This window comes from Bufo bufo, chromosome 1 (assembly GCF_905171765.1).
Source record: "Bufo bufo chromosome 1, aBufBuf1.1, whole genome shotgun sequence".
Lineage (NCBI taxonomy): Eukaryota > Metazoa > Chordata > Amphibia > Anura > Bufonidae > Bufo > Bufo bufo.
The window spans coordinates 298,336,898-299,435,805 of record NC_053389.1 but is presented as its reverse complement, the minus strand read 5'-3'; the positions used below and the strand labels follow the sequence as shown (position 1 = coordinate 299,435,805).

Genomic DNA, 1,098,908 nt, shown 5'->3' with positions numbered 1-1,098,908 from the left:
ATACTTTGGTGAGCGGCGGGGCCCGGTGTATGAGTACAGTGACTGCACCGGGCCCCGCCCCTAGTTACGGACTCCAGCCCCTCCTCTCTCCCGGCTCATACAGCGCAGTGAATATCGGCGTATAACACGCATACATGATTTGCCCCCTATTTTCAGGGGGAAAAAGTGCGTGTTATACGCCGATAAATACGGTAGTTTATTTTGTGTAGAGATAATGCAAATAACGAATGGCATAGTGTAATAACTCCATGCTTCATAGATAAAAAAAAATTCATGGTCATTATCAAAGGAATGTATATTATGATATAGAGAGTTTTTCCGGTAGTAAAATTTTGGTGGCCTATCCTCAGGCAATTTATTTCACATTCTTAGGCCAATGACTTCACATTCATTGACCTAGGTGCAGCTCATTTCTATTAGAGTGAATGAGCTCGAGCTGCAATATCAAGCACAGCCACTATATAACGCATGGCGCAGTGCTTGGTATACTGCTGCCACCCTTTCAAACAGCTGATCGGTGGGTGTCTGACTAATATTTATCATCAATATTTTTGAGCATCTAGATTAGTCATCAGTATTGTACTCTTGGAAAAACCCTTTTTAGCTGGACGAATTGAGTGTTCTCTGAAAACCATAGAGAGCTTGGATAGACCTTTTATACAAAGTATAAACTAGCGTATCAAATGTAGCATGGTGATTATTATCTTTATGATTGAGAGTACATATAGCAATAATACCCTTTTATACAGGGCCAAGCTATTTCATAATGGAGAAGGAACTATGCCGATAAGAGCTTTGAACCTAAAGGAATGTTGACAGTACTTTTGGAAATTTCAATCGGACAAGACATAAAATTGTTTGGGGCCTCACTGGCAGAATGATTAGTCACAGGAACCTACACCCAAAAGTTTTCCTGAAGAAGTGACCATTTGCTTTTTGTTTTCTCCCAGTGATTTGCCTAGTACATTTGATGACTGCTCACATGATTTTGACTTGCCGAAAACAAAGCCGTCAATTTTGTATTTTCTTACGTTTTCTTGAATAATGATGGGTTGTCCATGCACTGTTGCGGGCTTCAGAAAAATAATTTCAATTTTGGCCACAACACATCGTGTATCGCTGCCGCAGTAGGAGTACTTTTTTTTTTCTTTTCTTTTTTTTTTTTTTTATAGCAATTTCCATGCACTGAGCGGTCTTGATCACATGCAGTCGATTGGCACCTGTAATATAAGTTAGCGGTTATGCTGCGTACAAAAGTATTTTTGAATATGGGCATAATATTTTTGTTTTGTTGGTCAACCTTTTGATGTTTGTCTTGTCAGTGTTTCTGCCTGTAGCTCCACTCATTTCAGTCCTTTTCTCCTAATTTTATGCACCAATACACTTAGCAATAACTTATTTTTGTAGGGGGTGGGCTTGGTTCCTAAGCAGAATGGGGCAGGGAATAGTTATCACTGTGGAACATAAAGTGCTTGCTAGTGCTGCGGGACCATAGGTAAAAATTACCCGCTAATTAGTAAGTAAGTGGTAACAATACAAGCAGTTCTGTATTTCTCCTCTGAGTTCACTTCCTCTGTAAATAATCGTTTACAGTTTTATATAAAAAAATTTAAAAGATTTAGATCCTGACTGTATTTTTTAACTTTTTTAATAGATTTTAAAAGAAACTGTAATTCTTTATATATATATTTTTTTTTTCCCAGTGTCTAGGGGGTTGTATGTAACTTTTTTCTCCCCTTGCTTGTAAATGGAGATGACTTTCTAAACATTGGCCTTTTTTCTTTTTCAAAATGTGTTAAAACAGTACTTTATTCTTGTACTACAAATACCATGGCTTACTGAAAAGAGAAAATCCACATATGTTCTGCCATTCAAAAAAAATAAAGTATTTTGCTAGAGTATTTCAATGACGTTGTGTTTTTATTTGATAAAGAAAGTTCAGTCAAATCGAATTCTTCAAAAACTTTTTCAAACTCAACATGTTATAAAATGTATATTAAAAATGACACTTTATTAATAAGTGAAATTCAAATGTAACTGATGAAGCTCTGCACCAGTCCGCCAAAACTATTCATCTCATATCAAAATTAAAATGTATTGCTCTGATCACATGGGCATTGTCACTGGTCTTGCACAAACAGCAGCACGACCTCAGATGCAATATACAGCCAAGTCCCTGCTGCAACCACTGAGATCAGGAAAAACGCTCATCCTGGCAGTTTAACCACTTACATGCCATGGCAAATGGTATTTAAACTGTTTGCCAGAGGGAGTATGTGCTCTCTGTCCATTAGCACCCAGTGTTGCAGCTTGGGGGCTTAACAGGCCATCACTACTAGCTTATAAAATAATGCCACAGGCTTAAATGGTTGCTTGTCAGTGGAAGGGTTGATTTACATAACTATGATCGGAAATTGTGTGCGTGTGTCAACCACAGCTCCCCTGTCCCGAACTGACTGTATCATAGTAACTTTTGATTGCAATAGAGTCACGATCTGATAAAATAGTATAATTTAGTCCGTTTGGGTCAGAAGAGCTGTGGTCGGCCCAGAGGATCCAGGACCATGTTTGCCGAGCCAACCACAGTTATGTGAATCAGCCCTTATAATGACAGACTATAATGCTTTGATATACTATGTATTCCAAATCATCTTTCCAGTGATCACTGCTTTATGTCCCCTGTATGGCGGAGAAAAAAAATGTATAGTTATAAAAATCTTAAGAACTGTAAGCTATTAGTGTTTGGATCTACATACGGTCCAAACACCGGAAAAAGCCAGCTCAAAAAACTATGGGAGTATGGAGGCATGCAGTCACAGGAGTTTGGAGTTGACAAACATATATAAAGTACATGTGCTAGAAAAGCCGAGCTCAGCTTCAGCCCTGAGGGCAGCATTGTGTTGAACTAGGGGACACAGCGCCACATGGGGATTGGGGAGGAATCTGGAAACTGAATGTGTATCGGAGGATAGGTGTTGACGTCCATAAAAGGTGGACTCGCACTGCTAGTATATAGTTTAAAAGCAAGGAGCGATAGAGGTTTTATTGTTTGTATACTTGTGATTTTATTAAATATATGATTGTTTTATGATAAATTCCATTAAAACTTCAGGAAATCATATGTAACCTAAAAGTTACAAAGCCAATAACTCCCCCCAGAAAAAAGCCCTCCTATGGTTAAATGACTTATAAATAAAATAATTTGGGCTTTACAGTGCAGCAACACAAATTGATGTTTATCCATAAAACCTACATTTATTAGGCAAATGTACTGAAATCTTAGAAACCATATGCATCATTTTTTTTTCTTTTTATAAACCCTGTACCCAGAAATGGGTAAAAAAATAAATAAAAAAAAATACATTTATATGTAACCCAAAATGGCACCATTAAAAAAATAAAATACTTCCATCAGAAAGTAAGCCTTCATACAGCTACATAGACAATCCTTTCTATGGCTATTGAAATGTAACAATGAAAAATAAATGATCTGGGTACTTAAAGGGGCTGTTTGTTTTTCTATATTGATGTCTTGTACTCAAGATAGGTCATCAGTATAAGATTGGTGGTGGTCTGATTCCCGGCATCTTCACTGATCAGCTGTTTGAGGAGAACACAGCGCTTGCCGTTTATCTGCTTGCCATTGCAGTGGCAAAAGATGTGATTACAGCTTTTTCCTCCCACTCACTTGAATGAGGCGGAGTGTAACTACAACTGATCCTTCCAATTTAAGTGAATGGGACAGAGTTGCTGTAACTTAACAGTGAAGAGAACGGAGCTCTGGGTTCTCTTCAAACAGCTGATCAGCAGGGGTGCTGGGAGTGTGACCCCCACTAATCTGAAGTTATCAATATCAGAAACCAGACAACCCCTCTAAGGTTCCTAATAGGAAAGTAGAGTAGAAGGGGTAAACCGGCTGTATGACAGCTGTTACATGGCCATTTTCAGTGTTTTCATTGCGGATTCTCATGATTGGCACATATTGTTGGGGCAAAACCTCCACCTCTATGATTGTACGGATTCCAAATTGTTTTGTTTGAGCGCTCAGAGATCTGACACAGACACACTGCTGAATCGAAATTTCTCTTTTATCCCAAAAAAGCATACATTTTTATAACACAGATCAACACAGAGAAATCTGGCACACCACCAAAGGGGTGGAAATCGAAAGTAATGATTTAATTCAGGATTCCTAAAAAAGGCAATACTTCTGTACCATACTAACAAAATTCTACTAATTAAAAAGCTTCTGCAGCTTCTTCTGTCAAAGTTGACGTCCTTCAGCAGTACCTCCCAAACTCAGAAGGAACATAATTCTCTCTTCTATGTCAAATTCTGATAAGGAAGTGAGAGGGGGCTGCTTACCTTGGCCTTGCAGCTAGGAACATTTGATTTATATACACAGAGAATCCCTACGTCCTGGCAGCTGGCTAATTAATTTTTTCACATATGCACAAGATGGAGGACATGTTTTATACAAAATGGATTCTCATCCCTCACACACATGCAACACAAAAGGCCATAAGGAGTACTCTAGCATCCATGACCATGGGTGTGATTAAGGTGAAACTCCACTTCCATCCTCTTTAACACTACCCTAACACATTATACCACCAAGGAGTTATGACAAATCCACAAACAATGCTGCCACAATATGTTAGTACAGGTGACGGAACGTCCCGACTTGGCTTTCTGCGACTGCTGTGCCCTCTACATTTGGATTGACAGGACCAGGCAGTGAAAACCTGATCATGCCTGGCCTTGTCAACTAAAGTGGAGAGGGTGCAAAGCCTCTAGGTATAACAGCAACACCCCAATTGCCTCTAGAGGCTCATTTGCATACAGTTGCAAGAAAAAGTATGTGAACCCTTTGGAATGATATGGATTTCTGCACAAATTGGTCATAAAATGTGATCTGATCGTCATCTAAGTCACAACAATAGACGATCGCAGTCTGCTTAAACTAATAACACACACAGAATTAAATGTTACCATGTTTTTATTGAACACACCATGTAAACATTCACAGTGCAGGTGGAAAAAGTTTTAATAACTGGTTGAACCTCTATTTGGCAGCAATAACTTCAACCAAACGTTTTCTGTAGTTGCAGATCAGACGTGCACAACGGTCAGGAGTAATTCTTGACCATTCCTCTTTACAGAACTGTTTCAGTTCAGCAATATTCTTGGGATGTCTGGTGTGAATCTCTTTCTTGAGGTCATGCCACATCATCTCAATCGGGTTGAGGTCTGGACTCTGATTGGGCAACTCCAGAAGGCATATTTTCTTCTGTTTAAGCCATTCTGTTGATTTACTTCTATGCTTTGGGTCGTTGTCCTGTTGCAACACCCATCTTCTGTTGAGCTTCAGCTGGTGGACAGATGGCCTTAAGTTCTCCTGCAAAATGTCTCAATAAACTTGGGAATTCATTTTTCCTTTGTTGATCGCAATCCGCCCAGGCCCTGACTCAGCAAAGCAGCCCCAAACCATGATGCCCCCACCACCATACTTCACAGTTGGGATGAGGTTTTGATGTTGGTGTGCTGTGCCTCTTTGTCTCCATACATAGTGTTGTGTTTTTCTTCCAAACAACTCAACTTTGGTTTCATCTGTCCACAGAATAATTTGCCAGTACTGCTGTGGAACATCCAGGTGCTCTTGTGAAAACTGTAAACGTGCAGCAATGTTTTTTTTAGTACAGCAGTGGCTTCCTCTATGGTATCCTCCCATGAAATCCATTCTTGTTTAGTGTTTTATGTATCGTAGATTCACTAACAGGGATGTTAGCATATGCCAGAGACTTTTGTAAGTCTTTAGCTGACACTCTAGGATTCTTCTTCACCTCTTTTAGCAGTCTGCGCTGTGCTCTTGCAGTCATCTTTACAGGACGGCCACTCCTTGGGATAGTAGCAGCAGTGCTGAACTTTCTCCATTTATAGACAATTTGTCTTACCATGGACTGATGAACAGCAAGGCTTTTGGAGATACTTTTTATAAGCCTTTCCATCTTTATGCAAGTCAACAATTCTTAATCGTAGGTCTTCTGAGAGCTCTTTTGTGCGAGGCATCATTCACATCAGGCAATGCTTCTTGTGAAAAGCAAACACAGAACTGGAATCTGTGTCTGTCTGGCTGTCAGCCTGGAATCTGTGCCTGGCAGGCTGGCTACTTTTTGGTATTTGCCTGGTTGCCCTGATGTCCCTAGGGAGCCGTTTGCTTCTGTGTTTATGCTTGCTGGAATGACGGCTCTTGCTGTCTCCTTCTGCTGCAGAGTTTATCTAGTGTGTTGATCAGCGGAAAGCTCCACAGGGCCGACTGCTTCTACGGCTGTGTCTGCATGAGGGACTGCTATTGGTGGCCGGTTTCTGCATGGCTGGTGTCTTCTGTTGCCATGTCTAAATAGTGGACCACTCGTGCAGCAGTGTCTTGATCAATGAACTTTGATCAGCAGTCTCCATTACTATTGAAAGGGCTCATAGAGCGCTGTGTCAACGCCCCAGAGAATCTGACCCACCTAGGGACATTATATGCCGATTCCTGAACTTTTAAAGGGGTTGTCCGGGATTGGGGACTTTGGTTGAATTGTTTTACAAGGACATAAATATCTCCTACATGACAGTCCTACCTTTCCCATACTTTTCTGATGCCCCGGGTCCCTTCTGCAGAGCGAAGCCGCTTCTTCCGCTTCGCAGGGAGCCCGGTGACGTCACCATCAGCCGCAGGCATTATGCAGAGCGCTCGGCAATAGATCACACTAAGCCACTCCCCTCCAGTCCGGTGACGTCACCGGGCAGGGCGTGTTGTTCACAATGAAGGAAGGAGGCAAGGGAACTATGCTAATTAGCATAGTAAACTCCTCCAATGCAGGCAAATGGGGCGGCAGGCTGGAGATAGAAGCAATACTCTGAGGACTGAGCCAGGAGGAGTTTAGGGGCGTTACTAAGGGAGGGGGGGGAGAAATGTGCGGCAGGAGGCTGAATATGATTCATGGGGGGCAGATGCATGGAGGACATGGCGATGTGCGGCTGGAGGCGGAATAACAATGAGGGGGCGGAGTCACGGCGGAGAAGAGTCGTCTGAAAGCACGTGATGCCGCGCTGCGCTGGGACCCACAGTGCAGAGCGGCAGGAAGTTAGACAAAAATAAACAGAGATGTAAACAGTGCGTGGTGGACCGTCGGAGCCGTGTAGAAATGGCGAAAAGAACTTAAAACATATGGGGGGGACCTAGAATCACCTGTTAACAGTGAGTACACTTGGAAAAAAAAAAAAACTTTGATCCCGGACAACCCCTTTAAGACAAGGAGATGATTCTGGCAGCTGCTAGATCAGTAGATAATATTATGCTGGGCAAGGACGCATATATTGATATACCAAGACCTTTCCCCCCCATACCTTACAGAAGAGAAGAGCTCTTAGACCGCTCACAAGCCTCCTTACTGAGAAAAAGATTCTGTACCGATGGACCTTTCCCTTCTGCTAGCATTTACTAGCTCAGGCAAACGCGTGTTTATAGCTTCATATGCGGATCTCCCTGTTGCCTATGCAGCTTTGGACATTCCACCTCTAGAGATAGGAAATTGGGATAGAGTCTCCGATATGTCAGCTTTACATGCCCTCCCTAATTTTCAACCTTGGGAACAAGTGGCTGCTCCTAAACAACAGCGGACCAAGTGGAAGAATGACACCTTGGCTCCAAAAAAGTCTTCATGGCCTCTGACACTTGAATCTCCGGGCCCTAAACTATGGGCTAAATGTTTTTCTTTTTTAGGGGCCCTTATAGGGTCTTTATATTTCGCCTCCCTAGACCTGCAGGTCTATAAGGTTGATAACCTTCTTTTCCCCCTCACTAAGAAGGTCCTTGCAGACCTACACGCTATATATTGTCTGGTTAATGTACCGTTTTGTTACACTTTCTCTTCATGTTAAGGTTCAATATGTTACTAAGCATGTGATGTATAGGATACTGTCTTTGTGGCATTTAGCCTGGTGGTCCTGGGGGGTGCTTCCCTCTCGAGGCAGAACCGGTCGCTCCTCTTAAATCTGGTGTCAACCCAATGGTAGATATAAGAATTATTTCTTATAATGTTAAAGGACCGAGGTCCCCCTCCAAGAGATGCCAAATTTTCTCTCTATTGAGAAGGCAAAATAGCTCTATTGTTTTCCTTCAGGAAACTCATTTTAAACATGTTCACTACCCCAACACGAATCAAACTTCCTGGTTTCTGTCCCTTCTCTCACTAGTAGAAAGTCATAGGGAGGGTACTCTCATCTTAGCTGGGGACCTCAATGTAGCCCTTAACCCCATATTGGATACTTTCTCAAAAAAATCATCTTTCTCTTCTAAGGCTATTAAGGCAATCCAAGTCAAGTTGTTTAGTCTAGGACTGCTTGATGTGTGGCCATGTCTTAACCCAGATTCAATTGACTTCTCTTTCTATTCAGCAGCAAACAACTCATACAGCAGGATAGACTACATCTTTGTGTCAAAGGAACATCTGCAGTTCTGCTCCTCCTCCTGGATTGGTGACCTGACACTCTCCGATCACTCACCTATCTTTTGCGCCATTCGATCAACTGGGTCTGGTAGGAGTACATGTTGAAGATTCAATGAGTTGGTGTTGGGTAATGTAAAACATAAACAACAAATTGCTTCCTATTTGGAAGAATACTTTTCTATCAATAATACCTCTGACATTTCCCCCCAAGTTCTTTGGGACGTTCACAAAGTTTCGATAAGAGGGAAGTTAAAGAGGACCTTTCATCGGTCCAAACATTGTGAACTAAGTATCATAACATATACATCCGTTCTCCAGAAACTCCCACTATGTTCATTGCATTAAATCACCACAGGGTTCTTAATTATTTAGAGCAGAGGAAATTGCGGAACAGTTTAGACTTTTTTAAAAGTCTCTATATAATCTTCCCCCCTCAGAACTACCAGATCCCCTCTTGGGGAGAGGCCAACATTAGCTCATTCTTAGACACCTTAGCTCTCCCATCTTTATCATCTGAGCAACGCAATACTTTAACTAAACCCTTTACAATGAAGGAACTATCTCTTGCAGTTAAAACATCACCAATGGGAAAATGCCCCAGCCCAGATGGCTTACCCCTATCTTATTACTCCGCCTTCAAAAGCATACTTCTACCATTTCTTCTCCCAGTCTGCAACCTTACTATGCAGAACCAACCAGTCTCTGCGCACATGACTAGAGCCACCATAACGATCATCCCCAAGGAGGGTAAAGATCTCGCCCTCTGTTCCAATTATTGCCCTATCTCCCTTTTAAACACTGATCTTAAATTACTAGCTAAAATGCTATCATCTAGACTCCAATCCCTTTTGCCTGAGTTAATTCATCCAAATCAGGTGGGCTTTGTTAAGGGACGTGAAGGAAAGGATAATGCCACCAAAGTCCTAAACGCCTTATATTATACCTCCAGCAAAGCTATTCCTTTGGTCCTGCTTGGTACAGATGCCGAAAAGTCCTTTAATCGCGTAGACTGGACCTACATTAGACTTACATTGTCTAAGTTTATGATACCAGAGTCTTCTATTAATGCTGTGTTTGCTATGTACTACAACTCTTCGGCGCTCGTATCGGTTAATGGAGTTATGTCAAATTAGGTTCTTTTATTAAAAATGGAACAAGGCATGGATGCCCACTCTAACCTCTTTGTTTTAGTTATGGAGACCCTGCTTCAGGCTCTCGGGCAAAAGAAAGATTGGGGGACTCCCAGTAGAGGGCCAGGACACCAAGTTATCTGCATTTGCATATGATCTTTTGATCCTCCCAACAAATCCCAATACGCCTCTTCCCATTATCCTGTCTACTCTTGACCTTTTTGGTTCCCTGTCCAATTTTAAGATTAATCCCTCAAAATCTCAGGTGCTTCATTTTGGCCTCTCCCCCTCGACACACTCCGCCCTACAAACAAACTCCCCTTTTGATTGGAGCCCCTAACAACTGACATATTTAGGCTTAAAGCTATCCCCTTACCTCTCTGATTTATATAGGCTAAATTACTTACCACTGTTGAAATACATGGTTGCCCAGCTTGACTCATTGAACTTACCTTATTTATCCTGGTTTGGCAGGAAATATATTCTTATGTCCTGACCCAGACTTACTTGTTGCAAACCCTGCCTATCAAGATTCCCAGGTCTTTTTTCTGCTCCTTGAATAAACATACAGAGATTTATTTGGCAGGGAAAGCGGCCGCGGATCTCCTTTTGACACACTAACCAAGCCTAAATGTAGGGGCCGTATAGGTCTACCGGACCCTGAAATGTATATGAGGGCCATACATCTTGCTAGAGTAGTAGATTGGATCAGAAACCCCTCTTATAAACTGTGGCTCAAACTTGAAAATACCTTCTTCCCAACTTCTATGAGGGCTCTCCTACTGACAGGCGTGACCCTTCCACTACCCAACACTATACGAAATCCTATGATTCAAAACACTCTACAAGTTTGGAAATGGTTTTTGGATGGTTGAGGGGTGATAACACCTTCCCCTCTCTTGCTCTTGAAAGATGTCTTAGCCTTATCTGCTAGAGAACTGAGGGAGAGCTGCCCGGTCTCTCTCAGATCCTCTTCTACAACTTTGGCAAAGATGCTTGACCAAGATGGTTGTATTTTATCTGATTTTGCTGTCCAATCACAATTCAAGATACCCATCGCCAATGTTCCCCCTTCTGAGCTTCTTTAGATCAAAGTCACTTAGTCTCCTACTAGGAACACAACTCCAGAAGGAGTTTAATTGGTTTGAGAAAATGATAGGAGGACCAGCCTACCCCCTTGAAAATTATATTGACTATTTACAAGAGTCTCAAATCTCCATCCCTCGATGTTAAACCTTCTGTTATTGGTTTATGGGAGAAAGATTTTAAACGCCAATTGCCCCCCAGTGAAATAAAAAAAAAAATTGTTACTCCTCATAAAATCTCTCGATGTTTCCGCATACAGGAAAATGGGTATAAAGTTCTGGCTCGCTGGTATAAGACTCCTGACAAGACCTCCCTTTTCACACCCAACGCTTCTGATAAATGTTGGAGATGCCAAACGGAAAAAGGCACCTTTTTTCATATATGGTGGTCCTGCACAATAATTAAAGACTGGCGGTCTAAAAAATTTAGGGTAAGACGGCCTCGAAGAGTTCACTAGCCAGATAGCTTAGGTCATTTTTTTCTCTGGCTTACATATCTTCTGGAATCACAGCTAAGACAGTAGCCCATCAGAGGGTCAGTATGCCAAGGCAGTATAAAGTCATTTATAGAGTATTCACAGAGTACCACCCTAATTAAAATGTAGCCTTTATTCAAAGCGCTAAAATTACCCAACACAAAATATGCAAAACAAAAAAGAAATATTAAATAAACAGAGGCTGTGTAAATCCAGCAGTCATTCGCATTCCACAATACGGGATAGGGCAGATTTCTAGGCAGGATGGTGATGGTCTGATGGGGGACCTTACCCTGATTCTCACCCTATGCTATTGATCCCTGCCTATAGAATGGAATGGCCGCCCCGATGGGGGCGATCCTGTATTCAGGAACCTCTTACAAGCACTCGGATGGCCCTGAAGACAGATATGCAAGGCACCTAAATAAGGTGCCCTAAGGTGTGTCTATTAGATACCCTACTATAAATAAGAAAAATAATAAATACTATGTACATCAAAATAGATGCTGAATTCCTCAGAGTAAAAAAGTGCTGAATACATCAAGTTGAGTCATTGCTCAATACATAATGATAAATAGATGCTCAGTACAATTTCTGCAATATCGAATTGTATCCTGATTAACACAAAAAACCTTCAGTTTGCAAAGGTCATAGCAATTAATTTATAGGTCCCTTTATCCCAACATGTTTCCCCCAGTGTGTAACTTGGGCTCATCAGGGGACATAGATGCAGTATTTAGATAGGCATCAGAGGTATTATTTCCCAAATGACCCAACCTGGTGTCCAACAATTTTTTGTAACACCAGTTCATCATAGGTAAAAGATAGATGTTGATATTCATTCAGCAAAGGCAATAGTGAGAATGTAGAGAAACTTTTTCTACTTGCGCAGTCTACCTTTTGGGAGGGGAGGGCTAATGTTTCTATTGTGCAAACCTGTTAGGCTGCCACGTGGTCTTCGCCTTCTACCTCACCGTCACTATGGGCTCCAGCTAAATTCTGCCTCTGTTCATCTGTCGGTAAGAAGTTCTGCAAGTGGTGCCCCCCCCAGTAAGGAAGGGGTTTTCTTCTCTGTAAATCCTCTTGCTCTCGTGGGGGCAGGGAAAAATGATGATTACACTTACTGGTAATCAGATTTTCCATTTTTTTTTTTAGATGAACTAACCTGGGCCGGAGTTGCTCTCATGCTCTGTAAACCACTAAGGTTGGAGAGAGGCTCCACGTTTTTATTCTGCAGGTTTCCTGTCCCTGGGGGTGGATCCTCTCTGTGGTCCTGTCGTGGGGTCTGGAAAATCAGATTACCTGTAAGTGTAATCATAATTTTCAACAATACTGGCACATAGGACCAACACCAATGCCTTAAAGAGGACCTTTCACCGATTCTTACCATATGAACTAAGTATACAGACATGTGGAGCGGCGCCCGGGGATCTCTCTGCACTTACTATTATCCCCGGGCGCCGCTCCGTTCTCCTGCTATGCCCTCCGGTATCTCCGTTCCCTAAGTTATGGTAGGCGGAGTCTGCCCTAGCGCTGGCCAATCGCATTGCAGAGCTCACAGCCTGGGAGAAAATAACCTCCCAGGCTGTGAGCTCTGCGTTGCGATTGGCCAGCGCTAGGGCAGACTCCGCCTACCATAACTTAGGGACTGGTATCTCCGCCTACTATAACTTAGTGAGCGGAGATACCGGAGGGCATAGCAGGAGAACGGAGCGGCGCCCGGGGATAATAGTAAGTGCAGTGGGATGCCCGGGCGCCGCTCTACATATCTGTATAGTTAGTTCATAGGGTAAGAATCGGTGAAAGGTCCTCTTTAAGCTGTCAAACGCACATTCAACAGGTCAGCCAGTTTCATAGGTACAAATCTCCTGATAGATGTCGTTTAGAGAGTGTAGGTACATTTAGAGCAGCAAGGAACGACATTAAATTTTAACATTTAATATACAAAAGGTTACATTGCTAAAAGGTTAAAAAAAAAAACATACAGATACGTAAACAATACAGAAATAAAAGGGCTAAAATAATTAATTGCATACCAGTTAGTTCAATGAGGGATCCAGGCTGGCAGAACAGCTGAAATTTAACCAGACCTACAACTAGGTGTATCCCAGGATCTATCATGTGGCTTACAGTATGAAATTTTTAAAGGGTTTTAGCCTACCCCCTTCACCCTCCACATAGTCATTTGGCAGGAGGCTGGCTAATAGGCAAAAAATGGAAGCTTGTATAGTGTAATTTTAATTTGAGCCAAAACTCTCTGAGAAAGCGATTGTGACCGGCAAGTTTTACAGGATATTTTTACCAACCCAGGCAAAACAAACATGTATGAATGATAATTCTGATGGAAAATATTATATGTAAACCAATAAGGCTAGGGCTACACTATGACATGTGTCACGTGACATTTTTTAAATAATGATAGTCAATGGTGTTGCACTGTGACACGCTGCGACACGATAATCGCAAAAAATTTATGCAAGTTAGATTTTTGTGCGACTGCCTTGTTGCAGTCGCAGTGCGACACCATTGACTATAATTATTATATAATTATTGTTGCATGACATATGTCTCCGTGAAGCCTTAGCCTAAGAGACCAGCCATGGTGGACTTTCAGGAACATTGGTATAAAAGGCATTATGGATACCCTAAACTGTGGACAGACTGAAACACTGAGACCAGAGTTATCCCTTTTGTAGTTGCTTGCCCAGACATCTAGTCTGGGTCGCAAACATAAGATGTGTGGACTGTAAGATCCTCTAAGTTATCCACCACCTTCTATTTTTTGCTGTATTGCTAACTGTTTTGTTTACTGTTCATTTTGCTAACATTCTAATTGGCCTAATTCAGCTATGTTGCTGCAAAATATACAGTACATATTCCCTGTTTTAATTTGGTTTTATTAATATCATATTTCTTTATAACAATCTTTTATTTTTAGGTTGTGTTAGTCATGTTTGCATCCTCAGCACCAGCATTTTAAAGAATTTCCAGGAGTGAGGCTATTGTTCGCATTTCCCAACAACATTCACACTGTACTGCTGCTCCCAAATAAGGGCTCATGCACACGACCGTGATCGGCCCAGGAAACACTGTCTGTGTGTCTCTAGGATCGGATCCGGGGCAAAAACAGTTTCCCTGAACTCACCAGATCATAGTAATTTATGATGCAATCAGTACAAGAGATCCATGATTAGATATGAACTGCCTCATAAAACAGTATGAACAAGCCACTTTTAATCCCTTAAGGACCCTCGCTGTACATGATTGGGCGGGTGCAGGAGCTGCGCCTGCCCGATCAGCGGCACAAACCCGGCAGTCACTGAGAGCCGGGCCCCTGCTGCATACGCTGGCATCGGTGAAAACACAGATGCCGGCGTATTAACCCCTTGTATGCCATGGTCAAAGCTGCCAAAAAAAAGGAAAAATAAGTGTAAAAAAAATATATAATTTTAAATTCCTAAAATATAACACACAAAATTATGAAAGAAAAGAAAACCAGACATATTGGGTATTGTCGCGTCCGTAACGACCAACTCTACAAAAATATCACATGATCCACCCCCCCCACCTGAATGCTATAGAAATAATTAAATAAAAACTGTGCTAAAATAATCATATTTTTGTCACCTTACATCACAAAAAGTGCAACACAAATCCTTTAAAATACTACCAATCGGCAATCAAACCGTCACCTCGTCTCGCAAAAAATTAGCCCCTACAAAAATCTGGCAAAAAAATTAAAAAAAACTATGGCGCTCAGAATATGGAGACACTAAAACATGATTTATTTTTTTTTGGTTCGTTTTAAAAATGCTTTTATTGTGTGAAAGTGAAAAAAATAAAAAAGTAGACACATTAGGTATCGCCATGTACGCAACCACCAGGTCTATTAAAATATCACATGAACTAACCCCTCAGATGAACACCGTTTAAAAAAATTAAAACCGTGACAAAAAAGCTATTTTTTTGTCACCTTACATCACAAAAAGTGAAATACCAAGCCATCAAAAAGTCATACGCACCCGAAAATATTACCAATCAAACCATCACCTCATCCCGCAAAAAAAGGAGCCCTTACAAAAATTGGGCAAAAAATAAAAAAAACTATGGCTCTCAGAATATGGAGACACTAAAACATGATTTTTTTTTGTTTCAAAAGTGCATTTCTTGTGTAAAACTTAAATAAAAAAAAAGATACATATGAGGTATTGCCGTGCCTGTTTTATGGGGTTCGCTCACCTTCAGGAACCTCACATCCAATGTTTCATACGGTCTGCTCAGCTGTAGGCCCTCACTACAATGTTTTATGGGGTTTGCTTACCTTCAGGCCCTCACCTCCAATGTTTCCAAGATGCATTCAGACATGGTCCCCCTGCTGTTCCTGATCGATTTCATAGGTGTTTCCATCACCTTTCAGACCTTTTCCGATCAACGAGGCACCCTCCCCTCATCCCAGCAGGTGGTGCATGGTCGCCTCCCATTGACTTCCATTATACTCGGGTGCTCGGCCGAGCGCACGAATATCGCGATGTGTTCGGACTGAACACGCGAACACTTTGGTCCTCGCTCATCACTAATCGTTAAGCTCCTTGTTAGAGAACAGCAAGTTTATCATGTAGAGTAAGTTAATACAAGCCACTTACTGTGATTGTTCATATTGCTTCCTCTGCTGACTGGATTCATTTTTCCATCACATTATACACTGCTCGTTTCCATGGTTACTGACCTCCCTGCAATCCATCCGTGGTGGTCATGCTTTCACAATATAGGAAAAAACACAAACTTATATGAGCTCCCATGGTCCCGGCCACCAGGGAGGCTGACACTTTTTTGAATAGCGTGCAAGCACGACCACCACTGATAGATTGCAGGGTGGTCTGTAAGCATGGAAACGAGCAGTGTATAATGTGATGGAAAAATTAATTCAGCCAGCAGAGGAAGCAATATGGACAATGACAGTACATTAGTAAGTGGCTTGTATTAACTTTTTCTACATGATGCCACTTACTGAAGTGAGACAACCCCTTTAACTTAAAATTTTGTTGCAAAACCTTTTCAGTTTTGAGGCAATCACTAAAATCAAGCAATTTCTGTAACTCTCATTGAAACTTCTGCTTCTGTCCACAGGTATTTTGGCCAATTTAATGAGCAAACTGTCCCAGCTGTCTCAGGTTTGAGGGGTGCTTTCTCTAGACTGTATGTTTCAGCTCTTATCACAGATCTTCAATAGGATTTACGTCAGGGCTCATAGAAGGCCACTTCAGAATAGTTCAATGCTTTCCTCTTAGCCATTTTTAGCTGTGCTTTGGGACATAATCCTGTTGGCGACAGAGACCCAGCTTTCTGACACTGAGCAGAACATTTCGCTCCAGAATGCTTTGATAGTCTTGATATTTCATGTACCCTGCACAGATTCAAGACACCCTGTGTCAGATGCAGCAAAGTAGCTTCAAAATAATAACCAAGCCTCCTCTAAGTTTCACAGTAGTGTGGGGATTCGCTCTGGTAGACAGGATAAGCGGACGCAGTATAGAGGCACCAACCAGTTCTTAAATCAAACAGTTCAGTGTTTATTCACACTCTTGGCAAGTTCATAAACAAAAAGTCACATTCAACACAGTCACCTTTTGGTTTTGGTGTTAATTTACACCCAGCTGGCAGTTCTGCCTCAGATTCTATGAACAGACTTTAGGTGGCCTGTTTCCCCCTCACACTGATCTGACCTCCAAGCCCAGCACAAGCCTCAGATCCCAATATAGAGATCCTTTCTGCTGAACCCAGCTGTCTTTTAAAGGTAGCTAGGTGTTGTCAAAACCTGGACCGGCACATGAGTCCAGTCCGGTGTTTGACCCCCTGGCCGCTAATTAGTCTAGCAGCACACACTGGGAGGAAAATACCTGCCTCCCCATACAACTCCCTTTACTGTGTCACATACATGCCAAACAGTGCACCCGGGACAGGGCATCCACGTTTCCCTGCAACCGGCCTGCTCTGTGTTCTACCAAGAACTTAAAGTTCCTGGGCATTTCTCTCTTTGGCCTGGCTCATCCACTTGAGAGGGGAGTGGTCGGAACTCTAGTGCCTACTTGATAGCCAGGCACTCTCTCCACTATACTGTCCCTGGTCTCGGCTGGGGTGAGCTTGCAGCTTAGGAAGACAACGGGATGCTCCTCCCCTTTGACTTCCTGAGACAGTACAGCACCAAGGCCTACTTCGGAGACATCCGTTTGTACCACGAACTCCCTCTTGAAGTCGGGCATCACCAAAACCGGTGACCCACACAGGGCCAACTTAAAAGCAGAAAAAGCCGCTTCCGCCCGATCATCCCAGCGAACCATCACTGATTTTCGTCCCTTCAAGAGTTCTGTCAAAGGTGTGGCTAGAGTAGCAAAGTGGGGGACAAACCTCATGTAATAGCCGACCATTCCCAGGAATTACTTTACTTGCCTAGTGGTGACAGGTCGGGGCCAGTTCCGTATTGCTTCTATTTTGTTAAATTGGGGTTTGATGAGTCCGCGTCCAATGACATATCCTAGGTATTTAGTCTCCTCTAACCCTATCGCACATTTTTTGGGGTTAGCGGTTAGTCCAGCCTTCCGAAGAGAGTCCACTATGGCCTGCACGTTCGGCAGGTGACTCTCCCAGTCGTTACTATGAATTACAATATCGTCCAGGTAAGCCGAGGTGTACCTACGATGGGGACGAAGTACAATGTCCATTAATGGTTGAAACGAGGTGGGGGCACCATGAAGGCCAAAGGGTAACACCTTATACTGATACAGCTCCTCAGGGGTCGTGAAGGCAGTTCTTTCTTTGGCAACCTCCGTTAAGGGCACTTGCCAGAACCCTTTGGTGAGGTCCAAAACCGAGAAATACCTTGCCTGTCCTAACCGCTCGATTAGCTCATCCACCCGGGGCATGGGATACTCTTCAAATTTAGAAATCTCATTTAATTTATGAAAATCATTACAGAATCGTAATGTCCTGTCTGGCTTGGGTATTAGAACTATTGGGCTGGCCCAGTCACATTTTGACTCCTCGATGACATCCAGCCTCAGCATTAGCTGCACTGCCTCAGAGATGGCTTTTCGCCGAGCCTCGGGCACGCAGTACGACTTTAACCGGACTTTTGCCGGGGGCTTGTTGACAATATCATGCTGGATTATGGAAGTGCGTCCAGGGAGTTCTGAGAACACATCCGTGTTCCGACTAATGAACTCCCTGGCTTCCTGAGCCTGTTTAGAGGAGAGGCGATCAGAAATTCTTATTGTGGCAACTGCTTCCCCTGCAGCAGACAGAGGGGACAAAACTTCTTCCCCTAGACAAACCGACCACAGTCTGTTCTCAGCGCAGGTCTCCCTATCCTTCCAAGGTTTTAGTTGATTAACATGGTAGACCTGGTCCGGCTTTCGCCGCCCTGGCTGGTGTACCTTTGTAATTTACATCTCCAATTTTCTCTTACCTCGTAGGGCCCCTGCCACCTAGCCAAGAACTTACTGTCCACTGTTTGTACCAGAACGAAGACCTGATCACCCAGGTTAAAGCTCCAGACTCGAGCCTGCCAGTTATAGATTCGACTCTGGGCTCGCTGAGCCGCCTCTATATGTTCCCGGACCAGAGGCAACACAGTCTCTATCCGTTGTTGCCATCTGGGTGACGTATTTAATAACACTTTTATACGGAGTGGGCTGTTGTATCCATGCCTCCTTGGCTACGTCCAACAGCCCGCGAGGATATCTGCCATATAGCAGTTCGAAGGGCGAGAACCCAGTAGAGGTCTGGGGCAACTCTCGTACTGCGAACATGAGATAGGGCAGGAGGGGGTCCCAGTTCCATCTTTGGACACTACTCTTTTTAACATATTTTTAAGGTTTGGTTCAACCTTTCTACCAGCCCATCCATTTGCAGATGGCAGACGGACGTCCGTAACTGTTTTATGTGCAGCAACTTGCACAATTCCCTCATGACCTTGGACATGAACGTGTCCCTTGGTCCATCAAAACCTCTTTGGGTAGTCCTATGTGGGAAAACATCCTGATTAACTCTTTATCTATGAGTTTGGCCAATGTATGCCGCAGTGGCACTGCCTCCGGGTACCGGGTAGCGTAGTCTAGGATGACTAGAATGTATTAGTACCCTCTAGTGGACTTTGGTACAGGTCCTATGAGATTCATAGCGATTCTTTCAAACGGGATCTCGATGATCGGGAGAGGTACTAAGGGACTACGGAAATGGGGTTGGGGGCTAGTTATCTGGCAGGTCGGGCAAGACTTACAAAACTCTTCCACCTCTCTAAACACACTTAAACACACTAGGCCAGTAAAACCGCTGTAGTATATGGTTCTGTGTTTTCTGCAATCCCAGATGACCCCCCAGAACATGTTGGTGCGCTAGATCTAGTACCAGTTTGCGATAAGCCTTGGGCACCACCAACTGTTCCACATTCTCCCCCCATAGTTGGTTGACACGATACAGCAAATCATGGAGAATCACAAAACGTGGAACTCGGGCCCCCGGTTGTTGTGGTTCTCCATTGATCATTAACATATTCTCCCAGACTCGGGACAATGTCGGGTCCCTGTGTTGTGCTGTACCAAAATTATCACCGGAGAGATTCAAGTCTGACAATTCAGGGCCCAGCGGCAAGTCCTCCACCTGCCCAACCATCACATTCAACGGGGTTGTTACCCCCTCATCCACCGAAGTGGCAGACACCTTCGGCCTCAGTTTCCCAGTGTTCTGGCCTCCCACTTGAGGAAGGCCAATCCTCTGGGGTTATCCCTGACTCTTGGGGACCGGTAAGTCTCATAGTTGGCCACAGTTCGGGGAAGTCTCTTCCTATTATTAGTTCATAGTGAGATTTGTGGCGATGGCCACTTCATGAATCCTCCTGCTGGCAACCATAGTTAAAGACACCAGAGTGGTGGGGCAGTCTTTTGAGTCACCATGTATGCACATTACCTTGACTTTCCAGCCAGTAAACTCAGCGGGTCTGTCGGGTATTTATTTCATATAAGATATGAATTCATAAAAATTATGATTTCATATTTTTATGAAATATGAAAAATTAAAAATTTAATTGGCGGACATATAAATGCCAGTTCTTTTATTGACGAGATCTAAAGTTAATTTGTGCAGATAATGAAACAAGGTGCAATTAATTATATAAAATATAATTTATTACAAATAAATACATGCAGTAAAAATGACATACAAATGAATACAAGGATAATATCAAAATTGACCACAAGATGATGCTCCACCGTTTTACGCCGGGCTCACTTAATTTAGTACACCAAATACAATAGAATACTACTCTTTTCTTTTATCAAATGATTACCGATTAGTATACTGGTTATCAAAATATTATAATGTAACAATTTAATTGACATTCCTTAGAAACTTCTGCCCATCTACCACTTGATGGCACTGTTGTATCATATAACAATTTTAAATATTTTAAGAATTAACACATATATATATATATATATATATATATATATATATATATATATATTGTTTTATTACCACTTAATAAACTCTGATCTCTTCCACCTTAAATAAATTAGGAGGGACTCTTTCTGACACTTTGCTCAGACTGACTGGCGGTATCAGAAGTTTCCCTAATCCCTGAATTTATGGGGCAGATAAGGGTATAATGGTTCTTCTGGTTTGTGTATCTTAACTGTCTCAGCTATTGAGTAATGATGTTTGAAATAACATCAGCTCCTCTAAAATAAACCCTATTTAAGAAATTTCAACTTAAACACTCCATATCCCCTAGAATATATCCTCTCAGTGAGATACAGACACATAAAGATACATTAATATTTGGTTATAATACATCAATATTGCATAGTATATATGAATCATTAACAAGTTCAAACGCTAAAACGCTAAATAAATGCACACAGGAATATATATATATATCTATATGTATGTGAATATATGAATAGATATCTGTTCCACACCAGATGTGTTTTATGGACGTCTCTTATCAGATCATGGTTTAGCCATGAAACACCCATTGTTCCTCAGACAGACAAGTTTAGAGAAACCTGTGTAGATAAATCCATGTCTCTAAACAATCATACGAAGTATAATGCTCCCTATATATTTACTTTTAACACATTGAACTTGCCATGAACCCATCTTGGTTTTTTCCAGGTTCATGCTGATCACATGCTGTTAAAGGCAATGATCATCCATATTGAATATAATATCATCAGATACATTGTACACTTATGAAAATGCACAACAGGTCGCACCAGGGTAGCCCTTACCAGGGTCATCAGACTCCCTGAGTCCAGCAGAGCCACCGCTGGAATGTCTCCCACTTCCACTTGGCACAGGTGATTATTATCTAGAGACTCCCTGGTACCTGATGCACACAGCTTCCTGGCATATAGCCACCGACGGTAGCCATAGTTAGTGTCCATGGGCTCAACCCTATGGGGACAGTCGGCCCTTAAGTGACCAGGCTCATGACACTGCTAACAGATCACCGGAGCCAGGTCTGCAGTGGGTACATACCGGGTGGGCTTTTTTTTGCTCCAGTCTGCGGTGGGGATTGTCAGGGTTTAACTGCCCCCTTGTCAAAAGGGCCCCCCTTTAGTTTCCTGGTATCCTCCTAATGTTCAACCATGTCCACCATCTTAAGGGCAGGAGACACCTGGCCAATCCAATGCTGAAGAGGGTATGACAATGCCTTCCAGAACATATTAGCTAAAATACGGTCTAGCATAGCAGTGGGACTCAGTACGTCCAGTTGTAGCCATTTTTGCAAAAGGTGGAATAAAACATAATACTGGAGTCTCGCGGGCTCAGCCGGGTTAAACTCCCACTGGTGCACCCTCTGGGCCCGGACCAAGACATTCACCTCCAGCTTCACTAGGATCTCACCCTTGACTTTCTGGTAATCGGCCGTTTGCTCGTCTGGCAAGTTGAAATACACCTGCTGGGACTCGGATGCCAGGAACGGAGCGACGACCTCAGCCGACTGATCTCGGGGTAGATTCTTCCTTACGGACACTTTCTCGAATACTGCCAGGTAAGTTTCGACGTCATCCATGGGTGCCATCTTGGGGATCGCCGTACGAACCGCTTTCCGGGCATAGTGAACACTCGGGGATGCTCCTGCTGTCTGTAGGGCCATTACGTGTTGCAGCAGCTGGTTTGTTTCCTGCTGCTGCTTATTAGCCTCCTGCTGTTGCAGGTTAGCCTCCAAGAGGGCTTTCATTACAGCTTCCATTTTGCAGAGTAACATGGTTTAAAATTTAGCTGATTTAATCCAGGACATACATTCGTGCCCAAAGAAAAAATAAATAAAAATATTTCGGCTTTTTTACGCCAGCCTCACTGAGATTACCCGCATCCTCCACCAACTGTGAGGATTCTCTCTGGTAGACAGGATAAGCGGACGCAGTATAGAGGCACCAACCAGTTCTTAAATCAAACAGTTCAGTGTTTATTCACACTCTTGGCAAGTTCATAAACAAAAAGTCACATTCAACACAAAAAGTCACCTTTTGGTTTTGGTGTTAGTTTACACCCAGCTGGCAGTTCTGCCTCAAAGAGTCTATGAACAGACTTTAGGTGGCCTGTTTCCCCTCACACTGGTCTCAGACCTCCAAGCCCAGCACAAGCCTCAGATCCCAATACAGAGATCCTTTCTGCTGAACCCAGCTGTCTTTTAAAGGCAGCTAGGTGTTGTCAAAACCTGGACCGGCACATGAGTCCAGTCCGGTGTTTGACCCCACCTGGCCACTAGTTAGTCCAGCAGCACACACTGAGAGGAAAATACCTGCCTCCCCATACAACTCCCTTTACTGTGTCATAGTGGGTACAATGTTCTTTTATTTGTATGCTTTATTTTTGTATCTGTATACATAGAGCTGATGTGACTTGCCAAAAAGCTCCAGTTTTCTCTCATCAGTCCAAAGGATATTCTCCCAGAAGCTTTGTGGCTTGTCAAAATGTATTTTGACAAATTCCGGTCTCGTTTTTTATGATTTGCTTTCAACAGTGGTTTCCTCTGTATCGCCACTATCCATGACTTCTCCTCTCACAATCTCTTAACTTGCTGCCCTCATAAAAACTTGGCTTAAACATTCTGACACTGCTTCCCCTGCCACTCTATTCTACACTTTTCCCATACCCCCAGACCTGATGACATGCTTGGTGGAGGGGTAGGCATACTACTTTCTCCACAGTGCACGTTTCAGGTCATTCCTCCTGTACGCTCTCTGACATTCCACACTTTTGAGGTCCACATGATTGGACTCTTCCACCCATTCCCCCTACGAGTTGCTGTTGTCTATCATCCCCCAGATTCCCCCCAACATTTCCGGGATCATTTTGCTGCCTGGTTTCCTCATTTGCTATTATCCAAATCAAATTCAACAATCTTATTATGGGTGATATTAATATGCCCATTTACAATCTCCCCATCAGCCTCTCACTTTCTTTCTATAACCTTCTCTCTTGGCCTCTCACAACATTCTTCCTCTGCCATGCACAAAGACTGCAATATGTTTGATCTAGTCTTCTTCCGCCTTTGCTCAGTCTCTGACTTTATTAACTCCCCCTTCCTGCTTTTTGAACACCATCTTCTTTCCTTTACTAGAAAGATCTCTCACTCTTCTCATGATATTCCTACCTTTCACATATACAGAAATCTACGTACATGCCATTAACTCCCAGAAACTCATTAACATGCTACAGTTATGTCTTATCCCAATCTCTTCCCTCTCCTGCCTGGAATGGGCTGCAAATCATAACAACCATACTCACAAAACCACCTTGGATGAAGCAGTTCCAATTACAATCTGACCTTTCCCACACAGAACACAGCAACCCTGGCACACACCAGAAACATATTTTCTTTAGCGGTGCACTAGATGTGCAGAATACTTATGGAGAAAATCACAAATATCTGCAGATTTCTTACATTATAAATTTATGCTTAAAACGTACAACTCGGCCCTCCACATTACAAAACTATTTCACCGCTCTAATTTCCTCACTCTCAAATAACCCAAAACGAGTCTTTAATACTTTTCACTCCCTTCTAGGTCTTAAAGTGCATCTGCCCATCACTGACCTCTGTGCTGAACACCTGGCCACTTACTTCAGAGACAATATTGGTAACATCCGTCAGGAAAAAAAATCTCCCAGTCCTCAACCAGCTTCAATCCTCCTACCTCACACAATTCCTTATGTTCCCTCTCCTCTTTTGACCCCATGATGGAAAAAGTCATCTACAGGCTTCTCAACTCTTCTCGACCCATGACCTGCAGCAGTGATTCTATTTGCTCACATCTCCTCCAGTCCCTCTCCCTTGCTGTCATTACTCGCCTAAGTGCAATATTTAACCTTTCTCTTCTGGTGTCTTTCCCTTCTCTTTCAAATATCCTGATATAACCACACTACTAAAAAAAACATCTCTTAACCCGACCTGTGCTGCTAACTACGACCAGTTTTTAGCCTCCACTTCATCTTCAAACTCCTGGAACATCTTGTCTACTCTCGCTTAAAGCTTCTTTTCTGCAAAGACCCCTTACACCTTATCTGTCTACAGAAACTGCGCTTACCAAAGTGTCTAACAGCAAAAATAAATAGCAACTATTCTCTACTGATTCTTCTGGATATCTCTGCAGTGTTTGATACAGTTGACCACCATCTCCTCCTCACCATGCTCCACTCAATTGACCTTAAGAACACCGCTCTATCCTTGTTTACTTTCTAGCTCTCTAGCCGCTCCTTTAATATATCATTTGCTGGCTTTACTTCTTCTCCTCATTCTTTTGATGTTGGAGTTTCTCAGGGTTCAGTCCTAGGTTCTCTACTCATCTCACTACACACCCCCAATCAGGCAGACTTGGTTTTCAGTACTAACTCTATGCTGATGACACCCAACTATACACTTCATTCCCTGACATCACTCCTGCTTTACTGAAAAACACCAGTGATTGTCTGGCAGCTGTCTCTATCACCATGCCCACCCTCCATCTGAAAGTGAACCTCTCTAAAACTGAACTTCTTGTCTTTCCTCCATCTACTAATCCACATAGACATGATATTTCGGTCTGGTTCTATCATAACTCTGTGTAGCAGGCCTACTGTCTTGGGGTCATGTTTGACATAGATCTTACCATTGTTCCCCATATTCAATAACTTAAACGTTCTTGTCATCTGCACCTGGAAACGGCCAAAACTCTTGTTGTTGCTTAGATTTATTCTCTTTTTGACTACTATAACTCTTTCCCCTTCAGCCTAACTTAAATGCAACAACCAGGCTCATTTATCTCTCCATCCGATACAGTGATGCTTCTAGCCTATGCCAGGCACCTCACTGATTGCCCATCCACTACAGAATATAGTTCAAACTCCTCACCCACACCTACAAAGCTCTCCACTGTCCTGCACCTCTGTACATATCCTCCATTATCTCTGTTTAGTACCCTAATTGTTCTCTATGTTCTGCCACTGATCTAAGATTAATATCCTCCATAATTCGAACCTCTCACACACATCTTCAAGACTTTTCTCAAGCCCCATCCACTCTCTGAAATGCTCTGCCCCAGACAATCTGGTTAATGCCTAACTTCCTTACCTTCAAACATGCCTTAAAAACACATCTTCTGAGGCAGGCTTATCATGTTCCTTAAACTGACTCCTTCCCATTTACCGCCTTCCTTCCCCAACCATTATTCTTCAGAACTGAACACCATCTTCATACAGTCATCCCCACAACCAAAGCACTAGCTCATGCAGCTGAGCCTGCACCACTACTTTTAGTACAAAGATGGCTGAACTACCAACCATCAACCAACTTTACCTTTTGTGTCACCCCCACTTCCTTAAAGATTGTACGCTCTTGTGAGCGGGGCCCTCCCTCTTAGTGTATCAGTTGTATATCAGCTTGTAAGTTTGTGATGTCTTTTTTTTTTTTTTTGTACATGAACCCTCTGAAGTGTAAAGCTCTGCAGTATATGTTGGCGCTATATACTGTAAATTAAAGATTATTATATTATTATTGTTCTTTCCTCCTCTGTTATCTTCCATTAAGTCCACTTTGGCTAAGACAGCAACGGATGGTGGGATCTGACAATGATTTACTTTGACATGGCAGTGTACCTCTAATCTCTTGTTCTGGGCTCTTTGGTTACCATTCGCACTATCTGTCTCTTCAAATAGTCATCAATATTGATCTTTTGGCCACATCCAGGGAGGTTGGTTACAGTCCCTTGGACCTAAACTTCTGAATAATAGGTGTAACTGTAGTAAAAGGAATATCAAGCTGTTTGGAAATTATCTTATAGCCTTCACCTTTAACATATCTGTCTACAATTTTCTTTCTAATCTCCTGAGACAACTCTTTCTTTGGTCCATGTTCAGTGTGGTACCCACCATGATACCAAACAGCACAGTGACTACTTTTATCCCTTCAAAAAGGCAGACTGACTGATTACAAGTTTGAAGACACTCGTGATGCTAATTATAGGACACACTTTAATTTAACATGTCCCTATGATCAAATTATTTTTAATCTTTTCTAGGGGTACAATAATTTTTGTCCAGGCTACTTTCATTAATTTGTTTCTTAAAATTATTCTGGTGAACCACAATTGAAAAGTAATGTCTGATTTTCAGCTATGGGTTCTATAAAATGAAATTACCGGTAAATATAGTTATTTTTTTTCTGATAACACCATGTGTGTTTAAACACAGGGGCGTAGCTAAAGGCTCATGGGCCCTGGTGCAAGAGTTCAGCTTGGGCCCCACCCCTTCACTCAGCGCTGGTGCACCTAGCTTTTCTGCTGCCCGAGGCAAAAATTGAAACAGCCCCCCCATGCCAAATTCTCAACCTAACCCCTTCCGTCCAGTCCTACTGTTAAAGGGGTAGTCCGCTTTTTACTAAAGATGACCTATCCTCAGGATAGGTCATCAATATCAGATCAGCCGGGGTCCTTCGGCACCCTCGATGATCAGTTCATATGAGAGCTGCTTTCTCTGCTCTGTTCACCTGCTCGCGGTAGCATTTGCAGTGATGAGCAGGTAAACAGAGCAGAGAAGACAGCGCTCATATGAAAAAAATAAACTGACAACCCCTTTAAAGACATACTTGGAAAACATTACATACAGCGCCACATATGTACCTCTTACATCCAGTGACTTCTCTTCTCTGATGTAGACATTCTCTTTCCTCTTCTCCTGTCAGACCAGACTGTCATGGTGACTGCTTTCAGCTGCTCCTAGTCTCTGCAGAGTTTAACAGACATCTTACTTTCCTACTTTTCCATCATCCTCCCACCTTCTCAACACTCCATTCTTCCACCACCAATACTGTGTCCACTGTGCTCCCCAATACTTTTCTGCAGAAATAGTCCCCCTGAAAATACTGGTACCACACAGATGCGTCAGTACAAAAACACCCCTTTATATTGTGCGCTAGTACAAATAAATACCCCCTTCCTTTCAGATCAGACCCCCATATAAAACCCTAAATGAGATCTCCCCATCTCAGACCAAACTCCCTTTAGACCTCTATGTCAGACTCCATATAATATCCCAGTTTTAGACCTCAGATCAGACCCCCATTAGACCTCCAGACCTCCATATCAGACCTCAGACCAGACCTCCAGAGCCCTATTACTCCACAGACTAGACCTCCAGACCCCCACTAGACCACTCCAGACCCCCCAGTGAGACCACTCCAGACCCCCCAGTGAGACCACTCCAGACCCCCCAGTGAGACCACTCCAGACCCCCAGTGAGACCACTCCAGACCCCCAGTGAGACCACTCCAGACCCCCAGTGAGACCTCCAGCCCCCCCCCAGTAGAACTCCATATCAGACCTCTGATCAGACTGTAAAATAATAAAGTAACTTACCTCTCCTACCTCTCTTCTCACGACACAGCTAGGACACAGCAGCGCGGGCCCTTAAAAGAGTGAGCAGGAGGAGGGGTAAGTACTGTACAGCACTCACAGCGCTTCTCCCCCCCCCCCCCCCCCCTCCTGCAGACTAGTGAGCGTTTCAATTATGTAAGCACTCACTAGTATTCCCTTTACAGGATGCATCTTATAAAGGGAAAAGCACAGTACCACTGGCAAGGAGGGCCCGGTCACAACTGCGACCGCTGCGACCCCTATAGTTACGCGTGTTTAAACTCCATCTGCCCCTAAAAAGGGACAATTTTTGGAATGTTAATTTGTTTTATTTTTTTTAAAACTGTTTTTATTACATTTTCAATAAGAAGAACAAGCAATCTTGTCACAGCAGTACATATTAACGTCTATCCCTGGTGAAACCAAGGTGTCTAAAAGCACTCACGATCTTTCAGTGAAGGACAATCTATCGTGGTGTATTCCATAGAAACATATACATAGCATGGCTCAATGCACCGTCTCAAAAACAAGAAAAGTAAAACAAAAAGGAAAATGCTCAGATTTCCCTGCCCCCCCCCCCTCTGTTATTAAGCCAATGAAACGTGCTCTTCACCTATCAACACCAGTTCCTGAAACCAAGTGGTCAAAAAGAAACACATGTATTGCTCTATGGATATGTAGTGGTAAGATACTAATAAAGATTTCCCACACCTGGAAGAAGTGTTTCTTTCTTTTCCTTCTGTTGTGAGGCCTCAACCCAATCCATGTGCATAATGTACGAAAGTTTCTTCAGGAAGAGTTGAAAAGGGGGGATTATGGGGTTCAACCAGGTCTGCAATATTGCTTTGGTGGCTGCTGCTGCCACAAAATGCAGCAGTTTCCGCATCCTGGGGAACAAGTGTATATTTCCGCATCCAGGTAGCCGAACAAAGCCCAAAGCGGGTCGGGGGAGTAAAATTAGTTAAGTGTGTGTTAGTAAGGCCTCATGCACACGGTCGTTGTTTTGGCTGCTCGGATGCAGACCCATTCACTTCAATGGGGCCGCAAAAGATGCGGACAGTACTCCGTGTGCTGTCCGCATCCGTTGCTCCGTTCCATGGCCCCGCAAAAAAAATATAACATGTCCTATTCTTGTCCGCGCTTTGTGGACAAGAATAGGCAGTTATATTAAAGGCTGTCCATGCCGTTCCGCAAATTGCGGAACGCGCACGGACACCATCCGTGTTTTGCGGACCGCAAAACACACAACGGTCTTGTGCATGTAGCCTAAAAGTGGTGATTTTGTCCCAGAATTCTCTAATCCTTGGACAATCTCACAAGCAGTGATATAAACCTGCGTCTGGAGTCCCACACTTAAAACAGCACAAGGAGTCGTATATACCCATTTTGTATCCTCTTCTCTGGGTTAAATAATATCTGTGACAGATTTGTAAGACCATTTCCACATAGCGTATTGAGGGCAGGTGTTTATGGGAGAGCGCCAGCGCTTTAAGTATTATTGATGGGGTGTCCTGTGTTACCTCTTGTTTCCATTTAGTTAAGGAAGTCTTGAGTTTCGGCGTAGTCAATTGTTATATGTAGGAACTTGTAGTTAGCTGAGATTTGTCATTTCACCCCATTGGAGCCTAAGTACCACTCTCTCAGGTGTGAATTCCTTTGATTGTCTAGCATAGAAGAAATTACCTTAGTAATATAACTCTTAGCCTGCATGTATGGAAAGAAGGGGAAAGCAATACTCGCTATGGAGTTCTTGTAACGTTTTAACCAATTTAGATTGCGTGTTTATGAGTATTGGTTATGCATTGTGCTTGCCAGTGGCTAAAGAGAGAGTGTGAAGACCCATTTTGGAAGGAGGGATTCAATACTAGTGTTAAATGTGTAGAGAATGAAGGGTGCATTGTAAAGAAACTCAGCAATTTACACAAAGCTCGCCATGTTGTCATGAAAAGAGGGTTATCTTTTATCCTTTTGGGAGTTCACAGTGCGGGGTGTGCAATAGGTTTGGCAATGCTATGTGCGGTGAGAAGGATCGGTCTATAGTTACTGTAGTGTATCGCGATGAGGAGTGAAGCCAGCCCCGTACTACTCTCTTCAAGGCCGAGATGTTATATATTCCAATGTTAGGAAAATTAAGGCCCCCATTCAGTTTAGGTTGTTGCAGTAGGTACCAACTATTTTTGGGCGTCTCCCGTTCCAGATAAATTTTCTATATAGGTACTTTATATGTTTTTCGTCTTTGGGCTTAAGGTATATACAGTTGCAAGAAAAAGTATGTGAACCCTTTGGAATGATATGGATTTCTGCACAAATTGGTCATAAAATGTGATCTGATCTTCACCTATTTGGACTAGGACCTTTCCTTTTTTATGGAAGGGCGCAGCCATAACATATTTGGGGGTCTCTATAACAAAAAGCCCATCCCAATTATATAGCCATAACATAAGACCTTATCTCTCTTTTTTGGAGTCTACACAGTCTGGAAACATTTCTCACTATCCTATGTGGGACGAGCAAACCTATTAAAAATGAATGAGTTCCCCAGGCTTCTATATATACTCCAAATGTTACCTACAGTTGCAAGAAAGTATGTGAACCCTTTGGAATTTTTGGGATTTTTGCACAAATTGGCCATAAAATGTGATCTGATCTTCATCTAAGTCACAACAATAGACAATCACAGTCTGCTTAAACTAATAACACACAAAGAATTAAATGTTACCATGTTTATATTGAACACACCATGTAAACATTCACAGTGCAGGTGGAAAAAGTATGTGAACTTTTGGATTTAATAACTGGTTGAACCTCCTTTGGCAGCAATAACTTCAGCCAAAAGTTTCCTGTAGTTGCAGATCAGACGTGCACAACGGTCAGGAGTAATTCTTGGCCATTCCTCTTTACAGAACTGTTTCAGTTCAGCAATATTCTTGGGATGTCTGGTGTGAATCACTTTCTTGAGATCATGCCACAGCATCTCAATCGGGTTGAGGTCATGCGTATTTTCTTCTGTTTAAGCCATTCTGTTGTTGATTTACTTATATGCTTTGGGTCGTTGTCCTGTTGCAACACCCATCTTCTGTTGAGCTTCAGCTGGTGGACAGATGGCCTTAAGTTCTCCTGCAAAATGTCTCGATAAACTTGGGAATTCATTTTTCCTTCGATGATAGCAATCCGTCCAGGCCCTGACGCAGCAAAGCAGCCCCAAACCATGATGCCCCCACCACCATACTTCACAGTTGGGATGAGGTTTTGATGTTGGTGTGCTGTGCCTCTTTTTCTCCACACATAGTGTTGTGTGTTTCTTCCAAACAACTCAACTTCGGTTTCATCTGTCCACAGAATATTTTGCCAGTACTGCTGTGGAACATCCAGGTGCTCTTGTGCAAACTGTAAACGTGCAGTTTTTGGACAGTAGTGGCTTCCTCTGTGGTATCCTCCCATGAAATACATTCTTGTTTAGTGTTTTACGTATCATAGATTCGCTAACAGGGATGTTATATATGCCAGAGACTTTTGTAAGTCTTTAGCTGACACTCTAGGATTCTTCTTCACCTCATTGAGCAGTCTGCGTTGTGCTCTTGCAGTTATCTTTACTTGATGGCCACTCCTAGGGAGAGTAGCAGCAGTGCTGAACTTTCTCCATTTATAGACCATTTGTCTTACCATGGACTGATGAACAGCAAGGCTTTTGGAGATACTTTTATAACCCTTTCCATCTTTATGCAAGTCAACAATTCTTAATCGTAGGTCTTCTGAGAGCTCTTTTGTGCGAGACATTATTTACATCAGGCAATGCTTCAGGAAACGCAAACCCAGAACTGGTGTGTGGTCTTTATAGGGCAGGGCAGCTGTAACCAACACCTCCAATCTTCTCTCATTGATTGGACTCCAGTTGGCTGACACCTCACTCCAATTAGCTCTTGGAGATGTCATTAGTGGGGTTCACATACTTTTTCCACCTGCACTGTGAATGTTTACATGGTGTGTTCAATAAAAACATGGTAACATTTAATTCTTTGTGTGTTATTAGTTTAAGCAGACTGTGATTGTCTATTGTTGTGACTTAGATGAAGATCAGATCACATTTTATGGCCAATTTGTGCAGAAATCCATATCATTCCAAAGGGTTCACATACTTTTTCTTGCAACTGTAGGTAACATTTAGTAACATAGTACATAAGGCTGAAAAAAGACATTTGTCCATCCAGTTCGGCGTGTCATCCTGCAAGTTGATCCAGAGGAAGGCAAAAAAGTATATATAGAAGCCTGGGGAACATATTCATTTTTAATAGGTTTGCTCGTCCCACATAGGATAGTGAGAAATGTTTCCAGACTGTGAAGACTCCAAAAAAGAGAGATAAGGTCCTATGTTATGGCTATATAATTGGGATGGGCTTTTTGTTATAGAGACCCCCAAATATGTTATGGCTGCGCCCTTCCACAAAAAAGGTCCTAGTCCAAATAGGTATTTTAGGTCCCCTCAAAAGCAATGCCTACGTTTTATCTCAATTAAAGGAATATCCGGATAGGGATCCAATATCTTGAAGTTCGGCTAGCAGTGTCTCGAGAGAGTTCTTAAGATCAGAGAACATCAACAGAACATTGTCTACAAATGCTGCTGCTCTGATTTCACAGTTACCTATTCTCACTCCTCAAAAGCTATCTGTTTTATGGAGGTGGTACAGGAGTGGGTCCAAGGACAGGTTAAATTGGATTGGGGAGAGAGGGCATCCCTGCCTCGTGCCGCTGGTCCGAACATCTTGAGTTTCCCCCATTGATGATTATGGTAGTTATTACATCGGTGTACAGGTTGTAAATAAAATGTCTGAACCCAGTTCCTAAACCGCATGTGGCTAGGGTTGTGTGGAGGAGCCATGAGACCTTGTTGAATGCTTTTTCAGCAACCAGACTAAAGAGAAGTGCTTGGGGTTGCGAGGGATCCTAGGCTACAATTGTGGTTGCCACAGCTCGCCGAACATTACTGCCCTAGGTTAAAGGGGTTGTCCGGGTTCAGAGCTGAACCCAGACATATCCCCATTTTCACCCAGGCAGCCCCACTGACTTGAGCATCGGAGCAGTTCATGCACAGATGCTCTCCTTTGCCCTGCGCTGAATCGCGCAGGGCAAGGCATTTTCTGGAGTTCCGATGACTAATCGGGCTCGCTTTAGGGCTGCCAGGAGGAGGCTTCCTCCCAGCAGTGAGACCGGTGATGTCACCGGCACTGATGGGCGGGCTTTAGCGCTGCCCTAACCTGTAAAACGGCTAGGGCAGCGCTAATGCCCGCCCATCAGAGCTGGTGATGTCACCAAATTTGACTCCGCCCAGCAGTGTGTTATTGCAAATAAAAGAGCATCAGAGCATGAAATCATCAGGGGGGCTGCCTGGGTGAAATTATGGGTATGTCTGGGTTCAGCTCTGAACCTGGACAACCCGATTAAGCCCAATTGGGTAGGGTGGATCAGGTTGGTTTTAATTTTGGCTAGGAATTTATATAGTCTTGATTCATTAGGGTAATTGGCCTATAGGATTATGGTAGGTCGCAATCTTTATTAGGCTTAGGAATCACAATCACCATAGACTCTGTGAAACCGTCCATGCCCTCCCTATATACCAGGTTGTACAGGGTTGTTAAAATGGGTATCGCCTCCAGCGATAACATTTTATAGTATTCCGCTGTTAGACCATCTGGTCCCAGTGTTTTACGGTTATTGGATCCAGAGATGACGTCTTTAACCTCCTCCTCTGTTATATCTGAGTCCAATAGAGCACATTGTTCCTCAGATAGAGAGGGCATGTACAGGGAGTCCAGGAAAGATTGCATTCTCTCCTGGTTTGTAGGGGAGGCTCTATATAGATCTTCGTAGTAGTTAAAGAAAATTTCCGTAATTTCATCAGTTGTGGAATATAAGTGGCCTGTTTATGGACATTTGATACAGGTAATTGGTTTATTACTTTTGAAGGGTTTGGTAAGGGAGGCAAGTAAGGTTACCACCCTGGTTCGCCAGCGAAAGTACTTGTTCTGCGTACAGCGAGTGAACCAGTGTGCTTGTCCCTGAATAAATGTGCCCAATGTTTATTTTGCGTCTAAAAACGCTTGTCGTGTGAGGGCTTCTGCAAGTGCGTGTTGGGCCGACAAAAGGCCAGAGTGCAGCAAGTCAAAGCGTTCTCTAGTCTGTTTTCTTTTATGCGCTACATAAGCCATTACATGACCGCGCATAACTGCCTTGGAGGCCACCCATAACAGTGGAGTGTCATTTAGATGCACACAGTTGTGATACAGATAATTAGTCCAATGGACTTTAAGATATGTCCCCAAGTCCTCTGATTCTAATAGATATGTGGGGAGGCGGGAACGTGTTTGCGGTTCTAGAGCTTGGATTTTGACTGTGACTGGGGCGTAGTCTAATATTGCTATAGGATGTAAAGTAACATACACCAAATTATCCAATAGGGTTATGGAGGCAAGGATTAAATCTATGCCTTTAGAGTAGCAGCTGTATTCACAAGTATCATTATGTATTGTTCTCCATGTGTCGCATAGGTGTAGTCTTTCCATGGGCTGTATCACTGCATGAGAAGCTGGGGATTGTTGTGTTCTAGCATAGGATCTGTCTAATTGTGGGTCAAGCGTGGTGTTGAAATCTCCTGCTAGTATAAGTTTTTGTGTTACGTGGTTGGTGAGAGTCTCCAATATTTTAGTGAAGAAGGTGGAGTCTGTAAAGTTAGGTGCATATATGTTTAGTAAAGTATATAGTATTTGTTCTAGCAAAACATCTATGAGGAGGTAACGCCCTGCAGGACCTGCTAATGAGTCCTATATCTCGTAGCACAGGCCTTTCTTGAACAATGTCACTACTCCTCTAGATTTAGAAGTATGCGAAGCCACTAAGCACTCAGAGATCCGAGGAGCTTTAAGAGTGGACTGCGAGGAGTTTATTCCCCCAGACCACAATACACGGTTGTTGGCCAAATAATATTCTGGCGTCCGCTGGGTCTTTGAAGAGGTGACTGCGACCTTCATGTTGCACTGGTAGTTTAGCTGGATATAGTAACTGGAAGTGTATATTTTGGTCATGCAAGTAACTACATATGCCTACAAAGGATTTGTGCTTCTGTGCCACCATAACAGAAAAGTCCTGGAAAAGGAGTATTTTATGTCCATCTACCATGAGTTGATGTTGGTTGCGGTACACTTGCAGAATCCTCTCCTTCGTGGCCAGTATATTTAGTAATAGTCGGCCTAGGGCGGCCTCCCCCTTGATCTCTAGGTGGTCCTATTCGATGTGCCCTCTATATCTTCCTAGGATCCGCTGGCAGATCAAGGTTCAGGGCCTGCAGGATTTTGACTGCCAGGAAAGACATCAGGGCTTCACCTGTTACTGACTCTGGGATTCCCACAAACTTCGAATTATTTCGCCAGTCTCGGTTTTCCACATCCTCAAGTTTCTCTCAAAGCAGCGTCTCATTGGCCATTACCATCTCCATGTTCGCTTCCCCGGTGAACATTCTATTTTCCAGTTCCGTAATCTTTTGTGCATTGGAGGTAATGGATGTTGTGTAAAACGTCCAATCTTTTGTCAAAAAGTGGTAACAGCCGGGACACCTCTTGCGCCACTGCCGTGGCTTGCAGGTTGTCTAAAGACTACGGAGGTGGTGGACTGTGTGGAGGCAAGAGGTTTGGAGGTGTGATGTCATAACTCCGGTGAGGGCAGGGGTGAGTCCGCTGGTTTGTCTGCTCGGGTAGCAGAGGGTGCATGTTTGTTCTTCATTGTGGCTTTTTGTTGAGATTTAGACATTTGGGATCTGGTTGTGTAACACCCCAGAGTTGTGTTACGAAACTCTTTTACCCCGCTACAATCTCTTAAGAGCATTTATATTGTCATCTAATTTAATTTCACATAACATCCTCACAAATGTGCATTGAAAGCCTTGTTACATGTATATTGTTGTCATTTTCCATGTTCACCAGCAGGTGGCAGCAATGTGTTAGCAAGGACTTAAAGAGGACCTTTCACCTAAAAAAAAAATTCAAACTAAGACCATAGCTTTACTTACATGCCCCCATGATTTCTTGATCGTTCTTTTTCTTTTCATACTGGGCCCCCGTTTGTCCGCTATGCTCCCCGGAATAATTCCCGCCGTTTATGTTAATGAGCTAGCCTCAAATGGGCTGGCTTTAAAAGTTCTTCTCGGCGTGCCTTTACATCTTCTCCCTGGCACGGAGCGCATCCAATCAGCTCGCTCCGCTCTTAGCCAGGGAGAAGACGCTCCAGTTCTCGCGAGACTTCAGAGAACTGGAGCGATTTCGTCTATCCGGAGCCGGCGTCAGCTTGCATTCCTTTTTTGAGCATCGCAGACGGCAGCAGCAGCACCCGGATCCCGTAGGTAAGTTTGTCAAACACCCCTAGACAACGAGCAAAGTTGTTCATATGTACCCCCCTAGACAAACGAGCATGATGGGGGTTGTCCTCCCTCCCCTATGACAACGAGCATGATGGGGGGGGGGATTCACCCCCCCACCCTATGTCAATAATAATGATGGGGGTGATCCCCCCCCCCACCCTATGGCAATACTAATGATGGGGGTGATCCCCCCCCCTATGGCAATAATAATGATGGGGGTTATCCCCCCTCCCCTATGACAACGAGCATGATGGGGGGGATTCACCCCCCCCACCCTATGGCAATAATAATGATGGGGGTGATCCCCCCCGACCCTATGGCAATACTAATGATGGGGGTGATCCCCCCCCCCCCATGGCAATAATAATGATGGGGGTTATCCCCCCTCCCCTATGGCAATAATAATGATGGGGGTGATCCCCCCTCCCCTATGGCAATAATAATGATGGGGGTGATTCCCCCCCCCCCCTATGGCAATAATAATGATGGGGGTTATCCCCCCTCCCCTATGGCAATAATAATGATGGGGGTGATCCCCCCCCACCCTATGGCAATACTAATGATGTGGGTGATCCCCCCCCTATGGCAATAATAATGATGGGGGTTATCCCCCCTCCCTTATGACAACGAGCATGATGGGGGGGATTCACCCCCCCACCCTATGGCAATAATAATGATGGGGGTGATCCCCCCCCACCCTATGGCAATAATAATGATGGGGGTGATCCCCCCCCACCCTATGGCAATACTAATGATGGGGGTGATCCCCCCCCTATGGCAATAATAATGATGGGGGTTATCCCCCCTCCCCTATGGCAATAATAATGATGGGGGTGATCCCCCCCCCACCCTATGGCAATACTAATGATGTGGGTGATCCCCCCCCCTATGGCAATAATAATGATGGGGGTTATCCCCCCTCCCCTATGACAATGAGCATGATGGGGGGGATTCACCCCCCCACCCTATGGCAATAATAATGATGGGGGTGACCCCCCCCCCACCCTATGGCAATACTAATGATGGGGGTGATCCCCCCCCTATGGCAATAATAATGATGGGGGTTATCCCCCCTTCCCTATGGCAATAATAATGATGGGGGTGATCCCCCCTCCCCTATGGCAATAATAATGATGGGGGTGATTCCCCCCCCCCACCCTATCGCAATAATAATGATGGGGGTTATCCCCCCTCCCCTATGGCAATAATAATGATGGGGGTGATCCCCCCTCCCCTATGGCAATAATAATGATAGGGGTGATCCCCTCCCCTATGGCAATAATAATGATGGGGGTTATCCCCCCCCTCCCCTATGACAACGAGCATGATGTGGCTGTTCCCCCCCCCCATGGCAATAATAATGATGGGGGTGATCCCCCCCCACCCTATGGCAATACTAATGATGGGGGTGATCCCCCCCTATGGCAATAATAATGATGGGGGTTATCCCCCCTCCCCTATGGCAATAATAATGATGGGGTGATCCCCCCTCCCCTATGGCAATAATAATGATGGGGGTGATCCCCCCCCTATGGCAATACTAACGATGGGGGTGATCCCCCCCTATGGCAATAATAATGATGGGGGTTATCCCCCCTCCCCTATGGCAATAATAATGATGGGGGTGATCCCCCCCCCACCCTATGGCAATACTAATGATGTGGGTGATCCCCCCCCTATGGCAATAATAATGATGGGGGTTATCCCCCCTCCCCTATGACAACGAGCATGATGGGGGGGATTCACCCCCCCACCCTATGGCAATAATAATGATGGGGGTGATCCCCCCCCCACCCTATGGCAATACTAATGATGGGGGTGATCCCCCCCCCTATGGCAATAATAATGATGGGGGTTATCCCCCCTCCCCTATGGCAATAATAATTATGGGGGTGATCCCCCCCACCCCATGGCAATAATAATGATTGGGGTGATCCCCCCCCACCCTATGGCAATACTAATGATGGGGGTGATCCCCCCCCCTATGGCAATAATAATGATGGGGGTGATCCCCCCCCACCCTATGGCAATAATATTGATGGGGGTGATCCCCTCCCCACCCCTATGGCAATAATAATGATGGGGGTGATCCCCCCCCCCACCCTATGGCAATAATATTGATGGGGGTTATCCTTACTCTCCGCCACTGTTTTGTTGATGGTCATAATATATATATCGAACAGTAGAGGCATTGCCCAAAATAGCACCCCCATCCACCATCTCATTATAACTGTTACTCACACCTTATTACATGGAATTATGTACCCTTCAAATGAATACCATGAATACTATTTTAATTATCAAAATCTCAAATTTTTTATTTTGTTAAAACAGGTATAAGAATGGATAGTGACTCGCATCAAGTATCATCGAGTGCGTCAACAACAAGAGCTGAAAAAGTAAAAAACTTATTACATTTGCATTTTAATTTTGACTAGAATTTATTTGATAATTCTGATTATTTTTTTTTGTCATGTCTAGTTGGAATGGATAAAAAAGTGTCTCCAAGAAAAATATGGTTGCCCTGACAATTCAGAACCCTGTTTTCCTGAAAACCCCACTAGACCCTCAAACTCGGAGGACAACGTTGAAATTGAAGAGTCAGACTACAGACTTGGAAATAAGCTATGGTGTACTTGTAACAATTGTGAACCAATGCCAATGCCAGTCGAATCAATATGCTGCCAAGAAGTCTCAAATATTGAACCTTATTTAGAAGAAATGGGATGTATAATCGAACATGACTACTTTCATCAATTCTGTCAAGATCGAGGAAAAGTGGAGGTGTCGATGAGGTCAATAGGTCAAGTGTTGCATCCACCCCCGGACAAAGATTTGAACAGGTTAGTAAATGTTTGTAAAGGATGGTTCAACAGATTATTGAATTGATTCAGAAACCTGAATTTGGCTTTTCAGTTTCTATTCAATTCTATGTAAACCTGATAATTTGTTTAAAAATAAAATTTTAAAGTATTTACTATTTCATTATAGGTTACTCAGAAAAACAGCTTATCGTGGGTTCACATCGTGGATACATGGCTATCTTGGCGTGGCCAAAAGAAGACCAATTCCTTCTTGTGCTGTTTCCGTCATAAGAAAAGTTTTCCCTGACCCAGAGCAGGATTATTGTGGGTTTCTGATGTTTAGAGAAGAGCCAGCGGAGTATCTTGCCATGGAGTAGATAAAGGGCATCTGTCATCATAATTGAACCTATTACAGTGGCTGACCTGTTACGTGTATACTGGTTCCTTGATTTTTTTATTTGTCCAAAATTCACCAACAAATTATGTTGTAGTACACGCAAATGAGACTCTATTTGCAACATTTGGGTAGTCGTTAGACCTCTGCTCTCATCATGGATGCGGAACGGGACACCTTGGAAGCACTACCTTACTGGTTCAGGGGGGTTTCGTCCTATACTTGCAGCGGATAGATTTACTTTAATGGATCCGCCCGTATGACAATGGGGCACACACGTACTTATAAACTAGGACTAACAGCGACGACCATGTTTCTTATAGAGATTTTTTTCTGTGTCTATTTTCCCTTTTTCTCCCAAAAAATACTAAATAAATCTTATTTTATGACAATAAACTAACTTTTACTTGAATATTGTTATTTATTATATAATAACACTTGAACACGATTGTCGAAAGATAATGAAACAGCATAAAACATGTCACCATTGTTACAAAGTATTTACTATACAAATAAATACATTTCATAAAATTATTTTTAAAATGAAAACTTGGGCTCTTTCAAATGAACGTTTGGTTCTTCACGCTCGCCTATTTTCAGATACACAAAACACGGATGCTGCCTGTGTGCCTTTCACTATTGGCTGAAGGCTCAGCCCATAATGAACAGACATATTCTTGTACTCAAAACTGCCAAGAAGAGGACAAGTTGCATTATTTTTGAAGGGACTCGTAACAGAGACGGATGCTGACAGCACATGTAGTGCTGTCGGTATCTTTCACTGACCCATTAAAACGATTCTTTTGGATATACAGACCGTCTACATAAGCAAGTAAAAGGCCTGTAAACAGAACCATAAAAACATTCTTTTTAAAGAGACCTAAGTCATACTACCTGTATACACTTGTGCATCCAAACAAAATTTAAAATAAAAATTTAGAACTATATATAAATATATATATATATTTTTTTTTAACAAGGCCTCCTCCATATCCCCTCATAGCCTTGACCAATCCTCACACAATTTTTTTGGACATTCACATATAAATTTTATTTTTTTAAAAGAAAATACTTTCCCTTCCAAATATATATATTTATATAAATCTGTCCAAAAACTTATTAGATATTTATATATAATTTATTTTGCAAATATTACTTGATATATACCAGGGATGTCAAACTCGTGGCCCTCCAGCTGTTGCAAAACTACAACTCCCATCTTGCCTGGGCATACTACAGCTATCAGGGAATGATGAGAGTTGGAGTTTTGTAACATCTGGAGGGCCATGAGTTTGAGATCCATGATTTATACATATCATACAAAAAATTTTTAGTTCCTGACATGGTTACAGCAAATGTAAGTTGTAAAAAAAGCATCAGAGGTCTCTGCAAGGTTGGGGCTCTTCACACTGCTGTGCGCTCACATGTTGTCCGCTGTCTTGAGTCCAGGTGGTGTCAAGAATGGGGTGGTACTGGTTCTCCACCTGAGTGAGAAAAGTACTGGTAAGGCATTGGATGGAGAGGTAAAGAAGCAGACACAAACCGGACCTCAACGGGATAGTCAAATAACTACCACCTACCGTGGAGACGCTGATACAAATCACACTCCACGGCTAGAGAGCTTTCCTACCATGCGCCGGCTGTCCACCTGTCCAAAAAAGTCTGGAAAGGTCAAGAAAAAATATATACTTATTAATAAACGCAAATGAAGCATCAGAGGTCTCGGCAAGGTTGTGGCTCTTCACACTGCTGTGCGCTCACATGTTGTCCGCTGTCTTGAGTCCAGGTCGTGTCAAGAATGGGTTGGTACTGGTTCTCCACCTGAGTGAGAAAAGTACTGGTAAGGCATTGGATGGAGAGGTAAAGAAGCAGACACAAACCGGACCTCAACGGGATAGTCAAATAACTACCACCTACCGTGGAGACGCTGATACAAATCACACTCCACGGCTAGAGAGCTTTCCTACCACGCGCCGGCTGTCCACCTGTCCAAAAAAGTCTGGAAAGGTCAAGAAAAAATATATACTTATTAATAAACGCAAATGAAGCATCAGAGGTCTCGGCAAGGTTGTGGCTCTTCACACTGCTGTGCGCTCACATGTTGTCCGCTGTCTTGAGTCCAGGTCGTGTCAAGAATGGGTTGGTACTGGTTCTCCACCTGAGTGAGAAAAGTACTGGTAAGGCATTGGATGGAGAGGTAAAGAAGCAGACACAAACCGGACCTCAACGGGATAGTCAAATAACTACCACCTACCGTGGAGACGCTGATACAAATCACACTCCACGGCTAGAGAGCTTTCCTACCACGCGCCGGCTGTCCACCTGTCCAAAAAAGTCTGAAAAAAAAAATACATTGAAAGGTACAAGCATTTTCAATTTCAAGTGTTTGTGGCACTTTACGATTCACAAATCGCTTTTTATCAAAAACCACTCTGTAAAGTACATGAAGTGTAAAATATAGATTTTCCAGATCTAGAAAATAGAAAAATACAATAATACTTACCTTATAAATTCTTGCTGTCGAGTTGATACCGCATATCCTCTACTTCATTGTTGAGCTGCACATATAAAATAACTTTTCAAATAGTAAAAATTAATAACAAGAATAACTAGTAAACGTAACTAAACCGGAAAGTAACGGATGAGCTAAACAAAATTTTGGAACTTTTTGAATAATTTTCGGTTTTTATGGATTTTAAATTATTTATTTTTTGCCAAATCTAGACCAATGTTGACGTACAATATCAGCTTTTTTTGGGCGCTTAACATTTGCTATGTTAGGCGGAAGATCGGGTGTTCGACTGTTCCATTCAGGAGTTATGTCTCCCAAGGCTATTTTCAAACAGTCGACTAAAATATTCTCGACATGTTGTACACTCATCGGTTCATAGACGTTTTTCACCGTCCAGCGTTTTTTTCCCTTTGGCAGAATTAATTTTGTTCGTTTGGTACCGATGGGTGCGGAGACTGATGTTGGTACATGAACAACAGCTTGATCTCTTCCTATATTATTATTATGTGCCAGGATGGCTAGTTTTGTTCGTGCTTCCATGCCGTCAATACCAAAATGTATCCTTTTAGTACGATATTTTAATACTAGACTATGGAAGGCTTCTAATGGTCCCGTGTGGCAATTACGGATCAAGTGGGGAACATCACTGTTAAACTGTTTATTTCGAACAATCTCTTCTAATCTGTGAAAAGCATTGCTTTCCTTTTTTTAACCATAAAACAGAACTGTTTGGAATTTCTAATTCTGCATGGGAACATTTTTTATAGTGTTCTCCATCCTCCCACTCATGCTTGTTGACTATGTGATAGAGAACAGAATTCCAACGTTCCCTGAAGAAAAGTTTGTTGTGATCACAAGTTTTCACGGTCCACCAGAAATGGTTTACAATTTTATCAATCCATGGTTTGAGTTCCTGTCCAGCTCTTCCGTTACTTGCCTTTATCAACTTTTTCTTTATTGACTTTGCGTAATGCCAAATGTCAAACTGATGATCTATGTCAGGGTACAACTCACGCATCACCTTTTGTATACTGACATGTCGATCAGAGACAAAGACACAAACGTCAAAGCCATTGGTAATCACTCTTTCCATAACGGTTTTAAAACCGAACTTCTCCATTGCAACCGAAGAATTGCACTGGCTGCGATGAACAACTTCAAAATCGATAATTTTTTCAGTATACAGTTCCATAACAGTATAAATACAATATTTAGCTGAGTGACCAGGACTATCACATTGGCCATCTCCAGCTAAACACATTGGAAAAGTATGCATTTCTTCTTGAAATTTTCTCTTTTGTTGCTGCCAGGCAATATCGATTGCAGGGAAAATAAATCTTGTTTGATATCTATAGAAGGTTGTCTCTGAAAATGTTGTCAAACCAAAAATATTAAACAACTCGTCCACCTTTTGAAAGTTTAGTCCACTGCACAAGATTGATGCTGCCAAAAGGACATTCCCACTCCAAAAACGACCAATTTTTGGTTGGGTATTCCATAATAAAGACTGGTGCCCTTTCCTGCAACTCCCGCGAACTATTAAAGCACTACCCTGTCTTTGTTTGGAAAATGAATTGACGGTCAGATTGCAACCTTCGGGATACTGACACTTCACCTGCCGTAAGAGGATATCTAGGCAACTTTGGTTAATTATGAATTTAGGTTCATTAACCATGTCTTCAACATGTTGTTCATGAAAGGAAGATTCATTATCAGTTTCATCAAAGGACTGTAATGCTAACAAATCAGAGGAACAGTGGCTAACCATCAAAGGGTCGTACGAAGTATCCCTACAATCAAGAACTTCGCCTCCGTCTACATGAGAAGTAGTGTACTCATTATCTGACTCATCCATTTCAGCTGTCAATGGAAATATTCCACTAACATTATCATCATCACGGTTACCCACCTGTTCTTGTTGCACCAAGTTGTGGTCATTTTTCCCACAAATTTGAGAAAGAATATTACCAAATGGAATTATATTTTTAGGTTGATTTACAGTAGTGGAACACTCCGGCAAAGGTGTAGATTCTATAACTATATTGGTAAACGGACGTACAGGGGACTGTTCTTCCGTAAGCACAACATTTCGGTCAATACCAATAAGTACAGAATTGGTCAGATCAAAATCTGTCTGAGTGCAAGCATCCATGAATTTGGTAGTTGGAATTTCAACATTGTCTGTAACAAGTTAAATTTCATGGTATGAAACCGAAGAAGTTTGACCACTAGACTCTAAAGTTACAGATGATTCAGATGATAATGCTCTGTTGTCTAATTGTGGTTCTGAAACTTTTGCTTTAGTCGTTTTTGTTTTAGGCACTTTTCGCTCAAAATCTGATAAATTTTCAAATATGGTTGGCTTTGCACTGTCACAAAGTGCACGGCCACCAACATTGACAATGAAATTATTAGGAGCAAAATGTAAAGAGCATAATCTATACTTATTATATCTTTTTTGCTTTAATACCAAAATTTCTTCTGCTAGATAATTAACATTCTCAATATCAGAAGGCATTAGCAGTGACAACCATTCTATAATTCTATCCTTACTGTATGGAAAGCTATGTAATTTTATTTCATTGCCATTGACCATTCGCCCTGGGACAAATTTGCAGTTTTTGACCCAACACGTTGAAGGCATTTTGCAAATTCCTGTGAAAAAAAAAAAAGGGATTAGTAAATACATTCTGAGTGCGTACATAATGAAAATTAAATGTTAACTTACCATGTATGTAGTCCGTAAAAATAAACTTGGTATCGTCAAAACGTAGAACTTTTAAAAGATGTATTCCAACGGGGAATAAACTTTGTGCGCAAACAAATTGGGATAATCTTCTTTTTTCCATTGTCGATTCTTTAAAGGAATATTTTTCCGTTCGCTTCTTGTTCAATACTTACCTAATGTATTTACTTACCATCATTCGTGTTAAAAAGTATAAACACAAAGAACAGTTTAACAGTTGAACCGCCAAATAAACTTTTGAAACCATGGATAGGGTTTCCGAACTCCAAAACTTTACGGAACATGTTTCTTCTTCCAGCGAGGAACGTTGGATTGAAACTTACCGGTCTGGTTGTAAAACGCAAATCCTTACCAAAAAAATTAGAAATATTAAAAATGAATGAAGAATAATGAGTATATGGGTTTCTATTATTATCATTACTATTTTTTTCTTACTATAACCGAAAAAGTATTTTTGTATTATAATTACCTTTTTCAAATGGTTTAAATTTTGAAAATATGAATAGATTACTAACAGTGTTGAGATCCTAAAAAAACAAACAAAAAAAAACGATGATACTTGATGCGTCACTATACATTCTTATACCTGTTTTATGGATCTATTTTGATGATTAAAAAAAATGCATTTATGTTATTCATTTGCAGGGTACATAATTCAATGTAATAAGGTGTGAGTAACAGTAGTAATGCGATGGTGGATGGGGGTGCTATTTCGGGCAATGCCTCTACTGTCCGATATATATTATGACCGTCAACAGTGGCGTAGAGTAATGTCCACAACTTATGATTGGAAGAGGGCGGGTGGTTGTGAAGCGTATATTTCAATAAATTTGTCCAAAAATGGCTACTATGAATGTACTATGAATGGCTAATATGTTTTTTTTCACAAAATACTTGCAGTGGTAAAACCTGAGGCAGCAGTAATGTGACAGAGGCTAAAGTGATGATTACAAGCTGGTAAACACAGCTTGGAGTGAAGATTTCAAAGACACCAGAAGTAAAGAGATTCCTCCATCAACAAGCAGTTGGAACAGCTTGTCTGGGTGTCTGAAAATAGCTTTTAAAAGCAGGAGGGTAAACCATGGCAGATTATGATAACAGGTGGGGCCACAGGGCTTATTTTATACAAAAAAAAAAAAAAAGGACTTGGGGTCCCCCCTAGTTTTCATAACCAGCCAAGGGGCTGTGTGTTGACATTATCAGGGTGAGAAGGTCCATGGTTTTTGGCGCCTTTTCAGACTATTAATAACAGCTCACAGCCACCACAAGAGCAAAACCATAAAATAAAATTGTTTCACACTTGGCGGCAACCTGGCTCTTCACAGGACCACTTGGGCTTTGGGTACCGGGATAATTGTCTTTGGGTTTTACTTTTGGCACAGTTATGACACTATACTACACGCTGGCTGACAATAAGACCCGGTAAAAGTTATGGTAGCGTCTGGACAGAAGCAGCCATTACTACCAATGCAAGTACTGTAGAGCAAGAATACAAGTAGCCATCTCTAAAACAAGTTTATTGAAACAAAGTAAAGTAAGACCCTGTTGACCATTTTAATGAGTTAATTTTTAAATTTACTATTTTCTGCTCTTCCTCCGCTCAGATGAAGTCCAAGGAATAATCCTAAAATAAAAAAAAATAAAAAAATCAGTGGATCAACATATGGATCCACATATGGTCATACGGGAAGACAGTTTTTGGGAATTCACAGACTAGAATGGGTTTCGTAATGTCCCAGACTAAGAAAAATTAGTCTAAATGGCTTCCTCCATGCAGTGCTATAAGAGCAGGGTGGGGGGGTTTGTATAACCCCCATCATGCTCGTTGTCATCGGGGAGGGGGGATCACCCCCATCAATATTATTGCCATAGGGTGGGGGGGGATCACCCCCATGATTATTATTGCCATAGGGTGGGGGGGTGAATCCCCCCCATCATGCTCGTTGTCATAGGGGAGGGGGGATAACCCCCATCATTATTATTGCCATAGGGGGGGGGGGATCACCCACATCATTAGTATTGCCATAGGGTGGGGGGGTGAATCCCCCCCATCATGCTCGTTGTCATAGGGGAGGGGGGATAACCCCCATCATTATTATTGCCATAGGGGGGGGGGATCACCCCCATCATTAGTATTGCCATAGGGTGGGGGGGGGGATCACCCCCATCATTATTATTGCCATAGGGTGGGGGGGTGAATCCCCCCCATCATGCTCGTTGTCATAGGGGAGGGGGGATAACCCCCATCATTATTATTGCCATAGGGGGGGGATCACCCCCATCATTATTATTGCCATAGGGGAGGGGGGATAACCCCCATCATTATTATTGCCATAGGGGGGGGGGATTCAACCCCATCATTAGTATTGCCATAGGGTGTGGGGGGGGATCACCCCCATCATTATTATTGCCATAGGGGGGATCACCCCCATCATTAGTATTGCCATAGGGTGGGGGGGGATCACCCCCATCATTATTATTGCTATAGGGTGGGGGGGTGAATCCCCCCCATCATGCTCGTTGTCATAGGGGAGGGGGGATAACCCCCATCATTATTATTGCCATAGGGGGGGATCACCCCCATCATTAGTATTGCCATAGGGTGGGGGGGGATCACCCCCATCATTATTATTGCCATAGGGGAGAGGGGATAACCCCCATCATTATTATTGCCATAGGGGGGGGATCACCCCCATCATTAGTATTGCCATAGGGTGGGGGGGATCACCCCCATCATTATTATTGCTATAGGGTGGGGGGGTGAATCCCCCCCATCATGCTCGTTGTCATAGGGGAGGGGGGATAACCCCCATCATTATTATTGCCATAGGGGGGGATCACCCCCATCATTAGTATTGCCATAGGGTGGGGGGGATCACCCCCATCATTATTATTGCCATAGGGGAGGGGGGATAACCCCCATCATTATTATTGCCATAGGGGGGGGATCACCCCCATCATTAGTATTGCCATAGGGTGGGGGGGTGAATCCCCCCCATCATGCTCGTTGTCATAGGGGAGGGGGGATAACCCCCATCATTATTATTGCCATAGGGGGGGGATCACCCCCATCATTAGTATTGCCATAGGGTGGGGGGGGATCACCCCCATCATTATTATTGCCATAGGGGAGGGGGGATAACCCCCATCATTATTATTGCGATAGGGTGGGGGGGGGGAATCACCCCCATCATTATTATTGCCATAGGGGAGGGGGGATCACCCCCATCATTATTATTGCCATAGGGAAGGGGGGATAACCCCCATCATTATTATTGCCATAGGGGGGATCACCCCCATCATTAGTATTGCCATAGGGTGGGGGGGGGATCACCCCCATCATTATTATTGCCATAGGGTGGGGGGGTGAATCCCCCCCATCATGCTCATTGTCATAGGGGAGGGGGGATAACCCCCATCATTATTATTGCCATAGGGGGGGGATCACCCACATCATTAGTATTGCCATAGGGTGGGGGGGGGGAATCACCCCCATCATTATTATTGCCATAGGGGAGGGGGGATAACCCCCATCATTATTATTGCCATAGGGGGGGGATCACCCCCATCATTAGTATTGCCATAGGGTGGGGGGGATCACCCCCATCATTATTATTGCCATAGGGGAGGGGGGATAACCCCCATCATTATTATTGCCATAGGGGGGGGGATCACCCCCATCATTAGTATTGCCATAGGGTGGGGGGGGATCACCCCCATCATTATTATTGCTATAGGGTGGGGGGGTGAATCCCCCCATCATGCTCGTTGTCATAGGGGAGGGGGGATAACCCCCATCATTATTATTGCCATAGGGGGGATCACCCCCATCATTAGTATTGCCATAGGGTGGGGGGGATCACCCCCATCATTATTATTGCCATAGGGGAGGGGGGATAACCCCCATCATTATTATTGCCATAGGGGGGGGATCACCCCCATCATTAGTATTGCCATAGGGTGGGGGGGTGAATCCCCCCCATCATGCTCGTTGTCATAGGGGAGGGGGGATAACCCCCATCATTATTATTGCCATAGGGGGGGGATCACCCCCATCATTAGTATTGCCATAGGGTGGGGGGGATCACCCCCATCATTATTATTGCCATAGGGGAGGGGGGATAACCCCCATCATTATTATTGCGATAGGGTGGGGGGGGGGGGGGAATCACCCCCATCATTATTATTGCCATAGGGGAGGGGGGATCACCCCCATCATTATTATTGCCATAGGGAAGGGGGGATAACCCCCATCATTATTATTGCCATAGGGGGGGGATCACCCCCATCATTAGTATTGCCATAGGGTGGGGGGGGGGGGGGGGGTCACCCCCATCATTATTATTGCCATAGGGTGGGGGGGTGAATCCCCCCCATCATGCTCATTGTCATAGGGGAGGGGGGATAACCCCCATCATTATTATTGCCATAGGGGGGGGGGGATCACCCACATCATTAGTATTGCCATAGGGTGGGGGGGGATCACCCCCATCATTATTATTGCCATAGGGGAGGGGGGATAACCCCCATCATTATTATTGCCATAGGGGGGGGGATCACCCCCATCATTAGTATTGCCATAGGGTGGGGGGGGATCACCCCCATCATTATTATTGCCATAGGGTGGGGGGGTGAATCCCCCCCATCATGCTCGTTGTCATAGGGGAGGGGGGATAACCCCCATCATTATTATTGCCATAGGGGGGGATCACCCACATCATTAGTATTGCCATAGGGTGGGGGGGGGATCACCCCCATCATTATTATTTCCATAGGCGAAGGGGGATAACCCCCATCATTATTATTGCCATAGGGGGGGGGAATCACCGCCATCATTATTATTGCCATAGGGGAGGGGGGATCACCCCCATCATTATTATTGCCATAGGGGAGGGGGGATAACCCCCATCATTATTATTGCCATAGGGGGGGGGGGATCACCCCCATCATTAGTATTGCCATAGGGTGGGGGGGGGATCACCCCCATCATTATTATTGACATAGGGTGGGGGGGTGAATCCCCCCCATCATGCTCGTTGTCATAGGGGAGGGGGGATAACCCCCATCATTATTATTGCCATAGGGGGGGATCACCCCCATCATTAGTATTGCCATAGGGTGGGGGGATCACCCCCATCATTATTATTGACATAGGGTGGGGGGGTGAATCCCCCCCATCATGCTCGTTGTCATAGGGGAGGGGGGATAACCCCCATCATGCTCGTTTGTCTAGGGGGGTACATATGAACAACTTTGCTCGTTGTCTAGGGGTGTTTGACAAACTTACCTACGGGATCCGGGTGCTGCTGCTGCCGTCTGCGATGCTCAAAAAAGGAATGCAAGCTGACGCCGGCTCCGGATAGACGAAATCGCTCCAGTTCTCTGAAGTCTCGCGAGAACTGGAGCGTCTTCTCCCTGGCTAAGAGCGGAGCGAGCTGATTGGATGCGCTCCGTGCCAGGGAGAAGATGTAAAGGCACGCCGAGAAGAACTTTTAAAGCCAGCCCATTTGAGGCTAGCTCATTAACATAAACGGCGGGAATTATTCCGGGGAGCATAGCGGACAAACGGGGGCCCAGTATGAAAAGAAAAAGAACGATCAAGAAATCATGGGGGCATGTAAGTAAAGCTATGGTCTTAGTTTGAATTTTTTTTTTAGGTGAAAGGTCCTCTTTAAGTCAGTTTAGTGTTTCTGAACTGGAATAGTACATTCCAGTTTAGCTCCCCCTCTGTGAGCAGAAGTGGGCTATGCCCACATCCTGCCTCATGGGGAGGGAAGGAAGTTAAGTTAGTGTGTCAGCCACCCCTGCTTGGGGAAGGCTGTGCGTGTAGGAGCTCCCAGATATAGGGATCCAAAGCCAGGATCTTGTCTCGGCTGAGACATTGATCATCATCCCCAGCCTGAGCCTTGCAGCCTCAGCTGGAAGAAGCAAGCAGAAAGTTACAGACAACTCCAATTCCAGGAAGAACCATACTCTGTGAAGCTAACTGTGAGTCAAAGTCCAGAAACCCAGGAGAAGCCATATTCCTCCTCAGATAGTCAGTCCCCAGACAGCAGAAGATAGAAAGTGCAGAAACCAAATTCCTGCCACAGTTTAGAGCTAACAAGAAGACGTCCTTTTCCTGCAAAGCTCCAGGTACATGATAGAGCAGAAGATATATTCCTGCCACACATTGCCAATACCTGCTGGGACCAAAGACGAATGCTGTATCTTGCTTGGATGAAAGTTACTATCAGTAAAGACAAGTTTGAACTTTACCGAAGATCTGGATCTCAATTTCTGCTGCAAATCCCTCTATTACTCCTACTAGCACTACACTCAATTTATTGCAAGTGAGCCAGGATCCAGGAGTCCAGCCGTACTCAGGTAGGAGACACGGTTGACACTATTACCACTACCATACAGAGACATTACACCACTCTGGCATTCCTAACCTGGGGCGTGAGTTAGAACATCTTAAAGGGCCCTGCGACCGTACCCTGCGACCGTACCCTGCGCAAGCTGCAATTGGCGTCACGAACAAAACTATAGACTATTATACCCATATCCTGACCAGTGGCGTAGGGATCGCCATAGCAGTGGCTATGGGGCCCTACACCACTGGGGGCCCGTCCGGGCTGCCTTCTGTTGATTATTATTATTATATTTTTTATTTACATACACACTACACACAGGCAGCCAGGCCCAGGCCCTACACTAGTGTAGTGGGCGGGGCGCGGGCGGTCCGCTGCTCGGGCCTGGCTGGGGAGTAGTCAGGACTGGAGCAGGGCGCACGCAGGGCCGGGCCGACACAGTGGCTGGGGAGGCTCCAGCCAGGCCACTGAGTAATTCAGAAGATCCGATGGTATATTCTAACCCCCAGGCGTTCCCATGGTGACGGGGACGCTTGCCTGGGGGTTAGAATATACCATCGGATCTAAGTTTTCACGAGCTCAGTGAGATCGTAAAAACTCAAATCCAATGGTATATTCTAACCCCCAGGCGTTCCCATGGTGACAGGGACACTTGCCTGGGGGTTAGAATATAAAGGGCCACGCCGCTGAAAGCAGTATATTTATAAACTAATCAGTAACTACTTTAACTTTAATCATTGCTCATTGCTGATCTTTTTACTTGGATTATTTGGATATCTTACTCTGTCTTAGCTCCGGTAACAGCAGGCAGTGTGGGCGGGCGGCGCTCACTCACTGACGTCACGCGCCTGCTCCTCCCACTAGGCGGCGCAGGCGCGAGACGTCAGTGAGTGAGCGCCGCCCGCCCACACAGCTTGCTGTTACCGGAGCTAAGACAGAGTAAGATATCCAAATAATCCAAGTAAAAAGATCAGCAATGAGCAATGATTAAAGTTAAAGTAGTTACTGATTAGTTTATAAATATACTGCTTTCAGCGGCGTGATGGGGGTGATCCCCCCTATTTTGTGTAGCTGTCTTTGTGGCTGAGGTCCCATATGGTATTTGTACATTTCTGTGTCAAGACAGAGGGGGCCAGGGTAGTTTAAGCAAGGGAGGGGGGCGTCAGAAAGCTGGTTGGTTACATAGGGGAGCTGATGTCACCCAATTTATGATGTTTGCAACATATGTCCGCAGTTTGGTTTCATAGAAAATACACAGCAGTATGAAGCCATTGCACAAGTGGGGGTTGGAGATATCTATCTGTATTGCGTGGAGTACTGTGCTTTCAGGGGTTATGTTTTTTTTAACACTCAAGCTGCACAGGGTCAGTCAGGAACAGAAGGACATCAGTAATAATTGTTGTTTCAGTCCTGTGAGGCAAGTTATACACAGCTCCAGTCTTCCCTCCAAACTCACAAGCCACAACATGGCGTCTCCCAATGTCTATATTTGTCAGTGTTAGCGTTATTTACTATTGCTATCAATGCATTAAAGAGCTTAAAAGGGGAGGAAGGGGGGTGAAGGGGGGGATTTTGCAAAAAATAAAATAAAAGAAGAGATTAAAAATATGAGTCCTAGGAGACATCAATTTTCATAGCAATTAGAGCACTTTTGATTCAGGTAGAATCAATCCAGACCCGAACAATTTGGCAACTTCGGGCCCTAAAGGAATTTCAAGAAATTTGGTTTAAATATTGAACAAAATTTGAATTGTTTTATTTGTAAGGGTTTACAACAGGGGCAGACACAGACAGCAGAGAAGGGGAAGGGGGGGGGCATATATCGGGGCATATATCTGGGCATAGTTATTGTGAAGTTGGTACCATGTTCGAAAAATTATATTTTATTATATGCAAACAGGGGCGTTACCATTACTCCTAGAGGCTCCGCTCTCTCTGTAATTGCCGCTCCCTCTGCACTTTGACATGGCCCAGTGTGATTACATTTTCACTGCCAGGCCCTGTCAAAGTAGAAAGTAGACGTTACAATACTGTGGGAGTACTAGGGACTTGAATGTCTCAACCAACTTACTTTCCCCAATAGCTCCCTTGTCAGTACTACCATTTTTTCTCAACCCAAAAAATAGAGGTTATCATGAATCTTGGTCTCATCTCTCTAATATTAGAATCCTAGAATTAGGGAAAGCTTCAGACATGTCTGAATTCCTCCAGAATATTTTAGTACATGTCCCTAAACATATAAGGTCAGACCTCGTCGATTTAGATATTAGTATCACTTGTAGAAAATTCAAGAAACTTTATACTAAACTACCAGACCAAACATGGGTAGAAAATTGTACCTTAATGCCCTCTTCCCATTCCAAGATGTTGTCTCATCTATACTCCCAATTAATTTTAGGCCTCTCCACTACTAGACCATATTTTCTTCGGATATGGGAAAAGGAACTTAAAATATCCCTGTCAGAGGAGGATACCAATTTTATACTTAGACATTCACATGGGTTTTCTAAATGTGTTCGCATACAAGAAAACTCGTATAAGATTCTTTCTCGATGGTACAGGACTCCGAGCTTTCTTCATAGCATTAAACTAGCCCCTACGGATGAGTGTTGGAGGTGTATGAGTGAATCAGGAACTGAGTCTCACATTTGGTGGATGTGTAATAAAATCAAGGTGTTCTGGAAGAGTGTTGAAGACACTATTAAGAAAATTTGTAAGAAAAACATAACCCTCACACCGGAACTTGTTCTGCTGTGGAAACCACAAAAAGACTTCAAACCTAAAGCTAACTGCCTAATTACACACCTAATTGCAGCCGCTAAATATATTGTACCCACCAGATGGCGAGATTCAGAACCTCCTACTTTGGGTGAGTGGATAGACAAAGTTCACCAAATTTGCCTTATGGAGGAATTGGTGGGATGGGATAGAGGATGCAGAGGAGCTTTTTTGGCAACGTGGCAACCTTGGTTAGACTTCTATAAAATAGAAACACAAACATAAGGTGGTAATCAAGAAACTATGTTGATTTCTGATTTACTAAATTACTCTCTTACATCTATGTGTCACCACTTCCATTGATATACATATGTAGACACCAGGAATATAATAATCTCTGTATTTGAAGCTCACTTTATAATCACCCATTTTGCACAAACTTGTTAATAATGACAGCCCGTAACATCTTGAAATATATGTCTCCCTAGCTACCAACAAGATAGACCCTGACAATATATGATGACCCTGTTCTTGTTTGTTCTGTTTTTATTTGTTACTTATATATATTTTATATTTTACTACTTTTCTTTCTACCTACTACGATGCACTACTCTCATGAGGTCAGGTTACAAACAACCCATCATAAAAGAAGAATTCCTTCTTTAGATGCTCATTTATCTTTTACATCTAATTATCAAAGAACATGGCGTATAGTTACATACACAAAGTTCACTGACTATTCCTTAGATAAACAATTATTATGTATCTTAAAATGCTTAGAAAAAAGTGTAATTTTGTTCAAATACCTTGGAAATGTAATATGTACCATATTTGTTACTCCTCATGCATCATTTTGTACCAACTCTGTATCTAATTGAGAGTACATGTATCAATGTTTTCTTTGATTATATAAAATTCTCTCATAATAAAGAATTTACAAAAAAAAAAAAGTAGAAAGTAGACAGCAGAGGGCCCCTGTGCAAGGAATGTACCTGTCCCCCCCCCCCCCCCCCCCCCCAAAAAAAAACCTCAAATAAAAAACATCTTATTAATATGGGTCAATACGTTTACAGTATGTATATATATTTTTTCATACTAGGTCACGCCTCTAACTCTGAATAAAGCATAACTATACACAACTAGTCCCCTTAATGCCCCTACATAGTAATGGTTCTCCCTGGTACCTGCACATAGTAGTATTGTCCACATTGTGCCCCCTTCACAGGAGCTATGCCCAGATGTGCCCCCTACACAGTAGTTATGCCGAGAGATGCCCACTTCACAGCAGTTATGCCCAGATATGTGTCCCCTTCACAGCACTTATGCCAGATATGCACCCCTTCACTCAGTTATGCCCAGATCTGTGCGCATTTCACAGTAGTTATGCCCAGAGATCCCCTCTTCACAGCAGTTATGTCCGGATATGTGCCCTCTTTAAAGTAGTTATGCCGAGAGATGACCACTTCACAGCAGTTATGCCCAGATATGTGCCCCTTCAAAGCACTTATGCCAGATATGTGCCGTCTTCACAGCAGTTATGCCCAGATATGCACCCCTTCACTCAGTTATGCCCAGATCTGTGTGCATTTCACAGTAGTTATGTCCAGAGATGTGCCCCTTCACAGTAGCTATGCCCAGATATGTGCTCCCTTCACAGTAGTTATGCCCAGATGTGCCCCTTCACAGTAGCTATGCCAAGATATGTCCCCCCCCCCTTCACAGTAGCTATGCCCAGATATGTGCCCTCTTCACAGTAGCTATGCCAGAAATTTTCCCCCTTTACAGTAGTTATGCCCAGATATGTGCCCCTCACAGTAGTTCTCTCCAGATATGTGCCCCCTTCACAGTAGCAGTGTGATGTCTAACACTACATTGTTCTCCTGCTGTGGAGCCAGGGCCATATTTAGATTTGATGCTGCCCTATGCACTTTAGTGCTGGCTCCCCCCCCCACCCATTTTTTTATATAGGTGACAGTAAAATTCTCCCTAGGCCTTCAGCTATGCCTCAAGACTCCCTCATACACTTACACAATTAAAGGGCTAACCTGTTCCATGTGTGCTTGGCAGGTAAAGGCATCTGTGTCGGTCCCATGTTTATATATACCCGCATTGCTGAGAAAATTATATTTTATTATATGCAAACAGGGGTGTTACAATTACTCCTAGAGGCTCTGCTCTCTCTGTAACTGCCGCGCCCTCTGCACTTTAAAGGGATTCTGTCATCAGATTTAACCCCTCTAACATAAACATATGCTCATGTCCAGACTAATAATAAGAATCCTAAGCTGGCCTTATTAAACCTCACTGTGGCTCTATTTGCCCAAAAAACAGGTTTTTATAACCTGTCAATCACTTACTTAAGGTGCTCAAGGGGAGGACCGTTAATACAGGGAGCCCGGCCGCACCCCTCGCCATCTGGTGCCCAGCGCCGCCTTCCCAGTCTTCAACGACAAAATGAGGTTCCTAGAGGTTCATTTGCATAAATTAAAACATCATTTTTCTCAGCAATGTAGGCACATATGAACATGGGACCAACACAGATGCCTTCAGCTGCCAAGTGCACATGTGACAGGTCAGCCAGTTTCATAGGTTCAAAACTTCTGACAGATGCCCTTTAAAGCAGTTCAGCTCTGAACCCGGACATATCCCATTCTCCCCCCACTCAGCTCCCATGTTCTCCCTTGTCCTGCGTGTAAAGCGTAGGGCAAGGGCTGTTTTGTTTACGCCCTAGCAGTGTTCCCAGTGACATTACCGGCACTGATGGGTGGCTTTACAGGCTAAGGCAGCGCTAAAGCCCGTCCATTAGTGCCGTTGACGTCACTGGGCTCACTGCTAGGCGGAAGCCCCCCACCACCACCATAGTACCCCTACAGTGCCCTCAGTACTAATAAGGTACCCCTAGTAGAAATAAGGCCAATCTATAAGGCACCCCTATGGAGTAGTAATGCCCGCCACCACTGCCCACAGTATTTATAATGTTCCCTGCAGTGCCCCCTGTAATTATAATACCTACTGCCATACCCCCTGGAGTTCTCTGTAGTGCCCCCATAAATTATAAAGCCTGTCCTCTCCCTCCAGTCTTCTATACATTACAATCCTATGTACATTTCATCACTCATCTCCCTCCAGTCTTCTATCTGCAAAGAAAAGGGGGGTTAGTCAGCACCTCCCAATGCGCAGGTGCACGCTGCCATGGCTGAAAACAGAGAAAAAAAGGGGGAATGCAGCAGCACCCTGCAAATCAGATAAAGTACAATAATGCCATAGTCACAAAAAATATTATAGTGCTAATGCTACGATTATTTCTAAAGTGAGATGCTTGGCAAATGCATTTTGTACAAAATCATCTGAGCCCGTCTGCCGGACGTCAAGGCGATCTCTGTAAGACGGATCCTAACACTAAACTTTACCTGTTATGCGCCATAATGGCCGCCATAAAGTTCAGGAAGCGTTGGATCCTCCAGTCTTCTATGCCATGCAGTCCCATGCAAATAACACCAGTCCTCTCCCACCAGTCTTTTATATGATACGGTCCCATGTAAATAACATCTCTTCCTTACAGTCTTCTATAACATACAGTCCCATGTAAATAACCTAAATTCCCTCCTTCAGCCCCTCCAACACATAGTCCCATGTAAATAACATTACTCCAGTCCTCTATAATATCCAGTCCCATGTAAATAACACCAATCATCTCCCCTCAATCTCCTGTAACAGTCCCATGTAACTACCACCCCTCCCCTTCCTTCAGCCCTTATAACATACAGTCCCAGTTAAATAACATGTTTCTCTCCCACTAAGCAGGGACGCAGTATAATGGGGAGAACCACATCTCCCAGCATTTCTCTGGCACTTACATTCATTTCATGGTATCACAGTTCTCCACTGCTGAGCGCTGTCTTTTTCTGCACTGGTCATATGATGGTGACCTCATCACAGGTCCTACCACCACTTCCAGTGTTGAAAAGGTCACATGACTATGATGTCATTGCAGGTCCTTCAGCTATGGAGGATAGGCAGAACCAGAATCAGATTCACAGGAAGTCCTAATTAGTCGTCGTCGGCCCCCCCCCCCCCCCCCACCCCAAGGTGATCAGGTTACCCTGGCAGAGGAAGGGAGGGAAAATAATAATAAAATAAATTAAAAAAACAAACACCTTAGCTGGCACTGGGAAGGTTCCCCTCCTCTCCATCTCTGGGCCCCTGTACAGCTGAACCAGGTGCACAGGTGATATGTCAGCCCCTGGATTACAATATGGTGCTCGTATTAGTATATACTGCAACTTCTACCCCTGTTCTAATGTTTTTTTTGTTTTGGTCGGTTATAAACGATCAATTTACGGATTTGATTAAAAATATGAGTCCAAGATACCAATTTTCTTAACAATTGTCGCACTTTTGATTCTTCTCGATTTCCATTCCCCATTGAGGTAGCATTTTTATGTGCCTATTAATAGACTAATAGACAAGACATAGAGACATGGGAGATCATCTAAATATGAGCACCCTGAGTGCAATTATAACAAGATCATAACTATGAGGGCCAAGACACTGAATTTAATTAGATCATGTTCTTGTTAGGTAATATAAAAATATGCCATGTGAAACGGATATATGCCTACAAATATAGAATTTTAAACTAAAATTGCCAGGTAGTGTAGGTTTTTGAAGTGTTTTAAAAATGTTTTAGTTACTAGGACATTATGACTCGTTTAGGGCAATATTTGATGTATAAGACTGTTATTATGATGTTTAATTTATTTAACTATATTCATATTTTTGCACTACTCCCTTGGGAGTACAGCAGCAAGAGGAGAAGTTTGGGGAAGGATTTTAAAGGGGTTGTCCGCTTTTTACTATTGATGACCAACACCTGCACCGATCAGCTGTACTCATACAATGCTGCCTTTTCTTCTCTGTTTACCTGCTCACCGCTGCAATTGCAGTGGTGAGCAGGTGTAATTACAAGTATAGCATCCCTATTCATGGGACGGCTCTGTCTGTCCAAGTGAATATTTCAGACCCATCCTATAGAAGTGAATGGGGATACCAAACTTGTAATTACACTGCTCACTGCAATTGCTGTGGCGAGAAGGTAAACAGCCTGCTGGGAGTCAGACCCCCGCCAATCTGATTATTGATGACCTGTCCTGACTGATCATCAATAATCTGCCGGGATTGGTGAAAATTCCAGTGTCAGAGGATTTACCCTTTAGATGTCGTGGTCCACGCTGACTGCAGCATCTAAGGGGTTTACAGAAGAAGGGGGCTCACTCTCTCAACCAATCATGCCAATGTTTGCCATAGCAGATGGAAGTCTTACAAAGGCTCCCAGGCCTGCCAGCTATAGAAACCTATGATGCCCAGCCCTACAAGAACGCCCCCCCCCCCCCCCGTGCCCATAACAACCTCCTCTATAAAAAATATTAAATGATCTACCATATCAGGTGAATGCCATACAAAAATAAACACTTAACTATGCCAGGACATCATTTATTTTTAGGTCCCACGCCTCCCCAAAAACAAAATATCAAGTGATCCAAAAATGTGGTACCGATGAAAACATGAACTCATCCCACAAACAATGAGACCTCACACAAGACCACTGCAAAAAAATAATAATAATATGGCTCTCATAACATTTAGACACAAACAAAATTTTTCTCAAAAATCCTTTAATTGTGTAAAAGTGGAAAAAAAACTATATAAAATGGGTATCTCTGTGATTGTACTGAACAGCAGAATAAAGTTAATGTGTCATTTTTCCCTCTCAGGGTGTACGCCACAATATCAAACCAAAAGCAAATGGCAGAATTGCTGCCTTTTTATCCAGCTTCCCTAAGAGCAAAATAAAAAGTGATCAAAAAGTTGTATGTACCTTAAAATAGTACCAATGATGATGGAAAATCATCTGGCAAAAAATAAGCCCCCACATAGCTTCGTCTAGAGAAAAATAAAAAATAAATATGGTTGTAAGAAAATAGCTGCACTGGTACCTCAGAGGCTGTTTGAAAGCAACATGGCACCTGTAAACTATTCCATCAAAATATGCATTTCAAAAGCCAAAAGATAGTCTTTTCCTTCTGAACCCTGCAGTGCACCCAAACAGCAGTTTGCATCCACATTTATGGCATTTCCATACCCAGTAGAACGCGCCTAACAATTTAAAGGACATAGGGAGTCTCAAATGGCACAAGCTGGACACAGCATTTTTTATGCCATATCTGTAGAAAACGTGCAATTTTCATTTTGCACCATCCCCTGCTCATTTATTTCTGCAAATTACCTGTGGGGTCAAAATGCTCACTCCACACCTTGGTAAATAACTTGAGTGGTGTAGCTTCGAAAATGGGGTCACATATTAGGGTTTGTTAGTGTACCAGTACCTCAGGATCTCTGCAAATGTGATGTAGCAGACAAAATCAATTCCAGAAAAATCTGCACTCCAAAATCCAAATGGGGTTCCTTCCCTTCTGAGTCCTACCATGTGACCATACAGCAGCTTACTTCCACATGTATGGCATTTATGTACCCAGTAGAACCTACCTGCGAATTCAGGATATGTGGTGCGAGTGTTAGCTGGCATCAGCTGGGCATAGCATATTTGGCACTGAAATGCCATCTGTGGACAAATTGCAGTTTTAATTTTGCATGGTCCATTGCAGAATTTCTGCAAAATACCCATAGCATCAAAATTATCACACAATGCCATAATACTTAGAGGGGTGGATTTTCCAAAGTGGGGTTACATCTCAGGGGTTCCATTAATTATTTCACCCCAAAGCCTCTACAGTTGTCAGCACAAGCAGTGTAAGGCTACTTTCGGCTACGTTTGTAAGGCTACGTTTGAAGGTGCTCACAAGCGGCCCCGAACGCATCCGTACTGCCCCAATGCATTCTGAGTGGATGCGGATCCGCTCAGAATGCATCAGTCTGGCAGCGTTCAGCCTCCGCTCCGCTTAGCAAGCGGACACCTGAACGCTGCTTGCAGCGTTCGGGTGTCCGCCTGGCCGTGCGGAGGCAAACGGATCCGTCCAGACTTACAATGTAAGTCAATGGGGACGGATCCGTTTGAATTTGACACTATATGGCTCAATTTTCAAACGTATCTGTCCCCCATTGACTTTCAATTTTAAAGTCTGGACGGATCCGTCTGAAGCTACTTTCAGACTTAGAATTTTTTCTACAATATAATGCAGACGGATCCATTCTGAACGGATCCAAAGTCTGCATTATATGAGCGGATCCGTCTGGGCAGACCCCAGACGGATCCGCTCTGAACGCTAGTGTGAAAGTAGCCTAAATCACCACATTAGGGCTCAAATGCACATAGACATCTTTTAATCCTTAACCTTGATGTATGTCTAGGCAAAGAATAGAGCTACACATAGGGTGTTTCTGAAGCCAGGAAACACAGTAGAGGGTTTACTTTTCACATATACAGTGCTGCCCATAATTATTCATACCCCTGGCAAATTTTGACTAAAAGTTACTTTTATTCAACCAGCGAGAAATTTTTTGACTGGAAATGACATAGGTGTCTCCCAAAAGATAATAAGACGATGTACAAGAGGCATTATTGTGGGAAAAAAAAACTTTCTCAGCTTTTATTTACATTTGAGCAAAAAGTGTCCAGTCCAAAATTATTCATACCCTTCTCAATAATCAATAGAAAAGCCTTTATTGGCTATTACAGCAATCAAACGCTTCCTATAATTGCCGACCAGCTTTTTGCATGTCTCCACAGGTATTTTTGCCCATTCATCTTTAGCAATGAGCTCCAAATCTTTCAGGTTGGAGGGTCTTCTTGCCATCACTCTGATCTTTAGCTCCCACCACAGATTCTCAATTGGATTCAAGTCTGGACTCTGGCTGGGCCACTCCAAAACATTAATGTTGTTGTCTGCTAAACATTTCTTCACCACTTTTGCTGTGTGTTTTGGGTCATTGTCATGCTGAAAGGTCCACTGGTGCCCAAGGTCAAGTTTCTCTGCAGACTGCCTGATGTCGTTGAGAATCCTCATGTAGTGCTCTTTTTTCATGGTGCCGTTTACTGTGATTAGGTTCCCTGGTCGATTGGCTGAAAAACACCTCCAAAGCATTAGGTTCCCACCACCATGTTTGACAGTGGGGATGGTGTTCTTTGGGTTGAAGGCTTCTCCTTTTTTACGCCAAATGAAGGAAACATCATTGTGACCAAACAATTAAATTTTTGTTTCATCTGACCATAACACAGAAGACCAGAAGTCGTCTTCTTTGTCCAGATGAGCTTTTGCAAAGGCCAAGCGAGCTTTTGTGTTCCTTATCTGGAGAAGTGGCGTCCTCCTTGGTCTGCATCCGTGAAACCCAGCAGTGTGCAGTGTCCGTTGGATTGTCTACCTTGAGACATTGCCACCAGCAGAGCCCAGATTCACCAGGATGGCCTTGGTGGTGATCCTTGGATTCTTTTTCACCTCTCTAACTATCCTCCTGGCCAGCACAGGTGTCACTTTTGGCTTCCGACCACGTTCTCTGAGATTTTCCACAGTGCGGAACATCTTGTATTTTTTAATAATACTTTGCACTGTAGCCACTGGAACTTGAAAACATTTAGAAATGGCCTTGTAGTCCTTTCCTGACTTGTGAGCAGCCACAATGCGCAGCCGCAGGTCCTCACTGAGCTCCTTTGTCTTAGCCATGACTGTCCACAAACCAACTGCAGAGAGCTGCTGTTTTTCACCTGTTCAGTTGATTAAAACAGCTGTTCCCAATTAATCAGGGTAATTAGGATGCTTTAGAACAGCTTGGACTATTTAGAATGGTATAGAACAGGCATCCTGAAACTGCGGCCCTCCAGCTGTTGTAAAACTACAACTCCCACAATGCCCTGCTGTAGGCTGATACCTGTAGGCTGTTCGGGCATGCTGGGAGTTGTAGTTTTGCAACAGCTGGAGGGCCGTAGTTTGAGGATGCCTGGTATAGAACTTTAGATTTTCCCACAGACTGTGACAGTTTGTGAAGGGTATGAATGATTTTGGACTGGACACTTTTTGCTCAAATGTAAATAAAAGCTGAGAAATTTTTTTTTTCCCACAATAATGCCTCTTGTACATCATCTTATTATCTTTTGGGAGACACCTATGTCACTTCCCTTTAAAAAATTACTTGCTGGTTGAATAAAAGTAACTAAGTCAAAATTGAAAAGTATGAATAATTATGGGCAGCACTGTACACATGCTGAGCACAACATATTCGGCACTGAAATGCAGGGCTCGTGTAAAATTAAGCATTTGAGGCTAAATTTACATATAAATAAAATAAAATGTAATAAATTCTATGAAACACCTGCAAGGTAAATCCAATCACTATACTCCTAGGTGAATCTCTTGAGGAGTGTAGTTTATAAAATGGAGTCACTTTTTGAGGTTATATGCAGGAGCTCTGCAAATGTGACAGCAACTAAGAACCATTTTAGTTAAATATGCCCCCCAAAAGCCAAATGACGCTCCTTCCATTCTGAACCCTGTTGTGTGTCCTTATTGCAGTATGACTACATATGGGGTGTTGCCATATTAAGGAGAAAATAGGTACCAAATTATGGGGGTTCTTTTTCTCCTGAAAATCTTGGGCTAAAGCAAAATTTTCTGGGGAAAATTATAATTTTTCATTACCCAGTGTTAATAAATTCTATTAAACATTTGTGGGGACATACTGCTCACTACACGCCTAAATACATTCCTTGAGGGTGTAGTTTCCAAAAAAAGGGTCACTTTGAGATTTCTACTGTACAGGTACCCCAGGACCTCTGCAAATGCCATGAGCCCCATCTACGGTAGATAAATTCACCTCTAGGGGGTATGCTACAACAGAAATCATGCAAGTGGGACAGAGGATCAACTCATTAGATAAAACTACATTACTGTACTTATACAAAAGGATAAAAAGAAAGAGAATAAAAAAATGAATAAGGCAATCTTACGATCCACTTACGATTCATATGCTGCGTTGGTTAAAAAAAAAACTGTTTTGAAATATTAAAACATTTTGTCACAAGATACAAAATTTGGCTCCCTTTTAACCACCTCAGCCCCCCTAGCTTAAACACCCTTAATGACCAGGCCACTTTTTACACTTCTGCACTACACTACTTTCACCGTTTATTGCTCGGTCATGCAACTTACCAACCAAATGAATTTTACCTCCTTTTCTTCTCACTAATAGAGCTTTCATTTGGTGGTATTTAATTGCTGCTGACATTTTAACTTTTTTGGTTATTAGACGAAATTTAACGAGATTTTTGCAAAAAAATGACATTTTTCTCTTTCAGTTGTAAATTTTTTTTAAAAAAACGACATCTATATATAAATGTATTGTTCTACATGTCTTTGATAAAAAAAAATGTTTGGGTAAAAAAAAAAATGGTTTGGGTAAAAGTTATAGCGTTTACAAACTATGGTACAAAAATGTAAATTTCCGGTTTTTGAAGCAGCTCTGACTTTCTGAGCACCTGTCATGTTTCCTGAGGTTCTACAATGCCCAGACAGTAAAAAAAAAAACCCACAAATGACCCCATTTCGGAAAGTAGACACCCTAAGGTATTCGCTGATGGGCATAGTGAGTTCATACAACTTTTTATTTTTTGTCACGTTAGCGGAAAATGATGATTTATTTTTATTTATTTTTTCCTTACAAAGTCTCATATTCCACTAACTTGTGACAAAAAATAAAAACTTCCATGAACTCACTATGCCCATCACGAAATACCTGGGGGTGTCTTCTTTCCAAAATGGGGTCACTTGTGGGGTAGTTATACTGCCCTGGCCTTTTAGGGGCCCTAATGTATAAAAAGTAGTTTGAAATCAATATGTGTAAAAAATGCCCTGTGAAATCCCAAAGGTGCTCTTTGGAATGTGGGCCCATTTGCCCACCTAGGCTGCAAAAAAGTGTCACACATCTGGTATCGCCGTACTCAGGAGAAGTTGGGCAATGTGTTTTGGGGTGTCATTTTACATATACCCATGCTGGGTGAGAGAAATATCTCGGTCAAATGCCAACTTTGTATAAAAAAAATGGGAAAAGTTGTCTTTTGCCGAGATATTTCTCTCACCCAGCATGGGTATATGTAAAATTACACCCCAAAACACATTGCCCAACTTCTCCTGAGTACGGCGATACCAGATGTGTGACACTTTTTTGCAGCCTAGGTGGGCAAATGGGCCCACATTCCAAAGAGCACCTTTCGGATTTCACAGGGCATTTTTTACACATTTTGATTTCAAACTACTTCTCACATATTAGGGCCCCTAGAATGGCAGGTCAGTATAACTACCCCGCAAGTGACCCCATTTTGGAAAGAAGACACTCCAAGGTATTTCTTGATGGGCATAGTGAGTTCATGGAAGTTTTTATTTTTTGTCACAAGTTAGTGGAATATGAGACTTTGTAAGGAAAAAAATAAATTAAAAATCATCATTTTCCGCTAACTTGTGACCAAAAAAAAAAATTCTAGGAACTCGCCATGCACCTCACGGAATACCTTGGGGTGTCTTCTTTCCAAAATGGGGTCCCTTGTGGGGTAGTTATACTGCCCTGGCCTTTTAGGGGCCCTAATGTGTGAGAAGTAGTTTGAAATCAAAATGTGTAAAAAATGCCCTGTGAAATCCGAAAGGTGCTCTTTGGAATGTGGGCCCATTTGCCCACCTAGGCTGAAAAAAAGTGTCACACATCTGGTATATACAAAGTTGGCATTTGACCAAGATATTTATCTCACCCAGCATGGGTATATGTAAAATGACACCCCAAAACACATTCCCCAACTTCTCCTGAGTACAGCGATACCACATGTGTGACACTTTTTTGCGGCCTAGATGCGCAAAGGGGCCCACATTCCTTTTATGAGGGCTTTTTTAGACATTTGGATTCCAGACTTCTTCTCACGCTTTAGGGCCCCTAAAATGCCAGGGCAGTATAAATACCCCACATGTGACCCCATTTTGGAAAGAAGACACCCCAAGGTATTCAATGAGGGGCATGGCGAGTTCATAGAATTTTTTTTGCCACAAGTTAGCGGAAATTGATTTTTTTTTGTTTTTTTTCTCACAAAGTCTCCCTTTCCGCTAACTTGGGACAAGAATTTCAATCTTTCATGGACTCAATATGCCCCTCAGCGAATACCTTGGGGTGTCTTCTTTCCAAAATGGGGTCATTTGTGGGGTGTTTGCACTGCCCTGGCATTTTGAGGGTCTCCACAATCATTACATGTATGGCCAGCATTAGGAGTTTCTGCTATTCTCCTTAAATTGAGCATACGGGTAATAAAAAAAAAATTTCCGTTCAGCCTCTGGGCTGAAAGAAAAAATGAACAGCACAGATTTCTTCATTTGCATCGATCAATGTGGATGAAAAAATCTCTGCCCAAAAAAAAAAAGGAGGGGAAAGGCGTCTGCCAGGACATAGGAGCTCCGCCCAACATCCATACCCACTTAGCTCGTATGCCCTGGCAAACCCGATTTCTCCATTCACATCAATCGATGTGGATGAATAAATCATTGCCAGGATTTTTTTATTTTTTTTATATATACAAAGTGTTTGCCAAAGCATATGAACACCGCCGCCCCCTCAGCTCATATGCCTCGGCAAACGTATCTTTTACTGCAGAGGAGAAATCTCGTCTTGCAGCGCCGCATACACCGACTTTTGTGTAATCTGACAGCAGCGCAATGCTTCTGTCAGAATGCACATCAGTGCTGCAGCTAGTCGATCGGTTGGTCCACCTGGAAGGACAAACCTCTCCTTCCCTATGGGACAATGTGCAAAGCGCAAATTGCCCAAAGATGTGGCGAAGTACATTATGCACTTTGTCCCAGGTGAAAGGAGAGGCTTGCAGCAGCTGTGAGTGAAAGGGCCCTAATAGCCCTGTGTGCCTGTCCTGTGAGATGCAATCCCTATGCTAAGTGTACCTGTGTGTGGTACTTCCGGAAACACTCCCCTAAGCATAGGGCAGGGTGGTCAGGGCAGTCAGGACAGAAATAGCGGGTGTCACGCCTTATTCCACTCCTGCTACAGACACGACATCTTTTTCGGGGTGACGGTTGGGTTGAGGTACCAGCAATGACATTGGGGAAATGTCGCTCGTGTAGACGGCTCACTACACTGGTGGTTGGGGCCACGGAACCTCCTGGATACAGGAGGTTCGTGATGATCTCTTCCTGAAATTTGAGGAAGGATCCTGTTCTCCCAGCCTTACTGTAGAGAACAAAACTATTGTACATCGCCAATTGAATCAAATATACAGACACCTTCTTATACCAGCGTCTGGTGCGTCGGGAAACTAAATAAGGAGCCAACATCTGGTCATTGAAGTCCACCCCTCCCATGAGCGCATTATAGTCGTGGACTGAGAGGGGCTTTTCAATGACACTGGTTGCCCGTTCTATTTGTATTGTCGTGTCTGCGTGAATGGAGGAGAGCATGTAAACGTCACGCTTGTCTCTCCATTTCACCGCGAGCAGTTCTTCGTTACACAAGGCAGCCCTCTCCCCCCTTGCAAGACGGGTGGTAACGAGCCGTTGGGGGAAGCCCCGGCGACTAGGTCGCACGGTGCCACAGCAGCCAATCTGTTCTAGGAACAAAGGCCTGAAGAGGGGCACACTTGTGTAAAAATTGTCCACATAAAGATGGTACCCCTTGCCAAATAAGGGTGACACCAAGTCCCAGACTGTCTTCCCACTGCTCCTCAGGTAGTCAGGGCAACCGACCGGCTCCAGGGTCTGATCTTTACCCTCATAGATCCGAAATTTGTGGGTATAGCCTGTGGCCCTTTCACAGAGCTTATACAATTTGACCCCATACCGGCGCGCTTGCTTGGGATGTATTGTTTTAAGCCAAGGCGCCCGGTAAAACGTATAAGGGACTCGTCTACGCAGATGTTTTGCTCAGGGGTATACAAATCTGCAAATTTGTTGTTGAAGTGGTCTATGAGGGGCCGAATTTTGTGGAGCCGGTCAAAAGCTGGGTGGCCTCTGGGACGGGAGGTGGTGTTGTCGCTAAAGTGCAGGAAACGCAGGATGGCCTCAAATCGTGCCCTGGACATAGCAGCAGAGAACATGGGCATGTGATGAATTGGGTTTGTGGACCAATATGACCGCAATTCATGCTTTTTGGTTAGACCCATGTTGAGGAGAAGGCCCAGAAATTTTTTTAATTCGGAAACTTGGACTGGTTTCCACCGGAAAGGCTGGGAATAATAGCTTCCCGGGTTGGCGGCTATAAATTGAGTGGCATACCGATTTGTTTCTGCCACAACTAAGTCCAAGAGCTCCGCAGTCAAGAACAGCTCAAAAGATCCCAGTGCCGAACCGATCTGAGCTGTCTCAACCCGAACTCCAGACTGGGCGGTGAAAGGGGGAACTACAGGTGCGGCTGAAGTTGGTGACTGCCAATCAGGGTTTGCCAGCACCTCAGGGGCTCTACGGGCCTGTCTGTGCGGTGGCTGCGACGGGGTAACTATTGCACGTGCCACCGTACCAGCTTCAACTGCCCTTCTGGTGCTCGCCACTTCACCATGTTGTACGGCAGTGCTGGTACTAGGTCCAGGGAGGGCTGCGCTGCTGGTGTATGCCTCACCACGTAATCCGACAGCGCCAGCCCCACTCTGCTGCCCTTGAAGCGGATCCTGCGCAACCTGTGGTCTAGCAACAAGGGGCCGGGTACGCCTGGTGCTATCAGGGACCTCAACCTCCTCGTCCGAACTTTGGGTCAGACTGCCACTGCTTTCTACAGGTTCATATTCTGACCCGCTAGATTCGTCAGATGAGGGTTCCCATTCCTCATCCGACTGGGTCAGAAGCCTGTAGGCATCTTCAGAAGAATACCCCCTGTTTGACATTTGGACTACTAAATTTAGGGGTATTCCCTGAGACTACCCAAGAAAAAAAGCAAGCCTGTCTTACAAATGGGAGGCTAGCGAAGTACCGGAGGCCGCTGCGATTGATAAAAAATATCAAAACTGATTTTTTTTTATCGCCGCAGCGCTTGTAAAGTGATTGTGCAGTGATCAAAAAAAATATATATATTTTTGTCACTGCGGCGGGGCGGGCGTGGGTGAACGCACGTGTGGGCGACCGATCAGGCCTGATCGGGCAAACACTGCGTTTTGGGTGGAGGGCGAACTAAGGTGACACTAATACTATTATAGATCTGACTGTGATCAGTTTTGATCACTTACAGATACTATAAAAGTACAAATGCTGATCAGCGAATCAGTGACTGCGGTGGGCTGGGCGCTAAACGATCGCTAACTACCTAACCAAGGGGCCTAAACTATCCTAAAACCAGTCAATACCAGTGGGAAAAAAAAGTGACCGTTTACACTGATCACTTTTTTCCCTTTCACTAGTGATTGACAGGGGTGATCAAGGGGTTAATTGGGGTGATGGGGGGTGATCTGGGGCTAAGTGAAGTGTTTGGTGTGTACTCACTGTGATGTCTGCTCCTCTGCTGGAACCAACTGGACCAAAAGGACCAGGTATTAGATGGCTTGTGATTTGTTTTTTTGAAAATCATCAATCTGCCAGCGACGATCATTGGCTGGCAGGTTGATGACGAACTTGTCCTGTAACTTTTGCCGGCCCGCGATGCGCATGTGCGAGCCGGCTTTGAGCGAAATCTTGCGTCTCGCGAGATGATGCGTATATGCGTGACTCTGCCTGCAGCTGCCGCCTCCGGAACGCGATCCTGCGTTAGGCGGTCCGGAGGCGGTTAAGGGTGCCTTGACATTCGGCAGATTTTGTAGTGGAAAATTCCACCTCTGAAAATCAGTTCCATTCACCTTAATGGGACTTGCAGAAATCCATATGCTTTCTGCCCCATTCAAATGAATGGAACTGATTTTTAGTCGCAAAAGTTTCTGCTATAAAATCTGCCGTGTGTAGAAGGCACCCTTAGGCCTCTTGCACACAACCGTATGCCCTTCGAGACATACGGTCCATAAGCAGGCCATATGTCCCGGAGCGGCATTGATCATGCGCACAGGAGCACACAGCATCATAAATCACAATGATGCTGTGCACGTCGGGCTGCCCGCGGGACTATTTTCTCCCATATGTGTCATCCTTTGTATGGATCAAAGATAAATATACAGTTTTTATTACACGTGACAGCAGAATGGTGTCTACATGTTAACCACCTCAGCCCCCAGTGCTTAAACACCCTGAAAGACCAGGCCACTTTTTACACTTCTGACCTACACTACTTTCACCGTTTATTGCTCGGTCATGCAACTTACCACCCAAATGAATTTTACCTCCTTTTCTTCTCACTAATAGAGCTTTCATTTGGTGGTATTTCTTTGCTGCTGACATTTTTACTTTTTTTGTTATTAATCGAAATTTAACGTTTTTTTTTGCAAAAAAATGACATTTTTCAGTTGTAAAATTTTGCAAAAAAAACGACATCCATATATAAATTTTGCTCTAAATTTATTGTTATACATGTCTTTGTTAAAAAAAAAATGGTTTGGATAAAAGTTATAGCGTTTACAAACTATGGTACAAAAATGTGAATTTCCGCTTTTTGAAGCAGCTCTGACTTTCTGAGCACCTGTCATGTTTCCTGAGGTTCTACAATGCCCAGACAGTACAAACACCCCACAAATGACCCCATTTCGGAAAGTAGACACCCTAAGGTATTCGCTGATGGGCATAGTAAGTTCATAGAACTTTTTATTTTTTGTCACAAGTTAGCGGAAAATGATGATTTTTTTATTTATTTATTTTTTCTTACAAAGTCTCATATTCCACTAACTTGTGACAAAAAATAAAAAGTTCTATGAACTCACTATGCCCATCAGTGAATACCTTGGGGTGTCTTCTTTCCAAAATGGGGTCACTTGTGGGGTAGTTATACTGCCCTGGCATTCTAGGGGCCCAAATGTGTGGTAAGGAGTTTGAAATCAAATTCTGTAAAAAATGTCTGGTGAAATTCGAAAGGTGCTCTTTGGAATGTGGGCCCCTTTGCCCACCTAGGCTGTAAAAAAGTGTCACACATGTGGTATCTCCGTATTCAGGAGAAGTTGGGGAATGTGTTTTGGGGTGTCATTTTACATATACCCATGCTGGGTGAGATAAATATCTTGGTCAAATGCCAACTTTGTATAAAAAAAATGGGAAAAGTTGTCTTTTGCCAATATATTTCTCTCACCCAGCATGGGTATATGTAAAATGACACCCCAAAACACATTGCCCAACTTCTCCTGAGTACGGCGATACCAGATGTGTGACACTTTTTTGCAGCCTAGATGCGCAAAGGGGCCCACATTCCTTTTATGAGGGCATTTTTAGACATTTGGATCCCAGACTTCTTCTCACGCTTTAGGGCCCCTAAAATGCCAGGGCAGTATAAATACCCCACATGTGACCCCATTTTGGAAAGAAGACACCCCAAGGTATTCAATGAGGGGCATGGCGAGTTCATAGAAATTTTTTTTTTTTGGCACAAGTTAGCGGAAATTGATTTTATTTATTTTTTTCTCACAAAGTCTCCCTTTCCGCTAACTTGGGACAAAAATTTCAATCTTTCATGGACTCAATATGCCCCTCATGGAATACCTTGGGGTGTCTTCTTTCCAAAATGGGGTCACATGTGGGGTATTTATACTGCCCTGGCATTCTAGGGGCCCTAAAGCGTGAGAAGAAGTCTGGAATATAAATGTCTAAAAATTTTTACGCATTTGGATTCCGTGAGGGGTAGGGTGAGTGCATGTGAGATTTTATTTTTTGTCACAAGTTAGTGGAATATGAGACTTTGTAAGGAAAAAAAAAATATATAATAAATCATCATTTTCCACTAACTTGTGACAAAAAATAAAAAATTCTAGGAACTCGCCATGCCCCTCACGGAATACTTGGGGTGTCTTCTTTCCAAAATGGGGTCACTTGTGGGGTAGTTATACTGCCCTGGCATTTTCCAGGGGCCCTAATGTGTGGTAAGTAGGTAAATGACCTGTGAAATCCGAAAGGTGCTCTTTGGAATGTGGGCCCCTTTGCCCACCTAGGCTGTAAAAAAGTGCCACACATGTGGTATCGCCGTACTCAGGAGAAGTTGGGGAATGTGTTTTGGGGTGTCATTTTACATATACCCATGCTGGGTGAGATAAATATCTTGGTCAAATGCCAACTTTGTATAAAAAAATGGGAAAAGTTGTCTTTTGCCAATATATTTCTCTCACCCAGCATGGGTGTATGTAAAATGACACCCCAAAACACATTGCCCAACTTCTCCTGAGTACGGCGATACCAGATGTGTGACACTTTTTTGCAGCCTAGATGCGCAAAGGGGCCCACATTCCTTTTATGAGGGCATTTTTAGACATTTGGATCCCAGACTTCTTCTCACGCTTTAGGGCCCCTAAAATGCCAGGGCAGTATAAATACCCCACATGTGACCCCATTTTGGAAAGAAGACACCCCAAGGTATTCAATGAGGGGCATGGCGAGTTCATAGAAATTTATTTTTTTTGGCACAAGTTAGCGGAAATTGATTTTATTTATTTTTTTCTCACAAAGTCTCCCTTTCCGCTAACTTGGGACAAAAATTTCAATCTTTCATGGACTCAATATGCCCCTCACGGAATACCTTGGGGTGTCTTCTTTCCAAAATGGGGTCACATGTGGGGTATTTATACTGCCCTGGCATTCTAGGGGCCCTAAAGCGTGAGAAGAAGTCTGGAATATAAATGTCTAAAAATTTTTACGCATTTGGATTCCGTGAGGGTTAGGGTGAGTTCATGTGAGATTTTATTTTTTGACACAAGTTAGTGGAATATGAGACTTTGTAAGAAAAAAAAAAAAATTTCCGCTAACTTGGGCCAAAAAAATGTCTGAATGGAGCCTTACAGGGGGGGGGGGATCAATGACAGGGGGGTGATCAATGACAGGGGGGTTATCAGGGAGTCTATATGGGGTGATCACCCCCCTGTCATTGATCACCCCCCTATAAGGCTCCATTCAGATGTCCGTATGTGTTTTGCGGATCCGATCCATGTTTCCGTGGATCCGTAAAAATCATGCGGACATCTGAATGGAGCTTTACAGGGGGGTGATCAATGACAGGGGGGTGATCAATGACAGGGGGGTGATCAGGGAGTCTATATGGGGTGATCACCACAGTCATTGATCACGCCCCTGTAAGGCTCCATTCAGACGTCCGTATGCGTTTTGCGGATCCGATCAGTCTATCAGTGGATCCGTAAAAATCATGCGGACATCTGAATGGAGCTTTACAGGGGGGTAATTAATGACAGGGGGGTGATCAGGGAGTCTATATGGGGTGATCACCACAGTCATTGATCACGCCCCTGTAAGGCTCCATTCAGACGTCCGTATGCGTTTTGCGGATCCGATCCATCTATCAGTGGATCCGTAAAAATCATGCGGACATCTGAATGGAGTTTTACAGGGGGGTGATCAATGACAGGGGGGTGATCAGGGAGTCTATATGGGGTGATCAGGGGTGATCAAGGGTGAATAAGGGGTTAATAAGTGACAGGGGGGGTGTAGTGTAGTGGTGCTTGGTGCAACATATTACTGAGCTATCTGTGTCCTCTGGTGGTCGATCCAAACAAAGGGGACCACCAGAGGACCAGGTAGCAGGTATATTAGACGCTGTTATCAAAACAGCGTCTAATATACCTGTTAGGGGTTAAAAAAATCACATCTCCAGCCTGCCAGCGAACGATCGCCGCTGGCAGGCTGGAGATCCACTCGCTTACCTTCCGATCCTGTGAGCGCGCGCGCCTGTGTGCGCGCGTTCACAGGAAATCTCGCGTCTCGCGAGAGGACGCACCGGCGCGTCCACCCAGAACAACAGGACCGCCGCAAAGACGCAATCCTGCGTACGGCGGTCCTGGGGTGGTTAAAGTGCCCATGTGGGAAAGTGTACGTGGGGCAGACAACTAGACCAGTAAAGATCAAATTAAATTGTTCTGCCATTAGGACTTTTGCGACAAAAAAAACCTGAAAACTGAAATTGTAAAGCAGGAACTAGGTTTAATAAAAAGAACTTTGGGGAAATATACGGTGGTCAGACATATCTTTGAAGAACAATATATGTGAGCTGGGCAGACAACAAATTCATCTTTTACAACGAGCCGTTTACTGGATAGTAAAACTTGACTCAATAAGCCCGAAAGGGTTAAATGAATGTTGCAACTTCAATGTCTTTTTGTAGATACTGGTTGTTATGGGAGATATTTAATTGGCTTTGTATTAATTTTTGTGATTGGGGAAACAGGTGGAATAAGAGTAGAGCATTTAAACTCTGGTAGCGACTTAACATTCATGCTTGACAAAGGGGGCGGACCCCCAAAATGTAGCTGCTACATGTTCGATTGGCGCTGTGTGCGCAGAACCTCAATGTAAACCATTTAGCACAATGGACTATATGTAAAGTATGGACTATTTCTTAAAAGATGTGCTCATCTTAGGAAATAATGAATGTATGCACAAATAGGGCCATTTATCAAACTGGTGTAAAGTAGAACTGGCTTAGTTGCCCATAGCAATCAATCAGATTCCACCTTTCATTTTTGACAACTCCTTTGGAAAATGAAGGGTGGGATCTGATTGGTTGGGCAACTAAGCCAGTTCTACTTTACACCAGTTTGATAAATGACCCCAAAAGTTTTTTTTGGATAAAGCATTCAATAGAATATACGGTCAGGTCCATAAATATTGGGACATCGAGCCAATTCTAAATTTTTTGTCTCTATACACCACCACAAATGGATTTGAAATGAAACGAACAAGATGTGCTTTAACTGCAGACTGCCAGCTTTAATCTGAAGGTATTTACATCCAAATCAGGTGAACTGTGTAGGAATTACAACAGTTTGCATATGTGCCTCCCACTTGTTAAGGGACCAAAAGTAATGGGACAATTGTTTAAGTTATTTGTGATTGCCTCTATACTGTGTCCGCTAGCCTGTCTATCAGAGCAAGGCAGGCCTGAAGGCCAGAAAGTTTTTTCAGTTTTTTTTCTGGGCACAAGTGCATGTCCTTTATTAAGCCGGCAAGGTTACGACCCGTGTCCCCGGATAAAATGGAGGCGGTCGTGAAAGCCCTCGTGGAGGCTAACTTGCAGCAGCTGGAGGCTAACAAGCAGCAGCAGGAAGCTAACCAGCTGCTATTGCAACATGTAATAGCGTTGCAAGCGGCCGGAGCATCCCAGAACGTCCATGATGCCCAGAAAGCTGTCCGTGCGCCGATCCCTAAGATGTCCCCCTCGTATGACGTAGAGACCTATTTGGCGATGTTCGAAAAGGGGGCCATGAGGGAGAAACTACCCCGAGACCAGTGGGCTGAGTTCGTTGCTCTGTTCCTGACGTCTGGACAGCAGCAAGTGTTTTTTGATCTCCCCGATGATCAAGCGGCCGACTACCCCACCGTAAAAGGGGAGATCCTGGCGAGACTGGGGGTGAATGTATTGGTTCGGGCTCAGCGGGTGGAAATTTAACTCGGCTGAACCCGCCAGTCCACAAAATTATGACCTGCTGCAGCCTGACATATTGACTCCCACTACTATGCTGGACCGTCTGTTGGCGGATGCGTTTTGGAGGGCTTTGCCATACCCTCTCCAGCACTGGATAAGCTAGGTGTCTCTTGGTAATGCCATAGAGATGGTCGACCTGGTGGAGCGCTACAAGGCCACCAGAAATCTACAGGGGGGTTCTTTTGGAAGGGGGCCAATCAAACCCTGGAAATCTCCACCCCAGACCCAGTGGCCGGTGCCAGCCAAACCCTGGTAAGAGCTGCCCTGGTGCAGCCCGTCTAGTATACTGTCTGAAAGGTCGGCATTGTGTGCATTCATGGGGACTTAAAGGATTATCCCACCGCCCTGGTCTCTATATCAACGGTGGCCTGCAGGTAGACTCATGAGATGGCTGTCACCACAAAATTACCGTATGAACTAATAATTGGGAGAGACTACCCCGGTTTCCCGACACTATGGCCGGACATGAAAGTTACCGATGCCCGTGAGACAGATGTGACCCTAACAGAGTGGCCCGGCTCAGGGGGGAGACCAGAACCCTGCGAACCTGAGTCCGAAGGGCCAGCGGTAGGGGTGACCGCCACTTTGGTGGAAGAAGGGGAGACAACCCCGCTAAGTGTGATGGTGGGAGACAGAGGTCGCGCTACATTTTTTCTGGAAGAGTAAAAAATACTCCTCTTACCATTTTTGAGGAGTATTTTCAGCCGATGAGGAGTACGAAAATTACAGTAATTCAAATAGTTAATACTCTAGAACTGTCTTCCATGCATAAATAGCAAATTTAGAAATTTTTTAATTTAGCTGAGGTCACTGTTGGGCTGAGGTGGTCGGTACCACTAAGGACACTGTTGGGCTGAGGGGTCGGTACCACTAAGGACACTGTTGTGCTGAGGGGTGGGCACCACTGAGGTCACTGTTGCGCTGAGGGGTCGGCACCACTGAGGTTACTGTTGCGCTGAGGGGGTCGGCACCACTGAGGTCACTGTTGCTCTGAGGGGGTCGGCACCACTGAGGTCACTGTTGCTCTGAGGGGGTCGGCACCACTGAGGTCACTGTTGCTCTGAGGGGGTCGGCACCACTGAGGTCACTGTTGCTCTGAGGGGGTCGGCACCACTGAGGTCACTGTTGCTCTGAGGGGGTTGGCACCACTGAGGTCACTGTTGCGCTGAGGGGGTCGGCACCACTGAGGTCACTGTTGCGCTGAGGGGGTCGGCACCACTGAGGACACTGTTGCGCTGAGGGGGTCGGTACCACTGAGGTCACTGTTGCGCTGAGGGGGGTCGGCACCACTGAGGTCACTGTTGGGCTGAGGGGGTCGGTACCACTGAGGTCACTGTTGTGCTGAGGGGGTCGGTACCACTAAGGACACTGTTATGCTGAGGGGGTCGGCACCACTGAGGTCACTGTTGTGCTGAGGGGGTCGGCACCACTCAGGTCACTGTTGCGCTGAGGGGGTCGGTACCACTGAGGTCACTGTTGCGCTGAGGGGGTCGGCACTACTGAAATCACTGTTGCGCTGAGGGGGTCGGCACTACTGAAATCACTGTTGCTCTGAGGGGTCGGCACTACTAAGGACACTGTTGCTCTGAGGGGTCGGCACCACTGAGGTCACTGTTGCGCTGAAGGGTCGGTACCACTGAGGTGACTGTTGCAGTGATTTTATGAGGTTTAAAGGGTTTGTCCTAAGATCGATATTTAAAGAGGACCCCGCACCTCTCTGGATTTCTCTGTTTTGGAAACTACTTGCACCCTTCATGTAATAACAATCCTGGAGCATCTATTCTTATGACTTTATGTTGCACCATTCCTCTTATTTCTGCTATTAGTTATGAATGACTTGCTAGCAGTTTGCAGTGAAGGTCCAGATGGGCGTGTTACTGCACAGCCTGATATTTAATCAGTGCTGTCAACTGGTAACCCCCCGCTGGACCTTTATTGCAGACTACTCGCAATTTGTTCATAAGTTCTAGTAGGAATAATCGAGGAATGGTACAATATAGAGTCACAAGAATTGATTCCCCAGAATTGTTATTGCATGGGAAATGCAAGTCGTTACTAAAACAGACATGTCCCCTTCAAGAACATGATCGCTGGGGGCCCCACCTTGGTTACCATGTTCTAGTGTTCTCTGGGTCAAGTATGGATAGGTAAATAGTGTTGATCTTGGGACAATCCCTTAAATATTTGCTGCTGTTTCTGTGCCGCTGGTCACTGGGGTTTGCCATCCATCACGTGGCCATTGCTGCCCACCAAAGTTACGTCCTTGTAGATGAGCTCTCAGGTGAGTATGTCGGTGCCACTGGGGCTGTTGGTAGACTCTGAAGAGACCTGAGGCGCTGGCAGAGCAGGACACAGGCACAATGGATGGTGGTGCCAAGGGCACAAGCGAAAGACCCGGGCACATACCTCTGGTGCCAGGTGCTCGCACCGCCACAGTCACATGTTGTGGATCTGGATGATGACATCATGCAGTGATAACCACCAGGCTCGCCTGTAGATCTAGGGAGCAGCAACATTCGGCACTCCAGCTGCTGTGAAGCTACAACACCCAGCATGCACACTTGCTCAGTTGTTCTTGTAACTCCTAAAGAAGTGAAAGGAGGATACTGGGAGTTGTAGTTTCAGCACAGCTGGAGTGGCGGAGGTTGCTGATCCCTGATCTAGAGGCTGTCATTTTGTGTTATGCTTGATCTTGCTATAAAGAGGAGTTTGTCTTCCATGACCCATTGCATCTCATGCCACTAGATAATGCCACATAATTGCCACCACCGCTGTGGTTATTGGATTATACAGAGGGACTGTATGTCCTGGAGGCTGTAAATGGCCAAATGCAGTCCTTGTAGCACCATGTGCCGCCATGCGGCGCTGCATTACAGAAGAAATCCTTATAGCACACAATATCCCTAGTTCAGCGTCTGATGGAACATGCTGCAATGAATTATCTTTGATGGATTCATAGGAAAGCTGACGGGTTACATAGAGGTCTACAGGTGACAGGTCTGTCAGTTATGGAGGTTGTATGGAGGTCTCTTGTTGGCATGTCCAGCGCTGAGACCCCCGCTGACTTCTATAAGCAGGAGTCTGAAGCGCTCAGCCACTTTTCCTCACTGCTGAGCGCAGTAGTGAAGACGGTCGCCTAGACCTTCTATTGAGGCTGTCTTCAGTACCGCACTCAGCAGGGAGGAGAGACGGCGCTCGGCGGAGGCTTCACACTCATCATTATAGAGAAAAACAAGGCGCTCAAATCCGGGACCCCCACTAAATTTCACAGCAAGGCCACTTACCCCGTCAGTGAGGATCGCGCGCCTCCTTCCTCACTTCAGAGTGGTGTGCCATAAGCTCCGGCAGCCGCTCAAACTGACCAATAACAAAGCTCATCACTGTAAGGACCTTGTTATTGGTTGTTTCAGGCAGCAGCAGCATCACTGCGCTGCCTGTGCCGTTCACAGCGCTCACTGCGCTGATGAATAGCAGGGAAAAGTCTAAGGCGTATCGGTATGCCTTAGACTTTTTCCAGGGAGTAAAATGGCCTGAACAGGCGTCTATGACGCTTGTACAGGCGTTATTGCGACCTCTGGTGGGAGACATGGAGGACTTGCCGCCAGGTCCGGAGCTAGCTGACCTCAATGTCTCCGGGGATAATTTTGGTACTGCACAACATCGGGACCCAACCCTATCCGAGCCTGGGAAAATGTATTAATAATAGATGGGGAACCACAACAATCGGTGGCAGAGTCTGTGTAAACCAGCTGCGAGGTGAATCCATTGAACAGTTGGTGGTGCCCCAGGCTTATCGCAAACTCGTGTTAGAGTTAGATAAACCTACAGCGGAACAAAAGAGTCCTAAACAAAAATTTGAATACATTTTATTGAATACATAAATATAAAACCATTTAGATAACAAAACACACACAAAATGTGTGATACCTCCCGGCAGACAGAGTATGCATGAGCTAATCAATACAAAGTGAGCACATATGAGGAGAGCCTGCAAAGGTCTGAATACTACACAGTTTGTAAAGTGCTAAGTGCAATAAGCATGCAACCTACAAGAGAAGGAACCAATCAAAGGTCTATAATGGCACTCACACAAAGTATATGTATAGCAATGAACATGAGGTGGACACATACAAAAAAAAACTACATATATCTACAGTCAGGTCCATAAATATTGGGACATCGACACAATGCTAACATTTTTGGCTCTATACACCACCACAATGGATTTGAAATGAAACGAACAAGATATTCTTTAACTTCAGACTGTCAGCTTAAATTTGAGGGAATTTACATCCAAATCAGGTGAACGGTGTAGGAATTACAACAGTTTGCATATGTGCCTCCCACTTGTTAAGGGACCAAAAGTAATTGGACATAATAATAATCATAAATCTAACTTTCACTTTTTAACCCTTTGCAGTCAATTACAGCCTGAAGTCTGGAATGCATAGACATCACCAGATGCTGGGTTTCATCCCTGGTGATGCTCTGCCAGGCCTCTACTGCAACTGTCTTCAGTTCCTGCTTGTTCTTGGGGCATTTTCCCTTCAGTTTTGTCTTCAGCAAGTGAAATGCATGTTCATTCGGATTCAGGTCAGGTGATTGACTAACATTCCACTTTTTCCCCTTAAAAAACTCTTTGGTTGCTTTTGCAGTATGCTTTGGGTCATTGTCCATCTGCACTGTGAAGCGCCGTCCAATGAGTTCTAAAGCATTTGGCTGAATATGAGCAGATAATATTGCTCAAAACACTTCAGAGTTCATCCTGCTGTTTTTGTCAGCAGTCACATCATCAATAAATAAAAGAGAACCAGTTCCATTGGCAGCCATACATGCCCACGCCATGACACTACCACCACCATGCTTCACTGATGAGGTGGTATGCTTAGGATCATGAGCAGTTCCTTTCCTTCTCCATACCCTTCTCTTCCCATCACTCTGGTACAAGTTGATCTTGGTCTCATCTATCCATAGGATGTTGTTCCAGAACTGTGAAGGCTTTTTTAGATGTCGTTTGGCAAACTCTAATCTGGCCTTCCTGTTTTTGAGGCTCACCAATGGTTTACATCTTGTGGTGAACCCTCTGTATTCACTCTGGTTACCGTATTTTTTGCCCTATAAGACGCACCGACCCATAAGACGCACCTAGGTTTTTGAGGAGGAAAATAAGAAAAAAAATATTTTTAACCAAAAGGTGTGCTTTTGGTGGGTTTGAACTAATGTCTGTGCATGGAAACTATTATGGGGGATCTGTGGATGATGCACTGTTATGGGGTGGGGGATTTGTGGATGGCACTGTTATGTGGGGGATCTGTGGATGGCACTGTTATGGGGGGGGAGCTGTGGATGGCACTGTTATGGGGGGGAGCTGTGGATGGCATTATGATGGGGGGGGTCTGTGGATGGCATTATGATGGTGGGGGGATCTGTGGATGGCATTATGATGGTGGGGGGATCTGTGGATGGCATGATGGTGGGGGGGAATCTGTGGATGGCATTATGATGGTGGGGGGATCTGTGGATGGCATTATGATGGGGGGATCTGTGGATGGCACTGTTATGGGGTAGTGGATCTGTGGATGACACTGCTATATGTGTCATCCACAGATCCCCCCATAACAGTCCCATCCACAGATCCCCCCCATCATAATGCCATCCACAGACCCCCCCATCATAATGCCATCCACAGACCCCCCCCACCATCATAATGCCATCCACAGATCGCCCCCCCCCACCATCATAATGCCATCCACAGATCCCCCCCACCATCATAATGCCATCCACAGCTCCCCCCACACTTTTGGGGGGGAAAAAGTGCGTCTTATGGGGCAAAAAATATGGTAAGTCTTCTCTTGATTGCTGACTTTGACACACATACACCTACCTCCTGGAGAGTGTTCTTGATCTGGCCAACTGTTGTGAAGGGTGTTTTCTTCACCAGGGATAGAATTCTTCATTTATCCACCACAGTTGTTTTCTGTGGTCTTCTGGGTCTCTTTGTGTTGCTGAACTCACCGGTGCGTTCCTTCTTTTTAAGAATGTTCCATACAGTTGTTTTGGCCACGCCTAATGTTTTTGCTATCTCTCTGATGTTTTTTTTTTTGTTTTTTTTTAGCCTAATAATGGCTTGCTTCACTGATGGTGACAGCTCTTTGGATCATATCTTGAGAGTTGACAGCAACACATTCCAAATGCAAATAACACACTTGAAATGAACTCTGGACCTTTTATCTGCTCATTGAAATTGGGATAATGAGGGAATAACACACAGCTGGCCATGAAACAGCTGAGAAGCCAATTGTCCCATTACCTTTGGTCCCTTAACAAGTGGGAGGCACATATGAAAACTCCATTGTGGTGGTGTATAGAGCCAAAAATGTTAGAATTGTGTCGATGTCCCAATATTTATGGACCTGACTGTATGTACTAGACAGTTTGTAAAGTGCCAAGTGCAGCAAATATATAGCCTACAGAAGACAGAGGCTAATCAAGATTTTATAATAGCGCCCACATTAAATAAAACATATGCACATACTGTGATTATAGCTTACCCATAATAATGCTGTCACCACCAGGAGGACCACACTCCCCAATGCGCGTTTCGGCGGAAACACCTTCTTCTGGGGGTCTGGTTCTCCCCAGTGGCGAAAGCCATTTAAACAATAACCCACCAATCGAAAGCCAATATCTAAATTAATGATGACTCGTTACCAGTGTGTAACACTCCGAGTTCATGAGGCTGCATAGTTTATAGATGTAAGGCACAAAGGAGGGGCCGAACGCCACATTGCGTGATGGCCAGTCACAAGGACAAATGTCCGCACCCGTGTGCCCGTCATAAGCAGAAGGAGGAGAGGTCGGGCGCCGTACCACGTGATGGCCAGTCACGTGGGTCAGCGCACGCACCTCCCGTTGCTTGGAGACATTGCAACATTACGTCATGTGGGTGGAGACGCCGCCCGGCCACATGATGGCCAGTCACGTGACACGCAGCGCGCCCCAGCCACAGAGTGCATGAAAAAAAGCATAGTTAAAACAAAACATAATCCCAAAGGGGAATGAAAATGCTGGCTGTACCAGTTTAATAAATGAAATAGGTGGTAGGTGCTAACAAAAAAGGGAGGATCACATAAGTGGATGAGAAAAAGTGAGGATATGTGATCCCCCCTTTTTTGTTTTGCTTTAACTATGCTTTTTTCATGCACTCTGTGGCTGGGGCGCTATTATAAAATCTTGATTAGCCTCTGTCTTCTGTAGGCAATAAAAACATGGTAACATTTAATTCTTTGAGTGTTATTAGTTTAAGCAGACTGTGATTGGATATTGTTGTGACTTAGATGAAGATCAGATCACATTTTATTACCAATTAGTGCAGAAATCCATATCATTCCAAAGGGTTCACATACTTTTTCTTGCAACTGTATATGAGGTTTGTTCCCAATTTTGCTACAGTCGCTGCACCATTGACAGGCCTTTTGAAGGGACGCAAATCAGTGACAGTTCAGTGGAATGAGCAGGCGGAAAAGAGAGTGCCTGGCCATCTAGTGGGCACTCGAGTCTCTCCGCTATTATCTGTTGGGGAGAAAGTTCTGTCTGGTGACCGACTACTCCCCTCTCAGTTTTTGCGGCTTGAATGCGGACCCATTCACTTAAATGGGGCCGCAAAAGATGCGGACAACACTCCGTGTGCTGTTTGCATCAGTTGGTCCGCAAAAAAAAATATAACCTGTCCTATTCTTGTCCGTTTGGCGGACAAGAATAGGCAGTTATATTAATGGCTGTCCGCGCCATTCCACAAATTGCAGAACTCACATGAACGCCATCCGTGTTTTGCGGACCGCAAAACGCACAACGGTCGTGTGCATGTAGCCTTAAAGTAACATTTGTCCTCTGTGTTGATTGTGTCACGAAGTTTGCAAGTCAAGATTGTTCAGTGTATAAATCAAGAAATGAGGTGGAAATTTATCAACACTGATGTAAAAGAAAATAGGCTTAGTCGCCCATGGCAACTAATCACATTCGACCTTTCATTTTCCATAGGAGCTCGAAAAAAAGAAAGGTGAAATCTGATTGGTTGCTAGGGGAGACTACGCCCGTTTTCTTTTATACCAGTTTTGCTAAATGTCCCCCTGAGTCTTCCTTTCTCTACACTGTGGATTGTGGTGGCTCGCACAATGCACTTGTCCGCATCTTTTGCGGCCCCATTGAAGTGAACGGGTCCGCACCCGAGCCGCAAAAACGGTCGTGTGCATGAGGCCTAACAGTGCACAAATTTGTGATCTAGTTGAACTAATGGATGTGAGGAACATTTTGGAACCCCTACAAAGTGCATGAGCATCAGGAAGCATGATAGCATGGGAGAGAAAACATACAAGCAAATAGTGGACATTTTACACAATAATGTGGGTATAATATTAACACATTAGCAATCTTGACACACTTGCCTGAACTCAGAATATATTCTTGAGCTGGGAGTTTGAATCATTTTGCCATCACAGAGAAGAAGTAAGCAAAAGGCTGCATTTAACATTACTAGTCTTAAGCTGTAACTATAGAAATGTATAACATTTGTAATAGGCACAGGGCCGGCGCCACCAGTAAGGCGAACTAGGCAGTCGCCTAGGGCGCCATTTAGCAGGGGGCGCCCGTTGCGGCTTAAAAAAAAAAAAAACGTTGGTTAGAATTTAAGTTCGGGTAGCCGGCCGGCGGCGCCCCTCATGCTGCGCCGCGCCGCCTGAGCAGCTGAGGGTGAGCGCTTTGCCGCTCTAAGGCTGGGTTCACACTTGAGCGTTTTACAGCGCGTTCAAACGCGCTGTAAAACGCTCAACACATGAAAACCAATGCTTCCCTATGGCCCTGGTTCTCACTTGAGCGTTTTACAGCGCTGAAAAACGCGCTGTAAAACGCCCTACGCTCAAACAAGTACTTGAGCTTCTTTGGGGCGTTTTGACGCGCGTTTGTGGCCATAGGACATTGCAGTCAATCATACAAACGCGCGTCAAACGCGCGTTTACTATTGCAAAAAACGCGCATCAAAAACGCGCGTCAAAAACGCGCGTTAAACGCGCATATAAAAGACGCTCAGGTCTGAACCCAGCCTAAAGAATCTCCGGCCGGGCCGCCTCCGGCTGCCGGCTCACAGTCACTGCTGTAGTCTGAGTCTGACTCCTACTAGTGAGTAGTGAGTCAGTAACTAACTGCGGTCTGCGAGGCTGCGCCTGCTGTGCACAGTGCTAGCTTACCTGGCTCTGGCTGGCTGCTGAGGGTGGAACGGAGGCGGAGCTCTGCCGCCCTCCCAGGCTCCCTGAATGATCTTGAATCGATCTGGACTGTCTGAACCCCCTGACCCCTTCCACCCTTGAGCACGTCACGTGACACAGAGAGAGAGAGGGGTGGAGGCGGAGCGAAGGAGGGAGAGAAGGCTGCACACTGAGCAGCAGCCCAGCAGCCACCAGCAATTTTCCTCCCCGACCCCAGTGCGGCAGCAGCGGCGGCAGTGCCTAAATTGCCTTCTCCTAAAGTCCTAGACAGTTCTTCTGGGACAGAACAGAACAGAAGTGGGCTCCAGTCCAGACCATCCTACCTGGATTGGAGTGCAGCAGGACAGGTGCAGCTGCTTTCTTCTTCCCAAGGATGGACGGACCCCAGGGCGACATTGGTGAATTACTACCTACCGTGTGTTTGTCTCCAGGAGGACCAGTCCCCAGAGCCAGACTGCAGGTGAGACCAGCTCATCTTATTGTCCTGGACTGGTGGGGGGGAAATGGCCGTGCGTCTTATAAAGCGGATTGCGGATACTTCGCTGGCCGCTATGCTGCACAGCGCGGCCAGCGAAGTATCAGTGTGGAGGGAGGAGGCGGGGGACACTCATGGCGGGGCCCGGTGCAGTGATTCTACTCTAATACACCAGGCCCCGCAACTGTTAAGTACATTCAATCCGAATGGGTCTGCAATTACTGTACTGTACTTACTGTAGTACCTTATGTATAGCATTAAGATGGCGCTGACCGTCAGCTCCCTCGATCATGCACCGCCTGCTGCAGTTCCCTCATGCGCCGCCTGCCCGTCTGCCTGTTCATTCATAAAGTGAGATAAGCAGGCAGGCGGCGCACGAGGAAAGAGCTGCGGCAGGCGGCGCATGACCGAGGGAGCTGCTGGTCTGCGCCGTCTTAATGCTATACATAAGGTACTACAGTAAGTACAGTACAGTAATTGCGGATTGAATGTACTTAACAGCTGCGGCGGGGCCCGGTGTATTAGAGTAGAGTCACTGCACCGGGCCCCACCATGAGTGTCTCCGCCTCCTCCCTCCACACTGATGCATCTGATGGGGGATCTGTAGATGACACTTATGGGGATCTGTGGATGACATAAGTGTCATCCACAGATCCTCCCATAACAGTGCGTCATCCACAGATCCCCACCATAACAGTGCGTCATCCACAGATCCTCCCATAACAGTGCGTCATCCACAGATCCCCTCCCATAACAGTGCGTCATCCACAGATCTTCTCCCCATAACAGTGCGCCATCCACAGATCCCCTCCCCATAACAGTGCGTCATCCACAGATCCTCCCATAACAGTGCGTCATCCACAGATCCTCCCATAACAGTGCGTCATCCACAGATCCTCCCATAACAGTGCGTCATCCACAGATCCTCCCATAACAGTGCGTCATCCACAGATCCTCCCATAACAGTGCGTCATCCACAGATCCTCCCATAACAGTGCGTCATCCACAGATCCTCCCATAACAGTGCGTCATCCACAGATCCTCCCATAACAGTGCGTCATCCACAGATCCTCCCATAACAGTGCGTCATCCACAGATCCTCCCATAACAGTGCGTCATCCACAGATCCCCACCATAACAGTGCGTCATCCACAGATCCTCCCATAACAGTGCGTCATCCACAGATCCCCACCATAACAGTGCGTCATCCACAGATCCTCCCATAACAGTGCGTCATCCACAGATCCCCTCCCATAACAGTGCGTCATCCACAGATCCCCTCCCCATAACAGTGCGTCATCCACAGATCCTGCCATAACAGTGCGTCATCCACAGATCCCCCCCATAACAGTGCGTCATCCACAGATCCCCCCCATAACAGTGCGTCATCCACAGATCCCCCCCATAACAGTGCGTCATCCACAGATCTCAGTGAAGCCGTGGGGGTGGGGCGGGGGTGCACCAGCGCAGCAGACCAGAGAGACAGTCTGACTGAGACTGTCTGTCACACTGACAGTGACAATGACAGTCTGACACCGCTGTGCTGTCTGTGTCTGTCTCTCTGGTGGTCTGACTGAGTGACTAACTGCGTCTGCTGTGCTAGCTTACCTGGCTGGCTGCTGAGGGTGGAGCGGAGGCGGAGCTCTGCCGCCCTCCTGGACCCTGAATGATCTTGATCTGGACTGAACCCCCTGACCCCTCCCTGACTCCTCCCACCCTTGAGGACGTCACGTGAACATATGTGATGTCATGATATGGGCAGATCATCTGATAAGGGGGAGGGGGGGCAGCAATTTTTATCTTGCCTAGGGCGGCAAAAATCCTTGCACCGGCCCTGAATAGGCAGACATATTTTATATGCAATGTACATGTGATAGTGGCCTGTGCAACAAGCACCACTAACCTTATTTGCAGTGCAGATGCCAGTGGCAACACACACAGATCCATATTGTTGTGTCCGTTGTATAGTAGAGGTGATGCTTCATCTAACGCTGAAGTGAATACAAAATGAGCACCATGGCCATTATACAGTGCACAAACGTGTGCTTAGGGTGCGTCATTTGTGTATATTTGCACTGGCATGTAGGAAAAAACATTGCTCAATGGGGACAGTAATTGGAGTAGTCCCAGGCATGTCAAATTAAGGCCTCTTTCACACGGGCGTGTGCGCCCCGTGGTCGTGCTGTGGCTCGCAAAATGCGGGCCGCGATGCACGAGCACAGTCCATGGGGCAGCTGCATCGGATAGCGGAGCCCATTCATTGAATGGGTCCGCGATCCGGCCGTTCCGCAAAAAGATAGGCCATGTTCTATCTTTTTGCGGAACGGAAGTACAGGACGAAACCCCACGGAAACACTCCGTAGTGCTTCCGTAGGGTTCCGTGCTTCAGTTCTGCACCATTCCGCATCTCCAGATTTGCGGACCCATTGAAGTGAATGGGTCCCCATCCGTGATGCGGAATGCCCACGGAACGGCACCTGTTTATTGCGGATCCGCAAATGCGGTCCGCAATACGGCAACGGGCCGCGCACGCCCGTGTGAAAGAGGCCTAAGGCTATGTCAGAAATAACTATGGCTTGTAAAGAAGCTTTATTTTCTCCATGTTGCATGCCGTTGTCCTGCTGATCATGCGTTGGTTGCTGAAAAGGACATTTTGGGCCTACATGTATTAAAAAAACAAAAAAGGGTCTACAGTGGTTAGCAGAGCCAGTGTGGATTCCAAATACTATTTTACAGAATGACATACAAAGCAAAGTAACAGAAAAAAGATGTGTCAGTCTAATAGAAAAATAATCATTTTGCATTTGTTTGCATAGTAACAAACAGATGACTTCAGTTTAACTATAACTGACAAGCATCATACAGCAGGGAGGACATGATGTAAAGATTGCAAGCAAAAAAATATATCAGGTGAGCAATGTTAACAGTTGTGAAAAAACACACAATGCTTACATGCTCATGCACTTGGGGAACATGAATCAGGATGCATCACATTATGCAGTGCATGTGCCCAATGTGAAGTGCCTGTGCAGGAAACAAAGGTGTGCTGGCCTCAGCTACATCTGCACAGTGCATAATGTAGTGAACGCCAACAGTCATACACTTTTTTTAATCATGACATTATATGTCACAAAGTAAAACATTAACATGTCGGACTATTAGAGTGCATGCACACAGCATGTATTACACGCAGATGTTCGACAGAAAAATACAGTACCAGCTACCGTAAGGAGGTGACATTTTCAAAGTCTCGTGTATACGGTGCGGAAATTGATCTGCAGAGCGGATATTGTAATTGTTTGTGCAGATTTTCAGTACAGATTTCTTCCTTTGCAATGCGAAGGGTGAGATATGGGGTAAATCTGTGTCAAAAATGCAAGCAATCACATCTGATCTAGTAAAACGCAGGAACAATCGCACGATAATCTGCATTAACTACACTGCTGTGTGCATATAACCCTAACATTTTGTACACGACATGCACACAAACATAATAACGTCATGGTGGCTTGCAGATGTAAATACTTTTGCTAGGATAAATGTGGGATATTGACAGTAAGGCTACTTTCACACTGGATTCCGGTAAGCAGTTCGGTTGCTGGAACTGCCTTCCAGATCCGGGAATCCTTGTGCAAACAGAGATAATTTGTTTCTGGAGATGTCTGACAAATGCATTGAAACACCGGATCCGTCTCTCCGGTGTCATCCAGAAAAACGGATCCGGTATTTATTTTTTCACATTTTTAAAGGTCTGTGCATTCGTCAATGAGGCAATTTTCTGAACACTTGGTACCGGATCCGGCATTAATACATTTCAATGGAAATTAATGCCGAATCCGGCATTCCAGCAAGTGTTCCGGAATTTTGGCCGGAGAAAATACCACAGCATGCTGCGGTATTTTCTCCGGCCAAATACCGTAAAAGGGACGTAACGGAAGACATCCTGATGCATACTGAACAGATTGCTTTCCATTAAGAATGCATTAGGATAAAACTGAAGCGTTTTTTTCCGGTATTGAGCCCCTATGATGGAACTCAATACCAGAAAACGCTAGTGTGAAAGTAGCCTTAGATGTGTAATAAATATATTTGCAGAGTATAAATGTCTATATAACAAGGAAACACGTGTATAAGGCCAGCTTCATACATATAATCAGTGATGGTCAGTTCGCAGTGTTCGCCAGCAAACACATGCGGGCTGCAATCTTTAGTAAGGTAGACTCACCCGTCTAGCGATGCACAGGTAAGCCCTTGCCTGTGCCTGTGCCGGGGGCCGGTCTGAAATCAAATGCAGTCACCGGGAGCAGGCAGTTCCAAGAACAGCCCGATGAAGGCCCCGGCGGCTGTTCTCGGAACTGCCTGCTCCCGGTGACTGCATTTGATTTCAGACCGGCTCCCGACACAGGCACAGGTAAGGGCTTAGAAATGATTGTTCATATTCATCTGGCGCATCACTGATGACAACTAGAGATGAGTAAATTTCATATTTTGAAATTCGTTCACAGTTCGTTTGTTGGTAAAAGGTGAATTGCGTTAGGGATTCCGTTACCACAGACCATAACGCAATTCTATGATGGAAGGCATAACGGAATGCTTAGGATGGAACTCTATGCCGGAAAAGAAAAACGCTAGTGTGAAAGTACCCTTAGAAATCAATGAAACTAAAGTGGTTATAATTATTAAGGGTACTTTCACACTAGCGTTTTTCTTTTCCGGCATAGAGTTCCATCCTAGGATATACCTTACAAGAAATGATCAGTTTTATCCCCCATGCATTCTAAATGGAGAGCAATCCATTGAGGATGCATCAGGATGTCTTCAGTTCAGTCTTTTTGACTGATCAGGACAGAGATAAAACCGCAGCATGCTATGGTTTTATCTCCTGCCAAAAAACTGAACACTTGCCTGAATGTCTGATCCGGCATTTTTTTCCCCATAGGAATGTATTAGTGCCAGATCCAGCATTCAAAATACCGGAATGTCGGATCCGTCCTTCCGGATGACACCGGAAAGACGGATCCGGAATTTCAATGCATTTGTAAGATGGATCAAGATCCTGATCAATCTTACAAATGCCATCAGCTGTCATACGTTTTGACGGATCCGACAGGCAGTTTCGGCACCGGAACTGCCTGCCGGATCACTCTGCCGCAAGTGTGAAGGTACCCTAAAGGGGTTGTCTGGACATACCCATATTTTCACCCAGGCAGCCCCCCTGACAAGAGCATCGGAGCATTTCATGCTCTCCTTTGCCCTGCGCTGAATCCGGTGATGTACCGCGCTCTCTTTAGGGTTGCCAGGTGGAGGCTTCCGCCCAGCAGTGAGCCTGGTGATGTCACCAACACTGATGGGCTGGCTTTAGCGCTGCCCTAGCCTGTAAAATGGCTAGGGCAGTGCTAAAGCCAGCCTATTAGAGCCGGTGATGTCACCGAACACACTGCTGGGCGGAAGCCTCCACCCGGCAGTGTGTAATTGTAAATAAAAAAGCCCTTGCCATGCGCAGGATGCGTGATCCTGCGCAGTGCAAGGGGGAGCGTTGGAGCATAAAATGCTCCGATGCTAACATCAGAGGGCTGCCTGGACGAAAATATGGGTATGTCCGGGATTAGTTCTGAACCCGGACAACCCCTTTAACGAAAAGTCTGCAAAGTAATTTGAGATACATTTGCAAATTTGCACATCTTGCAACTTCAGAACAAGACAAAAATGTCTGTTTGTACCAGGTCGAAGCTGATATAATTTGTGCCAGGTATCTGTGACTAGAAATGTCCTAAACATAGACAAAATATGGGTATATGGATACAGTGTCTAGCAAGGATCAAACAGAAATGTGGAACACATATCAGCACATACCTTCATAGTAAGGCCTCATGCACACGACCGTTGTGTGCATTCGCGGCCGTTGTTCCGTTTTCCGTTTTTTTTTTTCGCGGACCCATTGACTTTCAATGGGTCCGTGGAAAAATCGGAAAATGCACCGTTTTGCAGCTGCATCCGTGATCCGTGTTTCCTGTCCGTCAAAAAAATATGACCTGTCCTATTTTTTTGACGGACAACGGTTCACGGACCCATTCAAGTCAATGTGTCCGTGAAAAAACACGGATGCACACAAGATTGCCATCCGCATCCGTCATCCTTGTCCGTAGGCTACTTTCACACAGACGGATCCGCTGATCTGTCTGCATAAAAGCTTTTTAGATCTGATTTTTCACTTCGTGAAAACTCAGATCCGACAGTATATTCTAACACAGAGGCGTTCCCATGGTGATGGGGACGCTTCAGGTTAGAATATACTAAAAGAACTGTGTACATGACTGCCCCCTGGTGGCCAGTGTGTTAAATACAAGGGAGGGAGGAAGGGGGGCCGGCCACACTGGCCACCAATGTGTTAAATACAAGGGAGGGAGGGGGGGCCGGCCGCACTGGCCACCAATGAGTTAAATACAGGGGAGGGAGGGGGGCCGCACTGGCCACCAATGAGTTAAATACAGGGGGGGAGGGAGGGGGCAGTCATGTACACAGTTCTTTTAGTATATTCTAACCTGAACCGTCCCCATCACCATGGGAACGCCTCTGTGTTAGAATATACTGTCGGATCTGAGTTTCACGATCTAACTCAAATCCGATGGTATATTCTAACATAGAGGCGTTCCCATGGTGATGGGGACGCTTCAAGTTAAAATATACCATCGGATTGGAGAAAACTCGGATCCGATGGTATAATAGGGACTCCTGACTTTACATTGAAAGTCAATGGGGACGGATCCGTTTGCAATTGCACCATATTGTGTAAACGTCAAACGGATCCGTCCCCATTGACTTGCATTATAAGTCAGGACGGATCCGTTTGGGTCCGCACGGCCAGGCGGACACCAAAACGACTTTTTTTTCATGTCCGTGGATCCTATAAAAATCAAGACCCACGGACGAAAAAACGGTCACGGATCATGGAACAACGGAAATCCGTTTTGCGGACCGCAAAAAAAAACGGTCGTGTGCATGATGCCTAATCCAAATGACTTTTCAGAGAAATTTATGCTTTTATGATCAGCCGTGTGGTTGGGAAGTATTATAATCTGGAGATGTGTGGTAAAACACACTATAATGCCTAAAACGCTGTAAAAAATACTGATGATGTCAGGCATATTTTGGGCCCAAAATGCCAGGAAAAAAAAACTGTGAAGGAGCCCTTATTGTTTTGTCTTTTTTTTTATTTTTATGAAATATCTGATGGTATACAATCTCTAAACTACAATGGCAGACAGAGCATAGTTCTCACTGTTCTTACTTGTGTCATTAGTCACAGTAGTATTTGGCTGTAATCACATGTGCTGTTTTTGTGGCTACCAGTCTTTCTTTTTTGTTTTTATTAAGATTCACTTCTGGCCTTGGCTCAAAAAACTGCATCAAAAGTTGTCAAATATTTCTCAGGGTGGAGTTGTCAGTCTATTTTTATTTCTCCTCCTTCCTATTTAGTCTGTATAATTCGCGTGAGCAAATCGTTCTGCATCCAGATATAAGCAACCACAAAGCAGCAAGAGTTTTTTTTATCTTTCCTTCATAGCACTAAGAAAGTACTAGCACTACACACAGACCTTGTAAGAACTGCTTGCCTACCCTGCAATGGATACATTAAGGTAAGAACCATAAACCTATATAATAAACTGGATGTGATATAAATGCACTACACACCGACGGAGGTTCTTCTAAAACTGGTCACATCTCAATCAGATAGAAGGTGTCATAATTTTTAATGCAGTGTTGGTCCTCAGAGTGTTTTTTGGTATCTTTCTTTTCTTTCTTTTTTTTAATTGAATTTTAAGTAGCTGCAGAGACATTACAGTGCCCTGCAACAAAGTTTATGTGACCAGCACAATGGGAGAACATACAGTACAGACCAAAAGTTTGGACACACCTTCTCATTCAAAGAGTTTTCTTTATTTTCATGACTATGAAGGCATCAAAACTATGAATTAACACATGTGGAATTATATACATAACAAACAAGTGTGAAACAACTGAAAATATGTCATATTCTAGGTTCTTCAAAGTAGCCACCTTTTGCTTTGATTACTGCTTTGCACACTCTTGGCATTCTCTTGATGAGCTTCAAGAGGTAGTCCCCTGAAATGGTCTTCCAACAGTCTTGAAGGAGTTCCCAGAGATGCTTAGCACTTGTTGGCCCTTTTGCCTTCACTCTGCGGTCCAGCTTACCCCAAACCATCTCGATTGGGTTCAGGTCCGGTGACTGTGGAGGCCAGGTCATCTGGCGCAGCACCCCATCACTCTCCTTCATGGTCAAATAGCCCTTACTTTCAAAGTTTTCCCAATTTTTCGGCTGACTGACTGACCTTCATTTCTTAAAGTAATGATGGCCACTCGTTTTTCTTTACTTAGCTGCTTTTTTCTTGCCATAATACTAATTCTAACAGTCTATTCAGTAGGACTATCAGCTGTGTATCCACCTGACTTCTCCTCAACGCAACTGATGGTCCCACACCCATTTATAAGGCAAGAAATCCCACTTATTAAACCTGACAGGGCACACCTGTGAAGTGAAAACCATTTCAGGGGACTACCTCTTGAAGCTCATCAAGAGAATGCCAAGAGTGTGCAAAGCAGTAATCAAAGCAAAAGGTGGCTACTTTGAAGAACCTAGAATATGACATATTTTCAGTTGTTTCACACTTGTTTATTATGTATATAATTCCACATGTGTTAATTCATAGTTTTGATGTCTTCAGTGGGAATCTACAATTTTCATAGTCATGAAAATAAAGAAAACTCTTTGAATGAGAAGGTGTGTCCAAACTTTTGGTCTGTACTGTATACACTGACAATAAAGTAAATGTGAAAATTTAGAGCAGTTGGACAATCCCATTTTTTTAGAAGGGCAAACTAACAGTAAGTTGATCACGCACAAATCCCGTGCTGGGTCCTACAGCTGTAATCAGTTGTAAGGCGTGTTGGCATCTGGTGGCAAACTCAATTTTTCATCAGTACCACCACAGGTGTAAATGAGAATTACATTGTGCTTGCTGAAATCAATAAGCGGTCTGTCTTAGGTATCCTTTATACAGAGGTCTGAATATACACTGCTCAAAAAAATAAAGGGAACACAAAAATAACACATCCTAGATCTGAATTCATTAAATATTCTTCTGAAATACTTTGTTCTTTCATAGTTGAATGTGCTGACGACAAAATCACACAAAAAAAAAAAATGGAAATCATATCACCCTCATGGAGTCTGTTTCTGACCGTTTGAGCAGACACATGCACATTTGTGGTTTGAGGTCATTTTGCAGCGCTCTGGCAATGCTCCTCCTGTTCCTCCTTGCACAAAGGTGGAGGTAGCGGTCCTGCTGCTGGGTTGTTGCCCTCCTACGGCCTCCTCCACGTCTCCTGATGTACTGGCCTGTCTCCTGGTAGCGCCTCCATGCTCTGGACACTACGCTGACAGACACAGCAAACCTCCTTGCCACAGCTCGCATTGATGTGCCATCCTGGATAAGCTGCACTACCTGAGCCACTTGTGTGGGTTGTAGACTCCGTCTCATGCTACCACTAGAGTGAAAGCACCGCCAGCATTCAAAAGTGACCAAAACATCAGCCAGGAAGCATAGGAACTGAGAAGTGGTCTGTGGTCACCACCTGCAGAACCACTCCTTTATTAGGGGTGTCTTGCTAATTGACTATAATTTCCACCTGTTGTCTATCCCATTTGCACAACAGCATGTGAAATTGATTGTCACTCAGTGTTGCTTCCTAAGTGGACAGTTTGATTTCACAGAAGTGTGATTGACTTGGAGTTACATTGTGTTGTTTAAGTGTTCCCTTTATTTTTTTGAGCAGTGTATTAAGGTAAACTCTCCTGACATATCAGTTTTAGTAGCTGCTTGCATCCCTCTTGTAAAAATAATTATAGGGCATCTACTCTTATGACTTTTTGTGCTATTCCTTTATTATTCCTGCTTGACACTGGTAGCAGTGATTGGATAATATCTGACTGTGCAGTGGCATACCCACAATTGGTAAAACCCATCTGGACAATAAGGCTGGGTTCACACGGGTGTTGCTGGAAAAGGTGCGGGTGCGTTGCGGGAACATGCGCGATTTTTCCGCGCGAGTGCAAAACATTGTAATGCGTTTTGCACGCGCGTGAGAAAAATCGGCATGTTTGGTACCCAAACCCGAACTTCTTCACAGAAGTTCGGGTTTGGGATCGGGGTTGTGTAGATTGTATTATTTTCCCTTATAACATGGTTATAAGGGAAAATAATAGCATTCTTATACAGAATGCATGGTACAATAGCGCTGGAGGGGTTAAAAAAAAAAAAAAAAAAAAAATTGAACTCACCTTAATCCACTTGCTCGCGCAGCCGGCATCTCTTCTGTCTTCTTCTTTGGTGTGTACAGGAAAAGGACCTGTGGTGACGTCACTCCGGTCATCACATGGTCCATCACATGATCCATCACCATGGTAAAAGATCATGTGATGGACCATGTGATGACCGGAGTGATGCCACCACAGGTCCTTTTCCTGTACACAGCAAAGAAGAAGACAAAAGAGATGCCGGCTGCGTGTGCAAGTGGATTAAGGTGAGTTAAATTATTATTTATTTATTTTTTAACCCCTCCAGTGCTATTGTACTATGCATTCTGTATTAAGAATGCTATTATTTTCCCTTATAACCATGTTATAAGGGAAAATAATAATGATCGGGTCTCCATCCCGATCGTCTCCTAGCAACCCTGTGTGAAAATCGCACTGCATCCGCACTTGTTTGCGGATGCTTGCGATTTTCACTCAGCCCCATTCACTTCTATGAGGCCTGAGTTGCGTGATAAACGCACAATATAGAGCACGCTGCGATTTTCACGCAACGCATAAGTGATGCGTGAAAATCACAGCTCATGTGCACAGCCCCATAGAAATGAATGGGTCCGGATTTAGTGCGGGTGCAATGCAACCGCGTGGAAATCTCGGCCGTGTGAACTCAGCCTAATTATTATTATTATTAATAATATTAATATTAATCTATTATTAACCCCTTCAGGAACCTGCCATTTTTCACCTTAAGGACCAGGCCATTTTTAGCAAATCTGACATGTCACTTTATGTGGTGATAACTTTAAAATGCTTTTACTTATCCAGGCTATTCTGAGAATGTTTTCTCATCATCATATAGTACTTCATGATAGTCATAAATTTGACTCAATATATTTCACCTTATTCACCTAAATTTACCAAAAGTTTGGAAAGAATTCGCAAATTTCCAAATTTCAATTTCTCTCCTTTTATAATAGATAGTAATATCTCTAAAAATAGTTATTACTTTACATTCCCCATAAGTCTACTTCATGTTTGGATCATTTTGAAAATGACATTTTATTTTATTGGGACGTTAGAAGTTTAGAAGCAAATCTTAAAATTTTAAAGAAAATTTCCAAAACCCAATTTTTTCAGGACCAGTTCAGCTATGAAGTCACTTTCTGGGGCTTACATATTAGAAACTACACCCCTCAAGCTATTCAAAACTGATGTTAACCCTTTAGGTGCCCTGCAAATATTTAAGGAAAATGGAAATTAAATTTAAAAATTTCTCATTTTTTAGCAGATTTTAAATTTTTATCTATTTTTTCTGCAACACATCAAGGGTTAACAGCCAAACAAAACTCAAAATCTATTACCCTGAATGTGGAGCTTACAGAAACACCCCATGTGTGCTCAAAAACTGATGTATGGACTTCAAAGTGGAAGGAGCACCATATGGCTTTTGGAGAGCAAATTTAGCTGGAATGCTAATTGGGCGCTATGTCGCATATGAAGATACCCTGAGGTGGCCCTACAGTGGAAACCCGCAAAAATTGACCCCATTCCGGAAACTACACCCCTCAAGGAATATTTCAAGGTGTGTAGTGAGCACTTTGACCCACCAGGCATTTCACAGCATTAGGAAACACTTGCAATTTTTTCCCAGAAAAAGTTGCTTTACACCCACATTTTTCACTTTCACAAGGGGTAACAGGACAAAATACACCCCACATTTTGTTCCCTATTTCCCCCCGAATATGTAAACACCCTATATGTGCTCAAAAACTGATGAATGGGCACACAGCAGGCTTCAGAGTGGAAGGAGCACCATATGGCTTTTGGAGAGCAAATTTTGATGGAATGGTAATTGGGAGATATGTCGCATATGAAGACACCCTTGAGGTGGCCCTACAGTGGAAACCCCCAAAATGTGACCTTATTCTGGAAACTAGCAGCAGGGCTCTAGAGTCAAACAGCAAAATATGGATTTTGCTGACCTGAATTGGCAGACATTGATTTTAGGTGACTGTAAAATTGTTCTAATCACGTGGCTAAATGGTACTTGCGCTGCTGGTCCCCAAAAGTGAAGTGGGTATGTTCACACAATGGTACAATGCGATAGTGGTGGAACCGCACTGCTCCTCAATCAAATGGAACGTTATCCTTTACTGCAGTTAAGCAGATTGTCAGACCCAAGATGTGGACACTTCCAGCGTCCACTTGGAGCAAAACCCCTACGGGTTCCTCTGCAAAGTGTCAAGCATCACACAATAGTGATTTACCTTCGATGCATTCAAAGCCAAGTTTTTTATTATACGCACAAACATATTAAAATTGAGGGCAGAAACCGCACCATGTGAACCTGTGTATGTTTATCTTTTTTTTTTATTATCGGAATGGAACTATGCACTAAGTGCATACGTAGGTTTGGAGCTTTTTTATACTCAATCTCGGGGCGATCAGGGATTTCTTTCCCTAATATAGGGTAATTTTTCAAAATTTACCAATTTTTTCTAATAGCATTTTTTTAAAACCCTACATCTGTGTTGAACTATGTCATGAATGTAAAACGAAAATCTCTTTCTCCTTTCTTTTTCTCTTCTAATTCAACTACAACTCTCCTGTTTTCAAGTTTTCATGCACCCTTTTAACTCTTCCTCTTCATGCCCTTTTTCTACAAATCTTTCTTAACTTGACTTTGCATCCTGTAGTCCGCTACATCAGTGCAGTTCCGCGATACTCTTTTGAACTGACCCAGCCAGGGGTCATAATGGCAACTAGTTTTATCAATATACGCATTCACATCTGTTTCTTTAAAGTGCATCTTCGTTTTAAAATTCTTGCCATCCAGAAATATACATAGATCTAGAAAGTTAATTGAGGAATTGCTAATACTACTAGTAAAATGTAAGGTCCACCTATTTTCATTCAAACCAGCTATAAATTCCTCTAAGCCCTTTCTTTCCCCAACCTAGATTAGCAGACAATCATCAATAAATCTCTTCCAAAGAGTGAGCTCTCCCCCTGGCAATTTTTTGCATAAGAAAGGACAAATATTTTCCTCCTATAGAAAGTTAAGAAGTGATCCCACCAATGAATATAAAAAGAAACTGGATACACTGCTTAAAGATGGTTATGACAAGGGTGTTCTAAATAAGAAAGAATTTAAATACTTAACAATATCATGTTTGGATCATTTTGAAAATGACATTTTATTTTATTGGGATGTTAGAAGTTTAGAAGCAAATCTTAAAATTTTAAAGAAAATTTCCAAAACCCAATTTTTTCAGGACCAGTTCAGCTATGAAGTCACTTTCTGGGGCTTACATATTAGAAACTACACCCCTCAAGCTATTCAAAACTGATGTTAACCCTTTAGGTGCCCTGCAAATATTTAAGGAAAATGGAAATTAAATTTAAAAATTTCTCATTTTTTAGCAGATTTTAAATTTTTATCTATTTTTTCTGCAACACATCAAGGGTTAACAGCCAAACAAAACTCAAAATCTATTACCCTGAATGTGGAGCTTACAGAAACACCCCATGTGTGCTCAAAAACTGATGTATGGACTTCAAAGTGGAAGGAGCACCATATGGCTTTTGGAGAGCAAATTTAGCTGGAATGCTAATTGGGAGCTATGTCGCATATGAAGATACCCTGAGGTGGCCCTACAGTGGAAACCCGCAAAAATTGACCCCATTCCGGAAACTACACCCCTCAAGGAATATTTCAAGGTGTGTAGTGAGCACTTTGACCCACCAGGCATTTCACAGCATTAGGAAACACTTGCAATTTTTTCCCAGAAAAAGTTGCTTTACACCCACATTTTTCACTTTCACAAGGGGTAACAGGACAAAATACACCCCACATTTTGTTCCCTATTTCCCCCCGAATATGTAAACACCCTATATGTGCTCAAAAACTGATGAATGGGCACACAGCAGGCTTCAGAGTGGAAGGAGCACCATATGGCTTTTGGAGAGCAAATTTTGATGGAATGGTAATTGGGAGATATGTCGCATATGAAGACACCCTTGAGGTGGCCCTACAGTGGAAACCCCCAAAATGTGACCTTATTCTGGAAACTAGCAGCAGGGCTCTAGAGTCAAACAGCAAAATATGGATTTTGCTGACCTGAATTGGCAGACATTGATTTTAGGTGACTGTAAAATTGTTCTAATCACGTGGCTAAATGGTACTTGCGCTGCTGGTCCCCAAAAGTGAAGTGGGTATGTTCACACAATGGTACAATGCGATAGTGGTGGAACCGCACTGCTCCTCAATCAAATGGAACGTTATCCTTTACTGCAGTTAAGCAGATTGTCAGACCCAAGATGTGGACACTTCCAGCGTCCACTTGGAGCAAAACCCCTACGGGTTCCTCTGCAAAGTGTCAAGCATCACACAATAGTGATTTACCTTCGATGCATTCAAAGCCAAGTTTTTTATTATACGCACAAACATATTAAAATTGCTAGCATCTCTTAAAAACAACTTTTCATCACAGCCCGACCCGGGTTTTGCACACGGTTTCATCAGGGGCGAAATCTAACATTGATAGGAATGGAAGCTATTTAACTTATCCCCCTACCCCAATTAACATGGCTAGTAAAATTACGTCATGTTCAACAAACAGCACACCTGCAGAACAAACAACTAAAATAGCCCCTAAAACATTTCCCACTTCCCATATAACATATCTTATATAATATCTACATCACATACAAAATTGGAATCTTCTCTCCAAATCCTCATCATTATTCACCCACTTATATTATAAAAAGCTCCTTTTAATACCTATCCTTTTCGCTATAGTAGAACCCAGTTCTCCATTCATCACTTTGTCACATGTTTCTTTTAACCAATTACAGTGCATGTTCTCTCCCCATTCATTATTTCAAATCATGTTTCAGTCCACCAATAGAAGACCAGCTTCCCACGTCATTCTGTCTCTGGCCACTCCCAACTACTCACTAATTACTCACATTCAGACACAGCACCACCAGCAAGTATATGTGTTCAAAATAACGTCAAGCATGGTTTTAAGTCAAACTCTATATTCATCCCATTAGGTTGCAGAGTATTTAGCTTATAGATCCACTTGACCTCGTGCCTGTTGATTTTCACTACAGGGTCGCCTCCTCGCCAATGGTTTTTAACTAGTTCAACCCCCATAAATTTTAGACCCCTTAGATTTTTCTCATGGTGCTGTTTAAAATGCAATGAGACGCTGTGCGTAACCAAACCTTTTTTTATATTTCTTATATGCTCCTGTATCCTTACTTTCAGTTTTCTCAATCTCCTTCCCACATATTGGAGGCCACAGGGCCACTCCAGTACATATATAACACCCTCATTGGCACAGGACAGATCTCCTTTTACTTTAAAATCCTGCCCATTTACTGTCGACTTTAAAGTCTCAACATGCTTTGACCTATTTTCGGAAATTCTATTCTTGCATCCAGGGCAGAAACCGCACCATGTGAACCTGTGTATGTTTATCTTTTTTTTTTATTATCGGAATGGAACTATGCACTAAGTGCATACGTAGGTTTGGAGCTTTTTTATACTCAATCTCGGGGCGATCAGGGATTTCTTTCCCTAATATAGGGTAATTTTTCAAAATTTACCAATTTTTTCTAATAGCATTTTTTTAAAACCCTACATCTGTGTTGAACTATGTCATGAATGTAAAACGAAAATCTCTTTCTCCTTTCTTTTTCTCTTCTAATTCAACTACAACTCTCCTGTTTTCAAGTTTTCATGCACCCTTTTAACTCTTCCTCTTCATGCCCTTTTTCTACAAATCTTTCTTAACTTGACTTTGCATCCTGTAGTCCGCTACATCAGTGCAGTTCCGCGATACTCTTTTGAACTGACCCAGCCAGGGGTCATAATGGCAACTAGTTTTATCAATATACGCATTCACATCTGTTTCTTTAAAGTGCATCTTCGTTTTAAAATTCTTGCCATCCAGAAATATACATAGATCTAGAAAGTTAATTGAGGAATTGCTAATACTACTAGTAAAATGTAAGGTCCACCTATTTTCATTCAAACCAGCTATAAATTCCTCTAAGCCCTTTCTTTCCCCAACCTAGATTAGCAGACAATCATCAATAAATCTCTTCCAAAGAGTGAGCTCTCCCCCTGGCAATTTTTTGCATAAGAAAGGACAAATATTTTCCTCCTATAGAAAGTTAAGAAGTGATCCCACCAATGAATATAAAAAGAAACTGGATACACTGCTTAAAGATGGTTATGACAAGGGTGTTCTAAATAAGAAAGAATTTAAATACTTAACAATAAAATTTCCAGTGACCCCGGTTATTTACCATTTACCAAAAATTCATAAATGCCTCATAAAACCTCCCGGCAGGCCTATAGTTTCGGGGAAAAGCTCCTTAACCAGCTGAATAACTGAGTACATTGACTTCTATCTGCAGGGATATGTCATGGAAATTCCATCGTACTTAAAGGATACCAGTAGTCAGGGGCTTTCCTAGGTCAAAACATTCAGGGCCTGGGCCCCTGATGTTTTGTCCCAGGCCCCAAATGTCCTGCCTGCCTGTTAGATATAACTGTATTGCCGTCCTCAGGACAGCAATACAATTGAATCTAATGCACTGCAAGAGCTGAAGGACCTGTGATGACATCACAGGTCATGTGATCAGTTCTAAATGCAGTAGCTGAAGAGAACCTGGGATGATATCACCATCACGTGACCAGTGCACGAGAGGATGGCTCAGCAGTGAAGAGAAGCCCTGGGAATCGGCTGAGGTGAGGTCTGCTACATGAGGAGAGGTAAGTGAAGATTACTCAGTGTGAGAGGCAGAGCAATGTTTGGAGTTGTAGTTATTTAACTGGGACTGTATGTTAGGGCGGAGGCGAGGGAAGTTATATACATGGGACAGTGAGGTGGAGTTATGTTAATTACATGGGACTGAAATTTTGAAGTGGATGGGGTAGGGTGATGTTATCTTCATGAAACTGTATGTTGAGGGGTAATGTTATTTATATGGGACTGCATGTTGAAGGCAGCTGTGGGAGGGAGTGATATTATTTACATGGGATTGAATGTTAAGGGGTAATCTTATTTACATGGGACTGCATGTTGGAGGTGGCTGGGGAGGGGGTGGTTTTATTTACATGGGACTGTATGTTGAAGGTGTCTGGGGGAGGGAGTGATGTTATTTATATGGGACTGAATATTGAGGAGGTGATGGTATTTACATGGGACTGTATGTTGAAGGCAGCTGGGAAGGGAGTGATGTTATTTACATGAGACTGTATATTGGAAGGGGCAGGAGAGATGGTGTAATGTTATTTACATGGGACTGTATTTTAGAGGGGGCAGTAGATAGAGAGGGATGTTATTTACATGGGAATGTATATTGGAGGGGGCTGGAGAGATGGTGTGATGGTATTTATATGGGACTCTATGGTGGAGGGAGGGAAATAGTGTTATTTACATGGGACTGAATGGCGGAGGAGCTGAGGAATTATAATTTCTAAAGGACACTAAACGGAAGAATATAACTGCAGGTGGCATTATAAATATTGGGGGCTCTTCAGGGTGAGCATTATAACAGTAGAGGGCGATATAAATACTGGGGGCAGATGATGACAGAGAAGATCTACATCAGAGGAGATGTCACCTGGGAGGCCCTGGATGTGAGAGGTATGTTCTGCTGTATAGCAAGTACAGTAAAATGTCTTAAGTGCTAGTGTTTGCAGGGGGGAGGTGGGGTGCAGTTGTTCAACTTAGAGAATTGGGCCATATGCATTGGTGCTTGGGCCCGTCTCTTTTGAGACCCTAGCAACGCCCCTGCCAGTAGTGTATTAGAACTTATAAAAAATGTAGGTCCCTGCCAAGAAGATACATGGTTGGCCACTGTAGATGTTACGTCATTGTATACAGTCATTCCAAAAACTTTGGGTTTAAAATCCATAGAGGACAAGCTTGGGAGGGATCCACTGATGTCGGATGTACAAGGGGAATTTATTTTGAAATGTGTTGATTTTTGTTTTGATCACAACTATTTTTGGTTTGATCATTTTTACTTACAGTGCACAGGGGCGGCGATGGGAGCAAAATTCGCCCCCAGTTTCGCCAATCTATTTATGGGGTCATGGGAGGAGGAAAATATTAGTCCTTTCTTATACAAAAAATTGCCGGGGGGAGAGCTCACTCTTTGGAAGAGATTTATTGATGATTGTCTGGGTTGGGGAAAGAAAGGGCTTAGAGGAATTTATAGCTGGTTTGAATGAAAATAGGTGGAACTTACATTTTACTCGTAGTATTAGCAATTCCTCAATTAACTTTCTAGATCTATGTATATTTCTGGATGGCAAGAATTTTAAAACGAAGACGCACTTTAAAGAAACAGATGTGAATGCGTATATTGATAAAACTAGTTGCCATTATGACCCCTGGCTGGGTCAGTTTAAAAGAGTATCGCGGAACTGCACTGATGTAGCGGACTACAGGATGCAAAATCAAGTTAAGAAAGATTTGTAAAAAAAGGGCATGAAGAGGAAGAGTTAAAAGGGTGCATGAAAACTGTTGAAAACAAGAGATTTTCGTTTTACATTCATGACATAGTTCAACACAGATGTAGGGTTTTTAAAAAATGCTATTACAAAAATTGGTCAATTTTGAAAAATTACCCTATATTAGGGAAAGAAATCCCTGATTGCCCCGAGATTGAGTATAAAAAAGCTCCAAACCTACGTATGCACTTAGTGCATAGTTCCATTCCAATAATAAAATAAAAAATAAACATACACAGGTTCACATGGTGCGGTTTCTGCCTTGGATGCAAGAATAGAATTTCCGCAAATGGGTCAAAGCATGTTGAGACTTTAAAGTTGACAGTAAATGGGCAGGATTTTAAGGTCTGTCCTGTGCCAATGGGGATGTTTTATATGTATTGGAGTGGCCCTGTGGCCTCCAATATGTGGGAAGAAGATTGAGAAAACTGAAAGTAAGGATACAGGAGCATATAAGAAATATAAAAAGAGGTTTGGTTACGCACAGCATCTCATTGCATTTTAAACAGCACCATGAGAAAAATCTGAGGGGTCTAAAATTTATAGGTCGAGTGGATCTATAAGCTGAATACTCTGCAACCTAATGGGATGAATATAGAGTTTGACTTAAAACCATGCTTTACATAATTTTGAACACATATGCTTGCTGGTGGTGCTGTGTCTGAATGTGAGTAATTAGTGAATAGTCAGGAGTGGCCAGAGACAGAATGACGTGGGAAGCTGGTCTTTTATTGGTGGACTGAAACATGATTTGAAATAATGAATGGGGAGAGGACATGCACTGTAATTGGTTAAAAGAAACATGTGACAAAGTGATGAATGGAGAACTGGGTTCTACTATAGCGAAAAGGATAGGTATTAAAAGGAGCTTTTTATAATATAAGTGGGTGAATAATGATGAGGATTTGGAGAGAAGATTCCAATGTTTTATGTGATGTAGATATTATATAAGATATGTTATATGGGAAGTGGGAAATGTTTTAGGGGCCATTTTAGTTGTTTTTTCTGGAGGTGTGCTGTTTGTTGAACATGACGTAATTTTCCTAGCCATGTGAATTGGGGTAGGGGGATAAGTTAAATAGCTTCCATTCCTATCAATGTTAGATTTCGCCCCTGACGTAGCCGTGTGCAAAACCCGGGTCGGGCTGTGATGAAAAGTTGTTTTTAAGAGATGCTGGCAAATTTAATATTTTTGAGTATAATAAAATCTTGGATTTAAATGCATCGAAGGTACCTCACTATTGTGTGATCCTTGACACTTTGCAGAGGAACCCGTAGGGGTTTTGTTCCAAGTGGAAGTGTCGACATCTTGGGTCTGACCATCTAAATAACTGCAGTAAAGGATAACGTTCCATTTGATTGAGGAGCAGCGCGGTTCCATCACTATCGCATTGATTTTAGGTGCCATGTTGCATTTAAAAGATTCCTGAGGTCCCCAGAAATTAAAAACCACAAGAAGTCATCCCATTTTGGAAAGAGCACCCCCATACGAATATTTTAAGGTGGAAATGGCACTTTTGACCTAACAGTTGTCTCACAGAAAAGAATATGTAGTGGTTGTTGGAAGGTGGACTAAATCAGATATATTAAGTGGAAATATTACAGAGAGCATGAAGGATGAAATAAAATCTCCATGGATGAGTGGTAGATTTTAAAACACTCCTGCATGCACAGGCCAGGTTTTTCAGGGCAGTTTTGCAGTGGAAAATGGTGTCTTTCCTTATCCCCCTTTTGGAACACACCCTGCATCTTTTTTGGGTCCTTCACTTCCTTGCTGTCTGGGGGACTTGACCTGGAAAATGTTGCCCTGGTACGACACGGCCACCATGACTTCCAAAAGTATTGGGACCCTCCCCGGTCTGGGTTTGAAAAATTAGGGCCTTGATAACCACCTCTTGGAACTGAAGGAAATTTCCTGTGTGGCCTGCAGATTGAAATAGCACGTATGCATTGCACATTGCCATGTGTACAATGTGTACAGTCAGCTTTTCGTGCCACACTTTCATTTTTCGTGTGGCACTGTAGGGCTTCAGAAGTTGATCTGAAAGATTCACCCCTCCCATGTGCCTGTTGTAGTCCAGGATACAAACTGGCTTGGGGGTAGTGGTTGTGGTACCTCATACAGGAGCAGGGGAGCTGGCGTTAGTGTGAATGGTGGTGAGTACAAGGATGTCCCTCTTGTTCTTGTACCACCAGCATGTTCTCATGGAGGAGAGCCCTGCTTTCACCCTTTCTAAGGTACTGGCGAAATCTAGTCCTGCCTTTGAAGAGTAATAGGGAGAAATCTACACAGACATTTTTATCTGGGTTGAACACCTCAGCAAACTTGGTGTCAAAGTGGTCAATTACAGGCCTAACTTTGAACAGACGGTCAAATGTCGGGTCATTTTGGGGTGGGCACTGTGAATAGTTTTTTTTACAACGCAAGGCACAAGGAAAGGTATGGAGTGGGCTCGGCATGCATGTTGGTACCTGCATCTCTTGTAATGGAGGTCATTTTGGCACGAAAAATGGTAAAAGGCAGAGTGGACCCAGCATGCATGTGGATCCAACACTTCCTGAACTTTATGGCGGCCATTATGGCGCATAACAGGTAGTATTTAGTGTTAGGACCCGTCTTACAGAGATCGCCTTGACGTTCGGCAGACGGGCTCAAATGGTTTTGTACAAAATGTATTTGCCAAGCATCTCACTTTATAAATAAGCATAGCATTAGCACTATAATATTTTTTGTGACTATGGCATTATTGTACTTTATCTGGTTTGCAGGGTGCTGCTGCATTGTCTTTTTTTCTCTGTTTTCAGCCATGGCAGCGTGCACCTGCGCATTGAGAGGTGCTGACTAACCCCCTTTTCTTTGCATATATATATATATAGGCAACCTTGTTAATCGTCATGATTTTCCTGTATAAATCGTTGGTTGTTATGATAAAAAATGTCAGTTAAATATATCATATAGGAGACACACACAGTGATATTTGAGAAGTGAAATGAAGTTTATTGGATTTACAGAAAGTGTGCTATAATTGTTTAAACAAAATTAGGCAGGTGCATAAATTTGGGCACTGTTGTCATTTTATTGATTCCAAAACCTTTAGAACTAATTATTGGAACTCAAATTGGCTTGGTAAGCTCAGTGACCCCTGACCTACATACACAGGTGAATCCAAATATGAGAAAGAGTATTTAAGGGGGTCAATTGTAAGTTTCCCTCCTCTTTTAATTTTCTCTGAAGAGTAGCAACATGGGGGTCTCAAAACAACTCTCAAATGACCTGAAGACAAAGATTGTTCACCATCATGGTTTAGGGGAAGGATACATAAAGCTGTCTCAGAGATTTCAGCTGTCTGTTTCCACAGTTAGGAACATATTGAGGAAATGGAAGACCACAGGCTCAGTTCAAGTTAAGGCTCGAAGTGGCAGACCAAGAAAAATCTCGGATAGACAGAAGCGACGAATGGTGAGAACAGTCAGAGTCAACCCACAGACCAGCACCAAAGACCTACAACATCATCTTGCTGCAGATGGAGTCACTGTGCATCGTTCAACCATTCGGTGCACTTTACACAAGGAGATGCTGTATGCGAGAGTGATGCAGAGGAAGCCTTTTCTCCGCCCACAGCACAAAAAGTGCTGCTTGAGGTGGGCTAAAGCACATTTGGACAAGCCAGCTTCATTTTGGAATAAGGTGCTGTGGACTGATGAAACTAAAATTTAGTTATTTGGCCATAACAAGGGGCGTTATGCATGGAGGAAAAAGAACACAGCATTCCAAGAAAAACACCTGCTACCTACAGTAAAATATGGTGGTGGTTCCATCATGCTGTGGGGCTGTGTGGCCAGTGCAGGGACTGGGAATCTTGTCAAAGTTGAGGGACGCATGGATTCCACTCAGTATCAGCAGATTCTGGAGACCAATGTCCAGGAATCAGTGACAAAGCTGAAGCTGCGCCGGGGCTGGATCTTTCAACAAGACAACGACCCTAAACACTGCTCAAAATCCACTAAGGCATTTATGCAGAGGAACAAGTACAACGTTCTGGAATGGCCATCTCAGTCCCCAGACCTGAATATAATTGAAAATCTGTGGTGTGACTTAAAGAGAGCTGTCCATGCTCGGAAGCCATCAAACCTGAATGAACTAAAGATGTTTTGTAGGGGGGGGGGGGCGTGGCCGGAAGCTGATATGAGAGGACGCATGTAGAGAAGCTCCGAGCCTAAATCCCTAACTTCTACTTTATCCTGACACTTATCTGCCGCAAAAATTACCTCCAAAACCAGCAGGAGGTCGGGGAAGTCCCGCAGTATAAGCATGTCCCAAAACAAAGCGCAGTCCGCTGCAGAACGACTCCGGGAGTTTGCCCGCGTGGAAGACCAAGATGGCGCGGGCTCACGATCCTCACCAGTAGCAGAGGTAGCGGAAGAACCTGCGCATGTGGGAGCAGAGCAAGCGGCCGCCGAACCATCCCTTAAACAAGTCACTGAACAGTTACTGCACGCAATATCTACCTGCCGCACATCGATGGTAGGAAAGCTGGAGGAAGTGAAGGTGGACATAGGCCTACTCCGCCACGACATGCAGGCTATCCGGGATCGTGTAAAAGAGGCTGAGACCAGGATCTCTGATGTGGAAGATCACTTACAGCCGATCCCCACGAAAGTACAGGAGCTGGAGCAGAAAGTCAGCTTTTGGCAACAAAAGTGTGACGATTATTAAAACCGTACACGCCGTAATAACTTACGGATAATTGGAATGCCTGAAAAAACTGAGGGCAATAATCCGTGCGAGTTCGTCACTACATGGCTACGCAGCTCCTTTCCAGAGGCGTCTTTCTCAGCAGCGTTTATTATAGAACGCGCACACCGAGTACCCGCCAAACCCTTTCCACCGGGGAATCCACCGAGACCACTGCTAGCAAGACTTCTAAACTCGATGGATAGAGATCATGTGCTACAGATGGCACGTACCAGGCGAGAACTCAAGTATGAAAACAGCACCATCATGATTTTCCCGGACTTCTCATCTGAATTGCAGAAACGGAGGGCGACGTTTAGCACAGTGAAAAGGAGGCTGAGAGAGAAGAATCTGCCTTACTCCATGGTATATCCGGCCCGCTTAAGAGTAGTGGATGGGGAAGTGAGCCGTTTTTCCAATAACCCTGAGGAAGCCACTGACTGGCTGGATGGAAGGGGAAGAAATGCAGGGGCTCCAAGATTAAGATGTGGACAACTAAGTCTTACTGACGGCATGGCAAGGAGAGCCGGGGACTTGAGTATATTACCTGCGGTAAAGTTATACAGGGAGTGCAGAATTATTAGGCAAGTTGTATTTTTGAGGATTAATTTTATTATTGAACAACAACCATGTTCTCAATGAACCCAAAAAACTCATTAATATCAAAGCTGAATATTTTTGGAAGTAGTTTTTAGTTTGTTTTTAGTTTTAGCTATTTTAGGGGGATATCTGTGTGTGCAGGTGACTATTACTGTGCATAATTATTAGGCAACTTAACAAAAAACAAATATATACCCATTTCAATTATTTATTTTTACCAGTGAAACCAATATAACATCTCAACATTCACAAATATACATTTCTGACATTCAAAAACAAAACAAAAACTAATCAGTGACCAATATAGCCACCTTTCTTTGCAAGGACACTCAAAAGCCTGCCATCCATGGATTCTGTCAGTGTTTTGATCTGTTCACCATCAACATTGCGTGCAGCAGCAACCACAGCCTCCCAGACACTGTTTAGAGAGGTGTACTGTTTTCCCTCCTTGTAAATCTCACATTTGATGATGGACCACAGGTTCTCCATGGGGTTCAGATCAGGTGAACAAGGAGGCCATGTCATTAGATTTTGTTCTTTTATACCCTTTCTTGCCAGCCACGCTGTGGAGTACTTGGACGCGTGTGATGGAGCATTGTCCTGCATGAAAATCATGTTTTTCTTGAAGGATGCAGACTTCTTCCTGTACCACTGCTTGAAGAAGGTGTCTTCCAGAAACTGGCAGTAGGACTGGGAGTTGAGCTTGACTCCATCCTCAACCCGAAAAGGCCCCACAAGCTCATCTTTGATGATACCAGCCCAAACCAGTACTCCACCTCCACCTTGCTGGCGTCTGAGTCGGACTGGAGCTCTCTGCCCTTTACCAATCCAGCCACGGGCCCATCCATCTGGCCCATCAAGACTCACTCTCATTTCATCAGTCCATAAAACCTTAGAAAAATCAGTCTTGAGATATTTCTTGGCCCAGTCTTGACGTGTGTCTTGTTCAGTGGTGGTCGTCTTTCAGCCTTTCTTACCTTGGCCATGTCTCTGAGTATTGCACACCTTGTGCTTTTGGGCACTCCAGTGATGTTGCAGCTCTGAAATATGGCCAAACTGGTGGCAAGTGGCATCTTGGCAGCTGCACGCTTGACTTTTCTCAGTTCATGGGCAGTTATTTTGCGCCTTGGTTTTTCCACACGCTTCTTGCGACCCTGTTGACTATTTTGAATGAAACGCTTGATTGTTCGATGATCACGCTTCAGAAGCTTTGCAATTTTAAGAGTGCTGCATCCCTCTGCAAGATATCTCACTATTTTTGACTTTTCTGAGCCTGTCAAGTCCTTCTTTTGACCCATTTTGCCAAAGGAAAGGAAGTTGCCTAATAATTATGCACACCTGATATAGGGTGTTGATGTCATTAGACCACACCACTTCTCATTACAGAGATGCACATCACCTAATATGCTTAATTGGTAGTAGGCTTTCGAGCCTATACAGCTTGGAGTAAGACAACATGCATAAAGAGGATGATGTGGTCAAAATACTCATTTGCCTAATAATTCTGCACGCAGTATATATGAATGTATAGTCAGCCTAATGGAAGTTAAGCCATTTCTAGGTCCTGTCATAGTATTTCTCCTGTTACTATCCACATCCATGATCATATCTGAACAAGATCAGAAAAATGTGATGGGAAGAGAATGGAACGAATAGACCTGTTAATTTATATGTTATAATAAGTATTCAGAGCAGGATGAGAAAAACCGGATAGGTGTAAAATCCCAGACGGTCTAGTTATCCAAGACCTGAACCGGCTCTCCGTTAGAAGTTGGGGAAGGAGCTTTTGTTTAGGTTACGGTTTTCCCTCATATCAGTTATAAGATCTTTAGTGCAACTGGTAAATCACCAAATGCACACCCCGTTTATTTGCAGTGCCACCTAACAAAAGTGGTATATGAGCCGAGAGTGCAGTGTATGCTCCTCAGTTACACCATGCGAGCACTCACAGTTTATGTCAGGAGAAGCCTGACAGTTCAAATATTATATGTTATGTGCTGTATCAATCATAATGTAGTAAAGGGAGAGAGACGAGAGATAAATGAGGTCCTTGAAGCCAAATCATCATGTCAGAACTTCGTATAATGTCTTGGAATGTAAGGGGACTGGGAACAGCAAGGAAACGCGCCATGGTATTTTCGGCTGTCAGGAATTTCAATCCTCATATTCTCTGCTTGCAGGAGACTCACTTGACAGCCGGGAATACTAGGCGGTTGCAAAAACCTTGTGTCCAATGGGCACAACATTCATGCCATACGACTCTGTCCAGAGGGGTATCATTAATGGTGCATAAATCTCTTAGATGGGAACTGGAACAATGTCAGATAGATTCGGCAGGGAGATATGTGTTTGTAGCGGCATATATTAATTGTACGTTATATGTAATTCTGGGTATATACATTCCACCGCCTTTCTCCATGCAGGTGATACAACAAGCTGTGAGTTTCGCAGCCTCTTATCCATCAGCCCGTATAGTAAGTCTCGGAGACTTTAACATGACTTTAGATAGGGAACTGGATAGGCATCATCAGGTGGAGACTGTGGATAATCGGCTTCATAATAAAACGTCTCTTGCAGCACTATTAGAGGAGGTAGGTTGGTTGGATATGTGGCGCCTTAAATACCCTGACGTTAGGCAGTATTCATGTCATTCAGCCAGTCACAATACGCTATCGCGAATAGATTATGCCCTGGGTAACTTACACATGTGCTCTTTAACATATAATATAGAGTATGGGTCTAGAGGTGTATCCGATCACGCACCAGTGCAACTAAAGCTGATACTGGATGGGGGTGTGATCAGACGCTCAGCACGGATTAATCCCTTTTGGTTGACCCTGTTTGGACCGTCTGATCGCATTCCCGATCAACTAGCGGTTTTTATGGAAGGCCATGAAGAAGAAACAAATAATACGTTGCTATGGGAAACTATGAAGGCATATCTCAGAGGCTGCCTGCGATCCTCTATATCATATATTAAAAAAACAGCAGCTAGACAGGAGGAAGGATTAGCAAAAGAGTGCTCAAGATTGGAAGCAGCATATATAGCTGATCACAGTGACGTAAATAGAGAGTCTTGGCTGACAACAGGAAGGCAATATTTAACCTTACTTAAAGAGAAAGCTCAAAGGAAAATGTTCTTTACCAAACAAATGTACTTTGAAATGGGAAATCAATCTAGTAAGCTTTTGGCCCACATAGTTAAACAAAATCAGGCTTCCCTTGCGGTGCTGCGAGTAAAAGCGATAGATGGACGGATACTTTCTGATCCGGAATCTATAGCGAACAGATTTCAAGAGTATTACAGAGATCTGTATGAATCCAGGGCTAACTATGAGATAGAAGATATCATGCAATATCTCGAGGATTTGGAATTCCCTACTCTGTCGCAAGAGGCGGTGGAGAGTCTGGAAGCTCCTATAACTGCCCTAGAGCTACAGGAATCTATAGCACAGTGAGGCTACTTTCACACCTGCGTTCGGAGCGGATCCGCCTGGTGTCTGCACAGACGGATCCACTCCTATAATGCAAACTATGGGATCCGTTCAGAACGGATCCGTCTGCATTATCTTTCAGAAAAAATTCTAAGTCTGAAAGTTAGTCAGATGGATCCGTCCAGACTTTGCATTGAAAGTCAATGGGGGACGGATCCGTTTGAAAATTGCACCATATTGTGTCAACTTCAAACGGATCCGTCCCCATTGACTTACATTGTAAGTCTGGACGGATCCGTTTGGCTCCGCACGGCCAGGCGGACACCCGAACGCTGCAAGCTGCGTTCGGGTGTCCGCCTGCTGAGCGGAACGGAGGTCAAGCGGAGCCAGACTGAGGCATTCTGAGCGGATCCGCATCCACTCAGAATGCATTGGGGCCGTACGGATCAGTTCGGGGCCGCTTGTGAGAGCCATCAAACGGAACTCACAAGCGGAACCCCGAACGCAAGTGTGAAAGTAGCCTTAGCTAGGGGGAAAGCTTCAGGTCCTGATGGACTTCCCCTGGAGGTTTATATTAAGTATGCTTCCCATATTAATCCGTTGCTGCTGCGTATGTATAGAGATGCATTTAAGAATGGATGTTTTCCACCGTCATTATACGATGCAACTATTGTAATACTTTTGAAACCAGGGAAGGACGCGGATGAATGTGGATCATATCGTCCGATATCCTTATTGAATATAGATTATAAGATTATAGCAAAGATCTTAGCCATACGACTTGGTAAAGTAGCCTGCACCTTGGTGCATTCAGATCAATCCGGATTCTTACCAGGCAGGTCCACCACTGATAATATTAGGAGGGTGCAAGTGGTGACCCAGATTGGGCTCCAGAGGCAGGAGGAATGGGCCTTAGCGTCTTTAGATACAGCAAAGGCATTCGACTCTGTTGAGTGGCCCTATTTATTTCAAATTCTTAAGAAATTTGGTTTCGGCCCTAGATATTTAAAGTGGGTGGAAATGCTATATAAGCATCCAAGGGCGGACATATTGGTGAATGGGATGCTCTCAGAAAAGTTTAGATTGGGGCGAGGTACCAGGCAGGGGTGTCCTCTGTCACCATTATTGTTCGCCTTAGCTATAGAGCCATTGGCTATACGAATAAGGGCAGACTCACAATTCCATGGTACCCGAGTAGGGGAGCAAGAAGATAGAGTAGGTCTATACGCTGATGACATGGTGCTCTTCATGTCACAGACGGAGTCCACACTCCCTAGGGAAATTGCTATAATAGAACAATTTAGCCAGTTTTCTGGACTAAGAATAAATTGGTCCAAATCGACCCTGTGCCCACTGTACCAGATGGATGATAACGTTGCCCGAGGGGAATTACCCATTGTAAATAGCTATAAATATCTAGGTATATACATAACAAAGGATGTCACATCCTATCACGACCTAAATATTCAGCCACTTATAACATATTGTAAAGAAAAGTGCAGGGTGTGGCAGGGATTGCCTCTATCAGTCTCTGGGAGAATAAATCTGATAAAACTGATCATATTACCGAAGTGTCTGTATATTCTACAGCATGCTCCATATTTAATCCCAAAAGCAATTTTTCTGAAAATTAACTCCTTGCTTTCACCCTTTATCTGGGGAGCTAACAGACCCAAGTTGTCAATAGGGAATCTAACCCGTTTTAAAAAAGGAGGTACCGTATTTTTCGCTTTATAAGACGCACCTGATGATAAGACGCACCTAGGTTTTTGAGGAGGAAAATAAGGGAAAAATTTTTTTTAACCAAAAGGTGTGCTTTTGGTGGGTTTTGAACTATTGGTGGTCTGTGGATGACACTATTATAGGGGATCTGTGGGTGACACTGTTATGGAGGGGATCTGTATATGACACACTTATGGGGGATCTGTGGATGACACTGTTATGGGGGATCTGTGGATGACACTGTTATGGGGGATCTGTGGATGACACACTTATAGGGGGGATCTGTGGATGACACACTTATGGGGGGGATCTGTGGATGACACACTTATGGGGGATCTGTGGATGACACTGTTATAGGGGATCTGTGGATGACACACTGTTATGAGCGATCTGTGGATGACACTTATGTGATTATAACACCCATCATCCTAAAGAATACACTGATGTACTGTACATTGGTGTATTCTCAAGCATGAGGGGAGTTATAGTCAGATTAAATATAAACACTATCCAGGGACTGTTCTGTAATTGGCATGTGTTTATATTAAATATGACTATAACCCTCTCATCCATAGGAATCCACTCATATACTGCAGTACATGGGTGGATTCCTATGGATGAGGGGGATTATAGTCATATTTAATATAAACACATGCCAATTACAGAACAGTCCCTGGGCAGTGTTTATATTAAATACTATAACCCCCCTCATCCATAGGAATCCACTCATACACTGCAGTACATGGGGGGTGTATGAGCAGAGAGCAGCAGGGCTGGCAGGCACAATAACAGAGGAGCTGGAGCACACAGTGTGACAGGCATCCAGCTCATAGACGAGAAGACCGGGACTCTGGAGCTCAGGTCAGTGCCGGGGTCCCCCGGCAGCAGCTGGAGGGGACAGGGAGGAGAAGATTATACATACTGGAGCTGCAGGCTCCGGTCCTGGGTGCGCGCGCGGGCTGGCAGTCGAAGGAGGGGACAAGGGGAAAAATTTTCACTTACAGGAACAGAGGACTCCTGTGCCGGCTGCGTACCGGATGTGCGGGCTGGCGGCTGGAGGAGGGGACAGGGGGAAAAATTTTCACTTACGGGAACAGAGGACTCCTGTGCCGGCTGCGCACCGGACGTGCGGGCTGGCGGCTGGAGGAGGGGACAGGGGGAAAACACTTTTACTTACTGGAGCTGTGGGCTCCCGTCCCGGGCGCTGGCGGCAGTGGAGCATAAGTGAAGCTGCCAGCCTGCGGTCTTGTTAAGGAAGCGCGGGCTGGCAGCAGAAGACTTCAGTGAAGCCGCCAGCCCACCCAACAGTTTAATGGCCACCTAATTTGCATCGCATTCGTTTTATAAGACGCAGTGACTTTTTCCCTCCAATTTGGAGGGAAAAAAAGTGCGTCTTATAAAACGAAAAATACGGTATGTCCTTGCCAGACATTCACTTGTACTACCTCGCAGGGCAATTGAGGAATATCAAGTCATGGTTATATCCGGAAGGTTCTCTCTGTAGACAGGAGAAACAGTTAGCCGAGTACCTGGGTCTCACTAACCTATAGCCGGTTCTAGAACAACCGAAATTGTTCCCACGCAAATTATTACCAATTCATAGAGTGGCAGTCCAGGTATGGACAGCTTGCAAGCAGTTACATAATATGGAAACGGATCTATTGGAAACCCCGGTTTGGGATAACCCCATGTTCCCTGATTTGTTGACACTACAGGACAAGACATTCTGGATGGAGCATGGGGTCATCACACTGGGAAACCTCTATAATAATAATGTTTTCAATGATTTTGAATCCATGAGTCGTAAATATGAGCTGCCGAGACAGGCATTTTATAGATACCTACAGTTGAGACACGCCCTACAGACACATTATCGGAACACCCCAGTCCTCTTTTCCAATGATTGGCATTGTACGCTCTCAAGGACCACGAGGCTTCATATCAGCACTATACACTCACCTCTTAGATGTCAAGCTGAAAGGTACCCCGATGCTAGCGTTAGATAAATGGAAAGCTTTGATTCCTGACTTATCCAACGAAGATATAGAGGACGTGCTGGAATCCCCCACACTAGTGTCACCGGCCATAAATAATAAATTTATTCAAGTATGTATAATACACCAAAGTTACTTAACTCCGTCCAGACTATTTAAGATAGGCAGACGTGCTCACTCCGAATGTCATAGATGCACGTCAGAGGGAGCTGATTTCTGGCACCTCATCTGGGCATGTCCAGTTTTACAATCATTCTGGGGTGAGGTTATAAATTTGCTTTCAGATCTCATAGACAACACACTCCCACTAAATCCGAAAACTTGCATATTTGGAATATTGGATGAAGTTGTATATTCTCACCACACTAGGATATTTTTGAGAGAGACATTATTTTTAGCGCGCAAGGCAATAGCCATGAGGTGGATGGGTGACAGGGCACCTACCCTAACGCAATGGAAACAACTGGTTAACACTGTCATACCATATGAAAACATAGTGTACAAGAATAGAGGCTGCTCATCCAAATTTCAAAAAGTGTGGGGGACATGGTGTGCGTCTTCTAGGACTGCTTAATCTGCTAGAAGATTAACTGAGGCTCTAAATGCAGAACAAGTTGGATAGAAGTAAAAACCTTTGCAGGTGAAAAACATTAGGTACAGGTGAAAGCAATAGATTCTATGAGGGGTGTAAACACTAGAAGGCTTTATTCAGACATGCAAATACCTCTTGCCTAGATAAGAAAACGCAAAAGATTGGATACAGCATAAATGTTTATTTTTTATTTTGAAAAGTCATGTAACTTTTATGTAATTGCCAAAATTACTGATGTACATTATGCCATAGAATGTGTACAATGATTGTCATCATAATTGGCTTTGTGTGTTCAATAAAAAGAATAAAAAAAAAAAAAGATGTTTTGTAAAGAGGAATGGTCAAAAATACCTTCAACCAGAATCCAGACTCTCATTGGAACCTACAGGAAGCGTTTAGAGGCTGTAATTTCTGCAAAAGGAGGATCTACTAAATATTGATTTCATTTCTTTTTTGTGGTGCCCAAATTTATGCACCTGCCTAATTTTGTTTAAACAATTATAGCACACTTTCTGTAAATCCAATAAACTTCATTTCACTTCTCAAATATCACTGTGTGTGTCTCCTATATGATATATTTAACTGACATTTTTTATCGTAACAACCAAAGATTTATACAGGAAAATCATGACTATTAACAAGGTTGCCCAAACTTTCGCATCCCACTGTATATATATATATATATATATATATACAGTACAGACCAAAAGTTTGGACACACCTCATTCAAAGAGTTTTCTTTATTTTCATGACTATGAAGGCATCAAAACTATGAATTAACACATGTGGAATTATATACATAACAAACAAGTGTGAAACAACTGAAAATATGTCATATTCTAGGTTCTTCAAAGTAGCCACCTTTTGCTTTGATTACTGCTTTGCACACTCTTGGCATTCTCTTGATGAGCTTCAAGAGGTAGTCCCCTGAAATGGTCTTCCAACAGTCTTGAAGGAGTTCCCAGAGATGCTTAGCACTTGTTTGCCCTTTTGCCTTCACTCTGCGGTCCAGCTCACCCCAAACCATCTCGATTGGGTTCAGGTCCGGTGACTGTGGAGGCCAGGTCATCTGGCGCAGCACCCCATCACTCTCCTTCATGGTCAAATAGCCCTTACTTTCAAAGTTTTCCCAATTTTTCGGCTGACTGACTGACCTTCATTTCTTAAAGTAATGATGGCCACTCGTTTTTCTTTACTTAGCTACTTTTTTCTTGCCATAATACAAATTCTAACAGTCTATTCAGTAGGACTATCAGCTGTGTATCCACCTGACTTCTCCTCAACGCAACTGATGGTCCCAACCCCATTTATAAGGCAAGAAATCCCACTTATTAAACCTGACAGGACACACCTGTGAAGTGAAAACCATTTCAGGGGACTACCTCTTGAAGCTCATCAAGAGAATGTCAAGAGTGTGCAAAGCAGTAATCAAAGCAAAAGGTGGCTACTTTGAAGAACCTAAAATATGACATATTTTCAGTTGTTTCACACTTGTTTGTTATGTATATAATTCCACATGTGTTAATTCATAGTTTTGATGCCTTCAGTGTGAATCTACAATTTTCATAGTCATGAAAATAAAGAAAACTCTTTGAATGAGAAGGTGTGTCCAAACTTTTGGTATGTACTGTATATATATATATATATATATATATATATATATAAAACTAGGGCTGAAACGATTCATCAATGTAATCAAGGCAAAAAAATATTTTAAATCACATGACCACGGAGCGTGAGTGAAGAGAAGCCTCTCACTCGCCACTCTGTAGCCTCCCGTCCTCAAGGGCCAGGGCCTTATGTGCACACATCGTCAGCACGCTGGCTGATGCTGCGTGCGACGTCAGGTCCCTCCCAGTGCATGCTGGGAAGAAGACGCAGTCTGTTTCCTGCGGACTCCATGTCAGGGCACTGCCAGTGCCAGGAAAGATAAGTATAAAGTTAGCGAGGGGGGGGGGGGGGGGCGGGGTGTTTGGGGGGGCACCTGTGATTTAAACTGAGCTGATGGCGCTGGAGGAAATGGATGATCATCATGGCAATGGCATGGAGGGGCTGGGGGATGGGACATGTATGGCATAGAAGGGCTGATGGAGCTGGGTGGGGGACATGGCATGGAGGGGCTGATCTAATGGCACTGGTGGAGTGGGGGACATGGTGGATGGCATGGAGGCACTGGGGGAGTGGGGGAAATGGTGGATGGCATGGAGGCACTGGGGGAGGGGGACATGGCAATGGATGGCATGGAGGGGTAGATGGCACTGGGGGAGTTGGGGATATGACATGGAGGCAGGGGCTGATCTGATGGCACTGGGGGAGTGGGGGACATGACATGGAGGGGCTGATCTGATGGGAGTGGGGGCATGGTGGATGGCATGGAGGCTCTGGGGAAGGGGGACATGGCAATGGATGGCACTAGGGGAGTTGGGGACATGGCATGGATGCAGGGGCTGATCTGATGGCACTGGGGGAGTGGGAGACATGGCAATTGGGCTGGCAATGGATGGCATGGAGGGGCTGCTGATGGCACTGGGGGAGTGGGGAACATGGCATGGAGGGGCTGATCTGATGGCACTAGGGGAGAGGTCAACTGGTTTAGCAACCAATCAGATTCCACCTTTCATTTTTCAGAGCTCCTTTGGAAAATGAAAGGTGGAATCTGATTGGTTGCTATTAAAGGGTAAGGCAATGTTTATGTCTTTCTACTTTGTTTACTTGAATTTTTTTTTTTTGTAATTTTGCATTTTTTATTTGAATTTTGCTTTTAAAAGTAATTTGATCATCTTATTTAGGTTTCTTTAACAGCTTAGGCCATGTTCACACTGCAGTGTGAACACTGGGACTCTGATCATCTGGCGACTGGACGGAGTCCGGCCCAAAAAATGCTATGTCACTGTGCAGCATTTTTTGTCTGGAATGGATCCCCATTACAGTCAATAGGCATCCAGCTATGACAGATGCAATCAGTGAACTCCGGCAGTCTGTTCCTCCACCGAACATAGCCTTAGATACACATTCTGGCAGAAGAACGGCCTGCTGTAGTATACCATATCTGGTATAGCCGGATACAACCAGCTATATGCTCTCATTGACTATAATGTGGTCCAAGGCCATCTGGCCATGTGCCGGCATACATGCTGGGTATCATCCAAAGCGTTTTGTTTTTTTGTCCTGCCAAAACCCAGCTTGAATGCTGTAACAAGGCCGGACCCCATTACAGTCAATCACTGCAGCAGCCGGCAGTATCTAGCTATACCTGATATGGTACATTCTGGCTGTTCTTCTGAAAGAATGTACAGTGGATATAAAAAGTCTACACACCCCTGTTAAAATGTCAGGTTTTCTGTGCTCTAAAAAAATGCGACAAAGATAAATAATTTCAGAACTTTTTCCACCTTTAATGTGACCTATACCACTCAATTAAAAACAAACTGAAATCTTTTAGGTGGAGGGAAGAAAAAAATAACTAAAATGATGTGGTTGCATAACTGGGGATGTGTCTGTGTTCAGAATTAAGCAATCACATTCAAAATCATGTTAAATAGGAGTCAGCATACACCTGCCATCATTTAAAGTGCCTCTGATTAACCCCAAATAAAGTTCAGCTACTCTAGTTGGTCTTTCCTGAAATTTTCTTAGTCGCATCCCACAGCAAAAGCCATGGTCCACAGAGAGCTTCCAAAACCTCAGAGGGATCTCATTGTTAAAAGGTATCAGTCAGGAGAATGGTACAAAAGAATTCCCAAGGCATTAAATATACCATGGAACACAGTGAAGACAGTCATCATCAAGTGGAGAAAATATGGCACAACAGTGACATTACCAAGAACTGGACGTCCACAATTGATGAAAAGACGAGAAGAAAACTGGTCTGGGAGGCTACCAAAAGGCCTACAGCAACATTAAAGGAGCTGCATGAATATCTGGCAAGTACTGGCTGTGTGGTACATGTGACAACAATCTCCCATATTCTTCATATGTCTGGGCTATGGGGTAGAGTGGCAAGACGAAAGCCTTTTCTTACGAAGAAAAACATCCAAGCCAGGCTACATTTTGCAAAAAAAATCTGAAGTCTCCCAAAAGTATGTGGGAAAAGGTGTTATGGTCTGATGAAACCAAGGTTGAACTTTTTGTCCATAATTCCAAAAGATATGTTTGACGCAAAAACAACACTGCACATCACCAAAAGAACACCATACCCACAGTGAAGCACGGTGGTGGCAGCATCATGCTTTGGGGCTGTTTTTCTTCAGCTGGAACTGGGGCCTTAGTTAAGCTAGAGGGAATTATGAACAGTTCCAAATACCAGTCAATATTGGCACAAAACCTTCAGGCTTCTGCTAGAAAGCTGAACATGAAGAGGAGCTTCATCTTTCAGCATGACAACGAGCCAAAGCATACTGTCACCGCCAGTTCTGTGAGAAGGTCTGGCAGACGTTCTTCTCTACCTCTTGTATGATGTTCTTTGTTTTGGTTTCACTTTCTCATCTCCTTTCCTTCTGCCAGGTGTCACTTATTTAGACTAATCGTCTTCCTTTATATTCCCTCCCATACTGCCTCACTTTGCGGTTTATACTACTTCCTGAATGAAGTGTTCACTGCTGGAGGCTGCTTCTGCTGTTTGCTCAGATAAGTCCTTTACTTTATTGTGTTTCCTTGCTGGCTTGATTCTAGGTGACCCTGACTCCGTCTGTATTAAGTGCAGGGAGCCGGTGGTCGTGTCCCCTCACTATTATAGGGTTTTCAGGTGTCACACAGACTTAGGTACATGGGCATGCAATCGTCTACCATTGAGACCCTTGCATGTGCATAGCAGTCAGGGAGAGCTCTTAGGGTTTTATAGGGCTCACCTATAAGCTCCTTAGTTTGGGATCAAGCCAGTCGCTCATTTATTCATAAGTTCCAGCTATCTGCAAACTTCACCCGTGACATAAACCGCCATAACCGTCTTAAGCATGGATCCGGTTTCAGCCTTGATTGACCGCATGCAAGGTCTTTCGCTGGAGGTAGCAGATCTCCGTAAAACTGTGTCTCAGTTTCAGGTGACCGGTTCTGCTGGCGTTCATGGAGTTTGTTCCGAGCCTAAGATCTCGCTTCCGGATACGTTCTCCGGGGGTAGTGAGAATTTTGTTTGCTTTAGAGAGGCTTGCAAACTCCATTTTTGCCTACTTCCCCATTCCTCTGGTGATGAGGAGCAGAGGGTGGGGATCATCATCTCACTGCTCAGGGATAATGCTCAGTCTTGGGCCTTTTCGCTGCCGGTGGGGGAACGGCCCTATATATGATGACCCGGATCGTATTGCTCTGGCTGAATCTAAACTGCGTTTTTTATCCCAGAGTAAACACTCCGCAGAGATATATTGTTCTGAATTTCGGAGATGGGCAGCTGATACTGGTTGGAATGATGTTGCACTCCGAAGTCAATTTTGCCATGGTCTTTCGGAAAGATTGAAAGATGCATTCGCTCTTCATGAGAAACCAGCGTCGTTAGAGTCAGCCATGTCTCTAGCTGTTCGTATTGACAGGCGTCTTAGAGAGAGAGAGGAGACTACTTTTTCCTGTCATATTCAGCCCAAGGACAGTGGGGCTGTCTCATTCAGTGCGCAGGGGTCTCAGTCTGTCTCAATCCCCTCTGAGGAGGAGGCCATGCAGCTGGGTTTGCTTGCATCTGATAGTAGAGGATTCAGCTCTCAGAGGAGGGTTTGTTTCTGTTTTGAGGGTATAAATCATTTAGCGAATGTTTGCCCCTCTAGGAGATTCATGAAGTTTTCTGAGGGTAATAAAAAAAAAAAAAAAAAACTCTAAAACCTTTCCATTTGCTACTATTGGCAATTTTGATGCGGAAATTGAATGTTTGCCATTTGCTTGTAGTTCCCATTTTCTCCTACCTGCCAGGGTGGCGCTAGACAGCAAGAACATTGTTTGTGAGATTTTTGTAGATAGTGGAGCAGCTGTCAATCTCATTGATAATCAATTTGCAACAACGCATGGTTTCCAGGTATGCACTTTGGAAAAGGATATACCTGTTTTTGCTATCGATTCCGCTCCACTTTCTCAAAGATTGTTAAAGGTCATAGTTCACAATATCCGTTTGACTGTGGGTGACGCTCATGTTGAGGATATGTCATGTTTCCTCTTAAGCGGATTACCTACTCCTCTAGTGTTGGGGCTACCCTGGCTCACTAAACATAACCCCACCATTGATTGGCAAGCAAGGCAAATAAATGGTTGGAGTGAGTTTTGCAGAGGCAATTGCCTCACGGCATCTCTTTCAGAGGTTTCTACCAAGACTGTGCCATCTTTTCTCTCGAAATATTCGGATGTGTTTTCGGAGAGTGGTGTCCAGGAGTTGCCCCCTCACCGGGAGTACGACTGCCCTAATAATCTCATCCCAGGCGCCAAGCTGCCAAAATCACGACTATACAGGCTGGGCCATTTATATGGATACACCTTAATAAAATGGGAATGGTTGGTGATATTAACTTCCTGTTTGTGGCACATTAGTATATGTGAGGGGGAAAACTTTTCAAGATGGGTGGTGACCATGGCGGCTATTTTGAAGTTGGCCATTTTGAATCCAACTTTTGTTTTTTCAATAGGAAGAGGGTCATGTGACACATCAAACTTATTGGGAAATTATATATTAATATATATGTGTATATCCCATCTATTTTATAATAAGAAGTAAAAGTTAAGTATTAAACAATCCAGATCACTAATTTCCGATTTCCATGATTCATGTGAGTGATTATATATGAAAATCCATTTTCTCTGATTTATTGTAACAATTTATGGTATGGCGGGTTTCTTGACATGTGGCTTCAATACTGACTCCTGGCTGGATGAGGCAAAAGAGGTCTTTTCAGAGAAAGTATATGTGCAAAAACAATTTACTCCTTCATTTAAAACAGCCTTTAAAGACCTAAATAAATTATACAAGGATCATATTTCCAGCTGGTGGGAGGTCCAGAGCTTGGAGAACTATATAAAACATGGTATAGTTCCACGTGGTCTGAGGATTTCGCTAGTCCCGGTCCCTAAACAAAGAAGTACAGGATTTTATTCCCGGTGGGAGCAGCTTGCCACCTCTAGCTCACTGCAATTCATGAAATTACTTCTGGAGGAGGAAAAAACCTCCCTAGCGGGCCTAGGTGACAAGCTGAAAAACCAAATTGAAGTAACAAAGTCCTTTTCCTCGGATCCGGACTTTACAAATAAAGAGAAACTACTTCAGACCACGGTTGAAAAATACCAATTCTATTTACGCGAAAGAAAACACCGACAGTTTAATCGAGATCTATCGGAGTTCAAAGAGAACAAAGCATATTGTGTTCTTACTGAGAGGGCAACTAGTAAAGATATCGTCTCTGAGTTGTCAACCCCAAGACTGACATCTCGGATAGTGACCGGGAACAGACTAGCAGGCCGAATCGCGGCAAATTCAAAAATACTCAGAGGAGAGGTAGAGGACGAGGAGGCAGAGGTAGGGGCTACCCCACAGGTCACCCGTCTGATTTTTTAGAACAGACCAACCCATACCCACTGAGAAATCGACCGAATACTCAGGGAGGGGCGGCCCAGAGATAATTAATCTATCTAATCGTCCCCTTACAACAACAGAAATGACAGTCCTCAGTAAGGGGCTTACCTTTGTCCCGACACATCGCTTTGACATTTTTGGATGGGTCAAGGACCTCCATCTTTTTATCCGCAAGTTGCGTTGGCACAAATTCCATCTTAATGCGGATAAGCGAAGCTGTCGGGACCTAGGTATCCCCCCTGATATGCTTGAAGACGTTAAATTGCTTTATGGTTTGTCTGACACTCCCAGCGAGAATCAAGGAGAGGGCCCTTTCACCTCCCTGAGGAATAGTAGTAAGAAGATGCCACCGGCAGCTGAAGTTTCGTGCCTAGACGTCTTCTTGCAGCTGGTCTGCAGGGACTTTGCAAATATTCGACCCTCCTCCCCAAGCCGCAATTACTCGGTGGAGGAATGGGATGCTATACAGTCCCTGAAGCGAGATCCCAGTGTTACCATTAAACCCCCCGATAAGGGTGGCAACACTGTGATTCTCAACACCCCGGACTATGTCAATATATGCCAGCAACTACTTAATGATAGAAGCAACTATATTGTGCTTACACATAATCCCACAGTGGCTTTTTTGGGAGAACTAAAGGGAATTCTGACTGAGGCGAAGGGAGAAAAAATTATTTCAGAGGAGGAATTTGAATTCCTTTGCCCACGGAACCCGACTGTGGCGACATTTTATAGTCTCTAAAAAATCCACAAAGGGGCCAGTCCTGTCAAAGGACGCCCAATAGTCTCTGGGATTAATACTTTGTGCCAGAACGCTGGCATATATACAGACCGTATTCTAATGCCTTTTGTTTTATGTCTACCATCTTATATTCGCGATAGCATGGACCTCTTACGGAAGATTGATGATGTCATTACCGAGGACAATAGCATCCTGGGTAGTATAGATGTCGAGGCCCTATACTCCTCTATCCCCCATGAGGCGGGTCTCAAGGCGGTTGAATACTATCTCAACACAAGAGGTACTCAGTATAGGGCACACAACCAATTTGTGCTTAGATTGCTGAGATTCCTGTTGACACACAATTTTTTACTTTTTAACACCAGGATCTACCACCAGCTCAGGGGCACTGCGATGGGATGTTCCTGTGCGCCGTCCTACGCCAACCTGCTCCTGGGCTGGTGGGAGGCAACTATGGTCTTTGGTGACACGATGTCGTCATGTACCGGGCCCATACTGGGCGCGGTACATAGACGACATCTTTGTCATATGGAATGACACGAAGGAATCCTTCTCTGAATTTGTCCTTGGACTTAATACTAATGCTGTGGGACTACGCTTCACATCTGAAGCTAATCGAGATAATTTGGCATTTTTGGATATCAAGATATCCAGAGGCGCTTCAAATGAGCTTGGTACTATGATTTATAGGAAGCCCACTTCGACGAACTCTGTACTGCACTGGGACAGTGGCCATCCCTTTTCTCAGAAAAGAAGAATACCAAAAAGTCAATATTTGCGCCTCAGACGCAACTGTTCCAGCAAGTCAGAGTTCGTCGACCAAGCTAAAGTCCTACAAAATCGGTTCCTCGATAGAGGATATCCCAATGAGGTCCTCAAACCGGCATATCGAACCGCACTGTCAGCAAAGCGGTCCGATCTCCTAGTACCTAAAATTAAGAAGGAGGAGACGGAGAAGAAGATCCATCTCATCGCGACTTTTGACGATGCGTCAGGACAAATTAGGGACATTCTTCGAAAACACTGGCCCGTCCTACTGATGGATCCTGAAATCAATAAGACCATTTTCAGTTATCCACAAATCACTTTTAGAAGAGGGAGTAGTCTAAAAGACATGCTGGTACACAGCCACTACACCCCGGCCACCCAAGCAGCGACATGGTAGGACCGTAAGATCAATGGCTGTTATAGGTGTAGTGGCTGTGTGGCCTGCAAGATTTTACAAAGCAGCAAGACTTTCTTTAGTTCAAACCTACAGAAGTCCTTTACCATCGAGGATTTTATCAATTGCCGCACACGCGGTGTGATCTATAAGATCACATGCGTGTGCAGACATGAATATGTTGGAAAGACCAAAAGAGAGCTGCGCAGGCGCCTTGGAGAGCACCTGGGTGATATCACGAATGAACGCGATACGCCAGTGGCTCGACATGTGAATGACAACCATGGTGGAGACTCAAATTGTATTCGAGCTATAGGCATCGACAAAATCCCACCACCGATACGTGGTGGTGATTGGGACCGCCTCCTACTACAGCGGGAAGCACGCTGGACTTTCCAACTAGACACGGTATCCCCTAGAGGCCTGAATGAACATCTCCACTTTGGCTGCTTCCTATAATGTCAATCCAAATGAAGATTTTGTCCTTCTTGAAAATATAATAAAATAAATCCCCAACGTCTTCTCATTCTGCCTTTTTTATTTGGCAGAATGGGCTATACCTCATGTAGTGCCTACTACCTGTTTTGTGTCATTTTTGTTAGCCATTGCCGGGAAATTGAAATATCAAAACCGCAAAAAATACCATTAACTAACTAATATATGCCCATATCAGGGTTGTCATGTGCATCTGTTGGACATATGTCCCGTTGCCCACAGATGCACTTGTATACGGTGCTTATACATCAATATGCCTGTATGTACGGACCAAATGTATATCTATATTGTGTCCGTATTTCTGTTTTATATAGATCCACAGTGTATATCTGACACAATATGTACATATCTATATGGTGTACACTGTGGATTTCTTTTCTTTTTTGTATGTCATCTATGGCAGTATAAAAACAATGATGCCTAGTAAAGTAACAGCGCATCCTAGGATGCAGCATAAATAGTGGAGGCAAGGCGCCTGCACAGTGTTTCTTTTTAGCCATAGCGCAGGCACAAATACCGCCCCACGGAAGCTGCACCTTGGACCCTGGTAACCATTTCACGCATGCGCGGCCTAGACGTTCTGCACCCACTCACGTGATCACATCACGTCATTACATCGCGCGATGCGCTGATGCTAATGCACATGCGCCGTTTTCACATGGTGTGGGGGAGTGACGTATGCAATGATCGCGCAATGTGAGGGCAGACGTCATCACTGGCCGCCGCCATACTGGGCAACGGCTGACGTCATCATGACGCGCGTCGTGCGGACATGCCGACGCGATGCTTTAAAAGAGAAGGTGCACTCCTGTAAAGACCAGGTAACATTTATGCCTGCGGCCTCAATCTGCGTACCGCAAGAAGGGAGGGGGTCCTTTCATCTGCTCCCCTTTCCTGTTTGTTGTGCACCCATCTGTGCACTTCATTCCACCTGAGAGCCACTGCTCTCGGTGGCCCTTTTTTGCATTTGCTGCTGATTACATCACCTTCAGCGAATGATTTACATCTCCTGGCCCATTCTATATATATTCCCCTGATGAGAGGAGGATTTTTTTCTTTGCCTCAGAAACGTGCATGTAGGGATACTTTCAGGGCCATACAGGGACCGCAATTCCAGGGTTAGGTTCCGGATGGGGGCCCAACTAGTGGGATACCCCGTGGTTAGACCTAAGGGCTATTGTAGGGCTTCGAGGGTCAACTAGGGACATTAAGGAACATCTCCCTGTGATCCCCTTTACAGTGTGCTGACCCCCGAACCGCTGAAGTGGACCACCCTGACCAGAAACATCGAAACAGGAGGTGTCCGGAGTATCCACTATCTGTAGGGTAGGACACCTGGTTTTTCAAGTGGTGCCGCCGTGCACCTTATGTTGTGGGTGTAATTGTGTATACCGTGTCGCACGGCTACCCTTTGCACTCATACCATTATATGTTTTCTGTTGTTTTGTTGTGTGTCGTTGTGCATTATTGTTTATGTTGTGAAATACCTGTCCGCATTATATGTTTGCCATCAGTGTATAAGGTGTTGGCAAATACCAATGCGGTCACCTTAACTATTGTGTGGCTTAGGTACTAACACACATCTGTTCTTGTTACCTCCAGTGTCCCACATTTTTGAACAAGTGTGGACACAGCTGTTACCGTTTTCACACAGCCCCTCCCATTTTCGGGGAATTGGAAAACGGTATTGTGTATTCAGCTTTTTTATGCCCAAATGGTGTCGGCATATATCGATTATTGCCGTCACGTACTATTGATTGGGTATCAGTGTATACCAGCACTTGTTACCTCCTGTGTCTGACACTATCTGAATAAGTGTGGACACAGTGTTACCGTTTTCAATAAGCACCCCCCCCCTGATTGTGGGACATTGAAAACAGCTTTGTGTATTCAGCTTATTTCTATTTTGAGGGATATATCCCATCTATTTTATAATAAGAAGTAAAAGTTAAGTATTAAACAATCCAGATCACTAATTTCCGATTTCCATGATTCATGTGAGTGATTATATATGAAAATCCATTTTCTCTGATTGATGAAACACAATCGCAACATTAATCAGTGTGTTTCAGGACACTGCACAACCACATGCAACACTGCCACCATATATCATTACGGCCGGCGGAACACCCAGGTTACAGATACACAGCACTCACAGGTGTTCTAGCATATGACAAATCTGTGGAACAGTGGCCTTCAACTGTAACTCAGCAAAGCAGTACATAGAAGGTGTGGGTACGTTTAGAGCAGCAAGGAATAACTTATTTATTTTAAGACTTAATATATAAAAAGGTACAGAGCTGAACGGTTACAAAAAGAATCGCGTGTGTTTTGCAGTATGCAATTGTTAACCGACTCCCTTTCACCCTCCTTTTAGTCAGGTGACAGGAGGCTGGTTAATTAGAAGCAAAAAGTGGGAGGTTGTATGGCATAATTTTAATTTGAGCCAAACCTTTTTGTATCTCTAAAAGATAATATGACAAACATGTTTTCCAAGATATTTTTACCGACACAGGCATACTAGACACAAATATCAAATATTAATCCTTTGAACCAATATGTAATTCGGTAGGTTTCCTAAGGCAAAAAATCCCAAGGTAAGTATGAATCATCTATTTAGAAAGGCAGGCTGCAGGAACTTGCTAAAAACTCATTATTCCCGGCGAACCCTTTTAACCCCCTAACAGTTTTACCCGAGTTCTGCTTGGGCTTTGAGAAAAGGACTTAACAGTTCAGCTGAAGTAGAGCTGGAGCAGCATGGTGAGGGAGGAAGGCTGATTTAGCTGCTCATATCTCAGGACTGGTAGCAGCTAGAGATATAGGCCTTGATATGATCTTGTTTGAAAGCTGGCATTTCAGGGATCTAAAGCAGTGAACCCTGCTGTTACTTTCACTTTCAGATGCATTCACTGCCAATCTGATTTCTAACAGCTATATATTCCAATATAGTGGGGATAATGCAGCTTTCAAACAAGACCAGGAACCTATCTCTAACTGTTACCAATCCAGAGATATGGACAGTTAAAGCAGCCCTCCCCTCTTCAGTCTGGAGAAGGAAGGAGGGGCAGTTGGGGAGATGACAGCCTGTAGGAGGAAAGAAAAAATAATTCTGGGGCACATTTATTAAGACCAGGGTTTTAGACGCCGCTCTTAACCGCTTCCCGACCGCCTAACGCAGGGATGCGTCCTGCGGGCGGTCGGTTTGTTCCTCCTTGACACATCGGCGCGTCAGAGACGCGAGATTTCCTGTGAACGCTCGCACACAGGAGTGCGCGTTCACAGGATCGGGAGGTAAACGAGCTGATCTACAGCCTGTAAGGCTGATCACCCCCCTGTAAGGCTCCATTCAGACGTCATTACGGATCCGCAAAACACATACGGACGTCTGAATGGAGCCTTACAGAGGGGTGATCAATAACAGGAGGGTGATCACCCCATATAGACTCCCTGATCACCCCCCTGTCATTGATCACCTCCCTGTAAGGCTCCATTCAGACGTCCGTATGTGTTTTGCGGATCCGCAAAACACATACGGACGTCTGAATGGAGCCTTACAGGGGGGTGATCAATGACAGGGGGGTGATCACCCCATATAGACTCCCTGATCACCCCCCTGTCATTGATCACCCCCCTGTAAGGCTCCAGGATCCGCAAAACACATACGGACTTCTGAATGGAGCCTTACAGGGGGGTGATCAATGACAGGGGGGTGATCACCCCATATAGACTCCCTGATCACCCCCCTGTCATTGATCACCCCCCTATAAGGCTCCACGGATCCGCAAAACACGGACACCGGCAATGTGCTTTCCGCATTTTGCGGATCCGCACATTGCCAGAACTATATAGAAAATGCCTTTTCTTGTCCGCAATTGCGGACAAGAATAGGACATGTTCTATAGGCTCTACAAAAAACGCAGTGTTCGCCCGATCAGGCCTGATCTTGTGCGCACACTTGCGTTCAGTCCGCCCCACCGCAGTGCCAGAATAATTTTTTTTCTGATCACTGAAAAAACACCGTAAAATCGCTGTGGCGCTATAAAGATCACTTTTGAGAGGCATGGTGAGTTCATAGAAGATTTTTTTTTTTTGGCACAAGTTAGCAGAATTCTTTTTAGTTTTTTAGTTTTTTCTTACAAAGTCTCATATTCCACTAACTTGTGACAAAAAAAAAATCTCACATGAACTTACCATACCCCTCACGGAATTTTTTAGACATTTATATTCCAGACTTCTTCTCACGCTTTAGGGCCCCTAAAATGCCAGGGCAGTATAAATACCCCACATGTGACCCCATTTTGGAAAGAAGACACCCCAAGGTATTTCGTGAGGGGCATGGCGAGTTCATGTAAAATTTTATTTTTTGTCACAAGTTAGTGGAATATGAGACTTTGTAAGAGGAAAAAAATAAAAAATAAATAATTTTCCGCTAACTTGTGCCAAAAAAAAAATATTCTAGGAACTCGCCATGCCACTCACGGAATACCTTGGGGTGTCTTCTTTCCAAAATGGGTTCACTTGTGGGGTATTTATACTGCCCTGGTATTTTAGGGGCCCTAAAGCATGAGAAGTAGTTTGGAATCCAAATGCGTAAAAAATGCCCTGTGAAATCCTAAAAGTACTCATTGGAATTTGGACCCCTTTGCGCACCTAGGCTGCAAAAAAGTGTCACACATGTGGTATCGCCATACTCAGGAGAAGTAGGGCAATGTGTTTTGGGGTGTATTTTTACATATACCCATACTGTGTGTGAGAAATATCTCTGTAAATGACAACTTTTTATTATTCTTTATACAAAGTTGTCAATTTACAGAGATATTTCTCTCACCCAGCATGGGTATATGTAAAAATACACCCCAAAACACATTGCCCTACTTCTCCTGAGTACGGCGATACCACATGTGTGACACTTTTTTGCAGCCTAGGTGTATAAAGGGGCCGAAAGTCCAACGAGTACCTTTAGGCTTTACAGGGTTGCTCACAATTTAGCCCCACCCAAAATGCCAGAACAGTAAACACACCCCACAAATGACCCCATTTCAGAAAGTAGACACCCCAAGGTATTCGCTGAGGGGCATATTGAGTCCATGAAAGATTGAACTTTTTGTCACAAGTTAGCGGAAAGGGAGACTTTGTGAGAAAAAACAAAAAAAATCAATTTCCGCTAACTTGTGCTAAAAAAAAACAACTTCTATGAACTCGCCATGCCCCTCACGGAATACCTTGGGGTGTCTTCTTTCCAAAATGGAAACTTGTGGGGGTATTTATACTGCCCTGGCATTTTAGGGGCCCTAAAGCGTGAGAAGAAGTCTGGAATCCAAATGCCTAAAAATGCCCTCCTAAAAGGTACTCATTGGAATTTGGGCCCCTTTGCGCACCTAGGCTGCAAAAAAGTGTCACACATGTGGTATCGCCGTACTCAGGAGAAGTAGGGCAATGTGTTTTGGGGTGTATTTTTACATATACCCATGCTGGGTGAGAGAAATTTCTCTGTAAAATTAAACTTTGTATAAAAAAATGGGAAAAGTTGTCTTTTACAGAGATATTTATCTCACCCAGCATAGGTATATGTAAAAAGACACCCCAAAACACATTGCCCTACTTCTCCTACGGCGATACCACATGTGTGACACTTTTTTGCAGCCTAGGTGTGCAAAGGGGCCCAAATTCCAAAGAGTATCTTTACGATTTCACAGGGCTTTTTTTAAGCATTTGGATTCCAGACTTCTTCTCACGCTTTAGGGCCCCTAAAATGCCAGGGCAGTATAAATACCCCACAAGTGACCCCATTTTGGAAAGAAGACACCCCAAGGTATTCTGTGAGGGGTATGGTGAGTTCATGTAAAATTTTATTTTTTGTCACAAGTTAGTGGAATATGAGACTTTGTAAGAAAAGAAAAAAAATATATCATTTTCCGCTAACTTGTGCCAAAAAACTAAATATTCTAGGAACTCGCCATTCCCCTCACGGAATACCTTGGGGTGTCTTCTTTCCAAAATGGGGTCACTTGTGGGGTATTTCTACTGCCCTGGCATTTTAGGGGCCCTAAAGCATGAGAAGTAGTTTGGAATCCAAATGCGTAGAAAATGCCCTGTGAAATCGTAAAGATACTAATTGGAATTTGGGCCCCTTTGCGCACCTAGGCTGCAAAAAAGTGTCACACATGTGGTATCGCCGTACTCAGGAGAAGTAGGGCAATGTGTTTTGGGGTCTCTTTTTACATATACCCATGCTGGGTGAGAGAAATATCTCTGTAAAATGACAACTTTGTATAAAAAAAATGGGAAAAGTTCTCTTTTACAGAGATATTTATCTTACCCAGCATGGGTATATGTAAAAAGACACCCCAAAATACATTGCCCTACTTCTCCTGAGTACAGGGATACCACATGTGTGACACTTTTTTGCAGCCTAGGTGTGCAAAGGGGCCCAAATTCCAAAGAGTATCTTTACGATTTCACAGGGCTTTTTTTAAGCATTTGGATTCCAAACTACTTCTCACGCTTTAGGTCCCCTAAAATGCCAGGGCAGTATAAATACCCCACAAGTGACCCCATTTTGGAAAGAAGACACCCCAAGGTATTCCATGAGGGGTATGGTGAGTTCATGTAAAATTGTATTTTTTGTCACAAGTTAGTGGAATATGAGACTTTGTAAGAAAAAAGAAAATCTTTTTCCGCTAACTTGTGACAAAAAATAAAAACTTCCATGAACTCATTATGCCCATCAGCGAATACCTTAGGGTGTCTACTTTCCGAAATGGGGTCATTTGTGGGGTGTTTCTACTGTCTGGGCATTGTAGAACCTCAGGAAACATGACAGGTGCTCAGAAAGTCAGAGCTGCTTCAAAATGCGGAAATTCACATTTTTGTACCATAGTTTGTAAACGCTATAACTTTTGCGCAAACCAATGAATTTACACTTATTGCATTTTTTTTTATCAAAGACATGTAGAACAATAAATTTGGAGAAAAATTTATATAGAAATGTAGTTTTGTTTGAAAAATTTTACAACAGCAAGTGAAAAATTTCATTTTTTTGCAAACATTTCGGTCAATTTCGATTAATAACAAAAAAAGTAAAAATGTCAGCAGCAATGAAATACCACCAAATGAAAGCTCTATTAGTGAGAAGAAAAGGAGGTAAAATTCATTTGGGTGGTAAGTTGTATGACCGAGCAATAAACCGTGAAAGTAGTGTAGTGCAGAATTGTAAAAAGTGGTCTGGTCATTAAGGGGGTTTAAGCTAGGGGAGCTGAGGTGGTTAATAAAGCCCCATAGCTGGCAGAGGATGTGTCAAAATGATGAAGAGGCGCAGGCCTCTCCATAACGCCAGCGCATCCAGCACCAGTTCTAAATGTAAGACAACTTCCTAGAAAATGATAAATGAGATGGGCTTGCTAGCCCATCCCCTTCCCTGCCCACAACTTTAGACCTGGCGTGAGCGGAGAAAAGTCACAGATAGCGGCGCAACTAACTATTGCGCCACCATCTGCTTCTGAAATACACCTAATATAGGCATATTTCAGTATAGAAAATGACCCCCTTTATATATATACCATCTATAAATGTCTCCATTTTATAAACTACACCCCTAAAATTATTCAAACCTGATTTTACAAACTTTGTTAACTCCCAGCATGCATACTTGCTCTGCTCTTCTCAGAAGTCTCATATAAATAAATGGAGCATGCTGGAAATTGTAGTTTCACAACAGCTGGAGTGCCGCAGGTTGCCCACCTGTGACCTAAAGGGTTAACAAAGTTTATGCCGCAGGTTGTTCACCCCTCAATATGTTGTGGTGACTGCTGTATGTTCACATAGCAGAGCTCAAAAGGGAAACAGTGCTTTAATGGTTTTTGGAGGGCAGATTTTGCTGGAAAGGTTTTCGGGCACTATGTCACATTTGAAGACCTTCTGAGGCAACCCTACAGTGGAAACCTGTAAAAGTAACTCCATTTTGGAAAATACACTCCCAAAGGAACTTTTCAAGGGGTGTCCTGAGTAGATGGACCCAACAAGTGTGTCATAGAATTTAGAAACACTTGACTGTGAAAATGAAAAATTATATATTTTTTTTTTACAAGAAAATGTCCCTTTATGTCCAAGATTTTCATTTTCACAAGTTGGTAACAGAAGCAAAAGCACCCCACAATATGTTACCCATTTTCTCCTGAATACAGCAACACCCCATATCTGGTCATAAACTGCTGTATAGGGAAACCACAGGTTCCATGTCACATTGTAGAGACTCTGAGGTACCCCTACAGTGGAAACCCAAAAAAACAAACACATTTTAGAAACTACACCCCCAAATAATTTTTAAAGGGGTGTAGTGAGCACCTTGGTCCAACAGGCATTTCATAGAATTTAGAAACCCTTGGTTATGAAAATGAAAAATTATTATTTTATTTTTTTACAAGAAAATGTCGCTTTAGGCCCAAGTTTTTCAGGGATAACCAGAGAAAATCACCTTACAACTTGTTACACATTTTCTCCATAATTCAGCAACACCCCTTTTGTGGTCAAAAAGTGCTGTATGGACACACAGCAGGGCTCAGAAGAGAAAGAGTACCATATGCATATACACTCACCTAAAGAATTATTAGGAACACCATACTAATACGGTGTTGGACCCCCTTTTGCCTTCAGAACTGCCTTAATTCTACGTGGCATTGATTCAACAAGGTGCTGATAGCGTTCTTTAGAAATGTTGGCCCATATTGATAGGATAGCATCTTGCAGTTGATGGAGATTTGAGGGATGCACATCCAGGGCACGAAGCTCCCGTTCCACCACATCCCAAAGATGCTCTATTGGGTTGAGATCTGGTGACTGTGGGGGCCATTTTAGTACAGTGAACTCATTGTCATGTTCAAGAAACCAATTTGAAATGATTCGAACTTTGTGACATGGTGCATTATCCTGCTGGAAGTAGCCATCAAAGGATGGGTACATGGTGGTCATGAAGGGATGGACATGGTCAGAAACAATGCTCAGGTAGCCCGCTCAGGTAGCCCGTGGCATTTAAACGATGCCCAATTGGTACTAAGGGGCCTAAAGTGTGCCCATAAAACATCCCCCACACCATTACACCACCACCACCAGCCTGCACAGTGGTAACAAGGCATGATGGATACATGTTCTCATTCTGTTTACGCCAAATTCGGACTCTACCATTTCAATGTCTCAACAGAAATCGAGACTCATCAGACTAGGCAACATTTTTCCAGTCTTCAACATTCCAATTTTGGTGAGCTCGTGCAAATTGTAGCCTCTTTTACCTATTTGTAGTGGAGATGAGTGGCACCCAGTGGGGTCTTCTGCTGTTGTAGCCCATCCGCCTCAAGGTTGTGCGTGTTGTGGCTTCACAAATGCTTTGCTGCATACCTCGGTTGTAACGAGTGGTTATTTCAGTCAACGTTGCTCTTCTATCAGCTTGAATCAGTCGGTCCATTCTCCTCTGACCTCTAGCATCAACAAGGCATTTTCGCCCACAGGACTGCCGCATACTGGATGTTTTTCCCTTGAAAATCCCAGTAACTGAGCAGATTGTGAAATACTCAGACCGGCCCATCTGGCACCAACAACCATGCCGCGCTCAAAATTGCTTAAATCACCTTTCTTTCCCATTCTGACATTCAGTTTGGAGTTCAGGAGATTGTCTTGACCAGGACCACACCCCTAAATGCATTGAAGCAACTGCCATGTGATTGGTAGACTAGATAATTGCATTAATGAGAAATAGAACAGGTGTTCCTAATAATTCTTTAGGTGAGTGTACAAGCTGTGCACTGACTACTTTACATTGTATCAAAGTGTCATATCTTTAGTGTTGTCCCATGAAAAGGTATAATACAATATTCACAAAAATGTGAGGGGTGTACTCACTTTTGTAAGATACTGTATATATCACACCAAAACAACCCCATTAAGTTGAATGGAATGAATTTACAGTTGCAGAAATTTTCTACAACAAAACATGCTGTGTGTGAAAGCACCCTAAAGAATCAGAAAGTTCTTTATTCAGCACTTAGAGCTTCCCATGGATCAACAGAAATTTAAAACATCATAGGGGTTAGTGATTTAATGCTGTATGTTTTGTTGGAGTACTGCAGGTCTGTGTGTTGCATCCAGAATACAGACAGTTAAATATTTGAACAATACACCCATCTGAGGCCTAATCAACGTTATTTGCATGAAGATCTCTACTGTAGTTCTGATTATTATTACTCAGGTAGTAGTAAGTAGTGCAAAAAAGTTCTACATTGTGCTTCATTGAGGTTCTGAGCTGAGCTATCAATATTTTATTGATTACTTCCAGACAAGGCAAACTGGCTGTACCACCACATCATCAATAAAGTCTAAACAGATTTTGATTCAGAGAGATAGACCCTAATGACAAGTGATTATCTCCGAAGACAGCTGCAATTTTTTTTTTCTCCAGGACCTTTGGGGCACACTATGTTATCAGAGCCTGGACCCACCAGAGGATCATCAGATACTCTGCTGGACCATTCTAATGCTGCTTCCAGACAGGGCAAGGCACAGGCAGCACAGAGCCCATGCAAGAACAGCATAAGGGCCCTTTGCTCTTGAATAGCTTAGCATACAACACCTCCTTTATAGGTCTATAATAATCCACCAGTAAATGTGAGTTATGAATTTCCTTAGCTCAGTTCCTGACATGCTAATGTAGTGCCCTGGAGCAGGGAATACTTTGACATTTGGACATTTGTGAACATTTGCCTATTTCCCCTATGCAAAGTTGAAACTTCTTACTTTATTTCTCTTGAATGGGTTAACATACTGTTTATTAATGTGTAACTGCATTTTATATGTTGTGATATATATCCTGTTAATTTGCAATGTATTTGCCAGGCTCTGTGGAAAGCGTTAATGAATACTGAGAGACTGTTAGGATTTTGAATGAGAAGCTAGTAATTTTCCACAGCTGCCATAGAGTTTAAAGAAGAGCATGTTTTGGAAGGAAAAACCCAGACTTGTTTACCACCAAAACCAGACAGATTGACCTTCTGAATGTCTGGTTTAGATCTGTTGTTATGTCTGGAAACTTGTTTTTGTCTGAGAAAAAACTGCTGTGTCATTGCCATTGAGTATCACTGAAGCTCTAATGTATGCCTATGAGAGACGGAAAGTGTTACAATGTATCTGTTTGTGCTGAGATTCTCCACTCCACCCCTTCCAGTCTAGCTAGAAATTGTATATAAGGTGAGCAGTCAGAGCCCCGAGTGTTCTGCATTTAGGCACCAGTGCTTGGAGGGGAAACTCATGCCAGTCAGCATAGGTGAACAGAAAAAGACGCTGAGATGGGGACACTGAGCCACAGACCATGAGTCACTAGTAGTGTTGAGCGAACTTCTGTTTTAAGTTCGGCGTCTAAAGTTCGGCTTCCAGTTAGCGGAGAATCCCGATATGGATTCCGAATTCCGTTGTGGTCCGTGGTAGCGGAATCAATAATCGTCCATTATTGATTCCGATACCACGGACCACAATGGAATTCGGAATCCATATCGGGATTCTCCGCTAACCGGAAGCCGAACTTTAGACGCCGAACTTAAAACAGAAGTTCGCTCAACACTAGTCACTAGCCCTATGACCAAGTAGCCACCCGGACTACTGAGCAACAGACCGCGGGCCTCCAGCCTTTGACCAGGGTACCAGCCTTCTGAGAGAGAGAGAGAGAGCAAAGGCTAGCTCAGGCCTTTCCTTAGCATGAAAGCCTTCTTCTGCCAGAAAGGAGACTGGAGAAGCCAGCCCTATGCCTCGCCTATATTTTTTTGCACCTGAATTCCTCCAGTAAAAAAGCACACTAGTTTACTGCAGACCAGGGGCATTGGTAGGTTAAAACATTTGGGGCCTGGGCCCCTGATGTTTTGTCCATCTTTAGGACAGCAATACAATTGAATCTAATGCACTGGAAGAGCTGAAGGACCTGTGATGACATCACAGGTCATGTGACCAGTAAAACAGGCAGTGGTTGAGAAGGACCTGCGATGATGTCACCATCATGTGACCAGTGCAGGAGAGGAGGGCCGTCAAGAGGAGAAGACCTGTGGAAAGAAGCTGTGGTGTCTGCTACATGATGAGAGGTAAGTGAAGGGAGAGGCAGAGCAATGCTGGGAGTTATGGTTATTTCGCTAGGACTGTATGTTAGGGCTGAAGGGAGGGATGTTATTTACATGGGACTGTAGCTTAGAGGTGGCTGGGGAGGTGGTGATGTTATTTACATGGGAATGCATGTTGATGGCGTCTGTGGGAGGGAGTGATGTTACTTACATGGGACTAAATGTTGAAGGGGCTGGGGCAGGGTGATGTTTTTTACATGGGACTGTATGTTCAAGGCAGCTGTGGGAGGGGGTGATGTTATTTATATGGGACAGTATGTTGGAGGCGGCTGTGGGAGGGAGTTATGTTATTTACATGGGACGGTATTTCGGAGGGGGCTGGGGGAGGCAGTGATGTTATTTATATGGGACTGTATTTCAGAGGGGGCTGGGGGAGGCAGTGATGTTATTTACATGGGTCTGTATGTCGGAGGGGGCTGGGGGAGGCAGTGATGTTATTTACATGGGACTGTATGTTGATGGCAGCTGTGGGAGGGAGTGATGTTTACATGGGATTGCATGCTGGAGGCAGCTGGGAGGGGTGATATTATTTACATGCGACTGTATTTTGGAGGGAGCTGTAGATAGAGAGGGATGTTATTTACATGGGACTGTATATTGGAGGGGCCTGGATTGATGGTGTGATGTTATTTACATAGGACTCTATGTCGGAGGGAGGGAAATAGTGTTATTTACATGGAACTATATATTGGAGGGGAGTGATATTTCCATGGGACTGTATTTTTTTTGGGGGGGGGCAGGAGAGATAGTGTGATGTTACTGTATTTACATTGGACTGTATGGTGGATGGAGGAATATAACTACAGGGGGCACTGCAGGGGTCATTATAAATACTGGGGGCACTTCAGGGTGAGCATTATAACAGTAGGGGGCAGTATAAATACTGGGGGCAGTGAAGGGGTATTGTAAATCCAGGGGACATTAAGCGTTCTTATTACTACTGGGGGCTCTATAGGAGGGACATATAGATCCGCCTTATTTATACTCAGAGCACTATAGGGGGCCTTATTACTACTAAGGGGTCTGTAGAGAGCTTTATTACCAATGGGGGAACAATAGGGGGGCCTTATTTCTACTGGGAGCTCTTTGAGGGTATTATTAATACTGGGGGCTATTCTACTCATGGAGGCACTCTTGGGGAGCATTATTACTGTTTGGGGCACTGTTGGAGGCAGTATTACTAATGAGGGCATTCTAGAAGGGAATTACTAATGGTGGGACAATGAGGAGCACTAGTATTATGGGAGCAGTAATTTTTCTTCAGGATAGTATTTGGGGGTATTGGGTAGCACAGTGAGCATCATGATAATACTGTGGGGACTCCAGGTTGGGGGATGATGATAGAAATGTGAGTAACCTAAGATGCCTGTGTGTCACACTCTGCAGAGATGAGGAGGCTGAGAGAAGTGTCCAGACCAAATGGAGAAGATGATGACAGAGAAGATCTACATTGGAGGAGACGTCACCTGGGAGGACCTGGGAGGAACTGGATGTGACAGGTATGTGCTGCTGTATAGAAAGTACAGGAAAGTGCTGGGGGAGGGTTGATATAGAGAACTGGGCCATATTCATTGGGGCTTGGGCCCCGGATCTTTTGAGGCCCTAGCAACGCTCCCGGTTGCTGACCGTGACAATATGGACTTATTTCCCATTGGGGTGCACCACGGCTTACCATCCCTTCTGGAAAGCAGCAACATGTGGGTGACACCTCGACGGTGTCTGGCAGTCTTAATATAGCGTTGGGGCTACCCAAATCCCGGCCACTGCACTAAGAGGGAGTAAGAAGCTGCTTTTTAAGGTGGCAGTGGCCCCTTACTTACTGGGCCCTGTACAGCTGCACATCTGGTATGTCCTCTACAGGGATAAAGGGCTTGTGTCACTGTATAGTTAAAGTGTATTTATTTGACTTTTATAATTGAATCTTGAAAAAAGAGGAAGTCACATATCAGATATTCCATGTAAAGCAGCGAAGTACTGCATTCTGATATTCATATTACTTTTACATGTACACAGACGTTTTAATATTCTGGAGGCTTTGGTCTTGTGATGTTTTTCTTCTCAGAACTTGCAAGTCTCAAACTAGTACCGTATCTTCAGAGCGAGGTGATTCCTGCAACATGCAAGACCAAGTGTCTCAGCTTGCTTTTGTCACCATAGCTGCAGTCATGGAACAAGGTAATCATATTTCTCTTTCAGAAAATGCCCATATCTTTACACTGCTGCCTTTATGTGCATGCATTGGACAGGTAACAACACCCTCTGGTGCATTTACTGTAGGTCTACAGGCTGAACTGTGATACCCTATAGTTGGCAAAGTATAGAAGATAAAATATACAGTATATTATGACGTTAAATGCCACCAATGGCCAACAGACATGATGCTTTCCTCACATATTAAAAAAAAAGGTTCTACAAAGGCATAGTCTTATATGGGTGTACAGTTTATACGAGCTTTATGACTAGTGCATTATTGACATATACTGCAATAGAGAAAATCCAGTGTACAATACACAGAGACTGTCCCAATCTGCTCCACTTTTTTTTTATTTTTATACAGCATATTTCTCCATGCAAGTCATATGGGCACGCAGAAAGTACAAGATCTCACCTCCAAACACAACAGGTCATCCAAGATTTGATAGAATTTTTCGGGCACAGTAAGTTTGTAGAATCTATTACATATTTGTATAGGAACTAACTTGAAAATTGTACATACTGTATATGAGAGTATATGCCGCTGATCATAAGACTGATGGTAGGATAATCATTTTTAGCCTGTGACAGTAAAACTGAGAGCTTAGTGCCGCTACCGGATGACCTCCATCACCAAAAAATGTCACTACTTTATTATAAATATATTCCCAAATACCTTTCATTAGTTATAATGGCAATCAAATGTTTGAAAATGGTGGCTCACTCAAGACGGAATCAGAGAATAGGTGCTGCTAACCCGTGAGAGGGACACCCACCCTCTAGTCAAAAAACAGCTATGAAATAAAGAAGGGTGAGCACTCAACAAAGGCGTTTGGAAACTGAGAGTTGAAAACTAAAAGTTTAATTAAACACTAAAATATTTAAGAAGGATAAAATAGTAATATACTAGATGAAGGATAAATTCGCATACAGATTAGTATATAACATATAAGATTTGTGGTCAAATTCATATATAAACAATTCGCATCCAATCACACTTCACATGAATGTGCACAAATGTGCTGGTGGCCCATACACTAAGCAGTCTTTTAGTGGTATATAGGGCAATGTCCTGAATCAATAGTCCTGTTCAGTTGTCTCTTATACTGATTGATGCTGAATAATGAATTAATACTTCTCCGGTGATATCAATCGATATCATATAACGCTATGCGTTTGCTGGTCTCCCAGTGTATGGTGCCGGTCGTGCCGGTATTGAGACAGATTAGGGCGAATAACACAGGTAGTTTGGTCTTACCTTCCTCGTGTCTGGCCCAAACTTTCTTCTCATCTAGCGAGAGTGGCGCAGAATACAATCGGCAAAGTTCTGCGTACTGCTTCACAGACTCACCGACTTCTCGTGGGAGTTGGAACTCTCTTCCGGGTTAGTCCGTTCACGTGACTTGTATCCAACGCAACAGGTACAGCAAAGTTCTCAGTCTTTTCCAAGTTATAGGGTTTCTCGCATGGCCATGCAAGTTTATTGCGGAGATGTTTGCTTCTTTATTACTGCGATCCAGCCCAGACGCGTTTCGGGAGCTCTGCTTCCCTTCATCAGTGGTATCGCTACTGTGGCAATCTCCGCCTTTTATACCCACAGTCTAGATCAAAACTGTGGATACCTGGAATCCACTGGACCATAAATACTCTGTTGCGGTTAGCATGCGTTTTATGTGCGTTTTATTAGCTCTATATGCGTTTTTATGTAATATAGATTACTTATCTCATTCTAGAGCTGTTGAATGAAGGAGAAGATAATCCAAGATTGCAGAGATGGGATATTCACAATCTTGGTTTATTTCACATTTTTTTCTTTTTTTCTTTTTTCCAATATGCAATAATTTGTATGAGAAATACAGATATAAATTCATATCCAATATATCCTTTAGTATAAAACATGGAGTAAGTTATTTTTAATAATATAAATATAAGTGTAAATGAATAAAAGATATAAAATATAGAATATAAAATATATAATATAGAAATTTAAAATATACATAGTTAATAATCAGTAAGATCAAGCATATTATTATAAATGGAACACATAATGGGTACTGTTTGATAACAGATATACGGCAATTTACAACAAGGTTATAAGGCATGATCTGATGTTTTATAGAAATCCTTTTCATAAAAATCTTTTTCATAAAAATACTAACATAGGATACTTTCATAATAATGACTTGCAGGGGAATTTTTAGTATAATAATCTATTCGACACCTGCCGCAGAGATCCTCACAAGAGGTTTCACCTGAAAATGATTTGCTTATCTTTTCTTTGGATTTTAGTGAACACTAATGTATGGATAGAGTCTGCCCTAAGGTCTGGGCACCCTGATCCGAGTACATGACATAGTGCCATTAACGACCTGGCTATGGCATCAAAGTCGGATACCTGGCTACCTCCCTACAAAAATCCAAATATCTCTAGCTCGGCATTCAAGCCATTAGGTAACATACAGCCAAATTCATAAATACGGCGCGGCTCAATTTTTGACATCTGCTTGATGTAGTTGCCCCCACGCCAATGTTTATCTACCCTCTCCAATGCCATGAATATCAGGCCAGTTGGATCTTTGTTATGTACTTCCATATAATGTTTTGATAGACAGTGTTTTTCATAGCCCTTCTTTATGTTGGCTATGTGTTCAGATAGTCTTGTTTTTAGTGGGCGTTTTGTTCTGCCTATATACTGTCTATTACATGGGCATTGGAGAAGGTAGATAACTCCAATGGTATTGCATGTCAAACAGTCTTTAATATTCCACTTGTAGGTGTTTTGGGTAGAAGAGACTGCTGTTATTTTTCTTGGCGTGGGATTAATTTTACATGCTGCACATTTACCGCATTTGTAAAATCCCTTGAGGTTCATCCACGTACCTAGAATAGGGTTTTGGTTACCTATGGTAGGTTTCGGTGTTTTAGTTGATGGGGCTATTTTTATACCCAAATTGGGTGCCTTTGTAAATGCAACCAACGGACTGACAGGTAGGAGGTGGCCTATCTTTTTGTCGCTTAAGATATGATGCCAGTGATTTTTCACAATTTTTTGAACTCTCTTGTATTGCTCATTAAATGGAAGAACCAATCTAGTTTTTATAACTTCAGAATTTGATTTGTTTCTGTAATGATTTCTTTAATATGAGACAATCTTGTCTATCCAGTTTCCTAGTTTTTTCTAAGGCTAGGTCTATAACTTTTTCGGGGTATTTCTTCCCTAGGAACTGGGACTTCATCTTCAATGCTTCTAACTCAAAATCTTGGTCTTGTGTGCAATTCCTTCTGATTCTGCGAAACTGGCCGAATGGGACATTTATCAGCCAGTTTGGCAGATGACAGCTTGAAAATTGTATAAAACTATTCTTGGATACTGGTTTAGAGAAAGTATTACAAATATATTTGGTCCCTTCTTTTCTTATTTTTAAATCTTACAGTCCACAAGTAAGAGAACACATCCCATACTCACAGAGAAATCACAGGGATCCCAGGAGACATTATCACCAAGAGCACATAGAAGAATCACAAATAAAACAAAAAAGACAAGAAGAAGTAAAAGGAAGAGACAGGCAACACAGGAGACACTAGGGGAAGATAACACAACAATAATAAATTTAAGCACAGTCAATCTCACTAACTCCCAAACGGAATTACTAGAAAAGGGTCTGAAGTTTGCACCAACTGAGAAACTGGACAAATTTTCTGTGTATATTGGTATACAGAAATATATAAGAAATTTGTGCCTAAAAAAACATTTTATGAAAAACCCAATAGGGAGGGTTGAAGAGAACACCCAAACAGATAAAATTTTACCTAAAACTTTGCCTAAAATTTTGCTTAAAAATAAATCAACAATGTTTCCCAGAAACGAAATCAGTATGGAAATGGCTGCGTTTCAGAGAAATGTAGAAACAGATATACGCAAGTTGAAAATAGGACCCTCTGGGAAGAGTAATCTCACCAGACAAGAGTTCAGTGCTATCAAACAGCTACAGAAAAATGAAGGGATCACCATACGCCCCGCAGATAAAGGGGGCACTGTTGTTATTTTAAATACGGCCGACTATAATAAAGAATGCTTGAGACAACTAATGGAGGTCGAGACCTATACAAAATTAACAAAAGATCCACTAGAGGAGTTTGATGCGGAACTTAAAATATTATGTAGGAGGGGTATGGAGTCTCGGGTGATATCTCAACAAGAACACGACTATATCTTGGGGACACAGAGGAGGTTACCTATCTTCTACTGTCTCCCCAAGATCCACAAATCCCTAGAAGACCCGCCGGGCCGACCCATAGTCTCGGGTATAGGATCCATTTCATCAAATTTATCGAAATACATTGACGTACAAATTCAACCAACTGTCAAAAAGACGATGTCCTATATAAAAGACACGACACATATCATTCAGATATTGGAGGACTTGGAGGCAGAGCCGGGGTGGATCATGGGTACACTAGATGTACAGTCGCTGTATACAGTGATTAGCCATAAGCAAGGAATGTCAGCGGTAAAGAACCAACTAATGAGGGAAGGTATTCTGGGACAACCCCATATAGAATTTATAATAGAGGGTATCAAATACATCCTTACCCATAACTACTTTTACTTTGAAAAAGACTATTATTTACAGAAATGTGGGACCGCCATGGGGACCAGATTCGCCCCAAGCTATGCTAATCTATTCTTGGCAGATTGGGAACAACATCATATAATGCCAAGGCTGGGGGCGGATCTGGCCCTATGGCGCCGTTTCATCGATGACATCATTTTTATTTGGAAAGGAAGGAGTGCAGATTTACAGGCATTCCTTAAAGAAATTAATCAGAATAAACTGAATCTCAAGTTTACTTCGAAGATGTCAGATGAAACAGAATTTCTGGATTTAAAAATAAGAAAAGAAGGGACCAAATATATTTGTAATACTTTCTCTAAACCAGTATCCAAGAATAGTTTTATACAATTTTCAAGCTGTCATCTGCCAAACTGGCTGATAAATGTCCCATTCGGCCAGTTTCGCAGAATCAGAAGGAATTGCACACAAGACCAAGATTTTGAGTTAGAAGCATTGAAGATGAAGTCCCAGTTCCTAGGGAAGAAATACCCCGAAAAAGTTATAGACCTAGCCTTAGAAAAAACTAGGAAACTGGATAGACAAGATTGTCTCATATTAAAGAAATCATTAACAGAAACAAATCAAAATTCTGAAGTTATAAAAACTAGATTGGTTCTTCCATTTAATGAGCAATACAAGAGAGTTCAAAAAATTGTGAAAAATCACTGGCATCATATCTTAAGCGACAAAAAGATAGGCCACCTCCTACCTGTCAGTCCGTTGGTTGCATTTACAAAGGCACCCAATTTGGGTATAAAAATAGCCCCATCAACTAAAACACCGAAACCTACCATAGGTAACCAAAACACTATTCTAGGTACGTGGATGAACCTCAAGGGATTTTACAAATGCGGTAAATGTGCAGCATGTAAAATTAATCCCACGCCAAGAAAAATAACAGCAGTCTCTTCTACCCAAAACACCTACAAGTGGAATATTAAAGACTGTTTGACATGCAATACCATTGGAGTTATCTACCTTCTCCAATGCCCATGTAATAGACAGTATATAGGCAGAACAAAACGCCCACTAAAAACAAGACTATCTGAACACATAGCCAACATAAAGAAGGGCTATGAAAAACACTGTCTATCAAAACATTATATGGAAGTACATAACAAAGATCCAACTGGCCTGATATTTATGGCATTGGAGAGGGTAGATAAACATTGGCGTGGGGGCAACTACATCAAGCAGATGTCAAAAATTGAGCCGCGCCGTATTTATGAATTTGGCTGTATGTTACCTGTTGGCTTGAATGCCGAGCTAGAGATATTTGGATTTTTGTAGGGAGGTAGCCAGGTATCCGACTTTGATGCCATAGCCAGGTCGTTAATGGCACTATGTCATGTACTCGGATCAGGGTGCCCAGACCTTAGGGCAGACTCTATCCATACATTAGTGTTCACTAAAATCCAAAGAAAAGATAAGCAAATCATTTTCAGGTGAAACCTCTTGTGAGGATCTCTGCGGCAGGTGTCGAATAGATTATTATACAAAAAATTCCCCTGCAAGTCATTATTATGATAGTATCCTATGTTAGTATTTTTATGAAAAAGATTTTTATGAAAAGGATTTCTATAAAACATCAGATCATGCCTTATAACCTTGTTGTAAATTGCCGTATATCTGTTATCAAACAGTACCCATTATGTGTTCCATTTATAATAATATGCTTGATCTTACTGATTATTAACTATGTATATTTTAAATTTCTATATTATATATTTTATATTCTATATTTTATATCTTTTATTCATTTACACTTATATTTATATTATTAAAAATAACTTACTCCATGTTTTATACTAAAGGATATATTGGATATGAATTTATATCTGTATTTCTCATACAAATTATTGCATATTGGAAAAAAGAAAAAAAGAAAAAAAATGTGAAATAAACCCAGATTGTGAATATCCCATCTCTGCAATCTTGGATTATCTTCTCCTTCATTCAACAGCTCTAGAATGAGATAAGTAATCTATATTACATAAAAACGCATATAGAGCTAATAAAACGCACATAAAACGCATGCTAACCGCAACAGAGTATTTATGGTCCAGTGAATTCCAGGTATCCACAGTTTTGATCTAGACTGTGGGTATAAAAGGCGGAGATTGCCACAGTAGCGATACCACCGATGAAGGGAAGCAGAGCTCCCGAAACGCGTCTGGGCTGGATCGCAGTAATAAAGAAGCAAACATCTCCGCAATAAACTTGCATGGCCATGCGAGAAACCCTATAACTTGGAAAAGACTGAGAACTTTGCTGTACCTGTTGCGTTGGATACAAGTCACGTGAACGGACTAACCCGGAAGAGAGTTCCAACTCCCGCGAGAAGTCGGTGAGTCTGTGAAGCAGTACGCAGAACTTTGCCGATTGTATTCTGCGCCACTCTCGCTAGATGAGAAGAAAGTTTGGGCCAGACACGAGGAAGGTACGACCAAACTACCTGTGTTATTCGCCCCAATCTGTCTCAATACCGGCACGACCGGCACCATACACTGGGAGACCAGCAAACGCATAGCGTTATATGATATCGATTGATATCACCGGAGAAGTATTAATTCATTATTCAGCATCAATCAGTATAAGAGACAACTGAACAGGACTATTGATTCAGGACATTGCCCTATATACCACTAAAAGACTGCTTAGTGTATGGGCCACCAGCACATTTGTGCACATTCATGTGAAGTGTGATTGGATGCGAATTGTTTATATATGAATTTGACCACAAATCTTATATGTTATATACTAATCTGTATGCGAATTTATCCTTCATCTAGTATATTACTATCTTATCCTTCTTAAATATTTTAGTGTTTAATTAAACTTTTAGTTTTCAACTCTCAGTTTCCAAACGCCTTTGTTGAGTGCTCACCCTTCTTTATTTCATAGCTGTTATTAGTTATAATGGCTCGTTTTGTCTAGGGAGCAATCATCAGTGGAAATAAAATAGCCGCTGTCCTATTAGTACATACAAAACCTGTCCTAATCACACAGGAGGACAAGTTACTTCAGAACACTGAGCTGAAGAGCTGCCTCATCCTCCACTCTCTTCTACTTGTCAGGAATTATGATGCTTAATACAGATGATAAGATCTTCAGCTGTATCTCTGTGGAAATGGAGTTCTTGAGGAGACATGATGTACAGAGTGGACGGTCAGGACAGACTGTGGTAATGGAGACTGAATTCAAGTGCTGCTGCTCATGAGCCACATACCACCTTCCTCTCTGTACTTCTGCTTTCTCCGACACAGATTCAGCTGAATATTTATCAGCTGTATTCAGGATCATAATTCCTGTCAAGCAGAGCAGGGAGGAGGATGATGCAGCTTTTTAGCTCGGTGTTCTGAAGTAACTTGTCCTGCTGTGTGATTAGGACAGGTTTTGTGTGTACTAATAGGACAGTGGCCCTTTTATTTCCCCTGAAGATTGCTCCCCAGGCAAAACGAGCCATTATAACTAATGAAAGGTATGTGGGAATATACTTTTAATAAAGTAATATTTCAATATTTTCTGTAATTTTACTTTCTTAATTTTGGAGAACACCTTTAACTAGCATGTTCCCAGTACATTGTGTTTAACCCACTGATGTTACATTTACTGAGCATCTTTCACTGCTATGGTGTTTGATCTGGAAATATTGCAGCTGCCATTCATGTCCATCAGAACCATGAACGCAGAGTGGCCAATAATGTCTTTATGGCACAGTGTGTGACTGCTAGGTTTGACAGAGTTGGATATAAAAAGCGACAAGCATAAGACCACTGGCACTGGGGATTTAAAGATAAGTAGGGGTCAATTTATTTTATGCCATAAACAGCTGTCAGATTATTATTATCTTTTTTTTAAGATAGAAAGCCTTTATGCTAACTGTTCTAGCTTTTAACCTAGGGTTGTTAAAGGAAATACAAAAATATCTAAAGAGGAAGAGTTGGTTTTCCGCACTGATTAAAACTACAAATTAGTACCAGATATGTCAGTGGCCAATAACTGACATCCATCGTTAATAAATTATAGCTTATCAGAATATATATCGAATAACTGAAGTTAGATTTTTTTTTTTGTTTCACAGTCAGTGTCCTAAACATGACCAAACTGTGAGCTATCAGCTATACAATATAGTGGATGAGTCCTTAACAAGTGTGTTTGGAAAGGAATCTGATGCACAGTAAAGCATAATGGGCTCAGAATTTTCCTAATAAGATCTTGAAGAGATTTTCCACAACCAGCAAATACATTTAATGAATGCTGTGGCAGAGAGTTCCACAGTCTTACTGCTCTTACAGTAAAGAACCCCCTATCTATTATGAAGGTGAATCCTTTTTTCCTGTGGATGTACAGGAGTCCCCTTGTTATGGCTACAGTCCTAGGTATAAATTGGTCACTGAAAAGATCTCTAAACTAAACGTACATCAATGTACGTAGTTATTAGGTCAATTTTTTTTTATAAACTAACTTTCTGGGTCAGTCATCCGTCCCATTTTACTTATTTGTGCCTTTGAGATGATTAAAAGATTTTGTGTCTCTCACCCAGCAAGCTCCCCCCCCCCCCTCCTCTCTCCATACACATTGATGTTAAAATCAGAAAGGAGCAAAGCTGCCTGATAAAAGCAGGTAGAAAGTGTTTTTCTTTAACAATTTATACTACTCTCAAAAAGTTAGGGATATTTGGCTTGTGGGTGAAATTTCAGGATGAACCTAAAATACACTGTGACCTCTACAGGTGAACTTAATGTGACCTTCTCTGAACTTTTGAATGCACATGTCCAATTGTTCAATGTTTCAGTACTTTTTGCTCAACTTGCTGTTCTCTAACAAGGAGCTTAACGGCAAAATTCACAACAGGTGTTTGATCCATGAATCGCCCAATAAATTTCCTGGTTCAATTAGAACTGGTATTTAAACAGTCCTCCCCATCATGTTGTTCACATTTTCAATCACGAGACCAAGATGTCACCTAACAATTGATCAACAGTACTTTGCCATTGCGAGGCTTCAAGCAGGACATTCTCAGACAGAAGTGGCTACTGAGCTAAGATTGTCAAAGAGTATCATCAGCAGGTTGCAACAGAGATAGAGAGAGCCTGGAAGAGTCACAGAAAGGCATAGAAGTGGACGTCCATGGCCACATCCCACACTGATGACCGCTTTGTTGTGAACAATGCTTTGCGGAGCCAGATGATGAATGACACATACTCCAGGCACATTTAAGGGGGGGTGAGATGAACGTCAGACCATTCTAAACCCTTTACATCAGCATGGTCTGCGTGCTAGACGACTTGCAAGGGTACACGACCACAGGCGTCATCATCTTGCATGGGCCAGGGAGCATCTACGCTGAACGAGGGACCAGTGGGCCTCAGTGCAATTCACTGATGAAAGTCGATTCACCTGAGCAGAAATGACGGGCACCAACGATGTTGGAAATGTCAAGAATAGCGCCGTGCATCAGCCACAGTTTGACTTTGGTGGTGGTGTTACATTGTGGGCAGGTGTGTCTAGTCAATACAGAACTGCCCTAGACTTTGTGAATGGTACAGTGACAAGCCCATACTACTTGAGTAACATTATTAAACCAGTCATTGTTCCTCTGCATGAACAACACAGGCCTAATTTCATCTTCATGGACAATAATGCGCCAGCTCATCGAGAAAGCATAATTAGGGAACAGCTGCTGGAGACTGGCGTACCTCAAAAAGAGTGACCTGCACTTTCTCCAGACCTAAATCCCATTCACATTGACCTGAGGGCTGCCCTTCAGGAAGAGTGGGATGCTATGCCTCAGCAGACAATAATTCGACTTGTGAACAGCATGAGACGTTGTTGTCAAGCTGTAATTGATGCTCAAGGCCACATGACAAGTTTCTGAGACATTGACATTTTTTGTGGGGGTATACCCACTACTGTTGTTGGCTTTTGTTTCAATAAATTGTTTGAGATGAGGAAATCACCATTGCATGCTTCTACTTTATCACTGTAGAGTGAACTTTTTACATTTTCCATAAATTTCACACAAAAGCCAAATATCTCTAACATTTTGTGAGTAGTGTATGCAATGGACAGGTTCAGCGTTTGGGGTATCCCTTGCCCCTTAGGAGGTTTCTACGAAATATGTCGCTCTTATAGAGCAAGTGAACGTGAGGCCATCTGCGATCAAGCAGCAGAAGCACAAGGCTCCCTTTGTAGATGATAATGTTGGTACCCAGGGGTAGGATTGCCAGGGTGGTGTAGAAGTGGCCACAATATCCCTGAAGATGTGTTGCACGTGTCACGGTGCTCCTTACCTGTATACAGTTGGAAACCAGACGTGGCCATCCAAAGCAGTGCAAAAGGGTAGTTAACTTTGATTGTGTAGAAATAAAGTTCAGTCCAGACTTGGTTGTATTGAAGTTCAACAGTTGCTTTACAAAACAGTAAGTATAGATAGTCATAAAGATATTTCCAGTGTCCTTCTGAAGAAAGTACAAAAACATCAAACAAAATTAAGGGTCCTAAAATAATTTTGTTTGATGTTTTTGTACTTTCAACAGTTGCTTTACTTTGCATAAATGATCATCCAAACTTGTCTCGGTTCCCAACAGGTTTTAGCAGGACTTTGGCAGGCAAACAACTTCTGCAAAGCAAACCTCTCTCTGTGGAACTACAGGTGAAACTCGAAAAAATTAGAATATCGTGCAAAAGTCCATTTATTTCAGTTATGCAAATTAAAAGGAAATGCATTAATTCAGCCTAATATTTGAATTTTGTGAAAAGGTTCAATATTCTAGGCTCAAAGTGTCACACTCTAGTCAGCTAATTGGTCCATACCCCCTGAGCAAAGGGGACCTCAAAATTGTGACTTTGGGGTTTCATAAGCTGTAAGCCATAATCATCCAAATTATAACAAATAAAGGCTTGAAATATCTCGCTTTGCATGTAATTAATCTATCTCATATATTAGTTTCACATTTTAAGTTGCATTACTGAAATAAATGAACTTTGCACGATATTCAAATTTTTCGAGTTTCATCTGTATAGTGTACTCACTTAGCTCTGCTATGTCAGCAATATTAAATAGGAATTCTTTCCTTTCTGCTTGTTGCTGTTGTTCTAAGTCTGTCTCTCACTGTGATCCTAGGAAATTCTTGTCCTGGCTGGCTTTTAGGGAGAGCTCAGTCCCTCAGGGACGAGCGTCTGCCGTTTCGTACCTACAGCATTGAGTAAAGGAACCAACTGGTTCTTACAAGAACGTACTTTCTCCTCGGAGGAGAGTGTCTAAGAGAGCTGGAAAGCCAGGTTCCACCCTCTGTAAAGTAGCACTGCCAAGTCTGCTGCCACCCGCTGGGGAACCAGGTTATTGCATGAACAATACAAATGCATAGGAAGAAATGCACACTACATGGAGGACCTGGAATAAAGACATAAGATGAAATGGTTATTGCATATACAGACAGAAGCAGGGTGTAGGAGTGGTAATGCCACTTGGGGGCGTTACATGTATATTACAAAATTTCTTATACATGATGGAAAAATAGTGAGATTCCTCAGTGGTTGATACATTTTAATTGCTAACTGAAAAGATGACTAAAGTTTCTTATATTCACCTGTACTCTTAATTTCTGTTAAGTCGTTTTATAACTAGTGGTACTTTAAACATTGCTGGTTGGTTAGGGCAGGCATACTCAACCTGCGGCCCTCCAGCTGTTGCAAAACTACAACTCCCATCATGCCCTAATAACTGTAGGCTGTCCAGGCATGCTGGGAGAGGCCGCAGGTTGGGAATCCCTGGGCTAGGGCAATGCATTATGTGAAAATTTCAATTCATTCTCTATGGGGAGAAAAAGTTGCAAGAAAATTCCAACCCTGAAATAAAAGCTTATCTTGAAATGTAACACTTATGGGCTATCCTTATCTGATCAGTGTGGATCTAAAGCCTGTATTGTAATACTGCCGCTGATTGCGCGATCATCGGACAATACAAATCTTTTGACATGTTAAAAAATTATTGTTTACAGGTGGCAGCTTGTGGTGTCTAATAACCGCCTGCCACCGGCAAACCACTAGACAGCATGGGGACAAGCGATTGTACCTCCCCAGGCTGCAGAGGAGATTGCTGCATGTAATAGCAGCGGTTTCCTCAGCTAGCGAGCAGGCGATTGCCGGGAGGGAACGTTTTCCTCCCAACAATCATCTGCCACATCAGGCTGTGTAATACAGCCTTAATTCCTTGCAACCCCACCAATCAGCTGAATGAAGGGGTGGGATTCTCCAATGAGTGTCGCAGCCCCCTTCATTGTTTTTCAGGCACAGGGCACTAAATTTGGCTGTGGTTGTGACTAGTACTACAGCTTAGTTGCTTTCAAGGGAAAGGGAGCGAGCTGCATTACCAGGCACAACAACAACCAAATGTACAGCAATGTGACTGGATAGATCATGAAGAGACCACAGCACACGCTGAAATGTCACAGCCCCTTAATTCTGCTGATATGCAGGGAATCATAATACTAAGCAAATAATCTAGGGATAGGCTATTTATATTACAGTCCTGGAAATCTCTTGTAGGAGCTGTATATTGTCTTGCCATGACTATAGATAATGTAAGCTAATTGGATTAGTTGTAAACTTCACAAAAATTCCAAGCTAATTCAAAGTTTTGGTGCTTCAATTCAGAAGAGTCATGCAAAGCAGCACCTGCGATTTTACATTTCAAATTCTGTACACTAGTGAAACAAGGCAGGGAAGATGAATATGGAGGATCGCATGATCCTCAGCCAATCAGGAGGGAGGATATTGGTTGGTCTATCAGGCTCTATGTTAGCTCCCAAGCTGAGGCGCCAATCTGAGCTCAGCCAATGATCTTATAGGACATGTCTGTGACCAGGGCCGTTCCTAGGGGCGGGCCGGGCGGCCGCCCGGGGCACTGTCAGAAGGGGGGCGCCGGCAGGGGCGCCCTCTTGTCTCTCTGCCGTGCGCCCTGGCTCCCTCCCTCTGAGATCTCGCCTGCACTGCGACCTGCGCCGAGTGCCGAGTCCTCTCACTCTTCAGACAGTGCCCGTACGTACTACCGAGTCCAGTCACTCAGCTCTGGTACGTGCGGGCGGCACTTACTGACGTCACGCGCCTGCTCCTCCCACTAGGCGGCGCAGACGCGTGACGTACAGTGAGTGAGTGAGCGCCGCATTGCCTGCCTGTTACCGCCCTGAGCCCCTGAGCAGTGCTGATGCTGAAAAGAAGCCTGCTGTGAGGCGAGTGATGGTCGGGGGGGGGGGGCATTAATTACAATGGGGGGCAGGGGCCACCGTGGGAGACATGAAAATGGGGGCCACTGTCACTGTGGGGGACATTAAGTTTAATAAGGATCACTATGGACATTATTTAGAATGGAGGCTGCTGTGGGTGTCATTATAACTGTATAATGTCTGATAGGCCTAGTCCTGAGCTGAGTTATATTACCCTGTCCATGCCCTGTATAATAATGTACCCATCCCTGATACCCCTTAGTTATATTACCCCGCTGGGGTAATATAACTAAGGGGTATCAGGGTACATTATTATACAGGGCAGGGTAATATAACTCAGGACTAGGCATATCAGACATTATACAGTTATAATGACACCCACAGCAGCCTCCATTCTAAATAATGTCCATAGTGATCCTTATTAAAAATAATGTCCCCCCACAGGCAGGCTCTGCGGGCGGCGGTGCTCACCTCACTCACTGTACGTCACGACCTCTATCACATAGTCAGTATTTGGTTAGTTTTTTTCATCAGTATTTCATCAGTATTGCTAAGGCCAAAAAAAACAGGAGTGGGTTCAAAACAGAGCTGACACTTGCTGGGAATAGTTGCATATCTTCTATGTTTTGGACCCACTCCTGCTTTTGGTTTCCAAATCATGAGCAAATCCTGATGCAAAATACTGACCGTGTGATAGAGAGCTTATGGATGCTCCAAAGACAGGATCCGTTGTGTTTTTCATTTTTCAGTTCAGAAGAAGGGTAAATTAATTGGTGATGTTAACAAGGCCAAACAGGGACACTAGTGGTCCTGTCACAGAGTGGTGAGGATGGCAACAGCATGTGGAGTCAATATAGTTGCCGAGTCACAGAGTGGTGAGGGTGGCAACAGCATGAGGAGTCAATATAGTGGCCCTGTCACAGAGTGGTGAGGGTGGTAACAGCATGAGGAGTCAACATAGTGGCCCTGTCACAGAGTGGTGAGGGTGGTAACAGCATGAGGAGTCAACATAGTGGCACAGTCACAGAGTGCAGAGTGTGGCAACAGCATGAGGAGTCATCATAGTGGCCCTGTCACAGAGTGGGGGGGTGTGGGGCAACAGCAGTGAAAGTAACAGCACAAGAAGGTGGGTGGCAGTAGCAGAAGATGGCAGCAGAGACAGCAGGTGTGTGGCATTAGGCGGATGGCAGCATCAGAATATTGGCTAAAGCATGTGGCCAGAAGTAACGGGCCATTTTTCACAATGTTTTGGTGTGGCACCCAGAATGATCTAGTCTGAGGCATGTGGCACTGGCATGTGTAAATCCTGGCTGATCCATTTCTAAGTCATCTTTACAAAGGTTAGTCTCTCAACATTTGGTGTTGAAAGGTGAGTTCTCTTTGAGGTAACTATGCCCCCCACCGCATTAAACACCAACTCTGATGCCACACTACTGGCCAAGCATGAAAGCTTGTCCAGGGCAAACTTGTCCAGTTGCAGTCACAGATCAAGTTTGGCTGACTAGTAGTCCAGGGAATCTTGGGTAGCAGGTTATACTCCAAGTATGCCATCACCTGCTGGTCCAGGTTCTGCTCCATGTCCTGCTGCTGGTGGGTGGTTTCTTAAGTAGGCGGTTGAAGAAAAGTGCTCATTAGAGACTCCAGACTTAAGTTGCTGGCGATGGTGACGACTAGGCAGGATGATGAGGCTTTTATAGGGCTGTGACATCACATGAACTGGCTACCTGCTGATTGGCTGGCTACATGGCATTATGGGTCATCCCTCCTTCCAGGGCTTCTTATTTTCACTTTGTAACATGTGCAGCAGCCATCTTAGAAAAAATCAGATTCAATACCACGAATAGCCAGGAAATTCAAATTTGTGATGAGTCAAATTTTTCCTAAAATTCTTTATTCTTCATTGACTTCATTAACTTTGATTCGCTTAACACTAGTCCTGGCCATATCCAGGAGAATGTGTGTGCCTTTCAGATGTTCTTATGTGGCTTAGAATGGCCTCCTGGACATGCAGCAACAGAACAGTTTGCCTTTGAAAATCTACAACATTCCAACTCGCTGGAAGTCTACCTTGCATATGCTGAAGCATCTTTATGAGCAGAATAAAGCAGTCAACAATTATATTATGCATGAGACCACCTCAGCAGGTAGCATGAGCTGATTAGCTACCCCTGCGCTGAAGCAGGGGTAGCTAATCAGGCACAAATGTCACGTACTTAGGCCCTACCAGATTTGTGAGTAGATACAATGGCATCAACAATGTCATCCACCTGATATTTATATTAGAGCAAATGCTTACGCTGATGCAACAACAGACAGCAGAAGAACAATACCTTCAACATCTTGTTTGCACCCTGTAGCTGATGAGGACATGTATGGACAAGGGAGCAAAGATGAGGAGCTACAACTGCAGAAGGAGGAGAAGTTGCATGGGCACATGGAGTTTTCCCAGGCACAGCTAGGGGATGAGGCTAACACTCATAATGACAAATGAGCTTCTGATGATGACGATGATACTGGCGATGACCAAACACTGCTGCTTTTTGGTTACCTTGCCTCACAAAAAACGAAATATAGAGCAATTAAAAATCATATGTACCTCAAAACAGTACCAATAAAACTGGCACCTTATCCCCTAGTTTCTCAAATGGGGTCACATTTTGGGAGTTTCTACTGTAAGGGTGCATCAGGGGGCTTTAAATTGGACATGGCATCTAAAAACCAGTTCAGCAAAATCTGCCTTCCAGGGGTCATTTATGGGGGGGTTTCCACTTTATAAGCCCCACAAAGTGACTTCAGAACTGAACTAGTCCTTAAAAAAGTTGACTTGCTTCAAAAATTTTAAACCTTCTAACATCCTACAAAAAAAAATTACATTACCAAAATGATGCCCACATAAAATAGATATATGGGGAATGTTAATTAATGATTATTTTATGAGGCATCATTATCTGTCTTAAAAGCAGAGATAAATTTTTGTTAACTTTTGGATTTTTAAATAAAGAAAGGCAAAACATATTGACTCAAAAGAGAAAGACGAGAGAAAAATTCAAATCCTAGGATACCTCAGAGTGTCATACACAAATCATCAGGCCAATTGGAGCAATTTTGATGAGGTTCAATTTATTCATACCATAACTGAATTTTCCAACTAATTCATTAAATCGGACCTAAAATGAATTTCAAGAAATTCGCTCATCTCTAGCCATGACTTTTAGACATCATGTAGTCAAAATCTGAGAAAGTAGAGTAGCTTCATCAGAAATGTGTTTGAAGCTTCAAGCCTTGTGTTTCCCAATGATCTCATTATTCTTTCCATAGATTAAACTGCTCAGAATATTTCCCGTTGTTCCTCTCTGCTTTGTGGGTAGCAGGAATATTTTTCCACCAGGGTAAGTCAAATTTCATTTTATGAACATTACACGTCTTATTACTAGTTTCAGCAGCTTTGATTTTTTTTTACTACAGATTATGTCACATAGCTTGTCACAGCTATGGTAGGTCACAATCATGCAAAAAACGAACACGTTATGATGCACACCCTAGTCCCTCATCTAAATACCTTGGTTCCCAGCACACATACCAAACCAGCAAGACCGCTGTTAAAAGCACAATAACATACAGAGGTATTCTGCTCTATAAATAAATATGTTATACTGTACAATGATCCTTAATCAGGTCATCAGGCAGAAAGAGAAGTTATTGCTGCTTGTGTGCCTGCCCAGGTGAAACATTTGCATGGCAGATACTAGGCTTCTGTGTCCAAAGATACACAGTGGAAGGATGGGGAGAAGGTACTGTCTCTCATTGAACAGACTCTGGTCTGTGTAGATTTATTTTTAGGCAATGCTTCATGGGAAAAGGTATACAAATTCGCTTATATCAGCCAAACCAGAGACCCATCTGTAGACATCACTTTTTCAGGTCTCTTGAAGATATAGAACACACAGTAGGCTACTGACAGTGTGCATAAGATGTGTTAGATACAGCTCAGTCCATTACATACAATCTAACAGGCAGCAGAAAACAGTCCATCTGTAGACCGCACTGTCTTGGAGTTCTTGACCCTCATCAGTACACAGCAAGGTACTGGCTAGCTGAATGAGATGCCTTAGGCTACATTCACACGTCAGTGAAAAACAGCCACCACATGGCCGTTTTTAGAAACGATTGAATTCACATGACCATTTTTTTAACGGCTGTTAAACATGGCCAGGCGGCCAGCAAATGAATGCATAAAAGGTTGAAAAAGGCCACGAAAATCTGACAGTGTGTCCATTTTTCATGGCAATTTTTTTTTACTGTTCCGGGGTGAAGTGGGGGGGGGGGGGGGGTGTTTAGTGCTGGGGCTACTGTCTCTAATTGAAGAGACTTATTGGTGCACCACTTCAGTACCTTGCTCAGTACTGATGAGGGGCACGAACCCTAAGACAGTGCTGTCTACAGATGGGTCTCCTATCTGGAAGCAGATCAGGATTACAGCTGCTCCATTTTAAGCCTTCATTACATTTAGGCCCCTTTCACAAGGGCAGTGAGGTGAACGCATTGCACCCGCACTGAATCCGGACCCATTCACTTCAATGGGGCTGCGCAGATGAGCAGTGATTTTCACGCATCACTTGTGCGTTGCGTGAAAAATTGCAGCATGTTCTATATTCTGCATTTTTCACGCAACGTAGGCCCCATAGAAATGAATGGGGCTGCGTGAAAATCGCATAGCATCCGCAAGCAAGTGTGGATGCAATGCGATTTTCACGCATGGTTGCTAGGAGATGATGTTAGTAAATTGATTAAAGTCAATTTACTGTATTATTTTCCCTTATAACATGGTTATAAAGGAAAAGAAAATAATTCTTAATACAGAATGCTTAGTAAAATGTTGCTTGAGGGGTTAAAAAATAAAAACAATTAACTCACCTCATCCACTTGATCGCGCATCCGGCATCATCTTCTTTCTTCTTCTTTAAGGACCTGCAAAAGGACCTTTGATGACGTAATCGCGCTTACCACGTGGTGAGCGCGGTGACGTCAGCACAGGTCCTGCTGAATGAAGATAGAAGGATCTTCTATCTTCATTCAGCAGGACCTGCACTGACGGCATCGCGCTCACCACGTGGTGAGTGCAATTACGTCATCAAAGATCCTTTTGCAGGTCTTGAAAGATGAAGAAAGAAGACGATGCCGGCTGCGCGATCAAGTGGATGAGGTGAGATAATTGTTTTTATTTTTTAACCCATCCATCCCTATTTTACTAAGCATTCTGTATTACGACTGCTATTCTTTTCCTTTATAACCATGTTATAAGGGAAAATAATAACATCTACACAACACCGACCCCAAACCCGAACTTCAGTGAAGAAGTTCGGGTCTGGGCAGCACATTCAGTTTTTTATCACGCGCGTGCAAAACTCATTGCACCCGCGCGGTAAAAACTGAACAACGCAACGCAATCGCAGTCACAACTGACTGAAATTGTGTGCGCAATCGCGCGGGTTCCCCGCAATGCACCCGGGACGCATCTGGAGCAAATCCGGGACGTCCGTCTGAAAGAGGCCTTACTATTTCACTTCTTTAAAGGGACTCTATCACTAGTTTAAGGGTGTCCTAAGGGTAACATAAACTAGTGACCGAGCTCCTTAGCAAAATGCTGGGTTTCTTTAACCCCTTAAGGACACATGACGTATCGGTACGGCATGTTTCCCGAGTCCTTAAGGACACATGACGTACCGGTACGTCATGTGTTTTTCCGATCACTGCCGCCCGGCCGGCTATGATCGGAACAAGGTGCCGCCTCAAATCATTGAGCAGGCACCTCGGCTAAATGCGCGGGGGGGTCCCGTGACCCCCCCCATGTCGGCGATCGCAACAAACCGCAGGTCAATTCAGACCTGCGGTTTGTTGCGCTTTCTGCAGTTTCTGATCCCCGCGGTCCCTGACGATCCCCCGCCCGCCTCTCCTTGAATAATCGTTGGTGTACAGTGGGTATACCAGGGTGTCAGCACATTGCTGACACCATGGTATAAACAGCTGACATCTGTGATGCGATGTCAGCCGTTTAACCCTTTCCATACCGCGGTCCGTACGGACCGCTGTATGGAAAAGGTTAACAGCTCAGGGAGCTCCCTCCCTCTCCCATCGGGGGGGGCTGCTGTGCCTTTGCAGCCCCCCGATGGAGAGGGAGAGAGCCCCCCTCCTTACCCTTCTGCGCAGTTCTGGCCACTACTGAGCAGACAGGGAAGGTTCCCATGGCAACAGGACGCCGTCTCAGGCATCCTGCTGTCCATGGTGCTGAACAGATCTGTGCTAAAGGCATAGATTTGTTCAGACAAAGTGTAAGTAAAATACAGTACAAAACACTATAGGGTGTACTGTACTGTATTATACAGACCTCAGACCCACTGGATCTTCAAGAACCAAGTGGGTCTGGGTCAAAAGAAAAGTTAAAAAAAGTGAAAAAAAAAGTAAAAATCAAAAAAAATGTATCACTGATTAAAAATGAAAAAAATAAAATTCCCTACACATGCTTGGTATCGCCACGTCCGTAACGACCTGATCTATAAAACGGTCATGTTACTTTACCCGAACGGTGAACGCCATAAAAAATAAAAATAAAAAACTATGATGAAATTGAAATTTTGCCCACCTTACTTCCCAAAAAAGGTAATAAAAGTGATCAAAAAAGTCGCATGTATGCCAAAATTGTAACAATCAAACCGTCATCTCATCCCGCAAAAATCATACCCTACCCAAGATAATCGCCAAAAAACTGAAAAAAACTATGGAAACATGATTGAAACAAATGAAATCATTGTGTAAAACTTACATAAATAAAAAAAAGTATACATATTAGGTATCGCTACGTCCGTATCGATCGGTTCTATAAAAATATCACATGACCGAACCCCTCAGGTGACCACCGTAAAAAAATAAAATAAAAACGGTGTAAAAAAAGCCATTTTTTGTCATCTTATGTCACAAAAAGTGTAATAGCAAGCGATCAAAAAATCATATGCACCCCAAAATAGTGCCAATCAAACCATCATCTCATCCCGCAAAAAATGAGACCCTACTTAAGATAATCGCTCAAAAACTGAAAAAACTATGGCTCTTAGATTATGGAGACACTAAAACTGTAAAACTTACTTAAACTTTGTGTAAAACTTACATAAATAAAAAAAATTGTATACATTTTAGGTATCGCCGTGGCCGTGACAACCTGCTCTATAAAATTACCACATGATCTAACCTGTCAGATGAATGTTGTAAATAACAAAAAAAAAAAACGGTGCCAAAAAAGCTATTTCTTGGTACCTTGCCGCACAAAAAGTGTAATATAGAGCAACCAAAAATCATATGTACCCTAAACTAGTACCAACAAAACTGCCACCCTATCCCGTAGTTTCTAAAATGGGGTCACTTTTTTGGAGTTTCTACTCTAGGGGTGCATCAGGGGGGCTTCAAATTGGACATGGTGTCAAAAAAACAGTCCAGCAAAATCTGCCTTCCAAAAACCGTATGGCATTCCTTTCCTTCTGCGCCCTGCGGTGTGCCCGTACAGCAGTTTACGACCACATATGGGGTGTTTCTGTAAACTACAGAATCAGGGCCATAAATAATGAGTTTTGTTTGGCTGTTAACCCTTGCTTTGTAACTGGAAAAAAAATATTAAAATGGAAAATCTGCCAAAAAAGTGAAATTTTGAAATTGTATCTCTATTTTCTATTAAATCTTGTGCAACACCTAAAGGGTTAACAAAGTTTGTAAAATCAGTTTTAAATACCTTGAGGGGTGTAGTTTCTTAGATGGGGTCACTTTTATGGAGTTTCTACTCTAGGGGTGCATCAGGGGGGCTTCAAATGGGACATGGTGTCAAAAAACCAGTTCAGCAAAATCTGCTTTCCAAAAACCAAACGGCGCACATTTCACTCTACGCCCCGCTGTGTGGCCGTACAGTAGTTTACGGCCACATATGGGGTGTTTCTGTAAACGGCAGAGTCAGGGCAATAAAGATACAGTCTTGTTTGGCTGTTAACCTTTGCTTTGTTAGTGGAAAAAAAGGGTTAAAATGGAAAATTAGGCAAAAAAATGGAATTCTCTAATTTCATCCCCATTTGCCACTAACTGTTGTGCAACACCTAAAGGGTTAACGACGTTTGTAAAATCAGTTTTGAATACCTTGAGGGGTGTAGTTTATAGAATGGGGTGGTTTCTATTATGTAAGCCTCGCAAAGTGACTTCAGACCTCAACTGGTCCCTAAAAATTGGGTTTTTGTAAATTTCTGAAAAATTTCAAGATTTGCTTCTAAACTTCTAAGCCTTGTAACATCCCCAAAAAATTAAATATCATTCCCAAAATAATTCAAACATGAAGTAGACATATGGGAAATGTAAAGTCATCACAATTTTTGGGGGTATTACTATGTATTACAGAAGTAGAGAAACTGAAACTTTGAAATTTGCTAATTTTCCCCAGAATGGCCTGGATAAGTCAAAGCGTTTTAAAGTTATCACCACTTAAAGTGACACTGGTCAGATTTTCAAAAAATGGCCTGGTCCTTAAGGTGAAATAAGTCTGTGTCCTTAAGGGGTTAATTGACCAACCCATTTTGCTAAAATCTTGTATTGAACAACATTAGCACATGCCGATGAGTCCTGAATATTCATGAGCTCCTGGCTTTCCCCACCCATCTTCTGCTGATTCAGTTGGAAAATAAATGTCAATCGGTGGCAGGAGCGGCGGGGAGAGCCAGAAACTCATGAATATCAGGACTCATCTGCATGCGCAGGAGCTTTGGGAAAGGAGCAGATTTTGTCATCTCAATACATTCAGTTACCTTAAGAATCCAACAAGGGCGTAGCTAAAGGGGAAACTGGGGAAAGCGGCTTTGGGGCCCAAGCTCAACAGTATTATACAATGAATTATATACAGCGACGTGTCATACTGTATATACGTGTAGTAAACAGACGGAGCGGCTGCCGGGCCTGGGGCCTGTTCTGTGAGAGCCAAAGGAGTGGGGGTTGAATGGGAGGTGGGGGTTGCAAAGAAATTGCCAGGGGGAGGGTGCTCGTTCAAAAATATGCTGTGGGGCCCTGTTATTTCTAGTTACACCACTGGAATTCAAATGTATCCTCAGATAATAACAAATATAATAATAATAAAATACAATTCTAGAAGCAGCATTGTGCTAAAAACATTTTTAACAGACATATTTTTGAAGAGGATACTTACAGTTTGACCAAGCACAAAGCCATGTTATGGCTCTATGGTATGGAGCTATAATAGGGCTCTGATACAGTATTGGATCGCCACTGTACATTCATTTCATATGGAATCGCACAGTGTTTTTATTCTGTTGTATTCCATACGAATTGGACTCCATCTCAACTCTGTATGCACACAACTCCCTAATACTAAGTGAAACAAATAAGTTGTGAAGTTTTAAAAGTAGATTGCTTCCTCATTGGGTAAAGAGAACAGGAAATGTGGATGCATGATATAATACTTTAGCTGATATAATATAATATGTGTCGTATAATATGTGTCAAACAGTGTGTCACCCTCTATAAGTCATTGGGGAGAGCCAGTGCAAAGTATGCCTCTCACTCTGGAGGACACTGCACAGCCAAGCTGTACATAGCTATCCTTGGACTGGAACTAACACTTCCCTGTTCAATAATTACTAATTGCGGGGGTCCCAGCAGTTGGACTCTGTAAACAACTCACCATCAAGGGAACTGTCTCAGAAAGCCGCCATGTTGAGATATGGTTGATGTGTTTCCAAGGTTTGGTGCGGATTACAAATGTCTGACAGTACGAATCTTGCGCATGGAAAGATTCTAGTGGACTTTAGTGAATTCCGCAAGAGGTGAAATTTGCATCCAAATTTCCATGCATCAATAGTGTAGGATATTAGGATATTGTAAATGCTGGATAAAAAAGTACATGTAACATATTGAAAGCCCCATTGTGGACAATTAATGATGAAAGGGTAAAAGCTCAATATCATTTTACTTTGTTTTTTAATCGACAAGGCAGATCTCTCTGTCAGAATCTGAAAAGGAAATCAATTTCAAAATGAATCTGAAGGTTACAGACATTCTTGAGAGTTCAACTGCCATCTAGTGGTGAATAAGGGATATTGCATTTATTGCTATGTATGTATTCTGGTACTGGGGTTCATGGTCAGACTGTTTGAAGGGGTTGTCCAGGATGTTACAAGTGATGGCCTCACGGTATGCAATTAATATCTGATTCCCTGCATCCCCGCCAATCAGCTGTTTTCCACTAGCTCTGGTAGCAAAACTGCACAGCGCCATCTACTGTGTAGTGGAAGGAGCTGGTTACTGCAGCTCTGGTCCCATTGAAGTGAATGTAAGCAGTGCTGCAATAACCAGCAACGTCCACTGGACAGTGGATGGAGCTGTGTAGTTCTGGCACTGGAGCTATTGCGGAACAGCTGATTGGCAGGGGTAAACAAAGGAACGGAACAGATAGTGATGGCCCATTAAAGCCTCATAATAAGCAACCCCTTTAAGGCCACATGCAGTGTTTTATGTGGATTTTGCTGCATTTCCACAATGAGTGCATGGCAATGCATGTTTTACATGCAGATTTTGTTGTGGATTTGCTCCAGATTTTATTGCTTTGCAAAGAGTAAAATTCACAAAAATAATTGATATGTTGTGGATTTCAATATCCTCACCATGAAATGCAAATCTTATCTGCTTAGCTGGAATTGTAATATGCAGTGGATTTACTACACACAAATTGATGCTGCATAATACACACCTTGTGTATCTGTATCATAGTGGTGCTTAGTAGCAGTCTGGTGCCAACTGCACTGTAGCAAGATAGTCCATGCAGAACTTGCTCACCGCTCCCCCTCTTCCTATACAGATCAATCAGCTCATCAAAGAACATATTAATTGAATTGTAGTCATTACTGTATACCCTCCAACAACGCCCCCCTCCCGACATACACCGCAGTGCCCTCGTAAGTGACATCTGGTCTTCCCACAGATACCAGTGCCGGGAACCTCATTTTAATAATGTCTTTCACGGGAAGTGGTAAAAGAGGAACTGGCCAGTTCAGGCGCACGGCATCTGTAAAAATAGATACAATCGGAGGCTCTCTCAACATAAACTAAGGGGGTCATTTATCAATCTGCAGCGCAACAGTTAGGTGCACCACTATCTGCGACTTAGCCCCGCTGACGCCAGGTCTAAAATTGTGGGCGGGACGGCCCACGCCACAGTTTTCTACACCTGTTTTAGGCGTAGAGAAAGCTCTAAATGTAAGACAGCTAGGAAGCCGTGTTCAACACATAATAGAACTGTCGGGACCCCACAGACTATTGACTATCATGTTTGGTTTCCGTTCAGGACACTTTTTTTTTGGTTGCTGCTCATTTTTGGCAGAGGTCCTGAACAAGACTTCTAAGGCAGATGTAAACACAGCCTTAGCCCTCTTGCACACGACCGTATGCCCTCCGAGACATACGGTCTGTGAGCTCATAGATTACAATGATGCTGTGCACGTCGGGCCGCCCACGGCGCTATTGTCTCACACTCATTTGATCTTATGAGTGCTGTGTAATCTATGATGCTGTGTGCTCCCGTGCGCATGATCAATGCCGCTGCGGGACATATGGCCCGCTCACGGACCGTATATCTCGGAGGGCATACGATCGTGTGCAAGAGGCCTTAGGGATAAATTGACCAATCTATTTATGCCAGTTTTCTAGCATAAGCCGCATTTGTGCAAAAATGTAACAAGAAAAGTGAGCGGACTTAGCGGGAGGGGCGTGGCCTCCACAAACCAGAAATTTGCATAAATTATGGCCCAAAAACAAGTAAAATACATGCTAGACATACTAAAAAGTGCATTTTATTCCAGCATACTTTGGATTATGAAACGCTGATCTTAGTAAATTCCCCATATACAGGGAGTGCAGAATTATTAGGCAAGTTGTATTTTTGAGGATTAATTTTATTATTGAACAACAACCATGTTCTCAATGAACCCAAAAAACTCACTAATATCAAAGCTGAATATTTTTGGAAGTAGTTTTTAGTTTGTTTTTAGTTTTAGCTATTTTAGGGGGATATCTGTGTGTGCAGGTGACTATTACTGTGCATAATTATTAGGCAACTTAACAAAAAACAAATATATACCCATTTCAATTATTTATTTTTACCAGTGAAACCAATATAACATCTCAACATTCACAAATATACATTTCTGACATTCAAAAACAAAACAAAAACAAATCAGTGACCAATATATCCACCTTTCTTTGCAAGGACACTCAAAGGCCTGTTATCCATGGATTCTGTCAGTGTTTTGATCTGTTCACCATCAACATTGCGTGCAGCAGCAACCACAGCCTCCCAGACACTTTTCAGAGAGGTGTACTGTTTTCCCTCCTTGTAAATCTCACATTTGATGATGGACCACAGGTTCTCAATGGGGTTCAGATCAGGCGAACAAGGAGGCCATGTCATTAGATTTTCTTCTTTTATACCCTTTTTTGCCAGCCACGCTGTGGAGTACTTGGACGCGTGTGATGGAGCATTGTCCTGCATGAAAATCATGTTTTTCTTGAAGGATGCAGACTTCTTCCTGTACCACTGCTTGAAAAAGGTGTCTTCCAGAAACTGGCAGTAGGACTGGGAGTTGAGCTTGACTCCATCCTCAACCCGAAAAGGCCCCACAAGCTCATCTTTGATGATACCAGCCCAAACCAGTACTCCACCTCCACCTTGCTGGCATCTGAGTCGGACTGGAGCTCTCTGCCCTTTACCAATCCAGCCACGGGCCCATCCATCTGGCCCATCAAGACTCACTCTCATTTCATCAGTCCATAAAACCTTAGAAAAATCAGTCTTGAGATATTTCTTGGCCCAGTCTTGACGTTTCAGCTTGTGTGTCTTGTTCAGTGGTGGTCGTCTTTCAGCCTTTCTTACCTTGGCCATGTCTCTGACTATTGCACACCTTGTGCTTTTGAGCACTCCAGTGATGTTGCAGCTCTGAAATATGGCCAAACTGGTGGCAAGTGGCATCTTGGCAGCTGCACGCTTGACTTTTCTCAGTTTATGGGCAGTTATTTTGCGCCTTGGTTTTTCCACACGCTTCTTGCGACCCTGTTGACTATTTTGAATGAAACGCTTGATTGTTCGATGATCACGCTTCAGAAGCTTTGCAATTTTAAGAGTGCTGCATCCCTCTGCAAGATATCTCACTATTTTTGACTTTTCTGACCCTGTCAAGTCCTTCTTTTGACCCATTTTGCCAAAGGAAAGGAAGTTGCCTAATAATTATGCACACCTAATATAGGGTGTTGATGTCATTAGACCACACCCCTTCTCATTACAGAGATGCACATCACCTAATATGCTTAATTGGTAGTAGGCTTTCGAGCCTATACAGCTTGGAGTAAGACAACATGCATAAAGAGGATGATGTGGTCAAAATACTCATTTGCCTAATAATTCTGCACGCAGTGTAGTGCTTGACAGCTTCTGTTTTTGCATTGTCCAGGATTTGCTGCTCTCTGCGGTCTACTCTATTTATACGCTCGCTACAAATACTTCCATGGTTATGCAGAATCTGCCCTGGGAAGGTAAGTGTATATATGCTCGGAAGAAGAGTATATACAATATAATGTAACTGTATGTAACCCAGGGAGACAGCAACCATATGCACTCCAGCTTCACAATCTCTTGGCTGGCCTGCCAATATTTTACGTTCTCCATTAAGGCTTCTTGCACACGAACGTTGTGAATCCGTTCCGTGCATTGGGGACCGCAATTTGCGGTCCCCAATGCAGGGGCAACGTCCGTGTGGCGGCCGGGACGAATCGAGACCTATTCAACTTGAATGGGTCCGTGATCCGTCCGCACTGCAAAAAAATAGAACAAGTTCTATTTTTTGCAGTGCAGAGGCATGGACAGAAACACCACGGAAGCACTCTGTAGTGCTTCCGCAGAGTTCAGATTCGTGCTTCTGTTCCGCATCTCCGTGATTGCAGACCCATTCAAGTCAATGGGTCCACATCCGTGATGCGGAATGCACACAAGCCAGTGCCCGTGTATTTCAGTGCCAGTGCCCGTGTATGGGGGCATATCGCTAGAATATACCCCCCATTGTCTGATGGAACCCGCACCTACAACGAGAACAAAGCGAGGAGCGCTGTGGCTAGAGGACCCCGGGAAATCCCGGGGTCCGTCCACCACCAAGCGCTGCTCCCATAGAAGTGAATAGGAGCGCACCGCCCATGCTCCCATTTATTTCTATGGGGCAGACGGCAATAGCCGAGCCAGCGCTCGGCTATTTTAGGCGGCCCCGTAGAAATGAAAGGAGGGCGGCTGCGCATGCCCAGTGCACCCTCCGTTCATTTTCCCACTCCGTTCTCATTGTAGGTGCGGGTCCCAGCGGTGGGGCCCGCACCTATCAGACAATAGGGGCATATCCTAGCGATATGCCCCCATTGTCTGGGATGGGAAAACCCCTTTAAGTCACATCTAGACACTTTTTTTTAAAAAATCCTAGCAAACCCAGTAAGGCATAAAAACAAATAATAAATGGGGTGCGCAGCCTGTATGCCATTTCTTGTGGTATAGGTTGAGCCGGAATTCTGTCGCATTTTGCTTCGTAAATCTCCCCTATTGTACAAGAGTGAAGTAGAGGAACTGAAGTCCAATGAGGTTGCTACTATGATTTTCCTTTCGAAAAATGAGAGTTGGAATCTGGTTCTGTGAGCTACTCTCAACTTGAATGTGCCATCATAGAAATGAATGTGACTTAGCCTTAAAGGGGTTGTCTAGGATTATAAAAACATGCATTTTTTTTTCCAAATACAGCACCCCTCCTATCCACAGGTTTTGTGTGGTATTGCAGCTCAGTCCCATTCACTTCAGCTGAGCTGCAATACCAGACACAACCCATGGACAGGAGTGGTGCTGTTTCTGAGAGAAAGCAGACATGTTTTTCTAATATTAGACAACCCCTTTAATCTATAACACTCTGAAGCATGTCCATACACACCTAGATTTGAAATCTCAATGACCCGAGTTAGACTTCAGTAAACGGAATGTTTTATATGAGCATGACATGGAAATGGAGCAGTTCACCTTTAAAACACAACAGTCAGCTGCTCTTCTCTCTTTACAGGTTAAGACCAATGTACATCAGCTCAAGCGTCCTCTGGCTTCTCACTGGATTCTCTCTTCTCGGCCTGCTGGACTTTTTCTTACATTCCTACTGCAGTGTCAGTATTAGGACAAGCATAACCTGGTTACTGCTTTAAGAGGACCCATCATCTCTCCTGATATATTTCAGTAACTACTTGTGTTCATCATGAAATAACAAGTCTGGAGTTTTCCTTGATACTTTTCATTGCTCCTCTGTTATTCCTCCTGAAAATGTATAAACAAACTGACATCTGAGTGTTACCATTCACCACCACAGGTTTGTCTCCTTTCACAGTCATACAATGTCTGATTGGAAAAAGTCAGATTGTGCAGGGATACATTCTCACTTGGTAACATCCAGTTGTCATTTTATTCATACATTTTTAGGAGGAGGAACAGAAGAATAGCACAATGCAGAGGTCTAAAAAAAAGACTCCAAAACTGATATTTTATGGGGAATACAAGTATATGTTATATAAGTATTTGTTAAAACAGACATGCCTAGAGTGGTGACAGATTTATCTTGCAATATAGTATATGCAGTATGTAGTATAGACTTGTATTTGACTTTTTGAACACAACTTTACTGTTAACACATTTACATAATATGCGCCACATGGAAATATTGTATTAACATCACATTCTGATGTCACAACCTAATAAATATACAGAGATATCCTCATCTTTTCCTATCTTTAGAACAAAGCCCGCAAAGTGAAGGACGGAGCTTCACACATGCACAACCGCCCTCCGTTCATTCCTATGGGAGTGCTGAAAATTGCCAAGCGCTGGCTTGGCTATTTCCATTAGCCTCATAGAAGTGAATGGAGGGCGGCTGCGCATGCGTGGTGTGCCCTCCTTCACTTTGCGGGCTTTGTTCTAAAGATAGCTGATTATGTAGGAAGAGAGGAGGTTATCTTGGTGCGTATCCTATTCATTTCAATGGGACAGCTGAAAATAGGTGAGCGCGCCGCTCGGCTATTTTCGGTGCTCCCATAGGAATGAATGGTGGGCGGCAGCGCATGCGCGGTGCGCCCCCCTTGACTTTGTGGGCTCTGTTCTAAAGAGGTGGGGCCCGCACCTGTCAGACATTGGGAGCATATCCTAGCGATATGTCCCAAATGTCTGAGGTGAGACAACCCCTTTAAGTGAAGATACACATTAAGAAAAATTGGTCTACATTTGTTCCACCCTATCAAAGTGACATTCTTGTCTATAAGGGTGGGTTTACATCACGTTTTGGCAATCCATTTCACGTATATGTTAGGAAAAAAAAATGGGATGCAAAACGTAGCACACTATGTTTCTCCATTCCTGCAAAGTCTGGTAAAAAAATATATACGCAAGGAGGCAAGTCACGGCCTTCTATTGGCTGCACCACTCCCACCCTCATCGACGGGAAAAAGTCCAGCACATGCTACACTGATAAATTTGGCTCGTCTTTTGATTGTCTAGTCATTTTACACTGTTTAAATATTAGACAGAATGAATAAATCTGCCCCCTATTCTTCAATAGGAGGATACTGCTGTAATGCAGCTTCGGGATGAGTGTGATCAATACCTTCTGCATGTGTGTGACCTTTAACAGTTGCCTTATGTGAACCTGACAAGGAAGAAGATTTAACTGAAAGTTATACTTTTTATATTAATGATTTTAACCTTTAGACTTGTTATATTGATGACATTTTAATTTACTAGCAACTAATATATTTATCAAGAGTTTCCAGCGGAGAATATATATTTCTACATTAGCTTTAACCTGCATTATTATCTAAAATACTTAGCCAAACATATTGCACACCATATACACCCTTTAAAGGGGTTTTCTGAGACTTTACTACTGATGACTACAGATGAGCAAATTTCTTGAAAATTCGATTCGGCTGATTCGGCAAATTTCACAAAAAAATTTGCTTTGTAACTAATTACTTCGCCACGAAGCGCATTCTTCTGTAAGTAGCGGGTGCAATGACAGGGGCCTGCGATAGCGTCGCCCCCGACATTGTACCCCTCAGATGCCGCGTTCATACATGATCGCGGCATCTGAGTGTACAAACAGTGTGAAATTAACATAAAAAAAAAATTTGCATCAAACTTACCGCGTCCATTTGTGCGAGACGGGCTGGCCACCACCATCCTGCTTGAAGATCTCGGCCGAAATCACGTACGGCCCGAGATTACGTCATCATGCCATTCTTCGCGCGCAAATGGACGCTGTAAATTTGAATTTCAGGATTAATCGATTCGCTGACACGAAGCACGAGGAAATTCGGCTTCTAGGCGAATCGAATAATTCCTGAAATTCGGATCAAATTCCACTTCGTGGGATTCGATTCGCTCATCTCTACTGATGACCTATCAGGTCATCGTATCTGATTGGTGGGGGTCTGACACCCTGGACCCCCCACGATCAGCTGTATGAGAAGGCAGCGGCGCTCAAAGTAGCGCTGCAGCGTTCTCCAGCTTTTCCTAGGCCAGCTGTGTCCCATCCAAGTAAACAGGGCTGATATCAAGCCCAGCCGCTATATAATGTACAGTGCTGTGCTTGGTGCTCACAGGAGCGCTGGTGCCTTCTCAAACAGCTGATCATCTGGGGTCCTGAGTGTTGCACCCCCACTGATCAGATTCTGATGGCCTATCCAGAGGATAGGTCATCAGTATATGAATCTTGAAAAACCCTTTTAAGTACAGAGCTGTCCTTCAAGCATGGGGTACATCTGCTTTTACAATCATTTTTGTATTGCTCTAATGAATCTAGAATGAAGTAATAAATAACTTTGTAATTAGACTTATTTTCTTATCTACTTTTTTGTTTAGAGTTTATTAAGATGGTCTGATATTGATGATCTATCCTAAGTAAGAGAACCCCTTGTTAGTGGTCTAGATTGATGAATGGCTTAATTTTAAAGTCACTCATGGTCTAGAGCAGGCCCTCCAGCTGTTGTAAAACTACAACTCCCACCATGTCCTGCTGTAGGCTGTCCAGGCGTGCTGGGAGTTGTAGTTTTGCAACAGCTGGAGGGCCACAGATTGGGCATCCCTGCTCGAGATGTTAAAGATCTGATGTCTGTCTCCAAGCTCTAGTGATGTTCTGATGTAACAGGAAGATTAATTTCACTCTTTACTACAGTTAATCCAACAAGGCGGCCAGAATAGTGCCAAAATGGCATGTGAATTTCCTACAGCCACTGCCATTTTGTTGTCGAGATCATTGGGGGTCACAGCAGTTGGATGCTAATGACCAGACATTTATGGCATATCCTATCAATATGCCTTCTGTGACTTCTGTGAGATAAACTCTTTAACCATCTTAGGCTAAGTTAACATCACGTATTATGCCTCTGTTTGACGTATATGTAAAAAAAAAGGATACAAAAATACAGCACACCACATTCTTGTATCCTGCATAGTCCGGTAAAAAAAAGTATACTTTTTTTTTTTTAAATGGAGCTGTATGGTGAACGGATGCCACTGTATAGCATCAGTCTGAGGCATCCGTTTAACGTATACGTTAAACGGATGGGAAAAACGTGATGTGAACCCACCCTTACCTTCAAGTATTTCTCTTTAGTGCACCCATCCTCAAACTGCGGCCCTCCAGCTGTTGCAAAACTACAACTCCCAGCATGCCCAAACAGCCTACAGGTATCAGCTTACAGCAGGGAATTGTGGGAGTTGTAGTTTTACAACAGCTGGAGGGCCGCAGTTTGAGGATGCCTGCTTTAGTCACTACTACCAAACAAGAATAAGTGACAACATTTTCTCAAATCCAGATAGTAACAGTGCACAATTAATTTTATTTTTAGAGATGTATTCAAGAAATCAATAAAAAATACAAATGACGACAATTGTTTTATAACATATCCCAGTGTATAGAACAGAGAAAGTGGGACTTTATGGCAATTTTATTAAACAGTAGGCAAGAAAAATATTTGAATGGTTCAGAAAATAAAAGCGATTCTGGAAAAATGCACAGATCAAAATATACAGAAACATTTACTCAAGAGTAGGAATAGATTTTTTTTTGTTGCAGAAATTGAGTAATAATGGAACAAAAAAAATCTGCCAACTGCTACAGTAGTATTTTTGTCCCATGAACATTCCTCTAGAAGAACTGAGAAATAATAGATCCGATCATGGAACTACTTTGGGCTACTTGATGTCTTCTAGTAGCAGGGTAAATACTGTCATGTTGTATGGATACACACTGTACAATGTCCCCTCAAGCAGCTACTACACAGTCGAGTCACATTATTATGACCACTAGCTAATATCCAGAGTAACTGTGGTGTGCAGCACAGACAGCAGCTAGACAGTCTGGGAATGACTCAAAAAGGTCCTGGTAGCTTGTCACCGGTATCTGGAGCTATACTGACTGCAGTGCATCCCACAGCTGCTGGAGGGTGCATGGGGAAGGATCCATAGAGTGAACACGACGATCAAAGTGGTCCCACAGATGTTCAATAGTGTTCAATTCTGGGGAATTAGGAGGCCAGGGTAGTACTTGGAAGTCTGGTCATGCTCATCCAACCAATGTCGAACATTTCTAGCCATGTGGCATGTTACATTGTCTTTCTGGAAGATTCCATCTGCTCCAGGGAATACAATCAGCATGTATGGGTGTACTTGATCTGCAAGGATGGATTAATACCCTAACCAGCTGAGAATGACTTCCACATGGATGAGTGGGCCCAGAAAATGCTACAAAAACATTCCCAGACCATAATGCTGCCACCACCAGCTTGTGTTCTTCCAGCAACGGTTGCAGGGTATTTGTTCCCTGATGTTTCTCCACTGACACGCCAACATCCATTCATTCGATGAAGCATAAAATATGACTTGTCGGAGAAGGCAACTTTTTGCCAATCAGTAGTGGTCTAATTCCTATAACTTCATTACCAGAGATGTAGTGACCATCTGTTTGCTTCAGAGCGCCACATACAGTAGGGTTCACTGAACTATTTTTTTAGACACACGTTTGGAAGCCTACTGGTTCATTTTGGCAGTGAGCTGCTTCACTGTAGCGTGTCTGTATGACCTCCTGCCCCACCTACGTAGCTGATGTTCACTTCTCATACCAATGGCACATGGTGCTCCACAGTTTTCATGTTGCTTATTCGCAATGGTGCCATTTGTCCACTCACGATACACTTTCACCACAGCAGCGCGTGAACAGTTCTCAAACTGCGCAGTTCTGGAACTACTGCTACTCTTGCCCCAAAAGCCAATAATCATCCCTTTTTGCAACTCTGATAAATCCCCCCCTGACAGCAATGATGGCTATGTGTGTGCAGACAAACTATTGCACACCTTATATACCCACCAAACCTAATTCATGAGCTGCTGACCTCAAAAGTAGTAAGTGGTCATAATAATGTGACTCTATTGTGCATATTCTGTTGCTTGTGACTTGTACAGGTCATTGCACATTTACTGGATTCCCTAAAGATGGTGACCTCCAACATATGGCTCTTCAGTTGCTGCAAAACTACAATTCTCATTGCATGCCAAAGCTGGAGACCTGGATGCTGGAAACCCCCTGCCTTAAAGGTCATGACGACATGTGCAACCTATTGTTTTATTGTTACAGTGCATCTAAAATGAAATCTATGCAAATCCGGATTAATTTCTTCCTCTATTGTGTGTTTACAGCCCTATACAGACCTATGTGTCTCCATGGTAACCGAGTAAAAGCTCTGTAGTCTTAGTCTGCAGTCATAGTATCTTACATTTGTCCTTTACTTCTTACACTTGACTGGTTAGCAAGAAGTAAGGCATTGATGGAAAAGAATATGGGAGTAGGACGCTACACAGACTATTCATAGTATGTTACCAATGAGATGAACAAATATGCATAGGAGCTGTTGACACCAAATTATACCAAATATTTAGTCAAGACCTTCCTTAATTTCTAATTGTAGATGCACTGGATAAAGCCTTGTATATTTTTGTCTACTTTGTAGCATTGACAACAAGGCATTGCCCTTGGATGCCCTTTATACAGAATTCTCCTTACCATTATAGGCAAAGCAACCACACTTATGGATCACCATAGTCCATATGGAACTACCTGGATAGTGGGCATTCAAGAGAGACCAGGTTCCTCCCTTTACATGCAAATGTAAAAGCAGGTAAAAGATACAACTCCTGAGAGTATTTCTGATATACCTTGTTAAATGTAATTTTACATTTAATTGACATGAGCACAATCTCTAAATGAGAAACAAAAAAAGTAGTCAACAAAGGTTATATTAAAAAAAACAAATTAAACTCTGAAAGAGCCCAACAGGCATGAGCCTGAATCCAACAAATGAGCTGGTAATAGAGAAATTAGGCGATATGTAGTATGTGTATACAGTATACCCCCTCTCAATCCATCGGCACATGAGTACACATCGACACGTACATCCAATGCAGAAAGCAATGCTTTGGTGTCCATCGTTTACTAATATTGTGCTTTCCGTGGAGGACAACTGATTTAGAAAATTCCCCCTCAAAGACTGGGTAAAAGTTGGCCAATAGCAAAGGCTTCATTTGGTCTCTGATCACCATTAGTGGACGTGGTGAAAATCGGCCTGACTGAAGACAGATTCCTCATGAGCAGCGGAGCATTCTCGGAGTCCCGATTGATTGGGCATCACATTAGCACTTCTCCAGTTGCACTTGTAGGGTAATATGGAAAATGTATCTGCTTCTGTCCAAGACTGACCTTGAGCAGCACTCCCATGATAGCGGAGCTACAAGGGAGGAATGAGGGCAGAGCAGCACAAACAGTTCAAGGGGCCTAATTAATTGACCTCTTGGTCCGTTGATCAGTCAGCTTTTTTAATAAATATCTATTTAGAGGGGAAAAAAACAAAATAGACAATGGACATTTAGTCAGTGACAATAATATTAAAGGGGTTGTCCCAAGAAAAATCCAGCACCCAGATTTGAATACTTTTGCAATTGCATGCAATTAAAAATTTAGTATAGCCACTGAGTTATTTAAAGGGATTCTGTCATGAGATTTTACCCCTATAACCTAAACATATGCTCATGTCCGGAGTAATAATAATAATCCTAAGCTAGCATTATTAAACTTCACTGTGGCTCTATTTGCACAAAAAACAGGTTTTTATAACCTGTCAATCACTCACTTAAGGTGCCCAAGGGAAGGTCCGTTAATACAGGGTGCCCGGCGTCGCCTTCCTAGCTCAGCGCCGCCTCCGCAATCCTACCCGTCCCTCTGCCAGATCCCGCTCCTGCGCATTAGGCTCAGCCTGATGCGCCGCGGACTCCTGGCAGCGGCTTCGTTGAGCGAAGTGCGCATGCGCATCAGGCCGGCTGAGCTAGGGAAGGCAGCGCTGGGCAAGGGGTGCGGCCGGGCACCCTGTATTAACGGACCTCCCCTTGGGCACCTTAAGTGAGTGATTCACAGGTTATAAAAACCTGTTTTTTGTGCAAATAGAGCCACAGTGAAGTTTAATAATGCCAGCTTAGGATTCTTATTATTACTCCGGACATGAGCATATGTTTAGGTTATAGGGGTAAAATCTCATGACAGAATCCCTTTAATAAAATCTATCTGTATAGCACCACCTGCTGTTTATCATTTTAATTATGTCTCCTTTATGATGCAGCTCTCTCCCTGTAATGGTTACAGCTTCTAAAATAATATCTGGCTGCTGGCACTTGAAGAGTGGAAGTTAGCATGTGCGTCCACGTCAGTGATGTTACTGAGGTGGGACGCACATGCTAAGTCGCACCCTTTAAGTGCTTGGCAGCAGGCAGATATTATTTTAGAAGCTGTAACCGTTATAAAGAGAGATTTATCATAAAGGACACACCCCCTGACAAAGGACATACCACCCCTGAGCTGACGGCCTGAAATATATCTAACAGAGCAATTAGAGCAATGAATGGTTGGAGCTCTGGATCCACCAGTACAGGACTGGTTGTAGCTTAGTTAGAAATAGATTGTCATGTACTATATGATGTCTGATTTTCAATTTTTACATTAATCTTGGTATAATATGGGAGAGGAAGTGGCATGAGGAAACATCACAGCCTGCTTTTGTAACCTCACCCCCATACAGCCAGATGGGGATGCAGGAACTTTTCTTCAGGTTATCACCTTTCTTATCAATTACATATGTGCTTTTCAGATTGTCTGATTTTTTTCTCCTATAGGAGTGGGATAATCAGGTACACATCTAATCACCCCCTGCACCTAATTAGGACATTTGCCAACTCTGCAACTCAAATGTTTACTGACACATGGATCATACGAATGTGTGTATGTAGACAAAAACATCATTGGCATGTGCAAATTCTGCACCTGGGACTGAATTAAGTTTGACAAAGTATACACTGCTAAACTGGTGCTTGGTCAATGGTCACACAACCAAAGTGATGCACCGTTTTTTTTGGGTTCTGCAGCAGAGTATATGTTGAGGCAGGTTGCCACTATTGCATGGTAACAGTCATAGAGATACTGTTATTCCAAGCCCCTTCAACTTGAACCCATATTTCAGCCAAAGTTGTTGGCTGCTGTACATTGAGATTGGATGGGGTCATGGATCTCCAGACATTCTTGATGGGGGAGAGATCTGATGTTAAAGCTGACTGGGGAGGCTGCTGGATACCCTGAAGAATATTTTGTGTTGCGCCGAGGCAAAAAAAGGCAGTAGGACTGGTTCCATGATGTCCTGGACACAGGAGGATGGTCAATGTCCCCTCCATGAACACTAGATAGAAATGGCCATGGTAGCTTATGGTGCCCGACACCTGGTGTTGATCCTGGGGTCTCTGCACTATGCATTTTACTTATTTTATTTTACTCACTTATGTATAGCGCTGACACATTCCACAGCGCTTTACAGACAGTGTCATCACACTGTCCCCAATGAGGCTCACAATCTCAATTTCCTATCAGTATGGAGTGTGGGAGGAACCGGAGTACCCAGAGGAAACAAACTCCATGCAGATGTTGTCCTTGGTCGGATTCGAACCTAGAACATGATGGTAGCAGGTGTCTTCCTGCCCTCCAGCAAACGGTAGTGTTCAGTGATAAAAGCAGGTCCTGCCTTGGTACTAATGATGGCCACATCAAAAGCCTCACCCAAACAGAGCATCTGCATGACCATTACCATGCCAGAGTGGCAGACTATATCACAGCAAGGGTAGATTCCACCCAGTATTAATGTGACCCTTCCTCAACATATACCCTGCTGCAGAACCGTGGGGGCCTGGCACCCCCGCCAATCAGCTGTTTGAAGAGGCCCCAATGCGCGGGTGAGCACTGCGGCCTCCTCACACCTTGACAAGCACAGTGCCATACATTGAATAGTACTGTGTTTGTTACTGCAGCTCAGGCCCCTTCACTTGAATGGGATTGAGTGAAAGAAAAGTTTCTGTATCCCTGTCTGGCTGTAGGGGGAAAAGGGTACAATAGCAGGCTGTGATGTTTCTTCATGCCACTTCTAGCTTCTCCCCTCCCTAGGCCATGTGACTGATGAATGTGACATCACTGGCCTAGGAAGAGGCGCAGTGCTCATCAAGTGCCGCTGCCTCTTCAAACTGCTGATCGGAGGGGGTGCCAGTAATTGGAACCCCACAGATCAGATATTGATGATGTATCCTGAAGATAAGAACTTTTATTGTCTACTTTTAGGGAAAAAAATTCCTGGCCATGTGATGAAAACACAAAGCAACAACGTATTACACAGCTCTGATAAAATAGCACATGGAGATCTTGAAGGCAGTAAGAAGCTAAGATCTTGCAGAGATCTTCAGGGTAACTGTGATCAGGTTAAGTTATTTGGAGCAGCGGCTGAGTATGCCTGATAACAAGGCATACAACTGTAAGGAGCATACGTAAACAGCCAAGTGTGCTCAAAGGATCCAAAGTTCTACAATCAGTGATGGTTGGAGCCTACCTATCATGTCCATATGTGATAAATTTTGGTTACTGGTTGGGAAAACCCCTTATTTTAGAATAGAATATCATCATCAAATTTTTCAGAAAAAAATGAGAAAATTTGAAAACATTACAAAGAAACCACATGCTACACTTTATAAAATTGTCTTTCATGCATGTAAACGGTCTTCTCCCCTGCTCCACATACCTCACTTAAAATGACCCACACTGGAGAATCTGTCTGAATAGAGAGACGCAGCGCCTCTAGTGGCCCAAAAGAAGAATCCACTTCTCCTTCAGCTATGCCCTTATTGAATGATCCTAGAGAGATGAAGCAAGGATCAAAAGAAAAGTCAATAAATAGAATATAACAGTACAACTGTGTATTAATTTACTATATAAATCAATGATGATGCAGTAAGGCCTGAAAACATAAAGGGGCACATTTATTAAGACCAGCGTTTTAGACGCTGGTCTTATTAAAGCCCTGCACTGGCCGTGGATCGCCGGTGGGCGCAGGCTTCTACATAACTTTGGCACATCCACCGCCGCTTCTAAATGTAAGAGCTTCCGAGCAGTCTTACATTTAGACCACTTTGTACGCCTAAAACAGGCATAGAAAATGGTAAATGAGATGGACCTGCTGGTCCGTCCCCTTCCCCGCCTACTCCCTTTTAAGACTTGATGGGGACATTTACTAAGTATGTTGTACTAGAATTATAGCGTAAAATGCACCAAAAAGAACGGCATTTTGATTTGCGCCAAATATATCAACTGTTTTCTCCAGAATTTTTACCATAAAGAATGCATCAAGACAGAACTGAATTATAAATGTCAAAGTGGGCGGGGCTATCAAATTGCCGCATATTACACCTAATTTATCATCCTCTTATTGGCAGAGATGGCTGAAATTGTTGCGTATTGTGTAAAAAGTCACATTTATGGCAGAAAGATGCGCCTTTTTGTCAAAGAAAAGAAAAGCAACTTCTGGTGGGAACAAGTGATAGGTAAGTAATAAATCAGGAGGCATTTATTTTTATCTAATATAAATGAGCTAAACAACAGGGTTTTGTCAGTAAATTGACATAAAAAAAAGGTCGCAATTTACCAGTGGAAATGTGCTACGAAAGTCGCAAGTGTGGTCTGGCAGGGTTGGCTGAAATGGCGCATTTCTGTTTAAAAAAGTTGAATTTTTGTGCTATTACAGTTAAAATGTCGTAAATCAAAAGAAATAGGCGAAAAATCAAGTTTATATTTAAAAAGGCACATTTTAAAAGTGGTATGTGCCTTTTGATATATAAGGTCAAACAAATCACAACTTTTGATTTGTAATGTCAGTATTTTTTTGCCGCCAATAATGCCATTATTGATAAATGTCCCCCGATGTGTCTCATAGGACCTTTGCGCCGCAATTATTTTAGAATAGAATACCATCATTACATTTTTCTGATAAACTGAGAAAATTTGAAAACAATACAAAGAAACAGCATGCTACACTTTATAAAATTTTCTTTCATGCATGTAAACGGTCTTCTCCCCTGCTCTACATACCTCACTTAAAGGGCTTCTGTCACCCCACTAAACTGTTTTTTTTTTTCTTTTTTGTGTACTTATAATCCCTATACTGCGATTTATCCATACATAATGTGATTAATCATTTTGGTTCAGTAGATTCTGCTAAAAACGTACTTTTATAATATGTAAATTACCTGTCTACCAGCAAGTAGGGCGGCTACTTGCTGGTAGCAGCCGCATCCTCCTTTCATAATGACGCCCCCTCCGCATGTTGATTGACAGGGCCAGCGAACGGGATCTTTCTCTGCTGGCCCTGTTTGCATTCAAAATCTGGCGCCTGCGCCGTACCTGTCTTCAGTTGGCGCAGGCGCACTGAGAAGAGGACTCTTGCTCGGCCGCTCCTTCCTCAATGCGCCTGCGCCGGGTGTAGATGTGACGTTATCGGCGCAGGCGCATTGAGAATGGAGCGGCCGAGCGAGAGTCCGCCTCTCAGTGCGCCTGTGCCGATTGAATACCTTCGCGGCGCAGGCTGTGTAGGAGGAGCTTGCAAGCCCGGGAATCGACCTGTAAGCTCCTCCTACACAGCCCAGCAAGTGCTATGTGTGTGTGAACAGGTAGGAACAAGAGTTAGGGACCACTCATGAGACAACCTTGATGCGGTGAGTGGCTTACTATGCTTTGGCCAAAATATAAACCAATGTCTCATCCAGCATGGAGGGCAGAGTGCTGGATGTAGTGTGCGATCACATTTGCATTTTCCGTTTGTATATGTATTTCGCCATAGTGATGTGCACCTACAGGCAGGTTGTGCTGACCCAACCCCTTATTTTTTTCTTTGTAGTATATATTGGAGGCGTGGCGATCTCCTTGGAGTCATTGCACACCTGACCAGTTAATCTGTCCTTGAGGCTGGTTTTAAAGTCAGTATAAAACTGAGTCTGCTTGTATAGAACCTACCATTAGCCATCTGGCTCCAGGAGAAGTATATGGTGGGTTCAGCATGCATGTTGGTACTTGCATCCCTGGATCCGATGAAAGCTGTAATGGCACTGGACGGGGTTACAAGCAAAGTGTACTTGGCTTGCATGCTGACCTGCATTCCCTGGATTTTATGTGGCTGTCATGGCCCATGAACAGGTAGGAACAAGAGTTAGGGACCACTCATGAGACAACCTTGACGCGGTGAGTGGCTTACTATGCTTTGGCCAAAATATAAACCAATGTCTCATCCAGCATGGAGGGCAGAGTGCTGGATGTAGTGTGCGATCACATTTGCATTTTCCGTTTGTATATGTATTTCGCCATAGTGATGTGCACCTACAGGCAGGTTGTGCTGACCCAACCCCTTATTTTTTTCTTTGTAGTATATATTGGAGGCGTGGCGATCTCCTTGGAGTCATTGCACACCTGACCAGTTAATCTGTCCTTGAGGCTGGTTTTAAAGTCAGTATAAAACTGAGTCTGCTTGTATAGAACCTACCATTAGCCATCTGGCTCCAGGAGAAGTATATGGTGGGTTCAGCATGCATGTTGGTACTTGCATCCCTGGATCCGATGAAAGCTGTAATGGCACCGGACGGGGTTACAAGCAAAGTGTACTTGGCTTGCATGCTGACCTGCATTCCCTGGATTTTATGTGGCTGTCATGGCCCATGAACAGGTAGGAACAAGAGTTAGGGACCACTCATGAGACAACCTTGACGCGGTGAGTGGCTTACTATGCTTTGGCCAAAATATAAACTAATGTCTCATCCAGCATGGAGGGCAGAGTGCTGGATGTAGTGTGCGATCACATTTGCATTTTCCGTGTGTTCTTACTCTATTTATTGTATTATATCTGTATATTATAGTATCTTTCCATTTATCTTTTCCAAATACTTGAGTAACTTCAAGTGATTTTCAACAATATCAGATCGGTTGGGGTTTGAACCTTGGTATCCCTTCCAAACAGTTGTTTGAAAGGGCTGCAGCACTTCCACAAGCCCTGCAGTCTGTTCATTGCTTAGATAAGGCCCTCTACACTTGCATGCCCTCTACTCAGTAGCAGTGGTACCGGATATTGAAGCTTTGTCCTATTTATGTGAATAATACCAGGCACTAGTGCTACTAAGTAAACTGCGTACAAGTAGACCGACTGAGGTAAACAAGGAGGTCACACTCTTCGTACGAGTGCTGTGGCCCACCTCAAACAACTGATAGCTGGGGGTGCTGAAAGTCCATCCCCACCGATCTATTGCCAAAATATAGAAGGCAACATACATTGCCAACCATGTCAAATAAAGTGAGTTAATCCAGTAGCTGCAACGATCTATTGATGGCCTACGCCCTATCCTGAGAAACCTTGAAAACCCTTTGAATTACATACTACTATGGATTTAACTGCAACCTCCACTCCTCCCCACACAAGATATATAACAATTGTTAGAAATTGGAAGTATAATTCTTCTAGCAATAAGTCTACGCGAAATGTTGAGCTTTTTTTTTTCACATTTACATTTTTTATTATTTTTATTGGCTTTGGATAACCTAATGAAGAAGTTTTTAACCCCAGTGAAAATCTGCAAATGCTCAATTCATTCCATGATCAGTTGACTGCCCTCATCTGAACAAGAAGAAAAAAGAAACATGGGATTTGTCAGAAAACACCACGACAGGGGTGATAAGCTCTTGATGTTTGCATAAACAGTGACATGAGGATTTTCATTTTTGTGCATAAATCCCTATTGGCACAGGATATGGATAAGCAAGAGATACTGTATAAATGCAATTAATAGTAATGCTTCTATCTCTTGAAATTAAATAAAGTTTTATTTTAGATGGGATCTAAATATATAAATTTGCATTTAGCAATTAAAAAGGGTAGACTGATGTTTTCAGGATGAAATGGTGTAAAGAAAGCCTTTGTAAATGTGTAGGAATGCCACTCCCTACTGAAATAAACACGCACGTTGATAGGGAGGGTTGGGGTCTTCAGTGGACAGCCATCTTATGTGCATGACCACCATCACACAACAGTGTTACTCTATAGCTAGATTTCCATGAAGTGGCTGAAACTCTGTCAACCCATTGCAGCCAACGGCCGCACTAATTTGAGATTAAAGAGCAACAAATCTTTTAAACAACTTTATTTTAAAAAGTTGCAAATGTCCTAAAAATTATTTTTCTAATTTACTTTGTTAATGGATTTTGCCTTTATACTAAAGAAATAGGCAGCTGAACTTCAGCTCTCTTAAGCGCTTTAGAATGAGTACATTTGTACACTGCTGACACAGTGTACGTGTTTTCGGATTCCCCCGTACTGTGAAATGTGCCCCCTGATCTTGACTAGGATTTAGCTGAGCAGAGCAGACTCCTACCCGAGCCCACTCCCCTCAGCTGAAAGCTCTAATAATGTGCTATTCAGAGCTCTCAAGTGAGCGGAGCAGGCTTAGACAGGAGAGGATTTAGCCAAGATCAGGGGGCACGGGCGGGAGCATTGATGGTGTACTGACTCTAAAGCGCTTAGGACAAGACAAGTTCAGCTGCCTATTTCTTTAGTAAAAACCCAAAATCCATTCATAAAGTATATTAGAAAAAAAAAGTTGTTTAAAAGTTTGGTTACTCTTTAATACCTCTGTTAACTCCCAAATTTGTGCAGTCATTGGCTGCCTTTGGTGGCTGGAGTTTCGGCTACCTTGTGGATACCCAGCCTACTGGTGGCACACAGGCCTCTGGGGTTACATGGTTTGCCCTGACAATTAAATAAGGCCTAATTGATCAGAGTCAGGCACTAATGCCCATAGAAGCATCCCAGTCACATTTTATATGACTGTTTTGGATACTGGTTTCTGGCTTTCCATACTTATTTGGCTCTTTGTGCATATCAGAAATAATTTAAGGGAATTTGCGGATATTTGGTTGGGCACAGAAAGGCAACAGTCGTCCAGTCTGCATCTGTGGTCAGCATCGCAGCACATAAATGTAAGAGCTGAAGACAACAGCATGACATCAGTTCCCTCATCCCCCGCACACAGATATGACACGTCACCTATTTGAAAGTATCCATCCGGTGTACGATGGTATTTAGAAGGTTTACCCCGTCCTTCATGTAAAGCTTCTTTGTCTGACTGAAGGCTCTGCAAGAAACACAAAAGTTATCTCTGTTAGACATTTCAAGGTGAAGTTGTAGTACATTGTGACAGAAGAAATCTCACATAATTGTCCGCTTTCTTTCAGAAACAATGCAGCAATTATCCATGTGTTGTGTCTAGTATTGCAGCTCTCTTCAATGAAGTGAATGGGGTACACTTGCATAGTACGTTACTGTACCTGTGGACGGGTGTGGGCTGTTTTTGGTAAAGCAACTCTGTTTTTGGTAAAGCATCAGGTGAGAAGACTCAAAACTAAATTCTAACCATTTTTTGGTAAACAAGAGCAATTAAAATAGTAATTATGAACACAATTTAGTATATTTAAAGGGAGTCTGTCATCTCCCTGAAGTGCTATTAGGAGCAGTAGTACATGATTAGTACTAAACGTATACTCCCACCTCCCATTCTCATGCAAAAAAGCTCTAAAAGGAAGATTCTTTAAAATATAACACGCTGACTATCTATATCTGCCACTAGAGGGCGCTTAAAGGGGTTGGCCACTTCTTAGCAATATTTCCTAAATCCTCCTAAACTGTATGACACTATTAACTGAAAGGGTCTATTTTTTTTTTAACCTTAATGACTGGTGAGAAGGCCTTTGGCTGCTCATCCATGGCCCATGTAAATGGAGCCCAGCCACAGTCACCCTCCCCATGGAAATCCAGATGGCAGTGGTGATGTGAGATCTCTTACTTGGAGTTCCAGCACCTGTGCAGAAAAAGATACAGCCTGGGACAGTCATGGTGACAGGCCTGTGCTATAAGCAATGCGCCACACAGACCTTTCGCTTACCAGTAGGAGGAGCGCCCGGCCGGTCACAGCGAAGGTAAGTATAATGCTTCTAAAATTGCTAAGTAACCATGGCAACCAGGACTGCAGTAGCGTTCTGGTTGCCATGGTTACCGATCGGAGTCCCAGCGATTAAACTGGGACTCCGATCGGAACTCTCTGCTGCCACCAATGATGGGGGGGGGGGGGATTTTAATTAGGAGGGGAAGGGAGGGGGGCCCACTGGCCACCAATGAATGTACAGTAATACAGGGGAGGGAGGGGGGGGGCCCACTGGCCACCAATGAATGTACAGTAATACAGGGGAGGGAGGGGGGCCCACTGGCCACCAATGAATGTACAGTAATACAGGGGAGGGAGGGGGGGCCGCACTGGCCACCAATAAATTTAAAACTGGGGAGGGAGGACGGTGTGCCCCCTCCTGCCTGGCAGCACCTGATCTCTTACAGGGGGCTATGATACGCACAATTAACCCCTCAGGTGCGGCACCTGAGGGGTTAATTGTGCGGATCACAGCCCCCTGTAAGAGATTGGGTGCTGCCAGGCAGCAGGGGGCAGTCATGTACACAGTTCGTAGTATATTCTAACTTGAAGCGTCCCCATCACTATGGGAACGCCTCTGTTTTAGAATATACTGTCGGATATGAGTTTTCACGATCTAACTCAAATCCGATGGTATATTCTAACATAGAGGCGTTCCCATGGTGATGGGGACGCTTCAAGTTAAAATATACCATCGGATTGGAGAAAACTCAGATCCGATGGTATAATAGGGACTCCCGACTTTACATTGAAAGTCAATGGGGGATGGATCCGTTTGCAATTGCACCATATTGTGTCAACGTCAAACGGATCCGTCCCCATTGACTTGCATTGTAAATCAGGACGGATCCGTTTGGCTCCGCACGGCCAGACGGACACCAAAACGACTTTTTCCCTTATGTCCGTGGATCCTCCAAAAATCAAGGAAGACCCACGGAAGAAAAAACGGACACGGATCACGAACCTACGGACCCCGTTTTTGCGGACCGCAAAAAAACCCGGTTGTGTGCATGAGGCCTTAGACTGATCCATGCTTCCAAGTGCTTTCAGGAGGGCTGGACTGGTGCTGTTTATTACGTTAGTGAAATCAATAACAGAATGCAGTAAATTCACTCTAGTGGCGACTGCAGGCAGCCAACATATTATCTTTAAAAGCTATGTCCACATCCAGGGGCAGTTTTTTTATGATTGCATTTTACTCATTTTGGTTTAAAAATAAACTGCGTGCAGAATAATTAGGCAAATTAGTATTTTGACCACATCATCCTCTTTATGCATGTTGTCTTACTCCAAGCTGTATAGGCTCGAAAGCCTACTACCAATTAAGCATATTAGGTGATGTGCATCTCTGTAATGAGAAGGGGTGTGGTCTAATGACATCAACACCCTATATTAGGTGTGCATAATTATTAGGCAAAATGGGTCAAAAGAAGGACTTGACAGGCTCAGAAAAGTCAAAAATAGTGAGATATCTTGCAGAGGGATGCAGCACTCTTAAAATTGCAAAGCTTCTGAAGCGTGATCATCGAACAATCAAGCGTTTCATTCAAAATAGTCAACAGGGTCGCAAGAAGCGTGTGGAAAAACCAAGGCGCAAAATAACTGCCCATGAACTGAGAAAAGTCAAGCGTGCAGCTGCCAAGATGCCACTTGCCACCAGTTTGGCCATATTTCAGAGCTGCAACATCACTGGAGTGCCCAAAAGCACAAGGTGTGCAATACTCAGAGACATGGCCAAGGTAAGAAAGGCTGAAAGACGACCACCACTGAACAAGACACACGTCAAGACTGGGCCAAGAAATATCTCAAGACTGATTTTTCTAAGGTTTTATGGACTGATGAAATGAGAGTGAGTCTTGATGGGCCAGATGGATGGGCCCGTGGCTGGATTGGTAAAGGGCAGAGAGCTCCAGTCCGACTCAGACGCCAGCAAGGTGGAGGTGGAGTACTGGAAAAACATGATTTTCATGCAGGACAATGCTCCATCACACGCGTCCAAGTACTCCACAGCGTGGCTGGCAAGAAAGGGTATAAAAGAAGAAAATCTAATGACATGGCCTCCTTGTTCACCTGATCTGAACCCCATTGAGAACCTGTGGTCCATCATCAAATGTGAGATTTACAAGGAGGGAAAACAGTACACCTCTCTGAACAGTGTCTGGGAGGCTGTGGTTGCTGCTGCACGCAATGTTGATGGTGAACAGATCAAAACACTGACAGAATCCATGGATGGCAGGCTTTTGAGTGTCCTTGCAAAGAAAGGTGGCTATATTGGTCACTGATTTGTTTTTGTTTTGTTTTTGAATGTCAGAAATGTATATTTGTGAATGTTGAGATGTTATATTGGTTTCACTGGTAAAAATAAATAATTGAAATGCGTATATATTTGTTTTTTGTTAAGTTGCCTAATAATTATGCACAGTAATAGTCACCTGCACACACAGATATCCCCCTAAAATAGCTAAAACTAAAAACAAACTAAAAACTACTTCCAAAAATATTCAGCTTTGATATTAATGAGTTTTTTGGGTTCATTGAGAACATGGTTGTTGTTCAATAATAAAATTAATCCTCAAAAATACAACTTGCCTAATAATTCTGCACTCCCTATAATGTTTCAGTTGGTCTTTATTAAAAATATTTTGCCGTTCTGTTACACAGGGTTAACTGTTTTTCTAACTGTGTAAATCCTACTTTAACTTTCTGGGTCATCTAATAAACCTTATCTCTAAATTACTAAAAGGTCAAACACTTATTTAAGCCAAATTCTTAATAGTAAGATAAGATTTTAGCTATAATTATTGTTCAGGAGGTCAGAGATCAGAAATACAGTCAGCTGAGCTACCTGATAGAAAACAGTAAAAATACAGATCCTGCTACTAGAGAATCTCAAGGCTGTACAGAGAAAGGGGCTCAAAATTTTTAATAAAGACCAAATTAAAAAAATGGTTTTAGCTAAAAATGAGTGCAATGCATAAATAAAAATTGCCCCAAAGGTGTACAGTAGCTTGAAATGCTTCTACAATACATTTTGGACCTACAAACATCATAATTGATGAAGATGAAGATTCCTGTTAAAAGGAACCTGTCGGCTACAAAATATACCATAAACTGCCATCATTACCTTACAGAAGTTGTCATCATGTTTCTAAAGATTTTTTTTATCTTAGATGTTCAATACGCATGAGTACTGAAAAAGGACTTTTTTTCCCCCGTGCAGGCCGAATGTAAATGACGTTCTTGAAGTCAAGCGGGCAGCGTTTTTTCCGCTCGAATTCAAGCTTGCCTCGTCCTCTTCCTGTTTCTTTGATTTGACTGCCAGACCTTGGTATACTTTCAGGTGCAATTCCAACCTCAGATCTCGCGCATGCACCATTTGAATGCATTTCCGGCACTTCCGCATTGATCCCTGCTGCAGTGTACTTCACTTCGGAGGGTCATTGCACAGGCCATTCACAGCGCAGGCTCACTCACAGCTCACCGCGGAGCATCAACTTGTGCGACATTTGATGGTGGAATTGCACCTGAGAGTGTGTTAGTCTGTGGGGGAATAAAAGTCCTTTTTCAGCGATCATGCACATCGAAAATCTAAGACAAAAACATCTTTAGAAACATGACATCTTTAAGGTAATGCTTGTGGTGCATGGTGCATTTTGTAGCTGACAGGTTCCCTTTTAGGCCTCATGCACACGACCGTTTTTTTCAGGTCCGCATCCAAGCCTCAGTTTTTGCGGCACGGGTGCGGACCCATTCACTCCGTTCCGTGGCCCCGCAAAAAAAAAATATAGCATGTCCTATTCTTGTCCGTTTTGCGGACAAGATTAGGCATTTCTAGAATGGGCCGCCCGTTCCGGGTGGCTTCCGTTTTTTGAGGATCCGAGGTCGTGTGCATGAGGCCTTAGGTAGCCAGGAGGCACCTGCCTAGACTAAATAACTCACATATTGGTCCTTAAATGCATGAGTCACAATGAAATATACACTAAAATAGGAAATGTTTGTTGAAATTCAGTGGAAAGGTTAAAATAGGAACACAGTCAATTTACAGTCCATTATCAGCAACTAACTAGAAGTGGAAAGTATGGTTGAATTTAGTGGTATTATTGTGGTTTACAATTGAAACTGGTTGCTTAAGATGCCAGTTCAACCTACAAAACAGATTCTAATTAGTAGCGATGAATGTTATAACAATTTCCCAAAAAGTTTTAAGTGCACAGGAGATATTTTCACTCTGATGCCACTAGATGGCACTAATGTCTCATATATATGCGATAATAAGCCATTCAAAGCTAAAAGTATAGAAAAAGAAAAAAAAACGCTCATGAAATGTAACACAAAGGCCAATTTATCTGTATATTATAGATCTTCAGATAAGTTCAGTCGGCTGCAAAACAAGATATATCTTAGTGCATTTTTTTTATTACTATTCTTTATATGCGCCAGGCAGAGCACAGGAAGCTGTTAACTTGAAAATACTGCCATGTAAACTGCAAAGACAGGCAATTCATTTCTTCACCTACAAGAGATTTACAATTGAAATTATAGCAAACAAAAATATTGGTGTATGTTTTATTGAGCCGTCTGTGCCTCAGAGATCTGAGACTGTGGTGAGCACTGATGTGCAAAGCATTCCTTATTCTAAATTATCGTACTGGCATCCTATAATGATTTATCCCCAGTATACACCACTATGGAATTTCCTGGTTTTCTATAGTGATTTATACCCAGTATACACCACTATGATATTTACTGACTTCCTATAATGATTTATCCCCAGTATACACCACTATGGTATTTACTGACTTCCTATAATGATTTATCCCCAGTATACACCACTATGGTATTTACTGACTTCCTATAGTGATTTATCCCCAGTATACATCACTATGATATTTACTGACTTCCTATAGTGATTTATCCCCAGTATACACCACTATGGTATTTACTGACTTCCTATAATGATTTATCCCCAGTATACACCACTATGATATTTACTGACTTCCTATAGTGATTTATCCCCAGTATACACCACTATGATATTTACTGACTTCCTATAGTGATTTATCCCCAGTATACACCACTATGGTATTTACTGACTTCCTATAATGATTTATCCCCAGTATACACCACTATGATATTTACTGACTTCCTATAGTGATTTATCCCCAGTATACACCACTATGGTATTTACTGACTTCCTATAATGATTTATCCCCAGTATACACCACTATGATATTTACTGACTTCCTATAGTGATTTATCCCCAGTATACACCACTATGATATTTACTGACTTCGTATAGTGATTTATCCCCAGTATACAGCACTATAGTATTTACTGACTTCCTATAGTGATTTATCCCCCGTATACAGCACTATGGTATTTACTGACTTCCTATAGTGATTTATCCCCAGTATACACCACTATGGTATTTACTGACTTCCTATAGTGATTTATCCCCCGTATACAGCACTATGGTATTTACTGACTTCCTATAGTGATTTATCCCCAGTATACACCACTATGGTATTTACTGACTTCCTATAGTGATTTATCCCCAGTATACACCACTATGGTATTTACTGACTTCCTATAGTGATTTATCCCCCGTAGACAGCACTATGGTATTTACTGACTTCCTATAGTGATTTATCCCCAGTATACACCACTATGATATTTACTGACTTCCTATAGTGATTTATCCCCAGTATACAGCACTATGGTATTTACTGACTTCCTATAATGATTTATCCCCAGTATACATTACTATGATATTTACTGACTTCCTATAATGATTTATCCCCAGTATACACCACTATGATATTTACTGACTTCCTATAGTGATTTATCCCCAGTATACACCACTATGGTATTTACTGACTTCCTATAATGATTTATCCCCAGTATACACCACTATGGTATTTACTGACTTCCTATAATGATTTATCCCCAGTATACACCACTATGGTATTTACTGACTTCCTATAATGATTTATCCCCAGTATACACCACTATGGTATTTACTGACTTCCTATAATGATTTATCCCCAGTATACACCACTATGGTATTTACTGACTTCCTATAATGATTTATCCCCAGTATACACCACTATGGTATTTACTGACTTCCTATAATGATTTATCCCCAGTATACACCACTATGATATTTACTGACTTCCTATAGTGATTTATCCCCAGTATACACCACTATGATAATTACTGACTTCCTATAGTGATTTATCCCAAATATACACCACTATGATAATTACTGGATTCCTCTAGAAATTTACCTCTGGTATACACTGCTATGGTATTTACTGGATTCCTCTAATGATTTATTATGGCACACACCACTATATTTACAGGCTTCCTCTTTAATTTACTCAAGTATGCAGCTAGCTCATAAGCGCTCTCTCGTGGTGACATGTTATGTTTTAAAATTATGTCTATGCAGGGGATTTGGTGGTCTGTATCAGAAAAATGAAGCTCCGACTACTATACAGGTGAAACTCGAAAAATTTAAATATTGTTCAAAGTTCATTTATTTCAGTAATGCAACTTAAAAGGTTTATGATTATGGCTTACAGCTTATGAAACCCCAAAGTCTCAATCTCAGGTCCCCTTTGCTCAGGGGGTATGGATTAATTAGCTGACTAGAGTGTGACACTTTGAACCTAGAATATTGAACCTTTTCACAAAATTCTAATTTTAACCACCTCCGGACCGCCTAACGCAGGATCGCGTTCCGGAGGTGGCAGCCCTGCGCAGAGTCACGCATATATGCGTCATCTCGCGATGGCCGAGATTTCCTGTGAACGCGCGCACACAGGCGCGCGCGCTCACAGGAACGGAAGGTAAGAGAGTTGATCTCCAGCCTGCCAGCGGCGATCGTTCGCTGGCAGGCTGGAGATGTGTTTTTTTTAACCCCTAACAGGTATATTAGACGCTGTTTTGATAACAGCGTCTAATATACCTGCTACCTGGTCCTCTGGTGGTCCCCTTTGTTTGGATCGACCACCAGAGGACACAGGTAGCTCAGTAAAGTAGCACCAAGCACCACTACACTACACTACACCCCCCCCCCCCGTCACTTATTAACCCCTTATTAGCCCCTGAACACCCCTGATCACCCCATATAGACTCCCTGATCACCCCCCCTGTCATTGATTACCCCCCTGTCATTGATTACCCCCCTGTCATTGATCAACCCCCTGTAAAGCTCCATTCAGACGTCCGCATGATTTTTACGGATCCACTGATAGATGGATCGGATCCGCAAAACGCATCCGGACGTCTGAATGAAGCCTTACAGGGGCATGATCAATGACTGTGGTGATCACCCCATATAGACTCCCTGATCACACCCCTGTCATTGATCACCCCCCTGTAAAGCTCCATTCAGATGTCCGCATGATTTTTACGGATGCACTGATAGATGGATCGGATCCGCAAAACGCATCCGGACGTCTGAATGAAGCCTTACAGGGGCATGATCAATGACTGTGGTTATCACCCCATATAGACTCCCTGATCACCCCCCTGTCATTGATTACCCCCCCTGTAAAAGCTCCATTCAGACGTCCGCATGATTTTTACGGATCCACTGATAGATGGATCGGATCCGCAAAACGCATCCGGACGTCTGAATGAAGCCTTACAGGGGCATGATCAATGACTGTGGTTATCACCCCATATAGACTCCCTGATCACACCCCTGTCATTGATCACCCCCCTGTAAAGCTCCATTCAGATGTCCGCATGATTTTTACGGATGCACTGATAGATGGATCGGATCCGCAAAACGCATCCGGACGTCTGAATGAAGCCTTACAGGGGCATGATCAATGACTGTGGTTATCACCCCATATAGACTCCCTGATCACCCCCCTGTCATTGATTACCCCCCTGTCATTGATTACCCCCCTGTAAAGCTCCATTCAGACGTCCGCATGATTTTTACGGATCCACTGATAGATGGATCGGATCCGCAAAACGCATCCGGACGTCTGAATGAAGCCTTACAGGGGCATGATCAATGACTGTGGTGATCACCCCATATAGACTCCCTGATCACCCCCCTGTCATTGATTACCCCCCTGTAAAGCTCCATTCAGATGTCCGCATGATTTTTACGGATGCACTGATAGATGGATCGGATCCGCAAAACGCATCCGGACGTCTGAATGAAGCCTTACAGGGGCATGATCAATGACTGTGGTTATCACCCCATATAGACTCCCTGATCACACCCCTGTCATTGATCACCCCCCTGTAAAGCTCCATTCAGATGTCCGCATGATTTTTACGGATGCACTGATAGATGGATCAGATCCGCAAAACGCATCCGGACGTCTGAATGAAGCCTTACAGGGGCATGATTAATGACTGTGGTTATCACCCCATATAGACTCCCTGATCACCCCCCTGTCATTGATTACCCCCCTGTCATTGATTACCCCCCTGTAAAGCTCCATTCAGACGTCCGCATGATTTTTACGGATCCACTGATAGATGGATCGGATCCGCAAAACGCATCCGGACGTCTGAATGAAGCCTTACAGGGGCATGATCAATGACTGTGGTGATCACCCCATATAGACTCCCTGATCACCCCCCTGTCATTGATTACCCCCCTGTAAAGCTCCATTCAGATGTCCGCATGATTTTTACGGATGCACTGATAGATGGATCGGATCCGCAAAACGCATCCGGACGTCTGAATGAAGCCTTACAGGGGCATGATCAATGACTGTGGTTATCACCCCATATAGACTCCCTGATCACCCCCCTGTCATTGATTACCCCCCTGTAAAGCTCCATTCAGATGTCCGCATGATGTTTACGGATGCACTGATAGATGGATCGGATCCGCAAAACGCATCCGGACGTCTGAATGAAGCCTTACAGGGGCATGATCAATGACTGTGGTTATCACCCCATATAGACTCCCTGATCACCCCCCTGTCATTGATCACCCCCCCTGTCATTGATTACCCCCCTGTAAAGCTCCATTCAGATGTCCGCATGATTTTTACGGATGCACTGATAGATGGATCGGATCCGCAAAACGCATACGGACGTCTGAATGAAGCCTTACACGGGCGTGATCAATGACTGTGGTTATCACCCCATATAGACTCCCTGATCACCCCCCTGTCATTGATCACCCCCCTGTCATTGATCACCCCCCTGTCATTGATCACCCTCTGTAAGGCTCCATTCAGACATTTTTTTGGCCCAAGTTAGCGGAATTATAATTTTTTTTTCTTACAAAGTCTCATATTCCACTAACTTGTGTCAAAAAATAAAATCTCACATGAACTCACCATACCCCTCACGGAATCCAAATGCGTAAAATTTTTTAGACATTTATATTCCAGACTTCTTCTCACGCTTTAGGGCCCCTAGAATGCCAGGGCAGTATAAATACCCCACATGTGACCCCATTTCGGAAAGAAGACACCCCCAGGTATTCCGTGAGGGGCATATTGAGTCCATGAAAGATTGAAATTTTTGTCCCAAGTTAGCGGAACGGGAGACTTTGTGAGAAAAAAATTAAAAATATCAATTTCCGCTAACTTGTGCCAAAAAATTTTTTTTTCTATGAACTCGCCATGCCCCTCATTGAATACCTTGGGGTGTCTTCTTTCCAAAATGGGGTCACATGTGGGGTATTTATACTGCCCTGGCATTCTAGGGGCCCCAAAGCGTGAGAAGAAGTCTGGTATCCAAATGTCTAAAAATGCCCTCCTAAAAGGAATTTGGGCACCTTTGCGCATCTAGGCTGCAAAAAAGTGTCACACATCTGGTATCGCCGTACTCAGGAGAAGTTGGGGAATGTGTTTTGGGGTGTCATTTTACATATACCCATGCTGGGTGAGAGAAATATCTTGGTCAAATGCCAACTTTGTATAAAAAAATGGGAAAAGTTGTCTTTTGCCAAGATATTTCTCTCACCCAGCAAGGGTATATGTAAAATGACACCCCAAAACACATTCCCCAACTTCTCCTGAATACGGCGATGCCACATGTGTGACACTTTTTTGCAGCCTAGGTGGGCAAAGGGGCCCATATTCCAAAGAGCACCTTTAGGATTTCACAGGTCATTTACCTACTTACCACACATTAGGGCCCCTGGAAAATGCCAGGGCAGTATAACTACCCCACAAGTGACCCCATTTTGGAAAGAAGACACCCCAAGGTATTCCGTGAGGGGCATGGCGAGTTCCTAGAATTTTTTATTTTTTGTCACAAGTTAGTGGAAAATGCTGATTTTCTTTTTTTTTTTTTTTTCATACAAAGTCTCATATTCCACTAACTTGTGACAAAAAATAAAAACTTCCATGAACTCACTATGCCCATCAGCGAATACCTTGGGGTCTCTTCTTTCCAAAATGGGGTCACTTGTGGGGTAGTTATACTGCCCTGGCATTCTAGGGGCCCAAATGTGTGGTAAGGAGTTTGAAATCAAATTCTGTAAAAAATGACCTGTGAAATCTGAAAGGTGCTCTTTGGAATATGGGCCCCTTTGCCCACCTAGGCTGCAAAAAAGTGTCACACATCTGGTATCTCCGTACTCAGGAGAAGTTGGGGAATGTGTTTTGGGGTGTCATTTTACATATACCCATGCTGGGTGAGAGAAATATCTTGGCAAAAGACAACTTTTCCCATTTTTTTATACAAAGTTGGCATTTGACCAAGATATTTATCTCACCCAGCATGGGTATATGTAAAAAGACACCCCAAAACACATTCCTCAACTTCTCCTGAATACAGAGATACCAGATGTGTGACACTTTTTTGCAGCCTAGGTGAGCAAAGGGGCCCATATTCCAAAGAGCACCTTTCGGATTTCACTCGTCATTTTTTACAGAATTTGATTTCAAACTCCTTACCACACATTTTGGCCCCTAGAATGCCAGGGCAGTATAACTACCCCACAAGTGACCCCATTTTGGAAAGAAGAGACCCCAAGGTATTCACTGATTGGCATAGTGAGTTCATAGAACTTTTTATTTTTTGTCACAAGTTAGTGGAATATGAGACTTTGTAAGAAAAAAAAAAAAAAAAATCATCATTTTCCGCTAACTTGTGACAAAAAATAAAAAGTTCTATGAACTCACTATGCCCATCAGCGAATACCTTAGGGTGTGTACTTTCCTAAATGGGGTCATTTGTGGGGTGTTTGTACTGTCTGGGCATTGTAGAACCTCAGGAAACATGACAGGTGCTCAGAAAGTCAGAGCTGCTTCAAAAAGCGGAAATTCACATTTTTGTACCATAGTTTGTAAACGCTATAACTTTTACCCAAACCATTTTTTTTTTACCCAAACATTTTTTTTTTATCAAAGACATGTAGAACAATAAATTTAGAGCAAAATTTATATATGGATGTAGTTTTTTTTGCAAAATTTTACAACTGAAAGTGAAAAATGTCATTTTTTTGCAAAAAAATCGTTAAATTTCGATTAATAACAAAAAAAGTAAAAATGTCAGCAGCAATGAAATACCACCAAATGAAAGCTCTATTAGTGAGAAGAAAAGGAGGTAAAATTCATTTGGGTGGTAAGTTGCATGACCGAGCAATAAATGGTGAAAGTAGTGTAGGTCAGAAGTGTAAAAAGTGGCCTGGTCTTTCAGGGTGTTTAAGCACTGGGGGCTGAAGTGGTTAAGCTGCATTAATGCAATTCCTTTTAAGTTGCATTACTGAAATAAATGAACTTTTGCACAATATTGTAATTTTTCGAGTTTCACCTGTACAGATATATTAAAGGGGTTTTCCGAGATTTTGATACCGATGACCTATCCTCAGGATAGGTCATCAGTATCTGATTGGTGGGGGGTCTGAAACCTGGAACCCCCTCCAATCAGCTGTTTTGAGAAGGCACAGGTGCTTCTATGAGAACCGCAGCCTTCTCTGTACTTACCAAGCACAAGTGTTGTATATTGTATAGCAGCTGTGCTTGGTATCACACTCAGCCCCATTCACTTCAATAGTGCCTTCTCAAACAGCTGATCGGCAGGGGTTCTGGGTGTCGGACCCCCACCGATCAGATACTGATGACCTATCCTGAGGATGGGTCATCAGTTTCAAAATCTCAGAAAACCCCTTTAAAATGTAAAAGAACAAAATGATATGTTGAAGATTCACATTAAGTTTTATAACTATTTAAATAATCTTGTCAACAACAATTGCAAGCAAAAATTAGCTAAAGCTCTGATGAACACAAAATTCTACGGGAAAGGATATCACACAAATCTGAAGTGATTACATAAATCCTATCTACAATAAGCCAAGCTTCATTTTCCAGATGCTGGCTGACCTCCAAACCTCAACACTTGAAGAATGCATTTCCCCACATTAGGCGCGTGTTCTCCGGAACATCTATACAGGAAGTTGTACTTCCAGTAGATTTCTATGAGAGAAAGAGTCTTTTTCAGCATAGACCTTTCACCGATCTGGCTAACTTTACATGGAATTTTAGTTTTTCTACTTTTTCAAGTTCCTTCCGCAGTACAGCTACTTATCACTCACCAAACAGGCCCTTGAGCAAGACAACCAAAGTTGAGATACAGGGATTTTCCAGCACTAGAACATAGTTATGTAGTACAGAAAATGAAAAAACATACAGCACCCTTCAAAGAAACAATAAGGTCAAACAATGGTGCACACCCCTGCAGGAGCTTAGTCCAGCACTCCTTGGTAAGTCCAAAATTAGAGAACGGGAACCAGCACCACCAAAGCAATAGTGAAAAAACGTGTACCTTTTAATCTATATTGTAGCAATCCATATACATGCAAATAGTTATGGAGTATGATTGAAAAAAGAGTGGACTGAACTCGTGTGAAAATAGCTTTAGGGTTGCGGCCACACAGTGCTGGAATTCTACAGCTCAGAATTTGTCATATGTCCTGTGTGGACCTTTACTGGTTTTGAGAATTATGTGACCTCCAAGAAACACACAAAGTAGAGGACATTATTATGAATGAGTAGAATATAGAATATGTGTATGGCTGTAATAAGCCACTGATTATATGATTTGAATACACAATATATAATAAAAGGTGGAGCCCTATCTGTGTTAGTTAGTGTGTCCAAGATGTAGCTCTCCAGTCGGTGAATATCAGTTCATGATAGACAGGAAAGCTTTGTGATGGTCGCAGTTTACCAGACGTTCCTTTTTTGGGGTTATCTTGTTTTTACTATAAGGATCTGGTCTTATTTCATAGCAGTGAGGGGAAGGGACTAATTGATCAGAAGCTCTACTGGTGCTAAAAACTAATCATGGGGATCCCAGTGGTGTGACATCCCCATGGCAAGCAAGATGTAGAGGGTTGTCCAAAGTTGAGAAATCGCTTTAGGGTCCATTATGTGTAATTAAGTTTAGAACAAATTTCAGTGATGAAAATTCCAACCAATGCTCATTCCCGATAACTGACCCATGTACATGTGACAGAAATGCGTTCATTCAGTAGTCTCAATTTTCATTTTGCACCGAACATCGTAGTTTGTCGGCATCATATCACCGTTCATCCCCATACGAAGGGGAGGACTGCTGCATGTGAATGCAAATGAATGAGCAGGCAGTGATTGGTGCCGAATGGTTTGTTCCTAATCATTGCCCTGTGCATCGGCCCATATAAATGTGCCCTTAAAGGAGTTGCCCAAGATTTCACAAGTATAGGTCATCACAATCTGCTTGGTGCATAACCCTGCGTCAGCTTTCCTGCAGCTGCATTGTTGCTGGAACTACACAGCTCTAACACTGTGTAGTGGAATGAGCTGGTTACTGTAGCACTGCCCCCACTGAAGTAAATGGGAGCACCACTGCACTAACCATCTACTATAACCAGTTGGGATGGCTCATCCTGTGGTTAGGTCATCACTTGTAATGGGGTGGACAACGCTCACAGGATAGCCGCTAATTATCATGGCCTCTGTTTTAGCTTGTTAGAGCATTTAGCTGGCCGTACACATTAAAAAGTTGTCAGAGGTGTCTGGCAGCAGGTTTCGCGGGTTTCTCCCCTCACTTTGTTCATGACACATGTATGGAAAGCTGAGTGTGTGTAGGGGTTAGGAGAGAGAAATGTCAGCCAAAACGAGAATTTGCGCATGACCAGCATTCAAGTGAACGTGTCACACAAAATGCACTATAATCTGCAGGCAGCATGTTAAAGAGCAGGAGGAGCTGAGTAGATTGATATATAGTTTGATAGGAAAATATTCAGTAAAACTTGCAATTTATTCATTTAAATCTATTTTCTTCCTGTGAATTGTAAGTGAGCTGTCTTATCAGTGATTGATAACACCAGAGGTGTACGTCATGGCAGCATTTTGACGTACTAATACATCATGGTGATCGGGCGGGCACCGGAGCGGTGAGCGCCCGATCACTGCTGTATCCGCCGGCATCGCTGTACAAGCCGATGCCGGCGGATTAACCCTTTCTATGCCGCGATCAGCGCTGACCGCGGCATAGAAGGGATAGGCGTCGAGTGAGGGAGCCCATCAGGTCCCAGCCACTGCTCACCCGATGGGTGAGAAGGCAGCCCGATGCCGTGCAGAGGCTGCCCAATGCCTTGCACGGCATCGGGACCTGCCTTCTACGGGTGCCCAGGAGATCCAGCCTCAGGCTGGGTCTCCTAGGCAACCTGTTAGTGTATTACTCAGTGTAATACACTAACAGGCAATGCATTACAATACAGATGTATTGTAATGCATTGCAGAGGGGATCAGACCCCTAAAAGTACAGAAAAGAAATATAAAAAAAAAGAGTTTTTAATTTAAAAAAAAAAAAAGTTTCAAGTAAAAAAAGAAATAAAACTTTCCCCTGATTTTATATTAAAAAAAAGAAAAAAAAAGAAAACACACACATATTAGGTATCTCCGCGTCCAGAACAACCGGCTCTATAAATATATCACATGATAGACCCCGTCTGATAAACACTGTAAAAAAATAAAAATAAAAACTGTTTAAAAAAAGCCATTTTTGTAACCTTACATCACAAAAAGTGCAACACTAAGCGATCAAAAAGGCATATGCCCCCCAAAATGGTACCAATAAAACAGTCACCTCATCCCGCAAAAAAAGAGCCCCTACCTAAAACAATCACCCCAAAAATTATAAAAACGATGCCTCTCAGACAATGGAGACACTAAAACATCATTTTTTTTGTTTCAAAAATGCTATTATTGTGTAAAACTTAAATAAATAAGAACAAGTATACATATTAGGTATTGCCATGTCCGTAACAACCTGCCCTATAAAAATATCATGTGACCTAACCCCTCAGGTAAATGCTGTAAAAATAAATAAATAAAAACGGTGCCAAAACAACCAATTTTTGGGTCACCTTGCCTCATAAAGTGAAATAATGAATTATCAAAAAATTATATGTACGGTACTCAAAAATGGTACCAATAAAAACATCAACTCTTCCTACAAAAAACGATTGGCAGAAAAATAAAAAACATATGGGGTTTAGAAAATGGAGACACAAAAACAATTTTTTTTCTCAAAAATGCTTTATTATTCAAAACTGAAACAAACAAATAAAGTAGACAAATTTGATATCACCGCGTCTGTAACAACCTGCTCTATAAAAATAGCGCATGATCTAACCTGTCAGATGAACATTGTAAAAAATAAAAACAGTGCCAAAACAGCCATTTTTAGGTTACCTTGCCTCACAAAAAACGTAATATAGAGCGATTAAAAATCATATGTACCCCAAAATAGTACCAATAAAAGCAGTCCAGCAAAATCTGCCTTTCAAAAAACATGCGGCAGTCCTTTCCTTCTGCGCCCTGCCGTGCGCCCTTACATCAGTTTACGACCACATGTGGGGTGTTTCTGTAAACCTCAGAATCAGGGTAATAAATGTTGAGTTTTGTTTGGCTGTTAACCCTCCATGTGTTAAAGAAAAAAATGGATTAATATGGAAAATCTACCAAAAAAGTGAAATTTAGAAATTAAAAATTCTTGTGGAACACGTAAAGGGTTAACAAAGTTTGTAAAATCTGTTTTGAGTAACTTGAGGGGTGTAGTTTCTACAATAGGGTCATTTATGGGGGGTTTCTATTATGTAAGCCCTCCAAAATGACTTCAGACCTGAACTGGTCCTTAAAAAGTGGGTTTTGGAAATTTTCTTAAATTTTTTTAGAATTGCTTCTAAAATTCTAAGCCTTCTAACGTCCCCAAAAAATAAAATTACATTTACAAAATGATGGCAACATAAAGTAGACATATGGGGAATGTTAAGTAATAAATATTTTATGAGGTATCGCTTTCTGTTTTAAAAGCAGAGAAATTGAAATTTAGAAAATTGCAAATTTTTCAACATTTGGGGTAAATTTGGGATTTTTTCATAAATAAAAGGTGAAATATATTTACTCAAATTTATGACTGTCATGAAGTACAATGTGTCACGAGAAAACTGTCTCAGAATGGCTTGGATAAGTAAAAGTGTTCCAAAGTTATTACCACATAAAGTGACACATGTCAGACTTGCAAAAAATGGCCTGGGCAGGAAGGTAAAAACTGGCCCAGGGTAGAAAGCGTTAAAGGGGTTGTCTTACTTCTCTTCTGCTCGTATCCAGGGGTTATGGCCACCACTGCAGCACAAATACGAGGTGGACGGGACAGGAGCTGCTGCGCATGCGTACCTATGTGCACTCCCATTGTCCTAGTCACCAGAGAGGCTGGTGGATTCCAGGGTGGTCATAATCCCTGGAAATTAGCAGAGTATAATGTAATGGAAAAGATAAAATATTGATAATCACAATACATTAATAAGTGCCTTGTATTCACTTTCTCTACATGATAAATGGCATTTGCTAAAGCGAGACAACCCCTTTAAGTTCAGAAGGAGCAGACATATAAATTTAAAAATTACTGTAAATGTAAAAAAAATTGCAATCATGCAAAAGTCCATTTATTTCAGTAATGCAAATTAAAAGGAATTGCATTAATGCAGCTTAAAATTAGAATTTTGTGAAAAGGTTCAATATTCTAGGCTCAAAGTGTCACACTCTAGTCAGCTAATTGGTCCATACCCCCTGAGCAAAGGGGACCTCAAAATTGTGACTTTGGGGTTTCATAAGCTGTAAGCCATAATCATCCAAATTATAACAAATAAAGGCTTGAAATATCTCGCTTTGCATGTAATGAGTCTATCTCATATATTAGTTTCACCTTTTAAGTTGCATTACTGAAATAAATTAACTTTGCACGATTTTCAAATTTTCACCTGTATATAAATCTGTTCAGCTTTTTCTGCTCTACAATACACTACATGCAGATTGGATTGCCTTTTGTGGTGACATGTTCTTTTTAAGGTCCTTTAACATGGGCCTTCTGACCAGGCATCAAGAACAAAGTTTGTTGTCAATACTTGCCTAATTATGAGTGGAGCAATCACTTGTTCCCATACAGATTCATTGTTTCTGGGCAGCAGATCCCGGTTTACACAGCACAATCTGCTGCCCAGGAACAATGATTTTGGGTGCAGCATCAATGATGCTTTTGCCCAATGAATGAACATTAGCTTATTTATCGGGTGATTGGTGACACTTTTACACTGGGAAATGAGCATTTGTAGAAATATTCCTTCCTGATAATCAGCCTAAGTAAAAGTCCCTCTAGACAATGATCTGATGTTTTAGGAGAAATAAGTCATAAATATATTGCACATGTCAACATTTGCTGCATCAACTCAATACAAATACAGTGATCCAAGATACAAGATACAATGGCCTCAGGATACAATATTTTCAACATACAATGGTCTTTTCTGACCCATCGTAAGCTGAAACCAGACTCAACATACAATGTCTTAGAGCCAGACCAATCAAGGACACTTCTCTGGTAAAATAGCTGTATTTGCTGGTTAGAAGCCATTCCTGACTTGTTTTATCTGTGTTAATTATTCGCTTATTTTTCTTAAAACCAAATTTTCTCTTATCTTGGATGCAGTGGCGTACATAGAGAAATAAGGACCCCGTAGCAAGAGTCAAACCAGGCCCCCCACACAGGACAGAAGGGTTTCCGCCTAAACCCCTTTCAATAACCCTTGGGCCATTTTTCCACTGCCTCATTTGCTAAAAGTTGTTCCTTTAGAGCAGGGGTGCTCAACCTGCGGCCCTCTAGCTGTTGTAAAACTACAATTGCCACCATGCCCTGCTGTAGGCTGATAGCTGTAGGCAGTCTGGGCATGCTGGGAGTTGTAGTTTTGCAACAGCTCGAGAGCCGCAGGTTGGCCAACCCTGCTTTAGAGGGTAGAGTCCTGACCAAGTTTTCACCTCCAGTAGAAGAGATAATCCCAACTAAGACTGGCCCGCCTCTTGCCCTGGGCCCCATAGCAGTCGCATGGTCTACTGCTATGGTAGTTACGCTCCTGCTTGGATGACATTTTGGGGCTTTGGAACTGATTACTCAACCTACAATGGTTTCAACATACAATGTTCGTCCTGGAACCAAATAATATTGTATCTTGAAGGACCACTGTACATAATCCCAATTCCCAAACTTTTATCCATGCCATACACTCATTTACCATGGTCACTTACATCAAAAGGCAGGATCTCCACGGTGGTGTTATAAAGCTTATCTTCAGGGTGCTCGATGTTCCCACTTCGGAAAAAATACCTATAGGAAAAAAATAAAATTAAGATTCAACTTATCAAGTCAAAGACAGCTGAAGGTCGATATGATAACATGCAATTATTTCTTGTAGTTTAATTAACTCATATCTTAGGGAGGAGGAGAAGCTGCATCCGCAGCCAGCACTGTTAAAAGAAAAAAGGTTCTGAATGATCCATACCTTCTTATTTTTTGCAGAAAATTGTTATATCAGAGAATCTCTTCCTTCATTTCCACAGCTTTAACTTGGGTCATAATAAATTGTGTATTAAAATGTATATTAAATGCATACGATATATAGAAATACGACATGAATTTATTACCAGTCTGCTGCGGACAATGCATTTTTGTCCTCATGGGATAAGCTGAAGGGTCTCCTTTAGGATAAGTCGTTATCTGCTGAGGAACCTGGTAGCAGTGCCTGTTCACATTGAAATCAATGGGCCTTGCAATGCATGGCCACAGTGAATTCTCCAGACCTTAGAGATGCTTTTATAGATGCTTTGGCTAAAAGATAAAGGTCATGAATGGATGACCCAGAATGCCCTAAAGAGGTATTTGAAAATGCTGTTTCTAAACCAGACAACCTTTAGTCTGTATTACAAATAGTGAAAGGGGTTGGATAGTGGAGAACTATTGGATCAGTGAGCATGCTACCATTGGGACCCCCACCAATCATGAAAATAGTGACCCCGTATCCTGTAAAACACTCCCCCCTCCTCCCCCCCGGTTCCATGGGAGTGTGGGCGATAGCCAAGGGCTGTACCCAAGAACTCCCATAGAAATTAATGGAGCAGCAGCACGCACGCATGCCCGACCGGCCGCTTTTTTCATTTCGGGGGCTCCACGGGGTACAGAGTCCCTGTTCTTGTAATTGGTGGGGGTCTCAGTGGTAGGACCACCACCAACCTAATAGTTATCCTTTATCCTGTAGATAGGGGATAACTTCACATAACCAGACTACCTCTTTAAAGTGGCCTCAAGTCATAGCTTTACGTTAATTATTATATTGGGGAGCTGCAGTAGTTCCTAACGCTATAAAATGGCATTACATCCTATACAAGTGGGAGACAATTAAGCCACCTGTATTTGCTGAATGGAGTTGGAAGGGAGGCTGTCACACAACAGTCTCTCTGCTCACACTATGTACGGCATGTATCACAAAGTGTCTGTTCATCCAGTATAAGCGCTACGGACCTCTATACAGGAAAGCCCAGCTTGCTGCTCTTTCCTGTACAGTAAAAAAAAAAAAGTATACCTAATCAGATCACCTGCAGGGAGGCCATGAGGACACACCTTGTCCTCCATCAAGTAAATTGATATGTTTAACATGGTGTCCACAGCCTATTATATACTCTGTTTTTCAATTACTTAAAGGGGATGCCAGTGTTATTCAAAAAAGTATTATCAGGCAGGAATGATCATAAAATATTACAAAAACATACTCACCCATTTCACACCTGCCACTTCCAGTGCCGCCATTCTGATCCTCCTCATCTCTGCAGCCATGCCATCATCTTCTTGGCTGCAGGAAAGAAGTACCTGTATGCCCCAGACACCACTGCAGCCAATTAATGGTCTCAACAGTATATGACACATGACCACTGAGGCCAGTAACTGGTTGCAGTAGTCACAAGGAATACGGATGTAGCAGGGTTAACACACATGCTTTATGACACATGTTATCTAAACTAAATGTATTAAGCAATTGCTTTTCAATGGCTTTTGTTTCACGATAACGCAATGAGTTAAGAAATTTGAGTTAAGAGTGTGTGTTACCCCTGCTACATCTGTATATGGATATATCCTTGCTGCAGCCAAACAACGCCTAGCAAGGGGCATCGGAGTGGTGGTACTGGGGGCGGCAGTGGGTAAAATAGGTAAGCATATCTTATTAAATTTTTCTATGACCATTACTGCCTGGAGAGACTTTATTTATAGACTTTATTCAATAGACTTTATTTATAGACTTTATTCAATAGATGAAAACTTGTAAAGACCATGTTCTGCTCATAGCTACAAAGTATCAATGGATCATTCAGATGGAAACACTGCAGCAAAGACCCAGCTATGATAAATATGTAATAGATCCCTATTGATCTTTCAGCCTCTAGATTTTAAAAAAATCCATTCACCAAAAGCAAGCAGACATATACATACATACGTATATTAGAAAGTTGAACAGCTTTTCATTATATAAATCATTAAAGGGGTTGTCCATTCTTGTGTAAATAAAGCTTACACTCCTGTAATATACATTTACTTCATATGTATATTATATGTGCCCTATACATTCCAGTATGAAGCGTGAGCCTCTTGGGACCATTGCCTCTTGTTAAATGGGTTGTCTCACTTCAGCAAATGCCATTTATCATGTAGAGAAAGTTAATACAAGGCTCTTACTAATGTATTGTGATTGGCCATATTGCCTCCTTTGCGCTTGATTAATTTTTCTATCACATTATACACTGCTCGTTTCCATGGTTACTTGTGCTTGAAGTGCTTGAAGTGGGCCGGAACGCGCGGTACTGAGCCACTTCCAAAAATTGCCCTGGAGAGTACCAGCACCTCTCCGTGCGCCCAGTACGTGGGTTTCCGGTACCGGAGCGCAGGGCCGGCCTTTGGGGTGTGCGGGCTGTGCGGCCGCACAGGGCGCCATAGTAACAGGGGCGCTGGGCGGCCGACAGCTCGCAATGTAATATGCGGCAGGCGAGGCTGAACTTGTGTTCTCCCTCGGGGCGCCCCCTCCATCTAGCCCTCCCCTGTCTGACCTGATTCGTTCCTCCTCCCCTGTCTGACCTGCCTGCTGCCCCCGCCGCTGCCAATAAGAAGAGAGACGGGAGGAGGAGGGGAGGGGCTGTGGCCACTGCGCCACCAATGAAGATAACTGACCTGAATACAAAAACAGGAGGCGGGTGCTGGAATCAAATAGCCGACAGCCAACCTCTGTGACAGGGAGCTGCGATCAGCTGCAGTTGAGTTAACCCTTCAGGTGCGGTACTGGAGGAGTTAATTGTAGCTGATCGCAGCTCCCTGTCACAGAGGTCGGGTGCCGGCTATTTGATTCCAGCACCCGCCTCCTGTTTTTGTATAAGAAACGTTTGTGGCACAGTGCGCCCCCCCCCCCCCCCAACACCCCAGTATAAGAAACGTTGGTAGGCAGTGCGCCCCCACCCCCCCCCTCAGTATAAGAAACGTTTGTGGCACAGTGCGCCCCCCCCCCCCAACACCCCAGTATAAGAAACGTTGGTAGGCAGTGCGCTTTCCCCCCCAAACACCCCAGTATAAGAAACATTGGTGGCTCAGTGGGAAGTGCCAGTGAGGGTTAAAAAATAATAAAAAATTTTTAACTCACCTCCTCCAGATGATCGCGTAGCTGCCGTTCTCCTGTTTTCTTCAAGACCTGTGGTGACGTCACTGAGCTCATCACATGACCCATTACCATGGTGATGGATCATGTGATGCTAACAGTGATGTCACCACAGGTCCTTTGACAGGTCATGAAGAAAGAACAGAAGACGATCAATTGGAGGAGGTGAGTTAATTATTATTTATATTTTTTAACCCTCATTGGCACTGCCCACTGCGCCACCAATGATTATTATATTGAGGGGGGGCCCACTGCGCCACCAATGATTATTATATTGAGGGGGGGGCGCACTGCGCCACCAATGTTTATTATATTGAGGGGGGGCCCACTGCGCCACCAATGTTTATTATATTGAGGGGGGGCGCACTGCGCCACCAATGTTTATTATACTGGGGTGATGGGGGGGCGCACTGCGCCACCAATGTTTATTATACTGGGGTGTTGGGGGGGCGCACTGCGCCACCAATGTTTATTATACTGGGGTGATGGGGGGGCGCACTGCGCCACCAATGTTTATTATACTGGGGTGTTCGGGGGGCGCACTGCGCCACCAATGTTTATTATATTGGGGGGGGCGCACTGCGCCAATGTTTATTATATTGGGGGGGGCGCACTGCGCCACCAATGTTTATTATACTGGGGTGTTGGGGGGGCGCACTGCGCCACCAATGTTTATTATACTGGAGTGTTGGGAGGGGCGCACTGCGCCACCAATGTTTATTATACTGGAGTGTTGGGGGGGCGCACTGCGCCACCAATGTTTATTATACTGGGGTGTTGGGGGGGCGCACTGCGCCACCAATGTTTATTATACTGGGGTGTTGGGGGGGCGCACTGCGCCACCAATGTTTATTATACTGGAGTGTTGGGAGGGGCGCACTGCGCCACCAATGTTTATTATATTGGGGGGGCGCACTGCGCACAATGACGGGTTAGGGAAATTTCACAGCAGAGTGCGCATGCGCTGGGAGCCTCGCCGGCGGTTAGGGTAGGGAAAAATTATGGGCCAGTGCACAGGTGCGGTGATCGGATGGATGTTCTCAGCAGGACACCGGCCGACACTGCGCATGCGCTGGGAGCCTCACCAGCGGTTAGGGTAGGGAAAAAGCACTGACCCGTACATAATTTTTCCCTTCCCTAACCGCTGGTGAGGCTCCCGGTGCATGCGCAGTGTCGGCCGGTGTCCAGCTGAGAACATCCATCCGATCACTGCGCCTGCGCACTGGCCCATAGTTTTTCCCTACCCTAACCGCCGGCGAGACTCCTGGCGCATGCGCACTCTGCTGTGAAACTTCCCTAACCTGTCATTGTGCGCCTGCGCGGCGCTGCACACCTCCTCACGTCATGTCCGGTGCGACCGGAAGTGACGAAGGTAGGGAAATCTCACGAAGTAGGGAAGTATAACATTACACCGGCCTTTGGGGTGTGCGGGCTGGTAACTACTTGGTTGGATAGTCAGCCAGCCTATGCCATGATGCCAGCAACAAGCAGTGTTTTTTTGTTTTTTTTTGGGGGGGGGGGGGCGCCACAAGGTTAGCTCGCACAGGGCGCCTGGACACCTAAGGCCGGCCCTGCCGGAGCGCAGCGGAGAGCTGGCAGTATCTCCTCCCTAATGTCGTTGGCTGGGCAGCTAGTGGAGGGGGGCGGGTCGTTGCAGAGTACGGCTCAGGCTGGCGCAGGCAGGGAGTTGACCTCACGTTAGGTGACGTCAACTCCTTCCCGCGCGCCTGTGACTGAGGAGCGATCAGTGCGGCGACCAGTGACTGGTCCTCCTTGGAGTCAGGAGTCGGACGGTGCAGCAAAGAACATCGACTTTGCTTTGGAATCCAACTTCTGAAGAGTACTGGTGAGTGACAGGCACCCCCCCTCCCCCCACACACATTAGTTCCTCTCTGTACCAGTACCCCCCCCCCCCCTGGCAGGGGGGTACTGGTACAGAGAGGAATTAATGTGTGTGATGAGGGGGGGGGGGGGGGGGGTCTGAGGTGCAGGGGGGTACTGGTACAGAGGGGAACGAATGTGCGGTGGTGGGGGGGGGGGGGTACTGGTACATAGAGGAACTAATATATATGTGTCTGATGGGTGGGTCTGATGTGTAGGGGGCCCCTGCACATCAGACCCCCCCATCACACACATATATATTAGTTCCTCTATGTACCAGGACCCCCCCCCACCACCGCACATTCGTTCCTCTCTGTACCAGTACCCCCCTGCACATCAGACCCCCCCCCCCCTCATCACACACATTAGTTCCTCTCTTTACCAGTACCCCCCCCCCCCCCACCACCACCACACATTAGTGCCTCTCTGTACCAGTACCCCTCTGCACATCAGACCCCCCATCACACACATATATATTAGTTCCTCTATGTACCAGTACCCCCCCCCCCCCACCACCGCACATTCGTTCCTCTCTGAACCAGTACCCCCCTGCACATCAGACCCCCCCCTCATCACACACACACACACATTAATTCCTCTCTGTACCAGTACCCCCCTGGCAGGGGGGTACTGGTACAGAGAGGAATTAATGTGTGTGTGTGTGATGAGTGGGGGGGGGGGGTCTGATGTGCAGGGGGGTACTGGTACAGAGAGGAACGAATGTGCGGTGGTGGGGGGGGGTACTGTACTGGTACATAGAGGAACTAATATATATGTGTGTGATGGGGGGGTCTGATGTGCAGGGGGGGGGAGCACCGGCGCCTAATAGAGTACCGGCACCTCTTTTGGCCCACTTAAAGCACTGGTTACGACCACCCTGTAATCCAGCAGTGGTGGCCGTACTTGCACACTAAAGGAAAAAGCAGTGTCCTCTCTGGTGGTCGGGACCATAGGAGTGCATATAAGCACGTGTGCGCAGCAGCTGACGTCCCTGCCACCTTGAATTTGTGCTGCAGCAGTGGCCGTCACCCATGGAAATAAGCATGTATAATGTAATGGAAAAATGAATCAAGCCAGCAAAGGAAGCAATATGGACAATCACAATACATTAGTAAGTGCCTTGCATTAACTTGTATTAACATGTCTACATGATAAATTCTCTTTGCTGAAGTGAGACAACCCCTTTAAGAGTCCACAGTTCGGTCTTATATTACTTTTGCCAAATTTAAGCAGTGCAATTTTTTGCTGCATTTTATCAACAGTGGTGTGTTGCTAGAACGATACAATGTGATTAGGCTTCTATTCAGGCAGACTCTTTAAAAGCAGCTTTATCTAAATTCTTCCTCGGGTGCTCAAAAGAGAAGCACCAGTAAAGATAGATAAATACTGTAAAAGCTAGGCAAATATTTGCAGAGTGCTGAGTGGTATCAAGACGAGGAGACAAAATGAAGACTTCACTGATGCAATTTGAAACACTTAGGGCCCATGTACACGACCGTTGTTGTTTTGCTGTCTGTTTTTCACAGATCCGTTGTTCCGTAACTGATTTTTTTTTTTCTCTGATTTAAGTCCTCTTTTGTTCCGTTATTCCACAATACATATCAGTATGGTTTCCGTATGCGATCCGTTTTTTGCTGATCGGAAACAGTAATTTATTATTCACCAAACACATGAGCAATATGAGCTGGGCATAGCATTTCTACAGTATGGATCCGCAAAATACGGATGAAATACGGATGTGTTCCGTGTGCATTCCGTATTTTTTGCGGACCCATTGACTTGAATGGGGATTCGGACCGTGATTTGCGGACCATAATAGAACATGCACTACTTTTTTGCAGAACGGAAATACGGAAATGGAATGCACACAGAGTACCTTCCATTGTTTTTGTGGACCCATTGAAGTGAATAGTTCCGCATACGGTCCGCAAAAAAAAAAGGAACGGAAGCGGAAAGAAAATACGTTCGTGTGCATGAGCCCTTACAGAAAGCTTGACACCTGGAAAACTTATTTCATGAATGTACACATAGAGAAAAATGTATCATTTCATATCAGTTTTGCTTAAAGGGGTTGCCCCATGACAAGAACTTATTCGCCACTCCATCAACTCTATGGGGCTGCCTGAGATAGCAGAATACAAGCGCTCAGCTATCTCCAACAGCTCCACATAGCTGAATGGAGCAGGGGCCATGTGTATCTACAGCTCCACTGAAATAGGAAAAAGGGCCCCAGCCATCGGACTCCCATCGATCAGACACTAATCCCTTATCCTGTGGATAGGAGATACGTTTTTGACATGGGACAACCCCTTTAAGTGTGCATTTGTGTACTTCCTGCAAATTTATCAAAGGGTGCAAGTGTTTTTTTGTATTTGTCGCATCTTTGAACCTAACAATTTGGGGGTCATTTATCAAACTGGTGTAAAGTAGAACTGGCTTAGTTGCCAATAGCAACCAATCAGATTCCACCTTTTATTTTTGACAGCTCCTTTGGAAAATGAAAGGTGGAATCTGGTTGCTATGGGTAACTTTACACCAGTTTGATAAATCTCCCCCTTTGTCTAGAAATACTTATACAGTTTTTTTACTCCATAAGTCTGCAGTAAAACTAATTAATGTAGCTAACCATCACCACATCCCCACCGACTTTACAAAACTGGAGTGAGTAGTGTCACAATGTTTGCACAAGTAAGCCCAAAAAGTCACAGCAGCCCTATTCTGAGACTTTTTAAAGACAGAATTCTGCAGTGCCTTGAATTCCCCCATTAGTATATTATTCAGGTTACGTTACATTTACAGTTACATTTTAATCAGATATTTAGAAATACGTATTCATTAGGGGTTCCACTCCTGTTCACCCATTTAGAAGCTTCTCCTCATAGGCCTGTCTTGTTTCTTCACCCATATTGTTGACCAAAAGTGACACTAATCATAGCCCTCACTAAACAAGTCTTCCGACTCCAACCTAGAGTCATACAAGCGTAACATTTCTTTGAAGTTTCTACCTTAAAGGGGTAATGGGCCCAAAGGTGATCTTCCAATATTTCAACATTTAACAAAATTGCACTGATGGAAGTCATGAGCTGAAATCTCCATCAATTTCCAAAATAAGAGAATAAATAAGGGAGGTTCCCTTCTATTCTGGAAATCAGTGGTGGACTCAACCAACATGGGCTAACCACATGTATCTATAACATTTAAGCTGAATACAATGCTTTGTCAAATGTGTGGCTTTAGTACAATACTACACTAATTATGACTGCATGGGCTGACTCCATAAACATAACAGGAAGAATTGAGAAATACCAAAGGTAATGAAAATTTTGGTCATACAGCAAGAGAACTTCCAAAGTGATTTGCTATTCACAGACCTTTCCACCCGTAAAGGTTTGAAGAACCTAAAGCGTACAAAGTCTCCTGCAGTTGGTGTGAATGCCCAAAAGAAATCTTCTCTCAGGTAAGCCTTCTCCAAGGTGAAATGTTGGTACGTTTTTAAGCTGGTGCTGACTTCAGCGGCAGGATTCACATGTTCTTTGCGGAGAGCTTGTTTACCAAAGTCTTTGTCCTGAATGAAAGAAAAGACTACAAACTATCAATCTCACATGGTATACCGAAATGCGGTGACCAGTTATAACAATGAATAGAAAAGATTGAGATGCTAATTAGCCTGTGCTCAAAATAAGGACAGGTCATGTATAAGCAGTGTATGAGTAAGACTCTTTTTACAAAGTTAATGCCTGGCCATAATAAGCACACATCCACGATAACAAAATGAGTTTCAGTCCCGTGTAAAAGATGTCATCGATTGGCAACGTCCCTTTACGCTAGTTCCTGATAATCGGCCCATGTAATTGCCTGATGAACGAGCAAACACTCGTTCATCAGGTGAAAGTATTGTTGATGCCGGCATCTAAATCATCATTTCTAGGCAGCATGAAGTACTGCGTAAATCAATCTGCTGTCCAGAAACAAAGAATCAGTATGGGGACAAGCAATTGCAGTAGTGATTGCTGGTCCCCATACAACAGAGGTGATTGTTGCATATAGATGCAGGTTTCACTCCACTGACAAGCATTAAATTATTGGGAATGAATGCTCTGTTGGCTCATGAAAATGGTCCTTCAGCAGACTGCTGCCATATTTACATGGGCCAGTGATCGAGAATGTGTGTTCTTATGAAGGTCCTTTAGACATATCATTTTCAAAGCAATAGAATAAAAGGACTGTTTACTGTGTGTGCAGATATGCTAGTAGAGAATTCTGAGTTACTAGAGGGGGGTCCCATTCAAGACCTTTATCTATTAGCCAAAACAGAGAGCCAATACTGGTAATGTTTTTTGTCAGGAGGACATGGCATAGCAATGCAGTACACAGAAAATTCACTGGGATCAATGGAAACTATGTCATACTTATATTTCCCTGTAGGGGCACTGCTGTGGAATTATATAGTTGCTGGCAGATCTACCCTCTGATTACAGTTGACTGCTGGGATTCCCAGCATTAGGACAACTTGTAATCAACTTATTAGAGGACACTTCTAACAAAAACAATAGCCCAGACCGGACAAGCCCTTTAATACATGTTACAATAATTAGCTTCAAGATAATAAGAATGGCACCAAACACTAATGATGTATATGGATTAAAACATGAGACCCTATAAATGCCTCTTCCAATAGTTTATTTAGGGCTCCATAAAGAAAAAAACCTAAACCACACAGTAAGAACCCTCCACATCAAACATCAAAGTGGCTTAAAATGTACAAGAAAATGAACTGAATGACACTGGTGGAAACAGCTGCACATTACTAAATGCTTCTACATTCCACAAGTGGCTTTCAGGTTTAAAACTAGAACTCATGGAAAAACCCATTGGTTGCTGCTAATTCATTTATAGTATACAGAAAACATCACCTGTCCATGAGCCCTATGAAAGGATAAGGATGTCATAACAGCATACCTCACTCTGGCAAACTTAGGCTATTGGCATATATCATGGATGGTCATTCATTTGTAGAAACTGCTCCTGAGGGAATGTCTAGCAGTCCAGGACTTACACCTGCTAATTGTCTAAATGTTATTTCAGTGTAAGATAGTAGCTATCATATTAAAAGGAGTTGTTGATGATGATGAGACAACCCCTTTCAGGCTATGGACAACATTGACATGGAAAAAATTAATTCTGCTCAAATGTGTGGTTAGCGTGAGACTGCAATCTTTATACCTTAGTTTACTTTCAGACCTCCTGATATTCAGTTTGCAACATGCTCCTAGTGTCAGACCCTTCTCATCTGGGCAAGTCCCTCCCAATAACAGATGGCAGATGTGAGGTGTGTGTCCCCAGGATGCTACTGTCTTCCCTATGCAGACTGCATTGTGTGTGCTTTCTTCTATCTAATGCCTGTGTGAGCTAGTAGATCCTCTCCCCAAATCGAATGTGTACAACCTCCTGCTGCTCTCTAACACTGAGAGAAGGGAAGGGGAGAGCAGAGAGAGCATCATAAACAGAAACAGTTCTCTGACAGATTAATGTCAGATTCGGCAGATAGGTGAAAGACACTCTGCAGAAGCAAAATGGTAGATTTTTTTTATTAAGACCCTTTAGAAAGTTGCTCTCTTTTGCATTTAGCAAATAAACAATACAAACATGTCAGTGCAAAGGTTTCCGTAGCCTTAAAGTCTACTTTTATTTTGTACTAGAAAAATGACGAACACTATCCAAATTGCTATAGGTGACACCACTGTCTTTCTACTGTTAGTATATTGTGACGGCAGCTGTCTATGACATAGTCACATCGGGGCTCCCATAAATAGCATCTTTATTCCGGTGAGTGTGCCTAAACGAACTTTCGATTCCATGCAGTCCTGCAAGGCACAATTTTTCCACAGCTATATTTCTGGTAATTCAATGTGACGGGAACTGCAGCGCAGCTCTCTCACTATATACTGTACCATAACCTTACAAATAGAAACCTGTTACCACAAAATGAAGTGCAATCTGCAGGCAGCATGTCATGGAGCAGACATAGCTGTGCAGATTGCTATATAGTTTTGTTGGAAAAAAATTCTGTAAAACTTTTAAGGTATACATTTATAACTCTGTTTTTCTGAGTTATACATGGGGGGGGGTCAGAACTTTTGTGTATAAAAAGAGTCCATCATATAAGGCCTATACAGGTATATAAATAGGAACATTAAGAGAAGCCATTTTGGTCTGATTTTGTCTTATTCAAGAGGGTAATATAAGTTCAAACCCTCGTGAACTTAGAATCACTAACTCGAGATTAGACTTGTGTAAAGACTTTTGTTTATAAAACTTAGGAGGGTTTGCATAGTCTGCTCTTGTGTGAGAAGAAATTTAGACAGGTCTAATAAAATGTATTTACCCAGATAAAACACAGAAGTAGAAATGTGTGAGTTTTAAGTTAGTTGAAATGAACAGAAAGAGACTAATTTTATTTTGGGTTTTTATATTAATCAATGTATGAGTGGATTTTGATTTTTATACCATCGATTTAAATATGTGTGTTTTATATAACTAAGAGTGTGGTAATTATAGATGTATTCATTTTAAGGTTAGAATTGAGGTAGAAATTCCTATGTAATTTCAGAATGTCTCCCAGAGAACAGTGTAAGTTAATGATCACTTTCCCTGAAGATTTCTTGAAAGGAGAAAGGTGATCATAAACAAGCCCTGTCTTTTTACCAAACAATGACCACGAGTGTTGTAGTTTGTGTTTGGAATTAATTAGGTTTAGTCAGAGATTTAGAAAGAGACTAGATGTTTGACAAAAGATAAACTTCATTGTCTCTTTCAGGTCTCTTAAAGTTCTGTCTGAAACCTTAGTTAAAATTTATCCCTTCTTCAAATTAATGAGAAAATATACAGAAAATATCTATAATTGCCAAGACTTTTATATGGAGCCTTAGTGCCACCTAGTGTTAGGATAAAATTAAGGCTTAAATTTTGAAATCACTAGGGGAGGTCCTATTAGTTATAAAGTGATGTCACTAAGTAAATGATCAGAACAGGCCAGTCCCATTTTAGATGGGATAAAAAGATGGTATGGGCCGACAGATGGAGGATCTTCTTGAATCAGCTTTGGATGGTTATCTTGAAGAAAACATCTTGAAACATCTTGAGACCTGAAGACATCTTGATCCATCGGATCCAGCAACTTGACCACCTTTTCAGCCATTGGAGGCAGCCATCTTAGAACCATTGAAACTGATTTCTGCTAGCTGACATTTTGGTATAGTATAACCTTACCTATATTTTATAGGATAATTAATTAATATAATATATATCTAGTAAAGTTTATAGTGGCTCACCCTTCAGTCAGCTAAGGCAGGTGCTCAAACTAAGGTGTGGTTCACCCTGACCACAATGTGAAGTTTGAGAATTTTAGTACAATATAGTGAGCACTCAATATCTGCTGCTATGCGTCAGGTTCAGTTTATATATTATTTATTATGTCACACTACAGCATATTTTGTACAAGATTAAAACAATATAAAACAATATAAATCAATATATTGGTAAAATACCGCTTATTACAAATCATTAAGAAGTATCACTGCTGAATATCAATATGAGTCATTATTATATACCAATAAAATTCAGACTTGTTAAGAATATAAATATATAAATATAGAGAATCCCTATTATTACTTTGTGTGCGCTGCGCCTGTATTGCGCTACGAAGTCTCAGTCTTATATCTGTGCTGAGAGGAATGGCTCACAGTTCCAGGCGGTATCTTCGTGAGTTTACTATTCAATATTACTCACTTTTTGGGGTCCAGCTTGTGTGTATCAGTCCGTGGTGGCGTCCCACCACAGGTTAGTGCACTCACCGGATTCCTTTATAGCACTGTAGGCTAGCTTCCACTTGCTCCACTCTGCAGTCTCGTTATGGTAGATGAAATACCTGCTTTCAATTGACTCCTATACGCCCCACGTGTAGTCGGCGTCCTGTATTTCACCAACAATCCACGAGGCTAGGGCGTCAGGGAGTCCTCGCTTGTAGATATGTTCGAGGCTCCTATGTTTGAGTCGAGAGTCTTGTTAATTACCGTCTATGCGGTTATGTCCATAACTCTGCGTACTGCTGATTCCGGTGTAGTGAAGTGTGTCCTTCAGTGTATGGATCCCGTCCTGCTATACGCGTTTCAAGGTCTCTGACCTCTTCCTCAGTAGCTGGTCTCAGCAGCTACTGAGGAAGAGGTCAGAGACCTTAAAACGCGTATAGCAGGACGGGATCCATACACTGAAGGACACACTTCACTACACCGGAATCAGCAGTACGCAGAGTTATGGACATAACCGCATAGACGGTAATTAACAAGACTCTCGACTCAAACATAGGAGCCTCGAACATATCTACAAGCGAGGACTCCCTGACGCCCTAGCCTCGTGGATTGTTGGTGAAATACAGGACGCCGACTACACGTGGGGCGTATAGGAGTCAATTGAAAGCAGGTATTTCATCTACCATAACGAGACTGCAGAGTGGAGCAAGTGGAAGCTAGCCTACAGTGCTATAAAGGAATCCGGTGAGTGCACTAACCTGTGGTGGGACGCCACCACGGACTGATACACACAAGCTGGACCCCAAAAAGTGAGTAATATTGAATAGTAAACTCACGAAGATACCGCCTGGAACTGTGAGCCATTCCTCTCAGCACAGATATAAGACTGAGACTTCGTAGCGCAATACAGGCGCAGCGCACACAAAGTAATAATAGGGATTCTCTATATTTATATATTTATATTCTTAACAAGTCTGAATTTTATTGGTATATAATAATGACTCATATTGATATTCAGCAGTGATACTTCTTAATGATTTGTAATAAGCGGTATTTTACCAATATATTGATTTATATTGTTTTATATTGTTTTAATCTTGTACAAAATATGCTGTAGTGTGACATAATAAATAATATACAAACTGAACCTGACGCATAGCAGCAGATATTGAGTGCTCACTATATTGTACTAAAATAATATATATCTATATATATTCAATTAACCATACTTTGTGTATAGTATCTGTTTTGGAATAAGATTGGGTGTACCTGCAGCATCATCCTAAAACTTGATCCAATTCAGGGAGATTTATATGTACTGTTGGAAACACGGTATCATCTCCAAAGAACTGAATTCAGTTATAGGCCGGTATGGTTATTATGTATATATATTTGTATCAATAAAAGAGGAAATCTGAATTAGACCAGATTTGGATTTAATTAGACATTTGTCGCCTGAGAGAAATCAGGTATCAAGTTGATTTAAAATATAATTGAAGGGTATTGTCATAATAAGGCATAGTAGTGGATATATATACAGTTGCAAGAAAAAGTATGTGAACCCTTTGGAATTATGTGGATTTCTGCACAAATTGGTCATAAAATGTGATCTGATCTTCATCTAAGTCACAACAATAGACAATCACAGTCTGCTTAAACTAATAACACACAAAGAATTAAATGTTACCATTTTTTATTGAACACACCATGTAAACATTCACAGTGCAGGTGGAAAAAGTATGTGAACCCTTGGATTTAATAACTGGTTGAACCTCCTTTGGCAGCAATAACTTCAACCAAACGTTTCCTGTAGTTGCAGATCAGATGTGCACCACGGTCAGGAGTAATTCTTGACCATTCCTCTTTACAAAACTGTTTCAGTTCAGCAATATTCTTGGGATCTCTGGTGTGAATCGCTTTCTTGAGGTCATGCCACAGCATCTCAATCGGGTTGAGGTCAGGACTCTGACTGGGCCACTCCAGAAGGCGTATTTTCTTCTGTTTTAGCCATTCTATTGTTTATTTACTTCTATGCTTTGGGTCGTTGCCCTGTTGCAACACCCATCTTCTGTTGAGCTTCAGCTGGTGGACAGATGGCCTTAAGTTCTCCTGCAAAATGTCTTGATAAACTTGGGAAATCATTTTTCCTTTGATGATAGCAATCCGTCCAGGCCCTGACGCAGCAAAGCAGCCCCAAACCATGATGCCCCCACCACCATACTTTACAGTTGGTATGAGGTTTTGATGTTGGTGTGCTGTGCCACTTTTTCTCCACACATAGTGCTGTGTGTTTCTTCCAAACAACTCAACTTTGGTTTCATCTGTCCACAGAATATTTTGCCAGTACTGCTGTGGACATCCAGGTGCCTTTTTGCAAACTGTAAACGTGCAGTAATGTTTTTTTTGTACAGCAGTGGCTACCTCTGTGGTATCTTCCCATTAAATCCATTCCTGTCTAGTGTTTTACGTATCGTAGATTCGCTAACAGGGATGTTAGCATATGCCAGAGACTTTTGTAAGTCTTTAGCTGACACTCTAGGATTCTTCTTCAACTCACTGAGAAGTCTGCGCTGTGCTCTTTACAGGACGGCCACTCCTAGGGAGAGTAGCAGCAGTGCTGAACTTTCTCCATTTATAGACAATTTATCTTACCATGGACTGATGAACAGCAAGGCTTTTGGAGATACTTTTATAACCCTTTCCAGCTTTATGCAAGTCAACAATTCTTAATCGTAGGTCTTCTGAGAGCTCTTTTGTGTGAGGCATCATTCACATCAGGCAATGCTTCTTGCGAAAAGAAAACCCAGAACTGGTGTGTGTTTTTTATAGGGCAGGGCAGCTGTAACCAACACCTCCAATCTCATCTCATTGATTGGATTCCAGTTGGCTGACACCTCACTCCCATTAGCTCTTGGAGATGTCATTAGTCTAGGGGTTCACATACTTTTTCCACCTGCACTGTGAATGTTTACATGGTGTGTTCAATAAAAAACATGGTAACATTTAATTATTTGTGTGTTATTAGTTTAAGCAGACTGTGATTGTCTATTGTTGTGACTTAGATGAAGATCAGATCACATTTTATGACCAATTTGTGCAGAAATCCATATCATTCCAAAGGGTTTACATACTTTTTCTTGCAACTGTATATATATATATATTTTATATTACTTTTACTTTCTTAAAAATTTGCATATCATTGATTGAATTTCATTTGTCACCAATTTTTCTTATATATTAATTTGCACTGTATTTAATATATATATATGTATTTAATAAATATATATATTTTGATTTTCCACCGCCTTCTTTTTGTCATCTAACTTAGCGCAGATCGTTTTAGCTTGGTATTTATGATAATAGATTAGAATCTCCTTCATTACAGATTCTAATCTATTTACATAAATAATATAGACTGTTAATCGGAGACAGCATAAATATTCCGACATAATTGGAGGTCCCGCCGAGATCTGCCTAGTTGACACAAAAATATGGGGTGCAAAATATATATTTGATAAGGTTATTGTGGTACTTGTAGTGCAAAAAGTAGAAAATGTCTGAAGGCAATGGTGAGGCAAGCAAGGCCTTGAAGGCTGGTGCAGAGGCAAAGCCTGATATGCATAACAAAGAAAGGCAAGCAATAATAAAAGATCAAGTATTACTGCATATTCAAGATAGATTAGATATCAAAGAGGATTTAAAAGTTTTGGGGGCTATTCTGGAAGGGACAGTAACAGGATATCCTGATGATATTTGGGCTAAGGGATCCAGGTTTGCTGAGTATATCTGTAGCATTGCTCAAGCTAAACACAAAAAGGATAAGGATACGATGATCCTTCAATCTTGGCCTGAATTCATACTTAATATGGTGGATTTGGTGATCTCTGTAATGGGGACACCCCTTTGCTCGGTTTTCCTTCCTTTGAGGGATATCTGGCTTTCACTGTGTTGAAGACCCATAACTGGGGCTCCACGGTTATTTTTCATATCACTGAATTCATACTTGTGATTTGTGAATTTGCAAAACGATTAGAAAAGGCAAAATATCAAAATGATCAGCAGGTTGATGAGATAGAACAGTTCCAGAAATAAATAAGTGTAATTGAAGTTAAGGCCGCCACAGTTTCTGGTGAATTAGCATAATTGTCTGCTAAATTATCAAAATATGAAAACAGAGATAGTCAGAATACTGAGATGATCAAAACTCTGGAAAGAGATTTGGATCGAGTCTCTAGAGAATTGGCAGGATGTCAACAATTAAAATCAGAATTAGAAAAATAATGCGAGAAGTTGTGTAATGAAAAAAATTACAGAACGTGATAGATAACTGTAATGTATCATATCTGCCGTATAAACAGGAAAAGTCTGCCAGTAAAGTAAAGGTTAGACATTTAATATGGAAATCAGATGCAGAAAGTGAATATGGTAGCCCCTCTGAAGGAGAAGAACTAATGTCTCTGAGAGAACATTCTCTTCCTAAATTAAAATCATATCACTCCCTAGGTCATCCAAAAGTTTGTCACAGAAAGCCTATCAGCCTATAATTGATACCACCAAAGTAAACAAGTTTTTAAAAGAAACTGTGGGTCAATTTACTAAAAAGGAATCACCCTCCATAATCAATAATCTAGAAACCTATGAAGAGGCAATGAAAACATTACATTTAGAAAAGGATAGACAGAAAATTGAATTTATTACCTGGGTATTTGAGCCAAAACACCGGTATTTCATTAATTCCCTCAGAGATATGGGCAAAGATACCTGGTCAGAAATAGTGTCAGAGATTAAAACTGAGTTTGACCCCTATAAGTCAGCTACTGCTGCAAGGAGGGCCCTGTTTACACTGAAGTGCAGGCCAAATCAAAGTCCCAGGGAATTTTTGTCATCCTTAAAAATGCTTAGAGTTTATCTGAAAAAGATACCAATTTTGAAAGTCGTGAATTTATCCAGATGTTTTATGATGCTTTGCCTAATAAAATAAAATTTATTTTGGCTAGGGATTACCATCCCAGAAAAACTCTGGATTGGTTGCTAACAGAGAGTACAACTCTGTATGCGGCGCTACAAAATAACGATGAGTCTCCAGATAGGAGATTTAAAAAAATCCAATGAGGAAATAGCTGGAACTCACAGAAAAAGAGATCAGGGAAAATTTGAGAGCCCCAAAAGGAGTTATGCTGACGTGGTAAAAAGCTCTAGGCCTTCCCAGACAAATAGAATTCAGCCTAGGCCAGAGGATAATAAGGGGCCTAGTGTTCAAGAAAGCCCATACAAAAAGGATCAGTTTAGAAATAGGCGGTTCCCTCCTTCCAAAGATACCAGAGAAATTATTACAGGAGATTCTAACGTGGGGCCGGGAAGGATTCCAGATGGTTCGGAGTCAGATGGTTCTGGGAGATCTCAATCATCCCGATTCCAAAAGCAATCTCCAAAAGGTAATGGGGAATAAGAGAGTTAACTTATATGATCGAATGGATCAAATACAAAGCCAGTTTGGAGTGATGATGCAGTGGATGGAAGAGTTGTCCAAGGCATTTTCTGTTAACCCTAAAAATCCTTTTTTAGGAGCAGCTCCTCCTGTAGAGAATCCTCCACAATTATAAATGGGGGAAGCAGTTATGTCCAATGTTGCAAATGCTAAAGACTTAAGTGTGTGTAATAATGGGAACTAACACAAATGTCTTCCCCATGAAAATAATTTAACCCTTCCAAAGCCACATGGCAAGGGGAAGGGGAGACATGTTTGTTCTGTTTTAAAGCCCACCAACTCTTCAGCTGTGCAGATGACGACATGCAATACTGCTAATAAAAGGAATAAGGAGGAGTCAAGGGTAAGTATGACTGCGGGGCGGAAAACAATTTCCCTTTTCATTCCAAATATCTTTGTTCCTTACAGGAAATAGAACACCGATATTATATGAAAGTGGAATTATTTGATAATTTCCCACCAATAATAGCCTTGATGGATACAGGTAGCCAAGCAACTTTATTATCTCTAAAGTACTTCCAACACTTACAGGATGTATCTTCTGAGAGGTATAAGTTAAAATGTTTTAATGCTAACCTGGTAAGTATCTCAGGCAACGCCCTCAAGGTTTCAGGTAAGGCTTGGCTGGATTTTAAAGTAGGAAATAAAGTAATCAGCCATCCCACATTGATCATGGATATCCCCATTGATCGATTGATTATTGGCATTGACTTCCTCAAAAGATTAAGCCCTGTTATTGATTTTGTTAATAAGGTTATATGGTCTTAAGTAAGGATGCCCATCAATTATGAACAGTCACAATCCTATCACAGTCGGCGTAGCTGCCATGTCATAGAAAAAAAGCCGGATTCCATTGAGGAACATTTCAGAAATAGCCAAGTCCCTGATGTCTCTTTCCTGCAAACAACCCCGAATTCCACTGTAGGTGGACAGGAGGATAATACCATATGTGTAGCTCCTGAACGAGTGAAAGATGTCTGTTCCAGAAACTACTGACCCTACTGGGTTCAATGGTCATAAACAATTCTTAGTGGGGATTGAAAAGGTGGATGATGAGGTGTTCTTCCCAGTACTGGTTAATGACCTAGGAAGAACTAAAAGGGCTAAATTAGATTTACGCCATGAAAACAGTTATATTACTAGGGTTCTATTACATCAATTGGCCAATCCCAAGGTAATTAGGTATCCAAACCCTAAGGATAATTGGGTCCATAACTTGGATATAAAGCTGCCGTTAGTGCTCATGGCTATTAGAGCCACTCCAAGTGCTGCAACCAAGATGTCACTTTTTGAGTTGATGACGGGAAGAAGAATGATACTTTCGCAACATCTGTTGTATCGTACATCAGATCATAACCTGATCAATGCAGCCACAACACATCAGTATGTGGAGGACCTTCATAAGGATCTTCAACATGCGTTAGCTTTTGCGTAGAAGAACCTTGAGAAAGCAGCTGTAAGTAATAAGACTTATTATGATTTGAAAACTACCACGAAGGAGCATGAGGTAGGAGACAGAGTGTATCTCTACAATTTTGCCCTAGATTGGGTAAAAGAGAAGAAGTTCTTCCATCCTGGAAAGGGCCTTATGACATCATTAATAAAATATCACCTGTTGTCTATAGGTGAAAATTAATGCAAATGGTGGTTTCATAGAGAAATGGGTCCATGTGAATCAATTGCGGTGTGTCACCCGAGGTCACAACTGAAAATCAAGAAAGTGATGCTGAAAAAGAGAATAAATAAGGGTAGTGTTATTGTGATTTCTCTCAGTTCACAGATGTTCCAATTTTGTATTTCCTTACAAAGTATTTTAAATGATAAACCTAGGAAACTGTAAGTATAAATGGATAAGAATATATATATTTATACTCTTGAGTTCTTTTATAGAAAAGAGAAGTAATTGGCGGCACCAGACGTGATTCTGGCGACAATGATGACAAAAAAGATACAGAAATCGTGCGGATGTTGTTGATCCAAGATGTCCAGTTCAAGACAGAACTAATCATCAACCCGAATCTATCAGTAGTTTTTCAGATGTCCCAGGATTGTGAATGATGGCAAAGAATATTTTACTTCACAGAATCTTTGCGAAGTTGGATCCAAAGACATTCATTGGAGGAAAACTACCGGATATCTCATTTTAACGTAGAAAGGTACCGAATTGGGTACATTGTGCATTGGGAACAGAGTTTACGACAATAATGGGCTTGATCCGTGTCAAATGTTGCTCATAACCTGCATGCCAAAGCCACAGGACACAGGATTTCTGTGATACTATACTTTCAAAGATCTAAAACATTTGATACAGAGAAAAGACTCGGGTGAAGAATTGATGGACAAAATTCTGGAAAAAGACAATATAGTTTCTTTTCTTCATTAAAATTACTATAGGAAAGACATATCTATTTCAACAAAAAAATAGATATTTTGACTGACATAAAAAATCTTCTAGCTTTTAACGGTTATGTCCAGTACCGACTGGATTAACGGAAGAAAAGGTGGGGGGGGGGGGATTTGTCAGAACTTTTGAGTATAAAAAAGAGTCCATCATATAAGGCCTATATAGGTTTATGAATAGGAACATAAGAGAAGCCATTTTGGTCAGATTTTGTCTTATTCAAGAGGGTAATATTAAGTTCAAACCCTTGTTGTGTGTTTTATATACCGTAATTAAGAGTGTGGTAATTATAGATATATTCATTTAAGGTTAGAATAAATTGAGGTAGAAATTCCTATGTACTTTCAGAATGTCTCCCAGAGAATAGTGTAAGTTAATGATCCTCTTTACCTGAAGATTTCTTGAATAGATAAATGTGGACACAGGTGATCATAAACAAACCCCTGTCTTTTTACCAAACAAAGACACGAGTGTTTGTAGTTTGTGTTTGGAATGAATTAGGTTTAGTCTGAGATTTAGAAAGAGACTAGATGTTGACAAAAAGATAGAACTTCATTGTCTCTTTCAGGTCTCTTCAAGGTTCCTGTCCTGAAACCTAGTTAAAGTTTATCCCTTCTTCAAATTAATAAGAAAATATACAGAAAATAGCTATAATTGCCAAGACTTTTATATGGAGCCTTGGTGCCACCTAGTGTTAGGATAAAATTAAGGCTTAAATTGTGAAATCACTAGGAGAGGTCCTATTAGTTATACAGTGATGTCCACTAAGTAAACGATCAAACCAGGCCAGTCCCATTTTACATGGGGATAAAAAGATGGTATGGGCTGACAGAGGTAGGATCTTCTTGAATCAGCTTGGGATGGTCATCTTGAAGAAAACATCTTGAGACCTGAAGACATCTTGATCCATCGGATCCAGCCACTTGACCACCTTTTCAGCCATTGGAGGCAGCCATCTTAGAACCATTGAAACTGATTTCTGCTAGCTGACATTTTGGTATAGTATAACCATACATATATTTTATAGGATAATTAATAAATGTAATTTTATTATATATATTCAATTAACCATACTTTGTGTATAGTATCTGTTTTGGAATGAGATTGGGGTGTACCTGCAGCATCATCCTAAAACTTGATCCAATTCAGGGAGATTTATATGTACTGTTGGAAACACGGCATCATCTCCAAAGAACTGAATTCAGTTCTAGGCCGGTATAGTTAATTATGTATATATATTTGTATCAATAAAAGAGGAAATCTGAATTAGACCAGATTTGGATTTAATCAGACATTTGTCGGCTGGGAGAAATCAGGTATCAAATTGATTTAAAATATAATTGAAATGCATCCGTATGTCTTCCGTTTCCGTTCCGTTTTTTGCTGAACCATCTATTGAAAATGTTATGCCCAGCCCAATTTTATCTATGTAATTGCTGTATACTGTATATGCCATACGGAAAAACGGAACGGAAAAACGGAACAACGGATACATGAAAAACGGACTGCAAAACACTGAAAAAGCCATACGGTCATGTGCAATAGGCCTAAGGGCAACAGCAATTAAGACTTCTGTCAATCCAAATCTTTACATTAATTAACATAAAGTTGCCTCAATATATATATATATATATATATATATATATAAAAAAAAAACACATATGTAATTCTTCATACCTTTAATTTCTGTATTTTTCCTGCTAGAGAAGAATGGGTCCCTACATGTTGGAATAGAGAGGGTTTGAACGAATCCTGAGGTTGGCCTTTTGTCTATCGCAGTGCTTCTGAAAATGAAGACGAGTCATTATTAGAAGGTGTCGGTGCTTTCGTCCTGGTCAGATAATACGAACGTTTAAAGAAAGCAAGCATACTGGTTATCACCATCCCTCCACATTATTCAGCGTTACAGACACTACATCACATATGGCACAATGAAAAGATGGAAAGTTTTACACATAATTAGCAGAAGTTGAAGGTGATAATTTACTTTATATCACATATTGGTCTTGCTGAGATTTATTAACAGGAATCTCACTGGAGTCGGTTTTGTCATTTAGACTGTAATTTCAAGTTAAACAGCAGAGCAGAGTAGGATTACAATACAAATTTATCTTGTGTTTTTTAATCAGTGGAAAAAGATTTTTGGATTAAGGCTCTTTTTACAGGCCGATAATTATCAGGTGAATGAATGTTCCAATGCCCATCCCCATAGACTTTGCAGACATACTGATTGCTCTGTTTAAACAGTGCTCATTACCGACAGGAAATCTGCCCATAAAAGAATCCTTAGGATTATTTATTATTTTACAGTAAAATTTTCCCCCCAAGAAAACACTATAGAAAGATAGAAATACTTTCCTCTTTGTAACCTACTAAATATAAAAATAACATACGGTACACAATACAGTTCAGGCATAGCCTCCAATATGGATGTTACTGGTGTCATTTCTGGTCATCAGTTACTGTAAAAAGAGCAGCTCTGGATCAAAAAATGAAATACTATGCATATCTACAGAATTGGCATGGTTTAGTGTTTTTCGAGGAAGTAAAGATACAGTATATAAGTATTAGGATCAGAAGAGCAAGTAATCACTATTTTATTGGTTATTTGTGACCTATGGACAGGTCATTTGGAAGATGTGTTTAAAGTGGTTTTCCGTCATTTTAATGCTGATGACCTATCCTCTGGATAGGTCATCAATATATAAATCGGTGGAGGTCCAATACCCGGGACTCCCGCCGATCAGCTGTTTGTGAAGGCAGCAGTGCTCGCAGTAGTGCCACAGCCTTCTCCAGCTTTTCCTAGGCCAGCGACGACACGTTCATAGGTCATGTGGCCTGGGCACAGTTCAGTCCCATAGAAGTGAATGGGGCTGAGCTGCAATAACAAGCACAGTCGCTATACGGTGCTTGGTAAGCTGAGAGAAGAGAGCGGCGCTCACAGGAGCGTCGGTGCCTTCTCAAAACAGCTGATCAGCGGGGGTCCCGGCTGTCAGATCCCACTAATCGGGTACTGATGACCTATGCATAGCATAGGTCATCAGTATTAAAATGTCAGATAATCCTTTTAACTACAAAAGTGATAGGATGAAACATTAGCTCTCTTATGCTATTACAATGCCGAGAACATGGGTCTAGATGCACAGGGTAATGCAGTGTGTTTCTACAGATGATTTATTCTCATATTATTATGTGTGCTAAGAAAATTAGCTACTTTTGTTACATTGCTGCTTTGAATATAAACACAAACGGTATCGATAGACATGAAGTAGGAATAATAAACACATGTACATCATGTTTAGTAGACGGATTACAAATGTAAATAAGAAAATGCAATATACAAATAAAAATAGTATTGTTGAAATGACATGCTCCAACATCAGAGTAAACATTGCCGCTCCAACTCTAGTAACTAATCATCAAAATCACTCCACACTATTCTACCATTAAACACTATTAAACATCTTAAATATAAAATCTTTGTAGTCTTTTTGGGTATGTCAATGCCATCTTTTCACAAATTACATAAAGGTTACACCGTCTGTTCCTTCTGCTTTCTCAGGAAAACCCACTGTCCTTATATTAATCCGGTGTGACCTGTCTTCTATCAGTACCACTGCACAAAGAAACAATTCTTCCTCTATCCTGTTTAAAGTCATCTGTACTTCAGATTAAGATGTCATCCTTAGAAAAGCAAGGGTTAAAGGGTTTTCCAAGATGTTAATACTGATGACCGATCCTCTGGATAGGTAATCAGTTTCTGATTGGTGGAGGTCCGACAACCCGCTGATCGCTGTTCAACAAGGCATCGCCGCTCGTAGTAGCTCCGTGGCCTTCTCTCAGCTTTTCCTAGGGCAGTTCATTGGTCATGTGGCCTAGGCGCAGCTCAGCCCCATTGAAGTGAATGGGGCAGAGCGCAGTACCAAGCACAGCCGCTATACAATGTATGTAAGTTGCCTCAGACAGTTGATCGGCAAGGGTCCCAGGTGTCAGACGCCACCGATCAGATACTAATGACCCATCCAGAGGCTAGGTCTTCAGTATTAAAATCTCAGAAAACCCTTTTAAGGATAACCTGGTATATAATGGTAATAATATCCTGATTATTCTGAGGACACTCAAATAGTGACGGCCAAGTTTAATTTAATTAAAAAGAAACTCAGAGAAAAGAATATTCAAGGGTTTTTTCTGGAATTTAATATTGATGACCTATCCTCCGGATAGGTCATCGATATCAGATTGGGCAGCAGGGTTCCGACTCCCGGCTCCCCTGCCAATCAGCTGGTTGAAGAGAAGGCCATGCTCCGTGCAAGCACAGCCTTCCTTTCATTGTTTACCTGCTTATCGTTGACATCGCAACCGTGACAGTTGTAATTACAAGCTGTCCCGTTCAACTCTATGGGACGACTTGTTCCTATACACTTGAATACTACAGAGCCATCCCATAGAAGTGAATGGGACAGCTTGTTGACAATGCAATGTCGACAGACCACAGCCTTCCCTTCAACCAGCTGACCAGCGGGGGTGCCGGGTATCAGACCCCCACCGATCTAATACTGATGACCTATCCTGAGGATAGCTCATCAATGTTAAAATCCCGGAAACCTCTTGAAATACAGTACATGTTGTTATTCCCTGCCAAAATATGTATAATCTACCAGGAGTCTTAATTTTTTATGGATCCTAAGGAGACTGTGAACTGGTCTATACCGTATTTTTCGCCGTATAAGACGCACTTTTTCCCCCCGAAAAAGTGGGGGGAAATAGCAGTGCGTCTTATACGGCGAATGCTGCTGATTTTGCCAAATTTTCAATGATACACCCGCTGCGATGCCGCACGGCGGGTGTATCAGCTGTGAGGGAGGAGGGGCTGGGGGCCGGCATCTGCCAGCGCCTGTCCTCCCGGCCTGCCTCCTCCCTCCTCTCTGCTACCGCTACCGAGCGCTTGTAGTTGTAAGTAATACACATTATGTGATTATATACATAACAATTTACTATTAGAGATACGATTATACAGTGAGCGGGGCCCGTGTAGTAGAATACAGTCACTGCACGGGCCCCGCTGTCATTATAAAAGCAGTATGCCGGCCCCAGGGACACTTATGAGGGGATCTGTGGATGACACATAGCATAAGATGCTATATATGTGTCATCCACAGATCCCCCCCATAACTGTCATACACAGATCCTCATAACAGTGCCATCCAGAGAGCCCAATAACAGCCACCCACAGATCCCCCATAAGAGTCACCCACAGATCCCCCATAAAGTGTCACCCACAGATCCCCCATAAGTGGTCACCCACAGATCCCCCCATAAGTGTCACCCACAGATCTCCCATAAGTGCACCCACAGATCCCCCATAACAGTGCCATCCACAGACCACAATTAGTTCAAAACCACCAAAAGCACACCTTTTGGTTCAAAATATTTTTTTTCTTATTTTCCTCCTCAAAAACCTAGTGCGTCTTATAGGGCGAAAAATACGGGTAATTACCTGTGGAGGACCTTGATTCTTTTTGAACATGGGCACCACGTTTGCCTTGCGCCAATCACTTGGCACTGTACTAGTACCCAGAGAATCTTTACAAATTATAAACAGGGGCACAGCAATGACTGAACTGAGCTCTTTAACCACCTCCGGACCGCCTAACGCAGGATTGCGTTCCGGAGGTGGCAGCGCTGCGCAGAGTCACGCATATACGCGTCATCTCGCGAGACGCGAGATTTCGCTCCAAGCCGGCCCGCGCATGCGCATCGCGGGCCGGCAAAATTCAAAGAACAAGTTCGTCACCAGCCTGCCAGCAACGATCATTGGCTGGCAGGCTGGCGATTTTCAAAAAATCCAATCCAAAGTCATATAACAGATCATATTAGTAAATATGATCTGTTATATGGCTTGTCTGCTCCTGTGCTGGTCCTTTTCGTCGGTTGGATCCAGCACAGGAGCAGACTGAACTGTGAGTACACCAACACTACACCTTAGCCCCAGATCACCCAATTAACCCTTTGATCACCCCTTTGATCGCCCCTGTCAATCACTAGTGAAAGGAAAAAAAGTGATCAGTGTAAACTGTCACTTTTTTTTTTTCACTGGTATTGGCTGTTAGGTTTTAGGGATAGTTTAGGCCCCTTGGTTAGGTAGTTAGCGTCAGTTAGCGCCCACCCCACCACACCGCAGTCACTTTTATTCGCTGTTTAGCGTATCGCTAATCAGCATTTGTACTTTTATAGTATCTGTAAGTGATCAAAACTGATCACGGTCAGATCTATAATAGTATTAGTGTCACCTTAGCTCGCCCTCCACCCAAAACGCAGTGTTTGCCCGATCAGGCCTGATCGGTCGCCCACACGTGCGTTCACACCCGACGCCCGCCCCACCGCAGTGACAAAAAATTATTATTTTTTGATCACTGCACATTCATTTTACAACGCACTGCGGCGATAAAAAAAATCAGTTTTGATATTTTTTATCAACCGCAGCAGCCTCCGGTACTTCGCTAGCCTCCCCTTTGTAAGACAGGTTTGCTTTTTTTTCTTGGGTAGTCTCAGGGAATACCCCTAAATTTAGTAGTCCAAAATGTCAAACAGGGGGGTATTCTTCTGAAGAGGCCTACAGGATTCTGACCCAGTCGGATGAGGATGGGAACCCTCATCTGACGAATCTAGCGGGTCAGAATATGAACCTGTGGAAAGCAGTGGCTCTCTGACCCAAGTTCGGACAGGGAGGTGGAGGTCCCTGGCAGCACCAGGCGGTACCCGCCCCCATGTCGCTAGACCACACGGTTACGCAGGATCCGCTTCAAGAGCAGCAGAGTGGGGCTGTCGCTGCCGATCACGTGTGGTGAGGCATACACCAAGCAGCGCAGCCCTTCCTGGACCTAGTACCAGCACTGCCGTACAACCTGGTGAAGTAGCGAGCACCAGAAGGGCAGTTGAAGCTGGTACGGTGGCACGTGCAATAGTTACCCCGTCGCAGCCACCGCAAAGACGGGCCCGTAGAGCCCCTAGAGTCCCTGAGGTGCTGGCAAATCCTGATTGGCAGTCACCAACTTCAGCCGCACCAGTAGTTCCCCCTTTCACCGCCCAGTCTGGAGTTCGGGTTGAGACGGCTCAAATCGGTTCGGCCCTGGGATTTTTTGAGCTGTTCTTGACTGCGGAGCTCTTGGACTTAGTCGTGGCAGAGACCAACCAGTATGCCACACAATTTATAACCGCTAACCCGGGAAGCTATTATGCCCAGCCTTTCCGGTGGAAACCAGTCCAAGTTTCCGAGCTTAAAATTTTTTTGGGCCTTCTCCTCAACATGGGCCTGACAAAAAAGCATGAATTGCGGTCATATTGGTCAACGCACCCAATTCATCACATGCCCATGTTCTCTGCTGCTATGTCCAGGACACGATTTGAGACCATCCTACGTTTTCTGCATTTTAGCGACAATACCACCTCCCGTCCCAGAGGCCACCCTGCTTTTGACCGGCTCCACAAAATTCGGCCCCTCATAGACCATTTCAACCTGAAATTTGCAGATTTGTATACCCCTGAGCAAAACATCTGCGTAGACGAGTCCCTAATACATTTTACCGGGCGCCTTGGCTTCAAACAATACATCCCAAGCAAGCGTGCCCGGTATGGGGTCAAATTGTATAAGCTCTGTGAAAGGGCCACAGGCTATACCCACAAATTTCGGATCTATGAGGGAAAAGATCAGACCCTGGAGCCGGTCGGTTGCCCTGACTACCTGGGGAGCAGTGGGAAGACAGTCTGGGACTTGGTGTCACCCTTATTCGGCAAGGGGTACCATCTTTATGTGGACAATTTCTACACAAGTGTGGCCCTCTTTAGGCATTTGTTTCTAGAACGGATTTGCGCCTGTGGCACCATGCGAACTAGTCGCGTGGGCTTCCCCCAACGCTTGTAACCACCCGTCTTGCAAGGGGGCAGAGGGCTGCCTTGTGTAACGAAGAACTGCTCGCGGTGAAATGGAGAGGACAAGCGTGACGTTTACACATGCTCTCCTCCATTCACGCAGGACACGACAATCCAAATTGAGCGAGCAACCCGTGTCATTGAAAAGCCCCTCTGTGTCAACGACTATAATGCGCTCATGGGAGGGGTGGACTTCAATGACCAGATGTTGTCTCCGTATTTAGTTTCCCGCAGAACCAGACGCTGGTATAAGAAGGTGTCTGTATATTTAATTCAATTGGCGCTCTACAATAGTTTGTTCTCTACAGTAGGCTGGAGAACAGGATCCTTCCTCAAATTCCAGGAAGAGATCATCGAGAACCTCCTTTACCCAGGAGGTTCCGTGGCCCCATCCACCAGTGTAGTTAGCCGTCTACACGAGCGACATTTCCCCAGTGTCGTTCCTGGTACCTCAACCCAACCGTCACCCCGAAAAAGATGTCGTGTCTGTAGCAGGAGTGGAATAAGGCGTGACACCCGCTATTTCTGTCCTGACTGTGCTGACCTACCCCTGCCCTATGCTATGGAGAGTGTTTCCGGAAGTACCACACACAGGTACACTTAGCATAGGGATCACATCTCACCAGGACAGGCACACAGGGCTATTAGGGGCCCATTCACTCACAGCTGCTGCAAACCTCTCCTTTCACCTGGGATAAAGTGCATAATGTACTTCGCCACATCTTTGGGCGATTTGCGCTTGCACATTGTCCCATGGGGAAGGAGAGGTTTGTTCTATAAAAGGTAAAAAAAACTAAACAAAAAAAAAAATACCGGTAAGTAAAAAAGTTAAATGTTCAGTTAAAAAAGTTTAAAAAAAGTTTCTATGTTCTGTTCAACAGTTAATAAAGTTATTGCTTTGCGGCCTGGTTTTTTCTTTTTTGTTTTGTTTTTTTTACCTTTCAGGTGGACCAACCGATCGACTAGCTGCAGCACTGATGTGCATTCGGACAGAAGCATTGCGCTGCTGTCAGATTACACGCAAGTCGGTGTATGCGGCGCTGCAAGACGAGATTTCTCCTCTGCAGTAAAAGATACGTTTGCCGAGGCATATGAGCTGAGGAGGTGGCGGTGTTCATATACTTTGGCAAACACTTTGTATATATAAAAAAAAAAATCCCGGCAATGATTTATTCATCCACATCGATTGATGTGAATGGAGAAATCTGGTTTGCCAGGGCATACGAGCTGAAGTGGGTATGGATGTTGGGCGGAGCTCCTATGTCCTGGCAGACGCCTTTCCCCTCCTTTTTCTTTTTTTGGCAGAGATTTTTTCATCCACATTGATCGATGCGAATGAAGAAATCTGTGCCGTTCATTTTTTTCTTTCAGCCCAGAGGCTGAACGAAAAAAAAAAATCTCATTACCCGTATGCTCAATATAAGGAGAATAGCAGAAACTCCTAATGCTGGGCATACATGTAATGATTGCGGAGACCCTCAAATGCCAGGGCAGTACAAACACCCCACAAATAACACCATTTTGGAAAGAAGACACCCCAAGGTATTCGCTGAGGGGCATATTGAGTCCATGAAAGATTGAAATTTTTGTCCCAAGTTAGCGGAAAGGGAGACTTTGTGAGAACAAAATCAAAAAAATCAATTTCCGCTAACTTGTGCCAAATTTTTTTTTTTTCAATGAACTCGCCATGCCCCTCATTGAATACCTTGGGGTGTCTTCTTTCCAAAATGGGGTCACATGTGGGGTATTTATACTGCCCTGGCATTTTAGGGGCCCCAAAGCGTGAGAAGAAGTCTGGTATCCAAATGTCTAAAAATGCCCTCCTAAAAGGAATTTGGGCACCTTTGCCCACCTAGGCTGCAAAAAAGTGTCACACATGTGGTATCTCCGTATTCAGCAGAAGTTGGGGAATATGTTTTGGGGTGTCATTTTACATATACCCATGCTGGGTGAGATAAATATCTTGGTCAAATGCCAACTTTGTATAAAAAAAATGGGAAAAGTTGTCTTTTGCCAAGATATTTCTCTCACCCAGCATGGGTATATGTAAAAAGACACCCCAAAACACATTCCCCACCTTCTCCTGAGTACGGAGATACCAGATGTGTGACACTTTTTTGCAGCCTAGGTGGGCAAAGGGGCCCACATTCCAAAGAGCACCTTTCGGATTTCACAGGTCATTTACCTACTTACCAGACATTAGGGCCCCTGGAAAATGCCAGGGCAGTATAACTACCCCACAAGTGACCCCATTTTGGAAAGAAGACACCCCAAGGTATTCCGTGAGGGGCATGGCAAGTTCCTAGAATTTTTTATTTTTTGTCACAAGTTAGTGGAAAATTATGATTTTTTTTTTTTTTTTTTTTTCATACAAAGTCTCATATTCCACTAACTTGTGACAAAAAATAAAAATTTCCATGAACTCACTATGCCTATCAGCGAATACCTTGGGGTCTCTTCTTTCCAAAATGGGGTCACTTGTGGGGTAGTTATACTGCCCTGGCATTCTAGGGGCCCAAATGTGTGGTAAGGAGTTTGAAATCAAATTCAGTAAAAAATGACCTATGAAATCCAAAAGGTGCTCTTTGGAATGTGGGCCCCTTTGCCCACCTAGGCTGCAAAAAAGTGTCACACATCTGGGATCCCCGTACTCAGGAGAAGTTGAGGAATGTGTTTTGGGGTGTCTTTTTACATATACCCATGCTGGGTGAGATAAATATCTTGGTCAAATGCCAACTTTGTATAAAAAAATGGGAAAAGTTGTCTTTTGCCAAGATATTTCTCTCACCCAGCATGGGTATATGTAAAATGACACCCCAAAACACATTCCCCACCTTCTCCTGAGTACGGAGATACCAGATGTGTGACACTTTTTTGCAGCCTAGGTGGGCAAAGGGGCCCATATTCCAAAGAGCACCTTTCGGATTTGACAGGTCATTTTTTTCAGAATTTGATTTCAAACTCCTTACCACACATTTGGGCCCCTAGAATGCCAGGGCAGTATAACTACCCCACAAGTGACCCCATTTTGGAAAGAAGACACCCCAAGGTATTCCGTGAGGGGCATGGCAAGTTCCTAGAATTTTTTATTTTTTGTCACAAGTTAGTGGAAAATGATGATTTTTTTTTTTTTTTTTTTTCATACAAAGTCTCATATTCCACTAACTTGTGACAAAAAATAAAAATTTCCATGAACTCACTATGCCCATCAGCGAATACCTTGGGGTGTCTTCTTTCCAAAATGGGGTCACTTGTGGGGTAGTTATACTGCCCTGGCATTCTAGGGGCCCAAATGTGTGGTAAGGAGTTTGAAATCAAATTCTGAAAAAAATGACCTGTCAAATCCGAAAGGTGCTCTTTGGAATATGGGCCCCTTTGCCCACCTAGGCTGCAAAAAAGTGTCACACATCTGGTATCTCCGTACTCAGGAGAAGGTGGGGAATGTGTTTTGGGGTGTCATTTTACATATACCCATGCTGGGTGAGAGAAATATCTTGGCAAAAGACAACTTTTCCCATTTTTTTATACAAAGTTGGCATTTGACCAAGATATTTATCTCACCCAGCATGGGTATATGTAAAAAGACACCCCAAAACACATTCCTCAACTTCTCCTGAGTACGGGGATACCAGATGTGTGACACTTTTTTGCAGCCTAGGTGGGCAAAGGGGCCCACATTCCAAAGAGCACCTTTTGGATTTCATAGGTCATTTTTTACTGAATTTGATTTCAAACTCCTTACCACACATTTGGGCCCCTAGAATGCCAGGGCAGTATAACTACCCCACAAGTGACCCCATTTTGGAAAGAAGAGACCCCAAGGTATTCGCTGATGGGCATAGTGAGTTCATGGAAGTTTTTATTTTTTGTCACAAGTTAGTGGAATATGAGACTTTGTATGAAAAAAAAAAAAAAAAATAAAATCATAATTTTCCACTAACTTGTGACAAAAAATAAAAAATTCTAGGAACTCGCCATGCCCCTCACGGAATACCTTGGGGTGTCTTCTTTCCAAAATGGGGTCACTTGTGGGGTAGTTATACTGCCCTGTCATTCTAGGGGCCCAAATGTGTGGTAAGGAGTTTGAAATCAAATTCTGAAAAAAATGACCTGTCAAATCCGAAAGGTGCTCTTTGGAATATGGGCCCCTTTGCCCACCTAGGCTGCAAAAAAGTGTCACACATCTGGTATCTCCGTACTCAGGAGAAGGTGGGGAATGTGTTTTGGGGTGTCATTTTATATATACCCATGCTGGGTGAGATAAATATCTTGGTCAAATGCCAACTTTGTATAAAAAAATGGGAAAAGTTGTCTTTTGCCAAGATATTTCTCTCACCCAGCATGGGTATATATAAAATGACACCCCAAAACACATTCCCCACCTTCTCCTGAGTACGGAGATACCAGATGTGTGACACTTTTTTGCAGCCTAGGTGGGCAAAGGGGCCCATATTCCAAAGAGCACCTTTCGGATTTGACAGGTCATTTTTTTCAGAATTTGATTTCAAACTCCTTACCACACATTTGGGCCCCTAGAATGCCAGGGCAGTATAACTACCCCACAAGTGACCCCATTTTGGAAAGAAGAGACCCCAAGGTATTTCGTTATGGGCATAGTGAGTTCATAGAAGTTTTTATTTTTTGTCACAAGTTAGTGGAATATGAGACTTTGTAAGAAAAAAAAAAAAAAATCATCATTTTCCGCTAACTTGTGACAAAAAATAAAAAGTTCTATGAACTCACTATGCCCATCAGCGAATACCTTAGGGTGTGTACTTTCCGAAATGGGGTCATTTGTGGGGTGTTTGTACTGTCTGGCCATTGTAGATCCTCAGGAAACATGACAGGTGCTCAGAAAGTCAGAGCTGCTTCAAAAAGCGGAAATTCACATTTTTGTACCATAGTTTGTAAACGCTATAACTTTTACCCAAACCATTTTTTTTTTACCCAAACATTTTTTTTTTATCAAAGACATGTAGAACTATAAATTTAGAGCAAAATTTCTATATGGATCTCGTTTTTTTTGCAAAATTTTACAACTGAAAGTGAAAAATGTCATTTTTTTGCAAAAAAATCGTTAAATTTCGATTAATAACAAAAAAAGTAAAAATGTCAGCAGCAATGAAATACCACCAAATGAAAGCTCTATTAGTGAGAAGAAAAGGAGGTAAAATTCATTTGGGTGGTAAGTTGCATGACCGAGCAATAAACGGTGAAAGTAGTGTAGGTCAGAAGTGTAAAAAGTGGCCTGGTCTTTCAGGGTGTTTAAGCACTGGGGGCTGAGGTGGTTAAACACTCTTGGGTGTTATCCATCTGGACCCAGAGCCTTGTTCACATTTACCCTATTTAACTTAGCTTGGACCATATCTACAGTTAGCCAATTGAGTATATCACTGGATGTACTAACAGCCCCGGCGCCACAGATATCAGCTCCTTTCTCTTCTTTTGTATATACAGAGCTAAAAAAAACATTTAGTAACTCTGCCTTTTCCTTATCTTCAGTGACAACCCCAATCTTTACCATTATTTAGGGAAACTACGTGCTCAGACCTAGGTTTTTTAGCATTTATATATTTAAAGAATTTTTGGGGATTCTTTTGCCACCTGCTGTTTGTTTTGTATTTTTCCTTATTTTATCTCCTTTTTAAAGATTTTATTAAGCCCTTTGTACTCTTCAAACGCTACAGCTGACCCCTCAGATTTGTATTTTTTAAATGCTCTTCCCCAGTCCCACCCAGCAATCTGTCAATCCGATCCGCAATATGCCGAACCCGAGCACCCGGCAGACAAAAACACTGTTCGGCATTCACTGTCTCGGCGACAGATGACCCTGTCTGTCCGCCTAATAATCGAGTCCCCTACCACCAGCATCTGCCTGACCTTTGCTGCACATCCTTCCTGCAGCGGTCATCCTCCTGGTTGCTAGGAGAAACGCACTGCTGCAGTGTTCTGGCCCTGGGCTTTCATCCCTAATATCAGCCAAACAGGCATATTTGCTAGGGCGTGCCAGCTCAGGACTAGCCTCCCTGGCACTTTTCCCTCTACCCCTTCTTCCTACATTAACCCAACTGCTCACCTGATAGTCCTGATCTTGCCCTCCTCCTCCCACCTCGATTTCACTGACCCCAGTCAGTGCCTGCACGGTGAGGTCTAAGCCTGTCTTCAGGTTTGCAATGCCTCTAAGTATTTCAAGCTGCTTATTTAGATCCAAGATCTGGGCTTCCAAATATGCAGAATGATTGCATCTAGTGCAATTGTATTCACCCTCGAAAGGCTCTTCAAGGCACGCATATATTGCACAGGACACACACTTTGTGGCATTGTCCATGGAGCACATATTTAAATGGGGATGAACAGTAAAGTAGGAAAACAGTAAATATGAGTTAGAATTAGACCTTGTCTGCTGTAGTTGGAGGACTAGTTAGAATTAAAGGATAACTGTCGTATTATTATTTTTTGGAGTATTGGATTGTGGTGATTACTATCTCCTTGGTGGCCCAATTTCAACTTTTCACTGTGTATTCAATTACCCCTTAATTCCACGTTTTTGTTCCCTGTACTGCCTACTTTTACCTGTGCTTAAAATAGGGTTGCTAGGCATGGTCTGTCTATCTGTTGATAGACGGAGCACGCAGCGTGCAGGCTCACATTACTGACAGCCAGGGACTGTAAGTAAATGATTAAAGCCAGGTCCTCCCCAGCAGCTGATAACAGTGCCTGGGCTGTGTGCACCTCTCCCTGTCCCTGCGCTTGGCAGACGCTCCCTCACTCAGCAGAGCTGGAGAATGCAGAGTGGAAGCAGCGCAGAGCAGGGAAGGGAGATCTGCCATCTGCTCAGTGTATAAATGAAAGCAACATGTGGTAAGAGGACCCCTTTGTGCTGCAGGAGATTAACCCTTTAGGGGGGAGGGCTCTGGTTACTGACACTTTTGGGGGGCTATTGTTACTGGCTAGTGAGGGCAGGCGGGATTAGCCTCAGGGTGAGGGCAGTGGAGGCCATCTTAACTGAATAGTGAAATTGCAGTTTTATGCAGACTGGTTGCTAAGGGCTGAATCTTATTAAATATGGGGTCAGTCAGTCTAATAGTAACTGATTCTGGAATATCATGTTATTAGTAACTACATATATGAAAATTTTAATTAGGGTCTAAATGTGACAGTTATCCTTTAAGCCAACACACTTCTATCAAACCTTAGTTTCTTGCTCCTTGTCTTAAACTCCAGTTCTTATAAACTCCACTTATTCACAAGCTCACTTAGTACAGGAAGCCCAGGTAGAGTTTGGGGCCCAAAGCAGACTCTTTCCCGTATAGCCAAGCCCCTGTTAGGACCCCTAGGTGAATTCATAAACTCTGGTTCTTTTAACTCCACTTAATCAGCAGCCACTTGGTACAGCAAGCCTCATGTAGAGCAAGCTCTGGGAGAGTTCAGTGGTTGAATTTATATCATCTGGAAGCACCAGCCACTCCTAACCAAGCAGAGAAAAAATGGATTTAAATGGCAGTACTAAAATGCAAGTGATCAGAAAGTGATCAGATGAAACTATAATCCCATCACATCCCCCTCCCCAGACATTCTGTCTGCACCACACCACAGGGGTCCAGCTGCTAAAATAGCTCCAGACATGGGACAAATAGCTCCCTGGCCAAAATGTCATTGTCCTGAGCTCTTTCAGAGTACAATGGGAGATAACAAAGGGGGGGGGGGGGGGGGGGTGCTGACAGTCTTTTGATAAGTTACAGAGTATAACATAATTACACATATCCAACACCAATACACATTTAACTCAAACTGATGACCATGTCATCACATAGCTCCCCCAAATTTAACCCCTTAGGGACCTGGCTCATTTTCACCTTAAGGACCAGGTCAATTTTTGCAAATCTGACCAATGTCACTTTATGTGGTGATAACTTTAACCACCTCCGGACCGCCTAACGCAGATTCGCGTTCCGGAGGTGGCAGCGCTGCGCACAGTCACGCATATACGCGTCATCTCGCGAGACGCGAGATTTCGCTCCAAGCCGGCCCGCGCATGCGCATCGCGGGCCGGCAAAAGTTAAAGAACAAGTTCGTCACCAGCCTGCCAGCAACGATCATTGGCTGGCAGGCTGGCGATTTTTAAAAAATCCAATCACAAGCCATATAACAGATCATATTAGTAAATATGATCTGTTATATGGCTTCTCTGCTCCTGTGCTGGTCCTTTTCGTCGGTTGGATCCAGCACAGGAGCAGACTGAACTGTGAGTAGCACCAACACTACACCTTAGCCCCAGATCACCCCCCTGCACCCCAATTAACCCTTTGATCACCCCTTTGATCGCCCCTGTCAATCACCAGTGAAAGGAAAAAAAGTGATCAGTGTAAACTGTCACTTTTTTTTTTTCACTAGTATTGGCTGTTAGGTTTTAGGGATAGTTTAGGCCCCTTGGTTAGGTAGTTAGCGTCAGTTAGCGCCCACCCCACCGCACCGCAGTCACTTTTATTCGCTGAATAGCGTATCGCTAATCAGCATTTGTACTTTTATAGTATCTGTAAGTGATCAAAACTGATCACGGTCAGATCTATAATAGTATTAGTGTCACTTTAGTTCGCCCTCCACCCAAAACGCAGTGTTTGCCCGATCAGGCCTGATCGGTCGCCCACACGTGCGTTCACCCACGCCCGCCCCACCGCAGTGACAAAAAATATATATTTTTTGATCACTGCACATTCATTTTACACGCACTGCGGCGATAAAAAAATCAGTTTTGATATTTTTTATCAACCGCAGCGGCCTCCGGTACTTCGCTAGCCTCCCCTTTGTAAGACAGGTTTGCTTTTTTTCTTGGGTAGTCTCAGGGAATACCCCTAAATTTAGTAGTCCAAAATGTCAAACAGGGGGTATTCTTCTGAAGAGGCCTACAGGATTCTGACCCAGTCGGATGAGGAGTGGGAACCCTCATCTGATGAATCTAGCGGGTCAGAATATGAACCTGTGGAAAGCAGTGGCTCTCTGACCCAAAGTTCGGACGAGGAGGTGGAGGTCCCTGGCAGCACCAGGCGTACCCGGCCCCATGTCGCTAGACCACAGGTTATGCAGGATCCGCTTCAAGAGCAGCAGAGTGGGGCTGTCGCTGCCGGATCACGTGGTGAGGCATACACCAGCAGCGCAGCCCTCCCTGGACCTAGTACCAGCACTGCCGTACAACATGGTGACGTGGCGAGCACCAGAAGGGCAGTTGAAGCTGGTACGGTGGCACGTGCACTAGTTACCCCGTCGCAGCCACCGCAAAGACAGGCCCGTAGAGCCCCTAGAATCCCTGAGGTGCTGGCAAACCCTGATTGGCAGTCACCAACTTCAGCCGCACCTGTAGTTCCCCCTTTCACCGCCCAGTCTGGAGTTCGGGTTGAGACGGCTCAAATCGGTTCGGCCCTGGGATTTTTTGAGCTGTTCTTGACTGCGGAGCTCTTGGACTTAGTCGTGGCAGAGACCAACCAGTATGCCACACAATTTATATCCGCCAACCCGGGAAGCTTTTATGCCCAGCCTTTCCGGTGGAAACCAGTCCAAGTTTCCGAAATTAAATTTTTTTTGGGCCTTCTCCTCAACATGGGCCTGACTAAAAAGCATGAATTGCGGTCATATTGGTCAACGCACCCGATTCATCACATGCCCATGTTCTCTGCTGCTATGTCCAGGGCACGATTTGAGGCCATCCTCCGTTTCCTGCATTTTAGCGACAACACCACCTCCCGTCCCAGAGGCCACCCAGCTTTTGACCGGCTCCACAAAATTCGGCCCCTCATAGACCATTTCAACCAGAAATTTGCAGATTTGTATACCCCCGAGCAAAACATCTGCGTAGACGAGTCCCTAATACATTTTACCGGGCGCCTTGGCTTCAAACAGTACATCCCAAGCAAGCGTGCCCGGTATGGGGTCAAATTGTATAAGCTCTGTGAAAGGGCCACAGGCTATACCCACAAATTTCGTGTCTATGAGGGAAAAGATCAGACCCTGGAGCCGGTCGGTTGCCCTGACTACCTGGGGAGCAGTGGGAAGACAGTCTGGGACTTGGTGTCACCCTTATTCGGCAAGGGGTACCATCTTTATGTGGACAATTTTTACACAAGTGTGGCCCTCTTTAGGCATTTGTTTCTAGAACGGATTTGCGCCTGTGGCACCGCGCGAACTAGTCGCGTGGGCTTCCCCCAACGGCTTGTAACCACCCGTCTTGCAAGGGGGGAGAGGGCTGCCTTGTGTAACGAAGAACTGCTCGCGGTGAAATGGAGAGACAAGCGTGACGTTTACATGCTCTCCTCCATTCACGCAGACACGACAATCCAAATTGAGCGAGCAACCCGTGTCATTGAAAAGCCCCTCTGTGTCCACGACTATAATGCGCTCATGGGAGGGGTGGACTTCAATGACCAGATGTTGTCTCCGTATTTAGTTTCCCGCAGAACCAGACGCTGGTATAAGAAGGTGTCTGTATATTTAATTCAATTGGCGCTGTACAATAGTTTTGTTCTCTACAGTAAGGCTGGGAGAACACGATCTTTCCTCAAATTCCAGGAAGAGATCATCGAGAACCTCCTTTACCCAGGAGGTTCCGTGGCCCCATCCCCCAGTGTAGTTAGCCGTCTACACGAGCGACATTTCCCCAGTGTCGTTCCTGGTACCTCAACCCAACCGTCACCCCGAAAAAGATGTCGTGTCTGTAGCAGGAGTGGAATAAGGCGTGACACCCGCTATTTCTGTCCTGACTGTGCTGACCACCCTGCCCTATGCTATGGAGAGTGTTTCCGGAAGTACCACACACAGGTACACCTAGCATAGGGATTGCATCTCACAGGACAGGCACACAGGGCTATTAGGGCCCTTTTACTCTCAGCTGCTGCAAACCTCTCCTTTCACCTGGGATAAAGTGCATAACGTACTTCGCCACATCTTTGGGCGATTTGCGCTTTGCACATTGTCCCATGGGGAAGGAGAGGTTTGTTCTATAAAGGTAAAAAAAACTAAACAAAAAAAAAATTACCGGTAAGTAAAAAAGTTAAAAAAGTTAATATGTTCTGTTCTAAAGTTAATAAAGTTATTGCTTTGCGGCCTGGTTTTTTCTTTTTTGTTTTGTTTTTTTTACCTTCCAGGTGGACCAACCGATCGACCAGCTGCAGCACTGATGTGCATTCGGACAGAAGCATTGTGCTGCTGTCAGATTACACGCAAGTCGGTGTATGCGGCGCTGCAAGACGAGATTTCTCCTCTGCAGTAAAAGATACGTTTGCCGAGGCATATGAGCTGAGGAGGTGGCGGTGTTCATATACTTTGGCAAACACTTTGTATATATAAAAAAAAAAATCCCGGCAATGATTTATTCATCCACATCGATTGATGTGAATGGAGAAATCTGGTTTGCCAGGGCATACGAGCTGAAGTGGGTATGGATGTTGGGCGGAGCTCCTATGTCCTGGCAGACGCCTTTCCCCTCCTTTTTCTTTTTTTGGCAGAGATTTTTTCATCCACATTGATCGATGCGAATGAAGAAATCTGTGCCGTTCATTTTTTTCTTTCAGCCCAGAGGCTGAACGGAAAAAAAAAATCTCATTACCCGTATGCTCAATATAAGGAGAATAGCAGAAACTCCTAATGCTGGGCATACATGTAATGATTGCGGAGACCCTCAAATGCCAGGGCAGTACAAACACCCCACAAATAACACCATTTTGGAAAGAAGACACCCCAAGGTATTCGCTGAGGGGCATATTGAGTCCATGAAAGATTGAAATTTTTGTCCCAAGTTAGCGGAAAGGGAGACTTTGTGAGAACAAAATCCAAAAAATCTATTTCCGCTAACTTGTGCCAAAATGTTTTTTTTTCAATGAACTCGCCATGCCCCTCATTGAATACCTTGGGGTGTCTTCTTTCCAAAATGGGGTCACATGTGGGGTATTTATACTGCCCTGGCATTTTAGGGGCCCCAAAGCGTGAGAAGAAGTCTGGTATCCAAATGTCTAAAAATGCCCTCCTAAAAGGAATTTGGGCCCCTTTGCCCACCTAGGCTGCAAAAAAGTGTCACACATGTGGTATCTCCGTATTCAGCAGAAGTTGGGGAATATGTTTTGGGGTGTCATTTTACATATACCCATGCTGGGTGAGATAAATATCTTGGTCAAATGCCAACTTTGTATAAAAAAAATGGGAAAAGTTGTCTTTTGCCAAGATATTTCTCTCACCCAGCATGGGTATATGTAAAATGACACCCCAAAACACATTCCTTACCTTCTCCTGAGTACGGAGATACCAGATGTGTGACACTTTTTTGCAGCCTAGCTGGGCAAAGGGGCCCACATTCCAAAGAGCACCTTTCAGATTTCACAGGTCATTTACCTACTTACCAGACATTAGGGCCCCTGGAAAATGCCAGGGCAGTATAACTGCCCCACAAGTGACCCCATTTTGGAAAGAAGACACCCCAAGGTATTCCGTGAGGGGCATGGCAAGTTCCTAGAATTTTTTATTTTTTGTCACAAGTTAGTGGAAAATGATGATTTTTTTTTTTTTTTCATACAAAGTCTCCTATTCTACTAACTTGTGACAAAAAAAAAAAATTTCCATGAACTCACTATGCCCATCAGCGAATACCTTGGGGTCACTTGTGGGGTAGATATACTGCCCTGGCATTCTAGGGGCCCAAATGTGTGGTAAGGAGTTTGAAATCAAATTCAGTAAAAAATGACCTGTGAAATCCGAAAGGTGCTCTTTGGAATATGGGCCCCTTTGCCCACCTAGGCTGCAAAAAAGTGTCACACATCTGGTATCTCCGTACTCAGGAGAAGGTGGGGAATGTGTTTTGGGGTGTCATTTTATATATACCCATGCTGGGTGAGAGAAATATCTTGGCAAAAGACAACTTTTCCCATTTTTTTATACAAAGTTGTCATTTGACCAAGATATTTATCTCACCCAGCATGGGTATATGTAAAAAGACACCCCAAAACACATTCCTCAACTTCTTCTGAGTACGGGGATACCAGATGTGTGACACTTTTTTGCAGCCTAGGTGGGCAAAGGGGCCCACATTCCAAAGAGCACCTTTTGGATTTCATAGGTCATTTTTTACTGAATTTGATTTCAAACTCCTTACCACACATTTGGGCCCCTAGAATGCCAGGGCAGTATAACTACCCCACAAGTGACCCCATTTTGGAAAGAAGAGACCCCAAGGTATTCGCTGATGGGCATAGTGAGTTCATGGAAGTTTTTATTTTTTGTCACAAGTTAGTGGAATATGAGACTTTGTATGAAAAAAAAATAAAAAAAAAAATCATCATTTTCCACTAACTTGTGACAAAAAATAAAAAATTCTAGGAACTCGCCATGCCCCTCACGGAATAGCTTGGGGTGTCTTCTTTCCAAAATGGGGTCACTTGTGGGGTAGTTATACTGCCCTGGCATTCTAGGGGCCCAAATGTGTGGTAAGGAGTTAGAAATCAAATTCTGTAAAAAATGATGAGTGAAATCCGAAAGGTGCTCTTTGGAATATGGGCCCCTTTGCCCACCTAGGCTGCAAAAAAGTGTCACACATCTGGTATCTCCGTACTCAGGAGAAGGTGGGGAATGTGTTTTGGGGTGTCATTTTTTTTTTTTTTTAAAGACAATTTTTATTTTCATTGAAAGGATGTAACATCAAGTACAAAGAATACAGAGAACAAAGCACAGCATGACTGTTACATATTATTTTCCATAAAGCATACATTAACACCTGATTAGGCAGTTTAGAGATACGTAACAGAATGACCCCAAGAGACAAGTTCCTCCTAAGGCGTTTCCCCCCCCCTCCCACCAAAAACCTAAACCCCCACCCTCCCATCCTCCCAACCCCAAATCAAAACCAATTAACTTTCTTTTCTCTTTTTTGTCCTGCCAGAACAATTGCCAAGCTTCATGCCAAACAAGGGCCAACAATATCATGTCGACATATGGGCAAATTCTCTATCATTGTGCCAAGCGACCTAGCGTCCCTTTCAATTGCTCCTCTAAATACCACTTTGTAAGTGTAAAAGGTTTCATAATATCATCAATCTCGGAATTAGTAAAGAACTGGATTAGAAAACCTCTCCATTTCCTAAGAAACTTGCCTCCCTTCCCTTCCTTATGTCTTATTACATCTCCTCGTTCTAAAGCTAACAGTTCTTTAAGACTAGCTATAATGTCATCCCTAGAAGGGACCAGAGGCTGAAGCCAGCGTTGCAAAATGCTCCTCTTGGTAACCATGCAAAGTGCATGGAAGAGAGTAGGCAGTCTACGCTCCACAGGGACCCCATCCTTTAGTTCCTCCCAATAATGAAACAAAAAGATCATCGGGCTTAACGGGACCTTCAGGTTCCAGCTATCCTTTGAGAGCTGGGCTACCTGGGACCACAGGCTTTGAATTTGAGGGCAGGACCATAAACCATGATATAGATCAGTGTGCATCACTTTACACTTTGGACAACTAGTGATCCTGTCCGGTTTGTCAGGCGCCGCCGGGAGATTGAAAGCATATATGGCATTGTGCATTATCCTGAACTGTGTGTCCCTCCAGGTTTCATTTATGACCGAGTTCCTTAACGCCCACCATCCTTTTAAGATCTTATCTCCTGCCTCACCATCCTCTAAGATACGCTCCCATGGACGAAAAGCCAGTTGTGGCAGTCCGTCTCCCATTATCTCCCGAAGTTGGGAATATAAGAGAGAAATGGATTGTGGGCCAGTGCCCTTTAGTACTATCTTATCAAACTCATTTTTAGTTCTTTCCTTAGCGACATCCTTCAACCTCTCTGCGAGAAATTTACTGACTTGGGTGTATTGGATAGTTTGAAAGGGATTCAGATGAAAGATGTCTCTAACTTCCTGGCACGACAACCACCTATTCTCAGTCTTATGCAACAAATGCTGGGCCGTTAATATTCCCTTCTGCTTCCATTCCTTAAATAAGGCATTACTCCTACCCTGCTCAAATTCCGGATGTCCCCACAAGGGCAAATATTTTGAAACCCTCTGGCAGAGTCGCAGATTCTTCCTAATGCTACGCCATGCTGCCCAAGTGTGACGGAAGATTATCGAATTACGCAAGTGCATGGGGAGGGCTCTCAATGCCGTGTGTAACAAGGTGCAAGGATCCCAAGGTGCACAAAGATCCTTTTCTAGGTCATAATCCGAATGGAAACTCGTGTGACGTAGCCAATCTACAATATGCCTAAGAAGACACGCATGATTATACGTCCTAACATCAGGCACATTCAGACCTCCTTTAATTTTGAGGGCCATCAGCTTCCTCAGGCTTATTCTTGGCCTCCTACCCCTCCATATAAAACATGTCACTTCGCTTTGGAATCTATTGACATCCACGTGTTTGATCATCAAGGGCAGTGTTTGGAGAGGGTAAAGAAGCCTGGAGAAGCTGATCATTTTGACCAAATGAATTCTGCCCAGTAGGGGCAAGGGTAAATTTTGCCATTTGCGCAGCTCCGAGGTCACCTTGTTTAGTAGAGGGGTGTAGTTCAGACCATATAAGGAGTCCGCTCTGGGGCCTATCTTAATTCCTAAGTATGTAACGTGATCCTTGGCTACCTGTATCCCATCTATTTCACCCCTCGAGCTTAATCTTGTCCCCCCCCTCCCTATCTGTAAAAGGGCACATTTGTTTTTATTTAATTTGAAGCCTGAGAGCTGACCAAAATCTGCTATGGTACTCAATACCTTCTGTAAGTCAGAAATGGGGTTCTCCATGAACAAGAGTATGTCATCCGCAAAGAAAATAGCTTTTAGTTCAGCGTTCCCTATTTTAATACCCTCAAATATCCCTCCCGAGTTCAGGAGACGAACCAGTGGCTCCACCGCCAAGTCGAATAATAAAGGGGACAGGGGACATCCCTGTCTGGTTCCCCTATGTAAACTAAAAGGGTCGGAAAGAAAACCTTGCATGCCTATCCTGGCCATAGGAGTTGCGTACAGCTGAGATAGATACTCCCTGAAGGATCCTCTTACCCCAAATTTGTCCAACACCCTCCATAACCACTCCCAGTGAATTTTATCGAAAGCTTTCTCAGCGTCCAGGGTGATTATGGAGGGTGCCGATCCACCTCCCTGCCTTCTACCCACCTCGTCCAAAACCGCCAAGACTCTACGCATGTTGGTGACCGCCGAGCGATTTCTAATAAAACCAACCTGGTGTGGGCTGATCAAACTCGGGAGGATACAGGCTAGTCTATTGGCCATAAGCTTCGACAAGATCTTAACATCTTGGTTGATGAGAGATATCGGTCTGTACGAAGCTGGGTCTTCTGCTGGTTTTCCTTCCTTAGGGAGCATACGTATATGTGCCATATTCATTTGAGCGGATAATCTACCCCCCTGCAAGAGGACATTACCTAATTTAGATAATACAGGTGATAGTTGAGCTTTAAGGGCCTTATAGAAGTCACCCGAGTAACCGTCAGGTCCCGGTGCCTTGTTCCCTGGGAGTTGCGCAATCGTATGTAGAATTTCCTCTTCCGTGATGGGCTTATTAAGTTGAGTCAGGTCCTCCTGTGAGATCAATGGAAGATTTAGACCCTCCAGTAGACTAGGGCCTGTCGCTACAGTGTCAAGTGGTCTACTATATAATTCAGAGTAGAAACTTCTAAAAATTTTTAAAATGTCAGGGGGATGGGACCTTAATTTACCTGCGGCATCTCTTAAATGGGTAATTGGGGCTGTTTGTCTGCGCCCTTTGGCCAAATTAGCCAGTAGCCTACCCGCCTTATTCCCGAACTTATGCAGTTCTAATTCCCACCTAGCTTTATGGAAACTCTCTTTTCTTTTTGCCCAGAGCTCAAAATCCTCCCTGGCTGCCACCCATTTACCTTTGTACTCTGAAGTTGGAGATTGCATAAAAGCCCTATAGCAAACCTGAACTTCCTGACTACACTTAATGAACTGCGCCTTCGTAGCTCTCTTGAGACCTGTTATGTAAGCTATTAATCTTCCCCTTATAACGGATTTGCCTGCTTCCCAGAATAGCAATGGATCAGATTCATGTTCCTGATTAAGCGTGCTGTACTCTAACCACCAGCCCCGTAGTAATTCTACAAAGGTTTCGTCATCTGCTAAAAAAGATGGAAATTTCCAGATATGCTCTGTTCCTCTTGGTTCCCTATCCGCCAATGTCAACACCACTGGCGAGTGGTCAGAAATCACCAAATTTTCAATAGCCACCTCACTAATCCTGGAGAGCAGTTCTGGTTTGGTGAACCAGTAGTCTATACGGGACCAAGAATTCTGTGCATGGGAGAAGTGGGTGAAGTCCCGTTCATCCGGATGTGATATCCGCCATGCATCCACCACCGCAATGTCTTCAGCAAGGGAGTGCAATACCCCTCTTCTCCCATGCACCTTCCCCCCCACCAGATCTGACTGTCTGCGGTCCTCGCTTTCCACCATAGTGGCATTAAAGTCTCCTCCCATCAAAATGTTACCCACAGGATCCGCTAAAATCTTGTCCCTCAATGAGGCAAAGAAACGACCCTGCATTACATTGGGTGCATATACGTTATATAGGTTAAGACTCCCGCTCCCATCTTTCAAAGTTAGAACCAACACCCTACCTTCATCATCTGCTACATGGCTCTGGATCCTGTGCACCAAATTCTTATGAACTAAAGTAACTACACCCGCTTTACCCTGTATAGCCGGAGAGCCATAAACCCCTCCCACCCACAACCTTGACATTCTCATGAAATCTTCCTCCAGGAGATGCGTTTCCTGCAGGAACGCAACATCAGCACCTAAGCGCTTCAGATGGCGCAGCACCATAATGCGTTTCTGCGGGGAGCGCAGGCCCTTGACATTCCAAGTTATACACTTAATCATTCCCCCACCATTTTAGAAGGTATTTCCCCCCGCTGGCATGTGCAAGAACCCTGAGAAGTGGCAGGACAGAACTATCAAAACTGAAACATAAAATAAGAACATACAATAACATTCCTGAAAAGCCTGCTAAGGCAAAGGCAAGTGAACTTAACAACACATCTTGGACTTCACTTTTTTCTGGTATCATGTCACATTACCACAAACTTCCCCCTAGATAGCTGACTTCGGAGGATTAAACTATCAGAGCAAACAGCCCCTCTTCATTTTCTTCTCTCCCCCTTTTTATGGAGGCGTCCATGTGTGAAGCATAACGTCTCTCATTTTCGCTGCTTCCGCTGGCTATTAGACGCAAACTGCTGAACCTCTCCCTTCCTTTGCGCCTTGTCACGAAAAGTCCCTTGCGAATCAGACTGCGGACTCTGTGAATTCCTTCTCCCCCTATCCGCCGGCTCCTCAGGTATTGAGACATAGGGGCCTTGAGAAAAAAAAGCCGTAGCATCCGATGCATTGTTAAAGGTTCTATATTCTCCGTCTGCACATTTCACCTTTAAGACTGCCGGATATAATGGGGTGTCATTTTATATATACCCATGCTGGGTGAGAGAAATATCTTGGCAAAAGACAACTTTTCCCATTTTTTTATACAAAGTTGTCATTTGACCAAGATATTTATCTCACCCAGCATGGGTATATGTAAAAAGACACCCCAAAACACATTCCTCAACTTCTCCTGAGTACGGGGATACCAGATGTGTGACACTTTTTTGCAGCCTAGGTGGGCAAAGGGGCCCATATTCCAAAGAGCACCTTTCGGATTTCACAGGTCATTTTTTACTGAATTTGATTTCAAACTCTTTACCACACATTTGGGCCCCTAGAATGCCAGGGCAGTATAACTACCCCACAAGTGACCCCATTTTGGAAAGAAGAGACCCCAAGGTATTCGCTGATGGGCATAGTGAGTTCATAGAACTTTTTATTTTTTGTCACAAGTTAGTGGAATAGGAGACTTTGTAAGAAAAAAAAAAAAAAAAAAAAAAAAATCATCATTTTCCGCTAACTTGTGACAAAAAATAAAAAGTTCTATGAACTCACTATGCCCATCAGCGAATACCTTAGGGTGTGTACTTTCAGAAATGGGGTCATTTGTGGGGTGTTTGTACTGTCTGGGCATTGTAGAACCTCAGGAAACATGACAGGTGCTCAGAAAGTCAGAGCTGCTTCAAAAAGCGGAAATTCACATTTTTGTACCATAGTTTGTAAACGCTATAACTTTTACCCAAACCATTTTTTTTTTACCCAAACATTTTTTTTTTATCAAAGACATGTAGAACAATAAATTTAGAGCAAAATTTATATATGGATGTCGTTTTTTTTGCAAAATTTTACAACTGAAAGTGAAAAATGTCATTTTTTTGCAAAAAAATCGTTAAATTTCGATTAATAACAAAAAAAGTAAAAATGTCAGCAGCAATGAAATACCACCAAATGAAAGCTCTATTAGTGAGAAGAAAAGGAGGTAAAATTCATTTGGGTGGTAAGTTGCATGACCGAGCAATAAACGGTGAAAGTAGTGTAGGTCAGAAGTGTAAAAAGTGGCCTGGTCTTTCAGGGTGTTTAAGCACTGGGGGCTGAGGTGGTTAAAATGCTTTGACTTATCCAGGCCATTCTGAGATTGTTTTTTCGTCACATATTGTACTTCGTGACATTGGTAAAATGGAGTCAAAAAAGTTTATTTTTATATATAAAAAAATACAAAATTTACCCCAAATTTGGAAAAATTTGAAAATTTTTGCATTTCAATTTTTCTAATTCTATAATAGTAATACCTCCAAAAATAGTTATTACTTTACATTCCCCATATGTCTACTTCATGTTTGGATCATTTTGGGAATGATATTAATTTTTTTGGGGATGTTACAAGGCTTAGAAGTTTAGAAGCAAATCTTGAAATCTTTCAGAAATTTTCAAAAACCCACTTTTTAAGGACCAATTCAGTTCTGATGTCACTTTGTGAGGCTTACATAATAGAAACCACCAAAAAATGACCCCATTTTAGAAACTACACCCCTCAAGGTATTCAAAACTGATTTTACAAACGTCGTAAACCCTTTAGGTGTTCCACAAGAATTAATAAAAAATAGAGATACAATTTCAAAATTTTACTTTTGTGGCAGATTTTCCTTTTAATTTTTTTTTTCCAGTTACAAAGCAAGGGTTAACAGCCAAACAAAACTCAATATTTATGGCCCTGATTCTGTAGTTTACAGAAACATATGTGGTCGTAAAATGCTGTACGGGCACACGGCAGGGCACAGAAGGAAAGGAATGCCATACGGTTTTTGGAAGGCAGATTTTGCTGGACTGGTTTTTTGACACCATGTCCCATTTGAAGCCCCCCTGATGCACCCCTAGAGTAGAAACTCCAAAAAAGTGACCCCATTTTAGAAACTACGGGATAGGGTGGCAGTTTTGTTGGTACTAGTTTAGGGTACATATGATTTTTGGTTGCTCTATATTACACTTTTTGTGAGGCAAGGTAACAAGAAATAGCTGTTTCGGCCCTTTTTTTTTTTTTTTTTACAACATTCATCTGACAGGTTAGAGCATGTGGTATTTTTATAGAGCAGGTTGTCACAGACACGGCAATACCGAAAATACGTATACAATTTTTTTATTTATGTAAGTTTTACACAATGATTTCATTTTTGAAACAAAAAAAATCATGTTTTAGTGTTTCCATAGTCTGAGAGCCATAGTTTTTTCAGTTTTTGGGCGATTATCTTGGGTAGGGTATGATTTTTGCGGGATGAGATGACGGTTTGATTGGAACTATTTTGGGGTGCGTATGATTTTTTGATCGCTTGCTATTACACTTTTTGTGATGTAAGGTGACAAACAATAGCTTTTTTACACAGTTTTTATTTATTTATTTTTTACGGTGTTTATCTGAGGGGTTAGGTCATGTGATATTTTTATAGAGCAGGTTATTACGGACGCGGAGATACCTAATATGTATACTTTTTTAAAATTTACTAAAGTGTTACACAATAACAGCTTTTTTAAAACAAAAAAAATGATGTTTTAGTGTCTCCATATTCTGAGCCATAGTTTTTTATTTTTTGGGCGATTGTCTTGGGTAGGGGCTCATTTTTTGTGGGATGAGGTGACGGTTATATTGGTACTATTTTGGTGGGCATACGCCTTTTTGATCGCTTACTGTTGTACTTTTTCTGATGTAAGGTGACAAATTTTTTTTTATTTAGCACAGTTTTTTTTTTTTTTTTTTACAGTGTTCATCTGAGGGGTTAGGTCATGTGATATGTTTATAAAGCCGGTCGATACAGATGCGGCGATACCTAATATGTCAACGTATTTGGGGGAAATGACGTTTTATTTTTATTTTTTTACTTCAAACTTTTCATTTTTGGGGGGGAAAACTTTATTTTTTCAACTTTTTTTCACTTTATTTTTTGTCCCACTTTTGGGGGTCTGATCTCCTTTACAATGCATTCCAATACTTCTGTATTGGAATGCATTGGCTGTATGAGTAATACAGTGTGTATTACTCATACAGCTTCTGGCCTGTGAGATCCAGGGGGGCTGGATCTCACAGGCTCATCACCGGAAGGCAAACGCCGAATGCCTTCCATGCCATCGGGTCCCCCTACAGACGCACAGGGACCGATGGCACCGCCGCTGCAACCTACATTAAAAGCCCAAACTGCAGGTTGCACTCGCCGACACGGGGGTCACGGCACCCCCCGCGCATTGACCCAAGGGCCTGCTCAATGATTTGAGCAGGCACCTTGTTCCGATCATCGCCCGCCATATCCATAAGTTACCAGGACATCAGGGCGTACCTGTACCCCCTGTGGCCTAAAACAGGTTAAGGAATGGAAGAAGACCCGGTGAGACCCCTCTACAGGTCTTACTTGGGGATGTCATGTTAGTCACCCTTCTAGTTCTGTTTGGCGAGATAGTCCAACAGCATTCGCATTGCGTTTCCAAGGCCGGTATTAGATTGAGAAAGTGAATGGCTGTAGGAATAGGCTCCACTGCAACAGCCGTCCATGTGCCCCGGACACCCGGTTCAACCAAACAAGGGGGATCTGCAAACTCCTAGGTCCGTAGTCGCTAGAAAGGAGGCTGGCCCTCAGGCTTCTCCAGCAGCCCCAGTGACGGTTCAGTCCATCACATTATGTTGGAATATGAGAAGCCTGGCTGGCTAATAGGGTTAGATGGATGGCCAAATGTCAGGTAGTTAAGTCCCATATTCCTACAATGTATATATTTTTTTATTGGAGACTAATTTGGTTAAGGAAAGAATAGGATTTTTATCTAGAAAGTGGGTTGGCAAGAAATTTCATGTAGTATATTCTAATTATTCAAGAGGTGTCAGTATTTTAATACATGGGTGTCCCTTTGTTGTGATATATTAGAAAAAGGGGGGGGGGGGGGGGGTATGAGAAGGAGAGATTTATATTTTTCTCCAGTTAAAGAGGATGAACTTTTCTTGCTATCTGTCCTTACTGAATTGGGTAACTTTATGATGGATAAAGAAGTTCCATCGTTTGGTATGGGAGATTTTAATAATTTTATTAATTAAAAAATAGACTGAGCCTCAATGGTAATCTGCCAGATAGGGCTGAAACCCTGTTAGGGTACTTTCACACTAGCGTTTTTCTTTTCCGGCGCTGAGTTCCGTCCTAGGGGCTCAAATCCGGAAAAGAACTGATCAGTTTTATCCTAATGCATTCTGAATGGAGAGTAATCCGTTCAGGATGCATCAGGATGTCTTCAGTTCAGTCTTTTTGACTGATCAGGCGTTTTTCAGAAAACCGTAGCAGGTTGTATTTTTACCTCCGGCCAAAAATCCTGAACACTTTGACTGAACGCCGGATCCGGCCTTTTTCCCATTCACTTGCATTAACGCCGGATCCGGCGCCGTGTGTTCCGTCAAACCGGATCCGACTTTTGCATGTTAAACCCGAAAAATGTGAAAAAAAAGTTAAAGTCCATAAATGGCGGATCCGTTTTTTCCAATGCATTTTTTCATTGTGATCAAAATCCTGATCAGGATTCAAATGTAATCCGTTTTCACACGTTTTTCCGGATCCGGCGGGCAGTTCCGGTGTCGGAATTGAACGCCGGATTCAAACAACGCTAGTGTGAAAGTAGCCTTAACTACCTTATTTTTCGCTCAATAAGATGCACCTGACCATAGGCCATAGGTTTGGTTGTGGAGGAGGAAAATAAGAAAAAAAATGTTTTTCATCAGACCTCAGATCAGACCCCCAATCTTCATTAGACCTCAAATCAAATCCCCAAAATTCATTGAACCCCCAATCCTCATCAGATCTCAGATAAGACCTCCAATCTTCATCAGACTCTCAAATCAGACCCCCAATCCTCATAAGACTCCCAATCTTCATCAGAACTCAGATCTGATATAAAATAAATAAATTACTTCTTCTGCTTTGGATTTCACCAGCACTCGGAAGATCCAGTTCTCTACCTGCAGCGCTGTACTGTGACCTGACATCGCACGTTGTACACAGTCAGGACACAGCATGGCACAGACAGAAGGCCAGGGAACGGTGTGCTCCCCAATGCTACTGTATACTAATGAGCGCAATGCCATTTTCTCCCGCTTTTGTGGAAAAAAGAACATCTTATGGAGCAAAAAATACGGCACAGTTGTAAGGGAAATAGGACTGACTTGTTTCCATTCCATTAGTACATCACAATTTATATGAGCCAAGGTCCATATCAGATCATACACCTCTTTTGTTGATTTTTAAAATAAGTGACAAAAATAGCAGGTGTTTGGCAATTTAGACTTAACCCATATTGGTTAGTGTTAATTTCGGATCATGAAGAGATTAGGAATCAACTGCAAGAATTTATTCTTATAAATACAGGAACAGCCTCATACGTGATAAGTATGGTACATTCTTAAGGCATCTGCAAGAGGATTATTTAGGGAGCAGATTATGTATATTAGAAATCAATTTTGTAAAGAAGAAGAGGAAAGGAGATAAGTGCAGGCAGCAGAGTCTTACTTTTTATTCAAGAGAGATGCTGTATCAAAGTGGAATATGGCTCAGAATGACTATGAACAAATTCAGTTATGTAAGGCACCAAAAAAGTTTTTTTTCTCTAATTGCAAGTATTTTATAGAAGGGGGAAAGCCTGGAAAATTCCTTGCAAATATGATAAAATGAAAGGAGGAAAAGAAGGATATATATCATACCTCTCAATGAACAAAGAGGGACACATGGTGTGGCAAAGCGCACAGCGGCAATTTTTTTCCGCAGTAATATGCCCAGTTATGTGCCCCCTCGCGGAATTATGCCCAGCTGTTCCCACAGTAATATGCCCGGTTATGTTCCCCCATTAATATGCCCAGCTGTGCCCCAGTAATATGCCCTGTTATGTGCCCCCAGTAATATGCCCAGCTGTGCCCCCAGTAATATGCCCTGTTATGTGCCCCCAGTAATATGCCCAGCTGTGCCTCAGTAATATGAATCTGAGACGGTTGGGAGGTATGATATATATGTCATAAAAGATAAAACGAGAAAAATATTTAATAACCATACTGATATAGAGAATTCTGATCTATGGCTGATGAGAGCAAAGAGCGAATGTTAATTCCTCATCTAAGACTTTATCTGGCAGGCCAACTCCAGTTTTTGATCAATTGGAAAAGATTTCATTATTTGGTCATTTTTGTAAATAATAGTGTTGGCCAAAAGGGGAGATATTCAAGCTTTTGAAATCATGCCAGTTGGACACAGTTGGATTAAGAAAATATCCAATAGTTAAACTAATAATAACAATGTGGGATAAAATATGATCTATATTTAGAGTTAATAGGGCACTTTGGTGTACACCTCTGCTTTCTAACTCTAAATTAGCAGAAATAAACAGGGAGAAGTCAGGGTTTCGTATAGAGAATGGCTGAAATTAATAGGGCATTTTGCTCACAAAGAAAACTATTTAAGTCACTGGGTTTGCATCATAGCAAAGTGAACAGGTTACAATTTCAATATATTCAGGTATGTCCAAAAAAAACTTTTAGAGTTAAAGGAGTTAATTAATTTGAGAAGGTCTAAAAAGTTTATTAAAAAGGAGACCAACTGTCCGAAATGCAGGAGGGAAAAAAGCAGAATTTAGTCATTTATATTGGAAATGTAGATTCTGGGGTCAAGTTCTACCGCACCCTCTCCACTCTGATTGACAGGGCCAGGCAGCATAAATGTGATCACGCCTGCCTGACCCTGTAAATCGAAATGCAGAGGGCATGGCAGTTGTAGAGAGAGCAGGCCCGCTAGGTGTAATGACAATGCACTCGTTGCTCCTAGAGGCTCATTTGCAGATATTAAAACATCATTTTTCTCAGCTGTGCAGAATCATATGAAGATGGGACCAACACATATGTATTCAGCTGTCAAGCGCATACGTAACAGGTCAGCAAGTTTCATAGGTACAAATCTGCTGTCAGATGGCTTTTAAAGTGTTTTTTTTTTATTCTGTAATAATTGTATTTTGTGTAATGAATTGAAGTATTTAATAAAGTGAAAAAATACTCTGTCCGGGAGTAGGCAGAGTTGTGGAAATATCTGAGCGGCCTGCACTCCACTGTTTCTATAACTCCCATCGCAATAAAATTTTAAGGGGTTCTACAGTTATTTTAAACTGATGATCTATCCTCTGGATAGATCATCAGCATCTGATCAGCGGGGGTCCGAAACCCGGGACCCCTGCCGAACAGCTGTTTGAGAAGGCAGCGGCGCTCCAGCAGCGCCGCAGCCTTCTCGCTGTTTTCCGCAGGCCCAGTGACGTCACAACTAGTATCAATGGCCTGGGCAGGGCTAAGCTCTGTTCACTTGAATGGAGCTTAGCCCCGCCCAGGCCAGTGATACTAGTCGTGACGTCACTGGGCCTGTGGTAAACAGCGAGAAGTCCGCGGCGCTGCTGGAGCACCGATGCCTTCTCAAACAGCTGATCGGCAGGGGTCCGACACCCGGGATAGATCATTAGTTTAAAATAACTGCAGAACCGCTTTAACAATGAACAATCTTTTGGGTGTTTGAATAATAGTCTGAAAAATTATCTTTCTTTGAAAGGATACTCCAAAAAATATCTTTCGTCCATCACTCAATGTCCCTGAACGTGTATGACCAATTTGATCTGTGTGCTCTCCGCATCCGTTTGTCTATTACACAAAGAGATAGAACATGTCCTATACTTGTCTGGAAAATGCAGACCACGGATCCACTGAAGTCAATGCGCCTGCAACATGGATCACATCCATATTTTGCGGTTCCATGATTTGCAGACGGCAAAATGGATACGAACTTGTGCATGGGGCCTTATTTAATATTTATGCAGTTCACCCCGATCAACATTTTACTAAAAGGATGCCCTTGGGCAATTTAAAGGGAATGTGTCATCAGAAAATGACCTATTAAATCGCATTTTTATGTTTAACATATTGTTGAAGACATTTTGGTGATGTTATTTTTTATTTTCCATGTTGATATCTATATTTAAACAAAAGCCATAAAATCCTACAGTTTTCCTGCTGGCCAATAAGCCTAATAATAGGCGTCACTTCTTGGACTGTACAGATCACTTTACTGCAGTTATCTGCTTATCTGTCATTCTAAATCTGCCTGTAATGATAAGGAGATATCACCTCTTTGCAGAGATAAGACAGGACCCACCATTCCCAATAGGTGATTGTCACACACAATGGCATATGCCTAGGGATGGAGAATCTCAAGCTGTGAAAAGAGTTCTTTACTGGAAGAGTTGTATGGTTGTGGACAAAATATCTCCCAAAGAAAATGGGTTGAGCAGAAACAGTAGATTACATGTTTGGACGCTTTCGTGAAACGACAACACAGAGGTCTGCTAAAATTTATAAGAGCACAAGTCCAGTCTGATCAGCACTTCAGTAAAAAAAAAGAAACTTCCCCTTTATCACAGGAAGAAATACCTTTCCTACCTCTGAATCAACCAGCGCTAACTAGGACTCATTAGTTTTGGACTGTCACCCATCCAAACCATGTAACTCTGTATACACAAATAAGAAAATCCCTGACTGGCGCAGCTTCCCTTCGCAAAATCACCTGGAGGTAGGAAAGGTTGCTGGTGGCCATTTTAAATCATTCTCAGAGAACCTCCTTAAAGAGGACCTGTCACCACTCCTGACATGTCTGTTTTAGTAACTACTTCCACATGTAATATCACTGCTGGAGCATCTATTCTTATGTCTCTTTGTTGTCCCATTCCTTTATTATTTCTACTAGAAGTTATGAATAAATTGGTAGCAGTCTGCAGTAAGGGTGCAGAGGGGAGGTGCACAGTTGGGGGTGTGTACCTGACACCAGCAGCACTGATTGTACAGAGTCAGACACACCCGCTACTGGTAACACCCAGCAATACTTTTACTGCAAACTGCTGGCAATTGATTTGTGAATGTCAGAAAAAGATCTCCATACCTTGGGTCTACGGTTCATATAAACCAGGGATGGCCATCCTGCGGCTCTCCAGCTGTTGCAAAACTACAACTCCCAGAATGCAAAGACTGCCTACAGCTATCAGACTACAGCAAGGCATGGTGGGAATTGTAGTTTTATAACAGCTGGAGAGCCGTAGGTTGGCCAACCCTGATATAAACCAATGATTTTGTTCACCAGTGGCATAGGAAAAAAAAAAAGGACTACTGTAACTTGTCCTTGCAACTGCAACCCAGAACAGAGTGACCTCCAGGCTGTTCCACCATCTGATTTGCGATGCCTCTAGAGAAAGGTTACTAAAGTTGTTGGGCCTGTCATGTAATTCAGTGTTATGACTATTAGGTTAACAGTTTGAAGGGAAAATCACTGAGTATTGTCCAAATGCAACTTTACTTTCTCTGCATACAGCCCATTATGGGAATGGGGATCTGGAATACCCCTTTAATAATATAGCTAGCCCTGCTGTACACACAATATATTGTCGCTTATTATGCATTCACCACAATAAAGAGCAGAAAAATGAAATGACCATAAGAGTGCTGTGAATAATTTGCGTTCTATTCGCTTGCAGGAAGAGCAGCTCTGGGAGCTGACAAATAAGCTGATCATATTAAAATTCACTTAGTGGTCTTTTTATAAAGTTCTACAATAAATGCGATATTCACAAACCTGAACATCCAATCACTGCTATTGGGAGTTATTCTTTCATGCAGTGTTAATTATCTCCAAATGTGCTTTAAATAATTACCATTATCATTATGGGAGATGCTTGGGCATGGAGATAGGTGGAATAAGTGTTTAACCCCTGGCAAGTCAGTCTGGAAATGAAGGAATAATGCTGCTCCTCTTTATTACCCCCAGATAACTATACTCTGTTCTTATCTTAAATCATACTGGAGTTAAAAAAAAAAAAAAAAAAGTTTGCAGAATGGCTGTGCTTCTTTGTACAATCATAACTGTGAAGGAATATGTGTTTTTTGAAGCTTCCCTAATGTCTATTTCAGCCATATTACCCCCCGTTTCAGCTGCACAGCTAGATGCATGTCTCTCCCTTCTCTGGAATCTGCCAGCACTGTACTGCAGTAACCCACTATGTTTGTTTTCAGAGCCGGAGCTCACAGAACAGATAAGGAGGGAGAAATCCCACTTACAGACACACAGGAGGCTCCTGTGAACTCAGAAGCAGTGTAGAAGCAGGTTTTTTTTGTGATCAGGCTCGGGGTCTCAGCTAGCTCTGACACCCCCCATTTCTCTGCCATCCTCTGTCTCTCTGTTACTAGGGCTGCATCTTTCCTGGCAACATGTAGTGGACTATAAATTAGGTGACAGCTTTTTTCAGGTGGATGCAGGCACTATCAGTTTTTTAAGTTCCCAGTCTGCTCTTGGCTGCTAAAATGTGTAGAAAAAAAAGTTAATTTTTTATTTTTTTCTGCACAGTGCAATTTATGAGCACTTGATACTAGCGGATGGGTATCCTGTCACGCTTTCCTGTATGATGAATGTTTTTTTCACATGATGAAATTATGAATTATGAATTTTTTGTACATACAATGCACTGTGAGCGTACACGCTGACTAGTGAATTTCTTACTGTTCCTATTGGAAAAACTGCTAATATCCATTTCTGACCTGGAAAGGTAGTGATTGTATCTTCAACGCCAGTGTTAGACTGTGCCCGCACAGATGGGCAGGGGACTGACAGATGCCGGCTTTACAGATCAAAAAGAAACAGTCATGAGCAGCATTATTAATCCTGCCTCTCTAGTCATACCGTTAGCGTGGATGCCTAAAAAATATTTGCCCTAGGCACAAAAGCTAGAAACAAACATTTAAATGAAAAACTTAATAGCAATATCTCTAGGGAAGAAGGCAGAACACACAATGCAAAATCCAATGAGATGCCTGACCCGCCTGACCCCTGTGCCGCATCCGATATGCCAAAGGGAAGTAACACGGAAAAAAAGATTCTCATCACAAATCCTCCTCGCGGAACCTTGTGGATTATTGACTGTAAACTGCTTTCACATAAAATCAGCAAGACTTATTGCCAAGTAGTAAAACACAATTTTACAGCGGGTTCTCATGAGCACAGGCCGAGAAAATTGAGGTGACAGAAATATGTAGGGGACAGCATGCAGCAGTAATCTAGCACGAACAGTGAGAATACTTACTGAAGGTGACACAAGTCCTTACTCTAATCAATTACCCAATATTAATTGCTCGGTTAAAGGAGTTATACCATGACTGATATAAAAATAAAAATCTGACATATAGTACATGACAATCTACATGACAAAGCTAGAACCAGCCTGTACCCTACATAGATAGATCCAAAGCTACACCAATCAATGCTTCAATTACTCTTCCAGATTCTCTTCAGGCTGGCAGCTCAGAGGGGAGTGCCCTTTCTGCTGCAGTTCTCTGCCTCCCTGCTCATGCACACGACCATATGTATTTTGTGGTCCGCAAAACAAGGATCCGCAAAAAAAAAAAAAAACGGGTGACATCCGTGTTGCATCCGTTTTTTTGCACATCCATTGTAACAATGCTGGTCCTTGTCCGCAAAACGGAGGACAATAATAGAACATGTTCTATAGGAGATGCAGACATGGAATGCACACAGAGTCATTTCCATTTTTTTTTTGCTGACACATTGAAGTGAATGGTTCCGCATATGGACTTTAAAAAAAAACAGAACAGAGACGGAAGAAAAATACATTTCCATGCATGAGCCCCAACTGTTACAGCTGGTGGCAGTTAGAGGATGGAACTGAGCAAATGCAACCATTTCAGTAGGTGGATGTGCACTTTATTATGCAGATTAATAAGCAGGAGGTGCGATTATAATGAAGTAAATCTAAAAAGTGCAGTATTTCTGCAACAAAAGTAAATTACAAAAATACATAGCTTTTCATTCAGACATATATTAAAATTTTATGGTGGCACAACCCCTTTAATGATAACCCTCAATTTGGTGTTGGATAAATGTATGGCCATTACTACCTCGTGGGGTAGGCATTCCAAAGTCTGACTAGCTGTAAAGATCCCCTTCCTGCACTGATGTTACAGAACTATTTCTCCACATGTCACATTATACTGAAAAGACTTTAAATATTTTCAGGACATATTTTCAATTTGTGGCAACTTGGAGAAGCAGAATAAAAAGTTTCACTCTACTGGAAAGCCTCCAGCTTTTACTACTTTGATGTACATAGCATAGAAAAATGTAACTTCAAATGTAGTGAAATATGGGATAGAGGGAACCATACGCATCCTTCTGATGTTGAAAAACACAGCCTATAAATTGTATCTTGGCTGAGGGTTCCCAAACACCCCCTCCAAAGATGGATTCTCTGACACATGACTTCTTTGAAAATCTGTTAGGCTACATTCACAATGGCCGTGTGACAACCGTTTTTAACGTCTGTTTCCAGAACAATGGCAGCCTATGGGTCTATTTACACGCCAGTTTTTTAATGAACCCTGAAAAATGACCATCAAAATAAGACATGTCCCATTTTTCAGCTTTCACGGCCTGACAGCCACATACAATTGAAGGAGACGGTTTTTAGTGGCCGTTTTTCAGAAAGCCATCAGTGAAAAAAAACGTCTTTGATAAATGTAACTTATATTTAATTGTTCAGCATTGTTGTGAAGGACTCAAACTGGTAGAATGACATCTACAAGACAGGTCAAGCCTACAGACTTGCAAGGTATCCAATTTAACATACAAAAAATATGTACACGTTTTATCTACCTTTCCGTTGTTATTGCCCCCCTTTATCTAAAATAAAAAGTCTTGAATAATAATCTTACATATCTACAGCTTTTACGCATGTCTCTCCATGGTAACAGACAACAAACCAATATTGCGTAGTCTGTTTCTACATTCATACTCGTTTTCATCTGCACTGTATGTTATTATGAAGCAGCGTACACATGGGAGGGGAATATAGATGATCACATTGACATTGTAATGTATATCACATCATCCTGCTACTTTTATAACATCAGAGAACCAGGATTCAGAGGTCAATGGTGGTGGTGGTTGTAGAGGTAAATATAAAGGGTCAGGTATATCATATTGTTAGTTTTATATATGGGGCATTCTTACAAGCAGGTTTTTTATGCAAGAACTGTACTAATATCCATAAACTGGATATTACATAACCTGCCAGAAGAGGGCACTCAAAGACTTTGAAAAGGGAAATTCCCATCTTAAAGGGGTTGTGCTGTGCAAAAATATTGATGACCTATCCTCAGGGCTTTAACTCTTGGAGTCCCTGCTGAACAGCTGTTTGAAGGGGTCGCAGCGCTGCTTTCTCTTCAAAATTATCTGTGGCCATCTCATGTGCAGTATAGTTACAACTGCTCATCCCATTATCTTGAATGGGTCTAGCAGCTGTAATTCCAACGCGCCTCGTCTACAAGTGAGACAACGAGCACGGAATATTGAAGCAGAAGTAGTGCCTGCACAAGTACCCTTTAAACAGCTGATAGCAGGGGTTCTGGGGGTTTGAACCCTACTCATCTGATATTGATGACCCATCCTGAGGGTAGGTCATCAATATCTCTGCACTGCACAACGCCTTTAAGTTCTATGTGTATATGCAAATATTTTTCTTTTTTTTATCCCCTTTGTGATAGTTAGGAGATTGTCATTGTGGTCTACCCCATTTTCCTAAAGATGCTAATTTTTCATTTCCTGGGGGTACGGCTAGCATCGATGTAATACCGCTTGTACAACCCCTATGAGTTTGGGCAGGTTCACTGGAGTGTGCGTTGCTCAGAGCATGCGCAGTAGTTCCTGGCCCAGTTTCCTGTATCCCCAGAATACAAGTAAATAGGAAGGCTATCCTAAGACCTTTCCTTTTCTGCTCATAGTTAGGCCTCCCCTCTACCCTGTGCAATACAAGTAAATAGGACAGCTCCCATATGACCAGTAACATTAGAGAGGTCCCTATAGTGCTGAACTGGAACATTCTCTGCGTGCACATAAAAAGTTATCACAGGGCCACTTTCGTACTGCCTATGAAAATTTTTATAAGCCAGGGAAAGAAGGGCAGGCAACATGGGGATTCCTGGTAGAATATAGGAATAGATTGAAGACACTCTATAAGTGTATTTTACCATACATATCTGAGGTGGAGAAAAAATAAAGGGGGTGAGATGGGAAGAACCCACTAAATTTAGACAAATCTACATGGCATACTGTGTAACAACCATACTGGTGTAAGGAGCCCTTAGGAAGTTTGCTTAAACTAGATTATATGGCTTCGCCTAGCAGAAAAGCCCTGATGGTGAGTTGTCTTCAGCCCCTATGGCGATAAAAATAATAACCAAGTACAAGTATAAAAATGAATTTTAATTAGTGTTATCAGAGGGTTGGAGAAAATACTCTCCTAAGACAGGACGGACATATTTTACATAAAATATTTCTCCTAACAGAAAGCAGGCAGTATGACGGCACAGTAGTCTCAGTGCTGCCTAATTAAAGTCATATATTTTTGGTGAATAGAGCAAGCTATAGGAAGCTGAAAGTAATGAGATACCCAGCATCACTTCATTATTGTAAGTGCTCATTATGATCGAGGGGAAGGGGGGAGATGCTGAGAATGAAAGAAACAAGCACGATACAGAGGTAGCGACAGGATTTATTGTATGCACACCAGCTCTTGCTGACGCATGTTTAATAGGCTGCGAGGAGAATGAATGAGAAGGTACTAAGAAATAGTGATGGACGACCATCGGCCGGGACAAGTCGCGAAGGCGCGTTCGCGATCAAATGTTCACAAACGATGCGTTCGCTGCGGACCCCATTCACTTTAATGGCAGGCGAACCTGAAAAACCTTCAGGTCATATTTTCAGCAAACACTTACTATAAGTACAGAAATAGTCCCACAACATGGACAGTGATATACCAGAGGGGGATTATTGGCAAAAATTGCGACCAAAAATATGTATTTTAATCAGGGGCCATTTTTATGCGTCTTAAAGGGAAACTCTCAAAAATGTGACCTGCTGGAGTCTAGAATACTTTTATTTCCTATCGGTTTGATGTATACAAATGTGCAGCACTCCACTTTTTTGTATCCTGAAGAGTCCATTAAAAAAATGCATACGTTATCGTAAAAACATTTTCTACCATGGAACTGTATGGTGAACGGATGCCACTGTACGGCATCAGTCTGAGGCATATGTTAACGCATACATTTTTGGTATGCATTAAATGGATGGCAAAAATAGGACGTGAACCCAGCCCTAGTGTCAGAATAAGCACCAGTACACAGCGGAGTAGCGTGGCAGAGAGGGGAGGACGCCATGTACTGACAGGGCGCTTGCTGGTCCTGGTGGTCAGGGATGAGGACTGGGTTTCACAAGGATCATTTTCTACTGGGAAATACAAGGCACAGTATAATACACTAGAATCTATATAATATAAAGATATTATCCCTACCCCCAAATAATAATACAATTAGGTGGTCATTTATTATATAGAAAGAAGTCTATGTTATTTATTGCGTATTTCTGACACAGATTGTGGCGCAAAAGGTCCTTAGCACCGTAATCTGCATATTTTTCCTGCTCATGCCAGATCTAAAAAAGGATGGCGTGGGCATGGAAAGGGAAACAGTTATGGCCATCCAGATATTGGATACCACCACCATACATTGACTGGATAACATCTCTGTACAGTGACTGGATAACACCGCCATACCGTGACTGGATAAAAGGCTATAAGAAGGCACAGTACAGGGAATGACTAGGGGCACTGCACAGGATGTGGTAAGAGGGCACAATGCAGGGTATAAGGGGGCACAGTCACATGACCCTGTGACATTAAAAGGTCCTTATGGTGAATGCGGTTCATACGCCACCATAATGAGAGGCAGGATTGAGACAGGGGTGTGATTATGTGGCTAGAGATAAAAAATGTAACCGTCGGTCAGTACTGGCCCCAAAAATTAGGCAATAGGCATTCACGTGACAGCAAAGAACTTTGGATTCTGTGGCTGGAGGTACATTAGGCGGTCACAGGATAACAATGTAACTGTCGGCCAGTACAGGCCCCAAAAATTAGCCAATAGGCATTCACCTGACAGCCAAGAACTTTGTAGGATTCTGTGGCTGGAGGTACATTAGGCGGTCACAGGATAAAAATGTAACTGTCGGCCAGTACAGGCCCCAAAAATTAGCCAAGAGGCATTCACCCGACAGCAAAGAACTTTTGATTCTGTGGCTGGAGGTACATTAGGCGGTCACAGGATAAAAAAAATGAATGTAGTCCAGTACAAATACATGTCAAATACATATGTTTGAAATAACAAAAAATTGGATTAAAAACATGGCTAACAAAATCCCCCCTCTTGAATAAACTCCAAATGATAAAAGGTGAAATTCAATTACACGTAGTCATCACAGGTGTTGAATTCCTCCAAGATCCATGCCTCATTAATTTTTATTGGTCACGATCCCCCCTGCTGCGCTAAACGTCCTTTCTGACAGGACACTTGACGAGGGGCAAGCAAAGAGTTCCATGGCAAATTGTGCCAGCTCTGGCCACAGGTCAAGCCTGCACACTAAGTAGTCAAGGGGTTCCTCACTTCTCAGAGCGTCCACATCGGCCATTAACCCGATGTAGTCGGACACCTGTTGGTCTACTATGCGTTCCCTGAGGCTGGACCGCAGGGTGGCTGTCGATGGGTTGGCTGCAAGAATGATCTCATATCCAAAGTGACCAACACGTCCTCAAACCGCCCTCTTTTTGCAGGCGCAGTGGGATTGGTACCCGCACCTGTTTCGCTGTGGGTGGAAATTACTCTGCCAGTGCCCGCAACAGCAGAATGCAGCATCTCTCGCAGCAAGGCCTGAAAATGCTGTATTCTGACAACCCTTTGTGATGCTGGTAAGATGTCCGCCATTTTGTGTTTGTACCGGGGGTCTAAGTACGTTGCCAGCCAGTACAGGTCCTTGACCTTTCTGCTTTTTATACGGGGTTCCCTCTTGAAACACTGGAGCATGAAGGCCCCCATTTGAACTAAATTGGATGCGTTGGAGCACCTTGGCTCCTGCTCATCGCGCAGGGGAATGTTGTCCTCGGTCTCCTCCCCCCAGCCACGGACAACACCAGGGATCCTGAAAAGTTTAAAGCCTGCTCTTCTTGCTCCTCCTCCTCCTCTCCCCAGCCACCATCCTCCTCTGACTCCTCTTCAGACTCCTGCTGACTTGTCTCAGATGGAGTAGCCCGCCCTGGGAATTCATTCAGCATTGTGACTTCCTCATATTCCAGCTCCTGCTCCTCGATGGCTTGATCAATGACATGACGCAATGCACGCTCCAGAAAGAAGGCGTAAGGTACGATGTCACTGATGGCGCCCTGGCTGCGACTGACCAGTTTGGTGATCTCATCAAATGGCCTCAGAAGTCTGCATGCGTCGCGCATGAGCAGCCACTGGCAACGAACGGTATTTGGCAACGAATCGCTGCACGACTAGGTTCAGGACGTGTGCCATGCACGGCACATGTGTCATTTTGCCCTATTTCAGCGGAAGAGGAGGTAGCAGTGGAAAAGGAGGAGTCAGCCAAGGAGGAGACGGAGGATGGAGTAGGAGGAGGAAAAGAAGAGGCAGGTCTGTATGCAATCCGTGGCGGTAACACCAAATCCACATGGCTGCCACGGGTTACATGCTTGACGGCCGTCAGAAGGTTCACCCAGTGGGCAGTAAAAGCTAAGTACCTTCCCTGCCCATGTTTGCTAGACCACGTGTCTGTGGTCAGATGTATCTTGGTACCAACACTGTGTGCCAGAGATATATTAACTTGCCGATGAAAGTGGCCATATAGTTCAGGGATGCCCTTCTGGGAGAAATATTTCTTTCTGGGGACCTTCCATTGCGGTGTGCCAAAAGCGAAAATTTTTTAAAGGCCTCTGAGTCCACCAATTTATATGGCAGTAGTTGGCAGGCTAGCAGTTCCGACAAGCCAGGGGTCAGCTAATGGGCAAGAGGATTATCCAGCGTCATCATTTTTTTACTCTCAAACATTTGGGCCACGGAAGCCTGCATTGTGCCAGATGAACGCGACGACGGCACGGTGGAAGGTGGAGTGGAGGACAAATTGGAGGAGAGAGGAGAAGGAGAAGAGGCAGGACGTGGAGCGCCGGGAGTGTGGCTTTGTGGGTTCTGACGGCATTGCTCCCACTGGGCTCGGTGATGGGAGGCCAGGTTCCTTCTTAAGGCGGTCCTCCCTAGGTGAGTGTTGGGCTTACCGCGACTTATGCGTTGACAGCACAGGCTGCAGATGGCAACACTATTGTCAGCAGCTGACACATTAAAAAAAGCCCATACTGCGGAGCCATGTGCCGGCGTCCTGGGAGAGCAAAATGTGACCGCGCATGGTGGATGGCTCGCTCCAGATACATTTGCAGTCTTCTTTTTGCCTCCTGTGCACTGCGAGCTCTGCCTGCTTCTCCTCCCTATCTGCTGCTCCGTCTCTCCCTCTGAACTCTCCTCCTCTTCCTCTCTTGTGGGCACCCACGTGACGGTCATTATCGTAACCTTCATCACCACTGACATTAGAGATCTCAAAGTAGGCAGCAACAGCTGGGACCACCCTCCTTAGGCTGATCTGGGTAATGTCGTCAGACAGCTGGGTCGCGGCCGTTGCTACCTCCTCTTCCTCATCCGATGCCAAAAATGGCTGCGCATTTGTAAGGTCAGGGAAAGGAAGGGAAAATAATTCCTCTGACTCGAGTGGAGGGGCTATGGTGGTGGTGGTGGTGGTGATGGTCACGGCGTCTTTAGGGGTGCACACAGCAGAGAGTGAGGAGGGTGCAGATACAGAGGATGAGGAGGGTGCAGAAGCGACTCTAGTGTGCCCTTTGAAGTTATCGCACGCACCTTCTCCAACTTCCCACTTAGGCTCCGGTCTGGTGCACCTGCCCGGCCCCTACCATCCCTGCGGAACAGTCTGCCTCTTCCTCTGCCTGTTATTTTCTAAATGACCCTCTGCCTAAGTCCGTACATAAGAGCAATATTTGTGGAAGAAGGTATATCGGAGCCCTCAATCAGTATTTGGTGGAAACCGGTATATAGCAATAGCACCCCTCAATCAGTATTTTGTGGAAGAAAGTATATGGCACCCCTCAATCAGTATTTGGCGAAAACAGGTATATAGCACCCCTCAATCAGTATTTGGCGAAAACAGGTATATAGCACCCCTCAATCAGGATTTTGTGGAAGAAGGTATATAGCACCCCTCAATCAGGATTTGGCAGAAACTGGTATATAGCACCCCTCAATCAGTATTTGTCGGAAACAGGTATATAGCACCCCTCAATCAGTATTTTTCGGAAACAGGTATATAGCACCCCTCAATCAGGATTTTGTGGAAGAAGGTATATGGCACCCCTCAATCATTATTTGGCGGAAACAGGTATATGGCACCCCTCAATCAGTATTTTGTGGAAGCAGGTGTATCGGAGACCTCAATCAGTATTTGGTGGACGAAGGTATATAGTAATAGCACCCCTCAATCAGTATTTTGTGGAAGAAGGTATATGGCACTCCTCAATCAGTATTTGGCAGAAACTGGTATATAGCACCCCTCAATCAGGATTTTGTGGAAGAAGGTAAATCGCAGCCCTCAAGCAGTTTATTTTGGGGCAACAGGTATATCACACACCCGTTGCAATTAGTTATTCCAATAGCATTTGTCCAGTATTGCAGCAGAACCGCACACAACTGCTGCACAATTCAAATAAACTATAATATAATTTCTATGTTAGAAAGTATATTCGAAGTATATCACACCCCTCTATATTACACCTATCGATAGCACACCTATACCAATCCTTAAAAGGACTTTTGTGGCCCTATTAGCTAGCATTTGGTGTCCTTAACTGTCCCTGCTCCAAAATGCAACCTCTCCCTACACTGGCAAAACACATAATGTAAAATGGCTGGTTCTGTTAGAGGGTTGGGGGGGTGTCTATGTGCTGAAACGTCTCAATTGGCTGTCCTGTCCCACCTAATGGATGTGTCATGGGTCAAAGTTCAGCGCTATGCAAAAAAATATGGCGCATGTTGGCAATTAGCTAGCATATATATCAAGTATCACCCACCAAAATCGAGCTTGCAAATCAACTTACAGCTCAGTATTTAGCCAGTTAGATGATAGCAAGAGTAGAATGGCCAACCGGAGAGTACCAAAGCAGGCGCTCAGTGGGGCTCAATTGTGGATCCCACTCAGAGCTGTCAATGGAGTGGTATTATATTGGAAGGTTTAGCTGATCAAGGGCTGAGCATCTTGAAGTAACTGGCCCCACTGTCCAGTGCAGTGATGTCACTATTCCTCCTACCTGGGCCTAGGTCGTGTTCAGTCCAGTTCTGGAAAGAAGCATACTTTAGAAAACATTTATTTTGGGATGCTTTCTAGGTTTGTATTTTTTACTAAGAAATTACAGAAAGTAGATAAATTCTAATCACAGATGGTGAAGTAGTTCGCCACTTCAATCATATGAGAAAAAAGCTGCTTCTAGTTATTTAATGTATCTTGATGTTTTATAGGTTGCAGACTCCCTAAAAGGGATCACAACCTTCTACAATCATAATCTTTTTATTCATCCGAATATTTTCTTTGTCTACTCAATATAGTAACTAAGAAAAAAAAAAATAAATGCACTGGAGACAGATAGCGGGTGGTGAGATCTAAATGCTGGTATGAAATGACTTCACCATGCCACAAATGTCACTTTGTTATTTCCACCCAGTGAAGGATGACACTTATCCTTGTACAACAGAACATTAGTTGGTATAATGCAGTAAGGATTCTAGGAAGCGGTCCTGAGTGGTCCGAGATAACAGTAGGCAATGCAACAAGCAAGCGTTCCTCACAAGGGAGCACTTCCATACGTCTACTCAGAGCCCCTTGAGCATGGTGGATTTGACTTTAATTTTTCTTTTTCTAACTGTACTTGAAAACTCATCATTTCTCTTAAATACCATTTCCCAGATCTGCTCCTTTATCATGTAATTCCTTCAGCCAGACATCTCCCTTGGTGTTTTGACTTAATGATTTTTTTTTCATAAGGCTACATACTGGTGTTAGTAAGGGCATGGCAGAGCCAGATACTAAGGCTTTGACTAAGGAAAAAGTGAAAGAAATAGACTGGGTACACGGACAATTGTTAAGAAATACTAAAGTTGTCTCTATGTTCTGATTTGCACTGAAGCTAAAAAGACACTTGTGGCTTTAAGGGGAACCTGTCACATTGAACATGGTGTCTGAGCTGCAGGTAGCATGTTATAGAGCAGGAGGAGCGGAGCAGATTGATATATAGTTTTATTGGAAAAGATTCAGTATACCTTGTCATTTATACTTAGAATATTTATTCAAATACCTGCTGATTCTGGGCTTTGAAGTCAAGGAAGTGGTCCGATCAGGGACTGACAGTCTTCCCTCTATGACAGTATGTATGTGTTGTGACGGGGGAATGGTCTGGGAAAACACGCATTTTCCTCCCAGCGTGTGCTGCTGGGCTGATTTGCAGCCAGGTAAGGTCAAATACCGGACTGGATTTTAATTGCCGGTCCAGGTTTTTGGCAGCACCTAGCTGTCCTTAACCCCTTAAAATCTGACATGTGTCACTTTATGTGGTGATAACTTTAAAACACTTTTACTTATCCAAGCCATTCTGAGATTGTTTTCTCGTCACATATTGTACTTCATGACACTGGTAAATTTGAATCAAAATATTTCCTTTTTATTTATAAAAAAATACAAAATGTACAAAAAATTTGGAAATATTCACAACTTTCCACATTTCAATTTCTCTGCTTTTAAAACAGATAGTGATACCTCATATAATAGTTATTACTTTACATTTCCCGTATGTCTACTTCACGTTTGGATCATTTTGTGAATGCCATTTTAGTTTTTGGGGATGTTAGAAGGCTTCGAAGTTTAGAAGCAAATCTTGAAATTTTTCAGAAAATTTCCAAAACCCACTTTTTAAGGACCAGTTCAGGTTTGAAGTCACTTTGTGAGGCTCACATAATAGAAACCACCCAAAAATGACCCCATTTTAGAAACTACACCCCTCAAGGTATTAAAAACAGATTTTACAAATGTTTGTAACCCTTTAGGTGTTCCACAATAATTAATTGAATTTCACTTTTTTGGGCAGATTTTCCATTTTAATAATTTTTTTCTGCTAACAAAGCAAGGGTTAACAGCCAAACAAAACTTAATATTTATTGCCCTGATTCTGTAGTTTACAGAAACACACCATATGTGGTGGTAAACTGCTGTACAGGCACACGGCAGGCCGCAGAAGGAAAGGAACGCCGTATGGTTATTGGAGGGCCGATTTCACTGGGATAATTTTAACTTGCCATGTCACATTTGAAAATCCCTTGATGCACCCCTAGAGTAGAAACTCCAAAAAAGTGACCCCATTTTGGAAACTACGGGATAAGGTGGTGGTTTTGTTGGTACTATTTTAGGGTACCGATGATTTTTGGTTGCTCTATATTACACTTTTTGTGAGGCAAGGTAACAAAAAAATAGCTGTTCATCTGACAGGTTACATCATGAGCTATTTTTATAGAGCAGGTTGTTACGGAAGTGACAATACCAAATATGACCTTTTTTTTGGTTGTTTCAGTTTTACATTCTGAAAGCCACAGTTTTTTATTTTTTTTGGGGCGACTGTCTTATGTATCATTTTTGCGGGATGAGGTGACGGTTTGATTGGCACTATTTTGGGGGTGCGTATGACTTTTTAATTGCTTGCTATTACACTTTTTGTGATGTAAGGTGACAAAATGGCTTTTTGACACCATTTATATAAAAATAATATTTATGGTGTTCACCTGAGGCATTAAATCATGTGATATTTTTATAGAGCAGGTCGTTACGGACGTGGCAATACCTAATATGTATACTTTTTTTTATTTAAGTTTTACACAATAACAGCATTTTTGAAACAAAAATAAATCATATTTTGGCGTCTCCATATTCTGAGAACCATTTTTTTTTTTTTTTTTGGGCAATTGCCGTAGGGGCTCTTTTTTTGCTGGATGAGATGACGGTTTGATTGGTACAATTTTGGGGTGCTTATGTCTTTTTGATCGCTTGGTATTACACTTTTTGTGATCTAAGGTGACAAAAAAATTGCTTTTTTTACACCTTTTTTTTATGTTGTTCACCTGAGGGGTTAGGTCATGTGATATTTTTATAGACCAGGTCGTTACGGACGTGACAATTTCTAATATGTATACTTTTTTTTATTTATTTAAGTTTTACACAATAATATCTTTTTTGAAAAAAACAAAAAAATCATGTTTTAGTGTCTCCAGAGTCTGAGAGCCCAATTTTTTTTTTTTTTTTGAGAGATTGTCTTAGGTAGGGTATCATTTTTGTGGGATGAGGTGACGGTTAGATTGGTACTATTTTGGGGTGCATATGACTTTTTGATCTCTTGCTATTACACTTTTTGTGATGTAAGGTGACAAAATGGCTTTTTGACACCGTTTTATTTTTTTTACGGTGTTCACCTGAGGGGTTAAATCATTTGATGTTTTTATAGAGAAGGTTTTCATGGACGTGGTGATACCTAATATGAATACTTTTTATTTTTTTATTTAAGTTTTATACACTAATATTTTTGAAACAAAAACAATTCATGTTTTAGTGTCTCAATAGTCTGAGAGCCAGAGTTTTTTTAATTTTTTGGGCAATTGGCTTAGGTAGGGTATCATTTTTGCGGGATAAGATGACGGATTGATTGGTAAATTTATGGGGTGTGTATGACTTTGGTCGCTTGCTATTACTATAATTTTTTTTACATTTAACACAAAAAAGCATTTTCGAAACAAAAAAAATCTTGTTTTAGTGTCTCCATAAGAGAGCCATAGTTTTTTTTTATTTTTTGGGCGATTGTCCACTGTGCATGTACGACGGAATGCGTTCTGACTCAGCATCCCCTGCCGTACATGCACAGCAATAAGGGGTTAAATAGGCAGCTGGGCTAAGCAGCAGGATCTCTGTGCTGAGATCTGAGGCTTGGTGCCAGGTTGGAGGGCTGAGACCCATGGGCCGAGGAAACAGGCCCCTTAAAGCCTTCCGTGGACTGATGGAGGCAGAACTGACATCAAGGTGACTTGTCTTATATGAACTTTCCAATTTGCGTGAAGTAACACTAAAATGTACTTTCCATTGTGTGTGAAGTAAACACCAAGACTGCAAAGTAACGCATTGCTTTGTGCATTTGGCTCGAGTGTGAATAAACACTGAAGTTTTGCGTTGAGAACTTGTCTTTTGCCTCTGTACTGCGTCCGCTTACCATATCTAGCAGAGCAAAACCCCACTGTGTATACAGAGATAACTGTCAATCACTGATAGGACCGCCTCCTTGACTTCACAGCCCAGAATGAGCAGAGATCAAAATGTATAAATTACAAGTTATACTGAATCTTTTCCCATAAAATCTGCTCACGCGCTACTGTTCTCTATACCAGCTTGCCTGCAGACTGCAGTAACATTTACCTTTAAAACCCTACGCTTGGGTATATTTATGAAATGAATCTGAAAGTTATAGAAAATTAGAAAATTTGTAGTGGTTCAATTTTTAGAATTTTTTTTAAAAATCAGAATAGGTCACAAATTAGTTAATAACTAATATTTGCCATATGTCTATTTTACATTGGCATCATTTCTTAATTGACATTAAAAAAAATTTAAGACATGGCTTTTTTAACAGCAATTTTCCAAATTTTCAAGAAATGTTACAAAACCGATCTTTTTGGGAGCCAATTCAGTTGAAGGGACTTTTAAATATATACACTGCTCAAAAAAATAAAGGGAACACATAAATAACACATCCTAGATCTGAATTAATTTTAATATTCTTCTGAATACTTTGTTCTTTACATAGTTGAATGTGCTGACAACAAAATCACACAAAAATAAAAAAATGGAAATCAAATTTTTTAACCCATGGAGGTCTGGATTTGGAGTCACACTCAAATTAAAGTGGAAAAAAACACACTACAGGCTGATCCAACTTTGATTTACTGTCCAAAAGAACAAGGTCAAAATTAGTCTCAGTAGTGTGTGGAGGCCTCCACGTTGCCTGTAGACCTCCCTACAACGCCTGTGCATAGCTCCTGATGAGGTGGCGTACGGTCCTTCCTGAGGGATCTCCTCCCAGACCAGGACTAAAGCATTTGCAACTCCTGGACAGTCTGTGGTGCAACGTGACGTTGGTGGATAGAGCGAGACATGATGTCCCAGATGTGCTCATTGGATTCAGGTCTAGGGGACGGGCGGGCCAGTCCATAGCATCAATGCCTTCGTCTTGCATGAACTGCTGACACACATCCAGCCACATGAGGTCTAGCATTGTCTTGCATTAGGAGGAACCCAGGGCCAACCGCACCAGCATATGGTCTCACAAGGGGGTCCTGAGGATCTCATCTCGGTACCTAATGGCAGTCAGGCTACCTCTGGCGAGCACATGGAGGCTGTGACGGCCCTCCAAAGAAATGCCACCCCACACCATTACTGACCCAATGCCAAACCGGTCATGCTGGAGGATGTTGCAGGCAGCAGAACGTTCTCCACGCGTCTCCAGACTCTGTCAAGTCCTGTCACATGTGCTCAGTGTGAACCTGCTTTCATCTGTGAAGAGCACAGGGCCCCAGTGGCGAATTTGCAATCTTGGTGTTCTCTGGCAAATGCCAAACTTCCTGCACGGTGTTGGGCTGTAAGCACAACCCCCACCTGGGACGTCGGGCCCTCATATCAACCCTCATGGAGTCTGTTTCTGACCGTTTGAGCAGACACATGCACATTTGTGGCCTGCTGGAGGTCATTTTGCAGGGCTCTGGCAGTGCTCCTCCTGTTCCTCCTTGCACAAAGGCGGAGGTAGCGGTCCTGCTGCTGGGTTGTTGCCCTCCTAACGGCCTCCTCCACGTCTCCTGATGTACTGGCCTGTCTCCTGGTAGCGCCTTCCATGCTCTGGACTCTACGCTGACAGACACAGCAAACCTTCTTGCCACAGCTCGCATTGATTGTGCCATCCTGGATAAGCTGCACTACCTGAGCCACTTGTGTGGGTTGTAGACTCCGTCTCATGCTACCACTAGAGTGAAAGCACCGCCAGCATTCAAAAGTGACCAAAACATCAGCCAGGAAGCATAGGAACTGAGACGTGGTCTGTGGTTACCACCTGCAGAACCACTCCTTTATTGGGGGTGTCTTGCTAATTGCCTATAATTTCCACCTGTTGTCTATCCCATTTGCACAACAGCATGTGAAATTGATTGTCACTCAGTGTTGCTTCCTAAGTGGACAGTTTGATTTCACAGAAGTGTGATTGACTTGGAGTTACATTGTGTTGTTTAAGTGTTCCCTTTATTTTTTTGAGCAGTGTATTAGGAATCCCTCATGAATTTACAACCTTTAAACAACTGCACCTCTTAAAGTATTCAAAACAGCATTTAGGAAGTTTGTCATCCCTTTAGTTGCTTCACAGAAATTAAAGCAAAATGGAGATTAAATTTAAACATTTCATCTTCTCTTGTAAATTTTTAATGCTAATCAATTTATTCTGCAACACAGACAGTGTTATCAGTGTAGTAATTTACCCAAACACAGGTCTCAGAAATGAAGAAGCACCTTATGGGTTTTGAAATTTAGTTTTTACTCGGATGGTTTTACCCTTTTCAAGACCGGGTGATTTTCCGTTTTTTTTGTTTTCATTTTTTACTCCCAGCCCTCCCAAAGCCATACCTTTTTTATTTTTTATTCACATGGCCGTATAAGGGCTTGATTTTGCAGAACAACAGGCTCTACTTTTTATACAATGCAGTGGGAAGCAGGAAAAAAAATTCAAATGGGATGAAATTGGAAAAAAATGCAATCCTGCAACAGTTTTTTTGGTTTTCTTTTTATGGACTAGTTACTTTTATTCTCCAGGCCAGTACGAATCTGGCGATACCACATATACCGGTATATATTGTTTCTTGTGTTTTTTATTTAAAAAAAAGTAAAAACCTTGAAAACATTTTTTGTTTTCTTTTAGTCACTATATTCTGGGTGCATTCTACTTTTTGATAATTTTTTATCAAATTTTTGTGGGAGGAGATGGATAAATAAGATGCATATTGGATAAATAATTATATATTTGAATAGAACGAGCATTTTTGCATGCGTCGATAACCCAATGTGTACTTTTTTTTTTTTAATGTTTTTTATTTTTATTTTAGGGAAAGGGGGTGATTGGAATTTTTATATATTTTTTTAACTTTTTTTAAATAAAAAAAAAAAGGTTTATACTTTTTTTTATAGTTCCCATAGAGAACTATAACAAACAATCATTGGAATGCTATTCTCATAGACTCTAATGCATTAGCATTGGAATCAATGGGGATTTTACTGTGCAGCAGCCTCCTGTCACACAGGATGACAGGTGTGCCGCTAACGAGCTCCGGCTCTCCCAACCTCCGCTGGGGGAAGCCGGAGGACACCCAGAAGCGCACGCTGCCAGGTTTTCACATGCTTAGATGCCGTGGTCAGGCTTGACCATGGCATCTGAAGCTTTATATTTTCAGTAATGCTGGTCACGAACATTAACCACAGGTGCTTGTTGTATGAAACAGCAGGCACCCTGCAGCTATAACGCCTGCTCCGCTCGAGAGTGCCAGACCGCCGATGTAATTTTACGTTGGGTGGTCGAGAAGGGGTTAATGCACCGTTTCATGTTTGCAGAGGCCCTGAGCTGCCAAAACATAAGAAACAACCCACAAATGACTCTGCTTTGTAAACTACATCCCTGAAGGAATCCTTCTAGGGGTGTAGTGGCCTTGTTGAAATCCCAGGTGCTTCACAGAATTCATTAACATTGGGCATGAAAATTACCCTTTTCTATAGTACAAAAATGCCAGACATTGTAAACTACGGGGCTCAAAAAGAAGAAGGCACCATTTGGCTTTTGAAGCACAGATTTAGCTGCAATGGATTTTGGGTCTCATGTCGTATTTTCAACATCCCTGAGATACCAGAATAGTGGAAACCCCAAGAAAGGAATTTCCTAGCTTGGAAACTAAACCCTCGTATAATTCAACTAGGGTTGTAGTGAAGGTTTTGACCACCAAAGTGTTTCATAGAGTTTATAAACATTGAACAATGAAAATTAACAATTACATTTATAACAGTATGCTGCTATAGCTTCAAATTGTGTGGTCATAAACAGCAGTTTGGGAACATGGAGGGAAAGAGCACTATTTGAATTTTCTAACATGGATTTTGAGTAAATGATTTTTTACGGGCCATAGCTTTTTATTTTTCGGTTAACTTACTGTAGCTGTGCTGGGGGTTGTTATTTTGCAGAATGACCTTTTTTTTACAAGTAACATTTTGGGATACATATGACTTTTTGGTTGCTTTTTATAAAAAATTTTTGGGGTGGGCAAATGAAAAATAGCAATTCTGCCAATATTTTATATTTTTATCAAAATTAGGTCAGCTCACTAACTGGTAAGTAAGGGCTCTTTCACACTTGCGTTATTGTCTTCCGGCATAGAGTTCCGTCGTCGGGACTCTATGCCGGAAGAATACTGATCAGGATTATCCTAATGCATTCTGAATGGAGAGTAATCCGTTCAGGATGCATCAGGATGTCTTCAGTTCCGGTACGGAACGTTTTTTGGCCGGAGAAAATACCGCAGCATGCTGCGCTTTTTGCTCCGGCCAAAAATCCTGAAGACTTGCCGCAAGGCCGGATCCGGGATCAATGCCCATTGAAAGGCATTGATCCGGATCCGGCCTTAAGCTAAACGTCGTTTCGGCGCATTGCCGGAGCCGACATTTAGCTTTTTCAGAGTGGTTACCATGGCTGCCGGGACGCTAAAGTCCTGACAGCCATGGTAAGTGTAGCGGGGAGCAGGGGAGCAGCATACTTACCGTCCGTGCGGCTCCCCGGGCGCTCCAGAGTGACGTCAGGGCGCCCCAAGCTCATGGATCATGTAATCACATGGATCACGTCATCCATGCGCATGGGGCGCTCTGACGTCATTCTGGAGCGCCCGGGGAGCCGCACGGACTGTAAGTATACCGCTCCCCCCGCTCCCCGCTCCTACTATGGCAACCAGGACTTTAATAGCGTCCTGGGTGCCATAGTAACACTGAAAGCATTTGGAAGACGGTTCCGTCTTCAAATGCTTTCAGTACACTTGCGTTGTTACGGATCCGGCAGGCACCTCCGGCAACGGAAGTGCATGCCGGATCCCAACAACGCAAGTGTGAAAGAGGCCTAAACCCAGACTGGTCATGAGTTCTCACTAACCCTGGGTATCCAATTCCAGCCAAAACATGTAATTCAATATGTATAATCTGTAACAATCAGTGTGTTTGGAACCACCTTGTTAACCAACTGGTTTGACTTTGGGCTAAACCCTGGCAGTCCCCTAGTATTCACACCCTAAACCCTATACAGGGATCTGGACTTCGCTGCAGGGCAGCGTCCAGGCCCCTACCTCCTGTGGTTTACAGCTGACCCACAGGGGCTGAGACACTGTGTGAAGCACCAAGGAATCAGGCAAAACTCAAAGTCACTAACAGATCAAGTGCAAATCTGATAAACAACCCAAAGGGCAGGGCAGGCAGCACAGGGTCAGTACAGTGATCAGGCATGGATCAGGTCAGGTGGCAGACAATTAGGATCCGGAAATAACGCAAAACTCGATAAAGAAGATTATAGCACCGTTGCAGGATCAAGCAAGCTAGTAAACTTATTGCTTAAGCAGTGAGTGAGACAAACAGCACAGTGTATATAGAAGAGCTGATTAACATTAGAAGCAGCTGCAAACAGAACCAAAGGGGGGTTAACACTTGCAATATTGCAGAATGAGATGAGGTTTAATGAAGAATATCTGTAATAGACACACAAGAAACAGGTGCCCGGACCCAATGCCAGATCAATGAAACATCGACAGACACAGGGTGAGTGGAGCAGCACCTGTACCTGCCCAAAGCAGTGTGGCAGTGGGGCAGTGGGAGACACGGGCCGCCAATGTAACATTACTCCCCTTATGATCTCTTTTTGTGTCTGGAGATTTGCAGAAACTTCTTCAATAAGATAGGAGCATTAATATTTCAGCAGGCTCCCAGAACAGAAGAGCAAACTTGAAAGTTGGCACCTTTAGGTGAATATTTTTGAAGATAATCCGACCCTGTCTTTAGGAGAAAATTGTGGAGGGGCTCTTTGTCTCTTATCCACAAATTTTTCATGGATGCTGAAGCCTGAGTCAGGGAAGCCATGGTCTCCTGCCAGATATGTAAAAAAAATTGTGACCATCTGCGACAGGCAAATCGGTGGATAAATTAATAGGTATAGACAGACAAGGGTGATGTCCATGAACAATAAAGAATGGTGATTTATTAGAAGACTTGCTGGAGTGATTGTTGTGGCAGAACTCAGACCAAGGGAGCAGGGATGCCCAGTCATCTTGTTTCATGGAGACGCACGGTGGCTCAGTGGCTAGCACTGGTGCCTAGCAGCACTGGGGTCCTAGGTTCGAATCCGACCATGGACAACATCTGCATGGCATTTGTTTGTTCTCCCCGTGTTTGCGTGGGTTTCCTCCCACACTCCAAAGACATACTGATAGGGAACTTAGATTGTGAGCCCCATTAGGGACAGTTGGATACTAATGTCTGTAAAGCGCTGCAGAATATAGTACCGCTATATAAGTGCATACAATAAATAAATAAATCTGACTCTTCCCACTTGCCCATTGAATTGAGGATGGTAAACAGAGGAGAAGTCCTGGTTAACCTCTAACAATCTATAATGGAAACTCTAGAACTTTGTACTTTCCTGTCACAAACAATACGTAAAGGAAGACTGGGCAGACAAAGGATGAGCTCAATAAACAAATGTGAAAATTATATGGCGGAAGGCACTCCAGGCAAGGGGATAAAATGTGCCATTTTTGAGAACCGATCCACCATCACCCAAATTACCGGGCATACAAAGTAGGGATGTAGATTAGTTATAAAGTCAATCCCAATGTGATGCAATGGAGACCTCTGTCTGGAAGACTTATTCTTAGCGCATTTCACACAGGAAGCAACAAAATCCTGAATATCCTGTTAAAGAGTCGAATACCATTAGATCCTGGAGAATTCAAATGCTTATTATATCTTTTTAGCAATGTGAGGGTTTCTTCAAAACATTACTGATTTCCATAACATTTCACACAGAGAAGTGCAACCTCTCACTCTTCCTCTCCGTACTTAGTTTGACAGAGTCTTTATTGAAGAATGATTTTCAGGACAGCTAACACTATAAAACACAGCAGCAAAAAAGCATATATAATAGTGACCCCAAAAAAGAGAATGGGCTGATAACAGAAATTCTGGATCATCAGAAACAGCCGAATGTGCACACGCCATATTTTCCATTGACTGATTCCTTGGTCTATGATTATATATTATATGGTATTGTACTTGCAATTTCAGATGGGTTCTTTATACAAAATGAGTTATATACGTGAAGACTTTATAAAAAAGAGAATTAACCATTAAGCCTGTGTTGAGAGAGAAACTGTAATGTTGTGTTGCATCTCATACATTGGGAGCCTATCGATAGGATGTGCCCCAATTTCTCATAGGTGCAGGTCCCACCTCTGGGAACCCCACCTATTTTTTAGAATGGAGACTGTAAAGAGAAGGAGGCCACACTGCGCTTGTGCGGCCACCCTCCATTTACTTCTATGGGACAGCCGAATATAGCTGAGTGGTGGCTCAACTATTTCTGCCAGCCCCATAGAAATGAATGGAACGGTGGCCATTCTTTGTGGTGCGCTCTCCATTCATTTCAATGGGACTGTCAAAAATAGCCGAGCGTGCTGCTCCTTTAGGAGTGAAAGGAGGGTTGCCGTGCATGCGCAATACAGCCTCCTTTACTTTGCAGGTCTCACCTCTGTATACATAAATAGCTATCAATCACTGATAGTTGTACACAGGGGATGCGTTATCAGTGATTGATAGCTATGTCTACATACTTACACAGAGAATGCTATCAATCACTGATAACACCTCCCCCGTGTACAACTATCAGTGACTGACAGTTATCTCTGTATACACACTTACACAGAGAATGCGGTCAGTCAATGATAGTTGTACACAGGGGATGTGTTATCAGTGAATGATAGCATTCCCTGTGTAAGTGTGTATACAGAGATAGCTGTCAGTCACTGATAAATGTACATGGGGAAGGTGTTATCAGTGATTGATATTATTCTCTGTGTAAGTGTGTATACAGAGATAGCTGTCAGTCATTCATAGTTGTACACATCAGAGGTGATATCAGTGATTGATAGCATTCCCTGTGAAAGTGTGCATACAGAGATAGCGGTCCTTCAGTAATAGTTGTACACGGTGGAAGGTGTTATCAGTGATTGATAGCATTCTGTGTGTAAGGCTCTAAGACACGTCCGCAAATGGGTCCGCATTCGTTCCGCAATTTTGCGGAACAGGTGCAGACCCATTCATTTTCTATGGGGACGGAATGGATGCAGACAGCACACAGTGTGCTGTCCGCATTTGCGGAGCGCGGCCCCGATCTTCGGGTCCGCAGCTCCGCAAAAGATAGAACATGTCCTATTCTTGTCTGCAGCTTGCTAGGCATTTCTATAGGGGTGCCGGGCAGGTGTGTTGCGGGTTCGCAACACACCACGGACGTGTGAATGGAGCCTAAGTATGTATACATAGATAGCTGTCAGTTACTGATAGTTGTACACGGGGGAGGTGTTATCAGGGATTGATAGCATTCTCTGTATAACGGCTCATACACAGAACCGTAGGTATTTTGCTTTCCGCAAAAAATACGTCTGTGTGCATTCCGTATTTTGAGGAACGGAACAGCCGGCCCCTAATATAACAGTAATATCCTTGTCCGTAATGTGGACCATAATAGGCCTTTTTTTTTCTCGGAACGGACATATGGAAACGGAATGCACGCGGAATAAGGCCTCATCCACACGACCGTTGTTTTGGTCCGCATCCGAGCCGCAGTATTTGCGGCTTGGATGCGGACCCATTCGCTTCAATTGGGCTGCAAAAGATTGCTCCGTTCCGTGGTCCGCAAAAAAAATATAACCTGTCCTATTCTTGTCCATTTTGCGGACAAGAATAGGCTGTCATATTAATGGCTGTCCGCACCGTTCCGCAAATTGCGGAACGCACATGGACACAATCTGTGTTTTGCGGATCCGCAATTTGCGGACCGCAAAACACACAACGGTCGTGTGCATGAGGCTTAACTTCAGTTTTTTTTGTGGACCCATTGAAATAAATGGTTCCGTATAAAGAATGGACACGGAAAGAAAATACATTCGTGTTCATGAGCCATAAGTGTGTGTACAAATAGCTGTCAGTCATTCATAGTTGTACATGGAGGAGGTGTTATCAGTGATTGATAGCATTCTCTGTGTAAGTGTGTATACAGAGATAGCTGTCAGTCACTGATAGCTGTACACAGGGGAGATGTTAACAGTGATTGATAGCATTCTCTGTGTAAGTGCCTACACATAGATATCTGTCAGTCAGTGATAGTTGTACATGGGCCCTATTCTCTTCAATATATTTATTAATGATCTTGTAGAAGGCTTGCACAGTAAAATATAAATTTTTGCAGATGACACTAAACTGTGTAAATTAATTAACACGGAAGAGGACAGTATACTACTACAGAGGGATCTGGATAGATTGGAGGCTTGGGCAGAGAAGTGGCAGATGAGGTTTAACACTGGCCAATGTAAGATTATGCATATAGGAAGGAATAATGCAAATCACCCTTACATACTAAATGGTAAAACACTGGGTAACACTGACATGGAAAAGGACCTAGGAATTTTAGTGAACAGCAAACTAAACTGTAAAAACCAGTGTCAGGCAGCTGCTGCCAAGGCCAATAAGATAATGAGTTGCATCAAAAGGGGCGGCATAAATGCCCGTGATGAGAACATAGTCCTACCACTTTACAAATCACTAGTCAGACCACATATGCAGTACTGTGTACAGTTCTGGGCTCCTATGAACAAGGCAGAAATAGCAGAGCTGGAGAGGGTTCAGAGGAGGGCAACTAAAGTAATAAGTTCCAGCTAAATCAATTTACATAAATGAATAAATGGGGTGAAAAGAGTATACATCTAAGTTCCAGCAGAAGAATAACCCCTAAAATCAAAATTTTAATGATATACGTTAAAAAAAAAAGATCCCACATGGGCCTCCTATACCAAAACAAAAAAATTACATACAGGATAATTGACTGATAGTTAACATCCAGAAACTAAGTGATATACCTGGGTTATGGGGAGAATTTATCCCTATGTCTGCCCCTATCCTAAAACCTCCGCCCAGAGGAGACTCCTGATGGTGGAGACCCCCTGTCCACGTTCCTAGACTATTGTCCCTAAATTGTCCCTACAGGGATGGGTACAAAAAATATTCTGGAGTGCCCCAGGTATGAGGTAAGGATAAGGAGGTACCTATGGTACAGCGATTCACTGAATGTTACTGGATGTTAAAGACAAGGTACAAACAGACAAAAAGAGTCAGGGTTGATATAGTGGTCAAGCACCTAACAAAAAACAAAGTGCAAATATAGATAGTCAGGGTTGGCAATATAGTCAAAACACCTGAATTAACCTCATAGTCAGGGTTGGCAATATAGTCAAAACACCTGAATTAACCTCATAGTCAGGGTTGGCAATATAGTCAAAACACCTGAATTAACCTCGAGGCGTTTCCCCCTAGTCAGTGCTATGGGCTCATCAGGAGGTAAAATATTAAAGACACTAGCGGTCTATACAATGCTGATGTAACACAATATATACTGGATCATAGCCAGGTTACATAACCAGATCATCGCTCTACATACAATTTATACAGGGGGTGCCGTTCTAAGACCAATCCACATATAGCGTGGCACCATTCCAGACCAGCCACAAACCACAGATATCATGTGCGGCTATAATCTAGGTGCTGTGGTCCAAATCCAGGAGGCCAGATAAAGGTGTATTCCACGTCAGTTAGAAGATATAGTACACCCCAGTTAGAAGATATAGTACACCAGATAGCGTTCCCGTCGTCCTACTGTGAAAGAGTCTTGATAAGACCCACAGTCCTGAAGGCCTCCCTTCGTTTAGAGCTCCCCCTGGTAGGAATAAATTCTCCCCATACCCCAGGTATATCACTTAGTTTCTGGATGTTAACTATCAGTCAATTATCCTGTATGTAATTTTTTTGTTTTGGTATAGGAGGCCCATGTGGGATCTTTTTTTTTTAACGTATATCATTAAAATTGTGATTTTAGGGGTTATTCTTCTGCTGGAACTTACAACTAAAGTAATAACTGGAATGGGGGGACTACAGTACCCTGAAAGATTATCAACATTAGGGTTATTCACTTTAGAAAAAAGACAACTAAGGCCTCTTTCACACTTGCGTTGTCCGGATCCGGCGTGTACTTCACTTGCCGGAATTACACGCCGGATCCGGAAAAACGCAAGTGTACTGAAAGCATTTGAAGACGGAGCCGTCTTCAAAATGCTTTCAGTGTTAATATGGCACCCAGGACGCTATTAAAGTCCTGGTTGCCATAGTAGGAGCAGGAAGCGGGGGAGCGGTATACTTACAGTCCACGCGGCTCCCGGGGCGCTCCAGAATGACGTCAGAGCGACCCATGCGCATCGATGACGTGCCATGCGATCACGTGATCCATGCGCTTGGGGCGCCCTGACGTCACTCTGGAGCGCCCCGGGAGCCGCACGGACGGTAAGTATGCTGCTCCCCCGCTCCCCGCTACACTTTACCATGGCTGCCAGGACTTTAGCGTCCCGGCAGCCATGGTAACCATTCAGAAAAAGCTAAACGTCGGATCCGGCAATGCGCCGAAACGACGTTTAGCTTAAGGCCGGATCCGGATCAATGCCTTTCAATGGGCATTAATTCCGGATCCGGCCTTGCGGCAAGTCTTCAGGATTTTTGGCCGGAGCAAAAAGCGCAGCATGCTGCGGTATTTTCTCCGGCCAAAAAACGTTCCGTTCCGGAACTGAAGACATCCTGATGCATCCTGAACGGATTTCACTCCATTCAGAATGCATTAGGATAAAACTGATCAGGATTCTTCCGGCATAGAGCCCCGACGACGGAACTCTATGCCAGAAGACAAGAACGCAAGTGTGAAAGAGCCCTAAGGGGAGATCTAATAACTATGTATAAATATATCAGGGGTCAGTACAGAGATCTCTCCCATCATCTACTTATCCCCAGGACTGTGACTGTGACAAGGGGACATCCTATGCAACTGGAGGAAAGAAGGTTTCTACACAAACATAGAAGAGGATTCTTTAGGGTAAGAGCAGTGAGACTATAGAACTCTCTGCCTGAGGAGGTGGTGATGGTGAGTTCACTAAAAGAGTTCAAGAAGGGCCTGGATGTATTTCTGGAGTGTAATAATATTACAGGCTATATCTACTAGAGAGGGGTCGTTGATGCCTGATTGGCGTCGGGAAGGAATTTTTCCCCCTTAAGTGTGGAAAATTGGCTTCTACATCACAAGTTTTTTTTTTTGCCTTCCTCTGGATCAACTTGCAGGATAACAGACAAATGTCTTTTTTCAGCCTTATATACTATGTTACTATGGGGAAGTGTTATCAGTGATTGATAGCATTCTCTGTGTAAGTGTGTATACACAGACAGCTGTCAGTCAGTGATAGTTGTACTTGGAGGAGGTGTTATCACTGATTGATAGCATTCTCTGTATAAATGTATATACATAAATAGCTGTCAGTCACTCATAGTTGTACTTGGAGGAGGTGTTATCAGTCATTGATAGCATTCCCTGTGTAGATATGCATACATAGCTGTCAGTCACTAATAGTTGTACACAGGGGAAGTGTTATCAGTGATTGATAGCATTCTCTGTGTAAATGTATATACATAGATAGCTGTCAGTCCCTAATAGTTGTACTTGGAGGAGGTGTTATCAGTGATTGATAGCATTCTCTGTATATGTGTGTATACATAGATAGCAGTCAGTCCCTAATAGTTGTACTTGGAGGAGGTATTATCAGTGATTGATAGCATTCTCTGTATATGTGTGTATACATAGATAGCTGTCAGTCACAGATAGATGTACACTGGGGAGGTGTTATCAGTGATTGATAGCATTCTCTGTGTAAGTGTGTATAGATAGATAGCTGTGAGTCACTGATAGTTGTACAAAGGGGAGATGTTATCAGTTATTGATAGCATTCTCTGTGTAAGTATGTATACATAGATAGCTGTCAGTTAGTGATAGTTTTACACAGGGGAGTTGTTATCAGTGACTGATATCGTTCTCTGTGTAAGTGTGCATACAGAAATTGCTGTCAGTTACGGATAGTTGTACACGGGAGTAGTCCTAAGTATATATATATATATATATATATATATATATATATATATATATATACACATATATATACAGTGGGATGCGAAAGTTTGGGCAACCTTGTTAATCGTCATGATTTTCCTGTATAAATCGTTGGTTGTTACGATAAAAAATGTCAGTTAAATATATCATATAGGAGACACACACAGTGATATTTGAGAAGTGAAATGAAGTTTATTGGATTTACAGAAAGTGTGCTATAATTGTTTAAAGAAAATTAGGCAGGTGCATAAATTTGGGCACCACAAAAAAGAAATGAAATCAATATTTAGTAGATCCTTCTTTTGCAGAAATTACAGCCTCTAAACGCTTCCTGTAGGTTCCAATGAGAGTCTGGATTCTGGTTGAAGGTATTTTGGACCATTCCTCTTTACAAAACATCTTTAGTTCATTCAGGTTTGATGGCTTCCGAGCATGGACAGCTCTCTTTAAGTCGCACCATAGATTTTCAATTATATTCAGGTCTGGGGACTGAGATGGCCATTCCAGAACGTTGTACTTGTTCCTCTGCATAAATGCCTTAGTGGATTTTGAGCAGTGTTTAGGGTCGTTGTCTTGTTGAAAGATCCAGCCCCGGCGCAGCTTCAGCTTTGTCACTGATTCCTGGACATTGGTCTCCAGAATCTGCTGATACTGAGTGGAATCCATGCGTCCCTCAACTTTGACAAGATTCCCAGTCCCTGCACTGGCCACACAGCCCCAGAGCATGATGGAACCACCACTATATTTTACTGTAGGTAGCAGGTGTTTTTCTTGGAATGCTGTGTTCTTTTTCCTCCATGCATAAAGCCCCTTGTTGGCCAAATAACTCAAATTTAGTTTCATCAGTCCACAGCACCTTATTCCAAAATGAAGCTGGCTTCTCCAAATGTGCTTTAGCCCACCTCAAGCGGCACTTTTTGTGCTGTGGGCGGAGAAAAGGCTTCCTCTGCATCACTCTCGCATACAGCATCTCCTAGTGTAAAGTGTGCTGAATGGTTGAACGATGCACAGTGACTAAATCTGCAGCAAGATGATGTTGTAGGTCTTTGGTGCTGGTCTGTGGGTTGACTCTGACTGTTCTCACCATTCATCGCTTCTGTCTATCCGAGATTTTTCTTGGTCTGCCACTTCGAGCCTTAACTTGAACTGAGCCTGTGGTCTTCCATTTCCTCAATATGTTCCTAACTGTGGAAACAGACAGCTGAAATCTCTGAGACAGCTTTATGTATCCTTCCCCTAAACCATGATGGTGAACAATCTTTGTCTTCAGGTCTTTTGAAAGTTGTTTTGAGACCCCTATGTTGCTACTCTTCAGAGAAAATTAAAAGAGGAGGGAAACTTACAATTGACCCCCTTAAATACTCTTTCTCATAATTGGATTCACCTGTGTATGTAGGTCAGGGGTCACTGAGCTTACCATGCCAATTTGAGTTCCAGTAATTAGTTCTAAAGGTTTTGGAATCAATAAAATGACAACAGTGCCCAAATGTATGCACCTGCCTAATTTTCTTTAAACAATTATAGCACACTTTCTGTAAATCCAATAAACTTCATTTCACTTCTCAAATATCACTGTGTGTGTCTCCTATATGATATATTTAACTGACATTTTTTATTGTAACAATCAAAGATTTATACAGGAAAATCATGACGATTAACAAGGTTGCCCAAACTTTCGCATCCCACTGTATATATATATATATATATATATATACAGTACAGACCAAAAATTTGGACACACCTTCTCATTCAAAGAGTTTTCTTTATTTTCATGACTATGAAGGCATCAAAACTATAAATTAACACATGTGGAATTATATACATAACAAACAAGTGTGAAACAACTGAAAATATGTCATATTCTAGGTTCTTCAAAGTAGCCACCTTTTGCTTTGATTACTGCTTTGCACACTCTTGGCATTCTCTTGATGAGCTTCAAGAGGTAGTCCCCTGAAATGGTCTTCCAACAGTCTTTAAGGAGTTCCCAGAGATGCTTAGCACTTGTTGGCCCTTTTGCCTTCACTCTGCGGTCCAGCTCACCCCAAACCATCTCGATTGGGTTCAGGTCCGGTGACTGTGGAGGCCAGGTCATCTGGCGCAGCACCCCATCACTCTCCTTCATGGTCAAATAGCCCTTACTTTCAAAGTTTTCCCAATTTTTCGGCTGACTGACTGACCTTCATTTCTTAAAGTAATGATAGCCACTCGTTTTTCTTTACTTAGCTGCTTTTTTCTTGCCATAATACAAATTCTAACAGTCTATTCAGTAGGAAGCTGTGTATCCACCTGACTTCTCCTCAACGCAACTGATGGTCCCAACCCCATTTATAAGGCAAGAAATCCCACTTATTAAACCTGACAGGGCACACCTGTGAAGTGAAAACCATTTCAGGGGACTACCTCTTGAAGCTCATCAAGAGAATGCCAAGAGTGTGCAAAGCAGTAATCAAAGCAAAAGGTGGTTACTTTGAAGAACCTAGAATATGACATATTTTCAGTTGTTTCACACTTGTTTGTTATGTATATAATTCCACACGTGTTAATTCATAGTGTTGATGCCTTCAGTGTGAATCCACAATTTTCATAGTCATGAAAATAAAGAAAACTCTTTGAATGAGAAGGTGTGTCCAAACTTTGGGTCTGTACTGTATATATATATATATATATATATATATATACACACACACACACACACACACACACACACAGAGAGTATATGAAAGTGATATATTGGCTTAAGCAGCTCTTTAAATTCCCCATGCTATCATGTTTTACTTGGTGGCAATTCTGTTGTAACATCTGGCAGGATTGACAGGCATGCAGCCAGCAATATAGAATTGGACATGGTTCATAAATAAATTATTTATTTCATGTATGTTTCTACATCTTCCTCCAGTAGTTGCAGGCAGCATAATTAGAAAACGCAAAAACAAAGATAGAAAAAATTCAAGTATTTGTGTATTCTCATCTACAAAAATACAGCAACATTATTCACCCCTTCGGATAAAATGTCACCACAGACAGCCAGTGCATTGACACTATTAATAGATCTTGCTATACATATCACCCATTTACCACTGAGTGCCAGGGATGCAAGTAACTGCATGTCACAAAAAACAGGTGTAGAAAAATCACTATGTGGTGAGCGTGGTGACGTCATCGCAAGTCCTTTTGCAGGTCCTGCAGAAAGAAGAAAGATGAGGATACTGGCAGTGCCATAAAGTGGGTGAGGATCTGTCTTAAGAATGCTATTATTTTCTGTTATAACCATGTTATAACCGCGTCACCATTTCCACGGGTTCGCTCATCCTTAGTGGAGAGTGGCTAACACTGCACTCCACCATAAAAACATCAGTCCTTCCTCCATACTTTGTAGAGTGTAAGCCCTCACGGGCAGGGCCCTCTCTTCTTCTGTACCAGTTTGTAACTCATCTTGTTCATGCTTAGTGCAATTGTCTGTATTATGTATGTGCCCCCCTTATCATATGTACAGCGCCATGGAACGAATGGCACTTTAATAATAAATAATAATACTAACAGCCAAACATGGTGTTGGTAGTGGTCAGCTATGTTAATGAATTTCACTCCAGATTTATCATTGAGACTTTTATTAAAAGTTGCAATCTCACTCCAGTAGCATGGTGAAGTATTAAAACTAGAGTAGCTTTTCTAGACAAAAGTGTTAAGTTTAAGAATAAGACAAATTTATCAAAAAAACAGGTGACGCTTGATAAATGTGGCATAAAGTAGGCCAATGCCGACTCAAGCAAAACTTACTTCAAATATTCCTCTCATGATTAATCTCCCCCCAAAAAGTTGTGGAGTGTCAAAATGAAAGTTGTGAATAGAATCCCATTGAGATGCTGTGCCAAACCTGAAACAGTTCTCAAAAACATGCTCAAAAACCCTCCAATGTAGCCAAATCCAAACAATACTACAATGAAGACTGGGACACCATTCCTCCACCACAATGTAGAAGATCCAGTGCAAGTCTTCACAAACATTTGACTGTAGTTGTGACTGTCAAGGGTGGCACAACCAGTTATTAGCTTTAGGAAGGCAATTACTTTTTCACATGGGTAATATAGGTTCTGAATTAATCATTATCTTCAATAAATGGAATGATTGTTTAAAAACTGTATTTTGTGCTTACCAGTGTTGTCTCGAACGTAACTTAAAATTAGTTGGATGATCTGAAACACTTTAATGTGACACATTGGCAAAGAATTGAGATGAAATTGAGTGAGGGGCAAATACATTTTCACAGCACTGCAGGGAGACATTTTTGTTATTTTAAGACAAATCCAGGTAATCCAGACATGTTCATCATAGGGAAATATCTTTTATATATTTCTGTAAAACACAGCTCCACATTATTTTCCCATACCCTGGTGATGTATTATGTATAAATGACATTTTCGATTTGAAATGCAGAGAGCGCATGAGCAACCCTCCAAAGAGGTGATTCTTACAAGCACCACACTGGCAATCTTGCATTACTTACGGCATCCTTCTCTGGATTGCACACTTTCACCCACAGGATGTGGTCCAGCAGCCAGTCGATAGGCTTGTCTTTGTAAAACATGAGGATAAACTCGACAATCAGGCTGAGGTCCAGAGACTTGAAGAGCTTTCCTGAACGGAATGAAAGAAAATTGTGTTTACTCAGACTTCTTTTCAACGCGCTTCATAAAAATACTTTCAAAATATCAAATTTGAAATCCTATGGAGGTGACGTTTTGATGAAGCTTTCTGAGCAGATTGATGTTTAAGGCTTAATAACAGCAATCAAACGAAAGAGATGGATCGATCGGGATACAAACATACAGTGTGTGTAATTCTAGACATTCATAGTTGGCAAACAAAAGCGGGCAGAAGCATGTATGTACCTTGCTGCTATTAACAATGGCAATTCTGAATGTTACTGACTGAATATATGTTAAAAGCAAAACCAAATCCAAACAATATTGTGTGAAAACTTTACTGCTTGCCAGCTGCCCACTGACTTTAAACAAACATGCGGCGGTCCGCAGCTGCACCCTTATTGGCAAAGGGGGGAATTTATCATGAGGGGACTTTATGCCAAATTTATCAAATGTCACATGTTGTTTCCAGGATATTAATATTGATGAGCTATCCTCAGGATAGGTCATCAATATCAGATTTGCAGGGGTCCGACACCCAGCTGGTTGAAGAGAAGGCCACGCTCTGTGCAAGCGCTGCCTTCCCTTCATTGTTTACCTGCTCGCCATCGACATTGCAGCAGTGACCAGTGTAATTACAAGCCGCCCCATTTACTTCAATTGGATGGCTCGTTTCTATTCAAGTGTATAGGAACGAGTCGTGACATAGAGGTAAATGGGATGGCTGCTTGTACTTACACCTGTCACTGCTGCGATGTCAACGGCGAGAAGGTAAATAATAAAGGGAAGGCAGCGCTCGCACAAAGCACAGCCTTCTATCCAACCAGCTGACACCCAGCATCCCCGCCGATCTGATATCCTGGGGATACATCATCAACATTAAAATCCCAGAAAAAATCCCAGAAAAAAATACCTAAATTGCATCCGTCAGGAAATTAGATACAAATAATTGACATATTAATAAACTGTTACAGATATTCAAATTGGCCACGGACACTGAGTGATGGAGAAAATATATTTTTTGGAGTGTCCTTTCAAAGAAAGATCATTTTTAAGACTATTATTCAAACACACAAAAGATTGTTCATTGTTAAATTTCATGGCTATGGGAGTTATGATGGAAACAGTGGAGTGCAGGCCGCTCAGATGTTTCCACAACTCTGCCTACTCCCGGACAGAGAATTTTTATATTTTTTTCACTTTATTAAATACTCATTACACAAAATAAAATTATTAGAGAATAAAAATAAATAAATAATAAAAAAAAACACTTTAAAGGGCATCTGTCAGCAGACTTGTACCTATGAAACTGGCTGACCTGTTAGGCTGGGTTCACATGGGCGAGATTTCCGTAAGGTGAAGGCATTGCACCTGCTCTGAATCCTGACCCATTCATTTCTATGGGGCTGTGCAGATGAGCGGTGATTTTCAATCATCACTTGTGCGTTGCGTGAAAATCGCAGCATGCTCTATATTGTGCGTTTTTCACGCAACGCAGGCCCCATAGAAGTGAATAGGGCTGCGTGAAAATCGCAAGCATCCGCAAGCAAGTGCGGATGCGGTGCGATTTTCACGCATGGTTGCTAAGATGAAAGTCTATTCAACTGTATTATTTTATACATGGTTATAAGGGAAAATAATAGCATTCTTTCATACAGAATGCTTAGTAAAAGTTCAATTGAGGGTTAAAAAATAAAAAAATTATTAACTCACCACCTCCAATTGATCGCGTAGCTGCCGGTCTCCTGTTCTTTCTTCAAGACCTGTCAAAGAACCTGTGATGACGTCACTAAGCTCATCACATGATACATCACATGATCCATCACCATGGTGATGGATCATGTGATGAGCTCAGTGACGTCATCACAGGTCCTTTGACAGGTCCTGAAGAAAGAACAGGAGACCGGCAGCTATGCGATCAATTGGAGGAGGTGAGTTAATTTTTATTTTTATTTTTTAACGCTCAATTGAACTTCTACTAAGCATTCTGTATTAAAGAATGCTATTATTTTCCCTTATAACCATGTTATAAGGGAAAATAATAACATCTACACAACCTTGAACCCAAACCTGAACTTCAGTGAAGAAGTTCGGGTCTGGGTACCACTTTCAGTTTTTTATCACGCGCGTGCAAAACGCATTGCACCCGTGCGATAAAAACGGAGAAACGGAACGCAATCGCAGTCAAAACTGACTGCAATTGCGTACCTACTCGCGTGGGTTTGCTGCAATGCACCCGGGACACATCCGGAGCCAAAACGTGACGCCCGTGTGAACCCAGCCTTAGATGTGCACTTGGCAGCTGAAGACATCTGTGTTGGTCTCATCTTCATATGTGTCTGCACTGCTGGGAAAAAAGATTTTTTAATATCTGCAAATGAGGCTCTTGGAGCAACAGGGGTGTTGCCATTACACCTAGAAGCTCTGCTCTCTCTGCAACTGCTCCTAGAGGCTCATTTGCATATAGTAAAACATCATTTTTCTTAGCAGTGCAGGCACATATGAACATGGGACCAACACAGCTGTATTCAGCTGCCAAGCGCACATGTAACAGGCCAGCCAGTTTCATAGGTACAAATCTGCCGACAAATGCCCTTTAAGCCACTTTTGTCTAGAAAGCTACTCCAGGTATTCTATTCCACCCTCCTGCTGGATAGAGACTGCAACTTTTTTGTGAATAAAAAAAAAAAAGTCTCAGTGACAAATCTGGAGGTCATAACAACACCCATATTCCTAACCATAAAAAAAAACAGAAAACACTACATTTTTAATTTGTGAGACACAGAAAGTCACAAAAGTCCAATTTTACAACTTTTTGAAGCCAGAATTCTGGAGTGAAGTCATGATAAATCTCTCTCTCTCTATATATATATATATATACATACATACACACACACACACACACACACAAACACAGGCTGCTCAATGATGTTTGCACAAAGGTCAAACATTTGCAGACTTCATAATACTAGGGAGGTAAGCCTAATATTGCCAGTGCTTTATTGAGGAGCCTCCTTGGCCATCAATCAGCTGGAGTGGCAGCTCACAAATGATATGACCCTGATGAAGAGTCTTGCGAATAGACACTTTAAATTTGGAAAGAGATAAATGACCAATAAATGCTGACAAAGAGACAACAAATGACTTAAAATTCTAATCATTTATAATTTATTATTACAGCCTGTAGGAAAAGATGGAGTACAACCCCTTCTGAAGAGATGCATACAGAGCCTCCCCTGTGTTTATGGTCTTACTACCCTGCCTTATCTGGGCCTTAAAACACTATAATGGAGTTGCTAGCAACCTGCTCACTCTCTGATGATAGTGAGATGACTCTGATAATTCTGTTCCAGTCTACATAGCTATACTGACAGGTGAACTACTGTAGGGATATGGCTATTGTGTGTCCTCTACCAGTCAGTGTGAAAACTATATAAAATTCCAAGATTTTTATATTGATAGTCACATAAAAACGATATACCAAAAATTTTTAAAGAAAAATATAATTAGAATATGTAATCAATGTACAACTCGCAGCATATGACCACGCAGCGCAGTTGTGAATGCAGACCGAATGAACAATCCAGTTCTCTTTGGTTTAAAGGGGTTGTCCAGGCTTTTACTATTGATAACCTATCCTCAGGATAGGTCATCAACATCAAATTGGCGGGATTCTGACACCTGCCCCCCCCCCCTCGCCGTTCAGCTGTATGAGGAGATGGCACGCGCAGTGCGCACGTGACGTCTCCCGTCTCTGTTCCTACTCACGGCTGCTGTCTATGGCAAAGCAGCAGCGAACAGGAAGAGAGAAGGGAGGCACTGAGGACAGGTCATCAATAGTAAAGCCTGGACATCCCCTTTAACAGGAGCCCACATTGCGGCCTGTACCGCTGCACCGTACTTAACCTCAGTGCAGCCACATTGCAATTGCATCTTGTGGTTGTACCCTAAAACTGAATGGGAGGAAGAGGGCCCTTACACATTACCCTTAAGCAATGTATTTTATCAAATTATCACATGTCGTGCAGTCTCGGACCCGAAGGCCATTACCATGTGGAATAGAGATACCGCTACATTTCCGGAATTATTTTATCATTTGTTTGACAGTGGATTCATAAATCTCAGTTTTACATTATCATTATTTTACAACATTTCGGTACACTGGCAGCAGTAAAGACCTTACACAGATCTTTTTGCTACTGAGTAATGCTAATAATATGGAATGTGATATGCTTTCATTGGTGAAAAATAGAGAAGTTGTCACTACGGACAGATAAAACAGTATAATTTGTGAGCATGGTGAATCTCATGAATGCCTGATCAAGCTGCAGAAATAAACTGAGGCTAAACTAAAAAAGTGACATAGACATCATATATTAAAGTACCCACCATTCCAAAAGTGCATACAAAAAATATTAATACTCTTTACTATACAGTAAATCCTGTACATCAAAAAGAGAGGAATCTGTCACAAGGACTGAATACTACAATATATGGTTGTTTCAATAGAAATATGATAGTGGCTGCTTTTTATTACTAGACAACCAACCCGAAGTGCTGTCCATAGGCCAGAAAGTAGGCACTGCACGTAAACAAAATGTCCCACAAGTAACTGACAATAAACGCCAGGGACCAAATGTAGGCACTTACCAACCCACAGAACGCTTGAAACAGGAAGGGTTTTAAAAGGGTGATCCCAGAGGCGGGACCCACATCTATCGGACATGTATGGGATATCCTGTGAGTATGCCATAACTGTGTAAGGTGGGAATACCCCTTTATATGGAACCAAATGCCTTAGTGAACCAACTAGGTTTATCAAAAATGCTAAAAGAGGATTTTCTGGCTGTATAGTGTAGCATAGAGTCTAGACTATTAAATAATAACGTAAAGGCTCTTGTGAATGCCTTGTATATACCTGTTTTATCTCACGTGCCATTTATGGATTGTCTGCCATGTTGATTCCTTTTCCCCCACTGATATGTTTCTCATAATGAAGCCTACATTTCCATTAATGTCTTTGCAGAGACATAGAGGACAGAGTCTCATCACACTGCACATTTTTGACGCATTTTAGTAACATAGTAACATAGTACATAAGGCCGAAAAAAGACATTTGTCCATCCAGTTCGGCCTGTCATCCTGTAAGTTGATCCAGAGGAAGGCAAAAAAAAAAAACCCTGTGAGGTAAAAGCCAATTTTCCCCACTGTAGGGGAATAAAAAATTCCTTCCCGACTCCAATCAGGCAATCAGAATAACTCCCTGGATCAACGACCCCTCTCTAGTAGCTATAGCCTGTAATATTATTACACTCCAGAAATACATCCAGTCCCCTCTTGAATTCCTTTATTGTACTCACCATCACCACCTCCTCAGGCAGAGAGTTCCATAGTCTCACTGCTCTTACCGTAAAGAATCCTCTTCTATGTTTGTGTACAAACCTTCTTTCCTCCAGACGCAGAGGATGTCCCCTCGTCACAGTCCTGGGGATAAATAGATGACGTGAGAGTTCTCTGTACTGACCCTTGATATATTTATACATAGTAATTAGATCTCCCCTCAGTCGTCTATTTTCTAAAGTGAATAACCCTAATTTTGATAATCTTTCAGGGTACTGTAGTTGCCCCATTCCAGTTATTACTTTAGTTGCCCTCCTCTGGACCCTCTCCAGCTCTGCTATGTCTGCCTTGTTCACTGGAGCCCAGAACTGTACACAGTACTCCATGTGTGGTCTGACTAATGATTTGTAAAGTAGTAGGAATATGTTCTCATCACGGGCATCTATGCCCCTTTTGATGCAACCCATTATCTTATTGGCCTTGGCAGCAGCTGCCTGACACTGGTTTTTGCAGCTTAGTTTGCCGTTTATTAAAATTCCTAGATCCTTTTCCATGTCAGTGTTACCGAGTGTTTTACCATTTAGTATGTACGGATGACTTGCATTATTCCTTCCCATGTGCATAACTTTACATTTGTCAGTGTTAAACCTCATCTGCCACTTATCTGCCCAAGCCTCCAGTCTATCCAGATCGCTCTGTAGTAGTATACTGTCCTCTTCAGTGTTAATTACTTTACACAGTTTAGTGTCATCTGCGAAAATTGATACTTTACTATGCAAGCCTTCTACAAGATCATTAATAAATATATTGAAGAGAATAGGGCCCAATACTGACCCCTGAGGTACTCCACTAGTGACAGTGACCCAATCTGAGTGTGTACCGTTAATAACTACCCTCTGTTTTCTGTCATTGAGCCAGTTACTTACCCACCTACAGACGTTTTCTCCCAGTCCGAGCATTCTCATTTTATATACTAACCTTTTATGTGGTACAGTGTCAAATGCTTTGGAGAAGTCCAGATATACGACATCCATTGATTCGCCGCTGTCAAGTCTAGAACTTACCTCCTCATAGAAACTCATTAAATTAGTTTGGCATGACTGCTCCCTCATGAAGCCATGCTGATATGGCGTTATTTGCTTATTTCCATTGAGATGCTATAACATAGAAAACCTTCAAACAGTTTACCCACAACAGATGTTAAACTTACCGGCCTATAGTTTCCAGGCTCTGTTTTTGGACCCTTTTTGAATATTGGCACTACATTTGCCATGCGCCAATCCTGTGGAGCATTCCCTGTCAGTATAGAGTCTGCAAATATCAGAAATAAGGGTCTGGCTATGACATTACTTAATTCCTTTAGGATACGGGGCTGTATGCCATCCGGTCCTGGCGATTTGTCTATTTTAATCTTTTTAAGTCGCTGTTGTACTTCTTCCTGGGTCAGACAGGACACTTTTAATGGGGAATTTATTTTTACATTCAGCATTTCATCTGACAGTTTATTTTTCCTCAGTGAATACACTGGAGAAAAAAATATTTAACAGCTTTGCTTTCTCCTCGTCGCTCTCTGCGACTCCCCCCCTCATTAATCTTTAAAGGGCCGACACTTTCAGATTTATACTTTTTAACATTTATATAATTGAAGAACATTTTAGGGTTAGTTTTACTCTCTTTGGCAATTAATCTCTCGGTCTCTACTTTGGCCGCTTTTATTTGTTTTTTACATGTTCTATTTTTTTCCTTATAGTTTTTCAGTGCTTCCGTGCTACCCTCCTGTTTTAGTGATTTATATGCTTTCTTTTTGTCATTTATTGCTTTCTTTAAAGTTCTGTTTATCCACATTGGTTTCTTTTTGTTCCTTAACCTTTTATTCCCATACGGTATGTACCTCTCACAATGAGATTTTAGGATGTTTTTAAAGATATCCCATTTTGTGGCTGTATTTTTATTTTTGAGGACCTTGTCCCAGTTAGTTAGGCCTATGGCCTCTCTTAGTTGGCAAAATTTCATTTTTTTGAAGTTTGGTATTTTTGTTCCTGCCTGTAGAAACGCTCTTTTGAATGATAATTGGAAGGTTATTACTTTATGGTCACTATTTCCCAGGTGTCCCCCAACCTGCACATCTGTTGTTCTGTCAGGTCTATTGGTTAATACTAAGTCCAGTATGGCCGTCCCTCTAGTCGGGTCCTGAACCAGTTGGGAGAGGTAATTGTCTTTGGTTATTGCCAAGAACCTGTTTCCTTTATGAGATATACAAGTTTCAGTTTCCCAGTCTATATCTGGGTAGTTGAAGTCCCCCATAATAACCACCTCATTATGATTTGCTGCCTTGTCTATCTCATTTAGTAGTAGATTTTCTGTGGACTCTGGTATATTAGGCGGTTTATAGTAAACTCCTATTAGTAATTTACTATTGTTTTTAGCTCCATGTATCTCTACCCACAGTGACTCCACATGTTCATGTCCCTCACTTATATCTTCACAGAGTGTCGGCTTTAAACAGGACTTTACATAAAGGCAGACCCCTCCCCCCTTTACACGCATAAAAAGTGTCATAAACCGCATTTTAACACCCTCTCATTAACCTGAGTAGGAGCGTTTAAAAAAGAAGCAGCATGCTCAATCTTAGGGCAGAATCAGCGCAGATTTTCCCATTCAAATTAACGGGAAGCAGAAAAACATGCATCATTTGTGATGTGCACATACGCGTGTTTTTCCATGCATTTTTTTCACATGTAAACAAGCCAAAAGATGCGCCAAAAATGCTTGTGGGAAAAGTACTATAGGATTTAATAAAGTTTTGAATACGTTTTAAAAAAGGGGAGTGGGCAATTCTGGATATGTTTACTAAAGTTTTCATTAAAAGGTGCGATTACTGTAGCTCATAGTGAACATACAGATGTTATATGTTATCTAAAATGGCTCCAGGGATGAAAAAGAATGGTGGAGTTTCTATGGTTGGCATAGAAACCAACCTGTGGAGTCTAAAAAAAAATATAAAAAAATCTTCCCGAAAAATGCTTTACTTAAAACGGGTCAAAATTTTTTTAGACACTCGCTCGTCTGAAAGGGGCCTAACTCACACAGCACAGCAATGTCTTAGTGCATCCTATGTGATTTAGCTTCTGCCTATCTGCTCTGCCTTTTGCTTGTATTACATTTCTCTTTGTCAGCTTTTACCAGAAGGAGGCAGAGGTGAGCAATGTGACACTGTATCTAATATAATACACTGGAGACTCTGCACACAGCACACACAGATAGCAGAGACAGTCAATGTAAGTCATGGGATTTTATAAATCTCTGTCACTAATCACTGTATGGACCGGGCAATGTTCTTACAAACATTTGTTCCCTATCATTGCTGCGTGTGAACATGCCCATTAATCAGCTGCCAAATGAGCATATGGTCCTTTGATGGCAATTGCTGTTATGCAGTGAGTATGGACCCACAGTGTCACTTGAACAGTTTTGGCTTGGGGCTCTCTCCCAAGGGCTTTATCCAAGTTGCTCCCTAGTATCCACCATTTAACCCCTTAACAGAGATCTGGACTTTGCCGCAGGGGAACCACCAGGCCGCTACTTCTCAGGATAGTCTCTGTTCAAATGACTCCTGACCCACAGGGGTCAAGAGACACTGATGAGCAACACCAAGAGATCAGGAAAAACCATAGTCAGTGATAGGCTGAGATCAGGGCAGGCAGAGTACATGCAATCTGATAAAACAGTCCGAAATTAGGGAAGGCAGCTCAAAGTCTACACAGAGATGAGTCTCAAATCAAGACATGCAACGAAGGGTTAAAAGGAAACAGGCAAAAGACGGTACACAGACAAACTAATAAGAAAAGTGCACCTTTGCGGAAACCAACAATCTGGAATCTACTGCTCCATCACCTTCCCACAGGGGAATGTCTTAAATACCCTAAGGTGGCCAGTCAAAGGCTAGTGAAGATTAGGGTGCGCACGCTGGCCCTTTAATAGCCTGAGAGAATGCTCATGCATGCCTTACAAGCACAGCGAGGGAAGCCCAGCTGGCAAGAAGCAGGCTGCAGCCTGCACTGAGGGCCAGAGCTACTTCAGCGGCCGGGCCCGCCATGAAGAAGGAGAGAGGGACTGCCATTGTAGCAATCACATCTTTCATGCAGGCTTGAAAATCATGTACCAGGGAATGTTCTGCCTATAAAAAATAAATAAACTGAACGAACGATTGCTCGTCCTCATACACCTTGAATGCCATCAGTGATTTAAATGAACCTTAAAACAAGCACCAACTCTCGGCTGTACTGTCAATTGGCACTCGTTATATGCAGGAAACTGGTACGTGTAACAGGACATTTAGCTATTACATCTTCACTAGCATACTATGCATAGGGAGGACATACAAGGAAACATGGAGAGTGGAGCTGGATGGGGACGGGAAGTGTCTGACAGATGCCCCTGAACAACTTGATAAATTATGTAGTCTTGTAGTTCACAGGAAGTCAGTCACACAGGAAAGACTGACCTCCTGTCTACACAAGAGAGCAAGTTCTGAACTAGCAGACGCTGCCAATAATTAAAAGGTTCAAAATGTCTGGATGCTACTGAGCTGGGATAAAATAAAAGACACGGCTGGAATACTGCTCGTTACTTAGAAGTTTTATACCCAAAGTTTTATATTGATAGTCACATAAAAACGATATACCAAAAATTTTTAAAGAAAAATATAATTAGAATATGTAATCAATGTACAACTCGCAGCATATGACCACGCAGCGCAGTTGTGAATGCAGACCGAATGAACAATCCAGTTCTCTTTGGTTTAAAGGGGTTGTCCAGGCTTTTACTATTGATAACCTATCCTCAGGATAGGTCATCAACATCAAATTGGCGGGATTCTGACACCTGCCCCCCCCCCCCTCGCCGTTCAGCTGTATGAGGAGATGGCACGCGCAGTGCGCACGTGACGTCTCCCGTCTCTGTTCCTACTCACGGCTGCTGTCTATGGCAAAGCAGCAGCGAACAGGAAGAGAGAAGGGAGGCACTGAGGACAGGTCATCAATAGTAAAGCCTGGACATCCCCTTTAACAGGAGCCCACATTGCGGCCTGTACCGCTGCACCGTACTTAACCTCAGTGCAGCCACATTGCAATTGCATCTTGTGGTTGTACCCTAAAACTGAATGGGAGGAAGAGGGCCCTTACACATTACCCTTAAGCAATGTATTTTATCAAATTATCACATGTCGTGCAGTCTCGGACCCGAAGGCCATTACCATGTGGAATAGAGATACCGCTACATTTCCGGAATTATTTTATCATTTGTTTGACAGTGGATTCATAAATCTCAGTTTTACATTATCATTATTTTACAACATTTCGGTACACTGGCAGCAGTAAAGACCTTACACAGATCTTTTTGCTACTGAGTAATGCTAATAATATGGAATGTGATATGCTTTCATTGGTGAAAAATAGAGAAGTTGTCACTACGGACAGATAAAACAGTATAATTTGTGAGCATGGTGAATCTCATGAATGCCTGATCAAGCTGCAGAAATAAACTGAGGCTAAACTAAAAAAGTGACATAGACATCATATATTAAAGTACCCACCATTCCAAAAGTGCATACAAAAAATATTAATACTCTTTACTATACAGTAAATCCTGTACATCAAAAAGAGAGGAATCTGTCACAAGGACTGAATACTACAATATATGGTTGTTTCAATAGAAATATGATAGTGGCTGCTTTTTATTACTAGACAACCAACCCGAAGTGCTGTCCATAGGCCAGAAAGTAGGCACTGCACGTAAACAAAATGTCCCACAAGTAACTGACAATAAACGCCAGGGACCAAATGTAGGCACTTACCAACCCACAGAACGCTTGAAACAGGAAGGGTTTTAAAAGGGTGATCCCAGAGGCGGGACCCACATCTATCGGACATGTATGGGATATCCTGTGAGTATGCCATAACTGTGTAAGGTGGGAATACCCCTTTATATGGAACCAAATGCCTTAGTGAACCAACTAGGTTTATCAAAAATGCTAAAAGAGGATTTTCTGGCTGTATAGTGTAGCATAGAGTCTAGACTATTAAATAATAACGTAAAGGCTCTTGTGAATGCCTTGTATATACCTGTTTTATCTCACGTGCCATTTATGGATTGTCTGCCATGTTGATTCCTTTTCCCCCACTGATATGTTTCTCATAATGAAGCCTACATTTCCATTAATGTCTTTGCAGAGACATAGAGGACAGAGTCTCATCACACTGCACATTTTTGACGCATTTTAGTAACATAGTAACATAGTACATAAGGCCGAAAAAAGACATTTGTCCATCCAGTTCGGCCTGTCATCCTGTAAGTTGATCCAGAGGAAGGCAACAAAAAAAAACCCTGTGAGGTAAAAGCCAATTTTCCCCACTGTAGGGGAATAAAAAATTCCTTCCCGACTCCAATCAGGCAATCAGAATAACTCCCTGGATCAACGACCCCTCTCTAGTAGCTATAGCCTGTAATATTATTACACTCCAGAAATACATCCAGTCCCCTCTTGAATTCCTTTATTGTACTCACCATCACCACCTCCTCAGGCAGAGAGTTCCATAGTCTCACTGCTCTTACCGTAAAGAATCCTCTTCTATGTTTGTGTACAAACCTTCTTTCCTCCAGACGCAGAGGATGTCCCCTCGTCACAGTCCTGGGGATAAATAGATGACGTGAGAGTTCTCTGTACTGACCCTTGATATATTTATACATAGTAATTAGATCTCCCCTCAGTCGTCTATTTTCTAAAGTGAATAACCCTAATTTTGATAATCTTTCAGGGTACTGTAGTTGCCCCATTCCAGTTATTACTTTAGTTGCCCTCCTCTGGACCCTCTCCAGCTCTGCTATGTCTGCCTTGTTCACTGGAGCCCAGAACTGTACACAGTACTCCATGTGTGGTCTGACTAATGATTTGTAAAGTAGTAGGAATATGTTCTCATCACGGGCATCTATGCCCCTTTTGATGCAACCCATTATCTTATTGGCCTTGGCAGCAGCTGCCTGACACTGGTTTTTGCAGCTTAGTTTGCCGTTTATTAAAATTCCTAGATCCTTTTCCATGTCAGTGTTACCGAGTGTTTTACCATTTAGTATGTACGGATGACTTGCATTATTCCTTCCCATGTGCATAACTTTACATTTGTCAGTGTTAAACCTCATCTGCCACTTATCTGCCCAAGCCTCCAGTCTATCCAGATCGCTCTGTAGTAGTATACTGTCCTCTTCAGTGTTAATTACTTTACACAGTTTAGTGTCATCTGCGAAAATTGATACTTTACTATGCAAGCCTTCTACAAGATCATTAATAAATATATTGAAGAGAATAGGGCCCAATACTGACCCCTGAGGTACTCCACTAGTGACAGTGACCCAATCTGAGTGTGTACCGTTAATAACTACCCTCTGTTTTCTGTCATTGAGCCAGTTACTTACCCACCTACAGACGTTTTCTCCCAGTCCGAGCATTCTCATTTTATATACTAACCTTTTATGTGGTACAGTGTCAAATGCTTTGGAGAAGTCCAGATATACGACATCCATTGATTCGCCGCTGTCAAGTCTAGAACTTACCTCCTCATAGAAACTCATTAAATTAGTTTGGCATGACTGCTCCCTCATGAAGCCATGCTGATATGGCGTTATTTGCTTATTTCCATTGAGATGCTATAACATAGAAAACCTTCAAACAGTTTACCCACAACAGATGTTAAACTTACCGGCCTATAGTTTCCAGGCTCTGTTTTTGGACCCTTTTTGAATATTGGCACTACATTTGCCATGCGCCAATCCTGTGGAGCATTCCCTGTCAGTATAGAGTCTGCAAATATCAGAAATAAGGGTCTGGCTATGACATTACTTAATTCCTTTAGGATACGGGGCTGTATGCCATCCGGTCCTGGCGATTTGTCTATTTTAATCTTTTTAAGTCGCTGTTGTACTTCTTCCTGGGTCAGACAGGACACTTTTAATGGGGAATTTATTTTTACATTCAGCATTTCATCTGACAGTTTATTTTTCCTCAGTGAATACACTGGAGAAAAAAATATTTAACAGCTTTGCTTTCTCCTCGTCGCTCTCTGCGACTCCCCCCCTCATTAATCTTTAAAGGGCCGACACTTTCAGATTTATACTTTTTAACATTTATATAATTGAAGAACATTTTAGGGTTAGTTTTACTCTCTTTGGCAATTAATCTCTCGGTCTCTACTTTGGCCGCTTTTATTTGTTTTTTACATGTTCTATTTTTTTCCTTATAGTTTTTCAGTGCTTCCGTGCTACCCTCCTGTTTTAGTGATTTATATGCTTTCTTTTTGTCATTTATTGCTTTCTTTAAAGTTCTGTTTATCCACATTGGTTTCTTTTTGTTCCTTAACCTTTTATTCCCATACGGTATGTACCTCTCACAATGAGATTTTAGGATGTTTTTAAAGATATCCCATTTTGTGGCTGTATTTTTATTTTTGAGGACCTTGTCCCAGTTAGTTAGGCCTATGGCCTCTCTTAGTTGGCAAAATTTCATTTTTTTGAAGTTTGGTATTTTTGTTCCTGCCTGTAGAAACGCTCTTTTGAATGATAATTGGAAGGTTATTACTTTATGGTCACTATTTCCCAGGTGTCCCCCAACCTGCACATCTGTTGTTCTGTCAGGTCTATTGGTTAATACTAAGTCCAGTATGGCCGTCCCTCTAGTCGGGTCCTGAACCAGTTGGGAGAGGTAATTGTCTTTGGTTATTGCCAAGAACCTGTTTCCTTTATGAGATATACAAGTTTCAGTTTCCCAGTCTATATCTGGGTAGTTGAAGTCCCCCATAATAACCACCTCATTATGATTTGCTGCCTTGTCTATCTCATTTAGTAGTAGATTTTCTGTGGACTCTGGTATATTAGGCGGTTTATAGTAAACTCCTATTAGTAATTTACTATTGTTTTTAGCTCCATGTATCTCTACCCACAGTGACTCCACATGTTCATGTCCCTCACTTATATCTTCACAGAGTGTCGGCTTTAAACAGGACTTTACATAAAGGCAGACCCCTCCCCCCTTTACACGCATAAAAAGTGTCATAAACCGCATTTTAACACCCTCTCATTAACCTGAGTAGGAGCGTTTAAAAAAGAAGCAGCATGCTCAATCTTAGGGCAGAATCAGCGCAGATTTTCCCATTCAAATTAACGGGAAGCAGAAAAACATGCATCATTTGTGATGTGCACATACGCGTGTTTTTCCATGCATTTTTTTCACATGTAAACAAGCCAAAAGATGCGCCAAAAATGCTTGTGGGAAAAGTACTATAGGATTTAATAAAGTTTTGAATACGTTTTAAAAAAGGGGAGTGGGCAATTCTGGATATGTTTACTAAAGTTTTCATTAAAAGGTGCGATTACTGTAGCTCATAGTGAACATACAGATGTTATATGTTATCTAAAATGGCTCCAGGGATGAAAAAGAATGGTGGAGTTTCTATGGTTGGCATAGAAACCAACCTGTGGAGTCTAAAAAAAAATATAAAAAAATCTTCCCGAAAAATGCTTTACTTAAAACGGGTCAAAATTTTTTTAGACACTCGCTCGTCTGAAAGGGGCCTAACTCACACAGCACAGCAATGTCTTAGTGCATCCTATGTGATTTAGCTTCTGCCTATCTGCTCTGCCTTTTGCTTGTATTACATTTCTCTTTGTCAGCTTTTACCAGAAGGAGGCAGAGGTGAGCAATGTGACACTGTATCTAATATAATACACTGGAGACTCTGCACACAGCACACACAGATAGCAGAGACAGTCAATGTAAGTCATGGGATTTTATAAATCTCTGTCACTAATCACTGTATGGACCGGGCAATGTTCTTACAAACATTTGTTCCCTATCATTGCTGCGTGTGAACATGCCCATTAATCAGCTGCCAAATGAGCATATGGTCCTTTGATGGCAATTGCTGTTATGCAGTGAGTATGGACCCACAGTGTCACTTGAACAGTTTTGGCTTGGGGCTCTCTCCCAAGGGCTTTATCCAAGTTGCTCCCTAGTATCCACCATTTAACCCCTTAACAGAGATCTGGACTTTGCCGCAGGGGAACCACCAGGCCGCTACTTCTCAGGATAGTCTCTGTTCAAATGACTCCTGACCCACAGGGGTCAAGAGACACTGATGAGCAACACCAAGAGATCAGGAAAAACCATAGTCAGTGATAGGCTGAGATCAGGGCAGGCAGAGTACATGCAATCTGATAAAACAGTCCGAAATTAGGGAAGGCAGCTCAAAGTCTACACAGAGATGAGTCTCAAATCAAGACATGCAACGAAGGGTTAAAAGGAAACAGGCAAAAGACGGTACACAGACAAACTAATAAGAAAAGTGCACCTTTGCGGAAACCAACAATCTGGAATCTACTGCTCCATCACCTTCCCACAGGGGAATGTCTTAAATACCCTAAGGTGGCCAGTCAAAGGCTAGTGAAGATTAGGGTGCGCACGCTGGCCCTTTAATAGCCTGAGAGAATGCTCATGCATGCCTTACAAGCACAGCGAGGGAAGCCCAGCTGGCAAGAAGCAGGCTGCAGCCTGCACTGAGGGCCAGAGCTACTTCAGCGGCCGGGCCCGCCATGAAGAAGGAGAGAGGGACTGCCATTGTAGCAATCACATCTTTCATGCAGGCTTGAAAATCATGTACCAGGGAATGTTCTGCCTATAAAAAATAAATAAACTGAACGAACGATTGCTCGTCCTCATACACCTTGAATGCCATCAGTGATTTAAATGAACCTTAAAACAAGCACCAACTCTCGGCTGTACTGTCAATTGGCACTCGTTATATGCAGGAAACTGGTACGTGTAACAGGACATTTAGCTATTACATCTTCACTAGCATACTATGCATAGGGAGGACATACAAGGAAACATGGAGAGTGGAGCTGGATGGGGACGGGAAGTGTCTGACAGATGCCCCTGAACAACTTGATAAATTATGTAGTCTTGTAGTTCACAGGAAGTCAGTCACACAGGAAAGACTGACCTCCTGTCTACACAAGAGAGCAAGTTCTGAACTAGCAGACGCTGCCAATAATTAAAAGGTTCAAAATGTCTGGATGCTACTGAGCTGGGATAAAATAAAAGACACGGCTGGAATACTGCTCGTTACTTAGAAGTTTTATACCCAAAGTTTTATATTGATAGTCACATAAAAACGATATACCAAAAATTTTTAAAGAAAAATATAATTAGAATATGTAATCAATGTACAACTCGCAGCATATGACCACGCAGCGCAGTTGTGAATGCAGACCGAATGAACAATCCAGTTCTCTTTGGTTTAAAGGGGTTGTCCAGGCTTTTACTATTGATAACCTATCCTCAGGATAGGTCATCAACATCAAATTGGCGGGATTCTGACACCTGCCCCCCCCCCCTCGCCGTTCAGCTGTATGAGGAGATGGCACGCGCAGTGCGCACGTGACGTCTCCCGTCTCTGTTCCTACTCACGGCTGCTGTCTATGGCAAAGCAGCAGCGAACAGGAAGAGAGAAGGGAGGCACTGAGGACAGGTCATCAATAGTAAAGCCTGGACATCCCCTTTAACAGGAGCCCACATTGCGGCCTGTACCGCTGCACCGTACTTAACCTCAGTGCAGCCACATTGCAATTGCATCTTGTGGTTGTACCCTAAAACTGAATGGGAGGAAGAGGGCCCTTACACATTACCCTTAAGCAATGTATTTTATCAAATTATCACATGTCGTGCAGTCTCGGACCCGAAGGCCATTACCATGTGGAATAGAGATACCGCTACATTTCCGGAATTATTTTATCATTTGTTTGACAGTGGATTCATAAATCTCAGTTTTACATTATCATTATTTTACAACATTTCGGTACACTGGCAGCAGTAAAGACCTTACACAGATCTTTTTGCTACTGAGTAATGCTAATAATATGGAATGTGATATGCTTTCATTGGTGAAAAATAGAGAAGTTGTCACTACGGACAGATAAAACAGTATAATTTGTGAGCATGGTGAATCTCATGAATGCCTGATCAAGCTGCAGAAATAAACTGAGGCTAAACTAAAAAAGTGACATAGACATCATATATTAAAGTACCCACCATTCCAAAAGTGCATACAAAAAATATTAATACTCTTTACTATACAGTAAATCCTGTACATCAAAAAGAGAGGAATCTGTCACAAGGACTGAATACTACAATATATGGTTGTTTCAATAGAAATATGATAGTGGCTGCTTTTTATTACTAGACAACCAACCCGAAGTGCTGTCCATAGGCCAGAAAGTAGGCACTGCACGTAAACAAAATGTCCCACAAGTAACTGACAATAAACGCCAGGGACCAAATGTAGGCACTTACCAACCCACAGAACGCTTGAAACAGGAAGGGTTTTAAAAGGGTGATCCCAGAGGCGGGACCCACATCTATCGGACATGTATGGGATATCCTGTGAGTATGCCATAACTGTGTAAGGTGGGAATACCCCTTTATATGGAACCAAATGCCTTAGTGAACCAACTAGGTTTATCAAAAATGCTAAAAGAGGATTTTCTGGCTGTATAGTGTAGCATAGAGTCTAGACTATTAAATAATAACGTAAAGGCTCTTGTGAATGCCTTGTATATACCTGTTTTATCTCACGTGCCATTTATGGATTGTCTGCCATGTTGATTCCTTTTCCCCCACTGATATGTTTCTCATAATGAAGCCTACATTTCCATTAATGTCTTTGCAGAGACATAGAGGACAGAGTCTCATCACACTGCACATTTTTGACGCATTTTAGTAACATAGTAACATAGTACATAAGGCCGAAAAAAGACATTTGTCCATCCAGTTCGGCCTGTCATCCTGTAAGTTGATCCAGAGGAAGGCAACAAAAAAAAACCCTGTGAGGTAAAAGCCAATTTTCCCCACTGTAGGGGAATAAAAAATTCCTTCCCGACTCCAATCAGGCAATCAGAATAACTCCCTGGATCAACGACCCCTCTCTAGTAGCTATAGCCTGTAATATTATTACACTCCAGAAATACATCCAGTCCCCTCTTGAATTCCTTTATTGTACTCACCATCACCACCTCCTCAGGCAGAGAGTTCCATAGTCTCACTGCTCTTACCGTAAAGAATCCTCTTCTATGTTTGTGTACAAACCTTCTTTCCTCCAGACGCAGAGGATGTCCCCTCGTCACAGTCCTGGGGATAAATAGATGACGTGAGAGTTCTCTGTACTGACCCTTGATATATTTATACATAGTAATTAGATCTCCCCTCAGTCGTCTATTTTCTAAAGTGAATAACCCTAATTTTGATAATCTTTCAGGGTACTGTAGTTGCCCCATTCCAGTTATTACTTTAGTTGCCCTCCTCTGGACCCTCTCCAGCTCTGCTATGTCTGCCTTGTTCACTGGAGCCCAGAACTGTACACAGTACTCCATGTGTGGTCTGACTAATGATTTGTAAAGTAGTAGGAATATGTTCTCATCACGGGCATCTATGCCCCTTTTGATGCAACCCATTATCTTATTGGCCTTGGCAGCAGCTGCCTGACACTGGTTTTTGCAGCTTAGTTTGCCGTTTATTAAAATTCCTAGATCCTTTTCCATGTCAGTGTTACCGAGTGTTTTACCATTTAGTATGTACGGATGACTTGCATTATTCCTTCCCATGTGCATAACTTTACATTTGTCAGTGTTAAACCTCATCTGCCACTTATCTGCCCAAGCCTCCAGTCTATCCAGATCGCTCTGTAGTAGTATACTGTCCTCTTCAGTGTTAATTACTTTACACAGTTTAGTGTCATCTGCGAAAATTGATACTTTACTATGCAAGCCTTCTACAAGATCATTAATAAATATATTGAAGAGAATAGGGCCCAATACTGACCCCTGAGGTACTCCACTAGTGACAGTGACCCAATCTGAGTGTGTACCGTTAATAACTACCCTCTGTTTTCTGTCATTGAGCCAGTTACTTACCCACCTACAGACGTTTTCTCCCAGTCCGAGCATTCTCATTTTATATACTAACCTTTTATGTGGTACAGTGTCAAATGCTTTGGAGAAGTCCAGATATACGACATCCATTGATTCGCCGCTGTCAAGTCTAGAACTTACCTCCTCATAGAAACTCATTAAATTAGTTTGGCATGACTGCTCCCTCATGAAGCCATGCTGATATGGCGTTATTTGCTTATTTCCATTGAGATGCTATAACATAGAAAACCTTCAAACAGTTTACCCACAACAGATGTTAAACTTACCGGCCTATAGTTTCCAGGCTCTGTTTTTGGACCCTTTTTGAATATTGGCACTACATTTGCCATGCGCCAATCCTGTGGAGCATTCCCTGTCAGTATAGAGTCTGCAAATATCAGAAATAAGGGTCTGGCTATGACATTACTTAATTCCTTTAGGATACGGGGCTGTATGCCATCCGGTCCTGGCGATTTGTCTATTTTAATCTTTTTAAGTCGCTGTTGTACTTCTTCCTGGGTCAGACAGGACACTTTTAATGGGGAATTTATTTTTACATTCAGCATTTCATCTGACAGTTTATTTTTCCTCAGTGAATACACTGGAGAAAAAAATATTTAACAGCTTTGCTTTCTCCTCGTCGCTCTCTGCGACTCCCCCCCTCATTAATCTTTAAAGGGCCGACACTTTCAGATTTATACTTTTTAACATTTATATAATTGAAGAACATTTTAGGGTTAGTTTTACTCTCTTTGGCAATTAATCTCTCGGTCTCTACTTTGGCCGCTTTTATTTGTTTTTTACATGTTCTATTTTTTTCCTTATAGTTTTTCAGTGCTTCCGTGCTACCCTCCTGTTTTAGTGATTTATATGCTTTCTTTTTGTCATTTATTGCTTTCTTTAAAGTTCTGTTTATCCACATTGGTTTCTTTTTGTTCCTTAACCTTTTATTCCCATACGGTATGTACCTCTCACAATGAGATTTTAGGATGTTTTTAAAGATATCCCATTTTGTGGCTGTATTTTTATTTTTGAGGACCTTGTCCCAGTTAGTTAGGCCTATGGCCTCTCTTAGTTGGCAAAATTTCATTTTTTTGAAGTTTGGTATTTTTGTTCCTGCCTGTAGAAACGCTCTTTTGAATGATAATTGGAAGGTTATTACTTTATGGTCACTATTTCCCAGGTGTCCCCCAACCTGCACATCTGTTGTTCTGTCAGGTCTATTGGTTAATACTAAGTCCAGTATGGCCGTCCCTCTAGTCGGGTCCTGAACCAGTTGGGAGAGGTAATTGTCTTTGGTTATTGCCAAGAACCTGTTTCCTTTATGAGATATACAAGTTTCAGTTTCCCAGTCTATATCTGGGTAGTTGAAGTCCCCCATAATAACCACCTCATTATGATTTGCTGCCTTGTCTATCTCATTTAGTAGTAGATTTTCTGTGGACTCTGGTATATTAGGCGGTTTATAGTAAACTCCTATTAGTAATTTACTATTGTTTTTAGCTCCATGTATCTCTACCCACAGTGACTCCACATGTTCATGTCCCTCACTTATATCTTCACAGAGTGTCGGCTTTAAACAGGACTTTACATAAAGGCAGACCCCTCCCCCCTTTACACGCATAAAAAGTGTCATAAACCGCATTTTAACACCCTCTCATTAACCTGAGTAGGAGCGTTTAAAAAAGAAGCAGCATGCTCAATCTTAGGGCAGAATCAGCGCAGATTTTCCCATTCAAATTAACGGGAAGCAGAAAAACATGCATCATTTGTGATGTGCACATACGCGTGTTTTTCCATGCATTTTTTTCACATGTAAACAAGCCAAAAGATGCGCCAAAAATGCTTGTGGGAAAAGTACTATAGGATTTAATAAAGTTTTGAATACGTTTTAAAAAAGGGGAGTGGGCAATTCTGGATATGTTTACTAAAGTTTTCATTAAAAGGTGCGATTACTGTAGCTCATAGTGAACATACAGATGTTATATGTTATCTAAAATGGCTCCAGGGATGAAAAAGAATGGTGGAGTTTCTATGGTTGGCATAGAAACCAACCTGTGGAGTCTAAAAAAAAATATAAAAAAATCTTCCCGAAAAATGCTTTACTTAAAACGGGTCAAAATTTTTTTAGACACTCGCTCGTCTGAAAGGGGCCTAACTCACACAGCACAGCAATGTCTTAGTGCATCCTATGTGATTTAGCTTCTGCCTATCTGCTCTGCCTTTTGCTTGTATTACATTTCTCTTTGTCAGCTTTTACCAGAAGGAGGCAGAGGTGAGCAATGTGACACTGTATCTAATATAATACACTGGAGACTCTGCACACAGCACACACAGATAGCAGAGACAGTCAATGTAAGTCATGGGATTTTATAAATCTCTGTCACTAATCACTGTATGGACCGGGCAATGTTCTTACAAACATTTGTTCCCTATCATTGCTGCGTGTGAACATGCCCATTAATCAGCTGCCAAATGAGCATATGGTCCTTTGATGGCAATTGCTGTTATGCAGTGAGTATGGACCCACAGTGTCACTTGAACAGTTTTGGCTTGGGGCTCTCTCCCAAGGGCTTTATCCAAGTTGCTCCCTAGTATCCACCATTTAACCCCTTAACAGAGATCTGGACTTTGCCGCAGGGGAACCACCAGGCCGCTACTTCTCAGGATAGTCTCTGTTCAAATGACTCCTGACCCACAGGGGTCAAGAGACACTGATGAGCAACACCAAGAGATCAGGAAAAACCATAGTCAGTGATAGGCTGAGATCAGGGCAGGCAGAGTACATGCAATCTGATAAAACAGTCCGAAATTAGGGAAGGCAGCTCAAAGTCTACACAGAGATGAGTCTCAAATCAAGACATGCAACGAAGGGTTAAAAGGAAACAGGCAAAAGACGGTACACAGACAAACTAATAAGAAAAGTGCACCTTTGCGGAAACCAACAATCTGGAATCTACTGCTCCATCACCTTCCCACAGGGGAATGTCTTAAATACCCTAAGGTGGCCAGTCAAAGGCTAGTGAAGATTAGGGTGCGCACGCTGGCCCTTTAATAGCCTGAGAGAATGCTCATGCATGCCTTACAAGCACAGCGAGGGAAGCCCAGCTGGCAAGAAGCAGGCTGCAGCCTGCACTGAGGGCCAGAGCTACTTCAGCGGCCGGGCCCGCCATGAAGAAGGAGAGAGGGACTGCCATTGTAGCAATCACATCTTTCATGCAGGCTTGAAAATCATGTACCAGGGAATGTTCTGCCTATAAAAAATAAATAAACTGAACGAACGATTGCTCGTCCTCATACACCTTGAATGCCATCAGTGATTTAAATGAACCTTAAAACAAGCACCAACTCTCGGCTGTACTGTCAATTGGCACTCGTTATATGCAGGAAACTGGTACGTGTAACAGGACATTTAGCTATTACATCTTCACTAGCATACTATGCATAGGGAGGACATACAAGGAAACATGGAGAGTGGAGCTGGATGGGGACGGGAAGTGTCTGACAGATGCCCCTGAACAACTTGATAAATTATGTAGTCTTGTAGTTCACAGGAAGTCAGTCACACAGGAAAGACTGACCTCCTGTCTACACAAGAGAGCAAGTTCTGAACTAGCAGACGCTGCCAATAATTAAAAGGTTCAAAATGTCTGGATGCTACTGAGCTGGGATAAAATAAAAGACACGGCTGGAATACTGCTCGTTACTTAGAAGTTTTATACCCAAAATAATTTGTTGGAGTGCTTCTTTAATGGGGTACATTACAAATTGCCCATGCTTGTTATACTGACATTCTCAGCACATATTGTACACTGTATAGGACATGTTACTCTTATAAGGGTAATGCTAAACTATCATTTTATTCATTCATATATCATTTTATGGGAAATTCTAAGTTTACTAAAAAAAAAAACAGCATGCCAGGAGAGCTGACGGGTCGGCTTTAATATTTTAAGATCCAACTATAGCTACTTTAACACCGGCGTTTTGGCTTTCCGTTTGTGAGATCCGTTCAGAGATCTCACAAGTGGTCCAAAACGGATCAGTTTTGCCCTAATGCATTCTGAATGGAAAAGGATCCGCTCAGAATGCATCAGTTTGCCTCCGACCAGTCTCCGTTCCGCTTTGGAGGCGGACACCATAATGCTGCATGCGTTCTGAAGAAACTGAGCCAAACGGATCCGTTCTGTCACACAATGTAAGTCAATGGGGACGGATCTGTTTTCTCTGACACGATCTGGCACAATAGAAAACGGATCCGTCCTCCATTGACTTTCATTGGTGTTCAAGACGGATCCGTCTTGGCTATGTTAAAGATAATACAAACGGATCCGTTCAGATGCAGACGGTTGTATTATCTGAACGGATCCGTCTGTGCAGCTCCATGACGGATCCGCACCAAACGCGAGTGTGAAAGTAGCCTAATTGGTTTAATAGCCATTTCAAACTTGCAACATATTACTTGTTTAATGTAGTTTTTCTATACCACCAGGGATCTCCCCAAATCATTATGGAAACTGCACATAGGATGTAAGCAAACCATCTTAATCCCTTAATGATATGTTTTCATTACAGAGTAACTACTGACATACAGTACTTAAGATTAATAACCTATCATCGGTCAGAAAACAATATATTTCATTCCCAAGGTTAACTACTGCAAAGGGAAGTCAACAAATCTGCATTACGGAATGTAATTCAATCGCGCAGAATATCTCCACAGTGAAATCTGTAACACGTATTGCTGTGCCATAAATTGCACACCACACCTAAACAATAGATTATTCTGAAAAGGCAAAAAAAAAATTCTGACCTACTTCTGATAATATGTTTTCACGTAGCGGAATAAAACATTATTCACATTATTATTATCCTCCGTCAAGAAAAAAAACTGTAACAAAACCCAGACTTGTATTACTGGGGGTCTCAGGGGACTTGGTATACTATGCATATCAATGTGGTTTCCGCACTGTAATATCACAGATGAAAAAAGACCTCTTCAACCTTTACTTCGCATTCCACGCACATGAACACAGAAAAAAGTTACTTAATGAAAAGCGCAGTGTGATTAATGATGGAAAGTAGCAGGTCAACTAAACAGACAGCACTTTGTAGTAAATTTTTCAATATGTGGGTGGCAAGAAGCCAGCAGCAACTCATTATCTCAGCAAAATATTTTTTTTTAATGAGCCTGGAACCAGAAATGCTTTGTACACGGTTTCCTTGTGAGGTTAGCACAAGACGCACACATTTATCAGCTATTCACCTTTTCTAGACGCTTGTCAAGGTCGTCAGGTAATTTTTTCATTTGTCTTAGAACTAAAATAAGCCTTAAATGATTATCTGTAAAATCTAATATAATGCAGATAACACATGGAAAGACATTTAGTTATTCTGATACTGAGACACAAGACATTACATATTCTGAGACGCCAATGACACCTGCTTTCCTGCACTTTTCAAGCAGTCCTGGGATATATTAATTGCATCCAAGACAATCCGCAGGAGGGGATCACAGAAGGCCCAGTGTCCCACATGGCCTCACAGCTAACAGATTGTGTTTTAGAACAAGACAAGGCATCTGCTAAAAGACTTCGGTCTTATATCGGCCTCTTATCTCAATGCCCCGGTGGGTTGTAGTGGCCAGAGTGTCTTAATTACACAAATCAGAAGGCAAGAATAACCTATCCGGCCACCTGTCCTCATCTGGTCACTGACAGAATGTCTCTTCCCACTTACTTTCAAGATACAAGAAAAACTTATGACTGGTAAACCCTATGAAGATAGCCATGAGGATATTAGCGGGAACAATTTTGAGGCTTTAATGTGTACTTTTTAAGGACTTTGACCAAAATGATCATGGTACGCCATTGGTTTTCCAATAAATAGTTCCCATTTCCAAGGATACTACTGTAATGTTCTATTCAGAACATGCTTTTGGCCCACCTCAGGTGTTTACGTACCAAAAATATATATACAAACCTAGGCCCTGTTCACACAGCGGATTTTGCAAAAGCACAATCTGCAGTGTGTCCCACAGCAGGACCCCCTTATATTTCTGTTGCAGTCTGAGTGTGAATGCCACAGACGTACACGTTGTTTAGCCCCAATGAAAGCATTGATTATTAAAGAGGACCTTTCATGGTTTTTATTTATTCTAGATAAATACCTTTCCTACGCCCCGCTGTGCCCCCCTGTAGTTTTCCCGCTCAGTATGTTAATACTGAGCATCGGTACAGGAAGGAGGAGACGCCAGGGTTTCTCAATGGGCGTCTCCTCCTCCCTGGCTGTAGCGTGGTCCATTCACGGGAGAAGGAGACACCCCCTGAGAAACCCTGGCATCTCCTCCTCCCTGTACGGATGCTCAGTATTAACATACTGAGCGGGAAAACTACAGAGGGGCACAGCGGGGCGTAGGAGTGATATTTAAAAAAAATAGGCAGGGTGGCAGCATCAGCCTCCCGCAAGGGTATTTATCTAGAATAAATAAAAACCATGAAAGGTCCTCTTTAAAGACGCACATAAAAGTTTACTTAGTAGATGAGTTTCTTATCTGCTAGATCTGCCCCAATAACTGTACGTGTTATTATTGTGACGTGGAAACAACTCAGCCACAAAGAGGTAGACCATACTAACTCACAAAGCAGGTCTCCCGAGTGCTGAAGTGCATGGTGCCTTGTACACAATCTATCAGGGCTGATGCCCAAAGAGAGCTACCTACTGGAATACATAATGCCTACTGTAAAACCCAGTAAAGGGCTATTTTTCAGGGTTTGGGCTGAGAAGGGAACTGGGAGAGCCCCTTCACATATGGCCGTTGATACGTCTCAATTTCCCTCTGCAGGAATGCCAGAGGAGAACTGAACTGCCAGAACTAATCCCATAGCTTTTTATGGGATTACTCATAATCATCCGACACATCAGTTGTGATGCAGGATGTCAAATAACGCCAAACAGAAAAATGCTGTATGCTGGGTTTTTCTTTCTGGAGGTATCAGTCTATGGACGCTGTGCCGGGGCTCTAAATACACATATATCAGATGTGTCTGACTCGCTACAAAAACAAGTGTCCAGAAACAACTAACATATGTGCCTAGCCTGAATGCTCCAGCATACAAAGACACTTTAGAAAACCGTGGCTTCCAATTTTGTGGCATTAGTTTCAAGAGTGAGCTTCTGTCCTAACATGGCTATGTCCCTTGCACAAAGCAAGCCTCATAAAGAGTGTAGAGCACTGAAGAGTTTCCCAGTACTCAGTAAAGGATAATACAGAGCATACAGAACAGATACAACTTATCAGTTAATTTGCATTATTTTGTGCTTGATATTTCAATTACTTACATAACTAGTACAGCAGTAAACACTTCATTAAGCAATGATACTTGGCACATAAAGGTCTCCAAAGCTGCCATTTGGCCCTCAATAATATCTGTGGCTGTAAACTGCCTAGAAGCCAAAAGCTGAAAATGACAAAGAGAAATAACTAAAAAGTTACTCCTCACTTAATAAGCAAATACACCCTATAAAATGCTTGCATGCACAGAATTACCCCTTAAAGGGGTTGTGTCACAAAACATATTCAACATTTTTCAAACCAGCACCTGGATCTCAATACTTTTGTAATTGCATGTAATTAAAATTTTTGTATAGCCAGTTAGCTATTCAATAAAATGTATTCGTATAGCGCCGCCTGCTGTTTGTGCTATTTCTTGTTTATTGTCCGTCTCACTGAGGTGGTCAAACGTGCTCAGTTTAAGGGTACTTTCACACTTGCGTTGTTCGATTCCGGCAGGCAGTTCCGTTGCCTGAACTGCCTGCCTGATCAGGCAAACTGTATGCAAATGTATGTCATTTTTTCTGACTGATCAGGCATTTTTCAGACTGATCAGGATACTGATCAGTCTGAAAAATGCCTCATCAGGCAGAGAAATGCATTGCAATACCGGATCCGTTTTTCTGGTGTGATCAGGAAAAACGGATCAGGTATTTATTTTTTTCTCATTTTTAGAGGTCTGCGCATAGTTCTGTTTAGACACAGCATGAAATTGTTAGGAATTCGTTCACGCTTCGGTTACTGGTAAAAGGTGAATTGCGTTATGGATTCCGTTACCAAGAACCACAACGCAATTCTATGACGGGATGCATAACGGAATGCCTTTAGAGGCATTCCGTTATTCTTTCCGTCATAATAGAAGTTTATGGGCTGCGTAACGGATCCGGCCCGTTTCTGTTATGCAGGGGAGTCCTCTCCTGCATAACGGAAACGGGACTGATCTGTTTTGCAGCCCATAGACTTCTATTAGGATGGAATGAATAATGGAATGCCTCTAAAGGCATTCCGTTATGCATCCCGTCATAGAATTGCGTTGTGGTTCTTGGTAACGGAATCCATAACGCAATTCACCTTTTACCAGTAAACAAGGCGTGAACGAATTTCACAACCTGAAATTCGCTCATCTCTAGTGCCATTCCTAACAATTTCATGCCATGTTTAGAGAGAAGCAGGAATCGGATTGCAGTGCTGACCCGCGCACCATCGGCACAGCAACAGGGGATTAGGGAGGTGAGTTTATTTTTTTTTTATCATTTCACGGCCATCTTTTTTTTCTACTGGAATATCCTTTTATGGTGAAAGAATCAGAGTCGTAAAGTAACTATAGGCGTGCAATACCTTCAGCCACAATCTACTACATAAGAAAAAGTACTACAAATGGTAAATAACGGTTGGGGCATCCCTGGTGCATATTTTCTGTCAAGCTGCAATACTCCTCTATTTGAGTTACCACAAAAATTACAGTTGACTACAATTGCACAATTGACAGCTGCTCTCCAATAGTAGTTACTGAGGAATGAAGCGCAGCTTAGTCTACTTTCACACTGCGTTTTGGTTCCCGTTTGTGAGATCCGTTCAGGGCTCTCACAAGCGGTCCAAAACTGATTCGTTTTGCCCTAATGCATTCTGAATGGATAAGGATCCGCTCAGAATGGATCAGTTTGCCTCCGTTCCGCTCTGGAGGTGGAACACCAAAACACTGCAGCGTTTTGGTGTTCGCCTGACGATGCGGAGGCAAATGGATCCGTCCTGACACACAATGTAAGTCAATGGGGACGGATCAGTTTTCTATGACACAATAGAAAACTGATCCGCCCCCCATTGACTTTAAATGGTGTTCAAGATGGATCAGTTTTGGCTATGTTACAGATAATACAAATGGATAGGTTCTAAACAGATGCATGCGGTTGTATTATCTGAACGGAAGCGTTTGTGCAGATCCATGACGGATCCGCACCAAACGCGAGTGTGAAAGTAGCCTTAGGGTACTTTCACACTAGCATTTTTCTTTTCCGGCATTCAGTTCCATCCTAGGGGCTCAATACCGGGAAAAAACTGATCAGTTTTATCCTAATGCATTCTGAATGGAGAGCATTCCGTTCAGTATGCATCAGGATGCATCAGTTCAGTCCCTCTTCCGTTTTTTGGCCGGAGAAAATACCGCAGCATGCTGCAGTTTTCTCTCCGGCAAAAAATCCTGAACACTTGCTGAAATGCCGGATCCGGCATTAATTTCCATTGAAATGCATTATTGCCGAATCCGGCCCTAAGTGTTCCGGCAAAACGAATCCGTTCTTCCGGTCCGCGCATGCGCAGACCTTTAAATCTGCAAAAAAAAATAATACAGGATCCGTTTTTACAGATGACACCGGAGAGAAAGATCCGGTATTTCAATGCATTAGTCAGATGGATCCGTCTGACAAATGCCATCCGTTTGCGTCCGGATTGCCGGATCTGGCAGGCAGTTCCGGCGACGGAACTGCTTGCCGGAATCCTCTGCCGCAAGTGTGAAAGTACCCTTAGAACAAAGAAAGATGTGCCATTTGGACACTTAAAGGCTACATACACCTACATTTTTTTATGATTGCATTGTACTCAGTTTGAACTCAAAATATTTTTTTTCAAATGGTCTTTATTAAAAGCGATGAACCATTTTCCCTGCACAGATCTGAGTTTATCTACTAGCACGATCTGTATTTTCTCTCTGCTCTGTCAGGCTTCTTATCTCTTATCTCGGACACTCACTCCAAATAACTGTTTATGACCTTTTTAGTAATTTAGAGAGAAGGTTTTTAGATTAGGCACAATGTGAAAGTACCATTCACACAGCTAGAAAAACAATTAACGCTTTGTGACAGAACGGCTCAATATTTTTAATAAAGACAAATTGAAAACATGATTTTTAGCACAAAATGAGAAAATGCAATCATAAAAAAAATTGTCCCTGAAGGTGTAATTTTTTTTTTACAATGGAAATCAATGGTGAACAGATGCCACTGTATGGCATCCATCTGAGGCATCCTTTAATGTATACTTTTTTGTATGAACCCAGCCTAAGTGTTTACAATACTAGGGGAACTCTAAGGTTAGTAGTAGAGATGAGCGAATTTCTCAAAAAGTTAGATTCAGCTGATTTGCCGAATTTTACAAAAACATTTGCTTTGTGACGAATTACTTCGTGACGAAGCGCATTTTTTTGTAAGTAGCGGGTGCAATGACAGGGAGCTGCGATAGCACAGCCCTGTCACTGTACCCCTCAGATGCTGCGTTCATACAAGATTGCGGCATCGGAGTGTAAAATTAACAATAATTATTTTTTTTAATTAAACTTATTGCCTTTATTTGCTTGCGACAGGCCGGCCACTGCCATCTTGCTTGAAGATCTCGGCCGAAATCACGAAATCAAGATTACGTCATCACGCCGGCTGGTGTGGTGACGTATGACATCAACACGCTGGCCGGCATCATGATGTAATCTCGCAAGGCACGGGGTTTCGGCCGAGATCTTCAAGCAAGATGGAGGCTGGCGGCCCGTCGCAAGCAAATGGAGGAGGTAAGTTAGAATTTTTTTGTTTTTTATACTATTTCAGGTTAAATCGATTCGCTGACACGAAGAACGAGGAAATTCGGCTTCTAGGCAAATCAAACTTATCCTGATAGATATTCGGATCGAATTCCACTTCCTGGGATTCGATTCGCTCATCTCTAGTTAGTAGGCCAAAACTGAAAGAGGACCTGACACTACTCCTGACATGTGTAATAGTACTATTACTAGTAGGTACTAGTCGGAACCCAGGTGCTTTTGTCCCATCACTACTGCTCAGGACCTCTCTATAATATCATACATGGTGCTTTTGTGTGATTCTAAGTGAGTGAGAGAACATTAGGGAGCAGAAAATGCTCATGTATACACTCATGTATAGTACTTCAGATGTCATGGTCGATAGTGGTCTCAGCATCTAGGAGATTTTAGAGAGGGAGAAGGCCCCTTCTGTCCTCCAAGCGAAGCACCCGCACAAAAATGCCATACCAAACTGCCTGTCCTGTGGCAGGGTTTAATAGGCAGGCAGTAAAAATCACATATACTATATCCTATACTATTGCATGCTATGGTAATAAGCGATCAGAGGATTGCATATTCAAGGCTCCTAAGGGGACTAAAAAGTAAAGTAAAAAAATATTTTTAAGAATATTAAAAATAAAACAAATTCCAATCACCTTCCTTTTGTAATTTTATATAAAAAATAAAAAAAACACAATAATCTGAAAATGTGCATACTGTTAAAAAAAATAAAAATAATTATCTTGTGCAGTGAATGCCGTAATGGCAAAAAATAAAAATGCGCGTTTGGCCGTTTTTGGTCACCTTGCCTCCGAACAAAAACTAAATACAAAGTGATCAAAAAGTTGTACATATGCCAAAACGGTACAAAAAACAACAACTTGGCCTGCAAAAAGCAAGACCTCAAACAGCAGAATATGTCAATGCAAAACAACGTTTTTTTTTTTTTTTTTTAAGTAGTATAACAAAAGAAAAACTACATAAATTTGGTATCACCATAATTCTGCCATCCCACAGAATATGGCTGTGATTAAAATTTTAGCACACAGTGAACGCCATAAAAACTAAAATAAAAAAACCATGGTGGAACTACCTCCCAAAAAACTGAATACAAAGTGATCAAAAAGTTGTATGTATGCCAAAATGGTAGCAAAAGAACAACTTGCCCTGCAAAAAACAAGACCTCAAACAGCTCTGTAAGACAAAAATATAAAAAAGTTATGGGTGTCAGAATATGGTGAAGCAAAGCAAATCTTTATCTAATGTTTTTATTTTTTTTAGTGAACACCGTAGATACAAAACCCACAAATCATGGTGAAACTTACTTTTTAAGGAGTTTTTTTTTAATCATTTTTCAACACAAGACACAACATATACAACTTGCCCCACAAAAAAATCTAAAGTCATCATAAGGCTATGTGAATGGAAAAGTAAAGAAGTGATGGCTCTTGGAAGGTGGGGAAGAAAAATGAAGAAAATGAAAATGCAAAAATAAAAAATATGTGCTAGAAGTTTATTATAAAGGTACAACTGTGTGTTACCAATTTGAGGAGGGGGGGGGGGGGGAGAGGGTGTTGTTGGGGGACAACCCGCCCAACTGGTAACACCCAGATGGATCTTTATTTATAAACTTCTTGCAAAAATAATAGAAGACGGCACAACACAGAGTTATAAAAGATGCTCCAGAATTATTATAGCATGGAGAATACAAGTACTTACTAAAGCAAACATGGCTGGAAAAGTCTCTCAGCCCACAAAAAACAAACCTACATTTGGCTACACTGATGAAAAAACAAAAAAACTTCTTAAAATGCAGCATATTAAAAAGTATTATTTTTACCATGAGATGTGCCACTATTGTGAAAAAGGAGTCAAACATAAAAATATAGATATTTGTTATTACTGGAATTGTACAGAGACATAGCATAAAAGTTAGTTATGCCGTATGGTGAACGGTGAAAATGACATTTTTGCTTTTTTTTATTCATTCTCCCGATAAACAATTAATATAAGGCTACTTTCACACTAGCGTTTTTGCTGGATCTGGCAGGGTTCAGCAAAAACGCTTCAGTTCGGATAATACAACAGTCTGCATCCGTTATGAACGGATCCAATTGCATTATCTTTAACATTCCCAAGACGGATCCGTCATGAACACCACTGAAGTCAATGGGGGACGGATCAGTTTTCTATTGTGTCAGAGAAAACGGATCCGTCCCTATTGACTTGCATTGTGTGCCAGGACGGATCCGTCTTCCTCCACATCCCAGGATAGAAAGCAAACCACAGCATGCTGCGGTTTTCTCTCCGGCATGAGAACAGAATGGAATGCATTTTGCCGCATTGCGTTTCGTTCAGTTCAGTTTTGTCCCCATTGACAATAAATGGGGATAAAACTGAAGCGTTTTTTTTTTTTTCGGTATTGGGACCCTATGACGGATCTCAATACTGGAAAATATTAACGCTAGAGTGAAAGTAGCCTAAGTCAATCATTTAGTTATATGTACCCCAACATTGGACCATAGGATCATGCAACTCATCCTGCTATCATTTCAGCCATGTGAAATACTTCATTTACTGCTACATTGAAAACCATATTAATCTTTTTACCCGACAAGCATACAGCATACTGTCTTCTTACAGCAGCCCAAAAAATCTTTGGCATTGGTCTTCCTCTCTGAAATAATGTTTTCATTGGTTGAGCTGGTATTACAGTTGCGCCTCCATAATTCCCTGCCCACAGTGCTCCCGCGCAGAGTAAACTGTCGCCATTTCTTAATCTAACAGTTAGCGTCATGACAGTCTCGCCATTCAATTATCCGCTGAGCTGCATCTCCATTTGAAAACTTCATGTGCTGGATGGCTTTCTGAAATTCCCTGTTTATATACAAACGCTCTGAAGCTTTAAATGCCTTTTGTTTCGCAGCGTGACTGTGTTTGTATTTTACAGAAGCATTCAGCATATGAGAGACATTAAAATATAGAGGCACGGAGAGATCAGAGGGGATTAAACAAATCCATAAATCCATCAGAGCTTAGACAGCCTGTGACGGTGTTGTCAGCGAGAACATCATAAATCAGAGCCACGCAGGTAACCCATAATAGGCTCCCTTGTGGCAGCTCTAGAAATATTCTGCAGTATAAGAGGAGCCTTATTGCTTAAAGACTTGGTAAAGATCTGCAGAAGATAATAACAGACTACTACATCAACACCCCAACAACTTCCCCATCATGTAAACATGAGCAGTAAAGCATGCATCAGCTTTCGGGAATCTTGCTCAAATATTAGGGAATTTCACATTGAGAAATATTATATATATAAAATTACAGGCAATGTATGAAATGTCTGTGTTATTTCAGTCTTTTATATACTTTGCCTAGGCATTGTGCATAATGCCTAGCCTACACAATATACAGAATAGCAAGTACTCTTCAGGCAAAGTATGAAATGTTAACAATTAAAGGGATTCTGTCATCAAGATTTTCGATATGGAGCTGTTCATATCATCCTCTCAGCCTCCATTATCTAAATCTACTGGTCAGCGCCTAAAATGATAATATAGTGTAAAATCCAAATAAATTCAAAAATGTAGACATATTAGGTATCGTCGCGTCCGTACATGGATGCAGTCATACACGCACTCTTCTCATATATGGACGCAGTCATACACGCACTCTCCACGTACATGGATGCAGTCATACACACACTCTCCACATACATGGACGCACTCTCCACATACATGGATGCAGTCATACACGCATTCTCCACATACATGGACACACTGATACACACGCTCAACATATACATGGATGCACTCTCCACATACATGGACGCACTCATACACACACTCTCCACATACATGGATGCACTCATACACACACTCTCCACATACATGGACGCACTCCTACATGCGCTCACCATATACATAGATTCACTCATATACACACTCGCCACATACATGGACGCACTCATACACACACACTCAACATATACATAGATGCACTCATACACACACTCTCCACAGACATGGATGCACTCATACACACACTCTCCACATACATGGACGCACACATATGCAATTCACATATACACTGCGTGCAGAATTATTAGGCAAATGAGTATTTTGACCACATCATCCTCTTTATGCATGTTGTCTTACTCCAAGCTGTATAGGCTCGAAAGCCTACTACCAATTAAGCATATTAGGTGATGTGCATCTCTGTAATGAGAAGGGGTGTGGTCTAATGACATCAACACCCTATATTAGGTGTGCATAATTATTAGGCAACTTCCTTTCCTTTGGCAAAATGGGTCAAAAGAAGGACTTGACAGGCTCAGAAAAGTCAAAAATAGTGAGATATCTTGCAGAGGGATGCAGCACTCTTAAAATTGCAAAGCTTCTGAAGCGTGATCATCGAACAATCAAGCGTTTCATTCAAAATAGTCAACAGGGTCGCAAGAAGCGTGTGGAAAAACCAAGGCGCAAAATAACTGCCCATGAACTGAGAAAAGTCAAGCGTGCAGCTGCCAAGATGCCACTTGCCACCAGTTTGGCCATATTTCAGAGCTGCAACATCACTGGAGTGCCCAAAAGCACAAGGTGTGCAATACTCAGAGACATGGCCAAGGTAAGAAAGGCTGAAAGACGACCACCACTGAACAAGACACACAAGCTGAAACGTCAAGACTGGGCCAAGAAATATCTCAAGACTGATTTTTCTAAGGTTTTATGGACTGATGAAATGAGAGTGAGTCTTGATGGGCCCGTGGCTGGATTGGTAAAGGGCAGAGAGCTCCAGTCCGACTCAGACGCCAGCAAGGTGGAGGTGGAGTACTGGTTTGGGCTAGTATCATCAAAGATGAGCTTGTGGGGCCTTTTCGGGTTGAGGATGGAGTCAAGCTCAACTCCCAGTCCTACTGCCAGTTTCTGGAAGACACCTTCTTCAAGCAGTGGTACAGAAAGAAGTCTGCATCCTTCAAGAAAAACATGATTTTCATGCAGGACAATGCTCCATCACACGCGTCCAAGTACTCCACAGCGTGGCTGGCAAGAAAGGGTATAAAAGAAGAAAATCTAATGACATGGCCTCCTTGTTCACCTGATCTGAACCCCATTGAGAACCTGTGGTCCATCATCAAATGTGAGATTTACAAGGAGGGAAAACAGTACACCTCTCTGAACAGTGTCTGGGAGGCTGTGGTTGCTGCTGCACGCAATGTTGATGGTGAACAGATCAAAACACTGACAGAATCCATGGATGGCAGGCTTTTGAGTGTCCTTGCAAAGAAAGGTGGCTATATTGGTCACTGATTTGTTTTCGTTTTGTTTTTGAATGTCAGAAATGTATATTTGTGAATGTTGAGATGTTATATTAGTTTCACTGGTAAAAATAAATAATTGAAATGGGTATATATTTGTTTTTTGTTAAGTTGCCTAATAATTATGCACAGTAATAGTCACCTGCACACACAGATATCCCCCTAAAATAGCTAAAACTAAAAACAAACTAAAAACTACTTCCAAAAATATTCAGCTTCGATATTAATGAGTTTTTTGGGTTCATTGAGAACATGGTTGTTGTTCAATAATAAAATTAATCCTCAAAAATACAACTTGCCTAATAATTCTGCACTCCCTGTATAGACACCCAGCTTTCCTGCTGTGCCTCTCCCCCATACTCTAATGCCTCTGCACATGTGCCATGCAGGATAGCAGAGAAGCTGGATGACATCTCATGATATAATTCACCCAGCTTTTCTACTGTACTGCAGGTCACATGTGCACAGTCTGGGAAAGCTGAATATAACCGCAGTTCCACTGCTACTCACATCACTGGCGCAGTTGTGGCAATGCAACTAATGTTCAGCATGCTGGGCAGGGAAGGTTCAGGCTGCAGGAATCGCGGGTAGGAAAGGGGCGGGGCTATTCTAGCTCCACCCACATCAGACCGTCCTGATGCTGGTCACCATCCATCATCAGAACTGGAGAGGGAGAGGCGGAGCAATGTCACTGATGTTAGGTCAGTGACAGAGGTGCAAGTGCAGGACTCTGGACACGCTGCAGGAGAAGTCAGCTGCTCTGACAGGGGCCCAGGGTTACTAAGTACAGTGACTGCTCCCGGGCCACTTCTGAGCTCGGGCCCCGAAGCAGCTGCTTCCCCTGCTTCCCTGATAGCTACGCCACTGGAAGGGGGAGATCAGTAAGCGGCAGTAAGAGAGACACTAGCATGATTCGGCAACTAATAGTTATTGTTATATCTCACTCAAGTGCTTTATTCACATCTATACTGCTCAGTACTTTAAACTATAAAATTGCCTATATTCTGCTTTTGAGTTATTCTGAGAGAGCGTTAGGGAGCAAAATCTACTGTCTCCTTGTTAGACTATGAGGAGACATAATCACAACTTGTCTACACCCACTAGTTCATAAACAACTGAGAGTTGGAGATATATTATGCAGAGGAGGGAAATGGCTAAACAATGCCAGATACAAGTCATATAATGGTCAGATATACAGTTATTACTCATGTATACACACAAGGCAGCTCATTCTGAATAGTCATCTTAAAAGACAGGGGTGCTTTAAATCTAATACTTCTGTCTTGAGAGGTTACTCTACCCTAGTTACTGCAGCAGGATTACAAAAGTTTTGTCTTCTTTTTAAAATGTCACAGTTGATAAATCTGGCTTACTGTAAATAAGCTCAGCAGGCTAGGTGCATCCACTTCCCCATACACTTTTTTAAAATTAGAGTTAGGGCTCTTTTACACGAGCAGATCCCGTGAGGGTAATCCGCTGCGTGAAAATGAGCCAAGCCCCATTCCGGACAGCAGAGACACTGAGCATTAACATGATGGATAAGTATCTTTGCCTCTCTGTGATCTTCTACAAAATCACAGTGAGATAAAGTTGTCACTGTGATTTTGTAGCAAAAAGATCACAGAGAGGCACGAAGCATTATCAATCATGCTAATGCTCCGTGTCCCTGCTGTCCGGAATGGGGCTTCGCTCTCTTTCACGCAGCAGATTACCCACACGGGTTCTGCTAGTGTGAAACAGCCCTTAGTGGTGTAAAAATGTTAAATGTCACAAAATGTTTTTTGCGCAAATAAGCCAGAAAAGTGGAAAAGTGCTATTTTCTGACTTTTTGAAGCCAGAATTCTATATGTGTATGTACAAATAAACTAGTGCATTATTAAACTCAGACCACAAATATATCACACAACACAATCCAATATGAGTCAACCTATGATAATTTAAATAATTAATTTAATTATCATATATGCAAACAGAAGATTACAATTCCCAACTGGGCCCAACCATATTTATACACTATCATAATTAGAGATGAGCATATCTGCTAATTTCACAAACCACTTGACATTATAATACTACAGTTTTGGTATACTATGTGCAAACAATACATCATCTGTCAACATGACCTGACCAATGGACATAACCATAATACAAGTTCATTATACACTATACAAACAACACTACACCTTTCAGCATGACCTAACCACTGAACATAACCATAATACAAGTGTATAATAATACATAGAGACAAAACTAAACACTTCTCAACATGACGTGATCACTATACATAACCATAATACAAGTCTATTATACTCTATCCAAACAACACTACACATCTAAACATGACCTGATCACTGGACATCAGGGATGGATTAAGTGTATTATAATCCCCAGGCTGTTTACCTAACTTTGGCCCCCTCCATCCATTTGCCCAAGGTCACCCCCCGTTTCGCATTCCTCCCCATATTTTAATTTTTTTTTGGTAAATATTTAAAAAAATTAACTATACCACATATATGGTATAACACCCAGTTCCTCACAGTATATACTATAACACCCCACCTCCTCAAAGTATATAGTATAACACTCCCAGCTCCACACAGTATATAGTATAACAGCCCCACACAGTATATACACCTCCAGCCCCACACAGTACATAGCATAACACCCCAAGCCCCTCATAGTACATAATGTAACAGCCAGGGCCCTCATAGTATATAACACCCTACAGTATGCAGTATACAGTATAACACACCACGGTTGGTAGTATATAGTATAACACCACACAATAGGAAGTATATAGTATAATATCCCCTAGTACACAGCATATAGTATAACATCCCACAGTATGAAGTGTATAGTATAACACCCCACAGAAGGCAGTCTATAGCATAACACCCCACAATATGCAGTATATAGTATAACACCACACAGTAGGCAGCATATAGAATAACACCCCACAGTAGGCAGTATATAGAATAACACCACACAGTAGGCAGTATATAGTATAATATCTCCCAGTACACAGTATATAGTATAACAACCAACAGTATGAAGTGTATAGTAGAACACCTCACAGCAGGCAGTCTATAGTATAACACCCCACAGTAGGCAGTATATAGAATAACACCCCACAGTATGCAGTATATAGTATAACACCCCACAGTAGGCAGTATATAGTGTAACACCCAGCAGAAGGCAGTCTGTAGTGTAACACCACACAGTATCCAGTATATAGTAAGCCTCTGCCACCCACCGCTATGCTATAACGTGCAGTCCTTCAGAACATTCATAACAGAGACAGCCTAGGTCAGACTAAGTCAGGGTAGTAGTCTAGACTCACACTCAACAACTCACTTCTGCCATCATTCCCGCTCTCTATGCTCTGCTTGCCTCATAGCTTGCTTGGGCAGCTATCGGCCCTTCTGAAGTATAGAGCCCTGGGAAGCAGCCAAAACCGGTCATATTATGATCCGTCATCGATGGACATAACCATTATACAATTGTATAATACTCCATACAGACAACACTACATTTCTCAACATGACATGATCACCAGACATAACCATAATACAAGTCTATTATACTCTATCCAAACAACACTACACATCTAAACATGACCTGATCAATGGGCATGATCCCCATTTAATCTTTTTACATAACGTTTATTGTCAGGCACAGGGAAAGACAAAAGAAAATACAGCCCAATAATTCTAAATGTGTACTAAGAATGGCTCAGGAATAAATCATAGAAATCTTCAAGAAAAAAATATCAAAAACCTGAGCAGAGCTTAGAGATTAATTTGTAGCTCCTTCACGGCAATGATTTGTGCTGTATGTATAGTTCATGAATAGTAACAGCCATCAAATGAGCTCCAAAAAGCTGTTTACATTACCTGGAGTACACTTCAGATCTTGGCCCAATAACACTTGTCTAATTAACACAGTAACATTGATAAGCCTATTAGTAATACTCACAAAGTTTACATATATACATAACAAACTGGTGCTTAGGCTTAGTTTATGTATCCACAAGACTCTCCTAAAGCCTGTCATAGCATGGGCTGTTCAACATAAAGTGTACTTAGGGGGCTTTAACGGGCAAAATTTTCCTTCCATTGTTCTCAATAGGGGCCCTTAGTTTTATGGCCATGACAAGAAAGAACATGTACTTTCTTGCTGCAATCAGGGCCGCATTAATAGCAGCAAGTCACCCACTGAAAAATCCACTTTAAAAAAACACTGTGTGAAAGTCCCCTGACTCATAGCTCCAGTGAACAGAGGGGGGTGGCATGTTTCTCTCCATTCACTTCGGTGGAATTTTCAAAAATAGACGAACATGCTTGTTCTTGCACAATCACCGAACTTGCACAATCACCTTTGATTCTCAGCAGCCACAAGCTTGGGGTTGACGAACCCATTTTTTAGATAGGTGCGGGTCCCAGAGGAGGAGCCTATGGGATGTGCAATAAATGTCATAGGAGGGTAATAATTTAAGGCTCATTTACTCAAGGTGGTGATAGGACAAAAGATGGTTCTTGATCATTGCTCCCCGTGAGCAGGTCTGCCAATCTGCCACTGATCACATCTTCCATACAGGCATCAAAATCATTGTTTGTTGGCAGCATACTCTCTAAACAAACTAGAGGTGCAATTTATCATCCCCTCTGTGGCTGAAAACTGGGGTCAAAAAGCCGGAAAGTCTGTTGCACACTAACGTTTTGGTGGTTTTAGGCACCGCTCACTGTCACATTACCATAATTATAATCTACGGCAGGAAGCTGGCATGGATTACAGCGGGATTCTACACCCGCTCCCTTGCTGGTGAAGATCTCTACTTTGGAGCATGGCTCTGCACAGATGCGTCACAAACATTAAAGGGAATCTTTTACCAAGATTTTGTGTATAGAGCTGAGGACATTGGTTGCTAGATGGCCGCAATACCTAGTCCCCATAGCTCTGTGTGCTTTTATTGTGTAAAAAAACGATTTGATACATATGCAAATTAACCTGAGATGAGTCCTGTCCCTGAGATGAGACCAGCGTGAAGGAGCCCAGCACCGCCCCGCATCCTCATTATCTCCTCCTTGCTCCTCGACATCAGAAAGCTACAGCGCCGTAATCTCGTGATGCGCAAGCTAGCGCATGTGCAGTGTCGACATAGTGTTCCTTCCCTGTGCTGGCATCAGCCAGAAAGATTACAGCGCTCTAGCTTTCTGACGTCGGGGAGCAAGGAGGAGATTATGAGGATGCGGGGCGGTGCTGGACTCATCTCAGGGACAGGACTCATCGAAGGTTAATTTACATAAGTATCAAATCTGATTTTTTACACAATAAAAAGCACACAGAGCTATAGGGACTGGATATTGCGGATGTGCTAGCAGCCATCTAGCAACCCATGTCTTCAGCTCTATACACAAAATCCTGGTGACAGGTTCCCTTTAAGAGGTGAGCACTAGTGTTGAGCGAACTTCTGTTTTAAGTTCGGCGTCTAAAGTTCGGCTTCCGGTTAGCGGAGAATCCCGATATGGATTCCGAATTCCGTTGTGGTCCGTGGTAGCGGAATCAATAATCGGCCATTATTGATTCCGCTACCACGGACCACAACGGAATTCGGAATCCATATCGGGATTCTCCGCTAACCGGAAGCCGAACTTTAGACGCCGAACTTAAAACAGAAGTTCGCTCAACACTAGTGAGCACCTATTAATAATTGTTTCGCTTCTGATGCAAGTGGAGGTGAAAGTGTTAACCAGCATCAAAAAAGGGAACGTCTGCACACAGTACATAAAAGCGGCTTCACCTATACAAATATCAGCACATGCAATTCTTATAGATCAAAGCTTTGGCGAGCTATCAGCTGAGCGGTGCTGTTGGCAATAAACAGGTTAACTCATATTCTCTTTTGGAAGAGCTGCAACATGCTTGCTTTTAAGCATGCAAATACCCACAATTCAGGTGCAAATATACACCAACTGCACTCATTAGCGGGAAGCAAGTCGCGAAAGGACACCGAACCCGCAGAGCACCCACAAAGGACAAATTAGTGTCACTCATAACAAGTAGCAAGTTAAATTTATGCAAGAGAGGTTTATATAAGTCATAAAAGCTGAGGTTACAAGAATCAGAATCCTGTTTTCTTTCACATCCTCATCTCCCACAGACCAATGCATCCGACTGTGTTGGCTGCCATGGCAACAGAAGAGGCAAAATTGGGGCCTGGTATAAATGCAAGCCTTCACCAAGCGGCTGCATACGTTGCTGTGTTATTAGACCTTAAAGGTCTCATAAAGGGGTATACATTTACAAACACTTCAATTTTACCTTGCCCTACTTTACAAATCACCTGACACTGTAAAAAAGATCTGCCACTCATGTGCTGTGTTCCTGCACTGTGCATGTTATTTAAGGACTAAATACAGGGCTAAAAGTGACAAATAGAGGAATCCAAGTAGTCTGTCGAGTGGAAAGTCACATATGCTTTTTCTCCCTCCCTCTGTATACTAGCCGAATAATGAAAAGAGATGTAATAGTTAAAAATATATTATAAGTATCATCATCAGTGGCAGTATACAATGTGGAACAAATTAGGGATAAAAGCATAATAAGCAAGTAACACACACTATATATATATATATATATATATATATATATATATATATATATATATATATATATAGTACAGACCAAAAGTTTGGACACACCTTCTCATTCAAAGAGTTTTCTTTATTTTCATGACTATGAAAGCATCAAAACTATGAATTAACACATGTGGAATTATATACATAACAAACAAGTGTGAAACAACTGAAAATATGTCATATTCTAGGTTCTTCAAAGTAGCCACCTTTTGCTTTGATTACTGCTTTGCACACTCTTGGCATTCTCTTGATGAGCTTCAAGAGGTAGTCCCCTGAAATGGTCTTCCAACAGTCTTGAAGGAGTTCCCAGAGATGCTTAGCACTTGTTGCCCTTTTGCCTTCACTCTGCGGTCCAGCTCACCCCAAACCATCTCGATTGGGTTCAGGTCCGGTGACTGTGGAGGCCAGGTCATCTGGCGCAGCACCCCATTACTCTCCTTCATGGTCAAATAGCCCTTACTTTCAAAGTTTTCCCAATTTTTCGGCTGACTGACTGACCTTCATTTCTTAAAGTAATGATGGCCACTCGTTTTTCTTTACTTAGCTGCTTTTTTCTTGCCATAATACAAATTCTAACAGTCTATTCAGTAGGACTATCGGCTGTGTATCCACCTGACTTCTCCTCAACGCAACTGATGGTCCCAACCCCATTTATAAGGCAAGAAATCCCACTTATTAAACCTGACAGGGCACACCTGTGAAGTGAAAACCATTTCAGGGGACTACCTCTTGAAGCTCATCAAGAGAATGCCAAGAGTGTGCAAAGCAGTAATCAAAGCAAAAGGTGGCTACTTTGAAGAACCTAGAATATGACATATTTTCTGTTGTTTCACACTTGTTTGTTATGTATATAATTCCACATGTGTTAATTCATAGTTTTGATGCCTTCAGTGTGAATCTACAATTTTCATAGTCATGAAAATAAAGAAAACTCTTTGAATGAGAAGGTGTGTCCAAACTTTTGGTCTGTACTGTATATATATATATATATATATATACACAGTGGATATAAAAAGTCTACACACCCCTGTTAAAATGTCAGGTTTCTGTGATGTAAAAAAATTAGACAAAGATAAATCATTTCAGAGCTTTTTCCACCTTTAATGTGACCTATAAACTGTACAACTCAATTGAAAAACAAACTGAAATCTTTTAGGTAGAGGGAAGAAAAAATATAACCATAAAATAATATGGTTGTATAAGTGTGTACACCCTTAAACTAATACTTTGTTGAAGCACCTTTTGATTATATTACAGCACTCAGTCTTTTTTGGTATGGATCTATCAGCATGACACATTTTGACTTGGCAAGATTTGCCCACTCTTCTTTGCAAAAAAACTCCAAATCTGTCAGATTGCGAGGGCATCTCCTATGCACAGCCCTCTTTAAATCACTCCACATATTTTCAATCGGATTCAGGTCTGGGCTCTGGCTGGGCCATTCCAAAACTTTAATCTTCTTCTGGTGAAGCCATTCCTTTGTTGATTTGGATGTATGTTTGGGTCGTTGTCATGCTGAAAGATGAAGTTCCTGTCACGATGCACTCTGCACTTGGTTCCAGGAGGCGGAGACGGCCGAGGCGCACCCGGCTTCGCCCGTTCCCGTGGGAACCACACTGGGGCCGAGTGCCAAGCTGATCACTCTGCGCTCGGCTGTATTGGAACTCAGGAGTCATGTGACGCTGGCAACGTCACATGACTCCACTAGCGCCCTATTTAAACAGGCAATCTACTGACCACAGATTGCCTGTTATTGAGGTCCTTCCTGCGAGTTACTCACCTGGTTTGTGTTCCTGCTTGGCATCCGATTTTCCGTCCATCTCATCCTTTGGTCTTGGCGTTCCCTCCTGGTTTTGACTTCGGCTTGTCCTGACGATTCTCTGCCTGCTCCTCCGGTACCTTTCTGCTCTCTTGGTTATTGACACGGCTTGTTTGACTTTTCTGTTACTTGTGTTGCTTGTCTTCCCTGCACTATCCTAGCTAAGGGTTTGTCGACCAGTTGTCCCTTGTCGCTAGGACTTGCGAGGCAAGTAGGAAGGGACAGGGGTGCGGGTGGAGTTCAGTGGTCACTACCCCACCCCCTGTGTGTGTGACAGTTCCTCTTCATGTTCAGCTTTCTAGCAGAAGCCTGAAGGTTTTGTGCCAATATTGACTGGTATTTGGAACTGCTCATAATTCCCTTTAGCTTAACTAAGGCCTCAGTTCCAGCTGAAGAAAAACAGCCCCAAAGCATGATGCTGCCACCACCATGCTTCACTGTGGGTATGGTGTTCTTTTGGTGATGTGCATTGTTGTTTTTGCGCCAAACATATCTTTTGGAATTATGGCCAAAAAGTTCAACCTTGGTTTCATCAGACCATAACACCTTTTCCCACATGCTTTTGGGAGACTTCAGATGTGTTTTAGCAAAATATAGCCTGGCTTGGATGTTTTTTGTCGTAAGAAAAGGCTTTCGTCTTGCCACTCTACCCCATAGCCCAGACATAAGAAGAATACGGGAGATTGTTGTCAAATGTACCACACAGCCAGTACTTGCCAGATATTCCTGCAGCTTCTTTAATGTTGCTGTAGGCCTCTTGGTAGCCTCCCAGACCAGTTTTCTTCTCGTCTTTTCATCAATTTTGGAGGGACGTCCAGTTCTTGGTAATATCACTGTGCCATATTTTCTCCACTTGATGATGACTGTCTTCACTGTGTTCCATGGTATATCTAATGCCTTGGAAATGCTTTTGTATGCTTCTCCTGACTAATATCTTTTAACAATAAGATCCCTCTGAAGCTTTGGAAGCCCTCTGTGGACCATGGCTTTTGCTGTGGGATGCGACTAAGAAAATTTCAGGAAAGACCAACTAGAGCAGCTGAACTTTATTTAGGGTTAATCAAAGGCACTTTAAATGATTCTGGCTCCGATAGTCTGCTGGCGGTGTCAGGAGCCGGGCCATGTAAGAGCTGACTGTCCCCATCAGGTGGAACCCATGGATACTAACTATGGCTACCGTCAGTCGCTATATGCCAGGAAGCTGTGTGCAGCAGGTACCCCAAAAACTCTAGTGTCCCTAGTAAGGGCTCCCCTGGTATAGTCAGCGGAGTATACTGGCCGGAAAGTCGGGGTTATGTGCATCCATGGAGACTTAAAAGACTATCCCACTGCCCTGGTGTCTCTAACCAAAGGGGCTGGCAGGTGAACTCACGAAGTGGCAGTTGTCCCAAATTTACACTACAAACTTATAATAGGGAGAAACTACCTGGGCTTCCCGGCACTGTGGCCCGCTACGAGAGTGACTGATACCCATGAGACAGGGGTAACCTAGCAGAGTGGCCCGGCTCAGAGGGGAGACCAGAACCCTGGGAACCTGAGACCGAAGGGCCAGCGGTAGGGGCGACCGCCACTTCGGTGGAAGAGGGGGAGACAACCCCACTAAGTGGATGAGCCAGGCCAAAGACAGGTTTTTGTCTCTGCAGAACTCTAAGTTCTCAGTAGAACACAGAGCAGGCCGGTTGCAGGGAAATGTGGATGCCCTGTCCCGGGTGCATTGTCTGGCATGTATCCACCCCTTCAGGGTTGAACAAAGGGGGGGGGGGGGTATGTGACACAGTGAGGGGTTGTGTCTGGCAAGGCAGGTATTTTCCTCCCAGCATGTGCGGTTGGGCTGGTTTCCAGCCAGGTTAGGTCAAATACCAGACCGGAGTTAAAGTGCCGGTCCGGTTTTTGGCAGCATCTGGCTGTCCTTAAATAGGCAGCTGGGCTCAGCAGAGATGTCTCTGTTTTTGGGATCTGAGGCTTTGTGCCGTGCTGGAGGGTTAAGAGCTGCTGGGGAAACAGGCCCCCTAAAGCCTGCTGTGGACTACTGGAGGCAGAACTGCCAGTAAGGTGACTTGTGTTATATGAACTTTCCATTGTGTGTGAATTAACACCAAGACTAAAAAGTTACATGCTGTTTTGTGCAATTGCCTCACTGACATTTGCATTAAGAACTTGCATTTTGCCTCTGTACTGCGCCTGCTTACCCTATCTACCAGAGCGAAACCCCACAATATATATATATATATATATATATATATATATATATATAGTGGTAATGTGTACAGTATAAGTGCTGGGAGGCGTGTATATCCCACCCAGATACCTCAGCTGGGTGAGATAACTGAAATCCAGAAAGCTGCAGTGGTTTCAGCAAAGTGTAGATTGCTGAGACAGTTTTGTCTAGATGTTGTTCTGGGCTGGATTTCATGTGGACTGGGGGATAGGTTTGGTAGTGGGATCTGCCAGTCCACAACCTTCCACTACATGTGTCTTTTGTCGGAGGTGATTACCGGTAAGGCCTGCTGCTGTAATCAAGGAAGGATAAAACCACCTCTGTGTATGTCTTGGATGGCGAAAAGCAGAGGAAGCCTGAGAGGCTCTGTGTGGTCTCAGCCAGGAGGGCTGAGGGGCCACAAGGCTTTGTAAAGCCTGACGTTTGGGGGCCCAGCGACGCCTACGGAAAGAGGGTCGCAAGGTCAGAGTCGGGAGGACTGCTGGACCATCTCCCCCCAAGGGTGCTGGTGTGGTCACAGCCTGGAGACTGCTGGACCGTATATATGGCCGAGGATGTCGGATCTAATCCCGTGTGTGAACGGCGCTCCATAGGTGAGGTAGAGATAACATGTATAATAGGTAGAGCCTAGATGGGCAGCGTTTATTTTTTCGATGTTTATGTGTGTGATGGTGCTAAAGTGCTCAAATAAAGCACCTTTTGGACTTGAACCCTGTTGTCAGAGGAGAAGTCTGTGATTGTGATCCCTTACAAAATATATATATATATATATATATATATATATACACTCACCTAAAGAATTATTAGGAACACCTGTTCTATTTCTCATTAATGCAATTATCTAGTCAACCAATCACATGGCAGTTGCTTCAATGCATTTAGGGGGGTGGTCCTGGTCAAGACAATCTCCTGAACTCCAAACTGAATGTCAGAATGGGAAAGAAAGGTGATTTAAAGGGAACCTGTCACCGGGATTTTGTGTATAGAGCTGAGGACATGGGTTGCTAGATGGCCGCTAGCACATCCGGAATATCCAGGCACCATAGCTCTGTGAGCTTTTATTGTGTAAAAAAAAGATTTGATACATATGCAAATTAACCTGAGATGAGTCCTGTACGTGAGATGAGTCAGGGAAAGGACTCATCTCAGGTTAATTTGCATATGTATCAAATCGTTTTTTTTTTTACACAATAAAAGCACACAGAGCTATGGGGACTGGATATTGCGGATGTGCTAGCGGTCATCTAGCAACCCATGTCCTCAGCTCTATATACAAAATTCCGGTGACAGGTTCCCTTTAAGCAATTTTGAGCATGGCATGGTTGTTGGTGCCAGACGGGCCGGTCTGAGTATTTCACAATCTGCTCAGTTACTGGGACTTTCACGCACAACCATTTCTAGGGTTTACAAAGAATGGTGTGAAAAGGGAAAAACATCCAGTATGCGGCAGTCCTGTGGGCGAAAATGCCTTGTGGATGCTAGAGGTCAGAGGAGAATGGGCCGACTGATTCAAGCTGATAGAATAGATAGATGAAATAACCACTCGTTACAACCGAGGTATGCAGCAAAGCATTTGTGAAGCCACAACACGCACAACCTTGAGGCGGATGGGCTACAACAGCAGAAGACCCCACCGGGTACCACTCATCTCCACTACAAATAGGAAAAAGAGGCTACAATTTGCACAAGCTCACCAAAATTGGACTGTTGAAGACTGGAAAAATGTTGCCTGGTCTGATGAGTCTCGATTTCTGTTGAGACATTCAAATGGTAGAGTCCGAATTTGCGTAAATAGAATGAGAACATGTATCCATCCTCTGATGGCTACTTCCAGCAGGATAATGCACCATGTCACAAAGCTCGAATCATTTCAAATTGGTTTCTTGAACATGACAATGAGTTCACTGTACTAAAATGGCCCCCACAGTCACCAGATCTCAACCCAATAGAGCATCTTTGGGATGTGGTGGAACGGGAGCTTCGTGCCCTGGATGTGCATCTCTCAAATCTCCATCAACTGCAAGATGCTATCCTATCAATATGGGCCAACATTTCTAAAGAATGCTATCAGCACCTTGTGGAATCAATGCCACGTAGAATTAAGGCAGTTCTGAAGGCAAAAGGGGTCCAACACCGTATTAGTATGGTGTTCCTAATAATTCTTTAGGTGAGTGTATATAATCATAATATCTTATCACTCAAATGACTCCCCACCCATCTGTGTGTCACACTCCTTTCATTCTCTACTTCTTACTAACATATTGAGATTGAAGAGAGTATGGCTGCAGGATCAGACTACGCAGGGTTTGTTGGATTTTTAAGCCATTGAGACACATACAGATGTAGTCATTTCTAGCTTGACACTTATAACATTAAAGGGGTTTTCTGAGACTTTAATAACGATGACCTATCCTCAGGATTGGTCATCAGTATCTAATTGGTGGGGGTCCAACACCTGGGACTCCCACTAACGAGCTGTTTGAGAAGGCACTGGTGCTTGCAGCCACACAGCGGCCTTTTTTCAGCTTTTCCTACGCCAAGTGACTACACGTTCATCGCTCACGTCGTCTAGGCACAGCTCAGCCTCCTTCAAGTGAATGGGGTTGAGCTGTAATACCAAGCACAGCCACTATACAATGTATGGCGCTGTGCTTGGTAAGCACAAAGAAGGCGGCACCACTCACAGGAGCACCAGTGCCTTCTCAAACAGCTGTTTGGCAGGGGTCCTAAATGTTGGACCCCCATCAATCAGATACTGATGATCATGAGGATAGGTCATCAGTATTTAAAGGAGTTCTCCGGGAATTTAGAAAATAAAAATACTTAAATATTACTTTATTGTAAATATATTCCCATATACCTTTCATTAGTTATAATGGTTGATTTTGTCTGGGGAGCAATCATCAGGAGAAATAAAATGGCCAGTATTAATACACACAAATTATTAATACACACAAAACCTGTCCTAATCACACAGGAGGACGAGTTACTTCACAGCACTGAGCCAAAGAGCTGCCTCATACTCCTCTCTGCTTTACTTGTCAGGGATTATGATCCTTCACCTGAATCTCTGTTGGAATGGAGTTCATGAGGACATGAAGTACAGAGAGGACGGACAGGATAGATTGTAGTAATCTGGGGCTGTGATACAAGTGCTGCTGCTCATTAGTCACATCCCCACCTCCTCTCTGTACTTCATGCCTCCTCATGAATTCCATTCCTACAGAGATTTAGCTGAAGATCATATTAAACTGTATTCAGGATCATAGAAGATGATGAGGCAGCTCTTTGGCTCACTGCTCTGAAGTAACTTGTCTGCCTGTGTGATTAGGACAGGTTTTCTGTGTACTAATAGGATGGCGGCCATTTTAATTTTCCTATTGATTGCACCCTAGACAAAATTAGCTATTATAAATGTAACGGAATGCCTAGCACCCCGACCGGGTACCTCCGTTGAATGGATGCTCCTAGTGCTTTCCGAGGACTCCAAGCACTCCACTTGACACCGTACGCACTGCAGACCCCACAAACCGCCGAAGCTTGGTTGAGGTCTCACCGTCTCCTACCCACCCTGGACCTACGACAAGGCTCCAGGCTCCAGTGGGTGAACCTCTCCTAAAACCAGAGAGCAGGAACAGCTCTTAAAAGAGCTAGTAGTTATAGCCAGGGGAGTATAGCAAATCTCCCAGCGTATAGCAATCCCCAGCGTCGATCAGTTACCCAAACATCAGCCTCAACATGAGAAAGGGTAAAACAGGAACTGAGTGTACTTCACGTACAGCCTCTTTTATTTACAAACCAAAAACATAGTACTGCCCACAGGGTTTTGAAATACAACCAATCAATATATTACAACACATCCCCACAATGCATCATGGTTTCCTCTTCTCTGTCCTGGAGACAACCGGGGAGTAATCCAATTATCTCTCAGGACAAAGGGAAATCGCCAATACACATGTGAGGACAACAGGACAGAAATCACTATTTAAACATACAATGTCACAACCCTTTTCAATACACAGACATTTAACATATTCCCAGACAGCTCAAGTCTGAGTGCATATTATTAGGTGAATGACACTCAGACAACATGAATACAATAAAATGAGCTAACTGGGTACCCTCACATAACATAAAATACAATTACACAGACAGATGGTTCTGTCACACATCTCAAAACCCCACATGTCCCCATATGGCTTGGATCTGAGCGCTCAGATGCCACAAACACTGTCAAATCGCCATGGGGTTTAAGTTTTGCATGGGCTGATGAGAGGGCCCATAATCCTGGGGCAAGAGGCTGGTAGCCAGGCCCCTCCAAAACCCAGTGGCGAGGTTGGTTTCGCCACAATAACTAATGGAAGGTATTTAGGAATATATTTATAATAAAGTAATATTTAAGTATTTTCATTTTCCTAATTCCCAAAGAACCCCCTTTAAGTAAACTTTTTTAAGTTAAAGTGGTTCTCCACTTTTGCTATATTGATGATCTATCCTCAGGATACATTAGCAATATCAGATTGGCAGGGGCCCGACGTCCAATACTCCCCCCACCTCGATAAGCTGTTTCAACAGAATACAGCTGTATTCTCTTCTGTGTTTACCTGCTCGACTTAAAAACTGCAGCAGCGAGCAGGTGTAATAACAACTCCGCCATCCTATTCACTTCAATGGGGACAGCTGTCTCTTATTCAAGTGACGTACCAGGGATAAAACACTTCTGATGCAGCGGGGACCTGAAATGGCTGGGAAGGGAGTTGTGGGGCTGGATTGGCAGGACTGTAGAAAGGTGAGTGTTTTATTTTTTTATTTGGACACGCATTACTGGCAAGGGTTAAGTTTGCTCCTAGGTGGCTACCCTTATAACTCTATATTGTTTTTCAACTGTTAATAGAACTGCTTTCACTGAAAAGACTTGAGAACTGCTTCCAGAGTTTGTCGGTTTACTTCCCATTGTATTCCAACTTCATCTCTGAGTAAGCAGCTACTTGTATGAAATTACAAGCTGGAGTGGCTGAGCCACTGTGGTCTGAAAGGAACCTATGATGGATCGCAAAATAAAGATCTTCCCTCCTCCAGAGGAGCTGACAAAATGTATTCACTCTTCGTAGCTTTCAATTGCATGCCCATGATTTCTATCCATCGACTGCATCCTCTACTGGCAGACTACCACATTAACAGACATGATCCGGTGGCAAGTTAACATCCGACACAACATAATCCAATAGGCTGCCCTGCATTGCAACCCAGGCTATAATGTTACGGTATGTCTAAAAGCTTTACAGCCAATTTTTCATTGATTAATATTTGGCTGTCCTAGTTGGCTTTATATTTTTGGTGTATCTGCACCAAGAAAGGGACACCAAAATGCAGCAGATCACCATGTAGGTGGGAATGGTCACCGGAATTATGTGCGGTAATACACCAGTAGTACCAGATATGGTGTCCAGATTGCTATATTTTTTTTCCTACTTCCCCCCCGTTCCCCCGCTGTCAAAGATTAAAGCTGCGCTGAAATACTTTGTCAGGACTGCTCTGCATGCACACAGCAGTCGTCTCCATTATATTGGCACGGCAGAGAGGTATGGGCTGTGTATTTCAGCACAGTTTTTAGTGCTAACAGCAGGGGGCAGTAAGAAAATAAAAACATAGTGATCTGGACTCTTTATGTGCAGCATAATAGTCCACAATTGTGGTGACAGATTCCCTTTAAACTGGCTAAAAACATCTGTGAAAATGCCTGCCCCAGACGGATGAGGCTATAGCTTATGGTGAAAACCAGTCTAGTCACCCTCCTGTCTGGCTATTGACAAAGTGCCATCATTACCTTCTGCACCTAGGACTTCTCCTGAAGACTGTCACCACTCCACAGTGCTAGACGGTGCAATCTAAAGCTGGGCTTACACAGGAGATAGTTGTGGTCCAAAGGATTGTTCAGGCGTCAGTTACCTGTCCTGCTAAACATGCATATGTAGTGAATAGGGAGAAAGCAGCTGTGGCTTATCTCCTGAGAACAAAAGGATACAGCAGTTGAAATCCAACATGCCCAATATTTATCTCTCCTAATGTCAGCCATCAGGGGAGACTCAGGAGGCCCCATACACTTTAGATAGTAACCCACAGATATCAGTAGGTTTGGTAGACGTCGATGTAATGTGAATGGCCAGCTTAAGGTGAACAAAGTTTTGTTTTTAATGGTCAACTTTTTACTGGCAAGAAAGCAGTCAAAAGACAAACATCATAAGAGGATAAGAAAACGTGTCAATAATACAAGCATTGCCTGCATTTCCACATAACGTTACATGTCAACCACCAAGAGGAGTTAGAAAGGCCCTGGGCAACTGGACGAATGCCCCACAGGCTCCATCTGGATGAGAGGAGCAACCGGAAATGACTGCTAATCATACACAGGATGATATGAGCCCGCGCGTCGCATACATCCTGTCATTCCACTTAGTAATCTAATTTTAGCAAGAAAGTAATTTCATCCTTTCTAGAAACTGTTTCTAGTAAATTCTGCAAATTAAATCCCATACAATGGATGACATGATTTTGCAATGAAATTCTGCGGGGTGTTAATAAACCTTCCTCAGAATAAGAACTCTAGAAAATATGCTTCATTTTATTTCACTGCAGTGTTCCCTGAAATAGGCTATAATTAGTCAAATCTGTTAAGCGATGATGATAAAACTCTATATTTGTTCCACGGGTGTTCTTCTTCCTCCCCTGGGAACCAGGATGTGCCATTTCTATTGGTGATATTTTCATTCATCAATGATGTGCGCACACAGCAGGCCCGCATGTCGCCCTACTATAGAGCTGTGAATTCTCTATGGCGGGAAGACACTGAGTAATAATGGCTTCTCAGCTGGAACTGGACTACATAGCTCAGCATTCTACGTCTACGTTCCTTTACAGACCCTGTAGTCTTCCCCGTCACAGAATACAAAACATGTCATGAATTTCTCCATTCTTTCAAGGGCAACATGTCCAAAAAGATATGCCTGATAGATGTGGGTCTATTAGGGTGCCTGCACACCATGTGGATTATGTGCGGTTTTTCTGCGCAGATTTTTGTGTGGAATAACTGCAACATAATACAGTACCAGCAAAGTGAATAACATTTGACAAATGTCATGTATATTTAGCTTATTTTTCTGTGGGGAAACTGTCCTGTTGTGCAGATTTTAAAATCCACAGGATGTCAATTATTTGTGCGATTCCACACCTTCTGTACAGTGGTTTTCCCCATAGACTTCAATGGGGTTGTAACAAACAGAAAACCTGCATGAAATCCGCACCAAAAAATCACGGAATCCGCACCGTATGCAGGCAGCCTAATAGTTTGTAAGTAAGACGGATGCACACTCTATGTACACAGAATACCTTCTGATAGTGAGAGCATATCACCTATATCACCTCTATATAGTCATGCTCATTCATATACAATTACATTTAACAAGCACAATAAATCTAAAACTATATAAAAACACTTTTAAATCCATGTCACCTCTTTTATTGTTCTTGATGCCTAGAAATTCCCTATAATTCTGTATTACGAAGACTTTGGCACTAAATGTACCTACTCTGTGCCTCTGTGCCCGAGAGGTAGTATTTCTAGGAGAGAATAACTCCATAATACAGCATTAAATAGAGCATGCTATTTTTCTCATATTTTGTAAGAATCTGAAAGCATGTAGTGGTACAATATGTTACCCTACGTTTCTAAAGGGACCATATTACAAACTCGCACAAAACTGATCTATAAAAGGCTGGGGAAAACTGATGTGGGACCATTCAGGGCATACATGATGTAGGATATGTACTCCTGTTTCCTAAGATCTTCTACGCTTTGTCATCACATTTTATCAATATAGTAAATGTCAGACAGAGAGATAATGGCTCTGACAACAAACTGTAAATCCGTTCCTCTATGAACTGCTGGCTCGAAGATGAAATGTTGATCTTTCCGCGAGTAGGAGCAAGCGGTGCAAAATTCATACTGAAGAGTGTCAAAAATTGTCCAACCAAGTCTGTCAACCTTTTACTGAGAGATTAACAAACAGGTCAGAGAGATTTCTTCTTCTATCCATGACATATAATACAGCTTATTTACTGCTGGCACCTTCCGGAGAACCCTTTCTAAAATGTGCCAGTTTTTCAAAGGACAGACAGTAACTGGATTCCTGTCCCCCAAGGTGATGGAGCATTTTAGAAAGAGTTATCAAAGAAATTCCGAGCTACACAAGTCAGGAATATGTTGAAAACCCAAAAAAGAAAAATGGAAGAAATGGGCCTTATAATTAAAAACTGTACCATGAGAGCAGCCCACAGCATTTCCCAACCAGCTTTTGAAAAATTAAAGTGCATCTGTCATCAAAAAAAGATTTTGTAAGTAAGTTTTTGGATCCATCATTGCAGAATGAAATATAGATGTATTTCTCACTTGGTGACATTGTGAGACTCCAAGCTCTGGTAGAATGTGTTTACAAGGTACAATGTATAATTACATATGTACATTTCACTCTCATATACAGATTGCTATATTCTGAAAGGTCACTGGTCCTGTAAATCCCACGACTGCTACCGCACCAGGCCCTTCATTTTGTGACTCCAAAGAGACTATAATACACATGGTCAGATATGTTCATATTATTCAAAAGCAGCTTTATTAACTTCCTTTACATCTTGACGGCTGTCATGTGACCTGCCATGTGACATCCAAATAGACAGCTCTTATGTCAGAAACAAAATAAGCAACCCCTAAATAGGTAACTTTAGCCCATACGTATGATACCCCACGGGTAATAGAAGTGCTGCAGTGCAAAAGAAAGAGCTGTACAGAGGACACATTTAGCACTCATTATCTTAAAGAGGACCTCTCACCACTCCTGACATGTCTTCCACATGTTTTCTTATGACTCTATGTTGTGCCATTCTTTTTCTATTCTTTCTACAGGGAGTGCAGAATTATTAGGCAAGTTCTATTTTTGAGGATTAATTTTATTATTGAACAACAACCATGTTCTCAATGAACCCAAAAAACTCATTAATATCAAAGCTGAATATTTTTGGAAGTAGTTTTTAGTTTGTTTTTAGTTTTAGCTATTTTAGGGGGATATCTGTGTGTGCAGGTGACTATTACTGTGCATAATTATTAGGCAACTTAACAAAAAACAAATATATACCCATTTCAATTATTTATTTTTACCAGTGAAACCAATATAACATCTCAACATTCACAAATATACATTTCTGACATTCAAAAACAAAACAAAAACAAATCAGTGACCAATATAGCCACCTTTCTTTGCAAGGACACTCAAAAGCCTGCCATCCATGGATTCTGTCAGTGTTTTGATCTGTTCACCATCAACATTGCGTGCAGCAGCAACCACAGCCTCCCAGACACTGTTCAGAGAGGTGTACTGTTTTCCCTCCTTGTAAATCTCACATTTGATGATGGACCACAGGTTCTCAATGGGGTTCAGATTAGGTGAACAAGAAGGCCATGTCATTAGATTTTCTTCTTTTATACCCTTTCTTGCCAGCCACGCTGTGGAGTACTTAGACGCGTGTGATGGAGCATTGTCCTGCATGAAAATCATGTTTTTCTTGAAGGATGCAGACTTCTTCCTGTACCACTGCTTGAAGAAGGTGTCTTCCAGAAACTGGCAGTAGGACTGGGAGTTGAGCTTGACTCCATCCTCAACCCGAAAAGGCCCCACAAGCTCATCTTTGATGATACCAGCCCAAACCAGTACTCCACCTCCACCTTGCTGGCGTCTGAGTCGGACTGGAGCTCTCTGCCCTTTACCAATCCAGCCACGGGCCCATCCATCTGGCCCATCAAGACTCACTCTCATTTCATCTGTCCATAAAACCTTAGAAAAATCAGTCTTGAGATATTTCTTGGCCCAGTCTTGACGTTTCAGCTTGTGTGTCTTGTTCAGTGGTGGTCGTCTTTCAGCCTTTCTTACCTTGGCCATGTCTCTGAGTATTGCACACCTTGTGCTTTTGGGCACTCCAGTGATGTTGCAGCTCTGAAATATGGCCAAACTGGTGGCAAGTGGCATCTTGGCAGCTGCACGCTTGACTTTTCTCAGTTCATGGGCAGTTATTTTGCGCCTTGGTTTTTCCACACGCTTCTTGCGACCCTGTTGACTATTTTGAATGAAACGCTTGATTGTTCGATGATCACGCTTCAGAAGCTTTGCCATTTTAAGAGTGCTGCATCCCTCTGCAAGATATCTCACTATTTTTGACTTTTCTGAGCCTGTCAAGTCCTTCTTTTGACCCATTTTGCCAAAGGAAAGGAAGTTGCCTAATAATTATGCACACCTAATATAGGGTGTTGATGTCATTAGACAACACCCCTTCTCATTACAGAGATGCACATCACCTAATATGCTTAATTGGTAGTAGGCTTTCGAGCCTATACAGCTTGGAGTAAGACAACATGCATAAAGAGGATGATGTGGTCAAAATACTCATTTGCCTAATAATTCTGCACGCAGTGTAGAGATTCTTTCTAAACATTCTAGAGTTTATGGATAAAGATACAGATGGGAGTTACCATGTGGGGGAGGGGTGACCCTGCACAGTCTGGCATTGTCCAATTAGTCCTGCCAGTGAAAGACTATGCAGGGACACCACCTCCCCCCAACAGGAACCACCCATCAGTACCTTTATCTATAAACTTTTAATAGGAAAAGGGCACAACAATCTACGATCCCTATCAGTATGTCTTTGGAGTGTGGGAGAAAACCGACGCAAACACGGGGAGAACATTCACTGCCTGTCCAAAAAAAAAGTCGCCAACAAAAAAAGCCTTTAGCTTTGATTACGGCACGCATTCACTGTGGCATTGTTTTGATAAGCTTCTGCAATGTCACAAGATATATTTCCATCCAGTGTTGCATTAATTTTTCACCAAGATCTTGCATTGATGATGGTAGAGTCTGACTGCTGCGCAAAGCCTTCTCCAGCACATCCCAAAGATTCTCAATGGGATTCTCTGGGGTGGCCAATCCATGTGTAAAAATTATGTCTCATGCTCCCTGAACCACTCTTTCACAATTTGAGCCTGATGAATCCTGGCATTGTCATCTTGGAATATGCCCGTGCCATCAGGGAAGAAACAATCCATTGATGGAATAACCTGGTCATTCAGTATGTTCAGGTAGTCAGCTGACCTCATTCTTGGAGCAACCCCAGATCATAGCACTGCCCCCACAGGCTTGTACTGTAGGCACTAGGCATGATGGGTGCATCACTTCATCTGCTTCTCTTCTTACCCTGATGCGCCCATCACTCTGGAACAGGGTAAATCTGGACTCATCATGACCTTCTTCCATTGCTCCAGAGTCCAATCTTTATGCTCCCTAGCAAATTGAAGCCTTTTTTTCTGGTTTGCTTCACTGATTAGTGGTTTTCTTACGGCTATACAGCTGTTCAGTCCCAATCCCTTGAGTTCCCTTCGCATTGTGTGTGTAGAAATGCTCTTACTTTCACTATTAAACATAGCCCTGAGTTCTACTGTTGTTTTTCTTCGATTTGATTTCACCAAACGTCGCCGATCACGATCAGGATTTTTTCCCAGCCACATTTCTTCCTCGAATACGATGGGTCCCCACTATCCTTCCAGTTTTTAATATTGCGTTGGACAGTTCTTAACCCAATTTTAGTAGTTTCTGCAATCTCCTTAGATGTTTTCTCTGCTTGATGCATGCCAATCATTTGACCCTTCTCAAACAGACTAACATCTTTTCCACGACCACGAGATGTGTCTTTCGACATGGTTGTTTAAGAAATAAGAAGCAACTTACTGCACAGTTGGGGTTAAATAACTTATTGCCAGCTGAAAGATAATCGCCCATGTAGTAATTATCCAATAGGAGGCTCATAACTATTTGCTTAGTTAAATCCAGGTGGCGACTATTTTTTTGGACAGGCAGTGTACAAACTCCATGCAGATGTTGTCCTTGGTCGGATTTGAACCAGGGACCCCACCACTACAGGGGACCAGTGCTAACCACTGAGTTTAAATCTTCATTGTACATGGCTAAGGCTCTTTAAATGCTCTTTGGGCAACAATACACATTCAACAGCTGTCGACTGAATGATTGTTCGTCCGACAGCTATCTCTACAAAATCCCTCCCGACTTTTCCACACACATACGTATTTGTGTAATCAACGAGAGAGGGGACAAAGCTGCTGCCAGACACCTCTGTGGTGGCTTATCTCTCCGGTGAAAAAAAATATCAGTCAACTACTGTCTCCCCTGAAATCATCTGTCACAAGAGATTCGGGAGCTACCAATATAAATTCTTGGTGGTTTCGGACGACAATACATTTATTTGTATGGGGACTTCATGTTAGACAGTAAATATTTTACCAAAATGGGTTCATACTTGCTCAAAACCATGTCAAATAGAGTAAGGTTAAAGGTATGTCCACATAGGACTTAAAGGGGTTCTCAGCTTTTGCTATATTAATGAACTATGCTCAGGATAGGTCATCATCATCAGATCGCTGGGGCCCGACTGCCGACAACCTGCTAATCAACTGTTTGAAGAGAATAAAGCGCTTGTACGGATGCTGCCTTCTCTTCATTGTTTACATGCTCACTTCAATAGGAAGGAGCCGTCCCATTGAAGTGAATGGGACAGTGGAGTTGTAACTACACCTGCTTACCACTGCAATGTCGATGGTGAACAGGTAAACAGAGAACACAATGGTCATACGAGTGCTGCATTGTCTTTAAACAGCTGATCAGCGGGGTTGCTGGCAGTCGGGTCCCTGACTACAATGGTCCATGAGGATGCAGTCTTCAACCAGTTTGCCAAAAAGTGCATAGTACGTAGATGGATTACCCAGTGTAACAAGTATAAAAGAGGGTGAAACTTACATACAGTATCTCGCAAAAGCGAGTACACCCCTCACATTTTTGTAAATATTTTATTATATCTTTTCATAGGACAACACTGAAGATCTGACACTTTGATACTATGTACAGCTTGTATAACAGTGTAAATTTGATGTGCCTTCAAAATAACTCAACACATAGCCAATAATGTCTAAACTGCTGGCAACAAAAGTGAGTACACCCTTAAGTGAAAATGATCAAATTGTGCCTAAAGTGTCAATATTTTGTGTGGCCACCATTATATGCCAGCACTGCCTTAACTCTCTTGGGCATGGAGTTCACTAGACCTTCACAGGTTGCCACTGTACGACATACATATTAGGACATCCTCAGACATCATCCACAACTCCCTCCTCAGTCAGGCAAAACTCCATCAGTCCTCCTCCCTCAGACCAAACTCCCTCCTCCGTCAGACCAAACTCCATCAGTCCTCCTCCCTCAGACCAAACTTCCTCCTCCGTCAGCCCAAACTCCCTCCTAACTCAGACATCAGCCAAAACTCCCTCCTCCCTCATCCAAAACTCTCTCCTACCTCAGACGTCAGCCAAAACTCCCTTCCCCTCTAACTCAAAAGTCCCTCGTCCCTCAGACGTAAGTAAAAAAAATACCTCCTCCATCAGCCCACGGCCCAAACTCCATCAGCCATCAGGTGTCAGCTCTCAGGGGTCAGACATAAGGTGTCAGCCCTCAGCCTAAACTACATCAGCTGTCAGCCGTCAGGGGTCAGGTGTTAGACATCGGGTGTCAGACATTGGTTGTCTGGGGAGTGGGCGGCACAAATAGTGGCGTACATACAGGGGTCACAGTTGCAACCAGGCCTGGCACTCCAGGGTGCCCGGCCGCCTGTGGACCCCCCTGGCCCCTGCAGTCAGTGTTCCCTCTAAGCTGCGCGGGTGGGCGGCCGCGCAGCAATTATTGTGGCCCCGCTCACAACTTTATAATCCCCGCTCAGCCACATTGCGCTGCTCAAGCTGCTAGCAAAATGCCAGCAGTCAGTGCAGTGACAGTGTCAGAAACATGGCATGCAGACTCGTAGCCGCGCCAGCAGCTTGAGCTTAACATCTCTCCCTCCATCATGCGCCTCATGCCCCGTCTGCCGGCTCCTCCCTCCATCATGGGCCTCCTGCCCCGTCTGCGGCGGGGTCGGTGCAGTGACTCTACTCTAATACACCGGCCCCGCACACAGCTGTAAAGTATATTCATGTAAAGCTTAATCTTTGTAAAAATAGCCCAAACCCTGCTGTTCTTACTAACTAGGGTGGCATGCAGACTTGCCGCCGCGCCGGCAGCTTGAGCTTAACATCTCTCCCTCCGTCATGCGCCTCCTGCCTGCTTCATTCATAAAGTGGGAGGAGCCGACAGACAGGGCAGGAGGCACATGACGGAGGGAGGGATGTTAAGCTCAAGCTGCCGGCGTGGCGACAAGTCTGCATGCCACGTTTCTGACACTGTCACTGCACTGACTGCTGGCATTTTGTCAGCAGCTTAAATGGCGCGATGTGGCTGAGCGGGGATTATAAAGTTGTGAGCGGGGCCACAATAATTGCTGCGCGGCCCTGGAGTGCCAGGCCCGGTCGCAACTGCGACCCCTGTATGTATGCCACTGTTTGTGCCGCCCCCTCCCGAGACAATCAATGTCTGACACCCGATGTCTAACACCTGACGGTTGACGGCTGATGGAGCTTAGGCTGAGGGCTGACACCTGATGTCTGACCCCTGACGGCTGAGAGCTGACACCTGACGGCTGATGGAGTTTGGGCTGAGGGCTGATGGAGGAGGTGTTTTTTTACTGACGTCTGAAAGACAAGGGACTTTTGAGTTTGAGTTTTGGCTGACGTCTGAGGTAGGAGGGTGTTTTGGATGAGGGAGGAGGGAGTTTTGGCTGACGTCTAAGGTAGGAGGGAGTTTGGGCTGACGGAGGAGGGATTTTAGTCTGACGGAGAAGGGAGTTTGGTCTGAGGGAGGAGGACTGATGGGAGTTTTGCCTGACGGAGGAGGGAGTTGTGGATGATGTCTGAGGATGTCCTAATATGTATGCCGTACCATTGGAATCCTCTTCCACTCCTCAATGACAACATCACGGAGCTGGTGGATATTAGTGCTCCTCCACCATCCATTTGAGGATGCCCCACAGATGCCTTTACCCTCAGTTTATTTAGCAAGGCAGTGGTCTTCTTGGAGGTGTGTTTGGGGTCGTTATCATGTTGGAATATTGCCCTGCGGCCCAGTTTCCGAAGGGAGGGCATCATGCTCTGCTTCAGTATATCACATGTGACACAGTGAGGGGTTGTGTCTGGCAAGACAGGTATTTTCCTCCCAGCATGTGCGGCTGGGCTGGTTTCCAGCCAGGTGAGGTCAAATACCGGACCGGAGTTTAAGTGCCGTTCCGGTTTTTGGCAGCACCTGGCTGTCCTTAAATAGGCAGCTGGGCTCAGCAGAGAGGTTTCTGTTTTGGGGATCTGAGGCTTTGTGCCGTGCTGGAGGGCTGAGAGCAGGCCCCCTAAAGCCTTCTGTGGACTACTGGAGGCAGAGAACTGCCAGCAAGGTGACTTGTGTTATATGAACTTTCCATTGTGTGTGAATTGAGAACAAGACTGCAAAGTTACATGCTGTTTTGTGCAATTGTCTCAAGTGTGAATAAACACTAACGTTTTGAGTTAAGAACTTGAATTTTGCCTCTGTACTGCGCCCGTTTAACCTATCTACCAGAGCGAAACCCCACACACAGTACATTTTGGCATTCATGGTTCTCATCAATGAACTGTAGCTCCCCACAGCCGGCAGCACTCATGCAGCCTCAAACCATAACACGCTCACCACCAAGCTTGATTGTAGGCAATACACACTTGTCTTTGTACTTCTCACCTGGTTGCCGCCACACACGCTTGACACTATCTGAACCAAATAACCAAATAAGTTCATCTTGATCTCATCAGACCACAGTACATAGTTCCAGTAATCCATGTCCTTAGTCTGCTTGTCTTCAGCAAACTGTTTGCAGGCTTTCTTGTGCATCATCCTTCTGGGACGATGCAGACCCCTCACCCCTTTAACCTCTGCAGCATTGCTGGCAGCACTCATACGTCTATTTTGAAAACTCAACCTCTGGATATGACGCTGAGTATGTCGAGGCCTGTTCTGAGTGGAACCTGTCTTGTTAAACCGCTGTATGGTCTTGGCCACCGTGCTGCAGCTGAGTTTCAGGCTGTTGGCAATCTTCTTATAGCCTAGACCATCTTTATGTAGAGCAACAATTCTTTTTTTCAGATCCTCAGAGAGTTCTTTGCCATGAGGTGCCATGTTGAACTTCCAGTGACCAGTATGAGAGAGTGTGAGAGCGATAACACCAAATTTAACACACCTGCTCCCCATTCACACCTGAGACCTTGCAACACTTACGAGTGACATGACACCGAGGAGGGAAAATGGCAAATTGGGCAGAATTTAGCCATTTTCACTTAGAGGTGTATTCACTTTTGTTACCAGCGGTTTAGACATTAACCTCTTAAAAACCGGGCCTATTTCCCTTTTTACATTTTGGATTTTTCCTCCCCACGTTCCAATAGCAATAACGTTTTTATTTTTCCTTTCACATAGCTATATGAAGGCTTATTTCTGCGTGACAAGATGCAAGTTTTAATGCCAACATTTGATTTGCCATGTCTTGAATTAAAAAACGGGGGGGAAAAATTCTGTGTGTGGCAAAATAAAAATAAAAATACAATTTTGTTTTACTACTTAAAAAAAAATAAAAACCTATATTCTGACAACCATAACTTTTTTATATTTCGGTCTACAGAGCTGTATGAGGGCGTAACACACTGTAGTTTTTATTGGTATCATTTTTTTTGTATATAAGAGTTTTTGATTACCGTTATTCAATTTTTTGGGGGGACAAGATGACCAAAAAAATTGCAAATCGTGTTTTAATTTTTTTTTTACGATGTTAACAGCACACAAATTTTTTACTAATATTTTAATAGTGCAGACATTTTCGGTTGCGGCGATACTCAAAATGTTAATTTTTTATTTATCTTTCTATGTAAAATTGGGAAAGGGGGTGATTTAAACTTTTAATATATTGGTGTTTTGTTATTTTTAACTGTTAGCCCCCTAGTACATGGGATCATTTCATTCACTCTCCTATTCACCCTACTAGAGATCTATTAAGGTGAATAGGATTTTTACACTCTCCATTCAGAGCTATGCCTCGTGCATAGCTCAGCATGGAGAATGCCATGGCAGGCCTGGATCGCTTCAGCAGCATCTAGGCTACCATGGCAACCAATTGGAGCCCTGTGATTTTAATGCTGGGGCTCCGATCGGAAGGAAGAGAGAGCTGCATCCCTCTGCCTTTACTCACAGGTGCTGCGATTAGTGTTGATTGCGGCATGAGGGGTTAAATGACAGGGGCGGGGTGATCGCCGCTTCCTGTCAGTGCGGGCGGGTACGCGCTATATGATATGGCTATATGGAGGGGGCCCCGCTGCAGAGGCACGGTCCATACACCTGGAGATGCATAATGCTGTATATATACATGGTTTTATGGGTTAAAGGGTTAATGGCTGTGTTTTGACTTATTTTGAGGGCACACCACATTTACACTGTACACTGACTACTTTACATTGTATCAGTGTCATATCTTCAGTGTTGTCCCATTAAAAGATAATAATAATAATAATAATAATAAATATAATAAAATATTGACAAAAATATGAGGGCTGTACTCACTTTTCTAAGATACTGTGTATGTGTTTTCTGGAATGTTTGTAGGTCCTCCCTTTGGGATCAGGGGTGCCCGCCAACTGAGATTAAAATGTTGAGAAATATAAAATTCTACACTGGCAAACCTTTTAAAACAGAAATGTACATTTTACTGGTCTTCCCAATCACTGTACACACAATAGTTGTCTTCTGTATTACACAAGCTTGTTGAGCAGCGAACACTATATAGTTGTGGGAACTGGAAGTTTCTTGGCGTCGAATAACATCTCAAACTGTTTTTCCCTCATATCTTATGGTATTTTCTTACTTAACTATTTCCTCCTTCTGTACAAATGCCTGTAGAATCCCTTCCACCTGCTTAATGCAAAGGAAGCATGAAATTTGCATTTATATCTAGTTTCCTACAGTAATGTGATTGAGTTGTTGAGCTCGGAGGGATGATTGTTATTTTACACACAACAATGGGATATTGCTGCATTCTTAGTTATATTAAGAAGGGATAGAAATACTCAACTAGAATAAGACCAACAGAAAATCACATAAATTTACATTTTCACACTTTCAGGCTTTGAATTCCTTCCAGGAGACATTCTAAGTTATATTTACAGGCAGGGCCATGGCTACATGTTACAAATACATTACTGAACAGAGGCCTGGGTTTTATGCAATAGTTCATACAGCTAAAGGAATATCAGCCCATCATTTTTCAAATAATTTGGTAATAACATTCATTACTGTGCATATAAAGCTTCAGGTGCTGATTGGACACAAAAAATATGGTTATTATTTTGGGGTAAGATAAAAAAGACCCCCATCAGACCCCCAAGCTCCATAAGACCTCTGGATCAGACCCCATTCCTCCTCAGACATCAGATCAAACCCCTATTCCTACTCAAACCTCAGATCAGGCACTCGGACTCCATCAGACCTCAAATCAGACCTGCATTATAACCATATTCCTCCTTAGACCTATCAGACCCCCATTCCTCCTCAGACCAGATCCCAAGTTCCTCAGACCTCAGATCAGACTCTCAAGCTCTATCTGACCTTAGATCAGACTCCTATTCCTACTCAGACCCCAAATCAGACCCCTACCAGACCCCCATTCCTCCTCAGACCAGACCTCCAAGCTCCATCAAAGTTCAGATCAGATCCCTGTCAGACCCCCATTCCTCCTCATACCTCAGATCCTCCAAGCTCCATCAGACAAAATTAAAAATAAATGAACTTACCTCTTTTGCTGTGGACATCGCTGGCATTCCCCGATCCCTGGTCTTCTGCCGGATGTCGCACAGTGTCAGGCTACAGTGCGCACCTATGTTAAAGGCTATGTACACCTTTGGGGGTCAATTTTTTATGATTGCAATGTACTTATTTTGAGCTAAAAATCATTTTTTAAATTGGTCTTTATTACAAATATGGAACCTTTTTTTCTGTACAGTTCTGATATGCTCTAATAGAGAGATCTGAATTTTCTCTCTGCTCCATCAGCAAGCCAATCTGCTCTCTGACATTATAAATACTCATTATAGCTCAGTTCTTATCTAACTGATAAGAATGTGGCTTAAATAAGTGTTTATGACCTCTTTCAATTTAAATTAGAGATAAGGGTTATTAGATGACGCACAATGTGAAAGTAAAAAAGTATGATTCACACAGCTAGATAAACAGTTAACTCTTTGTGACAGAATTTTTAATAAAGACCAATTTAAAAAAAAAGTTTTTTAGCCTAAAGTGAGTAAAATGCAATCATAAAAAAGGTGTACATAGCCTTTAAATAGTGTCACAGATTTATAGTACAGGTTGTTACTGTTATGATGATACCAAACAGGTTTCTCTTATTAGTTGTTTTGTAGTCCATATATAATAAGATTTATTAAATCTAAAAAAAAAAAAGTGTTCGCTATTTAATGATTTTCTTTAACTAATAGTTATTTTTAGTGCAATTCTATTAGCAAAAGCATGGATTTAAATAATAATTAACTTGCTTTATTGACAAAAAAAATCTACAACCTCATTAATATAAATATTTTATACTTTGCCAAGCTACAGAAGCTGTTACATGTGTCTGTGAAAAGCTAATAATAGCTTCTTGTATCCCAAGTTAGGAAAATGTCAGGAAGCAACCATCTTTACAAAAATACTCTGTAATGCTTAATTTCTCCTGCGCAGGTGCCATAGGGGAATTGAACACTTGCTGCCAGATTTTCTCAAAGTTAATAGGGTTGTGCCACTAATAAAAATGTATCCCACCTAACAGATATCACTTTTCCCCAAATACCACTATTTATCAATCCTTATTCTAAAGTTATTAGACTACCACTGCACATTGTGGTAAATCTGTTTTGATATTCAGTTGCTGTACATTACAAGCTGTACTGGAGCCATGTAATGTAGGACTCAAGAAGTGTCACTGATAAGAAAAAGGGGTGTGGTTAGTGTCACATGATCTGCTGATGTCAGAACATATCTCACTGCCCTAAGGCATGTTGGGACAGCAAACACAAGACAAACCAAGAAGTAGGATTCAAGCATGGGGGATAAAAGAAAGCTGCAAATTGGTAAATTAGAAAAAAAAAAAAAAATCCAAGGAGAGTAATTGATGAAAATACAATTCAAAGTGTAAAGTAGTTTATGGCACAACCACTTTAGAGTCTATTTACAGAATCATAAGGACTCTGTGCCCGTACTGAGGACCCATTGACTTGAATGGGTCCGCAATCCGCAACATACTGCAAAAGATGTGCCTCCACACCGCAAAAGATAGGACATGTCCTACCTTTTGCCGTATTTTGTGTATCGCAGACCCATTGAAGTCAATGGGTCCGCACCGCAATACAGGATTCACACGCTCGTTGCCCGTGCATTGTGGACCACAACTTGCAGTCTGCAGCATGGGCATGGAGCCCTTACACTCATGTGAATGGACCCTTAAGGCTAACAGCCAGGGCTCCTGCAGTCATGCAGCTTGTGACCAGCTTATTGTCAGACCCTTCCAACAAAGAAGGATCGTTCAAAGCAAAAGGTCTGAGCTTTATCTACTCAAACTCATCCATACAAGTGGAGAGGTAAAAATATTCTTTGGACATACAGTATATGGCCTCTTGCACCATCCATACTCGGAGACTCTGGCAGACTGGCCAAAGCTCAGACAGCATGAGCTTATTCATTTTGGCCTTAGGCCTTATTTTTCATTTGGGCTTAGGCCTCTTGAAGTCATGGGATGCTAATGGATCATCATTTAAGGGCACATGTACTGGTGTACGTTTTGTGGTGACAGTTGTACTTTAGAAATGGAAAAGAATAAAAAACAATAACAGCCTAAATATGTATTAGTGAATCCACTTACAACAACGTACTATACAATACTGTACAATAAAAACTGATTCCTGCCTGATTTCATAGTCACGTGCGTCATTAATCCACAATATTTCTGTTTATTTGATGTTCACGACATGTTAAAACACTCTGAATGCAGCTGAGGTTACCGGACAAATTCATTCCACTCTATTCACTTTTTATACTTTATCTCTGGAAATTCTATAAAAACTGAAGCCTTTTGTGTGGATTATTTAGAAATTCTATTCTATACAAATACATTTCATTCAAACCCCAAACCATGGAAATTAACCATGACGACTGCCAAAATACTGGTGAATACACAATACTATATGGCAATGTCCAAATGTACTGTACATCAAAATGAAAGCGCAAACATAGCAGTATTGGAAAAATAAGCTGCAGAAAGTTTACCGATGAAGCCAAGTTGGGAGAATTCGAGAATCATCCACTCCTCAGAAGGCTGCTGAAGGGCAAAATTCTTCATTGTGCTGAGATAGTTGGGTTTGGCCACAATGTCATCTTCCAGCTGCCAGGATAGAAGGAAAAAGTACAATCATCACCAACGCTTGTACCAGTCATTATACATTATACAGTGAAAGGCACATAGTATAGTAAGGCTGGGCATACACATTAGACAGCTGTTGGCTGGCAGAAATCTTTCCTGACCGCCCCATATATATGTATACTTGGCTGGGCATGCCTGTCCATAATGGAGAAAGTGGAGTAGGCCGCTGCCAGACACCTCTGGCGGCAGCTTATCTCCTAAGTACAAACGGACTAAGCATATTGAAATCCAAAAGCCTGCCATTTCCCCCCCTTCCCCATCTGCCATTGGTGGACATTTGGGAGGCTCACATACAGATTACCGGTATATAGTCAGCCAGTCCCACTGAAATTGTTGGATTTGGCCAACATTTATCTAAAGTGTATGGCCAGCTTATACTAGGTTCATACCTGCAGTAAAATTAGCTTTTTCTGTTCCAATACAGGAAAAGCAAACAGAATTGCTGGGTCCGGCAAATGCTGGACACCATTAGCGCCTGAGGGATTCCACTAAATAGAAAGGGGTCAGTTGGATATCCAGTATTTTTTCATTTGCCAAAATCTACAATGGAGGCTCCTGTTGAATCCTCCACTGCAAAGGGTTCACAGCCTTCAATTTATAATTTAACTCATACGGGCTGGGTTAAAAGCTCCATACAAAATCAGTAGAACAGATAAACACCAAGGCAAATTTTATTAGCAGGAAAAGAAGAATGCAGTAATGGTCTTTCAAGTGATACTATCTAAATAGTTATCTGAGGCTAGAACTATTTTCTTAAAGGGAACCAGTCATCAGGTCAAAGCGCTTTTAAGTTAGATTAGAAGACTGCACGAACTCCCCTAAAATACATATGGAGACCAACAACGGGCATCATTATTATATGATGGTTTCCAATGAGGTTTCACTCAATACGAGTGCTATTCTTCCCTTAAAAAGTGACGGAAACTTCAAAACTTCAATAAAATGCTCTTGGCCAGATGTTAACTTAGCTGTCCAAGATCGAATGGATATTCAATTCGACAAAGGGTGAAAACATTTTAGTGTAAAACTGACCATATTAAAGGGGTTTTTTCACTACAGCAAATAGCTTTTATCATGTAGAGAAAGTTAATACAAGGCACTTACTAATGTGTTGTTATTATCCATATTGTTTCCTTTACTGGCTAGATTCATTTTTCCATCACATTATACACTGTTCATTTCAATGGTTATGACCACCCTGCAATCCATCAGCGGTGGCAGTGCTTGTGCACTACAGAAAAAAGTACCAGCCTATGTGTGCCCCCAAGGTCCTGGCCACCAGGGAGGCTTTTACCTACAGTGTGCAAGCACAACCACCACTGATTGATTGCATCGTACCTAGGCTTGAGCGAATCGAGCTTCGGATCGTAGATCCAAAGTCGATGCGTTTAAAAACTTCAATGTTAATGCTGTTTCCGTACAGCAGGGGTGGGGAACCTCCGGCCCACGGGCTGCATACGGCCACTTACATTGATCATTTCATGTGGCCCCCTGCCAGAACATATTGTGAAAATGCTAATGACCGCTACCATTATGGAAGCGGTCATTAGCATGTGGGAGGCACAGGAATGTGAGAACTACACTGTCTGTACTCACCTTCCCTGGCCTTCTTCCATCTCCGCACTGTGTCCTGACACACAGCGTCAGGACATAGTTCACGTAGACGTGCACTATGACCTGACGCTGTGTGCTGTCAAGTCACAGTACAGCGCGGCGGGAAGAAGACCAGGGAGGGTAAGTGAATCAGCTGGAGAGGTAAGTTTATTTATTTATTTAAAATGTCTGATCTGAGGTCTGATGGGGGCTGATCTGAGGTTGGGGGTTCTGATCTGAGGCTGGGTGGCCTAGGGGGTCTGATCTTAGGCTGGGGGGGCTGATCTGACACTGGGGGGGTCTGATGGGCATCTAATCTGAAGCTGGGAGGTCTGATGAGGTCTTGTCTGAGGCTGAGGGTCTGATCTGAGGCTGGAGGTTTGATGAGAGTCTGATCTGAAGCTAGGGAGGTTCTGATTAGGGTCTAATCTGAGGCTGGGAGGTCTGATGGGAGTCTGATCTGAGGCTGATGTAGGCTGGGGGGGTCTGATAAGAAGCTGATGGAGGTGGGGGGCAGATCTGAGGCTGAGAAAGGGATAAAGGCAGGGACAGTTGCGAAAGAAGAGCAAGGGACAGTGGCAGGGAGAGTGAAAACTGGATGAACCCCTCTCTGGATCGCCCTGGGATGAGCTTGGCTGCCATTAATGCCAAATAAAGTATGTAATCAATAAATAAATAAAAATGTAACATTCTGAACTAAAAAATTAGACCGCTATGCGTGGTCAAAATGGCGCCTGTACTATATGTAATATATATATACAGTGCAGGTGCCATTTTGTGCTGCAAAAATACAGTGCTCTAGATTTTTTTAAACTGAAGCACAATTTCTGCAATTTACCCCTAATTCAATTACATGTTTGACCAAATAGAGCGGTCAAATTTTTAAGTTGAGAATTTTGTATGGCCCGCAAACAATGTTCCAAATATCCAAATGGCCCTCGGCAGCAAAAAGGTTCTCCACCCCTACTGTACAGCATTAAAATGTATTGGCTCCGTAGAGCCAAAGTTCGTCTCGCCTGAAGACGCGCAAGACTTTGGTGAATTACTGTTGTATTCATCATATCTGCATTTTAAAAACATTTTTAAATATCTGAAGTGGCCTTTGGTAATGAGGTACCAGCCAGTACCAAAGCTCACTTCAGATTCCTATTAAAAATTTTTGCAGATATGAATACAGTAGTAATTCACTAAAGTCTTGCGCGACTTTGCCCGAGACGAACTTTGGCTTCACGGAGCCAATACCTTTTAATCCACAAAGTTTTTGAACGAAACGACGTCAGATCTATGATCTGAAACTCGAGTTGCTCAAGCCTAGTCATAACCATAGATACGAGCAGTGTATAATGTGATTGAAAAATGAATCCAGCCAGCAAAGGAGGCAATATTGGTAATAACAATACATTAGTAAGTGCCTTGTATTAACTTTTTCTACATGATAAATCCCACTTGCTGAAGTGAGACAACCCCTTTAACCTACATGGTTGATACAATGAAGATTTTTTTTTTGTGTTTTACAGCCACAAGGGTATAAAAGATTCAAAACCAGAATACAGGAAGCACATTTATGCCAAACCATTTTTGACAATTCTTTTGTTATCAGATGATATTTTCCCTTGTTGTCTTCCCTGCCAGAGCAGTACAGTGCATACACGTACCTGCACATAGTAAGTGCCTTTTGACTGAGCATACATCATTAAGAAACAATAATCCAGGTTTTGTTTCGTCCTCCACCTGCAAAACAAACAGTGATTTACATTAATGTTCAAGTTGGAAGTTCGGCAGGATGAACTGTGTAAGATAATTACTTTGATGGATATTTCCGCGCTGCTGACTATTACAGCTTCTATATTTAGTGGCTGGAACGAGCGTCTAACGATTATGTTATTTACTTCTAATTAATCAGAGCGCATCGCAGGTTGTATACGACTCCTGCAGTGCTGGCAGGACCCACAAGTCAGTGGTTTGTAAGCACTAAAGTGAATATCAGAATGACTGAGGCTGTTCGGCAGTAATGCCAGACTCAAAAACATCATTACGAAACGCATTTTATTATCATAGCCATGCGGAGAACTGGCAAGCACTTAACGAAAATTAAAGAGCGATAGAAAACACAAACTGGAAAAAAGTATACTGTTAGTTACACAAAAATATGTCACTGCATAGTAGAAAAGGCAAAAGAAAAAGCTTATGTCACAAATAAGTTTAACCTTATTTATATATAGAAAAAAAAGAACCGCTTCAGGTTTGGGCAGAAAATTGTTAGATCAAAATCAATGTGGAAATTTGGAGATTTTGGAACATTCGTAAAAAATATGCGTTAAAAATATAATATGAATCAGTCAACTGCCAAATTTATAGCTACAATATATTAAAGGGATTGTTCACTTGGGAGATTTCTTCCTCTAAGCAGCTATCCTAATAGTGAGCTGTTATCAGGGGTCTTGCTCCTGAAGGTTAAGCTATCAGCTCTTCTATAGCCAGGGAAGCCGTCATCCAGAAGGCAAATGCTGCCTACTTAAAGGGAACCTGTCACCAGTTTTATGGTGTCCTAACTAAGGGCAACATAAATAAGTGACTGTTTCTCTTAGCAAAATGCTGGGTCACTTTCTTTAATTGACCCAGTCAATCTGCCAACATCTTGTATTGAAAAGCTCCAGCTCATAATGATGAGTCCTGAATATTTATGAACTCCTGACTCTCCCCGCCTACCTGCTGCTGATTGACAGTTTTTTTCCATATGAATTAGCAGCAGGTGGGCAGCGGAGTGGCTATATCTCTGAATAAAAAAAACGCTGGACTCACTGACATCACGCTAGACTCAAATCAGCTCATTAGCATGCGGCATGTGGCATATTTGTGTGTATATTATGAGGTAACCATCTGTCACACCAGTAAGTGAATACATCTAAGATACTTTTTAGTAGTTAATGATTGTATATAATTAGTTAGATTATAATCAAATATCTACATGACAGGTTCCCTTTAAAGTCATTGGCACCCATTATTATTATTATTATTATTTATTATTAAAGCGCCATTCATTCCATAGCGCTGTACATATGATAAGGCGTATACATACATAATACAGACAATTGCACTAATCATAAACAAGACAAGTTACAAACTGGTACAGAAGGAGAGAGGGCCCTGCCCGTGAGGGCTTACAATCTACATGGGAGAAGGACATAGTAGGAGCGGGTGAAGTTGGTCATGGCGGTATAGAGGCAGCAGGGTCACTGGTTGTAGGCTTGTCTAAAGAGGTGGGTTTTCAGGTTTCTTTTGAAGGATTCCACTGTAGGTGAGAGTCTTATATGCTGGGGTAGCGAGTTCCAGAGTATGGGGGATGCACGGGAGAAATCTTGGAGTCGATTGTGGGAAGAGGCGATAAGAGGAGAGGAGAGAAGGAGGTCTTGTGAGGATCAGAGAGTGCATGTGGGGATGTATCGGGAAAGTAGCTCAGAGATGTAGGGAGGGGACAGGTTATGGATGGCCTTGTATGTATTTGTTAGTACTTTGAAGTGAATTCGCTGGGCAATGGGGAGCCAGTGAAGGGATTGGCAGAGGGGAGAGGCAGAGAAGTAATAGGGTGAGAGGTGGATTAGTCGGGCAGCAGAGTTGAGGATAGATTGGAGGGGTGCGAGAGTGCTAGATGGAAGGCCACAGAGGAGAGTGTTGCAGTAGTCTAGGCAGGAGATGATGAGGGCATGTACAAGCATTTTCGCAGATTCAAAGTTAAGGAAAGCGCGGATGCGGGAGTTGTTTTTGAGTTGGAGGCGGCAGGTGGTGGAAAGGGCTTGGATGTGTGGTCGGAAGGAAAGGGCAGAATCCAAGGTCACTCCAAGGCAGCGGACTTGGTTGACCGGGGAGAGTGTGCAGCCATTGATCGTGATAGATAGGTCTGTTGGGGGGGTTGAGCAAAATGGGGGAAAGATGATGAATTCTGTTTTATCCATGTTGCGTTTTAGAAAGGGAAAGGCGAAGAAGGATGATATAGCAGATAGACATTGTGGGATTCTTGAAAGTAAGGTGGTGACTGACAACTGGTTATTAATCAATCTGTACCTCTGTACCTGATACATCGCATGACCATATAAAAGGAACCTACGACTTCATCAATTTTTAGTGCCGGATTTCCTTCCTTTCAACCCATTATAACAAGGCTTCATCCTTCATCCGTGCACCTTGCAAGAAAAGGCGGGTGAGCTGGAATCCAATTACCTAGAGAGTAAGGTGATGATGTCTGGACCAGAGAGGTAGATTTGTGTGTCGTCAGCATAGGAGTGATACTGGAAGCCATGGGACTCTATGAGCTGTCCCAAGCCAAATGTGTAGATAGAGAAGAGCAGGGGTCCTAGGACAGAGCCTTGTGGAACACCAACAAAGAGGGAATGAGACGAGGAGGTGGTGCGGGAGTTGGAGACGCTAAACGTCCAGTCTGTGAGGTATGATGTGATCCAGGAGAGGGCCAGGTCAGTGATGCCAAGAGATGAGAGAGTTTGCAACAGAAGGGAGTGGTCGACAGTGTCGAAGGCAGAGGACAGGTCAAGGAGAAGGAGGACAGAGTATTGTTTCCTGGTTTTGGCTGTTAGTAGGTCATTGGTGACTTTGGTAAGGGCAGTCTCAGTCGAGTGGTGTAGTTGGAAGCCAGATTGTAGGCGGTCAAAGAGGGAGCAGGAGGAGAGGTGAGAGGACAGTTCAGAATTGACATGTTGTTCAAGTAGCTTTGAGGCATACGGAAGAAGTGATATGGGGCGATAACTGGACAAAGAAGATGGGTCAAGTGAAGGCTTTTTGAGGATGGGTGTAATGGTAGCATGTTTAAAAGCAGAAGGGAAGACACCAGAGGTTAGTGATAGGTTGAAGAAATTAGTTAGGGCTGGGATAAACACTGTGGTGAGGTTAGGGATGAGGTGGGATGGAATTGGGTCAAGTGCACAGGTGGTCAGATGAGATTTGGAGAGTAGAGTGGAAAGTTTTTCTTCTGTAATGGTGGAGAAGCGGGTTTTGGGAGAAGAGGACCGAGCAGTTGTGTAGAGGGTCTGTGGGGACTGTGTACTGAAGCTTTCTCTGATGTTGACTATCTTTTGTTTGAAATATTTGGCAAAGTCCTCAGCTGAGATGAGAGGAGAGGGTGGGGGTGCTGGTGGACGGAGAAGGGAGTTAAAAGTGTTAAAAAGTTGTTTAGGGCTGTGGGCCAGGGAAGATATGAGAGATGAGAAGTAGGCCTGTTTTTCATCAGCGACTGAGGATTTGAATATGAGGAGGGATTGCTGGTATGCGGTGAAATGATCTTTAGAATGGGATTTCTTCCATCGGCGCTCAGCAGCCCTGGAATCTTGCCTGAGTTTTTTGGTCAGGTTGGTGTGCCAGGGTTGTCTGTTAATTGTTCGGGTTTTGTTGTGTGTGAGGGGGGCAACAGTGTCCAAAGCTGTACTTATTGTGGTGTTATATAGGGTGGTAGCAGCATCTGGGTCTTGGAGGGAACAGATGGTAGAGAGTGGGAGAAGAGAGTCAGAAAGCAAGTGAAAGTCGAGATGTTTAACCCCTTAAGGACTCAGCCCTATTTCACCTTAAGGACTTGGCCATTCTTTGCAAATCTGACCAGTGTCACTTTATGTGGTGATAACTTTAAAACGCTTTTACTTATCCAGGCCATTCTGAGATTGTTTTTTTTGTCACATATTGTACTTCATAACACTGGTAAAATGGAGTCAAAAAAATTCTTTTTTATTTATAAAAAATACAAAATTTACCAAAATTTTGGAAAAATTAGCAAATTTCCAAGTTTCAATTTCTCTACTTCTATAATACATAGTAATACCTCCAAAAATAGCTATTAGTTTACATTCCCCATATGTCTACTTTATGTTTGGATTATTTTGGGAATGCCATTTTATTTTTTGGGGACGTTACAAGGCTTAGAAGTTTAGATGCAAATATTGAAAATTTTCAGAAATTTTCAAAAACCCACTTTTTAGGGACCAGTTCAGGTCTGAAGTCACTTTGTGAGGCTTACATAATAGAAACCACCCAAAAGTGACCCCATTCTAGAAACTACACCCCTCAGGGTATTTAAAACTGATTTTACAAACATTATTAACTCTTTAGGTGTTCCCCAAGAGTTGATGGCAAATGGAGATGAAATTTCAGAATTAAATTGTTTTGCCAAATGTTCCATTTTAATCAATTTTTTCCAGTAACAAAGCAAGGGTTAACAGCCAAACAAAACTCTATATTTATTGCCCTGACTCTGCGGTTTACAGAAACACCCGATATGTGGTCGTACACCACTCTACGGCCCCACGTCAGGGCGTAGAGGGAAAGGAGCGCTGTGTGGTTTTTGGAAGGCAGATTTTGCTGGACTGTTTTTTTTACACCATGTCCCATTTGAAGCCCCCTGATGCACCCCTAGAGTAGAAACTCCAAAAACGGGACCCCATTTTGGAAACTACGGGATAAGGTGGCAGTTTTTTTGGCACTATTTTAGGGTACATATGATTTTTGGTTGCTCTATATTACACTTTTTGTGAAGCAAAGTAACAAAAAATAGAAATTCTGAAATTTCATCTCCATTTGCCATTGACTCTTGTGGAACACTTAAAGGGTTAACAAAGTTTGTAAAATCTGTTTTGAATACCGTGAGGGGTGTAGTTTCTTAAATGGGGTCACTTTTTGGAGTTTCTACTCTAGGGGTGCATCAGGGGGGCTTCAAATGGGACATGGTGTCAAAAAAGAAGTCCAGCAAAATCTGCCTTCCAAAATCCATATGGCATTCCTTTCCTTCTGCGCCCTGCTGTGTGCCCGTACAGAGGTTTACGACCACATATGGGGTGTTTCTTTAAACTAAAGAATCAGGGCAATAAATATTGAGTTTTGTTTGGCTGTTAACCCTTGCTTTGTTACGGGAAAAAATGGATTAAAATGGAAAATTTGCCAAAAAATACCTGTTTTGGCACAGTTTTTATTTTTTATTATTTACAAAATTCATCTGACAGATTAGATCATGTACTATTTTTATAGAGCAGATTATTACGGACGCAGGGATACCTAATATGTTTACTTTTTTAAATTTATTTAAGTTTTAAACAATAATATCATTTTTGAAACAAAAAAAAATCATTTTAGTGTCTCCATAGTCTGAGAGCCATAGTTTTTTTTTATTTTTTAGGCGATTGTCTTAGTTAGGGTCTCAATTTTTGCAGGATGAGATGACTGTTTTAATGGTATGATTTTGGGGTACATACGACTTTTTAAATCACTTTTATTACTTTTTTTTGGAAGTAAGCTGACAAAATTATGGCTTTTTTTACACCATTTTAATTTTTTATTTTTACATTGTTCACCTGAGGGGTTAGATCATGTGATATTTTTATAGAGCAGGTTCTTATGGACACGGCAATACCTAATATGTGTACCTTTTTTTTATTTATTAAGGTTTTACACAATAATATCATTTTTTAAACCAAAAATTATTGTTTTAGTGTCTCCATAGTCTGAGAGCCATAGTTTTTTTTTATCTTTTGGGCCATTGTCTCATGTAGGGGCTTATTTTTTGCGGGATGAGACGACGGTTTGAATGGTACTATTTTGGCATAAATACGACTTTTTTGATCACTTTTATTACCTTTTTTTGGAAGTAAGGTGAGCAAAATTTCAATTTCATCATAGTTTTTATTTTTTTATGGCGTTCACCGTGCGGGAAATGTAACATGACCGTTTTATAGATCGCGTCGTTACGGACGCGGTGATATATAACATGTGTAGGGAATTTTATTTTTAAATTTTTAATCAGGGATAAATGTGTTTTTTTTATTTTTACTTTTTTTCACTTTTTTTACTTTTTTTTTTACCCAGACCCACTTGGTTCTTGAAAATCCAGTGGGTCTGATGTCTGTATAATACAGTACAGTACACTATATAGTGTACTGCACTGTATTTCACTCACACTTTGTCTGAACAGATCTCTGCCTTTAGCACAGATCTGTTCAGCACCATGGACAGCAGGATGCCTGAGAAGGCGTCATGTTGCCATGGGAACCTTCCCCGTCTGCCACAACTGAGCAGACGGGGAAGGGGAGGGAGGAGGGCTCCCTCCCTCTGTCACCCCATCCTGTCCGGGGGGCTGCAAAGGCACAGCAGCCCCCCGATGGGAGAGGGAGGGAGCTCCCTACCTCTTCACCTCTTCCATACAGCGGTCCCTATGGACCGCAGCATGGAAGGGGTTAGAACGGCGGACATCTGCACAGATGTCTGCCGTTTGAATCGGATTGTCAGCAATGAGCTGACACTCTGATTCAACCGCTCGGCCATCCTGAAAATAAACGGGGGGCGGACGGAAGATCGCGCACCCGCCCCCCACACTGCCGCACGCCTCCCGTCCGCCTCCCGCACCTCCCGAAATCCTCCCCCCCGCAGGCACAAAAATACAGAGGGCTGCAGGGGATGGGGTTAACTTTCAAAAATATGGGCACTTTGAGGTTTCTGATCCCTGCGGTCACGGACCGCAGGGATCAGAAACTTGCATAAGCGCTAAAAACCGCAGGTCTAAATTGACCTGCGGTTTGTAGCGATCGGCAATGCGGGGGGGGGGGTCACAGTACCCCCCTAGGCATTGTCACAGGGTGCCTGCTGAATGATTTCAACAGGCACCCTGTTTCGATCACTGCCGGCCGTGCGGCAGTGATCAAAATTACACAGGACGTACCGGTACGCCCTGGGTCCTTAAGGACTCGGGAAACAGGGCGTACCGGTACGTCCTAAGTCCTTAAAGGGTTTCTATCACTTCGTTTCACCTATTTAGCTTTCAGACACTAGCGATCTGCTAGTGTCTGCTTTATCTAACCATCCTAATATAAGAGCTTATTGTCCTGCCGTTTAGCTAAAAAAATAACTTATATAGATATGCAAATGAGCCTCTAGGTGCTATGGGGGCGTGATTAGCACCTAGAGGCTCCGTCTACCTTAACAAACTGCCGCCGCCCAGCGCGTCCCTCCAGCCCGCCCATCTCCTCCGGAATGCGATGCTCCTCGTATTCGGCGCATGCGCAGTGAATGTCTGATCGCTTCCCTGCTCAGACATCTCCACTGCGCCTGCGCCGATGACGTCATAGTGCTCCGAGGAACAGGCGCAGTGGAGATGTCTGAGCAGGGAAGCATCAGACATTCACTGCGCATGCGCAGAACAGAGACGCGCACGGAGAGGATCGCTTCAGCTGGAGATGGGCGGGCTGGAGGGACGCGCTGGGCGGCGGCAGTTTGTTAAGGTAGACGGAGCCTCTAGGTGCTAATCACGCCCCCATAGCACCTAGAGGCTCATTTGCATATCTATATAAGTTATTTTTTTAGCTAAACGGCAGGACAATAAGCTCTTATATTAGGATGGTTAGATAAAGCAGACACTAGCGGATCGCTAGTGTCTGAAAGCTAAATAGGTGAAACAAAGTGATAGAAACCCTTTAAGGGGTTAAGGTTCCTGCGGGGGTGTGCTAGTGTGTGGACCGGGGGAGCAGCAGAGGAGACCAATGAAGCGAAGGTGAGTAGGTTGTGGTCGGATAGGGGGAAAGGCGAATTAGAAAGGTTAGATAGGGAGCACAGGCGGGTAAAGATAAGATTTCACCCATGAAATAAATACATGATCACACAAAGTTCTCCAGTATAACAAGATGGAGCTTCACTTTCAGAAGACACTACAGTATATTTGCAGTAATAAGATGATCATCTTATTTTATTTTTATCCCTGGTGGTTTTGTGGTCATTAGTTTATTTTTTTATTTTATTGTCTATGCACTGACATTATAATGGACTTGTGCTTGTACACAGCTACAAATACAAGAAAAGCTGCAATGTAAAGTGTGAGGAAAGCCTGAACCTTCAGACCACCTAACACTACTAACAAAGTAACTCAATAACTGAGCAGCCGGCAATGATAGAAGTACCGTATTTTTTGCTCCAAAAGGGCTCATGCACACTAACATATTTTTTGTCAGTTTCCGTTCCGTTTTTTGTGGCCCGTATGCGGAACCATTAATTCCAATCAGGCCGCAAAAAAAACCTGAAATGATGTGGGCATTCCATGTCCGTATGGCCAATCCGCACTGTCCTATGCTTGGGGACAAGCATATAACATTTCTGCAGGAGCCAAAAATAAATGGTGTAATGCCCTCGGACAGAATCTTTGTATTGCAGGTCCGTGATTTGCTGACCACAAAACATTTACGGCCATGTGCATGATCCCTAAGACATACTTTATTTTCTCCCAAAAGTGGTCGCTGTGAGACATCCTGTCTCAGTGCAGGAAGGCACCCGGAGGAGACCAGGAAGCAGTGAATGCAGGAAGACCCACTTGATAAAAATTCATTTATTTATTTTTTGTCTGATGTGTATGTGATCTGAGGTCTAATGAGGAATGGGGGTCTGATCTGAGGTCTGATGCGGGGCTGATCTGAGATCTAATAATGACTGGGGGTCAAGAAAAAAGATCTACTTTTTTAAGTTACCTCACACGTTCTCTCGGGTCTCCAAAAGATTCTCGTAGCCGTGAGAAATCTGGATAAAAATTGGGTGATGGAGATATAACTTCTAGAAGGCCTGACTGGATTTCATTTGGGAACCTAAAAGAAAATATACAAATATGAGTGTATTTTCACAATTTTTCCTTTTTAAAGGTGTTGTCCATTTACATTTTTTCAAAAAGACACAATATGTTGAAAAAAAATAAAGGTCATCATACTCATGCAACCAGCACTTCAGAATCCCCTGCCAGACTTGGTGCAGGAAATGATCGCTCTAGCAATCACTAGCTGTAGAGGTGACCTGCCTCAACCAGAGGTTGACTGAGCGGACATTTCCTGTACCAAGAGAAGGACTAGTAAATGTCAGAATAAGGCCTCATGCACACGACAGTGTTTTTTCACTCTCAGTGATCTGGCTTCAGTGGTCCGTGTCCGATTTTGCTTCAGTTGTGTTTCCTTGTATCTTCCTTTTTTTTTGTCTGACAGGGGAAAAAAAGGAATTTAATGAAAAGTGTAACTTTATTGCACCAAGGTCTTGTAGGAAAAGAAAAAAAAAAAACGACGCGGACACGGATGACATAACAGTTGTGCATCCGTTTTTTTTGACGGACCCATTGACTTGAATGGGTCCGTCCTCCCAACTAAGCCACGTCGCAAACTATCAGTTTTTTTTCACAGCTCCATAGAAATGAATAGGGCCTCCACTAAACTGTTAAAAATGACGGAACGGACGCGGATGCACACAACGGTCGTGTGCATGAGGCCTAAAAATGGCAGGGAATAGGTAGGGTGAGTATTGCAGAAATTTCCAAGACTTTTATCTTATTGGAGATTGCAGAAATCCACGTACATGCTGCAAAAACAACCATTTATATGTATGGATTGATTGTTTTCAGTTGCAGAAAATGATGCATCAAATCTGGTAAACATATTGGGTCTCATTTTTGAAGGTACCCAGATGCTGACATAAAACTATGCCAAAATCTGGTACAACTGAACACATTTTTGGCACAATTTGGCACATGTAATTTTAAGGAAAATGTAGCTCAAAAAGGTGCAATTTACCGGAAAAGGGGGTTTGGCGTATATGGATTGCGACGTGGCTTACAACAAATTATTTCTCTGCACCAAAATTGCACCACAATTCTGATGAAAAACTCTATCGCAGAGTAAGACACAATGTTAGACGAAAGTATCACCAAGTAAGCCACTGTGATAAATTTGGTGCATGTCTAGATAGTCTGTCTAAATGTATGCTGTATATAAGATTAGTAAATCTTCCCACTTGTAGGGAACTTACATCAGAACATCAGCCTAGTATGCGGACGAGTACAAGAGGATTGAGTCTTATTCGTGCGGCAGGTCTGCATTTTCCAGCTAAGTACTCAGTCTGTGCTGAAGGCTTTTTTTTAAAATCAAGTGACTATTATATTTGAAGAATTTATTTCCCTCTTGGCTTCTTGATGTACAACAACCGAGGAACCATTAAATGATATAGTTTTACAATGCAATGTGCTTTTGTGAAAAAAAATGTAATTGAGTCATATAAGAATAAAACGACTTTTCCCACGTTGCCATTTGGTCTGTGTGGTTTATTTTCTACTGCTTATTATTCTTTTACTCACTTATATGGTGCTTACATATTCTGCAGCGCTTTACAGACATTATCATTGCTTGCTGTCTCCAATGGGGCTCACAATCTAAGCTCCCAACCAGTATTGGGAGGAAACCGGAGTATCCAGAGGAAAGCTACACAAACTCCATGCAGATGTTGTCCTAGGTCGTATTCGAACCCAGGACACTGTACTGCTGATTTCTTCAGGCTGCCGTATATACACATGCAGATTTATGGAGAACAGGAATCACATTAAATAAAGCACTTAGATGATAGGTTTAATGGACCTTGAACAAATGTCGCGTCAACTAATTTAAAAAAAAGCTATATATCCTGAACAGTAGCAAAAATAGAAAGTATCAAGGAATGTAAAATGTGAACAGCATTATATAAAGCATGATGTGCTGCTGTGGCTGCCAATCATGCTGAAATTATTTCTGCACTTGTTCTAACTTTACGGCGTGTATGGTATTAAAAATGAACCTTTAGGTCCACTAACTGCAGCTAGAGTAAAGCAACAGAAAACAGTATGTTCACACGACAGATTTTGGTGGTCCCCATGTTGCAGCAAAGTAAAGGACATGTCCTATCGCTTGCGGAGTGGCAATACAGATGTGAGAGCGCATGAAAGCTCCTCTTGTGGTCCTCATTCTTGCAGCCATGCTACAAAAGATGGGACACGTTCTATAATTCGCCAGAAATTGCAACCACTGACCAATTGAAGTCAATGGATCCGCACCATTATGCGGTATGCGCGCAGCCGGTATCTGTGTATGCATGAGGCCTAGCGAAGATCTTATGGAGGAGTTGGCAGCATCAACCACAGTATCCACTTCAACCTCACTATTAGAAAAGTAGGAATTTGCAGCATTTTAATGCTTAGGTTATTGGATCAGTCCTATAAGGAAGCTATTAAATACAGATAAAATGGTCACAAACTGGTCATCTTTGACAGTCCAAAACCTTACTGCACAATAAAAAGGGAACAATGTCACGTGACTAACTGAAATCATGCTGTCTGAAACCAAAACTTCTTCCAGCTTGCCATCTAAAATGCTCACCACAATCAGGGCTCATTCACATGACTATACTTTTGTGTCCACATCCGTTCTGCAATTTTTCAGATCGGATGTAGACCCATTCATTTCAATGGGGACGCAAAAGATGCAGGCAGACCGTGTGCATCTGTATGACCGTTCCGTAGCCCCGCAAAAAATGAGAACATGTCTTATTCTTACCCATATTTGCAGACAAGAATAGGCATTTCTATCATGGAGAAGGATGTTCTGTTCCGCTAAATGCGGAAGGTACATGGCCCTTATCTCCGTTTTCCAGATCCGCAATTTGTAGTCCGCAAAAACGGACACGGTTGTGTAAATAAGCTGGACTGTTGGTCCATATATGTATTGGGTGAAAATGGCAAAGTTTGAGTTGTTACTGAAAGATCATTCTGACCTTTTTTGTGTTTTAGTAGTAAATGTCTAAGCTTCACTTTGAAGCCTCATACACCTGACCGTATGTATTTTATGGTTTGCACAACATGGATCCGCAAAATATTGATGAGGTCTATGTTGTATCCGTTCTTTGTGAACTTATCCATGGTCCCCATTTTGCAGCCAATTGTAGGAGGTAAGTTTTTTCAGAACGGACATATGGATGTAGAAGCATATGGCCATCACATAATATTCTAGAGGAATGGGACATAAAAACAAGAATAAAGTAGGTTGCATGCTACTAACTAATCAGGTCCTTGGACAACACAGTCCCAGTGGGGCCCCCTGTCTACTGTACCCTTGACCTGACAAGCATAAAACATGTTTACCAAGATTTCCGTGACTTATAACGTCCAAGGGCCCAGGCATCTGCCCAAGTTTGCTTGGTGCAGACGCCAACCCTAAACACATCTTTATACTTCATCTTTTGCCACTCACACATAGCTAGTGGCTTAACCATGTCTATAGTTATTTAGCATTACTGCAATTATTTCCTTAATAGCTTTATCTCTCTACAGTGACTAGTTCAGATTCCACCAGAGAGGTACACTTCCATTCTATGTGACTGCTTTTATGCAGTAGACCTTGATCAGCCTGTGAAGGCACAGAATGAAATTAATGTTGCAAAATACTAGCAAATTCTGAAGAAAAAACGGGCTGCAGACTTCAAGAGAACTGTAGACTTGGTAGAAAACTTGTATATCAACAAGACTACCCTAAATATAAAACCAAAGCCATACAGAGACAGCTTTGGCTAGGTCCACATCTGCACTGGGAGGTTTGCTTAGGAGTCTCTGCCATATACTCTGCCAAAAAATGCTGGACTAAACTAAGCTATTAAGAACACCATGATGGACAACTCTAGGGATCAACCTGTAATAAAGAATAGATGAGGTTTCCTGTCTGCAGCAGTGACATCATTTTGAAAACACATGGCTTCAGTGCTACACTGGCTGGAGTGGTCACATCATGTCAATGTTACATTACCACTGCAGCCAGGAAAACAGTCCTGCTGGGAGTATTCAAGTGAATAGGACAGACCCGTCCCATAGGAGTGAATGAAATTGCGGAGCTGCAATTATACCTGCTCAGTGCTGCAATTGTGACGGCAAACAGGTAAACAGTGAAAAAAAACACAGCACTCATACAAGCGTTGGTTTTCTTCAACCAGATGAGCGGAGGGGTGCTGGGAGTTGCCACCCCACCGATCTGATATTGATGACCTTTCCTAATGAGAGGTCATCAATATTACAAAAGCGGACAACCCCTTTAAAATGCATTTAGGTTAAACTATAACAGTGAACTTAAACAGTAAAAAAATAAAATAAAAAACTGACAAAATCTGTCTGCGTGTGTATGATGAAAGCCACTGGTCTTTAGGGCAATAGCTAGAACTAGCTACAGGGTCAGTGTAAAACACCCGCTGACTGAGGTCTTGTCCATCAAAACAGAAATAAAAAAGAAATCAATGCACTGAGAACAAAGAACATTCTTAGATAACTTCTGGTAATTCCAGCAGCCGGCACTACACAATGAGCCCATTAAAAAAAGCCCATTGTCCTCTGATAACCATCCATTATGTGGCGTGTTGGCAGGAACTGGCAGTTACATCACATGCTGCATTTTCAGCTCTCTAAAAGGGGCCTTAGGCAGAAGGGGAGTCCTTTTTATACTTATGTTTGAGTTTCAAGAGGGCTTTCAGGCTTTTTATTTTGCAGAGGCATTTTGTCCTGATTGCAAAGGGCAAAATGCAATGCTCTACACAGATCCGATGTGGCAGCTCGAATATACATACCCTTTTACAAAGCAATTTACATCTACCATGGTGTTGATTTATACACCAGAAATTTGTATTCACTTCAACTGAAGATTTCCAGCAATAGCAAAAGATACATAACCATGACCATTAAAATAAAACATACAGTACGAGACAACATGAAAGTAAAAAATGGTGACAATGGAGTTCCAAACAGGAGTTCACAAGCAACAAAGATTGATTTTGCCTTGCAACTTCTTACTTTGTTGCTTTTGAGTAGTGCTAAGTGAATTAAAGCATCCAAAGCGGAATTCGAGCCGAAGTTTAGGAAAAATCTGATTTGCAATTAATCTGAATTCCTTCGGGCTTTAGACGATCTTATGGAGGAAAGTCAGCAGCTACAGGCCAGCCCAGATTTAGAGGAAAGGTCCACTGCGTCCTCCTGTAGGCGTGAAAGTTGCGACGATGAGAGTCGTGTGGGAGCAGGTGAAGGGAGCAGTCAGGGTTGTGGCCATGAGACTGGTGAGAGTGACATAAGTGATGACCAGACAGTAGTGGATGATGATGCAGCCTATCGCACGTGGGGGCCAGGTGAAGAGGAGGCTTCATTATCATCATCGGGGGTGAGGGTGGCAGCTTGCCCATGAGACAGCAGGGTGGCAGCAGTGTGAGATCTGGAGCCAAACATGCCTGGGGTAGACCGTCTTCTACTCAGTAGCCTACCTGTCAGAAAACAACTAGCGGTGCATGGCTTCATAGAGGCAGCGGCAGGCAGTCATCACAGAGCGGTGGGGGTAAAATGCCAAACTCGGCAGTGTGGGAATGTTTTATAAAGTAGCTGGAGGATGTTAGTGTGGAGGTATGCAGGATCTGTCGGCAGAAGGTGAAGCGCGGCAAGGGTGCGTCAACACATCGAGTGTCACCATAAAGTGGCCTGGGAAAACCGTGGTGCTAATATAGTGGTACAGCCTGACGCAGCAACCGCTGCATCTCCTAGTGGTCTTCAATCCTTCTCCAGCATTCAGGGCTCCTCCACTGCAGCAGAAGGAAGCTGTCTTTCCTTCCTTTCGTCTGCTGGTCCTAATGCTCCTCCTTCTCCTCGTCACCTGTTTCGCCAGCAATCGATTACAGAGGTGATTGCAAAGAAACAACAGTATGCATGCACTCTTTCAATGGTACAGAAGCTGAACATGCTCCTTGCCAAGTTGTTGGTACTACAGACCCTCCCTTTCCATGCGGTTGACTCTGCACGTTTAAGAGAACTCATTGATTATACCGAGCAAAGGTGGAGAGTCCCAAGCCGTCATTACTTCTCTAGGCACACCAGCAATGTCCTCCTCCTTGTCCTCAGCCTCCACTGTAGGCACAGTTCTGAGTGGGCCTCCAGCATATCACCTATGCAGAGCGCGGCGGTGTCAGGCTGTACTGTACCTGGCCTACCTCGGTGAACAGAGTCACACCGGGGATGAACTGCTCCGCGTCCTTCACCAAGAAATCGAAGTCTGGCTGTCTCCTTCGCCAACTGAAGATCGAAACAGTGGTCACCAATAATGGGAACAACATTCTGCCGGAACTGCATCAAGGAGGGTTGACCCATGCACCCTGCATGGCATACATCTTTAATCTGGCTGTAAACCAGTTTCTGAAGTTCTCCAGAAAACTGTGCATGCACTTTAGCCTCTCTTACCCTACAAAACACATATACGATGTTTCCACATGTTGGAACTCCACCCTCCACATGTTGGACCGCATATATAAGCAGAGAAAGGCCGTGACTGATTTCTTGATGGCAGACAAGGGCTACTCCCCTGTGTAACTTCAACGTTAGTCAGTGGCAGCTCATAAGTGTCACTTTCTGTTTGCTCTGGCCCTTTGAGGAGGCCACTTTATTTGTCAGTCGCCAGGACTACGGGATAAATAATGTAATTCCACTCCTTCACGTCCTGGAGCAGATGCTGATAAATCTGGCTGGCCAGAGGACAGGAGACGTGGCGCCTACATCTCAAGGCTACATGAGCCCTGTGAGGGCTGAACTGGCAGAGGAGGAGGATAAGAAGGGGTGCATAAACGCCCAGGAATTGTATACAGAAATAGGTGGTTTATCTTTAGTCTTGAGTCTCTGATGAGCATGTTTCTTCACCCGCCTACAGAAGAAACCAGCCAACAGCAGGGCACGGAGCAGAACCTGAACCAGCAGATGGTGGCATACTTGGACTGCACCCTGTCACCCGAGATCCAAGATCCCCTGGAGTACTGGGCAGCCAAACTTGAATTGTGGCCGTAAATGGCCGAGTTTGCCCTGGAGAAGCTTTCCTGCCCAACCAGTAGTGTGGCATCAGAGTGGGTGTTTAGTGCAGCAGGGAGCATAGTTACCCCAAACTCGCCTTGCAACACAAAATGTTGAGAGATTACCCTTTATAAAGCTAAATCAGGTGTGGATCAGCCAACATTTCCACACACCGGTGCCTGATGCATCAGACTAGATCATTCTGCCAGTAATGATCTGACAGTAGTGTGCTGTCACACAGGACATTGTGAAAGATGGCTCGTTACTTCTCCCCACGTGCTGCTGCCACCCTCCTGATGCCACACATCTGCTGCCATCTTCTCCTACTGCCATCATCTTGTGCTGTAACCGCCATTGCTGTTGCCCCCCCTCTGTGACTGGGCCACTATTCTGACTCCTAATGCTGTTCACACCCTCCTCACTCTGTGACTAGGCCACTATTGTGACTCCTCATGCTGTTCACACCCTCCTCACTCGGTGATTGGGCCACTATTTGTCACGGCCTATGTTGTGCGCTGTGACACTGTTGCTACACTTGCGGTTGCCCGCGGCAACGTGTTGCTGTGTGTGCATGCGGTGGCAGTGTCTCGGCCTTCTGGGTGATTGCCGTGACATGGTTGCCACGCATGTTGTTGCCTGCGGCAATGTGTAGCTTTCTATGCTTGTGTGTGCACTTTCCCTTTAACCACCTCCGGACCGCCTAACGCAGGATCGCGTTCCGGAGGTGGCAGCCCTGCGCAGAGTCACGCATATATGCGTCATCTCGCGATGGCCGAGATTTCCTGTGAACGCGCGCACATAGGCGCGCGCGCTCACAGGAACGGAAGGTAAGAGAGTTGATCTCCAGCCTGCCAGCGGCGATCGTTCGCTGGCAGGCTGGAGATGTGTTTTTTTTAACCCCTAACAGGTATATTAGACGCTGTTTTGATAACAGCGTCTAATATACCTGCTACCTGGTCCTCTGGTGGTCCCCTTTGTTTGGATCGACCACCAGAGGACACAGGTAGCTCAGTAAAGTAGCACCAAGCACCACTACACTACACTACAACCCCCCCCCGTCACTTATTAACCCCTTATTAGCCCCTGATCACCCCTGATCACCCCATATAGACTCCCTGATCACCCCCCTGTCATTGATTACCCCCCTGTCATTGATCAACCCCCTGTAAAGCTCCATTCAGACGTCCGCATGATTTTTACGGATCCACTGATAGATGGATCGCATCCGCAAAACGCATCCGGACGTCTGAATGAAGCCTTACAGGGGCGTGATCAATGACTGTGGTGATCACCCCATATAGACTCCCTGATCACCCCCCCTGTCATTGACTACCCCCCTGTCATTGATTACCCCCCTGTAAAGCTCCATTCAGATGTCCGCATGATTTTTACGGATGCACTGATAGATGGATCCGATCCGCAAAACGCATCCGGACGTCTGAATGAAGCCTTACAGGGGCATGATCAATGACTGTGGTGATCACCCCATATAGACTCCCTGATCACCCCCCTGTAAAGCTCCATTCAGATGTCCGCATGATTTTTACGGATGCACTGATAGATGGATCCGATCCGCAAAACGCATCCGGACGTCTGAATGAAGCCTTACAGGGGCATGATCAATGACTGTGGTGATCACCCCATATAGACTCCCTGATCACCCCCCTGTAAAGCTCCATTCAGATGTCCGCATGATTTTTACGGATGCACTGATAGATGGATCCGATCCGCAAAACGCATCCGGACGTCTGAATGAAGCCTTACAGGGGCATGATCAATGACTGTGGTGATCACCCCATATAGACTCCCTGATCACCCCCCTGTAAAGCTCCATTCAGATGTCCGCATGATTTTTACGGATGCACTGATAGATGGATCCGATCCGCAAAACGCATCCGGACGTTTGAATGAAGCCTTACAGGGGCATGATCAATGACTGTGGTGATCACCCCCCTGTCATTGATTACCCCCCTGTAAAGCTCCATTCAGATGTCCGCATGATTTTTACGGATGCACTGATAGATGGATCCGATCCGCAAAACGCATCCGGACGTCTGAATGAAGCCTTACAGGGGCATGATCAATGACTGTGGTAATCACCCCCCTGTCATTGATTACCCCCCTGTAAAGCTCCATTCAGATGTCCGCATGATTTTTACGGATGCACTGATAGATGGATCGGATCCGCAAAACGCATCCGGACGTCTGAATGAAGCCTTACAGGGGCATGATCAATGACTGTGGTGATCACCCCCCTGTAAAGCTCCATTCAGATGTCCGCATGATTTTTACGGATGCACTGATAGATGGATCCGATCCGCAAAACGCATCCGGACGTCTGAATGAAGCCTTACAGGGGCATGATCAATGACTGTGGTGATCACCCCCCTGTCATTGATTACCCCCCTGTAAAGCTCCATTCAGATGTCCGCATGATTTTTACGGATGAACTGATAGATGGATCCGATCCGCAAAACGCATCCGGACGTCTGAATGAAGCCTTACAGGGGCATGATCAATGACTGTGGTAATCACCCCCCTGTCATTGATTACCCCCCTGTAAAGCTCCATTCAGATGTCCGCATGATTTTTACGGATGCACTGATAGATGGATCGGATCCGCAAAACGCATCCGGACGTCTGAATGAAGCCTTACAGGGGCATGATCAATGACTGTGGTGATCACCCCATATAGACTCCCTGATCACCCCCCTGTAAAGCTCCATTCAGATGTCCGCATGATTTTTACGGATGCACTGATAGATGGATCCGATCCGCAAAACGCATCCAGACATCTGAATGAAGCCTTACAGGGGCATGATCAATGACTGTGGTGATCACCCCATATAGACTCCCTGATCACCCCCCTGTAAAGCTCCATTCAGATGTCCGCATGATTTTTACGGATGCACTGATAGATGGATCCGATCCGCAAAACGCATCCGGACGTCTGAATGAAGCCTTACAGGGGCATGATCAATGACTGTGGTGATCACCCCCCTGTCATTGATTACCCCCCTGTAAAGCTCCATTCAGATGTCCGCATGATTTTTACGGATGCACTGATAGATGGATCCTATCCGCAAAACGCATCCGGACGTCTGAATGAAGCCTTACAGGGGCGTGATCAATGACTGTGGTGATCACCCCATATAGACTCCCTGATCACCCCCCTGTCATTGATCACCCCCCCTGTCATTGATCACCCCCCCTGTCATTGATCACCACCCCTGTCATTGATCACCCCCCCTGTCATTGATCACCCCTCTGTAAGGCTCCATTCAGACATTTTTTTGGCCCAAGTTAGCGGAATTTTTTTATTTTTTTCTTACAAAGTCTCATATTCCACTAACTTGTGTCAAAAAATAAAATCTCACATGAACTCACCATACCCCTCACGGAATCCAAATGCGTAAAATTTTTTAGACATTTATATTCCAGACTTCTTCTCACGCTTTAGGGCCCCTAGAATGCCAGGGCAGTATAAATACCCCACATGTGACCCCATTTCGGAAAGAAGACACCCCCAGGTATTCCGTGAGGGGCATATTGAGTCCATGAAAGATTGAAATTTTTGTCCCAAGTTAGCGGAACGGGAGACTTTGTGAGAAAAAAATTAAAAATATCAATTTCCGCTAACTTGTGCCAAAAAAAAAAAAATTCTATGAACTCGCCATGCCCCTCATTGAATACCTTGGGGTGTCTTATTTCCAAAATGGGGTCACATGTGGGGTATTTATACTGCCCTGGCATTCTAGGGGCCCCAAAGCGTGAGAAGAAGTCTGGTATCCAAATGTCTAAAAATGCCCTCCTAAAAGGAATTTGGGCACCTTTGCGCATCTAGGCTGCAAAAAAGTGTCACACATCTGGTATCGCCGTACTCAGGAGAAGTTGGGGAATGTGTTTTGGGGTGTCATTTTACATATACCCATGCTGGGTGAGAGAAATATCTTGGTCAAATGCCAACTTTGTATAAAAAAATGGGAAAAGTTGTCTTTTGCCAAGATATTTCTCTCACCCAGCAAGGGTATATGTAAAATGACACCCCAAAACACATTCCCCAACTTCTCCTGAATACGGCGATACCACATGTGTGACACTTTTTTGCAGCCTAGGTGGGCAAAGGGGCCCATATTCCAAAGAGCACCTTTAGGATTTCACAGGTCATTTACCTACTTACCACACATTAGGGCCCCTGGAAAATGCCAGGGCAGTATAACTACCCCACAAGTGACCCCATTTTGGAAAGAAGACACCCCAAGGTATTCCGTGAGGGGCATGGCGAGTTCCTAGAATTTTTTATTTTTTGTCACAAGTTAGTGGAAAATGATGATTTTTTTTTTTTTTCATACAAAGTCTCATATTCCACTAACTTGTGACAAAAAATAAAAACTTCCATGAACTCACTATGCCCATTAGCGAATACCTTGGGGTCTCTTCTTTCCAAAATGGGGTCACTTGTGGGGTAGTTATACTGCCCTGGCATTCTAGGGGCCCAAATGTGTGGTAAGGAGTTTGAAATCAAATTCTGTAAAAAATGACCTGTGAAATCCGAAAGGTGCTCTTTGGAATATGGGCCCCTTTGCCCACCTAGGCTGCAAAAAAGATTCACACATCTGGTATCGCCGTACTCAGGAGAAGTTGGGGAATGTGTTTTGGAGTGTCATTTTACATATACCCATGCTGGGTGAGAGAAATATCTTGGCAAAAGACAACTTTTCCCATTTTTTTATACAAAGTTGGCATTTGACCAAGATATTTATCTCACCCAGCATGGGTATATGTAAAATGACACCCCAAAACACATTCCCCACCTTCTCCTGAGTACGGCAATACCAGATGTGTGACACTTTTTTGCAGCCTAGGTGGGCAAAGGGGCCCATATTCCAAAGAGCACCTTTCGGATTTCACAGGTCATTTTTTACAGAATTTGATTTCAAACTCCTTACCACACATTTGGGCCCCTAGAATGCCAGGGCAGTATAACTACCCCACAAGTGACCCCATTTTGGAAAGAAGAGACCCCAAGGTATTCGCTGATGGGCATAGTGAGTTCATGGAAGTTTTTATTTTTTGTCACAAGTTAGTGGAATATGAGACTTTGTATGAAAAAAAAAAAAAAAAAATCATCATTTTCCACTAACTTGTGACAAAAAATAAAAAATTCTAGGAACTTGCCATGCCCCTCACGGAATACCTTGGGGTGTCTTCTTTCCAAAATGGGGTCACTTGTGGGGTAGTTATACTGCCCTGGCATTCTAGGGGCCCAAATGTGTGGTAAGGAGTTTGAAATCAAATTCTGTAAAAAATGACGAGTGAAATCCGAAAGGTGCTCTTTGGAATATGGGCCCCTTTGCCCACCTAGGCTGCAAAAAAGTGTCACACATCTGGTATCTCCGTACTCAGGAGAAGGTGGGGAATGTGTTTTGGGGTGTCATTTTACATATACCCATGCTGGGTGAGAGAAATATCTTGGCAAAAGACAACTTTTCCCATTTTTTTATACAAAGTTGGCATTTGACCAAGATATTTATCTCACCCAGCATGGGTATATGTAAAATGACACCCCAAAACACATTCCCCACCTTCTCCTGAGTACGGAGATACCAGATGTGTGATACTTTTTTGCAGCCTAGGTGGGCAAAGGGGCCCATATTCCAAAGAGCACCTTTCGGATTTCACAGGTCATTTTTTACAGAATTTGATTTCAAACTCCTTACCACACATTTGGGCCCCTAGAATGCCAGGGCAGTATAACTACCCCACAAGTGACCCCATTTTGGAAAGAAGAGACCCCAAGGTATTTCGTGATGGGCATAGTGAGTTCATAGAAGTTTTTATTTTTTGTCACAAGTTAGTGGAATATGAGACTTTGTAAGAAAAAAAAAAAAAAAAATCATCATTTTCCGCTAACTTGTGACAAAAAATAAAAAGTTCTATGAACTCACTATGCCCATCAGCGAATACCTTAGGGTGTGTACTTTCCGAAATGGGGTCATTTGTGGGGTGTTTGTACTGTCTGGCCATTGTAGAACCTCAGGAAACATGACAGGTGCTCAGAAAGTCAGAGCTGCTTCAAAAAGCGGAAATTCACATTTTTGTACCATAGTTTGTAAACGCTATAACTTTTACCCAAACCATTTTTTTTTTACCCAAACATTTTTTTTTTATCAAAGACATGTAGAACTATAAATTTAGAGCAAAATTTCTATATGGATGTCGTTTTTTTTGCAAAATTTTACAACTGAAAGTGAAAAATGTCATTTTTTTGCAAAAAAATCGTTAAATTTCGATTAATAACAAAAAAAGTAAAAATGTCAGCAGCAATGAAATACCACCAAATGAAAGCTCTATTAGTGAGAAGAAAAGGAGGTAAAATTCATTTGGGTGGTAAGTTGCATGACCGAGCAATAAACGGTGAAAGTAGTGTAGGTCAGAAGTGTAAAAAGTGGCCTGGTCTTTCAGGGTGTTTAAGCACTGGGGGCTGAAGTGGTTAAAGGGCTTCTGTCAGCCCACTAAACAGTTTTTTTTTTTTTTGCTTAATAATAACCCCTACACTGCGATTTATCCATACATAAGTAAAATAATAATTTTGGTTCAGTAGAATTTGCTAAAACCCTATTTTTATAATATGTAAATTACCTTGCTACCAGCAAGTAGGGCGGCTACTTGCTGGTAGCAGCCGCATCCTCCGATGGTAATGACGCCCCCTCTGCTTGTTGATTGACAAGGCCAGCTGACGGGATCTTTCTCCGCTGGCCCTGCCTGTTTTCATTCAATATCTGGCGCCTGCGCCGCGGCCGTACCTATCTTCAATCGGCGCAGGCGCACTGAGAGGTGGCCACTCACTCGGCCGCTTCATCCTCAATGCGCCTGCGCCGGGTGTAGATGTGACGTCATCGGCGCAGGCGCATTCAGGATGAAGCGGCCGAGTGAGTGGCCGCCTCTCAGTGCGCCTGCGCCGATTGAAGATAGGTACGGCCGCGGCGCAGGCGCCAGATATTGAATGAAAACAGGCAGGGCCAGCAGAGAAAGATCCCGTCCGCTGGCCCTGTCAATCAACAAGCAGAGGGGGCGTCATTACCATCGGAGGATGCGGCTGCTACCAGCAAGTAGCCGCCCTACTTGCTGGTAGCAAGGTAATTTACATATTATAAAAATAGGGTTTTAGCAAATTCTACTGAACCAAAATTATTATTTTACTTATGTATGGATAAATCGCAGTGTAGGGGTTATTATTAAGCAAAAAAAAAAAAAAACGGTTTAGTGGGCTGACAGAAGCCCTTTAAGTGGCTTTCTTCCCTTGTCTGGTGTTGGAAGGGTTAACTCCCTTCCTAGTGTTTTGTTAACACTGGGTTTATGTCTGTGTGGGTGTGGCTGCTTGGGCTATTTAGCCTCTGCTGGATGCCTGAAGCTGAGGGGTACTCCAGCCATGGTGTATGCTGGAGCTATCCTCCTGGTCTTTATATTCCATCTGTCCAGTGAGGGCCACCCTTGTGGTCATAGATGTTCTTATGGTGTCTCACGTTTATTGCAGCTATGGGTGTCCTGGGTGGTTTGTGTGCTGTGTCCTATTTATGTTGGTGTGGACATCAGCACTTGTGCACGGGTTCCAGTCAGTGTGTCTGTGGCAGGTAAGTGTGTTACTGGTTTCACTTACCTGCCATCTCTCTATAGCTGTATGTGTTCCCCTCTCCTTGCAGCCTGGCCTCAGATAGAGACTCCTGTTCCTCCATGACTGGGATGAACAGGTTGTCTCTCCCCTGCTCCTAAGTGAGGGATTACCAGGGCGACTTAGGGTTTCTAGGAATCCTGAGTATGAGTCGTCCTACCATCGGGGTCCGCTCATACGGTGAGGAGTCAGGAAGAGGATTAAGGACGCGGTAGGAGGTGACCTGCTCCCTTATTACTCCTTTTGGCCAGGCTGATCCCCTTTACCCTGTGACACCGCACGGTGGGGGGTTTCCCCCACTCCCCGTCGTGACACTATTGTGACTCCTAATGCTGTTCACACCCTCCTCACTCTGTGACTAGGCCACTATTGTGACTCCTCATGCTGTTGCCATCCTCATCACTCTGTGACTAGGCCACTATTCTGACCCCTAATGCTGTTCACACCCTCCTCACTCTGTGACTGGGCCACTATTGTGACTCCTAATGCTGTTCACACCCTTCCTCACTCTGTGACTAGGCCACTATTCTGACTCCTAATACTGTTCACACTCTCCTCACTCTGTGACTAGGCCACTATTCTGACTCCTAATACTGCTGTTCACACTCTCCTCACTCTGTGACTAGGCCACTATTCTGACTCCTAATGCTGTTCACACTCTCCTCACTCTGTGACTAGGCCACTATTCTGACTCCTAATACTGTTCACACTCTCCTCACTCGGTGATTGGGCCACTATTCTGACTCCTAATACTGTTCACACTCTCCTCACTCTGTGACTAGGCCACTATTCTGACTCCTAATGCTGTTCACACTCTCCTCACTCTGTGACTGGGCCACTATTCTGACTCCTAATACTGTTCACACTCTCCTCACTCTGTGACTAGGCCACTATTCTGACTCCTAATACTGTTCACACCCTCCTCACTCTGTGACTAGGCTACTATTCTGACTCATAATACTGCTGTTCACACTCTCCTCACTCTGTGACTGGGCCACTATTCTGACTCCTAATGCTGTTCACACTCTCCTCACTCTGTGACTAGGCCACTATTCTGACTCCTAATACTGTTCACACCCTCCTCACTCTGTGACTGGGCCACTATTGTGACTAGTAATGCTGTTCACACCCTCCTCACTCTGTGACTAGGCCACTATTCTGACTCCTAATACTGCTGTTCACACTCTCCTCACTCTGTGACTAGGCCACTATTCTGACTCCTAATGCTGTTCACACTCTCCTCACTCTGTGACTAGGCCACTATTCTGACTCCTAATACTGTTCACACCCTCCTCACTCTGTGACTAGGCCACTATTCTGACTCCTAATACTGTTCACACTCTCCTCACTCTGTGACTAGGCCACTATTCTGACTCCTAATACTGTTCACACTCTCCTCACTCGGTGATTGGGCCACTATTCTGACTCCTAATACTGTTCACACCCTCCTCACTCTGTGACTGGGCCACTATTGTGACTAGTAATGCTGTTCACACCCTCCTCACTCTGTGACTAGGCCACTATTCTGACTCCTAATACTGCTGTTCACACTCTCCTCACTCTGTGACTAGGCCACTATTCTGACTCCTAATGCTGTTCACACTCTCCTCACTCTGTGACTAGGCCACTATTCTGACTCCTAATGCTGTTCACACTCTCCTCACTCTGTGACTAGGCCACTATTCTGACTCCTAATACTGTTCACACTCTCCTCACTCTGTGACTAGGCCACTATTCTGACTCCTAATACTGTTCACACTCTCCTCACTCGGTGATTGGGCCACTATTCTGACTCCTAATACTGTTCACACTCTCCTCACTCTGTGACTAGGCCACTATTCTGACTCCTAATACTGTTCACACTCTCCTCACTCGGTGATTGGGCCACTATTCTGACTCCTAATACTGTTCACACCCTCCTCACTCTGTGACTGGGCCACTATTGTGACTAGTAATGCTGTTCACACCCTCCTCACTCTGTGACTAGGCCACTATTCTGACTCCTAATACTGCTGTTCACACTCTCCTCACTCTGTGACTAGGCCACTATTCTGACTCCTAATGCTGTTCACACTCTCCTCACTCTGTGACTAGGCCACTATTCTGACTCCTAATACTGTTCACACTCTCCTCACTCGGTGATTGGGCCACTATTCTGACTCCTAATACTGTTCACACCCTCCTCACTCTGTGACTAGGCCACTATTCTGACTCCTAATACTGTTCACACTCTCCTCACTCTGTGACTAGGCCACTATTCTGACTCCTAATGCTGTTCACACTCTCCTCACTCTGTGACTAGGCCACTATTCTGACTCCTAATACTGTTCACACTCTCCTCACTCGGTGATTGGGCCACTATTCTGACTCCTAATACTGTTCACACCCTCCTCACTCTGTGACTAGGCCACTATTCTGACTCCTAATACTGTTCACACTCTCCTCACTCTGTGACTAGGCCACTATTCTGACTCCTAATACTGTTCACACTCTCCTCACTCGGTGATTGGGCCACTATTCTGACTCCTAATACTGTTCACACCCTCCTCACTCTGTGACTGGGCCACTATTGTGACTAGTAATGCTGTTCACACCCTCCTCACTCTGTGACTAGGCCACTATTCTGACTCCTAATACTGCTGTTCACACTCTCCTCACTCTGTGACTAGGCCACTATTCTGACTCCTAATGCTGTTCACACTCTCCTCACTCTGTGACTAGGCCACTATTCTGACTCCTAATGCTGTTCACACTCTCCTCACTCTGTGACTAGGCCACTATTCTGACTCCTAATGCTGTTCACACTCTCCTCACTCTGTGACTAGGCCACTATTCTGACTCCTAATGCTGTTCACACTCTCCTCACTCTGTGACTAGGCCACTATTCTGACTCCTAATACTGTTCACACTCTCCTCACTCTGTGACTAGGCCACTATTCTGACTCCTAATACTGTTCACACTCTCCTCACTCGGTGATTGGGCCACTATTCTGACTCCTAATACTGTTCACACTCTCCTCACTCTGTGACTAGGCCACTATTCTGACTCCTAATACTGTTCACACTCTCCTCACTCGGTGATTGGGCCACTATTCTGACTCCTAATACTGTTCACACTCTCCTCACTCTGTGACTAGGCCACTATTCTGACTCCTAATACTGCTGTTCACACCCTCCTCACTCTGTGACTAGGCCACTATTCTGACTCCTAATACTGTTCACACTCTCCTCACTCGGTGATGGGGCCACTATTGTGACTCCTAATGCTGTTCACACCCTCCTCACTCAGTGATTGTGCCACTATTGTGACTGTTCATGCTGTTGCCACCCCCACCAATCTGTTTTGGGGCCACCAATGTCCCTGTTTGGCCTTGTTGACCTCACTGTTTATTTTACCATTCTTCTGATCTGAAAAAACTAAAAAAGCACAGTAACTGTTTCACTACCAGAAAGGACTAGCTATGCATGTTGCGGCAATGCACAGTGATGTACATCGAGATACATTCTCGCTGCTGTTTAACTGCAGGCCGATATATTACAGATGAAGCAGAGCTAAACTTGATTGTTAATGTGTTAAGTAAAAAAAATGTCACAGAAATGTCACAATAAGTAACTCTTTTTAATGTATTTCAATAGCTTTTGTCAAAATATGGCACGAGATAACACTCTGACATGTGTCATCAGAGCTATCAGAGTCAATTTTAACTCAGCTACATCTGTACCTGATTTAACGTGCTTCGTGACAAATTAATTCGACACAAAGCAAATTTGGCGAAGCGTCTGAATCGAATTTTTCAAACTTTGCTCATGTCTACTTATGAGGATGCTCAGTGGCAACCTAACGCCTACTAAACTTCTTTTAAATATCCAAAGCTTAAAGTGCATATAGAGCTGACATGATGATTAATGGCAGCAATAACTAAATCATTCAAAGGGTTATTAGGCCTCCAAATGCAGTGAGTAAGTGAGTGAAGCGAAAATCATTTTACATCATGACTGCAAGCCTTTATTAGATCCAGGGCAAGTTGATATGTAATGGAAGAAAGATTATGGACAAATGTCATGGAGGTTTCCTTTTGGAGAGACACACAAAGAACTACTGCTTACAGCACATCAGACAGTTGTACTTAATGTACATCTGAAATATTCTTAAAGAGGTAGTGCATGCTGTGTGCATCCACTAAATAACCTTCCAAAACCACACTCTAAGTGTTAAAATACTGTATGTGCAAATACCCTGTTCAAAAGAATGTAAGGGAGCACTTAAATCACACACCTCGATGAAAAAAAAAGTCTTTGCTGATGCAAATTGTGTAATACATTAAGAACAAAATAATGTACTGCATCAACAGTCAATGGATACCAAAATCATCAACCAACTGGATTCCAAATCACCACGAAAATTAAAGTAAAAGTGGCACATCCAACAGAGCTGAACCCGGACATGTCCCCATTTTCACCCAGACAGCCCCCCTGATATGAGCATTTCATGCTCCGATGCTCTCCTTTCCCTGTGCTGAATCGTGCAGGAAAAGACATTTTCTGGAGATCCGGTGACGCACTGGGCTCTCCATGAGGAAAGCTAGGCTAATGGAAGGGCTTTAGCGCTGCCCTAGCCTGTAAAACGCCTAAGGCAGCAATAAAGCCTGCCCATCAGAGCCGGTGACGTCAACGAACACACTGCTGGGCGGAAGCAGTAATAATATAAACAAAAAAGCCCTTGTCCTCGCGATCCAGCGCAGGGCAAGGGAGAGCATCAGAGCATGAAATGCTCCGATGCTCATATCAGTGGGTTTCCGGAAGGGTGAAAATGGGGTTCTGTCCAGGTTCAGCTCTGAATCTGGACAACCCCTTTAAGTCTTGGAAAACCCCAATAACCTTTTTGCTGCCTGGGATGTTTTGACATTTTGCACCTCTGGTAACCAGGACAATTTTAGCAGTTTTGACATGCACAAATAAAATCTAAATTATCAAATAAAAAAAATCATACTGACCCCTCCATACCCATATATTTTTATTATACCCCCAGCACATTGTCAAAATGAAAAGTTGATATTAGTAAGTGAAAGTGTGACTTAAAGGGATTGGGTCACTTCAGCAAGTGGCATTTATTATGTAGAGAAAATTAATACAAGACACTAATGTATTGTTATTATCGATATTGCTTCCTTCTCTGGCTAGATTCATTTTTCCATCACATTATACACTGCTCGTTTCCATGGTTACGACCACCCTGCAATCCAGCAATATTGGCCGTGCTTGCACACTATAGGAAAAAGTGCCGACCTGTGGGAGCGCAGATAGGCTGGTGCTTTTTTTTCTACAGTGTGCAAGCATGGCCACCTCTGCTGAACTGCAGAGTGGCCATAACCATGGAAACAAGTAGTGTATAATGTGATGGAAAAATAAATCCAGCCAATAAAGGAAGGAAGCAATATGGACAATAATACATTAGTAAGTGGCTTGTATTAACTTTCTCTACATAATAAATGCTTAATAAATTAACTTTCTCTACATAAATAAATTTGCTGAAGTGACACAACCCCTTGAAGCTGAAAGTTATATGGACCACACCACCTCAAAATGAAATTTCAACATGTGCAGAGCTCATACATACAACTTACACAGAAAACAGCTGCTATGTTACCAAAATGTATGTTTTTTGAGACTGCAGAGCATACCGTGTATAAAATTATAACCTAGTAATTACTATGCATAGCTACCTATATCAGAGTCCTTACACAAATAAAATATAGTCTGCAAAAAACTATAAGATGTGTTCATAAATACATACCACACATGTCTACATTCAATGATACATGTTTCTTTTTTAATTTTTTTTAGATTTTTTACTTTTCCGTGTCACAATCTACATTTAAAAAAATCCTAAATTCCTGCAGTCTGTGCACTGTTCTGTAAAGAACATCTTACAGCCGTCATCTCATTATTAACACAGGCAGGATTACAAAAGATAAAACTTCTATATAGATAATACAGGATCGCAACTGGTGATGGCCACTGCTCACCAACTCCTCTTCCATGCTAATTTACCTCTACACAGGTTACAGAGCATGTCTAGAAAACTTTCCCATATATGTCAATAAGTCCTCTCCAGAATATTGTGTCCATGTCCCATGTGATGGAAAGTACACTGCTCAAAAAAATAAAGGGAACACTTAAACAACACAATGTAACTCCAAGTCAATCACACTTCTGTGAAATCAAACTGTCCACTTAGGAAGCAACACTGAGTGACAATCAATTTCACATGCTGTTGTGCAAATGGGATAGACAACAGGTGGAAATTACAGGCAATTAGCAAGACACTCCCAATAAAGAAGTGGTTCTGCAGGTGGTGAACACAGACCACTTCTCAGTTCCTATGCTTCCTGGCTGATGTTTTGGTCACTTTTGAATGCTGGCGGTGCTTTCACTCTAGTGGTAGCATGAGACGGAGTCTACAACCCACACAAGTGGCTCGGGTAGTGCAGCTTATCCAGGATGGCACATTAATGCGAGCTGTGGCAAGAAGGTTTGCTGTGTCTGTCAGCGTAGTGTCCAGAGCATGGAGGCACTACCAGGAGACAGGCCAGTACATCAGGAGACGTGGAAGAGGCCGTAGGAGGGCAACAACCCAGCAGCAGGACCGCTACCTCCGCCTTTGTGCAAGGAGGAACAGGAGGAGCACTGCCAGAGTCCTGCAAAATGACCTCCAGCAGGCCACAAATGTGCATGTGTCTGCTCAAACGGTCAGAAACAGACTCCATGAGGGTGATATGAGGACCCGACGTCCACAGGTGGGGGTTGTGCTTACAGCCCAACACCGTGCAGGACGTTTGGCATTTGCCAGAGAACACCAAGATTGGCAAATTCGCCACTGGCGCCCTGTGCTCTTCACAGATGAAAGCAGGTTCACATTGAGCACATGTGACAGACGTGACAGAGTCTGGAGACGTCGTGGAGAACGTTCTGCTGCCTGCAACATCCTCCAGCATGACCGGTTTGGCATTGGGTCAGTAATGGTGTGGGGTGGCATTTCTTTGGAGGGCCGCACAGCCCTCCATGTGCTCGCCAGAGGTAGCCTGACTGCCATTAGGTACCGAGATGAGATCCTCAGACCCCTTGTGAGACCATATGCTGGTGCGGTTGGCCCTGGGTTCCTCCTAATGCAAGACAATGCTAGACCTCATGTGGCTGGAGTGTGTCAGCAGTTCCTGCAAGACGAAGGCATTGATGCTATGGACTGGCCCGCCCGTTCCCCAGACCTGAATCCAATTGAGCACATCTGGGATATCATGTCTCGCTCTATCCACCAACGTCACGTTGCACCACAGACTGTCCAGGAGTTGGCAGATGCTTTAGTCCAGGTCTGGGAGGAGACCCCTCAGGAGACCGTCCGCCACCTCATCAGGAGCATGCACAGGCGTTGTAGGGAGGTCATACAGGCACGTGGAGGCCACACACACTACTGAGCCTCATTTTGACTTGTTTTAAGGACATTACATCAAAGTTGGATCAGCCTGTAGTGTGTTTTTCCACTTTAATTTTGAGTGTGACTCCAATTCCAGACCTCCATGGGTTGAAAAATTTAATTTCCATTTTTTTTATTTTTGTGTGATTTTGTTGTCAGCACATTCAACTATGTAAAGAACAAAGTATTTCAGAAGAATATTTAATTAATTCAGATCTAGGATGTGTTATTTTTGTGTTCCCTTTATTTTTTTGAGCAGTGTATATAAAGCTCCTGAGCTGCATGCAGGCTGATGCTTTCCAATCACATACAGTACCTCCCAACTGTCCTGGATCTTAAAGGACAGTCCCAGATCCTGCAGCTGTCCTGTGGACCTGAGATGACTGAGGTATTTCCCAATTTTAAAAAAAAATAATAATAATTCCCTCCCTTCCTAAAATATACCTTTTATTAGATACCTTAAAATATATCTTCCAAAAAAAAAATCAAGAAAAAAAACCCTATAAATAGTACGAAAATAGATATTCAAATTGTTATTGAAACCGTCATATAATACATCAAATATAGAGTCAAAAACTCAGGCAGATAACTCAAGAGGTGGGACAATAAATGCCCTTCCTACTCACGCTTTGATGACACAGGATAAGGTGGAAGGTGAGATTAATGTGTCCTTCTTGTGTAGGGTTCACAACACTAAATATGTCCCAATTCTCCTTCACAGTCCAGGTGTATGAGAATAACATTAATATCCCTAATCTTTCCCTGGAACTCTCCCTGCCTACAGGCAGAACACCCGCCCCGAAAGGGGCGACCCCACCTCTCGGTGGCTAAACCCTTTATAGCCCCTGCCTTTGCCCTTAAAGTAATCGTTATTCCGAAAACAAAAAAATATATTTGATGAAATAATAAGTCCAAAACAAAAAGATGTTAATAAAGAAAGGTCCCTATTATTAACATCTTTTTGTTTTGGACTTATTATTTCATCAAATATATTTTTGGTTTTGGGAATAACGATCACTTTAAGGGCAAGGGCAGGGGCTATAAAGGGTTTAGCCACCGAGAGGTGGAGTCGCTCCTTTCAGGGCGGGTGTTCTGCCTGTAGGCAGGGAGAGTTCCAGGAAAAGATTAGGGATATTAATGGACTGTGAAGGAGAATTGGGACATATTTGGTGTCGTGAACCCTACACAATCAGGACACATAAATCCCACCTTCCACCTTATCCTGTGTCAATAAAGCGTGAGTAGGAAGGACATTTATTGTCCCACCTCTTGAATAATCTGCCTGAGATTTTTGACTTTATATTTGATGTATTATATGGAGGTTTCAATAATCATTTGAATATCTATTTTCGTACTATTTATAGTTTTATTTTTTTTGGAAGATATATTTTAAGGTGTCTAGTAAAAGGTATATTTTAGGAAAGGAGGGAATTATTTTTTGTTTTTCAGGATGTATTACTCCTGATGAATATCCAATACTTGTGTTCTTTTGATTTCCCGATTCTAACTTTATCTGCATCCTGAGGACTCAGAAACAGACAAATGCGATGGTGAAGCAGGGAGCCATCAGCACCCTGCTCCACACTTCCCCAGCATGTGTGTTGCTCAGCTCAGCAGACGTGATGACATCACTGCATCGCGCTTGCTGTAGGGATAGCTTGATGTGCTCTGTTCATCATGGGAATGGGGCGAAGTTATTGTTACTTTAAAAAAAAATGTATTAATTCAACAGGTGCTTCTCTACTGTGAGGGGGCATTAAGAGGGCAGTGTTATGGTAAGGGAGGGACTAAGTGGGGATTTTCCTGTGACGGGGGACTGTGAGGGCATTTTACTGTGAATGGGGAACTAAGGGAGCATTACTACAGTGAAGGGGATACTAAGGGAGAATAACTTCTGTACCACTCTTTAAATGCTTATGATTAGGGATGAGCGAACCCGAACTGTATAGTTTGGGTTCGTACCGAATTTTGCGGTGTCCGTGACACGGACCCGAACATTTTCGTAAAAGTCCGGGTTCGGGTTCGGTGTTCGGCGCTTTCTTGGCGCTTTTTGAAAGGCTGCAAAGCAGCCATTCAACAAGCGTCATACTACTTGCCCCAAGAGGCCATCACAGCCTTGCCTACTATTGGCATGGCTGTGATTGGCCAGTGCAGCATGTGACCCAGCCTCTATATAAGCTTGGGTCACGTAGCGCTGCACGTCACTCTGCTGATTCAAGCATAGGGAGAGGTTGCAGCTGCGACGTTAGGGCGAGATTAGGCAGATTAACTCCTCCAAAAGACTTCATTCTGTGATCGATCTGCAGCTGTGGATCATTGAAGTGCTATTATTGACTTGCTCACTTTTTTGAGGCTGCCCAGAGCGTTTTTAGATCACTTTTTTTCTGGGGTGATCGGCGGCCATTTTGTGACTTGTGGTGCGCCAGCACGAGCTATCACCAAGTGTATTTAACCATCGATAGTGTGGTTATTTTGTGCTATATCCTACATCAGCTGCAGGCTGAGCCTGTGTCACCGAAGTGCATTTAACCATCAACAGTCTGGTTATTTTTTGGCCATATACTACATCAGCTGCAGGCTGAGCCTGTGTCACCCAAGTGCATTTAACCATCAACAGTGTGGTTATTTTTTAGCCATATATTACATCAGGGGCAAGTTGAGCCTGTCACCCAGCGCCTAAAAAATAGACCTGACATTTCTATTCAACCAAATCTGCACAGTTTTAGCTGGTCAAGTTATTTGTAGTGACCGTCAAAGCAGACTTTTTGTTCTGGGTTGAAAAAGCATTCCCAAATTTGCCATTCTGAAAATAACTAGTTTGTGGTATTTGATGCCTACTTGAAATCTATCCCAAAAAGAAAATCTTACATTGAAGTTATTGATAGTGTCATTCAGAAAAACCTAAGACACACGCTAGCGTGCTGATAGAAGTGTCATTCTGTGATTAAACCTATAACTGTCACACAGCGCAAAAAAAAACAGGTCTCACATCTCTATTCAACCAAATCTGCACAGTTTTAGCTGGTCAAGTTATTTGTAGTGACCGTCAAAGCAGACTTTTTGTTCTGGGTTGAAAAAGCATTCCCAAATTTGCCATTCTGAAAATAACTAGTTTGTGGTATTTCAGGCCTACTTGAAATCTATCCCAAAAAGAAAATCTTACATTGAAGTTATTGATAGTGTCATTCAGAAAAACCTAAGACACACGCTAGCGTGCTGATAGAAGTGTCATTCTGTGATTAAACCTATAACTGTCACACAGCGCAAAAAAAAACAGGTCTCACATCTCTATTCAACCAAATCTGCACAGTTTTAGCTGGTCAAGTTATTTGTAGTGACCGTCAAAGCAGACTTTTTGTTCTGGGTTGAAAAAGCATTCCCAAATTTGCCATTCTCAAAATTGTGGTGAACGGGAACAATGAGGAAAACATCTAATAAGGGACGCGGACGTGGACATGGTCGTGGTGGTGTTAGTGGACCCTCTGGTGCTGGGAGAGGACGTGGCCGTTCTGCCACAGCCACACGTCCTAGTGAACCAACTACCTCAGGTCCCAGTAGCCAGCAGAATTTACAGCGATATTTGGTGGGGCCCAATGCCGTTCTAAGGATGGTAAGGCCTGAGCAGGTACAGGCATTAGTCAATTGGGTGGCTGACAGTGGATCCAGCACGTTCACATTATCTCCCACCCAGTCTTCTGCAGAAAGCGCACAGATGGCGCATGCAAACCAAGCCCATCGGTCTGTCACATCACCCCCATGCATATCAGGGAAACTGTCTGAGCCTCAAGTTATGCAGCAGTCTCTTATGCTGTTTGAAGACTCTGCTGCCAGGGTTTCCCAAGGGCATCCACCTAGCCCTTCCCCAGGGGTGGAAGAGATAGAATGCACTAACGCACAACCACTTATTTTTCCTGATGATGAGGACATGGGAATACCACCTCAGCACGTCTCTGATGATGACGAAACACAGGTGCCAACTGCTGCGTCTTTCTGCAGTGTGCAGACTGAACAGGAGGTCAGGGATCAAGACAGGGTGGAAGACGATGCAGGGGACGATGAGGTCCTAGACCCCACATGGAATGAAGGTCGTGCCACTGACTTTCACAGTTCGGAGGAAGAGGCAGTAGTGAGACCGAGCCAACAGCGTAGCAAAAGAGGGAGCAGTGGGCAAAATCAGAACACCCGCCGCCAAGAAACTCTGCCTGCTACTGACCGCCGCCATCTGGGACCGAGCACCCCAAAGGCAGCTTCAAGGAGTTCCCTGGCATGGCACTTCTTCAAACAATGTGCTGACGACAAGACCCGAGTGGTTTGCACGCTGTGCCATCAGAGCCTGAAGCAAAGCATTAACGTTCTGAACCTTAGCACAACCTGCATGACCAGGCACCTGCATGCAAAGCATGAACTGCAGTGGAGTAAACACCTTAAAAACACGGAAGTCACTCAGGCTCCCCCTGCTACCTCTTCTGCTGCTGCCGCCTCGGCCTCTTCTGCTGCTGCCGCCGCCTCGGCCTCTTCTGCTGCTGCTGCTGCCGCCGCCGCCTCGGCCTCTTCTGCTGCTGCTGCTGCCGCCGCCTCGGCCTCTTCCTCCGCCTTCCTCCGCCCAGCAAACATGGGATGTACCACCAACACCACCACCTGCGTCACCAAGCATCTCAACCATGTCACACGGCAGCGTTCAGCTCTCCATCTCACAAACATTTGAGAGAAAGCGTAAATTCTCACCTAGCCACCCTCGATCCCTGGCCCTGAATGCCAGCATTTCTAAACTACTGGCCTATGAAATGCTGTCATTTAGGCTGGTGGACACACACAGCTTCAAACAGCTCATGTCACTTGCTGTCCCACAGTATGTTGTTCCCAGCCGCCACTACTTCTCCAAGAGAGCCGTGCCTTTCCTGCACAAACAAGTGTCCGATAAAATCAAGTGTGCACTGCGCAACGCCATCTGTGGCAAGGTCCACCTAACCACAGATACGTGGACCAGTAAGCACGGCCAGGGACGCTATATCTCTCTAACTGCACACTGGGTAAATGTAGTGGCAGCTGGGCCCCAGGCGGAGAGCTATTTGGCGCACGTCCTTCCGCCGCCAAGGATCGCAGGGCAACATCCTTTGCCTCCTGTCTCCTCCTCCTACTCAGCTTCCTCCTCCTCTTCTTCCACCTGCTCATCCAGTCAGCCACACACCTTCACCACCAACTTCAGCACAGCACGGGGTAAACGTCAGCAGGCCATTCTGAAACTCATATGTTTGGGGGACAGGCCCCACACCGCACAGGAGTTGTGGCGGGGTATAGAACAACAGACCGACGAGTGGTTGCTGCCGGTGAGCCTCAAGCCCGGCCTGGTGGTGCGATAATGGGCGAAATCTCGTTGCAGCTCTGGGACTAGCCGGTTTGACGCACATCCCTTGCCTGGCGCATGTGCTGAATTTGGTGGTGCAGAAGTTCATTTGCAACTACCCCGACATGTCAGAGCTGCTGCATAAAGTGCGGGCCGTCTGTTCGCGCTTCCGGCGTTCACACCCTGCCGCTGCTCGCCTGTCTGCGCTACAGCGTAACTTCGGCCTTCCCGCTCACCGCCTCATATGCGACGTGCCCACCAGGTGGAACTCCACCTTGCATATGCTGGACAGACTGTGCGAGCAGCAGCAGGCCATAGTGGAGTTTCAGCTGCAGCACGCACGGGTCAGTCGCACTGCGGATCAGACCCACTTCACCACCAATGACTGGGCCTCCATGCGAGACCTGTGTGCCCTGTTGCGCTGTTTCGAGTACTCCACCAACATGGCCAGTGGCGATGACGCCGTTATCAGCGTTACAATACCACTTCTATGTCTCCTTGAGAAAACACTTAGGGCGATGATGGAAGAGGAGGTGGCCCAGGAGGAAGAGGAGGAAGAGGGGTCATTTTTAGCACTTTCAGGCCAGTCGCTTCGAAGTGACTCAGAGGGAGGTTTTTTGCAACACCAGAGGCCAGGTACAAATGTGGCCAGACAGGGCCCACTACTGGAGGACGAAGATGAGGAGGAGGTGGAGGAGGATGAGGATGAAGCATGTTCACAGCGGGGTGGCACCCAAAGCAGCTCGGGCCCATCACTGGTGCGTGGCTGGGGGGAAACACAGGACAATGACGATACGCCTCCCACAGAGGACAGCTTGTCCTTACCTTTGGGCAGCCTGGCACACATGAGCGACTACATGCTGCAGTGCCTGCGCAACGACAGCAGAGTTGCCCACATTTTAACGTGTGCGGACTACTGGGTTGCCACCCTGCTGGATCCCCGGTACAAAGACAATGTGCCCACCTTACTTCCTACACTGGAGCGTGATAGGAAGATGCGCGAGTACAAGCGCACGTTGGTAGACGCGCTACTGAGAGCATTCCCAAATGTCACAGGGGAACCAGTGGAAGCCCAAGGCGAAGGCAGAGGAGGAGCAAGAGGTCGCCAACGCAGCTGTGTCACGCCCAGCTCCTCTGAGGGCAGGGTTAGCATGGCAGAGATGTGGAAAAGTTTTGTCAACACGCCACAGCTAAGTGCACCACCACCTGATACGGAACGTGTTAGCAGGAGGCAACATTTCACTAACATGGTGGAACAGTACCTGTGCACACCCCTCCACGTACTGACTGATGGTTCGGCCCCATTCAACTTCTGGGTCTCCAAATTGTCCACGTGGCCAGAGCTAGCCTTTTATGCCTTGGAGGTGCTGGCCTGCCCGGCGGCCAGCGTTTTGTCTGAACGTGTATTCAGCACGGCAGGGGGCGTCATTACAGACAAACGCAGCCGCCTGTCTACAGCCAATGTGGACAAGCTGACGTTCATAAAAATGAACCAGGCATGGATCCCACAGGACCTGTCCATCCCTTGTGCAGATTAGATATTAACTACCTCCCCTTAACAATATATTATTCTACTCCAGGGCACTTCCTCATTCAATACTATTTTTAATTTCATTTTACCATTATATTGCGGGGCAACCCAAAGTTGAATGAACCTCTCCTCTGTCTGGGTGCCGGGGCCTAAATGTGTGACAGTGGCCTGTTCCAGTGGTGGGTGACGTGAAGCCTGATTCTCTGCTATGACATGAATACAGATTCTGCACTGACATAAGGCCAGATTCTCTGTTACGGGACCGCTCTCCTCTGCCTGGGTGCCTGGGCCTAAATGTGTGACAGTGGCCTGTTCCAGTGGTGGCTGACGTGATGCCTGATTCTCTGCTATGACATGAAGACAGATTCTGCGCTGACATAAGGCCAGATTCTCTGTTACGGTACCTCTCTCCTCTGCCTGGGTGCCTGGGGCTAAATGTGTGACAGTGGCCTGTTCCAGTGGTGGGTGACGTGAAGCCTGATTCTCTGCTATGACATGAATACAGATTCTGCGCTGACATAAGGCCAGATTCTCTGTTACGGGACCGCTCTCCTCTGCCTGGGTGCCTGGGCCTAAATGTGTGACAGTGGCCTGTTCCAGTGGTGGCTGACGTGAAGCCTGATTCTCTGCTATGACATGAAGACAGATTCTGCGCTGACATAAGGTCAGATTCTCTGTTACGGGACCGCTCTCCTCTGTCTGGGTGCCGGGGCCTAAATGTGTGACAGTGGCCTGTTCCAGTGGTGGGTGACGTGATGCCTGATTCTCTGCTATGACATGAAGACAGATTCTGCACTGACATAAGGCCAGATTCTCTGTTACGGGACCGCTCTCCTCTGTCTGGGTGCCGGGGCCTAAATGTGTGACAGTGGCCTGTTCCAGTGGTGGGTGACGTGAAGCCTGATTCTCTGCTATGACATGAAGACAAATTCTGCGCTGACATAAGGCCAGATTCTCTGTTACGGGACCGCTCTCCTCTGTCTGGGTGCCGGGGCCTAAATGTGTGACAGTGGCCTGTTCCAGTGGTAGGTGACGTGAAGCCTGATTCTCTGCTATGACATGAAGACTGATTCTGCGCTGACATGAAGCCAGATTCTCTGCTATGGCATGAAGAGACTGATTCTCTGCTGACATGAAGCCAGATTCTTTGCTATGGCATGAAGAGACTGATTCTCTGCTGACGTGAAGCCAGATTCTCTGCTATGGGACCTCTGTCCAATTGATATTGGTTCATTTTTATTTTTTTAATTTTAATTTTAATTCATTTCCCTATCCACATTTGTTTGCAGGGGATTTACCTACATGTTGCTGCCTTTTGCAGCCCTCTAGCTCTTTCCTGGGCTGTTTTACAGCCTTTTTAGTGCCCAAAAGTTCGGGTCCCCATTGACTTCAATGGGGTTCGGGTTCGGGACGAAGTTCGGATCGGGTTCGGATCCCGAACCCGAACATTTCCGGGAAGTTCGGCCGAACTTCTCGAACCCGAACATCCAGGTGTTCGCTCAACTCTACTTATGATCAAACATGATGTTTCAGAACTTTCTGAACGTTCTTGTCTATCCATTATTTTTCCCCCAGTGCAAATACTCAATTTACCACCTGCTAAAAATGATATTGTTAACGCTCTCCAATAGGTTTTGTCTAGTAAAATGCTTTATGAAGCAGGTCCAAATTTCTTCATCCAGTCCATTCAGACAACTTTTACTTCAAATAGACTTTTAAAAGCAGTGCACAAAATGCTTAAATTAAAATGACGGAGTTGTGTCAAGATTTCTCATACATATTCCCGCTAGCTGTACTAACATTTCAAGGGCACTACAAAGAAATATCTGTGCTCATAAAAATGTGAAATAATGGTTCACCTATTCACATGCCGAAGTCCTGTAGACTATTATTATATTTAGCATTCTGGATGTGTGTTGATTAGAAATGAGCAATTTCCTAAAATGGAAATCAATGCAACAATGGAGCATCACATAAAAATTCAAAATAAAAAAAAAGAAGAAAACTTACAGGCTTTTTATGTTGTCAGCCACTGTGGTCGCATACTGTGCATCGGTCTGCAACAAAATAAAAAACAAAAATTTTAACATTTACATTAAAAGTATCACTTGTTATTGAATACTTATGTTGTTAATGTACATCTTTTAAGTTTCTGACCAATTTCTGTCAAGCTGTCCTCAGCTGATCATTTTTGGACAGTCTAGGGAGAATCCATGGATGACACATGGTGAGATGTCTCCCAGATTTATTTAACAGGGTTGTCCACTTTGGTGAATCTCGTTCACCGAAAATAAGCTGATCACAGAGAGTCCTGCTGCTGGGACCCCCCAGTTCCAGTCCCCATAAACTGTACTTTGCAAAGGAACCTTTTAGCGAGTCTTCAATTTTACTTTTCTTGTAGAAAAGTAAAGTCTCGGGTCTCACTATTCAGGAGTTTGAGAACAAAACATCTAAAGGCCAGACACACACAAGCGAGTTCAATACAAAGAACTTGCAGCGAGTATTAGTCTGAGGTCCCGTTCTGACCTCCCCTCCTCTGACAAGACTGCATTATAATCATTTATAATGCTTGGTGACCCTGAGAGTCCTGCAATCTACTGAATTACACGGACATAATTCTGTCAGTGTAATACAATAGATTACAGGACTCTCAGGTTTATTACACTGCCTCATAAATCACTACAATGCTGGAGGTTAGAACGAGACCTCACACTGACACATGCTATGATTTCCTCTCCTTGAACTCAAACGTGTACGTCTGGCCTAACAGTGACCAGAAAACATGCTTTAAAAATGAAGTAGTAGGACAAAAGAGTCTTATGGTCATGCCAATATGCCAAGCAGCTATCTATACACAGTTATAGAGGGAAGGCTGTCAATCACTGATAGGACCGACTCCTTGACTTCAAAGTCCCGAATGAGCAGGTATTTAAATTAATAAAATACAACTTATACTGAATCTTTTGTCACAAAGCTATACATCAATCTGCTCCTTCTTCTCTATAAGATGCTGCCTGCAGCTCACACATCATGTTCAACGCGATAGGTTTTCTTTAAAAGAGTTGTCTCACCTCATCATGTCCCATTTATTATGTGCATAATGGTATTTTAAGTCACTTACTAATGTTTATCAATTATCAATAATGTTTCTGGTACCCATCACCTTCCATTTTCCATCCTTTTAGACACTGCTTGCCTCTAGCGGTTACGGCCACAGCTGCAATGCAGCAGTGGTGGCTGCACCTGCATACTACAACTGAAACAGCTGGCCTTTCTGGTGGCCAGTAATCGTAGGAGAGCGTGCGCTCAGGAGTGGGCGCATGCGCATTATCTTCTGTCCACAGCTTTGTATTTCTTCTTGCCTTAGTTCCTGCACCTGGCCACCTTGTTCCTTCTATAGAACAGCTCCAAGACAAGCGCTACAGCCTTGGAACTGTTCTATACAGCTATGCCACCAAAAAATAAAGTATCACAGGTTCGGGGCTTGTAATACAGATCGCAACTGCCTGTTGTCATCTTGTGAAAGATGATTGTAGAAAAGCTTCAGGTCTGTGTCGAGGCTACTAATGTAGGACCGCGGGAGAGCACATGCACAGGCAAGGGGCAGGATTACATACTCCCAGCACTGCTTGCATGTGCCATCAGTCAAGGGAATATGCCCCACCTCCCTCCAGCTCAGAAACAGCACCCAGGGACCGGCAGGGAAGTGATCAAAGCAGTAACATAGTAACATAGTACATAAGGCCGAAAAAAGACATTTGTCCATCCAGTTCGGCCTGTTATCCTGCAAGTTGATCCAGAGGAAGGCAAAAAAAAAAAAACCTGTGTGAGGTAGAAGCCAAGCGACAACCCCTTTAAGAGGCATCTCAGGACACAGCCAAAGGCCCATGCACCGTCAGCGCACCCCTTCATTGAAGCAAATGTTTCAGAACTTTCAACACCTACTGAACCAATGAATACTACACTAAAGCTTCATGTACACAAATTCTTTGTGACACAAAAAATGACATGAATTCATGCATTTTTTGTGTTTTATTGTGGTATTTTTTTCTTCAAGCAGGTTTGACGTGCTTTTTTCAGGCGTTTTGCTTTCCCTATAAGTCTATAGAAAAATGCAATTTAAAAAAATGCCACTAGCCCAAGAAAAGGTAACACAGGTGAAAAGTCGGCAACTCCATGTTTGTACTGCGTTTCAGATTAACCATGGACTTACAGCTAACATCTGGAGGTTGCCCCACCATTAAAAGCTTGTAAAAAATATGCTGCAAAAAATTCTAAAGTAAGTCAATATGCCAGAAAAAAAGATGTAAATCCACCCTGAAAGTGGATAAATTTTACAGCTATGTAAGAGATTAATCTCTTCGGCTTGAGTAGAAAAGTTGGCTTTTGCAATTCTATATTTTTGAACTCTGGCAAACAGTGAGTCTTAAATTGAGAGATACCCATCAATCATACACAGTGTCTGCCAGGAGCTGGAAAACAATATTCTTCTTCGGAAAAGAAAAAAAAAAGCGGAAATAAATATGAATGCCAACAAAGCACTTGACACATATTGCTAAAGACAGAAAAGAAAATGCCTCCTGTTCCAACTTGAGCAAAAGCAATGTCTCAGAAGCAGAGGAGAATTTACTGCCCTCTGATAGGGGAATGCCCAGAATCCTTCAGCCCTATGATGTGTTTGTACAGCTAGATTTACAAAGGGAAAATACAGAAAAGCTGCCATTAATCATGAAGCGGCAGCTACATGGGGATGTTGTTTGTTTCTGCTACCTTAGAAGTTCTACATCTTTGGAGAAGCAGTTCAAACACTGAGGCATTAACCTCGCATTAACAGGATGCTGCAAAAACCCTCAAACTGCACAGATTATAATGCTATTTAGCAGGACATAGCCCAACAACGAAAAGTCTTTTAGGACACATTCTTTTCAATGCTCTACAAAAACACAAGATCACGATAAATTACTTTAGGCATATTGCTGTAGGAAGAATGGAATACACAGCAAAGTCTGTGCGGTTAATTGGCTTTCAAAAGAACCAATTATGACCAGAAACAAGATGCAAAGGGAAAAGGACAAGCTGCAGTACCAGGCACAGCCACTAGTAAGGACAGCACTGAGCCTATGTACAGCAGACTCTTCATTGTGCTGATCTGTGGGAGCCTCGTAAGTTGGAATACCCCCGGATCACCTAAAAATAGGTTGCCTATATTAGGGTAAATCCACAATTGACTGTGACTGTCCATTTATCTGACTGGGGAGGCAAAAATTCATGTGTACCCCGCAGAAACAACCCCATTTACATGAAACAGCATTTAGGTGGCAGAATATGACGTGTGAATATGCCCTTATGGTCCCAAAGAACCCTTCTAGCAGTGCTTCCCATCCAAAGTTCTGTGGACCCCAAAGGTCCATGTTGTGCAAAGATGCTAGTCACAGGGTAGACAATACATACTGAACTGAGCTATTTAATATTGTCTGACTGTAGCGCGGCATAGAGCCCTACTACACCTGAGGAAATGTAGTCTGGAATCTACAAATGCACAATATGACATGGGTAAGCATGCAGAAGTTTATCAAATGTAATAGTATACTATTACAATAGAGATCCGTACATAGCCCTAAACATAACCATGGCAATCTGCATTAAAACGCCCACTGTTTCAGAAAACAACAGAAATAACATTTATATAAGTCTTTATATTTCATGACAAAACTGATTTAATTTAACAAAGATTTAGACTCTCTTAAACTGTGAATTTTCCACTAATGACATTAAAAGGGGTTCTCTGTTTTGCCCAATTACTACTAATTAGAAGAGTCTTTTGACAAAAAGCTGATCCCACTGCTGGGATCCATAGTGACTGGCTGTAATCTGTTGGGAAAAGTGTGAGTGAGACAGTAAGTGTTCATTTTCCCTGCAATGCCCCCATAGGATAAATCACAGTTCTGATCAATAAGGATATCAGAGGTCCAGGTCAATCATCAGTGTTGTTTTGTTCTATATAAAGTCACAGAGCACCATCACCAGTGTAAAACGTAACCTTTAATGGTGTTAATTAAAAATACTCCAAAAAGTGCCAATAAAATATCTTATTCAATTAGGCTGGGCATACTGAGGAATAGAAAGATACCTGACCCTCAAGCCTGCCCTATAGGCTAATGTTCCTGCCTGCAAAAATTGAATGGCTGCCCTGATAGGAACCTCCTAATCACCCTATATGGCTCTGACAAGGAATAGAAAATGCCCTCATAGGAGAAAGTAAAGAATACACAGTGCCCATTCTAGTCAATGCTTGTTTATGTAATGCAGGACAGGACATGTCCTCCACAGTTAGATACAATCTCTGTAACTGTTCTCCACTCTGGTCAAGAGATGAGGATGCTAAACTGAAGACCACAATATTAAAGAGGACCTTTCACCACTCCAGACATGCCTGTTTTAATAGCTCCATGCATTCCCCATGTAATAACAATTCTGGAGCATCTATTCTTATGGCTCTATGTTTTGCCATTCCTTTATTATTTCTACTAGAAGTTATGAATGAATTGCTAGCAGTCTGCAGTAAGGGTACAGAGGGGAGGTAACCATTTGGGGGTGTGTACCTGCACAGTCTGAAAATGGCAGCACTGATTGGATAGAGTGAGTCTGTGCAGGGACACACCCCCTACTGGTTACCTCCCCTCTGTACCCTTACTGCAGACTGCTAGCAATTCATTCATAACTTCTTGTAGACAGGTCCTCTTTAACTACTTGTGGACCATCAGACGATCTAACACATAGGTCCCTCTATTACTCTGCAAGTATGTTTCTGAATATGCATGCCAAATCTGCAGGTACACACAGATCAGGCCCCCCAAAGAGAAGGCAGAAACTTTATTACCATCCCTGCCTTCCCGATTGGTATATACATGGCACTCAATAAGCACTGTGTATAGAGTTCAGGAAGTGGTCATGACCCAGACAGAGATCAGCTATGCAGTGAAACCCCACAGTCTGTTACCCCTGTAATTAGGGAGAATATGTCATCTTCAGTTAAAGAGGAAAACAGCAACAAAAAAATGTAACTTAAAAATTTCCCCCAAAGGTATTGTATGACCTTTATATAGATTTAGATTAGTATAGATCGGAGAGAATAGCAAGCAAGGTACTCGTAAAGTAAACCAAGAACACAACATCAGGCTTGCCAACTGTACGTAAATTTGTGGACAGTCAGTAAAAATATGTGTGTCAGTACTGGGGGTACTATTCAGGTTATTATGATTGTAAGTATCATGCACATCATATGTAGGAGTCGTCCCAGAAGATTGGAAATTAGCAAATGTTGTGCCCATTCACAAGAAAGGCAGTAGGGAGGAATCGGGCAACTATAGGCCAGTAAGCCTGACATCAATAGTGGGGAAATTAATGGAAACCATACTTAAGGAGAGGATTGTGGAACATCTAAAATCCCATGGATTCAAAGATGAAAAACAGCATGGATTTACTTCAGGGAGATCATGTCAAACTAATCTTATTGATTTTTTTGATTGGCTGACTAAAATAATAGATGGAGGAGGTGCAGTAGACATCGCTTATCTAGACTTCAGTAAGGCTTTTGATACTGTCCCACACAGAAGGCTTATCAATAAATTGCAGTCTTTGGGCTTGGACCCATATTGTTGAATGGATTAGGCAGTGGCTGAGGGACAGGCAACAGAGGGTTGTAGTCAATGGAGTATATTCAGACCAAGGTCTTGTTACCAGTGGGGTGCCTCAGGGATCTGTTCTGGGACCCATATTGTTTAATATCTTTATCAGCGAAATTGCAGAAGGCCTCGATGGTAAGGTGTGTCTTTTTGCTGATGACACAAAGATTTGTAACAGGGTTGATGTTCTTCGAGGAATACACCAAATGGAAAAGGATTTAGGAAAACTAAAGGAATGGTCAAAAATCTGGCAACTAAAATTTTATCTTGATAAGTGCAAGATAATGCCCCTGGGGCGTAAAAACCCAAGAGCAGAATATAAAATCAGTGATACAGTCTTAACCTCAGTATCTGAGGAAAGGGATTTAGGGGTCATTATTTCAGAAGACTTAAAGGTAGGCAGACAATGTCATAGAGCAGCAGGAAATGCTAGCAGAATGCTTGGGTGTATAGGGAGAGGAATTACCAGTAGAAAGAGGGAGGTGCTCATGCCGCTCTACAGAGCACTAGTGATACCGCATTTGGAGTATTGTGCTCAGTACTGGAGACCATATCTCCAGAAGGATATTGATACTTTGGAGACAGTTCAGAGAAGAGCTACTAAATTAGTACATGGATTGCAGGATAAAACTTACCAGGAAAGATTAAAGGACCTAAACATGTATAGCTTGGAAGAAAGACGAGACAGAGGGGATATGATAGAAACTTTTAAATACATAAAGGGAATCAACAAGGTAAAAGAGGAGAGAATATTTAAAAGAAGAAAAACTGCTACAAGAGGACATAGTTTTAAATTAGAGGGGCAAAGGTTTAAAAGTAATATCAGGAAGTATTACTTTACTGAGAGAGAGGTGGATGCATGGAATAGCCTTCCTGCAGAAGTGGTAGCTGCAAATACAGTGGAGGAGTTTAAGCATGCATTGGATAGGCATAAGGCCATCCTTCATATAAGATAGGGCCAGGGGCAATCCATAGTACTCAGTATATTGGGCAGACTAGATGGGCCAAATGGTTCTTATCTGCCGACACATTCTATGTTTCTATGTACAGTTCACAGTAAATGATGAATATGAGTATAGCTCAGAATAGTAATATGAATGTATCACGTATTATCTCTATCAGTCAGTATGGTTTTCCATTTTGTCTGTAAGTAATGTTGGTTGTCCATGAGTTTGGAAAACTTTTCCAGAAAAAAAAAAAATCAGGTTGGCATAGACGGATGACACAGTAGTTAAGAGTAAATAGTATGCAACAAGCCCAGAGGTACTGTTTTGAAGGGGGCAGAAGGGGAAATATTACCACTACGGGTTTCGGAGGTGCTATTTATGTGCCAATATTTTTGGGGGGTAATTGTAGTTGTGGCAAACCTATTTTTGGAATACAGTATTTAGGAGCACTATGCAGCACAGTAGGTGCAGTAATAGGGACTGATGAGCCAGTTACAAGCACAGAGTTGGGGGTATCAGCAGGATGGGGAGTCTATAGATGGAAGAAGTTGAAAAGGTGGACTGGGCCAGATGAAAAAAACAAGAAAAAGGAAATACTCATTTCAGTACACATGCATCAACTTTCACCAAGAGACCCACACTACTGTAATCCACTTCAATCAGGAAAAAGATGAGGGCTTTGGATAAAGGGCCAAAATGAATGATATTCAGCTGTGTGTGTTATCTATATTTATACACTGAATTTGGACCACAGATGTACCTTGAAGCTTCTGCAATATTCATGACAGTGACCCTCATCTACTTCTGCACCCTCTATAACTACTCCTCTGATTTGGACACTTGGGCAACATATGATGGTACTCAGGGGCGTACATAGAAGTCATTGGGGCCCATAGCAAGAATCTGAATTGGGCCCCCTAACTCCGCCCACTACCCACCCCTGGCCCATCCCACCCCTCCCTATTATGCAAATGCAATTGAGGCTCAAAAATATAGGAGCCTCACTAATATTCCAAGGTTCAACACCAAAGCGCCCACTGAGAAGGGGGGAATATGCTTATTAAAATATAACTTTTAATTTGATATGCAGTTAAAACACACCACTAAGATGCATCGACATAACAAACATAAAAAGGGGGTCCAAGCCTAGTACCCCAATGCTGGTAGGGAAATAAAGAAAATCTGCTCCACCTGTGAGGGTGCAAGCAGTCTTACCAGACCAAACAGGCTACTAGGATCGACACGGAGGGACTATCCGCTTGAATTTGGTATACGTCAGATTGGAGGTTGGCCTGTGGGGGCGTGGTGTCTGTAGAGGCGATTTGGAGCTGTGCCCTATCTGACCCTATAAAAAGGGGAAGGGGACTGTTGGGACTGTTTCCATTCTGCCTATCTATACAGAGAACCCGCCCCGAAAAAGGGCGAACCCGTCCGGATACCTGTCCCTATCCAGGACCTGATCCCTAGTGCTGAAAAATAACAAATATTGCCAGTTACAATTCCTTCAGACCTCCCTGGATGCAGTGGGGCCGTGCTGGGGAGCGGGGTGCTGGGGAGCAGGGTAAGTATTACCTGTATGCGGTGCCCGGACATTCTGGGCACTTAGTATGCATAAACACCCCCCTTACACACATACACACTTCAAGGTGACTGAGTGAGGATAGGATGCTGGGCACATACTGTCCTCTATATGAGCAATTCATCAGCAAACAGAGTTCATGGGGAGGGGGGTCCTCTATGAGCCTTATATACACAACAATGTGTCCCCCTACCACGTAGGAACTCTGCTTGCTGCTGCCCTCTGTTTTTCTCACTATCAAGAATGCCCCCATGAACTTTTTTTTTTACTTACTGCTCAGACTGTGGGTGGCTGTTGCTGGGCTGGCAGCAGTGTATTCAGTGACCGTTCCCTGGTTCGGTGGGTGGCTGATGAGGCAGGCGGGCAGTGTGATACACTGGCCAATCAGCTTTGCACTGGAAAATGCTGATTGGCCAGTTGCGGGCCCAGCAGACAGAAGAGAGAGCACTATGCTGCCTGGAGCCTGGATGTTACTGGTCAGACATCAGTGTGTGCTGTGCAATATGGGAGGAGGACCCTGAGCATAGGGGAAGCAGAGCCCGGGACGGAAGACAAGTGGGTGGGCCCCCTCAATTCTTGCCGATAACTAGTAGTAGGCTAGTAGCGATCAGACAACATAACTATAAACTGACTGAGTCTGGAGACATAGGGGGCGGGGTCTTCCATGCGCTCCGGGCCCCCCTGTGCCACGGGCCCCATAGCAGCTGCGTGGTCTGCCTATATTGGTGGTACGCCCCTGATGGTACTGATGGAATACATGTATAAACGTTATAGAAGAAAGTGCTTTTAGGATCTTCCTGATGTAAATGTAAATCATGAATTTTAATTATAGTTAAATATTAGATCTTGTTATTCAATGTATGTAAAAAATAATGATGGTTGTAGGGTGTGTTTTCTTCTACTATAAGTAATCTTTGGATGATGTGTCAGCAAACAAACCTCACAGTATCTCTCCTGGCTGAAGTAACATTGTCCTCACATTACTGTGACACTGAACTATAGCAGACATGATGTTTTGTGCTACAGAAGCATTTTTGCAGAACTCTGTTACTGCCGTGTTAATGCAATTACTGCATACCAATGCACTGAGATGAAGATGGCGGACAAGAGACACACCATAAATTAAAAAAAGACATTTTCAATGCCCTGTAACAGGAGTCTGCGGTTGATTAATTCTCAGGAGCTTTCCTTCCCTGATCTCTTATCTCACAATTCATAATTGGTTATCTGCTAAAGGACACAGGAGAAAAGTTAAGAAAGTCTATACTGAGGTGAGAAGATTACATATTAACCCTTTACCAGGACATTCAGCAGTTACATAGTTCTACACTATGTTACATAGTACAGTTACATAGTACTAGACATGATTAAAGCGGCAGTGCCATAAACTACTTTTCCCTTACGCCCATGACAGCACCCTTGAGAGACCACCTCCATCCAGGACAGGAAACAGGAACATTCGTGGAGAGCTCTTAAGGAGGAGCATGGCCCCTAGACCACCAGTTCCTGTTTCCTGTCCTAGGGATAGGACGACCTTGTGTAGAGCAAAGGATTTAGGCTGCAGGGCCCCCGTATTGTGGTGGAGAGGGGTTACCTGGTCCGGCGTAAGCCTCCTCTAGGAGCCGCTGGAGTAAGTCTGGTGCTGGCTTCTGGGGTCCTGGAATTTGTTGCGCTGGTGCTCTGCTGCAGTCCCGGTCGCACTGTGAGGTGCGACCGGCATGCCGGCGCTTCCTGGCAGTGTTCAGGGGGGCCGGGGCCTCCTTCGTCCTAAGCGGTACGGGCGTCCGTGGGGGCCGAAATCTCGCGCGACAGGCGAGAACCGGATATGCCCAAATGTAACTTCGGGAAGTAGGAAGTCAATTCCCTACTAAAAGGCCGCAACAAGCACCAGCAGGGACCCGACCGAGGGATTCCATACTCCCTAAAGCGCATGGTCAGAAGCAGGCCAGCCAGCCTACAGAGGGCCCGGATTCTCCTCTGGAAAACGCTCTATCCTGTATCTGCTATGGAGGAGGAGAGTGGCCAGCGCGCTGAGCTACAGGAAGTTCATGAAGTCAGACCGGTACTCCTGGTGGGGTAAGGGGGATCGTTCCCCAGTCTTTTTTATTTTCTCTATTATGCTAAGGCGTTCTTTTTCTCTTGTCTTAATTTTTTGACAATAAAAGAGGGGCCTAGAAAGGCTATCTCAAAGACCAGAAGGAAAGAATGCGCTATGTGTAAAAAAAAGCTCGCCCCCTCTTGGCCAAAGATGTTATGTCAACATTGTGTCGACAAAGTAGTGGAAGAGGAGTCCCCATCCCTACTTCAAAATATTAGAGATATGGTGAAATCGGAAGTATCTGATTCTATGAAAGTATTTAAAAAGCGCCTCCGTTCCGTAATCTCAGGCAAACAAGGCACGGCTACTAAAACGTCAGATTCTGATTCGTCAGAAGGAAGTGAGCTAGGGGAAATCTTAGATAGTTCTGACTCGTCGCAGGATGAGGAAACCACTGGCAGGCCACTTTTTTCACCTGATGATACGGAGGCTTTATTAAAGCAATCCGTGCTACGATGAAAGTTGATGAATCCAGAGATCCGAAATCCGTTCAGGATATTATGTTCGGCGATCTAGGACAGAGAAAATCCTGAGTTTTTCCCGTAAATGAAAATATAAAGTTCCTGATCCAAAAGGAGTGGAAAAAACCTGACAAAAAATTTTTGTTCCAAAAAATGTAAAAAGGAAATATCCTTTTGATGAGGCGGACTCTGCTAATTGAAACAGGCCTCCTAAACTGGATGCACCAGTTGCGAAAATCTCAAAAAAGTCGGCCTTACCATTTGAGGACCTTGGCACACTTAAGGACCCCATGGATAGACGAGTATTTTGCTGCCACATCCACCGCTAGAGCTTTAAAATTATGGCTACAAGAATTGGAATCTCACATCCAAAATAAAACCCCGAGAGATCAATTGCTAGCTGTTTTTCCCACTATCCTTAAAGCAGTTGATTTCATTTCAGACGCCTCAGCAGATGCGCTGAAATTGAATGCTAGATCAGCCGCACTCTCTAACTCAGCAAGGAGAGCTATCTGGCTCAAAGGATGGTCTGGAGACACAGGATCTAAAAATAAACTTTGTGCCATACCTTGTCAGGGCGATTATCTTTTTGGGTCTGTTTTAGATGAACTTTTGGATAAGGCGTCCGATAAAAAAAAAGACCCGCCAAAAAGCAGCGTTTTTTTCGGAAGAACAAAAAGGAATTTTATAAAGGGGCAAAGAAAGGATTTCAGAGCAGGAAATAAAAATAGGAAAGACAAGGGTTTCCTGTTCAATTCCCAATCTTCCTCAGGTTCCAGACCCACTCAACAATGACGGTTTCTCTCCTGTGGGCGGCAGACTCTCTCATTTCCTTCACGCTTGGGAGGAAATCTCAAGCCTCTGGATTTTGGGCATTATAAGGGAAGGTTTTCGTCTGGAGTTTGTCTCTCGCCCACCGGAGAGATTCACAGTCACAAACATCTTAAGAGATTCGATAAAAAACCTAGCTTTGCAACAGGAGATTCTTTCTCTTTTAGAGAAAAATTTCCTGGTTCCAGTACCAGAGTTCAGAATGGAGTCAATTCAGTCAGTTTTGAAACATCTATTCGAGGGATGTTTCATGGCCACAATAGATATAAGAGATGCATATTACCACGTCCCAATTCACGCAGACTATCAAAAATATCTCAGAGTCGCAGTTTCAATAGAGAATCAGATTCATCACTTACAATATACAGCTCTTCTGTTCGGAATTTCTCAGGCTCCCAGACTCTTCACAAAAGTAATGGCAGAAGTCATGGCCCACATAAGAGAAAGACATTCTAGTAAGTCCGTATCTAGACGATCTTTTGGTGGTGGTAGAGTCAAAGAACCATCTGGACTTGCATCTCAAAGAGGTGGTGCGGATCCTAGAAAAACTCGGTTGGCAGATAAACTGGGGAAAATCGCATCTAATAGCCTCCCAAAAATGTGTTTTTCTAGGAATGATCCTCGACTCAGAGAAATCGTGTTGTATCCTTCCCCAGAACAAGATACAGAAATTAACAGAAGGAGTTCAATCCCTGATAGTGGCAATGGCGGTGTTGGGCACAATGACTTCCACCATACCAGCGGTCAATTGGAGTCAGCTTCACTCCAGACCCCTCCAATGGCAAATCCTGAAAGAATGGCAGGGCGCCCTTTTTCCGCTGGATGCACCACTTCCACTCACCCCTCAAACGCTGGTGGCTGAATCCTTTAAATCTGTCTCAAGGTCTCCCTTGGAATCAACGGAATTTCGCAACCCTTACCACGGATGCAAGTCATTTCGGCTGGGGGGCCTATTGTCAGGGAAACTTACGACAAGGGGTATGGAAAAAGGAGGAGAGTCAAGACTCTCAAAACATGAGAGAACTGACAGCAGTTCTTCTTGCCTTAAAATAATTTCTTCCTTTACTTCAGGGGAAAGTTCTAAAGATTTTCTCGGACAACGCCACAGTCGTATCCTATTTGAACAGACAAAGAGGAACCAAATCAGAAAGTCTTATGTTGTTGGCCACAGAAATTTTTTCTCTTGTAATACCTTGCGTTCCGTCTATCAAGGCGGTACATCTAAAGGGAACGGAAAACAAGGTAGCAGATTTCTTAAGCAGAAACACACTGGACCAGGGGGAATGGTGTCTGAATCAAAAAATCTTCAACCAAATAACTCTCCTCTGGGGTCGTCCGCAACTAGATTTGTTTGCAACCAGGGAGAACAGAAAATGCCAACTTTTCTTTTCCCTCAGGTCAAGAGACTAACCAATGGGGATAGATGCCTTCTCCCTCCATTGGCCGAATCAGCTACTCTACGCTTTTTCTCCGCTAAGACTCCTTCCAAGGTTTCTCCAAAAATTAAGACAAGAATGAACGAGAGTGATCCTGATTGCTCCATTTTGGCCCCGAAGAACCTGGTTCACCTGGTTGAGGAAACTCTCCCTAGCAGACCCTTGGATTCTCCCGGAGAGGCAAGATCTTTTGTTTCAAGGCCCTGTTGTCTATCAGAATGTAAAACAGCTGCATCTAACAGCATGGCTCTTGAGGGGGAAATCCTAGAAAGTAGAGGCCTCTCCAAGAAAGTAGTTTCCACCTTGCTATCTTGCAGAAAGGAGGTTACCTCCTCAATTTACCTCAGAATTTGGAAGACCTTCCAAAAATTTGCTAAGGATCCGGTGAATCCTTTAAACCCTCCTCTTATGTGTAAGATCTTAAATTTTTTACAAGCCGGTCATGAGAAGAATTTGAGGCCTAGCACTCTCAAGGTACAGGTATCTGCCCTAAGTGCCTTTTTTGACTCCCCGGTCGCTAACCATCCCTGGGTTAAGAGATTTTTTAAAGCGATCATCAGAGTTAGACCGATACTCGGACCCTTGGTTACCCCCTGGGACCTCAACTTAGTCCTCACTAGCCTCATAGAGCCTCCCTTTGAACCGTTACAGGACTTATCTATAAGACTCCTTTCCTTCAAAACTGCCTTCCTGGTGGCGATCACCTCAGCCAGAAGGGTCGGGGAAATTTCAGCCTTTTCAACATCCCCATCTTATACTAACATCTTGGATGACAGGGTACTTATTAAGCCAGACCCTTCCTTTCTGATGAAGGTAGCTTCTATGTTTCATAGAACACAGGACATTGTCCTTCCCTCTATGTGCCAAACTCCAAATAATGAAAAAGAGAAGAAACTCCATTGCTTAGATGTAAAAAGATGTCTATCCCATTACTTGGACGTTACTAGTCAATGGAGGAAAACCTCTAAGCTTTTTATTCAATTCAGTGGAAAAAACAAGGGTCTCTCAGCCTCTCCTAAATCACTTTCCAGATGGATTATAAGCGCCATTACTTTGGCCTATTCTTCAGCCGGGAAAACTCCCCCGGAAGGTTTTGGTGCTCATTCCACCAGATCAGTTTCTACTTCTTGGGCAGAGAGGGCTGATGCTTCCTTAGAACAGATTTGTAGAGCAGGCACATGGCAGTCTCCGTGTACCTTTTTTCGTCATTACAGACTAGACCTAGGCTCTAGAGAGCAGCTAGCTTTTGGTAGGAAAGTCCTCCAGGCAGTAGTCCCCCCCTAAAAGGATTACTATTAGGGTGCATTCACACGTCAGTATTTTTACCTTTCCAGATAAACGTTCCTGTTTTTTTGCGGATCCGAAAATCTGGATGACATGAGGATGCTTTTAGCATGTCATCCGCATTTTTGACGGATCCATTGACTAGAATGGGATGACTGAACGCAAAATCGGACAAATAGTAGGACAGGGTATATTTTTTTTCCAGGATCCGAATAACGGAACCCACGGAACGGAATCACGGAATCGGAGAGCACCATGAGTGCTGTCCGATTATTTGCGGATTCCATTGAAAATGAATGGATCCGCATAACGTTCCGTTTTTAATCGGAACGGATGCGGAACACCAAAACGGACGTGTGAATGGACCCTTATAGTCGTCTCTCAAGGGTGCTGTTATGGGCGTAAGGGAAATTTAAGATTACACTCACCGGTAATCACTTTTCCATAAGCCCATGACAACACCCGGGGTTTATTCCCACCCTTTATAGATGAAATATATAAATGTCTTTATGTATGTGTATACACGCAAAAAAAAAAAAATATATATATATTTATAGGGATATATATATGTGGTGGTGGTGGTCTAGGGGCCATGCTCCTCCTTAAGAGCTCTCCACAAAAGTTCCTGTTTCCTGTCCTGGATGGAGGCGGTCTCTCAAGGGTGCTGTCATGGGCTTATGGAAAAGTGATTACCGGTGAGTGTAATCTTAAATTTCACTTTAAAGTGTATGTTCATCAATTACTCTAGCTCCCATTCCTCATTTGATTGTTTTATTTATTTATTTCAAATTTGCCTCATTTGCAGTTTTCTCTTATCCCCCATGCTTGAATACTACTTCCTGGATTGTCATGTGTCTGCTGTCCCATCATGCCTTAGGGCAGTGGGATGTGTCCTAACATCAGCAGGACATGTGACACTAACCATGCCTCCTCTTCTTACCACACAGTCACTGCACATAGAGGAGAGGTTATTGAAAGGAAGGAAAAGAAGCGCTGCGCGCTTGTGCGTCCTACATTATACAGTTCCAGTAGCCAGCAGCAACTGAATATCAAAACAGATTTACTACAGGGTGCAATGGTAGGCTAATAACCAATAACAACCGACTGTTGGTGGGGGGCACATTTATATTAGTGGCACCACCCCTTTAATGCAATGGCTAACTAAACTTCCCTTTATCCTTTCAACCTCTATAGACTACATATAAACTTAAAAAGGTCCAAAACTAACTTTCCTTCTCACCAATAATTCAGTGTGCGAGTTATGACAAGCACTGAGAAATCTAAAATTCCAAAACAGAGGCAGGAGACAAATTTTTTTTCAAGCAGTTGATTGCAATTCCATTGATTCTTTACAAAATGCTGCTAGGATAGAGGGTGAAGCTGCTATAAAAAGGAATTATCCATGGGATCAAGAGCACTTTTTGTAAACCATGTATTAAAATGTCTTTCTTTTCTGCTCATACGTAATGAGTTTTGTGTTTACAATCTACTTAAAGGGGTTCAACAGGTTCAGGGCTGAATCAAGATATAAGCTATTCTTTTACTACATATGAGTGGAGCATTTTGTTGCTCCGATGCTCCCCCTTGCCTTGTGCTGCATTGCGCAGTGCAAGGTCTGTTTGTTTACTGCTGGTGATGTACCGTGCAGCGCAAGGCAAGGGAGAGCATCGAGCAAGGAAAAGCTCAGATGGTACACTCATATGTAGTAAAAGAATAAAGAACAGCTTATATCGGGGTTCAGCCCTGAACCGACAACCCCTTTAAGCACAGAGTATGAAGAAAACTAGTCCTGCGAAAAGGACTTGCATATGGGACTTTTAGTCTTGCCGAAAACCGGTATTTATGCCGGAAAGTGACTGGATCCCCGTCGGATCCCGTTGTAGTCAATGGGGATCCAGGACGTTCTCCGGCTACGCTGGATACAGTGAACTCTAGCAGTTTGTTCCTCTGCCGGATCAGTTCACACTGCATATGTAAATGTAGGCAAGAGTCAAAAAAAAAAAGGGGGCATGAGAGAGTGCAGATATTCGACAAATCCTAACTTTTACTTAAAAGCCTTAATATAACTAACTGTTCTGATATTGTATGGACTCAAATTGTAATTATACAATCCAGGTAGTAAGAATTCTGGTCCAATTCACAAGACAAGGACAGGTACTACACTTTTGGAACATGCGGTCAACACAAATTAAGTCACACCAATTATATTCTCTCATTGTTCAGAGGGGGGACAGTTCTCATTGAAGAGACCCAGTGTCAGGCATGGCTCCATGAGAAAAAGTATGCATATTAGCTCAGGTCAGCCAAACCACAGACTTCTCGAAAAGTAAGCAGTTTCTTGCTACTCAGCAGGATACTGAGTGGCTGCATGAGGTGACTTAGATTTATCCCAGGAAAGGAAGCAATTGGTGTAATGGTTCTCACTTCCTTTTGGAAAAGTCTCTGGTTTGGCTGATATGAGCTGATTTGAATACTTTTTCTGAAAATACGTCTCCAAACACCCGCTGGCTGTTGGGTCTCCTCATTGAGAACATGTACCTCCTTGCTAAGTCTAAGGCGTCTCTTCCAGCCAACTGCTACCGAACTTTCTAGAAAGGAAGGGCAACAAACCAGAAACAGTTGACTACAAACGTGACACTACTCCATTTGGAGGACACTCTGGTTTTGCTTAAATGAGATAATTTGCATTCACTTAATTTAAAATACTCCATATACTCAATGCACTACCCCTTTCATTTTTTTCATATATTTGTGTTTTATATTACTTTATTATAATGACAAACAGAAGGATCCCTCAGGAGGTTGCGACGCTATATACATTTTGCAAAATAGGGTAAATGGTCACTTGGACCTTAGCGTGACTTTGCAGCCTCTCTGACTAATAGTAAAATAAATCTTTATTAATCATTATATTAAAAAAAACATATACTTCTTGGGAACTTAATATTTAAAACTCTCAGGAATTGTGGAATCAGGGAAATCAATGACACTTCTAGTTATATGTATGTTCTCATATCGGACTTGGCCGAACATAGAGGGTTAACCACCCCCTGAGAATTTGGAGACTCAGGGGGTGGTTAACCCGCTATGTACGGCCAAGTCCGATATGAGAACATACATATAACTAGAAGTGTAATTGATTATATTACTTTAAACACTGATTTACTTCTAAACAATCCTTCAAATGATGGCTGATGTGTTCCTGTCTTGTGTTTTACCACCTACGTTTACCGCAGTTTTAAATTCCTGGAGTCATCAGTCAAGACAATAGAGATGTTCAAGAAGCCATTGTCTTGGACAATTTGTGGAAAAAAAGACTTCCAATAATGCACATATAATAGATACAAATAGCTCTGTACTTCTATGCTTGAATGAACACACTACAATATTTGTAGCTACAAAAGGCAATCCGGTAAATGAAACAGTACATGGCCCCCAGATGTCTTCCTGTGGTGGATAATATTTCCACTGAATACAATCACATTATTGTCAGAGGTGCTGGTAAATATGGTCAGGAGACAATCACAGATGGTCAATCTGTGCATGAAGACATCTGCTGATCCTGGTGGTCCCCAGAGACGCTGGAAGAAACATGAACATATAGAAGATAGGCTTCTACCAGTCTGACCACTTGGCTGAAAATTCAAACTAAGGCTACTTTCACACTTGGCGCTAGTTTTTCTCCGGCCTCTTCTGGGCATATTTGCCATCACAGTTATAGTGAATGGGGCTGGAGCGGACTTCTGGTGGCATTCGTGGGCTAGCGTTAGTACGGATTCGACAGGCTGTTCATCTCAACACAAACTGGTGCCCTGCAGTGCCTGGGTTTTAAGTTTGAATCTGACCGAGGACAACATCTGTATGGAGTTTGTATGTTCTCCCTGTTTGCGTGTGTTCCCTCTGGGTACTCCGATTTCCTCCCACACTCCAGACATACCGATAGGGAACTTAAATTGTGAGCCCCATTGGGGACAGCATGATGCTAATGTCTGTAATGCGCTGCAGAATATAGTAGCGCTATATAAGTGCATAAAATAAATAATAATTAAATGTGCATTAATGCTGGCCAATACAAGAGAAGGCAGAAGGTGTCTGCCTAAAACCCATAGAAACATACATGAGAAGACACTTATGACACTTACACTTATGTCCTTATAATGTACTCAATGCCTGTAGACAAGAAGAGTGTGTTCTTTTTTTCCAGTGACATCTTCATAAAGCACACTAGCATCTCTCTTTGCAAAATGTGCTCTATATGCTAAAATGTTTTTAATTTGTCAGTTAGGTCTTGAGTAGATTTTTTTGTCAGTTAGGTCTTGAGTAAGGTTAGCGGTTTGTGAAAAAAGGGAGAGTATTGAGGGACACTATGGCAGATGTCACATACCTCGGCAATTAGGACCACAATCACGCAGTCTTCCTTCTCTTGTTGGTTCAGTTCAGAAATCAAAGAGTTGAGGGTGTCTGTCAGATACGAGTGAACTTCTCTCTTCACGCTGGGGATCCCCATTACTATAGACACTGTGAAGATAACAGAGGTTACAGGCACCAGTAATGGACATTTAGACAATGAAAGAGCAAAGAACCTACCTTTGGAGGAAATAAATAGTTTTTACCAAAGAGATGGCAGTTCAGACAACTTTCCACATTGTGTCCTTCCACTGTTATTCCTCCTGAAAATGTATGCACTGACTGATAACTCAATCTTCTATTTGTTAATTTACTAACATGTTTTCAGGAGGGATAACAGAGGAATAGCACAATGTAGATTTCAAGGGAAGTATAATCCAGTATTAGCTTTCATGAGGAAGTATTTACTAAAACAGATGTATCAGGAGATCTGTAGTAAAAGCACAATTATAAATGATGACAAGAGAAAGTTTCAAATCACCAATAAAGCTCTTTCTCGTGTAGTACTGCACTGGCAAACAAAGGTTAATACAGCTGCATGCTCTACGGCCTAGGTTCTCCACGTGTGGCAGGTACACCTCAGGGGCTGAACACAAGGGGCTACGCTCTCTTCCCTGACGCTGCTCGTCCAGTGGGATGTTTGGTTGTAGGGGGCACTGAGAATCACTACTCTATACAATGCACAGTGCTGAGTAGCACTACTACTGGAAAAGAAGAAAGAAGAGCTGCATTTACCTCCAGTCCGCCCTTGACCCACGTGTATTGCTGGCTGCAGGCTGTTCTCCTTGGACAGAAGATGGGGGAGATGGTGGAAGATGGTGGGTAAATGTAGCACATTCTTGTTTGTGATATTCCACAGTTTCAGCTTGGTTTCATCTTCAAGAAAATCCCAACAGAGAAACAAGATAAATGTAATTTAAGAAGTTGGTATTTCAAGAATAACATTCATAAGCAGCCTGGTCAGGATTTAACAGGCAGTAGGCTGCATGTAACTGGAGTCATTTGTAGCAGAGCGCTGATTTCTCAGACTTAGTGAAGAACAATCATTAGTCCAAACTGACGCTGAGGAAAAAAATAAAATAAAACTTAAGCTGACCATAAACATTACCTGCAATTTTTGGGGAATTGACCATTGTGTATGTGGGATGCGGACAGCAGATGTTGAAGTAAAGAAGGATTGGGCAGTTGGATTTCAACATACCTGATCCCTTAGTTTCAGGGGAGGAGTGTCTGGCATCAGCTTTCTCCCCTTCAGAACATATGCATGTTCCGTCAAGCTGAGCCTGGAGGTGCATGGGGGGGGGGGGGGGGGGGGTGTGGAGGCTTATCTGTCCAACATCTATTTAACACAGGATGGACCATTCATAATAAGTCATGGTCACCATTTATCGACTCTCCTACCTAGAGAACACCGGTCACAGAGCTTGCCTAGAAAACTCTCCTGTCTATTGTGACTATGGTCCATGTGGTTGCTATAAAGCAGATCTCTAAATGCTATTAACAGCGGCTCAACCAAGATAGCTGCCCCAATAATCACGTACAGAATATATATCGTTTTTCAAAATTAAACGTTAGGTAATATTTTCACAGCACCCATACACTGCTGCCACAACCACAATGAGCACAACAGTGCACTTGAATTAAAGAGCATCTGTCAGCAGATTGGTACCTATGACACTGGCTGACCTATTACATGTGCACTTGGCAGCTGAAGGCATCTGTGTTGGTCCCATGTTCATATTTGCCCGTATTGCTGCGAAAAATGAAGTTTCAATATATACAAATGAGCCTCTGGGAGCAACAGGGGCGTTACTGTTACTCCTAGTGGATCAGCTCTTTGCAACTGCCACGCTCTCTGAACTTTGATTGACAGGGCTAGGCATGATGACGTTTTCATTGCATGGGCCTCTGGCAGTTGCAGAGAGAGCAGAGCCTCTCTGAGTAAGAGCAATGCCCTCATTGCTCCCAGAGGCTCATTTGTATATAATAAAACATCATTTTTCTCAGCAATGTGGACACATATGAACATGGGACCAACACAGATGCCTTCAGCTGCTAAGTGCACATGTAACAGGTCAGCCAGTGTCATAGGTACAAATCTGCTGACAGATGCCCTTTTAGATTATGTTTGCAGAAATTTCTGCAACAGTTTTCAAGCTGTACATCAGAATGTAAAAATCCATGTACATGCAGGAAAAACAACCCCATTTAGAGGCACAAAAGGATTTACATGGTGTGGCTTTGCATTACTGTGTGTGTGAATGCTGCCGAGCAATACTTTAGTTTACTATATTATAACTGAGCAGACATGAACTGGCTGTCATATCCAGTGATACCACTTTACCGTTACCTTAAAGGGGTTTTCCAGGCTTTTAATATTGATAACCTATCCTCAGGATATGTAATCAATATGAGAGCGGCGGGGGTCCGACACCCGGCACCCCTGCCGATCAGCTCTATGAAGAGAAGGCACGCACCGTACGTGCCTGCCGTCTCCTGTGTCTCTTCCTGCTTGCTGCTGCTATGTCTATGGCAAGCAGGAAGAGAGACAGGAGACGGCAGGTGCGCGCCTTCTCTTCATACAGCTGATCGGCAGGGGTGCAGGGCGCCGCCAATCTGATATTGATGACCTATCCTAAAGATAGGTCATCAATATGAAAATCCAGGAAAACCCCTTTAATCAGCGCTGAGTTATTGGCTAGTGGATTAACTTCGAGCACTCCATCTGTTAAGGATATACTGTAATGCTTGCGATTTCATAATCTTTTTAAGACTGACGTATTCTTACATATAGTAATGCCTGTTGTCATACATTTCATAATAGGGATTTACATAGTTAGGAGATTAGTGTCTTAACACATTCGATTTAAATAGCAGCATTGTGTGTACATAGCATTGTGATCTGTCACAGACTGAATCCTGAAGAAAATGACTAGGGAGAACAATACAGAATTGGATTTTTTACCAGTTAAAAACATTACAATAATGGGGGGGGGGGGAGAAAATTGAAAATGAGATTCCGAATGTACTGTTTGACTTGATTTCTACTATACTTTGATTGATGTAATGCAATGATGAAAGAAGGATAATGTTATACCTTCGAATTGCCTGATATATGTAATTTGCTTGTCATTGTATGGAATCTCTTAAACTTAATAAAAAGATATTTGAAAAAAAAAACAAAAAAAAAAAACATTACAATGTAACTTATCTAAAAATGCACATATTGGACCCAAAACTGAATTCATTAATTCAATTCAAGTGAAGTTAAACCATAAACTGTGAGGGGCACGCCCCACCTGCCGTGCAGAGGATAAAAGAGAATGTTGTTACCAATTCCTGTCGCAATGGGTAGATGAAACTTTCCATTGCATCTTGTACTGTATGTGTTTGGGGCTTCTAGTCTTGCATTCCAGATGACTATTTTGTGTGCCCGCCTAGCTTTTTTCTTTATCAAAAGCGAATCAAACGAAAACTAGCAACCAATCATTTTCCAAAGGCGCTCTAAACAATGAAAGGTGGAAACTGATTGACTGCTAAGGGCAAGTACGGCAGTTTTTATTTTCACTACTTATGATAAATCACCCCAACAGTGTGTACAAGGTGGCACTATTCAAAGTGGGTAAATGGGACGTTACTTGTCCCTATTGCTCTCTCATGGCAAACACCTTGACAACCGCCACCATACATGAATGGCAGAAGTCATCTCTTCAAAGATGGTGCCCGTTCCGAAGCAGTGTGAGTGCCATTGCCTTTGGGTACCTGCACCCGGGGCTAATGTCTGCAATCAGCGATAACACCGATATCAGACACTGGACCCCCTCAGATGTCATGGCCGGGGAGAGCTGTGTTCCTGGGTCTTGAACGGCTTCCCCTTGCAGCGATCAGGGGAGCCATTGGTTGTCTCTGAATGTCCTGGTCTCTCTGAAGAAGGCTTTCAGAGTTGTAGTTCCTATGGAGCCCAGCAGGTGGCAGAGCTCCATAAGAACATAGCATATCTGCAAAGAATTGCACTAGCAATTCAATGCTATGTATTGCAGAAGCAATCTAATGATTGCTTCTTAGTGCCGTTTCACGCAAGCAAGTCCATTGTGGGAATCACGCTCCGTGTGTGAGTGCGATCCTTTGTTCTGGACACTGCTCGTCTTCCAGGAGTGCACGGCATTATACTGATTTATAATGCTATGTGCCTCTGCTTGACCTTATTGCTACAGAATCATACTGACATAAAGCTGTCAAACGTTTTAAAAAATATAAAAATATTCTTTTCCCCATAATAATAAAAATAAACAATAAAAACATCATAGGCATCACCATGTCGCAAAATGGCCAAACCAATAAAACACAAATACTGTAAAAAAAAAAAAAAACTGTGGCGAAAATGCTTTTTTAAAAAAAAAAAAATTCCAGCCTCCCACTACATCATATGCAATATTAAACGGTACTATTGGAAAATACAACTTGTCCAGCAAAAAAATAAAAATAAATAAGCTCTCATACGGCTATGTCAACGAAATAATAAAAAGGTTATGGATCCGATAAGGCAGGGAGTACAAAACTAAAACGGAAAATCGCTCAATCCTTTAGGGTTAAAGGGGTTGTCTAATTTCAGCAAATGGCATTTATCATGTAGAGAAAGTTAATAAAAGACACTTCCTAATGTAATCTGATTGTCCATATTGCCTCCTTTACTGTCTCGTTAAATATTTCCATCACATACACTTCTCGCATCCAGGGGTTATGACCACGTTCCAGAAAAAAAAAATATATAAATCACAGTTTTATTGATATGCATTAAAAAAGATCCAAAAAAGGACCTCCGATACCCAAAAAAAATTCAAAAAAATTACAATAAGGTGGTTTACTATATAATTTGTATAATAGACTGCATCCAGATAAATTATAATGCTGCTGGGGAAAGAGGAATAGATTGTCCCTATACTTACCCCTATCCTAAAGCCTCAGCCCAGGGAGGACCCCTGATGGTGGAGACCCCCTGTCCACGTTCCTAGGCTATTATTTACCCTGCGTTATCCCTAAGGCCCCTTTCACACGGGCGAGTATTCCGCGCGGATGTGATGCGTGAGGTGAACGCATTTCACCTGCACTGAATACCGACCCATTCATTTCTATGGGGCTGTTCACATGAGCGGTGATTTTCACGCATCACTTGTGCGTTGCGTGAAAATCGCAGCATGCTCTATATTCTGCGTTTTTCAAGCAAAGCAGGCCCCATAGAAGTGAATGGGGTTGCGTGAAAATCGCAAGCATCCGCAAGCAAGTGAGGATGCGGTGCGATTTTCACGCATGGTTGCTAGGTGACAGTCTATTCACTGTATTATTTTCCCTTATAACATGGTTATAAGGGAAAATAATAGCATTCTGAATACAGAATGCTTAGTAGGTGATCAATTGAGGGTTAAAAAAAAATAAAAAAATTAACTCACCTTCTCCTCTTGTTCGCGTAGTTCCCGGTCTCTTCTTTACTTCTTTAATGATGAACTACCGGCTAGGACCTGTGGTGACGTCAGATCACATGCTCCAATCACATGGTCCATGACCACGGTGATGGACCATGTGATTGGAGCATGTGATCTGACGTCCCCAAAGGTCCTTTAGCCCACAGCTCATCATTAAAGAAGTAAAGAAGAGACCGGGAACTACGCGAACAAGAGGAGAAGGTGAGTTAATTTTTTTATTTTTTTTAACCCTCAATTGATCACCTACTAAGCATTCTGTATTCAGAATGCTATTATTTTCCCTTATAACCATGTTATAAGGGAAAATAATAGAATCTACAGAACACCGCTCCCCAAGCCCGAACTTCTGTGAAGAAGTTCGGGTACCAAACATGCGCGATTTTTCTCACGCGAGTGCAAAACGCATTACAATGTTTTGCACTCGCGCGGAAAAATCGCGGGTGTTCCCGCAACGAACCCGGACCTTTTCCCGCAACGCCCGTGTGAAAGAGGCCTAAGGGTTTAGATGTCAATACAATATGGATACCCCTGGGTATGAGGCAGGGATAAAAAGTACACAATTACTGGATGCTATGGACAAAGTGCATATACATACACTCACCTAAAGAATTTTTAGGAACACCTGTTCTATTTCTCATTAATGCAATTATCTAGTCAACCAATCACATGGCAGTTGCTTCAATGCATTTAGGGGTGTGGTCCTGGTCAAGACAATCTCCTGAACTCCAAACTGAATGTCAGAATGGGAAGCAATTTTGAGCGTGGCATGGTTGTTGGTGCCAGACGGGCCGGTCTGAGTATTTCACAATCTGCTCAGTTACTGGGATTTTCACGCACAACCATTTCTAGGGTTTACAAAGAATGGTGTGAAAAGGGAAAAACATCCAGTATGCGGCAGTCCTGTGGGCAAAACTGCCTTGTGGATGCTAGAGGTCAGAGGAGAATGGGTCGACTGATTCAAGCTGATAGAAGAGCAACGTTGACTGAAATAACCACTCGTTACAACCGAGGTATTCAGCAAAGCATTTGTGAAGCCACAACACGCACAACCTTGAGGCGGATGGGCTACCCCACCGGGTACCACTCATCTCCACTACAAAAAGGAAAAAGAGGCTACAATTTGCACGAGCTCACCAAAATTGGACTGTTGAAGACTGGAAAAATGTTGCCTGGTCTGATGAGTCTCGATTTCTGTTGAGACATTCAAATGGTAGAGTCCGAATTTGGCGTAAACAGAATGAGAACATGTATCCATCCTCTGATGGCTACTTCCAGCAGGATAATGCACCATGTCACAAAGCTCGAATCATTTCAAATTGGTTTCTTGAACATGAAAACGAGTTCACTGTATTAAAATGGCCCCCCCAGTCACCAGATCTCAACCCAATTGAGCATCTTTGGGATGTGGTGGAACGGGAGCTTCGTGCCCTGGATGTGCATCCCCCAAATCTCCATCAACTGCAAGATGCTATCCTATCAATATGGGCCAACATTTCTAAAGAATGCTATCAGCACCTTGTTGAATCAATGCGACGTAGAATTAAGGCAGTTCTGAAGGCAAAAGGGGGTCCAACACCGTATTAGTATGGTGTTCCTAATAATTCTTTAGGTTAGTGTATAATCAGGGTTAACCATATAGTCAACGCCCAGAATAAACCTCGACGCGTTTCCCCCTAGTCAATACTATGGGATCATCAGGAGGTAAAGATATCAATAATAATAATCCATCAAGCACTGATGTAACACAATATATACTGGGGCAATACCAGGTTACATAATAAAATAGCGGCTATACATATAGTCTCAATGGGGAGCAGTCTGAGACCAATCAACTTAAAGTGTAGCACCGTTCCAATTCAGCCACGGATATCAGATGTGGCAATAATATCGGTGCTGCAGTCGCAGGTCCTGAAGGCCAGAGAAAAATGTGTTCCACAACCTGTTAAACAAAAATGATCGTATACCAATATCAAGACGATGTTCCTAATGATATACATCAAATGGCAATGATATGGTGAACACTCACAGTTGGTATGGTACACCCTACTCAGACAGCATTCCTGTCGTCCCACTGCAGATGGCCTTGATCAAGAAAAAGATCACCAAATGTAAATCAGCAGATAAATATCAGTCCATTCAGTGTGCGTAATCAGTTTAACTTACATTATACAGGCCTCCTTGTATTCAGCGCTCCCTGGGTAAGCGGTCTACTGGTATGTCCCTTCCATATTTAAAGCGCTACCAATTAGCGCCACAGATACCATTGGTGGACAGCAGGGCTTCCGGCATTGACGTATCTACCGGGCCGTGGAACACAAACGCGTTCAAAATTATAGTTTCCGGTGCCGGAAGGCAAGTTCCGGGCTATGGAACGCATAGCGTTCCAAAGCGTAATTTCCGGTGCCCAGATCATCCCGCCCACATGTTCCGATCACATGACCTACCCAGTTTCCTGTTGATGAAACGTAGGGTGAGCTTCTATTTCCTGCATCCTGCATTCCACAGGTACCAAGTCGCATATTTTACGGATGCAGGAGGCACATAATCATATATACATCTGTGAAAAACTGCCATTTGCCACTGGGCATTGTAGAGGACTTATGGCTAGCCTCCTGCCCTACGACTATGGCCCCGGGACATATTACCTTCTTCCATACTGAACTTTTAGCTCCAGAGACTAAGTCCCGTTCGAAGATGGGACTTAGTCGTTTTCTGCATGAAATTGACCGACCGCACAGCCCAAATCTATGGAACTGTTTTGGGCAGGAAATTGTGCTTGCGGTTGGTCATAAAGGACTTCCACTAAACTTTTGATCCGCTGGAGGGATTTGTGTGATTTTTGGAAGTGTTTATGTTTAATTTATGCTGAGTTTAAATATGTAATTTTTATGGAGATGGAATGTATGGTTTTAAAGTTACAGTGTATGTTTAAAAACTGTATTTTTACTGTCTGTGATAGTTATGTTAATCCATAATTATGTCCCAGACAGAAGGGAGGATTTTGTGTATTCGGGTGGGGATTCCTCTCCTATTGTTCCAACATGTGTATTAGTGATCTCCCTTTGTCCTGGGAGATAATTGAATTGCACTTCGGGTGTCTCCAGGGCAGAGAGGAGGAAACCATGATGCATTGTGGGGACCTGCATAAATACGGGCGGGTAGCCCTCAATAAAGAGTTCAGTTCAGTTCATGTTTTTCTAACCCTTCAAAACGCAGCCTTGTCTCGTTATTGGAGGGAATTGCCTTATCACGCTGGGGATTGCTATGCTCTGCATATTCCCTGGAGGAGAGATCTTTCCCACACGGTCCTGAATGCTAGAGGTTCATTCAGGGTGGAAGGAAGACGGCGCGGCTCCAGTTAAGCTACGGCGGTTGTGGAGTCTGCGGTGGTTGTGGTGTCCAGTGCGGTGCTTGTGGTCCTCGGCGCAAGCTAGGAAGCGTCCACTAACGGAAGCGGATCCGTTACATTACATCGTATAGTGGGGAGTGATATGGTTGATAATTCAAACCCCACTTAATAGAGAGCATATTAACCAGGCAATCATAGGGTCATGTAATCCCTAGATGTGGATCATTAATTTCAAAGTAGCATAAATACAACTATACCACAGTTACAGAATTCTTCTAAAGACGGTCCACAGTCAGTGACCTTCTGTGGAGAGTGACATGATATACGTCATTGATGTCCATTCCAATACATCATATCTTGATGCTTCACGCATCAGGCCTAATTTCGGAAACACTACAAAATTCACCATAAAGCTCGGCCACCAATAGACAGATAGGAACACTGCAGGTACAATAATATTCACAAGAAACAGGAAAAGGTTAATCTTTCATTTATGCCCAATGGGGTCTGAGATCTGAAACGATGGATCCATGTACATTCTTTCAATAATATTTTTCTGTCCCAGTCCCCGCCCCTAGGTGACGGTTGGACAAGTTCCAGGACAGAGAATTTCAGGTATCTAGGGTTCCCCCCGTGAGTTTCATTAACATGTGAAGCTACTGGTGTGATATTCTTTTTAATAACATCATTCACATGTTCGCATACTCTCCTCCGTACTTCTCTAATTGTCTTGCCTATATAGTCCTTTGGACAAGGACACTGACAGATGTATATTGCCCCCTTGCTACGACAATTACAGAAATCCCTAATTTTGAAAATTTGTCCCGTGACCGCACATGTTATTGTCTTAGAGGTGAAGATATACTTACATGCTTTGCATGAACCACACCTAAACATCCCTCAAGGTTTACGGTCAAGCCACGTACCCTCCCTAATGGGGGGGTATAGTGGCTGTGGACAAGACGGTCCTTGAGACTCTAACCACATTTATAACTAACGCTCGGTTTCTCCGTCAAGATGTCACATAGATCTGGGTCCATCTGAAGTATGGGCAAATATCTATTGAGTGTCATCATGACCTGTTCGTTAGTCGAAGGTGGATATAATTCGGGGGGATTGACTTTTATCATGATCCCTATGTTTGGGGACTAGGAGACTGGTTCGATCCTGGTGTACTGCATTTTTAAAGGCTTCTTTTAGATGTTTCTGGGGGTATCCCCTCTCTCTAAACCTCATTTGCTGCTTCCTTGCTTCATTATAAAAAGTCTGATTGTCCGAACAATTCCGTCGCACACGGAGATATTGTCCCCTCGGAATCCCCCGTTTAAGGGGTACTGGATGATGGCTCTCCCAGTGTAGAAGGGAATTTGTGGCAGTTGCCTTTCTATGGATATCAGTAGTTAATTTGTCACCATCCTTCATCACACGAACATCCTGAAAGGCGATCGTCTTCGGATCAATCTCAAATGTAAACTTGAGGCCAATATGATTATCATTGAGCTCAGTTACAAAGTTACTGAATTCATCTGCCCCACCTTTCCAGACCAGAAAAATATTGTCAATATAACGTGTCCAGACAATGATCTTGTCTGTCCACCAAGTAGTCTGGTCTGGAAAGATACAGGTGTCCTCCCACCAGCCCGGGAAGAGGTTGGCAAAGGTAGGGGCACAGGGACTCCCCATAGCTGTCCCCCTTAACTGGTGGACGAAACGCCCATTGAATAGAAAGAAGTTGTGGGTCAGTATGAATTCAAGAAGCCTCAAGATAAAACCATTATGGGTTTTGCAGTGTGTCCCCCTAGTCTTAAAAAAGTATTCCACCGCAAGGAGCTCCCTTTCATGTGGTATTGAGCTATAAAGGGATTCAACGTCAATACTTGCTAAAAGGCATCCAGGGTCAAGACTAATAGTATCAATTTTATTGAGAAAGTCCATCATGTCCCTCGTGTACGCTGGTAGGGACACGACGAACTGGCTCAGAACACGGTCAAGATATATGCCACTATTCTGGGTGAGGGAATCAACCCCCGAGATAATTGGTCTACCCTTCAATGGGTTGGTCCCCTTATGGGCTTTTGGTAATCCATAAAAAGTGGCGATGCATGGATGAGTAGGGAGGAGAAAATCATACTCGGCTGGGGTGATCACTTTCTCCAATATGCCTTCATCAAGGATTCCCTTAAGTTCAATCCTAAACTGGGTGGTGGGGTTCGATGGCAAAATACTGTATCCTCCTTTGTCCTCAAGTAAGTCCAAACACATTCGCTTATAAAGTGGCTGATGGAGTATCACTAAATTACCTCCCTTATCAGACGGTTTAATAATTAGCAATTTATCACGTTCCAGTGACTGTAATGCACGCATCTCTGTTTGTGAGAGATTATGTTTATTCGGATGTATTTTCTCAAGTTGTTCCAGATCCGAGATCACCATTTGATGATCATAATAGTGATAAAGATCATAATTGAACGGAGGGGGGATCCTTTTACTTTTTAGTTTTAAATCAGTGTATGGGCCCTGACCTAGGCCTCATCCCCCCTCTTCCTCGAGATCCATGAGTGCTCGAAAATCAGCATAATCACTCGCATCGAGTCCCAGATTCTCACATATTTGTCTGTTCGAATGTTTGAAAAATTTCTGCCATTTCAAACGTCTACCGAATAGATGTAAATCCTTAGTCCAACTGAAAAGGCAGAAATTAGTAATCCAGCCTGCAATCCAGCAGCAGTGGCTGTGCTTGTACACTATAGGAAAAAGCATCAGCCTCTCTGGTGGCCGCGACAGTGGGAGTGCACATAGGCAAGGATGCGCAGCAGCTCTTGTCCACTTTATATCTGTACTGCAGCGGTAGCCATAACCCCTGGATACGAGCAGTGTATAATGTAATGGAAAAATGAATCCATCCAGCAAAGGAAGCAATATGGACCATCACAATACATTAGTAAGTGCCTTGTATTAACTTTCTCTACATGATAAATGCCATTTGCTGAAGTGACACAACCCCTTTAAACAATCATTCCCTGAAAGCTTGAACAAGAGGTAGTACCCAAATAAGGGGCAACCCCATCATATGTCTCTCCCTCACACAGAATGCCCTATAAGCAATTATGTATATATACACACACTCATTGACAAAGGAAGGACCAAGAAGGAGTTGTTGGAATCAAATAAACCTTTATATATGTCAAGGTAATGATATATGTAAGTGATTACAATATTAGAGTAAAATGATAATTTATTGGAGAAAACTGGACACTTGAAAGAAGGTTCTAATACCCTGTTGGGGCACCTCTAGACTTAATACAAGATGAGATACAGTTGGAAATGGAGACATACAGGTTCCATATGATATCCTGAAGCACATTTGTCCACAGATGTTGCAGCTGGTCCGGTAGATCCTGCACATTGTAGGTTGCTGAAGCTGGCGTCCAAGCTGGTTCGATAAATGCTCCCAGATCATCACACCAGCAGTTGGGGCAGTGTGTCTCTCCACAGCAAAGGCAGGAATGAAGTGCTCACCACTAGGCCTCTATACTTGAACCTGACTGTCGTAGGATCCCAAACAGAACCTGGATTCGTCACTGAAGACAATATAGTTCCAGTTTGTAGTAGTCCAGGTTTCTTGTTCACGACACCACTGCAAATGACAGCAATGGCGGCTGGATGTCAAAGGCAGGACATGTAATGGGTGCCATGACACTGAATTTCCTTTTGCTAAGGGCCTGGAAATGGTCCGGGAAGAGAGATGGGGGGGGGGGGGGGGGGGGTGGATGATAGACAACAAAACTGGGAGCTGCTTGTGCTTGTTGGCAGATGAAACAATCCTCTCTACTGGTGGTCTGTCCGGGCCGCTTGTCACCTGTTCATCATGTAACCACTGTAACCTGTAACCCTCACATAACCACTGCTCCCTACACCTCCTAACAGCATGGTCAAAATAGCCTAGATGGCAGGTAATTTTTTGAAATGACCATCCCGTTTCTCTCAGTATCAATGATGTTCCCACTCTTGGCGTCTGTCAACTGGGCAAAATATCTTTGAGCGAGTCGTAGAGGCATATCTAGCAGTCAACAATGTCTTAACAAGAGGTTCAATACCAAAAAGTAGCCTCTGAGAGCCTTTTTATAGAGCAGCAGAGGAAGTACTTTTATGTCCTCTTTTAGCAAGACCTAGTGTCTAATCAGACCACATCTATAATCATTTACAATATCTGCCTAAGACATAACTTCATGCTGAGCTTTGCGGCAGCCCGACATTTCCATCTGGCTGTGTTATTATTTTGTCAATGAGTGTTTATAGAGGCATTATAGGGCATTCTGTGTGAGGACAAGCACCGACCTGTAGAGCTGGTCATGCACATGAAATAAACATAAGCCAAACCCACCGATATCGTCGGCTGATTCTGCTGATCTCATGCATATGGGAGCCTGTCGATTGCCTCGTGATGGCAGATTTTAGAGCGATTGAGCACACTGAATCTTAACATGCCTAAGGGTCCATTCACACGTCCATAAGTGTTTTGCGGTCCGCAAAGCACGACTACCGGCCGCGTGCATTCTGCATTTTGCGGACCGCACATTGCTGGCCCTATGATAAAAATGCCTATTCTTGTCCGCGATTGCAGACAAGAATAGGACATGCTCTATCTTTTTTGCACACTGTGTGCTGACGCATGTTTTGCGGCCCCATTGAAATGAATTTTGCAGAACGGATGCAGAGCCAGAATGACGGATGTGTGGATGGACCCTAATCCTCATTTTTTTGAAAGGCAAGCTGTCGCCCACTGAAATACGCGAGCCCTCTTAAGGTACTAATACACCTTCAATAGCTGTCGGCCAAACAACTCTCGACTCCCCCACACACATACATGCTCGGTCGACTTCATATGGAAAAGAAGGAAACTGCTGACAAACATCTGAGAGAATAAAAGGAACATATCCAATCGTTCTTTCCCTGACAACCAAAAGAGCAAAAGCAGCACAAATTACAAATGGCACATTCAAGTGTACTTATTGCCATACTTATTAAATAGCAGTAACTTTTCTCCACATTCCAGCAGAAATCTGTCTAGAGTAATACAGTAAATAATAGCAGGGGGATGCAGCTGCACAATGTGTCCGGGAGAAAGCAGAGAGGCGGGAGCATAGCTCTTACATGCAAGCCTTAACACATGCAAGTTTCACACAATATTTCTCAAAGCACTACATCTATATATGTAAACCTGCCTACCAGTGATTTTTTTTAAAGGGTTTCTGTCACCCCACAAAACTCTTTTTTTTTTTTTTGGATAGTTAGATTCCTCATAGCACGATATAGGAGAATATAATAGTCTTACTTACTTTCATGCGGCCGATTCTTTATAAAACGAAGTTTTATAATATGTAAATGAGGGCTCTACCAGCAAGTAGGGCGTCTACTTGCTGGTAGCCGCAGCAGAAAACCGCCCCCTCGCCGTGTTGATTGACAGGGCCAGCCGTGATCTCCTCCTCCGGCCGGCCCTGTCAGTAATTCAAAAATCGCGCGCCTCTGGTCATTCGGCGCAGGCGCTCTGAGATGAGGAGGCTCGTCTCCTCAGAACTCCCTCAGTGCGCCTGCGCCAATGACGTCTTCTCTTTCGATGATGTCATCGGCGCAGGCGCACTGAGGGAGTGCTGAGGAGACGAGCCTCCTCATCTCAGAGCGCCTGCGCCGAATGACCAGAGGCGCGCGATTTTTGAATTACTGACAGGGCCGGCCGGAGGAGGAGATCACGGCTGGCCCTGTCAATCAACACGGCGAGGGGGCGGTTTTCTGCTGCGGCTACCAGCAAGTAGACGCCCTACTTGCTGGTAGAGCCCTCATTTACATATTATAAAACTTCGTTTTATAAAGAATCGGCCGCATGAAAGTAAGTAAGACTATTATATTCTCCTATATCGCGCTATGAGGAATCTAACTATCCAAAAAAAAAAAATGAGTTTTGTGGGGTGACAGAAACCCTTTAAAGACACTTTTGAAAACAATTGCATGGTTAACATTGAATCTACATGAAAAAGTCAATCAACTTAACCAAGATATCAGCTATACTGTACTGATCCTGAAATACAGCCTGCAAATACAATTCTGCAGCCTTCAGAGCTAAAATCTCCAAGTATTTCTCCTTCGCTCAATGTCTGCACAAAGCTTGCTCTGCTTTAGGGTACTTTCACACTTGCGGCAGAGAGATCCGGCAAGCAGTTCCGTCGCCGGAACTGCCTGCTGGATCAGGCAAAATGTATGCCAACTGATGGCATTAGTAAGACTGATCAGGATCCTGATCAGTCTTAAAAATGCCTGATCAGTCGAAAAAAATGCATTGAAATGCCGGATCCGTCTTTTCGGTGTCATCCGGCAAAAACGGATCCGGCATTTATTTTTTTCACCTTTTTTTCGGTCTGCGCATGCGCAGGCCGGAAGGACGGATCCGGCATTCAGGCAAGTCTTCCGTTTTATTTCGCCGGAGATAAAACCGTAGCATGCTGCGGTTTTCTCTTTTGCCTGATCAGTCAAAACGACTGAACTGAAGACATCCTGATGCATCCTGAACGGATTACTTTCCATTCAGAATGCATGGGGATAAAACTGATCAGTTCTTTTCCGGTATAGAGCCCCTGTGACGGAACTCTATGCCGGAAAATAAAAACGCAAGTGTGAAAGTACCCTTACTCAAGTATGGCACTTACCCCAGAAACTGGACAGTTACGTATGTAGGAAAAACCGACTCTCTCACTGCATTATAGATACTCAGCAAAGTGGTTAGGGGCGTGTCTGACAACCAACTTGCTGACTGTTTCAATGGTAACCAGAACTGTGAATAAAGCTGTCAACTATTACACAGGCTGTAAATTCTTAATTAGGAAACATGATTTTTTTCTTGTTCTATTCCCATAAACAAATCGGGTAATGCACCTGTCTAACAAATACGATCTTGCCGTTATATATACTTCCTAGTATGTAATAGTAAAGTACTTTCCAGATATCCATATTTTCCATAAAACGTTGCACAATATCACTATGCACACAACTGGCAGCATTGTTAAAAGGAACATAAAACTGAGTTTAAGATAACAGTGTAGAAAATTGAGCTAATATCCCTAATATTTTCAAACTCAACATTCGCAGGCTGTCTGAGCAAAAGACAAGGGTCAGACAAAAAATGAATTGCAGAAATCTCACCAGATAAGCTGCTCCATGTCCGGTTGATGTCTCGTAAGGCTTGTTTTTCGGATATGGCCCTTTTGATCTCATCTAGAACCAGGTTCAGTTCCTTGGAACGTTTCAGGTTCTCTTGTTCAGCAGCGTGCAGTCGATCCCTGAGGGCCAGGAACTCCCTCTGATAAACATCCACCACATCCCCTGAAAATTGGAAGTAGACAAGTTAGTTTAGAGCAACCACAAATGCTCAATAAGTGCACATATACAGTATGCCCCGTAGTGAATAGATACCCCCATGAGAAGTTTGTGAAAGCCTGATGGTTTCTCTTAGACTTGTGTTTCACTAGCTGCTGCCATGTGGTCCCTTGGAAGTTCTCCTGAATACCCCCTACCAGAATAAAATGATTCTGTAGGACCTGGAGACCAGAAATGTGACAGCACAGGTATGGGATTATTTTTCAACAATCTCCCAGAAAAATGGGTACACTGGTTCAGAGATTGCCCTGTACTAGGCACAAAACAGTTTACATCCGGAATTAGTTTACCTAAAAAGATGAGGAACTTATATATACTTCATTACTAATCTTGACAAGTGCATGCTTTTCAGGACATCCTGCAAACCAGACCACTAAAGGGCCCTGTCTAAAAGTTGGAATTTTTGGGGGTCCCCAAATAGTTGGACCATTCCCAGGGCAGGGCTTGAAGGGGTTCTCTCAAGATCCCAGAAGGGTAAGTACTGCTTCAACTTTCTTCCTTCTACAGGCTAGCTGAAATGGAGAACATAAGTAAAGCCCTGGAGAACTCCTTTAAATGTTCCAACTTTGGCCGTTCACATGTTGATAACTATGTTACTGCACTGACAATTATACTGCCGTCTCAACAAAACCTTCCCTTATTTCCTGCTCGCTCAAAGTTGGCGCACGCTTTGGGTGATTTGCATTCTTTACATGAGACACTGAGGATATCTAATGAAACGACAAATAAAAACACCTAATATCTACATTTTGGGAGCTCAGATGTGATGAGAGTATCTGTCGGAAAGCTTGTAGACTGTTTCTCATAGCAACTAGCGGAAATGTCAATGCAGCTCTAGACTACTGTCCCTAATATGACTCAATATCCATAGCAGATGAGTGAAGTACTACAACTATAAAGTTACTTGGCTTATGTCTAGATATAAACTGCCATAGTGTTTACTTATAGTACGATGACCATGCCAAAAATATTACGAACCATTTGTGATGGATCTCATTGACATATGAGTATTTACTGAACAGCGTAGCACAGAATGATATCACGGAGGCTCTAAACAGTGGATATAAGGAGCACAGAAATTTTCACCAGAGTAAAGCCTCATGCACACGTCCGTGATTCACGGACGTGTGCTGTATGTGTTCTCCACGGACGGCACAGGTCCCCATTCATTTTACTGTGTGTATTTAGACATCAGTGTTTTAGCACGGTCCGTGCGTCCGTGTTTTTAGCACGGATCCATGCTCTATTTTGTCCGTGTTCACAGATTGAGCACGTCCATTGTAGTCTATGGGTCCGTGAAAAACCACGGATGCAACACGGATGCCATCCATGTTGCATCCGTGTTTCACGGATCATTAAGAAGAGATGCTCTGAAAATATTTTTTTCAGCTTTTCAGTGTCAGTGAAACACGGATGACACATAAACAGCAAAAAACGGGCACACGGACCACACACTGATCCTTCACGGACAGCTTCACGGATGCATCACTGACCACCTTCTAACTGACGTGTGAATGAGGCTTTACCGTTTCATTTTCCACCATATAAACTACATTGTTTATATGAAAGTAATGCAAAACATACAGCCTCTGCCCAAGTACTGATATTCTGAAATATCTTCAGGCAATTTCCAGAGACATTCACGTCAAATTATGGTTAGATTGTGCTTTAGTTTTTTTTTTCTAAATTGAAATTAAACACAGTTCTGAAAGTCATATAAAAAGTTCTAAAGTTCTAAAACATCACTTTCAGCAAGATTAAAAGCAAATCTACAAAAAGAATTTTTTTTATAAACATCTTTATTGAAGATTTTTTAAATGGTATAAGTAAAGAGCCAACAGCGAATATGACAAAGTAAACTGTAATAATGTATGGTAAGAAGCAAATCTACAATTTAACTGAGTTCCATTATAATCAGCACTTTAAGGTAATTTCAACATCCCTTGCTATATCCCTTGTTATACCTCACTGAAAGAGAAAATAATGCCGTTTTAAGGCGCCCCGGCAGATCTGACCAAAATGTTTCTTTATCTGCAAATAAAGCATTTTGCAGTTAAAGAGGACCTTTCACCGATCCTGACATTGTGAACTAAGTATCATGACATATACAGCGGCGCCCAGGGATCTCACTGCACTTACTATTATCCCTGGGCGCCGCTCCGTTCTCCCGTTATGTCCTCCGGTATGTTCGGGGACTTGGTTATAGTAGGCGGAGACTTAGGGGACTTGGTTATAGTAGGCGGAGTCTGCCCTTGTTCTGCTGGGCGTCTCCTTCTCCTAGGCTGTAGCGCTGGCCAATCGCAGCGCAGAGCTCACAGCCTGGGAGGTTTTTTTCTCTCAGGCTGTGAGCTCTGCGCTGCGATTGGCCAGCGCTACAGCCTAGGAGAAGAAGACGCCCAGCAGAACAAGGGCAGACTCCGCCTACTATAACCAAGTCCCCGAACATACCGGAGGACATAACGGGAGAACGGAGCGGCGCCCAGGGATAATAGTAAGTGCAGTGAGATCCCTGGGCGCCGCTGTATATGTCATGATACTTAGTTCACAATGTCAGGATCGGTGAAAGGTCCTTTTTAAAGGACACCAATTATTTAACAGACTCCATCACATATTCCATGGTCATAGACAATGTAAATGCCCACTAGACTTTCAAGGGCAGACAACGCAGTCAGTGCCAGAGAGGCATCATTTTTGAAAAGGGCTGTCCAGGAATGTAAAGAGCTTGCCTAAGGGTACAGCCACACAGTCAGGTTTTTGGACGCCAGAGAAAAGAGAAGTATCCATCCTTGATATTTTCTCTCATTTTATGATCCACTCCGGATTATTGCTTCCAAAACCATGTGTCCGTACCATAAGAACGGATATGGTATAAGGCCTCTTTCACACTTGCGTTGTCCGGATCCGGCGTGTACTCCACTTGCCGGAATTACACGCCGGATCCGGAAAAACGCAAGTGTACTGAAAGCATTTGAAGACGGAACCGTCTTCCAAATGCGTTCAGTGTTACTATGGCACCCAGGACGCTATTAAAGTCCTGGCTGCCATAGTAGTAGTGGGGAGCGGGGGAGCAGTATACTTACAGTCCGTGCGGCTCCCGGGGCGCTCCAGAGTGACGTCAGAGCGCCCCATGCGCATGGATGACGTGATCCATGTGATCACATGATCCATGCGCTTGGGGCGCCCTGACGTCACTCTGAAGCGCCCCGGGAGCCGCACAGACGGTAAGTACACTGCTCCCCCGCTCCCCACTACACTTTACCATGGCTGCCAGGACTTTAGCGTCCCGGCAGCCATGGTAACCACTCTGAAAAAGCTAAATGTCGGCTCCGGCAATGCGCCGAAACGACGTTTAGCTTAAGGCCGGATCCGGATCAATGCCTTTCAATGGGCATTAATTCCGGATCCGGCCTTGCGGCAAGTGTTCCGGATTTTTGGCCGGAGCAAAAAGCGCAGCATGCTGCGGTATTTTCTCCGGCCAAAAAACGTTCCGTTCCGGAACTGAAGACATCCTGATGCATCCTGAACGGATTTCTCTCCATTCAGAATGCATTAGGATAATCCTGATCAGGATTCTTCCGGCATAGAGCCCCGACGACGGAACTCTATGCCGGAAGACAAGAACGCAAGTGTGAAAGAGCCCTTACATAAAAGAATAACCACTACTCACCCATCAAATTCCCAACCAGTCCTGCAGCAATGATGTGTGTATGTTATAAGTGTGATAGCTGCAGCCAATCATGGTGCCACCTTCATGTACGGCACAAGACTGCTGGAGGCCCATGACTGGCTGCAGTGCTCATGTAAATTGATGTATGTAATGTCATCGCTGGATTTAATGGGAGAATAATGGTTATTTTCCTGTGTTCTACCATTGTTTGCTCTTAAAGACAACCCATTTGAACAATGTATTTTTATTATCTGGAGGATAAGCTGATTAAAACATGTCCTGCTGCATGGACCCCAGGCCATCGGCTGAAATCTGGTGGGGTAATCCATCAGCAAGTGTTCCGTTCCCCCTGAACTGATGGCTTCTCCTGAAGGAGACGCTCTTGACTGCCTCTTCCTGCACTGGTTAGCATACGCGGGTCCTGAACAGAGGCTCCATTAATAACGGATCATCATTTCCCTTCCCAACAGAGTGTCCCCCTACATGATCTGCCAATGTCAATATTTAAGGGACAGTGCTAGTGTATGTAGGGAAACTTTTTGGACAAGTGGAATGGTAACATTCAGTTACCAATGCATTAATTTCCAGGAGGACTAGCAGGGGGATGGCACAATGCAGAATTCTAAGAAAAGATGTTTCAGAATTCTGACAAAGACAAATATTTACTAAAGCAGACATGTTAGAAGAGCTGACAAGTTCTTCAAGATTAAGTTCTTTAAAGGGTAACTGTCATGTTTTCATAAAAAATCAATTTTAGCATATGTTACTGCTGCAGCAGCATTATGCATAAAGCAATCTTTAGTTTCTTCACATACCACTGTTTTCCTTGAGTTTTTCCCTTAGTTACGGCTGTTTAAACATTTACAATATGAGGACCTCCTCAAGATGACTCCTCAGCCAGTTCTCTGACGCGAAAACTGCTTTCCCTCACTTTCCATACACACTTGCTGTAGCCGGCAGCTCCCTGCCAGCCAATCAGATTGGATTACTGAGAGACACACCTCCTCACTCTGAAGCCTAATGCAGGCATGCAGTGTGAAGGACCGCCTCTCCATGTTCCTGTGTTCTTAGCAAGAGACAGACAAACCATAGCAACTGTCTTTTAAGGGAGCAGTGGAAAGGGACAGAGGACATTAAAGGGGTTGTCCGGGTTCAGAGCTGAACCCAGACATACCCATAATTTTACCCAGGCAGCCCCCCTGACAAAAGCATCAGAGCATTTCATGCTCCAATGCGCTCCCTTGTCCTGCACTGGATCGCGCAGGGCAAGAGCTCTTTTATTTACAATAACACACTGTCGGGCGAAGGCTTCCGCCCATCAGTGCCGGCTCACTGGCAGCCCTATGGAGAGCCCGGTTTGTCACTGTCATGGTCTTACCTGCTTGCTGCTCTCCTTCGTTTGACATGTGCTGGCGGCCATCTTGGGTCCTGGGTTTCTTGTAGCCTTCCACCCTGCGGCTCCTCCTTCCCCTGGGAGGAGCTGGATGCCTAGCTCATATATATAGGAGGTCTGTGGCTTCAGTTCCTTGCTTGGTCCTCTTGTGTTCACATGCTTCTAAGACTGCTGCTGCTTCTGGTTCCTGATCCTGGCTTCGTCTGACTACCCTGCTGGTTCCTGATCCTGGCTTCGTCTGACTACCCTGCTGGTTCCTGATCCTGGCTTCGTCTGACTACCCTGCTGGTTCCTGATCCTGGCTTCGTCTGACTACCCTGCTGGTTCCTGACCTCTGGCTTCGCAAAGACTCTGCTCGGTTTCACCATCCGTTTGGACTTTTGCTTTACAGCTTTATTTTCAATAAAGCCTTCTTATTTTCACTTATCTCTTGTTGTACGTCTGGTTCATGGTTCCGTGACATTAGGACCAAGCCATGAATTCTGACGGTACAGGGCCATCCTCGCTACCCACGCTGGTTGCCAGACTTGATCAGCAGGATCACCTGTTGGGTCGGTTCGCTGTGGTGTTGCAAACCCTGCTTGAACGCACGGCTCATTTCGCTCCCGTTGCCGATGGGTCGGTTGTCGCTCCTGGGCTCGCTCCTACTGCCGCTCCGGTTGTTGCGCCAGAGTCTACCCCGACACCTGTTGTTGCGCCTGCGGTGTTTCGGGGTATGACCGGTTCTGCCCCTCTTCCACAGCGCTTTGGGGGAGAGCCAACTCAGTGCCGAGGTTTCCTTAACCAGGTGGGCATTTATTTCGAGTTGCTGCCACATGCCTTTCCTACTGAGAGATCAAAGGTGGGCTTCTTGATCTCGCTGCTCTCGGACAAGGCCTTGGCCTGGGCCAGCCCTTTATGGGAGAACAACAATCCGGTGGTTGCCGAGTTTTCCGGTTTTGTTGCTTCTCTTCGGAAGGTATTCGATGTGCCGGCTCGTGCTGCCTCTGCTGCGAAGCTCCTTATGTCCATCAGACAGGGTTCACGATCCGTAGCTGAATACGCCATTGAGTTTCGTACCCTGGCAGCAGAGGTGGGCTGGAATAATGAGGCTCTGGTCGCTGCTTTCTCTCATGGTCTCTCGGATGCCTTGAAGGATGAGGTTGCAGCTAAGGACCTACCAGTTGAGCTCGAGTCTCTTATTTCTTTCCTGATTTTGATTGACACCAGACTCAGGGAGAGACCTTCCTTTAAGGAGAACCTGCGGAGGTCTTCTAACAGATTGGTGCCTACGTTTGCTGTCCCACCCGTGCCTCCCTCTCCTCCCACGCCTCCTGGGGATGACTTGTCTGGGGGTGAACCCATGCAGCTGGGGTTTGCTCGCCTGTCCGAGGGGGAGAGGGCACTCCGGAGACGCGAGGGCCGATGCATGTACTGTGGTCTCGGTGGGCATTTTCGGTTGGCATGTCCGAACCGTCCGGGAAACGCTCGTACCCTGAGATCCTGTCGGGGGCAGATCTTGGGTGGAGTCTCCTCGTCCCCGGTTTCCCGTGTTGACAAACCACTGATCACTGTTGTCCTCTCCTGGGTCGGGGGCTCGGTGACGACCCAGGCGTTGGTGGACTCTGGTGCTGGTGGTTTGTTCATTGATAGTGTGTTCGCTGCCGCCAATTCCATTCCTCTGCAGGCTCGAGGTTCCCCACTGGCTCTTGAGGCGATAGACGGCAGACCCCTTCTGCCGCCACACGTGACTCATGAGACCCTTCCAGTGGGGATAGCCATTGGTGCCGTTCACAGAGAGTCGGTCTGCCTCCAGGTTATTTCGTCTCCACACTACTCGGTGGTCTTGGGGTACCCCTGGCTCCAGAAGCATAATCCGACTTTCGATTGGAGATCGGTCGAGATCCTCTCGTGGTCACCGCAGTGTGGGGCTAGTTGCATCCATGGGTCTGTCAAGTTGCTGTGTACTTCCTCGGACTCTCTGTTGCCTCCTGAATACGAGGAGTACCGGGATGTATTCGATAAGGTGCGCGCGGTTGCCCTACCTCCGCACCGCCCATACGATTGTGCCATAGAGTTACAATCTGGTGCCGTTCCTCCTCGTGGCAAAGTCTATCCACTGTCGGTAGCGGAGAATGAGGCCATGGAGGAGTACGTGAGGGAGGCGCTTTCACGCGGACACATTCGCAAATCTTCGTCCCCGGCAGGGGCTGGATTTTTCTTTGTGAAAAAGAAGGGCGGTGAGTTGAGGCCTTGCATCGATTACAGGGGTCTCAATCGCATCACGATCAAGAACGCTTACCCGATACCCTTGATTTCCGAGCTGTTCGATCGCCTTAAAGGGGCCACGGTCTTTACCAAACTCGACCTGAGGGCGGCATATAACCTGGTAAGGATCAAGGCGGGCGATGAGTGGAAGACCGCGTTTAACACCAGGACCGGTCATTACGAATCCTTGGTTATGCCCTTTGGGTTGTGCAATGCGCCCGCAGTCTTTCAGGAATTCATCAACGATGTTTTCCGTGACCTGTTGCAGCAGTGTGTGGTAGTCTATTTGGATGACATCTTGGTATATTCTGAATCCATGGAGGCCCACATTCTGGATGTCAGACGAGTGTTGCAACGGTTACGAGAGAACAAGCTGTTCGGTAAGCTTGAGAAATGCGAATTTCACCGATCCCAGGTAACCTTCTTAGGTTACATCATTTCCGCTGAGGGGTTCTCCATGGATCCTGAGAAGGTTTCGGCTGTCTTACAGTGGCCCCAGCCCAGTGGTCTTCGTTCCCTGCAGCGCTTTTTGGGCTTCGCCAATTATTATCGGAAGTTCATCAGGGACTTTTCCATGCTGGCCAAGCCTCTCACGGATCTGACCAGGAAGGGCAGTAATTCCCAGGTCTGGCCGCTCGAGGCCATCCGAGCTTTTGAGGCCCTAAAGTCCGCCTTTGTGTCGGCTCCGATTCTGTCGCATCCCAACCCTGGGTTGCCCTTTGTCCTCGAGGTGGACGCGTCTGAGACGGGAGTAGGCGCCCTTCTGTCTCAGCGTAGAACACCAGAGGGTCCTCTGCTTCCTTGTGGGTTTTACTCCCGGAAACTGTCTTCCGCGGAGTGCAACTATCAGATTGGTGACAGGGAGTTATTGGCCATCGTGCAGGCCCTTAAAGAATGGAGGCACTTGCTCGAGGGTTCGGTGGTTCCGGTTCTCATCCTGACGGACCACAAGAATCTGACCTACCTTTCTGAGGCCAAGAGATTGACACCACGTCAGGCCAGATGGGCTCTGTTCTTGTCACGTTTTAATTACGTGGTCTCCTACCTACCCGGTTCCAAGAACATCAGGGCGGATGCCTTATCACGGCAGTACTCCGAGCTGTCCAGGGAGGAGTCGATTCCGACTTCGGTCATACCTCCGAATCAGATCCTGGCCGCCATTCGCACCAGCCTGACCTCTCCCCTGGGTGAGCAGATTTTGGCGGCTCAATCTGGTGCTCCCTCTGGGAGACCCAACGGCAGATGTTTTGTGCCTGAGGAGTTGCGCACTCGGTTGTTGCGAACCTACCATAACTCCAAGACCGCGGGGCATCCTGGAAAGAATCAGCTGTCCTGGGCTGTTTCACGTCTGTTCTGGTGGCCTTCCCTACGTTCCGACATCGCCGCATATGTAGCGGCATGCTCCGTTTGTGCCCAGAGTAAGTCCCCTCGGCACCTTCCGTTGGGCCTTCTGCAACCCATAGCCACCGGGGAGCGCCCATGGTCACACCTGGGGATGGATTTCATTGTGGACCTCCCTGCATCCCGAGGCCATACGGTCATTCTCATGATTGTGGATCGGTTTTCCAAAATGTGCCACTGTGTTCCTCTCAAGAAGTTACCCTCTGCACAAGAGTTGGCCACGATTTTTGCCAGGGAGGTCTTCCGGTTGCACGGTTTGCCTAAGGAGATTGTGTCGGATCGGGGGAGTCAGTTTGTGTCCAGGTTCTGGCGCGCCTTTTGCTCCCAGTTGGGGATTCATCTCTCCTTCTCCTCGGCCTACCACCCTCAGTCCAATGGGGCCGCAGAACGATCCAATCAGGCCTTGGAGCAATTCCTTCGTTGCTATGTCTCCGATCACCAAGACAATTGGGTTGACCTCCTGCCTTGGGCTGAGTTTGCCAGGAACACGGCGGTGAACTCTTCCTCTGGGACGTCTCCCTTCATGGCCAATTATGGGTTCCAACCTGCCGTGTTACCGGAGGTATTCTCTCCCCAGGATATTCCGGCTGTGGAGGATCACCTTTCCGTCCTACGTGCTTCTTGGGTACAGATCCAGAAGTCCCTTGAGGTCTCTGCGCAGCGCCAGAGATTCCAGGCTGATCGCAGACGAGCGCCTGCTCCTTCCTACCAGGTCGGAGACCGTGTATGGTTGTCCACCCGCAACCTCAACCTTCGAGTGCCCACTCCCAAGCTGGCGCCTCGCTTTGTTGGTCCCTTCCGAGTGCTTCGCAGGGTAAACCCGGTAGCCTATGCCCTTGCGCTTCCTCCTGGCATGCGGATCTCCAACGTGTTTCATGTCTCCCTGTTGAAGCCACTGGTGTGTAATCGTTTCACTTCCTCGGTTCCTCGGCCTCGTCCGGTCCAAGTGGGCAATCGTGAGGAATATGAGGTGAGCAATATCCTGGACTCACGCCTGGTCCGCGGTCGGTTGCAGTTTTTGGTCCATTGGCGTGGTTATGGTCCAGAGGAGCGTTCCTGGGTTCCCTCCGCAGATGTCCATGCTCCTGCCTTGCTCCGAGCCTTCCACGCACGCTTCCCTCAGAAACCGTTTTGTGCTCCGCGGAGGAGGGGCCCTTGAGGGGGAGGTACTGTCATGGTCTTACCTGCTTGCTGCTCTCCTTCGTTTGACATGTGCTGGCGGCCATCTTGGGTCCTGGGTTTCTTGTAGCCTTCCACCCTGCGGCTCCTCCTTCCCCTGGGAGGAGCTGGATGCCTAGCTCATATATATAGGAGGTCTGTGGCTTCAGTTCCTTGCTTGGTCCTCTTGTGTTCACATGCTTCTAAGACTGCTGCTGCTTCTGGTTCCTGATCCTGGCTTCGTCTGACTACCCTGCTGGTTCCTGATCCTGGCTTCGTCTGACTACCCTGCTGGTTCCTGATCCTGGCTTCGTCTGACTACCCTGCTGGTTCCTGATCCTGGCTTCGTCTGACTACCCTGCTGGTTCCTGACCTCTGGCTTCGCAAAGACTCTGCTCGGTTTCACCATCCGTTTGGACTTTTGCTTTACAGCTTTATTTTCAATAAAGCCTTCTTATTTTCACTTATCTCTTGTTGTACGTCTGGTTCATGGTTCCGTGACAGTCACCGAAACTTCAGAAAATGCCTTTGCCCTGCACGATTTAGCGCAGGGCAGAGGAGAGCATCAGAGCATAAACTGTCAGGGGGGCTGCCTGGGTGAAAATGGGGATATGTCCGACAACCCCTTTAATGAAAGCTGTTATTATAAGGTAATACAGATCTTTTGCCATCATTGACAGGCTAACTCAGGTAAACATGCCTAGCTCTAATAAACTAGCAAATTATGACAGTTACACTTTAAAGGGATTCTGTCACCAGTTTTCAACCCTGTCAGCTAAACATATGCTGCTGATCAGGGCCTCATCACGATTCCTAATGTGTGCTTATAAATGTCATCTGTGGGCTTATTTAGCTAAAAAACTGCTTTTACTAACCTGTCAGTCAAACAAATAAGGTGCCCAAGGGGATGTGAAGCGAAGCCAGGTACCGGCCGCACCCACCGCCGTTCGTGTCCAGCGCCGCCTTTCCGGACTTCTGCGCCGCCTACTAATCCTCTGTGCCGCCTCTCGCTCTCCCTCCCTCCCCCCTCCTCCTGCTGTAAGATCTCGCGCGTGCGCACAGGCTTCTGCCTGATGCGCCCGTGCAGACTTCTCCATTTGGCTTCTTACAGCGAAGTGCGCATGCGCCGGCACTTCGCTCAACCCCTGTATGCGCGAGATCTTACAGCAGGAGGAGGGGGGAGGGAGGGAGAGCGAGAGGCGGCACAGAGGATTAGGAGGCGGCGCAGAAGTCCGGAAAGGCGGCGCTGGGCACGAACGGCGGTTGGTGCGGCCGTCACCTGGCATCGCTTCACATCCCCTTGGGCACCTTATTTGTTTGACTGACAGGTTAGTAAAAGCTGTTTTTTAGCTAAATAAGCCCACAGATGACATTTATAAGCACACATTAGGAATCGTGATGAGGCCCTGATCAGCAGCATATGTTTAGCTGACAGGGGTAAAACCTGGTGACAGAATCCCTTTAAGATTAAGTTCTAAGTGAAAATTAGACCAACAAGGATATGAACATTTCCTTATTCTTAAAAATTGGACACACTAACCTGGGGATCATATATAGAATTTTTTTTCTTCTTTTATTTGTTATGTAAAATTATTACAAATGTATTCCTGACTGCTTTAGAGACATTCAAGGACAAATGATTACGTCTACATGCTTTATTCTCACTTGTAAATGTAATATTTCTACAATATTTCAAGTGGTACTTTAATTTGTAAAAATCCACAAACCGGCTCAGCCTCAGATCTACTACATTAACTAAGTTGGTTAGTATAAACATGTCTAATACATCAAATACATTACCGGAATCATGCATTCCTAGTGGAATGTATGATTTTGCCAAAATACACTGACACCAATGACTACTTATGACATACCATAATAATGCTGGACCACCAATGACTATTTGTGCGCCACGGAGCAGACACGAGAAAACAAGGCTAGATAAAAGGTCTTGCCCTGTCAATCAAAGAGGAGGAGGAGTATACAGGGCACCGAGGGGTATAGCAGTAGCAGTGCTCCAAACACTACAGCCAGTCCCCAGGTGCTCAAAATAACTAATTTGCATATAAATAAAAGTAAAGATATCTTGGCAGCGGTTCAATCTAGAAACAAAATAAAGCTAGCAATTTAATCAGCGTGATCAACTCTACCAGGCAATATGCCCGGTTTAATAGGGTTGATCAAGCTGACAGATACTCTTTAAAAGAGTTTTCCGAGATTTTAATTCTAATCACCTATCCTTAGGATAGGTCACCAGTATCTGATCAGTGGGGTTCTAACACCCGTCACCATACCAAACGGCGCTCCTGTGAGCAACGCGGCTTTCTCCATGCTCACCTAGCAGAGCACCATACATTGTATAGCGCATGTGCTTGGTATCGCAGCTATGCCCTATTCACTTCTATGGGGCTGAGCTGTGCCTAGGTCACGTGACCGATGAACTTGTCATCACTGGTTTAAGAAAAGCTGAGGGAAGGCCACAGCGCTACTGCGAGTGCCGCTGCCTTTTTGAACAGCAAATCGTCTGGGGTCCTAAGTGTTGGACCCCCACTGATCAGACACTGATGACCTGTCCAGAGGATAGGTCATAAGTATTTAAATCTTGGAAAACCCCTTTAATAAAACCTATTACAAAAAGTGTTTTTCAGCTCAAAATACATGTAAGGCTATTTTCACACTGGCGTTTCTGGGTCCGCTTGTGAGATCCGTTTCAGGGCTCCCACAAGCGGCCCAAAACTGATCAGTTCAGCCCCAATGCATTCTGAATGGATAAGGATCCGTTCAGAATGCATCAATTTGGCTGCGTTTGGTCTCCGTAGCGTTTTTTTAGACGGTCACTAAAATGCAGCTTGCAGCGTTTTGGTGACTGTCTGACTATGCGGAGCCTAACGGATCCGTCTAGACTTACAATGTAAGTCAATGGGGACAGACCCGTTTTTTACTGACACAATATTGGTGCAATTGAAAACGGATCCGTCCCCATTGACTTTCAATGTAAGTCAAGACGGATCCGTTTTGACTTAGACTTTTTTTGGGATGAATAATGCAAACGGAGGATCCGTTATTAACGGATACAAGCATTTGCATTATTCGTGCGGATCCGTCTGTGCATATACAAGATGGATCCGCACAAAACGCGAGTGTGAAAGTAGCCTAAGTCAATAATATAAAAAGAATGGAAGGTGTCCATGGCATTTAAATGATAACATTCTGCAATCACTAGAGGGAGCTTGGGAGCTTGCTGCATGATATTTAAAAGACAGCTGCCCACATTTACCAACGTGAGTGCACCTAGAGCTTGTAAATTGCAGCTCAATATTTGCTTTGTGATTTAGCAAATCTAGTTTTACAAAAATACACTGCACCAAGGCTTCACTGGAAAGGGACATGGCCTAAGATACTACATCTTCACCCAAAACTTCACCAGAATTTAGACATAAACTTCTGTTGCCAAGGCCATCAATATTAACCCACTGCACAACCCCTTTAATACATTCCTCCAAAACTTTTCTGAAAAAACAGAAACAGGGTGAAGAGTTACGGGTGCGGCTCCCTAATGACTTCTACACTCCCTGCTTAGCTTATAGGGAGAGACCTGTCAATCAAACAAAGCCAGGCAAGACAAAAGTGAAGCGGAGCCATCCAGAAGATACTTACCCTGCAGTATGTCAGAGTAAGGCCTCATGCACACGACCGTATTTTGTTTCCGTGTCCGTTCCATTTTTTTTGCGGATAGGATGCGGACCCATTCATTTTAATGGGTCCGCAAAAAACGCGGAAAGCACACAGTGTGCTCTCCGCATCAGTATGTCCGTTCTGTTGCTCCGCAAAAAAATAGTGCATGTCCTATTTTTTTCTAGTTTGCGGACAAGGATAGGCATTATTACAATGGATCCGCCAAAAAAATGGATACGCAAAAAAACGGATGCCATACGGAACGTCATCCGTTTTTTTTTTGCGCATCCGCAATTTGCGGACCGCAAAACACATACTGTCGTGTGCATGTAGCCTAAAGCACAGTCCTATGTAATGTAGGGGCCTGTTGGTAAGGCAGCATGAATCTACTGACTGGTTCTCTTTTAATAGGTATTTAAGAGCCCCAATTTTTGATACTGAGATCAAATCTACTGTAATGACAAAGAGTTAAAGGATAAAAGTCTGTCTGCCTGCAGCCTCCTCTAGGGGGTACTTAGAAGTTTACTGCACACTGCTTTAATATCGAGTTCAGTGTAATAACAGCATACAATACCTTCCCAAAAGTTTCGTATTCAACCCAGTAGTATAGATTTGGAAATCTGTATCTGACCAGAATGTTGAACCTAAAACAGACTAGAGGCTCATTTACTAAAAACCTGTGTTTTACTTGCACCAGCCAAATTTATTAAGCGCACGCTTCTTAAGGGGGCTATCCAAAGAAAAGTATTAGTATGCAATAAAAAAAGGCATTTTAAATAAGTACTAGGGCATTATACATGGAATAAAATATAATTTTTATGTACATTCCTCTTTGGTAGCGCCCCCTGCTGTTTATCCTTCTGGTCCACCTTTTCCTGCATTCAGTAGCTTAGTAGCTTCCCTGCTCTCTTCGTCCTCTCAGTTCTTGTGTAGTGATCTTACACTGAAGCAGCCCGTACACCTTTCATTTATTCATCTCCACTTATAAATGCATAGAAATATATAGCTACATTTCTCTATACAGTGTAGAAAAAAATGGTGGGGGCATTACATACCATATGTATCTCTGGGCTATATGTGAGGGGCTATTTTCTATGGAAGGGAGGAAGGAGTTAACAAAAGCCAACTTCAATGTATCCAGGGAGATGTGATGAGCTACTGTCCACTCACAAAAAGGCAAGCAAGTCCTGCAGATATGTGAGTAAGAAAAGAGTTTTAAATTTGAGGATAACTCAAATGTGGCATAAATTATAATAAATGGGTATGGTTGGGTAGGACCAAGCCTACCTATTTAAGAAAAAAATAGCATGAGCAGTGGAAAATCACTAATTTTTGTGCAACAGCTGTTGTTTTTTTATGTCAGCGAATGGCTGCACAGCTGTGAAAAATTCCCTCCTTTAGGTGAAATTTAGTTTAAGAATGGATAAAACGTTGTGTAAGGAACACAGACAACAATTCTACCAAAGGCTGAGTCTTCTACAGTGGACATTTGTATAATAGGAGATAAACAGGTTACTTGGCAGCTGTAAGATGAAGTTTAAAGAGGACCTTTCACCTCTTCTGACATGTCTGTTTTAACCACCTCAGCCCCCAGTGCTTAAACACCCTGAAAGACCAGGCCACTTTTTACACTTCTGACCTACACTACTTTCACCGTTTATTGCTCGGTCATGCAACTTACCACCCAAATGAATTTTACCTCCTTTTCTTCTCACTAATAGAGCTTTCATTTGGTGGTATTTCATTGCTGCTGACATTTTTACTTTTTTTGTTATTAATCGAAATTTAACGATTTTTTTGCAAAAAAATGACATTTTTCACTTTCAGTTGTAAAATTTTGCAAAAAAAACGACATCCATATAGAAATTTTGCTCTAAATTTATAGTTCTACATGTCTTTGATAAAAAAAAAAATGTTTGGGTAGAAAAAAAATGGTTTGGGTAAAAGTTATAGCGTTTACAAACTATGGTACAAAAATGTGAATTTCCGCTTTTTGCAGCAGCTCTGACTTTCTGAGCACCTGTCATGTTTCCTGAGGTTCTACAATGCCCAGACAGTACAAACACCCCACAAATGACCCCATTTCTGAAAGTACACACCCTAAGGTATTCGCTGATGGGCATAGTGAGTTCATAGAACTTTTTATTTTTTGTCACAAGTTAGCGGAAAATGATGATTTTTTTTTTTTTTTTTTTTTTCTTTCAAAGTCTCATATTCCACTAACTTGTAAGAAAAATAAAAAGTTCTATGAACTCACTATGCCCATCAGCGAATACCTTGGGGTCTCTTCTTTCCAAAATGGGGTCACTTGTGGGGTAGTTATACTGCCCTGGCATTCTAGGGGCCCAAATGTGTGGTAAGGAGTTTGAAATCAAATTCAGTAAAAAATGACAAGTGAAATCCGAAAGGTGCTCTTTGGAATATGGGCCCCTTTGCCCACCTAGGCTGCAAAAAAGTGTCACACATCTGGTATCCCCGTACTCAGGAGAAGTTGAGGAATGTGTTTTGGGGTGTCTTTTTACATATACCCATGCTGGGTGAGATAAATATCTTGGTCAAATGACAACTTTGTATAAAAAAATGGGAAAAGTTGTCTTTTGCCAAGATATTTCTCTCACCCAGCATGGGTATATATAAAATGACACCCCAAAACACATTCCCCACCTTCTCCTGAGTACGGAGATACCAGATGTGTGACACTTTTTTGCAGCCTAGGTGGGCAAAGGGGCCCACATTCCAAAGAGCACCTTTCGGATTTCACAGGTCATTTTTTACTGAATTTGATTTCAAACTCCTTACCACACATTTGGGCCCCTAGAATGCCAGGGCAGTATAACTACCCCACAAGTGACCCCATTTTGGAAAGAAGACACCCCAAGGTATTCCGTGAGGGGCATGGCGAGTTCCTAGAATTTTTTATTTTTTGTCACAAGTTAGTGGAAAATGATTATTTTTTTTTTTTTTTTTTTTTCATACAAAGTCTCATATTCCACTAACTTGTGACAAAAAATAAAAACTTCCATGAACTCACTATGCCCATCAGCGAATACCTTGGGGTCTCTTCTTTCCAAAATGGGGTCACTTGTGGGGTAGTTATACTGCCCTGGCATTCTAGGGGCCCAAATGTGTGGTAAGGAGTTTGAAATCAAATTCTGTAAAAATTGACCTGTGAAATCCGAAAGGTGCTCTTTGGCATATGGGCCCCTTTGCCCACCTAGGCTGCAAAAAAGTGTCACACATCTGGTATCTCTGTATTCAGGAGAAGTTGAGGAATGTGTTTTGGGGTGTCTTTTTACATATACCCATGCTGGGTGAGATAAATATCTTGGTCAAATGCCAACTTTGTATAAAAAAATGGGAAAAGTTGTCGTTTGCCAAGATATTTCTCTCACCCAGCATGGGTATATATAAAATGACACCCCAAAACACATTCCCCACCTTCTCCTGAGTACGGAGATACCAGATGTGTGACACTTTTTTGCAGCCTAGGTGGGCAAAGGGGCCCATATTCCAAAGAGCACCTTTCGGATTTCACTTGTCATTTTTTACAGAATTTGATTTCAAACTCCTTACCACACATTTGGGCCCCTAGAATGCCAGGGCAGTATAACTACCCCACAAGTGACCCCATTTTGGAAAGAAGAGACCCCAAGGTATTCGCTGATGGGCATAGTGAGTTCATGGAAGTTTTTATTTTTTGTCACAAGTTAGTGGAATATGAGACTTTGTATAAAAAATAAAAAAAAAAATAAAAATCAGCATTTTCCACTAACTTGTGACAAAAAATAAAAAATTCTAGGAACTCGCCATGCCCCTCACGGAATACCTTGGGGTGTCTTCTTTCCAAAATGGGGTCACTTGTGTGGTAGTTATACTGCCCTGGCATTTTCCAGGGGCCCTAATGTGTGTTAGGTAGGTAAATGACCTGTGAAATCCTAAAGGTGCTCTTTGGAATATGGGCCCCTTTGCCCACCTAGGCTGCAAAAAAGTGTCACACATGTGGTATCGCCGTATTCAGGAGAAGTTGGGGAATGTGTTTTGGGGTGTCATTTTACATATACCCTTGCTGGGTGAGAGAAATATCTTGGCAAAAGACAACTTTTCCCATTTTTTTATACAAAGTTGGCATTTGACCAAGATATTTCTCTCACCCAGCATGGGTATATGTAAAATGACACCCCAAAACACATTCCCCAACTTCTCCTGAGTACGGCGATACCACATGTGTGACACTTTTTTGCAGCCTAGATGCGCAAAGGGGCCCACATTCATTTTATGAGGGCATTTTTAGACATTTGGATACCAGACTTCTTCTCACGCTTTGGGGCCCCTAGAATGCCAGGGCAGTATAAATACCCCACATGTGACCCCATTTTGGAAAGAAGACACCCCAAGGTATTCAATGAGGGGCATGGCGAGTTCATAGAAATTTTTTTTTTTTGGCACAAGTTAGCGGAAATTGATATTTTTTATTTTTTTCTCACAAAGTCTCCCGTTCCGCTAACTTGGGACAAAAATTTCAATCTTTCATGGACTCAATATGCCCCTCACGGAATACCTGGGGGTGTCTTCTTTCCGAAATGGGGTCACATGTGGCGTATTTATACTGCCCTGGCATTCTAGGGGCCCTAAAGCGTGAGAAGAAGTCTGGAATATACATGTCTAAAAAATTTTACGCATTTGGATTCCGTGAGGGGTATGGTGAGTTCATGTGAGATTTTATTTTTTGACACAAGTTAGTGGAATATGAGACTTTGTAAGAAAAATAAATAAAAATTCCGCTAACTTGGGCCAAAAAAATGTCTGAATGGAGCCTTACAGAGGGGTGATCAATGACAGGGGGGTGATCAATGACAGGGGGGGGTGATCAATGACAGGGGGTTGATCAATGACAGGGGGGTGATCAATGACAGGGGGGGGTGATCAATGACAGGGGGTTGATCAATGACAGGGGGGTGATCAGGGAGTCTATATGGGGTGATAACCACAGTCATTGATCATGCCCCTGTAAGGCTTCATTCAGACGTCCGTATGCGTTTTGCGGATCCGATCCATCTATCAGTGCATCCGTAAAAATCATGCGGACATCTGAATGGAGCTTTACAGGGGGGTAATCAATGACAGGGGGGTGATCAGGGAGTCTATATGGGGTGATCACCACAGTCATTGATCATGCCCCTGTAAGGCTTCATTCAGACGTCCGGATGCGTTTTGCGGATCCGATCCATCTATCAGTGGATCCGTAAAAATCATGCGGACGTCTGAATGGAGCTTTACAGGGGGGTGATCAATGACAGGGGGGTAATCAATGACAGGGGGGTGATCAGGGAGTCTATATGGGGTGATCACCACAGTCATTGATCACGCCCCTGTAAGGCTTCATTCAGACGTCCGGATGCGTTTTGCGGATCCGATCCATCTATCAGTGCATCCGTAAAAATCATGCGGACATCTGAATGGAGCTTTACAGGGGGGTGATCAATGACAGGGGGGTGATCAGGGAGTCTATATGGGGTGATCACCACAGTCATTGATCACGCCCCTGTAAGGCTTCATTCAGACGTCCGGATGCGTTTTGCGGATCCGATCCATCTATCAGTGCATCCGTAAAAATCATGCGGACATCTGAATGGAGCTTTACAGGGGGGTGATCAATGACAGGGGTGTAATCAATGACAGGGGGGTGATCAGGGAGTCTATATGGGGTGATCACCACAGTCATTGATCACGCCCCTGTAAGGCTTCATTCAGACGTCCGGATGCGTTTTGCGGATCCGATCCATCTATCAGTGCATCCGTAAAAATCATGCGGACATCTGAATGGAGCTTTACAGGGGGGTGATCAATGACAGGGGGGTGATCAGGGAGTCTATATGGGGTGATAACCACAGTCATTGATCATGCCCCTGTAAGGCTTCATTCAGACGTCCGGATGCATTTTGCGGATCCGATCCATCTATCAGTGCATCCGTAAAAATCATGCGGACATCTGAATGGAGCTTTACAGGGGGGTAATCAATGACAGGGGGGTGATCAGGGAGTCTATATGGGGTGATCACCACAGTCATTGATCACGCCCCTGTAAGGCTTCATTCAGACGTCCGGATGCGTTTTGCGGATCCGATCCATCTATCAGTGCATCCGTAAAAATCATGCGGACATCTGAATGGAGCTTTACAGGGGGGTGATCAATGACAGGGGTGTAATCAATGACAGGGGGGTGATCAGGGAGTCTATATGGGGTGATCACCACAGTCATTGATCACGCCCCTGTAAGGCTTCATTCAGACGTCCGGATGCGTTTTGCGGATCCGATCCATCTATCAGTGCATCCGTAAAAATCATGCGGACATCTGAATGGAGCTTTACAGGGGGGTGATCAATGACAGGGGGGTGATCAGGGAGTCTATATGGGGTGATAACCACAGTCATTGATCATGCCCCTGTAAGGCTTCATTCAGACGTCCGGATGCATTTTGCGGATCCGATCCATCTATCAGTGCATCCGTAAAAATCATGCGGACATCTGAATGGAGCTTTACAGGGGGGTAATCAATGACAGGGGGGTAATCAATGACAGGGGGGTGATCAGGGAGTCTATATGGGGTGATCACCACAGTCATTGATCACGCCCCTGTAAGGCTTCATTCAGACGCCCGTATGCGTTTTGCAGATCCGATCCATCCATCAGTGGATCCGTAAAAATCATGCGGACATCTGAATGGAGCTTTACAGGGGGTTGATCAATGACAGGGGTGTAATCAATGACAGGGGGGTGATCAGGGAGTCTATATGGGGTGATCAGGGGCTAATAAGGGGTTAATAAGTGACGGGGGGGGGGTGTAGTGTAGTGTAGTGGTGCTTGGTGGGACTTTACTGAGCTACCTGTGTCCTCTGGTGGTCGATCCAAACAAAGGGGACCACCAGAGGACCAGGTAGCAGGTATATTAGACGCTGTTATCAAAACAGCGTCTAATATACCTGTTAGGGGTTAAAAAAAACACATCTCCAGCCTGCCAGCGAACGATCGCCGCTGGCAGGCTGGAGATCAACTCTCTTACCTTCCGTTCCTGTGAGCGCGCGCGCCTGTGTGCGCGCGTTCACAGGAAATCTCGCGTCTCGCGAGAGGACGCACCGGCGCGTCCACCCAGAAGAGCAGGGCCGCCGCAAAGACGCAATCCTGCGTACGGCGGTCCTGAGGTGGTTAATAGCTTCATGCATTCCCCACGTACTAACAATTCTGGAGCATCTATTCTTATGTCTGTATGTTGTCCCATTCCTTTATTATTTCTACTAGAAGTTATGAATGAATTGCTAGCAGTCTGCAGTAAGGGTACAGAGGGGAGGTAACCAGTTGGGGGTGTGTACCTGCACAGACTGAAAATGGCAGCACTGATTGGATAGAGTGAGTCTGTGCAGGTACACACCCCCAACTGGTTACCTCCCCTCTGTACCCTTACTGCAGACTGCTAGCAATTCAATCATAGGAATAATAAAGGAATGGCACAACATATAGCTATAAGAATAGATGCTCCTGAATTGTTATTACATGGGAAATGCATGTAGCTATTAAAACAGGCATGTCAGGAGAGGTGAAAGGTCCTCTTTGAGCAACACTTCTATAGTCTTTCCTGTCCTGGGATCCAATTATCTTGTTACCATATTTCACTCTCTATTTCTCATACATGTTAAGGTACTTCAGCCATTACTTTATAACAAGCATTACACTGTATCTGTCTTATGGAAGGTCACTCAGAATATTAATCTTGCAGTGTAATTATCTTTCCAGGCCAGGAGTGATTTTATAATCGTGCAAATTTTATTTTTCAGAAGCAGCTAAACTGCAGAGATGACATTTGCTGTAAAGCGCGATCATGCATTACTGGACACAGGTGGGACATTCGCCTGGCTACTGGACTCAAGCAGTCACTACAATACCATGAGATGGATCACAATATACAATATATTCATCTGCATACATCAGTCATGGCCTGCTCCCTGGCTTCAGTCACAGCTGCCACCACTGACGTCCAAATGCAACCAGACCTGGCAGCAATCAAAGTTCCAAAGTTGTTCTAATCTGCCAGGGTATAATTCGACATTGACCTAAAATAATAGTAATAATAGGAAAAATGATATAACATAAGTAAAGAGAGAAATTTCAGTAACGAGGAGTTCTGTGAAGATCAAGCTGGTGACATCAGTGATGTTACATTTTCCCTAGCCACCTGTCACTGAAGCAGCTCTCACAAATTCTCTTTGCTTGAACAACCAACCTACAAAGGGTGAAATGAAAAATTCCCGTACAGTGAAGACATGAAAGACTAACACAGGAGCATTCATAATCTGCTGGAAAACGCCAAGCTCCCCCTGTCAAATATAGATATTGAGACTCAACAGCAAAATGAAAAGTAGTTTAATTTCCTTCTTCACAGCGCAGCCGAGGCGGCTAGTATAGAAGTGTCATTGCCTGCTTAATTCTGCAGCACATCTGACTATCAGAGTATCAAGAATGACAGGTTTCATTGTGCTGGAGTAGCAATGTACATTTCTACTGACATATGCCTGTTACAGGAGAGATGGAGAAGTCCCTGCCATTTAATGACTGCCACCTAAGTGGCCAACAGTGGGATCTTTTCTTGGGGCTGTTAGAAGTATCACCAGTTGCTGCTCCCAGTAGGTTTATTAAGACGTCTCATGCTGAGAGATGCGAGGGTTGAAGCTGCCCAGAGGTTGTTAGGATCCGAGAATGTCCTCACTCGGAGTGTTCGTGCCAAATATAAAAATCACAACGAGACGATCCATTTCAATTGCTCAGCTGGTATCTGGAGTTTGTAAAAAGGAGGCCAGAGTGAAGGCAAAGTGAAGATTTTCTCTTTTTGTTTGTATCCTTTGACAACCAATTAAGTATCCTTGTAGCATCTGGTTCTTTGTACTAAAATCTTGAAGGGGTTTATATCATTGGTTTGCAAGAAAATATAAGCAACATAAACACAGTTGGTGCCTACATGGCCAAGTACCATAAAAGCAGGCTTTATTATACAAATACCTAATTGCTCGTGCTGCATTGAGGCCAAAGAGGTTTCAGGTGTTCTTCATCTTCATCCTATTTCTAATTGGCAATTATAGAACCTGCGATACCAGACACATCCCATGGACAAGTGTGCCACTGTTTCAACCCCTATGATCCAAAGATCCAGCTGATTACACAAAAAATTTCTTTCTTCTCTTTCACACTGCCTGAGGATTTCCTGATGGGAACCGTGAGTCACCAATAGGCTTCAATGTTAAAAATGTATATTGTAAATGTAAATATACTGCACAGTACACTTTTTAAATCGGTTGCCTTTGTATGGAATTGGACAATTCTATGCAGTAAAAAATGAAACCACCCAACACAGGCCAAAAGAGCACTCTCTTCCTCTGCATCAGTATAATGGAGGCCTATGAGTCCATGAGTAACCTTGGCTGCAGGAGTTTTTCTGGGTATCTGATGAACATACAACTTAGTTGCAGCATGGTGTTGTCTGCCACAGTCATTCTCTAGATGCTCAGCATCAGTTAACATACTAACCAGACTTTACACCCGACAAACAAAATTTCATTGTGTCACTCTAACTCTTGACATTTGTATTAACCCATAATTATTTTTTGTTCGAGGATCAATTCTATCTTCAAATCTTCGGGACAGCAATGGGGTGTAATGTGCCCACTTTCGTGGTCATGTACATGAATAATTTTGAGGAGAAATTTGTCTACACTAACCCCCTTTTTCACAAATATGTCAGGTGTTGGCTACGTTTCATAGATGACATTTTCTGTATTTGGCAGGGTCCAGAAAATGAACTGACGTCATTTCATGAAATTATTACATCCAGCATAGCATCCATCTCCCTCTCCCTGAGTTATAGCCAAACAGAAATTTCCTTCCTCGACGTTCTCATTAAGGTGAGTGAAAACACTTTGTCCACAGACCTGTATAAAAAACCAACGGACAAAAATAGTCTCCTCAAATTTAACAGTTATCACCCTCCAGGCCTAGTCCGGTCACTACCCCGATCACAACTGTTGAGGGTAAAGAGAATTGTGTCCGATGAATCTTTAATAAATACTAGATTAAAGGAAATGTCGGACAAATTTCTCAGGAGAGGGTTCCCAAAACAAGTACTAGATCAACATGAACAGCAGGTCCTAGGACTCACACAAACTAACCTGTTAACCCCAAGAAAATCTACTGATAAGTGTGAGAATAAACGTATACCATCTGTTACAACATTTTCCCACCTTAGCCAGGACATCAAGGACATTACATCCAAACACTGGCACATACTAGCTAGGAACTTTCCAAACTTTTTTTTTACAAAAACCATTAATGTCATACAAAAGAGGAAGGAACATATGGGACCTTTTGGTCCAATCTGACATTGGCTCTAATAGGGTTCATAGTGTACAATCTACTATTATGGGAACTCCTATTAAAGGGACATACCCCTGCCTTACATGTGCCCAGTGTGGAAATGTCATAAAGGGGCCATCTTTCACCCATCTCTCAACAGGGAAAAAATTCTTTATACAGGCCTAACCACCTTTGCTGTATATTTAATTAAATGCCCATGCGGCTTAGGCTATGTAGGGGAAACTACACAAAAGGTGTAAGAACGTATTGGACAACATAAATCTAACATACGCACACAAAAAACTTACGCCCCTTTGGTTAAGCATTTCATTTCCCAAAAACATGCAGTAAGCCAACTTTGATACCAGGTCATAGACTGGATTCCGCCATTATGCCATGGCGGTACCGTGAGACTGTGCTCCAGGAGAGAGAGATGAGATGTATAAGACGTCTCAATACCCTGCACCCTTTTGGTTTAAATAAGGAATATTGCTGGGACTAATGTACTACTAACTGTATGTAATATTTTTGTCTCCTTCCTTTACAGGTCGTGTGTCGTCCAGTAGCGAAGTGTAATACCATTTTTGTCTATCAAGTAATGTCCTCTATACTAGGTCTCTAATATGTGCTATTTATACCGATAACCAATGTCAATCCATACAGCATAATATAATTCAGCATGTTGACCTGTCACCTGACCTAATTTAGATCTTATTACTATCTCTTTATAAAATGGGGGCCATCGATGCTTATATCAATTGGCAGGCCTACTTTACGCTAGTTGATGTAATGATGCTTCCGCTTTGTTGTTAACAGTTGAGTAAGCAGCCTTTCTTACCATTAGGGCAATTGCCCTTCTCTAATATGGCCGTAATGTATGTACGCCTGCGCTTGCGTTCGCGCATGCGCACAACGATACCATTGACCTCTTCCCACATCGCCTGCAAGTAAGCACCGGCCGGCTTCCACGCATGCGTGGTACAACTCCTTTCCAGTGCGCAAGCGCAGTTTGTTTAAGGAACCTATGTGCTCCTTCCTACTGCGCAAGCGCTAACTAGCTTCCTGTGGTATCGCCCCATTCGGCATCACAGCCTGGGCTCTTTGGATTGAAAGCGTAGGTGACCAATAGAGGGAACACTATTACTGGGTGCTCCCCGCCCACTATAGCGCGGACACCAATAGCACATAGCGCATCAGTACTTATACTTAGACCACCAGTATGGCGGACATGCCGGTTCCATATATACACTTCTACCAGACATAGGTGAGAAAGACTACTTCTTCTGTTTACTCTATGTGGTTATTCCTAATCTCCATTGCCGCTGTATATTGTTACTTTATCTCCACTGCTGCTGCATGTTGGTTATCATATCCAGCCCATCCTGTTTGATGACTATGGAGGCGCGCTATGTGAACCTACTCTGCTTGACTTTACGCTTCATACATTATGTATGTTTCTCTTATGATATGGCCTAGTTTGTTATAGATAGTTCTTTTCCATCGACTAGGTATGCCTTCATTTAGATTATGTTTACCAGATTTATGCTCACTAACGCCTCTATTGGATGACATGTTATATGTCTAATGGATGTCTTTTCTACTTTCATTTTTTTATGTACCAGCCTGATGAAGGGCATAATATGTAAGCCCGAAACGTTGCTGTTTAAAATGATGTAATGTCCGGCTGAATAAAACATTAATTGCATTTAAAATCTCATGTGGTGTGCTGTCAGAAACTCTGATTAATTATACTAACCAGACTAAACTGAGCTATAGTAGTTAAAGGGGTTGTCCGGGTTCAGAGCTGAACCCGGACATACCTCCATTTTCACCCAGGCAGCCCCCCTGACTTGAGCATCAGAGCAGTTCAAGGCATTTTCAGGAGTTCCGGTGACTAATCGGGCTCTCCATGTGGCTGCCAGAAAGCCTGGTGACATCACCGGCACTGATGGGCGGGCTTTAGTGCTGCCCTAGCCAGTAAAACAGCTATGGCAGCGCTAAAGCACACCCATCAGAGCTGGTGACGTCACCGAACACACTGCTAGGCAGAAGCTTCCTCCCGGCAGTGTGTTATTGTAAACAAAAGAGCCCGTGCCGTGTGCGATCTAGCGCAGGGCAAGGGAGCGCATCGGAGCATGAGATGCTCCGATGCTAACATCGGGGGTGGGGGGGGGGGCTGCTTGGGTGAAAATATGGGTATGTCCGGGTTCAGCTCTGAACCCGGACAACCCCTTTAAAACCATGGTTCTTAAAGTGTCCACTCCTTTTATATTAATGGCCTATTTTTAGGATGCCCAGCTGAACAGGAACTGAGCATGGCCATTACACAGTGAACTGAGCCTTCTGCACCCACTGTACAGTGTCTGGCGGCAGTGGCTGCCAAAAACAGCTGTTTGGTTGGGGTGCTCAATATCAGACCCCTTCCGCCAATCTGATACTAAAGACCTATTCTGGGGACAGGTCATTAATATCGCCAGGCTGGACATCCCCTTTACCTTCTAAGAAATATTAATTTGAAAATTAATGTAGAAAATGCGCTTAAAATAATAGGAAAGATGTGACAACCAGAAAATTGGACAAAGTTTCCACCGCATTAATTTGTGCTGGAGCAGAGTTTGAATTAATTAGTTTCAGTCCCTTATCAGCTTTCACTAAATGGAGCTATATTTTTTTTATTTCCATATGTTAACAAATTATCAGCATAATGAAGTAAGAAAAATGGATTTTGTCAATAGTCATAAAATAGTAACAGGAATGTTCAGCTCAGCTAAGGCTACTTTCACACTGGCGTTTTGGCTTTCCATTTGTGAGATCCGTTCAGGGCTCTCAGAAGCGGTCCGAAACAGATCAGTTTTGCCTTAATGCATTCTGAATGGAAAAGGATCCGCTCAGAATGCATCAGTTTGCCTCCGATCAGTCTCCATTCCGCACTGGAGGCGGACACCAAAATGCTGCCTGCAGCGTTTTGTTGTCTGCTTGATGAAACTGAGCCAAATGGATCTGTCCTGACACACAGTGTAAGTCAATGGGGACGGATCCGTTTTCTCTGGCACAATAGAAAACTGATCCGTCTCCCATTGACTTTCAATGGAGTTCATGACGGATCCGTCTTGGCTATGTTACAGATAATACAAGCGGACGGATGCATGCGGTTGTATTATTGTAACGGATCCGTTTTTGCAGATCCATGACGGATCCTCCCAAAACGCGAGTGTGAAAGTAGCCTAAGACTAATAAAATATCGAGGAGAGCGTAGAAGACTATGAATGACTCCTACGAGTAGTTAGAGAGCGGTAAAAAGAAAACGAATAAGAAAATGCTGGGAATAAAGCACAGTGCTTAGAGCTGGCCATACACATTAGAGTAACGTCAGTCAAACCCACCATTTTGTCAGGACTGTCCGACCATCTGATGTCTATGGGGGTGTTCCAACACCCCCCCCCCCCCCCCCGATGGCAGATGTCAAGGGAAATAAGGATTTGGCTGTTTGATTTCAACATGCCTGATACTTTGTTCTCAAATAGTTAAACGGCTTGTCTCACTTCAGCAAATGGCATTTATCATGTACTGAAGGGAGACAACCTCTTTAAGCCATTGTCTAAGGTGTACACTTGGATGAGCGTACAAGGGGAGGGATGCTATTTGGTGGACAGCTATCTAAGACGTATGGACAGCCTAACTTGAGCTGCGGCACTTTCAATCTAAAGCTGTCCATACATGTTAAATAACTGCTGACTGACCATTCTTTCTCCTGACTCCCTAATATACAAGCATGCTTGGCCTAGCAACAGGGAGAAAGAAATAGGATGCTGCCAGACCCCATTAATGACCAGTGTAATGTGTAGGGAGTGCAGGAGATAGAACCCTATCAATTAATAAGAAATAGCATACCCTTGTAGTAAGAAAACCCTTTAGGGCTCATTCAGATTAGCTGTGTTCACGGCCGGGTGCTGAACGGACAGCACAGAGACTGAACCCCGGCACATCATAGTCAATGGTCCAATTCACATGAGCGATTACCGATGACCACAGAACGCACCGGTTAGGTCTGATTTTCATATTCTGGTGAATGGATGCACAAGAAAAGCAGACCTACACGAATGCCATCCATGTGCACTCTTCAGTTTTTTCCTCGCTGGTTTACGAACAATTCGGAGCTCTCTCTTTTGAATGAGCTCAAAAGATACGTCACCCATCTGAGAAAATAACATCCGCTGCAATGGGCTATTGTTTAGCTGAATCCAATGCATTGTATTATTTTTTTGTACAAAGGGGTGATTTAGCAAAAAAGTAGATAAGGGTACATCTAAAACTCAAAAAAACAACAACAACAACTCACAAATGTATAACTGGGAACATAAGACAAAAACTCTGGCAATGACAGCCCACCATTTTAGAGGGCTTTCCTGGAGTAAAATATTGATGACCTACTCTTACCCTTCAATATCTGATCAGTGAGTTCCATCTTCTACTACCCCTGCCGATCAGCTGACGAGCGCTGTGGCATCACATTCATTGGTCATATGGCCTATTTGCAGTTCAGTCCCTTTCAAGTGAATGGGCACGAGCTGCAATACCAAGCACCGCCATACAAAGTACCACACTGCTAGTATGCTGCAGCATCCCTTTTAAGCAGCTGATCAGCTTACACCCGTGTGGAGTGAACGAAACCAACTAATCAGAAATACCATTGGCAGCTAAGACCAGACCTTCTGACCAGATTTTAAAGGGGCGTTTACATGATTAAGGGGTGATGAAAAGTGGGTGCATTTCATGTAAGTTGTCTCAGTGCTGACATTCAGATCAACGAGACACAAGGGATTAACCCAGTACAGGGACCTTTTTATTCCATGTTCTGTGGTTGAAAATGATAGTCACCTGCAGGCCACTGGGTAACAATCGTTAAAGAGGTCATCAAATATAAATTACAAAAGAGGCAAACACATTTAGTAGAAATGGAAAATGCAATATTGATCTGAGAAGTGAAGGCTTGTCTGTCGCTTGCCCCAGGCTTCACTTGCAGATCAGTTATCTTTCACACTAGATTTTGCTGACTGTTTTATGGCTTAACACATTTGTGTTGTATGAAATCTTACTACGGCATATATAAAAATCTAGGGGGATGTACTGTAGGTCTGTATGCCTAGGGTTTCATGCAGAGGGTCTTATTCGGATTTCATTAGAATCCAACAGACAAAAATGAAGGCATGACCTATTGTTGGCACCAAACGGCTGCAAATGGAGTGCCACTGACTGTGTGAATCTGTTCATCTGTTCAGCTCTGTTCCTGATAATTGCCTGCCGGCGTAAAAAGGGCCTTTAGCCTCAAATGAATTGACAGTAATGAGGTCAGTCATAAAAGACAAAACCATTGCTATGCATAAAACGCCTATAGTAAAACACAGGATGAATCCTTGTTGAACAATGCTACCTATCAAACCCTACACACTAAAACACACAACTACTTTGGGCTACATTTTCAGAAGGGGCATAGCTATAGGGGGTGCAGAGGTAGCATTTGCACCCTTTCCCCCGGTGCCTGAGGAAGCCTAAAGGCTCCTAATCTACATAAGAAGGCAGCAATGGTAGGTAGAGGCCCTATCACAGATTTACTGTAGCACAGAATCTACTCCTCGGCTTTTTACATTTAATCACTCATAGAGGTCCATCATCTACATACTATGCTACTAAACAAAGGTGACCACATAAGAATACACTTATCAAGGCGAACCTTTAACTGCAAAGTTTAAAACATTACAGTAGCACGATACAGCAAAAGAGTCCTGAACAAATTTGTAAAAAATATACAGGGATTGACAAGCAAAAAGTTGGGGCAAACTATACTCAGTTCCTGCCATTACCTACCTAGTCCAGTTTGTCTTTTCTAAAACAGAACACTGACAGGAGCCGTCTGGGTTACGCACCGACTTTTATATCCTATTCGGCCATACTGAATTAATAGAGGAGGGTCCCATTGCCAGCATCCGCATCTATTGGCACTCTCATAATGTGATCAGCTTATTTTCACTGGAGCTATTTAACAGCAAGGGATTGTCAAAAATGGAAAACACATAACCCAGTTTCACAGGAGAGTCTAAAATATCAGACCTGAAATGAATTTTACATACTCCTCAATATAACAATTTACATGGCTTGCCAGTGGTATGCAGGTCCGTCCTTGTACCCCGCATCCAAAAATAAATATATCAAATGAACAGCACTGACTCTTACAGACTGCACAGTAAAGGATATTCATATACATATTACAATAAATGCAATACTTAGCATATGAAGATAATATTCATATACAGTGCTCCCTGTAGTTACAATATTAATGGGACGACCACTGGAAGTTGAAACTGTTCAAACTTGTGTCTATAACTCTATGGAAAACTATAACTGGTTCACAAGATAAGAGAAAATGAAGATTTAAGAAAAATTTGATAACCAGATAAAAAAGAAAAAACATACAGTACACACAGTACACCAGAAAAATAAAATAGAGTCATCCAAACCTGACATCCAAAAGAGCAGCTTGTCCTAACACAGACAGAGGGCAGTACAGGACATGTAGTATCTCACTGTACTATAAACAGGAGCTACTAAATACTGCCATGGTTAGATCTAAGTCCTGAGGCATTATATCTTGAGTCTAGTTTCAACTTACGATGGCCCAGATAAGACCATTATATGTTGAAAATATTGTACCCAGAGGCCATTGTATCTTGAGGGATCACTGTATATAACACTCGTATTCAGGAATAAACGTGAATAAAGATATGAGATCAATGTACAATGCTTTCCGACATCATTCAGATTTTTTCATTTTTCTCACATTTCTCAAGTTTTTCCTAATCATTCTGCACTCCATTCCCCATAATGTGAAAACAGACAGTTAGAAATCTTTGCTAATTTATTGAAAAAAGGAAAAACTCAAATATTGCATTGACATGAGTATTCAGACCATTTACTCAGTACTTAGTTGATGAACCTTTGGGTATGATGCCAACAGATTTGCATACCTGGATTTGGGAATTTTCTGCCATTCTCCTCTAAAGAACCCCTCAAGCTCTGTCAGGTTGGATTGGGACCGTCGGTGAACAGCCATTTTCAGGTCTCTCCAGAAATGTTTGATTGGGTTTAAGCCAAGGCTGTTGCTGGGCCACTCAAGGACATTCACACTTTTTTCCCTAAGCCACTCTTGAGTCTAGGCTGTGTGCTTAGGGTCATTGTCTTGTTGGAAAGTGAACCTTCGGCCTAGTCTCCTTGTCCCTGCTGCTAAAAAAAACTCCCCCAAATCATGATTCTACCACCACCATACTTCACTGTAGGGATGGTATTGGGCAGGTGACAAGCAGTGTCTGATTTCCTCCAGATGTGATGCCAAAAAAGTTACATTTTGGTTATATCAGACAAGGGAATGTTGTCTCTCAGTCTGAGAGTCATTTAGGTGCTGTTTTGCAAACACCAGGCAGACTTCCATGTACCATTAACTGAGGAGAGGCCATTGTACTATAAAGCCCATATTTGTGGAGTGCTACAGTTATGGTTCACTTTCTGGAAGTGTCTCTCCTTTATACACAAGATCTTTCGAGTTCAGCCAGAGGGACTATTTTGTTCTTGATCACCTCTCTTAAAAAAAGTCCTTCTCCCCTGATGACTTAGTTTTGTAGGGCGGCCAGCTCTAGGAAGAATTCTGGTTGTTCCAAACCTCTTCTATTTAAGAATTATGGAAGCCACTGTGCTCTTGGGGACTTTTAGTGCAGCAGAACTTTTTTTGTACTCTTCTCCAGATATGTGCCTCCACACAGTGCAGTCTCTGGGCTCTACAGGCAGTTCTTTCCTCCTCATGGCTTGGTTTTTGCTCTGATATGCGGTAAGTCATATAGACAGGGGTATGTCTTCCAAATCATGTCCAATCAACTGAATTTACCACAGTGGGGATCCAATCAAGGTGTAGAAACATCTCCAAGATGATCAGCAGAAATGGGAGGCCCCCAAAGCTTTATAGAAATACTTATGTCCATGCAAAATTTTAGTTTTTCCTTTTTAATACATTTTCAAAAATTCCTAAAATTCTCTTTTCACATTCTCATTATGGGGAATTGAGTGCAAATTGATGGAGGAAACATTTATTTTTATTTTTTTATTCTAGCACAAAGCTGCAACATAACAAAATGTGAAAAAGTGAAAGGGTCTGAAGACCAAATGCATTGGAAAATAACAATACACTAAAATCCTACAATAATTGTGGAAACTGTATGAGTAAATCCTGGCATACCGTTAGGCAGTTATTTCCGTGTATTGCTATTTGTTTTAAATATATGTCTCTGTTGTTACTTGTGTTACTGTAAGGCTATTCTGCCCTCTGCTTGTTCAATGTGCCGAACTGTGCTGCCTGTCCTGACCCACTGCCTCTTTATCGGACTGAACAGCGTCTGCCTGACCTCGGCTTATCCATTGACCACGATTTCACCTGTCCCCTAGCACCACTGTCTCTCAATCTGCCTTGGCCAGCTATCACTAAATGGAGAGTACTCAGAGAGGTAGCAGCCTAGTGGTTCCCCTGGAGTGAAAAACAGATCCCTGTGTAGGGGTGAAAGAATAAAAAAAATGCCCTTAGGATTAGCACTAAGCCAAATCTGTTCAGTGCCACAGTAGATCCATACCCACTGTGGGGCAGAACAGCGTAAAATGCTCTCAAATGCCAAAAACAATCCCCTAAAATCTATCAGCCTCATCATAAATCAAGAGGGATAGAAATCAAAATGATAAACGTATGATCACTGGGAATCCAACTCTGACGACCCCAGGAATCTTGAGAGCGGCGTTTCGCAAGTCTCCAGTCTGAATGGAGAGCGTATGTCAGTCTACCACTCCAGTAATTTCTATGGGACTGAGACAAGGATGTTCTATGGATAGGTGATAAATGCTGTTAGTAAGTTAAGTCTATAATAATGCATTATTAAGGATAAAAATAGGACTGTCATGTGCCCATGAAGGTGAAAGCTCATCCTCCCCGATTCACGGCCACCTGCTCTAATTATTACACCAACGTGGAGCGCTCACAGCCCCCAAATTAAATCACTTCTCAATTCACAAAGCTTTGTTTTTTACTCTGTGCAGGCAAAACTTCAAGATGTGGAAATGCCAAGATGTTCATTAATGCAGTGAATGGGGGTTCCCTCCTCCCATCAGGTCTCTTATTTCCTCACATCCCGTCAGCTTTTGTCAGTTCGTTATGCTGTAATCTTCTTAGATTTTTCAAATGCAGATAATGAGATTTAAAATAAAAAAGAAGAAATGACAACACTTTGGAAAATCAAAAGTAGAAATAGAAGATAATAAAATTCCTGTAATATGAGGATAAGCGACTGTGTGCTCAGAATGTAATTTATTTCTGACAGCGCTCAGTCTCTCCACACTGTAGAGCCATATTTCATAAGTTCTGCAAATTCAAGAGAAAAAAATCACCCATCTGTGATTGCTTTCAAGAATCTACAAGTGACCCACCGGAGCTCCTAAGAATTCTTCTGTGGATCCAACACAATAATGGACAACAAAGATCCGGCAGAATCAGCCCCATTTGGAGGTGACGCTCTTTCATCGGGTAATCCGATCGTTTGTGCGCACGCAAAAATGATTGCTTACCTGCAGCAAATCGTGCAGTGCAAATAAGATCTCCTGCTGTCAAACAAGTCAATAATGGCTGATGCCATCGCTCTTCCCTATACTCTGGAGGGGATCGCTGCATATAAATGCATCAGTCTCCTCCACCAGTGATCCCGTCTATCTGCTGTAATATTGTCCCATGTAAAGGGACCTTAGTCTAGTTTCACACTTGCGTTTATCAGATCCAGCAGAGAACAGCCTCTTGGAATTCACGAGATTTAGCCTAGCCGGATACTGCTGTTCACTGCTGGACCGCATTAACTATAATGGGATACGGTCGGTTTCCAGCATAAGTACTGGGTTTCAGTCAGAGAAAAAATGGTGAATGCAGCAGTTTTTGGCCGGCTTAAACCCACGACTCATGCTTGATCCCATTAGGCCTCTTTCACACGGGCATCGCGTGTGATGGCCGGATAGGTTGCAGGTGCGTCGCGGGAAAATGCACAATTTTTCTACGCGAGTGCAAAGCGTTTTAATGCATTTTGCACGCGCGTGAGAAAAATCGGCATGTTTGGTACCCAAACCCGAACTTCTTCACAGTAGTTCGGGTTTGGGTTAGGTGTTGTGTAGATGTTATTATTTTCCCTTATAACATGGTTATAAGGGGAAAAAAATAGCATTTTTATTAAAAAAAAATAATAATTAAACTCACCTCATCTACTTGTTCGTGCAGCCCGGCTTGTCTTCTTTCTTCTTCTTTGAGGACCTGGGAGGAAAAGGACCTTTGGTGACGTCAGTGCGCTCATCACATGGTCCGTCACTATGGTGATTGAAGAAAGAAGAAGAAAGAAGACTAGCCGGGCAGCGCAAACAAGTGGATGAGGTGAGTTAAATTATTATAATTTTTTTCAACCCCTCCATTCCTAATTTACTTAGCATTCTGTATTAAAGGGGTTGTCCGGGTTCAGTGCTGAACCCGGACATACCTCCATTTTCACCCCGGCAGCCCCCCTGACTTGAGCATCAGAGCAGTTCATGCTTAGATGCTCTCCTTTGACCTGCGCTAAATCGCACAGGGCAAAGGCATTTTTTGGAGATCCGGTGACGTACTGGGGCTCTCCATGGGGCTACCAGGAAGCTCGGTGACGTGACCGGCACTGATGGACAGGATTTAGCGCTGCCCTAGCCAGTAAAACGGCTAGGGCAGCGCTAAAGCTCGCCCATCAGAGCCGGTGATGTCACCGAACACACTGCCAGGCAGAAGTTTCCCGCCCGATGCTCCGATGCTAGCCTCAGGGGGGCTTCCTGGGTGAAAATAAGGGTATGTCCGGGTTCCGCTCTGAACCCGGACAACCCCTTTAAGAATGCTATTATTTTCCCTTATAACCATGTTATAAGGGAAAATAATAATGATCGGGTCCTGATCCCGATCGTCACCTAGAAACCATGCGTGAACATCGCACTGCATCCGCACTTGCTTGCGGATGCTTGTGATTTTCACGCAGCCCCATTCACTTCTATGGGGCCTGCGTTGCGTGAAAAACGCACAATATAGAACATGCTGCAATTTTCACGCAACGCACAAGTGATGCGTGAAAATCAATGGATGGGTCCGGATTCAGTGCGGGTGCAATGCGTTCACCTCACGCATTGCACCCACGAGGAAAACTCACCCGTGTGAAAGGGCCCTTATAGTCAATGGGGTCTGGTAGTGAACAGCAGTATCTGGCTAGGTCGGATCCGGCGAACTCCGGCAAGCTATTCTTTGCTGGAGCAGCCTGCTAGATCTGATAAACTCAAGTGTAAAACTAGCCTTACCATTCTATAGAGATCATTTCTCAACAGTCATCTCACTATTATCACAGGTAGGATTACAGTGCGAGATAACACTTATATAGATAACACAGCATTAACTCTCCTGCTCTATTCACAATGATCTCTGCACAGGTAGAGAATGCCTACAACATTCTTCCACAGAATTCATTAACCCCTTAGTGACCACCCATACGTGTTTTTACAGTGGTCACTAAAGGGCCTTAGGACGGGCCGCCGCCGCTTTTTTTACGGCAGCCCAGTCTAAGCGCTGCACTTGAGAGCTGCGTCCCTGCTCTAACAGCCCGGACCAGCAGGAGTGCCGATCTGGGCATGTAAAGTGCTGACAGAGGGAGTGGACTCCCTCTGTCTCCCATCGGCACCCCGCAAATGCGATCGCAGAGTGTCGGTGTGTGAAGGCAGCCTGGGGTCTGATGTAGGCCCCAGACCAGCCTTCAGTAATTTCCAGCAGGCTGCTGGTCAATGTTAGAATAGCTGCATAACGGGAACGGGACGGATCTGTTTTGCAGCCCATAGACTTCTTTTATGACAGAATGAATAACAGAATGCCTCTAAAGGCATTCCATTATGCATTCCGTCATAGAATTGCGTTATGGTCCGTGGTAATGGAATCCATAAGGCAATTCTGCTTTTACCACCAAACAAAGCGTGAACGAATTTCAAAATATGAAATTCGCTCATCTCTAATACAAATGAAAAATACAAGTCATCCCGCAAAAATCAAGCCCTCACACAACTCCATAGCAAGAAAAATTAAAAAAAAGTTATGGGTCTTGGGAAACGGCAATGCAAAAAAAAATTCTTTAAAAAAAAAAGGGTTTTATTGCAAAAAAAGTTGTAAAATGTAAAAAAATATATATATATATATGCATTTGGTATCACTTTAATCGTACTGACCCAGAGAATAAAGATATTATGTTATTTATACCAAAAAATTAACGCCATAAAATTTATAACGTGAAAAAACGCAGTGGCAGCATTGCTGTTTTTCCCATATTCCTCCCAGAAAGAGTTAATAAAAGTTAATCAGAAAGTTATGTGTACCCCAAAATGGCGTCATTAAAAACTACAACTTGTCCCGCAAAAAATAAGCCCTCATAAAGCTATATAGACGGGAAAATTTTTAAATTTACAGCTTTTGGAACGTGACGATGAAAAAAGGAAGAAAAACGCTTGGTCAGTAAGGCCCAAAACAGGCTGGTCACTAAGGGGTTAATCTTCAGAATATTGGGGCTTATGGTCCATGTAAAGAGAAATTCTGAATGCTATCTTCATAGAAGATAGAATAAAAGAACATAAAAACAGATTATAAAAAATACATTTATCAGTATCTGGCTTTAATTACTAAAAAAAGAACATCTGCACTAACTATCTTTGCTAACAAATTAGATAAGCAACTGTTACTGAGAATGGCTTTAGTAACATCATCTAGACATTGCGTCCTACCACAGTCACCATCTACGGATAGTTTAAGAACTGGGGAAAAGAAAACAGAAAAGGAAAAGCTCTTACTTCAGGGGGCAATGCAGGAGAGACTGCCTATACATTGGCAAAATAAGTGTCCTTAGGAACATGGAGACAAGTGACGAGAAAATTGGGTAAACATAGTTTCAATTGCTATGTCTCCTTCTTTTACCTTGAGAATTTTCTTGTCGACAAAATTATAGAGCTTGTCGCTTTAGAAACCTGTGTCTGCATACGCGTTTAGCTGAAAGCAATGGTAAAGCAGCAGAACGCAATGTTTAGCCTGGATCCTCTGTAATTACAACCGTAAATGACTAAAGCAGCAGACAACTTTATGGGGCTCATCAGCACTGCTCAATGATCTCTGCAGCGCCGATACCCTACAGGAATGAAAAGTGGACATGTTTATCCCAAAATATGGTAACCGGAGACTGCATTAGTGAAAATATAGCACTCACTCAGGCTGTAATCTTGCTGAAACAACACGCTGCTCCAAAATCTCGACTAAAATTTGTGTAATATCAAAGAAAAAGTCCAATATTCAAAAGAATGCAGTGTATCAATGAGAAAGTGCAAAGACATCCACCAAATTGTCTATGGCAGTGCCTACTGTGACTTTTGGGCCCCCAGAGGATAGATCGTCAGTATAAAACTCCTGGAAAACCCCTTTTAGGCCTCATGCACACGACAGTTTTTTTTACGGTCCGCAAAAACTGGGTCCGTTGGTCCGTGATCCGTGACCGTTTTTTCGTCCGTGGGTCTTCCTTGATTTTTGGAGGATCCACGGACATGAAAAAACAGTCGTTTTGGTGTCCGCCTGGCCGTGCGGAGCCAAACGGATCCGTCCTGAATTACAATGCAAGTCAATGGGGACGGATCCGTGGTGCAATTTCAAACGGATCCGTCCCCCATTGACTTTCAATGTAAAGTCAGGAGTTAATATACCATAGGATCGGAGTTTTCTCCAATCCGATGGTATATTTTAACTTGAAGCGTCCCCATCCCCATGGGAACGCCTCTGTGTTAGAATATACTGTCGGATTTGAGTTTTCACTAAGTGAAAACTCATCTCTGAAAAAGCTTTTATGCAGACGGATCTTCGGATCCGTCTGTATAAAAAGTAACCTACGGCCACGGATCACGGACGCGGATGCCAATCTTGTGTGCATCCGTGTTCTTTCACGGACCTATTGACTTGAATGGGTCCGTGAACCGTTGTCCGTCAAAAAAATAGGACAGGTGCATTTTCCGATTTTTCCACGGACCCATTGAAAGTCAATGGGTCCGCGAAAAAAAAACGAAAAACGGCACAACGGCCACGGATGCACACAACGGTCGTGTGCATGAGGCCTTACACTGAGCCACAAGATAGCTGACAAAAGTAGGATTGCTGGGGGGTCCTTGAGTACCCTTTGTGAAAGGAGCAGTAGTGCACATGCGAGACCAACGCACAATTCATTGTCAAAGAAACAGACCCTAGTGGCAAGTGATTGGTTCCAAAGGCAGCTCCAAATGTTTTTTTTTCTCCTAGACCTCTGAGGCACATTATGGCTTCAGAGACTGGGCCCACTGGAGGATCTTCTGGTACTCTGGGGGGCCAGTCCAACCCTGATTAGAGACTTATTGGAGATATGTTACACATGTAACTACCATTCCACTCACACAGGGGTCTAGGGCACCCAATTCTCGTGATTGGTGGGGTCTCAGCAGTCAGAACCTGTAGATAGGTGATACATGTTATTTATAGGAAAACGGTTTTCTAGAAAGCTGCTGTCAACACTTTCATGGGGGAGTAGGGAGGTCCTGAATATAAGAACACATCGGCATGCACTGTAGTGGTTCTGCCGGATAGGTCATCATTATCAGATCAGTGGAAGTCAGACATCCAGACAATGGATCAGACACCGATCAGAGAAGGCCGCAGCACTCGTGTGCAGGCTCAGACTGGCCCACAGGGCAACAGGTGAATTAACAAGGTGGGCCCCTAGTCCCTCACCCCCTGCACAAGTGGCACATAGCACAGTACACTGATTGCACTACATATAGATAGGCAGTGTACAATACCTCAACCAACCTAAAAAAAAACTGGGGAGATTATATAAGAGACTACTAAACGTTAGTGATGAGCGGGAGGTGCCATATTCGATTTCGCGATATTTCGCGAATATTCGCATGAATATTCGTGTTATATTCGTCGAAATCGAATATTCGCAATTATTGCGAAATTTTTTTTCCGCATATTGCGAAAATTTATCTTGATAGTATAAGGCATGGTTCCTATGCTAATGACCATGGCTAGGCTAATATGTGTATTTTACGAAATTTCGTAATATTGCTCTAACTTCGTCTTTTAGAATATTACGAATATTCTAAAAGACGAAGTTAGAGCAATATTAAGAACATTTGCAAAAGTCGAAATTGCGATGCGAGTAATATAACACGAAATAGTCGCATGAAGATTTAAACTTAGCACTGCTATATTCCATATTCTAGCCTAATATGGAATATAGCTGTGCTAAGTTAGCACTGTGGTGTAGTCAGACCTCCACTGGTCTTATACTGATGACCTGTCCTTCCTTGATTTTCGACACTAATGTTATTACTCCAAGGATTTTTAAAGTAGCACAAGACTACCGCTGCAGTCAATTAATTTTTAACTGATGGCTGAATGTCAGAATCAATATTTATCAGAAAGCCGGTGTTGCAACAATGTCGATGAGAAAACGTTTGCACAGTCCTGAATTAACAGACCAAATTGTCAACAAACATGAACAGGGTCCAGCAGCTAAGACTGAGGTGTACTTTACATAAAGTCAAACAGGACCATTTAGTAAAACTTCAATGGTTTACACAAGGCCAATAAATGATACAATAATTTATTACATGACACCATTTAATAGTGATGATGTTGGGATTTTAGACTAACGCAAAGTAGCAAGTATTTGTGAAGTGAAAAGAAAATGATACATGGTTTTCAAAAATTTTAAATAAAAATTGTAAAAGTGTGGCGTGCATTTGTATTCAGCCCCCCTGAGTCAATACTTTGTAGGACCACCGTTTGCTGCAAGTACAGTGGCAAGTCTTTTCGGGTATGTCTCCATACTTACCAGTTTTGCACATCTAAAGGAATTTTTTTTTTTGCGCATTCTTCTTTGCAAAATAAGTCAAGTTTAGTCAGATTGGATGGAGAGTATATGTGAACAGCAATTTTCAAGTCTTGCCACAGATTCTCAATGGTATTTAGGTCGGGACTTTGAATGGGCCATTCTAACTGTAACAGCGGCTGCACCACTGTTCCCCTGCTTACCGCCGCAGTCCCGGGCGCCGTGTTCAGCGGTGATCTGCGGCTAGTGCTTCCCATTCACTGCTGAAGTCCTGGGCTCTGTCTGTGTAGGTACTGTTGTTCTGGGATCCGCTCCGCAGTTTCCTCTCAGGCGTGGCCACAGCATGCTTGCTGCTTGTTTCCTGCATCACTTCCTTAAAGGGTTTCTACCACCACATTTTGACCTAATTAGCTGTCAGACACTAGCGATCTGCTAGTGTCTGCTCTACCTAACCATGCTACTGTAATTCCTTTCTCTGCAGCGGTTACCCTAAAAAACGTAGTTTGATTGGTATGTAAATGAGCCTCTAGGTGCTATGGGGGCGTCTTTTCAGCACCTAGAGGCTCCGTCCACTCACCATTTCTGCCGCCCAGCACGCTCCAGCCCGCCCCTCTCCTCTAGATTGACAGCCTACTCGCGCCTGCGCCGTGTGCTTCTGTATTCGGCGCAGGCGCAATGACTGTTGGACTGCTCCCTGCGCTGTAATCGGCGCAGGCGCAGTGAAGATGCCGGCGCAGGGAGACAGTCACTGCGCCTGCGCCGAATACAGGCGCGAGTAGGCTGTCAATCTAGAGGAGAGGGGCGGGCTGGAGCGTGCTGCACGAGTGGACAGAGCCTCTAGGTGCTGAAAAGATGCCCCCATAGCACCTAGAGGCTCATTTGCATACCAATAAAACTACGCTTTTTAGGGTAACCGCTACAGAAAAAGGAATTACAATAGCATGGTTAGGTAGAGCAGACACTAGCAGATCGCTAGTGTCTGACAGCTAATTAGGTCAAAATGTGGTGGTAAAAACCCTTTAAGGGCCGGCGCGTCACTTCCTGGGCTTTATGGGTTAGGTCATGTGACCTCGCTGACCAATCCTAGCCCTCCTGCGCATATATAAGTGGCTCAGCCCCCTTCCCAGATGCCTAAGTGTCAAAGTCCTTGTGTCCTGCTAAGGTTCCTGATTTCCGCTTGTGTTCCTGACTCGTACCTGTATTCCTTGACTCTGCTACCTGTTAGATCCCTGCCTGCTTGCCTTGACTCTCATGTTGCCGACTCTGATTGCTGGACCTGGACCTGTACCTGTGCTGCCTGCCCTAACCTTTTGCCTGTCTGACTATGCCTCTCCCTCATACTTCGGTCCTGCACCTCTGGTACCTTTCTCAGGTACCTCCCGGTCCGCCTGGACCAGCTGCCTCGTGTTCCTCAAGAGGTAGCGACCTGGTGGTCCCCTCAGGAAAGTCTATCCCCTAATTAGTGCTCTCCTTGCCTGGGCTGTCTGTTTAGGTGGATGGACATGTCTTGGTAGGTTTGCAGTTGTGCCATACTCCTTCCATTTTTGGATGATAGATTGAACAGTGCTCCATGAGATGTTCAGAGCTTAGTATATATTTTATAACCTAACCATGCTTTACACGTCTCCAAAACTTTATACCTGACCTGTCTGGTGTGTTCCTTGGTTTTAATGATGCTGTTTGATCACTAATGTTCTCTAACAAACCTTCACAGAAGAGCTGTAGTTATACTGAGAATAAATTACATACAGGTGGACTCTGTTTACTAATTAGGTGACTTCTGAAGGCAATTTGTCACACAGGATTTTATTTAGGGGTATCAGAGTACAGGGGACTGAATACAAATGAACGCCACACTTTTCAGAATTTTATTTATGAAAAATTTTGAAAACCATGTATGATTTTCTTTTCACTTCACACATATTGGCTACTTTGTGCTGGTCTATCACATAAAATCCCAATAAAATACAATAAAGTTTGTGGGTGTAAAAAATGTGGAAAAGTACAAGGGTTATAAATACGGTTTCAAGGCACTGTATTAATTTACATATGAATAGCTGACAGGATTGTATTTTTAAAGACTTCTCAGGCGTGTAATTTCAATGCATCAGCTAAACAAAAAAAAAAAAAAAAAGAAAAATAACAAAAAAATATTTTCATGGACTGATGGGGTCATAGTTCCAAGAACTATAAAGAGAAAAAGACTTTAAAATTTAAAAGCTTTTAAAGATTAAATGGGGAAGCAATATTACAAAATTACTTTCTCTGAGAAAATATTAGCTTTGTTCCCTCAAGACAATAAATACCAGGGGCGTAACTATCACCACAGCTCCTGTGGAGGTAGTTACGCCACAGCAGCTATAGTGTAAGTACCGCCACAGCAGCTGTAGTGGCTACTACAGGGCCTGCACCAGAAGGGGGCCTGGGCCGCAAGGTTCAGTACAGCAGCTAGGCACAGCAGGAGGAGTCCAGGACTATTCAGTATTTGCATACAGGCCCTGGCACCCGGTGGCCAAGTCTGGCATATTATAGTCTGACTTTTTTGCCGAGTACTGCGCCACTCCAGTGCAGAGCTGAACAGAGGAATCACAGTAATCAAGTAATGTCATGTCATCCAAGGCACTTATGCATCCACACAATCAACTGTGTCTGCTGTTTGGACAAATAGCAGAGAGGCTTGATAACTGCAGGAGCCCAGACAATGGTCTATTCAAGACCCTGTAGGCCCCCTGACTCCTTCACAGAAGCTCCCATCATGTCATCTATGAAGCTGAAGCTTGTACAGGACCCAGAGCTCCAGGCACAGAAGGCCCTTGAGCCGGGCAGATAACACCTACTACATTTACCTTATCTGCACTCAGAGATCACTGTGTCTTATCTGTGGTGTTATATAGGACTGCAGGAGACATCTACTACATTATCTGTACTAAGAGTTATCACTGTGTTATCTGTGGTGTTATATAGGACTGCAGGAGACATCTACTACATTATCTGTACTAAGAGTTATTACTGTGTTATCTGTGGTGTTATATAGGACTGCAGGAGACATCTACTACATTATCTGTACTAAGAGTTATCACTGTGTTATCTGTGGTGTTATATAGGACTGCAGGAGACATCTACTACATTATCTGTACTAAGAGTTATTACTGTGTTATCTGTGGTGTTACATAGGACTGCAGGAGACATCTACTACATTATCTGTACTCAGAGTTATCACTGTCTTATCTGTGGTGTTATATAGGACTGCAGGAGACATCTACTACATTATCTGTACTAAGAGTTATTACTGTGTTATCTGTGGTGTTATATAGGACTGCAGGAGACATCTACTACATTATCTGTACTAAGAGTTATTACTGTGTTATCTGTGGTGTTATATAGGACTGCAGGAGACATCTACTACATTATCTGTACTAAGAGTTATCACTGTGTTATCTGTGGTGTTATATAGGACTGCAGGAGACATCTACTACATTATCTGTACTAAGAGTTATTACTGTGTTATCTGTGGTGTTACATAGGACTGCAGGAGACATCTACTACATTATCTGTACTAAGAGTTATCACTGTGTTATCTGTGGTGTTACATAGGACTGCAGGAGACATCTACTACATTATCTGTACTAAGAGTTATCACTGTGTTATCTGTGGTGTTATATAGGACTGCAGGAGACATCCACTACATAATCTGTACTAAGAGTTATCACTGTGTTATCTAAAGTGTTACATAGGACTGCAGGTGACATCTACTACATTATCTGTACTAAGAGTTATCACTGTGTTATCTGAAGTGTTATATAGGACTGCAGGTGACATCTACTACATTATCTGTACTAAGAGAGTTATCACTGTGTTATCTGAAGTGTTACATAGGACTGCAGATGACATCTACTACATTATCTGCACTAAGAGAGTTATCACTGTGTTATCTGTTGTGTTATATAGGACTGCAGGTAACATCTACTACATTATCTGTACTCATTTATCACTGCGTTATCTGTTGTGTTATATAGGACTGTAGGTGACATCTACTACATTATCTGTACGCAGAGAGTTATCATTGTGTTATCTATGGTGTTATATAGGACTGCAGATGACATCTACTACATTATCTGTACTCATTTATCACTGTGTTATCTGTTGTGTTATATAGGACTGTAGGTGACATCTACTACATTATCTGTACGCAGAGAGTTATCATTGTGTTATCTGTGGTGTTATATAGGACTGCAGGTGACATCTACTACATTATCTGTATGCACAGAGTTATCACTGTCTTATCTGTGGTGTTACATAGGACTGCAGATGACATCTACTACATTATCTGTACTCATTTATCACTGCGTTATCTGTGGTGTTATATAGGACTGCAGATGACATCTACTACATTATCTGTACTCATTTATCACTGTGTTATCTGTTGTGTTATATAGGACTGTAGGTGACATCTACTACATTATCTGTACGCAGAGAGTTATCATTGTGTTATCTGTGGTGTTATATAGGACTGCAGGTGACATCTACTACATTATCTGTACTCATTTATCACTGTCTTATCTGTGGTGTTACATGGGACTGCAGATAACATCTACTACATTATCTGTGCTTATAGAGTTATCACTGTGTTATCTGTTGTGTTATATAGGACTGCAGGTAATATCTACTACATTATCTGTACTCATTTATCACTGTGTTATCTGTGGTGTTATATAGGACTGCAGATGACATCTACTACATTATCTGTACTCATTTATCACTGTGTTATCTGTGGTGTTACATAGGACTGCAGATAACATCTACTACATTATCTGTGCTTATAGAGCTATCACCGTGTTATCTGTGGTGTTACATAGGACTGCAGATGACATCTACTACATTATCTGTACTCATTTATCACTGCGTTATCTGTGGTGTTATATAGGACTGCAGATGACATCTACTACATTATCTGTACTCATTTATCACTGTGTTATCTGTTGTGTTATATAGGACTGTAGGTGACATCTACTACATTATCTGTACGCAGAGAGTTATCATTGTGTTATCTGTGGTGTTATATAGGACTGCAGGTGACATCTACTACATTATCTGTACGCAGAGAGTTATCACTGTCTTATCTGTGGTGTTACATAGGACTGCAGATGACAGGTACAACATTTTCTGTACTAAGAGACGTATAACTGTGTTATCTCTTGTGTTATATAGGACTGCAGGTAACATCTACTACATTATCTGTACTCATTTATCACTGTCTTATCTGTGGTGTTACATGGGACTGCAGATAACATCTACTACATTATCTGTGCTCAGAGAGTTATCACTGTGTTATTTGTTGTGTTATAAAGGACTGCAGATGACATCTACTACATTATCTGTGCTTATAGAGCTATCACCGTGTTATCTGTGGTGTTACATAGGACTGCAGGTAACATCTACTACATTATCTGTACTCAGAGTTATCACTGTCTTATCTGTGGTGTTACACAGGACTGCAGGTAATATCTACTACATTATCTGTACTAAGAGTTATCACTGTGTTATCTGTGGTGTTATATAGGACTGCAGGTGACATCTACTACATTATCTGTACGCACAGAGTTATCACTGTGTTATCTGTTGTGTTATATAGGACTGCAGGTGACATCTACTACATTATCTGTACTAAGAGAGTTATCACTGTGTTATCTGAAGTGTTACATAGGACTGCAGATGACATCTACTACATTATCTGCACTAAGAGAGTTATCACTGTGTTATCTGTTGTGTTATATAGGACTGCAGGTGACATCTACTACATTATCTGTACTCATTTATCACTGCGTTATCTGTGGTGTTATATAGGACTGCAGATGACATCTACTACATTATCTGTACTCATTTATCACTGTGTTATCTGTTGTGTTATATAGGACTGTAGGTGACATCTACTACATTATCTGTACGCAGAGAGTTATCATTGTGTTATCTGTGGTGTTATATAGGACTGCAGGTGACATCTACTACATTATCTGTATGCACAGAGTTATCACTGTCTTATCTGTGGTGTTACATAGGACTGCAGATGACAGGTACAACATTTTCTGTACTAAGAGACGTATCACTGTGTTATCTCTTGTGTTATATAGGACTGCAGGTAACATCTACTACATTATCTGTACTCATTTATCACTGTCTTATCTGTGGTGTTACATGGGACTGCAGATAACATCTACTACATTATCTGTGCTTATAGAGTTATCACTGTGTTATCTGTTGTGTTATATAGGACTGCAGGTAATATCTACTACATTATCTGTACTCAGAGTTATCACTGTCTTATCTGTGGTGTTACACAGGACTGCAGGTAATATCTACTACATTATCTGTACTAAGAGTTATCACTGTGTTATCTGTGGTGTTATATAGGACTGCAGGTGACATCTACTACATTATCTGTAATAAGAGACGTATCACTGTGTTATCTGTGGTGTTACATAGGACTGCAGGTAACATCTACTACATTATCTGTACTCAGAGTTATCACTGTCTTATCTGTGGTGTTACATGGGACTGCAGATAACATCTACTACATTATCTGTGCTCAGAGAGTTATCACTGTGTTATTTGTTGTGTTATAAAGGACTGCAGATGACATCTACTACATTATCTGTGCTTATAGAGCTATCACCGTGTTATCTGTGGTGTTACATAGGACTGCAGGTAACATCTACTACATTATCTGTACTCAGAGTTATCACTGTCTTATCTGTGGTGTTACACAGGACTGCAGGTAATATCTACTACATTATCTGTACTAAGAGTTATCACTGTGTTATCTGTGGTGTTACACAGGACTGCAGGTGACATCTACTACATTATCTGTACTAAGAGAGTTATCACTGTGTTATCTGTTGTGTTATATAGGACTGCAGGTGACATCTACTACATTATCTGTACTAAGAGAGTTATCACTGTGTTATCTGAAGTGTTACATAGGACTGCAGATGACATCTACTACATTATCTGCACTAAGAGAGTTATCACTGTGTTATCTGTTGTGTTATATAGGACTGCAGGTGACATCTACTACATTATCTGTACTCATTTATCACTGCGTTATCTGTGGTGTTATATAGGACTGCAGATGACATCTACTACATTATCTGTACTCATTTATCACTGTGTTATCTGTTGTGTTATATAGGACTGTAGGTGACATCTACTACATTATCTGTACGCAGAGAGTTATCATTGTGTTATCTGTGGTGTTATATAGGACTGCAGGTGACATCTACTACATTATCTGTACGCACAGAGTTATCACTGTCTTATCTGTGGTGTTACATAGGACTGCAGATGACAGGTACAACATTTTCTGTACTAAGAGACGTATCACTGTGTTATCTCTTGTGTTATATAGGACTGCAGGTAACATCTACTACATTATCTGTACTCATTTATCACTGTCTTATCTGTGGTGTTACATGGGACTGCAGATAACATCTACTACATTATCTGTGCTTATAGAGTTATCACTGTGTTATCTGTTGTGTTATATAGGACTGCAGGTAATATCTACTACATTATCTGTACTCAGAGTTATCACTGTCTTATCTGTGGTGTTACACAGGACTGCAGGTAATATCTACTACATTATCTGTACTAAGAGTTATCACTGTGTTATCTGTGGTGTTATATAGGACTGCAGGTGACATCTACTACATTATCTGTAATAAGAGACGTATCACTGTGTTATCTGTGGTGTTACATAGGACTGCAGGTAACATCTACTACATTATCTGTACTCAGAGTTATCACTGTCTTATCTGTGGTGTTACACAGGACTGCAGGTAATATCTACTACATTATCTGTACTAAGAGTTATCACTGTGTTATCTGTGGTGTTATATAGGACTGCAGGTGACATCTACTACATTATCTGTAATAAGAGACGTATCACTGTGTTATCTGTGGTGTTACATAGGACTGCAGGTAATATCTACTACATTATCTGTACTCATTTATCACTGTGTTATCTGTGGTGTTATATAGGACTGCAGATGACATCTACTACATTATCTGTACTCATTTATCACTGTGTTATCTGTGGTGTTACATAGGACTGCAGATAACATCTACTACATTATCTGTGCTTATAGAGTTATCACTGTGTTATCTGTTGTGTTATATAGGACTGCATGTAACATCTACTACATTATCTGTACTCATTTATCACTGCGTTATCTGTGGTGTTATATAGGACTGCAGATGACATCTACTACATTATCTGTACTCATTTATCACTGTGTTATCTGTTGTGTTATATAGGACTGTAGGTGACATCTACTACATTATCTGTACGCAGAGAGTTATCATTGTGTTATCTGTGGTGTTATATAGGACTGCAGGTGACATCTACTACATTATCTGTACGCAGAGAGTTATCACTGTCTTATCTGTGGTGTTACATAGGACTGCAGATGACAGGTACAACATTATCTGTACTAAGAGACGTATCACTGTGTTATCTCTTGTGTTATATAGGACTGCAGGTAACATCTACTACATTATCTGTACTCATTTATCACTGCGTTATCTGTGGTGTTACATAGGACTGCAGGAGACATCTACTACATTATCTGTACGCAGAGAGTTATCATTGTGTTATCTATGGTGTTACATAGGACTGCAGATGACATCTACTACATTATCTGTGCTTATAGAGCTATCACTGTGTTATCTGTGGTGTTATACAGGACTGCAAATGACATCTACTACATTATCCTTACTCAGAGAGTTATCACTGCGTTATCTGTGGTGTTACATAGGACTGCAGGAGACATCTACTACATTATCTGTACGCAGAGGGTTATCATTGTGTTATCTGTGGTGTTACATAGGACTGCAGGTGACATCTACTACATTATATGTACTCAGAGTTATCACTGTCTTATCTGTGGTGTTACATAGGACTGCAGATGACAGGTACTACATTTTCTGTACTAAGAGACGTATCACTGTGTTATCTCTTGTGTTATATAGGACTGCAGGTAACATCTACTACATTATCTGTACTCATTTATCAGTGCGTTATCTGTGGTGTTACATAGGACTGCAGGAGACATCTACTACATTATCTGTACGCAGAGAGTTATCATTGTGTTATCTATGGTGTTACATAGGACTGCAGATGACATCTACTACATTATCTGTGCTTATAGAGCTATCACTGTGTTATCTGTGGTGTTATACAGGACTGCAGATGACATCTACTACATTATCCTTACTCAGAGAGTTATCACTGCGTTATCTGTGGTGTTACATGGACTGCAGGAGACATCTACTACATTATCTGTACGCAGAGGGTTATCATTGTGTTATCTGTGGTGTTACATAGGACTGCAGGTGACATCTACTACATTATATGTACTCAGAGTTATCACTGTCTTATCTGTGGTGTTACATAGGACTGCAGATGACAGGTACTACATTTTCTGTACTAAGAGACGTATCACTGTGTTATCTGTTGTGTTATATAGGACTGCAGGTAACATCTACTACATTATCTGTACTCATTTATCACTGCGTTATCTGTGGTGTTACATAGGACTGCAGGAGACATCTACTACATTATCTGTACGCAGAGAGTTATCATTGTGTTATCTATGGTGTTACATAGGACTGCAGATGACATCTACTACATTATCTGTGCTTATAGAGCTATCACTGTGTTATCTGTGGTGTTATATGGGACTGCAGATGACATCTACTACATTATCTGTGCTTATAGAGCTATCACTGTGTTATCTATTGTGTTACATAGGACTGCAGATGACATCTACTACATTATCTGTGCTTATAGAGCTATCACTGTGTTATCTGTGGTGTTATACAGGACTGCAGATGACATCTACTACATTATCCTTACTCAGAGAGTTATCACTGCGTTATCTGTGGTGTTACATAGGACTGCAGGAGACATGTACTACATTATCTGTACGCAGAGAGTTATCATTGTGTTATCTGTGGTGTTACATAGGACTGCAGGTGACATCTACTACATTATATGTACTCAGAGTTATCACTGTCTTATCTGTGGTGTTATATAGGACTGCAGGTAATATCTACTACATTATCAGTACTCATTTATCACTGTGTTATCTGTTGTGTTATATAGGACTGCAGATGACATCTACTACATTATCTGTGCTTATAGAGCTATCACTGTGGTATCTATGGTGTTACATAGGACTGCAGATGACATCTACTACATTATCTGTGCTTATAGAGCTATCACTGTGGTATCTATGGTGTTACATAGGACTGCAGATGACATCTACTACATTATCTGTGCTTATAGAGCTATCACTGTGTTATCTATTGTGTTACATAGGACTGCAGATGACATCTACTACATTATCTGTGCTTATAGAGTTATCACTGTGTTATCTGTTGTGTTATACAGGACTGCAGATGACATCTACTACATTATCTGTGCTTATCGAGGTATCACTGTGGTATCTATGGTGTTACATAGGACTGCAGATGACATCTACTACATTATCTGTGCTTATAGAGTTATCATTGTGTTATATAGGACTGCAGATGACATCTACTACATTATCTGTGCTTATAGAGCTATCACTGTGGTATCTATGGTGTTACATAGGACTGCAGATGACATCTACTACATTATCTGTGCTTATAGAGCTATCACTGTGTTATCTATTGTGTTACATAGGACTGCAGATGACATCTACTACATTATCTGTGCTTATAGAGTTATCACTGTGTTATCTGTGGTGTTATATAGGACTGTAGGTAACATCTACTACATTATCTGTGCTTATAGAGCTATCACTGTGGTATCTATGGTGTTACATAGGACTGCAGATGACATCTACTACATTATCTGTGCTTATAGAGTTATCATTGTGTTATATAGGACTGCAGATGACATCTACTACATTATCTATGCTTATAGAACTATCACTGTGGTATCTATGATGTTACATAGGACTGCAGATGACATCTACTACATTATCTGTGCTTATAGAGTTATCACTGTGGTATTTATGGTGTTATATAGGACTGTAGGTAACATCTACTACATTATCTGTGCTTATAGAGCTATCACTGTGTTATCTGTGGTGTTACATAGGACTGCAGATGACATCTACTACATTATCTGTGCTTATAGAACTATCACTGTGGTATCTATGATGTTACATAGGACTGCAGATGACATCTACTACATTATCTGTGCTTATAGAGCTATCACTGTGGTATCTATGATGTTACACAGGACTGTAGGTAACATCTACTACATTATCTTTGCTTATAGAGCTATCACTGTGGTATCTGTTGTGTTATATACGACTGCAGGTGAAATGGCTGTATCTGATTTTTCACTTATACAGAACACGATGCAGAGTTTTGCATGACCATCTTATACAAAAAAAAAAACGGAGCATCTTAAACAAAAAAACGGGGTGCATGGCTTGCAGTAACACAAGAGCTTCTTTTCGTGTGATGATTGGAGGTGAACTTGGAGTTCAGACCCCCATGGTCAGTATTGATGTCCGACAGGTATCAGCAACCTCTGGCACACCAGCTGTTCTGAAATGACATGTCCCAAAATCCTTCTTTCACTTCTTTAGATGTTGCAAGATCTGCCTAATAATAGGCATAAGGCCATCCTTCATATAAGATAGGGTCAGGAGCTATCCATAGTATTCAGTATATTGGGCAGACTAGATGGGCCAAATGGTTCTTATCTGCCGACACATTCTATGTTTCTATGTGCAATATTCATGTGTGTTAGGGCTCTTTCATACTTGCGTTCTTTTCTTCCGGCATAGAGTTCCGTCGTCGGGGCTCTATGCCGGAAGAATCCTGATCAGTTTTATCCTAATGCATTCTGAATGGAGAGAAATCCGTTCAGGATGCATCAGGATGTCTTCAGTTCCGGAACGGAACGTTTTTTGGCCGGAGAAAATACAGCAGCATGCTGCGCTTTTTGCTCCGGCCAAAAATCCTGAAGACTTGCCGCAAGGCCGCATCCGGAATTAATGCCCATTGAAAGGCATTGATCCGGATCCGGCCTTAAGCTAAACGTCGTTTCGGCGCATTGCCGGACCCGATGTTTAGCTTTTTCAGAGTGGTTACCATGGCTGCCGGGACGCTAAAGTCCTGGCAGCCATGGTAAAGTGTAGAGGGGAGCAGCATACTTACCGTCCGTGCGGCTCCCGGGGCGCTCCAGAGTGACGTCAGGGCGCCCCAAGCGCATGTATCACGTGATCACATGGATCACGTCATCCATGCGCATGGGGCGCTCTGACGTCATTCTGGAGCGCCCCGGGAGCCGCACGGACTGTAAGTAGACCGCTCCCCCCTCCTACTATGGCAACCAGGACTTTAATAGCGTCCTGGGTGCCATAGTAACACTGAAAGCATTTTGAAGACGGCTCCGTCTTCAAATGCTTTCAGTACACTTGCGTTTTTCCGGATCCGGCGGGCACCTCCGGCAACGGAAGTGCACGCCGGATCCCAACAACGCAAGTGTGAAAGAGGCCTTAGGCTGGGGCTACACTGTGATCTGATCGCAGTGTAGCCTTAGGGTACTTTCACACTTGCGTTTTTCTTTTCCGGCATAGAGTTCCGTCACAGGGGCTCTATACCGGAAAAGAACTGATCAGGCATATCCCCATGCATTCTGATGGAGAGTAATCCTTCAGGATGCATCAGGATGACTTCAGTTCAGTCATTTTGACTGATCAGGAAAAAGAGAAAACCGCAGCATGCTACCGTTTTATCTCCGGCAAAAAAAACTGAAGACTTGAAGAAAAAAAGGTGAAAAAAGACGGATTCAGCATTTTTAATGCATTTTTTTGACTGATTATGAACCTGATCAGTCTTACTAATGCCATCAATTGGCATACGTTTTGCCGGATCCGGCAGGCAGTTCTGGCGACGGAACTGCTTGCCGGATCTCTCTGCCGCAAGTGTGAAAGTAGCCTTAGAAATAAATGGGGTCACAGTGCAACCTCGACACCACCAACAGAAAATAATCCAACCCTGCTGGTTATTTTATTTTCATATTTGTTATATGACTGATAGGGTGGGGTGGAATTATGGCGAGTGTGGGCGATCCTCACTAGCCGCAGGATTTAGGGTTATTCCGGAAGAGCGGGTTGTGGGGAAGTAGCTGAGGGGTGCCCCATTAAAAAATATCTGCTATGGGGCCCAGTCATTTCTAGTTATGTCCACCAAAACAGTCACCTCCAACTTCCTAATGAGGAAGACGGGTAGATCGAAGTCAGATACAGTTACAATATTATCTGTCCTTTATAATATCGGAAAGGAAACAGGGAAGGCCATCTGCCAATGGTTCATTGAAAACAGTCCGTCAGACACAAATGGCAAAAAATCTAACACATTACAAGCTCTGTCATTAGGATCAACCCTATACAACCAGGCACATAGCCTGCTAGGGTTGATGAAGATGATTAAAACAATACCTTTATTTTTATTGTAGGTGCCGGTGTTCAGAAGAAATTCAGACTTTTATTCCTATGCAAATTAGCTATTCGAGCACCAGGAGGCCTCGTAATGTGATCGGCGCATGCGCGGGATTACGGATGGGAGGAGGGAGGTTAGAGCAGAGACTAAGGGCGGGCAGACCCAGGGGCCTGGGCACCGGCCGTTGTAACGCCGCCCCTGGGCACCTTCACAGCCTCATTTGCATACGGATTAAAAGTGTTTTTTTGCACAACGATGCTAGCAAGGAACTAACGGTAAGCACAGTTTTAATAGGGGGGATGCCGTGGACATAACCCTGTTATTAGGTTAATAGGGTGAATCTGCGTGAAAGACTCCCTTTAAATACAGTTTCTATAGGTCATTTATATGTAGTGATTATCTGTAGCGCCCTCTCCACATTGACAGGACAAGTGTTGTGATGTTATCGCCGCCTGACCCTGTCAATCAAAGTGGAGAGAGCGCAGCAGATGCAGAGAGAGCAGAGCCTCTAGCAGTAACAGCAATGCCTAAAGGCTCATTTGCATATAATAAAACATCATTTTTCTCAGCAGTGCAGGCACATATGAACATGGGACCAACACAGATGCCTTGAGCTGCCAAGTGCACATGTAACAGGTCAGCCAGTGTCATAGGTACAAATCTGTTCTTTAAGTTATTCACATTATTTTATCTACCATCCAAAAAGAAAAGCTGGTGTTAAGGTTAGATGAGATTAGATGAAATAAATTGTTTTCCCACAAAACAAAATGCTGAGCTGAGTTATGAGAACATTTTTGCTGCATTCTCGACAATATCTGTCCCATGATCATGACACGATGGGAAATGAAGCTCTCCTAATTTCCTGCCTAATTGACAAAATTATTATATCTTTCCGAACTGAAAACGATACCAGACAGGAAATAAGACTCCTATCACACTATAAATAATCCGTGGCAAAACAAAAGGTAGCTAATTCTTTAACTGTGTTTGTGCCACAACTGGTTTTGAGAAGTATACATCTCTCTATATTAGAGTTCCCAGGACATTTAAAATACATAGCTAGACTGGGGTTCTTTGGGGTCAATAGAGGAATAAATTCTGAGGGCCCACTATTCATCTATACAAGATGCACATGCCCATTTTTAATAGCATCATAAACTTTGCACATTATTAATGCAAAAGAATGGAGATACCCAGACCATATATAAAGCTCCCTGGCTGTGACGCTCTCCAATGCGATTGGACAGCGCTAGAGCCAGGGGAGAAGGAGACGCCCACAGAGAAAGACTGCGTCTCTTCCCCATTGCTCCGATGCTCAGTATTTGCATACTGAGTGGGGAAAATACTGGGGGCACAGCCCGGCTTAGGAGCGCTATTTTAGCAAAACAGGCAGGGTGGCAGCATCAGCAGGGGGTACCCCGCAAGTACAGGTACTAATCTCAATTAATAAAATCTGGTGAAAAGTCCTTCTTAAAGGGGTTGTTCGGATTCAGAGTTGAACCTGGACATATTCCCTTTTTCACCCACGCAGCCCCTCTGATATGAGTATCAGAGCATTTCATGCTCCAATGCTCTCCCTTGCCCTGAGCGATGCTGTTTGTTTATATTTTTTACACTGCTAGGCTGCGGCTTCCGCCTAGCAGTCCTGCCGGTGACATCACCGGTACTAATGGGTGGGCTTTAGCGCTGTAGCTGTTTTACAGGCTAGGGCAGCGCTAAAGGCGCCCATTAGTGCCGATTAGCTGTTCTGCAGTAGCTCCAGTACCATAACTACAGCTCCGTCTATTGTGTGTAGTGGACAGAGCTGGTTACGACTGCACTGCATTGACCAACTCCATCCACTACACACAATGGATTGAGCGCCAAAACTACTGCAGAACTGCTGATCGGTACTTGGTGTCGGACCTCCACCAAATAGGTATTCCTGAGGAAAGACCAATTAATACAAAAGGACAGTAAAACCCCTTTAAAAGTCCAGGACTGCCGCACAAGGCTCAGGTGTAAGGTGCTCGCACCAGGTATCTTGACCATTCTACACCAAAGAAAATGGAAGAATGAAGATATAAATAATTAAGGCACCAAGGGCAGAATCTCCATAGTGTGATATCTCCCTTCATGCTGCTGGGGTTAGGCTGTGGCACTGCATCATGCAGTAGGCATCTTTCAGGAGATTCATGCTGGGTGTCAATAACAAATGTTTCATTTACCTAAATTACCAACGGCTCTTTCTCTTGTGTCTCCTCTGGAGCTGACAGCTCTAGCCGGGATTCATACAGAGAGCAAGCACAGTGGGCATATTGGCAGTATGCAGCGCAAACATGCCAGCCAGGGGAAGGGTTATTAAAACACAGCATGCCTGGTAACTGATTAGACCAAACTCTAAAGGCAACTGCAGAAATGTTCCAGATCTTTTTTTCCGTGTTCCTGCTTTAGATTTACAACTTAGTTTCAGCTCATAAACAGGAGAAAAGGAACACATATAGCTGCAAGTACCCACCGTGACTAGAAAAAGTGGTCACAAAGGAGGATAGATATATATATATATATATATATATATACACACACACATACATACTATACTGATGTACAGTAAAAAAGGCAATATGGATAACCACAATACATTAGTAAGTGGCTTGTTTTAAAATTCAATAATGGATAGGTTATAAAAAGTGAACCTTATAGAAAGCGGCGCTGCTGCAGAAGACAGGACTCAGGTAGATAAAATAAAGTGGATCTTTATTTATATTGGTCTACGCGTTTCAGGGGCGGACTGCCCCCTTCATCAGGACAATATGTCAGTACCTGACACTTGATACTGACATATTGTCCTGATGAAGGGGGCAGTCCGCCCCTGAAACGCGTAGACCAATATAAATAAAGATCCACTTTATTTTATCTACCTGAGTCCTGTCTTCTGCAGCAGCGCCGCTTTCTATAAGGTTCACTTTTTATAACCTATCCATTAGTCTCCATACCCCGGATATCGTGCTCCACGACAAACGGGTAAGAACCTGGGCAGCAGCAGCAGTCATCCCCGCAAGCTGGACGGGCTTTTACCAGCACAAGCGATCCTAGGAGTTGTGACCTCTCACAACCCAATACGGTAAGCACAATCAGTGCATTGTTGTTTTAATATTTATTATACGGTTCTACACACGAGGCGCTGCCTCCTGTCTCTCCTTTTATTTTACATATTGTTTTAAAATTCTCTACATAATAAATGCTATTTTCTAAAGTGACACAACCCCTTTAAGAGTCCCTACACATTTGGTCTAGTAGTTTTTGACCACACAAAGAGTTTACACTCTATACCACACACATTTTTAGGACATTTCTTAGCGGCATTTTTTTCAAAAGAAACAAAAGGATGCTGTTTTTACAGGCGTTTTTTATTATCTCTAGAAAAAAATGTGAAAAAAAAAAACCTCCTAATAAAAAGGTCATTTCTACTTGCCAAAAACGCTTGTGTGTCCTGCATTTCATATTTCCAAATAGACTTTCAGCTAATGTCTATAACAAACCAAAAATGGAAATGCAAAAAATGCCACTAAAAACCGCAAAAGGGCTGGAAAATGCCACAAAATACCAATTTATGAATCCAGCCTAACTTAATTTTAATCATTCAGGAATGTGACTCACGATGAGCTTTTCTAAAAAGGTGAAGGAGCTTCTCTGACAGACGCGTCTCTTATTTTTAGTAAAGCTTTTAATATGAGATCTTTTGTATACAGGTATAAGGTGAAGGAGAATACGGTGACTACCCCAAAGGATATAGCAGCTGGAGATGGAATTGTCCAAAATGTCCACAATTCCCTTAGGAAGCACAGATCTCATTTGTGAGCTTCAATCATATACTGTATTTTGTCTTCAGTTTTCTTTAAGCACTTGGGTAGGAGATCACGTTGAACCGCAGAAATGAGAGGATTTGATAAGAACAGTAGGATGTGCGGCAACAGAAGACATCTGCAAATCTCTTCAAGGACGCCAAACGAAAAACACAAAGCAGAACTTTTACAACATGTAGGAGAAAAGAGAACAAATCCCATAACATATGGCGGTTCTATGAAATGCCCTGTGGAGACGCTCGCCGGACACAGTGACCCAAGGCACATGTGTCAGGCAAAGACCCAATGAAGCTGCTAGGGTGACAGATGCCTTTAATACTCCCAGAGCAAAACAAGGGCTGCAGCACAGAAGAATCACAAGAACATCACATCTGGAGCTAGAAAGCCGCTGTTCAGAGATACGAGCCGGATAATACAATTCACTGGTTTAGAAATAACTCATCTTGGTAATTTTTCAAGAGAGACAAATATGAGGCTGATTTCTGCAGCTGGAGAGGTCACCGACTAGAACTGGCTCAATGACACCAGCCAGCAATGATGGCACAGAACACAGCGGCAGAGGGGACTGGAAATTATACAGGGAGATTGCAGGCCGCTCTCATTACATCTGCTTGTGTACTCTTCCTCCTACCCCCTCCACTACTTAAAGTGTAACCGTCATATTATTTTTTTATTTGCTAGTTTATTAGATGTAGGCATGTATACCTGAGTTAGACTGTCAATAATGTCAAAAGATCTGTATTACCTTATAACAACAGCTTTCATTAATATCCCCTGTCCCTTTCCACTGCTCCCTTAAAAGACCGTTTGTATGGCTTGTCTGTCTTCCTTTTAGTACAAACAGAAGACAGAGGGGCGGCCCCTTCACACTGCATGCCTGCATTAGGCTTCAGAGTGTGGAGGCGTGTCTTTCAGTAATCCAATCTGATAGTCTGCTGGCTACAGCAAGTGTGAATAGGAAGTGAGAGAGAGCAGTTTTGGCCTCAGAGAACTGGCAGAGGAGCCATCTTTAGAAGATCCTCATATTGTAGAGATTAAAACAGCCTTAACTAAGGAAAAAACTCAAGGAAAACAGTGGTATGTGAAGAAACTAAAGATTGCTTTATGCATAATGCTGCAGCAGCTGTAACATATGCTAAAAAATGTTATGAAAACAGTTAGACTTTAAAGGGGTATTATAGTTACGGAACATAAAGGTTATTTGTTAAATGATAGAGGGTTCCAATATTCCAACATACTTGTATTTGTATTTCTACATCACTTCTCTGGAGCTCTGCGTTCTGTCATTTGATAGGAACCTTCACTGTCTTCATTGCTCTGCTCATGTAGGTGTATCTAGGCGTATTGCGCATTACAGGACACAGAGCTGTACCGTATGTCCATCGCAAGACCAGGACAATAAAAAAAAAATCCTATTGCAAGACAGCAAGCAAAGATCTTAGATAGATGTCTAACTTTTATTTGCTGAATTGGTGATACCCTTTTAACCCCTTCATTCTTAAGACCCCCAAGGGCAATTTCACATGAGCTTATTCAGTCCATGAAACATGCTCTGTGTGAAAGCAGTGTTTCTTGGACTGAATGCTACTCCTGTGATATGAATGATTTATAATGCAGTGTGTTCCTGGACGACTGAAGGCATTATGTGAGTACAATTCACACAGCATTATAAAGAATTATAATGCTGTGGGTTTGTGTCACAGGAGCAGCGTTCAGTCGGGGAAATATGTCACATGGAGTTTAATTCACTGACTGAATATGCTAGTGTTAGATTAGACTAATAAAATAAAGTACATAACACAGTCATCATATACTGTATAACACAGACATCGTACTATTCCAAATCCCAATTTAAAGATTTTAATGCCATGATAGCACAATATCTAACTATTAAGATATTTAAAAGGACAGGTCTGTTAGTAAATAAAGCTGGCCATATACATTCAACAGTGAAACTTCCCGCTGACGCCCAAGGGGCTGCCTGAGCCCTCCTCCTGCCGCTGGCCACACATAATGATCTGATGCTCTCAGCATTATTTAATGCTATGAGCATCAGGTAATTATGCACCTGGCTAGTGGCCAAAGGTCCCCTCTTGAATTCAGCTGTATCACTGTCCTCAGTATGGTGATAGGGCAGTATTTTATGCTGCACTGTGGTATTTGTGTTGCACTACGGTACTGCTGGCCCTGCTTACATCTGTTTTCCCTGCCTACTTGTGACTTGTGTTGGCCCTGCCTACTTCTGTTGCCCAGCCTTCTGTCAATTTGGATTCACCTACAACTTGGCTCCACTTTTTTTTTTCCAGGGCCAATTTTAGTTCCCAGTCCATCCCTGGTGTCATTTTCCCAGATAAAATAACACAGCACAACACTGCACTTTTTTGTCCAACATTTTTTGGGACTCTTCAACAAATGCTGCTAATGGAACCTCCAGTGTAGATGGACACCAAGCTTTATAATGGCACAATCATTTTTTTTTTTCTGGATAATACATGAAGCAGCATGTTACGCTATTCTGACCATCAAACCCCCCCCCCCCCCCCAAAAAAAAACAAAAAAAAAACTAATGGAAGTCCTAAACAAGCTGTTCACCTGTCCAGCCTCTGAGTATGTACAATCTTCAAAAATGCACGTGATCTCGAATCTCTATACAAGAAAATGCAGAGTAGACACACATCGTGTCTTCTCTGTATTAACTTATAGTGTAAAGGCTTTCTACTGCAACCTCCCACATAAAGAGGCAAATGCAGCTGGACCACCACTTTGATGGTTTAATTCAGTCTGCAGCAATGCCCACTGGATCCAAGTGACTGCCACTGAAGGCATTATATAGTGTGTTTGTGAAAGTGTTAATACAAAGAATTCATGTCAGTTATGGTAACACTAGACATTATGCCCGTTACAATAATTGGCCAGTACGCAGAGTAATCATCACATCGCGTTTCATGGATAGCGCGGGCAGCGTGTGGGGCGTCACTGAGCGGCCGTCGCTCAAGGTGTGATCGGTGTGGACAGTGGGCGGTGCGTACGGCGTGTGGGGGGCGGCGTTGATCGGCCAGAGCGATTGCTCTGCGCGCCGGCCAATTCTAGCGCCCATTATTGTAACGGGCATAATGTCTAGTTATTTATAAATATGTAAATGAAGGGACAAACAGCTGACATAAATATTCATGTAGCCTGAGGTGCGCTGTGTTTTTATTGGCCACTGGCGCGCTGATGTGGGAGGTCCGGGCGGCCGGCGCAATTGTGGGCGTACCTGCAGTGCGTGGGGCGACTTTGATGTTACCGCGCTGTTGCTGTGGGAGGCTCACGAGGCCTGAGGTGCGCCGCGTTTGTATTGGCAGCGCTGATGTGGGAGGTCCAGACGGCTGTGTGGTGCTCTGTGATTCTATTGGCCGAGCATGCGCATTTAACATCGGTACACACGCATGGACACATCGCAAGCACAGAGGGATTTTATGGTAACATGTGCAAGATCTCATGTCTGACAGAGTCCCAATATTCAAGTGATAAATGTAATTTGCTGAGACTCCTTCCAGGAATTTCTCTGTGTTTACTTGCAGGTTTCTTGCCTACGCACATATAATGAGCTTATTCTACCAACAGATACCAGCTGTTACAATGCAGGAAAATCGGCATCTCCATAATATTTAGCATTCAGCACAGGCTGATCATCCATGGTTAGTAATATTCCTGCTTTGCGGTCTGCAGATTATGTCTCTTGTATTAAACAATGTGGACAAACATGGACTTAGAAGCCAATGAGACTTCTCCATTAGCCCACGCAGTTTTGGACTAGCTATTAGTACTGTAAGAAACTGCATAGTCTGCAATAGAATATAGCCCAGAAATTAAGGCATGGTTCAGACAGCAGTAATTTTAATGTTCCTATCACAGCCATAAGACCCAGGCCTCCACAGGATTATACTGATCTAAGCTTAGATCATCAGAAAACCCATAGAGCAATCTACAGCAAATTTAGTTTAGCACCAGAGCTCCACTCCACTCCACTCGTGTACACCCTGGATAGGCAGCAGTAATGATGGTATTAATCCCCACTGAGTTTTACTCTAAGTACACTTTGCAGTCTTCCCAAATAATCACCGTTATCATTAACTCCTTCTGCAATGCTACGGCTGCAGATCAAGATGGCCCATCCATCTCAAAAGTGTGGTGGGCGCTGAAGCAATATACCCTTTCCACACGCAGTAAAACCTTTTGTCATAAATGAACGAATATCTTATTGTATTTCCAGCACGGCCTTGAAATGGTTCTCCACCTTACATAAAATTCTGTTCTCTTTCTCTCAGTGGTGGTCTTTCAGTTCATTTGATCTTTGGTAGTTTTCAGTTTCAGAGACAGAAGTTTCCTGGACCAGGCTTCTCTTTAAATCTACTTTTCAGGAGCTCACACTTGCACATCCTTACTCTAGGCCTGCTCAGAAAAGACTCACTAAATGGAGGTGGGACTAGTCCATCACACAGGCAACTGGACTGAGACTGCTAGTTTTAACTATTTGCTGCCCATAGAAAACCATGAGGGATACATATTCCAAACATTTAGCATAAGTTTAGCTCTTTAGAAGTGCTCTTTGGTGACTTTAATCTTTTTTTGTATGAAATGCTGGGTCCCTGTTATGATGCAATTCTGCCCCAATGTGTTGATTGTTACTAAAGGGCCCTTTACACAGATCGAGAATCCGCCAGATAATCACTAACAAGCATTCATAGGAACGCTGGTTAGTGATTATCTGGCAGTGTAAAGGTGCTGCTGATTACCTGATGAATGAGCTTGTTCGTCGGGTAAGGCTACTTTCACACTAGTGGTAGCCTTCTCCGTCAGGCTGTTTCGGTAAGGGAACAGCCTGCCAGATCCTTGCTACCACTAGTGCACCGTGCCGCCGGAAGTCGGCTCTGGCCCCATTCACTATAATGGTGGCAGGCCGGAGGTCCGGCCGCAGCACGGCATACAGGCCGAGAGGCGGCCAGAATAAAACTGCAGCATGCCGTCGTTTTATTCCGGCCGCCTCTCGGCATGTTTGCCGTGCTGTGGCGTGCCTCATTATAGTGAATGTGGCCGGAGCAAATTTCTGGCGGCACGGTGCACTAGCGGTAGCACGGATCCGACAGGTTGCTCCCCCGCCGAAACAGCCTGCCAGAGAAGGTTACCCCTAGTGTGAAAGTAGCCTAATTGGATTATTTGTGTAGACACCTAATCATTAAGTTCTAACGATAATTTGTTTTCCCTTAGTCCTAACAGCAGCACAGATGGGGTTAACCACCCCCCGAGCCCAAGTAATAAACCAATAAAAACACTTAAGACTCCCCTATAAAGGAGGGAATCACCCCCAGCCCACCGTGTTATATCAAGACGAGAACTAGCCTTACTAGGGTGGGATATTTGTGTGCTGCTGTTAGGACTAGGGGAAAAGAAATTATCGATAGAAATTAACGATTCCCTTATGTCCTACCAGCAGCACAGATGGGGAGATAGCAAGAAGAACCCCTAGGAAGGGCCATCATGCTTGGCAGAACCAAGTTTAGTCTGCCCAAAGGCCGAGTATTCAGCTAATCTGGCATCCAGTCTATAATGGGAGATGAATGTTGATTCAGAGCTCCAGGAGGCAGACTTGCAAATCATGTCGAGCGGAAGAAGACTCCTCTCGGCAAAAGAAGTAGCTATGGCCCTGGTAGAATGGGCCTTCACAAACCCTGAAGGGTCTAGAGATTGGGCAACAAAAGATTCCCTAATAGCCTCCTTAATCCATCGACTGATGGACAGCTTAGATGCCTTACGGCCTTTAAATTTACCGGCAAACAGAATTAGAAGATTTTCATCTCTCCTGAACTCCTTTGATCTATCCACATAGATCCGGAGGCATCTTGAGACGTCCAGAGGATGTCTAACAGGTTACTCGGAGGAGGTAGAAGGTATAGAAAGAACCGGGAGGGATATCAACTGGTTGATATTCTGAAACGAAGGAACCTTAGGCCTAAAGTACGGGAGAAACTTTAAGAACGACCCGGTCTTGCAAAAAGATGGTATAGGGCTCGTGTGCTGAGAGAGCTTGAAGCTCAGAGACCCTCTTGGCCGAAGTCACTGCAAGGAGAAAAACAAGTTACCATGTGGCGAACTTGAATTCTACCTCCTCCAAAGACCCAAAGGGGGGAGATGCTAACCCCTTGAGAACTACTGATAAATGCCATTGAGGAATGGGTCTCAGTACTGTAGGCTTTAATCTTTCAGCTCCTTTAAGGAACCCTTTGATGAGCGGGTCCTGAGAAAAAAAAACTTGTTGAGGCAAGCTAAAATGGCTGAAACTTGAACCCTCAAGGTAGATGGAGCAAGGCCTTTGTCAAGGCCGTCTTGCAGGAATTGAAGGATGGCGGAGAGGGGCGGATCTGCAGACGCCACCTCCTTTGAGGAACACCAGGGTTAGAATATCCTCATAATATGTGAGAAGGCTCTCTTGGTAGAGTCCGCTCTTGAATGAGACAGCGTTCTCAGGACCGACTCTGAAAGCCTTTCTATTCTGGGAAGGGACTGATCAACCTCCAGGCTGTCAGGTTGAACCTGTGCAGATTTAAGCAGAGATGAGTCTCCCACGACACCAGGGTCTGCTGAGGGGGGGAGCCTCCAATATTGCCCTCGACTCATTTGGGCGAGCTGGGTAAACCAGGATCTCTTCAGCAAAACCGTATGATGGCTATCACCGAGGCCTGATCCTGACGGATTTTCATCAATACCCTCGGAATCATGCAAAACGGAGGGAAGATGTAAGCCAGCCTGAACCTCCAGGATATTGACAGATCGTCTATCGCCAGGGGGTTGTCCTCCCTGTAAAAGGAACAAAACCTCTCCACCTTGGCGTTGAACCTTGTTGCCATAAGATCCACCTCTGGCATCCCCCACTCTAGGACTATCTGCTTGAATATCTCCAGATATAAAGACCACTCCACCGTTGGAAGACCGTGGCTCAGCCGATCCACTATCAAATTGAGGGAGCCTCGAATGTGGATTGCAGATAAGTGGGAAAGGTTAGACTCTGCCCAATCCAGAATCACCTTGATCTCTGACAAGAGGGGAAGTGATCTTGTGCCTCCCTGCTTGTTGATGTAAAGTACTGCAGTCATATTGTCAGACTGGACTTTCACAGCTTTGCCCCGGATCATAGACTTCCCGTCTGAAAGATGGAACCACCATCTGAGGGAATACCAAGTTCGCCAAGACAGGAAGCCCAGGGAGTTTAGCCCGGCGAGGCTGCCATTCCATTTGGAAAGGACCTCCGACTGTAGAGGACGGAGGTGCCATAGAGCCCAAGGGACTGCTTCCAGAAGGAACAGATAGGAACTCTGCTGTGTTCTGTATCTTCTTTCTGGAGTCAACTGGAGAGACATCCCGACGGAATCGATTCTGAAGCCTAGATATCTTAATGAAGTCGACGGGCTGACGTTCGACTTCTGCCAGTTGATGATCCAACCCAGGCGGAACAGAAAGGAGATCGCTACATGAAAATGGTGGGTCAAGACCGCTAGAGAAGAGGCTTTTAAAAGCCAATCGTCCAGATAAGGAATGATGGTCAGTCCTTGAAGTCTTAGAGCCGCCACCACATAAACCACCACCTTGGTGAAAGTGTGAGGGGCAGAAGAAATGCCAAAAGGAAGGGTAACAAACTGAAGGTGTCTGATGACCCCCGAAACCTGTACCGAGATTCTGAGAAGCAGGATGAATCGGGATGTGCAAATACGCATCCTTGAGGTCCAGGGTTGCCATCACGTCTCCAGGATTAAGAACGTGAACCACTGACCTGATGGTCTCCATACGAAACCTCACCTTCCTGATATATCGATTGAAATATCTCAGATCGATAATCATCCGGAGATCCCCTGACGTCTTGGGAACCAGAAAAACTGGTGAGTAGATCACTAAGCCCCATTCCCCTGCCGGAACATCCACCAGAGCCCCCTTGCGGATGTAGTCCTGAATGTAAGCCTCCAGAACCGATTGCTTGGTAGCCTGTAAGAGCTTGGTCCTGATGAACCTGTCCGGAGGAAGAGAAATAAGATTGATTAAATACCCCTTGGAGATTACGTTCAGGACCCAGGGACCCAAAATCGCTCAGATCCAGATGTCCTTGAAGTGGGAGAGATGACCCCTGACGGGAAGATGAGGCAGAGGAGTGGGGACGTTTTCTGTCAGGACGGCAGGAGTAACGGGAGTCATCCAAGAGCCTTGAGGAGGCCCATAGTCAGGAGGTGGATCTTTTGTCCTTGGCTCCTTCGCGAGAGCGCCTCAAACCTCTTCGCTGCACTCCCCAGTCCCTTCGGGCTCTTGACTGCTGGCCAGACCTACCACCACAGTTCTGTCTGCCCGCCCTCGAAAGGACTGCTTGGGAAGACTCTTCCCCTTCTTATCAGACAGGCCTTCCATGATCTTATTTAGCTCCGAGCCGAACAAACGGTTGGGCTCAAAGGGAAGGCCACATAAATTATATTTAGAGGAGTTGTCAGCGACCCAAGGCCTAAGCCACAAAAGCCTACGCTGACACAAGGGCCATGGATTTGGCCGCCAATTTCAGCTGCTGCTGCGCGGTATCACGCAGGAAATCAGTCGCCAGGTTAATAGTCTTGAAAGCCGCCAGAATGTCGTCTCGAGACACCTTCTGAATCTGGTTCAGGAGAGTCCGGAGGAACGTAGAGACTTCTGTAACAGCAATGGCCGTAGAAGCGGAAGCTGCAGCTGTCGTATAACTTCTCCTGAGAGTGCACTCCGCTCTCCTGTCAAGGGGATCCTGAAGACTAGACCCGTCTGCTGGAACCAGAGTGCGTTTGGACAATTTGGCAATAGCCATGTCCACCTTGGGAATGGAACCCCATGATTCCACCAAGGGTTTAGCCATTGAAACATGGTTCTAAATTTCTTGAACCGGACCTCTCTCGGGTTCCTTCCACTCTGTACGCATGACAGAGAGGAGGGTCTCATCCGCTTTAAAGACACAAAGTGCCCGACTATCGGGATCAGAGGGCTCCCTGGGTCAACATCATGGTCCCCCGACCTGATGGACTTAAGTAACTTTTGTGTCTTATCTGGAGGAAAGAAACATGAAGTAAGCTCCTCCTCATCCGAGGAGGAAGAAACTAAGGAGACCACGGAAGGTCTCTCTACAGGAGCAGAGGACTCCTTAGGGGTCTGAGCAGGAAGCCTTTTATCCAGCAGGCTTACGACTTCTTTGATAGATCCATCTACATAGGTCTTCACCCATTGATACATATCCTGCATCGTAGGTTCACTAGAAGGTTGGACCCTCGGACGGCAGCTGTCACACCTGGAGTAGGCACAGCTATCCTCCAAAAGAGCGCTACAATCGTAGCAGGATAAATGTTTCCTCTTGGAACACGCCTTTCTGCCATCCGAATCCCGCGGAGAAGACATCACTGCCGGAAAAGAGACAAGTAAAACATTTGTAACTTACCTATAAATGTTAAGGAGAAAAGGTAAAAAAGGCAGACCGGCGGAAGCTGAAAATGAGGACTCGAAGAATGAGGCACCAATAAGTGGAAGAACACCAACTTATAGGGACTCTGGGAGATAGCTTGAGAAGCATGTGCAGCCAGAGGCCGAACTGGTGCTCAATGCTTCCTTAAATAGGGGAGGGGTAGGCCCAGAATAAAAACCCCGCCCCCAGAGGGAAAAACTAAGTAAAAGTTTTCCCCCCACACAAGAAATCATTCCAAATCCTTCGACAGAAGGAATAACGCCAAGAGCAACCTAAAAATCCTATGCGAACGCGAAGTGACGTCAGAGCACTCCGATGTCACTTCCGGAAAACGTCGGCGCCCAGCGGCCGTGAGAAACTGGACCGAGGACGCCGCCAAATCCACCGCAGAAACGCTCAGCTGCACGGAGCCGGCAAGCTGCCGGATAGGTTGTTTTAAGGCAAAAAAAAAAGGGCGATCCCCCTAGAAGAGAAAAAAGGGGGGATCACCGCCTAGTCCACCTGTCCGGGAGGACAGAAAAAAACACAGTGGGCTGGGGGTGATTCCCTCCTTTATATGGAAGTCTTAAGTGTTTTTTTGGTTTATTACTTGGGCTCATAAAAAATTCTGCCAGTCCTACCAGTCCACGGGGGGTGGTTAACCCCATCTGTGCTGCTGGTAGGACGTAAGGGAAATCATCGCTTGCCAGCAGCAGATCAGTAAACACGCTCTGCTGCCAACAAACAATGATTCAGTATGGGGAAGGGCGATGGCATTAGCGATTACTCCCCCCCATACTATGGAGGGGATCTCTGCATGTAAATGCACCAGTCTACTCCACTGACAAGCAGGCGCCTGCCGGGAAGGAACGCTTCCTTCCCGACAGTGGCCTGCTAAATTTTCTCATCTAAGGCCTCATGCACACGACCGTTGTTGTGTTCCGTTCCGCAAAATGGGGTTCCGTTGTTCCGTGATCTGTTTCCGCTTTTGTTTCCGTGTGTCTTCCTTTATTTTTGGAGGATCACCAGACATAAAGGAAAGTAAAAAGAAATCTAAGACAGGTTTGCCATGCAAATGATAGGAAAAAAACGGACGCGGACTCGCGGTTGCGGATGACAATCTTGTGTGCCTCCGTGTTTTTTAGCGGTCCTATTGACTTGAATGGGTCCGCGAACAGTTTTCCGCGAAAATAATAGGACAGGTTATATTTTTTTGACGGACTGGAACCACGGATCACGGACGCGGATGACAAACGGTGCAGTAGCCGAGTTTTCAACGGACCCATTGAAAGTCAACGGGTCCGCAGAAAATCACGAAAAACGGAACGGACACGGAATAAAATAATGGTCGTGTGCATGAGGCCAAAGGGACCTTTAGGCTGGATTCAGATCGCATTTTTGTCTTATGTTTAATGCATACAAAAAACATATATGTTAAACGGATAGCTCAGGCAATTGCCATGCAGTGGCCCCTGTCACCATAAAGGTCCATTGTAGAAAAAACGCATACATTAATGTATACATTTTTTTTATGGACTTTGCTGGATGGAAATCGCTGGAAATGCCATTTAGCTAAGCAGCGGCTGCAGTACAGTTTAAGGCCTCATGCACACAACAATGGCAGGTCCGTCCCATATTGAAGCCCGAAAACAGCAGGTCCGCAAAATATGGGTACTGGCCGCGTGCGCACCGTATCCACTTAAACGGGTCCTCAATCCGGAAGAAACGGTGGGGCACGGAGGAACAGATCGGAAGCCCAGGGAAGCACCATGGAGTGCTTTCGTGGATTTTCTGTCTGTGCCTCTGCATCATAAAAACTACTTTTTTGGGGTCTGGACTGTCATATATGGATAGCAGTGGCGTTGCAAGGGGGGTGCGGGGGGTGCAGGCCGCACCGGGTGACACCAGTCTGATGGGGTGTCACCTGCCCCCACCGGCCGCGGAATGACTTAATGCAGTACAATTTGAATGTGTTAAATTCATCACCTAGGTAGGTCTGGCTGGCGGCTGCTACAATGGGGTGTCACCCGCCCCCACCGGCCGCCGGACTGACTTACTGCAGTGCAATTTGAATGTGTAAAATTCATCATCTAGGTAGGTCTGGCTGGCGGCTGCTACTGTCTTGTCTGGCCAGCCTACGTGTGTGCCGTGCGGTGCGTCCGGCGCTCAGGCCCAAGGGGGCGTGACTGAGTCTGTCAGTGGGGCCGCGGCGGACGGCAGCGCCGGCGCAGCTGTCTGGAGGACTCTGGATTGAGGGAGGCGAGGATGCGGAGCTGCTCTGCTGTGGCCTGTCTCCAGGCTGGCAGCAGAAGGACACAGACAACTTAAAGGCTGAGACTGGAGCCAGGACCCGACCCCACTCCAGCCAGACCCCAGTGATATATCAGGTACAGTACTACTGATCATTCTCAGCCCAGAGGAGCTGCTGAGTTGATTGGGGGACGGGGACACACGACTGTATTGTAACAGAGAGGGGGAGAAAAGAGATGAGGGACAAAATGTACAACATGTCTGTGCCATGGAGCCTGGAGGGGAGGAAAAGAAATGTGCCACCCATGGGGGGGAGGAGGGGATGACATGATGAGGGGACCCGGGACAATGATGAAGGGAGGGACAATGTTGGAGTCTGCACCATCAGGGGGGGTGACATGATGAGGGACAATGTTGGAGTCTGCACCATCAGGGGGGGTGACATGATGAGGGACAATGTTGGAGTCTGTGCCAAGGGGAAGGGGGGGGTGACATCATGTCACCCCCCCCCCCTTTGGCACAGACTCCAACATTGTCCCTCATCATGTCACCCCCCCCCCTGATGGTGCAGACTCCAACATTGTCCCCCATTAGGGAGCATAATGGATGGGGGGCTGACTGCTGACATGGGGGGCATGATGGATGGGGGCTGACGGCTGACATGGGGGGCATGATGGATGGGGGCTGACGGCTGACATGGGGGGCATGATGGATGGGGTGCTGACATGGGGGGCATGATGGATGGGGGCTGACGGCTGTCATGGGCATGATGGATAGGGTGCTGACGGCTGACATGAGAGCCTGACATGAGGGCATGATGGCTGACATGGGGGGATGATAGATGGGGGCTGATCTGAGGTATGATTAACATTGGGGGTCTGATTGCTGGTCTGACCTGAGGTATAATGGAAAATATTGTTTCTTATTATACTCCTCTAAAACCTATGTGCGTCTTATAGGGCGAAAAGTACAGTCCTCAAACCAGCGATTGAAGCAGAGCGAAGATACCAGGACCACACAGAGGAGAAGCCAGCTGCTGCAGACAGAACCAGGACCAGGTGAGCTGCAGGGGGGGTCGCCAAGATGTAGCTTCGCTTGTGTTGCCAAAAAATGCATGCACCTGCACTGGTCACGTCCACGTGACAGCAGTGACTCACTCACACAGGTGGCCCGCCCAGTGTCTTCAGCTTGTCCTCCTCCTCCAGTGGCCAAATCCTGCGCCTGTGCCGAGGATCCGGATGTCCGCGCCTGTGCCGAGGATCCGGATGTCCGCGCCTGCGCACTGGTTTCCCGATTACTGGCAGAAGCATCGGAGTATCCAGTGCGCAGGCGCAGGCCCGTACAGTGACACTCCTGCAAGCGCCGCATCGGAGGGCTGTTCAGAGCTCCACGAAGAGGCGTGCCGTGTTGGAGCTGCCAGCCTGCCTACCTCCTGACTTTGGCAATAGCAATATTTTTACTGCACAGTACGTGTCCCCTATATTTATATGTAATAAATAAAGCGTCCCACAGTACATAATGTGGGCAAAATATACTTAATTACATAACATTCCCTGTGAATAAACTTATTTTTATGTGAAAAAAGGCTATTTTACATTTTTATTTGTGATAATCTTTGGTGCCAGGGGGTGTACCCTGGCATTTTTATTATGGTACACCACCTGGCACCAAAGTGTATCACTTTAAAAAAAAATGTAAAATAGCCATTTTTCACATAAAAATAAGTTTATGTTTTGGGAATGTTATGTAATTAGGTATATTTTGCCCACATTATGTACCACATTATATAACATATTTTTGGTTATATGACTAAAATATTATTGCTTCAGGGGGGGTGACACCATTTTCTACTGCACCGGGTGACACCAGCCCTAGCAACGCCACTGACGGATAGGCGGGCACACACAATTTGCAGACTACAGCACAGCAGAGTTTTTAATTCTCTAATGTTTTGTGGTAAAATCCACTCATTTTTAGGCCCCATTCACATGACCATATATACGATGCAGACCCACTTATTTCAATGGGGCCGCAAAAATGCGGATAGCATGTAACTTCACCCCAACATATGACACATTAAGTAAAGAATGGCAAGAAAAGGTTAACTTAAATTTCAATGGATTTCAATGGCTTTTGTCACACGATAACTGAGATGACACTGTGACATGTGTTATCAGAGTCAATTTTAGCTCAGGTACATCTGTAGATATACACTCACCTAAAGAATTATTAGGAACACCATACTAATACGGTGTTGGACCCCCTTTTGCCTTCAGAACTGCCTTAATTCTACGTGGCATTGATTCCACAAGGTGCTGATAGCATTCTTTAGAAATGTTGGCCCATATTGATAGGATAGCATCTTGCAGTTGATGAAGATTTGAGGGATGCACATCCAGGGCACGAAGCTCCTGTTCCACCACATCCCAAAGATGCACTATTGGTTGAGATCTGGTAACTGTGGGGGCCATTTTAGTACAGTGAACTCATTGTCATGTTCAAGAAACCAATTTGAAATGATTCGAGCTTTGTGACATGGTGCATTATCCTGCTGGAAGTAGCCATTAGAGGATGGATACATGTTCTCATTCTGTTTACGCCAAATTCGGACTCTACCATTTGAATGTCTCAACAGAAATCGAGACTCATCAGACCAGGCAACATTTTTCCACTCTTCAACAGTCCAATTTTGGTGAGCTCGTGCAAATTGTAGCTTCTTTTTCCTATTTGTAGTGGAGATGAGTGGTACCCGGTGGGGTCTTCTGCTGTTGTAGCCCATCCGTCTCAAGGTTGTGCGTGTTGTGGCTTCACAAATGCTTTGCTGCATACCTCGGTTGTAACGAGTGGTTATTTCAGTCAACGTTGCTCTTCTATCAACTTGAATCAGTCGGCCCATTCTCCTCTGACCTCTAGCATCCACAAGGCATTTTTGCCCACAGGACTGCCGCATACTGGATGTTTTTCCCTTTTCACACCATTCTTTGTAAACCCTAGAAATGGTTGTGCGTGAAAATCCCAGTAACTGAGCAGATTGTGAAATACTCAGACTGGCCCGTCTGGCACTAACAACCATGCCACGCTCAAAATTGCTTAAATCACCTTTCTTTCCCATTCTGACATTCAGTTTGGAGTTCAGGAGATTGTCTTGACCAGGACCACACCCCTAAATGCATTGAAGCAACTGCCATGTGATTGGTTGACTAGATAATTGCATTAATGAGAAATAGAACAGGTGTTCCTAATAATTCTTTAGGTGAGTGTATATCTTCATAATTTTAGCTTAGGTACATAAGTAGATATATACAGGGAGTGCAGAATTATTAGGCAAGTTGTATTTTTGAGGATTAATTTTATTATTGAACAACAACCATGTTCTCAATGAACCCAAAAAACTCATTAATATCAAAGCTGAATATTTTTGGAAGTAGTTTTTAGTTTGTTTTTAGTTTTAGCTATTTTAGGGGGATATCTGTGTGTGCAGGTGACTATTACTGTGCATAATTATTAGGCAACTTAACAAAAAACAAATATATACCCATTTCAATTATTTATTTTTACCAGTGAAACCAATATAACATCTCAACATTCACAAATATACATTTCTGACATTCAAAAACAAAACAAAAACAAATCAGTGACCAATATAGCCACCTTTCTTTGCAAGGACACTCAAAAGCCTGCCATCCATGGATTCTGTCAGTGTTTTGATCTGTTCTCCATCAACATTGCGTGCAGCAGCAACCACAGCCTCCCAGACACTGTTCAGAGAGGTGTACTGTTTTCCCTCCTTGTAAATCTCACATTTGATGATGGACCACAGGTTCTCAATGGGGTTCAGATCAGGTGAACAAGGAGGCCATGTCATTAGATTTTCTTCTTTTATACCCTTTCTTGCCAGCCACGCTGTGGAGTACTTGGACGCGTGTGATGGAGCATTGTCCTGCATGAAAATCATGTTTTTCTTCAAGGATGCAGACTTCTTCCTGTACCACTGCTTGAAGAAGGTGTCTTCCAGAAACTGGCAGTAGGACTGGGAGTTGAGCTTGACTCCATCCTCAACCCGAAAAGGCCCCACAAGCTCATCTTTGATGATACCAGCCCAAACCAGTACTCCACCTCCACCTTGCTGGCGTCTGAGTCGGACTGGAGCTCTCTGCCCTTTACCAATCCAGCCACGGGCCCATCCATCTGGCCCATCAAGACTCACTCTCATTTCATCAGTCCATAAAACCTTAGAAAAATCAGTCTTGAGATATTTCTTGGCCCAGTCTTGACGTTTCAGCTTGTGTGTCTTGTTCAGTGGTGGTCGTCTTTCAGCCTTTCTTACCTTGGCCATGTCTCTGAGTATTGCACACCTTGTGCTTTTGGGCACTCCAGTGATGTTGCAGCTCTGAAATATGGCCAAACTGGTGGCAAGTGGCATCTTGGCAGCTGCACGCTTGACTTTTCTCAGTTCATGGGCAGTTATTTTGCGCCTTAGTTTTTCCACACGCTTCTTGCGACCCTGTTGACTATTTTGAATGAAACGCTTGATTGTTCGATGATCATGCTTCAGAAGCTTTGCAATTTTAAGAGTGCTGCATCCCTCTGCAAGATATCTCACTATTTTTGACTTTTCTGAGCCTGTCAAGTCCTTCTTTTGACCCATTTTGCCAAAGGAAAGGAAGTTGCTTAATAATTATGCACACCTAATATAGGGTGTTGATGTCATTAGACCACACCCCTTCTCATTACATAGATGCACATCACCTAATATGCTTAATTGGTAGTAGGCTTTCGAGCCTATACAGCTTGGAGTAAGACAACATGCATAAAGAGGATGATGTGGTCAAAATACTCATTTGCCTAATAATTCTGCACGCAGTGTATGTGCATAATTTTAGCTCAGCTACATCTGTAGATATATATATATTCATAATTTTAGCTCAGCTACATCCGTAGATACACTGTATATGTTCATAATTTTAGCTCAAGTACATCAGAAGATATATATGCTCATAATTTTAGCTCAGCTACATCTTTAGATATATATATTCATAATTTTAGCCCAGCTACATCTGTAAATATGTATGTTCATAATTTTAGGTCAGCTACATCATTAATTCATGAAGCCACCTACCAAGTGACAAAACTCTGAGATGTTACATCTGCATGGATATTAAATGAAGCAATGATAAAATGATATACAAAGATTGTGAAATAGATACACATCTATTTTAATCAGCTGAATGTTCCCATGGGAACAAGAAGAGTCAGAGAAAGGTATTGAGGGGCAGGAACCACCATCCCCATCGCCAGTCGTTGTGCTAGCTATGTAGAATAAGGAGACAGCGGCTCAGACCATGGGTAAATAAGTCACTGCAATTCTTCTCATTGTTTCTGAGGCTTCACCGTTATTCCGTTTTTCACCTGTTCTAAAAATAATCTCAAAGTTACAACTGCTTGCAGATGAGATAGCACCTGCTCCTCCCAACAGGATGTTAGAATTGCAAATGTTCTGGGTTTGTGAATGAAGAATAAAAAGAACTAATCTGACGGTAAAGTGACCTAGATTACAGTAATGGCCGCTGTGCTGTGAAATCTCCTGGCCACCATAGCTTTGCTTTGCATGGATGAACCTCTCTGATGGTGTGAGATGTTTTGGCCACATGAGGAAATATTTTAATTACCTCCTCACTGCTCCTTTGCTTTGGTTTTAATTAGGTTTGGCAGCAAGCTGCTTACTGATGGGTCAAAGTAACACGGCTGATGAATTCCATGAAAATACAAATACAAGGGCACAGAGTTTTCTTAGGCTACTTTCACACTTGCGGCAGCAGTTCCGTCGCCGGAACTGCCTGCCGGATCCGTCAAAACGTATGCCAACTGATGGCATTTGTAAGATTGATCAGGATCCTGATCCGTCTTACAAATGCATTGAAATGCCGGATCCGTATTTCCGGTGTCATCCAGAAAAACGGATCCGCCGTTAATTTTTTTCACATTTTTTTCAGTCTGCGCATGCACAGATCGGAAGGATGGATCCGGCATTCCGGTATTTTGAATGATCCGGCACTAATACATTCCTATGGAAAAAAAATGCCGGATCCGGCATTCAGGCAAGTCTTCAGTTTTTTTGGCCGGAGATAAAACCGTGGCATGCTGCAGTTTTTATCTCTGTCCTGATCAGTCAAAAAGACTGAACTGAAGACATCCTGATGCATCCTGAACGGATTACTCTCCATTCAGAATGCATGGGGATAAAACTGATCAGTTATTTTCCGGTATAGAGCCCCTAGGACGGAACTCTATGCCGGAAAAGAAAAACGCAAGTGTGAAAGTACCCTTACTATGGATAATTTACTAGTATCACATGAGTTTTAACTAAATCTATAATTTATGTGATCATGTCACTTTAGGTCCAAAAATGGGGTCGATTAACATATAGTCCAGGTTAGAATCAATTTCAACCCCAGGTCCCACTCCTTGCAAACAGTTGATTTTGCAAGGGGAAACCATGTGAATTTTCTATATTATTAAAAGATGTCTCAATTCCACCCAAACAGGAACATATGGATAGGGAATAATTTAATGAGACAATTCCTTTGATTCAATGGTTCCCCTAACCTCAAGCCTGTTGAGCTGGCATTTCCCTTACCAAAGAAAAAAACTTAAGATAGAAAGTGCCACAAATAAGCAACAACTGAAGGCAGCTACAGTAAAGGCCTGTCAAAGCATCTTAAGGGAGGAAATTTAGCATCTGGGTGTCATGGACTACAAAAGAGTTTCATACAGATATTTAAAATATTAGGAAAAATAAAAAAAATAAAAAATAACATGTTAGCTTCCTGCAGGTGCCACCAGAAGGAGCATAGAAGCTTACTGTATACTGTAGGAAAAATAGTATGCAATATGCTGTTATGCCTCCTCTAGTGGTGGCTGTAGGTAGCCAGGAATGTAGTTTAAAAAAAAAAAAAATGCATATGCAGTGTATATGGGACACTGCATCAGTAAAATGCAGGGGATTTACTAAAACACGTATGTCTGAATAAACCTTGGTTTTTGCCTTCTTTGGCTCCCCTGTCTTTACCACATCTTCAGAAGCAGCAGCATGGAGGATAGTATACAGCAGTACTGAGAAGTGTAATTGTGAATCCAGCACTGGGGTGAGATAGAAAACTTACTAGACTCAGTAGCAGTGTTTACGTGTGTCTGTGAAAGGTCATGAGATCTTTTTTTGTCTGAAGAAGGTGTAATTATGCACCCAGAAACATGTTACAGTTGCACAGATTTTTAATAAAATGAACTATTCCTCCTTGAACTAGAGTCATCTGGTATCATAAGTAATAAAGAACATGGATTTACCAAGGACAGCAGTTATCAGACTAACCTGATTTGTTTTTATGAGGAGGTGAATAGAAGCAGGGCCGGCGTCAGCACCCGGCAAACCCGGGGCCCACTGCTCCTAGAGGCCCACTCAGGTCTATGCGGAAGATGGCTGTACAAGGAATCCCCCAGTGTTACTGAACAGTCAGAACTCTAGTTCCCGGCTTAGGAGTCTCTGCTCTGACTCCATATATGGCTATGTCCATATATGGAGTCAGTGCTATGAACATGAAGTGCATTTAAAGAGGACCTTTCACTAGAATACAAAATCTAAACTAAGTATAGAAACATGGAGAGCGGCGCCCAGGGATATCCCTGCACTTACTATTATCCCTGGGCGCTGCTCCGTTCTCCCAGTATAGCCTCCGGCATCTTCATATGTTAGTTTTTTTTTCTCTCAGGCTATGAGCTGAGCGCTGCGATTGGCCAGCGCTACAGCATGGGAGAAGGAGACGCCGGCAGGCTCAACTGGGTGGAGCCGAACATATGGAGATACCGGAGGCTATACTGGGAGAACGGAGCGGCGCCCAGGTATAACAGTAAGTGCAGGGAGATCCCTGGGCACCGCTCTCCATGTCTGTATACTTAGTTTAGATTTCCTATTCTAGTGAAAGGTCCTCTTTAAGTCTAATTTAGCCTCTATTTCTGAAAAGTTTCTGGCAGGATTTGAACTCACAACCTTCTACATTAGAGGAAAGAACCTTAACCACTGAGCTATGGTGCTTAATGCTAAATTATGCTAGAAAAACCACATAGTAGTTTCTGATGTATTAGGCCTTACTATACAGCAGAAGTATAATTTCATTATTTTTTTTTATAATTGTAAAAAAAAGTATGCCACAAAATAAATGTGTAATTACTAAAAAAAATAACATATATATATATATATATATATATATATATATATATCTCATACTTCTGATATATATGAATGCATATTATGTGGGAAACTACTACTGAGATTTTTAGCCATAATATATGTACAGCAGGTTAACATGAAGCTCTATAGCCCAGTGGTTAAGGTTCTTGACAGAAGGCTGTGAGTTCGAAAAACAGAGGCTAAATAAAACTTAAATAGACACACCAACCTTTTTAATTTGCGTAACTATAATTTTTTTGTTGGGAATGGTGGCAACCCTAACAGAACCCCTGCTCCCCAGTGACCCCCATAACTTTTTTTTATAGTTATGTCTACAGAGATGTGTGGTGGCTCATTTGAGGGAAGTCTGTCTTTTTTGACAATACCATTTTGGGGTGTATATGACTTGATCACTTTTTATTCACTTTTCTTGGAAAAACTATTTTTTTTAAACTTTTTTAAATTACTTTTCATCAGATTGCAACTTATACATAAAATGGAAATTGCTCCATTATTCTCTATAGAAATCACTATATCACAATTTAGTGCTGCCATCTAGTGGCCAGAACTGGGATATACTAACAATGAGCCTGGAAGCCTAGTACCGGCTGCGGCTCATTTTTAGAACAGGGTGCTTTTCCTGATCTCAGCTGGGGGTAGGCGGGTCTGAGCAGAAAGCCTGCGCTTCTGTTTTTTAACACTCTCAGATGCCATGGTGACATTTGACAAATGCCACAAGGGGGCCCACTGAGATTTATCGCCCAAGAGCCCACATGAACCTGGAGCCGGCACAGAGTAGAAGACTGGATAGAGTGGTGGGTGTAAAAGAGAGTCATTTATAGAGAATGAATTGGGTGTACTTGTAGATCATAGATTACATAACAGCATACAGTGTCAATCTGCTGCTTTTAAGGCTACCAGGATATTGTAATCAATTAAACAAGGCATGGACTCATGGGACAGGGATATATTACTACCACTTTAGCTTTGGCGCAGCCTCATTTGGAATATGCAGTCCATAGAAAGGATGCTCTGGAACTGGAAAAAGTACAAAGGAGAGCACTAAACTGATAAGGGACATGGAGGATATTAGTTATAAAGAAAGATTAAAACAATTGCATTTATTTAGTCTTGAGAAGAGACGTCTGAGGGGGGACATGATTAACCATGATTAACCTAAATATATAAATGGGTCATAGAAAAAATATGGTGAAAAGCCGTTCCATGTAAAATGCCCTCAAAAGACAAGGGGGCACTGCCTCTGACTGGAGAAGAAAAAGTTCAGTCTAAAGTCAAAGCTTCTTTACTGTAAGAATTATGAATCTGTGGAGTAGTCTACCTCAGGACGTGGTCACAGCAGTAGCAGTGGACAGTTTTAACAAGGGTTTAGATGAATTCTTAAAAGTCAATAACAATAATGCTTATGAAAATGTACAGAAATCTGTCTCTCACTCCATTTTTATAAAATTTGTGGGGCCATTTATTGTGAGATTTTGAGCAACAACCTCCTTCCCTCAGCCAGAGCATTGAAGATGGGTCGTGGCTGGTGTTCCAACATGACAACGACCCGAAGCACACAGCCAGGATAACCAAGGAGTGGCTCCGTAAGAAGCACATCAAGGTTCTGGAGTGGCCTAGCCAGTCTCCAGACCTAAATCCCATAGAACATCTTTGGAGGGAGCCGAAACTCCGTGTTGCTTAGCGACAGCCCCGAAACCTGACAGATCTAGAGGAGATCTGTGTGGAGGAGTGGGCCAAAATCCCTGTTGCAGTGTGTGCAAACCAGGAAAACGTTTGACCTCTGGAATTGAAAACAAAGGCTTCTGTACCAAATATTAACACTGATTTTCTCAGGTGTGCAAATACTTATGTTCAGCAGTGCAAGACAAATAAAGTCTTTAACCTCTTTAGGACACAGGTACGCCCTGATGTCCTGGTACTTAAGGACGCCCTGTGTATTTCCGATCACCGCTGCGCGGCGGGCGGTGATCGGAACAAGGTGCCTGCTCAAATTGAGCAGGCACCTTGGCTAAATGCGATCGCCGCAAACCGCAGGTCAATTCAGACCTGCGGTTTGCGGCTTTTCGTGTTGCGGGCGGCGGCGGCGGTGCCATCGGGTCCCCATAGGGCTGTAGGGGGGACCCGATGGCATGGAAGGCAGCGTGATGCCTTCCTTAGGCATCGCCGCTGCCTTCCTGTGACGTGCTTGTGAGATCCAGCCCCCTGGATCTCACAGGCCGGAAGTTGTATGAGTAATACACACAGTATTACTCATACAGCCAATGCATTCCAATACAGAAGTATTGGAATGCATTGTAAAGGATTAGACCCCCAAAAGTTGAAGTCCCAAAGTGGGACAAAAAATTAAGTGGAAAAAAAAGTTGAAAAAAGAAAGTTTCCCCCCCCCAAAATTAAAACGTCACTTTCCCCAAATAAAGTAAAAAAAAATAGACATATTAGGTATCGCCGCGTGTGTATCGACCGGCTCTATAAACATATCACATGACCTAACCCCTCAGATAAACACCGTAAAAAAAAAAAAAAAAAAAAAATTGTGCTAAATAAACCATTTTTTGGTCACCTTACATCACAAAAAGAACAACAGCAAGCGATCAAAAAGGCGTACGCCCACCAAAATAGTACCAATCTAACTGTCACCTCATCCCGCAAAAAATGAGCCCCTACCTGAGACAATCGCCCAAAAAAAAAAAAAAACTATGGCTCAGAATATGGAGACACTAAAACAAAAATTTTTTTGTTTTAAAAAAGCTGTTATTGTGTAAAACTTACATAAAAAAGTATACATATTAGGTATCGCCGCGTCCGTATCGACCGGCTCTATAAAAATATCACATGACCTAACCCTTCAGATGAACACCGTAAAAAATAAAAACTATGCTAAATAAACAATTTTTTGTCACCTTACATCACAAAAAGTATAATAGCAAGCGATCAAAAAGTCATATGCACCCCAAAATAGGGCCAATCAAACCGTCATCTCATCCCGTAAAAATCATACCCTACCCAAGATAATCGCCCAAAAACTGAAAAAACTATGGATCTCAGACTATGGAAACACTAAAACATGATTTTTTTTGTTTCAAAAATGAAATCATTGTGTAAAACTTACATAAATAAATAAAAAGTATATATATTAGGTATCGCCGCGTCCGTAATAAGTTGCTCTATAAAAATATCACATGACCTAACCCCTCAGGTGAACACCGTAAAAAAATAAAAACGGTGCAAAAAATAGCAATTTTTTGTCATCTTACATCACAAAAAGTGTAATAGCAAGCGATCAAAAAGACATATGCACCCCAAAATAGTGCCAATCAAACCCTTATCTCATCCCGCAAAAAATGAGCTGCTACCTAAGATAATCGCTCAAAAACTGAAAAAACTATGGCTCTCAGACTATGGAGACACTAAAACATGATTTTTTTTGTTTAAAAAATGAAATCATTGTGTAAAACTTACATAAATAAAAATAAATTATACATATTAGGTATCGCCGCGTCCGTGACAACCTGCTCTATAAAAATACCACATGATCTAACCTGTCAGATGAATGTTGCAAATAACAAAAAAATAAAACGGTGCCAAAACAGCTATTTCTTGTTACCTTGCCTCACAAAAAGTGTAATATAGAGCAACCAAAAATCATATGTACCCTAAACTAGTACCAACAATACTTCCACCCTATCCCGTAGTTTCTAAAATGCGGTCACTTTTTTGGCGTTTCTACTCTAAGGGTGCATCAGGGGGGCTTCAAATGGGACATGGTGTCAAAAAACCAGTCCAGCAAAATCTGCATTCCAAAAACCGTACAGCAGTTTACGACCACATATGGGGTATTTCTGTAAACTACAGAATCCGGGCCATAAATATTGAGGTTTGTTTGGCTGTTAACCCTTGCTTTGTAACTGGAAAAAAAAATATTAAAATGGAAAATCTGCCAAAAGTGTCACATTTTGAAATTGTATCTCTATATTCCATTAATTCTTGTGGAACACCTAAAAGTTAAACGACGTTTGTAAAATCAGTTTTGAATACCTTGAGGGGTGTAGTTTCTTAGATTGGGTCACTTTTATGGAGTTTCTACTCTAGGGGTGCATCAGGGGGGCTTCAAATGGGACATGGTGTCAAAAAAAACAGTCCAGCAAAATCTGCCTTCCAAAAACCGTATGGCATTCCTTTCCTTCTGCACCCTGCTGTGTGCCCATACAGCAGTTTACGACCACATATGGGGTGTTTCTGTAAACTACAGAATCAGGGCCATAAATATTGAGTTTTGTTTGGCTGTTAACCCTTGCTTTGTAACTGGAAAAAAATATTAAAATGAAAAATCTGCCAAAAAAGTGAAATTTTTAAATTGTATCTCAATTTTCCATTAATTCTTGTGGAACACCTAAAGGGTTAACGACGTTTGTAAAATCAGTTTTAAATACCTTGAGAGGTGTAGTTTTTAGAATGGGGTCATTTTTGGGTGGTTTCTATTATGTAAGCCTCACAAAGTGACTTCAGACCTGAACTGGTCCTTAAAATTTCTGAGAAATTTCAAGATTTACTTCTAAACTTCTAAGCCTTGTAACGTCCCCCAAAAATAAAATGTCATTACCAAAATGATCCTAACATGAAGTAGACATATGGGGAATGTAAAGTAATAACTATTTTTGTAGGTATTACTATGTATTATAGAAGTAGAGAAATTGAAAATTTGCAAATTATAAAAATGATTTATTTTTTTTACTCCATTTTACCAGTGTCATGAAGTACAATATGTGACGAAAAAACTATCTCAGAATGGCCTGGATAAGTCAAAGCGTTTTAAAGTTATCACCACTTAAAGTGACACTGGTCAGATTTGCAAAAAAATGGCCAAGTCCTTAAGGTGAAATAAGGCTGTGTCCTTAAGGAGTTAAAAATCATAAAATGATTATTTTTTTACACTCTGTCTCTCAGAGTGGGAATGCACCTACAATGTGAATTTCAGACCACTATGGACATGAACAAAGAAAACAGCATAAAACAGTAGAACTCTAGGTACTAGGTACTTAAAGTGTACCTATTGTAAGGGATCCTATACCTTTAGACTCCGGGGGGTTAAAAGTCTAAATAGTGCTATAATTGCTCCTCAACGCAGCACAATTAGTGGCATCCAAGTTAAAGGGGTTGTCTGGGTTCCGAGCTGAACCCGGAAATGCCCATATTTTCCACTAACATTAGCATCGGATCGCGCAGGGCAAGGCCTTGTTTGCTTACCTCCGCACACTGCTAGGCAGAGGCTTCCACCCAGCAGTGTGTTCGGTGATGTCACCAGCTCTGATGGGCCGGCTTTGGCGCTGCCCTAGCCATATTACAAGCTAGGGAATCGCTAAAGCCCGCCCATCAGTGCCGGTGACATCACCGGGCTCACTGCTGGGTGGAAGCCTCCGACTGACAGCCCTAAGGAGAACCCGGTACATCACCGGATCTCCTCAAAATGTCATTACCCAACGCGATTCAGCGCAGGGCAAAGGAGAGCTCATCTTAGTGGGGCTGCATGGGTGCAAATATGGGTATGTCCGGGTTCAGCTCTGAACCCAGACAACCCCTTTAACAATCACGTGGCTTAAGTCGCAGGACATAACACAATAAAACATGAAAATAAACACTAGCCCGTCTGGGGGCTATCTAGACAGGTCGCTTCTATCTCATCAATACAACGCAGTTCACGCTCAGCCAGCCAGCAGGTCAGCTAGCTTTCCAGGCTTTCTGACACTCACTGACCATCTGAGGCTTGATTTTATTCCCCAGTAATGATCATAGCAGTAACACCTGAGATCACCTCAGGATAAGGGAAATAGCTGCGCTAGAATAAGGGTGTGGACTGATGAATCCCACTTCCACCTACCCACCAGTCCAAAATCAGAATCTAGCCAAATCTGTCTCAGCAAACTACACGTTGCTGAAAACACTGTAGCTTTCTGGATTTCATTTACCTCACCCAGCTGAGGAATCTCGGTGAAATATACACCCCATGGAGCACTTTATCATACACCCTACCACACATTACAAACTTAATTTAAAAAAATCTGCTTTAGGCAGCTGTAAATCTATATTAGATGTAATGCAGTCAGAAAGTTGTGTAAGGCTACTTTCACACTTGCGGCAGCAGGGTCTGGCAGGCTGTTCCGGCGGGGGAGAACAGCCTGACGGATCCGTGCTAATGCTAGCCTACCGTGCCGCCGGAAGTCTGCTCCAGCCCCATTCACTATAATGGGGGACGGCCGGAGGTCCGGCCGCAGCACGCCAAACATGCCAAGAGGCGGCCGGACAAAAACTACAGCATGCACATTATAGTGAATGGGGCCTAAGAGGAATTCCGGTGGCACAGTGGGCTAGCGTTAGCACAGATCCGGCAGGCTGTTCCTCTGCCGGAACAGCCTGCCGGACCCTGCTGCCGCAAGTGTGAAAGTAGCCTTAAAAGCAAGTTTTTTTCTTTCCATGGTGGCTGAGTGGATGGGCTATTCCGGCAATGATGTTAGAGTACTCTAAGCCAGTCAGAGGTCTCTACACTTCTCCTCCTCTGCCCCTCTCACAGCATGCAGTCTCAGAGAAAGCAGAACCTGCAGCTGCACCCCTCTACCTCCTGATTTAATACTGACTATATTATTGTAGATGGATGTTTTGGGATGAATACATCTAGTTACATGCCGTACTAAGTTTATGCAAATATAGTTGCTTCTAGCCCAGCAGCTGGACATCCTGGGGGTCAGCCTACTGCCAGGGGATCATTTTTGGGAAAAAAGTACATACACAATTATGCAAAGTACATAGATTTGCTCCATGGAGATCATAGCCTTCTCAAGACTCCGGAAAAAAAAGAAAAACAAAGAGGCCAATAATGTCCAAAGCATCATGGCACAAGGGTTTCTGTGCAATAACAGATTGCTATTAAATGAAGGTAATTGGGGTCAAAACACTTCATCTAATCGAAATATCTTCTGGCCTCAACCTCTTTCTCTAATGATTTGTTTATAGTCGTTTCTTTTCTCAGTAGAATTACAAATCCACGATCCATTTTCCAGTCCCTAGTGCCTTAACTTTTATAGCATCCCTGAAGATTAAGTTTTAGGGAGCCTGACATTACAGCGAGAGCACCTTCCCGGCAAGGTGATGGATTATAGCATAAAAAGGTGTCTTGCTAACATTTTAATTAGCTCTGCTGGGAGATCGGGATGGCTCACAGCTGATATTTTATGCAGCCGCAAATTTTTTAGAAGACGGAAAATTACCTTTCATCCGCTCCATCTTGGTGAAAAAGAAAAGTCAGTGGCATTTCCAATTTAGCCATGGCAATTATGGCCCTGATACTAAATATTGTGCGTAATTTGCATCAATTACACAAATGAGGGTATAATGGGTATGAGTAGAGAATCATTCATATAGTGTGCTGCCATACTTTCAATACTTGCATGTACGGCGCAGCTGGATGGGACTTAAGAACCAGCGCCGTACATGTACCGCGCAAGGTCCGCCGGGTGCTAGGGGAGGATTGCGGGGGAATCGGGGCACCATGACTGCTCTTACCGGCAGGCAGCCATGCTAGGAAAGGGCAGCATGGTGCAGCACCGCCCCCCTGAAGCTCCAAGCGCTTCGAATGGCCGGTCAATGAAGATGAAGCTGAAAGAAGCTGCAGGGCGGGTCAGGAGGCGGTCAGGGGGAGGTGAGCAGTGCTGAACTGGTCAGCACTGGTCTCCTCCGAGGTAAGGCAGGGGACACCGATGTTTGGCGTCCCCTACCAGCGCTGCGATTGGCTTTAAAAACGCTCCAGCCAATGGCAGAGCTATAACTGTAGGGGGAAGGGCTGAACCTCCCTGCATGCAGCCATTCTAGCTGGTCACTGCATGGAGAGAGGTTCTGTGCTTTTCTGTGCTGCTTTTGGCTTGCTGGGACCACCACTGCTATTTCACATTTTCCTGAAGAAAGAGAAAAGAAGAAGAACATCTGGAATTGCTGCACTGATTTCTTTTTCATTTGCAGCTGTTCCAGATCCCTAAACCACCCTCCGTCCCTGTCCCTAACCCGCCCCCCCATCCTTTTTTTACGGATGCCATTTGGCCGTGCGCTTTTTTTTTTTTTTTACTATTTTCCGGCTATGCACCACTTTTTCTGCTTGCATGCTGTGACCGCCAAGTGCTGTTCAGTGCATACTGTTCAGTGCATACCTGCCTGATCAGAACCTGGGGATTATTTTTAGCGCTTTTATTTCCACATCTGTATTGATTTTTTTGCCAATTTTTCCTTTTTTTGGTTCAAAAAGAAGATATTGTAGTTAGTGCTTTATATAAATATATATAGAGTTCTATATTTCTATATTTACAGATATAAGCACATTTTTAGCCAGTGTTCACTTTTTTAGCACTGTAGTGAATTTTTATACTACAGTTTTTGCACGCACGCACGATCTGTGTGCGTGCTGCAGAGCACCGATCAGTAGTGTGCTCATTTACATCTGCACATTTTTTGTTTTTTTTTACATTTTTTTGTGCAGTTAGTGGTAGTTATATATATATATATATATACACACACACACACATATTTCAGTTAGTGTCAGTTTAAAATTTTGCAAGAACACACCATCTGCGTACGTGCATTTTGCAATTACTGAGCACCGATCACGTCTTCTCAGTTTGCACTACAAGTTTTGTTTTGTTTTTGTTACAGAAAAAACGTAAAGGTTTACACACTTCACACGTCACACCCCTAAAATAAAAATGGCCCGTCCATCCCAAAGAGTATACTCAGCTTAAGAGGCATACGCCATGTTTGCCTCCAATACTGAGTCTGTCAGTGAGGGAGAGAAGGATGCCACTTTCCTCTACTCCTCTCCCCATCATCATCATCCGCTGATAAGGGGCCCTCTAGAATGCGCACCAGGGTAGCAGCGGAGGCAGCCCCCAGAGGGAACCCACCTCCTGACGATTATCAGCCCCAAATTCCAGATTTTGAGGGCAGGTCTGGAATACAAATAGACTGTGCAAGCTTCACTGAACTCGATTTTTTCAAAATCATCTCTGAAGATTTTGTAAATTTAATGGTGGCCCAAACCAATTTATACGCCCAACAATTTATTGAACAGAACCCTACATCGACATATGCTAGACCCCTAGGTTGGACCCCAGTAAGTGCAGCAGAGATTATGAAGTTGTGGGGACTTGTGCTGCATATGGGCGTTTTAAAAAAAAAAACTAACGTTAGACAATATTGGAGTTCAGACATTTTCTACCAGACTCCAATCTACAGTAAGACCATGACCCTGAAGTGATTTGAGTCAAATTCCTACACTACGACAATGCACAGTGCCCACCCCAAAACGACCCAACATTTGACCGTCTGTTCAAGGTTAGGCCTGCTGAAGTGTAAAATCCAGATAAAAATGTCTGTGTAGATGAGTCGCTATTACTTTTCAAAGGGAGGATTAGATTCCGCCAGAACCTGCCTAGAAAACGGGCAAGGTATGGCATAAAGATATACAAACTATGTGAGAGTAGCTCCGGGTACACCCACAAGTTCCGCAATAATGAAGAGATTCCCGGATAGAACCCCCAGAATGCCAACTCATCCTAAGAGTTAGTGGGAAGATCGTGTGGGACTTACTGCACTCACTGCTAGATAACGGTTACCACCTCTATCTGGATAACTGTTATACCAGCATACCCCTATTCATGTCCCTAACTGCCAGAGGTACTGTGGCTTGCGGCACAGTGCGCAAAAATCTGAGAGGCCTCCCTAGATCCCTGGTAGGGCAACCACTGAGAATGGGTGAAAGAAGGGCTCTCTCCTCCATGAGAACATGCTGGTGGTTAAGGACAAGAGGGACGTCCTTGTACTGACCACCATTCACACTAACACCAGCTTCCCTGCTCCTGTACGAGGTACCACAACCACTAACCCCAAACCATATTTGTATCCTGGACTACAACAGGCACATGGGAGGGGTGGATCTTTCAGATCAACTTCTGAAGCCCTACAGTGCCACACAAAAAACGAAAGTGTGTTACAAAAAGCTGGCCGTACACATTGTACAGATGGCAATGTGCAATGCGTACAGGGAGTGCAGAATTATTAGGCAAATGAGTATTTTGACCACTTCATCCTCTTTATGCATGTTGTCTTACTCCAAGCTGTATAGGCTCGAAAGCCTACTACCAATTAAGCATATTAGGTGATGTGCATCTCTGTAATGAGAAGGGGTGTGGTCTAATGACATTAACACCCTATATTAGGTGTGCATAATTATTAGGCAACTTCCTTTCCTTTGGCAAAATGGGTCAAAAGAAGGACTTGACAGGCTCAGAAAAGTCAAAAATAGTGAGATATCTTGCAGAGGGATGCAGCACTCTTAAAATTGCAAAGCTTCTGAAGCGTGATCATCGAACAATCAAGCGTTTCATTCAAAATAGTCAACAGGGTCGCAAGAAGCGTGTGGAAAAACCAAGGCGCAAAATAACTGCCCATGAACTGAGAAAAGTCAAGCGTGCAGCTGCCAAGATGCCACTTGCCACCAGTTTGGCCATATTTCAGAGCTGCAACATCACTGGAGTGCCCAAAAGCACAAGGTGTGCAATACTCAGAGACATGGCCAAGGTAAGAAAGGCTGAAAGACGACCACCACTGAACAAGACACACAAGCTGAAACGTCAAGACTGGGCCAAGAAATATCTCAAGACTGATTTTTCTAAGGTTTTATGGACTGATGAAATGAGAGTGAGTCTTGATGGCCCAGATGGATGGGCCCGTGGCTGGATTGGTAAAGGGCAGAGAGCTCCAGTCCGACTCAGACGCCAGCAAGGTGGACGTGGAGTACTGGTTTGGGCTGGTATCATCAAAGATGAGCTTGTGGGGCCTTTTCGGGTTGAGGATGGAGTCAAGCTCAACTCCCAGTCCTACTGCCAGTTTCTGGAAGACACCTTCTTCAAGCAGTGGTACAGGAAGAAGTCTGCATCCTTCAAGAAAAACATGATTTTCATGCAGGACAATGCTCCATCACACGCGTCCAAGTACTCCACAGCGTGGCTGGCAAGAAAGGGTATAAAAGAAGAAAATCTAATGACATGGCCTCCTTGTTCACCTGATCTGAACCCCATTGAGAACCTGTGGTCCATCATCAAATGTGAGATTTACAAGGAGGGAAAACAGTACACCTCTCTGAACAGTGTCTGGGAGGTTGTGGTTGCTGCTGCACGCAATGTTGATGGTGAACAGATCAAAACACTGACATAATCCATGGATGGCAGGCTTTTGAGTGTCCTTGCAAAGAAAGGTGGCTATATTGGTCACTGATTTGTTTTTGTTTTGTTTTTGAATGTCAGAAATGTATATTTGTAAATGTTGAGATGTTATATTGGTTTCACTGGTAAAAATAAATAATTGAAATGGGTATATATTTGTTTTTTGTTAAGTTGCCTAATAATTATGCACAGTAATAGTCACCTGCACACACAGATATCCCCCTAAAATAGCTAAAACTAAAAACAAACTAAAAACCACTTCCAAAAATATTCAGCTTTGATATTAATGAGTTTTTTGGGTTCATTGAGAACATGGTTGTTGTTCAATAATAAAATTAATCCTCAAAAATACAACTTGCCTAATAATTCTGCACTCCCTGTACGTGCTATTTCAATCTTCAGGCTACACAGGAACTTTCCTTCAGTTCCAAGAGGTGGTTATCAAGGCGCTAATTTTTCCAAGCCAGGCCAGGGAGGGTCCAAGTACTTCTGGAAGTCATGGTGCCCGTGTTGTACCAGAGCAACATTTTCCGGGTCAAGTCCCCCAGACAGCAAGGAAGGGAAGGACCCAAAAAAGATCCACGGTGTCTTCCAAAAGGGGGATAAGGAAAGACACCATTTACCACAGCGAAAACTGCCCTGAAAAATCTGGACTGTGCATGCAGGAGTGTTTTAAAATCTACCACTCATCCATGGAGTACTAATTTAATTTCATCCATGATGTTCCCTGTAGTTTTACCACCTTATATCTCTGATTTAGTCCACATAGCTTACAGATCCACTTTTCACCAACCACTACATATTCATTTCTGTCAAATACCGGTTAGGTCAAAAGTGCCCTTTCCATCCCTTTAAATGTTCGTACATGGGTGCTCTTTCCAAAATGGGGTCACTTATTGGGTTTTTTAATTGGATTTTTTATGCGACATGGCACCTAAAATCCATGTCTGCCAATTCAGGCCTGTCAGCAAAATCCATATTTTGCAGTTTGCCTGCTGTGCGCCCATACAGCAGGCTACAAGCACATATGGGGTGTTTCCTGAATGGGGAGTAAATGGGGAACACATACTGAGGTGTATTTTTTCCTTTAACTCCTTGTGAAAGTGGAAAATTGGGGTCCGCTAGTAATTTCTCTTTTTCACAAATGTGTGCTTTGAAATCCTTTAACAAGTGTTTCTGCCTTCTGTGAGACACCTGTTTGCTGAAAAGTACCCTTTCCACCACTTAAAATGTTTGTACGGGGGTGCTCTTTACATAATGAGGTCAATTCTTGGGGTTTTTAAATTCTGGGGACCTCAGGAATCTTTTAAATGCGACATGGCACCTAAAATCAATGTCTGACAAGTGTTTCCTAATGCTAGGAAACACCTTTGAGGTCAAAGTGCTCACTACACACCTTGAAAGATTCCTTGAGGGGTATAATTTCCAAAATGGGATCACTTTTTGGGGGTTTCCACTGTTGGGCCACCTCAGGGTGTCTTCATATGCGACATACCAATTACCATTCCAGCTAAATCCGCTCTCCAAAAGCCATATGGTGCTCCTTCCACTCTGAAGCCCGCTGTGCGCCCATACATCAGTTTTTGAGCACACATGGGGTGTTTCTGTAAACTCCACATTCAGGGTAATAGATTTTGAGTTTTGTTTGGCTGTTAACCCCCCCCCCCCCCAAAAAAAAATTTTGATTAAAATTTTAAATCTGCTAAAGAAAGTGAAATCTTTAACAAAGTTTGTAAAATCAGTTTTGAATAGCTTGAGGGGTATAGTTTCTAAAATGGGGTGATTTATGGGTGGTTCCTCATATGTAAGCCTCACAAAGTGACTTCATAACTGAACTGGTCCTGAAAAAATTGGGTTTTGGAAATTTTCTTAAAAATGTCAAGATTTGCTCGTAAACTTCTAAGCCTTCTAACGTCCCAAAAAAATAAAATGTCATTTTTAAAATGATCCAAACATTAAGTAGAAATATGGGGAATGTAAAGTAATAACTATTTTTGGAGGTATTACTATCTATTATAAAAGTAGACAGATTGAAATTTGGAAATTTGCTAAATTTCCCAAATTTTTGGTAAATTCAGTGTTTTTTTTATAAATAAAAATGAAATATTTTGACTCAAATTTACCACTGTCATGAAGTACAATATGTGACGAGAAAACAATCTCAGAATGGCCTGGATAAGTAAAAGCATTTTAAAGTTATCAACACAAAGTGACATGTCAGATTTGCTAAAAATGGCCTGGTCCTTAAAGAGGACCTTTCACCGATTCTTACCCTATAAACTAACTATACAGACATGTGGAGCGGCGCCCGGGGATCTCACTGCACTTACTATTATCCCCGGGCGCCGCTCCGTTCTCCTGCTATGTCCTCCGGTATCTCCGTTCCCTAAGTTATGGTAGGCGGAGTCTGCCCTTGTTCTTCTGTAGCGCTGGCCAATCGCATTGCATAGCTCACAGCCTGGGAGAAAATAACCTCCCAGGCTGTGAGCTCTGCGCTGCGATTGGCCAGCGCTAGGGCAGACTCCGCCTACCATAACTTAGGGACTGGTATCTCCGCCTACTATAACTTAGTGAGCGGAGATACCGGAGGGCATAACGGCAGAACAGAGCGGCGCCCGGGGATAATAGTTAGGGCTCTTTCACACTTGCGTTCTTGTCTTCCGGCATAGAGTTCCGTCGTCGGGGCTCTATGCCGGAAGAATCCTGATCAGGATTATCCTAATGCATTCTGAATGGAGAGAAATCCGTTCAGGATGCATCAGGATGTCTTCAGTTCCGGAACGGAACGTTTTTTGGCCGGAGAAAATACCGCAGCATGCTGCGCTTTTTGCTCCGGCCAAAAATCCGGAACACTTGCCGCAAGGCCGGATCCGGAATTAATGCCCATTGAAAGGCATTGATCCGGATCCGGCCTTAAGCTAAACGTCGTTTCGGCGCATTGCCGGAGCCGACATTTAGCTTTTTCTGAATGGTTACCATGGCTGCCAAGACGCTAAAGTCCTGACAGCCATGGTAAGTGTAGCGGGGAGCGGGGGAGCAGTATACCTACCGTCCGTGCGGCTCCCCGGGCGCTCCAGAGTGACGTCAGGGCGCCCCAAGCGCATGGATCATGTGATCACATGGATCACGTCATCCATGCGCATGGGGCGCTCTGACGTCATTCTGGAGCGCCCCGGGAGCCGCACGGACTGTAAGTATACCGCTCCCCCGCTCCCCGCTCCTACTATGGCAACCAGGACTTTAATAGCGTCCTGGGTGCCATAGTAACACTGAACGCATTTGGAAGACAGTTCCGTCTTCAAATGCTTTCAGTACACTTGCGTTTTTCCGGATCCGGCGTGTAATTCCGGCAAGTGGAGTACACGCCGGATCCGGACAACGCAAGTGTGAAAGAGGCCTAAGTGCAGTGAGATCCCCGGGCGCCGCTCCACATGTCTGTATAGTTAGTTCATAGGGTAAGAATCGGTGAAAGGTCCTCTTTAACCACCTCAGCCCCCAGTGCTTAAACACCCTGAAAGACCAGGCCACTTTTTACACTTCTGACCTACACTACTTTCACCGTTTATTGCTCGGTCATGCAACTTACCACCCAAATGAATTTTACCTCCTTTTCTTCTCACTAATAGAGCTTTCATTTGGTGGTATTTCATTGCTGCTGACATTTTTACTTTTTTTGTTATTAATCGAAATTTAACGATTTTTTTGCAAAAAAATGACATTTTTCACTTTCAGTTGTAAAATTTTGCAAAAAAAACGACATCCATATATAAATTTTGCTCTAAATTTATTGTTCTACATGTCTTTGATAAAAAAAAAATGTTTGGGTAAAAAAAAAATGGTTTGGGTAAAAGTTATAGCGTTTACAAACTATGGTACAAAAATGTGAATTTCCGCTTTTTGAAGCAGCTCTGACTTTCTGAGCACCTGTCATGTTTCCTGAGGTTCTACAATGCCCAGACAGTACAAACACCCCACAAATGACCCCATTTCGGAAAGTACACACCCTAAGGTATTCGCTGATGGGCATAGTGAGTTCATAGAACTTTTTATTTTTTGTCACAAGTTAGCGGAAAATGATGATTTTTTTTTTTTTTTTTCTTACAAAGTCTCATATTCCACTAACTTGTGACAAAAAATAAAAAGTTCTATGAACTCACTATGCCCATCAGCGAATACCTTGGGGTCTCTTCTTTCCAAAATGGGGTCACTTGTGGGGTAGTTATACTGCACTGGCATTCTAGGGGCCCAAATGTGTGGTAAGGAGTTTGAAATCAAATTCTGTAAAAAAATGACCTGTGAAATCCGAAAGGTGCTCTTTGGAATATGGGCCCCTTTGCCCACCTAGGCTGCAAAAAAGTGTCACACATCTGGTATCTCCGTACTCAGGAGAAGGTGGGGAATGTGTTTTGGGGTGTCATTTTACATATACCCATGCTGGGTGAGAGAAATATCTTGGCAAAAGACAACTTTTCCCATTTTTTTATACAAAGTTGGCATTTGACCAAGATATTTATCTCACCCAGCATGGGTATATGTAAAAAGACACCCCAAAACACATTCCCCAACTTCTCCTGAGTACGGCGATACCACATGTGTGACACTTTTTTGCAGCCTAGATGCGCAAAGGGGCCCAAATTCATTTTAGGAGGGCATTTTTAGACATTTGGATACCAGACTTCTTCTCACGCTTTGGGGCCCCTAGAATGCCAGGGCAGTATAAATACCCCACATGTGACACCATTTTGGAAAGAAGACACCCCAAGGTGAGGGGCATGGCGAGTTCATAGAAATTTTTTTTTTTGGGCACAAGTTAGCGGAAATTGATATATATTTTTTTTTTTCTCACAAAGTCTCCCGTTCCGCTAACTTGGGACAAAAATTTCAATCTTTCATGGACTCAATATGCCCCTCACGGAATACCTGGGGGTGTCTTCTTTCCGAAATGGGGTCACATGTGGGGTATTTATACTGCCCTGGCATTCTAGGGGCCCTAAAGCATGAGAAGAAGTCTGGAATATAAATGTCTAAAAAATTTTACGCATTTGGATTCCGTGAGGGGTATGGTGAGTTCATGTGAGATTTTATTTTTTGACACAAGTTAGTGGAATATGAGACTTTGTAAGAAAAAAAAAAAAAAAATTCCGCTAACTTGGGCCAAAAAAATGTCTGAATGGAGCCTTACAGAGGGGTGATCAATGAGAGGGGGGTGATCAATGACAGGGGGGGTGATCAATGACAGGGGGGGTGATCAATGACAGGGGGGGTGATCAGGGAGTTTATATGGGGTGATAACCACAGTCATTGATCACGCCCCTGTAAGGCTTCATTCAGACGTCCGTATGCGTTTTGCAGATCCGATCCATCTATCAGTGCATCCGTAAAAATCATGCGGACATCTGAATGGAGCTTTACAGGGGGGTAATCAATGACAGGGGTGTAATCAATGACAGGGGGGTGATCAGGGAGTCTATATGGGGTGATAACCACAGTCATTGATCATGCCCCTGTAAGGCTTCATTCAGACGTCCGGATGCGTTTTGCGGATCCGATCCATCTATCAGTGCATCCGTAAAAATCATGCGGACATCTGAATGGAGCTTTACAGGGGGGTAATCAATGACAGGGGTGTAATCAATGACAGGGGGGTGATCAGGGAGTCTATATGGGGTGATAACCACAGTCATTGATCACGCCCCTGTAAGGCTTCATTCAGACGTCCGGATGCGTTTTGCGGATCCGATCCATCTATCAGTGGATCCGTAAAAATCATGCGGACATCTGAATGGAGCTTTACAGGGGGGTAATCAATGACAGGGGGGGGTGATCAATGACAGGGGGGTGATCAGGGAGTCTATATGGGGTGATAACCACAGTCATTGATCATGCCCCTGTAAGGCTTCATTCAGACGTCCGGATGCGTTTTGCGGATCCGATCCATCTATCAGTGCATCCGTAAAAATCATGCGGACATCTGAATGGAGCTTTACAGGGGGTTGATCAATGACAGGGGGGTGATCAGGGAGTCTATATGGGGTGATAACCACAGTCATTGATCACGCCCCTGTAAGGCTTCATTCAGACGTCCGGATGCGTTTTGCGGATCCGATCCATCTATCAGTGGATCCGTAAAAATCATGCGGACATCTGAATGGAGCTTTACAGGGGGGTAATCAATGACAGGGGGGGTGATCAATGACAGGGGGGTGATCAGGGAGTCTATATGGGGTGATAACCACAGTCATTGATCATGCCCCTGTAAGGCTTCATTCAGACGTCCGGATGCGTTTTGCGGATCCGATCCATCTATCAGTGCATACGTAAAAATCATGCGGACATCTGAATGGAGCTTTACAGGGGGTTGATCAATGACAGGGGTGTGATCAGGGAGTCTATATGGGGTGATCACCACAGTCATTGATCACGCCCCTGTAAGGCTTCATTCAGACGTCCGGATGCGTTTTGCGGATCCGATCCATCTATCAGTGGATCCGTAAAAATCATGCGGACATCTGAATGGAGCTTTACAGGGGGTTGATCAATGACAGGGGGGTAATCAATGACAGGGGGGTGATCAGGGAGTCTATATGGGGTGATCACCACAGTCATTGATCACGCCCCTGTAAGGCTTCATTCAGACGTCCGGATGCGTTTTGCGGATCCGATCCATCTATCAGTGCATCCGTAAAAATCATGCGGACATCTGAATGGAGCTTTACAGGGGGGTGATCAATGACAGGGGTGTAATCAATGACAGGGGGGTGATCAGGGAGTCTATATGGGGTGATCAGGGGCTAATAAGGGGTTAATAAGTGACGGGGGGGGGGGTGTAGTGTAGTGTAGTGGTGCTTGGTGGGACTTTACTGAGCTACCTGTGTCCTCTGGTGGTCGATCCAAACAAAGGGGACCACCAGAGGACCAGGTAGCAGGTATATTAGACGCTGTTATCAAAACAGCGTCTAATATACCTGTTAGGGGTTAAAAAAAACACATCTCCAGCCTGCCAGCGAACGATCGCCGCTGGCAGGCTGGAGATCAACTCTCTTACCTTCCGTTCCTGTGAGCGCGCGCGCCTGTGTGCGCGCGTTCACAGGAAATCCCGGCTCACGCGAGATGACGCGTATATGCGTCGCTGAGCGCAGGGCTGCCACCTCCGGAACGCGAATCTGCGTACAGCGGTCCGGAGGTGGTTAAGGTGAAAAATGGCAGGGTCTTGAAGGGGTTAAATGTTACCCATCACCCACAATTGGAGGAAGCATGTTTTATAATTTGTCAAGATTCCTTCTATAGTGAGCACTGCTGACTTTTCCTTTCTCTCCACCAGCTATTTGTCAAGACTTTTCAGCAGTCTTTCAGTGTTTGAACTTTAATTTAAAGGGATACTTTAAGTAAAATGTACACACTATTAGACATAACACAGTGCGTTAGATTTGCCAACAGTGTTCCTTCAAAGTAATCATCCTATTAGAACCATCTCTGTTCATACGTTCCATTAGGGTACACACACATCATTAAGCAGGTCCCTTACACAGATGCTTTCTTCAGCTCTCCTTGGCTTTGGTAAAACTAATTAACATACAGTATAAAAGTGGTGTACTGCCAGGGCCGATTTTAAAGAAAATGAACTGATACTGGCAGTGGAGCAACAAAAATTGCTACCCAAGTCTCAGGTTGCTCACAGCAACTCCATCTTTAGGTTTCCCCTAAGAAAAGGGGGCTATGGGTTGCCTACCCCTAAAACCATCTATGAAAGTAGCGGCGCAGCTTAGAAATTGAAAGATTGACATCTCTGCTACATAACTTCTTAATGTATAAAGGTAAAATTAAATAAATCTATATATTTGAAATGGATGGTCTTAAATACTTACTGTCCACTTTTATAGCACCGCAGCTTTAAAAATATGAATCTAGAGCAGAAGTATGGAGCTGGAAAATGCTGGAGTGCTGCCAAAACCATTCCATATTTACACAGCCTTCTAAATAAAAGATGAAATAGAGTGATAAACAGTATATTACTTAATACAGTGCAAAGATCTGCTGCACCCAAGAAGTTTTGTCGCCTGCAGTGATTTTTTTGGTTTAAATGTGCATCTAGGCCAGGATTTAGTCATTTTCCATCACTGACAGTCTTCAATGTGTTTACTCTATCAAAGATGGGGAGGTTGTCACTGCTCCGCCCCATAAACTGCACTCGTATTCATCTTCTTTAAGAAGGGATATAATTAGGAAATAATAAAGTGATCTATATTTCTCCCATCAATTTAAAGGGATTCAATAGTTCTACACAAATCTAATGAAATATTTGAGCACATTTTAGACTCAATCATACCCCTGACACTGTAAGGCTACATTCAGACAAGTTATGTAAAATGTGACCCAGTGATGTGACACAGGGGCTGCAGCAGCCACATGACCTATGTCAAACTGGATGTTGACATGGGGAGACCAAAGAGCTACAATGGCAGCGAGAAAGCAAAGGAGCTGGAACCTAGTGTTGGGAGTAGGTAAGTATGATCCCTCTACTAGTCCAGCCAAGTTTGGGGAGTCTGCCCAAAGCTTCCCCGGGGGTGAACGACCCCTTTAACGTGCAAGTGTCCAACAGACACAGCAGATGGACGTGAACGTCACTCCGGAAAAGCCCTAAAGATACTACTGTGTAGTCTTCCTGTCCTTGTCTGGGTAAGGTCTCAAAAGTCTTACAGAAATTAATTTAATCTGGATGATTTATCAGGGGTTGAGAGTTTGACCCACTTCTTTATTTTCAGTTCCTCTACTTCTGAAGGCCTGTAAAATAAGAGTCTATGAAAATTAAGTAGGAGGCCCCATCTTCTTCATAAAAGGCATCATGGGACCTCATTAACTCATAGGCAAAAGGTTGAATATTGAGGTATACTGTAATAAGTCCGGTACTGGCCTGACCAATTTAACCAATCCTTAAAAACACTGCACTTACTCAGAAGTAGAAATGGAAAGCTTCTATGAGCTGCGATGTGCATCCAGTAGGGTGTCGTAACCGGTTAATAAAAATATTGTTTAATAAGATATAGAGATATATGAGATAAACTAGTGATCATGGGGAGTCATCTTCCTGTACCTCCTGTCCTACTGAATTGAATTCAAAGAAGCTCTCCCCCAGCCTAGGACAAATACAGGAACAAATAACGTCCATTCAACCCCACAGAACATGGAGACCAGATCCAGTTTATTCAGTGTCATTTCAAGTAGAACAATTTGGCTTTTCTATCTCGCTTTATAAGGTGTAAATCCCAGTGCAGCAGCAGAACTATAACGGAACATAACATATTTCTTGTTAGACATGGAAGTGGCGATACAGTACTGCAATGGGATCAGCCGCGCACGCTCCTCCGGGGGGTCTATGCTTCACACATTCAATTAACACACGTTCACAATACAGAAATGCATCTCACACCAGCAAGCTAAGCCATGTTCATTTCATAGTCACCATAGCATACGATTGGGATATAAGGCAGGGTGCCGCACCACTACTGCAATGAAGCAAACCACATGAAAACCACAAAGCCCATGTACAATATGGCCACGTGGTTATTTTACATGTCTGTTTTAGCAACTACTCGCTTTCCCCAATTCTGAAGTGTCTAGTCTTATGTCTTTATGTTGTGCCATTCCTTTATAACTCCTGCTAGAGGCTACAAATGAAGGTCCAGTTAGGTATTACCAGTGAGTGTGTGTGTGCGTGAAGGGGAAGGGGGTGTCCCTGCACAACCTGCCAATATCCAATCAGTGCTGCCAGTGCCAGGCTGAGCAGGGACCCCCCCCATCCCCAACTGGTAACACCCAGCTGGACCTTCACTGTAAACTGAGACATAAAAATAGATGCTCCAGAATTGCATGAGGGATGCAAGTAGTTAATAAATCACACATGTTAGTAGAGGTTGCAGGTCCCCTTTAACCTAGGGCTACAGCCCTCCAACAACTGACCAGTAAGATGACATTTATAAGTTTTAGAAAGCAAGGTCATATATATCATGGAGTTAGCCCATGTATCTGCTATGGGGCCCAAAGTGGAACTAGTGGAAGTAGACCAGTACGAAACTTAACATTCTGAGCTATCCTGCCTTAAAGGGGTATCTCCTGACTAATGTAAAAAAATGGAAATTAGACACTATATAGTACATGATTTCTTTCTAACAAAGCTAGAACCAGCCCTGTACCTCACATTCATTGCTTTCCTAGATTTATATCAATCTAAGAGCTCAAGGGGAGTGTCTTTTCTGCTGTATCTAAGGGGGTGTGTCCATGCTCTCCCTATCACAACTCAGGAGGCAGTTGAAGGATGAAACTGAGCATGTGCGGCCATCTCTGTGAGCAGGACAGAGAAATAAAGAAAAAACAAACAGCAGGTGGTGCTGTACAGATGCATTTTATTGAATAACTCAGTGGCTATGCTAAATGTTTAATTACATGCAATTACAGAAGAATTCAGATCCATGTGCTGGTTTGAAAACTATAGAATATTTTTCGTGGGACAACCCCTTTAATATAATGGAATGTCATGGTTTGAAGAAGTACCAGCTGGGTACCATTTACGGTTTTTCAATAAGCCCATCTTTTTTTTAAATATTATTATTTTTTGCTTAGTTAGCTATTTCAGGTATGTATCATTCTGTCATTTTGTAATGCATTTAGTACAGCATGTGTGAGTCTACTGACTAAATAATTTGTATTAACAAGATAAATAATATATTAATGAATCTAGAAACATTACAGTAAATCTATGTGCCAATGCACCAGGGCCAATTCTTTTCTAATAAGAGGCACAGTCAGTGACTGCCTGGCAGACTTGCTCTACACAATGAGCTATTGGATTCATACAAGGCAGAGCCACTGATATGACAGGCACACAATTGACTGCGTTCTGAGTATTTGACCTGCATTGGATTCCTCCAGCACCTGCTGTAAATATGTAGCCAGGGTGTCGGCTGCCTGAAGTGGGGCGAGGAGCTAATACTTTCCATTTTAATAGAGCTGCAGTGCAAAGTCAGGAGAACACCAAATAATGGATCTTATCAGAAAAATTCCATTTCGTGTTCAGCGCTTATTCAAAGAAGAAGAGGTGAACATAATTATATACGGCAGAACCATGCCATCAGCCAAACACAGCTAAAAGATTGCTGCTGGGCCAAGGGGACATGGAGGACCCAAGGAACTAATTTTTTTTCTAGCATCTTAACCCCTTGTTGGCCAGACTATTTGGGGCGTTAAAGTGTAACTGTCATTTCTGATAATTCTGGTAACTTTTCAGAATAAGCTGCTATGTATGTGTACATGTGGAGTAACATATTTATGACCATTATATGACTTGTATCTGGGATTTTTAAGCAGTTTCCTCTTTGCAAGCTCTACCTCCAACTATCCCCTGAGCCAGTGTGGGCAGTAGTAATGGAGGACATTATATTGCAGTACTGAGCAGTCTAGATGTGAATCCAGCAGGGGTGTTAGACAGTAAATCACTTACAAACCAGTAGCAGTATTTGGGTCAGTCTCTCTGACCAGCCTTTCCGATTTCTTCCTCCTCTTCTACCCCTCCCACCCCCAATATAATTCCATGTTATCTGATCTTTCAGTGAGCTGCTAACTCATCTTCACAGGACACTGGATATGCCCCTAATGTCTGAAGGTCCCTGGCTCTGGCTCGGCTATTTCCATAAGCCCCATAGAAGCGAATTAAACGGTAGCCAAGCTTGCACAGTGAGCTTCCCATTCATTTCAATGGGATTTCAGAAATTAGCCGAGAGCAAATGCTTTTTGGATTCAAGCATATCAGGTGATGCGTATTTGTGTAATGAGGGAGGATGTGGCCTAAGGAGATCAAGACCCTGCATCAAGGTGTGTATAATTATTAGGCAAAGTTGATCATCAACAGATTAAGAAACTGACAGACTCCTTGGGTGGAAAGCTTAAGACTGTTTATTAAAAAGAGGGGAGGCCATATTGGTCACTGTTTTTATTTTTTGAAAAGTCAGAAATGTTTATTTGTAAATTTTTTGTTATTTTTTTAACTTTAACAGATGAGAAGGTTTTTCATTTAGCTACATAATAATTCTGCACATTAATAGTTGCACAATAATTATGCACACATAGCTATTATCTCAACAAAGCCAAAACGTCACTTTTTTATTTTCTTAAATAGTCAGGTTTCCGCAGTGCCATAACTAGAACTGACTGGGCTCCACAGAAAATTATTACACGGCCCCCTCCCCCAGCAATCCCTACACGTATATACTGTATATACTGTCACCGTATGTAATGCCATCATGTTATGGTGCTGCAAGAGCCCTGAAAATATAATCTTTTTGTCCATTCTGAGTTCGGGCCCTGTAGCAGCCGCTTCCCCAGCTACGTCCCTGGGTTGAGGTTTATTAACATTTTGGATTGACCGACAGCACTGTAGTAATATAAAATCAATCCTCAAAAATAAAACTCTCCAAATGTGCCCACAGTGTATAGACTGTCATTTGGGGCATCCATAGCAGCTTTACAAGGAAAATGAACAAACTTTCCTAGACATTGGAATGGCAGATGTGCCCAGCGATTTAGTGATAATTCCCCCTTACATGTAAATGCTGATTTGTGGAGGTATGCTATAGAATAAACTGTGTAGGCAGTATATACTCAGGATAAACACACAAGGTATCGGAGCAGCATTGTGTGTATTTTATATAACCAATATGTTCTCCATCACCGCCCACCAGAGGTTGTTACATAGCTTTTCCAGACTGCAGAATGCCAAATCTGCCTATTGATTCATTGAGATCTTTCTAACTCTCATATTGTAAAATCTGTAGTCAGATTTGCTATCCAGGAGCCAGGAAAAGCTAGGTAATAATCCCCGAGATAGGCAAATCTGAAAACCAAGCAGTGACGAACCCTCTGTACAGTAGCATAGCTAGGCAGATTTACCATAGCAAAAAATGTGGAGCTGTGATAGGGATATACCCAAATAAATCCCCCTCCTCACTCCGAAATTCTTCCATTGCTAGGCAGATCTGCGTTTCAGTGGCCTGGGAAATCTGGGTAGCACAGTATGTGCAGATATAATAGAGATTGGCTGAATACTATATCAGACTAGCCATGCTACCCAATTGATCCTTAACTTGCCACCCAGCTTTCCCAGGACACTGAAAGGCAAACTATGTTGAGCGATAGTGTATAGAACTGAAGTGAATGGGTCCACATCCGACCTGCATGCGCTTATCTTCAGACGCCCAAACAGCTGCTATGAGTTTGGGTCAGTAGTTGGAGCACTCATCCATAAAATGGGCACATAGATGCACCTGAAATACTTTGTAGTAAACTGGCCTAAGGAGAAGTTCACAAGCAGCAGATGTGTTGCAGAGACTTCTGTGTCTGAACATCCTTTCTATATACACTGAATGGAGCCATTTCTACATGTGCCAGGATTTCTGCAGTCATTTCAATGTGACCAAAGGATAACAAGATTCTAATTATTGTCCCTTAGGGCCCATTCACACGAATGCGTGATGCCCGTTGCCGTATTGCGGCCCGCATTTGCGAATCCGCAATACACGGGCACCATTCCGTGTGCAATTCCGCATCACGGATGCAGACCCATTCACTTGAATGGGTCCGCAAATCCGGAAGATGCGGAACGGAACACTACGGAGTGCTTCCTGGGGTTCCGTTCCGTGCCTCAGCACCGCAAAAAGATAGAACATGCTCTATCTTTTTGCAGAACGGACGGATCGCGGACCCATTTAAGTGAATGGGTCCGCGATCTCCATGCGGCTGGGGCACGGTCAGTTTGCGGTCCACAGCACGGGCACGGACTTCACGCGGTCGTGTGAACAAGCCTTTAGAAGGCAGCAAACTATCCGTGTAACTTTTCTGTGTACTAATAGAATGGCGGCCATTTTATTTTCCCTGATAATTGCCCTCCAGACAAAACAAGCCATTATTACTAATGGAATGTATTTGGGAATGTATTTACAATAGAATAATAATAGCGCATTCTCATAAATTTTCTTAATTACTGGAGAACAGGTAATAATTACATTATCTGTACAGAGAATGATGACTATTATCTATGGCTTCACAGAGGACTGCATGTAACATCTACTACATGATCTTTTCATTATTTATTATTTTCATTCATTATTTTTTATGAATGGAAATTGACTTACCATGTGGATTTTAAAATCTGCAGCAAGTCAATTGTTTGTGCGATTCTACACCTTAACTAGCGTGGTTTTCCCCCTATAGACTTCAATGGGGTTGTTAACATAAACAGAAAATCTACGCCAAAATCCGCAACAAAAACCACATAAAAACTACAAAAAAAACTCCACGATAAATAGTGCCGATTTCTGTGCATTTTTCATGTGGTTATGGCGTGGATTTCATGCAGATTTTCTGCATACAAATCTGTACAGCAGATTCTGCGCCTACGCATGGTTTGGATTGTGTAGTGTCAAATACAATTCCAGGGAGAACTGCTCCTCAACATTACAGTCATGGCTTGCTATCAATATCGCAAAAACTCGATGACACAAACCAATGATATTCTACCTGCTTCAGAGCCTGTCACTGGTAAGGCCTCATGCACACGACCGTTGTGTGCACCCGTGGCCGTTGTGCCGTTTTCCGTTTTTTTTCGCGGACCCATTGACTTTCAATGGGTCCGTGGAAAAATCGGAAAATGCACCGTTTTGCAGCCGCATCCGTGATCCGTGTTTCCTGGCCGTGAAAAAAATATGACCTGTCCTATTTTTTTCACGGCCAACGGTTCACGGACCCATTCAAGTCAATGGGTCCGTGAAAGAACACGGATGCACACAAGATTGGCATCCGTGTCCGTGATCCGTGGCCGTAGTTTAGTTTTTATACAGACGGATCCGAAGATCCGTCTGCATAAAAGCTTTTTCAAAGCTGAGTTTTCACTTCGTGAAAACTCAGAACCGACAGTATATTCTAACACAGAAGCGTTCCCATGGTGATGGGGACGCTTCTAGTTAGAATACACTACAAACTGTGTACAAGACTGCCCCCTGCTGCCTGGCAGCACCCGATCTCTTACAGGGGGCCGTGATCAGCACAATTAACCCCTTCAGGTGCGGCACCTGAAAGGGTTAATTGTACTATCATATCCCCCTGTAAGAGATCAGGGCTGCCAGGCAGCAGGGGGCAGACCCCCCCCCCCCCCCCCCCAGTTTGAATATCATTGGTGGCCAGTGCGGCCCCCCCCCCCCCCCTATTGTAATAATTCGTTGGTGGCACAGTGTGCGCCCCCCCCCCCCCCTTCCTCCCTCTATTGTAATAAATCGTTGGTGGCACAGTGTGCGCCCCCCATTGCCCCCCCCCCCCCCCATCTATAGCATTAACAACGTTGGTGGCCAGTGTGCAGCCTCCCATCTCCCCCCCCCTCCCCCCCATCATCATTGGTGGCAGCGGAGTTCCGATCGGAGTCCCAGTTTATTCGCTGGGGCTCCGATCGGTAACCATGGCAACCAGGACGCTACTACAGTCCTCGTTGCCATGGTTACTTAGCAATAGTACAATAGTAGAAGATTAATACTTACCTGCTGCTGCGATGTTCGTGTCCGGCCGGGAGCTCCACCTACTGGTAAGTGACAGTGACAGGTCTGTGCGGCGCATTGCTAAATGAACCGTCACTTACCAGTAGGAGGAGCTCCCGGCCGGACACGAACATCGCAGCTCCCAGGTAAGTATGAATCTTGTACTATTGCTAGTAACCCGCTGCCACCAATGATCGGGGGGGGGGGGGGGGGGCGCAAGATGGGAGGCCGCACACTGGCCACCAATGTTGAAAATGCTATAGAGGGAGGGGGGCCAATGATTGCCACCAACGATTTATTACAATAGAGGGAGGAAGGGGGGGGGGCGCACACTGTGCCACCAACGAATTATTACAATAGAGGGAGGAAGGGGGGGGGGGAGGCGGGGGGGGGGCACACTGTGCCACCAACGAATTATTACAATAGAGGGAGGAAGGGGGGGGGGCGCACACTGTGCCACCAACGATTTATTACAATGGAGGAAGGGGGGGGGGGGGGCCGCACTGGCCACCAATGATATTCAAACTGGGGGGGGGGGGGGGGGGGGTCTGCCCCCTGCTGCCTGGCAGCCCTGATCTCTTACAGGGGGATATGATAGTACAATTAACCCCTTCAGGTGCGGCACCTGAGGGGTTAATTGTGCTGATCACGGCCCCCTGTAAGAGATCGGATGCTGCTAGGCAGCAGGGGGCAGTCATGTACACAGTTTGTAGTATATTCTAACTAGAAGCGTCCCCATCACCATGGGAACGCCTCTGTGTTAGAATATACTGTCGGAAATGAGGTTTCACGATCTAACTCATATCCGACAGTATATTCTAACATAGAGGCGTTCCCATGGTGATGGGGACGCTTCAAGTTAAAATATACCATCGGATTGGAGAAAACTCCGATCTGATGGTATAAAAGGGACTCCGGACTTTACATTGAAAGTCAATGGGGACGGATCCGTTTGAAATGGCACCATATTGTGTCAACGTCAAACGGATCCGTCCCCATTGACTTGCATTGTAATTCAGGACGGATCCGTTTGGCTCCGCACGGCCAGGCGGACACCAAAATGACTTTTTTTTTATGTCCGTGGATCCGCCAAAAATCAAGGAAGACCCACGGACGAAAAAACGGTCACGGATCACGGACCTACGGACCCTGTTTTTGCGGACCGTGAAAAAAAACGTTTGTGTGCATGAGGCCTAACGGTGATATTTTTCTAAGACAGTCTCAAGGGTCCCCAAACAAAAAGCAGCTATTGTTCAAAAGTACTGTGATAGAACAACCCACCAAGACAAAGGCTTTGGAGACATCGATGGCAGCGCCTGCATGTAGCACAATAGCAGTCTTACGAAGGTTTGTGTAACCTACCCAAAGACTCATTATAAACCTTTAAACATTTCTGGAACTGAAGTCTGGGTGTTTTCATTACTGGTTGGAAGCACACTTTACAGAAGCCATGTAGGTGATAGGCCAGCAGTCACACAATGATAGACATTCACTGCCTTCTTTGAGAGAATGACAGCACGAGACAAGGAACATAAACCCTCGGGAAGGAGGCCTAAGACTGTATGAGAACCACCACAATGGAACTCCGTGTCCTATTTCTATAGGAGCCCTTAATGCATTATGTATATTGTAATACTTCCATGGACAATTCTGGGTCTGCAAAACTACCACCCACCCTTGTTTCCTAGACCGTGTACACCTGGGTACGATAATGTATGGTCACAAAACATTTTTTAAACGTTACATGATAAGACGGAGTAATCGCTATATATATATATATATATATATATATATATATATAGCATCAAAGGATGAGGCAGCACTCCAAATACAGTGAAAGAATTGGTGGATCTTTATTCCCCTTGCAACGTTTCAACCGCTCGATGCGGTCTTTCTCAAGCATCTATGGCTTGAGAAAGACCGCATCGAGCGGTTGAAACGTTGCAAGGGTAATAAAGATCCACCAATTCTTTCACTGTATTTGGAGTGCTGCCTCATCCTTTGATGCTATACTTACGATAGCCGTGTGAGCCTGCGGCTGTGAGGATATCTGCACCCACTTGCACTGGTCTTGTGCTGCTGTGGCCCTTTTTTTGAATTATATATATATATATATATATATATATATATATATATATATATCCTCATTTATCAAAACTGACTTAGGTGCCCATAGCAACCAATCAGATCTCACCTTTCCATTACTTAAAGTGTTCTGAAGAAAATGATAGGTGAGCTCCGATTGGTTGCTATGGGAAACTAAAACAGTTTTCACGTTAGACAATATTAAGAAATGAGGCGCCTTGAGTGCGACTATACCCTCAAATTCAGGAAATAAAGGGATGTGGCTATAGGGGCTGCAGAGGTGGCAGTATTGTAAATGGTACACGGTAGTCTGTGATAAAGATATTGCATTGGGGCCCAAGAGCTCCTCTCTTTACAAGCAGTTGACTGTTTGGAAGGCCTGGACCTTTTCAGATAAGTCTTTACCAATCTGGACGGTCTAATGTTCAGGCGTTTGCATAGGTTAAGGACAGCCATACAGTGTTATCGCTAGTGCAGGCCTAAGGCGGCAGTGTATATGGCGTACCGCAGTCTATTAGTTTTGGCCAGAGTGCTCCTCGTTGCTCTCTTCCTATTACATAAGCACAATGTGGTTTCTGGCAACTCATGTTCTTCCCATCCATTTTACATCAGTTGACAACGTGCAGAACACAAGCCATACGGCCCTGCCTGGTGGTTAATGTATTGGGTACATGGCGGGAGGAGGAGACAGCAGAGCTCCAGCCGCAGAGAAGGTTCCCAGATGACAGTCGGTTCTATGACTAATCTGTGGTAATGTTTATACCACATACCGCACCATGGGGAATAAGAGCTTAATGTTGTGCAGTCTCACGGCTGCTAAACTCCGTTAACAACCGTAAAGTGGAGGACAACAAACTGTTCTTGATGCTTGGCATGATTCACCTCAAAACAACATTGTTACTGGTAAATTGATGGATCCAGAAACCCCTGCCTTGAAGAGAAACTGTCTAAGGCCCCTTTCACACGAGCGTGACAGATTATGCCAGGGTACATTCAGGGAAGCTCGCACCATTTTGCAAACAAGTTCAATCCGTTTTGTCTGCGATTGCGTTGAGCTGTTCAGTTTTTCCCGCGCGGGCGCAATGCTTTTTGATGCGTTTTTCCCCCGCGTGATAAAAAACGGAAAGTTTACAAACAACAGCTCTTAGCAACCATCAGTGAAAAACGCATCGCACCCACACTTGCTTGCGGATGCAATGCGTTTTTCACGCAGCCCTGGCCCCATAGAAGTGAATAGGGCTGCGTGAAAAATGCATTGCATCCGCAAGCAACAATATAGAACATGCTGCGATTTTCACGCAACGCAGAAGTGAAGTTTTGCCTGCGTTTGTGTTCAGTTTTTATCGCGTGAGTGCAATGCGTTTTGATGCGTTTTACATGCACATGAAAGAAAACTGAATGTATACAAACAACATCTCTTAGCAACCTTCCGTGAAAAACACATCGCATCCGCACTCACAGAACATGCTGCGATTTTTACACAACGCACAAGTGATGCATGAAAACCAATGCACGTGTACACAGCCCCATTGAAGTGAATGGGTCCGGATTCCGTGCGGACGCAATGCATTCACATGGTGCATTGCACCCGCGCGGAATACTCGCTCGTGTGAAAGGGGCCTAAGGGTTCGGCTGTGCTGCAGTTTTGGCTGTGACAGCTGTCAAACTACCGAAGATTGCAGTGTATCAGGGCTGCCATAGGAATGACTGGGGCACAGCGCAACTCACGCATTTACTGCAACACATTAACATGCAAGTCGCAATGCAACCACATTCATTCCTATGGCAGCCCTGCTACACTGTAATACTTGGGAGCGTTTAGCTGTGTACACACATGCAGTTTCAGACATGCAGTTTTAATTAAAAAAATGCAGTCAACTGCAACTCTCAGCCTAATTAGGCAACACACTGGATAGTTGCACCACATCTCTCCTCTGCTCCTCGCAGCATGGACCTTACAACACACTGAAGGACAGAACCTGCAGCTGCATCCCCCTACCCATTTTTTTAAGAAGAATTGCAGGATGCTGGAAGGAGAACAGATAAGCTGGGACTTAGAAGGGGTGTTCAAAAACGTTATCTACCTGAATATGAAAAACAAATTTTCTGAGAAAATTACTACTTACTACTTTTCAATGTAATCCCTTCACTTCAACACACTTATTCAATTTTGCCTCCAGTGATCGGACGCTCTCAGAATTGAAGACGTCTTGCTGCTGAAGGAACCCTGTTACCGCCTCTTTGACTGTAATTACTTGTAAGTTATCCATTCATATCCATGAATTCTGGGCTGTGAAGTCAAGGAGGCGGTCCTATCAGTGACTGACAGCCTTCCCTCTATGACTGTATATACACAGATAGCTGTCAATCACTGATAGGACCGCCTCCTGGACTTCAAAGCTCAAAATGAGCAGGGATTTTAATGAATGAAAAACAAGTTAAACGGAATCGTTTCCCATAAACTATATATCAATCTGCTCCGCTCCTCCTGCTCTATAACCTGCTGCCTGCAGATTACTTTGTATATTCAGGGTGACAGATTCCCTGTAAGTCCTGGACAAAACCTTTAAGAATCAGTTCTGGCTCTAAAGTGGTGATGGATGAAGGTCTAATGATCAGAAAGCCACCTCTCATTCTGAAATCCAAAAGAATAGGGCTTCTAAAATATGTCTCTATTAAATCTGATTCAAAGCAGCCAAACAGCATTTCAGTAGAGAGACACAATCACTAAGCTGACGCATTTCTAACCTGTGCTGAGTAGGGACTACCCAGGTCAGAAATGTGTCAGCTGAGTGATTGTGTCTCGCTGCTGAAATGCTGTTTGGATGCTTTTAATTGGATTTAACAGAGAAGAAACATTTTAGCATCACCTCAGTGCCAGTCTGCCCCATTCATTTGGATTGCTGCTTCTACAGCAGACCACCTGCGCCCAGTAGAGGTCAGCTGGCCAACCTTCTAGTTCTAAAATGGCAAGTTAGCATGAAACCCATTGTGACAATGCTTTTTGCTGTTAGGCAATGTAACCCTGGAAGAATAGTTTCTCGTGTTATTTTCTAAATCATTGCCACCGGCGCATTGCTTGTTAAGTTAAATGGATCGATCCCCCCCATTTTTTTGCATTCCCCACAAATACTGGTTTAGACGTCTGCAGAATTTCAATGAGAGTAGGTGTAATAAAGTGAGGAATGGGAACCCTGCCAGAGATTTATTGTCCTCAGAGCCTCATTTTAAAAGGCAATGAATGTGGACCGGGTATAATTACTTGTGTTTCAGCCATTATTTTTTTTCATCTACAATATTGGCAGCTAATAAAACATCAGAAATATGAGTTAGCAGAGATCTCTAAAAACGCAAGGCGACAGGCTCAGCATACAAATTATCAATGGGCATCTAAACTGACAGCCTTATTGGTAATAAGTTCCCTGGTCAATCAAAGGTTACACTAAGGCTGGGTTCACACGAGCGTGTCCGGAATAGTTCCGGATGCGTCCCGGTGTGTTGCGGCAAACCCGCGCGAGTAGGAATGCAATTGCAGTCAGTTTTGACTGCGATTGCGTTCCGATGTTCAGTTTTTATCGCGCGGGTGCAATGTGTTTTGCACGCGCGTGATAAAAAACCGACTGTGGTACCCAGACCCGAACTTCTTCACAGAAGTTCAGGTTTGGGTTCGGTGTTGTGTAGATATTATTTTCCCTTATAACATGGTTATAAGGGAAAATAATAGCATTCTGAAAACAGAATGCTTAGTAGGTGATCAATTGAGGGTTAAAAAAATAAAATAAAATTAACTCACCTTCTCCTCTTGTTCGCGTAGTTCTCTCAGTCTTTAGTTCTTTAAAAGATGAACTATGGGCTAAAGGACCTTTGGTGACGTCAGATCACATGCTCCAATCACATGGTCCATCACCGCGGTGATGTACCATGTGATTGGAGCATGTGATCTGACGTCACCAAAGGTCCTTTAGCCCATAGTTCATCTTTTGAGAAGTAAAGAAGAGACAGGGAGCTATGCGAACAAGAGGAGAAGGTGAGTTAATTTTATTTATTTTTTTAACCCTCAATTGATCACCTACTAAGCATTCTGTATTCAGAATGCTATTATTTTCCCTTATAACCATGTTATAAGGGAAAATAATACAGTTTATAGACTGTCACCTAGCAACCATGCGTGAAAATCGCACCGCATCGGCACTTGCTTGCGGATGCTTGCGATTTTAACGCAACCCCATTCACTTCTATGGGGCCTGCGTTGCGTGAAAAACGCAGAATATAGAGCATGCTGCGATTTTCACGCAACGCATAAGTGATGCGTGAAAATCATCGCTCATCTGAACAGCCCCATAGAAATGAATGGGTCCAGATTCAGTGCGGGTGCAATGCGTTCACCTACCGCATTGCACCTGCGCGGAAATCTCGCCCGTGTGAACGCAGCCTTAGGCTTCGCTCACATCTCTGTTGGGAGATCTCACAGGATCCAGCATTGTGGGATTCTCTACTTCACCACCGGATCCCTTTTGACTGCAATGAAGTCTGACGGTGATCCGGCCGATTTCCAGCATAAATGTCAGGTTTTGCCTGGACAAAAAAAACGCTGCGTGCATCTGGCATTTGTGCGGATCAGGAAGCTGGTTCTCCGAAACACACATGTGAACGCAGCCTAAGTCAGGTTTACATAAGGAGATTAGCATTTTTGCTAGTTGGTCAATAGGGCTATCCTAAATTGGCATAAGGGTGCCCATACACATAGCATGTTCTGCCTCATACCAAAACTGTACTTGCTGCACAGCCAACAATTATACTGCAGAACTGCTGCAATTCATGACCATGTTCAGTATGGGCACACTTAAAGGGAATCTGTCACAATGATCTTGAACTGTTAGGGCGCATTCACGTGGATACACAAAAAATAGGGTTAACGTCTGTGTTGCATCATTTTTTTTGTGCGCCCATTGTAACAATGCTACCGTATTTTTCGCCCTATAAGACGCACCGGTGTCACGACGGGGAGTGGGGGAAACCCCCCACCGTGCGGTGTCAGAAGCTAAAAGAGGATCAGCCTGGCCAAAAGGAGTAATAAGGGAGCAGGTCACCTCCTACCGCATCCCTAATCCTCTCCCTGACTCCTCTCCCCAGGGGGGATCTCTGGCTGACACTGTTATAGGGGGGATCTCTGGCTGACACTGTTACAGGGGGGATCTCTGACTGACACTGTTACAGGGGGGGGGATCTCTGTCTGACACTGTTACAGGGGGATCTCTGGCTGAAACTGTTACAGGGGGGATCTCTGGCTGACACTGTTACAGGGGGGGATCTCTGGCTGACACTGTTACAGGGGGGGATCTCTGGCTGACACTGTTACAGGGGGGATCTCTGGCTGACACTGTTACAGGGGGGATCTCTGGCTGACACTGTTACAGGGGGATCTCTGGCTGACACTGTTACAGGGGGGATCTCTGGCTGACACTGTTACAGGGGGGATCTCTGGCTGACACTGTTACAGGGGGGATCTCTGGCTGACACTGTTACAGGGGGGATCTCTGGCTGACACTGTTACAGGGGGGATCTCTGGCTGACACTGTTACAGGGGGGATCTCTGGCTGACACTGTTACAGGGGGGATCTCTGGCTGACACTGTTACAGGGGGATCTCTGGCTGACACTGTTACAGGGGGATCTCTGGCTGACACTGTTACAGGGGGGATCTCTGGCTGACACTGTTACAGGGGGATCTCTGGCTGACACTGTTACAGGGGGATCTCTGGCTGACACTGTTACAGGGGGGATCTCTGGCTGACACTGTTACAGGGGGATCTCTGGCTAAAACTGTTACAGGGGGGATCTCTGGCTAAAACTGTTACAGGGGGATCTGTGGCTGACACTGTTATGGGGGATCTGTGGGTGTCACTGTTATATATGTGCCATCCACAGACCCCCCCAGCCCATAACAGTGCCTTCCACAGATGTTCCCCATAAAACTGTCATCAACAGATTCCCCCCCCCCCACATATATAAAATGTCTCATTCAATTAAAAGGGATTAAATCGTGATTATGATTTAAATAGTTTTCTTTAAGCTACAGTGTGCAGTAACCCTTTCAACATGTTCCCTCTTTCTTTTTTCCAAAGAGAACTTGACTCCAAATTCCAAATCCCATGTCATTTAGTGCTTGATCAGGGCGTAAGTTTTACCACGCAATATTGCAGCACCGCTGCATCCAGTATTCTACATTATTATAGAACGTTTAGCAAAATGTGGCACTGTAAAGCATGGTGCACTGAGAGTTAATTATGTCCTTTTTTTCCTTTTTTCTTCTGTATTATTTTGCTACAGTTTGTGGCATCCAGTATAGAATATTATACTACAATAGTATCATGATTCATAGAATGTAGCACTGCAAAGCATGGTACCCTGTTAAGCAATGATAGTCACTTGTTCATGCACTTGTCTAGTCATTATCTCTGCATTGTTGTGTCCTTTGTTTACTACGTTGCTATGGTAACCTGACGTCATTTCCGGCTACATCGCGGGCTATTTAAATTGTTTGTAACATGTATCCATTATGTTTGACAAAGGCTCATAGTAGCCGAAATGCGTCACTTACCACATGTATGTGACCATTAAATTTACTTGAAATTACAATTAGAGCGAGTGCTGGTCCTTTCTATACAATAAAATGTCTCATTCAATTAAAAGTGATTAAACATGCCCCCTCACTCCTAATATTACCGTACATCCTAACAGCTTCTGCGCAACGCAGGCAGTGTCACTCACTGACGTCACATGCCTGCGCTGCCTGCTTCATTCATAAAGTAGGCGGCGCAGGCACGTGACATCAGAGAGTTACGCTGCCGCCCGCATTCTACAGAAGCGGTTAGGGTATACGGTAATATTAAAAGTGGGGGGGCATGTTTAATCACTTTTAATTGAATGAGACATTTTATATTTGTATAGTGCAGCACTGGAGCGGCGGGGCCGGAGTACAGTGACTGCACCGCCCCGCCTCAACTGCCGGCCCCCAGCTCCTCCTCCCAGTCCCTCCCCGCTCGCTCATACATCGCAGCCTGTGATGTAAAAATGTCAGCATTCACCCCATAAGACGCAGGGGCATTTTTCCCCCATTTTGGGGGGGGTGCGTCTTATGGGGCAAAGAATACGGTAATTCTTGTCTGCAAAATGGACAAGAATAAGACATATTCTATCTTTTTGTGGGGCTGCAGAACGGACTGTGTAATTCAGCGCAGCTTTGAGTGCTGACAGATAAAGAGGGCCGGCAGGATGCTAAAAATTGTGTTCTGGACTCCTTATGTGCAATACTACTCATGGGACTCCCCCTGCGATCAGGTCACTGTGATTTATATGCATCTCCGAACAACGGCAAAAAAACATAACGTTTCTCCCACATAAAACAAGACCTCAGACTGCCGTGAGTGAAAAAATAAAAACGTTATGGCTACTGTAATGCAGACAGGCAAAAACCCCCCAAAAAACTCTGGTCATTAAAGGGAACCTGTCACCGGGATTTTGGGTATAGAGCTGAGGACATGGGTGTCTAGATGGCCGCTAGCACATCCGTAATACCCAGTCCCCATAGCTCTGTGTGCTTTTATTGTGTATAAAAACCGATTTGATACATATGCAAATTAACCTGAGATGAGTCAGAGCTTGAAAATATGACTCTTCTCTGGGCACACAAGTAAGATATGACTCTTTTATGTTAATTTCTATATGTATCAAATCGGTTTTTATACACAATAAAAGCACACAGAGCTATGGGGACTGGGTATTGCGGATGTGCTAGCGGCCATCTAGCAACCCATGTCCTCAGCTCTATACCCAAAATCCCGGGGACAGGTTAACTTTAAAGCCTTTTCAGTCTGGTCACTAAGGGGTTAAAGATAATACTGCATTGGGCTCAGACTTTGACCCTCAGCAGGTTCTTTTGAAAATCAAATGTCCTTTCTGTGAAAAAGTAGAGCACCAAACTTAAAGGGGTTGTGTCACTTCAGCAAATAGCTTTTATTATGTAGAGGAAGTTAATACAAGCCACAAATGTACTGTGATTGTCCATATTGCCTCCTTTGCTGGCTTGATTCATTTTCCATCACTTTATATACTTCTTGTTTCAATGATTATGACCACCCTGCAATCCAGCAGTGGTGGTCGTGCTTGCTCACTGTAGAAAAAAGGGCTGGCCTCTCTGGTGGCCAAAACCAAAGGAGCGCCAATAGGCCAGCTCTTTTTCCTATGCTGTGCAAGCACGGTCACCGGTGCTGGATTGCAGGGTGGTTGTAACTATGGAAATGAGCAGTGTATAATGTGATGGAAAAATTAGTTTAAACCAGCAAAGGAAGCAATACGGAGAATCACAATACATTAGTAAGTGTCTTGTATTAACTTTCTCTACATGATAAATGTCATTTGCTGAAGTGAGACAACCCCTTTAAAGCAAACTTGTCAGAAGGTATGTGCCTTCAAACTGCCACCAGTAGCTCACAGTTTGGCTCATCTAGTCTTATTGGACCAAAGAGGTGCCGGATTAAAATAAAAATAAAATATCTTGGATGCCTCCACATGTGTGTATACAAATGATGGTGCCTTCACCATAAAGATATCCCTTATATAAACCTATGGGAATGAAAAGTGTCAATACTGTACCTGTGTTCTGTCCTGCAGAGGAACAGGATGCAAATAAAGTTTTGTCAGGGAATTCCTGTAGCTAAATGTCTCCATTCGTTTCAATGAAGATGTAATGTGCAAAGAAAATTGGCAACGTTATTTACACACAGAAACCTCAGCATAATCCGACACAAAAGCCGCAAATCCCTGCAGATTTTGTTCCGGAAAATTCTGCTACGTGTGAAGGCTCCTTTAGACTCCTAAAGTCAAGAAGGTGGAAACACAGCTAATAGAAGTTAAGGTCACCATGCCCACATGCCACCCCTTCTAGCTTGATTGAAGTCCCTGAGGACAGTGAATGTCATTACAAACTGGGACGAAAAGTCGGGTAAGATTCAGCCCGGGCTGTAATGACATTCCCTGCCGTCAGGGACTTCAGTCAAGCTAGAAGCGGTGGGATGTGGGCATGGAGACCTCGACTTCTTTCAAATGTATTTCCACCTCCTTGACTTCTAAACCTAACTCGCAGATGACAAGCAGAAGAATGACCGTTTTTTAGTATAATGAGGCACCCCTTTGGACTAATAAGAACATTGTTCAGGACAGCCATCAGAACAGGAGGCAGTCTGGGGCGCACTTAATGTACATAGCTTTCATTTTCCAACCAGACATCTGGAATACAAGATTTTATGGCAAGTTTATTCATGTACAGCAGACAGAGGCGCAAAGTGAGCACAAAATCACCATAAGGTGAAATCAACAGTTTTCATCCAGAGACACATTACTACATAAAGATTATACAGAAACTGTTTAACGTTAAAGAGTATTTTGGGCATTACATTGCGCACAAGCAGCTGTACTTAAAGGGTATCTGACAGCAGTTTTATGGTGTCCTGACTAAGGCCTCTTGCACACGACTGTATGGTTTTGCGGTCCGTTTTAAACTGATCCGTTTTTTGTTTCAGTAGACGTATACGGAAGACATATGGATGCATTCCGTTTTTTTTTTTTGCGGAACCACTGACTTGAATTTTCCCACGGACCTGGTGGAGGGTTCCGGGGAGGGCCTTAGGGGGTGCAAGTCGGCGCTGACTGACTCACGCGCATAACAAAACACAAGGTGCATATTAAAATATATAACAACTATATAAACTGACTAGGGTCTCTGCTGCACCTGGTCTCTGCTGCACCTGGTCTCTGCAAACCTATATCGTTGCCAACACGTTATTCAGGCTTTAGCATATCAGGGGTATGTAATACCCATATCATCATCAGTAACAGACCAATCATACACACCATCCAACCTGTCCCCAATATATTGTATAGAGCACTTCGCGGTGCCTATATTAGTTGTCAAAGGTGACATCAATCCCCCAGTTGCCGCTAGCAACCACTAGTAGCTACTAGGTAATCAGATATTAGATCTCACTGTGGACGCATGTTCTTGTCACCAACTTTATGCTGACCTGACTTTGGGCAGCATACAATAGTGACAGAAATGCTGATTTCAGCGGTGTGTCACTTATGAGCTAAATGTAAGTTGTTGCTGAGAACCAGCTTCATAATCATTGCAGCCCAGGCCTTGAAAAGAGTCAAATCTACCTGAGAAGAGTCCTGGTTATTCCTAATCTCCTGCACTCTCACCCACCTGCTGATGATGACTGGCAGTTCTCTCCTAGAGAGAAAGGGAGAAACCAGGTAGAAGCCTGTCAGTCATCAGCAGGTGGGTGGGAGAGCAGGAATTCATGAATAACCAGGACTCTTCTCAGGTGGCCATGACTCTTCTCAGGTGGCCGGGACTCTTTTCCAGGCTCAGTCTGCAATAATTGTGATGTAGGTTCTCGGCAACCACTTACTTTTAACTTATAAATGATAGACCGCTGAAATCAACTCACCTGTCTCTACTGTATGCTGCCGTTAGTATGGGCAACATAAAGGTGATGACAGGTCCCCTTTAAAATCGTCCATGGCAGGAAAAGAAGTTTTATTTCAGCATGAGCTTTATGTAAAGGGGCAGTGCTGAGGCCATGCATAGTCATGGGGAGCCATAGCTATAATAATAGCTTTCGTCCTCGACATCAGCACTGGCTAGTCCAAGGGATGGGAATCGAGGAGGAATTGGTGCAAAATCCAGGACAAATCCATGGCACAATCCACATATATTACATGCAAAGTTTGCAGATTTTCTGCAGATTTGCCACCAATTTTCCCCAATGCATTACAAAGAGAGAAATCCAGCTGCCCAGCATGTCAATGTCAGCATGGATTTCTTTTTTGCTGCATGAGGGTTCATTGTGTTAAAATTCCATTAACCTTTCTGTTACTGTAATACGCTACCAATTTTCCATCCTGACTTGCAGCAGATTTGATCTGCAACTAAAAAAAATACATGCCGTATGTGCCCGAGTTGTTTCTGCACATGGATTTCTTCAAATTAATAGGACAGTCACAAAAATAAAAAAAATAAAAAAAATAAAAAAAACTGCTTTGGAAAAGCTTTGTATCAACTGATAAAGGGCGTCAGGGGTGATGTCGTAATAAAGAGATTTATCGGACGTGAGGATCTGCCTCTAGAAGAATAAACTCCAAAGTACTAAAAAGCATCGCGCCAAATTAAACGGAAAGGAATTAAAAATTAGCTAAGTTTACCTGGGGCATTGGCATTGTTTCACGTCGGGAGGTTCTTTGCTCCCCCCCCCTCCTTTTTCCTATTTCTACAAACAGCAGGTAAACTAAGTAAAAGTGTGAAAACGAAGAAATTAGATTTCATGATTACAACGCAGGAGGAGACGAGAGGCGATTAAAATGGCAATTAGCTGTGGAAGAACAGACGACTGAGGTCTGGAACACAGACTTTTCTACAAATGCACCTGTATAGAACAGAGATGACGTGGAACATAATGGGAAATGCACAATAAAGATACTAAAGAACCAATTACTGTAATAAACGTGTCTGCAATTATTACATCTTGTGTGTTCCCCTACGTGGAGGGACCAATATCAGACACGACGTCCTGTGACCACTTGTGCAAATGAAGGTCCATGGCCGGTCACCCAGACAGGAATACACGTGGTTGCTAGGCAACCAAACCTAAAACAGCCTGCAGAACATGGTAATGGGGAGCTGGAAAAAGAGGAAGGAACACAAATCCGACTGCTAAGAAAACTTATTGGAGTAGATTTAGACTTCATGCACACTACCATAGTTTTCTTCCGTGTACTATTCGTATTTTTTGTGGCTAGCACACGGACCTGCTCATTTCTATGGGGCCATGCACAGCCGTGTTTGTTTGCGAATCTGCAAATCATAGAAGAGGACCTATTCTTGACCATACTCTTGTTCAAAGTGGAGAGTATGACCGTAAGGGGAAATTTATCATTGTTTTTATAGTGTTAAAAAGTCTCAAAACCCTGTTTTGCACCTTTTCAAAAAACACTGTGACTAAAATTAGTTGCAACTGATATTTTTGCACTGCCCTTGCCAGTTTCCAAAAAGGGAGCGTGGTGAGGGTGGGTTGTGGGCGAGGGCATTGGGCCCAGCACATTAATCATCATTTATGCCAGAAACTGGTGTAAATAATGACTGAAATCTACGGCAACTACAAACTGGAGTAGATTTCAGTTTGGCGCATGGACTGCTGGAAGGAAGGGGCATTTAGGTTATGACCAGGCCTGCACCTCGTCATGGATTAAACGCCTTATACAGCGGCAAAGGCCTATCAAGACCACCGAAGCACATGCCTTTTTGGATAAATAAGGGCCATGGCATGCCTCAGGCTTTGCATTATGTAGACAACCTATTGACTTAAATGGGCACTGTGTAATGGATCATTTTTCCCGGTGGTGGTGCTTCAGGTTTCTCCACATATTACACTAGATGCCTGTGGTCATGGGAGGCAGGTACTTGGTGATAATCTTATTGTCAAGTACAAACCGTCCAAAGTAGAGAATCCTTCGAAGTTTTTTTTGGGATAAATTGTCCATATTATCCTGACAATCTGCCCGTGTAAATGTGCCGCCGATCACCTGATGAACGAGCAAAACGCATGTGCATAGGGTCATCATCGTCCTCATACAGCGAAGGAGATCACTGCATTCCGATAATCGGATCGGCTCCAGAATCATCCCATCTAAATCCACCTTAGGATTTCAGATGCAGATTCCTAATTGGGAACTGCAGGTTTTTGATCTTGAGGTGCATATTTGAAGCCAGGTATATAGAAAACGCCATGCTTAAACAAAATTATTGATTCTGAAGAAACGTTGATTGCATACCATTTCCATTTTAGGTTTCTATTGGCTTTCTGGCCAATATGGTTTAATGATACTAGGCTCGCAGTATTGGCAGCTTTATTCTTGTTAATCAATGGTAAATAAGATTCCGCATGTACCCAACAATCTGACCCATCCGTCTTGATACACGTTGTTCTGCTTCAGTATTTATCACCAACTTCCTTAAGGAACTAACCTGTGTTGCATCTAATAATTGATGTAGCATCATAAACTACTTTGTGTTGCCCAACTAAATTCAGTTGGAATCTAGCACTAAAAATGATAGTAAATCCATGTTCTCGACATTCTACATACCAGTGGGCTCATGCATACGGCCGTTAGTGTTTTGCGGTCTGAATTTTGTGGATCCGCAAAACACGGAGTGCATACCACAATTTTTTTATTTCTGCATAACAGACAAGAATAAGACATGAACTATTTTTTTGCAGGGCCGCGGAAAGGACTTACAGATGTGGACAGCACACAGGGGTGCTGTCAGCATCTTTTGCGGCCCCATTCAGATGAATGGGTTCGCATCTGATCTGCGTTTTTTGAGGATCGGATGCGGACCCATCGAAAACTACGCTGTGTGAAGGAGGCTTTATTAGGATGTAATGTATGTGTCTCCATTGAAGAACGTAGGATGGAGTTGGACACTAGTTATTTTGTTTAGAACTATTGTCATTCAAGGGCGAATTCACGTGCGGCAGATTGTGCTGTAGAAATTCACCTGAATAGGGGCTTGCAGAAATCCATGTGCTTGCCACCAAAACAACTCTATTCCGATGAATGGAACAGATTTTTAGTTGTAAAAATTTCTGCTGAAGTAGATTTCTGGTGTAATGTACAGTTTTCTGGCGCACATGTTGTGTAGGGTCATGGAGGTCCTGTCCATAGAACCTGGGGTTCTTCAGCGTGTGCAGGATAACAGGCTGAACTAGGTGGACAGATGTCTTTTTTCGGCCATATAAACTATGTTACTATGTTACTGGATTCAACGTTTAACCATGTGCATGCGGCAGAATGGTGGACACATCAAAAATGTCAAGTAAAGCTCTTTAGGAAGCTCGCTTAACTCTTAAACTTCTACAGACTGACACTTCAAGTGTGTTTCTGAGTAGATTCTAGCCGAGATTGATATATCACCCAAACCCCTTCCCTTTGGAAAAACCTGAGCTGAAGTCAATATGGTGGATTTCAAAATGGGTCCGAAAACATTTCCTCCACCAAATAATGCAGCCTCCCTCCCTATTAATACTTTCTACAAATTACACTAGTTAAAAGGGTATGTCCAGACCTTTGCCTTACCCTGTATTCAGCCTCCCATCCCAGTGGCGTCATAGTTTATATGTTGCTGGTTTAAAATCTGCATGCAGAAACTGTGTCTCTGTGGCCACATGGAGATTAGTTCCAATGAATGGGGCTCATCTGTGTGCGGATCAGCAGCATGACAAACTACCAATCTGCCACAAAAATTCAAGGGTCAATAATGGATTTCACTGCAAAAACATGTCAGATTTTTCCAATGTATATTTAAATTGTGTGAATATATAGATCCATAAATCACTGCGAAAGGTGCACCACAATGATATGCAACTGACAACACTGGCTGATCCCTCAAGCGGATGTTAAGAACTGAGACTGTCAGGAACACGTCGGAGCCCCTTTGCACCACCGTCAAGGTATCTCAGTGTGAAATCACTCAGGTAGTGCGAGAGTGCACCTTTCGCAGTGATTTATGTATTTTTATATTTGCATCCACACATTATCCCATCTTGTGTAAGATGCCATTGTGGTACATGTGGTCCGCTGCCGACATCCTCCATTGTATGCATTTTTGCTGAGGATTGCTGTTAGCAACGGATCACATGCGGAGGAATTGCTCCCCCGGTTATAAACACGCCACAGTGTTTGGGGTTTTTGAGCATTTCCTCCCATTTAGTCCATTTTACTTCAGTTATTTTTCTGAGTATATAGATCCAGCGAGCGCCAACATCAGTGGATTACCGCATTAACCCAACAATGTAACTCGATTAAACCAACAGTGTAGCAAACGTTGCACGTCTGTAGCATGATACAGTAAAATGTATTCACTTTCTGAATCGAATCATATATCCAATTTTCTTAAATCCACAGCTAAAAAAAAAGGGACTAGGAAAAGTGAAGCTAGACTTTTGCATCACAAGTGACGTTAATGGTAGTAAGGCAGATTTGTCCTCGGTGCTCGACGAGACATGCCAGGTACATGTCAAGCGAGTGACACAAAGACTTTGCTTCAATTGTGACATAAATTTGTGATAGGAAATTCAAGTGTTACATGTCATTACAGTGTAACCATGCATATTCCAAATATAGAAAACCTATGTATCCTCTTCCAGGTGAACTGGGATATACTCATTTATTTTATTTGAGGAAGCTATTCTAGATTTCCCTAAAGGCTATGGACACCTTTGGAGGCAATTTTTTTTATGGCATTTAACTTATTTTGGCTAAAACTCAAATTTTCAATTGGCCTTTATTAAAAATATTGAGCCGTTCTGTCACAAAGGGTAAACTGTTTATCTAACTGTGTGACTGGTACTTTAACTTTGTGCTGGTCTCTAAATTACTAAGAGGTCATAAACAATGATTTAAGCAACATTCTTACCAGTAAGATAAGGATTAAGCTTTAATGAGTGTTTATAATGTCAGAGATGAGAGATAAGGAGTCCATCTGCACCTGGTCTGACAGAAAAGAGAGAAAAACCACAGGCAGCTAGTAGAGCATGCCAGCTCTGTAAAAAAAAGGGATTTCATATTGTTAATAAAGACCAAGTGAAAAAAAAATATTTTTAGCTCAAAATAAGTACAATGCAATAATAATAAAAAATTGCCCCCAAAGGTGTACATAGCCTTAAAGGGGTTGTGTCACTTCAGCAAATAGTATTTATCATGTAGAGAAAGTTAATACAAGGCACTTACTAATGTATTGTGATTGTCCATATTGCCTCCTTTTCTGGCTTAATTCATTTTTCCATCACATTAGACACTGCTTGTTTCCATGGTTACAACCACTCAGTGACCGTCTGAGTGCACATAGACTGGTGGATTTTCCTATAGTGTGCAAGCACGACCACCACTGATGGATTGCAGAGTGGTCGTAACCATGGAAACAAGCAGTGTATAATGTAATGGAAAAATTTATCAAGCCAGCAAAGGAAGCAATATGGATAATCACAATACATTAGTAAGTGGCTTGTATTAACTTCCTCTATGCAATAAATGCCATTTGCTCAAGTGAGACAACCCCTTTAAGAATAAAGCAGCTTTAAAATGCAACCAACTGTTTAGGACATCTAACCTTAGATTACTGCCAGTCTACAACAAAATTACCATTTTCTATGTGTTCCACGCTCCGTGAAGTGCTAAGTGTGAGTCTCCACAGGGGATGACTTTTCCAGATAACCAGCAGAGCTTATTAATCAAACTCAATCAAGAGCTATTTTATGATTTTAAATTATTATAAATGCCAGTAATTATACTCTGTGGATGCTCCACTAGACAGAAAGGATGGTAATTGACATTCACAACAGAAGTCACAAACAAGACGATGTCTGTTGACTTAAAGGGAACCTTGTCAGCCACCTTGAGAGGATGACCTCTCAAAGCTGGTCACTTGCACACAAACGTTTTTTTTTCCATTTGCGTTCCGTATACGGAACCATTCATTTCAATGGATGCGCAAAAAAAAACCGGAAGGCCTTCCATTTCCGTATTTCCGTTCAAAGATAGAACATGTCCTATTATTGTCCGCATAACGGACAAGAATAGTACTGTTCTATCAAGGGCCAGCTGTTCTGTTCCGTAAAAAACGGAATGCACACAGACGTCATCCGTATTTTTTGCAGATCCGTTTTTTGCGGACCGCAAAATACTGAAAAAGCCATATGGTCGTGTGCAAGAGGCCTAGGAAGGAGAGATCTTATGGAAGTGCTGGATGGCTCACAAAAGCCACCACCAATATTCATACAGATTGAATTTATGTAGCGGGAGAAAAAACACTATACTTGCACCAGTTTCACTCCAGTGGAGTGTAAGCGGAAATCCCTTTGGCCACTATCTGGTAAATCATTCGTGCCTTGGATTGTTCACAAAAAATCACTAATTGACAGCTTAAAATTGGTCAATATGGAGAAACAAGTGCTAAAAATAAAACTTGCCAGAAAGACTTAAAGGGGTTTTCACCTCAATGGGGCTGAGCTGTGCCTAGGCCATGTGACCAATGAACGTGATGTCACATGGCCTAGGGAAAGCTGTGAGAAGGCCATGGCGCTACTGCAAGTGCCTTTTCAAACACCTGATCGTTGGGGATCCCTATCCTCTATCAGTATAAAGATCTCAGAAAACCCCTTTCAGGCCTCCTGTACACGACGTATCGGTTTATACGGTCCACAAAACACACATCCCGCCCATGTGCGTTCCACAAATTTGCGGTTGGTACATCCTGCCATCTGTTATAAATGCCTATAGGGTAAGTTCGATTTTATTTGCAGGGAGGCGGAATGGCAATACAAATGCGAACAGCACATGACATGAATGCGGACCAAAACTACGGTGGTGTGCATGAGGCCTAATGCTGCACATCAGTCTAGTATTCACTAGTATTATTAACTTTCGCTTTTAAGCTTCTTTCACTCACAAAGTTGTTGGCATTTTTTAGCTTGGTTGTGGCAGCCATTTTTGATGGCAGAAAATCCCACCACTGCCATTACAGGTGCTGAGACACCACAGCTCTGTATACAGCCTGGTGGCCGAGTCTAGTTACTGCAGTGCTGCTCCCCTCAAGTGAAAGCAAGCAGTGCTACACTGACTGGGCACAGCTACTGTGCAGTGTATGGAACTGATGACATCTGATGGGAAAGGCAGGGGGACCGCCGATGAAATAATATTTATGACCTATCCTAACAATAGGCCATTAATGATAGGGTCCCAGAAAACCCCTTTCTGTAAGTAAGTCAAAAACAATTACCCAACTTTATTAGTGTAACTTTTGACTTACTAAAATATGACCATTCTAAAAGGGATTATCTGGGACAGAATGGTGATAAATAATAAAATAATCCAAACACCATGTTAATGACCCCCTGCAGGGGCAGGGAAGCCGCAGAAGGGGAATGGCGGGAGATCACTAAGTGGAGCAATTTTTATTATTTTACACCATTCTGAAGTTTTTTTTTTAAATGTTAATCAGCCAGACAACTAATTTAACATTTTGGGTGGAAATATAATGGGGGAGATTTATCAAAACTGGTGTAAAGGAAAACGGGCTTAGCTGCCCATAGCAACCAATCAGATTTCACCTTGCATTTTTCAGAGCTCCTTTGAAGCCAGTTTAGATACATTTCTCCTAAATAGTTTTTAAATGAAATGTGGTAGTTTATATAATTATACGGTTTGCTTTTTTGACTATTACACTGGTGTTTGTAAATTTTGGCAACTGGTAACCAGCAGAAACATGAACATGTATTTCATTGAGTAATCTGCACAGGCTCCCTGGGCGTCATGTCCTTTTGGTAGGGACAGTGTTAATTCCGGGATAAACAAATGTCCTTCCAGTGATGACAATGTTACCTTTAAAGCAGCTGAGGTTACCCCCGTCTGTCCAATCTGCCGCAGATTTATCTGCCAGGAGAGGGATTAGAGGAGGACGCCCATGGAGAACAAACAACGAAGGAAGGAATTGGCCTGTTTGTCTCTGTGGAAACGTACATGTTGCAGCTGCTCCTGTGACAGACAATCAGGCAGAGGAACAATCATACTTACCACACCAGTTCTAGGGGGACATACAGTACAGACCAAAAGTTTGGACACACCTTCTCATTCAAAGAGTTTTCTTTATTTTCATGACTATGAAAATTGTAGATTCACACGGAAGGCACCAAAACTATGAATTAACACATGTGGAATTATATACATAACAAACAAGTGTGAAACAACTGAAAATATATCATATTCTAGGTTCTTTAAAGTAGACATCTTTTGCTTTGATTACTGCTTTGCACACTCTTGGCATTCTCTTGATGAGCTTCAAGAGGTAGTCCCCTGAAATGGTTTTCACTTCACAGGTGTGCCCTGTCAGGTTTAATAAGTGGGATTTCTTGCCTTATAAATGGGGTTGGGACCATCAGTTGCGTTGAGGAGAAGTCAGGTGGATACACAGCCGATAGTCCTACTGAATAGACTGTTAGAATTTGTATTATGGCAAGAAAAAAGCAGCTAAGTAAAGAAAAACGAGTGGCCATCATTACTTTAAGAAATGAAGGTCAGTCAGTCAGCCGAAAAATTGGGAAAACTTTGAAAGTAAGGGCTATTTGACCATGAAGGAGAGTGATGGGGTGCTGCGCCAGATGACCTGGCCGTCACAGTCACCGGACCTGAACCCAATCGAGATGGTTTGGGGTGAGCTGGACCGCAGAGTGAAGGCAAAAGGGCCAACAAGTGCTAAGCATCTCTGGGAACTCCTTCAAGACTGTTGGAAGACCATTTCAGGGGACTACCTCTTGAAGCTCATCAAGAGAATGCCAAGAGTGTGCAAAGCAGTAATCAAAGCAAAAGGTGGCTACTTTGAAGAACCTAGAATGACATATTTTCAGTTGTTTCACACTTGTTTGTTATGTATATAATTCCACATGTGTTAATTCATAGTTTTGATGCCTTCATAGTCATGAAAATAAAGAAAACTCTTTGAATGAGAAGGTGTGTCCAAACTTTTGGTCTGTACTGTACGTATGTTCCTGTCAGTAATTAGAAAGATGCCAACATCAGAGTTTAGATACACTGCTGCTATACTACAACTATAAGGCCTCATGCACACGACCGTATGTGTTTTGCGATCCGCAAAAAAAAAAACGGATTACGTTCCGTATGGCATCCGTTTTTTTTTGCGGATCCATTGTAATAATGCCTATCCTTGTCCGCAAACTAGAAAAAAATAGGACATGCACTATTTTTTTGGCGGAGCAACGGAACGGACATACTGATGCGGACAGCACATGGTGTGCGTTTTTTGCGGACCCATTAAAATGAATGATTCCGCATCCTATCCGCAAAAAAATCGGAACGGACACGGAAACAAAATACGGTCATGTGCATGAGGCCTAAGACTGCCTTCACACGCAGCAGCTTTTGTGGCAGAAAATTCTGCGACTGAAAATCAGTCCCATTCACCTTGATGTCGTTTGCAGAAATCCACGTGCGTTCTTCCACTTGCAAATGGAGGAAAGCCTCATGTGCATTGAGAAATGAATGTCGATTTCACCCGTTACACAGCAGAACATAATATTTTTTGGTACGTCTGATCTCATTTAAGACCCTGCCAATTACAGAACCGTGGGAGACTCACACTTACGCACAAAACAGATATTAATTCATTGCTGCTTGTCACAAAACAGTTGGGTATCTTTCCAAACACAGTAAAACTGGCAGATTTTACTGCACAGCCCTCATCTATATACATCTAATCTTGTGTGTCTTACATTTTACAGCACCGCCAATATTAAAAGAGGAAAGCTGGCACGTCAAAAAGGGCAAAACTGGCAAGGTGATAGGTATATACTAGCCCAGGAGGGAAAATGGATGATATGCAGTGCCATGTCCGGACCAATATGGTTCACTTTGTAGCTGAAAGGAAATAGCAAAAACATCACCAAAACCCAATAAAACGTTGGATGTCATGCCCAATTACGACACTTGTTTTCAGCCAAAGATGAGCCTATGATACAATATTAGTGAATCACACATATACAGTATATTCTAATATATTTCTGTTCTGGAACAACTCCCTCTATGTGTGATTACGCTACTTACTTCATTTATGAAGGTAGCTGTCATTATTTCTTATTTCTTGTGATATTATGTCCATAGGTGGTGCAGTCATAGAGTAGTGTCTATGTGGCTAGCTGGGAGGGAGGAGCTATAAACTAGCTGGGCGTTGTTATGGGCGGTGCTGGAGGTGTGGCAGAGAAAGGAGAAGTGCATCATGGGTTTGGTTGGATACAGCAACAGGGCCTGCTACATACCGGATATAAACCAGAGTCATTTGTTTATATGGTGAAAATGGGTCAGGAGAGTCTCATGCCTCCCAAGTGTTTCTCTTTTTTGACCCAAGTCCCTCTTTGATCCTTAAATGTCCTCTTTTTGACCTGGAGAATTAATGCTTAAATGGGCATTAATAAATGTACTACATTGCTCCTTACTAAACTATCTGGTTTCTACCTGTATATCAGACCATAACTTCATTATTTGGTGCAATTTGGACTTTAAAATATCTATAATCTGATGATTTATACTAATATTTAAATGGCTATTGAAGTGCAAGAAAAAAAATTGGCCCAGGGGCTCCACATGCTGCAAAAAATAAGTCAGTAATTATGCTTTGGGTGGAGTTAGAGGCGTGGCCTAGTATGGAAAAACTGCCGTGATGCGCGCCGTACATATATTTTCCCTCTGCGATTTATAAAAGTTGGGGGGGGGGAAGGGAAGCATGGGGATGATGTACATGAAGTAAGCGACTACATAAAATGATAAAAAACCATAGAAATCCCAAAACACCCCTTTAATAGGCTACTTTCACACTAGCGTTTTTGACTGATCCGGTAGGGATCAGCAAAAACGCTTCCGTCATGATAATATAACAGTCTGCATCCGTTCTGAACAGATCTGGTTGCATTATCTTTAAAATAGCCATGACGGATCCGTCATGAACACCATTGAAAGTCAATGGGGGAGGGATTTGTTTTCTATTGTGTCCGAGAAAACAGATCAGTCCCTATTGACTTACATTGTAAGTCATGATGGATCCGTCGTGCTCCGCACCACATTGCGGACAGAAAAACGCTGCTTGCAGCATTACTCTGTCCACGATGGGGGCGCAACCAAATGGAACAGAAGCGTTTTCCCCCACTATTGAGATCCTATGACGAATCTCAATAGAGAAAAGGGAAAGCGCAGATGTGAAACTAGCCATAAATGACACTGCTATGAAACCAAATGGACAAGTTTGAGGCAGTGTACTTCTCTAACGTCTCAATATTAGTGCCTCTATTTTCCTTTCTGTATTATCAGGTTACTACCAATCACATAGGGAGTAAGACCTCATGTACTCGGCCACATTATGGATCATAATACAGTGCCCATAGAAATCTACGCGTTATGACAATATGTTGCTTTTAAGGTAAATACGGTGCTGTATGGAGACAACACACAGTAGGCTGGCACGCAAGGATTATTATTCCACAGGGAATCGTGTGTTGCTGTGCAGGGTCACAGTATATGGCTTCAACATGTGAATAAGGCAAATTATCCAAATTCTGGTTGGTGTATATGGACAGATTTTTTAATAGAGCATACATGGGTGGTGCCTCTGCATGGTCCATTTTTTTTTTTTTGCAGGCCTGTTTAATTGAGTCTTGTGGGAAAAATCAGAGCTGCAATTTTCTTTGCACAGATCCGGGTAGTAAAATCACTTAAAGGGGTTATCCTATGACTAATGTAAAAAATAAAAATCAGACACCATATAGTACATGACAACCTCTTCCTAACAAAGCTAGAACCAGCCCTGTACCTGACATGGGTCCAGGGATTTCCCCATTCATTGCTCTGCTAGATTTAGATCAAGCTGACAGCTCAAGGGGAGTGTCTTTTCTGCTGCAGCTCAAGGGGAGTGTCTTTTCTGCTGCAGCTCAAGGGGAGTGTCTTTTCTGCTGCAGCTCAGGGGGCGTGTCCATGCTCTCCCTATCACAGTTCAGGAGGCAGTTGAAGGATGAAACTGAGCATGTGCGGCCATCTCAGTGAGCAGGACAGAGAAATAGGAAAAAGGTGGGTGGTGCATAACACATTGGCTATGCTACATTTTTTATTACATGGAATTACAAAAGTATTCAGATCCAGGTTCTGGTTTAAAAAACTGTCAACCATTTTTCGTGGGACAACCCCTTTAAGTAAAATGAGACCCATTGACTGGAGTGGGTCAGAGATCAGTTCAGATGCTGCCCTGTTCTAAGTGTGGACAGCACCCCAACATTGATATCGTTTGTCTGAATTCACCCTGACATAGAGGTGTAGGTTCACCTGTGTTATACTAAGTACAAGCAGCAAAAAAGAAATAAGAATACCAAAATCCTACATGATACGCACAGGCAGTAAAATGATATGCATTTATTCTATATTCCACCTCAGTCTAGCTTCCGCAGAAGGTTGCACCTGACTGTTTGAGCATGGAACACTACTGTACTAAATATAAAGGACGGCAAGCCGTGGGCATTGGTAGTTTTCATACAAGTTACCACTCCAGATGCCTGTTGTGACACTTGCAGATAAAATTGCAGCTACAAAGTTGTCAGTGAAGTTCTGGTCCTATAAGGACAAATCCTCATAATCAAAATTAACCCCACGTTTTACTGCCAAGTGCCTCGCATTAGACTGGCCATAAAGCACTTGTACAGCAGCAATGAACATTTCATTCTGAAATGGGTCTAGCAGGACGTGATTTCCAACCAATCAGCTTTTCAAATACACAGGATTTATGAGGAAAATCTGGCATATGCCTTGGACTGTAAATCCACGCGAAGGTCTCCAACACTTCTTTCTCCCTTCCAATAACATTGCACATAAAGAACCTTCATGCGACTGTTTCTCCCTGCCAGGCGGCACTATAACCCTGCTCAGCCACAAAGCTTATGGATACGCACAGCCGTGTGCAAGGTATGATGGGTAATCCTATGCAAATTAGATTGACTAAACTAACTAAAACCAGCCACATGTTCAGATGTGCGATTGTCATCATAGTGTAATGCTCTGTCTCCCTTTCTTATCCGTGGCCCCCCAAGCCAGAGAAATAATGCTTTTAATTGAATGCTAATTAGCCCCTGGGTGCAACAAGCGTGTTGCCGCTGCACCTGAGGCTCTGCCCACTTGCTTTGATGTCTGCACCCCAACACTTTGACTGGCAGGGGCAATCAGCGAAGATGTACTCACGCCTGGCCCCGAAGTCTCGCAGGAGAGCCTGTCTGTCAAAGCGTTGGGGGCGCAGACATCAAAGCAAGTGAGCGGAGCCACGGCTGCAATGGCACCACCCTCGTTAAACGTAGGAGCTAATTAGCATTATACATTTATTATTTCTCTGAATTGAGGGCACAGAAAGAGCATCGCACTATGATGACACTATACTGACTTACAGGTACCTGGTGGCAGATTTTCTCTAGAACATCAATTATATCATTGGTCTAGGAATCTAACCTCCAGCACTCCAGCTGTGGTAAAACGACGACACCCAAGATGCATTAATGGAGCATGCTGGGAGTCGTAGTTTCACCGGAAGTTAGCCATCACTGGTAGGTATACTTACCAGATCACATCAGGGTAATGCTGGCCCATACACATAACATAGCTAATGACTGAGCACTTGTCTGTCAGCTATCTCTCCGGACCTCCCACACACATACATGCATGCTCAGATAAGCATGCATGTGTCCTGCACAGGGAGAAATATGCTAGTAGAAACCACTGGCAACAGCTGATACACATTACATAGCTAATGACTGAGCACTTGTCTGTCAGCTATCTCTCCAGACCTCCCACACACATACATGCATGCTCAGATAAGCATGCATGTGTCCTGCACAGGGAGAAAACTGCTAGTAGAAACCACTGGCAACAGCTGATACACATTACATAGCTAATGACTGAGCACTTGTCTGTCAGCTATCTCTCCAGACCTCCCACACACATACATGCATGCTCAGATAAGCATGCATGTGTCCTGCACAGGGAGAAAACTGCTAGTAGAAACCACTGGCAACAGCTGATACACATTACATAGCTAATGACTGAGCACTTGTCTGTCAGCTATCTCTCCGGACCTCCCACACACATACATGCATGCTCAGATAAGCATGCATGTGTCCTGCACAGGGAGAAAACTGCTAGTAGAAACCACTGGCAACAGCTGATACACATTACATAGCTAATGACTGAGCACTTGTCTGTCAGCTATCTCTCCAGACCTCCCACACACATACATGCATGCTCAGATAAGCATGCATGTGTCCTGCACAGGGAGAAAACTGCTAGTAGAAACCACTGGCAACAGCTGATACACATTACATAGCTAATGACTGAGCACTTGTCTGTCAGCTATCTCTCTGGACCTCCCACACACATACATGCATGCTCAGATAAGCATGCATGTGTCCTGCACAGGGGGAAAACTGCTAGTAGAAACCACTGGCAACAGCTGATACACATTACATAGCTAATGACTGAGCACTTGTCTGTCAACTATCTCTCCGGACCTCCCACACACATACATGCATGCTCAGATAAGCATGCATGTGTCCTGCACAGGGAGAAAACTGCTAGTAGAAACCACTGGCAACAGCTGATACACATAACATAGCTAATGACTGAGCACTTGTCTGTCAGCTATCTCTCTGGACCTCCCACACACATACATGCATGCTCAGATAAGCATGCATGTGTCCTGCACAGGGGGAAAACTGCTAGTAGAAACCACTGGCAACAGCTGATCTCCCCTTCGGCCAATTGTTTTCCCATCTGGGAAAGTCCCTTTAAGGAATTCAACATCTTAAGGGTCTACACAAGACTACAACTATGACACGGTCGGTCGCCTCACATAAATGATATGGCATTGGATTACAATCCATTTCTGTAATATATCCTGTTGCTGAATATTAGAAGATGACACTGTCAGCCGTCTAACATTGCAAGGATGACGTGTGAGAATTATTCCAAACGGTGGAGTCGATGAGGGTAGAGATAGTAATAATGACTGCACAAATCGGCCAAGGATATTGAAGCGCACTATGCAGAGAATGCCTTCCAGTTATCAAACCTCTGCGGGGACAGGAGGCTATAGGCTATCTTACCCATTTACACTGACTAAGATTTATTTATTTTAAAGCAAGCTGCTCTACTGGAAATGACAAGAACATGGAAATCAGGGAAGATGACATAAGTGCACAGGAGATTTTCAGCCTAGTTAAGAATAAATGTACATTTAATTACCAGTTCCAGACACAAACATGATGGATGTCACACAGCATCTGATCTCGCACTGACAAATACAGGGCATGGTAGGCTCTTCTAAAAAGATCAGATTATTTTCTTTCAGAAAATCAAAAACAGAAATGTAATAAAATATATTGCGGAAGCTATCAATACATGAATCCTACCAAGACACACAAGACTGGTTATATAAAAGATGGCTAAATAAAGTAGGACACGGGCAGAAAGCTGTTCATGGTCCAGATGGTGAAGAACATCCCCTAATATAACTCCGTGAAATCCCAATCTCCTCAGATGAATCATGGTTGAAGAACTACATCCCCTCTGAACCTTAGGGCTCATCCACAATACCATATGTTTGGTCCACATCCGATCCGCATCTTTTGTGGATCGGATGAGGACCCATTTATTTCAATTGGCTCTAAAAAATGCAGACAGCACATTGTGTGCTGTCCGTATCCGTATGTCCGTTCCAAGGTGCCAAGATGCCTTGTTTCTACAGCCGTCCAAAGGTTTACAAAGGGTGTTCCCCCTAAACGGAAGACCCATAGTGTCAGGCATTGATAGCCTGACACATGGCATTAGCACATATGTCGATACGGTCTTGCGTCCGTTTGTACTTTCTCTTCCATCCTACATACGTGACTCAATGAAGGTGATCCAGAAGCTGGAGGGCATTCAAACTGATAAGCACATGTTGTTGGCCATTTTGGATGTGGAGGCACTCTACAGCTCTATACCCCATGATAAGGGGTGTAGGGCTGTGGGTGATTTCCTCAAACAGCGATGAATCTATCTATGGCCACATAATGAGTTCATTTTGCAATTGCTCCAGTTCATCCTTGAGAACAATGTGTTTCTCTTTGACCGTCGGATCTACCACCAGCTCAGGGGGGTGGCGATGGGGAGCCCCTGTGCCCCCACGTTCGCTAACCTCTACCTGGGCTGGTGGGAGCGAGAGGTTGTCTTTACGGATGATAATGGCAGATGGACACGATACGTAAATTTATGGCTACGTTTCATTGATGACGTGTTCATCTTATGGTCAGGGATGAAATCAGATTTTTATGACTTTGTGCAGGTATTGAATATAAACGAGATGGGACTTTTTTTCACCTCGGAGATCCATGATGACAAGATAGATTTTGTGGACTTGACAGTGTTTAAGGACCAGGAGGGATGCCTAGGGACCCGTCTCTTCCGAAAGAAGACTGTCACAAATAGTCTGCTACAATGGGACAGTCACCATCCGGGGTTCCTTAAAAAAGGCATTCCTAAGGGACAATATTTCCAGTTACGGTACAATTGCTCCAAGGTGTCGGACTATTTGGTGGCAGCCACAGACTTACAACAGAGGTTTCGGAGGAGAGGGTACCCAGAACATGTATTGGCAAGGGCACATCAACATCACTGGCGGCTGACCGCAATACTTTACTGGTTCCACAGATGAAACCATCAGATGATGAGAAAATTTGCATCATTGCAACCTTTGATGATGCTCATGAGACTGTTCGGACTACTCTTACCAAATTTTGGGGAATTTTGCAATCGGACCCTGATGTGGGTCATTTGGTGGGCGATAAGCCGCACATCACATGCCGCTGGGGGAGGAACCTGCGTGATAGGTTGGTGCATGGTTTATACCAATCCCCTGTTGCATCTACCTGGTTGGGTAGTAGACCTATGGGAAGTATATTTACTAGTACGGTCACGCAAAAACAATATATGATCAGGTCCTTTATCAATTGCAAAACCAGAGGCATTGTGTACTTGACAACTTGTAAATGCGGGATGCAATATGTGGGAAAAACGATCCGAGAATTTCGGAGACGGATCACTTAAACGATATTCGGAATGGTGCAGATACCCCCATTGCACAACATGTTGCCTTAGCCCACGATAATGAGTTGGACTCAATTCATTTTCAGGGGATTGAAACAGTGAGAAGATCTGTGAGAGGTGGCGAATTTGATAGAAAAGTATTGCAAAAGGAGGCACAAGTAGGATATTCTGACCAGGTTTGGTGCCAATTTGTTGCATTTATAGCTGCACAAGGGATAACCCTTATTGTGATTATTATTTTGCATAGTGATTCACTCTCGTTCCAATTTTTTAAGGTGTATCAATAAAGTTCAACATTTTAAAATATATACACATACAAACGTTCTATTGTTCAGTGACAACTCATCCACAATACCATGTTTGGTCCACATCCAATCCGCATCTTTTGTGGATCGGATGCGGACCCATTCATTTCAATGGGCTGTAAAAAATGCAGACAGCACATTGTGTGCTGTCCGTATCCGTATGTCCGTTCCAAGGTAGAACATGTCCTATTGTCCGTTTTGCACACAATTGTTGTCTCGCTCCACGGTGATTGTATATAACTCAGTAGCCTAGAGGCAGAGGAACAAGAGCCCGCGAACGGCTTTAGCTAGTTCAGCTAATCTCAGCGCAGCTATATCTGTAGCTGAGCGTGTACTCCGTGAAAGGTAGTGCCGGTACGGTGCACGATCCCTATAGTGATATGGGTGCTCAGCACAGTACTGGCCTGGATTTATTCAGATACCAATTAATGCTGGATGGGCAGAGACAGCCGTGGCTACAACACCCCAGAGATCGGAGCATATGCAGAACCGGTAGCTGAGCCATGGCAGAACCGGTAGCTGAGCCATGGCAGATCCACTATAACCTAAATTGTTCTAATCACAACAGGCAACGGGTGGCCCCTAATATTAAATAATGGGGTTGTTAGCAGCATACATGTTAGCTGCAATAACCCAACATAAATAGAAATAATACAGGGAATATCCCATATACTTGTGGGCAAGGATTATCCAGGATTATTTATATGCTCCCAGAATATTCTGGTTTCCCCCACCTGCCAGCCTCTATGGTGGCCAGGACCGCTAGTGCTTTTTCCTATAGTGTCCAAGCACGACCACCACTGCTGGATTGCAGGATGGCCATAACCAATGAAAACCAGAAGTGTATAATGTGATGGAAATATAAATTTAGCCAGCCAAGGAAGCAATATGGACAATCACAATACATTAGTAAAAGCTTTGTATAAAGTCCCTCTACATAATAAATACTATTTGCTGAAGTAAGACAACTCCTTAAAGGATAAAGCTCTATAAAAGGGTTTTCCAAGACGTAGTCAGTTTTTAATTAGGCCCCTGTAGCTTGTTTGCCCAAATAAAAAGAATTATACTTACCCGCTCTACACCGCTCCAGTCCTATGCCCTGGGTCCATTCAGAAATCTACTGGTCCCCGGTTTGTTTGCACATGGATGGGGTGGCAATGATTGACCTCAGTGGTGATGTGTCACCATGCGGCACATCACTGCTGGGTCACGTGCTGCTAGGGGACATATCACCAACGCACCACTGAGTAACTTGTCAAAGGATTAAGTGTGCTTTCGATCTGATTTGTACTATATAAAGAGTAGATTGCATTTTGAACATAATTTTTAATTCCAGCTATCCTGAAATAAATCCATCTTGTCAGCTGTCACTAATCCCTGTTGTAAAGCACAGAAATCTGCTTAACATACCAGATGAAAAGGAGGTTGATTGCATTTAGGGTCTATATTTATTCCCACTCCTCAAACAAAACAATCAGGTCCTGACAGCTCTAATTGTGCCCCTGTATACCTGCACCAGTGTCACTCTTATCCGGTCTCGCTCTCCCACTCACTCAAATGTCAAATGTTCCCTGCGCTTCCATGGCACAGCTCTAAAGTCACCAAGTACTGAGGGGCGCTTGTTACTTCAAAGCAGGAATGCTGAGCACAAATGTTGTGATGCCAATCTTGGGCTGGCACTGAAAGGGGGGCTGGTAATGTCATTCACTATGAATGGGGCTGACATGAAGTTCTTAGCACCTGGACAGTAACAGCGCTGTGCAGAGAAGATGCCAAAAGTGGTCTCTGCCCTTTTAGGCTTCTTGCACACGACCGTATGCCCTGCAAGACATACGGTCCGTGAGCGGGCCATATGTCTCGGAGCAGCATTGATCGCGTGCGCACGGGAGCACACAGCATCATAGATTACAATGATGCTGTGCACGTCGGGCCGCCCGCGGGACTATTATCCTGCACTCATATGATTTTATAAGTCCCGTGGGCAGCACGACGTGCACAGCATCATTGTAATCTATGATGCTGTGCGCTCCCGTGCGCATGATCAATGCCGCTCCAGGACATATTGCCCGCTCACGAACCGTATGTCTCGGAGGGCATACGGTCGTGAGCAAGAGGCCTTAGGCCTGTCGCCGGACCGCATATACAGATTCACAATACACGGGCACCGTGCCGTGTGCATTCTGCATCACGGATGCGGACCTATTGACTTGAATGGGTCTGCAAATCTGGAGATGCGGAACGGAAGCACGGAACGGAACACTACAGAAGCACTACGGAGTGATTCCGTGGGGTTCCAGCACTACGGAGTGATTCCGTAGAAGCACTACGGAGCGATTCCGTACTTCTGTTCCGTAAAAAGATAGAACTTCAAGTTACATGGGTCTGCATCCGTCCCAGTGGCCGCACGGAGGTTGCCCGTGCATTGGGGACCGCAAATTGTGGTCCCCAATGCACGGAATGGAACGAATATGTTCGTGTGCAGGAGGCTTTATTCTTAGGATCAGTGGGCTCCTCATGGTCAGACCCTGAACTATTAGTTATGGTATATTTTAGCAATATGTAATTACTTATCAAAATAAGAAAACATCATCTAAATGAAGTTTTACAAATCTCCTATTATTTTGTGTCTACGATCTCCCCTGACGAAGCTGACTGGCGAAACCTAGGTCGGGTGCTACATGAGGAACTATTATATGTTTTATGCCTTTTAACATATATGATCTTGTAAGTATAATAAATACTTTTGGGAAACCAATTCTGTCGGAACTTCACTATTGTGCGCCACAATTTCATTACAGCGGTTTTTGGATGCCAATTGGTGTATCGACCCCTGGATTCATTGTGTGGCTGCATTGTGAGAAGCTCGATAACCAGATATATCTCTAGTTGGACGGACCCCTGTGTATTGGGCAGCGCGACCACCATTACTTTCGCTTGAACTTTATGTGAACTTGCAGGGCTGATAAGTACCCTATAACACATTGAGAGACAAACAAACTGTGCATTGTGGTCTTGCAGTATTGCCACCCAACTATCCCCTACTTCCTGCCAACCTGACAAACATATTTTGGTACACAGTAGGGAACAGATGAATGAACGGATGTAACGTTACAGTTTGTTTACAGTTTGTTACCATGGAAACACGGAAGTATTGCTAGGACGTTTACACACCTACTGAGATTTTTTAATTAAGAATATTTGCTAAGTTGATTCAGTTGTCAATTTAGAGGCAATTAAAATTTGGCTGTGAAAATCAACACACCTGTCAGTTAGTAAGTAATAATTGTGTATCTGAAAGACTTCCCGTATTTTTCAGACTATAAGACACACTTTTTTCCCCCCAATAAAGAGGGAAAAGTGGCAGTGTGCCTTATAGTATAAATGCTAATGACCGCTTCCATTATGAAAGCCTTCATCAGTACGCAGCAGGCGCGGGGAGCACTGAGGGAAGCGCTGCGCTGGAGCTATTCTCCCTCCCATGTCTTCTTCCAGGCCCCATTCTGCACTGTGTCCTGACGGCATACAGCGTCAGGATGCAAAGGTGCACTATGACATGACTATGAGCGACATCAAGTCACAGTGCAGCACAGACTGGGAAAAGACCTTGGAACAGTGAGTGAGTGGCAGCACTGTCCGGAGCAAGTGAGGTAAGTTTTTTTTTTTTACTTTTTATTTGAGGTCTTATGAGGGTTTGATGTGAGGCTGTGGGGGTCTGATGCGGGGCTGTTGGGGGATCTGAGGTGAAGTGGATTTGGGTCTGATCTGAGGCTGATGGGGATATGATCTGAGACTGATGGGGATATGATCTGAGATTGATGGGGTCTGAGGCTGATGGAGGCTGGGGGGGTCTGATGGGGTCTGATCGGAGGCTGATGGAGGTTGATGGGTCTGATATGAGTCTGATGGGGGTCTGATCTGAGGCTAATGGGCGTCTGATCTGAGGTTGATGGGCGTGTGATCTAAAGCTGATGGAGGTCTGATCTGAGGATGATTGGTCTGATATGCGGCTGATTGGGTGTGATCTGAGTCTGATGGGGATCTGATCTGAGGCTGATGGAGGGTCTAATGGAGGGCTGATCTGAGGCTGATGGAGCTTAGAGGTCTGCTGAAAAAAAAAAAATCCTTATTTTCCTCTTCCAAAATAAGGACCCACCTCTCAGAAAAAAAATAAAAAAATAAAAAATAATACATTTAGGCAAAATCCTGTTTCACTTTTTTTATGACTTGCTTTCCACTTTGGCCTGCTGTACCTTGACCTTGGAGTTCACCTCTAATCTCTTTGGAAGCTCTTTGGTTGTTATCATCAGTCATATTATCCGTCTCTTCAACTTGTCATCAGATTTCCTTTTGTGGCCACATCCAGGGATTTTTGCTACAGTCCTGTAGTCCTTAAACTTCTAAATAATATGTGTAACTGAAGTAACAGGAATGACAAACTGTTTGGAGTTTGGCGTTTACATGTTTGTCTCTCCTCAGCTTTCTTTGGTCCATGTTCAGTGTGGTTGTTTGTCTCTCCTCAGCTTTCTTTGGTCCATGTTCAGTGTCGTTGTTTGTCTCTCTTCAGCTGTCTTTGGTCCATGTTCAGTGTGGTTGTTTGTCTCTCCTCAGCTGTCTTTGGTCCATGTTCAGTGTGGTTGTTTGTCTCTCCTCAGCTGTCTTTGGTCCATGTTCAGTGTGGTTGTTTGTCTCTCCTCAGCTTTCTTTGGTCCATGTTCAGTGTGGTTGTTTGTCTCTCTTCAGCTGTCTTTGGTCCATGTTCAGTGTGGTACCCGCCATGATACCAAAAAGCACAGTGACTACTTTTCACCCTTTAACCACCTCCGGACCGCCTAACGCAGGATCGCGTTCCGGAGGTGGCAGCGCTGCGCACAGTCACGCATATACGCGTCATCTCGCGAGACGCGAGACTTCCTGTGAACGCGCGCACACAGGCGCGCGCGCTCACAGGAACGGAAGGTAAGAGAGTTGATCTCCAGCCTGCCAGCGGCGATCGTTCGCTGGCAGGCTGGAGATGTGTTTTTTTTAACCCCTAACAGGTATATTAGACGCTGTTTTGATAACAGCGTCTAATATACCTGCTACCTGGTCCTCTGGTGGTCCCCTTTGTTTGGATCGACCACCAGAGGACACAGGTAGCTCAGTAAAGTAGCACCAAGCACCACTACACTACACTACACCCCCCCCGTCACTTATTAACCCCTTATTAGCCCCTGATCACCCCTAATCACCCCTGATCACCCCATATAAACTCCCTGATTACCCCCCTGTCATTGATCAACCCCCTGTAAAGCTCCATTCAGACGTCCGCATGATTTTTACGGATCCACTGATAGATGGATCGGATCAGCAAAACGCATCCGAACGTCTGAATGAAGCCTTACAGGGGCGTGATCAATGACTGTGGTGATCACCCCATATAGACTCCCTGATCACCCCCCTGTCATTGATTACCCCCCTGTCATTGATTACCCCCCTGTAAAGCTCCATTCAGATGTCCGCATGATTTTTACGGATGCACTGATACATGGATCGGATCCGCAAAACGCATCCGGTCGTCTGAATGAAGCCTTACAGGGGCATGATCAATGACTGTGGTGATCACCCCCCTGTCATTGATTACCCCCCTGTAAAGCTCCATTCAGATGTCCGCATGATTTTTACGGATGCACTGATAGATGGATCGGATCCGCAAAACGCATCCGGACGTCTGAATGAAGCCTTACAGGGGCATGATCAATGACTGTGGTGATCACCCCATATAGACTCCCTGATCACCCCCCTGTCATTGATTACCCCCCTGTCATTGATTACCCCCCTGTAAAGCTCCATTCAGATGTCCGCATGATTTTTACGGATGCACTGATAGATGGATCGGATCCGCAAAACGCATCCGGACGTCTGAATGAAGCCTTACAGGGGCGTGATCAATGACTGTGGTGATCACCCCATATAGACTCCCTGATTACCCCCCTGTCATTGATTACCCCCCTGTAAAGCTCCATTCAGATGTCCGCATGATTTTTACGGATGCACTGATAGATGGATCGGATCCGCAAAACGCATCCGGACGTCTGAATGAAGCCTTACACGGGCGTGATCAATGACTGTGGTTATCACCCCATATAGACTCCCTGATCACCCCCCTGTCATTGATCACCCCCCTGTCATTGATCACCCCCCTGTCATTGATCACCACCCCTGTCATTGATCACCCCCCCCGTCATTGATCACCCCCCCTGTCATTGATCACCCCCCCTGTCATTGATCACCCCTCTGTAAGGCTCCATTCAGATATTTTTTTGGCCCAAGTTAGCGGAATTTTTATTTTTTTTTCTTACAAAGTCTCATATTCCACTAACTTGTGTCAAAAAATAAAATCTCACATGAACTCACCATACCCCTCACGGAATCCAAATGCGTAAAATTTTTTAGACATTTATATTCCAGACTTCTTCTCACGCTTTAGGGCCCCTAGAATGCCAGGGCAGTATAAATACCCCACATGTGACCCCATTTCGGAAAGAAGACACCCCCAGGTATTCCGTGAGGGGCATATTGAGTCCATGAAAGATTGAAATTTTTGTCCCAAGTTAGCGGAACGGGAGACTTTGTGAGAAAAAAATTAAAAATATCAATTTCCGCTAACTTGTGCCAAAAAAAAAAAAATTCTATGAACTCGCCATGCCCCTCATTGAATACCTTGGGGTGTCTTCTTTCCAAAATGGGGTCACATGTGGGGTATTTATACTGCCCTGGCATTCTAGGGGCCCCAAAGCGTGAGAAGAAGTCTGGTATCCAAATGTCTAAAAATGCCCTCCTAAAAGGAATTTGGGCACCTTTGCCCACCTAGGCTGCAAAAAAGTGTCACACATCTGGTATCCCCGTACTCAGGAGAAGTTGAGGAATGTGTTTTGGGGTGTCTTTTTACATATACCCATGCTGGGTGAGAGAAATATCTTGGTCAAATGACAACTTTGTATAAGAAAATGGGAAAAGTTGTCTTTTGCCAAGATATTTCTCTCACCCAGCATGGGTATATATAAAATGACACCCCAAAACACATTCCCCACCTTCTCCTGAGTACGGAGATACCAGATGTGTGACACTTTTTTGCAGCCTAGGTGGGCAAAGGGGCCCATATTCCAAAGAGCACCTTTCGGATTTCACAGGTCATTTTTTACAGAATTTGATTTCAAACTCCTTACCACACATTTGGGCCCCTAGAATGCCAGGGCAGTATAACTACCCCACAAGTGACCCCATTTTGGAAAGAAGAGACCCCAAGGTATTCGCTGATGGGCATAGTGAGTTCATAGAACTTTTTATTTTTTGTCACAAGTTAGTGGAATATGAGACTTTGTAAGAAAAAAAAAAAAAAGAAAAAAAATCATCATTTTCCGCTAACTTGTGACAAAAAATAAAAAGTTCTATGAACTCACTATGCCCATCAGCGAATACCTTAGGGTGTGTACTTTCAGAAATGGGGTCATTTGTGGGGTGTTTGTACTGTCTGGGCATTGTAGAACCTCAGGAAACATGACAGGTGCTCAGAAAGTCAGAGCTGCTTCAAAAAGCGGAAATTCACATTTTTGTACCATAGTTTGTAAACGCTATAACTTTTACCCAAACCATTTTTTTTTTACCCAAACATTTTTTTTTTATCAAAGACATGTAGAACTATAAATTTAGAGCAAAATTTCTATATGGATGTCGTTTTTTTTGCAAAATTTTACAACTGAAAGTGAAAAATGTCATTTTTTTGCAAAAAAATCGTTAAATTTCGATTAATAACAAAAAAAGTAAAAATGTCAGCAGCAATGAAATACCACCAAATGAAAGCTCTATTAGTGAGAAGAAAAGGAGGTAAAATTCATTTGGGTGGTAAGTTGCATGACCGAGCAATAAACGGTGAAAGTAGTGTAGGTCAGAAGTGTAAAAAGTGGCCTGGTCTTTCAGGGTGTTTAAGCACTGGGGGCTGAGGTGGTTAAATAGGCAGACTGACTATTACAAGTTTGACAATACCTGTGATGCTAATTACAGAACACACCTTAGGCTACTTTTACACTAGCGTTTTGGCTTTCCGTTTGCGAGATCCATTCAGGGCTCTCACAAGCGGTCCAAAACGGATCAATTTTGCCCTAATGCATTCTGAATGGAAAAGGATCCGCTCAGAATGCATCAGTTTGCCTCCATTCCGTCTTCATTCCGCTCTGGAGGCAGACACCAAAATGCTGCCTGCAGCGTTTTTCTGTCCGCCATGTGGTGCGGAGCAAGACGGATCCATCCTGACACAATGTAAGTCAATGGGGACGGATCCGTTTACTCTGACACAATAGAAAACTGATCCGTCCCCCATTGACTTTCAATGGTGTTCACAACGGATCCCCTTTGGCTATATAAGAAATAATACAACGGGATCCATTCATGACGGATGCATGTGGTTGTATTATTGTAACAGAAGCGTTTTTGCAGATCCATGATGGGTCCGCAAAAAACGCTAGTGTTAAAGTAGCCTTAGTTTAACATGTATACATGGTTAAATTATTTTCAAGATTTTCTAAGGGTCCATTTTTTCCAGCCCAATTTCATTCGTTTTTTTATATTATTATTATTATTCTGTTGAACCACAATTCAAAAGCAATGTCTCATTTTCATTAGCTGATTCTCAGTAAATTTTTATTTATTACTTTTGTCAGTTTAGAGTTATTTCAGTGACCACGCGGATGCGTTGCGGGAGGTGAACGCACAGCATCCGCACGGAATCCTGACCCATTCATTTCTATGGGGCTGTTCACATGAGTGGTGATTTTCACGCATCACTTGTGCGTTGCGTGAAAATCGCAGCATGCTCCTCTTTGTGCGTTTTTCACGTAACGCAGGCCCCATAGAAATGAATGGGGTTGCGTGAAAATCGCAAGCATCCGCAAGCAAGTGCGGATGCGGTGCGATTTTCACACATGGTTGCTAGGAAACGATCGGGATGGAGACCCGATCATTATTATTTTCCCTTATAACATGGTTATAAGGGAAAATAATAGCATTCTGAATACAGAATGCATAGTAAAACATCGCTGGAGGGGTTAAAAAAAAAAAAAATTATTTAACTCACCTTAGTCCACTTGATCGCGTAGCCCGGCATCTGCTTCTGTCTCCTTTGTTGAATAGGACCTGTGGTGAGCATTCATTATAGGTCAAGGACCTTTGATGACGTCACGCCGGTCATCACATGGTACGTCACATGATCTTTTACCATGGTGAATCACCATGGTAAAAGATCATGTGACGTACCATGTGAAGACCGGAGTGACGTCATCAAAGGTCCTTGACCTATAATGAATGCTCACCACAGGTCCTATTCAACAAAGGAGACAGAAGCAGATGCCGGGCTACACGATCAAGTGGACTAAGGCTACTTTCACACTTGCGCTTGATCGGATCCGTTCTGAACGGATCCGATCATATTAATGCAGACGGAGGCTCCGTTCAGTACGGATCCGTCTGCATTAATAACTTAGAAAAATTGCGAAAGTAGCCTGAGCGGATCCGTTCAGACTTTCAATGTAAAGTCAATGGGGGACGGATCCGCTTGAAGATTGAGCCATATGGTGTCATCTTCAAGCGGATCCGTTCCCATTGACTTACATTGTAAGTCTGGAAGGATCCGCACGCCTCCGCACGGCCAGGCGGACACCCGAACGCTGCAAGCAGCGTTCAGCTGTCCGCCTGGCCGTGCGGAGGCGAGCGGAGCGGAGGCTAAACGCCGCCAGACTGATGCAGTCTGAGCGGATCCGCATCCATTCAGACTGCATCAGGGCTGGACGGAAGCGTTCTGCTCCGCTCGTGAGCCCCTTCAAACGGAGCTCACGAGCGGACAGCAGAACGCTAGTGTGAAAGTAGCCTAAGGTGAGTTAATTTTTTTATTTATTTTTTTAACCCCTCCAGCGATGTTTTACTATGCATTCTGTATTCAGAATGCTATTATTTTCCCTTATAACCATGTTATAAGGGAAAATAATACAATCTACAGAACACCGATCCCAAGCCCGAACTTCTGTGAAGAAGTTCGGGTTTGGGTACCAAACATGCGCGATTTTTCTCACGCGAGTGCAAAACGCATTACAATGTTTTACACTCGCGCGGAAAAATCGTGGGTGTTCCCGGAACGCACCCGCACATTTTCCCGCAACGCCCGTGTGAAAGAGCTGTGTGGCAACAGCTGCAGTCATCACGGTGGTCTGAATGGAGATGAGGAAAGATAAAGTCTACATCAGAGGATCCATCACTGAATTTAATAAGTAGGTACAGCTGCATTCTCCTGTATGTTTGGTAGCCCTGAGACCAGAAAGGATGATGATGCTCAATGCTAGGGCCTGCATCTCACCTCCTCATACACCTTCTCTATATCTTAATTAGTGACAAATGGAGGAGAAGAGAAGGTGGCAACTGGTGAAGCATTTTCTTCTGCATCGTGGTATTTGGTTCTGCTGGGGAATAATCTTATGCTTGACTGTGGTATTTAATTCTGCCATGGCGGCATCATTTTGTACTGCGCTGTGGTATTTCATTCTGCTGGGGCAGTATTTTGTGTAGCGCTATGGTATCGCTGGCCCAGCCTACCCGTGTTGGCCCACTTATAACCTAGGACTACTTTAAGTTTTTTTTCCCACGGGCACTTTAAGTTACCAGCCTGTCCCTGCGGGCCACGGCAATCAGAATAATAACACTGGCTGCATTCATAGATAACTCTGCACCACCGAAAAAGGGGTTTGTACACAAAGTCTCAGATATCATTCACACTAACACGCTCCAACCATGAAATATTCTGGAATTGAAGCCTCAGTGATCTCATTCATTCCTAGGAATGCATACAGTGTCTGGGATAGAAGTGCTACCACAAAATGGCTGCCTCAGGCATGTGAAGGAATAACTTACAATAATGGTTAACTGAAAATGACCCAATTAGCATTATTTGTGGCAGTAGCAGACAAACCTGCCGTGCCTTTGCCGATGTCTATTCTTCTCAAATAAAGCATTACATATCCTGCTGCCTCCGCTATACGTCTCCCCCCCTCTCTGATGTCAGGTCAATCACTCAGTAATGATGCTATATCATGGGGAGAGGAAAACAGCAGCGCACACGCTGACGCGGCGAGGTGAAGGAAAATAGGACAAGGCTATTTTCAATGAAAATTGTAACAAACACAAACATTCTTGGCACCATGAGAAGGGGATGTATTCAACAAAATTTATTTATTTATTTGTGCGTGTGATCCGCGCTTCGCCTTCAAGATCAACTGCAATACTACGGCATTTAATTTTACGTAGAATTATAAAGGCCGGCAAGTGCTGAGCTATCTGTACGTATACTGATGACTGGTATAATATTCCTGTAAAATAACTCAATTCAGCCACATCTTGCAAAGCGGAGTGAGAGAACCTGCTCCTATTAGAGCAGTAAGCCCAAAAATTCTGTCTAAGGCCACTTCCAGACAGGATAGGTTACGTTCACAGAACCTCCCTAAAAACACAGTGGAAGGCACTGTAAACCCGCATGGTATAGACACAATATTTAAAGAGTAATGGCACTGCAGCATATCATATCAGAGGCTTTAATCAGTGCAGGGACCCTTGCCGATCGCGAAAACGAGGAGCAGGAAGCGCTCAGCCAAGTAGCTACATAGCTCCGTCTGGGGACAGACTGCTGCTCCCAGTGAAGAGAATGGGAGTAGTACTGCAGCTACCAGCTCCATCCACAGTGAAGTCCGTGCTGGAGCTACTCTGGGAGTCGGGCCTTATGGATAAGATATTAATGGCCTATCCTGAGCCTAGTCCATCAATATTATAATCCTGAAATACCCTCTTAAGGGTATGTTCACACATAACAGATATCATGCAGATTTTCCATCCAGATTTGCAGGCAGAAAGTATGCAGCCGATTACAGCAGAAACAAGTCTCATCCATGGTACCGCAGCGGACAATGTGCAGAAAATTAAATCAGCACATATAGGGGGAGATTTATCATCTCCATTGTGCCTGAAGAGAGGCGTTTCTTTACATATATATATATATATATATATAAGTTGCAGTAACAAAATTGGCACATGTCTTGGATTTTACACCACAGTCGCCACTTCCCCTGAACGGGGCATGGCCAGATGCCCGACAACTTTACCTTCATTGACGCCAGTTTTCTGACCTCAGCGGCTCCGAGCTGTCATAGATTTCTATCTAGGTGCACGGACTGCAGGAGGATGCGCCCAATTAATCATGAGGTGTGCGACTCGTCATAAATTAGGCGCATCTTCCAGCAGCGCAGGGGATATCAAGAAAGCGCCGGTCTTGATAAATCTTTCCCTAAGCATGTCACATACCCTGTTATAAGCAACACTTGAGTGAAGAATGAAAGAATCACTGCATGATTAGGCAGATTTGCCATTCAGAGTCTAGGCAGGCTGAGCGATGACCCCTGTGGGGATATAATGGCCGCAGCACTGCCTTTCATGAAGAGCTGTTAAATTGAATTGGAGACACTTTAAGCTCTGTTCACATTAACATCACGGCTTTTATTCTGAAAGCAGACCAGTCCCCGTACTATGCTGTGGTACTATGGGGCAATGTCCATTGTACTATTAGACCAAATGGTTCAACGGCAGATTCATCACTTCTTATAAACTACAGATTATTGTTAGTATTTCAGATGATTCTCCACAATTCTAATGTCCCATGCATAGGACAGTAGGTGCTGGCCCTCCCGATAGGCACACAATGCCTGCCCTCCCTCAAAGGCATAGAACATGGGGCTCTGAGCAACAAGCAAGCCTGTCATGTGTGGACAGTGGTTCTCATAATGCAAATATATAACACACACACATATTGTACCCAAATGCTTCTATATGAATATGGCAATACGATGTCACATAACATTACAGTACTGTTCAAATAATACTGCAATACAATGATCACACAGTAATGCTTAAACACTAATGCCATACAATGTCCACACAGTACTGCTCAAATACTACTGTCATACAATGCCCACATAGTACTGCTCAAATACAACTGCCATACAATGCCCATACAGTAGAGTTCAAATACTACTGCCACACAATACCCATGCAGTAGTGCTCAAATACTATTGCCATACAAATACAGTAGATGGCATCATGAGGAAAGAAGATTGTGGAAATACTGAAGCAACATCTCAAGACATCGGCCAGGAAGTTAAAGCTTGGGCAGAAATGGGTCTTCCAAATGGACAATGACCCGAAGAATACTGCCAAAATGGATACAAAGTGGCCTAAGGATAACAAAGTCAATGTTTTGGAGTGGCCATCACAAAGTCCTCATCTCAATCCTATTGAAAATTTATGGGCAAAGCTGAAAAGGCAGGTGAGAGCAAGGCGACCAACAAACCTGGCTCCGTTACACCAGTTTTGTCAGGAGGAATGGGCCCAAATTCCGACCAACTATTGTGAGAAGCTTGTGGAAGGATATCCAAAACGTTTGACCCAAGTCATACAGTTTAAGGGCAATGGTACCAAATATTAATGAAATGCATGTAAACTTTTGACTTTGCAGAAAGTAATAAAAATGCCTTAAAACATTCTCTCATTATTCTGTCATTTGGCAAATAATAATTATGGTAATCCTAATATAAAATCAGTGATACAGTCCTAACCTCAGTATCTGAGGAAAGGGATTTAGGGGTCATTATTTCAGAAGACTTAAAGGTAGGCAAACAATGTCATAGAGCAGCAGGAAATCCTAGCAGAATGCTTGGGTGTATAGGGAGAGGCATTACCAGTAGACAGAGGGAGGTGCTCATGCCGCTCTACAGAGCACTAGTGAGACCTCATTTGGAGTATTGTGCTCAGTACTGGAGACCATATCTCCAGAAGGATATTGATACTTTGGAGAGAGTTCAGAGAAGAGCTACTAAACTGGTACATGGATTGCAGGATAAAACTTACCAGGAAAGATTAAAGGACCTTAACATGTATAGCTTGGAAAAAAGACGAGACAGAGGGGATATGATAGAAACTTCTAAATACATAAAGGGAATCAACAAGGTAAAAGAGGAGAGAATATTTAAAAGAAGAAAAACTGCTACAAGAGGACATAGTTTTAAATTAGAGGGGCAAAGGTTTAAAAGTAATATCAGGAAGTATTACTTTACTGAGAGAGTAGTGGATGCATGGAATAGCCTTCCTGCAGAAGTGGTAGATGCAAATACAGTGAAGGAGTTTAAGCATGCATGGGATAGGCATAAGGCCATCCTTCATATAAGATAGGGCCGGGGGCTATTCATAGTATTCAGTATATTGGGCAGACTAGATGGGCCAAATGGTTCTTATCTGCCGACACATTCTATGTCTCTATGTTTCTAATTGACCAAAAACAGGAAAGGTTTATTCTGATTTCATGTCAGATATTGAGAAAAACATGCAGATGTGTCTTTTTATATAGTGTATGTAAACTTCTGGTTTCAACATACATACAAGACTACCATTCAATATGCAAATAAAACTACCATTCAGTTTCCAAAAAATACTGCCATAAAGCAAGTAAAAAGTGAAGGTTTAATGACAAAGCACCTGTTGGTCAAGAGAAATTAAGGTTGACATGCTTGGGTCTCAGCACAAGGGAACAGATGCATGGGCACATGCCAGCCTTCAAACCAGCCCTGCCCCTGCATACAGAATGTTCTTTAGAAGCATTGCAAAGTAATGAAATATCCTGAACATTTCTGGAGTTCACAGATATGGATTATTTCATTACAAATTACTGGGTGACCGAATCGGAGGAAAAGGTGCGTTAATAAATTGATGAGTTTTCCGTACAGAACGAGAAGCTCTGCGCCATTATCTGCAGAAGCTCTGGAGCTTGTAGCAATAAGATGGAAATAAAGGGATGACTACGTGCTGCATAATCCTCTATGTTCAGGAGCTCTCACTCTCCTTCCACCTATACCGTTACTATTACCCTATTATTTTTTCCACTTCGCACAATTTCATTTTTGCGGTTCCTTAATTTGAAGTTGGCTAAGGAGAATGAACAGCAGTTTCCTTGTCTGAGCGTGGACTAAACAGCCTCCATTAAGCGGAGCCCTCTCTGGAGATACATCCGTCTTAATTAGACCCGTTCTTTTCCCATTTGCTGCAAGCTCTAGAAATGGCCTGTGTGATATTAACCATGAGAGGCTATGAATTAATGAACGAGTGGAGCAGAGTGTGTACGAGCCAGATACAAACACCCAGAAGTCTCTCCTTCAGTGTATGAAGACTTTGAGGCGCTGTCTATAGACTCAGCACACCATTTTTCTAACAAACATTAAAGGGGTTGGCCACTTTCTCAGGACAGGCCACCAATATCAGATCGACAAAAGCCTGATACCTGCACCACCACTGGTCAGCTGTTTAGTAGTAGTGAGTATATCAATGTTCTGCCAAATTCTGCTCTCTTAAAGGGGTGGTCGCACGAAGAATATTCTACGTTTTTCAAACCACCTGCTGTTTGTTTCTCTGTCCTGCTCACTGAGAAGGCCGCACATATTCAGTTTCATCCTTCAACTGCCTCCTGAGCTGTGATAGGGAGAGCATGGACAAGCCCCGTTAGCTGCAGCAGAAAAGACACTCCCCTTGAGCTGTCAGCTCCTGTACTTCTTGGGGCGTCGGGCGTTTTACAGCACGATAGTACGCGCTGTGAAATGCTCAGGTGAGAACCATTCCCATAGGGAAACATTGGTTCTTGCCTGTTGAGCGTTTTATAACGCGTAGGAACGCGCTGTAAAACGCTCAGGTCTGAACCCAACCTTAGGCTACTTTCACATCAGCATTTCCCTTTCTGCTATTGAGATCCATCATACGATCTCAATAGAGGGGGAAACGCTTCAGTTATGTCCCCATTCACTGTCAATGTGGACAAAACTGAACTGAATGAAACGGAATGGGTTGTGGAACAAGACAGGATCCGTCCTGGCACACAATGTAAGTCAATGGTGGCGGATCCATTTTCTCTGACACAAATGAAAATGGATCTGTCCCCCATTGACTTACAATGGTTTTAGAGACTGAACAGTCTTGGCTATTTTCGAGCTAATAAAACCGGATCCGTTCAGAACGGCTGCAGAAGGTTGTATTATTATGAAGGAAGCGTTTATGCTGATCCAGCAAAAATGCTGGTGTGAAAGTAGCCTTAGTGTCTGAAACGCATATTTTTAGTTTTTTATCCAATTTGTACAAGATGTTTTGATTTTTTTAAGGAGTGCTGGAGAAATTGCTTTGTTCTACACTGGAATACCAACCACAAAAAGCATGTTGGTACTCCTCTCGCCAGCCCCTACTTAGTACTGACAGCAGAATAGCATGGCAAAAAGTGCTAAAAGACACTGTTTAATACATTTTAGAAAAGAGTTGCAATTTCCTACACATTTTTCGCTATCCATTTTAATAGGAAACCAAAACAAACCCTGCACTAATCCAAGAAAACAGCCAAAAGTGAGAGTACTTGTGGTTACTGTAGAGTTAGGGTACTTTCACACTAGCGTTTTTCTTTTCCGGCACTGAGTTCCGTCACAGGGGCTCTATACCGGAAAAGAACTGATCAGGCATATCCCCATGCTTTCTGAATGGAGAGTAATGCGTTCAGGATGCATAAGGATGTCTTCCGTTCAGTCTTTTTGACTGATCAGGGTAAAGATAAAACCGCAGCATGCTATGGTTTTATCTCCGGCGAAAAAAACTGAAGACTTGCCTGAATGCCGGATCCGGCATTTTTCCATAGAAATGTATTAGTGCCGGATCCGGCATTCAAAATACTGGAATGCCGGCTCCGTCCTACCGGTCTGCGCATGAACAGACCGAAAAAAAGGTAAAAAAAATAAATGCTGGATCCGTTTTTCCGGATGACACCGGAAAGACGGATCCGGCATTTCAATGCATTTTTCTGACTGATCAGACATTTTTAAGATTGATCAGGATCCTGATCAGTCTTACTAATGCCATCAGTTGGCATACGTTTTGCCGGATTCGGCAGGCAGTTCCGGCGACGGAACTGCTTGCCGGATCACTCTGCCGCAAGTGTGAAAGTAGCCTTAATCATCTGGGAGAGATCACAGGGAAGCTCCCATCCAAGACTACGTACAGAAATACTCAAAAGGGCAGGCATGTCTGATTTTTAGATCATTTGAGAAGTGGCAGAGTAGTGGTTCATCTAAACAACGAATATATGGCATTACCACTTTCGTATATTATGAAATACTTGAGCATAGTGGGGCTTTTTGGGTTTTAAAACTAACAATTATTTATATTATTTATAGTACACCGACTCATTGTAATCAGGGGAGACTGAAAAGAAGTGAGAATTACGGTAAAATACTACCTAGTTTACTTGACTTTTCTTTAGGTAATTGCATGAGTCAAGTCAGTTTCATTATAAGAACTGACTGCACGCCTGGCTTTACAACACGGTAAAGGGATCATCTTAGGAATCAAGTACATCATGAAGTACATCATGAAAGGCTATTAACTGCTGTTTTACATTTCTTTGTCCCAAAAATATAGTGTTCTTCTTTTTTTTTTTTTACCTTGAGCGCATCCCACTCTGCACCACTAATATGCTATTGTCATTGTCATAAGTCACTACCAGTCAGTCTCCTCTTCCACTCCTCCCCAGGCAGCTGTAAATATCATTCCCACTAGGTCCTCTAGTCAGTTTACTTCCCCCTTCTGGCAACTGTAAATATAGGTGTGTGTAAGTTCTCAGTCAGTCTCCTTGTCCATCTGGCAGCCATAAATACAGTTCCCAGCAAATTCCCTTGGAGTTAGATAACGCTTGTACCATGCTACTGCGCAGGCTCTGGTTTCTACAAGCAGGGAAGACGCAATTTGTATAAACTGTTGTTCAGTGAACAGGGGATCACTATGCTAAGAATACAAATGAGAATCTGGCTGCAGGGAGAGAGACAGAGTGCCTGTCCGGAAGCACTGAGCTCATTAGGTGGACATGTACATTGCTACACACTATGGACACAAGGTGGTGCCATACTATGTAAGTAAACATCACTTTTGTTTGAATCCATTTTTCGATTCATATAAATGGGAAATCTTGTTCATTTTTCATGATCTGTACAATAAATATAGGGGGTCATTTACCAACTGATATACAACAGTTATTTTAGCTGCAATCTCCAACTTTTCCCCGCTCACGCCAGGGCTAAAAAAGTGGACGTTCTAAATCGACGCCAGCAAGGAAGCCTCTAGATAACTTCGGTTGATCCACCTCCAGCGCAAAGGGGTATTAAAGGGATTCTGTCACCAAGATTTGTGCTATAGAGCTGCGGACATTTTGGATCCCTCCAGGCTTTACGAAAAACCAAGAAACTCCTTTTCCTCTATACAGTGAACACAGGGATTAGTCCTTTTAAGGTTAAAGGGGGTTGTTATCCCACCAGTAAACATTATCGGGTCATTTATTAAGACCAGCATTTTAGATGCCGATCTTAAAGGGATTCTGTCACCAAGATTTGTGCTATAGAGCTGTGGACATGCACGGCTAGATCGCCGCTAGCATGTCCGCAATATACCTGTCCCATAAAGCTGTGTGCTTTTATTGTGCTTAAAAAAGGATTTTATATATATGTAAATTAGTCTTGTATGTGTCCAAGGGGCTGTACTAACCTTCCTGGAGCCCAGCCGTGCCCGCCTGTGAAGGAGCCCAGCACCGCCTATGTCCTCCGAATCGCCTCCTTTCATCAAAGATAGATTGCCGCGAGCTCGAGCATGCGCAGTTCCTTCCCTGAGGCTGATGCCAGCACAGGGAAGGAACACTATACCGGCACTGCGCATCGCGAGATTACGGCAATCTATCGGTGATGAAAGGAGGAGATTCGGAGGACATAGGCGGTGCTGGGCTCCTTCACAGGCGGGCACGGCTGGGCTCCAGGAAGGTTAGTACAGCCCCTTGGACACATACAAGGCTCCTTTACATATATATAAAATCCTTTTTTAAGCACAATAAAAGCACACAGCTTTATGGGACAGGTATATTGCGGACATGCTAGCGGCGATCTAGCCGTGCATGTCCGCAGCTCTATAGCACAAATCTTGGTGACAGAATCCCTTTAAGATCGGCATCTAAAATGCTCGTCTTAATAAATGACCCGATAATGTTTACTGGTGGGATAATAACAACCCTCTTTAACCTTAAAAGGACTAATCCCTGTGTTCACTGTATAGGGGAAAAGGAGTTTCTTGGTTTTTCGTAAAGCCTGGAGGGATCCAAAATGTCCGCAGCTCTATAGCACAAATCTTGGTGACAGAATCCCTTTAAGATCGGCATCTAAAATGCTCGTCTTAATAAATGACCCGATAATGTTTACTGGTGGGATAATAACAACCCTCTTTAACCTTAAAAGGACTAATCCCTGTGTTCACTGTATAGGGGAAAAGGAGTTTCTTGGTTTTTCGTAAAGCCTGGAGGGATCCAAAATGTCTGCCAAACCATCTCCCGCAGACACTGCCCTAGTCCCGGAAACAATTCTAGGGGTACATGCAGCATATATTGCTCTGTTAAGGCCACAGTATCCAGACCTCCCGCTGTTCTACTAAATTGGACTTGGATGAACCTATAATGAGCTAAGTCCGGTTCAGTAAGAGTGCCTTGACACGTGGCAGATTTTGTGGCAGAAATCTCCATGACTGAAAATCAGTTCCATTCACCTTAATGGAGCCAGTCGCAGAATTTTCTGCCGTGTGTAAAGGCACCCTAAAACTGCAGGAGGATCAGTCACTGCGGCAGTGAAATAGACACTAAAATGCTTCTCTATTATGGCCATGTGATCTGTACAATGCTGGCTGTGTTCAGACAACTGGAACGGATACACAGTAGAAACAAGATATAATACATTGTTACTAAACAGGTTCATCTAAGAAATTCTTTAAAGGGGTTGTCCGCTTTTGTAATATTGATGACCTATCAATGACCTAGACAATGCAGCGCTTGTACGAGCACCGACTTTTCTGCTTACCTGCTCGCCATCAGCAGTGAGCAGAGTACTTACAGCTCCTCCATCCTATCCACTTCAATGGGATGTCTGTCCTATTCATTTAAACAGGAAGTGAATGGGACGGCAAAGCTGTAATTATAGATGTCAATGGTGAGCAGGTAAACAGCGCTGGTATGTTCTCTTCGATGGGCCCCCATCGATCTGATAATGATGACCTATCCTGAGGATTTTTGCTGAATTTTTTTCCCATGAACCTATATAATCAGGCTGCTCAGCTTTTTCTGCCCTGTACCATGCTACCTGTAGTTTGCATTGCATTTTCACTGTGACATGTTCCCTTTAAGGACAGCCATACTCATTTGATGAATGTTGAAACAATTAGTTGACCATCTATTGTGTATGGGGATGTCCCAAACTTCCATAAGGAAGGATTTCAACATGCCTAATCATTTTGTTCTTGGGGAGATAAGGCACCGCCAGAGCTTTCCTTTAGACATCTTTATGGTGCTGTTTGGCTGACCGCTATCGAAAGAGCATGGTCACCTTAAAACCCAGACTGTTATTTTTCATTAGAGGACAACTATATAAATATATTATGGTGTATGTTTACATATCCAGAATCGCCTAAAGCAATGACAAGCCAGAGATACTACCCCCCTTCCCCACCAGTCTCTCTGGTGATATTCGACCTGTCTAGATTACTCTAAACTAGTTCTGTGATCGCCAGTATAAATAAGTAAATTGTATATCTCAGCACCCCCAGGCTCAGGTAACACACGCTCCTGCCAGCAGTTATCTCTAATCCTCAAAAGAGGCCATTATTCCGCTTTAAAATAAATAATTATTCACTTCCATCCCCTGCTCATCCAGCCAGGCAGAGGAGTCCTTAGCTATGGGGGAAGATCTTGGCCTTGCTTAGTGTGAGCGGGCCTACAGCAGCGTTAGGATGGTTTGATCCCTTTAATGTACATCAGGTAAGAAAGCGCCCGTAATAAAACCTGCATGGGGGCTGAACCTGCTCGGAGCAAGCCGTGTACTTTCTTCCAGATGCACCGCTCTCCCAGCATGATTGGGGAAAAGCAAAGCACAATGAAATTAGAGCAAAGATTCCCAATAACAGATGTGTGCGTAGGCAGCGCGCAGGTTCACAAGGTGGAAATGCTCCTATGTAAGGAAAGACTGCGGCTCAATCCAACAAAGCAAGAAACAAAATGCGTCTTTGTTTCCTCCCTGTGCTCGCAAGGCATGAGTAACCTGCCGAGGAGGCAGATATCATGCGGCGGAGATAATTATCTGGATCCCTCTTTATCCCATTAGAAGGTTTCATCCGTGTCCTGGCATACTATAAGCGGATTGCCTCTCGGGCTTTATTTGCTTTATGTTGTTTCAATACCAACTGGAATTATCTCTGTTCTGTGGGAGAGGGCGGAGGGCAGAAGGGGGGGGGGGGGGGTTCACTGCTACACTGACATTTTTCCTAATATGATCGCTCAACATATGGTGGCACAGCCAGAAATGAACACATATATAACAGATGCAATCACATCTATGAAGGTACCTACTGAAAAAATAAATAAAGAATACACAGAAAGTGGCATGATGGAATTAAAAAGTTACCTTGGCTATGGTAGTATTGTAACGGGCATTGAGAGGGGCACAGTGACGTACTATAAACACGCACATGGCTCAGTGGTCAGCACTACAGTTTTGTAGCAACGGGGCCATGGGGTAGCATAGGACAACGCCGATATTATCACATGTGGGTTACTGCTCACTATCTTTGATCAAGCAGCCAAAACCACATCAAAAAGTTTTTTTAAAACCGTACATGTTTTATTGCTGTCTTGGGATGCGGTTACTGGCAATGCAGATTATACAAAAAAAAATTAAAAATGGAAAAAAAGTGTTTCATGTGTGAAATGCTGCAGCCAATAAGTGCATCTCCAAACCAGTGATATTGTCACAAAGCAACTCTTCCCCACCTAAAGATATAGGGGCACATTTATGAAGACCAGCGTTTTAGAGGTGCAGGCCTCTCCATAATTTCAGCGCATCCAGCTTCAGTTGTAAATGTAAGCTTCCGAGCTGTCTTACATTTAGACCATTCACTACACAGGTGTAGAAAATGATAAATGAGACGGTTCTACCAGGCCGTCTGCTTCCAAGCCACGCCAACAATCTAAGACCTGGTATGAGTGGGGCAAAGTCGCATCTGCGGCTGAAATACGCCTAACTTAGGCGTATTTCAGTATAGTAAATGACCCCATTAGTTGTTGCAAAAAGCCCTGCCAAAACCTCCTTGCCCCCTTTAAAATGCTTTTTCGCCCACAACTGGCAGAGAATGGGAGGTGGCATAAAATTAAAAAGAACCTTAATGACCTTTTAAATGCCCCACTGCTCGTCACCACCACTTCGATCCCTGCTGTGCTTCCAGCGGTCAATTGATCAATGAAAGGCATGTGACTGCTGCAGGCCCAGCAAGGATCAGAGCAGAGCAGTGGCACGAGAAGGGCGGAACATTTAAGGGGTATGTTCACAAGTGGCAGATACAACCTGGATTTGCGGTCATGGATTTTTGTGCAGCAAATCCGCAGAAATCTCACCTATATGTTATGTAAATAATCTGCAGCATGCCAATTTATGCCGTCTATCTGTCCCACAAATATCACTTTTTGCAATGAAGAGGGTGAAATCCACTGCCATTTTATCAGCAATTTCCAGCTTTTTGTTGTGATTTTTGCTGTAGATCTAGAGAAAAAAAAAAAGGTAGCTGACTTTTCTCAATTTTCTGTTCCGAGTGGACATATCCAAAAGGAGCTTATTTGCACATCTGTGATAGCATCATTGACAAGCTAGTCAGTGGTTCATTTGTGAAGATGATCATGAAGGAGCCGTGTGTCATCCATATTCCACAGACAGTACTAGCAACGATCTGTGAAACACGGACGAAACATGGATGGCATCCATATTGTGGCTGTGTTTGGGCCTGATGGATCTGTGAAAACTAACAATATTAATGCGTTCTTTGGTGAAGTAACAACAACCCTGCTTGCCATGGAAATTCACGGATGGTGATTACACACATTAAAATCAATGGGTATGGGAGTAGTCTATGGAGAACATGGATTGACTGACGTGTGAATAAGGCCATAGGGATTTTATTTTTGTATTCATACCACCCCCTACTCTGCCAATTTAGAAAAAAAAAATTGAAAACCCCTATAACATACTTTTGACGGCAATCATGCCTTAAGTGGAAATCCCGACGACTCTGTTTTGCCTGAAAACCTCAGTGAAGAATAGTTGTTACAAGAAACTGTCAGACATCACTGAGCTGCTCGCTGAAAACTGGATTGGCACTGCGCTGGCAGTGAAGAGGGAAAACAGCTTGGCAGCAGCGGTGGCAGGAAAGTTCTAATGACTGTGTTGCATAATTATTAGTTGTATCATCAATGACTTGATTCAAACTGCAAATTCAGTTTAAAAATAAATGTGATAATTACTATTTCTAAAATACGATTAAAGCTGATGATCTGCAATAATGTGCCGAAGAAGTTAGCCAAAAATGACACAATGGAAACACCTTACATTTCTGTTATAGTCCAATAAATATCAGATTTCGAGGACTACCACTGATCCCAACAAAAGAGCAAACTTTCAAGAGAAACCAAAAATCCTTGTTTGTCGGCAGCACATTGCCTGTGTGAAACTGTATGGGGATGACTCGCAGTAGCGGGTTGTCCATCCTAATTCATGAAAGTAGCTGTAATTTTGTAATGCATTTCTTTATTGCACCTATCTCCTGTTCTGGACTGTGGTCACATGACCATGTCCATCCAGCTCTTCCTCATTTCCTGTGATGTTAGGTCCATGGGTGTGTCAGTGATAGGGGAGTGCCTATGTAGCTAGCTGGGTAGGAGGAGCTATAAACTAGCTGGGTGTTGTTATGGGCGGCGCTGGAGGTGTGGCAGAGAAAGGAGAAGTGCATCATGGGTTTGGTTGGATACAGCAACAGGGTCTGCTACATACCGGATGTAGCAAACCAGAGTGATTTTTTTACATAGTGAAAATGGGTCAGGAGAGTCCAAATTGAAAACAAAAAGCATGGGGACGATGTATATGTGGAAAGTAACTACATGAGGTAAACCCCAGAGAACCCCTGTAAGACATACACTAAAACATTTGAATATCCTCAGATACCAACAGCAAAGCTTGTGAAATGATCAAAGAAATGTCAAAATGAGCAGGGCCACAGACCCATTAGGCAGCCTTTGTGGAGCAGACTTGAGCTTGTTAGAGCATACGCAGTATGGATTATGTATTGATCAGGCTGGAAACCTTGACATGAGATGGATGCAAAGCAGCGCTGACCGGATGCCAGCTACAAAGCGTTTGTTTCCCACTAGGAGTTCAGAGGTGTCGTCTCTCGGTCACGGTTTTGCTCAGCCCAATTTACGAATAGGCTTTGTTCTCTATGACACTGCAATCTGGGATGGGTTTTAATTGGTAAAACGCTCCGAATAGAGATGAGAAACACTGCTGAACGAACCCGTCTGTGGAAACAAGATGGCACAACAAGCCGGATGCCTACACCATGCACTGCCCACTAATCAACATGATCTACGCACTTCAAGTTAAAGCAAGGAAAAAAAAAAAGCTGATAAATCAGGAGAACTGCGACTTTGCTGCTCTTTTATTTGAAAAGCACTTGAGTATTGAGAGTTAACAACTAATCATTACTCGCCATGATTAATCACCAATGAAGTTGGTAGTCCTGAAGGAAACATTTTCACCTTGAGAAAAAGTAGCGTGCCTCTTCCAGTTAATGACACAGTCTACACTTGAAATCCCAAGTCACTGCCAAGGCGTTCTGGAGGACAGGAAACAATTGGATAAGGGTGCTGAACATGCTGGGAACTGGCTATTGTCCAGGACGGAGTGACGAAACTGTACCATATGTTCATGGCTTAACTGGACTTCAGCAGAATAAAGCATCATTGAGTACTACTACCAATGCAATATGGCATACTACGGGGCACTCATATGATACTCCTGGGATTAAAGAGCCACAAAGCTGTGCCAGCTTTGTTAGGAACAGACTGACTGTGAATGATGACTGATGATGGCTAGAATGTAGTACATAAAAGCCCAACCCGCTGTCATCTAAAGGAAGCCATCAGATTTCCATAAGACAAACTAATGGTTGCCATGCTGGCCACGTCGACAGCAGGAGGATCTTTGGATGTCACACAAACTTAAGGACAGTCATATACACTCTCACAGCTGCCAGCTATCTCTTCCGAGCACACCGTACACATGCAGTGGTCCACTGCTTAAGGGGTTAATGTGTGTTTTTGTGCAAAGCTTATACGTATGCTGCAAAGTGAGTTCACAAGCTGTTAGTTACCATTTCCAGGGATATTCCATAAAGTAGCGCAAAGTGCGACAAAGTGTAAGGAAGAAAAGCACAGCCCTGGGTAAGAACCAGTCAGAGAGGAGTAAAAGATGCAGAGAAAAAGCTTAAAACACTGCTAAAGTGGAGAAAAGACATGGCGGAGAAGAGGTGTGTGCAAAATGGAGACTGTGGAGATTACTTGTCTGAGAGGCTTATGGAATCTGCAGCTAACGTGTCCAGGGGCAGAATGCGGATCTGCTAGGGCCCACATCTCTCAGAGGACATTGTGAATCCACTTGTGAGAGTAGAGTACAGTGAGAGAAGCGTGCACCCCCATGAAGATTGCTCCAGAGAAGGGAAACGGGTCCTGCTACCTTTGCAGCCATGAGAACTGTAAGTCTGAACTGTGACAACTGCTGTAGTGGACCTCTGATTGCCAGTAAAAGTACTCATTGCCTCATACCTCAACAAACCAGCTTTGCACCTCAAAATCCATCCCCACCAAGGGCACCCTGAACCACCACCAGGCAGGAGAGCCCCAAATCCAAGGAGTGCCTAAAAGGGAAGGAAAGGTGCACCCTTCCCAGCACTGCATGGCCCCAGAGTGAGGACTGCCATCGTGAGTAACTACTACCATCATTGTTACCACCACTCCTAACCTCCATTCCGACGTATAAAAGTTGGATTGTGAGTAACATGCGCTGAAATCCATGCTGAAAATGAGCTGTGTGAACACAGCCTAATAGGAACACAGTGATGATTCAAGTGACAAAGGACTCAAAATCACATGAAAAAAATAATTATACTTAAAGGATAACTGTCAATTTTTTATTTATTTTTTGTAGCATAAGATGTGGCTGATTAATATCACCTCGGTGCCCCTGTTTAAACTTTTAACTGTGTATTCAATAACTCTCAATTTCTGCATTTTAGTTGCCTCTCCTGGCTATTAATACCTGCGCTGAACGCTGAAAATCCCGTTGCTATGTGTCCTGAAAATCCCGTTGCTATGTGTCCTGAAGGCTTGAAGTTAGAATATACCATCAGATTGGAGAAAACTCAGATCCGATGGTATATTTTAAACCCGAGGCGTTCCCATGGTGATTGGGACGCACCTCTGACAGGGCGCTTCCATCCGCGGCACCCGAGGGGTTAATTGCACGGACGGCAGCTCCCTGTCAGAGGTCAGGTGCCTTCTACAATGTTTACATTGGTGGGCAGTGCACCCCCTTCCCCCCCAGTATTAAAATCATTGGTGGGCAGTGCGCCCCCCCTCATCACTGACAGGCCGTTAGAGCATATAAAGTGACATATATTCTTATATTGGTCTTAATATGCTTAATTAACTATACCATTATCACCCCTCGCTGCCTTTCCTTTACTTATAAAAAGTGTTTTTATCGATATGCAAATTACCTTACTTTGTGCCCAAGGGGCTGTCCCTCATTCAGTTCTGTGCCCAGCTCATTAGTATTCACTGCACTGGGCGGCTTTTTTTTTCTCCCAAAGCAGTGAAATCCTGCGCATGCCCAGTACCATCTTCCACTGGAGCTGGAGGGTGCCGGGGACCTTATCCGACACAGGCACGGAGCGACAAGAAGAGGCTGATGCCAGGAAGATAGTACTGGGCATGCGCGGGAATTCACCGCGTCGGGAGAAAAAAAAGCCGCCCAGTGCAGTGAATACTGAGCTGGGCGGCACTAGGAGACAGCCCCCTGGGCACAAAGTAAGGTAATTTGCATATTGATAAAAACACTTTTTATAAGTAAAGGAAAGGCAACGAGGGGTGATAATGGTATCGTTTAATTAAGCATATTAAGACCAATAGAAGAATATATGTCACTTTATATGCTCTAACGGCCTGTAAGGTGTCCCCTTAATACTGGGGAGGAGGGGGGGCGCACTGCCCACCAATGATTTTAATACTGGGGGGGGGGGTTAGAATATACCATCAGATCGGAGTGTATGTGATGGAAGGAGGAGGGGGCGTGTTTAAGTGGGGAGAGCTCCGATTGGTTGAGGTGCAGAAGCTCCTTCATGAGAGGAGCTGAATGCATTGTGGGTAGTGAGGGCAGGCTGGCTTAGTCTCAGGGTGAGGGCATCGGTGGCCATCTTAACAAGAGAGTGAGATTATAGTTCTGTGCCCAGCCGGCGCCCCAACTGCCGTCTCCTAGTGCCGCCCAGCTCATTAGTATTCACTGCACTGGGCGCCTTTTTTTTCTCCCAAAGCAGTGAAATCCCGCGCATGCCCAGTACTATCTTCTACTGGAGCTGGAGGGTGCCGGGGACCTTATCCGGCGCAGGCACGGAGCGACAAGAAGAGGCTGATGCCAGGAAGATAGTACTGGGCATGCGCGGGAATTCACCGCGTCGGGAGAAAAAAAAGCCGCCCAGTGCAGTGAATACTGAGCTGGGCGGCACTAGGAGACAGCCCCCTGGGCACAAAGTAAGGTAATTTGCATATTGATAAAAACACTTTTTATAAGTAAAGGAAAGGCAGCGAGGGGTGATAATGGTATCGTTTAATTAAGCATATTAAGACCAATAGAAGAATATATGTCACTTTATATGCTCTAACGGCCTGTAAGGTGTCCCTTTAATACTGGGGAGGAGGGGGGGCGCACTGCCCACCAATGATTTTAATACTGATCGGAGTGTATGTGATGGAAGGAGGAGTGGGCGTGTTTAAGTGGGGAGAGCTTCGATTGGTTGAGGTGCAGAAGCTCGTTCATGAGAGGAGCTGAATGCATTGTGGGTAGTGAGGGCAGGCTGGCTTAGTCTCAGGGTGAGGGCATCGGCGGCCATCTTAACAAAAGAGTGAGATTGTAGTTCTGTGCAGACTGGTTACTAAGGGCTGAATCTTATTAAATATGGGGTAAGTAAGTCTAATAGTTATTGATTCGGGAATATCCTGTTATTAGTAACTACATATCAGAAAATTGAAATTTTGGTCTAAATGTGACAGTTATCCTTTAAGTGGATTCAAGTCTGTGCTATGCAGAATTACTTCACCATGACTTCCCTGCTTTATCCTAGAAAAACTTTCAAGGATAGGTAGGAATGGATTCTATACTAAGTAACAGGTATTCGTCTTTAAAATGTAGTTTACAAAACGTCAATATAATAAGAAATAGCATGGTTTTCCAGCAACAGCGGCGCTCATGGCTCTACCCCCATCATTCGTTGACCGTTAATGAGCATGTACCACTGGGAATGGGTTCTATATTCCATAAAAGCCTTTAGTGGGTAAACCCTTTCAGCGCCTTGCTCCTTCATGACACCCTCTGAGTTCCAGATTTCAATGACTGCTATCTGGATCAGTCATACGGTAGTATACGCACCTCTACCTTCACAGTGTTGAATCTTATCCTCCGGACCAGAGTTTTATTGGAGAACTTTTTGTTTTGTACTGCCTCCTAAATTATTAAGCGCCTTATCTAATACTGCAGCTTAGGAATAAAAGTTGCCCATTACTGCCGGGGAGAGAAGCATCTTTCTGATAAAGAGTCCAGCTTTTTAATGCTTTGCTGAAATTCGAGTGCAAAAAAAAAGAAATTCATATCTCCAGCAGGTATATATTACCTCTATAAATCTAATGTGCTGCTGTTAAACAAATTTACTGTACTACGCTGCTGTGATAACAGATCTTGTCATAATACCTTATCTCCAAAAGCAAGACGGATACAGCACAGTAAAGAGGTAATAGAGTATTTCTTTAATGCCCATTATTGGTTTGTGGGGCTAATTTCCTCCCACGTCTTCCACTGAGAATGGCAGGAGAACTTTTCCTGCTATGGAGAGAGACATTCTATCACAGCAGAAAAACACACACATTACCTTCCATTATCTCACTTCGCATTCAGGAATTTTTAACATGGGGTCATTATTACCATAGTTTTGCTACACAACCGATCCGCATTTTTTGCAGATTGGATGCAGACCCATTCATTTCAACGGGGCCGCAAAAGATGCGAGCAGCATTCGTATGTCTGTTCCGTGGCCCCGCATAAAAATTAGAACATGCCCTATCCTTGTCCATTTTGAGGACAAGAAGCATTTCTAACAAAGGGGAGGACATGCAGACCGGAAAGTTTTGCAGATCCGCGATTTTTGGAATGCAAAAACGGATACGGTCATGTGCAGGAGGCCTTACGAGGATCATGAGATCAGAAGATGGAGGCAGAAAACTGCATTTTCATATTGCACTTCTGCAGACTGGTGTACAACAGCCTGAACTCATGTAGCCAACAGGTAAATTACAGACCACAATAGATAGGTAGTCAAAGCATTCAAAGGGGCACTGTGTAGAATTTCATTTCTCTGGAGCTGCATTCCTCTAGCTTTAGATTGGTCACTACTAGTGAGAGAGGTTTATGTAAAGCAATTCTTTCAATCCAAACTGGAGTAATACTTAAGGGGGCTTTCCATGAACATACATTGATGTTGTGTCCTTAAAGGGGTTATCTAAGATAATAAAAAAATGTAGACAAAGGCAGGCAATGTGCTAAAACAACAATAAAACCATATTCACTTGTCAGATCCCCTGATACTCCAGGGCTGCTGGTCTTTGTTCACTTCGCCACAGTGATGACGTGTCCATCTGCACATGTGATCGCTACAGCCGATCACTGGCCTAAGCGGTCTCAAGCTGCACACCGATGCAGGCAATAACTGGCCTCAACAATCAAGTGTGTAGATGGTCACGGGTATAGTCGGGCACATCACTGATGCAACCACATAAACAAAGATGATTGGAAGCACCGGAGGGGTGGTGCTAGAGTACCAGAGGATCTGTGTTAGATTATCACATTGCTTACCTCTGCCTAATGTTTTAATGATTTTGAATAATCCCTTTATAACAGAAGATTAGGGATGAGCGAACTTGTGTTTCAAGTTCGGCGTACAAGGTTCAAGTTATCTAAGAATTCCGTTATAGATTCCGCTACCCGGACCATAAGTTAAGGTCCGTGGTAGCAGGATCTAACAGAATTGTTAAATAATAACCTTGTACGCCGGACTTAAAACACAAGTTCGCTCAACACTACAGAAGATCAAAAACAGTCGATAAAAAACATAATGATGTCAGGGGAGACAAGGATTGGGCGTAATGAATATTTTCCCCTGATTCTTTTGTTGTCCAGTAAGATAAGCCACCCCAGAGGTGTCTGGCAGCGGCTTTCTCCACTCTCTCCATAGAATACACATACACGTTCGGCTCGGGGAAGCCAGGCGGGAAAAGGGAGAGATAGCTGTCAGCCAAATGACTGATAGGCTGACAGTTATTCAATGTGTATGGGTGGCTTAAGGTTTTTTGCCTTTGTTTGTATATCATAGTAAAGATCACAAAAGCTGCCAAAATACTCAACCTGGCCAAACACTTTAGACTAACGTCAGTCCACTCATCAAATGTGTACGGGTGCCTCTTGACTTTCTCCACGATGGTAGATATTAGAGAGATGGAACAAACTATTGGAATTTCATCAAGCCCAATGCTTTTGTTCTTGAGTAAAGAAGACATCACCAGAGGTGTCCAGCAGCAGCTCTTACCATTCAAAACATATGTACAGGAGTTTTCCAGGATTAGCAAAAAGGTTTTGCTTGCTTTCCAGAAATGGCACTCCATGGGTTGTGTGTGGCATTGCAATTCCCCAAAATGTCCATGGACAGGAGTAACACGTTTTCTTTTACAATCTCATACAACACACATCGCAGTTCAGTTGAGACAGACAATTGATTATCCCAATACAAGAGTACTAAAATAATATAAACTACTATCACTGAAAACATGGTAGGGGCACATTTATCATAAAGACAAACTACTTTTGTGGAAATGTGTCATCAGAAAATGGCCTATTGTTTAAATCAAGTTTTAGGTTTAACATATTGTAAACATTTTTATGATGATGTCATTTTTAATTGTCCATTTCAATAACTATATTTAAACAAAATCCATAAAATCCTGCTGTTTTTGCACTGGCCACTAAGCCTAATAATAGGCGCCACTTTTTGGTTTGTACAGATCACTTTACTGCAGTTATATATTATTCTAATCCTGCCTGTAATGATATCACCTCTGTGTATAGATAAGACAGGATCCACCATTCAAAATAGGTGATTGTCAAAGCTTATCTATTCTTTCCTTGTCCAATGACCTCTGCACAGGTCACAGAGCATGCCTTGAAAACTGTCCCATAGAAGTCAATAGGGTCCCCTCCTGTTCATTGTGTCTATGGCCCATGCCATAAAGCAATTTTTTTTTAATGCTGTATAAATGCTGTTAAGAACAGCTCAGGCAAGATGGCCGCCCCCATATTCATGTTCAGGAAACAGAATAATAAATCTCTAATCAGAAAATAACAGATTAGAAAAAAAGGATATGTGCTACTATCTGGTTTTAAAGGGAACCTGTCACCAGGATTTTGGGTATAGAGCTGAGGACATGGGTTGCTAGATGGCCACTAGCACATCCACAATATCCAGTCCCCATAGCTCTGTGTGCTTTTATAGTGTATAAAAACCAATTTGATACATGTGCAAATTAACCTGAGATGAGTCAGAGCTTGAAAATATGACTCTTCTCTGGTCACACAAGTAAGATATGACTCTTTTATGTTAATTTGCATATGTATCAAATCGGTTTTTTTACACAATAAAAGCACACAGAGCTATGGGGACTGGATATTGTGGATGTGCTAGTGGCAGATAAAATTTTTGGTGACACATTTCCTTTAAAGTCGAAAACTGCACATTTGTGACTTTTTCAACAGCACCTTCTCCACTAGCCTTTGCCACTTTCCTGAAAAGGTGACATGTGATGGACGGGGTTAGACTTTGCACATGCGTGCTTATGCATTCCACTTTGAATCCCATCTGCAATTTGTCATATCTTATCATTCTAACTAATGGAACTATTGCCTCAAGCCGCAATGTTTGGTTATGAATTTATGCTTTTCATTCTGTTAGCTTGGCTTTACATCATCCTTTCACTTCCGCATGCCACTGTAGAATGAAATCCTTCCCTCTAGCGCCTTTTAGCATAGTACAGGGAGGAACTTAATTTCATGGTTAACGTCCAGTGTTCTACATGTGCGAACATGGGGAGGAGTTCTTTGTCTGGCCACATCTGGAATATGCCATGTCAGCAGGGTCAACGTAGGCAAACTGTCTTGGTAGGGTTGATCATGCTGATTAAAACTATACCTTTCTTTTGTCTGTATTTTAAACAGCACAGAGATATGTGTTTTTATTCACATAAAAATTTGTACGTTGGGGCACTAGGGGGTGGGGCTGAATCCTTGGAGCACTGATTTTGTAACAGCCCTGTGCTCTGCACACTCCACTTTCCACTTGATTGACAGGGCTAGATATGAGCATTCTGAGGGCAGAGCTGTTCTAGCATGTACTGTACATATCATATAGACTACTTAATATAGCCTTACCATAATAAGAAGAGTGGATGTCTATGCTTAAAAGCTAATACATATTACTGGTTTATTCATAGGCACAATATATGATTATAATGAAACCAATTATATGTATTAGTATTCTGAGTATAGAAAACAATTCTCAACATAATAAGGTGGATGCCTAGAGATAAGTGGTCAGCCTTGCATGTAGATATCCCAGGTTTTAATCTTAAGAGGAACTATTACATTTTTTTCTTCAGATATTTTTTGTTCTCCTTCATTTAACCAATAATAAAAAGGCTATGGCCTTATCAATTGAAAATAGTGTTTGTTATGCTTAGAAAGCTAATACATATTACGTGTGTCTTTATAATCATATTTTGTGCCTGTGAATAAACTAGTAATATATTTTAGGTTTCTAAGCATGAAAACACTATTGTCGACATAATAAGGTTATAGACTTAAAATGAAAAATAACAGAAGAAAAAAAATCTCTCCTGAAACTTGAACGCAAGATCTCTACATGCAAGGCTGACTCTCTCACCACCAGGCTATAGCCTTATCATATAGAGAATAATGTTTTTTCTATACTAAAAAAGCTGACACATATTACTAGTTTCTTTATAATCCTATATGGTGCCTTTGCATGACGCAGTAATATGTATGTTTGCTTTCTAAGCATAGAAATCCACTCTTCTCAACATGGTAAGGCTATAGAGTGTATATGATATGTACATGCTAGGACACAACTCTGCCCTCACCATGCTGATGTCCAGTCCTGCCATTCAAGCGGAGGGGGTGTGAAGAACACATTTTTACAAAAGCTGTGCTCCAAGGATTCAGCCCCGCCCTCTCGTGCTCTAACGCACTCATTTGCATATGGATAAAAACTTAGCTATCTCTTCAGCTGTTTAACATACAAACAAAATAAATATATTGTTTTAATCAGCATATTCAACTCTACCAGACAGTATGCCTAGTTTAATAGTGTTGATCATGCTGACAGAGGCTCTTTAACTAGGGTTAGTAAAGGCTCTGCCATATCTCTTCATACACACTTCATCGTCTAGCACACTGGTGAATTAAGCAGCCCTATCACGGGCCTGAACTACTGTTTTGTTCCTAAATGCCTTTCCATCTTTGGTTATGTGTTATTAATTAATCAGCATGGAGGTTTATTTTGGTCGCTAGTTCATCCCCTGATGAACCTGCATACAGTCCACCCTCTAACACCACTGTTGCTTTGCTTCTACCCCTGCTTTGCTTCAACCCTGTGGTTGTTTTATCTTAGTCCGATTTTCTCTTTCTCTTGTTTTATCTTTGTCCGATTTTTTTCTTACTATAAAAGTTAAGTTTCAGGTGCTATGTTTGCAGTGATAGCGAATCTCATACGACCCATTTAATGGCTGCACAAAGCCTCATCTGCGTCGATAGGATGCCACGAGCTATGCGGTACATGCACACTACTACCTGTTCCATTTTCTTTTTAAACCAAGGGGGATCACACTGTCTTTCTATAAAGACAGCATTTACAGATTCAATCTAACATGGATAAAATACTGTGTCTAAAGAACTCACCATAATGAATACACAATGGACCACAGCCAAAAATACCTACCACATCAGGAAGAGAAATCTCCACTTTAAATGCTGCTTGTTAGTAGTAAACTGTTCTCAATGTATAATTATTATGCGACGGCCGTGCATCTGTCAGGTAAAGGCTACAGTGCACCACAAAACGCAGCATCATATGCTTGCCCATGCAAATATCATTCACGTGACTTTTAATTAGCCGGCCGTCCCTACCTGAGCTCCTTCTCGTTCATGTCCTCTAGAACGCTCATTATTAGCACATAATTACTCCCTGAAATTGAACTGTATGCATAGGGAATTGTGTTCTTTCTTCCGACTATCTGGTCTCTGAGTCCTAATGCAGAGTGACACTGTCACCACAGATATGTAATGCCTGTTGGAGACAGTTGCCCAATGCACAGAGGCAAGGCATTGCCTGGTGTCCTTTCGTGTGTGAATATGTGACTCTTCAGATATCGTCTTATAGTATTCCTAATGAGGACATCTAAGTGGTCTCAAAAGCTTGCTATTTGTTATCTTCACAGCCATTAAACATTAGGCCCCTTTTAAGTGAACCTCCCTGTACTACTGAGGACTCTCGATTTTTCTCTGTCCAACCACAGGGTCACTTTGTAGTCATTTCATGTACACAAGTAAAGGGTAGGGTAAAAAGCCATGCAGAAACAAAAGATTTATTACCAAGCGGCTGTATAATGGCTCATCTGACGGGTCCCCTGGTCCATTTGTTACTGTCATTTTCTCAGTGCAGCATCAATAAAGCAGTATTTATATGATGTACTAGCTGACACACCCTGGAAATTATTCAACGGTTACATTCCTATTACTCGCAAATTAAATCCTCTCTCTCACTGCAGAAGTCATTACAGGGACTAATAGAAGACAATTTCTACTAAATGCAAAATCTGCTGCTCAAATATGAAGGGCTGCTGTGGGATGACAATGTTCAATGTGATGGATATTTAATAGAAAAAACAATAAAGAAACATATATATTAGGGGAAGTGTCTAATTATCAAATGCAAAAGAGATCCCTCATGATGAAGTGGAGAGCAATGACAAAGAGGATCTCACTTTTTTCTCTTTGGAGGACCCAACCTCTCCTACAATACACAGACAAGCCATTGATTTCAGTGGCAACTGTGTAATGCTTCATTTCCCCTATGGAGGCACTGTAGGGGGATTAAACACTGCCTGGTTCCCCTGCAGATAACAGCCGGTCGCTGTTAGTCCTAGACCCTTCTAACAAAAGCATATTGTTTAGTAAAGTCAATCACTTATGGACAATGTATTCACATAATGTTACCAGCATACAGTAGTCTCTCAACACATACTCCACTCAGTATACAATATTTTCAACATACAACAGTCTTTCCTTGACCATCATAAGCGGAAGCAGAGTCAACATACAATACCTCAGGGTCAGATCCAACCATGACCATTCTCTTGTAGGCAGGGGCGTAGCTAATGGCTCATGGGCCCTGGTGCAAGAGTTCAGCTTGGGGCCCCCCTTCCCTCAGTGCTTTGTGGCCAGGGGCAGGAAGCACAAGCCTTCATGCTGCCCGAGGTAAAAATTGAAACGGCATCCCCTTGAGCCAGAGGTGTAACTTGACCAGCATGCACTTTCTATAATACTGGTGTCTTCTTATGCACCACAAGGGTTTTTGGGCCCCTTCAGGCTCCTGGGCCCGGTAGCGACTGCCACCTCTGTACCCCCAATAGCTACGCCCCTGCTTGAAGAACAGCTTTACTGAGCATACTTACTACATGTCCTGTACTTCCCTCTGTCTGTGCTAGGACGACCTGCTATTTGGATGTCAGTTAAGGGCGGCTCCATTTTATTTTTCTGGTACCTGAGTGTACTATACAGGATCCTGAAGAAGCTCCTGGGCTCCTAGAAAGTGATTTACAGCTTCCATCGTCTATTACTCACTGCTTTATGTACGAACTAGCTCTATCTGTCTTAGTTATCTGCTTATTGTGATTAATCTTCATTTTCTCTTATCTTGGCATGGGGCTATGGAACCAATTAGCAGTTTAGTATAGAGTTATGGATGTTACAATGGTTTCAAAATCAAATTCTCATCCCAGGACCAATTAATATTGTAACTTGAAGGGGGCACTGTATTCTACTTTAAAGACAAATGATATTAGATGAAACAGAAATGAAGTTGGCCATACACATGAAATAGCAGTCAGCCAACAACTATTTAACCCAACTACCCCATGCACATTCTAGTGAGAGTACATGTTTATTTCATTGAGGACAGGGAAAAAACCCAGTGCGAGACACACCTGGTGGAACAGAAGACTTGACATGTGGTATTTCAAGATCACTTCCACTTGTGACCTCGATCATTGAGGGAGAGATGGGAAAATGATCTTCAGCTGACCCCCCTCAGAATTTAATGGGTCCAGGCAAATTTGATCTTTTAAATGCTGAAAAGCATTCCAAGGGGCTTATACCGTATATTATATATACTTTTAGTGAATTCTGATTCCAGGTAGAAAATCTAAATCTTTAGCTAGTGCTTCTCTCTGTATTCCGGCATTGCCGGAAGCTGCAGTGTTGCTATCTGGCCCCAATAAATATAAGAAATAAGGCTGCAACCCAGCAAATATACCAAGAATCGGACGCATGAAAACTGCTGCGCTAGCCCTAGTACTGTAGTACAATGGTCTGCTTTCATAGAGGTCCAGTCCACAATGCACAATGATCGTTTATGTCATTGTGTATTTTCAGACTGTCATTCATGAAGAATCCAACACCTAAAATAACCTTTAAATGCAGCTCCAAATCTGATTAAAGGGGTTATCCAACTAAAAGTTACAATTGAGCAGAGGCGGCATGTAAAAAAATCTAAAAGGTAGTGGTATCAATGAGTGAGTGCGGCAGTGCTCATCTGGTTTACAGCCCTGATGGACTGGAAATGATAACATGTCATCCTATTCACATGACCACTACAGCCAATCACTGTAGAGTGTCAGCATAAGGTAACTCCAGGCAGATGCCCGGGCCCACCAAGTGGCTCATGACTATATGGGTAAACATGTTCTACACTTGTCCAGATCAGGCTGGGATATACAGAGGGGTCTGTGTGACCGTGTTGCAAAAGGACCCTTTTATGCCGGGGTCATACGATCACTCAGATAATCGATGGGTTCACACCAGCAATTTCCACTGTTCTGCTCTGTTAGAGGAGCAGAACAAAGAAAATAATGGACATGCGGGAATTTGGCACATAACTGAACAGAATGAAACAGAGACTCCACTGAATATAATGGGATCCATTCGGTTTCATTTTCTGAGGCTGCTTGCTTACCAGACAAAAAAGTCCTGCATGCTGAACATTTTCTCTACTCTTTCGGACAGAATCTGTGACGGAGGCCCAGAATGGGTGTGAACAAGCCCTAAAAAACAAAGCTGCAATATATTTGGTGCAATTCTATGGTCATGGTCGCACTTGTAAAATGTGGCCTGGTGCACTAGAGATAGAGAAGCAAACCTACTTTACTGCTGTAAAGCAAAGTTTTTCTTTCTTGAAAAGTCCTAGAATAAAACACAGATGTGGAGAAAAACGCTTCCTAGATAACAATGTCTGGATGGCCGCCAAGATGAGAGAGTCATAGAGATGAAATTGCTGTCATGTCTCACTTAATGTACAAGGACATTTTTCTTCCACTCTAACTAGATTGATGCTGGAACATGCTGATGCCATGCGGTGCATGTTTAGCTGGACCCAGTCTCCATCAAAGGGCGTCATAAACAGCTTATCAATTTTTGATGATTATTTATGCAGCTCTCGGAGCACAGGAGAAAGGGACTACAGTGTGAGAGAAGCAATAATCAGGGCCGTACGCTAAGATCAGGGACGATCGCTCTCTGGCAGAGGAGAAGGCTTCATTATACAGGCCTCTTATAATGGATCTGTCACTGGGTTCCTGATGCGCCCTTATTACAGCTTCGGACAGGCTTTTCAATTAACATTAAACAATGGACATGGAGGGGAGAAATCCCTGGCTCTAACGATGCCCATGCTGTCAGCCGGCTGCCATAAAGTGACATTTACTGTATAACCCCTTGTCTGAAAGGCACAAGTAAGAGAAACTAAAGCGGATCAATATTTCTAGGTGGTTGCAGTCTCTATAAAACCCTTTCTATTCACAACATCATGGCTTCCTGAGTCTCCAGCTTAATCACGTGACTCATTTCCATCTTTTTGATCTAGTAGCATATTTAAATCTCTTAAAGGAGCGTTACAATCGTCACATTTGCACTTTTCTTTGAACTTGATTTCTTTGAAAAAATCGAGTCCTTCACATTTGTTCTTGTGCATGATATAAACTGCTGGACTGTCATACGTTAAGCCTTTCATCACTGTCCTGTCACCCCAAAATGGCATCATTATCAGAGTCTGGAATATAGTGGAAAGCACCATGAAAAGATTGTGTCACTAGAAAATGACCAACAGGTACTATATATTTTAAAAGGGGACCTGTCATCACCTTTATGTTGCCCATACTAACGGCAGCATACAGTAGAGACAGGTGAGTTGATTTCAGGGGTCTGTCATTTATAAGTTACAAGTAAGTGGTTGCCGAGAACCTACATCACAATCATTGCAGACTGAGCCTGGAAAAGAGTCCCGGCCACCTGAGAAGAGTCCCAGCCACCTGAGAAGAGTCATGGCCACCTGAGAAGAGTCCTGGTTATTCATGAATTCCTGCTCTCCCACCCACCTGCTGATGACTGACAGTCTTCTACCTGGGTTTCTCCCTTTCTCTCTAGGAGAGAACTGCCAGTCATCATCAGCAGATGGGCAGGAGAGCAGGAGATTATGAATAACCAGGACTCTTCTCAGGTAGATTTGACTCTTTTCAAGGCCTGGGCTGCAATGATTATGAGGCTGGTTCTCGACAACCACTTACTTTTAGCATGAAATCAGCATTTCTGTCACTACTTTATACTGCCCTCAGTCAGGTCAGCATAAAGTTGATGACAGGTTCCCTTTAAGTTTTTTATTTTATTACATATACGTTTTTATATATTTTTAAAGAATTCTGGCGATTTATTTTTTAAACATTTTCCATGTCACTAAGCATATAAAAAAAAAAGGCCTAGGAGTTTTCAGTTGCTGTTTGTTTGTGGGCCTTTCTGTCTGAAGTTTAGTCTTTAACAAGTGAAATGCTCTATTGGGTTCAGATCAGGTGACTGACTTGGCCATTCAAGAATATTCCACTTCTTTGCTTTAATAAACTCCTGGGTTGCTTTGGCTTCATGTTTTTTTAGTCATTGTCCATCTGTATTATGAAACGCCGACCAATCAGTTTGGCTACATTTGAGCACACAATATGTCTCTGAAAACCCCAGAATTCATCCAGCTGCTTCTCTCCTGTGTCACATCATAAATAAACACTAGGGACCTAGTGCCACTGGCAGCCATGCATGCCCAAGCCATCACACTGCCTCCGCCGTGTTTTACAGATGATGTGGCATGCTTTGGATCATGAGCTGTACCATGCCTTCACCATACTTTTTTCTTTTTATCATTCTGGTAGAGGTTGCTCTTGGTTTCATCTGTCCAAAGAATGTTCTTCCAGAAGTGTGCTAGTTTTTTAAGATGTTTTTTTTTTTTAGCAAAGTCCAATCTTATTCTTGAGGCATATGAGTGGCTTGCACCGTGCAGTGAACCCTCTGTATTTACTTTCATGCAGTCTTCTCTTTATGGTAGATTTGGATATTGATATGCCTATATCCTGGAGAGTGTTGTTCACTTGGTTGGCTGTTGTGAAGGGGTTTCTCTTCACCATTGTAATTATTCTGCAATCATCCACCACTGTTGTCTTCCGTGGGCGTCCAGGTCTTTTTGCATTGTTGAGGTCACCAGTGCTTGCTTTCTTTCTCTCTCAGGATGTACCAAACTGTAGAGTTTGCCACTCCTAATAGTGTAGCAATTTCTTGGATTGTTTTTTTGTTTTTTTTCTGTTTTCGCAGATGAAGGATGACTTGTTTCATCTGCATGGAGAGCTCCTTTGACCTCATGTTTACTTCTCAGCAAAATCTTCAAAATGCAAGCACCACTGCTCAAATCAACTCCAGGCCTTTTATGTGCTTAATTGAGAAAGAAATAATGAAGGAATTGCCCACACCTGCCCATGAAACAGTCTTTGAGTCAATTGTCCAATTACTTTTGGTCCCTTTAAAAACAGGGTGGCACATGTAAAGGAGCTGAAACTCCTAAACCCTTCATTCAATTTTAATGTGGATACCCTCAAATGAAAGCTAAAACTCTGGACTTTATGTCCATTATATAACTATAACTTGAATATGTTTTAGTAAACAGGTAATAAAAACAAAATTTGTGTCAGTGTCCAAATAAATACGGCCCTAACTATATTTATACACTAAGCCTGCGTAAAAAGCTTCTGGTGGTATTACTACAACCTTTCCTGGAAAAGCAAAGAACCTCAGAATAACAATGAATAGAAAATACTGTGTTTCCCCGATAATAAGCCCTAGCGCTATTTTGCAGGGACCAAAAATATTTTAAGGCTACTTTTGGAGTAGCCTTAAAATATAAGCCCTACTCCAAAAATAAACCCTAGATACAGCGTATACATTGTGGCACTAAGCAGTACCTGATGGGCGGGCTGGCGGCTTAACTAAATGCTAAATTATGCCAACAGCCTGGGCTTCCTTTCACTTTGACGTTGGGCGGGCTGGTTGCTTCTCTGTATGCCATGTACTGCCGCCAGCCCGCACGTTCTTACATGAAGGAGGCAGCAGGAGGATCTCCTTCTCCTCTCTGCTGCCTGGAGGAGCTCCCTACATCTCTCCCGTGCCATATCTGCTCTCCCTGGTACCGTAGATTGCTGCCTAGGTCCCTTGGGTAAGGACAGCTCAGGGGCAATATACGGTACCAGAATGAAAAATGTGTGGCAAATATGACTACAGGGAGTGCAGAATTATTAGGCAAGTTGTATTTTTGAGGATTAATTTTATTATTGAACAACAACCATGTTCTCAATGAACCCAAACTCATTAATATCAAAGCTGAATATTTTTGGAAGTAGTTTTTAGTTTGTTTTTAGTTTTAGCTATTTTAGGGGGATATCTGTGTGTGCAGGTGACTATTACTGTGCATAATTATTAGGCAACTTAACAAAAAACAAATATATACCCATTTCAATTATTTATTTTTACCAGTGAAACCAATATAACATCTCAACATTCACAAATATACATTTCTGACATTCAAAAACAAAACAAAAACAAATCAGTGACCAATATAGCCACCTTTCTTTGCAAGGACACTCAAAAGCCTGCCATCCATGGATTCTGTCAGTGTTTTGATCTGTTCACCATCAACATTGCGTGCAGCAGCAACCACAGCCTCTCAGACACTGTTCAGAGAGGTGTACTGTTTTCCCTCCTTGTAAATCTCACATTTGATGATGGACCACAGGTTCTCAATGGGGTTCAGATCAGGTGAACAAGGAGGCCATGTCATTAGATTTTCTTCTTTTATACCCTTTCTTGCCAGCCACGCTGTGGAGTACTTGGACGCGTGTGATGGAGCATTGTCCTGCATGAAAATCATGTTTTTCTTGAAGGATGCAGACTTCTTCCTGTACCACTGCTTGAAGAAGGTGTCTTCCAGAAACTGGCAGTAGGACTGGGAGTTGAGCGTCACTCCATCCTCAACCCGAAAAGGCCCCACAAGCTCATCTTTGATGATACCAGCCCAAACCAGTACTCCACCTCCACCTTGCTGGCGTCTGAGTCGGACTGGAGCTCTCTGCCCTTTACCAATCCAGCCACGGGCCCATCCATCTGGCCCATCAAGACTCACTCTCATTTCATCAGTCCATAAAATCTTAGAAAAATCAGTCTTGAGATATTTCTTGGCCCAGTCTTGACGTTTTAGCTTGTGTGTCTTGTTCAGTGGTGGTCGTCTTTCAGCCTTTCTTACCTTGGCCATGTCTCTGAGTATTGCACACCTTGTGCTTTTGGGCACTCCAGTGATGTTGCAGCTCTGAAATATGGCCAAACTGGTGGCAAGTGGCATCTTGGCAGCTGCACGCTTGACTTTTCTCAGTTCATGGGCAGTTATTTTACGCCTTGGTTTTTCCACACGCTTCTTGCGACCCTGTTGACTATTTTGAATGAAACGCTTGATTGTTCGATGATCACGCTTCAGAAGCTTTGCAATTTTAAGAGTGCTGCATCCCTCTGCAAGATATCTCACTATTTTTGACTTTTCTGAGCCTGTCAAGTCCTTCTTTTGACCCATTTTGCCAAAGGAAAGGAAGTTGCCTAATAATTATGCACACCTAATATAGGGTGTTGATGTCATTAGACCACACCCCTTCTCATTACAGAGATGCACATCACCTAATATGCTTAATTGGTAGTAGGCTTTCGAGCCTATACAGCTTGGAGTAAGACAACATGCATAAAGAGGATGATGTGGTCAAAATACTCATTTGCCTAATAATTCTGCACGCAGTGTATAACCCCCCTCATCCATCGGAATGCACCCATGTACTGCAATATATGGGTGCATTCCTATGGATGAGGGGGGTTATAGTCATATTTAATATAAACACTTTCCAGAGACTGTTCTGTAATTGGCATGTGTCTATATAAAATATGTTCATGCAGCCAAAATAAGCCCTACCCCAATAATAAGCCCTAACCATTTTTTCTGAGAAAAGAATAATATAAGACCCTGTCTTATTTTTGGAGAAACACGGTATATCTCAAAACCATTGAAAGGGTTAGATCCGGCATTTTTTCCCATAGGAATGTATTAGTGGAATACCGGAATGCCGGATCCGTCCTTACGGTCTAAAAGGTGAAAAAAAAAAATGCCGGATCCGTTTTTGCCGGATGACACCGGAAAGACGGATCCGGCATTTCAGTGCATTTTTTCGACTGATCAGGCATTTTTAAGATTGATCAGGCATTTTTAAGACTGATCAGGATCCTGATCAGTCTTACTAATGCCATCAGTTGGCAATGGCATACGTTTTGCCTGATCCGGCAGGCAGTTTCGGCGATGGGACTGCTTGCCGGATCTCTCTGCCGCAAGTGTGAAAGTACCCTCACCTACATAAATAAGTTGGAAAAAAGTCACAAAAGTTAGAACATTTCTGAATTAGTCTAAAAAAATGTAAACTGTCAAAATCTAAAATTAACCTGCTGCGCGGACTCCAAAATAAATAGCATGTTAAGGCTACTTTCACACTTGCGTTCAGAGCGGATCTGTCTGGTGTCTGCACAGACGGATCCGCTCCTATAATGCAAACGTTGGGATCCGTTCAGAAAAAATTCTAAGTGTGAAAGTTAGTCAGACGGATCCGTCCAGACTTTACATTGAAAGTCAATGGGGGACGGATCAGTTTGAAATTGCACCATATTGTGTCAACTTCAAACGGATCCGTCCCCATTGACTTAAATTGTAAGTCTGGACGGATCCGTTTGGCTCCGCACAGCCAGGCGGAAACCCGAACGCTGCAAGCACGTTCGGGTGTCCGATTGCTGAGCGGAGTAGAGGCTGAACGCTGCCAGACTAGGGCATTCTGAGCGGATCCACATCCACTCAGAATGCATTGGGGCTGTACGTTCGGGGACGCTTGTGAGAGCCTTCAAACGAAACTCACAAGCGGAACCCCGAACGCAAGTGTGAAAGTAGCCTAATTATGTTTGTGGTTTCTCCCTCTTAAATGGGAGGGTGAGCTCTGTGGCAAAACTGCATCAAATCCGCTAATAGCATCAGCACAGGGAGCAGGAGATGCCAGGGTTTCTCAGTGGTCGTCTCCTTCTACCTGCCTGTGAGCGATCCAATCACAGCGGAGAGCATCACAGACAGGGAGAAGGTGAGCTCTTTTTTCTCAATAGCTGTGACTCTCTCCGCTGTGATTGAAAATCTTACAGCCAGGTAGAAGGAGATGCCCACTGAGAAACGCTGACGTCTCTTCCTCCCTGTACCGATGCGATCTGTTAGTATACAGGGTGGCAAAACAGAATGGGGGCACAGCAGCGCAACGCAGCAATGGATCAGAAAATAAATTGCGATATCACAGCTAGTAAAAATGCCCTACAGTGCGAGGTATTGATATTGTAATGTCAGAACAGGAAAAAGGTTCTCTTTAAAAGGAATGTGACATATAATGGGATAATTGATCCCTTTATAGTTCTGACTCTGCATGTGTGTTTCCAGGCCAAAATGGCAGCTTGTTTTCTTACAGACTTGAAAGGTAACAGCGGGAAATCTGCTTCATACACAATTCCTCCTATTAAAAGCAATTAGAGAAGAATGCTATATGTTAGAGGTATCAAGTGCAGACAACGCCTTGCTGAAGTAATGGGATGTTAGCTGGCAGCTGCACAGAGTGGGGCAGATTTAAAGGGGTTGTCCGGGCCAGAGCTGAACCCGGACGTACCCTTATTTTCACCCCGGCAGCATCCCTAAGCCTAGCATCGGAGCATCTCATGCTCCGATGCGCTCCCTTGCCCTGCGCTAAATCGCGCAGAGCACGGTCTCTTTTGTTTTCAATAACACACTGCTGGGGGGAAAACTTCCGCCCGGCAGTGTGTTCGGTGACGTCACCGGCTCTGATGGGCGGGCTTTAGCGCTGCCCTAGCCGTTTTACTGACAACCCCATGGAGTGCCCCGGTACGTCACCGGATCTCAAAAAAATGCCTTTGCCCTGCGCGATTTAGCGCAGGGCAAAGGAGAGCATCGGAGCATGAACTGCTCTGATGCTCAAGTCAAGAGGGCTGCCGGGGTGAAAATGGAGGTATGTCCGGGTTCAGCTCTGAACCCTGACAACCCCATTAAGCCGGATTCAGAAGGCCGTTCTGATTTCTGTCTGTAAAATACAGACGTATCTGGAAGTCCATGTGGCACCCAGGTGCATCAATTTTTTTCCAAACCCATTCATTTGAATGAAGGAGCCTCGGACAGAAAACATACAAGAATGATGAATGGAGTGTGCTGAAAAACCTAAGTGTGAAATTAACAGGTACATGTGTGATGTCGGTGCAGTCTGGATATCTCATGGACGGAAATATCTGTAATCTGAATCAGGCTTTACTAATCCTAATTTTTAAGCTACATTCACACAAACATGGTGTTTTGCGGACAAGAATAGGACATGTTCTATTTTTTTTTCGAGGCCACGGCATAGAAATGAATGGGTCCGCACTCATTCTGCAAAATTGAGGAACGGATGCGGACTCATTCATATGGTCGTGTGAATGTAGCCTAAGGCCTAGTTCACATGAACGTTAGGCTTTTATAGTTTTTGCGGTCTGTTTTTCACGGATCCGTTGTTCCGTTTTTGAGTTTCGTTGTGTTCCCGTTTCCTTTCCGTTTTTCCGTTCTGTTTTTCCGTATGGCATATACAGTATACAGTAATTACATAGAACAAATTGGGCTGGGCATAACATTTTCAATAGATGGTTCTGCAGAAAACGGAACGGATACGGAAGACATACGGATGCATTTCCATATGTGTTGCGTTTTTTTGCGGACCCATTGACTTGAATGGAGCCACGGAACGTGATTTGCAGCCAAATATAGGACATGTTCTATCTTTCAACGGAACGGAAAAATGGAAATACAGAAACGGAATGCATATGGAACACATTTAGTTTTTAATGCGGAACCATTGAAATTAATGGTTCTGCATACGGAACACAAAAAAACGGCCCGTACACTCGCAAAAAAAAACGTTTGTGTGAACTAGGCCTTAGACTGTATAAACTTAGTAGAAACTTAGTAGACAGTCTAAGGCCTATTGCACACGACCGTATGGCTTTTTGAGTGTTTTGCGGTCCGTTTTTCACTGATCCGTTGTTCCGTTTTTTGTTTCCGTTGTGTTTCCGTTTCTGTTCCGTTTTTCCGTTCCGTTTTTCTGTATGGCATATACAGTATACAGTAATTACATAGATAAAATTGGGCTGGGCATAACATTTTTAATAGATGGTTCCGCAAAAAACGGAACGGAAACGGAAGACATACGGATGCATTTCCGTATGTGTTCCGTTTTTTGCGGATCCATTGACTTGAATGGAGCCATGGAACGTGATTTGCGGGCAATAATAGGACATGTTCTATCTTTAAACGGAACGGAAAAGCGGAAATACGGAAACGGAATGCATACGGAGTACATTCCGTTTTTTTTGCGGAACCATTGAAATGAATGGTTCCGTATACGGACTGTATACGGAACGCAAAAAACGGCCAGTAAACGGGGAAAAAAACGGTTGTGTGCAGGAGGCCTAAAACAGAGTCAGACAGGCTACTTTCACACTCGCATTTGGTGCGGAACCGTCTTTTATCTGCACAGACGGATCCGCACCAATAATGCAAACACTTGTATCCGTTCATAACGGACCCATTTGCATTATTCATTCAAAAAAAAGTCTAAGTCAAAACGGATCCGTCTTGACTTACATTGAAAGTCAATGGGGGACGGATCCGTTTCCAATTGCACCATATTGTGTCAGTGAAAAACGGATCCGTCCCCATTGACTTACATTGTAAGTCAAGACGGATCCGTTTGGCTCCGCATCGTCAGGCGGACACCAAAACGCTGCAAGCAGCGTTTTAGTGACCGTCTAAAAAACGCAACGGAGACCAAACGCAGCCAAATTGATGCATTCTGAATGGATTCTTATCCATTCAGAATGCATTGGTGCTGAACTGATCCGTTTTGGACCGCTTGTGAGAGCCCTGAAACAGATCTCACAAGCGGACCCAGAAACGCTAGTGTGAAAGTAGCCTTATTCAAGTGGCTGATGCTGGATGTGGAATAACTTTAAACTGTCTGGACTAAGTTTAGGCCACCAGTTGGCTTACTGTGCTCCAAAATTCTGGTGCTATTTTGGTGTCGTATGGTAGGCCACAGGCCATGTCCAGTGAAGCCATGCCCCCCTTTGCTGTCTAAAGCTACTTTCACACTAGTGCATCACTTATTTTGTACTTTTTGTAATTTTGGATTCTGTGTATCTATCATGTGACCAATTGTATTGATGTATCATGTGTTCAATTATTTACTTATGTATCATGTGATCAATTTTGGGTATATATACTCACTTGTGACACTATTGCCTTGCTTGACAAAGGCCTCATTGAGTGGGCTGAAACGTTGCCTGGGAATAAATTGGGTCATCACCTTTCACTTTTATCTGGAGTGCTGCCTCATTTTTTGGAAATACTTTCACACTAGTGCTAGACATCAGTGATTGTCAGTTCGCGGGAGCCGGTCTGACATCAAATACAGTCACCGGGAGCAGGCAGTTCCAAGAACAGCCCGATGAAGGCCCCCGGCGGCTGTTCTCGGAACTGCCTGCTCCCGGTCACTGCATTTGATTTCAGACCAGCTCCCGACACAGGCACAGGTAAGGGCATACCTGTGCATCGCCGGACGGGTGAGTCTACCTTACTAAAGATGGCAGCCCGCATGTCTTCGCCAGTTGAACACTGCGAACTGACCATCACTGCTAGACATCTCTGGCAGGCTGTTCTGGCAGGGAGGAATGATACCCGCCTGTTAACTAGTGAAATTATAGTTAATGGGGCCAGCTGGCATTCAGGCAGCTTCCGGCAAGGATAGTCCTGGTCAGAACAGCCTGTTCAGGTGCCTGGTGTGAAACTAGCCTAAGACCCCTAATAAACGTGGGGTGCGATGTCAATCTGAGACAGACTTCAGGAGCATTTTCAGCAGTAAAACTGGGTCAGTGTCTCTCCATCAAAAGGCAGTGTAATGGCTAAAAATCAGACAGCAAAGACATACTCAACATAACAATATCTATAATAATTAAGCAACCAGTGAAATAAACAGCATAAAATGTAACCTATCCAAACAGCAAGGACGTGCCCAACATCACCTTCTGTCAACCATAGGTATAATATTTAGGAATTAAGCAACCTGTGACATAAACAGTATACCATGTAACAGGGTTTTTAAGAATACAAATCAACTCTTGAATTATACATAAGATACTTTGATGACCCTTTAAGTACAAAGTGTTCATAGATTATTGATGCAGATTATGTATAAAGCATGTTAATCAATGAGGCTAAGGAAGAGTCAGGAAAGGAGAACATCCACAGTGCAGGTTATAATGAGATGGCAGATGGGCCCCAGTGGAAGCATGTCATGGGTGTGATCTCCACAGGGGTCATATGAGGACACAACCGCTATTCCCAGGCTTAGTTCACACACTGGATGTGAGATTTATGACAGATGTGTAACCTATATTACACACCCTAAGCAGCCACCAGCATTTTCTTTTCACAAGCTCTCAAAAGTCTACAAAATAAGGCAGCACAATGAAAGCGGGCATTCTGGTGCCAAAATATAATAAAAACTGTTGTTTTGCGCAAATGGCAATATAAATCTACAACTGTATACCATAGAAACTAAATATTCACAACTGAAATATTGCATATTCATAAACTGTATGCTGCCGGTACATCTCCTATGTACTGCACATTCACAAGTGATTACTGTAGGTAGCACCCATAGGTAGGGTACAGTCATACAGTATTTACACCGGACAGATACTGTACATTCACAAGTCATTGCTGTAGGTAGCACCCATAGGTACTGTACAGTCATACAGTATTTACACCGGATACTGTACATTCACAAGTCATTGCTGTAGGTAGCACCCATAGGTACTGTACAGTCATACAGTATTTACACCGGACTGATACTGTACATTCACAAGTCATTGCTGTAGGTAGCACCCATAGGTACTGTACAGTCATACAGTATTTACACCGGACAGATACTGTACATTCACAAGTCATTGCTGTAGGTCGCACCCATAGGTACTGTACAGTCACAGTATTTACACCAGATACAGTAATCACTTGTGAATATACAGTATCTGGTGTAAATACTTTGACTGTACAGTACCTATGGGTCCTACCTACAGTAATCACTTGTGAATATACAGTATCTGTCTGGTGTAAATACTGTATGACTGTACAGTACCTATGGGTCCTACCTACAGTAATCACTTGTGAATATACAGTATCTGTCTGGTGTAAATACTGTATGACTGTACAGTACCTATGGGCCCTACCTACAGTAATCACTTGTGAATATACAGTATCTGTCTGGTGTAAATACTGTGACTATACAGTACCTATGGGTCCTACCTACAGTAATCACTTGTGAATATACAGTATCTGTCTGGTGTAAATACTGTATGACTGTACAGTACCTATGGGTCCTACCTACAGTAATCACTTGTGAAAATACAGTATCTGTATGGTGTAAATACTGTATGACTGTACAGTACCTATGGGCCCTACCTACAGTAATCACTTGTGAATATACAGTATCTGTCTGGTGTAAATACTGTGACTATACAGTACCTATGGGTCCTACCTACAGTAATTACTTGTGAATATACAGTATCTGTCTGGTGTAAATACTGTATGACTGTACAGTACCTATGGGTCCTACCTACAGTAATCACTTGTGAATATACAGTATCTGTATGGTGTAAATACTGTATGACTGTACAGTACCTATGAGTCCTACCTACAGTAATCACTTGTGAATATACAGTATTTCCTTTATACTGTCACTTTAAAATAAATAAAAAATGCTTATAATAAAATAAAAACCTGATAATATTAAGTCATTACAGGATGATAGATTCCTTTAAAAGGGAGTAACAGAATCCATCCAGTGTCAGAGCGACAATGGTAGAGTATCTTCTCATATACTGCATCGCAAGGAGAACTGTGCTAAGCAACCTAGTATTTTTCCCCGTCTGTCCTACCGCAATCCCTTTAATGATGGCGGCACCGGCAGCAGCCACACGACTGAACGTACAGATGACACGTGCGTGCAATGAACGATACTAGAAGAAAACCACACTTGTGAAATGCCAGACTTAATTACCGTACCTTCAGAGCGGCGTGGAAATCTTCTGATAATTATCCTCAGTTACTGAAAGTATTCCGAAGGGTGCATCCATTTTTATCGACAGCAGACTTTAACCCAGATTGCTCATTACCAGTCAACTGAATTTAATTATAACAGGATTGGTTTTCTGATACCATTGCTTGCTCGGTTGACCCAATTAAGAATCAATAAAATTAAGAGAAATTGTTATATAAAAAGCACATGACAATTAACTAGCAGATTGGACTAAGGTCGACGACGGCCAAGATAGAATGACCTCTGTCATGTGATCCGATACACAGCATGTGCCATGTAATCAATAGTCTGGGGCGTCTGCAGAGAGGATCGGCCATGTGACTGATGGGGGATATACATTACACCCACATTACATGTACAACATAACCACTACATGGCGGATTGAGCCGCTAATGAGTCACCAGAGAGATGGTGTATTCTTTTCAAAACCATCACACAGTAAGGGTATTTTCAGCAGTAAGGGTATTTTCACACTAGCGTTTTTCTTTTCCGGCATTAAAATTACTGCATTGACATATCCGGTCTGCGCATGTGCAGAACTTTAAAAATGTAAAAAAAAAAAAATACCTGATCCGTTTTTCTGGAGGACACCGGAGAGACGGATCCGGCATTGCAATCCATTTGTCAGACGGATCCGGATCAGTCTCACAAATGCATCCGTTTGCGTCCGGATTGCCGGATCTGCCTGCCAAAATCCAGCAACGCAAAGTACCCTAAAAGTGGCCATTTTGAAATAGTATCTCTATAAATGGGTTGCACTTGATTAGAAAGACAAGGCTGCTTTCTAACAGAAACAGAGCCAAACCTAACCACTGGTTATCTCTCGTATGACAGCTCCACTTCATTTAAGAAATTCGACAAGTTTCAGGAAGAGATATCCCCACTGACAGATTTTGGGACAACTGTTTCTAGATCATATAGAACGTCTTACAAACTGAATGTTTTTTTCACAATTTTTCACTTATTTATGTGAGGAGGTCATAAAAAGTTTCCTATGTAATTCTTGTGGATGTATATCTTCTATAGTTTGATTTTCTTCACTAGATGTCAGAAACAACTAAAGGTTCAGGTCACATGTTGTTGATACAGGCAATCTACCAACAGCAACCATGGATGGGGATCCGACACCTGGGACCCTCACGATCAGCTGTTTGAGAAGGCACGGACGCTCACAGTAGCACTGAGGCCTTCTCTCCGCTCACCATGGCCTAGGGAAAAGTTGCGAGAAAGCCGGGGTGCTACTGTGAGCAGGGCCGGCCTTAGGTGTCCAGGTGCCCTGTGCGAGCTAACCTTGTGGTGCCCCCCCCCCCCAAAAAAAAAAACACTGCTTGTTGCTGGCATCATGGCATAGGCTGGCTGACTATCCAACCAAGTAGTTACCAGCCCACACACCCCAAAGGCCGGTGTAATGTCATACTTCCCTACTTCGTGAGATTTCCCTGCCCTCGTCACTTCCGGTCGCACCGGACATGACGTGAGGAGGTGTGCAGCGCCGCGCAGGCGCACAACGTCAGGTTAGGGAAGTTTCACAGCAGAGTGCGCATGCGCCAGGAGTCTCGCCGGCGGTTAGGGTAGGGAAAAACTATGGGCCAGTGCGCAGGCGCAGTGATCGGATGGATGTTCTCAGCTGGACACCGGCCGACACTGCGCATGCACCGGGAGCCTCACCAGCGGTTAGGGAAGGGAAAAATTACGTACGGGCCAGTGCTTTTTCCCTACCCTAACCGCTGGTGAGGCTCCCAGCGCATGCGCAGTGTCGGCCGGTGTCCTGCTGAGAACATCCATCAGATCACCGCACCTGTGCACTGGCCCATAATTTTTCCCTACCCTAACCGCCGGCGAGGCTCCCAGCGCATGCGCACTCTGCTGTGAAATTTCCCTAACCCATCGTTGTGCGCAGTGCGCCCCCCCCCCCCCTAATATAATAAACATTGGTGGCACAGTGCGCCCCCCCAACACCCCAGTATAATAAACATTGGTGGCGCAGTGCGCCCCCCCAACACCCCAGTATAATAATCATTGGTGGCGCAGTGCGCCCCCCCAACACCCCAGTACAATAAACATTGGCGCAGTGCGCCCACCTCAATATAATAAACATTGGTGGCGCAGTGCGCCCCCCCTCAATATAATAAACATTGGTGGCGCTGTGCGCCCCCCTCTCAATATAATAAACATTGGTGGCGCAGTGGGCAGTGCCAATGAGGGTTAAAAAATAAAAAAATAATTAACTCACCTCCTCCAATTGATCGTCTTCTGTTCTTTCTTCATGACCTGTCAAAGGACCTGTGGTGACATCACTGTGCTCATCACATGATACATCACATGATCCATCACCATGGTAATGGGTCATGTGATGAGCTCAGTGACGTCACCACAGGTCCTGAAGAAAAACCGGCAGCTACGCGATCAACTGGAGGAGGTGAGTTAATTTTTTTAAATTATTTTTTAACCCTCATTGGCACTTCCCACTGAGCCACCAATGTTTCTTATACTGGGGGGGGGGCGCACTGTGCCACCAATTATGTTTGTTTCTTATACTGGGGTGTTTGGGGGGGGGGGGGGGCGCACTGTGCCACCAACGTTTCTTATACTCGGGGGGGGCGCACTGAGCCACCAATTATGTTTCTTACACTGGGGTGGTGGGGGCGCACTGTGCCACCAACGTTTCTTATACAAATACAGGAGGCGGGTGCCGGAATAAAAAAGCCGGCACCCGACCTCTGTGACAGGGAGCTGCGATCAGCGGCAGTTAACCCCTCAGGTACCGCACCTGAAGGGTTAACTCAACTGCAGCAGATCGCAGCTCCCTGTCACAGAGGTCGGGTGCTGGCTATTTGATTCCGGCACCCGCCTCCTGTATTTGTATTACAGGTCAGTTATCTTCATTGGTGGCGCAGTGGCCACAGCCCCTCCCCTCCTCCTCCTGTCTCTCTTCTTATTGGCAGCGGCGGGGGCAGCAGACAGGTCAGACAGGGGAGGGGGAGATGGAGGGGGCACCCCGAGGGAGAACACAAGTACAGCCTCGCCTGCTGCAGATTACATTGCGAGCTGTCGGCCGCCCAGCGCCCCTGTTACTATGGCGCCCTGTGCGGCCGCACAGCTCGCACACCCCAAAGGCCGGCCCTGACTGTGAGCACCGCTGCCTTCTCAAACAGCTGATCGGCAGGGGTCCCAGGTGTCAGATCCCCACGATCCAGAGGATAGGAAATCAATAAGAAATTCTCGGAAAACCCCTTTAAAAAGATACAGCAGCAAACACATAACTTTTTCCCCTGTACACGGATGTGGATTTGAGTGGCTGACTTCAATCAATAATCAATACGAAATAGCATGCCAAAACAATATGCTGCCACTCGGGATTGTAGGGGCTCTTTTAAAAAAATAAAAGCTATGCCAAAACTGCTGTCCAAGGGTGTGCTCCATTTGCATGATAGGGTCTGGTCACACTTCCTGTGACGCCCACTCTCCTTTCTACAGCCCCAGCAATGCACCATCTGACAACTACAAGAATTAGGCTCTATTCACACGTCTGTAAGTGTTTTGCGGATCCGCAAAATACGGACACCTGCAATATGCGATCCACAATTTGCGGACCGCACATTACAGACACTATAATAGAAAATGCCTTTTCTGGTCCGCAATTACGGACAAGAATAGGACATGTTCTATTTTTTTCAGGAACGGAATTGCGGATCCCGAAAAAACTGATGCGGATCCCAGAAATGCGGATTCGTATCCGTTCCAGCCCCATTGAAAGTGAATGGGTCCACAAATTGCAGAACAAACGCGGACCCAAATTACGGACGTGTGAATGGACCTTAAAGGCCTAGTTACATGGGCCAATGCACAGGGTAATGATCAGGAACGACCAAGCATTTAATGTGTATGCTGCCGCCTCTCTCAATAGATATAAGCCACCACCAGATTCTTCTCTCTCACCCCGCTGAGCCCAGCCTCCATATTTATGGGGAGTTTGTTGCTTTTAAGAATATCTATGTGGCCATCTTTAGACATATTAACAGGGAAGGTAATTACACTGCTCAAAAAAATAAAGGGAACACTTAAACAACACAATGTAACTCCAAGTCAATCACACTTCTGTGAAATCAAACTGTCCACTTAGGAAGCAACACTGAGTGACAATCAATTTCACATGCTGTTGTGCAAATGGGATAGACAACAGGTGGAAATTATAGGCAATTAGCAAGACACCCCCAATAAAGGAGTGGTTCTGCAGGTGGTGACCACAGATCCCTTCTCAGTTCCTATGCTTCCTGGCTGATGTTTTGGTCACTTTTGAATGCTGGCGGTGCTTTCACTCTAGTGGTAGCATGAGACGGAGTCTACAACCGACACAAGTGGCCCAGGTAGTGCAGCTTATCCAGGATGGCACATCAATGCGAGCTGTGGCAAGAAGGTTTGCTGTGTCTGTCAGCGTAGTGTCCAGAGCATGGAGGCGCTACCAAGAGACAGGCCAGTACATCAGGAGACGTGGAGGAGGCCGTAGGAGGGCAACAACCCAGCAGCAGGACCGCTACCTCCGCCTTTGTGCAAGGAGAAACAGGAGGAGCACTGCCAGAGCCCTGCAAAATGACCTCCAGCAGGCCACAAATGTGCATGTGTCTGCTCAAACGGTCAGAAACAGACTCCATGAGGGTGATATGAGGGCCCGACGTCCACAGGTGGGGGTTGTGCTTACAGCCCAACACCGTGCAGGACGTTTGGCATTTGCCAGAGAACACCAAGATTGGCAAATTCGCCACTGGCGCCCTGTGCTCTTCACAGATGAAAGCAGGTTCACACTGAGCACATGTGACAGACGTGACAGAGTCTTGAGGCGCCGTGGAGAAAGTTCTGCTGCCTGCAACATCCTCCAGCATGACCGGTTTGGCATTGGGTCAGTAATGGTGTGGGGTGGCATTTCTTTGGAGGGCCGCACAGCCCTCCATGTGCTCGCCAGGGGTAGCCTGACTGCCATTAGGTACAGAGATGAGATCCTCAGACCCCTTGTGAGACCATATGCTGGTGCGGTTGGCCCTGGGTTCCTCCTAATGCAAGACAATGCTAGACCTCATGTGGCTGGAGTGTGTCAACAGTTCCTGCAAGACGAAGGCATTGATGCTATGGACTGGCCCGCCCGTTCCCCAGACCTGAATCCAATTGAGCACATCTGGGACATCATGTCTCACTATCCACCAACGTCACGTTGCACCACAGACTGTCCAGGAGTTGGCAGATGCTTTAGTCCAGGTCTGGGAGGAGATCCCTCAGGAGACCGTCCGCCACCTCATCAGGAGCATGCACAGGCGTTGTAGGGAGGTCATACAGGCACGTGGAGGCCACACACACTACTGAGCCTCATTTTGACTTGTTTTAAGGACATTACATCAAAGTTGGATCAGCCTGTAGTGTGTTTTTCCACTTTAATTTTGAGTGTGACTCCAAATCCAGACCTCCATGGGTTGAAAAATTTGATTTTCATTTTAAAATTTTTGTGTGATTTTGTTGTCAGCACCTTCAACTATGTAAAGAACAAAGTATTTCAGAAGAATATTTAATTAATTCAGATCTAGGATGTGTTATTTTAGTGTTCCCTTTTTTTTTTTGAGCAGTGTACATCAGCTGAGAAAATATTTCAATGTACCTTGATTATATTATAAACTAAACAGCAGGGAACCTAAATTTTAGACTCCCCCTCATATCTCTGGGACCATTGTTGCTTTAAATTGTCCTGATGAGAGCTCTCATTTAAATACAATTGTACAAACAGTACGTGTATAAGGCAAATGAATAGAAGAAATCACATGCTGAACAGACATGGAATAATACATCTCTTCTCTGCTCTTTCCACACAGAGACCATATAAGTTGTTCCAAGCGATTATCCCGTAACCTCCTGACTCACTCAACACCTTTCTGTGGTTGGAATAAAAGTGACGTTTTTCGCTGATAAACGCTCAATAGCTAATCAACCTCTGGCGATTTACACAGCAGGAAAAGTAATTGCTACATAAAGGAGCAGAGGCTGGTGTGGACATAGTCATTTCCCAAATCTCACTATAATATAATATGCTTAGGACTATTTCAAACACACTTTGAACTTGCAGCATGCACCTTTTGATCCAGTTCTATAGCAATAAACCTCCTACAGCCGTCACATGCCATAGTTAACCTGCCCTATATAAGTGAGGCTTATCACTCACAGTAATGCAGTTTGTAAAAAGAATAGAAACATAGGCAGTTTCGACTGCACATAGCAGACAGAAGTAGGTTGATGGCTGAAAAAACACTGATCGAATATCTGTTGCAGATGCAGCCATGGTCATTACAGTGGTTTCAATGACCATACATGTTCAATGACAACGGGTGAATGAACAATCTTTCAGAGAAAGCTGTACGGGCTGAAAATTTTAAACGTAGCCGACTACTTTTTTACCTGTCTGATATTGATGACCAATTCTGAGGATGGGTCATCAATACATAAACGGTCATTGTACAATCACACAGCTTTGCATTAATCAATAGTATGAATGAATATAAGAAAATAAAAAAATAAAAATCCTTGTTCTAGAGTTTTCTGCTGTTTTCATCCCTTCTCCTTTTCTAAACTAACTTTCTCTCAGAAATTTGTTAGACATCTTTTTACAACCAAGACTGGCTGCCTGCTCACTGAATGATTAATGTTAGGACTAGAGATGAGCGAATTTTTAAAAAATTTGATTCGCCGGTTCACATAATTTTTTGGGGAAAAATTTGGTTAGATCCAAATATATTCGCGGCAAATTACGTTAAAAACGGCTATTTCCTGGCTGCAGAGAGCCTTTATAGTGGTGTAGAACACTGGGCCTTGCAGCAACACGCATAGGGAGTCTGCTTTGGTAGTGAAATAATACTGTGAGTCCGTATGACATGTATAAGACAGGCGTCGCTCTTAGAATCACTGCACACCTCACTTATTTGGGCAGTCACGGGGCCAAAACTGACCAAATAACTCAAGTATGAACTCAGCCTTATAGGTACATGTTAGCGCCAAGAAGAAGCGCACTCCTTTTACACAGTCGTCAGCCGATTCCACATAGATGTCAACAGAACTTTTTCTATTAAACGCTTATACAAATAGAGCCCCTCTGACAGAGTGGAGAGGTTGTCAGCAGTAAGATTGTGTTGACGTCACTGATTAATTTGCCCTTCCTCTGATCCGTCAGAACAATAACCCACAAAAAACGGATCCTGTCTGTGGAGAATATGCCTTCACTTGGTAAGAATTTGCTCAATAATCCATCAGTATTGCTAACGCCCAAAAAAACAGGAGTGGATCTAAAACACAGATGACACGTGAATGTAATATTTGCATGTCTTCTGTGTTTTGTACACACTCCTGCTTTTGGCTACCAAATAATAAGCCAATTCCGATGGGACCATACAGGCCTTACAGCTGCTACAAAGACAGGATCCGTTGAGTGTCTCATTTTTGCTCCCTTCTGACAGATCAGAAGAAAGGTCAAAGAAATGATTATGTCAGCCAGGCTGAAAGCCAAAATAGTGGACCAGTCATGAAGTGGGAAGGGTGGGAAAAGGATGAGAAGTCCACAGAGTGGACCTATGACATAGTGGTGAGGTGGAAGCAGCATGAGGAGACTACAGAGTGGCCCAATGACAGGGTCTGGAGGTGGAAGCAGTATGAGGATTCCACCGAGTGGCACAATGACAGACTCTGGAGGTGGCAGCAGTATGAGGAAGCCACTGAGTGGCACAATGACACAGTCTGGAGTTGGCAGAATCAGGAGAAGGCCACCGAGTGGCACAATGACAGAGTCTTGAGGTGGCAGCAGTATGAGTCTGGAGGTGGTGGCAGCAGCAGCATCAAGAGAAGCCCACCGAGTGAAACAATGAAAGAGTCTGGAGGTGGTGGCGGCAGCAGCAGCATCAGGAGAAGCCGACCAAGTGGCACAATGACAGAGTCTGGAGGTGGCGGCATAAGGAGAAGGCCACTGAGTGGCACAATGACAGAGTTGGCAGCATCAGAAGAAGGCCACCGAGTGGCACGATGACAGATTCTGGAAGTGGCGGCAGCAGCAGCATCAGGAGAAGGCCACCGAGTGGCACAATGACAGAGTCTGGAGTTCGCAGCTGTATGAGGAGGCCACCGAGTGGCACAATGACAGACTCTGGAGGTAGCGGCAGCAGCATCAGGAGAAGGCCATTGAGTGGCACAATGACAGTAGTCTGGAGATGGCAGCAGTATGAGGAGACCACCGAGTGGAAAAATGACAGAGTCTGGAGTTGGCAGCATCAGGATAAGGCCACCGAGTGGCACAATGACTGTCACGGTGGGGAGTGGAAAAAAACCCCCACCGTACGATGACTGGGGAATAGGGAAAGCAACTAGGCCTGAACACAAGGATAAGGGAGCAGGTCACCTCCTAACGCATCCCTATACCTAGCCCTAACTCCTCACCGTATGAGCGGACCTGGATGGTAGGACGGCTCATACCCTGGATACCAAAGGCCCTGAGTCGCCCTGAGAATCCCTCACAAAGGAGCTGAGGAGAGGCGCCCTGTTCTTCCAGGACATGGAAGAACAGGAGTCTCAAAAGGCCTAGAAGCAGGGAAAGGAAAAGACAATATGCAGCAAGAGAATCGGCAGGTAAGAAAACAAGACGACACACTTACCTGCCACTGCCACCACGACTGAAACCCGTGAATACGTACCGGAGCCCTAACACCAAACAGGACACTGTAACAGCAACTCACACAGGTATCCAGCACACCAGACTCCGCAAGGACCCCCATGCCTCAAGGTGCATGGCAGCCCCAGGTGGCACTGCATAAAGGCTAGGAAGTCTAGCAACCATGGTGGAAGATATCACCAAACATACCAGACAAGAAACACAAAGCTAGACATAACAACACACCAAATCATAACCCCACACCAAACATACAACACGTGTAAGGGAGAGAAGACATCGCTGGAGATCTCGATGTCCCACTAGGAGGCCCTCACTCTGGGAGATGGAACATGAAGACCAGGAGCATAACTCCAACACACACTATGGCTGGAGTACCACTGAATCCTGGCCTCTAGCCACAGGTAAGATGAAGCACCTAGTGACCACGCCCAACAAGGTGGTTAACCCCTCCAGCACAAGACAGAGGAGGAAACAACTCAAAGGGGAAGTGCACACACCAGCATAAAAAGCTACACGTTGCCGCAGGCAACAACATGCAAGGCAACCATGTCACGGCACACACCACAAAGGCCGTGACACTGCCCCCGCATGCTGAAACAGCAAAATGTTGCCACGGGCAACAGCAAGCGTGGCATAAGTGTCACAGCGCACACCAAAGGCGAAAGCATCAGCATCAGGATATCACAGAGTGGCAAGGTGACATAGTGTGGAGATGACAGTAGCATCAGGAGACCACAGAGTGGCAAGGTGACATAGTGTGGAGATGGCAGCAGCATCAGGATACCACAGAGTGGCAAGGTGACATAGTGTGGATATGACAGTAGCAGCAGCATCAGGATACCACAGAGTGGCAAGATGGCATAGTGTGGAGATGGCAGCAACATCAGGATACCACAGAGTGTGAAGGTGACATAGTATGGAGATGGCAGCAGCAGCATCAGGAGACCACAAAGTGACCCGGTGACAGAATGGGGTGGTGGGTGGCAATACCAGTACCCGCTGACGAAGGTGGGTGAAAGAAACACTAAACACCCACTTTGATGCCACACTGCTGGCCGGAGACAACTTTTGCAGGGAAAACTCTACTAGTTGCGGCCACAAATCCAGTTTGGCTGCCCAGTAGTCCAGTTGATCTTCAATGTGGGTTGGCAGGGTGCTGTCCAAGTATACCACCACCTGCTGGTTCAGGTCCTGCTCTAGGTCTACCTGCTGCTGGTGAGTAGTTTCTTCACTATGCGGGTGAAGAAAGCTACTCATCAGCGACTGTAGACTCCCCGGCAGCCATAGCAGTGGAACGTGAGCGCAGAGGGCCCCACCGGTCAGACCTGCGAGAGGATGGATGATGGCGCAGATAGGCAGCGGCCAACTGACTGCATAGGATGTCTCTGTAGTAGTTCAGTTTGTCCTCCCTCTCAGTGGGTGTAAAAAAGGCCCCGACTCTGGACCGGTAGTGAGGGTCCAACAAGGTGGAGAGCCAGAAGTCATCCCTCTGCCGAATGGTGACAATTCGGCTGTTGGGCCATTTGTGCAAGTGACTCGGAGGGACTCCCTACCTCCATCTCCACTGCATACTGCCACGGTGTGTCTGGGTCCTCGGTCTCGTCTTCCTCATTGACCTGCAGCTCCCCTAGCTGCTCCTGCTCCTCTCACCTGAGTAAAAAAAAACACCCATTTCGCTACACATTGCCTGTGCTCCAATGTCCTCCTCCACCAACTCCAGTTCAGCCCCCACAGGGCTCATGTGGCCGTGAGATCTAGGAGCCATGTCTCCAGTCCCCTGACCAGCCATTGTTACCACCATCTGTTCCAGGACATGAAGCAGTGGAATGTAATTCATCCCGTAGTCCTGACAAATAACGTGGCGTCCTCAAAGGGCCTGAGCAAACGGCAGGTGTCACGCATGAGCTGCCGCTGGCTGACATCGAAGTTACACAGGGGAGTACTCCTATCCACTTGCACTTTGGCAGACACAGACAGGCTCAAGGACTGGCCAACCTTCTGTTCTACATATTTGTGCAGGGCTGGTACTGCCTTTTTCGCAAAGAAATGACGGCTTGGGACTCTCCACCTCGGCTTGGCACAAGCCATCAGTTCTCTGAAAGGTGCAGAGTCCACCACTTGGAAAGGGAGGGACTGCAGCACCAGCAACTTGGACAGGAGCAGGTTCAGCTTCTGTGCCGTTGGATGAGTGCAAGCATACTGCTGTCTCTTGCAATCACTTCGGTGATCGATTGTGTCACGATCAGTGTGGGGGAAAACTTCCACACTGAACACAGGAAGGAAGGGGAACAGTAACTGGGCAAGGAAACTAGGTGAAGGAACGGGACACCTCCTAAACAACCCTGATCCGGGGCCTAAATACCTATCAATATAAATAGACCTTGAAGGTAGGAATATTCATATGCAGTATACCTAGGCCCTTTATTCCCTATAAGGCCCTGGAAGGTTAGGTCCAGAGACAACCCATTCCTCCCCAAATGGACGAAAGGAAGTCTATGTCTCAGGCCCAGATACAAACAACAGGGAATATAACAAACACAAACAAACGTGACACTTAACTTATGTAGAGATGGATGGGCAGGAACACCACAGACGACCTCACACCAGCTCAGCCAAACCCAAATGAAAGCTATCTACCACATAGTCAGAAGGCTGGGGTCAGACTATAAAGGGTAGAAGTGATGACCACTGAGCAACAGCTGGGAAAAGGGAAGTGGTCATTAACCCTATCAAAACTGATTCAAGATAAATCAAGGAGGCTGCTAGATTCCTCCACGCTCAACCAGTCTCCTTGATCTTCTGACATCAGTCACCTGAGGGACCATGACAGATTGCTGACGGAATGACTGATGAGGAGTAGGAGGAGGAGCATCGGGGCCAGCAGATGATTGGAATGACAGACAGCACCCTTTGGCTGAGGTGGTGGAGCTTTGAATGTCTAAAACCTGGTGCACGCCACTGGGTGATGCAGCGGTTGCTGCGGCAGGCTGGACCACCACATCTGAGCCACGGTTCTCCCAGGCCACTGTATGGCGACGCTGCATATGTTGACTCAGGGCTGTAGTGCCAACATTGGCATCCTGGCCACGCCTCACCTTCTGCCCACAGATTCTACATATGGCCACGTTCACCTTTCCCGGCGGCTTAACAAAAAACTGCCACACCGCCCAGTAGGTGATTTTTCCCCCAACAGTCCACACTGACTGACTGCTACCGCTGCTGCCTCCGTGAACCCCTGCACCACTACTTCCCGGGCAGGTAGGCTGCTGCAAAGCAGGTCGTCTACCCCGGGCACGTTTGGCTCCCGACCTCCCACTGCTGCCACCCTGCTGACTCCCAGCCATGCTACCACCTTGCTGGCTCAGCCGCTGCCTCACGGGTAAGCTGCCACCCTCTTCTCCTGATGATGATGAAGCCCCTTCTGCACCCGGCTCCCAAGTGCGATCGGCTTCATCATCATTGAGTAGTGTCTGCATGTCACTGATGTCCTCCTCAATGGTCTCTGGGTCAGGAGCCTGACCGCTCGCAACACCACCTCCCACGCCAGTCTCCTCATCACTACTTGCCCGCCTAGCGGAGGAAGCTGCGGATGTCTCCTCCAAAGCTTGGCTGGGCGGTAGCTGCTGACTGTCCTCTAGTAGCTCGTCCTCGCTGTATAGTGGAGCTGAGCCTACAGCATATAATACTTCTTGCGGTGAGGGAACAGAAAAGGACAGAGGCATGTTGAGGACAGGTAAGGGCACAGGGCCTGCTCTCGGGCCATGCCAACTAAGGGAACCCACCGACTGTTGGCTGGGGGTGTCTGATGTCACTTGGGATGAAGTGGATGACAGAGTTAACCAATCAAGAACAGATGGGTTGCTGTTCAAGACACGACTGCTAGATGACACCGGGAGCTCAGGTCTCTCGCTCCGACTCCTGCTGCCACGCCCCCTTACTCTGCTGCGACCTCTGCCTGCGCCAGAAACATTTATGCCTTTGCATGGCCTGGCACTTCTCTGTCTGACATACTTTTAGCTTAACTAAATTAAAAGCAAATTAAAACACCCCTAAAAGCGACAAATATATTTTTCTTTTTGTACTGAAATAGGCCACTAAACGCTTTCAACACATATAACTGCAGAAGTGAACTTAGAATATATTTTTATTTTGGTACTAAAATAGGCCACTAAACGTTTCACCGCAAAATAACTGCCACAGTGAAATGCGTATATATTTTTCTTTCTGTACTGAAATAGGCCACTAAATGCTTTCACCAGAAATAACTGCAACAGTGAAATGCGTATATATTTTTCTTTTTGTACTGAAATAGGCCACTAAAGGCTTTTCAACATAACACTTGCACCCCAATAACAAGAACAAATTGCTGGAATGACAGAGCTGAATAATGGCTATTTGGATCCCCAAATAATCTTATCACTGCACTTGTAAATTGCTTTTCTAGCACTATCCCTAGCGCCTTCTGACGTCTCTCCCTGCACTAAGATGCTGTGAAATTATTCCTCCCTATCCTTTCCCTGCACTTGTAAATCTCTTTTCTAGCACTGGCCCTAGCACCTTCTGATGTCTCTCCCTACACTAAGATGCTGTGAAATGATTCCTCCCTATCCTTTCCCGGCACTTGTAAATCTCTTTTCTAGCACTGTCCCTAGCGCCTTCTGATGTCTCTCCCTACACTAAGATGCTGTGAAATGATTCCTCCATATCCTTTCCCTGGACTTATAAATCGTTTTTTCAGTTTCTCCTATTGCTGTCCCTAGCGACTTCTCACGTCTGTCCCTGCATTAAGAACGCTGGAAAATGTCAGAATCTAAGATGGCCGCCGTATTTATAGGACTGTGACATCACAGGGCTGGCTGCTGATTGGCTGCATGCATGTCAGTCTGGGTGATCCCGCCTTCTCAGACTTCCTTTTTCCATGTCCTCACATGTGCAGCAGCCATTTTAGGAAAAATGTGACTCGTTACCGCGAAGCGCGAGGAAATTTGCATTCGTTGCGAATCAAATTTTCTCTAGTTAGGACTGATAATTCATCTCTAGTTAGGACTAATATTATCCCATAGAAGTCTATGGAGATGAGAGGGGAGCGAACACTAATTCCTGAGAGAGAAATAACCAGACAGAGTGAGACACCCTAAGTGCTTTATTCACATCTATACTGCTCAGTACTTCTCTATAATGCCTTATATGGTGCTACTGATTGATTCTGAATGAGAGATTCTGAAAGGTAGGGAGCAGAATCTGTGGTCTCTGTGTATTCTGTGGGAAGCAGCTAGTTTCCACCTACCAGTTCACAGACAACTAAGAATTAGAGAGGATGTATGCAAATGAGAAAACTGCAAAAAATAAAATAAAATAAAACTGTTACAACACAAATGGCAGCTTAATATGAAAAGTTATTTTAAGGTTTAGGCACAATGCCTGTTGGAATAGCTGTCTGGATGTGTTGGGCTCTCCAGAACAGTACATGCTATTTGTAACTGGTGTTAGCATGCATAAGCAGCCAAAAATGCATATTAATGGGAAGAGGGAATATATGGTTATAACTGCCAGTCAAACCTGGTACAACCTGGTATATGATAAACTTTAGGCTATATGGTAGGGTCGGACTGGCCCACCAGAGGATTCTCTGTTGGGCCCAGGCCCTGATGCCGTAGTTGGATCCAGGAGAAACAAAATTGAGTTTTGAACCTGTCATTGGAGATAATCACTTGCCACTAGGGTCTATTTCTTTAAATTAAAACCTATTTGACCTTATTGATGATACAGGGGTTGAGCCACAGGAATAATTTCCTCTGGTGGGCCCAAGGAACCCAGTCAGATACTGTGATATGGTAAAATTTTTGTAAGGGAACAGGACCTCTATATTATATGCACAGCCAGTAAAATATTTGCCATTTTTCTGCAGATTTTTGTGAACATTCGCTCTTCCTGATTGTTTGTACCCTAAAGAGTAACAAATCTCTTTTACATATCCACTACCCACAATACATCTGCCCAAGTGTCACATTAATACATATTCTGCTGAACTTGGCCTTTAAACATAACAATTCAGCACACAACTCTTCAGCACATTAAAGGAAGCCAAAAGGACTTGTTAAGATTTTTTTTATTTGCTAAGTGGAATTGTAAATTGGATTACAGATTTTAAGTGACTTTTCTCAGCTAAAAGATTCCACAGACCAATTATTCAATTAGAGATAACTCAGCTCAGCCCATCAATCTCAACTGGTCCTTTATCTCCTTTCATGATGTCTTTTTTGTTCACATATCTAAACAGTGCTTTAAATAAAAGGCCCCTTCATGCAGAATGTACTCTCTTTCCATGTCTATTGGCGGCAATTAGATCATTACAAGAGAGAAGTGGTTATCAGTCACTGATAGGACTTGAGAGGATCCATCATACACAAGCAGATCCCTTTCAAATCCAGCATCCATCAGATAGTAGCAGTATGCCAGTGGGGGTAGAAGCAGCTCCTGAAATCCAATTCAGGGGAAAAAAATGTATTTGGCCAAACATGGTCAGATCTTTTTAATGAATGCCCAAGATCATGACTTTCTTCATCCAAGTGCAAAAAAGTGCACAAGGATGTGGTCTACCACAAACCCTTTCTGTAGGAGAAGAGCCCCCATAAACCAATCCCCATCCTTCCGACTCAGGCCCTTTGGGGGTCAGGGATAGATGGCCATTCTCAGCCGAAACCTAGGAAGAGTCGGTCATGCTCCAGCTTCAATTTGGATGTCACCACAGGTTTCAGCCAGGAACTTCAATCAAGGTCTGTATCCCACAGAAGAGAGAGCCAAAGGGTTGAGGGGAGAGAGGAAAGGAAGGTTCGTAATCTAATGGATACACCAACGGAGAGAACAGGTTACATGCTGCCGTTAGAAGTCTATGAAGAGGGGATGAAGCAGCTTCAGAATAACAGAGGCACTGCTCCTGGCTCTAAGAAGTTTTCTAGCCTACCCAAGTGCTGGATTAACAGCAACTCTGCTCAGTAGTCCTCCATGCTGCTAAAGGTGTTCTATGGCGAGACAGAGGAGCAAGGTCTCTTCTTTTCTCTGTGTGTGAAGTGTATGAGAAACATAACAGCTAATCTTCACCCAGTAGGTCAAGGAAAACTATTACAATGGGAACCTGAGTAGGGGAAAACTGGTGAAAAATGATAGATACAAATCATATAATGGCCAGATATTTGTACACATGAAACAGCTTACCTTGAAAAGTCACCTGAAACGCCAGGCACACTTTAATAACATATCTTTTTATCAGTCCATCACCAGTCAATTGTCTATGGTCCCAGGATTGCCTGAACCCAATATATGAGCAGGATTGTAGTCTGCCTGCTGTACCACACAATACAAAATAAATCTTCTCTATGGTATTAAAGCCTTAATACAGACACACAAGATAAAATCAAGCACAGTGGTGTCCCATTATGCTGAAATATATTCCCAACATCCCTTTTCTAGGCACGGTAAATAGGATGCATGCGGCATTACAGGAAAATGGGTGCACCGATCAAATGACTGTCCCTTGAAGAATGGATCCAGTCATGCAGGTACCATACAGCTTGTCTGCAGAGAAACGACATGCAGTGCTATTGATCCAGGGTAGGTGTGCAGTGGAGAGTGATATTATACTACATTATTTATATGTGTTTAAATAAAACTGAGGCAGAATAGAAAGTATTACAGCCTTGCAGATCTTAACGTGAGGAGGCTTGTGTATCTTTGAATTCATATTAGACCAGCAGAAAGGGTCCCTGCGGCTACTACTCTGAAGTAAAAAAGTTCATCCTTGGGTGAACTACACATAGCCTGCACTTATGTAGTGATGAATAGGTTTCTTCAGATATAAAACCTGTGCTATGACTACAATCATTTACTGACAGAACAAACAGGCACAACTCCCAACATGAGCCATGACTGGTGAGACATCTGTACAGCTTTGGACCCTCTAAACCTGTGGTCTTCTACTTGTGGATATCCCAGCTGTGTCTAAACTACAAACCTCAGCATGCGTTGCAGCTTTATCACAGTGGGAGATCCATAGATTCAAAGCTTTAAGCAATGCTTCGGAAGTATTCACGTCTGATCAGTACTGACTGTCAGAAGAGCTTAATCACTTATAGTGATATATCTGTTTGTCGGGGAGTGCAACATGTCCCTTGTGAAGGCAGCACTACTGGCTGACTGGCACACAAGGCTGGTGACCATTATCAGTATCAGACTGGCCATATGCCCTACAAGCATATTTCCTGGTGGGCCAATGCCCAGGGGCACCAAAGCCCACTGCTGATGCTCTCAGCATTAATTAATCTTAGGAGCATCAGGTACTTATACATCTGGCCACCGGCCGCAGGTGACCTCCAGAATTCAATTCCTTAGGGCGGTGATACAGTTGAATACTGTAGCAGGGGCAGGAGTATTTTGTGTTGCTCTGTGGTATTTGGTTCTGCTGGGGCGGTATTTTGTCCTGCACTACAGTATTGCTGGTCCCGTCTTCTTTTGTGTCTGCCTACTTTGTATTGCCCCACCTTCTTTTCGTTTGGACCTGCCTACAACCTACGGCTACTTTTAGCTAGTTTTCCAGGCCTACTTTTAGTTCACAGTCCGAACAATACATTGTATACAACTATTAGATTATTTTATGTATAGAGCTTATTAAACATACAAAAGAGGTGGGCACCACAGAAATAATCTTTTGGTGTGCTTTTAGTGCCTGTGTACAGTTGTGGCCAAAAGTTTTGAGAATGACACAAATATTAGTTTTCACAAAGTTTGCTGTTAAACTGCTTTTAGATCTTTTTTTTTCAGTTGTTTCTGTGATGTAGTGAAATATAATTACACACACTTCAAACGTTTCAAAGGCTTTTATCGACAATTACATGACATTTATGCAAAGAGTCAGTATTTGCAGTGTTGGCCCTTCTTTTTCAGGACCTCTGCAATTCGACTGGGCATGCTCTCAATCAACTTCTGGGCCAATTCCTGACTGATAGCAACCCATTCTTTCATAATCACTTCTTGGAGTTTGTCAGAATTAGTGGGCTTTTGTTTGTCCACCCACCTCTTGAGGATTGACCACAAGTTCTCAATGGGATTAAGATCTGGGGAGTATCCAGGCCATGGACCCAAAATGTCAACGTTTTGGTCCCCGAGCCACTTAGTTATCACTTTTGCCTTATGGCACGGTGCTCCATCGTGCTGGAAAATGCATTGTTTTTCACCAAACTGTTGTTGGATTGTTGGAAGAAGTTGCTGTTGGAGAGTGTTTTGGTACCATTCTTTATTCATGGCTGTGTTTTTGGGCAAAATTGTGAGTGAGCCCACTCCCTTGGATGAGAAGCAACCCCACACATGAATGGTCTCAGGATGCTTTACTGTTGGCATGACACAGGACTGATGGTAGCGCTCACCTTTTCTTCTCCGGACAAGCCTTTTTCCAGATGCCCCAAACAATCGGAAAGAGGCTTCATCTGAGAATATGACTTTGCCCCAGTCCTCAGCAGTCCATTCACCATACTTTCTGCAGAAGATCAATCTGTCCCTGATGTTTTTTTTGGAGAGAAGTGGCTTCTTTGCTGCCCTTCTTGACACCAGGCCATCTTCCAAAAGTCTTCGCCTCACTGTGCGTGCAGATGCGCTCACACCTGCCTGCTGCCATTCCTGAGCAAGCTCTGCACTGGTGGCACTCCAATCCCGCAGCTGAATCCTCTTTAGGAGACGATCCTGGCGCTTGCTGGACTTTCTTGGACGCCCTGAAGCCTTCTTAACAAGAATTGAACCTCTTTCCTTGAAGTTCTTGATGATCCTATAAATTGTTGATTGAGGTGCAATCTTAGTAGCCACAATATCCTTGCCTGTGAAGCCATTTTTATGCAACGCAATGATGGCTGCACGCGTTTCTTTGCAGGTCACCATGGTTAACAATGGAAGAACAATGATTTCAAGCATCACCCTCCTTTTAACATGTCAAGTCTGCCATTTTAACCCAATCAGCCTGACATAATGATCTCCAGCCTTGTGCTCGTCAACATTCTCACCTGAGTTAACAAGACGATTACTGAAATGATCTCAGCAGGTCCTTTAATGACAGCAATGAAATGCAGTGGAAAGTTTTTTTGGGGATTAAGTTAATTTTCATGGCAAAGAAGGACTATGCAATTCATCTGATCACTCTTCATAACATTCTGGAGTATATGCAAATTGCTATTATAAAAACTTAAGCAGCAACTTTTCCAATTTCCAATATTTATCTAATTCTCAAAACTTTTGGCCACGACTGTACTCTTTGTGTGGATAGAGTTCTTATTTAGTCACTGTTTGTTATTATTGTGCATTGTATGGAGACATTTATTAAGGGCCCTTTTACATTGGTCAATAATCACTGCCTGGGTAAACATGCCACCAAACACATCTTTCATGTGGCACCAAGACCACTGTTTGTCTCCATTACATTTACTGTGTAAACAGGAGATGTGCTGGTGACAATATGCAAATTGATGTGGGGATCAATGATCGTAGTAATAATGATCATTTTACCTCCATTCAGTGTGCATTCAGCTGCATATAAATGACTGTCAATCGTCTTGTATATCATCAATGAGAACTCAATTTGGGCTAAAACTTTCCCATATAAAAGAACCCTTAGACATACCCTGTATAACTTCAAAATGATGAATTTTAACCATTATGCTGTGCTGAACATACTGACCCACTTATTGAGGGATGCCCCCATCCGGAATAAAAAGCATGAAGGGGAAACAGCAAGTAGGAGTGTCTAATGAGGTAGGGAAAGCCGCATTAAAAACTGTCAAGGACATTAGTGAAATGCTATAATACAGCTAAACAAAGTGGATGCAATAGCATTCATTAAACAGCATCATGCAATACAAACTGGGTAATGGGACTACAGACATGATCAAAAGTCATATGGGCCAGTAAAATGCTTTACACGCATACTATGATATGAGTCATTGTCTAGGATGTGTCCCAGGAACGCAGTGGTCATGTCCTACCACTGCCTGGACCCCATTCATGAATATTTATGACTGACCAGAAGAAAAACCTCATGTGGAACCTGAACAGCTACATTCCCAGGGGAACACCTCCTAGGAGACATAGAGCTAATGACCTTATTAAATTACCAGCTGGTGCCTACCTTTTTGAGTCCATTCTATTGATGCTGGAAGCATGTAATCCCATTCTTCTCACGTGATCACACTGCTACATAATTCTGTCCACCACTAATAGAGGAGATCTTTTCAGACTCCACCAGAGTCTGACGAATGCTGCATGGGGAAAGAGACACTGGCACAATTCTGACATGATGAGCCCATATATACATTTATCTGGAGTGGTGGGTCTTTAAGTGTACCTCAAGCTAACTTTTAGGGGACTGCAATATAAACAATTTGATAGTATTTTTATGGAAGAAGGGGAGATATGAAATAAGATGAGGGAAGATGCAAGTTGTCAGGAAAACACTCGATCAACAGGCAGCTCTTTCTCCTGACCCTCCCGTATACATGCATGCTCAGCAAGTGTGCTTGCGTTCTGAAAGGGGAGAGTAAAGGTCTCTTTACACTGCCTGATGTTCGGGCAGATTATCACTAACGAGCATTCATACGAACGTTCGTTTGCAATAATCTGCCAGTGTAAAGGTGTTGCTGAAACACTCATTCATTAGGTATTAGGATTGTCCATGCGGACACCTCAATCATCCCCGGCAGAAGATCGTGCCATCTAAACATCCTCTGCTGCAGGCAAACAATGATTCTGTATGGGGACAAACTATGGCGTTAGTGATCACTCCTTCCCATACTGTGGAGGAGATCGCTGCATGTAAATACAGCAGTCTCCTCCACTGACGAGCAGGTGCTTGCTGGGAAGGAACGCTTCCTTCCCAACAATCATCTGCTCAATTGAGTAGTGTAATGGGGCCTTAAAAGGGTTTTCCAGGATATTGATGACCTATCCTAGATTATCAATATCAATATCAGCTGGTTGAAGAGAAGGCCGTGCTCCGTGCAAGCTCAGCCTTCCCTTCATTGTTTACCGTCAACATCGCAGCGGAGAGCAGATGTAATTACAAGAAGCAGTCCCATTCACTTCTATTTATGGCCCGGATTCTGTAGTTTACAGAAACACCCCATATGTGGTCGTAAACTACTGTACGGGCACGCGGCAGGGCGCAGAAGGAAAGGAATGCCATACGGTTTTTGGAAGGCATATTTTGCTGGACTAGTTTTTTTGACACTATGTGCCATTTGAAGCCCCCTGATGCACCCCTAGAGTAGAAACTCCATAAAACTGACCCCATCTAAGAAACTACACCCCTCAAGGTATTCAAAACTGATTTTACAAACGTCGTTAACCCTTTAGGTGTTCCACAAGAGTTATTGGCAAATGGAGATGAAATTTCCGAATTTCCATTTTTTGGCAAATTTTCCATTTTAATCCATTTTTCCCAGTAACAAAGCAAGGGTTAAGAGCCAAACAAAACTCTATATTTATGGACCTGATTCTGTAGTTTACAGAAACACCCCATATGTAGTTGTAAACAGCTGTACGGGCACACGGCAGGGCGCAGAAGGAAAGGAATGCCATACGGTTTTTGGAAGGCAGATTTTGCTGGACTGTTTTTTTTGACACCGTGTCCCATTTGAAGCCCCCCTGATGCACCCCTAGAGTAGAAACTCCAAAAAAATGGCCCCATTTTAGAAACTACGGGATAGGGTGGCAGTATTGTTAGTACTAGTTTAGGGTACATATGATTTTTGGTTGCTCTATATTACACTTTTTGTGAGGCAAGATAACAAGAAATAGCTATTTTGGCACTGTTTTTATTTTTTGTTATTTACAACATTCATCTGACAGGTTAGATCATGTGATATTTTTATAGACCAGATTGTCACGGATGCGGCGATACCTAATATGTATGCTTTTTTTTTATTTATGTAAGTTTTACACAATGATTTCTTTTTTGAAACAAAATAAATCATGTTTTAGTGTTTCCATAGTCTGAGAGCCATATTTTTTTCAGTTTTTGGGTGATTACCTTGGGTAGGGTATGATTTTTGCGGGATGAGATGACAGTTTTATTGGCACTATTTTGGGGTGCGTGTGACTTTTCGATCGCTTGATATTACACTTTTTGTGATGTAAGGTGACAAAAAATGGTTTATTTAGCACAGTTTTTATTTTTTCATTTTTTTACAGTGTTCATCTGAGGGGTTAGGTCATGTGATATTTTTAACGAGCCGGTCGATACGGACGTGGCGATTCCTAATATGTATCCTTTTTTATTTATTTATGTAAGTTTTACACAATAACAGCTTTTAAAAAAAAAAAAAATGATGTTTTAATGTCTCCATATTCTGAGCCATAGTTTTTTTATTTTCTGGGCGATTGTCTCAGGTAGGGGCTCATTTTTTGTGGGATGAGGTGATTGTTAGATTGGTACTATTTTGGTGGGAGAACGCCTTTTTGATCGCTTGCTGTTGTACTTTTTGTGATGTAAGGTGACAAAAAAAATGGTTTATTTAGCACAGTTTATTTTTTACGGTGTTCATCTGAGGGGTTAGGTCATGTCATATGTTTATAGAGCCGGTCGATACGGACGCGGCAATACCTAATATGTATACTTTTTTTTAACTTTATTTGGGGAAAATGACGTTTTTGTTTATTTTTACTTGAAACTTAATTTTTTGGGGGGAAAACTTTATTTTTTCAACTTTATTTTTTGTCCCACTTTGGGACTTGAACTTTTGGGGGTCTAATCCTTTACAATGCATTCCAATACTTCTGTATTGGAATGCATTGGCTGTATGAGTAATACTGTGTGTATTACTCATACAGCTTCCGGCCTGTGAGATCCAGGGGGCTGGATCTCACAGGCTCTTCACCGGAAGGCCTTCCATGCCATCGGGTCCCCCCCACAGCCCCATGGGGACCCGATGGCACCGCCGACCGCACAATAAGACGGGGGGGTCACGGGACCCCCCCGCGCATTTAGCCGTGGTGCCTGCTCAATGATTTGAGCCGGCACCGTGTTCCGATCAACGTGGGCGGCGGTGATCGGAACAACACATGACGTACCGGTACGTCGTGGGTCCTTAAGGACTCGGGAAACATGCCGTACCGGTACGTCATGCGTCCCTAAGGGGTTAAGATCCAACAATGTAAAATGATTTTTTGCCATTTTTCAAGTGGTCTTAAACTTTTGATCAGGACTGTATATAACTTAAATAATACTATTTTATTTCAATTTATTAATTTATATAGAATTACATTATTGAAGATTATTTTATGCATACTACGGTATGCCACATATATCAGCTCAGGGACTAGCAGCTATACTTAGAATTGAGCCTGTAAACTGCCCTATAGTGTAAATTTTTAATACAAACCGGATTCCAAAAAAGTTGGGACACTATACAAATCGTGAATAAAAACTGAATGCAATGATGTGGAGGTGCCAACTTCTAATATTTTATTCAGAATAGAACATAAATCACGGAACAATAGTTTAAACTGAGAAAATTTACCATTTTAAGGGAAAAATATGTTGAATCAGAATTTCATGGTGTCAACAAATCCCAAAAAAGTTGGGACAAGGCCATTTTCACCACTGTGTGGCATCTCCCCTTCTTCTTACAACACTCAACAGACGTCTGGGGACCGAGGAGACCAGTTTCTCAAGTTTAGAAATAGGAATGCTCTCCCATTCTTGTCCAATACAGGCCTCTAACTGTTCAATCGTCTTGGGCCTTCTTTGTTGCACCTTCCTCTTTATGATGCACCAAATGTTCTCTATAGGTGAAATATCTGGACTGCAGACTGGCCATTTCAGTACCCGGATCCTTCTCCTACGCAGCCATGATGTTGTGATTGATGCCGAATGTGGTCTGGCATTATCTTGTTGAAAAATGCAGGGTCTTCCCTGAAAGAGATGACGTCTGGATGGGAGCATATGTTGTTCTAGAACCTGAATATATTTTTCTGCATTGATGGTGCCTTTCCAGACATGCAAGCTGCCCATGCCACACGCACTCATGCAACCCCATACCATCAGAGATGCAGGCTTCTGAACTGAGCGTTGATAACAACTTGGGTTGTCCTTGTCCTCTTTGGTCCGGATGACATGGCGTCCCAGATTTCCAAAAAGAACTTTGAATCGTGAATCGTCTGACCACAGAACAGTCTTCCATTTTGCCACACTCCATTTTAAATTATCCCTGGCCCAGTGAAAACACCTGAGCTTGTGGATCTTGCTTAGAAATGGCTTCTTCTTTGCACTGTAGAGTTTCAGCTGGCAACGGCGGATGGCACGGTGGATTGTGTTCACTGACAATGGTTTCTGGAAGTATTTCTGAGCCCATTCTGTGATTTCCTTTACAGTAGCATTCCTGTTTGTGGTGCAGTGTCGTTTAAGGGCCCGGAGATCACGGGCATCTAGTATGGTTTTACGGCCTTGACCCTTACGCACAGAGATTGTTCCAGATTCTCTGAATCTTCGGATGATGTTATGCACAGTTGATGATGATAGATGCAAAGTCTTTGCAATTTTTCGCTGGGTAACACCTTTCTGATATTGCGCCACTATCTTTCTGCGCAACATTGTGGGAATTGGTGATCCTCTACCCATCTGGGTTCTGAGAGACACTGCCACTCTGAGAAGCTCTTTTTATACCCAATCATGTTGCCAATTGACCTAATTAGTGTTAATTGGTCTTCCAGCTCTTCGTTATGCTCAAATTTACTTTTTCCAGCCTCTTATTGCTACTTGTCCCAACTTTTTTGGGATTTGTTGACACCGTGAAAATTGAAATCAACGTATTTTTCCTTTAAAATGATACATTTACTCGTATTAAACGTTTGATCTGTCATCTACGTTCTATTACAAATAAAATATTGACATTTGCCATCTCCACATCATTGCATTCAGTTTTTATTCACAATTTATTTAGTGTCCTAACTTTTTTGGAATCCGGTTTGTACTTGATCACATAAAAGTATTTGACATTCTTTTTTTTATATTTGATATCTTACAGATTCCTGGCTACTGGAAACTCCTTTGCATCGCTGCACTTCGAGTTCCTGCTGGGGGTCTCAACTATCTCTGGGATAGTCAGCCAAAGTGTAAAGTGATATGGCAACGTCTCAGAGAAGCAGTGATGCCCACCCCCAAGGCGGAAGATTGGCTACATATCGCCGAGGGTTTCCAAGATTCTGCGCAGTTTCCTAACTGCATTGGGGTACTTGATGGCAAACACATACGTGTTAAGAAGCCAGCTCACTCAGGGTCCGGGTACTTGAATTACAAACAGTACTTTTCTATGGTGCTGTAAGCCTTGGCGGACAGTAATTAAAGGTTTGTAATTACTACGGAAGTACATCAGACGCCCGCATCTTATGTGCTTCCACAATGGGTGAGCGACTTCGCGCCAATTATTTAGCCCTATCGGAGCCCAAAAGACTACCCGGATCTGCAGGTCCCACAGCTTCATTTGTAATTGTGGCTGAAGGGTTTGCATTATCACCTAAAATTATGCGCCCCTTCCTCAGACGCGATTTAGACGACCGATAGCGCATATTCAAATACTGATTGACTCGTGCCCGTCTGAATGTGGAGTGGGCTTTTGGAATACTTTGTGCTAAGTGGAGAGTATTCATGTCGTCAATGCAAATGGATCCGGAAAATGTCACCCTAGTGATCCAAGCTTGTGTAGTTTTACACAATTTCATCAGGACTCACGATGTGTCCTTGGATGCAAAACTGCTTCAAAATTTGACAACCACACCTGTCATTTTTGAACAAGTCCGACATGGAAGACCTGGAACAGCTGGACTAGCTGTTCGGGAACGATATGCGGACTACTTTCGCAGTCCAGAGGGTGCATTGTCGTGACAGATTGGTGGCCGTTGGTTTCATCTGGTCTCTGGGATAAAATTAAATAAAATTACTTATTTTTCAGTTAGTTTTATTTTTAGTGATAGTGTAGGGACTCGCAAGAGAATGAGGACCCTTGATGTGGGCTGGGGTATTATTTGTAATAATTTTTTTTTATTATTTATTAACATTTTTCATGGCCTATAAGCGCTTTTGGAAATTATAAAATAAAATAGACCACAAAATATTTTAATATAAAACTCTAATATTTAGAGTTTTAATTGTACTAAATTACAAAAATACCCTCCAATACCACATTATCATCAACCATTTTAAATTTTTTCTTATTTTTTTTTAAAAACAAAGTAAATATAGGTTGATATGATGAGAAGCCCCTTTTGTATTGTTATATTTACTATTCCTACTATAAACCGTGGATGTTATTAAATGTAAATTGCGAATAGCGCTGCAACGGCTAGTTGCACCACTAATACTACTTCTCACGCTAGTGTAAAAAAAAGGGGCATGACGTGGACATGGAGGGGGACGGCCCAGCAGGCCTGTCTCATTTACCTAATTCTATGCCTCTTTTTGGCATAGTGAAAGGTGTAATGTAAGACAGCTAACTGTTTTGCTTATCCACATTTATATATTATCTCTAAATATCATCTACCTGCAGAAGAAATTTCACTAACATAAATACTGTTATATTAATAAAAAAATGCGAAGAAAAATGATGAGTAGAAGAAATTTTTTATAAACATAAAAATCAATAATAATAAAAAAAATTCCCAAATCAAACAATTTGCTTGTGTATGGACCGCTTGGCCTGTACACTACTTGTGCAGACGTAGAAGACCTTGGGAATGTCTGGGGATGCACTGCATGCTGAGACATGGTTTGGGTAGAAGGAATTGTAGATCTCGGCTGAGATGACAAATGTGCCCGATGCATTTTTAGGTCATCAATGTATTGTATCATCTCAAGGGGCATATTATCCTCCCCTTCTTCGTCTACTGTGCAGCCGGGTTGGCCCTTGAGGCGAGGTCTCCTGATGAGTTTCTTCCTCAGGTCCTCTAATTTCGGCAGTTTCTTCTGTCTTTTGTTGTCCAGGAGGTGTTGGGCAGGATGGTGTTGGCGGTGGTGGCGTCTGCCACCATCATTTTAATAATCTCCTGAGATGCAGTTTATCACATTTTATAAACTGCATCTCTGCACATTATTAAAAGGCAAACTTTCCTATGTCACTTTGCAAGGCCCATGTAACTTTCTAGTGCAGACGTCTGCAAGGATAGAACACTGCCCTGGAAAAGGCAAACTGGGGATGCTATCACTGTTCACCCCTAGCAAGTCCTATAGCATCCCCTTCCCAGGGCAGAGTTCCATCCTTGCAGACGTCTGCAATAGAAAATTACATGAACTTTGCAAAGTGACATAGGAAAGTTTTCATTTAAAAATGTGTAGAGATGCAGTTTATAAAATGTGATAAAGTGCATCATAGGACTTTATTAAAAGCTAAACTTTCCTGAGCCACTTTGCAAGGCCCATGATACTTTCTAGTGCAGACGTCTGAACACTGCCCTGGAGATGGCAAACAGCGTTGCTACAGGACTTCATAATGGCTGCTGAATTTAGACAATAACAAGAAAATTATAGAAAAAGTTAGAAAAAATATAGTATACTTAGTAAGTCCCAAGCGTTTTTCCATTTTGTATCTGGACCATTCTTTGGGCAAAATCTCCTGGGTGACCCCTCCCAATGACCGGTCCTTTCGAACACGGTCATGATATAGATCGCCTCCTGTGTCCCACAATTCAGGCCTTTCTTGTATCCGAAAAATAATTTTGCTTCGTCAACTCTTGCCATTCAGCAATAGTAATATCTGATTATTTAGCACCAACCTCTAGGGGCAGGGTTTTCAATAATACAGAAAAGTATTCGTATGTCATCTGCAATTTGCGGATCCACAGACTTGAATGGGGCTGCGGACCGATCTGTGCGGACAGTAGTAGTACAAGCTTCATATTTTTGCGGACTAGATATGCGAAAACACGGATGTGGACAACATATTAAATGTTGTCCGCACATTTTATTCGCCCATAGGAATGAATGGATCCGCATCTATTCCGCAAAATGCAGAACAAATGCGGATCGGACAAAATTATACGGTCGTGTGAATGTACCCTAAGCGTCCATTCACACGTCCGCAAGTGTTTTGCGGTCCGCAAATTGCGGATCCACAAAACACAGGCATCGGCCATGTGCTTTCCGCATTTTGCGGACCACACATGGCCGGCACTATAATAGAAATGCCTTTTCTTGTCTGTGTCTGAGGACAAGAATAGGACATGTTCTATTTTTTTTGCGGGCCCGCCGAACGGAAGTGCGGATGCGGACAGCAGACTGTGTGCTGTCTGCATGTTAAGCGGCCCCATTGAAAATGAATTGACCCGCACCCGTTCCGCAAAATTGCGCAACGGATGCGGACCCATGAATGGACCCTAATGGTCAGGTTCTGACATCAGACAGCAATATTTATACAGATGTTAATTGGGAATTGATATTATACAATAATTCTGCTTCAATTACTAAAAACTCCTTTAATTCTGATCTTCGCAACAGTATTTAGGGTTCAGATGAGGCAAACCTGCTTTCTTTGCAACAAACAACTAACAACCCACAATAGGGTTCTTCATAATGGAGCACATATTCATAAAAATGTAATATCGGTTACTAATTGTAGCGCCAGACAGACTTCTCTTCCCCGCAGCCCTTTTGCCATCCTCTAAACACCACTACAGCTGTCTGGTATAGATCCGTCTGATAGTTATTAGAATGGTTAACATAACAAAATCACTGTGTTATCTCATTGACCGCAGTGAGTCTCATTTATACAGCTCGGCGGCATCATTACAGAACAGCCACACATTCACCTAAAGGTGTGGGTGGCCCTTCGGCTCTCCCTCCTTTTCTTCTCATTGGTAATCATAATGTGTGTCCTCTAATTTAAGGATTACCGACATGGAATACTAAAAGCTCCTGCAAAGGGAGTAAAATAAAAATATATGTAAGGCTACTTTCACACCTGCGTTCAGGTGTCCGCTCGTGAGCTCCGTTTGAAGGGTCCGCTCAGGCTACTTTCAGACTTAGAAAATTTTCTAAGTAATAATGCAGACGGATCCGTTCTGAACGGATGCAAACGTCTGCATTATCGGAGCGGATCCGTCTGATGAAACATCAGACGGATCCGCTCCGAACGCTAGTGTGAAAGTAGCCTTAAGCAGGATGTCTGCCACTAGAATTAACAGAGCACGTGAACGGGGGTTTTCTAATACTGGAAGGAGCGGCCACAAATAACTTCTCCCACTGTGGAGGACCCATACTATGCACTGATTTCAAGGGCACTGTGTAATGCTTCCTTTCAACTGTGGAGGCACTGCAGGATAACTGAACACTTGTGTAACATTAATGTTCTAACTACATAATATCAGAATTGCTCCCCTTTGGAGTGTGAAGGAGCCATCAGTAGGATACAAGTTTCCTTTACAGCTGCCTGTACGTAAATTGGTTGTCCCCAGAATTTTTGTTTCATTCTGCTAGATCATGCAAATTATAATTTTAATTAACCCCTTAAGGACCGGGCTCATTTTCACCTTAAGGACCAGGCCATTTTTTGGAAATCTGACCAGTGTCACTTTAAGTGCTAATAACTTTAAAACGCTTGACTTATCCGGCCATTCTGAGATTTGTTTTTTTCGTCACATATTGTACTTCATGACACTGGTAAAATGAAGTCAAAAAAATTTTTTTTGCACAAAAAAATACCTAATTTACCAAAAATTTGGAAAAATTTGCAATTTCAAAGTTTCAGTTTCTCTACTTCTGTAATACATAGTAATACCCCAAAAAATTGTGATGACTTTACATTCCCCATATGTCTACTTCATGTGTGATTGTTTTTGGGAATGATATTTTATTTTTTGGGGATGTTATAAGGCTTAGAAGTTTAGAAGCAAATCTTGAAATTTGTCAGAAATTTACAAAAACTAAATTTTAGGGACCAGTTCAGTCTGAAGTCGATTTGCGAGGCTTACATAATAGAAACCACCCAAAAAGACCCCATCTAAGAAACTACACCCCTCAAGGTATTCAAAACTGATTTTGCATACATTATTAACCCTTTAGGTGTTGCACAAGAGTTATTGGCAAATGGGGAGGAAATTTGAGAATTTAATTTTTTTGTCTAATTTTTCATTTTAACACATTTTTTCCACTAACAAAGCAAGGGTTAACAGCCAAACAAGATGGTATCTTTATTGCCCTGACTCTGCCGTTTACAGAAACACCCAATATGTGGCCGTAAACTACTGTACGGCCACACAGCGGGGCGTAGAGGGAAAGGTGCGCCGTATGGTTTTTGGAAGGCTGATTTTTATGGACTGGTTTTTTGACACAATGTCCCATTTGAAGCCCCCTGATGCACCCCTAGAGGAGAAACTCCCTAAAAGTGACCCCATCTAAGAAACTACACCCCTCAAGGGATTCAAAACTGATTTTACATACGTCGTTAACCCTTTAGGTGTTGCACAAGAGTATTGGCAAATGGGGATGAAATTTGAGATTTCATTTTTTTGCCTAATTTTCAATTTTAACCCATTTTTTCCAATAACAAAGCAAGGGTTAACAGCCAAACAAGACTGTATCTTTATTGCCCTGACTCTGCTGTTTACAGAAACACCCCATATGTGCCCGTACACGACAGACGGGCACACAGTAGGCGTAGAGTGAAAGGTGCGCAGTTTGGTTTGTGGAAGGCTGATTTTGCTGGACTGTTTTTTTGACACCATGTCCCATTTGAAGCCCCCCTGATGCACCCCTAGAGTAGAAACTCCATAAAAGGTGACCCCATCTAAGAACTACACCCCTCAAGGTATTCAAAACTGATTTTACAAACGTTGTTAACCCTTTTAGGTGTTGCACAAGATTTATGGAAAATAGAGACACAATTCAAAATTTCAAATTTTGCAGATTTTCCATTTTAATATTTTTTTCCAGTTACAAAGCAAGGGTTACAGCCAACAAAACTCATTATTTATGGCCCTGATTCTGTAGTTTACAGAAACAGCCCCATATGTGGTCGTAACAGCTGTACAGGCACACGGCAGGGGCGCAGAAGGAAAGGAATGCCATAAGGTTTTGGAAGCAGATTTTGCTGGACTGGTTTTTTTGACACCATGTCCCATTTGAAGCCCCCTGATGGCACCCCTAGAGTGGTAACTCCAAAAAAGTGACTACATTTTAGAAACTAAGGGATAGGGTGGCAGTTTTGTTGGTACTAGTTTAGGGTACATATGATTTTTGGTTGCTCTATATTACACTTTTGTGCAGCAAGGAAACAAGAAATAGCTTTTTTGGCACGTTTTTTTTTTTTGTTATTTACAACATCATCTGACAGGTTAGATCATGGGGTAATTTTATAGAGCAGGTTGTCACGGACGCGGGCGATACCTAATATGTATACATTTTTTTTTATTTATGTAAGTTTTATACAATAACTTCATTTTTAAAACAATAAAAATGTTTTAGTGTCTCCATAGTCTAAGAGCCATAGTTTTTCAGTTTTTGGGGCGATTATCTTGAGTAGGGTCTCATTTTTGCGGGATGAGATGACGGTTTGATTGGCACTATTTTGGGTGATGATTACTTTTTGAATCGCTTGCTATTACACTTTTTGTGACGTAAGATGGCAAAAATGGCTTTTTTACACTGTTTTTATTTTTATTTTTTACGGTGGTCATCTGAGGGGTTCGGTCATGTGATATTTTTATAGAGCCGTCGATACGGACGCGGCGATACCTAATATGTATACTTTTTTTTATTTATGTAAGTTTTACACAATGATTTCATTTTGAAACAAAAAAAAATCATGTTTTAGTGTTTCCATAGTCTAAGAGCCATAGTTTTTTCAGCTTTTGGGCGATTATCTTGGAGTAGGGTCTCATTTTTTGCGGATGAGATGACGGTTTGATTGGTATTATTTTGGCGTACATGCGACTTTTTTGATCACTTTTATTACCTTTTTGGAAGTAAGGTGGCAAAATTTCAATTTTCTCATAGTTTTTATTTTTTTATTTTTATGGCGTTCACCGTGCGGGGAAAGTAACATGACCATTTTATAGATCAGGTCGTTACGGACGCGCGATACCTAATATGTGTAGTTTATTTTATTTTTTAAATTTTTATTCAGTGATAAATGTTTTTTTTTTATCTTAACTTTTTTCACTTTTTTTAAAAAAATTTGACCCAGACCCACTTGGTTCTTGAAGATCCAGTGGGTCTGATGTCTGTAAAATACAGTACAGTACAATATATATTGTTCTGTACTGTATTTACTTACACTGAACAGATCTATGCTTTCAGCATAGATCTGTTCAGCACCATGGACAGCAGGACGCCTGAGCAGGCGTCCTGTTGCCATGGGAACCCTCCCCGCTGCTCAAACTTCGCAGACGGGAAAGGGTAAGCATCGGGGCTAAGGGGGGGGGCTCTCTGGGGGCTCTCTCCCTCTCCATCGGGGGGCTGCAAAGGCACAGCAGCCCCCCGATGGAGAGGGAGGGAGCTCCCTGACCGATGACAGATAACTTTTTCCATACAGCGGGCCGTACGGACCGCGGTATGGAAAGGGTTAAACGGCTGACATCTGCACAGATGTCAGCCGTTTATACCAGGGTGCCAGCAATGTGCTGGCACCCTGTATAACCACTAGAAAGCCAACGATCATTCATGGGGAGGCGGGCGGGGGATCGCGATCCCGCCTGCCGCACCGCCCGCCTCCGCAAACGCCCCCACCGCAGAGGTGCAGGGGGGGGGTGAAAAATATAGATTATAGGGCTCCAAAAGTTTCTGATCCCCGCGGTCAGGGACCGCGGGCATCAGAAACTGCAAAAAAGCGCAGCAAACCGCAGGTCTGAATTGACCTGCGGTTTGCTGCGATCCGCCGACACGGGGGGGTCACATCACCCCCCCCTGGCGTTGTCACAGGATGCCGGCTGAAGGATTTCAGCCGAAATCCCGTTCCGTTTAACCCCTCGGGCGCCGGAATTCCGATTTAAAAGTTTAGGACGTAACCGGTACGTCCTTGGTCCTTAGGACTCGGGAAATAGGGCGTACCGGGTACGTCCTATGTCCTTAAGGGGTTAAAAACTGCTTCTGCATCAAGATATTACTGTGATATTTTTATTAAGTATCCCCTTGGGGTCTTTTTGGCAGGAGTGGACTGGTCACAGACCTTATATGGAAACCACCTGGTGGACCGATGTCAAAGTAAGCCACCTGAGGCCTCCTCACATCCACCTGTCGGGTAAATAACAACCTGACGATCCAAGTTATAACACTGGGATTGGAAGATCAGGTACTTCTAGGGAGGTATTTTGTGCTGCCGGGGCATTAATTTATGGTACAATGTGGTATTTGGTTCTGCTGCAGTGGCATTGTGAGCTGCACTATTGTATTGCTGACCCTGCCTGCTTGAGTTGTCCCTGCCTTCTTGTGTTGGCCTCACCTTCTGTCAATTTGGACCCGCTTATGATATGGGGCCACTTTTATTTTTATTTTTCTTTACCGGGGCGACTTTATGCTCCCAGTCCACCCCTGTTCCCAAATATGTGCAGTGCTGGTAGTCTCACATGTACAGGAGCTTAGTGCCACTGCCTGGATTGTACATGGGCAGTGGTAGGGTTGTCTCAATACCAAAAGTTTGAGTCGATTTCGATACCATAAAAAAGTATTGCGATACTCGATACCATGCAGAAAAAAATAAAAAACACCAAAAAAAGCTGTGTGCATTCTGAATTTTATGGAACGTCCGTCCCACAATCGAACAGTTCTATTCTATTTTTGGGGGGACAAGGTGACAAAAAAAAATGGCGAATCGCGCAGTTTTTATTAAATTTTTTTCCAGTTACGGCGTTCACGACTTTTTGGACGTGGCAATATGTAATGTTTATTTATTTATTGTTTATATATTTTATATGTACTGGTAAAATTGGGAAAGGGGGTGATTTATACTTAACATTTTGGTGTTTTTTTTCTTTAAACTTATTTTTTTTTTTTACTTTTTATTTAATAAACTATTTCCCCCCTTAGGGCTAGAACCTAGGATCTTTTAATCCCTTGTCCTATTCACCCTAATAGAGCTCTATTAGGGTGAATAGGACTTTACACTCTCCCTGCTGCCCGATGCTTTGTGCACAAGGCAGCAGAGAGCTTACCATGGCAGCCAGGGCTTCAGTAGCGTTCTGGCTGCCATGGTAACCAATCGGAGCCCCACGATTACACTGCTGGGGTTCGGATCACAACTGCCACTGCACCACCAGTGAAAAGAGCGGAGGGGACCCTGGTGGCCACTGCCACCAATGATTATAATACTAGGGAGGTTGGGGGGGGGGGGGGCGCACTGCGTCACCAATGACTTTAATACTGGGGTGGGGGATGAGGGCGCACTGCGCCACCAATGTTTTTAAATACTAGGGGGACGCACACTGCTCCACCAATGAAGATAATTGACGTTTAATACAGATTCAGGAGGCGGGTGCCGGCGGCAGAATCACATAGCCGGTACCCGACCTCTATGACTGGGTGCTGCGATTAGCAGCAGTTAACCTTTCAGGTGCGGCACCTGAGGGGTTAACTGCCGCTGATCGCAGCTCCCTGTCATAGAGGTCGGGTGCCGGCTCTATGATTCTGCCGCCGGCACCCGCCTGCTGTATCTGTATTAAACGTTAATTATCTTCATTGGTGGAGTAGTGGCCAAAGTCCCTCCCCTCCTCCGCCCCTCTCTCCTCTCATTGGCACCAGCGGCACAGTGGGGAATCGATACCAGTACAACCCTAGGCAGTGGAGCGATTCCTGCCATTGTGCCCACCAGCCATTAAGAGTCAGCACACTTAAAGACTCATTCAGACAAAGTAAGGGCTCCATGCCTGTGCCACGGATCGCTAATAGCGGTCCGCAATATACGGGCACTGGCTGCATGCACTCTGTGCTGCAGACCCACTGACTTGAATGGGTCCGCTATCCGCAAAATACAGCAAAAGATAGGACATGTCCTATCTTTTGCAGTGCAGAATCATGGACCCAAAAGCCCACGGAAGCACTTCAGAATGTCTCCGCTCCACAAAAGTTGAAGAGTTGCTTAGTCGCACACGGCTTACTATGTTGTTTAAATTTCTAGAAGTCGGGTTCCCACCCCACTAAAATCAGCCGCAGACTCCATAAACCACTAAGCAACGACGAATCCTGACATTTCTGGAGTTTCTCTACATACTATCCGCCCCACTAAAAGATAGGACATGTCCTATTCTTCGCCATATCTTGTGGTTCACAGACCCATTCAAGTCAACGTGTCTTCATCTGCAGCATGAACGACGCTTTCACACGATAAACAAGCGTTTTGTTCGTTCATCGGGTGGTCTGCTTCACCTTTAGGCCTCATGCACACGACCGTTGTTGTGTTCCGTTCCGCAAAATGGGGTTCCATTGTTCCGTGATCCGTTTTTGTTTCCGTGTGTCTTCCTTTATTTTTGGAGGATCACCAGACATGAAGGAAAGTAAAAAAAAGTCTAAGTTTGCCATGCAAATGATAGAAAAAAAATAAATGACGCAGATGACAATCTTGTGTGCCTCTGCGTTTTTTCACGGTCCCATTGACTTGAATGGGTCCGTGAACCGTTTTCCGTGCAAAAATAGGACAGGTTATGTTTTTTTGACGGACTGGAACCACGGATCACGGACGCGGATGACAAACGGTCCTGTGCATGAGGCCTTAGACGGGCAGATTGTTGGGAATGAGGGTTTGCAGGAATGTTCGTTCCGGATAATCTGTCTGATTATTTGCAAGTCTAAATCCACTTTTAGAAGTGGATTCTTCTCACCGGTTATGTGGACCATCAGAGACTGTCAAAAGGACAGTAGGAGTGTCATAACAAGTATGTGACAGCAACATAAAGGAGCATTTGTTTAATCCTTATAAATTAAAAATTCATGTTTTGTCTGATCTAACAGACTAATAACAGACTAGATTAAAATTTCACTCTAGGACAACTTAAAAGGAATGCAAACACAGACCATCACAATACCACCGCAACAGCAATGCATGGACAACCTACAGGCTGTGGTAAAAGGATTTGGGTCTGCACAGATACTCTGAACCAGTAAAAAAAAAGGTGCCCATATAAAATGATAAATGTTGACTACACATAGTCAAATACCTTCAATGGAGGCAGACCACGGGACTACTATGGGACAGACATAAGAAACACTGCATTTCCATGCTGCTACTAGGGGGCGCCCAGGGCAAAGAGATTACTACAGCTTTCATGGCAGTCAATGGTAACTGTATTAATGCCTATGCACTGAGCTCCCCCTAGTGGTGGCTACAGGCACCCGGTTTAGTAATATAATATATTATCTGAAGAGAAGCAGGACATTTACAGTTGTATGCAGGAGATTTATTTTGATATTTATTCCAGTTAGGCCTCATGCACACGACCGTTGTGTGCATCCACGGCCGTTGTTCCGTTTTTTTTCGCGGACCCATTGACTTTCAATGGTTCCGTGGAAAAATCGGAAAATGCACCATTTGGCTTCCGCGTCCGTGATCCGTTTTTCCAGTCCATGAAAAAAATATGACCTGTCCTATTTTTTTCACGGACAACGGTTCACGGACCCATTCAAGTCAATGGGTCCGTGAAAAATCACGGATGCACACAAGATAGTCACCCGCGTCCGTGATCCGTGACCCGTGTCCGTTTTTCCTATCATTTTCAATGCAAACTTAAGACCCACGGATGAAAAAACGGACACGGATCACGGAACAACAGAAACCGTTTTTGTGGACCGCAAAAAAAAACGGTCGTGTGCATGAGGCCTTATCCATACATGCATTGAGAATTATAGTGCTCAGAACGAGTGCCATATTTTTGAAGCAATTATTCTACTTTTGTGAGGCCAAGGGCAACTTTTTATTATTACATTTTTTTTTATAAAAAATGTATTCAGCACATAAAAAAAAAATGTTAATTGGTCAGAAATCTGGGTTTTGACCTTTGCAATCTGAGTGACATATCAAATAGGCTATACCATAAATGTCAGATACGTGGGGTCCCACCTCTTCCACAACAGTGCCACAAAGTGCAGGGAGCACAAGCCACATGAACTCTCCATTCACTGCTATGGGACTTCTAAAAACAGCCGAGTGCACTCGCTTGACTATTTTCAGAGCCCCCATAGCACTGAATGGAGAGTACGCCACTCAAGCGCATATGTTCTCCATTTACTTTGGGGGTCTCATTCTGGACATAGGAGCAGGTCCTATAGGTGGGGCCTGTCCCTACCTGACATTTATGCAATATCCTAGCGATAGGCCATCAATGTCCCAGACTGGAATACCATAAATATCCTAGAAATCACCTCTATATATGACATACGTTGAGATTCTAAGAATATTCACCAAAAGGGACCACTTATGTACCATATTTAACAGGGTTCTCCAAGCTTTACCTAAATTCTATGTTCAGTGATATGGTCTGCAGCCAGTTGGGCGGTCATGTGATCTGCGGAATCGGCGATACAAAGGAAGGGTGAGTATTGCTGAAACTCTCTTCCTTCCACCGGTCAACAGATAATTTTGGTAAATCCCCTTTAACATTTTTTATGCCATAAACCAGGATGTTAAAATGTTTAAACGCTCTTTTAAAAATAGGAGATATTCTATGGAAAAATTAAATTTGCAAGCCCTGGGAGTGCTCCACGCAGGACGGTGGAAGAATATTTAATGGAACGTAATGAAAATCTCATGCAGGCAGCTATGAATGAGATGTTAAGCCAGGCTGAGTGGGTTTTAATTCCATATTTGGGGAAGTGAAATGAAAGCGTAATGTATGAGAACAACCGCAGCTGCAGCTTCCTGGGGAAGGAGCTTCGCCACTCCAGAGGAATCCTGCTTTGGGGAACAATATAACGACCCAAAATTTCCTCCGCATAATTTCTGCTGTAATAAATTATATCCCAATTATCATAACAAAAGTGTGGCACGCGTAGAGCCATATTGCTGTGACTAGCCGTGGGTGGAATATACACTTGGCTTCCCTTTATTGCAAGAAAGATGGAAACCTTAAAATCTAGCAAGACGATGTTTTGACATGTATGCCATTAAATGTTTACCAGCAGCATATGTTGTGGAAGCGTAATAAGATATTATACAGTCGGAGTGATTACTCTGGAGAGCTGTTTAAGTTAATGTGCGCAGAGGGTGGTGCCGCGTTACTTGCCAGGGAGGAAGTTACGCACCCTACTTATATGTAGATTTCGTTTTTGACTATAGCAGATTCCTAACATGCACCCCACAACCCGACTATTAGAAGATAGGCCAGTAGGCCTTTTGGACCCCACACTGTAATTGCCATTGCAAAGAAAATATATGGTGCCATGTAATATTACATGATTTGTGATGGAGGCCTGGCATGCTGGATCCCTTGTAATCGCCGAACAGTCCTGAATCATGTTCCGTCTGAGGGGGCAGGGCTAGCCGGACAGTACAACATAGGATCGGCATAGGCCGACCAGGAGGAAAAGTGGATTTCGAAACCATATACTGAAACAGGCTCCGATGGGTGAGTTACTTTAGGCTAGGTCGACATTTGTCGATAGGGCACAACTACACTGTGACAATGTCGCGCAACAATTTTTATAATGATAGTTTATGGTGTCGCAATACATCTCAAATGGATTTTTTGCGACTGTCGCATCGCGCTAGGTCGCAGTGCGACGCCATAGACTACCATTATAAAAATTGTCGTGCGACATTGGTGCGACAAATGTCGTCATGTAGACCTAGCCTTAAGGGAATGTGTCATTACACAAGTCGATGGAGGTGCAGATTTTTTGGACTTTTAGGACAAAATGTGCCAATAAATTTGGTGTAATTCACCAATTGTTGCTTTTTCTTTAACACAATAAATGTGGGGCTGTGCGTGCACAGCTCAACCCCTGGCACATGGCACATTCACATGCCAATGGAAGGTCAACAGTTAATACAGGAAAAGATTTACTCCACTGGAGGGGGAATCAAACATGAAAAAATTTGCGGCTCCGGGTACACATAGCATAGTACAGTATATGCATGTGATATTGTATAGTTGAGCTTCAAGGTAACAATATAGCACAAAAATAAATAAATGTACTATACATTAACAGAATAGATAACTAAAGACAGAGCACACAAAACACGATCAGTACTATTAAATAGAACAAAAACACCAAAAAAGGCCAGGATTACACAGAAAACCAGTAGGAAATTTTTATACAGTGCTTTTCTTTTATATGTGGATGGCAGAAGAAAATTCAGAGGGGCGCTCACCCTCGTGTAGACGATTAAAAGAAATCGCTGTAATTACTGCCCAATAATTCTCTCTCTCATTGTGAGCCAATGTTCTTTGAGCGCGGAAAAAGATTGTGGTGCAAGGTGCAATTCAGCTACTGATAACAGGCCCCGGGGAATAACCAACATGAAAACTAATTAGAAAAGACATTTAACTGAAAGTTAAAAAAAATATGAAAAAAAATACAATCAAAGCATAGGAACGTATATAAGAAAGCTGAAGGCACCTCTAATAGGCTTGTAAATCTTATTAATGTGAGAAGCTTTATATGGCAATTATAAAGAGATTCAGTGAGAGCTGGAAGCCATGAATAATCAGGAGGCCACCACAATTATACTTCAACCTACACCTACACATATACAGCGATCCTCAGGAGACTACTGGTCTGAGCCATGTGATCCTGTATAATGCCTCATTCACACCTCAGTGTTCAGTCAGTGATTTCCATCAGTGATTTTGAGCCAAAACCAGGAACGGCTCTGAACACAGAACAGGAGCAGATCTTTCCCTTATACCTTATATCTGTGGAGGCTCCAATCACTGTGTGAATGAGGCCTTACTGAAGGGCCACATACAGACCACCCCACTGGGCCTTCTCACATTTATAGTCAACTTTTGTTTGTGTTAGCCCATTTTGCCATACACATCATTAAGATTTCAATTTCTGTCAACTTTTAATAGGAAGGCAAAAAACAATTGTGACTATTTATTGAAATGGTTCTGTCGTCAGGAACAATGAAGTGAATAGTCCATTTCCCTTCTTTCTAGGTCCCTCTGTTTTTGTGAAAAATTTACTTTTATTTTATGCAAATGAGCCTCTAGGGGCAATGGGGCTGTTCTTCCTCTTCTGGCCATGCCTTCATCATGTTGATTGACAGGGCCAGGCAGGATGACTTGAACACTACCTGGCCCTGTCAACCAACCTCTAGGAGTAAGGGCAACACCTCCATTGCTCCTATTGAAGGTGCCCATACACCTTTAACCCCTTAAGGACACATGACGTATGGGTACGGCATGTTTCCCGAGTCCTTAAGGACACATGACGTACCGGTACGTCATGTGTTGTTCCGATCACTGCCGCCCGGCCGGCTGTGATCGGAACAAGGTGCCTGCTCAAATCATTGAGCAGGCACCTCGGCTAAATGCGCGGGGGGGTCCGTGACCCCCCCCATGTCCGCGATCGCAACAAACCGCAGGTCACTTTCAGACCTACGGTTTGTTGCGCTATCTGCTGTTTCTGATCGCTGCGGTCCCTGACCGCGGCGATCAGAAACTTTAGTGTGCCGAAAATATATTTTTATCACCCCCCCCTGCACCTCTGAATGATTTTAGCCCGGTGGGAGGTGCAGGGGGGGTGTTGCGGGCGGTGGGGGCGGTGCGGGAGGCAGGCGGTGCGGCAGGCGGGATCGCGATCCCCCGCCCGCCTCCCATTGAATAATCGTTGGTGTAGAGTGGGGTATACCAGGGTGCCAGCACATTGCTGCACCCTGGTATAAACGGCTGACATCGGTGATGCGATGTCAGCCGTTTAACCCTTTCCATACAGCGGTCCGTACGGACCGCTGTATGGAAAAAGTTAACAGTAAGAGGGAGCTCCCTCCCTCTCCGATCGGGGGGCTGCTGTGCCTTTGCAGCCCCCCGATGGAGAGGGAGAGAGTTCCCAGACAGCCCCCCGCCAGATCCCATCCGTACCCTTCCCCGTCTGCGCAGTTCTGAGCAGACGGGGAAGGTTCCCATGGCAACAGGACGCTTTTCAGGCGTCCTGCTGTCCATGGTGCTGAACAGATCTGTGCTGAAAGCATAGATCTGTTCAGTGTAAGTAAAATACAGTACAGAACAATATATATTGTACTGTACTGTATTATACAGACATCAGACCCACTGGATCTTCAAGAACCAAGTGGATCTGGGTAAAAAAATAAGTGAAAAAAAGTGAAAAAAAAAGTAAAAATCAAAAACACATTTATCACTGATTAAAAATCAAAAAATAACATTCCCTACACATGTTTGGTATCGCCGCGTCCGTAACGACCTGATCTATAAAACGGTCATGTTACTTTACCCGAACGGTGAACGCCATAAAAATAAAAAATAAAAAACTATGATGAAATTGAAATTTTGCTCACCTTACTTCCCAAAAAAAGGTAATAAAGTGATCAAAAAAGTCGCATGTACGCCAAAATTGTAGCAATCAAACCGTCATCTCATCCCGCAAAAATGAGACCCTACTTAAGATAATCACCCAAAAACTGAAAAAATATGGCTCTTAGACTATGGAGACACTAAAACATAATTTTTTTTGTTTCAAAAATGAAATCATTGTGTAAAACTTACATAAATAAAAAAAAAGTATACATATTAGGTATTGCCGCGTCCGTATCGACCGACTCTATAAAAATATCACATGACCTAACCCTCAGGTGACCACCGTAAAAAAAAAAAAAAAAACTGTGTAAAAAAAGCAATTTTTTGTCATCTTACGTCACAAAAAGTGTAATAGCAAGCGATCAAAAAGTCATATGCACCCCAAAATAGTGCCAATCAAACCGTCATCTCCTCCCGCAAAAAATGAGACCCTACTTAAGATAATCGCCCAAAAAACTGAAAAAACTATGACTCTTAGACTATGGAGACACTAAAACTTTTTTTTGTTTTAAAAATGAAATCATTGGGTAAAACTTACATAAATTAAAAAAATGTAATACATATTAGGTATCGCCGCGTCCGTGACAACCTGCTCTATGAAATTACCACATGATCTAATCTGTCAGATGAATGTTGTAAATAACAAAAAAAAAAAAACGGTGCCAAAAAAGCTAATTCTTGTTACCTTGCCGCACAAAAAGTGTAATATAGAGCAACCAAAAATCATATGTACCCTAAACTAGTACCAACAATACTGCCACCCTATCCCGTAGTTTCTAAAATGGGGTCACTTTTCTGGAGTTTCTACTCTAGGGGTGCATCAGGGGGGCTTCAAATGGGACATGGTGTCAAAAAAAACAGTCCAGCAAAACCTGCCTTCCAAAAACCGTATGGCATTCCTTTCCTTCTGCGCCCTGCCGTGTGCCCGTACAGCGGTTTACGACCACATATGGGGTGTTTCTGTAAACTACAGAATCAGGGCCATAAATAATGAGTTTTGTTTGGCTGTTAACTAGGGTTGTCCCGATACCACTTTTTTAGGACCGAGTACAAGTACCGATACTTTTTTTCAAGTAGTCACCGATACCGAATACCGATACTTTTTTTAAATGTCATGTGACCGTTTTGGGGGATCTGTGGATCTGTGGATGACGCACTGTCATGTGGGGGATCTGTGGATGGCACTGTTATGGGGGACCTGTGGATGGCACTGTTATGGGGGATCTGTGGATGGCACTGTTATGGGGATCTGTGGATGGCACTGTTATGGGGGATCTGTGGATGGCACTGTTATGGGGGATCTGTGGATGGCACTGTTATGGGGGATCTGTGGATGGCACTGTTATGGGGGATCTGTGGATGGCACTGTCATGTGGGGGATCTGTGGATGGCACTGTTATGGGGGATCTGTGGATGGCACTGTTATGGGGGATCTGTGGATGGCACTGTTATGGGGGATCTGTGGATGGTGCTGTTATGGGGGATCTGTGGATGGCGCTGTTATGGGGATCTGTGGATGGCACTGTTATGGGGGATCTGTGGATGGCACTGTTATGGGGGATCTGTGGATGGCACTGTTATGGGGGATCTGTGGATGGCACTGTTATGGGGGATCTGTGGATGGCACTGTTATGGGGGATCTGTGGATGGCACTGTTATGGGGGATCTGTGGATGGCACTGTTATGGGGGATCTGTGGATGGCACTGTTATGGGGGGATCTGTGGATGGCACTGTTATGGGGGATCTGTGGATGGTGCTGTTATGGGGGATCTGTGGATGGCACTGTTATGGGGATCTGTGGATGGCACTGTTATGGGGGATCTGTGGATGGCACTGTTATGGGGGATCTGTGGATGGCACTGTTATGGGGGATCTGTGGATGGCACTGTTATGGGGGATCTGTGGATGGCACTGTTATGGGGGATCTGTGGATGGCACTGTTATGGGGGATCTGTGGATGGCACTGTTATGGGGGATCTGTGGATGGCACTGTTATGGGGATCTGTGGATGGTACTGCTATGGGGTGGGATATCTGTGGATGGCATTGTTATGGGGTGGGGGGATCTGAGGATGGCATTGTTATTTGGTGGGGGATCTGTGGATGGTGCTGTTATAGGGGATCTGTGGATGGAACTGTTATGGGGAGGATCTGTGGATGACACTGCTATATGTCATCCACAGATCCCCCTCATAACAGTGTCCCCCAATACACCGGGCCCCGCCGCTCACCGAAGTATTTATAAACGTGAATCCTTATCCTGTTATTAAGTTGAACTAACGCTGCGCTCTCCCATGTTCCCCTGTATCCCCACAGCACTTACGAACACGCTTCCATAGCAGGCAGAGCGGACGGCACCAGTAACGTCACTCACTGACGTCGCGCGCCTGCTCCGCCTGCTTCATTCATAAAGTGGGCGGAGCAGGCGCTCGACGTCAGTGAGTGACGTTACTGGTGCCGTCTGCTCTGCCTGCTATGGAAGCTTAAGTAAGTGCTGTGGGGATACAGGGGGATACAGGGGAACATGGGAGAGCGCAGCGTTAGTTCAACTTAACAACAGGATAAGGATTCACGTTTATAAATACTTTGGTGAGCGGCGGGGCCCGGTGTAAGAGTACAGTGACTGCACCGGGCCCCGCCCCTAGTTACGCCCATAGTATTCTATTTATGTATCGGGGCGGGGTATCGACGGCTGAGTACCGCCGAGAAAACTCGGAATCGGTCCCGATACCGATACTAGTATCGGTATCGGGACAACCCTACTGTTAACCCTTGCTTTGTAACTGGAAAAAAAATATTAAAATGGAAAATCTGCCAAAAATGTGAAATTTTGAAATTGTGTCTCTATTTTCCATTAAATCTTGTGCAACACCTAAAGGGTTAACAAAGTTTGTAAAATCAGTTTTGAATACCTTGAGGGGTGTAGTTTCTTAGATGGGGTCACTTTTATGGAGTTTCTACTCTAGGGGTGCATCAGGGGGGCTTCAAATGGGACATGGTGTCAAAAAAACAGTCGGCGCACCTTTCACTCTACGCCCCGCTGTGTGGCCGTACAGTAGTTTACAGCCACATATGGGGTGTTTCTGTGAACAGCAGTCAGGGCAATAAAGATACAGTTTTGTTTGGCTGTTAACCCTTGCTTTGTTAGTGAAAAAAATGGGTTAAATTGAAAATTAGGCAAAAAAATGAAATTCTCAAATTTCATCTCCATTTGCCAATAACTCTTGTGCAACACCTAAAGTGTTAACGACGTATGTAAAATCAGTTTTGAATACCTTGAGGGGTGTAGTTTCTTAGATGGGGTCACTTTTAGGGAGTTTCTCCTCTAGGGGTGCATCAGGGGGCTTCAAATGGGACATGGTGTAAATAAACCAGTCCATAAAAATCAGCCTTCCAAAAACCAAACGGCGCACCTTTCACTCTACGCCCCGCTGTGAGGCCGTACAGTAGTTTACGGCCACATATTGGGTGTTTCTGTAAACAGCAGAGTCAGGGCAATAAAGATACAGTCTTGTTTGGCTGTTAACCCTTGCTTTGTTAGTGGAAAAAATGGGTTAAAATGAAAAATTAGACAAAAAAATCAAATTCTCAAATTTCCTCCCCATTTGCCAATAACTCTTGTGCAACACCTAAAGGGTTAACAATGTATGCAAAATCAGTTTTGAATACCTTGAGGGGTGTAGTTTCTTAGATGGGGTCATTTTTGGGTGGTTTCTATTATGTAAGCCTCGCAAAGTGACTTCAAACCTGAACTGGTCCCTAAAAATTGAGTTTTTGTAAATTTCGGAAAAATTTCAAGATTTGCTTCTAAACTTCTAAGCCTTATAACATCCCCAAAAAATAAAATATCATTCCCAAAACAATTCAAGCATGAAGTAGACATATGGGGAATGTAAAGTCATCACAATTTTTTGGGGTATTACTATGTATTACAGAAGTAGAGAAACTGAAACTTTGAAATTTGCAAATTTTTCCAAATTTTTGGTAAATTAGGTATTTTTTTGTGCAAAAAAAATAATTTTTTTGACTTCATTTTATCAGTGTCATGAAGTACAATATGTGACGAAAAAACAATCTCAGAATGGCCTATATAAGTCAAAGCGTTTTAAAGTTATTAGCACTTAAAGTGACACTGGTCAGATTTCCAAAAAATGGCCTGGTCCTTAAGGTGAAAATGAGCCCGGTCCTTAAGGGGTTAATAGCTGTCGGCTAAATGCTCATAGAGATTGTAAAGATTTCTCAAGATGTGGTCAGACTATGACTGCAATACATCTTAAAGTATTAACAGATGCGTTCATTTTAAGAAGAACCTGTGAAGACATTTTGTATCTTACCTCTCTGCATAATACAAAGCCTCTGCCAGCTACAATTATCTGTTACATTACAACAGGAGGGGAAACACCTTCAGAAACCTGTGGTCCAGCACATATGATGTGGTCCAGCACAAATGACGGATAGCATTTGTTTCCGGATGCGGATCCGTCTGACAAATGCATTGAAATACCGGATTCGTCTCTCTGGTGCCATCCGGGAAAGCGGATACGGTTTTCCAGAACACTTGGTACCGGATCCGGCATTAATACATTTCAATGGAAAGTGTTCTGGAATTTTGGCCGGAGAAAATACTGCAGCATGCTTTTCCCCGGCCAAATACCATAAGAGGGACTGAACTGAAGACATCCTGATGCATCCTGAACGGATTGCTCTCCATTCAGAATGCATTAGGATAAAACTGAAGTGTTTTTTTCCGGTATTGAGCCCCACGGAACTAAATACCGCAAAACTTTAACGCTAGTGTGAAAGTAGGCTAAGGGGAGTAAAGAGAGGAAAACACAGAATGATAGAAAACTGCGCACACAAACGTCACTGGGCAACATCTTAAGGTCTACAAGACTGTGGAATCTCCATGACACCAGTTAATCTTCTTATTCTTCAAGCCGTCAGCAGCACATTAAACACTTCTCAATGTTTAGCAGGACTACTTGGCCAAGAAACTGCGAATTGGGAATGTGTTTATCCTAGCAACCAGCAGTAATACTTGAGACTCCCGTGTCATACTCACTACCAATCCAAGCACATAAGGAGGAAATCATCTAACCCACCCTAAAGTGATGTTTGTTGGGCTAGGAGTACATACCTTGTGGAGGCAGAGAGCCTGTAAAGCATGCCCGATGCTGCTCTATTCAAACTGTATGGCGTTTGTGGAAACAGCCCAAAATTTTACTTTTTGTGGCTGGCATACCCTTTTAAAGATGGAGCATGGTGGACAAGCTGCCGTGCGGGGTAGGACGTGATGTTTGTATGTTCTGCCTGTGTTTGTGGGAGTCTCCTTTGGGTACAAGTATAAAGTGGGAAGGGGGCACGTGACAGCTCCCCAAGTACACTGTGCATAGACAGTCTGACAAGCTGGTGGGCCATTTGACAGAACTGAAGATGGGACATGGAATCAAAGGAACTGTGGCAGAAAGGAGGGCACCAGGAATTTAACTTTACATTGAGCATTTGATGTGAAATTGGAAGGTGGCTTTTTATTATTTAAAGGGCTTCTGTCACCCCACAAAAGTCTTTATTTATTTTTTGGATAGTTACATTCCTTATAGCGCGATATAGGAGAATATAATCTTGTCACTTACTTTCATGCGTATGTCAATATGTAAATCCGGTCTCTACCAGCAAGTAGGGCGTCTACTTGCTGGTAGCCGCAGCAGAAAACCGCCCCCTCGCCGTGTTGATTGACAGGGCCAGCCGTGATCTCCTCCTCCGGCCGGCCCTGTCAGTATTTCAAAAATCGCGCGCCTCTGTTCATTCGGCGCAGGCGCTCTGAGATGAGGAGGCTCGTCTCCTCAGAACTCCCTCAGTGCGCCTGCACCGATGACATCACCGAAAGAGAAGACGTCATCGGCGCAGGCGCACTGAGGGAGTTCTGAGGAGACGAGCCTCCTCATCTCAGAGCGCCGAATGAACAGAGGCGCGCGATTTTTGAAATACTGACAGGGCCGGCCGGAGGAGGAGATCACGGCTGGCCCTGTCAATCAACACGGCGAGGGGGCGGTTTTCTGCTGCGGCTACCAGCAAGTAGACGCCCTACTTGCTGGTAGAGACCGGATTTACATATTATAAAACTTCGTTTTCTAAAGAAACGGCCGCATGAAAGTAAGTGACAAGATTATATTCTCCTATATCGCGCTATAAGGAATGTAACTATCCAAAAAAAAAAAAAAAGACTTTTGTGGGGTGACAGAAGCCCTTTAGGTGCTCAGATGGAACAATAGCCCACATTTTCTTCTACTAATGGAACAATGGAAACTTAGACACAACTCTTAAACTGCCCCTGATTTACCACAGTGGCTGATGTCTAAATTTACACCACCATGGGGTTGTGCAGCGATTTATATTGATTACCTATTGTCAGGATCAGTGGGGGTCTGACAGCCAGCAGCTGTTTGGAGAGGAGATGGCACTACATGCGAGCGCTGCTTCCTGTTCACTACACGTCGTCTCGGAAGCGAGTGTAATGACAAGTACTCCGTCTATTCACGTGAATGGAGCAAGTGCTTATAATAACACTACACCGCAGCTCCATAGGAGACAACGGTTAGTGTAAAGACCAGGAAGCGGCGCTCACATGGAGCACCGTCTCCTCGTCAAACAGCTGATCGGCAGGGGTGCTGGGTGTTGAACCCCCGCCGATCAGATATTGATGACCTATACTGAGGATAGGTCGTCAATATAAATGGCTGCACAACCCCTTTAACCCCTTAAGGACTCAGCCCTATTTCACCTTAAGGACTTGGCCATTTTTTGCAAATCTGACCAGTGTCACTTTAAGTGCTGATAACTTTAAAACGCTTTGACTTTTCCAGGCCATTCTGAGATTGTTTTTTTTTGTCACATATTGCACTTCATGACACTGGTACAATTAAATAAAAAAATATATATTTTTTTTGCATAAAAAAAATACCTAATTTACCCAAAATTTTGAAAAATTTGCAAATTTCAAAGTTTCAGTTTCTCTACTTCTGTAATACATCGTAATACCCCCAAAAATTGTGATGACTTTACATTCCCCATATGTCTACTTCATGTTTGAATTATTTTGGGAATGATATTTTATTTTTTGGGGATGTTACAAGGCTTAGAAGTTTAGAAGCAAATCTTGAAATTTTTCTGAAATGTACAAAAACCCAATTTTTAGGGACCACTACAGGTCTGAAGTCACTTTGCGAGGCTTACATAATATAAACCGCCCACAAATGACCCCATTCTATAAACTACACCCCTCAAGGTATTCAAAACTGATTTTACAAACTTTGTTAACCCTTTAGGTGTTGCACAAGATTTAATGGAAAGCCAGAGGGAAGCCAGATTTTGCTGGACTGGTTTTTTGACACCATGTCCCATTTGAAGCCCCCCTGATGCACCCCTAGAGTAGAAACTCCATAAAAGTGACCCCATCTAAGAAACTACACCCCTCAAGGTATTCAAAACTGATTTTACAAACTTTGTTAACCCTTTAGGTGTTGCACAAGATTTAATGGAAAATAGAGATACAATTTCAAAATCTCACTTTTTTGGCAGATTTTCCATTTTAATATTTTTTTTCCAGTTACAAAGCAAGGGTTAACAGCCAAACAAAACTCATTATTTATGGCCCTGATTCTGTAGTTTACAGAAACACCCCATATGTGGTCGTAAACTGCTGTACGGGCACACGGCAGGGCGCAGAAGGAAAGGAATGCCATAAGGTTTTTGGAAGGCAGATTTTGCTGGACTGGTTTTTTGACACCATGTCCCATTTGAAGCCCCCCTGATGCAACCCTAGAGTAGAAACTCCAAAAAGGTGACCCCATTTTAGAAACTACGGGATAGGGTGTCAGTTTTGTTGGTACTAGTTTAGGGTACATATGATTTTTGGTTGCTCTATATTACACTTTTTTGTGCGGCAAGGTAACAAGAAATAGCTTTTTTGGCACGTTTTTTTTTTTGTTATTTACAGATCATGTGGTAATTTTATAGAGCAGGTTGTCATGGACGCGGCGATACCTAATATGTATACATTTTTTTTTATTTATGTAAGTTTTACACAATGATTTCATTTTTAAAACAAAAAAAATGTTTTTGTGTCTCCATTGTCTAAGAGCCATAGTTTTTTCAGTTTTTGGGCGATTATCTTAAGTATGGTCTCATTTTTTGCGGGATGAGATGACGGTTTGATTGGCATTATTTTGGGGTGCATATGACTTTTTGATCGCTTGCTATTACACTTTTTGTGACGTAAGATGACAAAAAATTGCTTTTTTTACACCGTTTTTTTTTTTTGTTTTTTTTTACGGTGGTCACCTGAGGGGTTAGGTCATTTGATATTTGTATATAGCCGGTCGATATGGACGCGGCAATACCTAATATGTATACTTTTTTTTTATTTATTTAAGTTTTAGACAATGATTTCATTTTTGAAACAAAAAAATCATGTTTTAGTGTTTCCATAGTCTAAGAGCCATAGTTTTTTCAGTTTTTGGGCGATTATCTTGGGTAGGGTATGATTTTTGTGGGATGAAGATCGACAGTTTGACTTGGTACTTATTTTGGCGTACATGCGACTTTTTTGATCATTTTTATTACCTTTTTTTGGGGAGTAAGGTGGGCAAAATTTCAATTTCCTCATAGTTTTTATTTGTTTATTTTTATGGCGTTCACCGTGCGGGGAAAGTAACATGACCGTTTTATAGATCAGGTCGTTACGGACGCGGTGATACCAAACATGTGTAGGGAATTTTATTTTTTTCATTTTAATCAGTGATAAATGTTGTTTTTGATTTTTACATTTTTTTCACTTTTTTTTTTTACCCAGACCCACTTGGTTCTTGAAGATCCAGTGGGTCTGATGTCTGCATAATACAGTAACAGTACACTATAGTGTTTTGTACTGTATTTTACTTACACTTTGTCTGAACAGATCTATGCCTTTAGCACAGATCTGTTTCAGCACATGGACAGCAGGATGCCCCTAGAAGGCGTCCTGTTGCCATGGGAACCTTCCCCGTCTGCTCAGTTGTGGCAACAACTTCGCAGGACGGGAAGGGTAAGGAGGGGGGCTGTCTGGGGGCTCTCTCCCCTCTCCAACGGGGGGCTGCAAAGCACAGCAGCCCCCCGAATGGGAGAGGGATGGAGCTCCCTCTTAACTGTTACTTTTTCCATACAGCGGTCCGTACGGACCGCGGTATGGAAAGGGTTAAACGGCTGACATCTGCACAGGATGTCAGCCGTTTTACCAGGGTTTCAGCAATGAGCTGACACCCTGGTATACCCACTGTCCACCACGAATTTTCCAGAGGAGGCGGGCGGGGGATCGCGAGACCTGCCTGCCGCACCGCCCCGCCTCCCGCACCGCCCCCCACCGCCCATAACCCCACCCCCCCTGCACCACCCCGCCAGCAAAAAATCATGCAGGGGTGCAAAAATCGATATGTTAGGCACACTAAATTTCTGATCCCCGCGGATCAGAAACTGCAGAAAGCGCAGCAAACCGCAGGTCTGATTGACATTCACATGACCCCCCCTGGCGTTGTGACAGGATGCCGGCTGAATTATTTCAGCCGGCATCCTGTTCGGATTAACCCCCGCAGCTCCGCAATCTCGATTTAAACTTAGGGCGTACCGGTACGCCCTGAGTCCTTAAGGATTCGGGAAATAGGGCGTACCGGTACGCCCTAAGTCCTTAAGGGGTTAAAAGTGGCACTATTGAAGGCAACTGATAATTGCATTAGGCTTGTCAGTAAAAGCAAAAAAAAAAGGAAGAGACCACTGTGGTACTCAACAGAAGTGGCCAAAATCATTAAAAACAAAAAGATAGCATTTAGTAATTATAAATAAATAAACAAACAAACGAGGATGACAGGCAAATTTATAAGATTAGGCAGAGAGAAGCCAAACAAGTTATAAGAGCTTCTAAAGCACAGGCAGAAGAGAAATTAGTTTGTAAAAAAGGTTGAGAGACCCGCTCACCTCTATGAGAAATTAGCTCAGTCAGTGAAAAAAGGCGATAAGACAATCTTCAGATACATAAATGAAAAAAGGAAACTAAAACAAAGAATTACCAAATTAAAAACAAAAGGAAGGTATATGGAAGAAGATAAAGAACTAGCTGACTGCCTCAAGGAATACTTCTGTTTCAGTTTTACAAAGGAAAATGAAGGAAAAGCGACCTCAGGGAAGGAAGACTAATGAATCTTTTGAGTCATGTGTCCTTTACAGAGGAAGAGGTTCTAAGTCAACTGTCTAAAATTAATACAAATAAGTCACAGGGGCCTGATGGGATACACCCAAAGCTATTAAAAGAGCTTAGCGGTGAACTAACAAAACCATTAACAGATTTATTTAACCAATCACTGGTAACAGGAGGTGTCCCAGAAGATTGGAAATTAGCAAATGTTGTGCCCATTCACAAAGAAAGGTAGTAGGAGGAATTGGGCAACTATAGGCCAGTAAGCCTGACATCAATAGTGGGGAAATTAATGGAAACCATACTTACAGAGGACCTTTCACTTGTAAAAACTATGTGAACTAAGTATGCTGCCATGTAGAGCGGCGCCCGGGGATCTCACTGCACTTAATATTATCCCCGGGCGCCGCTCCGTTCTCCCGTTATGCCCTCCGGTACCTTTGCTCCTTAAGTTATAGTAGGCGGGTCTTCCCTTGTCCTGTGGGAGTCTCCTTCTCCTAGGCTGCAGCGCTGGCCAATCGCAGCGCACAGCTCACAGCCTGTGCGCTGCGATCGGCCAGCACTACAGCCTAGGAGAAGGAGACGCCCACAGGACAAGGGAAGACCCGCCTACTATAACTTAAGGAGCAAAGGTACCGGAGAGCATAACGGGAGAACGGAGCGGCGCCCGGGGATAATAGTAAGTGCAGTGAGATCCCCGGGCGCCGCTCTACATGGCAGCATACTTAGTTCACATAGTTTTTACAAGTGAAAGGTCCTCTTTAAGGAGAGGATTGTGGAACATCTAAAATCCCATGGATTGAAAGATGAAAAACATCACGGGTTTACTTCAGGGAGATCATGGCAAACTAATCTTATTGATTTTTTTGATTGGGTGACTAAAATAATAGATGGAGGAGGTGCAATAGACATTGCTTATCTAGTCTTTAGTAAGGTTTTTGATACTGTCCCACATAGAAGGCTTATCAATAAACTGTGGTCTTTGAGCTTGGACTCCCAAATTGTTGAATGGATTAGGCAGTGGCTGAGGGACAGACAACAAAGGGTTGTAGTCAATGGAGTATATCAGACCATGTCTTGTTACCAGTGGGGTACCTCAGGGATCTGTTCTGGGACCCATGTTGTTTAATATCTTTTTCAGCTAAATTGCAGAAGGCCTCGATGGTAAGGTGTGTCTTTTTGGCTGATGACACAAGATTGTAACAGGGTTCATGTTCCTGGAGGATACACCAAAAGGAAAAGGATTAGAAAAATAGAGGAATGGTCAAAATCTGGCAACTAAAATTGTTATGTTGATAAGTGCAAAGATAATGCACCTGGGCGTTAAAAACTCAAGGCAGAATATAAAATCAGTGATACAGTCCTAACCTCAGTATCTGAGGAAAGGATTTAGGGGTCATTATTTCAGAAGACTTAAAGGTAGGCAGACATTGTCATAGAGCAGCAGGAAATGCTAGCAGAAGCTTGGGTGTATAGGGAGAGGCATTACCAGTAGAAAAAGGGAAGTGCTCATGCTGCTCTACAGAGCACTAGTGAGACCTCATTTGGAGTATTTTGCGCAGTCTTGGAGACCATATCTCAGAAGGATATTGATACTTTGGAGAGAGTTCAGAGAAGAGCTACTAAACTGGTACATGGATTGCAGGATAAACTTACCAGGAAAGATTAAAGGACCTTAACATGTATAGCTTGGAAGAAGATGAGACACGAGGGATATGATAGAAACTTCTAAATACATAAAGGGAATCAACAAGGTAAAAGAGGAGAGAATATTTTAAAAGAAGACAAACTGCTACAAGAAGGACATAGTTTTAAATAGAGGGGCAAAGGTTTTAAAAGTAATACCAGGAAGTATTACTTTACTGAAGAGTGTAGTGGATGCATGGAATAGCCTTCCTGCAGAAGTGGTAGCTGCAAATACAGTGAAGGAGTTTAAGCATGCATGGGATAGGCATAAGGCCATCCTTCATATAAGATAGGGCCAGGGGCTATTCATAGTACTCAGTATATTGGGCAGACTAGATGGGCCAAATGGTTCTTATCTGCCGACACATTCTATGTTTTCTATGTATGCCATGCTACACTATAAACCATCTAACAGTTTTGAATTACATTAACAGTGCCCTGGGGGCTTAACTAGGTGCAGCTGGCGTGACATTCCCTGCATGCTGGGTGCAGGGGGAGCCAATAACCCTTAAGGCCTCATGCACATGACTGTATTTTTGGTCCATCTCTGATCCACATTTTTTTGCGGATTGCACACGGATAAATTTATTTCTACGGGTCCGCAAAAAAACGGACAGCACATGGATATCATCCTTCTGCATTCGTGCGGCCGGACAGCAAATTATAGAACCTGTCCTATTCTTGTCCATTTTGAGGACAGGAATAGGCTTTCTTTTTTTTTTTTAACAGTAGGCCCTATGAAAACTGCAGGATGCATTTTGCAGATCTGTGATTTGCAATAAGCAAAGCGGATACCCCTAAGATGTCCTGCACACCGCCGTAGTCTTGGTCCTCATCTCAACCTGCAATTTTTGACGGTTTGGATGCGGACTCATTTATCTCAATGGGGCCGCAAAAAGATGCAGACGGCACACCCGTTTTGCTGTCCACATCCGTAATTGGGTTCTATGGCCCCACAAAAAAAAACAGAAACATGTCCTATTGTTGCCCGTGTGCAGACATGGATAGGACATTTCTGCAGAAGAAAAAAAATGGCTGCAGGCTCTTGGCTGGTATCCTGTTTTGCGGTATCTGCGATTTGTGGACCACAAAAACAGAGACGGTCGTGTGAAGGAGGCCTTTAGGCAAACTAAATCTTTGCCCTGGATGAAGGTATGACTTGCCAGTGCTAATTCAGTTAACCCATGACTGCAGCATAATCCTGGTAGTCACATGTGTGTTCCTTGCACCGTATCCTGCTCACTATTGATTTTCTAAGTTGCACATGTACTTCCATATTACCATACACTGTATGAAAGTATGAACTTACCACCAGTAAAGGAGACCTGGCTGTGAATGGATGTGTATACTACAAACCCTTTAATGTTAATATAATAAAAGATCTGGCTGAACTATCTAAGGCTACTTTCACACGAGCGTTCGGGTGTCCGCTCGTGCGCTCCGTTTGAAGGGGCTCACGAGCGGCCCCGAACGCATCCGTCTGGCCCTAATGCATTCTCAGTGGAGGCGGATCCACTGAGAATGCATCCGCCTGTCTAGCGCTCAGTGAGCGGACACCTGAACGCTGGCTTGCAGCGTTCGGGTGTCCGCCTGGCCGTGCGGAGGCGAGCGGATCCGTCCACACTTACAATGTAAGTCAATGGGGACGGATCCGCTTGAAGATGACACTATATGGCTCAATCTTCAAGCGGATCCGTTCCCCATTGACTGTTCAATGTAAAGTCTGAACGGATCCGCTCAGACAACTTTCACACTTAGAAAATTTTTCTAAGTTTTAATGCAGACGCATCCGTTCTGAACGGATGCGAACGTCTGCATTATCGGAGCGGATCCGTCTGATGAAACATCAGACGGATCCGCTCCGAACGCAAGTGTGAAAGTAGCCTAAGTGGAAAATACAGTTCGCTGGTATGGGGTATATTGTTGGTATTTCCACTGCCCAATGAAAGAGAAACGTGAACCTGGTCTAACAAGGGTGGGACAAAATGCTGTGGACTTCAGCAGCCAGTCAGGGGCCAATGGAAAACAGCCCCAGCAGACTAAAGCCGGACCACATTAGTCATCTTAGGCTGATTTTGACCCATAAATGCTGTTGCCACCTTTAGTGGCACAGCAGCATGTAACAGACGCCTGTTGAACTGGCGTGTTGGATATTTATGGCAGTGTAGTTGTGGGAATAATTGTTAAGTCATTCATGACAACATGCCAGCTGTAGTGGGCATGTGCCAGCTGTTGAGACCTCAGCAACAGTCACCATAAGGCCGTGTACATCAAGCTTTAAAGGGGTTTTCCGAGATGTTAATACGGAGGACCTATCCTCTGATCTGTGGGGGTCTGACACCAGGGATACCTGTTGATCAGCTGCTCGAGAAGGCAGCGGAGTTCGCAGTAGTGCTGCGGATAGGGCTGCAGTAAACGATTATTGTAGTAATCGAGTATTCTATCGATTATTTTTACGATTAATCGAGTACTCTAATAAGAAAAACCTTCTTTAAAATCACATATTTCTTTATAAAAACAATATTTTTATTTCTTACAGTGGTATAGCACATAATTGCACACCACAAGGCTTCTTTCACAGCAGAATGTACCATATCCGGTATAGCTGGATACTGCAGCGATTGGACTGTAATGGGGTCCGGCCTTGTTACAGATTCAAGCTGGGTTTTGGCAGGACAAAAAAACTAACATGCCTTTCGGACATACCAGCATGTTTATGCCGGAACATGGCCAGATGGCCTTGGACCACATCATAGTCAATGAGAGCATATAGCTGTTGTATCCGGCTATACCAAATACGTTATACTACAGCAGGACCGTATCTTCTGCCAGAATGTGTATCTAAGGTTATGTTTGTGAACTCCGGCAGTCTATTCCGGTGGAGGAACAGACTGCCGGAGTTCACTGGCTGCATCTGTCATAGCTGGATGCCCATTGACTGTAATGGGGATCCGGACAAAAAATGCTGCACAGTGACATAAGCATTTTGATAAGATCCCCCCCGTCCCCAACTATATACTTACCTTTCCTAGCAGTGCGGCGTGCGCTGACACATGGAGTCCGCAGGAGACGCATATTCATCCCAGCATGCACTGGGAGGGGACCTGACGTCACACACAGCGTCAGCCAGCGCGCTGACGATTGTGTGCACGCAAGGCCCTGGCCAGTGCAGCGCGGTGCCGAGTCAGGAGGCCACGTAGCGGTGAGTGAGAATCTTCACTTCACTCACGCTCCGTGGCCAGTGATTTAAACGAATCCTCGATGCAGGGAACTGCATTGAGGATTTTTTTGCCTCGATTACATCGATTAAATCGATGAATCGTTTCAGCCCTAGCTGCGGCCTTCTCGCTGCTTTCCCTAGGCGGAGTGATGATACATTCATCAGTTACATAGGCTAGGCGCAGCTCAGCCAAAGCTGCGATACCAAGCTCACTCACTAAACAATGTAAGCTGAGAGAAAGCCACAGAACTCACAGGAACGCCGGTGCCTTCTCAAACACCTGATTGTCGGGGGTCCCGGGTGTTGGACCCCACCGATCAGTTACTAATGACCTATCCAAAAAATGTTGCAAAACCCTTTCAAATCAACTTTTTGGTGAGGGGCTCCAGTAGATGAACCCCAATGATATGTCACACCAACAGGTCATAAAAGTGTTTTATTTCTGATAAAGGAGGAATTTACCTATGCTTGCTTCCACAGAGAACAACTCTTAAAGGGAACCTGTCACCGGGATTTTAGGTATAGAGCTGAGGACATGGGTTGCTAGATGGTCGCTAGCACACCCGCAATATCCAGTCCCCATAGCTCTGTGTGCTTTTATTGTGTATAAAAACCGATTTGATACATATGCAAAATAACCTGAGATGAGTCAGAGCTTGAAAATATGACTCTTCTCTGGTCACACAAGTAAGATATGACTCTTTTATGTTAATTTGCATATGTATCAAATCTGTTTTTTTACACAATAAAAGCACACAGAGCTATGGGGACTGGATATTGCAGATGTGCTAGTGGCCATCTAGCAACCCATGTTCTCAGCTCTATACACAAAATCCCGGGGGACAGGTTCCCTTTAAGTGTAGAATAGCATTTATTTAAAGGTCTATATGAATTCAACGCAGGAATGGTCCAAGCAGCTCAGGTTAGTGTGCAGCTTGGATAAGGGTGGAGGAGATGATGTAGACATTAGGAATGAAATATACCTTTCCAGGAACCAACCAGCAATAACAACATATAAATCTGTCATCCCTTTGGGTGTCTTCTGCAAGTCTAGCAATATCAGCATGGCTTCCATGTAAGTAGCAGATTTTCAATGGCAAGTGCTTCAATTCATGGAGACAAAGTGATATGGAAAAGGAAAACAAAGGAAGCAAATTTGGATCAGTCTGGAATGTAGCATGAAACCTGGAGAGTGACCTGAGCATCTGTCGTGGAAGTTCCTATGCCGGGCAGCCGAACAATGTGCGGGTTTGACACAAAATGTGTGAGGTGTCCAACTGTAGAAACACAGACATGCAGTGGCATGCATCAGCCGCTAATTCTGATTGTGAAAATACCTCAGCGGTATTCAGTATGTGGTTTTGCTGTGCCCTTCAGTATAAGAACCCATAGCAAACTGTGCTGCTCAATACAGGGTGCACTGAAGAATAGGGGTACATCCGCCATCTGCTCCAGGAACATTTCCAGCCCATATGCAAAACGTGACGAAAAAGAAAGGGTGAATAACTGCGCCGATTTTTCTTACCTGATAAATAAATGCGTTGCAGGACCACTAAGGATAGGTTCACATCTCTCTGCTAAAAGTAATCCGGTAGTCTGTTCCGGCAGAGGAGTTGCCTTATAGGCATAGCCGGACACCGCCGGGTCCCCACTGACTATAATGGGATCCAGCAGCCGGCTTTCTGCCGGACAAATATCTTTAGCGGAGGTGTGGACATAGCCTTAGCCAAATAATGCGGTGAGAAAAATGGTCTATCATTTCCACATCTGCAAGTCACTTGGGTGGTATAACCCAGATTCTCATCAGGCAGCAGTAGATGCCACACATTTGAATAATAGGAGTGATAGTTTACTATCACATTCAGTGGGCAGCTATTCAGAGAACAAAACCAAAAACTCTTCCCATTATTTGTCTGTATTTCCCTTCCACTTGCCATCCTCGTCACGTACTCCTCTGTCAAACCCTCCAGCAGTAATTTCACGAAATATTGATGTAAAAAACTCTTTATTGCAGCCCCTCTTCTACACGTTCACCGCAGTGGAAACTCCTAAAGGTTATCACCCTTTACCAAACAGACACAGTACAACCTCGGAGAAGATAACAGGGCCTCCTTCTAAGAGGTTCCTCCAGAAATGAGACAACCAAAACGGCCCTCACTGCATCCTCATCACCTCTGGCTAGACGTGGCATGGCACCATGGATGACCCCTGAGCCGCCACAAGCAAGGTAAGTAATATTCTGAGGGTGGAAATCTACCCTTACACTGCTGATCTGGGTGAAGAACAAGAGGGAGGGGAAAGACAAAGAAGCCTGTATTTTTGTTAGAGGTGCTCATGAATAGAAGATCCCTATGCAGGATTAAACTAGTGGGTGATGAGATCAGTCACTGTAGAGAACCCAGTATACTGCGCTTGTCATCCAGCTGAAAAGGACATCTAGGCCTCATACACATGGCTGTTGCCGGTTTGCTGTCCATAAACCACAGATCTGCAAAATACAGATACCTGCCGTGTGCATCCCATCCTTTCCTTGGTCTTTATTATAGAAATGCCTATTCTGGTCTACAAAATGGACACGAACAGGACCTTTATAATTTGCAGAACAGCCACATGGATGCGGACAGCACAACGATGATCCAGTTGGATAAAAGGACCTGTATATAGCCCCTCCAAAGCCTGCTCCTGGAAGATGTTAGCACCCATTAAGGGTATGTTCACCCCACAAGTATTTCTAACAATATCCGCAATACATATCCACCAGCTTTTCCATGTGAAATATATAAGAATAAATACAATTCTACTTATTCTCGTGGATTTTTTTTCTTGGTGGAGACATAAAAGCGAGAGGAAATTTTCAGCAGCATGGCCATTCACATGCATGGAATTCGCCAAGTTTGCTGATTTTGGAACAGAATCCATTCTGAAATCTGTGTGAAGACCTGAATGTGTGAATGGCCCCTAAGAGTATCCATAATATGCTAATAAAGAGACTATGGGGGTCTATGATGGAAGATTCGCCTCATTCATGACGAGTCGTTCGTTCAATGTTTGTGAAATCGTTGATGTGAACAAGTAAATTGTGGTCATGTAAATCATTCGCCGATAGCCACGATGACCAGACCTGTCTGAACACCGGCCACGATCATTGTTTAAGCGAGTATATGATGAAATATGAACAAATGTGTACACCATCCTCCCTGCATGTAAATGCTTGGCATTGTCATTGTGTCAGTAGGGCAATTATGGCGTCAATCGCCTGAAAGATTATCTACTCATCTAAATGAGCCTTTACATTAAAAGGGGTTATCCAGGAAAAGATATTTATGACTTAGGGTCGTTTACACGAACGCATTTTGCGTTCTGTATACAGGCCGTTTTCTGCGTTCCACATACGGTCTGTATACGGAACCATTCATTTCAAGGGGTCCGCAAAAGATGCGGACAGCTCTCTGTGTGCTGTCTGCATCCGGTGCTCCGATCCGTGGCCCCGCAAAAATGAGTTTTGCGGACAAGAATAGGCATTTCTATAATAGGCCTCCTCAGGCGCCATCCGTGTTTTGCGGATCCGCAATTTGCGGACCGCAAAAAAACAGCACCGTGTGAACGAGCCCTTATCCTCAGGATAGGCCTCAGTATCAGCACTGCAGGGGTATGACACCCGAGCCCCCCGCTGATCAGCTGTAAGAAGAGGCCTTGAGCGCCACAGCCTAAACCGGTGCGAACCCATTCATTTCAATGGGGCCGCAAAAGATGTCCGCATCCATACTTCCGTTCCGCAGCTCCGTTGAAAAGATAGAGCATGTCCTATTCTTGTCCGCAAGAACAGGCATTTCTATCATAGGACTGGTGATGTGCCTTCTGCTAAATGTGGAACGCACACGGGCCAATATCCAGGTTTTGCTTATCCGCAATTTGCAGACCGCAAAACACATAGGGCCATCTGAATGGGCCTGAATTTAAAAATCCACCCCTTATTTGCAACAAGCATAGTCTTATCTTGAGAGATCAATTAGTACATTCGGATATAGGTACTACAAAAAGAACACAGATACAGAGAACCTTTACATTTCCGTGTCTCCACTGCATGCAATGCAGGAGGGCCAATATTTCTATCACCCACGTACTGGAAAACCTTATAAGGTCAAAGGTTAGTATACCTGCGACACCACAAAAGTTACTCATCTTATAAAGTGCCCTTGTGGTCTATTGTATGTAGGGGAGACAATGCAGATCGCATTAGTAAACACAAGTCCACTATACGTAAAAAGAACCTTTTGCTACCCATACCTTTCCATTTTCATAGTCATAAACATTAAATTGCGCAACTGAAATATCAAGTTATAGAGCAGGTCATCAACGAGAAGGGGAGGTGATCTGAAAACATTATTACTCAAAAGGGAGGCTTTTTGGATCCATACTCTGGACACTTTACAACCCAAGGGCCTAAATACAGATTGTGAGGTTATGTGTTTTTAATTTTAATACGGGATGTATATTTTTTTACAGACCATAATATCACGATCATAGTCTGGAGGACCCTTTTTCTTTTGATGGACATGGAGCATAGTAAGAGGAATACACCTTGATTTTATATCTATGTCATTTCCTGTAATTTGTGTCTATAAAATGTTACATGGTGTCATTTGGCATTGAGCAGTTGAGGAAGGCTGGACTGGCCGAAACGCGTCCTGTAATTCTGTTATGTGGATTATGGAATAAAGCATACTACAGATTAAAAGCAAGTACATTTGCTGGGATTATCCTTTGAATTTTGATATGGGGATTGCCCTTTCCCGTGCAACGTAACAAGAGGGTTGTGTGCTGTCTGACTTGTTCTGAATGGGCCCTAAGGCATATTGTACAGAAAGGAGGGGGGGGGGGATATTACACAGTAACAAATAAAGGAATTACTACAAAAATGGGAAAACACCTCAATGACAATGAAATCTTTATGCTACTAACAGAAAACTGGTTGCTGCAAACAGGATACACGGAGGATGGGGGGGTTAGGTTTGAAGCTGTTACTATTTGCTGCTCCCGAGCGATAAACGCTGCCAATTCCAGCACAGGATATGCTCCAGCACATTCATCTGGGATAAGGACGAGAATAACAAATTAATGTCAGCACCATCTGAACAATCACAGCTCGCAAACAACAAGAACTACATTCCACGTGCCATTAGTCAACTGCAAAGCACACGACCATTCAGGGCACGTCATCAGCTCCAGTAGTTAAGAACCGTCTCCAGTTTATACAGATTTCCACCTGGCGGACGTCACCCTTCTCCCCAAACCTCACATTCTGGATGCTAGGAAAGCTGGGTGACACCCACCTCTCCTAACCCCAGTCACACATATAGCCATTTATCTCAAACCAAAGTAAATCTGAATAGGCAGTTATAACAGGAGGTGGTCATGTAGGACCACCACTGCTCCATTCGGAGTCTATGGGAATGACACGGTACTCTGCTAGCTCAGATATCCCCATAGAGTCCGAATAGGGAAGTAGTGCGCATGTAAGACCACCGCTTCATATAAATGGGGGGGGGGGGGCGCATAATCAGTTGGAATCCAAATGGTCAGACCCCCATTGGCCATACAATTATCCTGTGAATAGGTGATAAATGATGTTATGGGCCGTCCTTCTCAATCAAAATGCCAAGAGCTGGCAAAGAATATCACAGTCAATGTATCTGAGGACATTTAAAGGGGTATGTTAAAACATCCATCGGTGATTAGACGATTCGTTCCGCCCTCATTCTGTTCTATTCATTATCGATAAAGATGACCAGCAGCCAATGAATGAGCGTTAGTTCCATTATACGAGCCAACTGTCACTAACGAGCATGTTCCCGATAATCGTGCAGTCTAATAGGCCATTTAGGGCTCATTCAGATAAGCAAGCTTCAACTCACCCGATCACCGTCCAGAAAACAAATGATTCTTTACATGCCCATTCTTCTTGTGCCGCCATTCATTAGAATGGGTGGCTCTTGCAGGAAACTCAAACCTAATTGTGGAACATCACACATGTGCACTGGCCCATTGACTAGAATGGGTGCTGTCATCCTACACTCGGCCAGCACCTGGACTCAAATCCTGCTCGTGTGTTAGATCTGCACATATCCTGTCCACTGCGTGTCACTGCTGAGGTCCTGTCAACAGGACAGGATAAGGAGGCTGAAAACCGCATGACCTGCCCTTGGGAGGTCACTGCTGGGTCTGAAGAGCTTGGAACCAGGGTAGAGTCGGAAACGTAAGTCAATTACAAAGATGCTGCCTGTGGAGATGTGGATTCATCCTCATGCAGAAGACCTTCTTCTTCATTTACTCCCAGCATGACAGGAGAGCGCACAACAGTCTATCAGTGGAGACACCAAAACTTCATCCTGGCCACACTGTCCTTTCAAAAGATGAATCATACGGCAAAATCAATATCTGCATGGCAGCTCGGGCAGGCTACGTAATGACTGTTCTGCTAGAGAAGCAGCTCATATTCAAGGCCGTCACTTCACATTCAGACACAAAGGCTCTGGCACATGGGCAAACCAAAAAAGCAGTTCATATTTAATGTTCTACAAGTCGTTCATTGTCTAGACGGCATTTAATCAGCTTTCTCCAACGGTAATTGTGAATATTGCTTTGTAACTGACTGAACTTCCTGTGCTGATGTCATCGAGTCATGCGACCAGTGTCCCAGGCCACGAGCCTTGTGGCACCAGGGAGATCATAGCACTGCTAAAAGGTGGCACCACATCACTAGGGTAGGAGCCATATCACATACACTTAGTATGATTTCTGATTTCACGCAGGTTCCCTTACCAACATTATCTGAATATACCGCAAATCCCATACCGTTCAGTTAAAGGGCTTGTCTCACATCAGCAAGTGGCATTTATTATGTGGAGAGAGTTAATACAAGGGAATTACTAATGTATTGTCATTGTCCATATTTCCTCCTTTGCTGGCTGGATTCATTTTTCCATCATATTATACACTGCTCGTTTCCATGCTTACAGACTACCCTACAATCCAGCAGTGGTGGTCGTGCTTGCACACAATAGGAAAAAGTGCTGGCCTATGTGAGCTCCCATAGTTCTGGCCACCAGAGAGGCCGGCACTTTTTCCTATAGTGTACAAGCGCAGCCACTACTGATGGATTGCAAGGTGGTCGTAACCATGGAAACAAGCAGTGTATAATGTGATGGAAAAATGAATCCAGCCATCAAGGGAGGCAATATAGACAATCACAATACATTACTAAGTGCCTTGTATTAACTTTCTCTACATGATAAATGCCACTTGCTGAAGTGAGACAACCCCTTTAACCCCTTGAAATTGTGGAGTCATGCAATCATAGTAGGACGTCTAAGGGTACTTTCACACTAGTGTTTTTGTTTTCCGGTATTAAGTTCAGTCACAGGAGCTCAATATCGGGAAAAAACGCTTCAGTTTTATCCCAATGCATTCTGAATGGAGAGCATTCTGTTCAGGATGTCTTCAGTTCAGTCCCTCTTACGTTTTTTGGATGGAGAAAATACCGCAGCATGCTGCAGTTTTCTCTCCGGCTAAAAATACTGAACACTTGCCGAAATGCTGGATTCGGCATTACTTTACATTGAAAATAAGTGTTCCGGCAAAACGGAGCCGGCTTTCCGGTCTGCGCATGCGCAGACCTTTAAAAATGCTAAGAATTTTTATACCGGATCCGTTTTTCCGGATGACACCGGAGAGACGGATCCGGTATTTCAATGCATTTGTCAGATGGATCCGCATCCGGATCTGTCTGACAAATGCCATCCGTTTGCGTCCGGATTGCCGGGTCTAGCAGGCAGTTCCAACGACGGAACTGTCTGCCAGAATCGTCTGCCACAAGTGTGAAAGTACCTTTATATGCCCACTTACATCAATAAGACAACATTTTCTTCTGCTCATTTCACTGTATGGCGGTGAAGTGTAGTAGTAGATGTATTCCCTGTGCATTACATACAGTATCACAATCAGGGCTTACTTGTATTTAAACGGCAATGCACAAAATGTAACAGAAATGAACACCACAGCATAAAAACAATCTGGAGGAAATCCTGAGGCGTGCACCGCTCAGATATGCTGACACTAAAAACCCAGCAGTCTGCACCAACCTGTGCACCGTGGCATTCCAGAGTGGCAGATCTGCCAAGTGCCATGGGACTGGGTAGCATTCTGCATCATTAACTTTTCTGAACCACAGGATGCCAAACCACTCCAATATTTTATGAACATGTATTTTGGTCAAAAACTGTGCTCAAACAAGAGAACACATGTAGCCCTATGTAAACGGGCAAGACCCCATGTAGTGCCTGAGGGTCTGTGCAGCCATGGCACAGCCGAAGAGAGCAACGGCGTGAAGTCTTACTGCCAATCCATGCCGCTGCAATACAGATATGTGATTGAGCATACTGCATCAGTATTACAAATCAGTAAGGCCTCATGCACACGACCGTGTCCGTTTTCTGGTCAGTAAATCGCAGATCCACAAACACAGATTTGGTGCATGTGCTGTCTGCATTTTATTTTTTGCGGACCCCATGACTTCAATAGTTCCGGGGTCCGCATTTTGTAGACATATTCTATCATTTTGCAGAACGGCCATACAGATGTTGAAACCACACGGATAATCCTTTTATCTATTCCGCAAAAAGAAAGAATGAGTCCCCTATCGGGAGGATAGGTCATCAATATAAACCCACTGAACAACCCCTTTAATAGCCCTTGCTCTTTGCTGCTACTGCAGGGTGTCCACTGTGGACTGTCTGTATACAGAGGTCTCCACGCCTGAGCAGCAGTAGTCCAGCACATACTGTATATACCACTTCTGCAGCAATGTGTATACAACATAAAGAGCAATTGTCATGGAGAAGGCGTACTGCCAGAACACAGATTACAGCTCAGTGTGACGGACAACAGTGACTCATCCCGCTCTTCAAAACTGCCAGATATACAGACCATTCCTCAGTATGAATCCTGCCAATACACACATCGCCATGTTCAACTCAACCTGCCAAGTATCTAATACTGTGATGGCTAACCTCCGGCACTCCAGCTTTGGTAAAACTACAACTCCCAAGATGCACATGTGCTTAGCTGTTCTCAGAATTCCACAGAAATGAATGGAGCATGCTGAGAGTTGTAGTTTCACCACAGCTGGAGTGCCAGAGGTTAGCCATCACTGATCTAATATGAATGGTGGAATCTCAACTCTCCCCTCATCGGCAGATGTTAAAGGAACGAAGGATCAGGCAGTTAGATTTCAACATGTCCAATCCTTTTGCTCTTAAGGGAGATAAGTGCCTAACAGTGGTTTACCCCCTCTGACATGTATCAGCCAACAGGGGGTATTCGGTATATGTTCCCCTGAGAAGTGCCTATAGATCTGGAGGATGCGATCCCAAAACCTGGCAAGCCCAGCAGATGTGCAACATTGTACCCTGTTCCATACCGCATCGCCAACGAGTCTCCGGGACTGTCGGGTACATATGATGTACAAGCACTGGGCAATAATACCACCTTGTTAGTTCTTCTCCTTCGCCTGAGACATACTATGTGTCAACGTACACATCTTCAGGTCCAGAAAATATAACCCCTAGCTCATACTCCCATTTCTCTCATAGACTTTCTAAAGCCAGGCAACAGTCAAAAGAACCTGAGGGGAAGCAAACAGAGAGTGCTAATGTGCAGGTGATCTCCGGCTATATTCTGCCGATTCATTGACCTTCACAAGCTAAATATTACAACCCCCATTCAAGAAGTAGAGACGCTTATTCACACTAGAACAAGATGGCGACATTGAGAGATTTTACTATTTCACGAAAAAAATAAATCACTTAGAACTTGATGGCAGCAATGCATTTCCAAAAAGTTGGGCCAGGGCCCTGTCTACCATTGTGTGACTAGAACATGGCTCTGTGAGATTTGCAGGTTATTGCATTGCGCTTTTATTTACATTTTACACAGCGCCACAACCTTTTGGGGAATTGGGGTTGTGTATACAGCACATGCTGGGATGTGTAGTCCACACCAAAAATGCTAACTCATAACACATAAGATGGAGAGCTTTAAAGTAACTTCAATATAAGGCTTATTATTTGTCCAAAAAATACTAATTATTTTTAACTACACTAAGAAATTTGTGGTGATTTAAGAATCCAGAGTAGTTCTCGCCCACGGTGGACTGCAAAAAGCGCCCAGTCACACATCACTATACAGGTGAAACTCGAAAAAACTAGAATATTGTGCAAAAGTCTATTTATTGTAGTAATGCAAATTAAAATTTGAATATTGTGCAAAAGTCATTTATTGTAGTAATGCGAATTAAATCTAGAATATTGTGCAAAAGTCCATTTATTTCAGTAATGCAACTTAAAATTTGAATATTGTGAAAAGGTTCAATATTCTAGGCTCAAAGTGTCACACTCTAGTCAGCTAATTAATCCATACCCCCTGAGCAAAGGGGACCTGAGATTGAGACTTTGGGGTTTCATAAGCTGTAAGCCATAATCATCCAAATTATAACAAATAAAGGCTTGAAATATCTCGCTTTGCATGTAATCAGTCTATCTCATATGTTAGTATCACCTTTTAAGTTGCATTATTGAAATAAATGAACTTTGCACGATATTCAAATTTTTCGAGTTTCACCTGTACATGGATATTGTCATCCCTCCAAACAGGGTTCCCAGACATCTGTAAGTCTGAGCCACTTTCAAATACAACAGATGGCGTTAAGCCACACAGAACAGGAGAAAAAGCCTCTTAAATGTATGACCAAGTGAAATTCCTCTTACCTTGTCATTGGTAGTACCAAGTTTTCGCAATGCTATGATCTCCCTGAGGCAACTAGGGCACTACAGGATCTGGTGTTGCCACCAGCTGGAAAGCCATTGGTTGAGAAACATGAGACTCCAGAGCAACCTGCTAGCCAAGGGTTCCAGTAATGCCTGGCAATCCTTGTGAGGGGGTCCTGCATTATGAGACCACCACATTTATGTTCTCGTAAACATCTCAGAAAGTATGTTTGCACCATAAATTGGAGATTCACTTTAAAGGTAACCTGTCACCATGTTTCATGCCTACCTTCACAAATGTACATGGCTACTGATCTTCAACAGTGCGGCATAGACGAGAATAGTGGGCGCTATTAAGGTCCTTTGGTGTAAAAATAGTCACAATTGCCGATACAACAATATTTTGGTGCATGGGCCTTTTTGCGGCAACTACAACAGATGGGTTGGATGGGGGTGGAGTGGGAGCCATGCCGGGGACGGCTAGCATAGTTTTTCAGACAGGTGCCCATATAGGCACCTTATTCATGACTCGTCTTAAATTAGCCGTATACAACGGCAGTGCAGGGGGGACAACTAAGACCGGCATCTTAGTAAATATTCCCAATTATGTCTAAAAACTCCCATGCTCTATGCCAATTAGATCTGTTCTTCTCAACTGAACCAGCCCATGAATTGGTGATGGATATGACTCAGGGCCGACGTCAGCACCCGCCACACCCGGGCAAGTGCCGTGGTCCACTGTGCCTGCTCATTTCTGCAGCTGTGTTCTGCCTGTTCTGAATTCTAGGGCAGCTTACCCCAGAAATGCAGCGCAATTTTCGCCATGTGCACTGCTGGGGTGGTGGGTCCCAAGACTCAGAACAGGGTAGTTGGAGTTTCAGTAGATGCTATGCTAGAATGGAGTTGTTAGAAGGAGGTCTGTGATGGCACTGGTCACATGACGAAATTTGGGAAGTGCTGACAAACCCCAACTGCAGCAGCTTGAGGAAGGTAGGATATGCTGCAGTCCTGGAGTACACAGAGCTTCATGGGGAGCAGGTGAGGGGCAGCATATGGAGCTCATATATGAGGGGGCAGGTGGAGCACAGGGGCAGTGGGGTTCAGGTGGAGTGGAATCTGGTGCAATTATGGGGGTTTATAGTACAGATTCGGGTGTATTCTGAGGGCCATAATGTGTGTGTCTGTCTGCCCCTGTGTGTGTGTCTGTATGCCCGTGTGTGTGTGTGTCTAAGGCCTCATGCACATGGATGTTGTGCACCCGCATACGGCGGGTCCGCAATACACGAGGCACTTGAATGGGTCCGCAATCACGGAGATGCAGTGCGGAAGCACGGATGGGAAGCACTACGGAGTGCTTCTGTGGTGTTTTTGGCCGTGCCTCCACACCGCAAAAAAATAGAACATGTTCTATTTTTTTGCAGTGCATACGGATCACGGACCCATTCAAGTTGAATGGGTCTCGATCCGTCCCGGCCGCTGCACGGACGTTGCCTTGGCATTGGGTATTGATAGAAAAATTTTGTAATGATTTCTTATTCATTTCATTATTTTTATTTCATTATTTTAATCCATCCGCATAAATAGTCACTGGCCAATGTTTCGGTCCAACATAGCCCTTGTTCACGGCCTTATTTTATTAGGCATTGTAGATTGCAGATTACGGTCCCCAATGCACGGAACGGATGCACAACAGCCATGTGCATGAGGCCTAAGGCCCCTTTCACACGGGCGAGAATTCCGCGCGTGTGCAATGCGTGAGATGAACGCATTGCACCCGCACAGAATCTGGACCCATTCACTTTATTGGGGCTGTGCAGATGAGCCTTGATTTTCACACGTCACTTGTGTGTTGCGTGAAAATCGCAGCATGTTCTATATACTGCGTTTTTCACGCAACGCAGGCCCTATAGAAATGAATGGAGCTGCGTGAAAATCACATAGCATCAGCAAGCAAGTACAGATGCGGTGCGATTTTCAAACATGGTTGCTAGGAGATGATAGGGATGAGCAACCCCGGACCCCATTAAAGTGTATTCACTGTATCATTTTCCCTTATAAGATTGTTATAAGGGAAAATAATACCATTCTTAATACAGAATGCTTAGTAAAATGTGCCTTGAGGGGTTAAAAAATACAAAAACTTAAAGAGGACCTTTCACTAGAATAGAAAATCTAAACTAAGTATACAGACATGGAGAGCGGCGCCCAGGGATCTCCCTGCACTTACTGTTATACCTGGGGGCCGCTCCGTTCTTCCGGTATAGCCTCCGGTATCTTCATATGTTCGGCTCCACCCAGTTGAGCCTGCCGGCATCTCCTTCTCCCATGCTGTAGCGCTGGCCAATTGCAGCGCTCAGCTCATAGCCTGAGTTTTTTTTTCTCTCAGGCTATGAGATTGGCCAGCGCTACAGCATGGGAGAAGGAGATGCCGGCAGGCTCAACTGGGTGGAGCCGAACATATGAAGATACCGGAGGCTATACCGGAAGAACGGAGCGGCCCCCAGGTATAACAGTAAGTGCAGGGAGATCCCAGAGCTGGAGCGCCGAAATCTCGCGATGCGCGAGCTAGCACATGCGCAGTGTCGGCATCATGTTCATTCCCTGTGCTGGCATCAGCACAGGGAACGAACTACGCATGCGCTAGCTCGCGCATCGCGAGATTTCGGCGCTCCAGCTCTGTGACGTCAGCCGGCAAGGAGGAGATTCGGAGGACGCGGGGCGGTGCTGGGCTCCTTGACGCTTGACTCATCTCCAGCTACAGGACTCATATCAGCTAATTTGCATATCACTCAAAACGGTTTTTTTTTAACACAATAAAAGCGCAGAGAGCTGTGGGACCTGGGTACTGCAGATGTGCTAGTGGCCATCTAGCAGCCCATGTCCCCAGCTCTATGCGCAAAATCATGGTGACAGGTTCGCTTTAACTTACCTCATCCACTTGATCGCGCACCTGGCATAGTCTTCTTTCTTCTTCTTTCAGGACCAGCAAAAGGACCTTTGATTACATCATCAAAGGTCCTTTTGCAGGTCCTGAAAGAAGAAGAAAGAAGACTATGCCGACTGCGCGATCAAGTGAATGTGAGTTATGTTTTTATTATTTTTTAACCCTCAATTGACATTATACTTAGCATTCAAGAATGCTATTATTTTCCCTTATAACTAAGTTATAATGGAAAATAATAAAATCTACAGAACATCAAACCCAAAACCAAACTTCAGTGAAGAAGTTCGGGTTCGGGTCTGGGTAACATTCAGTTCTTTCTCACGCGCGTGACAAAACTGACTGCAATTGCGTGCCTACTCCTGCGGGTTTCCCGCAATGCACCGTGAACGCATCCTGCCCTCACCTGCGAAGCCCATGTGAAAGAGGCCTTAAAGGGATTCTGTCATGAGATTTGAGCCCTATAAGCTAAACATATGGCCAGGTCCGTACTAATAACATGAATCCTAAACTGCCCTTATTAAACCTGCTTGTGGCTCTATTAGCCCAAAAAACTGTTTTTTATAAGCTGTCACTCACCTACCTAAGGTGCCCAAGGGGTTTTACGTTAACCCAGGGTGCCCGCCCGCACCCCTCGCTGTCTGGTGCCCAGCGCCGACTTCCTCACCTCAGCCCCACCTCCGCAATCCTTCCGTCCCTCTGCTAGATCCGGTGCCTGGCAACTAGGCTCAGCCTGATGCGCTGCGGACTCCTGGCAGCGGCTTCGTTGAGCGAAGCCTAGTGTGCAGGCGCCGCATCTAGCAGAGGGACGGGAGGATTGCGGAGGCGGGGCTGAGGTGAGGAAGGCGGCGCTGGGCACCAGACGGCGAGGGGTGCGGGCGGGCACCCTGGGTTAACGTAAAACCCCTTGGGCACCTTAGGTAGGTGAGTGACAGCTTATAAAAACCAGTTTTTTGGGCTAATAGAGCCACAAGCAGGTTTAAAATGGGCAGTTTAGGATTCATGTTATTAGTACGGACCTGGCCATATGTTTAGCATCTAGGGCTCAAATCTCATGACAGAATCCCTTTAAGGCTTTGCTTATACTCCATACCACAGTCTAGCCAGTGTCTAATGGGTTACAGTTTAGACCACCTTCTAGTACATGTTGATAATTCCCTTTTAAACCCCAGTTCATGTCCCCTCAGTACTGGGAATCAGTGGGAGTCATATTATAAGGTAACAAAAGGTTGGAGCATAACTGAAGGTGGAATTCCCTTTTAATGTCCCCTAAAGGTGGCCACACACATTAGATAGAAGTTGGTTGACGATCGCACAGGTGTCTGTCCATATGTATGTGTATTTGTCCCTGTGTGTATGTTTCTCCGTGTGTGTGTGTCTCTCCGTGTGTGTGTGTCTCTCCGTGTGTGTGTGTGTGTGTGTCTCTCCCTGTGTGTGTGGGTGTGTTTCTCTCCCTGTGTGTGTGTGTGTCTCCCTGTGTGTGTGTCTCTCCCTGTGTGTGTGTGTGTCTCTCCCTGTGTGTGTGTGTGTCTCTCTCCCTGTGTGTGTGTGTGTGTGTCTCTCTCCCTGTGTGTGTGTGTCTCCCTGTGTGTGTCTCTCCGTGTGTGTGTGTGTCTCTCCGTGTGTGTGTGTGTGTGTGTGTCTCTCCCTCTGTGTGTGTGTGTCTCTCCCTCTGTGTGTGTGTGTGTGTGTGTCTCTCCTAGAGTTGTTGCGATACCAAATTTTTGATTCGGTTTCGATACCATGAAAAAGTATTGCGATACTCGATACCATTCGATACCACGCGAAAAAAATAAACAAAAAAAGCCACGTGCATTCCTCATTTTTAAAAATGGCGAATCGCGCAGTTTTTATTTTATTTTTTCTGTTCCGGCATTCACAACCTAGATTTTTTTTTTATATTTTAATAGTTTGGACTTTTCTGACGTGGCGATGTAATATGTTTATTTATATATTTTATATGTGAAATTGGGAAAAGGGGGGTGATTTATACTTCATATTTTAGTGTTTTTTTTTTTTTTTCACTTTTTATTTAATAACTATTTCCCCCCTTAGGGGCTAGAACCTGGGATCTTTCATCCCTTTTCCTATTCACCCTGATAGATCTCTATCAGGGTGAATAGGACTCCACACTGTCCCTGCTGCTCTGTGCTTTGTGCACACAGCATCAGGGATGTTACCATGGCAACCAGGGCTTCCTGGCTGCCATGGTAACCGATCGGAGCCCCAGGCTTACACAGCTGGGGCTCCGATCAGAAGCTGCCACTGCACCACCAATGAGGGGGAGTGGAGAGGTCCCTGTGGCCACTGCCACCAATGATTTTAATACTGGAGGGTTGAGAGGGGCCGGCGCACTGTGCCACCAATGATTTTAATGGGATGGGGGGATTGAGGGGGGGGGGGGGGGGCACACTGCACCCCCAATGATTTTACCCCTTTATACAGGAGGCGGGTACTAGCAGATCAGCGGCAGTTAACTGCCGCTGATCGCAGCTCCCTGTCAGGGGCAGGGTGCCGGAAATGCGATTCTGCTGCCGGCACCCGCCTCCTGTATGTGTTAAAGACTGACTACTGTATATGAGTCCAGACTTTCACTATTAGGCCACACAGAGCGGCGCCCAGCGATGTCTCAGCACTCACCATTAGTCCTGGGCGCCGCTCCGTTCGCCCGCAGTGCCCCATTACTGTCTCCTCTCCTGCTCCACATGCTGCTGATTACTATCGGAGCGATGGGAGGAGACATCAGCTTCACTAGTGGGCGTTCCTTCTCCCTGGCTGTAGCGCTGTCCAATCGCAGCGCAGGGAAAAGGAACGCCCACTAGTGAAGCTGATGTCTCCTCCCATCGCTCCGATAGTAATCCTATCATTGGTGGCGCAGTGCGCCCGCCCCTCCTCCGCCCCCTCTCTTCTCATTGCCGCCCCTCCTCCGCCCCTCTCTTCTCATTGCCGCCCCTCCTCCGCCCCTCTCTTCTCATTGGTGGCAGCGGCAGCAGCACAGGGGGAGGGAGGACAGCTTCCTTCTCCCCGTGCTGCTGAGAGAGAACATGAGCGCGCCGATAGCAGCGCGCTCATGTTCAGAGATACTAGACTGCGCAGAAGCGCAGCCCAGTATCGAAAAAACGGAAATCCCGGTATCGTATCGATACCGGGACAAAAGTATCGATTAGGTATCGAAATTTCGATACCCGCAACAACCCTAGTCTCTCCCTGTGTGTATGTGTCTCTCCCTGTGTGTGTGTGTCTCTCCCTGTGTGTATGTGTCTCTCCCTGTGTGTATGTGTCTCTCCCTGTGTGTATGTGTCTCTCCCTGTGTGTATCTTTCCGTGTGTGTGTGTGTGTGTGTCTTTCCCTGTGTGTGTGTGTGTGTGTGTGTGTGTCTCTCCCTGTGTGTGTGTGTGTGTGTCTGTCTCTCCCTGTGTGTGTGTGTGTGTCTCTCCCTGTTTGTGTGTGTGTCTCTCTCCGTGTGTGTGTGTGTCTCTTCCTGTGTGTGTGTGTGTCTCTCCCTGTGTGTGTGTGTCTCTCCCTGTGTGTGTGTGTGTCTCTTCCTGTGTGTGTGTGTGTCTCTCCCTGTGTGTGTGTGTCTCCCTGTGTGTGTGTGTCTCTCCCTGTGTGTGTGTGTGTCTCTCCCTGTGTGTGTGTGTCTCTCCCTGTGTGTGTGTGTCTCTCCCTGTGTGTGTGTGTCTCTCTCCCTGTGTGTGTGTGTCTCTCTCCCTGTGTGTGTGTGTCTCTCTCCCTGTGTGTGTGTGTGTGTGTGTCTCTCCCTGTGTCTGTGTGTCTCTCCCTGTGTCTGTGTGTCTCTCCCTGTGTCTGTGTGTCTCTCCCTGTGTCTGTGTGTCTCTCCCTGTGTCTGTGTGTCTCTCCCTGTGTCTGTGTGTCTCTCCCTGTGTCTGTGTGTGTGTGTGCGTGTCTCTCCCTGTGTGTGTGTGCGTGTCTCTCCCTGTGTGTGTGTTTGTTTGTCTCTCCCTGTGTGTGTGTTTGTTTGTCTCTCCCTGTGTGTGTGTGCGTGTCTCTCCGTGTGTGTGTGTGTGTTTGTCTCTCCCTGTGTGTGTGTGTGCGTGTCTCTCCGTGTGTGTGTGTGTGTGTGTGTGTGTGTTTGTCTCTCCGTGTGTGTGTGTGTGTGTGTCTCTCTCTCTCTCTCTCTCTCTCTCTCTGTGTCTCTCCCTGTGTGTCACTATCACCCTGCCCACAGTGTTCCTATGCCTTGACGCAGCTGCATCAGGACGTTCGGGCAAGTAGAAGATGGAAGAGGAGGAAGCGCCGTCAGCATGGAGTCCATGGGAGAGACACAGCGAGGCACACTAAGGATGTAGGTAACACTAACACATAATCTACACTAGTGTTATCTGTGGTTTTACATAGGACTGCAGGTAACATTACCACATTATTAGCACTAGTGTCATCTGTGGTTTTACATAGGACTGCAGGTAACACTACCACAATATCAGCGCTAGTGTCATCTGTGGTTTTACATAGGACTGCAAGTGATATCTACTATATTTTCTGTACTCAGATAGCCATGACTGTTATCTGTGCTGTTACATAGGACTGCAGGTGATATATACTACATTATCTGTACTCAGAGAGTTATCACTGTGTAAGGGGGCCCACTAAGACTTTAATGCCCAAGGACCCACCTGAACCTGGAGCCGGCCCTGATATGGATGACTCCTCCTACATCATACATAGGACTTGCCAAATCTAGTTTGATGGGGACCGGAGCATGCACAGAATGAAAATAAACGCTCTACCACCTGTGGGCACGATGTTCACAATCCACATGTGCTAGTTTACTGCAGTATAGGGCCACCACTGTGAGTTCCCTGCTACGGGCACTGGGTTCCTTCTCATTCTCATCTCGGAGAGGCCTGCGGTGTCAGTCATGAATACATGGGCATACAATAGAAAAGTTTCTATGTCGTCATTTTCTCAGGTATGTGGCACTTGTGAAGGCATTTACAAGTGATACAGCATAGTAGGAATGGTTTACAGGGTAAAGCTGGTGTCAGGTTCCCTTTAAAAGGTCACCTTCACAGTTTCTGAATGTTTCCCATAAAGAAAACCAGGAAGGGACCCTACAGAGCGGGGAGGCATATCACCTTCTTTTATATTGTATGCATAGTAAATGCAACAATGTAACAAGAGAGAGAACAAACCTAACACTTCCACATTGCTGGAGCCTGCTGAGAAGAACACATTACCCACAGTGCTACAACCCCGGCTCATCTGAACGCAAGCAACATTCAAAAGGGGCGATAATACAAGGACACAGCGCCCCTATATACAGCATCTGCACTGGGGTTTGTGAAGTCCCGGTATAGATGGAAGCAGAAGCCGCCTGCTTCCTGGACAGGAGAAGATGATAAGGGTTGTGATACTGCAATCAATGAATGAGAGGCTGTTGCTAGAGCGCTGACGCATGACAGTGAGCATGCAGGAGCCGCCGCAGCAGCTTCTGTAATACAGGATCTAGTTCAGCAATCCGATGGCATGTGCCCCTGTACTTCTGGGCACAATGACTGCGCCTGCTTTTAAGAAACAAAGTCTGACCCCAGAATGAAGCTGTAAAAACATAGTCCATGGAGCAGCGGCCTGCAAACTGGGAATAACGACAAGGAGGCAGAGAATGGTGGGCGATGCCACACTCATGCCCACTTCACCTGGCTGGTGGATGCCACCCTAAAGAGTGCCACTATTTCAGCAATCCAAAGGAAGAATGGTGGCTCATGAATTATGCCAACATCTCACTTCAGATAAACTCGGCACTCCTCTCAATCTTGGAGGAAGCTGCCAAGGTCCAAAATAACCGGGAATTTAGGAAAACCAAGGTGCCAATCTCTGTTAACATTAAAGGGTATTGCTGTCTGCCCGATGTTCAGGAAGATTATCAGTAATGAGCTTTCATACGAACGATAATCTGGCGGTGTAAAGGTGCCGCTGATAATCTGATGAATGAGCAAAACGCTCATCGGGTAATCCCCTCTTTAAGCGTCTAAACAGCCTCTGCTCCTGGCATTGATTCTGTATGAGGACGAGCAATCACTGCTCCCATACTGTGGAGGAGATCTGTGCATGTAAATACAGCGGCCACCTCCACTGATGAAAGATCGCTTCCTTCCCAACAATCGCTTGCTACATCGGTCCATGAATGGTGAGGAGTCCAGAGTTTCCAGTGATCCTAAGAATGAAGCGGCCACAGCGCATTTATTTATCAAGACGGGTGTGTGCTACACCAGTCTCCATGGGGCCTGCATTTAGGACGAGGTGCCTCCAGCTCTCCATGCGCCAAACTGGGAGCTGCCATAGATTTCAGCCATCTGGTGTACATAATGCTGACTGAGCTGGGCCCAATGACTCCGCCCACATTCTGTCCTCACCACGCCCCCTTTTCTTAAGACTGGCAAGGGCAGCATAGAATGCCAACTGCAACTAAAAAAAGTTGCAATGGCATTGGAAAGGGTTTTACGACTTTTTTATGATAAATTTCCCCTTAGAGCTGCATTTTCTCCTAGGGTTTCCCTGCACTCCCATTCACTTAAATGTGGCAGTGCTTTGGTCCACCGCACAACATGTGGACCAAAGCAACATGTGGACGTTTTTTGTGTTCCGTATACGTGGCATTTTTTTTATAATTCCGTATACGGAACCATTCATTTTAATGGTTCCGCAAAAAAAAACGGAATGTACTGTATGCATGCCATTTCCGTATTTCCATTCAAAGATAGAACATGTCCTATTATTGCCCGCAAATCACATTGCGTGGCTCCATTCAAGTCAATGGGTCCACACAAAAAAACGGAACACATACGGAATGTACACCGTATGTCTTCCGTATCCGTTCCGTTTATGCGGAACCCTCTATTGGAAATGTTATGCCCAGTCCAATTTTTTCTATGTAATTACTGTATTCTGTATATGCCATATGGAAAAACGGAACAGAACCGGAAACACTACTGAAACAAAAATTGGAAAAACTGATCCGTTTAAAACGACCCGCAAAATACTGAAAAAGCCATACGGTCGTGTGAACAAGCCCTAAAAGTGGCACTGTGACTCCTTCATTCTCCGGATAGGTGGAAACCCAGAAGTCGGACCCCCACCAATCACCCTAGAGACATGCCATTACTTTACAAGAGGGGACTATCCCTTTAAATGGATACACACCTTTAAATACCTTTGTAAACGCCTTACTTACCGCACACCGATACTGAGATACAGGCTGTATCATATTCCAGAGGTACAGGACTAATTCTGCAGGCTTCACAGCTGAAATCTCCCAGAATTCCTTGCTGGCTCCATGTCAACCCAAACATTGCGCCCATAATTTGCATTCTGGGAAGTCCTCCTCAGGCTTTACCGCAATCTTATACAAGACGACTCCATAGACAGAAGTAAAAAGTTGGCCAAACCCATCGTTTTCGGTGATACCATCATTTACACATATAAACAGAATGTCAGTCTAATCGTTCTGTTCCCACAGAAGATATGTTGCCACCAGAGGTTTCTGGCAGAGGTTTATCCCCTCTGACAACACATACACATGAATGGGGGTGTCGGGTGGAAAAGCTGTGGGACAAACCAGCGTTCGGCAACTGCTTATTGAAGGTGTATGGGCACCATGCCTGCCCTACTACATAATAGGAGAGTGTTAGGGGTGCATCTGACAACTTGCTGACTGTTTCCAATGCCAAGTACAGAACAGCTATGGACTATAATACAGAAAGGATCAGTACAGGTAAAGTAATATATTTACAAGGTATTAAAGGTGGGCACGTGCTTCAATTCCATTAATCATGGCAGTGGTGACTCCACCATAATCTGAATGGCCCTCACCCCTGCCACATGCTAGTGAGGGGTCAGTGTTACCAGACTGTCACGTGGCAGCTGGTTGGCATCACTAGCACTTGGACATTATTTCTTGGGAATAGTAGTGTCAATGTCATGCCACCTGGGCATAGCAAATACTGCCGTGACATGCCTGATAGAAACCAGTTTGAACACATAAACATAGCACAGTGTATGTGTATACCCATTACCTGTCATGTGCCAGGAGGCATCATCACAACCAGCTGGGCACTGCCAGTCCTCTTTTCGTACCTCCGCTACTTCTGTCACACACCCAGGATATTTCAACCCAGATTGTGCAGCACAGCATGCCATCATCACCCGCCGGGCACAGACATCAGAGAAGAAGCATACCTGGATAAATCACCCTTGTACTAAAGCAGCCCTGTCACATCCCAGGGTGTGCCATCATTACCATTTGGGCATAACAAATACTACCACATAGTTACCAGGTGGGCATGCCCAAATGGGTGTTCTCAGTACCAGGGGCAGGAGTGCCATGACTTTCACCTGGTACATAGCCAGCACCCCTGTGACATGACAGCTGGGCACATCTGCCAAGCACATAGCATACAGTGACCTTGGCGAAGTGAACCACAGCATGGGGGTCCCTGAGGGCGAGAGCTCACCTTTCTGCCCGCTGAATGCCGTGTACCAGGACAGGGAGAGAAAGATGCAGAGGCAGAAGGCGAGCAGAGTCAAGAAAGTGCCATTGCGGAGCCTCATCTCCTCCTCCAGCTGCTCCTCAGCCTGGGCGGGGGCGGCTGCATGTCCGGGGGTCGGGGGAGGAAGGTGTCCGGTGTACCCCTTTCTCTCTCTATTCCTGGCGTGTAGCGACACACAGCTCCCGGGAGCGACGGCTGACAGAGAAGACACAGCCGGCCACAAGAGCGCAGCACACACGCGCGCCCCCGCTACCAGAGTGACGCGCTCGACGGGGGTGGCGGCCGCGGGCACGCGCCAGGTGACGTCATCCAGCTCCGGCGACGGCTCTAGTGAAAACAATTGTGGGTGCCTGCTGGTGTTCTGCACGCAGCACCGTGTATAGCGGTCAGTAGAATGTACAGCCAGTGCAGAGGGAAACAGCCAATGAAATGCCAGCGTTCATTATAGCTGTAGCAGGTGAGAACATGAAAGGAGGCATCTGATTGGTTGCTATAGGCAACTGCCCCTTTTAGCTGCACTGGTTTTCCTGTGAAGCCTCCAGTGCACTGAAGCCAATCAGTTCAGTCATTATGGGAATATCAGTCTCAGCTTTTCACACAAAAATGAAAAAAGTGCTTAAAGGGGTTGTCCACTTAAAGAGAATCTATCACCAGTTTCATGGTGCCCTAAGGAAGGGCACCACAAACTAGTGACAGATCCCCTTAGCAAAATGCTGGGTCACTTTCTTTAACTGACAGCCATTTTGCTGAAATCCTGTATTGAACAGCTCCAGAGCATGCCAATGAGACGAGTCCCCATATTCATGAGCTCCTGGCTTTCTCCACCCCCTGCTGCTGATTCGTATGGAAAAAACTGCCACTCAGGAGGGTGGTGAGAGCCGTGAGCTCATGAATATGGGACCTCATCGGCATGTACTGGAGCTGCTAGAAGACAGCAGTATGAGACATTCCTACTACTTAGGGCTCATGCACACAAACGTATTTTCTTTCCGTGTCCGTTCTGTTTTTTTTTTTGTGGACCGTATGTGGAACCATTCACTTCAATGGGTCCGCAAAAAAAAAAACTGAAGTTACTCCGTGTGCATTCCGTTTACCTATGTCCGTATTGCCGTTCCGTAAAAAAAAAACTGAACATGTCCTTTTATTGTCTACATTACAGACCAGGATAGTACTGTTCTATGAAGGGCCAGCCATTCTGTTCCGGATCCGTTTTTTGGGGACCGCAAAATACATACGGTCGTGTGCATGAGCCCTTAGGCTACTTTCACACTAGCGTTCGGGGCTCCGCTTGTGAGTTCCGTTTGAAGGCTCTCACAAGCGGACCCGAATAGATCCGTCCAGCCCTAATGCATTCTGAGTGGATGCGGATCTGCTCAGAATGCATCAGTCTGGCAGCGTTCAGCCTCCGCTCCGCTCAGCAGGCGGACACCTGAACGCAGCTTGCAGCGTTCGGGTGTCCGCCTGGCCGTGCGGAGGCAAACGGATCCGTCCAGACTTACAATGTAAGTCAATGGGGACGGATCCGTTTAAAGATGACACAGTATGGCTCAATTTTCAAACGGATCCGTCCCCTATTGACTTTCAATGTAAAGTCAAAACGGATCCGTTTGCATTATCATGAAAAAAAAATATATATATTATTTATTTATTTATTTTGGTTCATGGTTATGCAAACGGATCCGTTCTGAACGGATGCAAGCGTTTGCATTATAGGAGCGGATCCGTCTGTGCAGACACCAGACGGATCCGCTCCTAACGCAAGTGTGAAAGTAGCCTTAGAAGGATCCTTTAACAAGAAGCTGCTAACAAAGTGCAGCAGTCGCTACACCTTTGTAAAAAGGGTCCTTAACCCTTCATATGACTTGACATACATGTATGTGACAGGTGCACAGAGATTGCACAAAGCGGCCCACCTTCAACAGCCAGGATCGGAAATAACTCCCAGCCTGGGCATTTAATCTGTTAGTGGCTACTGTCGATAGCGACCATGGATTTTGAGTAGTCAGAAGGAGGCCTGAGTAGTCGTGAGTGAATGCTCCCAAGTCTGGCATCTTAGTACTCCTATCAAGCCATGGATGAAGCTCTAGGCACAATACACTGCAATACAGATCCAAAACAGAAAAGAAACATTCAGCTCAATTTCGCAAAGGTTCAACGGTACTTTATTAGCGCAGTTGAAAATTAAACATCCAGTCCAACCAGTCTTAGTCTACGCGTTTCGGGCTGTCAGATATACAAGCCCTTACTCATGACATGCTGAAGACACAACTGAGCGCAGCAAATTGGGCTGTCATGTGACCCACGGTAGATGGCAGCGGCGCAAATCCAAAAAAACAACCTCATGTTGTTCATGATGAACACTAAAGGAAATAGTCTCCAAACAGGAATTTGTATTGGGTAAAAGGTGGTATGGCTGCCACACCACCAGACCAAATAAATAACAGGTCATCGATGTAGCGACCATACCACCTTACACAATCCCAATATGGATGGGTGTCGATAAGGAGAAAGCCCCTCCCCACTATGCCATAAAAATATTGGCTATGGAGGGAGAGAACTTAGCCCCCATCGGTCTGTGCGGCGCATTGCCTATAGCACAGACCTGTCACTTACCAGTAGGAGGAGCGCCTGGCCGGTCACAGACATCGCAGCTCGCAGGTAAGTATAATGCTTCTAAAAATTGCTAAGTAACCATGGCAACCAGGACTGCAGTAGCGTCCTGGTTGCCATGGTTACCGATTGGAGCCCCAGCGATTAAACTGGGACTCCGATCGGAACTCTCCACTGCCACCAATGATGGGGGAACGTGATTTTAACTAGGGGGGGGAGAGGTGAGGCTGCACTGGCCACCAATGATGGGGGATTCGGAACGTGATTTTAACGGGGGGGGGGGGGGAGATGTGAGGCCGCACTGGCCACCAATGATGGGGGATTCGGAAGGTGATTTTAACAAGGGGGGGGGAGATGTGAGGCCGCACTGGCCACCAATGATGGATTCGGAACGTGATTTTAACTGGGGGGGGGGGGAGAGGGGAGGCCGCACTGGCCACCAATGAATATAATATTGGGGAGGGAGGGGGTCTGCCTCCTCCTGCCTGGCAGCACCTGATCTCTTACAGGGGGCTCTGATACGCACAATTAACCCTTTAGGTGCGGCACCTGAGGTATTAATTGTGCGGATCACAGCCCCCTGTAAAAGATCGGGTGCTGCCAGGCAGCAGGGGGCAGTCATGTGCACAGTTCTCAGTATATTCTAACTTGAAGCGTCCCCATCACTATGGGAACGCCTCTGTTAGAATATACTGTCGGATATGAGTTTTCACGAGTTTTCTGAAAAAGCTTTTATGCAGACGGATCTGCGATCAGTCTGTGTGAAAGTTGCCAACGGATCACGGACGCGGATGCCAATCTTTTGTGCATCCGTGTTTTTTCACGGACCCATTGACTTGAATGGGTCCGTGAACCGTTGTCCGTCAAAAAAATAGGACAGGTCATATTTTTTTGACGGACAGGAAACACGGATCACGGCTGCGGATGAACAACGGTGCATTTTCCGAGTTTTCAACGGACCCATTGAAAGTCAATGGGTCCGCAGAAAATCGCGGAAAACTGAACAACGGCCACGGATGCACACAACGGTCGTGTGCATGAGGCCTAAGAGGGTTAAAGCACCGGTCAGAGGAGGTGATCGCAGGAGGAAACTTCTCAACAGGGAATCCTTCTGTATTTTTCAGTTGGACAGCCGCCAGCCTAAGGGCTCTTTCACACCTGCGTTGTTGTGTTCCGGCATAGAGTTCCGTCGTCGGGGCTCTATGCCGGAAGAATCCTGATCAGGATTATCCTAATGCATTCTGAATGGAGAGAAATCCGTTCAGGATGCATCAGGATGTCTTCAGTTCTGGAACGGAACGTTTTTTGGCCGGAGAAAATACCGCAGCATGCTGCGCTTTTTGCTCCGGCCAAAAATCCGGAACACTTTCCGCAAGGCCGGATCCGGAATGAATGCCCATTGGAAGGCATTGATCCGGATCCGGCCTTAAGCTAAACGTCGTTTCGGCGCATTGCCGGAGCCGACATTTAGCTTTTTCAGAGTGGTTACCATGGCTGCCGAGACGCTAAAGTCCTGGCAGCCATGGTAAAGTGTAGCGGGGAGCTGGGGAGCAGCATACTTACCGTCCGTGCGGCTCCCCGGGCGCTCCAGAGTGACGTCAGGGCGCCCCAAGCGTATGGATCATGTGATCACATGGATCACGTCATCCATGCGCGTGGGGCGCTCTGACGTCATTCTGGAGCGCCCCGGGAGCCGCACGGACTGTAAGTATACCGCTCCCCCGCTCCTACTATGGCAACCAGGACTTTAATAGCGTCCTGGCTGCCATAGTAACACTGAAAGCATTTGGAAGACGGTTCCGTCTTCAAATGCTTTCAGTACACTTGCATTTTTCCGGATCCGGCGGGCACCTCCGGCAACGGAAGTGCATGCCGAATCCCAACAACGCAAGTGTGAAAGAGGCCTAAGGGACTTAACAAAAGATTGGATCTGATATTGCAGCAATAATGCTATGCAATATAGTGATATCATTTCTCTAGAATTTCTTTTGTGTCGAATATTGGTGTTTTTAGCTAATTAAATATATAACTTTTAAACAGAACAGTTGATGCATGTGATTGGCAACATCTTTTTTGGGTCCCATGACAGCCCAAGGGGCACAGGTGTTGACCCACTTTATATGCTGCGCTCAGTTGTGTCTTCAGCATGTCATGAGTAAGGGCTTATATACCTGGCAGCCCGAAACGCGTAGAATAAGACTGGTTGGTCTGGATGTTTAATTTTTAACCGCGCTAATAAAGTACCGTTGAACCTTTGCGAAATTGAGCTGATGTTCATTTTCTGTTTTGGATTTCAAGTTACCCACATCCAAGTACGGTTTATCTTCCGTGCTCATAGCATAGAAGGAGCAGGTGAGAGACGTGTTATCAACTTGTTTCTCTTGACTGCAATACAGATGTACTACAGTGTACTTACTATACATTCACAAGATTAGGGCTCATGCACACAAACTTATTTTTTTCCGTGTTCATTCCATTTTTTTGTTGCCCGTATGTGGAACCATTAACTTCAATAGGGCCACAAAAAAAGAGAAATGACTGTGTGCATTCCACGTCCACATGGCCGTTCTCCCAAAAAATAGAACATGTCCTATTATTGTCCTTATTACGGACAAGGATAGGACTGTTTTTTTAGGGGCCAGTCTTTCCATTCCGCAAAATGTGGAATGGCGCGGCCGGTATCCGTGTTTTGCGGGTGCGCAATTTACATTGAAACAAGAATCAGACCCTGAAATGTTGAAGTCCATGTACTGGGACAAAAATAGAAAGTGAAAAAAAAGTTTAAAAAAAAAGATTTTATAAAAATAAAAGTTTGTAGTAAAAAAAAAAGTGCCTTCATCAAGTGATTTTTAGTTAAAAAAAAATAACTAAATAGAAATAGATATATTAGATATTGCTGCATCCGTAAAGAGCAGCTCTATAAAAATATCACATGTTTTATCCCCTCAGGTGAACGCGGGGAAAAAATATAAAAATAAAAACTGTGCTAAATCAGCAATTTTTTGGTCACCTTGCCCCCCAAAAAGTGTAATATTGAACAATAAAAAAATCCTATGTACCCAAAAATTGTACCAATAAAAACGTCAACTCTTCCCACAAAAAACTAGCCCCTACACAAGATGATCGACAGAAAAGTAAAAAAGATATGGCTTTCAGAAAATGGAGACACAAACACCAGATTTTGACACTGAAATAAATTTAAAAAAATAGACATATTAGGTATTGCTGCACCTGTAATGACCAGCTCTATAAAAATGTCACGTGATCTACCCCCTCAGGTGAATGCTGTAAAAAAATAAATAAATAAATAAACTGTGCCAAAACAGCCATTTTTTAGTCCCCTTGCCCCAAAAAAGTGTAATATTAAATTATCAAAAAATCATATGTACCCAAAAATGGTACCAATTAAAACATCAAATCTTCCTGCAAAAAATTAGCCCCTCAACGATTGAGAAATCAAAAACTGGAGTGGTATACTGGGTATACGCCTATATAAACAATCGAGCAAATAATGTGGGAATAGGCGCTAAAACAAAATAATAATAACTTTATTATATGACTGGTTAAAATGAAGGGTATCACCCGTCAGTGTAACAATAGGCACTGACTAATACTAAGTGTGTGAGAAAGAATTGTTGACTCCAAACAGCGCCACCATCTGGAGCACTAAATTAGTCTCACAGACTAACTAACACTTACAAAGGGGCTCAATACGCCACAGGGCACAAGTTGTGTGACCCAGGGTGAGGACTATAAACAAGGGGATGTCTGGTGTCCGGAGTACACCAAACAACACTCCAAACAGCGAGAGCCAGCGCGCAGACTCTCACTGCACTGAAATAGTCACAGGTGCAGGACTATGGCAGAGCACAAGCCGTCACTCCAATGTGAATTTACGGAGCAAGGATTGCCCTGACATACCCCTCAATGGTAACAGCTCAACGCGTTTCTATGCATTGGGAATGCATTTCATCAGGAGCTATGTGCACCGAACTTAGAACAGAGCCCAAAGCCTCAGCTATGATTTTTAAACCGCGCTGGCTCTCGCTGTTTGGAGTGTTGTTTGGTGTACTCCGGACACCAGACATCCCCTTGTTTATAGTCCTCACCCTGGGTCACACAACTTGTGCCCTGTGGCGTATTGAGCCCCTTTGTAAGTGTTAGTTAGTCTGTGAGACTAATTTAGTGCTCCAGATGGTGGCGCTGTTTGGAGTCAACAATTCTTTCTCACACACTTAGTATTAGTCAGTGCCTATTGTTACACTGACGGGTGATACCCTTCATTTTAACCAGACATATAATAAAGTTATTATTATTATTTTGTTTTAGCGCCTATTCCCACATTATTTGCTCGATTGTTTATATAGGCGTATACCCAGTATACCACTCCAGTTTTTGATTTCTCATTTAGTTTTATTGCATTACAGGGAATGGCAGGCTTTTTGTCTAGCAGCTCGGTGGATGGGAGATTCTAGTGAGGTGTTCTCTGAACGAGACATATCCTTTCCTTCCCAGACCATTACCATCTCATCAGCTTTCAAACAAGTTACCAAGATCTATAAAAATTTTGTTAGATCCTGGTGGGAGGTGCAGTCTTTGGAAACATATATTGGGAATAAAATTGTCCCACGTGGTCTGAGGAATCCTATCACACCGGCAGTCCGACTGAGATCTACGGATTTTCTCAAAAAGTGGGAGAGGGAATCCGTAGATTCATCTCTGAGATTAATGAAGCTCCTACTAGAGGAGGGAAAGAGTGTTGTGGCATCTCTGGAGAGTGAATTGAAGGAAGCGATTGAGGCAACTAAAAAATTTAGTAGTCATACTGACTTCAATAAAAAAGAATCGTTCCTTCAAATCTCCGTAGAAAAATATACTGCCCAGTTGAAAGAAAAGAAACACTCTCTCTTCAATAGGGATATCAGAGACTACAAAGAGGGCAAAATCTTTAACTATAGCAGTAAACACTCAGATGCCCTTGAGTTAGATACTGAAGTTTCTTCCTCAGAGGGTGAACTAGACTCAGAGGCTACTAGTGGAAAGCGAACAGGGCCCCAATCTGCCAGAAGACCTTATGGTGGTAGAAATAGGGGTCAGGGCGGCAGAAAAGGACGAGGAGGTAGAGGTCAATACGGTAGGGGGAGTTTTTTGGGGCACACCCCGCCGATATCCCGATACTTACTGAGGAACAAACAATGATATCCCCCCCTGTTTCCCAGACAGCATCTCAATTCTCACCCAGATCAGCGAGGGATGAGTTACAAGTTATTAACCTGTCTCCTCGTATTCTCACTACCATGGAGACTCAAGTTTTACAAAAGGGCCTCTCATTTGTCCCGATGCGTAGATTTGATTGTTTTGGGTGGGTGAAGGATTTAAATCTATTTTAGCGCAAACTCAAATGGCGCAATCACCCATGACCGCAGGAAATGCGAGGAATTGGGAATTGAGATGTCAGATTTGCCAGATGTCCAAATTTTGTCAGATCTGTTTGCTGAAGGACAAAGAAATCCAGGTGATGGTCCATTCACTAAACTCAGATCACCATCAACCAAAATGCCTCCTATTGGTGACGGTACCCCTATTGACACCTTCGTGTCTATAGTGTCCAGCAAGCTGAGTCAAATTGATTCGCATGGACTTAGTAGTGATAATCTTAATGAACAAGAAAGAGGGGCTCTTTGGTTGTTGCAGCAGGATAAGGAGTTAGTGATCAAATCGTCAGATAAGGGCGGGAATATTGTTATTCTTGGGCACGAACAATACCGTAATATGTGTATGAGTGTGCTCAAGGATAAACTCACATACGAACAACTCCCGTCTGATCCCACTCCAGTCTATAGGATGGAATTGTCCTGTATCCTGAACCAAGCCCTAGAGAAGAAACTCATTGATAAGACTGAATTGGCCTTTCTTTTACCTGTACACCCAGTCACTGCGGCCTTCTACTGTCTCCCCAAAGTTCATAAGGGGTATGAGCCTTTAAAGGGAACCTGTCACCTGGATTTTGGGTATAGAGCTGAGGACATGGGTTGCTAGATCACTGCTAGCACATCCGCAATATCCAGTCGCCATAGCTCTGTGTGCTTTTATTGTGTATAAAAACCGATTTGTTACATATGCAAATTAACCTGAGATGAGTCATAGCTTGAAAATATGACTCTTCTCTGGTCACACAAGTAAGATATGACTCTTTTATGTTAATTTGCATATGTATCAAATCAGTTTTTATACACAATAAAAGCACACAGAGCTATGGGGACTGGGTATTGTGGATGTGCTAGCGGTGATCTAGCAACCCATGTCCTCAGCTCTATACCCAAAATCCTGGTGACAGGTTCCCTTTAAAGGGGAGGCCGATTGTGTCTGGGAATAACTGTCTTACAGCCAATATCAGCACTTATGTGGACACCATCCTGCGTCCCTTTGTCAATAGTTTGCCCTCACATGTTAGGGATACTATGGATGTGTTGGGACGGTTGGATGGTGTCCAATGTGACAAGGGTACTTTCTTGGCTAGCTTGGACGTGGAGGCGCTCTACAGCTCGATTCCTCATGAATTGGGCTGTGGAGCGATCCTCACGTTCCTCCAGCAGAGAGGTGAACAATACAGGGATCATAATACCTTTGTCATGGAATTGTTGAGTTTCATACTCAGACATAATGTGTTCTTGTTTGATGGCTGCATTTTCCACCAGCTGGGCTGGTGGGAAAGAGAGGTGGTGTTTTGTGAGGACATGGAGCGGTTCACGAATGTGGTCCCCCTCTGGATCAGATACATCGATGATGTGCTGATCCTGTGGGGGGGCGACAGTGAGCTGTTCCTAGAATTTGTTGCAGTCCTTAATAGGAATACTCTGGGATTGTTCTTCACTTCAGAAATTGATCTGAACACTTATTTCCTTCCTGGACCTCGGCATTTCACTGTCTGCTGATGGGCGTATTAGCACCAACGTTTTAAGAAAGCCCACAGCTACGAATAATCTGTTGAAATGGGAGAGTGGGCATCCTTTGGCCCTTAGGAAAGGAATTCCGAAGGGCCAATATTTAAGGGTGAGGAGGAATTGTTCTCATCTCAGTGACTTTAGAGTGGCTGCGAAAGATCTTCAGCAGAGGTTTCAGCATCGCGGTTATCCTCAGCAGTGTTTAAAAGAGGCCTATCAGCACTCTATAAGCACCAACAGGGATCTGTTGTTGTCTCCCAAAAAGAGAGACACTGGTGATAACATCGTGAGGATCATCGGGACGTTTGACAGTGCCCATGAGAGGGTGCGCCATGTTCTTGCTGAACATTGGGACATACTCAAATCTGACCCAGATATTGGGTGTCTGATTCCAGCTAAACCCTCAGTCACATATCGGCGCAGCAACAATTTGCGGGACATGTTGACGCATAGCTTATACAATAGCCCCCGACCGCAATCATGGTTACGAAACCCGCTTGCAGGAACATTTCCTTGTGGATCCTGTAAATTTTGTGGTTTCATTAACAAGTCCAAAAGCTTCACCAACAGTACTGCAGATAAAACGTTTTTCACCAAGTCTTTCTATAATTGCAAGTCGGTTGGTGTCGTTTATCTAATGACATGTGTCTGTAACATCAAATACGTTGGTAAAACCATCAGAGAGCTAAGAAGACGGATCGGGGAGCATATTCTTGACATCACGAATCTCAAAGACACTCCAATTGCACGCCATGTTCTTGATCATCACAGAGGGAATGCATCTGCGGTCAAGTTTCAAGTGATCGACTCTGTGAAGTTGTCACCCAGGGGTGGCGACTGTGATCGCATGTTGTTACAAAAAGAGGCAAGATGGATTTTTTCTCTAAACACCATTAAACCATCTGGCCTCAATGATGCGATCTCATTTGTCCCCTTTATATAATGACAAGACTACTGTACCATATCGTGCATTGGCTTAAATCAGGAGATTCATATTGTCTTAAATCAGGAGATTCATATTGATCCATCTATTCATGTGAGCATAATGCGGCTGCTCGTTCACATACATCTTTAGGTTATGATCTTACCCCACTGTATATTAACGATAAGGTTTCCGTGCTGCTGTGATTGTATTTAAGCCGCCTTGTTAATTCCCTTACATATAAATGCGGCGCTTCTGCGCTTCCCCTGAGACCCACTGAGTTCCTCCTTCTGTCAGCCATTGGTTCACCCTGTGCCGAGCCTCCTGGCCGGATTGGCTGTTAGACGGAGGCGTGTCTAGCAGGGCGGGGTTTCACCCTGTAAATTTCGGCGTTCTGTGGGCCGCTTTGCGGCCATTACAGCGCCGATTCACATGCACACTAGCACGCTGCGCCTCAACCTAGAGGCTGCTAGCTCAGGCAGGACAGTAGTCTGTGATTTACAGCACCGTGCCTCACACTAGAGGAATGCGGTGTTAGGCAGGTTATCCTACTGCTGCCTGTGTGTCCACTACTTCGGTTTAAAAATCATAGCTGAGGCTTTGGGCTCTGTTCTAAGTTCGGTGCACATAGCTCCTGATGAAATGCATTCCCAATGCATAGAAACGCGTTGAGCTGTTACCATTGAGGGGTATGTCAGGGCAATCCTTGCTCCGTAAATTCACATTGGAGTGACGGCTTGTGCTCTGCCATAGTCCTGCACCTGTGACTATTTCAGTGCAGTGAGAGTCTGCGCGCTGGCTCTCGCTGTTTGGAGTGTTGTTTGGTGTACTCCGGACACCAGACATCCCCTTGTTTATAGTCCTCACCCTGGGTCACACAACTTGTGCCCTGTGGCGTATTGAGCCCCTTTGTAAGTGTTAGTTAGTCTGTGAGACTAATTTAGTGCTCCAGATGGTGGCGCTGTTTGGAGTCAACAATTCTTTCTCACACACTTAGTATTAGTCAGTGCCTATTGTTACATTGACGGGTGATACCCTTCATTTTAACCAGACATATAATAAAGTTATTGTTATTTTGTTTTAGCGCCTATTCCCACATTATTTGCTCCCCTCAACGATTGGCAGAAAAGTAAAAAAAATAAATATGGCTTTTAGAAAATGGAGACACAAATACTTTTTTTTAAAAAAAATGCTATTATTGAGTAAAACTGAAATAAATTTAAAAAAATAGACATATTAGATATTTCTACGTCCATAATGAGCGGCTCTATAAAAATATCACATGACCTACCCCCTCACCTCTGGTGAACTCTGTAAAAAAAAAATAGAATAAAAACTGCCAAAACAGCAATTTTTTTGGTCATCTTTCCCCAAAAAGTGTTACCAATAAAAACATCAACTCTTGAGCCCCTACACAAGACGATCGGCAGAAAATTAATAAAAATATGGCTTTCAGAAAATGGGGACACAAAAACATGATTTTTTTCAAAAACGCTTTATTATATAAAACTAAAACAAACCAATAAAAATAGACATATTTGGTATTGTCTCGCCCATAACAACCTGCTTTATAAAAAATAACAAACTGTCCTGTCAGGTGAATGCTGTAAAAATAAAAATGGCACCAGAACATCCTTTTTTTTTGTTTCCCTGCCTCAGAAAAAACTTAATATCAAGCAATTAAAAATCATATATACCCCAAAATAGTACCAATAAAACTGTTACCTTATCCTGTCGTTTCCAAAATGGGAGTTTCTACTGTAGGGGTGTATCAAGGAGTCTTCAAATGCGATAGGGCAACTTAAAATTATTCCAGAGAAATCTGTCCAAAATCCATATGTTACTCCTTCCCTTCTGCGCCCTGCCGTGTGCCCATACAGCAGTTTACGATCACATATTGGATATTTCTGTAAACTACAGCTTTGCTGTTAACTTTTGCTGCCTTACAGGAAAAATGGTTAAAAATAGAAAATCTGCAAAAAAAAAAAGTGAAATGTTGAAATTTCTCCTCTATTTTCCTTTAATTCTTGTGGAACACCTAAAGGGTTAACAAAGTTTGTAAACTCATATTTGAATAACTTGAGGGGTGTAGTTTCTACAATGGGGTCATGTATGGGTGGTTTCTATTACGTAAGCCCCACAAAGTGACTTCTCCTTAAAAAAGGAAAAATTTTCTTAAAAATTTAATCTAAAATTCTAATCCAGGGATCAGCAACCTCCAGAACTCCAGCTGTTCTGAAACTACAACTCCCAGAATCCTACTTTCACTTCTGTGGAAGTTACAAGAACAGCCAAGTTAAGTGTGCATGCTGGATGTTGTAGTTTCACAGCCGCTGGCGTGCCGAAGGTTTCTGATCCCGGTTCTAATCTATCTAACATAAAAAATTAAATAAAAAGACATTTATAAAATTATGCCAACATAGTAGACATATGGGAAATGTAAAGTAATAACTATTTTATGAGGTATCACTATCTGTCTTAGGCCTCATGCACACGGCCGTGTTCCGCGGCCGAGAGCGGTCCGTGTTAACCCGGCCGGGATTCCTTCTGACAGCAGGAGCGCACGGCGCCATTGGTTGCTATGACGCCGTGCGCTTCACGCCGCCGCTGCTGTACAGTGATACACTCGTATAGATCATACCAGTGTATCACTGTACAGCAGCGGCGGCATAAAGCGCACGGCGTCATAGCAACCAATGACACCGTGCGCTCCTGCTGTGAGAAGGAATCCCTGCCGGGTTACCACGGACCGCTCTCGTCCGCGGAACACGGCCGTGTGCATGAGGCCTAAAAAGCAGAGAAAATGAAATTTTGAAATTCTTTTGGTAAATTTGGGATTTTTTATAAATAAAAGGTAAAATATATTGACTCAGATTTCCCACTGTCGTGAAGTACAATGTGTCACGAGAAAACAGTCTCAGAATGGCTTGGATAAGTAAAAGAGTTCCGAAGTTATTACTACATGAAATGTCAGATTTACAAAAAATGACCTGGTCAAGAAGGTGAAAATTGGCCCGGGGTAGAAGGGGTTAAAGAGCACTTGCAGTATGCTCAGAGGATATGCTGTAATGGAGTTTGTACATTACACCGAGTGGGAATACATCTTTGCAGCCATGCAGTTGCGTCATCTCAGCTCTCATGCTGGGGTCATGATTTCTGGGGTTTTACTCCTGTCATGTGCATTTCTACAATCACAAAGAGACCTTTTTCCTGTGAGCGTCCTACTGCAGTAGCACTGAAACCAGTCTTTGTATGACAGTACCTCGCTATGTGTAGCTGGTTAGTCTTACTGCTATCTTTAGATAAGTAAAAGTCACCAGAAAAGTATACAGTATGTGCTGTTTTCCATCATGGTTTATCTTAAAGGGTTAATTCCAAGTTCTCATTTCCCATTCCACCCTCCTTCGACCGCTATGGGAATACTGAAAATAGCTGAGCGCTGGTTTGGATATCTGCTGAAGTCCCATGGCAAAGAATGGAGAGGGTGCCACACATGGTCATGTTCACCCCTGGGCCCCCTTCTGGAGATAGGAGCGGGTCCCAAAGGTGGGAGCTAAACCTACCTGACATTTACGGCATCGCCTAGCAGTATGGAATACCGTCTACATTTTTGTACAGAAGTGTCAGACTTATTTTGAGGTTTAGAAGGAACCTGTCCCATCCGTTATGTCTCCCTCACTGATGGCAGCATGAAATCAGTGCTTTGTCACTTATCTGTAAAATTACTGCTGATAATTTCCAGTTTAATCCTGGCAGTGCTCATCAGAAGAGAGTCCCACACTGCCAGGGAAGAGTCCAGCTTCTTCATGCGTCGCCCCTTCTCCATGCTCACCCACTGATGACAGTTCTCTCCTAGGGATAAACCTGATGAAGGAGAGAACTTTCAATCATCCGCAGGTGGCAGAGAGAAAGAGAACTCATGAATATGCCAGACTCTTGGCAGTGCTGGACTCTTCTCTGGTGCACACTGGCAAGAATGAAAACTAAGGCCCTGATTTATGAAGACCAGTGTGTGCTATGCTGCTCTTCATTGGGCTTGTGCCACCAAGGGAAGCTTTTAATTATGACAAGACGCAGGCCTCCTTATAAATTAACTGCATCCGCTGGAAGTCTGGGCACCTGAATTCTACTCCAGTCGTAAATCATGAGAAATATGCCAAGGCCAACGGCCCCACCTACACCCCATCCTCACCATGACCCCTTTTCGGAAACTTCTGAGGGCAACATAAAAGAATGACAGTTTAGCTCCCGTCTTCTCCTCAGGGTCCTTGCTGTGTCTGACAGCCGGGACCCGACCTGCTCCTGCTAGATTGCTGATCAGCACTTGGATTAAAACGCTGTCTGACCATTTTTATACGTGCTATCTACACGGGGTATGTGCAGATAGGACATACTGTATATATCCAGTGGGCAGTCGGGAATGGGTTAACTTTAGCAAAAAAACGTTTTCAGTGTGCCTGTCATTACTTTTGAGGCCCATAAGAAGAAGTCCTGGTTTCCTCAGCCACCACTGGTCAGAACTTACTGAAGACAGATCCAAAAGATCCAATGGTAGAAATCTAATGTATGTAAAATGGATGATTTAGATAAATTGCTGACATCCCAGCAAAATATGCATAGTATTCTCTATGGGAGATAGAAAAGTGACAGCTGTCGGACCCTTTTTTAAATAGATTGGCCTCAGAGTGATAGATACTGAGGCTTTAAAGTGCATCTGTCACCACATACCACCATGTCAAACGGTTAGTACAGTTGTGTTCAAAATTATTCAACCCCCAATGCTGTAAAGGGTTTTAGGGAATTTAGTGTACATTTGTAATTGTGTTCAGAATGAAATCTTACAAGGACTTTTTAAAGAACCAAATGCAACTAAAATGACATCAATTGTTTTTGTAATACAGTATTAAATGTTTTTTTTTTGTGATTTCTTCATTGACACAATTATTCAACCCCTTAAAGACTACCACTCTTAAGAACAGAGGTTCATTCAAGTGTTTTCGATCAGGTATTGAAAACACCTGTGGATGTCAAGGAGCAGCAATCAAGCATAATGAGCACCAATTAGGCAGATTTAAAAGGACTGTGATACTCAGCTCCTTCTAGACATTTTCTGGTGTGTTTACAAACATGGTGAAGTCAAGAGAATGGTCCAGGAAGACAAGAGAAGAGGTGATTCAGGAAGGGCAATGGCTATAAGAAGATTGCAAAGATGTTAAACATACCAAGAGACACCATAGGAAGCATCATTCGCAAATTCAAGGCAAAGGGCACTGTTGAAACGCTACCTGGTCGTGGCAGAAAGAAGATGCTGACTTTGACTGCTGTGCGCTACCTGAAGCGCAAAGTGGAGAAAAGTCCCCGTGTGACTGCTGAGGAACTGAAAAAAGATTTGTCAGATGTGGGTACTGAAGTTTCAGCTCAGACAATAAGGCGCACACTGCGTAATGAAGGCCTCCATGCCAGAACTCCCAGGTGCACCGCCTTGCTGTCTCCAAAGAATAAGAAGAGTCGACTGCAGTATGGCAAAAGTCATGTGGACAAACCACAAAAGTTTTGGGATAGTGTTCTGTGGACTGATGAAACAAAATTAGAACAGTTTGGGCCCATGGATCAACGCTATGTTTGGAGGAGGAAGAACAAGGCCTATGAAGAAAAGAACACCTTGCCTACTGTGAAGCATGCTTCTACAGGTACAGGGAAGCTTCAGCGTGTGCAAGGTACCATGAATTCTCTTCAGTACCAGGAGATATTGGATGAAAATGTGATGCAGTCCGTCACAAACCTGAGGCTTGGGAGACGTTGGACCTTTCAACAGGACAATGATCCCAAGCATACCTCCAAGTCCACTAGAGCATGGTTGCAGATTAAAGGCTGGAACATTTTGAAGTGGCCATCGCAGTCACCAGACTTAAATCCGATTGAGAACCTCTGGTGGGACTTAAAGAAAGCAGTTGCAGCGCGCAAGCCTAAGAATGTGACTGAACTGGAGGCTTTTGCCCATGAAGAATGGACGAAGATACCCGTAGATACCCGTAGATACCCGCTGCAAGACACTTGTGTCAAGCTATGCTTCACGTTTAAAAGCTGTTATAACTGGAAAAGGATGTTGTACTAAGTACTAAGATTGAATGTCACTTGGGGGTTGAATAAAACTGATAATGATGTGAGCACAGAAAATACATTTGTGGTTATTTCATTATAAATGTTATGTTATATTTGTCTGACTTACAAGTGCCTCTTTGATTTAATTGTAAACAAGATGACTGAAATGATCAAAATCAATGTCAAACTGGCCAAAACACTCAATTTCAGTGGGGGTTGAATAATTTTGAACACAACTGTAGCTATACATCCGTGTGAGTCCTATGATGTCTCTGGCATCTCCACATGTTCCAACAGCAAAGTCCATAGTTCCCATCCCACAAAGAAGATAGAACAGGTCATATTCTTGTCCGTTTTGTGGACAAGAATAGGCATTGTCACAATGGGTTCCGCAACCCCCCCCCCCCCCCCAAAAAAAAAACAAAAAACGGATGCAACACAGACGTCATCTGTATTTTTTGCAGATACCTGTTTTGTAGACCGCAAAATACATACGGTTGTGTGACTGCACCCTGAAACCCTGGAATTCATCCATAAACATAATAATATGCAGGTTACCCCCTAGGTGCAATGAGTTGGTGTCATTGCACCCAGAGGTTCCCCTCCCTGTCTTCTATGCCACTCCCCCACTGCTTTGATGGACAGGACAGGCAGTTCCTGAGGTCTCACGGGATCACGTTCTGGACATGTGCAGTAAAGGGATGGAGGCTCTGTGTGTCTTATTATCAGGTGCGTCTTATAAAATGAAAAATACGGTAATTACTTTACACAGTTTAGTGTCATCTGCAAAAATGGATATTTTACTGTGCACACCTTCTACAAGATCATTAATAAATATATTGAAGAGAATAGGGCCCAATACTGACCCCTGTGGTACCCCACTAGTGACAGTGACCCAATCTGAGTGTGTACCGTTAAAGGGGTTGTCTGAGTTATTTTTTTGTTCTTTGTATGTTTCTAACTAGGCAAATTCACTTACTTTATCTCCAGCTGCTGCTTTCTCAGATTTCACTGAGGGTCACATGACGTGTGATGTCCACTTCTCTCCCTGCTCTTATGATGTTTTGTGTACAAGCCTGAGAGATCTGATATGAGTCTGTACACAAGAATTCACTGTGCTGGCCACACCCCCCTTCACTGCCCTCTCTCCCTGGATTCTTAACCCCTTCAGCTGCACAGACTCAGGGCTGAAGGCTTTACTGACTAGCTGCAGGCAGTGAGGAGACAAATGCTGGGCACAGGAGCTGACAGAGGAGTTCTGCAGAGCAGTGCACGAGAACAGGTAGGGGGAAGATCCTGTGTGTATCAGCAGTGTCATTATACAGCTGGGACTTGTAGTCCTACACATACAACATATTTCTGAGTCTCCCAGCAGGCAGACATGTCATTTAGGGCAGCACTTGTATTCACTCCCTTTGCAGAGTAGGGGGAGAGGCAGAAATTGCAGGTAAACAAAGGGCCAGAAAAGAACCAGGGAAATGAGGAAATATAGATTTTTTTGCCTAAAACTTGCTTAGCTTAGTTATATATTGCTGCCGATAAGATTTACAGTGCTTTTTTTTTTTCATAACTAGGACAACCCCTTTAATAACCACCCTCTGTTTTCTATCACTGAGCCAGTTACTTAGGCTACTTTCACACTTTCAGTAGCCTTTTCTAGCAGGTTGTTTCGGTGGGGGAACAGCCTGTCAGAACCATGCTTCCGCAAGTCCACGTCAAACAAGCCGAGAGGCGGTCAGACAAAAACCGCAGTGTGCTGTAGTTTTTTCTGGCTGGAGCAGACGGCATGGTGGACTTGCGGTAGCATGGATCAGGCAGGCTACCGCCAGTGTAAAGATAGTCTTACCCACATACAGACACTTTTTCCCAGTCCAAGCATTCTCATTTTATATACTAACCTTTTATGTGGTACAGTGTCAAATGCTTTAGAGAAGTCCAGATACACGACATTCATTGATTCGCCGCTGTCAAGTCTAGAACTTACCTCCTCATAGAAACTGATTAAATAAGTTTGACATGACCGATCCCTCATGAAGCCATGCTAATATGGCGTTATTTGCCTATTTTCATTAAGGTTCTCCAAGATAGCATCTCTTAGAAAACCTTCAAACAGTTTACCCACAACAGATGTTAGACTTACTGGCCTATAGTTTCCAGGCTCTGCTTTTGACCCCGCGTTTTTTTTGCGGATCTGATGCGGACCCACTAATCTCAGTGGGGCCACAAAAGATGCAGACAGCACACCTGCTGTCCTCATCTGTAAGTTCGTTCCGTGGCCACACAAAAAAACAGACAAGAATAGTATTTTTCTGTAGACTGGGGAAAAAAAGGTAACATGCTCACAGCCGAGATCCATGTTTTGCGGACCCATGATTTCAGGACCGCTAAACACTCACAGGCCTTAGTATGTCAACAAAAGATGGAGAAACACTTGGCTTGAGTCAGGTAAGGACAGATTTAATTCTGAGCAAGCCTTTGGAAGAATATTTGTTAGGAAAATGGAAAACTGCCATATGTCCAAGCAATTCGCCAGTGCAATACTTTAGTGTACTCTTGCTTGTAAGAGAAGAAATACGGTAAGGTAACACCAGCTTTCTGGACAGTTGCATGCAATTTCACAGGAAAGGGCTTTGATGAGTTGGCACTGGGCACATGACGGCTGCTTATCATGCAGGATACAGTTATAATAACAAGATGAAGAGTTGGACAGAGAAGAAGACAATTTACACTACACAGGATGTGACTGTTCAGAACATCACAGGAGACCAGTCCTACCTCGCACTTTTCATTCAATGCAATTGTGCTTTCCAGTGATGCCTAAGAGCCCCTGTAATTCTGGAGAAAACTCCCAGCATGCCCTGCAGCAGATGTTCCGAAACTGTCAGCTAAGCAAACAGTGCGGGCGGATTTCTCACATGTTTCTTAATAAGGGTTGTAGGAAGGCGCAAGGGTCCGTCGTTGACGGAAGGTATGTGTCCCCGAGGTTCCTGGCCTCGGTGAAGTAAAAGCCGGTATTTTCAATTGTCAGCAGCGGCTAGTGCTGGTTGACACGTTGCTATTTTAGTATGGCTGTAAGCTGATCCGGGCCGGCTCTTACTGGGAGTAGCCAAAGTGCTGGGTGGGTGGCTTCTCTGGATCTGTTTTGCCGGAACACTCGGGGCCGGATCCAGCATTAATGCATTTCAATGGGAAAAAATGCTGGCATTCCGGCAAGTGTTCCGGAATTTTGGACGGAGATAATACCGCAGCATGCTGCGGTATTATCTCCGTCCTGAAAAGGCAAAAAGACTGAACTGAAGACATCCTGATGCATCCTGAACGGATTGCTCTCCATTCAGAATGCATTAGGATAAAAAAAATGTCTTCCCCTGCAGGAAAAGGTTAAAGGAAAATTCGACGATAAGATGTTTAGATTGTGAAAATATAAAAATGTATTTTTATTTAGTGTATTTTCACTTTCACAAACCCTACTTGTCCTTGAGGGGTGGGGGCTGAAAATGCAGCAATCTCTGTGTTGTCTTCTGTGACCTCCAGAGCCGCTCCCCATCACACACAGAGCAACTCATTCTTGTCCTAACATGTTGCACAGGGTGGGGGATTTAAAGGGGACATGTCTCCATGAAAATGGAGTGTAACCTACTGGCAGAAGGAGATGAGCAGACTGATATACAGTTTTGTAGGAAAATTCAGCAAAAATTGCAATTTATTTATTTAATCCTCTGCCTATTTCAGCTTAGGAGTCATGTGGGCGGTGCCAGTCAGTGATTGACAGCTAACTCTACATGACTAAGCATACACATGACTCATAAAAAATAAAAAGAGCATAGGTTTAAATGAATAAATTGCACATTTTACTGAATCTTCATCGGACCTTTGAAATAAAAATAAAATCTTTAATAAATAATATAAAATAACTCTCCAGTCATCTGGTGATCCAGTGCAAAAGCTCCTGCGGTCCTCCACAATCAGTGTCCTCAGCAGCTAAGTGCCGTACTACTAGCATCACCGTTCACAGCTGGAAGCCATGACAGTAGTCATGGGCAGACTGGCCATAGACCCTACAGGGAACTTTCAAGGTAGTCTGATGCCCAGAGGGCCGCCTAGGGCTACTTTCACACCAACTTTTTCCTGGATCCGTCATGGATCAGCAAAAACGCTTCCTTCTTAATAATACATGCGTCTGAAGCCGTTCTGAATGGATCTGGTTGTATTAACTCTAAAATAGCCAAGACGGATCAGTCTCTAAAACCATTGTAAGTCAATAGGGGACGGATCCATTTTCTTTTGTGTCCGAGAAAGCTGATCAGCCACCACTGACTTACATTGTGTCAAGACGGATCCGTCTTGCTGCGCACCACATCGTGGACAGAAAAACGCTGCTGGATCTGGAGAACCAGAGGTTGCTGACCCGAGATGTACTAGTTTTACCAGCCTTACCCACCTGGCAGAGGGAAGTATTTTTTAATACTTCTGTATTTTTTTTTTGTAATATGCAGTGCTTAAAGGAGTATCTCACATCAGACCATATCATTATGGCTCCTAATAAAGTCACCAGCCAGACATTGGAGATTTATCAAGACTAGTGCAATGGAATGCTGGCTTAGCGGTCCATAACAACCAGTCAGACTGATCCTTTCATTTTGCAAAGGAGCTCTAAAAACAATGAAAGGTGGAATCTGATTGGTTGCTATGGGCTAGTAAGCCAGTTTCCTTTACACCAGTTTGCATAGTTAAAACTCATTTGCACAAGCCAATGTGTAAGGATTGTTTTATTTTTATTTACGCGCACATAGGGCTCTTTAATACATAATTTTTTAGTGTTATTTGAGGAAAACTGCAAAACATTTTTAAAAAGTCATCTTTTTAAAACGATAACTCCTTCTTTATGCAAAATGACACCAAAATAAATAATAAAAATGTTTTCTATTTCATGTAGGTCATTTTGATATATAATATGTATAGTTTCATGTGAACAGGGCCATAATGACAACGGTTTTGGTTGGCATGGACATTGTGGATTTTTTCAAATACTTTTTACTTATTTTTTAAATATATTTTTGCCACATAATATGTCCCCCAAAATGTCATTAAACGACCTCTGGGGGACAGTGACACTTTTTTTTTTTTTTGCACTCTTTCCTTTCTTTTACAATTTTATATGTATTATTTTTTTTTTATATTTTAATAATTCTTTTAACTTCTTTTTTATATATATTGAAACATAATATGTCTCCAGAGATAATTGGAAGACCTCAGTGGATACTGACAATTTCTTTTTGTATTTTGCAATATTTCCACTGTAAGGGCTCTTTCACACAAACGGATACCGTGCGTGGAATCCGCTGCGTGAATGAGTGCCAAACCCCATTCTGGACAGCAGAGACACGGAGCAGTAACATGATTGACTGTGATCTTTTTACTACAAAATCACGGTGACAACTTTATCTCACTGTGATTTTGTAGTAAAAAGATCACAGAGAGGCTCGAAGCATTATCAATCATGTTACTGCTCCGTGTCTCTGCTGTCCGGAGCGAGGTTTGGCACTCTTTCTCGCAGCGGATTCCACGCACGGGATCCCCTCGTGTGAAAGAGCCCTAACTGGGGCTCCTTTGGGGAAAACATAATCATTGAGCGCTATGCACAGAGCAGAGGAGAAGGCAGAAGTGGTAATAAACTGGTTCTGTCTTCTCGGGTCCCCAGCACCCGACCTGCTAGATTGCAGGAGCAGCAATACAACGCTGTTCGTGACTTTGGTCAGAAACACAGATGACTGCATAATCTGCTGTGTTTCTGTCCAGCAGTATGGGGGGTGGAACTGTGGCTCCTGCTCCCCTGAGGTAAACCAGTGTTTTCCAACATATGACTGTCTTGCTGTTGCAAAACTACAGTACAACTCCCACCATGCATGAGAGCCACACTGAGATCATGATGTATGAGATCACTGATGTACATACCAAAGTAAAGGAAAAGTAAAAAGGCAACAAAAATAGTCATGCCATATATATCAATATGGCAATAGCAGGTTAGCCAATAGTAGGTTTTTCGAAACATTTATATTGATGACCTATCCTACACAATAGGTCATCAGTAGGGATGAGCAAAGCGCACTCTTCTGATCCTACATCCGAAGTCGCTTCGCTCAAAACTTCGATTTAATTCTGCACAGAGATCCGTCTCCGTACAGAATTAAAATGTGTGGCCTCCAACGAGGTGAAGTCAGTCATTCCCGAAGTGTCGCGAGACTTCGGTGAATAACTTCGGTACTTGATTTTTAAACCAGAAAAAAACTTTTTTAAACTTGGATCCGAACTCGGCTTCGGTTTCGAGGTACCAGTCGGAACCGAAGACGAGTTCGTATCCGAGTTTTGAAATGGTTTTCCAGTCTCCTGCAGCGAGGACAGAGAGCACAATATGAGAGCGCATATCTCTCCTCTTTCCAGTGATCAGTGGGGGTCTTGGCACTCAGGCTCCCTCTGATTAAAAGTTATTTGATAACTCGCTTACTAAGGCCTCTTGTACATGACCGTATGCCCTCCGAGATATACAGTCCGTGAGCGGGCCATATGATCATATGAGTGCAGGATAATAGTCCCGCGGGCGGCCCGACGTGCACAGCATCATTGTAATCTATGATGCTGTGTGCTCCCGTGCTCACGATCATATCACGATATCCGGGACATATGGACCGTATATCTCGGAGGGCATACGGTCGTGTGCAAGAGGCCTCAGGCTACTTTCGTACCTCCAGGGTGAATCTCCGGCATGGTTGTTCCTGCAGGCAAGCGGAAAATCGGTCGGACACAAACTGCAGCATGCAGCGGTTTGTGTCCGGCTGGTTCTCCACTTGTCTGGCAAAATGTGTACGGATCCCCGCCAGACAGCATTAAACTTAATGGGGCCTGCTGGAATTCAAACCGGAGGTGTGAAAGTAGCCTAAGATGGCTTTTTACGCTGGTCTGGTTTCCCACCTTGCGCTGCCATTAGATTTGTCTAATTTATGACAAGGCGCATGCCTCGTCATATATTAGGTGCATCTATGGCAGTCCTTGCACCTGGCGATAAAACTACGCCAGCTCCTGGCTGGTTTAGTTTTTCGCCAACATTTATGCCTGTCTCCAGCTGTAAATGTTAGTAAATTTGCTGGGCAGAATCTCGTCCCCAACACACTCCTGCTCTGCCCTGTCCTGCCCAGCTGCCAAACACTGTGAAACCGGCTGTGCGACTAAATATTGTTAAAATAGTGACAAGTTCCGTCAGAAATGACCCTCAGTCACCCTTTAAGTACAATGCTCATCTGATGGGCCGCCATGTTATACTACAGAGGCAACTGCAGTGGAAGTGTATGGTCAGTGAATGCTTGCCTTGGTAAAATCACCACCCCAGGGTTGCTGATGACATTATGAAAGCGACTCTTAGGGCTCATGCACACGAACGTATTTTCTTTCTGCTTCCGTTCTTTATGCAGAACCATTCACTTCAATGGGTTCCGCAAAAGCAACGGAAGGTACTCCGTGTGCATTCCGTTTCCGTATTTCCGTTCCTTAAAAAAGTAGTGCATGTCCTATTATTGTCTGCAAATCACGGTCCGAGGCACCATTCAAGTCAATGGGTCCGCAAAAAATACGTAACGCACACGGAACACATCCGTATGTCATCCATATTTTATCCGTATTTTGCGGATCCATACTTTAGAAATGCTATGCCCAGCCCATATTGCTCATGTGTTTGGTCATTAATTAGTTACTGTTTCCGTTTCCAATCCGCAAAAAAATGGATCGCATACGGAAACCATACGGATATGTTTTGTGGAATAACCGAACGGAAGAGGACTTAAATCAGAGAAAAACCCCTCAGATACGGAACAACGGATCAGTGAAAAGCGGACGGGAAAACAACCACGGTCGTGTGCATGAGCCCTTAAACTATCTTTAATTTCCAACCAGTGTCATTATTACAATAATGAGGAATTCATGGAAATTAGCCACATCTTAAAAAGGAATAAAATGCATCTCCTAAAAAGAAACAGGATGTTTTGCACTTGTTAAAAATGAGTCTAATGATGAGAACATATTACAGTTAATAGGCTCTGTTCTAGTGCTTTTTATGGAATCCACAAAATATTCAACAATATCTCAATCCAGACATTTATTGCTTCATTGTGGAACCATGAATCCTGGGCAGTTAAGCACGCACTAAATAAAAAAGTGGAAGTTTGTCTAGCTGCAAAGCATAAATAATGTACTGAATGCATCTATACAGCCACGTCATGGTTAAAGAAAGCCAAGGACTAATTACCCCATATTCTAGACAGGAGCAATACTGCTCATCTTTTCAGTGGGATTGTAAAGTTTGTCAGCGCCACCTAGTGCCGAGATTTAGTACATGCATCACAACAAAAGTGAATGGGTGAATAGTCTTTTGTCTGATGGGAGATTATTATCGTGGCCAGATTGGAAATTGAAAACAGTCCTTGGCTTATATCCACAACTATCTGTTGACAATAATAAGACTTCTGAGATTATACAGAGCTCTGGGATAGGCGTTGGGAGAATATTTTTTTTACTAAAAGAAGATGTTTTCCATGCTATTATCAATAAGGAAAAAAAATTAAAATGAGAGAAAGAAATATGACCACCAGTGCTGGTATTACATTACATGAACATTTTGGTGCTCCTCTACTTTGAGGTCATACTAAGTGTACAATACAAAAAACGTATGTCGCTTAGGCCATGTTCACATCGCAGTTTAGTTTTCCATTCTTCTGATCCATCACAAGAACAGAAAAATAAAAAAAACTGATCCTGTATTATAAGCAAATCTCCCATTGGACAGCACTACAGCCTGGGAGAAGGAGACGCCCAGGAGAAAAAGGGCAGGCTCCTCCCAGTGTTACCAAGTCAGCGAAAATACCGGGGGACAGAGGGAGAACGGAGCGGCGCCCCGGAATAATAGTAAGTGCAGTGAGATCCCGGGGCGCCGCTCTACACAGCCTGATAGTTATCTTACAATGTTTGGACCGATGGAAGGTCCTCTTTAAGTCTGTGTAATTTTCCTTTGTAGCTGCCTGTTTAAACAAATCCCAATCTATGTCCTCAAAGCAATCCTGTAGTCTCATTGTGGCTTCTTCAGGTCAAACTCTGATTGTATGCAAAGTAGGCTTAATCCTGGTGAAAAACAAAGAAATGTGATCCGACCTGCCAAGATGGGGGCAGGGAACATAGCGAGAGAATGGAGCAGTGCCCCGGAATAATAGTAAGTGCAGTGAGATCCCGGGGCGCCGCTCTACACAGCCTGATAGTTATCTTACAATGTTTAGACCGATGAAAGGTCATCTATAAGCTCAGTTATGCAGATTTTGCATCCGTTTTAGTAACTTCCATCTGAGATTTGTTATTTTAGATGGAAAAAAGTCCTGCGTGCAGGCTTATCTTCACTTGGCACAAAAAGATTAGGCATTGAAATTCAACAGCCCAATCCTGAAATCATCTGCCTGGGAAGAGACAGGAGGACCTCATACACATAAGATTGACATCTGTTGGGTAAGGGTTCAGCCAACTTTGCCCTAATGTATTGGGCCTACTGACCAATTCCATAGCTCCCAACTGTCCCAGATTCAGCGGGACAGTCCCGGATTTCAGTTGCTGTCCCGGTATGGGGGAGGTATGTCCCGCTTTCAGGTAGCTGTCTCTGCTTCTATAGGAAGCAGAGACAGTTGCCTGTAATGATGAAGCAGAGAACCGTCACTAGCATCAGCTCCCTGCTCCATCATTCCTCCCCCCTGCCGGCTCTCCACACCTCTGGTCTCCTCCATAGACCAGAGCAGCCGATGTCCTGCTGCTGCTAGGAACTAGGTGATTATGTGGAGTTTATTTTTTTTACTTTCTATAGGGGAGGGGGGGGGGCACATAACTGGGCATATTACTGGGGGCACAGCTGGGCATAATTCCATGAGGGGGCACATAACAGGGAATATTACTGTGAGGGGGGACATATCTGGGCATCGCTACTGTAAGGGGGCACATATCTGGGCATAACTACTGTGAAGGAGGCACAATGTGGGCATAAATACTGTGCAGAGACAAAAAGGGGGAATAACTACTATGTGGGGGCATTAGGGGACTGGTTGGGAATAGGTGCATAGTTATGTTTTGGCTGAATTAGAGCCATGAATTAGAGTGCAGAAACAATTTGCCGCACCACGCTTCACGCGCCGCACATTGTGTCCCTCTTCGTTAGTTTTGAAAGTTGGGAGGTATGCTATTCCATCCCCCCTCCCACAGTTTGCTAACAGTGCAGTTCCTTTGAGTAGGGGAGTCCTACACATGTTCTGACAAGCTAAAAGCAAACAGAATCACACCCAGAGCTGAGCCTCTTCTCTAAATGGCTCCATAGTAGCTGTATAGGTAATCAGTATCTGATTGGTGGGGGTCCGACACCTAGCACACCCACTGATCAGCAGTTACGTGTAGCCTCTGATTGCTGGAAGCAGAGCTAAATTCAAAGTGTAGTGGCCATGCTAGGTTACTGCCAGTGATGGCCAGTTCGCAGTGTTCGCCGCCGAACACATGCGATCTGCCATCTTTATTCCCAAGTCCGGCGATGCAGAGGTAAGTCCGGGCTGTTCTCGGAACTGCCTGCTCCCGGTGACCGCATGTGTTTCAGAGCGGCTCGCGGCGCAGGCACAGGTAAGGACTTACCTCTGCATCGCCGGGTTTGGGAATAAAGATGGCAGATCGCATGTGTTCGTCTGCGAACACTGCGAACTGGCCATCACTGGTTACTGCAGCTCAGCTCCTATTCACTTGAATTTGATTCCCATTCACTTGAGGATAGGTCATCAAGATCAGGAGCACAGAAAACCTCTTTAACAACTTGCACAATGCTAAGCTCTCAAATCACCAAAGCCAGCCACCTCTAGATCACCAGGAATGATGCAGTTAAAGGGCTTGGAAGGATCCTCAGATGACAAGTGATCACCTCCAGTTTGGGGGTTAGCTAGCAGCAAGGGCTCAATTTCCTTGCAGTGCCATCACAAAAGATATTGCAGCATTATACAGCTACTATTTAAATCAGTGTATTTCACTGGGTATCTCATCATTTCCTTTATAGGGTAATTGATTTGTCCAGCAGGTAGCTGTGTCAAAAAGAGGTCAACATGGAAGAAGGAGTTAATGTACAGTCGTGGCCAAAAGTTTTGAGAATGACACAAATATTAGTTTTTACAAAGTTTGCTGCTAAACTGCTTTTAGATCTTTGTTTCAGTTGTTTCTGTGATGTAGTGAAATATAATTACACGCACTTCATACATTTCAAAGGCTTTTATCGACAATTACATGACATTTATGCAAAGAGTCAGTATTTGCAGTGTTGGCCCTTCTTTTTCAGGACCTCTGCAATTCGACTGGGCATGCTCTCAATCAACTTCTGGGCCAATTCCTGACTGATAGCAACCCATTCTTTCATAATCACTTCTTGGAGTTTGTCAGAATTAGTGGGTTTTTGTTTGTTCACCTGCCTCTTGAGGATTGACCACAAGTTCTCAATGGGATTAAGATCTGGGGAGTTTCCAGGCCATGGACCCAAAATGTCAACTTTACATTGAAAGTCAATGGGGACGGATCCGTTTGAAAATTGAGCCATATTGTGTCATCTTCAAACGGATCCGTCCCCATTGACTTACATTGTAAGTCTGGACGGATCCGCTTGCGGAGCGGAGGCTGAACGCTGCCAGACTGATGCATTCTGAGCGGATCCGCATCCACTCAGAATGTATTAGGGCAGTACGGATGCGTTCGGGGCCGCTTGTGAGCCCCTTCAAACGGAGCTCACAAGCGGAGCCCCGAACGCTAGTGTGAAAGTAGCCTTAGTTATTACTTTTGCCTTATGGCACGGTGCTCCATCGTGCTGGAAAATGCATTGTTCTTCACCAAACTGTTGTTGGAGGGTGTTTTGGTACCATTCTTTATTCATGGCTGTGTTTTTGGGCAAAATTGTGAGTGAGCCCACTCCCTTGGATGAGAAGCAACCCCACACATGAATGGTCTCAGGATGCTTTACTGTTGGCATGACACAGGACTGATGGTAGCGCTCACCTTTTCTTCTCCGGACAAGCCTTTTTCCAGATGCCCCAAACAATCGGAAACAGGCTTCATCGGAGAATATGACTTTGCCCCAGTCCTCAGCAGTCCATTCACCATACTTTCTGCAGAAGATCAATCTGTCCCTGATGTTTTTTTTGGAGAGAAGTGGCTTCTTTGCTGCCCTTCTTGACACCAGGCCATCTTCCAAAAGTCTTCGCCTCACTGTGCGTGCAGATGCGCTCACACCTGCCTGCTGCCATTCCTGAGCAAGCTCTGCACTGGTGGCACTCCAATCCCGCAGCTGAATCCTCTTTAGGAGACGATCCTGGCGCTTGCTGGACTTTCTTGGACACCCTGAAGCCTTCTTAACAAGAATTGAACCTCTTTCCTTGAAGTTCTTGATGATCCTATAAATTGTTGATTGAGGTGCAATCTTAGTAGCCACAATATCCTTGCCTGTGAAGCCATTTTTATGCAACGCAATGATGGCTGCACGCGTTTCTTTGCAGGTCACCATGGTTAACAATGGAAGAACAATGATTTCAAGCATCACCCTCCTTTTAACATGTCAAGTCTGCCATTTTAACCCAATCAGCCTGACATAATGATCTCCAGCCTTGTGCTCGTCAACATTCTCACCTGAGTTAACAAGACGATTACTGAAATGATCTCAGCAGGTCCTTTAATGACAGCAATGAAATGCAGTGGAAAGGTTTTTTTGGGATTAAGTTAATTTTCATGGCAAAGAAGGACTATGCAATTAATCTGATCACTCTTCATAACATTCTGGAGTATATGCAAATTGCTATTATAAAAACTTAAGCAGCAACTTTTCCAATTTCCAATATTTATGTAATTCTCAAAACTTTTGGCCACGACTGTATATATGGGGCACTAATATGGCGTTTTTATGAGTGGCATATGACTAGTACTGTGTTTGGAGCTTTGTGGTTATGATTGTATATAGAGGCTGGTAGCTATTTCTGTTTGAGGTGTGTCTCTGGTTTTATTTCTACCCTTTAGTTGACACTAATTTTTCGCAGCAGGGTTCAGACTTGTATTCAGCAATTTATATTCCATTTAGGCCTCATGCACACGGCCGTTGTTTTGGTCCGCATCCGAGCCGCAGTTTTGGCGGCTCGGATGCGGACCCATTCACTTCAATAGAGCCACAAAATATGCGGACAGCACTCGGTGCGCTGTACGCATCCGTTGCTCCGTTCCGTGGGCCGCAAAAAAAATATAACCTGTCCTATTCTTGTCTGCGCTTTGCAAACAAGAATAAGCATTTATATTAAAGGCTGACCGTGCAGTTCCAAAAATTGCGGAATGCACACGGACGCCATCTGTGTTTGTGCTTGTGTGCTGCAAATGTAGGGATGAAAGACATTTGATATAATGTGTGACCTTTAAACGGAATGGCCACAATGGAGGTTCCAATAAAGTGGAGGGTTGACCAACATCGTGTCACTTTGAATACGCATTTATTAAGATTGGCATCTCACTGAGGTTTACACTAGTCTTAGTGTGGTACACCTTACTAAACATTGCCAGGTTGCCCACTGTAAAAAAGTGGAGGTGAAACTTATGAGCTTATGCCAACCTTTCTTTTCCACAACATTTTCTCCAACCACGCTCAAACTTAAAGGGGTTGTCCGGGATTGGGGACATTGATCTAATAGTACAAGTGTGGCATACACATTACATACAAGCAGGTAGTACCTTTGGCACAGATTTCTGCAGCCCCGTTTTCATCTTTGAAATTCATGGCCGGAAGTTAGTTTTCTTCTCCTCAGTGACGTACTGGGTTCCTTGCAGGCAAGCAAAGCTTCCTCTTCCTGCTCAGGGAGCCCGGTGACGTCACTGGCAGCAAATGAATCGAGGTGAATATTGATGAGGGGGCGGAGTTACAGCGGCTGGCCGACATTCCGCTAAGCCCCGCCCCTTAACCCGCAAGCCCCGCCCCTCCAGTAGGGTGGCCAGACGTCCGGTTTTAGGCCGGACAGTCCGGTTTTCAGGCTCCCTGTCCTCCGTCCGGCGCAGTGCCTGGACGGACGCAGGGATGTCCTCCTTTTCAGTGGCTCACGTCTCAGACAGCAGCATTGTGCTGTCTGAGCGTAAGCTGCAGCAACTGACCGAGGCTTCTCTCACCCCCAGTCAGTCACTAGAGCCGCAGAAATGACTCCCTGTGGCTGACTGAGGGGGAGAGAAGCCCCCCCGGCTGCCCCGCTCACCTTCCAATCACAAAGTTCTTCCCACTCCTCTCCCCCGTGTTTTTCCAGCCTATGGTGGGGGCGTGGCTTCACGGATATGGGGGCGTGGCTTCATGCCGTTTGGAGGCGTGGTTTTGATCATTGTGGGGGTGGTTTGGGGCGTTGTGGGTGTGGTTTGGGGCATTGTGGGTGTGGTTTGGTGTGTTGTGGGTGTGGTTTGGGTCAGTCCGGCTTTCTAGGGTGAAGCCAGTGGCCACCCTACCCTCCAGTCCGGTGAGCTTCTGAATGAATTGAGGTGAATATTGATGAGGGGGCGGAGTTACAGCGGAGCAGAGAGACAGCTGTAACCACCTGATGCTGCGCTGCCCCAGGACCCACAGGGCAGTGCAGCCGGAAGTCAGGTAAAGATAAACAGATATATAAACAATGAGTGGGGGACCGTTGGAGCCACATAGAAGTGGCAAAAATAGCTGAAAATGTATGGAGGCCTTTACTTAGATGTACATTGTGAGTAAACGTGTTTTTTAAAAAAAAAAATTGGTCCCGGACAACCCCTTTAAGATCCACTTTTTCATGGTGCAGCTTCAGAGGAAGTTGGCATTATGTGTGGTTGCTGTGCTGATGCCATGAGCTTCAGGGCATCAACTGGATAACAATAGAATCTGCTTATGTGATTGCTGTAATAACCAATCACAGAAATGTTATTTTCTTAAGATATGTTTCTGGGTTTTGATGTTTTTTTTTCTACTGACTTTGTATTGTGTTTTTAGGCAAAAAAAATTCCATCTGCAGATGTTGCTTGGAAATCTATGAGAAATAATAACCACAGGACAAACAGGCATTTTACTGTAGGGGTCTTTTTTGACACTTGAAGTGCATTTTTTGGGCCAGTTGCATTGTTTTGAAATCACAGCATGCTCTGGGAATGAGAGTGCGTTCCCTCTATTTCTGCCTCATAGTCATCCATTCATTTTTCCCCTGCTTCAAATACGCAAGTGGAAATGTGTGTGAAATTTATTTTAATGCTGTTTTTTTTACCAATGTATTTTTAACATACTGCCCTAAAGAGAAAGTGGTATCAGAATAGATATAATACAAAGCAAAGTTGTAGTACTGCTGTGTATTATATGAGAGATCAAAAGATCACATGTTCAAGTCCCCTAGTAAGGTGTAGAAAATAAAGTAAAAAATATATGGAAAAACAAGAGAAAATGTATATTTTTTTGCTTGCAAACATATTTATTTCTGTGAAAATATAAAATAAAAAATATACATAACTGGTAATACCGCATCCATATAATAAAATAAAGTTTCTCGGGGTGGGGGACCCTGTAAAAATATTTGCTATGGGGTCCAGCCTTTTCAAGTTACAGTATGCCCCTGGCTGCTCCATGATGGAACTTTCATCAGTTTAGCCCTAGTCTAATTATGATCTTACCTTATAGGGCGGCCCCCACTGATGCCATGGCATTTTTTATTTTATTTTTTAAAGACCCCTCCCCCGTTCGTCCGCTGTTGGCACCGTTGATTTTGGCGCCTTATATTATAATGAGCTGACTCGGTTATACTAGGCGGAGACTCGCAGTTTCACTGGGGGCGGTTTTCTTCTCCCTGGCTATGAGCACATCCAATCAGAGCACACCGCTCTTAGCCAGGGAGAATAAGCTCCTCTGTGTTGCATGGAGTCAACCAACTTCTGGCACCTCTGAACAGGTATTCCAGCCCAGGATGATTGGACTACATTCCACAGTTCTTCTCTATCTCTTGGTTTTGCAATCTTGATGGTCTGGAACCAAGATGTTGCTTGTTTACTGGTGTGTTTGGGGTCGTTGTCTTGTTGGAACACCCATTTCAAGGGCATTTCCTCTTCAGCATAAGGCAGCATGACTGTCACGGGGTTCCGAAGGTGCACTCGGTCCCCCATTGCCCGCAGACCTGTTGCTTAGCTTTGGGAATGAGGATCTGTGTTTGACCTCATTCCCAGGGCGGCTTTACTAGTTGGGTGGCTCCCTGCTCCTAGTCTGCCTTGAGCGCCGAGCTGATCACTCGGTGCTCGACTGGTTGGTCTGTCGGTCATGTGACGCTGGCCACGTCACATGACCCTCACTCCCCACTATAAATACAGGCAGCCTGCTGGCCACAGGTTGCCTGTTAATTTAGGTTCCACTTGTGATTTGGTCTTTCCTGGCGTACTTACCTCCTGCTGAATTCCTGACGATCCTCTGCCTGCTCCTTGTGTACTTTGCTGCTATCCTGGTATTTATGACCCCGGCTTCTCCTGACAATTCTCTGCTTGCTCCATTTGCACTTTGTAGCTTTCCTGGTATTCACGGTCCGTTCATGTCCTGTTGTTTGTCTGTCTGTCATCCCTGCACTTAATCCAAGTTAGGGATTGCCGTCCAGTTGTCCCCTGTCATTAGGACTCGCGAGGCAAGTAGGCAGGGCCAGGGGTAAGGGTGCAGCGCAGTGGTCACTTCCCTCCCCCCTGTGTGTGTGTGTACACGACCGTTACAGATTAACAGGCCCAATAACCACTGTATTATGAATCCTCTGGTGACCCTGACTGACCATGTCTCTAAGCTGACGCAGAGGGTGCAGGAGTTAGGGGAAAAACTCAGTTCTTTTGAGTTAGGGCAAGGTTCTTCCACTCCTCAGGCCTCCAGTCCGCATTTTGAGCCCCAGATTAAGCTCCCAGAACCCTTTTCTGGAGACCGGAAGAAGTTTCTCTCTTTTAAGGAGAGTTGCAAACTTTACTTCCGTTTGCGCCCCGTGTCCTCTGGCCCCGAGAGTCAACGCGTGGGCATTATCATTTCCCGATTACAGGGTGATCCCCAGGACTGGGCGTTCTCTTTACCTGCTGGCGCCAGTTGTTTATATTCTGTGGAGGGGTTCTTTCAGGCCCTGGGTACCCTCCATGATGAATCAGACAGGGCTCTAGTAGCCGAGACGGCTCTAAAGGCACTGGTTCAGGGCAATTTACCAGCGGAGGATTATTGCACCCAATTCAGAAGGTGGTGTGTCCCCTCAGGATGGAACGAACCAGCCCTGAAGAGTCAGATCAGGTCTGTCTGATAAATTAAAGGATCTTCTGGTCAGTTATCAACTTCCAGAGACCTTAGAGGAGATGATGACCCTTGTTGTCCGACTTGACCGACGGGTTAGAGAGAGACGACAGGAACAGTTCTCTTCCCAGATGGTGGTCCAGCCAGAGGCCTATCCCAGAGACAATGTTGAGGTCTCCACCAAGGAACCCATGCAGGTTGGCATGACCCAAGGGAATCTTCGCCGCAGACGTGGAGAATGCTTTTACTGTGGAGATCCTGACCATTGGATCAACCAGTGTCCTAAGAAGGTCCTCTCTGTCAAGTCTCCTAAGGAAAGGCAACCTAAAGACCAGGTACACCCTGAATTTTCTAAATGTAAGCTTTCGGTACCCATTACGATTTCTCTGGGAGTAGATAAATGGCCGGGTAAGGCCTTTATTGATTCTGGCTCAGCGGCTAGCTTTATTGACTCTGAGTATGCTGTAAGATTGGGTATTCCTATGTTTGCCTTACCAACTCCTATCCATGTCATGGCTATTGATGCTACTCCTCGTATTGGTGGTATGGTGAGCTTATGTACCTCGGAGATTTCTCTAACCGTGGGTGTGTGCCACTCAGAAAGATGTTCGCTTCTAGTCCTGGAGAACCTACCGGCTGAGGTGGTACTAGGGTTGCCTTGGCTCCGACTACATAACCCCACTATAGATTGGTCCAATGGGGAGTTGGTGAGATGGGGGCCTAAGTGTGACTCGTGCTTGTCCGTGGTACAGGCTGGGGTCTCAGTAAAGTCTGATACTTTACCCACTGTTGTTAAAGAATATTCTGATGTATTCTCATCACCAACCCCGGAGGTTCTACCCCCCCATAGACCTTATGATTGTACCATAGAGCTAGTAGAGGGGGCCAAGTTTCCTAAAGGACGAATTTATAATCTTTCTATGCCCGAACGCAAGGCCATGGAGGATTATATTAAGGAGAGCCTTGGTAAAGGGCATATTAGACCTTCTGTCTCTCCTATGGGGGGTGGGGTTTTTCTTCGTTAAAAAAAGATGGTGGTCTTAGGCCATGTATCGATTACCGGAGATTAAATAAAATCACTGTCCAGAATAGATACTCCCTCCCATTGATTCCGGATTTATTTAACCAGGTTCTGGGGGGCAACCTGGTTTTCCAAAATTGACCTGAAAGGGGCATACAATCTAATTCGAATCAAGGAGGGAGACGAATGGAAGACGGCGTTCAATACTCCGGTAGGACACTTTGAATATCAGGTGATGCCTTTTGGACTCAGCAATGCCCCAGCTGTGTTCCAAAACTTCATGAATGACATTCTTAGGGAGTTCTTAGGTAAATTTGTTATTGTCTATCTTGACAACATTTTGATATTCTCTCCTGACTTCGAATCTTATGTGTCTCATGTTAAACAAGTATTAGAGGTGTTGAGGGAGAATCAGCTATCCGCTAAACAAGAGAAATGTGTCTTTGGTGTACAGGAGATTCTGTTTCTAGGGCATGTTCTGACTCCTCATGCCTTCAAGATGGATCCTGGGAAGGTACTAGCAATTAAGGAATGGGTAAGACCTTCATCCTTAAAGGCCTTACAACGGTTCTTAGGTTTCGCCAATTACTATCGTAAATTTATTATGAATTTTTCCGTAATTGCTAAACCGTTGACCGACCTTACTAAGAAAGGGGCGGATTTGGAGAATTGGTCTACTGAGGCCATTTCTTCATTTGAAAAAATTAAAAAAGGCATTCAGTAGCGCTCCCATTCTGATCCAGCCTGATCAGGAGAAACCTTTTATTGTGGAGGTGGATGCGTCAGACGACGGCGCAGGAGCAGTCCTTTCACAAGGTCCTGCTAGCCTCACTAATCTGAGACCATGTGCCTTCTTCTCCAGGAAATTCTATCCCACGGAGAGAAACTACGACATAGGGAATAGGGAGCTGCTGGCCATTAAATGGGCATTTGAGGAGTGGAGGCATTTTCTGGAGGGGGCAAGGCATTGTGTAACTGTTGTCACTGACCATAAAAACCTTATGTTTCTCGAGTCTGCTAAGAGGTTGAATCCCCGTCAAGCCAGATGGGCTCTGTTTTTTACTCGTTTTGATTTTTTCCATCACTTTCAGGCCGGGAAGTAAAAATGTGAAGGCGGACACATTATCTCGGAGCTTCCAGGCTTTTCAACCTACTGAGGTACCACCTGAATCCATCCTACCAGCAAAAATCTTCTTAGCAGCTCTTACCCAGGATATCTCGGCTCGCATTAGGTCTGAACAACATCTGGCACCGGTATCCACCCCAACAGATAAGTTGTTTGTTCCCGTACAATTTCGTCTCCAGCTGTTTGCCTGCCTTTTGTGGACATCCGGGTGTTGAGGGCACTAAGGATCTGGTTTCTAGATCTTATTGGTGGCCCACTCTAACTAGGGATGTCAAGTCCTACATGTCAGCCTGTGAGGTTTGTGCCAGGTCCAAGACACCTAGGACTCGCCCTGCTGGTAACCTACGACCCCTACCCATTCCCAGTAGACCCTGGTCCCATATCTCGATGGACTTTATAACTGAGCTACCGCCGGCGGAGGGTAAGACTGTAGTTTGGGTAGTGGTCGATAGGTTTAGCAAGATGGTCCATTTCATTCCCCTGTCTAAACTCCCGAATGCCAAAACCCTGGCGTCTATTTTTGTGAAAGAAATTGTTCGATTGCATGGTATCCCGGAAAATATTGTTTCTGACAGGGGTGTGCAGTTTGTGTCCAAATTCTGGAGGGCCTTCTGTCAAAGATGTAAAATTTCATTGTCTTTTTCCTCTGCCTACCACCCTGAGAGTAATGGGCAGACTGAACGCCTTAATCAGTCTGTCGAACAATTCTTGAGGTCGTATGTTGCTGATGACCAGCAATTATGGGTGAAATTTCTTCCATTGGCTGAATTTGCTTTGAATAACCATGTCAATTCTTCTGCTGGGGTTTCACCTTTCTTTTGTAACCATGGTTTCCATCCCCATTTTCATTCTGGGTCATCCGTCTCCTCCTCTAACCCTGAGGCGGATAGGCTCTCCTCTGAACTGTGCACAGTTTGGGCCCGGGTTCAATCAAACTTAGAAAAGGCTCAAAGTTCTCAGAAACTCAAGGCCGATAGGAGACGTTCAAGGGGGGTACATTTTCAGGTTGGGGATAAGGTATGGTTGTCCTCCAAGAATCTCTCTCTTAAGGTAGATTCTAAAAAGTTTGCTCCTCGTTTTATTGGACCATATAAGATCACGGAGGTGATTAAACTGGTATCTTTTAGGTTGGAGCTGCCCGAGTCATTCCACATTTATAATGTGTTCCATAAGTCTCTACTTAAAAAATATTTTGAACCGGTAGTACCATCAAAAGCCTCGCCTCCGCCGGTTCTTGTTAATGATGCTGTCGAGTATGTGGTGTCTAAAATAGTGGATGTCAGGAAGGTGCGTAATTCCTTGCAGTACCTGATTCACTGGAAGGGGTATGGACCTGAAGAGAGATCTTGGGGATCTGCCAGGGAGGTTCATGCTCCTAGACTTGTTCGTAAATTTCATTTAGAACACCCTGAAAAGCCATCGCCTGAAGTCTTGGGTCCGGTGGCCCCTCGTAAAAGGGAGGGTACTGTCACGGGGTTCCGAAGGTGCACTCGGTCCCCCATTGCCCGCAGACCTGTTGCTTAGCTTTGGGAATGAGGATCTGTGTTTGTCCTCATTCCCAGGGCGGCTTTACTAGTTGGGTGGCTCCCTGCTCCTAGTCTGCCTTGAGCGCCGAGCTGATCACTCGGTGCTCGACTGGTTGGTCTGTCGGTCATGTGACGCTGGCCACGTCACATAACCCTCACTCCCCACTATAAATACAGGCAGCCTGCTGGCTACAGGTTGCCTGTTAATTTAGGTTCCCCCTGTGATTTGGTCTTTCCTGGCGTACTTACCTCCTGCTGAATTCCTGACGATCCTCTGCCTGCTCCTTGTGTACTTTGCTGCTATCCTGGTATTTATGACCCCGTCTTCTCCTGACAATTCTCTGCTTGCTCCATTTGTACTTTGTAGCTTTCCTGGTATTGACTCGGTCCGTTCACGCCCTGTTGTTTGTCTGTCTGTCTGTCATCCCTGCACTTAATCCAAGTTAGGGATTGCCGTCCAGTTGTCCCCTGTCATTAGGACTCGCGAGGCAAGTAGGCAGGGCCATGGGTAAGGGTGGAGCGCAGTGGTCACTTCCCTCCCCCCTGTGTGTGTGTGTGTACGCGACCGTTACAATGACCTCTTCAAATATTCTGATGTATTCAAACTGATCCATGATCCCTGGTATGCGATAAGCCCAACACCTTAGTATGTTTGGGGGTCGTCTGACAAACTGTCTCCGGCCACTAGACCCCAAAAAAACTATCTTACTTTCATCAGTCCACAAAATGTCTCTTAAGGCCAGTCAATGTGCTCTTTGGCAAATTGTAACCTCTTCAGCACATGTCTTTTTTTCAACAGTGGGACTTTGCGGGGGCTTCTTGCAGATAGCTTGGCTTCACATTGTTCTAATTGTAACAGTACTCACAGGTAACTTTAGACCTTCTTTGATCTTCCTGGAGCTGATTGTTGGCTGAGTCCTTGCCATTTTGGCTATTCTTCTATCCATTCGAATGGTAGTTTTTCGATTTCTTCCATGTCTTTCAGGTTTTGGTTGCCATTTTAAAGCATTTGCGATCATTTTAGCTGAGCAGCCTATCTTTTTCTGCACTTCATTATATGTTTTCCCCTCTCCAATCAACTTTTTAATCAAGGTACGCTGTTCTTCTGAACAATGTCTGGAACGACCCATTTTGCTCAGAATTTCAGAGAGAACATTTGCTGCCTTCCTTCCTTAAATAAGGGCAATAATTGCCACCTGTTTTTCTAAGAATGAATGACCTCACTCATTGAACTCCACACTGCTATTATTTTGAACATGCCCCTTTCAATTAGTGATTCAATTACACAGAATCAGCAGCATGCATGTCATGACTGTTGAGTCTGTTGGATTTGTTACTCTACTACACCTGCTAGTAAATTATTTGCCATGTAGAAATATCATTTCTACCAAAAACAGTGATTGATCAGGTTAGTGATGTCTGACTGCTATTATTTTGAACACAACTGTATATGTTAAACGTAGAACAAAAACGTGATGTGAACAACCCCTTTGACTTTTTTTTTGTGTGTGTAGTGTTTGCAACATCTGTATACTTATGCTTAAAAAAAGAAATACATTCTTTAAAAAATTTATTTTTTGAAGCTATAGGCCCTGATTTATCATGCCTTCACTAACCATAAAATTGAGCCTTTTCAACTTTTTGGCCTGCAGCAAAAATTTTGCAACTTTTTGCATTTTTACAGCACTCACAACAGTTTTGAAATATGTGTGGCAAAATGGGTGTAGTTAGCTATTGTAAGAAGGTACCTGGAATCAACGTGGGTGGAAGGTATGTGTCACCAAGGTTCCTAGCCTCGGTGAAGTAAGAGCCGGTATTTTATGTGTCAGCAGCAGCTATTGCTAATTGACACCTTGATACTTAGTATGGCTGTAATAGTTGATCTGGGACGGCTCTTACTGAGAGTAGTCAAAGTGCTGGGTGGGTGACTACTCCCCATGTTCCAGGTCGCATTTTGCCAGGCATAAAAACCAGCCAGTACTGCCAGGTGTAGTGGATTTACCTCCCTCTGACAGTGAAGCTTAGGAGTCTGTGTGCTCTGAAATGAGGGCTGTGCTGGGATTTGAGGTTTGACCTGGGCTGGATGACTCGGACCTCTCTTAAGGCGAACAGGCCGCTTATGGACTTGATGAGGCTAAACTGCTAACAGGGTGTGAATTAACACCCAGGAGAAAAGGTGACTTTTATTGTTTATGGACTTTCCTTGTGTGTGAACAAACACCAAGCCACCTGCGTTTTGTGATACACCTTATCTGCATTTTGTTATACACCAATGTGTGAATAAACACTGCTGTTTGATTCAAGAACTGTGTACTTTGCCTCTATACTGCATCCGCTAGTCCTAACTACCAGAGCGAATCCCCACAATATGTTAATGAGTTTCACTTCAGATCTAACACTGAGACTTTTTTTTTTTTTTAAGTCACAATATCACTCCAGTAGGAGGATGAAGTAAGAAAACTGGAGTAGGGTTTCTAGACAAGTGTTAAGTTACAGGAGGATACAATTTATGATAAATATAGCATAAAGTACACCTACACAGACTCAAGCAAAACTGACTTCAGATATTTCCCTCATGATAAATTTCCCCCATAGTCTATAGTACGTGTCAGCTCACCAGTGTCCTCCTTTGCAAAACAGTGGACCCCTACAAAAATGATTGGGGCTTGTCCTCAATATGGGGCTAGTGAAAAGGTCCTCAATTAGATCATTGACCAACAAGTCGTATACATACCACACTTGTGTTCTCCGCAGTTATGCCTAGAAGCAGATAACAAATGCTAATGTGCGTCCCCCATTTTAATAACCACCAAGCCCCTCCAGTAATGAACCAGGCCGCAGCCGCCTATAGAATAGAAGACCATTGATACCCATTTTGGTGGAGTTATTTTTCTCTGTCTGTAACCCCTAAAAAACTAGTGTTGTATAAATCACTAATAAGTTTTAAGTTTATCCCCTGAAAGCAAGCTATGTGTGGGGTAAAAAAAAATCTATAAACTGTGTAGGAATAGTACAGGTTATACCGCTGCCTTTTAAATCTAAGAAGTAGACGACGGCAAAGTTAACCCCCTTAGGATGTTCTAGTGACATTGGAACTTGTAGCAAAATAATCTGGAAATTGATGCGTCCTCTTCTCAGGGTATGGCTACATGGTGATGTGTTGCGCAATATTTAATAAAAAAAAGGAAGTTACTACGTGTGCATTCCATTTCCGTATGTCCATTCCGCAAAAAATAGAACATGTCCTATTATTGTCCGCATTATGGGCAAGGATAGGACTGTTCTATTAGGGTCCAGCTGTTTCGTTCCACAAAATACAGAATGCACACGGACGTCATCCATATTTTTTGTGGACCGAAAAATACATACGGTCGTGTGCATGAGCCCCAAGACTGATAAGTCTAGGTTTATAGAATGGCAGAATCTGCTTCAGGGGGTTCCAGCAGGAATCTCAAATTCTGACAAAAACACTACACAAAAAAACACTGAATGCAAAGGCCCTCAAATAGATCATTGTTACATCTGTATTGTCCGCTGCAGGAACTAGTGGGAAAGTGCCTGAGAAGGGAGGAATCAAGCAGTATTTGCAACAAAGGCAGACTGGGAACTTAAAACAGCCCTGGAAAAGTACATGATGCTCCTAAATTAATTAATGCTGAGAGCATGAGATTATATACCCGGCTGCCAGCCATAAGAAGAGCTCAGGCACCCCCCTGGGCATATGCCCACTGGTAAATTTCCCTGTAGGGTCTATAACCAGACCTGTGATAACCACCTTGCAATAAATTTTAATGAACACAAGAAATGCTGACCAATGTCCATGCGGACAAAAAAGTGACAGAGGGCATGTGTTGTCACCTCAGATGAAGTAAGGCTGGTCTGCATCAAAGTCTACGGTACATTAAATTCATGGGGGTGGCGGATTTATCTGATCAGACGATACAATTAAACCTGGTGTAAAAAATAAAATCCCATGCCCAGGAGCGTAACTACAGTCCTTTTGGGCCCCGGGGCACAATAACCCCTTAAAGACACTGAGATTTTCCATTTTTGCGTTTTCGTTTTTCACTCCTCGCTTTCCCATAGTCCTAAGTTTTTATTTTCTCATTCACATAGCCTTATGAGGGCTTATTTTTTGCGGGACAAGTCATACTTTCTAGTGGCACCATAAACAGTTGCATACCATGTAGTAGGAAGCGGAAAAAAATTCCAAATGGGGTCGAATTGGGAAAAAACGCTATTCTTATTTATTTATTTTTTTTATTTTATTTTTTTTTTTCACTGTACACTATGTGGTAAAATTGACCTTTTATCTTCATTCTCCGGGTCAGTACGGTTACAACGATACCACACTTGTATAATTTTTATTGCATTTTAATACTGAAAAAAAAAATATTTATAACCATATTCTGACTCCTATAACTTTTTTGTAGTTATGTGTACTGTTCAGCCCCCCGAACCCCCCCCCCCCGGTTACGCCATTTGCCGTATGCCATTAATATTGTTATATTTTAATTGTATGGGCATTTTCGCACGCAGCGATGCCCATGATGTTTAATTTTTTTATTGTTTAAGTAGTTTTTATTTTAAGAAAAGGGGTGTGATTTTTACTTTTTTTTTAAGTCACCTTGGGTGACAATAACTGGCAATCATTAGATTGCCCATTGTGTTTATTGATGGCTAAACAGTCATTAAATACTTAATTTGGAATATAACAATACAATGCTGCCACCTAGTGGCCTGTATTGGTATATTCCTGAAATAGACACTGAAGCCTGCTTGAGGTCAGGCATGTAACAGGTTCCCTGATCTCAGTCGGGAACGGCTGTTACCCGAGCGGAAGCACATGACTTTTGCTTCCGGGCTGATCAGATTTACTTGAATGGGTCCGCAATTCTGGAGATGTGGAACGGAGTCACGGAACGAAACACCGGAAGCACTACGGAGTGCTTCTGTGGTGTTTCTTTCCGTGGTTCAATATGACATCATATTTTTATGCGGTGCGGACATACCACAGACCCATTCAAGTTGAATGGGTCCGGCCCGCTGCACGGATGTTGCCCGTGCATTGGGGACCGCAATTGCAGTAGTCTGGAGGAGCTATATGTTTGGTTGGTGACTTGATCACCAGTAGTTAGAATGTATGTAAACAAAGTGGTAATGGTGATTTTAGGTTAAAACATAACTTTTAATATATACAAGATTAGAATATGTCCCTAGATGCTATGATGAAAGGTAAAGAAAAAGTGCATGATGGCACCAGGGATACGAGTGTGCTTGGTGCACGGCGGCACCTTTAAATGCAAAAAATAATAATAAATGGGTGCACGGCGGCACCTTAGATAACCAGTAGGTCCTACCGTTGTGGCCGTGGTCCTCTGGTCTCTGGAGATGTCCAACGCAAGAGGGTTTTGCTGTAGAGAAGAGCGAAGGGGGCCCGGCGGGGATATTTAGTGGGTGAGGGGTACCTGGACAGCCCTAAACTAAGGGTGCTATCTCGCCCTAGCGTCCTAATACGGAGCACCCGTTCTGAAAAGAACGGACCCCGTCCGGAACCTGGCCCTTTTTCTACTTGGCCCTATTGTGCCCTAGTGTAGCTAGTCCCTACACGCATGTTTCATTTTTGCTATAAAACTCATCAGGGGAATGTTAGGCACACATAGAGGGGCAATATAATCTAATGACATATAGTGTTGGTAACTTGTGATCAGTGAACAACACATATGTCATATATAATTAGGATGAAAATATGACACAAATGATACTGAAACGTATTGGCCTTTAGTGAAGGCTCTAATCGAGTATCAGGGCTGGGTACTTGCCTAAGATATAGAGACAAGATCGAGGGGGTCACCTGGAGATAGTCCGGTCCCTCTCTTGGAGCGCAGCGGCGTGTCCAGAGGCCGTGATGAAGCCCCGCAATTGCAGTCCCCAATGCACGGAACGGCCGCACAACGGCCGTGTGCATGAGGCCTTACATGTTATCCACATCATCAGTGCAAAAAGGAAAAAATGCTGAACACAGAAACCCTTTACGGGTGCCTTCACACGTTGCGAATTAAGCACGTTTTCCACACATATTTTCGTAGGGGATAGACTGCAGCATAATACAGTACCAGCAAAGTGTATGAGATTTGACAAACTTTACTTTTTTTCTTAAGTAAATTGACTTGCCGTGCTGATTTGGAAATCTGCAGATTGTTTGTGTAGAGTGGTTTTCCCTATAGACTTCAGTTGGGTTGTTAACATACACAGAAAGTTTCCACAAAAACGATGCAAAGTTATGTGCGGTTTTTATGTAGTTTTTGTTGCAGATTTTCTGCATAGTATCCTTAGACGAGGAAAGGGACAGACAAGGATAGGCGCACACTACCACTACATAAGCAACAATATAACCGCCAATCAATGACCATGTAGTGACCACACCATGTGTACCCAGGCAATATACATTATCACACTTTTCTAGTGTCTTGGGTGAAAAATGGCAACCCCACTCCATAGTGCACATATGCACACTAGCTTGTGTAGGTTCACATTATGCTATGTGTTTATTTTTTCAGTTTTGTCATTGTTCTTTTTTCTGACAGCATAAAAATGTAGTTTTTTTTAGGTACCACTCTGTCCACCTCCACAATATTGCTGCAATTATTTTTTTTTTGCTAAAGTAATATGAAATGGGTGTAACCATATAAATGTCTGTTAGAGGTGATTAGATAGACGGATGGAAAGACAGAGAGACGGATAGATAGATATTCAGAAAGTACACACAAACATATGAACTTGCCATCTGCATAGGGCTGGACTTCTCTCATGCTGGCAGCTTGGTCAAGAAGCAGGACCTCATAGTAAGATAGAAAGGGGGAGGTGGAAGAGCGAGCTGCAGATAGGGCTGGTCAGAGGACAGACAGTGCTCGCCGGGGTTGCCAACCTGAATATTTCTTCTTTTATGCACAACTTATTTAAAATCATGGACAGTCAAAAAGTGTTTAAGATCATACTGGAAAGTGCAATATACTGATACTGAATGCATTAGCAGTCTTTAATGTGATAAAAAAAAAAAAAATTATGATAATTACAATCACATGGATCTGCCACCAGCCTCAAAAAAATCCCGGGCACATCTTTTAGGCCTCCTGCAAACACTGAAGGCGTCCGTGTGCGTTCCACAATTTGCGGAATGGCATGAACAGCCATTGATTTAACTGCCTATTCTTGTCCGCAAAACAGACAAGAATAGGACAGGTTGTATTTTTTTTGTGGACCACGGAACGGAGCAACGGATGCGGACAGCACACGGAGTGCTGTCCGCATCTTTTGAGGCCCCATTGAAGTGAATGGGTCCTCATCTGAGCCGCAAAAACTGCGGCTCGGATGCGGACCAAAACAACGGTCGTGGGCATGAGACCTTAGTTTCACAGACGCTGGAAAAAAAACCAAAAACTTATCTTTACGGACTGTCCAGGAATTTCTAGAGGGTTGGCAACCCTCATGCTCACCCATCTTGCTAATAATAGTTATCACCTTCACCAGATATGTCAGAGTTGCCTGCTCTGTCTCTGCAGCCTGCCTCTTCCTCCTCCAGCTTGTCCCGAATGCCTGATACAGCAAAGACAGGATATGAAGTAGTGGATAAAGGATTCATAGGTCCTCCCTGTGCTGCGATTTGCAAACCTAAATGATGGCTCCATTCTGCCCTGACGATTCCACACAGCCCAGGAGGAGGAAGACGAAGGTGGTGGCTTCATAAGGACCTATTCAAACTACCGTATTTTTGGTCTTCATCCAATCTGCAATTTTGATTGCGTATTTAAAGGGAACCTGTCACCTCCAACAAACATCCCAAGCCGGCAGCAGTACCTGAGAGTAGCCAGTGTTTGTAACGATCATTTTCTTCCTGCAGGCAGATGAAGCAAAAGCTGTAAAAACGTTCTATAATCCCCTGCTTCTCTAGTCAGGCTTGAAGTCACAGGGGCAGCGGCATCCTTGCTTCAAGTCACGGTAACCACGCCCCCTTCCCTGCCCCTTCGCTGTGATTGACAGCGCTTATGCACACAGTTCGGCTGGCTTTGCTGAACAGCTGGCTGTCAGTCACAGTGAAGGGGCAGGGAAGGGGGTGTGGTTACCGTGACTTGAAGCAAGGAGTACCTATGTTGATTCAACCTTGTTTTAACGTCCGATGTGGTCTCACCCACATAGAGGAGGTGGCATAGGCATTCAAGTAAGTACACAACATATGTAGAGTCACAAGTCAAATAATGTTTACATGGTGCACATGCGCGGGATAAGAGGAATTCTCACGGTCGCGGGACACATGCCGGCACCTGCGCAGTCTCCAACATGGGATGCTGAAGCTGTTCGACACATGTGAGGAATCATAACGTGGGTTTGTCTTTTTAACTTTTTTGATTAACACATGATCAGCATAGGTGCACTTTGTGTGTAGATTATTTGTAATTCTGAATTTAACATAGTATTATGGACAAAATTAAATTATTTAAATCCGTCGGCGCTCTCTCCATCGGCAAGTACACGTGGGCTGGCACGGTGATATGACATTACCGCACCAGCCCGCGCATACCGGCGCTTCCAGGCGGAGGATCACTTTGATCCTCCCGCCTTTGAAGTGGCCGCGTAACTCAGGCGCTGTAATTACAGCGCCGGAGGTACGCTGCATACAGGGGCAGGGGAGCCCTTTGTTCTCCTGTCCTTGTTATGCAAAACATCTATTTGATTCTCTGTCTTTTGGTGTGCCCGCAACTGGACACATTTATCTAGTTATCCAGGCGGCATCTTTCCCCCTGCAGGCGCGCTGGCATGCGCCTGCAGGAGGATTCATCAGCTGCGGGACCACCCGTGATTGGGGGGCATGCATGGACAGCATAATAAGTATACAGTCAGGTCCATAAATATTGGGACATCAGGAATTACATGTGTCCCATAAATATTGGGACACATGTAGGAATTACAACAGTTTGCATATGTGCCTCCCACTTGTTAAGGGACCAAAAGTAAAGAGACAGAATAATAATCATAAATCAAACTTTCAATTTTTAATACTTGGTTTCAAATCCTTTGCAGTCAATTACAGCTTGAAGTCTAGAACGCATAGACATCACCAGACGCTGGGTTTTATCCCTGGTGATGCTCTGCCAGGCCTCTACTGCAACTGTCTTCAGTTCCTGCTTGTTCTTGGGGCATTTTCCCTTCAGTTTTGTCTTCAGCAAGTGAAATGCATGCTCAATCGGATTCAGGTCAGGTGATTGACTTGGCCATTGCATAGCATTCCACTTCTTTCCCTTAAAAAACTCTTTGGTTGCTTTTGCAGTATGCTTTGGGTCATTGTCCATCTGCACTGTTGAAGCGCCGTCCAATGAGTTCTGAAGCATTTGGCTGATATGAGCAGATAATATTGCCCGAAACACTTCAGAATTCATCCTGCTGCTTTTGTCAGCAGTCAACATCATCAATAAATACAAGAGAACCAATTCCATTGGCAGCCATACATTCCCCACGCCATGACACTACCACCACCATGCTTCACTGATAAGGTGGAGGCTTAGGATCATGAGCAGTTCCTTTTCCTTCTCATACTCTTCTCTTCCCATCACTCTGTACAAGTTGATCTTGGTCTCATCCAGGGATGGACTGGGACAATAAAGTGGCCCTGGACTTCCAGCCAGACCGGCCCACTTTATTTTTCCCAAACACACTCAAAAAAAACCATAAGTAAAAAACATTCCACTGAAAGTATAAACAGGTTTTTTATTTTTACTCTTAATTTAGAAAAAAAAAAATGCATGCCAACATTACGATGCCTTTAGAATGACATGTGTAAGTTACACTCCATTCAATGGCGGGTGTATAAATAAGGAAAACAGTTAAAAATAACATCTTATTTTAAATATAACAACAAGAAACAGTTCAACCAATAACTTGTGGGAATCACAAACATAAAAAGACAGCGAAAAATCCACGCCAACATACAATTAACAAGGCAGTATAACGGCTAACCACCCAAAAATGTTCAAAATCACTGGTAGGGCCTATAGCAGAAGCTTAGAAAATAATTCAACTTTTCTCTGCAACTTTGTCCAATGATCACATCAGAGTCAAGAGAACAGAGGATGTCCTTTTCTGTGGACATCAACATAAAAGCTTCCAGATGCTCTTGTGACAGCTTGGATCTGAGTCTGGTTTTGATGAACTTGAGTGTTGAAAATGTACGTTCACAAGCAACCTGAGTGATGGACAGGGTGAGTAGGAACTGGTATGCAAGACCTAGGAGGTGGTAGGCATTTGACATTATATTAACCTCCTGAGAATCTGGTAGCAACACAGTGGCATTCTTTACAGGAGGAACACTTCTTACATTGGACTTCGACCTGCTCATCTTCACTTTCATTCTCCAATGTTTTCACCTTGTATTCATCTAGTGGAGACATTTTTAATCTTTCCCACTGAAGAGCAAAACTGCTTAATTCACACTGTAATTCTCAGCACTTGCTTCGCTGTCAAACTTTGACAGACATTTGCTAAGTTCTTGGAACATCAGTGGTGAATAGACGAGGACTTTAACTGAGTGAAGTTCTCTTGGGTCCAGAAATGCAAGGTCAGCATAGAGTGTTCCATGACTCAGAAACCTTCTGTGCAATGTCTCTGTAGCTGTGTCCATTATTTGGATTGTGTACGGTCACTTCATAAGCCTTTTCTGGACTTGTGATCGTTTCAGGCATGAGCAATCTCTCCAGGCATGGTTTTCTTCTTCCTTTTTCTCTGTGATGGCAATGTAGACTGAACTTCCAGTTCTATCTCTTTGTCCTGCTCCTGCAAATTTTCATTTGCCCAAAGAACAAATTTCTTTGCAGCTGCACTAACTGAGGCAAAAATCTCTTGACATTTTTTAAGACTTTCATGTGTTGCCATTACCATTCTATGAGCAGACAGTATATCCATCCCCTGTGTCTGAAGATATTTGGACAGTGGTGAAGTCTTCTCGGAATATCCTGAGGAAGGTTTGTGCCGTAAGTATCATCTCATACTTGAGCAGAGCTTCTACAAATCCTCGTGCTTGAATGCGAGCAGTTGTTTTTATGGTAATGTCTTCCTGTATGCTGTCAATGCAAGAATGACATCTACATAGAGACAATTGTCTGGATTTGCAAATGATCCAAATACTTTCCTGAGAGCGTTATCCTTGGCCCACCACCGTGTCTCTCCAATTAGTGAGAGTCGTCTCTGGTGCTTGTCTTGGCTCTTACTTTCCCACACATTCATCCTTTTATACGACTCTCGAAATAACACTGCAATGTCATTAAGCACTGTAAAAAGGTGATCCACATTGAATTACTGTTTGGGTTGTGTCAGCCAGAACTAGTTAAGCACATGGGTATAGCACCAAACATGCACTTGATTTGGTGAAAATTTGGACATATGAGCAGAAAAGCCTTTGTAGCGGCCTGGCATGTTAGAGGCACCATCTGTAGCATGTCCGATGCACTTGCTCAAGTCCAAATTGATCTTATCCGCAAGCTCTGCAACAATATTCCACAAAATGTTGTCCAGTGGATTCCTTACACTTGACAATGCTGATAAGCCTTTCATGATGGTGTCCGTTACATATCGCAACACAATAGAACACTGGTCTTGTGAGGTTATGTCTTGTGTGGTGTCAATCTGCACAGAGAACATTACGGCATTTTTTATGTCTCTCACAATGGTCTCCTGAATAAGGTGCTGAATGAGTGTCAATAACAGAATTAAATGTTCTTTTAGACAGTAACGTAACCAGGGAACCTCTGCCTGTTGCCCCAGTCTGATGTAGCTTCTTTGATTTTCTGTGCATTCTTTTAAATGCTCTTTCAGACAGACATCATACTTACTTAATAGGAGTATCATTTCTAAGAAGTTGCCGTGATCAATATTGCTGTCATCAAGCATGTATGCAGCCTCATTCCCTGACCTATAGCTAAGACCTCTTTTTGCCGATCAATTTTACTACATCAAACCACCACGCTCCAAGATTTGTCGCTCTTTCTCATTTGTTCTCTGTGTGAGGACAGCTGACTTCCACTAAGTAAATGTTTAACGTCACATTTAGAGGCATTTAAGAAGTATGCTTCTGCGCAGGTTTTGTGTGCCATGCTCTTTTCATGTTCCACTATGCGCTGATGCACATGTTTCCAGTCTGTCATACCAGTTATGAACGGAGATCTGTCATATAACTTGGCAAATGCTATGCAGACAGAGCAATGTAGTGCATGGCGTTCTTGGCAGTAAGTAAGCCACCCTCTATTAGTTCCATCCTTGCAACAGAACACTTTCTGTACCAATGGATTACTTGTGGTTTGTTGTGGATGATAATTAAAAAATATCTTTAAATTTTCCTGGTGGGGACGAATGTAATAATTTATGTTTTCCTCAGTGACTTCACTTTCATCTGTGTATGCTGCCATTACACTCTCTCCTTTGTTTCCATCTCCTCTGTCATCTACTATCTCATGCGTTATGTCTTCTCCTCTCTCTAATCCTCTGTCTTTTTTCAGAACTTCTCTCTCTTGTCTACACTCATGTTCCTCTCATCTCCTCTATCGTCTTCACATTCATCGACTGCCTCATGCTCCCTCTCCTCTCCACTTCCTCTATTGTGGACCCAGGCCTGAGAATAGACATATAGTAAGTCACAACTGTAGCTAAATATGTTCCATAAAGTCCACAAATCTGTATGTGGTTTAAGAAGGAATAAATAATAATTCTGACTTACCATAGCAGTCAGGCCCGCACTGCTCTCTAGCTTTTGCGGACGTTCCAGCAAATAATGCATCTAATTTTACACATTTAGTGGCATCTGCCTCAAGTGCTTGCCTTTTTTGTCTCTTAACTTCTCGGCTCTCCCTTACGTTTAGTCTTGTGTTTTAAATGTTTGTTGTTGCAAGTCACACCTAATGGCAATAGGTAACACTTGGTGTTATGTTCACAATAATAAAGTAAAGAAGTTTACGTCCAGGTAATACATAAAATTATCTGCCTGAATAGACGTATGAGGGGAAGAAAAAAAATAATAAAGTAATTTATTAATATAAATTAGGGGAACTGAATATCACGTCTGTGACTAATCAGGCTTCCAGACTCCAAGAAAGTGGTGTAGGAGAGGGATAAATCCACACCACTGTAATAGAGTCTAGACAAGGATCCTGTACAGCTAGCACAGCGGTGCTAATATGAGCTGATCAGGAAACAAAACACGGCTCAAAGGGTTAAACCAAGCACAGCACAGGTGTACAGGGTGTGGATCAACCTGGCTTGGGCTGTATGAGCTGCTGACAAGGAATAAGGCCCCTTGAGGGTCATACATCCGCCAAGAGCCACAGGTAGTAGTGGTCACTCAGCCTATCAATCAGCCCATCCGCCAGGAAAACCTGATAGTCAATAAAGCCCTGAGTATACAGGTCAGCTATTGTATGTGCTGCCTGAATATACCAAACACCCTGCCTAGAGAGCCGTGAAATAGACACACAATCACCGGCTCATATGGGCCACAATTCATCAGAGCGAAGCGGAGTTGTTATAACATTAATTGCCTTGTAGAGCAGAGCCCGCCGGCCTCAAACTGTTGTGTGTAAAGGCATTCGGCGCTATGATGGCCGTTAACCTTACTTGCTGTTGCTGACGCTGTGGTGGTGGCCAGGCTGCCATCAGAAATTTAGGGGCCCCTTACACAGCTCAAGGCCTGGGCCCCCAACCCCCCCCCTAGGCGAAAGCTAATTTTGCCGCCCCCCTTGACTCAAGCCCATTGACCACACCCTTTAACCCCGCCGCTTTTTGTCGGCCACCTATTTAATAATTGTTTCATGCAACATTTTACTTGACCAGCTAATTTTTAGATATCTAGATATTCTTGGTGGTCATCTGTGCCATTTAGGGCCTCAAGACATTACATGTCCCACTACACCACATTACATTATTGACAACTGTAAGTTTTACCTTGACTGGTGGTGGCCTAGGTGTGTTTATCAGCAGGTCTGCTCCAGTCACTGTTATAGGGATCTGTGATGACACTTATGGGGGGGGTATCTGTGGATGACACTTATGGGGGGGGGGGATCTGTGGATGACACTTATGGGGGGGATCTGTGGGATGACACTTATGGGGGGGATCTGTGGATGACACTTATTGGGGGGGGGGGTCTGTGGATGACACTTAAGGTGGGGGGTCTGTGGATGACACTTATGGGGGGGTCTGTGGATGACACTTATGGGGGGGGGGTCTGTGGATGACACTTATGGGGGGGGTCTGTGGATGACACTTATGGCGGGTCGTCTGTGAATGGCGCTGTTATGGAGGGGATCTGTGAATGGCACTGTTATGGAGGGGATCTGTGAATGGCACTTTATGGAGGGATGTGTGGATAGCACTGTTATGGAGGGGATCTGTGGATGGCACTGTTATGGGGGATCTGTGGATGGCACTGTTATGGAGGGGATCTGTGGATGGCACTGTTTATGGAGGGGATCTGTGGATGGCACTGTTATGGAGGGGATCTGTGGATGACACATACCGTAATAGCATCTTATGCTATGTGTCATCCACAGATACCCCCATAACAGTGCCATTCACAGTCCAGATACCCTCCATAACAGTGCCATCCACAGATCCCCCCCATAAGTGTCATCCACAGACCCCCCCCATAAGTGTCATCCACATGACAGACCCCCCCCCCATAACAGTGCCATCCACGGATCCCCTCCATAACAGTGCCGGCCCGTCATCCATAGATCCCCCTCCCCGCCACTCACATCACAGTAGTATTATAACATTAATAAATCGGTATCCGATCCGGCTGCAGTCAGTAACTTTAATTTTAACACAGGCAGCGGCGCAGCGCTCATCTCATCTCTTTAGTCTTTACTACAGACAGTACCTTACAGGCTCTTACATTCATTCAGCTCCCGCCTCCAGCCTGAGCCTCTCCAGTAACAAGTGCGGGCGGCAGCGCTCACCTCACTGACGCACGCGCCTGCGCCGCCTAGTGGGAGGAGCAGGCGTGTGACGTCAGTGAGTGAGCGCCGCCCGCCCCCACACTGCCCTGCTGTTACTGGAGCTTTACCCCCCTGCCCCTGATGGCCAGCCCGGCGCAGGGCTGGTGCAAGTATTTTTGCCACCCTAGGCAAGAGGTAATTTTGCCGCCCCTTGACTCCGCCCACTGACCACACCCCTTTACCCGCCCCCTTTTTCGGCCTCCATTATGTAATTTGCCCCACATACAGTAATACTGCCCCACATACAGTGCCCTCCTTTATGTAATACTGCCCCCACATACAGTAATACTGCCCCCACATAACAAACAGTGCCCACCATTATGTAATTTGCCCCTCCAGTGCCCCCACATACAGTAATATTGCCCCCAGAGACAGTGCACAGTCAGACTCCATTATGTAATTTGAAATTGCCGCCAAAGGCCCCCCCCCCCCCGTACATACTTGTGTCGCTCGCTGACGCTGATGATCCTGTTCCTGTGGGGTGTCTTCTTTGTCTAGTGCTCTTTTCCCTACCCCCGTAATATTTGTATACCTTCAGTCGTCACTTCCGGTTGTGACGTCCCCCCCGGATATGAACGATAGGATGGATCGTGTGTATTGGTGCGAGATCCCGCGAGACCCGTGACCTCCTCCGGCCTCGCGTGATCTCGCGCTGAATCGACTTAACAGGGGCCAGGCTGCAGCAGCACATCCACTATGAAGATCCGGCCGGCGGCGGCAACTAGGAACACCCAAACAGCAGGAGGAGTCAGATCATTAAGGCAGAGGAGGCCGCAGCAGTCAGAGGATTGGTCAGACATGGATCACAGGTAGGGGCGTGACGCGGGCGGCGGCTAGTAGGAAATTAGATGGATGGATCTCACAAGTAGGGGGGCGTGGCACGGCGGCGGCTAATAGTACTCGGAATTCGGACTCCAGAGCGCCGGCGCCCCCAGGCAGAGTGCGCTCTACGCGGTGGCCTACTCTGCTTATGGGTGGCGCCGGCCCTGGCCCGGCGGCCCATAATTCGATCGGCCCACCGGGATTCTCCCGGTACTCCCGATGGCCAGTCCATCGCTGGTCTCATCTGTCCATAGGATGTTGTTCCAGAACTGTGAAGGCTTTTTTAGATGTCGTTTGGCAAACTCTAATCTGGCCTTCCTGTTTTTGAGGCTCACCAATGGTTTACATCTTGTGGTAAACCCTCTGTAATCACTATGGTGAAGTCTTCTCTTGATTGTTGACTTTGACACACATACACCTACCTACTGGAGAGTGTTCTTGATCTGGCCAACTGTTGTGAAGGGTGTTTTCTTCATCAGGGAAATAATTCTTCGGTCATCCACCACAGTTGTTTTCCGTGGTCTTCTGGGTCTTTTGGTGTTGCTGAGCTCACCGATGCGTTCCTTCTTTTTAAGAATGTACCAAACAGTTGTTTTGGCCACGCCTAATGTTTTTGCTATCTCTCTGATGGGTTTGTTTTGTTTTTTTCAGCCTAATGATGGCTTGCTTCACTGATAGTGACAGCTCTTTGGATCTCATCGTAAGAGTTGACAGCAACAGATTCCAAATGCAAATAGCACACTTGAAATTAACTCTGCACCTTTTATCTGCTCATTGTAATTGGGATAATGAGGGAATAACACACACCTGACCATGGAACAGCTGAGAAGCCAATTGTTCCATTACTTTTGGTCCCTTAACAAGTGGGAGGCACATATGCAAACTGTTGTAATTCCTACACCGTTCACCTGATTTGGATGTAAATACCCTCAAATTAAAGCTGACAGTCTGCAGTTAAAGCACATCGTGTTTGTTTTATTTGAAATCCATTGTGGTGGTGTATAGAGCCAAACATGTTAGAATTGTGTCGATGTCCCAATATTTATGGACCTGACTGTATATATACATAGACATGCATATAAATTACAGGGGTATATATATATATATATACATATACACATACTGGGCCCATACAATTATATATACATGTATATAATATACATACAGGGGATATATATACATATATACACTCACCTAAAGAATTATTAGGAACACCATACTAATATGGTGTTGGACCCCCTTTTGCCTTCAGAACTGCCTTAATTCTACCTGGCATTGATTCAACAAGGTGCTGATAGCATTCTTTAGAAATGTTGGCCCATATTGATAGGATAGCATCTTGCAGTTGATGGAGATTTGAGGGATGCACATCCAGGGCACGAAGCTCCCGTTCCACCACATCCCAAAGATGCTCTATTGGGTTGTGACTGTGGGGGCCATTTTAGTACAGTGAACTCATTGTCGTGTTCAAGAAACCAATTTGAAATTATTCGAGCTTTGTGACATGGTGCATTATCCTGCTGGAAGTAGCCATCAGAGGATGGGTACATGGTGGTCATGAAGGGATGGACATGGTCAGAAACAATGCTCAGGTAGCCCGTGACATTTAAACAATGCCCAATTGGCACTAAGGGGCCTAAAGTGTGCCCAGAAAACATCCCCCACACCATTACACCACCACCACCAGCCTGCACAGTGGTAACAAGGCATGATGGATACATGTTCTCATTCTGTTTACGCCAAATTCGGACTCTACCATTTGAATGTCTCAACAGAAATCGAGACTCATCAGACCAGGCAACATTTTTCCAGTCTTCAACAGTCCAATTTTGGTTAGCTCGTGCAAATTGTAGCCTCTTTTTCCTATTTGTAGTGGAGATGAGTGGTACCCGGTGGGGTCTTCTGCTGTTGTAGCCCATCCGCCTCAAGTTTGTGCGTGTTGTGGCTTCACAAATGCTTTGCTGCATACCTCGGTAACGAGTGGTTATTTCAGTCAACGTTGCTCTTCTATCAGCTTGAATCAGTCGGCCCATTCTCCTCTGACCTCTAGCATCCACAAGGCATTTTTGCCCAAAGGACTGCCGCATACTGGATGTTTTTCCCTTTTCACACCATTCTTTGTAAACCCTAGAAATGGTTGTGCGTGAAAATCCCAGTAACTGAGCAGATTGTGAAATACTCTGACCGGTCCGTCTGGCACCAACAACCATGCCACGCTCAAAATTGCTTAAATCACCTTTCTTTCCCATTCTGACATTCAGTTTGGAGTGCAGGAGATTGTCTTGACCAGGACCACACCCCTAAATGCATTGAAGCAACTGCCATGTGATTGGTTGACTAGATAATTGCATTAATGCGAAATAGAACAGGTGTTCCTAATAATTCTTTAGGTGAGTGAGTGTGTGTATATATATATATATATATATATATATATATATATATATATATAATGCAACATATATTCCCACTTGGCCATTCAGGGCCTATATATATTATATCAACAATGGGGTATATATATATATATATATATATATATATATATATATACCTATCTGACACTTCCCTCTACACACCCTAAGGGCCCATTCACATGATGGCATATTTGAGTCCGTTCTGCAATTTTGCAGAACGGATGCGGACCCATTCATTTCAATAGGGCTGCAAAAGATGCAGACAGCACACTGTGTGCTATCCACATCTATAGTTCCTTTCCATGGCCACACAAAAAAGATAGAACATGTCCTATTCTTGTCCGCAATTGTGGACAAGAACAGTGGCGTCGCCAGAGGGGGCCACGCCCCCCCCTACATCAAGCTGTGGCCCCCCCATGTGTTCCCCCAACTAAAATGTCCCCCATTCATTTTGGTACTAGTTGGTCTGTGCTGCGCACTGCGTAGGCACTAGGCAGCCCTACCGGACATCATCTTCACATCTGATGATCTGATCTGACTGAGTCTCGGACTCGGTGCCGTTGCGGTCTCACTCTCTAGTCTCCACCCACCGCCGCCGCGTCCCCGGCCCCGCCCCCGACCCCAGGACCTGACCAGTTGAGTCAGACTCAGTGGCAGTGCTGTGCATAAATCAGCACGCCGCTAGTCGAGACTAGCTGATTCTGATTCATTCAACTACTGGCAGCAGCTGCTTAAAGGGCTTCTGTCACCCCACTAAAGTCATTTTTTTTTTTTGGACAACTTAAATTCCTTATAATGCGATATATCAATATATAATGCTCTTACTCATTTTGGTTGGGCAGTTTTTTAAAAAAACGGACTTTTATAATATGTAAATGAACGCAGACCTGGACCTGTCAATCAACATGAGGAGGGGGCGTCTTTATGAAAGGAGGATGCGGCTGCTACCAGCAAGTACTTGCTTTTAGAGAGCTAATTTACATATTATAAAAGTCTGTTTTTTTAAGAAACTGCCCAACTAAAATGAGTAAGAGCATTATATATTGATATATCGCATTATAAGGAATTTAAGTTGCCCAAAAAAATAAATGACTTTAGTGGGGTGACAGAAGCCCTTTAAGCCAGCCAGGCCCAGACTAGAGACTGTGAGACAGACAGTGTGTGGCGTGGCGTGGCCCTACCCTACCCTACCGATACCGAACAGACTGGACTGAGACTGACTGAGCCTGACCTAGTGGTGACAGTGTAGCAGGTTAACTTAATAATAATAATAAGGTACAACTTACAAGTAGTGACTAGTGACTGAGTGGACTGACTAAGTCTCTTTCTATTCTAACTAGAGAGATTAGATCTGACTCTGACTGAGTCTGAGAGGAGAGCTGGCTGGCGGCTGCCCCTGAATCTTCCTGATTTAAAAGTTAAAGGGGTTCTGCACTTTAATTTAACTGATGATCTATACTCTGGATAGATCATCAGCTTCTGATCGGTGGGGGTCCCGGGTCAGACACCCGGGACCCCCGCCGATCAGCTGCTTGAGAAGGCACCGGCGCTCCAGTAGCGCCGCGGCCTTCTCACTGTTTACCGCCGGCCCAGTGATGTCACGAGTTACGACTAGTATCAACTAGCGTGGGCGCGGCTAAGCTCCATTCAAGTGAACAGAGCTTAGCCGCGCTCAGGCTAGTTGATACTAGTCGTGATGTCAGTCAGTGGGCCGGCGGTAAACAGTGAGAAGGCCGCGGTGCTGCTCGATCGCCGGTGCCTTCTCAAACAGCTGATCAGCGGGGGTACCGGGTGTCTGACCCCCGCCGATCAGAAGCTGATGATCTATCCAGAGGATAGATCATCAGTTAAATGAAAGTGCAGAACCCCTTTAAAGTAAAATGTCAGTGCAGCCTGGATGATTACAGTGTTAATACTACTTTACCGTTTAGAGAAATCATGTTCAAATGTGAGCGGTGGGGAGGGTGATCTGTGGTCTGTGGATGTCATGAGTCATTACACTGTTATAGGGGGGAGGGATCTGTGGATGATACTCTTATAGTGTTATAGGGAGGGGGATCGGGGGTCTGTGGATGTCATGAGACTGTTACGGGGGGGGAATCTGTAGATGACACTGTTATAGGGAGGGGGATCTGTAGATGACACGGTTATGGGGGGGGGGATCTGTGCCACTCTGTGGATGACACTGTTAGGCTCCATTCAGACGTCCGTAACAGCAGGATTGTGCGGGTCTGCATTTTTTTTCGTGAACGGAATTGCGGACCCGGAAGTGCGGGTCCGCATTTCCGTATACGGCAGCACGTCGTGCTGCCCTATAGAAATAAATGGGTCCGCAATTCCGTTACGCAATTTTCGGATGTGTGAATGGGGCCTTATAGGGAGAGGGATCCCGGTATGACACTGATATGGGGTGGATCTGTGGATGACACATAGCATAAGATGCTATAAACGGTATGTGTCATCCACAGATCCCTCTCCATAAGTGTTATCCACATATCCCCCTCCATAAGGGTCATCCACAGATCCCCTTCCAGAAGTGTCATCCACAGATCCCCAGGCAGCTAGGACATGTTGAAATCTGAGTGATTGGGGTTTTTCTTCCCTATTGCGGTTTTAGGTATTGGGTAAAGTATCGCAGCACTTCTAAGCATACTTGTGTAAATGTATCGTTGTTATAGCTGCCCCCCCCCCTACTTTTGTCCTGGCCCCCAGTGTGCCCCCCCAAAATTTGAAAGCTAGAGACGCCACAGGACAAAAATATGCATTTCCATCATAGGGCTGGCCGTTTCGTTACGCAAAATGCGGAACGCACACGGCCGGTATATATGTGCTTTGCAGATCTGCAATTTGCGGATGGCAAAAACGGATACGGTCATCTGAATGAGTCCTAACAGTGGGAAAGCAGCAGCCATATAACTGTCTGCTGCTCAGACTAAAGCCTCCTGCCCATGATAGTATCCATTTTGTAGTCTCCAAATCACGGATTTTCCAAATACTGATGTGGCCCGTGTGTATCCCACAATTTTTGCCGGGCCCACAGTAAAAAATCCTATTGTTGTCTGCAAAACGGACAAGAATAGGACAGGTTCTATAATTTGCGGCCCAGCTGCACTGATGTGGTCAGGACACGGATCACATACGTGTGCTGTCAAATTTTTTGCAGACCCATGGAAATGAATGGGTCTGTGTGCAATGCGCAGAAAATGCAGATAGGACACAGAGTCAGGGAAAGAAGTAATGGTTTTGCATGAAAATGTAATCAGTTTTGTCTGCAATTGCGTTCAGTATTTCAGTTTTTCTGCACGTGAAGAATAACGATCAACATCTCTTAGCAACCATCACTGAAAAATGCATTGAATCCGGACACCATCCATTCTTCACACGAAACCCATTCTCTTCTATAGAGCCAGGGCAGCTTGATGTGATTTTCTGAGTGCAGAGATGATCAGTGAGAAACAATGCTCATGTGCACAGACCCATTGAAATGGATGGGTCAGGATTCAGTCCATGTGCTGTCTGTTAAAACATGCATTGCATCCGGATGGAAAACTCTCTATGTGCAGGAGGTTACAGCATAGCAGGGTAGAAGCGTCCCACTCTGCATCACATCAATGGAAGGGGAAGTTGCAGCAAGCGTGAGGTCCCTTGCTTCTGGCGTAGGACCGGGAGCAAGTGGTCCCCGCTGACCTCTTGCAGCCTGTGCCATTGATGCATCCTCTAATAGAGACTGATTTACAGTGGAGCAGGATGCCATTGGCTCCTGTGCCCTGCCACACTATTCAACTGTATTGCCGTCATCAGGACTGCAATACAATTAACCCCTTAATGACTGGGCCATTTTGCACCTTCATGTCCAGGCTTATTTTTGAAAATGTGACACTTTATGTGGTAATAACTTTGGGACACTTTTACTTATCCAAGCCATTCTGATATTGTTTTCTCATGACACATTGTACTTCATGTCATAAATCTGAGTCAATATATTTCACCTTTATTTATGAAAAAAATCACAAATTTACCAAAAAAAAATTGAAAAATTCGTAATTTTCAAAATTTCTATTTCTCTGCTTTTAAAACAGAAAGTGATACCTCATAACATATTTATTACTCAACATTCCCCATATGTCTACTTTATGTTGGCATCATTTTGTAAATGAAGCAAAAATAAGATGGGTTGCTCAACCAGGGGTAAAAAACGGATAGGTGCACTGCTATTAGACTCACCCACTCTAAATATTGAAAATGAAAATAGGGTAGCAGGCAGCACTTAACGTTATTTTCGCCCTATAAGACGCACTGGCCTATAAGACGCACCTAGGTTTTTGAGGAGGAAAATAAGCGAAATTTTTTTTTTAACCAAAAGGTGTGCTTTTGGTGAGTTTTGAGCTAATGATGGTCTGTGCATGACACTATTATGGGGGATCTGTGGATGATGCACTGTCATGTTGGGGATCTGTGGATGGCACTGTTATGGGGGATCTGTGGATGGCACTGTTTATGGGGGATCTGTGGATGGCACTGTTATGGGGAGGGGCATCTGTGGATGGCACTGCTATGGGGTGGGGGATCTCTGGATGACATTGTTATGGGGTGGGGGATCTGTGGATGACATTGTTATGGGGTGGGGGATCTGTTGATGGCACTGTTACGGGGGGATCTGTGGATGACACTGCTATATTTTTGTCATTCACAGATCCCCCTCATAACAGTGTCCCACAATACAGTGTCCCCTCTGCACACCGAAGTATTTATAGACTGTAATCCTTAACCTGTTAATAAGTTTAACTAAACTTGCACTCTCCGCTGTTCCCCTGTATCAGTACAGCACTTACTAGAAACATAGAAACATAGAATGTGTCGGCAGATAAGAACCATTTGGCCCATCTAGTCTGCCCAATATACTGAGTACTATGGATTGCCCCTGGCCCTATCTTATATGAAGGATGGCCTTATGCCTATCCCATGCATGCTTAAACCCCTTCACTGTATTTGCAGCTACCACTTCTGCAGGAAGGCTATTCCATGCATCCACTACTCTCTCAGTAAAGTAATACTTCCTTATATTACTTTTAAACCTTTGCCCCTCTAATTTAAAACTGTGTCCTCTTGTGGTAGTTTTTCTTTTTTTAAATATGCTCTCCTCCTTTACCGAGTTGATTCCCTTTATGTATTTAAAAGTTTCTATCATATCCCCTCTGTCTCTTCTTTCTTCCAAGCTATACATATTAAGGTCCTTTAACCTTTCCTGGTAAGTTTTATCCTGCAATCCATGTACTAGTTTAGTAGCTATTCTCTGAACTCTCTCTAGAGTATCTATATCCTTCTGGAGATATGGCCTCCAGTACTGCGCACAATACTCCAAGTGAGGTCTCACCAGTGTTCTGTACAGCGGCATAAGCACTTCACTCTTTCTACTGCTTATACCTCTCCCTATACATCCAAGCATTCTGCTGGCATTTCCTGCTGCTCTATTACATTGTCTTCCCACCTTTAAGTCTTCTGAAATAATTACTCCTAAATCCCTTTCCTCAGATACTGAGGTCAGGACTGTGTCAAATATTCTATATTCTGCCCTTGGGTTTTTACGCCCCAGGTGCATTATCTTGCACTTATCCACATTAAATTTCAGTTTCCAAAGTTCTGACCATTCTTCTAGTTTTCCTAAATCCTTTTCCATTTGGCGTTTCCCTCCAGGAACATCAACCCAATTACATATCTTTGTGTCATCAGCAAAAAGACAAACCTTACCATCGAGGCCTTTTGCAATATCACTTATGAAGATATTAAACAAAATTGGTCCCAGTACAGATCCCTGTGGAACCCCACTGGTAACATGACCTTGTTTTGAATGTTCTCCATTGACTACAACCCTCTGTTGTCTGTCACTCAGCCACTGCCTAACCAGCTTCCATAGCAGGTAGAGCGGCTGGCAGCTTTACGTCACTCACTGACGTCGCGAGCCTGCTCCGCCTGCTTCATTCTTAAAATGGGAGGAGCAGGCGCGCGACGTCAGTGAGTGACGTTACTGCTGCCGTCCGCCCTGCTATGGAAGCTTGTTAGTAAGTGCTGTACTGATACAGGGGAACAGGAGAGAGCGCAGCGTTAGTTAAACTTAATAACAGGTTAAGGATTACTGTCTAGAAATACTTCGGTGAGCGGCAGGGCCCGGTGTAAGAGTACAGTGACTGCACCGGGCCCCGCCGCAAGTTCCGGACTCCAGCCCCTCCTCTCTCCACGCTCATACATTGCAGGCTGCGATGTAAAATGGAAGCATTTTCCCCCCACTTTTGGGGGGGGGGGGAAAGTGCATCTTATGGGGCGAAAAATACGGCACATAAGGAGCACGTATTTACTATTAAGTAAAAATAAAATATAAAATATAGTGGGGCACTCTCTGTAGTACTGCAACCAGTAGAATTTAATAATAATACAGAAAATAAATAGATAAAATCCGAGTGGTAGCTTATACAATATTATGACGACAACAATAATAATATATATTGGTGATTGTAAATCTCATACATAGTCCATCAAAAGAATCCAAAGAAAACTAGGTGGGATGATGGTCAACCCAACCTGCAGTGATATAAATGTTCACAATAAAAATCGTATCAGATTCGATAGATAATCGCCAATTGTCCTCTAAAATCCGAATCCCTATACCAGGCAGTCTCCAATCTTAAGTGCAATCAAGCACTGACTCTGAACAGAGCGGCGTCCCGCTCACTTGTATACAACAGCAGCGTCCCGCTGTATATCCCAAGTAATGCGATCGCTTATTTAGATAAACTGTGACAGTCTTACCGGGAGGACTTGCGTGGATTATTTTCGCCCTCAACACAGTATACCTATAGTTGTAGGTTCCGGTCTCAAGGGCTACCAGTCAGGAAATCTCACGCCAACGCTGCTTGTACACGTGGCCCCACAATGGATGAGGATTTCCTCTATTTGGCAAGTGTTACATGCACGACTTGATGTTTCCTTGAATAATGGATTCCACTCCTCCTCAGGTGATCGATCTGTGCTTTATCTTGATTCCAATGTTAGGGGATAGTACCACAGATTCCTCGTCACTCGTGTGCGACATATTTCTAAATTATATTTACTATTAAGTGTTAAAAACAAATAGTATTAAAATATATAGCAGCTAGTACAAGTGGATGCAATATATAGCAAATGACAAGCAGCAAGTAAACATGGTGCAAAATAGCAAATAAATATGAACAAGTAAAAGCAGCATCTGGTGGAGATTGATCAAGTTCAATGGAGATCGATATGTATATGAACAAATAACAGCAATTATTCGCTGAATGTTCCAATTGTAAGGAGAGTGCTTTGGTTCGAATCAATAATCCAAGGATTTTGCTGTCATTTGCTATATATTGCATCCACTTGTACTAGCTGCTATATATTTTAATACTATTTGTTTTTAACACTTAATAATAAATACGTGCTCCTTATGTAAGTCCTGCCTGCTACCCTACTATCATTTTGTAAATGTCATTTTATTTTGTTGGGACGTTAGAAGGCTTAAAATTTTTAAGAAAATTTCCCAAACCCACTTTTTAAGGACCAGTTCAGGTCTGAAGTCACTTTGTGGGGCTTACATAGTAGAAACCCCCATAAATGATCCCATTTTGGAAACTAAATCCCTCAAGTTACTCAAAACTGATTTTACAAACTTTGTTAACCCTTTAGGTATTCCACAAGAATTAAAGGAAAATGAATATGACATTTCAAAATTTACCTTTTTTGGCAGATTTTCCATTTTAAATCAATTTTTTTCTCTAAAGGGTTTCTACCACTTCATTTTCACATAATTAGCTTTCAGACACTAGCGATCCGCTAGTGTCTGCTCTCCCAAACAATCCTAATATAACTGTTTATTATAATCAAAGTATGGTGGCTCACTCTGTATACGGTAGTGGAAATGGGTGCTACTAAGTCTAATATGACTCACCCAGTCATAAATAGGATAAAATATATAAATGTATAGGAAGACTGAGCACTCGCCAGCTGGACCAATTGGAGACCAAGAAACAGATGATATATAATAATTTATTATTTAAATATACCCCTAAAATCTATAATACAATAGAGGACAATATAATACCTAAAAAACAATTAGTAATAAAATGTCATAAATACACCTATATTATATATATAAATATGACTAGAGCAATACTAAAAAGACCTAAAAAGGGCAGGTGTTAGCAAGATAAAAAAGCATGAATATAAATGGTTAAAATATTCGGTGAATATTCGGTGAATATTTAGTAAACTTCTGGTCAGTTCAGTGTATGTACCAGATATAATGTCCGATGATCAGAGTTAAGATATTCAGTGGATATTCGGTAAACCACTGATCAGTTCAATGAATGCGCCAGATATAATGTCCGATACTCAGAGCGGGTAAGTGTCCCTGTGTTTGGAAAGATCAGTTCACTTTATGTAAAATGCTTTGATCGATATGGCCAGATGAACATGAAGTCAGTGGGTATAATACACCTGTTATTTGCCGTCTGATGTGAGTATAGCCGTGGCGTCCCACGAGGCTCACTATATCAGATTCGGCAGTACCTGGGTCTAGTCGCTTGCTTGAGGTAGTTCAGATGATCATGTAGTTCTCAACATACGGAATCTCCTGGTGATGTTCACCGATGCTGCAAGCCTGGACCTGGTTAATGATTAGCAAGGTGTTTCCTCCACATTAGCAAGAAGTTGCAATTCCGGCAAAGTTAAAATCCAATTGTCGGGATGTTGGGGTCTCGTAGGTGTTCATCAGCTGATGTCCAAGGTATACAGAAACCAAACGCGTTTCGGGGTCCTTTCCTGGCCCCTTCCTCAGTGGTGGTCTGTGGAGGGTTTTGATCCCCTTTTTATACCCAACATCCCTTAAAGTAAGATGGAACAAAAATGTGGATTTTGGATCTGGTCACACAGAAACTCTGGCATGGAGCAATCTAAGTGATTGTTCTTTTTATAGGAAAAAAGTATTTTCGAATGTTGTGCTGAAGATTAGTCTTAATAATCCTATTATCTGGTGTTTCACAATTGGGTCCCATTCTTATTATACAATAATTTTCATATGTTTAATCAGTGCAGTTTTATAATTTATAAAACACAGATGTGGTTCATATGTTTTATCAATGCGGTTTTGCAACTTAAAAACGCAGATGTGGTTCTTTTAATGCGCATGCATTATCGATGCTGTCTTGTAGTTCATAAAACGCAAATGCGTTTTTTTCAATGCATATGCGTTTTATTGTCCCTTATATACATATATAGGTGCAAATATATTTATAGGTATAAGTTATATTGGTTTAATACAATATATAGTTTTAATAGAGATAAATAAATATAAATGTAACAATAAGAATGAAATAAAAATGAAAATTAAAAATAAAGATATATAGATATATATATAAAAACAATTATAATATATATATTTTTAATGAGAAATATATAAAAATGTAAAATATTCGATGAGTTAAAAATGTATATTCATTACTTCTATGTTCATAAAATGCTAATGTGTATCATATATAAAGACACAGGGTATGTCAGTTTCCGTCAATTCTATGTTTTAAAGAAATATCATATTACAAAAGATATAAGGAAAATGTAACAATATTTAAGGAATAACAAAATTTAGTTAAGATGATGCAGACTGTATTGGAGCTATAATGTAGCTATATTCATTATTCATTAATTCATTAATTCTGACTTATTTGTAGAGTCATTGTAGAGTCATCTACAAATAAGTCAGAATTAATGAATTAATGAATAATGAATATAGCTACATTATAGCTCCAATACAGTCTGCATTATCTTAACTAAATTTTGTTATTCCTTAAATATTGTTACATTTTCCTTATATCTTTTGTAATATGATATTTCTTTAAAACATAGAATTGACGGAAACTGACATACCCTGTGTCTTTATATATGATACACATTAGCATTTTATGAACATAGAAGTAATGAATATACATTTTTAACTCATCGAATATTTTACATTTTTATATATTTCTCATTAAAAATATATATATTATAATTGTTTTTATATATATATCTATATATCTTTATTTTTAATTTTTAATTTTCATTTTTATTTCATTCTTATTGTTACATTTATATTTATTTATCTCTATTAAAGCTATATATTGTATTAAACCAATATAACTTATACCTATAAATATATTTGCACCTATATATGTATATAAGGGACAATAAAACGCATATGCATTGAAAAAACCGCATTTGCGTTTTATGAACTACAAGACAGCATCGATAATGCATGCGCATTAAAAGAACCACATCTGCGTTTTTAAGTTGTAAAACCGCATTGATAAAACATATGAACCACATCTGTGTTTTATAAATTATAAAACTGCACTGATTAAACATATGAAAATTATTGTATAATAAGAATGGGACCCAATTGTGAAACACCAGATAATAGGATTATTAAGACTAATCTTCAGCACAACATTCGAAAATACTTTTTTCCTATAAAAAGAACAATCACTTAGATTGCTCCATGCCAGAGTTTCTGTGTGACCAGATCCAAAATCCACATTTTTGTTCCATCTTACTTTAAGGGATGTTGGGTATAAAAAGGGGATCAAAACCCTCTTACAGACCACCACTGAGGAAGGGGCCAGGAAAGGACCCCGAAACGCGTTTGGTTTCTGTATACCTTGGACATCAGCTGATGAACACCTACGAGACCCCAACATCCCGACAATTGGATTTTAACTTTGCCGGAATTGCAACTTCTTGCTAATGTGGAGGAAACACCTTGCTAATCATTAACCAGGTCCAGGCTTGCAGCATCGGTGAACATCACCAGGAGATTCCGTATGTTGAGAACTACATGATCATCTGAACTACCTCAAGCAAGCGACTAGACCCAGGTACTGCCGAATCTGATATAGTGAGCCTCGTGGGACGCCACGGCTATACTCACATCAGACGGCAAATAACAGGTGTATTATACCCACTGACTTCATGTTCATCTGGCCATATCGATCAAAGCATTTTACATAAAGTGAACTGATCTTTCCAAACACAGGGACACTTACCCGCTCTGAGTATCGGACATTATATCTGGCGCATTCATTGAACTGATCAGTGGTTTACCGAATATCCACTGAATATCTTAACTCTGATCATCGGACATTATATCTGGTACATACACTGAACTGACCAGAAGTTTACTAAATATTCACCGAATATTCACTGAATATTTTAACCATTTATATTCATGCTTTTTTATCTTGCTAACACCTGCCCTTTTTAGGTCTTTTTAGTATTGCTCTAGTCATATTTATATATATAATATAGGTGTATTTATGACATTTTATTACTAATTGTTTTTTAGGTATTATATTGTCCTCTATTGTATTATAGATTTTAGGGGTATATTTAAATAATAAATTATTATATATCATCTGTTTCTTGGTCTCCAATTGGTCCAGCTGGCGAGTGCTCAGTCTTCCTATACATTTATATAACTGTTTATTGTCCTGCCGTTTTTCTAAAAATCGAACTTCTATAGATATGCTAATGAGCCTCTAGGTGCTATGGGGGCGTCATTAGCACCTAGAGGCTCGGTCTACCTTCACAAACTGCCGCTGCCCAGCGCGTTCCTTACAGCCCGCCCATCTCCTCCGGAATGCGATCAATCGGACGAATTCTCGCGCATGCGCCGTGCGCATCTGTATTCGGCGCATGCGCAGTGAATGTCTGACCGCTTCCCTGCACAGACATCTCCGCTGCGCCTGTTCCTCGAAGCACTATGACGTCATCGGCGCAGTGGAGATGTCTGAGCAGGGAAGCGGTCAGACATTCACTGCGCATGCGCCGAATACAGACGCGCACGGCGCATGCGCGAGAATTCGTCCTCTTGATCGCATTCCGGAGGAGATGGGCGGGCTGGAGGGACGCGCTGGGCGGTGGCAGTTTGTGAAGGTAGACCGAGCCTCTAGGTGCTAATGACGCCCCCATAGCACCTAGAGGCTCATTAGCATATCTATATAAGTTCGATTTTTAGCGAAACGGCAGGACAATAAACAGTTATATTAGGATTGTTTGGGAGAGCAGACACTAGCGGATCGCTAGTGTCTGAAAGCTAATTATGTGAAAACGAAGTGGTAGAAACCCTTTAACACATCGAGGGTTAACAGCCAAACAAAACTCAATATTTATTACCTTGATTCTGCGGTTTACAGAAACACCCCACATCTGGTGGTAAACTGCTGTATGGTCGCATGGCAGGGCGCAGAAGAAAAGGAGCGCCGTATGGTTTTTGGAAGGCATATTTTTAGATGCCATGTCCCATTTGAAGCCCCCCTGATGCACCCATACAGTAGAAACAATCAAAAGTGACCGCATTTGTAAAACTACGGAATACTGTGACAGTTTTATTGGTTACTATGATTTTTAATCGCTGTATATTATGTTTTTTGTGAAGCAAGGTAACCAAAGAATGGAATGCTTTGGCAGCGTTTTTTAGTTTTAGTTTTTTACAACGTTTATCTGACAGGTTGGATCATGTGCTATTTTTATAGAGCAGGTTGTTACGGATGCGATAATTATCAAATATGTCTACTTCCTTTGTTTGTTTCAGTTTTACATAAAGCATTTTTGAAAAAAAAGAATGTTCTTGAGTCCTCCATTTTCAGAACGCATATTTTGTTTCTTTCTGCCGATCATCTTGTGGAGGGTGCTCGTTTTTGCAGGAAGAGTTGACGTTTTTATTGGTACCATTTTTGGGTACATATGACTTTTGATCATTCATTATTACACTTTTTGGGGCAATGGTGACCAAATTTTTTTTTATTTTGGCACAGTTTTTTTTAATTTTTTTTACGGTGTTCATCTGGAGGATTAGGTCATGTCATATTTTTTACCGACATGGCAATACCTAATATGTATACTTTTATTATTGATTGAAGTTTTACAAAATAATAGCATTTTTGAAACAAAAAAAATACCGGTAATGTTTTAGTGTCTCATAGTCTGAGAGCCATAGCTTTTTTTATTTTTTGGCCGATTGTCTTAGGTAGCGTCTCATTTTTTGCTGGATGAGATGTTCACCTGAGGGGTTAGGTCATGTGATATTTTTATAGAGATTGTTGTTACGGATGTGGTGATACCAAACATGTTTAGGGTATTTTATTTTCTTAATTTTTACCCAAAATGTGCGTATATTTTTTTATACTTTTTTTTTTACACTTTATTTACCACTTAGTTCTTGAAGATTCAGTGGGTCTGATGGCTATACAATACACTGCAGTACACTGTATATTGTACTGCAGTGTATTTTCATTCACAGTAAGCCTGATCAGGCTCCTACCTCTGGCAGGACGCTGTCAGGCTTACATACCATGGCAAGCCTGGATGCCTTTGTAAGGAGTCCAGTTGCCATGGTAACCACCAGAGCAGCGGCCCGATGGGAGGGGGGAAGGAGGAGCTCCCCCTCTATTATGATCAATCTGGACGCTGCCAACAGCAGCGCAGCACCCGATGGGGGAGGGAGGAAGCTACCATCCGGTCCACACCTATGTTCCGTTGTTTTAAAAGGGTTGATTGCCCCAGCAGGCTGTTAACAGTCGTGATTTTCAAAAAAGCTCTGACTCCAGTGAAGTTGGAAAACATGGCATCTTGCCTAGACATGTACCCAAATCGGGAGAAAGCGGATCTAATTCTTAATGGTTTCAAGAATGTTTTTTTCGTGCCTAAATTTAAAGGTCCTGGGTGTGTGTGGATTGAGAATCTAGCTCAGTTAAATTGATGAAGAAGTTGTTCGGATAAAAATTGAGAAGGAAGTGTTAGCGGTCAGGGTGGCTGGCCCCTTTCCTCATCCGACATTTGAGGATTTTCGTTTATCCCCTTTGGGTTTAGTTATCAAGAAAGCTGCTAAGGAGTTTAGGTTAATTCATCATTTATCGTTTCCTGAAAAGCAGTCGCTGAATGATGAATTGAATAGAGAGTTATGTTCAGTCTCTTATAGTTCTTTTGATGAGGGCCGTCAGCTTGCTCAACGGCTTTGGTCAAGGTTGTCTACTGGCCAAGGCAGATATAAAGTCGGCCTTTCGCCTATTGCGGGTCAACAGAGACGGTTTTAACTCATTAGGCTTTCAATTTGACGGAAGGCTTTATTTTGATAAATGTTCGCCAATGGGTTATTCGTTATCCTGTTCATATTTTGAGTCTTTTTCGTCTGGGTTACTATGTTTTTAGTTAATGCTGGTAGTTTGTTACATTATTTAGATGATTTTTTGATTGTCATTGTTGAATCGTTTTTTTAGAAGTTTGTAAGTATTTTGGTATTCCTTTGGCGGAAGAAAAGACTGTGTTGCCTTGTTGTGAAATTTAATTCTTAGGTATAACAATTGACACTATATCAATGGAATTTCGGCTTTCGGTTGAGAATGCGCGGGAAGCTTATGGAACTTATTAGAAGAAGGTTGTCCTTAAAGTTTATTAGGTTTGTTTGTTTTTGCCTCCAAAGTAATCCCTATAGGTAGAGTTTTTCTAGAAGGCTTTATATGGCTACTAGGGGAGTTAAAGTGTAACTGCCGTTTTATTTTGTATTCCCTAATGGTATAGTACAACCTGCTGTATAAGTGCTTTTGTGATTTGATCATTGATCATTACCTGCTAATAAACTCCCAGCATGCTACTTTCCTATTCAGCAGCTCTCATCTCACAGCGTTGCCATGTGCAGTCCGTCTTTTTAGTATTTTAACAGGAGACGGATCAGCTCTGGGAGGAGGAGCTCAGCCCTGACAGCCTGAAGCTGGGCTTAGGCAGAAAGTGGAGGGGGAGGGCTGCTTTAGATGGTGATATCTTCTCAATGGTAGCAGCTAGAAATATGCAACAGCTCTAGCTCTAGCAGTCGGGAGTAATTGCAGGTAAAATCTGCTTTTACTTTCAGCTTTATTCACAGCATCCCGATTTCTATTATTGATATCTTCCCCTGTACTGACCAGATTTATGTCATTCTGGTATTGGCTGAAAGCTTGGAGACAATACAAAGCCCATATTTCTAGCTGGTACCAAACCATAGATATAAGCAGCTAAAGCAGCCCCCCACCCCCCCCCTCTCCCTGTCACTCTGGAAGAGAATTAGGAACAGCTGGCTATAAAGAGGTTAAAATAATTGCTTACTGATTTAATGTAATTACAGGGCTTGTCTCTGGTTAGCTGTATGTGAGGATACACACTGCTCTGGGTACTGTGGGAAGTTATCTGCGTTCTGATTGGTCCTGCTAGTTCATGTGAGGAGAGCAAGGGCTTATGGGAAGTGAGGGAAATACAGGATGGCCTCAAGGAAGGGCAAAGATCATCACAGGAGGAGCAGCAGAGGCCATCTTAGTAAGTTTATGAAATAGAGGCACAGAGAAATATGGTTGCTAAGGGCTGAATACAGACATCAGAAAGGTAAAATGAGCTGAAAAATGCTGCTTCATGAATATCTTCCCTTCAGCATCACATATGTTCGGAATTTCATTTTTGGTAGTGAAATGACAGTTACACTTTAAGTCTCCATTTGCGCATATTAGATTATCTAAATCGTTAAAAGATGATTTTAGGGTCTGGGAGGAATTTTTAATTCATTTCAATGGGTCTGGTATTTGGCAGCGTGAATTTGTTGATTCCAAGGCATTAGGTCTTATGACCGATGCGTCAGGTTCGTGGGGTTATGGAGGATTCTTCCAGGGTTAGTGGTCGGCTGAGCCCTGGCATGAGTCTTGGAAGTTAGCTGGTGTTACTAAAAATGTAGTCTTACTGGAGTTATTTCCGTTAGTTGTATCTTTAACAGTGTGGGGTCAGGAGCTAGCTGATGAGAGTTTTGGTTCATACTGACAATAAAGGAGTGTTATTTGCTGTTAACTGCTCATCATCTAATAATGAGAAGGTGGTGAAGTTACTTCGTTTTTTGATTCGTTGCTGTTTACATAAGAATATATGGCTTAAAGCTACATATATACCTAGTAGAGCTAATTTAATAGCAGAGGCTCTTTCTCGCGCACAATGGGAGAAGTTCTACGCCTTGGTACCAAATGTAAAGAAAGAAGGCATTCCGTGTCCGCCTTACCTGTGGAGTCTAATTTGGCATTGATGTGTGAGCAGATCCAGAATTCGTTGGCCCCCGCCGCCTAATACTTGGAAGGGGTATGCGTTATCTTGGAATAAATGGTCTTTATTTTGTATATTTAATAATGCTAATGTTTTTGTGAGTAATGAGGGTTTGTTTATGGAATTTATTTGTAGTTTATTTAGGGCGGGTCTAGTGTCACGACTGTGACTGATCCAGACAGGTCTGGGAGGAGAAGGTCGCAGCGACTTGCTACTCGCGATAGCTTGTGAGTTTGCTCCATGGTTCAGGGTATGTCATCCGGGTTTTGCTTTGTGAACCTTTTTGTCCTGACTGGGAGTTTGTAGGCATCCTTCTCAGGTGAGTCCTGTCTGCCACTCCCAGCTACTATATTAGTTTCAGTTTCACTTGCAGTCATTGCCAGATATAGTCCTTACTTCCAGTTCTATTCTGACCTGAAGGAGATCGTTTGATGGTGTTGCTGTGGAGCTCTTGTCCGGCGTGGACTGTCGTGATTGGGATCGCCTTCTCTGCTCGTGACTGGATAAGTCTATCTCTGCTATAGTTTGTTTGTTGCTGTCTTCCCCTGCTGTTCTCCTAGACATGAGTGATGGTGACTAGTGCTCCCATCGGCCTTTCCCCACTCTAGGCTTGTTAGGGTGACTGAGGATTTAGGCATCCTGCTCGCCGCACGGGTTCACACCCCGTCTAGGGTATCAGGGCAGACAGGTGCCAGCTTAGGCTTAGTCAGGGGTGGCCATACTATTCCCATCCGTAGAGAAGGGTCCCCCTTCCCCTCCGTCTGGTGCGACACGACTGCTGCTGGGATAGCGGTCGTGGCATCTAGGGTCCTCAGCTGTGCAAAAAAACTTTGGCAGGGGTGTCTTTCTTTTTCAAGTTAGCTGGACTTCCTCCTGTTAATAGCTCATTTATCGTCAAACAATTTTTGAAAGGTTTCAAGAGAGCTAGTGTTGTTCCTAATGTTCGTAGGCCCATTACTGTTGATTTATTGTTTAAATTAGTATCGGCTTTGCATCATTGTTCTTCTTCGGTTTATGAATTTAGGTTGTTTAGGTCCGCATTTGTTGGGGCATTTTTTGGTGCATTAAGGGTTAGTGAGCTGGTTGCTCCCAATGTTCGCTCGTGTTCTCCTTTGGTGTTGTCAGATGTTCAGTTATTGTCTTCTTGCGTTATGGTTTCTATTAGAAAGTCCAAAACGGATTAGCTTAGGAGGGGTTCAATTATTACGTTGAGTCAGCTTGTTGGTTCTGTAATATGTCCAGTTTTGGCAGTAAAGGAGTGTATTGGAGCAAGGCCCCGGGTAGATGGTTCCTTCTTTATGCATGTTAATGGGTCTTCACTTTCTAAATTTTAGTTTAATACTGTTTTAATTTTTTTAAAATTATTTCTGGGTTTGGAGTTTGAGCATTATTCATCTCATTCTTTTCATATCGACGCTGCCACTGAACCGTCCAGGATGGGTTTGGATAATGCTTTAATTAAGAGGTGGGATTCTGATAGATACAAGTTGCATATTCGGCCTAATCTGGTGTTACTGTAATTTAAGTCTCTTTCAGGTTCGGGAAAGATCAATGTTTGGATTTTCGGTCATTCCTTTGTTTTTTGGGCAGAAAAGAGGGCTTTAGTCCGTAACTATTCTCATCAATTTTTTTTGACATTCCTTTGGTCTCTATTTCTTGGTCAGGTTTTAAGGGGTTGCATTGGAATCAAGTGATTCCTATTCTTAAAGGTGAGTTGCAGACCCGCCGCCGCGCCCCCCCCCCCCCTACCCAGGTGATTATATTTCATGTGGGCGGCAACGATTTGGGAAAATAATAAAACTTTAGATTTATTGGCAGACATGAAAAATGATCTGTTTTACATTAGTCAATTGTTTCCAGGTGTTTTATTTTTTTTCTGAAATTATTCCTCATTTTCTGTGGAATATCCCTCATCTTTGTTTTTTAGATAGGATTTGAAAAAAGATTAATATGGGATTGGAAAAATTTTAACCCCTTAAGCCACCATGACGTACTTGTATGTCATGGACTGCACTGCATTAAGCCACCATGATGCACAGGTTCGTCATGGCAACAAACTGTCACCATGTCTGCAGACAGCCAGGAATCTCAGCTAACCGGCCCGGGACCAATGAGGCCGGTGATCACTCAGGTTGGCTCATCCCCACCATTTATGACTGTGGGGATCAGAACCTTGTAAAAATGTTTAAATGAAGTGTTCATTCCCCACCCCCTGCAGTCTGCAATTTTGCCCACCTCACTTCCCAAAAAATTGTATAAAAAGTGATCACAAAAGTCATATGTTCCCAAAATTAGTACCAATCAAACGTCACCTCATCCCGCTAAAAATGAGTCGCTACATAAGACAATCGCCCAAAAACATAAAAAACTATGGCTTTCATAAAACGGAGACACAAAAATATAACTGCCTATTCTTGTCCGCAAAGCGCGGACAAGAATAGGGCAGGTTATATTTTTTTTGTGGACCACGGAACGGAGCAACGGATGCTGACAGCACTCAGAGTGCTGTCCATATCTTTTGCGACCCCGTTGAAGTGAATGGGTCCGCATCCGAGCCGCCAAAACTGCAGCTCGGATGCGGAACAAAACAACGGTCGTGTGCATGAGGCCTAAGGTGAATGCTGTAAAAAATAAAAATAAAAGCTGTGCCAAAAACTCCACATGAGACAATCGCCCAAATTTTTTTAAAAATATGGCTTTCAGAAAATGGAGACACAAAAGCATGATTTTTTTTTCAAAAATGCTTTTATTCTGTAAAAGCGAAATAAAATAAAAAAAATAGACATATTAGGTATCGCCGTGTCTGTAACAATTTGCTCTATAAAAATATCACATGATCTAACCTGTCAGATGAACAGTGTAAAAAAACTAATAAAAACTGTGCCAGAACAGCCATTTTTTTGTTACCTTGCCTCACAAAAAGCGTAATATTGACTGTTCGAAAATCATATGTACCGGTACTACAAATTAGTACCAATTAAACGGTCACCTTATCCCATGGTTTCCAAAAAGGGGTCACTTTTTGGAAGTTTCTACTGTAGGGTGTTCAGGGGGGCTTCAAATGGGATATGAGGTCTGAAAACCAGTCTAGCAAAATCTATCCACCAAAAACCATCTTTACCACCACATATGGGGGGTTTCTATGAACTGCAGAATCAGTGTAATAGATAGAGTTTTGTTTGGCCGTTAACCCTTGCTGTGTTACATGAGATAATGGATTAAAATGGAACATCTGCCAAAAAAGTTAAATTTAGAAGTTTCATCTCCATTTTACTTTAATCCTTGTAGGTAAAAAAAAGTTTGTAAAATCAGTTTTGAATAACTTGAGGGGTGTAGTTTCTAAAATGGGGTCATTTATGGATGATTTCTACTATGTAAGCCCCATAAAGTGATTTCAGAACTTAACTAGTCCTTAAAAAAGTGGGTTTTGGAAATTTTCTTAAAATTTTTAAGAATTGCTTCTAAAATTCGTATCCTCCGAACGTCTTAAAAAATAAAATTACATTTACAAAATGATGTCAACATAAAGTAAACATATGGGAAATGTAAAGTAATAACTATTTTTTATTACCATTATGTCACATTTCAAAATTTGGCCTGGTCCTTAACCTCTTGGATGACACAGGGCGTACAGGTACGCCCTGATGTCCCGATACTTAAGAACACAGGGCATACAGGTACGTCCTGTGCATTTCCGATCACCGCCGCGTGGCGGGCGGTGATCAGAACAGAGTGCCTGCTGGAATCATTCAGCAGGCACTCTGTGAAAATGCCGAGGGGGGTCCTGTGACGGCAAAATCTGCGGTTTGCAAGCGCAAACTTTCGGAAGTTTCTGAATGGGAACACCAACATATTTCACAAAGACTGGGGGAGGACCTAGTACTCCGGCGCAAGTATATAGATGATATCATATTTATATGGAAAAAAACGGATAAAGATTTAGAACTGTTCCTTGAACAAATCAACCAAAACCCAAACAATCTAAAATTCACCTCCAACACCAGCAAAGAACAAATAAACTTCCTGGACTTAACAATAAAAATTAAAACTAATCATTTGGAATGCTGTACATTTCAAAAAGAAGTGTCCAAAAACAATTACATTCTATTCTCGAGCTGCCATCTACCAAGATGGTTACTCAACATCCCCACCGGACAATTCTGGCGTATAAAAAGAAATTGCACCACAGAATTTGAGGAAGAAGCCCAACGGATGAAGGAACAATTTTTAACGAAAAAATACCCACCCCACTTCTTAGATACAGCTTTATCTAAAGTCAGAAGTATGGCGAGGGAAGAATTCTTCAAACCACCACTTAAAGAAATAAGAAAAGATAAACAGGCTGAAGTGTTAATAAGAATAATCCTCCTATATAACGCCTCCCAAAAATAGAGTGGAAACAATCATTATAAACCACTGGCATTATATCTTAAAAGACAAAATAATCGGTCCCCTCCTAACAAGCACACCACAGATTGCCTACACTAAAGCCCCTAATTTAGCGCTAAAAGTAGCACCAACAGTTAGAGACTACAAAAAAACACAAAACAAAGAAACCCCACACAACTGGTTCAATTTAAAAGGTTTTTACAGATGCGAACGTTGCTGCAACTGCAAAAACACCAAATTCCCCAAAAAGACCACCGAAATCTTAAGAACAAATAAATTCACCTACCAAATAAACGAATTCCTATCCTGTGACACATCCAACGTAATATACACTGCTCAAAAAAATAAAGGGAACACAAAAATAACACATCCTAGATCTGAATTAAATATTCTTCTGAAATACTTTGTTCTTTACATAGTTGAATGTGCTGACAACAAAATCACACAAAAATTAAAAAATGGAAATCAAATTTTTCAACCCATGGAGGTCTGGATTTGGAGTCACCCTCAAAATTAAAGTGGAAAAACACACTACAGGCTGATCCAACTTTGATGTAATGTCCTTAAAACAAGTCAAAATGAGGCTTAGTAGTGTGTGTGGCCTCCACGTGCCTGTATGACCTCCCTACAACGCCTGTGCATGCTCCTGATGAGGTGGCGGACGGTCTCCTGAGGGATCTCTTCCCAGACCTGGACTAAAGCATCTGCCAACTCCTGGACAGTCTGTGGTGCAACGTGACGTTGGTGGATAGAGCGAGACATGATGTCTCAGATGTGCTCAATTGGATTCAGGTCTGGGGAACGGGCGGGCCAGTCCATAGCATCAATTCCTTCGTCTTGCAGGAACTGATGACACACTCCAGCCACATGAGGTCTATCATTGTCTTGCATTAGGAGGAACCCAGGGCCAACCGCACCAGCATATGGTCTCACAAGGGGTCTGAGGATCTCATCTCGGTACCTAATGGTAGTCAGGCTACCTCTGGCGAGCACATGGAGGGCTGTGCGGCCCTCCAAAGAAATGCCACCCCACACCATTACTGACCCAATGCCAAACCGGTCATGCTGGAGGATGTTGCAGGCAGCAGAACGTTCTCCACGGCGTCTCCAGACTCTGTCACATGTGCTCAGTGTGAACCTGCTTTCATCTGTGAAGAGCACAGGGCGCCAGTGGCAAATTTGCCAATATTGGTGTTCTCTGGAAAATGCCAAACGTCCTGCACGGTGTTGGGCTGTAAGCACAACCCCCACCTGTGGACGTCGGGCCCTCATATCACCCTCATGGAGTCTGTTTCTGACCGTTTGAGCAGACACATGCACATTTGTGGCCTGCTGGAGGTCATTTTGCAGGGCTCTGGCAGTGCTCCTCCTGTTCCTCCTTGCACAAAGGCGGAGGTAGCGGTCCTGCTGCTGGGTTGTTGCCCTCCTACGGCCTCCTCCACGTCTCCTGATGTACTGGCCTGTCTCCTGGTAGCGCCTCCATGCTCTGGACATTACGCTGACAGACACAGCAAACCTTCTTTTTACAGCTCGCATTGATGTGCCATCCTGGATAAGCTGCGCTACCTGAGCCACTTGTGTGGGTTGTAGACTCCGTCTCATGCTACCACTAGAGTGAAAGCACCGCCAGCATTCAAAAGTGACCAAAACATCAGCCAGGAAGCATAGGAACTGAGAAGTGATCTGTGGTCACCACCTGCAGAAGCACTCCTTTATTGGGGGTGTCTTGCTAATTGCCTATAATTTCCACCTGTTGTCTATCCCATTTGCACAACAGCATGTGAAATTGATTGTCACTCAGTGTTGCTTCCTAAGTGGACAGTTTGATTTCACAGAAGTGTGATTGACTTGGAGTTACATTGTGTTGTTTAAGTGTTCCCTTTATTTTGTTGAGCAGTGTATATGATTGAATGCCCCTGCAATAAACAATATATAGGAAGAACCAAAAGAACTCTAAAAAAAAAAAGACTATCAGAACACAGGAATAACATTAAAAACAGTTATGAAAAACACTCCCTATCAAATCATTACAAACTATATCACAATAAGGATGCAAACCAACTGACATATGTTGCCTTTGAAAAAGTGGAAGGCAGTTGGAGAGGGGGTGACCATCTATCAAAAATGTCCAGACAAGAATCCAGAAGAATTTATGACTTTGAAACATTAATACCAGACGGTCTAAATGCAGAGCTCAAATTATTTGGATTTTTGTGACCCACAAACACTGATCCTTCCGTCACAGACTATATTAAACCCAGGCGCTTGCGGACGGACGAGGTCCGTCTGTTTCATCAGCACCCCGTCCGTCCCTCGATAGGGGTCTCCTGCCCCTACCATTTACACAAGAAAATACAGACAAATCACTTAAATCCACCAAGATACAATGAACCACATGCACAATCAGATATCCACCTTTATGACTCAATATCACTATTACATTTTATACATTATAAACCTTTAAAACTGACTTAGAGACTAAATAAAACAGTAGATTAAATGACGAAGCCAAACAATACAATTAGACCAAAAAACGCATATATACACAAAAACGCATGAAAAACACACTGAAAACGCACCTACGTTTTCTATATCACAGACAACATAACATCAAACATGAGACATCTATAAACTCCTTTTTTTGCCAAATCCCTTTAGAACACTTTGAAAAGCACCCACAAAAGATATATAACGGTCACCCAAATAAAGAGAGATAACCAGGAAAGAAAAGACATACGCTCGTCAAACAAGAGCCAACCAAACAAAATCAAAGACAGTCTTAAATAATAAATAAATAAAAACAATAAAAAACAATGAATAGAGTAGATACCATCTACTAAATGACCCACAATAAACTAAAAGAAAAGTACAATCACTTTTTGAAACAGCATTATAGACAAAACGACACTAACAGGTGAAAAACGTACCTACTCCAAACAAACGCATGGAAAACGCACATAAAACACAATTGCGTTTCCAATAGAAAAAGGAATTTTAAACATAAACATAACAAATATTCCTCCCATTATCCCCAAAAAAGACATCCTTAAAGAATACAATTAAAATGAAAATGTATCATAAAGAGCAAAATCCAGGCCGGGTTTTTGGTGGGTCAATGGAACAAGTGGGTATAAAAGAGGGCAGTCCTAATGAATCCAATATGGCCACTGAGGAAGAGGTCGGAATACCTCGAAACGCGTCTGGCTACCTGGCATCATCCTTGAGACTACCCGCCAATACCCATGCCTTCGCAAAGGAAACCTGGATTGCCGCACAACCAGAAGAAACCAATGCGATCAACTTAACATGCGAAAGAAACATCAGCTGACCGGCACAGAAGAAACCACGTGTCAGATCATGTGAGACGCCGAATCAGCTCCAGAAAGCGCGCAACACACAGTGTGAGGAAGCAGGTCACTGGAGACCTACACCGACTATCGCCTGACTCAAGCACAGCAGAGATTGGACCACGGGGTGAGTACAGCTATTTGCCGTGTGGGACGCCACCGACAATAGCAAACACTAGACTTTGAACACTTAACAATACCACTAATACCCCCTCTGCCGGCATATATCATCTGCTTTGCTAACAAGCGCGATTTTACCCAATACGTACAAGTGACATTGGATCAACCTACCGACTATTTCCACTATTTATTGGACCATTATTTTACTCATATACCTATTTTATACTCTTATTTTATTTTTATTTTTATAATTATATATTTTTTCACCTATTATTTATATATATATATATATATATATATATATATATATATATATATATATATTTTTTTTTTTTTTTTTACCAACATGTTCCATGGACATTTACCTAAATAAATCCTACAACTAACATATACTTGAATATCTCTTAGATATATGATTTAAATAGATGAACCATCACAACTCATCCCTTACTTTCTTTATTTGTATTAAATCAACCAACCACCACCATTTTAATTTCCATTTTTAATGAATGAACTAATGACCTTACCACCTACCTTTTATTAATTAACTACTAATAAATATCCCATTAAACCAGATATAGAGTGCCTGCCTATTTTTTACTTATTATTTTCCCTTATAACCATGTTATAAGGGAAAATAATACAATCTACACAACACCTAACTGGGTACCAAACATGCCGATTTTTCTCACGCGCGTGCAAAACGCATTAAAATGTTTGGCACTCGCGCGGGAAAATCTATTATTTTCCCGCGACGCACCCGCATCTTATCCGGGCCAAAAACATGACGCCCATGTGAAAGAGGCCTAAGCTTTGTAACGTCCCCCAAAAATTTATTGGTATTCCCAAAATGATCCAAACATATGAATAAAAATGAATTTGTTTGACTCCATTTTACCAGTTTCATGGTTTTAAAGTTTTATGGTTTTGCGTTTTAAAGTTATTCACACATAAAGTGACACTGGTCAGATTTGCAAAAAATGGCCTGGTCCTTAAGGTGAAAATGAGCCAGGTCCTTAAGGGGTTAGGCCCCTTTCACACGAGTATTCCGCGCGGATGCGATGCGTGAGTTGAACGCATTGCACCCGCACTGAATACCGACCCATTCATTTCTATGGGGCTGTTCAGATGAGCGGTGATTTTCACGCATCACTTATGCGTTGCGTGAAAATCGCAGCATGCTCTATATTCTGCGTTTTTCACGCAACGCAGGCCCCAAAGAAGTGAATGGGATTGCGTGAAAATCGCAAGCATCCGCAAGCAAGTGCGGATGCGGTGCGATTTTCACGCATGGTTGCTGCGGTGCGATTTTCACGCATGGTTGCTAGGTGACAGTCTATTCACTGTATTATTTTCCCTTATAACATGGTTATAAGGGAAAATAATAGCATTCTGAATACAGAATGCTTAGTAGGTGATCAATTGAGGGTTAAAAAAATAAAAAAATTAACTCACCTTCTCCTCTTGTTCGCGTAGTTCCCGGTCTCTTCTTTATTTCTTAAAAGATGAACTATCGGCTAGGACCTGTTGTGACGTCAGATCACATGCTCCAATCACATGGTCCATCACCACGGTGATGTACCATGTGATTGGAGCATGTTATCTGACGTCACCAAAAGGTCCTTTAGCCCACAGGTCATCATTAAAGAAGTAAAGAAGAGACCGGGAAGTACGCGAACAAGAGGAGAAGGCGAGTTAATTTTTTTATTTTTCTTTAACCCTCAATTGATCACCTACTATGCATTCTGTATTCAGAATGCTATTATTTTCCCTTATAACCATGTTATAAGGGAAAATAATAACATCTACACAACACCGATCCCAAGCCCAAACTTCTGTGAAGAAGTTCGGGTTTGGGTACCAAACATGCATTACAATGTTTTGCACTCGCGCGGAAAAATCGCGGGTGTTCCCGCAACACACCCGGACCTTTTCCCGCAACGCTCCTGTGAAAGAGGCCTTAAGGTGAAAAATGGCTCGCTGCTGAAGGGGTTAAGATGTGACTTATAAATATATAATTCTGTAACATGTTTAATGTCTCTACCTGTAATATGCCGATTCACAGTACTGGATGCATTGTGAGTATAGTATTGTCAGCTGTTCTATTCAAACCACATGCCTCATCTGCATTTTTCATAACTGATCTTTTACAGTATTATTTCTGCTGTGGAATTCAATAAAACAAGTTTAGAAAACAATGGTATCTAATACTTTAGATGCAGTAATTTAGACGACTGAGGGTACTTTCACACTTGCGTTGCTGGATTCCAGCAGGCAGTTCCGTCGCTGGATCTGGCAATCTGTATGCAAACGGATTCCATTTGTAGACAGATCCGGATGCGGATCCGTCTCAGAAATGCATTGCAATACCGGATCCGTCTCTCCGGTTGTCATCCGGAAAAACGGATCCAGTATTTATCTTTTTCACATTTTTAAAGGTCTGCGCATGCCGGATCCGGCATTAATGCATTTCAATGTAAAATAATGGCGGCATTCCGGCAAGTGTTCCGGAATTTTAGACTGGGAAAATACCACAGCATGCTGCGGTATTTTTTCCGTCTAAAAACCGTACAGTGACTGAACTGAAGACATTCTGATGCATACTGAACGGATTGCTCTCCATTCAGAATGCATTAGGACGGAACTCAATACCGGAAAAGTTTAACTCAAGTGTGAAAGTACCCACGCTTTTGCTAAAAGGACTTCGGATCATCGCAACAATATACGAAATTCTATACGACAATCTATACGAAAATCTTATACGAATTTCTTTACGAAAAAAGAGTACAAAGAAAAAGGTACAAGCTGAACGGCAACTAACCACGTGCTAGATCACGTGAGACGCCAACCTGGCAGGAAAGAGCGCGCAACACACAACGTGGACGAGCAAACCGCCAGGAGGATCACGCCGGCTACTGCTTCACCAATACAGGAACAACTCAGACCGCAGGGTGAGTACAACAATTGCTGTGTGGGACGCCACCAGCAAGAAATATCACAAAGTGAATATTGTACAAAATACCCTTTGACGGCAGACGATATCACCTGTATTTACGTACAAATCCGGTACCTGAAAATACTGTCTAAACGACATTGGACTAACTTAAAAGCCTTTTAGCTTTATATATACTACTTTTATATATACAGCCTTATAATACATTTTTTACCTTCATTCATTTTTTTATCTTGGACAATCACCGTTGTATTTCTTGGACATCTTGGACTATTTTTAACTTTAATTCTATATTTTTATATTCTATATTTTTTCATATTTGTACACCTTCAAGACTTCTAATGACTTATATTATCGACCATTTTTTGACTATTACTATCGATTATCTTTCATCACTATATCCTGTGTGATTTTTCATTTAACATTGATGCTCATCGAATATATTCATTTATCTTATCGATTATATCTATTTTTCCTATTGATTAATATACTTTTTATTGACTATATATATTTTCTCACCGATTAATTTTTTCCCATCGATTATTATATAATTTTTCCCATCGATTAAATATCGAATACCCACTCCCATCGATTTAAATATCGACTAGACACATCTATACCTCACTACCCCCTCACTCCCCCTCTACACCATCCGGGTGATAATCACAGCATAATCTCACCACAACACCCTATCACTCAATCCAAATCAACAAGAAAACAACCAACTAATAGTCTTTTAAAGCATTCTTATTTTATTATACAAATAAATATTTTTTACAAACAAAACCTTTTTTAAAACAACCAATAATAAATATCCTATAAAAAACAGATATAGAGTGACTGTCGACTTCTTTACTTCTATCAAGTGTAAAAGTACCCTGACTTTACACTTTATGCTCTATGATGTACAGTAGAATGTATTTGTAGTCTTCAACTGCCCTCTAGTGTACAAATAATTAATTACAACCTCAGTCACATAGTGGAGAGTTCTATTTTAGGGTGTATTTGCATGACAAAATCATTTCAGGTTTTTTTTCCCGACAAAAATGCAGTATGACCAGAATGTGAGGAAAGATCACTATTCAGAGCAGTAGGACATTGTATGCAACGTGGTTGCGCAGATAGTACTGATGAAAAGTGTTCAGTAATTACCAGAGTTTTCCAAACAGACTTATATGTTAGGCAGACAGTGAACAGTCAGTTCTTGAAGTTCATATGCTTGAATCAGGAAAAATGGGCAAGCATAAAGAATTACCAAGCTGTGACAGCCAGCCAAGTAGTTCAGATCATTTCCAAAATGGCAGGTCTTGTGTGTGTTACTAGTATGTGGTGGTCAGTACTAGTGTTGAGCGAAGTTTAGAAAAATCTGATTCAGCTGCTTCGCCAAATTGCACAAAGAAATTACGGGGAACAGTAATCTTCATTAAAGACACAGCGCAAAATCTCACATGGTGCGAAATGACGTCATATGTCACCGTGCACGAGATTTTGGGCGGTATCTTCAATCGAGATGGACGTGGCGGCCTCTTCATGCTCAAACAGATGATGTATGTTTTTTTACACCATTTCAGGGAAAATTGATTTGTTACCACGAAGCATGAGGAAATTCGGCTCGAAGTCCACTTCAGATACTGTGATTCACTCAACCTAGTCAGTACCTACCAAAAGTGCTTCAAGGAAAGACAAATGTTGAACAGAAGCAGGGATTGAACGGCTGAAAACCCCACAGAGAAACTTGCCTTTAGATGCTCTCCACATGGCCACTAGCAGGGTACTTATGTATCCAGCCAGTGGCCCAGGTGCTCTCCTGAATTCAACCATGACTCCATCCTCCAGATGATAAAACAGTTGGACACTGTGGTGGAGTATGGAAGCTTATGGCTCCTTACTGTGCCATTCACCCTCATATGCCAGATGCCACTAAGCCTGAAGCCTATGGGATAGCATACAAATGGTGAACTATAGGAGCATTATTATTACTGGGCCACTGAAGGACACTATAGGGAATGTTATTACTACTAGGTGCACTATAGAGGGGATTTATGACTACTGGGGGCACTACAGGGGGCCTTTATTTCTACTGGAGCCACTCAGAACATATTCCTACTGGATCCACTATAGGGGGCATTATTACTAGAGCATTACTATAAGGAAGCACTATAACTGTTGAGAGAGAGCTTGGCACAATTATTTACATTTAGTACTAGTATTTTGAGAGGAACTATGTGAATGACACTATTTTGCAGAAATATTAGTAGTATTTGGGGGCATTGGTGAGCAGAGTTGGCACAGTGTTGGGGGTGGCAGCAGGATAGTGAGCTTGTGCAGAGAAGGTGGAAAGGATGATGGAAAAGTGAGGCAGACTCTGTAGAGATAGTATGTGGCTTGGAGAAGTCCTCATTGATGGTCTGGGCAAAATTTAGATGAGGAAACCAAATGTCTACAAGTGGTGGAGACATCACTGAATGCAGGGGCGTAACTACCATAGCGGCAGACCATGCGACTGCTATGGGGCCCAGGGCAAGAGGGGGCCCAGTTAGGATCATCCCTCTTCTACTAAGGCTACTTTCACACTAGCGTTGTTTTAATCCGGCGTTCAATTCAGACACCGGAACTGCCCGCCGGATCCGGAAAAACGTGTGAAAACGGATTACATTTGAATCCTGATCAGGATTTTGATCACAATGAAAAAATGCATTGGAAAAACGGATCCGCCATTTATGGACTAACTTTTTTTTCACATTTTTCGGGTTTAACATGCAAAAGCCGAATCCGGTTTGACTGAACACACAGCGCCGGATCTAGAGAATCCGTTACGTTAACCTTTGTAACCTGCATATACACTCACCTAAAGAATTATTAGGAACACCATACTAATACGGTGTTGGACCCCCTTTTGCCTTCAGAACTGCCTTAATTCTATGTGGCATTGATTCAACAAGGTGCTGATAGCATTCTTTAGAAATGTTGGCCCATATTGATAGGATAGCATCTTGCAGTTGATGGAGATTTGAGGGATGCACATCCAGGGCACGAAGCTCCTGTTCCACCACATCCCAAAGATGCTCTATTGGGTTGAGATCTGGTGACAGTGGGGGCCATTTTAGTACAGTGAACTCATTGTCATGTTCAAGAAACCATTTTTTCAGTCTTCAACAGTCCAATTTTGGTGAGCTCGTGCAAATTGTAGCCTCTTTTTCCTATTTGTAGTGGAGATGAGTGGTACCTGGTGGGGTCTTCTGCTGTTGTAGCCCATCCGCCTCAAGGTTGTGCGTGTTGTGGTTTCACAAATGCTTTGCTGCATACCTCGGTTGTAACGAGTGGTTATTTCAGTCAACGTTGCTCTTCTATCAGCTTGAATCAGTCGGCCCATTCTCCTCTGACCTCTAGCATCCACAAGGCATTTTTGCCCACAGGACTGCCGCATACTGGATGTTTTTCCCTTTTCACACCATTCTTTGTAAACCGTAGAAATGGTTGTGCGTGAAAATCCCAGTAACTGAGCAGATTGTGAAATACTCAGACCGGCCCGTCTGGCACCAACAACCATGCCACGCTCAAAATTGCTTAAATCACCTTTCTTTCCCATTCTGACATTCAGTTTGGAGTTCAGGAGATTGTCTTGACCAGGACCACAACCCTACATGCATTCAAGCAACTGCCATGTGATTGGTTGACTAGATAATCGCATTAATGAGAAATAGAACAGGTGTTCCTAATAATTCTTTAGGTGAGTGTATATTAGTATTGAACGAATCGAAGGCAAATTGACTTCGATCAATTCAGGAAAATAGATTTGCTACGAAGTTGAATTTCCTTGCGCTTCATGCTAACTGATCTATTTTTCCTGAAATTGCGGTAAAAATAAAAAAAAAACATACTAACCTCATCCATTTGCATGTGAAAAGGTCGCCGCAGCTATCTTTATTGCAGAAACCGTGCAAAATTTTGCGTGGGGTGATGTATAACGGACGTCACCACGCCAGCGCGCTGAACATGCTTGGCGATGTGATCATGATTGGCGTCACCACGTCCACCCAGCGTGATGACATCATCATCATGTCACTGTGCGAGATCAAGATGGCTGTGACAGCCTCTATGTGAGCAAATGGATAAGTTGAGTATTTATTTTGTTATTTTTTTTCCCTGAATAACCCATGAAAGGCCTAAATTGTAGCCTCAGATGCCGCAATCAGCGATGAATGCAGCATCTGAGGAGTTTAATGAATCGCCATTCCCCATCATTGCGCCCACTACATACAAAGAAATGAGCTTGTGACAAAGTAATTAGTCACAAATCAAATTTTTGGGTGAAATTCAGCGAAGCAGACGAATCAAATTTTTCAGAACTTCGCTCATCTCTAATATATATATCAATGGAATTCATAAATCTTTTCTGTGTTGAATAATTTGGGACACCCGGATTGGGAACATAAGTTTAGACAAGGCTTACAGATTTAACTCCAGATCCGGCTCACCCCCAGAGGCCTTTGTCCGGATATAAAAGGTTTCCATGACTTTCTGTTTCCTTGGTAACACTGTGCAAAACCCTTGGGAAAGAAACTTAAAAAGCATGTAAAATACATGAACAACAGTCTAGTCTTATTAAAGGCACAAGTGGCTCTATGTCAGGGGTGCACAACGTTTCCTGGTTGGGGGCCACATTGCCAGACTGAACCAATGACGAGGGCCGAAATTAAAATTTAAAGGTGTATTAACAACTGAAATATTGTACTTATGGCATATTGAACACACATTATATACCATTAATGTCTAGTTACACTTCCAGGACTCCCATCTAATGGGAGAAATACATGAAAAATACATGTGAGCAGCCACAAGACATAGGCATACATGTCTGTTACCAGATGTTTGGGGGCCGCACAGAATGATATCAAGGGCCGCATGTGGCCCCCGGGCCGCAGGTTGTGCACCCCTGCTCTATGTGCTCGATGCTAGAACGAGGGTTTTAGCCAGTGTGGGGACTCGCTCTGGTAGACAGGATTAGCGGACGCAGTATAGAGGCAACAACAAGTTCTTTGGATCAAACGGTTCAGTGTTTTATTCACACTTTAGGCAAGTGACAAAACAAACAGTCATATTCAAACAAAAAGTCACCTTGCAGTGTTGGTGGTAATTCACACCATGTGGCAATTCTGCCTCAAAGAGCCCTTGCTGATAGCAGCACCAACCTGTTTTCAAGCCACACAGGTAGCAAGCCTTTATCCAGACACAAGGCTCCCAGATCCCAATACAGAGAGCTGGATTCTGAGCCCAGCTGCCTATTTAAGGACAGCCAGGTGCTGCCAAAACCCAGACTGGCATTTAAAATCCGGTCCGGTATTTGACCTCCCCTGGCTGTAAATCAGCCCAGCAGCACATGCTGGGAGGAAGATACCTATTTTCCCAGACCAAACCTCTCATTGTGTCACACCAGTCACAAAAACAATTTTATGCAGGCTTTTCTCAGAGATGGCTGCACCCAACGACATCTGAGGAGATGTCATTAAAGGGGTACTCCAGGAATTAAGAAAATTAAAATACTTTAATATCACTTTATTATAAATATATTCCCAAATACTTTTCATTAGTTATGATGGCTCATTTTGCTTAGGGAGCAATCATTAGAAGAGATAAAACGGCCGCCGTCCTATTAGTACACACAAAACCTGTCCTAATCAGATAGCAGGGCAAGTTACTTCAGAACACTGAGGTAAAGAACTGCCTTATCCTACTCTCTGCTCTACTTGTCAGATTATGATGGAGTACAGAGAGGATGGACAGGACAGACTGTGGTAATGTGAGGTTGTGGTAATGGAGACTGAATACAAGAGCTGCTGCTCATTAGCCCCATACCACCCTCCTCTGTGTACCTCATCTCCTCATAGACACCATTTCTAAAGAGATTCATTTTATCAGCTGTATTCAGGATCATAATCTCTGACAGGTAGAGCAGAGAATAGGATGAGGCAGCTCTTTAGCTCAGTTTTCTGAAGTAACTTGAACCTCCTGTGCGATTAGGACAGGTTTTGTGTGGACTAATAGGATGGTGGCCATTTTATTTTCTCTGATGATGAAATCAGTAAACGCAACAGCTTCCCTAGTGCATTTAACAGGACACCATTACATTTATGAAGCCCGAGTGAGGATTAATTATGATAACCATCAGCTCCAGAAGACATATTTCATATAAAAATGTGTCACTTGTGACAAAAGGCACCGTTCACAGTAACTATTTTGTTTTACAGTTTGTCATTCAGTTATATATACTGCTTATTCTGTCTGTGTCTGGGCCCAAATTCACATCAGCCCTATCATGAAGGATGTCATAATGCTAGTAAGAGAGATTACTTATTTTAAAGGGGTTGGTTGATAGCTGACAAAATCTAGCCAAGGCGGGTAGATTACATAAAAAAATATAAATAAATCAATATTCCCCTGCTAAATCATCAGCCATTCCAGTGGCACCGCTATAGTATACCCCTCTCATCTTTGTTTACTTGGCTGTAGCAATGAAGTTCCCGTTCACACACATGACTGCTGCAGCCAGTTACATGCAGTGTCTGTAATCCCTGATCCAGAATGGTTTGGGGTGTTCCTGGGGCATGGCCTGTTTGTCTCTTATTTAACAACTTTAAAGTTGGTATTTACAATGCATTAAAAAAAATATTCAGAATGGGACGCACTAGGAACTTAACCCGTTCTACCCCGAAAGTTTTTTTTGTTTGAGTTTTCGTTTTGCGCTCCCTGCTTTTCCAGAGCCATAACTTTTTTATTTGTCTGTTCACATAGCCATGAGGGCTTGTTTTTTGCAGGACAAGTTGTACTTTCCAAAGCCACCATTTAATATTGCATATGATGTAGTGGGAAGCGGGGAAAAAATTCTAAATGAGGTGAAATTGCAAAAAAAAAAAAAAGCAATTCCAACACCGTTTTACGTTTTTATTTTATTTACGATGTTCGATAAAACTGACCAGTTCCTTTTATTCTGCAGGTCAGTATGAATCCGGCAATACCTTATATGTATAGTTTTTCTTGCGTTTTGATAAAATAATAAAAAAAGTGGGGAAAAAATTAGTTTATTTTTTTGGTTTAATGGGAGTAATGACTGGGATATAACAATACCAGGGTTCTCTCTATATAGGAAAGACAGAAAAGGCAAGAAAGGGGGAGGGGTGGCCCTGTATGTGAAAGATAGCATAAAATCTAAGTTAATACAAGTTAGCGAGAACAATTTAGAGTCAGTTTGGGCTACCTTGCAGCTTGATAATCATACGGTAACTCGTGTAGGTGTGATATATAGACCACCTAGCCAAGTCAAAGAATTAGATGATCTACTAGTTGAGGAAATAGCTAAAGTTAATTGTTTGCCGCGCCCTCAAGCAGCCGCTTGGGCTGCCTTATGATTGAGCCTATCAGATTGGAACAGTTTCAATGGAGTCCAGGAGAAATGGGACTACTTAAAGTGGCACTATTGAAGGCAACAGATAATTGCATTAGGCTCGTCAGTAAAAGCAAAAAAAGGAAGAGACCTTTGTGGTACTCAACAGAAGTTGCCAAAATCATTAAAAACAAAAAGATAGCATTTAGTAATTATAAAAAAAAACAAACGAGGATGACAGGCAAATTTATAAGATTAGGCAGAGAGAGGCCAAACAAGTTATGAGCTTCTAAAGCACAGGCAGAAGAGAAATTAGCTCAGTCAGTGAAAAAAGGCGATAAGACATTCTTCAGATACATCAATGAAAAAAAGGAAACTAAAACAAGGAATTAACAAATTAAAAACAAAAGAAGGAAGGTACATGGAAGAAGATAAAGAACTAGCTGACTGCCTCAATGAATACTTCTTCTGTTCAGTTTTTACAAAGGAAAATGAAGTAAAAGGACCTGTTAGGAAAGAAGAATAATGAATCTTTTGATGCATGTGTCTTTACAGAGGAAGAGGTTCTAAGTCAGCTGTCTAAAATTAATACAAATAAGTCACAGGGGCCTGATGGGATACACCCAAAGCTATTAAAAGAGCTTAGCGGTGAACTAGCAAAACCATTAACAGATTTATTTAAACAATCACTGGTAACAGGAGTCGTCCCAGAAGATTGGAAATTAGCAAATGTGCCCATTCACAAGAAAGGTAGTAGGGAGGAATCGGGCAACTATAGGCCAGTAAGCCTGACATCAATAGTGGGGAAATTAATGGAAACCATACTTAAGGAGAGGATTGTGGAACATCTAAAATCCCATGGATTGAAAGATGAAAAACATCATGGGTTTACTTCAGGGAGATCATGTCAAACTAATCTTATTGATTTTTTTGATTGGGTGACTAAAATAATAGCTGGCGGAGGTGCAGTAGACATCGCTTATCTAGACTTTAGTAAAGCTTTTGATACTGTCCCACATAGAAGGCTTATCAATTCATTGCAGTGTTTAAGCTTTGACTCCCATATTGTTGAATGGATTAGGCAGTGGCTGAGAGACAGACAACAGAGGGTTGCAGTCAATGGAGTATATTCAGACCATGGTATTGTTACCAGTGAGGTACCTGAGGGATCTGTTCTGGCACCCATATTGTTTAATATCTTTATCAGCGAAATTGCAGAAGGCCTCGATGGTAAGGTGTGTCTTTTTGCTGATGACACAAAGATTTGTAACAGAGTTGATGGAGGGATACACCAAATGGAAAAGGATTTAGGAAAACTAGAGGAATGGTCAAAAATCTGGCAACTAAAATTTAATGTTGATAAGTGCAAGATAATGCACCTGGGGCGTAAAAACCCAAGAGCAGAATATAAAATCAGTGATACAGTCCTAACCTCAGTATCTGAGGAAAGGGATTTAGAGGTCATTATTTCAGAAGACTTAAAAGGTAGGCAGACAATGTCATAGAGCAGCAGGAAATGCTAGCAGAATGCTTGGGTGTATAGGGAGAGGCATTACCAGTAGAAAGAGGGAGGTGCTCATGCTGCTCTACAGAGCTCTAGTGAGACTTCATTTGGAGTATTGTGCTCAGTACTGGAGACCATATCTCCAGAAGGATATTGATACTTTGGAGAGAGTTCAGAGAAGAGCTACTAAACTAGTACATGGATTGCAGGATAAAACTTACCAGGAAAGATTAAAGGACCTTAACATGTATAGCTTGGAAGAAAGACGAGACAAAGGGGATATGATAGAAACTTTTAAATACATAAAGGGAATCAACAAGGTAAAAGAGGAGAGAATATTTAAAAGAATAAAAACTGCTAAAAGAGGACATAGTTTTAAATTAGAGGGGCAAAGGTTTAAAAAGAATATCAGGAAGTATTACTTTACTGAGAGAGTGGATGCATGGAATAGCCTTCCTGCAGAAGTGGTAGCTACAAATACAGTGAAGAAGTTTAAGCATGCATGGGATAGGCATAAGGCCATCCTTCATATAAGATAGGGCCAAGGGCTATTCATAGTATTCAGTATATTGGGCAGACTAGATGGGCCAAATGGTTCTTATCTGCCGACACATTCTATGTTTCTATTGTGAATGGTGGATCCTGTCTTATCTGTACACAGAGGTGATATAATTTACAGGCAGGATTAGAACGAGGATAAGCAGTTAACTGCAGTAAAGTGATCTGTACAGACCAAGATGTTATTATGAGGCTTAGTGGCCAGTGAGATATAGATATAGATATATATACACTGCTCAAAAAAATAAAGGGAACACTTAAACAACAGAATGTAACTCCAAGTCAATCACACTTCTGTGAAATCAAACTGTCCACTTAGGAAGCAACACTGAGTGACAATCAATTTCACATGCTGTTGTGCAAATGGGATAGACAACAGGTGGAAATTATAGGCAATTAGCAAGACACCCCCAATAAAGGAGTGGTTCTGCAGGTGGTGACCTGACCACTTCTCAGTTCCTATGTTTCCTGGCTGATGTTTTGGTCACTTTTGAATGCTGCCGGTGCTTTCACTCTAGTGGTAGCATGAGACGGAGTCTACAACCCACACAAGTGGCTCAGGTACTGCAGCTTATCCAGGATGGCACATCAATGCGAGCTGTGGCAAGAAGGTTTGCTGTGTCTGTCAGCGTAGTGTCCAGAGCATGGAGGCGCTACCAGGAGACAGGCCAGTACATCAGGAGACGTGGAGGAGGCCGTAGGAGGGCAACAACCCAGCAGCAGGACCGCTACCTCAGCCTTTGTGCAAGGAGGAACAGGAGGAGCACTGCCAGAGCCCTGCAAAATGATCTTCAGTAGGCCACAAATGTGCATGTGTCTGCTCAAACGGTCAGAAACAGACTCCATGAGGGTGATATGAGGGCCCAACGTCCACAGGTGGGGGTTGTGCTTACAGCCCAACACCGTGCAGGACGTTTGGCATTTGCCAGAAAACACCAAGATTGGCAAATTCGCCACTGGCGCCCTGTGCTCTTCACAGATGAAAGCAGGTTCACACTGAGCACATGTGACAGACGTGACAGAGTCTGGAGACGCCGTGGAGAACGTTCTGCTGCCTGCAACATCCTCCAGCATGACCGGTTTGGCATTAGGTCAGTAATGGTGTGGGGTGGCATTTCTTTGGAGGGCTCTGTGCTCGCCAGAGGTAGCCTGACTGCCATTAGGTACAGAGATTAGATCCTCAGACCCCTTGTGAGACCATATGCTGGTGCGGTTGGCCCTGGGTTCCTCCCAATGCAAGACAATGCTAGACCTCATGTGGCTGGAGTGTGTCAGCAGTTCCTGCAAGACGAAGGCATTGATGCTATGGACTGGCCCGCCCGTTCCCCAGACCTGAATCCAATTGAGCACATCTGGGACATCATGTCTCGCTCTATCCACCAACGTCACGTTGCACCACAGACTGTCCAGGAGTTGGCAGATGCTTTAGTCCAGGTCTGGGAGGAGATCCCTCAGGAGACCGTCCGCCACCTCATCAGGAGCATGCACAGGCGTTGTAGGGAGGTCATACAGGCACGTGGAGGCCACACACACTATTGAGCCTCATTTTGACTTGTTTTAAAGGACATTACATCAAAGTTGGATCAGCCTGTAGTGTTTTTCCACTTTAATTTTGAGGGTGACTCCAAATCCAGACCTCCATGGGTTAAAAAATTTGATTTCCATTTTTTTTTTTTGTGTGATTTTGTTGTCAGCACATTCAACTATGTAAAGAACAAATTATTTCAGAACAATAATTAATTCAGATGTAGGATGTGTTATTTTTGTGTTCCCTTTATTTTTTTGAGCAGTGTGTGTATATATATATATATATATATATATATATATATTAGGGCTGCAACGATTAATCGATGTAATCGATTATAATCGATAACTGGATTCGTTGTCGACGAATCCATTTATCGAAGAATCGCCGATTCGCTGCTATGCAGGCGGGCACCGGGCGGGCGTTTTACTTTAAGTCACTGCATCTTTATTTTACCTTACAATCGTGACGCTCCAGTAACAACTCTGCAGGCAGAGCGGAGGGCGGCGTAATGTCACTTACTCACGTGACGCGCCTGCTCCGCCTCCTTCATTCATTAACCACTTCAGCCCCCAGTGCTTAAACACCCTGAAAGACCAGGCCACTTTTTACACTTCTGACCTACACTACTTTCACCGTTTATTGCTCGGTCATGCAACTTACCACCCAAATGAATTTTACCTCCTTTTCTTCTCACTAATAGAGCTTTCATTTGGTGGTATTTCATTGCTGCTAACATTTTTACTTTTATTGTTATTAATCGAAATTTAACGATTTTTTTGCAGAAAAATGACATTTTTCACTTTCAGTTGTAAAATTTTGCAAAAAAAACGAGATCCATATAGAAATTTTGCTCTAAATTTATTGTTCTACATGTCTTTGATAAAAAAAAATTTTTTGGGTAAAAAAAAAAATGGTTTGGGTAAAAGTTATAGCGTTTACAAACTATGGTACAAAAATGTGAATTTCCGCTTTTTGAAGCAGCTCTGACTTTCTGAGCACCTGTCATGTTTCCTGAGGTTCTACAATGGCCAGACAGTACAAACACCCCACAAATGACCCCATTTCGGAAAGTACACACCCTAAGGTATTCGCTGATGGGCATAGTGAGTTCATAGAACTTTTTATTTTTTGTCACAAGTTAGCGGAAAATGATGATTTTTTTTTTTTTTTTTTTTCTTACAAAGTCTCATATTCCACTAACTTGTGACAAAAAATAAAAACTTCTATGAACTCACTATGCCCATCACGAAATACCTTGGGGTCTCTTCTTTCCAAAATGGGGTCACTTGTGGGGTAGTTATACTGCCCTGGCATTTTAGGGGCCCAAATGTGTGGTAAGGAGTTTGAAATCAAATTCTGTAAAAAATGACCTGTGAAATCCGAAAGGTGCTCTTTGGAATATGGGCCCCTTTGCCCACCTAGGCTGCAAAAAAGTGTCACACATCTGGTATCTCTGTATTCAGGAGAAGTTGAGGAATGTGTTTTGGGGTGTCTTTTTACATATACCCATGCTGGGTGAGATAAATATCTTGGTCAAATGCCAACTTTGTATAAAAAAATGGGAAAAGTTGTCTTTTGCCAAGATATTTCTCTCACCCAGCATGGGTATATGTAAAATGACACCCCAAAACACATTCCCCACCTTCTCCTGAGTACGGCAATACCAGATGTGTGACACTTTTTTGCAGCCTAGGTGGGCAAAGGGGCCCATATTCCAAAGAGCACCTTTCGGATTTCACAGGTCATTTTTTACAGAATTTGATTTCAAACTCCTTACCACACATTTGGGCCCCTAAAATGCCAGGGCAGTATAACTACCCCACAAGTGACCCCATTTTGGAAAGAAGAGACCCCAAGGTATTCGCTGATGGGCATAGTGAGTTCATGGAAGTTTTTATTTTTTGTCACAAGTTAGTGGAATATGAGACTTTGTATGAAAAAAAAAAAATCAGCATTTTCCACTAACTTGTGACAAAAAATAAAAAATTCTAGGAACTCGCCATGCCCCTCACGGAATACCTTGGGGTGTCTTCTTTCCAAAATGGGGTCACTTGTGGGGTAGTTATACTGCCCTGGCATTTTCCAGGGGCCCTAATGTGTGGTAAGTAGGTAAATGACCTGTGAAATCCTAAAGGTGCTCTTTGGAATGTGGGCCCCTTTGCCCACCTAGGCTGCAAAAAAGTGTCACACATGTGGTATCGCCGTATTCAGGAGAAGTTGGGGAATGTGTTTTGGGCTGTCATTTTACATATACCCTTGCTGGGTGAGAGAAATATCTTGGCAAAAGACAACTTTTCCCATTTTTTTATACAAAGTTGGCATTTGACCAAGATATTTCTCTCACCCAGCATGGGTATATGTAAAATGACACCCCAAAACACATTTCCCAACTTCTCCTGAGTACGGCGATACCAGATGTGTGACACTTTTTTGCAGCCTAGATGCGCAAAGGTGCCCAAATTCCTTTTAGGAGGGCATTTTTAGACATTTGGATACCAGACTTCTTCTCACGCTTTGGGGCCCCTAGAATGCCAGGGCAGTATAAATACCCCACATGTGACCCCATTTTGGAAAGAAGACACCCCAAGGTATTCAATGAGGGGCATGGCGAGTTCATAGAAATTTTTTTTTTTTGGCACAAGTTAGCGGAAATTGATATTTTTAATTTTTTTCTCACAAAGTCTCCCGTTCCGCTAACTTGGGACAAAAATTTCAATCTTTCATGGACTCAATATGCCCCTCACAGAATACCTGGGGGTGTCTTCTTTCCGAAATGGGGTCACATGTGGGGTATTTATACTGCCCTGGCATTCTAGGGGCCCTAAAGCGTGAGAAGAAGTCTGGAATATAAATGTCTAAAAAATTTTACGCATTTGGTTTCCGTGAGGGGTATGCTGAGTTCATGTGAGATTTTATTTTTTGACACAAGTTAGTGGAATATGAGACTTTGTAAGAAAAAAAAAATAATAATTCCGCTAACTTGGGCCAAAAAAAATGTCTGAATGGAGCCTTACAGAGGGGTGATCAATGACAGGGGGGTGATCAATGACAGGGGGGTAATCAATGACAGGGGGGTTGATCAATGACAGGGGGGTAATCAATGACAGGGGGGTAATCAATGACAGGGGGGTAATCAATGACAGGGGGGTAATCAATGACAGGGGGGTAATCAATGACAGGGGGGTAATCAATGACAGGGGGGTGATCAGGGAGTCTATATGGGGTGATCACCACAGTCATTGATCACGCCCCTGTAAGGCTTCATTCAGACGTCCGGATGCGTTTTGCGGATCCGATCCATCTATCAGTGGATCCGTAAAAATCATGCGGACGTCTGAATGGAGCTTTACAGGGGGGTAATCAATGACAGGGGGGTGATCAGGGAGTCTATATGGGGTGATCACCACAGTCATTGATCACGCCCCTGTAAGGCTTCATTCAGACGTCCGGATGCGTTTTGCGGATCCGATCCATCTATCAGTGGATCCGTAAAAATCATGCAGACGTCTGAATGGAGCTTTACAGGGGGGTAATCAATGACAGGGGGGTGATCACCACAGTCATTGATCATGCCCCTGTAAGGCTTCATTCAGACGTCCGGATGCGTTTTGCGGATCCGATCCATCTATCAGTGCATCCGTAAAAATCATGCGGACATCTGAATGGAGCTTTACAGGGGGGTGATCAGGGAGTCTATATGGGGTGATCACCACAGTCATTGATCATGCCCCTGTAAGGCTTCATTCAGACGTCCGGATGCGTTTTGCGGATCCGATCCATCTATCAGTGCATCCGTAAAAATCATGCGGACATCTGAATGGAGCTTTACAGGGGGGTGATCAGGGAGTCTATATGGGGTGATCACCACAGTCATTGATCATGCCCCTGTAAGGCTTTATTCAGACGTCCGGATGCGTTTTGCGGATCCGATCCATCTATCAGTGGATCCGTAAAAATCATGCGGACGTCTGAATGGAGCTTTACAGGGGGGTAATCAATGACAGGGGGGTAATCAATGACAGGGGGGTGATCACCACAGTCATTGATCACGCCCCTGTAAGGCTTGATTCAGACGTCCGGATGCGTTTTGCGGATCCGATCCATCTATCAGTGGATCCGTAAAAATCATGCGGACGTCTGAATGGAGCTTTACAGGGGGGTAATCAATGACAGGGGGGTAATCAATGACAGGGGGGTGATCAGGGAGTCTATATGGGGTGATCAGTGGTGATCAGGGGCCAATAAGGGGTTAATAAGTGACGGGGGGGGGGGGGTGTAGTGTAGTGTAGTGGTGCTTGGTGCTACTTTACTGAGCTACCTGTGTCCTCTGGTGGTCGATCCAAACAAAGGGGACCACCAGAGGACCAGGTAGCAGGTATATTAGACGCTGTTATCAAAACAGCGTCTAATATACCTGTTAGGGGTTAAAAAAATCACATCTCCAGCCTGCCAGCGAACGATCGCCGCTGGCAGGCTGGAGATCAACTCTCTTACCTTCCGTTCCTGTGAGCGCGCGCGCCTGTGTGCGCGCGTTCACAGGAAATCTCGGCTCACGCGAGATGACTATTGGCGTTAGCGTAGCCTGGGGGAGCCGCCGCAATGACGCCTTTCGGCGTTAGCGTGGCGGCAAGCGGTTAAAGCTGGCAGTCTGCAGTTAACCACCTCAGCCCCCTTAGCTTAAACACCCTTCATGACCAGGCCACTTTTTACACTTCTGCACTACACTACTTTCACCGTTTATTGCTCGGTCATGCAACTTACCACCCAAATGAATTTTACCTCCTTTTCTTCTCACTAATAGAGCTTTCATTTGGTGGTATTTCATTGCTGCTGACATTTTTTGTTATTAATCGATATTTAACGATTTTTTTGCAAAAAAATGAAATTTTTCACTTTCAGTTGTAAAATTTAGCAAAAAAAACGACATCTATATATAAATTTTTCTCTAAATTTATTGTTCTACATGTCTTTGATGAAAAAAAAAATGTTTGGGTAAAAAATGAAATGGTTTGGGTAAAAGTTATAGCGTTTACAAACTATGGTACAAAAATGTGAATTTCCGCTTTTTGAAGCAGCTCTGACTTTCTGAGCACCTGTCATGTTTCCTGAGGTTCTACAATGGCCAGACAGTACAAACACCCCACAAATGACCCCATTTCGGAAAGTAGACACCCTAAGGTATTCGCTGATGGGCATAGTGAGTTGATAGAACTTTTTATTTTTTGTCACAACTTAGCGGAAAATTATGATTTTCTATTTTATTTTTTCTTACAAAGTCTCATATTCCACTAACTTGTGTTTTGGGGTGTCATTTTACATATACCCATGCTGGGCGAGATAAATATCTTGGTCAAATGCCAACTTTGTATAAAAAAAAAAAATGGGAAAAGTTGTCTTTTGCCAAGATATTTCTCTCACCCAGCATGGGTATATGTAAAATGACACCCCAAAACACATTGCCCAACTTCTCCTGAGTACGGCAATACCACATGTGTGACACTTTTTTGCAGCCTAGGTGGGCAAAGGGGCCCACATTCCAAAGAGCACCTTTAGGATGTCACCGGCCATTTTTTACAGATTTTGATTTCAAACTACTTACCACACTTTAGGGCCCCTAGAATGCCAGGGCAGTATAACTACCCCACAAGTGACCCTATTTTGGAAAGAAGACATCCCAAGGTATTTCGTGATGGGCATAGTGAGTTCATGGAAGTTTTTATTTTTTGTCACAAGTTAGTGGAATATGAGACTTTGTAAGAAAAAATAAAAATAAAATAAAAAATCATCATTTTCCGCTAACTTGTGACAAGAAATAAAAAATTCTAGGAACTCGCCATGCCCCTCACGGAATACCTTGGGGTGTCTTCTTTCTAAAATGGGGTCACTTGTGGGGTAGTTTTACTGCCCTGGCATTTTAGGGGCCCAGATGCGTGAGAAGTAGTTTGAAATCAAAATCTGTAAAAAATGCCCTGTGAAATCCGAAAGGTGCTCTTTGGAATGTGGGCCCCTTTGCCCACCTAGGCTGCAAAAAAAGTGTCACACATGTGGTATTGCCGTACTCAGGGGAAGTTGGGCAATGTGTTTTGGGGTGTCATTTTACATATACCCATGCTGGGTGAGGGAAATATCTCGGCAAAAGACAACTTTTCCCATTTTTTTATACAAAGTTGGCATTTGACCAAGATATTTCTCTCACCCAGCATGGGTATATGTAAAATGACACCCCAAAACACATTCCCCAACTTCTCCTGAGTACGGCGATACCACATGTGTGACACTTTTTTGCAGCCTAGATGCGCAAAGGTGCCCAAATTCCTTTTAGGAGGGCATTTTTAGACATTTGGATCACAGACTTCTTCTCACGCTTTAGGGCCCCTAAAAAGCCAGGGCAGTATAAATACCCCACATGTGACCCCATTTTGGAAAGAAGACACCCCAAGGTATTCAATGAGGGGCATGGCGAGTTCATAGAAAAAAAAAAAATTTGGCACAAGTTAGCGGAAATTGATTTTCCGCTAACTTGAGACAAAAATTTCAATCTTTCATGGACTCAATATGCCCCTCAGCGAATACCTTGGGGTGTCTTCTTTCCAAAATGGTGTTATTTGTGGGGTGTTTGTACTGCCCTGGCATTTGAGGGTCTCCGCAATCATTACATGTATGCCCAGCATTAGGAGTTTCTGCTATTCTCCTTATATTGAGCATACGGGTAATGAGATTTTTTTTTTCCGTTCAGCCTCTGGGCTGAAAGAAAAAATGAACGGCACAGATTTCTTCATTCGCATCGATCAATGTGGATGAAAAAATCTCTGCCAAAAAAAAAAAAAAGGAGGGGAAAGGCGTCTGCCAGGACATAGGAGCTCCGCCCAACATCCATACCCACTTAGCCCGTATGCCCTGGCAAACCAGATTTCTCCATTCACATCAATCATTGCCTGGATTTTTTTTTTTTTTTATATATACACTGCTCAAAAAAATAAAGGGAACACTTAAACAACACAATGTAACTCCAAGTCAATCACACTTCTGTGAAATCAAGCTGTCCACTTAGGAAGCAACACTGAGTGACAATCAATTTCACATGCTGTTGTGCAAATGGGATAGACAACAGGTGGAAATTATAGCCAATTAGCAAGACACCCCCAATAAAGGAATGGTTCTGCAGGTGGTAACCACAGACCACTTCTCAGTTCCTATGCTTCCTGGCTGATGTTTTGGTCACTTTTGAATGCTGGTGGTGCTTTCACTCTAGTGGTAGCATGAGACGGAGTCTACAACCCACACAAGTGGCCCAGGTAGTGCAGCTTATCCAGGATGGCACATCAATGCGAGCTGTGGCAAGAAGGTTTGCTGTGTCTGTCAGCGTAGTGTCCAGAGCATGGAGGCGCTACCAGGAGACAGGCCAGTACATCAGGAGATGTGTAGGAGGGCAACAACCCAGCAGCAGGACCGCTAGCTCCGCCTTTGTGCAAGGAGGAAAAGGAGGAGCACTGCCAGAGCCCTGCAAAATGACCTCCAGCAAGCCACAAATGTGGATGTGTCTGATCAAACGGTCAGAAACAGACTCCATGAGGGTGATATGAGGGCCCAACGTCCACAGGTGGGGGTTGTGCTTACAGCCCAACACCGTGCAGGACGTTTGGCATTTGCCAGAGAACACCAAGATTGGCAAATTCGCCACTGGCGCCCTGTGCTCTTCACAGATGAAAGCAGGTTCACACTGAGCACATGTGACAGACGTGACAGAGTCTGGAGACGCCGTGGATGACGTTCTGCTGCCTGCAACATCCTCCAGCATGACCGGTTTGGCATTGGGTCAGTAATGGTGTGGGGTGGCATTTCTTTGGAGGGCCGCACAGCCCTCCATGTGCTCGCCAGAGGTAGCCTGACTGCCATTAGGTACCGAGATGAGATCCTCAGACCCCTTGTGAGACCATATGCTGGTGCGGTTGGCCCTGGGTTCCTCCTAATGCAAGACAATGCTAGACCTCATGTGGCTGGAGTGTGTCAGCAGTTCCTGCAAGACGAAGGCATTGATGCTATGGACTGGCCCGCCCGTTCCCCAGACCTGAATCCAATTGAGCACATCTGGGACATCATGTCTCGCTCTATCCACCAACGTCACGTTGCACCACAGACTGTCCAGGAGTTGGCAGATGCTTTAGTCCAGGTCTGGGAGGAGATCCCTCAGGAGACCGTCCGCCACCTCATCAGGAGCATGCACAGGCATTGTAAGGAGGTCATACAGGCACGTGGAGGCCACACACACTACTGAGCCTCATTTTGACTTGTTTTAAGGACATTACATCAAAGTGGGATCAGCCTGTAGTGTGTTTTTCCACTTTAATTTTGAGTGTGACTCCAAATCCAGACCTCCATGGGGTAAAAAATTTGATTTCCATTTTTTTATTTTTGTGTGATTTTGTTGTCAGCACATTCAACTATGTAAAGAACAAAGTATTTCAGAAAAATATTTAATTAATTCAGATCTAGGATGTGTTATTTTTGTGTTACCTTTATTTTTTTGAGCAGTGTATATACAAAGTGTTTACCAAAGCATATGAACACCGCCGCCTCCTCAGCTCATATGCCTCGGCAAACGTATCTTTTACTGCAGAGGAGAAATCTCGTCTTGCAGCGCCGCATACACCGACTTGTGTGTAATCTGACAGCAGCGCAATGCTTCTGTCAGAATGCACATCAGTGCTGCAGCTAGTTGATCGGTTGGTCCACCTGGAAGGTAAAAAAAAACAAAACAAAAAAGAAAAAACCAGGCCGCAACGCAATAAATTTTATTAACTTTATAATAACTTTTGAACAGAACATATAAACTTTATTTAACTTTTTGAACTGAAAGTTAACTTTTTTGCTTACTGGTGTTTTTTTTGTTTTTTTTTACCTTTTATAGGACAAACCTCTCCTTCCCCATGGGACAATGTGCAAAGCGCAAATCGCCCAAAGATGTGGCGAAGTACATTATGCACTTTATCCCAGATGAAAGGAGAGGTTTGCAGCAGCTGTGAGAGAAAGGGCCCTAAGAGCCCTGTGTGCCTGTCCTGTGAGATGCAATCCCTATGCTAAGTGTACCTGTGTGTGGTACTTCCGGAAACACTCTCCAAAGCATAGGGCAGGGTGGTCAGGGCAGTCAGGACAGAAATAGCGGGTGTCACGCCTTATTCCACTCCTGCTACAGACACCACATCTTTTTCGGGGTGACGGTTGGGTTGAGGTACCGGCAACGACACTGGGGAAATGTCGCTCGTGTAGACGGCTAACTACACTGGTGGATGGGGCCACGGAACCTTCTGGATACAGGAGGTTCTCGATGATCTCTTCCTGAAATTTGAGGAAGGATCGTGTTCTCCCAGCCTTACTGTAGGAGGACAAAACTATTATATGCAGCCAATTGAATTAAATATACAGATACCTTCTTATACCAGCGTCTGGTGCATCGGGAAACTAAATACGGAGACAACATCTGGTCATTGAAGTCCACCCCTCCCATGAGCAAATTATAGTCGTGGACACAGAGGGGCTTTTTAATGACACGGGTTGCTCACTCAATTTGTATTGTCGTGTCTGCGTGAATGGAGGAGAGCATGTAAACGTCACGCTTGTCTCTCCATTTCACCGCGAGCAGTTCTTCGTTACACAAGGCAGCCCTCTGCCCCCTTGCAAGACGGTGGTAACGAGTTGTTGGGGGAAGCCCACGCGACTAGTTTGCGCGGTGCCACAGCAGCCAATCTGTTCTAGGAACAAATGCCTGAAGAGGGGCACACTTGTGTAGGAATTGTCCACATAAAGATGGTACCCCTTGCCAAATAAGGGTGACACCAAGTCCCAGACTGTCTTCCCACTGCTCCCCAGGTAGTCAGGGCAACCGACCGGCTCCAGGGTCTGATCTTTTCCCTCATAGATCCGAAATTTGTGGGTATAGCCTGTGGCCCTTTCACAGAGCTTATACAATTTGACCCCATACCGGGTGCGCTTGCTTGGGATGTATTGTTTGAAGCCAAGGCGCCCGGTAAAATGTATTAGGGACTCGTCTACGCAGATGTTTTGCTCAGGGGTATACAAATCTGCAAATTTCTGGTTGAAGTGGTCTATGAGGGGCCGAATTTTGTGGAGCCGGTCAAAAGCTGGGTGGCCTCTGGGACGGGAGGTGGTGTTGTCGCTAAAGTGCAGGAAATGCAGGATGGCCTCAAATCGTGCCCTGGACATAGCAGCAGAGAACATGGGCATGTGATGAATCGGGTTCATGGACCAATATGACCGCAATTTATGCTTTTTGGTTAGACCCATGTTCAGGAGAAGGCCCAGAAATTTTTTTAATTCGGAAACTTGGACTGGTTTCCACCGGAAAGGCTGGGCATAAAAGCTTCCCGGGTTGGCGGCTATAAATTGAGTGGCATACCGATTTGTTTCTGCCACGACTAAGTCCAAGAGCTTCGCAGTCAAGAACAGCTCAAAAAATCCCAGGGCCGAACCGATCTGAGCTGTCTCAACCCGAACTCCAGACTGGGCGGTGAAAGGGGGAACTACAGGTGCGGCTGAAGTTGGGGACTGCCAATCAGGATTTGCCAGCACCTCAGGGACTCCAGGGGGTCTACGGGCCTGTCTGTGCGGTGGCTGCGACGGGGTAACTATTGCACGTGCCATCGTACCAGCTTCAACTGCCCTTCTGGTGCTCACCACTTCACCATGTTGTACGGCAGTGCTGGTACTAGGTCCAGGGAGGGCTGCGCTGCTGGTGTATGCCTCACCACGTGATCCGAAAGCGTCAGCCCCACTCTGCTGCTCTTGAAGCGGATCCTGCGCAACCTGTGGTCTAGCGACACGGGGCCGGGTACGCCTGGTGCTATCAGGGACCTCAACCTCCTCGTCCGTACTTTGGGTCAGACTGCCACTGCTTTCTACAGGTTCATATTCTGACCTGCTAGATTCGTCAGATGAGGGTTCCCATTCCTCATCCGACTGGGTCAGAAGCCTGTAGGCCTCTTCAGAAGAATACCCCCTGTTTGACATTTGGACTACTAAATTTAGGGGTATTCCCTGAGACTACCTAAGAAAAAAAGCAAGCCTATCTTACAAAGGGGAGGCTAGCGAAGTACTGGAGGCCGTTGCGATTGATAAAAAAATATCAAAACTGATTTTTATCGCCGCAGCGCTTGGAAAGTGATTGTGCAGTGTTCAAAAAAATTAAAAAAATTTGTCACTGCGGCGGGGCGGGCGTGGGTGGGTGAACGCACGTGTGGGCGACCGATCAGGCAAACACTGCGTTTTGGGTGGAGGGCGAGCTAAGGTGACACTAATACTATTATAGATCTGACTGTGATCAGTTTTGATCACTTACAGATACTATAAAAGTACAAATGCTGATTAGCGATACGCTAATCAGCGAATCAGTGACTGCGGTGCGGTGGGCTGGGCGCTAACTGACGCTAAGCTACCTAACCAAGGGACCTAAATTATCCTAAAACATATCAGTCAATACCAGTGGGAAAAAAAAGTGACAGTTTACACTGATCACTTTTTTCCTTTCACTAGGTGATTGATAGGGGCGATCAAGGGGTGATCAAGGGGTTAATTGGGGTAATGGGGGGTGATCTGGGGCTAAGTGTAGTGTTGGTGGGTACTCACAGTGATGTCTGCTCCTCTGCTGGAACCAACCAACGAAAAGGACCAGCAGAGGAGCAGAGAAGCCATTTAACACATCATATTTACAAATATAATGTGTTAACTGGCTTCTGATTAGATTTTTTAAAAATCATCAGCTTGCCAGCGACGATCATTTGCTGGCAAGCTGATGACGTGACCCCCTCTAACCTTTGCCGGCCCGCGATGCGCATGCGCGGGCCGGCTTTGAGCGAAATCTCGCGTCTCGCGAGATGACGCATATATGCGTGACTGTGCGCAGAGATGCCGCCTCCGGAACGTGATCCTGCGTTAGGCGGTCCGGAGGCGGTTAAAGCACATCTTGTTCGTTTCATTTCAAATACATTGTGGTGGTGTATAGAGCCATAAATGTTAAAATTGTGTCGATGTCCCAATATTTATGGACCTGACATTATATATATATATATATATATATATATATATATATATACACACATACATACAGTTGCAAGAAAAAGTATGTGAACCCTTTGGAATGATATGGATTTCTGCACAAATCAGTCATAACATGTGATCTGATCTTCATCTAAGTCACAATAATAGACAATCACAGTCTGCTTAAACCAGTGGTGCCCAACCATTTTTTGTCTGAGGGCCGCACTAGACTTGGTATAGATTTCGCGAGCCGGAACCACGTAGCTTTGCCAGAAAGAAATGCAAACGCTGTGAGGGGGCACGTGTGAGCATTACTACTGTGAAGAGGGCACATATCTGGCATAACTACTGTGAGGAGGGCACATATCAGGGTATAACTACTGTGAGGAGGGCACATATCAGGGTATAACTACTGTGAGGAGGGCACATATCAGGGTATAACTACTGTGAGCTGTGAGGAGGGCACATATCCGGGCATAACTACTGTGAGGGGGCACGAGTGAGTATAACTACTGTGAAGAGGGCACATATCTGGCATAACAACTGGGAGGGGGCACATATCTGGGCATAACTACTGTGAGGGGGCATGTGTGAGCATTACGTCTGTGAAGAGGGCACATATCTTGGCATTATTACTGTGAGGGGGAATTTGATGTATACATGTGTGTAATGTATGGAGTATGTGATGATCACACACTGCACTACATACATTACACACATGTATACATCACATACTGCGCTGTCATCTTCTTCTGCAGGTCTACCTTGATGTCTGGTCTTTAGGCTTCAGTCAGTTCCTCCACTGCCATGCTTGCACCGTGTGCCCGACACCACCAGGAGCTGGCCCCTCCTCCTTTCATCTCCCGCCGGCTTCTCCTACAGCAGGGCGCTATATCGCTCCAGTGCCCGCCCAATCTTAACAATCTGGGGCGTAGCTAGAAATGACTGGGCCCCATAGCAAAAAAATTTATGGCCCCCCCCCCTCCCGGATCTCCCACCCCCACATACCTATCAGACCTCCCACCTCTCCAGAGCTCCCACCCAAACACCCCTCCAGGACCTCACACCCCAACATCCCCACAGCCCTCTCTAGATCCCCCCCTTCAGTGTCGTCCACAGATATCCCCCCCTTCAGTGTCGTCCACAGATATCCCCCCCTTCAGTGTCGTCCACAGATATCCCCCCCTTCAGTGTCGTCCACAGATATCCCCCCCTTCAGTGTCGTCCACAGATATCCCCCCCTTCAGTGTCGTCCACAGATATCCCCCCCTTCAGTGTCGTCCACAGATATCCCCCCCCTTCAGTGTCGTCCACAGATATCCCCCCCTTCAGTGTCGTCCACAGATATCCCCCCCTTCAGTGTCGTCCACAGATATCCCCCCCCCTTCAGTGTCGTCCACAGATATCCCCCCCCTTCAGTGTCGTCCACAGATATCCCCCCCTTAAGTGCCGTCCACAGATATCCCCCCCCACCCAGAGCCGCTTCCTAGCTAATTTATTCACTGCACTAGCCTCTGTGAAATTAAAGAGAAGCGCCGTAATCTCGCACAGGCGCACTGGCAGAGACGGTGCATGCGCACTTCGATGCCTCTGCCAGTGCGCCTGTGCGAGATCACGGTGCTTCTCTTCAATTTCACAGAGGCAAGTGCAGTGAATAAATTAGCTAGGAGGCGGCGCTGGGCGGGGAGATTGCAGGCACAGGCAGCATTGCTTTGCTGCCTGTGCCGTTCGCAGTGCATCCTGTTCTAGTGCGCTGATAAAGTCCGGTCACTGCGCGGGCCACATGACACGGCTTTGCGGGCCGTAGGTTGGGCATCACTGGCTTAAACTAATAACACACAAAGAATTAAATGTTACCATGTTTTTATTGAACACACCATGTAAACATTCACAGTGCAGGTGGAAAAGGTATGTGAACCCTTGGGTTTAATAACTGGTTGAACCTCCTTTGGCAGCAATAACTTCAACCAAACGTTTCTTGTAGTTGCAGATCAGACATGCACAACTGTCAGGAGTAATTCTTGACCATTCCTCTTTACAGAACTGTTTCAGTTCAGCAATATTCTTGGGATGTCTGGTGTGAATTGCTTTCTTGAGGTCATGCCACAGCATCTCAATCGGGTTGAGGTCAGGACTCTGACTGGGCCACTCCAGAAGGCGTATTTTCTTCTGTTTAAGCCATTCTGTTGTTGATTTACTTCTATGCTTTAGGTCGTTGTCCTGTTGCAACACCCATCTTCTGTTTAGCTTCAGCTGGTGGACAGATGGCCTTAAGTTCTCCTGCAAAATGTCTTGATAAACTTCGGAATTCATTTTTCCTTCGATGATAGCAATCCGTCTAGGCCCTGACGCAGCAAAGCAGCCCCAAACCATGATGCCCCCACCACCATACTTCACAGTTGGGATGAGGTTTTGATGTTGGTGTGCTGTGCCTCTTTTTCTCCACACATAGTGTTGTGTGTTTATTCCAAACAACTCAACTTTGGTTTCATCTGTCCACAGAATATTTTGCCAGTACTGCTGTGGAACATCCAGGTGCTCTTGTGCAAACTAAACGTGCAGCAATGTTTTTGCAGCAGTTGGACAGCAGTGGCATCCTCTGTGGTATCCTCCCATTAAATCCATTCTTGTTTAGTGTTTTATGTTTCGTAGATTCCCTAACAGGGATGTTAGCACACGCCAGAGACTTTTGTAAGTCTTTAGCTGACACTCTAGGATTCTTCTTCACCTCATTGAGCAGTCTGCGCTGTGCTCTTGTAGCCCTCTTTACAGGACGGCAAATCCTAGGGAGAGTAGCAGCAGTGCTGAACTTTCTCCATTTATAGACAATTTGTCTTACCGTGGACTGATGAACAGCAAGGCTTTTAGAGATACTTTTATAACCCTTTCCAGCTTTATGCAAGTCAACAATTCTTAATCGTAGGTCTTCTGAGAGCTCTTTTGAGCGAGGCATCATTCACATCAGTTAATGCTTCTTGTGAAAAGCAAACCCAGAACTGGTGTGTGGTTTTTATAGGGCAGCTGTAACCCACAACTCCAATCTCATCTCATTGATTGGACTCCAGTTGGCTGACACCTCACTCCAATTAGCTCTTGGAGATGTCATTAGTCTAGGGGTTCACATACTTTTTCACATACTTTTTCTACTCTCCCTAGGAGTGGCCGTCCTGTAAAGAGGACTACAAGAGCACAGCGCAGACTGCTCAATGAGGTGAAGAAGAATCCTAGAGTGTCAGCTAAAGACTTACAAAAGTCTCTGGCATATGCTAACATCCCTGTTAGCGAATCTACGAAACATAAAACACTAAACAAGAATGGATTTAATGGGAGGATACCACAGAGGATGCCACTGCTGTCCAACTGCTGCAAAAACATTGCTGCACGTTTAGTTTGCACAAGAGCACCTGGATGTTCCACAGCAGTACTGGCAAAATATTCTGTGGACAGATGAAACCAAAGTTGAGTTGTTTGAAATAAACACACAACACTATGTGTGGAGAAAAAGAGGCACAGCACCTGCACTGTGAATGTTTACATGGTGTGTTCAATAACAACATGGTAACATTTAATTCTTTGTGTGTTATTAGTTTAAGCAGACTGTGATCGTCTATTGTTGTGACTTAGATGAAGATCAGATCACATTTTATGACCAATTTGTGCAGAAATCCATATCATTCCAAAGGGTTCACATACTTTTTCTTGCAACTGTATATTTATTTAGATATATAGTTATTAACATGGAATTAAAAATAACATCATCAACAATTCTTTAACCCCTAGAGGACCATCTCTGTACGTGTACACTGATGCCGGTGTATTAACCCCTTGTATGCCACCGTCAAAGCTGACCACAGCATGCAGAGGGTCTGGGTGCCCTCCGCATCTCCATCAGGTCACCGCGCTGCAGTGACGGCGCCCCCATGGCAGAGAAGGCAGCCTGATGCCTTAGGCATCGGGGCTTGCCTTCTACAGAAGCCTGTGAGATCCAGCCCCTTAGGCGGGATCTTACAGGCAGGCTGTCAGCATACAAACTGACAGTCAATGCATTACAATACAGGATGTATTGTAATGCATTGCAGAGGGGATCAGACCCCAGAAGTTGAAATCCCAGAGTGGGACAAAAATAAAAAAAGTTAAAAAAAAGTGTTTTTCATAATAAAAAAAAATAAAAAAAAATATCCCCCCCCCCCAAAAAAAAGAAGAAAAATAGACATATTGGGTATTTCCACGTCTGTAACAACCGGCTCGATAAATATATCACATTATTCACCCCCTCACCTGAACGCCGTAGAAAATATAAAATAAAAACTGTGCTAAAACAACAAATTTTTTGTCACCTTACATCACAAAAAGTGCAACACTAAGCGCTCCAAAAGGCCCCCCAAAATAGTACCATCACCTCATCCCGCAAAAGTAAAAAAAAATATGGCTCTCAGAATATGGAGGCACTAAAACATGATTTTTTTTGTTTCAAAAAGGCTTTTATAGTGTTAAAAGTGAAAAAAAAATAAGTAGACATATTAGGTGTCTGTAAAAAAAAGGTCTATTAAAATATCACATGACCTAACCCCTCAGATGATCACTGTAAAAAATAATAATAATAAAAACGGTGTCAAAAAACCTTACATCACAAAAAGTGCAATATCAAGCGATCAAAAAGTCATACGTACCCCAAAATAGCACTAATCAAACAGTCATCTCATCCCGCAAAAAATGAGACCCTACCTAAGACAATCTCCCAAAAAATAAAAAAAATTATGGCTCAGAATATGGAGACACTAAAACATGATTTTTTGTTTCAAAAATGCTTTTATTGTGTAAAACTTAAATAAAAAAAGTATACATGAAAAATGTATACATATTAGATATCGCCACATCCGTAATGACCTGCTGTATAAAAAAGATCACATGATCTAACCCCTCAGGTGAATTCTGTAAAAAAAAAAAAAAAAAACATCACCTTACATCAAATTAAGTGTAATACCAAGCGATCAAAAAGTCATCTCATCCCGCAAAAAACGAGACCCTACATAAGACAGTTGGCCAAAAAATAAAAAAAAACTATGGCTCTCAGAATATGGAGACACTAAAAGAAAATAAAAAAAATTCAAAAATGCTTTATTATGTAAAACTGAAACAAACAACCAAAAAAAGTATTCATATTTGGTATTGTCGTGTCCGTACACAAAAAAAACAAAAAATAAAAACGGTGCCAAAACATCTATATTTTTGTTACCTTGCCTCAAAAAAAGTTTAATATAGAGCAACCAAAAATCATATGTACCCTAAAATAGTACCAACAAAACTGCCACCTTATCCCGTAGTTTCCAAAATGGGGTCACTTTTTTGGAGTTTCCACTCTAGGTGTGGATCAGGGGGTCTCCAAATGTGACATGGCAACTTAAAATTATCCCAGTGAAATCTGCCCCCCAAAAACCACAGGGCGCTCCTTTTCTTCTGCGCCCTGCCGTGTGCCCGCTCAGCAGTTTGCAATCACAAATGGGGTGTTTCTGCAAACTACAGAATCAGGATAATAAATATTGAGTTTTGTTTGGCTGTTAACCCTTGCTTTGTTACCGTAATGTTTTTTTATTAAAATGGAAAATCTGCCAAAAGAAGTGAGATTCAGAAATTTTATCTACATTTTCCTTTATTCTTGTGGGACACATAAAGGGTTAACAAATTTTGCAAAATCATTTTTAAATACCTTGATGGGTGTAGTTTCCAAAATGTGGTCACTTTTTTGGAGTTTCTACTCTAGGGGTGCATCAGGGGGTCTTCAAATGTGACATGGCAACTTAAAATTATCCCAGTGAAATCTGTCCTCCAAAAACCTCATGACGCTCCTTTCCTTCCGCCCCCTGCCATGTGCCCGTTCAGCAGTCCACAACCACATATGGGGTGTTTCTGTAAACTACAGAATCAGGGTTTTGTTTGCCTGTTAACCCTTGCTTTGTTACTTGAAAAAATGGATTAAAAAGAAAAATCTGCCAAAAAAGTGAAATTCTGAAATTTCATCTTGTAGCTTCTAAAATGGGGCCATTTAGGGCTCAAGCACATGACCGTATTTATTTTGCGATCCGCAAAAAATACGGATGACGTCCGTGTGCATTCCGTATTTTGCAGAACGGAACAGCTGGCCCCTAATAGAACAGTACTATTCTTGTCCGTAATGCGGACAATAGTAGGACATGTTCTATTTTTTTGTGGAACGGAAACACGGACATACGGAAACGGAATGCACCTTCCTTTTTTTTTCGCGGACCCATTGAAATGAATAGTTTCGCATACGGTCTGAAAAAAAACCGGAACGGACACAAAAAGAAAATATGTTCGTGTGCATGAACCCTTATGGGTAGTTTCTATTATGTAAGCCCCACAAAGTGACTTCAGACCTGAACTGGTCCTTAAAAAGTGGGTTTTGGAAATTTTCTGAAAAATTTCAAGATTTGCTTCTAAACTTCTAAGCCTTCTAAAGTTCCGAAAAATAAAATGGCATTCACAAAATGATCCAAACATAAAGTAGACATATGGGAAATGTAAAATAATAACTATTATATGAGGTATCACTATTAGAGATGAGCGAATTTTATATTTTGAAGCATTCACGCTTCGTTTAGTGGTAAAAGCAGAATTGTGTTATGGATTCTGTTACCATGCCTTTAGAGGCATTCCGTTATTCATTCCGTCATAATAGAAGTTTATGGGCTGCAAAACGGATCCGTCCCATTTCTGTTATGCAGGGGAGTCCTCTCCTGCATAACGGAAAAGGGGTGGATCCGTTATGCAGGCCATAGACTATGCCAGAATTAGCTGAGCGGAGCAGGCTCCTGCTTCTGCCTGCTCCGCTAAGCTAAGAGAACTGCATGTCAGCTTTTAGCTTAGCGGAGCAGGCTGAAGCAGGAGCCCGCTCTGCTAATCCTGGTACCCATGTGCTATGCCAGGAGTTTGTAATCCTCCGGGGGGCACGGGCAGGAGCAGCAATGTGCACTCCTGCCCGTACTCACAGCGCTGCTGCGGCCCCATTCATAAAATGTGTACTCCGTACACCGCTGAGCTGTCAGTGGTGTACAGAGAACAGAGTTTTAAGCGCATAGTTAATGGTGCGCTTTACATAGGTAGGGAAAAGCGTCATAGGGACAACATATAAAAAGTTCATATAAACGTTAATTACTGTTTAAGAATTTCGCTGCATTTTGCTCCATTTAGCTTTCACTCCACCCTCACAAGTCTCCCTGCCCCAGCCACTGAAAAACACCCCCGCAACGTGATGCTGCCACCACCATGCTTCACTGTAGGGATGGTATTGGGCAGCTGATAAGCAGTGCCTGGTGTCCTCCAGACAAGACACATCAATTTTGTTTTCATCTGACCTTTCATGTGTCGTTTACTGAGGAGCAGGGGCGTTGCTAGGTTAAAACATTCGGGACCTGAGCCCCTGATGTTTTGTCCCAGGCCCCGAAAGTCCTGCCTGCCTGCTAAATACAACTGTATTGCCGTCTTTAGGAAAGCAATACAATTGAATCTAATGCACTTGCAGAGCTGAAGGACCTGTGATGACTATCGCTCCGGCCCCATTGACTATAATGGGGGCGGGCTGGAGTTCCGGGGGCAGCAAGGCAGAAATGTCGTAGTTTCACTCCGGCTGCCTCTTGGCATGTTTGCCGTGCTGCCGCTGGAACTCCGGCCCGCCCCCATTATAGTCAATGGGGCCGGAGCGGCAGTCCGGGGGCACGCATGCACTAGCGGCAGCACGGATCCGACAGGCTGGTCACCCGCCGGAACAGCCTGCTGGAGTTCCTTGCCGCTAGTGTGAAAGCACCCTTACATGGCACTGAAAGTTGGAGGGGGCAGGGTGATGTTATTTACATGGGACTGTATGTTGAAGGCAGCTGTGGGAGGGGATAATGTTATTTACATGGGACTGTATGTTGAAGGTGGCTGTGGGAGGGATAGATGCTATTTACATGGGACTTTATTTCGGAGCGGGCTGGGGAAGGCAGTAATGTTATTTACATGGAACTGTATGTCGGAGGGGGCTGCGGGAGGGAGTGATGTTATTTACATGGGACTGAATTTTGAGGGGGTGATGTTTACATGGGATTGCATGCTGGAGGTGGCTGGGGAGGGGTGATATTATTTACATGGGACTGTATATTAGAGGGGGCTGGAGAGATGGTGTGATGTTTTTTTACATGAGACTGTATGTCGGAGGTGGCTGTATGAGGGATTGATGTTATTTACATGGGACTGTATGTTGGAGGTGGCTGTGGGAAGGGATTAATGTTATTTACATGGGACTTTATTTTGGAGGGGGCTGGGGGAGGCAGTAATGTTATTTACATGGGACTGTATGTCGGAGGGAGCTGGGGGAGGCAGCGATGTTATTTACATGTGACTGTATGTTGATGGCAACTGTGGGAGGGAGTGATGTTATTTACATGGGACTGTATGTTGAAGATGGCTGGGGGAGGGAGTGATGTTATTTACATGGGACTGACTGTTGAGGGAGGATGTTTACATGGGATTGCATGCTGGAGGCGGCTGGGGAGGAGTGATATTATATACATGGGACTGTATATTTGAGGGGGCTGGAGAGATGGCGTGATGTTATTTAAATGGGACTCTATGGTGGAGGGAGGGAAATAGTGTTATTTACATGGGACTATATATTGGAGGGGCTCAAGGGAGGGGAGTGATGTTATTTACATGGGACTGTATTTTTTTTTGGGGGGGCAGGAGAGATAGTGTGATGTTATTTACATAGCTGTATGGTGGAGGTAGGAATATAACTGCAGGGGGCATTATAAATACTGGGGGCACTTCAGGGTGAGCATTATAAGGCCTCATGCACACGACCGTATTTTTTTGCGGTCTGCAAAAACGGGTTCCAGTTTTCTGTGATCCGTGACCGTTTTTTCGTCCGTGGGTCTTCCTTGATTTTTGGAGGATCCACGGACATGAAAAAAAAGTCGTTTTGGTGTCCGCCTGGCCGTGCGGAGCCAAACGGATCCGTCCTGAATTACAATGCAAGTCAATGGGGACGGATCCGTTTGACGTTGACACAATATGGTGCAATTTCAAACTGATCCATCCCCCATTGACTTTCAATGTAAAGTCAGGAGTTAATATACCATAGGATCAGAGTTTTCTCCAATCCGATGGTATATTTTAACTTGAAGCGTCCCCATCACCATGGGAACGCCTCTATGTTAGAATATACCGTCGGATTTGAGTTACATCGTGAAACTCAAATCCGACAGTATATTCTAACACAGAGGCGTTCCCATGGTGATGGGGACGCTTCAGGTTAGAATATACTAAAATAACTGTGTACATGACTGCCCCCTGCTGCCTGGCAGGTGCTGCCAGGCAGCAGCCCCCCACCCCCTGTAGTTAACACATTAGTGGCCAGTGCGGCCGGCCCCCCCCCTCCCCTGTAGTTAACTCATTGGTGGCCAGTGGGCCCCCCTCCCTCCCCTGTAGTTAACTCGTTGGTGGCCAGTGGGCCCTCTCCCCTCCCTCCCCCTCCTAATTAAAATCTCCCCCCCTATCATTGGTGGCAGCGGAGAGTACCGATCGGAGTCCCAGTTTAATCGCTGGGGCACCGATCGGTAACCATGGCAACCAGGACGCTACTGCTGTCCCGGTTGCCATGGTTACTTAGCAATTTGTAGAACCATTATACTTACCTGCGAGCTGCGATCTCTGCGTCCGGCCGGGAGCTCCTCCTACTGGTAAGTGACAGGTCTGTGCGGCGCATTGCTTAATGACCTGTCACTTACCAGTAGGAGGAGCTCCCGGCCGGACGCAGAGATCGCAGCTCGCAGGTAAGTATAATGGTTCTACAAATTGCTAAGTAACCATGGCAACCGGGACAGCAGTAGCGTCCTGGTTGCCATGGTTACCGATCGGAGCCCCAGCGATTAAACTGGGACTCCGATCGGTACTCTCCGCTGCCACCAATGATAGGGGGGGGAGATTTTAATTAGGAGGGGGAGGGAGGGGAGAGGGCCCACTGGCCACCAACGAGTTAACTAAAAGGGAGGGGGGGGGCAGCCGCACTGGCCACCAATGTGTTAACTACAGGGGGGGGGGCCCACTGACCACCAACGTGCTAATTACAGTGGGCAGTCATGTACACAGTTCTTTTAGTATATTCTAACCTGAAGCGTCCCCATCACCATGGGGACGCCTCTGTGTTAGAATATACTGTCGGTTCTGAGTTTTCACGAAGTGAAAACTCAGCTATGAAAAAGCTTTTATGCAGACGGATCTTCGGATCCGTCTGTATAAAAAGTAACCTACGGCCACGGATCACGGACACGGATGCCAATCTTGTGTGCATCCGTGTTCTTTCACGGACCCATTGACTTGAATGGGTCTGTGAACCGTTGTCCGTCAAAAAAATAGGACAGGTCATATTTTTTTGACGGACAGGATACACGGATCACGGTCTCGGCTGCGAAACGGTGCATTTTCCGATTTTTCCACGGACCCATTGAAAGTCAATGGGTCCGCGAAAAAAAACGGAAAACGGCAAAACGGCCACGGATGCACACAACGGTCGTGTGCATGAGGCCTAAGAGTAAGAGGCAGTAAAAATACTGGGGGCACTGTAGGGGTATTATAAATCCAGGGGACATTATAGGCGTCTTATTACTACTGAGGGGTCTGTAAAAGGGGCATTTAGATCCGCCTTCTTGCTACTAAGAGCACTATAGAGGGCTTATTACTATGAGGGGTCTGTAGATACTGTAGCTTTATTACCACTGGGGGAACAATAGGGGGCCTTATTTCTACTGGGAGCTCTGTGAGGGTATTATTAATACTGGAGGGCTCTTCTACTAATGGGGGCACTCTTGGGGAGCATTATCACGGTTGGGGGCACTGTAGGGGGCAGTATTACTAATGAGGGCATTCTAGAAGGGAATTACTATTGGTGGGACTTGGAGGAGCACTATTAGGCCTCTTTCACACGAACGTGTGCGCTCCGTGGCCGTATTGCAGACCGCATTTGCGGATCCGCAATACATGGGCGCCGTTCCATGGGCATTCCGCATCACTTGAATGGGTCCGCAAATCCGGAGATGCGGAACAGAACCCTACGGAAACACTACGGAGTGCTTCCGTGGCGTTTCGTCCTGTACTTCCGTTCCGTAAAAAAATGTCCTATCTTTTTGCGTAACGGGCGGATCGCAGACCCATTAAAGTGAATGGGTCTGCAATCCACTGCGGCTGCATCACGGTCTGTGTTCGTGCATTGCGGGCCGCATTTTGCGGGCCGCATTTTGCGGGCTGCAGCACGGCCACTGGGAGCACACATTCGTGTGCAGGAGGCCTTACTATGGGAGCACTAATATTTTTTCAGGATAGTATTTGGGGGATTGGGGAGCACAGCAAGCAGCAGGATAACACTGTGGGGACTCCAGGTTGGGGGATGATGGTAGAAATGTAAGATGGTAAGATGTCTGTGTGTCACACTCTGCAGAGACGAGGCGCAGCTGAGAGAAGTTATATGAACCAGATGGAGAAGATGATGACAGAATATCTACATCGGAGGAGTCAATACCTGGGAGGCCCTGGATGTGACAGGTATGTGCGGCTGTATAGCAAGTACAGGAAAGTGCGGGGGGAGGGTTGATTTAGAGAACTGGGCCATATTCATTGGGGCTTGGGCCCCGGATTCTTTTTTTAGACCCTAGCAACACCCCTGCTGAGGAGAGGCTTCTTTCTGGCTACTCTGCCATAAAGCCCATATTGGTGAAGCACAGCAGTGATAATTCTGATTTCACTTTGTCATTGTAGGGTTTTGAGTGCAGATTGATGGGGGAAAACGTGATAAAAAAAAATGTGAAGAAAGTAAAGGGTCTGAAGACTTTCTTAAGGCAATGTATATCATACTTTTTTTGTGAATAGTGTAATCTTGTGTTACTTATATAGAGGTTTTACCTTTAAGGGCTCATGCACACGAGCATATTTTCTTTCCGTGTTCGTTCCTTTTTTTTGCAGACCGTATGCGGGACCATTCACTTCAATGGGTCCGCAAAAAAAACGGAAGGTACACCATGTGCATTCAGTTTCCGTATTTCCGTTCTATTATTGTCCGCATTACGGACAAGGATAGTACAGTTCTATGAAGGGCCAGCTGTTCCGTTTCGCAAAATACGGAATGCACACGGATGTCATCCATATTTTTTGCGGACCACAAAATACATACGGTCGTGTGCATGTGTATTCCACACCTAAATCTTGACTAAAATCCGCTAACGTTCTGCTGGTAATGCATGTGAATAGGGTATTTTATGCACCATTAATATGCTTAGAATATCAAAGCCTATGATTTACCTAAACATAGATTTTTTTTTGTGAGTAAAGGAAAGTTTTTAATTCAAAAATACACAAATCTAAAATGATAACACTGCTACTTCTCATAAATAGGAATATATACTGCAGCAACACAAAGCAGAATAATATCACAGACCATTAAAATAGTTCATAAAAAAAGGACACCTTCTCATGACAAGTTCTTATCTGATGAAAGCAGCCGCAACCAATCCAGACAAGGACATGTGAGATAACAGACCTAGAACCGGTCACCCGTGTGATCATGAGTCATAGTCACCTGACCCAGCCTGGGTAAACACTGGAGAGGAAGCGACGTATTCTCTTACCATTATATAAGCGAGATGTGAAAACGATGAGGTCATGAAAGTGAGGCCTAGCATGACTCAGGTGTTCCACCAGGTGCGGCCTACAGTGACTTCACAGTTTATTGCATGACTGCATGTAAACCTAGTGGTATATGCAGTGTAGGCCACAAAAACCTGGATATCTATAGAACTTATGAATACGTCTAAGCTAAAAAACACATTCAAGGTACACAAACTGTCATACCATAACTGAATATAAGGGGTATTATTATAAAATTAAAGGGGTTGTCCGCCTTTTTCCTACTGATGACCTGTCCTCTAGATAGGTCATCAGTATCTGATTGGTGGGGTTCGACACCTGTGACCCATGCTGATCCGCTGTTTGAGAAGGCATTGGCGCTCGCCGTGGTGCAGCAGCCTTCTCGCTGCTTCCCACAGGCCAGTGACGTCACGTCTATAGGTCACTTCAAAGGGCAAGCAAGCAGGCTGTGGTGCTACTGCGAGCGCTGCTGTCTTCTTAATCAGCTGAAAGGCAAGGGTCCCGAGTGTCGGAACCCCACCAATCAGATGCTGATGACCTTTCCAAAGGTTAGATCATCAGTAAGAAAAAGGCGGACACTCCTTTAAAGGGTTTCTGTCACCCCGCAAAACTCATTTTTTTTTTTTTGGATAGTTAGATTCCTCATAGTGCGATATAGGAGAATATAATGCTCTTACTTACTTTCATGCGGCCGATTCTTTATAAAACGAACTTTTATAATATGTAAATGAGGGCTCTACCAGCAAGTAGGGCGTCTACTTGCTGGTAGCTGCTGCAGAAATCCGCCCCCTCGCCGTGTTGATTGACAGGGCCAGCCGTGATCTCCTCCTCCGGCCGGCCCTGTCAGTAATTCAAAAATCGCGCGTCTCGCGCTCATTCGGCGCAGGCGCTCTGAGATGAGGAGGCTCGTCTCCTCAGCACTCCCTCAGTGCGCCTGCGCCGATGACGTCTTCTCTTTCGGTGATGTCTTCGGCGCAGGCGCACTGAGGGAGTGCTGAGGATACGAGCCTCCTCATCTCAGAGCGCCTGCGCCGAATGACGCGAGGCGCGCGATTTTTTAATTACTGACAGGGCCGGCCGGAGGAGGAGATCACGGCTGGCCCTGTCAATCAACACGGCGAGGGGGCGGATTTCTGCTGCGGCTACCAGCAAGTAGACGCCCTACTTGCTGGTAGAGCCCTCATTTACATATTATAAAAGTTCGTTTTATAAAGAATCGGCCGCATGAAAGTAAGTGAGAGCATTATATTCTCCTATATCGCACTATGAGGAATCTAACTATCCAAAAAAAAAAAAATGAGTTTTGCGGGGTGACAGAAACCCTTTAAGGAACTATGTTATGATCAATTCTATATATATATATATATATATATATATATATATATATATATATACATATATACTGTGTGTGTGTGGTGACAACTCAGGGTCACTTAGCTCTCCAGGATCACCGTCTTCTCCTCTTACGGTTGGCACACCTCAAGAAGCCACTCCAACACTGCAGATTTGGGTGCAAACTGGCCACGACCAGCTTTATTGTCACTTTTACAGTAGTCCAAACAAATCATAAACATAAATCCTCGGCCGTCTAGCCACTGACTACACAGTAATTCTCCCTCTCCGTCAGGATCTGGGTCTACCAAAACACCACACAGTGCTTACCCCACACAGGGTTAGAGGGTCCCGGCTCCCACAGACCTTGGCACAGCCTGCTCCTTCCCCAGACGGGGAGCCCTGATTGAGGAGCTCAGCCCACCTTTACCTGAACTCCTCAGCTTGCTGCTAATTACCTTAATTACCAGCCGAGCTGTTCCACACAGCGGAAACAAAAACACTATTTCCTCAAGTTTCTTGTTCTCATATGGCCCTCTGGCAACTCCACTGCCACAGAGTGTGTGTGTGTATATATGTGTGTGTATATATATATATATATATATATATATATATATTTTGGAATAGTAAAGTAAATTTCCTTTAATGGGTGGAACCTATTGTAACAGCAGTTGCTGACTGCCAATGTTCCCCTACTCACCACAGTGCTCCCCGTCTCCGTCTCGGGTGAGCACTGTCCTCCCTGGCTGCCTCCATCATTGTCCGTGTCTGGCAGCATTGCAGGGCAGCTGGCGGTGGTGATCAGCTGCAGGTGTCTTCCCATTTACCATCGCGGTCCTGGGCTCCACCATCCTTCCTTGAGTCCACTCCATGGTTTCCTTCAAGCTCTAGATACAGCACGCCTTCCAGCCTGTTCCCTGTAGCACCTCGTTAAGGGCCGAAATTCGTCACTTCCTGTGATTTAAGGGTTTTACACGTGACCTGTGTGACCAATCCAAGCCATCCCGCACCTATATAAGGCTGGTTTCACACGGGCGTTGTGGATTGGGGCTGGATGCGTTCAGTGAAACTTGCACTATTTTGCAAGCAAGTTCAGTCAGTTTTGTCTGCGATTGCGGTTAGTTTTTCCCGCGCGGGCGCAATGCGTTTTGATGCGGTTTTCACGCGTGTGATAAAAAAAACTGAATGTTTACAAACAACATCTCTTAGCAACCATCAGTAAGAAACGCATCGCACCCGCACTTGCTTGCGGATGCAATGCGTTTTTCACGCAGCCCCATTCACTTCTATGGGGCCAGGGCTGCGTGAAAAACGCAGAATATAGAACATGCTGCGATTTTCACGCAAAGAAGAACTGATGCGTGAAAAAGAACGCTCATGTACACAGACCCATTGAAATGAATGGGTCAGGATTCAGTGCGGGTGCTATGCGTTCACGTCACGCATTGCACCCGCGTGGAAAACTCGCTCGTGTGAAAGGGACCTAAGTGGCCCAGCCCCTTCCCAGGTGCCTGAGATCTTTGTGTCCTGCAAAGGTAGCATTTTTCTGTGCTTGAGGTCCTGTAGTCCTGACCTGTGCTTGTCTCCTGGATTTCACTACCTGTCTATACCTTTCCTGCTACATCTCGATTCTCCTGCTGCTGACCCAGATTAACTCACCTGTATCTGTGCCGCCTGCCCTGACCCATTGCTTGTACGACTACGCCTCTGCCTCATCCTTGGTCCTGCACTGTCGCTCCTGGTTACAACTTGGCCTGTTGACTATGTCCCTACCTCTGGTACCTTGATTTGGTACTCCCTGGTCCGCCTGGACCAGCTGCTTCGTGTACCAATCCACTTCAAGAGGTACCACCTGGTGTTACCCTCTGGAAAGTCTATCCTCACTATCAGGGGTACTGAGAAAAACTTGTTACCTGCGTCTGGGTAATAATGCCAGTAGACAATGGTGGGAATCCTCACGCAGCGGTTTTTGTCTAGCTGATACTTGGCATTGTTGCCAGGTTGCGGCTGGATTTCTGCTGGACCCTATAATCAGGAGGTCTAACTGGAAGGCGTTAGTAACCAGCAAGGCTGGATCCAGGGATCTCCGGCAGGCTGTTCTTTCCGCAAGTGTGAAGCTAGTGTCATCTGTCAGGATTCTGGATTATAATTTTCTAGAAAAGCACATAGTATTTGAAGTTAAAAACCAGGGACAACACATTGAACACATCAAATAGCTGTGCATCACAGGGAACGTTCCCGGTTGTTGTTGCAACTTTCTGTGTTGATGACTTTTGAACCACAAGAGATATTGCAAATATGATTGCAGCAATCGATTTCTGAGAAAATTCTGGTCTTCTTTAATATGATACATAACCTCTTTCCCATCGGAAAAATTTGCCCTTGATCCAATATGATGGCTTTCAAGATGGCGGCCATGTTCCGGACATAGCCTAAAAGATAGGCCCCCTCACCCATTACTTGTTTCATTTCTGAAGTAAAAGGGTGTCCTTCGACTTTTGACTCACCCTGTAAAGTGTATGGCCAGCCTTAAGCCCTATTAGGGTAATTAGATGTTAGGTCGGGCTCACATCCCCGTTTCACTTTCCTTCTTAACCGTCAGAAGACCAGAAAACAACACCAAAAAAATGGATCCTGTATTTTAATCATCCGTTATTCACATTTTTGCATCTGTTTTAGCCATTTCTGTTTGAGATCCATTATTTTAGATGGGGGAAAGAAAGTACTTTTTGGAGGACATTTTTATCATTTAAAATAACGGATATCAGACGGAAATGGCTAAAACAGATGCAAAATGTACATAACTGATGCTTAAAATACACAATCAGCCATGATGTGAGCCCAGCCTTAGGGCTCATGCATACAACCGTTTGTATTTTGCAGTCCGCAAAACGCGGATCCGCAAAAAATATGGATGACGTCCGAGTGCATTCGGTATTTTGCGGAACGGAATAGCTGGCCCCTAATAGAACAGTCCTATCCTTGTCCGTAATGTGGACAATAATAGAACATGTTCTAATTTTTGGCGGAACGGACATACAGAATGCACACGGGAAAAAAACCTGAACGGACACGGAAATGAAATACGTTTGTGTGCATGAGCTCTTATAGAGATGCGGTGCAGAGTGGAGATTTGCATACAGTAAAGACAATAAGTTATGGTCTGTGGTAGCGGAATCCATAACGGAATTCTTAGATAGCCCGAACCTTGTACGCCGAACTTGAAACACAAAGTTCGCTCAACACTACACTGAAACTGACCTAGATATTTAAAAAAACGTACTGGCCCATAAAAGTGGCAGTAATAGCCCTGCCATGTCCCTCTCAGCGAGGTGACTCAGCAGCCATGCTACAGGCAGGCTGGAGTGACACAAGGCCAGAGCTGTGCAGCAAAGCATCATGGAACGCAGTCACATGACTACACCGATGGGGCCCCTTCAAGGGGGTTCTCTACTATTAGATCATCCTGCAGGGCTGAGAGCAGAGACGTTATGTAGAGTCAGGTGAGACCTGCGCCTCACATGACTAAGCACTGTCACATTATATTCGTACTACGTCATCTGCTGGGACTGTAACTGAGCGTTCCCTTAAAGGAATTTTCCTGTTGATATAAAGCTTAAAGGGGTTTCACAAGATAAGCTATAAATACCGATCGGGAGATCCCCTTTCTGCTTGATGGGTCAGTCATGGGTGGCTGAGATCTGGTAGAACCTTTTCTAAAGTATATGAGGGCCCAGACCCACCACCTGTTAGGGTACAGCTACGCCGCAATTTTTTTGCGACTGTCGCATGTTGCATTGGGACACAAATACATTATATGAAATGTCGCCATCTAGCCATACCTTTATGGCCACGAGGGTTTGCCTAAAAAACACAGCCATGAACAAACAGCAAGGAGATGACACTTTTATTAGAAAGCCACGGGGCCCCGCATCTCCTGGCTTGATTGCGGCTGCGCTGTGCAGTGACCGCTACTCCAGACACCACCCTAAGGGCTCATGCACACGAGCAGGTGTGCCCTGTGTCCATGCTGCAGACCGCATATAGCGATCCGCAATGCACGGGCACCATACGTGTACACGCTGTTTGCGGACCCATTGACTTGAACAGGTCTGCGATCCGCAAGAGACGTCCACACTGCATAAAAACAGGACATGTTCTATTTTTTTATGGCGCATAGACCAAAATCCCACGTAACCACTGTGGGCTTCCAATCTGTGCCTCCGCTTCGCACCGCTCCGTATCTTGAGGATTGTGGACCCATTTAAGTCAGTGGGTTGTTGGTGCAATGGGGCTGTTTGCATTCTGCAATACGGGCACGGGGCACACACGCTCGTGTGGATAAGCCTTCAGGCTAAGTTCACATGGAGTTTTCTCAACATGGATTTTGGCGCACCAAAAAAAAAAAAAAAACATGCAGAAAATGCTTGCAAGCCATCTCTATTGATTTTGATGGGAAAACTCCATGTTACTTTACACAGCGTTTTTTTTTGTCCACTTGTGGTTTTAAAAACCGTGGCATGGAAAAAAGAAGTGACATGTCCATTCTTGACGTGGATTCCACAAGGTCCAGAATTCGCACCGAAATGGGCAGAACCGGAAACCACGCCGGAATATAGACCGTTGCTAAAAGGAAAAAAAAAGCGGAATCCTGAATCAGAATCTGTGTTGTTGTTTTTTTTTTTTCAGCACAGAAAAAACTTCGCCTGAGTGTACACGTTGCAGTATTGTGCCACAGGTCCAATTACTATTTGTCACGATTTTGGCTTCTTTCACACTAGCGTTAGGCTTGTCCAGCAGGCTGTTCCGGCACACGTTCTACCGGAAGTCCTCCCCGGCCCCATTCACTAAAATGGGGACGGGTGGGAGATGTGGCCGCAGCACGGCAAACATGCCGAGAGGCGGCCAGACAAAAACCGCGCAATACATGAAATGCTCCGATGCTCATATTAGGGGGCCGGAGGGGTGAAGATGGGGATCTGTCCAGGTTCAGCGCTGAACCCGGGCAACCCCTTTAAATTAAGAGTAAAAATAAAGTATTAAAAATGCACCAAAACCATTCCTTAAAAACCTGCTTTTAAAATCAGCGTGGATTCTGCGCTGATTTTGGTGAACTTACCCTAACAGGGAAATTTACTGGTGACAGACTCTCTGTAACATTAATATCCCACTAACAAAACGTATGCCCCATTCAAAGAATAAGGGGTAAGTATCCTATACTAAAAGGGGTTGTCCAGAACTAGAAAAAGATGGCTACTTTCCTCCAAAAACAGCACCACCCCTGTTCACAGGTTGCATGTGGTATTGCAGCTTGACGTTGTTGGCGATGAGCCAGGCACAACCCATGAAGAGGTGTGGGGCTGTTTTTGGAACAAAGCAGCCATGTTTCTCTAAGGGCTCATACACACGAGTGTATTTTTTGTCCACGTCCGTTCCATTTTTTTGGTGGCCCGTATGCGGAACCATTCATTCCAATGGGGGCCACAAAAAAACGGAAATTACTCTGTGTGCATTCCGTATCCGTATGTCCTATTCTTGTCCATTTTGCGGACAAGGACAGGCATTGTTACAATGGATTTCGAAAGAAAGAAACGGATGTCATTCGTTTTTTTTGCAGATCCGTGTTTTGTGAATGGCAAAACAACGGTGGTGTGCATGAGCCCTGACCCTGGACAACCCCTTTAAGCACTATCAGTATGGGATCCAGGACAGGAGTAAGATTTGTACTGCTGCGTTGGTTTCCTGTAACAAACCCTCAGCTGTGTGTGTTGTACCAGTACATGTATGGCACATCATTATGCCCATCCAGTTTCCATGTGCCATTTAATGACAGTGTTGATGATTAGGCAAAAACCACGTCCTCCATGTTTAATGCCCATGAGTCAGCTGTAACTCTCCACATACAGTGCACGTGTGTTCCTCAGCTTTCTCGAAGGTCTGTGTGTTGTTCCTCAGCTTTCTCGAAGGTCTGACGTCCCTCATTCTCCTCCCAGGATTGGGGAACCCCCTTTGTTTTGCTAGCTCATCGTGACATCATGAAATGGTCTCAAAACCGAATGGGCGTGATCAAGTAAGCTGTCAGTCTGGCGTGGGCGTGGTTACCTAGCCGGCACTCATACAGAGAGGGCGTGTTAAGTAGATGTCAATTCAAGTGGGTGTGGCCAGCGCAGTTTGTACTTGGACGAGTGACTGGGCGTGGCTAAATTGAGTGGAAGCAGCTGACGGCAGAGATCCCGCCCCTTAGACGGGTGGGTGGGGAATTTTCCGGGACGGTGTTTATATACACCAGGCTGCAGTGTTGGGGCACAGTCACAGGACGGAGAGGATCAGACGCACCGTGTACACAGGTCTCTGCTAATTCCTGCTGCGACATCATCCCGGAAAAACCGCACACGCCTGCAGCCATGCCGGTCACAGTGAAAGCTTACCTACTGGGCAAAGATGAGAGCCACAAGGAGATCCGACGCTTCACCCTACAGCTGGGCAAGGGCAAGTCTGCCAGCCAGCCTTCCAGCTGTGAGCTACTCACCAGCAAGGTGACAGAAGTCTTCCAGGGCCTGAGAGGAGGCACGTTCCAGATGTTCTACAGAGGTGAGCCCCATACATGACGTAGTGCTGCACCCAGGAATGGGTATGAATGTGCCCAGTGCCAGCTGAAGTGCCATACTCTTTAGGAGTTAATGCATTTTTTTTTGAGTTTTCACTTAGATGTCACTGGGCACATGTAGTGCTATGGCGCCCCTGCCCAGGGGTGTAAGTAGAAGTGTCAGGGCCCCACAGCAACTTCTCCACACTCCTGTGGCTAGTGGAGATCAGTCTCAGACCAGGCCGGCAGCTGCTCCGTCCATGTCCTACAGTGTCACTGTATATAATGCCAGGGGCCCTGGGGCCCTGACAATATAATCTTTTACTCCTCCTTCTGAGTTCGGGCCCCAAAGCAGCCACTTTCCCTGATTCCCCTATAGCTACTCTCCTGCCCTCTCTTCCACTACATACACACATGGGCCATGACATACATAAATATAGGTTATGCTAATGTATCCTTGGTCGCTGGCATAGCCACTGGCGCTCCAGACCCTGGCAATGTTGGCACTGCCTTCCTGTACCCAGCACTGAGGCCCCTCCTGGGGACATAGTCCAGCACTGTGGTGCTTTGATCTGTTTTCTTTTCGATGACACCCGTTCAGTGGAATGCGCCCTTATCATGTACTTTGGCAGCAGGAGGAAGTGTCTAGGGTAAAGGTTGTTGTGAAGGCACTGTCAATAATTGACCTGCAGCGTGGATGTGTATGCTGCGCTTCTCCTCTGCCGATTTCACCTTTTGCATTGGAGAGGGTGAGATCCACTGACCATTTCATGGCAAAAAAACAAACAAACATGTGGACATACCCTTAAAGGGGTTGGCCCATCTCATAGCCCAATGGCTATACAGCAATACTGCCAATGCATTTTTACGTTAAAAATTTTATGGCGTTCAGTTTTCGGTATAAATAACAATATCTTTATTCTCTGGGTCAATATGATTACAGTGATACCAAATACATATACTTTTTTTTAACATTTTACAACTTTTTGTTTTTGCATTGCCGATTCCCAAGACCCATAACTTATTTTAAATTTTTATGGAGTTGTGTTCGGGCTTGATTTTTTGCAGGACGACTTGTATTTTTCATTGGTATCATTTTTGATCGCTTGTTACTACGTTTTATTTTCGGTGGCAACGAAGAATAAATTAGCAATTCTGATATTTATGAAGTCCGGGTCGTTCCGGATGCAGCAATACCAAACTTATGGGAAAAATATATATATATATATATATTTTTTTTTTTTGCAATATTTATTTTTCTTTGAAAAGCATATTTTCAATGGGAAAAAAAAGCATCCTTTTTTTTATTTTTGTTATTGAATAAATGTTTTTTTTTTTTTTTTAACCACTTAATAGTCCCACAAGGGGACTATAACAGACAGCTTTTTGATTGCTTTTAAAGTGCAATGTACTATCCTCATAGTGCATTGCATTTTAATGACAATGCTATTCTAACATTGACCAGCAGGCTGCGCTGGAAATTACTGAAGGCGTGTCTAGGGCCTACATCAGACCCCAGGCAGCCTTCACACACATCGGCACCCCGCGATCGCAGCTGCACAGGATGCACTCACGGATCTGAACATTACTAAATATTTAATGAGGCTGGTTGGCATCCTTCAGATGGTGAGAATATCTGCTTATGCATATATTGAGAAATAACATTAGCTGTATGAAGGCTGGGTTCGCTTCTGTACTAAATATTCCAATAATAGGAGCAGAACCAGAAAAATAATGGGCCCCATTCCATTGCATAACAAATGAACAGCACAGCACCCAATGGACCCTTTAGACCAGGGATCAGCAACCTTCGGCACTCCAGCTGCTGTGAAACTACAACTCCCAGCATGCAAACATGGTCGGCTGCTCTGACAACTCACATAGAAGTTAATAGAGCATTCTGGGAGTTGTAGTTTCAGAACATCTGGAGTGCCGGAGGTTGCTGATCCCTGCTTTAGACTATAATGGGACCAGTTGGGTTTCTTCCAGTGTCTCTTTTTATTAGCTGATTCAGAAGCCCCAAGCAGGGCCTCCAGTGTAGATGTGAACATGGCTATTTGCCATCAGTGGTCCTGCACCTATCTCTGAGCGAATGGTATACTGTTTCTTTTAAATGTTCCCATCACATGCAAGAGCAACCCAGTAGTGAGCTTATATTTCCCACTAACTGTCCGCAGAATACAGGCTGCTGTTCATGGCACTCTTCCCTGTGTGTAGAGCATAGCACCCTTTTGTTGTCAGATCATTCTTCCCCCCAAAGTCAGTGATTAGTCAATTGCTGTATATCTAGTTAAGGGCTCATGCACACTGCTGGATATGCTGGACCGTGGCTCCCTGGACCAGAACTGTATCAGTGTTTTATGATGCAGTTAGTACATGTCTGATCTCGGATCACTCACAGTTTGGTACAAGAGATCCGCAATCGGATACAAACTGACTGTATAAAAAAAGCGCTATGATACAGTCAGTTCAGGTCTGGGGAGCCGCGGTCGGCCTGGGAGATCTGGCAGACACAAGAACTGTGTGCGTGAGTCCTTAAAGGGGTTCTCCAGGAATTAAGAAAATTAAAATACTTAAATATTCCTTCATTATAAATATATTCCCAAATACCATTCATTAGCTATAATGGTTCATTTTGTCTAGGGAGCAATCATTAGGAGAAATAAAATGGCCGCCGTCCTATTAGCACACACAAAACCTGTCCTAATCACACAGCAGGACAAGTTACTTTACAACACTGTGGTAAAGAGCTGACTCATCCTCCTCTCTGGTCTGCTTGTCTGGGATTATGATCCTGAATACAGATAATAAGATCTTCAGCTGAATCTCTGTAGGAATGGAGTTCATGAGGAGACATGAAGTACAGAGAGGACGGACGGACAGGACAGGCTGTGGTAATGGAGACTGCATACAAGTGCTGCATACTGCTGCTCATTATCTACACCCCCACTATCCTCTTTGTACTTCATGTCGCCTCAGGAACTCCATTCCTACAGAGATTTATCTGAAGATCATATTAAACTGTATTCAGATCATAATCCCTGACAAGTAAGAGAGGAAGATGGCGCCGCTCTTGTCCTCCTGTGTAATTAGGACAGGTTTTGTGTGGACTAGTAGGATGGCGGCCATTTTATTTCTTCTAATGATTGCTCCTGAGATAAAACAAGCCATTATAACTAATCAAATGTATGTGGGAATATATTTATCATAAAGTAATATTTTTTCTTTTTATAAATCTTTATTATTATTTCAAAAATTCATTACAATCATCAACATTATTACTTATTTTTACATTATAAGACAATATAAATACAATTTATAAATTACCCACCCAATTACCCCAATGCCTGTTGCTCCCAAAAAAAGAAGAGAATTTTTTTTTTTTTGTATTTTAATTTTCTTAATTCCCGGAGAACCCCTTTAAAGGGAATCTGTCACCCCAATTGTGGACCATTATCTACAGTAATACGTGAGTAGTACGGCAGCCACGGAGTCCAGTTCACTGCTTTTTATTTTTCTACAGCCCCCTGTTTTCCCCCTGTGCTGAAATACATTGACAGGACTGCCGTGCATGTGTGCACGAGTCCTCTCCGTTCTGTTAGAGAGCACAGCAGTCCTGACAGTATATTTCAGCACAGCTTTGAGTGCTGGCAATGTGGGAACGGGGACAGTAGGAAAATAAAAAATAGTGATCTGGACTCCTTATCTGCAGGACTACCCGTATTACTGTAGATAATAGTCCAAAATCGGTGCGACAGATTGCCTTTAAGAAGATCTGTAACCTCTCCTGACATGTCTGTTTTGGTAACTACTTGCATCCCCCTTATAGTAACAAATCTATCCTTATGACTATGTGTTGTTATTCCTGCTAAGTTATAAATGACTTACTAGCACTTTGCCATGAAGGTCCAGATGGGTGTTACTAGTTGAGAGTGGCATTATCCAACCAGTGCTGCCAATGTCAGACTGTGCAGTGAGCCCCCCCCCCTCCTTCCCAAACTGGTAACACCCATCTGGACCTTCATTGCAAGCTGCTAGTAATTCATTCATAACTTCTAGAAGGAATAATACAGGAATGGCACAACATAAAATCATAAGAATAGATTACATGTGGAATTCACGAGAGGTTACAAGGTCCTCCTTAAAGGGTTTCTACCACCAGAAATACTGTTATGTAGCTGACTCATATAGCGATGCGCTAATGTCAGCACTACATAACAGTATGTTTCTAACATTAGTCCCTGCAGACGTTTTTGTAAAAAAATGCACTTTTATTATATGCTAATGAGCCTCTAGGTGCTATGTGGGGGCGTAAAATCAGCACCTAGAGGCTCCGTCCACTCACCCATTATCCCGCCAAGGTCCCCTGTTCTGCCCGCCCCGCTCCTCTTGATTGATGCCACGGTCCACCGCATCATTGACGAAATCCCGCGCCTGCGCCGTTCACTTCTGTCTTCGGCGCAGGTGCAGTGAGTGACTGATGCGATCCTGGTGCCGGATTCCTCACTGCGCCTGCGCCGATTACGTCACAGTGAGGAAGCCGGCATCAGGAGAGCGGCCATCACTCACTGCGCCGAAGACAGAAGTGAACGGCGCAGGCGCGGGATTTTGCCAACGATGCAGGGAACAGTGGCATCAATCAAGAGGGGCGGGCAGAACAGGGGACCTGGGCGGGATAAAGGGTGAGTGGACGGAGCCTCTAGGTGCTGCTTTTACGCCCACATAGCACCTAGAGGCTCATTAGCATATTATAAAAGTGCTTTTTTAACAAAAACGGCTGCAGGGAGAAATGTAAAAAACATACTGTTATGTAGTGCTGACATTAGCACACATCGCTAATGTCAGTCAGCTACATAACAGTATTTCTGGTGGTAGAGACCCTTTAAGTACAATTCCACCAAAGGTTAACCGTCCCTGTAATTCTTCCTCTGTAGCCGGAGGGTCGGCAAGGGTTACCAATTTGGCTTTGATTTTTCTGGAGAATTTCTGGGTTGTTATGTAACTCTGTTCACCTTTTCTATGCTTGTTTGTGGGGACTGGGTTGGGTACATGAGCAGATAAATGGCTTTTTGTTTTCTTGTATTCTGTAAAGAATGCTGTCAGACCAGTGGGAGGAATGACGTGGAAGACACAGCACCGCATCAGCTCTATTCCAAACAGCAGTAATGCGTAGCCTAAGATTCAGCTGAGGTGCTCGAGGCACCAGATCTATGTCTGTGACAGATCTGGTGTTGTCACCGACACAACTGCTGTTGCTAAGCAACAGCTACATTATATATGAAATGGTATAGATTCCCTTATAAATAATTAGTATTATAGTTTTCCTTTAGTTGATCTCACCAGAAAAGACTTGGTGGGTGGATGTAAATAATACAGTAGTTTTATGCTTTAAATATTTCCTTGATAGAAGCTTGAAATTCCCTTTACCTATCCCTTTCCTTTTTCCAGATGAAGAGGGAGATCTTGTTGCTTTCTCCACTGATGAAGAACTGGACATGGGCCTGGAAATGGTGAATGACGGTGTCTTCCGTCTGTACATTAAAGGTATGTTTCATGTGTAAAGTACAAGGTTATTATGGTTGTTTCTTAGTGGTTTATCCCTTTTATTGCTTCGTCTCTGTACATACAGCTGTATTATGGATCTCCAATACAGAACCTGTATACTGTACTTTTCACCCTATAAGAAGCACCTGCCCATAAGATGCACCTCAGTTTTAGAGGCGGAAAATAAGAAGAAAAACATATATTTTTCATCAGACCTCAGCTCAGAGCCCCAATGAGACCCCTAAAGTTAATCAGACCTCAGAACAGACCCCCAATGTTAATAAGACCCACAATCAGACCTCCGATCAGATGTTAATAAGATCCCCATGTTAAAAAGACCTCAGATCAGAGGGGAAAAAATCAACTCTATCCTGCTCTGGACGCTGCTCCTGCTGTGACCTGACGTCGTACAGCGCGAGGTCACAGAGCGCGCCAACATCCTGACGCTAAGCGCAGGTCACAGCACGGCCAACGAAGACCAGGAAGCGGTGAGTACAGAGCCTGCACAGGGAGTGCTGCATTCACCGCTCCCCCGTCCTCCTGTACTAATGAGCATTTTTCACCCACTTTGGGAGAAGGGGGGGAAAGGATCGGCGGAAAATATACTCAGGAGGTATCCTCTGGTTGAAGAATCCGGATTTCCTCCAGGTAAACAGTCTAGGGATCACTGCTGTGATTGATCCTTACCTGGGGATCAACATTTGGGATTTTTATCCAGTTTTTGAATGATTAAATGGATCATCCACTACCGTCTGTTTATTAAAAGTTCCAACGAGCTGATTATTTCAGATTTTTCTCATACTGCTTTTTCAGTCTGCTGTTACCTTTTTTTTTATAGATGATTCCTATAACTGGGGGCGAGTAAGAACTCTGGGAGCTTTAAATGGTGGTCATATTGATTGTCACCCAATTTCCCCTAAAATAATACTAAATAAATGAGTATGAATATTGGAAATGCTCATTTTAGTTGTCATGTAAATGAGAGGACGTGTAAATAATTGAATTCTAATCAGTCATCAGGTTATTGCTGTGTTCTTGTTCTCATTTCATTTATTTCATTCCTAGAAAAGAGAGAATGCAAGCGAGAGCACCGCGCACATTGTGGATCGGAGAACACCCAGAACGTGGTGCACCCCAACGTGACCTGTGATGGGTGTGATGGTCCTGTTGTGGGGAACAGGTACAAATGCCTGATCTGTCCTGACTATGACCTGTGCAACACCTGTGAGGCTAAAGGGATCCACAAGGAGCACAACATGATCATGTTCCCGACTCCCATTGTAAGGAGCCTCTCAAGGCATGCCTTTATTTCCTGTGTTATCTTACTTTGCATACATGTGAATATACTGTGCGGAATACACTGATCTTGTGTTCCTTTCTCCAGGCCTTTCCTCATGGTCGCTGGCTCCGCAAGATGCGCCATGGAGTGCCACCGTTTTCATGGATGCATGGGTGGGGGGTCCCAGCCAGAGGAACTCCCTGTCCAAACGCTCAGCAGCCACAAGGATGTCCTGCCCAAAATAGTCCTACCACTTCTCAGGAAGGTAAATGTGATGTTATTGTACCTTTTTAAAAGGGTGTTCTGGAACTTAGATACTGGTGGCCTATCCTCTGCAGCCGCCAGCAGAGGTGGATCTGAAGCTGAGCTGCAGTACGCTGCTACAGTACAGTTTTTGGCTGCCTGAAACAGCTGATTAGTGGAGGTGTGGGGTGCAAGACCCCCACTGATCTGGTATTCCTATCCTTTGGATAGGTCATCAATATCTAAGTTCTGGAAAACCCTTTAAATACCATGAAGTACAGTATTGGAGTGCTGTTTTATGAACTCAACTTAAAATGTACCTGAGTGGTCTAAACGGCTACGGTTACAACTATGTGTGACATTTTATAAAGTGTCTACTTTTATATTGACTTTTAAGAGGGATGAACAGTTGATGATGCATTCTTATTTTATTTATTCTTTGGAACCAAAGGTGATCCTGGCAATCCCTCCCAGCCATGCAGCGATCCGAATGTTGCCTTCTTGCAGAATGTTGGAGAGAGTGTGGCAGCCATGTTGAGTCCTCTCGGTAGGAATCGTGTTCTTACTTTCTTTCCTGTCAATTAATATATAATCTAAGATGGCAAATAAAATTTTACTGCAAATAAAACACCTAAGAATACTATTGGAAAAAGGATATTTATTATTTAGGAATTTTCTTTATAGGAGAGACAGGTGCCCGGTAATTCTTACCATTTCTGGTGGCAACTGCCACTATGTATTATCAAATTGGCACCTAATACATTTAGGTATTACACACTGCCTGTGCTCGGTCTGTGATGTGGCACCCCATGACAGATATTTGTATGTACGTGTGTCTACCTAACATGTCATGATAATTGCAGGAATTGATGTGGACATTGACGTGGAACATGGTGGGAAGCGCAGCAAGGTTTCAACTCCACAACCGGCTTCTGAAGCTAGAGACTCTCAACCAAGCAGCACATCCTCTACCCAGAATCCCCAGAGCGGCAACACTGCCCCCATGGACACTGCACCTATGGACACAGACAACATTGCAAAACAGATGGAAGATGTACACATAAATGCAAACACACAGTTGAGCAATGTGAGTACCAGTCATTCCATTTATATGAGGACTCCGGTTCCTGTGATTCGTAGGGGTCCTGGTGGTTGGAATCCCACCCATCAGACACATCACCTATTCTGTGGAGAGGTAGAATAAAATTGGTGACAGATACGTTGCAGACAATGCTGGGGCTTTTTCTTTTAATAGACCCAGTCGCTTTGGAAAAATCAGTATGGAATAGCTTCAGTGCTGGAGTGCGCTCGGTACAGAGCATGAGCGAGAGTCCTCCTGTTCATGAGCGCCCAGCTCTTCCTGCTGCTGATTGCAATAGGAAGAGGACTGTCAATCAGTGGCAGTGGTCCGACAGCTCATGAGTATGAGGACTGCCTAGCGGGTGCTCTGAATTGAACAGACTCTCGGTACAGATTTTAGCAGACTTACTGGGTCGGTTAAAGTAAGTGACCCAGAGTTTTACTCAGGATATCTGTCATCAGTAGTGTTGACTCGTTGAGCGAACTTGTTTTTTTCAAGTCCGGTGTACAAGGTTCGGGTTATCAAAGAATTCCATTATGGATTTCGCTACCACGGACCATAAGTTATGGTCCGTGGTAGCAGAATCCATAACTGAATTCTTAGATAACCCGAATTTTGAACGCCAAACATAAAACACAAAGTTCGCTCATCCCTAGTCATCAGTTTATGCTGCCTTTAAATAGGACAACTTAAAGCTGGTGACATTCCCTTTAAATATTGGGACACTTCTCTTGGATGCATTTACACCAATCGCCTTTTGGGGCTGATCTCTACCAACACTGTACATGATGTGCGACCTGTAACTTTGCCCTCTTGGCCTAGTGTGAGTATGAAGCATGGGAAAGCTCCTACAGTTGTGCCTGTTCATTGCTTCTTACCTGCCTAGGTGCCCTAGATATGCCCCTTACAGATGTTTGGCACATTTGTTTAGCAAAATAAGTAATTAAAATGTTGGATTCTTTGCAGGAACAGGGTGAACACAGTGGCAGTGCTTCAGGGGGTGATGATGACTGGACTCATGTATCGCCTAAAGAAGTAGACCCGTCCACTGGTGAACTTCAGTCTCTTCATCTTCTGGACACAGATGTCCCGAATCCCTTAGATGCATCCAGAGCTACACAAGCACCCACAGGTCTAAGAGAAGCGGCTCTCTATCCACATCTCCCAGCAGGTACCTAGATTTTCTGGACATATTTAAATTTTTTATTATATCACTGTCATGTCTGTGTTCGGTCCGTGATTTCCATCAGTGATTTAGAGCCAAAACCAGGAGCGACTCTAAGGCCCCTTTCACACGGGCGAGATTTCCGCACGGGTGCAATGCGTGAGGTGAACGCATTGCACCCGCACTGAATCCAGACCCATTCATTTCTATGGGGCTGTGCAGACGAGCGGTGATTTTCACGCATCCCTTGTAAAAATCGCAGCAAGCTCTATTTTGTGCGTTTTTCACGCAACGCAGGCCCCATAGAAGTGAATGGGTGCAATGCGTGAAGAAGTGCGGATGCGGTGCGATTTTTGACGCACGGTTGCTAGGAGACGATCGGGCTGGGGACCCGATCATTATTATTTTCCCTTATAACATAGTTATAAAGAAAAATGATAGGATTCTTAATACAGAATGCATAGTACAATAGGGCTGGAGGGGTTAAAAAAAAAGTAAAAAATTATTTAACTCGCCTTAATCCACTTGTTCGCGCAGCCCGGCTTCTCTTCTGTTTTCATCTGTGAGGAAAAGGACTTGGAAAGGAAAGGTGTGTGTGTGTGTGTGTGTGTATATATATATTACACACAGATAGTGGTTAGATCATAGTTACATAGTTAATACGGTTGAAAAAAGACAAACGTCCATCAAGTTCAACCAAGGGATAGGTAGGGACGCGAATCCCATCGTGATATAGTGTAGCTGATAGGTTCTGCTGTCAATACGTACATGCAGACCTGCGAAAGTATTCGCATCATTAGTGCCGATTAACGCAATTGCGAATATATTGGAGCACTCTATCTGCATATAAAGCTATTGTCATGTTCTCCCGTGCCAACCATTTTCTCCAGTCTCAGGAAACTTCTAGCAGCTTGGAAAATGTAGCAAAAGTGACCCACGTCTGTATTTTGTGTGCATTACGCAAATATTACATTGCCTATTTTTCGCAATCAAGAAAATAATCTTGCATTATCACAAATTCGAATATAGCCCCTGCCGCTCATCACTAGTAATGAAGTGATTTTCAGTCACGTGTGACTCTAACATTTTCCTGTTTTGTGCATCTCGATGACTTGGTAGATTTTGCAGTCCTATGGTAAACCACTGATATCACATGACATTGTGCCGAACTGCAAACTCTGTTCTCCTGTATTAACAGGCTGAGCACTACTTACTCGTTCTGTAACGCTCATTTTGAGTGTGAGGCACCGCACAAAACTGTCATAGTCATAGTAACGGATTCTGTTCTGTGCAGTAATGTGTCTTTGTCCCTCTTTACAGAAGCCGACCCTCTTCTCATTGAGAGCCTGTCACAGATGCTGTCCATGGGATTTACAGATGAAGGTGGTTGGCTCACTCGTCTTCTGCAAGCCAAGGGATTTGACATAGGGTCTGCCCTTGACACCATGCAGTCAGTGCGGCATCTTCCTCCACAATAAATAATACACCGCTTTGTGCTTTTTATTATATAACTTTGCCTTTCATATTTTCCACTAAATTACTGTACTAGTATGTATGAACAATGAATGAATTAACACTGCGGGAATTTGCTTTGCCCAAATGTCCCACAATATGAACTATAATTACCGTGCAGTCTGTTAACCTTCTAGTCCTGTATGGTCATTGTGTTCCCTGTGAAGATCAGGTGGTGTAATAAATCAAAAACTTACAATATCAATTACATGTCTTCAGTGGTTCATGCTCTATCTGAATGTAGACCTACAGGCAAGAGTGCACACAAGAAGCTAAACATCCCTTAGTGGGGATTTACTAAGCGACAGGCAGGAGAATTCTGCCTCATTTTGCTATAAAAACTGGTGTATATGCCTTGCATCATCTTACTGATTCTGGCTCATTAGACAAGGGACGTGGCTCAAAATGCTACAACACACACCACAAATTTGATGTAAAGTTAGATTCTAACATGGGAAAACTTGTCGTACAGTGTAATACACAAATAACTCTGTCCACCTGTATACTGCCTGGTGTCTTAGGCCTCATGCACACGACCGTTGTTGTGTTCCGTTCCGCAAAATGGGGTTCCGTTGTTCCGTGATCCGTTTCCATGTGTCTTCCTTTTATTTTTGGAGGACCACCAGACATAAAGGAAAGTAAAAAAAAAGTCTGACAGGTTTGCCATGCAAATGATAGGGAAAAAAAAAACTGACACTGATGACAATCTTGTGTGCCTCCGCGTTTTTTAGCGGTCCCATTGACTTGAATGGGTCCGCGAACCGTTTTCCGCAAAAATAATAGGACAGGTTATATTTTTTTGACGGACTGGAATCGCGGACGCGGATGGCAAACGGTGCATTAGCCGAGTTTTCAATGGACCCATTGAAAGTCAATGGGTCCGCAGAAAATCACGAAAAACGGCACAACGGACACGGAATAAAACAACGGTCGTGTGCATGAGGCCTTAAGGTAATATTACACAAGCGGGTGTCATACAGATCACGATCAAAGATATAGCGCCTCATTAACGATGAAAACTTTGCCTATTATACACCTAGAATCGTTACTCGTTTGCTTTTAAATCATTCCTTATTTTTACATGTAGAGATGGGAGACAGATGCTTGGTCAAAAGGCATTTATTAGATTGTTAGTGAGTGGACGACTCCATAATGAATGGATCTATTAACGAGGAGCGTTTTTTTTTTTTTTTTTAGCATGCTGAAAGATCACGAGAGAAGCGATTTGTCGCTCGTCTTTGATAATACTTAATACATCCCATGATTCTCGTTCATTTTCGCTCGCATGCACGAGAACCTGTAGGCTATTCACTCCATGTAATAGGACCTTAACTATTAGGATTAGTAAGTCTGCCCTATATTTTTGTATGACAGGACAGATCTCGGGAATCATGCAGCCAATCGCCTACATTTACTAATGTAACTGTAGAATTTGGTGAAAAATGTGTTTGCATAATCTGCATAAAATTTAGACCTATTAAAAGGGAAATGGTCACCATGATCTTGGACTATTATGTTGAGTACTAAGTAGTGTTTTGCACTGTCAGCGCTCAAAGCTGTGGAGAACCAGTCTGCACTGCTATGCCTCGCTAACATATAGGAGAGTCCTCCTGTACGCACGCACAGCAGTCCCAACAATGTATTTCAGCCCCGCTTTGAGCGGTGACTGCTAAGAAACGGAGCAGTAGGAAAATGAAGACTAGCGATCTGGACTCCTTATCCACAGTGGTATTCATGTATTACTACAGATGACAGTCCAAGATCATGGTGACAGATTCTTTAAAAAAAAATAAAAAATTGTAATCAAAGTAATCCTCTACGCCTTGCTCAGGGGTATGACTTTTTGTTGGAAAGTACGGTAAGCCACCCAATAGGTGCTGTAAGGTTAGATAGTGTCTAAAGGTGTGGCAAATTTATCATAAGGCATAAATATGACAGAACTTTAGACTGATGGACCTTTTACAGTCTGATATATCAGGAACAAACTAAACGTTTCTGACAACTGCCTGATCATCAGCAGACATGAGGGCTGCACTTCCATGCAACAATCTCCTCCGCTGTATGGAGACTAGTGATTACTATAGCAATCGCTTGTCCCATAGGAAACCATTGCTCCTGGGAAGCAGATCGCTGTTTAGACAGTACAATCTGCTGCACAGAAACAATGATTATTGGTCTGTGTAAAGGGACCTCAAGTTTATGCTAACGACACTTTAGATGGGATTAGTAAATCTGCACCGGTGTACCTAGACATTTAATGTTGGCACAGAATTTTTTTTTTTCAGTTTTCTGCTGAGGTCTATGGAAGTTCTTACTGTTTGGAGCAAGTTTGAACTTTTAGTAGCCAGACTTTTCCATAGTAATATATGTACTAACGCTTTATATACATGGCTAAACGTCAGCATACAAATTATTTCTCCGAGCCAGTGAAGCGTTTTACAGCTTGTTGGAAATAATCTCATGTCCTGCCTATGGAAGAGTCTCGCAGTGCTAATCGGTATGAGAATGATCTGTAATCCCTGAAATGTGAAATCAAAACCTCTAATTAAATCCTTCATGGCATTACAAAGTGACTTGTGTCCATCGATGTGAGCGCCGTCCCTCATCTAAAGAACGACGAGCATGCTGGAAGTTATCATTGTAAGCACCAGGTTGGAGAATACTGAACTTGGACTATATTGTGCAGTATTTTATCTCTACTGATTGCTACAACGGATGCATTATGTTCTTCCGTTATCCTATGTGTCCTCTTTAAAGAGTTAGAACAACATGGCTGATTTAGTTCAGGTACATTGCCATTAGGGTTGAGCGATTGCTGTAAAAGCCAGTGAGGGGGCTATAGGGTGGGCGTGATTTAAAGTAATTAGAACATTTTCACATTACAATAATAACACACAGTGGTCGGCCCAAAATGACCCAAGATATTATCGTCTATTTAAAATTAGGCCAGTCCTCGACCACTTTAACACCAAGTTTGCTTAGGTGGACACTGATGAAAAAATATCCACATAGACAAAGTACCTGCCCAGCAAGAGACCAAGGTATGGAAATGTACAAGCTGTGCGAGAGTTCCTCTGGGTACACCCACACTTTCCGGGTTTACATAGGGACACCCAGTTTAAGTGGATAACTATTATATGAGTATTTCATTATTTAAGTTCCTAAAGTACTGTAGCTTGTATCACGGTACGCATAAAATCAGACCAGCCTTCCTAGATCCTCACTCAGGCAACCATTTAGAAAGGGGGCGACAGTAGGCCTCGCCTCAATAAGAACATGTTAGTGGTTAAGGACAAGAGGGATGTTCTTGTACTGACCGCAATCCATAGTAACAGCAGCTCCACTGCCCCTCTACGAGGTATGACTGCATGCTGGACTATAATACCAACATGGGAGGAGTTGATCTTTCACATCAAGTTTTGAAGCCATACATTGACACTCAAAAAAAGGTGTGGTACAAAAAGCTGGCCGTGCACATTGTACAGATGGCGCTGTATAATGCATTTCGATCTGCAGGCCTGTAATTTTACTACCTTGTTACACTCTTGATATATTCCGCATAGCTTACATATCCACTTTTCACCATCTACTACACATTCATTTCTGGAAAACACCTGTGGGGTCAAAATGCTCACTACACCTTTTGTGGGGTGGTTTCCAAAATGGGGTCTTTTGGGGGGGGGCTCTTTTTTATTTCACATCAGAGCTTCTGTATAAATCACAAAATTAGGCCGCAAACGTGCATGGTGCAATTTCAATTCTGAGCCCGGTTGTATATCCAGTCTACAGTTTGGGGAAACATGGGGTGTTTGTACAAACAGGAAACACAGCATAATAACTAGAGAGCTCACTTTTCACAGTTGCATAAATTGGGCACATCATATTGGGCAATGAAATGGCATTTCTGTGGAAAAATAACAATCTTAATTTTTCACCATTTCTGGAAAACACCTGTGGGATAAAAACGCTCACTACAACCCTTGAAAAATTCCTTGAGGGGTGAATTTTCCAAAACGGGGTCATTTAGTGGGGGTTTCACCTGTAGTGGTACCTCAGGGTCTCTTCAAATGTCACCGGAAAAATATTCCAGCAAAATCTGCCATCAAAAAACCATAAGGCCCAAGTCCTGCAGTATGCCCATACAGCAGTTTACAACCACATATGGGGTGCCTTATTCAGGAGAAAATGGTTAACAAATTGTGGGGTGACTTTCTTCCGTTACCATTCGTAAAAATAAAAAGCAACTTTATTCTTAAAAGTGTAATTTTTCATTTTCACACCGAGGTGTTTTTAAATTCTATGACAAGTGATTCTAAATTCTATGAAATGCCTGTGGGGACTAAGTGCTCACTACAACCCTTAATTTTCCATAAATTTTTATTTTTATAAATAAAAGGTAAAACATATTGACTCAAATTTACCACCATCATGAACTACAATGTATCCCAAAATAAAGTATCAGAATCACTTGGATAAGTAAAAGCATTCCAAAGTTTTTACCACATAAAGTAGGAAGGGGAGAACTAGTTGTGTCTGGACGAGGTTAGGCTCCATTCACACGTCCGTGGTGTGTTGTGGATCCGCAACACACCCGCCCGGCACCCCTATAGAAATGCCTATTCTTGTCCACAAGAATAGGACATGTTCTATCTTTTGCGGAGCTGCGGACCCGAAGATCGGGGCCGCGCTCCGCAAATGCAGACAGCACACTGTGTGCTGTCCGCATCCATTCCGTCCCCATAGAAAATGAATGGGTCCGCACCCGTTCCGCAAAATTGCGGAACGGATGCGGATTCATTTGCAGACGTGTGAATGGAGCCTTAATGTAATGATGGACTGCGGTTTCTCTTTACTTAGTGGAGTGGTTCTTGCTATAATGTGGATTAGAACAGCAGTCGAATAGGGTTAAACACTGTATGTAATTGTATATACCAACCCTACCTCTGCACAATACAACTGATGGTCTAAAAAAATTAGGAAGGCAAGACATTCCACAGATTAAAGGCTCATGCACACGGCCGTTGCCGTTTTTGAGGTCCGAAAAACAAGGATACCGGCCGCGTGCATTACGCATTTTGCAGAACGGAACGGCCAGTCTCTAAATAGAATAATCCTATCCTTGTCTGTAAAATGGACAAGAGTAGGATATGTTCCATTTTTTTGCGGAGCTGCGGAATGGAAAATAAAGTGAATTAGGTCTGCGTCCGACCCACATAAAATGCAGATCAGATGTGGACCAAAAAGGAGATTTTTGTATAACTTACCAGTAAAATCTCTCTCTCTCGCTCTTCATTGGGGGACACAGGAACCGTGAGTAAAGCTATGTCCTCTAGGAGGCGTTGACACTAGTAAAAGCTGTTACCTCCTCCCCTGTCAGCTATACCCCCTCCAGCCTGGAGAGAGAGCTTCAGTTTGTGTACAAGCAGTAGGAGAAGCAAGCCAATTAAGAAAAAAAATATGGAACACCAACCATGCCAAAAACCCAACGGGGTTCTAACCAGAAACAGCCACAGCTGTGGTTGAACAACAATACTGGGTGGGTGCTGTGTCCCCCAATGAAGAGCGAGAAAGAGATTTTACTGGTAAGTTATACAAAAATCTCCTTTTCTCGCCCATATTCATTGGGGTACACAGGAACTGTGGGACGTCCACAAGTAGTCCACAGGGAGGGAAAAACCACAGCCCCATGGAAACATCGTCCCTGCAGGCATCTAGGAAACTGCAGTCTGCAAGACCAAGCGGCCCAAGGCAGCGTCTGCCGATGCATAAGTATGTACCTGGTAAAATTTTGTGAAAGTATGTAAGGAGGACCAAGTAGCCGCCTTACACAACTGTGCAGCCGAAGCGCGATTCCTCCGAGCCCAAGATGCGCCCACCGCTCTGGTGGAGTGAGCCATGACACCTAAGGGCGGAACCCTGTCCCGGGCGCGGTAAGCCTCCGCAATTGCAGCCCGAATCCAACGTGCGATTGCCACTTTGGAGGCCGCCAATCCCTTGCGAGGACCCTCCGGAATGACAAAAAGGGAGTCTGTACGGCGGAAGGGAGCGGAGGATGCTAAATAGATCCTTAGAGCTCTGACAACATCCAAGTGATGCAACTCCCTTTCCTTATGGTGTGAAGGAGAGGGACACAGAGAGGGAAGGACAATTTCCTCGTTGATATGGAAGTCGGAGACCACCTTCGGAAGAAAGGAAGGAACGGGCCGGAGAACCGCTTTATCCTTATGAAGAACCAGGAAGGGTTCTCTACAAGAAAGGGCTGCCAACTCAGCCACCCGTCTGATGGAAGTGATAGCCACAAGGAAAACCACCTTCCAGGACAGGAGACGGAGAGAAATCTCCCGTAGAGGCTCAAAGGGGGAAGCCTGGAGCGCTAGGAGGACTAAATTCAGATCCCAAGGCGGCAACGGAGGACGGTACGGAGGAACCGTATGTGCCACTCCCTGAAGAAAAGTCCTTACAGGCCCGAGGAGGACGCTTGAAAAAAAAAAAATAGAAAGCGCCAAGACCTGACCCTTCAAAGAGCTAAGGCTCAAACCAAGGTCCAACCCTGATTGAAGAAAGGACAGGATCGTGGGGAGAGAAAAACGAAGAGGAGGAATGGTTTGGTTTTCACAGAAACCCAGGAAGGACCTCCAGGTCCTGTAATAGATCCTGGAAGAAGCAGGCTTCCTAGCCCGAATCATAGTGCGGATAACATCCACCGAAAAACCTCTTCGCTTTAGAATGCCGGTTTCAATAGCCACGCCGTCAAACGAAGAGACCTTAAATGCTGATGGAAGACCGATCCCTGCGAAAGCAGGTCGTCTCTGAGCGGCAGTGACCAAGGGACGTCTCCCAGAAGAAGGAGGTCTGTCCAGCCGCCATCTTCACCCTTCCTCTTGTTCCAGCAGGGTCACCCCTTCAGCTACTGGCACCGTAGTGGCAGGAAGCTGGAAGAGGGACTTGGACGGGTGACCCCTTGGCTGGCGGGATGCAGGGAGCGAGGCTGTCCTGGTCCACCTTGTCTTCTTGTGGGGGGAGGAGGCAGCGTAGCGAACCAACGCTGGTGTGCCCTCCCCGGGAGAACAGGGAGGCGAGGCGACCACTGTTTCCCACCTAAAAGAAGAGAAAAAAAACAAACTAAAATAAAAAATCTTCAGGAGCTACCCTGCAGAGCAGGGAGGTCTTGCCTCCTATTGACACTAGAAAAAACTGAAGCTCTCTCCACAGGCTGGAGGGGGTATAGCTGCCAGGGGAGGAGCTAACAGCTTTTACTATTGTCAACGCCTCCTGAGAACATAGCTATACCCACGGTTCCTGTGTCCCCCAATGAATATGGGCGAGAAAATACATTTGTGTGCATGAGCCCTAACTCTTGACAAATCATACCTGTTAACGGAAATCCATTCCAGGTGAGGTTATGTGTTCCTTCAACATTTTCATGTCTTCAATAGGAACTTACAATGTAGAAAATAAAAAAACAAGAATAATCAAGGAATGAAAAACCGGTACTGTAATATGAATCTACAATATATACCTGTATATTAAAAAAACATTTGGCCAAACTTTTGCCTGGTACTGTATATGTTTTTATCATGTGTTATCATTATCCCCAACCACACTAGTAATACTGATTGGTACAGATGTACACACATTAATAATCTGTATAGAAACTACAACGGCATTATCCACACTAAAAATTCACTCATTTAAATTTTTATTAAGTGGAACTATTCAAAATAACATATACATAAAACAAGTAAACATTGCAGAATGAATACTGGTAAAGACATGTGAAGATAAAACAGTTTATAGAAGTAGATGGGTTTCTGATGCAGGGATGCGAGATCCCGCTTTCACAGAAAATAGGTCATATAGGACATAGATAAATATTTGTACTGTACATGGATCTTAATAGTCATCATCAAAGTCGTCATCGGTCATAAAAAGATTAGACTGAATAACTGGTTTCTGTATAGAAACCGATGAGCTGGTTTTAGGGATCATGTCTGACTGAAGCAACCCTGGAGAGGAAATCTTCTGTGCAGACAATCTACTTGTTGTAGGAGAATCCTCACTGGGCAGGACATATTGGCTGCTGGTTACAGACCAGTTTGGCCCAATCTTCTTTCTGAGCTCAGAATGATTATAAATGGTATCTGTTTGGGGCTCCCTCTTCAGGTAGCTGGAAGTACTGCTGGTGGACTGATCAAAACGTCCCACCGATTTGTTCATAAGAAGATATGTGTCAGAGCTGGTCTGCAGGGTTGATGTAGGAGATATAGGGTTGTCCTGCCATTCTAAGCATCCTGGGTCTTCTGTTATTCTGCAGGAAAACTTGCAGGCTTCTGATGGGTTCTCACCCTAAATATAAAAATAAAGAGGAATAAAAATTTACCATTAAAAGGGGTTATCCAACCCTGAACAACTCCCCCACAATGCCCGGACACGTCATACTGACAATACTTAGGGGGAGATGCAAAAAACGGCTGTGGAGCGATCCGGAAGGAAACCGGTGGACCAAGTAAGTATGGTTAGTGTGTCTCTGTAAAAATTCAAGGCACACAGAGATACAATATGGGCCTATAGCAGACTATGGCCGCCACATTATGGGTCCATACAAAGATCTGTAACGTGGCCATGAGGTCTATATTGGTCTGCTGCCTAACAGGTGGACATTTAGGAGTGATCCGAGTTTCCATACTCCGCCGTTTTGATCTTATATTCATGTATGACATATCAGAGATAGTTTTGACTGGATTTCCCATTATATTTACACAGAAAACATTTTTACTAATATTCTTTTAACACCCACCTCATAGATTTTCTTCTTCTTTGAAATAGTTTCTTTGATATTGTCCTTGTAGAAATCACCTGCATCATATGGTAAATGCATACGTTTCCTAAAATCCAACATTGTACAAAATTTTTTATTTAGAATTCACTATATCTGCTGAAAACTTTCTGAGGAAGCATTTATTATTATACAACCGAAGCAGCCAATACCATTAGGCTACTTTCACACTAGCGTTCGGGGCTCCGCTTGTGAGCTCCGTTTGAAGGGTCTCACAAGCGGCCCCGAACGCATCCGTACTGCCCCAATGCATTCTGAGTGGACGCGGATCCGCTGAGAATGCATCCGTCTGCCAGCGTTCAGCCTCCGCTCCGCTGACACCTGAACGCTGCTTGCAGCTTTCGGGTGTCCGCCTGGCCGTGCGGAGGCAAGCGGATCCGTCCAGACTTACAATGTAAGTCAATGGGGATGGATCCGTTTGAAGATGACACAATATGGCTCAATTTTCAAACGGATCCGTCCCCATTGACTTTCAATGTAAAGTCTGAACGGATCCGTCTGAACTACTTTCACACTTAGAATTTTTTCTAAACTATAATGCAGACGGATCCGTTCTGAACGGATCCAAACGTCTGCATTATATGCGCGGATCCGTCTGTGCAGACAGCAGACGGATCCTCTCTGAACGCAAGTGTGAAAGTAGCCTCAGTTATGCAGAAGAGGTCGTATCACAGCATAAACGGTTACCGGTTAGTTTGGAAAAGCTGGGGGACAGTATTGGCTAGAAGGGTGACCATAATTGCTGTCAATGAGCTGTTCTTTCACAAGAATTAAAGGGGTTTTCTCATCACAGACAATGGGGGCATATCACCGGCCACCACCAAGCACTCTCCCCATAGAAGTGAATGGGAGAGCACCGCGCATGACCGCCCACCCCTCCCATGGGCCCAATGGAAATAGCCGAGCCAGCGCTCGGCTACTTTCAGCGGCCCTATAGAAATGAATGGAGGGCGGCTATCTCCTAAATAGAGCCCTCAAAGTGATGGAAAGCGCACTGTGCATGTGCAACCGTCCTCCATTCATTTCTATGGGTCCGCCGAAAATAGCCAAGCGCTGGCTCGGCTATTTCTGTCGGGCCCAGAGAAGTGAATGGGAGCAGTAGCTGGTCATGCGTGGTACACTCCCATTCACATCTATATGGAGAGCGCATGGTGGTTGCCGGACCAGAGTCCTCCAGCCACCACTTTGCGGGGCTCAGTTCTCGATATATAGTGATATGCCCCCATTGTCTCAGATGAGAATACCCCTTTAAAGAAGCTGTCCCACTTGGAATTAATTTTTCTTCAAAATAAAGGATCATCATTCCCCACTGCTCCAACAGTCTTTACTTTCTAGTCGCTCTCGACACACAGAACTTGACCACTCAGCCGGGCTGCAGTGCTGACCCGCCTCAGCCAGGGGTCATATGTTGTGTCAATCAGGAACAAGAAGCAGAGATTAGCACAGATGCAGGGAGCATTGGAACTGAAATGATTAGATTTTTTCTTCTTTCTGACCATTTAAAAAACAAACAATCAACATTTAACTGGTCGGACAACCCCTTTAATATAGGCGTTATCGGGGAATTTTATATTGATGACCTATGCTCAGGACGGCTCATCAATATCAGTTCAGCAGGGGTCAGCTGTTAGAAGAGTCCATAGCTTTGTATGAGTGCTTAGGCCTCTCCTAGGCCAGAGATGGCACTGAACATCAGTCATGTGGCCTAGACCCAGCTCAGTCCTATTCAAATGAATGGAATGGAGCTGAGCTGCAATACCAAGCACAGACACTATACCATGTACGGCGCTGTGCTTGGTTAGCTGTGAAGACACTGCAGTGCTCACTGGATCTCCTGATGACAATAGGTCATCAATATCAATTTCCTGGATAATCCCTTTAAACTTAGATTTTCTACAAAATGCAATCCTAATAGGCAATGTCACGTCTCCTTTTTATACATTTTCCTGACATGACTAATCATATAAGGGAACTACTGTAAACATACTGTATATAGGCAAAAACGATGAGATAACATACACTCTATACCTTGTGGCAGCCTCACCTCAGCAGGTTCATGATTTATTACACTAACAGTTATGCCTTTCCTATAGTTACAAGTACAACCTGACAGTTCTTGATTTACAATCCTGGTGAGAGTAGTAGTGATCACGATCCTCCTCCTCCTCCTCTTCATCAACGTTTTCTTCCAAATATTTATTCCAGTGACTCATGGGGGCTGGTTCCTGTGTGCGACATTGAACAACACAACATTAAAAGCTTCTTGTCTTATATACAGAGGGCCCATCACCGCTTCTTACAGTCCGTTTTAGTAAATACTTGTATTCCCAATGAAATAATCCTGGAGCATTTTTCTAAGAACTCTGCAAGGTCCTCTATTATTCCCCTTGGCGATAAGGTGTGCCCCTACTCACTGCACTGATTGGACAGCGTTAGAGTCTGTAGGCCTTCAGTCCTATCTGGTAACAGCCAGCTGTCAATGTATTCTGATTTAATAAATGGGGGCTGCTGCAGCCAGATGCTGCTGTGTAGTGAACGGTTTCGATCCACTCCACACAATGCAGCAGAAAACGACAGTGGCTGTAGTCTATGTCTATGCAAAACTGATCCTCGCAGTATAAAACACTCGGCAAACCCCTTTAACAATTATGATCCCTGTAAAAGGGCTTTCCAGGATTTTCATGTTGATGGCCTATCCTAGGATGGGTCATTAATATCAGATTGGCAGGGGACCTGGGAGCTGGCCGTACAAAGAGGCCGTGGCGCTCCATAAGCACTTCGGCCTCTTCCTAGGCCATGTGATGTCACATTTATCGGTCACATGGCCTAGGTGCAGCTCATTCTTATTTAAGTGAATGGAGCTGAGCTGGAATACTAAGCACAGCCCATATAAAATGTACGGCGCTGTGCTCGGTAAGCTGCGGTGCTCACCAGAGCTCCAGGAGCGCAGTGGCTTCCTCAAACAGCTGATCGGCAGGGGTGCCGGGAGTCAAACACCCACAGATCTCATATTGATGACCTATCCTGAGGATAGGTTATCAATATGCAAATCAATGAGCTGGTATAATTTCCAACCACTAAGTTACCTGTGGCATTAGAAGGCTTTGTTTCGTTTCATCATCAGCCTCATCGTGAGAAATGACATTCTGGCAGCTTTTCCTACAAAACAAAAAAGTCATATGGTCGTCCTCCCCATAGATTTTTATAGCGCACTGCTTTCTAGTAAAGTGAATTAATGATACGGACAGCGGCGATTATTTCACATTTATAAGTTATTTAAAAGTTCCTGGTCGGAAAACCCCTGTCATTTTTTACACATTATCACCGATATCTGCTGTTCTTTTTGGGGTGCGATCTTGCCAGTTGTGTTCTTCTCTATTCTACATTTCCAAAAATATTTGACAAAAAAAATGATATGAATGATTATTGGCACTATTTTGGAATAAATATGGTTACTTCTACTTTTTTGGGGCGAGGGGGTGACGCAAGTTGATCAAATAAACAATGAATCAGCTATTTTGTCCTGTTACAACATTGACCACGCAGGATAAATATTTTTATATTTTAATAGTTCAGACATTTTTTGACCAAATTATGATATTTTTTATATGTAAAATTGGGTAACTTATTTTACTTTAGTTTTTAGTCCCCTTAGGGAACTTGAATATGCGATTGATCCCTTATACCATAGACTTCAATAATATAGAAACCTACCTGGCTGTGAGAGATACCTGAAGGATCAGTGTGCAGACAGTGTCACAGCTCATGTTCAAGTAGCAATGCCATTGATTATTATTGAGACTGACTAGAGGAAATGCACATGTATGTACTCATGAAGAGGTAGTCTGACAGCTGTTATTTGGCATTAAACTGATAATATCGCCAGGAAGGGTATATTCAAAGCAGAACCATTTTGTGGCTGATGACCACATTAGAGAAAAATACGTTTTTTTCATTATTCAAATGATGCAAGAAGTGCCCTGGGGACGGTTCCCACCTTGGAAATTGCTCCTGCTATCCTGCCCTCCTTGACGGACAGCTTTACTAATCTAGCACTTGGCCGAGGAGCGCATGGCGCATGTGTGAGAATATGGGAAAGAACTGATACTCATCTATCCCCTGTTGCCCGCATCCCCTCCTGGCCCCATCTCAACACTGGTGACTGGCTGAGTGGGTTTTCTTTTGATGAGATGGGGCCAAGAAACTGAGACCAGCAGAGTCTGAAAAAGAGTGGTGAAGGCCAGTATTATTTTTTTTATTTTTTAACCCATTGCCAGCTGCCACCCCTTTAGTGGCCATATAATACCTGACACACTCCCTTTAAGGCTCAAACTGAAATTCTTATTATATATGACTGACATCTGAGAATGTGCTAAGAAGGACACTGTGCACTTACCGGGCAGAACCAGTAGCCGCCTGCTCCACCTGCCCTTGTAGAAGGTTCAGCTTCTGGACGTGGTGCCTGCAGTCTGCTCCTGAACCTTGACCATAAACCTACCAGATTACAAGATTTAGAGAGAAGGAGTTAAAAACATATATACTTCATAGTAATTCTACTGCATGGTATACACTGTATGACGGACTTAAAGGGAATCTGTCACCAGTGACCTCCCTATCAAAGTTTGCATAGACTAGGGCTGCAGCCATCGGTTATTTTTGTAATCAAGTGCTCTACCTATTCATCCAATGATTAATCCAGTACTCTAATAAGAAAAGACTAATTAAAAGAACGTTTACCCAGTGCCATCAGCTCCCCCTTAGCCATAAGTCCCCAGCGCCTGTGAAATAAAACACTTACCTCTCCTGTAGGGGCGCTGCAGACACTCCAGCTTGCGTTTAATATGTCTTGACAATATGTGTATGTCAGGATACAATGCAGCGCAGGGCGGTATGGGACGGCGGGAGACAACGGAGTGTGAGTAATAGCAAGCGCTTCAGTCACGCTCCGTGGTCACATGGCTCAAACGGATCATCGATGCAAAATAAAATAAAATATTGCATCGAGGATTTTTCTGCGTCGAGTTACTCAATTCATTCAAGTAATTGTTGCAGCCCTAACATAGACGCATAGCTGTGGTTCATCGGATTACACCACTGTTTTTCTTGGTGCACCATCTTGAAAGGAAAGGCACCATCTTTAACCGCTTTACGTCCGCCCATAGGATATAAACGTCCTATGGGTGGACCTCTATTTCTGAAAGCACGTTTTAGAACGTCCTTTCAGAAATAGCAGCTGCACGCTAATCGTGCAGCTGCTGATCGGGTTGCCCGCTGTCAGTGACAGCAGGGCAACCCTAAGACAAGGCAGGGACAGTGCCCAGGTGTCCCTGCCTTCCGGATCGCTGCAGACACAGCGCTCACCGAGCGCTGTGTGTGCAGAGAAGGAAGCGCTGTGCGCTTCCTGTTCCGGCCCGGCGGTCATGTGACCGCCGTGACCGGAGAGTGCAGGGGCTGTGTGAGGTCTCTCAGAGACCTCGATCAGCCCTGCTGTGAGGCTGTACAGCGCTGGATTGCTGCTGTACAGCCTCTCTAGGGGTGTATTTGTCCTGTAACTGGGGCTACTATGTCAGCCCCAGTTACAGGAGAAATCAACAGTAAAAAAAAAATGAAAAAGTGAAGTAAATGTCCCCCAGAGGTCTTGTATGACCTTATGGGGGACGAAAAGTGTAAAATAAAAAAAATAAAAAGGTTGAAAATAAAAAAGTAAGGAATGAAAAAAAAAAAAATAATTAAAAATAGAAAAAATAAAATAAAATAGACATATTTGGTATTGCCGCGTCCGTAAAAACCAGCTCTATAAAAATATTACATGACCTAACCCCTCGGGTGAACACCGTAAAAAAAAAAAAAAAAAAACTGTGTCAAAACAAGCAATTTTTGTCACCTTGCATCACAAAAGGTGCAACACCAAGTGATCAAAAACGCGTATGTCCCACAAAATAGTACCAATAAAACAGTCACCTCATCCCGCAAAAAATTAGCCCCTACATAAGAAAATCTCTCAAAAAATAAAAAACTATAGCTCTCAGAACATGGACACATTAAAACATAATTTTTTTGTTTCAAAAACGCTATTATTGTGTAAAACTTTAATAAATGAGAAAAAGTATACATATTAGGTATCGCCACGTCCGTAACAATCTGCTCTATAAAAATGTCACTTGACTGAACCCCTCAGGTGAACGCTGTAAAATTAAATAAATAGAAACTGTGCTAAAACAACCAATTTTTTGGCCACCTTGCCCCATAAAGTGTTATAATGAATGATCAAAAAATCATATGTACCCAAAAATAGTACTAATAAAACTGGCACCTTATCCCCTAGTTTCCAAAATGGGGTCACTTCTTGGGAGTTTCTACTGTAAGGGTGCATCAGGGGGCTTCAAATGGGACATGGCATCTAAAAACCATGTGGAGTTCCTTTTCTCCTGCGCCCTGCCGTGTGCCCATACAGCAGTTTATGACCACATGTGGGGTGTTTCTGTAAACCGCAGAATCTGGGTAATAAATATTGAGTTTTAAGCAAACGATAGGGCGGTGGCTCACTCTGGACGGGAATGTGGAACAGGTGCTGCTAGCCCAAATATGAGGGACACCCACCCTCAGAAAGGTAAATGGGTAAAACTAAAATGATGGGCGAGCACACTTCATTTGTATCATAGAGTACATAAAATTTAATTAAATCCAATAAATCAACACGTGTCTAAACATAAAATCAAGTCATACAATACAATAAAACGTATGTACTTGGAATAATACACTTGAAAATACCGCAGGTGAATGGGATGGTTTGCACAGTGTGCTAAGATCCAATTGCTGGTATTTGGACCAGATGTCATATGCCAGTTGGTATCAAATAGAAGTCCGCTAATATAGTGAGATAACTTGAATTCTCCTGTCCAGGAGATCTCCAATTGCAGGTCTATTGCACAAATATAGCGCCAAAGATATATGCTGGTAGTAGCTCCAATGTAAGTAGAAAATATAAGGGTCACCTAATTCAGTCTCTTATATAGTCCCCCAAACCTTGGGTGCTGGTTTTGTACACCAGTTTGCTGAATAAAGTCCTGTAATCACTGTAAATATTGCAGCTTGTGTGTAAAAGCTTCTTACCTCCCTCGTGGTGGACGGGCTGTTTCCAATGTGAGTCGGGCAGCGCGGGACACTGCCGGCGTCTGACTTTGTTCAGCTGCAGCTGACTTACCCGAAGTCTCACGGGATTTCCAAACGGGATTTCGTCCGGCACGAAAGAGAGGGTACAGTGAATCGCCAATATGTTTCTAGTTATTGGAAAAGTCCTTCGATTCAATTTCACAGCATGGCCATGCTTGTAGACGTGGAGGTGCTTTTGTTACAGGCATGTGATCCGGCCCATACGCGTTTCGGGAACTCTCCTTCCCTTCATCAGTGGTGTCACATCACCTGTGAGCCTCCACCTTTTATATCTTCGATAGCACCAAAATGTGGATCACTGGATTATTTCTTCTGAAATGTAGGCATGTATTTTTTATGCGTACACTTAATATACATCTATTGAGATACTTTTGTATTTTTTTTGTATCTCACTGATTGCTCCCGTCATTATACATATATCTGTTTGAATACAATTTCTCATATAGATTGCGCTTGAAGATTATTCAATTTTAAAACGCCGGATATAGATCCCTGGATTCCTTCTTCTGAAAACTCGGCATGCGTTTCTTATATATACACGTTTTTTTATGCATGCGGTTCCTATGCGTTTATTTAGGACTCATGCGTTTTTTACTTCACTTCTTCCTTCTATCAATCTGAACAAATCTATGTGAACAGAATTTGTAATATAGATAGGAGTTATCCCATATTAAAGTTACATTTTTATAAATTCACTTATTACTCCCATCATTATACATATATCTGTTTAAAACAATTTCTCATATAGATTGCACTTGAAGAATATTCAGTTTTGAAGCACCAGATATAGGTCCCATATCTGGTGCTTCAAAACTGAATATTGGTATCAAATAGAAGTCCGCTAATATAGTGAGATAACTTGAATTCTCCTGTCCAGGAGATCTCCAATTGCAGGTCTATACAGTGATTACGGGACTTTATTCAGCAAACTGGTGTACAAAACCAGCACCCAAGGTTTGGGGGACTATATAAGAGACTGAATTAGGTGACCCTTATATTTTCTACTTACATTGGAGCTACTACCAGCATATATCTTTGGCGCTATATTTGTGCAATAGACCTGCAATTGGAGATCTCCTGCACAGGAGAATTCAAGTTATCTCACTATATTAGCGGACTTCTATTTGATACCAACGGGTATATGACATCTGGTCCAAATACCAGCAATTGGATCTTAGCACACTGTGCAAACCATCCCATTCACCTGCGGTATTTTCAAGTGTATTATTCAAAGTACATAAGTTTTATGGTATTTTATTGTATTGTATGACTTTATGATTTTATGTTTAGACACGTGTCGATTTATTGGATTTAATTAAATTTTATGTACTCTATGATACAAATGAAGTGTGCTCGCCCATCATTTTAGTTTTACCCAAATATTGAGTTTTGTTTGGCTGTTAACCATCGATGTGTTAAAGAAAAAAATTGATTAAAATGGAAAATCTGCCAAAAAAGTGAAATTTAAAAATTTGATCTCCATTTTCCTTTCATTCTTGTGGAACGCCTAAAGGGTTAACAAAGTTTGTAAAATCGGTTTTGAATACCTTGAGGGATGTAGTTTCTACAATGGGGTCATTTATGGGGGTATCCACTATGTAGGCCCCACAAAGTGACTTCAGACCTGAACTGGTCCTTAAAAAGTGGGTTTTGGCAATTTTCTTAAAAATTTGAAGAATTGCTTCTAAACTTCTAAGCCTTCTAACGTCCTAAAAAAATAAAATGACATTTCCAAAATGATGCCAACATAAAGTAGACATATGGGGAATGTTAAGTAATAAATATTTTATGAGGTATCACTTTCTGTTTTAAAAGCAGAGAAATTGAAATTTAGAAAATTGCGAATTTTTCAAATTTTTGGGTAAATTTGCAATTTTTTCATAAATAAAAGGTGAAATATTTTGACTCTAATTTATGACTGTCATGAAGTACAATGTGTCACGAGAAAACAATCTCTGAATGACTTGGATAAATAAAGGCGTTCCAAAGTTATTACCACATAAAGTGAGATATGTCAGTTTTGCAAAATTTGGCCTGGTCAGGAAGGGCACAGATGGCAGGTGGTTAAAGACCCGACATGGGCCATACATGTATGGCGGATGTCGAAAAGGAGTTAATACTGGGGCACTATAAGGACATTTTTATTATTACTGGGGACACAATAGGAGGCATTTGTAATACTAGGGCACAATAGGGAGCATTATTATTGCTGGAGAGACAAATGGGCATGATTAATTTTGGGGGCACTATAGGGGAATTATTATTACTGAGGGTACTATATTTATGCAAATAGTGCATGGTAATACATATGGAGCAAGTGCAATGTAGTTGCACCTATTTCACTGAAAGTACACCTGGGGAATGCCTGGAGTGGAGGCTTTTTAAAAAGTCACACTTCATGAATGTAACAGAAAAGTGATCTACTATGAAACCCTGACCAAATTTCACTCCACATTTGCAGCTGTGACTTTTTGGACACCACTGCACCTAAATTTAGGCGCACAATGCAGTTTGTACAATGCCCTCACTACTTTCTGAAAAATGGGATGGGCAGGGGTGCAGCCATAGATTAGGCGCACAGACTGGCAGAGGGCGTGCACCTCACCATACATTAAGTGCGTCCTCCAGTGGCGCAGGGGATATCATAGACCAGCATAAAACACTGGAATTAGCAACTGGGCAGGAAATTTGCCGTTTTTTGGTCACTTTACCTCCCACAAAAAGTGATCAAAAAGTCATACACACCCCAAAATGGTATCAATGAAAAGTACAGTATTAAAACATAAGAAAAACTATACATATGTGGTATCGCTGTAAATAGGGAATGCCAAAAAAACAAAACCCATAAAACTTTTGCAGAATTGCATTTTTTTTTTTTCCAATTTCACCCCATTTGGAATTTCACCCCATTATTCCAGCTTCCTGCTACATCATATGCAATATTAAATGGAGGAATAAGTACAACTTGTCCCTCAGATAACAAGCCCTAATACAGCTATGTGAACTGAAAAATAAAAACGTTATGGTCCCGGAAAGGCAGGGAGTGAAAAATAATAAAGCAAAAACGGAAAAAAAACACAGAGGCTGAAAGGGTTAATAATATATTTGGAGTGAGTACAATGTGGTTAACACCTTTAGGTATAAAAGTAGACCAGGGAGTTGCGACTTTAGTAAGAGTCGCACATAGAAAATGAGCCATAATCCAGGTCTAATCTCTCGTTTAGCTCTTAAAACCACAGACCACTGTAAAAAAAAAAAAGGGGCGAGGAGCACAAAATGTCGCAAAAGTAATGTCGCAGTTGTGATGATTTGCAACTTTTTTTTTTTTGAAGTATCTGATTTGCTGAATATCCCCCTGAGTTCCTAATTGGCCCCTGGATAATCCACACAGATGACATTTCCCAGAATCCAGACAAGACATCTGGCACAATACAGCCTATGTCCGATTGTAAAAATGACCATCGATGTGGCCTTGTTGCCCATAGCAACCACAGCTCAGCTTTCATTTCCAACGCTGGATTTTGATTGGTTGCTAGGGGCAACACGGCAACTCTTTCTGGCGCCATGAGTGTACTACATTTATCACATAGGACTCGCCTTCAGCAGGGACTGCTTCTCTCCGCACAGTTTGCATGCCCATTTCTCGCTCTTTTTAACCTGCAGGGCAGAGAACAGGGCTCAGTTTACTAAGAAATACAGGGGGTGAAAGAAATAAAACTTTAAAAAAATGCAGCCTACCTGGTGCACCTGGAAAACCTGACAGGAGCCGCATCTGAGCACCCGGAACTCCTGCACCATTGTGTATAGGGCGAGCGCGGGAAGTGCTCAGTGCTCTCAGCTCGTGCTGCTGCACTTCCTAGTAGCGCCATCTAGTGGACACTCAGCGTCCTCCCTGGGATCATAGATATGGAGGACAATTTGTCTCCAGAGACGTTAAAAGCAAGATATTTCCTTGTTTGAAGCTTCAGTGACGTTTTTGTCGACCACCTTACTTTTATAACAAAATGTTTTTAAATATGTTGCAACAGCGTTAATCCCTATTGACTGTCTTTGCTGAACTGCAAACCCTGAATTTAGGTGAAGTCAAGAAACAGGCAAATCCCATAGAGACACATAAAATGGCAGCACTATAGCCGAAAACTGCTAAGCAGCGTTGAGCGGACTTTGTGTACAGGGTTCGGGTTATCTAAGAATTCTGTTATGGATTCTGCTACCACGGACCATAACTTATGATAACCCTAGACTTGTACGCCGAACTTGAAACACAAAGTTCGCTCAACACTACTGCTAAGCCATTTGGTTTTACCACAAATCAGATGGGCTTTCAAACTGACTGTATAGCCCCTCAACTATGAGGAAGTGCCCTAGTCTGCATGGCCTCCTGAATGATTAATACTTACCTGCTCCCCGCTACTCCGGTCCAGCGCACTCCTCTTTTGGAGTGACAGTCCCTCATTTAGACCCAAGTCCCACTGTTCCTCAAGATAGGTCATCAATATCAGATCGGCAGGGGTCCGACACCCGGCACACAGCGCCATCTCCTGTCTCTTTTCCTGCTGCGCGGTGAGCAGGAAAAAGCCCTATAAGTCTTGCCTGAGAAGCCCCTTCCATCTAACTGCTCTGAAGCCATGGTTGCTAATAACTGTGGGATGAAAAGACGGTTATCTTTGATCCTATTCATCGCCAGCGGGTGTCAGCCGGCACCTGCCATGTATGGAGCGGACTCAGCTTATGAACCTGTGCTGTCCCAGCTAATGGCTCTCTTTTAGAATTCAGATTATATTCTGTTATATTTGTTATCCACTAGAGATGAGCGAACTTCTGTTTTAAGTTCGGCGTCTAAAGTTCGGCTTCCGGTTAGCGGAGGATCCCGATATGGATTCCGAATTCCGTTGTGGTCCGCGGTAGCGGAATCAATAATGGCCATTATTGATTCCGCTACCACGGACCACAACGGAATTCGGAATCCATATCGGGATCCTCCGCTAACCGGAAGCCGAACTTGGATGCCATTATCTGGATGCCATTGTTATATTTGGTTTTATGAAGTTATCTATGCTGTGTGATGCCCGTTGCTGTATTGCGGATCGCATTTGTGCATCTGCAATACACGGGCACCGCTTCGTTGCCATTCCGCATCACGGATGCGGACCCATTCATTTCAATGGGTCCGCAAATCCGGAGAGGCTGAACGGAAGAACGGAACGCAACACTATGGAAGCACCACGGAGTGCTTTATGGGGCTCTGTTCCGTGCTTCCGCACCTCAAAAAGATAGAACTTGCTCTATCTTTTTGCGAAACTGAAGTATTGCGGACCTATTCAAGTGAATGGGTCTGCGATCCCCATGCACCTGCCCCACAGAAGGTGCCCTTGCATTGCGGACCGCACGTTGTGAACGAGCCCTTATTCTGTAACTTCTCCTGCTCTGTAAACTCACATCCTGTGTCCTGCAGTCTTTTCCTGTTTGTCATACATGCATCACAGAGCTGGTGAGAGGATTATCTTTTGCCCTCTATCATTTCTCAAGGTACATTCAAAAATTACCTAAAGGCAAATCCATTGCATCTCCCTCACTGGAATTCTACACGCAATTGGTGTCACTAGGGGAATAATTATAGCGAGTTCTCTATCTACCACTGCTTGTAGAAAAGATTGCCACTTACACACCTCAGTGGCAGAATAGAGCCTGCTCCATACATACCCAGCATTCGTATGACGGCTATATCTGTAATAGATGGTTTTGTAGGTAAACGGAAGTTTACATGTTTATAATGTGCACACAGGCAAGAATTTTGACTGCATTGTGAACACTATATAAGTCTCTACACTTAGGACACACGCACACAGCCATGTTGTAGCTCAGTTATTTATGGAGGCATAATAGGGCTGCCGTAGAGGTCCATGAGCCATTTACTGTACCTACATGTGCCTCCAATTTAATTCAGATTTTTTTTTCCTGTTGCATTTCAGAGAAATGCTAACGGTCCGTATAATGACCACAAATCCTAGACTGACCTCGAGTCTATTGATCAAAATAACAGCATAATAGGGACACTTAGACCCAAGGCTGGAATAAGGTGACTAAGGCCCCGTTACCTCTGAGGAGGCTGCATTATTTGCAACACATGTTGGGGCAGGGGAGGCTGTTTTTTCAATTTTAATTAGTGGCTATGTGAAAAGTGAGGTTGGACTGCAGCCACCTCTGTAATACACAGCCATACTGCAATATTATGACACAATGAAAGCAGATCTTGGTCAATATGATTTATCTGTGTTGCTAATTAGTGTTGATCGAGCACCAAAGTGCTCTGGTGCTCGAGTAGAACACTTTGGGATGCTCGGGTGCTCTACAGAGCACTCGAGCACAATGGAAGTAAATGGGAGAACCCAAGCATTAACCGCCTCCGGACCGCCTAACGCAGGATCGCGTTCCGGAGGCGGCAGCCCTGCGCAGAGTCACGCATATGCGCGTCATCTCGCGAGACGCGAGATTACGCTCAAAGCCGGCACGCGCATCGCGGCCCGGCAAAAGTTAGAGGACAAGTTCGTCATCAGCCTGCCAGCCATGATCATTGGCTGGCAGGCTGGCGATTTTCAAAAAAACGAATGAAAAGCCAGATAACACATCATATTAGTAAATATGATGTGTTAAATGGCTTGTCTGCTCCTCTGCTGGTCCTTTTCGTCGGTTGGTTCCAGCAGAGGAGCAGACATCACAGTGAGTAGCACCAAACACTTCACCTTAGCCCCAGATCACCCCCATCACCCGAATTAACCCCTTGATCGCCCCTGTCAATCACCCAGTGAAAGGAAAAAAGTGATCAGTGTAAACTGTCACTTTTTTTTTCCACTGGTATTGACTGTTAGGTTTTAGGATAGTTTAGGCCCCTTGGTTAGGTAGTTTAGCGTCAGTTAGCGCCCAGCCCACCGCAGTCACTGATTCGCTGATTAGCGTATCGCTAATCAGCATTTGTACTTTTATAGTATCTGTAAGTGATCAAAACTGATCACAGTCAGATTATAATTGTATTAGTGTCACCTTAGCTCGCCCTCCACCCAAAACGCAGTGTTTGCCCGATCAGGCCTGATCGGTCGCCCACACGTGCGTTCACCCACACCCGCCCCGCCGCAGTGACAAAAAATATATATTTTTTTTGATCACTGCACAATCACTTTCCAAGCGCTGCGGCGATAAAAAAATCTGTTTTGATATTTTTTATCAACCGCAGCGGCCTCCGGTACTTCGCTAGCCTCCCCTTTGTAAGACAGGCTTGCTTTTTTTCTTGGGTAGTCTCAGGGAATACCCCTAAATTTAGTAGTCCAAATGTCAAACAGGGGGTATTCTTCTGAAGAGGCCTACAGGATTATGACCCAGTCGGATGAGGAATGGGAACCCTCATCTGACGAATCTAGCGGGTCAGAATATGAACCTGTAGAAAGCAGTGGCACTCTGACCCAAAGTTCGGACGAGGAGGTTGAGGTCCCTGATAGAACCAGGCGTACCCGGCCCCGTGTCGCTAGACCACAGGTTGCGCAGGATCCGCTTCAAGAGCAGCAGAGTGGGGCTGGCGCTGTCGGATCACGTGGTGAGGCATACACCAGCAGCGCAGCCCTCCCTGGACCTAGTACCAGCACTGCCGTATAACATGGTGAAGTGGCGAGCACCAGAAGGGCAGTTGAAGCTGGTACGGTGGCACGTGCAGTAGTTACCCCGTCGCAGCCACCGCACAGACAGGCCCGTAGAGCCCCGTAGAGTCCCTGAGGTGCTGGCAAATCCTGATTGGCAGTCACCAACTTCAGCTGCACCATTAGTTCCCCCTTTCACCGCCCAGTCTGGAGTTCGGGTTGAGACAGCTCAGATCGGTTCGGCCCTGGGATTTTTTGAGCTGTTCTTGACTGCGGAGCTCTTGGACTTAGTCGTGGCAGAGACAAACCAGTATGCCACACAATTTATATCCGCCAACCCGGGAAGCTATTATTCCCAGCCTTTCCGGTGGAAACCAGTCCAAGTTTCCGAAATTATTTTTTTATGGGCCTTCTCCTCAACATGGGTCTAACCAAAAAGCATGAATTGCGGTCATATTGGTCCACGAACCCGATTCATCACATGCCCATGTTCTCTGCTGCTATGTCCAGGGCACGATTTGAGGCCATCCTGCGTTTCCTGCACTTTAGCGACAACACCACCTCCCGTCCCAGAGGCCACCCAGCTTTTGACCGGCTCCACAAAATTCGGCCCCTCATAGACCACTTCAACCAGAAATTTGCAGATTTGTATACCCCAGAGCAAAACATCTGCGCAGACGAGTCTCTAATACATTTTACCGGGCGCCTTGGCTTCAAACAATACATCCCAAGCAAGCGCGCCCGGTATGGGGTCAAATTGTATAAGCTCTGTGAAAGGGCCACAGGCTATACCCACAAATTTCGGATCTATGAGGGAAAAGATCAGACCCTGGAGTCGGTCGGTTGCCCTGACTACCTGGGGAGCAGTGGGAAGACAGTCTGGGACTTGGTGTCACCCTTATTTGGCAAGGGGTACCATCTTTATGTGGACAATTTCTACACAAGTGTTGCCCACTTCAGGCATTTGTTCCTAGAACAGATTGGCTGCTGTGGCACCGCGCAAACTAGTCGCGTGGGCTTCCCCCAACGGCTCGTTACCACCCGTCTTGCAAGGGGGGAGAGGGCTGCCTTGTGTAACGAAGAACTGCTCGCGGTGAAATGGAGAGACAAGCGTGACGTTTACATGCTCTCCTCCATTCACGCAGACACGACAATACAAATTGAGCGAGCAACCCGTGTCATTGAAAAGCCCCTCTGTGTCCACGACTATAATTTGCTCATGGGAGGGGTGGACTTCAATGACCAGATGTTGTCTCCGTATTTAGTTTCCCGACGCACCAGACGCTGGTATAAGAAGGTGTCTGTATATTTAATTCAATTGGCTGCATATAATAGTTTTGTTCTCTACAGTAAGGCTGGGAGAACGGGATCCTTCCTCAAATTTCAGGAAGAGATCATCGAGAACCTCCTGTATCCAGAAGGTTCCGTGGCCCCATCCACCAGTGTAGTTAGCAGTCTACATGAGCGACATTTCCCCAGTGTCGTTCCTGGTACCTCAACCCAACCGTCACCCCGAAAAAGATGTCGTGTCTGTAGCAGGAGTGGAATAAGGCGTGACACCCGCTATTTCTGTCCTGACCACCCTGCCCTATGCTTTGGAGAGTGTTTCCGGAAGTACCACACACAGGTACACTTAGCATAGGGATTGCATCTCACAGGACAGGCACACAGGGCTATTAGGGCCCTTTTACTCACAGCTGCTGCAAACCTCTCCTTTCACCTGGGATAAAGTGCATAATGTACTTCGCCACATCTTTGGGCGATTTGCGCTTTGCACATTGTCCCATGGGGAAGGAGAGGTTTGTCCTATAAAAGGTAAAAAAAAAAAAAAAAAAACACCAGTAAGCAAAAAAGTTTACTTCAGTTCAAAAAGTTAAAAAAAAGTTTATATGTTCTGTTCAAAAGTTATTATAAAGTTAATGAAATTTATTGCGTTGCGGCCTGGTTTTTTCTTTTTTGTTTAGTTTTTTTTACCTTCCAGGTGGACCAACCGATCGACTAGCTGCAGCACTGATGTGCATTCTGACAGAAGCATTGCGCTGCTGTCAGATTACACACAAGTCGGTGTATGCGGCGCTGCAAGACGAGATTTCTCCTCTGCAGTAAAAGATACGTTTGCCGAGGAGGCATATGAGCTGAGGAGGTGGCGGTGTTCATATGCTTTGGCAAACACTTTGTATATATATAAAAAAAATAATAATAATCCCGGCAATGATTTATTTATCCACATCGATTGATGTGAATGGATAAATCTGGTTTGCCAGGGCATACGGGCTAAGTGGGTATGGATGTTGGGCGGAGCTTCTATGTCCTAGCAGACGCCTTTCCCCTCCTTTTTTTTTTTTTGGCAGAGATTTTTTCATCCACATTGATCGATGCGAATGAAGAAATCTGTGCCGTTCATTTTTTTCTTTCAGCCCAAAAGGCTGAATGGAAAAAAAAAATCTCATTACACGTATGCTCAATATAAGGAGAATAGCAGAAACTCCTAATGCTGGCCATACATGTAATGATTGCGGAGACCCTCAAATGCCAGGGCAGTACAAACACCCCACAAATAACACCATTTTGGAAAGAAGACACCCCAAGGTATTCGCTGAGGGGCATATTAAGTCCATGAAAGATTGAAATTTTTGTCTCAAGTTAGCGGAAAGGGAGACTTTGTGAGAAAAAATCCCCAAAAATCAATTTGTGCCAAATTATTATTTTTTCTATGAACTCGCCATGCCCCTCATTGAATACCTTGAGGTGTCTTCTTTCCAAAATGGGGTCACATGTGGGGTATTTATACTGCCCTGGCTTTTTAGGGGCCCTAAAGCGTGAGAAGAAGTCTGGGATCCAAATGTCTAAAAATGCCCTCCTAAAAGGAATTTGGGCACCTTTGCGCATCTAGGCTGCAAAAAAGTGTCACACATGTGGTATCGCCGTACTCAGGAGAAGTTGGGGAATGTGTTTTGGGGTGTCATTTTACATATACCCATGCTGGGTGAGATAAATATCTTGGTCAAATGCCAACTTTGTATAAAAAAATGGGAAAAGTCTTTTGCCGAGATATTTCTCTCACCCAGCATGGGTATATGTAAAATGACACCCCAAAACACATTGCCCAACTTCTCCTGAGTACAGAGATACCACATGTGTGAGACTTTTTTGCAGCCTAGGTGGGCAAAGGGGGCCACATTCCAAAGAGCACCATTCGGATTTCACCGGCCATTTTTTTACAGATTTTGATTTCAAACTACTTACCACACATTTGGGCCCCTAGAATGCCAGGGCAGTATAACTACCCCACAAGTGACCCCATTTTGGAAAGAAGACACCCCAAGGTATTCGCTGATGGGCATAGTGAGTTCATGGAAGTTTTTATTTTTTGTCACAAGTTAGTGGAATATGAGACTTTGTGATCATCATTTTTATTTTTTGTCACAAGTTAGTGGAATATGAGACTTTGTGATCATCATTTTCCGCTAACTTGTGACAAAAAATAAAAAATTCTAGGAACTCGCCATGCCCCTCACGGAATACGTTGGGGTGTCTTCTTTCTAAAATGGGGTCACTTGTGGGGTAGTTATACTGCCCTGGCATTCTAGGGGCCCAAATGTGTGGTAAGTAGTTTGAAATCAAAATGTGTAAAAAATGGCCGGTGAAATCCAAAAGGTGCTCTTTGGAATGTGGGCCCCTTTGTCCACCTAGGCTGCAAAAAAGTGTCACACATCTGGTAGCTCCGTACTCAGGAGAAGTTGGGCAATGTGTTTTGGGGTGTCATTTTACATATACCCATGCTGGGTGAGAGAAATATCTTGGCAAAAGACAACTTTTCCCATTTTTTTATACAAAGTTGGCATTTGACCAAGATATTTATCTCACCCAGCATGGGTATATGTAAAATGACACCCCAAAACACATTGCCCAACTTCTCCTGAGTACGGAGATACCAGATGTGTGACACTTTTTTGCAGCCTAGGTGGGCAAAGGGGCCCACATTCTAAAGAGCACCTTTCGGATTTCACCGGCCATTTTTTACACATTTTGATTTCAAACTACTTACCACACATTTGGGCCCCTAGAATGCCAGGGCAGTATAACTACCCCACAAGTGACCCCATTTTGGAAAGAAGACACCCCAAGGTATTCACTGATGGGCATAGTGAGTTCATAGAAGTTTTTATTTTTTGTCACAAGTTAGTGGAATATGAGACTTTGTAAGAAAAAAAAATAAAAAATCATAATTTTCCACTAACTTGTGACAAAAAATAAAAAGTTCAATGAACTCACTATGCCCATCAGCGAATACCTTAGGGTGTCTACTTTCCGAAATGGGGTCATTTGTGGGGTGTTTGTACTGTCTGCCCATTGTAGAACCTCAGGAAACATGACAGGTGCTCAGAAAGTCAGAGCTGCTTCAAAAAGCGGAAATTCACATTTTTGTACCATAGTTTGTAAACGCTATAACTTTTACCCAAACCAATTTTTTTTTTACCCAAACATTTTTTTTTTTATCAAAGACATGTAGAACAATAAATTTAGAGAAAAATTTATATATGGATGTCGTTTTTTTGCAAAATTTTACAACTGAAAGTGAAAAATGTCATTAAAAAAATCGTTAAATTTCGATTAATAACAAAAAAAGTAAAAATGTCAGCAGCAATGAAATACCACCAAATGAAAGCTCTATTAGTGAGAAGAAAAGGAGGTAAAATTCATTTGGGTGGTAAGTTGCATGACCGAGCAATAAACGGTGAAAGTACTGTAGGTCAGAAGTGTAAAAAGTGGCCTGGTCATTAAGGGTGTTTAAGCTATGGGGGCTGAGGTGGTTAAACCAGGCACCCCCTGCTCTGAAGAGGGGAGGGTGTCTGGTTCATAGGAAAAGGTCGGAAATTGATGGAAACACCACTGAAATGGTTCGGGAACAGCATGGAGAGGATGTCTGGATGCATCTTGGACTCCCAGGTCGCTGCTGGGAACGATGTTGTCCGAGTGGTACGCCACTTTTACAGACTGACAATAATATGCACCAAACCGAAGATAAAATCGATTTTAGAGGAAAAATTGTTAGGAAACATTCTTTCCTGTATATTTACTTGTATATAAAGTGCAAGTGCTACCAACAATTACATGGAAGAGGCACTCCGATACAACCTGTGTATGACATAAAGGAGGGCCTCATTCACATTGTGGTACAATTGTTCATGTAGTGGGACTCCTACACTCATAAAGCCTATGCACTAAGTGAAAGGGCTGCCAAAAATTACAAGGAACCGGCACTCCAATACACCCTTTATTACACATAAAGGAGGGCATCATACACACCCTTGAAAAATTATGATTGATGGCCTGCTGGTGACCCATAAAAACATTAGGAGCAAGGGCCTGCTGGTGACCCTCTAAAACATTAGGGGCGAGGGCCTGCTGCTGATCTGACCATCTAAAAATTGGGTGAGGGTCTGCTGCTGAGCTGACCATTTAAAACATTACGGGCGAGTGCCTGCTGGTGAGCTGACCATCGAAAAAAATTATGGTTGAGAACCTGCTGCTGAGCTGACCATCGAAGAAATTATGGTTGAAGGCCTGCTGCTGAGCTGACCATCGAAAAAATTATGGTTGAGGGCCTGTTGCTGAGCTGACCATCGAAAAAATTATGGTTGAGAGCCTGCTGCTGAGCTGACCATCGAAAAAATTATGGTTGAGGGCCTGCTGCTTAGCTGACCCTCTGTTGATATGATGGAGGAGGAGGACTAGAAAAGGAAGATTGAACCATATACCCTTTTTTGTGGTGGAAGGGGTGCATGGGAATACAGTGTATTCAATACACCATAAAAGCCATATTTAAAGTGCCTTTATGTTCAGCCACTTTCCTCTGGTGGAGTAGAGAAGTCAGGGGCAATCCAGGCCTTGTTAATTTTGATAAGAGTCAACCTGTCAGCATTTTCAGTTGACAGTTGGATGCTCTTATCAGTTATTATGCCCCCAGCAGCACTAAATACCAGCTCTGACAAAATGCTGGCGGCAGGGCAGGCCAGGACCTCCAAGGCGTAGAGCGCCAGTTCGTGCCACGTGGACACCCAATAGTTGTAAGGCACAGATGGATCATTGAGGACGCTGACATGGTCTGCTACGTACTCCTTCACCATCTTCCAAAACTTTTCTCTCCTTGTGACACTAGGCCGCGCATCAGGGTGAGGTTGCTGGCGGGGTGTCATGAAACTGTCCCAGGCCTTTGAGAGTGTTGCCTTGCCTCAGTTGGAACTGTTGTGTGTTCCCCTCGTCTCACCATCTCGTTTGCCCAAGGAACTACATACTCTGCTTGTCAGCTGGAAATTTTTGGAGCAATTTTTCCACAAGGACCTTCTGGTATTGCACCATTTGCTAGTCCTCTCCACCACAGGAATGAGAGATGAGAAGTTTTCTTTGTAGCGGCGGTCGAGAAGGGTGAACAACCAGTAATCAGTGTTGGCCAAAATGTGTATAACGCGAGGGTCACTGGAAAGGCAGCATAACATAAAGTCAGCCATGTGTGCCAGAATCCCAACAGACAAGACTTCGCTGTCCTCATCAGGAAGATCACTCTCAATCTCCTCATCCTCTTCGGCCCATCCACGCTGAACAGATGGAATAAACCTGCTGTGGGTACTACGCTCTGTAGCAGAGGCAACCGTCTCCTGCTCCTCCTCATCATCATCCAATTCACGCTGAGAAGACAAACAGAGGGTGGTCTGGCTATCACCCTGTGTACTGTCTTCCCCAATTTCCACCTCTTCCACATGCAAAGCATCCTCCTTTATTGTGAGCAGCGAGCGTTTCAGTAGACACAGAAGTGGGATGTTACGTTAATAATAGCGGCATCGCTGCTCACATCTGTGTTGATTCCTCAAAGTTGCGTAAAACCTCACAGAGGTCAGACATCCATTCCCACTCGTCGCTTGTGAAGAGCGGAAGCTGATTGGAAAGGCGACGACCGTGTTGCAGCTAGTATTCCACTACTGCCCTCTGCTGCTCACAAAGCCTGGCCAACATGTGTAACGTGGAGTTCCAGCGTATGCTCACGTCGCACAACAGTCGGTGTGCAGGCAATTGCAAGTGCTGCTGCAGCATTGCCAGACCGGCGGCAGCTGTAAATGACTTTCGGAAATGGGCACACACGTGGCGCACCTTCATCAGTAGCTCAGGCAAATTGGGGTAGGTTTTGAAACCGCTGAACCACTAAGTTAAACACGTGGGCTAGGCATGGTATGTGTGTAAGCTTGCCGAGCTCCAAAGCCGCCACCAAGTTACGGCCATTATCAGACACAACCATGCCTGGTTGTAGGTTGAGTGGCGAGGGTCAGCTCAGTCTGATCCCTTATACCCTGCCACAGCTCTGCGGCGGTGTGCTGTTTGTCACCTAAACATATTAGTTTAAGCACGGCCTGTTGCCGCTTCCCCACTGCAGTGCTACACTGCTTCCAGCTACTGACAGATGGCTGACTGGTGCTGCAAGATGATAATTCAGAGGTGGAATTGGAGGAGAAGGGTAAGTTGCAACCACTAATGTTGGTGGTGGCAGAAATCCTGATAGAAGTAGGGCCCGCAATCCTGGTGCTATCCCAGGGTACGACACGCTCCCGGCCTCCACAACGTTCACCCAGTGTGTCATCAGGGAAATGTAGCGTCCATGGCCACAAGCACTTGTCCATGTGTTAGTCGTTAAGTGGACCTTCCAAATAACTGCATTGGTCAGGAAATGGGTGATGTTACGGGACACATGCTGGTGTAAGGCTCCCCGGGAAAAATAGTGGCGTCTGTGGACTGAGTATCGAGGGACCGCCGCCATCAGGCTGCGGAAAGCCTCAGTGTCCACAAGCCTAAATGGCAACATTTCCAAGGCCAGCAATTTCAAAAGGTGCGTATTTAGTGCTATGCCTGTGGGTAGGTGTGGCTGTGTATTTGCGCTTTCGTTCAAAGGCCTGGGGTATGGACATCTGTACGCTGCGTTGAGACACAGAAGTGGATGTGCTAGCTGATGGTGCTTGCAAAGGTCCAAGTGCAGGGCGGGAGGCATCCGGGCCTGCGTCTTGGACAGGGGATTGGCCAGCACGTAACACAGTGGGAAAAGGAGGCAGTGGTGTGAACCGCAGACACTGATTGCGGACCCAGGCGTTCAGCCCACCTATTAGGGTGATTTGATGCCATGTGGCGGATCATGCTGATGGTGGTGAGGTAGCTAGTGTTCACGCCCCTGCTCATTTTGGTACTGCACAGGTTGCAAATGACAATTCTTTTATCGTCCGCACTTTCCTTAAAAAAGCGCTAGACTGCGGAACACCTAGCCCTTGGCAAGGGAGATTGCCGCAAGGGGGTGCTCTGGGGAACAGTTGCGGGCCTGTTCGGGGGGCCTGCCTTTTCCCTTTTGCCACCTCAATGCCTCTTCCAGCCTGTTGTGGTGCTGCGGATCCCCCCCCCCCCTCTGTACTGCTGTCCTCGCTTGGCTTGCCACCTTCCCAGGTTGGGTCAGTGATTTCCTCGTCCACCACCAGTGATGGCCAGTTCTGGGCTGTTCTCGGAACTGCCTGCTCCCAGTGACCGCATGTTTTTCAGACCAGCTCGCGGCGCAGGCACAGGTAAGGACTTACCTCTGCATCACCGGACTTGTGAGTGAAGATGGCAGATCGCATGTGTTCGTCGGCAAACACTGCGAACTGGCCATCACTGTCCACCACCTCCTCTTCCACTTCCTCACTCTGGTCATCCTCCTGACTTGTTGACCAAACAACAACCTCACTTATTGACAACTGTGTCTCATCCTCATCATCAACCTCTTGAGACACTAATTGCTGTTGACTTATTGGCAACTGTGTCTCATCAGAATATCCTCCTCGGAATATCCGAGTGTGGGATCAATTGTTTGCCAAGACTATCCATGGTCGGAGGAAGGAGGATCAGGGTGAGGATTCTGTTGACCAGACTCTTAGCTACTGAGACTGGACTTTGTGGAAGACAAGGTGGTGCTAAACCGACTGGAAGCATTATCTGCTGCAATCCAACTGACCACCTGGTCGCACTGGTGTCCTGCACCGCCCTGCAAACTGGGACATGAAGCTAGGTATTGTGGATGAGTGTTTCTTGTGCTCTGGCAGCAGGCACAGTTTCACCGCGCCCAGGGCCATGGCCTATGCGTGCACCATCAGCAGCACGGCCACTTCCCTGTCCCTTACTGCTCGCCTTCTGCATATTAAATGGTATACATGCTTGCAAGTATGTCACACGTACAGTAGCGAAGGTTTTGTAAGTGTATGCGCAAATAAATGAAACTGAATGTCACTGATATTTAGGATATGCAAACGTTATACAGGAGATGTAGAGCAGGTAAGATAATGTTGCTGTCACCAGTGGCGAAAAAATTAAACTGAATGTCACTGATATTTATGATGTGCAAACGTTATACAGGAGATGTAGCGCACGTAATGTCGCTTCACCAGCAGCGAAAAAATTAGAGTGTCACTGATATTTAGGATGCGCAAACGTTATACAGGAGATGTAGCGTAGGTAAGTTCGCTGTCACCAGAGGCGAAAAAATGTGACTGAATGTTACTGATATTTATGATGCGCAAACATTATACGAGAGATGTAGCGCAGGTAATGTCGCTGTCACCAGCGGCAAAAAAATTAAACTGAACGTCACTGATATTTATGATGTGCAAACATTATATAGGAAATGTAGCGCAGGTAATGTAACTGTCCGCAGCGTCTATGGAAAAAGTACACTGATGTCACAGATATTTTTAGGATGCGCACATGTTATACAGGAGATGTAGCGCAGGTAATGTCACTGTCCGCACCGGACACCATCTACGGAAAAAGTACAGTGGATGTCACAGATATTTTTAGGCTGCGCACACGTTACACAGGAGATGTAGCGCAGATAATGTCGCTGTCTGCATCGGCCAAACAATTGCAAGCTATTTAGCGCAGGTTGTGCTAAAAATATATATTGCTGCCAGATACAAAAATAGTCCTTAAAAGGACTTTTGGGTCTCTAGCACAAACCCTGCCTAACCAAAAAATAAAATAAAATTCCCTACTAAGACTGGCCGAACCACGTGTCATCGGGTGCTTTATAGCGCTCCGATGACACATTCCGGCCAGCCAATCACTGTAATGCCAGTAACCAACATGGCTACGGCATTACAGTGAGTGGCAGTACTTACCTGCACGTTTACTGGCTGCTTAGCAGCCAACAAACGTGCGGGGAGGAGACTCGAGCATGGCGCTCGAGCACACGCGGTATTCGGCCGAACACCGCGATGTGCCGAGCATCGCGATGCTCGAACCGAACTGGTGTTCGGCCGAGCATGCTCGATCATCACTATTGCTAATCCATTTACTCACATAGACAGCTTAGCGCCATTCTTAACATAATATTAGCTAGCGGGCACAAGTGTATTCTAACAATATGTAATAAACATTAGTTATAAAAGCTAGGACTAGTGTGTTTCGACAATTGTCTCCAAAGGCGGCTGTATTTTTCTTGTGCACTTTTGCTTCGCCACTAGTTACTAGGTCCATTTGTTTTCTTCTGTCTGTGTAAAATCAGAGACATGCAGTGACATTTGGGCACATATATGGCATTGTTACAATCACATGAAAATGGGCATTTGTATGATGAAGCCTTTGACCATGGTAGGGGTGGACTGGCCATAGAAATTTCATGGTGGGCTGATGCCCAGGGGGCCTCTCGAGCCCTCCTCACAGCCGCAGTCTGGGTACATAATGGTCTGATGATCTCAGCTGATTTAATGCTAGGAGCATCAGGTACTTATGCATCTGGCCAATGGGCTCAGGTGCCCTCCTAAACTCAACTGTATCATGGTCTTTAAGATGGTGATACAGTTGAATACTGTGACGAGGGAAGCTATATTTTGTGCTGCACTGTGGTATTTAGTTCTGCTGAAGCACTATTTTGTGCAGCATAGATTTACAGGCCCTGCCTACTTGTGTTGCCCATCCTTCTGTCAATTTGGACCCACCTACAACATGGGGCCAGATTTAGGTTTTCATCCAGGGCCACTTTAAGTTCCCAGTCCACCCATGGACTGGGGAACATGGCTAGGGAGTTTGTGCCCCTTCACTAACAAGAGTCCTTATTTACATATGTCATTGATTATGTCTGTGACATGTCATTCATTGCTTCATCCATGAAGATATCGGTTAAGGTCTGTGTTTGGTCCCTGTGCCCATTTTTTTACTCTTTGTGTATCATCAGTATTTCACATACACTGCTAAGCTGAAAAAAGCATCTCCTACCAATGGTCTTTGAAAAACTACTGACAGAACATGGATGCCATCAGTTGTGTCTGTGATTTTTACAGACCAATAGACTTCAATGGGCATTTTTGGTCCTCATCATGGACCAAAGTAGTGCATGTCTCTGCCTTTCCACTAATCCCGATCATGCATTAGGTACCAAAGTAGCTTGTCATTAGCCAGGATGAGAATTAGACCTGAGCTTGTCCCCTGTAGAGGTGTGTTGGTAGGCCCAAAGTTGAAAGTGATGGCGTGCCTGAAGTTGAGAGAGATCCAGAAGTGGAAAAAAACTGAAGGGGTGAATCACCAAAACTACCATATGCTAGTCTTTTGCACCTCCTCTGGCACTTCTCGAGTGAATATTATTTTACCCCAGCAAAAGATGCCATATACTGCAGTATACTAGACCAGGGATATTTGTATCTGTATTGTTGTGCATTTTCATACGTATACAATATTATCCAATGACATTATAATCAAAATGAATGCTCATCTCATTGCCTTTAAGAATAAAATCAGCCTGAACCAAAGTTCTATTATGTGGCTGAGGAAGCCAAGATGAGTTCATGGCAAGTTCAGTTTATATAAAAAAATAATTGTGAACATAAACGGACATTGTATTTAAAAGTTATTACTAAAGATATGGGACCATCTGTAAGGAGTAAGCCAACTTCCTAAGACATGTCTGTCTGGAGGGAACAAGGTTACTTGATAAGGACTCATATCCTTGAGACACACCTGCTGTATGAGGTTCAATTTATATATTCATAATTATATTATATATATATATATATATCTATTATGGTATATTTAGTTTACAACATATGTTAATCAATAATTCATATAATGTGTTATCTATGTGTAACAATGTATCGATTTATATACACTCACCTAAAGAATTATTAGGAACACCTGTTATATTTCTCATTAATGCAATTATCTAGTCAACCAATCACATGGCAGTTGCTTCAATGCATTTAGGGGGGTGGTCCTGGTCAAGACAATCTCCTGAACTCCAAACTGAATGTCAGAATAGGAAAGAAAGGTGATTTAAGCAATTTTGAGCGTGGCATGGTTGTTGGTGCCAGATGGGCCGGTCTGAGTATTTCACAATCTGCTCAGTTACTGGGATTTTCACGCACAACCATTTCTAGGGTTTACAAAGAATGGTGTGAAAAGGGAAAAACATCCAGTATGCGGCAGTCCTGTGGGCAAAAAAGCCTTGTGGATGCTAGAGGTCAGAGGAGAATAGGCCGTCTGATTCAAGCTGATAGAAGAGCAACGTTGACTGAAATAACCACTCGTTACAACCGAGGTATGCAGCAAAGCATTTGTGAAGCCACAACACGCACAACCTTGAGGCGGATGGGCTACAACAGCAGAAGACCCCACCGGGTACCACTCATCTCCACTACAAAAAGGAAAAAGAGGCTACAATTTGCACGAGCTCTCCAAAATTGGACTGTTGAAGACTGGAAAAGTGTTGCCTGGCCTGATGAGTCTTGATTTCTGTTGAGACATTCAAAGAGTCCGAATTTGGCGTAAACAGAATGAGAACATGTATCCATCCTCTGATGGCTACTTCCAGCAGGATAATGCACCATGTCACAAAGCTCGAATCATTTCAAATTGGTTTCTTGAACATGACAATGAGTTCACTGTACTAAAATGGCCCCCACAGTCACCAGATCTCAACCCAATAGAGCATCTTTGGGATGTGGTGGAACGGGAGCTTCGTGCCCTGGATGTGCATCCCTCAAATCTCCATCAACTGCAAGATGCTATCCTATCAATATGGGCCAACATTTCTAAAGAATGCTATCAGCACCTTGTTGAATCAATGCCACGTAGAATTAATGCAAAAAGGGGGTCCATCACCGTATTAGTATGGTGTTCCTAATAATTCTTTAGGTTAGTGTATATGTTATACCATATAGAAGGTATTGTAGAAGGTACAGAAACAAGTAAGTTTATGTTAATTGGATTTCTGGGAAGAGTAAATGTTATTTCAAAACAATAGTTATTCATGGATGTACAAGTTCCGATGCCAAGCATCAAAGCCGCTATATAAAATTTTCATCAAGTCAACCTATATTTCAAAAAGATAGGAGAAGACAGTCAACTCCAACAAGTCCAGGATATAGGTAATTAAAAGTGTCAGGAAAATACCTTCCTCAATGATTTATATAAAAAGGTCAACAAGGTCATGTGAACGTATTATTAGATATTTGATTTTAATGCTTAAAAGTTGTGATGTTCATCTACAGTACCGCAGTGCCATCTGGAGGCAGGTGGACAATATAATATTATTTCATTATTTGTTCTATACCATATTAGGAGTTGATATGACATCATGATGTTATTAGCATACGAATACACCCACCTTACCTGATTGGGAATCCCTAATCTAAAGGGGATGATTCTTAGATAAGGGGGGGAATAATTACTCGTATGCGAAGTAGCAGAGGGGAGCTAGAGAAAAAGATCCATATATCCAATGATCCATCCATTCATTCAATCAAAAAGAAAAACTTTACCAGAAGAAACTTGGATTATTCTTTTTGGATTACTAGGAAAGTTCTTCAGAACTGGTCCCCTCTGAACTCTGTCTACCTTTGACCCGGTAACGTATATTTTGTTTACTACTCATGATATTAATAAGATATTTCTCTCGGTATATAGCCAAGAGTTCCCATATTGTGGGAATATATAGTGTTAGGTGCCTCCATAATGCTAATTATTCTCTTAGCAAAGATGCATATTGTTAATGGAAGATCTGACATTATTTGAAAAGAGGACTAAACCCTTGGAAAGTTATTTTCCTTAGTCTGATTGCCAAGCTGAATATTTTATCATATTAATATCATATATTTTTGATTGGTCATAGGAAAACAGAATAAAGGGATAACAGTTAATTTCCTGTATATCTGTGTTTTATTGTTATAGCCTGTTTGATAACAGAAGATCCTAAGTCTCTCTTGGTATATGAGTCCGTTTGTTAAAAGTATGACACTGGTTGTCATAAATCACTAAATCATACTGTGCTGATCAGATAGGGGTGTGTTAACACCACCGTGTGATACATTTTGGGTGTTACGTTGTAACTTCATCATTTGTTTTGCAATTGTATTGTTTTTATATTCTTTGTTTTTATAATAAACGATTATATATTTTTGCATATACAATTGTCCCTTTGTTTCACTGCTTGCACAAATCAGATTAAGATACTTGATAAAAAAGAACTTAGAGGCGTTTTTTATGTCCGCCTGAAGGATAATATAATTTTTATATTTCTTTTTTTATCCTCTCTTTTATATGAAGATTCTTTCATATAGAAGATGTCGTCACAGTATACCCCAATATTCTCTTTCCCTTAAATTAATCCCAATTCCCTGATGAGTAGATGTGAAATGTGCATGTTAGGACGACGGGCTAGGGCCATACAGTACATTTTTGAGTCGGGTTCTGGACAGGGTCAACCTTGTCAGGGTGGGTGCTCTGTGGGTAGGTTAAAGCCAGCTTCGCGTTCCCTTTTAGGACATAATAGGGAGTGGTATCCACATTCATGCTTGAACTGTTTTAGCTTTAAGGTAACTCCCCATTTGAGGAATAGCTTGCGACCAGCACTGAGGGGGTCAATCACTGCATAGTAACTCCCACTGAACTCAACACTAGGTTTATAAATCTGTATACAAAGAGCTCCTCCTAGTGGTGATTTATTAATTTCCTTCACAGCTGTGTGTCTGTTTCTGTCAATGCCCCAAAATCTTCAGGCAGCATGTTATAGAGCAGGAGGAGCGGAGCAGATTGATATATAGTTATGGGAAAAGATTCAGTATAACTTGAATTTCATTCATTAAAATCCCTGCTCATTCTGAGCTTTGAAGTCAAGGAGGCGGTCCCATCAGTGATTGATAGCTATCTGTGTATATACAGTCATAGAGGGAAGGCTGTCAGTCACTGATAGGACCGCCTCCTTGACTTCACAGCCCAGAATCAGCAGGAATTTAAATTAATGAAATACAGATTATACTGGATCTTTTCCCAGAGAGCTATATATCAATCTTCTCCGCTCCTCCTGCTATATACCATGCTGCCTGCAACTCATTCACAATAATCAGTGCAACAGGTTCCCTTTAACACCACTTAGAGATTTCACTTACTGGGAATCTGCAAAGGCCCATTCAAGTCGATGGTCGTTTCCGTAGAATATTGGAATAGAATACTGTGTCAGATTTCCAGAAACAGAAATCTCAAGCAGTAATAAAAGGGTTAAAGCTCTCCAGAAGACCCTTCCTTTGGGAAATCAATGTTAGTCTGACATTATAGACTTTAGCAATATGATCTGCTCACATTATAACCCTTCAGATGATTTGGACTCGATTTCCCTTTAAAGGGAAACTGTCACCTCCTATAAACATCCCAAGCCACCAGCAGTACCTGAGAGTAGCCATCAGCGTGTTTCCGACAATCATTTTCTTCCTGCAGGAAGATGAAGCAAAAGCTCAGAAAACTTTATTTTATCCCCTGTCGGCGCGCTTCTCTAGTCAGGCTTGAAGTCACGGAGGCAGCGGCCTCCTTGCTTCAAGTCACGGTAACCACGCCCCGTTCCCTGTGATTGACAGCGCTTATGCAGTGAGTTCGGCTGGCTTTGCCGAACAGCCGGCTGTCAGTCACAGCGAAGGGGCAGGGAAGGGGGCGTGGTTACCGTGACTTGAAGCAAGGAGGCCGCTGCCTCCGTGACTTCAAGCCTGACTAGAGAAGCGCGCCGGCAGGGGATTAAACAACGTTTTCTGAACTTTTGCTTCATCTGCCTTCAGGAAGAAAACGATTGTCGGAAACACGCTGCTGGCTACTCTCAGGTACTGCTGGTGGCTTGTGATGTTTTTAGGAGGTGACAGGTTCCCTTTAAAGGGAAATCGAGTCCAAATCATTTAAAAGGTCATAATGTGAGCAGATCATATTGCTAAAGTCTATAATGTCAGACTAACACTGATTTCCCGAAGGAAGGGTCTTCTGGAGAGCTTTAACCCTTTTATTACTGCTTGAGATTTGTGTTTCTGGAAATCTGACACAGTATTCTATTCCAATAGTCTACGGAAATGACCATCGACTTGAACAGTCCTTTGCAGATTCCCAGTAAGTTAAATCTCTAAGTGGTGTTAAAGGGAAGCTGCCTCCGTGACTTCAAACCTGACTAGAGAAGCGCGCCGGCAGGGGATTAAAGATCTTTTTACAGCTTCTGCTAAGGGCTCTTTCACACTTGCGTTCTTTTCTTCCGGCATAGAGTTCCGTCGTCGGGGCTCTATGCCGGAAGAATCATGATCAGTTTTATCCTAATGCATTCTGAATGGAGAGAAATCCGTTCAGGATGCATCAGGATGTCTTCAGTTCCGGACCGGAACGTTTTTTGGCCGGAGAAAATACCGCAGCATGCTGCGCTTTTTGCTCCGGCAAAAAATCCTGAACACTTGCCGCAAGGCCGGATCCGGAATTAATGCCCATTGAAAGGCATTAATCCGGATCCGGCCTTAAGCTAAACGTCGTTTCGGCGCATTGCCGGATCCGACGTTTAGCTTTTTCTGAATGGTTACCATGGCTGCCAAGACGCTAAAGTCCTGGCAGCCATGGTAAAGTGTAGTGGGGAGCGGGGGAGCAGTATACTTACTGTCCGTGCGGCTCCCAGGGCGCTCCAGAGACGTCAGGGCGCCCCACGCTCATGGATGACGTGTCGCATGGATCACGTCATCCATGCGCATGGGGCGCCCTAACGTCATTCTGGAGCGCCCCGGGAGCCGCACGGACTGTAAGTATACTGCTCCCCCGCTCCCCACTACTACTATGGCAGCCAGGACTTTAATAGCGTCCTGGCTGCCATAGTAACACTGAACGCATTTTGAAGACGGATCCGTCTTCAAAAGCTTTCAGTTCACTTGCGTTTTTCCGGATCCGGCGTGTAATTCCGGCAAATGGAGTGCACGCCGGATCCGGACAACGCAAGTGTGAAACCAGCCTTAACTACCTGCAGGAAGAAAAGGATCGTTACAAACATGCTGCTGGCTACTCTCAGGTACTGCTGCCAGCTTGGGATGTTTTTAGGAGGTGACAGGTTCCCTTTAAAATCTCCAATCCATCATAAAAAATTAATAAATAATAATTCTACTTTCCTGTTTCAGCCTCAGCCATAGTATTACATGGAAAGAAAGGCATTTGCAGAATGTATTCATTATACTTTATTGAATGCATGACAAATCAATATTTTAAAAAGGTACAGGTTATTTCTTTTAGCATTAAAAATAATACAGTAGTAATAATAAATTATGTACTGATCAACATGGGCCATATACCACCCAGTGCATATGTACACACAACAGGGCTCACACACACAGTGTATACTGTGACCAATAGACAGGTCCAGTTGCATTATCTGCAGGAAATAAGTGGGATCTCGTTCACAGTGACATCGACGTTATTGATTGATACATGGGTTATAATTGTACTTTATACCTTTTTGAGCATGTTATCCAAGCCTCAGGTTGCTAATATAAAATGCTATCACGAGAACAGAGATAAATGTCACACTGTGCCTAGTGGCATAATAAAATAAAATGTGACTCCGGGGGTAACGTATCAGTGGTACCAGTCACCAAAAAGCAGGGGTCAAAAAAAATACTCATGCTTACTAATGTAATACTTTTACTCTTTTCAATCGCTCGAGAAGGTCCAAACTACGATTTTCGGATGTAGTTTGGTAAACTTTTGCAAGTTCTCCCACTTAGAAATCATGGAGGGGACTGAAATTCACATTGTAGGTGCATTCCCACTCTAAATTTCAGGAAATCACATTGTATGATTTTTAAAGAATTTATTTGTCTTGCACTGCTGCACATAAGTATTTGAACACCTGAGAAATAGCAAGAATTCTGGCTCTCAAAGACCTGTTACTGTGCCTTTAAAAAGTCCACCTCTATTCAACTCATTAATCTAACTTAGTAGCACCTGTCTGAGCTCTTTAAAGACCCCTGTCCACCCCACAGTCAGTCAAACGCCAACTACTACCATGGGCAAGACCAAAGAGCTGTCAAAAGACACCAGAGACAAAATTGTGGACCTCCACAAGGCTGGAAAGGGCTACGGGGCAATTGCCAAGCAGCTTGGTGAAAATAGATCAACTGTTGGAGCTATTGTTAAAAAATGGGAGAGGCTAAAGACGACTGTCAGTCTCCCTTGGACTGGAGCTCCATGCAAGATCTCACCTCGTGTGGTATCACTGATGATAAGAAAGGTGAGGAATCAGCCCAGAACTACAAGGGAGGAGCTGGTCAATGACATGAAGAGAGCTGGGACCACAGTTTCAAAGGTCACTGTTGGTAGAACACTACACAGTCATGGTTTCAAATCATGCATTGCACGGAAGGTTCTCCTGCTCAAGTCATCACATGTCCAGGCCCGTCTGAGGTTTGCCAATGACCATCTGGATGATCCAGAGGAGGCATGGTAGAAAGTCATGTGATCAGATGAGACCAACGTAGAACTTTTTGGTCTAAACTTCACTCGTTGTGGTTGGAGGAAAAAGAAGGATGAGTTGCATCCCAAGAACTCCATCTCTACTGTGAAGCATGGGGGTGGTAACATCATGCTTTGGGGGTGCTTTTCTGCGAAGGGGACAGGATGACTGCACTGTAATAAGGAGAGGATGAATGGGGCCATTTATTGTGAGATTTTGAGCAACAACATCTTTCCCTCAGTCAGAGCATTGAAGATGGGTCGTGGCTGGGTCTTCCAACATGACAACAACCCGAAGCACACAGCCAGGATAACCAAGGAGTGGCTCATTAAGAAGCATATCAAGGTTCTGGAGTAGCCTAGCCAGTCTCCAGACCTAAATCCAATAGAACATCTTTGAAGGGAGCTGAAACTCTGTGTTGCTTAGCGACAGCCCCGAAACCTGACAGATCTAGAGGAGATCTGTGTGGAGGAGTGGGCCAAAATCCCTATTGCAGTGTGTGCAAACCTGGTCAACAACTACAGGAAACGTTTGACCTCTGTAATTGCAAACAAAGGCTTCTGTACCAAATATTAACACTGATTTTATCAGGTGTTTAAATACTAAGGTTCAGCAGTGCAAGACAAATCATAAAATGTGATTTCCTGATTTTTTTTTATTTTTATTCTGTCTCTAAGAGTGGGAGTGCACCTACAATGGGAATTTCAGCCCCCTCCATGATTTCTAAGTGGGAGAACTTGCTAAATTGCAGGGTGTTCAAATACTTCTGTTCCTCACTGTACCAATAATTACTGTAAGTAAATGACTGGATGTACGCCATGATACATCAAATATTCAGACGGTCAGTATAAAGATGCAGACATCATGCTGTGGCCTGTATGAATGATGCAGGGACCAGGTTGCTGGTTTTGGGCCTATTAATGTGAATGGGGCAAAACTCCAATACCAGACACAGGCAAAGGACCAGGGTGATGCTGCTGCTGAGGGTAACAAAACAGCATATCCTGTTCTTCTAATCTGGAACGACTTTAACCTCTCTTTCTTTGTATAACCATAATCCTAAGTATTTTTCCATAAGTATAATGAAGGTCTGACCCTTGGCTACCTTACAAGGTAACATAGATTTTCAGTAGGAGATAGGAGTATTTTTGAAAAGCATTTTTGTACTGCCAATTACACAATTGTAAATTGGACTACTGAATCACTGAGATAAAAATGCTGCTATTGGTTGATACCAGAAAAAAGACCCTTAGTAATTCCCAAAATGAAGGAAAACAAAGCTCCAATATATCAGGCTTTGAGGTTATATTTTTCAGTGGAGGCCTCTGACGAGTGGCAAAAGGGGTTTGTACACTTTATGGGCTGTTCATCTTTCCAAGATTACCTGGATCTTCTAACATTTCAGAAGACAGGTTAAAGCAATACTCCAGGCAAATCTGATGGTATGACTAGAGCAGGATCTTGGAGGTGAAGCATGACATAAGAAACTGAGAATTAGAAGTACTGTAAATATAACACCAAGGGATGAGTCTCTTTGAAGTTCTTAATGCTTTGACTGATTCCATATTGGGGAAACCTAAAAAATTAAACAAGGGTGGATGTGCTTGCTGGTTTTCTTCCAAGTTTACCACTTTGTTTTTCTATCAGAAGTGTAGTGAGATATGCAGTTTTTAAAGCTTTTTTTTGGGGGTACTAAGGTGCACAGGTTTGTACAGCGTTTTGTTGACCTACAAATTAGGCCTCATGCACACGACTGTATTATTTTGTATCTGTGTCCAGATTGCTCATGGACAGATTCATTTCTATCGGTGCACAAAAATGTCATCCGTGTGCTGTCCACATCCGTACGTCCATTCTGCAAAGTACAGATCATGTCCTGTTCTTGCAGAGAAGAATAGTTATTTCTAGTCATGGACGTGAAAAAATGCAGACTGTACACAAAAAGTGTCTGTATTTTGCAGATTCTTGGTTTTCAAACCACAATACAGACACGGTCCTGTGCATGAGGCCATCTGAGTGGATAAGCAGGTTGACCATCAAAGTGCTGTGTCCAAATCTCTTCATGAAACATGATAGGAGATAAAATGATGGTACTACAATGTATTACAATATGTAGCCTCCTAAGGTTGGAATGTAATGAAAATATCACTGACATGATGTAAAAAATGAAAAAGAAAAAAAAAAGTTGGCATAGCGAACTGAAATGTGTCAAAAACCACATGGACTAAAGAGCAGCATAGTGCATTTTGCCAACAGTATGGCTATATCTAGTGTGCATAAGTTACTGAGCCAAGGAGAGATAAAAATACCAACATTACCAATGGAGAGTCATAAATTTATATACACCAATCATGAAATAAAAGTTGGATGTATAGGTAAAAAACACTGGAAAATAAACATATATAGATCTGATTTGTAGTAAATATAATTGAAAGTAAAATAAAAAGAAATTGGGATACTATTCAGTATACCAATATATTGCACATTAGCTACAAGCCTATGACACGGTATGTGTTGGCTCTACCACAGTAGCTGAAACATAAGTCTACTTTACATTACTTAGGCACCACACAGACAGGTGTATAGAGCTATGAGGAACAAAGGCATCTCTTACTCCACCTTCACAGGCACACACGGGCCAGGAGATGGAGCGATCTTCTCAATACAGGTGAAACTAGCCAGGAACGGCATGGGGTGCAGTGATATGTTACTGGAAACAGAGTAGACTATAAAACTGATTATCCAAAGAGTGAAGAAGAAAGCATGCAGGGTTTTAAAGCTGCAAATAAAAACCTACAAAGTCATGTTTTTTTGTTGTTTTTTTTCTTGAGGCGGAAGATTATTACATCAAGCAAGGATTTCCGGAAGGTGGCATTTGCTACTGAAGGGAGGTGCATAAAATACAGAGACAAGAAGAGCAGCTTAGAAGGGACCAAGTTCACGAGAAGTTGTCTTGTCTGTTTCAATGGAGAATTCACTCAAGCTCAACCATCTAAATAATTTAGGATAGCATCTGTTAGCCAGAGACAGAAGAAAGCTCATGTTCACTTGAAGAGCTGATTTGCCTTTCAACTTTCTTCTGCTTGATCTTCTGTGCAATGTCCACTTTCTTCTCAAAATAACTGACTAATGCTTGCTCAGTCAGCATGGAAGCCAGAATCTGTTCAAAAGAGATTGACCATTCTGCATCAATGGTACTGCCATACTTGGGTGTTACACTGCCAGGCTCACACCCAACTAACACTGTGTCATCTGCAATATCCTCACACTGAAGTGAGCTGGCGCTCACCATAGAATAGGAGGAGACTGAGGTATCATCCTTGGTTTCATCATCAGAGGTGGGCTGCGTAGGAGGGCTGTTTCTCTCTGTGTTTCCTACTTCTTTTTTCAGTTTTTGGATTTCATCTTGGGTGATAGCTGACCCAGTGTTGCCAGGAACAGGAATTGGTAGCGTGGACTGTTCTTCTTTTGAGGTCCTCGGCTGTCTACTATCCAGACCTGAGCTCTGCTCTTCTTCTTCTTCACTAGAGGGCTCTCTGGTTATATTTGTTTGCCCACCTTCAGAATTCCTAAGGGGAGGATTGGAGAACTTTTTTCCCACCTCACCAATACGCAGCAGAAGACTGGCCACCGTGGCTATAGCATGGTATAGTTCTTGCTCAACTGGGTCCTCACTGAACATATTGTAGAATGTCTTGCATAACTCAATAAATTGCTCCTGTGATGAAAGCAAAAATAATGCATCACCCCAAAAGGTATTTGAAAAGACAATTTCTAATTTAAAACAGCATTTCTAGCTAAATATGCATTTTAGAAAAAAATGGTTAACTGGATAGTAAGTCTCTGACCACTGCCCAATACTAATGTGGCATTGAACTGAAGACCTCAGTAATGTGAAACACACTGGTTGCTAGGGACATACTGGTGCACTGATTTAGAAAGCTGCCGCTGTTAGGTTGTGTGCCCATACCATCCAGTATGTCTGAAATTAGTACAAAAGGGGGAAAGGGAGAAGAGGAAAGAAAAGTGAGAGTTTTATATAATTTAAGATTTGTATAACGAGTTGGTTAGCTGGCATATCCCAAGCAATCTTTTAATCTCACCTGGTTCATCTTAGGCATGTCTTTGATAGTTTCCTTCTTCTGCTCTTTCTCACTGGCCCACATGCGCAGATAGTACTTATAGTCAGGAGCACTGGCTGTTTTCTCCTCTAACATGGGAAGATAGTGATATTATTTTTATTGGCACCAAGTAAAGCAGTCCTTTATATTATGTTGTGTGCCTCCTGGCTGTCTCCTGCATGAGATCTAAGAGCGTGCTATGTTTAAAGGGGTTTTCAGAGACTTTAATACTTATGACCTATCCTCAGAATAGGTCATCAGTTTCTGATCATTGGGGGTCCGACACCCGGGACCACCCGCCAATCAGCTGTTTAAGAAGGCAGCATTCTCCAGCTTTTCCTAGTGATGACATGTTCATCGGTCATGTGGACTTTCATAGAAGTGAAAGGGGCTGAGCGTGTTACCAAGCTCAGCCGCTATACTATGTACTGTTTTGTGCTTTATAAGCAGAGAGAAGGCTGGGGTGCTACTGCGAGCACAGCTGATTGGCGGAGGTCCTGTGTGTCAGACCCCCACAGATCAGATACTAAAGTCCTAGAAAACACTTTTAACCATGGGATGTAATTTTATGTTGGACAAAAGCTTTGGGGCATTACAACTATGCCTAAAAATATCCTACCATTTTGTGTATACAGCTTCTGTGCAGACCTATGTCTACATGGTATAGACAAAAAGGAAATCAATGTTGTGTGATTTAAAGGGAACCTGTCATGTGGTTATTTGATTATAATCTAACTAATTATATACAATCATTAACTACTAAAAAGTGCCTTAGATGTATTCACTTACTGGTGTGACAGATGGTTACCTCATAATATACACACAAAGATGCCGCATGCTAATGAACTGATTTGAGTCCAGCGTGATGTTATGGAGTCCAGCGTATATTTAATTCAGAGCTATAGCCACTCCCCTGCCCACCTGCTGCTGATTCATATGGAAAATAACTGTTATTCAGCAGCAGGTAGGCGGGGAGAGTCAGGAGCTCATGAATATTCATGACTCATCATTATCAGCTGGAGCTTTTCAATACAAGATGTTGGCAGATTGACTGGGTCAATTAAAGAAAGTGACCCAGCATTGTGCTAAGAGAATCAGTCACTTATTTATGTTGCCCTTAGTTAGGACACCATAAAACTGGTGACAGGTTCCCTTTAAGTTCTACTCCATTCTTTATGCCCTAGCTCCTACTACAGCTTAGTATTAAAAAGTGGTTATACAACTTGATTTTTTTTTAAATAAAACAAACAAAAAAAAAAGAAATAGTAGTCATCTCTTCTTTCCCTACGACATCCAGTGCTGGCAGTCTGGAAGTTCTCCTAGTCTTTCTTGACAAATTGCCAGCATACAACTGTTGTATCCAATCAGTAGTTTCACAGGTCACTTGCTGTAATTTAATGACATCTCTGCACAGAGCTGCAACATGATGCCAGTAGTATGGCAAATAATCACTGACTTGCTGCAGCGGTCACATGCTAACCACTTGTAATCAAAGCCTGGTAGGACTGCCGAAATGTGAGTGATGGATCCTCAGGAGAAAGAAGACTACTGTTTCTTTTTTCCTCGCAGACTTCTCCCTCCTCCCATTGCTAGCATGGTTACATGCTGGAGGTAACTGGTGAGCTGTTTGTGAGTCAGACCTCACGCTCCTGTAATTTGCCCACTGCTCCTGGTATTGCCCATATGGCTCAGGTAGGTAAGTGTTAGGACCCGAGCTACTTGAGAAACCTTGGCACACAGTAGGATATGTTGGCTAATATCTCAATTTTAACATCAGTTTGAGGGTTTAGTAAGACCGCAGAGTGCAGCTGTCTTTGCTATTATTATATTGTTTATTTTTTCCCCGTTTAAAACACTTTTAATAAAAGTTGGATAACACCTGTAATGCTAAGCTACAGACAGCAGAAGAGGCGGACAGAGGTAACTGTTGTATAGAACTAGGACGCACAATAAAATTTGTATCCATGGAAACACATAGGTTTGCATAGAAACTGTATACACAAAATAGGATAGCATTGTAATTATAGTTAGATCAAAGAAATGAACACAATAATGGTTGCAGGTGTACACAGGCTTTTAATATGGAAACTGAAAGAAGATATAAAATGTAAATACCCTTTTTTTCTTGAGAGTCACCGTTGTCAGATGCAGATCCATTGCCCTGTCCATCAGAGTCTGAAAATCAAACATTTACGAACTGTTACAAACTGAAAATAAATCATTAGCCCACCCATAAAAGATTAACCTATTTTGGGCAGAGGTGTAGAGAGTACTGTACTGGAAGTCATTTTTGAGCTGAATGTACAAGAAAGCAGCAATTAGTGCTGTTATCATTAACACAAAGATTTCAGCAGCCTCTAAAATGGCTACTGTAGCACCACTGGAAAGTATGTACATAGCATAGTACATGATTAGAAAAAAGATCTTTGTTTTAATGCCAGAAGTAGAGACACTTTTGTCTATGGATTGTCTGGAATAAAAAAAATGGACAATCCTATGATCCCAGGCACTTTATCCAATGAAAAGTGCATCTTATGGAAGCCAAAACGGCCTGAGAGACACAATCTAGGTGATCTAGGGCCTGCATGGTTTAATACACATTATTAGAGTGCTTGATGAGTGTGGGATTCACACAAAGTAAAAAACTAACCTGGGAACTCACTCTGGAGAATAAGATCCAGTTCGGAGAGATAAGGAGATACTGCAGTCAGAAAGAGAGGGGAGAAAGTTGAGGTGGTGGGAGAAGGATAGATGAGAAAAGGTGGGAATCAGATAAAGGTAAGCACTGTAAGGCTCCATTCACACGTCCGTGGTGTGTTGCGGACGCGCAACACACCCGCCCGGCACCCCTGTAGAAATGCCTATTCTTGTCCGCAAGCTGCGGACAAGAATAGGACATGTTCTATCTTTCGGGGCCGCGCTCCGCAAATGCGGATGCTGACAGCACACTGTGTGCTGTCCGCATCCATTCCGTCCCCATAGAAAATAAATGAGTCCGCACCCATTCCGCAAAATTGCAGAACGAATGCGGACCCATTTGCGGACGTGTCAATGGAGCCTAACTCAGCTGTACTAGTATGAGAGAGGTGGAGAACCTGGTCTAAGCAGACATTGCCGTATACGGCCCTATATTATTATTATACTATTTCCACTCAGAAATAGTAAAATTGGTTATATATTAGTAAACCCAGAGGCCTGAGAGGTGGCCAATTTATTTCATTTTTTAAGCTCAATATTGATGGCCTATCTTCAGGATAGGTCATCAATATCTGATTGGTGGTCTTCCAACCCCCTCACTAATCAGCTGTTTGAAGAGCCCACTGGGCTTCGGTGAGCACTGGGGCCTCTTCACAGCATACCAAGCACAGCAGCATCCATTGTATAGTGGCTGTGTCTGGTATTACAGCGCAGACCCATTCACTTAATTGGGACTAAACTGCAAATAGGCCATGTGACAGATGAATGTGACATCACTGGCTTAGGAAGAGGCCACTCAAGCATCTGATCAACTGGGGGTTCAGGGAGTCAGACCCCCACCAATCGCTCAGAAAACTCCTTGAATGTTGGCCTAGATTCAGGTGAAAATGCAATTTAAATGCTTATCATACAGTGTAAGTACCACCTGAAAAAGTGCTAGGATCTTCCTTTAGTAACTGCACCACAGCATTGCTTTAATCACTTTACCTTCTGGAGTCACATCCTCGGTAAAGAAGTTTGTGGCTTCTAGGGCTGATTCTGTTTCTTCTGCACCTAGGGCTATATACATAAAGTAAGAGAAAAAAAAAAATCACATTAACACCCAATATTAGGATATGTTACCATTTCTTTCCATCTGGTTTCCATCGCGCCATTTATGATGCCATATACTTAAAGGGGTTGTCCAGCTTTTTTTTTTTTTATCTGTCCCCTAGCCATCTGTATTTGTCAAGAAATCCATACTAACCTGCTCTGAGCCGCTCTGTTCCTGCTCCCTTCACTGCCATTTTGGTCCCCGTCTATCAACTTCTGCCTGGACTGGGTGATGTGCACCACTGCAGCCAATGACTGGCCTCAGCAGTGACGACCCCAAGCAGCACATGACCAATCAAAGAAGTGCTGCTTGGGGACATGTCCTGCTTAGGCCAGTCATAAGTTGCAGTGGTACATGTGAGTTGGTGTATGATAGATTGGGACCAGAACACTAGTGAAGAGAACAATGGAGTCTGAATGGAAAAAGCTTGACAACCCTTTTAAGATAGCTTTTCCTCCCAACACTTGGCTTTTTGCACTGCAGGAACAGACACCAAAGTTTTACAATCAGTATTAATCCTTGTTCTAATCCAACTTCATGTAGGTTTGCAGAGTGGCCATAACCAATCTGCAGTGTAGTAGCCCTGATTTCTGCATGATTGTGCAACATAGCAGCTCCATATTAACTGCTGGCCAACTCCTGGCAGATTATAACAGTATCGTCACCTGATGAGTCCAAATGGACAAAACACCACCATGTCGGGTCCTGTGATTTTTCTAGGGGCATCTTAGGGTGATTAGCAACAGGGCAAGGCCCCAGATAGGGTATAATAGGCTAGGCTAATCAAGGTATAATAGTCTCTCTCCAGGGCATGTTAAAGAGGATGTCTCAGATATTTAAAAATCTTGAACAAGCCCTAAAATAGCTTTAAAGAGGACCTTTCACCACTCCTGACATGTCTGTTTTAATAGCTTCATGCATTCCCCATGTAATAACAAAGAAGTTATGAATGAACTGCTAGCAGTCTGTAGTAACCTCCCCTCTGTACCCTTACTGCAGACTGCTACCAATTCCTTCATAACTTCTAGTAGAAATAATAAAGGAATGGCACACCATAAAGCTATAAGAATAGATGCTCCAGAATTGTTATTACATGGTGAATGCAAATAGCTATTAAAACAGGCATGTCAGGAGAGGTGACAAGTTTTTTAAATAAAAAAAATTATACCTTTCTTCAGCATTGTTCTCTTAGGCACTAGTCCGGTTCTCCTGCTGCTGTTTGGTTACAGCAGTGATGTGCCTAGATAAGGCATATGACTGGCAGTGATTGGCTGCAGTGGCCCGTGCTAATTTTTAATTATCTTGTACAAGCCCTTTAAGGGCAGTGGACATTCCAAGACTCATCTGCCACCAAAAAAGCATGCATATTCTACAAGACCTGGCACGATAATTTTTATTACCATACCTGTTTTTTTGCTATGCTTTAGATTTGTGACTGTTAAGGAGTTATTGTAGTGGTTTCTTTGCACACAGCCGAGCAGAACTACAGTATAGAAACTGTAAAACAAAACATGCAATGCAACAGCTCTCTGCAAACCAAATAAAGTGCAAAAATGCATAATAATTGCAAGTGCTATACTTATAAATTAGAGATGCTTGGCAAATCATTTTGTACAAACTTATTTGAGCCCGTCTGCCGCACGTCAAGGCGATCTCTGTAAGACGGGTCCTAAATTCTACCTGTTATGTGCCATGGTGGCTACCATACAATTCATACACTCCCTGAATTGTATGGTAGCCATCATGGCACATAACAGGTAGAATTTAGTGTTAGGAACCTGTCTTACAGAGATCGCCTTGACGTGCGGCAGACGGGCTCAAATAATTTTGTACAAAATGATTTGCCAAGCATCTCTAATTTATAAGTATAGCACTTGCAATTATTATGCATTTTTGCACTTTATTTGGTTTGCAGAGGGCTGTTGCATTGCATGTTTTGTTTTACAATGTTGTTCTAAGCCATAGCAACGTGCCCCTGCGCTTTGGGATGTGCTGACTGAACCCCTTTTTCTTTGCAGTTTGTACAGTCTAGAAACGTACACTGTTTTGTTGGCTATTTCTTTTACGTTTCATTAAATAAAGGTCATTATGATGAGGTAGCACAGCAAAGGGTGCAGGCCGCATGACATAAGGACCCTGGTTGTTTTGGACATGCCCAGGAGGGAATGCAAACAGAATGGCTTTTTGGGAGAAAATTTGGAGGAAAATTCAGAGAGCTGCTCAGAAACAGGTCTTGACCCAGGTACATCTAGCCAGGTCCCCCTCCATCTGCATTTGTTTTTACTGTTTCCTAGGCTAGGGTGTTTTTTTGTTTTGTGGTTCAATCTCTTTTATTTTATCGTTTTTAACATGTTTTTTTGTTTTGGAGCATGACAGGTTGCCTGTGACAACTGACATCATTATAGAGAACATCATTTAACATAAAATGAGAATTTCTTCTGCAAAAAAATTTAAATAAAATAAATAAATAAAAATAAACAGCGATGAGCTACTGACTTGGTTAAAGGGGTTTTGTAGTCCAAAACGTTTAATACTGATGGCCTATCCCCAGAATAGAACTAGATGATATGTGATCTGCACACCAAGTGTCGAAGTGTCAGGGTGCACGTGTAGGGCAATCGCCAGATTCAGAGTATGAAGTAATAAGCGGCACTCCTGGAGTAATTTTTTCAATGCTTATTTAATTTACCATCAAGAAAAATCATACATAAATTCATATCCAGAGTAAATTTCATATTATCTAGAGCCAAATTCAGTTTCCGAATGTTTCGGTTATCCAGTGACCTTTGTCAACGGAATCTGCAATAAATATATATATGTAAAGAGTGGTCAAAAGCTGGAGTGAGGAACAAGACCACACCAGTCCTTCTCAGACAGCTCTCTCTGTCCGACACTAATTGTCCTCTACTATTCCTCCCCTCCTCCTACAAGTGTTTCTGGCTCCCTACACACCACCAGATCTCAGAAACAGTGCTCCACTACTTTGTCCCCCCCATTTTTGCTCTATATACAACAATATAAGCTAGGTCACATTACACAATACTGGCACTCATACACATTTGTAACATAAATATATACAACTACATCTCCTTTTGCTATAATTATACTACCAATTCCTTCATAACACTTGCCCCCTCTAGACAGTTTCATTAATTTGTTTTTTCCCTTCACTAACTACTACCGGTACTCCTACTCTATTCATAGAGTTCATGTCCCTCTTGTTTACTCATTAAATATATATATGTTTATTGCAGATTCCGTTGACAAAGGTCACTGGATGACCGAAACATTCGGAAACTGAATGTGGTTCTAGACAATATGAAATTTACTCCAGATATGAATTTATGTATGATTTTTCTTGATGATAATTATATAAGCATTGAAAAAAATAATTCCAGGAGTGCCACGTATTACTTCATACTCTATCCCCAGGATAGGTCATCAATCTGATCGGTGCGGCGGTCAGACTACTGGCAGTGAGCTCTGGGGGCTCATCACAGCACCGTACATTGTATAGCAATTGTGCTTGAGCTGTGCCTAGGTCATATGACCGATGATTGTGACAACACTGACCCAGAAAGAGCCCGCAGCGCTCACTGGAGCGCCATGGCTACTAACAGCTAAAGAGCTGGTGGTCCAACTCCTGCTCCCCAATGATCAGATCCTGATCTATCCCGAGGGCTGGCCATCTATATCAAAATCTCAGACAACTCCTTTAAGGAATACAATACTGATGGCCATCAATATCAGATCAGTGAAAGTGCAATTTTCAGCACTCCCAATGATGAACTGACATTATTGCTTCCCCCACATACAGCACTGAACATTTAGAAGAAGCTGCGTTTGGTATTGCAGCTCAGTCCCACTGACCAAGCTTCAGTACCAGGTACAGCCACTACCAAAAGTAAAAAGCCGTGCCTGGCAAACAATGAGGTAGAATGGCAACCCTTCAATCAGCTGATCTGTGGGGGTGCCAGGAGTCGTAGTCCCAGGAAAACCCCTTTAAACATATTTTCACTTACCAGGTGGCAGGTGCAGTTTGTAAAGAAATTTAAGCTTCTCTGTCATATCACCATGATACATTCCTCCTAAAATAAAGATACAGGTAAAATTAGACTCTTATGACACACTATATTATGAACCAGAATTCTCTAGCCATCCATATCAGATACAGTATATAGACAATGTCCGGGTGTGTACCGACATGCCCCATTGACAAGAGGTTTAGTAACATTCAGCAGTCAATCTATTTACACATTCCAAGTGGAATAACAGAGGAAAGGCAGAAATCAGATGGCCTAGGGGGTATCCAAGAATGAACTGAAACATACATGTAAAGGGTAGTTAGCATATTTTGGACAATCGGTAAGACAAGGAAACTCGTTTTCATCATCCAATGAGAATATTGGACTTTGAAAATATCTTATAACAAGTACTTACCAAGTCCAGTTACAAATTCTTTAAAGTTTATTAGCAAGTCTTTGTTAGTATCCAACAAGCGGAAGATACGAGTAGCCAAGATGGAGGTGTGTGGGCCAAAAGACCAGGGTGTGAGTTGGGTGAACAACTCCAGAAACTGATCTAGGTCTATGCGGTACTGCTCCAGATAAGGCAGGCTGGGGTCATGGCGATTGCTGGATGTGCGGTTCCCTCCCCAATAACAGCTCATTAGATGCTGAGCCTGAGGAAGAAACATTACAGACATTACTACAATACATGGATACACAGCTGACGGTGACATTTGAATGATCTAGAAAAATATAGGATTTTTTAACCCCCAAAAACCTGCTTTTCTGGGACCTTATAGTGATGCTTTACCATTAGGTCAGCAATGTATGATATGTGGGGGTCAAAATCCTTGTTTGCTAGAGTGTCACTGCCCCTTCGCTGCAGAGTCTGGAGCAGCAACTTCCATACAAGTGTATTACATTTGTTCCATGACATCTCAATGTTTTTACAGACTAGCACGTTAAATATCAGTGAGATTTATTAAAATGACTGCAATTAAAATGGTTGTTGCCCACAGGACCATCCAGATAGCAGCTGCCATAAAGGAGTGACACAACTATCTACTCTGCCAATGCTTGGGGAGTGCAAGCGCTGATGAATGATGAGGGTCCTGCACAATTTTCAGGCAAATTAAGTTTTCATAGGAACACCTATTCCCTATTTGGCCAATATAATTGTGCCACCAATCAGTTGATAAACAAACAAACACTTGATTGCTGGCTGATGGGCATCTCATCAGGATGAAAGATGCTTGGTATTGGCAGCACAACTCCCTGTGACATGCCTTTTATAATCAATAGAACTGAGTATGGGAGGAAGGACTGTGGTAGCAACAGTGTCGGACTGGGGTACTTAGGGCCCACCAGTGTAACTGACTCTGGGGGCCCATCTTAGGGCTCCTGCACACTAACTTATTTTTTTTCCATGTCTGTAACGTTCACTTCACTTCAATGGGGCCGCAAAAAAAAAAAAAAAAAAAAAAAGACTCTGTGTGCATTCCGTGTCTGTATGTGCACATGGCTGTTCTGCAAAATGATAGAACATGTCCTATTATTGTCCACATTACAGACAAGGATAGGACTGTTCTATTAGAGGCCGGCTGTTCTGTTCCACATAATGTGGAATGCACACACCCGGTTATCCATGTTTTTCGGATCCGCAATTTGCGGTCATGTTCATGAGCACTTACAGTGATAACAGAAATAATAAAGATGAAGTATGATGGCAGCAAAACGTACAAACATACATGTGGCAGAATTTACACATATATGGATATCCTGCACTTAAGTCAATCAGAAACAAGACACATGCAGCGCACAGCAATCACTCATTGGACAGATCAGAGTGAAAAACTAAGATTTAGTCTTACCGGTAAATGGTTTTCCAGGAGTCCGACATGACAGCACCCACTGGAGGATGTCCTATTGGATCTCTGTAGGGACAGGAAGCGTGGGAGGTTAAAAGGCCCCACCCCTCCTACCAGTGTTTTTCCAAATTACTACACCAGATAGGATCCAAAACCTTTATTTGAAATTCCATGTTATCATCACATTGGAAATTATTTACGGATCCAAAGAAATAACAGCCAAAAAGGGGGGGGTATTAACGGGTGCTGTCATGTCGGACTCCTGGAAAACCATTTACCGGTAAGACTAAATCTTAGTTTCCAGGACGTCCCTCCATGACAGCACCCACTGGAGAACTACCAGCTTACTACTTAGGGGGGGACCACTGCCTGGAGGAGCTTACGACCAAACCCTAGGTCCTGGTTGGCAAGAGAATCTAATCTGTAATGTCTAACAAAGGTAGAAAAACTGGACCATGTAGCGGCCCTGCATATTTGTTCAATTGAGGCCTCCGCTTTTTCTGCCCATAAAGTCGCCACGGCCCTGGTGGAATGGGCTTTTATAGATAAAGGGTAAGGCAGTCCCTTCAGCACATAAGACTGCCGAACAGTGTCCTTGATCCATCGAGCTAAAGTCTGTTTTGAGGCCTTGTTGCCTCTGTTCTTTCCTCCAAACAAAATAAAGAGGTTTGATGATCTTATCCAAGAAGCTGTTCTTTGTAAGTAGGCTAAAACCGATCTTCTTACATCCAAACAGTGAAATTTTTCTTCCTGTACATTTTTGGGGGAGGCACAAAAGGAAGGAAGAATTATTTCTTGATTTTTATGGAATGGAGAGACAACCTTAGGTAAAAAGGATGGATCCAACTTTAATACAACCCGACCGTCCAAAACTTTTTAGATATGGTTCCCTGATGGAAAGGGCCTGAATTTCTCCTATTCTGCGTGCTGTGGTTATCGCTAGAAGAAAAATTGTCTTAAGAGAAAGCATCTTATTTGATAACTGTTCAATCGGTTCAAACAGGGGATTACATAGACCCTCTAAAACTATATTTAGGTCCCATGATGGTACTGTCTGCCTGATAGTGGGTCTCATTCTGGAAACAGATTTTTATAAATCTCCTAACCCATCTGTGGTCTGCTAAGGAAGTGTCCAAAAAGCAACTCAAAGCTTAAATTTGGACCTTAAGGGTACTGGGTTTTAGGCCCAAATCGAACCCCATCTGTAAAAAATCCAGAATGCAGCCTATAGATGGGTCTGAGACCCCTGGATGTGAGTGTGAAAGCCATGAAGTAAATCTTTTCCATATTTTCAAGTATATGGCCGAGGTTATGGGCTTGCGGCTTTGTTGTAAGGTTGATATTACCTTATCTGACAGACCCTTTCTTTTTAGGGTCTGCCTTTCAGGGTCCAAGCTGTTAACCTCAGCTTCTCAAGGTTCAGATGTTCTAGGGGTCCCTGTAGGAGAAGGTCCCTCCTTCCCGGAAGGGTTATTGGATCCCCTATAGTCATTTCCTTCAACAGAGGAAACCTGGCTCTCTTCGGCCAGGCAGGAGCTATGAGAATTAGGGTCATTGTGCACGTTCTCAGCTTCTTTAGGACCAATGGAATCAGGGGAAATGGAGGAAAGGCGTACCCCAGTTCCATGTCCCAATCCTGGGACAAGGCGTCCACTCCTAGCGGGTTGTCTCTCGGATTTAGAGAGTAGAAACAGCTCAACTGGGTGTTCTCTCTTGACGCAAATAGGTCTATTTGTGGACACCCCCAATGGCGGCAGATCTGTAAAAAGATTTCCCTGTTTAGAGACCATTCGCCTGAGTTGAGACTGTGTCTGCTTAGGAAGTCTGCAGTGGAGTTTTCTACTCCTTTTAGGTTGACTGCTGATACTGAGAGGACTTTCTTCTCTGCCCAACAAAATATTTAGTCTGTCAATCTTTGTAGATAAGGGTTTCTGGTTCCATCTTGACGTTTTAGGTAACAGACCGTCGTCACATTGTCCGATAGGACCTTGATATCGTGGTTGGAGAGTATCTGCTCTGCCTTCCTCAGAGTCTCCCATACTGCCTTCAGTTCTCTGAAGTTGGAGGATCTGCGACTGTCCAGACTGGACCATCTCCCCTGAAAGTAGTGATCTCTCAGATAGGCTCCCCAACCCCTCTGGCTTGCGTCCGTGGTGATCACTATGGACGGTAAAAGATTCCAGGCGACTCCTCTCCTCAGGTTTTCTGGGTTGGTCCACCAGGATAGAGAATCTAAGCTTTGCCTTGATAGAATTATTTTTGAGTTCAAGGATTGATGATCTCTGTCCCATGCTGACAGGACTGAGTTCTGTAGGATCCTGGAATGGTACTGTGCCCAAGGTATGACTGAGATACAGGATGTCATTAGGCCTAGAACCTGCATAGCTTCTCTTAGTGTATGATCCCTTCTCTTTTGAAAGGTTTTTATCCTCTTTCTTATTTTTTCCTGTTTTATCTGTGGAAGAAAGGAATGTTGTTTCTCTGAATCTAAGAGGCCTCCCAGGAACTGTTTCCTGGTACTTGGTTCTAGGTCTGATTTGGCGTAGTTTATTATCCAGCCAAAATCCTTGAAAAGGGTGAGGGTCTGTTGGATATGGCTCTCTAGACTCTGTTTTGTCTCTGCAATAAGAAGGAAATCGTCCAGGTACGGAATAATTTTTATCTGTTGTTGTCTTAGGTATGCCACCACTTCCGTGATTACCTTCGTGAAAATGCGAGGTGCCGAGGATATTCCAAAGGGTAGACACTGGAACTGGTAGTGAAGAATCGTTCCACCCTGGTTGATCGCAAACCTGAGATACTGTTGATATTGTGGATGTATTGGGATGTGATAATAGGCATCTTTTAAGTCCATGGTACATAAGAGATCCCCTACAGATATTAGTGGGATTGATGATTTTATGGATTCAATCTTGAATTTGTGGTATACTAACGATCTGTTCAGGGATTTCAGGTTGATAATCGTCCTGAAGGTTCCGTCTGTTTTTTAAAAATTAGGAATAGCCTTGAATAATGGCCCAAGCATTTCTGATCGTGTGGAACCTGGACTATTGCGTTTAGATTTATCAGCTTCTGTAAATCCAGACTTAGTTGATTCTGTTGACCTGTTGATTGAAACTGTAATCAGGAATCTTTGCGGGGGACGGACGGACGACGACCGCAAAATTCTATTTTTACTCCTTCCCGGATGGTGTTGAGGATCCACTGATTCTGAGTGACCCGGGTCCAGGATTCCCATAATAAACGGAGTCTGCCCCCGACCGGCCTGATGTCATTGCTTGTTTGTGCTAGTATTTGGGTTGAAGAAGAAACCCCTTCCTCTTCCTCCTTTGGGGTAGCTCCATCTTCCCGTCTTACCCTTGCCCCTCTGTGTTGAGGTTGAGAACTGTTTTGAGGGCTTACGAAAGGGCTGTGACTTTTTTATTTTCTCCTCTGGGAAACCTTTCTTTTTGTCTGCTGCACTTTCTAGAATGGAGTCAAGGATCTGTCCAAAAAGATAAGCCCCAGTAAAGGGGATTGCACAGAGTTTATTCTTGGAAGCAATGTCCCCCGTCCAAGATTTGAGCCAGAGGGCTCGTCTTGCACTGTTCATGAGCGCATCATTCCTTGCTGCGAACCGTATGGATTCTGCAGAGGCATCTGCCATAAAGGAAGCCGCCATCTTCAATAATGGTAAGGATTCCAAAATTTCTTCTCTGGATGTCTTCATCCTAAGATGATTCTCTAATTGATCCAGCCATAAACACATGGCCCGGGATACCGAGGTAGCTGCAATATTCGTATTTATGGTGACCGCTGATGATTCCCAGGCCTTTTTTAGTAGCCCATCCATTTTTCGATCCATGGGATCCTTTAATTGTGAGGAATCCTCAAATGGTATGGAAGCTTTCTTCACCACCTTGGCCACCTGAATGTCCACCTTCGGTATCTCGTCCCAAAGCTTTGTTTCTTCTGGGTTAAAGATTAGCCTGCTCTTAAATTCCCGTGGCACATAAAGCTTCTTGTCACCCTCTTCCCATTCATCTTTGATTAGGTCTCTCAGGTTAGGGACGGGAAAGAGTTTCTTCTTTCTAGCTCTTAGACGGCCGAACATCGAACATCTCGTCCTGTACGGTGTGAGTCTATTCTTCTTCTTCTACCGCCATTGTCTGTCTAACCGCTGTTAAAAGCGGATCCAAATTTTCTGCTGAAAACAGATATCTTCTTGGTTCCTCCGCTAAAGAAGGGGGACGGTCTTCCTCCAACTCGTCCGAATAGTACGCTGGTTCTTCTTTGGAATCCAAGTCCAACTGTACTCTGGGTCGTTTGGAAGGTGGGGAAAAGGGGACCAGAAGGGAAGGGGGCTGACTCATTCCTGCCCCCTGTAATTTTTCCCTCACTATGGCTCTGAGCTCCGCCAGAAAGGAAGGTTGCTCCTCTTTTAGGATTTTCGCTAAACAATCCGTGCACAGAGGTTTCTTGTATGACTTCGTAAGTTTCTTAGTGCAGGTTCCTCACTTTTTTTTTTTTTTTTCCTGGAGTCTCCATGTTGTTTGTGTCCAGCCTCCTTCTCCACCTTAAGGAAGACAAGGGGGAGAGGGAGATATAGAACAGGGCACGCAGGTGCTAATCCTAAGTATATGGACATTACTTACATTACCCTGGACGAGGGGGTCTGCAGTAGCATCCTGCTTTACAGATACCTGGGCCTCCATGATGTATCCTGCATGCAGCTAACATCACACTTTTTAAATGGGCTTACCATCGTGGCCCTGCCCTCGTCGCCGCTCGGTTCCACCTCCTCTTCCGGGGGACTCATTCAGAGAAGAGTCGACCCCTCATGCGAGGCCTCAGGATCCTGAGGCCTCCAGCATGCGATGCGCACCGCCATTAATTTCCGCCTTCTCCGCGTCACTTCCGGTCACATGGGAATTCACGCGGTCCGCGTCATCAGAGGAGCGCCCGGAGCCGACGCTGCGCCCAGAGCTCCATGCGCAGGAGAAGTGACGTCAGCGTCCCGATACCGCGGCTCTACACGGATAAAGGTACCGGGGCATGCTAGGGGACCCCTTCCCAGAGGGGTGCTAGCTTAGGCCGCATCTGAGGCTGAAGAGGAGAGGCATAACCCCCCGACCAGCCTCAGCCTTAGTGTTCCTCCCCACTTTTCATAGCAGGGATACCTCTCTGCGCCTATCTCCGTAGGGACAGGAAGAACACTGGTAGGAGGGGTGGGGAGGGGCCTTTTAACCTCTCACGCTTCCTGTCCCTACAGAGAACCAATAGGACATCCTCCAGTGGGTGCTGTCATGGAGGGACGTCCTGGAAATAGAAGAGGCGGCACTCACCAGTGCGGATATAAAATCCTTTATTCGTCCAATACAATATTCGGGCAGGAGCATGCGGTGACAGAATACACAGAGAGGATTCGCGGCGATGGCCGTTTCGTGCTAGGTTGCGCTTTGTCTGGCCACTGACCTCATTGCGCTGATCACTCATTGGACAGATGTGGGACACAAGACACTTATACATGGGTCACATGCCACTGATGCATATGTCACATGCTGCACATACACCACTGATACATAGATCATATATAGCACACACCAATCACACATTGGAAACAAGCAATGTACACACCAAGACATTTATGCCTAACCCTATTAAATGTAGCACACTTAAAGGGGTTGTCTCACTTCAGCAACTGGCATTTATCATTTAGAGAAAGTAAATACAAGGCACTTACTACAATGTATTGCGATTGTCCATATTGCCTCCTTTCCATCACATTATACACAGCACGTCTTCGTGGTTATTACCACCGTGTAATCCAGCAGCGGTGGCCGTGTGGGCACACTATAGGTAAAGGTGTTGGCCTATGAGCACTTACAGTCTTTCCCTATAGTGTGTAAGCATGGCCACCACTGCTGGATTGCAGGGTGGTTGTAACCACGGACACTTGCTGTGTATAATGTGATGGAAAGGAAGCAATATGGACAATCACAATACATTAGTAAGTGCCCTGTATTAACTGCATGATAAATGCCATTTACTGAAGTGAGACAAACCCCTTTAACCATAAATGTCTGGCATGAAATTTACTAAATCTTAACCTCCTCATATTGTACATAAACTACATTATAATTAAAAGAGTTGTCCTACCATAATGATCTATTGCCTATCTACAGGATAGGTGATAAATATCAGATTGCTGGGGTCTGACTGCTGGAACACCAACTGATCATGAAAAAAGGGGTCCTGAGACATTCAATTACATTACCACCAATTTATGTACACAAGGATCTTAAGACCACGTTCCCTTGATCATGGGGGTCCCAGCAGTCAGACCACATCAATCAGACACTTATCACTTGTCGTGTCATAGCTGTTGGACCTTTTCACATTTCCTATCCTTAAAGGTTTTCTTTGGGTGTAAATAAAATAAAATAAAATAAAAAATCTGGCCCAAAATATGTGTCAAACTAAAATAGAAATGCTCGTCTGTTAAAGGACCTGTGTCCACTTTTCTAGTTATCCTCTATCTACAGGATTGGTGGATAACTAAGTGATCCGTGGGGGTCTGAACGCTGGAGCCCCACTGATCCCCCTTCCTGATTGAGTGCCATGTCGAGCATATGCCCTGCCTCTCCATCCATTCTCTATGAGGTCACTGAAGAAGGCAGAGTACAGCGCTGGCTATTTCCAGTGGTCCCAAAGAGAATAAATGGAGCAGCAGGGCACACATATGTGTGGTCTGCCACACCATCAAAAAGAGGGAACAGGACCCGTTCCTGGGATCAGTGGGGGGTCGCAGAATCGGACCCCAGAAATCATAGTTATGCCCTATGGTGTGGAGAGGATAACTTGTAAACCTGGACAACCCCTTTAAATCCTCCACCACTCCACCAGCAGTATCTCTTTACATGTCAGCAGTGATGCCTGTAAATACGGAATATCATCACTACCGCCATGTAAACCATACGTGTCAATACTGGAGAATGTGGCGCACTGTGCAGAATTTTTCGGGCAGAAGTCCAACCCTCTTTGCAGGTCATAACCTTTAACAAAGCCCAAGCAAAGGTGCTGAAGGAGTAACGTGAGCAAAGGGCACAAACGGAGGGTCATAACTGAAACAGAGGCATTAGGGTCACCTGAGGCAGGGTAAAAGTGGGGATCCTGGAACAGGGGTAACTAGAGAAGAGGCAATATTAGGGGTGCATTTAGAGTGGGGGCATTGGGGGGCATCTGGAGCTGTGGCACTAAAGGGGGTGCACCTAAAGCAGAGGCAATGGTGGGACCTAGGACAGTCCCCCCAATGCCACTCTGAACTCTGCAGAGAGCAGCACACTTACACAGATCTGAGTCTACTATAAACAAATTCCCTATTTCCCCGTTACAGTCTCCTACAGCTCACTACTGTCACACACCTGAGAAATCAGCCCAGCACCGCAGAGGAGTCCTTCTCTCCAGCAACCATAGTTTTCTGACAGCAGGGAGGGCAGGAGGATGGCAAGACATGTTCTCTCCTCCTTCACTGCCAGCAGCCGGGAAGCTTAGAAGATACTGCTGGGCCTCCTGTACAATTTACACCAATAGGAGGCTGCATACCTGTGCGATACTGCCACCTAGTGGCTACAATAATTATCTCTCCTGAGAAACAAGAGAAATAATTAATCCTCCGTCTTATCACCAGGGGCAGGAGACTGGGGGCCTACCGAGGAATTCCCTACCTCCCCAGTGGGCAAGTCTGAGACTGGGTAGCAATCGTTCCTCCCACAATCAGTTTGCATCAGCCTGTGCAATCAGGCCAAACCAACTGAGCACTGATGGATGTGTTATTATCTATTGGTGCTCACAATGCCCGAACATATCCATCGGTGCTCGACTGCTACTGCAGCCATTCCTCCCTCAGTTCTACTAATTCTTGGCAGCACATCCCTGACTACACTTGAACATGTGCTGCCGATTATCTAGCACCATCCATTCTGATGAAAGATGCGTATCCGCCTATTAATCAGCGTCTGTTCATTTATCAGCTCGATTAGGTTGCCTTCAAGTGCAGCTGATTTTGTTGCAGAACTTTCTGCAACTGAAAATCCGTTCCATTCACCGTTCTGACAACCTCATTCAGGTGAATAGAACGGATTTTCAGTCGCAGAGCCGTGATACACACTGAAGTTTAGATCTGCTACAGCTGCATATGTCGGGAGGATCTCCTGAAGCATAATGCCAATGGAAGGCAGCAAGGTGCCCCACTATATAGGCAACAAAATACCTATACTAAACAATTTTTTTGTTTTATTATTTTATTTATTAAAATACAGTACCGTATACCTTTGTATGGTAGTTCTCTAACTTATCCCATACTGCACAAGGGTATACAGTTTCTACAGGAGCCAAAAGTGCAATGGTTTGTCCTCTGTCATGTGAATTGAACCCTATGGATACATTTGGTGTATACACTGGGAGCTTTTACCAGTATACACACCAAACGTATCTTAAGGTTATGGCCAGCTTAAAATTGGTCAAACATTAGCAAATTTGGAATTCTGGGTGGCATTTGTCTATGACTGGCTGCAGCTTGCAGTACATCAGTTAAAAGCCTTTTAAACAGTTTTATGATTTGAAGGAATGATGGGACACGTGGGCAACAACTTACAGAAGACATCTAGCACTGTGTCCATCCATAAATATGGAGTTTATTACAACACATAATAAAATCAGATACAAACATACCAGTAATGCAATTCAAGCTACACAGAAGTCAAACGAAATACCTAGCATAGTAATAGCTAGTACAGTAATGGCCGATGGCATCCTCGTGTCTGCTGACATTGGCCAGGATGACACATTTCTTCCATGGCTGGGTTCACATCACGTTTTTGTCTTACGCTTAACGTGTAAAAAAAAAAACTTGCACGTTAAACGGATGCCATACAGTGGCATCTATCACCATAGAGTTCCAATGTAAAAAAAAGTATACTTGGATGGAAAAGCATAGTTCACTATGCTTTTGCATTCTTTTCTTTCCCCAATGTATATGTCAAAGAGAATCTGTCACCTAGTTTTACCCTATAGAGCTGCGGACATGCAGGGATAGATCTCCACTAGCATGTCCGCAATAGTCCGACAGTCAAGTATGATATGGTGCTGGACAGTTGATATGCAGTGTGAATGAGGCAGGCTTAAGAGCTCTGTGTAGCTTGAAACATGTCAATGGTTTGTCTGAATGCGACTTTAGTATGTACTGGATGGATAGATGCAGTGCATGATGTCTTCTATCAACAACTATCTGAAAACCGATTAAAATTTACAACAATTCAAGTTTTTGGCTGTTATCTGCCTTGGATAAGCCTCTGACATGACTTTTCACATCACGAATGGAGATTGACCAGATTAGTGTGTGGAGCAGAATAAAAATAACACAGAAAGCACTAACCTTGAACAGAACGTACATATCTTCAAGCTCTTCCATGGAGAAGCCAAGATCAGTGGAAATAGCCCTCACCTAGAAGACCCGTAAGAGAAGGATTACATGTGTATATGTCTTAGGATGCCTTCACACCAGCACTACAGATTCCGTGGTTCTGCTCCGTTACAGGACGCGCTGGAGCCATGACAGTAAGAAATTTCTTGTGACAGACCCCATTGACTACTGTATAATTAGATGCATTGGGTTTCTGTTAGAAAACCCTTCATTTTATTATGGTATCAGCGATAGAGACCCCTTTGATGTAAACTCAGCCTTCCTGTATATTAGAGAATAACTGTATCCATTAAAAAGACTTTTTGAATGCCTATGCGCCTAAGTTTAGCCAAACATAGTCACTATGATACTGTAGCTACTATATGCTATATAGTGTATAATACATATAATATGTACATAATTTAGACCTCTGCTTCCACTTTTGTGAAATCAGATATGACAGAAGAACTGAAAGTTAATCCTGTTAGACACCTAACATCCTTCATGGCTAGATAAGCCTCAGAGTCAGAGATACAAAACTTTAGGTAAAGTACAAATATTCTTACCACACTTCTCTTTGCAGAATCCTCTAAAGATTGTATGACTTTCAGCCTCTGCTTAAACCGCATCTGTTCAATGTCATCAGCTCTCAGGCTCCTAAACTTCTAGAAGTACAAGATAGGTCAAAAGTAGCAAACGCCTGCAGTAATCAGAAAGATCCTGAAGTGTGAATACATCCTGAAGAATGACTTTGCCGTCGCTCTTATTGGACATTACCTCATATGATGCTTTGATGATGTCAAATATGTCAACCTCAACCGGAGGTTCATCCCCACTGGTGAGAAGGGCATGCAGATGAGGGATTGGAGGTGACACGCTCTGCTTGTTCACCACATTATCAAGATATCTATTAATTAAAGAAGCATAAGTGAAAGGCACATTACAACGCCGCTACAAGCTACATGGCATGCAGGTAAACTTTGAAGAGAATGCTACACTTGCAAAAGTGCCAGGACCCCTTTAAAGAGGACCTTTTAGGTTGTTTTTTTTTTGTTTAGATAAATACCTTTCCTTGCAGGGTACTGTTTTTTTTTTTATATCGCTCCTACACCCCGCTATGTTCCCCTGCAGTTTTCCCACTCAGTATGTTAAGAGCATCGGTACAGGGAGGAGGAGACAACAGGGTTTCTCAATGGGCGTCTCCTTCTCCCTGGCTGTGCCGCGTTCCAATCACAGCGGAGAGCGTCACAGCCAGGGAGAAAAAAAAGCTCACCTTCTTGCTGGCTGTGACGCTCTCTGCTGTGATTGGATCGCGGCACAGCCAGGGAGAAGGAGACGCCCATTGAGAAACCCTGGCATCTCCTCCTCCCTGTACCGATGCTCAGTATTACCATACTGAGCGGGAAAACTACAAGGGGGCACAGCGGGGTGTAGGAGTGATATTTGAAAAAAAAAACAGGCTGAGTGGCAGCATCAGCGGGTGGCAACCCACAAGGAAAGGTATTTATCTAAACTAAAAAAAAAAACATGAAAGGTCCTCTCTAAATAGCGGATAGTTGAGGGTGCTGGGAGGCGGATCCCTGCCGATTGGATATTGATGACCTACCCTGAGGATAGGTCATCAATATCATTACAGTGCACAAGCCTTTAACAAAAAAAAAAATCACCACACTTGAAACAGAACCAAAATTCATATTACAATTATTACCTCCCAAGTACAGTCATGGCTTCCCCTTCATCATTGGAGTACAAAAGGCTTTCCATGTTGGCCTCAAGCACGGCCAGTGATAGTTGTAGAATCAGTTTGATCCCTTCGTAGAAAAAGCAGTCAACCACCACCACTGCACTCTCAAATGGCATGACACTAAGAAACAAGGTGAGGAACCACGACAGAGAAATGGTGGAGATCACTCCCAGTTCCTGCATCTTCTCAGACAGCTGTGGTAGAAACTCACGTGTCAATTCCTCAAATACACCCTGGTCCACTAAGGCGCCTGAAAATCCAAACATGAAATATAGTTAACAATAGGAAAAAATTATCTAGAAAGGTAAAGCTGAAGGCCAGGCCACCTCATCTAATATTATGGGAGTGACCCGTAGGTTATTTTCCAGCATGGTGCACTACAGATAAATGCGTGACTGGGATCTCCATGCAGGTTCCTGCTTATTGCTGGGTTTCACCTGTACTTGCAACTGTTTGGAATGGTAAGCACAGTTGAAGACTGACAATTAACAGTAATTTGCATGCAGGGTCCGCATCCAGACAACACAATGTATATCCAAAAACTCATTTTTTTTCTATAGGATATAATGTGGTTTTAACTGCACTTCAACCTATAGGTTATAATGTGGTTTTAACTGCACCTCAACCATTACGTGTGATCATACCTTTTCATCGTGACTTGTCTGCATCTCGCTGGAAACTGATGTTTTAACCTACCATTCTAGCAGTAAGTATGGACCTTTTTAGTGATATTTTGTAAATCTGACACCATTTCATACATAGCTTACAGGGCATGTTGTGGATTTCCAGGCTTTCTGGCTCTCTCCCAACAGATGATGTCAGGAGATAGTTGAGAGGCCTCCAGGTTCCCCTCAATTTGGCAGGTCTCGAGGACTTTTATGTGTATGGGTTCTTTACGTTTATATAGGCAATGTACAGTTCAATACTGCAGAGAGACAGCTGATGTTGCTCTCTTACCAACAACCCGAGTGTTGTAATAATCTGGAAGCATCCGTTCACACAAAGACACCAGCAGCCAAAATGCCTCTTCCTCATTACAGTAAAGAAGCAGAACGGAGGTCACTATATTCATCGCCTGCAGAGGGAAAAGGGTTGTGATTAACCACTGGCATCCAGTGTACATTCTGCACATATAGTAGTATATACTGTGTAATAACCCACATAATACATTAAAAGAAGAATATTGGATCTTTTTGTACTAACATTGGTGGGAATATTTTTGCATAATGAGAATATAAAAGCAGTTTTTAGTACTTTATTACAAACAACACTAATACATATACACTAGGTTTTAAAATATAATGAAAGAAACTCCACACTCCTAAATTTACTTGCAAAGCAGACGTTATTGTGCGAACATCCAATGTATTTTTTTTAAAATGTTTTTATCCTATATGGCCTTCATCAGACACAAGGATGCCGCACTGAGGAGGACATAATGCGCTAAGCCTAGAAGAATGGCGCTATTTTCAAGGGCTTAGGCCCTTTTCCTTTCCTTTGCGGAATCCTTGTGTCTGATGAAGGCCATATAGGAAACGAAACATAAAAAAAATTATAATACACGATCTTGCAGTAAATAACGTGTGCTTTGCAAGTACATTTTGGAGTGCCGAGTCACTTTTATTTCTGTATTGACGTGTTTGGGACCCATCTACTGCACCCTGTCCTGATGTTAGTGTGCTACTGAACTTATCTAGAGGTTTGAAAACATGTTCACAAAATGCTCTTGCACTGAAATTGGTATTAAGTCCTACCTGGCAGTACCCAATGTTAGGGTTGCGGAAAGCATATGCTGTCAGCACGCGGCGTAATGCAGCTATTCCTAGTTCATTCTGGAACGCAGGGTGTTCAGGCATAGAGCGATGGAGATCACGCTCTATCTCGTCTGTGGCAAGGTTACATTTTCCTGTGGATTTCTCTACCAGGTCAGCATAATAACCAGGGTGTGTTGCCATTTCATTTAAGGCCCCTACAGATAGAAAATGCGAGGAAAATAAATTAGAAAGCCTAGTTAGAATGGCACACACCAACCAGCATCATAGACTTTTCCAGAAGTGCTCAGATAAATATATGTCACGATGCAGCTAAACAGTATTTAGCTAATTAAAGTTAAAATGAGAATGTCTGGTTGAGATACTCCACCAAGGAGAGTCCCTAATAACCCATATACATACAGATGTAGCAATTGTCATCTTGATTCTTAACACCTCCAGTAAACAATGCCAAGAAACCTTTAATTGACTTTTTCAGTGACTTTCAATAGCATTTTTGCTGGGATATCACGATGAGACATGCACTCAAGTTTGGAATTGCTACATCTGTATGTACAGCCCTGTGATGTCTTCAAACTACAGGGCACCCTATAATTTCACTGGGCCACGGTGTAACATTTTTTTAATCCATGCCCTCCCCCCCACCGTCAATAGCTTTTTGTCCCATAGCTTATATTATCTCTTTATATGAGCTACACTGATGATTTATCCCCTGATTATATTCATAAGTTGGGATAAAATAAGGAGCGTGCTAGGGAAGTTAAAGGCATTCTCTTGGATTTTGATATTGATGGCCTATACTTAGGACAGGTCACCAATAACAGATCAACAGGGGTCCGATTCCTGGCACTCTGGCCGATCAGCTGGACTTTCAGTGCTGGAGAACAGCTGATCATCAGGCGTACCAGGAGCTGGAACCCCCACTGAGCTGATACTGATGACCTACCCTAAAGATACGCCATTGATATCAAAATGCAAGAGAACCCCTATCTGACTAGGCTACCCTATTGGTGATCACTCTATATTTTAAAAAGGAGAAAAACACAGGTCTACACATATAGTACTGGAGCTGCAAGATGGCAGATTATCTGACCTCCCTAAATTTTACTGCCTACTGGAGCATACCAATTAATTGGCTATTCTCTTAAGGTTTATAGCTGACCTGAGAACAAGAGCCAGAGCTCTCCTCGCAAGTTCTCTGGAATGCCTTTTAGCACCAGCTCACGGGTCTTTGATGTTCGATACATGCACATCCCACGACCATACTCAAAGAAGTGAATGTTCCAAGACTCTTCCTTCATTTTCTCCTTGGCCTACACAAAGCAATATATAACAGTATATAAAAGAGCAAATTTACTAAGCCTGTAGATGGTGTTAACTAGACAGGCTGTCTAGCCATGCACCAGATCAGGTTTGATGATAAATGTGGTGCATGGCTAGACACCATTTTTTTTCAAATTGGTCAGCTTAATTTGAGACAGAATTTAAAAAGGGTTGTCCGGTCCCAAAATCGAAATTCTTTTTATTTGCTTCTAACACCCCTCACCATACATATATACGACCCCAATACCTTTTTTTTCTGTCTGTGCTTTCTCTCCCCTTGTCTGGGCATCAGACTATCCTGGCAGATCTGTTTACATTCCTAGTTTCCTGTTTTCTTGAATAGGTAACTTTATTGATAAAGCCTGGCTGCACTGCAGGAGCGACTTCCACTACATGTGGCCATGTTACTACACCCATACATGAATCCTGCTAGTCTATTTCTCATTCAGTGTCTAAATCACACCACTGGCAGTCCACAGGCTCTTCCTCACCATATCCAGACTGCAATAAACAGCTTGAATGAGCAAGCACATCAAATCACATCTGTATCTAATCCTATAAAGTATGGTACAGTCTGCTGAGCCTGATACATAGCCTGTTGTGTCCCAGAGGAAGCGAATTGCGAAACGTGCGTTGGGGTTTAAGCCACACTGGTCTGTATAACTTTTTATGCATTCCCTGATGTTCTCTATTTACTATTTATTGCACTAGGCACTTTGTTACTATTTGTTGAGGTCACATACCCTGGTGTTTTGTATCAACTATTATATAGATGTTTTTTTGCACTATGCAGGAATGAATATTACCCTCTTATACTGTCTAAGGGTGGGAACCATACTATAACAGAGTTTATAGATGGGTTTTGCTTAATAACATTTGACGTATAGTACTATGGCTTGTTTTTCTGTATATGCTACTGCTGCTGAATTTATATTTTTATATTTGATGTAAAACTAATAAAGTGTATATTCTGATTAATTATATGCTGTGTACCTATAATTTTGGTGTGGGATAGCCTGTTGTGTGCGATACTGCCTGATGAACTTTATATCTAATCCCATTGTACTATACTGTTCTATCCCTTGTACTACACTGTCTGGTGTGGTGTGTATCTAATCCCATCTTGCATGATACTGTCTGGTGTGTATCTAAGCTTATCATGTCAGATACTGTGTGCTGTGCCTCTATATCTAAAGCAATCATCTGTGATACGGTCTACTGTTCCTGTATCAAAGATTCTCATGTGTGATCATGTCTGCTGAGCTGTGCATCTAATTCTATCCTGTACAATACAGTCTGCAGAGCTGTGTATCTAATCCTATCTTGTATGATATTGCCTGCTAAGCTGTGTATCTAATCCTATCCTGTATGATCCTTTCTACTGAGCTGTGTATCTAATCCTATCTTGTATGATACTGCCTGATGTAGTGTATATCTAAAGCCTCGTGCACACAACCATATCCGTTTTGCGGTCTACACGTTGCGGATGCTCTAAATAAGAATACCGTCTGTGTGCGAGCCGCATTTTTTTGATATTATTGACTTGTATGGGTTTGTTGTCTGCATTTTAGTTGCTCTATCTTTTGTGGAACTGACATACGGATGAGGAAAACACACAGATGACATCATCCGTCAGGATCGCACACGGACAGTATACTTATTTAGCAGATGCGCATCTTGCAGACTGCAGAATGGATAAGGTTTTGTGCATTAAGCCTAATCCTATCTTATTTGGTCCTGCCTGCTGAAATGTTTATCTTGGCCTATCATGTGTGATACAACCATGATCAGCCCGTGAAACACGGTTCATGTGCAGGACACATCTCCCAGGCCGACTGCACTCTCCTGACCCGAACTGACTGTATGAGAGTAATGTATGAAACAGCCAGTCTCTATCTGATCGGGGGGTAAGTACACATGATGAGGTGAGTACACGACAATTGTCCCGCGGTCAGATACAGACTGTTTGCATCATACATACAGGCAGTATGCATCAGGGAAGACACAGTCAGCCTGGAAAATGTGACCGACACATGGATCGGGACATGGATTCCGGGGCTGATCACTGTCATTTGCATAAGTGAGCCCCCATAACAGTGACCTCCACAGTGCCCCCATAAGTGACCTCCACAGTGCCCCCATAACAGTGACCTCCACAGTGCCCCCATAACAGTGACCTCCACAGTGCCCCCATAACAGTGACCTCCACAGTGCCCCCATAACAGTGACCTCCACAGTGCCCCCATAACAGTGACCTCCACAGTGCCCCCATAACAGTGACCTCCACAGTGCCCCCATAACAGTGACATCCACAGAGCCCCTGTAACAATTACCTCCACAATTCCCCCGTAACAGTAACATCTACAGGGTCCCCATAACAGTGACATGCACAGTGCACCCACATGCTATCCAGTGCCCCCATTGCCATCCACAGCTCCCCAAATACCCTCCAGTGCCCCTAAATGTCATCCAATGCCCCTAAATGTCATCCAGTGCCACCCTAGTTGCGGTGATGTCAGCGATGATGCACTGTCTCCTGCTTCTTGGAGGAAAAGAAGAAGGCGGTGCTGGAGCGGAAGAGCTGAAAGCCCGACAGGAGCGGTCACGTGAATGTGAAGAGGGTCGTGAAAACGCTGCTGCTACTAGGGTTAAGTATGGCTGTCCTAATCTTCTCTGCACAGGTTAGATTTAGCCCTCATTTTTAGGGAGGCCCGGAGAACCCCTTTAACACCAGAATTATGGCACATTTTGTTGCAAAACATTGCATCACAAGCTACACCCCTTTTTGGGCTAAGCTCAGATAACTTCTCTAAAACTATATGCATCAAATTGTATCAAAATGCGCTACAATTTGGCACAATTTATGCCAAAATCAAGGTGCACTCATACTAGTAAATCTGGGCATTATGTGCTATTGCTGCAAACAGCTTAGCTGAAATACAGGGTGGCCCACAAAGAAGTAGCCCGCCTCCAATATCTCAAATCAATCTGCCTAATAGTAAATCTGTCTTCGTTGTCCATAGCAACCCATCCGAACTTAACTTTCATTTTTTCAGAGCCCTATAGGAACTGAAAGTTGAGTTGCCATGGGCGGGCCACTCTGTACAGTGGGCAGATTTACTAATCCTATGGATGGCATTAGACAGATTGTCTAGACCTTCACCTGGCTCAGGCTGGATGATAAATGTAGTACATGGCTAGACACTTTTGTGTAACTTTATACCAATTACTTAGTTTGATACAGAATTTTATGCCAGAATTGTGGTGAAATTTTGGTGCAAAATGTCACATCTTTGGCCATAGCCCGTTTCCCATGAAGTCACCACCCCTTTTCCGACCAGGTGCAGATCATTTCTATAAACCTAGATGTCCCAAACTGCACCACGTGTTAGTGCACTTTATGCCAAAATCTAGTTGCACTCACGTTAGTAAATGTGCACCAATGTCCTTTTTCTCATCACTGTGTTCTTCCCCTTCTGTCACAATAACTTAAAGGTTATAGCATAAAGAACGACTGTAAACCCTTAAAGGGGACGTCTCAGTAAGGCTACTTTCACACCTGCGTTCAGGTGTCCGCTCGTGAGCTCCGTTTGAAGGGGCTCACGAGCGGTCCTGAACGCAGCCGTTCAGCTCTAATGCATTCTCAGTAGAGGCGGATCCGCTGAGAATGCATCCGTCTGCCAGCGTTCAGCCTCCGCTCCGCTCAGTGAGCGGACACCTGAACGCTGCTTGCAGCGTTCGGGTGTCCGCCTGGCCGTGCGGAGGCGAGCGGATCCGTCCAGACTTACAATGTAAGTCAATGGGGACGGATCCGTTTGAAGATGACACTATATGGCTCAATCTTCAAACGGATCCGCCCCCATTGACTTTCAATGTAAAGTCTGGACGGATCCGCTCAGGCTACTTTCACACTTAGAAATTTTTCTAAGTTATAATGCAGACGGATCCGTTCTGAACGGATGCAAACGTCTGCATTATAGGAGCGGATCCGTCTGATGAAACATCAGACGGACCTGCTCCGAACGCTAGTGTGAAAGTAGCCTAAGAAAGGCCCTTTCCACTTGCCCTGTTGAGGTATACAGATGCAGCTCTGGAGCCCAAATTATTAAAGCAAATGATTAAACTTTCGGGAATAATGGTCGTCAGAATAACGACATTTCACTTTGTACGCTCTCATAACTCACACAGAATATCCTCTATATGCTTGCACCACATAAAAATACTACTTCCATTATACAATAGAGTATGCCTCACGTCCTGCCAGTGTAACCCAGGAAATTGTAGATACAACCGTCATGATGAGTCAGCATGTCAGTGGTAAAGCACAGCATTATAATGTCTTCATCCTTCTACTATATGGGTACATACGCAGGGCCGGCGTCATAACCCGGCATCCCCGGGCAAGTGCCGGGGCCCAATGCTCCTGGGGGGGCCCATCAATACAGGTGGGAGCTCTCACTGCTGTCCTTTCACATACGCAGTACCCCTCTGGTGGGCCCTCTGAGCTGCAGAGACTCAGGACACGCCCCCTCTACACAGGACAGAGCTGCCTGAGGAGACTGGAGAGAGACCGCACGGCTGGAGCTGGAGCAGAGAAGTGTGAACACAGTCTGTGAGTGAGTCTGCACTGTGACTGTCTCTTCTCTGTGGGACAGAAGGAAAGGGGGGGACACTGCTGCTTCATTCTATTTAGTTGTGTTACTGTTTTATTAAGCTGATTGTCTCCATGACACCTGCCCCCCCCCCCCCATATCCTGTCCTATATCACCCTTATGGGGCCCCTGCCGTCTCCTTTCCTCCCTCATGTATCCAGGGCTCCTGTCCCACCCTCCTATCTCCTATTGCTGCCCTGCACAGACTTCCTGCCACTACTTGTATGAATCCCCCTCAGAGCCCCTTCAACCTACTTGCTGTGTCCACCCCTCCTGTCCATCCAGGGCCCCGGGCCCCTGTCTCACTCCTCTGCCTCTCATTATGGTGGCATCTGAACCGCATTCACCATAAGAACCTTCTAACGTCACAGGGTCATGTGACTGTGCCCCCCCACCCCGTACTGTGCCCCTTTATACCCTGCATTGTGCCCTCCTACCACACCCTGTGCAGTGCCCCTAGTCATTCCCTGTACTGTGCCCTCTTATACCCTTTAAGGCTACTTTCACACCTGCGTTAGGTGCGGATCCGTCTGTTATCTGCACAGACGGATCCGCACCTATAATGCAAACGCTTAGATCCGTTCAGAACGGATCCGTTTGCATTACCATGAACATGTTTGTTCATGATAATGCAAACGGATCCGTTTTGACTTTACATTGAAAGTCAATGGGGGACGGATCCGTTTGAAAATTGAGCCATATTGTGTCAGCTTCAAACGGATCCGTCCCCATTGACTTGCATTGTAAGTCTGGACGGATCCGTTTGCCTCCGCACGGCCAGGCGGACACCTGAACGCTGCAAGCTGCGTTCAGGGGTCCGCCTGCTGAGCGGAGAGGAGGACAAACGGTGCCAAACTGATGCATTCTGAGCGGATCCGCATCCATTCAGAATGCATTGGGGCTGGACGGATCCGTTCGGGGCCGCTTGTGAGACCCTTCAAACGGAGCTCACAAGCGGAGCCCCGAATGCTAGTGTGAAAGTAGCCTTATCCGGTCACTGTATGGTGGTTTTATCATTGTATGGCGGTGTTATCACTATATGGCGGTGTTATCACTATATGGCGGTGGTATCCAATAACTGGATGGCCATAACTGTATCCTTTCCCTGCCCACACCACTTTTTTTAGACCTGGCATGAGCGGGAAAAGATACAGATTGCGGTGTTAAGGACCTTTGCGCCACATCTGTGTCAGAAATACGCCTAATATAGACGTATTTCTATATAATAAATGACCACCTAATTGTATTATCATTAGGGGGTAAGGCTAATATCTTTATATTATATAGACTCTAGTGTATTATACTGCGCCCTGTATTTCCCAGTAGAAAATGATCCTTGGGAAGCACAGTCCCCATCCCTGACCACAGGACCAGGCAGCGCTCTGTCAGTACATGGCGGCGTCCCCTCTCCGCCACGCTGCTTATTCTGACACTAGGGCTGGGTTCACATCAAATTTTTTCCATCCATTTAATGCATACCAAAAATGTATGCGTTAAGGGCTCTTTCACACTTGCGTTGTCCGGATCCGGCATGTACTCCACTTGCCGGAATTACACTCCGGATCCGGAAAAACGCAAGTGTACTGAAAGCATTTGAAGACGGAACCGTCTTCCAAATGCGTTCAGTGTTACTATGGCACCCAGGACGCTATTAAAGTCCTGGTTGCCATAGTAGTAGTGGGGAGCGGGGGAGCGGTATACTTACAGTCCGTGCGGCTCCCGGGGCGCTCCAGAATGACGTCAGAGCGCCCCATGCGCATGGATGACGTGATCCATGCGATCACGTGATCCATGCGATCACGTGATCCATGCGCTTGGGGCGCCCTGACGTCACTCTGGAGCGCCCGGGGAGCCGCACGGACGGTAAGTACACTGCTCCCCCGCTCCCCGCTACACTTACCATGGCTGTCAGGACTTTAGCGTCCCGGCAGCCATGGTAACCACTCTGAAAAAGCTAAATGTCGGCTCCGGCAATGCGCCGAAACGACGTTTAGCTTAAGGCCGGATCCGGATCAATGCCTTCCAATGGGCATTAATTCCGGATCCGGCCTTGCGGCAAGTGTTCCGGATTTTTGGCCGGAGCAAAAAGCGCAGCATGCTGCGGTATTTTCTCCGGCCAACAAACGTTCCGTACCGGAACTGAAGACATCCTGATGCATCCTGAACGGATTACTCTCCATTCAGAATGCATTAGGATAATCCTGATCAGGATTCTTCCGGCATAGAGCCCCGACGACGGAACTCTATGCCGGAAGACAATAACGCAGGTGTGAAAGAGCCCTAACAGACGCCTCAGACTGATGCCGTACAGTGGCGTCCGTTCACCATACAGTTCCATGGTAAAAAGACATATACGTTAACCTCTGCATTTTTTACTTGACTCTGCAGGATACAAAAACGTGGAGTGCTGCACATGTGTATACATCAAACCGATAGGAAAAACGTAATGTGAACACACATTGGGGGGGAGGGGGGCGTACTAAATTTTGCTGTGGGGCCCAGTCAGTTCTAGCTCCATCACTGCACATCTCCTTCTCTCCTCCAGGCCTGGCTCACTGCTGCAGCGGCCGGAGGAGAGAAGGAGCGCAGGGAGCTGCGGTTAGTGAATGACAGGACCACCAGCTCCCCTGCAATGATAGGTATGTGAGGGGGCCACTGGGGGGTCATTCATCACACTGTGAGGGTCCCTTACACAGTATAATGACTCCCAGTGCCCCCCATTTAGTATAATGATCCCTCCATTTAGCATAATGACCACCAGAGCCCCCATTAAATATAATAACCCCTCGTGCCCCCTCCATACAGTATAACCCCCAGTGTGGGGGCGACTGGGGGTCATTATTCTGAATGGAGGGTCACTGTGGGGTCATTATACTGTGAGGGCCCTTTACATAGTATAATGACCCCCAGTGTCCCCCATTTAGTATAATGATCACCAATGACCCTCCATTCAGTATAATGACCCCCAGAGCCCCCTCCATACAGTATTCCCCCAGTGTGGGGGCTACTGGGGGTCATTATTCTAAATGGGGGCGACTGGGGGTTATTATTCTGAATGCAGGGCCACAGGTGGTCATTATACAGTGTGTGGGGGGGAAATTGGGGGTTCATTATACTGTGTGAAGGGCCACTAGTAGTCATTATACTGTATGGGGGACAGGGGGACATGTCAATGTAAAAAAATGCCTCATGGGGGCCCACTGGGATTTATCGCCCAAGGGCCCACATGAACCTGGAGCCGGCCCTGTACATACGTGTATATAAAGTCATGTGGAAGGAGGGAACATTGTAAAGAAAAAAACCTAACCAGACTATTTTAGCCAGATTACAGAATAAGCATCTATTACCCATTTAGGACCTAGTTCTTCAATGGATTCTCTCTGGAAGAGTTTCAGGAGCCCATGAGAGGTAGTGGGAGCCCCTGTATTATTAGTCTTCTGAGGAACACTGGGTCCGTCATAAGTTGGGCTACTGGGATCAAGCCTTGGTGCCTATCAGAAAGACAAACAAATTTACTTAAACATGACAAAACATATGACTGAAAAATATGTGGCTGACACTAAAACATCTATTGGCTCATTTAAGTATCAAGCGGGAAAACTTTAGGAAATGATTATACAGCCATTCTGACAAGGATTTTGAAAGTAAGTACACCAGCCTCATCAGGTCTAAGAGATCTTTTTAATGTATGCAGTTTCTATTCTAGCAAAATTTATCACCTGCTCACAGGATAGGCAATAAAGGTATGATTGCTGCAGGTCGGATCACTGATCTCCAGGTTCCCTGTGTGAATGGGGCAGTGGCATGTGTGACCACAACTCCATTCACTTCTATGGGACTGCAGAGTATAGCTATCACTGACGATTGCTCACCAATGCTCCATTTACACAGAGGGCTCGTTCTCATGATCGGTGAGGGTTCCAGCAATCATCCTGTGGATAGGTGATAAATGCTATTTGTGGTCCAGCACTATTGCTGATCTGGTATTCTCCTGACAAGAGGACCCTGGAATCATGACATTACCGTCCAACAGATGGTGAACTATTTAAACTTTGCTAAATCAACTATATTCTCCTTATAATAGTATATATTGAAAAGACACCCAAAGCACTGCTTTGGTTAGGTGCAATAAAATACGTAGCTAAATTATATACTTTGATTACTGCCCTGTTCTTTCATCTCCTCACTGCAGCATAACATTGTACTATTCAGATAAGGGTTAGAAAACGGTAATAAGCTCTTTACACCTCATATGTGCCATTGCCACTGCTTCCTTTCCGCATGGCAGCCCGTTGTTCCCCTCCGTTGTCTCCTCTGGCGCTCTGTAGTGATGTCTTCTGCAGGAAGTCTGAGATGCGTTGAACCAGAAAGTTCCTGTCTTTAAGATTGGCGAACAGAAAAGTCATTTTCCCTTTAGTACTGATGGACAATGGTCTAGGAAGCACGCTGGAACTATCAGCCTTCTCCACGATGGTTACCTGCAGTTCACACAACGCTTATTAGGAACCAATAATTCACTTCTGTGCTCATCTTATTTTCAGCACAGAACTGGATCTTAAAAAAGGTACATGCACCTTCTAAACCAAAATAGAAAAAAAGGAACTTTACAAATAGTATTTATTAAAATAAAAAAATGTGTACAGCTCCTATGGAGATGTGTGCACCAGGTTGCTGCAGCTGTTAATCCATGCTTAGAGAATGCAAGCAAAACTGGTGTGCAGGGCTGGGTGATTAAAGGGGTTATCCAACCACTATAATGAACCCCATTTCCCCTAACACCCGGACCCCTCGTATACATTATACTTACCTGTTACCCGGCAGCCACGTCGCTCCGGATCCTTGCACGGCCGCCGCTGCATTTCCCTGTGCCGGAGAGCAGGTAAGTATAATGTATATGAGGGGCCAGGGCATTGAGGGGGTTCATTATAGGGGTTTGAAAAACCCTTTAACTGAATTAATTCAACCTTTCAGGGCTCGGAGATGTTGTTTTTTGAAATATTGACTAATTGAATTTTTTGTCCAGAGCACTATATCAGGCAGGCTGTGTAGTGTGCTCAGTACCTACCACCCACGCCATTAACCCCGTGTGCGGGCAGCACGGAATGAAGTGACCCTACACAAGCGGTGCTGATACAGCGCTCCGGATCACTGCAGGAGCCCACAACTAAGTGTTGCCAGGCTCCTGCTGTAACGGCTGGGATAGAGATAACTCCAATTCCAGCCGTGGAATTCTCTAGATGCCACAGTCAATAGAGACTGTGGCATCTAGACAGGTAACGAGCTCCCGGTCACCATCGGCCTACTGCCCATGACAGTATTAGCTAGAATAGATGGGTAAAAGAAGGTGTGACATTACTAGTCATGTGGCTCCAGGCCAAGTATGTAAGTGCTTCCTTTAGCCTGAACTAGTCAGAGCAGGTAAAGCATTTCAGTTACCCTAAATATTACTATATGTTGGACTTATTTTCAGAGCGAGGGTGATCACTTTTGGTGGCACCTATAAGCTGTGCGCTCTGATTGGATGCGCTCACAGTCAGGGAGAAGAGAACCGCCCCCAGCGAAACTGCGAGTCTCCGCCTAGTATAACTGAGTCGGCTCATTATAATATAAAGCGCCGAAATCAACGCGGCCAACAGTGGGGAGGGGAGACTTTGGAGAAAAAAAAAATGCCATGGCATCAGTGGGGGCCGCTGATTGACCCAAATAATAAAAGTAACATAAAGCGCTGCGGAATATAGTAGCGCTATATAAGAGCATAAAATAAATAAATAAATAACATGGTAGTTATGAGGCATCATGAATGTCGTAAATTTAAAGTGCAAAAAATTCATAGGTGGTTCCCCATAACCACCCCAAAAAATAATAAAAGTTAATTGATTGGTTATATGTAACCTAAAATGGCGTCACTAAAAATACAATAAAAAAATAAATAAACGAAAAAATAAAATAATCAAAAACATAATTGTCCTTAAATTGAAAATAATCAAGATTTTTCAGGCAAAATCGGCCAGCCCTACTGGTGTGCTGATGTGTATGTAGTCTGATCCTGCAGACATATATTTTTCAAACACATCCCTAGGACCGTTACAAGGGGTTAGGAGGCCCCATATCAAAATTTGGGGAGCAACTTAAGGGTCCATTCACACGTCCGTTGTTTCTTTCCTGATCTGTCCCGTTTTTTGCGGAACAGATCTGGACCAGATCTGGACCCATTCATTTTCAATGGGTCCTGAAAAAAAAATCAGACATTGAGCTGTCCGATTTTTTTCAGGACCCATTGAAAATGAATGGGTCCAGATCTGGTCCAGATCTGTTCCGCAAAAAACGGAACAGATCAGGAAAGAAACAACGGACGTGTCAATGGACCATTACTATGACTTCATTCTTTGGCAGAATTCAGAGCCTGAAAATCATATTATTGATTACTTTGCTTTTCAATCTGTGCCAAGGGTCTTTGTATAATTTACAGGCATAATGTGCATAAATTACGTAAGTGGTAATGTCACAGTACAGATATAATCCACTACAGCTCAGCCACAGTAGTGAGGTAATACAGAGTAATGTCACAATACTGAGATAATGTGATGTCACATTACAGGGATAATGTTCACAGTGATGTCACAGTACAGAAATAATGCAGTGATGTCATAGTTCACAGAAAAATGTGCACAATATCATAGCAAAGGAATAATGCATATAATGATGACATAATGCAGGGATAATGGGCATGTTGACCTCCCAGTATAGGCTTAAGCACAAGATAAGAAGAGCTGGCCGTGCTTGCACACTATAGAAAGAAGCACCACCCTATGTGCGCTCCCACGGTCCCAGGCACCAGAGAGGCAGGTGCTTTTTCCTATAGTGTGCAAGCATGGCCACCGCTGATGGACTGCAGGGTGGCCGTAACCATGGAAACGAGCAACGTATAATGTGATGGAAAAATGAATCAAGTACGCAAAGGAAGCAATATGGACAATCACAATACATTAGTACGTGTCTTGTATTAACTATTAACTTTCTCTACGTGATAAATGCCACTTACTGAAGTGAGACAGCCCCTATAAAGGGAATGTGTCATGAGAAAATTACCTGCTGTTTAAATTCCTTTCTTTTTTTTTTTTACATATTTTTAAATAATGTTTGATAACGTTATTTTTAATTTTCCATGTCACCTTTTATATTTAAACTAAAACGGAAAAACCCTGCAGTTTTTGCACTGGGCACTTTGCCTAATAATAGGTGCCACTTCTTGGTTTGTACAGATCACTTTACTGCAGTTACTGCCTGTAATGATAAGGAGATATCACCTCCGTGTATAGATAAGACAGGATCCACCATTCCCAATAGCCGATTGTCAGAGCTTATCTATTCTTTCCTTGTACAAAGTCACAGAGCATGCCTGGAAAATTGTATATAGAAGTCAATGAGGTCAGGTGGGTTTAAACTGACAGAAGGTGGATCAACACAAGTAGGCATGGACAACAGAAATAGGCAGGTCCAGCAATACTATACTGCAGAACAAAATACTGCCTCAGCAGAACCAAATACCACAGTGCAGCACAAAATACTGCCTCAGCAGAACCCAATACCACAGTGCAGCATAAAATACTGCCTCAGGAGAACCAAATACCACAGTGCAGAACAAAATACTGCCTCAACAGTGCAGCACAAAATACTGCCTCAGCAGAACCCAATACCACAGTGCAGCACAAAATACTGCCTCAGCAGAACCCAATACCACAGTGCAGCATAGAATACTGCCTCAGCAGAACCAAATACCACAGTGCGGCACAAAATACTGCCTCAGGAGAACCAAATACCACAGTGCAGAACAAAATACTGCCTCAGGAGAACCAAATACCACAGTGCAGAACAAAATACTGCCTCAGCAGAACCAAATACCACAGTGCAGCATAAAATACTGCCTCAGCAGAACCAAATATCACAGTGCAGCATAAAATACTGCCTCAGCAGAACCAAATACCACAGTGCAGCACAAAATACTGCCTCAGCAGAACCAAATACCACAGTGCAGCATAAAATACTGCCTCAGCAGAACCAAATACCACAGTGCAGCATAAAATACTGCCTCAGCAGAACCAAATATCACAGTGCAGCATAAAATACTGCCTCAGCAGAACCAAATACCACAGTGCAGCACAAAATACTGACTCAGCAGAACCAAATACCACAGTGCAGCACAAAATACTGCCTCAGCAGAACCAAATACCACAGTGCAGCACAAAATACTGCCTCAGCAGAATCAAATACCACAGTGCAGCACAAAATACTGCCTCAGCAGAACCAAATACCACAGTGCAGCACAAAACACTGCCTCAGCAGAACCAAATACCACAGTGCAGCACAAAATACTGCCTCAGCAGAACCCAATACCACAGTGCAGCACAAAATACTGCCTCAGCAGAACCCAATACCACAGTGCAGCATAAAATACTGCCTTAGCAGAACCAAATACCACAGTGCAGCACAAAATACTGGACAGGATCCACCATTCCCAATAGCTGATTGTCAGAGCTTATCTATTCTTTCCTTGTACAAAGTCACAGAGCATGCCTGGAAAATTGTATATAGAAGTCAATGAGGTCAGGTGGGTTTAAACTGACAGAAGGTGGATCAACACAAGTAGGCATGGACAACAGAAATAGGCAGGTCCAGCAATACTATACTGCACGTCCCTTTATTAGGAAGAATAGTGTCCCTGTCTAAGGTGACCATAGACAGGGACACTATTGCTCCTGATGAAGGGACGTGCCTGTCCCGAAACGCGTTGAGCCGGATTTATATGTACATGCAATAAAGACCTTTGAAGAGAAGCACCCTTGTGATTGGCTGCCTTCATCCGTTAAAACTCTAGAAGCGATCCAGGCTGGGGGGGTGTTCGGTTTACAGGTGTATTATGCTTATCCTGGTAAACCGCCCCCCTCGTGAAGTGAGTAAATAAACCCACGATACCACATTATTTTAATATATGTATTGGTATCCTTTTAAACAGATTTTACCTATTGATTTGCCCAACTGTACCACACTACATTGTGTACGATACTGCAGAACACGGTCTCTTAGGCACTTGAGACGGTATGCAGTGACCCTATCTATGTGAACAAACTTTTAATCTTTTATGCAGATTTTATATATGTGTATATATATGTTTTTATCCTATACATCGATATCTCTATATACATCCCTACATCCTTTAATTCACTTTTTTGCAAATATTATGCTGATGCAAAACCTATTACACACCTAAGTAGCTTGACACCAACCCACCAATATCGACCGACCACTATTGGCGCCCAAAAGGGTTTATTCAAGAATAGGTGAGACCTGGAGGGTATTACCACCTACCAGTCCCCCTATTTTGGCATACTACCATATCCTTTACAGGCAGACACCCTTGTCGACCTGACTAAACTCGGAGCAGCCTCTAGTATCTAGCACCCAACCTCCTTTCCACCCCACTCCTACAAACCCGAGGCGCCTCAAATTATTCAGATCTAGTGGAATCCTTTCCAATAGATCCGTCTGACCCTCATACTTTCTCTCTCTCTCTTATTCTCATTCTCCTGAGGACAGCAATACAGTTGGATGCAGCCACTGGCCATGTGCATAAGTGCCTGATGCTTCAACATTAATTAATGTGAGAGCATCAGATCTTTATGATCCTGTCTGGCAGCCATGAGGCCTGCAACCTCTTCCTAGATCTGTAATGTTGTATCCAGAGGTCACATTGCCTTTCTGTAGTTCAATTCCATTAAAGTGAACGGCATTGTGCTTAGTTTACTATGAAGAATGCTGCGGCCCCTTCATGCAACTGATCATCTGGGGTCCCAGGAGTTGGACCTCCACGATCAAATACTGATGATCTATCCAAAGGATTGGTCATCAATATATAACTCCTTGAAAGCCTCTTTAAATAACCATTCAGCCGTATCACACAGGCTCTCTAGTATTAAATGCGCACTCTGCCTACTGCAAATACAGTGAAACCCCACAGATGAACATCCCTGATCTAGGCTACATTTTTAAGTCTCCTATATCCTATGTGTATTTCCCTTCTTCAACTGAACCAACCCTCAAGACCATTTTATCACTGCAATGCTGCAAAGTAATCTCAACGGTCTCTCTATATTAATTTCACAAAGCGATTGCCTCCTATGTGGAATTTGTGCACTTCATATACAGATTGCAATGAGACAAACCTTTGTTGACATTATGTATATTTGCAACACTACAACAGAACATCCTTTTCCCTCTACAAATCATAGTATCCATGTTCGGACCCCATGCTCACCTCCCGGAGGGGTATAATTAGGTGACAAGCCTCTTCTTCCTTGCTGGCAAAGCAGATGTAGTTATTAGAAACAAACATTTGACCAGGGATATGCATCTTGGCAAATGGTGTCCACAATGTACAGTCTGTGTGTCCATCCAGCCTCTCGTCTCTGGGAAGTCGGAACGTGGCACGATACTGTTCATTCTTTGCCCTAGCATCCAGGTCTCTGACAAGATAAGAGGGACATTCAAGTAATCTGAAAACCATGTGACAACACAACCAGAATGTAAAAAAGTCAAGGTAATTTCTATATTCAGTACACAGCCTGGTATCGTAGACAAACTCACCTCTTCAGAGCAGAAATGTTTTTGAGAGGACGTGTAGGTTTGGGCAAGTTCCGATCCTCCAGGAAACCCTCATTGTCCAGAAGCTGTCTCATAGCAATGTTGGCGAGCTGTTCCATGAGCTTAAAAGTCTCACTGATGTTAAGAAACATGGAGAAAAAGTATTCGTTGTCCCGTGTGCTGACCTTGATACATTCTGGGAAAAGCAGCGTTGCATTCTTCTCAAGCTGAGTCACATCAAGCCATTGGATAATCAAAGTCACTAAAAGGAGTACAACATGAATAAAATCACAGCCATTAAAATCCTGCTCAGATATTTAATATCACGAAAATGTTTTCCAGTACATAAAACTGAGCACAACTAAACCTCTGTCCATACACAACTGCAGACAGGTGTGGTGCCATTTTTGGAATAATGCATCCATGTTCTCCTGTATAACCCTTTTAAATACTCATCCATGGAGCTTTTATTGTACTTTCAAGTTTCAAGTGTTTTTCCGCAACCATACCCTAAATAGTAAAATACAGCAGAAAAACCTTAAGCATTTTGGATAATCCACTACCTTGGTGTTCTCAAGCTGTATAGATCATAAGGATCTTTTTGGTAATCACCATAGAACAGACTACTAAATAAACGGGCAATGTGCTCACCAAAGGGTACGTCAACACGTGGCGTAAACAACGCAGAATTTCCTCAGCAGATTTGCGTGTGGAAAACCTGCAGCTTTTTACAATGCCAGCTATAAGTATGAGATTGCAACCACTCTGAAAAAAAACTGCAGCATAAACTGAGCTGCTGTGTGGACTTTAAATCTGCAGCATGTTAATTTACGTTGCGGATCTTACACTTTGCAATGCACAGAATGAAATCCACTGCAAATCAGCAGTGGAAATTATGCAACGTGTGGACGTACCCTAAGTCAGCCCAAGCTGTAAGAGAAGTGATGGATGTCTCACCTTCTTTCCCCAACAAAAATGAATAGAAGCAGACATGGTTGACAGTCAGGTAGAGCCATCCTTGTCTGGGGACCCGTCCCTTCCAGTAGCTGCAGGAGTAATAATTCACCAGCTTCTCCACCTCAGGCATCCCAAACTGCTTCCTCATTTTCAGCTCGGCTTCCTTGAACTTCCCAGGGTCTTCTTCATCCTTTGGAAGCAGGCTTTTGTTCTCCTCAGCAATAATACCCTTTCATTAAAAAATAAACAATTAAAGCAATATTATAGTCTGTAAAGTTACTCTGAACTAAAGCATCCTGAGGGTTCTTCGGGAATTAAGAAAATGAAAATACTTTACTTAAATATTACTTCATTGTAAATATACTCCCAAATACCGTTCATTAGTTATAATGGCTTGTTTTGTCTAGGGAGCAATCATTAGGAGAAAAAAAATGGCCGCCGTCCTATTAGCACACACAAAAGCTGTCCTAATCACACAGGAGGACAAGTTACTTCACAACACTGAGGTAATGAGCTGCCTCATCCTCCTCTCTGTCCTACTTGTCAGGGATTATGATCCTGAATACAGTTTAATATGATATTTAGCTGAATCTTTGTTGGAATGGAGTTCATGAGGAGACATGAAGTACAGACAGGGAGGGACAGAACAGACTGTGGTAAAGGAGACTGCATACAAGTGCTGCTGCTCATTAGCTACATCTGCTCATGAAATCAATACCTACAGAGATTTAGCTAAAGATCTTATCATCTGTATTCAGGATCATAATCACTGACAAGATCTTTAGCTAAATCTCTGTAGGAATTGAGTTCATGAGCAGATGCAGCTAATGAGCAGCAGCACTTGTATGCAGTCTCCTTTACCACAGTCTGTTCTGTCCCTCCCTGTCTGTACTTCATGTTTCCTCATGAACTCCATTCCAACAAAGATTCAGCTAAATATCATATTAAACTGTATTCAGGATCATAATCCCTGACAAGTAGAGCATAGAGGAGGATGAGGCAGCTCTATAGCTCTGTGTTGTGAAGTAACTTGTCCTGCTGTGTGATTAGGGCAGGAATTGTGTGTACTTATAGGACGGCGGCCATTTTGTTTCTCCTAATCATTATAACTAATGAAAGGTTTTGGGGAATATATTTATAATAAAGTAATATTTACGTGTTTTCATTTTCTTAATTCCCGGAGAACCCCTTTAAAATCATACTGCATTAATATAAAATAAGCAGGGCAGATTTCTGGGGCAGTATTGGACTGTGTTGGGGGGTCTGAGTTTTAGTAGCCTAGTACATTAGGGGTGATGTTTGTAAATGTTGACTGCATAACTTACTGTACATATATCATCTATCTCCAGTGTATCTGGGCATACGCACAAAATGCATAAAAAAATATAAATACAATTCCAGCAAGCATATAAGATGATAAATAATTGCAGCTTTCATCTTTTTAATCTTACCAAATACAATGACTTTTTCTATAGAAATTATATATTCGGCTCTGTTCACATTTGCACTGTGGCTTCCGTTTATCAAAGGAAGCTACAACACCTTGTCTGATCCGTCGCTTGGTAGACAACATCGGCACCGGACAGATGCCATTGACTTATAATGGCATCCATCAAGTTTTGGCAAGGTGTACATCAAGTGCTGCATTTATTCTTCTGTCAAATATTGTGGAATCTGCGATGGATGCTCCAAATACATTGTCTACTGCAGATATAAACAGACTCTTAAAGCCTGATTCACATGACCATGCTCTGCCCAGGAATCATAGGTTATGAGTTGGCCGCAGCTCCTGGACTGTATCATAGTGAGTTACGATACAGTCAGTTCCTATCTATTGTGGGTCTATTGTACTGTACTGACATTATCACTTTGGAACAGGGGAGCCACTGTCAGTCCGGGAGATGAGGCTGACACATGGGCAGTGTTTCCCGGACTTAGGCTCCATTCAGACGTCCGTAGAATGGGTCCGCATCCGTTCCGCAACTATGCGGAATGGGTGCGGACCCATTCATTCTCTATGGGGCCAGAAGAGATGCGGACAGCACACAGTGTGCTGTTCGCATCCGCATTTCCAGAGCGCGGCCCCGATCTTCCGTTCCGCAAAAAAATAGAGCATGTCCTATTCTTGTCCGCAATTGCGGACAACAATAGGCATTTCTATGGGAGTGCCGGCCGGTGCATTGCCGATCCGCACTACAGATGTCTGAATGGAGCCTTACAGTGATTTTTCTGTATTCTGAAAGAATTCTGACCACATAATTAGGGTACAACAGGGTTCTGAAGAAAATGTACAATATTTTTCACTTGAATGGTTTTCTTGATTTCAAGACTACCGTACTCTGGGAAATCTAATTCGCCGGTAAACCACAGGCCCACAGGGAGATCAGTCAAGAGAGCTGTGGTTTCCTACATCACACCCCTTCTTATCTTCCTAATATAAAGAAACAGGAAATGCACCAGAGACATACTACGAGAAAATCTTCCTAAGTGAGACATTACAGTTTAAGAGCTGAATCACTTATTAAAATTTAAAGCCTTTAAAAACCTTTGATATGTCAGAGACATATTAGGCTACTTTCACACTAGCGTTTTTGCGGATCCGTCATGGATCTGCAAAAACGCTTCCGTTACAATAATACAACCGCATGCATCCGTCATGAACAGATCAGTTTGTTTTATGTCTTCTATAGCCATGACGAATCCGTCTTGAACACCATTGAAAGTCAATGGCGGACGGATCCATTTTCTATTGTCCCAGAGAAAACGGATCCGTCCCTATTGACTTACATTGTGTGCCAGGACGGATCCGTCTTGCTCCGCACCACATGGCAGACAGAAAAACGCTGCAGGCAGCGTTTTGGTGTCCGCCTCTAGAGTGGAATGGTGACTGAAGGGAGGCAAACTGATGCATTCTGAGCGCATCCTTTACCATTCAGAATGCATTAGGGCAAAACTGATCCGTTTTGGAACTCTTCTGAGAGCCCAAGACGGATCTCAGAAACGGAAAGCCAAAACGCCAGTGTGAAAGCAGACCTAAAGGTTTTAATCAACATGATTAATAAGATGGCACTAGCCAAGATTTTATATCTTACTAGGAAGCTTATAGCTAAGTATTGGCTACAATCATCTGTCCCTGGGATAGCAGAATTAATAAATATGACTAATAACATGATTTACAGTTAGGTCCATATATATTTGGACAGAGAACATTTTTCTAATTTCTGTTCTGTTTTGAACAAAAAATTTCAGATGCAGTTGAAGTTCAGACTTTCAGCTTTAATTTAGTGGGTTGAACAAAATGATTGCATAAAAATGTGAGGAACTAAAGCATTTTTTAAACTCAATCCCTTCATTTCGGGGGTTCAAAAGTAATTGGACAAATTACATAATTGTAAATAAAATGCCACTTCTTTGCTTTAATAAACTCCTGGGTTGCTTTGGCTTTATGTTATGGGTCATTGTCCCATCTGTATTATGAAACGCTGACCAATCAGTTTGGCTACATTTGAGCACACAATATGTCTCTGAAAACCCCAGAATTCATCCAGCTGCTTCTGTCCTGTGTCACATCATAAATAAACACTAGGGACTCAGTGCCACTGGCAGCCATGCATGCCCAAGCCATCACACTGCCTCCGCCGTGTTTTACAGATGATGTGGCATGCTTTGGATCATGAGCTGTACCATGCCTTCACCATACTTTTTTCTTTTTATCATTCTGGTAGAGGTTGATCTTGGTTTCATCTGTCCAAAGAATGTTCTTCCAGAAGTGTGCTGGTTTTTTAAGATGTTTTTTTTTAGCAAAGTCCAATCTTATTCTTGAGACTTAAGAGTGGCTTGCACCGTGCAGTGAACCCTCTGTATTTACTTTCATGCAGTCTTCCCTTCATGATAGATTTGGATATTGATACGCCTATATCCTGGAGAGTGTTGTTCACTTGGTTGGCTGTTGTGAAGGGGTTTCTCTTCACCATTGTAAATATTCTGCGATCATCCACCACTGTTGTCTTCCGTTTTTAGTATATTGGTAGGTTGGGCACACCTCACTCGGATAAATCTATATCGTTATCAATTTTATTACATCAATTTTATTATAACACGTTATAATTATAAAATAATAAATGTAAAACCTGTACAGATAAGTGCGCCCAATAACATAAGATAAAAGAAGATAAAAACATTCAATGAATTCTACCATGTGTCTGTTCAGACACGTATATTGGACCCATATGGTATATATTGGTATATGAGAGGTGAACGGATAGCGTGTTCGCTTGATGGAACAGGTCGATTGCTCGCTCTTCTCTTACACCAACATATTATAACAATCAAAAAAATATAAATGATATTGATGCATACAAAAATCTATTTCATTAATATAGGTATAGATGAAAAGTCTGTTCTTTTCTCTATTGACACAATAGAGGTTATCGTTGATGTAATGAACTGTATAGGGCTACGATGTTCCCCTCCACACTTTATATAGGTGGCAGTAGCAAGGTGCCAATTTTTGTAACCCAAAACAGTCGTAACGTTGTGTCCTTTAGACTATAATTCTGTAATTAGTCTAATATAGATTTCATTATTGTTGTTTTTTTTTTATATCCGCAGATTTACAACAGTATCCACAAAATAGGAACAATGTCACTTTGATCCAAACCTTTGCATCAATATTCATATATACAGATATATCGCTGTATTACTCACGATTGGATATGACTCTTTATGAGTAGTGAGAGTGGCAATCCATAAGTATAGATGTAATCGTGTGCGGTACTTCCTTATCCCCTTATACTTGCATTGCGGACGTATACTGAGAATGGCAGATGGCGGAGTATATGATCGTGGCGTCCCACGTGTGTGTAGTCATGTAGACTCCTGCTCTTTACCGTCTCGCTCCTGTTCCGGATACTACGTAGTTAGTGCCCAGGTGTCAGCTAATTTGATGCTGAACACAAATAGTTCTAATAGCCGTAGACAGGAATTTTGGATAGGGGAGATGAAATATTCGTAAGTTTCCTCTAGATCAAAGCTTTATATCAATGTCATCTGTTTGGGGTCCTATTATACCAGACGCGTTTCGGAGACAACTGTCTCCTTCCTCAGTGGTTTTGGATCAAAGTGACATTGTTCCTAATTTGTAAATCTGCGGATATTTAAAAAAAAAAAAGACAATAATTAAATCTATATGAGACTAATTACAGAATTATAGTCTAAAGGACACAACATTACGACTGTTTTGGGTTACAAAAATTGGCACCTTGCTACTGCCACCTATAAAAAGTGTGGAGGGGAACATCGTAGCCCTATACAGTTCATTACATCAACGATAACCTCTATTGTGTCAATAGAGAAAAGAACAGACTTTTCATCTATACCTATATTAATGAAATAGATTTTTGTATGCATCAATATCATTTATATTTTTTTGATTGTTATAATATGTTGGTGTAAGAGAAGAGCGAGCAATCGACCTGTTCCATCAAGCGAACACGCTATCCGTTCACCTCTCATATACCAAAATTTACCATATGGGTCTAATATACGTGTCTGAACAGACACATGGTATAATTCATTGAATTTTTTTATCTTATTTGATCTTATGTTATTGGGCGCACTTATCTGTACAGGCTTTACATTTATTATTTTATAATTATAACGTGTTATAATAAAAATGATGTAATAAAATTGATAACGATATAGATTTATCCGAGTGAGGTGTGCCCAACCTACCAATATACTATATACTTTTGCTTTTAACAGACTGGGTGTGTCTGATTTGGTTGGAGGCACCCATAAGCAGAGAATAGGTGAGCCAACACTAGTTTTTCATGTCTTCCATTTTTGTCCAGGTCTTTTTGCATTGTTGAGGTCACCAGTGCTTTCTTTCTCACGATGTACCAAACTGTAGATTTTGCCACTCCTAATAGTGTAGCAATTTCTTGGATGTTTTTTTTTCTTATGTTTTCGCTTATGAAGGATGGCTTGTTTCACCTGCATGGAGAGCTCCTTTGACCTCATGTTTACTTCTTAGCAAAATCTTCAAAATGCAAGCACCACACCTCAAATCAACTCCAGGCCTTTTATGTGCTTAATTGAGAAAGAAGTAATTGCCCACACCTGCCCATGAAACAGCCTTTGAGTCAATTGTCCGATTACTTTTGGTCCCTTTAAAACAGGGTGGCACATGTAAAGGAGCTGAAACTCCTAAACCCTTCATCCAATTTGAATGTGGATACCCTCAAATGAAAGCTAAAAGTCTGGACTTTATGTCCATTATATAACTATAACTTGAATATGTTTTAGTAAACAGGTAATAAAAACAAAATATATATGGACCTAACTGTATATGGAAAGGAAAATACATTTGAAAAAAGAGGCAGTCTTAGGAAATTCGAGAAACAATGGAGTGCTTGGATTGCTCAACCAGGACTGGCCACGGTGGCTTGGCCGTAAGGTGGCTTCTAATCTAGCTATGGATAGCTGGGGTGTCAGTGACTGCACGGGGGGGCGGGGGATGGGGGGTAAACGGGGGTTGGCGGGAGGGTGTACGTTGAGGTGGTAGTTTTATCACCCTTTTTGTACTTTATGTATTTTTGTTTGTTTTAAGAAAATCTTAAATAAACAAATCTTATTGTAAAAAAAAAAAAAGGTTTTGATCAGTGGCAGTCTGAGACCCATCCCCGATCCCTAAACCGAGGAGAGAGAAGCGCTTGCCTATGGCGCTTGCTGAAGGAAAGGAAGTAAGATGGACTCAATAGAAAGTCTATCAGTGTTCCAGACTAAAAAAAATACCTAATAGCCATTGGCTTCTGAACTGAAAAATTTAGGAGCCCAATTAAATTTTTAGTCGCCAAATCGAAACCGAATCAAAATTTTGGTATCGTGACAACGCTACACCGATCAGATCGCATTTTATGAAAACGTTCGGCCCATATTAGAACAGTCCTATCCTATTTTTTGGGGTGACAAGGTGACTAAAAAATGGCGAATCGCATGGTTTTTATTTATTTATTTCTGTTACGGCGCTCACCGCATAGGAGATTTTTTTTTCTAATTTAATAGTTTGGACTTTTCGGTCGCAGCGATATTTTAGGGTACTTTTACACTAGCGTTTTTCATTTCCGGCATAGAGTTCCATCACAGGTGCTCTATACCTAAAAGAACTGATCAGGCATATCCCCATGCATTCTGAATGGAGAGCAATCCGTTCAGGATGCATCAGGATGTCTTCAGTTCAGTCTTTTTGACCGATCAGGCAAAAGATAAAACCGTAGCATGCTGCGGATTTATTCCCCATAGGAATGTATTAGTGCCAGATCCGGCATTCAAAATACCGGAATGCCGGATCCGTCCTTCCGGTCTGTGCATGCGCAGACTGGTAAAAATGTGTAAAAAGATACAAGACGGATCCGTCTGTCCGCATGACAAGCGGAGAGACGGATCCGTCCTTGCAATGCATTTGGGAGATGGATCCGCATCTGGATGCGTCTCACAAATGCTTTCAGTCAGATCCAGATCGGCGGATCCGGTAGAAGTTCCGACGACGGAACTGCTTGCCGGATCACACTGCCGCAAGTGTGAAAGTAGCCTTAGTTTTTGTGTTGTTTTTTTTTACTTACTATTAGCCCCCTTAGGGGCTGGAACCCTTGTCCTATTCACCCTTAGGCCCCTTTCACATGGGCGAGATTTCTGCGCGGGTGCAATGCGTGAGGTGAACGCATTGCACCCGCACTGAATCCGGACCAATTCACTTCTATGGGGTTGTGCACATGAGCGGTGATTTTCACGCATCACTTGTGCGTTGCGTGAAAATAGCAGCATGCTCTATGTTGTGCGTTTTTCACGCAACGCAGGCCCCATAGAAGTTAATGGGGCTGCGCGAAAATCACAAGCATCCGCAAGCAAGTGAGGATGCGGTGCGATTTTCACGCATGGTTGCTAGGATGAAAGTCTATTCACTGTATTATTTTCCCTTATAACATGATTATAAGGGAAAATAATAGCATTCTTTAATACAGAATGCTTAGTAGGAGGTCAATTGAGGGTTAAAAAATAAGGTCAGGTCAGTTATCTTCATTGGTGGCGCAGTGCACCCCCCCCCAACACCCCAGTATTATAAACATTGGTGGCGCAGTGCGCCCCCCCCCCCCCCCCAACACCCCCTGTATAATAAACATTGGTGGCGCAGTGTCAATGAGGGTTAAAAAATAAAATAAAAATTAACTCACCTCCTCCAATTGATCGCGTAGCTGCCGGTCTCCTGTTCTTTCTTCAGGACCTGTCAAAGTACCTGTGGTGACATCACTGTGTTCATCACATGGTAATGGACCATGTGATGAGCTCAGTGACGTCACCACAGGTCCTGAAGAAAGAACAGGAGACCGGCAGCTGCGCGATCAATTGGAGGAGGTGAGTTAATTTTTATTTTATTTTTTAACCCTCATTGACACTGCGCCACCAATGTTTATTATACAGGGGGTGTTGGGGGGGGGGGGGGGCGCACTGCGCCACCAATGTTTATAATACTGGGGTGTTGGGGGGGGGTGCACTGCGCCACCAATGAAGATAACTGACCTGTTAATACAAATACAGGAGGCGGGTGCCGGAATCAAATAGCCGGCACCCGACCTCTATGACAGGGAGCTGCGATCCGCTGCAGTTAACCCCTCAGGTACCACACCTGAAGGGTTAACTGCCGCTGATCGCAGCTCCCTGTCATAGAGGTAGGGTGCCGGCTATTTGATTCCGGCACCCGCCTCTTGTATTTGTATTAACAGGTCAGTTATCTTCATTGATGGCGCAGTGGCCCCTCCCCTCCTCCTCCCGTCTCTCTACTTACTGGTGGCGGCAGAACAGGGGGGAGGGAGAGACTCCTTCTCCTCTGCGCTTCTGAGAAGAACATCGTCGGTGAGCAGAGAACTATCATCTCCTGTGCCCGCCGCTGTATTCAGAGCTGCGGCGGCGGGTCTAGTCGCAAAAGTCTTGTCGCCATTTGTAAATTCTAAGTCACATTGGCGACCATTTTGGTCGCCATCTGGAGCCCTGTCTATGGCCCCGCCACGCTTCAGTCTCCTGCAATGAGGAGAGAGGGCGCAGTATGCAAGCGCTTCTCTCTTCTCATTTTATGGATCAGAGGGGGTCTGAGTCCTGAAAACTCAGTGACCCTTTAAAAATATGCTATATCAGCTATTATGTTCAGGGAAATACTGTAGGCAGAAATGGCTTGAATTATACTAGTTGAATCAGTTAGGACATCCCTTAAAGTGGTTATCCCACAAAAATTATTACTATGCAATGAATAGGGCATTTCAAATGAAGTATTACTGCAATATACATGCAATAAAAATATTGGTAGTTTTTTTTATGTACATTAATTTTCCTCTTTGGTAGGGCCCACTGCAACATGTTTCTCTTGTGGCTGAAAAATTGGGTCCACCTTCCCTGCATTCAGTGGTGGACTAACATGCTTAGTGGCTTCCCTGCTTCCTCCTTCCCCTCAGTACTGGCGTAGTGATCTCATAGTGCGGCGGTCCAGACACCTTTCATTTATTTGTCCCTTACTCTAAATTCATAGAAATATACTGCTATCTCTCTGTAGATAGTGGAGAAAAAGATGGGGTGCATTAAACAGTACATTGTGATTTATGCAGGGAATTGCTGGGCTGTGTGTGAGGGATTATTTTCTATGCAGGGAAGCAAGACAACAAAAGAGGGTCAATAAGAGCTGTCTGCGCATGCAAAAAAACTTCTACTGGATACGCCTAGACTGTCAGGCTTTTTCATGTTTTCTGCATTGATTGTCTTCTTTACCTTATGCTAAGTTGGTTTATAAATGATAAAAGTGTAAAAAAAAAAAAAAAAAAAAAGAAGCTGTCTGCAGGGAGATGAATATGCATGTGACAAGCTACTGCCCGCCCACAGAAAGTAAAAAGATAAGAGCTGCAGAGGGGTGAGTAAAGAAGCAATAAAGCGATAAATAATGATAATTACTCTGGAGGGCAGTTGTTTTCACACTGATATAAGTAATGATGTACATTACTATTTAACGTGTGGGATTAACCCTTTAAAATTGTTGTTAGAGTGATCAGTGCAAAGTAAGCTTTACTGCTTTGAAGCAGTCCGTGTTGATTTTTTGGAGGGAGGCAACAGCAAAAAATACTGCACTATGGGGTGAACATATCACACATCTTTCCAGACGATAGATGACAAATGCCAGATTGCTGAGTCCTGTCTCTGAATGGAGCAGGAGTGTGCACGTTGGTCCACAACGCCATTTACTCCGATGTGGCTGATGTACACAGCACTCCTCCATTTCCATCGAAACTACTGCTCCATTCAGAGAGGGAACTCTGGATTGCTGTGCGTCCCCCAGTGATCCAACAATTATCCTCTATCCTGTAGATAGGAGATAATTACTTTTTGTGGGATAACCCTTAGGGCTCATGCACACGACCGTTAGTGTTTTTGCATTGTGCAATTTGCAGATCCACAAAACGTGAACACCAGCAGTGTGATTTCCGGAGAAGAATACGACATGTTCTATATTTTTGCAGGGCCGCAGAACGAGCATGCGGATGTGGACAGCACATAGCTGTCCGCATCTTTTGCAGCACCACTGAAGTGAATGGGTCCGCATCTGACCTGCAAAAAACGCGGACCGGCATGCGGACTGAAAACACGGTCGTGTACATGAGCCCTTACAGGGATGAAGCCACAAGGATTTTGAGCTCCACTGCTGCCATTACGGGATTATTCCCACAACTAAAGGGACTTTGCTTGCATGGTAATAGTCCCTGATGTCAGCCAAGTTAAGCTCTCTGTGTATCCATACACTGCCTTATGTAAATTGTCACATAGCATCTCAGTGCTACAGATGAAGCAAATGCACATATTACGGTCATTACATGGATTTTGCCTTTGACAAAGGTTGTGATGTCATCCTCATTTTCAAAGATTGAGAGAGTCTGCAGCAGATTGTTCTCCAGCCACTCCCAGTGTGCAGTGATCTCTTTTCGTGAGGTTCCTGAAATTAGAAATGTACAGCCAGTAATCAGTCACAATCCTACCTGTTATAAACTTTATGATAGGCTAGGGAGAGGCCACAAAAAAAAATCACGTGACACCATAAAAACAACCGCAAATGGAGCAGCATAACACACAATATACACAGAAATCTGCTTGTGTTGTACTAAAAAACTGGAATGTTTGCTGACACTCCATCCCATGTATGAGACTGCCGAGCTGACGCCAGAGACCAGCCTTGTCAGAAACGTGGTACTACGTGGCGGTCATCAGGTAAACTGCCATACATGTAATATAAAGACAAACTGAGTCTGCTAGAACAGGAGCTGGTCTCACTCCAGCTTATAGAAGAAGGGGTCCTGAGTCCAGGACGTGGACAGGGGTTTTCCATATGAAACAACCCACTGAACAAAGGACAAACACGTTTTACATATAGTAAGCTGTCCAGTCTGTTGTCCAATGACTTTAAAAGGATTGTGCTATGATGAAACCCCTTCTCGAAAAATGGCTGACCTAGCAGTCAGCTGATCACCACAGGTCTGGCTCCTAGACCCCCCGGCACCACAAAAAGTCTTACTATGTAATGAATAGAGCATTTCAAATAAAGTATTATTGCCATTTACATCCAATAAACATGCATTACATTGCCCTCTCTGGTAGTGCCCCCCACTGTTTATCCTCCTGGTCCACCTTCTCCTGCATTTAGTGGTGGACTAACATATATCTCCCAGATGGTGGATACCATATCTCTAGGGTTATATGTTAAAAACTATTTTCTACGCAGAGGAGGAAGGCGTTAACAAGAGCTAATTGCAATGCTTCCTAATAATACAAATTATTCATATAAATTAAGTATATTGCAAAACATTGTGTGAATTTAAGGCTAAATGCACACAATCAGGATTGCGTGCGGATTTTCCGCGTGGATTTGCGTGCGGAAAATCCGCACCGTAGGTCATATACATTGTATTCTATGAGAATTTGAAAAATTCTCAATGGACACGATGCAGATTTTTTCCGCGCGGATTTTGACCTGCGGTGCAGATTTGAAAATCCGCAGCATGTCAATTTATTTTATTTCTCCTGACCGGATTTTCTTCATTCACTTAGTAAAATCTGAATGCGGAAAATCCGCACGCAAATCCGCACCAATTGATGCGGATTGACCGCACAGATTTGCCTGCGAACAGCTGCGGATTTCAGTGCGGATTCTCCGCACATGAATCCTGAACGTGTGCATGTACCCTTATGGGCATCTGGCTGGCCTGTTACATGTGCACTTGGCAGCTGAAGGCATCTGTGTTGGTCCCATGTTCATGTGTGCCTGCATTGCTGAGAAAAATTGTGTTTTATTATATGCAAATGAGCCTTTCGGAGCAACAGGGGTGTTGCCATTACTCCTAAAGGCTCTGCTCTCTCTGCACCTGCAGCGCCCACTGCACACGACCTTAAGTGTTTTGCAAACATGGGCACCGCATTTGGCGGAATGCACACGGCCAGCCCTATGATAGAAATGCCTATCCTTGTCCACCATTGTGGAGAAGAATATGACATGCTCTATCTTTTTTGCGGGGCCACGGAACAGAACTACGGATGCGGACAGCATACGGTGTGCTGTCCGCATCTTTTGCGGCCCCATTGAAATGAATAGGTCTGCACCTGTTCTGCAACATTGTGCAATGGATGCAGACCCAGAGACATGGTCATGTGAATGGACCCTTAAGTGGAGAGGGTGCTGCAGTTGCAGAGAGAGTTGAGCCTCTAGGTGTAATGGCGCTTTTATCTTTTTTATGGCATAGAAGAAGACTGAAATCGATGCCAGTTCAAGTGCACTGGCTGCCAAAGGTTGCGCCTGATTTATGACGAGGCATACAACCTGTCATAAATTAGGTGCAACCTCGAGCAGCGTGCAGTGTACGCCGGTCTATGATAAATCAGGGCCTGTGCCTTTCTGGCTGGAAATACAAGTTTGTAAGCCATTCTGCTTGCTTTGTGAGGAGAGATGGACAGAGTAGAAGGGGCACAGCGCTCTGTTAAGCACTTCTGTCAATCTGTTCCGGAGATCGGCGAGGGTCTCACCACTCAGACCCTCACTGCTCTCATATGACATGTCACAAGCTTTCTGAAATGGTCCACTCATTATTTTCATGTTAATTCCTCAAATTATTCAGACTCTTCTTTAGTCTTAATTCTGAGTTTTACTCTTATACCTACCACAAGCCACTGTCCAGTAGATCTGTGATTCTTGGGTCTGGTGCAATATCCGATAAGGAGCAACGCGGGCGCTTGAGTCCAATACAACATCTAGAGTCCCCACAAGCAAGCCTAGAGAACAGAAGAGGAAACAGACAGAATAACCAAGATGACATCAGGTTGTCATGTGAATGTATTGTGTAAATTGTGCACATGTGACTCCCTCTGTCTGAAAACAATATGCTGGAAATGGCTCACAAAGGTCACATATTCACCAACTGTGCACTGCATGATTTTGATATACACCCTACAATAACGGTTTTACGAGCAAGTCTATAAACTAACTGACTTTTCTTTAACCCAACAAGGGAGAAGCCAGTTTAAGCCAAAGGGTTATCTTAATAAAAAACATTTATGACATCGTCAGAGGTTCATGGACTACCGTTTAAACATTGAGAGATGTCATAAAAGGTACAAAAGCGAGTCAAATGGGTCTTCTGCTTTGTTAGGCTGGATTGACACTATGTTCTAGCCAAGTTGTCTGTAATCTCATGTAGAATGATATGTCACTGTGTAGCCCTAGTTTAAGATCTGAATTAACTTTAAAGGGAGTCTGTCAGAAGTTTTGGCCATGCTAAACTGCTGACCGCACTAGGTAGGGGAGAATAGTACAAACATACATTTGGCGACCACTTCTGTTCAGGAGTAGTGAGAACATGAAGTTTTACTTCTGCTCTGTAAAGTTCCCAGAGTGGAGTGTGACTGTGCAGAGCTCTCTGCATTGAACTTCTTCACAGTCCTCCCCCTCTCCTCCGAGCGACAGTTGTAGTGGTCTCCTGGTTAGATGCTGTGATTCAGAGAAGAGGGAACTGTGAAGTAGTTCAATGTAGAGAGCACTGCACTGTGACACTCCACTTCCTGCACACTTGCAGGAGCAGAATCTGGAGGAATAAAAGTTCATATCCACACTACTCCTGATAATAAAAACTCTGCAAAACCTATGTTTGTAGTTGTACTGCTCTCCCCATCCCCTTCCTATTGTGCTGTCAGCAATTTAGCATGGTGAAAACTGCTGACAGCCTTCCTTTAAGAGCTGAAGATTCCTACTCCAAAAGATCAGCTGCTCCACCACCAAAACTCTTGTGGGACACTAAAGTGAAGCTGGCCACAGACATGAGAAAGCAGGAAGATGATTCTAATCTGGTTTATATTATCATGTGCTGATTTATGGCTGATCTGACATACCACCACATACTGTTATACATACACCTCAATAATAAACCAGTATGCAGTAAGCTCCCATAGAGGTGACTGCAGGCAGCTAGATTTGTACCTTATTCCGTTGGGTTATCCTCTGCCCATTTCTTCATAATGAAGAAAAGAACTGATCTGTTCAGATGTCAGTTAATTACAGTAAAGCGACATAGCCCCTCTCGCTAAGTCCCAAGCACTATTTTAAGGGTGGCAAGATAAAAGGGTAAAAACTTGAAAACTTTTGTGCAAATAGGACAAAAAAAGTGACTTGTTAACCCTACATTTGTGCTGGACATCCCTTATCAAATTGCCCTAATGCCTAAGAAATTTCATTGTAGTGCTATATCCGTACACTGACCATTATAAAGACATAGCAACCTATAGTGAACACCAATACGCCTTTTTACGATGGTCACTATAAGGGGCCTTAGGTTAAAGGGGTATTCTGGTTATATAATATTATCCCCTAGATAACTATTAGATCGGTAGAGGTTCTACCTCTGGGACCCCCACCGATCACGAGAACAGGGATCCCCATACCCTGAGGAGCACCCCAGAAATGAACGGAGTGGCCGGTCAGGCAGGTGCGGAGCCGCACTATTCATTTCTTTGGGAGTCCAAGCAGAGACCCTGTAGGTCACTGAATCAAATGAAAAAACTCTTACCCTGCGCAATCAGGGTAAGAGTTCAGGGCAAGGGAGAGCATCAGAGCGTGAACTGCTCCGATGCTCATTTAACGGGGCTGCCTGGGTGCTCTGATCCTGGACAACTCCAATGAATTATGTTATCTGTGCCCCAAATGCTGCCATTAGAAACTATAACTTATCCCCCCAAAAAACAAGACTTCATACGGCTACAGCGACAGAAAAATAAAATGATTAGAAAAACTGCTTTGTCACTAAGGCCAAAAACAGGTTGGTCCCAAGAAATGACTTATCACAGTACGTTAGTAAGTGGATACATACAGTATTATACTGGGGCAGTGCTGACACTGCATACACTATTATACCAAAAGCAATGCTGCCAGAACATACAGTATTGTACGAGTAGCAACGCTGCCAATGCATACAGTATTATACCAGTGGCAGTGCTGCCAGTGCATACAGTATTATACCAGCGGCAGTGCTGACACTGCATACAGTATTATACCAGCGGCAGTGCTGACACTGCATACAGTATTATACCAGGGGCAATGATGCCAGGGCATACAGTATTATACCAGGGACAGTGCTGACACTGCATACAGTATTATACCGGAGCAGTGCTGCCAGTGCATACAGTATTATACCAGGGGGGCAGTGCTGACACTGCATACAGTATTATACAAGGAGCAGTGCTGACACTACATACAGTATCATACAAAGAGCAATGCTGCCAGTGCATACAGTATTATACCAGGGGCAGTACTGCAAGTGCATACAGTAATATACCAGGGACAATTCTGACACTGCATACAGTATTATACATGGGGCAATGCTGCCAGTGCATACAGTATTATACCGGTGCAGTGCTGCCAGTGCATACAGTATTATAACAGGAGCAGTACTGCCAGTGCATACAGTATTATAACAGGAGCAGTACTGCCAGTGCAAACAGTATTATACCAGGAGCAGTGCTGCCAGAGCATACACTATTATACCATAAGCAACGCTGCCAGAACATACAGTATTGTACCAGTAGCAACACTGCCAGTGCATAAAGTATTATACCAGTGGCAGTGCTGCCAGTGCATACAGTATTATACCAGCGGCAGTGCTGCCAGGGCATACAGTATTATACCAGCGGCAGTGCTGCCAGGGCATACATTATACCAGCAGCAGTGCTGCCAGTACACACAGTATTATACCAGCGGCAGTGCTGCCAGTACATACAGTATTATACCAGGGGCAGTGCTGACACTGCATACAGTAATATACCAGGGACAATTCTGACACTGCATGAGTGCATACAGTATTATACCAGGGGAAATGCTGCCAGTGCATACAGTATTATACCAGGGACAGTTATGACATTCAGTATTAAACCAGGGGCAATGCTGCCAGTACATACAGTATTATACCAGGAGCAGTGCTGCCAGAGCATACACTATTATACCATAAGCAACGCTGCCAGAACATACAGTATTGTACCAGTAGCAACACTGCCAGTGCATAAAGTATTATACCAGTGGCAGTGCTGCCAGAGCATACAGTATTACACCAGTGGCAGTGCTGCCAGAGCATACAGTATTATACCAGAAGCAATGTTGCCAGTACATACAGTATCGTACCAGGGGAAGTGCTGGCACTACATACAGTATCATACAAGGGGCAGTGCTGCCAGTGCATACAGTATTATACCAGGGGCAGTGCTTCCAGTGCATACAGTATTATACCAGGGGCAATGCTGCCAGTACATACAGTATTATACCAGCAGAAGTGCTGCCAGTACATACAGTATTATAGCAGCGGCAGTGCTGCCAGTATATACAGTATTATATCAGGAGAAGTGCTGACACTACACACAGTATTATACAAGGAGCAGTGCTGACAGTGCATACAGTATTATACCAGAGCCAGTGTTGACACTACATACAGTATTGTACCAGTGGCAGTGCTGCCAGTGCATACAGAATTATTCCAGGGGAAGTGCTGCCAGTGCATACAGTATTATACCAGAAGAAATGCTGCCAGTACATACAGTATTGTACCAGTGGGTGCATACAGTATTATACCAGTAGCAATGCTGCCAGTACATAAAGTATTATACCAGCGGCAGTGTTGCCAGAGCATACAGTAATATACCAGTGGCAGTGCATAGAGTATCATACCAGTAGCAATGCTGCCAGTGCATAAAGTATTATACCAGCGGCAGTGCTGCCAGTTTCATACAGTATTATACTAGCGGCAGTGCTGCCAGTGCATACAGTATTATTCCAGGGACAGTGCTGCCAAAGCATACAGTATTATTCCAGGGACAGTGCATACAGTATTATACAAGAAGCAATGCTGCCAGTGCATACAGTCTTATACCAGGGGCAGTGCTCACACTACATACAGTATCATTTGAGGAGCAGTGCTGCCAGTGCATACAGTCTTATACTAGGGGCAGTGCTGACACTGCATACAGTATTAAACCAGAAGCAATGATGCCAATACATACAGAATTGTACCAGCGGCAGTGCTGCCAGTGCATACAGTATTATACCGGGGAAGTGCTGACTCTGCATACAGTATTATACAAGAAGCAGTGTTGTCAGTACATACAGTATTATGGCAAAGGCAGTTCTGACACTGCATAAAGTATTATACCGGGGCGGTGCTACCAGTGAATACACCATTATACCAAAAGCAATGCTGCAAGAACATACAGTATTGTACCAGTAGCAACGCTGGCAGTGCATAAAGTATTATACCAGTGGCAGTGCTGCCAGTGCATACAGTATTATACCAGCAGCAGTGCTGCCAGTACATACAGTATTATACCAGCGGCAGTGCTGCCAATACACACAGTATTATACCAGCGGCAGTGCTGCCAGTGCACACAGTGTTATACCAGCGGCAGTGCTGCATGTGCACACAGTATTATACCAGCGGCAGTCCGGCCAGTACATACAGTATTATACCAGGGACAGTGCTGACACTGCATACACAGGGCTCCAAATGGCGACCAAAATGGTATCCAATGCGACTTAGAATTTACAAATGGCGACAAGACTTTTTAGTCTTGTCGCCATTTGCGACTAGACCCGCCGCCGCAGCTCTGCAGTTGAATACAGCGGCGGGCACAGGAGATGATAGTTGCCCCGCCGCCGATGTTCTTCTCAGCAGCGCAGTGGAGAAGGAGTCTCTCCCCCCTGTGCTGCTGCCGCCAATAAGAAGAGCGACGAGAGGAGGAGGGGATGGGCTGTGGCCACTGCGCCACCAATGAAGATAACTGACCTGTTAATACAAATACAGAAGGCGGGTGCCGGAATCAAATAGCCGGCACCCGACCACTATGACAGGGAGCCCCCCTGATGCACCCCTAGAGTAGAAACTCCAAAAAAGTGACCCCATTTTAGAAACTACGGGATAGGGTGGAAGTTTTGTTGTTACTAGTTTAGGGTACATATGATTTTTGGTTGCTCAATATTACACTTTTTGTGAGGCAAGGTAACAAGAAAGAGCTGTTTTGGCACCGTTTTTATTTACAACATTCATCTGACAGGTTAGATCATGTGGTATTTTTATAGAACAGGTTGTCACGGACGCGACGATACCTAATATGTATACTTTCTTTTTATTTATGTAAGTTTTACACAATGATTTCATTGGCTTTTTTTACACCGTTTTTATTTTTTTACGGTATTCACCTGAGGGGTTAGGTCATGTGATATTTTTATAGAGCCGGTCGATACCGACGCGGCGATACCTAATATGTATACTTTTCTTTTTCCCCTATTATTTACCAATTTTTTTGTAACTTTATTTGGGGAAAATGCCATTTTTGTTTATTTTTACTTGAAACTTTTTTGGGGGAAAACTTTATTTTTTCAACTTTATTTTTCACTTTATTTTTTGTCCCACTTTGGGACTTTAACTTTTGGGGGTCTAATCCTTTACAATGCATTCCAATACTTCTGTATTAGAATGCATTGGCTGTATGAGTAATACTGTGTGTATTACCCATACAGCTTCCGGCCTGTGAGATCCAGGGGGCTGGATCTCACAGGCTCGTCACCGGAAGGCAGCGCGATGCCTTCCTTAGGCCTCTTTCACACGGGCGTTGCGGAAAAATGTGCGGGTGCGTTGCGGGAACACCCGCGATTTTTCCGCGCGAGTGCAAAACATTGTAATGCGTTTTGCACTCGCGTGAGAAAAATCGCGCGTGTTTGGTACCCAAACCCGAACTTCTTCACAGAAGTTCGGGCTTGGGATCGGTGTTCTGTAAATAGTATTATTTTCCCTTATAACATGGTTATAAGGGAAAATAATAGCATTCTGAATACAGAATGCATAGTAAAACAGCGCTGGAGGGGTTAAAAAAAATAAATAAAATCATTTAACTCACCTTAATCCACTTGCTCGCGATGCCCGGCATCTCCGTCTGACTCTTTTACTGTATAGGACCTGTGGTGAGCATTAACTATAGTTTAAGGACCTGGGATGACGTCACTCTGGTCATCACATGGTACGTCACATGATCTTTTACCATGGTGAATCACCATGGTAAAAGATCATGTGACGTACCATGTGATGACCGGAGTGACGTCATCCCAGGTCCTTAAACTATAGTTAATGCTCACCACAGGTCCTATACAGTAAAAGAGTCAGACGGAGATGCCGGGCATCGCGAGCAAGTGGATTAAGGTGAGTTAAATTATTTTTTATTTATTTTTTTCCCTCCAGCGCTGTTTTACTTAGCATTCTGTATTCAGAATGCTATTATTTTCCCTTATAACCATGTTATAAGGGAAAATAATAAGGTTCGGGTCTCCATCCCGATCGTCTCCTAGCAACCGTGCGTGAAAATCGCACCGCATCCGCACTTGCTTGCGGATGCTTGCGATTTTCACGCAACCCCATTCATTTCTATGGGGCCTGCGTTACGTGAAAAACGCACAAAGAGGAGCATGCTGCGATTTTCACGCAACGCAAAAGTGGTGCGTGAAAAACACCGCTCGTGTGCACAGCCCCATAGAAATGAATGGGTCAGTATTCAGTGCGGGTGCAATGCGTTCACCTCCCGCATCGCATCCGCGCGGAATACTCGCTCGTGTGAAAGGGGCCTAAGGCATCGCGCTGCCTTCCATGCCATCGGATCCCCCCTACAGCCCCACGGGGACCCGATGGCGGTGATCGGAAATACACATGACGTACCGGTACGTCATGTGTCCTGAAGAGGTTAAAGAATGCTATTATTTTCCCTTATAACCATGTTATAAGGGAAAATAACACAGTGAATAGACTTTCATCCTAGCAACCATGCGTGAAAATCGCACGCATCCTCACTTGCGTGCGGATGCTTGCGATTTTCACGCAGCCCCATTAACTTTTATGGGGCCTGCGTTGCATGAAAAACGCACAACATAGAGCATGCTGCGATTTTCACGCAACGCACAAGTGATGCGTGAAAATCACTGTTCATGTGCACAGCCCCATAGAAGTGAATGGGAACGGATTCAGTGCGGGTGCAATGCGTTCACCTCATGCATTGCACCCGCTCAGAAATCTCGCCCATGTGCAAAGGGACTAAGGGTGAATAGGACAAGGGTTCCAGCCCCTAAGGGGGCTAATAGTAAGTATAAAAAAAAACGAAAAAACACTAAGGCTACTTTCAAACTTGCGGCAGTGTGATCCGGATGTGACTGAAAGCATTTGTGAGACGCATCCGGATGCGGATCTATCTCACAAATGCATTGCAAGAACGAATCCATCGGACAGACGGCTCTGTCTTGTATCTTTTTACACATTTTTACCAGTCTGCGCATGCGCAGACCGGAAGGACGGGTCCAGCATTCCGGTATTTTGAATGCCGGATCTGGCACTAATACATTCCTATGGGGAAAAATGCCCAAAGGCAAGGCAAAAAGGCAAGTCTTCATTTTTTTTCGCCGGAGATAAAACCGTAGCATGCTACGGTTTTCTCTTTTGCCTGATCAGTCAAAATGAATGAACTGAAGACATCCTGATGCCTCCTGAACGGATTACTCTCCATTCAGAATGCATTAGGATAAAACTGATCAGTTCTTTTCCGGTATAGAGCCCCTGTGACGGAACTCTATGCCGGAAAAGAAAAACGCTAGTGTGAAAGTACCCTAAAATATTAAGTTTAAATCACCCCCTTTCCCAATTTTACATATAAAATATATAAACAATAAATAAATAAATAAACATATTACATAGCGCTGCGTCTGAAAAGTCCAAACTATTAATTTATAAAAAAATATCTCCTATGCGGTGAGCGCCGTAACAGAAATAAATAAATAAAAACCATGCGATTCGCCATTTTTTAGTCACCTTGTCAGGATCGGACTGGTCTATTATGGGCCGAACATTTCATAAAATGCGAAATGCACACGGCTTTTTTTGGTGTTTTTTGTTTTCGTGGTATTGAGTATCGCAATACTTTTTTATGGTGACGAAACCGAATAAAAATTCTGGCATCGTGACAACGCTACGCCGATCAGATCGGCGTAGGGTTGTTCCGATACTTTTTTATGGTGACGAAAGCGAATTAAAATTTTGGTATCTGAACAACCCTACGCCGATCTGATCGGCGTAGCGTTGTCACGATACCAAAATTTTGATTCGGTTTCGATTTGGCAACTAAAAATTTAATTTGGCTCCTAAATTTTTCAGTTCAGGAGCCAATGGCTACTAGGTATTTTTTTTAGTCTGGAGCACTGATACAGTATTATACCAGAGACAGTGCTGACACTGCATACAGTATTATACCAGTGGCAATGCTGCCAGTACATACAGTATTACACCAGTGGCAGTGCTGCCAGAGCATACAGTATTACACCAGTGGCAGTGCTGCCAGTGTATACACTATTATACCAGGGGCAGTGCTGCCAGTGCATACACTATTATACCAAAAACAATGCTGCCAGAACATACAGTATTGTACAGTAGCAATGCTGCCAGTGCATAAAGTATTATATCAGTGGCAGTGCTGCCAGTGCATAGAGTATTATACCAGCGGCAGTGCTGCCAGTGCATACAATATTTTAGCAGCAGCAGTGCTGCCAGTACACACAGTATTAATGTGTGTATAATACTGTATGTACTGTCAGCACTGCCGCTGGTATAATACTGCCAGTACTTACAGTATTATACCAGGGGCAGTGCTGACACTGTATACAGTAATATACCAGGGACAATGCTTGTTGACACTGCATATAGTATTATACCAGGTGCAATGCTGCCAGTGCATACAGTATTATAGCAGTACTGCCAGTACATACAGTATACCAGCGGCAGTGCTGACAATACATACAGTATTATACATGGGGCAGTGCTGCCACAGCATACAGTATTATACCAGGTGCAATGCTGCCAGGGCATACAGTATTATTGCAGTACTGCCAGTACATACAGTATACCAGCGGCAGTGCTGACAATACATACAGTATTATACCAGGGGCAGTGCTGACACTACATACAGTATCATATGAGGAGCAGTGCTGCCAGTATGATACGAGGGGCAGTACATACAGTATTATACCAGAGCAGTGCTGCCAGTGCATACAGTATTATACCAGGGGCAGTGTTGTCAGTGCATACAGTATTATACCAGGGGCAGTGCTGCCAGTGCATACAGTATTATACCAGGGGCAGTGCTGAAACTACATACAGTATTATACTAGTAGCAATGCTGCCAGTGCATACAGTATTATTCCAGGAGCAGTGCTGAAACAGCAAACAGTATTATACCAGAAGCAATGCTGCCAGTGCATACAGTATCGTACCAGGGGAAGTGCTGACACTACATGCAGTATCATACAGGGGTCAGTGCTGACACTGCATACACTATTATACCAGGGGCAATGCTGCCAGTACATACAGTATTATACAAGGAGCAGTGCTGACACTATATACAGTATCATACGAAGGGCAATTCTGCCAGTGCATACAGTATTATACCAGCTGCAGTACTGCCAGTGCATACAGTATTATACCAGTGGCAGTGCTGCCAGTGCATATAGTATTATACCAGGGATAGTGCTGCCAGTGCATACAATATTATACCAGAAGCAATGCTGCCAGTGCATACAATATTATACCTGAAGCAATGCTGCCAGTACATACAGTATTGTACCAGTGGCAGTGCTGCCAGTGCATACAGTATCATACCAGTAGCAACGCTGCCAGTACATAAAGTATTATACCAGCAGCAGTGTTGCCAGAGCACACAGTAATATACCAGTGGCAGTGCATAGAGTATCATACCAGTAGCAACGCTGCCAGTGCATAAAGTATTATACAAGAGGCAGTGCTGCCAGCGCATACAGTAATATACCAGTGGCAGTACATACAGTATCATTCCAGGAGCAGTGCTGACACAGCTTACAGTATTATACCAGAAGCAATGCTGCCAGTACATACAGTATTGTACCAGGGACAGTGCTGCCAGTGCATACAGTATTATACCAGCGGCAGTGCTGCCAGTGCATACAGTATTTAACAAGCGGCAGTGCTGCCAGCGCATACAGTATTATACCAGCGGCAGTGCTGACACAGCTTACAGTATTATACCAGAAGCAATGCTGCCAGTACATACAGTATTGTACCAGTGACAGTGCTGCCAGTGCATACAGTATTATACCAGCAGCAGTGCTGACACTACATACAGTATTATACAAGGAGCAGTGCTGACACTACAAACAGTATCATACGAAGGGCAATGCTGCCAGTGCATACAGTATTATACCAGTACGTCTAGTGCATACAGTATTATACCAGTGGTAGTGCTGCTAGTGCATACAGTATTATACCAGGGACAGTGCTGCCAGTGCATACAATATTATACCAGAAGCAATGCTGCCAGTACATACAGTATTGTACCAGTAGCAACGCTGCCAGTGCATAAAGTATTATACCAGCAGCAGTGTTGCCAGAGCACATAGTAATATACCAGTGGCAGTGCATAGAGTATCATACCAGTAGCAACGCTGCCAGTGCATAAAGTATTATACCAGCGGCAGTGCTGCCAGCGCATACAGTAATATACCAGTGGCAGTGCATACAGTATCATACGAGGGGCAGTGCTGCCAGTACATACAGTATCATTCCAGGAGCAGTGCTGACACAGCTTATAGTATTATACCAGAAGCAATGCTGCCAGTACATACAGTATTGTACCAGGGACAGTGCTGCCAGTGCATACAGTATTATACCAGTGTATATCAGGGCACGGCTGTCATGTGTGCTAGTATATACCAGGGCAGAGCTGCCATGTGTGCGTGTATAGCAGGGCAGAGCTGGCAGTGTATACCAGGGCACAGCTGCCATGTGTTCCAGTGTATGCCAGGTCAGTGCTGCCAGTGTATACCAGGGGAGAGCTGCCATGTGTGCCTGTATACCAAGTCAGTAATGCCAGTGTATACCAGGGCAGAGCTGCCACTATGTGCCTGTATACCAGGGCAGAGCTGCCACTATGTGCCTGTATACCAGCGCAGTGCTGCCAGTATATGTCTGTATAAGGCTACGTCTACACTACGACATTTGTCGCGCGACAATTTTTATAATGGCGGTCTATGGTGTCGCACTGCAACATGCTGCGACTGCGACGCAACAGTCGCAGAAAATCCATTCAAGATGGATTTTTCTGTGACTGTTGCGTCGCAGCATGTTGCATGTTGCAATGCGACACCATAGACCGCCATTATAAAAATTGACGCGCGACATTGGTGCAACAAAATGTTGCAGTGTAGTTGTGCCCTATCTGTCGTGCGACAAATGTCGTTGTGTAGACCTAGCCTAACAGGGCTTGGAAAACCCCAACGTACGTTTCACCGCTCATCCTCTGGGGGCCCCCTCCAGCTCCGTATTGGTATGTGTTTACTTATTATGTGCTCTTTCTTTGTACTTTTCTAGTTTGATGATGGTCTTGAAGACTTAATTGTAAAAGGCTGTTACCTTTTCATATCAGATAGATTATTCTGATGTCTGAGTTTGATCAATTGTCCATATTACATTGATATCACTGTTATATCATTATTGTTGGTAGATGGTTGGCCTCTGATATCATTCTGTTTAGGCACGTATTATAGTGAGTATGTTTTGGGATTTAGCCTTTTATACCTTGTACATTTAATATTGCACAGTATGTTACATAAAAATCACATATGTAGATTTGGAGCTTGGTGGGGTGTATCATCTATCATAGCACCTACCTGCAATGTTTTTATGATTGTTTTTTATATTACTTTTGTATATCTGATTGTGGACACTTAATATAGATGTTTTTTGTATTATATATGTGGTGTCTTTCAAAAGGGTCTCTCTCAGTGTTTACCAGGGCAGAGCTGCCAGTGTATATCACTCCACAGCTGCCATGTGTGCCTGTATACCAGGGCAGTGCTGCCATGTGTGCCTGCATACCAGGGCAGTGCTGCCATGTATGCCTGCATACCAGGGCAGTGCTGCCATGTGTGCCTGTATACCAGGGCAGTGATGCCATGTGTGCCTGTATACCAGGTCAGTGCTGCCATGTGTGCCTGTATACCAGGTCAGTGCTGCCATGTGTGCCTGTATACCAGGTCAGTGCTGCCATGTGTGCCTGTATACCAGGGCAGTGATGCCATGTGTGCCTGTATACCAGGGCAGTGATGCCATGTGTGCCTGTATACCAGGTCAGTGCTGCCATGTGTGCCTGTATACCAGGGCAGTGCTGCCATGTGTGCCTGTATACCAGGTCAGTGCTGCCATGTGTGCCTGTATACCAGGGCAGTGCTGCCATGTGTGCCTGTATACCAGGGCAGTGCTGCCATGTGTGATTGTATACCAGGTCAGTGCTGCCATGTGTGCCTGTATACCAGGTCAGAGCTGCCATGTGTGCCTGTATACCAGGGCAGAGCTGCCATGTATGCCTGTATACCAGGGCAGTGCTGCCATGTGTGCCTGTATACCAGGGCAGTGCTGCCATGTGTGCCTGTATACCAGGGCAGTGCTGCCATGTGTGCCTGTATACCAGGGCAGTGCTGCCATGTGTGCCTGTATACCAGGGCAGTGCTGCCATGTGTGCCTGTATACCAGGGCAGTGCTGCCATGTGTGCCTGTATACCAGGGCAGTGCTGCCATGTGTGCCTGTATACCAGGGCAGAGCTGCCATGTGTGCCTGTATACCAGGGCAGAGCTGCCATGTGTGCCTCTATTCCAAGGCAGAGCTGCCATGTGTGCTTGTATACCAGGGCAGAGCTGCCATGTGTGCCTGTATACCAGGGCAGAGCTGCCATGTGTGCCTGTATACCAGGGCAGAGCTGCCATGTGTGCCTGTATACCAGGGCAGAGCTGCCATGTGTGCCTCTATTCCAAGGCAGAGCTGCCATGTGTGCTTGTATACCAGGTCAGAGCTGCCATGTGTGCCTGTATACCAGGTCAGAGCTGCCATGTGTGCCTGTATACCAGGGCAGAGCTGCCATGTGTGCCTGTATACCAGGTCAGTGCTGCCATGTGTGCCTGTATACCAGGTCAGTGCTGCCATGTGTGCCTGTATACCAGGTCAGTGCTGCCATGTGTGCCTGTATACCAGGTCAGTGCTGCCATGTATGCCTGTATACCAGGGCAGTGCTGCCATGTGTGCCTGTATACCAGGTCAGTGCTGCCATGTGTGCCTGTATACCAGGGCAGTGCTGCCATGTGTGATTGTATACCAGGGCAGTGCTGCCATGTGTGCCTGTATACCAGGGCAGTGCTGCCATGTGTGATTGTATACCAGGGCAGAGCTGCCATGTGTGCCTGTATACCAGGTCAGAGCTGCCATGTGTGCTTGTATACCAGGGCAGAGCTGCCATGTATGCCTGTATACCAGGTCAGAGCTGCCATGTGTGCCTGTATACCACGGCAGTGCTGCCATGTGTGCCTGTATACCAGGGCAGAGCTGCCATGTGTGCCTCTATTCCAAGGCAGAGCTGCCATGTGTGCTTGTATACCAGGTCAGAGCTGCCATGTGTGCCTGTATACCAGGGCAGAGCTGCCATGTGTGCCTGTATACCAGGGCAGAGCTGCCATGTGTGCCTGTATACCAGGGCAGAGCTGCCATGTATGCCTGTATACCAGGGCAGTGCTGCCATGTGTGCCTGTATACCAGGTCAGAGCTGCCAGTGTGTGCCTGTATACCAGGGCAGAGCTGCCATGTGTGCCTGTATACCAGGTCAGAGCTGCCATGTGTGCCTGTATACCAGATCAGTGCTGCCATGTGTGCCTGTATACCAGGCCAGTGCTGCCAGTGTATAGCAGGTCAGTGCTGCCAGTGTATACCTGTATACCAGGTCAGTGCTGCCGTATACCGGTATACCAGGGCAGTTCTCCCAGTGTATACCAGGTCAGTGCTGCCAGTGTATACCTGTATACCAGGCCAGTGCTGCCAGTGTATACCTGTATACTAGGTCAGTGCTGCAGTGTATACCTGTATACCAGGGCAGTTCTCCCAGTGTATACCAGGTCAGTGCTGCCAGTGTATACCTGTATACCAGGCCAGTGCTGCCAGTGTATACCTGGTCAGTGCTGCCAGTGTATACCGGTATACCAGGACAGTTTTGCCAGTGTATACCTGTATACTAGGTCAGTGCTGCCAGTGTATACCTGTATACCAGGCCAGTGCTGCCAGTGTATACCTGTATACCAGGTCAGTGCTGCAGTGTATACCTGTATACTAGGTCAGTGCTGCATTGTATACCTGTATACTAGGTCAGTGCTGCCAGTGTATACCTGTATACTAGGTCAGTGCTGCCAGTGTATACCTGTATACCAGGCCAGTGCTGCCAGTGTATACCTGTATACCAGGCCAGTGCTGCCAGTGTATACCTGTATACCAGGCCAGTGCATACCAGGTCAGTGCTGCCAGTGTATACCTGTATACCAGGTCAGTGCTGCCAGTGTATACCTGTATACCAGGTCAGTGCTGCAGTGTATACCTGTATACTAGGTTAGTGCTGCCAGTGTATACCTGTATACCAGGCCAGTGCATACCAGGTCAGTGCTGCCAGTGTATACCTGTATACCAGGTCAGTGCTTCCAGTGTATACCTGTATACTAGGTTAGTGCTGCCAGTGTATACCTGTATACCAGGCCAGTGCTGCCAGTGTATACCTGTATACCAGGCCAGTGCTGCCAGTGTATATCTGTATACCAGGTCAGTGCTGCCAGTGTATACCCTGGCTGGTGTATGATGAGGGAGCCCCAGCCTTGTTTACATTGTGGCAGAGTCACCATGATGCAGAGAAGTTGGATGACGCTGGTGGCTGCAGACATATGCCCCCGTCCACGTCGTCTGTGTAGCTCTCCCCCCTCCTCTGCCCCCGGTGTCACCTGTCAGGCCTCCTCCTTTGCCGTGTCCCCGGCGCCTCTGCAGAATAAAGAACGGGTTGGCTCGCTCGGTCACCCATAGCGCGTTGGCCAGCAGCAGCACCTCCTCCGGGTTCAGCCACATCGTCAGCGGACGTGGAGCAGCCCCTCACCCCGGCGCGGTGCCCGTCCTACGGTGGGTCGGAAGGAGGTCGGTGCTGAGGACTGGACACCCAGCCCTGGCCTCCTGAGCTGCTCCTGGCTGTACTGTCCTCAGCTCAGGCCGCAGACAACTGGCTCCCTCTGCTGGAAAGAGCGCGGGATGACACAGGCTTTGTTATTGTTATTGTGGAATTCGGTGTTCTTCTGTCTCCTGTTATTGTTGTGTGTTATACTTCATACAGAGGCCTGGGCTGCAGTCACTTCCTGATGGGTCTTGGGTGGCCAACTGTCCAGAAATTTCTGGACAGTCCGTAAAAATAGGCGACTTTTTTTCCTCTGTGAAAAATAAAATTTGATGTGTCCATAATTTTTTTTTAGGCTGGTGGTATTTGACTAGATTATTTTGGTGGTAATTATCATCATTTTACAGCTCACAGTAGATGCTGGTAATGCGTTCTTATCAGTATATCGAGCTATAGACATGCACTATTTATAATCTATATCATTCATTATGGTTTTCCAATTTAGCTGTAAAAAAAAAAAAATGTTGGCTGTCCTTGATTTTGGGATAAATTGTCTAGAAAAAAAAATTTTGGTTGGTAGCCCTGGATGGGTTTTATAGTAATATATATAGTTGTGAGGTATTTTCAACCACAGCAACTTGGATACAGTAGTTAAAATGTGTGAAACAATACAATAATCACGTGGCATTTTCACTGACCGGGGCATACATGAGGTACCAAAGATGCAGTCTATGGGGCCCCTGGAATGAGGGGCCCAGTTCTGATTAGTCTCATTACAGGGAGAACCTGTACAAAACTTCCCTCCCCAGAGGAACCTCATAGTGAGCAAACATGAAGGTGGGCGATAGGCCAAAGGAGGAAACAACACCAGGCTAACAATTTGGTCATGTAGCGTAAGACCAAGGAGACCTCTAATGAAGGGATCGCTGGCCAAGAGATGTGAAAAACTGCATAGGACACAAATCAAAATGTACTAATTACGGTACATAATGGTTGATGCTTTTCACTACCCCCTATTCCTTATGAAAGCGCTAACACTACACGGAGGCACTCATGTTTTGCGGAATTCCTTTCCTCAACTGGTTCCATAATCACATGTGATGAAGCCACAGCAAAATTTTGGATATTAACAGGACGCGTCTTTACTTATTTGCAAATTCGCAGTTATATTACTCAAGTATTACGTGTATTCTCCCCAGAATCTAGAATTCACCATTTAGAAAATCTAGGAGTCCGGGCCAACGCCGGACAAATTTCTGTGAGCTCCATTGGTCGTTTTATTAGACCAGGAATTGATTGGACGAGTACAGGCCCGAATAAATGGAGCACTCAGTTATCACAGTATAGTGGAAGCCACTTTGAAACTAAAACGCTATTCTTCCATACAATTCTTATAAATCAGCGGTATTAATTATTTTTCATAAAGCGTATATTTCATAAATTCAATCTAAAATGTCACCCTCTACGCCTTCATCCTGCCCCAGATGCTGATATATTTCACTGCTTATGGGCCATGCCCCCCTATTCAATAGCCTGGGAAGGTCCCTCTATAGAACAGTCCTATCCTTGTCCATAAAACAGACAAGAATAGGACATGTTCTATTTTTTTTGCAGGTTCCGTGGAATGGACATACGGATGCGAAGTGAATGGGTCCGCATCCGACCCTCACACAATGCAGGAAAAAACCACGGTCGTGTGCATGAGCCCTTAATAGTAAAGTAGAATTCCTATTCCATATGGATTGGACAAAAACACTCTTAGGGCTGATGCATGCGGCCATAAGTGTTTTGCGGTCCGCAAATCACGTATCCACAAAACACGGATACCAGCTGAGTGCATGTCACCATTTTTTTTTTGTCCTATCCTTGTCTAAAAAATGGACAAGAATAGGACATGTTCTATTTTTTTGCCGGCCCGCGGAACAGATTTACAGATGCTGTCTGTATCTTTTGCAGCCCCATTGAGATAAATGGGTCTGCATCCGATTCGCAAAAAAACGCAGATCGGATGCAGACTAAAACTATTTTTCCTTATGTGGGAGAAATTTATTGCAACACGTCCCACAAAGATTAAGGCCTCATGCACACGACCGTTGTGTTCTGTTCCGCAAAATGGGGTTCCGTTGTTCCGTGATCCGTTTCCGTTTTTGTTTCCGTGTGTCTTCCTTTATTTTTGAAGGACCACCAGACATAAAGGAATGTAAAAAAAAGTCTAAGACAGGTTTGCCATGCAAATGATAGGAAAAAAACGGACACAGACGCGCGGGCGCGGATGACAATCTTGTGTGCCTCCGCGTTTTTTAGCGGTCCCATTGACTTGAACCGTTTTCCGCGAAAATAATAGGACAGGTTATATTTTTTTGACGGACTGAAACCACGGATCACGGACGCGGATGGCAAACGGTGCATTAGCCGAGTTTTCAACGGACCCATTGAAAATCAATGGGTCCGCAGAAAATCACGAAAAACGGCGCAACGGACACGGAATAAAACAACGGTCGTGTGCATGAGGCCTAAAACAGCAATTAAACAATGCTTTCAGTTTACCTCACGGTATATATTACAACAATTATGTAGACATGAACAGTACAGATTTGAAAATTCAGGACTTTTTTTTTGTAGTTTTTGATTTAGATTTCTCTGGTGCACATAGATAACAGGTTAGGTTTGATGGGTAGATCAGTGGAAAAATGTAAAATTGTTCCTTGTATTATGTATATCATATATCTTACATATCATATCATGTATGTACAAATATTGGTGACCGGATAAAAAGATGTTTAAAAAAAAAATGTTAAAAATTCTTAAAATAACAGGCAAGGATCAGAACCTCCAGGAAGTCACACAATTTTTCGTCAGATCCCACTGATGTCGACAGGATCCTGTGACAACAATCTCGTGTGGATAGGAGGTTTCCCCATGATCCTCCACGGCCTGTTTTTGGAGGAAGGCAAGGTTTGGCGATGATTTTAAGAGTAATGCGTCATCAGAAAATGACCTGCTGTTTAAGGCTACTTTCACATCAGCATTTTCCTTTAAGCTATTAAGGTCCATCATAGGGTCTCAATAGCGGAGGAAAACGCTTCCGTTTTGTCCCCATTCATTGTCGATGGGGACAAAACTGAACTGAGCAGTGTGCACCCGAATGCATTCCGTTTCATTTGGTTACGTCCCCATCGTGGACTGAAAAACTCTGCAAGCAGTGTATTTTCTGTCTGGCATGGGGTGCGGAGCAAGACGGATCGGGCATGAAACACAATGTAAGTCAATGGTGGCGGATCCGTTTTCTTGATCACAAAAGAAAACGGAACCGGCACCCATTGACTTTCAATGGTTTTAGTGACGGATCCTTCATGGCTACGTTAGAGATAATACAACCAGATCCGTTCATAACGGAGGCAGACAGTTGTATTATTGTGATGGAAGCATTTTTGCTGATCCCTGCCGGATCCAGCAAAAACGCAGATGTGAAAATAGCCTAAATCACTTTTTTATGTTGAACATATTTTTTAAGAATTTTTGATGATGTTTTTAATTTTCCATGTATTCAATATATTGAAACAAAAAAGATACATTCCTGCAGTTTTCGCACTGGCCACTATGTCTAATAATTGGCGCTACTTCTTGGTTTGTACAGATCACTTTACTGCAGTTATATATCATTCTAATCCTGCCTGTAATGATATCACCTCCGTGTATAGATAAGACAGGATCCACCATTCACAATAGGTGATTGTCAAAGCTTATCTATTCTTTCCTTGTACAATGACCTCTGCACAGGTCACAGAACATGCCTACAAAACTGTCCCATAGAGGTCAATGAGGTCCCCTCCTGACCATGTCTATGGACCATGGGGATGCCGTAAAGCAAAGTGGTGTACGCAGAAGATTTATTTTATTTTTTTTCTACTGGTGCTTTTGTTCATTAGGTAGCATATTTTAGTCTTTCTGGCTTCTTTTCAAAATATGCAGCATGCTGTAGCTCTTGCCGTTTTTTTTTGGGGGGGGGGGGGGGAGATTTTCACAGTAGGGGAAAATTTCCATGAAGAAAACTATAGTAGGCAAACACACAGACACAAAAAATGATAAAAACAGCAAAAAATGCATGTGCTCTATTTGGCTTTTTTAGTGGGGAAAAACACCAGGCAAATTTAATGTGTGAAAAGACCCTCTTGATAACAGGGCAGGTACATGCGGCATCATTGCTCCGTAGAAGTAGAACGGAGCGCTGCCCCTTAGGGCAGACACAGCAGAAAAAATGGCCACTAATTTAGCTGCGGATTTAGAAATCCACAATAGGATGCTGTGCAATCAGCCCATGGCAATTGCCCCCTTTGCCCCCCCTATACTTCTGCTCTGTCTGTAGGCTAAGAACTAGAAGTGTAGCTGAAATTGTCCTACAGCGCATTGTGATTTTAATGCTTGGCCATAACAGCACTGGCATCTGGTGCTAGGTAGGGATATACTCAGGATTAGTGGATGGTAATACAAAAATGATGACATCTCCACTTGAATTCTGATCCATTCCTTAGAGAGGTTTTCAAGAGCTTACCTTTGGATGACCTATCCTGAGGATAGGTCATCAATATCAGATTGAACAATGGAGAAGGGGCAAGGGGATTATAGTATAGGAAAAAAAATAGTGCAGGGTACATGGTAAAAACAGAGTTAAATGACACTGTTTATTTGAACTAACGCGTTTCGAAGATGGTCTGTCTTCTTCGCTAGGCATGTAACAATAGCAGTAGACACCAGCTTTATAAATGCTGAGTTAGCAAAAATTACCACACAAGTTAGAAAAACCTCCAAAGTGTCTATACCATTCCAAAATATAAGGGGCGAGCATGGCGCGAAAACGCCCATGCAACAAAATATTGTACAGTATATTTTAAAACTGGGTCTTATAATGTCGGGCGTGGCAAAAAATGAGAATTCTCAAAAATTTACACCCCCATAACTCATTACATATGACCCTCTTAGCTAACCCACATTTCCAAATGGGGTCACCACATAGAGATTTTTTAGACTGGCATAAGGGAGGTATAACTTTGCTCGGCCACTTGGTGGACCACACCACACATAAGATTCTGTCTTTTGAAACTCTCAAAACTAAATACCCCACCATTAAGTAAAATTTCTTCCCTTACTTACAAGCCAGAAGTTATCTCCAGAAGTTGCTACCCAACCTAACCCCTCGAGAATGGAGTCCGTCTTTACAGGCCTCCCTTAAACATACTCCTACCTTAAGGGGACATACCACCAGTTACTACAAATTTCTAAATACCCCTCTAGATTATAGTCAAGGGCAATGGGCAATAACTAAGTGTCTCAGCGATATCCCGCAACTAACAATGTCCACTTTGTATCAGGCCCTGGAACGCAATCTCCGCTATTTTCTGGCCAGTCGCTACCGGGAGATGACCCTACAGATTTATCACCGGGCATATATTTCTTCGGTACGGGGCCATCGTATGGGCGTCTTTGAGTCAGATGGCTGCTTCCGTTGTGGTGAGGACAGAGCAGACATTTTTCATTGCTTGTGGTCATGCCGGTGATACAATCCTTTTGGGGTAAAATACATACATTTACCACCACCCATTTGACGTCAGGAGCACCTTTGGACCCTATATGGGCCATTTTTGGATACACTGACTCGACCACAACACGGTGCACCCCTGGTATCCAGAAACCTATATGTCTAATAGCAGCAGCAGGGGTCTAGACCATCCTCCATACATTGATTGATCCTACACCCCCACCATTTAAGTTATTTCTTAAGAAACTCTCCTTCTTAATGAAGATGGATTGGGTAGAGGCCTCTTCAAAAAAGGAGACACATGTGAAGCAATTTTTTGCATGCTGGGAGAGTTTTATAGACATTCAGGAAGATGTATTCAGGAGATGTATTCAGGAATGTTTCCAGCTCGCCTCCTGGTACCAGACACGAATCTTATTGAATGACCTGCCTATATCAGGGACATGATCTAATCTGAGTGCTCAATGGGTCCCTGCACGCCGCGTATATGTTTAGACTTTACATGTACTGAATATGGAGAGGAGATTAATGAGTTGGGCTAATGTTATGTTTTACTTGCTCTGCGGTTTGCAAAGAATTCTGTAATGGTTCTTTCACCACTTTTTCCCATGTCCATCCTTTCCCCTTCCCCCCGCCCCATCCCTAATTTCCCTCCTAAAAAACCGACAGATGTCGGAAGGTTGACGAAATGACTTTAATATATTGCTCTATTTGCTTGTATTGGGACCATCACCAGAAACGTGTCATAACTAATACTGATCAATATTACTGCTCTTATTAAAATGTCTGTCTTTTTTTTTTCTTATGTCAACCTTAAATAAAAACATTTGAAAATAAAACTGGGTCTTACTACTTTTTTTTACGTAAAAAAACTGGTGTAGCGCCTGTTGTAAATGACCTCAATGTGTAAACTTTATAGATCCAGTAGAAGACTGTTGTAGGGAGGATGTGATTTCTTGCAATCATTTATTGATCAACATATGATTAACCACTTATATTTTGGAATAGTATAGATACTCTGGAAGCCTTGTAGATTTTTATGTATGTTTTTTTTATAAAGCTGGTGTCTACTGCTATTATTTTATGCCAGTGTATTTTATCTCTCCATTGGCAGCGCCCGTAACCTGTTTTACCACATTTTTATTTTCCCTATCCTATAGTCCCCTTTCCCTCTTCTACATTATTCAACACAAACAAGATGGGACGACATGAGAATGCCCCAGCTCCGGTGGGAGCAGTAGCTGAGGAGCTGTTCACTTCGAATGCTCTCCAGTGTGTCTCTGTATACACCCCCTCCCTCTGGTGAATATCTATTTACTATGCATATTTTCACCAAAACTTGAGGGTAATACACCTGGAGCACTTGCATGCATTCTGCTCCTAAAAACAGCTGATTGAGGGCTGCCAGGAGTCAGACCTTGGCTAATCTGATCTTGATGACCTATCCTGGACAGATATGCTGCTGGTTTTCCCATATTCTGCATATCTGTGTCTGCGTGAGGAATCATCTCAACATGTCTCATAGTCTCTTCTACTTCTGTTCTTGTTACACACTGTTTAAGCACATCAATTTGAGCTTAACTACAATGTAGATGAGCGCAATAATCAACAAAATCTGTATTATTCCTTTCATTATGCCCATGAGCCACCCACCAACATTTTTAAACCAGCTATCTGGGTTCAAGAAAGAAAAAGTATCTGACCACCAAGAATCTTTATCCGCACTATGCTCATTCAGCCACTTATCTCTCATCTCTTTCATTTTTCCAATACCTGCCCTTATTTGTAGGTTACCCTGTGGATCTATGTAATGACAGCAGGTTGGTCCTATCACTTGACACATTCCTCCCTCCCGGGCAGTGAGAAAATCTAGAACTAGAGTATGCTGGTTAGTAACTATTATTAACTGAGATTGTACATCATTAGTTTGGTGTACAAGGCCTAACACATCCCATATTTGGTCATCTAGGTAGTCAGTGGCTATCACTAACTTATCCCACATCTGCATTAACATTGGGTAAATAAACATCTTGTTTGAAATGCTAATCTCCACTACATGAGGTTTTCCATTAGGTCTTGGATTGTTGTCTGCAGCTCTTCTATATAATGTATGTTTAGGCACAGCATTTATGTTAAGCTTATCATGTGAAAGCATAAATGTGGCTGGAGTTAACCGGACAAGAGTACAGGTTCCAGAAGCTCCAGGTGGAATCCACTTATATGCTGCCACCCCACAGGCAAAAGATTACCAGGAAGAGTATGGTTATAAGTTAAATGATAGAGGAGAATATAGGCAGACACTTTCATTGTACAAACACCATATTTGACCTTCGTCTTTGCTGCTACCTATCTCTCCTCCCAAACCACAAGAGTAACTATCATTGGTCTCGGGGGTGATTACAGCCCCAGTGTTGTTCTTACAATCTTCACTATCCTTTATTGCATGTTTAAAGGGCTTCTGTCACCCCACTAAAGTGATTTTTTTTTTTGGGGCTAGTTAAATTAGTTATATAGCGATATATGAAAATATAATTGTGTTACTTACATTGATCCAGCAGTTTATCAAAAAAACGAAGTTTTATCATATGCAAATTCGGTCTCTACCAGCAAGTAGGGCGGCTACTTGCTGGTAGCTGCTGCAGAAATCCGCCCCCTCCTCTTGTTGATTGACAGGGCCAGCCGGGATCTCCTCCTCCGGCCAGCCCTGTCGGCATTTCAAAAATCGCGCGCCTGTGTGGATTCGGCGCAGGCGCTCTGAGATGAGGAGGCTCGTCTCCTCAGAACTCCCTCAGTGCGCCTGCGCCGATGACATCACCAAAATAGAAGACGTCATCGGCGCAGGCGCACTGAGGGAGTTCTGAGGAGAAAGAAGGCTGGAACTGGGAGACATCTAATTTATAGTGTCCAAAACTTCCCTAAAACAGGTGTGTACGATGTAACTTTTCTTAATGAGAACCTTTGTTTGGAGGCATATGAATGGTTCAGAAACAACTCAGAAGATCCTGAATAAATGGGAGTGAAGATAACTCTGTTGTTTGGTCTGAAATTTCAATTGTAGTACATGTTTATAATCCTTTCACTGAAGTTAATTTGATTATGGACTTTTTGCTGAAATATTGTGAATATGTGGGGAAACCTGTGCCTCAGAAGAATCATCTTGGTATCTTTAATTGTAAATACCGTTTCAAAGCTAAATTGAAAAAGGACCCACAGCGTGTGGGAGGTTTTAGTCACCCGCCGGCTAATTTTTCAGTGGCGGGGAATCGAGGTTACTTAATGTACCGTGGGCAGCTGTCATATTGCAGAAAATGCTATTCTTTTGGACACACTCAGGAGAGTTGTCAGAAAGGTGTATGTTGTAGGAACTGCAAGCAGGAGGAACATACTGCTGGGGAGTGCCCAACTCTTAAAGCATGTGATATATGTGGGAAAACAGATCACATGTATAGGAATTGTCCAAGTGCTGAAGCCCAAAGAGACAACAACATGAGGCAGCAGCAGATAGTTCAAGAGGAGCGGGAAAGGAAAAGGCTAACCTATGCTGCTGTGGCGAGTGAGGGTGTGAGAAGGGAAAGAAGAGAAGGGACTGTGTTGCGCCCTGCTACAAGACTTGATTGTGCAACCCTTCCTGAAGCACTTCCTGTAAGAAGCTTGGAGGAAGTTATAGATGATCTTCCAAGTGTGTCTGACCCAATAAATATTGAAGAATTTATGTCTGGAGAGGTGTCTGGAGGAGGGCGGTCTGGAAAGAGTCAAAGGGAGGGTGGTGGGGAGTCTAACACAGAAGAAGAAGAGATCTCTTCAGTCGTACGGAAGAGTAAGAGTGTCAAAAAGAGAAGGGGTTATACGAGTGGACCAGAAATCAGCAACCCCTATGAAAGCCAGCAAGAGGAGAGCATGGATTCTGCTGGAGGTGGCGAAACTGTATGACTTTGAGCATAAGCTACCTGGAAAATATGGATAAATTTCAAATGTTTTTTTTTTTTCGGAAAAAAAATAAAAATAAAGATAAAAAAAATATGGGTTTCAAGATCTGCTTACAGAATGTAATAGTATTTAAAAGTAAGATTAGAAGAACGGCGATTCTCGAATTTCTAGCACAAGAAGATTTGCAATTTTTCTTTTGCAAGGTATGTGGTCTGTGTGAAGTAGTAAGAGAAGAAGAGTGGATGTATGGAAAGTCTGTGTGGTCTGGGAGCGTGTTAAATATAAATGATGGTGTTGGCTTCTTAGTTAAAGGGAGAGATGTATCTTTAGTAAGTTACATAGTAATAGAAGAAGGGAGGTGTATATTAGCAAATTTTGAATATAAAAATGTGAAATTTTGTGTGATTAATATTTACGCACCTATAAATAAGAATGAACGGAAACTTTAGTTTGAGAAGGTAAGATTGTTTATCCCTGGGAGAATGCCAGTAATTCTTGCGGGAGATTTTAATTGTGATTTAGATAAGAGTCATATTGATGAGTCTGGGAAAGGGTTAATAGACTTACTTTCGGATTTTAAATTATGTGATATGCAAAATTTATGTAAAGTTGAACCTAAATTGAAGACCTATCATGCGGATAGTGGCAGATTTCATAGCAGGTTAGACTATTGTTTTGTATCACAAAATGTGTGTCCTTTAAGTTATAAACAGAAAGAAGTTGTTTTTTTTGGATCATGAATGTGTGATATGTGAGTTGGATATAGAATCAAGAGGAGTGTATGGATGTGGGTTGTGGAAATTAAATGTGAGTTTGTTGGAAAATGAGGATGTTAAAATGGATTATAGAGGATTGTTTGAAAGTTGGTGTAGGAGGAAGAGTGAGTTTAGTGATATGTCTTAGTGGTGGGATTGGGTGAAAATGAAAACAAGGTATTTTTTTAAGAATTTAGGTTATAAAATAGCGACAGCAAAAAGAGAGCAGTATGTAAGATTGAATGCTAGGTTAAAGTATTTGTATAAATTAAGAGAGGGGGGTGTTGATGTAAGTGAGGATATTGTGGGTGAAACGTGAGATTTAAGAATTTTTGATCGAAAAAAGGAAGAAGTATAATTTACAGGGCAAAACTAAAAAATTTGGAGAAGAATGAAAAATGCACACGTTTTTTTTTAAAAGGTGTTTGGAAAGAGGCAGTGCATAAATGTATGTTATAATCAGAGTGGTAATGAGGTGAATGGAGAAGAAATGAAGGAAGAAGTTTTTTTGAAGAATTGTATGCTGAGAAATGGAGGGATGAAAGGTTGGAGGATGATGTGTAAAGTGTGATAGATAAGAGCTTGAATAAAGAAGAAAGAGTGGGGGTTATGAGGGATATAACAAGTAATGAAATATGGAGGGTGGTTAGCAGTATGGCAGAAAATAAGACGCCAGGGGAGGATGGTCTTCCGGTTGAATTCTATAGAAAGATGTGGGATGTGGTAGGAACTGATGTGGTAGCATTGTATAAGTTTATGTGGATGAATGGAAAAATGGCTGATAGTATGCGGTTGGGGGTGATTACCTCGATTCCAAAAAAAGGTAACTGTAAGGATTTAAGGAATTGGCGACCGATAACGTTGCTTAAAGTATAACTGTCATATATTTTTTTTTTGGAGTATTGGATTGTGGTGATTAATATCTCCTTGGTGGCCCTATTTCAACTTTTCACTGTGTACTCAATTACCCCTTAATTCCACAGTTTTGTTTCCTGTACTGCCTGCTTTTACCTGTGCTTAAAATAGGATTGCTATGCAGGCAGGGCCGGTGCAAGGATTTTTGGCAACACAAGCAAAGCTACATTTTGGCGCCTCTCCACCTCGCAGCTCACCTGGCCCTGGTCCAATCTGCAGCAGCTTCTCCTCTGTGTGGTCCTGGTATCTTCTCTCTGCTTCAGACAATCACTAGTTTGAGGACCGTATTTTTCGCCCTCTAAGACGCACCTAAGTTTTAGAGGAGGATAATAAGAAAAAAATAATTTCCATTTCACCTCAGGTCAGACCAGCAATCAGACCCCCAATGTTAATCAGACCTCAGATCAGACCCCCATGTCAGACATCAGCCCCCCATGTCAGCCATTATGCCCCCATGTCAGCCATTAGCCCCCCATGTCACATTTCTCCCTCTCCATGTCAAATCACCCCCCTCTGTCACATCAGCCCTCCATGTCAGATTTCTCCCCCTCCTTTTTACATAATCCCCTCTGTCACATCACCCCCATGTCAGATTTCTCCCCCATGTCAGATTTCTCCCCCTCAAGGCCTCAATGTCACATTTTTCCCCCTCCATGTCAAATCACCTATGTCACATCAGCCCTCCATGTCACATTACTCCCCCTCCTTGTCACATTTCTCCCCCTCCATCCATGTCACATTTATCCCCCTCCAAACCATGTCACATCACCCCCTTCCTGTCACATCATGATCACATCATTACCCCCTATTGTGTCACATTTCAGTCCCCCCCCATGGCACATCATTCCCCCCCCCCCCAGCTAGCCCTGGCCCCATCCCCATGTCACAGACTACAGACATTGTCCCCCTCCCATCATGTCACGGTCACCATCCCCCCTCCTTTTATGATTGTTGTTTGTATAATAATTTTTTTAAAAGACATGTATGCCATACAGTCTGGCGCTAGTGCACTCATCAGTGATCACCTGTCCTGCGGCTACGGCAATCTGGCTGTGTGTGAGTCAGACTTACAGACACAGTCAGCTCCAGTCCCTGCTGCCGCCAGTCGCACCACTCGCCAGTCACACCCCCCTGGCCTGGCCCTGTGACCGTGTTGCCGGGCCCGTGTCACTCTGTGAGTGAGAGCCAGGGGCGCACGCAGGCTGGGGCGGGCGGGCGGGCGGCGGCGCAACTCACAAGTAAGTTATAAAAAAATAATAAAGAAGGTTCATTTTTCCGACCCTCCCCCAGGGTGCGCCCTAAGGCATCTGCTTGGTCTGCCTTATGGTAGCACCAGCCCTGGGCTGGTGTCATGGTAGGTGAGGGAAGGGAAGCAAACCAAATACAACAAAAGCAACAAAACACCAGGCTAGGCCCCAAAGCTAGGGAACAGAGAAAGGTCACCACCTGACAATCCCTGAGCCTTTCCCTGACTGCTGACAACATGAGCAAATCCTTAAGGTGGAAGTGCTCATGCGCTGGAACCTAAGCCTAGCTGAAACTGTAACAAACCCTCAGCTAGGGAGCTGGAGATAAGATGACCGGTTCCTAGTGCTAGGTGCAGGAACCAGCGTCTTCCTGCGGCCTAGCCAGAACACACAACAAAAATGAAGGAGTAGGACTTAGGTTAAGACGGCCGGAGAGCAGGAGATCCACCAAACACCAGCTGAGAACTCCAGAAGCAAATATAAACTGCAAGGATTATAGTGAGAGGCAGGTATAAATAGCACCAATAAATAGCTAATGAGCAGAACCTGTGGGGAGGTGGGATCCTGCCCAAAACCACAACAAAGAGAAACAGAACAATCAGTCAGATAGACTTACATGCAGCAAGTCTGTCAGATCTTCTCAGGCCTCTCACAAGGTAGGGCGTGACAGTACCACCCTTCTATGGATGAACTCTGGTCACCCAGGACCAACCTTATCAGGGTGTGCCCTGTGAAAGGCCTTCACAAGGCGACTAGCATTGACATTGGTAGCCGGAACCCACATTCTTTCCTCAGGGCCGTATCCACTCCAATGCACAGGGTACTGAAGGGAGCCACAAAGAAAACGCGAGTTGAGTATTCTGGAGATCTGAAACTCCAGATTACCATCTACCAAGACAGCGGGAGGTGGCAAAGGAGATGGTTCAGCAGGTTCAACATACTTCTTCAACAAAGACCTGTGAAACACACTATGGATCTTCTAGGTCTGCGGAAGTTCCAGACGAAAGGCAACCGGATTAACAATGGACGAGATTTTGTAAGGACCAATAAATCTTGGGACCAACTTCCAAGAAGGTACTTTCAACTTAATGTTCTTAGTGGACAACCACACCAAATCACCCACACACAGGTCCGGACCAGTCATACGTCTCTTGTCAGCCATCCGTTTATATCTTTTACCCATTTTTTTTTAATTAGTTTGAATCTTCCGCCAGATAGAAGACAACGAAGAAGAGAATCTCTCCTCTTCAGGTATACCAGAAAATTCAGTCCCAGAAAAAGTACCAAACATCCATCCCTGGGCTAGATGATGTGGTATTGAAGGACAGGGTGGGCAAAGAACTGTCCCTGATATTGCCCTACAGGGGGGTGCTATTCTGGCCCTGATAGCCTAACCACAGAGCACCCGCCCTGATAAGAGTGACCCCGTCCGGAACCTTACCCTATATAAAAATGACCCTAGTAAGCCCCTAGCCCCTGACTTCCAGGTGATCACTATATAGATCTATCTATGTGTTTTTCACTCATTATAAAAGTATATTATAAGTATATCACACCCCTGTGTGTATCACACCTATCGATAGCACACATATACCAGTCCTTAAAAGGACTTTTGTGGCCCTATTACCTAGTGTTTGGTGTCCCTAACAGCCTGTCACTGCTCCACACAGCAACCTCTCCCTAAACTGGCAAAAGACTGAATGTAAAATGGCGGCCAGATCAGGTTTATTTATAAGGTAGGGGGTATGTCCTTGTGCTGAAACGTCTCAAATGGCTGTCCTGTACCACCTGATGGATGTGTCATGGGTCAAAGTTCTTAACAATGTAAATGAATACGGCGGGTGCGAATATCTCCATATGTTTGCATGTTCGGTGAACCGCAAACGAACAAAGTTTCCTGCGAAACGACCGCCGGGCGAACCGCAAGGCCATCTCTACTCCCCACCAAATGATAAATGTCATTGATAAAGTGCTGGAAGACTGCCAGCGCATTAGTCAAACCAAAGGGCATGACCAGGCTCTCGAAGTGGCTCTCAGGGGTATTGAAGGCCGTCTTCCATTCATCCCCTTCCCTGATTCTTATTAGATTATAAGCCCCTCTCAAATCCAACGTAGAAAACACCTTGGCTCCGACAATTTGATCAAATAAATGCGGGATCAAGGGAAGAGGATAAGGATCACGGACAGTAATGAGATATAGTCCCGGAAATCTAGACATGGTCTAAGGGTCCCGTCTTATTTTATTAATAAAGAAGAAGCCAGCTGCCATAGGTGACTTAGATGGCCTAATATGCCCTTTTGTCAAACTCTCGGCAATATACTCCCGCATGGCTACTCTTTCGGGTTGGGAAAGATTATATAGCCGAGATTTTGGCAATTTAGCTCCGGGAATAAGATTTATTGGACATTCATACTCTCGATGAGGGGGCAACTCCTGATCCCCACCCTCAGAGAAAACGTCAGCAAAATCAGAAAGAAACGAAGGTAATGCCTTAGTGGAAACCACAGAAATAGATGTGCCGAGACAGTTGTCCAAACAAAAATCACTCCAATTACTGATTTGTCTAGTTTGCCAATCAATGGTAGGGTTATGTTTGATAAACCATGGTAAACCTAGTACCAGAGGAGCAGGCAAACCTTCCAGAACAAAACAAGAAATGGACACAACATGAGAATCACCCACCCTCAAATTAATATCCTGCACAATATGAGTTAGATACTTTTGCGAGAGAGGAGCAGAATCAATAGCAAATACTGATATCCCTTTGCTTAATGCACTTGTTAAAAAACCATGACTTTGAACAAATTGATAATCAACAAGGTTAACCCCTGCACCACTGTCCACAAATACTTCTAACTCAATATTTTTAGAGTCTAGCGCCACCATGGCAGGCAGCAGAAATCAGGTACTGCAGGTATCATACAAATAAACCTTTTCTGACTCCCCATTCACGCTACCAGGGGTAATGGGACTCGTTTTATTGGAAAAAACCCCTTTTTATTTTATTTTCCACTTTGGGGCTTCCTAAAAGGACACACATTAATGAAATGTCCTTCTTTACCACAGAAGAAACAGAATCTACTCTGACCTCTAGAGTTCCTATTACCAGGGCAAGAAGAGACCTGACCTAATTGCATAGGGGCATCCTCAGGCAAGTGTCATTGTGCCCCGAGTGACAGGAGGAATAGTTTCCCCACATGATAGAGCATCCTGTTTGAGGGGAACCTTGCACCTCTCCCTCAGGCGTCTATCAATCCGTACGGCTAGGGACATGGCCACCTCCAAAGAATCAGGGTTTTCATGAAATGCAAGGGCGTCTTTTAGTCTCTCAGACGGCCCCAGACAGAACTGACTACGGAGAGCTGGGTCATTCCACTCTGAGTCAGTCGCCCATCTTCTAAAGTCATCACAATATGACTCAGCAGAACGTTCTCCCTGACTCAAGCTACGCAGCTTAGATTCAGCCAGAGAGACCCGGTCTGGATCATCATAAATCAGGCCCAGGGCTCTGAAAAATTCATCCATCGATCAGAAGGACTGAGAACCGATCAGCAGAGAAAAGGCCCAAGACTGAGCATCACCTTTTAGCAGAGAAATGATAATCCCCAACCTTTGATTTTCGTCTCCAGATGAGATTGGACGTAGACAAAAATACAATCTATAAGTGTCCCTGAGCCAAACAAAGTTATCACTTCCCCTAGAAAACCTATCTGGGAGAGCGACTTTAGGTTCAAGGCTGGCCTGGTTCCCACCAGCAGAGCCAGACACCAGGAATCTATGACACAGTACAACAGAATTACGGAGGTCAGCTACCTTCCTGCATGCGATCTACCAGTGCATCAACAGCTTCCATTTTGCACAGAGCAAGTAAAAAAAATGACGGTATGGGCGGTTTATAATGTCACGGTAGGTGAGGGAAGGAAAGCAAACCAAATACAACAAAAACAACAAAACACTAGGCTAGGCCCCAAAGCTAGGGAACAGGGAAAGGTCACCACCTGACAATCCCTGAGCCTTTCCCTGACTGCTGACAACATGAGAAAATCCTTAAGGTGGAAGTGCTCATGCGCTGAAACCTAAGCCTAGCTGAAACTGTAACAAACCCTCAGCTAGGGAGATGGAGATAAGATGACAGGTTCCTAGTGCTAGGTGCAGGAACCACCGTCTTCCTCAGGCCTAGCTAGAACACACAACAAAAGGGTAGGACTTAGCTTAAGATGGACGGGGAGCAGGAGATCCACCAAACACCAGCTGAGAACTCCAGAAGCAAATATAAATCACAAGGACTATAGTGAGAGGCGGCTATAAATAGCAATACTAAATAGCTAATGAGCAGAACCTGTGGGGAGGTGGGATCCTGCCCAAAACCATAACAAAGAGAAACAGAACAATTTGTCAGATAGACTCACGTTGTCACAGTCGTTACCTCTGGCTGTGACCTTCTGTCTATGCTCTCGCTGCAGCTCCGTTCCTGTGTGTTATTTGTGGTTCTTTATGGATTAACTCCCCTTTGTGCCTATTAGAAGTTAATCCTCTGTGTCTTTAGTACAGTGAACTCATTGTCATGTTCAAGAAACCAATTTGAAATGATTCGAGCTTTGTGACATGGTGCATTATCCTGCTGGAAGTAGCCATCAGAGGATGGATACATGTTCCCATTCTGTTTACGCCAAATTCGGACTCTACCATTTGAATGTCTCAACAGAAATCGAGACTCATCAGACCAGGCAACATTTTTCCAGTCTTCAACAGTCCAATTTTGGTGAGCTCGTGCAAATTGTAGCCTCTTTTTCTTATTTGTAGTGGAGATGAGTGGTGCCCGGTGGGGTCTTCTGCTGTTGTAGCCCATCCGCCTCAAGGTTGTGCATGTTGTGGCTTCACAAATGCTTTGCTGCATACCTCGGTTGTAACGAGTGGTTATTTCAGTCAACGTTGCTCTTCTATCAGCTTGAATCAGTCGGCCCATTCTACTCTGACCTCTAGCATCCACAAGGCATTTTTGCCCACAGGACTGCCGCATACTGGATGTTTTTCCCTTTTCACACCATTCTTTGTAAACCCTAGAAATGGTTGTGTGTGAAAATCCCAGTAACTGAGCAGATTGTGAAATACTCAGACTGGCCCGTCTGGCACCAACAACCATGCCACGCTCAAAATTGCTTAAATCACCTTTCTTTCCCATTCTGACATTCAGTTTGGAGTTCCGGAGATTGTCTTGACCAGGACCACACCCCTAAATGCATTGAAGCAACTGCCATGTGATTGGTTGACTAGATAATTGCATTAATGAGAAATAGAACAGGTGTTCCTAATAATTCTTTAGGTGAGTGTAGATTGGAAACAGATAATGCACACCTATTTTTCCCTATGCGCCCTCCCTAGACCTCAGCACAGGGACACCCCTCAATGGTAGGGGTTCCCTGTCCTCGTACCTGGTCTGTATACCCCTGTAAAGCCCTACTTTAATTGAACAATGGGGGGGCATACGTGGCTACATTAACCTGCTGAATATATAAATAGGTATACCACTAAAGGATAGAATGGATTTCTGCACATGGATTATATGGATTTCTGCACAAATTGGTCATAAAATATGATCTGATCTTCATCTAAGTCACAACAATAGACAATCACAGTCTGCTTAAACTAATAACACACAAAGAATTAAAAGTTACCATGTTTTTAAATGAACACACCATGTAAACATTCACAGTGCAGGTGGAAAAAGTATGTGAACCCTTGGATTTAATAACTGGTTGAACCTCCTTTGGCAGCAATAACTACAACCAAACGTTTCCTGTAGTTGCAGATCAGACATGCACAACGGTCAGGAGTAATTCTTGACCATTCCTCTTTACAGAACTGTTTCAGTTCAGCAATATTCTTGGGATGTCTGGTGTGAATCGCTTTCTTGAGGTCATGCCACAGCATCTCAATCGGGTTGAGGTCAGGACTCAGGCTGGGCCACTCCAGAAGGCGTATTTTCTTCTGTTTAAGCCATTCTGTTGTTGATTTACTTCTATGCTTTTGGTCGTTGTCCTGTTGCAATACCCATCTTCTGAAGAGCTTCAGCTGGTGGACAGATGGCCTTAAGTTCTCCTGCAAAATGTCTTGATAAACTTGGGAATTCATTTTTCCTTCGATGATAGCAATCCGTCCAGGCCCTGACACAGCAAAGCAGCCCCAAAACATGATGCCCCCACCACCATACTTCACAGTTGGGATGAGGTTTTGATGTTGGTGTGCTGTGCCTCTTTTTCTCCACACATAGTGTTGTGTGTTTCTTCCAAACAACTCAACTTTGGTTTCATCTGTCCACAGAATATTTTGCCAGTACTGCTGTGGAACATCCAGGTGCTCTTGTGCAAACTGTAAACGTGCAGCAATGGACAGCAGTGGCTTCCTCTGTGGTATCCTCCCATGAAATCCATTCTTGTTTAGTGTTTTACGTATCGTAGATTCGCTAGATGTTAGCATATGCCAGAGACTTTTGTAAGTCTTTAGCTGACACTCTAGGACTCTTCTTCACCTCATTGAGCAGTCTGTGCTTTGCTCTTGCAGTAATCTTTACAGGACGGCCACTCCTAGGGAGAGTAGCAGCAGTGCTGAACTTTCTCCATTTATAGACAATTTGTCTTACCGTGGACTGATGAACAGCAAGGCTTTTGGAGATACTTTTATAATCCTTTCCAGCTTTATGCAAGACAACAATTCTTAATCGTAGGTCTTCTTAGAGCTCTTTTGTGCGAGGCATCATTCACATCAGGCAATGCTTCTTGTGAAAAGCAAACCCAGAACTGGCGTGTGTTTTTTATAGGGCAGGGCAGCTGTAACCAACACCTCCAATCTCATCTCATTGATTTGACTCCAGTTGGCTGACACCTCACTCCAATTAGCTCCTGGAGATGTCATAAGTCTAGGGGTTCACATACTTTTTCCACCTGCACTGTGAATGTTTACATGGTGTGTTCAATAAAAACATGGTAACATTTGATTCTTTGTTTGTTATTAGTTTAAGCAGACTGTGATTGTCTATTGTTGTGACTTAGATGAAGATCAGATCACATTTTATGACCAATTTGTGCAGAAATCCATATCATTCCAAAGGGTTCACATACTTTTTCTGTATATAAATCAAACAAAAATCCAGACGCAGCATTTCCCCAGTCAGTAGATATCAAGACCGATTCGTCAGGGGATCAAATATACTTAACTTAAGTCTCACAATAAAGACTATCACTCAGTGCCCCTCAATTAGGACCCTCTGGGAGACTTGAGCCAGGATGCAGGCTTTTGGGATGTCAGGTGTCTCTGTAACTGTAGACATGGTCCAAGTTAAGCTAAATAAGGTAAATGTGAACAAGATTTTAGGTCCAAATGGGCTACACCCATGAGTTCCTAAAGAACTCAATTCAGTTATTGCTCTGCCCCTGTATCTGGCCTGCTAAGACCTGTCCTAGGTTGCTAATATAGCTTATATGTTTATACAGCTAGACCTGCCAATAAACTTAATACAGTTCCTATGTTTATATGTTAAAGACAAAAGCAGAGTTATTTACTGTGACTTCATGTTTTGGATGTCATCTAACAGTTATATATTGTGTTTACAGAAGCAGAAAAGATAATATGCCTTTAAGATTCATTATATAAATGTAAGGTAAGCTCAATGACACAGCAGAAACAACAGAAAGCATAAAGTTGAACTGTTGTTACTCAGCAGGAGGTAAGACCAATCACAGCCAGCCTCACACTGAGCAGGAGTCTTGGCCAATCACAGCCAATCTTACAATCAGCCTGTGTGGGAAATCCCCTAGCTGGAATCGTGTGTTTTATGGAAGCAAGAGGCAATAATTGCTATTTAGAACAGTTATATAATGTTCCTATTGTTAAGGTAGTGATTAGAACTGTATACTGAACCAGTTATGTATGCTTACTTACAGTTCCACCATACAAATTGCAAATCATGAACTGCTCATACCAGATCATACTGAGCCATAAAAGCAAACTGCTCAAAAAAATTGTATAGAGCAAACTGCAAACCAAGTAGAACAAGTAGAACTATTGGTTAAACCTCAGATATACCTCTCAGAGAGATCATAAAGTGCTTAAATAACTTAAAGTGAGAGTACAGATACCGAAGAGAGAACTATATCCACCATTTTATGTTGAATGACAAGATTGAACAGTTGAACCACCATCTTATGCATAACACCATTTTGTTAAACTTTATTCAACAGGTGTTTTGTACATGGTCTATCTGCTGCGGAGGCGACAGGATTATATATGAAGAAAAGTTGAAGTTAATAAAAAAGTTATTTCAAGCATTTGGTGTGCTCTTTAAACCTACTGTTTCCATAGAATGGCGCTAGAAGTACAGAGTAACAGACAGTCTGGTTAGACTAAAAAGTCAGAGATAGCAAAATTCTTCTAATGCCACAGCACAAAAGGCACTTCATCGTGCTGCGCCTGCATAGTGGAACTATTACCCTCAGAGGTCGAAGCGATAGCGCTCCTCAACTTGCACAGTAAAGAGCGCATTAGGGCAGCTGAGCACCAGCATATACCGCTGCGCAGCAAATGATCCCTCAGCGGAGCTACCATAGAGGCCATAGAACGTGTGCCTTAGTCAAACTTCAGCCGACTCTTAAAGCAGGGCTGAACTGGATATGAAAACCAGCCGTGGAAAAAATTACATACCAGCCCCATAGCATTGTGTAATTATACCAGCAGTCCAGCACAACGTCATTTTCTTGTTTACCCTCATGGCATCTGCTCGTGTTAAAGAGCCCTAAGCCCAAAGCATGGCGACACTCACCCAGTCCTAATAAAATCTGGTTCTACCTCATCCAGGGTGTCGTTCGTTGGCGCGATCGTCGACTGGATCCAGAACAAGGTCCCTGTGGTAATAGAGAAAAAAATAATAATCACATAAGGAAGAGATGGTGACTGCCCCTGTGAAATCAGTTCCCCTAAGTGCTACCACACTGTACTAATGCCCACATTGTGGCCCCTCACAGTACTAATGCCCACCTTGTGGCCCCTCACAGTATGTAAGCCCACTTTGTGGTCCCTTCACAAAAGTTATGTCCTTCTTGTGGCCCCTCACAGCAGTTATGCCCACCTTTGTTCCTGTCACAGTAGTTATGCCAGATATGTGCCCCCTCACAGTAGTTATGCCTAGATATGTGCCCCTCACAGTATTTATGCCAGATATGTGCCCCCTAACAGTAGATATGCCAGATATGTACCTCCCTCACAGTAGTTATGCCCAGATATGTGCCCCCTCACAGTAGATATGCCAGATATGTTCCTCCCCCACAGTAGTTATGCCAGATATGTGCCCCAGGGCTGGTGCAAGGATTTTTGCCATCCTAATAAAATTTTGCCGCCCCCCATGTGACATCACAATGCCACAGTGCCGCCATGTATACATTAAAAAGCCTGCAGGGATTTCTTTGTGATTTTCTTTTGAAAACAAAATAAAATATTATAAAAAATAAATAAAAAAAAGGCATCTGTCAGCAGACTTGTACCCATGACACTGGCTGACCTGTTCCATGTGCGCTTGGCAGCTGAAGGCATCTGTGTTGATCCCATGTTCTTATGTGCCCGCATTGCTGAGAAAAATGAAGCTTTAATATATGCAAATGAGCCTCTAGGAGCAACGGGGGCGTTGCCGTTGCACATGGAGGCTCTGCTCTCTCTGCGGCTGCTACGTCCTCTCCATCTGATTGATAGGGCCAGACAGTGAAACCATCATCACTCCTGGCCCTGTCAAAGTGGGGGGGGGTTCGGCGGTTGCAGAGAGAGCAGAGCCTCTAGGTGCACCTGCCTCTTCCTGGGTCCGCGACATCACGTCCATCTGTCAAGTGGCCTTTCTGCATCCTCAGTCCCATGCAATAGAAAGGGACTGAGCTGTAATACCAACCATAGCTATTATACAATGGGCAGTACTGTGCCTGGTAAAAAAAAAAAAAAAAAAAAGCAGGGACAGGCTATAAAGACCAGAGTTTCAAGTCATCTATCATCAGGGGAAGTAATCCAAATAGGTTCACAATAATGGTTCACAATAAGATGAGAACTATAGGAGGACAGAACAGGGACATACCTTAGATCAGTGGATCCATAGGAAACAAACCGGGACATCAATTGTCCCTTACAGATGGTAACCCCACAAGTGGCTGGGGGAAACCAATGGAACAGCTGAATTCGTTCCAACAGCTGCACGCTGAGTTTCATGTGAGGCGCCATGTTTATAGACACACGTGGTTCGGACACCTGACCTACACGACGCGCTTCACCAACAGGCGCGTCAAGCAGGTGAAACGCAGCGCACCAGCAGGTGAAGAGCAGCGCCTGGTCACGTGTGGCGGGTGGGTGTCAGGAGAAGATGTACGCGCGTTGCTAAGCAGCCAGGAGACGCCGGCGAGTGCGCTGAAATCTGACACATGCTGCAGTAGAACGGGCAATTTAGCCAGTGCTCATATAACAATTTGAGAAATATATATAGCATTTAGTGCAGGAAATCAGGTAACAGAGATGGCTTGTGTTCTCTTAAACAGACAAAAACAGAGAGCAATGTGCTGCTGAGCAAAAGAACAAAAAAACATCAACGTGTACCCCCTCTAAGCGTTTTAATAGATTCGTAGTATCCCGTGTATAAGATGGTAAGGCTAACACAAAAGGAGCCAGGATCTGGTCGATGTAGAGGCCCACATTCTGACAAAGATTGCCCACCCCTGATAAAATGGGGCGACCTTTGAGGGGTGATACCCCTTTATGTAGCTTCGACAAACAATAAAATGTTGCCTGCCTGGGGAATGTTGGAAACATGAATTGATAATCATCTATTGTGATCAAGCTATGTTTTTTAGCATCGTCTAGAATAACCTTAAGCTCTTGTTTGTATTCCTCAATAGGATCCTGTGATAAAACCTCATAGGTATCCCGGTCCTTCAATATTGATTCGCACATCAGTCGGTATTGTTCGTTATCCATAACCACCACATTGCCCCCCTTGCCGGACGGTTTGATCACCACTGAGGGGTCATGTTCAAGCTTAGACAATGCGGTGGTCATGGCACGATCGCAGTTTAACCTATGTTTTGAGGAAGTAAGTTCCCCAATCTGAGTGGTCACCAAGTCCAGAAATACATCATTACAAGAGATCTCACCAGTGAGGGGAGGCATTTTATTGCTTTTAAATTTGAGGTTAGAAAAAGGGCCTGTACCCTCACTAAGTGGGATTTCAGTTTCTAGGTCAAAAAGTAGACTACGTCAAACAAAATGTCCAATGGTATGCCGAGTTCGCGACACTGCCTCCTTTCTTGATGCCGATAGTGTTTATGCCACCGAAGCTTCCGCACAAATAAATGTATGTCCTTAACTGTGTGGAATTTGTTAAACTTCGGTGTAGGCACAAAGGACAGGCCCAGCTCAAGAACTCGGATCTCAGCATGATTTAAAAGCCGAGAAGAAAGGTTCACTACTTGTGGGCCTCTTACTGAAGGGGGTTTGGTGGTTGTGAGCGATTTCTCAGGGGGTAGACTGGGGCCTGATTGGTAGTTCCCTGATTGATTTGGCCCTGGCTGCTGGGTCCTAAAAAACGAGAATCTTGTCCCTGGTATCTACCCCTATAGCGACCTCGACCAGACCCCAGACGTCCGTTAATACAGGGTGCCGGCGGTCTGGTGCCCAGCGCCTCCTTCCCAGTCTTAATCGCCGCCCTCCCTGTCTACAGTGCCGCCTTCCTCACCTCAGCGGCGCCTCCGCAATCCTCCCGTCCCTCTGCCAGATCCGGCGCCTGCGTAGTAGGCTCAGCCTGATGCGCCGTGGACTCCTGGCGTTGAGGATTGCGGAGGGGGCGCTGAGGTGAGGAAGGCGGCACTGTAGACAGGGAGGGCGGCGATTAAGACTGGGAAGGAGGCGCTGGGCACCAGACGGCCGGGCACCCTGTATTAACGGACGCCGCATTGGGCACCTTAGGTAGGCTATAAAAACCTGTTTTTTGGGCTAATAGAGCCACAAGCAGGTTTAATAAGGCCAGTTTAGGATTCATGTTATTAGTACGGACATGGGCATATGTTTAGCTTATAGGGCTAAAATCTCATGACAGAATCCCTTTAACCACCTCAGCCCCCCTAGCTTAAACACCCTTAAGGACCAGACCACTTTTTACAATTCTGCACTACACTACTTTCACCGTTTATTGCTCAGTCATGCAACTTACCACCCAAATGAATTTTACCTCCTTTTCTTCTCACTAATAGAGATTTCATTTGGTGGTATTTCATTGCTGCTGACATTTTTACTTTTTTTGTTATTCATCGAAATTTTAAGATTTTTTTGCAATGTGGTATTGCCGTGCTCAGGAGGTTGGGCAATGTGTTTTGGGGTGTCTTTTTACATATACCCATGCTGGGTGAGAGAAATATCTCAGCCAAAGACAACTTTTCCCATTTTTTTATACAAAGTTGGCATTTGACCGAGATATTTATCTCACCCAGCATGGGTATATGTAAAATGACACCCCAAAACACATTGCCCAACTTCTCCTGAGTACGGCAATTCCACATGTGTGACACTTTTTTGCAGCCTAGGTGGGCAAAGGGGCCCACATTCCCCTAAAATGCCAGGGCAGTATAAATACCCCACATGTGACCCCATTTTGGAAAGAAGACACCCCAAGGTATTCCGTGAGGGGCATGGCGAGTTCATAGAACCTTTTATTTTTTGTCACAAGTTAGCGGAAAATTATGATTTTTTTTTTTTTCTTACAAAGTCTCATATTCCACTAACTTGTGACAAAAAATAAAATTTTACATGAACTCACTATGCCCATCACGAAATACCTTGGGGTGTCTTCTTTCCAAAATGGGGTCACTTGTGGGGTAGTTATACTGCCCTGGCATTTTAGGGGCCCTAATGCGTGAGAAGAAGTCTGGAATCCAAATGTGTAAAAAATGCCCTGTAAAATCCTAAAAGTACTCATTGGAATTTGGGCCCCTTTGCCCACCTAGGCTGCAAAAAAGTGTCACACATGTGGTATCGCCGTACTTAGGAGAAGTAGGGCAATGTGTTTTGGGGTGTATTTTTACATATACCCATGCTTGGTGAGAGAAATATCTCTCTAAAAGTCAACTTTTCCCATTTTTTTATACAAAGTTGTCATTATAGAGAGATATTTTTCTCACCCAGCATGGGTATATGTAAATAGACACCCCAAAACACATTGCCCAACTTCTCCTGAGTACAGCGATACCACATGTGTGACACTTTTTTGCAGCCTAGGTGCGCAAAGGGGCCCAAATTCTAATGAGTATCTTTTAGGAGGGCATTTGGATTCCAGACTTCTTCTCACGCTTTAGGGCCCCTAAAATGCCAGGGCAGTATAAATACCCCACATGTGACCCCATTTTGGGAAGAAGACACCCCAAGGTATTCCGTGAGGGGCATGGCGAGTTCATAGAATTTTTTTTTTTGGCACAAGTTAGCGGAAATTGATTTATTTATTTTTTTCTCACAAAGTCTCCCTTTCCGCTAACTTGTGACAAAAAATAAAATTTTACATGAACTCGCCATGCCCCTCACAAAATACCATGAGGTGTCTTCTTTCCAAAATGGGGTCACATGTGGGGTATTTATACTGCCCTGGCATTTTAGGGGCCCTAAAGCGTGAGAAGAAGTCTGGAATATAAATGTCTAAAAATTTTTACGCATTTGGATTCTGTGAGGGGTATGGTGAGTGCATGTGAGATTTTATTTTTTGTCACAAGTTAGTGGAATATGAGACTTTGTAAGAAAAAACCAAAAAATAAAAAAATATCAATTTCCGCTAACTTGTGCCAAAAAAAGTCTGAATGGAGCCTTACAGGGGGGTGATCAATGACAGGGAAGTGATCAGGGAGTCTATATGGGGTGATCACCACCCTGTCATTGATCAGCCCCCTGTCATTGATCACCCCCCTGTAAGGCTCCATTCAGAGGTCCGTATGTGTTTTGCGGATCCACGGATCCATGGATCGGATCCGCAAAACACATACGGACGTCTGAATGGAGCCTTACAGGGGGGTGATCACCCCATATAGACTCCCTGATCACCCCCTTGTAAGGCTGGCTCCATTCAGAGGTCCGTATGTGTTTTGCAGATCCACAGATCGGATCCGCAAAACACATACGGACGTCTGAATGGAGCCTTACAGGGGGGTGATCAATGACAGGGGGGTGATCAGGGAGTCTATATGGGGTGATCACCCCCCTGTCATTGATCACCCCCCTGTAAGGCTCCATTCAGACGTCCGTATGTGTTTTGCGGATCCGATCCATGGATCCGTGGATCCGCAAAACACATACGGACGTCTGAATGGAGCCTTACAGGGGGGTGATCAATGACAGGAGGGTGATCATGGAGTCTATATGGGGTGATCACCACCCTGTCATTGATCACCCCCCTGTCATTGATCACCCCCCTGTAAGGCTCCATTCAGAGGTCCGTATGTATTTTGCGGATCCACGGATCCATGGATCGGATCCGCAAAACACATACGGACGTCTGAATGGAGCCTTACAGGGGGGTGATCACCCCATATAGACTCCCTGATCACCCCCTGTCATTGATCACCCCCTTGTAAGGCTGGCTCCATTCAGAGGTCCGTATGTGTTTTGCGGATCCACGGATCGGATCCGCAAAACACATACGGACGTCTGAATGGAGCCTTACAGGGGGGTGATCAATGACAGGGGGGTGATCAATGACAGGGCGGTGATCAATGACAGGGGGGTGATCAGGGAGTCTATATGGGGTGATCACCCCCCTGTAAGGCTCCATTCAGACGTCCGTATGTGTTTTGCGGATCCGATCCGTGGATCCGCAAAACACATACGGACCTCTGAATGGAGCCAGCCTTACAAGGGGGTGATCAATGACAGGGGGTGATCAGGGAGTCTATATGGGGTGATCACCCCCCTGTAAGGCTCCATTCAGACGTCCGTATGTGTTTTGCGGATCCGATCCATGGATCTGTGGATCCGCAAAACACATACGGACCTCTGAATGGAGCCAGCCTTACAGGGGGGTGATCAATGACAGGGGGGTGATCAGGGAGTTTATATGTCATTGATCACCCCCCTGTAAGGCTCCATTCAGACGTCCGTATGTGTTTTGCAGATCCGCGGATCCATGGATCGGATCCGCAAAATCTGCAGGCTGCAGATCCACTCGCTTACCTTCGGTTCCTGTGAACGCGCGCGCCTGTGTGCGCGCGTTCACAGGAAATCTCGCCTCTCGCGAGAGGACGCCTATATGCGCCCACCCAGAATAACAGGGCCGCCGCCAGGACGCAATCCTGCGTACGGCGGTCCTGAGGTGGTTAAAGTCCGCTAGATCCCTAACGAACTCGCGATGTTTCCTATCTTTCAGGTGATATTGAAATTTCTCAAGGGTGTTTTCTATTTGTTTTTCTTTATTCACAAATTCAGGTTCCTGAGAGAAGGTCTGAACTGTTTCTATACTCTCTGTCAACTTTTTAGTGTGTTGTTCCAAACAGTTTTTTTCCTCTACAAGTAATAATTGCATTAAGCGTAGGGAACTATCGGTGGCCTCCTTTTCCCACTTCGTAAAAAATCCAGGGTTCCTGAACCGCGGTGCTGGTAGTATTGGGATACGGTGGCCCCTAGGTACGATCTTATGTTTCAGATAGTTCTCTAGGCCCTGTACCTCCCACCATGAAGTGATTTGAGCTTTATATGTTGCAGTAAGATCTTTAAATGCTGCATGAAATGAAGGAGTATATTTCTTTTGTTCAAATTGCTTTTCTGAAAAATTATCTTTCGCCTCTACTAGCCAATTGTTGGCATCAAAACCTGTGGATAGAAAACCTGCCATGCTACTCAAAGAACTGTGAAGAAATCAGTGATTGCAGCGATGAATGGTAGAAAATGGTGCTCCCAAGGTCAATTAGAAAATATCAATTCCCCTAGGGGAGCAAAAAAGGGAGCTAAAATATAACTTTTACTGATAATAATTAAAACCTAGCGCCACAGTCAAGGAATAATATGCATGTTTAAGAAATAAGGAACAGTCTTACCATTCCGACGTAACCCCGATAGGGACAGGCCAAGCGTGGTAGAGGAGATACACCACGTCTAGGCTGGTGGCTTGATATGGTCGAGTGCAGACAACGCAGGGAACAGGTATCCCTAGTTATCCCTGAATGGGGATTGGGGACATTGCTGATACGGCCCTACCTGTCTATACAGAGTACCTGCCCCGCAAGGGGCGACCCCGTCCGGATACCTAACCCTAGAATAGGGAGGTATCCCTAATGTGCTCTATAGGATAGCTCCCGACGTGTCACGTTTCAAGTCATCTATCATCAGGGGAAGTAATCCAAATAGGTAACAGTAACCGTCCTTAGATCAGTGGATCCATAGGAAACAAACCGGGACATCAATGGTCCCTTACAGATGGTAACCCCACAAGTGGCTGGGGGGAAACCAATGGAACAGCTGAATTCGTTCCAACAGCTGCACCTTGTGGTCACAAAAATCTATGTTCTGGGAGAACAGGAAGCAGCTCCATTTTTTGGGGCCCTTTACACAGCTCAAGGTCTGGGCCCCAGGGCCTGACGGTGAGTATGCCCATAAGGCCCACCCATAAGTTCCACTCATGAGTTTGTTCACAGTGGGTGAAGTGTGTAGGGGATGTGTTATGTGTTGCTGTAGAGAATCTAATGTGTGTGCTTATGGAATGTAGTGTATAGGGATACCAGTTTGTGTAGATGATGCAATGTGTGTGTGTGTAGTGGATTGCAGTGTGTTTTCGTGTAAGGGATAGAAAGAAGTTTGTGTTTGTGTATAAGGTATGTATTGTGTGTTTCTGAATGTGTGTACGGAATGCGTTGTGTGAATCTGTGTAAGGGCTGCAAGGTGTGTTTCTGTGTATGTAAGGGGTGCATTGAGTGTGTGTAAGTGTGCTTGTCACTCTCTTCTCCCCCCTCCCTCCCTTGTCACTCTCTCCCCCCCTACCTTGTCACTCTCTTCTCCCCCCCTTATCACTCTCTTCTCTCCCCTCCCTCCCTTGTCACTCTCATCCCCCCTCCCTTGTCACTCTCACCCCCCCTTGTTACTCTCTTTCTCACCCCCCATTGTCCCTCTCTCCCCCTTCTTGTCACTTTCATTCTCCCCCTTCTTGTCACCCTCATTCCTCCCCTCCCTTGTCACTCTCATTCCCCCCCTTTTCACTCTCTTCTCCCCCCTCCCTTGTCACTCTCTTCTCCCCTCTCCCTACCTTGTCACTCTTATCCCCCCTCCCTCCCTTGTCACTCTCATCCACCCTCCCTCCCTTGTCACTCTCATTCCCCCTCCCTCCCTTGTCACTCTCATCCCCCCTCCCTTGTCACTCTCATCCCCCCTCCCTTGTCACTCTTTCTCACGCCCCCTTGTCACTCTCTCCCCCTTCCTGCCACTCTCATTCTCCCCCTTCTTGTCACTCTCATTCCCCCCTCCCTTGTCACTCTCATTCCCCCCCTCCCTTGTCACTCTCATTCTTCCCCCTCACTTGTCACTCTCTTCTCCCCCCCACCTCTAGTGTAGCGTGGTCGAGCTCTGTTCGGTCCGCGGTACACAAGCATTTGTTTCCTGTACCCAGCCGGACTGAAAGGAAGTGCACACTAAGTGAGCACTTCTTGTCAATCCGGCTGGGTACAGGAAACAAAAGCTTCTGTACCACGGACTGGACAGAGCTCGGCCACGCTACACTAGAGGCGCTTCCCTCCTGTCAGTCCCTCCCTTCAGGCTGCGCCCGGGTGGTGCACAATCATAGACGCGCCAGCCCGGGCAGTGCGGCAGCCGCCTGGTGCGGGGGAGGGCCCGCCGCCGAACCTTAAAAAAAAAACTTGCGGCAGGACCGGCACGGCCCGTGCCCCTTGCCGGTGGCCTACCGGTAAATTTCCCGGTATCCCGGTAGGCCAGTCCGGCCCTGTCTTAAAGTGGCAGAACTGCAAAGGCAAAATAGTCAGAGAAAGAGCGCCAACCCTCCTGTGATCCCTAGAGAGAGAAAGAGATGCATGGTGGGAGGCCAAAGTCCAGAGCTAGAGTGCCCACACCGCTATTCACGAAGAGGCCACGTACTGCAGCCAGCTAGTTTCCCGCCTCTGGGCCCCAAGCCTGCAGCAGCGTATCCAAGCCAGCGCATCGCAAGTCATCACAGATGATTGCAAGTCATCATAGATCATCGCAAGTCATCACAAAGCATCGCAAGTCAGCACAGAGCTTTCCCTTTATTACTTACCATAGCCCATAGGTTTTGGCATAAAGAGCCATTTTCGTGTTCAGGAATAAAAGACTCAAGTAATACAAAGGACAGTTTGTAGTACACAGACTCTAAAGTATTTAAAGTAAAAGTAATTTATTGCTTGCATTTATCGCTGTTACATTTAAAGTGAAAGTAATTTATTTCTGCATCTGTTAGTATTGCATTTAAAGTAAAAGGACGGGGGCGTGGCCGGTGGCGCTTGGAGCAGGTCATGGAATAGTTGCGCTTCGGCGTCTTCAGCCTAACTAGCGGCACACAGCATTCCTCCCGTGGATCCGATCACCCTGACAGCTTCCCACAACACCCTAGCAAGCCGGTGACATGGCGAAAACAAAGAAAAAGCCGGCATCAGCGAAACTCACCGAGTTCTACCCGGCGGTGAGCTCTCCCCAAGATGGTGGCGGTAGCAGCATGGTTATTCTCAGCGTGCCTCCTGCAGTTCCTTCCCTCACTGGTGCTTCTCCGCACTCTGTACCAAGCGTACCCGCGGCTCTCAGTGTCTCTCCACCTCAATATGTGCAGTCCCCTGGGGGACCTGGGGGCTCCACACCTGCAAAACAAGGTACTGATGGGGAACTGATGCCACAATATCAGGGGACTGGTATGGGCGTGGTAGGTGCTCTTATGGCGCCACAGCATGTTCATCCTCTGTCCTCACATGGTCAGGAATATGGAGAAAAACCTGTCACAGAATCCCTATTGAAAGCCTTAATGGGAGACTTCAGAAAATCCCTACAAGCAGATATAAATGATATGTTATTGCCTTTACAAAAATATATTGCTGAAGTGGGCCAGAGGACTTCACACCTGGAAAATAAAATGGCGGAATTCGCCAAGGCCCATAATGACTTGGTTGACTCCAACAATGAGAAAGAGGAAGAGCTGGAGGTTCTAAGAGCTAAAGTCACTGATCTTGAAGACCGTTCCCGTCGGACCAATATTCGTTTCCGCGGCATATCTGAATCAGTCAAGCAAGAGGAGCTACAAGCGTATCTAATTGATCTTTTCACTGCTTTACTAACAGGAATTTCGCAAAGCAAGTTGTACATAGATCGGGCACACAGGGTTGCCAAACCTAAAAAGCTTCCCTCAGATGTCCCCAGGGATGTGCTTGCCCGTATTACTTTTTACCATGGTAAAGAACAGTTGATGGCGGCTGCTCGCAATAACCCTACTTTGCCAGAGAGATTCCGGCGGCTACTTTAAACAAGAGACGGGAGTTTCAAGATGCAACGAGAATTCTTCGTTCCCATAAAATTCCATACAGATGGGGATTCCCAGCGAAGTTGCTTATTTCTCAAAATGGATGGAAATTAATTGCGGCAAACGCTGAAGAAGCTATGCATCTGATTTCCAGCTGGCATCTTTTGCCCAAGTTGACACCGCCTTCTAAATCGCCGTCACCGACCAGACTGGAAGAAGAGTGGTCGACAGTTCCTGGGAGACACACTCCAGATACCTGAGTTTTCATACACTGTTGATATCCTTTTCTTCTCTATTGAGTCTCATTTAGGCTTGAACGGCCGTGGACTAGTCTTTACCCCCTGTAGGTGACGCGTGTTTACCAGCGTCCCATTTTTGTGCTATGTTCTTTCTAAGTTGGTTTGTCTTTAGTTCGTTTTATGATTGTTCTGCCAGGGAAAACTGTTTATATTGTGTCTGCATTATCCTCCCTTCTAGGTTCACTGAGATATTGTGGCCTACAGGTATGGGTTGGGCCGGGAATCAGGCGCATGGGCTGTTAGCATTGTTTAACAGTATATATAATGGTATTTAGAATCACATCAATCAATGCAAAAGGTCTGGGTACCCTTTAGGCTTACCCAGCTTTGGAAAGCTGCCCTTACTGATAAATCTGCTATTGTATGTGTCCAAGAGATGCATCTCCTTACTGCTGACACTTACAGACTAAAGCATAGGCAATTCCCACATATATTTTCAGCTACATTAGCAGATAAAAAGAAAAGAGGTGTTTCTATTGCTATAAAAGACTCAGTAGCATTTACTCTTTTGGAGTCGAAAATATATGAGGGTGGGAGGTATGTAATTTTGATTTGTGAAATCAATAATACAGTTTTTACGTTGGTAGCGTTATATGCACCTAACAAATGTCCACTCCAGTTTCTGCGTAAATTGTTTCACACGGTTTCGACTCTCAAAAGAGGGTCTTTAGTGATTATGGGTGACTTCAATACTTTAATGTGGCCTGCACTTGACTCTTCAGCATCTTCAAAGCCTGACGGTCCATCCGGGCTTTTCTCCCTTACCCACAAAGTAGGGTTTATAGATGGCGTGCAAAACATGCGGACGAAAGTGATTATACCCACTTTTCTCATGCGCACAAAACATTCTCCAGGATTGATTTATTCCTGACGGATAGCAACACTTTACCTAAAATTATTTCCTCTGAAATTTGGTTTGATTAGTTGGCCGGATCATGCCCCTGTACATATCACATTAACAGAGTGATATAACTCTACCCCCCCCCCCCCCCCCCCCACTGCCTGGAGGATAAATGAACGTATTTTACATTCTGCTAAATATCTTCCTGGCTCTACAAACACTATAAAAGAATTTCTTGACATTAATAATACTGGGGAGGTTGGAATCACCTCAGTATGGTGTGCCCATAAGGCTTTCGTTAGAGGGCATTATTTGGGTCTTGCATCCAGGTGCTTCCGCGATTCTCACTGTGAAAATTACAGTGGGAAGACACGGAACATAGTTTTGAATGCGTGCGCATTCGCAGCTGAGAGGAGGATCAGGGAGAAGAGTTCCCAGTGCCGGCGCTGGAGAAAGGTAAGTGGCTGAAGGGGTTTTAACCCCTTCAGCCCAGTGGGAGGGGGACACGAGGGTGCCCCACTCCTAACAACTATATAGTGCCAGGAAAATGAGTTTGTTTTCCTGGCACTATAGTGCTCCTTTAACACCAGTACTGCACAGTGTCTTTTGTCTGCAGGAACAGGCTATAGACACCAGTACCACTACATTAAACTATAGTGGTTCTGGGACTATAGTGTCCTTTTAGGCTCCATTCACACGTCCGCAATTTCGTTCTGCATTTTGCGGAACGGAATTGCGGACCCATTCATTCCTATGGGGCAGCACGATGTGCTGCCCGGACACAGAATTGCGGATCCGCACTTCCGGGTCCGCACTTCCGTTCCGCAAAAAAACAGAAAATGCCCTATTCTTGTCCGCAATTGCGGACAAGAACAGGCATATTCTATTAGTGCCGGCAATGTGCGGTCCGCAAAATGCGGAACACACATTGCCGCTTTCCGTGTTTTGTGGATCCGCGGCTCCGTGTACAAAAGCTCCTGTACCGTGGACCGAACAGAGCTCGGCCACGCTAGATTAGAGGCGCTTCCCTTGTGATGGAACCTCTAGCAGCAGCCATACTGAGATTTGTGTGGAAAAACTCCAGACAGAGTAGCGGCCTCTACACTATACGAACCCATGGCAAATGGGGGTTTTAGCTTTCAAAATTTGTTAGTTTATTACTATGCCACGCTTGATCAGATGCGCAACTGGTTCAACACAGCGGACCCTCCTTATTGGGTCTCTATGGAATCTGAAACCATGGGGATTGGGGATCTTAAGAACCTTTTACAATGTCATTTTATTGACCCTGTTAGTGAACAGTTTAAATTTAAACTTGAACCCATTTCAGCCAGTTTTACCTTATGGAAAGAAATTCTTTCCAAAAAAGTGGTTAGTTTGGAGATCCCTCAAATCTCCTTGGGAACTATAGAATATATGATCCCTGATATCTCCTTTACAGACTGGATACGGAAGGGGATTTTGACTATAGGCACAATCTGGGATGTATCGGGTTTAGCATCTTTTTCCACTATAGTAGATAAATATAACATATCCAATAAGGAATTTTTCAAATATCTCAGATTAAGATCTTTGTTAAGTTCCTTCCCCAAAAACCAGAGCTCGACCAGATCTCCCTTTGAACTATATTTCTTTGGTGCTGCAGGACGGAGTAAGTACATGATTTCCTGACCTCTTTCTTTTTGTGTACAATACCCTTTACACCAGCTATATACTTACTTCTTACTGAATTAGACTCCTTTCCAAAACTATTCCGCACCATTATATTCCATGTCTTAACTGCCTCCAAAATACTTGTAGCCAAACACTGGAGATCCACCTCGGTTCCCCAGCATTCAGATGTTATTCGTAGAGTCAGTTATAACTGTGAAATGGAAGGTACTATGGCTTCATGCAAAGGTACCTTTGCGGTGTATTTAAAACTGTGGGAGAGATGGAGGGATAATTTCCCTCTCCTCACTGGTACATAACCATTCTAGAAGGCCCTAGTTGTCTATTTGGTGTGTACAAAATTTGGGGGGCTACAACATGAGATCAGGGAGCTAATTAGACTTTTGGGGAAATTCTTTCCCTCATTACTTACCTGCTTGTGTGTATTATTGCGTCAATTCATAGTCGTATTATATAGCATTGTGTCAATCGTTAGCTGCTACTTAATATTTACTTAATAATTGATAATTATTAACAGTCTTCTGTTACAGTCTTCTGTATCTACTTTTTCTCTCCTAGTTGAAGGATTGGGCACAATAATGTACTTATCCCCTGGCTCAAGTTCTAACCAGTTTTGTTGTCGTTGATGATTTTATCCTATGTTCCTCCTCTCTAGTTTTCTACCCTACCCTCCCCATCCCCCCCACTTTCCATTCCTTTGGTCCTTAAGTAAATAACTGTAGAACTCATCTAATGTGTGGGTAACTCTGTATTCATGATTAACATCTTATTCCCTCTATGTAGGGGACGCACTATTGTGATTTATACATTGACATGTTATGTATGTCTACATGTTATTTTTCCATAAAAATATTGTGAGATAAATTGAAAGGACTCCTAATATTTGTATTGATTGTTATAGCATTTAAAGTAAAATGTCTGAGCCTAGTATTACCATGCCACTATTAGAGGATACAAAGATACATAGGATAGAGGGTGAAGAGCAAGAGAACCTGTCTGAGTTAGAAGAGTCTAATGCAGCACTAGTCTTGCCTCAAACAAATCTAGTCCAAACAAATGAACTAAGACATTCATCACGTGCCAGAAAACTGACCCCAAAGATGCTGGAAAATCTGGAGCAAGAAGCAGCATTAAAGGAGAAAAAAATTCACCCGAATGTATAAGTGAAAATTATACATTGGAGGCATTCGTGGAAAGCTAAAACAAGAAAGTATAAAAAGGAACTTGAGTGATATGGTAGAGACGGTAAAAGAATCTGAATCAGAGCTTATGGCAGCATATGTCAACCTGCGGTCATTTACGACACCTTCCCAGGACATTGTAAGAAACATGGACACATGTACTGTGGTCACTAAAGATTTGGTAAAGCTCATGAGAGAACTATCATCTGCAGAAAACTATGATGAAGTTAAAGCAAGAAGTAGAATGAATGAGCTTTTTATGAGAGACTATGCTAGGTCCTTAGGTGGAGCCTCAATCTCAAGTGTGACTTCCTTGGCTAGCAGAAGTGCCACACACATATCGGAGTTCTCAAGTACTTAAGCCAAAAGAAAGCAATTAGCTGAACAACTTTCTGTCAAGAGAGCATAAATTGAAATGAATTAAAGTACTGTCCTGCATCAAATCCTCTATAGCTTGTCTTTCAGTACGTGAGAGATTATGAGTTAAATGAAACCCACACTGTCTCACGTCCTGCAATGCTTGCGAAATATCGTGCTGGACCAAGGAAACAAATGTTTCAACGGGATGGTAACTTTTAGGTGGCTGAAAGCTACTTTTTAATCTTAGGCCAAAGTCTTTCAAGGTGAAACAAGTGTCATCCATGCTGACCCTCTCTTGACTCGTCTTATCAGAACTGGCAAAGTGTGCTTTAAATTGGATATTCCGAAAAAAGCGCTGATAGTCCATATCAAGTTCAAAGCTGTCCAGTGTGCTAGTTGGACAAAAGAACAGGCCCTTCTCAAGTACTTGAAGTTGCAATGGACTCAAATTTTTAGAGGAAATGTTAAACACTAAGGTGTCACTTGTACCTGAGAGCGCGTGCATCGATGCCGCCGATAATGACGTCCTGCTCGTCTGGTGTTCTTCTTGGTTGGAGTCTTTGTCTCCTTCTTCCTAAAAAAGTCGAGCGGGGTGATCCAACCGTAGATTCGCTCCCAGACCCAGATGACATGGAACCTGCCCGGAGCTGCAGCCGAGTAGACAGTGGTGTTGCGGTACCTGACAAATCTTGCCATTTATAGATTCGCTTGTTCTGGTAAACCTCAGAGTCTCTGATAAATTTTTGGCGTTTGGTACCTTCAATATCTCTCCTGAGGTCAGTGCAAATTTTGTCGACTTTGGACTTCAAGTTAGTTAATTCATCGGCAGGTAGAGCGTCCTTTAGTTGTGTCTCAATGGACGCTATCTTTTGTTTACTGGCAGTTATAGCTTTCGTCAAATATTCAATGGTTAATACCATAAGGTCCATAGAGCATTTGTTGAGAATATTGGCAAAGTGGGTACAATAGTCAATATTGTCGCAAAAGAATGTGGGTCGCAAATGGACCCGTAATCCACGTGGGATACGTTGTAAACGTATTCAGACAGAGTGGAAACATGTAGTTCCCAGGAGGTGAAAGGATTGTGTCATCGAATATCTATAAGTCCAGCGAAAGTAATCAAGATCCTTGAATCCGACTTTGCAGATATAAGTTCTAAAGAAAAGAGTGTATCCCAAGAAGACATAAAGTTCGTAGACACTCTAGAAGAAAGTATTACGCAGAATCAACAAGGTCATCTTGAAATGCCGTTACCTTTTAGAGAACGACCTCGTCTGCCAAATAACAGAAATCTTGCCCTAGCAAGATTGAAATGTTTGAAGAAAAAGATAGGAAGAGATCCCAAACTCAAGGATGATTATTTGAAATTCATGGAAGGCATCCTCGAAGAAAGACAAGCAGAGAAAGTTAATAATCAACCTAAAGAAGGAAAAGTGTGGTACATCACACATCACAGTGTTTTGTAGGAAAAGACCGGCACTCACTAAATCTTCTGCAAACTCAATCCTTTTATTGGTCACATATAATATAGAGTTCTGTGACACGTTTCGGCTCACAGCATGAGCCTTTCTCAAACAAGTAATGGCATACAAACAACATAACATACAGGATTTAAATAGACCGCCGAAGCGGAAATGACATCAGGTAACCTTGGTGATGAACTAAACAAAAAGACAGAGAAACGTGAAGAGACAACCCAACTGCAGCAGCATCAAAAAATACAAGAATAATGTAGCATTTAAGGAGTTCTCCAAAAGTGAGGACGATTTCAAGATGAGATGATGCGGTTGGGGGTTCATCACGTTTTCTGAAATAAAGAAAAGAAAAGAAAAAGTACCGTAAGTAAATTAAGTGACAATTATGTAAATATTAAAAATAATAATGGAGCTTGGAGATTACAGGAAACTGTTGAGATCATACTCCCGGTTCAATCCCCTGGGTTCAAGTGTCTGCAATTTGTGAATCCAATAGGCTTCACGTTTTTTTAACATTTTGATCCTGTCACCCCCTCTGCGAGGTTGCGGTACATGTTCGATAATTTGAAAACGCAACTGTGAGACATTATGACTGCAGCGATCAAAGTGGTAGGGAATCGGTTTTTTAACTATAGGGGAATGATTACTAGAGTAATGGAGGAGAGAATTCCTATCAGTACTTTTGATGTACAAATCAGTCTCCACTGCTCCATCCTCGCCTTTGATCACAAAGGTATCCAAAAAATTAATCCCATGATTATCATAGTGCAACGTAAATTGGAGTTCATGCCAAACTGAGTTCAAGTAATCCGCAAAGTCCAGGAGGGTTCGAATGTCGCCCCACCACATGCAAAACACATCATCGACGAATCTTCGCCAAAAAATACAGTGAGACTTGAATAATTCATTATTGTAGATATGTTTATCCTCAAACCATGACATGTAAGAATTTGTATATGGCGGTGCGGCATTCAAACCCATCGCGGTCCCACAGCACTGCTGATAATACGTATCCTTAGATAAAAAATAATTTTCATTCAGAATGATCTCAAGTAAACACAAGAAGAAATTTTTCTCACGCTCTGTGTGAGAGGAAAAAGACAAAAACCACTCTACAGCTCGTATGCCCTTGGAGTGGATAATGGAGGTGTATAGGGAGCACACATCGAAAGTAACCAATAAGTCATCATCCTGTAACGTCAAGTTCATGATCTCACTTAAAAATGAATTAGTGTCCAGCAAAAAGGATGGCATTTTTTTGGTCAGGGGTGTCAGGACCTTTTCAAGAAAGATCGCTGGAGGGGATAAGATGGAATCAGTCAGGGCCACAATAGGTCGAGGTTGGGTGAGAGATTTGTGCACTTTGGGAAGTGTATAAAACACTGGCGTTACAGGATAATGGTTAATCAAATATTCCCCCAATTTGGGATCAATAGTCTTATCAGATACAAATACATCCACCAAAGTACAAAGCTTACTCTTAATAGCAAATACCGGGTCACCCTTTAATGGCCGATATACTTCAGTGTTAGCCAATTGTCCCAGAATCTCAGATATATAATATTCCTTGTCCATCAAGACAAGGGCACCCCCTTTATCAGCAGGTTTGAGAATTAAAGTACTGTCCTGCATCAAATCCTCTATAGCTTGTCTTTCAGTACGTGAGAGATTATGAGTTAAATGAAACCCACACTGTCTCACGTCCTGCAATGCTTGCGAAATATCGTGCTGGACCAAGGAAACAAATGTTTCAACGGGATGGTAACTTTTAGGTGGCTGAAAGCTACTTTTTAATCTTAGGCCAAAGTCTTTCAAGGTGAAACAAGTGTCATCCATGCTGACCCTCTCTTGACTCGTCTTATCAGAACTGGCAAAGTGTGCTTTAAATTGGATATTCCGAAAAAAGCGCTGATAGTCCATATCAAGTTCAAAGCTGTCCAGTGTGCTAGTTGGACAAAAGAACAGGCCCTTCTCAAGTACTTGAAGTTGCAATGGACTCAAATTTTTAGAGGAAATGTTAAACACTAAGGTGTCACTTGTACCTGAGAGCGCGTGCATCGATGCCGCCGATAATGACGTCCTGCTCGTCTGGTGTTCTTCTTGGTTGGAGTCTTTGTCTCCTTCTTCCTAAAAAAGTCGAGCGGGGTGATCCAACCGTAGATTCGCTCCCAGACCCAGATGACATGGAACCTGCCCGGAGCTGCAGCCGAGTAGACAGTGGTGTTGCGGTACCTGACAAATCTTGCCATTTATAGATTCGCTTGTTCTGGTAAACCTCAGAGTCTCTGATAAATTTTTGGCGTTTGGTACCTTCAATATCTCTCCTGAGGTCAGTGCAAATTTTGTCGACTTTGGACTTCAAGTTAGTTAATTCATCGGCAGGTAGAGCGTCCTTTAGTTGTGTCTCAATGGACGCTATCTTTTGTTTACTGGCAGTTATAGCTTTCGTCAAATATTCAATGGTTAATACCATAAGGTCCATAGAGCATTTGTTGAGAATATTGGCAAAGTGGGTACAATAGTCAATATTGTCGCAAAAGAATGTGGGTCGCAAATGGACCCGTAATCCACGTGGGATACGTTGTAAACGTATTCAGACAGAGTGGAAACATGTAGTTCCCAGGAGGTTAATCTCCTCAGCTCCTTTTCCAACTCTCTCCCTCGATATTCAGGAGGTATTTTGAGAAAGTCCACATTGGCAGTCACGTTGGACACGATCTCCCGTGTCCGTTCATCCATGTAGGTAAAAGAACTCATTGAAAAATCCACAGCTGCTCGCGCTGAAGGAGACGTAGACAATTATCTGGTTTATCACTCAAACAAACCAGATAAGATTAGAGTAGTATTTGATTGCTCAGCAAAGTTTGATGGTGTTGCATTGAACGATCATCTACTAAAAGGACCAGATCTTACAAACACTCTGCCTGGAGTCCTCTGTAGATTCAGAAAGTATCCTGTAGCAGTCATGTGTGACGTTGAAAAGATGTTCCACCAGTTTCATGTGAAGAATGAAGATAGAGATTTCCTGAGGTCCCTATGGTGGAAGGAAGGAGATACAGATACAGAGCCAGAAGAATACAGAATGAAAGTACACTTGTTTGGAGCAGCATCGTCTCCAGGTTGCGCCAATTATGGTATGAAGTACCTGGCCAATCAGAATGAAAAGGATTGCCTATCAGCAGCAAATTTTCTGAAGAAAAACTTGTATGTAGATGATGGTCTTATAAGTCTAGAGTCCACAGAATCTGCAATCAAACTAGTGAAAGAAAGCCAAGAGTTATGCGCAAAAGGAAACCTGCGCCTTCATAAATTCATCTCAAACAACAGAGAGGTTCTGGAAGCTATCAGTGACTCTGAACATGCATCAACAATGAAGAATGTAGATCTCAATTATGATCATCTTCCAGTTCAGAACGTACTTGGATTGGATGGAATGTAGAGAATGACAAGTTCTTCTTTGATGTATCTATTGGAGAGAAAGTTGCAACTATATTTGATCCATTGGGATTCTTGGCCCCAGTAATCCTCAGAACAAGAGAAATACTACAAGAATTATTCAGACAGAAGTTAGAATGGGGTGAGCCCATATCTGAAAATTTAAGGCCAAGGTCGGAGAGCTGAATAAGAGCTACCTAATGATTTTGGAAAGTACAAGAAAATAGAACTTCATCACTTTTCAGATTCCAGTAGTTATGGTTATGGTCAGTGCTCCTACATCAGAGTGATAAGAGAAGAAAAGATACACTGTGCCCTGGTTATGGGAAAGGCCAGAGTCGCACCTACCAGTATTCAGACAATACCAAGACTTGAACTGACAGCAGCTGTTGTTTCAGCATCAGTAAGCAAGTTTCTGAAAGAAGAATTGGAGTTAAAGATAGATGAAGAATATTTTTGGACAGACTCACAAGTTGTCCTAGGATATATAAACAACGAAGCTTGAAGATTCCATATCTTTGTCGCCAACAGAGTTCAGAAAATTCGGGAAATAACAAATCCAGAACATTGGCATAACATTGACACAAAGCATAACCCAGCAGATTATGCTTCAAGAGGCCTGAATGTAACAGAATTGAAAAATTCAAATTGGTTCACAGGCCCAGAATTCCTTTGGGAAAAGGAAATCACACCCAGTAAAGGTTACACAGAATTGTCTATGGGTGATCCAGAAGTAAAAGTTGTACAAACATTGAGCACTGCTGCCAAGTGTCAAGATGACATACTTGAAAGACTAGCCAGATGTTCAAAATGGAATACGGTCATAAATGTAGTAGCTCGAATTCAACGTTTGGCAAAGGGAATCAGAAAGAAGGAATTGTTGAATGCAGAGGAAAGAATGAAAGCTGAAGAAACAGTCAGAAAACTGATTCAACAGAGATTCTACAGTGAAGAGTTGAAGAGACTTAGTCAAGAACCTAAAAGGCTTCCAAACAACCACCCATTGTACAAGCTTAATCTTGTTCTGCACGATGGTATATTAAATGTGGGAGGGAGACTGGAAAATGCATGGTTACCTAGCAGAGTTAAGCATCCAACAATTCTACCCAAAAATTCTACCTTCACAAGATTGATTATTGATCACTACCACAACCAATCCTTGCACCAAGGAAGAAGCTTTACCCAAAGCTGTTTGAGAGAAGGTGGTTACTGGATAGTGAAAGGAAGCAAAGTTATAGCAAAATATATAAGTAAATGTGTAGTCTGCAGAAAGGCACGTAGACCTACCGAAGAACAAAGAATGGCAGATTTACCGGCAGATCGTGTAAACCCATCACCACCATTTCTTTATAGCGGAATGGATTGTTTTGGCCCATTCATCACCAAACCGCAAGGAGTACAAGAGATATGGACTAATATTTACATGTCTGAGCTCCAGAGCAATTAACCTAGAAATGTTAGAAGATATGTCAACTGACGCATTTATCAACGCCTTGAGATGTTTCATAGCCATTAGAGGTACTGTCAGAGAGCTTAGATCTGACCAAGGATCTAATTTTGTCGGAGCAAAGAATGAATTGAAGAAAGCTTTTAAAAGAGATTGATAAAGAAAAGGTAACTGAGTATTTGTTAGAGAAACAGTGTGATTTTCATATGAATGCTCCACATGCAAGCCATACAGGAGGAGTTTGGGAAAGATAAATCAGAACTGTAAGAAATGTGTTAAGTTCAGTGTCGAAAAAGAATGCCGGAATAATGGATGATGCTTCACTTAGGACCCTATTCTATGAAGTAATGTCTATTGTTCACAGTCGTCCACTTACAGTTGATAACATCAACGACCCAACAAGTCTGGACCCTTTAAGTCCCAACCATCTACTTCAACTTAAGTCTGATAACATACAGCCACTGCCTGGCAAGTTCACCAAAGAGGATTTATATGCTAAAAGGAGATGGCGAAGAGTTCAATATCTATCAGAACAGTTTTGGAATACATGGAGGAAAGAGTACTTAGCCAATCTGATGCTAAGAAGTAAATGGCAAACACCCACAGAAGAAATGTCCAAGTTGATGACATAGTGTTAGTAAAAGAAAAAGATCTACCTAGAAGTCAATGGAAATTGGCCAAAGTTCGAGAAGTTCATAAGGATGAAGACAAACTAGTAAGAAGAGTATTGTTACAAATAGGAGACTCAAAATTTGACAAAAAAGGAAAACGTCTCACTACTCCACTCAAGTTGGAACGTCCTATACAGAAGTTAGTTGTTCTACTGGAGAGTGATAAAAGACACTTGGAAGTTGAGAACCTGATGGAAAATTCCTCAAATTCATGTTTAAGTCCTACCAAGAACATAGAATAGAATAGGTAATTTTGGTGGCAGTGTAGTTGGCCAGCTAAGACCTGTCCTAGGTTGCTAGTATAGCTTATATGTGTATACAGCTAGACCTGCCAATAATCTTAATACAGTTCCTATGTTTATATGTTAAAGACAAAAGCAGAGTTATTTATTGTGACTTCATGTTTTGGATGTCATATAACAGTTACCATTTTTCGTCCTCTAAGACGCACCTGCCCATAAGATGCACCTAGGTTTTTGAGGAGGAAAATAAGAAAAGAAAAATTTGAACGAAAAGGTGTGCTTTTGAACTAATGGTGGTCTGTGGATGACACCATTATGGGGGATCTGTAGATAACGCACTGTTATGGATCTGTGGAGGACACACTGTTATGGGGGATCTGTGGATGGCACTGTCATGGGTGGGGGGATCTGTGGATGGCACTGTTATGAGGGGGATCTGTGGATGGCAATGTTATATGGGATCTGTGGATGGCACTGTCATTGGGGGGATCTGTGGATGGCACTGTTATGGGGGATCTGTGGATGGTACTGTTATGGGGGCATCTGTGGATGACACTGTTATAGGGGCATCTGTGGATAACACATATATAGCATCTTATGCTATATATGTGTCATCCACAGATATCCCCCATAACAGTGTCCCTGTGTACAGTAAATAGTGACCCTAATACAAGTGGGGGCCGGCAACTGGTGTTAAAATCGCTGCAGTCACTGTACTCTAATACACCGGGCCCCGCACACAGCAGTATTCAGATGTAAACTGTAGGCAATTGATATGTTAACTGTAGGCAATCCATATTTAAACTACCAGGTAGCGCAATCCGCGTACTTTAGTACTCACTATTGAATGCCCGTACTTGCAGTCACACACTTCCCCACAGCGCATGCTCTGCCTGCTTCATTAATAAAGTGGGCAGAGCATGCGCCGTGAGGAAGTTAGTGACTGGCCAGCCTGCCTGCAAGTACGGGCGTTCAATAGTGAGTACTAAGGTACGTGGATTGCGCTACCTTGTAGTTTAAATATGGACTGCCTAGGGTTAACATATCAGGAGCCTACAGTTTATATCTGAATACTTGCGTGTGCGGGGCCTGGAGTAAGAGTACAGTGACTGCACCAGGCCCCGCCACGAGTTGCCTCCAGCCCCTCCTCCCTCCCTGCTGATACATCACAGGCTGCTCTGTGCAGCATCACAGAATGCGATGTAAAAATGGCAGCATTCGCCCCATAAGACGCACTGCCATTTCCCCCTCACTTTGGGGGGGGGGGGGAGTGCATCTTATGGGGAGAAAAATACGGTATATATTGTGTTGACAAAAGCAGAAAAGATAATATGCCTTTAAAATTCATTATATAAATGTAAGGTAAGCTCAATGACACAGCAGAAACAACAGAAAGCATAGAGTTAAACTGTTGTTACTCAGCCGGAGGTAAGACCAATCACAGCCACCCTTACACTGAGCAGGAGTCTTGGCCAATCACAGCCAATCTTACACTTAGCCTGTGTGGTAAATCCCCCAGCTGGAATCATTACACCAGAGGAGAGGAGCTGAACAGACATTCACTCCACTAAGAGCTGTGTTTTATGGAAGCAAGAGGCCAAAATAAGTATAGAACAGTTATATAATGTTTCTATTGTTAATGTAGTGATTAGAACTGTATACTGAACCAGTTATGTATGCTTACTTACAGTTTCACTATACAAATTGCATGATTTTCCTATCCTGTGACGTAAAGTCATGATTTTATTAAAGACACGGAGGCGAGTATTGCTTTCTCTTTCTTTACTGTGACAAATAGCAGCAAAGAAAAAATACAACCCAAACAAGTCACCAAGGCAACCAGAACCCTCCCCCATATGACCCAGTATAAAAGGTCTGGATCCCAAACACTCCTCCTCTTTCTTTGATGGTGATTCTCCACTTGAAAACTGAACATTCCAACCTGAAAGAAAAAAGTTCCAGCCGAACGAACAAAACCTAAGACGAAACCATCATGGAACCGGAGTTGCTGAGCTGGATAACGAAAATGAAGACACGGCAGTCATCGGTTGCAGTGTAAATAGTAGATTTATCCTATGAAAAGAAAAAATCATAAAGACAAAAGGTAATTGACCTAGTAAGGAAGTGGATACAGCAAAGTCTAGTAAGATCTTTACCAACATAACGAAATTCAAATACAGTATAAGATACTTAAATACAGAATAAGGATGGCATTAATTCAAAAGACAATAATGACAACATAGTAATAAGGCAGGGTAGAAAAATAGGGAGGGGCAATACTCGCCTCCGTGTCTTTAATAAAATCATGACTTTACGTCATAGGATAGGAAAATCATGCAATTTTATTACATGACACGGAGGCTCCTATTGCGAGTTTAAAGCTGAGAAACAACTAAGGAGAAAACATGAGAAGGAGGACGAAAATAGAACTCACGAAATGTCGAAACTCGGGACCAGTCTGCAAGTCGCATAATGTCCTCCAATCGTGCTCCAGCGACTGCCATGGAAGTTGCTGCAGCACCTCTGGTGGAATGTGCGGTATCAATTCCCGCTTGGGACATAATCCATTTAACCCATCGAGCCAAGGTGACGCTGGTAACAGGGTGAAAAGGACGGCGGTAAGATAGAAAAAGCTGAGGGCAAGTAGAAACACGATGAGAAGCGGTACGAGACTCATACTCTCTTAGACAAGCGACCGGACAGAGAGACGGAGTATACGGAAAACACGGGTAAGACACCGACCGAATATTGGTTTTCGTGCGACGAGTGATATTAAATACCACACCCTCTGGTGTAAAAGAACGAGCGTCATAGTCCAAGGCTCTAACGTCCGAGACTCTCTTACAAGAGACCAAACAAAATAGAGAAACCAACTTAGCGGAAAGCTGTCGTAAAGATAGGTCTGAGTTGAGCGGCCAGGATGAGAAAAGAGATAAGACTGAAGATACGTCTCAGGTGGACGAAAAACGGGGCCTAGGAGTGTGCGAAAGGCGGGAGCCCTTAAGAAGGCGACATACCAAAGGGTGCTGACCCGCAGGAACTCCATTAAAACCTAGATGAGAGGCAGAAATGGCCGAACGATACAGATTGATCGTACGATACGCCCTACCCTTATCAAAAAGATGTGAGGAACTCCAGGATCTCCGTTACAGGTGCTGAAACGGGATCCACGTGCCTAACCATGCACCCAAGATTTCCAGGCCGCACGATAGGACAGTCTGGTTCCGGGAGCCCATGCGTCTTCTAAAAGACGTCTAGTTGAGTCCGAAATTGCTGAGACGCGCCAGGGTTCCCCGAGACTCTGCAGGCTAGGAGCAGCAGGGATCCCTCTAGTATGAGAGGATGTTGTAGACCCGAAGGATCTAATAAGAGGTCCGGTAAGATTGGGAGAAGTAGTGGGAACTGTATCAGGACTTCCAATACCTGAGGAAACCAAGATTGGGTCGTCCAAAACGGGACAATCAGTACTAGTTCGGCCCTCTGTTGGCGAATCTGAGCCAGGACTCGGGGAATCAGAGCAAATGGTGGGAAGGCATACATGAGATGTCCCGACCAGTCTTGCAAAAAGGCGTCTATTGCTTCCGCGTCTGGATCCGGACGCCAGCTGTAGAAACGGAGAAGCTGAGTGTTCAAGCGGGACGCGAAAAGGTCCAAATGGAAAGGTCCCCAAAGAGAGGATATAGATGAGAATACCGTCGTGTCTAGCCTCCAATCGCTGGAGTCGGAGAGAAAACGTGAACTCCAGTCCGCGTGGGTGTTGTGGAGGCCGGGTAGGTATTCCGCAACTACGGTGATGTCCCTGTTGAGGCAGAAGGTCCAAAATTCTCGAGCCAGATGGGACAGGGTCGACGAATGCGTGCCTCCCCCATGGCGTTGACATAGCGAACTGCTTACACGTTGTCCATCCGTAGTTTGATGCAGGTCCTGGTCAATCCATTCGCAAAACTGCGAATCGCGAAAGTGACCGCGAGAAGCTCCAGGGCGTTGATGTGTAAGGTATATTCCTCCGCCGACCAGCATCCTCCGGTGGTCACTCCGTTGCATTAGGCTCCCCATCCCAGCAGACTTGCATCCGAATCGACCGTAAAATCAGGACGAAGGCCGAAAATCGCCTTGCCATTCCACGCCTCTAAATTGTGAATCCACCAAGTTAACTCGTCCCTGGCTGCCCCGTCCAGGGTGATCAAGTCCGCATAAGAGAGACCTGCTTGAAGATGGGCGTTCTTGAGGCGTTGCATGGCACGGTACTGTAGGGGAGCTGGAAAAACTGCCTGGATAGAGGCCGAGAGGAGGCCTATGATACGAGCCAGCTGACGTAGTGAGACCTGAGGGAGGGAAAGCGCCTGGCAAAGTTCCTTGCGGATCGCTCGGACCTTGGAAGACGGAAGACTGAGCATCTTTGTATTCGAGCTTATCGTGAAGCCCAAAAATTCCAAGTCCTGAGCCGGAGTTAGACAGGATTTCTCCAGGTTGAGTAGGAAACCTAGACGGGACAAAAGGTCCATAGTCCAGTCTAAATGCGTCAGTACGGTAGCTTGGTCTTGAGCCATGAGTAGGATATCGTCTAGATAGATAATTAGACGGATCCCTCGACTGCGGAGACAGGAGACAACAGGGCGCAGCAACTTTGTAAAGGCCCAAGGAGCTGAGGAAAGCCCGAACGGAAGACATGTAAATCGCCATATGTCCTTGTTCCAACGGAACTGAAGGAGGTCCCTGGAAGCTTCGGACAATGGGACCGTTAGATAGGCGTCCTTCAAATCTAACTTGACCATCCAATCGCCGTGAAGGAGCATGTCCCTCAAGAGGTGAATACCCTCCATTTTGAAATGCCGATAACGGACGAAGGCATTTAGCGGCCGAAGGTTGATAACAGGGCGCATCTGGCCTCCTTTTTTGGCCACTAGAAACATATTTCTGAGCACTCCCATGGAGGCGGATGGGGCCGGTTCTATAGCGCCTTTCAGGGATAGGGCCAGTAATTCTTTGTGCAAAAGAAGATGCTTTGGTGAAGGGAGGTGGTAAGGTACAGGAGGAGGAATGTAAATACGAGAGCTGATTAGCTCTATCTGGAATCCCTGAACAGCCGAAAAAACCCATGGGTCCGAGGTAATTGTTGACCAAACGTGGGAAAAACGACAGAGTCTGCCCCCTACCCAAGTAATTGAAGAAAGGGACGGGGTTGGTAGACTTACCGAATGGGCGTCTTGAAGTTGAAAAATCTCTGGATCCTCTGGATCTCCAAGCCGGACCACGGAGGGGAAAAAGGACTCTTGGTTCGAGTTTCGGTACATGAAGGAGCCTCGACCCGATCCGCGGGTCTGGAATGCTGATCGGCCGGACAAGCGGCCCCTAGAGCTGCCGGCCCTGGTGGAGACCCGACTCTGAAAAACGCGTCTCATAGATGTTTGGGCCTTATCTAAGGCCGTAAAGGCTCCATCAAAACGGGAGGCCCTGGGCGTCCTTACCCACTTCCGTTAATGCCAAATTTTAGAGTTTTGGCTCAATTTTAAAAAGTATGGCCTTCCATCTCTCAATAGAGAGAGAAGTATTAATATTACCTGTGATACACACAGCACGCTGCACCCATCCACGGAGCTCTTCCGGGTCTACCAGCGTGTTTTGAGCTTTAGCGGACACAGCCAACTCAAATATTTTTGTCAGGGGGCCTAAAATATCCAAGACCTTGTCTTGACAGGCTTTTAGGGCAGATTCAAGCCCTCTGCGGGGATTCCATCCCGACTTAGTTAAATATTGGGACATCTTCGGGTCCACAATAGGGGTCTCACAGACCTTATTCGGAACAATTGGCCTGGGGCATTCAGCTCTTAACTTGTTTCTAGCCTCTTTACTAAGAGGTTGGCGCACTCGGTCCTCCAAGTATTTGGCAACATGGTCAGAAGGCAGCCATTCCGCGGACCTCGGATGGTGGAGAGCATCCGGGTCAAAGAGCGGTTCACCAGACGGGTCTAGAACGGCCGAAGAGGGTTCCAAGGAACCGTCAGTATTAGTGGTAAGGGATATGGCCGGGGTAGTAGATGGCCCTTGTAGGGTCCATATCGAAAAGGTCCAAACCCTCCTCCTCTGCACTATGGTAAGATTTCTCCTGAGCCTCCTCATCCGAACCATGATCGGAGTCTGAATCAGTGTCATGTTGCGCTCTGGTGCATTTCCAGTGCCTCGCCTTTTCTGCCTGGCGGGCGTAGGCTCTTTTGCGTGAACGCAGCGCGCTATCTTGGGTGGCAGGTATCTCACCAATACTAACAGTTCTGGAGGCTTGTACATCAGGGGCAGCCGCCCGTGAACTAGAGGGTACAGGGTGACTACTGGCCTTAGAGGACGGAGTATGTGACAAAAAAGCTTCAGAAATGGAGTGAGATATGGCAAAAGCCATGGACCCCATAGCAGATTGAATGGCCATAGCTACTGAGCGCTGAATTGCCAGCGCCTGATCATCAGACTGAGCAGAGGTAGACTCCTGGACAAGAGACAACTGCTCCAAGTCCTTAGGAGTGGGGGTGTGCTGATTGTGATCAGACATGCTTACTATATATATATATATATATATATATATATAACTATATATATTTTACCTCCCTGGTTGAATCCCCAGGACATAGATATTTTATATTAGGCTTAGGCCTAATATAAAATATCTATGTCCTGGGGATTCAACCAGGGAGGTAAAATATATATAGTTAGGTCAAAAAATGAAAAACTAACCTAGCGGCCGGCAGCACACACTCACAGGTGAGGGGAGAAGCTAATAGGCACAAAGCGCTGCAGCAGAAAAGACCGCCAGACCAGCGGTAATACAGAGCGGTTAAGAGCGAGATCCCGCGATACTGAGGTAAAAGCACGCGGGATCTCGCGAGAACAAGGAGAAAGCGCACAAACCCAGCCGGGAAGGAGAAGAGATAAGGACAGGACCGGAATATGGCGGCCGAAGTCCCGCGAGACTACGGCCGCCCGGCGGACGCGCGCCGGAGAGCAACCAGCTGAGGTAAGAAAAGAAAGAAAAACAACAATGCGGAACGAACGGACAGGAGCGGGACAACCTGTGGAAATAAAACACGGGATAACCCACAGACCAAATAATATAAATACTAAATATATATATAAGCTAAGAAATATAGGAACCTATAGAGAAAAAATATATAAACGCCGCAATACAGCTAAAGGGATAAGAGGGGAAGCAATATGAAGGGAGATATCAAGTCCCTGATAATACTAAGCTCCCCCAAAAATCTGCCCACACAATGGTACTTATCTGTGGACAGCAGCAGCAAAGAAAGAGGAGGAGTGTTTGGGATCCAGACCTTTTATACTGAGTCATATGGGGGAGGGTTCTGGTTGCCTTGGTGACTTGTTTGGGTTGTATTTTTTCTTTGCTGCTATTTGTCACAGTAAAGAAAGAGAAAGCAATAGGAGCCTCCGTGTCATGTAATAAAATTGCAAATTATGAACTACTCATACCAGATCATACTGAGCCATAAAAGCAAACTGCTCAAAACAATTGTATAGAGCAAACTGCAAACCAAGTAGAACAAGTAGAACTATTGGTTAAACCTCAGATATACATCTCAGAGAGATCATAAAGTGCTTAAATAACTTAAAGTGAGAGTACAGATACTGAAGAGAGAAATATATCCATCATTTTATGTTGAATGACAAGATTGAACAGTTGAACCACCATCTTATGCATACCACCATTTTGTGATACTTTATTCAACACGTGTTTTGTACATGGACTATCTGCTGCGGAGACGGCAGGGAAATATATGAAGAAAAGTTAATAAAGAAGTTATTTCAAGCATTTGGTGTGCTCTTTAAACCTACTGTTTCCATAGAACGGCGCTAGAAGAATTACAGAGTAACAGACAGTCTGGTTAAACTAAAAATTCAGAGATATCAAAATTATTCTAATGCCACAGCGCAAAAGGCACTTCATAGTGCTGCGCCTGCCATAGCCCCTATTCATGATTTTTGGAAATTTTCCAGTGACTGGCATAGTTCCAAGCGAGTGACAGAAGGCAAATGTGGGGCCCATATTCAAAAAGGGCCCTAGGTCTTCCCCAGGTAATTATAGGACAGTAAGCTTAAAGGGGGTTATCCGAGAGTATAAACCCCCTAATATGCAGGGCCCCCCAGACTGAATATACTTACCCCACTCCCTGTGCCACTCCTGGCGTAATCTGCGATGCTAAGGAGGTTCGTCCCCATCACGGCCTGCCATTGGCTGCTCCCCTCTGACACCGGATGTTTTCATCCACGCACAGGGAGAAGCTGCAGCAGCGGTACGGGGACCAGGAGCTGAGCAGGGAGTGTTGTAAGTATATTCAGTGTGGGAGGCCCAACATATTGAGGGGCTTTTTATACTCTCGGATAACCCCTTTAACTTCTGTTGTGGAAAAATGTTTGAAGGAGTCCTAAGGGTCTGTATGCAGTAGTATGTGACGGTAAATAATATCATAAGTGATAGCCAGCATGGGTTTACTAAGTACAGAAGTTGTTAACTAAGGACAATTTTGGATATAGGCCAGGCCGGACCTGGGCTGCAAGTCTGGGGGATGCCTGTTTAAAAGGGGTCTGGAAAGAGGGAAAGGGGCCATTTTGTTTAGGCACAGTAGCCATGATAGCAGCGGAGAGTAGCAGGAGTGACTTGAACAACATAGAGGCTCAGCGTTGTTATTACAGGTCGGGCAGCACATGGCTGGCTCACTGAATTTTGGAGCGTTGGTGACCCCTAGAGGTACGGCTGTGTAAGTGCACGCCCAGGCTACAGGAGGAGAAGAAGTACCTGCAATGGAGGTGCTGAGGATTCCTGGACAGGAGAGAGACTGCACGCAACAATCTCAAACTCACGTTGCGGCTGGCGGAGTCACAGCATCCATGCAGCCAGGTGAGTCGCAAGGGGGCAACCCCAGGGGTGGCGGTTGGTAGGGGGTTAGGGTAGATTTGGACCGGCTTGTGGTAGCTAGTGCATAGTTTGGTGGTCCCGGGGTTGGCGATGGGGTCACCATTGACAGTGTGAGGTGTCCCAGGGTAGTGGGGGGATGGTCTCGAGCGGTAGTGGTAGCAGTGGGCCAAGGGTGGTGTCATTGGAGTCGGGGATAATATGGACGGGGAAGGAGGGGGATAAGGAGCGGGATGAGTCTTTTTGGACAATCCGGTGAAGGGCAAGGTATATGTTTGCTTTGACGGGCCAGTGGGGGCTAATTTGAAGCAAGAGGTGTGTGATAAGATTTGGAAAGGGGTGTGTGGATTTTTTTCCCCTACTCCCTTTGGAGAGTTTTTTAGTTGGATAGGGATTATAAGGAGGACAAGAATGAGGAGGAGGACAAGCGGCGGTATTGTCTGATCCCTCAGACGCTCTCTAATTGGTTACAGGCCTTGTGATCCTGGCCAGCGTTATAGGGGAAAAGGCGCCAGAATATTGTTCTGCTCTTTTTTGTTATCTGGACGCCATTGGGGAAGCTTACTGTGTATATGGAGCTTGACTGCGGTATGACAAACAGTTTTGTCAGTGCAAGGCGGTCCATTCTAGCATCAGGTGGGATCATAAAGATATAGCGCTGTGGTTGTGGGTGACGGCTCCGGTTCGGGTAGTACTTTCAATGGGGAGTCTGGGATTCCGGGCAGTCGGAGCAGTCGGCGGCATTTCAGAAGGGTTTGTGCTTCCTCTTTAAATAGGGCACCTGCAAGTATGGGGACAAGCGCAAGTTTAAGCACGAGTGCTCTTCTTGTGGGGGTAGTCATGGAGCCGCTCAGTGTTTTAGGAGTCAGAAAGGGAAAAGCAGAGGGGATGCGCTTGGAAAAGGGTCGTACTCCCTTTGGCTAGCCTGGATAGGGCTCCTAAATAGGTATGCAAACCAGGTTGCGGCTGAATTTTTGAGGACGGGTTTTCGCAAGGGTTTCTGGATTCCATTTGTTGAGGGGGATTGTTCTTTGGGGGTGTGGAAGAATTTGCATTCGGCTACAGAGTTTCCAGGAGTGGTTTCAGAGAAATTGCGTAAGGCGGTCAAACTGGAGCGCATGGCGGACCCTTTTATTGGCCCTCCAATGCCGTCTTTGAGGATTTTCCCTTAGGAGTGGTTCCTAAAAAGGATCCTGGGAAATTTCAGCTAATTCATCATCTGTGATTTCCCAAAGGGGGCTCAGTTAATGATGGGATTGCGCCTTAGTTGTGTTCTGTAGTTTATACGTCGTTTGATGAGGCAGTTCGTTGGGTTCGCAAGTTTGGTCAGAGGGCATTGCTAGTGAAGGTCAATATTGAGTCAGCTTTTCGGTTGTTGCCGAGGCATCCTGACTGTCAGCTTCTGTTGTGCTGCTTTTCAAACGGGGGATTTTTTGTGGATCAATGTTTGCCTATGGGTTGCCCCATTTCGTGTGAGTATTTTGAGACGTTCAGTACGTTTTTGGAGTGGGTGGCATGGGACTGGTCAGAGTGGCGGTCCATCATCCATTACTTGGACGATTTTTTTTGTTTATTGGTCCGCCAAATTCGAATGGATGCTTGGTTATGCTGCATTCTTTTGAGGTGATGGCATGGCAGTTTGGAGTAACACTGGCGGGGAACAAGACGGAGGGGCCAATGACGGCGTTTAGTTTTTTGGGCATGGTTATTGATACCGTCACGATCGAGTGCAGGTTGCCAGATGATATATGGAGGATCTGCAGAGGGTGGTGTCCACTGCTAGTGGCATGCGGAAGATCCAACTGCGGGAGTTGCAGTCCCTTTTAGGAAAATTGAATTTTGCGTGTCGTATCATGCCCATGGGCAGAATCTTCTGTCTGCATTTGGGGCAGACGACAGCAGGAGTCCGGCTCCGCATCACTTTGTGTGGCTTGGTAGAGAGCTGTGAGAGGATTTACGAGTCTGGACGTTATTTTTAGAACACTACAATGGTCGGTCGTTTTGGATGTCGGACGTGGTGGTCGTGATGGATTTTGAGCTGCTTACGGCTGCGGCTGGGGGCATTGGTTTCGGGGCTTATTTTCAAGGGCATTGGTGCGTGGGGGTGTGGCCAGAGTAATGGAAGGCTGAGGATGGGTGAAGAATCTGGCTTTGCTAAAGCTTTTCCCGATTGCGGTGGCGGTGTTGTTGTGGGTCGGCCTCATCACTGCCAGTCATGAATGTTCTACAGCATTTGGTCTTGGTCTGTTTGTCCTTGAATGCATGGATAGTGGCTTCTCATGTTCCAGGAGTCAGTAACTCAATTGCGGTTGCTTTTTCTCGTTTGCAGTGAGATCGTTTTCGGGAACTGGTGCCGGAGTCGGACGAGCAAGGGAGTGAGCTGCCCACCAGAGTTGTGGAATCTGCCATTTGGTCTGTAAATGCGTTGTTGTGGGGTATATTGGCGGGGGGATACGTGGGCGGCTTATGAGAGGGATTGGGGTTTTTGGGAAGCTAGGAAACAGTGTTTAGCTAGGGAGGGGCTCAAGGAGGAGGTTTTGTTGTTGTTACTGGTGGGGCATTGTAGCGAGGAGGGCTGGTCAGTGTCACATATTACAAGTTTTATTGCATAGGTGTAAGTGCAGGGGCTTTCGGGACATTACAAAGTAGTTTTTGGTGTTGGAGGCCTTGAGGGTTGGAGGTGACAGAAGGTGATGAACCTCAGACGGCCTTCGTTTAATCTTTTGGGCCATTTGTTTTCACAGTTACGTGTGGTATGTGTGTCAGCCGTGGAGGGGTGGTTGTTTTGATTTGCTATCTCTGCCCAGGTTGTTGCCCATGTTTGCACAGTTCTGCCTCTGAGCTGGCGGCTATCGGCTAGAGGTAATTTAGTTGAGGGGTGGGGCAGATTTCCACCAGGTTTTTGGGGCTCCAAGGACCCTCACCATTAGGAATGCTGTGGGTCGTGGAGGGGCCTTATGGGGAAAAGGCCTTTGGGGATGTTGTTTGTTAGTTATATTATTTATGTTGTTTGTGTTAATAAAATGGCTGCTGTGGCCAATTAAATCTACCTATGGCTGAATTGTCTTTCTTGTGGATAGGGAAGATTAGGGAAAGGGTAGCTGTGGGAGGGAGAGCGATTCGACAATACCCTAGTCAAGTTTTCTTGGACTTTGCAAAGACATTTGACACTTTAGGCCTACAGGCTTAGAAAGTACAATTTGTAATTAGGATTGAAAACTGGCTGAAGAGTTGTGGTCAATGAATTCTAAATAGTCCCCAGTTATCAGTGGTGTACCACAAGATCTATGGAACAACTCCATAGACTACAATACAAGTTAACTTGGACACTGAGGGGGTCATTTATGAAACAGAAATACGCCTATATTAGATCATTTGCGCCGCAATCTGCAACTTTATTCCATTCACGCCAGGTCTAAAAAGTGGGCAAGGCGTGGGCAGGGAAAGGACGGGCTGGCAGGCCGGTCTCATTTACCCTTTTCTACGCCTTTTAGGCGTAGAAAAGTGTCTAAATGTAAGACAGCAAGGAAGCTGTCTTAAGCTTAGAAGCGGTGGTGGGTGCGTTGAAGTTATGTAGAGGATGGCACCTCTACATAACTTCGGTGGATCCACCGTCAGCACAGGGGCTTATTAAGACCGGTGTCTTAATAATGTGGGCATCTAATTGGCAAATGAGATTCAATATGGATAGATGTAAAGTTATACTAATGGGTACTAAAAATCTACGTGCATCATATATCCTGGGTTTACTTGTAGATCATAGACTAAATAACAGCATACAATGTTAATCAGCTGCTTAAAAGGCTAGCAGGATATTGTTATGTATTAAACAAGGCATGGACTTGTGGGTCATGGATGCAAAGCTTTGGTGTGGCATCATCTGGAATATGCAGTTCAGTTCTGGTCACCAGTTCATAGAAAGGACGCTTTAGAACTGGAAAAAGTACAAAGGAGAGTAATTAAACTGATAATGGGCATGTAGGGTCTTAGTTATGAAGACAAACGAAAATAATTAAAGGCTATGTACACCTTTGGAAAAAAAATTGCTAATTAATTTATTATGTGGAGAAAATCATGTCTCCAATTGGTTGTGAGAGAGATCAGCAATACATTCTGTAGTACAGACAGCCCTGGACAAGCACAGGAATACACTCTCTCTCCCTGAGGAACAGAGTGCTGCTAACCCCTCTAGCAAACTGTCATTGCTAATCAAGTGTGGGCTCTGTCATACGGCTTTTCCATTATCACCTGCTGCTGAAGAGCTGCTCAGCACCTACAGGATCACACAGGTGAACATTGTAATGAGCCACTGCAGAGCAAGTGCAGGGTTTGGACCGCAGACTCTCTGTTCTATGATGAAGGGCTGTGCTCTTAATTGGAACACATCCCAGCATCATAGAATAGAGACTCAGGGACCCGAACCTTGCTCTTGTCCAGCTCTGGGAAGACCTATAACCTATTTTGGAATAGAGGGGAAGCAGAGCTGTTCTTGTGCATGTGAAAACAAAGCAGTCAGGGAAGAGGCCATGTAACCAGTGATGGCCAGTTCGCCCGCGAACACATGCGGGCTGCCATCTTAAATCACAAGTTCGGCGAGGCACAGGTGACAAATGCGGTCACCGGGAGCAGGCAGTTCTGAGAACAGCCCGATGAAGGCCCCCGTGGCTGTTCTCGGAACAGCCTGCTCCCGCTGACCGCATTTGTTTCAGACCGGCTCGCGGCGCAGGCACAGGTAAGGACTTACCTGTGCCTCGCCGGACTTGTGATTTAAGATGGCAGCCCGCATGTGTTCGCGGGCGAACCCGGCGAACTGGACATCACTGCATGTGACCAGTGGTGACGGAACGCCCACAGAGCCTGAACTGAGAAGAGTGAAGTGCTTGAAAACCAGGTACGAGCATTGCTGAGTGTATAAGAAGTGAAGTTGAAGCCAAAAAAACAAGTGCATTTTTAATTTCTTATGCATTTTAGTAAGATATGAGTCTATTGGCCTTTCCTTGCACAAAGGTTTGCATAGCCTTTAAATTTATTTGGTCTTAAGAAGAGGCGACTAAAGAGGGAACATGATTAAATTTTATAAATATATAAATGGCCCATACAAACAATATGGTAAAAAACTGCTGTTCCATGTAAAATCCCCTCAAAAGATAAGGGGGCACTGCCTCCGTCTAGAGAAAAAGGTTTATTCTCCAGAGGTGACAAGGCTTCTTTACTATAAGAGCTGTCAATCTGTGGAATAGTTTACCTCAGGACGTGGTCACAGCAGTGACCATGGACAGTTTTACAAACGGCTTACTTAGATTATTTTTTAGAACGAATTAACATTATTACTCATATAAATGTGTAGAAATCTGGTTCTCTTTCTCCTTCTCTTAATTCCCATCACTTGGTTCAACTTGATGGAGTTATGTCTTTTTCAACGGTACTATTCAACTACTAACTATGTAACTGTAACGGTCACGTCCACACACACACAGGGGGAAGGGTAGTGACCACTGCGCTCCACCCTCACCCCTGGCCCTGCCTACTTGCCTCACGAGTCCTGATGACAGGGGACAACTGGAGGGCAATCCCTAACTTAGGATATGTGCAGGGAAGACAGACAAGACAAAATACGGAACATGAACGGACCGGGTGAGAACCAAGAGAGCTACGCAGTACAACGGATTAAGCAAAGAATGGTCAGGAGAAGCCGGGGTCAAATACCAGGAGAGTAGCGAAGTACAAGAGGAGTCCTAAGAGAGTAGTCAGGTGGGAGCCGAGGTCACAATACCAGGATGTATGCGCAGTACAGGAGGAGCAGGCAGAGGATCGTCAGGGAACAGGATCAGGTAAATATTCAGTAGTCCAACAAATAGCCAGGAGCCTAGAAATTAACAGGCAACCTGTAGCCAGCAGGCTGCCTGTATTTATAGTGGGGAGTGAGGGTCATGTGATGTGGCCAGCATCACATGACCGACAGACCAACCAGTCGAGCACCGAGTGATCAGCTCGGCGCTCAAGGCAGACTAGGAGCAGGGAGCCACCCAGCTAGTAAAGCCGCCCTGGGAATGAGGTCAAACATAGAACCTCATTCCAAAAGCTAAGCAACAGTTCTGCGGGCAATGGGGGACCGAGTGCACCTTTGGAACCCCGTGACAGTACCCCCCCTTTTACGAGGGGCCACCGGACCCAAGACTTCAGGCGATGGCTTTTCAGGGTGTTCTAAATGAAAATTACGAACCAGTCTAGGAGCATGAACCTCCCTGGCAGGTACCCAAGATCTCTCTTCAGGTCCATACCCCTTCCAGTGAATCAGATACTGCAAGGAGTTACGCACCTTCCTGACATCCACTATTTTAGACACGACATACTCGACAGCATCATTAACAAGAACCGGCGGAGGCGAGGCTTTCGATGGTACTACCGGTTCAAAATATTTTTTAAGTAGAGATTTATGGAACACATTATGAATGTGGAATGACTCGGGCAGCTCCAACCTAAATGATACCGGGTTAATCACCTCCGTGATCTTATATGGACCAATAAAACGAGGAGCAAATTTTCTAGAAGCTACCTTGAGAGATAGATTCTTGGAGGACAACCATACTTTATCCCCAACCTGAAAGTTCACCCCCCTTGAACGTCTCCTATCTGCCTTGAGTTTTTGAGAACTTTGAGCCTTTTCTAGGTTCGATTGAACCCGGGCCCAAACTGTGCACAGTTCGGAAAAGAGTTTATCAGCTTCAGGGTTAGAGGAGGAGACGGACGACCCAGAATGAAAACGGGGATGAAAACCATGGTTACAAAAGAAAGGGGAGACCCCAGCAGAAGAATTGACACGGTTATTCAGAGCAAATTCAGCCAACGGAAGGAATTTGACCCATAATTGCTGGTCATCAGCAACATACAACCTCAGGAATTGTTCCACAGACTGATTAAGGCGTTCAGTCTGCCCATTACTCTCAGGATGGTAGGCGGAAGAAAAAGACAACGAAATTTTACATCTTTGACAGAAGGCCCTCCAGAATTTGGACACAAACTGCACACCCCTGTCCGAAACAATATTTTCCGGGATGCCATGTAAACGAACAACCTCTCTCACAAAAATAGACGCCAGGGTTTTAGCATTCGGAAGTTTAGACAGGGGAATGAAATGAACCATCTTGCTAAACCTATCGACCACTACCCAAACCACAGTCTTACCCTTAGGTCAGTTATAAAGTCCATCGAGATATGGGACCAGGGTCTACTGGGAATGGGTAGGGGTCGTAGGCTACCAGCAGGGCGAGTCCTAGGTGTCTTAGACCTGGCACAAACCTCACAGGCTGACACGTAGGACTTGACATCCCTGGTCAGAGTGGGCCACCAATAAGATCTAGAAACCAGATCCTTAGTGCCCTCAATACCCGGATGTCCACAAAAGGCAGAATCGTGACACTCACCCAACAGCTAGAGACGAAATTGTACGGGAACAAACAACTTATCTGTTGGGGTGGATGCCGGTGCCAGATGTTGTTCAGCCTTAATGCGAGCTGAGATATCCTGGGTTAGAGCCGCTAAGAAGATGTTTGCTGGTAGGATGGATTCAGGCGGCGTCTCAGTGGGTTGAAAAGCATGGAAGCTCCGAGATAATGCGTCTGCCTTCACATTTTTACTTCCCGGCCTGAACGTAATGGAGAAATCAAAACGGGTAAAAAACAGAGCCCATCGGGCTTGTCGGGGATTCAACCTCTTAGCGGACTCGAGAAACATTAGGTTTTTATGGTCAGTGACAACAGTTACTCGATGCCTTGCCCCCTCCAAAAAATGTCTCCACTCCTCAAATGCCCATTTAATGGCCAACAGCTCCCTATTCCCTATGTCGTAGTTTCTCTCCGTGGGAGAGAATTTCCTAGAGAAGAAGGCACACGGTCTCAGGTTAGTGAGGCTAGCAGGACCTTGTGAAAGGACTGCTCCTGCGCCGTCCTCGGACGCATCCACCTCCACAATAAAGGGTCTCTCCTGATCAGGCTGGATCAGAATGGGAGCGCTACTAAATGCCTTTTTTAATGTTTCAAATGAAGAAATGGCCTTGGTAGACCAATTCTCCAAATCCGCCCCTTTCTTAGTAAGGTCGGTCAATGGCTTAGCAATTACAGAAAAATTCATGATAAATTTACGGTAGTAATTAGAGAAAACCAAAAACCGTTGTAAAGCCTTTAAGGATGAAGGCCTTACCCATTCCTTAATTGCTAAAACCTTACCAGGATCCATCTTAAAGGCATGAGGAGTCAAAACATGCCCTAGAAACAGTATCTCCTGTACACCAAAGACACATTTCTCTTGCTTAGCGGATAGCTGGTTCTCCCTCAACACCTCTAATACTTGTTTGACATGGGACACATGAGATTCGAAATCAGGAGAGAATATCAAAATGTCGTCAAGATAGACAATAATAAATTTACCTAAGAACTCCCTAAGAATATCGTTCATTAAGTTTTGGAACACAGCTGGGGCATTGCTGAGTCCAAAAGGCATCACCTGATATTCAAAGTGTCCTATCGGAGTATTGAACGCTGTCTTCCATTCGTCTCCCTCCTTGATTCGGATTAGATTGTATGCCCCTTTCAGGTCAATCTTGGAAAACCAGGTTGCCCCCAAAACCTGGTTAAATAAATCCGGAATCAATGGGAGACAGTATCTATTTTGGACAGTGATTTTATTTAATCTCCGGTAATCAATACAAGGCCTAAGACCACCATCCTTCTTTTTAACAAAGAAAAACCCTGCTCCCATAGGAGAGACTGAAGGTCTAATATGCCCTTTAGCAAGGCTCTCCTTAATATAATCCTCCATAGCCTTGCGTTCGGGCCCTGAAAGATTATAAATTCGACCTTTAGGAAATTCGGCATCCTCAATTAGCTCTATGGCGCAATCATAAGGTCTATGGGGGGGTAGAACCTCTGGAGTAAGGGACGAGAACACATCAGAATATTCCTTAATAACAGAGGGTAATGTATTAGACCTTACTGAAACCCCAGCCTGGACCACGGACAAGCATGAGTCACACTTAGGTCCCCATTTCACCAACTCTCCTTTGGACCAATCAATTGTGGGGTTATGTAAACGGAGCCAAGGCAACCCTAATACCACCTCAACCGGTAGGTTCTCCAGGACTAGAAGAGAACATCTCTCAGAGTGGCACACACCCACGGACAGAGAAATTTCAGAGGTACATGACCTCACCGTACCACCAATCGGGGGAGTAGCATCAATAGCCATGACATGGATAGGTGTAGGTAAAGCAAACATTGGAATACCCAATTTACAAGCAAACTCAAAGTCAATAAAACTGGCCGCTGAACCGGAGTCAATAAAGGCCTTACCCGGCCACTTATTAACCCCCAGAGAAATTGTTATGGGTACCAAAAGCTTACCTTTAGAAAAATCAGGGTGTACCTGGTCTTTAGGTTGTCTTGCTTTAGAAGACTTGTCAGAGAGGTCCCTCTTAGGACACTTGTTGATCCAATGGCCAGGATCTCCACAGTAGAAGCACTCTCCGCGTCTGCGACGAAGATTACCCCGGGTCATGCCAACCTGCATGGGTTCCTCGGTGGAGACCTCAGTGTTGTCCCTGGAAAAGGCCTCTGGCTGGACCACCATCTGAGAACTGAACTGTCGTTCTTGTCGTCTCTCTCTAACTCGTCTGTCAAGTCGGACAACTAGGGTCATCATCTCCTCTAAGGTCTCAGGAATTTGGTAATTGACCAATAGATCTTTTAAATTATCAGATAGACCAGACCTAAACTGACTCTTCAGGGCTGGTTCATTCCATCCTGAGGGGACACACCACCGTCTGAATTGGGTGCAATACTCCTCCGCAGGGAGATGGCCCTGAACCAGTGCCCTAAGAGCTGTCTCGGCTACCAGGGCCCTGTCTGGTTCGTCATAGAGGGTACCCAGGGCCTGAAAAAACCCCTCCACAGAAGTTAGACAACTGGCCCCAGGAGGTAACGAAAATGCCCAGTCCTGGGGATTACCCTGTAGTAGAGAAATGATAATCCCCATGCGTTGGCTCTCGGGACCGGAGGACACGGGGCGCAAACGGAAGTAGAGTTTGCAATTCTCCTTAAAGGAGAGAAACCTCTTCCGGTCTCCAGAAAAGGGTTCTGGGAGCTTGATCTGGGGTTCAAAATATGGACTGGAGGACAGAGGAGTGGAAGAACCTTGCCCTAACTCACAAGAACGGAGTTTCTCTCCTAGCTCCTGCACCCTCTGTGTCAAGTTAGAGACATGGTCAGTCAGGGTAGTAAGAGGATTCATGATACAGTGGTTATTGGGCCTGTTAATCTGTAACGGTCACGTCCACACACACACAGGGGGAAGGGTAGTGACCACTGCGCTCCACCCTCACCCCTGGCCCTGCCTACTTGCCTCACGAGTCCTGATGACAGGGGACAACTGGACGGCAATCCCTAACTTAGGATATGTGCAGGGAAGACAGACAAGACAAAATACGGAACATGAAAGGACCGGGTGAGAACCAAGAGAGCTACGCAGTACAACGGATTAAGCAAAGAATGGTCAGGAGAAGCCGGGGTCAAATACCAGGAGAGTAGCGAAGTACAAGAGGAGTCCTAAGAGAGTAGTCAGGTGGGAGCCGAGGTCACAATACCAGGATGTATGCGCAGTACAGGAGGAGCAGGCAGAGGATCGTCAGGGAACAGGATCAGGTAAATATTCAGTAGTCCAACAAATAGCCAGGAGCCTAGAAATTAACAGGCAACCTGTAGCCAGCAGGCTGCCTGTATTTATAGTGGGGAGTGAGGGTCATGTGACGTGGCCAGCATCACATGACCGACAGACCAACCAGTCGAGCACCGAGTGATCAGCTCGGCGCTCAAGGCAGACTAGGAGCAGGGAGCCACCCAGCTAGTAAAGCCGCCCTGGGAATGAGGTCAAACATAGAACCTCATTCCAAAAGCTAAGCAACAGTTCTGCGGGCAATGGGGGACCGAGTGCACCTTCGGAACCCCGTGACAGTAACCCAATCACAAATATATTATTACTTCTATACAGGCCATTCACTGAGCCTTCAAGATCAAGATATTGTTATTTGTTGGGAGTCGGTGTGGAACCACTGTGTAAACCAATAGATTTGGCTTTAAGTTAAGCCTAAGGCCACAGGGATCAGAGGCACCAGTGCAGAGAACCGAGGAGGTAAGGAAAAATTGTAGTCAGGGAGAGGCAGAGACCAGTGCAGGCAGAGTACAAGCAGTATATTAAATGGTCTGAGGTCAGGGAAAACAGTGAAGAGTCAATACGGAGGTCAGGCAGCGGAGGGTCAGAATTCAGTAAACGGCAAAGAGTTGCTACATGGGAAGACAACGGAATACAACACACCTTTGAAGAAACTTAAGCTAAGGAACCTGTTGCTCTAGCACAACCCCACAGGAGAAGGGGGATAAATTACCCCATGACTGCCATACATTAGCTGGTGAAGATTAGGGTAAATACACACGGGCCCTTAAAGGCCATCTACATATGTTTGCCCGTCACTTGTGTCAGCCTCACCTGTCTTTTGCACGCACGCCGGACCGCTCACAACATGTGCCTCCACCCAACTGTCATCATTGATAGTTGCACGCCTAAAGAAGTCTGCAGCAGACTTCTCCTCCAAGTCAGGGATGACCTTTAACTGCTCTCACAAAGCTCATCATCGCTGAAAAGAGCAGCAGAGGCGGAGGCTTTTATTACTTGGATAGCAGAAGTAGCAGCAAAAGCAAGAGGCAAGTTCAGGACAGGTAAGGGCATAGAGGCAGACCCTAGGACATGACAACTAAGCGTTGTGTCAGAGGAACCTACCGATTCCTGGCTGTGTGCATCTGTTGTAACGTGTGATGATTGTGAAGAGCGAATCAACCATTCCAGTACAGCTGGATTGTTGGTCAAAACATGACCACTGGATGACAGTGGCATCTCTAGCCTGTTGCTGCAGCTGCTACCATGCCCCTTCTTCTGCTGCTACTTGTGCCAGCTACAGCACCTTTTTTCGCCACTACCCATTACTTTGGATGGCCCAGGCAACTGTCTGTTGGCCATAGTGTATAACAACTGTATCGCTAACAGAACGGATTCGTTTTGAATGTTAGAGCACTGCAGAGTGATGCACACAACGATATATTAGACCTGCCTTTAATACTGATGCACAGTAACTGTTTCACTAACAGAACGGATTAGCTATGAATGTCGGTGCACTGCACAGTGATGCACATTCTTCCTGCAGTCTCCTTGTACTCTCTATTAACAGTTTGCACTTTGCGGCAACACTTTCCTTAGTGCATGAGCGTCTTGTCACGTCTCTCACTATGCTCCGCTCACAGGACAATGGCGGCGACTGCTTGGCATCAGGGCTTATACAGGGAGTGCAGAATTATTAGGCAAGTTGTATTTTTGAGGATTAATTTTATTATTGAACAACAACCATGTTCTCAATGAACCCAAAAAACTCATTAATATCAAAGCTGAATATTTTTGGAAGTAGTTTTTAGTTTGTTTTTAGTTTTAGCTATTTTAGGGGGATATCTGTGTGTGCAGGTGACTATAACTGTGCATAATTATTAGGCAACTTAACAAAAAACAAATATATACCCATTTAAATTATTTATTTTTACCAGTGAAACCAATATAACATCTCAACATTCACAAATATACATTTCTGACATTCAAAAACAAGACAAAAACAAATCAGTGACCAATATAGCCACCTTTCTTTGCAAGGATACTCAAAAGCCTGCCATCCATGGATTCTGTCAGTGTTTTGATCTGTTCACCATCAACATTGTGTGCAGCAGCAACCACAGCCTCCCAGACACTGTTCAGAGAGGTGTACTGTTTTCCCTCCTTGTAAATCTCACATTTGATGATGGACCACAGGTTCTCAATGGGGTTCAGATCAGGTGAACAAGGAGGCCATGTCATTAGATTTTCTTCTTTTATACCCTTTGTTGCCAGCCACGCTGTGGAGTACTTGGACGCGTGTGATGGAGCATTGTCCTGCATGAAAATCATGTTTTTCTTGAAGGATGCAGACTTCTTCCTGTACCACTGCTTGAAGAAGGTGTCTTCCAGAAACTGGCAGTAGGACTGGGAGTTGAGCTTGACTCCATCCTCAACCCGAAAAGGCCCCACAAGCTCATCTTTGATGATACCAGCCCAAACCAGTACTCCACCTCCACCTTGCTGGCGTCTGAGTCGGACTGGAGCTCTCTGCCCTTTACCAATCCAGCCACGGGCCCATCCATCTGGCCCATCAAGACTCACTCTCATTTCATCAGTCCATAAAACCTTAGAAAAATCAGTCTTGAGATATTTCTTGGCCCAGTCTTGACGTTTCAGCTTGTGTGTCTTGTTCAGTGGTGGTCGTCTTTCAGCCTTTCTTACCTTGGCCATGTCTGTGAGTATTGCACACATTGTGCTTTTGGGCACTCCAGTGATGTTGCAGCTCTGAAATATGGCCAAACTGGTGGCAAGTGGCATCTTGGCAGCTGCACGCTTGAATTTTCTCAGTTCATGGGCAGTTATTTTGCGCCTTGGTTTTTCCACACGCATCTTGTGACCCTGTTGACTATTTTGAATGAAACGATTGATTGTTCGATGATCACGCTTCAGAAGCTTTGCAATTTTAAGAGTGCTGCATCCCTCTGCAAGATATCTCACTATTTTTGACTTTTCTGAGCCTGTCAAGTCCTTCTTTTGACCCATTTTGCCAAAGGAAAGGAAGTTGCCTAATAATTATGCACACCTAATATAGGGTGTTGATGTCATTAGACCACACCCCTTCTCATTACAGAGATGCACATCACCTAATATGCCTAATTGGTAGTAGGCTTTCGAGCCTTTACAGCTTGGAGTAAGACAACATGCATAAAGAGGATGATGCGGTCAAAATACTCATTTGCCTAATAATTCTGCACGCAGTGTAGGGCTCTGCCTCTATGTGATATCACAGGGGGATTGCTACCTGCGGATTGGCTGTCTGCACGGCATTATGGTTGATGTCACGTTCCTGGGCTTCTCTCCTCCACACTTACTTTCACTTTCTAACAAGTGCAGCCAACATTTTAGGAAAAATGAATCGTTATCACGAAGCACAAGGAAATTCGGATTAGTTTAGAATCAAAGTTTTCCTAAACTGGGGATCGAATTTTGCTTTGAATAGTTTGCTTCGCTCAACGCTAGTCAGGAGGGTTTAGGGTTGAGCGATATACCGGTATCCACGATATACCGCTATATAAAAAAATTGTGATATGGCGATATCACCGTTTCCCAATAACCGCAGTATTTAATGACGTCATAGAAGCGGTCACATGTGTGCTGACCGCTTCTAAAATGTCCGCTTTCTGCCACCTGCTTACGTTCCCCGGTCACTGGCCTCTGCCTCCTGCATTACTACTAGCGCGCGGAGGGCTGAACATGGCTGCAGGGGCGAGCAGGCTTAACCTGTCATAAACTTCCGCACAAGTCTGGTGCTTCGCAGCAGCCGCCTTTCACCTTGCTCTGCTCCACCTCCGCCGCCTCTCGTCTTGCTCTGCTGCTCCTCCACCTCTCGTCTTGCTCTGCTTCTCCTCCGCCGCCGCCTCGCTCTGCTCCTCCTCCGCCTCGCTCTGCATTTACTCCGCATTGCGTCTTGCTCTGCTCCTCCTCCTCTTGTCAGTGCAGTAGTTTGAGTGACATATGACTAGAACTCGGTGGGACCTAACAAATAGACTTTTCTCTAACCCGTGGGGCACCTAACATATAAAGCAATAAGTGATCTTGCCTTGCTGCCATCTGCTGCAACATTACCAAGACTTTGTAGAAACTTTGTAATATGTGTCACCAACACATGTGTCTTCACTCCAGTGTTACAGGTTGTCCACCTGTGATGTGATACGCATATAAATAGAGATGTCACTGTGTACATACATAAAGTGTATATCTGTATATATCGTGTGTACTGGGCTCCGGTAGACTGATGGTTTACATTGTTGGTGTTTTCTGTGTTTTCAGCTGCGTCGCCCTTTGTGGCCAACAGCCCAATACTGACTGCTAACATAATCCCGCACCATACAGTATAACGTCTTTTTATGGCCCACCACCCCATACAGTAAAACATCTCGTTGTGGCCCACCACCCCATACAGTATAACGTCTCCTTGTGGCTACCCTATACAGTATAGCGTCTCCTTGTGGCTGCCCCATACAGTAAAACGTCTCCTTGTGGCTGCCCCAGTGCCCCATACAGTATGTTTCCTTGTGGCTGCCCCATACAGAATAACATCTCCTTGTGGCTACCCCAGTGCTCCATACAGTATAATGTCTCCTTGTGGCTGCCGCAGTGCCCCATACAGTATAACGTCTCCTTGTGGCTTCCCCCATACAGTATAACGTCTCCTTGTGGCTGCCCCATACAGTATAATGTCTCCTTGTGGCTGCCCCAGTGCCCCATACAGTATAATGTATCCTTATGGTTGCCCCATACAGTATAATGTCTCCTTGTGGCTTCCCCCATACAGTATAACATCTCCTTGTGGCTGCCCCATACAGGAAAATGTCTCCTTGTGGCTGCCCCCATACAGTATAACATCTCCTTGTGGCTGCCCCCATACAGTATAACGTCTCCTTGTGGCTGCCTCATACAGTATAACGTCTCCTTGTGGCTGATTCATAAAGTATAACGTCTCCTTCTGGCTGCCCCCATACAGTACAACGTCTTATTGTGGCTGCCTCCATACAGTATAACGTCTCCTTCTGGCTGCCCCATACAGTATAATGTCTCCTTGTGGCTGCCCCCATACAGTATAACGTCTCCTTGTGGCTGCACCCATACAGTATAATGTCTCCTTGTAGCTGCCCCATACAGTATAACGTCTCCTTGTGGCCCCAAGTGTTTTTTTCTTCTAAATGGGTATTTAACACGATATACAGTTGCAAGAAAAAGTATTTGAACCCTTTGGAATGATATGGATTTCTGCACAAATTGGTCATAAAATGTGATCTGATCTTCATCTAAGTCACAACAATAGACAATCACAGTCTGCTTAAACTAATAACGCACAAAGAATGAAATGTTACCATGTTTTTATTGAAAACACCATGTAAACATTCACACTGCCGGTGGAAAAAGGATGTGAACCCTTGGATTTAATAACTGGTTGAACCTCCTTTGGCGGCAATAACTTCAACCAAACGTTTCCTGTAGTTGCAGATCAGACGTGCACAACGGTCAGGAGTAATTCTTGACCATTCCTCTTTACAGAACTGTTTCAGTTCAGCAATATTCTTGGGATGTCTGGTGTGAACCACTTTCTTGAGGTCATGCCACAGCACCTCAATTGGGTTGAGGTCAGGACTCTGACTGGGCCACTCCAGAAGGCGTATTTTCTTCTGTTTAAGCCATTCTGTTGTTGATTTACTTCTATGCTTTGGGTCATTGTCCTGTTGCAACACCCATCTTCTGTTGAGCTTCAGCTGGTGGACAGATGGCCTTAAGTTCTCCTGCAAAATGTCTTGATAAACTTGGGAATTCATTTTTCCTTCAATGATAGCAATCCGTCCAGGCCTTGACACAGCAAAGCAGCCCCAAACCATGATGCCCCCACCACCATACTTCACAGTTGGGATGAGTTTTTGATGTTGGTGTGCTGTGCCTTTTTTCTCCACACATAGTGTTGTGTGTTTCTTCCAAACAACTCAACTTTGGCTTCATCTGTCCACAGAATATTTTGTCAGTACTGCTGTGGAACATCCAGGTGCTCTTATGCAAACTGTAAACGTGCAGCAATGTTTTTTTTGGACAGCAGTGGCTTCCTCTGTGGTATCCTCCCATGAAATCCATTCTTATTTAGTGTTTTACGTAGATTCGCTAACAGGGATGTTAGCATATGCCAGAGACTTTTGTAAGTCTTTAGCGGACACTCTAGGATTCTTCTTCACCTCATTAAGCAGTCTGCGCTGTGCTCTTGCAGTCAACTTTACAGGGCGGCCACTCTTAGGGTGAGTAGCAGCAGTGCTGAACTTTCTCCATTTATAGACAATTTGTCTTACCGTGGACTGATGAACAGCAAGGCTTTTGGAGATACTTTTATAACCCTTTCCAGCTTTATGCAAGTCAACAATTCTTAATCGTAGGTCTTTTGAGAGCTCTTTTGTGCGAGGCATCATTCACATCATGCAATGCTTCTTGTGAAAAGCAAACCTAGAACTGGTGTGTGTTTTTTATAGGGCAGGGCAGCTGTAACCAACACCTCCAATCTCATCTCATTGATTGCACTCCAGTTGGCTGACACCTCACTCCAATTAGCTCTTGGAGATGTCATTAGTCTAGGGGTTCACATACTTTTTCCACCTGCACTGTGAATGTTTATATGGTGTGTTCAATAAAAACATGGTAACAATTAATTCTTTGCGTGTTATTAGTTTAATCAGACTGTGATTGTCTATTGTTGTGACTTAGATGAAGATCAGATCCCATTTTATGACCAATTTGTGCAGAAATCCATAGCATTCCAAAGGGTTCACATACTTTTTCTTGCAACTGTACAGTGGCGGAAATAATTATTTGACCCCTCACTGATTTTGTAAGTTTGTCCAATGACAAAGAAATGAAAAGTCTCAGAACAGTATCATTTCAATGGTAGGTTTATTGTAACAGTGGCAGATAGCACATCAAAAGGAAAATCGAAAAAATAACTTTAAATAAAAGATAGCAACTGATTTGCATTTCATTGAGTGAAATAAGTATTTGAACCCTCTAACAAAAAAAGACTTAATACTTGGTGGAAAAACCCTTGTTTGCAAGCACAGAGGTCAAACGTTTCTTGTAATTGATGACCAAGTTTGCGCACATTTTAGGAGGAATGTTGGTCCACTCCTCTTTGCAGATCATCTCTAAATCCCTAAGGTTTCGAGGCTGTCTCTGTGCAACTCTGAGCTTGAGCTCCCTCCATAGGTTTTCGATTGGATTAAGGTCCGGAGACTGACTAGGCCACTCCATGACCTTAATGTGCTTCTTCTTGAGCCACTCCTTTGTTGCCTTTGCTGTATGTTTTGGGTCATTGTCGTGCTGGAACACCCATCCACGACCCATTTTCAGTTTCCTGGCAGAGGGAAGGAGGTTGTCGCTCAGGATTTCACGATACATGGCTCCGTCCATTTTCCCGTTTATGCGAATAAGTTGTCCTGTGCCCTTAGCAGAAAAACACCCCCAAAGCAAAATGTTTCCACCCCCATGCTTGACGGTGGGGACGGTGTTTTGGGGGTCATAGGCAGCATTTTTCTTCCTCCAAACACAGCGAGTTGAGTTAATGCCAAAGAGCTCTATTTTGGTCTCATCAGACCACAGCACCTTCTCCCAGTCACTCTCTGAATCATTCAGGTGTTCATTGGCAAACTTCAGACGGGCCTGCACATGTGCCTTCCTGAGCAGGGGGACCTTGCGAGCCCTGCAGGATTTTAATCCATTGCGGTGTAATGTGTTTCCAATGGTTTTCTTGGTGACTGTGGTCCCTGCTAATTTGAGGTCATTAACTAACTCCTCCCGTGTAGTTCTAGGATGCTTTTTCACCTTTCTCAGAACCATTGACACCCCACGAGGTGAGATCTTGCGTGGAGCCCCAGAGCGAGGTCGATTGATGGTCATTTTGTGCTCCTTCCATTTTCGAACAATCGCACCAACAGTTGTCACCTTCTCTCCCAGCTTCTTGCTAATGGTTTTGTAGCCCATTCCAGCCTTGTGCAGGTCTACAATTTTGTCTCTGACATCCTTGGACAGCTCTTTGGTCTTTCCCATGTTGGAGAGTTTGGAGTCTGCTTGATTGATTGATTCTGTGGACAGGTGTCTTTTATACAGGTGACTAGTTAAGACAGGTGTCCTTAATGAGGGTGACTAATTGAGTAGAAGTGTCTAACCACTCTGTGGGAGCCAGAACTCTTAATGGTTGGTAGGGGTTCAAATACTTATTTCACTCAATGAAATGCAAATCAGTTGCTATCTTTTATTTAAAGTTATTTTTTCGATTTTCCTTTTGATGTGCTATCTGCCACTGTTACAATAAACCTACCATTGAAATGATACTGTTCTGAGACTTTTCATTTCTTTGTCATTGGACAAACTTACAAAATCAGTGAGGGGTCAAATAATTATTTCCGCCACTGTATATCATTATTGCGATAAATTTCTTAATATCGTTATTGTGGGAATATTTAATGAATAAATACAATACTTAATCGGGTTGTTAATTCTGTGGGTGACTTATAGTAATTTTTTGGGTTGCAAAACACCTCCTTTGCATCCGTCACAGTGCAATAGTATAGTTAATCTCTGTTAATTCTGCGGGTGACATAAACCCATTTTTGGGGCGCAAACCATTTCCTTTGCATCCGTGACACCGAAATAGAATAGTTAATTAGTCTGTTAATTCTGTGGGTGACATAAACCCATTTTTTGGGTTGAAAAACACCTCCTTTGCATCCGTGAAACTGAAATAGAATAGTTAATCAGTCTGTTAATTCTGTGGGTGACATAAACCCATTTTTTTGGGGTACAAAACACCTCCTTTGCATCTGTCACACTGTAATAGTATAGTTAATCTCTGTTAATTCTGTGGGTGACAAAAACCCATTTTTGGGGTGCAAAACATTTCCTTTGCATCCATGACACAGACATAGAATAGTTAATCCGCCTGTTAATTCTGTGGGTGACATAAACCCATTTTTTGGAGGTGCAAAACACCTCCTTTGCATCCATGACACTGAAATAGAATAGTTAATCAGTCTGGTTATTCTGTTGGTGACATAAACCCTTTTTTTGGGACGCAAAACACCTCCTTTGCATCTGTGACAAAGAAAAAAATAAAAATAAATGAAACTGAAAAACAGTGTTGGCTACCTCCTCCGCCTCCTCTTGCACCTATACCGTCATGTCCACTTCCCCCTCCACTCGGACCTCCATACCCTGGTTCAAGATTATTATTTGTTATATTGGCAGAGTAGAGAAGTATACCAAGCGCACCCCAAAAAATGGCTATAGATCACTCACAGAATTAACAGACAAATAAAAACATAAGTAAAGAAAAATAATTAAAGAAAAAAAAACAACAAAAAACAATGTTGGAAAGCTCCTCCACCCCTTCCACCTACACCACCATGTCCACCACCTCCTCATCCTCTTATTCCACTTGGACTGCCACCTCAAAATTATTATTTTTTCTATTCTATGTTATTTTTAGAGATGAGCGAATCGAAGTTGACAAAGTGGAATTCGATCCGAATTTCAGGAAAAATTTGATTGGCATCGAATATGAATTTACTCACGCTTCGCGGCAACTAGGGATGAGCGAATAGACTTCGGATGAAACATCTGAAGTCGATTCGCATAAAACTTTGTTCCAATACTGTACGGAACAGGAGCTCCGTACAGTATTATAATGTATTGGCTCCGATGAGCCAAAGTTATTGCTTTGCGAAGTCTAGCAAGACTTCAGGTAATAACTTCATAAATTAATTTGTACTGTAAAAAAACATCTCCCCAACTCGTGATGTCACAGCCCTATAAATACACTCAGCCATTTTGGATTCTGCCATTTTCCATTGTGCTTAGTGCAGGGAGAGATGTTATCAGGCTCTAGGGACAGTGTTATAAAATACTTTATTGTGCTGAAAAAATTATTTACAAGTTCAGGGAAAGATTATTCTAGGTGTAGGGAAAGCATAGGGAGGCATCTTCAACACTATAAAAGGAAAACAGGGCGCAATAGGAGAGTGTACAGTCTGGGTAATAGGAGCGATTCTATTACACCTTGCTGCACTTATTGGGGATCCAAATTGCTATTATACTGCTGCTTTTAGGTTTGCAGTAGATGATACCTCTGTAATTCCAGCAAACCTTGTTTGTTATTGGGGTGCAAGGGTGTATTTATAGGAAATATACGTACATCATATTAACCATTCTGTGGTGCATTTAAATTGTTCTACAGTTTTCTTTTAAGGTGTAAAAAGGACATATTATTTGCCGTTCTGCAGTGCAGTTAAATTGTACTTTAGCCTTTTTTGGGGTGTATAAGTGTAAAAAAAGTTTGTGTTGACGTTACTGATTAATTTGCCCTTCCTCTGATCCGTCAGAACAATAACCCACAAAATACGGATCCTGTCTGTGGAGCATACTGCTTCACTCATTCAGCATTTACTCAATAACACATCAGTATTGCTAATACAAAAAAAAAAACAGGAGTGGAACTAAAACACAGATGACACTTGAGTGGAATATTTGCATGTCGTGTGTTTTGTACCCACTCCCGCTTTTGGCTACCAAATCATAAGCCAATTCTGATGGGACTATGTAGGTCTTACAGCTGCTACACAGACAGGATCCGTTGTGCGTCTCATTTTTCCTTCCTTCTGACAGATCAGAAGAAAGGTAAAATAAATGATGATGTCAGCCAGGCCAAAAGGCAAAATAGTGGCCCAGTCATGAAGTGGGGAGAGTGTGAACAGCATGAAAAGACCACAGAGTGTGGAGGTGGCGGCAGCAGCAGCATCAGGAGGAGGCCACAGAGTGGCACAATGACAGATTCTGGAGTTGGCAGCAGCATGAGGAGACCGCAGAGTGCCCCAATGACAGAGTGAGAAGGTTGCGGCAGCAGCAGCATCAGGAGGAGGCCACAGAGTGGCACAATGACATAGTGTGGAGATGGCAGTAGTAGCAGCAGCATCAGGATACCACAGAGTGGCAAGGTGACATAGTGTGGAGATGGCAGCAGCAGCTGCATCAGGAGACCACAAAGTGACCCGGTGACAGAGTGGGGCAGTGGGTGGCAATACTAGTACCCGCTGACGAAGGTGGGTGAAAGAAGGAGCAATTGGCATCAGATGTGTGGCATCAGGTGGGCTGCAGCATCAGAGTAGTAGCTGAGGCAGGTAGTCAGAAGAAATCGGTCTCTTTGATCAAAGTGTTGGTATGGCACCATGGATGATCTAGTCTGATGCATCAGGAATTGGTGGTTGGAAATCCTGGCTGATCCAAGCCTGATTCATCTTGACAAAGGTCAGTCTCTCCACATTTTGGTTGGACAGGCGAGTTCTCCTTGGGGTAACTATGGCCCCCGCCGCACTAAACACCTGCTCTGATACCACACTACTGGCCGGGCAGGACAGCTTTTCCAGGGCAAACTCTAGTTGCGGCCACAAATCTAGTTTAGCTGCCCAGTAGTCCAGCGGATCTTCAATGTGGGTTGGCAGGGTGCTGTCCAAGTATGGCCACCACCTGCTTGTTCGGGTCTACCTGCTGCTGCTGGTGAGTAGTTTCTTCACTATGCGGGTGAAGAAAGCTACTCATCAGCGACTGTATACTCAGGCTGCTGATAGAGCTGGTACTGCTTCTGCCACCCCACACCTCCCCAGCAGCCATAGCAGTGGAATGTGAGCGCAAAGGGCCCCCCCGTTCAGACCTGCGAGAGGATGGACGATGGCGCAGATAGGCAGCGGCAAACTGACTACATAGAATGTCTCTGTAGTAGTTCAGTTTGTCCTCCCTCTCAGTTGGTGTAAAAAAGGTCCCCATTCTGGACCGGTAGCGAGAGTCCAACAATGTGGAGAGCCAGAAGTCATCCCTCTGCCAAATGGTGACAATTCGGCTGTCACTACGCAAGCAAGTGAGCATGCATCAGGCCATTTGTGCAAGTGACTCCGGGGGGACTCCCTGCCTCCATCTCCACTGCATACTGCCACGGTGTGTCTGGGTCCTCTGTCTCGTCTTCCTCATGACCCTGTAGCTCCTCTGGCTGCTCCTGCTCCTCCTCTCCTGTCAGCTGAGTAGAAAAAACATCCATTTGGCTACACATTGCCTGTGCTCCAATGTCCTCCTCCCCCTCCTCCAGTTCAGCCCCCACAGGGCTCATGTGGCCTTGAGATCTGGGCGCCAGATCTCCAGTCCTCTGACCAGCCATTGTTACCACCATCTATTTCAGGACATGAAGCAGTGGAATGACGTTGTGCATCCCGTAGTCCTGGCGACTGACAAATAATGTGGCGACCTCAAAAGGCCTGAGCAAATGGCAGGTATCACGTATGAGCTGCCACTGGCTAACATCGAAGTTACACAGGTACTCCTATCCGCTTGCAGCATTAAGAAATCGTTTTGGCCTTTCTCTGTTCGTATAGTCGGTACAACATATGGAGGGTGGAATTCCAACGGGTGGAAATGTTGCATATCAGCCTATGTTGGGGTATGCCGTTCTGCCGCTTCAGCACAAGGAGGGTGTGCTTTGCGGTGTACGAGTGGCTGAAGTGCATTCAAAGTTTCCTGCCAATTTTTAGGACCCCTCCAGATGGGTGGAAGACTTCAGGAACCGCATGACAACCAGATTGAACACGTGTGCCATGCAGGGCACATGGTTCAGCCTTCCTTGTCACAGCTCCGACACTATGTTCTTTCAGTTGTCAGTCACCGTGGTTCCGATTTTCAGTTGTCGCAGAGAAATCCAGGATTCGATTTCTTGATGAATCACACCGGGCAGTTCCTCCCCTGTGTGACTCCGTTCACTAAGGCAAACGAGGTGCAGAACAGCGTGACACCGCCGTGCCCTGCACATGTGGTATGCTGGAGGGGCACTGTGACTTGTCCCTGCAGTGGAGGCTGAGGATAGGGTGGAGGATGAGGAGGCAGAGGCGGACATTGTCACAGGACCAACAGCGTGACAACATGGAGGCGGAACCAATGTGACCTGGCCAAGTTGCTGGTGTGGCTGAGCAGGAACCACATTCACCCAGTGGGCCGTAAAGGACATGTAGTGTCCCTGACCGTAGTTACAGCTCCACACGTCGGTGCTGCCGTGCACTTTGGCAGACACCGACAGGCTTAAGGACTGGCCCACCTTCTGTTCTACATATGTGTGCAGGGCTGGTACTGCCTTTTTTGCAAAGAAATGATGGCTTGGGACTCTCCACCTCGGATCGGCACAAGTCATCAGTTCTCTGAAAGGTGCAGAGTCCACCACTTGGAAAGGGAGGGACTGCAGCACCAGCAACTTGGACAGGAGCACGTTCAGCTTCTGCGCCGTTAGATGCGTGCACGCATACTGCTGTCTCTTGGCAATCGCTTAGGTGATCGATTGCTGATGGAATGACTCACGAGGAGTAGGAGGAGCAGGAGCATCTGGACCAACAGAAGATGGGAATGACAGCTCCCTTCGGCTGAGGTGGTGGAGCCTTGACTGCCTGAATCTGGGTGCGTGCCACTGGGTGATGCAGCGGTTACTGCGGCAGGCTGGACCACCACATTGGAGCCACGGTTCTCCCAGGCCACTGTATGGCGGTGCTGCATATGGCACCCTGGCCACGCTTCACCTTCTGCCCACAGATTCTACATATGGCCACGTTCACCTCCTCCGGCGGCTTAACAAAAAACTGCCACACCGCCGAGTAGGTGATTTTCCCCCCAACAGTCTGCACTGACTGACTGCTACCGCCGCTGCCTCCGTTAACCCCTGCACCACTACTTCCCGGGCAAGTAGGCTGCTGCGAAGCAGGTGATCTACCCCGGGCACGTTTGGCTCTCGACCTCCCACTGCTGCCACCCTGCTGACTCCCAGCCATGCTACCACCTTGCTGGCTCCGCCGCTGCCTCACGGGCAAGCTGACACCCTCTTCTGATGATGATGAAGCCACTTCTGCACCCGGCTCCCAAGTGCGATCGGCTTCATCATTATCGAGTAGTCTCTGCACGTCACTAATGTCCTCCTCAATGGTTTCTGGGTCAGGAGCTTGAACGCTCGCAACACCACCTCCTACGCCAAGTGACGGATGTCTCCTCTAGATCTTGGCTGGGCAGTAGCTGCTGAGTGTCCTCTAGTAGCTCTTCCTCGCTGAAAAGTGGAGCTGAGCCTACAGCATATATTTCTCACGGTGAGTGAACAGAAAAGGACAGAGGCAGGTTGAGGACAGGTGAGGGCACAGGGCCTGCTCCTAGGCCATGCCAACTAAGGGTTGTGTCTGACACAAGTGAAGTGCGTATATATTTTTCTTTCTGTACTGAAATAGGCCACTAAATGCTTTCAACACATATAACTGCAGAAGTGAATTGAGAATATATTTTTCTTTTTGTACAGAAATAGGCCAGTAAACGCTTTTAGCAGAAATAAATGCACCAGTGAAGTGCGTATATATTTTTCTTTCTGTACTGAAATAGGCCAGTAAACGCTTTCAACTCATATAACTGCAGTAGTGAACTGAGAATATATTTTTCTTTTTCCACAGATATAAGCCACTAAAGGCTTTTCAACATAGCACTTACACCCCTAGAACAAGAACAAATTGCTGGAATGCCAGAGCTGTATAATGGCTATTTGGATCCCCAAATAATGTTTCCCTGCACTTGTAAATCAATTTTTTTTTTCACAATGAGGTTTTTCTAGCACTGTCCCTAGCGACTTATCGCTTTTCTGGCACTGTTCCTAGCGCCTTCTGACATCTCTCCCTGCACTAGGATGCTGTGAAATGATTCCTCCCTATCCTTTCCCTGCACTTATAAATCATTTTTTCAGTTTTGTTTTTTTTACAATGAGAGTTTTCCTATTGCTGTCCCTAGCGCCTTCTCACGTCTGTCCCTGCAGTCAGAACACTGGAAAATGTCTGACTCTAAGATGGTTGCCATATTTATAGGGCTGTGACATCACAAGGCTGGCTGGCTGCTGATTGGCTGCATGCATGGCATAATGGGTCAGCCTGCCTTCCCAAAGTTCCTTGCCCCACACGTGTAACTGCCATTGTAGCCGCCATTTTACGAAAAAATTGCGATTCGTTACCGCGAAGCGCGAGGAAATTCGCATTAGTTGCGAATCGTATTTTTCCTGGAATTCCACTTCGGCAGATTCGATTCGCTCATCTCTACCCGCTACCTGTCCAAAATGGGGGCTTTTTTTACACCCGCTGAAAAGGAGGACAAACTGAACTACTATCAAGACATCCTATGTAGTCAATTGGCCGCTGCCTATGTGCGCCATCGCCTATCCTCACGCAGGTCTGCCGGGGGGGTAGGGGGGGGGGGCCTTTTGCACTCACATTCCACTGCTATGGCTGCTTGGGGGGTGGGGGGGGGGCAGGAGCAGTACCAGCTCCATCATCAGCAACTTAAGTCTAGAGTCGGTAATGAACAGTTTTCTTCACCCGCTTACTGAAGAAACGACTCACCAGCAGCAGGTAGACATCGAGCAAAACCTGAACAAGCAGGTTGTGGCATACTTTGAGTGCACCCTGCCACCCCACATCGAAGATCATCTGGACTAATGGGCAGCCAAACTCGAATTGTGGCCGCAACTGGCCGAGTTTGCCCTGGACAAGCTTTGCTGCCCTGCCAGCAGTGTGGCATCAGAGCGGGTGTTTAGTGCGGTGGGGGCCATACTAGTTACTCCAAGGAGAACTTACCTGTCCACCCAAAATGTGGAGAAAATGACCTTTGTGAAAATGAATCAGGCGTGGATCAGCCAGGATTTTCTTGGTGCCACACCTACACTTTGATAAAAGAGGCCTGTTTCTTCTGGCTAACTTCTTCAGCTACTATTCTGATGCTGCCACCCGCCTGCTGCCACAACTGCTGCCAGGTGCTCCTACTGCTGGCCACCATCTTCAGCTGGTACTGGTATTGCCCCCCACCTCCCCACTATGTCACTGCGCCACTCTGTGGTCTCCTCATGCTGCTGCTACATCAACACTATGTCTATGGGCCACTCTGTGGTCTCCTCATGCTGCTGCCACATCACTACTCTGTGGTCTCCTCATGCTGATGCCACCCCAACACTGTCACTGGGCCACTCTGTGGTCTCCTTATGCTGCTGCCACCTCACCACTATGTCACTGGGCCCTTCTGTGGAGATCATGCTGCTGCCACCTCACCACTATGTCATTAGGCCACTCTGTGGACTTCTCATGCTGTTCCCACCCTCCCCACTTCATGACTGGGCTACTATTTTGCCTTTTTGACCTGGTCCACAGAATCATTTATTTGACCCTTCTGATCTGTCAGAAGGAAGGAAAAATGAGAAGCTCAATGGATCCTGTCTATGTAGCAGATGTAAGGCCTGTATGACATGGTCCCTATTTTGCATCAGAATTGGCTTATGATTTGGTAGCCAAAAGCAGGAGTGGGTACAAAACACAGAAGACATGCAAATATTCCATTCACGTTTCATCTCTGTTTTGGAACCACTCCTGTTTTTTTGGGGCTTTAGCAATACTGATGGATTACTGACCAAATGCTGACTGAGTCAAGGCAGATGCTCAACAGACAGGATGTGTTTTTGGGGGGGTTATTGTTCTGACAGATCAGAGGAAGGGTAAAATAATCAGTGACGTCAACACAAACTTACTGCTGACACCCTCTCCACTCTGTCAGGGGGGGCTCTACTTGTATAAGGGTTTAATAGAACAGGTTCTGTAGACATCTATATGGAATCAGCTGACAAAGGTGCAAAAGTAGTGCGCTTATTCTTGATGCTAACATCGACCTGTAAGAGTTCACACTTGAGTTAGTTGGTCAGTTTTGGCCCCGTAACTGCCCAAATAAGTGAAGTGTGCAGTGATTTTAAGAGCGACGCCTGTCATCTGCATGTCATAATGACTCACAGTATTGTTTCACTACCACAGCAGACTCTGTATGCCTGTTACTGCAAGGCACAGTGTTCTACACCACTATACTGTACTATGCCCAACATTTTCAATGAGTTTGCCTAGGAAATTTGTGATTCCCTAAGAGAACTTAAAGTATAACTGTCGTATTATTATTATTATTTTTTGGAGTATTGGATTGTGGTGATTAACCACTTCAGCCCCCCTAGCTTAAACACCCTTAATGACCAGGCCACTTTTTACACTTCTGCATTACACTACTTTCACCGTTTATTGCAATGTGTTTTGGGGTGTCATTTTACATATACCCATGCTGGGTGAGATAAATATCTTGGTCAAATGCCAAGTTTGTATAAAAAAATGGGAAAAGTTGTCTTTTGCCGAGATATTTCTCTCACCCAGCATGGGTATATGTAAAACACATTGCCCAAAACACATTGCCCAACTTCTTCTGAGGACGGCGATACCAGATGTGTGACACTTTTTTGCAGCCTAGGTGGGCAAAGGGGCCCACATTCCAAAGAGCACCTTTCGGATTTCACCGGCCATTTTTTACAGATTTTGATTTCAAACCACTTCTCACGCATTCGGGCCCCTAAAATGCCAGGGCAGTATAACTACCCCACAAATGACCCCATTTTGGAAAGAAGACACCCCAAGGTATTTCGTGATGGGCATAGGGAGTTCATGAAAGTTTTTTTTTTTTGTCACAAGTTAGTGGAATATGAGACTTTGTAAGAAAAAAAATAAAAAATAAAAGAAATCATCATTTTCCACTAACTTGTGACAAAAAATAAAAAATTCGAGGAACTCGCCATGCCCCTCACGGAATACCTTGGGGTGTCTTCTTTCCAAAATGGGGTCACTTGTGGGGTAGTTATACTGCCCTGGCCTTTTAGGGGCCCTAATGTGTGAAAAGTAGTTTGAAATAAAAATCTGTAAAAAATGCCCTGTGAAATCCGAAAGGTGCTCTTTGGAATGTGGGCCCCTTTGCCCACCTAGGCTGCAAAAAAGTGTCACACATCTGGTATCTCCGTACTCAGAAGAAGTAGGGCAATGTGTTTTGGGGTGTCTTTTTACATATACCCATGCTGGGTGAGAGAAATATCTCGGCAAAAGACAACTTTTCCCATTTTTTTATACAAAGTTGGCATTTGACCAAGATATTTATCTCACCCAGCATGGGTATATGTAAAATGACAACTTAAAACACATTCCCCAACTTCTCCTGAGTACGGCAATACCACATGTGAGACACTTTTTTGCAGCCTAGATGCGCAAAGGGGCCCAAATTCCTTTTAGGAGGGCATTTTTAGACATTTGGATCCCAGACTTCTTCTCACGCTTTATGCCAGGGCAGTATAAATACCCCACATGTGACCCCATTTTGGAAATAAGACACCCCAAGGTATTCAATGAGGGGCATGGCGAGTTCATAGAATTATTATTTTTTTGGCACAAGTTAACGGAAATTGATTTTCTTTTGTTTTTTTCTCACAAAGTCTCCCTTTCCGCTAACTTGGGACAAAAATTTAAATCTTTCATGGACTCAATATGCCCCTCAGCGAATACCTTGGGGTGTCTTCTTTCCAAAATGGGGTCATTTGTGGGGTGTTTGTACTGCCCTGGCATTTGAGGGTCTCCGCAATCATTACATGTATGGCCAGCATTAGGAGTTTCTGCTATTCTCCTTATATTGAGCATACGGGTAATGAGATTTTTTTTTTCGTTCAGCCTTTGGGCTGAAAGAAAAAATGAACGGCACCGATTTCTTCATTCGCATCGATTAATGTGGATGAAAAAATCTCTGCCAAAAAAAAAAAAGGAGGGGAAAGGCGTCTGCCAGGACATAGGAGCTCCGCCCAACATCCATACCCACTTAGCCCATATGCCCTGGCAAACCAGATTTCTCCATTCATATCAATCGATGTGAATGAATAAATCATTGCCGGGATTTTTTATTATTTTTTTATATACAAAGTGTTTGCCAAAGTATATGAACACCGCTGCCTCCTCAGCTCATATGCCTCGGCAAACGTATCTTTTACTGCAGAGGAGAAATCTCGTCTTGCAGTGCCGCATACACCGACTTTTGTGTAATTCGACAGCAGCGCAATGCTTCTGTCAGAATGCACATCAGTGCTGCAGCTAGTCGATCGGTTGGTCCACCTGGAAGGTAAAAAAAAAAAAAAAAAAAAACCAAGCCGCAACGCAATAAATTTATTAACTTTATAATAAAATTTGGGTGATTTTTTATTTTTTTTACCTTTATAGGACAAACCTCTCCTTCCCCATGGGACAATGTGCAAAGTGCAAATCGCCCAAAGATGTGGCGAAGTACATTATGCACTTTATCCCAGGTGAAAGGAGAGGTTTGCAGCAGCTGTGAGTGTAAGGGCCCTAATAGCCCTGTGTGCCTGTCCTGTGAGATGCAATCCCTATGCTAAGTGTACCGGTGTGTGGCACTTCCGGAAACACTCCCCTAAGCATAGGGCAGGGTGGTCAGGGCAGTCAGGACAGAAATAGCGGGTGTCACGACTTATTCCACTCCTGCTACAGACACGACATCTTTTTCGGGGTGACGGTTGGGTTGAGGTACCAGCAACGACATTGGGGAAATGTCGCTCGTGTAGACAGCTCACTACACTGGTGGATGGGGCCACGGAACCTCCTGGATACAGGAGGTTCTCGATGATCTCTTCCTGAAATTTGAGGAAGGATCCTGTTCTCCCAGCCTTACTGTAGCGAACAAAACTATTATATGCAGCCAATTGAATCAAATATACAGACACCTTCTTATACCAGCGTCTGGTGCGTCGGGAAACTAAATAGGGAGCCAACATCTGGTTATTGAAGTCCACCCCTCCCATGTGAAGGTTATAGTCGTGGACTGAGAGGGGCTTTTCAATGACACTGGTTGCCCGTTCAATTTGTATTGTCGTGTCTGCGTGAATGGAGGAGAGCATGTAAACGTCTCTCCATTTCACCGCGAGCAGTTCTTCGTTACACAAGGCAGCCCTCTCCCCCCTTGCAAGACGGGTGGTAACGAGCCGTTGGGGGAAGCCCCGGCGACTAGGTCGCACGGTGCCACAGCAGCCAATCTGTTCTAGGAACAAATGCCTGAAGAGGGGCACACTTGTGTAAAAATTGTCCACATAAAGATGGTACCCCTTGCCAAATAAGGGTGACACCAAGTCCCAGACTGTCTTCCCACTGCTCCCCAGGTAGTCAGGGCAACCGACCGGCTCCAGGGTCTGATCTTTTCCCTCATAGATCCGAAATTTGTGGGTATAGCCTGTGGCCCTTTCACAGAGCTTATACAATTTGACCCCATACCGGGCCCGCTTGCTTGGGATGTATTGTTTGAAGCCAAGGCGCCCGGTAAAATGTATAAGGGACTCGTCTACGCAGATGTTTTGCTCAGGGGTATACAAATATGCAAATTTGTTGTTGAAGTGGTCTATGAGGGGCCGAATTTTGTAGAGGCGGTCAAAAGCTGGGTGGCCTCTGGGACGGGAGGTGCTGTTGTCGCTAAAGTGCAGGAAACGCAGGATGGTCTCAAATCGTGTCCTGGACATAGCAGCAGAGAACATGGGCATGTGATGAATTGGGTTCGTGGACCAATATGACCGCAATTCATGCTTTTTGGTTAGACCCATGTTGAGGAGAAGGCCCAGAAAAATTTTAATTTTGGAAACTTGGACTGGTTTCCACCGGAAAGGCTGGGCATAAAAGCTTCCCGGGTTGGCGGCTATAAATTGAGTGGCATACCGATTTGTTTCTGCCACGACTAAGTCCAAGAGCTCCGCAGTCAAGAACAGCTCAAAAAATCCCAGTGCCGAACCGATCTGAGCTGTCTCAACCCGAACTCCAGACTGGGCGGTGAAAGGGGGAACTACAGGTGCGGCTGAAGTTGGGGACTGCCAATCAGGGTTTGCCAGCACCTCAGGGACTCTAGGGGCTCTACGGGCCTGTCTGTGCGGTGGCTGCGACGGGGTAACTATTGCACGTGCCACCGTACCAGCTTCAACTGCCCTTCTGGTGCTCGCCACTTCACCATGTTGTACGGCAGTGCTGGTACTAGGTCCAGGATGGGCTGCGCTGCTGGTGTATGCCTCACCACGTAATCCGACAGCGCCAGCCCCACTCTGCTGCCCTTGAAACGGATCCTGCGCAACCTGTGGTCTAGCGACACGGGGCCGGGTACGCCTGGTGCTATCAGGGACCTCAACCTCCTCGTCCGAACTTTGAGTCAGACTGCCACTGCTTTCTACAGGTTCATATTCTGACCCACTAGATTCATCAGATGAGGGTTCCCATTCCTCATCCGACTGGGTTAGAATCCTGTAGGCCTCTTCAGAAGAATACCCCCTGTTTGACATTTGGACTACTAAATTTAGGGGTATTCCCTGAGACTACCCAAGAAAAAAAGCAAGCATGTCTTACAAATGGGAGGCTAGCGAAGTACCGGAGGCCACTGCGATTGATAAAAAATATCAAAACTGTTTTTTTTATCGCCGCAGCGCTTGTAAAGTGATTGTGCAGTGATCAAAAAAATATATATTTTTTGTCACTGCGGCGGGGCGGGCGTGGGTGAACGCACGTGTGGGCGACCGATCAGGCCTGATCGGGCAAACACTGCGTTTTGGGTGGAGGGCGAGCTAAGGTGACACTAATACTATTATAGATCTGACTGTGATCAGTTTTGATCACTTACAGATACTATAAAAGTACAAAAGCTGATTAGCGATACGCTAATCAGCGAATCAGTGACTGCGGTGCGGTGGGCTGGGCGCTAACCGACGCTAACTACCTAACCAAGGGGCCTAAACTATCCTAAAACCTATCAGTCAATACCAGTGAAAAAAATAAGTGACAGTTTACACTGATCACTTTTTTCCCTTTCACTAGGTGATTGACAGGGGCGATCAAGGGGTGATCAAGGGGTTAATTGGGGTGATGGGGGGGTGATCTGGGGGCTAAGTGTGGTGTTGGTGGGTACTCACTGTGATGTCTGCTCCTCTGCTGGAATCAACCGACCAAAAGGACCAGCAGAGGAGCCATTTAACACCTTATATTTATAAATATAAGGTGTTAGATGGCTTGTGATTCGATTTTTAAAAAATCAGCAACCTGCCAGCGACGATCATTGGCTGGCAGGTTGCTGACGAAATACTCCTCTAACTTTTGCCGGCCCGCGATGCGCATGCGTGGGCCGGTCTGACCGAAATCTCGCTTCTCGCGAGATGACGCACGGATGCGTCCAGGAGGAATGAATCGACCGCCTCCAGGACGCATCCGTGCGTTTGGCGGTCCGGAGGCGGTTAATATCACCTTAGTGGCCCTATTTCAAATTTTCACTGTGCATTCAATTTCCCCTTAATTCCACATTTTTGTTCCCTGTATTGCCTACTTTTACCTGTGCTTAAAATAGGGTTGCTAGGCATGTTCCGTCTATCTGTTGAAGGACGGAGGACACAGAAGCAGGCTTGCGTGCAAGGTCACATTTCTGACAGCCAGGGACTGTAAGTAAATGATTAAAGCTAGGTCCTCCCCAGCAGCTGATAACAGTGCCTGGGCTGTGTGCATTTCTCTCTGTCCCTGCGCTTGGCAGACGCTCCCTCACTCAGCAGAGCTGGAGGATGCAGAGTTGAACCAGCGCAGACCAGGGAAGGGAGATCTGCCATCTGCTCAGTGTATAAATGAAAGCAACATGTGGTAAGAGGACCCCTTTGTGCTGCAGGAGATTAACCCATTAGGGGGGAGGGCTCTGGTTACTGACACTTTTGGGGGGCCTATTGTTACTTGCTAGTGAGGGCAGGCGGGATTAGCCTCAGGGTGAGGGCAGTGGCGGCCATCTTAACTGAATAGTGAAATTGCAGTTTTATGCAGACTGGTTGCTAAGGGCTGAATCTTATTAAATATGGGGTAAGTCAGTCTAATAGTAACTGATTCTGGAATATCATGTTATTAGTAACTACATATATGAAAATTGAAATTAGGGTCTAAATGTGACAGTTATCCTTTAAGGATGAGATCTCCCAACTGAGGCACCCAGGTAAAATGTGGCGGGAGGTCGCATCAGGCTGGGCGACACCTGTCAGTGCTGGAGGTGTGGAGAACTGGGCCACCTGGCCTAGACCTGTACAGTTTCTCATCCCCAGCCCCTCAACCAACTACCTTTAAAATAAGAGCTCCCACTGCTGATGGGCAAGCTTCGGGATCCCTTCCTAAGGGCCCTGGTTCTATCCCAGAGGACATTGCTGGATGTTGCCATGTGGTTCAGCCATGGATAAATGGACTGTCAGTAAAGGGTGACCACATTTCCTAACTGCCATTCAGGGACACTTACTTTCAAAAGTGCATTTCGTCAAACTTAGTGCAGGTCTCAACTAGCACACGCAAGTAAATGTACAAAAACCAAGTAACATATAAAACCAGATTCAAAGCATAGATGGCAAGGCGGATTACTGTATACTGTACATAAAATGTATGGAGGTTACACCATGCTGGACAATATAACCTCTGTGACATGCTGTACAATAAACAGTATAACCCCTACACAGTGTAGAGGTATACTGTATATTGTGTGGCACAGTGTAGAGGTATACTGTATAACGTGTGGCACAGTGTATGCTATATGTGTATAACATAAACATACTCCACATGGAAACTTACAATTACTTGGCTTGGCCCTTGGGGATCTCGGACGTCACTTCAACACTTTGGCCGGAGGCTCGGTGGAGCTGATGTGCTTTATCCTAATGAGAAAGATTTCATAATAAGGATTTGGAGAATGGGCAGAGGGATAGCAGAGCAGGGAGAGGCTGTGCTGCTTCTAGGGGGTCATACCATGGGGGAGTAATAAAGCCCACCATAATGCCCCCCCCAGTAGAAATAATTCTCCTTATAATGTGCAAAACATACCCCCTTGTAATGCCCCCAGTTGAGCTAATGTTCCCATAATGTGCCAATATAAAATACCCCTTCTTAGTGCCCCCGTAGATGCCCCCATAGTGCTCCTCTCCCCCCTTCCCCATAGTACCCACCATAATGTGTCCCAGTATAAAATGCCCCTATACAGAGCCCCCCATATAAAATACCCCTTATTTTTAGCCTCAGTAGATGCCCCTATAGTGCCACCCAATAATGTGCCAGTAAGATGTGGCCCCATAGATGCCCCCTAATCATGTGCCAGTAAGATGTGCCCCCATAGATGCCCCCAATCATGTGCCAGTAATAAGAGCCCCCCACCATCTTGTGCCAGTAGCCTGAGTGCCCCCCCATCATGTGCCAGTAGCCCCCTTATGTGCCAGTCGCCCCCCTATCATGTGCTAGTAGCCCCCTATCAAGTGCCAGTAGCCCCCCTATCAAGTGCCAGTAGCCCCCCTTATGTGCCAGTCGCCCCCCTTATGTGCCAGTAGCCCCCTATCATGTGCCAGTAGCTCCCCTTATATGCCAGTAGCCCCCCTTATGTGCCAGTAGCCCCCTTATGTGCCAGTAGTCCCCCTTATGTGCCAGTAGTCCCCCTTATGTGCCAGTAGCCCCCCTTATGTGCCAGTTGCCCCCCTTATGTGCCAGCAGCCCCCCTTATGTGCCAGTAGTCCCTCTTATGTGCCAGTAGCCCCCCTATCATGTGCCAATAGTCCCCCTTATGTCTGTGCCAGCAGCCCCCCTTATGTGCCAGTATTGTAATTTGTGTATATATATATATTAAAAAAAACAACTTATACTTACCTCATCCAGGATGCGATGCAGGCCTCTTCCGGCCTGTGTCCCTCGCTGGCTCAGGCGGCGCGATGACGTCATCGCGCCACCTGCACCAGCCTCTGATAGGCTGCCGGCCTAGTGCTGGCAGCCTATCAGAGGAACAGGGAGGGGACACACCTCTCCCTCCCCTGCCGGCTGCCGCAGCACAGATATTTGTATCGCCGTCCTGAGGATGGCGATACAGATAACTATAGAGATGAGTGAGCGCTTCCACAATGGAAGCGCAGCGCTCATCTCCTGCTGTGCCCTGCCGGTGCCCCCCTTCTGACAGACACCCAAGAAACGGCCCTGGTCACAGCAGCGGTCGGCGGCTCAGGTCATTCCAGGACACTGCATTGTCCCGGAATGAGGGTGACCGGGACCCGGGACAGACTCTCCAAATGCGGGACTGTCCCGGGCGATCCGGGACACGTGGTCACCCTACAACATGTCTGATAGATATAGGATCCTAAGTCACTATGACATTTAGTGAACTTTACCAGACTTGCTTTCAGAATCAATATGGAGAACTAGACAAGTTGCTTACGAAAGAGCTGGGTGAGGGATACGATAAGCTAATAGACGTCACCCAAGAGGTACATCAGACCCTAATGCAGCTCCATCAAACATGTGTCCTGCAGAGCAGGTTTGCAGACATGGTAGGCAAGGTAGGAATAGTGATAGTCCCCTGCAAGTAGCGTGCACATTTAACCTCAGCAACAGGTCACTATACCCTTGTTTGTGGGTACTCATAACAAACAAAGGATAGCCACAGTACTGGTGGAGCTCTCGGCTTCTGTCACATAACAGTCCACCTGGGCTGTCGGACACACATTAGCAGGTTAAAATGCGGAATGAATAAATAAGAAAGAGACCCCCCTGCGCTCCTATTGTATAGATGTGTGTAAATCTACCTATATAGGAAGATCCTGCTGCTTGATGTCTAAGGCCTCTTTCACACGAGCGTCATGTTTTTTGGCCGGATGCGTTCAGGGAAAATCGTGCGATTTTGCTTGCGAGTGCTTCAGTTTTGTATGTGATTTTGTCGCGTTGTTGCTTTTTCCCCGCACGTGTGACATGCGGATGTCATGCGTTTTTTCCGCGCGTGAAAACAAAAATGAACTATCCACTACATTCACCTGTGATTGCAAAGACATAAGTACCTCCAGCATGCATAGTTTTCTTGGACATATCCATTTTTTGGTGGACTGTTTGTCGTGTGGTAGTTGTGTGTCTGTGTCTGGTTTTGGACTTTCCTTTGCAGGATGTCCACTTTCACCCTGTCATCAACTGACCATGTGTTATTGCACTGGCTGGTCTCCCGCTATTTTGGAGAACAGCCAGAAATGATTGAGGAGGAACCGCATAGGAAGCGTATGTGGGTGCATCCTATAATTTCGCAGCGGGCCAGCAAAGGTCTCTTTGTTGGCTTGTACTCAGAGCTCCGTGCACACCCTGCAAAGTTCTTCAATTTTTGTCGTATGTCGGTGGCTACCTTTGATCGGCTGTTGGGGGAGTTGAGGCCTGCCTTGACTTTCGAGGACACCAACATGCGGCGGAGTGTGTCACCTGAGGAACGTCTCATTATTACTTTAAGGTAAGACTATATATTATCACACTCATACATGAATGACCCACTGTTTGCCAATACATAGCTGTTTGATCTATGGTCTGTGTCTTCTGAACTTTACCTCTTCTATGTATATAGGTACTTAATATTAGTACATAACTATTGTATCTATTGTATTTTTAGTTCTGAAAACAGTTTGTGCTTTTGTGTATAAAAGATTAAAGCCAGGTGCTCCCCAGCAGCTGATAACAGTGCCTGCCTGGGCTGTGTGCACTTCTCCCTGTCCCTGCGCTTGGCAGACGCTCCCTCACTCAGCAGAGCTGGAGAATGCAGAGTGGAAGCAGCGCAGACCAGGGAAGGGAGATCTGCTGTCTGCTCAGTGTATAAATGAAAGCAACATGTGGTAAGAGGACCCCTTTGTGCTGCAGGAGATTAAACCCTTTAAAGGGGGAGGCCTCTGGTTACTGACACTTTTGGTGGGCTATTGTTACTGGCTAGTGAGGGCAGGCGGGATTAGCCTCAGGGTGAGGGCAGTGGCGGCCATCTTAACTGAATAGTGAGATTGCAGTTTTATGCAGACTGGTTGCACTTTGTGTAGTAACAAGTAATTGATTATAGTCACACAAGATACATGTTCCGTGGGGGTTAATAAATTAAATCTTGCCTGTAATGATGAGGATACTTCACCTGTGTGTATCTGGTAATGGTCTGGAAGTTGTTTTTGCTAAATGCTCTTTAATTTTTTTATAAGTATGTATGAATATATCCTATTGATTTCTAATCTTGGAGTATGGGTTAATAAAAATTCAACTTGCCAGACACATTGCAATAAAAGAATGTTAATGAAATAAATTCATTTTAACTATTATGCAAAGTAGTGTATTAATATTTTTTGTTTTCTCATTTCAGATATCTTGCGACAGGAAATTCTTTTTCAGCCTTACATTTTGTTTTTAGAATGGGGACCTCCACAATTGCTGGCGTGGTACGGGCTACATGTGCCGCCATTTGGTTGACACTGAAGGCTTCAGTGCTGCCACCTCCAACCAGGCAGCAGTGGCTTGATATAGCCCAGGGCTTCCAGGAGAGGGCGCAATTCCCAAATTGTATTGGTGCCCTTGACGGGAAGCACATACGGGTTAAGAAGCCACCAAACTCAGGGTCCCGATACTATAATTATAAGCAGTATTTCTCTGTAGTTATGTTGGCCTTGGCTGACACAAACTACAGGTTTATAATTGTAGATATCGGGTCCTATGGAAGTACTGCAGATGCTCGCATCTTCAGGGCTTCCAGAATGGGTCGCTGGCTTCAGTCCAACCAACTGGACGTACCACAGCCAGCAAACCTTCCTGGCTCTACTGGGCCACCAGCGCCTTATGTGGTTGTAGGGGATGAGGGTTTTGCCCTTTTTAAGCCACCTCATGCGCCCCTTTCCTCGACGAGGTTTGGATGCAAAGAGGCGCAATTTTAATTTTCGCTTAAGTAGAGCTAGAAGGTTTGTGGAGTGCGCCTTTGGCATTTTTTCACATAAATGGCGTGTTTTCCTGTCGCCCATCCAGCTGGCCCCACAAAATGTGAATATGGTGATCAAGGCGTGTGTAGTGCTGCACAACTACATACGTACCTATGAGTCAATACCTGATGAGGACGCCCAAGTCTACAGTCCACCATCAGGAAGAGACACTTTACGACTTGGAGGATCAGGATCTGCTGGACTGAGAGTGCGGGAGTTATTTTCTGATTATTTTATGTCCCCAATAGGTTCTTTACCTTTTCACCAGTAGACCGTGACTCATGGAATTTTTAGTTTTACTTTTTTGCCCATTTTTACCTGGATGGATATCTTTTAGTTAGCTTTTGTTTTTGGTAGTTAGGGACTCGCAAGATAATGAGGACCCTTGACGTGGGTTGCGAGCTTACATATTTTGCAAAAATATATAATGTTTAAAACACAGTATGTGAAATATGTACTAATACCTCATTCCTACACATTTTTAAAATAGTAAAACACATGTATGCATGCTTTCCCATCATCAGTTTTAATAAAGTTTGAATTTGCTGCATTTGGAGGTTCCACCATAATCGCATTAACATGTGTCATGGCACATAACTCCATCTGTATTGTGTTTTCTATAGTGTGTCTAAAAGGACATTTAATTCTGGAGACCATGTTATGTATATATGTATAATCGAAATAAAATTCTGTTTAATAAAGTGTTTCTATTAAAATATCTATCTGAAATATACATTTTAAATAGTCTGGGTACTGTTATCGTCCAAACAATCAACACAGTGTGTATATATATATATATATATATATATATATCGTTAACGGTTTTTGGCTAAGATACCTGTATAGCATATTACTATGCAGTATATCTTCCAATACCATATATTGTCTGTACTATAGTATTGGACTTCATTAAAAAACAATCTAACACTATAGAGTACACTATTATTAATGTTGTGTATGTGTTGCTGATATATAACTATGCAATGTCTTTAATAAAGATAAGTAACAATATAACTTGGTGAAATAAAACTCGGTTTATTTGAACATAAACTTCTGAGTCATATCGACTTTTTAAAAAATAAAAATCTTTGCATACAGAAAATTAAAATATTATAACTTTTATAAATTAGTATAATGGCCAGATGGTGATGGTGGAGGCTGATACTGTGGCCCAGGGTAGGGGGGTTGTGAAGGGGGGCCAGAGTACTGCGATAAGCCAGGTTGAGAAGAGATGGGTGCAGACTGCCCATATGCCGAATCAACATTATAATGTTGCCCATATGGGCGAGTAGGTGGCCCATAATGTCCCCTTGGAGGTTGCATTGGTGGAGGAGGCGGCAGTGAGGGCTGGGAAACTGGCATTGGTTGGGGGCCAAACAAGTTCCCATAGAGCCGCCAATTTTCAAGGCCCTCGAAAACGACATTTGGGTCATGGGGGGGAGTGGCTGCATCCAGAACGATATTTAGTGCTGCTTTTGTTCGCAAAATTCGTTCTGGAGGCAGCCTGCGCAAATATGAGGCCATACTACGGACATAATGATCGAATTTATCCTCATGCCGGGCTCTAGATAAATATTCCATAACCTGCATATTGACATTTGGATCGCCAAGAGTGGTTGCCCGTCGTCTGGGCCTGCTGGGTAGAGACAAAGGGCTGGGGGGGGGGGGGAATCTGCTACAGAAACAGGTGGTGGTCTGGATGGTGCAGTGCTTGGTCCTGGTGCTGTGTCCACCTGTGATGGACCAGAGGAAGTCTCTTCCTCACAAGCACTAGACATCTGCGGTGCAGACTCCTCCTCTTCTTCCGGTAGGTTGTCCTCTGTCCTTTAAAAGTAATGCAAAAATCATAAAATTATAAGATGAACAGTATTTGCAATTATTACTATTCACGTCACATATTACAATAATCATCCAATTAGTTTATACAACATAGTACTACATGACCTACACAACATATGACATTTTGGAGATTAGAAGTGTCATCGCTGCCCCTAAACACCATTTTAAAACCACTTGTCATGTTTTTGAAGCAAATGTCATCATGGAAAAGGAGACATTTTTCCAGTTGGTTTTGATTTGCAAATATGTCTATTTTGCATGAACATTTTTTAAACATATATAACATTAAAGTGTTTTTATAATCTCAGAAAATAGAGCCATATTGCTCGGATATGCCCCCATTGTCTTAAAGGTGGGGGTGACACCAATGGAACCAGCACCTATAGCGAGAAGGGAGAGCCAAAACTGAAGGAGAGTGCACTGCGCATGTGCAGCTGACGTACATTCATTTATATGGGAGAGTCTGGAATTTGCGCTGGGTGGTGGAGGTACCCCGGCAAATCTGGCCTCCTCCAGCCCCAGCCATCCCCGCTATGTTAGTGATATAGCAAGAAAATTTAGACTAGAACCTTCATAATCACAGGTGCATATCCATGAACCAAACATAATCCAAAATAAAAAATGGCTGCACACCGTTAGATATACAAACAATTGATGAAAGAAATGGGGGTCATTCGAGATAATAGTGGTACAATACCGACTATAAATGAGTAATTTGAAGCTCTTAGTGCACATACGTGTCGAGCCAATCTACCAGGCGTCAAGGTGGCTTCCGCAGATGGGTCCATAACTTAACAATAAATATACTGCCTAACTTTGTAGTTACTTTTAAGCATACAATATTCAGGCCAGTGGAGGAACCAGCTACAAACGTACTCTGCTCAGAAGTCCCAGGTAGATGGGCGTGTTCTTGATATAGCTGCCATCAGACAATGGTGGCATATCCTAGTGATATGCCCCCATTGTGTTAAGATGGCAATACCCCTTTAATTACATAGTCTACAAACAGTGTATATGGATAAACATCTAGTGGTCAAAGCGTAAAATAAACTTACGGACGCAGCTCCATGACCTCACGGAGGAACATCAGTTGGTTCCGGAACATATATGGCCTTTTCTTGGTGGCCCCGGAATCACTCCTCGCATGGTGATGCATTTCCTTGCGGAACTGGTCCCTGCAGCTCCGCCAACGATTCTTGACATCGTCCACTTTAAAAATAAAGTAAAAAAAGAACATTTATGAACCAAAATAAACAGTACGACAAATTAGAACATATGACATGTGCTATGCTAAGGAGCAGGGACGTGCACACATACTGCTTGATAAGGGGGCTTGAGCCCCTGCCCCCTTCTGCCCCTGCCTCTATAATGCTTCCATCCATTAATCCAGGGAAAGCACTATTTATTCACCAGTCCGCACGCTCACTAGTGCAGGATCAGGGACACAGGGTCTTTTAAAAGGCTAGAGCAGGGGCTGCCTGGGTCACAGACATGCATGATGCATGTCTGCAACGACACGTCACACCCCCCCAGCAGGATGAATGCAGGGGAGCAAGCGCCGGCCTGTATGACTCCGTCTGCTGCCTAAGTTCCTTTATTGCATGTCTGCCCTCAGTGGCCGCCCTGGTAATATATTGTATATAATTTAAAGTCCTTTTAAACAAAACAAGTATGCAAAGGAACAATAGTTGTAGTGCTTTGTTCCTTTGCATATTTGAGTCTGTAGAGTCTTGTAATGACATCATTTTACCATAATATGTACGGTTAAACCAAAATAGCTAGATTTGTGTTTTTTTCAAAAACTTACAAGCCCCTGGCCTTCTAAATATCTGTGCACGTCCCTGCTAGGGAGGATTAAAGACAACATGTGCTATGCTAGGGAAGATTAAAGACAACATGTGCTATGCTAGGGAGGATTAAAGACGACATGTGCTATGCTAGGGAGGATTAAAGACAACATGTGCTATGCTAGGGAGGATTAAAGACAACATGTGCTATGCTAGGGAGGATTAAAGACAACATGTGCTATGCTAGGGAGGATTAAAGACGACATGTGCTATGCTAGGGAGGATTAAAGACGACATGTGCTATGCTAGGGAGGATTAAAGACGACATGTGCTATGCTAGGGAGGATTAAAGACGACATGTGCTATGCTAGGGAGGATTAAAGACGACATGTGCTATGCTAGGGAGGATTAAAGATGACATGTGCTATGCTAGGGAGGATTAAAGACGACATGTGCTATGCTAGGGAGGATTAAAGACGACATGTGCTATGCTAGGGAGGATTAAAGACAACATGTGCTATGCTAGGGAGGATTAAAGACAACATGTGCTATGCTAGGGAGGATTAAAGACAACATGTGCTATGCTAGGGAGGATTAAAGACGACATGTGCTATGCTAGGGAGGATTAAAGACGACATGTGCTATGCTAGGGAGGATTAAAGACGACATGTGCTATGCTAGGGAGGATTAAAGACGACATGTGCTATGCTAGGGAGGATTAAAGATGACATGTGCTATGCTAGGGAGGACAGCAAGGATCACACAGGTATACATTGCCTACTTACCCAAATTCTGGCGGCTTTTGCCATGTGTTTTTTCCCAGCATGATTGAAAAAGCTCCTTGCTTATTTCCACCCAGGCCTGATCTTTTTTATAACGATCATGGTAGTCCTCACTGCGCGTATCCCAGATGCATGGCCTCTCTTGCACAAGGACTATCAGCCTACCAACATCCATTGGCCGTGGAGTCTTTGGCATGGCTTTTGCTAAATAAATCAAAACTCTGCAAGGGCTGGGAGAGTGTGTGCTGATGAAACCACAACTCCTCATGTGCTGCCTTCATTCACACACTGAGCAACTCAACTTCCTGTCTGAAAGCCATTCTGGGTTGCTAAGTTACTTGCCTTTTAAACGCAACGCAACGCATGACATCCGGATGCACTATGATTTTCACGCAGCCCCATTAATTTCTATGGGGCCAGCGTTGCGTGAAAAACGCACAAAGAGGAGCATGCTGCGATTTTCACGCAACGCACAAGTGATGCGTGAAAAACAACGCTCATGTGCACAGCCCCATAGAAATGAATGGGTCAGGATTCAGTGCGGGTGCTGTGCGTTCACCTCCCGCAACGCATCCGCGCGGAATACTCGCTCGTGTGAAAGGGGCCTAATAAGGAGCTATTGTTCTCCTTAGGTAAGTGTATACAAAATAGATATATCACCCGTAGGGGATATGGGACATAAGCGCTGGTATACACAATCAGAAACAGCTAGTCCTTTGAGTTGGCACTATCAGTTAGTGCCGGCCTGAATGACTGAGTGGTTAGCTGCAAGAGTAGGTTATGCCAAGATAAATAAATATAAATAAATATGGGGATCGGAGCATATAGTCAATTGGTGAAAGTGACAAAAAGGCAATTAAAATATAATATAAGTATTTGCACTGGGAGTTGAACGGTAAGGGAAAGATTAATATTGATATTACTAATATCGTTAGTACCTTGTCTTTCCTCCAAAATGATCCCTTGCTAAATGTTCCGTTATGCCGTTTCTTGTTTCTGAGTTTCTCTTGTTGTTCCTATCGAGATGCTATTATCCTTTCAAATCGCGGCGTCCTTCTTGCTCACCTGCCAGCAGCAGCGCGGCCCCGGCCGGAAGCACGCGCGAGGGAGCTTGGTCTGTTACCCGGGAAACCGCTTGCGGTGACGTCACCGATACGAGTACAGGGGCCTCCGTAGGACAAAAGACTGTTACCTACGCGTTTCAGAGCCTATCGAGCTCCTACGTCAGGGTTAGTCTGCTAGTTGTGCATTGGAGGTTTAAATAGCTCATCCGGTTTCCCATGGCAACGGACAAACATTGGTCTTGGAATAAAGGAGGTGCCAGTCTGTCGATCTGTAGTGGACATGCTAAATGCGATTTATTTCCCCATGGATTTTTTCAGATATTCACTTATTTGTTTGTTAATGCAATATTTGGGTTTAAATTATACTAGAGAGTGACGGCTACAATTTCTTTTGATTGTATACATATGCATAAAGCACCACCAATATATTATATATTTTTATGTCTATTATTATTATTTTTTATTTGTTACTGAAATGCGAACAGTTCTATTTCCTGGTTTAGTCCGTTTGGGGCTAAACTGTTGCATCTAAAAATCCATTTGCTCTCGGTTTTGGACATGGCTTTGATATAGTCGCCTCCCCTCTTAACCCATGGCGGGCTCAGTGCGGGTCTGGTCCTCTAGAAGCGATTCATTGATGATATTGTTTTTATCTGGCAAGGGGACACCATATCCCTTGACAGCTTTTTAACTAATTTAAATAAAAATGATTTTTATCTGCAATTCACCCCATCTTATGATAAAGTTCAGATTAACTTTCTTGACCTGAGTATATTTATTGAGAATGGACAATTACTAGGGATCGACCGATATAGATTTTTTAGGGCCGATACCGATAATTTGTGAACTTTCAGGCCGATAGCCGATAATTTATACCGATATTCTGGGAGTTTTCATTTTTGAGAAAAAAAAAAAATTCCTACACAAATCTGCTGAAAATTAATATGTTTATTGTTAATGTGTATTTATTGGTTTATTGTTAATGTGTATTTTTTTTTTTAGAAATCTTTTTCATTTATACTTAATATTTTTGTATTTTTTTTTTACTAACTTTTAGCCCCCTTAGGGACTAGAACCCTTGTCCTATTCCCCCTGATAGATCTCTATCAGGGTGAATAGGAGCTCACACTGTCCCTGCTGCTCTGTGCTTTGTGCACACAGCAGCATGGAGCTTATCATGGCAGCCAGGGCTTCAATAGCGTCCTGGCTGCCATGGTAACCGATCGGAGCCCCAGGCTTACACTGCTGGGGCTCCGATCGGAGCAGGAGGGGAGAGGGGATCCTGTGGCCACTGCCACCAATGAGTAATACTGGGTGGGGGGGAGGGGCGCACTGCGCCACCAATGTTTTTACTATTGGCCGGGATTGGGGTGGGGGGCGCACTGCGCCACCAATGATTAATACTGGGGGGCTTGGGGGGGGCGCACTGCGCCACCAATGAAGAAAAGTCTCTCAATCATTCATATACAGGAGGCGGGAGCTGGCTGCAGAATCACATAGCCGGCTCCCGACCTCTATGAGCGGTGGCTGCGATCCGCGGCACCTGAGGAGTTAACTACCGCGGACCGCAGCTGCCGCTCATAGAGGTCGGGAGCCGGCTATGTGATTCTGCAGCCAGCTCCCGCCTCCTGTATATGAATGAATGAAAGACTCCTCTTCATTGGTGGCGCAGCGGCCACAGCCCCTCCCCTCCTCTTGTCTTCTCTCCTGTCATTGGCGGCAGCGGCAGCACAGGGGGAGGAGACACTGCTTCCTTCTCCCCTGTGCTGCGGAGGGAACACAGAGAGCGCTGAGAGCAGCGCGTTCTGTGTTCCCAATATGTTATCGGTATATCGGCAAAATAGATGCCGATACCGATAACGTTCAAAATCCTCAATATCGGCCGATAATATCGGCCAAACCGATAATCGGTCGATCCCTAACAATTACACACCAAAACATATCATAAACCCACAGATACTAATGGATTTATTCCCCTGGACAGTTGTCATTTACCTATATGGCTGAACAACATCCCCTATAGCCAATACATACGAGCACGTAGAAATTGCACCACTAATATTAACTATAAAGAAGAGGCCGAAATGCTAAACGCTAAATTCACAGAAAAAGGTTACAAACTAGAAACACTTATTCCTATTATCAGAACCGTAGAAGACTTGGACCGAAATACCCTATTAGAAGACAAAAAAATCTAGGACAAAAAGGAGACAGAAATGACCCTGAGGACCCTGACGAAATCAAAATCCCCATCATCACAACATACAGTGTAGGGGTTAATAACTTCAAAAGAATTATATACAAATACTGGGATATTTTAAACTACGACAAGATCATTGGTAATAAGATCCCCAATAACCCCACATTTATCTTCAAAAAAGCTCCAAACTTGGCCAACCTGGTTGCCCCCTCCGTCAAGAAAGATAAAGTGAACCCGAAAACATGTGCCAAAAAGGGCTTTTACCCCTGTAGACTGTGTACCAACTGCAAAATCCTGAGGCACCAGGTTAAACCCACACTCCAAATAGACACCCCACAAGGCAAACACACAATAAAAGACTACATTACCTGTCATACCAAAGGAGTTATCTACTATATTAAGTGCCCATGTGGTAAAATGTATGTGGGGCGAACCAAAATAGAACTTAGAGTTAGACTAAGGGAACATATTAATAACATCAATAAGAAATCAGAGAATCATCCACTGTCACGCCACTACACAGAATTTCACCAGGGAAAATTCTTAGGATCCAATTTTGGGGGCATAGAAAGAGTCAAGCAAGATAAGAGGGGAGGCGACTATATCAAAGCCATGTCCAGAACCGAGAGCAAATGGATTTTTAGATGCAACAGTTTAGCCCCAAACGGACTAAACCAGGAAATAGAACTGTTCGCATTTCAGTAACAAATAAAAAAAAAAAAAAAAAAAAAAAAAAATTACATAAAAATATATAATAATATATTGGTGGTGCTTTATGGATATGTATACAATCAAAAGAAATTGTAGCCGTCACTCTCTAGTATAATTTAAACCCAAATATTGCATTAACAAACAAATAAACAAATAAGTGAACATCTGAAAAAATCCATGGGGAAATAAATCGCATTTAGCATGTCCACTACAGATCGACAGACTGGCACCTTCTTTATTCCAAGACCAATATTTGTCCGTTGCCATGGGAAACCGGATGAGCTATTTAAACCTCCAATGCACAACTAGCAGACTAACCCTGACGAAGGAGCCCGATAGGCTCTGAAACGTGTAGGTAACAGTCTTTTGTCCTACGGAGGCCCCTGTACTCGTATCGGTGACGTCACCGCAAGCGGTTTCCCGGGTAACAGACCAAGCTCCCTCGCGCGTGCTTCCGGCCAGGGCCGCGCTGCTGCTGGCAGGTGAGCAAGAAGGACGCCGCGATTTGAAAGGATAATAGCATCTCGATAGGAACAACAAGAGAAACTCAGAAACAAGAAACGGCATAACGGAACATTTAGCAAGGGATCATTTTGGAGGAAAGACAAGGTACTAACGATATTAGTAATATCAATATTAATCTTTTCCTCACCGTTCAACTCCCAGTGCAAATACTTATATTATATTTTATTTGCTTCTTGTCACTCTCACCAACTGACTATATGCTCCGATCCCTATATTTATTTATATTTATTTATCTTGGCATAACCTACTCTTGTAGCTAACCACTCAGTCATTCAGGCCGGCACTAACTGATAGTGCCAACTCAAAGGACTAGCTGTTTCTGATTGTGTATACCAGCGCTTATGTCCCATATCCCCTACGGGTGATATATCCATTTTGTATAAAATGCGGAATGGTGGTGGTGCGGCTGGTAAATGTGAGCGAGGTGGAGGTGCACATCCCACCACGTATGGTGTAGGCTGAAGTCCGTGTGTTACAGACTGATGATATAGGTGCACTAGCTGCACCCCTGGATCTGTTGGCTCCATGTATAGCAGAAGATCATCAGTGAGATCCAGAGGAACTCAAATGGTTGTGGGAACAGCTGGGCCTGGAGAGCCCTCCCATAGAGAGAAGTCTAGTGGAAGCTCTGCATCAGTCACTATATGAGTTTCAAGAAGTCTTTGCCTAGCATGATGAAGAGCATAGCAGTACCAAGGAAGTGGAGCATGCAATTGGTACCTGAAACACTGCTCCAGTGATGGAGAGGTACCAAAATATTCCTCTGGCCCTGTACTAAGATGTTGAAGGGCTCAAGTGCAAGATGATGGAAGGGTAGGTGATAAGAGAGAGCAAAAGTTCCTGGGCAGCACCCATAATTCTAGTGAGATAAAAAGACGGGGCCCTGGGGGGGCGTGGTTTGGCAGCAGAGCGTGATGGCCGCTTGAACTTGCTGCTCCTGCACAAAGCGACTGATTAAGCAAGGTATTCCCTCTGAAGCACCCGGTGCCATTCACCTCAAAGTGCCTGAGCCGCTTGCAAGATGCCCAGGGGCAAGAGATTTTTACTTTAAAAAGGATGCAGACGCCTCACAGCAGAGCCCAGCGGCCCCGCCATCTTTGCCTCATGCGGCTGAGAAGGAACCCACATCCTCTCCTGCTCGTCAGCAAGAATCACCGCAGCCAGCGAGGAGCGATTCCAGCTTACACACGCCTGAGAATCAGTCTACGTCGACAGGCAGCTCCGCTGGTTCATCTCCCCCCTCCGGTGTTGCAAAAGCGCAATCGCCACTCTGCTCCGACACAAGAAGCAGAGGCCTAAACTCCAACCGGCTGCAGACGTAGAGGTGAGCGCTGAGGGCCTGGATGCCCACTCTGTTAGCAGCATATTATGCAAGTTACCCACCTCAGATCAACCTGCGTCGGGAAACCTCTTGAAGGAGATGTTAATCGCTTTCAGTGCTGCCCTTCATTCTGATTTCTCCTCCCTGATTACCCCGCTAAAATCGTCTGTTGCGGGCCTGGAGTCGAGAGTGGCGCATGTGGAAATCAAAATGGGGGAGTTTGCGACCTCGCACAACCAGCTGATAGATAATCAGGAAGCCATGCAAGCGGACATTGACCGCATCCAAGCCAAAATAAATGACCTAGAGGATCGCTCTAGGCGTAATAACATTGAATTTCGGGGCATACCAGAAGACATTAGTCCCTCAGAGCTAATGGACTATCTGAAATCCTTAATGAAAAAGCTGTTGCCTTCATGTGCGGATCAGGACTTGATCATAGACAGGGCTCATCGGATCCCTAGACCCCGGCATTTACCGGAGAACACCCCCAGAGACACTCTGGCCCGGATACATTTTTCCCGCACAAAAGAAGCTGTATTAATGGTGGCCCGGCAGATGTCTGAGATGCCCGCGCCTTTTCAGAAATTATATGCAGACCTGTCGGCTGCCACGCTACGACAAAGGCGCCTGCTGGCTCCTATTACCACCGTTTTTAGGGAGCACAGTATTGCCTATAAATGGGGGTTTCCTGTGAAGCTTCTACTCACCCATAATGGCAAGCAACACAGCATCGCATCAGTGGAAGAGGGTCGTCGCTTACTGAGTTCCTGGAACTTTCCTTTACCCTCAGAGGAGGATCTCCTCTCCTTGCCCCCTCGCCACTTAAATGCAGAATGGCACACAGTAGGTGCCAAAAGGGGTACCAAGCATTGAGGTTATCTACTTTAATTTGTGCACTGGAGTGCATTCTAGTGCTTGGCATCAAACAGGACTAGTTTTCCTCTAAGTCCTAAAACCGGATATACACCTCCGTGGGTGACTATTCACTCCGGTTTGATTTGATGTTTGTTTTCCTTCTTTTTCTTTCTTTGTTATATATTTGTTCTTTTTTCATTTTCATTTGCCTTTACAGTCATGTATCAGATGGTATTGCTAGATGGGGCATGAAAGGAGTTGGGAACGGGCCTTTTATGGTATTCAGAACGATCCTAGCGGGTGTCCTTAGCCTTTTGACCATTTCTCATGGTTCTTAAGTTAGTCTCTCTGAATGCCAAAGGGCTAAATAGCCCTCAGAAGAGGTCTTTTATGTGGTCAGAAGCACTTGATCTCAAAGCTGATATATTATGTGTGCAGGAGTCTCATATACTAAGCAAAGATGCGCATAGGATTAAACATCACCTATTCCCACATGTCGTACAGTTTCATTACCGCAAAAAGCAAAGAGGAGTCATACTGGCCTTTAAGAACACCATTGCCTTTTCAATCAATAACACACTTATAGACAAGAACGGCAGATTCATTATCTTAACTTGCACTCTAAATAATATGGCATATACCATAGTAGCCGTTTATGCTCCAAATAGGCATCAGCTGCACTTCCTTAATAAAGTATTAGCAACAACGGCGAAACTACGACAGGGCCATTTAATAATCTGTGGAGACTTCAACTTAGTGCCCGATGCCGAGATTGATTCCTCGGCCAAGAATAGGAGTTCTTATCCCACTCTGAGTCCTCTTTTGAGACGTGAAGAGCTGTACGACATTTGGAGAATCCATCATGCATCTGAAAGAGATTACTCCTTTTTCTCATCTGTGCATAATTCCTATTCCCGCATAGACCTTTTCTTGGTTAGCAGATCACTTCTCCAGTTAGCCACGCAGTCTACGGTTGAAACAATAAAATGGTCTGATCATGCTGCTATATCTCTGTCGATACAAGAAACGTATAATATACGTGACACTCTCTGGCGCTGTAGCCCTTACATTGTTTCTAACCCAAGGTATAAGGCGGAAATCAATAGAGCACTAATTGACTATTTTGAGCTAAATGCGGGCTCAGTCTCTAATTCCTGTAGCCTGTGGAATGCCCTTAAGGCTTTCATTCGAGGCGTATTCATCAAATTGGGACACCAGGCGAAAAAACGAAGGGAACAAAAATTACATGCCATAATTTCCCAACTTACCTCCCTGGAATCCCTAAATAAATCCTCTACGTCTGCAGAAAGGGTAGCCCAAATATATGCTCTGAGAACACAACTTAGGGAATGTCTGCTTTTCACTTTTGAGAAGAACTTGAGGGCCACTAAAGCCCGCTACCATTCGCAGGATAATAAAGCAGGGAAACTATTGGCCCGCCGCCTAAAAACGAGAGCAGCCAAAGCCAGAATCCCTCACTTGATTCACCCGATTAAAGGTCATAAGATTTATGACCCAAAGGCTATGGCAGATCAATTTGTTAAATACTACTCGGCCCTATACAATCTAAAGGACTCCCCTGAGATAGACTCTATTTCGCCCCTTGAAATTAACTCGTATCTGGAAAAACTAAGCCTCCCGGCCCTAAACGACCAACAGAGGAACAAATTGTCCCTCCCTATTAGCATCCCTGAGATTGCTAAAGCCATATCCTCGCTCCATCCTCACAAATCCCCTGGTCCAGATGGTCTATCTAATATTTACTACAACACTTTTCAAGACCAGCTCATTCCCCACCTATTACCGGTATATAATAAGGCATTTATGGAGGGTTCTTTCCCGGCCGAGATGCTATCTGCAACTATAGTAGCACTGCCAAAGCCTGGTAAAACGCCAGATAGACCCCAGAATTTTAGACCCATCTCTCTGTTAAACACGGATTTAAAAATGTATGCCAAGATTTTAGCAACTAGATTATCGGATATTATACCAATCCTTACATCTACGGACCAGACGGGATTTGTCAAAGGAAGGCAAATTACAGATAACTCCCGCAGAGTATTGAATATCATAGATGCTATAAATCGTAGGGGGACTTGTGCGCTACTGGTAACCTTGGATGCAGAGAAGGCGTTTGACCGATTGAACTGGTCGTTCGCCTTCTCTGTGTTGAAAACAATGGGACTAGGAGAGGCATTTATTGAAGCAGTACGAGCCCTTTACTCTAACCCCACAGCTAAAGTGTTTATCAATGGGGCATTATCTACATCATTTCCCTTAACTAATGGCACGCGCCAGGGGTGTCCCCTTTCACCCTTGATTTTTATCCTGGCGATGGAACCCCTGGCCCAGGCCATTAGACTCAGCCCAGATATACCTGGAATTCAAATTGGGAAGATTAAGCATTGCATCTCTATGTTTGCAGATGACGTGCTTATGACACTCTCATCACCTCAAATTGCCCTCCCGGTAGCACTTTCTCTTATTAAAGAGTATGGCCGCTTATCATACTATAAAGTCAATGAGTCCAAATCCCAAATTCTCCCTTTAAACATGGAAAGAAATCTGGCAGACTCCCTAAAGAGTGCCTTTCCTTTCGATTGGAGATATGATAGCATAAAATACCTGGGTATAAATTTACCTCCGACCTTTTCCAACATGTTTAATATTAACTACCTCCCCCTATTAGAGATGATCAAGCGAGACTTTGCCTCATATAGCAAATTAGAAATATCCTGGGTGGGCCGCATTGCGACCTTCCAAATGTTTATATTGCCAAAGCTTCTGTTTGTTTTTAGAATGGTTCCCATAAAAGTCCCCAACTTCTTTTTTAAGAAGGCACAAGGCCTACTCAGCTGCTTTGTATGGTCAGGAAGTAAGCCTCGAATTGCAACAAGTACTCTCACAAAACACAAAACCAAAGGAGGTCTCAATCTTCCAGATCTTAGGGATTACTTCCTGGCCACCCAAATCCAGGCACTGAAGAAATGGTGGACTCTGGATGTTCAAACTCCCTGGGTACAAATTGAATCTACGTCAGCCCCAAGTGGTCATCTGAAAACTCTCCTGATTAATAGCTTGAGCGTCTCTAAATCTAAGGTTCTGCCTTTACCTCTTGTGATGAAAACCTCAGTCTATCATTGGTGTCTTTTTCACAAGAATTGTGCTCCAACTCCAATCTCACTGTTAGAAACGTCCCCTTTACAGCTAGTGGAATTGCATATTCCGGAGATAGACTTATTATCATGGGGACCCTTAGGCGTCAACTTTACTGTAACGGATCCTTAAAATCCTTCAGTGAGCTTCAGGAGGAATTTATGATACCCAGAGGAGATTTCTTTAAATACCTACAGGTTCGGCACCTCTTACAATAGGAATCTCCTCACCAAGTGATTTCATATAAGGGAATCTTTGATATGTGGGCCCTACTAACAAGACCAGACAGAAAGGAGGGTATAAGATCATTATATCAAGCTCTAGGCTTGAAATCCACTTTCACCAAATCTGCACCACTTCAAGCATGGGATAGGGAACTAAATGTAATTATACCTGAGGTTGATTGGATTGAAACATTAAAATTTATTTCCAGGACCTTTCATAGCACATCTCTACATAAAGTCATGTCTGAGATGGTACTATACCCCTGACAAATTGAGCAGAATCTACCCTGGCACGTCTCATCTCTGTTGGCGTGGATGTGGACACACTGGCACACTGCTACACATCCTATGGGAGTGCCCTTTGATTTTAAAGATCTGGTCAGATATGTTCGAAGTAGCCTCTAGACTCTGTGGTATTACGGTCAACAAAAACGTGTACACTGCTCTCTTTTTCAGGGGTATACAAGTTATTCCACCCAGAAGCAGGATCCCGGTTGCACATTTGTTACTTGTTACTAAATTAGCACTAACCAAATACTGGAAATCAGCAACTGTCCCGTCTGTGGCTGAAATACTTGCCAGAGTCCACAACAATTGTGATTATGAAAAAGTGATGGCATATAAGGATCACAGAGTGGACAAGTTCCTGTACCAATTTGGAGTTGTGGATGTTGTTCATGCCCAAATCCTCAAACCAACCCTATGATGTGTCGTTATAAAACTGTCTGATCATTATATTACTGTAATGTTATTTCGTATCAAGGCAATATTTATTTTTCAGTTATTTTTCAGTTATTTTCTGTTATTTTATGTCATTTTAACACTTGTTTATATGTGTTAACTCACCTGACGCAAAATATATTGCACCGCCATCTATGAGTACCTATATGTATCATCGATTATCTATATTGTAACTGATGGTGTTCATTTTTTATGCTGTTGAAAAAATCTCAATAAAAAACGATTGAAATAAAAATGTTAAAAAAAGACGGGGCCCTTGGAGTCTGCATTACAGGAAGTTGAATGCCTGCACCCACTGTGATGTTTATCCGTTGCCTCAGGTAGAAGAGAGATTGACGGCCCTGCAGAAAGCGGGGTTGCCTAGCCAGCAGTGTTGCCATTCAGAATTTTTCTGGAAAACTTATCCGAAAAAAATGGCCAATATTTTTAACAGACAAATTAGAAAACCATAATGAATGATAAAGATTCTAAGTAGTCCATGTTTTATAGCTCAGCTATACTGATAAGAACTCATTACCAGCTGTAGGAAAGCGCAAGGGGCCGTCATTGACGGAAGATATGTGTCACCGAGGTTCCTGGCCTCAGTGAGGTAAGAGCTGGTAATTTTAAGTGTCAGCGGCAGCTAGTGCTGACTGACACTATTGATTATTTAGTGTGGCTGTAAAGCCGATCCGGGCCGGCTCTTACTGGGAGCAGCCAAAGTGCAGGATGGGTGGCTGTTCGCCACGTTCCAGGCCGGGTTTTGTTTTGGGATAAAAACCCAGCCAGCAGTCTCAGCTATGTGGATTATCCTCTATCTGATACTGGTGCTTTTTCAGTCTGGGTGTTGGAGCCTGAGAGTTTGGGCCGGGACTAAGGCCTGCTATATTGTTTGGGAAAAAGCACATGGACTTCTGCTTCACCCAAGGACTTATGTGCTGCAGCCTGGTGTGAACAAACACCAGACTCAAGGTGACTGTTTTTCCTTGAAACTGCCTTTTTGTTGTCACTTTACTTATGTGTGAATAAAACACTGCACTGTTTAAGTTAAAGACGTTGTCGTTGCTTCTGTACTGCGTCCGCAAGCCTGTCTACCAGAGCAAATCCCCACACAGCATTTACTGTGAGCTGCAATGAGAATTACATCCAAAATAATCTAGTAAGTACCACCAGCCTCCAAAAAAAATCACGGACACATCAATTTGTTTTTTAACAGATGCAGGGAAAAAGTCGCCTGTTTTTAAGGACTGTCCAGAAATTTGTTGACGGTTGCATACCATGCTAACCAGTGGTCAGGGCCGGCGTCAGCACCTGGCAAACCCGGGCAAGTGGTCACGAATCACAGCAGGGGCGGAGCGGAGCTGATCAGCAGTGCAGCTGCAGAAGACAGCACAGCATAGCAGCCGAGCCGAAGAAGAAACCAGGAGATTAGACAGGTGCCAGTAATATGAGGGGGCGGCTCCGCGGCAACTGACTAATGTATGGTGTGGCCTCCACTCCACTAATAGAAGAATAATGAGCAACAGAATACAAACCTCTTTGTGGGGCAATTCAGACACCCTTTCCTCCCCAGTATACCTCAGGCTACCACATACTATGTACATACATTGTGGATGAGGAAAAGAAATGCACAGCAAGCAGTAAAGCAAATATTCCAAAAGGTTCAGTCAGCATGTCCACTTGTCCAGCCTCAGTCAGCAGATAAGTTATCAGTAATGACAGACACACTGCTGACTGAGGCTGGACATGCTGACTGAGCCTTTAGGAATATTTGCTTTACTGCTTGCTGTGCATTTCTTTTCCTCATCCATATACATGGGGGGGGGTTCTAAGGAATCCCCCCACAAAGAGGTTTGTTGCTCATTATTCTCCTATTAGTGGAGGCTTAAGGGGGGGGGGGGGGGAATCCCTTGCCAAAAACACCAAAACACCACACCATGTAGCATTAGTACGTGGTATTTGGTAGCAGACACACACACCATGCAAACTCCTGTATGAGTCTGGTCTGGGGTCCTAATAATTTAAATTTATCTGGTCTGGGGTCTGAATAATTTATCTATACATGGTCTGGGGGTCTGAATTTAGAAGACTGGGGTAAGAGTTAATTTAGGGGTTCTGGTCTAAGTTCCGAATTTAGGAGTCTAGTCTGGGGCTCTGATTTTATTTAGGATCTTGTCTGGGGTCTAAACTAATTTAGGGATCTAATCTGGGGTCTGAATATAAGGTTCTGAATTTAGGGGTCTAATTTGGTGTTTCCATTTATTAAGGTAATCTGCAGGCAGAATTTATTTTCTGTGTTGTGCAAAATGCCACAAGGGGCCCACTGAGGCTTTATCGCCCAAGGGCCTACATGAACCTGGAGCCGGCCCTGCCAGTGGTTATTGGCAGGTGCTGCTCAAGGAGTAAGGCCTCATGCACACGACCGCCTCTATGTTAGAATATACCATCGGATTTGAGTTACATCGTGAAACTCAGATCCGACAGTATATTCTAACACAGAGGCATTCCCATAGTGATGGGGACGCTTCTAGTTAGAATATTCTACAAACTGTGTACATGACTGCCCCCTGCTGCCTGGAAGCACCCGATCTTTTACAGGGGGCTGTGATCAGCACAATTAACCCTTCAGGTGCCGCACCTGAAGGGGTTAATTGTGCGTATCATAGCCCCCTGTAAGAGATCAGGGGCTGCCAGGCAGCAGGGGGCAGACCCCCCTCCCTCCCCAGTTTGAATATCATTGGTGGCCAGTGTGCGCCCCCCCCCGCTATTGTAATATCATTGGTGGCCAGTGTGCGGCCTCCGTCGGCCCCCCTCTATTGTAATTTCATTGGTGGCCAGTGTGCGGCCTCCTCTTTCCCCCCCCCCCCTGCCCGATCATTGGTGGCAGCGGAGAGTTCCGATCGCAGCCCCAGTTCAATTGCTCTGGGGCTCCGATCAGTAACCATGGCAACCAGGATGCTACTGCAGGCCTGGTTGCCATGGTTACTTAGCAATATTACAATATTAGAAGCATCATACTTACCTGCTGCGCTGTCTGTGTCCGGCCGGGAGCTCCTTCTACTGGTAAGTGACAGGTCTGTGAGGCGCATTGCTTAATGATCTGTCACTTACCAGTAGGAGGAGCTCCCGGCCGGTCACAGACAGCGCAGCAGGTAAGTATGATGCTTCTAATATTGTAATATTGCTAAGTAACCATGGCAACCAAGCCTGCAGTAGCGTCCTGGTTGCCATGGTTACCGATCTGAGCCCCAGAGCAATTAAACTGGGACTCCGATCGGAACTCTCCGCTGCCACCAATGATTCGGGGGGGGGGGGGGGGGGGGTGGCGAGGGGAGGCCGCACACTGGCCACCAATGATATTACAATAGGGGGGGGGGGGGCGCACACTGGCCACCAATGATATTACAATAGAGGGAGGGGGGGCGGGGGAGGCCGCACACTGGCCACCAATGATATTACAATAGGGGGGCGGGGGGGGGGACCGCACACTGGCCACCAATGATATTCAAACTGGGGAGGGAGGGGGGTCTGCCCCCTGCTGCATGGCAGGCCCTGATCTCTTATAGGGGGCTATGATATGCACAATTAACCCCTCAGGTGCAGCACCTGAGGGGTTAATTGTGCGGATCACAGCCCCCTGTAAGAGATCGGGTGCTTCCAGGCAGCAGTCATGTACACAGTTCGTAGTATATTCTAACTAGAAGCGTCCCCATCACTATTGGAACGCCTCTGTGTTAGAATATACTGTCGGTTCTGAGTTTTCACAAAGTGAAAACTCAGCTCTGAAAAAGCTTTTATGCAGACGGATCTTCGAATCCTTCTGTATGAAAGTAACCTACGGCCACGGATCACGGACGCGGATGCCAATCTTGTGTGCATCCGTGTTCTTTCACGGACCCATTGACTTGAATGGGTCCGTGAACCGTTGTCCGTCAAAAAAATAGGACAGGTCATATTTTTTTGACGGACAGGAAACACGGATCACGGATGCAAAACGGTGCATTTTCAGATTTTTCCACGGACCCATTGAAAGTCAATGGGTCCGCGAAAAAAAAACCCTGAAAACGGCACAACGGCCACGGATGCATACAACGGTCGTGTGCATGAGGCCTAAGATAAAGAGAAATCAGATGCCATTTGAGCTCATGAACGCCGCCCAGCATCTTTCAGCTCCTGATGGAGCAGTGTTTGGGAGACCTGAATTTTTTGTCAGTTATGATATACCAGGAAGATATTGTGGTGTACACCAGCTGCTTTGAGGGCCATCTCCAGCATTTCAGGGCTGTCTTTACCTGGCTAAAAAAGTTTGAGCTAAAGCTCAAGTCTGCAAAGTGCTGGGCAGATTAAATACTTAGGCCATGTAGTCTCTGAGGATGGAGTGGCTAAGGGCGAATTTAAAATAAATTTATTCGGACAGTTCGCAGAATTTTCAAAAAAGATTTGAATCGATCCAAATTTATTAGTGACAAATCGCGTTAAAAATCAGCTATTTCCCGGCTGCAGAGAGCCTGTATATTGGTGTAGAACACTCTGCATTGCAGAAGTCCGCTGTGGTACTCAAACAGTCACTTTGTGTCTGTATGACAGGCAGTTGACAGGCGTCACTCTTAGAATCACTTCACACTTCACTTATTTAGTCAGTTACAGGACCAAAACTGACCAAATAACTCAAGTGTGAACTTAACCTTATAGGTCAATGTTAGCGTCAGGTATAAAGAACTGTGCAGTGGCCCAAGATTGTACTATAGAGTGAAAGAGTGCACTCCTTTTACACCGTCATCAGCTGATTCCACATAGATTTCTACAGAAACTGTTCTGTTACACAATGATACGAGAGTGGAGAGGGTGTTAGCAGTAAGTTTGCCCTTCTTCTGATCCGTCATAAGAACAACCCCCAAAAAATAAATCCTGTCTTTTGAGCACCTGCCTTCACACGGTCAACATTTGGTTAGTAATCCATCAGTATTGCTAGGCCCAAAAAAAAAACAGGAGTGGATCTAAAAGTGAAATGACACACGATTGGAAAGTTTGCATGTCTTCTTTGTTTTATGATACAGGTCTTATGGCTGTTACAAAGACACGGTTCGTTGTGTTTATCATTTTTCCATCCTTCTGGCAGTTTAGGAGAAAGGTAAACTAAATGGTGATATAAACAAGGCCAAACAGAGACAATAGTGGTCCTGTCATAGAGCGGGGAGGGTGGCAATCGCATGAGGAGTCAATACAATGTCTCAGTCACAGAGTGTTGAGGTGACAACTGCACGAGGAGTCAGCACAATGTCCCAGTCACAGAGTGGTGAGGTGGCAAACGCATAAGGAGTCAACACAGTGGCCCAGTTACAGAGTCGTGAGGTGGCAACCGCATGAGGAGTCAACATAGTGGTCAGTTACAGAGTGGTGAGGAGGCAACCGCATGAGGAGTCTACAAAGTGGCCCAGTGACAGAGTGGTGAGGTGTCAACCGCATGAGGAGTCAACACAGTGGCCTAGTCACATAGTGGTAAGGATGGCAACCACATGAGGACTCAACACAGTGGCCCAGTCACAGAGTGGGGACAGTGGGGGGCAACAGCAGTGGCAGTAACAGCACAAAATGGTGTGTGGCAGTAGGAGAACATGGCATCAGGTGGGTGGCAGCATCAGAATAGGGGCAGAAGCAGGTGGCCAGAAGAAACGGGTCTCTTTTCACAAAGTTTAGGTGTGGCACTCAGAATGATCTAATCTGATGCATCAGGCACTGGCGTGTGGAAATCCTGGCTGATCCACGCCTGATTCTTCCTGACAAAGGTCAGTCTCTCCACATTTTGGGTGGGAAGGCGAGTTCTGCTTGGGGTAACTATTCCCCCAGCTGCACTAAACACCATCTCTGATACCACAGTACTGGCTGGGTAGGAAAGCTTGTCCAGGGTAAACTCAGCCAGTTGCGGCCACAAATCAAGTTTGGCAGCCCAGTAGATCTTCGATGTGGAGTGGCAGGGTGCAGTCCAAGTATGCCACCACCCACTGGTTCAGGTTCTGCTCCCTGTGTTGCTGCTGTTGGTGGGTGTTTTGTTCAGTATGCAGGTGAAGGAAACTGCTCATTAGAGTCTCCAGACTTAAGCCCTCTGCGCTCACGTTCCACTGCCATCGGTCCCCTCCTCCAGCAGCGATGGCAGTGGAATGTGAGTGCAGAGGGCCCCCTGCTCAGACCTTTGTGAGGATGGGTGATGGCGCACATGGGCAGAGGCCAACTGACTACATAGGATGTCTCGATAGTAGTTGAGTTTATTCTCCCTCTCAGTGGGTGGAAAAAAGGCCTCCATTTCGGAGCAGTAGCGAGGGTCTAACATGTTGACGAGTCAGTAGTCATCCCACTGCCGAATGGTGATATTACGGCTGTCACTACGCAAGCAACTCAGCATGCATCTGGCCATTTGCGCAAGGGACTCAGAGGGACACCCTGCCTCTGTCTCCACTGCATACTGCCACGGTGTGTTGGGGTCATCTGCCTGGTCTTCCTCATTACCCTCTAGCTCCACTTGCTCCTCTCCTGTCACTTGTGCAGAAAAACCACCCATTTCTGTATACATTTCTTGTGCAAGGATGCCCTCCTCCTCCAGTTCAGTCCACACAGGGCTCAGGTGGTCGTGAGATGTAGGGGCCACTTCTCCTGTCCCCTGGCCAGCCAGATTAATTAGCATCAGCTCCAGGACGTGAAGGAGTGAAATGACATTGTTCATCTCATAGTCCTGACAAATAAATTGGCCACCTCAAATGGCCTGAGCAAACGGCAGGTGTCACGCATGAGCTGCCACTGCCTAACGTTGAAATTACACAGAGGAGTGCTCCTGTCCGCTTGTTGGGGAACGCAATAGGGTACAACGACTTGGAGTGCGCGGATATCACTGTTAAAATAAAGTCTATTTTACAAAGTATCAGTTTTGACAGATAAATCTCACCACTACACGGGTGATACTTAGTCTCTCCTCCTGATAAGCCGGTTTGCAGTGCTGGCCTAATTACACTTGTCTCGTCAGCAGTCCAGTGGTCTTTATAGCTTATTTGCTCAGGGCATTCGGTATGGTAAACCCCCTCTTCGGGAAAGGAAACTTTAAGATGACGTTACTATAGGTATTTTGTGGACCCTCGTGCAAAAGTGGAGACTCAGGAGAAAAAAATTGAGAGAAAAAACACCTTGTGCAGGACGTAGCAGTTTGTTTTGTTCTGTTATACTCACAAAATTGAATCTTTTAAAAAGCATATCATGATAAAAACGCAGATCCCTCTGCCTGACCGGTTTCGCCAGTAGCGGCTTTCTCAAGGGCAAACAGCCCTCACCGGTCTCAGGGCCACGTGCCTGACCACTCACAACACCAGCTCCCACGCGACTCTCATCGTTGCTACTTGCCCACCTACCGTAGGAAGCAGCGGATCTTTCCTTCAGATCTTGACTGGGCAGTAGCTGCTGACTGTCCTCTAAATCTTGTCCTCGTTAAAAAGTGGAGCAGAGCAGACGGCGTACAATACTACCCGAGCAGAAGGAACAGAATGAAAGAGACAGGTTCAGGACAGGTGGGGGCACAGAGCTTGTTCCTGGGCCATGACAACTAAGCATGGTGTCAGAGGAACCCACCTGGCTGGGAGTGTCTAGTGTCACTTGAGACGAGGTAGAACACTGAGTTAACCATTCAAGGACAGCTGGGTTGCAGGTCAAAACACGACCACTGGATGACACTGGCAGCTTTGGCCTGTTGCTGTGACTGCTGCTACCCCCACCCCTTCTTCTGATGCTGCTACTTCTGCCAGCTCCAGAAACATTTTGGCCACTGCACGTTCCCCTAGAAGGGCCTGTCACCTGTCTGTACTGTAACAGTAACTGTAAGGGTAAAAGAGTAGTAGTGTCCGGACGCAATTTCACCCCCAAAACAAGGAATGAATGGATGTACTTATACATGAGAATGTGAGCACCCAAAAATGTGTAGTATCAGGCTGCAATTTCACCCCAGAATCAAGGATGAATGGATGTACTTATACAGGGAGTGCAGAATTATTAGGCAAGTTGTATTTTTGAGGATTAATTTTATTATTGAACAACAACCATGTTCTCAATGAACCCAAAAAACTCATTAATATCAAAGCTGAATATTTTTGGAAGTAGTTTTTAGTTTTAGCTATTTTAGGGGGATATCTGTGTGTGCAGGTGACTATTACTGTGCATAATTATTAGGCAACTTAACAAAAAACAAATATATACCCATTTCAATTATTTATTTTTACCAGTGAAACCAATATAACATCTCAACATTCACAAATATACATTTCTGACATTCAAAAACAAAACAAAAACAAATCAGTGACCAATATAGCCACCTTTCTTTGCAAGGACACTCAAAAGCCTGCCATCCATGGATTCTGTCAGTGTTTTGATCTGTTCACCATCAACATTGCGTGCAGCAGCAACCACAGCCTCCCAGACACTGTTCAGAGAGGTGTACTTTTTTCCATCCTTGTAAATCTCACATTTGATGATGGACCACAGGTTCTCAATGGGGTTCAGATCAGGTGAACAAGGAGGCCATGTCATTAGATTTTCTTCTTTTATACCCTTTCTTGCCAGCCACGCTGTGGAGTACTTGGACGCGTGTGATGGAGCATTGTCCTGCATGAAAATCATGTTTTCTTGAAGGATGCAGACTTCTTCCTGTACCACTGCTTGAAGAAGGTGTCTTCCAGAAACTGGCAGTAGGACTGGGAGTTGAGCTTGACTCCATCCTCAACCCGAAAAGGCCCCACAAGCTCATCTTTGATGATACCAGCCCAAACCAGTACTCCACCTCCACCTTGCTGGCGTCTGAGTCGGACTGGAGCTCTCTGCCCTTTACCAATCCAGCCACGGGCCCATCCATCTGGCCCATCAAGACTCACTCTCATTTCATCAGTCCATAAAACCTTAGAAAAATCAGTCTTGAGATATTTCTTGGCCCAGTCTTGACGTTTCAGCTTGTGTGTTTTGTTCAGTGGTGGTCGTCTTTCAGCCTTTCTTACCTTGGCCATGTCTCTGAGTATTGCACACCTTGTGCTTTTGGGCACTCCAGTGATGTTGCAGCTCTGAAATATGGCCAAACTGGTGGCAAGTGGCATCTTGGCAGCTGCACGCTTGACTTTTCTCAGTTCATGGGCAGTTATTTTGCGCCTTTGTTTGTCCACACGCTTCTTGCGACCCTGTTGACTATTTTGAATGAAACGCTTGATTGTTCGATGATCACGCTTCAGAAGCTTTGCAATTTTAAGAGTGCTGCATCCCTCTGCAAGATATCTCACTATTTTTGACTTTTCTGAGCCTGTCAAGTCCTTCTTTTGACCCATTTTGCCAAAGGAAAGGAAGTTGCCTAATAATTATGCACACCTAATATAGGGTGTTGATGTCATTAGACCACACCCCTTCTCATTACAGAGATGCACATCACCTAATATGCTTAATTGGTAGTAGGCTTTCGAGCCTATACAGCTTGGAGTAAGACAACATGCATAAAGAGGATGATGTGGTCAAAATACTCATTTGCCTAATAATTCTGCACGCAGTGTATATATAAAAAATTAACACCCCAAAACCTGTAGTATCAGGCCGCAATTTTACACCAATTCCACAATTATGGATTAACGGATATATTTATGTATAATACAACTTGAGCACCCAAAAATGTGCAGTATAAGACTTCAATTTCACCCCAATTATTCAATTAGGGATTCACGGATACACTAATGTATAATAAAACGTGAGTGCCCTAATATCTGTAGTGTCAAGCCGCAATTTCACCCCAATTAGAGAATCAAGGATTAACGGATTGAACTATATATAAAAGAACGCGAAGACCCTAAAATTTGTAGTATCCAGCCGCAATTTCACCCCAATTAGACAATCAAGGGTTAACGGATTAAATGATATATTAAAGAACGTGAACCCCCAAAATTCTGTACTATCAATCCGCAGTTTCACCCCAATAACATAATCAAGTATTATTGGAACTACTGATGTATCAAAGAATGCAAACAGCCTACAATCTGTAGTATTAGATCACTTTTTAACCCCAATTAGTGCAGCAAGGTGTAATAGAATAGCTTCTATTAGTCAGGCTTTACACTGCTCAATTGTCCCCTGCTCTCTCCCTATAGTGTGGATTAGTGTTGGACTGGGGTACCTAGGGCCCAGCAGTGTAACTGATTCTGGGGGCCCACCTTAGGGCTCCTGCACACAAACGTATTTTTTTTCCGTGTCCGTTTTATTTTTTTAGTTTTTTTGTGGCCTGTATGTGAAACCATTCACTTTAATGGGGCCACAAAAAAAGGAAATGACTTCATGTGCATTCCGTGTCTGTATGTCCGCATTGCCGTTTGTCAAAATAATAGAACATGTCCTATTATAGTCAGCATTACAGACAAGGATAAGACTGTTTTATTAGAGGCCGGCTGTTCTGTTCCGCATAATGTGGAATGCACACACCCAGTATCCATGTTTTGCAGATCCGCAATTTGCGGACTGCAATACATCCGACGGTCATGTTCATGAGCCCTTACAGTGATAAAAGAAATATTAAAGATAAAGTATGATGGTAGACACTCAAAGCAAAATGCACAAACATACATGTGGCAGAATTTAGGCTACTTTCACACTTGCAGTAGCAGGGTCCGGCAGGATGTTCCGGCGGGGGATCAGCCTGCCGCATCCGTGCAAACGCTAGCCCACCGAAAGCCCGCTGTAGTTTTTGTCTGGCCGACTCTCAGCATGTTTGCCATGCTGCGGCCAGACCTCTGGCCCGCCCCCATTATAGTGAATGGGGCCGGAGCGAACCTCCGGCCGCACGGTGGGCTAGTATAAGCATGGATCTGGCAGGCTGTTCCCCCATTGGAATAGCCTGCCAAGCCATGCTACCGCAAGTGTGAAAGTAGCCTTACACATATATGGATATCCTGTTAAGTCAGTCTGAAAGAAGACAATTGCAGTTCCTATCACACATTGGAAACATGCAATGCATTTGCCAAGACATTTTTTGCCTAACCCTATTAAGTGTAGCAAACTTAAAGGGGCTGCCTCACTTCAACAAATGGCATTTATTATGTAGAGAAAGTTAATACAAGGAACTTAACTAATGTATTTTGATTCTCCATATTGACTCTTTTCCATCACATCTGACCAGTGTCAATTTAAGTGCTGATAACTTTAAAACGCTTTGGACTTATCCAGGCCATTCTGAGATTGTTTTTTCGTCACATATTGTACTTCACGATACTGGTAAAATGAAGTAAAAAAAAATCATTTTTATTTATAAAAAAATACCAAATTTACCAAACATTTTTAAAAAATTGCAAATTTCCAAGTTTCAATTTCTCTACTTTTATAATACATAGTAATACCTCCAAAAATAGTTATTACTTTACATTCCCCATATGTCTACTTAATGTTTGGATCATTTTGGGAATGATATTTTATTTTTTGGGGATGTTACAAGGCTTAGAAGTTTAGAAGCAAATCTTGAAATTTTTCAGAAATGTTCAAAAACCCAATTTTTAGGGACCAGTTCAGGTCTGAAGTCACTTTGCGAGGCTTACATAATAGAAACCACCCAAAAATGACCCCATTCTAGAAACTACACCCCTAAAGGTATTCAAAACTGATTTTACAAATGTCGTTAACCCTTTAGGTGTTCCACAAGAATTAATGGAAAATAAAGATACAATTTCAAAATTTCACTTTTTTGGCAGATTTTCCATTTTAATAATTTTTTCCCAGTTACAAAGCAAGGGTTAACAGCCAAACCAAACTCAATATTTATGGCCCTGATTCTGTAGTTTACAGAAACACCCCATATGTGGTCGTAAACCGCTGTATGGGCAGACGGCAGGGCGCAGAAGGAAAGGAATGCCATACGGTTTTTGGAAGGCAGGTTTTGCTGGACTGTTTTTTTTGACACCATGTCCCATTTGAAGCCCCCCTGATGCACCCCTAGAGTAGAAACTAAATAAAAGTGACCCCATCTAAGGGCTCTATCACACTTGCGTTGTCCGGATCCGGCGTGTATTCCATTTGCCGGAGGTGCCCACCGGATCCGGAAAAACGCAAGTGAACTGAAAGCATTTGAAGACGGATCCGTCTTCAAAATGCGTTCAGTGTTACTATGGCACCCAGGACGCTATTAAAGTCCTGGTTGCCATAGTAGTAGTGGGGAGCGGGGGAGCAGTATACTTACAGTCCGTGCGGCTCCCGGGGCGCTCCAGAATGACGTCAGAGCGCCCCATGCGCATGGATGACGTGCCATGTGATCACGTCATCCATGCGCGTGGGGCGCCCTGACGTCACTCTGGAGCGCCCGGGGAGCCGCACGGACGGTAAGTATACTGCTCCCCCGCTCCCCACTACACTTTACCATGGCTGCCAGGACTTTAGCGTCTTGGCAGCCATGGTAACCATTCAGAAAAAGCTAAACGTCGGATCCGGCAATGCGCCGAAACGACGTTTAGCTTAAGGCTAAATTAATTCCGGATCCGGCCTTGCGGCAAGTGTTCAGGATTTTTGGCCGGAGCAAAAAGCGCAGCATGCTGCGGTATTTTCTCCAGCCAAAAAACGTTCCGGTCCGGAACTGAAGACATCCTCATGCATCCTGAACGGATTTCTCTCCATTCAGAATGCATTAGGATAAAACTGATCAGGATTCTTCCGGCATAGAGCCCCGACGACGGAACTCTATGCCGGAAGAAAAGAACGCAAGTGTGAAAGGGCCCTAAGAAACTACACCCCTCAAGGTATTCAAAACTGATTTTACAAACGTCGTTAACCCTTTAGGTCTTCCACAAGAATTAATGGAAAATAGAGATACAATTTCAAAATTTCACTTTTTTGCCAGATTTTCCATTTTAATATTTTTTTTCCAGTTACAAAGAAAGGGTTAACAGCCAAGAAGGAAAGGAATGCCATACGGTTTTTGGAAGGCAGATTTTGCTGGACTGTTTTTTTTGACACCATGTCCCATTTGAAGCCCCCCTGATGCACCCCTAGAGTAGAAACTCCAAAAAAGTGACCCCATTTTAGAAACTACGGGATAGGGTGGCAGTTTTGTTGGTACTAGTTTAGGGTACATATGATTTTTGGTTGCTCTATATTACACTTTTTGTGAGGCAAGGTAACAAGAAATAGCTGTTTTGTCACCATTTTTATTTTTTGTTATTTACAACATTCATCTGACAGGTTAGATCATGTGATATTTTTATAGACCAGGTTGTCACGGATGCGGCGATACCTAATATGTATACTTTTTTTTTATTTATGTAAGTTTTACTCAATGATTTCATTTTTGAAGCAAAAAAAAATCATGTTTCTCGTTCATTCCATTGGGGGACACAGACCATGGGTATAGCTTAGAGATATTACTAGGAGGGACACTATGCAAAAAAAGAAGCTCCTCCTCCTCGGGCTATACCCCCAGGCACCTCCAGGAGAACTTCAGTCTTTGCTTAGTGTCCGTTCAAGGAGGTTGACATTTATTCTTCTCCTGTTTGTTATTTTTTTCTGGTTTCAGATGGGGACGCAGGTCAGCATTGCGCTTTCCTGGCCCCTGTGGAGGGTCTGCCACGGTCTTCTGAAGGTTCCTGGCTACCTCCCATTCCCCCACAGAAGAAAAGTGGATCCAGGCTCGACATGTTAGCTCTGGCATCCCACCAGCTGCTGGGACACCTGCTGCCTACACTCCACCAGAGCACTGCTCTCCTTGATTGGAGTCAGACGTCTGAAGAGGTGAATCCCTACTGGTCCAGACATCGAGGGAGCATGCTGTGCAGATAAGTATTGCCTGCTTCAATCTCCCTCCCTTCCCCCCCCCTCCCCCCACCCCTTCATGTCGTCTGTCTGGCGCTCTGTGACCTAAGGTGAGCTAGAGAAGGACCTGCTGGGGGCATTTTTTTTTCCCGTTGGGAGGGGGCCTTCTGGGGAGGGCTGGTGATTCCACTGACTCTGGGGACAGGTTGCGTTTTCCCTACCTGCCTGCAGCTCAGACTATGGCCGCATCGGCAGCAATCTTGGCACTGAAGGGGTGTATTTTATTTTATCTTATGGCCGCTGCGCTCTCTGCAGCTCCCGCCGGACTGCTCCTCCCGATATTAACCCCCGCTGCGCCGTATCGGGCGAAGAGGTGTATTTTGAAATGCGCGCGCGCTTATTTCGCGCCGCAATGGCGCGTCCAAGGGGGCGGAGCCTCGGCGTCCCGCTCTGTCTCTCCCTACGCCGGAGACTCTGCTGGATTGCGGCCGTGCAGCTCCTCAGTTCTCGGTGACCGGAGACTTCTGCTGTTGCCTGGGTGGTAGGAATTGCAGCAACCTGGTAGGAAATCTTTTTTGGAATACCATCATGCCTAAACCTGGGGCCCCTAAGCCTTCCAAGGCTTCCTCTCAGGCTCCACTGGAGTCATGTAAGATATGCCTTAGGCCTTTTTCTGTCACTGGTTCCTGTGACTCATGCCCTGCTCCTGGACAGGATCAGCCTCCTTCTCTTGCTCAGCCCGGTCCTCCCTCTGCCCCTGCGGAACCAGCGGTACCCGCCTGGGCCTCCGCCATGTCTAATGCGGCAGCTGATCTGGCCTTAGTTGCCAAGGCAGCCATGTCCTTCATGGAGCGCATGGCGGCTACTACTCCAGTGGCATCCACCACTCCATCCCCTCTCAGTGACTCTCACAGAGGGCGTCTGACTTCTAAAAGGCAGCGTGAGCGGCAGCATTCCTCCTCGGATGACTCCGCTTCTCCCCCTCGCCTTGAGGCATGCCCGGTTGACTCTCCCCCTCGCAGGGAGCGCAAATCCGATGGGGAATTGTCCGGATCAGACAAAGTCACGGAGCGGGCACCCCTGCCTAAGCTTTCCACCATGGTAACCGAGTTGGTGGCAGCTGTCCGTGACCCTTTTAATATACAAGGGGATTCTCCTCCCTCCACTAGTCGGGAGTTCTCCCTTTTTCCACCCAAGAAACAGGAGTCCGCCGTGTTCCCTATTCATGAGGAATTCACTGCGGTCCTATCAAAAGCTTGGGATCGACCTAATCAAAAATTTTCGGCCACCAAGCGTATGGATACGCTTTATCCTTTTCCAGCTGACACAGTGGAAAAGTGGACTTCTTCCCCTAAGGTAGATCCTCCGGTAGCCAGGTTAGCCAAGAACAAGGCCCTTCCCGTCCTAGACGGTTCCTCTCTGCAGGATGCGGTGGACAGACGTTTGGATTCACTTTCCAAGTCCATCTTCTCACTGGCGGGCGCTTCCCTGCGACCGGCCTTTGCGTCGGCTTGGGTCGCCAGAGCCCTTACAACGTGGTTGCAGCGCCACCACCAGGATCTGTCAGAGCAGGACGCCTCTGCAGATACTCTGGATTTTATCATCCAGATGTCTCAAGCTTCTAAATATCTCTGTGAGGCTTCAATGGACATCGGCTCCCTCTTTGCCCGTATTTCGGCCCTCTCTGTCATTCAGCGCAGGGAGGTCTGGCTGAAGGTGTGGGATGCTGATGCCTCATCCAAGCGTTCCCTCGCTAACCTTCCCTTTGAAGGGTCCAGGCTCTTTGGGGCTCAACTAGATGAATTCATTTCTGCCGCAACGGGGGGCAAGAGCACTCATCTACCCCAGCCCAGGACCAAGCGTCCCTTTCGGTCTCGGCCTTCAGGTTTCCGGGGCCAGTCCTTTCGTCGCTTCTCCACTGCCAGGACGCCGTCGTCCTCATCAGCAGGGGGATCCCAGGACTCCCGCAAGAAGCCTTTCTTCAAGCCCCAGCCCTCTTGGCGGCCTCGGGCGCAGTCAGCCCGTCCTCCTGCTCCCAAGCAACCCTCCGCATGAAGGGGTGCCCCCATCCCTCGTGGTGGGGGGCCGTCTGCTCTCCTTTCAACAGGTCTGAAGGGCTCACGTTCAGGACGCCTGGGCTCTGGAAGTGGTGACGTCCGGCTACAAGTTGGAGTTCGCGTCCAGCCCGCCGGAACGTTTTTTCCCTTCTCGCGTTCCGGGGGATCCAGCCAGGGCCTCGGACCTCTTTTTTGCGGTCTCCTCTCTTCTGGACCGTGGTGTCATTTCCCCCGTTCCCCCAGAAGAGCAAGGGACAGGTTTTTACTCAAACCTGTTCATTGTTCCAAAGAAAGAGGGGTCAGTGCGTCCAATCTTGGATCTAAAACTTCTCAACAAGTTTCTACGGGTGCGGAAGTTTCGCATGGAGTCCCTTCGCTCCGTTATTGCTTCTCTGCTTCCAGGAGAATTTCTCGCGTCTGTGGACATTCAAGACGCCTACTTGCACGTCCCTATTGCAGAGTCCCACCATCGCTTTCTGCGCTTTGCCATTGGGGGGCATCATTACCAGTTCGTCGCCCTACCTTTTGGGTTGGCGACCGCCCCTCGAGTTTTTACGAAGATTCTGGCGCCTCTCATGGCGCTTCTTCGCACCAGGGGCATCTCTTTGTTACCATACCTAGACGACATCTTGATAAAAGCTCCGTCTCTTCCACAGACCGAGGACAGCGTCCAAATCACGGTTCAATCCCTGGAACGGTTCGGATGGCTGATCAATCTCCCCAAGTCCTCTCTGCACCCCTCCCAGAGACTCTCGTTCCTGGGGATGATCTTGGACACCTCGATTTCTCGGGTGTTTCTTCCAGATTCCAAGGCTTCCCAGATTCGTCTGGCAGTGGTGCTCCTTCTACGCTCTCCACGTCCCACCATTCGGGAGTGCATGCGGGTGCTGGGCCTTATGGTCTCCTCTTTCGAGGCGATTCCGTACGCCCAATTTCACACTCGTCCGCTACAACAGATGATCCTTGCCCTCTGGAACAAGAACCCTCGGGGTCTAGACACTCCTGTTCGTCTGTCCCAGCAAGTTCAAGCGTCTCTCCCTTGGTGGCAGTCTTCCCTGAACCTATCGTCAGGAAAGTCCTTCCTTCCGTTCTCCTGGACGATAGTCACCACCGACGCCAGCCTCATCGGTTGGGGAGGTGTTCTCCGGAACCTCACAGTTCAGGGTGTCTGGTCGACGGAGGAATCCCGTCTCCCGATAAACGCTTTGGAATTAAGGGCGATTTTCCACTCCCTCTCCCATTGGACTCCTCTCCTTGCGACTCGCCCGGTGCGGGTTCAGTCGGACAATGCCACGGCTGTGGCTTATGTCAACCATCAGGGCGGGACTCGCAGTCGGGCAGTAATGCGGGAAGTAGCGAGGATCCTCTTATGGGCGGAGTCTCATGTTCCAGTATTGTCGGCAGTGTACATCCCGGGAGTCGACAATTGGACGGCGGATTTTCTGAGTCGCACCAAGGTGGATCCGGGAGAGTGGTCTCTCCATCCGGAGGTGTTCGAGGACATCTGCCACCGATGGGGCCGTCCGGACATAGATTTGATGGCTTCCCGGCTCAACCACAAGGTGCCGGTGTATCTAGCCCGCGCTCGAGACCCACGGGCGGGCGGGGTGGACGCGCTAGTATTTCCATGGCAGCGGTTCAGCCTCCTTTACGTCTTCCCTCCGATTCCTCTGTTGCCGAAGGTGCTGCGCAAGATCGAGGCGGAGGGGATACCAACCATTCTCGTCGCTCCGGATTGGCCTCGCCGCGCATGGTTCTCCAGCGTCGCTCGTATTTTGGCGGACGTTCCGTGGCCTCTGCCCGACAGAGAGGATCTCCTGTCTCAGGGGCCGCTCTTCCACCAGAATTCACGGCAGCTGCGTTTAACGGCGTGGCTGTTGAGACCGCCATCCTGAGGAAGAGAGGCTTCTCTGATGCGGTGGTAAGAACCATGATCAGGGCTCGGAAGCCGGCTTCTTCACAGATCTATTATCGCACCTGAAAGGCCTTCCTGTTTTTTTGTGAGAAATCGGGCTACCCGCCCCTACGTTTCTCTGTTCCAGTGGTGCTGTCTTTTCTCCAGTCCGGCCTCGACATGGGTCTGTCGCTCAGTTCTTTGAAGGGTCAGGTTTTTGCTTTGGCTATCTTTTTTCAGAGGTCAATTGCCTTTTTGGGACCTGTGAAAACCTTCCTGCAGGGGGTGGCGCATTCTGTTCCCCCGTATGTGCCTCCCTTGCCCCCCTGGGATCTCAACTTGGTTCTGCGCGCCCTTCAGGCGGCGCCTTTTGAACCTCTGAGGGAGGTCTCTCTGGTTTTACTAACCTGGAAGGTAGTTTTTCTGGTGGCCATTACCTCCATCAGGCGAGTTTCGGAGCTGGCCGCACTTTCCTGCCGGGAACCTTTTCTGGTCTTTCACCAGGATAAGGTGGTGCTCAGACCGGTGCCTTCTTTTTTGCCCAAGGTGGTTTCTCCCTTCCACCTTAACGAGGATCTTGTCCTGCCCTCTTTTTGTCCTTCTCCGGCGAACCCCAAGGAATGCGCTCTCCACTCCCTGGACGTCGTCAGGGCTCTGAAGGTGTACCTGGGGGCTACCGCTTCCTTCCGGCGTTCAGACTCTCATGCGCGGCTGTATTCGGCGCATGCGCATTGAATGTCTGACCGCTCCGAGCTGAGATCTCAAATGCGCCGAATACAGCCGCGCATGGCGCATGCGCGAGAACTTGTCCGCTGCGTCACACGGAGGAGGACATGGGCGGGCTGGAGGGACGCGCTGGGCGGCGGCTGTGTATGAAGGTAGACGGAGCCTCTAGGTGCTAATGACGCCCACATAGCACCTAGAGGCTCATTAGCATATTTATAAAAGTTAGTTTTTTAGCAAAACCGCTGCCCCACAAGTGATTATAGTAGGATGGTTGGCCAGAGCAGACACTAGCAGATCGCTAGTGTCTGACAGCTAATTATGTCATACGAAGTGATAGAAACCCTTTAAGTGCAAGTGCAAACAAGTACAATCATACCCAGTGTCACCCATAGCCAGTCTCCTGCTCCCCTTAATCATACCCTGTCACCTTTGCCCAGTCCCCTGCCCCCCTTAATCATACCCAGTGTCACCCAGAGCCAGTCCCCTGCCCCCCTTAATCATACCCTGTCACCTTTACCCAGTCCCCTGCCCTTCTTAATCATACCCAGTGTCACCCTTACCCAGTCCCCTGACCCCTGAATTAGACCCTGCCCCTCCTTAAATTAAGGGTGACAGACACTGGGTATGATTAAGGGGGCAGGGGACTGGATAAGGGTGACACTGGGTATGATTAAGGGGCAGGGGACTGGCTTTGGTTGACACTGGGTATGATTAAGGGGGGCAGGGGACTGGGTAAAGGTGACAGGGCATGATTAAGGGGGGCAGGGGACTGGCTCTGGGTGACACTGGGTATGATTAAGGGGGGCAGGGTCTAATTGAGGGGGCATGGGATGGATAATATGGCACTGGCTCGCACACCCCATAGTGTCCACACACAAAGGCCGGCCCTGGCTGTGCTTGCACACTATAGGTGTAGGTGTTGGCCTATGCACACTTCCAGCCTTCCCCTATAGTGTGTAAGTATGGCCACTGCTGCTGGATTGCAGGGTGGTCGTAACCATGGATACGTGCTGTGTATAATGTGATGGAAAGGAGGCAATATGGACACTAACAATATATTAGTAAGTGCCTTGTATTAACTTTCTCTACATGATAAATGCCATTTACTGAACTGACAACCCCTTTATCCATAAATGTCTGGCATGGAATTTATCAAATCTTAACCTCCTCAGATTGCACATAATCTACAGTATATTTTAAAGGGTTGTCCTACCATAATGATTTATCGCCTATCTACAGGGAGGGAGTATTGTATGTGAGGCTATTATTCTGTAGTGGGGGATCATTGTATGTGGGGCCATTATTCTGCAGGGGAGGGAGCATTGTATGTGGGGCCATTATTCTGTAGGGGAAGCATTATATGTGGGGCTATTATTCTGTAGGGGAAGCATTATATGTGGGGCTATTATTCTGTAGGGGAAGCATTATATGTGGGGCTATTATTCTGCAGGGGGAGCATTATATGTGTGGGCATTATTCTAGAGGTGGAGAGCATTATATGAATGGGGGCATTATTAATATTGTGGGGGCATTATCATTGGGCACAATATGGAGGGCATTACTATTATTGGGGTTGCTAGTGGGGGTACTGTAGGGGGCACTATTACTATTGAAAGCAGTCTCAGCTATTGGTGGGGAGGGGATTATCTGTGTGGCACTATATCTCTGCACTATAGAGGGTAGCAGCAGGATGGAGCAGCAAGAGGGGGAGGATAATGGAAAAGTGAGGAATCTAAGATATCTATGTGTCAACCTCTGCAGAGACGAGATGTGGCTGGAAGAAATCATCATGGCGGTATGGTCTGAATAGAGAATATCAGGAAAGAGAATGTCTGTATAAGATGAGACATCATTGGATGTAAGCGGTAGGTGGCGTTGTGTTAACCTGTATATTTAACAGCGCTATATTTAAGGTCCTCCCAGATATGTCTTTAAGGCCTCATGCACACAACTGTATTTACGGTCCGCATCTGATCGAATTCAGACCCATTCATTTATAAATCCCTGTGTCCAGGCCTCATTACATGGTGTGGGACAGTGGGGCCACAAGAAGACTAATTATAATGTATAGGCTCATCACAGAGAGATTTTACTGTATAAGCCCCATACATTATAATGTCTCCTTGTTGCCCCCATACAATGGGGGCAACAAGGAGACAATACTGTATACTGTATGGGGCAACAAGGAGACATTCTGTATGGGGGCTATAAGTTGTAACCCCAGTATAATGTCTCATTGTGGCCCACCGCCCATAGGGTATAATGTCTCCTTGTGGTCCCAAGTGTTATTTCTTCTAAATAGGTACGGCATTTATCACGATATATATCGTTATCGCGATAAATTTCTTAATATCATTATCGCAGGAATATTTTTGATATCGGCCAACCCTATTCACATCTCCCTCCTATGAGAGCCATCTGCATAAGTGAATGCTGACAATACAGCTACAGCTTGTAACCTACAGGTACCATGTGCCTCTACTTTAAGCTCACCAGCTATGCCAATACCAGAAGTTACACAGAGATCACTACTAACTGATCTGAAGCAATCCATACACCAGGACATCAGCACAGCATTTACAGCTCTGCAAAAGGAAATCACACAAATTGGGAGAAAACCTCAGATATAGAGGATAAAATGGAAGAATTCACCAGTGCTCACAGCCAGCTTGTAGACGCCCATAATGATGCGGAGGATGATATAATGGCTCTCAAACTGAAACTTGCGGACTTAATTTCGCCTTGAGCGATCCTCTATCTTCATTGGCATACCGGAAAATGTGGATGCGGGATTTCTTTGCTGCCTTGATACCAACTGCAGAACAAAGACTTACTAATTGACAGGACGCACCGCATTCCTGAACCTAAGCCTGCTCCCCACACTGCCCCTAGGGACACTATTGCGAGATTGCATTTCTACCATATCAAAGAAGTGCTTCTAGTAGCGATAAATATCACTAAGGACCTGCTGGAATGCTTCCAGAAACTTTGAGAGAACAGAATATTCCAACTATTAATAACAAACTTTATACTATTGTATCACTCTACACTCCAAACTCTCATCAACTTCCCTTTATTAAAAATATACTACCATCTCTAATATTAAGAAAGTGATTATCATTGGTGGAGATTTCAACCTCCCTCCCTCACCAAAATTGCAACTCTCACCATCGCCTATCAGAAGACCTATATAATATATGGAGGGTCCTCCACACTACGGAACACGACTATACTTTTTATTCACACCCATACAGATTATATTCCAGAGTTGATTTATTATTAGTGGATAAGTGGCTTCTGCAAAAGGTTCAATCAGCAAACGTGGTCTGATCGTGCTCCATTGTCCTGCACCATATAAGAAGATTTTAACCAGAACCCTTATATCCCTTGGAGAGTTAACAATTACCTAATATCACAACCTTTATTGAAAGAACAATATCAGAGAAGTTCTTCAAGAATATTTTTCTTTCAATTGCAGCCCAGGAGTATCTCTGATTATCTAGTGTGCACACAAGGCTTTTATAACTTACTCAAAATCTCCGCACATAATAAAAAGTTAAGAATCCTATGCATGGAACAACTATATAAAACAGAAACATCTGGTATCAAAGTAGGAAACACTGACCACAAAATAGGATTAGGATATAAATTAAACATTCCTAAATGTCAAACCTTAAACTCAGGCCTCCGCAATCCAATCCTAGATCTTTTTAAATCGTAATATCCTTTCAAATGGGACTCCACTAACATAACGTATTTGGGTATTCAACCACTGCAGACCTGTAGGTTACAAATTTTTCAGCTGTAAAATATAAAGTCCGACCTGCTGCAGATAAAGGGAAACATGAAATATCATGGATGAGTAGAATAGCATCAATCAAAATGTTTCTAATGCTCCAAATCACTTACCTATTCCGTAACGTACCTAGAATTTACCAGATGAAGTACGAAAGAAAACAAAAGATGATTTGTGTGGTCTTCCAAGCGGCACAATCAGCAGCAGTCCCAAACAACAGGAGTAGGTCTCTTCTCCTTTTTTAACCAAAATAAACTGCAATTCAGGGTCCGCGCTTGAAATTCATCAGTAAGGAACAGTTCACACACAGCAACACTTCTACAAGACGATTTTATCTCAATTCAAAACAATTCCAGCTCCTCGGTCTCAATATCCACCAGCAATTTTTTATCCTTTAAAAGGAACACGACATAGTGCAATACCCACGGGTTATTGATACACTACATATTTTACTTTACTTACAAGATCGACACATATAAAATCTATTTGCCCGACCCGGGTTTCGCTGTCTGCTTCTTCTGGGGCATTCCTCTCCTCTCCAATTGACACAACTGAAAAAAACTCTAATCTCTGGTCACACGTGGTAAGTCTCTGTGTTATTTCCATTAGATTAACTTCCAAACTTTTAAAAAAAATATATTTTTATATACTATGTATATGGCCAAAGAAATAGGCACTGTGATGCATGTCTGAACACCATCCAGGGACCTCTGGCCCAGCTGTGCTGTCCTATAGAGGCTACAAGGAGAAATTATAATACATGGAAGCAACAAGAAGCAACAAGGAGACATTGTACTGTATGGGGACAGCAAGGAGACATTATAAAAAGAAAAATGTAAAACAAATTTGGAAGTTGATCTAACGGTTTGACTGGAGCCTCGCGCGCCATCATACATGCACAGCTGAGGACAAGTATGTGTAATTAACATTTTGATTGGTGGAGAGAGCCTGTAAATAGATGATTCACAGTGATGGCGTTTCCCCCGGACGAAGGCACGCCGAAACGCGCGTTGGGGTAGCGTCATCCTGGGGGTTATAGCACACGGTCTTTTTCGGTGAGTCTCTGTCTCTTTTTTACCTTCATGGCATCTGATTCTGGACACTTTATACCCAGTTTCTATGGCGGTTTGCTTCCTATTTCATTTATGCTGCACTTGCAATGCAAATCCGGCTGTAGTTTCTTGCCTATGTAGGTTTACTTTTGACTGCCGACTCACCAAACATTAGTCGTATTTTTTGGCCATTGGTTGGTCATTGTACCGCATATATTCAGGGTCGTGAAGGGGCGGACACATTTTTTGCTATCTGCGACCAGCAGGACTATGTGCTTGCCATTAGCACTAAGAATTTGGAAACCAAAATATTTCAGTTAGCGGATAAGGAGGTGAGACTCTTCTGGACCATTGAGTCCCTCAAATCTTATAAAGAAAGCGGACGGGTCCCTAGAGGCCTACGTCTGTTTAAAGACATTGTTCAATATGACGACGATCCCCAGTTCACAGGGGAGTGGAAGGCTGCGCATCAGCGTTTTTCTATGGAGCTCATGGAGCTTGTTTTAGCCCGCGATCAGCGGGAATATGTGGTGCTTACAGAGGAGTTAGCCAAAGCACGGGAGGAGCTTCAGAGACGGCTCCTAGAATCACAGATGGCCGGGTTTGACAAGAGGCTCAACAAAAAACTACTCACCACACAGGCGGAAATTAAAGACCGTAAAAGGGACAAATTCATTCGGGATAAAAATGATTACGATCTAGACCGTGTATTTGATTGGGGTAAAAAAAAGATCCGCCCCAAACGTACACCACGTAGAGGTCGCCATAATTTCTGGGCTACTGATTCCGAGTCGAGCCTATCCGAAGGCAATGGAGCCAATTCGGGTGAAGAAACAACCCCTTTAGAAAAGGCACGAGAAGGGGGCGTGGTCGACACTCCAGGAACAGCAAGAGAGACCCGAAAGTTCACAAGGAGGAGGCGTCAAGTGACTTGGCGGCAATAGAGTATGATGAACTACACGACTGTGCACCAACTCATGATATTGTTATCAATCTCACGGGCTCTGAACTGCCGCCGGGCTGTATCCCACTCCTCAATCGGGGGCTGAGATACAGCCTACCTGGGCAGTTCAACCTAGTGGATTTTGAGATTGACCTGTTTCTATCAGTTCGCAAGTTGTATCTTAAAAAGATGTTTGCTGAGACCCCTGTCCGCTGCCTTAATCCTTTACAGGGAGAGGTCCCAGCAACCATGTCTCTCACCGACTTCCACTTGTCGGGCAGATTCACTGAGGAAGAAATTGCATGCATACACTTCTTGTCCAATACTGTACCTGATGAGCCAGCGGCTACAGGGGGCCATTTGAATAAGTACACAGGGGGCGTCAGGTCCACCTTCCTTCCTCCCATGCCGGCCGGCTCTGCTTTAGATCTCTTCCACAAACGAGTATTAAGAGAAATTCGTGCGCTGGTGTATCCGGCAGCACCTTCTAATCTATCGATAGAAGAATCTCAAGCTCTTTTGTGGTTGAGCAAACAGACCAATATGGTCATTAAGCCGGCCGACAAGGGAGGGAATGTGGTCCTGATGCCCCGGGAGTATTACCTGGAGGAGGCACACCGGCAATTGGGTGATAGCATGGTTTATTCTAAACTTAAGGGAGACCCAATACCCGGTATATCATCAAAATTATACGCCCTAATCAATCGCTATATTTTCAATGGTTTTTTACCCAAGAACATGATAGAGCGTTTGATACCGGCCTTTCCTAAAATTCCCACGTGGTATTTTATACCGAAAGTTCATAAATCACTGACCCGACCCCCTGGTCGCCCCATCATTGCGGGGATCGGCTCAGTGTTGGAGCCCCTGTCCAGCTATGTTGACTGGCTCCTTAGGCCTTTGTTGCGTAGTACTCCGACTTACTTGAAGGATACAGGTGACTTTCTTCGTGCGCTCAATCTCCTTGAGTGGCAGGAAGATTTTCACCTTGTCTCTCTTGATGTCGAGAGTCTATATACTCGTATTCCACACGATCTGGGCCTTCAGGCAGTCAACACGGTTCTGCACAAAACCGACAAGAGTGTTATGTTCATAGACTTTGTTCATGAAGCTTTGGATTTAGTCCTTAGCAACAACGTCTTCCAATTTGATGGTCTCTGGTACCGCCAGGTACTAGGTACTGCAATGGGCACCCCTGTCTCGTGCACATTTGCAAACCTGTACCTGGCGGTATTCGAGGAGACCTACATCTTTTCGACGGATAACCCCTATCTACGCCACATCCACCTTTTCCTGAGGTATGTGGATGATATTTTTCTGGTCTGGTGGGGGAGTGAGGAGTTGTGCTGGGCCTTTGTAGACCATTTAAATACACATAACCGGATGAACATGAGGTTCACCGTCAAGTTTGGCGGTGAATCCCTGGACTTTCTGGATGTGCAGGTCACAGTCAGGGATGGCACTGTACATACCAGTGGCCATCGTAAACCCACAGCAACCAACTCCCTCCTCCACCAGACCAGCTTTCATCCACCCTCAGTCAAGCGTGCTGTCCCCTACGGACAATTTGTCCGACTTCGTAGGATTAATGATACAGATGAAGGTTTTTTTAGGCAGGCCAGGGAGCTTCGCAATAGGCTCCTGGATAGGGGTTACCCGTCGAATGGTGTTTCTGCGGCCATGCGTAAGGCCGCCAAATTGGACCGTACCTCCCTACTCAGGGAGAGAGAAACTAACTCCACACCATCACGTTTTGCATTTTCGTTCCAGTACAGTGCTGCTGCAGACATGGTCAAGCAGGTGATCAATCAAAACTGGGACCTCTTGAGAGGGGATCCTTCTCTCAGTAGTGTTACAGACGAGAAACCTCTGATTGCATTTAGGAGATGCCCTACACTTAAAAATAAACTCGTCAGCAGTGTTTTCTCTACACCCTTTGTCTCCTTTCTTGATTATGCTAATTCTGCGCGCTTTCACCCTTTGGTCACAGGGACACAGTATACATTGTCTTTGCATTATGTCTCCCCTATTTATCCAGGTCCTTGCTTACATGTCCCACGGCGTGGGGGTATTAGCAGGTGAATGATAACCGAATTCGCATCAATGTTGCTATTTGATTATATTGGCATTGTCACTGCTGTGCGCTTGTTTTTATGTCATTTTACTTCAGGGGCGAACAGCTGTGGATGACGGCGCCGGCCGTTCCCTGCCCGCCTCTATATAAAACGCACCTGCGTCATGACGTATTGAGCGGCCTGAGGAAGCGCGATCCCACGCGCGAAACGGCAGTCGCCGCCTGCAACAGTGTCTCCGCCCCTGGATCCCCTATGTATCCACTTCTAAAGAAGTTACAATAAAGCTATCGACTTGTATCCTGGTGAGTGCCGCAACGCTATTATTTTCTTCTCTCTGAATGGTTTACCTCTACTTGATGATTTTTTGTTGCTGAGCACCGCGGACTGGATATTCTTATACCGCATGCAAGCTGCCGACAGCGGTGACAGTAGTGGGGGCGGTGCCGCCGTATCCTCTCTTCTCTTCTTGCCTGATTGTACCGCATATACTCCATTCCATTGATCACCATTTTCTAGATTTGATACGTGTGCTATCCCAGGGTGGCGCTCTTTTTCTGCTTCTTTTTCACTTTTTAACGGCATATTACTGATTGCTTTATACATATACTTTTAAATCATGTTACAATAAAATATATTTTTATCATTGGTACTATGAGCTCCGTTCTCTTGTTTTTTTTGCTTGTTTCACTCGGGAGCTGGTACCGAGTTATAGCTACAGGTGTCCTTTGTGGCTGTATTAGGTGGACACTGTTTTCCATTTACCAATTGGACACCTATGGTCTCTTTTTTGTTTTCTATGCATCACCATAGGCTAAACCCCACCCCCATTTCACCCTTCCCCATACTATTAATCAGGGCCGTCTTTGCCGCAGGGCAAAAGGGGCAGCTGCCCCGGGCCCAGTTGCTCTTGGGGGCCCAAGGGAGCTCCGTTTCCCGACTCCCATTCACTAGTGACTGTGTCGCTAGGTTAAAACATTCGGGACCTGGACCCCGGATGCTTTGTCCCAGGCCCCGAATGTCCTGCCTGCCAGCTAGATACAACTGTATTGCCGTACACAGAACGGCAATACAATTGAATCTAATACACTGGAAAGAGATGAAGGACCTGTGGTGACATCACAGGTCATGTGATCAGCAAAACAGGCTGTGATAGGATGACCTGGATGATGTCACCATCATGTGACCAGTGCAGGATTGGACCGGAGTGAAGAGGAGAAGGAGCCTAATGCTGATGTCTGTATATGAGGACTGGAGAGGTAAGTGAAGGGAGAGGAAGAGCAATGCTGGGAGTTCTAGTTATTTAACTAGGATGTATGTTAGGGCTGAAGGGAGGGATGTTATTGACATGGAACTGTGTGCTTCAGGTGGCTGGGGGAGGGAGTGATGTTATTTACATGGGACTGTATGTTGAAAGTGGATGGTGGGGGGGAATGATGTTTATGTACATGGGACTTAATGTTTAGGCTACGTTCACACTTGGGTTTGGGGATCCGCTTGTGAGATCCGTTTCAAGGCTCCCACAAGCAGCCCCAAATGCATCAGTTTAACCCCAATGCATTCTGAATGGATGCGGATCCATTCAGAATGCATTCGTTCGGCTCCGTACAGCCCTCAGTTCCGTTTTGGAGGCGGACCCCAAAATGCTGCAAGCAGCGTTTTTGTGTCCGCATTGCCTTGCGGAGCCAAACGGATCCGTCCTGACTTACAATGTAAGTAAATGGGGACGGATCCCTTTGCATTGACACAAAATGGTGCAATTGTAAACGGATCCATCCCCCATTGACTTTCAATGTAAGTCAGGACGGATCCGTATTGGGACTTAGAAATTCAAATCTAATACAAACGAATCGGTCCTGAACTGATGCATTCGTTTGTATTATCGGTGCGGATCCGTCCTGTACAAGTACAGGACAGATCCGCACGTACGCAAGTGTGAAAGTATCCTTAGGGGGTGATGTTTACATGGGATTGTGCGTTGGAGGCGGCTGGGGAGGAGGTGATGTTATTTACATGGGACTGTATGGTAGAGGGAGGATTATAACTGCAGGGGGAACTGCAGATCCAGGGGACATTATAGGCGGTCTTATTACTACTGGGGGCTCTATAGAAGGGTCTTATAGATCCGCCTTATTTCTACTAAGCGCACTATGGGGGCCTTATTACTACTGAGGGGTCTGTAGGGAGCTTTATTACCACTGGGGGAACAATGGGGGGCCTTATTTCTACTGGGGACTCTGTGAGGGTATTATTAATATGGGAGGGCTCTTCTAATAATGGGGGCATTGTTGAGGAGCATTATCACGGTTGGGGCAGTGTTACTAATGAGGGAATTACTATTGGTGGGACTATGAGGAGCACTATTACTATGGGGGGCAGTAATTTTTCTTCAGGATAGTATTTGGGGGTATTGCGGGGGGGGGGGGGGGGGGGGGGCAGGGGCATAACTAAAGACTCATGGGCTCCGGTGCAAGAGTTCAGCTTGGGCCCCCCTTCCCTCAGTGCTTTGTGTGTCTTCTTGTGCGGCACAAGTGTCTTTGGGCCCCTTCATGCTCCTGGGCCCGGTAGCGACTGCTACCTCTGCACCCCCTATAGCTACACACCTGGGAGGGGGGGCACATCAAGCAGCAGGATAACACTGTAGGGACTCCAGTTGGGGGATAATGATAGAATGTGAGGAAGCTAAGATGTCTGTGTGTCACACTCTGCAGAGACGAGGCGGCTGAGAGAAGTTGTCCAGACCGAGTGGAGAAGATGATGAGAGAGAAGATCTACAGAGAAGATGATGACAGAGAGGAGACGTCACCTGGAGGCCCTGGACGTGACAGGTAAGTGCTGCTGTATAGCAAGTACAGCAAAGTGGGGGGGGGGGGGGGTCCAAGTAAATTCTTGCCCAGGGTCCAATCAATATTAAAGACGGCCCTGCTATTAATGCAGCTCTTGATCTTTGGAAACTAATAACATCACAACTGGGGTATATTACACCATCATGGCCATTGATTCCACTGACAATTTTAGCGTATTGTGTCCCCAATCTCCAGAACAAGTCATGGGTAAATATGGGAATTAGGACGATAGGAGATCTTTGCAAAAATGACAGCGTGATTTCCTTTAACACCCTAGTCCCTAAATACAATATTCATGGTAAAGAATTTTTCAAATACTTGCAAATTCAACATATCCTGTCTGGATTAAGATTACCAACTGACTATTGTCCTAAACTACTATGCCTACTAAATAACAAGTCTCCACAAATCAAAGCTTTATCTTTAAGCTACTCATCAGTGAGTGAGCATTTAGACTCAACACTTTTAATCCTCTACTTCAAAAATGGGAAAAAGATTTGGACATAACCATTTCTGGCTTCACTAATTTTCCTTTTCCTACTCACTCCTATTGTATTTATTATTTAGAAAACTCTAGAAAAATACTGTATTCTACAAATGGTATTTTACACAGCACAGACTCTCTAAAATATATTCGACCTCTGACTCTGACTGTTGGAGATGTTCCTCTCCAGATGCGGACATGCTCCATTTTTGGTGGGAATTTATTAAAATCAAACCACTTTGGGACTCCATCAATAATCTTCTGTCACAATTCTCTGTACCGTTAACTCCTAAATCATGTTTGTTGGGAATTATTGATGATATAGAGACGGGTGATCGAACATATTGTGAAACACAAAGAATGCTTTATCAGGCAAGGAAATGAATTGCCCGCTACTGGATCAAATCTACTTAACCTACATTAGCGGAGTGTCTGTGAAGGTTCTCATTTATCCAGGTCATGGTATATCTGTAAGGAATAAATCAAGGCAACTGGACTTACTGTAGATTTCTTGAAAACGTTTCACTCGTTCTTTCTACATTAGCGGAATACATTGGTAGAATCATTGTTAGTATTAGATTAGAGAATGGTGTATATTTAAAGAGGGCTAATGTGAATAAAGCCTTATTCAATACATCAGTGTTTTGATCAGTGCTTTCCATCAGTGATTGTGAGCCAAAACCAGGATTGGAGCCTCCACAGACATAAGGTATAAGGGAAAGATCTGCAGCTGTTCTGTGTTTCGAGTCGCACCTGGTTTGGGCTCACAATCACTGATGGAAAACACTGACCAAAACGCTGACGTGTGAATGAGGCATAAGTTTGAGTATGTTTAGGGGTTGGGGGTGAAGGATCAATGGGTATGCAGGGATATAGATAGGTAGTGGGTTGGCATTTTATTTTATTTTTTTAGGAAACACATGATACACAGTATTAATGGTTCTTTGATCAAATGTCCCTGAGGAGATTGGGATAGGATGGGGTGGGATGGGAAAATGTATGAAGTAATTTGTTGTGTCTTTTTTTAATTATAAAGATATATGTGTATATGTAAATATATGTGAAGATACATGATGTGATAGAAAAAAAGGAGAAAACTCATAAAAATGATGTGATTAAACAGTATTTACATATCCTGTACCGGATAATGGAGACTTCCACTGTCCTGTCTGGTCCTCAGGCACCCCAGGGACCTCTGGCCCAGCTGTGCTGTCCTGTAAAGGCTACAAGGAGAAATTATAATATATGGAAGCAACAAGGAGACATTGTACTGTATGGGGACAGCATTGAGACATTATACTGTATGGGGCAACAAGGAGACATTATACTGCATGGAGGAAACAAGGAGACATTATACTGCATGGAGGAAACAAGGAGACATTATACTGCATGGAGGAAACAAGGAGACATTATATTGCATGGAGGAAACAAGGAGACATTATACTGCATGGAGGAAACAAGGAGACATTATACTGCATGGAGGAAACAAGGAGACATTATACTGCATGGAGGAAACAAGGACATTATACTGTATGGAGGAAACAAGAAGACATTATACTGCATGGAGGAAAAAAGGAGACATTATATTGCATGAAGGAAACAAGGAGACATTATACTGCATGGAGGAAACAAGGAGACATTATACTGTATGGGGGCCACAAGGAGACATTATACTGTATGGGGGCCACAAGGAGACATTATACTGTATGGGGGCCACAAGGAGACATTATACTGCATGGAGGAAACAAGGAGACATTATACTGCATGGAGGAAACAAGGAGACATTATACTGCATGGAGGAAACAAGGAGACATTATACTGCATGGAGGAAACAAGGACATTATACTGCATGGAGGAAAAAAGTAGACATTATACTGTAAGGGGACCACAAGGAGACATTGTACTGTATGGGGGTCATAAGGAGACATTATACTGTATGGAGGAAACAAGGAGACATTATACTATATGGGGCTACAAGGAGACACTATACTGTATGGGGGCTACAAGGGGACCTCATACTGTATGGGGGCTACAAGGGGACATTATACTGTATGGGGGCAACATGGAGACATTATACTGTATGGCGGCTACAAGGAGATATTATACTGTATGGGGACTACAAGGAGATATTATTTTGTATGGGGGCAACAAGGAGACACAGTATAATGTGTCATTGTTGCCCCAATATACTATTGCAATGTCTTCTGCTGCACTTCAAAATAACACTTATCAGACCTAGAATGGTGGTTACCAGCTGAAGGAGCAAGCCAGGTGATTGGGCGAGAGTGGGCACATGAGTGCAGTCCAGCAGTTGAAGGAAGCTCCATACATTCCTGTAGTCCATGCTCCGAAATATTGGCCTTAGAGGCTGGAAGAAGTTCAGCTGAGAGTGTGGACGTGCCCATGTTAGCGCCACCCACACAGAACGGCCCGCCGCTGGTAAGTGGCCAGCATTACTGTAGAGGGGTAGGGGCAATTGGTCCGCTCTCTCCATTTTAGTTTATTTTCTTTTCTGTGTGAAGAGGCTGCTGTGCTAGGCGAGTGACACAGTCTCTTCCTAGGCCATATGACATTACATTCATCGTTCATGTGGCCTAGGTGGAGCTCAGCCCCTTTCTAGAGGACAACGCTGTGCTTGGTAAGGAGCAAATAGAGTCACACACACCTCACTCCATATAGATGACACCCTATACACACACACACACATACCTCACTCTATATTGATGACATCCTATACACACCCCTCACTCTATATAGATGACATTTACCCTATACATACCTCACTCTATATAGATGACACCCAGGGGAGCACCCAGGAATTTTGTTTAGGGGGGGTCCGAAAGGCAAAAAAATGCGGCATGTGTAGTGCGCTGTGCTAATTGAATTTTTCAAAGCCCCCTTTATATTTAAAAATGCAGGGAAAGGGTGTAGTGTGTTGCGCTGATTCTTTTACTTGGCGATTCTAAAAGCGAAGCGCGCCGCAAATTTTTTGGCCCCGCCCATTATTAAAAGCCCCTCCTACATATAATAGGCCAATCCCAACAAACACTGTACAGCTGACATTCTATAGTTGCGGCCTGTCTCTACACATCATACACAGAGCTGGGGGGGGGTCTGTCCTGGCTGCACTGCCTGCTTATATAACAAGCTACAGCCAGGAAGCTCCTTCGCTCTCCTCCCTCCCCTGATCCTGCTCAAGGCCTGTGGTTCCCCCCACCATCTGCCACCCGCCCGTGGCCTGCTGCCCCCCTTGACCGTCCTCACCTAGCTCTGAATCCTCCTTCTGCAAATGGCAGGGGGAGGAGCCGGAGCATCTCCTCTCCTACATAGCACCACATACCTCTTACATCCAGTGATGTCACCTTTGTTGTAGACGTTCTCTTTCCTCATCTTCTCCATTCAGACCAGACCGCCATGATGATTTTTCAGCCATCTCCCATCTCTGCAGAGATTAACAAACAGACATTAGTTTCCCACATTTCCATCATCTTCACATCTTCTGAACACCCTTTCCTGCCACCCCCAATACTGTGCCCGCTGTGCCCCCAATACTATACTGCAGAAACAGTCCCCCTGGAAATACTACTACCACACAGATAGTGCCCCCCTCAACAATTATTGGCAAACAGTGCTCTAAAAAAATAACTGCGCCCAGACACTAATAGTATAAAGATAATGTCCCCCAAAAATTATTGTGCTAAGCTGATACTGTGGCAGGGTGCCCCCCAAAATAACAGGGCTCCCCAAAAGAAATAATTCTCCGCCAGAGCACACTTAGTAGTAATAACGCCCCTATAGTGCCCATACTAGTAATCATGTTCCTCATAGCCCCCCCAGTATTAGCAAAGCTCCGCATAATACCTCCTAGTACTAATAATTCTCCCTACAATATGACAGTACATGAAATACCCCCGCTTAGTGCCCGCTGTTGAGCTAATGTCCCCATAATGTATGCCAGTATAAAATACCCCTATATAGTGCCCCAGTAAATGCCCTCATAGTGCTCCTCTCCCCCTTCCCCATAGTGTCCCCCATAATATGCCAGTAAAAAATGCCCCTTCTAAGTGCCACCATATGCCCCAAAAGTGCTCCACTCCCCCATAGTGCCGCTCTCCCCTATAGTGCCTACCATAATGTGCCAGTAAAAAAATGCCCCCTTAGTGACACCAGATGCCATAATGCCCCCATAAAGTGCCAATAAGAATAAAGGCCCCTTTAGAGCCCCCACTTCCCCTTAGTGCCCCCAAATAATGCCCCTATAGTGCCACCAGATGCCCCATAGTGCCATTCTCCCCTATAGTGCCCCCATAATATGTAAAAAAAAAGCCCCTTTAGAGCCCCCATAGTGCTCCTCTCCCCCATGGTGCCCCCCAAATAATGCCCCTATAGTGTCACCAGATGCCCCATAGTGCCGTTCTCCCCTATAGTGCCCCCCATAATGTGTAAAAAAAAAAAGCCCCTTTAGAGCCCCCATAGTGCTCCTCTCCCCCCCCCCATAATGTGCCAGTAAGAAGTGCCACCTAAAAAAAAAAAAGTACCACCAGATGCCCCATAGTGTCGTTCTCCCCTTTAATGCCAGCTGCCCCCCTCCAAAAAAAACAAAACAACAAAAATAAAATAAAAAATACACTGATACTTACCTCCATCAGCACCGATGCGATGCAGGCTCTTCCGGCCTGTGTCCCTGCTGTGTGTGTGCTGCCCGGCTCAGGCGCGTGATGATGACGTCATCTCGCCTGAGCCGGCCTCTGATAGGCTGCAGGCATTAGTGCCTGCGGCCTATCAGAAGAACAGGGGAGGGACACGCCTCTCCCTCCCTGCCGCAGCACAGCACAGGCATCTGTATCGCTGTCCTAAGGACGGCGATACAGATGGATTAGATATGGAGATGAGCGCTTCCACAATGGAAGCGCTCATCTCCTAGTACTCCCACTGCCCCCCGGCCCCCCCACCACCACCGCCGCCGCAAATACATCCAGGGCCGCGCCGCCTGTGGTGATCGGCGGTGCGGCCCTGAAGGATTAAAAAAATAATAATAATCGGTTGGTTGTTCTAGGGGGGGTCCAGACCCGCTGGACCCCCCCCCCCCCCCCCCGTAGGTGCGCCACTGATGACACCCTATTCACACACCATATAGATGACACGTTTACCCTAGTCACACCACCAGTTTAGTCCTCCCCCTGTACTCTACCTGGCTGGAGAACATTGATCATCTGACTGAGACATCACGGAAGATCCTGCAGCTTCTGCTTGCTGTAGATGCCTAGAATGGACAGGCTCGTAGTTCCGCAAGGACTCGTCTGGAGGCGTGCTTCATATGGAGTGCAACACAGGAAACAGGCTGTTCATCTCTCACCTTACAGCCTCCTGTCTGCAGCAAGCAAATGTGCTGTGGCGCCCCCTTCACAGCCAGGAGTGATGCGCCACAGCACATGTGCAGAGATCGCACACCCCTAAGGCCAGCCCTGCATAAGCCTGGTAGAGACACTAGTACACAGTGGGACTAGAGGCTTGCGCCATTGATAATGTGAAAATTTCATTGGTCTATTGCAATCACGTGAGCAGTGAACTGTTGACCAATCAGAAACCACCTAACAACAGCGTAGTGCACTAGTGATCGTTGTCATAGTAACCTAACGGCTTCTTTGCAGTTGCAACGGAACAGCGAGGGAGGGGATCCAAGAGTGAGCAGGGTTCCTGAAGGGTGCGGAGCTACAGGAAACGGAGGAGGAAGAAGGATGAGGACATCAGGAGGAGGGCCCCAGGCGCGGAGCTACAGGAAGCGGAGCTACAGGAAGCAGGACGACGACATCAGGAGGAGGGCCCCAGGCGCGGAGCTACAAGAAGCGGAGGAGGAAGAAGGACGACGACATCAGGAGGAGGGCCCCAGGCGCGGAGCTACAGCAAGCCAAGGAGGTTACAAGTAAGGCCGAGGATGAGGACATCAGGAGAATGGCTCCATCTAGTGGCAGTTATTGGTTTTATATGCGATCCTTCTGAATGTTTACCTGGTGCCCACAGGAGGCTGTGCAGCTTAGCTGTGTCTATTACAAGCCTCCAATGCAGAGCATGCCCTGCTGTTTATGATAGTAAGGGCTCATGCACACGCCCCTGCCCGGCCGTGCCCGTATTGCGGCCGTTTTCATGACCCTAACATGACAGAGAGGTGAGGCGATCGCCTCAGGGCAAGAGATGGGCAGCCGAAGGGCCATGGGCTGAAGGGAAGGGGTTAGGTTAAGAAATTGGGGAGGGAGGGGCGCCAT

General features: G+C 43.8%; 6 protein-coding genes and 1 long non-coding RNA gene across 10 annotated transcripts; 3 read left to right on the top strand and 4 right to left on the bottom strand.

Annotated features, from left to right (window-relative positions):
• Positions 1–38,827: 38,827 nt before the first annotated feature.
• Positions 38,828–39,752, top strand: LOC121006015 (P2X purinoceptor 7-like). The gene is made up of 3 exons (XM_040438934.1): positions 38,828–38,884; positions 38,967–39,328; positions 39,477–39,752. Exons 1-3 carry the CDS (start codon positions 38,828–38,830, stop codon positions 39,664–39,666), a joined length of 609 nt encoding a protein of 202 aa, XP_040294868.1. The 3' UTR covers positions 39,667–39,752.
• Positions 39,753–41,025: 1,273 nt separating this feature from the next.
• Positions 41,026–42,019, bottom strand: LOC120986978. Its single transcript, XR_005775857.1, has 6 exons — positions 41,938–42,019; positions 41,782–41,841; positions 41,601–41,682; positions 41,445–41,504; positions 41,264–41,345; positions 41,026–41,167 (listed from the first exon to the last, which is right to left on the bottom strand). It is a non-coding gene; the product is annotated as an uncharacterized LOC120986978 (long non-coding RNA).
• A 99,360-nt stretch (positions 42,020–141,379) lies between these two features.
• LOC120986977 (leukotriene C4 synthase-like) lies at positions 141,380–171,268 on the top strand. The gene is made up of 5 exons (XM_040415658.1): positions 141,380–141,481; positions 141,864–141,963; positions 158,664–158,734; positions 168,884–168,965; positions 170,516–171,268. The coding sequence occupies exons 1-5, from the start codon at positions 141,424–141,426 to the stop codon at positions 170,649–170,651; spliced, it is 447 nt and encodes a 148-aa protein (XP_040271592.1). The 5' UTR covers positions 141,380–141,423; the 3' UTR covers positions 170,652–171,268.
• Positions 171,269–174,303: 3,035 nt separating this feature from the next.
• MGAT4B (alpha-1,3-mannosyl-glycoprotein 4-beta-N-acetylglucosaminyltransferase B) lies at positions 174,304–703,163 on the bottom strand. The gene is given in 16 exon segments (XM_040440884.1): positions 174,304–177,371; positions 180,645–180,757; positions 185,979–186,066; positions 205,479–205,557; positions 214,174–214,367; positions 228,177–228,247; positions 228,250–228,283; positions 294,832–294,962; positions 362,618–362,732; positions 366,020–366,095; positions 374,861–374,974; positions 406,055–406,101; positions 424,750–424,883; positions 425,508–425,648; positions 440,796–440,975; positions 702,937–703,163. Coding segments are annotated over 16 exon segments (1,677 nt in total). The 5' UTR covers positions 703,073–703,163; the 3' UTR covers positions 174,304–177,347.
• Positions 703,164–830,418: 127,255 nt separating this feature from the next.
• SQSTM1 (sequestosome 1) lies at positions 830,419–841,749 on the top strand. 2 transcript variants are annotated; one of them, XM_040440872.1, is made up of 8 exons: positions 830,419–830,725; positions 836,169–836,264; positions 837,330–837,544; positions 837,649–837,808; positions 838,238–838,333; positions 838,650–838,873; positions 839,840–840,038; positions 841,353–841,749. In XM_040440872.1, exons 1-8 carry the CDS (start codon positions 830,539–830,541, stop codon positions 841,508–841,510), a joined length of 1,335 nt encoding a protein of 444 aa, XP_040296806.1. In that variant the 5' UTR covers positions 830,419–830,538; the 3' UTR covers positions 841,511–841,749. The 2 variants fall into 2 exon arrangements, with proteins under 2 accessions (XP_040296806.1, XP_040296797.1); XM_040440863.1 differs by having other exon boundaries at positions 830,422–830,725; positions 839,834–840,038.
• Positions 841,750–849,233: 7,484 nt separating this feature from the next.
• On the bottom strand, positions 849,234–861,388 carry LOC120986976 (MRN complex interacting protein). Of its 2 annotated transcripts, XM_040415656.1 has the most exons (7): positions 861,292–861,388; positions 861,151–861,210; positions 854,777–854,874; positions 853,467–853,539; positions 852,487–852,605; positions 850,342–850,429; positions 849,234–849,890 (listed from the first exon to the last, which is right to left on the bottom strand). In XM_040415656.1, exons 1-7 carry the CDS (start codon positions 861,349–861,351, stop codon positions 849,438–849,440), a joined length of 951 nt encoding a protein of 316 aa, XP_040271590.1. In that variant the 5' UTR covers positions 861,352–861,388; the 3' UTR covers positions 849,234–849,437. The 2 variants fall into 2 exon arrangements, with proteins under 2 accessions (XP_040271590.1, XP_040271591.1); XM_040415657.1 differs by lacking the exon at positions 853,467–853,539.
• Positions 861,389–884,615: 23,227 nt separating this feature from the next.
• Positions 884,616–957,010, bottom strand: TBC1D9B (TBC1 domain family member 9B). 2 transcript variants are annotated; one of them, XM_040440849.1, is made up of 22 exons: positions 956,752–957,010; positions 941,522–941,632; positions 939,190–939,308; positions 928,283–928,511; positions 927,329–927,587; positions 927,000–927,207; positions 920,935–921,165; positions 920,035–920,178; positions 911,875–912,025; positions 910,695–910,909; positions 909,898–910,015; positions 908,905–909,190; positions 907,974–908,103; positions 907,763–907,861; positions 907,170–907,238; positions 896,320–896,560; positions 895,902–895,967; positions 891,774–891,845; positions 890,740–890,790; positions 890,205–890,264; positions 888,072–888,178; positions 884,616–887,686 (listed from the first exon to the last, which is right to left on the bottom strand). In XM_040440849.1, the coding sequence occupies exons 1-22, from the start codon at positions 956,870–956,872 to the stop codon at positions 886,985–886,987; spliced, it is 3,789 nt and encodes a 1,262-aa protein (XP_040296783.1). In that variant the 5' UTR covers positions 956,873–957,010; the 3' UTR covers positions 884,616–886,984. The 2 variants fall into 2 exon arrangements, with proteins under 2 accessions (XP_040296783.1, XP_040296775.1); XM_040440841.1 differs by lacking the exon at positions 890,740–890,790.
• Positions 957,011–1,098,908: the final 141,898 nt, after the last annotated feature.

What these genes read in the sequence shown, in the direction of transcription:
- LOC120986977 (XM_040415658.1), top strand. Translation starts at nt 141,424, where the DNA reads ATGCAAGACCAAGTGTCTCAGCTTGCTTTTGTCACCATAGCTGCAGTC. An exon ending in GATAGAATTTTTCGGGCACA is followed by an intron (nt 141,964 to 158,663) that starts GTAAGTTTGTAG and finishes TTCTTTCCATAG; the next exon opens with ATTAAACTGCTCAGAATATT. An exon ending in AGGAATATTTTTCCACCAGG is followed by an intron (nt 158,735 to 168,883) that starts GTAAGTCAAATT and finishes TGCATTGTCCAG; the next exon opens with GATTTGCTGCTCTCTGCGGT.
- SQSTM1 (XM_040440863.1), top strand. Translation starts at nt 830,539, where the DNA reads ATGCCGGTCACAGTGAAAGCTTACCTACTGGGCAAAGATGAGAGCCAC. An exon ending in CTTCCGTCTGTACATTAAAG is followed by an intron (nt 836,265 to 837,329) that starts GTATGTTTCATG and finishes TTTCATTCCTAG; the next exon opens with AAAAGAGAGAATGCAAGCGA. An exon ending in CTATCCACATCTCCCAGCAG is followed by an intron (nt 840,039 to 841,352) that starts GTACCTAGATTT and finishes CCCTCTTTACAG; the next exon opens with AAGCCGACCCTCTTCTCATT.
- LOC120986976 (XM_040415656.1), bottom strand. Translation starts at nt 861,351, where the DNA reads ATGGTGCAGGAGTTCCGGGTGCTCAGATGCGGCTCCTGTCAGGTTTTC. An exon ending in AGGTTTTCCAGGTGCACCAG is followed by an intron (nt 861,211 to 861,291) that starts GTAGGCTGCATT and finishes TCTGCCCTGCAG; the next exon opens with GTTAAAAAGAGCGAGAAATG. An exon ending in AGAAGAAGAAAATCTATGAG is followed by an intron (nt 849,891 to 850,341) that starts GTGGGTGTTAAA and finishes TTTTATATTTAG; the next exon opens with GGTGAGAACCCATCAGAAGC.
- LOC121006015 (XM_040438934.1), top strand. Translation starts at nt 38,828, where the DNA reads ATGGATAGTGACTCGCATCAAGTATCATCGAGTGCGTCAACAACAAGA. An exon ending in CAACAACAAGAGCTGAAAAA is followed by an intron (nt 38,885 to 38,966) that starts GTAAAAAACTTA and finishes TGTCATGTCTAG; the next exon opens with TTGGAATGGATAAAAAAGTG. An exon ending in CCGGACAAAGATTTGAACAG is followed by an intron (nt 39,329 to 39,476) that starts GTTAGTAAATGT and finishes ATTTCATTATAG; the next exon opens with GTTACTCAGAAAAACAGCTT.
- TBC1D9B (XM_040440849.1), bottom strand. Translation starts at nt 956,872, where the DNA reads ATGTGGCTGAACCCGGAGGAGGTGCTGCTGCTGGCCAACGCGCTATGG. An exon ending in TAATTATACCCCTCCGGGAG is followed by an intron (nt 921,166 to 926,999) that starts GTGAGCATGGGG and finishes TGTGAACTGCAG; the next exon opens with GTAACCATCGTGGAGAAGGC. An exon ending in AAGAACTAGGTCCTAAATGG is followed by an intron (nt 912,026 to 920,034) that starts GTAATAGATGCT and finishes TGCTTTGTGTAG; the next exon opens with GCCAAGGAGAAAATGAAGGA.